Below are 975,175 nucleotides of genomic sequence, written 5' to 3'. Positions count from 1 at the left end.
TTGCCAGTAATTGAAAAAAAGGACGAGCGTGCACGAAAAAAAATTCGACCGTCAATCGCTCCATTTTCCGGTCTCGCTGCCTCTTTCGTTCGTGCGCCAGGGCCGAAACAGAGGATTTTTATTAGGCGCTTTCCGGGCACCATTAATTTCATTATTTTTGCCTTTTTGTGAACATAAATTATTTGTATAACGCGAAAGATATCATAATTGTGTTATAAGTTAATTATACAGTTATTAAAATTAAATAAATGTAAGAAAACTTATATATTTCATCATTAAAAAATTCAATTTCACCAACGAGGTTTTTGATTCTTAATAATAAATTGTTTAATGATTATAAATATTTTTTAATTTTTTTTCAAATTGAATTTTTTAAGAATGAAATATATAAGTTTTATTACATTTATTTAATTTTAATAACTGTATAATTAACTTATAACACAATTATGATATCTTTCGCGTTATACAAATAATTTATGTTCACAAAAAGGCAAAAATAATGAAATTAATGGTGCCCGGAAAGCGCCTAATAAAAATCCTGTTTCGTCCCTGGCGCACGAACGAAAGAGGCAGCGAGACGGGAAAATGGAGCGATTGACGGTCGAATTTTTTTTCGTGCACGCTCGTCCTTTTTTTCAATTACTGGCAAACCCGTCAACATTTTTTATTGTTCTTGGAATCAATGGAAAGCTTAGATTTCAAGGAATAATTATGTTAAAGGACAATTTTTTTCGTCGATTTTCCTGGACCATGCAAGAGGTTAAAGTCAAGGTAGGTAATAAGCAAAAAATTACAATTATTTTTTCAACTTTGTAACATGATATATTTAAACCTATTTAAGCAATCTCATTCAAATAGGTATCATTTTTTTCAAAATTTAATAAGCTTTCCAAAGCTATAAGGGAATGTTACTTGTTGTCATTGTATGGTTGTTGTGGTAGCAAATTAAATTAAATTTCTGTAATGAATAAACCTAGTTAAAGTTCAGGGCGCGCGTAGCACGTAAAGATTATTTCTAGTATTACATAATTTTAATAAACTATCTAATATCAATATATTTCTATAAATAATTACCGCACTGAGTCTAAGAATTTTTGTATTCATTTTTAAATTACTTCTTCGTTAATTTTGTACCGGTTACAAAAGTTTATTTATTGAAAGCATCAGAGATATTACTTAACGCTACTATTACAGATCTTCTTATCGTAGGTTCTATTTTCTTTATCAAGTTTGTCCATTACATCTATTCTCAAGAAAGATCCCATTAGTGAACGGGCGGTCGATGTTGCTCTTTTGAACCCATCATTTTCCTCACTTGATGTTGAAGAGTTTTTTTGTGTAATTTTTACTGGCTTTGATTCGGTCCATATATTTACAGCAAATCTTAATTCCACAATTAAAGCTTTCCAAGGCGTAACCTAGTAAAAAAATATCAGTAAAATATTGAAATTTTTTATGTAGGACGTTATATAATATAATTATATTATATATAATATATTATATAATATGTCATAACCATTGTATCTTCGATAAATATTAATGAATATACTCGGAATTTAGTATTTAAACGCCTTTTGGTCCATAGAAGGCAACAACATAATGAAAAATAATCGTCGATAATCACCCTCCCGTATCTTTGCCGTCAAAAAGTCTGTGGGGAAGTTTCTAGTTGAACAAACTTCCAGTGAGACATTTATTCATTACTATTTAAGGAAGTTTTCTGTAAATTTTCATAACGATTCCTCAATTATTTATTGAAATATGTTAAGTTTTAAAAATTGGTGGGCGCAACGAACGTTCGCATTTCCGAGTCTCAAGTGACACTTGGTCACTGGCTTGACAAAATATGCTTCTTTTTATAGGAAATTAATTTTACACACATTCTCTTATAGTAAAACACGTATGTTTTATATTTTGCAATAAATTTACATTATTTGACGCTTGGAAGGATATTTTATAACAATTAAATTCGTATTTATAATTTTTAGAATTTTAACCATACATCTTAAATTATATGTCAGATGTTTTAAAATATTTATTGACCTTTTTTATTTTATTCAAAAAAGTTTAGATGTGAAATATTTTTAATTTTTAACATAAACAATACAACAGTAATAAACTGTTTAAAATTTTTTAAACAAAACATTGATAAAATAATAATTAACTAATTATAATTATTTATTAATATATATATATATATATAATTTTTTTTAAGATTTACTATAAAAAGAAGCATTTTTCGTCAAGCCAGTGACCAAGTATCACTTGAGACTCGGAAACGCGAACGTTCGGTGCGCCCGCCAATTTTAAAAACTTAACATATTTCAATAAATAATTGAGGAATCGTTATGAAAATTTACAGAAAACTTCCTCAAATAGTAATGAATAAATGTCTCACTGGAAGTTGTTTAACTAGAAACTAGAAACTTTAATTTTTTTTAATTTTTCATTATGTTGTTGCCTTCTATGGACCGAAAGGCGTTTAAATATTAAATTCGAAGTAAATTTATTAATATTTATCCCCTTATTGTTTCCAGCAATTCAATTGTATAACTTTAAAGATAAACGACATGAATGGGTAAAGCTTTTTCAAAAGCATAGATCTGTGCCGACTGAATAACGGAAAAATAGGGTAAATCATTAAACAAATGTATAATATTAAGAATTTACAAGGATGTTACAATTTTTAGTAAAAAGTTCTATTAGTTAACATTATGCACCATTAGAAGTTGTGCTTCTTAAACAGAACTTTTTTTTAAAGTAGATTTTGAGACAATTTTTCAAAACTTGTTATAGAAAATAAAAGTAATTTATAAATTTTATAAATTAAAAATCAGTACTTGATATAGCAGTAGATCGGCTAGGTCCGGTCCTAGGGTGCAACATTTAAGGGGTGGCAAGTTTTTATAGACAAAGATATTTTTTAAAGTTACAGCATAAAATTTATTGGATGATGTCTTTCGGGTTATGGAACAATACTTAAGAGTGTCATATACTTGTCGGCTGATTATTTTTTATTTTCTTTATTTTTGTTTTTTTAATTTGACCTTTGATTTTTGTTATCATATTTATTTTTTTATACTATACATGTTCGAAAAACACGTTTTATTGATAGTGTAAAGTGGATCGGAACTCGAAGTTTGCTGGTTAGGTAGTCAGAGGGAATAAAGACGACAGATAAGGTAATAAAGTGCTTGCGCATTCCGGCAAGAAATTGTTCTGGAAAAAGAAGTTTTTCTTGCTTGAGAATAGTTAAAACTTTTCAAAGATCATCATTATATCATGAAAAGTTAAACTATTTAGCTCTTGTCTTCATCGATTCGGAGCAAGTAAAAAGAACTGATAACAGTAATATTATGAATGATTTTGCAGATGAAAAATCACATAAAAAATTAATTTCGAGTTAATACAAATAATTAATAGAGGCTGAAGTCCGCAACGTTTTCAAAAACGAAAAATTAAAAAATAACAAAAGAAAAAATGTCTCATTAGGGATAGCTTCAGTACGATTCCAATAGCATGTAAATAAATTTTCAACCCCCTAGGGGTTTCGGAAATTAATCTTTCAGGGGTAAAAATGACCAAAAACGAAAAAAATTTATAAAAATGAGCAAAAAACCCCAAAAAGTAAAATTTTTTTAACGCAGTTTTATTTCTTTTGATTGCAGAAGATATACTGCATATTGCTTAACCCATCAGAGGCATCGGAAAGGTCGGTTTCAGGGGTAAAAGTGATCAAAAACGAAAAAATTAAAAAAAAATCCTGAAATTTCTTTGTTAAAATCCCAAAAAGTAAAATTTTTTTAATGCAGTTTTGCTTCTTTTGATTGCAGAAGATATACTGCATCAGCTAAAACCGATAAAACGCTTCGGAAAAGTCGGTTTGCAGTGTAAAAGTGATCAAACACGAAAAAATTAAGAAAAATCCTGAAAATTCTTTGTTAAAACCCCAAAAAGTAAAATTTTTTCGACGCAGTTTTTCTTCTTTTGATTGCAGAAAATATACTGCATAAGCTAAAACCCCTAAAACGCTTCGGAAAAGTCGGTGTCCAGGGTAAAAGTGATCAAAATCGGAAAAATTAAAAAAAAACTCCTGAAATTTCTTTGTTAAAACCCCAAACAGTAAAATTCTTCCAACGCTGTTTTGGATCTTTTGATTGCAGAAGATATACTGCTTATTGCTTAACCCATCAGAGGCATCGGAAAGGACGGTTTCAGGGGTAAAAGTGATCAAAAACGAAAAAATTAAAAAAAAATCATAAAAATTCTTTGTTAAGACTATAAAAGGTAAAATTTTTTCAACTCTGTTTTGTTTCTTTCGATTGCAGAAGGTATACTGCACACGTTCCAACCCAACAGAGGCTTCGGAAAAGTTGGTTTCAGGAGTAAAAGTGATCAAAAACGAAAAAATTAAAAAAAAATCCTGAAAATTCTTTGTTAAAACCCCAGAAAGTAAAATTTTTTGGATGCAGTTTTGCTCCTTTGTCTTTTACAAGTAATACTGCATAAGCTAAAACCCCTATAACGCTTCAGAAAAGTCGGTTTCCGGGGTAAAAGTGACCATAAACAAAAATTTTTTTTTTAAATCCTAAATATCCTTTGTTACAACCCCAAAAAGTAAAATTTTTCAAAGCATTTTTGCTTCTTTTGGTTGCAGGAGATATTCTGCACATGGCTTAACCCATTAGAGGCTTCGGAAAAGTCAGTTTCCGGGGTAAAAAGGACCATAAACGAAAATTTTTTTTTTAAATCCTAAATATTCTTTGTTACAACCCCAAAAAGTAAAATTTTTCAAAGCATTTTTGCTTCTTTTGATTGCAGGAGATATTCTTCACATGGCTTAACCCATTAGAGGCTTCGGAAAAGTCGGTTTCCGGGGTAAAAGTGACCATAATCGAAATTTTTTTTTAAAAAGTCATGAAAATTCTATGTTAAACCCCCAAAAAGTAAAATTTTTTAACGCAGTTTTGATTCGTTTGATTGCAGAAGGTATACTGCACATGACTTAACCCCTCAGAGGCTTCGGAATAGTCGGTTTCCGGTGTAAAAGACGATTTCCAATGCAAATGTGACAAAAAACAAAAAAATTGAAAGTAAATTTTATAAAAAATCCAAAATTTGGTATATAGTAAAATTCCAAAAACTTAAATAATTTTGACCTAATGTTCTTTTTTGGATGTAAAAGTGAGCATGGATCAAAAAAGTATGATTACCATGAGGATGTAGATATGGCGAGGGCTAATGAATTTTCATTTCTATTTTATAGCTTTTGGTAAATTTGCACATATTTTATAATTAATTTAATAAGTGTCAGTACACTGAAAAAAATGCATTTCATTCAAATACTGAATTACTTGTCTATTATTAAATAAATATTTACTTGAACGAAATAAGTTTTATTTGAATTAAATAAATTGTATTTGAAACAAATACCACTTAATTGACTCAAATAATAATCATTTGACACAAATAAATATTTATTTGATAATAGTCAAGTAATCGAGTATTTGAATCAAATAAAATTTTTTTTAAGTGTACTTTGTTACATTAGTTTTTTTTTATATTTATGAAAATGTATTTATTTTTTTTAAATTTTCAATTTCATTTTAAAATATTTAATTTTTGTATGGACTACTCAATATTTCTTTTTATTCCCATGTGAAAAAAGCCACGATCTTGACTTCGAGGCCCCCGGCGAGGGCCAACGTAGGGGCCCCGCATGGATCGCCCACATGATCGAATAGCAAAATTTTCTAAGTCCAAAAGTCAAATATTTTTTTATCACCAAAAAATTAATGTTTACAATGATTCAGAACAATAAAAAACGCGTTTTTAATAAAAATATACTTACACTTTTTTTGAAAATTCACCTGGGATGATTCATGATAATAATCATAAAGCATATAATTAATAATATTTTATAAATTGCATTTGATTAGAAAATATAATTTAATATCTTAACTGTAACTAAATGATGTTAAGCACTTTTCTAAGTTAGGCATTTTGCAAGTTTAAATGCCATCAAGAAGTTAGCATTCGTTTTCACGTAGCGTGCGCTTTGTCAGTCGTCTGAGTCAGACGTGTTTTGGGTTGCTCGGACTCGAATAACTTTCGGAAGTCTTACTAGTGAATTCTTTTTCGTATAAAGAAATCTTTCGTTTTAATGATTCATTTTCTTCCTTTCGGTGTGGTTTTGAGTGTGGATTAAAGTGTATCTATGCTATAGTTCTACATTTAGTGGTCATATCGAGAGATGAGAAGGACAGTGCGAAGTTGCAACAAATTTTAGAGGCAGTTAAAGCATTAACTACTTCGAATGACAAGATACAAAAGGATGTGGAGACGATAAAATCCTCTCAGGCACTCCATCTGGAAAGATTTGACGCTGTTGAAAAAAGGGTTGAAGACATCAATCAAAAGTTGATTATTAAAGAAAATGTCGATCGAGCAAGCAACATTCTAATATTTGGAATGACAGAGAAGGTAAACCCGGAGCACACACTTGTTTTAGAGGTCACACAGTTATTTGAGAAGGTCGATACTCGTGTACCTGAAATGTGTATATCAACAGCTTATCGCTTAGGCAAGTATACACAAGGCAAGATAAGACCAGTTTTGGTAAAGTTTTTGGCGCCAAGATGGAAGAGTCAGGTTTTTGGAAAAATTTCGGAATTCAAGAAATTAAACCTTAATATTTCGAATGACTTATTACCTGATGAAAGAGAAAAACGTAAAACACTGGTCATGGCAAAAAAATTCTTTTGCAAAAAGGACACGAAGTCAGAATTAAAGGAATTAGAATTTTCAAGGACAATAATTTGCTTAGTGAACTCGAGCTGCAAAATATACTGAGAGAAGCTGAAAACATCGTGGAATCTGGAGGTGGAAACTCGAAGGATACCCCAACCCAACAGCAAGCTCCTGTAACTCTTAAAAAAGAAAACAATGGAAACCTTTCAAAATCCAACTCTAGTGGATCTACGGAGAATTATTTGACGACGAAAAGCACAGTCAAAAAACCGGAAGTGAGTCTCAGGAAGGGGTCAGTGTCTTCTCTGGAGAAAATTCAGCAGTCGAGGGGAGGTGATCAACGTCTTACAAGAAGCAAGAGGACATAGCCATTATGGATTCAATGGAAAAAGCGTGAGTCTAATATTTGGAACCAGAGGGGATTCAAAAATTACAAGGACATCGAGGAGCATGTGCAGCAATTGGATATCTTATGTTTTGTAGAAACTTGGGTAACGTCTCCGGGTGTGTCTTCATTAGCATGTACTTATCTTGCATGAATCATTAAAAAGTTCAACAGAATTGCTTTCAGTCAGAATTATTTCTAAAACATTTGATCTTATAATAATTGTAGTGTATTTTTCTCCTTTGTCCCCTCTTTGCTCTTCTCTAGAAATATTAAACGTAGCTGTGCAGGTGGCTGTTGCTCGGTACCCCCACTGCCCGATAATATTAGGTGGGGATTTTAACGCGCGAATTGGAGAATTAGGCTCTCTGACAAATGATATAATCCCAGAAGGAATAGTGTTGGACTGTAATAGAAGTTCCTCTGACGTGATGCTAAATGGAGGGGGAAGAGAGTTGCTTGAAAATTTAGAAGAAACCGGTTTTGTGGTGTTGAATGGTAGGAGCCCGAGTGACAGCCCCGGCCAGTTTACATATCATGGTAAAAGCTCATCGAGTGTGTTAGATTTAGATGCATGTGATTGGCTTTACTTGGATATTATAAATGATTTCAAAATTCTCAATATTGTCACCGGTTCGAATCATATGCCGATTATACTGGAGACACGACTTTGGCAAGAGACAGGCTTAGATGATAAAACAAGAGTACCGGAATCATTGTGTTGGGTTGATGAAAAAGAACAAGAATATGTTTCACGTTTAGAAGTCTTACTCAATAGTTGTCAAAACGAGGGTAATGCGGATTCTCTTAATAATAGTATAATTAATTCTATCAATGAAGTAGCCCAGACTCTTGGAATGCGGAGGAGTGTCTCCAGTAGTTCGGGATTATCGGTGCATAGAAAACCCTGACATGATAGGGACTGCACTTTGGCAAAGCGTAGGGTGAGGAGACTTTTAAGAAAGTGTGAAAAACAGAGATTTACGAATCACGAATAAGTAATTAAATATAAAACAGAAAAAAAAGATTATGAAAATTTACTGAACGACAAACAAATTGCATATAAGTCAATTATAGATGAAATTAAAAAAACTCGGGATAGCGGACAGTTTTGGAAATTTATAAACAAATATAGGAAAAAAAGCCAACCATTTAATAGAATCTCACTATTAGAGTGGTTTAAGTTTTATAATGCTCTCTCACCACCTCGCGCTTTGCTAAAATTGAATATGCAAGATGCACGTCATCCAGTACTAGATATAGAAATCGATTTAGAGGAGATTTTGCAAAGCTTAGGCAATTGTAAAATTGGTAAATCACCGGGCCCTGATGGTGTCTCTAACGAATTCTACAAGTCTTTACTGCAGAACGGAATTATTTACTTAAAAAATCTTTTCAATAAAGTCTTAGCTGAGGAAAAAGTCCCTAACTCTTGGACTTACTCTTATACAATCATGTTACACAAAAAAGGGGACCTAAATGAACCGTTGAATTACAGACCGATCTCATTGTTAAATTCTATAACAAAAATCTTTATCCAAATTTTTTATAAGAGATTAACTACTTGGGTTAAATCTGCGAACCTCCTACCAGAATTTCAATCTGATTTTAGGAGTGGCAGAAGTTGTTTAGATAATTGCTTTATAGTTAACTCTTTAGCACAAATTCGTCGCAGTGGTCCGAGTAAAGGGGTATATGTTTTATTTGTAGATTTCGTTAGAGCTTTCCCATCTGTATGCCATGAATTACTATGGTTTAAACTATTTAGTCTTGGGGTCAGTACAAAATTTATTAGAGTATGTAAAAGTATCTATGATAGGGTTAAGTTATCTGTAAGAACATCTGAGGGAATATCAGAGAGAGTGGGTATAACCGAGGGCGTATTGCAAGGTGAAACCTTGAACCAAATTTTTTACGTGATGTTTTTGAGTGACTTCGAAGAATTTTTCTACAGTAGAGGTGTTCGAGGCACTGCAGTTGATCATCAGAATGAAATCCTAGTTATTGCGTACGCCGATGATCTTGCGATTTTTTCTGACTCTAAAACTGATTTACAAAACAAAATAAAAATTTTGGAGGAATACTGCATGATTAATAAAATGAAAATTAATAGAGAAAAATCGAAGATACTTGTATTTCATGGAGGGAAATCAAAGAAAAATCTTTCTTTCCTCTGTGAGGGAATTCCCTTAGAGATAGTTAATACCTTCAATTATTTAGGCATGAAATTTTCTAATTCAGCGGTATCCCTTCAAGCTTACAATCAAGCAAAATCGTCGGAAAATATGGCAACTGCACTTGTACATAGAACGATTGTAGCTTCTAAATTAGACAATTGGAACACAAAGGAAACACTTTTCCAGTCTCTTGCATTGAGCGTTCTTTTGTATAGTGTTGAGGTTTGGGGCTTAAAATATTTAATTGAATTAGATAAAATACAGATCTCATATTATAAAAGAGTCTTAGACTTGTCTAAACATTGCCCTAAGTATGCAGTTAGAAGAGAAACACGTGTAGCACCAATCTCGATAAAAGTGTTAGAAAGAGTGTTCAAATGGCTGGAAAAAATAGTCAAGATGAGCGATAGCAGATTTCCAAGAATATGTCTTAAACGGTTAATTGTCCTGTCGAATAATCCTAAGAGCACTTGTAAATTAAATTGGTTTCTGCAACTTAAGAAAATCATAAATGCCTGCGATATAGAATGTTCCCCTAATACTATCAACGACTTAGAAGCAGTGATTAGAACAAAAGATTTAGTCATCACTAAATACGCTCAAAATATACTCAGAGACATTGACTCGAGAATTTTGCAAACAAGTAGTTTGGAAGTTTACCCACATATTGGTCACTCCATTGAAGATATATTTTATTTGTCGAGAAACATTCCCTTTTATATGTTAAAGTTAATGGCGCAATATTGCTTGATTACCACGTTTTTTCCTAGATTAGTATTTCAGGGCAAAATGATTAAATTAAACCCCTCCGAAAATTGTTCTATTTGTAACAGACACGAAAAAGAAACGTTATTCCATATTATGCTTAAATGTCCAATGTATAATGAAGCTAGAATAATATTAGTTAATCCTAACTCTGATTAGACGAAAGCAACACAGATTGTAAAAATTCAAAAAGCTGAGTCAGAAGTAGATATTAAAAAACTTTTTGGTTTTTTTGTTAAAGTAGCAGAAATTAGAGATCTACTTTCGATGTAAAATTTGGTGTGTAAGAATGAATGATAATGCTGTAATTATAATACATTTATAGATTTATAATATTGTAAATGACATGGCGTCTCTCATTTGTACAGGCTTTGCCTATATCAAATTAATAATAAATAAATAAATCACGTAGCGTGCGTAGTGTAGTTGGTAAAGCTTTAGGATCATAGTCCGTAGGTTCTATTCCCCCCATGCGTTAGATTTATTTATTTCTCAGGTTTGCGTTTAATCATTAATTCTATGTTTGAATTAGTTGAAAAATGAAAATATCCGATCATAACATATTTTTTAATTAAATTATTTATTATTACTTTTAATCTATATCCGACAGTTAATTAATTACAACGTTAATTAATAAATTTAATTTGAGTAAGAATTTAATTTAAAAATAGAAGAATTAGTAAATAAATATATTATTTATTAAAAATTTAAGCTTATTTATTATTAATTAACTATTATTATTATTAATATTGTTGATTAATAAACATTAAGGCAAACTTGAGAGCAAACGTGAGGGCGCGCATAGGGGCCCTTTCTTTCTTTAACACCTCAGCTTTAATTAAAAATAAACGGTTTGATATCCCTTTTGGTTTTTTGTAGTTGATTAGTTTAGTTATTCTGGAGGCGTGCAATTTTTTTTACATCTCGGACGTATTTGTTTTATATTTTCATGTTTCTTATTAACTTGAAGAAATGTTCAATTAAATTAAACTGTATGGGAACTTCTTACTACATATTTTGTGAATAATTGATAAAAACTTGCAGCAAAATTACTATTATTATTATTATTGAAATTTTATTATAATTGGTGCGTTTGGTTTAATTTAAAAATGATATTGTAAATAAATTAAAAACTAATTATATTTCAATTATATTGTTTTAATCGATTTGAAAACCACGTTAGATTATAAAAATGTTTATGATCAACTATTTCTATAAACTTAATTTTTTAAAGGAAAAATTAAAGAAATAAATCTCCTATATAATTTTTTTAATAATAAATAAAAATTTCCTAAAAATTATTTTTCTAATAATAAAAAAATAATATTTTTTCTAAGTTTTTTATTACACTTTAGACGTTTTATGTATTTTTTAAATTGCCATGATATGTTCCATGTCGTTTGTTTTAAATTGTTTTATCATATTCGATAAAAAAAACTTGTAGGGGAGGATGAGGCAAGGATAGTTAGTGGCACTATTGCCTATACGGCTTCTTCAGAAAGGGCACTATTCTTCATATTATACTTGTTTTAACACCAAAAGACGTCAAGAAAAATTTGATCTTGATGTGATATCATTTGTGGAAGCTACGTGTTTATTTGTGAAAATCCTGTTTTTTCTAAAATGTCTCAGTTCTGTTTAAAACACTGTTTCAGATATTAACTGTTTTAAATATTTATTTATGTCCAAAAAATTGTTTTGGTAGTGCTTTGAAGTGTTTTGAGGTGCTTTTATCCAATGAAATTAAAAAAACCCCAAATTTAATGTCTTTTTTTGATTATTTTTCGTAAAAAGAATTTTGATAACTATCCTTGCCCCAATAGTGGGACAAGGATAGTTAAATTTTTTTTTTACTTTTCCGCTAATATCTCGAAGGCATTGCAATCCACAGCAAAATAATGTATTACAAAATTGTAGCTAAATAAACAGGCTTTCGAACGATACTATTCTTTTTCCGATGCATGTTGAATTTTATCTACTAGATCCAAAAATGTCTTACCTAACTATCCTTACCCCATCCTCCCCTAACCTTCTTTTTTTTATTTCAATTTATTTAACTTTGTAATGTCTAAAAATTTATATTTTTTTCATTTTTCTAGAAATCTCGTTTTACTAATTTTTTTAACATTCATTTCTATTTTTTGGGAATTCTAAATTTTATTTGTTTACTTTTATAAATTTTTACAAAAAATTGTATTTATTTGTATAAAGTAAAACCCCGTTTATCCGAGCTTGCTTTATCCAAGGTCTCGATTATCCGAGGTGGTGTTCCAGTAGGAAATTCTTCGTTATCCGAATCTAGTCAGCGTCATCCGAGTTATTTTTAATTTTAGTTTTTTATAAATATAAGTTTATTTTTAATAAATTCAAATTTTTAAAATTATTATGGAATATTCACAATATTACTTTCCCGTTTGTAATAAATAATAATTATTTAAACAATAATAATGTTAAAGTGTATTGAATATTAAACAATTCGGATTATCCAAGTCCGATCCACATTAGCTCGGATAACCGGAGTTCTACTGTATATTTATTTTATTTCAAAAATCGATTAAATATCATTTGCTAAAGTTTTTACTTGGCGTTGACAGGGTGGCCACCTAACTAGGAGAACTAGAAAAAATTTTAATCAAGAAAAAAACGGAAAATAGCCAGGACTGAAATTTTCAACTGGATATTTTTTTTCAATTTTTTCATTAATCCGTTTACGAGATATTGAATCTTCAAAATTTGAGAATATTAATTCTTTTCTATTTTTGAATGCTTATAACTTTCTTAAAATGCACCAATTTTAATTTTGTTTTCAAAATGTGATATTTTCGGAATTTTTTTTTCATTTTCGATATTTTGAATTCAAATACATTTTTTATATTTTCAGCGCTTTTTGGAAATTTTACATTTGTTTTCAATTACGTAGACAGGGTGACCTCCTAACCTGCAGTGGGATTACTATTAGCGCTAGTCGCTATGTAGCGCTTTTTGTTATTTAGAATTGAAAACTTACATATTTTTAGTGAAATTTGTTCCAAATCATGACCAAAATAAAATACCGTTGACAGTTTCTTTAAAACTTAAACTACAAGATGGTAATTTAGAAGACAATATAAACATAATCCCTCTAGATAAGGACATTGACATAGAATTGATGTCAATTTCCTAAAATATTTTATCTACGTAGCAAACAAATACAACATGAAGGTGGAATCAATTCTCTAACTTCATGTTTGCCAACTGTTAGTTTCAAATAAAATAATTAACTATATAGTGACGAAATAAATTATACTTTAATTTAATTTAAAAATAATTTATAAAGGAAATAAATTTTTTTAATTTAATTTAATAAATAAAAATTAAGAAAATTAATCTTATTGCAAGAATTAAAAATAATAATTGCATGAGGTTTTAAATTAGGATATTATTACAAGCCTAAATTTAAAAATTGATAAATTTTTTAATTAAATTGATTTAAATTTTCATTTCTTGAAAAACTCTTTAACTTACACAAAATGCCCTATACATTTTTTTAGTGAAACCTTGCGTAAGAACAAAAATTCTATTTCCGAGGTTATATCTTCAAAATTTTTTTAATTAATTTTTTTTTCCCATTTTAGACAATGTCTAATAGAAACTTTAAATCCTATGAAAAAGATAATAAATATAAATGCAATAAATATTTAATTATTAATATAAAAAAGAAAAGTAAATAGTTTATTATTATTGGATAAAGTTGAATTATTTTCTTGATTTTTTGTAAGAATAGAAATTTGTAAAATAAATGTTTTCTTTATTTCTTTATTATTATTATGTTTTATTTGTTTATAATTATTAATTATAAAAAAATGTAAGGTTAAAATTTAGAAATAAAAGTGTTAATATAATAATATTAATAATTATCGTTGCCTCAAATTGCTTTTTTTATAACTTTTGAGATTTGAAGTGTTACACTTGAAAAATTTGTCAGGCTTTTAGATATTTCTTTTAATTGCTTCATTTCTTCATCGTAGAAAATCCTTATGAATTTGACACATTCTTGATTCTAAAAAAATTGTTAAATTATAAAATAAAGCAAATATGAAAAAAAGAAATACACAGAAAAACAATTGTACAAACCTAAATCCATCAAAATGATAGAATTTTTTTTAGTCACCCGATAGCAAGAAAATTTTTTAAAGTGAATGTAGCTTTGAATCGCTACGTAGCGAAATCTTCGTAGCGCTATCGCTATTTGTAATCCCACTCCTGGAGAACTAGATAAAATTTTAATCAGGAGAAAACCAGGAAATAGCCCGACTGAGATTTTTCCACCGGAGATTTTTTTCAAATTTTTTCATCAATCCGTTTACGAGATTCTCCGATTTTGAAAAATTCATATTTCGTTAATACTCTTTAAACTTTTATCTCATAAATTTTTTAAATAGTTGCAAAAATTTTTACTTGGCCAGAGTGTCCAGCAAGAAGTACAAAAAAAATTCCCTGACTTTTTTCTAACCTTTTTCCAACTTTTTTAAAATAAATATTTAATATTAAAAAAATGAAAAGTATCAAATATTAAAGTATTTTTAAGATAATAAAAAAATGTTATTTATTAGAATTATAAACTTTTTCTTGAACCGAAAAATTTTAAAAATTAATAAAAATGTTTAGTTTTGGCAAATTTTTAAAAAATATCCTGACTTTTAATTAAATTCCCTGACATTCCCTGACTTCCCTGACCGCTGGACACCCTGTTGGCGGAATTTTTCCACAGCTTCTCTAAAAAAAGGGTCTTACGGTGAGCAAAATATTTTTTAACTGGATTACCTGAAATAGTTAACAGCAAAATAGTTATTTAATATAAGAAGCCATTGGTAAATTTCAGAAGTCACGAAAATCGATATTTTTAAAAAATTAGAATTTTTGTTTATGCTTTAAAATTACGAAGCTGAAATACGCAACATAATCCGATTCATTCTAATAAATTAACAATTTTTTTTGAAATAAAAAAATTAGGGAAAAAATTTTTTTGTAGGAAATGTACTAAAATTTTGAATTGGAAATAAAAATAAAAGATGAAATTTTATGTAAATTAATATTTATTTTAGTTTAATGTCTTATAAATTAGTAATTTCCTTCGTATTGTCCATTTGGAGCGAACTCCTCATTTCCATTATAACCATTTCCATTATACCCATTTTTATTACACCCATTTCCATTATTCCCATTTTCATTATACCCATTTCCATTATTCTGCTGGTTTCTAAAATATTCTCCATTTTCATCGAATATATTTCTTCCATTTCGTCCGTACCATCCATTTCTATTATATCCACGATATCCCGCATTTCCATTTCCACGGTTTTTCCTATATCTTTCATTTTCTTGATGTGAATTTCTTCGATAAAATGAGTTTCCTCTCCTCATTCTTTGATCTCTTCAACCTGGTTCTCCTCCATATTGATAATTGTTATTATTATTTTGCGCATACTGATGGAATCTGTCAGTTTGTTCATTTATTCTGTTCAGTACAGATCCAACCAGATTTTCCACGTGCTAAAACGATTAAAAATAAATTATTTTTTGAACAAAAATATTTTATAATTTTTTATATGTTAAAAATATGTTTTTTAAAGTAATTTTTTGATTAACAGACATTGCAATAATTTAATAAATATTTATTATTATGTTAAAAATAGGTTTTTTAAAGTAATTTTTTGATTAACAAACATTGCAATAATTTAATAAGTATTTATTTAAAATAACTGATGTTATTAGATATTAAATTCGTTTAAATTTTTTAATAAAAATAATTCCATAAAAATATTATCAAGACAATTTATTTCGAATATTTCAAAATCGAAATCAGATAAATTTTTAAAAATGTAATTCAGTAGAACGAATTTCAAAATAAAAAATTTTGGTTACATTTAAAAAATTTTTTTTGAAGTCTGATTAAAGCAATTTTTTGAAATAAAAATTTTGGCTTACATTTTAGTTTTGATGGTTAACAAAATTTCGCATAATAATTAAATTTACAGATTTTTAAATTAATTTTTTTAAATACGTAATATTTTAATAATTAAAAAATAATTGAATTTTTAAAGATTTACAATCCAGATTATTAAAATTAATTAAACTTGAAGTCAATTTTAAATAAAATTTTTGGTGAAGAAGAATTTATTAGAAATTACAAACAAACATTAAATTTTAAAAGTTTTGAAATGAAAAATACTTTGATATAATTGAATTTTCGAGAAAAATATTATAAAAATCATTATAAATAATTGAATTTTGAAATAGTTAGATTTTATAAAATTTTTGCTTGAAAAATAGTTTAAGGTAATTGAATTTCTAAAGAATTTCATTAAAATTATTAAAAATAATTAATTAAACTAAAACTTTTAGATAAAAATTTATTAAATAATTCAAAAAAACTGATTTTAAGAACTCAATTTTATCGAATCGAAAAAAGTCGTAATTTTTAAAAAAAATGTTAGAAAAAGTCATAGGTCTGCATTGTACATAAATTTTTTTAATATAATAATAACTTTTGAGTTGAGGGAAAATGTGAAAAAAATATTTTGTAGAATGAAAAAAGATTTAAATTTATAGGGAAAATACTTTTTAAAAAATAAAAAAATTCCGAAAAAACAAATTTTATAATCTTAATATGTAATAATTATTGCAAGTTTATAAAACAAAATATATAAATAAAAAAATCAAAAGAACTATGAAAATATAATAAAATTTAACTTACAGAAAATATAAGTGGCAGCACGTTTTGTCGCTGCGTGTTTATAGCTGCTGGTTCGACTGGTTGATTTTGTATTTCTTGTTCAGGAACAGCCAAATTTAAGGGTATATTCCCCTGTTCATAATTAATTTGTCCAGCAAAAGGTGGAGCGTCTGGATTTAGATCATGATTCATTTTTCTGTGAAAAAAAGACAAGTTTAAATTGACATGTATAAATATTGTATTATTGTATTATATTAAATAATAGAAATTAGTAGAATTTTAAAAATTAATTACATACTTACATAAATTTTATTACAGTAATGAACAAAATTTGGCACGTTCTTCCTGCCGGTTCGAAAAGTATAGTATAAGACAATGATTTCTTTCTGCTGTAAATGGGGATGGCTCATCTCTGATTCGCTATACAAAAAGTGACACGTGACGCGAGAAATATTTTTTAAATTTCTCACCATGTGGACGCTACATTTTTCGCGCTGAAATTGTCGGTAATGTAGAAATCAAATATCCTGCGCTTCATTATATGTGCAGAACCCAAAGCATATACATTTCTATACGAATCGTTTGACGAAACACGTGGTGAAATACTTTGAATATATACGTTCAGATAAATTACAGAAATTATAATCCGAGTGATTATCATAAAAGTGATAATTACGTGATAATTAAGAGAAAATGGAAAATTCAAAGTTCTTAGAATTTTCTGCTAAAATTATAATAAATAATTATGAAAGCATTGATGAATGCTGAATTGAAATGAATTTCAATGCTTCATTTTTTAAAGAGGTAAGTGATTTTATTTCCTCTAATATTTCATAAATTTATTGTTATTTTTATGTTTCAAATTCATTTACACATTCCACTTAACCAAATACTTTTAAATATTCCATTTTTAATGATGTTGATGTACACAATATTTATGATAAACCACAGTTATAGAAATAATTTTTAGTACTTCAGCTTCGTGGAAAAATTCAATAAGTTAATTTTCTATATAATTAGATTATTATTAAAGTTTAAATTTTAAAGCGACTTTCATCTCAAGTTTTAATTTTTTTCAAATCTATCCAAATTTCTCAATTATTTTTATAACTTTATTGTAACAAATTTATATTTAAATAATATTTAAGAAAGTTCGTGATTAAATATAAAACATAAATAATATTAATCATAAAATAAAAAAAATTTACAAATTAAATGAGAGAAATAATATATGATATAAAGTTTATTAATATGATTCAAGTCAATTGTAACAAAAAAAAATATATTCTCGCACTCTGTCCGCGTTAAATACACACATACACATTCACACATACACCAATTAATAGTCAAAATTAAAGACAGATAAACGGAAATAATAATTTAAACATGAGAATCATTAAATAAATCAGAAACATAAATAGAGGAATTAAATAATCTTACAATACATAAAACAAATAGACATAGATAATTATAAAATAATACTCATCGCCTTTGAGCGGGAAAAGTCGTTCGAGGCGTGGGTCCGGAGAACGGTGTTGGCCTTGTCAATTATGGCTGAGATGAGGTCTCTTTGTTTCCTCCTTAATTCTCAATCTGGCTTCTTTCTTAGAACCTTATTTCATTCTCTCGTGAGGATATGGTTAATCGATCGCCCGTCTAGTTCTCCCTTATGGATCCCGATAGCGCCTGACTAGTTTCCGCCCATATATTAAATACGTAAAAGCAAAGCGCCACACTATTCACAATTACAAAAAAAAGAATAAAATAACTAAATGATTCAAAAAATAATTAAAAAAAAAAGAAAATACACAAAAAAAACATATTTAAACTATATAATTTTACCTCGAGGTCTTCGGCGTCGGACTTCTCGTATGGCGCGGAAATTTCCCTTTGAATTTATTAGGCAAAATGAGAATGAGAACTAGAGGGGCGATCATTTAAAATCACGACGAAATTCCCCCCAAATCTGACCAATTCTCCGAACTCACCACCTAATTCCCCGAAGCAAGACGTTATTCTCCGAAGAATTACATATGCACGGAAACCAAACAGGTTGCCTAAAAACAGGCTACCCAAAACAACATAAAACCATGATTTTTCCTACAGTATGGTAATTTTCAAACTTCTCAATAGTTTTTAAAGTATTTATTAAACATAATATTTTTGTAATCTTCTGCAGTGGGATTACTATTAGCGCTAGTCGCTATGTAGCGCTTTTTGTTATTTAGAATTGAAAACTTACATATTTTTAGTGAAATTTGTTCCAAATCATGACCAAAATAAAATACCGTTGACAGTTTCTTTAAAACTTAAACTACAAGATGGTAATTTAGAAGACAATATAAACATAACCCCTCTAGATAAGGACATTGACATAGAATTGATGTCAATTTCCTAAAATATTTTATCTACGTAGCAAACAAATACAACATGAAGGTGGAATCAATTCTCTAACTTCATGTTTGCCAACTGTTAGTTTCAAATAAAATAATTAACTATATAGTGACGAAATAAATTATACTTTAATTTAATTTAAAAATAATTTATAAAGGAAATAAATTTTTTTAATTTAATTTAATAAATAAAAATTAAGAAAATTAATCTTATTGCAAGAATTAAAAATAATAATTGCATGAGGTTTTAAATTAGGATATTATTACAAGCCTAAATTTAAAAATTGATAAATTTTTTAATTAAATTGATTTAAATTTTCATTTCTTGAAAAACTCTTTAACTTACACAAAATGCCCTATACATTTTTTTAGTGAAACCTTGCGTAAGAACAAAAATTCTATTTCCGAGGTTATATCTTCAAAATTTTTTTAATTAATTTTTTTTTCCCATTTTAGACAATGTCTAATAGAAACTTTAAATCCTATGAAAAAGATAATAAATATAAATGCAATAAATATTTAATTATTAATATAAAAAAGAAAAGTAAATAGTTTATTATTATTGGATAAAGTTGAATTATTTTCTTGATTTTTTGTAAGAATAGAAATTTGTAAAATAAATGTTTTCTTTATTTCTTTATTATTATTATGTTTTATTTGTTTATAATTATTAATTATAAAAAAATGTAAGGTTAAAATTTAGAAATAAAAGTGTTAATATAATAATATTAATAATTATCGTTGCCTCAAATTGCTTTTTTTATAAGTTTTGAGATTTGAAGTGTTACACTTGAAAAATTTGTCAGGCTTTTAGATATTTCTTTTAATTGCTTCATTTCTTCATCGTAGAAAATCCTTATGAATTTGACACATTCTAGATTCTAAAAAAATTGTTTAATTATAAAATACAGCAAATATGAAAAAAAGAAATACACAGAAAAACAATTGTACCAACCTAAATCCATCAAAATGATAGAATTTTTTTTAGTCACCCGATAGCAAGAAAATTTTTTAAAGTGAATGTAGCTTTGAATCGCTACGTAGCGAAATCTTCGTAGCGCTATCGCTATTTGTAATCCCACTCCTGTTTACTTTTCCTAATTTCCCTAAAAATTATTTTTGTAATAATTCCAAAATTAATATTTTTTCTAAATTTTTTTATAACACTTTTAACGTCCTTTTGCTTTTTTTAAATTGCCATAATATTTTCATTTTCGTTTGTTTCAATTGTTCTATCATAGTCCATTAAAAATTTGAAAACTTTTTCTTCTTTATTTCAATTTATTTAACTTTGTAATGTCTAAAAATTTATATGTTTTTTATTTTTCTAGAAAACTCGTTTTACTAATTTTTTAAATATTTTTTTCTTTTCTTTGGGATTTCTAAATTTTATTTGTTTACTTTTATAAATTATCTCAAAATAATCATTTTTACAAAAAATTGAATTTAATTATTTATATATAAATGACCTAAACAGTTATAAGTGACCTTACGCTCGAAAAAAATGGTTTTTTCTAACATAAAGTACCTGTTAACTGTCCAGGTCACATTTTTATTTCATTCCAGAAATTGTTTGAAAAGTTGCGAAAGTTTTTACTTGGCGGAAGTTTTTGCGTTGACAGGGTGGCCACCTAACCAGGAGAACTAGAAAAAATGTTAATCGGGAGAATACCAGGAAATAGCCGAGACTGAGATTTTTCCATTGGAAATTTTTTTCAAATTTTCTCATTAATCCGTTTATTAAATTTTCAAAATTTAAGAATATTAATTATTTTCTATTTTTGAATGCTTATAACCTTCTGAAAAATGCATCAATTTTTATTTTATTTTGAAAATGTAATATTTTCGGAATTTTCTTTTTAGTTTTCGAAATTTTGAATTCAAATACATTTTTTATATCTTCAACGCTTCTTGGAAATTTTACGTTTGTTTTCTATTGTTCAATCATATTACATCATAATTTGTAACCTACTTTTTTTATTTCAATTTATTTAACTTTTTAATGTCTAAAAATGTATTTTTTTTCATTTTTCTAGAAATCTCGTTTTATTAACTTTTTTAATATTTATTTCTATTTTTTGGGATTTCTAAATTTTATTTGTTTAGTTAAGTCGATGAAGCTCACAACGTTTATAATCAACGATCGCAACAAAATAATTTTTTTTTGATTCAAAAAATAATAACTAATTTTTCGCCAACAAATTTTTTTTGAAAAAATTATTGATCAAGAAATATTGAAAAAATTTTGTAAATCAAAAACAATAATAATTTGCATTGAAAAATATTTTTTTCTTATCAATCTTTGATCATAAACGTTGTGAACTTAACCGACGTGTTTAATTTTACAAATTAATTAGTTCAAAACACCTACTCATTTCTAAATAAATTTTTCGAACTTGATTTTTTGATGTATCTTTATGTTTTTCGAGCTCAGGAATCTAAAAATCACATTTTTAAAAAATGTAGTTCCGTGTGTGTGTATATATATACACTACATATTCTTAAATATCTCGAATACTATAAGAGATAAAGGCATACATTTTTTTTTAAATTGTAGGTCTTATTGGTGGACAAATAATGAGAGTAGTTTGCGCAATATTAATAAAGATTAACTATTATTTTTTTGCATTTAAAAATTTTTGAAAAATAGTTTTTTGCCCATAACTTTAAAAAAATATATTGAGACCAATAGATATTTGTTTTTAGTTTTGTAGAGTTTTTCAAGACGCATCTTTTTGACCTGTTAGCGAATATCCTACTGTTATTTAATCCAGAGTTATTGACATTTAGAAATGGAAAATTTTTGAAAAACCTGCCTTTTTTGCCTTATTTATTAAAAAATATTTATGTATCTTTAAAATCATAATGAACAACTTGGAGAATATTTAAAAACGAATCAATTAACCTATTATAAAACCTTTTATTGTGAAATTTTAAGAAGTTATTGCTGTTAAAAATCTGTCTCTGCAAATACCCAAAAATACAATTTAACACCTCCTTAAAATTATAATAATGCCAAATAAATTACCATAATTTGATCACAAAAAATCTCTATTAAAATTGGGAGAAAACCGAGAAATTTTCAAAATTTGAGAATATTAATGTTTTTTTATTTTTGAATGCTCATAACTTTCTTAAAAATGCATCATTTTTAAGTTTTTTTTAAAATGTGATATTTTCGGAATTCTTTTAAAATTTTCGAAATTTTGAATTGAAATGCATTATTTATATCTTAGGCACTTTTTGAAACTTTTGCATATTTTTACCCGTTAAAAAACAAAAATTTTAGGACTTTTTTAATGTTTTCACCATAAAAATTAAATTTTTGGGTATTGTCACTATGATGTTCATAATTAGTGCAAGAAAATACATAAAAGTATGTAGTAAAAATAACCGTGGTTATTTAAAAAAATGCAAAAATTCAGATAATATTGAAAAATTTGTTTTCCCATGACAAATTTAATAATGTAATTAAAACAAACAGGAACAACTTTGTAAAAAAATGTTATAAAATTGTTCCTCTTCGTATCACTTACATTATGTGATATACAAAACTCATTTTTTTTATACATTTGCTTTTATACCAAATAAGTTCACTTCGTATACGAAAGCCTCGATTTCAGTACGAGTGTAATTCGCACTTGTCTGATTTTATTTTATGAATAATCTTTTCGAAAAAAAAAATATTTGAAACTCAATTTTATTTCAACTGGCAATACTTTTATTGTATTTTAATCGTAAAAATACATTTAATACTGAATTTTATCTATCTAGGGGGCATTCTTTCTGAAAGCGGCCACCCCCCTGCGCATTTTATTTTTGATGATAAAATGTTCTATTAGGGGTCAAAATTCTCGTAGAAAACTCAACTTTTTGATGCCGTCTGGCGATTTTTATTTCCATTTAGGGGTTGTGCAGTACAACCGAAAAACCACTCAAACTAATCTAAGAACATAAACAATTTTGCAAATAGCATCGAGAAACTGAATATTTTCTATCGAATTCTGCTCAATTTTGAAATGAAATAGTTTATGACATTCCATTTAAGTCATTTTCAGACCTCACCCCTATATTAATCAAAACCAACCCTTAAAAATCATCCCCTAATCATAATTTCAAGAAATTAACAATTACTCTTAAAAAAATAGGCTAAACAAATTTAAATATGGTTTACAAACTCTAGAATTTCCTTCAGAATATATTTCAATCAAATTCACCCCTAGGAGGATCCTAACCAATCAATAAAAATCATCCCCTAAACGTAACTTGGACAAATTCGTTATTATTCTCGGCCGCATAAACAAAAAATTTTTTAGTGAGCCTACAGGCCATGCAATTTTACCAGAATATAATTTGAACACATATTACAATCAAAATCAACCCTTGAAAATCATCCCCTAATCATAATTTCAAGAAATTAACAATTATTCTTAAACAAATAGACTGAAAAAATTTTAATATGGTTTATAAGCTCTAGAATTTTCTTCAGAATATATTTCAATCAAATTCACCCCTAGGAGGATCCTAACCAAATAATAAAAATCATCCCCTAAACGTAACTTGGGCAAATTTGGAATTATTCTCGGGCACATAAGCATAAAAAATTTTTATTTAGTCTCCAGGCTGTGCAATTTTATCATAATATATTTTGATCAAATAAGAGCTTATTTTCACCAAAAGCAAACCTTAAAAGTGTTCCCAAACTAACCTATTAAAATCATTGCCTAATTGTCATATCGACAAATTGACAATTGCGCAAATTTTCTCAAAAAAATCAAAGTTAGTCGTAGGTCTTTTAATTTTTATGAAACTTGGTGTATATATAATATTGTATAGAAAAAGAATAATGAAAAAAATTTCAAACTGTTTAAAGATTTTGGATTTTACCGGGCATTAAATTTTAATGTACTTTTCTTCAGAAACGAACATCTTTGAATATCTTTGTCTCAAAAAAATTCAAAAACATTCTTGATTTTACTTTTTTTATCAAGAAACACCCTTTTGGTTCTTTCTAATAAATAATATTTGGAGTCCTTACCTCTTCTTGAACTTTTCAGAAATGTGTATATTAATAGTTATAAAGAAACAATTTTTTGGACAGTGATTTTTTTCTATTATTTCTAATATTACCTTAATTTTCAACATTATGTTGCAATACATGGTATTAATAAATTTCTATAAACGTATACATTTTTATTTTATTTAAAAAATTTTAATTATGAATTTATTTAAGAAAAGTTAATTAATTCATGTATTGGTATCGTTTTATAAAATAATTATTAATGAGTACAATAAAATAGCTACATATGGTGATTGTTCGTTTTTAAATTTTGGCCGGTAAAACTAGCGACATCTATTGATGTTCGTTAGAAGTTTGTTGTAAGTGAAGTGATCTAAAAGTTCACAAATCATCACTAGGTGGCTGCCTTTCTCACAAGAGAGATTAATATTTTCCTGCATATAAGTAAAGAGTGTAGGAAGTTTTAGGTAGTTTTAGGAAGCCTGGTGAAAAAGGCCATGTAGGCAAATCTCTGAGAACAATTTCTGGCCGAATTTCTGAGCATTTTCCTCATTTGCCTCCAACTTCCATGATTTGCACTAGTTGCTATAAAAAATTTTAGACAGAGATTGTGAACGACAACCAGCATGAAGATGAAGCCCACAATTCTATTTCTTCATTATTCTTTGGTGACAGTTCAGCAGAAATGGATGTTGATACTTCAAACACTTCTGACAATGTTAAAGAGAATGCGATATCAAGCAGAAAACAGGAGTTAGAAGAAATGCTAAGTGGTATCAAAGAAAAATTCAATAGTCTCGATTGAAATGATCCTCTTCGTTTGCGAATTTTGACTGCTCTTCCATCATCATGGAGTACCAGAAAGATATCGAGAGAGTTTAAAACTAATCGACATTTGGCAGCAAAATCAAAAGAATTGAAAGCAATGCGCGGTGTACTAGGTGAGACAACAAAAAAATGTGGAATATAAGATTAGTTTTAGTGCATTTGCTAAATTAAAGCCGAAAAATTGTATTCTTGCTGGTGCTGCCGGTACACATTCTGTATGTGTCTGTGTGATTCACCAGAATGTGAAACTGATGCTAGATGCAATTGACGTTGAAGTACTAACAAAAGACACAGAAATGCCAATCAAAAATTATAAAAATTGTTTAAATAAGATTATTTGTCAACAGCCTACACCCGATTGCTGGCTTGATAATTGTGACAAATGTCCAGGCACAGACGAATTTTCTGAAAAGTTAAGTTCAATTCTACAAGCATTGCAAATTTTAGAAGTACAATGTTCCATATGGGCTGGAACTGATCGATCAACACTTTTAACTCAAACATTGAAAACCGAAGATTTTATGGATATGCTATGCACTAAATTAAAAAAACTTAAAAGTCATTCATTTATTGCAAAAGAGCAGTCGAATTTTATTGCAGAAAGGAAAATGAATCTTTGCAAAGATGAAGTAATTGTGATGTTTGACTTTTCTGAAAATTATTCCTATGTTTGCCAAGACGCTTCCCAAGCATTCTATTTTAATAATATTCAGTGCACGGTGTTCAATGTTATATATTATTGGAAGGAAAACGACCAATGCACAAAAGTAATGAGTTATTGTCACCAAGTTTGAAACATGATACTGCACCCGTTCACACTGTACAAACCTTATTAATTCCGGAAATTAAGAAGGTAGTGAAGAATGTAAAGAAAATTATTTACATGACAGACGGTGCTAAACAACATTTCAAAAATAGATACCAGGTTGCTAATCTAATCAAGCATAAAGAAGACTTTGGCATAGAAGCTGAATGGCACTACAGTGCAACTGCTCATGGGAAAAATGCTTATGATGGCATCGGTGCAACTTTTAAAAGGGAAGATTATAGAGCAAGTCTGCTTGCAAAACCTGGAAGTGAAATGTTGACATCAGAAGCTCTTTTTAAGGCCACATCTTTTACAAAATACAATCGGCCCTTTTCAGGGCCACATGAAAAAAGGAAAATAAATTTTAAAAAAGAGATCAGACAACAAAGCAAATTAGGGATGATTGTTATGGATTGATTTTGATTGTAATATGTGTTAATTTGATCAAATTATATTCTGGTAAAATTGCATGGCATGTAGGCTCAATAAAAAATTTTTTGTTTATGCGCCCGAGAATAATTACGATATTGTCCAAGTTACGTATAGGGGATGATTTTCATTGATTGGTTAGGATCCTCCTAGGGGTGAATTTGATTGAAACATATTATGAAGGATATTCTAGACTTCAGCTTCTATTCTAAAGCTTTCTTGAATTTTTTTTCAGTCTATTTGTTTAAGAATAATTTCCAATCCTGAAAATTATGATTAGGGGATGATTTTTAAGGTTTGCTTTTGGTGAAAATGGGCTCTTATTTGATCAAAATATATTATGATAAAATTGCACAGCCTGGAGACTAAATAAAAATTTTTTATGCTTATGTGCCCGAGAATAATTACAAAATTGCCCAAGTTACGTTTAGGGGATGATTTTTATTATTTGGTTAGGATCCTCCTAGGGGTGAATTTGATTGAAATATATTCTGAAGGAAATTCTAGACCTTATAAACCATATTAAAATTTTTTCAGTCTATTTGTTTAAGAATAATTGTTAATTTCTTGAAATTATGATTAGGGGATGATTTTCAAGGGTTGATTTTGATTGTAATATGTGTTCAAATTATATTCTGGTAAAATTGCATGGCCTGTAGGCTCACTAAAAAATTTTTTGTTTATGCGGCCGAGAATAATAACGAATTTGTCCAAGTTACGTTTAGGGGATGATTTTTATTGATTGGTTAGGATCCTCCTAAGGGTGAATTTGATTGAAATATATTCTGAAGGAAATTCTAGAGTTTGTAAACCATATTTAAATTTGTTTAGCCTATTTTTTTAAGAGTAATTGTTAATTTCTTGAAATTATGATTAGGGGATGATTTTTAAGGGTTGGTTTTGATTAATATAGGGGTGAGGTCTGAAAATGACTTAAATGGAATGTCATAAACTATTTCATTTCAAAATTGAGCAGAATTCGATAGAAAATATTCAGTTTCTCGATGCTATTTGCAAAATTGTTTATGTTCTTAGATTAGTTTGAGTGGTTTTTCGGTTGTACTGCACAACCCCTAAATGGAAATAAAAATCGCCAGACGGCATCAAAAAGTTGAGTTTTCTACGAGAATTTTGACCCCTAATAGAACATTTTATCTTCAAAAATAAAATGCGCAGGGGGGTGGCCGCTTTCAGAAAGAATGCCCCCTAGGTAAAAACTTTTAAAACTTAAGGAAAAAGGCCACTTCTTTCAAAAACTTTAACTTTTGGAAAAAAACTCAATTGAAGGAACTTCTTATCATATTTTTTAAATCTTTCCTATAATCTACACGTGAATATGTATAAATTTGAGTCACTTTAGATACGAAGCAGAACTACGCAACGTTTATGATAAACGATTTTAAAAGAAATAATTTTTTAAAATGAAAAATTCTATAATTTTTTGCCTCAAAAATATTTATTACAGTTTTAATTAATCAACAAATTATAAAAAAATATTTTTGAGGCAAAAAATTATAGAATTTTTTATTTTAGAAAATTATTTCTTTAAAAATCGTTTATCATAAACGTTGCGTACTTCAGCTTCGTCTTTAGATCATCAACTCTAATCGTACATAGTCATTTTTAGGCATTTTTCGTAAAAATTCATGGTTTTTCCTTGTCCGTAATTAAAATGCATAAAAATGTTTCATTTATTTTTGATTTTTGTTAAAGAATTTAAAGGGTCATGTAAATTTTTGAGGCCTTGAATTGAAGGTTTTTTTTAAGATTTTTTTTTCAAAAGTTTCAATATATAATAAGTTAAATCTTTAAACATGTTTTTATGTATATCTAGAACGACAACAAAATTAAGTTATAATCGTTAATATTCTTGATATTTTCCTTCTGTAGAGAGTGTATTTAAAATTGTATAAAAATTTGACTGAAACCAACCGACCTTTTTTCAAAAATTCTTGTTGCATTCTCTTTTGTGGATTTTTTAGCGGATAACCTGGGTAATATACGAATATTATTTTTTATGTTTTTTGTGAATGATTGAATGTGAGAATATTAGGTTTTCATTTTTTTATTTTCAAAAGCCTGACATTTTTTTAAGTTTTTATAATTTTGAGTTATCCGAAATTTATCCGCTAAAGAAAATTCCACTAAAGAGAATGCAATGAGAATTTCTTAAATCGGAATCAGCAGTAAAATTTCCATAAAATTTTAAAGTTTTGATAAAGCTCCCTCTGTAGAAGGAAAATATTAATTTTTTTTAAGGTCGAGACTTATTAAAAATGTCAATTTTTAGCAAAGTAAACTTTCGAATTTGTTAAACTTTTTTCATAAAATTTTTTGTTAACTTTTTTTTGTCACCTTGAATGTCTACAAAAAAATTTCATATACCTAGAACAATTCACCTCTTAAATAAATAGAAAATGTAATAAAATTTTATACATAGTTTCAAATTTGTTAAACATTTCTTATAAAAAATTTTTGTTAGTTTTTGCTAAAAAATTGACCTTTTTAGTAAATCTCGACTTTAATAAAATATCAATCATTCTTTATGTAATCTTTACTGCATATAGGTATTATGGTACAAAATTTGTGTTTTGTTTACAAAATAAGGAAAAATTTTTTTATTATTTATAATTAATTATAATTTTCCGTCTTAAAACAAATTTGTTTTCTAATTGTTTATCATAAACGTTATGGATTTCAGTATCGTTCAATGACAGTAATTTTTTAAGCAAATTTTAAGCTTTTATTTAATGATTAATTAATTGAATATTTTAATTATATTTTTTAATATCCATATATTCTCTGTGTACATTTAAGTTTTTTCATTTTTTCAAAAAAGTTTAACGTATTGTACTAGCTTTTAGATGTTTTCCTAATCATTAGGTAAGATTTTTGCAGGAATTAAATAAAAAATAATCTAGATATTTATGTAATACTTGTGAATTTCATATTATTCACTTAATTCAAAACGAATTTACATATTACGCAAAAAAATAACCAGAAATTACACAGCTCTTGAATTATTTTCTGACAATATAATGTCTGCTTACTCGAAAAAGCTTACCAAACATGATATATACTTCCAAATCTCCTATGTTAACCAAATGTAGTTTAATTTCTCAAAACACTTGACAAATTTAGATTTTGACAGATGAATGTTTCTGGAAAAGTTACTTTTGGAAATTTTCCGGAATTAAAAAACTATAATTTAAAGAAAAGTCAGTAAAAGAAATTTTCAAACAAAAATGACTTTTTCCTTGAAAACCCATAATGCAATATTATTCAATTTTAAAAAGAAGACTGAAATATTCACAATTCTACATAATTTAATTTTAAATTAATTGCACTTTCACTGCTAATACTTATGAAAATTAAACTTTTTAAAATTCTTTCCTTTCATAAAGTATAACTTTTTTAAGCCCATGAGGACAAAGAGCTTTTTAACTTATTTATAAAAACTTTAGTTCAATCTATTAATTATTTTGCAAAAAAAACATGCAAAAAATGCACATGTAAAACCATAACAATCACATGTCTTTAAGTTGTATTTACTTAAATTTAGACATAAGTTGTAGGATGTTTTGTACAAAATTGCGAATCTTAATTTCACATGTTGTTGTACAAAGTACGGAAAATATATAAATAAATTTTTATGTGAATAAAATGTTAATTTTTTCTTTTTTCTTAAAGCTGTTTTATCTACTGAAGGTCAATGGAAATTAAAAAATGGAAAGGAAAATATTTTCAATTTGGAAAAATAATGAAATTTTTATGGCGACAGTAGAGAGTATTATTGAAATGAAACAAAAAGACGTAAGTTTTCAGTACATATGGGACGAACTCTATAACGAAACAAAGATAAGCATGAAAAAGGTCAGTGATGAATAATTTAAAGAATGCGTGCGTGATATTACTATTGCTGATTTTGTTGATGAAGCTTTAAAATTAAAATATTCCAATGAATATAATGATAATTCTAAACCTACTGCTTTAAAAAGTAAAAAAATTAAAAATGTAGATACTGTCCATCTAAATAAGGCAAAAGTAATGTCAAGTACAAATAATATTGATAATTCTAAAAATGTGTTAATATCTAGGGACCAAAAGTTAATTTCTAATTCTATTTGTGATTTCAATTGTGAGAAAGAATGTTGTATAAATGTAACATTATCTACAAAGCAGTCTGTTCATGATTTTAATTCCGTTATGCTTAATAAAGATAAAATTGAAAAAGAAAAGATGCGAAAAATAAAAATAATAGGAGATGGTAATTGCTTATTTCGTAGTATGAAACTATTAGAAAAGAAATTATAGATTTTGTTGTTGATAATTGGAGTGAGTATGAAGAGACGTGCAATAATATCCATGCACAATTTGCGAAGGAAACGAATATTCGTAGTTTTCATTCAGGTTTAGATTACATTAATTATATGGGTAAATTAACTACATATGGAACTGACTTTGAAATCTTCTTCTTAATGACTTGAGGCACAGCCAACTGTCAGAACAATAAATAATCAGAAAAGAAGCAGAGATAAAGTGCAGACACAGCGAACCGTCACAAAGGCTCAAGCGGAACGTTCAAGTTGATGATAGGCAGATAGATTCCTACGTGTCACGTTAAGGAGGGAACACAATTGTGTTCCAGTTATTTCTTCATGATGGAAGGTATTGCTCGAAGGATTGGGGGACAAGGGTACATATTGGGACCGCGCTCGATTCTAATAAAGAAGGATTTCTTCCTTTTTTTTTTTTTTTTTTTTTGACAACCCGATAAAAATCAACTGTATAGGCCGGACAATACAACCCAGAGCAAATTGAATATTCCGCGAGGAGCCACAAAGTTGTTGAGAAAAATATATCATTATAGTCCAAACAAAATTGATTAGAACTGATCACAGTCCGAGACTGCAAGAGAGCACAAGAAGCTCCACAAGGAGGACTGACTTTGAAATAGTAATCTTTTCAATTTTGTACGATGTTAAAGTAGTACTTTTTTCGGAAGAAGCTAACATGTATAAAGTTTTAGGAATTGTCGATTATGATCAATCGGATGAAAGCATTATGATTTTATTTTCTGGTAATAATAAAAATTTTTGAAAACAAAGATCAAATAAGTTCAAGAAAAAAAATAGATGAAACATGTACCCCTATTAATATAAATGATAAGGAACAAACTGTATACAATTTTACTGAAGAAGATGAAAAAATAATCAGTTTGGAAGATTTTAAAATTGAAGAGGCACATAAAAAAAGTATAGGACAAGTTAACAAATACGATGATGACGATGACGATTTATATAATAATAATAATAATAATAATAATAATAATAATAATAACAATAATAATAATGATGATAATGATGATGACATAGGTAGTAACAATAATGATGCTGAAGACATAGAAGAAGTATTAAGTATTTCTAGTGCTAATGAATTAAGTGAAGAAGAAAACCCATCTGGTAGGAATGAAGATTTAAAACAAAACAAAATGAAGGATAAAGAAATGCGAAGCTGGTTATCAGAAGATACTTGGAGTGAAAATGAAATTATTGACAGTGATGGAAGTTATGATAATTGCATGCAGGAGTTGGTGCGTTCCGCGGAAAGATTAAAAATTTGCCTGTAAGAAGAAAGGGAAAGAGAGAAGCTTAAATTAATAAAAAAAAATAACGAAAAAGATCAAAAAAAAAATTCAGAGAAAATAAAAAGAAAGTATGAATTATATAATAATAGCAGTCAGTTACATCAAAAAAATGTAGAAGTCAGTAACAGAAGATGGAATTTTGACAATAATCTAAACTCAACATTAACTGCGATTGAAAAAGATACATCAAAAGAAGAGTTGAATAATAGTGATGAGGAGAATGAAAATGTTTCAAAAGAAATGGATCCTTCAACAAACTATGAAATGGGAGTGAAAGAAAAATTAGATGAAGCAGAAGAAGCAGAAGAATATGAAATAAGTAAAAATAATGGAATGGACAGTGAAACAAGTAATTCTGAAGAATCTGAAGAAGAATTTAAAAATAAAAATAAAAGATTAAAATATAATATTGACATTTGTAAATTGGAAATCCCCGCTCAAATGATAAAAGATTACAATACAAATGAAATATCTTTAAACCTTCTTAAAACAAAAAGTAAATTATTGTTCCTAGAAGATCATCGATGTCCATGTATACTGAACATCTATTTCAATAGACATAATGATAAGGTCGCCAATACTATAGTTTTTTATGGCAGATATCGAGCAACGCACGTTGAACATTATTGATTCGAGGCATATAATTTAACAGATTCGATAGTAACAGTTTCTATAACAAGTCATAAGGAAATGCCAGATAGGCACAATAAAGAAGATATACGAAAATATGAACAAATTTGTGGTAAGCATAGAGAGAGATTGAGAAAAATTTTAGAAAACACAACACCAAGAAGTTATCAGTTAAACAATTATGACAATATTGATGAGGAACTTTGGCATGATGAAAACCCTCAAACAGCAACAAGTTTATCCACATTACAAAAAATAAGTTCGGAAAAAAATTTAGAAAATCGACAAAAATTAGATAGTGCTGACATTTCAGACATTACTCAATTATGGGTGATTGAAGCTTCATCATCAGATCCATATTTGAGATTTCTTGAGTGGCCTTTTAAAACTGTTATGTTTACGGTAGAACAGCAGGAAGTGATAAAGTACGACAAAGGTTCAAAAATTGCACATATAGATGCTACAGGAAAAATTGCGCCATTACCAAAAGGATTAAAAGGTAATAAAGTTATGTATTACGCCATCGTTTATAAATCAGTAGTATCAGTTATACCTGCCGCGGAAATGTTAACAATAAATACGGACAGGAATACAATAGGAATATTTTTAAAGCAGTATAAACATTTTATGATTACCCATAAATATTCTTGGCCATTTTTTAACGCTATTGTTGTAGATTGGTCGTGGGCTGAAATGCATGCATTTACAGTAGACTGGAACGATATGAACATCGTAACATATTTAAACGTATCATACGAACATATAGAAAACGGGAAGCATTTTCCAGAAAACATAACAATTTTGTTATCATGCAAAGCACAAATACTTCGTAGAGTTTCAAAAAGAATCAAGAAGTATTATTCTCATCTTTTAGGTATCAAGAATTTTTTAATGGATGCATGTTTTTGGGTTGATACTCTTAGGTAGAAATATTATGGATGTTGATTTAATTTATGATGATATGTTACGACTTACTTTAACTAAGGATGCTATTCGTGCAGAACAATCATTCTTAGAACTAACAGCAATTGCTACGACTCAGAAAAATGAAGATTTAAATGAAATTAGTGATGAACTTTATATTATTGAAGAAGTAAGGAATCAACTGGAAGCTGATGAACAATATGAGCTCTTACATAAAGGAAATAAATCTATATATGTACAATCAAAGTTTTATAAAAAATATTACACAAAATTTATTACTTTAGAAAAGAGATTTGTGGAAGAAGAGGTTATAATTAACGAAATTACAAACAAATATTATGCACCAGAATTTGTGGTAGTCTTATGTTAGATTTAGTCGATCCTAATATTTCGCGTGTCAGTAACGCTTATGTAGAATCTCATCATAAAAATATTAAATACGGTATACTTAAAGAGCAATCTCATATGAGCATTGGACAAACCGTTAGAAGATTAACAGATAATGTAGGACGTTTAGTTTTCGAGGCAAATTTAGGATTTAAAGATAATGTCGATACTAATATTAAAGGTAAGAAAAAATGTAAATACCCTACCACAGATTCGATTAATTTTGTAAAAGATGTTTGGAAACGAGGTCAGAAAGAAGGAAGGTCAACTATAACATACTTGCAAGGATCAACCATTCGCCGTACGGTAGAAAAAGTTCTAGAAGAGAAAAAAAGTAGTAAAGCTAATAATAAAAAAAAATACATTTCCAAAACAGATGTTGCGAAGAGAAAATTAAAAAATGAAGAAAATAATGTAAGACGAAAAAAATAAAACGTTTTCACAATGACAATGGAATAGACGAATTAAAAATTAATGGTTCAAAAGAAAAAATAAACAATTTTACCGACGATGAAACTCATCTGATAATCATGCCACCTAGTGTAAATAATACTGAATATCAAGGAAAAGAAATAATTTTGTCTAATAATGATATACAAGAAAAAAAATTAACATTCCCACAATTAATAATATAGAAAAATGTGAAGCAACAAATCCTGTACAAAACAATTCAGATCATTCATTCGATAACAATTTTTTGAATGGTTATCGCAAAAATGTAGATTATTATTCCACATCTAAATCTAATTATATAAAAATAGGGATATGTATGGTACCAAATGACGTTTTTTCAACATGTTGTGAAATACATATAACATGTAATCAATTTCAAAGTTTAGCAGTAGAAAACAATTTAGTAAACGGACAAGTAATAGATGCTTATGCTTTATCTAGATTAAATCAGTGGAACAAAAATATTACTTATGTACCTATAGATGACACAAAAACGGCTATTGGAGATTATACAGAATCACGAAGAAAAGTAAATCTTTCATTATATAGAAGTGCAAAACCATTAAAGAATATTATTTTTATGCCTTACGTTTTTCAGTTTCATTGGCAGTTACTTATTGTAAATATTAAGGAAAAGAAATTAACTTTAGTAGACCCATTTTTAGATAGTACAGATTACGAGAGAGTAAAAATAGAATACAAAACCTTTATTTTAAACTGCAAAGCTAATTCGCCATTTGCGAAGTTGAAATATATTCAATGGTTTATTGAAGATTTTCAAGGGCAAAGACCCTACCAAGATATTTCTGACTGTTATTATTGCGCTATTTTTATGTTGTATATAATGGATGCAATAGGTTGTGACGTTAAAATGAAAGAACAAATTGATCTTAAAACATGTACAAAAATATTTTCTTTGAGTATACTATCAAGTTTAGAACCAAATTTATTAAATTGTATGTATTGTTTGAAAGATTGCAAAAAATCTTATTATACGTGTAGCTTGTGTTTTCAACCTACGCATGTGTATTGCATTAGACGTGGTTATGAACTACTTGATGAAGATGAGCAGAAAAAAAAATCAAAACCAATAGTTAACGACAAAGATACATGCAAGTTATGCAGTCTAGAAAATTAAGAAATATAAATTTTAAAAATTTAATGAAATTATATTGCAAACTAAAAATATAAAAAATGCAGTAAAATTTATAGACAAACTTATATAAAAAGGTTAATTTATTTGCATTTGAAAAAGTTATCAATTTAAATAAAAACATAAAGAATTTTTATTTTTCAAACGGAATCGTTTTATTCTTCTTAAATACAAAAATATTATTTATTCCACATATTTAAAATTTTATATAAATAAATAATAAATCAATATTACTGAATTTAATAATGAATATGCAAAAACATAGTAAAAAAATATTATATTTCAAAAATATGAATAAAATAAGTATTTTAAAATTATAAAGCACATTTATTATAAATTAAAAAAAAGGAATAATAATTTTATTAATTAATGTTCGACAAAATGTACTTTTCTGAATTATCGTAAAAAAGCATTTAAAAAAGCATTGCAGAGTAACTTTGTTGTAAAGTGGGTGGATGAGGGTGGTAACAAGTTTTTCAAAAATGTCAATATTTATATTAGAAACATATAATGAAATTGAAATAATATATTTTACCAAAGTGTAGTTGAAAAATTAAAAAAATATTAATGCTACTTATCGTAAATAACATTAAAAAGAGCATTACAGAGTAATTTTGTTGTAAAGTGGGTGAATGAGGGTGGTATCAGATGTTTTAAAAAATGCCTACACTATTTATAAAAGAAGTATGTCATGAAAAAGAAAAAAAAACAATTTACCAAAGTGTGCTTTAAGAAATCAAAAAATATATGAATGAAAAAATGAAAAAAATATTAATTATACATAATTATGGTTATATAAATAAATGATTAAGAGATATTAATGAATATAATAATGAAAATGAAAATGCAAAAATATATTAAAAAAATATTATTTTCTAAATATATGAACATAATAAGTATTATCAAAGTATTTTAAAATTATAAGGTACAATTATTATAAATGAAAAAATCGGACAAGTGCGAGTTACACTCGCATTAAAACCGAGGGTTCCGCACCCTTAAACCTAAAATTTGAGGGGTTTAAAGTTTGAAGGCCTAGATAGAAAACATAGACATATTCATAGACATAAACATAGAACATAATCTACGCATAAATTTGAAAATAATGTGAGCGCATAGATTTGAAAATAAATTAATAAAACTAAAAAATAATAAAAATATCAAAAAATAAAAAATGTCAAAAGATAATAAAAATAGTAAATGGTAAAAAATAGAAAATGGCAAATTATAAAGAATGGCAAAACACTACAAAAAAATATAGCAAGCACAAATTGGAGTTGAAAAAAAATCAAGAATTTGCCCCAAAAAAAGGAAGAAAATTTTATCTTTCTAGGTCAAAAATTGTAAACCTTAAGGAAAAAGTCCACTTTTTAAAAAAATTGTATGTTTTGAAAAAACTCAATTAAAAAATTTTTTTGGTGAAAAATCATGATTTTTATCGAAAATTATCAGTTTTTCCTTGAAAACGCTATAATAATCAACTTCAATCGTTCTCGCTATATTTTTTTTGTAATCTACACGCAAAATTACGTAAAAGTGTATACACTGCGACCTGAGTTTAGCGGCAGGTTTGGTGGGTCGTTCGCTAAACTCAGTAATGAGATTTCCCGAAATCGGAGTCAGCAATCAAGGCCGTACGAACTACTTGAAATACGAAATCCTTAAACTCTTTTATTGAAAATTCTTCATCTTATAATACATAATATTTTTATTGCATAATTATTATAATTATATTTTAATTTTTAGATTTTATTATAATTATAAACAGTAATAAGTAATACTTCAAATTACTTTTAATAAAAATTCAAATAATTGTACTGACATCAGACAAGAAAGGGGAAAAACTCACCATTTGCCTTATAAATTTTAAATTTATTTGAAATTAAATAATATAAATTTCATCAAATATAACATTGAGAGCAAATATTAAAATTAAGATTTTCATAAAGTAAATTTATAAATTTGCTGGGAGTGAAAACAAAAATAAAATTTGTATACATGTATATAAATAAGCTTTTATAATTTAACAAATTTTTTATTTAAAATTAAAGATTAAAGAACCTTGTACCTCCCAGACAAACGTCTCCGCTTGGTACTCATTTTCAACTAGAAGGAACCGCGTTGCCTTACTTCTACGCACCTGCTCGAGTCGGAGCATCTTACGCTTACCGCTTAATTACCATCTTATTGTTGCCGTTTCCGAGATTTCGCTAAACTCGGGTCGCAGTGTATATTTGAAACTCTTTAGATAAAATTTTCTTCGGTTTTTGAGGAAAATTCATGATTTTAAACGAAAATTATCAGTTTTTCCTTGAAAACGCTATGATAATCAACCCAAATCGTTCTCGCTATATTTTTTCTATAATCTACACGTAAAAATACGTAAAAAAGTATAAATTTGGAACTCTTAGGATAAAATTTTCTTCTTTTTTTATTCGAAAAATCCATGATTTTTTCTAAAAATATGAGTTGTCCTTAAAAACAATATGTTTTTTTCATTTTGGCCTAAATGGCTTTTAGTTTATTGCAAGAATTGACATAAAAATGTGACGCGTTTCGACACAGAATTCTGTGTCCTCATCAGATGCATTTCTGCAAAGATAAATTTTTTTAGAATTTTTTTCAAACGAAGATTAAAGTTCTTTTTTTCTTTCGAAGAATACATACCGACATTGTCACGTCTGTTTAATTTTGTTTATTTTATTTAGATATAATAATTTTAATCATCTGTAAAAATGTAAAACTGTAAGAACCAGCTATTACTTAAAATATTTTATCTAATTATCAAAAATTTACCTTTAATTAATTTTGAAAGTTGAATTGAAACACATGTCAAACATGTGTTTCAAAAAAGTTTTATTTTTAATTTTAATATATATTGGCTTTAACCTAAAAATTTTAAAAACAATATGATCATCAACTCCAATCGTGCTCGCTATATTTTTCCTGTAATCTACACGCAAAAATACGTAAGTATACCAAATATGAACTGTCTTGGTCAAATAGTGTGTGCGCTAGGTGGATTAAACGCTTTTTTTTCAAAATTTTTGATTTTTCCTTGACAACGCTATGTAAATTGATCCGAATCATGTTCGCTATCTTTTTCCTGTAATTTTCACGTAAAAATACATAAGTGAACCAAATTTGAGCTCTCTATGTAAAAAGATGTGGCAACCAGAGGGGGGGTACATAGTCATTTTCAGGGATTTTTCGTAAAAATTCATGGTTTTTCCTTGACAACGCTATGATAATCAATTCCTATGAGATTCGCTATATTTTTACTGTAATCTACACGCCAAAATACATATGCAAAAAATATTAAATCTACATATTTATGGTTGTATATAAATAAATTATTAAGAGATATTAAGGGGGGAACACCAGTTGTAACTCAACAAATAATGCTTTTTACAAGAATATTTTCCAAAAGAACAATGAATCTTTTTAAAGAATACTATTTATTAGTTAAAAGTACATGTAAAAAGCTGTAATTTAAAAGAAAAAAAAATTTTTTTAACAAAAACTTTTGGAGATATGAGCCATTGAAGTGGCGCCTTAAGAAAAAAGGCGAATTGCGGTGACCAGCATTCTGCAAGTATACTTCGTCTGAAATACAAAAATTAAATTAATTTACATTTATTATAAGATTATCTAGTTCGTGATCGAAGGATTTAAAAAAAAAAAATTTGAAAAAATGGCGACCTGTCAAAGTCAAAAGTATGATTTTCGTTAAAAAAATACGGTCGATTTTCAGCTACATAAAAAAAGTTTTGCATAAAAAAAAATCCTTCGATCACGAACTAGACTTATATGTGTAAATGAAGAACACTAAATTTTAAATAAATCGGTTTAATGGTATTCGAGTAATCGTGGTCACCGACTTGGAAAATGTCTTTTGAGAAAAACGCATTCAAAGTTTCAACTTACTTTTTTTTGTTCAGAAGAAATTTTGTTTCCAAGTTACAAAGAGTCATCGATTCCTGGACCATATAATAACTCTTCCGCAGTGGTTGCCGATTCTAAAATGCCAATTTGCTACCATCTGTCGTTAGGGTCAGGTATGGCTGGCCACCTTGTATGAAGCCACGGGACGCACCGCTGCAGTGTTCTGTATATCTCATTTATTTTTCACCGGATCAACTTTGAAATTTACAGACACATTTCTAAATATGTATATGTACTTTAAGAAAATTCACAAAAAAATCGATTTTTCGAAAGTTACAACTGGTGTTCCCCCTTAACATTATTTTCTTATAAGGAATTTTATTATGTATGAACATAATAAATATTATCAAAGTATTTTAAAATTATGAGGCACATTTATTAAAAATTAAAAAATGGAATAATAATATTATTAATTTATGTTTAGCAAAAAAATGCTTTTCTGATTTATCGTTAAAAATCATTAAAAAAGAGCATTGCAGTAATTTTGTTAAAAAGTGGGTGGATGAGGATGGTAACAGGTTTTTTAAAAAATGCCAATATTTACATTAGAAACATGTAATGATAATGAAAAATTACATTTTAACAAAGTGTGCTTGTATATAAATAATTTTTAAATGAATATTGATTAATATAATAACACAAAAAAAAGGAGAAAAAAATGCAAAAATATTATTTATCTTACAACTATTTATAATTGTATATAAAGAAATGGTAATAATGAAAATGAAAAGAATGCTACAATATACTGAAAATAATTTATTTTCTAAAAATATAAATGAAACGTGTATTATATATAAATATTTTCAGTTTGTAATAAAATGAAAAAAATGAATATTAGTTGTAATACTTTATGCTAGGCTGTAATAATAACACTTTTAATTATTTATTTTTGATTATTGCGTGGAATATGTTGTGAGTATGTAGTAGATAATTTTTTTTTAATTATAAGTATGTATTTTCAAAATAAAGTAATACGTTTTAAGAAAGTTTTTGTAAAAATGAAGGAGAATTATAAAATTAATATATTATGATGATGAAGTAATCTAATGATATGTGCAAAAAATATTTAAATATTTCATTCATTTATAATGGTACATAAAGACAAGTGAAACAATATAGAGCACAAAAAGATATTAAAAATGAAAAAAAAATTTCAATCTGAAGGAACGAATTTTTATAACATGAAAAAAATTTGTATGAAGCATGAACGATAAATGTTGTAAGTGAGTATATGAAGGTAGATGTTTCTCTCAAACTAATGTTTTTATTATTAATATCAGAAATGTGTATTGAAAACGAAAGGATAAATTTTGAAAAAATTTGCTTACATAAAATGGCATAAAATTATGAAATTAACAATTATTTTAAAGAAAAATGATTCAAGTAATGCTATACACAATATTTATTAGACATTTTAAAATACCAGAAGAATTGGAATGCACTCGAATCAAAACGACAAATTCGAGGTTTTAAAATGCGAATAGTCAAACAACTATTAGGTTCAATTAAATGTAAAATTTAATCATGCAGTTTTTATATAAATATAATAAAACAATTACATGAAACAGTCATGATATAGTTATGACACATACAAATTTGTAATAATTAAATACAATTGTTATAATATGAACTGAAAAAGACTGCTGTGGATTGTAGGGCTGTAATAATATAAAGAACAATTTCATTTTAATCAAGTGTAATAACTAACACTATAAGAATTATAAGGTATTAAGATGTAATTTACATAAAGCAGAATATATTGCATTAAATTGTATAGGTGACGCTACACGGCGAGACCAGCTGGTGCGTCTCCAATGGGACCTGAAGTGCATTCGTTAACGTAGACGAATTACATCACAAATGCTACATTAGTGGAACGAACGCATCAAAGAAATTTTACTATTTGGGGTTTTAACAAAGAATTTCCAGGATTTTTTTAATTTTTTAGTTTTTGATCACTTTTACCCCGGAAAACGACATTTCCGAAGCGTTTTAGGGATTTTAGATTATGCATTATATCTTCTTTACTTTTTGGGGTTTTAACAAAGAATTCTCAGGATTTTTTTTAATTTTTTCGTTTTTGATCACTTTTACCCCGAAAACAGACATCTCCGAAGCGTTTTAGGAGTTTTAGCTTATGCAGTATTACTTGTAAAAGACAAAGAAGCAAAACTACGTCGAAACAATTTTACTTTTTGTGGTTTTAACACAGAATTTTCAGTTTTTTTTTAATTTTTTCGTTTTTGATCACTTTTACCTTGAAAACCGACTTTTCCGAAGCGTTTTAGGAGTTTTAGCTTATGCAGTATTACTTGTAAATGACAACGAAGCACAACTGCGTAGAAAAAATTTTACTTTTTGTGGTTTTAACACAGAATTGTCAGGATTTTTTTTAATTTTTTTGTTTTTCATCACTTTTACCCTGGATACCGACTTTTCCGAAGCGTTTTAGGGGTTTTCGCTTATGCAGTATATCTTCTGCAATCAAAAGAAGCAGAACTGCGTCGAAAAAATTTTACTTTTTGGGGTTTTAACAAAGAATTCTCAGGATTTTTTTTTAATTTTTTCGTTTTTGATCACTTTTACCCCAGAAACCGATATTCCGAAGCGTTTTAGGGGTTTTAGCTTATGCAGTATATCTTCTTCAATCAAAAAAAGCAAAGCTGCATCGAAAAAAATTTACTTTTTGGGGTTTTAACAAAGAATTTTCAGGATTTCTTTAATTTCTTCGTTTTTTGATCACTTTTACTCTGGATACCGACTTTTCCGAAGCGTTTTAGGCGTTTTAGATTATGCAGTATATCTTCTGCAATAAAAAGAAGCAAAACTGCGTCGAAAAAACTTTAGTTTTTGGGGTTTTACCAAAGAATTTTCAGGATTTTTTTTTAATTTTTTCGTTTTTGATCACTTTTACCCTGGAAACCGACTTTTTTGAAGCGTTTTAGGGGTTTTAGCTTATGCAGTATTTTTTGTAAAAGACAAAGGAGCAAACTTCTTCGAAAAAATTTTACTTTTCGTGGTTTTTTGCTGATTGTTAGAAATTTTTTTCGTTTTTGGTCATTTTTACTCCAGAAAAATTAATTTCCGAAACCCCTAGGAGGTTGAAAATTTATTTACTTGCTATTGGGATCGTACTGAAGCTCTCCCTAATGAGAGATTTTTACTTTTTTTATTTTTTCGTTTTTTTAAACGTTGCGGACTTCAGCCTCAGGCATTTTATATGAAAACGATTGGTAGTGTCTCAGATATTTTTCATATTTATTTTTTATAGTGTTTAGGGATATAAATAAGTGTACCAAATTTTAATTAAAAATATTTATTATTTTTCTAGTTGGGTCAATCCATTATATTTCGACTGAAGTCGTCGCTGACTAATTTTTAAAAATTATAATACTTTACAGGAATGATTTTGAAGTTATCAAGATCACGAAATGAAAAGAATTTTATTAAAATTTTAATTATTTATTGCAAAATATGAATTTAAAGTTTATGAGGTGCTGAAAACTGTCAATTTTTTAGCCATTAGAAAATATGTAAAAATACGTAGAATTTACCATAAAAATAAAAAAAAATTGTTGTAATTTACTAAGAATGAATAAATTTATCATTATCAATTGATGTAATTATTTAAATATGTGAAATAATATATAAAATATGATTTTCAAGTTCGCCTGTCAAATAACCTAAATTTGCAAATTTCATCTATTAAATGTGAGAAAGAGAAGTCATTAAATTGAAAAAAACCTTACCAAATATAAAGTACCTGTGACTAACTTTTAGTTTTTCTTAGCACTTTTTTCCTTTTTTCTTCATAAATGTGAAATAAAAAGCAATAAAAATTGGCACTTTGCTTATTTTCACTATTTTCAAATGTAAATAACTTTCTTGGAGAAAACTGAAAAATTACAAAACTTGGGCAATATCTAATTGATCACTAAATACACACACTGGAAAAAAATTCGCTTTGGTCCCGAAGATACTTTTTGAGATAATTATGTTTAAATTTTTCACAATTTTTATCAGGTTAATGCATGTGATTTTTATAAAATTGAAGTTAGTTCAAAATGTTTAACCAATAAAACCTAACTTCGTCCTTAAAAAACTACATGTATTAACCTGATAAAAATTGTGAAAAATTTAAACATAATTATCTCAAAAAGTATCTTCGGGACCAAAGCGAATTTTTTTCCAGTGTGTGTATTTAGTGATCAATTAGATATTGCCCAAGTTTTGTAATTTTTCAGTTTTCTCCAAGAAAGTTATTTACATTTGAAAATAGTGAAAATAAGCAAAGTGCCAATTTTTATTGCTTTTTATTTCACATTTATGAAGAAAAAAGGAAAAAAGTGCTAAGAAAAACTAAAAGTTAGTCACAGGTACTTTATATTTGGTAAGGTTTTTTTCAATTTAATGACTTCTCTTTCTCACATTTAATAGATGAAATTTGCAAATTTAGGTTATTTGACAGGCGAACTTGAAAATCATATTTTATATATTATTTCACATATTTAAATAATTACATCAATTGATAATGATAAATTTATTCATTCTTAGTAAATTACAACAATTTTTTTTTATTTTTATGGTAAATTCTGTTTTTTTTTGCATATTTTCTAATGGCTAAAAAATTGACAGTTTTCATCACCTCATATACTTTAAATTCATATTTTGCAATAAATAATTAAAATTTTAATAAAATTCCTTTCATTTCGTGATCTTGATAACTTCAAAATCATTCCTGCAAAGTATTATAATTTTTAAAAATTAGTCAGCGACGACTTCATTCGAAATATATTGGATTGACCCAGTTATTAGGGTCAGTCGGGGTAAATCCGAACGGGGGGTAAATCCGAACGCTAATTATTTCAGCTTAATTAAAATTTTTAAAAATAAGTTCGATATGAGAATTTTTACCTCAGATCCTCTTGAAGAGATTCTAAGTATTATCCCATTTTTTGTTTGTTAATTAGCAACAGCATAAACAAAGATAACAAGTATTGCAAAAAAGATTGAAAATCAAAGATGACACTCTTTCAGTATTTTGTCTCGTATTTGAAAAAAAAGAAGCTAAAAATTCATTTTATTATTTATAATTGTTTGTTATGAATACTAGAACAGAAACTATATTTAATTTTTGCCTTCTGTAAAATTTTATTAATAATATCAGACCGTTCGTATTTACCCAAGAAAATTGGAAAACTGGGGTAAATCCGAACGGTATTTTTAATAATTTTTTTTTACATCAAAGCCGCACAAAATTGTTTTTATTTGATTACACTATTATTTTAACATTATAAAAGTACATAGAAAAAAGTTTTTCTTTCTATACGTATCCTCGTTAGTAATTAATAAGCAGAAACTTAATCTCTGTTCTCTCGAAGGAGTGTTTCAATTTTTTTGCCAAATGGTTTGTTGAAAAAAGTTTTTCAGGATCTTAATAAAATTTGGTATTCTACGGTTTTTGGGGTCGCTAATTACCAATTTGAAGTCAGTTTTTCAAAATTCAAAATGGCGGACGAGAATTAAAAAATTCATTGGATTCGCTCGAAAATTGTTACTCGGGGGGTTTCAGGGTTAGCAAATTTGATCATTTTTAAAAATAAGTTTTAGGAAAGTCCGCCATTTTGAATTTAAAAAATTTGACTTTTATTTTTGTATTTACATTCAATCACTCCAAAATACTTTCTGTACCAAGTTTTGCAAAAATCCGTTATGATTTGATAAAGTTATTGAAGGTTTTAATTGTGTAATGCATTTTAATTTTTAACCTGTTTGATTTTTGTATTTATATATGATGCATTATTACATAATAGGTTTATTATCGTATTTTTTTTGAGTTTTTATATAAGTTTAACAATTGCAATACTTTAAATTTATTTTCCCTAAGATTTTTCTGAAATACAGTGGCGTTCGTATTTACCCCGGTATTTTAGGAAAGTTGCAAAGTATCGAGGTAAATACGAACGCTAAGTTTCCTGCGATTGTAATTTATCAAAAATCTTTTCTACCCCATAAAATTGTTCTATGGAAGTAAAGTAACAACTTCATGCACCAGAATACCGGAAGTATTTTTTTTTTAAAGAAAAAACTTATGTTATTGTTGAAACTTACTAAAAGCGTTCGGATTTACCCCAGTTGACCCTAACATTAACAAATTTATGTTATTTTTTTCATTTGTCTATAACTTATTAACTATTAATACTACAAAAAAGTGGAAACGACATTTTTTGTAGGAAAAATAATAAATTTTTAGAAAATAATTTTTATTTTAAAGAATTATTGATTATTACATTATTTATTTAAAAAATAAAAATTGTTTATAACATTTTAACGTGTTATCGGTCAAATTTTGACACAAAAAAAATCACACTTATTGTTTTTAATAATACAAAATTGCTGTCAAATTTTGCCGATTGCAATATTTTTCATTTCCGAGAAAAATATTTTTGAATTTGACAATGCATCAATCTGTCGGGCGGATCAGCCTGCGCTGCGGGGGCCTGCTCCTTCCTACAAAGATTTACCTTAATGATGTTTTAAGGAGCCTTTCTCATCTTCTATTTAACTATTTTCATTCCTGCTTTTACGTACTGTCAGTTTGAATCTAGTTCTCTAGTGAGCGAGTTCAAATTTTCTTCTTGGTTTCAAGAAATAATCATGGGTGTTCCGAAAAAATGCTGCTGCAATCCTTTAAATTTAGAAAAACATAAACAAGTCTTAAAAAATGTTGCATTCTCAACTCCTAGTTTACGTTCCACATATCCAACTGTTAAGGACGGCAATTACGTGTGTTCATCGTGCAGAGTCCGAATAATGTTAGTTCCAAATACTTCTCTTCTCTACAATCTAGTGTAGTAAGTAACAGTGCAATAACTATTAATAATGATGCTATTGATAGCCTTTCTTCTGAATGTAAAGATTCAACTGAAAGTGATGAGGAATTTTTAGATTTTAATGACAAAAAACAACTTCTTGCAAATTTGAATCAACTTGTCAAAAAATGTAAGAAAGTTTATGAACAAATAAATTTTTTTAAATTAGTTCCGCTTACATGGTCAGCAAGAAAAATACAAAATAAATTTAACGTATCTTTTCAAGTAGCAAGAAAGGCTAAAAGTATTCAAAAGAATTTTGGAGAAGGTTCTTATCCGAAAAAAAGAGTTTCTAATAATTTCAGTAACAGTGATATAAATATACACTACCGTCCGAAATTGTGCGAACTCTGCTTTTTCAACAACTATAAAACTGTTCAAATCTTCAAAAATATTAAAACTAAAATTTTTTCCTCTTTATTTTATTAAAGTTAATAAAATTCTGAAAGAAATGACACCTTGACAAAGAGAATATGTTAATTTTTAATTAGATATCTAAGAAAAACCCAATTTTCAATGTTTTTACTATTTTTTTTATTTCTCTGGCAAAAATTAATATAAAATAATTGTAAAAAATGAATTAACTGAGATATCGAAGAAAAATAAACGAACAAAAAATTAAAGTTTACATAATTGTCAAATTTCGGATTTTTTTTATTAACAATTGTTAGTTAATAAATTTCTTTTTTATAATGTAAGGCCTAAATAACGGTATCAATGAAAAAAACGATATAAAAGGTCATTAGAAGTTTCAAGTGCAAGAAAAGAAGAGTCATATTTGCAACATGATATGAGGTCGAATTACGACTCAGGTAAAATAACTTTAGGATAAAAGAATTAATATAAAAGTAGTATTATTTTTGAGAATTTTTTAATTTCAATATTTTAATGCGAACTATATAAAATAAGGAATTTAAAGTATATTTAAAAGTTCCTTTTTATTTTTGTTATGATGTGAAGAATCGGATGAGAAGTTATTTATTTATTCGAATATTAGTAACGTTGAGAATAGTTTACTACTATTGAGAAATTTTTTTTCATGAGTCATGATTTTATACACAACAAATAAATGAATTATGGCATTATTTCATAATGTGAGAAATAATAAATCTGGAAAAAGAGAAGAAGACTAAATTTAAGTTACGCGAAAGTAGATCTTTCAACTAAGGTGACGAGGTAAGTAGAAAGTAAACATAAATAAATATGCACAATCAGTAAAAAGGACTTGCATAACTTAGATAAATATAAAATTAATTTTATTGTCGAAAGGTGTAAAACACATTTTTTTAAAAAAACAGTAGTATTTTTTTAAAAAACAACTTTAATAACAAAACTGTAAATCGAAAGGCAACGAGTCTAGCAGACCTCTATAGCCATAGGACCGATCTTGGTTCCCAACCAAGAACGTACGTGCCAGAGGAGAACCCTAATGAAAATTCTAAAAATGATATAATTTCGGTGTTACAAAGAAAAACAAATTTGTAAGCCATGGAGGAAATACAAAAGGAGTTACCCATTTTTGAGGGAAAAAAATTGCCAGCACGGGATTTTATTCATAATATTGTCAGTGCTGAGTCTTTGGTTCCGCCTACTAGTGAGTGCAAGTCAATGTTTGTAAATTTAGTTCTGAGCAGCTTAAGAGGTTATCCGCGAGAATGCACTTTAAGTAAGCAGATTAGAAATTTTGATGATTTGATCGATCTTTTGAAGGATAGATTTGAGTACCCGGATCAAATAACCCGACCGACGCTCGGACGCACGCTCTAATGGTAGTCGGGTAGCAGTGAGCCGCCTACAGGCTGTCACTGCTACTTAACTGGTAATAGAGCGTTCGTCCGAGCGTCGGTCGAGTTATTTGATCCGGGTACTCATTTGTTCCAAGATATTCGTTTAATGATTATTTTAAAAAAATGTACTATTTAGAAATTTACAGAAACGAAACGTTAGATGAATTTTATGACAGGTTGCTATTTTATATTAGTGAAGTGCGATCAGCCTTATAATACGAATTTAATGACGAAATAGCAAGAGCAACCATGTTGCCTGTACAGGATATGGTGTTGAGGACATTTGGTAGGGCACTACCAGAACAATTAAAAAACGCTGTTCATGCACGTAATTTTACCGATTTAGAAAAAGCATTTACACTTGTAAAACGTGTAGAACAACGCAGAAGGTATGATAGAAGATTTCAATATTCTGCCCATTACGATGATGATTATAGAACAAGAAGCCCGAGTCCTTATAGGTGTAATACAGATAGATATAGCATGAACCAAGAAAGAGAATGTTAGGAGAAAACACATACTAATTACATTTCGGCAAATGCCAGACATTACGAATTTGATCAAAGAAGGGTAGTCAACCAAGACACTTTCCAGAAGCCATACGGAGCACATAATTAAGATTTCATTAGATGGGAAAATAAAGAAAATTACGAAGATGAAGAATTTTCAAATAACAAATCAATGACGGATAATGAAACATCTTATTTATCTAGAGATGTAGATGACAATAGAAGTAATTTTTAGCATGTAATACAATTGAACTTAATGAAATTGTAGAGAATAAGTAGAGTTATAAGTAAATTATCTTTTGGACGATAAAGCTCTATTTTTTGAAGATAATGAAGCTAAAATAAATATCATAAAAGCTACAGTATTGCGACCTGATGCGCCAATAAATACAAAAGACGTAACGTGTATTAAAGGAGTTTGTTGGGAGGATTTATATACGATAGGCACAATAGAATTAGAAATTCTTGGAATCAAAACTCTTTTCCACGTAGTAGATTCCACATTTCCTATTTTAGCTGAAGAACTTTTAGGAAGACCATTTTTATTAAAAGAAAAATCAACTAGCTGGTTTCTCTACCAGAAACAAAAATCACAATTTAAATCAGTAGAACCTGATACTTTTATGGACCCTGAATACAGAAGAATTGAAAGGTGCTTAGAAAAACAAGTAGAGACAGAAGAAGTACCTCCTATAAATAGTGAACCCAGAATAAAAAACCTAACGTCATCGTGAAACCAAAGAAAACAACAGAGAAAATCAAACCTATTTAACCAGAATTGGGGGTTAAGGTAGAAAAGAGGTTAAAAGATATAAGAAAATCTCGAGAGACAACTATTTCTACAATAAATCAAATGATGCATAGTAAACTAGAAACCGAAATGTTACAAATACATACTATGAACATGTCAAAAAAAGAAAACAAAGAAAAAGAATCTATATTAATCGATGAAAATGTAGATTCTATTGCAAATAAATGCAATCATTCGGTCACTGAAAAAGATTCACACCTTGAGGAGTATCAAATTCTTAAAAATAAAGAAAAAGACGAAGGAGTAAAACAAAAAGAGTCTAAGATAATAGATAAAAACAAGGATTTTATTAAAAATAATTCACTGAAGAAGATGCATATTTTCAGGACAATAAAAATTTTCCAAATAATGAAGAAACGGAAGAAACAGAAAACGAATTGAAGGTAAACGAGAAAAGAACACATAAAAATGCAAAAAAAAAATAAAAAAAAAAAAAAATAATAAATTAATAGAAGATCGCCTGCGAATAGGACTGAACAAAAGTGACTAGTTAGTATCTGCGCATAAAGGATTAAATATATCCAAGTCAAGTACATAACGCAAGGAGTAAAACAGAAAATAAGGAAGAAAATGTTATATGTAATTGTAGAATTACTTTTAACTACAATGATAAAGGGTTAACACATTTTTCCTGATAATCTCATTATAGAAATCAAGTTTTTTTAAAACCATAATTAGTCAGGCTTAAAAAAACCAGCAAGGATACTACATTTTAAAATTCGGGATTCACAAATAACAAATTCTATTTATAAAAAGTTGTTGCATCTAAAAAATTTTTTTTAATGGTAATAAAAAATTTTAACTTCAATCTAATTTAAAACTACAAGATTACAGGTATATAGTTTTAAATCAGTTTTAACATTATTTTTGTGTTTAAATAATTATACATCGAACATATATAAATTTACGAATTATATACGTTGATCTAAAATTTGAGTTAAAATGTAATTGATAAAAACTTATTTCACAATATTTTCGTATAAATTACAGTATTTAATTAAATATTTAATTTAATTTACAGTAGGGGAGAGTAGTCAGGGTTGGACAGTGGTCAGGGTTGAGCCATCGCGTTTATTTTGTTTTATCACACTAGATCCATCTGTCTTTGTATGTAAGTATTTGTTAGCAATGTCAGCGAACTTTTCACATACGTTGTAGTGAAGTGTGCGCAAAATAAAGACGTATTATGCAAGTCAGTGCTGTACGCTCAACAAAAAACTTTTTTCTTGTTTCAAAAGAAGACAATTAAGTGCAGAAAAAATATGTCAAAGACAAAGTAACTTAACTAAAATTGTTCATTAAGATGTTATATGAAAATGTGGAACGTAATATGGTGTTTGGATCACGCGTTTATTTTTGTGTGTGATGTGTCGCTAAACGACGCGTGAGTCAGGGTTGAGCCACCAAAAAATTTTGCAATTATAAAGGGTTCTTGCAATGGAAATTCATTTGTCGACTTAAAGAGGTGTCAAGAATTTCATTTCCATTGGAAAGAAAGGAAATACAAATTTTTGATAATTTTTGTTTCACTTTTCAGACCAGCTTAGCGATACAAGCTAAAATCTGAAAATTACATAATAAGAGCTTTTTATTTCAATTTCGGGTTTTTTTTAACACATTTCTAAGTGTATTTGAATGCCATTCTATCATTTGAAGGTCATTATTAATCATTTATTTGCATATTTCATTGATTTTCTACAGTTGCTCAACCCTGACTACCTGGTTCAACCCTGACTACTTTTTTTTTAATTGCTGTAACTCCGAAACTTTTGGTCAAATATTTTTACAATGTTCAGCAAAAATATAACATTTTAGTAAATCTTTCGAACCATATGCAAGAAATCTCATAATTCGGCTCACGGGAGAATTTATAGAGAAAAGTCAAAACTATGTCCAACCCTGACTACACTCCCCTATTTACTTACAGTATCTTTAACAGTTAATTATATATATTATAAAAAAATCGAAATTTTTTTTAAATCGTTCAAAAATTTAGTCAAAAGTTTACAAGCATACGATTTTCTTTTTACTAATAAAATGCAAGTATACAAATAAATATTAACTTGAATGTTTGTCATTCAAATTTTTTTTTTAAATATTAGGGTTTAAAGGATTATACTATATTCGAATATTATTAGTCTCGGGTAATACAATTAATAAACTCAAATATTAATTAAACAAAATAATTAAAGTACTAATAATATTAATAACAATAAACAATAATAGTAAATATAAGAAAATAACCTAAATTAAGAGATTAAACAACATAATAACTATAACTATAACTTGTAAAGAAACATACATATATACATTCAGGGATATATTGTAGGGATCACATTAAATAAACATAAAATTTACAAAAATACAAAAATCTAATGGGTTACTTAAAATAATTTAGCTGTACATTTAATTTTCAGGGTTATAATATACATGGTTTAATCACACAACTATTAATAATTTTAATTTTAGATTCTTTTCATCATAACAATGGGTATAGTTTATAAAAAAATTAAAACATCATATTGATCTAAATCTAACTACTTCAACTGAATATTTAGGACTAACAAATATATGTGTAAAAAAATAACTAACCTAGTTTTATTTACGCTAATTGAAATTGTTCATATGGATAACTATATATACTGGAAAAAATTCACTTTAAATTATAATCGAAAAAGGGAAATTACGTAAAATTCAAATAATTTTTTTGTGATCAGCAACAGAAACTGTATGCTTTTCTCAAAGATCATTTACACTTTCAAAAAAATGTATTTATGCTGCAATTTTGCTTTTAAATAAGGTAATTTGTATTATTTGGGTCCTAATTCCAAAAAAAAAAAATTATTTATTTATTTTCAAAAATCTAAATCAATTTTTTTTGAAGTGGTATAGTCTGCAAGCATTCAAATATTAAAAATTTTCATGTCAATATATTGTTCAAAATTTTATTTAAAAAAATTTTTTTTATCTAACCATTAAAAAATTTTGTTTAATATTAAAATTAAAAACTGGTGTTAAATTAATTGCTACACATTCTATAATTTTTATTTAAAAAAAATAAGTATTTAAAAAAAAATTCCTTTTGTTCAGCATTGCAATGAATTTAACATACAGTCGCCTCTATCAATAGTGCCGCTTCCCCTCATTTTCTTTCGAGAGTCACCCCCACTTCTCGCGACTATCAAGACGCTCTAGCTCGGTCTCAGAATCCGATTCCCTCACGGAGGAATAGTAAGGAGACCGATCTCTGCGTTTGAAAATGTCAGAAAAACATGTACGATAAGTGCCAGGTTCAGTGCATTGTACTCAACTGGCCAAAGTAGTTGAGCATGCGCATTGGACCTCAATTTTGACAGATGAAAAGTGTAATTATGCGATTTACATATATGTCACAAAAAAATCTTAGTGTTCAGTATTTATTTACCATTGCGATATTGTGTCTCCAAAATCATGTGTAAGTATATAATAATGTATGCTATTGGAATATTTAAAGTGTCAATAAATTGAAGTAATTATTAAAAGAATAATGGAGCCATAGTAATTACAAACATATTATTTATTATGTATGTCATGAAAAAGATTTTTCTTACCAAGAAATTATTAGTTTTCAATTTAATTGTCAAATATTAACACAATAACATAACAATAATAACACATAACCCCTTCATCACAACACGCATGGAAGATTTGAGAAAGATACGTCAGCCAGATCTCACTCGCACACTTTTTGCGAGAGAAAGAGACAGCACATGGCTAATGCGCATGCTCAGCTACTTTGGTGGTGGAGTAGAATGCAGTGAAACTGGCATTTATCGTGCATGTTTTTCTGACATTTTCAGAAGCGCTACTATAGCAAGATCGGTCTCCTTATTATTCCTGCGTGGATTCCCTCTCTATGAATAGTGCCGTAAACCAAATTTAGTGAAAACTTGTATTTTTTAGTGTTTACAAGGTTCAAAATTGTTTGTGCATTAAAAAACCCAATATTTTTTTGAATGTAAACAAACATTTTTGTGAGTGGAGCTCCTATTTCAAAATTAGATCTGTTTTTCAAATGCCAAAACTTCTTTTTTGATTTTATAAAACTCACTTTTTAATATTGTAAAGCTCATTTTTCAAGTTTAGAACACTTTTATATATTTCAGAATTCTTAGATTGTAGAATTTTTTTAAACAAACGACTCAAATTTGAAAACTGAAACTATTTAAAATATTTTTAAACTTAAACTGAGAACTCCATGTTTAAAGTTCATTTCTATTATGTATTGGAATTGATTTCTAGATTATGCAAGCTTCTTAATCAATATAGATCTTTTTTTTAGAATTTCAGAACTCATTTCTCATATTTAATCGTCACTTGTCACTGTGGGGTGGAATGAATTATATACCGGTTTGAAACTACTTTATGGAGTTTTTTGTTAAATAAATTTTAGAACACAATTTTAAATTGTCAAAATTGGTTTTTAATACTGGGACTAAATTCTACGTACACAAACCAAAAATATATTATTGGTATCACAAGTGTTTAAACTTATATATCTAAAGTACAATCTACATTTGACATATTTTTATTTTTCAACGAAATTTTCGAATTTATAATTAATAACAATAATATATTGATACTTTTGTTAACTCAGTATTGGTACATACTGTTAACAAAATGATTGTTTAAACGTAATTTCAAAACACTTATATACACATAAACTAAAAATATAATATCACAAATTTATAAAATACCATATTTAATCACAAACTAAAATTTACATTTTTATATTTCAATAACCAACTTTTCAAATTTGTAATTTATAAGAATAATATATTGATATTTTTTCTCTAATTCATTTTTGGCTTATACTGTTAACAAAACGATTGCTTATACGAAATTTCAAAAAACACACATAAATTAAAAATATATAAATATCACAAGTTTATGAAATTGCACTTATGCCTAATTACGAACTAAAATTGATATTTTCATATGTTAACGAAATTTTCAATTTATAATTTATAGCAATTTCTTTAGCTCATCTTTGACATATGCCAAATTTAAATTAGTGAAAAAGACTTTTTAAATCTGTTATTACTTAACAATAATAATGTCAGTCTCATTACACAGCCCCACAAAAAAAAGTGTCGAGCGCGGCAGACCAGACTAGTCATTTCCTATGTATTTTGACGCGCTGAACACGAATCCGAAGTCCGTTTTTCTCCATAACGTCAGGATTTTTTTCTAACCTCCAAAAACCTGTCGGATATTGAGAGGTAGGCTATTTTTTTTTAAAATTGATGGATTTACTTCAAACTTGGTATCTAGGGGTTTTTTGGGTCGCTGATGACGAATTTGAAGTTAGAATTTCAAAATTCAAAATGGCGGCTCCAATATGGCGGACGAATTTTGTAAAAATTGATGGATTTACTTCAAACTTGGTATCTAGGGGTTTTTTGGGTCGCTGATTACGAATCGAAAGTTAGATTTTCAAAACTAGAAATGGAAATTCTTATATGAGAGATTCTTTTTCAATCGCCCCAGCCCAAAACGTCAATGTTCTGGGATTGGCTTCATACTTTGGTAAATTGTTGTCCTATATGATAGTAATAAATCCCTAAAATATAAACTCATTAAAAAAATATTTGTAGAAAGTAGAGGGGGTTGAAGTTTTGACGTTAAGGGTAACATTGTCATTTTCAAATCCGTATAACTATGACAAAAGTTAATGGATTTTAATTTATCTATAATGAATTTTAATGCATTTTTCACGTACTTTTCAAAAATGTATATGAAATTTAAAAAAAAATTTTTGACCCCTTTTTTTCCAAAATCAACCCTTATTTTTCGATTTTCACCCCTTCGGGTATTTTTTTTTTTTTTTCATTGGAAAGCTGAGGTTTTTTCCGATGAGCTATGTAAATATAAAAGTGGGACAACAATAATTTTGTGAGAAACAGAATATTAAAGCAGGCGGTGCCGATAACGGGTATACCTGGAGATCATCTTCGAGGATTTAGGTAGGCACCGCCTAATTTAATATTATGTTTCTCACAAAATTATTGTTGTCCCACTTTCATATTTACATAGCTCATTGGAAAAAACCTCAGCTTTCCAATGAAAAGAAAAAAAAAGAAAAAAAAATTCCCGAAGGGGTGAAAATCGAAAAATAAGGGTTGATTTTGAAAAAAAGGGGTGAAATTTTTTTTTTTAATTTTGTAAACATTTTTTAAAGTACGTAAAAAATGCAATAAAATTCATTATAGATAAATTAAAATCCATTAACTTTTGTTATAGTTATACGGATTTGAAAATGACAATGTTATCCTTAACGGCACCCTTATCGGCACCGCCTACTTTAATATTCTGTTTCTCACAAAATTATTGTTGTCCCACTTTTATAACATAGCTCATCGGAAAAAACCTCAGCTTTCCAATGAAAATAAAAAAAAATAAAAAAATACCCGAAATGACAATGTTACCCTTTACGTCAAAACTTCAACCCCCTCTACTTTCTACAAATATTTTTTTAATGAGTTTATATTTTAGGGATATATTACTATCATATAGGACAACAATTTACCAAAGTATGAAGCCAATCCCAGAACATTGACTTTTTGGGCTCGGGCGATTGAAAAAGAATCTCTCATATACATAAGTAAGGTATTCACGTCTTTTTATGGTAGCGCACTCTTTTGTCCTCAAAGGATCTGTGTAATGGTTTTCTTTTCAAATTGGTGCGTCCAGGTACAATATCCCTTTTCAGCATCCAACAGTAGTCGGCCATCATAGTTACATCCCATCTTCCTTGATAACGACGCTCAAATTCTTTCAGATCTTGATGGCATCGTTCTCCTTGTTCTTCACTGTAATCTCCCAAATTTTCAGGGAATTGATGCCGATGCGAGTCTAAGTAATGCAACTTTATGCTCATTAAGCATCATAACTTACCAAAGTTTTTAATCATATCACTAACTATTTGCTCCCAATTTTTACTCTTGTGATTACCCAGAAAATTTCCGACAACTGCTTTGAAACTAAGCCATGCGGCTTTCTCCTTTTTATTCATCTTGGTGATAAATTGCTCATCTTTTAACAATTTGCGAATACGTGGTCCGTCGAAAACCCCTTCTTTTAGTTTCGCATCAGAGATTTCTGGAAACTTTTGTTCCAGGTATTTGAAACAGTTTCCTTTTTTATCTAAGGCTTTGACAAACTGTTTAATTGCTCCTAGTTTCGTGTGTAAGGGCGGAATTATCACCTTTGAAGGGTCGATATCGTCCGCCATATTGGAGCCGCCATTTTAAATTTTGAAAATCTAACTTTAGATTCGTAATCAGCGACCCAAAAAACCCCTAGATACCAAGTTTGAAGTAAATCCATCAATTTTTACAAAATTCGTCCGCCATATTGGAGCCGCCATTTTGAATTTTGAAAATCTAACTTCAAATTCGTCATCAGCGACACAAAAAACCCCTAGATACCAATTTTGAAGTAAATCTATCAATTTTTAAAAAAATAGCCTACCTCTCAAAATCCGACAGGTTTTTGGAGGTTAGAAAAAAATCCTGACGTGATGGAGCAAAACGGACTTCGGATTCGTGTTCAGCGCGTCAAAATACATAGGAAATGACTAGTCTGGTCTGCCGCGCACAACACTTTTTTTGTGGGGCTGTGATTATTATATCTTTGGTTAGATTTATTTTTCCTAAGAAAATTGTAGAGAAGCACACTTCTTGTCCACAAACTTGTGAATTCTAAGTCATTTAAAATGTACATAGAGCTCGTAAAAAAATTAAAATCCATGTTATTTTCATTGCTACTGTCTTGGAAAGTTGAAGCTTCATTTTCGTAGTTTTTCAATGGATAACAATCTTCAGAACCACGAACTTGGTTTACAATTTCTTTATCTGTCCAGATGTCTTCATTCACTGTAATAAGTAAATAACAATCATTAATTAATTTAATTTTTTCTAACATTGTTGTTCTTGATAAAAAATGTTATATTTAAAACAAATAAAATATTAATCACCTTTTAATTTCTCTGACATCCAAATTGACAAAGTTTCTTGGGTTACTTTTTCATAACCATTTATTCGATTAACTAAATCTATTAATTCATTCCTTTCCTCGTGTTCAGAAAGACCTGGCACACATTCTGCACCGACTAAAAGGGACTCCATGCCCACAAATTCCGGAAAATTTTCATTTTCTGTTTGAACTTGAGCATCTTTCATCTCTATTGGCTACAATTTTTTCCAACAATTTCTAATCGTATATGGGATAATGTTTTCCCATCTTTCAGCGCTCCAAAAAATTGCTTTATTGACATTCACAGTTTTTAGGAAATCGATCAATGAAACGCCTTCATCTTGGGCTTTCAAAACTGAATTTACCAATTGGATTTGATAATTTAATTTGAAAGATTGAAGGATCCCTTGGTCAAGAGGCTGTATTAGCGACGTTACATTTGGTGGCAAAAATGACACTTCAATATCATCAATTTTCAAATATTTTTTGCGCTTTGCAATTGTCTACAAGTAAAATCGTTTTTGCAGGAAGATTTTGAGACAGCAAAAAATTTTTTACTTTTGGTTTAATGAACCGTCAACATTGCAGCAGCCAGCGATAGTAATTCGTTCTTTTTGTTTTTTTGTCCCTGAAGCATTCTTAAATTTCTTTGACACAAGAGTGCGACTGGGTAATTGCTTGAGATATAGCCCAGTTTCATCCATATTGAAAACTTGCTTTTCATTTAGCTGCTTCGTAACAATGATTTTTTTAAACATTTCCAAATAATTTTCAGCACTTGGGAAATCCGCCGACAGTTTTTCTCCTGCAGTAAATGAAAAATTTAATTAAAAAAAATTACATATTAAAGTTTTCACGAGAAAATAAGTACATATTTTTTAAATAACTTAAATTTTTGTCGAATGTATTTATTATATGAAAATAATTAAGTATAAATGCAAATATTTATTGATCAAAAAATGGTTTTAATAAAACTCCATTTTTTCAATAACTATTATGCTTAAAAATTAAAACCTTTGTTAACATTTAGTGACATATTGAAAAATGTGACAAAAACATTTATATAATATTTATAATAGATTATATAATTTGCATTATTGTTTTAATATTATTGTGATAGTTTAAATTTATAAAATTTATGTTACTTCTATTTTATATAAATATGTATAAAAAACAAAAAATTATTATTATTCATTACCTGTAATTTTCAAACATCTTATGTTTTTTCTTACTTTCCAACCAGAAAGCCAACCTTGACTAGCGACGAATTTTGGGAGCTTTTGTAAATTTTTGTTTACAATTAGCGCTTGGTTTTTTAACATAGGGCCAGACACAGGTATACCACTCTGCTGAGTTTTCAAAAGCCAATCGAATAAACAATCATCCATTTCATGATTGTAGGTCTTTTTTTGTATTTGTTTAACTTTAAATTCTTTGCAGCCTCTTCAATTATTTCTTTTTCTGATACCCACATTCTCAGAGCACGTTCGCTTATATTGTATTTTTCGCGGATTTCTTCTTTACATTTAAGTTTTAATTCGTTTAAAATTTGACTTTTTTCTTTATAAGAAAATCGCTTTCTTCGTTTTCTATCTTCACTATTGACTTCATTTTCTTTATTGTTATTATCATCAAAAACATCCGTAAACTTCGATTTTCGGCTTTTGCGCTGAGCATCTACCTCCATTTTACCAATCTAATAAAAACACACATTACTGATAAAATAATAAATAAAATAAAGGAACAATAATAAAATATAATTTTATAATAAATATAATAAATATATATTATGAGTCAGGTAATATGAATATGATAACCTCTAAGTGACAGTTGAATACATTTACGTATTTTGAGATAAGGTAATACAATATGACTATTTTTCAATCTATTCAATTGCAAATTGATAACAATAACTGTAAAACATATACTTACCAATTTATGAAAATAATTTTCTTCAGTTGTGTATAATATATTACAAATTTGCACTACATACAAACGTTGCACTAATGTTTACCGAAGTGGTATGAGACCGCCATATTAGATTTAGAAGCGGCACTATTTGTAGAGAGCGAAACGAAGCGAAACCAATAGCGCGTGAGGTGAAATGTACGACATTTTTAAGAAAAAGCTTATCAGATGTTCAGTCTACGGCACTATTCATAGAGTCGACTGTATTTCAAAACAATTTTTAAAATCGACATTTAAATTTTGCTAAAACTAAGAAAAATTAAAATTTATTTAAAGATTTTTTTTGAAAATTTAATTTAAATTATCCTAAACAATTCTAAAAATTTTGTTTCAAAATCATATTATTTTTTTATTCATTTTTTTAAAATATCAATCCTTCAAAAATAAATTTATTTATAACAAACTTTTAGAATAATTAATACAGCATTCCTTTCTTTATTTAAAGATAGTCTATATATAGAAATTTTTGGTCAATTTTTTTTCTTTATACAAAAACATTAAAAACGTATTTTTTTATTTTTGAAAAATCGGCTAAATTTTTTAGTTGTGAATTTTTGGCTTTGCGAAAGTCATCCTTTATTTAATGGCCTACGCGGAGAGAAATATGTTACGAATATCTCACAAGACTTACGCGTGCGCTTTTCTCATGAGCTTCATTTGCTAATATCGCAAAGACTTGTGCTAATTTTGCACAGCTTGTGCGAGTTTTGCTCGGTATCCATGAAAAATCAGCATGGATTTCTTGCAATTTACGCAAGGTTGTGTCTGTGCTATTTTCGAACGGACTGCTCATGCGTTATTAGTAACAGATTTTTCTATTGAATTTGGTAAAATCTTGCCAAAAAATAAAAGTTACGTTTTTCTTCAACTTTTAAGAAATTTTAGAAATTTTTTTTAAAATTTTTAATGAAAAAAAAATAATTTTTTTAAAATTGGGCCGGATTAAATTTTGTTTTTTTATGATTTATTCATACCTGAAAATATACAGAAGATTTTGGAAAAAGAGCCGAAATGGGCCTGATGAGTTAAATAAGTTAAAATGAATTTTTAAAAATTGCTTGCAAGCTCCACGCGTGCTACGCTACGCAGTGCACAAATTCACATAGATCCTACAAATTTCAACCGATTTTGACGTTCTTGGTCTTATTTTGAATATGATATAATTCTGCATAACGCCTTTAATTTTGTTTTTTGAAAAAAAAATTTTTTTTAATTGTTTCAACAATTTTTATAAATAATTTTAGTTCCTTATTACGAAATTAATGACACATTGAGAAATGTGCAATATTATTAGTCAAGGTAAACGACTAATACTTACTTTAATTAATTTTTACACATAGCATTGTTTAAACAACCCTTAATTAACAAATACATAGTACTGCTGCTTTTACATGTTTCAGATTTCAATATTGCTAATGTTTACATTAAATAAAAATATGAAAGAAATGATTAAAAAATAAATAAAAGAGATTAGGTGAAAATAACAAAAAAATACTTTGTTTATATAAAATTGTTATTAAAAATTTTTTAATTATTTAATTAATTATTGATTTTGTTAAATATTTTAAAAATACATTGTCTTTAAAAAAACTTTAAGCAAAACGCAAATCTGAAACATGTAAAAGCAGCTGTACTATGTATTTGATAAATAAGGGTTGTTTAAACAATGCTATGTGTAAAAATTTATTAAAGTAACTATTAGTTGTTTACCTCGACTAATTATATATAACGTCAAAATCGGTTAAAATTTGTAGGCTCTATGTTAATTTGTCCACTGTGCACTGCGTAGCGTAGCACGCGTGGAGCTTGCAAGCAATTTTTAAAAATTCATTTAAACTTATTTATCTCATCAGGCCCATTCCGGCTCTATTTGCAAAATCTTCTGTATATTTTCAGGTATGAATAAATCATAAGAAAACAAAAATTAAATTGGCCTAAATTAAAAAAAAATTAATTTGTTTATAAAAATTTTTTTTTAATTTCTTAAAAGTTGAAGAAAAAACCAAACTTTTATTCTTTCGCAAGATTTTTACCAAATGCAATATTTTCAAAGATATAAGTCATTAAAAAAGGTCTACTTTCGCAAAGCTAAAATTTCAAAAATTCATAACTAAAAGATTTGACCGATTTTTCCAAAAAAAATGTATTTCATGTTTTTCTACAAAGAATAAGAAAAAAATATATTTACCCGAATTTTAAACCTCGACTATAAATCTCACGTGGAATCGCCCATATACTTATATATAGCCATAAATAAGAACATTTTTTTTCCTTTAGTTTTTTTTATTTATAATTCAGAACAAAACCCTGTAAGCCGAATTATGAGATTTCTTGCATATGGTTCGAAAGATTTACTAAAATGTTATATTTTTGCTGAACATTGTAAAAATATTTGACCAAAAGTTTCGGAGTTACAGCAATTAAAAAAAAAGTAGTCAGGGTTGAACCAGGTAGTCAGGGTTGAGCAACTGTAGAAAATCAATGAAATATGCAAATAAATTATTAATAATGACCTTCAAATGATAGAATGGCATTCAAATACACTTAGAAATGTGTTTAAAAAAACCACGAAGTTGAAATAAAAAGCTCTTATTATGTAATTTTCAGATTTTAGCTTGTATCGCTAAGCTGGTCTGAAAAGTGAAACAAAAATTATCAAAAATTTGTATTTCCTTTCTTTCCAATGGAAATGAAGTTCTTGACACCTCTTTAAGTCGACAAATGAATTTCCATTGCAAGAACCCTTTATAATTGCAAAATTTTTTGGTGGCTCAACCTTGACCCACGCGTCGTTTAGCGACACATCACACACAAAAATAAACGCGTGATCCAAACACCATATTACGTTCCACATTTTCATATAACATCTTAATGAACATATTTTTTCTGCACTTAATTGTCTTCTTTTGAAACAAGAAAAAAGTTTTTTGTTGAGCGTACAGCACTGACTTGCATAATACGTCTTTATTGTTCGCACACTTCACTACAACGTATGTGAAAAGTTCGCTGACAACAACAATGTTTTTTCTCATAGACGAGGACAAATTTTACCTTTTCCTAAAAATCTTCTTGAAACAGAAAAAAGGAAACGACTATTTACTATCATAAAGGGAAACTCAGTTTTCGTTGAACATTTATTCCAGCTACTCTACAAACCACAACAATTTTACGATCTTGGACAATTTGTAAACATTAAAAATGTATAACCACTAAAGGACTCTTTGTAAAAAAAAATTATAAATAGATGACATTACACCGACACAGGCTGCCAAGGGAAGTCAGCCAGAACAAAGGGGGGTACTTGTCACGGACAAAATTCTGTATATTTTTAATTTTTTTTTGTTAAATATTATTTATTAAAAATAATATTTGTTATTTAATATTATAAACATTTGTATTGATTATACACAAACATCATATACAGGGTGTTCCAAAAGTATGGAAACTTGCAAATATCTCGAAAAGTACGAATTTTTGTAAAAAATGTTCCAGACAAAAGTTGTTCTAAACAACAAGATGTACATCTTTGAAACAAAAAAATTGGGCCCGGAGCCCAATGTTGAGCCCTACAATAAAAAAGTGGTTTTTTTAAATGAGACCACTAATTTTCAGTATCAAATTCGTAATCCCCATGAAATTCTGTGTTCAGACATGTGGTATAGGTGCCCAAAATATTGGGTCCACAATTTATCAACAGATAAATAAATTTTAAAAAATCGCATCTTTGAGGGATTTTGAGATCACAGGAATAGAAATTGGAAGCTAATTTTCAAATTTGTCATAGAGCCCAATGTAAGATTCCGCGGCCCAATGTGAGGCCCACATTAAAAAAAATTAGTTGTCTTAAATAAAACCTATTAATTTTCAGTATCCAATTTGTAATCCCCATGAATTTCTGGGTTTAGACTTGTAGTAAAAATGACAAAAATATTGGGCCCAATGTCTCGGATTAGTCCCAACATTTTTGGTTCAATAAATAAATTTAAAAAATCGCACCTTTAGGGGTTTTTGGGGTCACAGGATTGGAAATTCGAAGCTAATTTTCAAATTGTACACAAAGCCCAATGTAAGATTCCGCGGCCCAATGTGAGGCCCACATTAAAAAAAATTAGTTGTTTAAATAAAACCCACAAATTTTCAGTATCCATTTCATTCTGGGTTTAGACTTGTAGTACAAATGCCAAAAAATATTGGGCCCAATGTCTGGGATTGGGCTCGACATTTTTTGACATATAAATAAATTTATAAAATCGCATCTTTTGGAGTTTTTGGGGACACAGGATTAAAAATTCAAAGCAACTTTTCAAATTGGGCACAGAGCCCAATGTAAGATTCTGCAGCCCAATGTGAACCCTACAGTAAAAAATTAGATTCCTTCCATTTCGTAATCGTTATGAAATTCTGGGCTTAGACTTGTGGTACAAATTCCAAAAATATTGGCCCCTCATATTGGGCTGCAGAATCTGACATTGGGCTCTATGCTCAATTTCTAATCCTATGATCTCAAAATCCCTCCAAGATGCGATTTTTTAAAATTTATTTATCTGTTGATAAAATGTGGAACAATATCTTGGATTGGGCCGAATATTTTGGGCACTAATACCACATGTCTGAACGCAGAATTTCATGGGGCTTACGAATTTGATACTGAAAATTAGTGGTCTCATTTAAGAAAACCACTTTTATCATTGTTGGGCCCAACATTGGGCTCCGGGCCTAATTTTTTTGTTTCAAAGATGTACATCTTTTTGTTTGGAACAACTTTTGTCTTTAACATTTTTTACAAAAAATCGTACTTTTCGAGATATTTGCAAGTTTCCATACTTTTGGAACACCCTGTACAACACACACACATATATATATAAAAAAATTTTCTAATTTTAAATATTCAATTATTGTTTCAAATTAATTTAATAATTATTTACAATTTTATTTTACATTTATTTTAATTCTGAAATCAATAGTTATTTCGTAAATGAATTAAGGTTATTGAACTTCATATTGCGAAATAACACGTACTAAAGTACAATCAACTTTGCTAATTGTGAAACTTACAATGTATAGAAGTTGCCACATTATTTTGGATAATTAGGAAATATATAAAAATCACAAAGTTCATTTAAGTGGTTGAACCGATCACGCCACTAATAAAATGAAAGTTCGCTAAAACTTGCATGCAAACAACGAGGTGTTAATTGCAAAATCAACCCTCCCACTACTTAAAATTATTATATACAAACAGGGTGTGATCGTTGCCACCGAATTATTATTCGAGGAGTCTCAAATTATCATTACCGCAAGGCGGATGCGTTTCCGGAAAAAAGGCGGAGGAATATAAAGTTTTACTCCCACTAAGAGTGGTTAAGATTATTATTTGTTCCCCGCAGTAAGGGTTAAAATCATTAAGTTTGTTCGTTGAAAAAAGAAATTTAATTATCCAGTATAAAGTGTCATAAATGATAAAAGTGTAGATTCCAGATAAAATTTGAAAGTGTTTTATTGATATCACAAATGTTGATATTTCAAATTAACTGTTGGGAAATTTCAGGTTTGGTGAACCCAATACTCTGAATTTTAAAGCGGATTTTGGAATATTGAAATAATTTTTTTAAAGAAAAAGTAATTAATACAAATTTATTGAAAAGGAAAATATAAAGAATAAAGGAAGGCAAAACAACTTCCGCATACTTTGAAATCGTTTGACAAGTACGAGTGTTAAACTCTTAAAAGTTCGAAAAGTAATTTGATACTTTTCTGTATCGTTTTAATTATTATTATTCTGGTGAGTTTCTTTGAATATCTATACATTATTTGAAAAATACAGAATCTTATCTCTCTTTTTAATATTTTTTCTTGAATACCGTCTATCCGGGTTTATTGAATTGATAATATACTAGGCGACACTCCACTACCCTATTCTAACTTTATTAGCGAAAAGCAATTTACGCTTTACCTATAAGCGGAATTGTTAATAGTAAAAATTAGTATTCCTTCTAAACATTATTATTTTCTCTTTAAATTAAATTTTTTTTGTTAATTAACTTCCGTCTTTAACACTAAAATTTTTGCGTTTTTTGGAAGTTATGGAGGAGGAAAGAAAAATCAAAAAACGCTTTTTTCTTGAAAACTACTGTATGGATTTAATGAGATTTGGATATGTTACAGAGATAAGTAAAACAATTATAAAAAAAATTGTCAACCTTTTTTCAAAAAAAACTCAAAAATTTTGAATATTAAAATTTTCTAATTTTTTTTGGGTTTCATTCCCGACATGATTTCAAAGTGCGTCACGTTGAAAAACTCAAAAAACCGTGCTTGGTACATGTTTATATAGTGTATGACAGACAAATTTTCAAAAATTAATTAAATTCTCTTGGAACTTGTTAGACTGGAGTTCTTGGAGTTCTTGAATACAAATTTGGAGTAGATTTTTAAAAATCTATAAATTTTTTCAAAAAAACCCAAAAATTTTAGATTTTTAAATTTTCAAAAATCTTTTTGGGGGTACACTAAATTTTTTTAAACCATTTTTCTCATTTTTCATTTAATAAAAAAATTATGCCTGACATGTGTAAACTTAAAAAACCCTTCCTGGTACATGAAAAATAAAAAAAATAGTAAAAACATTGAAAATTGGGTTTTTTCTTAGATAAAATAAAAAGAAAGAAATTTTATTTTAATATTTTTGAAAATTTAAACCGTTTTATAGGCATCGAAATTTGGTGTACCAATTGAATGGAACCCCTAAAAAAATTTTTGAAAATTTCAAAATCCAAAAATTTTTGAGTTTTTGTGAAAAAAAAAATTTTGACAATTTTTTTTATAATCGTTTTACTTGTCTCTGTAACATATCCAAAGCTCATTGAAATCAATTCAGTAATTTTTTTTCTCCTTCATAATTCCCAAAAAACGCGAAATTTTGAGTTGAAAGTTTCAGAAAGTTATATTTATGTGGGTGGGAACATACAGTAATAATATAAATAAAATACGAGCGGGGGCAATTTTTCCATACTTAACGGCTATAACCTTTTTCAAAAAAATTCAACCCCCTCCATCTTCTACAGTTTTTTAAAAAACTTAACAATACTTCATGGTTAAAGTACTCACCCCTAGGGCTAAACTATGTGCTAGTAACAGCCCAATCCAATCAAATTTTTTTTCACTTAGTACGCAATACAAATTGTACCCCATATATATGATTTAATAAAATAATTGTTTAAAGCATGCAAAAGTGAATGTTTTGAAATTGTACCATAATATGACATATCATGGCGCTACCCTTTTGATCGTAGGGCAGACTAAAACGCCCGCCAGACTCATGCATTGTCACATTTTAAAATATTTGTCTCGGAAATGAAAAATATTATATTCGACAAAATTTGACAGCAATTTTTTATTATTATAAACATTAAGTGTGATTTTTTTCAAGTCAAAATTTGACCGATAACATGTTTAAATGTTAAAAACAATTTTTATTTTCTAAATAAATAATGTAAAAATTAATAATTTTTTACAATAAAAATTATTTTCTAAAAATTTAATATATTACCTATAAAAAATGTATTTTACACTTTTCTGTAATATTAATAGTTAAAAAGTTATAGACCAATTAAAAAATGTAACATAAATTTGTTAATGGTAATAACTAGAAAAATAATAAATATGTTTATTTAAAATTTGGTACCAGCAACTTCGAGTTTAATGTTGCTAATCAGCTGCTAACATTACCGAAGGTATTGGACAGCATGTGTTAGGCGTGTAAACGGCAGAAGAACATCAGCAAAGATGTTCAAGACGATATGACGGCTCTGGAGAAAGCTTTTTTGATAATTCGCAGTACCTTGCGATTTATTAAAGAACCTTTTAAAGTCTCCGAGCAGCCCAAAGGAAATGTCAAAACATCCTTACTGACAATGAAGGCTATAAACGTTCATCAGCCTCTCAAAAGGAAGCTAAAAAACGCGACAGAGAGGGCGGAAGTCCTGACGCAAGGCAGCAGCCGATGACTCCTAAAGAGAAAAGAGTCAAGAGCAAGGATGCTCCTGACAATACCCTTATTTCACAGGTGCAGGGAAATGATGTCTTGTTTTCTGAAGAGACTGGAGTTGTGAGTGATAAAAAAGCATCAAGAAGTACGGTGAAAGCTTCCAGCTTGCCGTTAATAAAAAGAAGAAATCTCTGAAAAAGTAAGCTAAAAAGCGAGCTGAGACTCTGAAGCGCCCTTCAAGGCCCAGGAATACAGAGGCAGTTAGGATTTCAGCAAAATATAAAGACTCTTAAGCTAAAATCCTACAACTCATGAAAACCTCTGTTAAACCAGAGCAAACTGGTACCGAGGTTTTAAAAATAAGGAGGACCCTGAATAAAGAAGTCCTCGTAGTGGTTAAAAAAGAAGGGGGGACCTCCAAGTTCGCCCAAGCACTTACCTCGGCTTTGTCTGACAAAGCCGAGGGCAAAAATAGGTAGGTGTAAGTTTCTCTTTTTTAAAAAAATCTATTATTTAATTTTTTAGCTCCTAAGTTTGAATATGTCCGATTAAGGGTAGTTTTTTTATTTAAAAAAAGTTTAGAGGGTGCTGGATCAGTTCTGGCTTTGTTTTTGAGTTAGTAGAGCCAAAATTCTGTTTAATAAAAAAATCTGTTATTTTTTTCTCCCCCTAAGATTGAATTTGTCAGTTAAGGGTGGTTTTTTTTAGATTTAATAAAAATTAGAAGGTGATGTACAATTCTGGCTTCATATTTGTTTTCAGCGGGCCAAAATACTATAGAAATGGTACGTCTAGTTCAAGAAGCAGACAATTTTTTTTGTGTGCCTGTGTTATTATTTCGTTTAATCACCACCTTTATTAATTATTTGCAGTTATTTTATATGTATTTTAATTATTATGTATTGTTCTTTAGAGGAATATCTAGCCTTAGGAACTTTCCTTCTTTTTGATAAATAAGATTCCATTTTCCTCCCACTGTGGGTAGTGGGGGTACCTATAAGCTTATTGGCCAAAGATGAAAGTTAATTTTAACAATAAGAAGCATTCAAAAGATATGGATTTGTGTAGACAGAATTAATTTTAGAAAATTTAATATTTTAAATTAGTTACACACCTTTTCTTCTACAGCAACCTTTCTTACGTTCCATATGAATTCACAGAGCGCTATAAGAAATGATACTCCACAACCACACATTAAAACAAGGAAGACTCCTCCAACATTTGACATTTTTAAGGCATCTGCATCGGCTCCTCCACTACTGCCACGATTAGTAGTACAACTAGGATCTGACTCTACTTTTTTCCACCAGTGTTCTTTCAATTGTCCAAGTTCGCCGCTTTCTTGTAATTTCAAAACGGCACCACTAATTGCTGTTCTGTATGGGGAATCTGAAAACATGTTATATAATTAATTTTCAAGAAACAGGGCACTTACGATTCTTTGCTTCAAATTTTTAGTAAAAATTCCTGAAGTGTAACAGCAAATTCTCAATTTTATTGTATTCATTTACTAAGTTATGAAATGAAGACGTTATTATAAGTTATTAAACGGTTCAAACGATTTTTTTAAAATTAAAATTCTTTGAATTATAAATAATTAAAGTTCTTTAAAGTGTTTAATATATTATAAAATAGAAATGAATAAATATAATTATTATAATAATAATAATAATAATAATAATAAAAAATCGGACAAGTGCGAGTTACACTCGCATTAAAACCGAGGGTTCCGTACCCCTAATCCTAAAATTTCAGGGGTTTAAAGTGTGAAGGCCGATAGAAAAATTCCAATTTTGCTTAATTTTTCCTGTAATGTGAGCATGGAAATACATATCATAAGTTTTTAAAAAATTTTTTATCATTTAACATTTTCAATTTTATGATTTTTCTTAGATTTCACCAAATAATAAAAATATCAACAAATAAAAAATGTCAAAAGATAAAAAAAATAGCAAATGGTAAAAAAAAGAAAATGGCAAATTATAAAGAATGGCAAAACACTACAAAAAAATATAGCAAGCACAATTGGAGTTCTCGCTATATTTTTTTTGTCATCTACACGCAAAAATACGTAAAAGTGTATAAATTTGAAACTCTTTAGATAAAATATTCTTCGTTTTTTGGGGAAAAATCATGATTTTTATCGAAAATTATCAGTTTTTCCTTGAAAACATTATGATAATTAACTCCAATCGTTTTCGCTATATTTTTTTTGTAATCTACACGTAAAAATACGTAAAAAAATATAAATTTGGATCCCTTAGGATAAAATTTTCTTCTTTTTTTATTCGAAAAATCCATGATTTTTTCTAAAAATATGAGTTTTCCTTAAAAACAATATGAACATCAACTCCAATTGTGCTCGCTATATTTTTCCTGTAATCTACACGCAAAAATACGTAAGTATTCCAAATATGAACTGCCTTCGTCAAATATTGTGTGCGCTAGGAGGATTAATCGCTTTTTTCAAAATTTTGATTTTTCCTTGACAACGCTATGTAAATTAATCCGAATCATGTTCGCTATATTTTTCCTGTAATTATCACGTAAAAATACATAAGTGTACCAAATTTGAGCTCTCTATGTAAAAAGATGGGGCATCCAGGGGGGGGGGTTCATAGTAATTTTTAGGGATTTTTCGTAAAAATTAATGGTTTTTCCTTGACAACGCTATGATAATTAATTCCTATGAGATTCGCTATATTTTTCCTGTAATCTACACGCCAAAATACATATGTATACCAAATTTCAGCCCTGTAGATAAATTCGTGTGGCCGCTAGGGGGGGGGGGTACATGCTTTGCTTCACTAGTCTCATTAATAGGGTTCCCTCTTCGGGTACGGAACCCTAAAAATAATAAAAATAAAATTAAAAAATTATTGTTTACATTTACCCATTGTTCATGCAAAACTAATTGTTGAATTGTAAAATAAACAATGTTCTTAACATCTTAGGAAGTTCGTTCAAAATGTTTGAATCCTGTACAAGATCTTGTACAAGAAAATGTACATGTTTAACAGGTGAACTTGTGCCTGGTGTGGAGAGAACATGTAAACGATCTTGTACAATTTCGGCACCAGAATTTGGAACAAGTTCTTGTGTCAGAACTTGTACAAGATATAGTAAAGATATTCAATATTTGTATACAAGAAAATATACATGTTCTTGTACATATTTTTCTGCAGGTTAATGTAGAAGTACTTACACATGAAACCGTTCATGTTCTTGTATAAGTTCATTAAAAATTTTTTTTTAATATGAGATTTTAATAATTTTAGAATCATAAAAGTCTTTACTTATGTATGCTAAAATTAATGCGCAGCTGTAAAGTCCTAAGAAAACTACTGCGCAGCCTTTAAAGTTTTTAATGTTTACTAAACGAAGACATAAATAAACCTGTACAAGAACATCTACATTTTCTTGTATACAATATTAAATATATGTACTTGTACGAAATCTCGTACAAGAACTTGTTCCAAATTCTGGTGCCAAAATTGTACAAGATCTTGTATAAGTTCAACTGCTGAACATGTACATTTTCTTGTACAAGATCTTAAACAGGGATTTTCATTAGGGTAAAAGTGATATAGTCAATAAGAAAGTGGATTGGTGTTAAAATAGTTTTATTCCTTATATTTACATATAACACTAATATAAATAGAAATGATAGAAAAATATCCAAAATCACCGAAGTTTGACGAAGTACAGCGAGTCAGTCCGATCGGGTTAAACTGATTACTAACGAGTAGTTATGTTAAAAAAACGCTCCAGCTAGATTTTATGGATATATCGATAATTTGTAATGATTACAATTAATACAAAACCCTGTAAACGAAAGTATATGCTATATGAGTAGGGACTAAAGCGGGTTAAATTTTTTTTCTCATACATTAAATTGTTCACTAAAAGAATGTCTAACATATACACAAGCGTGTTCACATCTTGGGTGTTTTCGGCATTCACTCATTGTCAGAGTTAACTCTAGAGTTAGCAGTGGTGCTCAAATCTAAATTTTGATTTTCAATTCGTCTGTTGGTTGAGAACGTTGTTGATTGGCAATTTGGCATAGACGATTCATTTTGTTTGGCGCAGGGTTTGCAATTGTAACAACATGTGAAGCGGGCCTTTTATTCTAGTAATGTAATGTTAAAATAAAATTTTTTGTTTCTAGATTTCATAAAAGTCCCCAAAAAATTATTACTAGATGACCCAGAGTTAACTCTGTTTTCTTGCGAGAGTAAAGAAGGTAAAGGGTCAGTCCTAACCTTTAATGGCCGACAAAATTTGTGAACGGATTGTTTGTTTTGAAAAGTGTAAATTGAAACATAATAATTTATTTTTATTAAAGATTATTTTAACTTTTTATTTATAAAAAACAACTTTAATTAAAATAAATAATCTAGTTTCTAAAACAATTCAGATTAATTAAAGTTAGGGAAATAATGAAAAATTTGAAAATTATAAACTTTAAAAAAATAACACGTTTATGGGTAGCAAAAATATGTTCCATTATTAAATGAAAAACAAAAAATACGTATAAATTAAAAAAAAGTAAGCAAACAAGGACAACTAACTTCAAACTCAGGGTGATGAAAATAGAAAATCAATTATTTTATTTAGGTAAATAAATTTTCAAAGATAATATCATTGAGCACTACTGTTAACTCTAGAGTTAACTCTGAGTAAATGCCGAAAACACCCCTTGTGACACGAGAGAAATTCCATTCTTTTTTTTACCGTTATGTTGAATATAAATTGATAAAGCTAAACTTGTTTTGAGGGTTAAACCTTTATACAAGATCATCGTAATAACCTAATTGATTTCTTTACCCAAGAAGAGCAACGCGTATTGCATAGAAAATGAAAAACTGAATACTTAATGCCGAAATGCATACCTCGGGATGTGGCAATGAAAAGTGGACAATGAATGACGTAAGGATTATAATTAAATATTTTTGAAAATCTGTGTACAATTGTCACAATATATAAACATATCGTTTTCCTCTATTCAATTATTTTAATTACGTCTAGATTAATATTATTTTGAAATGCAATGAATATTCGCCCTTTTTCTACATATTTATATATTTTTAAAACTACAGTTTTAACCTTTTTGTTTCCTCAATCAGTTAAGAATTTCTCATTGCTTTTAATTGTATTCTCTTTTTATTTTTATTATTTCGTTATTATTCTTTGCAACTCTGTACAATAAAGTTATTAGTCAAATTACACTGTACAAACAAGTATGTTATTGCAAAGCTCTTCAAGTGCATAAACGATGTCCCAGTTCTGAACACACTTCAAATGCATTACCTCCATGCACTTGAAGTGTGTTCAGAACTGGGACATCGTTTATGCACTTGAAGTTCTTTGCAGTTACACACTTGTTTTTACAGTGATGTAAAGAAAGAGAGGAACTTTAAAACCTCCAAGTTGTAAAATGGAAGAAAAACCTAAACCCGCAGAATCTTCAACTGGTAAGATTTTTTTTATTTTTTGATTTAAAAGAAATAATAATTATTTAAATTTAGTAATAATTTTATTAGTTTTTTAAATCAATTTTTGATAAAATATTTTTAAACTTCCCTGCTAAAAATAAAATCAGAAATCAGTCTCAAAACGTCAGAAATCCTGACGTTTTGAGACTATTTTGATGTTCTGTGATGCTGCTGACTAATTCTGACTTAAATAGTTTTTATGGGCCTGACGTTTTCTAAAAAGTGACGATTTCTCACTACGTTTTATTTTTTTGTAAAAAGGGTTCCAAGAGAGGTACCAAGGCCACTCAAACCCACCATATAACTCTATTATATTATATATTCCCTTCTTCCAATAGAAGGGTCCTTTCGAGGGTCCATCAGGTTTTATGACTTTTTAATGCAAAATAAAAAATTATTTAAATTTAAATAAATATTTTTTTAAATGTTATATTTGTAATTTATAGATTTTAACGATTCCAATGATATAAAACATTATGTAAAAACTCTAAAATTACATAATGATTATACAATAAATACTCCATTAATTAAAATTAATTCTCAAAAATTTAAAAATATTTGCAAAAAATTTTATATCGTTGTAATTGTATTAACATGTACATTACGAATATAATATTTAAAAATCATTTTTTTCAAATGCAACAATTTTTAATTTTGCAATGAAAAGCCATAAAACCATAAAAGATCCTTCTGGCCTATACTTTTCTTTTTGTCCTTTTCTAACGTACATATAATATATATGGAATCACGTTTGTAAGACAAGGACAGAAAAGGGAAGGCGTCAATGACTACGACTATACTTTTAAAGTCCCTACTTCAAATTTGTATTTATTATTTTACAGTAAGCTAGTTTCCTTACATTTAGTTATAAGAAAGCAACATATGTTGAAAACCTATTCTTACCATTGTGTTAACTCTATATATATATATTTGAAAAAAATTAGAAATCGCTGGCTATTTCACATAAAAGTTTATTTTTTTACAACTAGATGAGCAAAAACATTCTGGTCTCTTGTAAAATAGAATATATGAATTGATCGCTCAATCAATCTCTGAGCAAATTTGATCCAGTTTTCACTAAATATAAATTTGATTTGAACCAAATATTACATCTAATTATAGTGCAGTATGCTAAAAAGAGAAATTAAAATTAGTAATTATTTAGTTGATTTGTGGAAGAATTATGTTAAATTGAATTTTAATAATATAGTAATTAATATATGCATATTAATTAATTCTTATCATTATAATTAATTATAATAGTAATGAATGTGCTAAAACGTGAGCGAAAAACCTGATAAAATTCGCTCAGAGTTTACTTGAGACAATCCGACAGTATCTTATTATTCTAGACTATTTTATTTGTATATTACACATATTCTTTTAAGTTCGAATTCAAATAATATTTACATACGAATTTTTTGTTTAATTAAATATTTGCTGAAGCAAATTTTATTAATTGAATACATTAATATATGATAATTGGACTACAAATGTTTTTTGATCAATATAACAATATACCTATTTTAACTTTACTTGTTAATTTTTAAAAATTATAAAATTTTTTTAAAATAATAATTATCAACTAAATATGTTGATAAAATTGAAAAAAGTAATAAGATCTTCTATTTTCATAAAACCGTATTCTATTTTTAAGATCTCAGTTAGGTTAGTTTAGCTCAGGGGTTAGGTATTCGGTTTGCGTTCGTTAGGTTGTGAGTTCGATTCCCTGCGTTTGCGAGATTTTCTTCGATAGGAGTAAATAAATATAGGGTCAAACCATTATATTTCAACTAAAGTGGTCGCTGACAAATTTTTAAAAATTATAATACTTTGCAGGAATGATTTTGAAGTTATCAAGATCACGAAATGAAAAGAATTTTATTAAAAATTTAAATATTTATTGTAAAATATGAATTTAAAGTATATGAGGTGCTAAAAACTGTCAATTTTTTAGCCATTAGAAAATATGCAAAAAAACATAAAATTTACTATAAAAATAAAAAAAAATTATTGGAATTTACTAAGAATGAATAAATTTATCATTATCAATTGATATAATTATTTAAAGATGTGAAGTAATATATAAAATATGATTTCCAAGTGCACCTGTCAAATAACCTAATTTTGCGATTTTTATTCATTAATTATAAAAAATAGAAAACATTAAATTAAATAAAAACTTACCAAATATGAAGTTCTTGCCATAAACTTTTAGAATTTCTTTGCACTTTTCTTCTTTTCTATTCATAAGTATGAAAAATTTAAAAAATAAAATAGCTACTTTGTCTATTTTCACTATTTTTGAAAGTCAATAACTTTCTTGGAGAAAAATGAAAAAATATGGGGTTTCGAAAATTATTTAAATACACACTACATATACATTCACTGAAAATTTCGCATTGGTCCCGAAGCTATTTTCGAAGATAAAGTAAATTAAAAATTTCGTATTTTTTAGGCTATATGGACATGGATTTTAAATCAATGTGAAGGTGGTTCACTGGTGACGACAAACTTCACATTGATTTAATACCTTTAAAACCCATGTCAATATAGCCTAAAAAATACGAAATTTTTAATCTACTTTATCTTCGAAAATAGCTTCGGGACCAATGCGAAATTTTCAGTGAATGTATATGTAGTGTGTATTTAAATAATTTTCGAAACCCCATATTTTTTCATTTTTCTCCAAGAAAGTTATTGACTTTCAAAAATAGTGAAAATAGACAAAGTAGCTATTTTATTTTTTAAATTTTTCATACTTATGAATAGAAAAGAAGAAAAGTGCAAAGAAATTCTAAAAGTTTATGGCAAGAACTTCATATTTGGTAAGTTTTTATTTAATTTAATGTTTTCTATTTTTTATAATTAATGAATAAAAATCGCAAAATTAGGTTATTTGACAGGTGCACTTGGAAATCATATTTTATATATTACTTCACATCTTTAAATAATTATATCAATTGATAATGATAAATTTATTCATTCTTAGTAAATTCCAATAATTTTTTTTTATTTTTATGGTAAATTCTATGTTTTTTTGCATATTTTCTAATGGCTAAAAAATTGCCAGTTTTTAGCACCTCATATACTTTAAATTCATATTTTACAATAAATATTTAAATTTTTAATAAAATTCTTTTCATTTCGTGATCTTGATAACTTCAAAATCATTCCTGCAAAGTATTATAATTTTTAAAAATTAGTCAGCGACCACTTTAGTTGAAATATAATGGTTTGACCCTATAATAAATTGTAAAAATAATAATTAAGTATGTGTAACGTAAAGATAAAAAAATGATGTGCGATAATTTATTTTTTTAATGATAAAATATTGATTTTTTTTAATTTTTAAATATTTGTAGTCAGAATTCATGAGAAGTAAGTCAGGAATCTTCAAAACTATTTTATAGAAAGAAATGTCATTTAACATCACAAATAGTCACAGGGTTTAATGATTTATGGTATGGCAAAAAAAAGGGTCTCCGACCCTCATAAAAAATCTGACTACTATTGACGATTCTTTGACTAAACCTCACTTATTGTGGTGTTCTGTGACTGCAATCGTAACAAAAACAGTCTCAAAATGTCAGAGATCCTGACTAATTTTTTGACGTTTTGTGATTTTATTTTTAGCAGGGTTAGTAATTATTAAATTGTAATATAAAAATAAATAATATTTAATATTTGTGTAACTAATAAAGCTGTTATTTTCTTAATTTTACAGATAAATTCGCTATAGATTAATTTATTATTTTAAAGCATTTGAAAAGGTAATAAATAGAGAAAATTAATGTGTTTATTGTGTACTATTTGTGTGTATTGGACAACGTTTATCAACAGCAAGTTACAGGTTACACCGGTGAACGCTAGATGGCAGCACAGTAAACAATTAATAAGACTTTGACAAGAAAAATATTTAACCCTCTGAACGTCGATAATGCATTTGGACACAAATAAAAAAAATGTTAAAGGCTTATTGAATATTCATAAAAAAAATGTTACTAGGGGGGTTTTCGGGGTCTCTAATTACAAATTTAATATCAGATTTCCAAAATACGAAATAAAATATAACGAATAGAAAAAAAATTAAAACATAATGAAATTCTCTCAAAGCTCGTTATTTGGGGGTTTTTGGGGTCCCTGATTAATTATTTAATTAATTAATTAAAAATTAAAAAATTAAACATTAATCGAATTCTCTGAAAGTTCATTACTCAGGGATTTTTTGGGTCGCTGATTACGAATCTGATATTAGATTTTCAAAATTCAAAATGGCCGATCAAGAAAATTAAACACTAATCGAATTCTCTAAAAGCTCGTTACTCAGGGGTTTTTTGGGTCGCTGATTACGAATCTGATATTAGATTCTCAAAATTCAAAATGGCGGAGTTAGAAAACTGTATTAATTTTTTTATATTTAACAAATTAAATAAAAGCTTAAAGGTTGTTTTGAGTATTTAAGCTTTTTTGTTTATTTTCATATCGTTATGATGACTAAACATTTAAAATACATGTTATTAATAAGCAGTGAACGAAAGGGTTTTAAATAAACAACAAAACTTTAATTTAAACTACACTACCGTCGGAAATTGTCGGTATGGCTAATGTGCGAGGAGTAGAAATTTGGTGCTGACTTTAAAGCAAGATGTTTTAAGTTAGAAAAAAGATAGAGACTTATAACTTAGATGGTTGGATAGCTGATAAAATTCCCAATTAACGATGGTGCGACTTGTAGTTGGGTAAAAACAGAAATAGAATTAGAGTTAGAGAGCGAAAAAGTGTGTAAAAAAGAGTTAAGAGAGAGAGAGAGAGCGACAATATAAGTATATATGCTTTTATATACATATTTATATTTATGTGGTACTAAATCCTTAAAAGAGATGTTTTTTAAAGTAACTACGAGGTTTTTTTTTAATTTTTCGCAGCACTTGAAACCAGTGATGGGTACGTATAATACATGACGTATAATACGTGGTTTTCTACGTGTATAATACTACGTATATTACGTGCCAAGTTTTCTACACGATGTATATTACATTTGATCACGTGATTTAAGAGCGGCAATTTTAAATTCTTCATTAAATTACATCATTCATTACTTTACACTATTGAAAGAGAAAGTTGTTAATATAAACAAAATTTAGGTAATTATTAATTTTAACAATTATAAAACAAAATTTTTAATTATTGAAATGTTTTTATATCGGTTTTATTTCTAAGTTGGTTTCACAGATAAGAGTGAACACCGGACCACGTGCATAATAACATAACCTATATTCTAAGTATTATATTGTCAGTCTAGTCGTTTGGTATCTCCCAAAATAAACAATTTTTAAACAAAAACTTTATAAACAATAACAAACAATAATAATACGCTTATAGCCAGTGTTTTTCATAATGTTTTGACAAATTAAACATTTAGTAACATTTTTATCAGTGCCTAGCTCTTTCATCCGCTCAAATTCCATTTTTTCCCAGGGCAAACCCTCTTTAAAAGATTTTCTTTTACTTTTTCTGACCATTTCTATTTTATTTTAAGACTTTAATTTAAATAGAATGATAAGAAAAATTCGTTATGGCAAAAATCAGAGGATCATATAGATGTCAAAATGTCAGTGGTTTTCTACATGGTTTTATACATTTTATACGTATATTACGTCGAAAACGTATTATACGTACAAAACTTCGTGTGACGCGTCACAACCCATCACTGCTTGAAACCCAAAAACTCGATTTTCGCTGAAAAAATCGATTTATTTTTTACTGTATAATTAATAATTATTCAAAAAAAGTTAATTGTGCTCTGATCGGCTTGAAATTTTTACAGAATATTCTTCAAATATTATACATTTATTTAAAAAAATAAAAAAAATTAAATACTATACCCCCCCTTTAAGGGGAGGGACACTTTTGATCCTAAAAAATTTGATTTTTTTTGCTTAAACGATAGTTTATGTTGTGTAGAATAGAAATTATATCATGAGAAGTGATTTCGAAGTTATTTTATGTGAACAAAATCGAAATCTGTAGAAGTTGTCCAAGAGCGGTGCGAGAGCTTATCAAAACTTTAAAAACGTTTTTCTCGGAATGCCATTTTTCCAAACGGTTGGCAGTTTAGCTCAAACAGTTTTGATCAGATTGACTTCGGCCAAAGTTTTTTTTGATCGTCATTTACTAATGCTTCAGAGTACGTAGCTGATTTTATTGAATTGTTTATTTTTTTTGGCAATAGATTTTTTAAAAAAATTTCGCCCTAAAAATCAATTTTTTTTTAACACCTACCAAATCCACAAAATCAATATTTTAAAAATATCCTACGTACTCTAAAGCTTAATCTATCACAGATTAAGCAAAAAATTTAAATTTTTGTTTGATATTAAACGGTCAAACCGGAATCTTACCCACCGATTTGCCCTGCAGAGAAAGGGGATCAACTTTGGCGCCCTCTATAGGCTACAAATTGAAACTTTTTAAAAGTATAAATATATTTTTGTGAACTTAAAAAATTAACAAATAAAGTCTTCAAAACCAAATTTTGTTTACCTTATTCCTGTGTCTTAAAAAAATTCATGAAAAACTTAGAAACAAATAAATTATTGGTTATGTTTACAATAGTTTTACTTGAACTAAAAGTTTATTTTTGTTTTTGTAAAACTGAAATCAGTTTTTATTGAATATTTTGGATGCAATGAAGACCTAAATATCATTAGTTTGCATTACGAGTTGAACGTCTTTGTGTATTTTCACTTTAAAATTTCTAAACGTAACCTATAATTTTTTGCTTCTATGGTCCTTTTCTTCAGATCGCGTCACATATATATATATATGCTTATCTCTGCGTGCATGCTATGACTCGACGCGAGCGAGCGATGTATATAGATACTAGACGTAGACTGCGCGCGCAAGCGCGCGCCTTTTAAGTTAATATTTCGTACTTGACCAGAAATAAGTAAAGAATATTCATATTGCAAATGTCAAAATGTGTTATGATTGAAAATTAGTCAAAAGTTCAATCTTTTGTCGATAATAATTTATTTGACCGGAATTTATGAAGTCAACACTCTTAAAAGTCGACATTTTATTAGAATGCTTTTATATGAAATTGATTTGTCATTTTCGAGAAAGGACATAGAACCATCTAGTAACTTAATGAAACTGTCTAGAAACTTAATGAAAACTTTTAGAATCTTCATAGAACGTTCTAGTAAATTTATAAAAACTTATAGAAATTCCGTAGAATTTTCTAGAAATTTCTTGAAACTTTTGAAAAACTTTGTGGAACATTATATTCACAATACCTTGTACTATCTTCATGGAATTATCTAGATACTTTATGGAACCTTCTAGAAACCTTTATAAAACTTTTTAGGGTTTTCATGGAAGTTTCTAGAAACTTAATGGAACTTTCTAAGAACTTCATGGAACTTTCTAGGAACTTAATGAAATAATCTAGAATCTTTATGGAACTTTCTATTCATGAAACCATATAGAGTCTTTATGAAACTTTCTTAAAACTTAACTGAACTTTCTAGAAACTTTCTAGAATTTTCAAGAAACTTAATGAAACTTTTTAGAGTTTTCATAAAACTTTCTAGAAACTTAATGAAACTTCGTAGAAACTTCATGAAGCCTTCTAGAATTTTTGTGGAATTTTCTAGAAACGTCGTAGAATTTAAAAAAGAAACTTAATGAAACTTTTTAATGTCTTCATGGAACTTCATAGAAACTTAATGAAACTTTTTAATGTCTTCATGGAACTTCATAGAAACTTAATGAAACTTTTCATTCATGAAACCTTTTAGAGTCTTTATGAAACTTTCTAGAACGTTTTATGAAGCCTTTTAGAAATTTCATAAAACCTTTCACAATGTGCATGGATCTTTATAGTAACTTCATGAAAACTTCTAAAATATTCACGGAACATTCTAGAAACTTCATGGAACCTTCTAAAAACCTCTTGGAACTCCCATTCCTGAAACCTTCTGAAGTCTAATTTTAATAAACATTTTAATTTTTTTACTCTTTTTTAGAAACTTCCTAAAAACTTCATGGAACTTTTCAGAAACTTCATAAAACCTTCTAGGAACGTAATGGTACTTTCTTGAAACTTCATAGAACCTTATACCTAGAAAGTTCGTAGAACTTTTGAAGAAACTGAATGAATAACCTTTTAGAATCTTTATGGAACTTTCTATGTATAAACTTCGTAGAACTTTTTGGAAACATAATGGAAAAATCTAGGAAATCTTCATCAAAATTTTTAAAACTTCATGAAAATATCTAGAAAATTCAGGAAAGCATCTAAAAAATTCAAGAAATCTTCTGAAATCTTCATAGATCCTTTTAGAAACTTGATGAAACTTTCTAGAAACCTAAAGAAATATTTAGAAATTATATTTCACCTTTTAGAAACTTTATAGAATTTTCTAAATATTTCATGGAATCTCCTAAGATCTTTGTTTATGAAGTAGAATATTTGCTAAAAAAATATTTACCTAAATATACACATTTTGAAAACCAACAAATCTAAACAACTTTTCTTTATGAACCAAAAAGTAATAAATAAAAAATTAAAATCACAAACAATTTTTTTTAATTAGAATGCGTTTTTATGGCGTAGAAAAGTAGAACTATAAAAATTTTAATAAAAGAATAAATGTTCGATAAAATATTTTAATTTATTGCAAATATTCATTATGGCAGATTAAATCAAATTGAAACATGACAGTTTTAAATAGTTTGTCGAATTGATTAAAGGTCCAAGAAGAAGTAATTCGTAAAAACATTCAAAGTTGTCTAAAATATTTTAAATCATTGAAAACATTCTTTAAACCATATTTAATGAAAAAATTATTCCAATTTTGAATGCTTTTACGAATTACCTTTAATCAATTCGAAAATATATTCAAAACTGTCATGATTCATTTTGATTCAATCTGGCATAAATAATACCTACTCGCAATAATTTTAATTATTTTGGCAAACATTTATTCTTTTATTGCAACTTTCAACAGTTATACTTCTATCTTTTATTTATCACTTTTTAGGCCCCCATAATAATAGCATTCCAATTAAAAAAAATTTGTTTACTTTAATTTGTTTAACTGGGGCGCATGAATAAGTTCTAAAATTAATTTGTTAGAATTCCCATTTGTTAGAATTACATTAGATAGAATTTTCTTTTAATCGAATTTTTACTTGACCGAATTATTATTTTACAGAATTTCTGTTCATCCGATTTTCTATATGACAGAATTTTTATATAACCGAACATTCAATTGACAGAACTTCTATTTGATCGAATTTTCATTTCTCAGAATTTTCATATGCTCGATTTTTTGATAAATAGAATAGCCATTTAGACGACTTCTAATTAGACAGAATTTTAATATAAAGAATTTACTTTTATCCGAAGTTTAATTTTTTAGAATTATTATTTCACAGAATTTCTATTTCATCGTTTCTTCACAGTATAGAATTATTACTTAACCAAATATTCATTTAACAGAATTTCCATTTGATCGAATTTTTATGTGTCAGAATTTTCATCTTTTCGAATGTTCATTAAACAGAATATTCATTTAAATGAATTTTTATTAGGTAGAATTTTAATAGGAAGAATTTACTTTTAGCGGAAGTTTCATTTCTTAGAATTATAATTTAGCAGAATTTTAATTTAATCGATTTTTAGCATTGCAGAACTTTTATTTAGTCGAAATTTTATTTAAAGAATTTCTATTTGATCGAATTTGCATTTGTCCGAATTTTTATTAACTCGAATTTCTATTAAACAGAATATTTATTTAGACGAATGTTTGTAAGACAGAATTTCCATTTCACAGAATTTTTATTTGTTCGAATTCTTATTTGAACGTATTGTCATTTGAAAAAATTCTTAAAACGTCGAATTTGCAAATGTCCGAATAAGCATCCGGCAGAAACGATTCAACCATTTGCAAATTCGGTCAAATGCAAATTCGACGTTTTAAGAATTCTTTCAAATGACAATTCGTTCAAATAAGAATTCGAACAAATGAAAATTCGGTGAAATTGAAATTATGTCTTACAAAAATTCGTCTAAATAAGTATAGGTGTTCTGTTTAATGGAAATTCGAGTTAATAAAAATTCGGACAAATGCAAATTCGATCAAATAGAAATTCTTTAAATAAAATTTCGACTAAATAAAAGTTCTGCAATGCTAAAAATCGATTAAATTAAAATTCTGCTAAATTATAATTCTAAGAAATGAAACTTCCGCTAAAAGTAAATTCTTCCTATTAAAATTCTACCTAATAAAAATTCGTTTAAATGAATATTCTGTTTAATGAACATTCAAAAAGATGAAAATTCTGACACATAAAAATTCGATGAAATGGAAGTTCTGTTAAATGAATATTTGGTTAAGTAATAATTCTATACTGTGAAAAAACGATGAAATAGAAATTCTGTGAAATAATAATTCTAAAAAATTAAACTTTGGATAAAAGTAAATTCTTTATATTAAAATTCTGTCTAATAACAATTCGTCTAAATGGCTATTCTATTTAACAAAAAATCGAGCATATGAAAATTTGATCAAATATAAGTTCTGTCAGTTGAATGTTCGGTTATATAAGAATTCTGTAATATAGAAAATCGGATGAATATAAATTCTGTGAAATAATAATTCGGTCAAATAAAAATTCGGTTAAAAGAAAATTCTATCTAATCTATTTAAAATCTATCTAAATAATTTATTCTAACAAATGGAAATTCAAAAAAATTTATTTTAGAACTTATTCATGTGCCCCGTTTAACTGACATTCTATTTATAGTGAACCTTTTATTCGGTTAATATTATCTAATTAGTTGACATTCTATAACCAATCAGGCAAGGTTGCAGAAGATTTGACTTATGTGAATTCTCTTGAAATATTAAAAGTGAACCTTCATTTTCTATAATTAAAATTAATCATTACAATCGGTACATTTAATTTTAAAATAATTATTACAAACAAAATATTTATCCTTCCTTCTAAATAAAAAAAATTATGAGAGAAAAAATATTATTCAACACGTTCTTCATGACAGAAAATTTAATAAACATAATGTTCATTTTTGTACATAAAAAATTAATCAAACTTCAAAATTTTCATTAATTATTTATACTACAAAGTAACATTTTTTTATTCTGAGAAACAATCCTTGAAGATTCTTTGGAAAAATAAGTTTTAAGAAAATTCGACCGTATATATTGCTTTCATTCATTTACTGACTGAAAACGTTGCTTGACAAAGATAACTGACGCACACACCACTTTTATTTCTGTGTGTCGGTAAATCTGTACGCGGACAGATCGTGTCCGTTTTACGCTCTTGCGAGACGAAGATGACAAATAAGAATTCGACCAATGGAATAGACGCCACGGCGACAATCAACCAATGGGATAGGCGTTACTATAGATCGAGAGTTTATCGTTTAGAGATTTCTTATATGGGATAGTGCATGCAGGCATGGATATATAGTGTAAAGTGGCATTTTGCCACACACAATAAGCTATTGCTATTTTTTTTAAATTACCCCATCAAAATGGGAATCTTCCTTTTTCCTAAAATAAATAAAATAATAAATTAGACAAAATACGTAATTATTTATTTATTTATTTGTATACTCGCGTTCAAAATATTATTTCATGTTATCACGAGGAATTGTCGAAAATATCCAAATCCATGGTCGCTCATCTGTTACGAAGTCAGCAGGGGAAGTACTTCCTAGTGTACATATTTGGATGAGATTCCTGAATATTCGAGAGCACCAGGAAGCAGAAAAATATTGATTGTTTTGATCCTGTCACAATAATGGCGGCTGTTATTTTGAATAGAGGTCACCACTACGTTCTCTGTTAGAGTTGCGATTAACCTTACAATATTAAAAAGAATATTTTTCTCTTTAAGATATAGTCCTAAATTATATAAATAGAATATATATTATTAAAAGCTATAGAATTTTTTTTATAATACACTGAAAAAAAAGTTCATTGAATCAAGTAAATGCATTTACTTGAGATACTTTACTTGAATCAAGCCAATATCATCTTAATGGAAGAAATTTATTTTCTTGTGCCAAGTAGTTATTAGCATTGGGCAATGTACTTGACATAAGAAAATGTGAGTTCCATACAAGCAAATAATTTTATTCTTTCAAAAAAAATATTTTACTTGCAAGAAGTCCCAAAAAGTATTGAGACAAGAATATTATGTTCTTATGTTAAGTAAAGTACGTGGAGTCGTTTAGTTTCTTGAATCAAATCACTTTTTTGTTCACTTTAAAAACAGTTTTTACTTAATCCAACACTCATAGTCTTGAGACAAGAAAATCAGAATATTAATATAACTAAATATTTGTTTAAATTATATAAAAAGTTATATTGCTTGAAATAAACACGAATTAAACTAAATATTCTATCTACTTAGTGCATTTCTATATAATCGTGTTTCAAAAACATGGAATTTCTTAAAAGAATATTAAATTCTCTTAATTGAAATAATTAATTTTCTCAGTAGAATTAAGTCATACAATTGAATCAAATCAATTTTTTGTTTCCTTTAAAACATTTTTTACTTAATCCAACACTTATAGTTTTGAGCCAAGAAAATAAGAAGATTAATATAATTAAATATTTGTTTAAACCTGATAAAAAATTATATTGTTTGAAATAAACGTTAATTAAATTGAATTTTCATTGTTCTTAGTGCATTTCTATATTATCATGTTTCAAAAACATTGAATTTCTTGAATAAATATTATATTCCCTTAATTGAAATAATTTATTTTCTCGGTCGAATTAAGTGATGCAATCAAGCAATTTTCCTGAAGCAATAATATAAACTTGTATACATATTATAAGTTTGATTCCCCATTTTATTTATTCGAGTTGTTCAGTAAGTACACGTACATATATAAAGAAAATATTGTTATTAGAATAGGAAAAATATTTTTTTGTGTATCTGAAAAGTAACGCTATTTGATTAAGAATACTCATTATTGAAAAATACGATTATCTACACACATAAAAATGATTTGATTGAATCAAAGAAATCATTTTATAAAATCACTTCAAAAATAAAATTTATTTAATAGAAAAATTTAATTGATTTTAAGAAAAAATGATTTTGGAACGTTTTGAACTAAAGAAATTTTTTTAACTGACATATTTAATCTAAAGAAAAATTTCTTTGAATCAAAGAAATATTTTTTCCAAACTTAAGTACGCTGATTTACTACGAGCGTTCACTGCGCGCGCATCAGCTACGTAAAGTCACAAACAGCTGCGTGTGCCTCATGTTGCAGCATGTTCACGGCGTAATAATTTATAATCGTTTTCAGTTTTATGCAGATAAATTTCATTTCAAGTGTTTTTGTAGTGAGTGACAAAGAATTAAATTAAATTAAACATTAATCAATCCAAGTGTTTAATATACTTTAAGCATTAATTCAATTTCTAGAAATACCGTAAAATGGGGTAAAGTCGGCGTTTGGGGGTAAAGTCGGCCGGCGCTTTAAATCATTTTAAACTTTAACTATTACTTTTTTCCAGAAGAAATCCGAGTTTTATTAAAAATGTAGTTAGAATTAATGTAAATTAATAAATGAAATACAATATTTAAGTGTTTAAAGGGCCGGCCGACTTTACCCGCAAACGCCGACTTTACCCCATTTTACGGTAATATTATATTATCTTAAATGAAAGAATTTATTTTTTCAGTTGAAATAGTGATATAATCTTGAAGGAAATTATTTTTTTGTTTCCTTGAAAATATTTTTTATTTAATTAATTAACTTGATTAACGCATAGTTCTTGAATTAAGAATTTAGCAGAAGTAAATATGTTATTATCGCAACCCAATATTTTATTTTCCCGAAGTACCAAAAAGTATTCAATCAAGAATATTAGGTTATTAAGCAAAATAATAAAATATTGTCTGAAGAATTTTCATTTCTTGAATCAAATAGTTTTATGCATTTGCTTTGAATTAATTTTTTACTTAATACAAATCCCGTATTCTTGATCCAAGAAAATATTTCTCTCCAAATTGATGTGAAACTTAAATAGGAGTTTTTGAAAACCATCAATTGAGTCAGGATGGCATAGTGGTCTACGTTACTGCCTTTGGAGCGCGCAACTCGGGTTCAGTTCCTCGGACCGAGAAAAATTTTCATTCAAGGTATACTTGTTTTAGTTGTGTTAAGTATTAATTAAATATAAATGTGTATGTAAAATAAACATTATTTAAATAAATAATAAAAAATATGAATGTTAATAATAAATAAAAATGTTTGACTTAAGAATTAGACATGGTGGGATAAGGAAGGAGTGTAGGAGGGGGGGGGGGTAAATTCAAGTAAATATTTACTTGTATTGGAAAAATATTTTTTTGGTTCAACTCCATAAGTTTTCTCAAGTCAAGAAAATATTTTCTTGAGTTAATATATATATGATCTTGACTTAATATATTTTACATTTCTTAGAAGTCAATAAACTTCTTAGACGAATTCCATATTTTCTTGGACCAAGAACATATGGTCTCCTCACTATAAAAATAGTATTTTGATTTAAATCTTGTCTTACTTGATCCAATATTGCAAAGATTTGAATGAATCAAATGAAACAATTGATTTGACTACATATATTCTCAGAACAAGAAAATATTTTCTTCCTTTAATGTATTTTACATTTGTTACAAGTTGATTAATATATTGCTCGAATTCCATATTTTCTTGGATCAAGAATATATGCTCTCGTCCCAAATATACTATCTCAAGACAATCGTTTACTTGAACCAATGCCGTAATTGACTTGTCCCTATTCAATTCCACGGTTTACTTGAAGCAAGTAAAAGTTTCTTGATTCAATACTATTTTTTTTCAGTGTACATATCACAACGTAATACACAGACTATTTTTAACAAAACAACAATATCTATGTAAATTGTAATAACTCACAAATTTGTATGTCATTTTAAAAGAGTATTTTTTCTGATTTAGCAGCTTGTATTCTTAAGAACGTTCTATTCTTAAGAACCTTCTTGTAGAATTCTTGGCAATCTTCAGAATAATTAACTTTTATTTGCACTTCTGCTTTTATGTGATCTACTGTTAAACGATTGCGAGTGTTTGTTCAAGAAGCAGAACACTTTGAAAAAATTCGTTTAGCATCAGCGTTTGAACCAAATATAGAGAAGACAAATTGGACAATTATAAACAAATTTTTAAATCCAGGACTCAATTTAAAAATAGATGTTCATTTTTCTATAGGAGATTTAATTTCAGATGAAGCCAGTAATCTTATTGATTCTTCAAAAAACATACCTGCCAAACTTTTTTTTTATTGCATTTATAGACAGAAAAAATTCAAATAGTAGGCGGTGTCATGGAAAACTGATAAAATTTACCCCCTCTATCTCCCCCAAAATTTCAAAAAAGTCAAAAATTTTTTTTGGGGATATTTTACTATCAGGTAGGACAACAATTTCCTGAAGTTTCACTTTTTTCGAGAAATCAATTTTTTAACTCAGGACGTTACACTTAAAATGCCTTATTGGTGACATCTAGTTTTTGATCTACAATTTTTGGCAATGTGACCAAAAGGCAGACACATGCGAGGGTCCGGTATGTACGGTTTGTAGGTTAGTTTGTTATCAACGATCTTTTTGCGGTTGAATTGCAAAGCGTTCACAATTTTGTAGTCTTTTCTGCTGTGATCCATGATTTCCATGTTCTCAAGTATCTCTTCACTGGATATAACTTTGTTAATACTTTTAAAAAACACGACATTTTTAGAATTTTTGTTGTTTTTTAAATTTTTCACGGCTTATCCTATCAGCATATCTCTAAATTTTATAATTATCGCGTCAAAAATGTTCCAGCTATAAAAAAGACTATAAAAAAAAAATAATATTGAAAATGTCGGCCAGTGTCAATATTTTTAAACAATTCATAACTAAGTGGACGAAATCAGTGATTACATTCGCTTGAAACTTATTACTCGGAGATTTTTGGAGTCGCTGATTACGAATTCGGTGTTAGTTTTTTGAAATTCAAAATGGGGGAACCAATATGACAACAGACATTTTGAAAGTCGAACGCTATTCGATTGAAAATAGTTACTCGGGAGTTTTTTGGGTTGCTCATTAATAATGAGGATTATTTTTTTAAAATTTAAAATAGCGGATCCAACATGGACCCCGAGTAACTAGTTTCAGATAAATTAGGAGTTTTTTTTAATTCCACTGTAGAGATAAAATTCTACGAAGTCTAATCTAATCAGATAACAATTTCTGAAAATGTTAACCCAATCCAATAAACTTCATTTTTTTAAAGAATTTTTCCTCTATAGTGGAACTAAAAATTTAAATCACTCCTAACTTGTTTAAAACTAGTCACTCGAGAGTTTTCACGGTCGTTAATTTTGAATATGAGGTTAGATTTTCAAAATTCAAGTTAGAAGTTTTTTCGAATTTTAAAGGGTTATATACAGTCACGATTTTCAAAAAATCGATTTTTTTTGCTGTATTTTCTTAAAGTATATATATTTGTCTGCTGTGAAAATATTTTTATTAACATTCGAGAAATATTTTCGAAGTTACAGACAAAACTAGAAAGGCGCGCCGTATACATATAATATATATTATATATTATATATATAATATATTAAATATATATTATATCTTTCTATATTATAAAACCATTTCGCCGCCGCCGCCGCTGTTTCAGAAATTTTGACCCGGGAGGGGGGAGTCCCCCTCCTAAATTTTGAGGTTATGTTCGTTTCTAGACTCTGAATATAGCCGCAAGTCCCCTCCCCTCCCCCGCTTGAAATGACATAAATTTTGAGGTTATGTTCGTTTCAAGGCTCTGAATATAGCCGCAAGTCCCCCCTCCCTCCTCTCATTTCCCCTCCTCCGCCAAAAATGACCTAAATTTTGAGGTTATGTTTGCTTTAAGACTCTGAATAAAGCAGTAAGTCCTTCCCCCTTCCCTCATCTGTCACCGTATTTCCCGCCAAGAATGACATAAATTTTGAGGTTATGAAAATTTCAAGACTTTCAATATAGCCGCAAGTGGAGGTGGAGTTCCCGCCAAAAATGACTTGAATTTAAAGGTTATGTTCGTTTCAAGACTTTTTAATAATTTATTGGTTTTTAGGCAATTTCATTGAAATTATTTTTAAAAATAATTTCTTAATGTCGATTTTAATTTATTTAATTATTTATTTATTATTAATTTAATAAATTTATTAATTAAAATTTAATAATTTTAATAATATTTATTCAGATTTCAATGAATTTGTAATAATAATTCTTTGAAATAGGTGGTTCATTTGGAAAATAAGATCAACGGAAAATTTAAAAAGAAATGATTAAAACAGGGGATTGGCGCTCGAAGCGCGCAGGGGGGGCGGAGCCCCCCTAGTATTATATATATATATATAATTTTCGTATACCTGAGTATGCAATTGGAATGGAAGATACATTATATGGTCCTGGAATAGACGATTCAATGTAAGTATGAAAAAAAAATTTTAACTCAATGTAAACTGTTTGTGAAACTTAAAATCGCTTTTTCTCAAAACTATGTTTTTCAAATCGGTGAACACGATTTCTCGAAAACCACTAAACCGATTTAGCTCTAATTTTCACACAAGCTAAATAACTACTTTTTTGCTGTCCTTAATCGATGATCTTTTAAATAAAATTAAAATTATAATTTTAATCAACGCTTGAAGTCGATTTTTTTTCCATGAAAATGAATCTTTTTTTTCTAGAAGCTGCCATTTTGTCAAAAAGTGATATTTTTTTAATTCCTTTGATTAAGGACTACATTTTTTAATACAATAACAGAATCTTTTTGACTTTTTGATTTCAGATGATTCTGTTAATTGCTATTATGTTCACCGCGGACCACTTTTTTTTCGAGGACCTTTGGGAGATTGGATATAGAGGCCAAAAAGAATAATATTTTTACACATTAAATATATTTTTTTAAACTTAAAAACATAAAAAACAATATAGAAAAACTTCCGGTTTAATAAATAAATATTCCTTTGAAAAAAAATACCGAAAAACTGTATTTTTTTGACCGTCTGAATGTATATAACCCTTTAACAATAAGTTCTTTAGCCATTAAAATTCTTAAATTTTGTTTAATTGTGATTAAATCCTGTAAGTTTTCTCTCTAAATTATTTTTCTTCTATATGTAAAATTGTTACTTTTCTGAAGTGAACAAGTAAATCAAGTCTAGTAAAATAATTTTTAAAGTAAATGGAATTCTTAGTCAATTTTCTATAGGAGCTGACAGAAAGAAATGTTAAATAACGATCATATTCACGCCACTTCTAAAGGTACAAACATTTTGTAACATATTTAACTTGAACATTGATACACATACAAATATTTGAAATTAACGACCCTATAAACCCCTAAGTAACTAGTTTTAGTTTGGAGATTTAAAATTTTAATTCCAACATATTTTAAATAATGGGCTCAAAGTAAAATGTTTGTACATTCCGGCGTTAATGGATTATCATGACATTTCTTAAATTTTATACAAGTTAAATTATTTTTTTAAAATATTCATCTACAATTTATTATCTTATTCGAAGGCCTTTTTTATCCGGGTACCCACATTTATCAAAAACCACAAAAGTATGCGTAGTCATAGAAATTTAATTTTATGTTTTAGCAATTTTGAAATGAGAAGGCGTTATACGCTTAAACACCAAATCACCGATTAAAATTCACCTTCAATTTAAATTCAGGAATGATAAAAAATTATTACCGGTTCCTGCTATATCGATTAATCTATATAAAATTCATATTTTACAGAAATCTATAGATTAAATTTTTTTTTTTTGATTTTGTGAAAAAATTGTTTTTTGTATTTTTTGAAATAACTTTTTCTTATATAGAAATTTTAATTAATTCTTGTCAAAATTGTATTCCAGGCATGAAAACAAATCCTACCTAATAGTAAAATATCCCCAAAAATTTTTTTGACTTTTTTGAAATTTTGAGGGAGATTTTTTCTGTCTATAAATGCAATAAAAAAAATTTTGGCAGGTATGTGTTTTCAAGGTTTTTTCATGCTCTTTAGAATGGTGAATTTTGTTTTTTAAAATTTTTGAATTTTGACCTTGATTTTCTATAATTAAATATAAATTTGCTATTTTCACTAACATCGATGCGTTTTTTTAAAATAAATAATTGCAAACGAAAGCTGAGGTTTTTTCCGATCTGATTTAAATGTCCTGCAGTGGGATTACTATTAGCGCTAGTCGCTATGTAGCGCTTTTTGTTATTTAGAATTGAAAACTTACATATTTTTGGTGAAATTTGTTCCAAATCATGACCAAAATAAAATACCGTTGACAGTTTCTTTAAAACTTAAACTACAAGATGGTAATTTAGAAGACAATATAAACATAACCCCTCTAGATAAGGACATTGACATAGAATTCATGTCAATTTCCTAAAATATTTTATCTACGTAGCAAACAAATACAACATGAAGGTGGAATCAATTCTCTAACTTCATGTTTGCCAACTGTTAGTTTCAAATAAAATAATTAACTATATAGTGACGAAATAAATTATACTTTAATTTAATTTAAAAATAATTTATAAAGGAAATAAATTTTTTTAATTTAATTTAATAAATAAAAATTAAGAAAATTAATCTTATTGCAAGAATTAAAAATAATAATTGCATGAGGTTTTAAATTAGGATATTATTACAAGCCTAAATTTAAAAATTGATAAATTTTTTAATTAAATTGATTTAAATTTTCATTTCTTGAAAAACTCTTTAACTTACACAAAATGCCCTATACATTTTTTTAGTGAAACCTTGCGTAAGAACAAAAATTCTATTTCCGAGGTTATATCTTCAAAATTTTTTTAATTAATTTTTTTTTCCCATTTTAGACAATGTCTAATAGAAACTTTAAATCCTATGAAAAAGATAATAAATATAAATGCAATAAATATTTAATTATTAATATAAAAAAGAAAAGTAAATAGTTTATTATTATTGGATAAAGTTGAATTATTTTCTTGATTTTTTGTAAGAATAGAAATTTGTAAAATAAATGTTTTCTTTATTTCTTTATTATTATTATGTTTTATTTGTTTATAATTATTAATTATAAAAAAATGTAAGGTTAAAATTTAGAAATAAAAGTGTGAAAATAATAATATTAATAATTATCGTTGCCTCAAATTGCTTTTTTTATAACTTTTGAGATTTGAAGTGTTACACTTGAAAAATTTGTCAGGCTTTTAGATATTTCTTTTAATTGCTTCATTTCTTCATCGTAGAAAATCCTTATGAATTTGACACATTCTTGATTCTAAAAAAATTGTTAAATTATAAAATAAAGCAAATATGAAAAAAAGAAATACACAGAAAAACAATTGTACCAATCTAAATCCATCAAAATGATAGAATTTTTTTTAGTCACCCGATAGCAAGAAAATTTTTTAAAGTGAATGTAGCTTTGAATCGCTACGTAGCGAAATCTTCATAGCGCTATCGCTATTTGTAATCCCACTCCTGATTAAATAAATGTTTAGTGTGAAACTTTCCTGAACATTTAAATGAAATTTTCGCCTAATTATAATTATAACACAGGCACACAAAAAAAAAGTTGTCTGTTTCTTGAACTAGACATATATTTCCTATAGTATTTTGGCCCGCTGAAACCGAATCTAAGCTCAGAATTGCTCCATCACCCTCAGTTTTTTTTAAATCGACCAAAACCACCCTTAAACAAGCAAATTCACACTTCGGAGATAAAAATTAAATCAACTTATTTATTTAAAAAACTGAATTTTACATCTACGAAACTTTGCTCCACTAATTCAAAAACAAAGCCAGCATTGATCCAGCACCCCCTGAATTTTTTTAAATCGAAAAAACTACCCCTAATCTGAAGAATCAAATTCAGGAGGTAAAACAATAAAATAACTGATTAAAAAATTTTATAACCAGGTATTTTTACTCCAGCAAAGCAGAAACAAAGCCAGAAATGCTCCCTCACCCTCTAAATTTTTTTTACATCGAAAAATCCACCCTTAAATAGAAAAATTCAAATTTAATAGGTAAAAAATATTAAATTACTGGTTTTTTTAAAAACAGAACCTTACATGTATGTAGTTTTGCTCTTCTAACTCAAAAAAATAAAGCCAGCATTGTTCCATCACCCTCTGAATTTTTTTAATCGAAAAAACTACCCTTAATCTGAAGAATCAAACTTAGGAGGTAATACAATATAATTATATTGTATTACCTCCTAAGTTTGATTCTTTGGTTGTTTTTTCGATTTAAAAAAATTTTAGAGAATGAGGGAGCTATTCTGGCTTTGTTTCTGCCTTGCTGGAGTAAAAATACCTGGTTATAAAATTTTTTAATCAGTTATTTTATTCTTTTACCGCCTGAATTTGATTCTTTAGATTAGGGGTAGTTTTTTCGATTTAAAAAAATTCAGAGGGTGATGGATCAATGCTGCCTTTATTTTTTTGAGTAAGGAGAGCAAAACTACATACATGTAAGATTCTGTTTTTAAAAAAAGCCGGTAATTTAATATTTTTTTACTTCTTAAATTTGAATTTTTCTATTTAGGGGTGGTTTTTCGATGTAAAAAAAATTTAGAGGGTGAGGGAGCATTTCTGGCTTTGTTTCTGCTTTGCTGGAGTAAAAATACCTGGTTATACAATTTTTTAATTAGTTATTTTATTGTTTTACCTCCTGAATTTGATTCTTCAGATTAGGGGTAGTTTTTTCGATTACAAAAATTCAGGGGTTGCTGGATCAATGCTGACTTTGTTTTTGAGTTAATGGAGCAAAGTTTCGTAGATGTAAAATTCGGTTTTTTTAAAAAATAAGTTGATTTATTTTTTATCTCCGAAGTGTGAATTTGTCCGTTTAAGGGTGGTTTTTATCGATTTAAAAAAAACTGAGGGTGATGGAGCAATTCTGAGCTCAGATTCGGTTTCAGCGGGCCAAAATACTAGAGGAAATATATGTCTACCCAGACAGCACCGTTTTTCGCAGGGAGTTCGCGGGGAGTTCCCCGTGTTAAGTTCGGAAACTAAGTTGGGGAGCTTCAGGGGAAATTCAGGCGAGCTCTATATGTCCTCGGTTTTATAACTCGCGGTGCGAAGTTCAGGATAGTTATCCGATTAAGTTTGCCGAAAAATTGTGGATAAAAGTTTAGGAAATATTAAATTTTGAGTTTTACAGAAATTTGCTTTGTGAATTTCTTTAAAACTATCTCCGGAAAGTACTCTAAATAAGATATATAGGCAAATTCCCTGTAAAATTAAAATACAAGTTTTCAGTGAATTTTATAAGGTAAGTTTATTATAAATGTTTTATAATATTTATTAAATAAAAGTAAAATTAAAAAAATTTATTTTTCCCTTATTGCGCTTTCTTTTATTTTTCCCCAACATTAACGGCGCAATTTTCGGAAATAAATTTGGAGGATCTGGGGATTGAACCCGGACGCGCAACACAACAGCCAAGAAACCTAACCACTAACCTAACCAACAACCTGAAGGTGGGTAACTTTCGGGTCTTTATAAGCTACAAGCCTTGTCGTCATCAGTTGACACGAATGGCGGGAAAATTTAAAAATGTTTTCAACGAAATATTTTTAAATTCTATTATTAAATTAGTGTTAGTGGTTAGGGTTCTTGGCTGTTGTGTTGCGCGTCCGGGTTCAATCCCCAGCTCCTCCAAATTCATTTCCGAAAATTGCGCCGTTAATGTTGGGGAAAAACAAAAGAAAGCGCAATAAGGGAAAAATAAATTTTTTTAATTTTACTTTTATTTAATAAATATTATAAAACATTTATAATAAACTTACCTTATAAAATTTACTGAAAACTTGTATTTTAATTTTACAGGAAATTTGCCTATATATCTTATTTAGAGTACTTTCTGGAGATAGTTTTAAAGAAATTCACAAAGCAAATTTCTGTAAAACTCAAAATTTAATATTTCCTAAACTTTTATCCACAATTTTTCGGCAAACTTAATCGGATAACTATCCTGAACTTCGCACCGCGAGTTATAAAACCGAGGACATATAGAGCTCGCCTGAACTTCCCCTGAAGCTCCCCAACTTAGTTTCCGAACTTAACACGGGGAACTCCCCGCGAACTCCCTGCGAAAAACGGTGCTGTCTGGGTAGTTTAAGAAACGGACAACTTTTTTTTTGTGTGCCTGTGTAATTATGAGAAAATTTCGTTTAAATGTTCAGGAAAGTTTTGCGCTAAACATTTATTCAAGTGGGACATTTAAATCTTTAGACAATTTTCACTAAATATTGCAATTAAATATTTTAAACATTTCAAATAAATCTTTATGGCGTATTTAGGAAAGTTTCGGTGCTGTTGGGGAATGATTGACATTATTTTGCGAAAGTTTTTTTAAATTAATGTCCCATAGTGTATCTGGGGGTTTTTTAGTTGCCGATTACGAATCTGATGTCAGTTTTCAAACATTCAAATTTGGGGATCCAATATGTCCGAAAGGAATTTAAAAAAATTTTTAATTTTTATTAATCTTATTATATTATAATGGTATTTTAGGTCGCAAAATATGACTAAACGCAGATCGTTGGAAATAATTTGATACCTCTATTATTTTTCATTTCCTCAAAAGCTGATTTACCCTCTGCCTGTCCAGTTGACCGTTACCGACAATTCGGTCGCCTAGTGAGGAATATGGGAAATATATTTTATAGCGCTGGAGTGGGATAACCCAGAGCAGGCAGAGGATTAGGAGTGGAAACTGCCCTTTACAATTTTTGGGGATGTTATATCGTATATTATCGTTTGTATAGAAATTACAAATATTTTTTTAACATTCATTTGTATTCATATTTATATGTAAGGTACATAATCTCACTATCATTTTCTAAACCAGAAAAAGTGAAAGCAAAATGCATACCAAGGAAACTTGAATTATTATTTTATTACTGACTTCTTATGTAACAGACTATGAATCACATGATTTATTATTAACCAGTCTTCTGCACGTATAAAATTTTAGAAAGAGTACTCAGAAACTCCACACAATGGATTGTTATTTAACAAGTTTAATAACTTATGAACCTACGTATCATGAAGTTCAAGAGTTTACACCGCCGCAATCTACTAATAGTAATTATTTTGGTTTATTTTCAGGTTAGTACAACATTTTAGCTTAAATAAGAAAAAATAGAAATTTTTTTTTAAAAATACTCTCTCACTTATAGTTTTTAATTAATTCACAATTAAATACTTAAAAATGTCATTATTTTATAATTTAAAGGAAATATTTAAATATAAATAACTAGATGCTTTACTTTGATACCGAACTCTTTTAAAAATACCCCAGTTGAAAATCGTGCCCTTTCTTAAAGGGGTTACTACCACATCTTTTTTCAGAAAAATCGATTTTCTAAAAACTGCATATTCTTGTAGTTATATGTAGAAATGCTATAAAAACTATTATTTTGCTTAGAAACTTCGGTAACATATCAAAAAACGGGGTACAATGTAAAAGTCACGCGCCCACGAAGCGTAATTTTCGCTAGTACAATGTATACTTTTATAAATATATACCTGAGGTAAAATTCCTGTAGCAAACTAAGTGAAAAAAAGTTGATCGGATCGGGCTGTGACTTGCACTTAGTTTAGCCCTAGGGGTGAGTAATTTAACCACGAAGTATTGTTAGGTTTATTCTAAAACTGTCGAAGAGGGAGGGGGTTGAATTTTTTTGAAAAATTTAAACAGTGAATTTTTGAAGACTTGTAACTTTTAAACAGAAATAAGAACAAAAATTTGTTCTGTATGTTTTTGAAAGGTTTTTTCCTGCTCTTTCGAATTGTGTAAAAAAATTTCAAAAAATTCAAATTTTGACTCTTTTTTGAAAATTAAGCATTTTTTCGAATTTTTTTTTTAAGTTCGGTCCTTTTTATTTTATTATTTTTTTTTTTAAAGCTAAAAATGTGTATTTTCACCACAAAAAATATTGAGATGTCCTTTTTTGTTATATATTTATTACTTTTATTAAGTAACGTCAGAATTACGATACCTTTATTCGTTTCTAAAATATATAAATTTTTATTGACATTATTTAATTAATTAACTAATATCTCGAAAATAACAAAAAAGGACATCTCAATATTTTTTGAGGTAAAAATGCACATTTTTAACTTTCAAAAACAATAAAAATATATTTAAAAAAAAGACGGAACTGAAAAAAAAGTCAAAAAAATTTTTCGTTTTCTGAAAAAAGGGTCAAATTTTGAATTTTTTTTCACTAATCGCAAGAGCACAAAAAAAATTTATAAAACATATATGTCAATTTTTTTTTGTTTACTTACATAATATTTACAATTTTTAGTTAATTAATTATCTATTAAAGTTAATAAAAAATGCTAAAAAGCTGACGTAAGTCCGCATCCAACGAGCCCTATGTGGACTATATTGGTTTAGAGGATTTTTTATAAACAATTGACATGTTAGCCAATTGTTTATTAACAATCCACTAACCCAAAGAACTTCATATAGGGCTCGTTGAATGCGGAATTTTGTCAACTTTCATTTAGTAACGTCAGAATTACGATACCTTTATTCGTTTATAAAATATATAATTTTTAATTAACATTAATCCCTTATGAAAATTCCTTATAAGAAAATAATGTTAAGGGGGAACACCAGTTGTAACTTTCGAAAAATCGATTTTTTTTGTGCATTTTCTTAAAGTATACATATTTAGAAATGTGGCTGTAAATTTCAAAGTTGATCCGGTGAAAAATAAATGAGATATACAGAACACTGCAGCGGCGCGTCCCGTGGCTTCATACAAGGTGGCCAGCCATACCTGACCCTAACGACAGATGGCCTTTTCCTATGATTTAGAAACGGCAACCACTGCGGAAGAGTTATTATATGGTCCAGGAATCGATGACTCTTTGTAACTTGGAAACAAAATTTCTTCTGAACAAAAAAAAGTAAGTTGAAACTTTGAATGCGTTTTTCTCAAAATGACATTTTCCAAGTCGGTGACCACGATTACTCGAATACCATTAAACCGATTTATTTAAAATTTAGTGTGCTTCATTTACACATATAAGTCTAGTTCGTGATCGAAGGATTTTTTTTATGCAAAACTTTTTTTTATATAGCTGAAAATCGACCGTATTTTTTTAACGAAAATCATACTTTTGACTTTGACAGGTCGCCATTTTGTCAAATTTTTTTTTTTTAAATCCTTCGATCACGAACTAGATAATCTTATAATAAATGTAAATCAATTTCATTTTTGTATTTCAGACGAAGTATACTTGCAGAATGCTGGTCACCGCAATTCGCCTTTTTTCTTAAGGCGCCACTTCAATGGCTCATATCTCCAAAAGTTTTTGTTAAAAAAATTTTTTTTTCTTTTAAATTACAGCTTTTTACATGTACATTTAACTAATAAATAGTATTCTTTAAAAAGATTCATTGTTCTTTTGGAAAATATTCTTGTAAAAAGCATTATTTTTTGAGTTACAACTGGTGTTCCCCCCTTAAAGCTGAAATGTTTTCAGTATAATGTTTTTTGTATAATATTTTTGCGATTATAGGTAATTTTTTATAAGAAATTTATTATAAAATTTTTTTTCTCAAATAATTATAAAAATTTAATTACAGAAATTATTTAATTTTGTATTTTACTGATAACTATACAAAATTAATTAATTTCTGTAATTAAATTTTTATAATTTTAATTTTATAATATTTTAATTTTTGCACGTGAAAAATTTTATTTTATATAATTACATTTTCATAATTATAAAATTGTAATGATTTCATCAGAGAGTCTCTAATAATTATATTTTTATAATTATTAAAGAAAAAAAATTTTATAATAAATTTCTTATAATAAATTACCTATAATCGCGAAAATATTATACAAAAAACATTATACTGAAAATATTTCAGCTTTAACATTATTTTCTTATAAGGAATTTTCATAAGGGATTAATTAATATCTCAAAAATAACAAAAAAGGATATCTCAATATTTTTTGTGGTGAAAATACTCATTTTTAGCTTTAAAAAAAATAAATAAATAAAATAAAAAGGACCGAACTTAAAAAAAAATTCGAAAAATGTTTAATTTTCAAAAAAGGGTCAAAATTTGAATTTTTTGAAATTTTTTTACAACATTCGTAAGAGCAGGAAAAATCCTTTCAAAAACATACCTACAGAACAAATTTTTGTTCTTATTTCTGTTTAAAAGTTACAAGTCTTCAAAAATTCACTGTTTAAATTTTTCAAAAAAATTCAACCCTCTCTCTCTCCGACAGTTTTTGAAAAAACCTAACAATACTTCGTGGTTAAATTACTTACCCCTAGGGCTAAATTATGTGCAAGTTACAGCTCGATTTGATCAACTTTTTTTTTACTTAGTTCGCTACAGGAATTTTACCCCATATATATATACACGGAAAGAAATCTTGTTATAATATTTAATAAATCTGAATAGAAATTTTGATATTTTTGTTTTTCAATTGCGAAACATTCTGGTTTGATAGTAAAAGTTGGTATAGTTTTACGAATTCCTTTAACTGGAAACATTTTACGAAAACTGATATTATTATTTCTTAATTCAAATCTACAATTTTCGAATATTGAAAAAACTATAGGAAAAAACAGTATAGGAAGTAAACAGTCTAGCAGTTTGTTATTTACTAAATTTATACGAAAAATCAGAACCAACATTTCGTAATTTGCTAAAACTATACGAAAAAGTAGGAGTGGTGTTATAAAATAAAGCACGTTTCAATATTTGCTAAAACTATACGAAAAAGCAGGAGCCGGGAAAAAAAGAAGAACGTCGGAACCACTAATGGCTCTTTTCTAAGATTTTCTCTCCTTTTCTATTCGAGGGTAGTGGGAGTCTTTCTTAATACATACACATAACTGGTACGCTTTGATTGGCTTAAAATCATTCCTAACACATCCTAACTACAATACGCATGCATAAACGCAGAATAACGCAACACATATAGATACATAATTCACGCTGAAATGAGAAATTCTGAACTTTTTATATACTAAATAGACAGATTTTTCTGCACTCTGGAGAAACTTAATATTACATTGTTAAATATTTAAAAATAAAAATAATTATTTATTAAGAAATAATAAAATATTTTATTACCTTTCAAAGAACAATTTTTATCATAAAATCATTTAATTTAATTATAGAAGCAAACTTATAACAAATATTCTATAATTATATTTAGATAAAGAAATATAGAATAATTTAAAACAATTATTTATCAAAACTTTTTCAGAAATAAAAATTATATAAAAATTATGAGCAAACAAATGAAATATTTTATTATTAAATATTAATTAAAATTACTTTTAATTCATACTGCAGTATTAAAAATTATTTTAAAATCAGGATGTCCAGCAAGGCTTAAAAAAAAAAATTCCCTGACTTTTCTCTGACATTTTTTTTTCGTGACTACTCGTTAGTGATCGGTCAAACCCGATCGGACTCACTCGCTTAACTTCGTCAAACTTCGGTGATTTTTGATATTTTTCTATCATTTTTTGTAAGAAAAAGTTTCTATTAGTATTATATGTAAATATGAGGATTTAACACCAATCCACTTTCTTATCAACTATATCAAAATGTAAAATGATTATACCTCTTAACGGAATTCTGAATACAGAAAATGAAATATTTTATTCCAATACTTATTACAGGGCGTATTAGAATTTAACATTTGGAGTTTTCATAATATAATTATGAATTTCGCAAAAACTATTCTAATTTTTGTTTCTAAATATATTAAACTTTATTATTTTTATTTTAGGCATTCTTAAAAAATAGTAATGAAATCTATAAACACCTCAAAATCTGCAAAATCTTCCGCAATTGTAACTTAATATACTAAATATAAGTGTCAAAATATTAAATATTCTAACAAGATTTCTTTCCGTGTACCTATATAAATATTTATCAAAGTACACATATATGTATATAAATATGTATATAAAAGCATATATACATGTATATAATGTAACCTGACGCGTAAGGGGGTATTTTCTTGAAAAAGGACATGTTTTTGTAAATTCGCTTTTTCTCAAAACGACGTTTTTTGACTTTTTTTACAACAATTTAAGTTGAAAAAACAAGGTCAATAATAAAAAGTCCGACATTTTGTTTTTTTTTCATCGAAATTGTTGATTATATTTCCGACGATAGCGACGAGCTTACTTTTTAAGAAAATATCAAAAAATTTTATTTTTCGATAACCTGAATTGGAGATATTGTATCCGACAATCACAAGTAGGGGTATTTTCAGGCGGCCATGACAGCAAGATAATCCTTAATAAATAAGAAATAAATTTTTTTTAATAGTTTAAAACCCCTTCTTTTAGGTATAAAAAGTTTGAAGTAAATAAAATATATTTTGTAATAAATAAAAAATGTTTAAGAAAAGTCACTGAGATGTGGTACTAACCCCATAAGCTGAAGAAAAAGTTGTTTTAAAGTATTGCGATAACCATTAGAGATGTGTTAGATATTAGATATTGAAATTAATCTTATAGATTAAAGTTTAATTTATATTCAAATATATTATTTTAAATAGATACATATAGTTCCCAGAAAATGTAAATTATAATACGTATTCTTAAGCAACTTGTAAAAAGCGAATAAAATTGGTTTCTTATAACTTCAAGTAGGTATTTAAAGAGCATTAGACTAGCAAACTGTCAGATATATTACGAGAAGTTATTCACTAAATATTTAGCAAGTATTAAGAAAAGCTTCCTGTTAAGAAGCCAGCAAACATATATATTTAAGGTCTTAGGTCTAATATACAAAAAGTTATCATGAAGCATTTAAAACCTTAATAACAATCGCCTGAAGGCCGTATTACCGCACCAGGGAATTTCTGCTTTTCGACTGAGTGTGCATAATAATATTTTTAAATTAAGGGGAGAAATAGGTGTAGGACGGAATTTTTGCAGTGTTTTTAATGAATTTTTTTAACACATAAAGAATTTATATAATTTATTGCTATTATGAGGTTACTTTATACACATATTTAAGAGTATATATTCTGATAATTTCCAAACACTTTCCCCAAAAATTAATAATAATATCTGCTGCCGCACCGTTCCCGGTCATTTTTCCGAAATAAATTTTCTGAAAGAAAAATTTTTGAATCTAAATTTACGAAATAATTTTTCCGAAAATTAATAATTACAAAAATCCAAGTTATTTTATTATAAAACAATAGTATAAGCTAAAGTCTGCAGGTACTTCAAAACTTTGTTTTCCCTCTCGTACTTTTCATATTAGAGATACTTATATTATATTATTATAATATTAAGATACTTACACTACCGTTGGAAATTGTCGGTACGGCTGACGTGCGAGGTGTGGAAATTCGGTGCGGACAATCTTTAAGTTCTTAGCTTTAATTTGCTTTTTTGAAACTCAAAAAATGTTTTGTAGACCCTGAAATATGTTAAAAAATGTTCAAGCATGTTTTTCTACAAGCCAGCAGCGAGGTGGCAAAAAGTGATGATCGACGGCCGAGTTGTAGAAAAACATGCTCGGACCTTTTTTAACATATTTCAGGAACCACAAAACATTTTTTAAGTTTCAAAAATGCAAATTAAAGCTGAGATCTTGAAGATTATGTTGTCAAATTGTCAAATTTTTCCATACATTATTCTAGATTATGCCGCAAGTCAAAAACATTAGTACGAAAATTGCATAATTTTTACTTGAAATCTTTTCGGTGTTGTAAATAAAAAAAAAGAAAAAAATATTCTTGATATACATTCAGAAGCAGAATTTTATCAGATTTCCAACCATCTAAGTTAGAAATCTCTAACTTTTTTCTAACTTAAAATATCTTGCTTTAAAGTCCGCACCGAATTTCGACTCCTCGCACATCAGCCGTACCGACAATTTCCGACGGTAGTGTATATCTTTCACATTCCCAATATGCTTTTTGATTTGTAGGAATTGGAATTTTAGTCTTTACTCATCTATTGTCATATCAATTTATATAATTATCTGTCTACTTTTATTTACACTCTTGCATTCAATTACAATTTTTTATAGAATTTTGCCAACATTTAATAATGATTACAGAACAGCAAGAACAACTTCGAGAGCTGGAGGAATTTAATGCAATTTTAAATGAAAAATCGAATATTAAAACTACAACGAACATTAAAGAAAGTACTTTAGATGATGCAACCTTGTCTCAAATTCTTGATTGCATCGATCAATATTGCCCAACAAATAATAATCCAGAGTCGATAACCAGTAATAGAGTATCAAGTTTGACAGCGGGTGGGACAGATGAAACAATTGGAAATTTACAGATTTATAGTACTGAATTTTTGAAGAATAATAACAATTTTCTTTATGGTGATTTTAATAATAATTTAAATAATGTAATTAAAATTCAAATTGATCAACCAAACTTAAGTTTCGTTAATATGATCAATGATTATGTTCCTGCTGATAGGACAAATTGTATCGATAATCTTTTACTAAGGTCTACACAATCAATATTTAAGAATTTTGTAATTATTGGAAATCAAGTTCAATTTCTGAAAAGTGATTTTGTCTTCTGCTATTATCGCAGTAAAAGTAAAGAACACAACCTGCATGATGCCTTCTATGACGTCAATAAAAGCAAGAATGGTGACCCAAATAAACGATGCTTGAGTAAGGGCAATGTCCAGTGTAAAGAATTTCAAAAATCTTTTTACAAAAATTTTAATATATTTTTTAAACAATTACCTCGTACATTCCGCATCACAGATCAACAATTACATTTGTTTGATTGTAATGGTAATGGATTAGCAGTTTATGCAATACCAATAGATACAGATCAAGTGACAAATTTAGAACATAAACTACCAGTCACAAGTGAGTCTATTGTACAATTATTACAGAATCAGTATTTAATAGAAACAAAAATCAATTCTTGTGACGTTGTGAGTAGTGGACCATTTTGCGATTTAGAAGATGGCAATCTACCAAAGGAAATGCTTATTTTTATTATCACCATGACGACAAGTCAAATTTTTCTCTCCCTACCTAATAATGAAAACATACTCGATGAACATGAATTAAAAATTCAATTAGATAGACAACAGTGCATAATTATTGAAACGGGAACGGAATACCAAGTACGTTTATCTGGTCAGGATTTTAACAGTTGTACTTACTTTATAGCGTTTTCACGCCATCTGATTAATCAGGAATATATATTTATACATAAGGAAATCCATCTATTATACAATTTACATCCCCATGTTGTACCAATTTTGTTGATGCAACAATATCAGAGTAATTATATTTTACCATTACTTTGTCCACTTCAATTTAAATTTAACCAATTGTTGTATTTAATTAATATTTTTCATTTAGTTTATCACAATAAAATTACTGAAACGTTTTGTAAGCTAACAACAGCACTACAAATAGCGCCTCTATTTCGCGATTATGCTGCTAGTCAAAAAATAGTTATGTTACATAACATCAATTCGAATTTTGGTAAAAACGCAAGGAAAACTTTGAGTTCAGTAGTATTTTATAAATAAAACTTTATTTAGTCAAACAAAATTTATTTGTTTATTGGCTAATGATGTTTTCGAAATAAACAAGGGATCATATTGTCAGGAAATACTTCACCGTAAAGGAAACATTTCGAGTTTCAATTATAATTTAAATTAAAGATTGTTAACTACTTACTTAATGGCATCGCAATTCCATATCCTTTGCTGTCAAGTAATCCACCAACTTGTGTCAAACCACAATATTTTTGAACAGTGTACTCAATAGTAGTGGACTCCATAAGAAATGCATATCCACGTTTCCCCGTTCGTACTCTTTCTACGCCGTCATGATTAGTAGATGTGAAGACAGATGGTTTTGCATCACTCATTGCAGTCCACATACGTTGATACGTTGAATGATTTGAATGCTAAAATTTATAAAAAATAATAAGAAATCAAATATTTGTCTTCCTTATTTAAAAATTATTTTTGATAATTTTTAATAAATCTTAAAAACATTAATTATTACAAGCATTCACATGATGATTAAACTTCTAATCGATCAAAAAAATTCTATCTACTTCTAAGTATTTATTTATTGAGACCCAACGGTCTATTTACACACAAAAATAAAGCATACAAATAAAAAAGATACAATAATAAAAATTAAAATAGTCTGTCTACATCGAAACGGACTTTTTTATAATTGCAGTCCTGGAGGCAGAAAGAACTTTCTTCCAAAACGACTCATGTCAATCTCTAGACCGATGGTCTGGATAATCGGGTATCGTCGAATTGGGGCCAATTCGACAAAAAGTGATGAAGATCATAACTGTCAGCATTACAAAAAAACTGTTATCTAGAGACCTCAGATTAAAGAACATTTTGTCTATTTTAATATAATTATCGTGCATACTAGAGAGACGTGCTTGAGCAAAAATTTTTCTTATATTAAGCTCCATTGTGCAGAACAAGTAACCCTAAGTTTCAGGTCTAAATTCAATAAAAGGTCATATTTCGAGACTCCTTAAATTCTTTCTGGAACTCAAGTCACGAGTCATCAAGAATTTCGCGTAATCCTTCAAAATAAGGTCTGTATTAGCCACAATCAGTTCCGGGTCATTAAGTCTGAGGCGATCGAGTAACCTCGGATTGACTGAGGGAGAAAAAGCAACCGTTTAAAAAATTCAAGCTAAGTTTTTTCGAGTAGATCTAGATGTTGATGTCCTTAAATTTGGACCACGTATAAAAATATACTAATTACACTGTGCTAGAAAAAAGTACTTTTTTAGAAGGTCAAATTTTTTAAACAATCGACATTTTGTTTTTTTGGCCCATTATCAAAATATAACATTTTTCTTAATTAAAAAGAATAAAATTGACTTGGAACTCGTTGGAGGTTTTTGGGGTCGCTGATAAAGAAGTGGCAAATCCAATATGGCGCTCATGGAGCGTACTCTTCTCTAGTACAATGTATGCTTTTATAAATATGTACCTATATAAATATATATCAAAGTACATATATATACGGAGAGAAATCTGCTGCGATTTGCGCATGAGCAAGTCCTTAGGAATATAGCATGGACACTATCAAACAAAAAACTATAACAGTCCATCTGAATATCAGGCGAGACTCATGCAATTATAGCTTGCTCACTTAGGATTTTTGCTCGAAAGCGTCTGTTGCTATATTCCTAAGGACATGCTAATGAGTAAATCGCACCAGATTTCTCTCCGTGTATGTATATATAAATATGTATATAGAAGCATATATTGTTCCCAGCGAGAAACGAAATTTTTTCCCGACGTCTATGTGACGTCTAAGACGTTGAGAACAGGTCTAGGTCTAAATTTGAACTAGATTAATTAGAAATAGATTGGATATCCTGACGATATGCAAACCGCCTGATATCCTCAAGACGTCCCAAGGATATCCTGAAATATATGGTGCTGTGAGGGACTAAGACAATCATTAATTCATGGGTATTTTAAGGTTTTTGAATTTACTGAATCCAAACCTACAGACAAAATCAAAAAAATTTAAAATGGCGGCTTTATAATACAGACAATACTGATAGTGTCATATTGTCTCTGCACTGAGGATTTACCGACGTATGTGCGATATAGCGCCTATATTCTTTCCTTCAACACAATACGCCAAAAGAATAATCTATTTGCCTTATAATTAAGACCTTATGTAGATCTTGGTCTAGACGTTAAATAGACGTCGATAAGACCTTTTATTTCTTGCTAGGTTACATCCCGGTAACAAAAAAAATTCTTTAAAGAATGGATCTTGAACAAATTTAATTATCTCTCTTAAATAAAGGTCATTGTATATACTATTAACGATGTTAATAGTGAATGATAGATGTAATATAATCTCGCATCAATTTATTTCAACGTATTCGAGAAAAAAAATTCCTAAAATTTACTCATTTTTTGACTTTCTAAAGTCGGCGCCTCCCTTACAATTAGATCTCTTTTCGGCCTTAAAATAAGTCTTTCTTTTACAGTCTATTCATATTATGTAATTATTACTTTCATTGAAACGTCCACTACACTTAAAGTTAATTGAACTGCTTATTTTAATACAAAATCTTCAATATATTAAACATAGGTACCAGGGTGCCTCGTCCGCCTATAGAAGGTGTTAAAAACCGTAATGCAAATTCTAAAAAGCCAGGGATTAATGTCTGTCTTATATCTTGACTATATGTTGATTATAGGCAGGACTAAAGAACAATGTCAATTAAATACCTCACGAACTATAAAATTATTAGAATCTTTGGGTTTTATTTTAAACAGAGAAAAAAAAATTCTTAGGTTATATTTATAACACTAAAGAATTTATAGTTCAATTACCTCACGAAAAACAGGAAAAAATCTTAAATCTTGTAAATTATTTTCAATATGAAAACAATTGTAAAATCAGGGATTTTGCACAATTTATGGGATATTTAGTTTCTTCCTGTTCTAGAGTAAAGTACGGTTGGGTGTGTATTAAATCTCTAGAGAAAGAAAAATATCTAGCATTAATGAAAAATAATAAAGATTATGATCAAAAGATGCAAATATCCAACGAAATATAGGCAGATCTAAATCGCGTATTTTAACGAAGAAAAATCCTATCAGAAATTTAAATTATAAATTTAAAATCTGTTTAAACGACTCTTTAACGGGATGGGGTGCTTGTTGCGACGATCAAAAAACACATGGATGGTGGGATCTAAAAGATAAAAAAAATCAATAAATTTACTAGAATTAAAAGGAATATTGAAAACACTAAGATGTTTTGTTTACCAACATTCATGTCAAATTCTTTTAAGAGTCGACAATAAGACAGCCATGTCATACATAAATCGTATGGAAAGGGTAAAATATCCAAAATTAAATTATGTAGCAAAACAAATATGGAAATTTTTGTGAAAAAAGAGATTTGTTGATATTTGTTACAATTTATACATGGGATCCTCAAGATGTTTTGGAATTTCTGCAGAGTCTTCATTCAAGTCAAGAATTATCATTGCAAAATTTAACACTAAAACTTATAATGTCGATAGCCCTAGTTACTTCTCAAAGAATACAGACTTTAAGTAAAATAATGGTAAAAAATATAATTACTTCTCCAGACAATATTCAAATTTTAATTCCAGGCAGATTAAAGACATCAAAATTAATAAAAGACAGCCTTGTCTGATTTTTTCCTTACTTTCGAGAAGATCCAAAGATTTGTGTAGCTTTGACATTAAAAGAATATATCAATAAAACTAAAGACTTGCGAAATTCCGTGGAGGACCTTGTCATCTAATATAAACGACCTCATAAAGCAGCCTCAACACAGACCATAGCATAGTTGATAAAAATCACCTTGGATAAAAGTGGCATAGATACGTCTGTATTTAAAGGGCAAGATCTTTATTGCAAAATTCAAGTAAAGCTTAAAAATATTAAAATTATTATTTCATCTTGTAATCTGGTATAAATAAACAAAATTCTTTGTTTTGCAAAATAAAAAATATATTCAAAAATACAAACCGCAATAATGTCTTTAAACACCTACAATTTGATCTAGAAGAACGAGACGACTAATATAATTACAATTGAACATCACTTATGGTAAGTTCGTTTAATCGATTACTTTTTAAGTAGATTAAAAATAAATTAACTACATCTACAAAATTTTGAACTAATTTTAGCCAACTTGATATCATTTATTTTCTTACACGATACAAAAAAAATTGCAATATCAGTAACTAATGTTGCGTATATAAGAATAAGAAATGATAGAAAATTCGGATAATCAAATGTTTACATCTGCGGTGTTCTAGGAAAAATACTATCTTATTATTTTTGTTGACAGTACGGATTTAAAATTACAATATTGATTATCCAACTTTTATTCTCAAAAATTATAATAATGTTTTATTGTTGTTATTATTATTTTTTACATTTAATAAGTATAAAAAAATTGTACTAGTAATTTCAACTGATCTGCACATCGTAATGAAGCAAATTTTCATTATAATGCATAAAAAAACAATAAATTCATAAAAAATTATGCTGGAGGATCGGTTACGATTTTATATCTTTGAAAATTTGTTTATTTAGGGTACAGAGATTCAAAACATTTAAGAATTTTTTTCGGCATCGGGGACCAACTTTTTCATTGTTAAAGACAGGTGTGCGGTAGGCGACTCCAGGCATATTGCAGGTCGAAGAGGAACACCAATTGCTAGCTAGCTCTTTTATGATAAATTCGTTTTAAAGTCTTTTGAAACACTGGAAATCTACGACGTACGCCAAGGTATCAATAGCAGATGAATGACTCTTCACTAGATTCAAATTCAAGTTTCACATCCACAGTAGCTTGTTTAAGACATCCCTTTTGCTTGGAGTAATCTGTGACAGCTAATGGTGCATAATCATTAAATTCATTCCTGGACAGTAAAGGATCAGCATCTTTACCATAGTATCATGACTGAAAATTACAATACATCTTATAGAGAATTGAAAATTGATTTTGATAACTCGTAGACCAAGCTGCTTTAGGAAACGTATGTTGTGAGGTGTTAAAGTATAGATACATATATAGAATTATGATTTAAGATACATAGATTTGGAATAAACATATCGACGCCTCCCGTTCATATAATGCTTATTGAAACTGCAATGCAATATAAGTCTTATTCAAATTTTCGTGCAATATTAGTCTGATATATAAGATACACAGAATTAAGATATTCAGATATAAGACAGACAGATTTGAGATACACAGATTTAAGATATACAGGTATAAGATACACAGATTTCAGATACAAAAATATCATCCTATTATATAAAATCTGACCGCTCCCCCTTCGGGGTAGCGGACACAATCTCGTCCGCGTTTCGCGCGGGGGGGCTTGCAGGTTTGAACACGCCTTGGGGCGCGCAAAGAGCACTTCGTCGCGCTACGCGCTCCAAATGTTATGCTGACTCTACATTTAATATTATATTATAATATTTTAATATAAAAATTATATATAATAATTATATTATTATTATATAGGATTAATTTTCTTAAAGTTCTTCTACTTTAAGGACAACATTCTCATCATTGCACTCGCGTTTCACGCTCGAATGTATGATGCGGAATTAGAAGTGTTTTTGAGTATTTGGATTTTTCAAATATATGAAATATTTGATCGAACGAATACATTTAAGGGCTTAGTATCACATCTCCATTATTTTTTTCAAACAGTTTTTTTAATTAAACAATTTATTTTATTTACTTCAAACTTGTTATACATAAAAGTAAGGGTTATATACTATTCCCAGTTGGAAAATCTTGTACAAGATCATGTACATCTTCTTGTTCAAGTTCAAGTACATTAGCGTGATCTTGTACAAGAGCAGAAGACGAACCTGTAAAAAGAATTGGAACAAAGTACATGAACATGTACAGGTACATGAAAGTGTACTTGTTTGCGACTTTGTGTGTGCAAAATTGCAAATCGATTCGTTTTGATTTTCAAAAGTTATTGTGTCAACAACATTTTGTGTCTATATACATACATACGTACATACATACACTTTCGCCGGACCATGATTTTTCGACTCAGGGCACCTCAAAACGTAAAGATTTCATGGAAATAGAAAAAGTCAATTTTCGACCAATTATAATACCTTCTTATGTCATGAGAATGTAAAAAAACATAAATGGCACATATAAGTTTTGTCAAAAATAAAACATGTCACACTTCAAAATATCATTTTTGATGTATATTACACATGTCACACTTCAAGAATATAACATTTAATTTATGTCACACATGCCAAAATTCAAGAATATGACATGTGACATATGTCATACATGTTACCATATTCAAGGATATGACATTTGACGTATGTATGATACACATGTCAAACTTTAATATCATATTTAACTTATGTCACACTTCAAGAATATGACATTTGACATATGATACACATGTCAAACTTTTATAATATCATATTTGACGTATGTCACACTTCAAGAATATGACATTTGACGTATGTTACAAATGTCAGACTTCAAGAATAAATAAAAATAAATAAATTAAAGTCAAAGTCAAACTTTTGAGATGATTGACTTGATCAACGCAAAGATGTATTTAATCATGGTCAACTATATGTTGCATTTTTACGAATTCGGTCTGGAGAATCTCTCAAATTTTTCTTGAATGCCAACGAATATAAAATATTGTTAAAAATTATGTATATATACAAAATTATACATTTAAAATTAATAAATAAATTTTATAATTTGTTCAAAATCTTATGTTATTAAATGACAAAAAATTAATACGCGCGCACAAGCGCGCTGCCGGTCTTGTATATATAAAAGTATACAATGTACTGGCAGTGAGTACGCCCCGTGGGCGCGTAACTTTTACATTGCATCCTGTTTTTCGATATGTTAGCGAAGTTTCTAAGCAAAATAATAGTTTCCATAGCATTTCTACATATATCTAGTACAAGAATATGCAGTTTTTAGAAAAATCGATTTTTTGAACAAAGATGTGGTAGTAACCCCTTAAAATAAAATACTCTTTTCTGTTCAACATGGTATCCTTCTTCAAATTTCAAACTGCTGATACAGTCACTTTTCAAAACAAATCTTTTTTTTCAATTTCCTGCTTTAAAAAATTTATTTGGGTGATTCTCTCAAAAGAGACTGATTACGCTAACACGGTAATCTGTTCAAAATATAATAAAATTGATTGAAATTATAAAAAATTCTGTTAGCTATAAGTCAAGATTTAACAAATTTCCAACGGACAACTAAAGAAAAATTCAAAATGGCTAAATAACTGAAATATTCAATAAAATCGGATGTTAGGGAGGGGAGTTACAAAGGGAAGGTTTAACACTACTTTTCATTCAATAATTCAGTTATTTGACCTTTTTTTGAAATTTTCATTAGTGATCTGATTGAAAATTGTTAAATCTTATTATTATTATATTATAAAATATTTCATTAAATATAAATCAGCCAACGAATGTAATAAAAATCGTCCTTTATATAGGTGAATTAGCGTTGCTTAATGAAAATGATAATTTCGATAATGATTATCATTCAACTTATTTTCCTATGCTCTCTTAATTTTTGGATAATTAAATCAAGTTTTCTAATGTCTAAAAATCTCCTTGTCTCTCAAATTAAAAATTAACATTCAAATCAATATTCAGCTCACAAACTATTATTTAACCCGTAAAACAATATTCAATGCGCTTTCTATTTAGTTAATTTTCAAAAAGCCAGCTTCCACTAATATCAAACAATTAATATTTTTTTCCTTCATCAAAATATATTCAATACCTACCAATTTTATCCAATATCATATTTTATCCTCAAAATCCAAATATCTTTAACGCTAATGTTATCCAATACCAAAATTTTTTCCAAAAGCCAGCTTCCACTATTATCAAACAATCAATAGTTTTTTCCCAATATCAAAATATATTCAATACCAATCTTATCCAATATCATATTTTATCCTTAAAATCCAAATATCTTTATTAACAATGTTATCTACTACCAAAACAAATTCAAAACAATATTCAGCTCACAAATTATTATTTAACCCAGAAAACAATTTCAACCAGTAAACAATATTCAGCCCGCTTCCTTTCTATTTAATTAATTTTTCAAAATCCGGCATCCACTATTATCAAACAATCAATATTTTTTTCCAATATCAAAATAAATATTCAATACCAATGTTATTCACCATCATATTTTATCCTCAAAACGCTATTATCCTAGGATATTAATGCCAATGATATCCAATACAAAAAAAACTAAAAAGAAGGAAGTATTTTTTTACATATGTATAACCTGGGACTACTACAAGTTTTCTTTAGTAGCCGTTCCACTCCAGTGATAAGAAGTATTATACCACTACTCTACCGACCCGGCCCTATGTTTTGACCTCGCGTGAAACCCATTGCGGTAGGCCTGAGTGGCGTTATCCGCATCCCCACTATCTTTTTTGGCGACAAAGAAAAGAAGCGAAGGAGGGTCAGATAGGAAAGTAACATATCTTATTGGTTAATAATAATAATTATTATATATTTTTTTTATTACAAAATTTATTTTATTTACTTCAAACTTTTTATACCTAAAAAGGGGGTTTTAAACTATTAAAAAAACATTTTATTCCTTATTTATTATAAATTATCTTGCTGTCATGGCCACCTGAAAATACCCCTACTACTGATTAGCAGACACGATATCTCCAATTCAGGTCATCGAAAAATTAAATTTTTTATATTTTTTTGAAAAGTAAGCTCGTCGCTATCGTCGGGTCTACAAATCAACTATTTTCGATAAAAAAAAATGGCGAACTTTTTTTATTTTTGACCTTGTTTTTTCATCTTAAATTGTTTTAAAAAATGGTTAAATATTAATAAAAAATTATGACTCTAGTTCCGACGATAGCGGTATATGTGCAGAATAAGCCATAAAAATTTGAGCCCCCTTACACGACAGGATACATTCTATACATGTATATATATTTTTATATACATATTTATATACATATAGGTGTAATTTGATATATATTTCTATTTATATAGGTATATATTTATAAAAGTCGGAGCATTAGAATATCTTTTTATTAATAATTGCTTATTTTCGCGGACAATAAAACTGTGATTTTTTAATATTTCTGGTACTGCTGGTGCGTCGTTGAATCTTTTTTTGAGAAACCCCATTTTACAAGTTTTTTATGAGATAAAATTGCTTCGGACGGTTTGCATAGAAGACCGATTGCTTGTCTCGAGACCCGATAATAATATGTTAAGTAATCGGTTAATTGAGTTGTAATTTTTATTTTATTTCGAAACGCTGATATTGTCACAAATGTAGTTGTATCCTTTTAGTTTTATCCAAAAAAGTGCATTTTTGTGAAAATGGGTGATAATAATGAACTGTTGAAACTGTTACGTGAAGTGCAAGGTGAAGTGCAGTCTTCTAATAAAAAATTGGATAAAATGGACAAGGATATAATCGATCTCAAAGTGACTAACGAAAAGTTATCGAACGAAATCAAAGATTATAAAGTGAAATACCAGCAAATTCAAAAAACTAATAAAATTCTGGAACAAAAAGTTGACATTTGTGAACAGAAACTGAATTTTATACTATACAATGAAAGAGCCAAGAATCTCCTATTGTTCAAAAAACCGGATAATGAAGACATAAACAAAGACATATAGTCTTCTGTGACTAATATATTCACGAAAGCGAATGTTAATATTCCAGAGAGCTGTATCGTCAATGTAATTAGACTCGGTAAACATGTAGGTTCAAGGTCTATCTTGGTTTCATTTACAAACTACAAATGGAAATCAATGATCTTCGCAATGGCGAAGAGAGAGATGAAAATTGGCCTCGGAAATGATCTGACCAAAGAAGAGAGGGAAAAAAGAAAATCTGATTATGAGATTTTAAAAAAATACAAAGATGATTTACACCATCAAGGGAAGGAATGCATTATAAAGGGAATGAAATTAACTGTCGATGACACCACGATGGATGTGGATGAGATTAAGGATATTCTTAAAAACCAAGATCCTGAAGAAGAGAATCCTGAGAGTGACACCGAAAATGACGATTCTTCATTATCTAGAGCTTGCAGTACTAGTCGCAAACGAGGAAGGCCTCCCGGCTCCAAGAATCTCATTCAAAAGAGGCAGAGGAGAGGGCAGAAATCAACAGAAAAATCCTCGACGATCACACCTTTTCTCCGGACGGATGTTTCTCAGGTGAATCCAGATAACAAAAACAAATAGCTAGATTCAAGTCAAATATATCCTCAGATCTTTTTTTGGATCATCAAGGGATGGAATAACATCGAATATGTAATATTTAAATTAAAAGATATCGATATCCTGTGTGTTGCCGAAACCTGGCTTACATCCCCCCCATGCAGTCATCATTTTTCTGGACGTGAAGTCATTTTCAGCCCTGCTACGAGGAGTTTCATCAGAGGCAGAGCAAGTGGAGGTCTTCTTATTATCTTAAAAAAAAGTGAATATCTTTGTAATGTTTTGCACGTATCTGGGGACATGATTTTTGTAAGAATGTCAAACAGTAAATTAAATTTTATATTAGGTGTCATTTATAATACCCCTAACTCTGATATTAAGTTATTCTGTGATAAAATAAGTGACACCTTTGATGGGATTAACGCTAAATTTTATAGTTTACCAGTAATTATAGGGGGATATTTTAATTCTAGAATAGGAGAACTCAATCAATTAGATGATGATATTTTACCAAATAATGTAAATATTTTAAGTAGTCGACTAAGTTTAGATAAAGTTGCCAATAAAAGAGGGGAAATGTTAGTTGATTGTATGGAAAATAATGATTGTATTGTTTTGAATGGCAGCACGAAGGCAGACACTCCTGGCAACTGTACATTTATTAGTAAAATCGGTAAATCATTGATTGACTTAGTTTGGACTTCCTTGCAGGGTTTATTAATTATAGAAAATTTAGAAATTTGTGATATTGTAACGAAGTCCGACCATTTTCCAGTAATAGTAACCATTAACAAACTAATAAAAAGTAAAAATAAAATAATAAGAAAAATTAAATAGAAAGATAATTTTGAAAACGAATATAAGGAGAGTATGCTCTCATCGCCCTGTATTTCTACCAATATGTCAATTAATGATTTATCCGAGAAAAAAATTAAAACTATATCTATAAATGCAAATAAAATTTGCATGTCAACAGTTGTGAGTAATATGTCTGGAAGGTCAAAGCCGTGGTTTGATGATGTTTGCGTAAATTCGAAAAAAACTCTAAAGGATTTCTTAAAAAAATGCAAAGAACAAAATTTTGAATCAAGGATATTGACGGAATACTGTATGAAAAAAAAGAACATAAACATTTATTGATGGATAAAAGGAACGCTTATAAGCTCCAAACTCTTAATCAATTAGCCCAAACTAGAGACTCTGCGACTTTTTGGTAAACAATTAATAAATATAGATATAAACCAATTTTGGAAGAGAATATTGAATTAAAAAAATGGCATAGCCACGAACTTTACTCGCATGATATTCCTAAACCTATAAAAGTTGAGGATTTTTCTAATGGAATTATTAACCCACTCTTGGATAACCCTATAACAATTGTAGAAATTATTTCATCATTCAAAAAATGTAAAAATAATAAAGCCGCGTGTCCCGATGGGATTACTTCTGAGTTTATAAAAAATTTACCATTTATTTGGATTGAGTATGCGTTCTTTTTAATAAAATTAAGGAACTAGAGATTGTACCTGATTCTTGGTCGGATATTCACTTAAAAATGTTGTTCAAAAAAGGAGACAGGCAGGATCCGGGCAGTTACCGCCCGATAGCATTGATAAATAGTTTAACAAAAATTTTCACACAAATAATAAATCAAAGATTAATCACTTGGACAGATCAAGAACAATTAATACCAGAATTTCAAACCGGTTTTCGAAAAAATAGAAACTGTCTTGACAATATTTTTACCCTAAATTCCATTATACAATTAAAAATCAATGCTAAGCGGGGGAAACTGTTTGTCCTGTTTGTCGACTTTCGAGGGGCTTTTCCGTCAATTAATCATTAGCTTCTTTGGAAAAAATTATACTGTTTGGGCATGAGTGATAAGGTAATAAAGATTCTTATGGATTTATATAAAAAAGCAAACGACTCTGTCAGGAACAGTGATGGTGTTTCTAAATCAACTAAAGTTACAAGGGGGGTGTTACAGGGAGAAGTTTGTAGCCCTATCCTTTTTTCACTTTTTATCGCTGACTTGGAAGAGTTTTTAAAAAACGAGAGTATTCATGGAGTGTCTGTGAGTCACCTCATAGAAATTCTTATTGTTGCTTATGCCGATGATATAGCCGTTATGTCTGAATCTCCGGCAGGGATGAATAAAATACTGAAAGCATTACGTAAATATTGTGAAATTAATGAACTTGAAATAAATGTTAGTAAAACTAAAATCATCATTTTCCGAAAAAGTGGAGGGCAGAAAAAGTCGGGATACGAATATTTTATGTATGGACAGGAGAAAATTGAAACAGTCAAGAAGTATACATATTTGGGAGTCCCATTCTCAGAATCCTCTATTTTTTCCGATGCTTCTCAGGATTTCATAAGTAAAGCTAATTTAGCCGTTGTTTCATCAATATCAATAATAAATAGAATAAATGAAAATCAGTGGGCAACAAACGAGAGAATATGTAACAGTCTCATTATTAGCGTCTTATCTTATGGTATTCAAATCTGGGGTTTGAGATATCTCGATGAAATCGAAAAAGTGCAGTCTAATTTTTATAAAAAATTACTAAGAGTCCCTTTGAATACACCAGCTTATGTTATTCGTTTAGATACGGGAACGAATAAAGTTGAAGTTAGAGTATTTAAATTGATATTGAACATGTTAGAAAGAATTTTGAGTATGAGTGATAATAGATATCCTAAAATATGTTTTAATAGATTACGGGATACTGGATTCCTTCCTGATTTGAACGTGAGATATAATTGGGGCAAACAAATTTGTAGATTTTTTGAGTCGATAGGTGAATCAGATAGCTGGAGAACAATTTCACTTGAATATTTAAATAAAAATAAAACACGGCTAATTAAAGCATATGAATTTTATGTACATGAGGAAGACCGAAAAAGATTGAATAATTCGCAATCCCTGCAGATTCTTCCTAATCTCACGATGATGGATAGAACACAAAATTATTTATTAATTAGAAATAATTTAGAATATACTAGACTGTTTGCTAAAATTCGTTTAGAAAATTTTTACAATAATAGTCTTATATTTAAAAATAATTTATTAAAATTAAAATCAACAGACACTTGCTGGGATTGCGATGTGCAATCTACGGAAAGCTTTTACCACGTATTTGTCGAGTGTTCTATGTACAATGATATACGTTAACAATTTATATCTTCCAACAACGATATAGAAATTGTTAGAAATACATGGATAGACTTTTTTAATGATCCAAATTACGACCGAATAAAGAGAATTTATTTATATGTTAAATTGGTAATTGAAACAAGAAATTTCAGATTGTAATTTTACGCTGTATTAACCGTAACTTCTTTGTATGAACAATTGGTTCTTGAACAAATAAACATATATATATATATATTTATAAAAGCATACATTGTACTTGCGAAGAGTACTCTCCATGAGCGTGTGACTTTTACATTGTACCCCATTGTTCGATATATTACCGAAGTTTCCAACCAAAGTCATAGTTTCCATAACATTTCTACATATATCTACTACAAGGATATGCAGTTTTTGGAAAATCGATTTTCTTGAAAAAAGATATGGTATTAACCCCTTAATGATATTTGCTGACGAGAGAGAAAGAATAAAAAATGGAAAGTAACGCCTATCTTATTGGTTTAAAAAATGTCGTCCTGTTTTTTCATTGGTTTATTATCTTTCCTAACTTTAAACATGCATTTTATTCTTTTAATAAAGTTAAATTATTTGTTTTTCTTGTTCTTGATTTAATATAATCAATTAATTTATTTATTATATTTTTAATTAAATAAAAAAAATATAAGTATTAATTTCTTAATGCAATATATTTAATCATAAAAAGACTGAATTGTATAAGGGGACAGGCACGATTTTCATTGTCCCTTCTCGCAGCCGAAAATTCTTTGCATTCGCAAAATGCATTAAACGTTTAAGCGTATTTTCTGTAAAGAAACTTAGGATTTTCAATTGTAAATGATTATTTTGTGTAAATATTTTTTTGGCTGTGTAGTCCGTATTATAAAGAAAATTTGTTTCTTTTTTCTAATTTTTTGTTGACAATTTTTTTAAAAATATTATTTATATTACAAAGTGAATTTACTTATTTATTTATCTTTTTTGATAATTAATTTCTTGTGTTTGAAGAAATTTTTTTTCTGGATTAAAATTGTTTTTTTAAAGCAAGTAACAGATTTTTTGTAATTTGTATGAAATTATCTACATATGTCTATGATTTCATGAATTATATGAGATTTAAGAATTAAAAAATCATGGCGAACAGAGAAAGATATGTCACTTTAAGTAAAGAAGATTTTTTAATTATAGAGAATGAGAAAGGACGGTTAACTGATAACCACATATATGAATTTGAAAAATTGTTGAAAAGAGTTTCTAATTCGACATTTAATATGCAAAGTACTTTGTTTTTATATGTGCTTGATAATATTATGGCGATTCATATAGGTGAAAAGCATATTAAAATAAGGGAAGAGTGCCGGTTATAGGCACCTTCCGGTTGTGGGCACCCCTACGTAATTTTTGACAGCAAATAGATATTACTGATCTGAATATGGTCAAACTTGTATATTGACAGCACACTCTTTTTGTATTAATACCGAAGCGACACATTTATTTTCTTAGAAACAGTAAGCAAAATGAAAATATCTTTTAAAAATCGGACAAGTGCGAGTTACACTCGCATTAAAACCGAGGGTTCCGTACCACTAATCCTAAAATTTGAGGGGTTTAAAGTGTGAAGGCCGATGGAAAAATTCCAATTTTGCTTAATTTTTCCTCTAATGTGAGCATGGAAATACATATCCTAAGTTTTTAAAAATTTTTTAATTTTTTTATCATTTAACATTTTCAATATTATGATTTTTTTTAGATTTTACCAAATAATAAAAATATCAACAAATAAAAAATGTCAAAAGATAAAAAAAATAGCAAATGGTGAAAAAAGAAAATGTCAAATTATAAAGAATGGCAAAACACTACAAAAAAATATAGCAAGCACAATTGGAGTTCTCGCTATATTTTTTTTGTAATCTACACCAGGGGGGGTGTACATAGTCATTTTAAGGGATTTTTCGTAAAAATTCATGGTTTTTCCTTGACAACGCTATGATAATTAATTCCTATGAGATTCGCTATATTTTTCCTGTAATCTACACGCCAAAATACATATGTATACCAAATTTCAGCCCTCTAGATAAATTCGTGTGGCCGCTAGGGGGAGGGTACATGCCTTGCTTCACTAGTCTCATTAATAGGGTTCCCCCTTCGGGTACGGAACCCTAAAAATGAAGTAAAAAGAGATTTTCTACTTTTTTTCCAAGTGTGTTAAATAGGTGTAAATTATTTAAAAAAAGGTGAACGCAATTTTTTTTGTTCACTGTTTACCTTATATTTTGTGATTTAATTTTGAATTTGACTAAAAAATCAAAACTACATAAATTGTTGGTCTTTTAAAAAAGGTGCATGTTACGGTTGTGGAGACCCTTGTCTTTTTCAATTAATGCGTATATTTAATTAATCTTTTAACACTAAAGAAAAATTGATAGTAGGTATAAACTAATGAAACTTGTATTTAGCAGAAAAAAACTCTTTTTTTTCACATTGATGATATCTGGAATGGTAATTGCAAAAGTTATTTCATTAAAATCTACACAATATTTATTTATTTACTCTTGCTTACAACACACGTATATGTGATTACAAGGAAGTTACGCCAAAAACAATCATTTACACAAAGTCATAACTTTTCGATCATACGAGCAGACAAAATTTTAATAAAAACATTTACAAATTTTTTAATTAAAATTGGCTTCGTTGTTGACAAAATATTTAACCATTTATCCGTATCAGACAAATTATTACATTCACCGTCAAGAATAGGAACAAATAAGTGCGTACAGGCTGGACACAAAATTAAAATATGGCACATAGATTCCTCCTCCAAGTAACAAGAGGCGCAAGTTGCATCCAGGTGGAAGACAAATTTCTTTCGGTCAAAAATAATTCTTGTCACATGACGATTGAGAAGTCTCATTTGTGCATAGATCTTCTTATAAAAAATAGGCAAACGCAACTTTAAGTAAAATTGAGTACCTTCTCGCAAAGCAAGAGATGGAAAAAGTTCAAGGCTTTTCGATGATTTCAGACTTTCAAAATCACGTTTTTTCAAATAACCGAAAAAATTTTCGAGAATGAAATCACCGTTTACACAGGTGGAAGTAGGGCCTATTCTTTGCCAAAGTTCCGAAAAACCGCAGGGTTCAAAAAATTTGTTTTTTATCTGAGTCATCCAATTAAACTTATTTTTTGGGTTCTTTTTTGACAATTTTATCAATCTCATTAGACACTTTCTTGGGTCCCGAGAGTTTTCCATTGAAAGAATTTTATTTAACCAAGAAAGAGTGTTTTTGAAAACCAAACCAGCAAGATGCGAAGCACCTGTCTCTATTCTTACCGCGTAATTTAGTGTACAATTGGGGAGATTCAAAAGCTTCTTAAAAAAGGAGAGTTGAACGCCCTCTATTAATTCCAAAAAATTCAAACCCTAAATTTGACACCCATAAACTAGAATACTAAGAGCCAGGCTTCTAAACAGTTCCGTACAAGTTTCCCAGGACTCCGTTTTAACCGAACAAATTGTTCTTAATACTGAACCTACTGCGGTATTTGCGGCACTTATAGCTTTTCCTGCCGCCGGTTTGAAAGAACAAGAATTGTGAAAAATAATTCCGAGATAAGTATACTCCTTGACCACCTCGATGCTACTCTCGCCAAATTTAAATTGTTTAAATCTTTTTGCCCTTGAATTACCGGTTTTTGAAAAAATAACTATTTTAGTTTTTTCTGTGTTATCTGACAATTCATTTAACTCACAGTAATCATACAGTACCTTTAACTTTTTTTAAGTTCCAGAGGAGAGTCAGCAAGTAAAACATAATTGTCGGCAAAACCACGCATGAGAACCTCAGTTGATTGATAAAAAATTTTTCAAAGTCTGATATATATAACAAAAATTAAAATGGACTAAGAATTTCGCCCTGAAGGACGCCTCGCGTGACTTTCACCATTTGAGTTGAACCCTCCTGTGTTTTAATAGACGTATATGCTTTAGCGTAAAAATCTTTCATAGCATTAATTAATTTGGAGCTCAATCCCAAAGAATAAAATTTATTCCATAGAAGTTGGTGATTGATGGATGGAAAGTCCCCTTTAAAATCAATAAAAGCCGCGTATACCACAACTCCTCGATTACTCAAATGAATTTGTAAAATGGCTGTAAGAACAAACAAATTATCCAGGCAACCCCTACCCATTCTAAAACCTGCCTAAGACTCCGGAATGAGATTTAAAGATTCTGTCCAAGAAACTAGACGGTCATTCATGATTTGAGTAAAAATTTTTGCTATGTTATTCTCTAAAGAAATCTCTCTGAAATTTTCTGGATTAAAAGAATCCCCTTTCTGGAGAAGCATAAAGGTAGTTAAATTTCCCCAGTCATTTGGAACCTTTTCTGTAATTAGAATTTTGATAAAAAGGTGATTCATATATAAGATCCAGTTCTGAGGCAGGTTCTTGAAAAAGCTATAATCGATTCCATCCAAACCAGGGGCCTTTCCATACTTACATTTAGTCAGGCATTTAATTATCTCTTCATAGGATATTGGGTCGTCAAGGATAGGAATTGAGCGTTTTAAAATAACTGTCTCGAAAACCGAGTTAGGCTGGGGAAAACGATTTTGCAAAAAACGTTGCCATGTGTCAATATCTACATTACATTGATGCGAAGATTGCGCCCTGGAGCACTTTATAATTTTCCAGAATTCAGATGGATTTCTACAATGGCTCACTGCTTCGATTCGAGATAAATCATACTTCTTTTTTTTACTTTTAAAAATTTTCGTTAAGTTATGTTTTTCTTTGTAATAAATGTTCTTGGAGGAGTTAGAAAAGTTATTAAATTTACAAATTTTTAACGCATCCAAAACTCTTTTTCTCGCCAATTTGCAATCTGCGTCGAACCACGGTTTCCGCTTGATACCTCTCTTAGAAAAAGAATTTTTCGACATATTCAATTCCTTCGCAACGTCCCTAATCGTATTAATAATATTAGAGTTCATATCAATGATTTCCAGGTTCACACTGGCCACCTCCTCTTTCCAAGACATCGTAGAAAGATATAAAGGAGCAATGTTCGCATCAAAATATAATCTATTAGAATTTAAATTAGCAATTTTTTTGAGGTTCATTATATCTGAGAGAGATATAATGTCACCGGAAAATGGTCCGATGAGGTAGCCAAATGGGTAACCTCCAAATCACGAATGAGAGGAAGAGCACCCACAGAACACCACACCAAATCTATCACCCTTGAACCTGTTGGACCCGAAAATGTAAAATTAGCAGGCGAATCACTATAGCAACGACCATTTAAAAGAATTAAATCACAAGATTCAAAGTTCTTGATAATTTGTTTACCTTTAGGATTTGATATTTTGTCTAAAGAAACTCTTTGTGGAAAAACAGAATCTATAAATTGAAAAGGTTCAGAGTTCAACTGGTTCAAATTTGCTACTCTTCCGTTAAAATCACCCCCTAAAATAATAGGAAGGTCAGCAAAATTAGTAAAAATATCGTTTATAATAAAATTAAAATTGTCTAAAAATTCGTCTATACCATCATCCGGTGCAAAATAACATAAACCCAAAATAAAAGTATTTCCATCTGAAAGTAATTTAACCTTAACAAAAATTTGATTACAAAATTTAAATATTACCGACATTGAATAAACTTTAGGGTTGAAAATGATGAGAAGTCCTCCCCTTGCTCTGCCTTGTTTGTGAATTCTTGTAGCTGGAGCCTGAATGAAGTCAAGGAAATTCTTGTTTACGTAAGGGATCCTATCAAGCTCATTCCAGATCTCGCAAATGCACAAAATGTCCTGCAGGTTGAAAAAGTGATGAATGTCCGGTAAGTTTCCAATACCATGAATGTTCCAAAATAACATTCTGGTACCCTTTGAATAATCCGGAATAAAATGGCGTTGAGTTGAGTTCACAAAATCGCATGGTCGTTGCTATTTCTCCTCTTCTTCATCCCACTTTAATTTTTTGTGGGCAAGGTCACTTCAAGCAGATGGAGCTTCACGAATCAACTTGGGGGTGTTAATTAAAAATTTCGTGAGTGACTCATCCCCCTTGGGAGAGTCTTTGCAAGGGCGACCTCTTTTGACACTGCTCTTCTGGGTCCGAAGATCTGTCTTCTGAAGAATGGGGGACGACTTCCCCTTCTGGATAACTTCAATTTGTCTTATTTGAGGCTGCGACATTTGATCCTCTTGCCCATTAATTGACAAATCTTCTAAAATTTTTATTTTGTTGTTTAAAATTGTCGCTCTTACACCTGTTTCTTGCAGTTCTCGTAACTTCAATATTAGTTCCATTTTCTCTTTCTTTTGGTGAACGGTCATTTGTAATGTATAAGTTATTGTCCTTGAAAACCTTAACCTTGGAAAAGACTTTTTTCACCCATCTTACTGCAATAAATTTTATAAGAACTGGGCGATTACCTTTAGTCTTGCCGAGTCGAAAAGCATTTTCAATGGCTACCTCCGGAATATCAACTCCCAAGCTTATAAACAATTGAGAAATTGACTGAAAAAGATTAGAATTAATCTTGACAGAATCTTCCAATTTAAAGAGGATGATGTTTTTGGAACGATGAGCGTCTGTTATTCGAGACATTTCATTCTCTATAGCTGCTAATCTTCCTTCATTATTTGTCTGTTTCTTATTAATACTTACCAGCATATCAATAGTAGTCTGTACTTTCTTTATCAGATCCGAGTGCGACGTCGATAGCTCGTTAAGTGATGTAAACAAATGATTCCATCTATCCTCGTCCTTTGGGTTCGACATGTCAGTAGACGATGACCACAGCACTCACAAATTCAGTAAAACGAAATAAAATCCTCAATAATTAACAAGTTTTTCATCAAAGTAAAACACCAAAGCCACTAAATGTAGCAATCATGTGTGATAAAAAATATTTGCCACAGCCGCACATTGGAAAACAACCACATAAACAGCTGCCCAAGGCAGATAGTGAAAATCAAATGTTACTCCAAAACAGGAACTTAAATGCACAGTCACAAAAAGCAAGAACCAGCGAACAAATGAATCACACTGTGTATTACTACTGGTCTTAGTATAAGTTGTTTAAAACCGGATAAAAAATATTTAAATAGATTAATTTCTTTTACATCGCCATTTTGATAAAAAGGTGATTCATATATAAGATCCAGTTCTGAGGCAGGTTCTTGAAAAAGCTATAATCGATTCCATCCAAACCAGGGGCCTTTCCATACTTACATTTAGTCAGGCATTTAATTATCTCTTCATAGGATATTGGGTCGTCAAGGATAGGAATTGAGCGTTTTAAAATAACTGTCTCGAAAACCGAGTTAGGCTGGGGAAAACGATTTTGCATAAAACGTTGCCATGTGTCAATATCTACATTACATTGATGCGAAGATTGCGCCCTGGAGCACTTTATAATTTTCCAGAATTCAGATGGATTTCTACAATGGCTCACTGCTTCGATTCGAGATAAATCATACTTCTTTTTTTTACTTTTAAAAATTTTCGTTAAGTTATGTTTTTCTTTGTAATAAATGTTCTTGGAGGAGTTAGAAAAGTTATTAAATTTACAAATTTTTAACGCATCCAAAACTCTTTTTCTCGCCAATTTGCAATCTGCGTCGAACCACGGTTTCCGCTTGATACCTCTCTTAGAAAAAGAATTTTTCGACATATTCAATTCCTTCGCAACGTCCCTAATCGTATTAATAATATTAGAGTTCATATCAATGATTTCCAGGTTCACACTGGCCACCTCCTCTTTCCAAGACATCGTAGAAAGATATAAAGGAGCAATGTTCGCATCAAAATATAATCTATTAGAATTTAAATTAGCAATTTTTTTGAGGTTCAAGAGAGAGATATAATGTCACCGGAAAATGGTCCGATGAGGTAGCCAAATGGGTAACCTCCAAATCACGAATGAGAGGAAGAGCACCCACAGAACACCACACCAAATCTATCACCCTTGAACCTGTTGGACCCGAAAATGTAAAATTAGCAGGCGAATCACTATAGCAACGACCATTTAAAAGAATTAAATCACAAGATTCAAAGTTCTTGATAATTTGTTTACCTTTAGGATTTGATATTTTGTCTAAAGAAACTCTTTGTGGAAAAACAGAATCTATAAATTGAAAAGGTTCAGAGTTCAACTGGTTCAAATTTGCTACTCTTCCGTTAAAATCACCCCCTAAAATAATAGGAAGGTCAGCAAAATTAGTAAAAATATCGTTTATAATAAAATTAAAATTGTCTAAAAATTCGTCTATACCATCATCCGGTGCAAAATAACATAAACCCAAAATAAAAGTATTTCCATCTGAAAGTAATTTAACCTTAACAAAAATTTGATTACAAAATTTAAATATTACCGACATTGAATAAACTTTAGGGTTGAAAATGATGAGAAGTCCTCCCCTTGCTCTGCCTTGTTTGTGAATTCTTGTAGCTGGAGCCTGAATGAAGTCAAGGAAATTCTTGTTTACGTAAGGGATCCTATCAAGCTCATTCCAGATCTCGCAAATGCACAAAATGTCCTGCAGGTTGAAAAAGTGATGAATGTCCGGTAAGTTTCCAATACCATGAATGTTCCAAAATAAGATTCTGGTACCCTTTGAATAATCCGGAATAAAATGGCGTTGAGTTGAGTTCACAAAATCGCATGGTCGTTGCTATTTCTCCTCTTCTTCATCCCACTTTAATTTTTTGTGGGCAAGGTCACTTCAAGCAGATGGAGCTTCACGAATCAACTTGGGGGTGTTAATTAAAAATTTCGTGAGTGACTCATCCCCCTTGGGAGAGTCTTTGCAAGGGCGACCTCTTTTGACACTGCTCTTCTGGGTCCGAAGATCTGTCTTCTGAAGAATGGGGGACGACTTCCCCTTCTGGATAACTTCAATTTGTCTTATTTGAGGCTGCGACATTTGATCCTCTTGCCCATTAATTGACAAATCTTCTAAAATTTTTATTTTGTTGTTTAAAATTGTCGCTCTTACACCTGTTTCTTGCAGTTCTCGTAACTTCAATATTAGTTCCATTTTCTCTTTCTTTTGGTGAACGGTCATTTGTAATGTATAAGTTATTGTCCTTGAAAACCTTAACCTTGGAAAAGACTTTTTTCACCCATCTTACTGCAATAAATTTTATAAGAACTGGGCGATTACCTTTAGTCTTGCCGAGTCGAAAAGCATTTTCAATGGCTACCTCCGGAATATCAACTCCCAAGCTTATAAACAATTGAGAAATTGACTGAAAAAGATTAGAATTAATCTTGACAGAATCTTCCAATTTAAAGAGGATGATGTTTTTGGAACGATGAGCGTCTGTTATTCGAGACATTTCATTCTCTATAGCTGCTAATCTTCCTTCATTATTTGTCTGTTTCTTATTAATACTTACCAGCATATCAATAGTAGTCTGTACTTTCTTTATCAGATCCGAGTGCGACGTCGATAGCTCGTTAAGTGATGTAAACAAATGATTCCATCTATCCTCGTCCTTTGGGTTCGACATGTCAGTAGACGATGACCACAGCACTCACAAATTCAGTAAAACGAAATAAAATCCTCAATAATTAACAAGTTTTTCATCAAAGTAAAACACCAAAGCCACTAAATGTAGCAATCATGTGTGATAAAAAATATTTGCCACAGCCGCACATTGGAAAACAACCACATAAACAGCTGCCCAAGGCAGATAGTGAAAATCAAATGTTACTCCAAAACAGGAACTTAAATGCACAGTCACAAAAAGCAAGAACCAGCGAACAAATGAATCACACTGTGTATTACTACTGGTCTTAGTATAAGTTGTTTAAAACCGGATAAAAAATATTTAAATAGATTAATTTCTTTTACATCGCCAGTAATTTTTGCAGCTCTTGTTCAACAACCAAAAGGCAGTGTTGACTGTGAATTATATTTAATAGCATTTACGTTATCTTTTTATTTTAGTGCTATGATTGCAAAAATAGGTACTTTCTTTTTTCTGCACCCGGTGGTGCAGAAATTATTACAACTCTTGAAACTAAAGAGTTGATATTTTTAGAAGTTTATGGACTGGTAGAGCAGCTAATCTTCTAAGAGGAAGACGAATCTTTCATTCAATTTTTAAATTTCCGATATCAATAAAAAAAATTTTAACATGCAATATAAGTGGAATATCAAAACACGTTGAGCATTTGAGAAGTGCCAAAATTATTTGCAATAAAATGACAATGGCTTCTACAGAATCTAATTTCCGATGGAAATTAAATTAACAATTATATTCATATAAATATGTACATAGATATTATTTCTTATAGGTTATATTAATCCATTGGATTTAATCACAATCATACTCGAAAATTGTATTTAATTTGTAAGAACTTGACGGTATGTAGTTTTTTTTATCACATTTGAATTAATTTGTTTTTAAAAAACAAATAATTTAGCATTTATTTATAAAATAAGAGATTAATAAATTCTGATGAGGAAACAGGTACCGGTTTCGAAACGTTAAATATTTTTTTATATATCTTTCCTGTGTCGTAAAAAACTGCCAAAATTTTAAAGAAAATATAATTTATTATTAATTGGGACAAGACATCAATGAAGATATTAATATATCCAAATAATGTATTAGTATACTCAGCATGTATTCGTTCTTTAACTAACTCTGGAGTACTAGATATGAATAAATATATTGTGTCAAAATAAGAAGTTCCAGAAGTAATATATTATAATTTTAAAAATGCCCTATTAAAAATCTCTGTACAAGAAAATGTACCTGTTTAGCACCTGAACTTGTAACAGTTCTGATAAGAAAATGTACAATTTTAGCACCTGAATTTGAAACAAGTTTTTGTATTACAACTTCTTATACAAGACAACATAACAAACAAATAACACACTGAGATTCTTAATGCGTACGTGCATGGTTTTTGAGGGGGGTATGGTTAATTCGTTGTAAAAAAGGCACTTTTTTAATAACTTTTTTCGGTGATATAAAGTGTGTTACTTTATTAACTTAATTTCCACATATTAATACAATATTTGAAGTATATTTTCTTAAATTCTCATTGAAAAATATTGCAAATTGAACGAGTGGCAGTACATCTCTTCAGGCGTCTCGTAAGAAAATGGATTTGCGGTGTTCAACGTAACTGAAAACAGAATCATCTAAATAAAGGTGTTTTTCGAGGTAAGTACGAAAGGGTTATTTTTTTCATTTTTCGCAGCACTTGAAACCCAAAAACTCAATTTTTGCTGAATAAATTGACACTTGAATACTCAAATACTCATAACTTTGTCAATTTTGCTCCGATCGGCTTGAAATTTTTACACATTATTTTTGAAATATTATACATTCATTTAAAAAAATAAAAAAAATTTAATTTTTTTTTGCATTTTTTTTATTTTATTATATATTTAGTTATTATATATATATTATATTATGTATATTTTTTTATACCATGCACTCCCCTTAACCTCTTCACTGTTATTCACCTCTATAGAGGCATAAAAATGTCGTGCCACCAGTGTGTATGACCGCTATAGTAGCATCTAAAAAAATAAGTATATACAATACAATAAACTTGTCAATGGGTATTCTTAGGTTTTCGGGGTCGCTGATTACGATTCCGATGTCAGATTTCCAAAATTCAAAATTTCGGATGACAAAATTGAAAATTGATCGGATTTACTTGAAACTCGTTACTCGGATGTTTTTTGTGTCGCTGATTACAAATCCGAAGTCAGATTTCCAAAATTTAAAATGGCGGATCCAATATGGTGGATGACAAAATTGGAAATTAATCGGATTTACTTAAAACTCGTTACTTGCTATATTGGATCCGCCAATTTGAATTATGGAAATCTGACATCGGATTCGTAATCAGCTACCCAAAAAACTCCCGTGTAACAAGTTTCAAGTAAATCCGATGAGTTTTTAATTTTTGCCCGCCATGTTGGATCTGATAGTTTAATTTTGAAAATTTTGAAAAACTGACTTCAAATTCGTAATCAGCAACCCCAAAAACACACAATATGGTAATATCAATTTAAAAAAAAAATTTCACACTTGCGGAGCACGGAAGCTTTATTTCCGCTACACTGCGAAGGGGTTAATAATCCTTAGTTTAATGTGCATCATGATGCTCGATAGACACTAAATAACACTTAGTAAACTTAGACTTCGGTTAATATTTTATCAAATTTGTAATTTAGATTCGTGTAAATAGTTTTTCAGTTTTCATTTGATCGTTTACGATACATACACCAAATAAAACATAAAATGATATCGTTATAAAAAATATAAAAAAATCCAAATGAAAATTAAACGCGACAAATCATGTATTAAAAAAAATTAATGTTCTTTCTAGTAATGAAAAAAATGTAATGTATAAATTTCATTCTAAATGTTATGCTGTAAATAAAAAATGCTTAAAAAAATATTGCGAGATTAGAGAAAAAAGAAGTCTGGTTGCTTTAAAAGGACAAATTACTTTGTTTTAGTTCTTTTACACGACCATCGCCAGATAGGTTTATTTGGAATGCAGGTACCGATGTATATTTTAATAATAATTAAAATAATTTTTTTTTTAAAGTTTCTTATTTATTTATTTTTATTAAAGGTATTCAAGAATAAAAAAGTTTAAAAATTTATTAACTTTTGTTAAAAATGTTACAAACCAAAAATTTATTTATTTAAATTTTATTATTTAAATCGAGCTTTTGAGATGGCCCTAAATTTTAGTTTGGGGGAGGCACCAAGCTGCCAAGGTCTGAAGGACCTTGTTTGAATTTTGCGGGATCGTGATCTTACTTTTAAAAGTTACGCTCTGCTTCGTTGTTTTCTTTGAATGATTGGTTGAAAATCAATTAGTTATGGTGTTAAAGCAAAAAGGAGTTCAGTTGAAAGGTAAGTAAATTTTAGTAATTTTATTTATATTTGTTCTTTATTCAGGAAAGAAAATATTGTGGTTAACAAGTGAATTTAAAAGTTTAATACAAAATAGAGTGGTTAATGTTGAACGATACAGAATTTACTTACGTCTACCGACGTCAGCTAGAGATATTCTTGTTGTCGTCGGGCAAGAACGCTTTTAATTACACTTAACTTGGTTGTCTTTACAACCTATTGTTCGAATTTTACAAGTTAAATTATTTGGTTTACCCGAATAAAAGTTTTTAACACTGCGTTGTGGGGCCACTGTAACGAAACGGCGCAGGCGCTACACGCACGGACTGGCCGGTTATTTATTAAACAAAATTCGATTTAGTAAAATTTATTTACTAAACCGAATTTCTCCCGCTACAGCTCTCACGTGGACTTCGTCGGTTAGAAGACTTCTATTTTATTTTTCGTCCGCCTTTCGTGTTATACTTTTAATCTAAGTTCTACACGGGGGTCCGACGCGCAGACGGGCTAAGTCGCGGCGTTCTTGAGGTCTCGCAACACTTACCAGGCTAGAGCCAGGAGATGTTGCTCGGAAGAGTCAAGAAGTTGTACTGCGTTTAATTAGATTTTGCGACTAGCCTCTAGTCCTTGCCTTCAGTGTCAAGGTGGGGAAAACGAAAAATTTAGATGGAAGTAGGGGAAAATTCCTGGGCCCGGTGGGAGTTGCAATTTTGCTGATCTTTTTGATTCCCATGCAGGCTCCGTGAGAACGGAAATGGTCTGTTAATATGAGACATTTCTGAAAATTATTTTAAAATAATTAAATTAAATTATAATTTACTTAACAAAATTATAATTTAATAACATAAATTACAATATTATTTAACAAAATTATAATCCAATTTCCTTATAAATGGTGCAATAATTTATTGCAACTAATACAACCCATATAGAGGATAGCAAGTAGGTTGCGTATCCAATTGTGACTATATCCATATCTATGACCCATGGTTTTCCGTTAATTTGTTGGAAACAAAGTTGCAACAAATGTGTATTAAATAAAAGAGTCTTCTGCAATTGGGCATATAATGTTCCAAGGCAACATGCGTTCGCATATAATACCGGATCAGCTGTTGGAAACGCACGTGCTTTTGTTTTGGTGCTGTGTTTACAACTTGCGGGCCCGGAGGGGTGAAGGAAAGGTTTTACGCACAGATAAGGCAGCGAGTAGAGGCAAGCGTTGCGCGTGTGTGTTAGTGCCCGTAGCACGACGAGTCCCATGGTGGTGTGAGTCTTGTAACCGAGAACCCACGAGCGCACTGTAGTTTATGCACGGCTGTTTCGTGTCCGTGTGTGTTGCGCTGGTCGTCCCCCCCACATATACACCACAAGCGGTGAGTTGTATATGTTCGAATGTATATTTTCTTTTGCATTTACTATTACATATATATTTTTTTAATATAATTCCTTGTGTATTCGTTACATCATTTTCTTATAAAACGTAGTCTTGTTCGCGCAATGTTGCATCTCGACATTTTCTTCGCAACATTGCTGCAGCAAATACGCGTGGTGCTTGAACGAGGTAGATGACTAATATTGCAACTATGCTGATTTTCGCCATAATGCTTCACAACATTGTTACAATGTTTCCAATAATAAAAGACATATGTAACGATGATAAAATAGATATGCAACCTTGCGACAGTGATATTTTTCGCTATCTGGCTTCGTAACATTGTCGCAAGGTTACCCTCTAGAGACATTTTTAAAAACTTAATTTATAATATTTTATATTTGAAAGAAGGGTGCCGAGTAAAGAGTATTAGCGAACTGCCGACGGTTCCTTATCAGGGTGTCAGGTATCCGTAAACAAGGTCTTCCTTCTCATAGCGAGTCTTGTCGACGAAAAGAGATTAAAATATAATAAGCAGTGTTGCCGAATACTAATTGACTTTTAAATGGTTGCAGTGAAGCAACTAAATATGTAACAAAAAAATATTTATTTAATTTAAAATTTGACCCTTTTTTTGAAAATAAAAATTTTTTTGACTTTTCTTTAAGTTCGGTCTTTTTTGCTTCCTCGTGGAGGAAGCTTTGTAGTCCTTTCGTTTATAAAACTTTTCAAAGTGGCGAAAACAAATTTTTTTTCCTTATAGAAACATGTTATATGAGATCCTGATCAATTGTCCGGATGTATGTGTGTGTGTGGATCCCTTTTTTGTTTAGAAGATAACTTTAACAGGTTTTAATGGATTTAGATAAAATTTGGTAGGCTCATTTATCATATTAATATCTCAAATCTGACCAAAGGATTTTGAAAAATACCCCAAAAAAAAAATTTTATCGTCTTTTTTCCAAAAATTTTTTTTTAATCGAAAAAATTTTTAAATAGAAAAATTTAAGGTTATATATAATAAAATCGAATTTCTTACGTCAAGACGAATCGATCGATATATATATATAAAGTATACATTTGAGGTAAATTTAAAGATTTAATGAAAGTTAAAAAATCAAAAATTCACATTTTGGCAATAAAATTTTGCTTTTGTTCACGAGGAAGAAAATTTTTTTGCTTTTCGTAAAGAGGAAGCAAAATGTTCATGTAATGAACATCTGAATTTACAACTTGTTTAATTAATTTTTTTTTTTTTTTGAAAGTAAAAAATGTGTATTTTTACCTCAAAAAATATTGAGATGTCCTTTTTTGTTATTTTCGAGATATTAATTAATTAATTAATATTAATAAAAAATTATATATTTCATAAACAAATAAAGTTATCGTAATTCTGACCTTACTAAATCAAAGTTGACATAATTTCGCATCTATCGAGCCCTATATGTGACGCTCCACGAGAAAAAGGACCTAACGTGACAAAACAGAATTATACAGGAAAGGCGTTTAAAGTCGAACGTTCTGATTGGCTGCGACGCGCCAGCGAAAATTAGCCCCACTACCTTACTCTACATCGTCCCTACGTCTCACGGATACCACAAGTATACTAGTAGTAGTGGTGGTGGGGATGGTTTGGGTATTCCGTGCTGGAACATGATTGACATGGTCATGTTTAAAGCTTTATTACAAAAAAATTAAATAGAAAAATATTATTTTTGACATTTCTATATGAAAGAGCTACTCAAATACTATCGATTCGCATATAAAACTGGAAATTAATTTTTTGTCGCGTTAGGTACCTTTTCTCGTGGAGCGTCACATATGAACAGGGTTGCGTACGTAATATACTTGACGTAAATTACATGGTTTTTTACATGTATATTACGTATGTAATTTACGTGCTTAGTTTTTTACGTAATTTACTTTTTCAAAATGGCCGCTTAAACTCCGTTATTCTGAAAATAAAATTGAGTGGCACAATTGCAAATTGCGAAAAATAAAGACGCACTGTAAATAAAAAGAATGTATTTAAACATTTAATATAATAATTAAAATAAATATGATTAATAACAATAGTTTTGTTAATCAAAAGAATTTCATATATTTTAAATATAGTAAAATAATATATGAAATAAGTATACTTTATTTAAATTATAGGTTATGTAATTTTTGCATGGATTTAATCATATTCAAGTTGTTGATTGTCAGCAACTAAATTTTTTTTGATGAAACACATATAATCTAAAAATGATTGTTAATAATAAAGTTTACATACCTATGGCCTAAAAGACGATCATAACCAGTGTTTTGCACTATTTTGTCGCATAATAAACATTTCGCATTGGTTACTCCTTTTTCATCAGTTTTCAAGCGTGAAAATTTTAAACTTTGCCAAGGAATTGCTTGGCGTTTTCGATTTTGTGGATTCATATCTATATACTTATTTTTTAAAAGTTTTAAAATAATTAATTTGTTGCTTTTCTGTGATACTAATATTTGTTTACATATTTTTTATTGATCGCCAGACCGCCGCCATATTTTTTTACATTTATTACAGGTTTTTTACGTATATTACATTTTTTACGTAATATACGTCAAAAACCTCGAGTGACGCGTCACTGTGCAACCCTGCATATGAAGTACTTTGGATTAGTGGATTGATAACACAGGTTTACAAATTTCAAATTTTTTTTGTCACTCGAACAAAACATTTTTTTTTTCGATTAATATGTGTTTTTGAGTAAGAAAATCATATTTTTAATTTTGCTGCCTCGTGGAGGAAGCTTTGTAGTCCTTTCGTTTATAAAACTTTTCAAAGTGGCGGAAACAAATTTTTTTCTTTATAGAAACATGTTATATGAGATCCTGATCAATTGTCCGGATGTATGTATGTGTGTGTGGATCCCTTTTTTGTTTAGAAGATAACTTTAACAGGTTTTAATGGATTTAGATAAAATTTGGTAGGCTCATTTATCATATTAATATCTCAAATCTGACCAAAGGATTTTGAAAAATACCCCAAAAAAAAAATTTATCGTCTTTTTTCCAAAAATTTTTTTTTAATCGAAAAAATTTTTAAATAGAAAAATTTAAGGTTATATATAATAAAATCATATTCCTTACGTCAAGACGAATCGATCGATATATATAAAGTATACATTTGAGGTAAATTTAAAGAATTAATGAAAGTTAAAAAATCAAAAATTCACATTTTGGCTATAAAATTTTGTGATTTTTTAAATTGAAGTTTATATATGAAATAATTGTATTCCTTACGTCAAGACGAATCGATCGATATATATATATATAAAGTATACATTTGAGAAAAATCAAAGAATTAATGAAAATTAAAAAATCAAAATCACATTTTGGCAATAAAATTTTGCTTTCTCCACGAGGAAGCAAATTTTTTTGCTGATCGTAAAGAGGAAGCAAAATGTTCATGTAATGAACATCTGAATTTACAACTTGTTTTTTCTCTCGTGCAATTTTTTTGTAACATCAAATTATGCATTTTCGAGGTGTGACGTCACATAAATTCAATGTTAGAGAAAGCAGTTAATCCAAATGTAAAAAATAAATCACCATTTGAAAGATAATTAAATTACCTCTCAAACCATTAGTCAACCAATAAAATCCATTCAAAATTGTCAGAGTTACAGTCGATCAAAATTCAAATTTCAAGGAAATTTTAATGATTTTTAGACATTCGTCTAACTTTCGCTAATTTTTTTAAAGTCAAACAATCAAAAAAAGGCAATCTTTAAATTTTTATTAATAATATATTTAATTACTATCCGCCATTTTGAATTTTGAAAAACTGACCACGAATTCGTAATTAGCGAACCCGAAAACCCCCGAGTACTCATTTTGGAGTACTTAGCTCTAATTATTAAAATTTTGTCCGCCATATTGGATCCACCATTATGAATTTTGAAAAACTGAACTCGGATTCGTAAGCAGCGACCCCGAAATCCTCCGAGTACTCAATTTGGTGAGCTTCGCTTAACTTAAATTTATTCAAAACTGATATAGTTCGAAATCACTTGAAAATATACTTAAAGTAAAAAAGTACTTTGTTCAATAAATCCAGTGTAGAATTGTCACTTTTTATCCGATCGAGGTCTATAAAGGCTTAAAAGTTTCGTATTTAAATATATTATTAATAAAAATTGATTTGATTGTTTGACTTTAAAAAAATTAGCGAAAGTTAGACGAATGTCTAAAAATCATTAAAATTTGCTTAAAATTTGAACTTTGATCGACTGTAACTCTGACAATTTTTAATGGATTTTATTGGTTGACCAATGGTTTGAGAGGTAATTTAATTATCTTTCAAATGGTGATTTATTTTTTACATTTGGATTAACTGCTTTCTCTACCATTGACTTTATGTGACGTCACACCTCGAAAATGCATAATTTGATGTTACAAAAAAATTGCACGATAAAAAAAAATTTTAAATATGATTTTCTTACTCAAAAACACATATTAATTGAAAAAAAAATGTTTTGTTCGAGTGACAATTTCACTGTAAACCTGTGTAATAAATAATTGGCTAACATGGCAATTGTTTATAAAAAATCCTCTATTCCAAAATAGTACATATAGGGCTCGTTGGATGCGGAAATACGCCAGCTTTCAATTGATACCTTCAGGATTGCAATAACTTTACGTATTTGTGAAATATTTCATTTTTTATTAACATTAATTAATTAATTAATGTCTCGAAAATATCAAAAAAAGACATCTTAATATTTTTTGTGGTGAAAATACACATTTTTAGCTTTCAAAAAAAAAATAAATAAAAAAAAATAAAAAGGACCCAACTTAAAAAAAAGTAAAAAAAAAGTTTGATTTTCCAAAAAAGGGTCAAAATTTGAATTTTTTGAAGAAATTTTTTCATTGTTCGAAAGAGCAGGAAAAAACGTTTCGAAAACATATAAGAAATAGTATATTTCGATACAAGGGGCCAAACGAGCGTTTTGGTCGTTACACGAGTAATGGGCATACGCTCGTGAGGCAACGAGTATCGAACCATATTTTTCTTTATAAGTGCAGGCATAACCTCGTTTGACAGCTACTTGCAGCTATTCAAAATGGCCGACTCCCTCATTGTGCGCGCGGACGATGAGCAAAATGTTTTGGCCACCGCTTAACGGTGAGCAAAATACTTTGCTCATCGTCCGCGCGTACAGTGAGGGATTCGACTATTTTGGATAGCTGAAAGTGGTTGCCAAACGAGGTTTTTGCATGCACGTATAAAGAAAAAATTTTTTTTGCTTCTTTCTGTTTAAAAGTTACTAGTCTTCAAAAATTCACTGTTTAAATTTTTCAAAAAAATTCAACCCCCTCAACCTGGATTCGAAAACCAGGTGGGACTCTACCTGTGATATGATCAATTTGGGATTACGTATGCAGAAAGCTTTGATTTTGCTTTGTGAAAATAACGCTGCTTTAAATAAATTAATTATCTCCGACAATGAGTGGTTGCTTTTGCAGGAAATATATAAATATTTGCGTCACTTTAAAGTTTTATCAAAAACTTTGGGAGGAGAAAAGTATCTTACACTCAATTTAGTCGTTGTAAGATTTAATATGCTACTGGACAATATTGAAGATTCAATTACTGAGTTACAAGAAAGAGTCCGAAATTCAGTAGAAGAAAATACGCTGTCGGCTTTGCAAATCGGATTGGAAAAATTGCGAAAGCATTACGACAAAAGCAACTGGATCTACTGTGTGGTGCTGATTTTAGACCCGCGACATAAATTAGAAACATTTAATGCATCAAAGTGGGGAAGAGAAATGAAAAAACCATCTTTTGAAATATTTAAGAATATTTTCAAAACTTACTACTACAAAGCACCCGAAGAAACGGTATTATTAAATTAATTTTATTAAATAAAAGTAACATTTCAGTTACATAAAAATAATATTGAAACTAAAAAAAACTTTATCTATTTTTTAATCAAAATTTCATACTTTTTATAAATATTAAAAATTCACTTTTTTGTAGAAAAACTCCTCTTATTTGCAGTTGATTCTACACATGAAATAGCATAACTTTATTTTTATTTTCAATAAAATAAAATCTTTCTCTAAGTCAGTTAAGGATTATTTTAACTTTAATATTCTAAAAATTATAAATATGAATTCTAATTGTTCCACTGCAAAATTATATAGGTAGATCCTATTTGTGCTGCCTCTACTAATCAGCTGGAATCTGAGAATGAAGATGAGGAACTTATAGATATTTTTTCCTTATATAAGGGGAACGAAAAATCCCCTGAGACGTCAAAGAAAAATGATCGTCAAAAAGAAATAAATTTGTACAATGCAGAAGAGAGAGCATATGGATCAGTCGATGTATTGCAATGGTGGAAAGTAAATCAAGGAAGATACCCAAATTTGGCACGCATGGCTCAAGATTTTCTAGCCATTTCAGCAACTTCCGTTCCATCAGAGCGTATTTTTTCTCGCAGTTCTTTGACCGTCAGAAAACATCGGAACCGATTAACAGACAAAGCAATCAGATGCTTAATGGGACTGAATTCGTGGGTCACCTGTTCTCTCACGCAAAAAATTAAAGCCACACTAGCCGACTGAATGTTTTTTATAAGTTTAATTAGTGTTCATTTAAATTATCTTTATTATATAATTATCATTTCATTGTAATTTACCTGTTTTACTTTGAATTTATCAATTAAATTATAATAATTTTTCTATAATACAAAGAATGCGTTTTTCTTTAATTAAAAAAACAATGAAATATAAGGCTTGAAAATCTATAAATGTTACCGTATTTGAATAAAAATCTTAATGTATTCATTGTTAAGTAAATCAAATCTAACACTGTAAAATGACTTTTGGGAAATTTAAAATTAAATTTTTTTCCAAAAGAGAATTTCGTCAAAACTAACAATATTTTCTTCGTAAATGAAGGATTTGATAAATTTTGTAATAATATAATTTATACTTCGGATAATATGGGCTAAATTTAAACTGAAAAAATGTTATTTAAACATTACTTTCATTCTCCTATACATATAGTTATCCTGGACGTAACTTTTTAGGTTACATTTATTCTATCTTGACATTAATTTTATTATTAAAAGAATCTGCGATCAGTCTCGTCAATTTCAAGCTACTTGAAATAAAAATTGAAGCAAGACGAGGCCTCGTTATAAACTAGCAACCATCTCGTATGAAAGTGGTCATTTCTCGATTGTTTTGATCGAAGTGCATCACTAATTACTATTGTTGTTTTCTACATGGTACTTTCTTTAATGTTTATTACAATTTTTAAGCAGGGTTGCCAGATTGCTAAGATGTTTTTCCCCCAGATCAAGACTGATTTCCCACTAAAAAAAATCTGAAGTATCGTGAATGACTATGAATGACTATGAATGACTATGAATGACTATGAATGACTATGAATGACTATGAATGACTATGAATGACTATGAATGACTATGAATGACTATGAATGACTATGAATGACTATGAATGACTATGAATGACTATGAATGACTATGAATGACTATGAATGACTATGAATGACTATGAATGACTATGAATGACTATGAATGACTATGAATGACTATGAATGACTATGAATGACTATGAATGACTATGAATGACTATGAATGACTATGAATGACTATGAATGACTATGAATGACTATGAATGACTATGAATGACTATGAATGACTATGAATGACTATGAATGACTATGAATGACTATGAATGACTATGAATGACTATGAATGACTATGAATGACTATGAATGACTATGAATGACTATGAATGACTATGAATGACTATGAATTACTGTGAATTACTATGAATTAACTTGAAGTATTTGAATTACTTTAAATTATCTTGAAATATTCTTAATTACATGAAATGTCATATATTTCCGAATGTTCAAATATTTTAAAAAGGTATTTTTTCTTATTTATTAAAAATTTTAAACTTTTGCTTTTATTGTTTCAATGTTAATTGCTTCTGGTGATTCTGATTTATTTTAGAACTATTAAAATTCAAATATCATGTTGGTAATCTTGTATATAATGTCAACTATGTTGACATTATAATCTTAGTATCAAGCTTCTTTCTTGTATATTTATTATCAATATTTATTAAGTTAGAAGCTCTGTTAAAGGTATTAGTTATTAAAAAAATAAATAAGTGTATATGGATTTATGGAAACGAATATAGAGGTAAGTTTAATGATGCATGGGTTCTTCATTTTCCATCATTATGCATTTTAATATATTTTTAGGTTAGGTCGAAGGTAAGGTATACAATGCGCGACAACTTCTTGAAATAATTCTACTTAGAATCTTTTTTCAAACTACACTGAGAAAATTATAGTGAGACTGCTGGTTCACAAGAGAGTCTAAGCACTCTTTGAAATGTATAGTTTGAGACAGAAGTGCTACTTTGTGCTACTTTTGCACATGTATGTATGTTTCAAGTCTATTATGTACTTTAATTGTATTTAAAATTATGAAAAGCATTACTTTACAATAGGTCTATTTCACAAGCCGTAGGATGTTGTGCACATTGGTGGACAAAAGTGCTGCAGACAGTACCACGAAATTTTAAAAATAAATTTATATTCATTTATATAGATATCGATTCACACATGTATTTTATTAAAATTAGTCTTTTTTTAAACATACATTTAATTTTTTTTATTAAACGATAACCTAAATTTGTTCGCTATTAAACAGATTTAATATTTTTGCAGTGGGTTGAAAATTCGTACATGTGGTGTCTAGTAAAGCATATTTCACACGTAGAATCGTATCGGCAGTAGCTATTGACATTCTATTTCTTAATTAGTCCTTATTAATGTTGACTAAAGTAAAAGCTTTTTCTACAGTTTCATATGAAAAACAAAACTTAAAAGGGCGAGGGCTTGGTTTGAATTATGCAGAAACTTTGGTATACCTCCGTCATCTAAAGTTTCACTAACATGAGCCCAATACTTATCAGAAGAACACCTTTCGATTTCCAGACGATGAAGAAAATTCCACTCTCTTATTGTTTCGTCAATGTCAATGCAAACAGTCTTAAAGAATGAAGCAATATTAGTGATATCTTCTTTGCGAGCGCTAAATTCGATCTCAAGAGTAAATGTAGAAACCTGTTTAAGAATTTCCATATTATCCGACACTCTTATTTGAAGTTCTTCGACCAACTTAACTAAAAAATCTCTGCATCTCTGCTTATAACAAGCAAATTTTCTGGATTGCATTTGCTGCTCAATTTGTTGAAATAATAACCGTAATAAATAGAATCGAATAGTATTAAGTGATCTTTAACATTAAATGTACATAAATTTTGCTTAGGTACTCTTTCTAAACGTTCGGGAACTACTATTCTCTGTAAATTCGTATAAAGAAGATCGTTTAAGTCTCGCAGAAGTTTTAAAGGCTCAATTGAATCTGATTGGAAAAGTTTATTTAAACTAATAACTCCCTTTAACGAGTCACGCAAAAACAGGAGATATAATTTATTGTTGACACAGCGAGTTATACTTTCCCGTCATTAAAATAGCTCTATTAATGCCGATTCCAACAATATTTTCTAATTTAAGGCAATCAATTTTAAGTTGTTTGGTAAGATAATTTGTCATACATTCTGCAGTTCCCTGTTTCAATTCAATCAGACGATAAAACGTTTTATGTATTTTCCTGTACCGTAGTACTTTTATCAATTATTAATGAGTAGTGAGAATATCCTACGTCAGCAATTAATTCATCCAAAAAGCATGGTGACAAAATGTTTAAAATCAAACCAGTGCAATTTGTGCGATGCAATTTAATATTCACAAGTGTTTGTGAACTCGGATCCTAATTGTTTATTAATTCACCTAAGTGATCAACAGTTTGAATACTGTAGTGTTCAGCAATAAAAGCCCAAATTTTAAGCTCTGCAATTTTGCATTTATCAGGGATTGATTTATTTACATAAATCGTCATTTTTAGAACATTGCTGATAATTATAATATGGTCAACATTTCGAATATCTTTTTTTGTCGACATACGTTCCTCAAGTCCTTTCCTGTGAGATGCCATGTCAGTATGACAGTAACTGCACAGCGCTCTTGAGTCATTATCCCTAGCAGATGGGTCCAACGCGTTTTGAACGGAATAGTGTTAAAACACCGTTAGAAACACAACGGTCACTAAAAATGTTATTTAAACAATAAAATATGATAAAGAATTTATTGGTATTTGTAGAAAAAGTGTTCATAAGTAATTTATGACCTTATTTGTACCAATTTAATACGAAATAAGTGAAATAAAAGATAAAATATGGAGTACTGTTATATTAGGGCATTCTGTCAAATTTTTATATAATTCAATGAAAAGTGTTTTAGATATGATTTATTAATAATAAAAAAACATTGAAAAAGTATTAATTTATTATTTTCAAGCATTTGAAAGGGGAATAAATAGTGAAAATTAATGTGTTTATTGTGTACTATTTGTGTGTATTGGACAACGTTTATCGACAGCAAGTTACAGGTTACACCGGTGAACGCTAGATGGCAGCACAGTAAACAATTAATAAGACTTTGACAAGAAAAGTATTTAACCCACTGAACGTTGATGATGCATCTAGACACAAATAAAAAAAATGCTAAAGACTTATTGAATATTCATAAAAAATGTTACAAGGGGGGTTTTCGGGGTCGATAATTACAAATTTGATATCAGATTTCCAATATTCAAAAGACGAAATAAAATATAACAAATAGAAAAAAATTAAAACTTAAGCAAATTCTCCATCAGCTTGTTACTCGGGGGTTTTTGGGTTCGCTGATTACGAATATAATAACAGATTTTGAAAATTCATAATGGCGAAACAAAAAAATTAAACTTAAGGGGGGAACACCAGTTGTAACTCAACAAATAATGCTTTTTACAAGAATATTTTCCAAAAGAACAATGAATCTTTTTAAAGAATACTATTTATTAGTTAAAAGTACATGTAAAAAGCTGTAATTTAAAAGAAAAAAAAATTTTTTTTAACAAAAACTTTTGGAGATATGAGCAATTGAAGTGGCGCCTTAAGAAAAAAGGCGAATTGCGGTGACCAGCATTCTGCAAGTATACTTCGTCTGAAATACAAAAATGAAATTGATTTACATTTATTATAAGATTATCTAGTCCGTGATCGAAGGATTTAAAAAAAAAAAATTTGACAAAATGGCGACCTGTCAAAGTCAAAAGTATGATTTTCGTTAAAAAATACGGTCGATTTTCAGCTATATAAAAAAAAGTTTTGCATAAAAAAAAATCCTTCGATAACGAACTAGACTTATATGTGTACATGAAGCACACTAAATTTTAAATAAATCGGTTTAATGGTATTCGAGTAATCGTGGTCACCGACTTGGAAAATGTCATTTTGAGAAAAACGCATTCAAAGTTTCAACTTACTTTTTTTTGTTCAGAAGAAATTTTGTTTCCAAGTTACAAAGAGTCATCGATTCCTGGACCATATAATAACTCTTCCGCAGTGGTTGCCGATTCTAAAATGCCAATTTGCTGCCATCTGTCGTTAGGGTCAGGTATGGCTGGCCACCTTGTATGAAGCCACAGGACGCGCCGCTGCAGTGTTCTGTATATCTCATTTATTTTTCACCGGATCAACTTTGAAATTTACAGACACATTTCTAAATATGTATACTTTAAGAAAATTCACAAAAAAAAATCGATTTTTCGAAAGTTACAACTGGTGTTCCCCCCTTAAAACAATTTCTCTCGAAGTACGTTACTCGGGGGTTTTTTGGGTCGCTGATTAGTAATCTAAGGTCCGTTTTTAAAAAATCAAAATAGCGGATCCAATATATCCAATAAAGGCTAGATCTAATGCCGAATCCAGCTTGCGAAAGCAAGATGTGGTAATCCAACCAACAAAGGTAAGATGGAATAATCCAACCAACGAAGGCAAGATGTAATCTGCAATCCGATCAACAAAGATAAGATACAATGATTTAAACGACGAAGGTAATATGTAGTAATCCAACCAACAAAGGCAAGATGTAATCGACAACCCGATCAACAAAGATAAGGGATAATAATCCAACCAACAAAGGGAAGATGTAATCGACAACCCAATCAACAACTAATTGTAAGTGCTTTTGTTTTCTCATTATGTTCTTTTGTTTTTAGGGTTTTCTAATGTCGGCTGAAATCTTTCAATAATTTCAGACTTTTAGAACTTCAATTAATTTTACTTAATCACATTTGCAAACATGCAATGCAAATAAGATGTAGAATGGAATAGAAATAAATTAAGTGATTATCTACTGATCGTCTTCTGTTTTTAGAGTTTTCGAATGTTGGCTGAAATCATATAATAATTTCAGACTTTTCAAACTAAAATTAGTTTTCTTATATCACATTCTCAAGCTAACATTTAAATAATATGTTTTGAAATGATATTTTAAAGCTATGAATGTTTCTAGATTGCTTTTTGTTTTCTATGGTGAATCAAAAAGAATACTAATAAAAAATGTTTAGTGCTTTTCAATGTCAATTCAGCTTCATATTTGTTTTCACCGACTTCAAAAAACCCCTAATTAACGATTTTGAAGCCAATTAAATAGATTTAAAAGATAGACGTCCGCCATTTTAAATTTTTATAAACGGATCTTAGATTCCTAATCAGCGACCCCAAAAACCTCCAAGTAACGAGTTTTAATTGAATTCAGTCGATTTTCTATTTTCATGTCCGACATATTGGATACACCATTTTGAATGTTTAAAAACGAATCTTAGATTCGTAATCAGTGACCCCAAAAAAACCCCCGAGTAACCATTTTCAAGAAATTGGATTGATTTTTAGAGTTTCGTGACCCAGAGCCGAAAGTCTTATAGTTATGCTTTAGCGTCCGTCCGTCCGTCGTACACTCGAATGGTTTCCATGGCAACCGTTTTCATAGCAACCATAGAGATATAAGAATAGAGTGCGCAAGAGGCTCGAAAAAACGACAGATTATATGCGTTGGACAGAAAGAGACAGATGCGATTTGTAGGCCCCTTTCCCATCGTTGTTTCACTGATGTTTCAGAGTTAGTAAGACAAGAAGGAAGGTAGTGCCCACTAGTTGCATCTGTCTTCTTCTATTGGTTTATCGCAGCATAACATGGAAATTGTACAGGCTTGCGCACTCTATTCTTATATCTCTATGATAGCAACCGTTTACATAGCAACCATTACCATGGCAACCGTTTCCATAGCAACCATAGCAATTCACAAATAATGTAATTACAAATTATTTATTATATACAAATAACTTTTGATCTGAATTTAAAAAGCCACGAAACCCTAGATGTAGGCGCTTTGCACCTGCTTCTTTTCCTAATTTTTAGAATTGTTGTCCTCCATATTGGATTAGCCATTTTAAATTTTTGAAAACAATCCTTATATTCGTAATCAGCGATCCCAAAAACCCCCGAGTAACGAGTTTCGGGCAATTTTAAAGACATTTAGACTTTAGGCCAGTTTTGAACGTTCTCTGGCCCACTGTGCAGTGTACGTGGTAAGACAATATCAAAACAAACGTCACATTTGTTATTATATCTCCGTCTTTATCTTTTAGTTGGATACAGTTATTCTAAGAATGAATTTTATATTTTTATTAGTAATTTAGGCTAAAAATTAAAATTATCTTTTTATCATATGTTTTTATATTGCAAATTCGTAAATATTAAAAAAATATTTCAGTAAATTGAAATAATTACAACTATGATTTTTTAAATTAATTTATATATGGGGCATCCTTTGTCAAATTTTACCCCCTATCTGTCCATTTTTGGTTTCAACGAAAAAATTTCATCAAGGGCTTAAATTAAAGCTTAAAGTCTATTTTTTTATTCCATGGCCTTTTTAAAATATCGAAGATGGTGGACTTCTACGTCCATCCACCGCAGCCGTGGAGCAAAAAAATATTTTATTTGTTGCTAAATAAATGTTAAATTAATTACAAAAAAACATTAGTATAGCAAAAAATATTCTTTTTGATGCGTGTGCTATATAACCTTAAATGATATTTGAAAAAATTTAAAAATATCAAAATAGCGGATCCAAAATGGCGGCCATTTTTCAAAATTCATTAAATTCACCTCAAACTTGTTACTCGGGGGTTTTCGAGGTTGCTGATTACGAATGTAATATCCGTTTTTAAAAATTCAAAATGGCGAATCCAATATGGCGAACAAAAAAATGAAAAATTCATTGGATTCGCTTCAAAATCGTAAGTCGGGGGTTTTCAAGGTCGCTGATGACGAATCTGAAGTCAGTTTTTAAAAATTTTAAATGGCTGATCCAATATTGCAGGAATTAAAATTTTTTTTTTTTAATAAATTTGTTATATGTTAACAATTTTAGTATTTTTTAAAAACTTTCTTTTTCATCGTCTTTGGTTTTCCACCAAATACTATTAATTATTATTTATACTATTATATGAGGCATTACATAAGAGAATACGGGGACATGTCTCGGATTTTTCTCAAAATTCGTTAAATTGTAGTGATTGTGGTGCTAAATAAGTATACAAATTTTGAATTTGAAATTTTTAATATTTTTCGAGATATTTACAATAACAAATTTGAGCAATATTTTTTTAATTTACTAATAACTTTTTTCCTACTAAAAAAGAGAAAAATGTTGTAAACGTTTTTTACGCAGAAGACCTTAAACTTTCAGAAAAAAATTATTTTTAAAAAAAAATATTAATTTTTAAACAATTTGTTTAAAAAATAAAATTTGTTTATAATTTTTAAACATGTTCTCCCTCATTTAGAAGCGCGAAAAAAATCATGAATATTGTTTAAGTGATAATAAATCGATGGTTAAATTTTTGAGATGGCATTATTTTTTGTTTTCGAGATATTAATTAATTATTTAGCAACAAATAAAATATTTTTTTGATCCACGGCTGCTGTGGATGGACGTAGAAGTCCGCCATCTTCGATTTTTTAAAAAGGCCATGGAATAAAAAAAATAGGCTTTAAGCTTTAATTTAAGCCCTTGATGAAATTTTTTTGTTGAAACCAAAAATGGACAGATAGGGGGTAAAATTTGACAAAGAATGTCCCATATATGTATATGCAATTTGAAAAATAAAATGTCTTTTAAGATATATAAATTATGAAATATAATTATAAAATATGTTTTCAAGAAACAAAGAATTAAACGGAGCTAAGATTCTTTTAGTTGATGATAAACTCTATTGTGAAAACACATCAAAATCCGAATCCAAAACGAAGTGGCAGATGAGTAAATATTACAGAGCTGCAAGGAAAAATAGGGCTCTTAATCGCGATCAGGAGAATCAAAGTCGTATTACGAATTACTTTCCGATTTTAAATGACGGAAAAACATTAATTAGAAAAAATAACGACCTTGAAGAAACGCTTTCAAATGTGCCGATGGAATAAATGTTTGGCGCAAAAGTTGACGGAACATTTAAATTAAAGTTTCCTGAAATTTTCATCGCGAAAGTTGATTGAACATTTCAATTAAAGTTTCCTTAAATTTTCGTCGTGAAAGTTGACTGAACATTTCAATTAAAGCTTCGTGAAATGTTCGTCGTGAAAATTGACCGAACATTTCAATTAAAGTTTAGTAAAATCTTCGTTGCGAAAGTTGATTGAACATTTCAATTAAAGTTTCGTGGAATTTTTGTCGCGAAATTTGACTGAACATTTATATTAAATAATCGTCAAATTTTTGACGCATAAGTTAATTAAACATTTATGTAAATATTTCCTAAATGTTGAGCGGAAATTCAATTGAATAAAAAAATTATAATTAATAGAAGTGGGAACAAGTAAATACAACAGTAAGTAAATGAACGTAAACACATTTATTTAATAAATGAAATACTTATAATCAAGTACGGCAATTCAGCTTTTTTAGCCTGCTAAATTCAGAACTCTGAAACAAAAGAATTATTATTATTAATATTATTATATATTTTTGCTATATTTAAATTCATATATTGCGGTTTCATCGACTTCTTACCTACTTCTTTGGAAGGTAAATCAAGGTACCCTATTTAAGTCATCATCGAGCACTTTGTGGAGTCCATGTTAATCTAAAAATAAAATAAATTAAAAAGTTCATATTGTTCCAGAAAAAGACAAAAAAAATTTAAATAGTATTCCGAAGATAAAAAATAAATATTTTATTGTATAGCTCCATGATTTGAAGAAATGAATTTTTAAAAATTTACAATTTATATGTTATATAAACGATTTCTTCAACTTTTTTAGAATTTTGGAAAAATACGTAATTTGACTATTTTTTTATACAAACTTCGGAGTTTCTTGGTACTACACATACTTATGTATTTTTATGTACTGATTACGAAAATAATAGTCGCAATACGTAAAAACTTGATTTTTATGGTAAAAACCATAAAGAATACCATAAATATATGATTTTTTGTGTTTATCTTATAAAATATCCACAATTTTAAAAAAAGTTTTAGACGAAAGTTGTAAATTTTATCAAGTTACATTCTGTTATCTTTATGATATTTTTGACAAAATTCATTTGTTTTCACAGAAAATGCAAAAAAATTTAAACTACCATTTTAAAAAGCAATTTTTATAATATTATTACATTGAAAAAAAATTCATAAGACACAAAAAATGTATTTCTATGAGATCTACAACTTTAGTCTAAACATTTTTATCGATTTTGTAAATATTTTCTGAGAGATAAGCACAAAAAACTATGAATTTAGGATATTTTTTATGGCCTTTAACATAAAAATTAAGTTTTCGTGTATTGTGACTATGATTTTTGTAATCAGTACATAAAATTACATAAGTATGCGTAGTACTAAAAAACTTCAAAGTTTGCATGAGAAAATAGTCAAATTTCATATTTTTCAAGAATTCCAAAAAAATTGGATTTGTTTACCTATCCCATCAAATTTGTGTAAAAGAAAGTAGTTTTTTACACATTATTTTTAAAAGCAATTTTAAAAACAAGATTTTTATCTATAATTGATTTAAAAAATTAGTGAATTTTACGTAAATTTCGTTTCAAATTTCCAAAAATTCCATCTACAAATTAAAATTTTGTATATTAAAGAATATTAACATTGATCCAATTTTGTGGAAATTATAAACAATTAAAAAAATGTTTTTTCTTTAATATCGTAAATTTTAAAAAATTCATATTTCGTAATTGGGCGTATGAATTTGTTTTTAGAATCATTAACCTCTTTTCCGTAGAATAGAATTTAAGTCAATTTAAAAATTGTTAGATATTTCTCTATCGATGGGACCTCAAAAAAGTGGGATTTTCGTCACCTTCTTTTTTCTAGGGTACGTTTTTCCCATAACTTGAAAAACACATGTTTTTATTTAAAATTTAAGTTATAAAAAAAGGGGAAAAAGAAATTTTCCAGTTTTTGAGGTTCCATCGATAGAGAAATATCTAACAAAGAAAATGTTTTTTATTTTATTCCTCTATCTGTTGTAAAAATCTCGGAATCGATCCCCTCATGAAAAATGAACATTTTTTGAAAATGTTGTACATCGCCGCCATCTTGGACTTCAAGTGACAAAAAATTTTTTTTTTTCATATTGTTCAATAAGTTATTAATAACATGTCATGGTTTTTTTAGATATACATGCTAAAAAGCCTTCTTTTTCCTAGTTTTGAACTGGAATGCCCCCTTAAGGAATTTTTGTCTTTAATCAGGGAAAAGTCAGGGAGTTTCTAAAACAATCTGTATTAGATACTTTGTTGATTAGAAAATTAAATCACAAAAAATTGCCTACAATGAATAACCTTGTAGAAACCTGTTTTCTGAAACGATTCTTTTTTCCGCTTCTGCCTAGAAAACTATATTTAATTTCGACCTCTGGAGGAAACAATTTGTTTAACGTATTTTTGACTGTCATGCACAGTTGCCGGAATTTTACCAATCGATTTTATGAATTTTACCTGCAAATAAATATTATTCAAATCACATTCTAAACCTTTTATAGTTTAGTAGATATTTGATGTTCTTTGTTTACATTTTAGCATAATTTTTTTAAAATTTCTTGTTCTGAGATATGGGAATAAAATTTTTTGGAGATCAAAAAAATTAATCGAAGAAGTAATTAATTAACTGAATAAATAATCTTTGTATTCATTCCTTCATTCATTCACATTTTTCTAGTACTTGAATTTTCTCATTATTATTAGATTATATATACATATATATCTTTACTTTGATAATTAGGGTTCTCGAAGGTTTCTACCTGAAATTTGTTTTCGCAAAACAGCTTTCGGTTGAGGGTTCGTAAGATGGTCGATGACATTTTAAATACTGTCCTGAAAGGTGAAGTTGTGTCCCCCACTTTATCAGCCCAGTTCGAACAATCACCATGTGGTTATATGTACTGGAGAATAAAAAGCAAGAAGAAAATTGTTGGTGCCAGCACCTTTGGGTTAAATCGATTTACAACACATCATGTAGGTTTATTGAATTGAACTAAAATTATAAAACTTTTAAATATTAACATTTATTATTATTATTGGAGCAATATATGCTCGTAATCGTGAACATAGAGCAACCGTCTACCGTTGCAACAACATTGTAGCAGTGTCGCTAAAAAAAAGCTTCTAATAGTCTCAGGTAACTTAACTTGATTATTATATAGTTTATAATATTTTTCTGCAATTTGTCGATCAATAACTTACTGCATGTGTTGAATCTTCTTATATTATATTTGTGTTTTTCATTTTTGTATTGGGCCCAAAAAATAAATTCCTCTTTTTGTATAGTATTAATAATTATATATGTATTTTGAGGGTAAAACATTGATTATTGAATAATTTTTTTATGCATAAAATATGGATATTGCATAATATTGGTATAGAAGATATTTGTTTCTTTTGGTTGTCTTAAATGTTTTATATAAAAAATACTTCAATCCATTTAGTTTTTTTGGTATTGGATAACATTGGCATTAAAGATATTACGATTTTGAGAATAAAGAAAGATATTGGATTACATTGGGATTGAATATATTTTGATAATGCAACAAAAATATTCATTGTTTGATAATAGTGGAAGCTGGTTTTTGGAAACTTTTTTTGGTATTGGATAATTTTAGCATTAAAGATATTTGGATTTTAAGGATAAAAAATTATATTGGATAACATTAGTATCGAATATATTTTGATATTAGAAAAAAATATTGATTATTTGAACATAGTGGAAGTTAGTTTTTGGAAAAATTTTTTGGTATTGGATAAGATTGGTATTAAAGATATTTGAATTTTGAGGATAATAAAATATGATATTGGATAACATTGGTATTGAATATATTTCGATATGGAAAACAAAAATTGACTGTTTGATAATAGTGGATGCTGACTTTTGGAAAAGTATTTAAATAGAAAGAAAGAGGGTTGAATATTGTTTTAAGGGTTGAAGTTGTTTCACGGGTTAAATAATAGTTTGTGAGTTGAATATTGATATGAATATTAATAAAAAGTGCAGAGGAAAATAAGTTAAATAATAATCATTATCAAAAATGATGTAATGTGGAAAAAGATTAAACAACGCTAATTCACGTTCATAAAAGACTATCATTGTTGCATTAGTTAGCTGAATTATAGTTAATGAAATATTTTATAGGTGAAACACAAGTAAGTAAATTTTTACTTTTTTTCAAGAATTATTAAAAAATGATTCAAATTCTTTTTTCATTATGCAAAGTACTTTGTATTTACAAATGCTTGATTTAATTGTTCCAATTGGAGAAAGAGATAAACATATTCAAATAGTTTTTAGCGGTAATAACAATTCTGGTCATTGGATTTGTGTTTATTACGATGGAGTAAGACTTTATATTTTTGATAGCCTTAATGCAGGGTGTTTGAATATTCATCAAATAGAATATTTAATTAGATTGTTCCCTTTTAAACCAACAGAATTTTTTGTAGGTGTTGATCAACAACCGATTGGTACAGTTAAGTGTGAAGTATATGAAATAGCATTTGCAACATCTGTATTGGTTAACAGTGTAAATTAAAAGATTAATTTATGAATCTGATAATAATATAATTAGCAAGCATTTGATATCATTTTTTTAAAACAATTAATTAAATAATTTTCCGGCAGTTAGAATGTCTAATATTAGGATTTCGATTTGTAGAGAATCATTGGAATTGTCTTTTCATAAATCGAGCTAAAGAACTTCAAAATGATAAACTAAACCTTTCATATTTATTAAAGACTTTTCCCAGTAAAAGTTCCAACAGAGTTCTGTCTACTGAAACTGAGAATGAAAAGAAAATACCCACAGAAAAAATTTGTCATGAAAGATAAAGAAATTATCTACAGAATTTGAAGAGGGATTTACATGTTGATGTAAATTCAGTATGCACAACAGAAAATAATAAGAAAATAATATCTAGTCTTATTGTTAAGGAAAATTTTGATCCCATGACATATCCTACAATGTTTCCTTATGGTGATCCTGGATGGACTGTTAACCTTAAGCATACTCAAGGTACTTGTAATTTTATTCATTTACAATTTTATATGTAAATAGGAAATCACCCTGCATGGATCCTGAGATGGGTCAATTAAATGTATTGCCGACAATTCGATGATCGTAGTATATAATCTTTATTTGAGTACAAAATTTAAAGGTCATATTGACTGTGCAATAATAGGTATTATATTATTATAACACCATAATGTTGAAATAGTAATACAGTAACGATTAGAAAAATAATATTATTATTTTTGTGAGATCAAAATTACAATAACTGTCTGTCAAATAAAAATAAATTTTTAATTTTTTATAAAAACTGATAGATACCACGCGCGTTTACGCGCGTTTCTTTTAGCTAGTTAACTGAATAAATAAATAATTGAATCTTAATTCAGGAGTATTTTTTGGGTCTGTAATTAAGATTTTGACTTTAAAATAATGACAATTCGAATTACAAATAATCGCATTTTATTAAAATTTCATTTTAAATAGTATCCTTTTCGAATTTTTAGTTTTGGGCTTTGTAAATGTGTTTTTATCACAATTCGGCACAACTTTTATTTTTCTAAAAATTCAGTTGTCGGAGCCAACTTCCTACAGATATTAACTTTGAAAATTTTCTAGTACTCATACTCTTTAAACATGAATTAGTTGAAAATCTTAGCTAACATTATTTATTTGATTTTATTTATACTTTACCTATTTTAATTTATTATTGTTACCTAAGTAGCGAATTGACTGGAAAAAGATATGAAAATTACCGGGATTTTACAACTGACCTGAAAAACTTAATTATTTTGAGAGTTCGATTATAATATAGTTTTCATTTAAATCGTTTGCAAAACTGTAAGGAAAAGAAATCATAGTTTAACAGTTAACATAAATTTTAATAAAAATCTAATAGATAAATACCGAAATTAATTCGGAGAAAACCGGGAATTTTAACTTATAAAAATTCACTAATATTTTCGATATTTTGTCAGTCCAAAAATTAATAACTAATAATTTTTTATTACCAACGAATTTAGATTTGAAGTGCAAAATGTTAAAAGAAATTATGGAAAAAGTGGAGCAAAAATTGAGTCTGAATAATCCCAACAAAAAAATTTTGCGCAGTACAACTTGGTGGGAAATCTTCATAATTACGAACGCTATGTTTTTGTTTTGTATTTAACAGGACGTGAAAATATTAAAAAATACTTACAACTTTTTTAGAAAATGCTTTATTTTTTAACTTTTCATTGAGAAGTTGGGCTTCTTCTAACGTTGTGGCAGGGAATTCACTCAATCCCACGTCTTCATCATCATCTTCTTGAGGTTGTCATAATCCATTTAAATGGGAGCAAATATACTCTACCATTGCTTCAATTGTGTTCAATTTTGTGCAGAGCCTTATGTCTTTTTACGTGCCTAGACAATTCAAAAAATTATTTTAAAAAATATCTTAAATTTCGAAGAGCGCTCGTCATTTTTTTAAATTTTACAGAAAACAGAAGAAACTGATTTTTTAAAAACAGTTTAAATAAGAAATTACTGTTATATTGCATAAAAAAAGTTAAAATGGTTGTCTTATATGAAAGTAAACTGGAAAAAATTGATATTTTTCTGAGTTGAGTCTTTTTCGATATTAACGATTCATTTGAATAAAAAGTACATTTCTTACAATTCCATTCCTCAAAATCTTCTGGCTTATCAAAGAATTTTGACCTGCTTTTTCTTCCATTGTTCTTAGGACAATTCTTTTCCTTTTCGATTCGTTCTTCTGCACTCTGTTAAAGAACAAACAAAAACATCTTCTATGCAAAAAGTTACGCAAAGAAACATTCGAAATAATTTTGTAAAATGAAAGTTAGCCAAGTAAATTATAGGACTAAGGTAAATGTTAATTTTTTTGAATTGGAATTAATAAATTTTTAAATAATATTTTTTACATTGTAGTTTTATAACATAGTTTAATATAGTCAAAAAAATGAAGCATGGTTGAATAATTATCTAAATAATTTAAATCAAATTTCTGAATAGTAAAATATGTATTAGTTAAAAATTTAGCTTGAATGATTTTGTAAGTATTGGTGTTTTAAACATATAAGCGACACCTTCTTAGGCCCTTTATCAATTTATTTTTTGAGTGTATTATTAAAATAACCTTAAATATATATACAGATTTAAACCCAATTATTTATATAATAATTATTTGTGAGTTCCACGAATCGTTCAAGAATTGTAGGCTTTAGGTCGGACTAAATATTTAAAAAAACGATTTTTTAGCATAAACAATTGAAATTTTTCGTTAGTGTATTAAAATGTCTTTAATTTTGTTTCTAGATTTTAATCCAATTGATATTTTTTGTGACTGTCATAAGAAACGGCTAAAATGTAGACTGTAGGTGTAACAAAAAATTAAAAATTTTTATTGTTTCTAATTTTCAAGTCTACTTTTCATAATTTCTCGAAAACTTGATACATTTTGAACAGAAGTTTTTTTTTATATTTATTACCCGTCAAAATAAATTTGATCGAAATCGGTAAAGAATATTTTGACATGTAATTTTAGCCTAAAAATGCCGATTTGTTTAGAAAATAGATTCGTGAATCTAGATCACGAATCTTGATCAAAAACTTAAAAATTTTCATAAAAATTAAAAGAGATTAATGATATTTGAAAAAAAATTAATTACTTTAGGACAAAGAAATAAGAAATATTATTACAATTGCTAATCATGGCTACAAAACTAAATACAATATTTTACCACTCCACATTTAAAAAAATTCGATTTCAAAATGATTGAATTTGGTAATATTTTATAGAATTGAATAAAAAAATTGGACTATTTTGAAAGAAAGTTAAAAAAGAATGTCTACTTTGACATGTGTCTTTTTTGATTTATGGCTTTTATAATATTAATATAATATTAATATGATTGAATAACATTAATAAATACTTGAATATTACGGTTAGAAAAACTTACTCCTATTTGAGGAACCGTTGGTCCCGAATTATTGGAAACTACTGTATCCCTTATTTCCGGTTCTTCAAGCTCTTCGGCGCCATTTTCTTTTTCGTTTTGATTTTGATTACTTCTAACTTTTTCAGGTTGACCACTATCGACTTGGGCTTCATTGTTCAAAATGTGTCTAAAGTATTTTATTATTATTATTTTATTATCTAAAATATTTTTTACTGCATGTTCATAATTCTCTGTGAAAAAAGAAAGTTTTAAAATTTTTCGAAGTGATACTTAAAAATTATAAGAATCTTAAAAATCATCAAAAATCCCAAAATCTTCAACATTCAAGGTAAAATTTTTTTTATTACTAGATTATAAAATTAAAAGTCAGCATATCATTGGAAAGTAAATTGAAAGTACTTTATTTTAGGTAGCAATGAATTTAAAATTATTTACAAACAAACCATGGACCGTCACACATGAAATAATTTTTTTTTCTAATTATTTTTTCTTTTGTTACATTTAAGTGGAAAGACCATTTAAATTTCCAGCTTCAAAAATCATAATTACAAATTTACGTTGCTAGCAAATACCAATTTTCTTCTGTCATTATTTAAGAAATGAAATAAATGAAATTAAAAAAATCTAAGTTTTTAGTTTAACCCTTTAATGGCCGAGTTTTTTGACATTTTTTTAGAGACATGATGTACATTAGATTTAATTATTTCAGTATTCAATATGAATAAAAAATTTTTTTAACACGTTTCACCCCTTAAAACCACCTTACCTTCAATACTACACCGAAATATTGGAAATGATAATCAACAACCCTCTGACAACCACCCTTAAAGTCAAAAACCACCCCATATTGATAAAAATTTTTGTAAATGATTAAAAAAAGTTTGTGAATTCTTAGTGCATGTAAATTATAAAAAAGTATTTCTTAGCTACAAAGTAAAATTTAACTTTAAAATTAGAAATTACTTTAACTTAAATTTTTTTTATTACAATTCATTTTACGAGTCTTATTTCTGATATTTTCAATTTTTTATCAAACATTTTACTTACGTGAATTTTTAATGTGTCGAAGGACAGACCAATGATTTCCCTCTGTATTGCACCATTCTTTAGTGGGCGTAAAATCTCCCTTCTAAGTTAAATGTTTTACTAAGTCCTTATTGGGATAATAACTTGATACGATTTATCCCTTATTATCAAAAATAGCCCAACACCTCCTAATAATTGCTGTGCCGGAATCAAATCTAACTATCGCAAAAGTGGGCGCTAATGGGGAGTCATCTATACCCATTGTGCCCTCTGTTAAAATATTGATAACATTTGCTCAAAATAACTCACAGCTAGAAATGTGGGGTGTTAGCGATTCTACTGAATTAAACTTTACACAAAAGAATTCTGCACAGTTAACTATATACTAGAATACTATCACATTACATTTAAAGAAGAGTTATTAATTCTACACGAATAAACCCTAGACAAAAAAATTACACATTGAAATTAGAATAAATTTTTTTATAAATTAGTTTTTAGTTCTATATTGTTAAATATTACACCATAAAACTTTCCACACAGTAATTCCAAACACAAAAAAAATATTATTCTGATTGTCATAATTAAAGTATTAATTCTACGCCGTTAAATTAAAAACACAAAAAAACACAGTATATTATCAATCTTTTATTATGACATATCCGTCTAATACATGAAACAATATAAAAACAGTTAGTCGAAATCTCTACAATTAGGCGCAAATAAATGTTACAATGTTTACTACGAAGTATACCGCTTAACCATTTCTTCGAACATTTTTACAATTATTGTACATGTGGATAAATAATCGATGACAAAACTGATTTTCAGAAAATAACGGAATCTTCATGTACATTATACTCCGGGAAATATTTCAATCTGATATCATTCAGGTGGGGGCAATCAACAAGAATATGATTCAAGTCTGTCATACTCGCGTAGCAGAGAGTGCACAAATCTTTCTTGAAAACTCTGTATCTAACCTTGTTTAAAATTATATGTTCGGAGTAATAGTTTGTGAGCCTAATCTGGGCAAAACCACGCTTATAAATCAAATTTAATCTACCTACTAAATATGGCTGCACCCCCTGGACAATATCGAGATGAGGCCAGACTTGTAAACTACTAGAGCGAACCCTATCCTCAAGATACCTTATACGTACCAATGCTGTGTAGCTCGACAAAAGTTTTCCAGAATGAGCGATTAAATCACCCAGTGGGGCTTCTATCCAGATATTCAACATATTTCCTTCATTATAGAAATGCCCTATAGATTCAAACCAATTACCACATCCACCGACCACCCCGGATCGCGCCAGGTCTATCTTTCTTTTTCCTTACATTATTAATTAGTGACCAAAATGTATTTGTGTTATGCGCTTTTGAGACACTGTCAACTAAAACTCTTTCAAAATTCTGCTTTTTACTTCGCAGTAGGTTATCGTAACGCTTCTTATTGATCAGGTAAACTGAACGCAAATTCTCACAATTTCCTACAGCAAGTAATCGTTTATAAGACTCAGTTACCCCCACCCTAGCCAGACGACACTCTCCATCGAACCAGGGCTTATCAAATGTCCTTACTCCAATCCCTCATCCCACTACTCGAACCATATCGAGATCCTTCGCCACTCCCACTATCCTTTCTATCAAGTTGCCATTCAGAGCGTCGATATTCTCGTCTCTAAACGCAACTTCGTTCTTTCATCTTATACTATTTTCAAATTCCAAACTTTTATTTTCGTTAAAAACAAATTTACGCTTCCCTAAACAAGCTCTATTATTTACATTACTAAAATTATCTATTTCGTTAGATTTACAATAAACTGCAACTGGTGCATGATCCGATCTGGAAACAACCGGAAGAACTTTAAAATTTGTCACAAACTTAAAACTATCAACAGACACACAGACAAGATCTATCATACTAGCAATGACCGATGGACAAAAAGTGAAATGTGCCGGAGAATCCCCCTCTGACCTTCCATTTAACACACACAGTCCATTATTACTTAAAAAAGTGATTAATCTTTTTCCTCTAAAATTTAAAGTAGAATCATTAGTTGTTCGCGCCGCCAAGAAATTATTACAATTCAAAAACAAGTTTAATTTTCTTTCAAACCTAAAAATTAATTCGAGAAAGTAAAAGTTTAAGTCGTGGCACTTAGTTGACAGATTCTTGGTAAGCGATCGGATCTGACCTAACCAATAATAATACAACGACTTTCTTGCAAAATATCATTTATTTTCAACAAAAAGACTTTAGATTTCATGTCCCCACATGAAATTAAATCAAAAATGTCATACATAAGCTATAATTATGGTGACGACTATAGATGTTTTCTACTTTTCTGAAATTATGCTTTTATGTCGTTGCATAAAGACCGTTAACGAAAATTAGCAAATTTTTATCACAAAAGTCCTTCTGAATTTATAACAAACTGTGAAAAAATCGAAAAATTTTCCATTTTTTAGAAGAAAAATAAAATATACCGGTCTTTTCTTAAGTGACTAACTTCAGTATCTTTACCCTATCTGTGTAGAATTATCTGTTGGATTTAAGGCGTACAGTTAATAAATTCATTTAAGATGACAAAAATTTTATTTTGTGGAGAATTTTCGTGTGTAGAATTTAAACTATCAAAATTAAAAACTTTAATTAATTAATTAAACTGTGTAAAATTTTTTTGTATCAAATATTTTCTGTAGAGTTTAATCTTCAAAAATTGATATTAAGTGAAATTTAAAGAATTTAATTGTCTAGAATTTAATTGCGTAGAATTTAAAAAAATTAAATAAAAACAAAATATGTGTGTTTAAATGTAATGTAAGAGTTTTATCGTGTAGAGTTAATTAACTCTTATGTATAAAATTTAATTGCGTAAAATGTCTACTACTCCCTTTTAAATAATAGGGGGTTTTATTATTTAAAGGATAAAAACATTTATGAAACGTTTTTTTATTTTTTAACTTTGTAAAAATTTAAAATTCTATGATTTTAAAAAAGTTCTTGATTCTAAATTTAAAAAAGGATTTCAAAATATTTATTTTGAAGGGCAGTATATTTACACTGTTACGAACCGAAGAAAATATTAATTATAAAAATTATTATCCTTTGTGTCATGGAGGCACCAAGCTGCCGAAATTAAAAGAAAATTCTGTTTATTTTATAGGATCGTGTATCCTATTTTAAAAGAAACTGCCAAGCTACGTTATTGAGAATAAAGTAAAGGGATAAAACACAATAAAACGATTAAGACCCTTTAATACATTTATTTTATAAAAATCTCGATTTCAAAACATAAAAATAAAGCAAGAAGATAAAAAGAAGGAACGATACATGTTTTAAAAACTTACGCTACTGCTTAAATTACCATCGCAAGCTAACGAGGGCGAAGCGTCGAGCTGATATCCGACGGGCGGAAAAATGCACACACTTATCAAAGCGCGAAAATGTCAAATAGTAGCGCACAAGAATGCACTCACGTGTCCACCGAATTCAAACAGCGCAGGCACCACACGTATTTACTTTAACTTTTCGTCCGTCTAATTTTAATCACTATCTATGTAGTGGATTGTGAAAATTGAAAAATCCGACTCACGGACGGGCTTAGTCCCGGCGTCTCAAAATCGTTTTTATGCCTCTGAAAAATTTCATTTTTCAATGTTGTATTTAATTACGGATGCCCGTAGGAGTTTTAAAAAATGTTAGAATATATGCACATATTTTTATTGGTGATGACATTTTATTTTAGACATTTGTAATAACAATAATATGTGCAAACATGACATTTCAAGAATAAGGCCCGAATCCGTTTCCATCGCATTATGCTGACATGTGAATTTTATTATAAAAGTATTGTATTAAAATTTACAAGAAATAAATTTTACCACTATAAAAGAAAATTCAATATTTAATTTTATTAGGTACCACCGTGACATACACTACATAATTTAAAACTATTTACGAAGTTAAAGTCAACTACGTTTATCATCAACTATTAAAAAGAAAATTATTTTTTTTCAAGAAAAAAAAATTTAATAAGAAATTTTTTTAAATTTTTAGATTAAAAATTTTCAAAACCTTTTTTTCTTACATATTTTTCATATTAAATTTGTTCGTTTAATAGTTTATTTAAAGTAACGTTATGAAAATTATTCTTAGATTTTCAATAAATTTTTTTAATTAAATAGTTGTAAACTAATAAATTTAATTATATAAAAATTATCAAATTTCAATTTCCAGAAAATTTTCAAAACAAATAAGAAAGTAAGTTTTAAAATTGAAAAATATTTTTAAAAAATTCTCTTATTTTATCGTTTGAAAAATAAACCGATCAGCCTGTAGAGACATTTATTTTAACTTGTTGACGACTCAAAAAAGAGTATTTTATGAATTTAATAACAAACAATTGGAAATCTAGTTTTTCAAAAAAAATAATAGTGTCCTTGTTAGAAAAATGATAAAAACAACATCTCATCAATTATAAGTATTATGACTATAAGTGTAATTCACCATTGAAACTTAATATTTATTTTTGTATGTAAAAGTTTTTTCATATTGAGAGAAATATTATTATTCAACAATAATTACTAAAGAGAATTTTATTATTACCGAAAATTAATTTATTTTCTTTATATTGAAAATTAAGTGCTTTTAAGGAAAATAAATTTTTTCAGATTCTGAATGTGACTCAGTAAACGCAAGAATGAACTCGATCCATGTTTCCATGTGCGGGGATTTGAGGTTATAAATTTTAGCTTCGTCGCCATGGCCAAATGGATTTAAACAATAAATTAACACGCAGATATATTATAATTTATTGTTTAAAAATTAATAATAATGAGGCTCTTACCTTGAGTAAAGACGTTTTCGATGTTTTTACAGAAATCTCAACTTGTTGCACAGCGCGCACAATATAAACAGCGTTTTCACATAATGATACAAAACGACACCGGTGAATCTGTTCAAAGGTACATGACGCCTGTTTCTCGCGCAATATTTTATTGTCGATCAGGAGACATTCGCAATGATTTCAGTTAGAGCTGAGAAATTTATTGGTCCTAATTGAACAGGAATAAATATTCTACCAATAAACGAACGTACATGACGGCAACGTATAAATATAACGTGAGTTACATAGCTCTGCGTAGTTTTATTGTAAACTGTTTTACAGTGTGTATGTGTGCATACATTTATTTATTTATTTTTCATATACGAGAGAAATTTATTCATTAGTAACTTTGAGAAATAATTTAATTTACGCATATTAATTGATTACTGGGTAAATAAGATCAAAATATGAGATGACAAATTTTATATTTTTCTGTAAAATTTCAAAAATAAATAAATTAAATATATTTTTAAACTATTGTAAATATTGTATGGATAAATTTTAATGTCTTTTTTATGAACAATTTCATCATTTACATAAAATTTTGAAAAATTTGATGCAAAAAATAACCAAAAAATTAATTGACAATTTTTTTTGTAAATTATAGATAAAAATCTTATTTTTAAAATTGTACATATCCTTCGATTTTTTAGAAAACTTTATTGAAAATCTACTTTCTTTCGTACAAAAATTTTAAGGCTATTCCCGCCATGAGTAAATGATATCTTCGATTTTTTCAAATTTTTTAAAATTATGGAATTTGACTATTTTTTCATACAAACTTTGGATTTTCTTGGTACTAAACATACTTATGCATTCATTATGAAAATTATAGTCACCATACGCGAAAATTCGATTTTTATGCTAAGAGCCATACAAAATACTATATAGTCATGGTTTCTTGTTTATCTCAAGAAATATATAAAATTTATAGGAACTTTTTAAACAAAAGTTGTATGTCTCATTGCAATACATTTTTTATGATCTCAGATATTTTTGGATATTCCATATTTTTTATTTCTGATTTTTGATTGGTCAATTTTTTCTTGATGAATAAAAAAATTACTTTTTCAAATAAAAATGATTTATTTCAACAAATTATTTTTTTGGAAACACATATTTCTGAAATCGAATAAAACTAAAAAATAGCTTATATTATATTTTGAGCTCTTTTACACCATAATCAATTTATATGATTCAGCTGGAATACTATTTTTGTAAATATATTATTCTGCCTTATTGGGCTCACGCTTTTCACAAGAGTTCGTTACAACTGCTAACGAAAAGCCGTAATATTCAAGTTTTTAATTCTCCCAAAATATTCAATAAGAAGTGATTTTCAGACTTTTGATTAAACATTGCTTATAGTTTATAGCTACGTTTACGTTTTTCTTTTATCACATTCTTATACTGGATTAGTAATTATGAATAGTTGTAGATTATTAGGAAATAATTCTGACATTACTCTATACCTTATTTATAAAATATATCTTCTCGAATTTTGTCCCTCGATTTTGTTATTTGTCTGGCAGTTGAAAAAATGTTAAAATTATTAAAAATCAACATTCTGATGATTCAATTTCAATTTGTGACCTAGATTGTGTTGTGATCAGACAAATTCTCATTTGTCTGGCATCCATTTCTTTTAAAAAAATATTATTTTTAGGTCCTTTTATAGGCTTACGTATTGCAAATAGTCAAAATTGTGAAGGAAGATAGATATATAAAATATTAATTTTTTAAGACTTTAATTTCTAAAATGGTTAAAAATTAAAATTTTATTTTTTATCATTCTGTATGTTTTCAGGACCCAAATGATGCAAGAAAGAAATACAACCTCGTTTAATAATTTAAATTTAATTGGTTCAAAATTGAAGATGGTGCCTCCTATTAATGTGAATTTTCTATACACGATAATATATAATAAATTGAACGTTTTAATTTAATTTAATGTACGAGTCATCAACCCTACTCAAATCAAGAAGCACAGTACATTGCAACTTTGTGGTTATTCGAGAAGGCAATTCAACTGTAAAATTAAAAATGAAGCATAGAAAAATTGCCAATGTCTTGAAAATATTTTTAAAAAAATAGCACATAACCAAGTGTCACCGATGCTTCTCATATCACTGAATCTGATGATGACCATAATGACAATGAGCAGTCTTGTATTAAACAATCACATCTGATAAATTCCGTGGACGACAATGAAGTTACCATTGACGAAAATTTTTGCAAGGAACAGATCTACAATTAATTTCTAGTGCAACGGATGCTTCCAGTACTTATGAATCCGATGTCGATGATCAATCTCCTTTCAGTAAATCAAATATGACAAATTATGTGGACAAGGAATTTTTTTATTCTGATAAAAGCGATAAAAGCACTGACGAATCTTTTACAGATTTAAGTGATGTTGAAAATGAACAGAATTTATCAGATGAATCTGATAAAAGTGATTTTGACTCTGAATCAAATGAAGAGGAAAATTCGGAAAGTGAAGAGAAAAATACCAAAAGAACAGTTTTTACGAATTTGCTACGTGATTTTACAAAATACAAAATCACCGTAACGGCACTAACAGCATTACTGTTAATTTTAAGAAATCATACCAAACTTTCATATTTACACTTGATGCAAGAACAATATTAAAAATTGAGAAAAGAACAGCAATATCTTGGGGGTGAATATTATGTTCTGAAATTGATTCAAAAGAAGTGTATCCAGTGGGGGCCTATTTCGGTAGAGAAAAACCAGATGATGCAAAGGATTTTGTAAAGCAATTTGTGGATGAAGCTACTAAATTCATAAATAATGGACTGAAATAGGAAAACGTTAGTGTATCAATTACATTTTTGAGTTATCATACTCCGGCAAAAGCTTTCATTTTATATTTAAAAGGCCACACAGGATATGACAGTTGCTCAAAGTGTTATATAGCTGGAGAGTATGTTAAAATAAAGCCAAAGAAAAAAATACTAAAAAGAGGGGTCAAATTTGTTTCCCAGGAACTGGTCCATTCAAATTAAGAACTGACAACGATGAATTGGAATCAGATGTTCGTCCACTGATAGCAGACCTTCCTGGATTTGGTTTTATATCTTCTGTCCCCTTAGATTATGTGCATCTAATTCTTTTAGGTGTCGTAAAGAGATTAATAACACTTTGGCTAAAAGGACCCCTTTCAGTTAGGTTACCGATGCATAAAATAAACAAAATTTCAAAAAAGTTATTAGCATTACGACACAGCTGTCTTGTAGAATTCGCAAGACGTCCAAGAGGCGTTTTAACTACGTTCACTGAAAGGCTACTGAGTTTAGGACATTTCTCTTATATACACACTGAGAGAAAAAAAGCACAGAATCCGTACTGTGACGAATGCCCGCCGTGTAAAATGGGTGTCAGTATCCGTTCTTTAGTTTTGTTCAGTTGGTGTCGTTCATAGTTCAGATACTAAGCTCTAGCAGCGCGTGTGAAGCGGCAGCGGCAGCGGTGTGAACTAAGTCATACGGAATCTCTCTCATAGCGACCGTCAAATACTCAAGCCAAGCACGACATCCATTTCACATTTTAGTACGGCATCTACCACACAGTGACGCTGCTGCTGCGCTCACCTTGGTGTACAGATGCTAAACTTCTCCATTTCAGATTCCGTGCTTTTCTTCTCTCAGTGCAGGTTATTTCAAAAAAGTTAAAATAATATTTTTTTGAATAAAACAAATGCATTTTTTAATTGACTCGAGTTCTATTGAAAAATGTATTAACCAGAAAAAATTTTTTTACTGTACTATCCCTATTGAAAAAAAACACGTATAATTATACGTATAATAATACGTATAATTATACGTATAATTGTACGTATAATAATACGTATAATTATACGTATAATTGTACGTATTGTAACGTATTGTACGTATAATTGTTAGGTGCGATACAATACTTATACGACAAAGTTATTAATCAAGACAAGACAGCGGAAACACCAAGGCGAAGGAACAAGTTCTCATCAGATCACGGAAGTTAAGCAACGTTGGACGCGGTTAGTACTTGGATGGGTGACTGCTTGAATTGACATTCGACGATATTTTTTTTCGTGAAATTTAATTTGCATTTTAAAATTTCTAAAAATTTTCAGCGCAATTTTGCTACTAATTAATCTATTCTATTCTATTATTCTATTTTTAATAGAATTATAATTATACGTATAATAATACGTATAATTATACGTATTATTATACGTATTATTATAAGTATAATTAATTATACGTATTATTATACGTATAATTATACGTATAATTCTTGTTTCAAATTCGTATGTCTTATTATACGTATAATTGTACGTATAATAATACGTATAATTATACGTATAATAATACGTATAATTATACGTACAATTATATGTATAATTATACGTATTATTATACGTACAATTATACGTATAATTATACGTATTATTATACGTATAATTATACGTGTTTTTTTTCAATAGGGATGATAAAACATAATTTAAACCGTTATTAATATTTCTTATAATATTACTAATATTTTTGATAAATTATAATTTCTGTTATCTCTTTCCATCATATTAACTGAATTTAATATAGAATATTAATTTTCAGTTTAACTTGTACTCTCCAATGACACGAACACTGCTTCTTCCAATTTATATTTAAACTGACTGTTTTAGTAGAGATACCATCATTTATTGAAAGACAATATTCTCTTATTGTATTTTTGAAAAAAGGAGAACGAGTTCCATAGAATGAAATTTCTAAAAGCAAGCTACAAATAAAACTTATCAACTGGAGTCAACTGTAACTGGTGTAACGCCTATAGATACCGCAGAATAAGTATTACTTATTTACTTCTTTTCATTTTATCATTTTTTTTTAAATATTTGTAGTCTTTTTCAACAGGATTTACATAAGTACAGCTATTTTTAAAATGCATCTAATTTTCACTAATTAATATCCAGTAACTATCTGTTTTGAAATTTTTTAAAAGTTGAAATTATAAAATTGTACATAAAGTGTGTTAAATAGAAGAACCGAATATAAGTTTTTACAATTTTCAGTCAGATTTTCAATTTAAAAAAATGGTTAAATAACTAAAATATTGAATGAAATGTGTTTATAAAACCCTTAAATTACACAGGCCTGCAAAATTCGACTTTTTTTTTATTTTTGATATTGAAGTCGTTTCCTATGTAATTTTGTGCGCTGAAAACAATCCCGTGTCCCAAAATGGCTCAGCACGTCAGGATTTTGAGAAAAGTGGGGGTAAAGAGCCCAAAAACCGTGTTTTTGGGTGTTTTCAAGAATTTTTTTCTCCTTAACCTGACGTGCTAGAAACTTCTACTAGGTCTTAAATTAAAGCTTAAAGTGTGCACTTTAAGACCCATATGCGCAAGTAAAAAAAAACTTAAGGGATTTTGAGAAAAGTGGGGGGAAAGAGCCCCAAAAAAAATTTTTTACATACTTTATATCGCAGTGGTTTTTTATGTATTTTTGTGCGCTGAACACGATCCCGGGTTCCAAAATGGCCTAGAACGACAGGATTTTGAGAAAAGTGGGGGTAAAAAAATAAAAAAACGCGTTTTTAGGGTTTTTTTAATATTCCTCTCCTTAACCTAACGTGATAGAGACTTCATCCCCCCACTTTTCTCAAAATCCCTTAAGTTTTTTTTGACTTGCGCATATGGGTCTTAAAGTGCACGCTTTAAGCTTTAATTTAAGACCTAGTAGAAGTTTCTAGCACGTCAGGTTAAGGAGAAAAAAATTCTCGAAAACACTCAAAAACACGTTGTTCAGACTCTTTACCCCCACTTTTCTCAAAATCCCTTAAGTTTTTTTTACTTGCGCATATAAGTCTCAAAGTGCACACTTTAAGCTTTAATTTAAGACCTAGTAGAAGTTTATAGCACGTCAGGTTAAGGAGAAAAAAATTCTTGAAAACACCCAAAAACACGGTTTTTGGGCTCTTTACCCCACTTTTCTCAAAATTCTGACGTGCTGGGCCATTTTGGGGCACGGGATCGTATTCAGCGCACAAAATTACATAGGGAACGACTTCAATATCAAAAATAAAAAAACCATGCAGGCCTGTGTTACATATATATAAAAAAGGACTAATTTACTACAATTTTATTTGAAAATATAGAAATATTTTTTGGCATTTGTTCTTGATTACTTTGGAGAAGTCTCATCAGTTTAATGTTTTAAAGTCAAAATTATCGTGACAAAAGCAAACATTATAATTTTGAAAATTTCGACTTAAATAATTTAATTAATAATTTAAAATTCATTAATATGCTTAAAAAAATTTCAAATTTAAAGTTTTTAGAAAATCATATTTTGGAAATCAAAACTTGGTTAAAAACACTTTTTTAGAAATCATATTTGTTAAGAGGTTATATACCTTTTCATGTGTCAAAAAATCGATTTTTTTACTGCATATATCAAAAGTACATACTATCTAGAATTGATATTTTTTTGGTCAAAAAACCAAATTTTAAATCCCTAAAATCATGATTTTTGAGAAAAAATCATCGCCATTTCTAGAAAAATTGTTTTTTTCAAAATCCTTCGTTCAGGCACCAGGTAATATATTATACTAACGAAATTTCCATTATTTTTACTTTTAGTTATATTCTAGCTGACTTATTGCAGTCACCGCAAGCAGCTATCAAAAAAGGTGTTTTAGTGCAAGGTCTGCAGTTTCCTCAATTATTAATATTTTTTAATAAAAATTTATATACATGTATATTACATATTTCGATGTACTTGCAAGTACATCGAAATATGTACTATTCGATAAAATAAACTTCGTTTTAAAAGAATTGTAAAAAACGGATAAAATTTTTTTTAATTCGTCTCTTTCGGCTCCCATGAAGGTATATAACTCCTTATTAAAACATTTTTTAGAAAACTGATTTATTAGAAAAAGCTTTTTTTTAAAAAACTTCATAAATATTCTTATACGTTACTTTTTTTATTATATGAGGCATTTCATATGAGAATACAGGGTCATGTCTCAGATTTTTCTCAAAATTCGGTAAATTGTAGTTATAGTGATGCTAAATAAGTGTACAAATTTTGAATTTGAAATTTTTAATATTTTTCGAGATATTTACAATAACAAATTTGAGCAATATTTTTTTGCTTTACTTATAACTTTTTTCCTATTAAAAATAGAGAAAAATGTTGTAAATTTTTTTACGCGGAAGATCTTAAACTTTTAGAAAAAAATATTTTTTAAAAAAAAATATTAATTTTTAAACAATTTATTAAAAAAAAATTGTTTATAACTTTAAAACAAGTTCTCCCTCATTTAGAAGCGCGAAAAAAATCATGAATATTGTTTAAATCATAATAAATCGATTGTTAAATTTTTGAGATGGCATTATTTTTTGTTTTCGAGATATTAATTAATTAACTAACAAAAGTTAAAAAAAAATGATATATTTTACGAACAAATAAAATTAGAGTAATTTGAAAAACACCATTAGAATTCTTATCAAAATCCGCATCCAACGAGCCCTATATGAACTATTTTGGATAAACGGGTGTTAAATTAATAATTAATAATAAAAATCGGACAAGTGCGAGTTACACTCGCATTAAAACCGAGGGTTCCGTACCCTTAAACCTAAAATTTGAGGGGTTTAAAGTTTGAAGGCCTAGATAGAAAACATAGACATATTCATAGACATAAACATAGAACATAATCTACGCATAAATTTGAAAATAATGTGAGCGCATAGATTTGAAAATAAATTAATAAAACTAAAAAATAATAAAAATATCAAAAAATAAAAAATGTCAAAAGATAATAAAAATAGTAAATGGTAAAAAATAGAAAATGGCAAATTATAAAGAATGGCAAAACACTACAAAAAAATATAGCAAGCACAAATTGGAGTTGAAAAAAAATCAAGAATTTGCCCCAAAAAAAGGAAGAAAATTTTATCTTTCCAGGTCAAAAATTGTAAAACTTAAGGAAAAAGTCCACTTTTTAAAAAAATTGTATGTTTTGAAAAAACTCAATTAAAAAATTTTTTTGGTGAAAAATCATGATTTTTATCGAAAATTATCAGTTTTTCCTTGAAAACGCTATAATAATCAACTTCAATCGTTCTCGCTATATTTTTTTGTAATCTACACGCAAAATTACGTAAAAGTGTATACACTGGGACCTGAGTTTAGCGGCAGGTTTGGTGGGTCGTTCGCTAAACTCAGTAATGAGATTTCCCGAAATCGGCGTCAGCAATCAGGGCCGTACGAACTACTTGAAATACGAAATCCTTAAACTCTTTTTTTGAAAATTCTTCATCTTATAATACATAATATTTTTATTGCAATAATTATTATAATTATATTTTAATTTTTAGATTTTATTATAATTATAAACAGTAATAAGTAATACTTAAAATTACTTTTAATAAAAATTCAAATAATTGTACTCACATCAGACAAGAAAGGGGAAAAACTCACCATTTGCCTTATAAATTTTAAATTTATTTGAAATTAAATAATATAAATTTCATCAAATATAACATTGAGAGCAAATATTAAAATTAAGATTTTCATAAAGTAAATTTATAAATTTGCTGGGAGTGAAAACAAAAATAAAAGTATACATGTATATAAATAAGCCTTTATAATTTAACAAATATTTTATTTAAAATTAAAGATTAAAGAACCTTGTACCTCCCAGACAAACGTCTCCGCTTGGTACTCATTTTCAACTAGAAGGAACCGCGTTGCCTTACTTCTACGCTCCTGCTCGAGTCGGAGCATCTTACGCTTACCGCTTAATTACCATCCTATTGTTGCCGTTTCCGAGATTTCGCTAAACTCGGGTCGCAGTGTATATTTGAAACTCTTTAGATAAAATTTTCTTCGGTTTTTGAGGAAAATTCATGATTTTAAACGAAAATTATCAGTTTTTGCTTGAAAACGCTATGATAATCAACCCGAATCGTTCTCGCTATATTTTTTCTATAATCTACACGTAAAAATACGTAAAAAAGTATAAATTTGGATCTCTTAGGATAAAATTTTCTTCTTTTTTTATTCGAAAAATCCATGATTTTTTCTAAAAATATGAGTTTTCCTTAAAAACAATATGATCATCAACTCCAATCGTGCTCGCTATATTTTTCCTGTAATCTACACGCAAAAATACGTAAGTATACCAAATATGAACTGTCTTGGTCAAATAGTGTGTGCGCTAGGTGGATTAAACGCTTTTTTTCAAAATTTTTGATTTTTCCTTGACAACGCTATGTAAATTGATCCGAATCATGTTCGCTATATTTTTCCTGTAATTTTCACGTAAAAATACATAAGTGTACCAAATTTGAGCTCTCTATGTAAAAAGATGTGGCAACCAGAGGGGGGGTACATAGTCATTTTCAGGGATTTTTCGTAAAAATTCATGGTTTTTCCTTGACAGCGCTATGATAACACTGCCCAGCAAATTTCAAATTTTTTCTGCGAATAACACGGGACATAGTGTTTCCGAATGGATTTTTTGTGCTGAACACAAATCCGGGGTCGAAAACTTCCTATCACGTCACATTTTCGAGAAAATAGGGGTTGAAATCCCACAAAACAGAGTTTTTGGAGATTTTTGAAAAATTATACAGCGAAAACCTGAATGGTACAAACTTTGCTGATATCAGAAATTAAAGTTTAATTCACGCCCTTTCAAACGAGCCCTATTCGAAATTGATCGCACTCACCCTTAGAGCAGGGGGTGTGTTTTTGTCTAGGGGTGCACGAAAAAAATGTACACATAACATAAAAATTCAAAATGGGTAACAATTCAATAAATCATGATAGGTAAGGGGTTTTCGAGGTCGTTGATTACGAATCTGAAGTCAGATTTCAAAAATTCAAAATGGCGGATCCAATATGGCGGATGTCAAAATAAAAATTTAAAACAATTCACTTGAAAATGGTCACTCGGGGGTTTTTGGGGTCGCTGATAACAAATCTGAAGTCAGATTTCAAAAATTCAAAATGATTTATTGAATTGTTATCCATTTTGAATTTTTATGTTATGTTTACATTTTTTTTGTGAACCCCTAGAAAAAAACACACCCCCTGCTCTAAGGGTGAGTGCGATCAATTTCGAATAGGGCTCGTTTGAAAGGGCGTGAACCAACATTTAATTTCTGATATCAGCAAAGTTTGTACCACGTCAGGTTTTCGCTGTATAATTTTTCAAAAATGGCCAAAAACCCTGTTTTGTGGGGTTTCAACCCCTATTTCCTCGAAAACGTGATGTGATGGGAAGTTTTCGACCCCGGATTCGTGTTCAGCACAAAAAATCCGTTCGGAAACAATATTTTCCATGTTATTCGCAAAATCGATGCAGGGCAATGTAATCAATTCCTATGAGATTCGCTATATTTTTTCTGTAATCTACACGCCAAAATACATATGTATACCAAATTTCAGCCCTCTAGATAAATTCGTGTGGCCGCTAGGGGGGGGGGGTACATGCCTTGCTTCACTAGTCTCATTAATAGGGTTCCCCCTTCGGGTACGGAACCCTAAAAATTATTTAAATAATTAATAATATTTAAGGAAATGAAGATAAACCGTCAATTCTTTTTTATTTGGAAGATCATCTAATTCTGTATTAAATAAAACCAGTGTAAATAACATTTTTAACAAATCTAAATTATTAACAGATGGTTTTCAGTCATTCTCTAAATAACATTTTATAATTAATTTTTTATTCTTGGTAATACTTAATATTCTTTTTTTGACACAGAATTAGATGGTCTTCCAAATAAAAAAAGAATTGCCAATTTATCTTCACTTCTTCAAATGTTATTAATTATTTAAATAATTTTTATTATTAATTTAACACTCGTTTATTAGAAATAGTTCATATAGGGCTCGTTGGATGCGGATTTTGATAAGCATTCTAATGGTGTTTTTAACATTACTCTGATTTTATTTGTCCGTAAAATATTTCATTTTTTATTAACTTTTGTTAGTTAATTAATTAATATCTCGAAAACAAAAAATAATGCCATCTCAAAAATTTAACCATCGACTTATTGTCACTTAAACAATATTCATGATTTTTTTCGCGCTCCTAAATGAGGGAGAACATGTTTAAAAGTTATAAACAATTTTTTTTTTAATAAATTGTTTAAAAATTAATATTTTTTTTAAAAAAATATTTTTTTCTAAAAGTTTAAGATCTTCCGCGTAAAAAAATTTACAACATTTTTCTCTATTTTTAATAGGAAAAAAGTTATAAGTAAAGCAAAAAAATATTGCTCAAATTTGTTATTGTAAATATCTCGAAAAATATTAAAAATTTCAAATTCAAAATTTGTACACTTATTTAGCATCACTATAACTACAATTTACCGAATTTTGCGAAAAATCTGAGACATGACCCTGTATTCTCATATGAAATGCCTAATATGTTCATATAATTGCATATAATAAATATAATTTTACATTAAATACATTTTAATTGAAGTTTAATACTTTTGTGTTTATTATAGGAAGAAATGCCTGCATCTATTAAGAATCAATGCAATAATCTGACAAGTCTCGACACCATCTACCTTACAAAAAATTATAATTATGACAAAATCTTGAACCGCTATTGATTTTATGATGAAGAAAAAATGTACAGTCTGAAATTTAGTAAAAAAAAGAATGCAAATTAAATAAAAATGATGATGCCAACACAACGTACGTGAATCCTGTTTTACAATTGAGATCTTAAATCCAGCAATAATAATGTTTTACGCTGAATGTGTCAATATGTATAATGGTAAATTAAATTTGGGATACTTTTTAAAAATTTCTTTGTAAAGCGCATTTGTGCTGGGAATTTAGAAAAGAGGATAAAAATTTCTAACAGCGATATAAGAGAAGGTAAAATTATTATTTCATGTAATATTAATAATTGCTATGCAATATAATTTATTCTCCAGTTGTCATAGAAAATCTCCATCTCTATTTATATTTTTCTTTACCTTTTTCTGAAATATCTTAAATTATATTAAATTAAAATTTCAGTTAAAAAAAAAATTATTACTATTATTATTGGTGTTCAGTGAACCGGGAAAACCGGGAATTTTTTTCAAATCCAAGAATTTTCTATTCATAGGGTATTTTTTATAATATGTATGAAGAATTATAATCTTTTTCATATATATAATATAAAAAATGCCCTATGAATACAAAATTCTCGTATTTGAAAAAATGCCACGCCAAACCAATAAACCATCAAAATTGACATTTTTTAATTGAAAAGCTCTAGAAAGAGATCTATGATTTTTTCAAATTTTTAAAGACATTTTATATTGTTTGAAAAAACTACTGTACTGGATTATAAGTATTTGATTTATTTATTTGTTAGTTTTTTAAGATTAAGAGAGGTAATTAAGATTTGTAAAAATCTCTTAATTATGTTAAATAAATGTGTTTACGTTCATTTAATTACTGTTTAATTTACTTGTTCCACTTTCATTTAATATAATTTTTTTTATTCAATGGAATTTCCGCTCAACATTTAGCAAATATTTACATAAATGTTTAATTAACCTTTGCGCCAAATGTTTAACGATTATTTAATTAAAATGTTCAGTCAACTTTCGCGACGAAAATTTCATGAAACTTTAATTGAAATGTTCAATCAACTTTCGAGAAGAATATTTTAAGAAACTTAAATTAATAATTAATTTTTTATTTATTATTATTATTATTAATTAATTAGTAGTATTAGTATAGTATTAATAATTAATACTTTTTATCAAAGCATGAGCATTAAGCTCAATACAATCATACGTATAAGTAGTTTTAAAGTTTTTTGTTGTATTATGTTTATTTACAACTAACCGCTATTTCCAAATTTGCAGAAAAAAACACTTCTCCAAATCAAATGCACTCTTTCTATCGGAGAGATATATTCGTCTAAATATGAATTTAAAATATCTTTTAGTATTTAGAAAAAACAATCGTTCCTTCAGTTGAGGGTATAGTTTGCAGTACATTGATCACCCTTTTTTTGAAAATTTTCTCAATAGTTCGAAAATTCATTTCGTCAGCTCGGTTGATGTCAGAATTAATCAATCCTCGATCTTCTTTCGGTTTTTAATCGATTATTATAATTAAGTATGTAGAAGATATTACATAATAATCCAACAAAAATGAGCCATCATGTTTTCGTCCCATCTTTCTTGGTAACGAGTTTCCAAAACCTTTATATCCTGGTGGAACCGTTTACCCTGCTCCTCGCTAAAATCGCCCAGATTGTCGGGAAATTTTTCAAGATGGGTGTGCAAAAAATGTAATTTTAAATTCATAAGACATCCAAGTTTATGAAAGTCTTTAATCATTTTGTCCACGATTTCCTTGTACTCAGGACTTTTATTTTTTCCCAAAAAGTTCTGAGCCACTGCTTTAAAACTATTCCCGGCATTTTTTTCCAAAGCAGTCATTGTACTAACAAGTGTAGTATCCTTGAAAAAAGTTCTGATTTGAGGTCCATCGAATACTCCTTCCTTCAATTTAGCCTCAGATAGTATAGAAAATTTGTTGGCTAGGTATTCGAAACATTAGCCAGTTTTATTAATAGCTTTTACAAACTGTTTTATTAATCCTAGTTTTATGTGGAGAGGAGGAATGAGAATTTTTGATGGATTTACTAGATGCTCATAACGAATGTTGAATGTACCAGGTTTAAACGAGGATATTCTTGTCCATTCTTTTTTTATAATGATTTACCCTATCCCACATGCACAAGTAGCAAGGATATTTCGTGAATCTAGACTGTTGTCCAAGCAAAATTGTTATCATTTTTAAATCTCTACAAATCTACCACTGATGAAGATCGTAATTGATTTTCTGAAAAAAGTGCTTATATTCTTATATTTTTCTTGCATGACTGTAGAGTGGGCTAAAGGAATTGGAGCAAATACATTAGAATTATGCAGTAAAACAGCTTTTATACTTCGTTTCGATGAATCTATAAAAAGCCGCCAATCTTTGGCATCATAACAATTCGCTTTTAATTCGTTGATAAGACCTTCAACTTCAGTGAAAACTACTAAAGATAAATCTAGATCTTTCATAAAGTATTTGCGGTATTGTGATTCTTTATTTCGGTATAAAGATACTTTTGTATTCGGCTCTAGAAGATTTTTCCTTTTTAAAAATGAAGCTTAGTACTCGGAACCGTATTTAGGTAAACCTAAATTTTGTATAAGATCATTTATTTCCAGCTGAGAATCAAGGATAAAGTAGATGATTTTTCAGTGCTTGGCGTCCATTTAACATCACTTCTAATTTCAGACTTATTAGGAGATTCTTCATCAATTTCCATTGATTTAATCTTTAGGTAGGCAATGAATTTTTTTATTCTCTTGGTCAAAAAAAAATAGAAGCAGTTACTGATTCAACACTGATGTATACGATTTTGTTTTTATTTTTATAGTTAAAACCTTTAACTTGATTACAACAAAAGAAGTAATCTTTTTTACATCGAGAACGTCTCCAAATAGTTGGAACAGAGTACTTGATATGCTCTGTATCTTTATCCTTTTTCCAACGATTCAGCATCTTTCTCCAACTATTGCAGATAATATTGGGAACCCAGTTAATTTTTTTAGGGTTATCCATTTTCAAATTAAAAATGTCTTTATAAGTTTTACGAATATCATTATTGATCCCCCCTTCAAGAGGGCGTTGAACCATTTTGTCTGGCATGCTTTGGTTCAAATAATCGTTTTACGTCAAATGAGGTACAAAGTCGATGGTCATAGATGCAAGGCCAAGCAAAAGCTGGAGAGATCATCTTAAAAGGTTTTTCTTCTGATGGTGAAACCCGACTTTTGAATTCTATGAAATGTAAATCTTTCCCGCAATCACCAAGTGCACCTGCAAAGTGAAGTGGTTGGTCCATTCAATCATTACAACATTTGCCAATTTTCGTTCAGGATATGCATCACATCGGCACAAAACTCCGCAATGTATTTTTAAAACCTTCAACATAAGGGTGATCTATGTACTGCAAACTATACCCTCAACTAAAGGAACGATTGTTTTTTCTAAACACTAAAAGATATTTTAAATTCCTATTTAGACGAATATATCTCTCCGATAGAAAGAGTGCATTTGATTTGGAGAAGCGGTTTTTTCTGCGAATTTGGAAATAGCGGTTAGTTGAAAATATACATAGTACAACAGAAAACTTTATAACTACTTATACGTATGATTATATTGAGCTTAATGATCATGCTTTGATAAAAAGTATTAATTATTTTCGAGATGAAAATTTGCCACAACTTTTTCTTCTTTGGCTATTTGGTAGTAAGCCGTGTGAAAACTTTTTCCGCGCTGCAAAATCAATGACTTCTACTCTATTTACGGTTATAAATTTTAATATGTTAGAGTTCACACAGCGCATTAATAGTATTCAATTTCAAACGCAAATACGAAAAGTGACGGAAAAAGAATTTAACTTTCTCGTGCCGAAAAAAGAGTTCAACCCGGTCTTCAAATCTCAAATATTCTTTGATTCTTACCCATTGAAAGTGAAATTTTGAATATTGTATCACGATCGCTACAAGAAACTATTAAAAAAGCTTCCGAACTTAGCATAAATGTTAAGAATAATTCAACTATTCCATCTTCCATCTTCTTTAAAACTACCTAAACAAATTACAAATAGTACCTCATCTATTTCGATGGAAGATGAAGACATTGAGACTGACAATGAATCTGTAATAAATAATGAGTCTGTGATAGGTATTGTAACATTTGCAATTTCCAATCTTGATAAGGGAGATAAAAGTGTTTATCAGGAAGACGAAATTCTAGAAGATTTATCAGTTATATTAGAGAGTGAAAACGAGTTTGACAAAAAAAGTGAGAGTGAAACCAAATTATCACTAAAAAGACCTTTCGTGAACTATACTAATTCCAAAGGAAAATCAGTAATTATTTTGAAATCAACATTATGTTAGTTACTTTTTAGCGGATATAACAAATTAAGTAGTGAAAAATTCGACTGACAGCGATTCTTCTAATGAAAATTTAATTGTTATAAATGAAAATATCGCGTAAAACTCAAAAGGTATTTTATGCATTTGTTCACCTTGGTTTTTTATTGAAGGGAATACTTTAAATCCAAATAAAATGAATATTATTTACTCCACTATTTATATAAGATATTATGTTTGTTCGTTATCTGTAAGTCCGTTTTTTAATACAGCTGAAGCACACTACAGTGAAAATGTCATTGAAAGTATTAACAAGCTTGTATTTTCTACTTAATTAATTGTTTGTTTATACCGAATTAGCCTGCAGCAGTATCCGGGTACAGTTCCGCAAGAGGTCCACCTCCGATTTGAATGAAACTTGATATAATAACATATTTTGGTGCGCTGATTATGAAAATAATAGTGAAAATTGGCGCAAATTTGGTTATCATGGTGAAAACCATAAAAAACACCATAAAATCAAGGTTTTTTGCGATTAACTCATAAAAAACCACAAAATTTCGAAAAATGTTTGAAACAAAAGTTGAAGGTCTCAAAAGAACACACATTTTATATCCTATACATTTTTTACCAAATGTGATTATTTTTCGAGAAAAATAAAAAAAACCATAAAAATTAATACATAATATAGCAATCAGTCATCCTATCTGTGAACTGCTGCTAATGATCTCACCGACTTTGTCCGCAAAATAATTTCGGCCATATCCGACCCATTTTGCCAAGGTGGTTTTAAAATTTATACGAATAGTATCTTACGCTGTCAGTTTCCCCGTACATCGAGTTACGTGAACTGCTTCTGTAGATCCCACACGACTTTGTTTACAGAATACTTTCGGCCATATTCGACCCCCCCCCCTCCCCCCCCGCCAAGGTTTTTTTAAAATGCATATAAAGAATACTTAACGCGAAATAAATCTTGTTGTCGCTAAAAGTATTTCATATGTCACAAAAAAAATTGAAGCCATACTACAAGCACAAGTGGTCCATTGGTTAACACTCTCGATTGATGTGCGATAAGTTCGAAGTTCGATTCTCATCACAATATCAACATTTATTCATTAAATATAAAGTCATGTAATATTATCTAAATATTATTTTAATATTACAATGTAATGTTACCCCAATATTACTTGTAATATTACCTTAGTATTACTTGTAATATTATATCAATATTACATGCAATATTACCTTAATATTTCCTGTAATATTATCATAAGGCGGACAATTTGATGTTACTGTAACATTACTGTAATATTATGAATCTTTCATGTAATATTACTGTGATATTAAGGTAATATTACATGCTGCTTGGGTCGCTGAATCCGAATTTCATGTCAGATTTTAAAAATACAAAATGGCGGATCCAATATGGCGAACAAAATTTTTAAAAATCATTAGATTTGCTTGAAACTCGTTGTTCGGAGGTTTTCGGTGTCAATGATTATGAATCTGACATCAGATTAAGTACAGGAACGTGTGCAGGAACATAAGTTACCTAAGGTTTCTTTACAGGTCCCGTTGTTTGAAAGATTAAAACAAATTTTTAAAATAAAATTCTTGTACATGAACCTCCACAGGATCCCATCCATGAACCTTTGTTACTGAATGTTAACAATTTTACTTGTTTATTTTACTTGTTTTTGCGCAATAAGTTTCTATGGCTCTAACATCTGCGCGAAGAATTTTTTTTAATTAAGTGTATTAATATATATTCATCACAAAATTAAAATTTTCTTTATAGTATTTTAAAAAATCTACCTTGAATACTACGTGGAATCCTCTTATGGTTCCTACAAATGTTACTTAGCATGAAAAGAAAGTGAAATATTTTTCTTTACAGGATCATACGAGTGTTCCTGTGTAGGAACTTTAGCATGAAATTATTTTTATACATTTTCTTGTACAAGGATCTGCAAAGAAACCTTAGTAACTAATGTACTTGCACAGGTTCCTGTACAGGATTTTGTACTGGATTCCTGTTTCAATATCCTGCAACGGATCTTAGTGGGATCCTGCGTAGGATTCTTAACAACGTTGCTCTTGGATTAGGTTTAAACAAAAAGTGTCCCCCATCCAATTTTGCTTTGAATTCTCATTCTAGTATCAGAACTGAGTAATTTGAGCGGAAAATGAAAATCTTCTATGGAAGGAATAAAAAAACTCAATTTTTCGTAATATTTTGTAGGTTAATTGTTCTAGCTTAAACGTTCACCTTAAGCAACATTTATATTATAATTAATCTTTTAACTTTAGTGAATTCTGACGGCTATTAGGATTGGCAATACGTCATCTGGTGTTTACCTACTTCGGACGACCGACCGTTTTTCGTCTTTCTTTAATTAAAACGACAGAAAGAGACATAAAAAGCAAAATGTCTGACGAAGTAGGTAAAAGTAACTATACCGCCAATCCCAATATCTTCTTGTTCACTAAAGATAAAAGATTAATTAAACGACCATTTTGTAGGGAGTTTTATAAACTTTCAAATGAATATTATAATCTTTGCAATTAAAATAATACCAGGTGTGTAAATATGAAACCGGAATTTGCACATAAATGGCAGTAGCTATAAATTTAATTACCAACAAATCGCGTTATTGGCTCCATTTTATTGTTTTAACATGTGACAAAGATTTACGAACTCTAACAATACAAGTTTTACATAACAGTATAGTTTTTAATTGTGTTTTAATTGTGTTTAGCTGTGGACAGCTTTAATTTTTTGTTACCACTTAAATAAAACTGCTGCAGAATCACTTTGCATGCTTGTGGAAGCTTACGGTGAACATGCCCTTGGTAAATTACAGTGTTTTAAGTGGGATCCTGTACAGGAATTTTTAGCTGGGAACATTTTATACATATTGAAAAACGGGGTACAATGTAAAAGTCACGCGCCTCGGAGCGTACTCTTCGCGCGCACAATGTATGCTTTTATATATATATATATATACTAGAGGGGCTACGCCCACCTGCGCGCCAACCCCCTTGTTTTAATCATTTTTTTTTAATTTTCCATTGATCTTATTTTTCCAAATGAACCACGTATTTCAAAGAATTATTATTACAAATTCATTGAAATCTGAATAAATATTATTAAAATTAAAATTATTAAATTTTAATTAAGAAATTAATTAAATTAATAATAAATAAATAATTAAATAAATTAAAATCGACATTGTGCGATTCCAAGTGAGATTTTGACTTTTTCGGAGTAGGTTAACCGATAGCAATGAAACTTTGGAATTTTGTTATATATAGTAAGACTAATCTTTAACGTAAATTTCAGCCTAAAATATTTGTTAGTTTACGAGATTTGCAATAATAACAAAAAATTTAAAACTGCTATATCTTCCGTTCTAATAAACGGATTAAGGTCTACTTTTTTTTAAAATGTTAAGGAAAATGAGAGGAATAAATCTCTTTGAGAACATTTTTTTATAATTTTACAACTAAAAAAATTATTAAATAATAATTGAATAACTTTCGCGCGACTATCTAAAATTCAATCACTTAAACGCTAAAATGATCTTACCTGTGTTTTCTTTAATGTTCCAAAGGATTTTTATTGTAAATGTAAGTTTAACTTAAGAAATTTTATTAATTTATTAGTATAAACAATTGAGATTTCTGCTAGTTGACGTGCAGACGACATTGCGCACGCAGCATTCTCACATAGCCAATTTAGTCCACGAATCACGTCAGTTGGTTACAGGAGAATGCTGCGTCCGCAATGTCGGCAATGCAATATTCAGTCTTGGTTTTTTAGGTCGCTGATTACAAATCTGATGCTACTTTTCGAAAATTCAAAATGGCGGATCCAATATGGCGGACAAATTTTTAAAAAACTTATGAATTTTCTTAAAACCAACAAAGGTAGGACTAGAAAATAGTTTATACAGTACAGCTAATATTATTGTTTGACTAACCAATGAAGATAAGACTAGATAACAGAGCGGACAGTTAAGCCAAAACTAGTTTTGGTCCAACCACTAAAGATAAGACTAGATAATAGACCGGACAGTTAAGCCAAGACTAGTTTTGGTCCAACCACTAAAGATAGGACTAGATTAAAGACCGGACAGTTAAGCCAAGACTAGTTTTGGTCCAACCACTACAGATAAGACTAGATTAAAGACCGGACAGTTAAGCCAAGACGAGTTTTGGTCCAACCAGCAGTTTACTAAACCTTATAGTTTAGTATAGTGCCAGTCGCAGCATTAGAATATCTTTTTATTAATAATTGCTTATTTTTGAGGACAATAAAACTGTGATTTTTTAATATTTCTGGTACTGCTGGTGCGTCGTTGAATCTTTTTTTGAGAAACCTGTCTACACTCTCATGCATTTTACGACTGTAATAAAATACTTTAATACTTGTAAAATAGTTCTCTCCCCATTTTACAAGTTTTTTATGAGATAAAATTGTTTCGGACGGTTTGCATAGAAGACTATTTCGTGCAGCTTCTCTTTTGAATGTCGCTCCAATGCCATCTGAAGCTCCTTTTCTGTGCGCAGTTGCATGGACATGCCATTCAGCACTAATTCCAAAATCTTCTTCATGATGGACCAAGTTATTCATTCGATATTTGTTTTTAAAATGTTGCTTGGCTCCATCGCTGTAATAAATAACTTTTTTTATATTTATACTTTTCTTTAAATAAGGAATTAACATTTTCTGAATTGTGTAAACAGCTGCAGCATCATGTCGAGTACTTTCTGATAAAAATACAAGACTCTTGTGTTTAATTTCGTTACCTTCCTTGTAATAAACTACAACGGGAAAGACTGTACATTGCGTGTTGTTAAAATGGAACGCTTGAGAGGCATCTTGAACAATATATTTGTAGTTTTCAGTAAAGTCTAAAATAATTAAAACTTTACCATCATCTAAATTGTTCTTTCTATCAGAAAAGAACTGCGACTGTTGCTTTGCCAAAAATGAGTGTGGTTTTAGAAGTTAAAGCTTATTACTAAATTCTTCTATATATTCTGCTGTAGCGACAATGCGTGTTTGCAAAGTTGATCTGTCTGTGCTAGTCCATACACTAAATTGTACATGTTTAATATTCTGTTCATCCAATAATTGCTGTAAGGATTTTCGCAAGTTATTTGCTTTAAACAATCCTTATAGTTTTTTATTGGACTTTCAGAATGTTGAGTTAGTTTTTCAATATCAATTGCATCTACTAGTAACATAACATTTTGATGAATGATACATACACAGAGAGAATGTGTTTTACTGCCTCCAGCAAGAAAACATTCTTTTGGACGAAGTAGGGCAAATTTGCTAAAACTTACAGGAACATTTTTATTGATTTCTTTGTATACACAAAAAAGATCCTTTAAATCCAAAAGCAAAAGACGTTTTTGTTTTAAAGAACTTCCGTTTTCATCTTTTACGGAGACTACGTCTTTTTTACCAGCCATTACCGTACTGTTTTCGTCACTAGTATAAAACTTTACTACATTTTCAACAGTTGATGCTGGTAATGCTCTACCAGCCTTCGCTGTAGTTTCTGCCAAAATGCCATTAGAAATTCTGAAGTCTATAGCCTTCTTAGCAAATTTCCAACTGCAGCCAAATTATTCTGAAATTTTGTTAGCAATCCATTTTTTTGGAAGTATAGAAAGAATGCGTAATCTCAATGGATCATTAATTGGCAAACTTGCAAATTTTTCTTTTAAATCGGATATCATTTCTTCCAATTCAACTTCTCTTTGGGAACGAACAATCACTGGATTTTCAGTATCATTCTCCACATCAGTGCTCAAATCCATTGTATTTAATTCATGCACTGACGCTTCAGAGTCTTTTACATGGATTGCAGGTTCATGACTTTTACGTCTGCACTCCCAACAAACCTTACCTGAATCAGGAAGCTCTGGAAATTTTTGCTTCATACCTACCGGTATTTTCCGCAAATCTTTACCTTTGTGGTTAGAAACACCAAAGGCTTCAAAAGGATTGCAACATCGGTCTCTATGAACGATGTTCTTATTTGACATTTCGATGTTTATTAATATTCAAAGAAAAAAAGAACTAAAAAAACAAAATAAAAAAAAATAAAGTAAAATAATTAAATTAAAATAAATAATAATGTTATTATATTAAAATATTAAGTGTAGAAAAGGTGGGAAAAGATAGGAAGAATTTCAGAAACTGCAAAAGTTTACAGAAATTCTTTATGGAAATGTAAGTAGGATATAAAAGGGTAGAAACAGTAAGGATGATATTAATAAAAATGTATAAGTTTACTATAATAAAAATGTTTTCAATTAATAGGAAAGGTTAATTTTGGATAGTTGTCCATGACAAAGTTCGTCTGCTCTAGTTTGCTGTTAGACAAAGAATACACGAGATGAAGATGGATGAAAGCGTATGCCGCTTAGTGGGGTAGTGGGGGTTTGCTGCTTGGTAGAACGAAGCAACGCGCTGATTGGCTTACCTGAATCCATCACTAGACGCAACTGCGCTTGCGCCGTTATTATCTTCATTGGTAAAAATTAGCGGGCTTATATGAAACGCTATAATATAATAATATATTTAAAGTATAATAAAAAAATTATAAGTGTCAAATTTATTGTTCTTATATTTAGTTAAAATGTTTTTTAATCAACATTAATTTTTATAAATTATTTTGAAATTAATTTTTAGTAGGGATATTTATTGTTGACAGTTACAATGGACTTTTCATAAAACTCAACATTTAAATTAAAATATATTAATTAATAAATTATAAAAGAATTTTAATTAATTTTATAAATACTAGTAGTAAAAATAATAGTAAATAAACCTATACTTGCACTTATTAAATCCTATACAATTATTTACACTTAATAATAATAATCTTAAAATAATTGCTAAAACTAAATAATGATTGACAAAACGTTACAAGTAAACATAAAAACAATAAGTGTGTTAATAATTTTAAAAGTCTTAATAATGCAAGTAAATAGGTTATTTATTAAAAGTGCAAGAATTATTTATAAACTTAAATTAAATACATTTCCTGGATAATTAATTAATTGACCTACTTTAATTTAAAAGTTAATTTTTAAAAAATGACCATTTTAACTATTAACGAAAGTTATTTAAGAAATTTAATGTTGATTATAAAACACTTCAGCTAAACATAAAACTATAAATTTAGCACTTATTATATTTTTTGGTGTATTCTAAATATTTTATTACATTTGCAATTGCGTCTGTTAACGGTCATTGATACCTTTGTATGATAGCGATCGAAATATGGAAACGACTGTTTTGTTATGTGTCACACAAAATATATTCATTAAAAATTGTTTCAAATTTTTATGGTTTTCTTAGTAGGTCTAAAAATAGTCTTAACTAAACAAGCCCCAAATGATGAGTTTTAAGAAAATTCATAAGTTTTTTTAAAAATTTGTTCGCCATATTGGATCCGCCATATTGAATTTTTGAAAAGTAGCATCAGATTCGTAATCAGCGACCCAAAAACCCCCAAATGATGTGTTTTAACAAAATTCATAAGTTTTTTTAAAAATTTGTCCGCCATATTGGATTCGCCATTTTGAATATTTGAAAAGTAGCATCAGATTCGTAATCAGTAATCCAAAAAACCACCAATTGATGAGTTTTAGGAAAATTCATAAGTTTTTTTAAAAATTTGTCCGCCATATTGGATCCGCCATTTTGAATTTTTAAGAAGTAGCATCAGATTCGTAATCAGCGTTCCAAAAAAACCCCCGAGTAATAAATTTCAAGTGAATTTAAGCAGTTTTGAAAAATCATCCGCCATATTAGAGTCGCCATCTTGGATTTTTAAATATTCCATTTTGCATTTTAAAGTAGACATAAATAGCTAAAATTTAAGACGTCATAGAACAATTTCTGTCAAAATGAATTTCATTGGCATATGAAATTAGAATGAATTTAATGAATGCTGAACACATTTTCAGCCATATTAAATCGGCCATCTTGAATTTCCTTTTTGGCCACTTTGCATTAAAAAGTAGACTTAAAGAGCTAAATTTTGGTCCCTATTAGAACTCTCTAGGTCAAAACAAATTTTGGGGGGATAGGGGTCTCCCGTTCAGAAAGAATGCCGCATATATATATATATATATATATATGGGGGGTAAAATTCGTGTAGCGTAAAAAGTGAAAAAAAGTTAATCGGATCGGGCTGTAACTTGCACCTAGTTTAGCCCTAGGGGTGAGTACTTTAACTTTATATTTTAAATATTGAATTTTTAAAAACTTAATGGATTCGCTTAAAACTTGTTACTCGGGGGTTTTTGGGGTCGGTGATTACAAATCTGAAGTCAGATTTTAAAAATTCAAAATGGCAGATCCAATATGGCCGACATATTTTTTAAAAATTCAATGGATTCGCTTAAAACTTGTTACTCGTGGGTTTTTAGGGTCTCTGATTGCGAATCTGAAGTCAGATTTTGAAAATATTAAATAGCGAATCGAATATAACAACAAACTTATTCCAAAATTGATCTGATTTATATAAAATTTTGTTGTTTTATAGCTTCCACAAAAGAGTTGAAATTCATCTCTTTTTTACAGTGTTTGAGAACCTTTACCCCAACAGTAAAACCTTAATATTTACTACAGATTTAAAAAAGCCATATTAAAAACTCCTGAGTTAGAAGTATCAAATTAATTAATTAATTTAATATTTTCAAAATTTGGCTTCAGATTCGTAAACAGCGACCCCAAAAACCCCCGAGTAACAAGTTTTAAGCGAATTCATTGAATTTTTTAAAAATATGTACGCTATATTGGATACGCTATATTGGATACGCTATATTGGATACGCTATGTTGAATTTTCAAAATCTAACTTCAGATTCGTAATCAGGGACCCCAAAAACCCCCGAGTAACATGTTTTAAGCGAATCCATTACGTTTTTAAAAATCTGTCTACCATATTCGATCCGCCATTATGAATTTTTGAATTCGCCACTTTTTATTTGAAAGAGTATGAGCTCACGGTTATTTTCAGCTATAATAAGTCAATTTTCGTTTAGTAAATTTTTGGACAGAGCTCTGGGCCGATTAACGTGAAACGTCCCATATATGTATGACTACTAATCGGGATATACTTTTTTCGTCTCTTTGGATCTTCAAGAGAACTTCGGTGTTGTAGGTCGTTTGGGGTTTCAGACCTAATACCCTTTATATTACGTACGCGTTAGACTATGAAGTATACATAATTTCAATGTAATATTCATTTTGATTATCAGAAATTTTGGAACTTTTTAGTACATTTTTCTTGATATATAAACAGAAACTCGATTTTATCTTTTTGGTCTTCAATTACTCATGACACATAATAGAATAGAAATGAACAAAAAAAATTAAAGTGCCTCGACCTTTGGGTTGATATTGGTTCGGACCCACTGTGTAAGGAATAAAATTTTTTGTAATAGATAAAAACCCCTTCTTTTAGGTATAAAAATTTGGAAGTAAATAAAATAAATTTAGTAATAAAAAAAATGTTTAAAGAAAGTCACTGAGATATGGTACTAACTCCTTAATAATTTAATACCTTACTTGAAAAAAACTTGATGTTGAACCACCGTTAAGAGATCCATATTTTATCTTGGTTTGTTTTGCAAGATCATCTGCACTATTTATAGAAACATCCATTTTATCAGCAGTCAAAAATGCTGCCAAATTAGCCGTGTAAGAGGAGACCATTATCAATACGAAGAACCACCACATACCAGCAACCATTCGGATAGACGGGGCCCTGTTATTATTAATTATGGTTATAATTTTATGTCACTATTTAATTTATTTAATATTAGCCCAAAATATAAAATAGGTACTGGACAGGATTTTTACATCATAAAAGATTTTAGGGTTGAAACATAATTTGTTAAAACTTAGTATTAAAAGTTCATTATGATAGTTCTTTATGATGATTATTTTACTTACTGAGGTAAGATATCTGAACCTTGTTGCATAAGTGAGCCCATAGTAAGCCACATTGAATTCATTAAATTAAAATTATTTTCTAATTCATCTGCTTCTGAATTACATGGATGTGGATTGCCCCATTCACCAGGTGCCATTCTAAAATAATATACATATAAATAAATATTAACCCTTTGCGTTATGCTGGGTCTCTCATTATTCTTTTTTAAAATGTAAGAAATTATTGTATTAGAAGTTAACTCATAGTAAAGTGTAGATTTTCGTAAATTAAACTCAAATAATCTATATAAGTCTTCTATTACCTAAAGGGTAACAATAAAAAGTTTGTACAAGTTTCTAGTTACATCAAAGCTTCCTTTAAAACGTCTTTTCATGAAGAAAAAAGGTGAATTAAATTGATCCTTTTCACGAGAATGTCAAATATATCCTGAAGTGAATAAAAGATGTTGACTTCAAGATGTAAAGTAATTCTTTCACATTTGCCATTGCAATAATACATAAAATAACATGATAATACAAAAAAACACTATTGTTTCATTTATAATCAATCGTATTGTACTTGCACCGTACAAGTGAATTTTCTTGCAAAACATGTTTTTATCGAATATACTAATTATATTTTCTGTTTATGTTGTTTGAGAACATAAAATTCTACAATACTTATAACCAAATTTAATAATTTTTTGAAAAAAATGTAAAATTGTGATACTTAAAATATCGGAGTTTACAAAGAAAGAGATTCTTCAAAGCTTGAAGAATTACACTGATAGAAATAACTGGTCAATACTGAAAGAATTATTAGTATGTTTACCATACAAAATGTTTGGAATAGATACAGCCATACTTGATGGCTATTTTAACTAAAAAGGTGTCAAACTTGATGCCTGTCCATCATTGTGAATTAACCTTATACACTTTGACATATTTTTGTGAGAAGATCCACCTACCTGTTTCTATCAATGTAGGTAATATAAAGTTAGTAGGTGAGTATGTTGTTCACAAAATGAATATTAATCTTTCTGATTTAGGTTCTCGAAGAAATGATCAGGAAAGTTTCACACTGAACATTTATTTAATCGAGACATTTAAATCTTTATACACTTTTCACTATACTTTGCAATTAAATATTCCAAATATTGCAAGTAAATATTTACAGAATTTTCAGGAAAGTTTTAATGCTGTGGGGGTTTATTCGTTGCTTTCGTAACTGGTAGTACGGCCATGGCAAGTAGAATTTGTTTAACATTTAAAAAAGCATATACATTGCAGATATCAAGAGCTGCGAGAAAACTATTATTATTTTTATCCGCAATTCTTCTTCGTCACAGTTGAACTTCACTGATCCATATTTCCGGAAAATCATCATGTAAAATATTATTTTATTTTTCAATCAAATCCTTGCAGGCATCCTCATCTGAAGTTGCAGTTTTAAACGGAAAAAGACTTTTGAGGAAACGATCTTCGAGATGAGTAATGAACAGATCGAGGTATGGTATGTAAATGGAAATCCGATAATAATCTTCAGCACTTGCAGTTATCACATTGCAACGTTTTACCTTTTTTTGCATTTACGTATCGAATGCAAATTGAAATTTGTTAAATTTTTAGAAATATCCGCTAACTCATCTGCTAAAATCATATAGGTATAAGAATAGAGCACGCTGGTCCATTCAATTCAAATAGGAGGTCGCGTCAGCTTACAATTAGTAGAAAGAGACGGGAGTGTTCTTCTTCCGTCTAATATCGCCTGCGTAGTTCAAACTGATGATCAAAAGTAAAATTGGTTATGTAGTTAAGAAGTAATTATTTACATTTTTTGTTTTTCTATTTATATTATTATTTAGAAATGTTTTTCAAACCAAAATGGTTCGAAAATGTTTAAATTGTCACCAAAAGGTGTCTAACGCTAATAGAATAACTTTACATCAGTAATTATTAATGGCATTAATGAAATTTTGCAATGCGTATATATATTTTTCTATAACACCTTGCGTCAAAAACTTGACTAAAGTGACGTTTTTGACGCACTAGAGCGAGAAAAGAGGGGAAATGGAACTTTCTCGCATAGTTTACCCCACCTTCCGTGCTCTTAAATCACGATTACCAACCTAACATAAATGTTTGTTACTATGACACTAGCAAATGAAATACGTCTGCGCATGCCTCATTCTCCGTGTGTTGACGCGTCGCAGAAACAAGGTAACCTCAATATTTCTCGACATTATACAAAAAACGCAAATCGTAAACATGCGCGATGAAATGATAAGAGATAACAATGAGTAATAACAATAAGGAGGATTTTTCTCTCATTGATGATTTAGTAAATTCTGCCAAATACAAATTAATTCCGGAAACTTCAAGAAAAAAATATATAAATTCTTATAAGCATTTTTTAACCTGGATAAAAAAAATAACATCGATGAAAGAAGAAACATTCTTGGCTTATTTCGAAGATCAATCAAATAATAAATCACCTACGACTTTGTGATCGATATATTCAATCCAGAAAAAAACTGTTCGACATTATCATAATATTGATATAGGAAGTTATACAAATTTAAGTTACCTTCTCAAAGTCTTGTCAAAAGGTTACAAAAGCAAAAAGGCGAAAGTTTTATCGCCAAATGAAATTAAAAAATTTTTAAAAGAATATCCAGATCAACAATACTTAGCAATAAAGGTAAAAAATACAATTATTTACAATTAAATAAAACCATTTACAAATAAATAAAACTATATACAATTAAATAAAATTATTTACAGTTAAATAAAATTATTTATAGTTAAATAAAATGATTTACAATTAAATAAAATTCTTCACAATTAATAAAATTATTTACATTTAAATAAAACTATTTACAGTTAAAAAAACTATTTACAATTTCTTCACAGGCAGTAGTTATTATTGGAGTTCAAGGCAGCGAAAAGCTAACATTTTGTAATTAGCTGCAAAAAGTAACATTTTGTGATTATCTGCATTTGAAATATTTGATTTTGTTTTAGATTTTCCATCCAATTTAAGATCACTCGATTCTTCATTACAAGAGTAATTTAATGTTTGACGAACACAACTTTCGACTTCAAAAGGATTCCTACCGCCCAAATTACTAATTGATTTACACCCTTTATCACGATCGTTTTTGCTCGCAGCGTAATGTACTGCCTCTTTATTGCCCGAGTGATGAATATCACATGTGGGCCTAATATAGGCACCCCTGGCACTATGTTTATGGCATGACAAGAGTTTATTTTCTTGTTTTGAGCCAAAGGTGTAATTTTGTCAGACCTAATAATAAAGTCTGATATGCGGTGTTAAGTGTGTCATTTGAATGCCTTTCTTTGCCATTATTACATGTTAAATTCTGTTCCTCATCATCGAGAAAGTCATTAAAGCGATTATCGCAGTAAATGTTGAGAAAAACAGCTTCTATTTGTATGTCATTTTCTATTTCATCTAAGGATTTTATTGGATACACAGGTGTCTGCTGCACCTTGTGTGATGGTTTAGGATCATATTCGCTTAGGCGATGTCGCCATCGAATTAATCTTAAATTTGGGCTTTTCATGTAAAATAACCACACAAGTGGTTGATGATCTGTTTCGAGTTTAAAACTTCTCCGAAACAGGTAGGGTCTAAAAGTTTCTACTGAAAATAATATTGCGAGCAATTCTTTATAAATAGTAAAGTAATTAAGTTCGGCTTCAATGAGTGTCCTCGAAGCGTAGGCTATGGGGAGAATTTTCCCGTCGAAATGTTGATTGAAAACACCTCCGATTCCATACTGAGGTGTGTCAGTAGATACAATAAAGACTTTACTAAAGTCAGGATATTGAAACAAAGGTTTTGTAGATAGAATATCTTTAAGCTTGTTAATTGCTTTGTCCTGAGCTTCAGTCGGTTTGGCGATTGCGGAGAAGCCGGGGATGAACCTACGATAGTAGCCAGCAAGACCTAAAATATTTTTTATATTTTTCGGAGAACGAGGTCGAGGAAATTTTTTCACGTCTTCCACCTTTTTAGAATCTGGTTGAACGCTGTTTTGTGATATAAAATGACCAAGATAAGTAACCTCTTTTCTCCAAGAGACATTTTTGTGGTTGTAATGTAAGTTTAGCCTTGTCAAGGCGTTCTAAAAAATTTATAAGGTTATATGTGTGTTCTTCTAGGGATTGTGCATAGATGACGATGTTATCCATATACACGAAGAGCTACACTTTCTGCAGTCCTGACAAAACTCGGGCAATTAATCTTTGGAATGTGGATGGGGCATTGTTAAGTCTAAAGGGGATCCTTTTAAAATGATAATGCCCAAAAGGAGTTAAAAGCAGTTTTTGCTTTAGAATCAGGATCCATTTCGATTTGATGGAAACCCATTGCATAGTCAAGAATTGAATAATATTTTGCCCCCCCCCAATTGATCAAGAATTGTGGAAATGTGGGGTAGTGGATAAGAATCCTTTATTGTTTAATCATTTAAACGGCGGTAGTCAATGACCATACGCCATCTTCTTTTTCCATCGGGACCGGGTTTCTTTGGTACTATCCAAACGGGAGAATTAGAAGGGAAATCTTAGTCCGCAATAACTTTTTTATCTAATAAATCTTTCATTTATCTGAAAATTTCTTTGCTTAATGTTTCAGTTGGTCGGTACTGTTTTTGAAAAATAGTTATGTCATCAGTTGTTTGTATTTTATAGGTCACGAAATCAGAGGCTTTGAGAACGTCTCTTTCAATGTAGAATCTATGTGAAAAGCGAGTGATAGGTTTACTTTTACTCGATTACTGACTGTGTTCGTTATATTGCATAATAGACGCACTTCATTGTTATTAATTGAGAGGTTTTTGGTATCTCCCTTCATATTCAGTCTAGAATATATTTGAAAAATATGTAAGTTTGTTCAATGAATTATAATAGTATAATTTAAGTGTCAATCAATCACCGGCATCATCGATAATCGAAGAAGAAAATGAAAATGAGACAAATATAATGGAAAGAAAATATCCTACGCCATCTCAAGATAAGTCAAAACAAAAATTCAAGTTAGGGAATTGCTATTTAAAGCTTATGCAGTGGCTAGTCGCAGCATTGTTAATAATTCTGGAATGAAAAAAATATGAAAAAACTACAAAACCAATTAGAATCTGAAAAACAAACGTTAAAACAAAAAGAAATAAATGCTGACAAGTATCAAAAAAAATTTCGTGATTTAAAGAAGGCAAAATTACAAGAAATTTGTATACTTAATCCTGAAATAAGAGAAAAATTAAAGTTCTAAGAATCTGTTGGACAACCTTCAATAGATGAGGATCAACCCGAACTTATTAAAACTATATTAGACTTAGCTATTCTTGGGAGTGCTGTAGACATTTAAAAACAGCACCTGTAAAACTTGTACGAGCACAAACAAACAATCACCATAGTCACGAAGATGGACATTTGGCAACAGCGTCAATTCGATATTTGGAAAGCGTAGCTTTTTTTGGGTCCTCATCAAGTGTTTTTTATCTCGCAAGATGATAAAGCTCGCATACCTTTGGGCATCACTGCTGCCAACAAACAAGCGCCAATTTTGTACACATGTAATATCGTGTAAGCCTGCCTGGTCACGATTGGGTAGTGGCCGAACGTCATAAGCTCATACTTTTAGTATATGCTGGAATTAGAATCACTCCTGGTGGTGAAGGTAATCCAGATTCTTATTCAGGACCAACGTTTCTATCAATTCGTAGTGGAAAGCATAGCAGTTCCACAGCAAATACACATTCGGAAGACTTTGAAACTTTTTTGGAATTAAAAAATTTTCAAAAAATAGCAAAAACAAGTGAAGGGACCTGAAATACATGAAAAAGCGCCTATAACAGGACTGAGCGATGTATGGATCCTCTTAGCAAAATATTGGCGGGTCTATTTATACAGTATGAACATTTTGGTTCTCATTTAGACTGTAAAGGAAAAACCATTGATGAAGAGTTAGAAAAAGAGAACTTTAAATATGCTGGAGAAACTCTGGCATGTTTGTGGAGCAATATTCTAATTGATGGATTTCCAGTGCACGCCATGTAGGGCGTTGTCCGCAGTGGCGAGACATTAGGATATTTCAGACAGCTGAACTGAATGTGCTGGCACTTCTGGTCTGAAAGTCAAGTTTTATTGTGCTTTAACTTTTCAATATGATACATACGTTTTTGATGTACGAAATATCGCTATACTACTAATAACAGTTTGAAGATATTTTAAAAGTTTTATTTCCCATCGGTATAAGTGATAATATATCAAAATTTCCGGAATTTTCTGAAGGGTTAAATGTTTTGAGTCTTTAGTATTTAAGTTTCCTTCAAAATTTACAGAGCACTATGAATAATTGTTCGATGGATAGGCTTGTACATCGTCATTACCGAAAAATGCTGTTTCCGCATTGGCGAGACACTTGTTGTCGGCAGTGACTTTTTTGTAGTTTAAATTAAAAAAGATGAACAGGAAGAAAAGCTTATTTGTTTTTAATAACTGTGACATGGATTAGCGGCTCACAATCAGAAAAACATTTGCCTGTATTTTTATGATTGAATGAAACAATATGATGATTTAAAGGAATCAATTATTATACTCTTTCTCTTTGATTCCTTTTTTTTGTTACGTTTGAACGATGAAGACTCTGATTTTAAGATAATGTCTCGCCACTACGGACGATTTTTTATGTCGGTAGTCGCTAGATATTATCGTAAATCGGCAATAACTTTTTTTTCCAATATCCTTGCTGTAACTGTATAAGTTAAATTTGCAGTATAGAGTCACACCTGTCCATGGATATACATATATACAGACTTGATGTTCTTGAAAATGTGAGTGTTATAATAAAAAACAAAACGTGTCTAGCCACTACCGGCTCTTCCTTACAATTGTTCGAAAGAGCCTAATCTTCCTCCTTTTCCAGATACAGATTGGTATTCAGTTCACGTGAGAGAAAGTCCATATTTACTACAAAAAGTTAAATGTAATGACCGTAAATGTTGTTCTCCACAACGAAGTGCAATTCGAGAAATCTTACCCAATTGTTTCTTGCCTTCTCTAATTACAGTAAAACAAACTGCCAATGATTTAATCATTGATAATGATAAAGGGTGGTTTTTGACCCTATTGAAAATCCCCACATAGGATCCTATGTAAAACCCCATTCCCCATATGGGAAACCATATGGTTTTCCATATAAATCCCCATGGGAAATTGTCATAGGAAAATATCAAAACGAGGTTCCTCATTTCCCATGTCATTTCCTATGTCAAATATCATGTTAAATACCATGTTAAATACTAATTGAGATCCTTTATAATTTTTTTGAAAAATTTTCCCATGTCAAACCTTATGTTATTTCCCAAGTAAAAACCTTTAAAATTTTTTTGAAAAATTTTCCCATGTCATTTCCCATATCATTTCCCATGTGAAATCCTTTATCATTTTTTTGACAAATTTTTCAATGTCAAATCCTCTTTCACCCTATCGAAAATCCCCACATGGGAAAGCATATGGGACACATATAAATATATTTACATATAAAAGCATTTCCACAGAGGAAATAGAATACGATAAAGGATTTCACATGGCAAATGATATGGGGTTCGACGTGGGAATTGATATGGGAAAATTTTTCGAAAAAATAATAAAAGATTTCACGAAGATGGCGAATGAACTTTTGTTCATTTTGAGAAATCAAGAATCCGAAGATGCCGAGTGGTTATCAGAAGAAGATGTAGAAAAAGATGTTTTTTTGAATCGTATTCTCATGCTCAAAACACACAAAAAAACGTCTTTCCATTAATAAAAATTTGAAAAATGAGTTGAAAACCCTTGGGATAATGGGTCTAAACTAACTTTAACCCAAAAGTTCTGTCACCTCGCAGTTTTTATTGATATCGATTCAGTGATATCTAACAATGATTTTAAGACGTAAACGAAAATAATCGGTGAAGGGAAACTCAAATTATCTTAATTTTTAAAAAAAATTTTTAGGTTATTCAACATATTTCGCAAAAGTCTAGTTTTTCAATAATGTCTTCCCTATAAAATACGTATTTTGTCCTCTAAAAATACATTTTTGTGTAGACAATACATTTCAACACACAAAAATAATAAAGTGGTTAGTAATCCTATGAGGAGTAGATCGGTTTTTATCGTGATAAATAATTAATGACTATGATTTGTTTGAACTTCTTTGAACTCCTGGGTTAGAGTCGCTAGTTTTAAAAAGATTGTGGAAAAATCGTATGAAAACGATTACGGTTCTTGTAATTCGTTGAGTAGTTAGTCGATGTTCTCACCGTCAAATTCAGGTACAAGGTCAATTGAATGTTTTAAAGAAAATGCTCTGTTTGATTTTAATGAAGAGGTTTTGCTAATTTCGATTATTGAAGGATTAAACATTCTTTTTGATGAATTTTAAAAAGTTCGCGGTTCGCTGGCTTTTATATGCCGTGAGACTATTTCTATTATCGCGATTACGTCATTTTCCGATACTCGGGACGTTACATCTTGCAACTAATTATTTTCAGTATGATTGACAGGGCCCGTTTCTCTAAAGTTATCCATCCTGTAATTATTTAATTTCTAATGAAGGATACAAGTATTAATTATTAATCAATATATAAAACAATCGTGATCCGTATATTTGAAGAGAGAAAGAAAAAGGAAAACTATTAAACATTTACAATCAAACTCCGGAAGAATAATAAAATTTGTTTAATTCAAGGATGGAAAAAATTTACGAAGATTATATGTTTTTAGATTAAAGCACAGAAAAAAATCGATGCACTAAAATGCGAACTTGCCCACAATTTTATCCTCTTAGAAAAATAACTACCGCACAGCACTACACTAATTTGCAGACCTAGTAGGGAGAACAGCAATCAGGAACATGAAGGTGATCTGCCAGCGATTGAATAATCAGGATTAAAAAACCATCAGTTGAATTCATCATGACAGGGATTTATCACTTAAGAACACAAGAGTATTTTTTACGATTTATTTACTTAAAATAATTAAATTATCACTTATTTTTATAATTGATAATTTCATCGTAAATATAGTTTAAGAATCTTATTTTAATACACTTAAAAGCTGTTTGTATTCCTTATTAATAAAGATAAAAAATGTTTAATGTTCACACTTTCATCACTTTTTTTTAAAAGTCCAAGAAATTTGTAATTCTCGCACTAAGGAACGGACGAGCCCCCAATTTTGTTACGAGCTGAAATGCATATTTAACGCGCAAGCGTTAGTTTCGTTCTTTGATTCGCGGATTCAACCTTAGTTTAATTCTTAAGAAGAAAGCGGGAAGTTTAAATAAAAACAATTGAATTTACCGTTTAAAACGGTGGAAAACCCTATAGAGAAGAAAAGATCAATTAATGATTAATCGAAATTAACTAATTACACAAGCCTGCAAAAAAAACAAAATTTCCGTTATTAAAAATCGGAAAGTCATTTCCCGCAGATTTTGGCGTTACTAAACAAGAAAAAAAGAGGTACCGGGAGGAAACTATCTTTCTCCTTCTACTGAGTTTATTCACTTTCTGTCCACTTGCGCACTCTATTCTTATACCTCTATGCCTAAAATTGTGATTGCTTCGAAATTGTTAATCATATCGATTAGTTTTTTTTATTTAATTGTGACAAATATCTATAATTTCATTAATGTTTATATAATATATATGATCTTGGGACGGTAAAATTTGAATAAAATTCAAAAGTAAAGACTGACCTGTTGCGGAATTGTAATTATCTTACTGATGTTTAGATAACCAAATTACAAATTACACTGTGTGACAGTGAAAATTACTTTGAATCGGACCTACCCAAATTCAATGATTTTTTTTTTCATTTTAAAGCTGAAGAAAAGAGCTTTTTAAGTCTAAGAAGTGTTTTTTATTATAATTAAAAATAAGGTCGGAAAAATTGGAAAAATTTTCAAAAATTGTAAATTTTTAAGTAATTTTTCAACTTAAACATTCGGGCTAACAAATTGTTCCTCTATCTAAAGCCACGCGATAACTGTCTCTTTTGTAACTTTAACGGTTGTGACTTGCACCATTTTTTGACGGACTGTACACGTTTTGAGGACATACGCATATCGTTTTTCCCTGAAATTTTATCTTGTGATTGCCGCGAGTCATTCTGGAAGGGTATTCTTTCTACCTCTAAGACTTCAATTATAAAGAGGTTTGTTTCAATGTTCACGAAGATGGTCGAGATTTATAATACTAGAATGGATTGAGTGATTCTGTGTTTTATTAAATGTTTTTTTTTATGTTTAAGTATGAACTGTAATATTTTTTTTTCTTGTTCTCTTTCTTTTTTTTGTATATTTCCATTTTGAATGGACCGTTGGGTCTTAATAAACGAATAATGTTCTATTGATTCAGTATTGATTTAATGATTCAATATTGATCTATTGACTCAAAATTGATTAAATATTTATTCAACATTGATTTAATGTTGATTTATTGATTCAATATAGATTAATTGTTGATCTATTGACTTAATATTGATTAATTGTTGATCTATTGATTCAATATTGCTTTAATGTTGATCTATTCATTCAAAATTGAAAAAAAAAATAATTCTGCGTCGAATGAGATTTTTTTTAACAGGATTGGTTAAAAATTAGCTGAGTTATTGCAGTTTTTGTTTACATAGTCACATTATTAGATTTAATGTAGGATTAAATTCTCTTCTTTTTTTGCTTTTAATTCTTGCAGGTGTATTTTTCATTCATTTTCGTCAACTTTTTTTTATATTTTAGCCATGCAGTGAATTAATTTTTTTATTTAAATATTAACTGTTATCAATAAAACTCATCCTGAAAAATTCTTAAAATTCTAATTTTAATCATCAAAGATTAATTTATTCACAGTTTTGTGAAAATATCATTTTCGTGAAAATTGTGATTATATTTTTTAAAATGACAAAGAGTCGTTTTATTTAGAGTTTTTAAAAGTTGTTTATTGACTTTATAATATTAAAACAAATGCATGTATCGTTTGTGTCAAATTGTGCTTCGTTTGGTGCGATAAACGTAATTCTTTTTGCCACATATGTGGATTGTTTGTGGACACTCGCCATCGGTATAAATTCACAAATAATAATGTTGCTGTTGAAGAATATAATAAATCTTTTAACCTTTCGTATACCGAGAGCTTCTGGTATGAGCCAGAGTACATCTGCTTACTTTGTTTAACAAAACTTAAAATAGGAAAATCCAAAAATGACGAAAAATTAGCTGTATTACCCTTTTCTGCTCCGATGATCTGGCATTATCAATGTTATCATAAATCGGATGATTGTTATTTTTGCCAAACAATTATTGTGGGACATCATTATAAAACGCGTAAATTGATAAAATACGCAGATGTTTTGACTGTTACAAAACCAGTACTCCTTGAAAAAGAAAAAGCGGAAGAATTGCCACATGATCTTAATCAAAAATTAAATGATCTAAATATTTCTAAGGACCCAGATTATTTTCCATCCTCTTCGTGTGCAAAGGAACCACATTATATTTCAAATTTGAATTTTAAAGATCTACTACGCGATTTAGGATTATCCCGAAGACAATCTGAAGTTTTGGGTTCTAGATTAAAACAATGGAATTTAGTTCAAAGTGATTTCAAAGTTACTTCCTGCAGAAATGATGACAGAACTTTGTTCAAAGTAACTTTTAAAACTGATACTGACTGTAGCACTCTAGTTTATTGTTCGAACATACCAGGACTGTTTTCAATTTTAAATCATAATTACGTACCTGAGGATTGGCGACTTTACATTGATGGATCGTGTAAAAGTAAGAATTTTTCCCATAAATAAGGTGCAAATAAATTGTTCTTTTATTTTATATATATTCCTTTTTTATAGGTTTGAAGGCTGTACTATTGCACAATGAAAATAAATTTTCATCGGTTCCTTTAGCATATGCAACTGATTTGAATGAAACATATGCTACTATGGACAAAATACTTCTTTGCATCAATTATCATACCCATAAATCGCAAATAGTCAGTGATTTAAAAGTGTTAACACTTTTGTTTGGAATGCAGGGAGGTTATACAAAATATCCTTGCTATCTCTGTGAATGGGATAGTCGAGCACCAAATAAGTATGAACGAAGCGAGTGGCCACCACGTACTCTGTTCTACCTTGGAAAAAAAATGTTTTAAACATTCCTCTAGTGCGACAAGAAAATATTCTGTTTCCACCCTTGCATTTAAAACTTGGTTATATGAAGCAGTTTGTCAAAGCTTTAAGACCAGATAGCGAAGCATTTCAGTATCTTCAAAAAGCATTTCCTAAACTAAGTTATGCTAAAGTCAAAGCAGGTACTGCACATTTTGCTTTAAAAAATCTTTGTTTCAAGCCTTAATTTTGCCAAGTCAAATGACATTAATAATGATTTCGAATAAATTTATTGTTTTCGTTAATATAATACTAACTTAGTAAAGATAACAATATGCTTAATAAATTTTCTGATGATTTATAGGTGTGTTTGTTGGACCCCAAATTCGAAAAATTATGCGCGACAAAGAGTTTGCAGATAAATTAAATGATGTACAAAGAAGAGCGTGGAATAGTTTTAATTCACTGTGTGGCAATTTCCTTGGTAACCATAAGAGTGACGATTATGTTAACGTTGTCCAAGAATTTTTGTCTGCATATGCGGAAATAGGTTGTAATATGTCAATTAAAATACACTTTTTACATTTACATTTAAATTTCTTTCCTGAGAATCTTGGTCAGCTCAGTGATGAACAAGGGGAAAGATTTCATCAAGAAATGGATAGAATAGAAAAACGTTTTCAAGGAAAAAATACAATTAACATGTTATCAGATTATTGCTGGTCTCTAAAAAGAGATACTCCTGATATAATGTATAAAAAAAGCCGAACAATTAAGCATTTTTAGTTAAGGATTGTTACCATTTTTGATTAACTTTTTATTTTATCTTTGAAATCATGTTAAAACATAATTCTTTTTAGAAAATTGAATATATTGAATTGTTAAAAGTAATTCAAAGAATTTTAATTTTGACAAAATTTTTTATTTGACGATCATACTGTTACCCGTGGTAAGCATTTCCAGGCACATTACAAAAAAATTTTGGTCTTTGCTTTTTATTTGTAAGATTGATTTTAAAATTTTTTATAAAAAACTTGAATTAAGCAATTCAAATTTATGTATAAATGTAAACTTTAATAATTTATAGGAAATGATTTTTGTATATTTTTTTTAACAAAAACTTTTACTGAACTGCAAAAGTAAAGTTCACATAGCTAAAAAGTCGTTGAAAATAAATAAAAAATACATCTGCAAGAATTAAAAGCAAGAAAGAAGAGAATTTAATCCTACATTAAATCTAATAATGTGACTATGTAAACAAAAACTGCAATAACTCAGCTAATTTTTAACCAATCCTGTTCAAAAAAAATCTCATTCGACGCAGAATTAAATACTCTTTAAAAGCATAAACAGAAAAAACTATTCTAAATAAAACTGTGACCGAAAATTATTGTTTAAGTTGAAAAATTACTTAAAAATTTACAATTTTTCCGACCTTATTTTTAATTATAATAAAAAACACTTCTAAGACTTAAAAAGCTCTTTTCTTCAGCTTTAAAATGAAAAAAAAATCATTGAATTTGGACAAAAAATGACAAAGTTACAAGCTATTTTATACAAAAACTACAAAAAAACGGTTTTTTTGCTCTAAAATTAAATTTTGGGGGTGTTTGGGTGATTTAATATATACCATTCTTTTCAGTTTTTCAAGACGAACAAGTTAGGATAGGTCCGATTCAAAGTAATTTTATGTTTTTATTTTTTGTAACACTGTGTTATCTTAATTAAGTGTAACACATTCCAATTAGCACTGTTAAAAATAACTTCTGCTTTTTCTTCTCTTCTTTTTTTGCCGGTTAGACCAGTAACGGTGGCTTTGACAATGGCTATATTAAACGTTTATACACATTTTAAGAATAATTTTTATTAAATTAAATATCTGTGATCTTTATATGATTGATGTTTTTCTCATATTTTGATAATATTAGAAGAAAAATTATCAAAAATGTGAATTGAAGTAGATTCTACCATAAAGCAGCAGAAATAATAAAAAATGACAAAAAAGGTGTCTGATATCGAACATTATCAACGAGTAATAAAAGGATCGAGAATTGGCATGCTATATACGAAGACAACAACATAATTAAGAAGAAATAGAAGAAGTTATTTTTGACAGTGCTAGTTGGAATATGTTACAGTTAATGAAGATAATTTTTAATTTAGTCATCTAAATATCAGTTAAAGAGAAGTCCTATCAATTTTTAATTTTTTCGTCCCCTATAAGGGGCATACGATATATGGGTACGATTTTTTTTATTCGAAAACTGAGATTTTTTTTACAAAAGTATATAGTTAAAAAAATGGGACAAGAATCTTTAAATATTGAAAAATAATAAAGAATGTTCAAAAATGGTAAAAAAAAGCAAAAATTGTTAATTATCAATATTTAAACATTCTTATCGCATTTTTTTATTTAATTGTATGGACCATGGCGGATTGCTTCTAGCGTATTTTGAGCGATTTCCCTCAACTACGCTTAGAGTGAAAATTGATCAACAAATCGTTTAAAAAAATAATATAAAAGTGAAAAATAAAGGTAAATTAGTGTATCTATAGAATATTTGTGGAAAAATTCTGATAAATAAAAACATTAAATAACAAGTTAATATATAGCTGCGCTTTTTAGAAAGTAAGTGGCAGCACTCTTTTTCCTGTCTTTAAATTTTTACGAATTTCTTTATCAGAAGCAAATCTCTTATTTGTTGAATGGAAGTATTGGTAAAAAATGTATTATTTTATCACAAAGATTAATATTTTAATTAAAAATATTGGTTTAAATAAAATATTAATTTTTTCAACAATATTTTTAATAAAAAAATTAATGTTTTAATCAATATTTTTTATTAAATAATTAATTTTTTTACAAATATTTTTAAAAAAATAATTAATTTTTTAACAATATTTTTTCAATAACATATTTGATAAAAAAATTAATTTTTTTAACAATATTTTTAATTAAAAAATTAATTTTTTCATCAATAGAGTAGAGTGGGGCGAGATCACCACTTTTTCAGTTTACAAACTGTATCTCCGGTCCCCGAGCTGATGAAGACAAAAACCAAAAATGGTTTGAAAGGGGCCGTACATAAATTACGTTACCACTTTTGGGGGGGAGGGGGTCAGGTTCATAACTACGGTTTGTAACGCGAGGGGGGGGTGGGGGTTCCGAGAACGTAACGTTACAAGTGAAATGGACTTGACTGTCAAAAAAATTATTTTATACATAAGTATTTATGTTTTAGATGTTTAAAATGTTTACACATTTGTTTCATAGAGGGCTCTACAGAGTAATACCCACATGTTTTTATAACTATGTTTTCCTTTCCCAGTTTTATTTCCGTGGTTGATATATTGTTTGTTTTGAAGAACCGGTGATATAAGTTTCCAACGTGTTTGAAATAAATTTAACCTAAAATATTTACTGGATTACTTAAAATATTTACTTGTTTTTTTCAAATGATCGAAAAATGTCCGGATTATATGAACAGTTGTACGCTGCGTTTCAAAAGCGTTACAATTCGGAATCCTCAAAGAAAGTGATCCAATTTAACTGCAATGAAACTTGGAAATATTTAAAGTCAAAACATAAGGATGCTTCAGATTTAAAAAAATATACCGAACAAAAAATAAAGAGTCTACACTTGGAAACAACTCGTAGAAGTGAAAAATTGAATTTTAAGAAAATTTCCACGTTAATTGATTGACTAATTTATTTTGTATCTATTTATTTCTTTTCGTCTGATTTCTGTAATTCTCTCATTTTAAAAAGGCTGGTAAAACTGTTTCGAGTGACACTACTGTAACTGCATCTGCAAATGAGGTCGTAGAAAAAGGGGTGCGAAGTGACAACGTTTCTGAAAATGATATTAATGAAGAAAGAGATGGTATAATAATTTTAGTGCATGCTTATAATTATGGTAATTTATGAATTTTCAAATCAATGAATATGCTTAATGAATATGATCAAAGAAGTTGTGGCCTTTAACTTTGCTTTTACTAGGCAACTAAGGGTTTAATTGATAATAATTTATAATATATTGAGGCATTAATTAACTTTGGGAAAACAGCGTGTCGATTTTTTAAATGCTGGTTACATGTTTTTCATCTAGAAGTACTATCATGTTTATTGTTATTTTTTTCTCAAAAAGTGATGGATATAAATAAAGTTATTCAATATAATTTTACATACTACTTATTTTTTACAATTTAGGCAATAATGAAATTCAGAAAGTCAGTAAAACAGTTACTGCTTCATCTTCTTCATATCCAAAGCCACGACAAGATGCGCTGGAGACATTAATCAAAGTTACGGAGAGTGAATTAAATTGTCTCGTAGCGAAAAGAGATGCTGGACTCACTACTGATAATGTCGATAAAGATATAATTGTAATGAGAAAAACCCTTGACAAATCCAAAAAACAATTACATGCATCAAAATTACGAGCAGAAAGGCAAAAAGGATATAGAAAAAAACAAAGAGAAAAGACTTACAATTTACAACGAGGTCTTACAGGGGATGATACTTCTTTAAAAGTTTGGGATAAAGTGGGACGTCCACGTCTTGAAGTTGACCAAGATGGTTTGCTCCAAGCAATTTGCGATATAGTAATGCACTCTGGATCAGCTGACAACAAACGCAGATCTGAAGCTATTTGGTCCTGCAAAACGTTGAACTGCTTACATAAAGAATTAGAAGCAATTGGATATTATTTATCTAGAACAGCATTATACCTGAGAATTATTCCGCGAAATTCGCTGTCTATAGAGGGAAAGCGGCACGTGAGTACTGTTCCAGTTAAGTTATGCAGAGCTCAATCTGATCACCATCGAGATCATCCTGATCAATTTTTTTGTAAGGCCACCATTAATGCACTTGAGGAAATTGCTTCAATTCTTGGACCAAAGCAGGTACGTCAAATAATATTCAAAAAATTTAATAATTATTAACAGGAATGTTTTTAATAAACTATGCACAAACCTAATAACTTTTATATTTATAATTTAGGTTTTTTTTCTTTCACAAGACGATAAAGCTAAAGTTCCTCTTGGAATAACTGCTGCCAAAGCTCAAGCTCCAATCCTCATGCACGTAGAGTATAAAGTGCACCTTCCTGATCATGACTGGGTGGTAGCCAATCGTCATAAAATGACACCATCAGTGTATGCCGGTATCTCAATAAACGAAAATTGCATGGAAAAAAAGAAGCGGTTACACACTCGGGACCAACATACATTGCCATACGCAGCGGAAAACACAGCAGCTCGACAGCTGCTACTCATGCGAATGATCTTGAAAAATTAATGGGATTAGAAGATTTTCAACCATTGGCCAAGGGTGACGATGAAAAAATTAAACCCATCTTCATGATGTCAGTCGATGGAGGGCCGGATGAGAATCCCCGATATCAAAAAGTGATTCAGCATGGTATCGATAATTTTAAAAAATTTGAACTGGATGCTATCTTCATTTTTACAAATGCTCCTGGGAGATCTGCTTTTAACAGTGCAGAAAGGCGAATGGCCCCTCTAAGCAGGGCTCTCTCAGGTGTAATTCTTCCACACGATCACTACGGAACTCATCTCGACTCTGCAGGTAAAACTATCGACGATGATTTGGAACTTCAAAATTTCCAGTATGCAGGAGAAGCTCTAGCTGAAATTTGGTCCGAGTTAAATATAGACGGATACAATGTTGTTGCAGAGTTTATATCATTCGACGAAGAAGTTCCTGACACACCAAATTGTGATGATCAAATATGGTATATGAATCATGTTCGCGAAAGCCAATATCTTCTGCAGGTAAAATTAAAAAGATAATAATTTTGAATTTAAAAACAGTTCAAATTTCTTAAAGAAAAATGTAAATAATTTAATTTTAACTTGATTTTAATTTAGATTTAATTTATTATAATTCAAATAATAATTTTTATATTTCTTTAGATAGCCAAATGTGATAATCGAAATTGTTGCTCTGCATTTAGAAGCAACTTGAAGCAAGTTCTACCTGAAAGATTTCTGCCTGGACCTTTCCCTTTATCATAAAAACCATTTGGTATTCCGTCTTGTGATGAAAATATCTCCGAATTTCCGTCATTTTTATTGAGACAGGCTTTGACTCTACGTCCTGAGTATTCGAAAGTAAAGGGAAACCCATACGATTTATACTGTCCTTCGCAACGAAAGGAGTTGAAAAAAAGAGTATGTCAAGTCTGTGGAATTTATTTTGCTTCAGTTGCATCAATAACCGCTCACATGTATGTTTTATTTTTAACTAATATTTTTCAATATTTACATATTTAAGTACATATTTTTAATTTATAAAAGTAAAATATAATTATTTTATATATTTGTACTTGACCTAAATTGGCCTTAAATTTTAGGAAAAATGTCCATGCCATTGACGATATAGGTGCATCAAGAATCCTACCTATACAAGTGTTAAGTCAGAGACCTGGAGAACTGTTATGCGTAACTTCCGATGACACTGTTGAATGGGTTGACGTGGAGTTAGTCGAAAGTTCAAACCCTTCAGAATTCCATGAAAAATTAGCTTCGGAAGATTCGATGCCGGTGATTAATAATATCGCTTCATGGATTACAGAGAGTATTCCATTTGTTGAAGATACATCTTCAAACAAATAACTAATTTCCTTTAATACGTGTTGGCATTGAAATATTTTTTTTATATATTTTATAAAAAAAACTTTAAAAAGTTTACGTTTCTTTTAAATAATATAAATATATTATTACAAATATATTATAAATATATAATTAAATAAATAATATAAACCATCTATAGAAACTTAAATATTTACTTACCACAATATTAGAGGATATAAAAATGCTAAATTTAACAATTTATTTTTAACAAAGTTAAAAGAAAACATTTTCACTTAAGTTTTAATTCAATAGCTCCTTACGTAGAAAAAATAGTTTTCTAAACAAATAAAATTTAAATTCTATTTTATTTCAGATTTTAGTTGTAACGTTACATTATTAGGGGGAGGGGGGTGACAAAAGTCACGGTTCGTAACGAAGGGGGGGTGAGGGGGTTCAAAAAGGTCGAAAAATTGGTAACGTAATTTATGCACGGCCCCATGTTTTCGAAAGTTTATTCCTGCTCTTTCGAATGGTGCAAACATTTTTTGAAAATCAAATATATTGTTGACTTTTTTTTAAGTTCGGTCTTTTTTACTTTTTTTTTTATAGTTAAAAATGTGTATTTTCACTACAAAAAATATTGAGATGTCCTTTCTTGTTATTTTTAAAATATTAATTAATTAATAAATTAATGTTAATAAAAAATGATATATTTCATAAACAAATAAAGTTATCGTAATTCTGATGTTACTAAATGAAAGTTGACATAATTCCGCATCCAACGAGCCCTATATGAACTATTTTGGATTAAAGGATTTTTTATAAACAATTGTAATGTTAGCAAATTGTTTATAAACAATCCACTGATCCAAAGTACTTTATATAGGGCTCGTTGGATGCGGAATTATGTCAACTTTCATTTAATAACATCAGAATTACGATAACTTTATTTGTTTATGAAATATATCATTTTTTATTAACATTAATTAATTAATTAATTAATTAATATCTCAAAAATAACAAAAAAGGGCATCTCAATATTTTTTGTAGTGAAAATGCAAATTTTTAACTTTCAAAAAAAAATAAGAAAAAAAGACTGAACTTAAAAAAAAGTCAACAATATTTTTGATTTCCAAAAAAGGGTCAAATTTTAAATTTTTTTAGAAAATTTTTGCACTATTCGAAAGTGCAGGAAAAAATCTTTCGAAAACATATAGGTTACAGCCCGATCCGATCAACTGTTTTTCACTTAGTACGGTACACGAATTTTACTCCATATTATATATTTCCTAGTGGGCAAAAAACCATGTTCGTTTTAAAAACGTTTGGAGGACATTTTTAGAACGTTTTATGTCCGCCAAATAATGTTTTGGAACATTTTAAGAACATGGATGTTCAAATAATGTTCCAGAACATTATTTGGCAGACATCAAACGTTCTTAAAACGTTTTTAAAACGAACATGGTTTTTTGCCCACTGGATTATTATTATAATAATATTACACGTGTGTAAAACGATCGCTGATAAGAAAGCGAAGCGCTTTAACTTTCTAACGAAATCGAATACCGAAAAATCTTTATAATCACATATTCTACATAAGTTATAAATGCAAGTTATAAAAAAAAATTTTTTTTAATATTTTGAAACCATCACACTGGACAACCCACTTAAACAAAGCATTTCGAAATTTTCTGCACAAGTAAAAAATCAAGATATTAATATAAAAGATTCAGCACTTCAAAAGCAAAAGCCTGCAATAGAATTAAAATAAATGTTCTTTGAAGATGTAATTCTACCAGGTACGTTACATAGCTACCCCTTGCCCACGAATTCTTATATTTATACTTTAAATGCTTGTAATGAAATCAACAATAATTTATCTATTTCATTAAAAAATTCCCATGCCGTTGCACCTATCAGATATACATAACATTAATTAAAATAAAATTATAATTCTAATACTAATTTTAACTTTATTTTTTGTAGAAACAAAACGAAAAGTCAAATTGAAGGTGCAATAACTAATTTTCCACCAGAAAAACTTATGCGTCTCGATAATAATAATAGTAATTTGAATTGATCTGACGAGAATAATTTTGATTCAGTGTTTAAAGAGTTATTGCCACCTGCTAACTTCAACTCAGAACTTCAACTTGAAGGTTGGTTAAAAATAATGATTTAAAAAAATAATTTTAATATTTTTTGTTGAACAGAAAATGTACCTTTGTTATTATATAACTAATTGAAATCATATAAAAATAATTTAATACGAAATTTTTTTAAATCCATTTTTTATAGAATTAAGTGAACAAAGCGTAAATGCCATGTCAGATTTTCAACCATCAAAAATATTGGGTTCTGATAAAATTGAGTCTAACTTAAACGAATCTAATGATAACGTCTTTGGTGCGGGCTCTAATGCTTTAAATACACTTGAGCCGTTCGCTCGAAAAACCACCTAAGTCGATGTTGCGTCGCATGTATAATTGAATGTGTGAGTAAAATTTGAAAAATGTAAATTTGAACCCTTTGCGCCTAAATTCGCCCAGAAAAGAATTTTTGTATAGAAACGAAATATATTAGACAGTCTCACATTGAACGATTAATACATATATATCTGTTCATGTCATTTTTTTGATTATAATAATGTTATATTATATTATGAGATATAAATGTGATCATTTCATTTATTATTATCAACTTGCTCAATATTTATTTCACCACGTGGCAAGAAAGCAATTTAGAGGCTTGCCCGTCGACAGTCGACTTAGGTGGTTTTATTAAATTTTGTTATCACAGCATTTTACAAGACATATAGAATACATGTGTTAAGTTTCCAAACTTTTAATTCAATATTTATCATTTTATAAGGGGTTCAAACTGCCCAGGTCCCAAAATGAAAGCTTATACGCAAGTGCGCGTTCACGTCCGGCGCGGTCGCGCTAGGCTACGGCAGTATCTATCGTTACGCTCTTAGACTGCTTATATTTTTTTATTTTGTCGTCGACTTTTTGTTTAAATTAAAAATTTGTGTTAAAAATGGATAGTTCGACTACCACGACTACATCAGATTGTAATGACAACGTAGGATTGAAAAAAGTAATTAATAATGAAAAAGAAAATAAGCGTAAACGTAGACGTGCTACAGGAAAAGGTTATGTTGCTAAAAGTGGAAAAGACGTTTCTAAAAATTAATTTTAGCATATAAATAAATGTTGTAACAATAATTGTTATACAAATTTTTAAACCAAACGTCGTTGTTAAATGCATAAGGCAGCTAGCTTTACCAAAAGTAAAAGAGATTGGCATTTCAAATGCTAAAAAAATGATGTTTTGTCACTTATGAATTTCCTTACACCTGAAAGTCGAAAATTTTATGAGAATCTTTTTAAAAATTGTAAGACTAAAGAAACCTGTAATTCGTAAGATTACGACAGCGAGTAATTTTTCCATATTTTTACCTAAGACTTGTGCAATGTAATGTTAATATTTGATTAAATATTACTATAGAATATGTAATATGACTCTTCAGAACGGTCTAATATAAATAAGAGTCTTAATATTTTAAAAATAAAAGTGTTCTTTAATAAAAAAAACTTATCTTAGTTGCATTTTAGTAATTCGCCGGAAAAACCACCTAAGTCATTTATTATAAATTAATGTTTTAAAAATAGCTTAACATAATTTATTAAACCTTTCTTTTTTTAAATTATTCTTTGATAATGCCTTTTTAGTGGAAAAAGTAAGCGACATAATTAATGTGAAAATTATATTAGGGGCAAAATTCATCAACTGTTTTCCGAGCAAAGGGCTCACTTGATGATGAAGAACACAGTAAGTTCAATACATATTGATTTATGGAACAAGGGATCATGATTTGCGGTAAAGAATCGACGCCAAGTAAAAAAAAAATTTCCGCGAATATATTTTATCAAAATATTGGCATTTTTTGATCAAAATTGGATATTTATTCTGTTCTTTATTTTATCTCGATATACATTTCAGAAAATTTTAATACACTAAAAATTTTTAAAATTTTAAATTTTTTATGAAATAAATATTTTTTGCTTGATTTTAAGGCAGACGTGGAGCTCATAATTCTTTATTAATTTCCATAAAACTTACCAATAATATCAATTATGTTAAAATATATAATCAATGACATCTGAATATGCTCAAAACTTTTGAAATTTTCCATTTTTTGCGGTAAAAAATTGATTTTTTTGATAATTAGACACACCTAATGCTCATAATTCTTGACCGATTCGCACGAAACTTACCTGTAATATTAATTAGGTTAAAATCTCGACATGTAATTGTGCATATTTCAAAATACTCAAAAAAATTTGAAATTTTTAATTTTTTATGGTAATTTTTTGTGCGACTTTTGCTAGTAAATTTTTAATCTCTTTGATAATATTATGTTTGTTTAAAAAGTCTTTCCCAACAAAAACATCTTCGATGCAAAAAGTTACGCCAAGCAAAAATTATCTTAATTATCGAAACAATTCGTGAAATGAATGTTAGCCAAGTAAATTTAAGGATTATGTTAAGTTTCAATTAATTTTTTAAATATAAATAATTAAATTGGAAAATGGGAAATTATACAAAGTATAATTTTAAAATATGCGTGCTATTTTAAAAAAAAGAATAGTTTTGGTCTAAATATGAATGAGTTAATAATTATGAAAATAATGAATTAAAATCAATTTTTTGATTAAGAAAAATGTTACATCTGGTCATTTTTCAATCTTATTTTTTCTCTATATTTAATTTTTTTTCTCTCCCACTTTTCTTATCTTCTTAAAGAAAAACAACATCTGTTTATTTAAAAAATCATGTTCTTTCTTGTACTCATCGACTCATAATGTATCTGTTTTTTCTCTTGTTTCCTTTTTAAGCAGATAATGAAACGTGAAACCTTAGTGGTCAACATATACAGAATGCACTTTTTCCAAAAATCTAAGAAACTGAAACATCCGTAAGCAATAAAATTATAAAATACAACCATAAAAATCTTTTCGGAACTCTACAAGTGCATCCTCCAGATGTCGACCGCTGGGGTCCTTTTCCTTTCATTTTCGGTTTTCTCACGACAGGTCTTGTAGTCCCTATCGCTAAAGAAACCTTCTGGTTGCAATAAAATTCGTTTTGGTTCCCAATTTATGCATGTACAAGTGCACCAGAAATGCACATGTTCGATATATATATATAGTATGAATGAATGCATAAAATATTTTAGACATAATATATATTTTTAATAACAATTAACTGCAATAATTAATTGCATTTAGTAGGTAAATGATGTTAACCAGTGTTTGGCCTAATGGCTTAATTATATTTTGTTCTTAAAATCATATGACATCATTTACCTACTAAATTAAATTATATGGCTTTTCAAAATTACTAAATTAATAATTAATTTCATTATTATTATTATTAATAAATAATTTAAATATTATATTTCAATCATTTATTTTAAATTTCAATAAAAAACTATTAATTGTCGAAATTTATAGTTAATTATTGTTTAAAATTATTAATATAAATAAAATTAATAATAAAAATTATAAAAATTATAAAATAAATAAATATACAATTAAAATTTAATACAATTTAACAATAATTAAAATATATTGATATTTTACAATAAATAATTATAAATAATTAAAATTTTAACTAATTACAACTATAATTTGAATGTTAGGTTAGATTATTATACAAGTTTGTTAAAATTAAAAATAATTATAAAAAATTATAAATAAATTAAATCTAAGAAATGAATTATTCTTAAAAATCGTCGTAGAACCAAAATTCAAAAAAGGTTATGTAAATTAAATCAAATAATAATTTTTAATAACAAATTATAATAAAAATTATTACTGTTTATAACAAAAATTTAATCTAATTGTAAAAAGATGCAAAATATAAAAGATCTCCCCTTCTTTGAGATTTTATCCCTACTTTTTTGGAAATCTGTGTCCTTAAAGGAACACCCACAAGTTCCGACCCCCTTAAGGGTTGGGTCAGTGGGGCCCAATAGAAAGAAAATGTAAATTAGTTTTCTCCATTTTTTCTTACGAATTTTTACCATTTTCTTTGAGAAAAACCAATAATAAGTTTTCTCAACTCCCTTTCTTCTCCGCCTACAAGAAATTTCCCTTTATACAAAAAATCTCTCCCTTCTTCAAAATCTACCCCAAAACTCAAAATTTGTAGTGGGGACACACCTTAAAAAACGTATGTTTCCCTAAAACCTTCAGTTATTCCAAGATTTACATTTTCTACATTCAAACTCATAAAGAGTCATTCAAACAGTCATTCCAACATTAAAATTTCTACATTCAAACAGTCATTCCAACATTAAATTTTCTACATTCAAACTCATAAAGAGTCATTCAAAGAGTTATTCCAACATTAAAATTTTCTACATTCAAACTCATAAAGAGTCATTCAAAAGTTATTTTCAACATTCAAATTCGTATACACCAACTCAAATTAAAATTCTAAAAGTTATTCAAATTTTATATTTTCAAATTCTCAAAAGTTCAGTGAGTTTTCTAAGATTATTACCGAATCATAAAAAATCAAGGAAGGACGATTAATCCAATATATTTTGCATCTTCAGGGAAAATTATCTTTGATAAATAAAAAGTAAGTTTTAAAATTATATTTCCTATCTTTACCTTATTTCTTTTTGAAAAACTTCTTTCACTTTCTAAAATCTTTCACAATTTCCCAATTCCAAAGAATACTGCCGTATTAAAGCTGGCTTTTATTCTTTAAAATTGTAGTATTTTTACCTATGTGATTCCAAATTATTTCAACCTTTGATTCCTAAATTTGTTAAGGTCACTTTATATAGTTGTGACTAACAAATTTTACTCCTTATTTTATATATTCCCTTTATTTTTCAATTTTCTATAAGAAAATTCAATAGAGATAAAATAACCAAAATCAATTCCCAAGCTATTGGATGAGAATCCAGGCTTAAAATTGTAATTAAATTTTTATAACTATAATTTTAATTTGAAATATAAATATTAAATTTTTATTATTTGTTATAAAAATTTATAAAATATTATTTATGTTACATTACGTAACAAAAATTTCCATCGTATATGTAAAAAAAATACTTATATTAAAAAAATTAATTAAAACTTAACATAATCCTAAAATTTACTTGGCTAACATTAATTTCACGAATTGTTTCGATGGTCAAAATAATTTTTGCTTGGCGTTACTTTTTGCATCGCAGATGTTTCTGTTGGGATTATTAACATTAATTAATTAATATCTCGAAAATAACAATAAAGGACATCTCAATATTTTTTGTGTTGAAAAGTTACAAATCTTCAAAAATCCACTGTTTAAATTTTTCAAACAAATTCAACCCCCTCCCTCTCCGACAGTTTTTGAAAAAACCTAACAATATTTCGTGGTTAAATTACACACCCCTAGGGCTAAACTATGTGCAAGTTACAGCTACAGGAATTTTACCCCACATAAATATTGATCCCTATGGGCTAATTCACTGAAAAAGGTAAAAAAGTAAAATTATCTTGGAATATCATTTTATCTAAAAAGTGCCCAATAGGCTAGGGCAAAAAAAGGAGGATTTTGTTTTCGGAACGTTCTTGGGACATTGTTAAAAAGACGTTCTAAAGATATCCTTAGAAAATACCAAAAATAAATCCAAAAATACATCTTATAGATGTCAAAAAGTATTAAATAAAGACATCCTAAACAAGGAAAATCCTACAATGGGAAAATTTCAGATGCGAGACGTTATATATATGACATTTATTTCATTATTAAATTTGATTTTTTTTAATGAAAAAATTATATTTAAAAGGATTAAATATATAAGAAAACATCCACAAAATCTCGCATCAATTTATTTCAATGTGTTTGAGAAAAAAAATTCCTGCAATTTACTCATTTTTTGACCTTCTAAAGTATGCGCCCTAGTAGTATAGCTATGGGGACATGTTCTGATCTCGGCTAAGTTACCTACAGTCGGTAACTGCTCAGTCGGTAAGGTAGATTTTTGCTTTATCAGCCGCCAGTAAGGTATGAATCTGTTTTATCGACCGAGTTAGTTTACCAACCACCCAATAGATGGCGCCACAAGTAATTAGACGGATTGGACTATATCAATTTTTAAATTTTGTCGGGAAAATTATTTATTGGTAATTGATTGCCCTGTTTTACCGACCGAGTTAGTTGAGCGGTCACCCAACAGATGGTGCCACTTGTAATTAGCCCGATTGGACTATATCAATTTTTAAATTTCGGCGAGAAAATTATTTATTGGTAATTGCTTGCACTGTTTTACTGACCGAGTTAGTTTACCGGTCACCCAACAGATGCCGCCACTGTCGATTAGCCCAATTGGTCTATACGAATTTTTAAATTATTTATTGGTAATTGCTTGCCCTGTTTTACCGACCAAGTTAAGTTTTCAACTACCCAATAGATGGCGCCACTATCGATTAGCCCAAATGTGCTATATAAATTTTTAAATTTTGGCGGCAAATTATTGATTTCAAATACATTTATTTATTAAGTAGAAAATTTCCACAATGATTATAAAAATCTTTTAATGTACAATCGTTGTCAACTTCATAATTATTTTCTATATTATTTCATAGTACATTCGATGGTTGTATCAACCAATTTCGTAGGTTACATACATTTTTAACAGCGCAATTGCTAAAACTACGTGTGTGGTTTGTACATGTACATGAATTATTTACATCTAAACTTTTTAATGATGGACATTTGAACTCATCTAAATTAAATACGTTTAAAGTATATTTTTCTAGCCATCTCTGTTTTTCTAAACCTTTTACGTAAACAATTGGTGTACCAATTAATACTTCTTTTACTATAGGTTGTAATTCTTCATAAGGTATGTCGCTGGCAGCCCAATCGATACCATAATAATTATTTGTCAGCCATCTATTCTCACATTTGTATCTTGCAGGTAATGGACTCCAGGCGTATGGCGGCTCGGAGACGTAGACTAATGGATGAGCATCTTCTTGAAAAGGTAAAATAGCCAGCTCCTTGATGAAAAACTCGTTGCAGGGTCTTTTCGGGCATTTGATATCTACAACGTACGACATGATATCTGTAATAGAGAAATGACCCAAGCTGCATAGAGGTGCTCCTTTTTAGTCACTCCTCTCCACCACTCACACCTTTTCTTCTCTTCTGATTGGCTATTACAACCACCAATCACGGTACTTTCTTAACAACGCCGCTGATTGGTGTATATCGATCATGAATTATTAAACAGTATGCAGCTGTATTAGCGGGAAAATTATCACTAGTTTCAAATTCGAGGCGTACATCTACAGATGATTGTTTTAAAAATTCGTTTTGTTTTGAACAATCTATGAGAGCTAGTGGTGTATAATCTTTAAAGTTATTTTTGTTCAACATAGGTTCAGGTTCCTTTGCATAGTATGATGATTGAAAATTACAATACATATCATAAAGAATAGAAAATTGACCTTGATTAAAATTTAAATTCAAACTGCCATATGGGTAGTATTGTGAATTTAAGTAAAGTTTTTTATTGATTAAATTACAATTATCAAAAATGTTGGCATACCTCGTATGATTTTCTTTTCGGTTTGTTTGAAAACCAAGAATAACATATCGAGGTTTTTCAACTTGAGTTGAAGTTTTTACAGTCCATATATGTTTTCCTGTAGCAGGAATCATAAGATATTCATACAAGTTTCATGCTCTAAAACTCATCGTTATAGGTGAATCTTTTTCAGTGTATTTTAGTAATTCAATTTTTTGGCGATCACTAACAAATAAATAAGGAATCAGCCATTCAATTTTATTAATTACAATTTTGAATTGTTCACGCTCTAATCCGTCAATGTTAACTATATCATTAAGGTCTGTACGATATCTTGTTAAAATAAATTCATGTTTTGCATTTACAACATGTCACGTCCCGGGCTAAGGTAGAGATTATTTATTATTTATAATAATAAAAGGGAGATAAGTTGCTGATTAATCAGGTTGGTAAAACCTAATATTTATTTTTAATGTAGAATCGCGTCACTTCCTCAAAACTAAGGGTTTTGTGTTAAATAATTAAAGAGAGATATTCCTTTTTATGACTGTCAATTTATTATAAACATTTGTTAATTATAAAAGTACTTACAATTGATACGTTGATACAGTAATGTAACAAACTGCAACCAGGATTACAGTAGTGAGTCTCTGGATGCGTCACAATTTAAAATTTACGACAATTAAAAATTGTTTTAATTCACACTAAAATGATGTTTTTATAAATATAATGAAAATATGAACTTTTAAATACTAAGAATTTAAGAAGTTCACGAAGTTCACGATTTACATCAACGAATAATGAATAATTACGAAATCGAAGGGCCGAATTAAAGACACCGTTCGGGCAGAAACATGTCTGAACAATTGACATTTTGCAATAGAAAAACTGGAGTTTATATATTACATGATCTTTGTTCATTGAAGTAGAATTGTCACGTATAATTTGCAGACAGCGCAATTATCACGTACAATTTTCATTTAGCGCAAAAGTCACGTACATTATTTATTAATAGAATTATAATAATATCTTAATTAATTTATTAAAAATTTAGTTTATTGATTATTAATTATAAAACTCTCTTTTATATTTGTTCGAATTTTATCGATAGTTATTGATTGATATTTGATTATTTATTTATATGATATTCTATTAATAATTAATATACATATATGTTTTTAATATAATTATAATATAATGAATATTATTATAGTAATATTATGATGATTGTTTAAACAATTATGAAATTCATTAAAGATATATGGCTGCAGTTAGTTCGTAATTTTGGCATCTTATATGCATACATCATTACGTGATAATACACCGACCAACGATTAGTTATTCATATAGTCACAGTCGGTTTCTTACCGAGATTAATGTGGATAATTAACCGACAGTAATCTTTTCGTCTGTTAAATCTTGATCGATAATAAAATCTTTGATTTACTGTAAGAGATTATATATTGATTAGAATATTTAAGAAATACTTAATTTTTTAATGACATATGGTTATATTCGCATGTATTAATAATTATGATATATATACAGTTATTACATATATTTATTCTAATTCATATATACCATATTTATGATAATTAAAACTATTGTAATTTTGGTTGCCTAGTTGTAGGCGAATTTAATAATTAATTGAAAAGAATTTGTTATATCGGGATGTAACACATCAATCTTTCGATAGTCCTCAGCAAATCCAAGAATCAAATTTAGTGGTATATTTACATTAAAATATCCATCAGTATTAGGGGCCATTCATTAATTACGTAAGGACGATTTTGGCTAATTTTGACCCCCCCCTACCCCCATGTAAGGATACATAAGATTTTTCAGACCCCCCTCCCCCTTCTTACGTAAGTTTTTAACAATATTAATGTAATTAAAAAATTAATTATATCAATACAAATGAAAAATACTTGGCAAAATCTTACGTAAGATTAGCTTCTACCCCCCACCCCCCCACGTAAGACCATGTAGAGATTTTATAAACCCCCCCTCCCCCTAAGGACCCTTACGTAATTAATGAATGGCCCCTTAGTTCCTCTACTAGCATCATCTCAACGCCATTTAATTCATAACGAATCTCATTAAACATGTAACAAATACTATTGCTAATTAGTTTTGTATTTGTTACAACAGTATTATTAGTTTTAACTAATCTTCGATGTACATGTAATGTACTTTTAGAGGGAAGAATGTATAAATCTTGATGTTGAACTGCAATTCGAATCTTATCACTATTATTTAATGCTGATGAAAGATACGGTTGATGAGCATGAATTTCATAGTGTGGTAGAGAATTATCGTATTTTACTGGACTTACAATATTTAAAGTCTCTTTCATTTTTATTACAACAACAGAAAAAGCAAAATATGTGAATTATTAGTTTTTCTTTCTTTTATTTTTCTGATGAACTCGTAGACCGAGCTGCTTCAGGAAACGTAAATTCTGAGGTGTTAGACTCTTGTGAACTGAATGAAGACTGAATGATTTCTGATATGGTAACTCGTTTATATAGTTTCCAACAGTTTTTCTATGAAATATAATACCCATTACACTGACTTAACGTGTAATCGAATTTTTATAGTTTCACCTCGAAAATTTATTAAATCTCCGTTTTGATCAACAATTCTCAGTTGAATGTTATGTATTGTCTTCACGGCAACCGGAAGGTAAATAACGTGTAATGGTACTTCCAATATCTTATATCCAGCAGGAACAACTGGAATAAATTCATGAATTGTGTGTACCTTTTTATTGTTAATGTAAGCACCAGGGGTGCGTTCACGTAACTCTCACCCTCACTCTCACCCTCACTCTCACTCTCACTCTCACTCTCACTCAAAAATTTTTCTCTCTCACCCTCACTCTCCCTCTCACCCTCACTCTCACCCTCACTCTCACTCAAAAATTTTTCTTTCTCACCCTCACTCTCACTTTCACTCTCACTCAAAAATTTTTCTCTCTCACTCTCACTCTCACCCTCACTCTCACTCTCACTCAAAAATTTTTCTCTCTCACCCTCACTCTCACTCAAAAATTTTTCACTCTCACTCTCACTCAAAAATTTTTCTCTCTCACCCTCACTCTCACTCTCACTCAAAAATTTTCCTCTCTCATTCTCACTCTCACTTAAAAATTTTTCTCTCACTCTCACTCAAAAATTTTTCTCTCTCACTCTCACTCTCACTCTCACTCTCACTCTCACTCTCACTCTCACTCTCACTCTCACTCTCACTCTCACTCTCACTCAAAAATTTTTCTCTCTCACCCTCACTCTCACTCTCACTCTTACTCAAAAATTTTCCTCTCTCATTCTCACTCTCACTTAAAAATTTTTCTCTCACTCTCACTCAAAAATTTTTAACTCTCAATCTCACTCTCACTCTCGCTCAAAAATTTTTCTCTCTCACTCTCACTCAAAAATTTATCACTATCACTCTTACTCTCATTCAAAAATTCTTCACTATCATTCTCACTCTTACTAAAAAAGTTTTCTCTTTCACTCTCACTCATAAATTTTTCACTATCACTCTCACTCTCATTCAAAAAATTTTCTCTCTCGCACTCACTCTCACTCAAAAATTTTTCTCTCTCACTCTCACTCTCATTAAAAAATTTTACTCTCTCACTCTCACCCTCACTCTCACTCAATATTTTTTCTCTCACTCTCACTCAAAAATTTTTCTCTCTCACTCTCACTTTCACTCAAAAATTTTTCACTCTCACTCTGACTCAGAAATTTTTCTCTCTCAATTTCACTCTCACTTAAAAATTTTTCTCTCTCACTCTCACATTAAAATTTTTCTCTCTTACTTTCACTCAAAAATTGTTCCCTTTCACTTACAATTTTCAGCTAAACTAAAAAATTCCCTTTCATTTCAATTCAGAAAAATTTCACTCGGACTCCCACTCATAATTTCATTTTCACTTTCGAACAAAAATTTTCACCTTTACTCCAACATTTACTATAATTTTTTCTCGCACTTTCAAATTGAAATTTTTTTGTTTTCACACTCACTTTATCACTTACGCTTTCAATTTTATTTAAAAAAAAATTTTTCTTACTTAATCTTACACTCTTACTTTCCCTTTTACTAAAGTTTTAACACTCTCTGATACTCTCTTTCAATTTTACTATTTAATATGAATATACATACCTTTCTTTGTCTTCGTATAATGTAACAGTATATACTCATATAAACAATAGAATTTAACGCCATTAAAAAATAACAATTTTTAATTCAAATAAAATTGAATTGATTCGCAGTTATGTGACGAATTATTAATTTTAATATTAATCGTAATTAATAATAATATTAATTTTAATAATACAATAAAAAATTAAATAAAAAAATACTTAAATAATATTAAATAAATTTATAATAAACTTGTGATTACTGAAGTGAGAGTGAAAGAGAAAACTTTTTTAGTAAGAGTGAGAATGATAGTGAAGAATTTTTGAATGAGAGTAAGAATGATAGTGATAAATTTTTGAGTGAGAGTGAGAGAGAAAAATTTTTGAGCGAGAGTGAGAGTAAGATTGAGAGTTAAAAATTTTTGAGTGAGAGTGAGAGTGAGAGAAAAATTTTTAAGTGAGAGTGAGAATGAGAGAGGAAAATTTTTGAGTGAGAGTGAGAAAGAAAAATTTTTGAGTGAGAATGAGAGTGAGGGTGAGAGTGAGAGAGAAAAATTTTTGAGTGAGAGTGAGAGTGAGAGAGAAAAATTTTTGAGTGAGAGTGGGAGTGAGGGTGAGGGTGAGAGAGAAAAATTTTTGATTGAGAGTGAGAGTGAGGGTGAGACTGAGAGAGAAAAATTTTTGAGTGAGAGTGAGGGTGAGAGTGAGAGAGAAAAATTTTTGAGTGAGAGTGAGAGTGAGGGTGAGAGTGAGAGAAAAAAATTTTTGAGTGAGAGTGAGAGAGAAAAATTTTTGAGTGAGAGTGAGAGTGAGAGTGAAAAATTTTTGAGTGAGAGTGAGAGTGAGAGAGAAAAATTTTTGAGTGAGAGTGAGAGTGAGGGTGAGAATGAGGGTGAGAGTGAGTGTGAGAGTTACGTGAACGCACCCCAGTAGTAATATTACATTGAATTCTAATAGCATTTATTTCCCAGGTTTACAGTAAAATTGTCACTCGAACAAAACATTTTTTTTTCGATTAATATTTGTTTGTTGAGTAAGAAAATCATATTTTAAATTTTTTTCCCTCGTGCAATTTTTTTGTAACAGTAAATTATGCAGTTTCAAAATTGTCAGAGGTACAGTCGATCAAAGTTCAAATTTCAATCAAATTTTAATGATTTTTAGACATTCGTCTAACTTTTGCTAATTTTTTCAAAGTCAAACAATCAAGAAAAGGAAAGTTTTAAATTTTTTATTAATAGTATATTTAATTACGAAACTTTTAAGCTTTTATAGACCTCGAGCGGATAAAAAATACCAATTCTGTACTAGATTTATTGAACAAAGTACTTTTTCACTTTTAGTATGTTTCAAGTGATTTTGATCTATATCAGTTTTGAATAAAACTAAGTTAAGCGAAGCTCACCAAAATCAGTACTCGGGGGTTTTCGGGGTCGCTGATTACGAATTCGAGGTCAGTTTTACAAAATTCAAAATGTCGGATCCCGAATATTATAATTTTATTTACGTTATCGCGTAGTGACAATATCTAGTCCAATTATATGAAATATAGTACTATTGGGAATAAAATCAAACCAGACTATACTAGATGTTGTCACTACGCGATAACGTAAATAAAATTATAATATTCGGGATCCGCCATTATAAATTTTGAAAAACTGACGTCAGATTTGTAATCAGCGACCACGAAAACCCCCGAGTACTCATTTTGGTGTACTTAGCTCTAATTACTAAAATTTTGTCCGACATATTGGATCCGCCATTTTGAATTTTGAAAAACTGACCTCGAATTCGTAATCAGCGACCCCGAAAACCCCCGAGTACTGATTTTGGTAAGCTTCGCTTAACTTAGTTTTATTCAAAACTGATATAGATCAAAATCACTTGAAACATACTAAAAGTGAAAAAGTACTTTGTTCAATAAATCTAGTACAGAATTGGTATTTTTTATCCGCTCGAGGTCTATAAAAGCTTAAAAGTTTCGTAATTAAATATACTATTAATAAAAAATTTAAAACTTTCCTTTTCTTGATTGTTTGACTTTGAAAAAATTAGCAAAAGTTAGACGAATGTCTAAAAATCATTAAAATTTGATTGAAATTTGAACTTTGATCGACTGTAACTCTGACAATTTTGAAACTGCATAATTTACTGTTACAAAAAAATTGCACGAGGGAAAAAAATTTAAAATATGATTTTCTTACTCAACAAACAAATATTAATCGAAAAAAAAATGTTTTGTTCGAGTGACCAAAAAAAATTTGAAATTAGTAAACCTGTGTTTTGAGAATGGCTACTGGTAAGTCAGATGTATGAGTTTTATTAGCTATTAACGCTCGTGGTGTAAATCTCAACAATTCACCAATAGAATCTTTAGGTTTAAAATTTACTTTGTGAGTACTTTTTATTTTAATACGTAAGGTATTATTGTTTGGTTTTATAGTTATACTATTAACTCCATCTGTAATAGAATTTTAAATATATTTTTTAAATATCTTCAATTTCTTAACAACCAGGGGGTATAGTAATTACTTGATTATCAATATAAAATTTATTTTTACCCTCATCAATATTAGGAATTGAATTGAAAGTTAACAATTCAACTAATTGTAAGCCAAGTACATAATTTCTATTAGGTTCTATTAGAGGAAAAAATTCAGCCTCCAGAATAGATGAATTCCCAGAGAGTTAAAGTAAACGATTTATCCATGATAATGACTTTTATAAACTGATTAGGTGTATAGAAATACCATCATTTATATAGTATATATTTTTGAGTAATTTTAAGCTGTCCACATAAAAACTTAAGACATAAATGACCACAATGAAAAGTATCATAATCGTGATCATTTTTATGATTGTATTGTATTAGAGTATTATAACCTAAATAACTAGCAAGTTCAAATGGTGGTTGAAGATTACCAAAACTGTCAAAGTATTCAGCTTTATTATTAACTTTTTTATATGCAACCCAATGGGTTCCAGAACCATCTTTATCATCTAAATTAATAATAGCTTATTCATTTTTACGCTGTCTTAGTATCGGCAATTCAGTTCTCATAAAAACTCCTCTAAAGTTAGAAATTTTTAAGTCTTTAACATACTTGAGCAACTTAAAGTCAGTTAATGCTCGTTTAAGAAGTATCAAAATTTGTTTTTTAAACATTTTTTTATTTCTTGTCCTCTTTGATAAGGTTTTAAATGAAGGCCTGATCCTTTTGAAAAGGATTTTAAATGAAGACCTAATCCCTGTCGATAGGGTTTCAAATGGAGACCTTTACCAAGTGCAATATCTTCCATTGCTTTATTATAGCGATGAGCTTCTTTAAATTTATCTTTTGCTACATTTGCATTATTTACAGCTTTTGCTACACCTCCAGTAAGTGCTCCAAGGGCGCTTAATCCAGCAAAAATTGGAATTAATGGTACACGGAAAAAACAAACTAACTATTTTAGCACCAAACTGCTTTATCCTTTATTAGTATGCAATTTCGTTTACCTATTAAAGTATGAAATAATGCTTTTTTAGTTTAAAGTAAGTCCATACTAAATAAGTATAATGGTTATACTCTTTTAGTAATAGTGACGTACTTTAAAAGCATAAAGTTGATGCCCGCGAAGTACGACATATAGTCTACCTAAAATAGCAAGAGCTTCTTCCTTTTTGGTGTATAAATTCTTGCAACCTGCGTTTTGGCCTATATCGATATATCAATGGTTGGAAGGAGAAGGAGGCGTGGCCAAAACGCAGGTTGCAAGAATTTATACACCAAAAAGGAAGAAGCTCTTGCTATTTTAGGTAGACTATATGTCGTACTTCGCGGGCATCAACTTTATGCTTTTAAAGTACGTCACTATTACTAAAAGAGTATAACCATTATACTTATTTAGTATGGACTTACTTTAAACTAAAAAAGCATTATTTCATACTTTAATAGGTAAACGAAATTGCATACTAATAAAGGATAAAGCAGTTTGGTGCTAAAATAGTTAGTTTGTTTTTTCCGTGTAGTAAACCACCAATTTTCGAAAGCACAGGCAAGATGCGCGGTGCTAAAATTTTCTTTCTTCCTCTTGCATTTCTAACAGCTTTCCGATCAGTATCAATAGCACTTTTAATTGTTGATTGAGCATCATTATCAGGAATTATGGATGTTCTAGCTGCATCTACAATTTTTCTGTAAGCATTTAGTTTTTTAGAAGATATCTTTTTTTTCTTCCTTCCATCCAAGCCTAATTTTGATTTTCTCTTTGTCCTAATTCCCATACTTAATTTTGATTTAACTTTCATAGTACCAGATATAGCTAAAGCATCAGCTTTTTCACCTAAACTGGAATCGTTTGCTGTAACACGTTCCCACGCCTTCTCAGCTAAAACTCTATCAGCAGCGTTTCTTGCTTTAACGTTTTCTCGATTTTTTGAATATGAGATATCGTCCTCCTTACAAGCGGCGTCCAGAAGATAGCCTGATCACCTTTTTGGAGACGTTTTGCTAACTTTGTGCCTGGTCCACAGTATTGGTAACTAGGCAGATGTAATTCAAATGGTAACTTATTTATAAGACTATTGACTAAACCTTTCCCTTGAGAACGATGATGAATAATCATACTTTACTGTATGAAAGTTTAAAATAAAATGACAGAAAGGTTATATAAGCGCTGTATTTATACCTTTTACAACAGTCTACATCAGGATGCGATTCAAGGAACAACCTAATAAGCTGCCAGTCGTAAATCTGGACTCAATTAATGAACAACAAGAGAAGAAAGTTAAGCGCCATGGTAGTTTATAATCAGGTAGTATTCGAGCAAAGTTCTGTGGCCCATCAAATTGATAAAAAAACAAATGTATTACTGCCTCTAATTCTAGAACCTAATGGTCTAAGATTTGACAACATTTACTTATACACAAAATCGATACAACAACCACAATATAAGTTCTTGGAACAAGTTGTGATTAACGTTAATGGAGTTTGTTATTATTTCAGGTATAAATAAATGTACAACCCATTAACATTAACAAATATAATATATTATCAATATAGTGACTGATTACATTCTCGACAATTTGAAGCGACTCTGTCGACTGACTGTTTATGACGATGAGAGAATCGTAAGCAGTAAGTGTGATCAGTAACGTGCCTATCAAATTATATAAGGGTTTTCCTAATTCCTAAACTAATTTTAGCGTATTTATCAACACCCCTCCTCGCTAAAAGAGTGTCCTTGTTTCAAAGCTTATTCCTTTAAACCTACTAATTTTACAAACCTTGTAAAAGGTGTAACTGGTAAACCTTTTGTTAAAAAATCTGCTTGATTACGCTGTAACAAATATCAGGTCTTGTCCCTAGCATTAGATACATTAAACAACCTACTAACTCTTGGAAAGGTTTTTCGGTAGTTTTGCCATTTTCGATAACTAAATCGAATTTCAGTTTCGGATCAATCGGAATATCAGAACTTTTACAATTTTCCATACCAAATTTATTTAACAATTTTTCTGTATATTTGGATTGATTTATTTCGAGTATCCCTGATTTTTTGTCGTAAAAAATATCTAAACCCAGAAAATGTTTAAGTTTGCCTTAATCTAAAATTTTAAATCTTGACATTAATTTGTTTTTGTTTTTGTTTAAGCTGTCAATATTTGGATCAAATAAAATTATGTCATTAACGTAAATGACTAAGAAAACTTGTTCTTCATACAATATACACAAGCAAAAATCATTTTCAGAACGCTTAAAATTCAATTTCTCTAAATAATCATTAATTTCCTTGTTCCAACATTTAGAGCTTTGTTTTAATCCATAGAGAGAATTGAGAAGTTTTAGAATATTATTCCCTTTACAATTTATTCCTTTAGGAGGATAAATATAAACACTCTCCTCTAATACACCGTTAAGAAATGCTGATTTCACATCTAATTGTTGGAAAAAGAAATTAAATTGATTTCCCAAAACTAGAATTAATCGCAAAGTGGACATTTTTAAAACTGGTGAATAAATTTCACTATAAATCGAATCGTCTTTCTGTGCAAAACCTCTCGCTACTATTCTCGCTTTATATTTATCGCATTCTTTTTCTTCGTAATCTTTGTATGCAAGTACCCATTTTGTATCTAAAATTTGCACACCTTCTGGTTTCTTTACTTCTTTCCATGTTTTGTTATCATTTATCGACTTTATTTCTCTATCTACAGCATCTAACCATAAACTCTTATCTTTTCTATCTTTTAATTCATCAAAATTTAACGGTACATTATCAATGAATTGCATGGCATTAAAAGCCGTATACATTTCGTAATCATTGTATCTCTCGGGGGCTTTCGAAATTCTTTTACTTTTTCTTATCGCTATCGCTTCATCGCCGTTTGATTTTTCATTTTATCTTTCTAAATTATCATTCCCTTTCTCAAGTTCAAAAAATTGATCATTTTCGTCTACAATTTCTTTTTATTTAATTATTTCGATATTCTCTTCACCGCAATTTACATAAATTTTATTCTTTTTCTTGAACCAAAAATTATTTTCATCAAACTTTACATCACGCGAAATTATTACTTTTTCTTTTTCAATGTTCCATAACCGATAACCAGTTGAATCGACAAGCATGGCTCTGCATCTCTCGACAATACAATACAATTCATGCGTTCAGCTTTTCCATTTTGCTGAGGAGTAAATCTTACTGTATAATCTAAAACAATTCCTTTTTCTCGACAAAGTTTGATTAAATTGTTTGAACAATATTCTCTACCATTGTCACATCTTAGTTTAGAAATTTTACTGTGTAACTTTGCTTCGACTAAACTGATGTATTCTTTAAACTTTTCAAATACTTCACTTTTTTAGTAAGGAAGAAAATTCAACAATCAATCCAAGTCAAGTAGTCAGTAAAATAAAAGAAATTATTTTTGACGTTTCGACAGCACTGCTGTCCTCATCAGAAACTAAAAATTTATTAATAAAATATAAAAATATAAGTCAACACAATGTAAAAACAATATAAAATTAAAAAAATGTACAGTATTTAAAATTTACCGAAAAAAAATATAAACTATAAAATTGTCATCCTGAAGTTAAGACGTCAAAAGACAAACTAAACACAAATCGACAAATTTACATTAATATATAAAGTACAGTGAAAGTTCAATGAACTTATAGCAAAATATAAACAAATAAATGCGGGTGCGATTGTACGAACAGAGAATGACCAATGAAATAATAATGATGTGAAAATTAGCTATTAATTAAAATTAAATGATATTATAAAATTTATTTGAAAAAAAATTTTTATAATATTGGCTCAGATATTTTGTATCATCTTTTTTGTTTAAAGGATTATCTTGTAAACCTATATGTATCATTTCAGAGATCAGTCTCCTTCGCCAAATCGGTTCATTATCAAGAACAGAGACACCATTCCAATCAAATTCATGTTTTAAGTCTCGCCTATGTGTCGCAATAACATTAGTTTTTGAGGCCATGTGTTCATCAATTCGAACCCCAAGGTTCACAAAATTCTACTTTAGAAATTTTAATACTCTTATCGATACCGTCAACCATTTGTGTTTTAATCAATTTTTCGAGACCTGAATAACCTACATGGCCATACCTTTTATGCCATTTTGTAAACTCGTTATCGGTTATTCTTTCAACATTTAAAGATTTTGAATTTGAGACAGTGAATGATATTTCGTATAAATTGTTTTTTTCCCTAGTCCTACTAGATTATTTAATTTATCGAAAAATTTCACAGAACCATTTTCAAAAATTACTTTCAAATTTTGCATTTCCAATTTTTTAATCGATAATAAATTTTTTCTTAAATTCTGAACGTACAAAACATTTTTAATTTTTTATTCAATCATTTTGTTATTTACTTTACTATAAGCATTAATGTTAACTACACCTGTAGCCGTTAAAAATTGTTTATCTTTAGCTATTTGAATAGGTTTATCTAACATTATTAAATCTGTGAAAAATTCTTTTTTATTTATCATATGATCAGTCACGGTGAGCTTCGTTTAGGTTCAACCTAAACTGCATGACCCTTCTCAGGTTTTTTTTATATCAATTCGGTGATGCCTCACGATCATTTTAAGACGAAAATTAAAATAATCGTTGGAGGGAAACTCAAATTATATTGATTTTTAAATTTTTCTTCTAGGTTATTGAAGATATTTTCATTAAAATACCGTTTGGTAAAATACTTATTGCTTCAAAAGCTACAATTTAACATAAAAATAGATTATATATAATAATTAAACCATTTTGATACATAGAATTAAGAAAATGTTTAAAAATAGTCGAAAAAATTGAAATTTTTCTAATTTTTTAAACTTTACTCCTTTATTTAACGTTATTTCAATAAAGTCATGTAGAAGTGAATTAAAGTACATAAAATTTCCTGTAAATCAAAAAAAAAACTCTTCTATCTATTATTGTTACAAAAATATGGTCATTTGAATTTTAAATTTAATGGATAAATAGTTAAAATTTACCATTAGGTCTAGATTATTTGGTAAAATTGTTTTCGCAGAACCTCATCTCAATTCCAGAATATAATACGTATAAGAAGGTTTAATCTTGAACAGTTTCAAATTGAAAAAACTTATTTATCTCACTTACATCGAAAGTTACATTGGTTTAAAGAATGTCTATTTCTATAAGAGAGATTTGAGTAGTTTTTAAAAATCCGTTTATTTTGAAAAATGCAACATAATCATATTTAAAATATTTACTTTTTTAAAAAGTAAATGGTAAGGTACAAATATTTGGTAACAACCACGATATTTTTAAAATGCGTGAAGGCCGTTGTATTCACAAAGAGCGCGATTTAATTATGGAATTGAGATGAGGTTCTGCGAAAACAATTTTACCAAATAATCTAGACCTAATGGTAAATTTTAACTATTTATCCATTAAATTTAAAATTCAAATGACCATATTTTTGTAACAATAATAGATAGAAGAGTTTTTTTTTTATTTACAGGAAATTTTATGTACTTTAATTCACTTCTACATGACTTTATTGAAATAACGTTAAATAAAGGAGTAAAGTTTAAAAAATTAGAAAAATTTCAGTTTTTTCGACTATTTTTAAACAGTTTCTTAATTCTATGTATCAAAATGGTTTAATTATTATATATAATCTATTTTTATGTTAAATTGTAGCTTTTAAAGCAATAAGTATTTTACCAAACGGTATTTTAATGAAAATATCTTCAATAATCTAGAAAAAAAATTTAAAAATCAATATAATTTGAGTTTCCCTCCAACGATTATTTTAATTTTCGTCTTAAAATGATCGTGAGGCATCACCGAATTGATATAAAAAAAAACCTGAGAAGGGTCATGCAGTTTAGGTTGAACCAAAACGAAGCTCACCGTGCAGTACATTCCGAATCGATAAAAAAATCCAAATTGCTCGTTTCAGAATTATTCGTTTCGTTTTTATTTTCTTTGATGACTTGACTAAGAAAAACAACGCTTCTATCTGTGTTATTACACTCGTTATAATCGAAATTATTTTCCTCGCTGTTACTTTGACCAAAATTTGAATCCGATCTATTATTATAATAATTGTTTTTACCTCGACCTTGTTGATATCTGTAGTATCAACCCTGTAGTTGCCTCTTCCTCTGCCTCGTTGAAAATTTCTTTTCTGTTGATTGTCACCCGGGAATTGTCCTTGAGATTGGTCCCGTCCTTGTCCATGGTCCCTTTGTGCTGGTGTTTACATTTTTATACTGCTACTTGTGATGAACCATTTGACCGCATCTATAGCAATCTTGCCGATTTGCTTGAAACGTCGCTTGATTATTTGATGTACCTTGATTTTCAGTCAACTTTTTCTTTTCAAAGTCTCCTCGTAGTTTTATTTTTACCTCTTCAAGTGTGATTTTCGATAAATTTTCAATTACAGTGACAACTGTTTGATAAGATTTTGGTAACCCGAGTAAAAGATTGCAGGTAAGATCCTCCTCGTCCATCTCAGTTCCACTGGATTTTAATTGCCTTACAATTTAATTTCCTCAAAACTATGTTTTTCAAATTGGTGAACACGATTTCTCGAAAACCACTGAACCGATTTAGCTCTAATTTTCACACAAGCTAAATAACTACTTTTTGCTGTCCTTAATCGATGATCTTTTAAATAAAATTATAATTTTAATCAACACTTGAAGTCGATTTTTTTCCATGAAAATGAATCTTTTTTTTCTAGAAGCTGCCATTTTTTTGTCAAAAAGTGATATTTTTTTAATTCCTTCGATTAAGGACTACATTTTTTAATACAATAACAGAATCTTTTTGACTTTTTGATTTCAGATGATTCTGTTAATTGCTATTATGTTCACCGCAGACCACTTTTTTTTCGAGGACCTTTGGGAGATTGGATATAGAGGCCAAAAAGAATATTATTTTTACACATTAAATGTATTTTTTTTAAACTTAAAAACATGTAAAACAATATAGAAAAACTTCCGGTTTAATAAATAAATATTCCTTTGAAAAAAAATACCGAAAAACTGCATTTTTTTGACCGCCTGACTGTATATAACCCCTTAAATTAATATGAAATTAATTTATAAAATAGGTAATAATAATAGTATTAGTTGGTATGAATTTTTACCAACGCAGGAGCACTTGTTCCGGTTATGTTTCGTAATTTATGAAGGTGCGTTCTTAGAAAAAAAAAAATTTCTGTAAAAGAAAATTTTTTGTCGTGTGCTTGGGCAGACCGACCTTGAAAATTTTTTTTTTCACCTTTTCGCAATTGAATTGCGGATCAGCGCATGGAAAAGAAAATCCTTGTGCGCCTTCTCCCAGCAGTTTTATGAGGCTGTATTCTGTCGTTACCGACTGAGTTCTAGTCTCGTTGAGTAGACATTTTAGTTAGATTTTCTGTAATTTGGGCCTAAGGTCGGATTTTTCTAGAACAGGACACGTCTCTCGGATCGAGCTCGCAGTTCTTTTTGTTTCCATGTTTCTTTGTGTAACGTTCCTAGCAGGAGACGCTCTGCACTAAAACTTCTGGAAGTTCTGAGTTCGGTCGGGATCTTGCTGATCCCGACTCCAACACCTTTTGCCTCTCGCACGTGATGTGTCTCTCGGATCACATCTACTGCAAAATTTAAAATAAGTCTTTGTATTTTCAAGTACTAGTATCTAGTAATATGTTCACGGAGTATTTTGAAAATATTCAAATTATTTATAATATTTATTGTTACTTGAAGATTTTTGAAACCTTTTGTTAAAATAATTATAACTAATTTGATTTTTTCATAAATTAAACAAAATTTTATGGACATACACTACCGTCCGAAATTGTGCGAACTCTGCCTTTTCAACAACTATAAAACTGTTCAAATCTTCAAAAATATTAAAACTAAAATTTTGTCCTCTTTATTTTATTAAAGTTAATAAAATTCTGAAAGAAATGACACCTTGACAAAGAGAATATGTTAATTTTTCAATTAGATATCTAAGAAAAACCCAATTTTCAATGTTTTTACTATTTTTTTTATTTCTTTGTCAAAAATTAATATTTTTAAACGTTCTTAGGCTCATTGAAATCGTATTTTGTTATGCAATTCAAATTATATAAAACAATTCATGTACACATTCTTCCCTGGCGTATGCAAACCGTGAAAGTTGGCTCATAAAATGTCAAAAAATTTAAATTTAATTCTACAATAAAATATAATGTTTCAAAATCAAGTAAATATATCATTCTAAACTTCTCTGATTTATGTAAGTAAATTTAAGATTTATACATTTTACTGATCATTTTTTGTCATATAAATATTAATCACAATTTTTTGACATTTTATGAGCCAACTTTCACGGTTTGCATACGCTAGGGAAGAATGTGTACATGAATTGTTTTATATAATTTGAATTGCATATCAAAATACGATTTCAATGAGCCTAAGAACGTTTAAAAATATTAATTTTTGCCAGAGAAATAAAAAAAATAGTAAAAACATTGAAAATTGGGTTTTTCTTAGATATCTAATTGAAAAATTAACATATTCTCTTTGTCAAGGTGTAATTTCTTTCAGAATTTTATTAACTTTAATAAAATAAAGAGGAAAAAATTTTAGTTTTAATATTTTTGAAGATTTGAACAGTTTTATAGTTGTTGAAAAAGCAGAGTTCGCACAATTTCGGACGGTAGTGTATCAGTGAGTAAATGTACTTTGAAGTAATGAAATGAAAATTTTAAAAAATTAGTTTTTTTAAATTTTTAATAATTTTTTATAAACAATTGAAATTTTAAGTGCTTTCTACACGCGATTTGTTCAAATTTTTTTTTGCTACTTGTTCTTTAAAATGTAGTTAAACAAGAAATGAAAAGACATTTTTGGGCAAATGAAACGGTTTTCTATAATTTGACTTTATATATTGCGCGCAAGCACTGCCGCGAGAGAGCCACGGACGTTTAACGGCGCCCACCCTGTAGTATTTAATTTTTCTTTGGTATCAGTTAGGTTTTTTATAATATAATATAATATTTTATAATAATATATTTTAACCTTCGCCGGATGGGATACCCACCCAGTGTGGGTCAGACCGAATTAAAATTGTCATATCTTCTAAAGTTTTGCCTAAAATGAATCGCCATTTTAAGTCACTAAACAAAATCTAAAGGACTTTCAAAAAATGTAAGAACAAATTTTTTTAAAAAAGTTCTTCTTAATTATTTATAACTTTTATCAATGTATGTACGGAGATTTTAAAATTTATTTTTTTCATTCTATTTTACAAAAAGACTTGAAATCATCCAGACTTTTCACTGTAAGTGTTTTATGTTGTCAAATAATGGACATAAAAATATTATATGGCATTTTTTATTTGTTTAAACAATTTATTGTTATTATTTATTAATTTTTTTTCTTCTGCACCTAGAAAGATGCATTTTTTTCTAATTTTGTAATTTATCTAGCTGAATATAATAAAACATAGATTTGGTGTAAAATTATTAATTCAACTATTGTTTAAACAATTTATTGTTGTTATTTACTAAGTTTCTCTCTATTGCACCTAAAAAAATGCAGTGAAATACAAAAAAAGTTAATAAATAACAACAATAAATTGTTTAAACCTTTATGCTATTATATTATGCTTGTTAAGTTGCCAAATTAGGAAAAAACTGCATCTTTCCAGGTGCTCTACAAAAAAGTTAATAAATAGCAATAATAATTTGTTTAAACAATTTATAATAATAGTTATTGCAAATCTAATTATATATTTTATTTTATTTATAACCTTTAAATTAATATCTTCGAAGAAAAGGTAAGAAATTTATATAATTTTGCTACTGTCTATGAACATTTGAGAAAGTTATAAATTATTAATAATAAATTATTTAAACAAATTAAAAATCAACAAAACGTTAATAAAATATTTAATTTGGTAACATATAACAATTTCAGAAAAAAACTGGATGAATCCAATTTTTTATTTCAATATATAAAGAAGAAAACATTTAACCCACCCTGGGTGGATTCCCGTTAACGGCGTATATAAAAAATCTCCACTCCGGCGAAGATTAATATATATTATAATATTTTATAATATAATATAATATTTTCTATACTATTAGAAACATTTACTTTAAATCGATAAATGCGACAACCATCGAATGCAAAAAATTGTTATACGATAACAAATCGATAATCAATACTTTGTTCAAAGCAAAAAACATTAATACTCCATTGTAAAATATAAACAAAAGTATTAAATAAATCAATCGATACATATATTTTGTTACCACATTTAAAATTGGGTTAAATTCATTTCTCAAAAGTACTGACATGCAGAGTGGGCGCCGTTAAACGTCCGTGGCTCTCTCGCGGCAGTGCTTGCGCGCAATATATAAAGTCAAATTATAGAAAACCGTTTCATTTTCCCAAAAATGGCTTTTCATTTCTTGTTTAACTACATTTTAAAGAACAAGTAGCAAAAAAAAATTTGAAAAAATCGCGTGTAAAAAGCACTTAAAATTTCAATTGTTTATAAAAAATTATTAAAAATTTTAAAAAAAACTATATTTTTAAAATTTTCATTTCATTACTTCAAAGTACATTTACTCACTGATATGTCCATAAAATTTTGTTAAATAATGAAAAAATCAAATTAGTTACAATTATTTTAACAAAAGGTTTCAAAAATCTTCAAGTAACAATAAATATTATAAATAATTTGAATATTTTCAAAATACTCAATGAACATATTACTATGTTACAATACAAAGAAAAATACAATACAATACAAAGACTTATTTTAAATTTTGCAACTTTATAAAAATAGGGGGGCCACTTCAGGAATTTTTATTCTATTACTAATTTACGGAAAAGTAGGTTTAAAAAATATTACGTAACAAAAAATGGGGGTGTGGCGACTGAGGGATAGCCCCCTCACTTTTCGCCCCTGACAAGCGGTTTCTATTAAGGTGAGGTTAGATCAGTTTAGCCGCGAAGTCAGTCAGCGTTTGCTACTTGTACTTTAAGGACGCACTTGCGTCAGCCGACCGGTCAAGGCTTTATAATCTATTGTTACAATTATACTTATTGTTAATTAGTTCTGGATATAATAAATACTTTAGTTCGTTATAATTACTTGTGTCGTATATCTTTATTTGGGCGATCACGCAAAGGACAGTAGCGTCCACCTACATAACCTCAACTACTCCAATCTTGCTTGAGGGAAATAATTGCATCTACTGCACAAATAGCTACAGGGGGATCGTTATCTACTGTTCCGATAGTGTTACGAGGGGAAAGGGATAGTCCAAAAATTTCAAAAAATAGCGTTACGTAGTATATGGATGATCCCAAAGCTGTATGCCAATTGCCAGAAGTGAAAATTGTTGCAAAGTTGTTTAAATATGAGAATAAATATGGTAATATTAGTATTAATTGCACAGGATTACAAATTCGGGTCAACTTTTGGACTTAAAAAGATAAGAACGTTTCTTAACGTATTTTTTATGCTAAATTCAAATGCATTTTTAGATTTTCCTTATCACGTGAAATTTCAAAATGTCGGAAAAAATCTGACTTTATATTTGTAATCAGCGACCCCAAAAACCTACGAGTAACGAGTTTCTGGCAACTGGTATACAGCTTTTTAAAGACACTACAAACCAGAAAACGAAGTTGCCAGAAATGCTCTTTATAAGTGCATTTTTATCTATTTTCTTGCGACTTTATTGACTGTCAAGGTCAAATTGACGACTTAGAATTCTGACAATAATTTTACGTGAATTCTAATGTTAATATCTACTACCATACTAAGTTTCAGACTTGCACCTCATCATTTTTTTCATAAAAATTTGTATCTTTTACCTCCCACCCCCATTTTTGTGACCAAAGCGCCTTCTGGTGGCAAGATTATGTTCAATTGTCAGATACTCGTCCGGCCCGTAATTATGTGACTACGTTACTATCTTTTTTCTCTTTTTATTATATTTCCCTTATCAAAAACTCCATTCTTAATATAATTGTTATTTTTAATGTTTATTTGATTCATAATTTTTTAAATAATAATTGATAATAATTTTTAGTATAAATCTTTATCTATTGAAATACCACTTCATAACGTTTTATATTCATCAATATCATCTTACCTAGCTTGGAAAAATAACATGAGTGAAACAGCTAAGTATGCAGTTGCCATATACATCCAGACATCAGTTGATAATGGTGATAAGAATGAAAAAAGATTAGGTTCCTTGTCTTCTGGATGACTAAATAGTATGCTTATTCCTAAACAATAAAGAATTTGTTAATATTTTTATCAATATTAGTTAATTGTGGTTCTCTGAAAAGAAAGTGTTTTAGTCATGACAAATACGATGATTCAGAGAATATTAAGGAATGTAAAATTAAGAAAATCTATGATAAGTATTTTAAGAAGTTTTGTGTGTGAATGTTTTGGCATGCAGACTATTTTGAGCAGGATGTAGTCAATAATAATACACAAATACGGTTTTAAAACAGTAATTTATTCGGAGGACAAAGACGATCGAGACGTTCATGGTTGCAGCAAAATCAAGAAGGGGAGAAGAAGTGCGTGTGCACACGGTAGTGACGTACGAGTAACTACTGCTAGAGTCAAGTGAGATATATTAGGCGCGAATATATAATATTTCAACACTTTCTCCCGAGATTGACTCGTTTACAATATATATATATATTTAAAATTATTTATTTTAAAAATTTCAGACTTAACCCTCTTTAACTTTTACTCCAATTTTTCTAGCTTTTTGTATTTGATTAGATTTCAAGGAAAGAAGAAACAAATATATCTTAAAAAATTTATTTTTATTTTTTTATAAGAAAACAGAAAAATGGGGTATATTGCTTAGAGGCAACATTGAGTGAATCCGTCTTGAAAAACTAAGATAGGTGAAAGCTTTTAAAACAATTCTTGGTTTGTATAAAACATAAAGTAACTTCGTGGGTAAAGCCATAACATTTTGGAAATTTACATTGGATTTTTTTATCAGACCTCACATTTGGAGATTTTCCTAAAATGGTGGCCAAAATTAAAATTTCTCCAAGGACTTAAACATTTTTTTCATAGAATATTGGTTATATATGTCAAAATTCATGAAGTGATCCAACTTCAAAATTGAAGGTTTTCATATCGGGCTGAAATTTGCACCAACTTTAGTACTATGGGTGAGTACTTAACCCATAAATTATTATTAAGTTTTATGCAAAACTGTAGAGGAAGAAGGGGGTTCAAGTTTCTCGTCAAATGTGAACAGACGATTTTTTAAAAAATCGTAACTTCTATATAAATAAATAAAAAAATTTTGACCTATATGTTTTCAGGAGGTTTTTTTCTGCTCTTTCAAATGGTAAGAAATTGTTTTTTTAAATTTAAAATTTACCCCTTTTTTGAAAATCAAAAATACTTTACCAGAGATATATACTTTCAATACCAAGAAAAACTAGAATGATTTTTTTGTTTTCGAGATATTAATTAATTGATGTTTATAACAAATCAAATATTTTACAAACAAATAAAGTTATTATACTTCTGAAGTGAGCAATTGAAAGTTAACGTAATTCCGCATCCAACGAGCCCTATATAAAGTATTTTAGGTAAGTAGATTGTTAATAAACAATAAGTAAACATTGCAATGGTTTATTAACAATCTACTTATTCAAAATGGTTCATATAGGGCTCGTTGGTTCGGAATTATCTTAAATTACAATTGACAAGTTCAGAATTACGATAACTTTATTTGTTTGTAAAATATTTCATTACATTCTCATCACATGAAGAGGTATTATAATTGGGCGAAAATTGACTTTTTCTATTTCCATAAAATCTTCACGTTTTGAGGTGCCCTGAATCGAAAAATCATGGTCCGGCGAAAGTATGTCTGTATGTATGTATGTCTGTCTGTCCGTAGACACAAAATGTTGTTGACACAATAACTTTTGTAAATCGAAGCGAATCGACTTGCAACTTTGCACACACAAAGTTAGTGTCAAAATACAGGCCAAGTTCGTTAGCCAGCCATTTTCATCAAAAAATGCAAAAACTGCAGGATTTTCAAAATTTTGAAATTTTAATTAGAAAAAATTTTTTTTTACTACATAGCTTTATAGTTCAGGAGAAAGCAAACAACTTTTTATGTACAATTTTTTGATTAAAATTAAATTGTAAAGGTTACAGTGGTTTAAATGTCAAAAAATATAAAAAAAACCTTTTTCATAAAAAATTAAATTTTATTAAAAGGGTGGAAAAATCAGTCCATAAAATTGACACATTCTCATTACAATAGATTCAGAAAATACGATACAAGTGAAGAAAATAGCAATTTGGCAAAAAACCACTGTATATACATATTATTTATATTTTTTACACAGAAATCAGACTTTCTGACTCAATTATCTCGTAAATGTATTCGTTCGCTCAAATGTTTCAATTAATTGAAAAATTCAAATACTCAAAAACTTTCGAACACAAAGCGCGAGTGCCATAATGAGAATGTTATCCATAAAGTCCAAGAACTTTAAGCAAATTAATCCTATATAATAATATAATTGTTATATTAATATATTATAATCCTTCTTTTTATATTAAGTTCTAAAACGACCGACAGCGACCGACACTAAAACAAAATTTTTCATTTTCTTTTATAAATTATTTACAGTTTTCCTTCAAAATTTAAAATCACATACCTTACACACAAGTCTATTCAAAAAATATGCCAAATTTTTTTTTGCAATTTTTTTATTTTTTTCTGCTAATAGCACATAAAATACGTCACTATTTTAAATCTGAGCCGAAAAATTTTATTTTTCAGAAAGTTATGGCGATTTTCATTTTCCCTCATATCGTTCTTATTACATATAATAATTTCAAGTAGCTGTCTGTCCCGCATGTTCTATATATATTTTGTCTGTCCGCATGTATTACTATACATATAAAATTCTTTCTCACCACATTTGAAGAGTGGGATATGTATCCCTTCCTTATGGTGTCAACTAGAGAGAGAGAGAGAGAGAGAAAGGAAGAAAGAGAGAGGGAGAAGCGGAAACCATTTTGTCAGCCCACATTTGAAGAGTGGGATATTTAGCCCTCCTTTATGGTGTGAACAAAAGAGACAAAAGAAGAGAGAGAGAGAGAGAGAGAGAGAGAGAGAGAGAGAAGTGTAAACCAATAAAATTTTTAAATTCTCCCTTCTGTCTACTTCAATATACAAACAAAAAGGAAAATGATTTTCTTATTGGTTTACATAGATAGCGCATGTCCAATTCATTTTCAATATTTTTACTTGATAATTCGTTAGAAATAATTTTTTTCAGTTTAATAATTATTAATAAAAAAAAGTGTGCATTTATTTAATGTTCGGTAGTGTTCAACTGATTGTAAGAAGAAAAAACTTATTTTCATCTGTAAAAGTAAGTAATCTTCTTTTTATTAAACTAATTAAGGAAAAGAAGCATAATAAAACAAAAAACTTTGGAATATAATAAATATATTGCTTAAGAAATTTTTTTCTTTAGAATCCAATGAATCCATCTATTTTTATAATTTAAATATTAAAAAAATGTCCTCCTCATGGTAATATTGATCACTGTCATAGCAACGGTTGCTTTAGAAATGAACTATTACCATAGCAACTATTGCCATAGTAACTTTTGCTATGATAACTATTGTCATAGTAAGTAACTTTTGCCATAGTAAGTAACTGTTGCCATGGAAGCGGTTACCATGTACGACGGCCGGACGAACGCCAAAACGAAACTATAAGGCTTTCGGCCCTGGGCTACGAAACCATAAAAATTATTAAAACTTGCGGTGTACTGTAAAATCCCAAAACTTTGACCTCTTCCTCCTCGGAAAATACGGATCTATAATCTAAATGAAAAAATATTTTTACCGAAAATTAACATTTATGAGAACTACAACTGCATCGAGTATAAGCATGTTTGAAGAAAAAATTTTTTGAACCATGATCACTTAACGTGTGATCCCCCATTAACATTTGGATATTCAACATATCTTAGGAATGTCCTGGGGATCACCGGAAAGTTTAACAGCCCTAAAATGTCTGAGGTATATCCGTAGATATCTTGAGGACATCCTAGAGATATACAAATTTCCGGATGCTGGTAGGACGTCCATAGGATATTATTAAAAGTCCGTTGCTGTTAGGGGGTAATAAAAAATTCTTACATTAAATGTCTTTCAAACCACATAAGAATATAACCAAAATATTTTATGTAAAAAGGCGAAATTTTTATTAGACAGTCAGTTAAAAAAGAAAGAACGTTAATTGAAAGATTCAACGAGTAAAACTAATAAAAAGAGTAATAAGAAGTTTAAAACATTAGGAATAGCTATTATTGCTTTTAATGAATTTAATGAAAATATAATTTTACAAAATTATTTATGTTTGATGAATGTTAAATGTAAGCATTGTAATTCGTTAAACTTCTTGTGTGAACAGCCGTCAGATAAAGAATTTAGTAGTTGTCATAAGGGTAAAGTAAAGTTTTTTTCGTATACACGGTCAGATCTATCATACTACATATTCACTTCATCCAAATCAAGGTGATAGACGTAGATCTAGGTCTGTGTTGTTACTCTGTTAGGTAACATCTAAAACGATATTCTACTATCGTTATAGAAAAATATAGAGCATTATTCTGCAAAATTCGTTTTATATAATTAATTCAGAATACGAAAGTTGAAAATGTTTTCGAAATTTTGTTCTCTTTTTATTGTATACCTAACAATTTTAAGTAATGTTTACATACTTTTTAAAATTCAGTGTTGTTTAACAATTTTTTTTTAAATTATAAATTTATTCTAAATTTTTTCAAATAAAAACAACAAAAATTCTTTACAGTTTTTGTAGAAATTACAAATATGTGATATGAAATGAATTTAACCTTTGAAAATATAAATGTTTCAATGCAATTATTTACTATATTACTATTTATTTATTAATTTCTATATTCACACAATTTTACTTTAACAATTATTGTAAAGCATGTTATGTTATTAAGACAGCTATTTATTGTTAGACAGCTATTTATTACACAGGCACACAAAAAAAAAAAAGTTGTCTGTTTCTTGAACTACACATATATTTCCTATAGTATTTTGGCCCGCTGAAACCGAATCTGAGCTCAGAATTGCTCCATCACCCTCAGTTTTTTTTTAAATCGACCAAAACCACCCTTAAACGGACAAATTCACACTTCGGAGATAAAAAATAAATCAACTTATTTTAAAAAAAAACCAAATTTTACATCTACGAAACTTTGCTCCACTAACTCAAAAACAAAGCCAGCATTGATCCAGCACCCCCTGAATTTTTTTAATCGAAAAAACTACCCCTAATCTGAAGAATCAAATTCAGGAGATAAAACAACAAAATAACTGATTGACAAATTTTATAAGCAGATATTTTTACTCCAGCAATGCAGAAACAAAGCCAGAAATGCTCCCTCACCCTCTAAATTTTTTTTAAATCGAAAAAACCACCCTTAAATAGAAAAAATCAAATTTAATAAGTAAAAAAATATTAAATTACCGGCTTTTTTAAAAACAGAACCTTACATGTTTGTAGTTTTGCTCTACTAACTCAAAAAAATAAAGCCAGCATTGATCCATCACCCTCTGAATTTATTTAAATAAAAAAACTACCCCTAATCTGAAGAATCAAATTCAGGAGATAAAACAACAAAATAACTGATTGACAAATTTTATAAGCAGATATTTTTACTCCAGCAATGCAGAAACAAAGCCAGAAATGCTCCCTCACCCTCTAAATTTTTTTTAAATCGAAAAAACCACCCTTAAATAGAAAAATTCAAATTTAAGAAGTAAAAAAATATTAAATTACTGGCTTTTTTTAAAAACAGAACCTTACATGTATGTAGTTTTGCTTTACTAACTTAAAAAAATAAAGCCAGCATTGATCCATCACCCTCTGAATTTTTTTAAATAAAAAAAACTACCCTTAATATGAAGAATCAAACTTAGGAGGTAAAACAAAAAAATAACTAATTAAAAAAGTTTATAACCAGGTATTTTTACTCCAGCAATGCGGAAACATACCTGGCTGTAAAATTTTTCAATCAGTTATTATATTGTATTACCTCCTGAATTTGATTCTTCAGATTAGGGGTAGTTTTTTCAATTAAACAAATTCAGAGGTTGATGAATCAATTCTGGCTTTGTTTTTGAGTTAGTGGAGCGGAAATACATAGATGTAGTAAGGTTCTGTTTTAAAAAAGTCAGTTATTTAATTTTTAATCTCCTAAATTTGAATTTTTCTATTTAAGGGTGGTTTTTTCGATTTAAAAAAATTTTAGAGGGTGAGGGAGCATTTCTGGCTTTTCTGCATTGCTGGAGTAAAAATATCGGGTTATAAAATTTTTTAATCAGTTATTGTATTGTTTTACCTCCTAAGTTTGATTCTTCATATTAAGGGTAGTTTTTTTTATTTAAAAAAATTCAGAGGGTGATGGATCAATGCTGGCTTTATTTTTTTGAGTTAGTAGAGCAAAACTACAAACATGTAAGGTTCTGTTTTTAAAAAAAGCCGGTAATTTAATATTTTTTTACTTCTTAAATTTGATTTTTTCTATTTAAGGGTGGTTTTTTCGATTTAAAAAAAATTTAGAGGGTGAGGGAGCATTTCTGGCTTTGTTTCTGCCTTGCTGGAGTAAAAATACCTGGTTATAAAATTTTTTAATCAGTTATTTTATTGTTTTACCTCCTGAATTTTATTCTTCAGATTAGGGGTAGTTTTTTCGATTAAAAAAATTCAGGGGGTGCTGGATCAATGCTGGATTTGTTTTTAAGTTAGTGGAGCAAAGTTTCGTAGATGTAAAATTTGGTTTTTTTTAAAAATAAGTTGATTTATTTTTTATCTCCGAAGTGTGAATTTGTCCGTTTAAGGGTGGTTTTGGTCGATTTAAAAAAAAACTGAGGGTGATGGAGCAATTCTGAGCTCAGATTCGGTTTCAGCGGGCCAAAATACTATAGGAAATATATGTGTAGTTCAAGAAACAGATAACTTTTTTTTTTTTGTGTGCCTGTGTTATATTAAGTTCTAAAACGACCGATACCGACCGACACCAGAAAAGAATTTTTCGTTTTCTTTTATAAATTATTATTTAAAGTTTTTCTTCAAAATTTTAAATCACATGCCTTACATACATGTCTATTCGAAAAAAAAGTCAAATTTTTTTTTTGCGCGATTTTTTTCAAAAAATGTGTAGGAAATTTTATATAGTCTGTATTTTAAATATACGCGGTAAATGGAAACGATACCCTAAATCTAATGAATGATAGGAATGATTGACGATAGAATGACGAATGTGTGACAAAACGAATCAGTTGCTAAATTACCTCTGCGATGACCACTTTTTCTTTGAACTTGTAAAATATATATTAATTAATAAAGCTGCAGTTTTTTATATGTAAAGTATTCTTCTCTTTTTAATCAAAAGTTATAAGTTGAATTTTTTTTATTTTTCTACAATTCTGGGGGCTCGTCCGGGATATATCAAGGAAAGTGTGAGTAGTGTTAATGAGAATTTAATGAGAAGCAAGTCAAACCAAGACGACGCCATTAGCACGTGGCAAACAAATAATTCAAAAGATTGCTGGATATAGTTTGGTTGATCATTCTGCAAAACTACAAAGGCAAGAAATAAGAAGTGGATTATTTATGCTGAAGAAGACTTAGTGTGAAATAGCTAGTTTTTCATACAAAGAAGACGACGACGTTAGAAATTAATTTTACACAAGTAAAGCTGAATTCAACTAAGACGACAAATATTAAAAAAAACTTCAATCCTGGATGAAGACGAAGATAAAAACTCCTGACCAAAAAGAAGGCATAAAGAACGATAATATAGCTCAGGGTGACGTGATTTCCTGAAACTAAGAACAGCGTATCGAAGGTATAGAACGAGTGTACAGAGACAACGTGGAAGTAACAACGAGAACATAGACTGCGACGGTCATTGGACTCCTTCATCGACATTAAGAGTAGCAAATTCTATATTGATAAGTATAACTTTGTATATATTTTCCAGTTTTTATTTGTCTATTTATAGCTGATTAAAGTTGAATTGTAAGAGGTTCATAATGGCGAAGTTAGTTGAAATCGAGAATGTTAAAAATCAGTTGCGAAGTGATCCGCGAAAAGCTATCTGTGCTTTGTGTTAGTTGATTTTTGAGGAGAAGGGAGATAGAAAGAATCGTAGTAAATTGCGCGAGTTTTCGGGTTTCACATTCGCAGATGAATCGAAAGAGTTTAATGCAAAATTGAGTTACACGAGTGGATTATCGATTGGAGATTTGACGTCAATATGCAATATCTTGGGGTTGAATTATTCAGCAAATAAAGAACAATTGAGACAAGACGTTATACATTCATTAATGCGTATTAATACTTTAGCAGACCGCGATGACGAGAGTGAGATAGACGATGACGAAAACGATGATTAGGACACAAGCACAGAAAATTCCCATGTTGGTTGATAACGAAGAGGTACGACTGACCACCGTAAAATCACGACGCGATAGTAATGGTGGGGTCGGGAAGGAAACTGTAAGAAGGGGGAACATGCGAATCGCACAGGGGTGTCAACCTGTCAAATTCTCATTAGGATTTCGAGACGTCGAAGAGACTATTAGAGAATTTAATGGTAGCGATAGTTTTCCGTAGAGAGATGGATAGCAGACTTTGAGGACGCCGCGTTACTGTTTGAGTGGACAGATTTACAACAAGTAGTATTTGGTAAAAAACGTTAAAGGGTTTAGCTCGATTATTTATTCAAGGTGAAACGGGTTTTATAACTTGGGAAAAATTACAGTCAGCTTTGCTCCATGAATTTTCAACTAAGATGTCAAGTGCACAGATTCATACAATGCTTTCCAATAATAAGATCAAAGAATCGGAATCTATTCAAGAATATTTTTTAAAAATGCGCGAAATTTCATCTGGACACAAGCAGCACGGTATATTCCCTGAATATCCGTTGAATACCACAGTGGAATATTCTCATGATCTTCTAGGAAAATCAAAATGTCCGCATCATGGGAATATTCCATAGTGACATTCAGGGTATATTCCAGTGACATTGAGGGAATATTCCTCGGTTACATTGAATTTTTTTTTTAAATGTGTTTTCATCTTCCTGATTATTCAAATAACAATTTATAACATATTTCTATTATTTCAACACTTAAAAAAAATTCAATATAACCGTGGAATATTCCCTCAATATCACTGGAATATTCCTTTAATATTACCCTCAATGTCACTGGAATATACCCTGAATGTCCCATGATGCGGACATATTGATTTTCCTGGAAGATCATGGGAATATTCCACGGTGGTATTCAAGGGATATACCGTGCTGCTTGGGGAGGTAATATTGAATTAGAAGCTCTGTTTAATTATGTTATTGAAGGGTTAGGCGATACTCCGAGTAATAAAGCAGTATAATATGGCGCTAAAAAACTTAATGATTTTAAAGAAAAGTTAAAGACTTATGAACGGATCCGAAAGATAAGCATTAAGCCGAATCTCCAGTCGGGTAAACGGCGCGATACATTAAATGAGAAAAAAATAGAAACATCGAAAAATAAAGTTACACGTTGTTTTAATTGTGCAGTGACAGGTCATCTATCAAAAAATTGTCAAGATAAAGAACGTAGAACAAAATGTTTTCGATGTAATAAATTCGGACATATCGCGTCAAATTATAAATCTACACCTAGTAATGAAAATAGAGTAACTTTTTTTGAATATGGAAAAGAGATCAATTGTTTTAAAAATATAATAGTTGAGAATGTAAACCTAAGAGCTCTAATAGATACGGGTAGTGCTCTTAATTTATTGCGAGAAGACGTTATTAAAGAAATGGCAAGTATTGTTTTAAGTACATCTAAACATAAAGCCTTTGGTTTCGGAGGAGCAAATGTAGAAACTAAAGGTTCTTGTCAGTCTGAAACATTGACGATACAGCATATAATTTGGATTTGCATGTGGTACCAGTGGGATCGACGCCAATGAAGTGTATTATAGGTCGAGATATTTTATCCTTGGCAGAAGTCAGAGTCAATAATGGTGGTATTATTATTAAAAGATATGAGCAGAGTGGTTTCTTAGGGTCAATTATCTTGACATATAAGAATGAAGTTGATGTTGATCCTACTGATGACACGTCAGTGTGTGAGGAAGCTAGAAATCTTTTATTAAATTATACGCCAGAAAAAACAAAGAGTACTAATATTAAGCTAATTATAAATGTAAAAGATAATAAACCTGTTTTTAGCTGACCGAGACGATTACCAATTGAGGAATGTGAGACCGTGGAAGAGCAAGTGAAAGAATGGATGGAAAACAGAAATATTGTACCTTGTTCTGCTGAGTATGCGAGTCCGGTAGTTTTGACGAGAAAAAAAATGGAACTCTTCGAGTCTGTGTTGACTATCGACCAGTAAATAAAATTATTGTAAAAGATAAGTACCCCATTCCTTTAATTGAAGATCAAATTGAAGCCTTGAATGACAGAAAAATTTTTAGTACTTTAGATTTAAAGAATGGATTTTTTCATGTAGATGTCGATAAGGATAGTCAAAAGTATACATCATTTGTAACTGAAAGTGGACAGTATGCTTTTCTCAAGGCTTCATTTAGTCTTTATACATCACCAAATGTATTTGAGTATAAATTCCTGAAGTGTATCACCCAAATGAAATGTGTATTAGCTTGGAAATATGGAAAATTAAATCATTATGATGAGTTGAAAAACTGACTCAAAGGATTTATCAAAAAAATTAAATTTTTCAAAGTTATAAACAATTGAAGTTTTTTGTAGTCTTAAGTTAAAAAATGAATATTTTAGAACCAATGAACGAATCTTTATGAAAATTAGTATACTTACGCAGAAAATGATACAGTTTTAGTTGAAAATTTTTGATTTTAGGGTTCCGTACCCGAAGGGGGAACCCTATTAATGAGACTAGTGAAGCAAGGCATGTACCCCCCCCCCTAGCGGCCACACGAATTTATCTAGAGGGCTGAAATTTGGTATACATATGTATTTTGGCGTGTAGATTACAGGAAAAATATAGCGAATCTCATAGGAATTGATTATCATAGCGTTGTCAAGGAAAAACCATGAATTTTTACGAAAAATCCCTGAAAATAACTATGTACCCCCCCTCTGGTTGCCACATCTTTTTACATAGAGAGCTCAAATTTGGTACACTTATGTATTTTTACGTGAAAATTACAGGAAAAATATAGCGAACATGATTCGGATCAATTTACATAGCGTTGTCAAGGAAAAATCAAAAATTTTGAGAAAAAGCGTTTAATCCACCTAGCGCACACACTATTTGACCAAGACAGTTCATATTTAGTATACTTACGTATTTTTGTGTGTAGATTACAGGAAAAATATAGCGAGCACGATTGGAGTTGATGATCATATTGTTTTTAAGGAAAACTCATATTTTTAGAAAAAATCATGGATTTTTCGAATAAAAAAAGAAGAAAATTTTATCCTAAGATATCCAAATTTATACTTTTTTACGTATTTTTACGTGTAGATTATAGAAAAAATATAGCGAGAACGATTCGGGTTGATTATCATAGCGTTTTCAAGGAAAAACTGATAATTTTCGTTTAAAATCATGAATTTTCCTCAAAAACCGAAGAAAATTTTATCTAAAGAGTTTCACATATACACTGCGACCCGAGTTTAGCGAAATCTGGGAAACGGCAACAATAGGATGGTAATTAAGCGGTAAGCGTAAGATGCTCCGACTCGAGCAGGAGCGTAGAAGTAAGGCAACGCGGTTCCTTCTAGTTGAAAATGAGTACCAAGCGGAGACGTTTGTCTGGGAGGTACAAGGTTCTTTAATCTTTAATTTTAAATAAAAAATTTGTTAAATTATAAAAGCTTATTTATATTCATGTATACAAATTTTATTTTTGTTTTCACTCCCAGCAAATTTATAAATTTACTTTATGAAAATCTTAATTTTAATATTTGCTCTCAATGTTATATTTGATGAAATTTATATTATTTAATTTCAAATAAATTTAAAATATATAAGGCAAATGGTGAGTTTTTCCCCTTTCTTGTCTGATGTCAGTACAATTATTTGAATTTTTATTAAAAGTAATTTGAAGTATTACTTATTACTGTTTATAATTATAATAAAATCTAAAAATTAAAATATAATTAAAATAATTATTGCAATAAAAATATTATGTATTATAAGATGAAGAATTTTCAAAAAAAGAGTTTAAGGATTTCGTATTTTAAGTAGTTCGTACGGCCCTGATTGCTGACTCCGATTTCGGGAAATCTCATTACTGAGTTTAGCGAACGACCCACCAAACCTGCCGCTAAACTCAGGTCGCAGTGTATACACTTTTACGTAATTTTGCGTGTAGATTACAAAAAAAATATAGCGAGAACGATTGAAGTTGATTATTACAGCGTTTTCAAGGAAAAACTGATAATTTTCGATAAAAATCATGATTTTTCACCAAAAAAATTTTTTAATTGAGTTTTTTCAAAACATACAATTTTTTTAAAAAGTGAACTTTTTCCTTAAGTTTTACAATTTTTGACCTAAAAAAATAAAATTTTCTTCCTTTTTTTGGGGCAAATTCTTGATTTTTTTTCAACTCCAATTGTGCTTGCTATATTTTTTTGTAGTGTTTTGCCATTCTTTATAATTTGCCATTTTCTATTTTTTACCATTTACTATTTTTATTATCTTTTGACATTTTTTATTTTTTGATATTTTTATTATTTTTTAGTTTTATTAATTTATTTTCAAATCTATGCGCTCACATTATTTTTAAATTTATGCGTAGATTATGTTCTATGTTTATGTCTATGAATATGTCTATGTTTTCTATCTAGGCCTTCAAACTTTAAACCCCTCAAATTTTAGGTTTAAGGGATACGGAACCCTCGGTTTTAATGCGAGTGTAACTCGCACTTGTCCGATGTTTTTAATAATTGTTATAGCAAAATTAATTGTTTATTTAAAAACTAAACCATGTTCTCGTTGTCGTAGAAAGTTGATCCAAAGTTTATTGGAAAGGGAATTTCATAAGGATTCAAAACCGTTTTAAAAAAAGTTATCGCGTTTTTTGTGCGACGCTGCGTGTCTCTAGCGCTAGCACGCAGAATGTGTTTTGCTCAAAAAGTATGGAAACTTCTAAATATCTCGAAAAGTATGAATTTTTATAAAAAATGTTCAAGACAAACGTTGTTCTTAACAAAAAGATCTACATTTGTAAACCCAAAACATTGGTTGTTTTTGTTAAATAAAATCCTTTAATTTTCAGAATCAAATTCGTAATCCCTATGAAATTATGTGTTTTAACGTGTGAAGTATATGACCAAAATATTGGACTAAGGAATCTTACATTGGGTTCTAGGCCTAATTCGAAAATTAGCTTCGAATTTCTAATATTCTACCCCAAAAACTCCATAAGCCGCGATTTTTTTAAATTCACTTATTTGAAAAAGAATGTTAGGCCTAATGTCTAGGATTCTATCTAACAAAATTGGGATATGTGAAACTTCGGTAAAATAAGGGGATTCAATATTCATATTACACATATAGTGTAAAGAATGAATGTATTATAAAAATAAACTTTATTATAAATAACATTTTAAATTAATAGTTTTTTTAAATAAAATTAATTAACCAGTTGTTAATTAAATAATTTGATAAATAATAAATAGGAATTTTAATATTTTTATATAATAATAAATAAATTTCAAAAATTATAATTAAATAACGTTTAATTCACTAATTTTAATGAAAGTTATAATAAAAAGAAGTAACTAATAAAAATTAATAATAATTACGAAAATTATAAATAAATTAACCTAAAAATTTATAACTTCGCTAATAATTATCCTATTTTGATAAATCAAAAACTACATTGTAAAATGAGTGAAATAATAATTTTTACAACAAATTATAATAAAAATTCATCATTGTTTATAACAAAAATTAGTTATATTGTAAAAAGATGTAAAATTGTAAATATTTCTTCTTCCTCAAGTATAAACTCCACTTATTGCAAAAACCCCTCTTCTTTCAAGATAATTCCTTCCTACCATTTTTTTGAGTTTTCGCCCGTAAGGGCCAACCCATAGTTTTAACCTACCTGAGTAGACTGGGTCAGTAAGGCCCAATAGAAATAAACTCTTAATGAGTTTTCACCATTTTTTTCTGAATTTCTCCATTTTTCTTTTAAAAAGATCCAATATCAAATTTTCTCAACCCCCTTTTTTCACGCCTATGGCAAATTTTCCTTCTTCCAAGATTTTTTCTCCGCCTTCAAGAAATTACCCCTTTTTCTCTATTTTTCCCCAACATTAATCTTGAGCAATTGGATGAGAATCCAGGCTCAAAATTGATTAATTAAATTTTAAATAATGGTGATAATAATGGAAATTTTTTTAATAATTTCTATTTATTAATTATTTATTATTGGATATTAAAAATTTATTTGTTTTGCATTACGTAACACTTCTTATTATATTAAGTTCTAAAACGACCGATACCGACAAAACAAACACAACCAAAATTTTTCGCTCTCTTTTATAAATTATTTACAGTTTTCCTAATAGCACATAAAATACGTCACTATATTGATGATGTTCTCATTGCATCCGCGTAAATGAAGCGAAACATGAGAAGCATCTCGATATAGTGTTTGAGCGATTGAAGCAATTTGGCCTTCGTATAAATGTTGACAAGTGTCAGTTCGGCAGACACGAGTTGAAATTTCTTGGTCATCTTATAAACCCACGGTGTATTTTACCAACTTCCGAAAGAGTAACTTCAATAATATTTTATCCTTGCTCTCAGACTGTTCATGATTTGCGTCGTTTGATTTCCGCCATGCTGCTCAAATTTTAAAACATCTCCATCGCAATCTTTCGAACTCAAAAAAGAACGACAAAACAATAACACTGCCCTGCATGGGTTTTGCAAATAAGATGGCTCCAGGTGTTTCCGAAGGCATTTTGCGCGCTGAACACGAATCTGGATTCAAAAACTTTCCATCACGTCAGGTTTTTGAGAAAAAGGGGTCGAAAACCCTAAAAATAGCGTTTTTGGCCATTTTTGAAAAATTGTAGAGCGAAACACTGATGTGCAAGAACCATCGCTATTGTCAGAAATTGACAATTGATCTTTGCTCTTTAAAATGAGCCCATATATTGTATCCGGCATTTTGAATTTTTTAAATCTGAATGAAGATCTGTAATCAGCGACCCCAAAAACCCCTGAGTAAACATTTTCAAGTAAATCTGATTAATTTTTAAGGACCTCCGTAATGTGTTTCTTTTTCTCTTGCACCCCTTGACATAAATCCACCCCCTGCTTTAAGGGTGCATGCAATCAATTTGGCTTTAGGCTTATTTTAAAGAGTAAAGATCAATTGTTAATTTCTGACAATAGCGATGGTTCTAGCACGTCAGTGTTTATCTCTACAATTTTTCAAAAATGTCCAAAAACGCTATTTTTATGGGTTTCGACCCCCTTTTTCTCGAAAACCTGACGTGATAGAAAGTTTTTGAACCTAGATTCGTGTTCAGCGCGCAAAATGCCTTTGGAAACATCTGGAGCCATCTTATTTGCACAAAAAAAGTCCAAATTTGCAGGGCTGTGTAATTGATTGGACCCCCGAGGATGTCACGGCTTTTGAACACATTAAGAGTGAACTGGCAAATGCTACTCTTCTTGTCCAAGCTGCTAATAGATCAGCTTGTCACTGATACTTGCGATTTAGGGATCGGTGCCACTCTTGAACAGAGGAACTCGGATTCTACCATTTGAGAGCCCTTGGCCTTTTTCTCGCAAAAACTCTCTCCTTCCCAACAATCTTACAGCATTTACGATTGCAAACATGCAGCTATTTATGAGGCAATTCGTCATTGCTGACATTTTGTTCAAGGTAGCGAATATCGTATACTTACCGATCATAAATCATTGGTGTACGCGTCATTGTGTCAGTGCGGACGCGTTGTTACGTATTGAATCTGCTGTTTTACATTCCGAGATTAATATAAAGGAGTTCTCTCCGCGCAATCTGATGATGATGATTTAAAGAAGGCAATTCAATCCACTGATAGGTAAATTCGCTTAAAGAAGTTATTTTGGGGACCAGAAAATGTTGCTGGCTATTGTGACAAGCTCATGAGGCTTTTCCACTCTCTATCTCATCCTCGCGGCCGCGTGATAGATCGTACTTTGAGAAATCGTTATGTCTGGCTTTCTATACATAAAGATATAGCGAACTATTGCAAGATTGCTTTTTTAAATGGCCGGAAGCTATTCCACTCACGAATATTGAGGCATCATTGATTTGCAAGGCATTTGCAGACGTTTGGAAAGCTCGTTATGGTTCGCATGAGACAGTCACCACTGACGAGGGAAGCAAATTCGAATCCCGGATGTTTGCCTCACTTTTTCCCGACGATTTATTCGCGTTGGAAAGACGAGAAGATCGCTCGAACATCCTTATTCGGGACCACACATGGTCGTCGACCGTATTTCGGATCGTATTTTTGCAGTCGATATAACCGCAAAAATTAAACAAAAAACAATTGATCTGACTCTAATAAAAATAAATTTTAAAGATCTCTAGATATAATCAAACCAATCTTCTAACTTTTTTTGGAATGGCTTTTTCAGAGAATGACTCATATGAATATGTGCATATACAATATCTTAAATTACTTAAACTTCTATAGTTATTTAAATATACTTACCAAGTGTCATAAAAGGCATGGTAAAATCCACAGCTTTTTTTCGATCGAAAGTAATTGTCAAGTCACAGATAGCAAAATCAGCTTTCTAAAACAAATTGAAAAGTATAATTTTTATTTACCGTTTTAAATAATAGTTGGCAAAATCATAGCGGTTCATGTAAATGAAATATTTGCAATTTTGTCATTTTTTATGCGTAATTTTTCATTTATCGCATATGCTTACCCAAGTAGCAAAGAATATTGCTTGAATGTCATGGTGATATCAAGCGCGAATATTCCTTTGACATTCAGGCGATATCAAAATGTCCACTTCACAGGGATATTTCTATGACATCAGCTATTTAACTTTAACTTAGCCTATTTAAATAGATATTCGAAACTTAAAAATCTAAAAATTTTATAAATTATCCTACTAATATCACAGGAATATTCCCTCAATATCATAGGGATATCCCCTTAATATCACACTAATGTCATAGGAATATTCTCTAAGTATCATACGAATGCGACAGGAATATCACTGTGAACTATCCCCGTAAAGCATTTTGATATTGCCTGAATGCCACAGGAATATTCCCGCTTGATATCACCGTGGCAGTCAAGCAATATTCCGTGCTTCTTCGGTGTATTTTAATTTTTTTGAAATTTACTTAAAAAAACTAAATTTAAAAATTATATTCGCATATAATATTTTCAATTAGTAACATGTTAATAAGGGTGTTATTTAAAATTAGTTTTTTAAAACAAATTCCGATCGAATTAAAATGCACTCTTTTAACCCCTTTACTGTCAGCGACACATAAGCTGTGTTGCGAGAAATTAGGGGCCTAAACTATCAACGACACATACATACACTACAGGTATCAATGATGTTTGGTTAATTAATAATTAAATAATTATTTTATATTTGTAACTGTTGAAATACTGTATATTTGCGCCTAATATCTCACTTGACTCTAACAGTAGTTGCTCCTACGTCACTACCATGTGCGCAGGCACTCCTTCTTCCCTTCTTGATTTTTCTTCGACCGTGACCGTCTTGAACGTCTTCGTGCTCTTAATAAACGACTATTTTTAGCCGTTATTGTGTATTATTATTGACTACATCCTGCTCTAAATAATCTGCATGCCAACAGGTTATGGGCCCAGGCAACGATTCAACTGCGCTGGATGTAGTTTTCAGAAGAATTAACAAAAAATTCGGTTTGTCGCGTTTGTCCCAATCCTCTACTTCATACCTGCATACTCTGCACAATCTCTCTTCCCTTTCCATCCAGTACCTGCATTCCCTCATTCCCTCTTCCATTCGAAATCTCACCATCCTTTGCCATTTTGTCTCTCTCATACTTTGGTACCCCTACTCCTTTTACCATCTTGTACCATCGGTTGTATCGTGACTCCTATATTTTTGCCCATCTTTCCCTTCTGTCCTTCTCCTTCCAACCCGTACCACCCTTTATCGTAATTGTTTCCCTCCTTAATGGCCCATTCCCTTGCCTTTTCCCACTTCGATTTATCTCGGTCTCCTCTGGTCTCTCTCTCCTCAACATATCTCCTACACCGCAGAGTCCTATTCTCCATACTTGACCCATTATCCTTCCAGCTCTTTCTACCCTACTACTCACATGCAAATCATGTGCTCCATTACATCCAAACCAAAAACCTAAATAGTAAAATTTATTCACTTCTTCTACCTCTCTACCATTCAGCCTCAATACATCCGCCAACCCACTCTTTTTATTCCTGAATCTCACCATTTTCGTTTTCTCTACATTTACCCACAAATCTTTTACTCTCACATAACACTCAAATTCATTCATCTACAATCTCATCCCACTTTCACTCACTGCCAACAACACATTATCCGCATACGCTAAAGAAAACATTCGTCTTGTACCCAACACTATTCCTCCTTTTCCTCTCTTCTTCAATCTCTCTTCTAAATCTGCCATCAATAAACTAAATAATAATGGACTCAGCGGGCATCCTTGTAGCAATCTTCTTCCCATCCAGAAAACCTCCCCTACTTCTCCAATCCTCACCCTTGCTTTAACATCTGTATATAATTCTTTCACCCTTTCTATTAGTCCCCCCTCTATGCCCCTCTCCTTTAATGTTTTTCACAATACCTCCCTATTAACCGATGTGAACGCCTCTTTAAAATCAACAAATAACCCTAATAACTTCCCTTTTTCCCCTTTCAAATTTCTATTTACCAGATAATTTAAGGTGCAAATATGGTCCCTCGTTCCCATCCCTTTTCTAAAACCCGCCTGATTATGAGGAATCCCCCCCGCCCTCTCTATGTTTGCTTCTAGCCTATTTCTTAAAATTTCCCCGTAAATTTTATAGCCCACCGGCATCAAAGTTATTTCCCTATAATCTTCCACTTTCTTCCCTTTCCCTTTTTTTTACCAACGGCACTATTAATCCCAACTTCCATTTTTCTGGCTACCCCTCAGCCTTCCACACCTTGTTGACAATATTCCAAATTTCCCTCTTTACCACCTCCCCCGTACCTTACACTCTCCGCTTTAATTCCGTCATTACCAGCTGCCTTGTTCCTTTTTAATCTCCCTATTGCTTCTTCCACCTCCTCCATACTTATCTCTGCTACCCCATCCTCTTTTATCACCTTCCTTCTCTCTCCCACAACTCTACTGTTTACCCCCCACTTAACCCCTCAAAATATCTCGTCTATTCTCTCATACTAATACTTCTGTTCAACATTTCTCTTCTTTTCCTTTCCTTATTTATAACGTCCCACTCTCTTCTCTCTCTGACCGCTTTTTCCACCTCTTCCATGAATTTTCTTCTGTCCTCCTCTTTCGTCTGCTCTATCAGTTTCCTATGTTCCCTCTGTATCCTCATATACTCTTTCCTATCAATTTTTCCTTTGCTCCAGTCTTTGATATACACCTTCATCCTATTCCTGCTTGTCGCGCAATCCTCATTCCACTACCCTTTTCTTTTTTCTTCCCTCTCCCCTTCTTATCCTATTTCCTTCTTCAACTTTTCGATATTCTTTCTTACCGTATCTATCCTCTCGTTGACATTTTGCTCCTCCTTTCCTTCTATCCATTCCTTCTGTAGGCAATTCTCAAACTCCTTCAGTTTTACTATGCTCCATTTTCCCATTAGCATTTTCTCTTCCTTCTTCTCTTTCTTCCTTCTTTCATTCCTTTTATACCATTCTCTCCCTATCTCCACCGTCACCGGAAAGTGATCTGATCCAATCTCGTTTCCTACCTTCATCCTAATTATTTTTTCTTTAACCTTCTCCTCTGCCAACACATTATCAATAACAGCATCCCCCTCCCCATAAACGTAAATTCTCCCTCTTCATCTCCCTTCATATTGCCGTTACAAATCGTCCATCCACATTCCTGAACCAACTCCACCAATCTTTTACCCTCGCTATCCACCTCCTTGTGTCTGGACCTCCTCTCATATTTGTTCTTTTCTTCATTCCACACTCCTCCTTCTAATTCCCCAGTCCATGCATTTAAATCCCCCCCTATTAAAACCATCCTATTCTTGCTACAACCCATAATCTTCTCCAAGTTTTTCCATTCCCCGTCTTCCCCTCTTCTTCTGTAAATTCCTACCATGTCCAGCTGTCTCACCCTACTTTTATGGACCTTATCATACACCCTCCTTCTCCTTCATACCCCGCCCCTTTACCCTCTTTAATCCCGATCCTCACCCTTGAAATCATTCCTCCCGCACTTCTCCCTTTTGAAAACCCTCTCGTTGCCCCTCGTATACTCCATCTATGATCCTTTGGCAGTCTTCTTCTCAATATTTCCGACTTCTTTTTATTTGCCCATGTCTCCAATAAAAAAAACCGCATCCCACCCCCTTAATACCTTCCAAAATCCTTTATCCTTATGCTTCCATCCTCCAATGTTCCAAAAACCCACTTTTATCCTTTCGTTGATCCTTTCTCATCTTTTCTCTCTGCTGTTCCTCCAAACCCCAATTTTTCCTTACTTTCCGCACCTGCCTTTATATCCTCCACCGTCAACCTAACTCCCTCAACTCATATACACTCCCTACCTACATTCACCACCTTACCCTTTCTTCTTTCCTCTCATGCTTTATCTCTCAAAAACTACTCGTTTTTCCTCTCTATCCTAGTCTTGTCCTCATCAATCCTCTCCTGTCTTCCTTTTCAACGTCAACTTGTTCAACATTACTTCTTTTCTCTCCTCTGCGCTCCTCAACTGCACCAACCACACCTTTGGTATATCTTTGCCTTCCTCTTCTATTCCCTTGATACTTTAATATTTACCCTTGTCCCGATATTCTGCAATAATTTTTCTATTTCTGCTTTTCTTTCCTCTCTTTTTACTTTTAACCCCCTTATCACATTCTCACATTTTCTCTTCTCCCTCTCCAATTGCTTCACCTGCCTGGATAGTTCTCTAACCTTTGCTTCCAACCCTTTTCCATTTGTCCCCTCTCTCTTCTGCTTTATGCCTTCCTCTACACCTCCCGACTCCAGATACTCTAGCCTCTTCTCTATCTTTATCATATCCTCTTTTTTCTCTTTTTCTCTCACACACTGTTTCATTTCCAGTTCCGCCAATCGTCCCATCATCTCCTCTTTCTCTCTTTTCCATTCATTTTTCCAATCTTCCCACATATCCCTTATACCCCCTATCTCCTCTTTAATTTCCTTCATCTTCTAATTCCTTACATTATCCCTCTCCCTGTTTTCCTCTCTGCTTTTCTTCGCTTCTTTACTCAAACGCTCTAACTTCTCATCCCTTATTTTTTCCCCTACTCTATTTTCGTTCCTACTATCATTCAATTCTTTGCTTAATCTCTCCATTCTTTTGTTTGTCTCTTCCCCCACTTCCATCAGCGTCTTCACAAGCTCCCCTAATTTTCCCATTACGCCTTCCATTTTATTGCCGTCTTTCTTCACCTCATTACCTGTTTCCTCATTTATCTATCTCCATACTTTCCTTCCTCTCCTTTTTCTTTGACCTTACTTTTTGCTGCAATATTGCTGCCCAACTTTTATCAACCTAATAATAATATATTATTTTATATTAATTTGATTTTCAAATATCTGTTTAGATATTTTTAATTTATGGAACGAAAGTTATAATAAATATAATTATTTTATGACTATTTAAGGATTTTATAACTAGATAATTAAGCATAATAAAATGTTTGAAAATATAAAAAGGTAGAAAGGTAAAAAGGTACATAAAGAGTATAAAAAATAAAATAAAGTGCACAAATAATTTTTGAGGTCAAATAATATACATGTATATAAAACGATGTTTTAGTTAGTAAATATTACGACTGTTTGACTGTGTTAAAAATTCTTTTATATAGAAAAAAAATTAACAAGTATACATTTTAATGATTGTTTGATTTACATTCTATTAATTTTATTATAACTACTAGAACTAATTTTTATGCTCCAAGCGCGTCCATTTATTCATTTTGGACTACTATTATGAATGAAATAGTCTATACAATCTATTACAACTTATCTATACACCTTCCCTAAACGGTAGAAATATTTACTTTAATTGGAAACTTGCAATGCCGAAAATCCTTAAATAACAACTTTCGAGAAATTCCAAACTAATTGAATTTTTTTCGTCGTGGTATTAGATCCGCTATTTTGAATTATTAAAATCTAACATTATATTCATAACGAGCGTTCTCAAAAACTCCTGAGTAATGTAGTGAGATTAAAAACGCTCTGATGAATTTTTTAAATTTCATCCGACATTTTTAATTTGCAAAAACAGACATGATATTCGTAATCAGCGACCCCGAAAACCCCTTTGGAAACTGTTTTAAACGAATCCGATGAATTTATAAATTTTTTTGGCCGCCATATTAAATCCGCCATTTTGGATTTTAAAAAACGGATATCATATTCATAATCAGTATCCCAAAAACTTTAAAAATGCTATGTGATGAGGAATTATTATTACGATAATTAATTTGCACCTTAAAGGGTTAAATAAATTTTTCAATTCTAACATAAAAATTTTATTTAATTTTTTATTTCTTTACTTAGTTAATTATATGTTAACTCTCAATCTTACTCTCACTCTCGCTCAAAAATTTTTCTCTCTCACTCTCACTCAAAAATTTTTCACTATCATTCTTACTCTCATTCAAAAATTCTTCACTATCATTCTCACTCTTAATCAAAAATTTTTCTCTTTCACTCTCTCTCATAAATTTTTCAATATCATTCTCACTCTCATTCAAAAAATTTTCTCTCTCGCACTCACTCTCACTCAAAAATTTTTCACTATCATTCTCTTTCACTCAAAAATTTTTTTCTCTCACTCTTACTCAAAAATTTTTCACTATCATTCTCACTCGCATTCAAAAATTTTTCACTCTAACTTTCACATTCACTCAACAAATTTTCTCTCTCACTTTCACGTTCTTTATAAAAAATTTTACTCTCACTCAAAAATTTTTAACTCTCAATCTTACTCTCACTTTCGCTCAAAAATTTTTCTCTCTCGCTCTCACACTCACTCTCACTCAAAAATTTTTCACTATCATTCTTACTCTCATTCAAAAATTCTTCACTTTCACTGCCCACTTCCACTCAAAAATTTTTCACTTTCACTCTTACTCAAAAATTTTTCAATGTCACTTTCACTCTCACTCTTACTCTTTTTCAAAAATTTTTCACTCTCACTCTCACTCACTCAAAAATTTTTCACTAAAACTTTCACTTTCACTCAAAAATTATTATTATTATTATTCCATCTTACTTAATTCGCTTAAAACTTATTACTCGTGAGTTTTTTGGGTTGCTGATCACAAATTCGAGGACGGTTTTTCAAAACACAAAATGGCAGGTCTAATATCACTTCATATTCGTTTTCAGCGGGCCAAAATACTATAGGAAAGGTATGTCTAATTCAAGAAACAGCAAACTATTTAGGGTTTCGTGGCCTAGGGCCGAAAGCCTCATACTTACACTTTGGCGTCCGTCCGTTGTACACCATGGCAACCGTTTTCATAGCAACCGTTTCCATGACAACCATTACCATAGCAACCATTGCCATAGCAACCGTTTCCATAGCAACCATTACCAAAGCAACCGTTTCCATAGCAACAATTACCATATAAACCATAGCAATTCACAAATAAAGTAATTATCAATTATTTATTATATACAAATACTTTTTTATCTGAAATTAAAAAGCCACGAAACCCTAGATGTAGGCGCTTTGCGCCTGCATCTTTCCTGATTTTTTAGTGTGGCTGTGTAATAATAAATTTTCCCTTTATCTATTTGTAGAGTTAAAAATAGACTAAGGGCCAGTTTCATCAATTCCGGTTAAAAGTTAATCAGCGATTAAATCCCTAACCGACCAATCATGAGCGTTTAAATTGGCTTTAATCGCCGTTGGTGAAACCGGACCTTAAACTATTATTAGTTTAGTTAAATGTAAATGCTGAATTATTTGTAAACATTTTTTTACCAATAATCAATTTTGGAGAACTAATTGTACTGTTTTGGGGGTTGAATGAATAAATGTATTCTTTGTTTTGTGCTAATTCAGTTCTGTTTTATTTAGTCACCTTTTAATGTCTTTCTCTCATCTCTCTTTTTAATACTTTTTTTTATGAAACACCGTCTATCAGAGTTTATTGAATCAATAATATACTGAGAGGTAGTCCACAACCTTTTACTAAACATTGTTTAGGCGAAGAGCTTACCTATAAGCGGAATTATTAATAGTAAAATTTGAGTACTTTTCTAAATATTACTATTTTATCTTTAAATTATTAACTATTGTTAATTAACTTCCGTCTTTAACAACCTTTTTTGATTTTTTATTCCATTTTTTGTTGAGAAAAGCGTGGAGGAATTTTTTTTGGAAAATTCTAATACTTTTTACGTTGAGAAATTTATGAAGGAAACTTTCTTTAGTGAAATAAACATAATCGCATTTTTTTAATTAATAAAATATATTAATTACTTTATTAATTAATTTTATTAATTAAAAGTAATTTTCTTAACCCTGAGGAATGCAGAGAGGTATTACTGAAGTAAATATAAGAATAATATAGATGCGTAACAAAACAAGTATGCACCATTGAGTCGATTGCGCGGGAGCATCGCCTACTTTAATATTATGTTTCTTAAAAAATTATTGTTGTCCCACTTTTATATTTACGTAGCTTATTGGAAAAAATTTCAGCTTTCCAATAAAAAAATTTTTTTTTAAGTACCCGAAGGAATGAAAATTGAAAAATAAGGGTTGATTTTAAAAAAGGGGTGAAAAAATTATTTTCTCAAGTTTCTTGTAGATTATTGAAAAGAACGTGAAAAATGCTTTAAAATTCATTATAGTGCCAGAATTTCTGCAACGGATCACCTAACAAAAAAATACTTTATTTTTTCTTTGAAAATGATTTCTTTTACTTTTTACTTTTACTTTTTTTTACTTTTTTTTACTTTTCAAGTAGTCTTAATTAAAAAAAAATTTTCTCTATTTCCAGTTGACCGAATTAAAAATAAAAAATGGGGTTTTCTCGTCATGAAATGCAGTTTTTAAAAACAATTTTTGTTTTTAAAAATATTTTTTTAAATAATTATTTACATTATTTGTTTATAAATTGTTAATAACAAATTATGTTCTGCGTGTCTTAGAGAAAAAAAAGAATTTGTCTCTTATTTCTCACATATCCCTGAGTCGAAAACGGTTGAGAAAAATAATGTACGTCAATTACGAAAAAAGATAAAAAATAATAACTGTGGCTTTGCAAAACTATGAAGTTGAACTCTAGTCGCGCAACCGTGGCTCTATTGCTTCTGTGCAGAAGACCTTAAATTTAAGATACAAATTATTTTTAAAAAAATATTAATTTTTAAACAATTTGTTTAAAAAATAAAGTTTATAACTTTTAAACATGTTTTCCTTCTTTTTGAAGCGCGAAAGAATCATGAATATTATTCAAGTCGTGATAAATCGATGGTTAAAATTTTGAGAAGGCATTATTTTTTGTTTTCGAGATATTAATTAATTAGGGTGAGTCCGGGGGAGTTGGCCATAGTTTTTTTAAAGGCCTGTAAAAACAAGAAGAAAGTGATTTATTTATTAACTTTCATTGCTAATTAAACATTGAACATTTAACTTACAAATAATAATAGAAATGATAAATTTTTTAAATTTAAACAATCTTAAAATTAATATTTTTTAAAAAAACACGTTTGGTCATCTCTCCCGGAATGTACGGGGGAGATGGCCATAGGCGTACGGGAGAGATGGCCAATACTTTAAAATCATTCTTTGGCTTTTCGCTTTATCAGAATTCTTAATTTAAAGTGATTAATGTCTTCTTTTCTTCTTCTGACCACATTTCGAACATTTATCATTAAATTCAGTGCAATTTTTATGAAGCTACAGCACAGGGAAAACAAAGTGTTTTTTTAACACCAGAATTGATGTTAAAATAACACGCAACAAATTTTACCCTAAATCTGGGTTAAATCTTATGGGTTTTAGCATTGGAGAAAATTACCCGCAAAAAAATTACACCAGCTTTTTTCTGTGAGGTGACAATCATTGCACTAAATGCAGTCTTCGATAAGCGCTCTCTGTTTGTCTGTCTCACCAACACAACAAGCCTACAAGGTATTTTTTTGAGATATCAGAGTGGTTTTCAATTTATTTTTGTGTCCTGAACACGATCCCGGGTTACAAAATTGCTTATCACGTCAGGATTTTGAGTAAAGTGAAGGTGAAGTCTCGAAAACCCGTGTTTTTGAGGGTTTTCAGTATTTTTTCTCTCCTTAACCTGACGTGATAGAGACTTCTATATATAGGCTTAAATTAAAGCTTATATCTAACACTTTAAGACTCTTACACTTTACTCATATGCGCAAGGAAAAAAAATTAGGTTCAAGTCACATAAAAAGATTTTTGGGGTATTTACCCCCATTTTTTTCAAAATTTCAAATTTTTTTAATCCTGCATAAATGAGTCTTAAAATGTACGATCTAAGCTTTAATTTAAGCATATATGGAAATGTCTAGCACGTCTGGTTAAGGAATAAAAAAATAATGAAAACCCTCAAAAACACTGTTTTTGGTGACTTTACCTCCGCTTTATTCAAAATTCTGATGTGATACGCAATTTTGGAACTCGGAATCGGGTTCAGCATACAAAAATACATGGGAAACCACTCCGCTATATATATAAAAAAGTCTTATTTTGTAGACCTGTGTTATGATTGTTTATAAACGTTTTTAAGATTTGATTACATCATAGTGATTATTTTATTTGATCATATTTAAATTCGAAAATCTTTGTTGGAGTGTTTTGTTGTAATCAGGGAATGACACGAAAACGAAACAAAACGCCAAATCAATTTTGTGTATTGTCGTGGTCAATCACAAACACATTTAATAATTTATGTTTTCATGTCCTGATCGGACACTTTTAAATTAATGAAATGTTTTCGTGTCCCGACCAGACACTTTTAAAAAAATTATGTTTTCGTGTCCGGACAAGCCACTTTTAAAATTTTTAAATGTTTTTGTGTCCGGACATGACACTTTTAAAATAATTAAATGTTTTCGTGTCTGGACACGATACTTTTAAAATAATTAAATGTTTTCGTGTCCACACCCGACACTTTTAAAATAATCAATAGTTTTCGTGTTCAAACACGATACTAAAACTTTTTAAATGTTTTCGTGTCCGGATAGGACCCAGTTTCTCATTATAAAATATTCTCATGAACAAAACTTGTTACACCATATTAGATCCGCCGTTTTGATTTTTTTCATTTTTGAAATTAGATTTGGATTCAGTGATCCCAAAAACTAGCAACTCTCCATTCTCCTCCCTTCCCCCATCACAAAGATTAAATATTTAATTTAATTAATAATAAATTATTCATATTAAATTAAATTAATTAATTAAATGTTTTAGAGACTAGAAACATTAAAAAAGAATGTGTAAATGTGTTGTGTTAAGAATAGAAACGGAAACGACACGAATGATAATTTGCTACAGAATTAATGTTTTTTTAGCGAACACACGAATCTCAAGGGTGCCAATAATAACTTAAACAGTATGGCCATCTCTCCTCGAAAAAACATGTCCATCTCTACTAATGTCAGGAGACAAATTGACACAACTAAAATATAAATATATAAATAAAATTTTTGAATAAATATAAAGTTATGACAAAGCTTGGGTCATGTACTTTACAAAAACAATTAAATTCAAAATTATTCTATAAAATAACATAACCCCAGTGAGAAACGTAAACTCATCACTTTTTTCCGAACTAGTCAAAATAACAAATCAGATTTTTACATACTTTTTCAATATTTTTCGTGAAGTTTTATCTTTTACTTGTGTTTTACCACAAAACAAAGCGAACTAATCTTTAATAAGCGATACCTAGCAGCAAATTCTATAAAATATTTGAATTCGCCATCTCTCCCGCATGGACATCTCCCCCGGACTTACCCTATCTAATAAAAGTTAATAAAAATGAAATATTTTACGAACAAATAAAATTAAAAAAATTTTAAAAATATCATTACACTGCTTATTGAAATCCGCATCCAACAAGTTCTATATGAACTTTTTCGGATAAACAGGTGTTAAATTAATAATTAACTAGCGATGTATTCCTCGCTCGCTAACGCTCGCTCGGTTGAAATTGTACTTATTGTAGTTAATGTATATTATTTATAATTTATGTTTTAAATTTAAATTTTATTAATATTGTATAAAATTGATCATAATTGCGATCATTCTCATTGAAGGATGAAATGACAATAGTTAAATATTAAATGTTTTATGGTTATAATTATAACAACAATTTTAATAACACAGGCACACAAAAAATAAAAAGCTGTTTGACCAAAACACTACACTAGTCTATTTCCATGTATGTTTTCATGCTGAACCCGAATCAGAAGTCAGAATTATCAGATTGGCTTTTATTTTTGAGATAATCTCAAAAAACTGCTCAGAAAGAAAAATAAAATGAAAAAGTTAAAAAAATTTTGAATGTCACTGCGATAGTGTAATTCTATGTATTTTTTGTCGCTGAATCCGAATCCAAAGTCACAATTGTTAGATTCGCTCAAATTTTTGAGATAATTGCAAAAAAACGCAAGTAACAAAAAACTCAAAATACTCAAAATCAGTTTTCTGGAAATATCTTCAAAATTTGAACCAATCTGTCAATTCTGACTTCGAATTCGGATTCAGCGTGAAAAAATACATGAAAATGCACAATCGTGGTGTTTCGGCAAAAAAAATTATCTGTGCCCCTAATTCAGAATTTTTATCAGTTTTTGTCGATTTTAGCTCAAAGAAATTTTTTTGCCGAAACACTACGATAGTGCATTTTCATGTATTTTTTCACGCTGAATATGAATTCACACTATCGCAGTGACATTCAAAAATTTTTTTATTTTTGTTTCTGAGCAGTTTTTTGGGTTTATCTCAAAAATAAAAGCCAATCTGATAATTCTGACTTCAGATTCGGATTCAGCATGAAAAAATACATGAAAATAGACTAGTGTAGTGTCTCGGCCAAACCACATTTTACTTTTTGTGTGCCTGTGTAATTCAAAAGTTTTTTAAATTAATTTTTTCTATTAATTTTTTTAAAACTTATTTCAGTTATTAATTTATTTTCTAAAATTTTATAATATACTTTTTATAATTAAATTCATTTTAAACTTTATCATTTCTGTTAACTGAAATTCTAATATTAGATTGCAATTATACTTTGTTTCTATATCACCATGCAGCGCCTTATTGCTTAGCCCAATTTAATAATCATAACCTTAGCAAAGATTATTATTTTGCATTATATTATATTATATATTTTTTGTTTAGGGACTTTTGGGAAATCTGTTTACAGATACCCTGGCTTCTGCATGCCAAGGTTATATGGGGTTGGTAAAAAAAGGAACACAATACAAAATAAGCTGGCGAAATACTACCAGCCCCGACCCACTAAAACCCGTCAACCCTTCTTGGGAGCCCTTTATCCACCCTCGGAACTGTCGGGAAGACTTTGGTCTTTGAGGGTGGCGCTCCTACTCTGTCGCAAAGCGACTTCGTCCAGTCCTGCGGACATCCTGCGTTATAAATTTAAAATAATAAAATTTTCAATGTCAAAGCGGAATTAACAGCACACTAGAAAAGAAAAACAATTATAAGCCAATAAATAAAAATAAAACAATAAAATAAACGAAGTCAAAATTAAAATTGTAAAAAGACAAATGAACAGATAAAATATAATATAACACTGTAAAAAGACTGAAATAAATAATAAAATGAACATATAAATAGAATAAATAAAATGTCCTGTTAATTACTCCTTTCTGAGGCCATCGTGATCCTTTCTCATCATAATAGAGATGATAAAGGTCTCGATGAGCCGCCAGTTTTCCAGCGACTGGATCATCAGCGCTACCATGTTCTCCTGTGTAACTGTAGCGTTTACACCGGTGAACATGGCCTGCTTCTCCAAGTCCCATCTACTGCAGGCAAAGAGGGTGTGCTCTGCGTTGTCCACAGGGAACTGGCAGTAAGCACACTCCTCACTATCTTTTTTCTTAAAGCGCTGCAGGTACGAGTTAAAATACCTTTGACCTGTCAGCGCTTATGTCAAATAGAAGGATACCTCTTCATGGTTCCTACTTAACCAAGTGGCGAGTGTCGGTATAAGGCGATAAGTCCATCGACCTTTTACCTCCCCGTCCCATTTTTCCTGACATTTTTCGACGAGCCTGTGCCTCGCTTCGATGCGGTCCTTGCTGGGTCGATCTTCCTCTTCCGAGAAATTCGCCTCTTTGAGAAGGAGAATAATTTTCTCTCTCTCAAGCGCCAAAAGATCTGCTGGCGGGACACTTGCAAGGACCTGCATAGCGCTCGTAGATACTGCCCAATAAGCAGAGACGATACGCGAACTAATGCATCTCTGCGCGGACAGCATCTTACTGCGGATGGTTGAACATCTATTCGTTCTCAGGAAGGGGGCTTACGCTGGTGCTGCGTAAAGCAACTCAGCGTGAGCGACACTCGCCACCAGTCTCCTTTTCTTTTCATGGGGACCTCCAACATTTGGCATCACCTGTGCTAAATTAGCCGCACACGCTATCGCCTTTTTTAACGCCGTAGCCATGTGGTGATAGAACTTTAACCTTCCATCACGTTCCACACCTAGGTACTTAATCTGTCTCCTCCACTTGACCTCGAATTCGTCTATCACGATTCGTGGGGATTTATAACCACGTCTGTCTATGACCAGCAATGCTTCGATCTTTTCCAGGGCCATTTGAAAACCTCTGATTTCCATCCAGCATTTTGTTAGCCGCAGACATTCGTTCACCAATGTCCTCAGAGCTTCCGCCGAGTTGGCAGGTAGGGCGGTATACCTTTCTGTATCATCGACTCGATGAGATCTTCCTATCTCGCGGAATTAAACGTGTTCCGTATGTCATTTGCTACCAACGCGCAGAAACTCTTCTTCTTATCTGGACCCAATTTGTTCTTCCCTTCTCTGGCGAGGTCCACAACATTTAGAGGTTTGTCGCCCTTTCTTGAGCAAAGGTATCGGGTATAAGTCTTTCTTGCTCTGAAACATGCCTTTCGCAAGGAAGCCAACGTTCCTGACCACCAGTGCAAGGAACTCTTCTTGGGGAATATGCCATTGCGACGCGGCATTGACGCATCGCAGGCGGTGACAATTATATTTCTCACCGCCCTCACTTCCCCATCAAGACTGTTCGGCCTCCTTACCTAGTCCAACTCTTGAATTCAGCGGGCTTCTAGAAGGGACTGGCCGAACTTCTCCTTGTCGAGTGTCTTATTGTTCTACGAGGGGCTTTTTCGACTAGGAACTTCCTGTCTGCTACCTCCTCGTGTGTCTCCAACTGAGACTGAGAACTCGATGTAAAATAACCTAATGAAATAATATGTAATGATGATCTAATTACTGAAATTTATATAAAATCCATAGACTCAAATGAATGTGATATACAAGAAAAAGTAAAATTATCACCAAGAAATAATGATGTATTTGAATTAAATAATGATGTTAAATGAATGACAGGTGAATTTAGAGTATATTTAAGTATAGATTCATCTGAAGAAGATGAAAAGTGTGACAATAAGTAACTTAATGCAAATTAAAGTATTAAATACTTTTACTCCAAATGGACTTCCTCCTCACAAATTAATAATAAAGATTGGAGAAATTATGATGCTTTTAAGGTCTAATACTTTTTAAGGTCTTTGTAATGGAACAAGACTAATAGTTATTAAAATGAGTAGTTTTTATATTCATGCACAAGTACTAAAGGGAAATTATAAAAATGAGATTGTAATTTTGCCACGAATTATATTGTCACAGTCTAACGAAGAAATGCCATTTCAAATGTCAAAAAAGCAATTTCCAATAAGGCTTGGATTTGCTTCAACAATAAACAAATCTCAAAGCCAATCTTTCCAATATTCTAGAATTACAGACCTTTTTTCTATCATTTTAATAAAAGTAAAATTGTGATTTGTAATTTGTTGTTTATTTGAGTAAAATTTTCCTCACTTAAAAACAAATAAAAAAAGATAGTCAATGAAAAAGGAATTAATTTAAGAAACATTGTTTACCAAGAAGTATTACAATAATATTTAACACATGTTTTTAAAAAATTCGACTATGAGGAAAACTAATAACTCTACTTTATAAATAAATTATGTCATTGCATTAGTAAAGGCTGCGCAGAATAGTAACGGATGCGCTATAAGAAAAAGATGTATAATTAATATTATACTGATCATATTATCGTCTATAAAAGGAGCAAAAATAACATTTAAAAAAAGAAAATATATAAAATATGCTCCAGCAATAACAAAAATTGTAGACTAGCTGCGCTAAATAGTGTGCATGGTTTCTGAATTGAGTGGAATCGGGTATATCTGTAGCTCATTTGGTAGAACATCTTACCAACAATAAGAAGGTTCTGGGATCATACCCGAGCAACGAGAAACGACCCACTTTTTTCGGAAACCATGTACGAAAATATTTGTACGAGTTTCGTACATAAAAACTTGACTGTTGGTCTATTAAATTTCTACCTTATCAGATATGATTAGGTTAATGAAATACTTAATAGGAGACACCTATTTACCATCTTAACTACAATATTAAAATTCAAAACAAAATTACCATCCTCACTAAACAATTTATTTAAATGACACTTAAAATTAGGTGCGATATTATAGGTTCGCAACCAAAAATTTGAGAATCAAGAATAAATAATTAGAAAAAATTGGACAAGTGCGAGTTACACTCGCACTGAAATCGAGGGTTCCGTACTCGAAGCGAACTTATTTGGTATAAAAACAAATGTTTAAAAAATATGTGTTGTATGTTAAATAATATATGTGATACAAAAAGAAACAATTTAAAAAAAAAATTTGAAAAAATTGTTCCTCCTTTGGTATAAAAACAAAAAAAAATTTTAAATATGTGTTGTATTTCAAATAATATAAATGATACGAAGAGGAACAATTTTCTTAAATTTTACAAAATTGTTCCTTTTTGTATCACTTATATTATTTGAAATACAACACATATTTAAAATTTTTTTTTGTTTTTATACCAAAGGAGAAACAATTTTCTCAAATTTTTTTTTTAAATTGTTTCTTTTTGTATCACATGTATTATTTAACATACAACACATATTTTTTAAACATTTGTTTTTATACCAAATAAGTTTGCTTCGAGTACGGAACCCTCGATTTCAGTGCGAGTGTAACTTGCACTTGTCCAATTTTTTTCGTTTTTTGCGGAAAAATACAATTTTTATTAAATTTATCATTTTTCTTCAAAAATTTGATAAAAATTGATCATCAACTCCAATCGCGCTTACATTTTTTCCCTGTATTTTTCACGCAAAAATACAGTTTTGCAGCAAATATGAACAGTTTTGGTTGAATATTATGTGCGCTAGGGAGAATAAATCAATTTTTTCGAAATTTTTGATTTTTCCTTGACAACGCTATGTAAATTGATCTGAATCAAGTTCGATATATTTTTCCTGTAATTTTCACGTTAAAATACGTAAGTGTGCCAAATTTGAGCTCTTTATGTTAAAAGATGTGGTTGCTAGAGGGGGGGTACATAGTCATTTTTCGTAAAAATTCATGGTTTTTCCTTGACAACGCTATGATAATCAATTCCTATCAGGTTCCCTATATTTTTCCTGTAATCTACACGCAAAAATACATATGTGTATCGGTCAACTGGAACTCGAGAAATTTTTTTATTTAAGACTACTTAAAAATTAAATTGTTAATATAAATAACACAAAAAATTCCTTGGAAAAATCCTATGGCGAATCTCATATGAAAACCCGTGTAAACATATGATTTCACATGGATTTATATAAAGGAAACAACCCTCAGAGCATGAGATATCCCGTGGATGTCCAATTTTCATTCCGTGCTATCCCTGAGACATCCCAGGGATATCCCACGGGACGGAAATTTGAATATCCCAGGGATATCCCATGTAGGATATCTCTGGGATGTCCCCCGCGGGATTTATTTATCGCGCATGTACAGGGAACAAACATATGATTGCGTTCTAAGATCGCGGACTAAGGCCTAGAGTGTTGACGTGTAGGATAACGCGTCCTTTATTTTATTTTCTTTTAAATGTTTTTGGAGTTAAATCAAGTAATTTCTTGTGTTTTCGTTAAATTCAAAATAAGTTTAGTGTATATTCAACAAAATTTTTTAAAAGTTTAAATGTTTTTCATAGTATCAAGTGTAAAGTAAAGTGACGCAATAGTGTTCATGTATATATTTTTAGTCATGATTTTGAAATAGCAAGTTTTTTCCGTGAAAAATTAATAAATAAAATCAACGTTTGTTTTGTGTATTGATATAGTTTTCAAACAGTTATTTTATATATGCTGAACACCAAGTTTTTTATTAGCAATAAGAAAGTTTCAGGTTATGTTGTGAGATGTTTTGTTCTTTCATAAAAATCGTACTGTTATTAATTTATAAATTAAAAAATCATATTAAAATAATTTCTAGAACAAATATATTTTTGAAAATAGTTGTTCTTTTAATACATAAAAAATCATTGTCGCTTCTTTCTTACTGTAAGTAGTATTCCATTCTGAAGCATATCCCGCATATCCGCGAGGAAATCCCGCGGGATGGAAATTTGGATATCCCAGGGATATTCCTGAGATATCCTAGGGATGTCCCTGGGATATCCCATCATCCAACAGGATATCCGTTTGTTGAGAGGGAATATAGGATTTCATATAGGAATTTTCAGTAGAATACTACATGCAGACGGCAGTTTTCAAAAATGAAATATTATTTTTTATCTATATAAGAAAAATAAGATTTCACCCATGATACAATATGGGATTTGACATGAGAATATTTTAATTAAGGTTATTATTATGAATTTTTGTATGTTTTTATACAGGAAATTTGATAGGAAATTTATAAGGAATTGACATGGGGAATTGACATAAGATAATGTGAGATAAAATTTAGAGAAAATCACATAGGAATTTACATGATTTTTCAATTTTTCCTTTGTCATTTCCTACATTAAATCCTGTTTTACTTTCCTATACGAATTTATATAGGATCCTATAAAAATTCTTATAAAATTTAAGGATTTTATATAGTTTTTTTTCTGGGAAATTTTATCGGATCCTATATAGGATGCTATATGGGATTACTTTCATATAGGACAACAATTTACCAAAGTATCAAGCCAACCCCAGAACTGTCAATTTTTTGGTTTGGGTGATTGAAGAAGAATGCCTCATATTTAAATATTTTGTAATGTAAAAAAATTAATCCAAAATAAAAAGTAGTAGAAACTTTACGAAACAAAAACATACGCAAAAAACGACTAACTTCAAAAGTATGTTCAGACAGAAAGAATATGAAGATCAAGGCATTTTTTTAAAATTGTTCGCAAGTTTAAAAATACCTAATTTATTGTCTTAAAGATTTTTGGCTGAACTAGGATCACAAGTTGAGAAGTTGATTCTCAGTAAAGCACAGAAACCAAGTCTTCTTTACTTTATTGCATTTATTTATAACTAAAAATAATTTATTGTAATGTATAATGGAAGTGGTACTTACTCGGTCTAAAATACGCTTTACAAGACCATTCCAAGATTTCTTAACTGGATCATATGATCCATAGTTATTATCCTTTACTAGTTCAAAAGTGTGTTTGAATTTTAACAATTGACCAATCTTATGCATCAAATCAACACAATACCCCTCATATCTTTTGCTTCCTATAATAACCTGATTTTCTCCAGAAGTAGCATCCTTTACCTCCATCATGTAAGGTTCACCCTGTAACAAAACAATATAATTTTTTTTCTCTTTATAATACAGTGGCACCTCGATAACTTGGAACTCGTTAAGACGAATTCCTTAGTAAGTCGAAAAAAATAGCATTCCTCTCCCCATTTATACTCAATATATTGAAAGACTTTATATTTCAAAAATTAATATAGTTTGTTTCAAAATGAGGAAAACTTTTTTTTGTGATACTTAGTCGCATAAACGCACCAGTTTCTGACTAGAAAAAACTAAAAATTAGTATGGACCATACTAATTTTTGGGATTATTTGGTTAGAAACTAGTACGTTCATCCGACTAAATAGTACAAAAACAGTTTTTCTCATTTTTAAACAAATTATATTAATTTTTGAAACAAAAAGTCTTTCAGTGTATCTCGAATTATTTACAATTTTTAACTAGAAGAAAATATTTTTTCTTGAGGTACTAATAGTGCGGTTAATAACACAGGCCTACAAATTTTAGACCCAGAAACAGGAATGATCATTCCCGATGTAATTTATCACACTAAATCCAAAAATGACAAGAAAATTGCTCTATCACGTCAGCATTTTGAGATATTCTAACCTAAAAGTGTAAAAAATGCCGTGTTTGGCAATATTTGACACTTTATAAAATCGACAAAAATTTTTTTTAATCATTGGTCCAAATTTCAAAAGAAAGTATTATATTTCCTCTTTCAAAATTTTCTTGGCTTGATCTGATCCAATTTTTTTTCTCAGAGGTACAGCCATTTGCGTTTTACATTGCATGAACTAAAATCCCTTTAAAAAAGAAAAATAAATTGCGAACTACTCATGGCACTGAAAATTGTTACTCAGGAAGTTTTAAAATCGCTAATTACGAATGTGATATCAGATTCAAAAATCTGACATTCAATTCGTAATCAGCGACCCTAAAAACCCCCAAGTAATGAATGACAAGCGAATTCGGTAATTTTTTTAAAAAGTGTCCGCCATATGGGTTCCGACATTTTGAAATTCAAAAATCTGACGTCAGATTCGTAATTAGCGACCTCAAAAATCCCCGAGAAATAAATTTCAGTGACATGAGTACTTTGCAATTTATTTTTCTTTTTGAAAGGGATTTTAGTTCATGTAATGTAAAACTTAAATGGTTGTATCTCAGAGAAAAAAAATTGGATCAGATCCAACCTAGAAAATTTTGAAAGGAGAAATATAATATTTTCTTTTGAAATTTGGACCAATGATTAAAAAAATTTTTTTCGATTTTATAGAAGGTCAAATATTACCAAAAACTTCATTTTTCACGCTTTTAGGTTAGAATATCTCAAAATGCTGACGTGATAGAGTAATTTCCTTGTCATTTTTAGGGTTCCGTACTCGGTTCGGAACCCTATTAATATCGGTTTTTTTGAAATCGTGTACCCCCCCCCTAGCGGCCACATAAATTTATCTGGAGGGCTGAAAATTAGTACACATATGTATTTTCGCGTGTAGATTACAGGAAAATTATAGCGAACTTGATTGGAATTGATTAACATAGCGTTGTCAAGGAAAAACCATGAATTTTTACGAAAAATGCCTAAAAATGACTATGTACCCCCCCCCTAGCGGCCACATCTTTTGACATAAAGAGCTCAAATTTGACACACTTACGTATTTTTACGTGAAAATTACAGGAAAATTATAGCGAACTTGATTCGGATCAATTTACATAGCGTTGTCAAGGAAAAATCAAAAATTTCGAAAAAAATAATTTATTCTCCCTAGCGCACACAATATTCAACCCAGACAGATCATATTTAGTATACAAATGTATTTTTACGGGAAAAATACAGGGGAAAAAAAGCGGTCACGATTAGAGTTGATGATTAACTTTTTATCAAGTTTTTCAAGAAAAAATGACAATTTTAGGAAAAAAATGTATTTTTCCACCAAAAACGAACAAAATTTTATTTAAAGGAAATTAAATTTATATATTTTAACGTATTTTTTGTGTAGATTACAAAAAAAATATAGCGAGCATGATTGGAGTTGATTATCATAGCGTTGTCAAGGAAAAACCATGAATTTTTACGAAAAATGCCTAAAAATGACTATGTACCCCCCCCCTAGCGGCCACATCTTTTGACATAAAGAGCTCAAATTTGACACACTTACGTATTTTTACGTGAAAATTACAGGAAAATTATAGCGAACTTGATTCGGATTAATTTACATAGCGTTGTCAAGGAAAAATCAAAAATTTCGAAAAAAATGATTTATTCTCCCTAGCGCACACAATATTCAATTCAGACTGTTCATACTTGCTGTAAAACTCAATTTTTGCGTGAAAAATACAGGGAAAAAATGTAAGCGCGATTGGAGTTGATGATCAATTTTTTTCCAATTTTTGAAGAAAAATGATAAATTTCAGAAAAAAATGTATTTTTCCGCAAAAAACGAAAAAAGTTTTTCTACAGTGATTCAAATTTATATATTTTGACGTATTTTTACGTGTAGATTACAAAAAAATATAGCGAGGATGATTGGAGTTGATTTTTCTGGAATTAATATAGTATATTTCGTAACGAGTGTGAATATTTGCAGATTTTTGAAAAAGTGTTTTTTTTTTGGGACGAGCTGTAGGCTCGTCAACAATTTTGTAAAATTCAAGAAAATTTTTCCTCTTCGTATCACTTATATTAGTTGTCATACAACACATATTTTTTAAACATTTGTTTTTATACCAAATAAGTTCGCTTCGAGTACGGAACCCTCGATTTCAGTGCGAGTGTAACTCGCACTTGTCCGATTTTTTTTTGATTTAGCGTGACAAATTACATCGAAAATAACTATTCCGGTTTCTGGGTCTGACAAAATCCAAAATTCTGTAGGCCTGTGTAAACGGTTAACCGATTACAGTGAAATAACCGACTATTCGGTTATAACCAAAATAACCGCTTTTGTTGAAATATTTTGCTATTCGGAAACAAAGATATAACTGGTCACGCTGACAAGTAGATAAAAATCGAAGTCTCTTTTAATTGCGTAAGAAATAATAATAAATAGGGGAGAGTGGGGAGCTGTGCCTCGTGGGGAGTCGTGCTACATCATAACTTTTTTATTATGAAAATTAATATGACAAATTTCAACTATTGGCATATTTTTTTCTCGTTAAGAACAAACTTTTTAACTGGTACCCGTAATCTTTAGAAGCTGTCTGTCTTTACAGATAGTGAGTTAAGGGGGGAAACTCGTATAAATGCACGTTTTTTCGGGAAATTTTTTAAAAGACTGGTAAAGTTTATTGAATTAAAGTAAAGCATACCTTAAAGTACACAATATAAGCTTTATAAAAAAAATTTTTTATTAAAATCTTCGATTTGTTCAAAAACAATTGTTAAAAAAATTTTAAAAAAAACAAGAGATCTCGTCATGCAATAGCCAGTAAGATAAAGAAGATTTGTGGTAAGTTTGATTAAAATCAGTTAAACAAGTTGTAAATTCAGATGTTCATTACATGAACATTTTGCTTCCTCTTTACGATCAGCAAAAAAATTTTCTTCCTCGTGGAGAAAGCAAAATTTTATTGCCAAAATGTGAATTTTTGATTTTTTAACTTTCATTAATTCTTTAAATTTACCTCAAATGTATACTTTATATATATCGATCGATTCGTCTTGACGTAAGAAATACGATTTTATTATATATAACCTTACATTTTTCTATTTAAAAATTTTTTCGATTAAAAAAAATTTTTGGAAAAAAGACGATAAAATTTTTTTTCGGGGTATTTTTCAAAATCCTTTGGTCAGATTTGAGATATTAATATGATAAATGAGCCTACCGAATTTTATCTAAATCCATTAAAACCTGTTAAAGTTATCTTCTAAACAAAAAAGGGATCCACACACACACACATACATACATCCGGACAATTGATCAGGATCTCATATAACATGTTTCTATAAAGAAAAAAATTTGTTTCCGCCACTTTGAGAAGTTTTAAAAACGAAAGGACTACAAAGCTTCCTCCACGAGGAAGCAAAATTGGCTGAGTTACATTGCACGGCGCACGAAAAAACACGTTTCGATTAAAACGCGTATATAGTTTTCGATACATAAAAGTAATGTTTTAACTATTGCCTTGAAGACGTTATGTATTCGAAAATAACTATTGCACAAAAACCAAGATTTATTATCACTTGCTTATGGTGCTTGCTAATGACAATTAATAAAAATATATTGACAAGAAACCGAAAGAATAGAGGGATCTTGTGCTCATAACATTTGGTTGCATCTGAAGTGTTAAACTTATGTTTACTATCGACATTCATACATCTAATTATAGATTAGAAATATAGGATCATATTCTACAGATAGTAAACTAATTTTTAAAGCAAAAAAAAATTCTAAAAAAAATATTATTTACACGAGTTTCCCCCCTTAAAATTTTGTTCTAAAACTTTTTATGGCTCTTTATATTTATGTTTAGGTCATTTCCACTAATTTATTCAAAGTGATTACAATGTATGATGCATAAAAATTAGCTGTCATCAATAACTTTTCGACGTTCAAAAAAAAAATTCGCATAAACATTCGATGTATTAATTATTCTACAACTATTTCGAAAATGTAGAAAATGGGGAGTTGTGCTTCTGCGTTGATGGGGAATTATGCCTTACATCATATTTAACAGTGTTTAATTTTAATACGCACTCTTTATTTTTATTTCGCAGTATTTATGAATAATTAGAATGTTTTATGCAATTTAAATATTGTTCTTTAGTGAAATTAGACTTTTTACATCTGTATTCACTGTAAATGAAATTAATTACCCAGTTTAATTCAATTATTTTTAAAATAATTTAATTTTATCTATATTTTCTAAAATTAATCTTTTATTATCTTATCTATTACTTTATTTTATGTTAGTTATCTTACTTTTTTATATTTTATAATTTAAATAAAGAATATTCTAAAAAATATATCTTTTTCTTCAATTTTCAATGGTGGAGCACAACTCCCCACTGTTTTTGAAAAGTCTTAAATTCAGTATTTTCGAAAAGCAAGCAAAATTTCTATTTTCGTTTTGAATTTTAATTAATCAATTATGCCAAAAGTTGTGTTTGTACTTGTACTAAAAGTTCTATATAATAGAATAGTCAAAAAAAATTCATGTTCGTATAACAAAACCTGGAGCACAGCTTCCACTCTCCCCTACATAAAATATTCTTTAAAGAACTAAACTTAAAATGTATATTTAAAAAAAATATTTTTTAAAATAAAAAGTGGAGAACGAAATAAAAATATACCTTAATGTGTGTATAAAGGTATTATGTAAATGATATAAAAAGTGAACTAAAAATTTTGTTTAACTAAAATATTATTTTATTTTTATTTTGGAACACTTTTCTTGTTATACTGTTATTTAATGTTCCTAAATTTAAAAAATTAGCGAAATTTTCAAGATTTTGATTTGAGGTTGGAAAAAGGTTGACCAAGAATTAAACTTTTAAGTTTCTGGTCTGCTGGCCAGATTATTTTCAAAAATATATAGCAAAAACGATTAAGTTTCTGTAACTTAACCTTCAGGGTAGTGACTAAGTTAGGGTAACCCAGGCGAAACTTGAAACATGCGCCACTTCTAAAAACACCGTGTATATTTTCCACTATAACGTTAGTAATTTAATGAATATCATTTACAATTTTATAAATATTTTTATAATTTTTTTTGAAGTGCATCTAACTTTTCAGGATCAGCATTAACACCTTGTGATGTTAAAATAAATCCTAAAAATGGAACTTCTTTCCTAAGGAACAAAGTCTTTTCCAAACTCACTGAGTCGTCTACATGTTCTTCTTAAATTCCTAAAATATTGATCAATGTCAGTAGATGCAACTAAAGTATCATCTACATAAATTGTGACTACATCAGAAAAAGATTTATTAAAGACAATTCATTACTCGAATAAACACTGATCCAACAATTTTCAAACCGTAAGGTAAACGACAAAAAAATTAACTTTGACCTTCGACCACAAACACGGTATATTGCATGGATTCCTTCGATAATTTTAGCTGATAATATCCCTTTGATAAATCCATGATCGTAAAAATAGTTTTACCATGATGTTTTACAATAAAGCTGATATAGGAGGTGACATTTGTAAAATCGGATCCCGCCAACGCTACCTTCACAGTAGATGGAAGTTGCATGACCAAGGGGTCGATTATGTAATTCCATTATCACTTTTTCTCATTTCTACTCCCACTTCCACTTTGAGTTTCATTTACTGTTTTGAACTAATTAAACGAGAAATATAAGGATAAGAAAATAATCTGTCGATTTATTAGACGCGCAAGTAACACTACCATCAATTATTGACAACCTAAAGATTTCTACTGAGAAAACTTGTAGTGCTAACACACCCAACTCAAAGGTGACAGCCTACCCGAACAACACTGTCGTCAATATAAAATAAAAGATGATTTAACTAAAATGAAATGTGATAAAAAACAAACAATATAAAAATACACAGGCCTGCATTAATTCGGGAAAATGAATTATGCTAAAAAATTCCCTTACCATCCCCAAAAACAATACTTAAATAAAAAAATTTTTTATAGAACTTAATATCTCCAGAAAAAAATTTAAAGTATTATATTAATTATTCTCGTTTAAATTTTAAATTAAACTATAATAACAATCGAAAACATCTCACTATACGAAAACAACTTTTTACCCACCCCCAAAAACAACCGTTACATTCAAAACTCTTCCATTAAATTTATTGGCAACTAACAAAATTGTAACCTTATTGTCAAATACTTAGCAATCATAAAACAATCTGTAACAACTCGCGCTCCTCAAAAATGACTTTTTATCTACCCCAAAAACAACCCTTAAATTCAAAATTCTTCCATTAAATTTATTGGCATCTGAATAACATTAAATCAATGTCAAGCACTGATCAACCGAAAAGTTTTTGTAAAATATGCTTGTTTATGTCGTTACTCAGTGTTCGAGATTAATTAATACAACATTTAAAATTTTTTCTGGAGATATTATGTTCTATAAAATTTTTTTTATTTAAGTGTTGTTTTTGGGGGTTGTGAGTAGGAAAAATTTCTTTAGCATCAGGTTAGCGTACAATCTATTTTCCATTCTGATAATCACTTATTTCATCTACTAGAAGTCAAAAATTTACTGTTTTGAAGTTGTTGCACCCCTGGACAAAAACTCGCCACCTGCTTTAAGGGTTGAAGGGAATGAGTCGGCTAAGGTCTCATTTGAAAGATCACGATTCAAGCTTTAGTTTCTGATAATAAAGAAGTTTTTATCACGTCAGGATTTTGCCCTACGATTTTTCAAAAAGTGCCAAAAAAGCTATTTTTAGGGGGTTTCAACTCAAGTTTTCTCAAAAATTTGACGTGATGAAGCATTTTGAACACTAGATTCATGTTCAGCGCAAAAATTCTCTTTGGAAATATCTAGTCACATTCATTTTCCTGAAAAAAAGTTTAAATTTGCTGCCTTGCGATATTGATCTTTAAATACTGTTAAAAAATAGTATATTAACCACTTGAGCGTCATGGCGTTCCAACTGGCGTCGTGCGTGGCAGTGACAGAAGCGTCAAAATGCATAAATGGCGTTCCTACTTGAATTCAATTTGTTAAGTCTGTAGACATAATTAACTAACTATAACTTACTTTTTATATTTTTTGAGATTAAGCAAGACGTATGTGACACGAAAAAATTATTTTTCTAAACATTCAAACAGTTTTTTCGAAATTTAAAGTCGACAATTTTTGGTACTTTTTTGCGAATGGCGTTCTAACATTTACTCAATAAAATTATATTTCTGCTTCCAAAAACTGTGCAAAACACCCAAATCTTGTTACTCGGGGATTTTCGGGATCGCTGAATATGAATTTGATGCCAAATTGACAATTTGACAGTTGACAGCTGTCAATTCAACTGTCAACTTCTATAAAAAACAATTATTTTTTATGAAAATAACTGTATAAGGGTTTTTATTATAATATTATAATATTAATTATTTTATTATTATTATGTTATATTTTGTTTGTGTTGTGTGTTATGTACGTTGTTCTAAGCAGTTATTTTAAAATCAAAGTTGTAAAGGTTCAGAAGGTAAAACAGAAATTAACTTCAATTTAATATATATATTTTACTACATTAATTGCGTTAATTTATGTACACAAATTTAGGATCTAAATTTTATGTTTAATGATGATTGTGATTGTTTTTTTTTTGAATTTTTCATTTGGTAATATGTATATTTTAAAAATAATTAAAGTGAGAGAGCAAAAATAATCCTGTTTTTATTTTGCTTCACTGTGCGTCTTCTGTCGATTGGACCTTGCGGCAATGTTTCCAATAAAATATTAACGAATGTGGACGACGTTCAGCGGTAGTTTTAAACATCATAGCGTAAGTGAAAATAATGTATCGTTTCTATTCTTAATTTCCTTTTGTACTTCTTTTAAATTTTATTTCAATAAACAATAACTTGTAATAGAATTCTTAGTCTTTTCTTATTTTCTACTCCCACCTTTTCATAACGAATAGTTTCAATTTTTCTTTCGCTATATAGTGGCTTGGCGGAACGTTCTAAAAGGATAAACGATCCCACATAAAAATAAACAGAATTACGAGTTTCTTTACTCACACACTTTCAGTTAACTCTAAATTCTGACAGCTTTGTGCCTCCCCTAACCTTAAAATTGATAATTTTATATTAATTAATTTTCCGGTTTGTAACATTTTGTGTAAAACTTTTAGAAATTAAACCTTTATTTTATTTTGGGTGAGGGCAAGACAAGTAATGAGGTAAAAAATCTAGAGCATTAATAAATTAAAAAATTTTAAATATTCAACTAACTGACAATCTGAAAAAAAGTGCGGTAGGAAATTGCAAAAAAGAGTAAATAAGAGTGGAAATCAGAAAAAGTGGAAATGGAAGTGGGAATATAAATTAGAAAAAGTGTAAGTGGGAATAAAAACTAGAAAAAGAGGAAATGGAAGTGGGAGTGGAAATTAGAATAAGTGAAAATGGAATTACATAATCGACACCCAGAATGAGAATCTCGATTTAATAATTCTTTAATTTTCGAAGTTCATTTTCTAATATTTCAACTCGCATAGTTAGAAAAAAACGTTAGTTAGAAAATGCACTTTGTCCTATCCTTTCGTATTGTCTACATCATATATATATATATATATGGGTGATTTGCTCGTAATTGTAATATTTGGCTGCGTCACACAAAACACATTTAATATAAAAAAATTTAGACTTTGTTATATATAAATTTTAAAGGTATATATAATACCAATTCACACTTTTTTTCAAAGACATATTAATATGTCAATTTTATATATTTTTGATCACTTTTTGGTATTACCATAAAGTTTAAATTCTTTTCTACCCACTGCACATATGTTACGCTCCACGAGAAAAGAGACCTATCGCGACAAAACAGAATTATACAGGAAAGGCGTTTAAAGTTGAACGTTCTGATTGGTTGAGACGCACCAGCGAAAATCAGTCCCACTACCTTACTACTACATCGTTCCTACGTCTCACGGATACACCAAGTATACTAGTAGCAGTGGTGGTGGGGATGGTTTCCGTAGTCCGTGCTGGAACGCGATTGACATGGTCATGTTTAAAGCTTTATTAAAAAAAAAGTAATTAGAAAAATATTATTTTTGACATTTCTATATGAAAGAGCAACTCAAATACTATCGATTCGCATATATAACTGGAAATTAATTTTTTGTCGCGATAGGTCCCTTTTCTCGTGGAGCGTCACATATTCTATTAAGATTATATTGTGATTAAAAAAAAAAAAATTTTTGAAGTTTTTGAAACTTGATACATTTTTCTTGTTTTAAACGTTTGTGTTTAATATATAATAATATATTATTTCAATAATAATATTGTTTCATACTTTGTAAATATATATTTTTGCATTAAATAACGTTAACAAATGTTGCAAAACACTCATAATTTAATATTTTACATTTTTATAATACGATGTCAAGTTTCATATGAAAAATTGCTATTATTTTTTTCACGTTTACAGTACTGCTGATCATACGTCATAATTTGGTCATAACCTAAAAACAATTTGGAGCAAAATTTAAATAGTCGTACTCTTATCAAGTGTTACTTTTTAAATGTTGTCCAACAATAATTGTAATAATTATTAATTATGAATTTTTTATTGTTTTTTAGCATAAAAATTCACATTTTTAGTCGCTGTGTAAGTATAAATGCGCATGCGTATAGCTGACACAACTTATAATCAGTGTTGCCAAAGTACACGTTTTATAAACCTAAATTTTTGCCTGTCCCAGTGTTGAATGTTCCACTGTTTAAATTAAGCAATCGCAACAAATTATTTAAATAAAAATTGTTTATGAAATTTTAAAATATTTTAAATTATTGGATATTATACTTAAAAACTGTAACGTGGCAATTATAACCAACTATTAGCTTCCTCGACCATGATGGAGAAATGTGAAGCACCCTTAATAAAATAACAATAAATAATATTACACACAACAGAATTTATTAATATATAAAAAGGACTCTATACATTATTATTATTGAGTGAGAAGCACTCAAGAATCCAAGAGTTTATTTAATCTTTACTTTTAATTAATAGTCAGTAATATAATTGACTTACCACCATTTTTTATTGGATAAAGTCATATTATGACTAGGCAAATTATTATAATTTTATATATAATATTTACTTGCGTCAACCACGGCGTTCAAAACGTGAAGGCCGAGCAATTGCAAATTGCTCGGTCTTCTTCCTGACTCAATGCTGGCATGCGCAATTGCAAACCCCCGCCGATAAGTGTAAGATCAAGAATCTATCAAATATCAGACCGGGTTGCGATCTTGCAAGCGCAGTTTACAATAGAGCGCAGTTAATTTTGGAACAATTATAAGATGAACCTATTGGAGCAGTGCAAGAAAATAAAATAATCAAATGGATAAAATCACATTATATGATTTTATAATTAATCCAACAGTATGGATTCGGCTGCATTTCGACCCTCAAACTGCCTCTAAAAACTCTACTCGCTCCTACTGAGAGTTTATTGATTAGTCTTTTCTGTGCCAATCTGGTTGCATCAGTCAGGCTGAAAATAAATTAATCTCGACAGTGAAAGTTCAATGATACGAATATAAGAGTTTCTCTTGGATCCTTGAGGTGTTTATTTTTAATGAATTGTTAATCTGAATTTACTATAGTTTACAATATTTTGTTTTATTCCCCTTTTTTTCTGATTACAATATTTTTAATTAACCTTTAGAGGGCCGGCATTTTTTAATTGAAAATCACCATGTTATAAACTGAAAATTTGACTACTTATGAAGTCAATATAAGGTAGAAAAAACCTGACACCGGAACTGGCCACTTTAGTGGCCACCCCGGCCGCCAAGGGTAATTCTGAAAGTAGACAGTAATACAAGTGATTATTTTCGATTTAGAGTGATTCCAAATCCTTTAGAATTTTTAAAATATGTGGGGAATGCGTAGAGATTATTCTCAGATACTTTTTGCGTGTATATATTGTGCTGATGGTGGCAACCATGTTTTTTACAATAACCCAATTATGATACAACTGAATCTTTTCGATTTAGAATAATGCCAAGTTCTTCAGAATATTTTTTTAGGATCAGAATGAAGTGGAAATAGTTTTAGAAACGTTTCAATCGATTGAATGTTGTTTATGGTAACAACCATACATTGTACAATAGCTCAATTATGAAACAAGTGATTCTTTTCGATTTAGAGTGACTCTAGGTGATTAGAATTTTATATATGCCTAGATAGCATTGGAAATATTCTTAGATACGTCTGAAGGGAATCAAAGTTGTATATGGTACTTCTGTTTGATAGTATTAGGCTTTTGGTCCCTCTTATATTTATGTGGAACCGTTTTGTTTCTGAAATGTGTTTTATTATTTTTATCTTACAAAAGTTGTTGTATCTTGAATCGTGTAAGTTTGATAATCGCAAGCTTTAGGAAATCTAATGACAGAAGTTTTGAAATTATTGGCATATACTTGATGGCGGACGAATTTCTGAAATGTTGATCATATTTTTCAGAATCTCATAACTTTCCTTTGGCATTACCCGGGACTAACGACGTGGACGTAGAAAGTTATGTAGCCCCATATTTTTTTTATTTTTTTTTGTTTTTTTTTGTATTTTTTAATGATTTTTAAATAAAAATAAATTAATAAATGATTAAATAAAAAAGAGGAATTAAAAAATGCATGCTTTCGAAGAAGAGTTAGTTACTCGAGTACCTCTTTTGTATGATACTCTTCGAAGCACGGAGTAACGCATAATGCAGTTTTACAAGTTGAACAGTTATATTTAGTTCTTCGTCTAATTTTTCTAATAGAGCACAAATAGCAGCGTCGATTAGTATCACCTAAAGCAGGAAAATGACGTCCTATCAGTCGAGAGTGTCCAGAAAGTCGAGGTATGGTGACGTTGCGATTTGTTTCCAGAATTGATCTAACAATTTGCAATCGAAATTCTGGAAATGACATGTAGGGATTATTCATTTTATACAAAGCATGAGCAGCAGTGAGTGACAAATCCATCAAATGAAAGGCTACCTTGCGGTACCATTTCATTGTCTTTCGGATAGATTCTGTCAATGCCAACTGCCTGTCAATGTTGTCAATGCCACCCATATTCTTATTGTAATCAACAACGCAACTTGGTTTTACAATATCTTCGTTGGTACGATAGTTTTTTTCCCAGTCGCACAGAAATGAAGTTCGTGAACTGTGGTAATCATGTAGACTTCTTTTTTGTCCATCCATTTGATGAAAAGCCAGCTAAGAGTATGGGCAGCCTCTACTTCACCCCGATTTAGTTTTTTTTGCAATTTGGGTAAACCTTTTCGATTTGCCTTGACCGTTCCGCAGAGTCCCGTATCGCGATTGTGCAAGAATTCTGCCAACATAGGGGATGAATACCAGTTGTCTACATACACAACATGGCCTTTATGAAAATACGGTTTCAAGAAATGAGCAACAATGTCACCAGTAATTCCCAAGCCAAACTTATTATAATCAGTATTTGCGCCTGTATATATGATGAAATTCAGTATGAAACCTGTTTGACAATCTACTAATTCAAAAATTTTTATTCCGAAACGATTCCTTTTCAATGGCAGATATTGCTTGAATCTCAGTCTACCTTTCCACAACAGGAGACTCTCATCAATACACAAATTTTTTCCCGGAATGATTGTATTTGCAAACTTACCTTGAAGATAATCCACAAGTGGTTTCACTTTTTTTAGAGGATGGTCTGAGACATCTTCATTATTTTGAAAATGTAAATATTTCAAAATTTGTAAATATCGATTTCTGGTCATCACTTCTCTGAATATTGGAGTTGATATCAAAGTATCAATACTCCAATAATCTTTAAGGTTTCCTTTTCGAACGTGTCCCATTAAAATTGTGAGGGCAAAAAATTTTCGTAATTCCTCCACTGTCAGAGGTGTCCAATCTTTCATTTTGGTACGATGGCATTCATCCCCTATGTTGGCAGAATTCTTGCACAATCGCGATACGGGACTCTGCGGAACGGTCAAGGCAAATCGAAAAGGTTTACCCAAATTGCAAAAAAAACTAAATCGGGGTGAAGTAGAGGCTGCCCATACTCTTAGCTGGCTTTTCATCAAATGGATGGACAAAAAAGAAGTCTACATGATTACCACAGTTCACGAACTTCATTTCTGTGCGACTGGGAAAAAAACTATCGTACCAACGAAGATATTGTAAAACCAAGTTGCGTTGTTGATTACAATAAGAATATGGGTGGCATTGACAACATTGACAGGCAGTTGGCATTGACAGAATCTATCCGAAAGACAATGAAATGGTACCGCAAGGTAGCCTTTCATTTGATGGATTTGTCACTCACTGCTGCTCATGCTTTGTATAAAATGAATAATCCCTACATGTCATTTCCAGAATTTCGATTGCAAATTGTTAGATCAATTCTGGAAACAAATCGCAACGTCACCATACCTCGACTTTCTGGACACTCTCGACTGATAGGACGTCATTTTCCTGCTTTAGGTGATACTAATCGACGCTGCTATTTGTGCTCTATTAGAAAAATTAGACGAAGAACTAAATATAACTGTTCAACTTGTAAAACTGCATTATGCGTTACTCCGTGCTTCGAAGAGTATCATACAAAAGAGGTACTCGAGTAACTAACTCTTCTTCGAAAGCATGCATTTTTTAATTCCTCTTTTTTATTTAATCATTTATTAATTTATTTTTATTTAAAAATCATTAAAAAATACAAAAAAAAACAAAAAAAAATAAAAAAAAATATGGGGCTACATAACTTTCTACGTCCACGTCGTTAGTCCCGGGTAATGCCAAAGGAAAGTTATGAGATTCTGAAAAATATGATCAACATTTCAGAAATTCGTCCGCCATCAAGTATATGCCAATAATTTCAAAACTTCTGTCATTAGATTTCCTAAAGCTTGCGATTATCAAACTTACACGATTCAAGATACAACAACTTTTGTAAGATAAAAATAATAAAACACATTTCAGAAACAAAACGGTTCCACATAAATATAAGAGGGACCAAAAGCCTAATACTATCAAACAGAAGTACCATATACAACTTTGATTCCCTTCAGACGTATCTAAGAATATTTCCAATGCTATCTAGGCATATATAAAATTCTAATCACCTAGAGTCACTCTAAATCGAAAAGAATCACTTGTTTCATAATTGAGCTATTGTACAATGTATGGTTGTTACCATAAACAACATTCAATCGATTGAAACGTTTCTAAAACTATTTCCACTTCATTCTGATCCTAAAAAAATATTCTGAAGAACTTGGCATTATTCTAAATCGAAAAGATTCAGTTGTATCATAATTGGGTTATTGTAAAAAACATGGTTGCCACCATCAGCACAATATATACACGCAAAAAGTATCTGAGAATAATCTCTACGCATTCCCCACATATTTTAAAAATTCTAAAGGATTTGGAATCACTCTAAATCGAAAATAATCACTTGTATTACTGTCTACTTTCAGAATTACCCTTGGCGGCCGGGGTGGCCACTAAAGTGGCCAGTTCCGGTGTCAGGTTTTTTCTACCTTATATTGACTTCATAAGTAGTCAAATTTTCAGTTTATAACATGGTGATTTTCAATTAAAAAATGCCGGCCCTCTAAAGGTTAATTAAAAATATTGTAATCAGAAAAAAAGGGGAATAAAACAAAATATTGTAAACTATAGTAAATTCAGATTAACAATTCATTAAAAATAAACACCTCAAGGATCCAAGAGAAACTCTTATATTCGTATCATTGAACTTTCACTGTCGAGATTAATTTATTTTCAGCCTGACTGATGCAACCAGATTGGCACAGAAAAGACTAATCAATAAACTCTCAGTAGGAGCGAGTAGAGTTTTTAGAGGCAGTTTGAGGGTCGAAATGCAGCCGAATCCATACTGTTGGATTAATTATAAAATCATATAATGTGATTTTATCCATTTGATTATTTTATTTTCTTGCACTGCTCCAATAGGCTCATCTTATAATTGTTCCAAAATTAACTGCGCTCTATTGTAAACTGCGCTTGCAAGATCGCAACCCGGTCTGATATTTGATAGATTCTTGATCTTACACTTATCGGCGGGGGTTTGCAATTGCGCATGCCAGCATTGAGTCAGGAAGAAGACCGAGCAATTTGCAATTGCTCGGCCTTCACGTTTTGAACGCCGTGGTTGACGCAAGTAAATATTATATATAAAATTATAATAATTTGCCTAGTCATAATATGACTTTATCCAATAAAAAATGGTGGTAAGTCAATTATATTACTGACTATTAATTAAAAGTAAAGATTAAATAAACTCTTGGATTCTTGAGTGATTCTCATTCAATAATAATAATGTATAGAGTCCTTTTTATATATTAATAAATTCTGTTGTGTGTAATATTATTTATTGTTATTTTATTAAAGTCAACTCTCGAACTCATTCCCACGGGGTTAATATTATTCAATATTATTTAACGTTATTTAATAAAATCGCTCACTCAATAAATATGGCTTTAAGGTTATATCTTTTTTTATGCCGATGCCAGGCGCTTAAAAATAATTAAATTATAAAGTAGATCGCCTTTATAATCTGTCATTTATTGAGTTATTTCCCGGACTCAATCGAAGTAATATTCAAAAATATATTCCGAATCAAATTGACAGGCTATGAAACATAAGTAAATGAAGTAACAATTACACTTTTTTTAAAACTGTCATATCTATATAAAAATCAGCATTGTATTTCAAGAAAAAATTTACTCTGGTTCGTCAAAAACAGTTTTTTTTCAATTTTCTTTGGAAATAATGAATCAATGGGGCTAAAATTTTTGGAGATAGTGTGTTGTCATAAACATGGTTTACATTTAAATTTTGGTCAAGTTTCTTTAAGTAGTTTTTCAGAATATTAAAGTGTCCTACTGTTTAAACTGTCCAACTGTTTGTCACTCTACCCTATATAAATAAACAATTTGTGCATATAATACATTTTTTTTTTAAATTATTTTGTGCAGCGAGGCAACACGGCACGTTGAATTCCGCGCTGGGGAGAGTTGTGCCGACGCCAGGGTCGGTTGTGCCGCTCAGATTTTTTAGTTGTTTCAGTTGAAGCAAATGATTTTACGCGTAAGAAATAAAATAATTATTCCCAATATATGATTTACTATCGTTTATTAATCATTTGTTATAATCTTTTAAAGGTTTTTAGGAACAATCTTAAGATTTCTAGATTTTAGTAAGTACAAATAAACATTTTCTGACTTATATTCTATAAATGCATATTTAGTCAGTCACTTAAAATATAGTTTTCGTAATAAATATTTTTATTATAAACATTCAAAAGATTTTTTCCAACCATCGTAACATTTATAGATTTTTGTAAATAAATAAACATTTCTGACTTAAATCCTACAATTAGATAATTAGTCAGTCTTTTAAAATATTTTCTGTAATAAATATTTGTATAGTTAATTAATTGTAAAAACTCTACTTTCTGATTAATAAATAATTTTTAAGACATGAACACTTATTCTGAATGCGATTTATTGAAATTACAATTGACACACATTATAACTGACTCTTTTTTTACCCTTCACACATTTTAAATATGCTCAGTTTTTGCAAACTATGCATTGAATCAACTTTTCTCTTGATTTCGGGTTGGAATAACTATTCGAACAAACGAGGCAATAGTAGTTTATGGTTATGTAGTGATTGATAGCGGCACAACCAGCCCCAAGCGAATGGCATAATTAACCTCGTTGCGTCGACGCTTACTTTTTATCAAATATTAAAAAACTAGATAAATTTAATGTTAAGATCAATACACCATTGATTCCCTCGTTAAATTTGGATCATTAAAAAAAATACGTATCGATATTGTTAAAAATACAAAAAATAGACCAAAAAGTGTAAACATGAAAACTTGCAGGTAAGTGGCGCCAAAGCACCAAATTACTAAACACTCTTTGTTTTAATTAATATGATTTTTCTTGAAGATTACATTAGAAACAAATTGTCTACCCACGGAAACGAATTATTTTGCAGAATTGTTTAAATTAGGTTAGTTTAAATTTTATGTGTCAGCTCCATAGTATCACATAAAATGTCAGCTCCGTGGGGCCGGTGGTATCCTGGTATCCTGAGTAATTTAAGACCAAAAAGAAAAAAATCGTTAGTCGCATTTTTAAGAAAATCGAGTTTTTGAATATATATATATATTAAGAAAAATTTACTTAAAAGTTCAAAAATCTTTGACCTTACGTCCAAAGAAATTAAATTTTTATTTTACTTTTCAACAAAAAAATCGAAAATTTTCTTTAAACGATATTACTATCAAATTTTTGAGTTTTAATGATAAAAAGTCATTTTTCTCATTTGACGTACTAATCGATTTTTTTCAAAAAAACTACTTCTTTTTACGAAACTTTTGAGCCTAGCTCGATAATGGGCAAACGATTTTTACGATATTTTCGGAATTTTTCAAAAATTTTTGAATGTTTTAAAAATATTTTTGGTTTTTTTATAATACGTACTTTTATTTATTTTGATGCGCTGATTACGAAAATCATAGTGACAATACCTAAAAATTTGATTTTTATGGTGAAAACCATAAAAAAATCCCAAAATTTATGGTTTTTTTCGTCTATTGGGTAAAATATGCAAAATTAAAAAAATGGATAGGATAAAAAAATGTATTTTAATAAGATTAATAAGATAACTTTTGTATCAAAAAAGGACATCTCAATATTTTTTGTGGTGAATATACCCATTTTTAGCTTTCAAAAATAATTAAATAAAAAAAATAAAAAGGACCAAAAAAAAATTCGAAAAAAGTTTAATTTTCAAAAAAAGGGTCAAAATTTATATTTTTTGAAAATTTTTTTGCACCATTCGAAAGAGCAGGAAAAACCCTTTCGAAAACAAACAGGACAAATTTTTTTTTCTTTCTGTTTAAATGTTACAAGTCTTCCCTCGCCGATAGTTTTTGAAAAAACCGAACAATAATTTGTGGTTAAATTATTTACCCCTAGGGCTAGACTATGTGCAAGTTACAGCTCGATCCGATCAACTTTTTTTTCACTTAGTACGCTACATATATTTATTTAGTACGCTATATATATATATATATATTTATACATGTAAACGGGCTTACAAAAATAATATGCCCTTTAATAATAATAAAAATATTACATAATAAAAAAAAGAGGTCATGGATGTAATACAATCTAAAGAACAGTTTTAAGAGGTGCATTTTACGTAATCCGTTAGTGTTTTTAGAAATTTGTTACTTGCTCCATCAAAGAAGTCAATCTCGCTCGCTTTATTCGCTTCCCTAAATACGCGCGTTAGAGGTGAATTTCGACCAATATTTGTACGATGATGGGGCACTCTAAACGCAGAACAATTGCGAAGCATTACGTAAGGGGCTGACAGCGAGACCTGGGCCAACAAAGAGGGACAGTCTACTTTTCCATTAATAATGTTATACAAGAATTTAAGGTCATTCATTTTATGCCTCTGACAAATCCGTGGAATGCCTATAACTGAGCGAAGCTCAGTATAGTCCTGACTGAACCTGTCAAAAGGAATGCCTACTTGACGCGCAGCGAATCTTAGAAATCTATTCTGTATTCTTTCAATTCTTGTTTTATGAATCTCATACATGGGAGACCAGATCAGCGAGTCTGTTTCAACGTTTGGTCGCACATGCGAAAGATATAATACTTTTAAAACTCTAAGATCGTGAAAAATTGAACCAAAACGTGTGATTTGTCCCAGGATTCTCAAAGACTTGCTAACTATAAAAGAAATATGATCTCGGAATGAAAGAGCACAATCTAGAATCACTCCAAGGTCACGCTGTTTTTCCACTTTAACCAAAGGTACGCCTTTTATATTATAAAAAAATTTTACAATTTTTGTCTTTCTATGAAAGGATATAGTAGTACATTTGGTAACATTCAAGGGTAAATTATTCAGAGTAGACCATTCATGCAGACTATCTAGATCTTCTTGAAGGTCAAGCGCACAAGATAGGGAACTAATTGTTCGATACATTTTAAGGTCGTCAGCATAACAAAGAAAAAAACAATTCTTAATATGAGGTTTAATGTCATTGATAAAAATCAAGAACAACAACGGTCCAAGATGAGAACCTTGAGGTACTCCTGATGTTGGGAAAAACTCGTAAGAATAATCGTTATCAATTCTGACAACTAGACTTCTACCATATATATATGAAGAGAGCCACTGAAGAGCGACCCCAGAGACGCCATAGGCTAATAGTTTGCGTAAAAGTATACCCTGATCCACCTTATCAAATGCTTTAGAAAAATCAGTATATATTGCGTCTACTTGCAATCCCCTATCCAATGCACTAGCCAAGAATTCGGTATAAATGCACATATTTGTAGTCGTTGACCGCCCCCTCCGAAAGCCATGCTGCTCCTCCATCAGAACATTTCTAAATACCGGATACATTTTATCGTGAATAATACTTTCAAATAGTTTAGGAATTGAACTGAGAATTGTGACCGGTCTGTAGTTCTTCACTTCAGACCTGTTATCACACTTATAAATAGGAGAAATTACTCCCAATTTCCAGCACTGTGGAAAGTAACCAATTTTCAAGGAGGCATTAAATATATAAAAAAGAGGCTCATATTGTGACGAAGTGGTCGTCAAGCATCCCCCGTTCAAAATGACGCGCTCGACTGTCGGGCCCAGGAGGTGGCGCCGCCGATAGGAAGAAGGTGTGACTAGCCGCCGGGACGCCGAAATCACATGTTCGCGTCGAGACAGAGTGTTGAGAGACAGTACGAGTACGAGTATTGTTGAGATTTTGAGAGTTAATTTTGTAAAATAAGATTTGTGGTCGAGAGTTCGACAGTTTAATTTTGTTATAAGGAGTTGGATTGTTGTTAAGCAATTGGTCGAGTATCCAAGAGTAGCTTACTTTGTAAAATTGTTGGAGAATAAAGAAAAAGTGACGAGAATATCGACCGATCTATTTAATTTGTACTGACGAATATCTTTGAATTGATCGATTTGTGGCGAGAGCTGTGGGTAAGTGGAAATTTGTTGTTTCTGTCGTGTCTCAGAAGGTCTTTTCCCTTTTTTTTAATGGTCTTGGCGGAATCTCCTTTGAGATTATTTTTGGGGAATTATGATGAAGTTTGTGTATTAAAATTTAATAAAGTTTAACATTTATGATTGGTTTGTCAATTCCAATAAAGATTGACTGGCGTCTAACGATTCACGTTTGGGTTTCTTTTTATAACACATAAAAAGGGGAGGTTAATTAATAAAATTTTGATTATTCCAATATTAACGTTATAATATATAGGCGATTCCACGTGAGATTTATAGTCGAGGTTTAAAATTCGGGTATATATATATATATATACATATATATTTCTTATTCTTAAAAAAAATAAGAGATACGAATTTTTTTTAATGTCAAATTTCTTAATTACGAATTTTCAAAATTTTGATTAGTTAAAAGTAGACCTATTTTCAATTAATAATAGCTCAAAAACTATTGTGTTTATAAAAATTTTGTTATTACATAAAAATTTTGTTTTTTCATCGACTTTTAAAAAATATTAACAAAAGAAATTTAAGAATTTTTTTATAAAAAATATTAGTTTTTTATAAACAAATTAACTTTTTTTACATTTGGGCCCGATTTTTTTGTGTACCTACCTGCAAGTGTTAAGAAGACTTTAGAAAAGGTTGCAGAGTGGGCCTGATATGTTTAATAAGTTTAAATAAATTTTTAAACTCGGATTGAAAGCTTAACCCATAACGACGGTAAGGGGCCATTCAAGTATTACGTAAACATAATTTTAAGGGTTTAGGACCCCCCCTCCCCCAAATAAGCAAATTGTAATGGAAAAAATAAGAATTTTGTATGGTACGTAAGCAATTGAGCAACCCCCCCCCCTAAGATGCTTCCCCACTGAAAATTCCCACATAGGCTCCCATATGGTAAACAACATGGGTCCTTATATAGGAAGCCATATGGTTTCCTATACAAAATCGTATACGTAATTGGAGCAGGAATTTGAATAGGAAATTAAGTCCCACCGGACGACAAAATTTCAAGTCCGCATGTGCACGAAATGCCCGCGCATAAGTATGTAGTTGAAATGACTAGAGGACTTTTAATAACTGGGAATATAATTACATATAAAATTGTCTTTGCAAATTTTTGTTTAGTGAAAATTTTGTATTCTATGTAAAAGTCTTTATTAAAGTTTTTATAAATAAACAATCTATGTAAATTAATGCTTATATATTAAGAACATTGTATTGTTTGAAATTTAAATCCAAAATTCGCAAAAATTTTGAAATTATTGTTATTTATCTCTGTAATAAAATAATTAACTTATAATGATTGCGCATATATGTACAATAAAATATTTAACAAAAACAGAACAAACGTAAATGACATACATTTGAATTCAGATAAATTGCACATTTAGGTGCATTTGGTTTTAAAGTTTAAACCATTAACATCTTTGATTAACATTTATAACATTTATATATATTTATGTTATTTAAAAATGGTATTTTATAATGTCGACAACTTTTTGAAGAGAAGCGAACACTGGATGGTCGATTTTGTCATTTTCTTGAAAAAACGAAGTTAATTTCTGTGCAGCAGAAATGGCCTCTTCTCGACTAATTGTATAGGAGGCATATTTTCTGTATATTCGATATCTTCAAAGACTTCTGAAATAGGATTGGAAACCAGTTTAATTATTTGATCGTCAGACGGCATATCGCAGAATTTATTGTCATAATTTAAAATCCAGTCTTCCGTAACGTCCGAAGAAATGTTTTCGTAAGTTGTTAATTTGTTTAATAGAGGAGTGATATTGTTACTAGGTGATTTTTGCGGCGAACCAAAACTTAATTTTTCTTCAAAATAAACTGTTGAATTAATCAGCAAAGGTTTCCAACATTTAAAAATGGTTTCACTCGTCACTTCGTTCCAAGCATCGCTGATCCAATCAATAACATGTTTTATATTGATTTTTAAAAAAATTTTTAAAATGTCTATTCCATTTTCCTGGTTTTTTAATGCAGTCGTTAGCAATTCGAACCTGTATGGTTGAAAATTTTTATTAATTAACAAATTAAAAACAAAAAATATTGAAACCTCAAAAATTTTACAATCGATTTATTATGACTTCAATAACATTCATGATTTTTTTACGATTGAAAAAGAAGGACATGTTTAAAAATTAATAACAAATTTTATTTTATTTTTTAAAAGAAAAAAAACTATTAAAATTTTTCAATGCAAATATGTGCAAAAATAGTAACAATTTTTAATTCAAATTTAGTACTTATTTCGCACCATAAAAACAACATATTTTACAATTTGCATAAAAATTCGAACCTGTATTTCCTTTTTATGGTCGCTATAAACCCCTGATCCATAGGTTGAATTAAGCTTGTAGTGTTGGCAGGAAAGAATACAACTTCAATTCCACCTTCCTTCAAAATTTGAGGGTGGCAAGGTGCATTATCTACACACAATAATGCTCTGTGTGATAGACCTTGTTTATCCAAGAAGGCTTTGACAGTAGGCACAAATTCTTTTTTGAACCACCTTACAAATATTTCAGAGTCCATCCAAGCTTTCTTTTGATTAGTATAATAAACTGGAAGACTTTCTTTAGAAATATTTTTTATTGCACGAGGATTCATAGATTTTCCGATCATGACTAATGGCAATCGACAGGATCCAGTTACATTGCTGCATACGCCAATTGTATATCTGTCCTTCGAACCTTTAAAGCCAGGTGCTTGTCGTTCCTTTATTTTCGCCAACGTCCTTGAAGGTACCATCTTGAAGAAAAGACCAAATTAATCAAAATTAAAAATTTGATGAAGTGTGAGATTTTTTTCTTCAATAATCCTGGGAAATTCTTTTTTGAAATTTTCAGCTCCTGCAGTATCTGCCGACATTTTTTCCCCTGTTATCAGGATCTGACGGATTCCGTGACGAGTTTTCCAATTTCTGAGCCAGCCATCACTAGCCGCAAATTTTTCATGCATCCCCATTTCCTCGTATAACCGCATTGCTTTTGCTTAAAAAAATAAACTCGAATTATTAACATATGGAAAGCAATTAGAAGCATAATAAGAATTTCTGTATAGTACCTTTACTAGTACCTTAACAACGAAGTATTCACACAGTTCATTAATATTGAAATAAAAGTTGACATTTGTTAAAAAATATTTGTCACAGTGAATAATAATAATAATAAAAGTGACTGTAATGGTTCAATTGAAGAAAAATTCAATAAACTTTTTTTTACATTAAAAAATAATTTCACAATGTGAATTATTTTTAATAATTTAGTTTTTATAAGTGAAGCATTGAGATAAATCAATCATTAAATTTTATTGAAATACTTGACGACATAAAGGCATAGCATCAACAAGCAAACAAATTTATGAATTTATCTGTCATATATATTTATATAAATATTTTCCTTAATACAAGGTATGTAATTGTGAAAGTCTTTCACGTCAAAATTTAATTGAAATTCATACAAAAATTTGTGTAGTGTTTTAGAATAATCTACGAATATAAATGAAAATAAAGAGCAAAATTTTCACTTAAAATTTTTTAAATTAATTAAAAATATTACTAAATTATAAATAAATATATTAAAAATATTATTTACGTACCTTTCACAATCGGACCACTTAGAGGTAATCCTCGCAATATTATTTCGTGAAACCATACATATAATGCAGATTCCAGTTTTTCAAAATTCAATTGGCGGTAGCGTTTTGTTTGCAAATTTCCACCATCATTTTTTAATTTTTCAATACGATGCCGATTTTTCACTCACGCTTTAATTGTTTTTTCCGTAATAATAAATTTAGCTGACAATTCCTTCATAGATTCACCAGCTTCTAATTTATTTAAAATATCCAATTTCTTGGAAGCTGATAAATTTATACACTTTCTTTTCTTTTTATTTTCGCTCATTTTGATATCAAACTCACAAAAACAATACAACAATTAGAAAATTGACAGTACATTTGAAAACCATTTGAAACCAAGTATCAGTGGGCAGGCGCCGGAGTGGGGACGCCTTATTAGTGTGAGTGAACGTACGTGTGATGTGGAAATGAGGGGAAGGGAAACTTATCGGACTTGTACTGTATCTTTCAATAGTAGAGGTTCCTGATAGACTACAGAAAAGAATAAAATTTATTGCGCAGCCGAAAAAGTTGAAGAAAACTACTGCGCATGATATTAAGATATAATGTGCATTCATATGATAATTCCTACTTAATTTCCTATTCAAATTCCCGTTCCAATTACGTATACGAGTTTGTAAAGGAAACCATATGGCTTCCTATATAGGCGCCTATGTGGGGATTTTCAGTACGGTTACGTAACACTTGAATGACCCCTAAGTACAAAATTTTCAAAACTGGTTGGATTCGATTAAAAATCGTTTCTTGGGGTTTTTTGGGGTCGCTGATTACGAATATAAGCTTGATTTTAAAAAATTTTAAAATGGCTGATCCAACATGACGATCAAGAAATTTAAAAAATAGTTGGATTCGCTTGAAAATTGTTACTCAAGGGTTTTTTTAATGTCACATCAGATTTTCCATCAGTGAAACTACAATTCTTGACGTAAGTTCTTCCATGTAAATTTAGTAAGTTCATTGTAACATAAAAGATGTTACGTCAAGAATTATAGTATTACTGATGGAAAATTTGATGTAACGATTTTCAAGCGAATCCAACTATTTTTTAAAATTCTTGACCGACATATTGGATCCGCCTTTTTAAATTTTTGAAAATCAAGCTTATATTCGTAATTAGCGACCCCAAAAACCCCCGATTAATGATAAGCGATTTTAAACAAAAAATTTAATTTCTTAAAAAGGGCTCGAAGAATTATTTTAAGTTTTGCTTGGAATATCTTCTTTTTTGTCCTAGAATATAATCCTGAAAGAAAATCTTGGTTGTTTTAATCTTTCATAGTAATTTATATAAGCTTACTGTGTATTTGGTGGTTGTTATAGATAAAAAACAAAATTTTTGATATACTTTTTATCCACAAAATCGATTACGTAAAGGTCGATATCTCTTATGTTTGTTGTCAATTATTTGCAGCAAACTTGTGTCAAATATTGAAATGTCCTCCCTTTGGAAGTTTGCAACGAAAACTTTCTGCAAACATGCTAAGCAAAATTGTCGAAAAATTTAAAGAACAATTTGTGGCAAAATTGCGCGGAAAATCTTTAGAAATTTTAAAATGCAATTTTTAGTAAAATAATATTTAATAGTTTTATGGAAAATTATTTTCTCAATTCCTTTTGAATTTAAATAATTAAATTACAGAATAGAAAATAAGAAATAGTTACAAGTTACTAACATCGTGGCTAATAAATTATACTCCATTTTAAAAGTGTCCCATAACAAATGTTTCCAAATGTATAACGTCACTGAGAATAAATTTAAAAAATTTTCTTTTAAAAAATTGTTTCGCTATTTCTTCTTTTCTATTCTGTGGTTTAATTATTTAAATTCAAAAGAATTTGACAAAATAATTTTCCATAAAACTATTGAATATTTATTTTACTAAAAATTGCATTTTAAAATTTCTAAAATTTCTCCGCTCAATTTTGCTACAAATTGTTCTTGAAACTTTTCGACCAGTTTGCTTAGCATGTTTGCAGACAGTTTATGTTGCAAACTTGCAAAGGGGGGACATTTCAATATTTGCCACAAGTTTGTTGCAAACTTACCTTACAAACTTACAAACCTTGCACTGCAAACTCGCTGCAGATTACATTTACTTGATTTTTTATATATTTTCGGTGTATTTTGTGGAAATTTACTTGTAACTTTAAAAAATACGTGAAAAAGTGTTTAAAAATAATTATGGAAAACCCTGAGAGTGAACGAAAGACTTCAAAAAAAGAGAGCGGTATAATTGTTGTGTTCCTCAGTGTTTTGATGTCAAAAATTTTCAAAACCATCTATACCAAGTCCCGAAAGACGTAGAAAGACGTCATCAAAGGACTATTGCCATAAAAAAGACAAAAATTTAAATGATAGAATGCAAGTTTGCATCAAGCATTTGAAACCTGAAGATTATATCCCGACAAGTAAGTTTGATTTTCTGTAGAGGTTATGTGCTATACTCTTCTATGACAAGTTCGATTTATTTATTTTTTAAAATCTGTATTTTACAAAGGGAACAGGTAAAAAACCTAATTTAAAGCGAACAGCTGTTCCTTCCCTTAATTTACCTGTCAGAAGCCACAATCAAGTTTTATCTTCTCCTCTAAAAATTAGAAACGAAACACGTACTAAAAGAGTACAGAAGCGAAGCCTTTGGTAAATATGTATTATTTATTTATTCTAATTTAATTTTTCATTTACAAAATTATTTATCACGTTTCACTAATGACTATTTTTTTGACAGGAACAATAATTTATCCAGTCAAGCGGACAAGAACGAAATGCCATCATCAGTTTATTAAAAATTAAGTTTCTTTTCATTTTAGACATATAATTTTTACATTTTTTCATATTTTTATACAATTTTATATAATTTAATGAATTTTACGTTATAATTTTACATGATTTTCACTTATTATTTTTTCACGTATTGCATATGATTTTTACTCGACTTTTACATTATTTTTATTTAATATTTGTACACAAATTGAATGTGATTTTTACTCGACTCTTACAAAAAAATTTATTATGATCGTCACTGAAAATTTTTACACAACTTATACATGATCACATTTTTCTACGAATTGTTTGAGATTTAATGCATATTTTTTACTTGATTTTGACAAAATCGCTCCTGGTAGTCGGAAGTTTTCGTTGTGCACTAGAGTGGTTTGACTTGTCATTTTTGTGTAGCTTTTGGTGGACGAGCATCTGACAAAGTTATCACGAATCACTCAGGTGTTTACGAGTTATGCGACCCAAGTGATGGAGTCATGGTAGACAAAGGTTATGATATTGATGAAGAATGTAGAGACAACTTGCTGGTTTTAATTCGTCCACCATTTCTTCGACAAAAAAAGAAGTTCAGTAAAGCAGAGTTAGTCCAGTGTTCTTAAATTGCCAGGGCCAGAGTTCATGTGGAAAGGGTCATCCAAAAAATGCGAGAATATAATATTTTAAAATTCAAAATTTCAAAAAATATTCTCCCACACATTGATGATATCGTCACAATAGTATGTGGTTTGGTGAATTTAAGCAAGCCAGTTTTAGCGAATAATAAATTCTAATAACTTTTCGAAAACTATTTTAAACAAAAAATTGAAAAATTTTTAAAGATTATACAAATTGATAAGTTGTTTGAGTAGTAATTATTTTTGACTGCAAATCTTAGTTTCATAACATATGTTTAACAAAAAACTCCAAAACAGAGTTTTGATAAAGCCCTAAAAAATGTTTTTCATAATACTTAAAATTTGAAATGTACAGAAATATACATTTTAATTAGTTTTTCATAAGTCTTTAACTGCGTGGACTTACTTAAAAGTATTTAAAAAATTTGTATGTTGCAAAATTTAAAAAATAATTGAGATTTGTGTCTAAAAATTTATATTTTGTTATACTAGTTATAGTTTTTCATAAATGTTTGACTGGAAACTTAAGTAAAAGTATTAAAAAACAATTATATTGATTACTTTAAAAAGTAAATAATAAAAGTTAAGTCTAAAAATATATTGTTACATTTTTTTGAAAAAAGTGCGTATAATTTTACTCGTTTATTTGTTAATTAATAAATACATTTTTTTTCATAAAACAATATTTTATTTAAAACAATTATCTTATTGAACAAATTTTGTTCACTTTCTTTACTTCTATGTTACGATCTCATATATAAGAAATAAAAGGAAGTACATGTTTAAAATATGTCGTCGATAATGTTTCAATCATTGATAAGGCAAATTTTTCGTTGAACATTACATTGTCAATATGCATATCGTCCATTCCGTAACAATACAAAGAGAAATCACAAGTCGGGAGATTGTACAACAGCATTCCAAGTTGCACTTGTCCATAATAGGGGTGATGTTCTTTAAGTTTTCCTTTTTTTGTCCATGCATGTAACTTTAGTTTTAATATTTTCAGCAATATTGTTATTTCCGGCTTTTGGTGTTTTACATTCCCATAAAGCTGTGCAACTGTTTTGGGAAAATACAATGCCATCAGCGCTGTATCCAAGCCAAGGCGCTAAAGGATGAATAAAAATCCCAGAAGTTACCAACGTAGTGGTTTCTCTCCGTTCATTTCAATTTCGAGCATCGCCTTAGTACATTAGACTGCGTTTCCCGTAAAACTAGAGTAAAATGTAGTGTTCAATTTCTTTTTCCAATACGCTTTTGCATTACTCGAATAAGTATAAAAACTATAGCATATGCTGCCGGTTATTCTGCTAAATCTGAGTCGTTCCTAAAGTTCATTTTCTTGGCCTACAGTATCAAAACACAGTTGCTCCGTATCTTCAACTTTAATTCTTATATTTTGATCATAAAAAGATTTTTCTGCTACAGAACATTTTCTATATAATTCTTCCGTCAGTTTTACAGCTTTTTTCATAATAAAATGAGGATTTGAAAGGGAACCTTTAATGAGTGCGCTCAAAACTCGACTATTATTTTCCGAAATATCCTAGAGGTTTTAGTTGACATTCTCCCACACCACTCAAAAATATTGCAGCCTCACTGTTTGGTTGATCTGTTATATAGAACATGTGTATTATGGATTTTTTTCAATCCTCCTCAAGCTTGTTCAAGGTCTGTGTAAGTTAAAGTTTCTAATTTATCTTGGTCATATCTGGAAAGAGATGGAAAAATAAGAAAATTAATTGTCATAATTTATTTATTGACACCTTCATTTATTTACTGTTTTATTGACATACTTGTTTCTTTATTTAATTATTTCTAGTATTAAAAAATGTACTGACTGTATTGAAGTTGATGAAGAATCTGACAAAAATAATTAAAGTTAGTCCGACAGTGCACATAAGCTTTAAAAAAATAGAATCGTTTCTTGTAGGTATACTAAAAATTGTAATTTTAGTTTAAATGCAATTTAAGATTAATAATAATTAATTTCTTACTCCATCTTTCAGCAAAAAACTTTTAAGATTTTAATTATTTTTTTCTTTAAAAATATATAAATACATTGTCAAACTAACCTCTATTTTGAATGCTTGTCTTATTTTTCTTTAAATAAATTTGTTGCAAAAAAAGTATAAAATTTGTAAATGTTGAATAAATAACAATTAGTTATATTAATATTTTATCTTTATCATTTTATCTTGAAACTGTTAATAAAAAATAATTTAACTATTATAAACTTACTTCTCAAGATTAATTAACACAGCCATAGCGTGCTTGCAGCAATATTCTTTCGAAGCCCCTGCTGGACACGAACACGAAATTGACATAATTTTTTTATCAGTTGAAACAGTTTTTTGTTTATCAATGACCACTTCAATTTTAACTGGATTCTCACTGATCGTATTCGTCTGAGACATAACGATTCGATTTTAATAACAGAGTCAGTATTTTCTCTGAAACCTACGAACACTAAATTGTTTACTGCTTAAGATTTTTAAATAAAACTACTAAAGTGTTCATTCAGATGAAAAGAATACATAAAATAACAAGTTGTAAAATCAGATGTTCATTACATGAACATTTTGTATTCTCTTTACCTTCAACAAAAAAATTTGCTTCCTCGTAGAGATAGCATTAAAATTGTAATTGTCGATTCCATCATAGCAACTAGCGCCCAAACATTAAACTACTATGTACGTGACCAAGTTTTGACACATGGTTTTATAGAGCCGGTGAAATCGAGTTTGTGTTAATTATTATTAATTATTTAAATGAAATTTTATTAAAATGTCGCGAGTATTAGAACTGAAGTATGTATTCGATGCTTTAAAAGGATTTGTTCGCCCTCTTTTTTAAAATTGTTTTTGACTCTTTCAGACATGTATTATATTATAACTAGCAACTTTGTCGTCCGCAAGCGGCCGACTACGTTGCTAGTGTGCATTGACCATATTTTTTATTCATTTTTTTTTCAAAAAAATTTAATATTAGAAATGTAAAAAAAATTTCTTTATATTGGATCTACCACCCAAGTAGCAAGGAATATTGCTCGAATGTCAAGCTGATATCAAGCGGCAATATTTTTGTGACATTCAGGCGATATCATAATGTCCTCTTCACGGGGACATTCCTCGGTGATGTATCTATATGATCTATGTGACGGCCTTTCACACAAAAAATGTAACGCATTACAAAACTTACATTCTACATTTATTAAACCTAAATAATTCTGTGGAACTTTACTTTCATTGAAATCTTTAAAAGACATTATTGCAACTCCTGCAGTTTTTTTATTCCAATTATCGTTTTTACATGCCAAATTCTTTTCATGACGCACTTTTTTTCATCTTCCGTTTCCGTAGAAAATTTTTTCTTCTTACATGACAAATTATTTTCTTGACGCACTTTCTTTTCATCTTGAGTTTCCATTGATATTTTGCTTTTCCTACATGCCAAATTTTTATCCTTGCGTATTTTCTTTTCATCTTCAGTTTTTATAGATAATTTCTTTTCTTTTGCATGTCAAATTTTTTTTTGCGCTCTTTCTTTTTTATATCTGTTTTATTACGATTACGTTTTCTCAATCTCTCATTCTCCTGTCTTATTATTTTCTGCTCATATGTAATTCGCGCCTAGCCTTCCTTTTTCTTCCCTTCTCTTTAATTGCTCGAATTATCTTTTTATCATTTTCTTTACTCAGAAAATTCTTCATTTTTAAATATTCATGTGGTGAAATTTTGTTCACATTATTATCAGTTGTACGAATTATTTTCTTTTCACTAGTGTCATTTAGAGAATGTTTAATTTTTAAATATTGTGTTAATAGAACTCTGTTAATATTATTACTGTGCAAAGTATTAAAAACAGAACAAGAGTTTAAAATATAATTTTTATGTTCCTAAGTTCAATTTATGAAAAGACGGTTCTAATTATTCTCTATTATCGAATTCCTATTGTGAGACGTTCTTACTGCCAGAAAATGATTTAAGCGATTATTTTCAAACATTGACTTAAAATGGTTTCTCATTTTGTTATTATCAGTTTCACAATTTACACGGTTTGGCATTACGTTAAATAATACAGATGTTGCAAATGCTATTGCATATACTCCACACTAAACACTACCAAAAAGTTGTTGATTAACAGCTTCAAAAACTACTGTTGGTTTAAAAGGGAACAATCTAATTAAACATTTAATTTGATGCACATTTAAACACCCCTCATTAAGGCTATCAAAAATATAAAGCCTTACTCTATCGTAATAAACATAAATTCAGTGAGCATAATTGTTATTACCGCTAAAAAGTATTTGAATATGTTTATCACCTTCTCTAATTGGGACAATAAAATCAAGCATTTGTACATACAAAGTACTTTGCACATTGAAAAATGAATTGGAATCTTTTCTTAATAATTCTTCAAATTTGTACATATGCATGTAATTTAACAATTTATTTCTATTTTCAATAATTTTTAAATCTTTATCACTTAAAATAACATACTCTTTTATGTTGGCCATAGTATACTTCGTTTCATTTTATTTTTGATTGATGAAAATCTAAATATCTTTAACCCTTTTGCTCACTCTCTCTAATATAACCAATTTTGTCTTAAATTCAATACAACCAATTTTGCCTTTTATCCAATAAAACTACCAAATATCCAAAAGAATGAGAGAACTATGAGTAACTATGAATCAGTAACTACTGATCAGCCAATAAGTGCAAAAAGGACACTCTTATATGAGTAATCAGTAGTTCATTACAAATAACATATATACGTATTTATACCTGTATTAAAACCCCGGAACAAATACCACAAAAAAACCAACCATTGGACAATAGAACCTTTGTTAATGGGGATTAACTCTGAGGACCCAGGTAATAATTTCTTTTTTCACATTTATTATATAGAAAAATAAAGATGTACCAACCCTTGGCCAATAGAACCTTTGTTAATGAAGATTAACTCTGAGTACATAATGAAATGTACAGTAGGTTTACATTGACATCAGCACGTCCGACGTCTCGAAATTTTTTCCGTGTATTATCACAAGGAAATATAAAGATAAAAGTAAAAAACTGAAGAGGTAATGTATATCTTTCTTTCTCACATCAAGGAATATAACATATAATTTTCATTTAATATTGCATTTCTCTATCTAGAGGATTCACAATAACATAAGAATATCTTCGCCTAAAAATCTTACTCTTCTTTCTTTCTGTTTTCAAAATAAAAAAAATATGTATATACCAGTATTAGACTCTCAGAACAATTACCACAAACAATACCAATCCTTGGACAATAGAGCCTTTGTTAATGAAGATTAATTCTGAGGGGCCAGGTAATAATTTTTAAATTTTTTTATTAAAATTTTCTGGGGCTCTAATACAGGTAGGGGAGAGTGATAAACAGTGGGACAGTTTAAACAGTAGGTCACTTTAATTTTCTGAAAAACTACTAAAGAAACTCGACCAAAATTTAAATGTAAACCATGTTTATGACAACAAACTATCTATACGCATGCGCATTTATACTTACACAGCGACTAAAAATGTGATTTTTATGCTAAAAAACATTAAAAAATTCAAACTTTATAATTAATACAATTATTGTTCGGCAACATTTGAAAAATAACACTTCATAAGAGAACGACTATTCAATTTTTCCTCCAAATTGTTTTTATGTTATGACGAAATTATGACGTATGATCAGCAGTACTGTAAACGTAAAAAAAAATAATAACAATTTTTTATATGAAACTTGACATCGTATTATAAAAATGTAAAATATTATTAAAATATAAGTGTTTTGCAACATTTGTTAACGTTATTTAATGCAAAACATATATATTTATAAAGTATAAAGCAGAATATTATTATTGAAACAAATATTCATTATTTAATAATAGGTGTCCCACTGTTTAACACAAACCTTGAAAACAAGAAAAATGTGTCAAGTTCCAAAAACTTGAAATTTTTCTATTTAATAACAATATAATTTAAATAGAATATATGCATTATGTGGAAAAGAGTTCAAACTTTATGGTAATTCCAAAAAGTGGACAAAAATATATAAAATTGAAAAAAAGTGATCTTATGCCATTTTGAATTGTCTAGATAGAGAAACGCAATGTTAAACGAAGGAAGTACTTATGTTATATTCCTTGGTGTAAGAAAGAAAGGTATGCATTACCTATTCAGTTTTAGACTTTCTTTATAGTTTTTTTACGTGATAAAGGGACAAAGAAATTATTACCTGGGTCCTCAGAGTTATTAATTAATCCTCTTTAATAGATTGCAGGTCAAGCGAACCCTCATTTGCAAAATAAAGATATATCTTTCTCTCTCCATAACTTGTTCTTTTCTCTGTCACCGAAAACCGAGCAGGGGTCCGGACGGAATGAATGAATGAATGAATGAATACCAAGATTATTATAGTTAATAATCGAATCTTTAAAATTAACTGTTAAATCGGTAGATTTTGCGGCCGCCGCCATATATTACTGATTCATCAGTAATTGATATTTTACTAATTGAATTAGTAAATTTCTACTAATTATAAGTCGCTCTATTATCGCTATGACAATTAGTATATTTCTACTGATAATCAGTAAAATATGTCTGATTCAGATTTAGAGAATAAGGTAAAACGTTTATCAAGAAATTTTTATTTTAATTTAAAGTTAATGAATATTAAAGATTGTTCATTTATATGATTGTTGCTATATGCAAAAATAAAAAAATTAATATTTATGTTTTGACTGATTTTGCTTTACTGATACCCGTTGATACTGCAATGAAAATGCATTTAGATAATTAAGTTAGGAAAACTACGTTCTACCAGGAAATGGAGGGGTTTACAGCGAAAGTCTAAATTAGTCTACATGGGGGGAGGGGGGGTCAAAAACTGACAAAAGTAGGGCTACGTGGTTTACGAACGACCCCTTAATCTAGAATAATGAATGGAAAAATCTTAACCTTTTAGAACGTAATCTTTAAGATCTTTTTTCCATACATTATTCTTGATCATGCCAGAAGTCAAAAACATTAGTACGAAAGTAGGAAAATTGTATATTTTTTCTTAAGTCCTTTTCGGTATTATAATCGCAAGAAGAATTAAACAAAAATTTGATATACATTAAGACGCAGAATTTTATCAGCTTTCCAATCACCTAAATTTTAAGTCCTTAACTTTTTTCTAACTTAAGGGGTTTCCTAAATTTTTTTGCCCTAAAATAGAAGGTTTTTAAAAGATCGTGTACTCATAAGTTTTAAAATATAATTGATCAAAAGTTTTTACATGTTACTATATACGTCAAGAACTATTTAAAAAAAAATTGCGATCTTAAAAAATATTATTATGCTCCTTCTACAGAGGTCGCTATGTACACTGGTCAAAATCAAAGTCCTTTACGGTAACCACTGTAGCTCATCGCAGAATCATCTAAAATAAAAAAATCAAACGTGATTTTAAAGTTTAAGACCTAATACAGGTCCTAAACCTCGAGATATTAAAAAAAATCAAAAATTAAAAAAATGGCAAGCTTTGGAACCCAAAAAACTGAAAAAACACCATTTTTTGACAATCAATCACTCACAAAAACCTGATTATTGAATATTTTAAATATATTAGAGGTTTAGGGCCTGCAAAAACTTCCACTGAATCGAATGCAACTTGAATTTTTGAAATCGGTCAAACGGTTTTTGAGTTCTACTGGTTACCATTTTTAAATATAGTGTTTTGAGAAAAAAGCGTTTAAAGTTTTGATATCAAAAGGTTATAATTAGTCAAGCAGAAGTAACTAAATCAGCTTGAAAATTCTTACTGAGGGGTTTTTGGGGTCGCTGATTACGAATATGATGTCAGATTTTAAAAATTCAAAATGGCGGATCCAATATGGCGGACATGAAAGTTAAAAATCAATTGCATTTACTCGAAACTTGGTACTCGGGGGTTTTTGGGGTCACTGATTACGAATATGATGTCAGAATTTAAAAATTCAAAATGGCGGATCCAATATGGCGGACGAAAAATTTTAAAACTAATCGGATTTGCTCGAAAATGATGAAATGATATGAATATGATGAATTGTCCGTACTGGGTCCATGACCATGTCGGGTTTATTATCAGCAAACCAAAAAACCTTTTTTATATTTGAATTTTCGAATTCTGTCATCATATTCAATCCAAGCATTTTTTAAATTTGTCCGTCATCTTGGATCCGCCATTTTGAATTTTTAAAATATGACTTCAGATTTGTAATCATCGACCTCAAAAACCCCCAAGTAGTAAATTTCAAGCAAATCCAAGCATTTTTTAAAAACTCGTCCGCCATATTGGATCCGCCATTTTGAAATTTGAAAAATGGACACCGGATTCGTAATCAGCGACCCCATAAACCCCCGAGTAGGACATTTCGAGCCAATCTAAACACTTTTTAAAAAACTTGTCAGCCATATTGGATCCGCCATTTTGAATCTTTAAAATCTGACATTAAATTCGTAATCAGAGACCCCAATAACACCCCGAGTAACGAATTTCAAGCAAATCCATTCGCTCGGTTTATCGTGGACACGAAAGGGTTAATTATACGATCTGTAGACGCATATATATATATATATATATATATATATATATGTATTTTGTTAAATAACTTAAGATTTTGAGCGAATTACGATCTAATGATTTAACCACACATTCTTAACATACTTTCCTATCAAAAAATGAAGAAAAAAAAATTCGATTTTTTTGACCAAAAAAATTTAGGAAACCCCTTAAAATATGTTGCTTTAGAGTCAGCACCAAGTTTCCACTCTACGCATGTCAAGGGAACTGACAATTTCTTACGGTACTGTACATAAAGACCGAATTTAAAGCCAAATCTTATGGGCTTCCTCTTAATAAATTTTTTAAGCGATGTTCGTGCATAAGATTTTACGATCGATTCGTCTATTGTTTTGGTTGAAAAAAAATTTTCAAAAACAGCGATTTTTTTTATGTTATCCTCCATATTAGTTCAACGGAGAGGTCAAACACTATTTTAAGCTCAGAAACTGAAAGAGCGACCTGCAATATTCCTTAAAACACGTTTTCACTAAAATATTTTGTCTTTGAATGTTACAAATCTTACGTTCAATTCGAGGTAAAAATTTTGGACTTTTGTCCGTTAATAGGTTAATTGTATATTTTGGATAACTATATACAAAATTTAAAAATAGTCAGGGTTACCAGGTGTTCAGGCGCTGCCGTCGCCATGCTGGTAACTAGAAGTTTTAATAATTGCACTAACATTGTTTCTTTGTTTTGATTTCACAGCATTCATGATTGAAAATACTCTTTCGACCACGGCATTACTCGACGGCAATGTTAGTGTTTTTAAGACAAAAACAGCTAATTCTCGGAAAACGAAACTGCCACCAGCATCTTGAAAGTTGTAAACTTGAGGCCAAAATTTACTGATTTTTTCAGGGATTTTTCCTCCACAAACACTTTTCCAATCAACAAGCGCTAACTTATTCCATTGAATCTCAAACATATCTAATTTCTCATTATCCAGAAATTCTTTGGCGAATGACAAATCCGTAATACTTGGTTGCATTTGATTTACACACATTTGGCAAGAAACATTTTAAACCCTGAAGTTGATTTAAGTATCTGGGAATTATTTTCGAAAGTTCGATGCATAAACGTTTTAAATATTTTAATGCGCGATCTTCAACATCATTTTGTTGTTGTTGTTGTAAAACTCTGTATATTAATAATGCATTACTATATTCTATGCCAAAATCAACTTCTGAAATTTTTAAATACGCCAAATCATTTTCAAAAGCTTCGAGTCCTGCATTTATGCCAAGATCGAGGAACGATTTCTTTAATGCTTTTCTTGCAAAAAGCATAATCAGACAGCTTAAATCGTTATAAAGTCGGCCGAGATCCACATCGTTTTGTTGAAATGAAAGATTCACACGTTGTACTTCACTTAAAATTGGCTTAAAATTGCAATTGTTGTTAAACATTTCTTTGATTAATCTTGATGTGTAACATTTTTCGCCTTCATCAACCACCAAATTGAAATGAGTTTTTTATTCAGTCCAGTTCTCCAAAATAACTTTAACCGCATTAAACATTGCTAACCATCTAGTGTCAGATAACTGGACGAATTGATGAAATTGTCGATTTTGGTCCCTGTCAGCTTCTGATTCACATGCGTTGAAAGTGTCCCACAGTTTCTTATACGCTCCTCTTCTTTTAGCAGAATTTTTAAACGAATTGTAAATTTCTTTTAACAAAAATTCTGCACTCGATGGAAACTCTTTGGCCGCTTCAGAAGCACAATTATCCACTAAATGGCATACACATTTAATTAATTGTATGTTAGGACTATACTCTTTTAATAGAGTGTACAAAGAATGGTTTTTGCCGCAATGATTGCTTCCCCCATCGGTTCCAATCCCAGATATATTTGCTAGTTTCAGTCCAATTGTTTTAAAAAATTCTCTAACCCGGTTCCTTTTCCGACCTGTTTGACAATTTCACACAAATCAACGATGCTTCGAATGACACGCTATGTACGTCGAAAATATTAGATCTGAACACTTTTCTTTTTCGCTAAAAACAATTTTGATATCTTGCGTTATTTTTCTTTTGCTATCAAATCTCGTTTTATTAGAGACATGCTCTTTTGTTTGCGAGTGCCTTTAAAGATCTGTACAATGAGCTCGCAAAGATTTCCTACATATTTTGCAATATGTTTCTTGAAAAGAGTTTTCTTCAGCTTCTTACAGCCATCCTGAAATATTAAAATTTTTTGTAAATTCTTACAATTATCCTCTTCGCTATTTTAAAATTGCACAATCGCTATATGCTTTAAATTAAAAGTCATAATTTAAATAAACTATTTTATATTTGTTTATTTTTCAATTAGTTTGTTTATTTTTAGGTTATGTTGATTTATGACAATAATTCGATAATTTATTCAATTTAACAGTATCACGAAATATTTGAAAACAATAATATTTTCTATATACATACCTTGAGCCCATGGCTGTTTTTACCAATCGGGTTTGTAGTATCGCACTTTCTCGGGATATTTACTTGATTTTGACATTTTAAAATCGTTCACGAGGACAAAATATGCATTAACAAAATGTCTTTGTCATTACTTGCGATCACTTAGTTTCAGTAACTGTACAGTTATAAACGTTATAAAGCAGACGAAATCGACAGGCAGCGTTCACACTCTTTACGCGCGGATAAATATATGCGAAGTAAAATAAGTTGTTATAATTGGTTTTGCTATACTCAAACCTTCCAGTTCTTTGGACATTTCAGCTTATCAATTTAGGGTTATGAAAATCACTAGGGCGTAAATAAACAATAAAGAATAAATGCAATGAAAATTTCAAATAGTAGTATTTATTATCTGTGTCATCGCCAAAAATCGCAAATCCAATTTGCAAATCGCCATACCCTATTGAAAAAACACATATAATTATACGTATAATAATATGTATTATTATACGTATAATTATACTTGTTTTTTTCAATAGGGTAATTGGATCCAATCGCCAAATATAGAAAAGTGGTCACCAAAAAGAGTTTAAAATCGATAGAATGGATAAATCGCCAAGTCTGGCAACCCTGAAAATAGTTATTTTAAATTGAACAAACTTACTATTTTTGTGGTGACTATGAATGTTTTTGAAGCAAAAATTGTATCCGTGTAACTTTTGACGGAATCAGCAGGTTTTATTAATTGCAATCCTTCACCGACACTCCATTTATGAGTAGTGACATATTCATGATGTTGAAATGAAATTACGGATAAATATAATATTCTTTTACCTTCCTTATCAAATTGTAATTCTCCTGTGAGTCCATTGGTCATTGACAACTGAAAGAAAAAATATTAGTCATATTTTGAATATTTTTATTTCCTGAAGAGTGAGAAGTATCAAAGTGATTGTAACCGAAATTTTGTGAGAGTCAAGTAATCTTGAAAGTAATTCAATGGTATACGTATTAATAAGCTCAATTCAATTCTTTTCAATACGATTTCTAAATTTTATGCAGAAAAAAATTTATAATGATCTGCAGATTTCAACATTTGATTTTCAGTGCTTTAAAAGTGTTTAAAAAAAATTAAAAAAAACGACATACACTACCGTCCGAAATTGTGCGAACTCTGCTTTTTCAACAACTATAAAACTGTTCAAATCTTCAAAAATATTAAAACTAAAATTTTTTCCTCTTTACTTTATTAAAGTTAATAAAATTCTGAAAGAAATGACACCTTGACAAAGAGAATATGTTAATTTTTCAATTAGATATCTAAGAAAAACCCAATTTTCAATGTTTCTACTATTTTTTTTATTTCTCTGGCAAAAATTAATATTTTTAAACGTTCTTAGGCTCATTGAAATCGTATTTTGTTATGCAATTCAAATTATATAAAACAATTCATGTACACATTCTTCCCTAGCGTATGCAAACCGTGAAAGTTGGCTCATAAAATGTCAAAAAATTGTGATTAATATTTATATGACAAAAAATGATCAGTAAAATGTATAAATCTTAAATTTACTTACATAAATCAGAGAAGTTTAGAATGATATATTTACTTGATTTTTAAACATTATATTTTATTGTAGAATTAAATTTAAATTTTTTGACATTTTATGAGCCAACTTTCACGGTTTGCATACGCTAGGGAAGAATGTGTACATGAATTGTTTTATATAATTTGAATTGCATAACAAAATACGATTTCAATGAGCCTAAGAACGTTTAAAAATATTAATTTTTGACAGAGAAATAAAAAAAATAGTAAAAACATTGAAAATTGGGTTTTTCTTAGATATCTAATTGAAAAATTAACATATTCTCTTTGTCAAGGTGTCATTTCTTTCAGAATTTTATTAACTTTAATAAAATAAAGAGGAAAAAATTTTAGTTTTAATATTTTTGAAGATTTGAACAGTTTTATAGTTGTTGAAATAGCAGAGTTCCCACAATTTCGGACGGTAGTGTACTACAATAGAATACATTGGAATTCACTTTTATGTAAAAGTGTGCCCCCTTCACTCCATTTCTGGGCCCTCGAATTTCGCATTTAAACATAGTCCAAAGTGCTTTATATTGAAGGATAATAATTCTATAAACGTTTAGAGTTGAGCATAACCATTGTTTTGAATATACAATGTTAAAAAAGGTTTAAAAAAGAGTTAAAAAGTGGTTACAATATAACAATTAAAATACTCTCATATACGCTTGAGGTGTTTGGGATCGCTGATTATGTACCTGGCATCAGTATTCAAAAATTTAAAACGGCGGATTCAAAATGGCAGACATGATTTCTAAAAATCGCCAAAATCTGCTGGAAACTTGTTACTCGGAGGTTTTCTGGGTGGCTAGTAGTAGGGCTGTGCCAGTTCTATAAAACAGGTAATGTAGGTATCTACCTTACCGACATATGGTAACTCTACTTTACCCTTGGTGGATGTTACCAACCGTTGTCGCGAGATGGCGCTGTTGCTCGCGGGAATTTTTGAAATTTTTAACCCGTTTGATCACCTTCCTTACCACCCACTTTCCACCCTCTTGGTCAGACACCACACCCTTATTTGCATATGTCTTTTTAAAATTTAACCCTTTTGGTCACCTACCCAACCTCCTAATTTGCATATGTCTTCCCTATGTATAAACATATACTGTCCCAAAAAATCAAAAATCATAATTAGAACCTCGAGGAACAAAGGGTTCACGAGATACCGCGCAGGACTGTTGGAGTGTTGGTGGTTGGGAGTGAGTGGTTGTGGGTGGTGCACAGTGGATGACTCAAAAGTAAAAGCTGAGCGGCAGATGAACACGTACGGTCACCGGGCCCGTTGGTAGTCCATGCGTCAAGTGGGGATGGAGTTCAGTGGTGGGATGTTGTGAACCCACATTCCTCCCAATTGGTCACCCTCAACCACCCACTCATGACTTTAAAAGCTTCCCCCCCCCCACTTTCCACCCACTAATTTGCATGCCGATATTATTTTCCGTGGTATGTAACTATTTTACCATATACTTATCTTGTTTTTCAAAAGAGGGTGCCACTTTTTAAGACTTTTTTTCATGGTAAGTCCCTATTTTTCAATGGTAACTCTACTTTACCATAGATTGGTGTCACCGACTGTTGTCGCAAGATTGCGCTGTTGCTCCCGGGAATTTTAAAATTTTTAACCCGTTTGCATATGCATTTTTTGAAAATTCTATCCACTTTCCTCCCACTTGGTCACCCGCTGCCACCCACTCATTTGCTTATTTCTTTTTCAGCTACCCTCCCAGTTTCCACCCTCTTGACAACCAGAGTGGGGTTTAGAGTATATGTTGAGCTGCATGCGCACTCCCCCTCTCTCTCTTTTCATCAACTTGCGTGCGCATTATTATAATAGAGTAGGGATACAGAGTATATGGTGAGTTGCGTGCGCAGTTTATTTTTTTTAAGTTGGAGTGAAAAGAAGTGGGAGAAAAAGAAGAGTGGGGTTGATGGGATATAATGCAGAACACAAGCCCAGAGATAGTATCACTGTTACAGATATACTGAAGCAACCACATCAACAGCAGCCACAGCATTAGCATCACTACTCCATCTTCTATAAGGTATATATTCTACTTTAACTCCTTTTTTTAACCCACTCCCCTCCCGGGTTAATTTTGATTTTTATATTAAAATTTTTCCTTTACTTATGTTTACAGATTTAAAAATAAATCATGGATTTACAAAACTCAACGCTATTGGTCACATATAAAGTTTCCTGCCAACAAAAACGCTTGCTGATTTGACTCCAAATGCTTTATATACTGTAACTAAAATAAAGAGGGTACAGACAAAATGCGGAGGTAGGATTGTAGCAGAACTAGATACTACATTCAACACTTTTCTCCTAGCGAGGTTCGCGGAGCTGCTCGAAGCTGAACCTGCATCTTTCACAATGATTGAAGAAGCCGCGCAATCTCAAGAATTACAATTGAAATATATCGGCGGAAAGTTTAATGTAATCAAATTTGAATATAAGTAATATTTAAAAAAATTATTAGACTATAAAATAAAAAAATAATTGTAATATAAAATTGTAAATATTCAAAATGTGAGAAAAAATAAATGTATAAATTTATATAAAAAATTGTTTCTTTTCTTATTTTACCTTCATTATTAGTCTTAATACTAAGGGTATAGGTTCAAGTAATAAATAGGCGTTTTTTTATTTTTTAAATCTAATAAATTAATTTATTCAGATAAAGTATTTAAAATTTATTATATATACGATTCAGAATATTTGTAAAAAGATTTTAAAGTAGTATAAGTACAATCCACTTCATTGACACCATCTGAAAAATTTCTCAATTCATTCGATACATTTAGAAACCAATTTCGAAGAATCATAACAATGTTTACAGCACAATGGTTAGTTTGTGTATTATGATCCCTGTTGAAAAAGATGACGCAAAAAACAACGTGAAAAATTATGTCAAAAATTACGTGCAAAAAGTCTTCAAAATTGACGTCAAAAGCGACATGAAAAAGTACTTCAAAAAGGACATAGTTTTTTGGGATAAAAAATGATGTCATTTTTTACTTCATTTTATACGTCGTTTTTTATGTATTTCCTTACGTCGTTTTTTAGTTCATTTCAAAGGATAGATTTTTTAAGGTGTTATACTGTAAAATATAAATAAATTGCAACAAATTTGCAATAATGTACATAATTTTATATAAAAGTTAAACGTTTAAATGGTCAAATAAAAATAACAAAATTTAGTTCCTAATTGAAAGTTTAAGAATATGCAATCCTGATTAGAAGATAATTATAAAATTGAAATAATTGTTTTTGTTTATTTAATAAAATTCCTAACTGCAGAAGCTACTAACATAAGATTGCTGATCATTATATGTTTTTTATATTATATGTTTTTTTATTTTCTTATATTTTAAAATTTGCATAGATACCTCTATAATACTATATATATATATATATATATTGCGTCTCTCTCGCACTCACGCTTGCCTATGATCAGTTTGAAATCATTCATACGGTATATACACTACCGTCCGAAATTGTGCGAACTCTGCTTTTTCAACAAGTATAAAACTCTTCAAATCTTCAAAAATATTAAAACTAAAATTTTTTCTTCTTTATTTTATTAAAGTTAATAAAATTCTGAAAGAAATGACACCTTGACAAAGAGAATATGTTAATTTTTCAATTAGATATCTAAGAAAAACCCAATTTTTAATGTTTTTACTATTTTTTTATTTCTCTGGCAAAAATTAATATTTTTAAACGTTCTTAGGCTCATTGAAATCGTATTTTGTTATGCAATTCAAATTATATAAAACAATTCATGTACACATTCTTCCCTAGCGTATGCAAACCATGAAAGTTGGCTCATAAAATGTCAAAAAATTGTGATTAATATTTATATGACAAAAAATGATCAGTAAAATGTATAAATCTTAAATTTACTTACATAAATCAGAGAAGTTTAGAATGATATATTTACTTGATTTTTAAACATTATATTTTATTGTAGAATTAAATTTAAATTTTTTGACATTTTATGAGCCAACTTTCACGGTTTGCATACGCTAGGGAAGAATGTGTACATGAATTGTTTTATATAATTTGAATTGCACAACAAAATACGATTTTAATGAGCCTAAGAACGTTTAAAAATATTAATTTTTGCCAGAGAAATAAAAAAAATAGTAAAAACATTGAAAATTTGGTTTTTCTTAGATATCTAATTGAAAAATTAACATATTTTCTTTGTCAAGGTGTCATTTCTTTCAGAATTTTATTAACTTTAATAAAATAAAGAAGAAAAAATTTTAGTTTTAATATTTTTGAAGATTTGAACAGTTTTATAGTTGTTGAAAAAGCAGAGTTCGCACAATTTCGGACGGTAGTGTATATATACACGGAGATTCTTTTATTGATGGAGAGAACTGGGACTCGTATATTTTATTTTGAATGGGGAAAACTGGAATTTGTTGTAGAGTTCAGCATCGTATTTGGATAATTTTTGGGACTATTTGTAGAAAAACAAACAAAAACTCGCTGCATTGTTGATGAATGTTGACAAGATGAAAATTATATGCACTGGTTCGTATAGTTAATATTCACTTAATTCATTATTGTTTTGCTTTTTCTTATTATTTTATTTTTGTAGGATTTCTTTTTGAAAAATTGGCTTCGGTTTCCTGTTTGATGATGGTTTGTATAGTTTTATAATATTGTTTTTGATTTTAATTAAAAGTTTCGTGAGAGTAATTATAAATTTTCTTTTAGCTACTGAAGATAATTTTTCAATGGTATGACTCTTTTGTTGAACGGGAATGAAATCTGGGTCGTTTGCTGGATCTGATGCAGGACACATTTAATTTTGGAAGGAGCAGCAGGATTCAGCATCGACTATTATTCAGACAGAGACGTCAAAAGCAACTCTGTCCTGGAGCATCACATGAGGCGCAGGTGGAGGAGGCGGTGGAAAATTGTTGTTTCTTCTACGTCTGCTAGATATCTTTCGATAGCATAGGTAGATATTGCGAGACAGGATCAGCATCAATAGCAATAGTATAACCTTGAATCCAATGGCGATGTAGTTTTTCACATCTAAAATGCCTCCTATTAGTGGAATTTCCATCCTTTCTTTGCCGTGGTGAAATATTCCAGATAGTTTTTATTGAATGGGATTTTAGACCTCCTATTTTTACAGAAGAAATAAATGTTAGAATTGAATTTAAATGAAAACAGTGTTTGTATTTGAATTTCTCCAATACATACTGACATTAGGACTGATACTATTCACACTCGTTTGGTCGTACATGCGTATCTGACATTCCGAGTTCCTTTTCGTAATAGGTAATAGTTCGAAAATGCCCTCCAACGACTAACGCTTTCCTGAAGTGAGTTTCGAACAAGCTTTCTATAGTAGATTGTCGCCAGTCATTTTCATTGTAACGTTCTATGAAATTATGGTCTATATATTCGAAATCATCTTTTAAATACCAAGGATAGGGTATGTTTATAATTTGATATTTTGACTCTTCTGCTTCTTTAAACAATGGTGGTAAATCAAAACATGAACACAAACAACTTGTAAATCTCCTATTTATAGGTATTTCATGAAAATCAGTTATTCCTATTTTGTTTAGTTTATTTTTCCTAGCTTTGTGGATAGGTGTCTTGAATGGGAGAGACAATGGGAAAGAGACGTGTAAGCATTGACCATCTGGTAGAAATTGTAAAGGCCTAAAACAGCAATTCATGTTGTTTATTAGATAATATATCCAGGAAGAAAAACCCATATCTAGACCTATTTGAAGAGTGAGTGTATTACTGCTTAGAATAACATACACTACATAATTATACAAAAGGCTTTTTGGATCTATGATTTTAATAGATCTTAGTATAGCATACAGATTGGGATATAGACAAATAAAACCAGATTTTAATCGAAATATTGTCCTTTGTCCAGAAAATACTTTTACTGTCAATGATTCGAGAATTTCATTGTCGGATTCATCATAAATGATCATTGTTTGACCAGCAACTCTAACATCATGAATATTTTGAGCAGTTTTTAGACAATCTAGCAATATGGCATTATATGCTAAATTAGCTAGTGTTCTTGGGATTTTCCATGATTTTTCGAAATCCTTTAATAATCTTTTGATAATTAATGGTGGATTTTTCCGACTAATTTCCGAAATAGGGACATCTTCTACATTGGGGCGCAAGACTTCTAAAAATGCACTCATTTTGAGTTATATATATATATATATTTTTTTTTTAAATATAATTAAACGGGATGTTGATGATAATATTCTACAGTTAGGCTTGAAACTAATCCTAATTTTATAGCAGTTTTAGTTCCAATTATTGCAGAATTAAATTGAAAAGATGATTCCGTATTAGGGTCTATAACTAGAAAGAAAATTTCATCACCGTTAACTTCTAATTCTACACTTCCAACTACTAAAAGAAATTCGTTTCCTATTTTCTCTATAGAATGACTAATATTTTCATATTCCACGTTTAGAAGATTTACAGAAATAAAATTGTGTTTTGTTTTTAGAGATAGTAATACGTCTATTCCGTCTGCAATTAAATCTGGGGACATCAGCGTTATATATTCTTCTCCATTTAACACTATTTCATCCTCAAAATTGGCAGGTGGCATTTTTAACGCTTAAGTACATATTGTTTTTTTTTTTTAGTACTCCTTACACAGTTTGCTTCAATCTCTTCACAACCTGATAAAAGAGAAAAGATTTTTAATTAACAATACGTCATCATTAATTTATCTTTATGTTTTGAAAATCTTTCGTTATTTTCATCTTCTAGGATTACATTATTATTTTGAGTAAATCCTACTACGGTATAAGGACCTTCGGCTCTCTTATCGAATTTATTCGCTCGGATTTCTTTATACGCGAACACCTTGTCGCCAATTTTCGCTTTTAGAGGGCGGGCAGTCCTATCATGATATTCTTTAGACTTTAGTTTCGCTTGGACAAGATTTTTGGCAGCTATTCCCTGAATTTCGCTCATTCTAGTTATAAGTTCTTTTAAATAAGATCCATAAGTCTCAAGCTCTGGTCCTTGGGGAAATGAACTTGGAATTCTAGCTAGTTTTCCGAAAACCAACTCGTAAGGAGTGAAATTAGTTGCCTCGTGAACTGATGTATTATAATTAAACATCGCAAAAGGTAAAAGACGATCCCAATCGTCAAAATCCTCAGCATAATGTTTAATAAAATCTCTCAGCTCAATATGGCTTCTTTCTAATGCTCCATTGGTTTGAGGTCTGTAGCCAGAAGTGGTAATTTGTTTAACTCCAAAAATTCTTTCCAATTTTCTCATGAGTGAACTTATAAAACTTCCTCCTCGATCAGTAAGAACACATCTAGGCGCTCCAAACTGAGAGAATAAATGAGTAGCTACTGCATGAGCAATTGTGGTTGTTTTTATATCGGAAATAGGGACTGCTATGCAATATTTACTGAAATTATCTGGCATAGTGAGAATATACCGATTCCCATTTGGGGTAGTAGGTAATTTTCCTACGGTATCTAGGGATACTTTGTCAAAAGGGCCTGCAGGAGTATCGGTTATTATCATTGGTTCACGAGTACGAGCTCTAACTAATTTATTTTGAAGGCAACTCTGACATCCTCGTATAAATTCTGTTATTTCATCTCGCATTCGAGGCCAAAGGTAGCGTTCCCTAATTCGTCTATATGTCTTTGTTATCCCCTTGTGACCTGCTAGTAGACTTTCGTGATATTCCGAAATAATTTTTGGCCTCAATTCTGGGGGTGGAACTTCAATTTTTCCGTGGCACAATATCATAGTGATATCGCCACCGCGGAATATTTTTGTTAATAATTCTGTCATTTTACCTTGGGGAAGGGAACCTAACAAATCACCTGTATTTGCCATACGACATGTAGATCGAGTATCTCGGCTCAAAGCTAATTTAAGATTTTTCAAACCTACAATTACATTTCGCCAGTCAATTTCGTCATAATGTCTTTGTTTAACAATTATTGAATAGGTACAATATCGTCCACTAGGGGTAATAAGTATCTGACCTATTTTTGGTCGTTTTTCCTGCAGTTCTTGAAGATCGATTCTCTCGGTTGCCACTAAAAGTTTTGAAATAGCATCAACTGGTTCACAATCTTCTGACATGAAATGAGCATAATTGTCTCTTTCATATGTTAATGGTTCTGACCATTTTTGAATTACGTTATTGTTAGTCAACACGTCTTTCGTCATTTTAAAGTCATTGTCATCAGAAGTATCAGGAAAAGATGGGGAATCATAATACGGAATACCTACACCTTTGGAAGATTTTTCTATGGGTGTACACTTTGTTCCCGACACATTATCATTAGTTTTTTCCTGTAGTCGGCGTGGCACAACACTAGATTTTTTCCCATTTTTGAATCATTTGTTTTCATGTAGACAAATAGAGTAGATTGAGCATCAGGAATGACGGAAAATCCAGGTGTTTGAAATATTGATCCTTGCCATTGGGAATAATCCTTAGCGGGGGAATGCATGACATCTGGATCGTCCCTGAAACGTACTGTACTCTGTCTTCCTTCAATTTGTTTAGCGGGTAATGTAGGCGAAGGTCGCGGCGAATTTTCTATTTCAACATTTGAAACTTGGCGCTTGTTGTAATTGTCTAGAAATTTTCTTATCCTTTCCGTGAATGCATCATCTTCGACATCACTATTTTGGCATGGATCCAGGGCTTCTAGAGTATCAAGGAGTTCTTCGTCATTTTCACCTTCCGATACATGCGTTAATTCTGGACGAGTAAATTCTTTATCCATTCCTTCGTGGTCCCATGCTTGTTACTAAAACGTAACCACAGAATTGATTTAAATGAAGACAGAACAGATGTGAGGGAAATTTGTTACAGAACACAAAATATAATATAACAGGATTTCCCTCACATCTGTTCTGTCTTCATTTAAATCAATTCTGTGGTTACGTTTTAGTAACATTGTGGCGACCGTGATAAGACTCTATTTGAAGAATTTTGTGTGTTGGCGAATTTTGTTAAAGGCGTGTTCAAGATGGATGCCATGAAGAGAACTCGAACGATCCATAGAGCAGCGTTTACGAAGACTCTCAGTGAGTTGAATAGTATTCTGGAGGATGAGGATCCCGATAAGGATCAGATGGCGATTATTTTCGAATTACTGCAAGAAAAAATGAGCGAATTGGATAAGGCCTCGACAGCGGTTTTTAATGTGATTCTTTCACAGGACGCGAGTGTGGATATCAGCGCCATTTTTGAAACCGAAAGAGCGTCTACTGATGAGTATCGGAAACGATTTCTGTCTGCGAAAAGAAAAGTGTCTCATTTTTTAGAACCGTGTCAAAGTACAAGATCTTTTAATTCAAGTCCGGTAATAGTGCCTGTGAATAATAAAAAAGTTTTTCAATTGCCGAAAATTGAAATAGTGAAATTTTCTGGAAACGTTCGTGACTGGTTAATGTTCTGGAATCAGTTTCGGAAAATTCATGAGGACCAGGACATCGACGCGGAAGATAAGTTCCAGCATTTGATTCAATCGACTGAACCAAAGTCTCGAGCCTCTGAGTTGGTCAATAGCTTTCCGCCTACGAGGGAAAATTATGAAAAAGTTATTTCTAGTTTAAAAAATCGGTTTGGTAGAGACGAATTACAAGTAGAAGTTTATGTACGTGAATTATTGAGTCTCGTTTTAAATAACGTAGTACGAGGAAAAGAAAAGGTTTCTCTTGTTAATTTGTATGATAAACTAGAAACTCATATGAGAGCGCTGGAGACTTTGGGAGTCACGTCTGATAAATGTGCGGCCATGCTGTATCCGTTAGTGGAATCGTCACTTCCTGAGGACATTTTGAGAGTATGGCAGCGTTCACAAGCGTCAAGTAGTGCGAAAGATTCGAAGGCACGTTTGACAAAATTAATGGAATTTTTATGCGCAGAAGTTGAAAATGAGGAACGAATCAGTATGGCGGTAGCTGGATTTTCATTGGGAATTTCCGAGAGAAATAAACGTCATAAAATAAGAGAAGATTCGCGTGAAGTGGCAACTGCTGTTGAACTGTTGACAACTGGAAAGGAAAGATCTGTTGAATGTATTTTTTGTGAAAATAGTGAGCACGATAGTCAAGACTGTTTTAAAGCTAAAAAGATGTCATTAAAAGAACGCCGTGATATTGTAAAAAAGAGTGGTGACTGTTTTAATTGTCTGAAGTCAGGTCACAGTTACAAACGGTGTAGATCCAAAGTAAAATGTGGTTGGTGTGGAAAAAGGCATGTATTATTGATGTGTCCTGGACAGTTTAAAGGTGGTAGTAGTGAAACAAGTGCGCAAGGAAAAAGTGAAATAAATCAAGAACATAACTTAGCAAGTTTATCAAATATTCCTGAAGTTTATTTACAAACACTGTGTGTAACTATGGTCAATGGTAATCGGGAATGTATAGTACGAGTGTTAATTGACAGTGGTTCCCAACGTTCTTATGTGACTCGTGAAATTGCAGAGAGATTAAATTATACACCGAGTCATACTCGCGAGTTGACACACTCACTTTTTGGTGGCGCTAAATCTCAACCACAGTCGCATCATGTGTTTTTAGTGCATTTAAAAAATTTAAAGGGAACTTATGCGTGCAATTTTGAAGCAATGGATCAAAATATTATTTGTGATGACGTCTCGCGTATTAAATCAGCTGAATGGGTGCAAGAACTGCACAATAAGGGCGTGCACTTATCTGACATTGGGGAAAACAAAAAGTCTATAGATCTTCTGATTGGTGCTGACGTTGCAGGGAAATTGATGACGGGGAGGAAAATTGATTTGGAGAACGGATTGACAGCTGTAGAAACGCATCTAGGATGGACAGTCATGGGAAGAAATTCTACAGTACGATCAAGGTGCGATATGGTTCTGTTTGTTAATAGTTCAACTGTTGAGGAGTCTACTGTATCTGATCTTTGGCGGTTGGATATTTTAGGAATTGATGATCCGACAAGGAGAAAAACAAAACAAGAGAGAGAAGCAGATGTTGAACAAAGATTCCAAGAGACAACTGTTCTTAATGAGAAAAAGAGATACGAAGTTCTTTTGCCATGGAGTCAGGATCACCCCCCTATTTCATCGAATAAAATTCTTGCAATGAAGAGATTAGAAAATACGCAAAAAAGTTTAAAAAAGCGTGAACTGTTTGAAGAATACGGGGTTTTTTGTGAATGGGAACGGGACGATATAATTGAAAAAGTGCCTGAGAATGAACTTAATAATCCGTCACATTATCTACCTCATCGTCCAGTAGTAAAGTTGAGTAGCAGTACAACTAAAATACGGCCTGTCTTCGATGCGTCAGCTAGAGAGAAAAATTTTCCGTCACTCAATCAATGCCTGGAGAAGGGACCCAACCTAATCGAGTTGATACCATCAGTGTTGCTGGGATTTCGCAGAGGAGAAGTGGGAGTCATCGCTGACATAAAAGCAGCATTTTTACAAATTAGTGTTGCTCCTCGAGAACGTGATTATTTGCGGTTTTTATGGATCTCTAACAGTGAGGTGACAGTTTATGGTCATAAAAGAGTGGTTTTCGGGTTGACATGTAGTCCTTTTTTATTGGGAGCTACTATTGATTTACATTTAAAGAAAATTTTGAATGGAGATATAAAGTCGAGTGCAAGCAAAGAAATAATTAAAAAAATGTGCGAGTGTTTTTATTCTGACAATTGTGTGACCAGTGTTGACTCTGTTGAGGAATTGCAGTTATTTAAAAAGGAAGCAACGAGTGTTTTAAAATCAGCAAATTTCGACCTTCGAGGGTGGGAGTTCACAGGAGATATAAATAAAAGTGTAACGTCTGTGTTGGGTTTGTTGTGGGATAAAGTCACGGATCAACTTTCTGTCAATCTTTCGTGGCTACCTGATGTGCAAATTAGTGGCTTGACAAAGCGTGTTATATTGTCTGTGGCTCAGCGTGTTTTCGATCCAATTGGATTTACTTGTCCTGTTATGTTACATCCCAAACTCATGTTACAAAACCTGTGGAAAGAAAACATTCGTTGGGACGAAGAGTTGACGGGAGAAGTGAAGTCTGATTTTCTTAAGTGGTTAAAAAACTTATCTGATTTAAATTCTGTGAAAATACCAAGAAGGTTCGGTAACGTTATCGAGAAAAGTGCAATCAGTTTTCACTCATTTTCTGACGCGAGTGTTCTTGCTTATGCAGCAGCACTATTTATTCGAGTTGAAGTGGGGGACAATGTGGAAGTTCAGCTGATTGGTGCGAAATCACGTATTGCGCCAACGAAAGATACGACCATCCCCAGATTAGAATTGCTTGCAGCGACGATATCAGCAAGATTAACTAATTCTTTAATAAAAGAGTTTAACCTTGAGAATCCTGAGATAATATACTGGTCTGATTCAACCACTGTTTTGACGTGGATTAATAGAGAAGCTCAATGGAGTACATTTGTTTGGAATCGAGTGCAGGAAATACGTAAATTGACTGAAGGATCTGAGTGGAAACATGTTCCTGGAACGGAGAACCCGGCCGATTTGCCATCGAGGGGTTGTTCTGTATCGCAGTTACTTGCTTCGAGATGGTGGGAGGGGCCAAGCTGGTTAAAGTTATCTCGAAGCAATTGGCCCAACGTAGAACATCAAGTCGACGAAAATGAAATAAATGGTGAGAAAAAGAAGTCAGCGGTAAGTTTAACAACAATTGTAAATGAAAAATCGGTCAATAAATCTGTAAACAATTTTGTTCTTTTCAATCGATATTCTGAATATAGTAAAATTGTCCGAATAGTTGCTTGGTGTAGAAGGTTCATATTAAATGTAAAAATAAAAAAGTTGGAAAAAGAAAAAAGAAAGTTAACGAATTTTATAACTTATGATGAAATTTTAAATTCTGAAAAATTGTTATTAAAATTAGCTCAAAAAGAAATGTTTTTAAATGAAAAAGATGATAAATTAAAATATCTTGATGTTTTTAAAGATGAGAGTGGATTGTTGAGAGTAAAAACTAAAATTTTTAATCGCGAAGATGATAGAAACTTTCGTTGTCCTGTTGTATTGGATTCTTCACATTGTTTTGTTTTACGATTGATAGAGGAAACACACCGAAATCTCAAACACGCGCATATTCAAATTTTGATAAATAGTTTACGGGAAAATTATTGGATTTTGTCTGTACGAAGAAAAGTTCGTTCTGTAGTATCAAAATGTGTAATTTGTAAGCGTTATAATGTTAAACGTATGGAATCTGAAAAGTCGCCTTTACCTATAGAAAGAGTAAGGGACGCTGCCGTGTTTGAGGTAGTGGGGATAGACTTAGCTGGTCCTCTGTATTTGAAGGGAAATAAGAAAGCGTATGTGTGTCTGTTTACTTGCGCAGTTTACAGAGCAATACATTTGGAATTGTTATCTTCGTTATCCACGCCTACTTTCATTAAAGGTTTTTGTAGATTTATTGCGAGAAGGGGTAGACCAAGTGACGTATTTACTGACAATGGGACGAATTTTGTAGGCACGGAAAATAATCTTGAAAAATTGAATTGGGACAATATTGTAAATAATAGTTCTGTACAGAGAATTAAATGGCATTTTAACCCTCCTTCTGCACCATGGTGGGGAGGATGGTGGGAGCGTCTCATAAGAATTGTGAAACAGTTACTGCGTAAAGTTTTGTCAAGAGCTTCTGTTGATTACGAGGATATGCTTACCATTTTATGTGATTGCGAAACGATTGTAAATTCGCGACCTTTGACGTATATGACTAACGATGTTTCTGATTTGGCACCGTTGACGCCGAATATGTTTTTGAAAGAATTGCCGGAGATAGGTGTGCCTGATTTTGATATTTTGCAGGTGACTGACATTCGAGAGCGTTCTCGGTATTTGCAGACGCTCAAATCAAATTTGCGACAACGGTTTCGTGTTGAATATTTGGGTCAGTTGAGGGAAAATTTAAAATTTAAGGAGTCACGTGAATTAAAGTTAGGTGATTTAGTATTAATTGGAAGTGATGATCAAAAACGATTAGAGTGGCCATTGGGTAGAATAATTTCAATGTCAAAAGGAAAAGATGGTCATGTTAGAGTTTATAAAATAAAGACTGCGAATGGGGAATTGACTCGACCCATACAACGATTGTATCCGCTTGAAATAGATCATCCGATTGTTAATGACGAGAAAAATGTAAGAGAAATAATTTCTGGAAAAATAAATAAAGCTCGTTCAAGAAATGAGAATTTTAAGATTGATGACTTACGAAAAAATGAATGCATGACTGGAACGGCTGAAATCGCGAAACCATATGTAACTCGGAGTGGTAGAACTGTCAAAGCTAGAGTTTTGTAAATGTAATTGAGCTTAGCTCAAGGTGGGAGAATGTTGAGTAAGCTTGTATGACTTGAGAAAATTAGGAGAGAATTCGTGTATTCGCGATGATTAACGAAAAGGGCCGATTGAATGCTTAGAAGCTTAGAGTGTCGTGCGAGAGGTACGGGCAGTAATGAATATAACATAGGATAAATAAGACGACTGATATTTGTATTCAGGAAAGAATTATTGTGGAGTGACAATCAATGCAATAAATATGAATAGCTGAAATCCTGTTATATTATATTTTGTGTTCTGTAACAAATTTCCCTCACATCTGTTCTGTCTTCATTTAAATCAATTCTGTGGTTACGTTTTAGTAACAATGCTAATGTTAGGTTAGTTTGATCGAATCCTCTATTTTGCATTGACTTGTCAAATTGCTGAAATGATTTTTCTAACCCACTTTTTACTTTCCACACTTTGACGTCTGATTCTTCTTCTGTGCTTCCAATCGGTTGGGGAGCAATATTAATAATCACATTTTCAAGATCACAAATTCCTTCCTCTTTTTCTTCTTCGATTTCAAAATCGTCCATGATTTGTTCTTTATTGACACCTTCTTTTGCTAATTGATCGGCCATTTCATTACCAGTTAGGCCTTGATGGCTCGGTATATGTTCCCAGACAACGTTTAAGGGTTCTAAAGCCTTTATTAATTTTTCAAAGGCAATGCGATTTTTAACAGGTTTATTTTCCTTAGTCTTCCATTGATTTAGTTTCCATTTTGGGATCCAATCCGTAACACTTTGAATTAAGAATTTTGAGTCGGTGTTAATCCTCAGATTTCGGATTCCTGCTTCTTGAGCTTTTAAGGCGGCTACAGTTGCTGCTTCTATTTCAGCTGCATTGTTTGTTTGTCGACCCTTGGATCGCTGAGAAACATTTAAGGGGTGATCATGACCAAACCAAATACCTATTCCAGCTCTTGGTTCTCCACTTCCGTTGAAACTACAGGCGCCATCTACATAAACGTCTGTATAAGTGTTTTTCGCTGGGGAGAACAGAGGAATAGTGGTTTGAATTTGATCCTCGGAACCTACTATTTTTGGACTCGCCTGTTTCTGTTTTGGGGTTATTTCTACACTAGGGAAACCGCTATGACTTTTTCTGAAAACTGGGGGATCAGAATCTTCATTTAATTCCTCATCTGTTGTTGTTTCGCTAGAAGATGATGGTTTTTCACTAGAAACAGGGGTTTCTGGATTTGGAATTTCCCTTCCTCTAGTTAGCCTTTTTGCAATACAACTCTCGTTCGGATCGACGAGATTTTTAGTACCTCGAGGTAAGGTAAATGTTTGATCCTTTCGTTCATCTCTCTTGGTACTACCTTTAGGTCGACCCGGCGGATTTTTACCTGTGGAGAGGGGTTGCTTAGGAATCGTTGATTTTATGAGAGTTTTAGGGAGAGGTCTTCGCATTCTTACAACTTGTGATGGATCACTTAAGGTTCTTTTATAATTAGGATTCAAAATATTTGTTTTTGGCTTTTCCTTATACCTTGCAGAAGTAGAGGGCTTTTCACTATTTGAAGAATCCTTTTTCGCGCACTTTTCCTTATTATCCTTCTTGCTAGATTCGCTTCGCGTTATGGGTAAGGCTCGATATTGCACGGATTGTTTCTTATCTATTAACACGTTCATTGGAATCTGATCAGGATTAGGAGTTTCACTTTTCGCACTAAGGTTCGAGGATGTAGATTTATCTGTATCTGCGTCCGTCGTCACGTCGCTTTGATTGTCTTTTTCTTTTATGGGACTGTTTGATAATGCTTCTTCAATTCTGTTAATTTTACCTGGCTTGTACTCGAATTTATACACGTAATCTTGAAGACGTAGCCTCCACCTGTGTAATCTCGCACCTGGATTTTCAATATAACTCATCCAGTGTATCGGTTCGAAACCGCAAGCTAGAATAAATTCTCGACCATATAGATAAGGTCGAAAATTTTCTACGGCATATAGGATCGCAAGGCATTCTTTTTCCGCTTTCGGATATTTTTGTTCATTTTTATTTATGACCTTTGAAAAATAAGCCACGGGTAAATCGATTCCGTCGCATTCTTGAGTTAAAATAGCACCTATTGCACGCTCAGATGCGTCGGTAGTTAATTTAAAAGTTTTCGTAAAATCAGGATATTGTAGAATAGGTTCTTTACAAAGATGGTTCCTGAGTTGACGAAAAGCTTTTTCCTGATCATCAGTCCATTTCCAAACAGTTTCTTTCTTTAAGAGGTCTGTTAATGGATTTGATATTTTTGCATAATCTTGTATAAATCGCCTATAATAACCGGTTAATCCAAGGAATCCTCGAAGTTCCTTGATAGTGGTAGGATGGGGAAAATTCCTTATCGCATTTATTTTATTAGGATTAGGTTTTACCCCTTCTGGACCGATTATATGACCGAGATATGCTACTTCCGTTTTTAGAAATTCGCATTTGTCAGGTTGTAATTTTAAGTTTGCTTCACGGAGGCGATTAAAAAGCCGTCTAGCTCTTCTATCATGTTCTTCTAAAGTGTCGGAATGAATAATGATATCATCTAAATATACGAGAGCTTCCGTATCAAGCATACTGTTTAAAACGTTATTTAATAATCGTTGGAATGTAGGAGGGGCATTCTTTATTCCCATGGGCATACGCTTATATTCGTAATGAGCGTTGCCGGTAGAAAAAGCTGTTTTAATCCTATCGTCAGGGTGTGTTTCTACTTGATGGAAACCCATGGCTAGATCAAAAACTGTAAAATACCGCGCAGTGCCCAATTTTTCGAGCAGGCTATTTATATGGGGTAACGGGAAAGAGTCACCTATAACTTGCTCGTTTAGTTTCCTATAGTCTACAACAACTCTCCATTTCTTTTGACCCGAAGCATCGAGTTTTTTGGGAACGATAAGAACTGGGGAATTGTATGGTGAAGTCGAAGGACCAATGATTCCACAGCTCAATTGTTTTAGGAGCTGCAGATCCATTTGTTCTCGAGCTTCATGAGGACACCTGTATTGTTTTCTAGTGATGACTTTGTCATCTCTTGTTGGAATTCTATGCTGAATTAAATGGGTACATGACAAAGGTTCCCCATTCAAGTAGAAAATGTCAGCATAGTCTTCTGCCCAACCGTAAACAACTTTTCTTTCTTCAGGGCTCAGATGTGAAACGTAAAGGGCATTTTTAACCTTTATAACTCTATCAGAATAACCATTAACATTTTGATCCTGAAGTTCCTCTAGTTCCGAATCTGTTAATTCTTCTCCAGGAAACTTGCAGAAATCAAAAGGTATTAATTCTTGTGGAGTTAGTTCAAGATCAATATCCTCTTCAGTGGTATTGATAGCCACTGCATGACATACACCATTGGTATTGGTAACCACTGCTTCACCAAGGTAAAGTCCTTCGGGTGTAGGTACTAGAGGTAAATAACCTTCTTTTAGGCCCTTGTTAGAAACGTCGATCGCGATTGGTTGTCTAGTCCTCGCTTTAATTCTGAGAATTCGAGCAAATGGTTTAATTTCAGGTTTCAAATTTTGTTTCGATTCTTGTGATTCTAAATCTACGAAGGGTATAGGAGTTATAGGATCCGAGATTGTAACTAACGCATTATGTCGAAACGATATTTGAGCTTGCTCTTGACGAAGAAAAGGTCTTCCTAAAATACCTGATGTGGATATCGGAAAATTATTTTTAACCACGTGGAATTCGACTGGATTTTTCTGAATTGTAAGTTCGATAGTTCCCAGAGTCTTAACGGAATGATTTGTTATTCCTGTAATTTCAGCGCTGTTTTTGACTGCAATTATTAGTTCCGGGTCCAGAGCATTCAGTTTAATCAAATTAGTATCTGATCCAGGATCAACTAAAAATTTGATTTTTGGATGTCTAAACTCGGGAGCAGTCAATTCGACTACTGGGGAGTCTTCGCTCCTAATTCCGACTCTAAGGATTTTACTGAATTCTCCGCGAAGTGTACCGTTTTCGAACGCTGGAGGATCGGACTCGCCACCGCGTCTGAGCGGCGAGTCTGTTGGGAGTTTAAATTAGTTTGAGGTCCTGGTGATAATGACCTTGGGGGTGTGTTGCCACCTCTATATGGTGACATCACCTGCGGTGTTTGAACAGGTGCTTGAAATTGCATCTGCTGCGGGTATTTCGCAGCCTGTGGATATTGATATGGAACAGACTGAGATTTTTGAGGCCACATTGATTTGTAAAACTGGGCTAATTGTTCGGGCGTGAGTTGAATCAGATTTGATTTGTTTGTTTCAGCATTTACTTTTTCTGACCGAGAATCCTGAATTAGTTCGCGGGTTCTTTTTTCGTTTCCAATCTCTAACTGTCGCGAATATGGACTTGGCGAACGTGGTCGATCTATATTTCCTGTACGAGAAATGTGATAGGATGATGACCTAGATCTTTCTGAATACCGTTGTCTTTCTTCTGCGCGTAACGCGTGTTCAAAAGCTTCGGATAGGTTTCTCGGGTTTCGTGTGTCAACGAAAATTGACATTTCCTCAGGAAGACCCCTTATGAAGGCTTCAAGGGCACAGTCAATTATTGGCTTGATCATAATTTCACTAACAGATATATCATTATCTTCATCATCATCGTTAACGCGTCGATAACGTGCACCATACTTTTCTCCAAGGGCATGTTTCGCACCGCTAATTAACCCTTGTAATCTATCATTATAGTCACTGACTGTTTCCGTTTGTTTCATTCGCAAATTAATGATACTTTCAAAGTACCATTGGTATTTTTTTGTAGAGGCAAAACGTTTTTTTAAGTGAGTAATAAGGTCGTCGAGTCTATCAAAGGTTTTATCTCTAACACTTTCTCGAGCAGGTCCTTTTAATTTACCAAGAACTGCTTTTATAAAAGCCGATTCACTGTTTTCGCTTATGAATACAGCGCCGTTAAGCACATCTTGTAAAAATTCATTTAACGAGGGATTTTTACCGTCAAAATGTGGAATATGATAAGTGCTTTGTTGTAATGTCATACACTCTAAAACGGACGCCATAGCTGCACTAGTATTAGGGTTAATAGTGGGAGCTGTAATATTCGCGGTAAGAGTCGTACCGCTATGATGGGCAGGAGGGTCTTCGTCAGCCATTTTGATTATGGTATTGTCTCTATTAAATATTATTTTATGGTATAAAGATTTTCTTAATTGATTCGCCAGGTTGTCGCAAAAATTAATTAGGTCTCAATGCACTAAATCCTGATGACCCTAAAATTCCGTTCTCATAAGGTCCTTGTAAAGGACTTTGAGATGATACTACGTAAAATGTCAGAGCCACATTCGAAAAGAACAAGTTTACTTCGCCTAAAATAAGATGATAAGCGTTACCAATCGGATAATAGTATGGGGGAAACCTTCTTTGATAACCGATTAAGGCATCTTCTGAAATAAAATTGTAATATATGTCGGATGAGATTTTTAATTTAACATTTCCTGATCTTAAACCGGAAGACAAAATTAGTACTTCTTCGGGTGGTACTAAAGAAATGGCTTCAGCCATCACGCATTCATTATTTAAACATGTAATGTGCTTATTATTTTTTTTTTATTCGTAAATTATTATCATATGCAAAAAAAAATTGGCAGTATCGTCTGTATTTCGCCACCGCGGATAATTTTTGTTTCGCTTTTATTGTTATCTTTTGTTACAATTTAAGATCCGATAATAATTGCTCTATTTCTTTTATATTATCCTTCAAACGCATGTCTCTATCAGTTTCATCACGAATTCTGTCAGTAAGGTTATCTACTATCTCATAGGCTATTTCCAACTGAGTTCTTAAGTAGAACGCATACTGTGCTATCCTAAGGTAATCGTCAAGAAAAGATTGAATCCTATTGTCTATTATTGTCAATTGTTCTTCAGAATTATTGAATGTTAAATTTTTCCAGAAAGGATTCATTCTATCATCTAAATGCCCTTTTTAATACTTAGAGATTTAAATTCGTCAATTAGATCTCTTATCACATTCTCTTGTTCTGTTAAATTTTCTCTTATTTCAATAGCCGAATCTACCAATGCTGTGTTCGAATCACTAAGAGCATGTAACCATGAAGATAAAAATTTAATTCGTCTTTCAATTTTTTCTAAATGACAATAGACGGATTTGCAATAAATAGCTAACTGTTGATTGTGATGTTCTAAGTTCTCTAATCGCTCGTTTATCACTGACCATTGATCGCTAGATAGTCCGGAAGCTACCCTAGTTAGTCTAGGAAACATTTGCCCTTTTTGTATATTATTTTTAGGGCAATAATCCTAAAACTTGACCTGTTATATTTCCTATAACACCGGTAACTATAGGATGGTTGAAGGGTGTATCTTTTGATATTACCAGAAAAGTCACAGTTGTTCCGAAAGCAACTACATTCATTTGACCGAATATTCTATAGTGAGTATTATTAACTATGTGATCTTCTGGTTGTGTAAAATGAAGAAATTCTACTTGCAAATCTTCTTCCGAAATATAATTGTATGGTGTTCCTGGAAAAATCGATAATCTAACTCTATTTCCGGTTAAATGTGGCGATTGAAATATAATTCCGGTAGGACGACCAAATAAAACTCGTATATCATCAAGTAAAGGCGCCATTAAGAATTCATTAATTTATTATGTCGATATCATTATTTCCAAATTCAATTTGTCTGATTTCCTCTTGCTGAGATAAAATTCTTTGTTCTTTGTTTTCATTGTTGTTATTAACGAGTACCGGCTCTGGTATATTTCTAACAGTTGGTTTAACTTTTACTACTGGTCTATTTACAATTTGTGAGTTTACTAAATTTTGGTAAAGAGATGGTTTTGTAACGAGCTTTAGTTTTCTGGATCCGCGTTTACCTCTTTTCGAATTCCTTGAAGAGGATGGTTGTTGATTTTTACCGTTTTTTGGCATTGAGGAAAAGTGGAAAACTTTATACGATTAAAGTTTTACAAAATAAATTCTAAAATAAGTAATATCTTACTTTAAGAAATTTATTTTTGTTTTTATTTCTTTTAACATAGCAAGATGCTCAAAGCTGCAGCATAATCACTTGCGCTTTAAGCAGCAAAGTAATTATTTTTGCGCGTTTAAGCGATAATTATTTTAAAACAATTTACATTATTTTAATATAATTTTAGCACTCTTGCACATTAAAAGGGCACCAGGAAAGAAGAACAAAACCAATCTCTCAAAGGTATAAACCTCGAGCGGCAAGGTCGCAGGTAAATCAACTAAGATTTCCGCGTCTTCTTTTTGAGGTTTTTTAGGATTTGGAATATTGGAGAAAGAAAACTAATTCTTGAAAATTAAGACTCCATCTTCAATATCTACTTTTTGCAGAAATTTTAAATAAAGAACCAATTTTACAGAAATGTTTGTTTTCTTTTTAATATGTGGTTTTTATTTTTAAACGTCAAAATATTCAATGCTGCAGAATACTTACTCGAGCTAAAGCATCAAAGTAAATATTTTTGCGCTTATGAACGATGAATATTTTAGAGCAATTATATTGCTCTAATATAATTTGACACTTTTGACAACTTTAAAAATTTCAGGAAAGAAGTACACAATCAAGCTCTCAAAGGAATAAACCTCGAGCGGCAAGATTACAGGTAAAAATCAATTAAGATTCTGTGACTTCTTTATAGGATTTGGAAAGAGAAGAAATTCAACAAATTTTCTTATTTATAATCTGCTCAGCTTTTTCAAGAACAAAATCAAATAATTTCGAAAATTCTTCAAAACTTTTTATTTCACGGATTTGAAGGTCATCGCGTTCAATTTTTGTTATACCGAATTCTTCTGAGAGAGTTTTCTCGTCGCGAAAATTTTTTTGTTTTTTACCACCACGTCTACCTTTTGAAGAATTCATTTTAATACATTTTTTTTTTTTGAAAGCTACTGATTTTCCGGAATAGGTAAACTAAGTTCACTCATAAACGATTTGCCTACAATACCGATAGCTTTTGAATTTAGTCCTGTGTCAACAATACAGAATTTAATTTCTTTCCATAGTATTGGAATTTTTACCGATCCTAATATACTTAATATTTCATTTTCCGTAAAATTTGTATAATTAATCTGAACGAATGATGCTAAATTTTTCCTTTATATTAAATTGAAATTAACAGTAGGATCGTAAACAAAATCTCCAGAATTTTCCCTTAAACAATCTGAATTTATTGTTACTATGGTCGTATGGTTTAGATGACTAAAAGTTAGATTTGACCATTCTTCTATCATAAAGATTTATTTATTTTTATCAAAGTTCATTTTTTAAGAAATATTAGAGTAGAAATAGTTGAAACAAGCGTGCAAACAATAAGCACTGCTAGTTTCTAAAATAGTAAAGAGGTCAGGCGTGCAAACAATAAGCACTGCCCTGAAATATTAGAGTAGAAATAGTTGAAACAAGCGTGCAAACAATAAGCACTGCTAGTTTCTAAAATAGTAAAGAGGTCAGGCGTGCAAACAATAAGCACTGCCCTGAAATATTAGAGTAGAAATAGTTGAAACAAGCGTGCAAACAATAAGCACTGCTAGTTTCTAAAATAGTATAGAAGTCAGGCGTGCAAACAATAAGCACTGCCCTGAAATATTAGAGTAGAGATAGTTGAAACAAGCGTGCAAACAATAAGCACTGCTAGTTTCTAAAATAGTATAGAAGTCAGGCGTGCAAACAATAAGCACTGCCTTGAAATATTAGAGTAGAGATAGTTGAAACAAGCGTGCAAACAATAAGCACTGCTAGTTTCTAAAATAGTATAGAAGTCAGGCGTGCAAACAATAAGCACTGCCTTGAAAATAGTTTAAATAAGGTAGAAAGAGTAGGCAGGGTTTTTAAAGAGAAAGCATTTATCTTTAATTAGAAATTTAAAAAAAAATAAAAAAAATTTTTTTTTTTTTTAAATTTAATCCAAATTATTGAAAATAAAAATTCCACTGATTTTATTTTTAATTGAATCCCACCGCTGCCACCATCAACTTGTTACGAACGAGAAAAATTAATTATTTAATTTTTATAATTTTAAACAATTACTTAAAATTTTCTATTCGCCGGAGGAACCAAGTTGCCATTAAAAGTCAAAATGAACATTTAACTTAATAATGTTTATTTTTATGTGGGTTCGATTAATTATATCGCCGATAGAAGACGAAACTGCCAATTTAATCTTTAGATCGTAAATAATGTTTCTTAGCTTTGAGATGAAAATCCACACTATTTTTGACAGCATAAATAAAAAGGTCTATTTGATTGAATAGAACAATTGGAATTTTAGTTTACAAAAATTTATTAAAAATCAAAGTAAAAATTGCAAAAATTACACATTATATGCTTTCTTTTGTAAAGAATAATGTTTTTGGAACGATACAGTTTTTTTATTACTTACGGCTAGATTTCTCTTACACACTACCGTCGAGAGAGCTTGTTGAGAAGGGAGAATTCTCGCGATCTCGTCACACAATCAACGGGCAAAACGAAAGAAAGGTGTTATGCGTATTTCCGCGTCTCGAAACGCGGTACCGGTACCCTATCAGACACAAGCGGCGCAGGTACAATCCGTACGGACTGGCCGGTTTTAAGAACAAAAAATTATTTAATAAATTATAAATAATTTATTAAATAATTTCTCACTGTACTGATCAACCGATTGGGACTCAGCCGGTTCAAGGTTCGATTTAATTTTACGTCCGCCCAAAGAAAATAGAATTTAAATTGGAGCCAGCTCGCAGACGGCCTTATTCTTAAAATTAAAAATTGGCTCAACGAAAATCTATCGTGATTCAGCAATTTTAATTTTAGAAATTTAAGCACTGCTGTTAATTTACCTGGCTCAACGAAAATCTATCGTGATTCAGCAGGTATATTATTGAGCTTTCTCCACAGTTTAAACTCTAAGTTCACTTTTTAAAGAAATAATGCAAAAATCAGTAACACGTACTAAGTGATTGACTGAAGACGAATAGGCAATGAGGCCCTATGAGCTTCTGCTTATAAGGAGCATCGCGAGATGTACTTAGTGGGATTAGTGAATCAGGGGTAGAAGGATTCTGGGGGTTTCAGGGGTATCGATAAGAAAACTTAGATCATCGTCCATCGATATTCTCAGAACCCATGATTCTTGTTATTCTTTTCTTTGTTGACACTATTGGAACTGCACATCTCCATATGTGTAAGTGTATATGTGTGTTTTTAATAAAGTATAACTCGCAACCTTTGTTGAATTCCAGAGCGGTCATAGTTCTGCACAGATTATCGTTTTCATATTAAAAATGAAACTATTTTCCTTTTTATATATGCATATACATTCTACGCATACACACGTACATTTACCTTAGTACACATGCATATATGCACGACATACATGTCTCAAAAATTTTCTTCTCTTTTTTTTTTTTTTTTTATATGCATTTTGTTTTTTTTTTTTTTACAAAATTGACCCTCTTAAAATAAAATCTTAATTGTTGCGAGTTTATATGTGCTTGGAAAATGTGACATGTTCCAATTTAAGCTATCAACAATTATTGTATCTTTATTTCCCTTTTTTTTAATTTGAAGGTATTATAAGGAAAAGAATAGGGGAAGGAAGGCAGTGTTTGCATCGCGCGATACTCCTCAAGCGCCTCACACATATGCGTTACGCAGGCTATGGGGAGTCCGTGTCTGTGTGTACCGCATCCACGCTGCGAGACTCATTGCACCTGAACGCGTGAGAAAGAGAGAGAAAGATAGATAGAATTGACGTATGCGAATCTCCTCCCTTCTTAAAATGATACATTTTTCTTAAATATGAAAATTGCAATATAATAATTATTAATATTAATTATTATAATATGCGTAAAAATATCCCACACAATGTATGCACATATCTATCCGTGGTACCTCGGCATGCTATGCACACACGCACATACGATAAAAATAATGCACACGCATACGTGCATATACAATGCATATTCCTTGAAATGATATTTGATAAGGATGATATTCTAATAATTAAGATAGTATATTAGTAACATAACCAATTGTTTATAATGATAATAATAATTAATAATTTTATAATTAATATTAATTTTAATACATGTTAATAATAATAATAATAATGATACGATTTATCATTATTATATAAAAAAAATTATAAAATAACAATAATTTGCATATTATTAATTAATTAATTAATGCAAATTATTAATGAAAATAAGTAAAATACAATTGTTTTATTTATAACAATAATATTTTAGTATCTCTATATAAGGTAAGTACACCATATTATATTTTCCATGCATATTTTATAATATTCAAGCTTGAATATTGGTGTTAGATAATTAATATAATTTATAATATAGCATAATATAACATAGTATAAATAATAATATAGAATATTATAACATAAGATAGAATAAAATAATACATTATAATATAACAGTTTAACAAAGTTATATTACAATATCATAGCCATAGATACACTTTTAGAAGCAACGAGAATATAAGTCTGTATGTGTGGAGTATCACTCAACGCGCGCGATTATCGGGGATTCAAATTACATGCCTATATACATTGTGGCATCGACTTGGGGATTTTATTCTTAAATAATTTTCAATTATTCTTGAAAATTATTTATTATCATTTTATTTACTTTTAATTTATAGTTTCGTTACGATAGTTCGTAACAGCGTTGACGATTTTATTTGCCACATGACTCTTGTAGTTGACGGAATTAAAGGATATTCAAACATTTCCCACGATCGAAAACTCATAGAAATTAGTGGATCTTTCTCGATAAATTTCAATAATTTTATTTTATTATTATCAGATGGTAAAACATATGGCACTAACCATTCCACTTTAGTAATTTGTATTTTGAACTGCTCATCTGCACCTTCACCCATTTGAATAATAGAATTTAAATCACTACGTGATCTTATTAAAATCAGTTCATGTTAAGCGTTCATAACAATTTTTTATAATATTCATCAAAGCTAAAAATCATACCAAGTGGTATGATTGGAAAATGAAAAAGCTTTGTTTCATTAACACCGCCTCAACTTAATCGCGCTAAAAATACTGGATTTTTGAATCTGGAATTATAGTTAAGTTAAGAAGATGTAAAGCAGTGGAGGGGGTAAAATGAAAGTAGTGGGGGGGTTGAACTCACATTCTTGGGATAGAAATTTATTTCTATTCCAGGATGGAGTTCATCGTAGACGTTTAAGGCTTCAAGAAACCCTGCAACGATTTCATTTTCAAAGAGTTGGCTATACTTTCTCTTGAAGCTGATGCTCAACCTCGAGTTTACCTCTTTGAACCTCCAAGTGCTTGGAATTCACTACCTGAACGTTATAAAAGTGAAAATCTCTGACTAACAAACAATTATCGTGGAATCCACTGGATGTCTGAAGATGTATCTTACGATGAACTGCGTACTATTATACAAGAAACATTACGAGGTGCAAAAATTATCTACACGAAAGGTGTTGAAAAAAAGCAGTGGTTAGAAAAATATTTGTTAAATGTACAAAATTTAGAAGATATATACTGTCCAGAGATTAAAAATATTAAAACTGAATCATTGTTAACTACATGTACGTATCATATTACACAAACTAACCATTGTGCTGTAAACATTGTTATGATTCTTCGAAATTGGTTTCTAAATGTATCGAATGAATTGAGAAATTTTTCAGATGGTGTCAATGAAGTGGATTGTACTTATACTACTTTAAAATCTTTTTACAAAAATTCTGAATCGTATGTATAATAAATTTTAAATACTTTATCTGAATAAATTAATTTATTAGTTTTTAAAAAATAAAAAACGCCTATTTATTACTTGAACCTATACCCTTAGTATTAAGACTAATAATGAAGGTAAAATAAGAAAAGAAACAATTTTTTATGTAAATTTATACATTTATTTTTTCTCACATTTTAAATATTTACAATTTTATATTACAATTATTTTTTGATTTTATAGTCTAATAATTTTTTTAAATATTACTTATATTCAAATTTGATTACATTAAACTTTCCGCCGATATATTTCAATTGTAATTCTTGAGATTGCGCGGCTTCTTCAATCATTGTGAAAGATGCAGGTTCAGCTTCGAACAGCTCCGCGAACCTCGCTAGGAGGAAAGTGTTGAATGTAGTATCTAGTTCTGCTACAATCCTACCTCCGCATTTTGTCTGCACCCTCTTTATTTTAGTTACAGTATATATAGCATTTGGAGTCAAATCAGCAAGCGTTTTTGTTGGCAGCGGGTGACCAAGTGGGAGGAAAGTGGGTAGAATTTTCAAAAAATGCATATGCAAACGGGTTAAAATTTATAAAATTCCCGCGAGCAACAGCGCAATCTTGCGATAAAAAGTGCCACCCTCTTTTGAAAAACAAGATTAGTATATGGTAAAATAGATACATACCAGGGAAAATAATATCGGCATGCAAATTAGTGGGTGGAAAGTGGGAGGGAAGCTTAAGAAGACATGAGTGGGTGACCAATTGGGAGGAATGTGGGTGGGATTCTCGATTTTAATTCTACTGCTGCGAGTGCTGAAGGTCTGCTCCTGCTGCTGATACTGGAAGCTGATAAAGAATGACTTTCCTTGCTACGGGAATCGCCTGAGGTACATGTAGTCCCCACCATTCACAACATCCCACCACTGAACTCCATCCCCACTTGACGCATGGACTACCAACGGGGCCGGTGACCGTACGTGTTCATCTGCCGCGCACCTTTTACTTTTGAGTCATCCACTATGCACAACCCACAGTCCCGCGCGGTATCTCGCGAACCCTTTATTCCTCGAGGTTCTAATTATGATTTCTGATTTTTTGGAACCGTATGTTTATACATAGGGAAGACAAATGCAAATTAGGGGGGTGGGTAGGCGACCAAAAGGGTTAAATTTTAAAAAGACATATGCAAATAAGGGTGTGGTGTCTGACCAAGAGGGTGGAAAGTAGGTGGTAAGGAAGGTGATCAAACGGGTTAAAAATTTCAAAAATTCCAGCGCGCCTACAGCGCCATCTCGCGACAACGGTCGGTAACATCCACCAAGGGTAAAGTAGAGTTACCTACAACGAAGGTTTGAAACCTATAAGTTTAAGAAGAAAGAAGAAGAAAAACATAAAAAGATTATATATAAAAATTAAAAAAAATATTATTTAAGAATATAAATATAATTTTCATACAATTTGTCTTTCTTTCTTATAAGAATTTTATTCCTTATCAAAAAACACATTAAACTAAAAGGTATTAAAAAACGTTGCAGATTAAAATAATACCAAAATCTTCTATTATATTAAGTTAACAAATTTTCAAAATCGACACCGACCCCGTGACCTCGACACCGTCCTTGGAAAATCTTCTATCTCTTATTTTCAAATAAATCAAAATACTTTGCCATATGCTTTTAGAAAATCTTACATACTTTTTTTGGTAACATGTTTTTTAAATTTTAACCCGAAAAAGGGATATTTTGCATTTTCATTTCAAATAAAGGGTTATTTTGCAATTTTATGCAATTTTTTACGAATTTTTAGATATACACCTTTAAAATTACTCTATTTATAAAAAGTTACATATGAACAATTTTTTTCAATTTTTTATGTTTTTTTTTAATTATTTATTGTTGTTTCTTATATTTTCAGTTAGGAACATATAATAATGTGCCTAATTTGAAGTGTCATTGAAATCAATTGTTTTTAACTTAATAATTTTAACATTTCTTATTTTAAAACGAAACATCTTCTATTATATTAAGTTAACGAATTTCCAAAAACGACACCGACCCCCTGACCTCGACACAGTCCATGGAAAATCTTTTTTCACTTATTTTCAAATAAACAAAAATACTTTGCCATATGCTTTTAGAAAATCTTACATACTTTTTTCTTGTAACATGTTTTTTTAATTGTAACCCGAAAAAGGGTTATTTTGCATTTTCATTTCAAATAAAGGGTTAATTTCCAATTTTATGCAATTTTTTACGAATATTTGGATATATACCTTTAAAAATACTCTATTTTTAAAAACTTGCATATAAACAATTTTTTTCAACTTTTTATGGTTTTTTAAATTATTTATAGTTGTTTTTTAAATTTTGAGTTAGGAACCTATAATATTGTGCATAATTTTAAGAGTCATAGAAATCAATTGTTTTTAACTTAATAATTTTAACATTTCTTATTTTAAAACGAAACATCTTCTATATTATATTAAGTTAACAAATTTCCAAAAACGACACCGACCACGTGACCTCGACACCGTTCTTGGAAAAACTTTTTTCAATTATTTTCAAATAAATCAAAATTTTTTGCCATATGCTTTTAGAAAATCTTACATACTTTTTTTTGTAACATGTTTTTTAAATTTTAACCCGAAAAAGGGTTATTTTGCATTTTCATTTCAAATAAAGGGTTATTTTCCAATTTTATGCAATTTTTTACGAATTTTTGGATATATACCTTTAAAATTACTCTATTTTTAAAAAGTTGCATATAAACAATTTTTTTCAATTTTTAATGGTTTTTTTAAATTATTTATTGTTATTTTTTAAATTTTTAGTTAGGAACCTATAATATTGTGCATAATTTTAAGAGTCATTGAAATCAATTGTTTTTAACTTAATAATTTAACATATCTTATTTTAAAACGAAACATCTTCTATTATATTAAGTTAACAAATTTCTAAAAACGACACCGACCCCGTGACCTCGACACCGTCCTTGGAAAATCTTTTTTCACTTATTTTCAAATAAATTAAAATACTTTGCTATATGCTTTTAAAAAATCTTACATACTTTTTTCTTGTAACATGTTTTTTTAATTGTAACCCGAAAAAGGGTTATTTTGCATTTTCATTTCAAATAAAGGGTTATTTTCCAATTTTATGCAATTTTTTACGAATTTTTGGATATACACCTTTAAAATTACTCTATTTATAAAAAGTTACATATGAACAATTTTTTTCAATTTTTTATGTTTTTTTTTTAATTCTTTATTGTTGTTTCTTATATTTTCAGTTGGGTGAAAATTTCCCAACTGGGCCACCTACAACTGACTTTTCAAATTTAAAATATTTTTTTTCATAATCTATTGCAGGAAGCCGAATTAAAAACATACCTGAAATGCGTTTTTAAAAAAATTAATTTTTTAATTATTTATTAACAATTGAATATTTTGTTACCTTTCAACTAAATTTGCAATTACTCCGTTGCTTGTTAATGAAATTTAATAACATTTGGTGAGTATATAGAAATTTATGTCTCTTTGAAATGCAATAGAAATTTCAATTAACCTTTATTGATTATGCAAAAAAAATTGTTTATTTAATAAACAAATGAATATTTAAACTATTTCTCATATGTTTAGGAAAAAATTTCAAAAACGACATAAATCTACACTTTCTCAACTTTAATGAAGAAAACAAAAATTTTAGTACCTTTAAAAAATGAGTGAATTACGCGAATTTGAAGAGCGACATGCAAGCGCTGGAACAGCCACCACTGCCGCGCGCTACTACGCGTCGAAGCCTATTCTCTGTTATCGAACGATACTAATTTATACTAACATAATTTATACTAATACTAAATTGGCTAAATAAAAATTTGGTTTAGAGAAAATTTAATTAAATAAGAATTTGGTTAAATAAAAATTACGCTTAAATAAAAATTCGGTTAAATAAAAATCCTGCTATTGAAAAACGTGGTTCTACGTTAAAATAATTTTCTAAAATTCAAACTTAGTACACATTAAGCGTCCAAATTAAAATCTTTTCAATGAAATAACAAATTCATAAAACTAAATTTGTTCTGATATTTATAAGAAATAAAAATTAATTTTTTAAAATTATAAATTAATTATTAATTATTAAAATTAATTAATTTATGAATTCGTTATATCATCGAAAAGATTTTAATTTGGACGCTCAATGTGTACTAAGTTTGAAGTTTAGAAAATTAATTTAACGTAGAACCAAATTTTTTTATAGCAGAATTTTTATTTAACCGAATTTTTATATAACCAATTTTTTAATAGAATTTTTATTAAAACCTAATTTTTATATAACCGAATTTTTTTAATAGATTTTTCATTAAAACCTAATTTTTATTTAACCAAATTCTTTTTTAATTAAATTTCCGCTAAACCAAATTTTTATTTAGCCAAATTAGTATTAGTACACTACCGTCCGAAATTGTGCGAACTCTGCTTTTTCAACAACTATAAAACTGTTCAAATCTTCAAAAATATTAAAACTAAAATTTTTTCCTCTTTATTTTATTAAAGTTAATAAAATTCTGAAAGAAATTACACCTTGACAAAGAGAATATGTTAATTTTTCAATTAGATATCTAAGAAAAACCCAATTTTCAATGTTTTTACTATTTTTTTTATTTCTCTGGCAAAAATTAATATTTTTAAACGTTCTTAGGCTCATTGAAATCGTATTTTGTTATGCAATTCAAATTATATAAAACAATTCATGTACACATTCTTCCCTAGCGTATGCAAACCGTGAAAGTTGGCTCATAAAATGTCAAAAAATTGTGATTAATATTTATATGACAAAAAATGATCAGTAAAATGTATAAATCTTAAATTTACTTACATAAATCAGAGAAGTTTAGAATGATATATTTACTTGATTTTTAAACATTATATTTTATTGTAGAATTAAATTTTTTGACATTTTATGAGCCAACTTTCACGGTTTGCATACGCTAGGGAAGAATGTGTACATGAATTGTTTTATATAATTTGAATTGCATAACAAAATACGATTTCAATGAGCCTAAGAACGTTTAAAAATATTAATTTTTGACAAAGAAATAAAAAAAATAGTAAAAACATTGAAAATTGGGTTTTTCTTAGATATCTAATTGAAAAATTAACATATTCTCTTTGTCAAGGTGTCATTTCTTTCAGAATTTTATTAACTTTAATAAAATAAAGAGGACAAAATTTTAGTTTTAATATTTTTGAAGATTTGAACAGTTTTATAGTTGTTGAAAAAGCAGAGTTCGCACAATTTCGGACGGTAGTGTATAAAATAGTATCACTAGAGAAAATTTTACATTGGAATGTAAAATTTTCTCTAGTGATACTAATTCTTTTACTTGAAAATAATTCAATGAATATTCGTGTTTTGAAAAAATTCTCAGCAACCAGTTCTAATAAAAAGTTATATGATTGTTAAATAATAAAATAAAGGAAAAATTTGATATTCAAGAATTCTAGTCATAATTAGATAACAGAGAATAGGTTTCGACGCGTAGTAGCGCGCTACGCGTGGCAGTGGTGGCTGTTCCAGCGCTTGCATGTCGCTCTTCAAATTCGCGTAATTCACTCATTTTTTAAAGGTACTAAAATTTTTGTTTTCTTCATTAAAGTTGAGAAAGTGTAGATTTATGTCGTTTTTGAAATTTTTTCCTAAAAATATGAGAAATAGTTTAAATATTCATTTGTTTATTAAATAAACAATTTTTTTTGCATAATCAATAAAGGTTAATTGAAATTTCTATTGCATTTCAAAGAGACATAAATTTCTATATACTCACCAAATGTTATTAAATTTCATTAACAAGCAACGGAGTAATTGCAAATTTAGTTGAAAGGTAACAAAATATTCAATTATTAATAAATAATTAAAAAATTAATTTTTTTAAAAACGCATTTCAGGTATGTTTTTAATTCGGCTTCCTGCCATAGATTATGAAAAAATATATTTTAAATTTGAAAAGTCAGTTGTAGGTGGCCCAGTTGAGAAATTTTCACCCAGTTAGGAACATATAATATTGTGCCTAATTTGAAGTGTCATTGAAATCAATTGTTTTTAACTTAATAATTTTAACATTTCTTATTTTAAAACGAAACATCTTCTATTATATTAAGTTAACAAATTTTCAAAAACGACACTGACCCCGTGACCTCGACACCGTCCTTGGAAAATCTATTTTCACTTATTTTCAAATAAATTAAAATACTTTGCCATATGCTTTTAGAAAATATAAAATACTTTTTTTTGTAACATGTTTTTCAAATTTTAACCTGAAAAAGGGATATTTTGCATTTTCATTTGAAATAAAGGGTTATTTTGCAATTTTATGCAATTTTTTACGAATTTTTGGATATACACCTTTAAAATTACTCTATTTTTAAAAAGTTGCATATAAACAATTTTTTTCAATTTTTTATGGTTTTTTTAAATTATTTATTGTTATTTTTTAAATTTTTAGTTAGGAACCTATAATACTGTGCCTAATTTTAAGGGTCATTGAAATCAATTGTTTTTAACTTAATAATTTTAACATTTCTTATTTTAAAACGAAACATCTTCTATTATATTAAGTTAACAAATTTCCAAAAACGGCACCGACCCTGTGACCTCAACACCGTCCTTGGAAAATCTATTTTCACTTATTTTCAAATAAATTAAAATACTTTGCCATATGCTTTTAGAAAATCTTACATACTTTTTTTTGTAACATGTTTTTTTAATTTTAACCCGAAAAAGGGTTATTTTGCAATTTTATGCAATTTTTTACGAATTTTTGGATATATACCTTTAAAATTACTCTATTTTTAAAAAGTTACATATAAACAATTTCTTTTAATTTTTTATGGTTTTTTAAAATTATTTATTGTTGTTTTTTAAATTTTTATTGCGGAACCTATAATATTGTGCCTAATTTGAAGTGTCATTGAAATCAATTGTTTTTAACTTAATAATTTTAACATTTCTTATTTTAAAACGAAACATCTTCTATATTATATTAAGTTAACAAATTTCCAAAAACGACACCGACCACGTGACCTCGACACCGTTCTTGGAAAAACTTTTTTCAATTATTTTCAAATAAATCAAAATTTTTTGCCATATGCTTTTAGAAAATCTTACATACTTTTTTTTGTAACATGTTTTTTAAATTTTAACCCGAAAAAGGGTTATTTTGCATTTTCATTTCAAATAAAGGGTTATTTTCCAATTTTATGCAATTTTTTACGAATTTTTGGATATATACCTTTAAAATTACTCTATTTTTAAAAAGTTGCATATAAACAATTTTTTTCAATTTTTAATGGTTTTTTTAAATTATTTATTGTTATTTTTTAAATTTTTAGTTAGGAACCTATAATATTGTGCATAATTTTAAGAGTCATTGAAATCAATTGTTTTTAACTTAATAATTTAACATATCTTATTTTAAAACGAAACATCTTCTATTATATTAAGTTAACAAATTTCTAAAAACGACACCGACCCCGTGACCTCGACACCGTCCTTGGAAAATCTTTTTTCACTTATTTTCAAATAAATTAAAATACTTTGCTATATGCTTTTAAAAAATCTTACATACTTTTTTCTTGTAACATGTTTTTTTAATTGTAACCCGAAAAAGGGTTATTTTGCATTTTCATTTCAAATAAAGGGTTATTTTCCAATTTTATGCAATTTTTTACGAATTTTTGGATATACACCTTTAAAATTACTCTATTTATAAAAAGTTACATATGAACAATTTTTTTCAATTTTTTATGTTTTTTTTTAATTCTTTATTGTTGTTTCTTATATTTTCAGTTAGGAACATATAATATTGTGCCTAATTTGAAGTGTCATTGAAATCAATTGTTTTTAACTTAATAATTTTAACATTTCTTATTTTAAAACGAAACATCTTCTATTATATTAAGTTAACAAATTTTCAAAAACGACACTGACCCCGTGACCTCGACACCGTCCTTGGAAAATCTATTTTCACTTATTTTCAAATAAATTAAAATACTTTGCCATATGCTTTTAGAAAATATAAAATACTTTTTTTTGTAACATGTTTTTCAAATTTTAACCTGAAAAAGGGATATTTTGCATTTTCATTTGAAATAAAGGGTTATTTTGCAATTTTATGCAATTTTTTACGAATTTTTGGATATACACCTTTAAAATTACTCTATTTTTAAAAAGTTGCATATAAACAATTTTTTTCAATTTTTTATGGTTTTTTTAAATTATTTATTGTTATTTTTTAAATTTTTAGTTAGGAACCTATAATACTGTGCCTAATTTTAAGGGTCATTGAAATCAATTGTTTTTAACTTAATAATTTTAACATTTCTTATTTTAAAACGAAACATCTTCTATTATATTAAGTTAACAAATTTCCAAAAACGGCACCGACCCTGTGACCTCAACACCGTCCTTGGAAAATCTATTTTCACTTATTTTCAAATAAATTAAAATACTTTGCCATATGCTTTTAGAAAATCTTACATACTTTTTTTTGTAACATGTTTTTTTAATTTTAACCCGAAAAAGGGTTATTTTGCAATTTTATGCAATTTTTTACGAATTTTTGGATATATACCTTTAAAATTACTCTATTTTTAAAAAGTTACATATAAACAATTTCTTTTAATTTTTTATGGTTTTTTAAAATTATTTATTGTTGTTTTTTAAATTTTTATTGCGGAACCTATAATATTGTGCCTAATTTGAAGTGTCATTGAAATCAATTGTTTTTAACTTAATAATTTTAACATTTCTTATTTTAAAACGAAACATCTTCTGTTATATTAAGTTAACAAATTTCCAAAAAGGACACCGACCCCTTGATCTTATTTGTATCTTATCTTATTTCACTCTATTTTAGGATTAAAATAATACCCTACAATATTCTGTGAAAAAAACGTTTTTAATGGATTTCTCCAAAACGGGAACAGGTAGGACTTTATTTAAAATGGATTTTTAACCTATAAATATGTACAAAACACGCTACACAAACCGTTTTTATTCGAATTTTTGTGAAACCTATCTTCGCTTCTAGAACACCGTGTGCGGGTACCCAAGAAGCACGTAATATAACCTCAATATCAAGGTAATATTACATGTAAGCTTCGTAATATAACGTTGTAATATTACAGTAATCTTACAGTGATCTTAAAATGTCCGCCTCAAGGTAATATTACCGGTAATGTTACTGTAATATTACGCGCTAATATTAAGGTAATATTACAGTAATATTATACCGTAATATTAATGTAATATTACAAGAGAATATTACAGTAATATTATGGGAACATTTCTTTACGAAAAAAATCTACCCATCCAGGGAATCGAACCCCGAACTGAAAGCACACGAGTCCAGAGTTTTACCAACAAGCCAAATTGACTTATAATATATTTACGTTTTTTATGCTTTATGAATAACTCAAATCAGTCTGTAATATTACTGTAAGATTACTGTAATATTACAGCATTATATTACGAATCTCACGTGTAATATTACCTTGATATTGAGGATATATTACGTGCTTCTTGTGTACATGTTAATAATAATAATAATAATGATACGATTTATCATTATTATATAAAAAAAATTATAAAATAACAATAATTTGCATATTATTAATTAATTAATTAATGCAAATTATTAATGAAAATAAGTAAAATACAATTGTTTTATTTATAACAATAATATTTTAGTATCTCTATATAAGGTAAGTACACCATATTATATTTTCCATGCATATTTTATAATATTCAAGCTTGAATATTGGTGTTAGATAATTAATATAATTTATAATATAGCATAATATAACATAGTATAAATAATAATATAGAATATTATAACATAAGATAGAATAAAATAATACATTATAATATAACAGTTTAACAAAGTTATATTACAATATCATAGCCATAGATACACTTTTAGAAGCAACGAGAATATAAGTCTGTATGTGTGGAGTATCACTCAACGCGCGCGATTATCGGGGATTCAAATTACATGCCTATATACATTGTGGCATCGACTTGGGGATTTTATTCTTAAATAATTTTCAATTATTCTTGAAAATTATTTATTATCATTTTATTTACTTTTAATTTATAGTTTCGTTACGATAGTTCGTAACAGCGTTGACGATTTTATTTGCCACATGACTCTTGTAGTTGACGGAATTAAAGGATATTCAAACATTTCCCACGATCGAAAACTCATAGAAATTAGTGGATCTTTCTCGATAAATTTCAATAATTTTATTTTATTATTATCAGATGGTAAAACATATGGCACTAACCATTCCACTTTAGTAATTTGTATTTTGAACTGCTCATCTGCACCTTCACCCATTTGAATAATAGAATTTAAATCACTACGTGATCTTATTAAAATCAGTTCATGTTAAGCGTTCATAACAATTTTTTATAATATTCATCAAAGCTAAAAATCATACCAAGTGGTATGATTGGAAAATGAAAAAGCTTTGTTTCATTAACACCGCCTCAACTTAATCGCGCTAAAAATACTGGATTTTTGAATCTGGAATTATAGTTAAGTTAAGAAGATGTAAAGCAGTGGAGGGGGTAAAATGAAAGTAGTGGGGGGGTTGAACTCACATTCTTGGGATAGAAATTTATTTCTATTCCAGGATGGAGTTCATCGTAGACGTTTAAGGCTTCAAGAAACCCTGCAACGATTTCATTTTCAAAGAGTTGGCTATACTTTCTCTTGAAGCTGATGCTCAACCTCGAGTTTACCTCTTTGAACCTCCAAGTGCTTGGAATTCACTACCTGAACGTTATAAAAGTGAAAATCTCTGACTAACAAACAATTATCGTGGAATCCACTGGATGTCTGAAGATGTATCTTACGATGAACTGCGTACTATTATACAAGAAACATTACGAGGTGCAAAAATTATCTACACGAAAGGTGTTGAAAAAAAGCAGTGGTTAGAAAAATATTTGTTAAATGTACAAAATTTAGAAGATATATACTGTCCAGAGATTAAAAATATTAAAACTGAATCATTGTTAACTACATGTACGTATCATATTACACAAACTAACCATTGTGCTGTAAACATTGTTATGATTCTTCGAAATTGGTTTCTAAATGTATCGAATGAATTGAGAAATTTTTCAGATGGTGTCAATGAAGTGGATTGTACTTATACTACTTTAAAATCTTTTTACAAAAATTCTGAATCGTATGTATAATAAATTTTAAATACTTTATCTGAATAAATTAATTTATTAGTTTTTAAAAAATAAAAAACGCCTATTTATTACTTGAACCTATACCCTTAGTATTAAGACTAATAATGAAGGTAAAATAAGAAAAGAAACAATTTTTTATGTAAATTTATACATTTATTTTTTCTCACATTTTAAATATTTACAATTTTATATTACAATTATTTTTTGATTTTATAGTCTAATAATTTTTTTAAATATTACTTATATTCAAATTTGATTACATTAAACTTTCCGCCGATATATTTCAATTGTAATTCTTGAGATTGCGCGGCTTCTTCAATCATTGTGAAAGATGCAGGTTCAGCTTCGAACAGCTCCGCGAACCTCGCTAGGAGGAAAGTGTTGAATGTAGTATCTAGTTCTGCTACAATCCTACCTCCGCATTTTGTCTGCACCCTCTTTATTTTAGTTACAGTATATATAGCATTTGGAGTCAAATCAGCAAGCGTTTTTGTTGGCAGCGGGTGACCAAGTGGGAGGAAAGTGGGTAGAATTTTCAAAAAATGCATATGCAAACGGGTTAAAATTTATAAAATTCCCGCGAGCAACAGCGCAATCTTGCGATAAAAAGTGCCACCCTCTTTTGAAAAACAAGATTAGTATATGGTAAAATAGATACATACCAGGGAAAATAATATCGGCATGCAAATTAGTGGGTGGAAAGTGGGAGGGAAGCTTAAGAAGACATGAGTGGGTGACCAATTGGGAGGAATGTGGGTGGGATTCTCGATTTTAATTCTACTGCTGCGAGTGCTGAAGGTCTGCTCCTGCTGCTGATACTGGAAGCTGATAAAGAATGACTTTCCTTGCTACGGGAATCGCCTGAGGTACATGTAGTCCCCACCATTCACAACATCCCACCACTGAACTCCATCCCCACTTGACGCATGGACTACCAACGGGGCCGGTGACCGTACGTGTTCATCTGCCGCGCACCTTTTACTTTTGAGTCATCCACTATGCACAACCCACAGTCCCGCGCGGTATCTCGCGAACCCTTTATTCCTCGAGGTTCTAATTATGATTTCTGATTTTTTGGAACCGTATGTTTATACATAGGGAAGACAAATGCAAATTAGGGGGGTGGGTAGGCGACCAAAAGGGTTAAATTTTAAAAAGACATATGCAAATAAGGGTGTGGTGTCTGACCAAGAGGGTGGAAAGTGGGTGGTAAGGAAGGTGATCAAACGGGTTAAAAATTTCAAAAATTCCAGCGCGCCTACAGCGCCATCTCGCGACAACGGTCGGTAACATCCACCAAGGGTAAAGTAGAGTTACCTACAACGAAGGTTTGAAACCTATAAGTTTAAGAAGAAAGAAGAAGAAAAACATAAAAAGATTATATATAAAAATTAAAAAAAATATTATTTAAGAATATAAATATAATTTTCATACAATTTGTCTTTCTTTCTTATAAGAATTTTATTCCTTATCAAAAAACACATTAAACTAAAAGGTATTAAAAAACGTTGCAGATTAAAATAATACCAAAATCTTCTATTATATTAAGTTAACAAATTTTCAAAATCGACACCGACCCCGTGACCTCGACACCGTCCTTGGAAAATCTTCTATCTCTTATTTTCAAATAAATCAAAATACTTTGCCATATGCTTTTAGAAAATCTTACATACTTTTTTTGGTAACATGTTTTTTAAATTTTAACCCGAAAAAGGGATATTTTGCATTTTCATTTCAAATAAAGGGTTATTTTGCAATTTTATGCAATTTTTTACGAATTTTTAGATATACACCTTTAAAATTACTCTATTTATAAAAAGTTACATATGAACAATTTTTTTCAATTTTTTATGTTTTTTTTTAATTATTTATTGTTGTTTCTTATATTTTCAGTTAGGAACATATAATAATGTGCCTAATTTGAAGTGTCATTGAAATCAATTGTTTTTAACTTAATAATTTTAACATTTCTTATTTTAAAACGAAACATCTTCTATTATATTAAGTTAACGAATTTCCAAAAACGACACCGACCCCCTGACCTCGACACAGTCCATGGAAAATCTTTTTTCACTTATTTTCAAATAAATAAAAATACTTTGGCATATGCTTTTAGAAAATCTTACATACTTTTTTCTTGTAACATGTTTTTTTAATTGTAACCCGAAAAAGGGTTATTTTGCATTTTCATTTCAAATAAAGGGTTAATTTCCAATTTTATGCAATTTTTTACGAATATTTGGATATATACCTTTAAAAATACTCTATTTTTAAAAACTTGCATATAAACAATTTTTTTCAACTTTTTATGGTTTTTTAAATTATTTATAGTTGTTTTTTAAATTTTTAGTTAGGAACCTATAATATTGTGCATAATTTTAAGAGTCATAGAAATCAATTGTTTTTAACTTAATAATTTTAACATTTCTTATTTTAAAACGAAACATCTTCTATATTATATTAAGTTAACAAATTTCCAAAAACGACACCGACCACGTGACCTCGACACCGTTCTTGGAAAAACTTTTTTCAATTATTTTCAAATAAATCAAAATTTTTTGCCATATGCTTTTAGAAAATCTTACATACTTTTTTTTGTAACATGTTTTTTAAATTTTAACCCGAAAAAGGGTTATTTTGCATTTTCATTTCAAATAAAGGGTTATTTTCCAATTTTATGCAATTTTTTACGAATTTTTGGATATATACCTTTAAAATTACTCTATTTTTAAAAAGTTGCATATAAACAATTTTTTTCAATTTTTAATGGTTTTTTTAAATTATTTATTGTTATTTTTTAAATTTTTAGTTAGGAACCTATAATATTGTGCATAATTTTAAGAGTCATTGAAATCAATTGTTTTTAACTTAATAATTTAACATATCTTATTTTAAAACGAAACATCTTCTATTATATTAAGTTAACAAATTTCTAAAAACGACACCGACCCCGTGACCTCGACACCGTCCTTGGAAAATCTTTTTTCACTTATTTTCAAATAAATTAAAATACTTTGCTATATGCTTTTAAAAAATCTTACATACTTTTTTCTTGTAACATGTTTTTTTAATTGTAACCCGAAAAAGGGTTATTTTGCATTTTCATTTCAAATAAAGGGTTATTTTCCAATTTTATGCAATTTTTTACGAATTTTTGGATATACACCTTTAAAATTACTCTATTTATAAAAAGTTACATATGAACAATTTTTTTCAATTTTTTATGTTTTTTTTTTAATTCTTTATTGTTGTTTCTTATATTTTCAGTTAGGAACATATAATATTGTGCCTAATTTGAAGTGTCATTGAAATCAATTGTTTTTAACTTAATAATTTTAACATTTCTTATTTTAAAACGAAACATCTTCTATTATATTAAGTTAACAAATTTTCAAAAACGACACTGACCCCGTGACCTCGACACCGTCCTTGGAAAATCTATTTTCACTTATTTTCAAATAAATTAAAATACTTTGCCATATGCTTTTAGAAAATATAAAATACTTTTTTTTGTAACATGTTTTTCAAATTTTAACCTGAAAAAGGGATATTTTGCATTTTCATTTGAAATAAAGGGTTATTTTGCAATTTTATGCAATTTTTTACGAATTTTTGGATATACACCTTTAAAATTACTCTATTTTTAAAAAGTTGCATATAAACAATTTTTTTCAATTTTTTATGGTTTTTTAAATTATTTATTGTTATTTTTTAAATTTTTAGTTAGGAACCTATAATACTGTGCCTAATTTTAAGGGTCATTGAAATCAATTGTTTTTAACTTAATAATTTTAACATTTCTTATTTTAAAACGAAACATCTTCTATTATATTAAGTTAACAAATTTCCAAAAACGGCACCGACCCTGTGACCTCAACACCGTCCTTGGAAAATCTATTTTCACTTATTTTCAAATAAATTAAAATACTTTGCCATATGCTTTTAGAAAATCTTACATACTTTTTTTTGTAACATGTTTTTTTAATTTTAACCCGAAAAAGGGTTATTTTGCAATTTTATGCAATTTTTTACGAATTTTTGGATATATACCTTTAAAATTACTCTATTTTTAAAAAGTTACATATAAACAATTTCTTTTAATTTTTTATGGTTTTTTAAAATTATTTATTGTTGTTTTTTAAATTTTTATTGCGGAACCTATAATATTGTGCCTAATTTGAAGTGTCATTGAAATCAATTGTTTTTAACTTAATAATTTTAACATTTCTTATGTTAAAACGAAACATCTTCTATATTATATTAAGTTAACAAATTTCCAAAAACGACACCGACCACGTGACCTCGACACCGTTCTTGGAAAAACTTTTTTCAATTATTTTCAAATAAATCAAAATTTTTTGCCATATGCTTTTAGAAAATCTTACATACTTTTTTTTGTAACATGTTTTTTAAATTTTAACCCGAAAAAGGGTTATTTTGCATTTTCATTTCAAATAAAGGGTTATTTTCCAATTTTATGCAATTTTTTACGAATTTTTGGATATATACCTTTAAAATTACTCTATTTTTAAAAAGTTGCATATAAACAATTTTTTTCAATTTTTAATGGTTTTTTTAAATTATTTATTGTTATTTTTTAAATTTTTAGTTAGGAACCTATAATATTGTGCATAATTTTAAGAGTCATTGAAATCAATTGTTTTTAACTTAATAATTTAACATATCTTATTTTAAAACGAAACATCTTCTATTATATTAAGTTAACAAATTTCTAAAAACGACACCGACCCCGTGACCTCGACACCGTCCTTGGAAAATCTTTTTTCACTTATTTTCAAATAAATTAAAATACTTTGCTATATGCTTTTAAAAAATCTTACATACTTTTTTCTTGTAACATGTTTTTTTAATTGTAACCCGAAAAAGGGTTATTTTGCATTTTCATTTCAAATAAAGGGTTATTTTCCAATTTTATGCAATTTTTTACGAATTTTTGGATATACACCTTTAAAATTACTCTATTTATAAAAAGTTACATATGAACAATTTTTTTCAATTTTTTATGTTTTTTTTTAATTCTTTATTGTTGTTTCTTATATTTTCAGTTAGGAACATATAATATTGTGCCTAATTTGAAGTGTCATTGAAATCAATTGTTTTTAACTTAATAATTTTAACATTTCTTATTTTAAAACGAAACATCTTCTATTATATTAAGTTAACAAATTTTCAAAAACGACACTGACCCCGTGACCTCGACACCGTCCTTGGAAAATCTATTTTCACTTATTTTCAAATAAATTAAAATACTTTGCCATATGCTTTTAGAAAATATAAAATACTTTTTTTTGTAACATGTTTTTCAAATTTTAACCTGAAAAAGGGATATTTTGCATTTTCATTTGAAATAAAGGGTTATTTTGCAATTTTATGCAATTTTTTACGAATTTTTGGATATACACCTTTAAAATTACTCTATTTTTAAAAAGTTGCATATAAACAATTTTTTTCAATTTTTTATGGTTTTTTTAAATTATTTATTGTTATTTTTTAAATTTTTAGTTAGGAACCTATAATACTGTGCCTAATTTTAAGGGTCATTGAAATCAATTGTTTTTAACTTAATAATTTTAACATTTCTTATTTTAAAACGAAACATCTTCTATTATATTAAGTTAACAAATTTCCAAAAACGGCACCGACCCTGTGACCTCAACACCGTCCTTGGAAAATCTATTTTCACTTATTTTCAAATAAATTAAAATACTTTGCCATATGCTTTTAGAAAATCTTACATACTTTTTTTTGTAACATGTTTTTTTAATTTTAACCCGAAAAAGGGTTATTTTGCAATTTTATGCAATTTTTTACGAATTTTTGGATATATACCTTTAAAATTACTCTTTTTTTAAAAAGTTACATATAAACAATTTCTTTTAATTTTTTATGGTTTTTTAAAATTATTTATTGTTGTTTTTTAAATTTTTATTGCGGAACCTATAATATTGTGCCTAATTTGAAGTGTCATTGAAATCAATTGTTTTTAACTTAATAATTTTAACATTTCTTATTTTAAAACGAAACATCTTCTGTTATATTAAGTTAACAAATTTCCAAAAAGGACACCGACCCCTTGATCTTATTTGTATCTTATCTTATTTCACTCTATTTTAGGATTAAAATAATACCCTACAATATTCTGTGAAAAAAACGTTTTTAATGGATTTCTCCAAAACGGGAACAGGTAGGACTTTATTTAAAATGGATTTTTAACCTATAAATATGTACAAAACACGCTACACAAACCGTTTTTATTCGAATTTTTGTGAAACCTATCTTCGCTTCTAGAACACCGTGTGCGGGTACCCAAGAAGCACGTAATATAACCTCAATATCAAGGTAATATTACATGTAAGCTTCGTAATATAACGTTGTAATATTACAGTAATCTTACAGTGATCTTAAAATGTCCGCCTCAAGGTAATATTACCGGTAATGTTACTGTAATATTACGCGCTAATATTAAGGTAATATTACAGTAATATTATACCGTAATATTAATGTAATATTACAAGAGAATATTACAGTAATATTATGGGAACATTTCTTTACGAAAAAAATCTACCCATCCAGGGAATCGAACCCCGAACTGAAAGCACACGAGTCCAGAGTTTTACCAACAAGCCAAATTGACTTATAATATATTTACGTTTTTTATGCTTTATGAATAACTCAAATCAGTCTGTAATATTACTGTAAGATTACTGTAATATTACAGCATTATATTACGAATCTCACGTGTAATATTACCTTGATATTGAGGATATATTACGTGCTTCTTGTGTAAGATTTCTAATTATCGTCCCGAAAACCTTTCGTTTGAAAAAATAAGAATTGAAAAAAATGGTGCTCATAGGCTTCGAAAAGTTTATTTAAGTATTTTTTACTACAAAAACCTATAAGGGCAAAATAGTATTCTCAAAAGTTTAGGAGATACAAATTTTTATACGTAAGACTTACATAAAATAATGGTATTTTAGGTCAAATTAATAGCAACTTTAAAATCCTTATTGCACGCTTCTCCATATTGGATCGGTCATTTTAAATTTTGTGAATTTTGAAAATCCAACTACATATTCGTAATCAGCGATCCCAGAAATCGCCAGAATCATAGTCACCACAAAAACCCCCAAGTTACAAGTTTTATCCTGATCTGAGTTATTTTTAGAAATATTGTCGGCCATTTTGGATCCGCTATTTTGAAATTTTGAAAACTGATTCTAGATTCGTATTTAGCAACCCCATAAACCCTCGAGTAACAAGTTTCAAGCTAATCTGGTCGATTTTTAGACATTTCTTCTACCATTTTTGGATCCGCTCTTTAGCCCTAAAAAGAATACAAACGAATTTAACAGAAATAGAATTCAAAAAGTTAATTAAGATATCATTTTCTATGGAAGGTAGAAATTTTCAATTCTTTTTAATTTTTCGCTTCTTACTGGAAAAACCGTGCGCCGACGGAAGGTTCAGACCTTTTTCTTTCAATTTACTACTACTGAAACCATTACAAAATAAAATTCGATTTTTTGGTCAATTCAGTGGGAGTATTCTCTTTTAAACCTGTTTTTCATGAATTTTTTTAAGTCACAGGAATAAAGTAAACAAAATTTAAAATTTGCTGATATAATTGCTGATATAATTTCTATTCTACATATCATAAAGTATCGTTTAAGAAAACGAATAAAAATTGATTTTTTTTCCGGGTCAAAGGTGTTACTCCCCCTTAACCACTTATTTAGTCGCTATTACAAAAAAATTTGAAACGATTATTTTCTACTTACGAAAAGGTGATGAATATTTAAAATAATTTTTACCTCACGTAACAATGTTGCAATATCCGTACCAGCATGATATTTTTCATTCTTGTCACAGGAGAGTGGTTTTGGTTGAATATTTACATCTTTGGTGCTTAATACGTACAAAGCTTCTTTAAAGTGTTGAACGGCGTCGTATATGATAGTTTCTTCAATCTGAAAAATTTTCGTTTAACTTTAACATAGTGTTTTTAAATACATTTTTTTGTAAATTTAAAACTTTTTATATTCTGAGAAAAAATCGTATATTGATTTGGCAAATTACATCTAAAAACATGTTTTACATTGGAAACTGGATCGATGCGAAATAACTTTTTCTTTATTTTTTTAATTGATGGTGATGCGAGTTACGCTGTGTCATTTCATCGAGATATTTCGAAATCAAGTATGACGTCAGATAGCTGGAGGGAAAACAAACAGACGACACAATGTTATTCTTATAGGGAAGAAAATTTGTTTCCACTTTCCTCAATTTTACTCATATTTTAAACATGGAAAACGCTTGTTGACATATACAGGGTGTCTAGCGGTTCTTGAAAAAAGAATTCAAGGATTTTTCAAGGTTTTCAAGGCCCAAAATAATGTTTTTCAAGGTGCACTTTTAACATAAGAACTTTGAAAATATTTTACTATTTATGACTCTCTAAATTTTAATTAGTAAAGTGTCATGTAACAATTCAAATTAGTCAAAATTGTACTAATTTTTAATTATTCTGTAATGAAACTTTGGTACAAAAAATAAAAACTACTAATTCAAATAGTATAATTTTTTAAAAAGTTATTGAAAACTCTTACTAATTTAAATTAATGGACGACTTCACTAATTCAGATCAAGAATGGATGTCTGTTTATATAAACTTTTCCTAGTTAATGTAACATGAAAAAAATAAGCACAAACATTTTTATGATTTTTTTTACGTGGACCATTTATTTATAAATACCGTTGTTTGCAATTTATTTATAAAATGTAAGACAAATCATGAACATCGTTTTAAAAACATCTTATTATACGATTTATGTACTTAAAGTTAAATTAAATTTAAAACAATAGATAAATTATTTTTTTAAGAAACTTTTAACAATAATACCTTTTTATATATTCAGTCTTTGTTCTGCATACTTTTTCTCTTTTAAACGATCTTCGAACAATTAACTATAATAATTTCCGTATTCATTCATTCATTCCGTCTGTCCACACTTGAAGTTAGTCGTATTTTGTTCATTTGTTTTTCTAAAATTTTGACATTTCTTGATTTCGTAATATTTTATGGTTAATGAGACGGATATTTTTATTCATCGTCATTAATTAAGTCATATACTAAGTGACAGTTTAAAGTAAAAAAAAAATATTGTTCATTGTGTGCAGCACCAGTATATTCCCTACTTGGTATTTATAGAAAAAAAAGTTTCAATTATAATATAATTTTTATTATTATTTATAAATTTATTATATTATATATACATTTTTTTAAATATAATGATTATTACAGATAATTAGAACATTTTAACTTATAATTATTATTTCTTTCATTATTTTTTCATTATTCATTATTATTTATTATATATTATTATTCATAAATTTATTATTATTAATTTGTTTTTATTATTAATTATTAAATTTTTATATTTTTTTATCTATAAACAATATAAAAATAGTTTGCTTTTTAAAAAAATTTTCAATTTAATTTTAATTTTTAATTTAAGTTTAAAGTTTAAAACATTACAAATTTTTTTTAGGTTTTATTTTTTCAAAATTTTTAAATATTTTTTAATTGCTTAATACTTTTTAAAATATAATTAATAATTTTCTGTTAATTTAAATTTCTTTTTGATTACATAATTTTTTAATATTTATTAATTATCAGTTAATTAAATTTTTTGAAAAAAAAACATAAATTTAAAATTTTCATTTGCAACGAAATATTTATAGAAAATACAAAAAAATATTTAGCATAACTAATTTTTTGTAATTTGAAAGATTATAAAAAATTCATCGAACATTGAGTTTATCAAAAATATTTATTTCTATAATTTTAATATTTATATTTTAAAATTTTTACTTAAATTTATTTATTTATATAACATCAAACTCATTTTTTTCTGTGTATAAATAAATGATAACGTGAAAATTAGAAATATACCTATTATTAATTTAATACTCCACTGATGCAGAATTATTATTATTATTATTATTATTATTATTATTATTATTATTATTATTAATATTATTATTATTTTAAAATAACCATGGCAATTAAAGTTGGACGCGCGCTTGCGCGCGTGTAATTTTGCTAGTAAATAATAATTCTGTTATAATTATAATACAATATTGTATACACGACATATTGCTAACAAAATTTTTAAGTTTTCTGCAAATATTTTTAATTTATGCATAAAAATATAAAGCAAATAATAAACACCATTTTAAAAAAAAGCTTATGCGATTAACATTATTAAAATTAAATTTAATTTAAGGCAACAGATAAATGATTTTATTTAAGAACGTTTTAATGACTGTATTTCTTCGTCTAACCTAGTGCTTTCCTTTATTGCTTCTCTCATGATGTTACATCCCGGTAACAAATTTTCTATTTAATTTCTCTTTTCATTTATGCAAAACAATTATCATAAATATATAATTTAATTAATAAAACACTTAATACCTAATTAAATACAACTATATAGTATAATTAATAATTATAAAGTATAAAACCTTATTATTGATTATAGATCCGACTAAAATTCAATTTAAATCTAGCGACATGTAGGTATTAGAGCAGCGGTCGGTAAATTATCTAAGCATATGATAATTGTCCGATTGTCGCGCTTCTAAACTTTATTACTCAGACAAATGATAAGTACCCAACGAGTAGTTGTCTTAAGTTTACCGTCGATAAGATAGTTACATAAATTCAAATGTTATAAATCAACCTTTGTTCAAGAGTTGAAAATGTATTAGTTATTACTGATATCTGATACTTTGTACGTGCTTTCTATCTTTTAGCTCAAAAACGTGACTTCTACTTTTTGGCTCTTGCACGTGTTTTACCCCCATTAAATTCTATGCAGTTAGCTAATATATAAACCCCTGAATTGTGAAGAACAAATGTCATTAACTTCGACGCGTTCTTGTAATACGTTCATTGTTAAGTTCGGCCCTTCAATCGTGTATATTGCAGTTAGAGTCAGTGTAATTATCATAGGAAATTCGTTTCTTTACTTAAAGTACGGAATAAAATTGTATAATTGGATCTAATTTCGATACTACATAATTGTCGTATAATTTCTTTATATTAATTGTTTCTCTTTCCAATTTGGTGCAAGTTGATTCCGTTATAAAGAAACGAGTTTCTTTTGTATCAAGGTACTGTAACGTGAATGCAACATTTAGAAAAAAATTAATAATTGTAATAATGTGTAAAAGTCGTGTATATGAGTGAATATTAACGAACTGAAATCTTATAATTGCAATCTGTGTGGCAGCCGTGTTCAGCCGGTTGCAGCTTATTAATTGTCAGTTGAATCTAAGATAATAACTGTAAGTATATCTAATTGTTATTCTATGAAATATTTAAACAATAAATCGTTTTAAAAAGGGAATGTGCATATAATTTATTTAACGAGAACCCTTAGTTCTTTCAAAGTGACGCGATCCTACATTAAAAATAAATGCAGATCTTACCAATCTGTTAATCAGCTAAACTTGCTTCTCAATTATTTATTTAACAATAAATAAAGTCTACCATTGCTCGGGACGTGACAGCTGATTTGGTAGCAGCGGTGGGATTGCCACTTTTGTTAAATAATTCCAGTAATAAAAATTAACAATTGTTCTTTCTTTAATCGGCAATACGGTCCGAATTGTACTCGATTATCGTGCAAATTGTTTATTGTTGACACTTAGAATTTTTATTTTCCCCTCGCAGTTCGGAGTTCTCGAAAATTTAATTCTTTCCTTAAAAGGTGCAAGTTGACGATTTTCAATACTTAGAACAAGAGTAATTAAATATCACTGCTCTGCAATCATTTCATTTTCCTAAAAATTCATAAGCCTTTTAAACTGAAAATTTTACATCAAACTAATGTGTTTTCTTTTCATTTGTGCATAGTATATATATATCTGTATTTTGTGGACACAATATTTTAAATTTCAACCCTTAATATTGTTTCTAAATGAATAATAATTGTTGTCTAAATATTCTGAAAATAAATTTAATTAATTGTGCAAAGCTTTGTAAGAAAAGCAAAGTAAATGAGGAATCTATAGAATTAATAGGAACCCCATTGAATGTTTTTAACGTACAATTAAAAATAGAAGAAGATATCTCCATTTTCTTTAAACCAGCGAAAAAGTCTAAAAACTCAAATAGATTAAATGATAAAAGCAAAATTCATTCTGAAAATAAAATAGCAAAATCATAGGTTATTAAACCGCGGAAATTTTCTTATCGATTTAACTTTAACGACAAATTTAATCAAAGAATCTCAAATCTCACCCTTTACAATCATTGATAGAAACATAATATCAATATATTTCCAAAAATCGATACGTATGAGAGGAGAGGTTAAAATTCAATTTTCAGAATTTTTATTAGATTTTGGAGTTATTGATTATCAAAGTAACACCGAAATTACTGGTATTTTGGGGGCACCATTTTAAATCAACTGTTTAAAACAGAGTATTTTCTGAATTGGGCAATCGATCACGAAAGGACCATTTAGAGACAAGACGAAACAATTCGACAGAGAATTACGAGACGCATTACTCAATTTTTTCGCAACCATCGCTTTTACAGTCTCCCTCGTTAAATTGTTAAACTCATGAACTATCAAACTAACAATATTATTTTTAATACTGAAATTTATCCAAAAATTCATATTTCGTCAAGTAATATAAAAAACTCGAGAGGTCTATTCATCATAAATAAGGCCATAGATATTAATTTAATTAAAGAAACTCACATAAATTCAGAAACGATTATCGATCGCTCTGAAACTTACATTTTAACCCCAGAATATATTTTCACCACAGGAACAGTACATATATTAATTGCTAAAAAATTAGTAAAATTTAGCACAATCGCCTGTGACACTCAACCTGATTTAGCCGGTGTTTTAGGTCAAGATTTCCTAAATCTTAACCCTAGAGAATTTCATTTGTAACATAATTCACATAAAAATTAATAAGTTATATCTATAAACGTAATTATAAACCTTTGGATTAAAATTTAACTTGTCATTGTCACAACTCAATAATCCTTATTACATACAGCTAAAATATTATTAATGTCTTACTTTGCAAATCACGAAAAGTATAGGTTAAAATATCCAATTGTTTCGTTAAAATCCAAGGATTTTAATAATTTTGAAAGTAATTTTATTCTTTATCCTTCTTTAGAAATTAATATAATAAAAGAATCAGCTATAGTACCTTATTTACCAATTGAACCTACGTATTATTCCTTAAAAAAAGGGTCCCTTTTAACCAAAGGACAAGTAAAATTAAATTGCAGTAAAAGCAACATTGAATTTCATCTTGTGTCCTACTCAAGCAAATTTGGTATTGCTGGTATTTTAGGAGCTCCATATTTAAATAGCTTATTTAAAACAAAATTTTTCACTCGCACATTTATTGAAGCTGAATCTTCTAAACCTTCAATTTCAATTCAAAGGTCAAAATTTCCAAAAAACCAGAAATTGAGATCAAAAATTATCCAAATTATATTCAAAACTTTAATTCCATTAACTATTGCATACGTTGCAATTAATCAAGTACATAAAGCATTATTATAAATGTTCTTGTAATTAAAATTTTAATCATATTAACTTATATTAACACATATATAACCTATTGAAAAGTAATAAATAAATTCAATAATCGTTCGCATTAAATTATTTAATCTTAATAATTAATTATTAATGTATTGTTGTATAATAGTAACTGTAATAATTATTGTAATATTCTATTCTATATTCTATTGGTCAATCATATATTACCGTTATAAGAATCAATTCGATCATATATCTAAAATTATATTTGATTAAAAATAATAATTCAAAATAAAGTAATAGTCCGCGTAATTAAATTCAAAGTTAACCGCCCTAAAGAGAAGCCTGATCGACAACATTGACTTAAACCACTTTTTAAGCCGGGATACAGTAGTTCAAAGCGCGTCGCGTCAGACATACCACTTTGGGAGAAGAAACGAACCTAAGGTTCTAAAGGTCCTACCACACAGAAATTCTATGAGTTCATACTTCTATTTTTTCGAAAGATATAAAGAATTATACCCTCAAATTTTAATAAAATCTCGATTCTTTAAAGAATTTGAAGGATTATTTATTATTGACCCGTCTTTGCCTATAAATATAATAAAAGAGTAAGAATTAAATTCATTTTTCGGAATAAATCGTTCCATAACATATTCCCTTAGGGACAGAACTCTAATAACAGAAGGTCAAACTCAAATTTGCATAAATAAAAGTGTTCTCGAATTTCAAGTTGTAAATTATCAAGGTTTCACAAGTGTAATAGGTATCCTAGGACTTCCTTTTAATATAGATATCATAAACGAATATTAAAATTCTATGAAAATTATCAAAATGACAGACGAACCAACATTTAACCGTACCTTAAATGACGCCATGGTGACGTCAATGGCGGAATGTTTCGCGATACAACAAGGTACTATGCACATTCCCTTTTACGATGGTAAAAGCACTCCTGTAAGGGACTTCATTCAAGACATAATTAGCGGGGCAACAAGTATCCCTGTTAATTGCGAAGATCAATATGTAAAAGCTGTAATGGCAAAATTAAAAGGTGCTGCACGTGATAGTACTCAAGGTAGAAATTTTGAAACCATTGACGCTTTAATAAAACATTTAAAGCAAAGATTCGCCCCCAGACAAACCTATTCATGGTACCTACACGAAATTTCTACGATTCGTATGGGTCGTAATGAAAAAGTAAGCGAGTTCTATGACAGGCTAACACTTTTATTAGCCGGAGCAAAGAATGCTCTGGAAGAAAACTATGCCGCCGACAAAATAGATAACATGACAGAACCCTTAAATGATTGTGCATTAGATGCCTTTATTAAAGGACTTCCTGACGAAATTTCTAGTGTAATAGAGGCTAGAGATTTAAAAAGACTCGATGATGCTTTTAAAGCTGCTCTTCAATACGAAGCTAGACACCAACAACAATTGTATAATTACAGTAATAACTATCACTATTCACGTTCAAATGATTATCGTTTGAGAAACATGAATTATGAATCAAGGGACAGAAGTCCCAGCCCAAAGGTACATTTTGATCCTCCCTAGGAATCTCCTAAACCTCGCTCACAATCTCCTATTCCCCAAGGAATATTAAAACTTCCTTATAACCCTCAATCTTCATCTTCAAATTATTACCCTTCAGTCCCTCAATATCCCCCTCATTTTAACCCCTATCCTTATATGCAATTTAACCCTTATTCATTTTATCCACCTCCTCCAAGAGCTGACGGATATAATCAAAATCAATATGGCGGTGTTAGAACACCTCCTCGTTCACAATCTCCTACTCCATTTGTAGAAAAGAATTTAAACTTCAAAGTAGCTCGACGATTAGACGCAACGACGAGCACAGAAGAACCAGAGCGTCAATCCAATGTAATGATGCTTCGCAAACAAGAACTATATTGCAAACCAGAACACACAAAGTATCCCCAGTAATTACTCTAAAATCTCCTAACTTCATCGATTTATCTGCCTCACTACTAATAGATACCGGAGCAGATATAAGTCTCATTAAATTATGCGTCTTACAGCCTGAATTAATTGTCCAACAAGACAAATCCATTCAAATCACAAGCATAACCCCAACAAAAATATCGACACTAGGTTCAACTTAAATATTACTAGATAAAAAGTTAGTAACTTTTCAAGTAGTACCCTCAGATTTTCCTATACAATCTGACGGGATTTTAGGAAGAGACTACCTCAGACAAGAGAAGGCAGCCATTTCATTTTGGCACAATACCATCGTGACAGTATCTAACCCTGTAAAACCTATATTATTCATAGATAATGAATCTAGACAAGCTAGAGACATTTTAGTTAGCACTAAGGAAAATAAAAACAAAGATTTAGTAATACAAGCTAGATCGCGCCAAGTAATCCCCATAGAAGTTTCAAATACAGACATCAAAGAAGGTTATTTACCCCTAATTAGAACTCAAGATGGATTGATAATAGGTGAAGGTGTTGTTACTAACAAAAACGGAATTTGCCATATTTTAGCAATAAATACCACTACAGATAACATAGAAGTGGAAATTCCGCCTCAAGAATTAATTCCCTTTGAATATTATCAATTACCAGGAGAAGAATCAGAAGACGAGTCCTCGGATGATGAAAATACGAATATCCCGAAAGCTTTTACCTCGCAGGTGAACATTTAACTCCTACAAATCGCGTGAGACATAAAATAATAACAGTGGACGAAATCCCTATACATACTAGACCATATAGATTTTCACCTGCCCAAAAAGAAGAAATTGACAAAGTTATCGATAGAATGACTTCAGAAGGAGCTATTGCCCCCTCCTCATCACCTTATAACTCCCCATTACTTAGAATACCAAAAAAGATGGACGGAACCGGAAAAAAGAAGTGGAGAATAGTAATTGACTTCCGAGCCCTGAACGAAAAGACAGTTGGTGATTCCTACCCCCTTCCCAATATATTATCGATCATCGATAATCACGGCCGTGCGGCATACTTCTCGGTGTTTGATTTAGCTAGTGGATTTCACCATATAGAACTAGAACCTTCGGACAGACAAAAAACAGCGTTCTCGACCGTACACGGACATTATGAGTACATAAGAATGCCCATGGGCTTAAAAAACTCCCCAGCTACTTTCCAAAGATTAATGGATCAAGTACTAATAGGTCTACAAGGAGTTGAACTATTTGTCTATTTAGACGATATTGTAATATATGCAGAAAATTTGGAAGAACACGGTAAAAAGGTAAGAAGATTATTACAAAGACTAAAAGAAGCAGATTTAAAACTACAACCAGAGAAGTGTGAATTTCTCTTTAAAGAAGTGGCCTATTTAGGTCATATTATCAGTAGTGATGGTGTAAAACCGAACCCAAAAAAAATAGAAGCCGTAGAACATTTTCCAGTTCCCAAAACTGCCAGAAATGTAAAACAATTTCTCGGATTAGCAGGATACTATAGAAGATTCATTAAGGACTTTTCAGCCAAGGCCAAACCTTTAACAAATTTGTTAAAAAAAGATATCAAATTTGTTTGGGGCAAAGAGGAAGACAAAAGTTTCAAAGAATTAAGAACAGCTTTATGCACAAGTCCTATTTTACAATACCCCGAATTCGACAAACCGTTTACTATAACCACTGATGCATCAGATTTTGCAATAGGCGCTGTCCTTAGTCAAGAAAAAGAAGGAATCGATTTACCTATAGCTTATCTCTCTCGAGTTTTAAATTCTGCAAAACAAAACTACTCCACCACAGAAAAAGAATGTTTAGCCGTTCTATATGCAGTACATCATTTTCGACCGTACATTTATGGTGAGAAATTCACTCTAGTTAGCGATCACGAACCATTAAAATGGATCGATTCAATAAAAGATCCTGGACAAAGGTTAGTAAGATGGAGACTAAAACTAAGAGACTATGAATATGAATTTAAATACAAGCCAGGAAAATTAAATCACAACGCAGATGCCCTGTCTAGAAATCCAATCGAAAATCCTATACAAAAAAGCGGAACTAGAATTTTAATGCAAGCTAGACAAACAACAAAAAGCAAATTACTTGCAGGTATATCCACACGTTCAAAAACAACAGGTACACGTACTACCGACACTGCAGGCCCTAGCACTTCTACACACACAAAAAAGACAATAATTCCCCCAAAAACAATAATTCCCAAACCCTCAATATCAAACAAACCCTCTACGTCAAAAAACGAAGATTCTTCATCTAGCTCAGATTCAGAAGTAGAAAAATCAAAACCTCCAATACGCAAAAAGAGTACAAGCGTACTACCCAGTCTAAAAATACCCACACCACCCCTATACGACCCACATGCACCAAGAAACGCACCACCTGAAATACCTTTCGAAAATAACAAACTGATTTCAGAACCAATAATGAGAGAAGAGGAAATAGTTATATCAGTAAGTCCACCATTAAGTGGAAGTGAAGATAGTTCTGCCGAAGAAGACAATTTACAGGATAAACAAACAGAAGAAAATCCAGAAAAATTAGAAAATACACTAGAAACACCTCATAATAAGACAAGCGAAGAAATTGCTAACGAATTAGAAAAATCAATCTCTCAATTTAACCAATCTTTAGCCCAACATAAAGACTGGTTACAGGAAAAAGAATTACCCCTACGAGATTGGCCAAACACTTCATTAGGAGCTGACGATCCTCAACTTCATGAAGCCGCCAATGATCACATACTAGGAACCAATAAAGAATTTTCCGAGAAAATAAACGAAATTCTACAAAATATTCAAAGAAATGTAAATGAAATAATAAGTAGTCCCACAAAAACAAAAACCCCAGAAAAGGAAATTATAATTAATAAACCGCAATCAAGTTCAAATAAGAGCAAGACTGTAACTTTTGATAACATATCAATAAGAGCAGTAACACCAATCAATTTCGATAGGCCTTTAGCAATATCTACGCCACACCCTACTATTCCAGAAGAACTAACAGATGAATCAACCACAGAATTAGAGGAAGAGGAAGAAATCATCGAAAAAGCCTTTAAAGAAAATAATTATGCTAAAGAAAAACTAAAACTTCCACCAATTTTCATACCTCCAAAACTCCCAGAAATTTCATACTTACAAAAAGAAATTTCTAACATTATAGGATGTAGAGAAAACCTAACATACTACAGAAATAATTATGTACATTTTCTATCAGCTGACTCTGAATTTGTAACCCCTATTGGTCGATTACTCATCGACATAGGCGCAATCGACCCTAAAGAAATAAAAATTAAAAACCCTAAAAAAGGACAAATGTTAATAACCCCTCGTGGACGATATAATATATATTTATTAATTATAAAAAGCAATCATTTCTACCCCCTAATAAAAGAAGATGTTGAAATAGCTTTTAAAAATTTAAAAATCACTTTACAACAAAACAAAGTGAAAGAAATAAGAATATCAAGAAAAGGCGATTTCACTGACAAATTAATGAAAAGAGAATTTCTAAAAATACTAAATTCAACCTTCCAAAATAGCAACATCAAAATCACAATCTGTTACGGACAAGTTGAAGTTCCAAGGGAAGACATTCGAGAAAATATAATTACAGAATACCATAACAGCAAAATAGGAGGTCATAAAGGAATATTAAAAACTTATCGTAGAATAAGAGAAAAATTCTGTTGGCCAGGAATTAAAGAACAAGTAACTGAATTTGTTAGAAAATGCCCAACTTGTCAAGAGTTAAAATTAGTAAGAGCAAAAACAAGAGAACCCATGTTAATAACAGACACGCCCCTCGATGTTTTTGACAAAGTTTCACTAGATACAGTAGGAAAATTACCTACAACTCCTGATGGCAATTGCCATATACTAACTATGCAAGACCACCTATCAAAGTATTGCATAGCAATACCAATTCCCGATATTTCTACCACCACGATAGCTCATGCTGTTGCTACAGAATTATTTTCCAAATACGGAGCCCCAAAAACCATTTTAACTGATAAAGGCACCAGTTTTATAAGTAAATTAATGAGAAAATTATCTAAAATTTTCGGAGTACAACAAGTAACAACATCAGGATATAGACCACAAACAAATGGTAGTTTAGAAAGAAGCCACATAGTATTAGTAGATTTCCTCAAACAATATTCGGAAAACTACGATGATTGGGACAAATTATTACCCTTCGCAATGTTCGCGTACAATACCTCAATACACGAATCAACTAATTTTACACCTTTCGAACTTGTATTCGGAAAAACCGCTCGAACCCCAAGTTCTTTTCCTTCAGAGGAAAAACTAGAAACTTATGGTTCATATCTAACAGAATTAATCTATCGATTAACCGAAATTAAAAATCTAGCAGCTAAAAATCTCATTAAGTCAAAATATAAATCAAAACAAAATTACGACAAACATTCCAAACCTTTCCTTGGAAAAATAGGTGATAAAGCTTACGTTCTAAAAGAAGTCAAAATAGGGAAATTTGACGCTTACTATCATGGACCTTACGAAATCGTGGATATCCTAGATAAACATACTGCAATTTTAATTACAAATTAAGGTCAAAGGTTTCAAAAACATATTGATAAACTAAAACTTGCATACGAATAAAATACTAACATGATTTTATGTATTATAGATGGCCCTTGTGGTTCTTCAAACACCACCTCTACAAGCGGAGGTCATTGATGACGACAAATTCCCTAAAGGAAATATTAAAGAAATAGAATTCCCTAAAAGAAAATTAGAGGAGCTCACCATCGAATACGATTTTACTAAACCAAATTACAATGTCGTCAAAGTTACCGGTCCCCCTAACAACCGTCGATACGACATAAAATGCATTGTCAAAGACTTAAACAATGGCAATAAATTCACAACTGTTGGTCAAAATCAACGAAAAATTAAAGACGCTGAACATTTAGCGGCGCGACAAATTCTTAAAATCCTAAACAAAATATACTATTTCTCAGAAGAAGTGCAAGAAATAAAGACAAAACAAATCACATATGTGTTTTGTCTAAACAGTCCCTCAATCTTAAAAATTAAGCTATACAAATGGACCAACAGTTGCGAATCATGCTATAGGCGCAATCATTTAAAAGAAAATTGTTTCAGACCACTATAAAAAAAAAAAAAAGTAAAACGAAAGAAAAGAAGGAAGGGGATATGGTGGTCGCCTTCTTCTTTCCTCTTTCTTTTAATAAAATTAACTAGAAAACAATCAACAAGTTAATTAACCAAAATCAAAACACAACGTAAACAGTAAAGTTAACCGTACAACGTATACAAGGACAGAGATACAATACGCAACACTCTCTCTCTCTCTACCGCGCGACTCACGCGAAGCAACCATGCCAGAGCGCCACAAGTTTAATGATACACAACAACCTGAAAGTAACAGCAAAAACAATTACACCTAAAAAATTAATACCCCCCCCCAAAAAAAAAAAAAAAAAAAAATTTTTAAATCTTAAATATTTATTAATACAATGTTTACAGATGGAAATTCCATTTATTGGTCACCTATCTGAAGCCGCCAACTATATATCCATAGCATTTAAAATCTTACTGCTATTAATAGCAATAATAGTACTAAAAAATATATATATATGCTATAAAGTCATCACTCATAGACGACAACGTAACACCAACACTAACGTCATGTAACATTGTCTATTGCATTGAGGACAATGCAAGTTCTAAGGAGGGAAGACTTAACCAATTTTAAACAAAACTCAGCATCACCCTACTCCAAAATTTCCATAATTATCAATAATTACATAAAAAAATTACCTATCGATCCTAATACTACATAAGCGCCACTCTTCAAATGGACAAAACAACAACTTCACCAGCTCACAACATCGACCGCGGACATCGATCAATGTATCCGTCAACTGCAAGTATGCTATGTAATTCAAACTTAACCGCGCATCAACATGGCTGCACTGGACGCGCGCACAACGACCAGAGTGTGCATGCCTCTAGAGCAACCTTGTTATAGGAAATTGTACAGCTGTCACTTCAAATCAAAATACAGATGATTTCGCAACAGATTTCAATGTTTAATGACTTATAAATTAATAATTAGTATTAAATAAGCTTTCAAGAATATAACATTGGACAAAATAACCAGAAAAATCACGGTAATATCTCTTTATGAGAATTAAAAAAAAAAAAAAAACATTAAATTGTATTATGCTTTCCGGTAACATTCTTGTTATCGGCGATATTCACAATTAATAGTAAAAATAATAAAAATAATTAATAATTACAAAATAAAATTCTTATTTAGGTCATTGAATATTGAAATTCCAAGCAATTTCAATCAAAACAGCAATGAAAGGCATCTAGCTAAAATTATGATGCATTTACATAAGTTTTTATCAAGCAAAAGCAATTTTTATCAAAAATCAATAATATTTTAAACTTTAACTTATATATTAACAAAAAATCTTTTATTAAATCACAAAGAATTGAATAATTATTAAACAATTGAACGAAATAAAATAGACAGGAATAAGGATGAAAGAAAGTCAATATATTTTATTATTAAAAAAAATTACAAAAATATTTCAAAATTTTATCAAATTTTATGAAGTGCGTATGCCAAATCATTCGTCTTCACTAAAATCTAAGATGCGTCGACCACAGAATCGGGAACAAGAAGACTGTATACTGAAACAAAAAAAAAATATTAATGAAAAATACATCAAATAAATTAATCAAGAATTTCAAGAGAACAATAATAAAAGAAAACTTACATGTCCGAGACAGGACTCGGTATTTCGGCGCTGGACCATTTCAAATTTCTTATTACTTCGGCCATATTTTCCACCGTTTTTAAACATTTTAATTCCGTGCTCGCTAACTGCTGACGATACAATTTTTTTAGCGAAGGTTTAGAGATGTATCCGGAATTGAATTTTGGCCTTCCTTTTGTCCCTTTTTTTTATCTATTTCATCCATTTCGAAATGAAGATTTTGCATCACGTACAACTCGTGCGAAATGGATGCTGTTAAATCCTTGATGTTTACCATAAATTCGGCAAAACGACGAGGCTGAGCGAAACAGACAATGTTTTCTTCTGAAAACATAAAAATACACCTGTTTAACAAAATTCTAAAAAAAAAAAAAATAATAATAATAAATAATAAATAAATAAATAAATAATTAAATATAAAATTACACTCATATGCCACATGAAAACCTTCAAGAAGAAATTGTTGCTTATTTGACAAAATCTTATCCCGCCAAATAATCGATGAAACTTGAAGCAAAAATCCTGCCCTTTTGCAATCTAAGGGTTTGACTATTTTAAAATCCTCAAAAGAAACTTCCCATTTAAATCTATTTCGACAAATACTTGTCAAAATATTCACGGCACTTTCTCGCTTTGCTTTCCAAAAAGCTAAATAAAAAAATCCTAAGCGTTCTCCCACTTGACGTAAGCTAAAACTAAGTAATTCTACTTTTGTACAAGAAGTTTCAAGATTTAAAATTTCCGAATTATCACTTATTGTCGAATTTTCAAAAACTGAGAGATCAAAATTCTCAAGGGCTTGAGAAGCCGATTCTTCCTCCAAACTATCCACCAATTCAAGAATTTCTTCTAAATCACTCATTCTATCACAATAGATAAATCATTACTACTTACCATTTCTAGAAGACTCTCCTATTATATCCGAAGAAACTTCTTGCAAAGAATCAACATAAATTACAGTATCGTTGGAATCCTCCATCGCGGATCTCTATAAAGAAACTGACGATGCTCCACACCCCCAGAAGCTCATCACCTAAGCACATGATGTCAAAAATGATGACAATAAACAAGTTTGCACACGAACCACACAAGGATTCAAGAGCAAAGATTCTATGCATCTCAAGGAATTTACTTACCTCAGAAAAACGGATAAACGTAACAAGGCACGTTTCAACGCGAAGACAAAACATACGCATGCACTCATTAAATCAGAAGCAAAAATCAACAAAATTTAGAAACTCATCCTTTTTCTTTCTATGACTACAACTTCTCGTTAAAAATTTAAATTTTATTTTATCGGGACGATAAAAAATCTAAGGAGGGAGGACTGTTACATCCAGGTAACAAATTTTCTATTTAATTGCTCTTTTCATTTATGCAAAATAATTATCATAAATATATAATTTAATTAATAAAACACTTAATACCTAATTAAATACAACTATATAGTATAATTAATAATTATAAAGTATAAAACCTTATTATTGATTATAGATCCGACTAAAATTCAATTTAAATCTAGCGACATGTAGGTATTAGAGCAGCGGTCGGTAAATTATCTAAGCATATGATAATTGTCCGATTGTCGCGCTTCTAAACTTTATTACTCAGACAAATGATAAGTACCCAACGAGTAGTTGTCTTAAGTTTACCGTCGATAAGATAGTTACATAAATTCAAATGTTATAAATCAACCTTTGTTCATGAGTTGAAAATGTATTAGTTATTACTGAAATCTGATACTTTGTATGTGCTTTCTATCTTTTAGCTCAAATACGTGCTTTCTATCTTTTAGCTCAAAAACGTGACTTCTACTTTTTGGCTCTTGCACGTGTTTTACCCCCATTAAATTCTATGCAATTAGCTAATATATAAACCCCTGAATTGTGAAGAACAAATGTCATTAACTTCGACGCGTTCTTGTAATACGTTCATTGTTAAGTTCGGTCCTTCAATCGTGTATATTGCAGTTAGAGTCAGTGTAATTATCATAGGAAATTCGTTTCTTTACTGAAAGTACGGAATAAAATTGTATAATTGAATCTAATTTCGATACTACATAATTGTCGTATAATTTCTTTATATTAATTGCTTCTCTTTCCAATTCGGTGCAAGTTGATTCCGTTATAAAGAAACGAGTTTCTTTTGTATCAAGGTACTGTAACGTGAATGCAACATTTAGAAAAAAATTAATAATTGTAATAATGTGTAAAAGTCGTGTATATGAGTGAATATTAACGAACTGAAATCTTATAATTGCAATCTGTGTGGCAGCCGTGTTCAGCCGGTTGCAGCTTATTAATTGTCAGTTGAATCTAAGATAATAACTGTAAGTATATCTAATTGTTATTCTATGAAATATTTAAACAATAAATCGTTTTAAAAAGGGAATGTGCATATAATTTATTTAACGAGAACCCTTAGTTCTTTCAAAGTGACGCGATCCTACATTAAAAATAAATGCAGATCTTACCAATCTGTTAATCAGCTAAACTTGCTTCTCAATTATTTATTTAACAATAAATAAAGTCTACCATTGCTCGGGACGTGACACATGACTTCTTTTCTCTTATTTTCTAACTCTTTTAAAGCGTTCGCTTTCACACGTTCATCTTTTTTCAATCTTTGTTCTTCTTCTGTTTCTTTTTTCTGTTTTAAACTATCTTCTTCGTACAACGAGTGAGAATTACGTGCAGCATTAATAAGCGACTTAGTGATTACAAAATTTTCAATTTTTCCGTCATAATCTTTTATTGCATCGTAAGTTAATCTTTGCGCCACCAAAGACTTTATTCTTTTTGATTTTCAACTAAAATGTTTTTATTAACCGAAAAAACTCTTTCGAGTGCAGCATTTCCATGGAAAAAAATAAGAACACTTTTAATAAAATTAAATAGATCAACGTATTTTTCTAATCCATTGAGTACAATTGAATCAGTCCAGAAAGTATCTAAACGTTGATCTTCCCAGTCGAAAATCCTACGCTATGTTAAGCTGAACAAAAAGTTGTTTTGAAGTATTGAGATAACCATTAGAGAATTGTGAGACAGTAGATAACTAGCTATAGAAAACTTTCAGGAAGCCTGTTATGGCCGATTTTTCGCTTCCACGGAAAGCTTGAAAATAACAAATTTTGTACGTTTTAAACAAAGCATTCAAGTAGCTTTGAGAGAGTTATCAAAGAGTTGCAGGATTTTGCATATATAAAAAGAAAGCGTTCAGGTGGCGAAAATTAAATGAAGCGTCATGGATGTTTCAGGAAACAGCGGAAAATGACAATGATCAAAAATTAAATTTAACCTTTCTTTCCATCTTTATTTATCTCGTAAAAATATTATGTATTAGATTATTATATTTAAATATTGAAGAATTAAAGAAAAATTATTTACGTCAGACTCGGTATTTTAACTTTTAGTACATTGTTGTTAACCAAAATTTGTAAATAAAAATACGCTGTTAAATTCATTTTCATAAATTATGAAATTCTAAAAGAATAAAGAATATATTATTTATAAAAAATATTCATAAATATCAAGTATAAAAATAATAATCTTTTTTTTAAATATTAAATATTTTGTCTTTTTTTAAGAAATTGTATTCATTATTCAATATAAAAGGTTTTCACCGTGTTCGTATTCCTAACCCCAAATTTTGCTCAAGTTATATATAATTTTTTTCGTATATAATTTAAGTGATTAAAAATAAACGTTTTCTTTGAAAAGTAATTTTTATATAATATATAAAGAATAATTATTAATTGTATAAAACGGATTTACAAATTACTATAGAATTTTTATAATTTTTCGATTTAGTTTAATTTAATGAAATTATTCTAGTTTTCAGGAAGTGTAAAAAAGGTAATTAAATTACATATTAATTTGCAACTTGTGAAAAGCAAATAGAATTGCTTTCTTACACATTAAACCAGGCATTAGGAAAGCATTCACCAAGCAAACTGGTAGACCTTTTGCTAGAAGCTGTCCACAGATATTCAACAAGCTGTAGAAAAAGCTTCCGGTTAAGAAGTCAGAAAGCAAATATCACAGAATTTTAGGTCTAATGTATAAATAGTTGCCATGAAGCTTTTGAAACCTTCATAACAGTTACCTGAAGGCCATGTGAACCCTTCAGGGAAACTTACGATTTTCGACTGGGTTTTCTTCGAAAATCTTTAAACAATAGGTTGGTGCTATTTGATAAACACATTTCTTTGAACTGTAACTCTACATTGTCAGCTGTAATTCCTGAAATTAATTCATTAGAAACGAATATTTCTAGTGCTTTTGACAAACGCTTTTGTGCTATACTTTTATCTACTGCTACTTCTGGATCCAAGAAGGACACAGCTTTTACAAGAGGATATTTTAAAGGAGATTTCTCATTTCTGCAAGAGTTTTGTAATGAAGGTTATTAAACATTCACGGCAGTCTTTTTTAAATCTCATAGAATCCAAAGAAGAAACATGTTTAGTTTGACTTAAAACACGTTTTGTCGAATGGTCAAGTTTGATGTTTTTTAATTCTATCAAATTATTTAAATTCTTCAAATCTAATTTTACGATATCTACTTTTTGAAAACGTCTTCTTTTACAAATTTTGACAAAATATGTTTACATATTAATAGTAAATCATTAAACGGAAATGAAATCAAAGGCTTATCTGATTGAAAATCTGTAAGAAAAGTTTGTAAACTGCTTGCTAAACTTTCAAAAAACGCTATTTTCGCTAATAACAATTTGTCCCTTAACGCATCTTGAATAATCTTGAAACTTTTACAATCTGGAACTCGCTTTTCTTTGTTCACAAAGTCTACATATTTCTGTCAGTTTGGCAAAATCAAACGCGTACGTTCTGCAACAGAAACATTCTCAAGCCAGCGAATAGAACAGAATTTTCCGGGATATAATGTAGAATCTGATGCAGCAAAATAGTCCGCTCGAGGCGCAGGTACATTTTTAAACAAATTATAACAAGCCATAAAGAATTCTTTAAGATTCCAACCAGTATTTTTCATTCCAGTTTTAAAGGCTCCATTGACACCATGTAAACCGCAAGAACCTACATCTAATAATTGACGTCCTTCTGTTTCTTAATTTTCTTTTAATTCATTTTGTAATTTTTTTAAAAAACTAATATTCACATTAGGGCCATCCATTGATATTTGAATCAATTTTTTCTGTAACTCTACAGGAACATTATTTTGAAACGCAATTAATAAATCGTTCGCTGTAGTGTGGCCTAAAGAGCAGGATGTAAAATATCGGGTTGAAACCTCATTTGTTTTTTCATTCCAAAAACGAACCACGAGGTCCCTTTGGTTGCTTTTAGCTAATTTTATTTAGTAGACAATTATATAAGAAATTTTGGATTTTTTTAATTGTATTTTTTTGCCTATATCGCTAGCCGGAAGTGCAGCTTTTAGAACATCAATGCAAGATTCAATGTCGCGAAGTGAATTATGCCGTAAAACTCCATTAAGGCACCACAATATTTCAGCTTTTGTTACCTCATCTTTCAAAGGATAACCTTGAATGTTTTTCGGTTTCGGCTTTACCAACGTATTGTCGTTGCTACAAATCACAGGCGCAGTTGAGGATGAGTTTTTGATTTCGTCAGATGCAGAATCATTTTTTTCTTTGCTTGTAGATGTAGTGTTCTGAAGAGTGGATGGATTTAAAACACTTTTCTCTTTGTTACAAGATGGTGTATCGTGAAGATTAGACGAATTTGAAGCACTTTTCTCTTTGCTTGAAGATGGTGTGTCTTGAAGAGTAGACGAATTAAAACGAATTGGAAATGTATTTTCGGCATGAATTAATTGTTTGTGCTTTTTCCCTTTGGCATGGCTTTCTAGTGCACTTCTGCCCATTACACGTAAGTATATCACAGTCTTGCATAACGAACAAAAAGCAGAATATTTATCTGTTAATACTGGTTTCACCTAAGTGTACTCTTGTTCAAAGATTGCACGATACGAGGATTTTTTTTCTTTGGTCATTTTTAAAGCTCTAGAAAAAAATAAATTATTTGTATATTTCAAGTAATATTATTAACATGCATCAGAAATATAAATTTGTGATTAATTTTGAATTTTATTAATTAAAGTAATTTTAGGTTTATCAACGCACTTGATTTTTGAGTCTACTAAATTATTAAAAGGTTTTTGGAAACGATGCGAGTGTAATCCACAATTCAATTATAAAAATTAATTTAAGAAAAGACATTTTGTATAAATGAATAATAAATAATTGTGCTAGAATGGACTTTTAAAAAAAAAATTTGAAAAGGACATCCTTATCTATTGATATAATTGATAATAGTTACGTAGTGCATTTTTACAAAAGTTTGTTTTACCTTTTATAAGCACGCCTATATAGTAAATAAACAAGAAAACTAAAAGGAGATAAAAATAAAAAAAATGAAAGTTGTGCTGATTTCGCTCAACAGTTGTACCTAATTATGACGCAAAAAGGCTTTTTGAAAAATAATTTTCAAAACAAATTTTGGGACTTATTAAAAAGACAAATTATTAAAACAGGAAAATTACAAGTGGTTTCTGTTAATAAAATTTGATACATCAAGATTTTAAAAAATTATCACAATCTAAAGAATTTACTTTTATTTTAAATTGATTTTAGTATATTTTATTTAAGTTTACTACATTTTTCACTAATGATATATAATATATAAAAAGCGGAAAAAGTTTGTAAGTTTTTTCTAAACAGATAATTTTTACACTGCCCTAAATAAAGAAATTTTGTCATTTAAAACTTAATTAATTTAATAAAATTAAAAAAACAAATTCAATAATCGATCTATATATTGTACGTAATTTTTACTTACAATATTTAACGGTTTCCAAAGCTCTCATAAGTAAAAAGTATCCATCACGGGTTAAAATACTTTTAAACTTCGTTCTTTCTTCTTAGGAATTCATCGATCTAAAATCATTACAAAATTGTATATTTTTTTCACAAACTTTAAGGTTCAGTTGCTTCTAAAAAGCAGCAAATTTATATTCACTATTTTGTTAATTGTCTCTTACAAGAAGCATAAGTGTAATAAGTAGCAAAACATTTATGAATTAAATAGTTTATTTACTTACTTTTACTTTAATTAGAAGACAATAGGAGGCGACAACTTCAAATCTGAACATTATATTAACAATTTACACCAACGACATGTTACACATGACACTAACACCTGCATATCAACAACCGATTCCTATAAAAAATCGATTCTTTGAAATCGATTCTAGAAATCGATTCTACGATTCAGAGAATAAATAAAATTAAAATGTGTGTTGAAAATTACCATTGTTTCTTTTGTTATTTTCGAAATATAAATTATTTAATTAATTAATGTTAATAAAAATTGAAATATTTCACAAATAAATAAAGTTATTGCAATTCTGAAGCAACAAATTGAAAGCTGACGTAATTCCGCATCCAACGAGCAGTATATTATGAACTATTTTGGATTAGAGCATTTTTTTTATAAACAATTGACTAACATTGCAATTGTTTATAAAAAATCCTCTAATCCAAAATAGTTCATATAGGGCTCGTTGGCTGCGAAATTACGTCAGCTTTCAATAATTGGTAGCTTCAGAATTGTATTAACTTTATTTATTTGTGAAATATTTCAATTTTTATAAACACTAGTGCAAGTTGCAGTCCGATCCGATCAATTTTTTTCACTTAGTACGCTACAGGAATTTTACAACATGAGTAAAATTGCTAAAACTGGAAACATGTCTTTTTCTTATAAGAATGACATTGTGTCGTCTGTTCTCCCTCCAGCTATCGGACGTCAAACCTAGAATCGACTATGACATCACAAGTGACAGAACCTAGTAAAGCAGAAAGACAAGTGTGACGCATGCGCGCGAACGATAAAGGAGCGGACTTTTGTGCACGAGCCTGATGCGACGTACGGCCATAATTATTTTTATTTCCGAGCGTCAAGGATAACCTGGATCCAATACACCCTCGATAAGTGGACTCGATCCCCCACTTTGCTCAAAATCCTGATGTGATACGCAATTTTCGAAACCATGATCGTGTTCAGGACACAAAAATACATGGGAAACAACTTTGATATCAAAAAAATCTTTTAGACCTGTGTTATTAAGGGGAGATTACAGTGATTTTGAGGTTTTTTATAGTAAGAAAAATATTTATTAGTTACAATTTTCTTATGATAAAATATACATTTTAAAGAGTCGAAAACAATTTTTGTTTTTTTTTTATTTAAACAATCTAATAAAAAATTGCTGTCGAAAGTGGTACATTTTAAAAGTTTGTCACACTTTTTCTCTGAAACAGTTAATCTAAAATAAAAAAACCAAAATTTTTCTCAATCTGTACTATTTTGGCTATCGTGTAAACTGGAATGAAAAATATTCATTAAAAAACGATTGGCAGACTTATTTTCATTTTTCGACAACAATTTTGCATCTTAAATTGTTCTTAACTTTTAAAAATATTAATAAACTTTAAAAATCCTACTTTACACGAAAACTACACATGCAAGGAACATACTGTCTAAATTTGAAGTTAATTAGTTAAATAGTTTTAAAATGAGAGTGTGACAAAGTTGAAAATATGCAGTTTTGAGAAAAACGCGTTGAAAGATTTTTAAGTAGAAATTAGGAAAAAAGTGATTCTTACTCAATCGGCGATACCAGCTACATACATAGATCCTTCTTTGGCTCCTAAAAGATCATTTTTAAGTAATCTATTGCCAGTCAAGTAGCAGTGAGTGTCTCTGAGCCGTTTACTGCTACCCGACCTGAATAAACGCGTGCGTTTGCGTGCTCAGTGAGTTGATACAAACAAGTAGGATGAAGAAAAACCCTTGTTATACAGTTGAAAAATACATGATAAAAGATAATAAAAATATTATACCCAGCTACAAACTATTGAACAAACCAAAACCGAATTTTTAATCACCGAGGCTTAAAAAGTCATCTAGTAACAAATTTTAAGTAAATAAAAATAATTTTTTTTTGCATCCGGTATTTTGGATTTTTAAAAACTTTTGTCGAATTCATAATCAGCGACCCCAAAAACCCCTGAATAACTAGATTCAACTGAATTCGATAAAGTTAGATATATTTTATATAGGAATACTATATTTTTCGCTGATTAAGATCTTTGAAAGTTACGAAATTGAAGAATTCGATAAATTTTAAAAAAATTGGTCAGCCATTTTGTATCCGCCATTTTGGATTTTCAAAAATTGACATCGAATTTATAATCAGCGACCCCGAAAACCTCCGTGTAACGAGTTTTAAGAAAGTTTATTTAGTTTTTTTGGTTTTACTCATTTTTGAATTTTTTTAGTTTTTAACACTTTTTTTTAAACTTAAACCTTAAATATCAAAAAATCTGTTTATTTTTTTTAATTTTACAATTTATATTTTTTTGTTCAGGAGGTAAAAAACTACAAAGTTCAAGAAATTTCACCGGACCCCAAATTCCCATGTATATGGTGCGGGGTTCTTTGTCAGCCACAAAATAATGGATTTTCGGAAATTTCTGTGATGTCATCTTCCTGAGTTGATCGGTAAATCTTAATAAAAAAACAAAACAAAGGCAGAATCTACTACAAAATATTAAACAATTTTCTCTTCGTAATATAACATTAGTTGTGGAGTGTTATTTCGTCGTATATCACGTTCTCCAGGCAACTGTTATTATTTTTGAATAAATTCGGAAATTGACAAGTTGTGGGCAATAATTCTAGAAAAGATAGTGTTTGTGACATTGTAAAAATTACGTCACAAAGTTTATAAAATATTCGAGAAATATTAAAGTATTAAATACACGTGTAGCTCCACGTGTAACAAATTATTAAATTTCAAAAAAGTTTCAAAGTATCCATTACACCTGTAATTACTTGTGTAGAAAGTTTAGGAAATATTCAAGAAATATTAAAATATCAAATACACGTGTACATCCACGTGGAGAATATGGCAAAATATCTGTGAAAAAAATTAAGTCTTGACTACACGTGTATATATACCTATGGGGTAAAATTCCTGTAACTTGCCCTACGGGTGAGTAATTTAACCACGAAGTATTGTTAGGTTTTTTCAAACACTGTCGAAGAGGGAGAAGGTTGAACTTTTTTGAAAAATTAAAACAGTGCATATTTGAAGACTTGTAACTTTTAAACAGAAAGAAGAAGAAAAATTTGTCTTATACGTTTTTGAAAGGTTTTTTCCTGCTCTTTCAAATGGTGCAATAAAAATTTTCAAAAAATTCAAATTTTGACCCTTTTTTGAAAATTAAACATTTAAAAAAATTTTGTTGAGTTCGGTCCTTTTTATTTTTTTTATTTATTTTTTTTGAAAACAAAAAATGTGTATTTTCACAACAAAAAATATTGAGATGTCCTTTTTTGTTATTTTCGAGATATTAATTAATTAATGTTAATAAAAAATGAAATATTTCACAAATAAATAAAGTTATTGCAATCCTGAAGGAACCAATTGAAAGCTGACGTTATTCCGCATCCAACGAGCCCTATATGCACTTTTTTGGATTAGATGATTTTCTATAAATAATTGTCATTTTTAGTTTACTAACGTGAGAATTACGATAACTTTATTTGTTTGTAAAATATATCATTTTTTATTAACCTTAATAGCACAGGCACACAAAAAGTAAACTGTGGTTTGGCCGAGACACTACACTAGTCTATTTCCATGTATTTTTTCACGCTGAATCCGAATCCGAAGTCAGAATTATCAGATTGGCTTTTATTTTTGAGATAAACTCAAAAAACTGCTCAGAAAGAAAAATAAAATTAAAAAATTTTTGAATGTAACTGCGATAGTTTAATTCTATGTATTTTTTGTCGCTGAATCCGAATCCAAAGTCAGAATTGTTAGATTCGCTCAAATTTTTGAGACAATTGCAAAAAAACACAAGTAACAAAAAACTCAAAATACTCAAAATCAGTTTTTTGGAATTATCTTCAAAACTTGAGCCAATCTGGCAATTCTGACTTCGAATTCGAATTCAGCGTGAAAAAATACATGAAAATGCACTATCGTAGTGTTTCGGCAAAAAAAAATTTCTTTGAGCTAAAATCGCCAAAAACTGATAAAAATTCTGAATTAGGGGCACAGATAATTTTTTTTTCCGAAACACTACGATAGTGCATTTTCATGTATTTTTTCACGCTGAATTCGAATTCGAAGTCAGAATTGACAGATTGGCTCAAATTTTGAAGATAATTCCAAAAAACTGATTTTGAGTTTTTTGTTACTTGCGTTCTTTTGCAATTGTCTCAAAAATTTGAGCGAATCTAACAATTCTGACTCTGGATTCGGATTCAGCGACAAAAAATACATGGAATTACACTATCGCAGTGACATTCAAAAATTTTTAAATTTTTTTATTTTATTTTTCTTTCTGAGCAGTTTTTTGAGTTTATCTCAAAAATAAAAGCCAATCTGATAATTCTGACTTCGGATTCGGATTCTGCGTGAAAAAATACATGGCAATAGACTAGTGTAGTGGCTCGGCCAAACAGCTTTTTATTTTTTGTGTGCCTGTGTAGTTAATTAATTAACTAAAAATTGTAAATAGTATGTAAGTAAGCAAAAAAAATGTTGACATATATGTTTTCTAAATTTTTTTTGTGCGTTTGCGATTGGTGAGAAAAAAATTTCAAAAAATACAAAATTTGACCCTTTTTTCTGAAAATCAAGAATTTTTTTTAACTTTTTTTTAAGTTCGGTCTTTTTTTAAATTTATTTTTTTGAAGGTAAAAATGTGCATTTTTACCTCAAAAAATATTGAGATGTCCTTTTTTGTTGTTTTCGAGCTATTAGTTAATTAATTAATTAATGTTAATAAAAATTTATATATTTTATGAACGAATAAAGGTATCGTAATTCTGACGTTACTTAATAAAAGTTGATATAATTTCGCATCCAACGAGTCCTATATGAAGTACTTTGGGTTAGTGGATTGTTAAAAAACAATTGGCTAACATGGCGATTGTTTATAGAAAATCCTCTAATCCAAAATAGTCCATATAGGGCTCGTTGGATGCGGAATAACGTCAGCTTTCAATTGGTACCTTCAGGATTGCCCGATCCGATCAATTTTTTTTCACTTAGTTCGCTACAGGAATTTTACACCCTATATACTCGTAGAGGAATGGGCGAAATATTTAAAAAAAATAAAGTCCTGAATATACGTATCTTTACACGTGGACGTACACGTGTAAATTTTCAATAGGGCCGGGACATTTCTAATCCCTGGAAACTCTGCAGGTTATCAACCGAGTTGAGTTAACTCACACACCGAATGCGAAAGATGTGTGCACAACGTGCTAACGCACACTAACCTCAAACGATGTAAGCTGTAACCACTACCACTACGAATCCATGTCCAACGCCTGGTGTAATCCCGAAGGCCTCCTGGGCTCCAGGTTCGTCCCTGGTACAATTTTACTCAGATATGAGTAACACTTTCCAGGGGTGCTATTCTGTAACTTCACTTTTACTTCGCTTTCGCTTCATTTTCATTTACACTTTCATTTCACCTCACTTTTACTACAAAAAGTGGAAAGGAAACTAGAGTAAAAGCGAAATGAAAGTGTAGGATAAGCGAAGTGTAAGTGAAGTGAAATGAAAGTGAAATGAAATTGTAGTATAAGCGAAGTGTAAGTGAAATGAAACTAAAGTGAAAGCGAAATGAAAGTGTAGTGTAAGCGAAGTGTAAGTGAAGTGAAACCAGAATGAAAGCGAAATGAATGTGAAGTGAAACTAGTGTGGAAGTGAAATGAAATTGAAGTGAAAGCGAAATGAAATTAAAGTGAAACTAGAGTGAAATGAAATAGAAGTGAATGTGAAGTGAAAGTAAAGTAAATGTGAAGTGGAAGTGAAGTGAAGTTACAGAATAGCACCCCAGTATCCGGGGAACCGGAGGCCATACTGGCGGTCGGTTACCGTTTAAATACGACGACATGCACCACATACATGTCTTGACCAACCGGAAGGTAGTGACTTCCGAAGAATTCGGAACTACTTCAGGTCAAGAACAGCAGCACCTGTGCCGATGCCACCGTCCTTTGCCATTGACAGTCAGGACATTACAGCTGTACCCACTCGGAATTTTTGGGATGCATATTGACGCATGCTACACAGGTTTGTTATTATTGGCAGATAGTAAAACTTGCTCGAGTTTTACCAATGGATTCTGACAACGAAATAGTACGGGATGAATGGAGATTTCTCCAAGAACAAAAAGATAGGCTCAGTAATGTTAAGGTTAAGGTTAAGGAATTGAAAAAAATGAGTATTCAAATTAAAGGAAAACAGAAAACAAACTTTTTGAAGAAGCAAGTAGAAAACTAAAGACTAAAATAGAGAAAAAAGACTTAGCAGAAGTGGAAGTTGCCAAAGCTTTGTTGGATGGAGTCAAGCATGCAAGAAGAGAAGCTGATAACCAAAGAATGGAAGCAGATATGGTTTAGATTTTTTTTATTAATTCTAAATTAATAAAAATATCCTAATTCAAATTTTTGTCATTGTTTATAACTATATCATTCCATTTTTATATTAAAAATCAACATTTTAAATGAAAAAACAATAAATCTTGATCTGTATATTGGTCCCTAATTTTTTGGTCCGTAAAGTACATAATTTTCAGTGCCAAAGGTAGTTTGAGGCCTGCTTTTAGTATACTGGATCAAAAAAGTAGACAGTAATGTTATTATTTTTTAAAATTTTATCAGATTATAAAAAATTAAACATTTTTTAAAAATTATTTATACTTACAGTGGTGATTTCTGCAGAAAGTTTTTCATGTTGGAGCATTTGAAATCCAGTTATGTTTACGTATGTTCCATTCAACTCATCAAAAATTGGTAGCAACTTCATATCCTAAGGAATCAATAATAAAAATACATTAAATAAGAAAATATAGCGTAACTTTGTTAGCGATTATCCAACTTTTTACGGTTGCTGCAAATTCTTAGGAAAATGAAGTTTCAGACACACAGATACTTCGATCGAACATTTTATTTTCGTTCTTGAATCTGCAGCCTTCCTAATACATATTGCGTTATATTTCATTTTTTAACCATCTTTAAATTACTCCATGTGTCTAAACCAACATGTTAAAATATTTTTTAACTGTAATATAATTAACATGTTAGAAAAATTGGTCATTAAATCAATATTTTTGAATGATTGTATCTATGTGTAATAAAGCAGCCCAAGTAATACGAAATATTGGTTGAATGGCACGGTGATATCAAGTGGGAGTATTCTTGTGACATTCAGGCGATATCATAATGTCCGCTTTACGGGGATATTCCACATCTGATTTTCCTGTGATATTCGTATGATACTGAGAGAATATTCCTGTGAAATTTGTGTGATATTCAGGGGATATCTCTGTGACATTATGTAGAATATTCCTGTGATATTGAGGTAATATTCCTTTGATATTGAGGGAATATTCCAGTGATATTGATGAGATAATTAATAAAATTGTTAAAAAACGTTTACAATTTTTTATTCATTTTTTCTATATATTTAATTTTTTACTCCTTTGACGAAATGTTGGTGTTATTTCTTTTAATTTGGTAGATATATTGTTTAAAATTTTAAAAAAAGAATTTTTTTGTTTTTTCCGTTTGTATTGAATTTGTTTTGATTGTAATAAAGTGACCTGATGATAATGGCGAACCGTGCCTCCGAAACCTTGTCAGTACATGTGTTTTACTCACCTGTCTTCAAAAAATCGATTTTAAATAATATATATATGGGGGAAAATTCCTGAAGTGAACCGATATAAAAAAAAAGTTTTTGGATCGGGCTAAAATTTTTCCTAAATTTAGTACTATGGGTGAGTACTTCACCCACCAAATATTATTAAGTTTTATCAAAAACTGTAGAGGGGGGAGGGGGTTGTAGTTTTCAGTCAAGCGTCAACATTGAGTTTTTCTAATAATGGTAGCTATTATATACAGAAATGAAAAAAATTTTGACATGTATGCTTTCGAAAGGTTTTTTCCTGCTCTTTCGAATGGTTTTAAAAATTTTTTAAAAAAATTCAAAATTTGACCCGTTTTTTTGAAAATTAAAAATATTTTTGACTGTATCTCAAAATCGACATTTTTTTGAATTTTTTTTTGAAATAAAGCTTAAAATATGTACTTTTAGTAAAAAAATTTTGGAAATGTCCTTTTTTTGTTTTACAGATATAAATAAATTTATTAACAAAAATTATTAAAAAATGAAATATTTCACAAAGGAATAAGTTTAAGGTAACTCTGAGATTAATATTTCAAAGCTTATGAAATTCCGCATCTAATGAGCTATGTGTGAAGTATTTTGAATTAACAGATTGTTAATAAATAATTATCAATGACTGCTAGTAAATTAATTAATTAATTAAAATCTATTAATCCAAAATGCTTCATATAGGGCTCATTGGATGCGGAATTTAACCATCTTTAAGCTGATTATTTCAAATTCACTCTAACTTTATTTGCTTTTGAAATATTTCACTTTTTATAAATTTTTATTAATTTATTAGTTTATATCTCCGAAACAAGAAACAGCCTGCAAACAGTAAGTATAAGAAAAAGAAATAAATAAAAAAATTATACTCAACGCAAACCTTCGAACAATATAATTAAATTATACTCAACGTAAAAAAATTACTTTGAGAAAATTAAAAATTGTGCTTGTTAACGCAAATATAACACGAGAAAAGATAAAAAATAAGTACAAACCTGAACTTAGTGTATTCTCTAAAAATTGAAAAAAAGATTGATCTTGAGCTCATATAATGAATTGTAACATGAATGTCTGCTACCAAAAGAAGAACCAAGACATCTTGTGTCAAGTATTTGAACTACTTACGGTAGGCGCCAAAATTCAAATTACTGTAAATAAGTGTTATATTTTAAAACCAATAAAATTCAGTCAAAAAAGTTTTTTCAATTTTTCGTTAATAAAATGCATTATAGAGAACAGTTGAGAAAATAATGTATTATGAAAATGTCCTTGTTTCTTGTTTCGGAGATATAAACTAATAAATTAATAAAAATTTATAAAAAGTGAAATATTTCAAAAGCAAATAAAGTTAGAGTGAATTTGAAATTATCAGCTTAAAGATGGTTAAATTCCGCATCCAATGAGCCCTATATGAAGCATTTTGGATTAATAGATTTTAATTAATTAATTAATTTACTAGCAGTCATTGATAATTATTTATTAACAATCTGTTAATTCAAAATACTTCACACATAGCTCATTAGATGCGGAATTTCATAAGCTTTGAAATATTAATCTCAGAGTTACCTTAAACTTATTCCTTTGTGAAATATTTCATTTTTTAATAATTTTTGTTAATAAATTTATTTATATCTGGAAAACAAAAAAAAGGACATTTCCAAAATTTTTTTACTAAAAGTACATATTTTAAGCTTTATTTCAAAAAAAAAAAAATTCAAAAAAATGCCGATTTTGAGATACAGTCAAAAATATTTTTAATTTTCAAAAAAACGGGTCAAATTTTGAATTTTTTCAAAAATTTTTAAAACCATTCGAAAGAGCAGGAAAAAACCTTTCGAAAACATACATGTCAAAATTTTTTTCATTTCTGTATATAATAGCTACCATTATTAGAAAAACTCAATGTTGACGCTTGACTGAAAACTACAACCCCCTCCCCCCTCTACAGTTTTTGATAAAACTTAATAATATTTGGTGGGTGAAGTACTCACCCATAGTACTAAATTTAGGAAAAATTTTAGCCCGATCCAAAAACTTTTTTTTTATATCGGTTCACTTCAGGAATTTTCCCCCATATATATAGTACTTTATTTACTCTCCCTAACAGTGGTTTGAAATCAAAAAGTAAGGTTCAAAACAGTCTAGAGCCTACAAATCGCAACCGATTTTTGAATTTTTTTTTAAAAATAATCTTTAATAAAATTGTAAGAGATCCCTCGAGCCCGATTTTTGATTTTCAATTTGCATAAATAATTATATTAATATAAACAAATAAAAAAACGTACTTTTTTACATATTACTCTTATTTTCAAAAAATATGTAAAGTTTTTATGGTTAGGTATTTAAATTTACTCCACTGGATCTTTGAATTCTGGAATGATGATATAGACCCATTAGTAAATTGTTATAAACAAATCATATAAACAAATTGTTAATTTAGGCAATGATTTCAATTAACTTAAATAAAACTGATTACTCGGGGGTTTTCGGCGTAGCTGATCACGAATTCGATGTCAGTTTTTCAAAATTCAAAATGTCGGACAAAATTTTAAAAATCGCTTAAATTTGCTTGAATCTGGTTACTCGGGAGTTTTTGTGGTCTCTGATCACGAATTCGATGTCAGTTTTTACAAATTTTTACAAATTTTTACAAATTCATTGGATTCGCTTAAAAAAGTTTTCTTAGAAGACATTTAAAATTTTTAAAAAGACTGACGTATAATTTATATACAGTAACAAAGAGACCTAAATAACAATTTTCAATCGAATTTAATTTTTACAAAATTGTCTACCTTATTGGATATGCTATTCGATTTTGATTTTTTGAAAAACTAACATCGAATTCGTGATCAGCGAAGCCAAAAACCCCTGGGTCACTATAAAATCGATCAAAGTAATTATCTAAAATTAAAATTTGTTTATATAATTTGTTTATAGCAATTTTTCCCGCTAGGGGGCTGCTAGTTACAGTGCTGTTTATCTATCGCTCTTAGTTTTTTTTTGCTTTTTTAGTGTTTTTTCGTGGAATTTTTTGTCGGCTTGACTGTATTACAGGTGTTTTTGATAGGTTATAGTGTTTTGTTAATTTTACTTGAATTCTTTATCATACTTAAGTGCTGAATTCTTATTATTCATAAAACTAACCTATAAACACGTGGGTGATAAATACTTTTTATTCTTGTGATAACAATTTTTTTATAAATAACTCATAATGCCTCCGAAATTATCAGTTAAATCTGATTGTGTGTGGTGCAATAAACCGGTAGTGGATCCTGTTTTTTGCCCCGGTTGCAATTCGTCTTATCACCCTGGCTGTAAATCGCGTTGTCCAACTCTTGCGAATGGCTCTCTTTCTAAGTGCTGCAAACCACGTTCTCCGTCTCCTTCCTCTGCCCCCATCACTGTTAAAGACATTGAAATTATCGTCAAGAAAACATTTGAAATGCTTCAACCTAATTTGACTGGTATGGAAGACTCTTATCACACTCAAGTTGGATGAAATTAATTTGAAGCTGGATAATACATTGACTCGTGTCGATAACATGGACATTAGGATAGATGATATAGTTTCTCGTGTTTCTACTCTCGAAGGTACTGTCAAATTAAATGTCAAATCTAGTTCAACTACCGGTGTTGTAAATATATGCATGGCTGAATTTGAATCTCGTGAAAGGAAGAAAAAAAATCTTATTCTTTTTAACATTCCTGAGCATGCTGAATCTGTCACTTCGGGGTCCACGGTTGAAATTCTAAATGAGTCAGTTTTTAATGTTCTCGCACCTATTGTGCCATCATGTAATTCTGACATTCTAAAAGTTCAAAGACTTGGTTCTCTTACGCAGGCGTCTCAGAAACCCCGCCCGGTGAGGATTGTATGTGTGACGGAGGAGAGGGCACGAGTGCTGTATCAAACATTTGTAGCTGCCAAAAAGGGTACGGATCATCCTCACTTGGCGAAAATTTGGATGGCACTGGACCGAACAAAGATCCAATTAGACGAAATAAGAGAAGTGAAAAGGGCAATAGCTACTCGTCGTTCGAATGGAGAATCAAATGTGAAACTAGTGTTTCGTCAGGGAAGACCTGTTATAATAGACACAACTGTTCCAGAGGAATTCTCTCCCACTCCTCATACGAGTGCTATAACTATCAATTAACTTCTCCTATCCCTCCCCATCGTTCAGTTCAGTGTGATCGCCTTGCTAGTGTCTCGCATTCTGCTTTAAGCAATGAACATCATTTAACACTCTACTATCAGAACGTCAGGGGCGTAAGAACTAAAATTGATTCTTTGCGAATATCTATCTCATTATCAAATTATGATCTCATTGTACTAAGTGAAACATGGTTAACGGATTCTATAAATTCGTCTGAGTTGGGTTTTACTGATTATAATGTATATAGATTTGACAGGAATACTGCTACGAGTAATGTTCAACGTGGTGGTGGAGTGTTGATCGCTGTCAAAAAAGATATTAATTGCATATTAATCAATACAAATTTAGACACTGTTGAACATCTTTGTATAAAATTAAACTTTTACTCTACTACATTTATCATAGGATGCTTCTATATACCACCGACCTCAAATTTAGATATATATTCAAACGTTTTTCAATTATTTGAAGATATTTCTATTTCATTTCTGCGTGCTATTTTTTATTTTTTGGGAGATTTTAATTTACCTTTTATAAATTGGAATTTTGATAGTATTTCGGGCTTATTGTGTTCACCTCGATTTAGTGTACCTCAGGGCTTGCATCTGGGTCCTTTACTTTTTTTGTTACATATTAATGATGTTAAAGATTTTATTAAATTCTCTCTTATTCTTCTCTTTGCTGACAATTTAAAACTTTATAAAATAATACGTTCTGAGGATGATTCCCATCTTCTTCAGCGTGATTTAAATAGACTCACTGAATGGTGTAGAATCAATCACTTGGATCTTAATGTTAATAAATGTTGTATCATTTCTTTTAGTAAATCTAATACCATTCAAAGATATTCATACTTTGTTGGCAATGGGGAGCTTAATAGAGTAAACCAGGTGCGGGATCTTGGGATAACACTTGATGACTCGTTATCTTTTAGTTATCACATTTCCAATATCGTTAACTGTGCTCTCAAGTCACTAGGATTTGTTATTAGAAATGCTTTAGCATTCCATAACCCACGAACTCTGAAATCGCTTTACTTTTCATTTGTTAGATCACAAATTGAACACTGTTCTGTGTCATGGAGACCATATTATGCTCATTATCTTGTTAGAATCGAACGAGTTCAAAATCGTTTCCTTCGGTTCTTTGCTAGACAAACTAATGTTCGTTTTGATAGATTTTCACATGAATATGACAGTTTACGTTCATTGGCGAACATACCCAGACTTACATCTAGATTTGACTATTTTGATTTACTTTTCTTTTTTAAAATTTTAAAGGGATACATTGATTGTCCCCCCTTACTATCACTAAGTAAATTTTCTATTCCAAAACGTCACTCCAGACATTATGTACTGTTTCAAATACCATACCATCGTACAAATTACGGAATTAATTCTGTCATTAACAGATTATCTATAAAGGCTAATACGGTTGCTAATGACATTGACTTTTTTAATATTAAGTTAGAAGCATTTAATACAGCACTGCGTAATCTATTATTTAGTAATTAGTTTCTTTATTTTATAAATAGCAGCGTTATACATATGTATTATACAATTTGTATTTAAAGGGCACTTTACTTTTGAAGTCCCGTAAATAAATAAATAAATAAATAAATTTATAATTTTTTCCTAATATTGATTTTTTCATATCTTTAATACAAATCTCGAAAGTTATAAAGTTATAAATTTTTAAAATTTATAATTATTTTAACTTTAATTTTATATTATTTATAATTAATATTCATGATTATTATTAACTAGCAAAATTACACGCGCGCAAGCGCGCATCCAACTTCCAATGCAATTGTTGTTTTAAAATAATAATATTAATAATAATAATTCTGCATCAGTGGAGTAATAAATTAATAATAGGTATATTTCTAATTTTGACGTTATCATTTATTTATACACAGAAAAAATGAGTTTGATGTTATATAAATAGTGATTTTTTTAGTTAAGCCAGCTCATAATTAGTTAATACAGCAACAATAATTTAGCTAAGCTAATTTTTAAATTTAATAAACTTATAAAACTATTAGTTCGATTGTTGACGGTAACAACAATGAAAACCCAAGAAAAAACCTATCGAAAAAGTGATATTACGAAAAACATAAATTAAAACCAATGGTTACAATTGGCGGTGTAAATGTTGATAAATCAATTCTAGTATCGCCAACTTAACCGCCGCCACTTGAAATGCCGAGAAAAATTAATTATGTTGTGTCAATTATTTATTTATTTATTTATTCAGAAAAAAGTTCCTAGGGCTAGTAAGCCCTCTAAGAAACTATTACATATAATTAAATTTCAATCACACTAATTAGATTTAATTTTATAGTATATATGTGTGAGTATATATCAAAATAGAATATGGCTAATATAAAAGTAAATAATTACGTTACAAATGTAAATGACAGAAATAATAACGCTGTGCTATAATTCATGTGAAAAAACCTATTAATCTAACATAAAGATAATACTAATAAAAACAAGAAAAAAGTGAAAAATTTTATATCCGTATAAAAAATATTAAAGATAACAACAATAATAAAAATATAATAATCAACAAATATTAATTTACCAATAGGTAACATTAAATATCTCATTATCGCATTGAAAAAGTAATTCAAAAAATACTCTTTTAAAAATAAATCTATTAGATGCATTCCTAATCTCATCAGGAAGCTTATTCCACAGTCTCGCACCTCTAATAATAAATGACCTTTGCATTTTGCAAGTTCTATGTTTCGGAACATTTAAAATGAATTTCCTTTCTCGAAGCCTGCTGTGAATTGTTTCATTGCGATTTATGAACTCAAAAAAGTTATAAAGATATGACGGATTCCCATTATTAAATATTGAACTGTAACTTTTAGCGCATTTGAGACTTCGCAAAATAATGTGATTAAATTTTCATTGGGCTTGAAAGGTAATCCAAGGATCTCTAGTGAAGTTTGTAACTGTAGTTGTTCTTGAGTGTTCAAATCACGTTCAAGTAGTGACACCCTCATCTCCAGTTCTTGAGATTTTTTCTTTTCTGCTTGTAGTTCCTTGCTTTGATTACTGGCATCGATTTCGAGGTGTACAATTTTAGAAGAGTTCTCTTGAATGTCAGATTTCATACCTTGAATAGTATCATTGAGTTGTCCCAAAGATGCAAGGTGTTTTTCCTGGAACCGTGTGAACATCATTTCAAACCGGTCAAAAGCAGATTGCTGCCCCTCTTGCACTGCAACCCGTATTGCTTCGCAGACTGTTGGTGAGAGATCAATCGCACTTGGTTTTAATGAATCTTTACCATCGTTACTAGTTGAAGTTTCACTGCGTAGATCAGAGATGTCATTGTTTTTAGATTTTTTACAATTCTTGCAAATAAACCCACTAAAGCCTTTTTTAATTTTATCAGATTCACTATCACCAGATTTTGTGACCGTACATTTGTAATGAGCCAGTCTGCCAAATTTTACTCAAGCTATTGTGTCTTTATCACCTCTACCCACTACTAGTGTGCACACCGGACAAAGACCCATGTCAAAATTTAGAAGGATATCAAAAATGTCAAAAATCCAGTACAAGGGGTCACCAACTTTGCAAAACACAATAGTCCAGTGAAACACAATATTTAAACAAGTTAAAGTTAACACAACAACAATATGCAATGTTAAAAATATCAGTACATATCAATATTTAACGCGAGACAATCGAAAACACGTGTATACTGTATGATCGATAAAACAGTTTGATTAAAATATTCTTCGTCACTTATGTATACTGTATACGAAAAGGCAGAGATTGTTGGGATAAAAGATATTACTGACGAATGGATTTTCTTATTGACAGAATGTATATAACGAGTAAGATCATTTTTTTGTGAATTGATAGTAAAAAAATAAGATTTTTAAGTAAAAATTTTAAAATGTAAATATTAAAATTTTAGAAATAAATATTTTTGATAAAGTCAATGTTCGATGATTTTTTATAATCTTTGAAATTACAAAAAATTAGTTTTGCTAAATATTTTTTTGTATTTTCTATAAATATTTCGTTGCAAATGAAAATTTTAAATTTAGGTTTTTTTTCAAATTATTTTAATTAATTGATAATTAATAAATATTAAAAACTTATGGTAATCAAAAAGAAAATTAAATTAACTGAAAATTATTAATTATATTTTAAAAAGTATTAAGCAATTAAAAAATATTTAAAAATTTTGAAAAAATAAAACCTAAAAAAACTTTAATGTTTTAAACTTTAAACTTAAATTGAAAATTAAAATCAAATTGAAAATTTTTTAAAAAAGCAAACTATTTTTATATTGTTTACAGATAAAAAATATAACAATTTAATAATTAATAATAAAAACAAATTAATAATAATAAATTTATGAATAACAATATATAATAATATAATAATTATAAGTTAAAATGTTCTAATTATCTGTAATAATCATTATATAAAAAAATGTATATATAATATAATAAATTTATGAATAATAATAAAAATTATATTATAATTGAAACTTTTTTTTCTATAAATACCAAGTAGGAAATATACTGGTGCTGCACACAATGAACAATATTTTTTTTTTGCTTTAAACTGTCACTTAATATGTGACTTAATTAATGACGATGAATAAAAATATCCATCGCGTTAACCATAAAATATTACGAAATCAAGAATTGTCAAAATTTTAGAAAAACAAAAAGGAACAAAATACGACTAACTTCAAGTGTGGACATATGGAATGAATGAATGAATACGGAAATTATTATAGTTAATTAATAATAATAATTAACGTTTACAATTAATTAATAACAAATAACAAAAAAGTTATTTTTTTAAACGTTAATTAATAATAATCATGAATATTATTTATAAATAATATAAAATTGAAGTTAAATTTGAAAAAATTAAATAATTATAAATTTGAAAAAATTTATAACTTTCGAGATTTGTATTAAAGATATGAAAAAATCAATATTAGGAAAAGATTATAAATTGTTATAAACAAATTATATAAACATATTTTAATTATAGATAATTACTTTGATCGATTTTATAGTGACCCAGGGGTTTTTGGCATCGCTGATCACGAATTCGATGTTAGTTTTTCAAAAAATCAAAATCGAATAGCATATCCAATAAGGTAGACAATTTTGTAAAAATTAAATTCGATTGAAAATTGTTATTTAGGTCTTTTTGTTACTGTATATAAATTATACGTCAGTCTTTTTAAAAAAAATTTGAATTTTGAAAAACTGACATCGAATTCTTGATCAGAGACCACAAAAACCCCCGAGTAACCAGATTCAAGCAAATTTAAGCGATTTTTAAAATTTTGTCCGACATTTTGAATTTTGAAAAACTGACATCGAATTCGTGATCAGCGACGCCGAAAACCCCCGAGTAATCAGTTTATTTAAGTTAATTGAAATCATTGCCTAAATTAACAATTTGTTTATTATATGTATAAAATGTTTTCAAACAAAGTTCCTAACTCCATTTTCCTTAATCTTAAACATAAAAACATGTTCACAATTAAAATAGAATTTTATTTCAAGGAGAAAAATGAGTTTTATTTTAAGATACACACTAATTTCCATTCAAATTAAAACTATCTTGATTTTTAAGACTGATTAAACTTACGAGTCATCTTTATAGAAGATTTTATTTTTACTGTGATGATATCCTTATTGATATCAATCGTTTTATACTCAGAAAAGCTACTCCAAGAAAGAAATCATCTCTGTGGTGAAAGAAGGACGAAAATCATAATTGGAAAAAATATCGAAATTAACAATTTCATATAAATTTCAAAATTTTTATTAGTACCTGACAAGATGTAAATTATAATTATAATAATAATGAAACTTCATGGATTTGATATAATTTTTCTAAATAGGAGTAGATATCACCCTATCGGTGACTTTATAGATAATTCATTTTTAAATAATACTTGTTTAAGACCAAACACATGTACATATTTATAAAAGCAACAAATTTTCCATTTTTTTGATATTTTAGGGCAATTTTACTTATCTCCTTAATTTTCGAAAATTTACAATACTTTACAACCCTTTAAAAAACACCCCCTTACATTTGCCTAAACTTACATTCATTAAAATTCCATCCGGGATCGTTCAAATATATTTTTTTCTTCAAGGGGACTTTAAACAGACTATATAAACCAATTTTCGCGTGAAAAATTGTTCAATATCAACCCTTAATGTTAATTTTAGTGGTGAGCATTTTTCACACATATTTATTTATACTAAAACAACAAATTACAAAAGGATATGTACATTTTTTTACGTATAATTTGTTGTGCTCGTCGGAAAACCATTTTTTGGGAACGAGTTACGCACTCGTTGCGCGTTTTCCCAGAACGATTACATAGAAATGTTAAGTGGTACAATGTTCTACCACCCAGATTTCTTTTCTTGGATAGCTGAAAATATAAATTTTATATGGGCGAATGTTAAATAATGATCGCTCAAAAAGTATTATAAGAAAATTGATGATTTTCAAAAATGTAATTACACTTATGAATAGCTTATTATCTCGCATATCACAAGTGGCACACTTGTCTAATACACATTTTTTAATCTTTAAGAATCCATAAATGAATGTCAGAAAACCCCAAGCATTAAAAACGATTGCTCAAAAAGTTATCGTTAAATGAAAATTAGATTTAATGCAAGTTACATCAGGATTTTCTCTATTTCTTCGATTTCAGTGAAGAAATATTATGTTGTTTAAATATCTAATTTTGCCTAATAAGACCATTTTTTATTTTTCACACTCGTGAGTAGTATTGACAAATGTAAATTAAATGTGAATTGACAATTTGGAGGTTTTTTGCGGCACCGATATCGCAGTACGCAATTCGTAACCAGCTCGTGACAATTCGTCACTTGAGGGTTTTTGGGTGTCGCGGATTACGGATATGACGTCAGATTTTTAAAATTAAAAATGGCAGATCCAATATGTCGGATTAAATCGATTTTTAAAAAGTTGTCTGCGATTTTGAATTTTGAAAATCTGATTTTATAAATATTAAATATTTATTTATTTGCCATTTTAAGATAAGAATCCGACTGAATAGTTATAATTTTTCATAACATAGCAAAACTATTATTTTTGACCAAAAGAAGTCCACGTAGACATTTAGGGGGTAGGGGGGTTCTCCAAAAGTCCACGGTTGTCCACGAGGGGGGGAGGGAAGGTCAAAAAGTGATTAAAAATTGTCCACGTGGTACATGGACGACCCAATATTGCAATATTTTTTTACCATAATTTCTTCGCCTGAGTTCCGCATAATTTTTAGAACTATAAGTTGTTTCAGAACAAAATGACCTTGGATATTATTTTGTACAAAGTTTCTTCTCAGGATCCACGCAAGGTGAAATCCTATTTTGTTTTCCGCAAGACTCATGAACTTGAAATTTTTTTAAAATGATAAAAAGTTCTGTATTCCCGGAGCCCACACAGCACCGATAATTCCCCAAAGATTCATTTAATGTTTTAAGATTAACTTGGAAGTGTTGCATCGCCGGGTTCAGAATAGATTATTTACATCTTAAAATGTCCGCTTGTGAACAAATGTATATTAAGTCTAGTTTCATTTTGAACCTTTATCGAAAATGTAATTTACATATTCAGTCAACTTTCCCGTTAAAAATTTGTTTACATGCGAAAATTTTAATATTTAAGTAATCTGATCTGAACGCGGCGATGCAACACTCCCAAGTTTACCTTAAAACATTCAATGAATTTTCGGGGAATTATCGGTGCTGTGTGGGAAGATACATATAAAATTTTACGGGTGTAAAATTACAAGTACTTTAAGTATGCTTAAGCTTAACAGTCCATCCAGGATCACCATAAGGTAACATTAAAGAATATGTAATAGGATCAACATTTTCACTAGGACTAGAAATTGGAAAACTCTTTCAATTCTTTGGGTGTATTTCTATATCACGTTTCATTAGAGGTTCATGTCAAGGAAAACCGAGTTTTAAATTTCACTCTATACTTATTATCTCTATAAGTAACACGTCTGCGCAAATTAATAAGAAGGGATTAGCCGAAATTGCCCCACTCTTTGTAAACAGTCAGTTGACTGTAGGTCGTTGTCACAGAATATACTTTTGATTTCCTTATATACTTCTTGTGTCTCAAGTTATTTCTTTTCCAGTCCCATATATCTTAACAGGTTATGGGCCCAGGACTAAAAGTATAAAAAGTAAAAATCTTCTCTTGTGAATTTTCTTGTGTGAAAATTGTGGTGCTGCAAATAAGTTGCAAAAATGGAATCGACGAACTCCAGAATAGAAAAGTTGCGTGACCAGGAGAACTGGCCTCTATGGCGGTTTGTGGTGCGTACCTTGTTGGAGGAGGATCAGGATTTGCTTGACGTCTGTGAAGGATCTTTGGTTGCTCCTGTAGCTGGAGAAGAAGGATTTGCAAATAAAAAGAAGAAGTACGATAAAGCAGATAAAGCTGCTAGGAAATTGATAGTGACAAGTGTGGAGAAGAAGCCGTTAGAACTCCTACTCAGTTGTACAAGTGCTATAGAAATGTGGACAAAATTAAATGCTGTTTTTGATATGAAGTCGGAAGAGAATCTGTCGCTCGTTCAGAAACAATTTTACGATTTTTCCTGGGACTGTGGTGAAAGTGTAGTGCATAATCTTTCCAAGATGGAACAATTGTCAGCAAAGCTAAAAGCACTAGGTAGTGAATTGCCAAGTTCGATGATTTATCAAGAGTGCTTACAAGTTTACCGACAAAATTTAATTATTTCCACACCGCGTTGGAGTCAATGGAAGATAGCAAGAAAACTTTCGAAACTCTGACGACGAGATTAATGTCCGAAAAGTTAAGACTAAATAGCCAGGAAAAGACGGAAGAAGCGGCAAGTGCCTTGTTTACCAACAAGATGGGTAACCAGAAATTCAAGCCTAACTCGTGGAAAAACACAAGTCATCAAAACAAAAATAAGAGACTCCGTTGTTACACGTGTGGAAATTTTGATCACAAGCGAAAAGACTGTGAAGGTTGTTTTAATTGTGGATCGAAAAATCATTCAAAACGCGACTGTCCGAAAAATAGTGAAAAACCAACATCGAGTCAAGGGGGAAATCCAAGGTGTTCCAATTCAGCTGAAAAGATGCTTTTTGTGGGTACCAGTTCATCTACTGATCGAGATTGCTGGTTGATAGATTCGGGGGCGTCAGACCATATGACACACCGGAAGGAGTGGTTCTGCGAGTACACGGAGTTCAAGGTACCAGTCTACATCAAGATTGGTAACGGTGAGCAAATCGAAGCGCTGGGAAAAGGTAACATAGAAATTGAAACTCTTGTTGATAAAAATTGGATTCCGGGTGTAATTAATAATGCATTGTTCGTTCCGAGCTTGAACCAGAATTTATTTTCAGTTAAAACTGTCGCGAAAAAGAATGTTAATTTTACGATTACTGATCAAGGTGAAAAATGTTTGTTTACCTTTAATGATAAAGTCGTTGCTACAGGGTCGGATGTAGGTAGCTTGTGTCATACCTCCAAAAATGTGTTTGATAATGGACAAATTAGATAATCTACAATTGTGGCACGAGCGGCTCTGCCAACAAAACAAGCGTCACGTTAAACATTTTCTATCAAAATTATGAATTGATGTTAATTTAAATACCGATTTTTGTGACGGTTGTGCTTACGGCAAACATCACAAGTCTTGTTTTAATGAAAGAGTCGATCGAGCTAAAGAACCGCGAGAAATTATACACTCCCATGTATGTGGACCCATGCAAGTGGAGTCATTGGGTCGTAAGAAATATGCAGTTGTTTTCAAAGATGAGTTTTCGGGACATCGTAAAGTTTATTTTGTAAGGGAAAAATCTGAAGTTGCAGAAATAATAAATGATTTTTGTATTGAGGTAAAAAATCAGTTTGGTCAAAATATTAAGGAACTGCATACCGATGAGGGGAAAGAATACGTAAATAAAGAGGTCGAATCATTTTTAAAAGCTAATGGAATAAAGCACACAATTAGTATTGCGTACAGTCCTCAACAAAACGGTGTAGCCGAACGCGAAAATAGAATTGTTGTCGAAGCTGCGCGATCAATGATATATTCGAAATCCAATTTACCGTTGTCGTTGTGGGCCGAAGCCATGTACACAGTTGCGTATGTAATTAATATTACAGGTCCCACAAAAGTTGTAAAGAAAACTCCGTATGAGTTGTGGAGTAACAAAACCGCAAATGTTGATCAATTAAAAATTTTTGGGACTGAGTGCTTTATTTACTTTCCGGGGGAAAAAAGAAAAAAATTCGATAAAAAGGCGATAAAAGGTATCATGGTGGGGTACGTTGAAAATTGTAAAGGGTACCGTATTTAAAGATACGAGTAAACAAGATATTGTTTTGAGTAGAGACGTAATATTTAAAGCGGAAAAAATAGCTCCGATTGAAACAAATGTCGAATCGAAAAACAATACTACGGAAGAAAAAGATGATTCATCGATTAAAAAGGAAATTGTTAAAAAGGAAAATACTGAATTGTTAATTAAAAGCGATGATGATTCTTTTGAATGCGCAATGGAAGACGAAAGTGTCGATGCGGAACAAAATACACAGTCTTCGAACGAAACAAATACGAGACAGTTGAGAGACAGAAAAAGTCTCAGACGAACAGATTTTTTTGGTTGTCCTATTTCTTTTCATGCAGAAGCTTTACCCTTGAATTATAATGATGTGATTAAATCAGAAGATAGAGAAAAATAGAAAGAGGCCATGCATGATGAGATAAAGTCGTTAAACAAAAATAATATTTGGGTTTTAGTAGATAAACCGGAAAACCAAAAAATTCTAAATAGTCGCTGTATTTTTAAAATTAAAATTAATCCGGATGGTACCAAGCGTTATAAAGCGAGATTAGTTATAAAAGGATGCTTGCAAGTTGAGGGTATAGATTATACCGAAACGTTCAGTCCAGTTGTTCGGTTCGATACAGTAAGAACAATGATTAGTATCGCGGTAAAAGATGATTTATCATTGGGTCAATTCGATATAAAGACAGCCTTTTTGCATGCAACATTAAAAGAGAATATATATATGAAACAACCCGATGGAGTCAACGATGGCTCGAAATAAATTTGTAAATTTGTAAAAAGTCTGTACGGCCTAAAACAGGCACCGAGGTGCTGGACCGAACATTTCGCAAATTTTGTTAAAAATTTTGGTTTCAAAGAAAGTGAAGCTGATCCATGTTTGTACGTTTATTTCAAAGACGGCCAAAAATTGCTTTTAGCCATCTATGTCGATAATGGTTTACTAGCAGCTTCACACGAAAGTTTATTAGATTTATTTTTTGAAAGTCTAAACAAAGAATTCGAGTCGACAACTACCAAAGAAGTAAGAAGTTTCCTTGGTCTTGAAATTTATCGTTTGAAAAATAATTCGATTTTTTTAACCAAGAAAAATATGTTGAGAAAATATTGCAAAGATTTGGCATGGAAAATGCAAATCCAGTTTCTACGCCGATAGAAACCGGATGGATTCAGACAAGTTCGGATGAGAAAAATAACGAAGTTCCTTATCGCGAAGCAGTTGGAAATCTTACTTTTTTGCAGGTTGTTAGTCGCCCAGGAGTGGGATTACAAATAGCGATAGCGCTACGAAGATTTCGCTACGTAGCGATTCAAAGCTACATTCACTTTAAAAAATTTTCTTGCTATCGGGTGACTAAAAAAAATTCTATCATTTTGATGGATTTAGGTTGGTACAATTGTTTTTCTGTGTATTTCTTTTTTTCATATTTGCTTTATTTTATAATTTAACAATTTTTTTAGAATCAAGAATGTGTCAAATTCATAAGGATTTTCTACGATGAAGAAATGAAGCAATTAAAAGAAATATCTAAAAGCCTGACAAATTTCTCAAGTGTAACACTTCAAATCTCAAAAGTTATAAAAAAAGCAATTTGAGGCAACGATAATTATTAATATTATTATATTAACACTTTTATTTCTAAATTTTAACCTTACATTTTTTTATAATTAATAATTATAAACAAATAAAACATAATAATAATAAAGAAATAAAGAAAACATTTATTTTACAAATTTCTATTCTTACAAAAAATCAAGAAAATAATTCAACTTTATCCAATAATAATAAACTATTTACTTTTCTTTTTTATATTAATAATTAAATATTTATTGCATTTATATTTATTATCTTTTTCATAGGATTTAACGTTTCTATTAGACATTGTCTAAAATGGGAAAAAAAATTAATTAAAAAAATTTTGAAGATATAACCTCGGAAATAGAATTTTTGTTCTTACGCAAGGTTTCACTAAAAAAATGTATAGGGCATTTTGTGTAAGTTAAAGAGTTTTTCAAGAAATGAAAATTTAAATCAATTTAATTAAAAAATTTATCAATTTTTAAATTTAGGCTTGTAAAGAATATCCTAATTTAAAACCTCATGCAATTATTATTTTTAATTCTTGTGTCGACAGTATGAAGTATGAGTGTGTATTGTAAAGAGTGGGGACTATTGCACAGTCCTTTAAAACTAATGCATAAGCAGGTGTGGTCAGATTAATTAGTCGCTACTCAAAGTGATAGCACGGTTAGTAAATTGTCTTCCAAAAAGACTCAGTGAAGCTTTGGAAGGATTGATTATCTCCAAGTTTTTGTACTTTGCTTGTTAAATAAATAAAGTAGAGTTTGTTCTCAGTTGAGTAACCAACTCACAAAAATAATATTATTAGTTGTTTCTTACGGCGACAACATAATTGGTGGCAGCGGTGAAATATTTAAAATTATTTGGAAGTTCATCTAAGTTTTAAATATCCAGAACCAAGAACTAGTTCCAGATAAACAAAGTGATAATTCAAAGTGAACGAGAGAATCAACAAAAGAGATATCCAGAGAGTTATCCAGATCTACAAAGACGTATCCAGAGAGTTATCCAGTTCTACGAAGTGTTATCCAGAGTATTAACCAAGCAGCGATCCAGATATCCATATCTACGAAGTGTTATCTAGAGTGTTAGCCAAGCAGCGATACAGATATCCAGGTCTACAGAGAGGTATCCAGAGAGTTATCCAAGTATACGAAACAGAATTCGAGATTTTCCAGTACTACGATCCAGACCAACATTCAAAAGCAACATTGAAGTAAGGTATATAAAACAAAACTACGAATCTTTAGAACAAGAGTATAAGTCCACTTTACGTACGTTGAACGGCGACCTTCATAGGGTGTGGCTAAGTTTGTTTTACAGCGTTGGTATACTCCGTGATTTTATCAGTATTTCCATCGTCAATAAACAAAAAAAAACAAATTTCATATTCTTGTGTACTCCTTGTAGCAGGATTGCAAGAAATGAAATTTTAAATTAGAAAACGCGAACGGTTATAAAATAAAATTGTACGAAACGATATAGGAAATTTATTAAATCAAACTGGATTTAAATTCATTTAGAGAAAGTAGGGAAAACGAAACTATAGACACAGACAGTTCATCCCCTTCAATATCACTGACTGACAGACTTAAATTAGACAATATTCTAAAAATCATGCCAGAAACATCAACAAGTTCAAATGACCTTTTTCAAACAATTCTTGCAAAATTGGAAAGATTTGAAACAAGATTGTTAGCTATGGAACAACCAGTTAGAAGAGAGTTAGGTTTACCCTTAAATGAGAATGAATTAAACAGCGATCATGAAGAATTAGAAGAAGTTACAGAATATGATTTTGGAAAAAGTATAAAATTAATACCAGAATTTAACGGGAGCGGTTTAGAAAACTTCATTCATTTAATAAGATTGTCCAAAAAGAAAACAAAAAGAAATGAAAGACTAACATTACTTCATGCAATAATTGCACAAAAATTAGTAGGAAAAGCGGCAAACACAATTAGAGCCGATGCAGTTAAAACATTTGCTGATTTTTATGAAAGATTACGAATTTTATTTGGAGAAAAGGATAGTTTAGAATCACTTCAAAGGGCTCGCGATTCATGTATAATGGGCAAAAATGAAGGTTTAGAGTCATTCACCTCAAGATTTATGCAGTGTCAGGACAAAATCAGGCAGTCTATAGATAGTATGAATATAACACCTGAAGAAACTTTCGTAAGACAGGAAATAGAAACAAGTGCAAGCGTCAGCACATTCTTAAGAAATATACGTGAAGAATTTGAAATTAGAATCCGTCCTCAGAAACCGAAAACTCTGAATGAATGTTTTAATATTGCCTCAGAAATTAACGTGAATATAAAAGATAAAAGAAGAATAGAAAATTTTACAAGAAACCCAAGAAATGAGAACCCAGTTCCAAAACCAAGATTTAGTAAACAGACAAATATAGAAAAATGCAACCATTGCAAAAATGTAGGACATACAGAAGATGTCTGTAGAGGAAAATTGAGAGGTTTACCACCACGTCAAGAGAAAACTCAAAATTTTCAGTCACGATCGATCAACAGCAAACCACCAGACCGAGTGCAGCTAAGCGAAGAATTTTCTTTATCGGAGAACCCGCTAAGAACAACCTTCCACCGATCCCGAGAGAACGAAGAAGACACAACACACCTATTGTGGCTTTAAAATTTGATAAATAAAATCGGGAAAATTTGTAGTTGATACAGGATCGAATATATCAATCATAAAAAACAGTATGTTAGAAGGAAAAAACTTTAAAAAATACGCACCTCATAATGTTTTAACAATAGGAAACAATCCCGTAACATTTGAATATTCTATTTGTTTAAAACTTTATGGTAAAGAATCAGTTTTTCAAGTTACGAAAGATGAAAATGCATTTAGAGAAAATGGTTTAATTGGAATGAATTTACTTTACGATCAAAATTTTAAAATTAACTTAGAAAAAGGTATTTTAAACTTAGGACCTAAAATACTTCATCCACAACCTAGTGCAGATAAGAAAGATAAAATCTGTTTTATTAACTTTGAAGGAGGATATTCAGCAGTCACAAAATATGATTATCAAGGAAATCCAATTTTACCACCTAATACAGCAAAAATTGAAAGTATGTATGATGCTTATGAAGACTTATGGATAGATTCTATAAAAAAACTGACTGACGAAAAAATGTACCAATTCAGCAATAATGAAAGAATTAAAGAATTATTATCTAAAACACGACTAGACCATATCAAAGAAGGAAAAGAAGACTTACTAAGAATCATAACAGAATTTCACGACATTTTCCCATTAGGAAATGATCCTTTACCTTTAACTAAATTAACTGAGCATACAATTAGAACAACAGACGATCAACCTGTAAATACAAAACAATATAGATATCCACCTATGTTACAAGAAGAAGTTTACCAACAAATTAAAGAAATGTTAAAGAAAAATATACTTCGAGAAAGTATGTCTCCTTTCAATTCACCGTTATGGATAGTCCCAAAAAAGAAAGACGCTTCAGGCAAATTAAAATGGCGAATTGTTATAGATTATCGAAAACTAAATGAAAAAACCATTTTAGACAAATATCCTTTACCGTGTATTGATGAGATAATTCAGCAGTTAGGAAATTCTAAATTCTTTTCTTGTTTTGATCTTGCTTCCGGATTTCATCAAATAGGAATGAATCCCAAGGACAAAGAAAAAACAGCTTTTAGCACAAACGAAGGTCATTATGAATATAATAGAATGCCTTTTGGTTTAAAAAATGCCCCTCCAACATTTCAAAGAATGATAAATAATGGATTAAAAGGACTAATAGGTAATGGATGTTTTGCATATATTGACGATATTATTGTTTACGGAAGAACGTTGGAAGAACATAATAAAAATTTGAAGAATTTATTTATAAGACTACGACAAGTTGGACTCAAATTACAGCCAGATAAATGCGAATATCTGCGTCCAGAACTGGAATATTTAGGGCATGTTATTACAAAAGAAGGTATAAAGCCAAACCCAGATAGAATTGACAAAGTAAAAAATTATCCAAGACCAAAAACTCAAAAACAGATTAAGCAATTCTTAGGACTTATTGGTTATTACAGGAAGTTCATAAAAAACTTCTCTAAAATAGCAAATCCACTAACTAAATTACTACGAAAGGAAACTACATTTGAGTGGACACAGAAAGAAGAAAACGCGTTTTCCGAATTAAGAGATAAATTAATAACAGCACCGATACTACAATTTCCAAATTGGAATCAAGTTTTTGTTCTAACAACTGATGCATCAAATGAAGGATTAGGAGCAATTTTATCACAAGGACACATCGGAGAAGATAAACCAATAGCATTTGCTTCAAGAACTTTAAATAAGGCAGAAATAAATTACACGACTACTGAAAAAGAATTATTAGCAATAGTATGGGCAGTTAAACATTTTAGACACCATCTTTTTGGACGAAGATTTAAAATTGTAACAGATCACAAACCCTTAGTTTGGTTATTTAATGTAAAAGATCCGACAAGCAGATTAATGAGATGGAGACTAAAATTAGAAGAATACGATTATGAAATTATTTACAAAAAAGGAATTGCCAACACAAACGCTGACGCCTTATCGCGCATTCCAAGGGTTCAGATGACAACAGACGGTACATATGATACGTTACAACAGCAAAACGCGCGTACTACAGGTGTAAACGAGGAAAATGAGAACATGGAAGTAGATACGCAAACAGAAGACGACAACTCAATCATTGATGACGAAGATAAATACGAAAATATGGAAATAGATTCACAGACAGAAGAAAGTGATCAATCAATAATTAAAGACGAATTCAAGGTAATAAAAACTATAAAATTGATTACAGGTACTAAAGAAAAAAGGCAAGGGTATGCAAATTATTCTCTTTTGGAACCGATAAGTAACTTGAGAGATATACTTAAACCTATAAGAGACACAAATTATATTTGGAAAATATTAGTTTATGGAAGAAAAACAATACCTAAAGAAAGAGCTATATACAAAGTAGTAAGAGATTTTAACGAGGAAGCAGAAGTACAATGGATCAGAGATATACCTCAAATAGATAATGATGACGCGAATAAAATACGATTAAAAAGAAACAAAATAGAACAAACAGGACAGTTAATTATAAAACGAGAATTTGGACCGACAAGGATAAAAGAAATTTGGATCACTAACGAAGAAACAGAAGAAAATGACAAAATAAAAATTAGTCCTCAGGTGACAGATGATCAATTATCAGAATTTTTAGAAAAAGAAACTAAAGATGAAAGATTAAGAATTATTTACGAGGATATAGATGAAAGGAAAATATCGAGGATTCTTTTTAAAATATGGAAAGGAGGTGACAAGGAAATATATTTAATAAAGAAACACATTGAAACGAATAGAAGAAAAATTATAGCAGAAGCACATGAAGGAATATTAGGAGGACACTATTCTAAAGATATTACAGTACAAAAGATAAGAAATATGACAAACTGGCCCAACATTACAAAAGATGTTGAAGACTTCATCAAAACATGTGATTTATGTCAACGATTTAAACAAAATGAAAGAAAACAAGAATATTATGAAGAATCAGACATACCAGAAGGACCAAATGATAAAATATCAATAGATATAGTGGGACCATTAAATGAAACTACCAGCGGAAATAAATATATTTTGGTGATTCAAGATTTTTTAACTAGATATGTGCATTTAGAATCATTGAAGGACAAATCAGCAACTTTAGTCATAGATGCTATGTAGAAAGGATATTTAAAAACGAACGGTAAACCTTTAGAAATACTAACAGACAATGGGAAAGAATTTATTAATAACGAATTTTCAGATCTAATGACCGAATTAAAAATAAAACATGTAAAGACTTCAGTTTATCACCCACAAAGTAATGGAAAGAATGAAAGATCACACAAGAAGATTAATGAATATTTAAGTATTTATGCGCAAAAAGATGAATGGGATAAAGAGTTACCTAAAGCAATGTTAACATACAATATGACAATAAATAGGATTACAGGATTTTCTCCATTTGAACTACAAAATGGCAGAAAAGCAAGAGAAGCATTTGAAACATTAAACAAAATAACAAATCTCGTAAAGAAAAACGAATTAAAACAATTAGAACACGAAAACAAATTACATGTTGCAAGAAGAAAAATCAGTGAATCTCAAAGAAAACAAATACTGACTGATAAAAAGACAATTTCAGTTAGGGAGCAAATATTGATAAGAAATCATATGAGAAAAAAGGGAGACCCTTTGTGGTTAGGACCATTTATAGTTTTACATAAAATTGGAAATACATATACAATAGAAAATAATCGAAAGGTTCATAGGGAAGATATTAAGAAATATTTTGTTTTAGATAGTGAAGAAGACGATTTGGATGACGACAATAATGGCGATCTTGATGAAGATTTTGATAATGAGCCTCGGGCTGGTTGTAGCAGAAACTGATTATAATATAACGGAATTAAAAGGCAATATATAAAGAAGAAATAGGAAAAGTGTATTTATATTCAGAGGAATGGAAATTTATGATTATGATAAACATTACAAGAACCGAAGATAGAATAGTTGTTATTCAAAAAGTGTTAACGCAGGTTAGTCATCTTTGCATGACTAAATGTCAAGAAAATTACGAAATTAAAACTATCTCTTCTAGATTTAGTCGTTTAAGAAAAAAGGAATCACTATTATATAACATAATGGGTAAACAAAGAGTTAAAAGAGGACTTTTAAATGTAATAGGAGACGCATCAAAAATATTATTTGGCACATTAAGCGATTCAGATTTAAATATAATTAATAAAGAATTCGATCAATTATATAACGATAATAAGGTCTTAAATGAAGCAATTAAAAACAATACTAAAGTAATAAAAATGATCTTAGATTCATCATCTCAAGATTATAAGTTCTTAGAAAATAAACTTGTAGCAGACTACGATATACTAAACCAAATGAAAGCAGAAATAAATAATAACAAAAAGAGTTTGTTTATTCAACAAAAATTATTAATAGCTGAAACGTTAATAGAAGAAATGAACGACGACATAGATTTAGCAATAAGTTCAATTAATTTAGGGAAGCATGGAATTATAAACCCCCAAATTTTAACGCCTAGAATGTTGCATGAAACAATTGATGGATTTGAAAAGGAATTTAGGACTAAATATCACATCGAAAGCGATGAAAGAAACTATCAACATATTATAGACATTAGTGAAATTACTACAATTATAAAAAATCATCACTTAGTATACATAATTAAAATTCCGATTTTAGATGAAAAAGAAATGACAATAGTAAGAAGTTTACCAATTCCAGAACGAATAATTAATGGTCAAGCTATGGTGTTTTTACCAAACCACGAATATATTTTGCAAACGAAAACTGAATACGTACCGATTGACAAGACAGATTTAGAAAAATGTAGTAATATAGAAGACTATAAAATTTGTAAGAGAAATCAACCGAATTATTTAATATATCAAACAGAAAATTGTGACGCGGATTTAATAAAAATGTCTAACAAAAATTGTCTAAAATCTCCATTACTACTCAGCGATGAAACATTTATGAAAACAGAAACAGGTTATATATGTATATTTGTAAAAGAAACAGTTATAGATATAGTATGCGAAAATAATAATTATAATGGTAAAAAATTGGGTACTTATCTAATAACAGGGAATAGATGTAAGCTATATACGAATGAAATAAAGCTAGATCTTAATAAACCGATGAAAAATATAAGTAGATACTTTGAGGATAAAATCACAATAGAATTAGATTTTGAGAAAGACGATTTAAAATTAATTAATGATAAATTACCAAAATTACCAAGATTTCTTAATTTAGATAGAATAAAAGAAGCGAAAATTAGTATGGAAGATACCGAAGCGATGCTAGATAAATTAAAGACACATGAAAGATTTAAGAGTTGGACAGAAAAGTCTTTGACGTATTTAGAGTACATAGGATATGCAAGTATGGTAATTATAATCTTCTATATAATGTTTAAAACGGGAATTATACAGTGTATTTTAAATTTAATAAGATATTGTATTGGGAACTGTTATACAAATCGTAGTTTTAACAATACAGGTCCAACGCAGTTTGTAGCTACTGAGAAAAATCTACCAGGATTAAATTTTGAATTACATTCGAAACCTCCTAGAAGGAAACCTGCATCGAATTTTTAAATAAATGTTAATTTGAAAATCATCGATAGTTTAAAGGGGGGAGGTGTCGACAGTATGAAGTATGAGTGTGTATTGTAAAGAGTGGGGACTATTGCACAGTCCTTTAAAACTAATGCATAAGCAGGTGTGGTCAGATTAATTAGTCGCTACTCAAAGTGATAGCACGGTTAGTAAATTGTCTTCCAAAAAGACTCAGTGAAGCTTTGGAAGGATTGATTATCTCCAAGTTTTTGTACTTTGCTTGTTAAATAAATAAAGTAGAGTTTGTTCTCAGTTGAGTAACCAACTCACAAAAATAATATTATTAGTTGTTTCTTACGGCGACAACACTTGCAATAAGATTAATTTTCTTAATTTTTATTTATTAAATTAAATTAAAAAAATTTATTTCCTTTATAAATTATTTTTAAATTAAATTAAAGTATAATTTATTTCGTCACTATAGTTAATTATTTTATTTAAAACTAACAGTTGGCAAACATGAAGTTAGAGAATTGATTCCACCTTCATGTTGTATTTGTTTGCTACGTAGATAAAATATTTTAGGAAATTGACATGAATTCTATGTCAATGTCTTTATCTAGAGGGGTTATGTTTATATTGTCTTCTAAATTACCATATTGTAGTTTAAGTTTTAAAGAAACTGTCAACGGTATTTTATTTTGGTCATGAATTGGAACAAATTTCACTAAAAATATGTAAGTTTTCAATTCTAAATAACAAAAAGCGCTACATAGCGACTAGCGCTAATAGTAATCCCACTGCAGATATTAGTTTCGCAGTAAATATCGCATCGAGAAAGTTAGACAATCCGACGAATGAAACTTGGTCTTTGGTCAAAAGAATTTTACGTTATGTAAAGGGAACTTCTGATAAGGGGTTATTGTATAGCAAATCAGGCGTATTCGAAACCTATTGCGACGCGGATTTTGCGGGTGACACAGAAACGAGAAAATCAACAACCGGCGTTGTGTGTATTTATTCGAACGCGGCGATCACGTGGCAGAGTAAACGACAAAATTGCGTGGCTCTGACCACAACCGAGGCGGAGTACATAAGTGCAGCCGCAGCCGCGAAAGAAATGATTTGGATCAAAAGATTGTTAAATGGGTGTGAAAATTATTGCGATGAATATAATTTGTATGTAGATAATGTCAGTGCGATTAGATTAATTAAAAATCCTGAACTACATCAAAGAAGCAAACACATTGATGTTCGATATCATTTTGTAAGAAATTTGTATCGTGACGGTTTAATTAATGTGTCTTATGTTCGAACGGATGATCAAATTGCCGACATTTTTAAGAAGGCTTTACCGAAGCCGCAGTTTGTTAAATTAAGGTCAAATCTAGGACTCGTTAGTAAAAAAGAAATTAAAAATTTAATCGTATAGAGTTCTAGGGAGGATGTCAAGGAAAAACGAGTTTTGAATTTCACTCTATACTTATTATCTCTATAAGTAACACGTCTGCGCAAATTAATAAGAAGGGATTAGCCGAAATGTCCCCACTCTTTGTAAACAGTTAGTTTACTGTAGGTCGTTATCACAGAATATACTTTTGATTTCCTTATATACTTCTTGTGTCTCAAGTTATTTCTTTTCCAGTCCCATATATCTTAACAGTTCACCATCTTCGCTAATAAATACAAGTACTACTTCAATGATTCAATGATTCAATGAACTGTCACGTTTATTCCACATTTGAATATTCTTAATAGGCTCATTTTTAGATTTTGCTAGTGTTTCATCATCTAATTCTACTCCTCTCATAATTTTTAAAGCTTTAGCATAAGGACTAATTTCCCTTAATAATTTATCAATTTTTTTATTAATGATGATAACCATTTCTTATTAGATTTATTCTTTAATCTTTAAGTTTGAAATAAAACGGATAAGGATTTAAAACTTTTAAATGTAATTTTCCCTTGTGACAGCAACTATTAAATAATCTATCTGACGCTTTTTACACAAAAATGTAACGCAATATAAAACTTACATGCATTATACATCATCGAACCTAAATAATTATGTGGAACTTTACTTTCATTGAAAGCTTCAACGGATTGAATTGCAATTACAACACTGTCTAACATTTTTTAATTTTTTTTATCGTTTTTACATGCCAAATTCTGTACTTGACGCACTTTCTATTCATCTTCCTTTTCTATACATAATTTCTTCCTCTTACTTGACAAACTTTTTTCTTTGTGTATTTTCTTTTCATCCCCAGAATGGATTTACATGTTGACGTAAATACAGAATGCAAAACCAAAAATAATAAGAGTGAAAGGGATAGTGACATATCCCTGTCCTATTCACTCTCATTGTTTTCTGTTGTGCATTCTGATAGAACTCTGTTGTCATTATTACTGGAAATAACCTTACAAAAATATTAAGGGTTTAGTCCACCATTTTGAAGTTATTTAAGTCGATTTATGAAAAGACAATGCGCCAGAATTTCTGAAACGAATCACTTAAAAAATTTTTATTTTTTCTTCGAAAATGATTTTTTTACTCCTTATAGGGTCAAAAAAAGTATCCTGACATTTTCAGACAAAAAAAATTTTTTTGTTATTGTTATTAACAATTTAATATTTAAGTAATCTTAAATAAAAAAAAAATTTCTCGAGTTCCATCTGACCGATTTAAACATAAAAAATGGATTTTCTTCGTCATGAAATGCAGTTTTTGAAAATAATTTTTTTTTAATTTCTATTTTTAATAATTATTTACATTATTTGTTTATAAATTGTTGATAAAAACTTATGTTCTGCGTGTCTTAGAGAAAAAAAGAAATTGTCTCTTATTTCTCACATATCCCTGAGTCGAAAACCGTTGAGAAAAATAATGTACGTCAATTACGAAAATAGATATTAAATAATAACTGTAACTGTGCAAAACTATGCATGACGTTGAACTCTTGTCGCGCAACCGTGGCTTTATTGCTTCTGTGTTACATATGAAATGACGGGGTCATGTCTCGGATTTTTGTCAAAATTCGGTAAATGGTAGTTGTAGTAGTGCTAAAGTGTACAAAAATAAGTGTACAAAATTTTTAATTTTTTAATATTTTTTGGAGATTCTTAAAATAACAAATTTGAATAATATTTTTTTGCTTTACTTATAACTTTTTCCCTACTAAAAATAGAAAAAAATGTTAAGAATGTTTTTTACGCAGAAGACCTTAAACTTTTTGATAAAAATTATTTTTTAAAAATATTAATTTTTAAACAATTTGTTTAAAAAATAAAATTTGTTTATAACTTTTAAACATGTTTTCCTTCTTTTTGAAACGCGAAAGAATCATGAATATTATTTAAGTCGTAATAAATTGATGGTTAAAATTTTGAGAAGACATTATTTTTTGTTATCGAGATATTAATTAATTAACTAATTTTGCTTGAAACTTGTTACTCGGGGGTTTTTGATAATTAGAGTTGATAATTAGAGATATTATTTTCTTTTCTGCTGTCATTAGTCTTAGATAATTGCATTATTTTGGTGTAGTATTTTCTACACCAAAATTATATACTGTTTTTTTTATTAAAACTTTGAAATTTTAATTTTCAATTAAAAACTGTTTAGTTTATTTGTATGTTTCTACCAAACAGTTTTTTTCAAAACTGTAAGAAAAGTCTCTTTTCTTAAAGATTTTTTTTTAAATCTTTAAGAAAAAAATTACAACTTATTACTTATTACAATTGTTTAGTTCATTTGTATCTTTCTACCAAACAGTTTTTTTCAAAACTGTAAGAAAAGTCTCTTTTCTTAAAGATTTTCTTTTAAATCTTTAAGAAAGAAATTACAACTTATTGAGATACTAAATAGTATCGATAAATTCAATCAGTTTTTTTGAAAACTATATAAAACGTCATTCTTCTTAAGTGTTTTTCTTCAAAATATTAAAAAAAACCATTCTTGATAGAAATTAATTAAACAGATTTTTTTATAGTTAGCTAATAGTTAACCAAAAAATACACTTTCTCGAAAAATTTTTTAATTACTTTCTGAAGTCAATAAAATCAAAATGTCGGAAAAAGCAAGGAATGATAGATGTAACAATCCTTTTAAAGAAAATGGTGTACCAAATCATATTGGTTCTAATTTAAGAAAAATTTCTAAATCTCTCTTGGAACTAAAACCTCAATTATCACCAAATTCTGGTGAACTTTCTGGAAGAACTTCTACAAGATTTGAAGGATTTATTTACAAGTTTAAAAGGGAATGATCCTATGAAAGTGAGAATCCTTACGATTGACCTCAAGTCCTGGACTAGCAAAAAGATCAGTAAAGAGTTCAATACATCAATTTATTTACCCCAAAAATCTAAGGAATTAAGAGAGAGTGGCGGAGTTTTAGCTGAAGTGAATAAAGCAGTAGGTAAAAGTTTACCGAAGACAACATTGGTAAAAGTGGATGGGTTTTTTAATGATGACAGTATTAGTAGAATAATACCTGGAGTAAAAGATTCTGTATCAGTAAGAACTTGTAAGAATCGTTTAAAAGTGCAAAAGCGTCTTCTATTTTTGAATCTTAAAGAGCTACATGCATTCTTTAAAGAATCTTATCCGGATGTACCTATTAGCCTCAGCGCTTTTGCAAAACTTCGTCCAAAGAATTGAATCTTACCTGGACCAAGTGGAACTCATTCAGCGTGTGTTTGCATCATCCACCAAAATTGTAAACTTATATTAGATGCAATAAATGTTGCAGAGCTGACGAAAAACTCAATTTTTCCAATATGTAGCTACAAAGATTGTGTAAATTTGATAGTCTGCAGGTCTTCTTCATCTGATTGTTATTTAAACGAATGTAAACACTGTCTAGGTACCTCTCAGATTTCATAATTATTAACAACGGCTTTTAGATCTCAAGCCATTGAACAAGTGGAATAAACAACATGGACGGGAACAGACAGATCGACAATGCAAACGATTACCACAATTGTGGATGACTTTATTAACGATCTATGTAATAAACTACAAATATTGAAACCTCATTCACTTATTGACAAACAACAATCTCAATTCATTTTTCAAAAGAAGATTGACTTGCGCAAAGATGAAGTAATTGTAATGATGGACTTTTCCGAAAACTATAAATACACTGCTCAAGATGTTTCCCAAGCATTCCACTTTAACAATGACCAATGTACCGTCTTTCCGGTCATCTATTATTTTAAAGACAAGTCAGAAATAAATAATAAAAGTTGCGTTTTCCTCTCAGATAGTGTTAACCACGACACTGCTAGTGTATTGACAATACAGAAATTACTACTTCCAAAAATAAAAAAAAGAGTCAAAGGTATAAAAAAATTGATCTACGAAACAGACGGTGTAAAACAGCATTTTAAAAACAGGTACCAAATAGCAAATCTTGCTAACCATAAAGAGGATTTTGGTTTGGATGCATAATGTCATTATAACGCACATGGTAAAAGCGGGTATGATAGTATTGGCGCCACTTTAAGGAGAGAAGCATACACTGCAAGTCTAAAGGGTACGTTTATTGACCAAAATAAATTATTAATTAAACGGTATTCAAATGCAACTCGAGGTACGATTTTTCGGTCTTTCTCTAAATAACATTTTAGAATTAATTTTCGATTCTTAATAATACTTAATATTCTTTTTTAGATACAGAATTAGATGATCTTCCAAACAAAAAAAAATTAACTGTTTATCGTCACTCTTTCAAATGTTATTAATTATTAATTTAAAATCCGTTTATATGAAATAGTTCATATAGGGCTCGTTGGATGCGGATTTTCATAAGAATTAAAATGGTGTTTTTAAAATTATTCTAATTTTATTTGTTTGTAAAATATTTCATTTTTTATGGAGTCTCGTACGAGCTTTCATCAAGTACGGTCGTTTTCGCGAGGAGTCTGTCTCGCTGTTTATTGTATTTTTCTTATTCTGTTATTCAGTACAAAATCTTCCTGATTACATAATTTACGAGTGTGTTATTAAGTTTCTTAGGCGGATCTGAACTATTTTTACATACTTTTTAAGTGTTTTTATTTATTTATCCTTCTCTTGTCTTATAACAGTCGGTCTCAATTGGTTTTTGCAAATTACTGGTTTTGTCTTATAACTTTGCTGTGTTTTAATCTATCAGAGTGTTGCACCTTTGATTGCATACAATTTGTTTTGTGTTTATAGTGCCACTCTGTTTTATAAAACGGATAAAATCGTTTAAATTGTGTATTCTAAATGTGTTTGAACCTCTGCGAATATTCAATTTGTCCGTTAGTTTCATAGTCTGTTCGGTTTATTGTTTGTATCGAACTGTCTTTTGTTTGGAAGAAATGTCTCTGTCTGATGAAAAGAGATGGTCAGATTTGATGACCTCCCTTCAATCAAGATCTCACAACTTCTCACAAAGTTCTTCGTGAGGAAATTAAAGAATTTAATAATCGTGTTGATTCCCTTTTCTCTACAAACGCGGAATTTTAAATTAAGTTATCTCAATTGGATAATTCTCTGTTTCTTGGAAAAGCATAACCGACAAAAGAATATAATTATTTATAAACTGGAAGATTCTGAAAAAGTCAATTGTAACTTGTTACAAATATTTCAAGAAATTTTCAAACAAGTTGAATTGTCAATCCCCGATATTGCTATCGACGATGTTTTTCGTATGGGTAAAGAAGTTGGAAATCGTCCAGTTATAATCAAATTTATAGCGGCCAGATGGGTAAAGCTGATTTTTGGTAAAGTCAAAGAGCTTAAAAATTTGAATATCTTTATCACTAATGACGGTTCTAAGGAGGAAAGAGAAAAACGACGTGAAATTTTGAACCTTATTCATCAATTGAAAGAGGTTGGATTCAACGCTGTGCTAAAAGGAAATAATATGTTGATCGATGGCAACATTGTTTCTCTTAATAATAACCGACTTGGATTTGGAGCCCGGGAAATAGCTAGATGTTCCTCTCATCCCTTCTACTACTGCTGATTCCCATATGAAATTAGTCCCCAATCCTCGATCGAGAATTATTTTCTGGAATGTGCACGGCCTAGCGAACATCTCAGATATAGACGAGGTATGTTCAGAGTGGGATATTTTGTGTATTTGCGAAACCTGGTTGGTTAAAGATAAATGGAAATACTGCCGTTTCCCCCATTTTGACGCTATTACCTCTCCAGGAGTGAGAACCAGCGACTATGGAAGGGCAAAAGGAGGTCTTTTAATCGCTTTCAACCCAGCAATTTAAAAGGTCTCCGAGTTGATTAAGAACCCTTTTTATATATTTGTTAATGTTACAGTTAATCAATTTTCTTTTATTCTTGGCGTAGCTATATTCCAGACGATATCGATTTTATTAATTTTTTGGACAATTTAATTTTAATTGTAAACTCATTTATGGAAGACTTCCCAGACCTTCCCGTTATTATGGGTGGTGATTTTAACTGTAGAGTTGCATCCCTCAACCAACTTGACCCGATGACTTTATATGATCAAGATTTTTTCAGTAAGGAGAGAACTTCCAGAGATTTAATTTCTAATGCCAGAGGTAAACGATTTGTAAGCTCAATGGAATCCTGTAATCTTATTTTGTTAAACGTGCGTTCTAGGAGTGATTCTCCGGCTGACTTCACATTTGTTGGAAAGCAGGGTTTTAGTGTGATTGATTTGGTGTGGTGTACCCTGCATGGGCTTTTTGTGTGCGACGATTTGCAGGTCCTAGATATGCCTACTCTATCTGACCACCTTCCTATTCTACTTAATCTAAATATTTCTTCTAAGAATAATAAACATAATATAAATAAAAATTCTAGTAAATTCGTTTTTGATATAAATTCTTCTGAAAAATTTTCGTCTAATATGGTATGGAGAGGGGAAGTGGCGGATCTGAAAATTGATATTGACTCTATGAATGCTACGCTTATTTCTTGTATCTCAGATGTCGCATCCGATTTAAATATGTTGAAGAATTCCTCTCGGTCTGGTGGTATCAGGCAGAAACCGTGATTCGATTCTGAATGTAAAGTTGCTAAAAAAAGTGTCTCTTATGCCCTTAAAAATGCAAAAAAAAACAGTTTTTCCAATTCTTTCAAAATTATTCTTACTAATGAGAAACGTGCTCTAAGAAAACTCTTAAATTCAAAAAAAGATACCTACTGTAAAAAATTAATAGATAATTTAGCAATTTGTAATCAATCCAAACAATTTTGGAGTATTATAAATAAATCTAGACCGAGAAGCCCTCAGACTTCGGTTATTGGACTACCAACATGGTTGAATTGAAACCCTTCGATTACGGTTCACCCTTATACAAATTCAAGATTTTAAGCTACACAAACTCGGATTAAGTACCAAATTAATTAATATTATCAAAGACTTCTACGAATCCGCTTTTGCGTGTATTAAAAAATTGGAAGGCCATACGGATTATGTTAAGATCTCTAGAGGCATTTTACAGAGTGAAGTACTAAGTCCGTACTTGTTTCTGCTATATGTTCACGACCTTGAGCGATACCTATTCCAAGATAATTGCAGAGGTATATCTATTGATTGTAAAAATGAAATTGCGACTATTGGGTATGCAGATGATTATGTTTTTCTTTGTGATTCTCCGTTGGAAGTATCTAATAAATTGAATTCTTTGAGTAACTATTGTAAGGCTAATAGTTTAAGGGTAAACTCAGGAAAAACAAAAATTGTTATTTTTACAAGATCGTCAAACGCTAAAGCCAAAAAATTTAGAGCGTTCAAGTACGACACACAAATCATTGAAGTAGTAGACCATTATATATATTTAGGGATTCCTTTCTCAGGTTCGGGTACTTTTCTCCTGGCTGCATCTAGGGCTGTTGAAAACAAAAAATAGGGTATTCGCCAGATAACAAGTTTAAAAATCGGACAATTGCGAGTTACACTCGCATTAAAACCGAGGGTTCCGTACCCCTAATCCTAAAATTTCAGGGGTTTAAAGTGTGAAGGCCGATAGAAAAATTCCAATTTTGCTTAATTTTTCCTGTAATGTGAGCATGGAAATACATATCATAAGTTTTTAAATATTTTTTTATCATTTAACATTTTCAATTTTATGATTTTTTTTAGATTTCACCAAATAATAAAAATATCAACAAATAAAAAATAGCAAATGGTAAAAAAAAGAAAATGGCAAAAATGGCAAATTATAAAGAATGGCAAAACACTACAAAAAAATATAGCAAGCACAATTGGAGTTCTCGCTATATTTTTTTTGTAATATACACGCAAAAATACGTAAAAGTGTATAAATTTGAAACTCTTTAGATAAAATATTCTTCGTTTTTTGGGGAAAAATCATGATTTTTATCGAAAATTATCAGTTTTTCCTTGAAAACACTATGATAATTAACTCCAATCGTTCTCGATATATTTTTTTTGTAATCTACACGTAAAAATACATGAAAAAGTATAAATTTGGATCCCTTAGGATAAAATTTTCTTCTTTTTTTATTCGAAAAATCCATGATTTTTTCTAAAAATATGAGTTTTCCTTAAAAACAATATGAATATCAACTCCAATTGTGCTCGCTATATTTTTCCTGTAATCTACACGCAAAAATACGTAAGTATACCAAATATGAACTGCCTTCGTCAAATATTGTGTGCGCTAGGAGGATTATTCGCTTTTTTTCAAAATTTTTGATTTTTCCTTGACAACGCTATGTAAATTAATCCGAATCATGTTCGCTATATTTTTCCTGTAATTTTCACGTAAAAATACATAAGTGTACCAAATTTGAGCTCTCTATGTAAAAAGATGTGGCAACCAGGGGGGGGGGTACATAGTCATTTTTAGGGATTTTTCGTAAAAATTCATGGTTTTTCCTTGACAACGCTATGATAATTAATTCCTATGAGATTCGCTATATTTTACCTGTAATCTACACGCCAAAATACATATGTATACCAAATTTCAGCTCTCTAGATAAATTCGTGTGGCCGCTAGGGGGGAGGTACATGACTTGCTTCACTAGTCTCATTAATAGGGTTCCCCCTTCGGGTACGGAACCCTAAAAATTAAAAACAAATTTAAATAAATGAATTAAAAAAATTTAATTATTTAAAATTAATTTTTTTCTCTTAAACTTCAATATTTTCTGAGCAAAAAACGTTTAAGAAACTTTTTGCTAGAGCTGAAAGTAAAAAAGTTATGAATAACTGAAAAAAAAGTTGCACTAATTTTTTAATGCAAATATCTCGAAAAATAATAAATATTCTTTTTCAAAATTTTTTTACTCAGTAAGACCCATAACCTCTACCCAAAAACGTAGTATACAAGGAATCGGAGGATAGACCCCTCAATCTCACGTGGAATTGCTCATTTAAAATTTTTAGTTAATTAATTAATTATTAAAGTTAATAAAAAATGATATATTTTATAAACAAATAAAGTTATCGTAATTCTGATGTTACTGAATGAAAGTTGACATAATTCCATATCCAACGAGACCTATATGAAGTACTTTGGATTAGTGGGTTCCCAAGAAGCAAGTAATATAACCTCAATATCAAGGTAATATTACATGTAAAATTCGTAATATAACGTTGTAATATTAAAGTAATCTTACAGTGATCTTAAAATGTCCGCCTCAAGGTAATATTACCGGTAATGTTAATGTTAATGTTACGCGCTAATATTAAGGTAATATTACAGTAATATTGCAGTAATATTATACCGTAATATACCCCGAACTCAAAGCACAGGAGGCCAGAGTTTTACCAACAAGCCAAATTGACTTATAATATATTTACGTTTTTTATGCTTTATGAATAACTCAAATCAGTCTGTAATATTACTGTAATATTACCGTTAATATTACAGTAATATTCCCGGTAATATTACCTTGAGGCGGACATTTTAAGATCACTGTAAGATTACTGTAATATTACAGCGTTATATTACGAATCTCACGTGTAATATTACCTTGATATTGAGGATATATTACGTGCTTCTTGGGTTGTTAATAAATAATTGGTTAACATTGTTTATAAAAAATCTTCTAATCCAAAATAGTTCCTATAAGGCTCGTTGGATGCGGATTTACGTCAGCTTTCAATTGATAGCTTCAGAATTGTAATAACTTTATTTATTTGTAAAATATTTCATTTTTTATTAACATTAATTAATTAATTAATATCTCGAAAATAACAAAAAAGGACATCTCAATATTTTTTGTAGTAAAAATACACATTTTTATCTTTCAAAAAAAAAAAATAAAAAAAAGACCGAAATTAAAAAAAAAACTCAAAAATATTTTTGATTTTTAAAAAAGGGTCAAATTTGGAATTTCTGCAAACAAATTTTGCACCATTCGAAAGTGCAGGAAAATACCTTTCAACAACATATGGGTCAAATTTTTTTCATCTTTCTGTTTAAAAGTAACAAGTCTTCAAAAATTCAATGTTTAAATTTTACAAAAAAATTCAACCCCCTCTCTCTCCTACAGATTTTGAAATAACTTAACAATACTTCGTGGTTAAAGTACTTCCCTCACAGCATGGGATATCCCGTAGATGTCCAATTTTCATCCCGCGATATCTCTGAGACATACCAGGGATATCCCATGAGATATCCCACGGGACGGAAATTTGGATGTCCCAGGGATATCCCGTGGACATCCCCGGGATGTCATAGTATCAAGTGTACAATTAAAGTGACGCAATAGTGTTCATGTATATATTTTTAGTCATGATTTTTAAATAGCAAGTTCTTTCCGTGAAAAATTAATAAATAAAATCAACCTTTGTTTTGTGTATTGATATAGTTTTCAAACAGTTATTTTATATATGCTGACCACCAAGTTTTTTATAAGCAATAAGAAAGTTTCAGGTTAGGTTGTGAGATGTTTTGTTCTTTCATAAAAATGGTACTGTTATTAATTTATAAACTAAAAAATCATATTAAAATATTTTCTGCAACAAATATATTTTTGGAAATAGCTGTTCTTTTAATACATAAAAATTCATTGTCGCTTTTTTCTTACTGTAGTTAGTATTCCATTCTAAAGAATATCCCACATATCCCATGGGGAATCCCACGGGATGGAAATTTGGATATTCCAGGGATATCCCTGAAATATCCCAGATATACTAGGGATGTCCCTGCGATATCCCATCATCAAACAGGATATCCAAGGGATATCCTTTTGTTGAGAGGGTTACCCCTAGGGCTAAACTATGTGCAAGTTACAGCCCTATCCGATCAACTTTTTTTTCACTTACAAGGAACACTAGGTAGGTATCCCCCTTCGATTTCGTTCATCTTGATATATGTTGTAGTACTCGAAAAATTAATCAACACTTTTTTTTCTCGGCAATGGAGAACATTTAAGAAGTGAAAACCACCCCTAATGTTTTTATGGAAATATAGAAATTTCACAATATAAAGAAAAATTTAATAAAAAATAATTTTTTTTTGCTCAATAATAATTTAGCACGAAAAATGGAATTAAACAGTAACATTTTCACCACCAACCCTTATGATTTAAGGGGTAAACACCCCCAAAAATGAACTTTTCGTTAAAAATTATATAATTCCTTGCTTTATATTTTATTTTTCTGTGCAAAATAATTAGATATAAGAGTTGTAAAATATTAACAAATGTAAAAAAAATTTGTGCAGGGGGTAGATAGACAACACTTAAAAACATATTATTTCAAATAAAAGACCCCAAGTAGAAATGTCCGTAGCTCGCCGTAATTAAACAACGGCATGGCACTGATCCAATACTGGCCGTCGGTATTGACTTTCAGTAGGTACTATCAGTGTACTGACTTATACACCTATTCAGTATTATATCGGAGGTAAAAAAGTATTAAAACCAGTACTAGCAGTACACTGAAATTCACAACGAATCAGTACTATGTCGGTGGTAAAAAAACATTAAATGAAAAAGTCTTTAAATTATTCCAATAGGTAGAAAACGATGATTTTTTTATTAAAAAATATATGTATTAATTTCTTTCCAATACATTTTCTCAAAATTTTTGATGTAATTGTAATGGATTATTATAAATAATTTTATATACAATTCAATTTACAGAAAAATTACATAGTGTTATGTCAATAATAATGAACATGTCAAATTTGGTATTTCAGATTGCACAGCCACACAACAAAAAAAAGTACCCGGGCCGGGAAATGAGACCATCATTTCTTGATGTATTTTGATGCGCTGAACACGAATCTGAAGTCCGTTTAGCTCCATCACGTCAGGATTTTGACATAACCTCAAAAAACATAGCTGATTTTATATGACAGGAGAAATTTTTTAAATAATGGCAGATTTTCTTGAATCTTGTTACTCGGGGGTTTTTGGGGTCGCTGATTACGAATTTAACGTCAGATTTAATAAATTCAAAATGGCGGATCCAATATGGCGGACGAATTTTTAAAAAGTAGTTGGATTTTTACGAAAATTGGTATCTAGGGGTTTTGGGAGTCGCTGATTACAAATTTATCGTCAGATTATTCAAATTCAAAATGGCGGATCCAATATGGCGGACAAATTTTTAAAAAGTAGTTGGATTTTTACAAAAATTGGTATCATGGGGTTTTTTGGAGTCGCTGATTACGAATTTAACGTCAGATTATTCGAATGTAAAATGGCAGATATAGTACGGTGGTCAAATATCTTTATGTTTCTACATGTGTCTGCATCCAGGGTACCTCCACGCGGTGACGGTGGACAACGGAGTTTGTCCGCTATCCGGCTAAGTCCCTGGATAATGGCTTTGATGCCGTCATGGCAGACACACGTAAGAAACGTATTACGATGCAGGGACTCGGAACCCCAGTATCGGCCAAGTTACATAAATATTCAACTATTTTTTAAAAACTCGTCCGCCATATTGGATCCGCCATTTTGAATTTGAATAATCTGACGATAAATTTGTAATCAGCGACCCCAAAAACCCCCGAGTAACAAGATTCAAACAAATCTGCCATTATTTAAAAAATTTCTCCTGTCATTTAAAATCAGCTATGTTTTTTGAGGTTATGTCAAAATCCTGACGTGATGGAGCTAAACGGACTTCAGATTCGTGTTCAGCGCATCAAAATACATCAAGAAATGGTGGTCTCATTCCCCGGCCCGGGTACTTTTTTTTTGTGTGGCTGTGTTGTTATGTTCGTTTAAGTATGATATCGTGTTATTTGAAATAATTTATGTGTGAAAATAAATAATAAAATGCATTCGATTAATTAAATAAGCCGATATATTTAATTGAATAAATTTAGCAAATGATTCAAATGTTTTCGGGATCAACATTTTTATTCGTATTCAAATAGCTGATACGAGGAAAATTTGAGCGCGGTTTGTTTCGTGAGTTTAAAAATTCGTAAATCCAATGCATTTTGTTTAGAAAAAAATACACAAAAATTTAATACAATTATTCTTTCGAAATTTCGAAATTGAAGAAAAATAATTTCGTAACCTTTTGATAAATAAAACGATTAATACATCTCAAGATATAGAAAGGAAAGTGGATAACGAAATACGGAATTGTAAACACGAGGTAATTTGGAAAAATGCTTTGAGTAATTATCTTTTAAAATTTTTGTTTACAAATTTTCGAATTTAATAATATTAAATAATTAAATTTCGTGTTTATGACAGTTGATTCTCATCTGACATCAAATGATTGTGTATATTTATATCTCGAATAGTTTTGACAAATTACTTCAATAAGCATTAATTATTATTTACAAAAAAAAGAAACCAAAATTTATAAAAATTTACAATTTTTACTTTTAAATATTTTTTGTTTGCTGGTCCTGCCCCATGATCTGTCACTTAATTGTTGTATATTGTCTACAATTTTATAAATTGATATTTATCGTCCGTATTCTGCAATTTATTTTTGAAAACTTTGTTTTAGGTGATTGTGATTTTTGATAATTCATCATTTTTGAATTAATACATGCTTTCCCATTATGAACTTCGTGAAAGTATGAAAAATATATTTTTAATAAAAATCGAAAAGTGCACAGCGTTGAGCAACACAAAGAAATCAATTTGATTTTCTCACATTATTATCTGCCTATTTCTCTTTTCGAATTAATGGAAATAAATTAATTAGAAGAGTTCGGTTTTCGGTCTCTCGATTCGGTTGGACATTGAATATTTTTATCAGTTTCTTTTTATATAAAAAAATATAAGCAATTTATTTAGAATTTGATTGGACATATTTAATTTAATTGCTTCCTCATGGAGGAAGTATTGTTTTCGCGAAATTTTTCGAACTCATTTTTTTGACATATCTTTATGTTTTTTGACCTCAGGAATCCAAAAATGACATTTTTAGAAAATGTCATTCCGTATGTGTGTGTGTGTGTGTGTATATACATTACATTTTCATAAATATCTCAAATTCTATAAGAGCTTTAGGGCTGAATTTTTTTTTAAATTGTAGATCTCACTTGGGGACATAAAATGAGAAAACTTTGGGACAGATTAATACATATTAACTATATTTTTTTTGACTTTTAAAATTTTTGAAAAATCGTTTTTTGCCCATAACTTGAAACACATGTTTTGAAAGTTGGGATGTTTTTACTTAATTTTGTAGAGTTTTTTAAGACGCATTTTTTGAGCTATTGACGAACAATCTGCTATCATTTTATCCAAAGTTATTGACATTTTAAAAATCATAAAAAATCGTTTTTTGCTTATAACTTTAAAAAAATGTTATGACACCTACAGTTTTCTTAGTCTCATTTTGTAGAGATTTTCAAGACGCATCTTTTGACCTATTAACGAACATTTTACGATTACTTTATCCAAAGTTATTGACATTTTAAAAATAAATAATATTGATAAAAACCTGTTTGCATTTTTTGTTCAAAAATCTTTATGTATCTGTAAAATCATTATAATTAGATTAGAAAGCTTTTTATTTTATTTTAATTTTTAGTTTAATTTTTTACTTATTATTATATAAATAAATATAAATAAAAAATCGTAAACTGATCACAAAATATCTCCATGAGGAAGCAAAGTGTTCATGGAATGAACACAAAAATACATACTTCAACTTGGCAGCGGTTTTTTCAATTTGATTATAAAAATTTTTTCAAAATGGTAATAACGCGAGGCCAAGCCCAAGCAGACATCCCAAATGGCTCCACTCTACAGAGAACGCCACCACGTCCAAATCCTGGTAATGAAAACCCTCAACAAACCAGAAATTCTCCTTTAAATAATCCAGGTAATAATCCAATTAATGAACCTTTCCCAAATAATCCGGGACCCTCAAATGCTTCTCCTGTTATTCCTTATCATGATAATTATCAAATCGCTGCAGATCGCCAAATGGCTCTCAGAATCACAAATTTGGACGAACGTGAAATAGAGTTGAATAGGCGTGTTGAACAAATAACTCGTCGCGAACGCGAATTCGATGCTCGAGTTGATCAAAATCATCAAGCCCCTCCAAATCAACAACAAAACGTCCAAAATCAACAAATAAATCCTGAGGATTTACAACAAAACGCGCGTACTGGTGCAATTGTTAATAATGAGAATAACGTTAGGCAAGTTAATTTTGGGAATCATTATCATATTCGACTTCCCCCTTTTAGTTCTGCAGACACTGAAATGTGGTTCGCTCAAGCCGAAGCTGTCTTTGAAAGACATAAAATATAAACCGAATTAGGGAAAGCACAAATCATCATAGCTCAAGTCGATTTTGAATCACTTCTCTGTGTACGGCATATTGTTATGGCGAATCCAAAACCAGAAAATGCATATACTCAGATAAAAAATGAATTAATTTCACAATTTCCAGAGAATCTCGGGTTTTACAAATGATTAGGGGAGATGTAATTGTTAGTGGGAAGCCTTCACAAATGCTGAGTAGACTTAGGAGCTTAAATACTGGAGAATGTACTGATGAGGTATTAAAAGAAATTTTTATTGCGAAACTTCCTCACCAACATCAGTTAGCTCTTGCTTCATGAAATCAATTGCCACTAAATGAATTAGCCGAAATAGCCGACAGCATGGCGGATATCGATAGAGTAGCTACGATTCATAGTGCGGCCGTCGAAAAAGAGGTTACTCCCGCCCAATACCTGACAAAGTCGAAAGTTTGGCAGCTGAAATAGCGTAATTAAAGGCGGAATTTGAAAAATCCTCAAATCGAAAATCCCGTGACTTTAGGCGTAACGAACAAGGAAGTAGTAATATTAATAATGGTAACTCTAATAATAATGTTCATAATCGTGGCAGAAGTCGTGGCCGTCCATATAATCGAGGATATAACAATTATAGGGGGCGTTTTCGTGGTGGAGGTTATCGTGGTAATGGTTTCAGAAGAGATTTTAACCCTCGTTGCAATGATTTTAATAGAAGTTTTTCTCGAGATAGATTCAGGCATTCGAGTCCCCACGACTCCAATTCTCAAAGCCGATGTCGGAATCTCGCTGTTCAAGTTCTAACAGTAATCATTGCGACTAGGAGGATTCGGGAAAATAGCAAGCCGTTATTGCATGGGGACGAGCTTTGTCGGCATGGGTTCTCACCGTCTCCATATACGCGATCGGAATTCTAGACAGATTTTTCTTATTGATACAGGATCAGATTTATCCATTATACCCGCGAAATATTTACATAACCTCAAAAAGACCGAATTGATTTTACACGCTGGTAATAACACACAAATCTCGACTTACGGAGAAGAGCGAATGAATCTTAATTTAGGTCTAAGGAAGGATTTTTTTGGGTATTTTGTGTCGCTGACGTTCCTCGCCCTATATTGGGAGCTGACTTTCTCTTAAATTTCGAATTAATCGTTGATCTTAAAAATCATAGATTAATTGACTCTAAAACTAATTTAACAACTAGGGGAGAATTGAGAATTCCACCTCTCTCAGGCGTCAGTATTATTCTAATCAATGAGCCTTATACTAAAATACTGTCCGATTTTTCTGAAGTAACTAGCCTTAATCAGGAAATGTTTGCTCCGGCATGTGGCGTTTATCATAACATAAATACCTTCGGCCCCCTGCAGCGCAAAGGGCCAGACGGTTACCCCCTGATAAATTACTAATCGCTAAAAAACAATTACAAGAGATGGTTCGTCGTGGTATATGTAGACCTTCGAGTAGTAGTTGGGCTACGCCCATTTTTTTGAAAAAGAAAAAAGACGGAAATTGGCGTATATGCGGAGATTTTCGTAGATTGAATGCGCAAACGATTCCCGATCAATACCCAATTCCTCATTTACATGATATGTCTTCTATTCTCCATTGAAAAAAGATTTTTTCTAAACTCGATCTTCATCTAGCCTATCATCAGATTCCCATTGCCCTGGAAGATATTCCCAAAACGGCCGTAATAACACCTTTTGGTTTATTTGAATATACTGCTACCACTTTTTGGTTGAGAAATGCCGGATATACCTTCCAAAGATACATTAATAAAGCTCTTGACGGTTTAGACTACGTTTTCACCTATATCGATGATATATTGATCGCATTCTCGAACCCTATTGAACATGAAGAACATTTACGGGAAATATTTGGTCGTCTCAAAGAATATAAATTACGTTTGAGTAGTAAAAAATGCCAGTTCGGTCAAAAAGGAGTAGAATTTTTAGGTTACGAAATTAACAAAAATGGTATCAAACCCACTAAAGAAAAGGTAAAAGAAATTAACAATTTCCCTAAACCAAAAACGGTCTCTGACCTACGTCGCTTTTTGGGAATGGTGAACTTTTACCGTCGTTCGTTACTTAAAGCCGCACATACTCAAGCACCTCTGTTAGAATTTCTCCACAATTCGAAGAAAAATGATCAAAGAATTATAAAATGGGATGAAGTGACAGAGAATGCTTTCGAGTCAATAAAAAAACAACTTTCCAACGCTACATTAATAGCACATCCTTCTGTTAATGCTGAAATCCGTTTAGTAACCGATGCATCGGACACTGGCATTGGTGCAGTTATTGAACAACGTCCCGTGTCCTTTTGGAACTCGCTTCCAACTGGAGCGCGACAGGGCCTGGTCCCTAGCGCGGGGTTGCTGGTCCCCCATCGGGCGCGTCCCTAGGTGGTGGATAAGGGCACGCCTCCTAGATATAGGTGGTACCAGTGAAATCAAATAGCCGGCGCGAACCAAACATCAGCAAAAGCAAGAAAATAAGACAACATGATGAGCGATTGTAAAAATTCCGAAGTGTACCTGCGGAGTAATGCTACGGCTAAATCTCTCACCAGTTCCGATCGTCAAGCGTCTAACGTTGGGGCGGTGGCTGGTGGCCCTGGGATGCAGGGGGGCAACAACGCATTGATAGTTTCACAGATCATCGTGGAAGGGGAGAGGAGCAGAAGAGGCAGTACGTCGAGTCTTCGTAGTATCAGCAGCAGCATAAGTGCTACTAGTCTGGTGACATCGGAAATCGACGCTGAAGCCATCAACGAAGAGCGCAAAAGCTGCGCGAAGTTAAGATCCGAGGAAGCTGAAATGCTTAAAAAGATCGAAGACCTAGTAACGAAGATGGCTGAGTCTTGCGAGGTTCAAAAAACGTGAACCGAACGATAAAGGATGGCTTAGTAAGCCTTCAAACCATTATCGAGGAAGCTAAGGCGAAACATCAGGAAGCGGATCGTACGGATGAAATTCTGCAGTGCAGCAGAAGAAAATCGGGAAAGGAGGAACGCAAGAAGGAAGCGTATCCATGAGAAGCGGATACATCGCAGTGTCATGGAGGCTCAGAAACGGAAGCGCGGCTCGGGCAACCTAGAAGAGCCCGAAACCAATTTAAAGAAGAACAAGCAAGAGGAGGCACCTCTAGCACATAAGAACGCAATGTCAACGGAAGCACCGAAAACAACGCGTTCTACGAAGGCGAAGAAGACGACGAAAGGATCAACGATGCTGATCAAGGTCGCTTCAGACAAGACGTACTCAGATGTTCTGAAGAAACTCCGCAAGGACGTCAATCCGGACATCTGTCATACGAGGGTGGTAGCAGCTAGAGCTACAAAAAGGGGAGACCTCCTGATTAAAATCGGAGGCGACTCTAATAGGGAGTTCTTCACCGCGGAGGTCATCAAAGCGGTAGGAAACATGGGTAGGGTGCAGACGGTGGATCGAAGGGTTACACTCGATGAAGTACTCGGGAAGCCAGGAAGCAGGAACGTGACGGTCCTTGGACCCAATAAGCGAGGGATGAAGCTCGCAGTGGTAGTCACTGACCAAAACGAGGCGGACAGCCTGGAGGAAATAGCACGAGTTAAAATTGGGTTCATGTCGTGCCCAATTAAAAGAAGAGTTATGGTCGTCAGGTGCCATCGATGCCTGGGTTACGGCCATATAGGAAGGAACTGCACGGAAGAGGACAGATCGGCTGCGTGCTTCAAGTGCGGAGAAGCTGGTCACAAGTTCACAGAATGTAAGGAGAGCCCAAGCTGCTTCTTATGCAAGGCGAAGGTAGGTGACAAGGTGAATACCACCCACGTCCCAGGCAGCGGCGCATGCGGAGTCTTTAGAACGGCCCTCGAGGAAGCAAAGAAGACTCTCACACGAACCAAGAGCAAATAGGCCAGGAAGATCGGGAAAGCAAGGGTCGCTCGCGCGACGAAAGGGAACCTCATCCATGAAGACAGAAGCTTAACAGCAGTTCCGTGGATCGATCTTCAACAACATCTGTAAGGGTTCAAAAATACAAAGGGTTTTTAGTATGGTATAGCTGACATAAGTCCTTCGCATTCAATGCAAGGCCATCAGTCGAGTCCTACATGATTCAATTTATGCTTCACATGAATTGTTTCTCCATAAAGGATTTTAAGCTGTCATAACCTTTCTAGTCAAATGATTAGTCATTCGGCTGTAAAGGTAATGGCAGTCACCCTTGCAGTAAGCAAAAAAAAAAAAAACTTATTGAACAACGTGATAAAAATTCATGGAAAAACTCTCGCGTTCTTTTCTCGTAAATTAACTCCAACTCAGAAAAACTATAGTACTTATGATAGGGAACTTCTTGCCATTCATGAAGCGATAAAATATTTCGATCATTATCTAGGAAACGGAAATTTCAAAATTCTAACCGATCATAAACCGCTTGTCTACATGTTCATTCAAAAGAAAGATAAAATTAAAAAAAGACAACAACGTTCAATATCGTTTATTTCACAATATACAACTTGGATTGAGCATATTTCCGGTGAAAACAATTTAGTAGCTGATGCTCTTTCTCGAATAGAATCAATTATTACTCGGACATCTTTCAATATTCAAGATTTAGCGGAAGCTCAAGTCCAAGATCGCGAATTAACGGAATTTTTAAAATCAAAGATAACCGGGTTAAAATTAAGAAAAATCGGTTTCGGTCCCGACGATGTTGGCATTTTTTGCGATACGTACGTTGATATCTTTCGTCCTTATATTCCAACATCCTTGCGAAAACAAATCTTCGATACATTTCACAATCCATCACATCCTGGAATTAAGTCAACTCAAAAATTAATATTAAAAAATTCGTTTGGCCTTTTATGAATAAAGATATCGCCAATTGGGCCAGAACTTGTTTAGATTGCCAATCATCGAAGGTTACGCGTCATAATCATCTAAAACCTGCTCATTTTGTTGAACCACAAGCTCGTTTTCGCCACGTACATATTGACTTAGTTGGTCCGTTGCCTCAGAGAGACGGTTTTTCATATTTCTTGACAATGATCACTCGAACTCTATCGACAGTTTTGCTCGGATTGAGGACAAACGTCATGAAGTGTGGCTCTTCATCTGCCGAGTACCTTTATGGTAGGGGAATAGTGTCAGGGTTGGACACTTGTCAAGGTTGGACACTTGGCTTTTTTTAAATAAGAACACTAGCGCCACCTGTGTGCGTACGTGACGAATCTTCTAGTAGTGTAACCTAACTTTTTGTGGCATTACATTTTTGGAGAATCAAAAGTAGCGTCTCCTGTGACTTCGGTGCAATCGAAGAGACAAAAAAAGTTTTGTTTGACTTGTGAATAAACCTAAAAAATGTGTAAAAAAAGCAAGAATTCGGCAAGATAAGCTTTTTGAATGTATTGTGGGGTACATAATTTAAGAAGAAAAAAAGTGAAAAATCGAATCGCGACACATGTCTGGTTATGGTTAGCACAATTCGAAAATGATGCTTCTAGTTAGGGTTGGACACCCATATTAATTATGAATTTGACACAATTTATAAATAAATAATTATAAATTTTATTTTATTGATATTTCAGTGCAAAATTGTGCCAAAGATATTAGAAAAATAATACTTAAATTGTATAAATTTCGTTCATCATTTCATTGAGTTATTTGGAACAATAAAGCGTTATTTTTTGTAATTTGAGTTCATTCCTTTTTTAAACCCATGAAGCTTTACAATTTGTAAACAATAAGTAAAGATAAATATGAAAGAATAAGAATAAAAAACCTTACAAATGTTATTTTACGTTTTTACCAATAATGCGTTTCGATTTTCAAAAAGTGTCCAACCCTAACTGAAAAGTCCAACCCTGACTAGATTTTTTTTTTTTTTTAAATGTTTATAACTTTTTTAATTTTGGACCAATCAATTTACGGCCCACAGCAAAAGTGTTCCTCTTTTGTAGATCTTTCCACCCATATACCACAATTGACTGAATTTATCTAAACAAAATATTTATAAACAAAAAATCAAAACTGTGTCCAACCCTGACACTATTCCCCTACCACACTTCAAATTCCGGGTGACTTTGTTCTTCCTACTAGTGAACCCGAAATTAAAGACAATTTCTTAACCGAATATAAGCAACATATCACAAAAGTCAGACCAGTTCCAGTGGTACACAATGATAATCGAAAAGTATTCGTTCATCGAGAATTGAGCGATTGTACGCATGTTTTCGTTAGAGTCGGAGGTAGTAAAAGATCTCTTCAGAGACCTTACAATGGTCCATTTAAAATAATTTCTCGCATTGAGGACAGAGTTTACGAAATCGACGTAAATGGTACGCGAAAAAGAATATCAATCGAAAATCTTAAACCGGCTCATTTTTTGATAGATCAGGATTCTAAAAAAACTGAAATCAAAATTCCGAAAAATCTAAATAAAAATTCGCTTGAAAAGAAAATTCCTGGTAAATTAGTTAGCGACACGAAAAATTCCGAAACTAAAGTGGAGGGCGCTTCACCAATAGTTAATCAAAAAAATTCAATTTCCGCAAGTAAAATACCAGAGAAATCCGTAACGTTACAAACTGAAACAAGTTTGAATGGGAACATTATCGGTAAAAAACAAAAAATTGTTCCATCGATACTTCGTAAAAAAATGACAAACGAAAATGTCATCGTCGCGAAAAATTTTAATAGAACTCCGGTTGAACAAGCTGTGGTCGACAATTCAACCTTTCCCGGAATTCCTACTAAAAAAGAAAAATTTATTCTATCAATCCTACGTAGAGGTTCTAAAAAAGTTACATTTTGCATAAATAATATTACGAAAAATAATTATACATAAATTAAAATCATAAAAATTGTATTTCCTCCCGAATCGCGAGACTGATCACCTTGCATTCTTTTGACGATCTCATAATAATAGCGAGAAGAGAGGAAGAAGTAAAAAATAATGTAAACAATGGTATAATTAAATTAAAATTTAAGACGCGTGACAATAGAAAAGAGAATAAATAAAAATACATTGCCGTAGCTAAATCTCTTGATGCCAATGCTGTGTATTTTAATGAAAAAATTAATAAATTATGAATGAGTGTAACGAATGATACATACGTATATAACGACGAATTGTATAAAACAAAGAATTTATTTCGATATATGAGGCAAAATTCCTGAAATGTCCGAACAAAAAATTAAAAGTTCTCGAATTTAATCCATACTTTTCTAAAATGTTGTTATTGTTGGTGAAAGTCTAAAAATCAATTATTATTGAATTTAATAAAATAATTTTTGAATTACAACGTTTTTAATTTTTGACTTTTGAAAAAAAAAATTTTTTCAATGTACAATATTTATAAGTAGAATGCATAAAAGATAACATATATGTAATGATTTTTAAAGCTTTTTTGACGGGCTACACGCTGTTAATAAATTTTTTTTTTTTTAAATAACATTTGACCTTGAAATTCAAGGTCAAAATGTTAATTTACGTTTATCTCAAAATCGGATTTTTTAAAATTATTTTTAACAATTTCAATGGAAAGCTTGACTAATTTCCTACTAAACATGTAATTTTCAGAGTGGGATCTTTTAAAGTTTTTGAGATATTAATTAATTAATTAATTAATGTTTATAACAAATCAAATATTTTACAAACGAATAAAGTTACCGTAATTCTGAAGTTAGCAATTGAAACTTAACGTAATTCCGCATCCAACGAGCCTTGTATGAAATATTTTGGATAAGTAGATTGTTAATAAACAATTAGTTAACATTGCAATTGTTTATTAACAATCTACTTATCCAAAATACTTCATATAGGGCTCGTTGGATGCGGAATTAGCTTAACTTTCAATTGGTTAGTTTAGATTTACGGTAACTTTATTTGTTTGTAAGATATTTCATTTTTTATTGTTATTTAACTAAAATTGAACAAAAATACTTCATATAGGGCTTTTGGATGCTTGTTGTTAGTAAAAAATAAAATATTTTACAAACAAATAAAGTTATGGTAATTCTGAACTTACCAATTGAAAGTTAAGGTAATTCCGCATCCAACGAGCCCTATATGAAGTATTTTACGAATATGTTTACGAATATGATGTCAGATTTTCAAAATTCAAAATGGCGGATCCAATATGGCGGACAATAAAATATAAAATCCATCGAATTCGCTGGAAAATTGTTATTTGGGGGTTTTTGGGGTTGCTGATTACGAATATGAAGACAGATTTTAAAAATTCAAAAGTGCGGACCCAATATGGCGGACTGAAAATTTAAAATTCGTCGAATTCGCTAGAAAATCGTTACTCGGGGGTTTTTGGGGTTGCTGATTATGAATATGAAGTCAGATTTTAAAAATTCAAAAGTGCGGACCCAATATGGCGGACTCAAAATTTACAATTCGTCGAATTCGCTAGAAAATTGTTACTCGGGGGTTTTTGGAGTTGCTGATTACGAATAGGATGTCAGAGTTTAGAAATTCAAAATGGCGGAACCAATATTGCGAACGAAAAAATTTAAAATCCTTCGAATTTGCTAGAAAATCATTACTCGGGGGTTTTTGTGGTCACTTATTACAAATATGAAGTCAGATTTTGAAAATTCAAAATGGTAGTGAAAGGTTTCAAGATTCGCTTATACACACGCTCTATGAATATAAATTCGAGTTTAGAAAATTCGATATGTTGATGCAAATATTAAACCTCCAAATATATGAAGAGTGTTGACACAAAGAAATGAATTATGCCAATATACGTGGTTCGTTGCCTACTGATTCCCTTGCCAGAACAACGACGACACATTTTCTTTAATTACCCGTGTTTTTTGTGAAAAATATAAATTTGCTTAAACAGTAATAAGTTTGAACAAGCTCTGAGTAAATACGAAAAGGAATGTATCAAAAGGTGTTGTCGCTACATACCAATACTGTCTGTTTCACTGGTGTTACAACCACCACTACTTGCTTTTCTGTTGTTTTCAAATACTGAGATTACTACTACTACGGCTTGCTGCACTGTTGTGTTTTGAATTATTAGGGTTACTGCTAATTACGATTTCTTCATATTGTTTTCAGCTACCGAAGTTACTACCACCTTCAGTGGTTGCTTCATTGTTGTTTTTTAACTACTGCTGTTAGTAAACATTTAGTGTTTGTGGTTAACCCAATTCTTTCGTTTTAGGCATTGCTATTAAAAATGGATAGTGATGCAGAGTTGGTAGACATACCAAGTGATTGTGAATCAAATGACGATCTTTGCGAAGGTATCAGTGACACAGATGAAGGTTCTAATGTGTATCATTCTAAAAGAAGTTTGATTGTTTTGGATTATTTTGAAGGTAATTTGAGTACCGCGGAGGATGATTATGAGAATGTACCTTATAGTCAACGTTTAGAGAATATGGATCAAATTTGGGAATCATACGGTAGAAGAATATCTGATGTTAATTTTACGAAATCTGAAGGTGCGAATGTTACTGCAGACATTTTATCACCTCATGATATATTCTTCCTGAAATTTTGATTATACATATTGTTGATCAAACAAATTTATACTGTTTACAGACTAAGCCTGTAACTGAGACTGAGATAAGAACATTCTTAGGAATTAATATAATGATGGGAATCAAACGCTTACCTTCTTATAAAGATTTTTGGTCAAATAATATTCAATTGAAGGATCCATATATTAGCAGTTTGATGTCTTTAAATCGGTTCAGTTTCTTGTTGGGAAATTTTCATTTAAATGATAATTTAAAGGAGCCAAAAAAAGGGGAACAATCTTATGATAAACTGTATAAATTACGTGTAGTCATAGATGAATTAAATGAAAAGTTCAAAACATTATGGAAACCTTACAAAAATCAATCTATTAATGAGACTATGGTTAAATTCAAAGGCAGAAGTTCCATAAAGCAATATATGCCTGCTAAGCCTGTAAAACGTGGGTATAAAGTATGGGTTCGTGCTGAGCAGAAAGGGTTTGTTTGCGAGTTCCAAATTTATATTGGAAAATCTGATCGCAATGATTCATTAGGACTAGGCGAACGAGTCGTTATTGATTTAACAAGAGAGTTAGTCGGTGGAAATTACCACGTCTATTTCGATAATTTTTTTTACGAGTGTCAACCTTATGCAATCCTTGAAAAAAGATAATATTTTCGCGTGTGGAAGTATTCGAAAAAATCGCAAAAATTTTCCAAAAAATCAAATAAGTGACAAAACGATGAAAAGAGGAGACAGCGAATATCGCACATCGTATACAGGGATTAGCTGGGTCAAGTGGAAAGATAATTGTACCGTCCAATTTTTGTCTAATTCCCATGATCCAGAAATTTTAAGTGCAGTAAATAGGAGACAAAAAAATGACACATTGGAACTTGTAAATTGTCCATTGATGGTTTATGATTACAACAAGAATATGGGGTTTGTGGACAAGGCTGATCAGATGAGGTCAACGTATTCCATAAATCGTAAATCACATGCTTCTACGGATTGAGGGACATAGACGATGTGCTCATTGTAGCACAAAAAAAACACCAAAATTTAGTAACTGGATTTGCAAAACTTGTAATGTGCCTCTTTGTTTGTCTACTAAGTCCAATTGTTTTATACCTTACCACAAATAGGTATTTCTTTATATATGAAACACCAATAAATTAAAATATTTATAAATTTTACAAAACATAAATAACAAGATTTAAAAAAATTTTTTAAATTAGGAAAAAGTATAAACAAGTTGTTAATTCAGATGTTCATTACATGAACATTTTGCTTCCTCTTTACGATCAGCAAAAAAATTTGCTTCCTCGTGGAGAAAGCAAAATTTTATTGCCAAAATGTGATTTTGATTTTTTAACTTTCATTAATTCTTTAAATTTACCTCAAATGTATACTTTATATATATCGATCGATTCGTCTTGATGTAAAGAATACAATTATTTCATATATAAACTTCAATTTAAAAAATTACAAAATTTTATAGCCAAAATGTGAATTTTTGATTTTTTAACTTTCATTAATTCTTTAAATTTACCTCAAATGTATACTTTATATATATCAATCGATTCGTCTTGACGTAAGGAATACGATTTTATGATATATAACCTTAATTTTTTCTATTTAAAAATTTTTTCGATTAAAAAAAAATTTTTGGAAAAAAGACGATAAAATTTTTTTTTTGGGGTATTTTTCAAAATCCTTTGGTCAGATTTGAGATGTTAATATGATAAATGAGCCTACAAAATTTTTTCTAAATCCATTAAAACCTGTTAAAATTATCTTCTAAACAAAAAAGGGATCCACACACACACATACATACATCCGGACAATTGATCAGGATCTCATATAACATGTTTCTATAAAGAAAAAAATTTGTTTCCGACACTTTGAAAAGTTTTATAAACGAAAGGACTACAAAGCTTCCTCCACGAGGAAGCAAAAAATGTTAAAAAGTATAAAAAATTAAAAAAAGTATAAAAAATTAAAAAAAGCATAAAAAATTAAAAAAAAATTTTAAAAAAATAAAAAAAAGATGGAACTAAATGCTTGCCACATCCTCGTTGTTAGTTTCGGGTAACACAGAGAGCAAGCAATCTAATATCCAACCGAGTAACAATTTTCAAGGGAATTTGATTGATTTTAAATTTTGCGTCCGCCATATTAAATCACCCATTATGAATTTTAAAAAACTAACATCAGATTCGTAATCAGCGACCCCGAAAACCCCCGAGTAAAGATTATCTGTCGAATTCGATGGATTTGAAATTTTGCGTCCGCCATATTGGATCGACTATTTTGAATTTTCAAAATCTGACTTCATATTCGTAATCAGCAACCCCAAAAACCCCTGAGTAACAATTTTCTAGCGAATTCGATGGATTTTTATATTTTATTGTCCGCCATATTGGATCCGCCATTTTGAATTTTTGAAATCTGACTTCATATTCGTAATCAGCGACTCTGAAAATAATAAATTCAAGAGTAGCTAGGACCTCTTTATAACTGAACAATTCCCACCAACGATTTTTTTTAACATAATCAACATTTTTCAACTTCATTTGTTAACAATTATTTATTTATGGAAGGTAGAAGTTTAATATCTACTTTTAATATTAAGGGGTCCTCTGCTTGGAATGAGGATGTGAAAATTTATGTTACAAAGTATTGGAATTTAATGTTTATCTTAAATACACGTAAGAGTTGAAGGTGTTACTTATAAGTAACACTGTGACGCAAAGGGATAAGACTGATTAGGATAAAAGTATTAATTATATCGTTAAAATCGACGTTGTTTATCAATTCTATGTGCGAAATTTCTCCTCAATTAAATAATTGTAATTTTTATATAAAATTTAAACTCGCACATTACACTAAAATAAAATTTGAAATGTTATATAGTTGACACTCGGGGGGGAGTGTGTGGGTGCGCCTTGAGGTCACCCCACTTTCCCCCTTGATCAGCTGTATGTCGATGTGCATGTATGAGCATGAGAGACGATTATTATTAGCTTTTCGGCTGTCGACTTGGCAACACGTGGTGAGGTGCGTGGGGTCAGAGGAAAGAGGCGAGTAGTGCGTTCTTCCTAATTCGAATACAAGGATCTGTCCCTTTTTCATTAACCTGGTCTACGCCCTTCCGATAGTCACGATTTATCAATGGACTAACCAATAAAATAACCATAATGCCAATCGCGAACGAAAAGTTTGGTTTACGATTTTAAGGGGGAAAACCACATTACGACGCTGTTTTTTAGCCGTTTTTCGGGATTTTTTCAAAAGGGATAAAATTTTTTAAATGAAATGCAAGAATGACATTATGTTGCACATATATTTATCTGTGTCTCACAATTTTTTAAGCATTTTTATTAAAAAATTCCAAGTTAGCAACCATTAAACCTGGAGCTGTGCCGTCTGAGTTTATTATTGCTGTGCAAGGTGGAGTCCACAAATTTGATCTAATAGCAAAAAATAAACGTTATTCACATTTTATACAAATTTTATTATTAATTGAACTAACTTTTAAATGAAAATATTGAAAATTGACAATACTTTTAAGTTAATGTTTGATTTTTGGCATATTTTTTTGCGTCTTTAAGATTAAAAAAGAAGGTTTTAAAATTTTTTTTCTTTCTAACGTTTAGTTCACTTAATAATAAATTTAATCACGAACAATTTGCAATTTTCTTTTTTGATATCGGTTTTGATATCGATAACATTTTGAGCATACATTAGTCCTTTCTCTTCTTCAAAAGCCAAATCATAAATTTACAAAGGGACTTCCTCAGCGACGCCTTTACCAACCTGCTTCGCTACTCGGAGCAAGCTTCATTCATTGCCTGCAGCACAGAGAGGACACCGAATTTCGCTGTAAAACTTTTTCAACATACTTTTGAATACATTAGCTGTGGTTCCCCCCCTTAAGACTTTGAATTTTTTAATTATAAATATTTTGGTTACGATGGTAAATAGGTTTCTCCTACTAAGTATTTCATTACCCTATTGAAAAAAAACACGTATAATTGTACGTATAATAATACGTATTATTATACGTATAATTATACGTATTATTATACGTATAATTATACGTATAATTATACGCATAATTATACGTATTATTATACGTACAATTATACGTATAATAATACGTATAATTATACGTATTATTATACGTATAATTAATTATACGTATTATTATACGTATAATTATACGTATAATTCTTGTTTCAAATTCGTATGTCTTATTATACGTATAATTGTACATATAATAATACGTATAATTATACGTATGATAATACGTATAATTATGCGTATAATTATACGTATAATTATACGTATAATAATACGTATAATTATACGTATTATTATACGTACAATTATACGTGTTTTTTTTCAATAGGGTAACTAATCATATCTGATAAGGTAGAAATTTTATTGACCAACAGTCAAATTTGTATGTACGAAACTTGTACAAATATTTTCGTGCATGGTTTCTGAAAAATGTGGATCACCTCTCGCTGCTGGGGTATGATCCCAGAACCTTCTTATTGCCGGTAAGATGCTTACCAATTGAGCTACAGAGAGACTCGATTCCACTCAATTCCACTTAATAGGAGAAACCTATTTACCATCGTAACTACAATATTTAATTCAAAACAAAATTACCATCCTCACTAGATATTTTCTAAGTTGTTAATATTGACGTTGAAAAGTCGTGTGCATGGTTTCTGAATTGAGTGGAATCGGGTCTCTCTGTAGCTCAATTGGTAGAGCATCTTACCGGCAATAAAAAGGTTCTGGGATCATACCCCAGCAGCGAGAGGCGATCCACTTTTTTCAGAAACCATGCAAGAAAATATTTGTACGAGTTTCGTACATACAAATTTGACTGTTGGTCAATAAAATTTCTACCTTATCAGATATATGATTAGGTTAATGAAATACTTAGTAGGAGAAACCTATTTACCATCGTAACTACAATATTAAATTCAAAACAAAATTATCATCCTCACTATAAATATTTTGTTTATTAATTTTTCTTTAATTAAATTAAATTTATTAAAAGCCGTCGAGAAACATGTGCATTAAAAATTGTAAATTTGGAAAACAGGGATAATATGAGAAACATAAACAAAAGTTTTTATTCGCGATTGGTATGAATGTTTGATGACGTCACTGCGCTTGCGAACCAACGCGTCAGTCACGCAACACAAACATTTAGGCAGCTATTGAAGAAAGAAACTTTATCAAAAATACGCTAAAAAACTCAATTCGAAAACGGCCCCTTTGTTTCTCCGTAACTGCTTCCGAATTGGGATTTTTAGCGCATTTTTAAAAAAGGCGGTTATAACTTTTTTATTGGTGCTCCGAAAAATATAAAGTTTTGCACATAGATATTTAATAATATTCTTTACTTTACATTAAAATCTCACGAAGGTGTTTTGCTTTGTTTTGGAGATATAAATTTTCAAAATTTTTTATTAAATAAGGTTCCACTAATTTTTTCAAAGTCATCAAAAGGTTTAATGCATAAAATTAGCTGTCATTAAAACTTTCGACGTATAAATAAATAAAAATCTCATAAACCTTCGATGTATTAATTATTATATGACTATTTTAAAACTGTAAAAAATGGAGAGTTGTGACTAACATCATATTTAACAGTTTTTATTCTAATACGCACTCTATATTTTCATTTTGCATTATTTATAAATAATTATAATGTTTTATGCAATTTAAATATTGTTCTTTATCCACCCAGGTGAAACGATTCTACGAAAACTACTCGACGGAAATTCCGTACGGAAATTCCACACGGAATTCCGTAAAAATTATATACGGAATTCCGCAAAAATTTCCGCAAAATTTTTGAAAAAAGTTCTTTTGTAATTTTGCGAATTTTTTATAAGAATTACACACATAATCTCTATACAGAATTGCACAAAATTTTTGTTGGAATTGCACAAAATTTTTGTTAGAATTTCACAACTGTACACTGAAAAAAATTTAGCTGAAATCCTCAACTACCTTTAGTTAACTGACTTGAAAGTAGTAAAAGTAACTACTTTTTTGGTAATTTTAACTATGTGCGTGTAGTCAATTTAACTATTTTTTATGGAGTTAAGAATTAGTAGTTAATTGTACTTAACAAAAGTAGTTAAATCTACTTCAAAAATTAGAACAATTACAAAATCTCCTTGACCCAACTAAATTCTTAGTTCTTTTAACTACTTCTTGGTACTCAATACAACTTTTTAAATTTCGTTGAGGACGTATTGAATAACGCAAGGTTGTTAACAAGTAGTAAAATCTAATAGCCTTTTTACAGTGTATAAAATAAAATTTACGTTATGATCTGATGTATAGGAATCAAAGTGTCAACCGAACACTTTTAACGAGAAAAATGACCTCTAAATGGATGCTCAAAGGTTTAGAATCAAATATAGTTATAGTAGCAGCAGTTATTTTAAAATCACAAAAAAATCAGCAAAAAATAAAGTTGTGGAATTTTATTGAAAATTTTGTGCAATTCTGTATGGAATTCGTCCAAAAAAATTCGCAAAATTACGAAAGGAATACTTTCAAAATTTTGCGGAATTCCGTATGGAATTTCCGCGGAGTGATTTCCGTCGAATAGTTTCACCTGGGCAGTAAAAGAAAGAATTGGGAGTAAGCGAAAAGAATTGGTGGTAACTTAAGCTAAATTCAGTTTGGTAAACAAACCGAATTAGAACGTTACGGTGAATTATTTTTTTCTTACAATTCGAAACATTTATTCTATTCATTTATAAAGCAAACTCGAATAAACAAATGCCAATTCAAATGTTCAAGAGAAAAGAAATCACGGTAAGAAACAAAATATTCAAAAAATATCAAAGTATAAATTACACGTGTACCAAAAACCATAAAATTTCAAAAAAGTTTCAAAGTACAAATTACACGTGAAATCACATGTGTGAAATCTACACGTGTAATAATAATAATTTTTTTCTAGGGAATGTTCAACACCGCGTCCCACGACTTTCCACTCACGTGTTCTCTTCACAATGATCTGACGACGAATCTAGCTTGCGATCACTCTCTTGTTTACAGGTGCTCTCTACGGTCGCGTTCACACTCGTCCACATTCGGGGGATAGCTTAAGGCTAGTCCCCACATTTATAAGAAAACATGAAATTTTGAATGACAATTTAATCATAATTACCTTACTGTGATTGACAAGTATCAGGATGGTAATTGTCGTAAAAACACTTAAAACAGAATGTTTTTAAACATCTAGCGCATCGAACAAAGGCTGAAGATTTACAAGCACAAGGAGGTTTTGAAAGTTCCACAGAAAAACATACCTGATTCACGTTATTACATACTTCGCGATCGTCTATTAGCTTTGACGCATACCAGGCGTACTTTATCATTTTTTCAAAAATCGGAGATGACAGTTGATGTTGTATAATTAATTGTATTTTAATACAATCTTCACAGCTTGTAATTTCTCTATTATTTTCTATTAAAAATGCATAGTTTTGAAATTTTTTAATGTAATTTTTTACCTGTCGATAGAAGTCAACATCGCAGGGTTGAACTAGTGGAGTACACTTTGGAGGAATAACTTTTATCGAGCAGGTGGGCAGACCATCATCATCTTTGCAAACCTCGTCATATAATGAGGTAGATTTAAATGAGGTCATTTAAATATCTGTTTGTCCTCCCCAGGAATCAATAAGAAGTTGAAATTTCTCCTCTTTAACGTAAGGACGCAAGTTTTTCTCCAAAAACTTTTTGTACAAAACTCGTGACAATTTTCCCGAGTTTGATGAAGTAACGACGAAATGACATTTTTCAAAAAGGTGGACAGTCTAGCACGAACAGTTTTGATCAGATTGACTTCGGCCAAAGTTTTTTTGATCGTCATTTACTAATGCTTTAGAGTACGTAGCGGATTTATTTTGGCAATAGATTTTTTGAAAAAATGTCCTAAAAATCGACTTTTTCCTTTAAAAAGCTGCCAAATCCACAAAAATCAATATTTTTAAAATATCCTACTCACCACTGATTTGCCGTGTAGAGAAACGAGAACAACTTTAGCGGCCTCTATAGGCAACAAATTGAAACTTTTTTAAAGTATAAATATCTTTTCGTAAACTAAAAAAGTTAACAAATAAAGTTCTCGAAACCAAATTTTGTTTATTTTATTCCAGTGTCTTAAAAAAATTCATGAAAAATAGGTTCAAAATAAACCTCAAAGGTGTCACTCCCCTCAAAAGCATCACAAATTTCTTTTTTTGGTTCAAATTCTGTTTTAAAGTATATGTTTTACGTGAAATAAAAATGTAATATTATTTAATTAAATGTCCTGGAAATAAGAAATCTGTCCCGGAATGTCCTGGAATTTCAAATTATGTTTTCAGTAGACACCCTGTCTTTTAAATATTAACGTTGTTGTTAATAGTAATATTACGTGCTATTTGAGATGAGATATTTATTAAAAAAGTGAAAATGACAGAGTTATCTATCATTGCTTCATGTGTTATGGAGGAAGAAGAGATCAGTGAAAATTCAATATATAATAATGTTTCAAAGCAACAATTAAAAGATGCGGTCACATATTTTTTAAATTTGCTGCTTATAAATAATCTTATCGTAGAAGAAACCTCTGAAGTTATCACTGAGGATGCTTTGAAAGTAGGCGATGAACTTTATCGTAGAACGATAGATATGCTAGTTAAAAGAAAATTCATTACATCTGATAAGCTCACTTTACATGATGAATTAAATGATGATGAAAAGTCTAATTATAATTCAAGATCACATTTCAATTACCACTCACAATCAGATGAAAACGAGTCAGATGAGCCAAAGAGATAAATTATTTATAGATTACAAAAGTAAGGTTTTATTTATTTTGACGTCAACGTCAAATTTAATTCGATAAATTCATTTTTTTATTTGATTTTGACGTCAAATTCAAATTTATTTTGACGTAAAAATCAAATCAAAAAATAAATTTCTCTAATTAAATTTGACTTAGACGTCAAAATAAATTTAAATTTGACGTCAAAATTAAATCAAATTACATAATCGACACCCTAGATCGTATAATTGGCCTTCTACATTAATATTGTGTTTAACTTCAGCCTTTTGAGCGGCTGTGATCGTAAAAGAACGCAATTGTTACCGCGGTAAAAGAGAAAATAGCCGATAGCGCTAACAAGCATTCGAAGAACTCTTGGACACCTGCAGATTTCGATTTTTTTCACACAAAATAACTTCGAAATCGCTTTTAATGATATAATTTCTATCCTACACATCACACAGTGGGGCAGAATGCATAAAAAGTTGGCAAAAAATGAAAAATTGAAAAATTCAATTCCAACTTTTAATTACATTATTTCAATAAACAATAAGTCAATGTTTGATGAAATATAATTTTTAGCTCTTTTTAACTGCTGATTTTCATAGAAATATGTTTTAATGTCGACCTATTTTCAACGGTTATGTTCGCGCTTTTTTGTTTTTTTATCAAGGTAAGGTTTGTAACCTGATTAAAACGTACAATGTGACAGATATTGAATTATTTATTATGGAATCTTGAAATTCAGGTATTTAATTATATTAATGAAAAGATAAAATCGTATTTTATAATATTTTAATTATTAAAATTCTTAAAAGAAACGAGCTTCTGAAATTCAAAAATTGAAAAAATTTTTTGTAAACATTAATCCTTTTAGTTATGTTCCAAGCTAGTCCAACCCTGGCGGATTCGATTTACCTAAAATCGACCCAGCTGGGTCGAATCTAAGTCGAATCTAAGTCGAATTTAGGTAATTATCAAAAAAAAGCTTTAAATTGATGAAAATTTATAAAAATTAGTATTGTGAGGTTAAATGAACATTCATAGAGTTAATTTTTGTAAGAATTTTAATTATTAACGTGATAAATAATAAATAATTACTTGATATGTGCAAGTGGTAACTGTAGATTTTAACTCGTTGTCAGTTTTCATAATATTTTCAGAAATTAGTGTAAAATGTGTGAAAAAATAATTTATATTTAATAGAAATTGCAAATTTTATTAAATTATTTTATTATTTAACAATCACATTTCATAATAATTGCAATTTAATTAAAAAATAACAGTTTTCTTAAAAGTGACAAGAACTCTATTATACCGACCACACACGAAACAGCGGAACGCGCGCCAAGATTTGAAAAGAGTTACAAATTTTAAACATTCATTAAATAGAAAATATGCAATTTTTTTCTTTATTTATAAAAAAAACTTTAGAATTTTGTTAAAATAATAAAAATTAAGCTGATATATTTTTCTTAAATTTTTACTTATAACTTTTTAAAAAATTCTTAAATAAAAGATCAAAAAATTTAGTTAAATTTGTATTTTGCCATCATAATTTTTTAACAAAAATATAATTTTTTAGACATAAAAATAAGAAAAATTTACATTAAAACTTATTTAACAATTACATTTTTTTAACAAAATTCTTTTTTTTTTAAAAAAAAAGTTGCAGATTTTTTATTTCATATTCACAATTCTTTAATGAAATTGTTTTTTAATACAAGTTATAAAAAAATTAATCATTTATTTATACTAATGCTAATAATCACTAATTTTAAGTAATAGGATAGCTGAAAATTTGTGCTCCCTGCATGCTGCTGCCATCTAACGGCGTCTGCAACTAATATAGGGCGATAGTTAAAAGTAAAGAAATAGTGATTATTAGTATTAATATAAGTAAATTGGTATAAATAAATGATTAATTCGGCATTTCTGAGAAAATTTTTATAAAATGATTATCTTTTATGGTTAATCAAATATATTTAATTAATGAAATTAAGATAATAATGAAATAGTTGTAATTAACAATTTGAATTTTCCCGCCAGAAGATCATGTGCATTCATATTCGCGCACTTTTACCGTGTGTGGTCGGTATAATAGAGTTCTTGTCACTTTTAAGAAAACTGTTATTTTTTAATTAAATTGCAATTATTATGAAATGTGATTGTTAAATAATAAAATAATTTAATAAAATTTGCAATTTCTATTAAATATAAATTATTTTTTCACACATTTTACACTAATTTCTGAAAATATTATGAAAACTGACAACGAGTTAAAATCTACAGTTACCACTTGCACATATCAAGTAATTATTTATTATTTATCACGTTAATAATTAAAATTCTTACAAAAATTAACTCTATGAATGTTCATTTAACCTCACAATACTAATTTTTATAAATTTTCATCAATTTAAAGCTTTTTTTTGATAATTACCTAAATTCGACTTAGATTCGACTTAGATTCGACCCAGCTGGGTCGATTTTAGGTAAATCGAATCCGCCAGGGAAGCGTTAATTCTTGAATTTTTTATTATGTTTTGATTCCAGGTTTCTGAATCTGCTTGAAATTTTTGCGATTTTTCGAGAAAAAGTGATTTTATTGGACACATTGCAAAATACAGAAATATGTATTTTCAATAATGAGTGTACTTTGTTTTAAGAAAATTTGTTAACCTTTAAAAATTAATCTTAATAAGATTTTGATTTTAAAATGTTCCATATTATTAATTTTATATTTAAAAGTTTATAATTGAAATTTATAAAATGGGATAAATAAATATTCTTACAATTTTCGAATTTCTTTGTCGCATAAGTATTTTTAATTTAAGTAAATGTTTTACATATTTAATTTATAAAATTTGGTCAGGTAAATTAGTCTTCAAAAAATATTCGCCATAATGAATCTACCATTTTGTATTTTAGAGAACTTACTTCACATTCGTAACCAGTGACCTCAAAATCTGATTTCAGGCAATTTCGTTGATTTTTTCAAAAAATGTCTGCCATTTTGTATCTGCTTTTTGTAGTTTTAAAAAATTGACTTCATATTCGTAATCAGCAACCCCAAAAACCCCTAGATACCAAATTTTATAGAAATCAAACTAATTTTTTAAAAAATTGTCCGCCATATTGGATCCGCCGTTTTGAATTTTTAAAAACTGACTTCATATTCGTAATCAGCGATCCTAAAAACACACGAATATCTAGTTTCAAACGATTTCGTTGAAATTTAAAAAATATATGCGCCATTTTGAATTTTTAAAAACTGACTTCATATTCGTAATCAGTGACCCAAAAAACTTTAAAATCTTTAATGTCAATAATTTTCAATGAAAAATACATTTAATGACAACTTTTTTAACATTCTGCCCCACTGTGCATGATAAAGTATCGTTTAAGAAACAAAAAAAATCGATTTTTTTTCGGGCTAAATGTGTTACTGTCCCTTTAAGAAATAATAAAATAAATTTAACTAACAATAAGTATATTCGATTACTGCGTTATTTGAACCAAATGATTAAAAACTTAAAAATTAAAATTCCAGGACTAGTAGACACCCTGAAAAAATACCTGTGTCAAAATTGGAACCTCTAAATTGAATCTGAATGCGTAGAGAAGTAGGGGAGACCGAGGAGGAAAGTAACAAAAATCAGTTTTTTTATGCTAGCATTAAAAATATTTGTCGGATAAATTTGTCCAATATATTAAATGAAAGCTTGGACATTCACCTTTTAAATAAAATTTGAATTAAACATTTATAATAAATTGACAGTTCACAGTATAACTTTTACGCAAGCTCTTCATCTGTTACTTTCCTCCGGACCCCCGAGGAGGAAAGTAACAAGCTCCTAGGAGGAAAGTAACAGTATAAAATTATGTAAAATTCTTTAGACTAATGACTATTTTTAATTAGAAATATTTTTATTAAGAACACATAAAAGTTTAAGTACACTTTATACTTATTTGGCACATATTTAGCACATATTTCGAACATTTTATGAATTTAGCTCATTTTTTTTCTTAAAGATATTTTATGCTTACCTAGATCACAGGTTTTTCTTAAATAAATCTCTGTTATTCGTAAAATTAAATACGATTTGCTTCAATCATTAGTTAAAACATGGACAATATCGACAACAGGAGAAAAGTAGCGTGTTACTTTCCTCCTCGGTCGCTTTTTTCTTGTATGTCAACAAAAAAGTTAAAACTACACAAATGTTAAATTGTTTGTTTAAGCACAACTTAAAGACAGATAATAAGGCTACAAAATAACGAAAGGCACATTTTGAAAAACAATAAAATCCCGTGCCCTCCCCTTTTAAGTGCTGTAGCAATAAAGGGCAAATTTTATTCTCATTTTTTAAATCTGTGCATTGTATTTAAATTAATAAATTATTGATACATATGAAAATGAGATTTTGAAAGATTCAGTTGTTCAAGATTCTACACGAAAAAAATAAGTTAGCAAAACTTTCGTTAACTAGTATTTCACTTTTGGACGGGAACGAAAGCTTTTCGAAAAGTATAAACACAGTTTATTTCTTATAATAAACTTAATTAAATTAGCCTTGTTTTCTTAAACAAAGCTAATATTACTGCCCTACAATGGAAGAAGACACATAAACGCCATTGTCGTTTAGGTCATAATGACTATAGTATAAACATGAGAAAATCAACCTAAGCGACAATGGCGCTTATGTGTTTTTTTCCGTTGTAGGGCAGAATAAAAATGTGAACTGTGTAGACAAACCGATGATCAATAATGTAATTAAGGCCAGGTCCAAGTCGTGTCAACTGTTCCATTGAAACTTCAAAGGAATAGCTGACTCGACATGGACCTGGCCTTAAGGAAGGATCCTTCTTTACACAGTCAAAAAAATCAAAAAAAGTTTTGTAGAATAAACCTTTAGGTAATACATCTAAGAATATGTACCTAAAGTTTTAGAGGCCAAAATAAAGTATTTTTTAAGGGGTTTCCTAAATTTTTTTGGTCAAAAAAATCGAATTTATTTTTCTTCATTTTTTGATAGGAAAGTATGTTAAGAATGTGTGGTTAAATCATTAGATCGTAATTCGCTCAAAATCTTAAGTTATTTAACAAAATACATATATATATATGCGTCTACAGATCGTATAATTAACCCTTTCGTGTCCACGATAAACCGAGCGAATGGATTTGCTTGAAATTCGTTACTCGGGGTGTTATTGGGGTCTCTGATTACGAATTTAATGTCAGATTTTAAAAATTCAAAATGGCGGATCCAATATGGCTGACAAGTTTTTTAAAAAGTGTTTAGATTGGCTCGAAATGTCCTACTCGGGGGTTTATGGGGTCGCTGATTACGAATCCGGTGTCCATTTTTCAAATTTCAAAATGGCGGATCCAATATGGCGGACGAGTTTTTAAAAAATGCTTGGATTTGCTTGAAATTTACTACTTGGGGGTTTTTGAGGTCGATGATTACAAATCTGAAGTCATATTTTAAAAATTCAAAATGGCGGATCCAAGATGTCGGACAAATTTAAAAAATGCTTGGATTGAATATGATGACAGAATTCGAAAATTCAATGTTACGCAAGTACGTAACATATATTTTTTTTTTTTTAAATTTTTAGTCCTAAAATGAAATTCAAAATTAATTAATTCCATTCATTTTATTTTTATAATATTTATAATTATAAAGGCACCAAAAACTGCTGTAAAATGAGTACGTCAGCAGCTGATTATCGCGCGAAAATGAACTCGGGCCTCGACAGTAAATTATTTTTTTTCTGCTTGAAAATATAATTCCAGCAACCTAAAATTATTTTATTATGATTTCAATGATTTTCAGGAAATGCTCAACATATATTTTAATTATAATTTATATCATTTTCTCCTCTCTCAATTGTATGTATGTATTATTATTATTATTATTTTTGTTGCTATTTGTGTGTAGATAAATATATTCTGCTAGTATTATTATTGTTATAAATAAGTACCTAATTAAAAAAAAAAAAAAAAAAAAAAAAAAATTAAAGTATTCGAAATTAAAATAATGTCTTCGCATCGACGGGTGGGGGCCACCGCTGAACGCGGTCAGTGGAAGCTCCCCGCGCATCCCTCGGCATTGCGCGAGTGAGAAAGAAGATATGCTATACATAGGAATCTTTCTCTCTCTGATACATTATTGATGCGTTCTCTCTCAACCGCATAGTGTTCTCGCTTGTATTCACTATAGAGCGTGCGTCTCTTTTCACCTAACAGCCGTTCTAAGAGAAAAGGAGATACATTGTACCAGCGAATCTTTTTCTCTTAGACTAACGTTCTCAAGATAAAAATATGGAAGCTAATGATTACAAATAACGACAATAAGTGTTTTACTCATGTACTATTATTGCTTGCGGGTCTTAAATGAGTATAGATAGGCGTAGAAACCACATTAGAAATTGGACTTCTCACGAATTATGGGAAATGATATTTAGAACAAATCTACGCGATGAGCTTTTTCCATGAACGTAATTCTTCAGTTTCCGATCCTTTCTTACTTCACCCCTTTTTATTACGTATTCTGGGCCTAACAATCTTACATGCCCACGACAACACAACATCAAAGTTGTAATTGTCGCAAATGAAAAAGGGATAAAAATACCCAAAATCAAAACATTTTCCAACAAGGAAAATTCATAATATAAATCCAAAAAAAAAAAAAATATATATATAATAAAAGAAAAAAAAAACAAGTCTTTCAATAATAATTTATGCTTGATTTTTATTAAGTGACTATTATTATATTTGGCTATAACTGTTAACAGAAAACGAAAACTCAGCATTATTGGCATAGTAACAGGCCCAGAGCTCACGCCTTGTTCACGTGTTAAAAACCCTTAGTCCACAAAATTTTCCCACCTGAAGTCTCTAAACGTTCATATAAAAGTGCATCGCGGAAATCAATTAATTGCTGTACAACTCTCATTCGCGAGTCAGCTCTGAAATTCTTCAGAGGCGTAAAAACGATTTTGAGACGCCGGGACTAAGCCCGTCCGTGAGTCGGATTTCCAATTTTTACAATCCACTACATAGATAGTGATTAAAATTGGACGGACGTAAAGTTAAAATGAATACTTCACGCCGACGAAGTCCAACGGAAGTCGTCTTTAATAAAAATCCAATAATTTGAATAAAATCAAATTATTGAATTTTTGTCTTTTTGACCGGCCAGTCCGCACGTGTGGTGCCTGCGCTGTTTAAATTCGGTGGACCCGTAAGTGCATTCTTGTGCGCTACCAAATGACATTTTCGCGCTTTGATAAGTGTGTGTATTTTTTTCGCCCGTCGGAAAGCAGCTCGAAGCCTCGCCCTCGTTAGCTTGCGATGGTATAATAAGCAGTAGAGTAAGTTTTTAAACATGTATCGTTCCATCTTCTTATCTTATTGTATTATTTCAACATTTTAAAGTCGAGATTTCTTTTATAAAATAAATGTATAAAAGGGTCTTAATTGTTTCATTGTGTCTTATCCCTTAAATTCAATTTTCGAATAACGTAACTTGGCAGTTTCTTTTAAAATAGGATACACGATCCCATAAAAATAAACGGAATTTTTAATTTCGGCAGCTTGGTGCCTCCAGGACATAAAGAATAATAATTTTTATAATTAATATTTTTCGGTTCGTAACAAGCTGATGGTGGCAGCGGTGGGATTTTTCCTTACGTTGCTGCCAGCTACGTTATCGGAACAATTAATTTTCATCAATTGTCACTTTATAGTTTTTCAAAAAATTTAATTTTGACAAAAAAATTTCACGTCTACTTTTAATTTAAAATTCTTATACTTATACCTTACTAACATTTCAAAACTAAAAATCAATCATTCTAATTTATTGAGTGATTGATTTTCTTTTCCTTGTATTGAAAGAAAAGTACATAATGACTTTGTCTTAAAAATAAATTCTGGATTATGGCTCTCCAACTTATGTTGTTGATGATGACGCAATCCTAATTTATGATTTTGGCTCTCCGACCTTGGTCGTTGATGATGACATTATCTGAGACATTGGTTCCGAAAATTCTTTCAATTAAAAGAAAAGAATAGTTAAAAACTTTAATCAACTAATTTCAAACTTCTTTTTGAGAATTGTGTAAGGGAGGATTTTTCCGAGGAAAAACCTTTCAATTTCTAATGCATTCAAAAAGTACATGACGACCTGTTTGAATTGCGAAAAATTGTGATTTTGGCTCTCCGACCTTGGTCGTTGATGATGACTCATTCACAATTTTGATTTTGGCTCTCCGACTATGTCGTTGATGATGACTAATCGAAATTCATAACAGTAACTCTGGAAATTTGTATCTTTTGAAATAAAGACAAAATTCTCATCGAGAAAACCAAAAGAAGTAATATTTTCTTTAACTGTCTAATATTTTCCTCCATTCTTTATACTTTATTTTGAAAATTCAGAAGAGAAAATTTTTGAAAGGAAAATTTTCAATTTCTTAATGCATTCAAAAAGTACATGACGACCTGTTTGAATTGCGAAAAATTGTGATTTTGGCTCTCCGACCTTGGTCGTTGATGATGACTCATTCACAATTTTGATTTTGGCTCTCCGACTATGTCGTTGATGATGACTAATCGAAATTCATAACAGTAACTCTGGAAATTTGTATCTTTTGAAAAAAAAAAAAAAAAATTCTCATCGAGAAAAACAGAAAGAAGTGATATTTTCTTTAACTGCCTAATATTTTCCTCCATTCTTTATACTTTACTTTGAGAATTCAGAAGAGAAAAATTTTCAAAAGGAAAATTTTCAATTTCCTAATGTATTCAAAGATTTAAGTGACAACCTGTTTGAATTGCGAAAAATTGTGAATTTGGCTCTCTGACCTTGGTCATTGATGATGACTCATTCCCAATTTTTGATTCTGGCTCTCCGACTATGTCGTTGATGATGACTAATCAAAATTCATAACAGCGAATCCTAAAAATTTGTTTCATTTTGAAATAAGAAAAATTCTCATTGCAAAAGAAAGAAACCTATTTTTTTTTCTTCTATACTTAACATGTCTTTAATAGAAATTTTTCTTTTATTTACTTTCGTGTTACTTATCGTCACCTTTTCGCTCTCTCTAATTACGGAATTATTAGGAATCTTATTTCAACTTTTCTGTTTAAGGGCCACTTTACTCTGTTAAAGAAGTAATTGAAAACTATTGATTTTTTTTATTTTTTTTGTTATGAATTATTCAAATTAGGCCAAATAAAATTAGGCCCCGTGGCCTAATACGACTAAACAAGACCTTAGAGTTTGAAGAATAGAATCGGTCAGTTTCTCGTTTAAAAGACTGAACGGAAAAATAATTTTATCATAAACAAATATTTTTTTTCATGATTAAGTTACCATGACTATTCGAGTACAATATATTTAACCTAATTTGTTTGAATCAAGAAAAAAAAAAGTTTTGTTGATTCAAATAAATATTTGGTTGATTGTAATAAATACTTGGATTTCATTTGATTATCAGCAAACGAAAATTTTTGTAATTCATAATGACAGTTATTATACATTAAGAACATTTAATATTATAGATCACATTGAATAGAAATTAATTCAACCAAAATATTTATTCAAACCAAACAAATAAGTTTAACAAAACAATTTTTTTTTTTGAATCAAACATATTTCTTTTCTTGTGAAGAACAAACTTTTTTTTCAAATGAAATAACCCATTTGGTTGATTCAAATAAAAGTATTCAACCAAGTTTTTGTTGTATCAAACAAATTTTTTTTTTGAGTGTGACAGTATATTCGGAACATCTCTGGAATAGTTAGAAATCCTTGTCAATAACGATACCAAACTTAATTATATTTGTGAGACACAACTTAAGACAGACTGCGCGATTCTTGGTTCCCGTCCGGAGACTGCATAAACGACGAATATGCAGAAATCTTAGGCATTGTTTTTCTACCAGTAAATGGAATCGAGATCTGTTTTTGTGTAGTGGACTCTTTCTTCTCACAAGATTGTCACATTACAACGGGAATAATTGGCAGACAAAGCGCCATTGAATTGGGATTACTATCATCCCAAAATTTATAAATACTGTTTAAAATTTTCTTTAAAAAAAAAAAAAAATTTTTCACTTAAGGTTTTCCCTTTAAAAGAATTGTAGCAAAACGAAGTTTTCTAATCATTAAATTAATTATAAAACTAGTTACTCTACATCGCTGTTGCCGGTACGACACCGCGAGATCGGAAATTCCTATGCTGCATTTGAATACTTTTCCGAAAAGAAAAGCGAGATAGGAAGAAAATCAAATTCTCTTTCGCATCTCGTAATATTCAAAAGCGCTGGTTTCAGTACGATCTCCCCGTGAGGAAAGCTTCTTGCTGAGTTGTTACACTGCGAAAATTCTCTAATACGGAAAAACTTAAAAGAAAATCTGAATCCTGAGAATTTCCTTAATATCCATGCAGAAAAACCGTTACAAAACGAAGTTTTAGAATCATTAAATTGATTATAAAACCAGTTACTCTCCATCGCTGTTGCCAGTACGACACCGCGAGATCGGAAATTCCTATGCTGCATTTGAATAATTTTCCGAAAAGAAAAGCGAGATAGGAAGAAAATCAAATTCTCTTTCGCATCTCGTAATATTCAAAAGCGCTGGTTTCAGTACGATCTCCCCGTGAGGAAAGCTTCTTGCTGAGTTGATATAAATGTAACGAATTCCTGACGTGGAATTAATGAAAATCAGCGAAAAGAAAGGAAAATTTTCGATAATGAATACTTTAAAATGTCCAGTATAAACGGATTTTTGCTCAATAAAAACCCTAGAGGAAAAAGAGCAGGAAAAAGGTGGGGAAAAATTGCAGGAAAAAAGAGTGCACCCACAATTACAGAAAAACAACCAGCGACAAGAGTTCCGAGTTCGGAAATTTATTATAACCTTACCGAACCGACATTAAAAATCAAACCCATTAATAAAGTGAAACCTTTGTCCCCAGTTGTCCTCCCCATAGCAGGTCCAAGTAACCCCCAGGTTCCCCCTCCACAAGCTCGAGTAATTGACCTTGAAAGAGAGGAGGAATTGGCTCGTCGCAGAATAGAACTCTTACAACAACACTTAGACGATAGTTCAAACGACTCTGACGAGACTACGGCATATGACAGTGACGTAATGATTTTGGATTGAAAATAATTAATAATTTTTCTAAAATGGTTTCACCTATTCTGACTGACAAAACACTCAAAGATTTAACACCTACGCCGACGTTGCCTTGTAACATTCCCTCAGTACTGGTTTTTTTTAAGAAAGCGAATAACCGATTCTACATCGACTATTTCCTTGAAGCAAGTTTGCAGGAATATTCCGCGGTGGCGTAAGAGAAAAGAAAATAAGAGAGATAGTTTGTTCCCCTCTCGAAAAGAAGAGACTGCCAAGTTTGCGTATAAAAAAAAGGGCACATAAGTATATGTGTATGTGTTCGTGGGCATATATATGTATGTATATATATATATATATATATATATATAATATATGCATGTATATTTAAACACGCATATCATCACCCCTTGTAACAATTCAATTTTTTTTAATTCCTTTTGTCAATTAAGACCCTTTTGGCAAAAATGCCGGACCATCCCGAAGACAACCCCGGCGCAAGGGGCGGGAATAATCACTCTTTATTAGAGACAGAACATGCCAACATAACACTTCGACAAATTAACCAGGACACTACGGCCGCCATGGCTTCTGTCCTCGAATGTATGACCCTACAACAGAGTACATACCACATCCCTTTCTTTGATGGAAAGAATCCACCCTTAAGAGAATTTCTACAAGATGTAGCAAATGGTGTCGTATTCACCACCGATGCCACAGAACCGGGTTTCCTTAAAGCAGTCCTTAGTAAGTTAAAGGGCGCAGCTAGGGAAAGTGTTAGAGATAAACATTTTAATAGAGTGGACGAGCTTGTCGCTCATTTGCATAAACGATTTGCATCTACAAAAAAATACCAATGGTATTTCGAAAATATAATGACAATAAGGATGAAACAAACCGAAACTGTTCGGGACTATAACGATAGGTTGCGCGGACTTCTAAGTGGTGCAAAACATGCCCTCGAAGCAAAGTACAATAGACGATTTCGCGAAGCCGATGTCCCCAACGCGCGTACTCGTGTGCTTCCTGAAAGTGAACTCCTGATACAACCGATTATAGATTGTGCCCTCGAATCTTTCATTCGCGGACTACCAGAAGAAATGTCAATTTTTGTTGACACTAGAAACCCCGTGGACTTAGAAGAGGCCTGCGAACATGCCCTTCGCGCAGAAGACCTCCAAAAATATTCACATGACAGACAATAGAAAACCCAGTTTCGGTTCAATGAATAAATATTTTGAATTAAAATGAAAATGTAATACTTTTGCGGACTATTTTCTCATAATTAAAATTGCATTTTTCTAATTTTTATGTGCATCCTTATATTATCATATCATCATCATCGTAAATAATTTAAAAAAAAAAAAAAAAAAAAAAAAAAAAAGGGTGGAAGATCGAAGAAAATATCTTTCAAACAGGAATTTTCCTCATTGTCAGTGGAAAAACTCGAGGAAAATTTCGAATTTTAAAAGAAAGCTTTATCGCTTATCTTTCCGAATTTTTTTTTACACTAGTTGCGCAGCTTTTAGTACAGAGCCCTAGTTATGGAACGTTACAATTGGCGCAATGTTTTAGGTGTAGAATCTGAAAAGTTTGTATCCAAAATTATTCCCCATTCGCCTTCATAATTTTGTACATCGGAAAATTTGCATGCAAGTTAGCAGGAATATTCCATGGTGGCGAAAATCATTTCTAAAATGAATTTTGTTTTTCTAAGGTAAAGAAAATAATTTTCTTTCTAAAATTTTTTCCTATTTTCTTTGTTTTCTAAATTCTGAAAGTTAAAGATCTTTTTAATAATTTTTATTCTGAAATAATTTTTCAAATTTTCCAATCTTTTCCAAAATTAAGAAAATCTAATACTCCGTTTTCTTTGTTTTCCCTTAAATTCAAAAGCGGATATAATATATAATATAATTTAATTTAATTCAATATGCTTTTATTTAAAGAGAAATGCAAGAATTTCTCACCTGGCTTTTATACATTAAAATAGAACATAAATTATATGTGCAAAATTGTCTCAGAGTGTCTTCTGTTATTTCCTTGCATATTAGGTTACGATCAGTGGCCTTGACTCATTAAATGCGAGTTTATGAAATCACGGTCAATGTCTTCGAAATTAGAGTCTTTCCGCATTCCTCAAGAGACGTCTTGTTGACAATGCTTTTGTGTATCTGAACTACCTTGTATTAATGATTAAACTCTTTATTTTCAAAATTAAAATTTATTTTTACCAATAAATTCTAACATTGTTACATTTAGTTTAGTAACTTTAACTAGGCTGATTTGGTTGTTTTAATCGAAAGGTTCGGTCAAAAATTATCCCATTATTTTATTCCATAAAATAACTTAGAATTAGAAATTAGAAAACTAATGAGTATTTGTAATTAGTTAATTTTAATAAACCTATTTATTAATGTATCTAATCTAATTTATCAATTAATAATCAATAAACAATTGTTTAATTTGTTTATTAGTAAATTAATTTCCTTTACTTAATTAAATTAATTTTACTTTATTTTTTTATGTTATTACTTTATTATTACTATTGTTTTAATTAATTAAATTAAATTAATAATTTTAATTAATTTATAATCTATTACTATTAATGTATATAATTACATATTAATTAGATTCTAATAATAATAGTATTAATTTATATATTTATTTATATTATTATTATATTATTAGAATTATAATTATAATTTACTATAATTCACTAATATTAGTAACGAATTATTTATAGGTTATTTGTAAAAAATTTATATTAACTAATCTCTACATTTTATTGTAATAATATTTGTTACTATAATATGCTATAGTAAAACATAATTTAAGATTTGAACTAAGATTTTTACTAAGTCTAAAAAAAAAAAAAAAAAAAAAAATCCCAATCGAACTTATTTGATTACAGCAACCAAACCATTTTATTTTTGCGTAATAATTCAAAAAAAAAATAATTTTTAAATTTGAGCAAGAAAAACAGAGGAACTCTGAATAAAGATAATATTTTCATTCGAAATATTTTTCTCCTTGCTGCGCCCCTGCGTAAAGCATCGCACAGGGCGGCAGAATAAATGGAAAAATTATTTAAGATGTTTTATGCAGTTTGAATTTTAAATAATTCATTAAAAATAATGACATTTCTTTCGTTTCCTTTTTTTAAATTTTTATATAGAAATTTAAAATCTGTTAATACAAAATTTCTAAATTTTTCCCGTATAATTTTCCTCTTCAATTCAATACTTTTCATACGTAAAAAGTAGTATATATTTTACTCATTTTAAATGCATTGTGATTTATCATGCAGTTGGGACAATCGAGGATCAGTCACCCTGACGGTCATTTTGATAACTGGGCGACGTTTACGGGAAGGCAGGTAAAGGTTACGTGGTGTTGCATCATAATCATCCCCGCACAAAGTACCGTAAATACAAGTGTGCCTACAGGAGGAAGAGTGACTCTAGGAAAAGACTGTCCTCTTTTTGTTTCCTTTTGTATGGTGGAAAGCAAAGTATAAAATGACTATTTTTCATAAAAACAAAACTGTTGTTTCAAAATTATTTTTGTTTCTCCGATGAATACCATGAATCATCCCTGTGAACTTGCAAACATGAAAGGGTTCTTTTGCTAACTAATTGTTTTCAGAATCTTTTATTTTCGTTTAATTTAATTTTATTGTTAAGAAGGATGGAATTTTTTTTTATATTGAGATTGTCCCACTTATTAAGAATTCTCAATCTTCCTATCCACTAAATTAAAACCTATATTTTAATTTCTTCTCCTTCGACTACCAACCTAACATAAATAAATGAATCAATAAATAAAGATATTTTCTTCAAAAAAAAAAAAAAAAAAAAATAGAAATATCAAAATTCTTTAATACTCGTTTATTCAAACATTTTTTTTGTGTGAAATTTATTTTGTTAAGTAAGATTATAACTAAAAAAAAAAAATTTTTATCTTCAAAATTTTATCGTATTCAATTGAATAAAATGGATCTTTTCGATTATTAAATTGTTTTATTTATTTATGTATTACTGTTTGAAAACAAAATTTTTATTTCAATATTCCCGAACATGAGCAGGAATATTCCATGGTGGCGATACAAGGTTTGTAACGCTACCACCATGAAAATGAGATAATGGTTAAGCACCTAGCCATTGTCTACAACCAAATTGAAATTAACATACCTTTGTTTTTAGATCACTGAGAGATGACCCCCAATTTCCTATGCTTTACCTTAGAACCAGGAGCTAATTCTCATGATGTCGGACTGAGGGTGCCACACTTAGGGTTAAGCCTGGCAGAATGTTTTCTGTCTTCAGAAAAGGGCTCGCTTGGCTCCAGGAAGTTGTTGGGTCAACATCATAATCTAAAATGCCACCAACTGCATTTTAGATCCTATACGATCCTATACGGTAATCGAGGTTAAACTGTCATCAAACCTAACCTCGACCAAAATCAAGGTCAGTCAACCGCAAATCGGCCTTGATTAGGCGAGCCTACAATCCTGCCACATCATAACGGCAAGAGTTACTTTGGACTCATGTTACAACGATGTCACCACTAGTAGAACTCCATCCAAAATTTCAACGTCAACCAACATCTGGATCTTCTGAAGACAACTGTCATCTCACCGATAAAATAAGGTTGAAGGGAGGAGTTAACTATCGTAGCCATGGCGTTCTTACCCAGCCAATTTGGTTAGCCGAGGGTCATTCTTATGGTCCATTTTTCTGAAGCCTGTAGTGGAATGTCATTCATACCACGATACGAGTTATCGAGTAACCAGAAATTTGTGCAACCGGTCCTAGTTATCAACAATTTTGGAATACCCTGCAATTGGACTTTAAGAGATATCAAAGTCATTAAACTGCTACATCTTGTCTTCCGTCAGAAAGCCATCATCAAATTTCAGAAATCGACAAGGACGATTGTGATATCCGAAATCGTTAACGTACCGCTCCATAGAAGATCCACGTCGGAAATTTGATGTCAACTTCCATCTACTAATAACTGCGATCGACACCGATGAGTTGTAACCTCATTACTCTCTCTTAACATTCGTTTGTCACCGCTGTCAAAAATTAATCCCATTTGAAAACCTCAGAAAATTAAATCAACATAATAGAGTATTGTTTGTACTAGCTCATAGGACTTGACAATGCTCCTCAAGCAGATCAACTTTAGTCATTCATGATCTCATTTATTTTACAAATAAAATGAGATTATAATCAGAATGTTACTTCCGATTTATATTATCGACTACTTACTAACACCGCCTATTTAATCTCAATTATTCTAGAGTGCGTTTTCCTTCTTTTATAGCCCCTCAATTTCGATTATTTTCTTAAACGTTATAATGTATGCGTATATGTGTATCGAATCGAATTGCATATGTGCAGGTGCACTCGCATGGTTAACATTCTGGTCACGGATGGTTCTTGACACAGGATGATTTGATCATTTTCTCTAAAATTTTGTTTAAAAAAAAAAAAAAAAAAATTTTTTTTTAAATTTTCCAAAACTTTAAAATAATAATAATAACTTTTAAATATACTTAGACAAATCTTTCAAAACAAGAATACTTAATAGTTCCAACTGGTTGTATAATGGTAAATATTTACAAAATATATTATTATTATAGAATCAATAGTAAATATAAAGATAATTATATGTCAAATATAACGATAATTATTTTATTTAATTTAACCCGATCATTATGAAGAATCAATGTATACATATGTAAACTGCGAAACATAATTTCTAAAATTCAAATTAAATGTTTGACATATAATATTCTTTTCTGCATTCTTGAAAAACATGAAATTTTCAGTCATACCCCAAGTTCATTTCCATTGCGACAAGTTTTCGGGGACGAAAACAGGAATTTCCACGGTGGTTTGTTACGCAAGTACGTAACATATATTTTTTTTTTTTTAAATTTTTAGTCCTAAAATGAAATTCAAAATTAATTAATTCCATTCATTTTATTTTTATAATATTTATAATTATAAAGGCACCAAAAACTGCTGTAAAATGAGTACGTCAGCAGCTGATTATCGCGCGAAAATGAACTCGGGCCTCGACAGTAAATTATTTTTTTTCTGCTTGAAAATATAATTCCAGCAACCTAAAATTATTTTATTATGATTTCAATGATTTTCAGGAAATGCTCAACATATATTTTAATTATAATTTATATCATTTTCTCCTCTCTCAATTGTATGTATGTATTATTATTATTATTATTTTTGTTGCTATTTGTGTGTAGATAAATATATTCTGCTAGTATTATTATTGTTATAAATAAGTACCTAATTAAAAAAAAAAAAAAAAAAAAAAAAAAATTAAAGTATTCGAAATTAAAATAATGTCTTCGCATCGACGGGTGGGGGCCACCGCTGAACGCGGTCAGTGGAAGCTCCCCGCGCATCCCTCGGCATTGCGCGAGTGAGAAAGAAGATATGCTATACATAGGAATCTTTCTCTCTCTGATACATTATTGATGCGTTCTCTCTCAACCGCATAGTGTTCTCGCTTGTATTCACTATAGAGCGTGCGTCTCTTTTCACCTAACAGCCGTTCTAAGAGAAAAGGAGATACATTGTACCAGCGAATCTTTTTCTCTTAGACTAACGTTCTCAAGATAAAAATATGGAAGCTAATGATTACAAATAACGACAATAAGTGTTTTACTCATGTACTATTATTGCTTGCGGGTCTTAAATGAGTATAGATAGGCGTAGAAACCACATTAGAAATTGGACTTCTCACGAATTATGGGAAATGATATTTAGAACAAATCTACGCGATGAGCTTTTTCCATGAACGTAATTCTTCAGTTTCCGATCCTTTCTTACTTCACCCCTTTTTATTACGTATTCTGGGCCTAACAATCTTACATGCCCACGACAACACAACATCAAAGTTGTAATTGTCGCAAATGAAAAAGGGATAAAAATACCCAAAATCAAAACATTTTCCAACAAGGAAAATTCATAATATAAATCCAAAAAAAAAAAAAATATATATATAATAAAAGAAAAAAAAAACAAGTCTTTCAATAATAATTTATGCTTGATTTTTATTAAGTGACTATTATTATATTTGGCTATAACTGTTAACAGAAAACGAAAACTCAGCATTATTGGCATAGTAACAGGCCCAGAGCTCACGCCTTGTTCACGTGTTAAAAACCCTTAGTCCACAAAATTTTCCCACCTGAAGTCTCTAAACGTTCATATAAAAGTGCATCGCGGAAATCAATTAATTGCTGTACAACTCTCATTCGCGAGTCAGCTCTGAAATTCTTCAGAGGCGTAAAAACGATTTTGAGACGCCGGGACTAAGCCCGTCCGTGAGTCGGATTTCCAATTTTTACAATCCACTACATAGATAGTGATTAAAATTGGACGGACGTAAAGTTAAAATGAATACTTCACGCCGACGAAGTCCAACGGAAGTCGTCTTTAATAAAAATCCAATAATTTGAATAAAATCAAATTATTGAATTTTTGTCTTTTTGACCGGCCAGTCCGCACGTGTGGTGCCTGCGCTGTTTAAATTCGGTGGACCCGTAAGTGCATTCTTGTGCGCTACCAAATGACATTTTCGCGCTTTGATAAGTGTGTGTATTTTTTTCGCCCGTCGGAAAGCAGCTCGAAGCCTCGCCCTCGTTAGCTTGCGATGGTATAATAAGCAGTAGAGTAAGTTTTTAAACATGTATCGTTCCATCTTCTTATCTTATTGTATTATTTCAACATTTTAAAGTCGAGATTTCTTTTATAAAATAAATGTATAAAAGGGTCTTAATTGTTTCATTGTGTCTTATCCCTTAAATTCAATTTTCGAATAACGTAACTTGGCAGTTTCTTTTAAAATAGGATACACGATCCCATAAAAATAAACGGAATTTTTAATTTCGGCAGCTTGGTGCCTCCAGGACATAAAGAATAATAATTTTTATAATTAATATTTTTCGGTTCGTAACATTCAAATATAAAAAAGGTTTTTTGGTTTGCTGATAATAAACCCGACATGGTCATGGACCCAGTACGGACAATTCATCATATTCATATCATTTCATCATTTTCGAGCAAATCCGATTAGTTTTAAAATTTTTCGTCCGCCATATTGGATCCGCCATTTTGAATTTTTAAATTCTGACATCATATTCGTAATCAGCGACCCCAAAAACCCCCGAGTACCAAGTTTCGAGTAAATGCAATTGATTTTTAACTTTCATGTCCGCCATATTGGATCCGCCATTTCGAATTTTTAAAAACTGACATCATATTCGTAATCAGCGACCCCAAAAACCCCTGAGTAAGAATTTTCAAGCTGATTTAGTTACTTCTGCTTGACTAATTATAACCTTTTGATATCAAAACTTTAAACGCTTTTTTCTCAAAACACTATATTTAAAAATGGTAACCAGTAGAACTCAAAAACCGTTTGACCGATTTCAAAAATTCAAGTTGCATTCGATTCAGTGGAAGTTTTTGCAGGCCCTAAACCTCTAATATATTTAAAATATTCAATAATCAGGTTTTTGTGAGTGATTGATTGTCAAAAAAATGGTGTTTTTTCAGTTTTTTGGGTTCCAAAGCTTGCCATTTTTTTAATTTTTGATTTTTTTTAATATCTCGAGGTTTAGGACCTGTATTAGGTCTTAAACTTTAAAATCACGTTTGATTTTTTTATTTTAGATGATTCTGCGATGAGCTACAGTGGTTACCGTAAAGGACTTTGATTTTGACCAGTGTACATAGCGACCTCTGTAGAAGGAGCATAATAATATTTTTTAAGATCGCAATTTTTTTTTAAATAGTTCTTGACGTATATAGTAACATGTAAAAACTTTTGATCAATTATATTTTAAAACTTATGAGTACACGATCTTTTATAAACCTTCTATTTTAGGGCAAAAAAATTTAGGAAACCCCTTAAATTGCGAGACTAACGCATCGAGGAGTCGGGTTGGTGTTAAAGCGCCTGTCTAAACTCGGAGGCGCCCCTCTTCCTCTATTTTATTGTCTATTCCGAATTTTTTACACTTCTTACACTTTTGAGAACCAGTTAAAGTCATTTTTTTAAAATTATTTTTTGTTTTTATCACTCAAAATTATAGAATTTCATCATTTTTTTGGAAGTTTCTTGGTTCGAATAGAAACTACATATCTAAACTTTAAAATTTTTTCTTTGATTTTATGTTTCAAACAAAAATTGCGGTCTCTATCGTGCCTGCCGTTTTTTAAGACCAGATGTGCACCGCCTTCTAAACTAGGAACTTCCCTTAAGGGGAGATTACGGTGATTTTTTTCCAAAAAATTGAATTATTGAGTAACTACATACAACAACTCGCCGAGAGTGTGAAGTCACGCGTTTATACTAGTCGGGTAGCAGTAAATGGCCCAAGGCACTCACTGCTACTAGAGTGGCATTGGATAACTTGAAAATGATCTTTTAGAAACCGAAGAAGGAACTATGTATGGAGCTGGTATCGCCGATTGTGTCCCAATGTTCCAAAAGCACGTATGAACTGACGACGCTAATAGGAAATGAAACATGGGCACTGTACTTCTATAGAAACATATGTGAATAGTTTTGAGTGACTTAAGTGGAAGATAAGTTCTAATATTACCCTAGTGAAAAAAACACGTATAATTAAAATATAATATTATAATAAATTATAATATTATAAAATAATGACAAGTATAATTTTACGTATAATTATACGTATTATTTAGTATAGAAAATTTTATCTTAAGGGATTCAAATTTATACATTTTTACGTATTTTTACGTGTAGATTACAAAAAAAATATAGCGAGAACGATTGGAGTTGAATATTATAGCGTTTTCAAGGAAAAACTGATAATTTTCGATAAAAATCATGAATTTTCTTCAAAAAACGAAGAAAATTTTATCTAAAGGGCTTCAAATTTATACACCCTGGCGGATTGGTTCAAGCTTACATTTTGAGTGATTTCGCTCAGAAATCGCTTAAATTCGCTTAGAGTGAAAATTTATTGATAAATTGCTAAAAAAAATGATATAAAAGTGAAAAATAAAGATAAATTAGTGTTTTTGTAGATGATTTATGGAAAAATTATTATAAATTAAACATTAAATAAAAAGTTATTAATGTTTAAAGAGATGTCGATAAAGTGTCAGTTTAAGTGCGTTTTCTTTTATTAATTTTGAAGAGAAATATGTGAAATGTGATAAAAATGATAACTTTTGTCAATAAATTATTACTTATAATATTAATTGTAGTAATTTTTGCCCTTATTTAGTGTTAAAAAAGCTTATAATTGTTTAATTTTTCATAGTGTATTTTACAATGTGTGATTTTACCGGTTATGTAGCTGTGTTGTGAAATGGGGATCGATATTATCTGCAACATGATTGCCGCGCGAAAGTTCCGATAGATGTCGGGCCACAATTTAGTCCTATAGCTTTATTGATATCAGCATTTCATTAGATTATACGTGAATAAATGATAAATGAATTTTGTAAATGATTACCGCATTATAATTAATAAATAATTTTTAAAAAATTAAAAAACAACTTTTCCGTTTTTTTAATTAATAAAAAAAATGTTTTTACCTATTGAAAATTAATGAACTTGCAGAAAAATTTTTTTTAGTAAATAAACATTTTTTAAAATTACAAAATTAATTTATTAATTTTCAATAGAAGAAGGAGCCATTAATCAGTAAGTATTTATTAATTAATAGTAATAATTAACTTATTTAAGTTATTTAAATAATAATTTTGATATTAATAGTTAATTATTAATTAATTAATAAATTATTAATAAATACTTACTGATTAATGGCTCCTCCTTCTATTGAAAATTAATAAATTAATTTTGTAAATTTAACAAATTGATTATTTACTAAAAAAAATTTTTCTGCAAGTTCATTAATTTTGAATAGGTAAAAATATTTTTTTTATTAATTAAAAAAACGGAAAAGTTGTTTTTTAATTTTTTAAAAATTATTTATTGATTATAATGCGTTAATCATTTATAAAATTAATTTATCATTTATTCTCGTATATAATCTAATGAAATGCTGATATCAATAAAGCTATAGGACTAAATTGTGGCCCGACATCTATCGCAACTTTCGCGCGGCAATCGTGTTGCAGGTAATATCGATCCTCATTTCACAACACAGCTACATAACCGGTAAAATCACACATTGTAAAATACACTATGAAAAATTAAACAATTATAAGCTTTTTTAACACTAAATAAGGGCGAAAATTACTACAATTAATATTATAAGTAATAATTTATTGACAAAAGTTATCATTTTAATCACATTTCACATATTTCTCTTCAAAATTAATAAAAGAAAACACACTTAAACTGACACTTTATCGACATCTCTTTAAACATTAATAACTTTTTATTTAATGTTTAATTTATAATAATTTTATATGTTACTATGTGTTTATCTATGTGTTTTTATGCTCACATTACAGGAAAAATTTAGCAAAATTGGAATTTTTTTACCTGCCTTCACACTTGAAACCCCTTAAATTTTAGGTTTAAGGGTACGGAACCCTCTGTTTTAATGCGAGTGTAACTCGCACTTGTCCGATTTTTAAATAATCAATTGAAAAAATTTTGTTTTTGAAAAAAAAGACAACTCTTATATTACATGATTAAAGGAGTCTACCAAGTTTGGCTCATCTAACTTTCTAACACTCGAACAAATTGAAAGTACGTATAAATAAACAATACACCGTTATAAAGGTTTTTGTCGTCACTAATCACGAATATGTTGTCAAATTAACTGTCAACTTTGATAAAAAGTAATTTGATTTTATAAAAATGAAAGTAAATGTATTTTTAGGGTCGCTGACCACAAATTTGATGTCAAATTTACAATTTACAAATGCCGACAACAAAATAAATGCATCAGGAAGGCAAAGTGAAATATGACATAGTCCGTAAAAATTCTATGATTGAACATGTTGAGCAATCTCCAGCAAAGCATACGAGATGATCTGTCTACAACTATAAATGATTTATATATGAGAAATTATCTTATTATTAGGTTACTTAAAAGTATATCCACATATGTGTCTTTAGAAGCACGATGCCCATGTTTCATTTCCTATACTAGCGACGCAACGAAACATCCCAGGCCGCCAGAGTTTGAAGGATGGCCCAAAGTTGGCCTAACTTTGGCATCTGGAGTTACAGTTGCCAAAGCCTGCCCAACTTTGTCAGTTACATGTGGCCATAGTTGGCTGGACTTTGCAAGCCAATTATGGCAAGGGGATTTCGCCAACCTTAGCGAAACTAAGGCCAACTTTAGTCTAAAGTTGGCAAAACTTTGGGAAACGTAGTCTAAACGATTTAAAATTTTTGGTTGGCCAAACTCTGGGTGATGGTTGGCCCGCCGGTTGGCAAAACATCGGGGCACATAGTTTAAACGACTCAAAATTTTTGGTTGGCCAATCTCTGGGTGATGGCTGGCCCGCCGGTTGGCAAAACATCGGGGCACATAGTTTAAACGACTTAAAACTTTTGGTTGGCCAAACTCTGGGTGATGGTTGGCCCGACAGTTGGTAAAACTTCGGCGAACGTATTTTAAACGACTTAAAATTTTTGGTTGGACAAACTCTGGGTGAAAGTTGGCCTGACGGTTGCCAAAACTTCGGGGAATGTTGTTTAATCGACTAAAAATTTTTGGTTTGACAAACTCTGGGTGAAAGTTGGCCCGACGAAGATGTTTTTAAGTTATGTTTCTGAGTTTTAATCAAATTAAAAATGTTGACTTATATGTGAATTAATGTATTTAACATTGAAAATAATTTATAAATTACATATAATTACCATTACCACACTTTTTCAAGATAACATTATCTCGTGCTTAAATGAAGGTTTTTTTCAAATCACAACTAATTCTACATGGCAAAACCCTACTGGAAAATCTTGCATAAGTCCCAACAAGGAATCCTACAAGGATTTCATGTAAATTCATATAGGATTCTTTTTAGGAACCTATGTAGGTTCTCCAAAGAGTAAATCCTACAAGAGTTTTCCTTTTGTATTTATTATATCTTCCTACGTAGGAAACTATGAATTCCTATAGGATTCCTAAATAGGCAGATATAATTAATCCTATAGGAAAACTTCTATAGGAGGCCTATAAGAAGACATAAGGAATCCTATAGGATTTTTCCTTGTGGGAACCTAAATATGTTTCTATAAAGAATCATATAAGGATTTACATGAAATCCTTTTAGGATTCCTTGTAGAGACCTATGTAAAATTTTCCAGTAGGGAAAGTGGTGAAAATTTCACCATAAAATGGCATTTTTTCAAAACTCTGCCAAAAATTTAAATTTTTTGTCTTTTTTCTTCTTTCAAGTACAAGCTACAGGCATCTACTAACAGAAGATGTTGGTTTTTTAATTTCTGATGAATCTGTCATGACTTGTGCTGACAACGCCAAAATGAATTTCTGTCAAAAAGAAATGCAATGAAAATAGATCCAAAATCGGGTTGTGGGGGGTTTTTCTAGATCCCTTGTAGGATCAGAATATGCAAAACTTGTAATCCTAGCTGCTCCCTTTTTCGAGAAATTGACATTTTTGTGTTTTAAATGTGAATTAACGGTTTGCAATTCATTCATTTGATTTTATCAAGTAAATCTTAATTTCAAGAATTTAATATTAGCTCTATTTCACTCTTCGATCAATTTTTTATCTTCTTCTTGATACTTTATAAGTAGCAGGTTTGTCATTGATGCGTCTCCCTACTATACTTCAAAACAAAGACACTAATTACATTGAAATAACAATTTTTCCTAGAATCTATACGTGGTCACCAAACTCAATTTGTTTACCACATGGGGCATAAACTTTTTTCCGGGTCTCATCATGAGAACATTTAAAGTCAGGTCTCGCAAACTGTCTAGTCTCATAAACTGATCAAATTCTATCCTTTTCTAAATCCACAAAGGGTCTATATCCCTTCTCCATTAATGAAGACAAGTCCCACCAGAGCCGGCTCATAAAATAAGAAAGGCCCCAGGCCACTTATATTATATTATATATTCTTTTTTGCTTAGGGATTTTTGGGAAATCTGTATACAGATACCTTGGTTTCAGCATGCCAAGGTTATGTGGGGTTGTTAAAAAAGTGAACAATAAACAAAATAAGCTGGCGAACTACTACCAGTCCCGACCCACTAAAACCCGTCAACCCTTCTTGAGAGCCCTTAATCCACCCTCGGAACTGTCAGAAAGACTTTTGCCTTCGAGGGTGGCGCTCCTACTCTATCGCGAAATGACTTAGTCCATTCCTGCGGATATCCTGCGTTATCAATTTTAAAATAATAAACCTTTTTTAATGTAAAAGCAGAATTAACAGCACACCAGAAAAGAAAAACAATTAAAAGTCAATATATAAAATAAAATAAATAAAGTCAAAAATAAAATTGTAAAAAGACAAATGAACACATAAAATATAATATGAAACTGCAAAAAGACAATAAAAAACAAAATAAATAAAAAAATAAACAAATAGAACAAATAAATAAAAAAAATAGTACGTGGAGACAGTTCATTACGCCTTTCTACGGCCATCGAGATCCTTTCTCATCATAAAAGAGATAATAAAGGTCTCCATGAGCCACCAGTTTTCAAGGGACTGGATCATCAGCGCTACCATGTTCTCTGGTGAAACTGTAGCGTTTACACCGGTGAACATGGCCTACCTCTCTAAGTCCCATCTGCTGCAGGCAAAGAGGGTGTGCTCTGCGTTGTCCACAGGAAACTGGCAGTAAGCACGCTCCTCATTATCCTTTTTCTTAAAACGCTGCAGGTACGAGTTAAAACACCCGTGACCTGTCAGAGCTTAATTCAAATAGTAGGAGATCTCTCTATTGTTCCTACTTAACTAGGTGGCGAGTGTCGGTATAAGGCGATAAGTCCATCGACCTTTTATAAAAATAATTTATTAAATTAATACTAATAAACAATAATTTTATGATAATTATTCAGTTGTAACATGATCTTTTATAAAAATTATAAATAAAATATGAAAGAAAAAAAATTCTTTACTGGAGGTTCATATTTAGTATACTACACTGAATTTCCCACCACCATACCACTAGGACGTGGTTTAGCTGGAAAGACACTTACCGAGACGCCAGGTCCCGAGCTCGGACACTTTGTGAGACCTGACTGTATTTCGAAAGCTCATATTGAGCAAAAGTCTACTTGATTGACCAAGTATAGTTTCTAGGAAAATGGTTATTTCAATGTAAGTAGTAACTTTGTTTGAAGTATAGTAGTGAGACGCACTAATTCCCAGTTAACAAAAAACATATTCGTTCCAAAACCGTTTTTAAAACGTTTTGAGAACGTTTCATGTCAGCCAAAAAATGTTCCAGAACATTATTTAAACATCCATTTTCTTAAAATGTTTTAGAACATTAATTGGCGGACAGGAAACCTTTTAAAAACGTTTTAAGAACGATTTTGAACGAACATGGTTTTTTCCCATTGTGTTACAAGTCATTTCTGAGTTCAGTTGGTTATACAATCAAAACAATTGCCCCAGTAAGAAGTCTGGAATTGAAAAATGTTATTCCATTTGATTAGGAAAATTTGCTCTTTTTAATTCTACGCATAGAATACAAATTTATAAATTTAAGTCATGCACACGGAGAAAAGTACATGATCTAAGACCTCCCGCTATAGACGTAGCACTGCGCTACTCTGTTTATGCGCTAGAGTCGTCTCGTAGTCGGGAGCTGAGACGCCCTAATTGCGTTGTCAAACATTGCTCCCGTATAGCTCGCAAACTACTAACCACGAAAAATACTTCTCAAGGCTGGCACGGGAAGTCTTAGCTCCCGATCTTCTCTCCGTGCAGAAATCGAGATATTCTACTTTATCTACACTTCTTCAGTAGTAACATTCAACGATAACATATTATAATATTAACAATACATACATATAACCTAACATAAATAGAAACATTATACTTTCTACTGAACACAGAGAAATTGTTTGGGATTAAATTTTTTCAGTTTCTATTCCCGTTTGATGATTAAAAAGTCTTCTAGTTCAAACATAATTTAACAAAACTTTTTGAAATTAAAACTTTATGAAATGTATTCCATTAATTGAATACAATTGTATTTTGGAATAAAAAAGAATTACTTTTTCCAATATTCTATCCCATTTTACAGGGATTAAAAAAAGAGGGAATATTTCAGATTAAATAAATGGAATGGCAAAATTTTAAAGAGAAAATATATATGATAATTTAAATGTCATTCTATTCTTGTACATGTTCTCATCAGAACAGGTACAAGATCTTGTACAGGAATTTTCATTAGGGTTCCAGCCTTCTTACCGGGGTTATACGTTTTAGAAACCTTACCAAATAACAAATTAGATATTTATAATAATCCTTAAGCATTCCAAATTTCTTCCCTTCAATCAAAACTTTCTCTAAATTTGTTGGATTTAGATCTAGTAAAAGATTCCAGTCAGTAGAATTCGAAATTTCTTTCAATAGAGGCAAATAATCATGATCTTCGCTTATATGACGAATTGTAATAGGAGAATCTAGCGGCCCATGTAGTTGAAGAACATCTTGTATTCGAATTAAAGCATCATCTGTGTCATAAATTACTGTAAATGATTTCCAACTCAACGACTTTAGTACATCAGCAATTGCCTGTAAATATAATATTATTCTTAAGCTGTTTATATTTTAAAAATAAGTATTGTTTATTTAATTCAAGTAAAATCTTCATTTTATAATAATAGGAGTTTCATTCGTGGTCAGGACATCTAATGAGCTGATTTTCTATATAATCGTATACGTATTTGGAATAGGAATTTGGAAAGGAAAAAAAATAGAAATTATCATGTAAATAGGATTCATAATAATAACTTTATAAAAACCTATATACAGGAAAAATATAGCAAATACGACTAGAGCCGATAATCATATGGTGTTGAGAAATAACCGAAAATTTTCAAAAAAACTAAGTTTTATTAATCTTTACTACACGGAAAAACAGGAGCTGAGATTGTAGTAAAAATAGTTAATAGTAATAATTAGAGGAGATGTATACACTTAGTAAGAAGTGAGAAATTCAAAAGAATTGAAAAATTTTAACTTTCCATTAAAAAGGATAAATTATCAATTTTTTGAATTGTGTTTGTATCCAATTCCTACACTGTAAAAAAAATTCTCTGTAATTTTACATACAGAGTATGCGAGGAAAAAAACCTACAATGTGTGAGACATTTTTACAGGATCCACGTTGGGCCAGGAGACCCTTATAATTGGCCAAAAATCATATTTCCCAAAAAACAAAGAATCTTTAAATTTTCAGGGGCGTATTTATAGTTTTTGGGGTCGCTGATTATGAATCTGAAGTCAGATTTTAAAAATTCAAAATGGCGAATCCAATATGGCGGACGACAAAAAAAAATTAATAGGATTCGCGTGAAAATTGTTACTCGGGGGTTTTTGGGATCGCTGATTACGAATATGACATCAAATTTTCAAAATTCAAAATGGCGGATTCAATATGGCGGACGAATTTTTAAAAATTCAATAAATTCACTTGAAATTTGTTACTCGGGGGTCTTCGCTGTCGCTGATTACGAATCTGATATCAGATTTTAAAAATTCAAAATGGTTGATCCATTATGGCGTGTGAATTTTTGGAAATTCAATTAATTCGCTTGAAATTTGTTACTCGGGGGTTTTCGGTGTCATAGATTTCAAACCTGACGGCAGATTTTCAAAGTTGAAGATGGCGAATCCAATATCGCATATTACATTGTAAAAATCAAACGAATTTATTTGAAACTTGTTACTCGGGAGTTTTCGGGCTCGCTGAGTACTAAATCTGTAGAGACCAAGTAGCATTTTTTGAAAATCTGTCTTCAAATTAGGAATTAGTGACCCCAAAAACATTTACATATGCAACGTCATAAGAAGCCATTCAAAAATAGCTTTGGTGTCGCAAAGAGTTACTACTGTACATAACCAAACCGTGCATACAACCGTAAAAACTAATTTTTTTAAAAACTGAATTAATTTTCGCAGCAGATCGCACCTGGAGCCTATTACGCATGAACTACTGAAAACTTTTAGGCATCACAACAGTTCATATCGCGTGAAGTTTTGAGGAGCTCTCAATCGGCGTATTGACATGTAGTATTAAAAAACATAATTTGTCTCAATTTGTTCGCAGTATTTCTAATATACAATTTATTTTTACACTTATATACTATTTTTACAAATTATATGCTTCAAACTAATGAGAAAATGCATTATAACCAATGCGAAGTAATAATTTTTCGTAAAAATTGTCATTTCAGAGCAATAATCATACGGACATTGTTTAAGCCTTATTTTAAAATGAACTTACTCCACAAGCTTCAATATTTCAATAAAAGTTAAAAAACTTCTACATTAACTACTTTAACTTCTCTATTTGATATCACAATAATCCTTTTTAAAAATCTGATAATGACTTTTGGCCAAATTTTTTGGTCTCCTGGCCCACTGTGGGATCTAGTAACTGTACATTGAGGTCGATTCATATGTACATATGTGGATTCACTAGCGCCTGTAAAATTACTAAAAGTTGTAAATTTAATAAATTTAACTAATAATTGTGATTCGAAGTACCCGATGTAACAAAACGACATACGAAACGAAATTAATTAATTATAACAGATTATTAAAATAGTTGTATAGTTAACGAAATCAGGCAAAAAAATGCAAAAGTAAACAAATTTTTAAATTTAAAGAAAATTTAATTGTCGATGTATTTTTCTATTAATATGTGATTTTACAATAAAAAAATTGCTTTTTTACTTTTTATTTAGTAATTTTACAAAATTCATGATATTCACATTTTCAAAATGTAAATTAACTAAAAAATGTAACTTTACATTCGTCCATAAAATTACATATAGTGTATGCGAGGAAAAAAACCATGACACAGTAGGGCAAATTTATATTGGGACTGGAATTTTACAATCGCCATTTAAAATCGCTCTATACTGTACTGTAAGTTTACGAATCTTGTATTTCTACCCTCAAAATCATTAATATTGTCAAACTGAGTGCAGTAAAATCACATAATTCTGTAACGAAAGTTACAGAATCTTGTAATTCTACTATTATATATATGTAATAATTTACCAGTTCATTCATTCATTCCGTCCGCACCCGTGCTGTGTTTTCGGTGACAGAGAGAAGAACAAGTTATGGAGAGAGAAAGATATATCTTTATTTTGCAAATGAGGGTTTGCTTGACCTGCAATCTGTTAAAGAGGATTAAATAATAACTCTGAGGACCCAGGTAATAATTTCGTACTCCATTTATCACGTGGAAAAGTTATAAAGAAAATCTAAAACTGAATAGGGTAACGCATATCTTTATTTCTTACACCAAGGAATATAACATAAGCCCTTCTTCGTTTAATATTTCGTTTCTTTATCTAGGCTATTCAAAATGGCATAAGAATATCTTCGTCTAAAATCTTAATCTTCTTCCTTTTTGTTTTGAAAATAAAAATAAATATATATCTGTATATATGTATATACCTGTATTAGAGCTCCAGAAAATTTTATTAAAAAAAATTTTAATTATTACCTGGGTCCTCAGGGTTAATCTCATTAACAAACTCACAAAGGGTCTATTCTTTACATTTTTTCGCTATAATTTTCACGCAAAAATACATTTATACAGCAAATATGAACAGTCTGGGTTGAAAGTTTTGTGCGCTGGGGAGATTAAACCATTTTTTCGAAATTTTTTATTTTTCCTTGACAACGCTATGTAAATTGATCCGAATCAAGTTCGCTATACTTTTCATTAATTTTTACGTAAAAAAATGTAAGTGTACCAAATTTAAACTCTTTATGTCAAAAGATGTGGCCGCTAGGGGGGTACATAGTCATTTTTAGGCATTTTTCGTAAAAATTCATGGTTTTTTCTACGGTATATCTTTCAATTAAAAGAAAAATAGGTAAGGTAGCATAATTGACATATTTATTCTTTCAGATTCTTACACTTTCATTTGCAACAAGAACAATAAAAATGTTTAGATTAGTGTTGCATGTCAATCCAATAATTGCTCGATATCGACTGCATATGCTTGAATATTGATACATTTTATCAAGCCAAGAAGCGTGATTTTCTTTTGTTTATGATTGACTTTGATCGTTCGAATGTTATTTCGAAATCTCGATCAAACGTATATATTTTTTATTATAATAATAAAATACCTGTTTTTCATGGATTTTTTAAAATAAAAAAGGAAGTTAATTGTGAAAAGTAAAATGGCAGAAGATACGAACAAAACCGAAAGCAGGAAAAGAATACATGATCAGATAGATTTAGATGATGAGTAAGCAAAAGGAGCTTCTCAAAAGTATTTTATAAAAATGTTTCAATTTGAATGTCAAATTTTACATACTTTTTTCCTAATTTAATATTTTTATTAGTTTACAAATTTTAGTTTTATCAAATATTTAACTAATTTTATTGACAATTATAAAATTATTAAAATTATTAAAATGAAAAATCTTTGACCATCAGAAAACACAAGAACAGATTGGAAAATGATTCTGTAAAATATCTTATGTGCTTGAATTCGTGGATGAGTTGTTCTCTAATGTATTATGTTAAATATTACTTCGTTGAATAAAGAAAAAATAATAAATTATTTAATTTATATGATTTTGTATTTATTTTAATGAGAAAAGAATATTTTAAAAATTATATATAATTTTTAAAAAATTACAATATTTAAATTATACTAATAGTGATTGTTTTTAAGAGAAATTTTAGACATTAGAAATTTCAATTGCTTAAAAAATTTAAATAGGTTAGATAATAATAATAGTAATCACTCGAAATATTTTTAATTTCTTCAATAAAAACTATATATTTAATTACGATACATAGAAAAAATATTATTTACAATAACATAGGTTATTAACCGTTCTGTATAATGTTAAATATATTTTATATAGAAATACTACAGTTCTGTATAATTTTTAAATAAATAATGAGCGTATACTATGTGCTTGACGCATCAAAAATGCACTTTAAATATGAAATGTAGGCACAAAATATTTATTATATACATAATATTTATGTATACTGTTTATTTTTGATGGGGTTACATTCTTCTGATGTCAATTTATTATTATAATTGAATAAACAATTTCATAAACTATATTTTATTAAAGAATTTTATAAAAAATTTATAGTTTATATATAATAAATTCATTGAAATCTTCACTGCATTTCTGTATATATACATAGGTTAAGTTAAAACGGAATCAAGCAAATCTCGATCGATTTACTTAACGGGAAGCTTGTCTCTATGACACGAACCAATCAATATATTGAATAAAATTAAACAATCACCTTTCTTGAGATCGTTAATTTCTCGATTGTTTTGGTTGACATGCAACACTAGTTTAGATAGAATTGTACATAATAAAACTCACCCAAACTAGTCGAAACTTAATTTACCGCCTTAACAATAAAGCGGGCAGCAAATTATAAAAGTCTTTCGTTCAATACAAGAACACTTGCGTTGATTTTTGTTGAATCCACACTGCGATTACTCACGTAATTCTACGCGAGTGTAGAATTCTTGGTTTATTTATTTCTTATTTTTACCGATTTTAAATTTAAGACTATTATACGATCATCAATGATGATTCTAACGCAAAAATAGTCCCGTTGTAACTTAAAATTTTATTGTAGAAATTAAGAAAGTTTACATGACAGCCGGTAAAACAAATCCGATTATACTCGATACTTCTGCGGAATTATTCGCCGGGAGATTCAATCCGATTGTAAAAATTTTCACAACAATTTTCACAATTCTACGTATGAGAATCTCTCAAACGATAATTACCGCTCGCGATAATATCGTAAGACTGTGAATTTTGGGAGTGTCTCTGTAAGTTTTATGCACCACAATTATGCCAAGTTAGGAGGGGATTAAACGGAAATTTTATTATTTCTAAATAATATATATGTTTGCTAGGTGTATGACCTGTGCGACTCGGCGATGATACTTTAGCTGTCATTGCAATTTTGTTATACTCGCTCTAGAAAGAGTGAGGAGTACATTTTATACATTATAATTGTTGTTAATTGCAGAGCTTGCAATTATTTATAACAATCACTGTTAAGCAACAATTATTGTTAATTTAACACGAAGGTTTGCGTGGCTAACCTCTGAATTCAGAGGTTAATAATCTTTACTTTTGTCGAGGTAACTTGAAATTTCTTGCACAATATATTGAGGGTGCATTAATTCAAGTGTAATTTTCGAAATAATATTTTAGGAAGAAATAAAAGGAAATGGTGTAATTGCAGGTCATAAACCTATTTCGACACATGGTTGTCGAAATTAATTATAATTTTAATAATTAACAAAAAAAATTGATATATATATATATGTGTATACACATACACATAATTTATTTTAGTCTATTTGCAATAATCGTGTATGGCACCTTTTTATGGGGTTTATTTATATAAATTAATAACGAACTATTGGTTCATTACACCCACCCTGGCTGATTTGATTTACCTAAGTTCGACCCAGCTAGGGCGAATCTAAATCGAATTTGAGAAATTATCAAAAAAAGCTTTTGATTATTGATGAAAATTTTTAAAAATAAGTATTGGGAGGGTACATGAACATTTACTGAGTTAATTTTTGCAAGAATTTCAATTATTTAAGTGATAAATAATAAATAATTACTTGATATGTGCAAGTGGTACGTATCTGTAGATTTTAAATTCAATTTTCACCATATTTTCAAGAAATTAGTGTAAACTGGGTGAAAAAATAATTTATATTTCATAGAAATTGCAAGATTTATTAAATTATTTTATTATTTAAGGAGTGCAGTTCATAATAATTGCAATTTAATTAAGGGGTTATATGCAGTCACAATTTTAAAAAAATCGATTTTTTTCATTTTCTTAATGTATATACCTATATTTGCCTGCTGTTAAAAAAAATTTTATTAAGATTCGAGAAATATTTTCGAAGTTACAGACAAAACTAGAAAGACGCACCGTGGGGTGTAGAGCAGGTACGGCGTCTGTAACAAGTACTTATAGAAATCTGATTCTTTTTGTCCCGTCTTCTATATTCTACAGTACAATTTTCGTATACCTGAGTATATATTCTAGACGAATATATACTTGAATTGATGATTAAATGTAAGTTTGAATAAAAAAATTTCAACTCAATATAAACTGTTTGTGAAACTTTAAACTCGTTTTTCTCAAAACTATGTTTTTCAAGTCGGTGAACACGATTTCTCGAAAACCACTGAACCGATTTAGCTCTAATTTTCACACACGCTCAATAACTACTTTTTTGCTGTCCTTAATCGAAGATCTTTTAAATAAAATTAAAACTATAATTTTAATGAACATTTAAAGTCCATTTTTTTCATAAAAATGACTTTTTTTAGAAGCTGCCATTTTGTCAAAAAGTGATATTTTTTTAATTCCTTCGATTAAGGACTTCATTTTTTCATACACTAACAGAATCTATTTAACTTTTTGATTATAGATGATTCTGTCAATTGTCATCATGTTCACCGTTATTCCAAAAGGAATAATATTTTTACGAATTAAATATATTTTTTCAAACTTTAAAAGATGTAAATAAAAGAATATAGGAAAACTTCCGCTTCAATAAATAAATATTCCTTACAAAAAAAAATCCCGAAAAACTGCATTTTTTCGATCGCCTGACTGTATACAACCCCTTAAAAAACATTTTTCTTAAAAGTGACAAGAACTCCACAATACAGACCACACACGATAAAACTGCGCGAATATGAATGCGCATGATCTTCTGGCGGGGAAATTCAAATTGTTAACTACAACTATCTCATAATTTCCTTAATTTCATTGATTTAATTTATTTAATTCACCAAAAAAAATCAATTTATAAAAATTTTCTCAGAAATGCCGAAAAAGGTGCACACACCCTGGCGGATTCGATTTACCTAAAATCGACCCAGCTGGGTCGAATCTAAGTCGAATTTAGGTAATTATCAAAAAAAAGCTTTAAATTGATGAAAATTTATAAAAATTAGTATTGTGAGGTTAAATGAACATTCATAGAGTTAATTTTTGTAAGAATTTTAATTATTAACGTGATAAATAATAAATAATTACTTGATATGTGCAAGTGGTAACTGTAGATTTTAACTCGTTGTCAGTTTTCATAATATTTTCAGAAATTAGTGTAAAATGTGTGAAAAAATAATTTATATTTAATAGAAATTGCAAATTTTATTAAATTATTTTATTATTTAACAATCACATTTCATAATAATTGCAATTTAATTAAAAAATAACAGTTTTCTTAAAAGTGACAAGAACTCTATTATACCGACCACACACGAAACAGCGGAACGCGCGCCAAGATTTGAAAAGAGTTACAAATTTTAAACATTCATTAAATAGAAAATATGCAATTTTTTTCTTTATTTATAAAAAAAACTTTAGAATTTTGTTAAAATAATAAAAATTAAGCTGATATATTTTTCTTAAATTTTTACTTATAACTTTTTAAAAAATTCTTAAATAAAAGATCAAAAAATTTAGTTAAATTTGTATTTTGCCATCATAATTTTTTAACAAAAATATAATTTTTTAGACATAAAAATAAGAAAAATTTACATTAAAACTTATTTAACAATTACATTTTTTTAACAAAATTCTTTTTTTTTTTAAAAAAAAGTTGCAGATTTTTTATTTCATATTCACAATTCTTTAATGAAATTGTTTTTTAATACAAGTTATAAAAAAATTAATCATTTATTTATACTAATGCTAATAATCACTAATTTTAAGTAATAGGATAGCTGGAAATTTGTGCTCCCTGCATGCTGCTGCCATCTAACGGCGTCTGCAACTAATATAGGGCGATAGTTAAAAGTAAAGAAATAGTGATTATTAGTATTAATATAAGTAAATTGGTATAAATAAATGATTAATTCGGCATTTCTGAGAAAATTTTTATAAAATGATTATCTTTTATGGTTAATCAAATATATTTAATTAATGAAATTAAGATAATAATGAAATAGTTGTAATTAACAATTTGAATTTTCCCGCCAGAAGATCATGTGCATTCATATTCGCGCACTTTTACCGTGTGTGGTCGGTATAGTAAAGTTCTTGTCACTTTTAAGAAAACTGTTATTTTTTAATTAAATTGCAATTATTATGAAATGTGATTGTTAAATAATAAAATAATTTAATAAAATTTGCAATTTCTATTAAATATAAATTATTTTTTCACACATTTTACATTAATTTCTGAAAATATTATGAAAACTGACAACGAGTTAAAATCTACAGTTACCACTTGCACATATCAAGTAATTATTTATTATTTATCACGTTAATAATTAAAATTCTTACAAAAATTAACTCTATGAATGTTCATTTAACCTCACAATACTAATTTTTATAAATTTTCATCAATTTAAAGCTTTTTTTTGATAATTACCTAAATTCGACTTAGATTCGACTTAGATTCGACCCAGCTGGGTCGATTTTAGGTAAATCGAATCCGCCAGGGCAGATATATGGCACGACAATCAAATAATGTCAATTTAAAAAATTAAATATTTTCTCAATTTTAAATTTTTCACACCACGAGCAGACATTTTTCTTTCTGTAGAGGGGAGAAGTTTAAACGTTAATTTTTATTGGCAAAAAATCTCCATTTTTTATTGAAGGGATGGAACTAAATATTGTAAAAACTAAAAAAAATTAAAATTTTCTTCATTTTTAGGGTGCCGTACCCGAAGGGGGAACCCTATTAATGAGACTAGTGAAACAAGGCATGTACCCCCCTCCTAGCGACCACACGAATTTATATAGAGGGCGGAAATTTGGTACACATATGTATTTTGGCGTGTAGATTACAGGAAAAATATAACGAATCTCATAGGAATTGATTATTATAGCGTTGTCAAGGAAAAACCATGCATTTTTACCAAAAATCCCTAAAAATGACTATGTACCCCCCCCCTGGTGGCCACATTTTTTCACATAGAGATCTCACATTTATTACATTTATGTATTTTTACGTGAAAATTACAGGAAAAATATAGCGAACATGATTCGGACCGATTTACATAGCGTTGTCTAGGAAAAATCAAAAATTTTGAAAAAAAGCGTTTAATCCTCTTAGCGCACACACTATTTGACCAAGACAGTTCATATTTGGTATACATACGTATTTTTGTGTATAGATTACAGAAAAAATATAGCGAGAACGATTGGAGTTGCTGATCATATTGTTTTTAAGGAAAACTCATATTTTTAGAAAAAATCATGGATTTTTCGAATAAAAAAAGAAGGAAATTTTATCTTAAGATTTTCAAATTTATATATTTTTACGTATTTTTATGTGTAGATTACAAATAAAAAAGCGAGAACGATTGGAGTTGATTATCATAGCGTTTTCAAGGAAAAACTGAAAATTTTCGTTATATGTGACTGTGTCTATCTATGTGTTTTTATGCTCACATTACAGGAAAAATTAAGCAAAACTGGAATTTTTCCACCTGCCTTCACACTTTAACCCCCTTAAATTTCAGGTTTAAGGGTACGGAACCCTCGGTTTTAATGCGAGTGTAACTCGCACTTGTCCGATTTTTTGATTTTTGACGACACGAATACTGCCGTGCGAAATAAAAACTTAGTTAAGTCATATTTTGTTCGAACGGAGAAAATGCCGAAATATTGTTGGTATTTAAAAACCTAATGTAATATAAATAATTCTTTAATCTAACTTCACTTCCTAGGTAATTTGATAGAGTTCTTTTTAATTTTGGAGTCAAAAGTTAATTATTTAAACAAATTATATTAAATAATTGACTTACGTTTTATTTTTTAAAAGCAAAACTTGGTTAACTCGAGTTACGTAGTGCTTTTCGAAAAGGTAGGCGAGCGCGAGCCTTCGTTCAGAAGTAAGAACTTAGTTAACTCAAGCTAAATGCATGGGATTCTGAATTCACCCGACGAAAATCCGAACTTTAACGAAGTTGACTTACGCTTGCTCCCATCGAAATGCAGTGTCCGGCTCATGCCACTTTTCGAAAGAGGAAACCCTCAAGTCGAGTTAACTAAGTTTTTATTTCGTATCTTATGCTCGATCTCAACGCTTCCTACGATTTTTGGACTACTCAACTCGAGTTAACTGAGTTTTTATCAAGTATTCTTTCATTTTCTGGGTTTTTGTAGATTTTTAATAACTATTTTTTGCAATAAATAATTAAAATAAAAAATTTTTAATAACGTAATCAGACGCAGTTTTTTCTTGCGAATCCATTGATACCAAAAACTCATTTTTGTCAAAAATATGACTTAACTAAGTTTTTACATCGTACAGCAGAATAGAAATCTTTCTTTCTATAGAGGGAAGGAGTTTAAATTTTAATTTTTATTGATAAAACTTCTCCATTTTTTATTAAGAGGATGGGATTAAATATTGTTTAATTAAAAATTTTATTTTTTCTTCATTTTAAATTTTTGAATCCAAGAGTAGAAATCTTTCTTTCTGCAGAGAGGAGTAGTTTAAATCCTAATTTTTATTGCCAAAAAATCTCAATTATTTTTTAAGGGGATGGAACTGAGCATTGTAAAATAAAAAAATTAAATTTTTCTCTATTTTTGTTTCCTGAAGTCACGAATAGAAATCACTCTCCCCCTCACTCTCTCGCTGTATAAGGGAGAAGTGTAAATCTTAATTATTATTAAAAGAAATCTCTATTTTTTATTAATAGGATGGAACTAAATATTGTTTAATTAAAAATTTTTTTTTTTTTCTATTTTGAATCTTTGAATCCACGAGTAGAAATCATTCTTTCTGCAGAAAGGAAGAGTTAAAATCTTATTTTTTATTGGCAAAAAATCTCCATTTTTTATTGAGAGGATGGGATTAAGTATTGTAAATTTAAAAAATTTAATAAAAATTTTTTGCCAATAAAAAATTCGGATTTAAATTCCTCCTCTCTACAGAAAGAAAGTTTTCTATTCGTGGATTCAAAAATTTAAAATGAAGAGAAAATAAAATTTTTAATTAAACAATATTTATTCCCATCCTCTTAATAAAAAATGAAGTTTTGCCAATAGAAATTAAAATTTAAACTCCTCCCCTCTACAGAATGAAAGATTTCTATTCGTGTCGTCAAAAATCAAAAATGAAGAAAAAAGTACATTTTTTATTTTGACACTATTTAGTCCCTTTTCCTATGTAAAAAGTATAGTTTTTTTGCATTAAAACTTAAGATTTAAACTCTTCCCCTTTACAGATAGAAAAATGTCTGCTCGTGGTCTAAAATTTTAAAATTAAGAAAATATTTAATTTTTTAAATTAACATTATTTGTCGTGCCATATGTCTGTGTACACTTTTTTTTGCATTTCTGAGGAAATTTTTATAAATTGATTTTTTTATGGTGAATTAAATAATTTTAATTAATGAAATTAAGAAAATAATGAGATAGTTGTAATTAACAATTTGAATTTTCCCGCCAGAAGACCATGTGCATTCATATTCGTGCAATTTTACCGTGTGTGGTCGGTATAATAGAGTTCTTGTCACTTTTAAGAAAAATGTTGTTTTTTAATTAAATTGCAATTATTATGAACTGTACTCCTTAAATAATAAAATAATTTAATAAAATTTGCAATTTCTATGAAATATAAATTATTTTTTCACACAGTTTACACTAATTTCTAGAAAATATTGTGAAAACTGATAAGTTAAAATCTACAGATACGTACCACGTGCACATATCAAATAATTATTTATTATTTATCACTTGAATAATTGAAATTCTTGCAAAATTAACTCTATAAATGTTCATTTACACTTCCAATACTTATTTTTAAAAATTTTTCATCAATTAAAAGCTTTTATTGATAATTTCTGAAATTCGACTTAGATTCGCCCCAGCAGGGTCGAACTTAGGCAAATGAAATCCGCCAGGGCAAAACACTTTTTATTTTAAAAAATATAAAAATACGAAAAAAAAATTTTTTTAAACAAATTATATAAACAAAAGGATAATCAGGTCTATTCCTAAACTTATTACAAAATTTTCTTATTAATTTTTATGAAATTTCCTGTGGAATTCACAGAAACTCTCGAGAATTCCTCAGTGAGAACTTCCATAGGAAACCTACTCCCGATAAATTTTTGGGAGTTTTCCGGAAATATTTTTACATGTGTCCTTTAATTAATTCAAATGTTGTTTCTTTTGTTGCAATTGATTTGAATTTATAAAGTTTAAAATATATTTTTCAAAAAAATTATTTGCAGACTCGAATTCCAATTTATGAAGGATCTATGTTGACTAAAAAAGAAAGCAAAGTTTTAATATTAGCGCTAGCACTTCGTCATGAGTTTTCCGATTCTGCTTTAGACAGTACACTTCAAGTCATTAATTGCCACCTACCTTCTGATATCCACGGATCGAAACACAATTTTTTAAAATCATTCCCCAATCCAAAGGCAATTACATACTACTATTGCGAGAAATGTGAATTAATTTTGAATTTCGAGGACTCAGAAGAAGCAACTTGCACGGATTTTTCATAACGTGTAGTACACTACACGTTATGAAAAATCCGTCCTGCACAAGAAAGGAAATTATTTTTTGTACGTACCACTTAAAGAACAATTAAAGCAATTCGTAAAAAGCAAATACTATAAATTCTTGCGGAAAACCAGTGATGACGAATCAGATGTCATAAATGGTAAATTCTATCGTTTATTAAGAGAAAAAAAATTATTGGAGATAACGACCGCACAATTCAGTGGAATACTGATGGAATTAAAACTTTTGTTTCATCAAAACCATCTATCTTGGCGATTTTGGTTAAAATAAATGAATTACAGTTCAGAATGAGGAAAGTTAATATGTTTTGTTGTGGGATTTGGTTTTCCTCTGAAAAACCACCAATGAATTTATTTCTATCCCCTTGGAGTGAAGAGATGACCGAAATACATAAAACGGGTTTTGATACAAAAACATTTTTAGATGAAAAACCGATTACAATAAAAGTGCATACACTCCTTGCTCCTGTTGATTCACCTGCGCGATGTGCGATTCAATATTTAAAACAATACAATGGAGAATTTGGATGTGGTTACTGCTTGCACTTGGAGAAGAAATACCGTTTCGAAGTGGACATGCGAGAGTATACTGTGGAGATAAACATAAAGGAAGAACTTTAAAACAGCACATAACGGACGTAAAAACAGTTGTCAAAGACAGTAAAATTGAAGATGTCAATGGTGTGAAGGGACCTTCTATTGTAATGCAAATACCTATCTTTCATATAATTTGGTCATTGCCCCAGAGTATTTGCATGTTGTAGCCGAAGGTGTTGCAGAATTAGTGAAAAACTTGTTGTTTGATTCCAAACATCATGAAGCTGACTGGTACTTAGGTAAAATAATAGACGAAATCGACGATATACTTCTAAGCATAAAACCTCCAACTGAATTGACCCATTGTCGTCAATCAATCAAAAAACGTTACCGATGGAAAGCTTCAGAATGGAAAAACTTCATTTTGTATTTCTCCCTCGTGTGTCTTCGAAACTTAAAACGACGAAAAAAAGAAATACTATCAGCGCTGGTTTTTATTTGTTTATAGTATCTACACTTTCTCAAAAACAAAAATAAGCGAAAAGGAATTTTCAAAAGCAAGTGAAGCTATCCGATTATTTGTTCTACAGTTTGAAGGCTTATATGGAAAGGCGTACATGAAATACAATGTACATTTATTATTACATATCCCGCAAAGCGTCAAAAATTTTTGTGCTCTGTAGGCTTGGTACACTTTTCCCTACGAGCATTATACCCTGTGGGAAAAAAACCATGTTCGTTCTAAAAACTTTTTAAGGACGTTCTTAGAACGTTTCATGTCCGCCAAATAATGTTCTGGAACATTTTAAGAACATGGATGTTCAAATAATGTTCCAGAACATTATTTGGTGGACATGAAACGTTCTAAAAACGTTCTTAAAACGTTTTTAGAACGAACATGGTTTTTTGCCCACAGGGTAACGGCGTAATAAAAAAATTATTTAAAGGAACCCAATACCTTCCTGAACAAATAATAATCAAGTCGTACACAAGATTGAAGTACATGAAGTTATCTTCTTCAATATTTTGTAAGGCTGACTCTAGCCTACGGGCCAAGAATTTATTTCAAACTTTAATGAAAGAGATTAAAGTAAAGAGATGCATAGAATATGGAGAAGATTTAAAAGTTTTTGGATGCGCACGAGAGGTACAATTAACAGACCTGAAGAAATTGGTAATAACTCATTTTATTAAAGAGGAGATTGAAAGTTATGCTCTATGTTTTGATCGCTTCATTATAAAACACATCTTACTTCACACCGAAGAATATCAAAGATTAAGGAAACGAAAGAACAGTATAGTTAAAACACAAAAGGGATTTTCATGTCAATCACCAATTTTTTGAGCATTAAAACTGTAAAAGGTGAGACTATGCAAGTAATAATAGGAAAGAAATTGCAGAAGCAAAAAGAAACACTTTGCAGTTACGAAAACTTCGTATTTACTTTCACTCTATAAAACATCTTTCTTCAAAATTTCATAAATATTTTTTTAACAGTTAAAAATATTGCACCCATGTGAAATATTTTTGGGAAAATTTCGTGGATTTCTCGAAAGTTGATTTCCGGAAGTAAATTTCCTATAGGATTCTCTCTGAAATTCCTAGGAGCTTCTGAGAATTTCGTAGGAAATTTTCTAGGAATATTTTCACGTGAGCAGTGCAGTGTTGATTCAAACTTTTCATTTATAAATTTTATAAAATATTATTGAAATAATTGTTTGTTTAAATAAATTTATATTTAATATTTCAGTCGCTGGATACGATTCGTTGATCTACTAAAATATTTTGTGCTTTTGAATTTGCAAAACGGAAGACAAATTCCATGAAGAAAAAGACCAAATTAAATTAATAAACAGAATAATAGAAACGAGAGAACTGAGCGTAAAAATACATTATTATTAAAAATCTAAAAAGAAAATAATAATTTATAAATTTTTTAAAAAATGCATCAAATTTTACAGGCCTGTGATATTATCGGAGTAAAATTAATCAGAATGTATACTCTGGAAAATTTCTATTACTTTTGGGACTCATTGCAAATTTTATTTTTTTTTAGAATTACTGCATGAGATGTTTTATTGATATTAAGATATGTTTGAAATTCCATTGGAATGTTAAAATAGAACAAAAATGCTATGTGAATATTATATTCACTTTTTTCTATATAACTATAAGATATATACAGTCAGTAACTATGGGACAAATAAACTAAAAATTGTTTATAAGCTTTGAGGATATTAGAAATTTTCAAGATAAAATTACGACGCAGATACGGATTCTGACAAAAATTAATAATTGTTTAAACTTTTTTATTCTTCAATACTTTCAATACAAATGAATATATAAGAAACTTTTAAGAATGATGTCCTTATTTATTTTCTTTAAACCATTTCACAATTATTAGGTGTCACAACATGAATGTCAAATTACTTTTTGACAGAGATACCACATTCGGAAAATCAGACGTAAATATTTTATTTTTTGAAAAAAATTAATACTGTAATGATCTGACTTTTATTGCCAAAGGATTTGCTCGCCGGAAGGAGTCTGGAGTGGGATTACAAATAGCGACAGCGCTACGAAGATTTCGCTGCGTAGCGATTCAAAGCTACATTCACTTTAAAAAATTTTCTTGCTATCGGGTGACTAAAAAAAATGGTATCATTTTGATAGATTTAGGTTGGTACAATTGTTTTTCTGTGTATTTTTTCTCTCAAATTTGCTTTATTTTATAATTTAACAATTTTTTTTAGAATGAAGAATGTATAAAATTCATAAGGATTTCCCACGATGAAGAAATGAAGCAGTTTAAAGAAGTATCTAAAAGCCTGACAAATTTTTCAAGTGTAACATTTCAAATCTCAAAAGTTATAAAAAAGGCAATTTGAGGCAATGATAATTATTAATATTATTATATTAACACTTTTATTTCTAAATTGTAACCTTAAATTTTTTTATAATTAATAATTATAAACTAAATAAAACATAATAATAATAAAGAAATAAAGAAAACATTTATTTTCAATTTCTATCCTTACAAAAAATCAAGAAAATAATTCAACTTTATCCAATAATAATAAACTATTTACTTTTCTTTTTTATATTAATAATTAAATATTTATTGCATTTACATTTATTATCTCTTTTTCATGGGATTAAAAGTTTCTATTAGACATTGTCTAAATTGGGGAAAAAAATTTAGATTAAAAAATTTTGAAGATATAACCTCGGAAATAGAATTTTTGTTCTCACGCAAGGTTTCACTAAAAAAATGTATAGGGCATTTTTTGTGAGTTAAAGAGTTTTTCAAAATATGAAAATTTAAATTAATTTAATTAAAAAATTAAAAAATAATTAATTTAATTTAAAAAATTTGTCAATTTTTAAATTCAGGCTGGTAAAGAATATCCTAATTTTAAATCTCATGCAATTATTTTTAATTCTTGCAATAAGATTAATTTTCTTAATTTTTATTTTTAAAATTAAATTAAAAAAATTTATTTCCCTTTATAAATTATTTTAACATTCAACTAGATAATTTACTTTTAAAGTTGTTATTTATTAAATTAATAGGTTATTTGCAATATTAAAGTATAATTTATTTCGTCACTAGTTAATTATGGTATTTGAAACTAACAGATGGCAAACATGAAGTTAGAGAATTGATTCTTCCTTCATATTGTATTTGTTTGCTACGTAGATAAAATATTTTAGGAAATTGACATGAATTCTATGTCAATGTCCTTATTTAGAGGGGTTATGTTTATATTTTCTTCTAAATTTCCATCTTGAAGTTTAAGCTTTGAACCCGGTAAGAAGCGAAGAATCGAAAAGAATTCAGAATCTGAATTCCTTTGAATGGGTGATTTTACGTTTTTATTTAATTCCTCGATGAAGCAAAAAAAAGTAGAAAAATCTATTCTTCTTAATTGACTTGGCCAAAATTTATACTCTAAATTATACATGTAACCTGACGCAGTCAATTGCAAGGCATAAAGATACCTCATTTAATCTACAAATTTTCTATTCCTCTAAATACGCTCCTGATGTCATGACACAGTCAATTAAAAGGAATAGACATATCCACTTCACTCTCCAAATTTCTTATTCCTTTCAATGCGCTTCAGAAATTTTGATACTGTCGATTGAAAGGAATAGATATTTAAAATTTACTCTCCAAACATTTAATTTTTCTCTATTCGCTACCAAAAATTTGAAAATATTAAACTTTGCGCATTAAGAAGAATAAGAAGTCTGAATTCTTTTCTATTGACTTAATATGTACTGGGAATAGAAAAAAATAGAAAAAATGATTATTCATCTCTCAATCTTGGATTTTCCGACGAGTTGACTCTGAGACTCGAACCCTCGACCATCATATCTCTCAACCGCACTGGGAGCGCCTTAACGCGCTCGACCAGGGGAGGTTATAAAATTTTTTGAGAAAATGTCACTTATAATGAACACATTAAACAGATACATATATTATTTTGTTAAGTCATCAAACAGCTTTTCAGATGTTCATTATTACAAAGAGTATATTATCGTATATATATTTTTATGAACATTAATGATATTAATTAATAATTTTGTCAATTTAAATAGTTTTAAATGATTAATTGTGTTAATAAATAAAAATTATAACATTTTTTCATCTTTACAACACAAAAATGGTATTTGAATTTTAATACCTAATTTTAATGTGAAGTTTATTGACTTCGACATTTTAATTTAGAATGACATGGACATGAACTTAAATTTCAATCAAGTGAATTCTGCATACATTCCAATTTTTTCGAAAATAAATTAAGTAACAATGTTGATATAGCAAATTTTTTTAACAAACGAATGTAATTTATACAATGCTAATACTTAATCAGCACTCAATTTTTTACCAGAATTTTCTTAAGCTTATGGAAATATTTCCATATAATATAAATAAATAGTTCAGGTCTCATATATTGACTAATATTATTAAAATTCTATTTTACAGAATATTCAAGTATAAAAATAATTTCCCGGTAAGAGGCGAATAATTGAAAAGAACTCAGAGTTCCAATTCTTTTGAATGGGAGCATTTACGTTTTTATTCAATTCCTCGATGAAGCAAAAAAAAGTAGAAAAATCTATTCTTCTTAATTGACTTGGCCAAAATTTATACTCTAAATTATATACATATTATTCTTAACAACCTGAGGCTGTCAATTGTAAAACATAGAAATGCCTCATTTATTCTCCACATTTTCTATTCTTCTGAATGCGGTCCAAAATGCGACATTTAAAATTTACTCTCCAAACATTAAATTTTTTTCTATTCGCTTCCAAAAGTTTGAAAATAAGAAACATCGCGCATTAAGAAAAATAAGAAGCCTGAATTCTTTTCTATTGAGTTATCTCTACTGTGAATAGAAAAGAATTTATTTTTTATATATTTTGATGTTGAATGAGGAATTGAGTAAAAACGTAAATTCACCCATTCAGAAGAATTGAAAATGATCAACTAGTTAAATTAGTTAGTAATTAATTATTACTTATATTCTTTTAAAATCTTAAAATTTATATTCATTTTCTTTCGCTTCTTATAATATTTAAAAAAAAATTGAAATGATTAGGAATTATTAATATACTCGCCAGTTTTTTCATTCCTTTCAATACACTTTTAGAAATCTGATGCAGTCGATTGCAAGAAATAGAAATATTTAATTCATATTACAAAATTCCCATTCCTCTGAATACGGTCCTAAAAACTTGACTCAGGCGATTGCGAGGCATAGAAATACTGAATTTATACCCTAAATTTCCTATTCCTCTGAATATGCTCTTAAAAACCTGACGCAGTCAATTGCAAGGCATAAAGATACCTCATTTAATCTAAAATTTTCTATTCCTCTAAATACGCTCCTGATTCCTCTAAATTCCTCCTTGACACAATCAATTAAAAGGAATAGACATATCCACTTCACTCTCAAAATTTCTTATTCCTTTCAATGCGCTTCAGAAATTTTGATACTGTCGATTGAAAGGAATAGATATTTAAATTTTACTCTCCAAAAATTTAATTTTTCTCTATTCGCTACCAAAAATTTGAAAATATGAAACTTTGCGCATTAAGAAGAATAAGAAGTCTGAATTCTTTTCTATTGACTTACCTCTACTGGGAATAGAAAAGAATTCATTTTTCTGATATTTTGATGTTCAGTGAGGAATTGGGTAAAAACGTAAAATCGCCTATTCAGAAAAATTAAAAATTCTTAACTTCTGCTCTATGTCTGCAAACTTTCAATTTTTCTCTATTCCTCGCTTCTTACCGGGAAGAAACTGTCAACGGTATTTTATTTTGGTCATGATTTGGAACAAATTTCACTAAAAATATGTAAGTTTTCAATTCTAAATAACCAAAAGCGCTACATAGCGACTAGCGCTAATAGTAATCCCACTGCTGGGTACATATTTTGACTAGTTACTTTAAATCTCGGTAGATGGCGTGAAGCGCCATCTATGTTTCTATTAATTTCGGAACAATTTCTTACTATGATGTAGAGAAGAGGCGTAGTCATTGACGAGTCTTTATTTAAACCTTCGAAAGAGAATATATTGTTTAAATAAAAAAATAATAAAATATACAAAAATGAATTATTACATAAAATAATATAAGAACGAAAGAATCTATACAATGCAAATAAAATACTAATCTCTAGAAAACGTAACGAAGAAAGAACTAGCTATTCTAGAGGAGCATTCGCTGAGCTCCAATCGCGCTCGTCATTAATCCAGAATAAAGCGGATTTAAACATATTTACCACGTTCGCGAAGATGTTGATTAGGACGACGCATATTACTTTCGCGTGGGGTACTTTCTAGAATTTACCCCCTAGACGACGGTACGGACGGATACTAGGGTCGTGCACGCTAGATCAATTATTATTCGTAATCGGGAAGCAGGTAGATATTAGATTCGGTTTCAATATTCATGCCTGACGCGAAGCTAGTGCAAAGTAATATTCACTAGGTGTCTCCTCCACCCGAGAAGCGCCTCGAGATAGGGAATCGACCTAGTGCATCATCTTTGTCAAGAGAGGAGCGACTCTACTCGACAAGGACGGTCCTGGTGGAAGGGAGTGAGTAACCTGGTTCACCAGTCTTCCACGGAAGCGCCCATAGAAAGTCCGGCTCACCAAAAGGAAGGAAGGCGAAGGGTGTTACTTTTCCGCAGGAGCGCCTACAGGAACAAGTACAGCTCCTTCTAGGAAGTAAGGAAGGCTCCGGTATTCAGACAGACGCACCTCTACTGAGCACCAGTTAGCCAGGAGTGAGTCGCTTCCAATCGTCAAAGAAGCACCTCTAGACGAGTCGGAAGAAGACTGAGGAAAAGGTGCGAGACGAAAGGTATATCACTAGCAGCTAGGTGACAGCGAGTGTTGTTGTTGTTTAAATGTTTTAGTTTAAAAATTTTCCCAAAAAACAAAACCCGTCTCAACCTGCATACATCTCCCCTATAGTTGTCAGTTTTAAAATTTCCGTGAGTGCAACTCACAGTTGGCTGGTTTTGCTTCCTCATGAGAAAGCTTTGCATTCGTGACACTTTTCAGTTTTTGAAAAAAAGGTTATATGGACTCATTCTCATCTAGAATTAATATTAATATATTTGAAGTTCTGAGCAAATGTCCAGATGCATGTGTGTGTCTATGTTACAAAATATTGTGTACAAATTATCTCAGACACATTTTGACGGATTGTCCAGAAATTTTGTATGCTTATTGGAGTCATTACTACCTAAAATGTGATACAAGTATTTCCAAATATATTCACATTTTTTTTAATTTTTTCAAAATTTGAAAATACTTTTTTTTCAAAAAATTTTTTTCATTGTAAATTTAATTTTGTTTGGTAGAAAAAAACTTACTTCTTGCATTAACCTTTATAAAGTTCATATTTTACTGAAATCTATAGATTAAATCTTTTTTTTTTTGATTTTTTGAAAAAATCGTTTCTTGTATTTTTTGAAATATGTTTTCTTATATAGAAATTTTAATTAATTCTTGTCAAAATTGTACTCCTGGCATGAAAACGAATCGATTGATGTATTGGGATCTGACATTCGTACACATGCCATCTGGTGTTGAAAAATGTAACTAGTTTTGGATAACTGTTTGTGTCACTTGCAATTGTAGTTCCGCTGTCATTGTTAATTATTTTATCATTATGAATGAAGCTACATTTTTACAGCGTGAGAAATCTTCCTGCAGAATTAAGTGTTCTGTGAGAGGCTGTGGCACTACTGTAGCGAAAAATTTAAGCGTAATTTTCCATAAATTTCCGAAACCAAAACCAAAATTACACGATTTACACCACACTTTATAATGTGCCCGGCTTGCAAAACGCGTTCACCTTCAATAAATTTTCGTTGAGCAGGATTTGTACTTGCCCATGCGCAAATACTGTCCATAGAAATAAACATTTTCTGCATCCCATGTTATTCCCATGTAAATTCACTAAAAGTGTTACCCAATTTACGCCATATTGCTTTAGGCCCCGCCCCCATGTTGTAATCTTTCTTTTAGTCTTGAATATAAGTGTATCATGATGAGGAAGCTACATGGTTATGAAATGAACACCTTGTTTTCTGTATTAAAATCATGAATGTTTAAGTTTTTTTAATGTTAACTCACCTTAGAAATGTACTTGTTATCTGGATAAAAATTGAGAACGGTCCTCTGTTCTTTCAATTTTTCTCGTAGATGATAGGCATATTCAATGACAGGAATTTCTAATTTAGAGCAAATACTTAATACCACTTCTCGTGTCTGAAATTGTGTTGGAGCGAATATTCCAGTTATACCTTCTGTCACCAAATTACAAACTATTAAAAGAGTAAAAATATTATACTATGAGTAGGAACAAAATTGGATTCTTATATTAGAAGAAATAATTAAAAATAGAAAAATGCGGGACCATAACCAATAACCAGACAGTTAGACTACTAACCATCAACATTTCACATATTTTTCTGACGAATTGATTTTTCTTAAAAAATCGTTCTCATTTCTATATAGTTACTATTACACAGAAAAAAAATTATTTGATTCAAATACTTCAAATTATTTGAAAAATATTTATTTGGTTCAAATATTTTTTATTTGGATCCCAAAAATATGTATTTGATTCAAATAACTTGAATTATTTGAATCACACTTATTTGAACCTAATAAATCGTATTTGGTTCAAGTAAATAATTAATTAAATTTAATAAATGAATTTAATTAATACTAATAATGAGCTACTTGAAACTATTTATTTCTTTATTTCACTCAAATATTTCGTTTTATTGAAACAAATAAAAAGTATTTGATACAATAACTTTATTTAATGGATTCAAGTCAACCAAATTATTTAATATTAATACACTATTTAATGAAGAGAAATTAAAAAATATTTCAATCAATTAAATAGTTATTTGAAAGGAAAATAATGAGTTACTTGCAACTATTAATTTATTTATTTTTATCAAATATGTCGTTTTTTTATACAAATAAAAAGTATTTGATTCAATAAATTTAGGTTTGAGGCAATATATTGTAAAAAATAATTAAAATATTGGTAAAATTGCTATTAGGAAGTAATAATTAATGTTTTCTGAGTCGATTTATGCAATATTATTGGATAATTGAGCTCTTATTATTAAATAATTAACTTTTTTAAATAGTAGTGTATTTATCTGACATGGTATACTCTATTTTGTAATTGAAAAAAGGATAATGACAGAAAATTAACTTTTTTCCTATTGAATTAATATTAACACCTATTAATTATTTTTGTTATTTATACAATAAACTAGTTTATTAATAATATGTATTTTAAATGTTTAGTCATCATAACGAATTAAAAATAAACAAAAAAGCATAAATACTCAAAACAACAACAACTTTTATTGAATTTGCAAAATATAAAAAAATTAATACAGTTTTCTAACTCCGCCATTTTGAATTTTCAGAATCTAATATCAGATTCGTAAACAGGGACCCAAAAAACCCGTGAGTAACGAACTTTCAGAGAATTCGATTAATGTTTAATTTTTTTAATCCGACATTTTTAATTTTTAAAATCTAATATCAGATTCGTAATCAGTGACCGAAAAAACACCCCGAGTAACGATCTTTTAGAGAATTCGATTAATATTTAATTTTTTTGATCCGCCATTTTGAATTTTGAGAATCTAATATCAGATTCGTATTAAGCGACCCCAAAAACCCTCAAATAACGAGCTTTGAGAAAATTCGATTATTATATAATTGGTTTGATCCGCCGTATTGGATCCACCATTTTGATTTTTGAAAATCTGTCATTATATTCGTAATCAGCGACCCAAAAAACCCCCGAGTAACAAGCTGATGGAGAATTTCAGTATGTTTTAATTTTTTTTTTTGCCTTATTGGATTCGTCATTTTGAGTTTTCAAAATCTGTTATTATATTCGTAATCAGCGAACCCAAAAACCCCCGAGTAACAAGCTGATGGAGAATTTCAGTATGTTTTAATTTTTTTCTATTCGTTATATTTTATTTCGTATTTTGAATTTTGGAAATCTGATATCAAATTTGTAATTAGCGACCCCGAAAATCCCCCTAGTAACATTTTTTATAAATAATTAATAAGTCTGTTAAAGATGAATTTTGAAAATTAGTTTTTATTCAATATCAATCAAAGATTGTTATTTTCTAAAACTCTAAAAGACCTTGGTACTTTAACATACGTTGCCCTTCGGACAAATTATATTGTATAGGTAGTGGACCCCTTCCTTACCTCACTATTATTCAGTGAGTTGGTTGAGAATCCATATTAATCAGAACAATTGGTTAGGAATAATTTAAATAAAAGATCAAACAAATATTTAATTAATTGTATATAAATATATATTGTGTAACAACCCAAATAATACAATATTACAGTATTCTGTATTCTAATACAATTTTACGTGTGAATGAATGTATGTGTAAGAATGTTGTGTGTGTAATGTGCTAAGAGTCTCTGGACTCTTACGTATATTTACCTCTGGAATTCCTCAGAATGATATCCTTCAAAATAATCGACGAATCTCAATTTAAGTATTAAATTAATTCTTCAATTTATTATAGCTATATTATATTGTCTTTTTCTCAAACAATTATTACAACAATCTCAAACTCAGTATAAGCTATAAACTTTATTTCTCATTTACTATTTAAGTTTCAATCTCAATTTCAAAACTAAGTGATTCTCAAAAACTCATTTGTATATCCTTTAAATCAAATTCAAAATTAAATTCTCTTTTTTCAAAACTACAATTATTCACTCTTTAAAATACTCAAAATTTAATACTCTTTAAATAATCTCACTTTCAAAAAGTCTTTTAACTCGGAGACTCAAACTCCAACTCAAAACTCTCAAACTCCAAGCTCCACACTAAGCTCTCTCTCAATCTCCCAAACAATTACTACCGCGACACTCCTTGTGTCTACTGGTTTTATTGAGCTGATTTTTGGTGGGAAAAAGTATGTTTTATTTAGTAATTTTATTGTTGTCAATGTTCTTTATTGCAACCTTGCAATATTGGGGTAGTATTCCAGTTCATTTTGTACTGACATACTTTGGATGCAGCAATCTTTATTGCGCCATCCTTTGTTTCTTGAATTAATTTAGTTCACTTAGTTTCTCAATTTTATCATGAATTTTAAATAGGTCTTCTTTACAATTTAGGTTATTAATTGAAAGTTAATATTTAATATATATCATCGACGTTCAATGGGTTAAATATTTTTCTTGTCAAAGTCTTATAGCACATTCGGTTATGTGCTCTAAACTGCTCCAAGAGTGCTCCAACTCAGAACCATGTGTTCGGGTTGGCAACTCTGCCCCGGAGCCAATCGTGTAGCGTATTCGACTTCACAACACCGCTCCGAAAGCAGGCAGAACACGTGTTCATGTAACACGCTCCGCTACGTCACAGAGCATTTTGCGTATGCGAGATACAAATCCTCCTCCACGACAGGGCAAAAAACGTATTCGGTTTGTAACATAAATCCACCCCGGAGTCAATGTAGAGCAAGAAATCTTGCTCCATCTTTTTCGACGGAGCGACAGCAATAATTTTTAAAATATCTTACCGCGCATGTCATATTTTGAATTTTAGAATGGGAATTGAAGCAGAAACTTTGACTTTAGCTTTTGAACTTTTAGAAAGTTCTAGTGATGATAGTGATAATGAATTTTTTGAAGTTATGAATGAATTTCTTATAGAAAAAAGAGATTGTCCTAAAATTAAAGGTTATGTCAGAATAGTGTTAGAAGAATATGATAATATAGAGGTTAGTATTTATATGTCACTCAGGTATATATATATATATTATATGTATAAGTTATGCTATTTTTGGGTTCTCATTTATTATAATAAAGGACCCCGCACGTTTTGCATGGAAAATGGCTTTCAGCGAATTTTTCTGAAACTTTGTAGTTTTGTAGTTTAAGGCCTCCTGAACAAAAAATGTTAATGGCAAAACTTAAAATAATGGACAGTTTTTTTGCTACAATGGCTCAAAGTTAAAAAACAATAGCATTATGGGCATAGACTTTTGTGAATTTAAAACTTTTAAAACTTAATTAAATCTGCTTAAAACTCGTTACTCGGGAGTTTTCGGGGTCGCTGATTACGAAACCGAGGTTTGTTTTTTAAAATTCAAAATGGCGGATCCAATATGGCGGACGACTTTCCTAGAATTTGATTGAATTCGCATGAAACTCATCACTCGGGGGTTTTCGGGGTCGCTGATTACGAATCCGAGGTTTGTTTTTTAAAATTCAAAATGGTAACCGGTGACACTGAAATGTAGGGAAAGTAAAACTGTGAATCTTCCACAGATCATAGTGACAGCAAAAGAGGCAGTACGTCAAGCCTTCTCAATGTAAACAGCGAAAAAAGCGCTTAAAGCCTGATTCCGTCTGATTTGGACAACAAGATCATTAACGAAAATAGCATTCAATGCGTTATATTTCGGAAAAAGGAAGCTAAGTTTCTTCTGAAAATCAGGAAGGAAGTTGCCAAGATGGTAAAATCTTGTGACATTCAAAACAACATTAATCGCACGATCAAGTACAGACTAAAGGTTCTTCAGGACCTGATAGATTAAGCCCAGGTGAACCAAAAAACAACGGAAAAGGGACATACTGAACCTTACGTTTTTGTTTCGATAGTATGTAGTCGGAAGGACTGGGATGCAAAGAAAGAGCGTACTCTTGAGAAGTACTGCAATACCATCACGATTTTAACGTTACTGTAACTATTACAATTTGGCAAAGTACCTAAGTATGGAGTCATTGGCTTTTAAATCAGGCGAATTCAAGCGATTTTCCAAAAAGTCGTCGACCTTTTTTGATCAGTCATTTTGAGCTTTGAAGAACAGCCCTCACGTTCATAATAAGCGACCCCGAAAACCCCCGAATAACCATTTTCAAGAGAATTCAATGATTATTTTTTAAAATCATCGACCTTTTTTGATCCGTCATTTTGAGTTTTGAAAACCAGCCCTCAGATTCGTAATCAGCGACCCCGAAAACCCCCGAGTGATGAGTTTTAAGCAGATTTAATTAAGTTTTAAAAGTTTTAAATTCACAAAAGTCTATGCCCATAATGCTATTGTTTTTTAACTTTGAGCCATTGTAGCAAAAAAACTGTCCATTATTTTAAGTTTTGCCATTAACATTTTTTGTTCAGGAGGCCTTAAACTACAAAACTACAAAGTTTCAGAAAAATTGGCTGAAAGCCATTTTCCATGCAAAACGTGCGGGGTCCTTTCAGTTTGAAAGAAATTTTTGAGTATCAAGAGAGAAGTTTCTTAAACTTCAGGAAATGTATGAGAACTCTAATTTTATTACTTCAAATAATCATGGTTTACCATGTACCTCAACCGAGTCACAAATTTTGCAGTTTTTATGGTGAGTTTTATGTACAAGTATATAATAAATATTTTCTCTGTATAGATATAGAAACGTAAGGATAGTTTTTTTGTAGTTGTTTATAAAAAATTAATCATTTTTCTTAATATATGCAGGTTTGCGGGAAACAAATGTGTAATTCGAGATGTTGCTGCAAGGTTTGATGTTGCAGAGTCAACTTGCCATGCTAAAATAAATAATGTTATGAATTTTTTAATTGACATTGCACCTCAAATAATTAAATTTCCAAGAAGTGAAGAAGAAAAAACAGCAGTTGCCGAAAAGTTTGAAGAAGTAAGTATATCAATATTATTAATTAATTATTTATTTTAAAAAACTATTTGCGTATTAAAATATGACAATTAATGGAACTAAAAATGTACGTTTAATTTATAAAGTAATTTTATTTTTTAAGATTGCAGGTTTTCCTGGAATTATTGGTGCCATAGATAACAGTTACATCCCAATAAGAACCCCAGCAGACAAAGTAAAAAGTACTTACGTCAACCGACATGATCAAACGGCGTTAAGTTTACAAGGAATTTGTGACGCAGAAAAAAAATTTATAGATGTTTTCACTGGAATATCTGGCAAAGTTCACGACTCCACTCTATTTAAAATGTACTTTATTTACGATGAAATTGTTGCAATTTGTGGTGAAAAGTGGCATTTAATAGGCGATGCTGCATATGGGATAAGGAAATGGTTGTTAGTGCCTTATCGTGATTACGGGAATATGTCACAGGAACAAAAACATTTTAATAAAAAATTGTCGCAGAGTAGGGTAAAAATTGAAAATGTTTTTCGGTTATTAAAAGTACGATTCCGACAATTACAAAAACTAGATTTTTTAACTGTTTTGTTTTTGTTTTGCAGCTTCTTTCATTTCAATAATTTCTTGAAATTTTTCCATTTTGGCTTCGTGAATTTTCCACTGCAATTGGTCTTCTACCTGTTTTCTTTTTCTGCTCTTTAAAATGTCTAAAAAAACAATTACAAATATATTAGTAAAAGCTGCAAATGTAAAATTTATATATATATATATATATATATATATATATATACTTACTCAGACATGATTTCTCTGTTATTTCCATACGCCCTACGCCAATTTTTATTTCAGGACCGTAACTATCATCAATAGCAGCAACTTTTGCCAATTCCTCCTGGTATTCAATTTTTCGACGCCTCCCGTTCATATAATGCTTATTGAAACTGCAATGCAATATAAGTCTTATTCAAATTTTCGTGCCATATAAGTCTTATTGAAAGTTCAGTGCTATATCATTCTTATTCAAGTTTCCGTGCAATACAATAATTGTATTGAATAAGAATTATATAGCACTGAACTTTCAATAAGACTTATATGTCACGAAAATTTGAATAACAATTATATTGCATTGCAGTTTCAATAAGCATTATATGAACGGGAGGCGGCGTTTTGTTCTGGTATTGCCAGAAGTTTTGTTGCTTTTGTTTGCAAAATTTCTTCTCTTCAAAATTGTTTTCATTCTGGAACAACATTGAATTCCTGTAAATTTCGATGAATATTTTTCGTTTAGTTCATATGCCACTTGTTTAAAAAGATGAACTTTAGTTTTGAATTTTTTCATCGGACCAACTTCTGGCAAATATTCTGCGTATTTGTCAAGAAGAAAAGCTGTATTTACTTGGCTCTATTCATTTAAACATTGAAAGCTGCTATTACTTTCCGTGATATTGTTCTGCTGTAAATATAATTTTTAAAATAAAACACTTAAAAAACAAAAATTTTTTTGATAAAATATCAATTATAAAAATGTAATTTTGATACTCATAGTACTAACCTTAACATTTTCACATTTATTTAATATTTCTGGTGAAAGATTGTCTTGCGGTAATTGCGTCAAAATCCCACAAGATTCCAAAATGCGTTTAGATAAATTCATAACGCAATGTTGTCCTATAAAAGCAATAAGTTTACTCTATGTTCCAATTAAATTGAATCTTTTTTGTAAATATTTATTAATTCTAATTCATTTATTATAATATTTATAAATAAAAAATTATTATTTACATTTCAGCTAAAAATTGTAAAAAATAAATAACATTTATTATACTGTTTTCGGCTATTTATTTATTTTCTAAAAACTTTCAAATATATAATGTATATAATAATTTTTATTTACAAATGTTTAAATAATTAATAATAATAAATATTTACAGAAGGATTCACGTTATATATTTTTTTTATATATTTTTTTTATTATTTCTTTCCATGTACATCTCTTTGGATTAAATTCACGTTATATATACACTCACATAATATTAATAATAATAATATAAGAATAATAACAATAATAATATTAAGAATAGTAATTATTATTATTGTTATTATTATCATCAGTATTCTTTTATCATTATTATTAATGTTATAATAATAATAACAATAATAATACTTATAATAGTATTAATAATAATTATTATTATTATTGTTGTTATTAATAATCATATAAATATTCATATATCATTCATTCATATAAATAAGAATTAATTTTTTTATTTTAATATAATTACATACCGTCTATTATTACGTTACACATAATTTCATTATCAGTTTCTACTCTTTCCTTATTTTTTTCGTCAAGGAAAAAACTTTTAAAAATTATTTTTTCACTTTTTGACATGATGGAAAATTATTTTTAAGAGCACTTTTCTGTCACTGTACACTTAAACGTTGCTTAAGCAAAACTAACAAGTAGGGTGTCCTTTATGTTCATTTCATGAACATTTTGCTTCCTCATTATATGATGCAAAAAATTTGCTTCCTCATGGAGGAAGCATTAACACTGAAATTAATATACATAAAAAAATTGTGTTTGTTTAAATTCAAGTTTAAACATAAAATTATTGTATTCCTTGCATTATAATAAATCGCTTGGTATGTATGATATATATTTAAATTATTATTATTATTTAAATTGAAAGAGTTAATGAAAGTTTAAAAAAAGGAATACAATTATTTTATATTTGAACATGAATTTAAATAAACACAAAATTTCTTTGTTAAAATGTAAATTTTTTATTTTTTAACTTTCATTAATAGTTTTAATTTAACGCAAATGTATACTTTATACATACCAGTCTATTCGTTTCAATGCAAGGACTACAATTATTTTATGTTTAAACTTGAATTTAAATAAAAACACAATTTTTTAGCTAAGACGTAAATTTTTTATTTCTTAAATTTCATTAATTTTTTTAATTTTATTCAAATGTATACTTTCTATATACTAATTGATTTGTTTCAATGCAAGGAATAAAATTATTTCATATCTAAACTTGAATTTAATTAAACGCATCATTTTTTAGCTAAAATGAGAATTTTTGATTTTTTAACTTTCATTAATTCTTTAAATTTCAATCAAATCTATACTTTATATATATCAATCGATTCATCTTGACATAAAGAAGACGATTATATTATATATTACCTTAAATTTTTCGATTTAAAAATTTTTTCAATTAAAAAAAAAATTTTGGAAAAAAGACGATAAATTTTTTTTTTTGGGTATTTTTAAAAATCCTCTCGTCATTTTTGAGAGATTAATGTGTTAAATAAGCCTACCAAATTTTACCCAAATCCATTAAAACCTGTTAAAGATATCGTGTTCACAAAAACTACCCACACACACATACACACACACATACATACATCCGGACAATTGATCAGGATCTCATATAACATGTTTCTATATAGAGGAAAATTTATTTTCACCATTTTTAAAAATTTTATAAACGAAAGGACTACATAGCTTCCTCCACGAGGAAGCAAAATGATTAAAAGGGTGTTGAAAAAAGGAAAATTTTTGAAAATGAAGTGGGGATAGAAAAAAGAGAGGAAATTTGTGAAAATAGTATGTATGCGGAAATTCCCAACATCTTTTTGACTACATTTCACTTTTTGCAAAAAAGGGATAGAACAGGCCTCCCAATAAAACCTTTTCCTGTTTACCGATTTAAAAGACTCAAAGCTCCATAAAACACTAAATTTTTTTCTCAAATCAGACTTATTTCTACTCTCTACAACCTTTGGTTACATATGTTCTGAAAATTTATTTTTCACTTTTATTACTCAAGCTGTTCAATTTTACTATTATCAGAAAAAGAGAAAAAAAAATTTTTTTAAATGTATATACACTGAGAGGACAATCTATTTAATTTTAAACGAATCCTTTCATCGTAAACGAATTTTCCTTTTAATATTTATATTTAAGAGGATTTTCTTTTATGATAAAAGGAAAGTTCTTTAAATTATATCTTTTTAATACTATAAGAAATTATTTTACTGTCAAAAAGGAAACATTTTGGAATAAGCTAAAAGTAAATAGGTTATTAATTTTTTAGTAATTACTAATATTAGTAACTAATTAATTCATTATTATTGTGTATTAATTTTAAATAAATTAAATTAAATCAATAAAATTAATAAAAAAATTTAATTATTATTATTAAATAGTCAATAATTTTTTTAATAAAACTCGAATTTCTCGAAAAATCAAACTTATTACGTCTTTCATAATAATAATAATTATTATTTTTCATTGACAATTTTTTATTTGCTCTTTTTTATTTAGTTCCTAATAATTTTTTCAAAAAATAAAATTTTTAAAAAAATTTTACTTCGCTCTAAATTGAAAAATCTGCTTTGGAGTACTCCAGTCGCTCGCAAGCAGAGTGCTCTGAAAAAGAATTTATTTTATGACGTCATTTGCCTTTCTGCTATGGAGCAGATCACTGCTAATGACGTCACACATTGCTTCGTTCTGAAGCAAAGCACTCTGTGGCAAAGTTGCCAATTGCTCTTGCTCTGAGTAAGGGCGCTCTCAGAGCAACATAACCGAATGTGCTATTATTAATTGTTTACTGTGCTGCCATCTAGCGTTCACCTGTGAAACCTGTAACTTGCTGTCGATGAACTTTGTCCAATACACACAAATAGTACACAACAAACACATTATAATTTTCACTATTTATTACCCTTTCAAATGCTTTAAAATAATAAATTAATACCTTTTCACTGTTTTTTTATTATTAAAAAATCATATCTAAAACACTTTTCATTGAATTGTATAAAAATTTGACATAATACTCTAATATAACAACGCTCCATATGTTTTCTTTTATTTCACTTATTTCGTATTAAATTAATACGAACTAGCGATGTATTCCTCGCTCGGTTATAGTTTTACTTATTGTTGTTTACTTATTGTAGTTTATGTATATTATATATATAATTTATGTTTTAAATTAATATATTATTAATATTGTATAAAATTTATCTTAATTTTGATCAGTATCATTGAAGGATAAAATGACAATTGTTAAATATTAAATGTTTTAATTTATTATAATTATAACAACAATATTAATTATATTATGTATAATAATATATTTTTTTTATCTTATATTATATCATATTATATTATATTGCTGTAAACTGACCCACAAACACATAGAGATTTTGCAAATTTGTTAGAAAAATGTTCATAATAAATCGAAAAACCTTTTAAAATATAAGTTTTTATTTTTATTATCCAGAGTAAACCTTTATAAAGAGATTTTAAAGGTATAAGGTAAATGCACTAGTAATCGTCATCTTAAGCCGAATTGACAACTTTAATTGTGTATTAAACAATGTTAAACGGTATTTCTAAACTAATAATTAATATTTAAGAATAAATTAAAGTCTAAAGAAGCATAATTAACTCTTGTTTTTTAAAAATAGTATTATTGTTAATAATTACACTGGGTAACAAAAAAATGGTTGTGTTGTGTTTATTTCAAAATTCCTGTGTTTATTGAATATTTCGGTGTCACTGAACAAGATAATACACAGAAAATTTTTTTTAATTTGTCCAGATCCCTGAAAATGGGGGTTAAAGTGTCAAAAAATGGCTTTTTTGGCACTTTTTGAAGTACTATAAAAGGAAAACGTGAGGACATAAAAAGCTCCAACGAGTCTCAAAAGAAAGTTTACACCATCAACTTTAATACCCAAGACTGAAATTTCATGCGATAATTGCGGGGAACCTTTATTATTAACTATGATCACTAACGTATCATTGAATTTATAGTTAAAATGTTTCGGAATGTTTGCTTGATAAAAATCGATTCAATTCTTCATAATCGAATTTTCTTGATACTATCCACTTAGAGGTTTTTTGGGTTGATGATTACAAATTTCAGGTTAGTTTTTAAAAATTCAAAATGGCGGATCCAATAAGGCAGACGAATTTTTTAAAAACCGTACAAATTCTCTTGAGTCTTGTTACTCCGGTATTTTTGGTGTCACTGATTACGTATTTGAAGTCTCCGCAATTATCGCATGATATTTCAGTCTTGGGTCTTATAAAGTTGAAGGTTTAAGCTTTATTTTGAGCCCTATGCCCTCACGGTTTCATTTTACAGCACTCCAAAAAGTGCCAAAAAACCCATTTTTGACACTTTAACCCCGGTTTTCAGGGATCTGGACAAATTAAAAAAATTTTCCTTGTATTTTCTTGTTCATTGACACCTAAATATTTAATAAACACAGGAATTTTGAAATAAACACAACACAACCATTTTTTTGTAACCCAGTGTTATTTATAAATAAAGTTCGTAACATGCAAATGTGTTAGTTATCGGCAAGGATGAAAACTAATTGCCTTAGTGATCGTCAAGTAAAAACATTAGTAATCGGCAGTAATATTAAAATATGAAAACAAACTTTTTAAATTGATTTTCTTATATATTATAGTATAATTATAGCAATTTACTGTTAGAAAAATCTGTATTAAATTTAATATATTGTATATGAAGCAAATATGCAATACTAGAAATGAAATTTAATATACATTTACATTCAATTTAAGGTTATGTGACTGTTAGGTATGTAATGTTAATTTTCAGTAACTTTTCTCATAAAATACTGAATGAATTGAGTTGAAATTTTATGGAGAAGTTCCAAATATGATAAAAGGAATGGTTGTCAAGTGCGAAAATGTTGATATATTGTTAAATAATAATTATTATAAAATACTTGAATAAAATAATTCTATACAATTAGAAAATGTAGGGTTAGGAGTGTCTGCGATTTTCGAACAATTTTTATGCCTTTTATTATATTTATTTAACAATATATCAATATTTTCGTACTTCATAACCATTTTTTATCGTATTTTAATTTCCTCCACAAAATTTCATCTTAGTCCATTCAGTATTTTACGAGATAAGTTACGGACAAATTAAAATTACAGACATAACAGTCACATGACCTTAGTATACTATACTTTTCTATAATAAATAAATAAATATAAAATTTAAAAAAAAATAAATAATTTTAAAAAAGAAAAAAATTACAAAAATAAAAAATATTAAATTTTAAAAAAAATTTTAATATAATAAAACATATTTAACAATAACAAAAATATTTTCCTTAATTTACTTTTTAATTAAATTTAATAATACTTCTTTTTAAATTAATTAACTAAGAAATACTACACAAAACCTACATGTTTTAGTTTTCGACAGCCTCCTGCTTTAGTTATCGTCATAAAAGAAAATATAAAATAACTTTCATTTCATCCAATTTTCGGTTGACGATAACTAAAATCTATTAATATTATAATATACAAAATTTATTTTTACATTGAAAACAATGGTTTTTAACATCTCTCAATAAAAAAGTCAGTTGTTCATGTACTTAAAAATTTTTAGTTACCGTCATCTCTGACGATTACTGACACACGATGAATTTAGAGTTTTAGTTATCGTTTTCCTTAGTAATAAAATAATAATTTAAATATTAACTTATTTTTTTTAATCCATCAATAGTAGTTTCATTACTTTATGATAAAAACATAAGCTTAACTTTTAATTCACTTTACACTACTAATCACAAGTTATTTTGTATATGTCATTCGCCTAAGCAGAACTTTAAGAAATGCCGAAGATCTAGTCAGTACGTGGCCTTGTCACGAAAAAATATACTTTTTTAATTAAAAATTTACTATTTACACGACGAATTTGTATCCTTTCGATGCCGAAAGGTTTTATTTTATCAAAACACACAATTAATAACACAGGAAAGTTACACTGATCTTATATTTTATAATATAACTAGCTGAAAGAAACGCGCGTAAAATGCATGCTTTAAATAAACTTTTGAATATTTCATTATTTTATAGACACTTTTATTTCTGAAGTTTTTAGAAAGTTTTAAATGTATCAAAATTTGTAAAGCTGATAACTTATAAAAGACGTATTTTCTGAAGGACGTTTTACAAATAATTTTTGAAACTGTACGCTTTTGAATTTTTGGTCCGCCATATTGGATTCGCCATATTGGATCCGCCATTTTGAATTTTGAAAAACTAACATTGGATTTGTAATCAGCGACCCCAAAAACCCCTAGATAGAAAATTTCAGAAGATTTGCTTAACTTTTTGAATTAAATGAATATTTTTCAGCACAAAATATTTTTAAAAAATTAAAAAATGAATGTTAAACCTTTTTTGACATTTTTTGATCAACTTCAACAACTGACAGTTTTTTGGAAAACATTACCACAATATTTGCAATATAATATTTTGAATTTATGTAAAATTATCTTTAAAATTTTATTTAAAAATTAACCAAATCTTCTCGTTGACGGCTTACTTTTTCCGTCACTTTAGTAACTTTTTAAATCTCAAAGAGAAAATATTGTATTGAAAATATTTTAGAAAATAAACGTTTTTTTTGCAGTGATAAGAAAAAATTGTTCGCATAATTCACGCCGGTATTATTTTTAAAAATGTTTACTTTATATTTTTCATTTGTATATCTTACCAAATAAAAATTAATTTGTTCTTTAAACAAAAAATTAAAATTAAATTAGAAAACCTGAAAAAAAATTTAGAAGGCCTGGAAAACCAGGAAATGTCAGAGAAATTTTTTTCAAGATAGTTGTAGACACCCTGTTTAACTTCTTACTTTTTTTATTAGAATAAAGACAAAATTCTCCATGGAAATCAGAAAGGAACAAAATTAAATGTTTGTGACATCTTTGATATAATTTTTGAATATTTTGACTTTAATTTTTGTTCTTTTAAAGAGAATTTTTAAAGCATAAAAGTACATAGAATTAAAAAATTTTTTTAACTATGAAACGTTGAGAACATAATGATTAGTTTTAATACTAATTGAAAATAATTTTTTTGGTTATAAAATTTTAATTTAAAAAACCTTTAATTTTTTTTTCACTGAGAAAAACCGATGATAAAGTCTAAAATTTTATGAACATCTTTTAGTGGCTCCGCTATTATTAAAATTAAAAATAATTGAATTTCAGCTTATTACAATTTGGAAGAATTTAATTTTTAATTGATTGGAATATTTCACCAAAAAAATTCCCGATCATGTATTACTTTTCCCGGTCATAAAAAAAGTTTATAAAACAAATTATTCTATAAATTTATTGAATATTAATACTATATCAGGGCTGATAAAAAAATTTGATTTTTTTCCCTCATCTTGATTTTCAGTTCAGTTATAAAGAAACGGATAATTTTAATGTAAAAATTCGAATAAAAATTTTTAGAGTGCTCAGCTGCTTTAAAAAAATTTATGGACTTTACGAAGGTTTTCAGGGTTCAAGATAAATTTTTTAAAGAATTAATATTTCGATTCAAATTGAAATTGATGACATACGCACAGAAAGAAATTCTTGTCTGTTAAATATTTATTTGTGAATAATTTCAAGTGTGGCTCTTCGTAAAGTTCAATTATTTTCAAAATTTTTATTTAAAATTCTTCAAAAACTCGATTACTTTCAACAATTTTAATAAAACTCTTTAAGATATTCAATGCATTTCAAAACAATTCTACAAAATTTGAATCATTTAAAAATTGTTCAATTTATTGTTTTTGAAAATTTAATTATCTTAAAATAATTGAATTAAAATTTTTAAAAATCCTAATTTTTTTAAATACCTATTTCAATAAAATTCTCCAAAACTTCAATTATTTTTAGATGCAATGTGAATTTTTTTATAACACTCATATCTTAAAAATTGTACGAACACAAATTAATATTCCCCTAAATATGAATAAAATTGATTAAAGTGCCTCTAAGATATTGGCTTTTGAAAAAATCAGTACTTCAAACTTTGATGCCCGGTAAAATCCAAAATTTTGAAAATTTATAGACATTTTTTTTCCTTGTTCTTTTCTTATACAATACTACTATTACACCCGATTTCATCAAAATTAAAAAACCCACGACCAACTTTGATATTTTTGAGAAAATTTGACCCATATCTAATACCCACTATCAATATATCTTAAATACGAATATTATCTATTATTGCAAATCCAAATATCTTCAATACTAAAATTATCTAATATTCGAAATACACAAATCTTTGGTACCAATACAAAAAAAATTCAAATTATATTTCCAACATCGAAAATCAAAAATACAATATTTAGTATCCAAAATCCAAAATTCAATATCCAAAAAACTAAATTCAATATCTAAATTCTAATATCCAAAATCAAATATCAAGAATTCAGTATCCAACATCCAAAATTCAATATCCAAAATTCTAAATTGAAAATCCAAAATGCAATATTCAAAATTGAATATCTAAAATTAAAAATGTAATATCCAAATTACAGTATACAAATTTTAATATGAAAAATCCAAAATTGAATATTGAAAATGCAAGATCCAAAATCCAATATCCAATACCCAATACTATTATATCTTTAATACTAATATTATCTAATATTCAAAATCCAAATATGTTAAATAATAAAGTTCTCTAATTTCCAAAATACACAAATCTTTATTACCAATGCAAAATATATTTCCAACATCCAAAATGCAATATGCAAAATCCAAACTTCAATATCCGAAATCAAAAATTCAATATCCAAAATCAAATATCCAAAATTTAGTATCCAAAATCGAAATTTTAATATCCAAAGTTCAAAATTCATTATTTATTAAATTGAGCATAAACCCAAAAAATGTCAGTAACGATTAATAATTAAAATTTCTCCACCTTTTAGACCTTGCCATTCGAAAGGACACTAAGAAATGTGTAGAAATGTTTATTATTACTAAAGAATATAGCAAGAATCAATTGCTATTTATTTCTGAATGTCTGTCTTATATTCTTATAATAGATTACACATTTCGTGTGCATATTTTAAGAACTGCATTTACATGACCCAAACATTTAAGCAGAAATTTTAAAATCAAGTAACCACAATCATTTTTAAATAATTATTAAATGTGAAATAAATAAAAGCTACATAACATCAAAGTATTTCGTGATAAACAATATTCTTTAGAAATAACTTTTCAGAAAATTCTACACTTTTGTACACAGCAGAAGGAAGAGCATAGATTTTTAAATGTTCCTTAGATTTAACTCGAGAACAACCAACATAAATTTGACCATGACCAAATGCTGAAATTGGTAAATATATTCCTACTTTATCAAAAGATTGTCCTTGAGATTTATTAATTGTCATGGCATAAGCAAGTCTAACTGGAAATTGTCTTCTTATCATTCTAAATGGATATGTGTCTTGTGAAGGAGATAAATCAATGCGTGGAATAAAAACTATTTCTCCCTTAGATTTTCCAGTAATTATTTCTGCAGAAATTACGTTTCTCAATAATGATTTTACAACTAATTGAGTCCCATTACATAATCGCTGAACCAAATTCATATTTCTTAAAAGCATAATTATACATCCTACCTTTAAAGATAATTTATGAGGAGGCAAACCGTCTGGTGTTAGACTATTTAAAAATTCTATTGGAACAATATTATTTACATCTTTTCGATCGTCGTCGACATGTGAATCAATACTATAATAAATTATTTCTTGTCCTTCTAATTTTAACAAAATACGTTCATTCAAATCTAATACCTCAGAATTAGTTAATGAAAGAATGCAAGCTGAATGAACAGATTCATCATGTTTATTTATTGACGATCCATAAATTTTATCAATTAAATTTCCATCAGAAATTAAATCCTGTGGTATTTCTAAAACACTGTTTTCTCTTTCAAACATAGATTGAGGTTTACCATCACCAACATTTAGTAACCAATTTGAAAACTCTACATCATTATTCTGTAATCTAACGTTAATATGTAAGGACCTACTTTCAAAAAGATCCCACAATCTACTATTTTTCACACATACTTCAACAATGTGTGTGCGACTACCATGTGGAACAATTGGCAATGTTTGTCGAAAATCTCCTGAAAGCAAAATAACTTTACCTCCAAATGGTTCATTACATTGTGTAATATCTCGCAGCATAGACTCCATTGCTTGTAGAGCAAATTTAGGTGCCATTGTTATTTCATCCCAAATAATGATTTTGGCACTTCTTAACAGTTCAGCGTGCTTTGACATTCCACTGATATTGCATGTTGAATCTTCAATGATTGGTATAGGAAATTTAAACATTAAATGTGAAGTTCGTCCACCTCTTAAAAGATTAGCTGCTATACCAGTCCATGCAACTGCTAAAACTACCAATTCTTCACTTTCAAGTGCAGTAATAATTGTGTTTTCTAAATAGCTTTTACCACAGCCACCAGGTGCAGAAAGGAAAAAGTACCTATTTTTGCAATTATCATTATGTATTTCAGGTTCTTCTTTTAGCAATTTTAATGCTAATGCATTAGCTTCTTTATCGACAAAAATATAATCTTCAAGAATTTGTTAAACAATATTAGGCAAACCAAATTGATTTAAAGCAAATCCATGAAAATTAAGCACTTCATTAATTAATATTAATGCTTGTTGAAGTGCTACTTCTACGGGTACATTATTATCAAAAATCATGTGTTCCTTGTACTTATTCCATAAATCAAATGCATTCAGAGGCAATCCAAACACACATATATATGCAAATAGACGACAAAGTTCTTTAGGAAATTTCATGCTTACAGCTTAAGTCAAACAATTATCCCATTCACTATCATCTACCATCAAATTTCTTGCACGCGCTGCTTCTGTAAAAGTATTATATGTAATACCTTCATATGTTCTTACATCATCAAACGATTTAGCACCACGTACATGAAGCAGTAAGATTCTCAAAAAATATCTTTCAATATCTTTCGGACTTACGAAATACATGCGGCAAATTAAAGGTTTAGTAATTCGTTCCCTTATTTTCCAAGTTTTAGATGATTCAACAAAAACATACTTATGTGGTATTTCTGTGTACAAATACTTCCGTGCCTCAGGATTTTCTACATTTAACTTGAACCATGCTGTTAATGTAGTATTTTTAAATTTATTAACTGCTTCTTCTTCTAATCCTTCTTTAAAACATACTGATTGTTGATTAGGCAGATGTACAGCTAATCTATAAGTTGCATGTGATTGTTTATGCATATTGAATTCGTATAATCTATGCATTGCTTCTGGTGGACATACATAACGTGTATTTAAATAATGTTCAATTTCATCATATTCCATTTCCTGATTATCATCCTTATAACCTATTATTGCAGTGTCATGACCTTTATGCATATATTTGAATAAATATTTAATACCATCCGTACTACCACATGGTATAACACAAATATGACCTTTAAATGTTTTACTTAAATAAAGATTATATGGTACAATCATCGAATTGTCAGCAGTACATTTAATTGACCCATCTTGTTTATAAAAAATAATTTTTTTTCCATCATTTCTTCGCCTGAGTTCCGGATAATTCTTCGAACCATAAGTTGTTTCAGAACAAAAAGGCTTCGGATATTGTTTTGTACAAACTTTCTTTTCAGGATCCATACAAGGAGAACTCATGTTTTCTTTACCACATGGCCCATGAACTTGAAATTGCTTTACAATATTAAAAAGTTCCGGATTCTTCGTTTCGTCTGGTATTTCCGCACATATCATTTTATCTAAGGTTTCTGCATCTCGAATTGGTGTACGTAAAAATATAATTATATGCACATGTGGCAATCCACGTTTTTGAAATTCTATAACATATACAAATGCAATAATTGGGCCAAAAATTTCTTTGTCTTTTATTTCTTTCATTAACTCTTTCACTTTTTGTTGAAAAATTCTAGCTACAAGATCTGGGCGATCAGACGCAGTTTCAACATCCAACAAATTTTCTGCAATTTCACGCCACTTTGGATTACATGTCATTGTTATAAATAAATGTGGTTTTCCAAATTCTTGAACTAATCGCATAGTATCCATAAAACATTGTTGATAACAACGTGGTCCTCCAATAAACGGTGATGGCAAAATAATCATTTTTCCAGGTCGAACATTTTCGTCTTTTGCTTTATTGTGAATATAATCCATTAATCCACAATACAATTCTGCTCGAAGCTTTTTTTGTTGTAAACGAATATATTTTAAACGTTCACCTTTTACTTTCGACCAGACATCAACTATGTATTGCTGAGTTAATTTTCCTAATTTTGAACATGGATTGAAAGATCGTCTATATGAAAGGCGATACATATAAAATTGTAAAGGTGTTACATTACGAGTACCTTCAGTATGCTTAAGGTTAACAGTCCATCCAGGATCACCATAAGGAAACATTAAAGGATATGTCATAGGATCAACATTTTCACTAAGACTAGAAATTGGAACACTCTTTGAATATTTTGGGTATATACATATATCACGTTCCATAGGAGGTTCACCATCTTCGCTAACAAATACAACTGCTACTTCACTACAAGACGGAACATTAAATTTACTTTGATTTAATGATCTGTCGCGTTTAATCCAGATTTCAATATTTCTTATAGGTTTATTTTTAGATTTTGCTAGAGATTCTTCTACTAATTCTACCTCTCTCATCATTTGAAATGCTTTAGCATAAGGATTAATTTCTCTTAATAATTTATCTATTTCTTCCATTAATGATGATAAACATTTCTCATTAGATTTATTCTTTAATCGTTCAAGCACTGCATCATTGGTATCAAGAATGTACAACTGTCCATACTTTCGGTTTTCATTATCATCAGGATGAAGAGCATATGTATTATGATACACTTGTCCGTGTACACGAAAAACATAAGGACCATATCCTTTAGGAATTTCTAACTTAACTCCCATGATGGCGAAAGCAAACGAATTATTATAACAACGAATATTTTCTTTATAATTTTTTCCTTCAACACTTGAATCTAGTAAAAAACTTTTTAAATAAAGCGGATAAGGATTTAAATCTTTTAACTTCACTTTACCCATATGACAGCAACTTTGAAATAATTTATCTAACGGCCTTTCACACAAAAAATGTAACGCACTACAAAACTTACATTTTACATTCATCATACCTAAATAATTCTCCAGAACTTCACTTTCATCAAAATCTTCAAAAGACATAATTGCAACTCCTACAGTTTCTATTTTTTTCCTATTTTTATTACTTTTTTTACAAGCCAAATTATTTTCTTTGCGTTTCTTCTTTTCATCTTCACTTTCCATAAATAATTTTGCCTTTTTACATGCCAAATTATTTTCTTTGCATATTTTCTTTTCATTCTCAGATTCTGTAGATAGTTTCTTTTTTTTGCATATCAAATTTCCTTTTAGACGCTCTATCTTTTGTATTTCTGTTTCTGTTTCATTGCGCATACGTTTTCTCAGTCTATCTTTCTCTAGTATAATTTTTTTCTTTTCATCCGTCATTTCGCGCCTTGCTTTCTGTTTTCTTTCCTTATCTTTTATTCTTATAAATCTCTTTTTATCGTTTTCTTCATTTAGGGATTGGTTTATTTCTGAATATTCCAGTGTTAAAGCTTCTTTAACATTTTTATTAGTTGCACAAAGTCTTTTTTTTCACTTACATCATTCGAAGAATGCTTTATTTCGAAATCATTAAGTGATATAACTCTGTTGACACTATTACCGGAAATAGTTGTTAAAACATGAAAAGGATTTTGTTTACCATTTTTCAGTTCGTCAGATCGATTTATGAAAAGACAATTCCAATTATTTTCTACTATCGAATTCCTTATTTTAGACGCTCTTACTGCCGGGAAATGATTTAACGTATTATTTTCAAACATTGACTTCAAATGCTTTCTCAATATCATTATCAATTTCATAATTTACGCTGCTTGGCATTACATTAAAAAATACAGAGGTTGCAAATGCTATTGCATATAATCCACACTCAACACTTCCAAACGGTTGTTGGTCAACAGCTACAAAAACTACTGTTGGTTTAAAAGGAAACAATCTAATTAAATAATCAAATTGATGCACATTTAAACAACCTGCATTTAGGCTATCAAAAATATAAAGCCTTACTCCATCGTAATAGACACAAATCCAATGACCCGAATTGTTACTACCCCTAAAAAGTATTTGAATATGTTTATCACCTTCTCTAATTGGAACAATTAATTGAAGCACTTGTAAATACAAAGTACTTTGCATATTAAAAAAATAATTTGAATCTTTTTTCAATAAATCTTCAAACTTATACATATGCATGTCATTTAACAATTCTTTTCTATTTTCTATTATTTTGAAATCTTCATTACTTAAAACAACATATTCTTTTATGTTGGCCATGGTAGAATTCAACGAATTTTATTTTATCCAAATTTTCTATCCAAAATCCAATATCCAAAAATCAATATTTAAATTCCAATATCCAAAATCCAATATCCAAAATCCAATATCCAAAATTCAATATCCAATATCCAAAATCCAATATCCAAAATACATATCCAAAATTTAATGGGGCGGTACAAATTGCCCACAAATAAACTGTATACGAGAAAACTGCACACACTAAACTGCACACAGTAGAAGTATATACAAGCTGTTAAAAAAAAATTTTTTTTTATTAAAAATTATAAACTGTATACAGTTAAAGTGCACACAATAAAACTGTATACGGCAGAACTGTATACAAGATATTTTTAAAATAAATTAATAAAATTTAAATTAAAAACTGTATACATTTAAACTGTATACCGATAAACTGCATACATCAAAACTGCACACGAATAACACTTATGACATTTTTATTTTTAAAAAGTTTGGAAATAATAGCATACAGTTGAACTGTATACGGTAAAACTGCACACAGATTAATTTTTAAGATTAATTCTTAAAATTCTTAAAAATTAATCTGTGTGCAGTTTTACCGTATACAGTTCAACTGTATGCTATTATTTCCAAACTTTTTAAAAATAAAAATGTCATAAGTGTTATTCGTGTGCAGTTTTGATGTATGTAGTTTATCGGTATACAGTTTAAATGTATGCAGTTTTTAATTTAAATTTTATTAATTTATTTTAAAAATATCTTGTATACAGTTCTGCCGTATACAGTTTTACTGTGTACACTTTAACTGTATACAGTTTATAATTTTTATTTAAAAAAAATTTTTTTTTAACAGCTTGTATACACTTCTACTGTGTGCAGTTTAGTGTGTGCAGTTTTCTCGTATACAGTTTATTTGTGGGCAATTTGTACCGCCCCAATTTAATGTCCAAAATCCATATCCAAAATCCATATCCAAAATCCATATCCAAAATCCATATCCAAAATCCAATATCCAAAATCCAATATCCAAAAACCAATATCCAATCACCAAAGTCCAATATGCAATATCCAAAATCAAATATACAATTTTCAAAAAAAAATTGAATGAAATATTTATTATTTAAAAAAAAAATTAAATTAAATATTTCTTATTTTTAAAATAAAAAATATTTCTGATTTAAAAAAAATGAAATGAAATATTTTTTATTTTCAAAAAAAAAATTTTTCTTATTTTTTCAAAAAAAAAATTAAATTAAATATTTTTAATTTTTAACAGTTTCGAAAATCAAAAATGCAAATATATTGTACAAAAAATTTCAATTTTCAAGTACGTTACTCATCAACAACTTTTAGAGAAATGATCTACCTGACAGAAATTTTTCAGTTTCAATTACATCTCTCTTTTTCCCTCTCTCTTTCTCCCTCTTTAAACGAAAAAGATTACAGTTCAAACGATTACTCATTGGCCAAGCAAAGATACATCTTTCTCACTCCATTACTTGTTTTTCTCTCTGTCACTGAAAACCCAGCAGGGGTTCGGACGGAATGAATGAATTCAAAGACAATTATATTACAAAAATCTCTCTTTTTTCCCTCTCTCTTTCTCCCTCTTTAAACGAAACAGATTACAGTTCAAACGAATACTCATTGGCCAAGCAAAGATACATCTTTCTCACTCCATTACTTGTTTTTTTTCTCTGTCACTGAAAACCTCCTATTTTTCCTCTCTCTTTCTCCCTCTTTTAACGAAACAGATTACAGTTCAAACGAATACTCATTGGCCAAGCAAAGATACATCTTTCTCACTCCATTACTTGTTTTTCTCTCTGTCACTGAAAACCCAGCAGGAGTTTGGACGGAATGAATGAATGAATTCAAAGATTATTATAGTTAATGTACTAGCTGCCGATAACTAATGCACTGACGATTACTGGCGCATTTACCTTATATCCAAAAATTCGTAAAAAATTGCATAAAATTGAAAAATAACCCTTTTTTAGGAAGAAAAAGCAAAATAACCCTTTTTCGGGTTAAAATTGAAAAAACATCCCAGATAACAAACGTGTCTGGCACGTTACAGGCACAACGAGCGGCGGACCGTGTCCCTGCTGTAACTCACCTTTTGTGCCACCTACTTTATGACAAGACCGACTGTGCCAGCATTGTGCTCGCAATATTCCTGACATATTATCCGGATCTTTTGTCCAGGATATATCTACCAATAGGCTTGTTTAAATTTATGTTTTTGAATCTTCATTACAAATAAAAAAAGTATTACTTTCACTAATAAAATTAAATAATTTATAAATAATTTATAAATAATTGAATAATAAATTGAAAATTGGATGGAATAATTTTAAAAATAACTATGAAAACTTTTAATAAACCTAATAATTTTTAACTTCGAAATATTTATTTTGTCTTACTTTAACAAAGAAATAAATTAATGAATTAATAAAATAAAGATAGATTTAATTATTAATGTTACATTGAGAATTTATATCGATGGCTCCTAAATGAAAACACGTTATTCGCGAGAGCAAACAAAAAACACCCTTATTTACGAAAAAAAATAGAAAACTCATCTGAAAATTTTGTAACCTAATTTTCTTAACTTTTGCTATGTTTTTATTTTAAGCCAATATCAAATGTCCAAATAAGGTAATTTAAGGATAAAGTGTTTTCTATCTGCACTCGCGAAAAACGTGTTTTCATTTAGGGGCCATCGATATAATTTACAAGAATAATTTTAGAATTTCTTTTGTAACTTGTTTGCTACTTAAGTTTGATGAATTCGTAAATATAATTAATCATTAGTGAAAAATTTATTATTTTAATGAATATAATATATATTGCATTTAACAATCATGCGATTATACGAATATTCTTAATAACACAAAAAATAATCATAGAATATCTTGAAAATTATTACAATCTATATAATAATATTCAAAATGTTTGATCTATTTATAATAAAAATAATTAATTCTAAGAAGAATATTTGAATAAATGAAATTTTGAAAAACAATAATTTTAAATAAAAGTATTTTATAGTTCATTTTTAGGACAGAATTCTTGTAAATAAAAGCAAGTGCGTTGATAGATCAGTTGGTTAGGCATTAGGTTTAGTTTGCGTTAGGTCGCGGTTTCGATTCCCCTTGCGTGCCCTTGCGTTGATTATCTGATAAAAAAAGTTACCAGAGCACATTTTCAAAATGTTAATCAGCACGTGTAATTTTTTTACTGAAATTGTTTAAATAATTCTACAAATACCAATAAATACTTTATCATATTTTATTGTTTAAATAACATTTTTAGTGACCGATGTGTTCCTAACGGTATTTCAACGCTATTCCGGTCAAAACCCGTTGGACATTCCTCATGGATATTCCACGTGCGCCCCTATCGGGGGCCCTGAAGTCTCAGGGCATTATCGTGGCTTTTCCACACGGGTACTAAATAAATAATAATACAATTTTTTTATGACTACAAAATAATTTTGTTTAAATAAAAAATTTTATAGTTTCTAATAAAAAAAATATTTTTTAAAAAATTCAACTTATAAAAATATATTATTAAAAAAAATTTATTATTATTATAGGGTATTAGGGACGGAATTTCCGTCACTTTATAATTTTTTTTATATAATTATAAATCAATAATTTTTATCCGAATATTTATTATATTATAAAACAGAATACACATTATTATTCTCATTGTGAATATTTTAATCATTATTTCGAAATCATTTAATAATTATGCCAAAAGTCTTTTCATATAATTTATTTATAATGAATCGTTAAATTGAAATAAGTTACAAAATAATGACATGATCTAAATTATTATTATATCATTTAAATCTGGGTCTTCCATATATGACAGTTACTTAATTTTTAGGACTTTTTTATGGTTTTCACCATAAAAATCAAATTTGCGGGTATTGTATTTATTTTCAAATTAATTGACGTCGTTCCCTAAAATTTAGAAAAAAATTAAATATGGGCTCATGGGGCAAGGATAGAGAGCTATCGGGAATCGATAAAATTGTGCTAATGCGGCTACAAATTATAAAAAAATGTTTAATTGTTCTTTTTAGGTTGATATACATAATGGTGAGTAATTATATACGGAAAACAAAGCTTATTGACCGAGAAATTGGTGATCATCTGAAGAAAATTGGTTAAACCTTAGATTTTAGTTCAGACGAATTTTAATACATTAATTAATATTTAGAAAATGTTTAAAACATGTTGTTATTACTTGATATATCAATATTGAATAGTTTAAATCCAATAAAATAAAGAAAACGAAAATTTACTGATTTTCTATGACATTTTAAGCATCCGGATTCTTTTAATTATATTTGCCCCAGTACCAGGATAGTTAAATTTTTTTTTACTTTTTCATTACTATCTCGTAGGGATTGCAGTCTACAGCAAAATAATGTATAGCAAAATTATAGACAAATAACCAGGCTTTCCAAAAATACTACTCGTTTGAAGTTACAAATTTTTTGTTTTACTTTGACATAATTTTGTTTAAATAAAAAAATTATGAGATAAAAAAATATTTTTTAAAAATTAAAGTAATAAAAATATTTTACATAATTTTTTATAATTTTGATATGAAAATTTAAAAATTATGTAAAATATTTTTATTAGTTGATTAGTTTTTTTATTAGTTTAATTTTTTAAGAAATATTTTCTTATTAGAAACTATAAAATTTTTTATTTAAACAAAATTATTTTTGTAGTCCCAAAAAAATTATTTTATAAAATATGTAGGGAATCCTTGAATTTTTTTAAACCGCAAAATGACAGAAAAAAAATCCACAAACTATTTTTGAGCGCCATCTACAAATCAACGCGAGTATTACGTCTGTCATATGCATATATTAAGGTTACAACAAAAATTTTTTATATATTATATATTTAATTATTTAGTACCAGTAGTAGGGCTGTGCCAGTTCTAAAACACAGGTAATGCAGGTATCTACATTACCGACATATGGTAACTCTACTTTACCCTTGGCGGATGTTACCGACCGTTGTCGCGAGATGGCGCTGTTGCTCGCGGGAATTTTTGAATTTTAACCCTTTTGGCTAGGTTGGTGTTACCGACCGTTGTCGCGAGATGGCGCTGTTGTTCGCGGGAATTTTTGAAATTTTTAACCCGTTTGGTCACCTCCCTTACCACCCACTTTCCACCCTCTTGGTCACTCACCACCCCCCTTATTTGCATATGATTTTTTAAAATTTAACCCTTTTGGTCGCCTACCCACCCCCATAATTTGCAGATATGTCTTCTCTATGTATAAACATATACGGTCCCAAAAATTTAAAAATCATAATTAGAACCTCGAGAAACAAAGGGTTCGCGAGATACCGCGCGGGACTGTGGGTGATTGAGAGTGGGTGGCTGTGGGTGGCGCACAGTGGATGACTCAAAAGTGAAAGGTGCGCGGCAGATTTGCGCGTACGGTCACCGGGGCCTGTTGGTAGTCCATGCGTCAAGTAGGGATGGAGTTCAGTGGTGGGATGTTGTGTTGGATGTTGGCACTAGTCGTATATCTACAGAAATCCTCTTCAGAGGTCTCATTCCAGTACAAAACTTTGTTGAAGAAGCAGTACCAAGAGCATCAGCGTGAGTTAATCTTAGTCTTATATTCTTATACATAAATTATATCAAATTAATCATAATCCTTTTTTCTGTTTTAGATTCAAGAATATCAAGTCAATCTTCCTACAAGAGACAAACATTCATTTGCATTGCCAAATTTTATAACAGCATTGTAAGTTTACTCAAATTATATATCTTTGCATACATTTCTCTTAATATTCATCAATTTGATTATAATTCTATTTCTGTTTCAGATATACTAAAAGTAGCAGAGTGAAGCTTCACAACATCATCTTCGGGACACATCTTTAAAAAGCGTTTGTCATCGAGCACTACCCCCACACCTCACCCCTTCACCACCACTACTTCCTTTCCAACTTGTTCCAAATTCTTTTGATAGGTTTTTCAGATTTTTTTTAGGTTATTTTCAGCATTTTTTAGCCTTCTTTTTAGCATTCTTTTCAGTATTATTTTCAGCGTTCTTTTCAGATTTTTTCAGCTTTTTCCTCATTTAATCCTTTTCAGAATTTAAAAAAAAATGGCTAACCGTAGAAATATCGAAACATCTAAACCATACACCTCTATTGATAGTTTCAAAGAGATTTGTGAAGCCTCAGACAATTTCATTGATGCTGCCAATATAGAGTTATGCTCTAGAAAATCCGGTGACGATCGACTCATTAGTGCGTTTCAGTGGCATCACAAGTCTAGACAAAATTATGCAATTTTAATTAAATTTTTTAGAAAATATAGCTTCTCAGTTCCTCAAAAACATAGGATCTTAACATTATTACATCATTTAAATTACTTGAAATGCCACTTTGATTCGCTAATGAAGCACGGTGCAGGAGTTAATCAAACAAATGAAAAAATTAAATGGGCTCTAACTGATTCGGCTTTTAATAATAGATTACAAACCGGTACAGTCATTAACTTAAATCACTTATTGTTAGATGTTAATGAATTTTTAGATGATACCTTTGTTCCTTTTGAAAATCACATTAAAACTTGCTTAGACACGTTCGGTCCGTTGAAAGTATATACAGTATTCAATGCAAAATATAAAAAACTTTTACCTGACGGCACTACAGAATTCGATATAAAATATTTCATTAATAAGTCAGAGTCAATTTTCCCTTCAACTGTGTTACGCGATTGGTATAATGATTATGTAAAGCAGAAAACCCTTAAAGAAATTGAAGATTTTCAAGATAAAGAAACAAATTGGCAACTCTATTCAATCCATAGATTAGATGTCAATATTAACAAATACAATCCTTTGCGTGTTGGTTCTTTTATTGATCTACCGCCATCTATTAAAGCTAAACGTGCCTGTGTCAATGTCAGAAATGAAGAGGATAATGAATGCTTCAAGTGGGCAATATTATCGGCATTGTATGAAGCTTCGTCAAATCCATCTCGTTTGCAAAACTATGAAAATATTCAGCATCATTTAAATTTTACAAATATTAAATTCTCAATGACGTTGCAAGATTCGAAGTGCTTAACAATATTTCAGTAAATGTTTATTGTCTTATTAAACGAAAGGGAAAATTCACCGACTCGCCAATACACCTAACCTCGCAGAAACGTTCGAAACATGTTAATCTCCTACGTGTTGATGATCACTACATTGATGAGGATGATGATAAAGAAGATTCTTCAATTTCCAACAAATATCACTATGTTTGGATAAAATCTTTATCGCGTCTAATAAATAACCAAGTCTCAACAAATGGGCATGCGTTATTTATTTGCGATCGTTGTCTTCACTATTTCAGAAGCAACGATAAACTTACCGAGCACGTTGAGGATTGCCAGAAAATGAATAACACCAAAATCATCTTACCGAAACCCGGATCTAATAGCATTCAATTCAAGAACTTTAGTATTAAAGAAAAAGTACCATTCATCATATATGCAGATTGCGAGAGTCTAACTAGTTCCAGGGGAGAATTCTTCATCTATGGGATGTCGCACAGAAGTAGTTCAACAACATCAACTTCTTAGCATCGGAATCTATTTAAAGAGTTATGATGACTCTTTAAATGAATACAGGGCATCACCCAAGAATGAAGAAGATCCGGCGAGATTGTTTGCAAAAGAGTTGAAAAAGTTGGCGGAAGAAATTGAACCTACATTTATGGTAAATATTGCAATGGATACTCTAAATGCAGATCAAAAAACAGCATTTAAAGTAGCTAATATTTGCCACATTTGTATGAAAACTATCAAGCATGGAGAAGTAAAAGTTAGAGATCATTGCCATCTGACTGGGGTGTATCGAGGTGCAGCCCTTGAAGATTGTAATGTCAATTATCAAGATTCTAGAATAGTTCCTGTAGTCTTCCATAATTTAAGTAATCATGATGCACATTTTATTATTAAAGCAATCGCGAATGAGTTTGAAGGTAAAGTTGACGTTCTTCCCATTAATAAGGAAAAATATATTAGTTTTACAAAACATGTTGAAGCAAGTCTGATTAAATCTAGATTCATTGATTCATTTAGATTTATGGCATCATCTTTAGACAAATTAGCATCATATTTAAACGAATATAAAATTGTTAAATCAAACTTTTCAACCTATAGCGATAATAAAGTTAATTTGTTAACCCGAAAAGGAGTTTTTCCTTACGAGTATCTCGACTCTAAGAAAAACTCGAAGAAACTCAGTTACCCCATGAAGAATGTTTTTATAGTACATTGAATGATTCAAATATATCAGATCAAGAATATTTACATGCTCAGCAAGTATGGGCAGAATTTAAATGTAAAAGTCTTAGTGATTATGTTTATTTATATATGAAAACTGACATCTTACTGCTTGCTGATGTATTTGAAAATTTCCGTGAACAATGCTTAAAAGCATACGGGTTAGATTCTGCACACTATTACACGACACCGGGTTTTACTTGGGATGCTATGTTAAAATATACATATGTAAAACTAGAACTGCTCACTGACATTGATATGATAATGTTTATTGAACGTGGTATAAGAGGCGGCATAAGTCAATGTACAAATCGTTATGCCAAAGCAAATAATCAATATATGAAAGAGCACAATGTCAATGAGGAGACTTCTTACATTGTATATTTAGACGCTAATAATCTGTATGGTTGGGCCATGGTACAGTCTCTCCCTTATGGTGATTTCAAGTGGGTTTTAAAATTTGACAATAGCTTTAATTTTAACGTTGCAGATGATGCAACTATAGGTTATATTTTGGAAGTTGATTTAGATTATCCTACACACTGTAAAAAATAAATTTGTCTTATTTTACGGATTGAACTTGTAATTTTGCCAAAATCTGTAACTGAACTTATTTCAAAGCAGTAAATATACAATAACTGATTTAAACTTTATACTTTTAAAGTAGCACATTCGTTATTTTCTGTAAATTTACTACTTTCAAAGTAGTACCAAATATTACCTACTTTCAATGTGACATAATTACTACCGTATTTGTAATTTTACAGTTTTTTGTAAAAATGCGAACATAACCTAGTCAATTTGCCACATTTAATTAAGTAAAATCACTGCTTTAAAAGAAGGTAATATTCGTTACTATTCTGAAAGTAGTAAATTTACAGGAAATTTTTTTTACAGTGCAGAACTACATAATATGCATAATGATTTCCCATTTTGTCCTGAACACTTGAAACCACCAGGGTCAAATCAAGAAAAGCTTCTAACTACTCTCCAACCTAAACGAAAATACATTCTCCATTATTGTGCACTTAAAAAAGCATTAGCCAATGGGCTTAAATTGGTTTACATCCACCGCATTTTACAATTTAAACAGTCAACTTTGCTTAAAGATTATGTCGATTTCAATACTACTCAACGAACAAAGGCTAGTAATGAATTCGAGAAAAACTTGTTTAAATTAATGAACAATGCGGTGTATGGGAAGACAATGGAGAATGTACGTAATCACGTAAACGTAAAACTCGTGACAAAGTGGAAGGGTAGGTATGGGGCAGAAGCATTAATTGCTAAACCTAACTTCCACACGAGAGCTATCTTTAGCGAAAATTTGATAGCTTTGGAACTTAGGAAGACTGAGGTGTACATGAATAAGCCGATTTATGTAGGTCTTAGCGTTTTAGATATTTCGAAAACTTTAATGTACAATTTTCACTATGATTATATGAGGAAAAAGTATGGAAACAACTGTAAACTACTTTATACTGACACTGACAGCCTTATTTATAATATCAAATGTGAGGATGTCTATTCTGATATGAAAGCAGACATTTTCAAATTTGATACTTCTAAGTATCCCATGAATAATGTATATGGCATTCCGCAAGCCAACAAAAAAGTGATAGGTCTTATGAAAGACGAATGCAATGGGAGGATTGTCACTGAATTTGTTGGTTTGCGTAGTAAAATGTATAGTTTACGTGTAGATAATCAAGATTTCTTAAAAAAGGCAAAAGGTGTAAAGTCTAATGTAGTTAAGAAACATATAACTTTTAATGATTACATTTATTGTTTAAAAAATATTAAAATCCAATCTCGAACTCAATATTCCATTAGCTCCAAACTCCACAAGGTCCTTACTTTAAAACAGAAAAAAATAGCCCTAAGTCCCTACGATGACAAAAGATTTTTATTGAAACACAACACTGACACTCTTGCATGGGGTCATTATATTATAGAAAGAGATAAAGTCATAGAAATCGATGTAGAAATGATGGAATTATAAGATAGAATTTAAGTATTTATTGTAATAGAATATAAGTATTATATTGTAAATAGAAAAGAAAAATGTGATTTTATCTATATTTATGAATATATATTTATTGATGTTATTTATTATGTATATTGATCAATATTTTATAAATGTTGTTATACACATGGGTTTTTAAATAAATGAAAAATTTTTTCTACATACTCTGAAACTTTGTCTATCCTTTTTTAATAGAACCTTAATATAGTTTAACAATTAGGAAATAAAGAAATTCACTAAATAGTTTACATTTTATACAAATTTTATTTAAAAATAACTTCAATATAAATACAATACATTATTACATTTTAGGTTAACATCACTTCAAAGTCAGTTTAACTTTTCTTTAACTTTTTCAAAAGTTAACTTTAACTTTCTTAAAATTTACATGCTTTTTACATATAACTTTTCAAAAAGTTAACTTTAACATTTCAAAAAGTTAACTTTAACTTTTCAAAAAGTTAACTTTAACTTTTAGAAAATTTTAAATTTCTGATTTATTTATCCAACTATTGTGAGAATTATCGAATCCAAGCCATTTTACATAGATTTTATTATGACGATTTTTGAGAACTTTCTCTACAAGATAAACATCTGAATATTTGACATTGGAAATTTCTTCTTCATAGAAACCACCTTCGATGGGTTGATCTTGATAATCCTTCAGCTTGTATGTTACCGGCTTTGTTGATTTTACTTGAGTGATGGTGAATATTTCAGTTGTCCAGTTGGGTGTGTATCCTTTTTCGAAAACATTCTTATACTTGCTAACTCGCACTTTATCACCAATTTTGAATTTTGCATTCTTAGATAAAATTTTCCTTTGTTTGGATATGCGTTTCAACAGTCTCTTTTCATCTTCTCTGCTCACATCCTTAGGTTTCATTCCGATAGTGCGATGTTTATTATTATTGTACTTTTTAACAAGAGATGGTAAAATGTCTTCCCATTTGTAATTTCCTCGTAAGTTGAACTGTGGCCACATCATATTTTTTAATGTGCGGTTAAATCTTTCAATAATTGAAGCTTTTAAATTACTATAAGTTGAATACAGTTTAATTTTATATGATTTCATTAAACTCTCAAATATAGAATTATAAAATTCTTTCCATTTATCAGTATGCAATTTTTTTGGTACACGTCCATTCACAAGTATAGATTCCATACCTTCAGAAACATCTTTTCCACTCTTACTTTTTACAGGAATAGCCCATGCATACTTAGAAAATATATCTATAACTGTAAGCAAATATTTGAAACATTTATTAACTTTAGAATAAGGTATCATTTCAACTAAATCTGCTTGCCAAGTTTCATCAATTCCACGCATTTCTACTTTTCGACGTGGATAATTTCTCCGAGCTTGCCTATGTAACTCTGTCACAACTGTTAACTTTTGATCACTCATGTTGAAGGATTTTTAACAAAAAAAGTGATCTTAATAGAACAATATTCAATATAATAATGATCTTAATTTTACAAGTTCACTCTTAATATATAATTTGAGCTTCCCGTAATTCTTCAATTATTGACATAATTTCATTGTTATGACTTGAATTGCCAGCCTGTTGTGATGCGACAAGTAAGCGTAGACGATCAACAATCTCATTTGGATCATCCCAATAGACATAGTCTGGATATGATTCTTTCCTCACCGTCATAAATTGTGGTAATTGAGTTTTTCTCTTCAAATAAGAATCTCCAGATTTCAGCAAAAGTTTTACAATAACATTAGTACATTTGAAAGTCTTATTACTACGAATAGGTTTATTTGGGCTATAGTTCTTTCTATATGCATTCGTACTACGCAGGATTTCTTTATAGTTTACGAAATCATTAGCATTTGTTAACTTCTGATCAGGTTTTTGACGGAATATGAGTTCTAATAATCCATCCGTTTTAGAATATTTTTTCTTCCCAACTAGATTAATGTAAGAACCTTCAAAATCAATTTGCGTATCACCAATGATATATGTACCGTCGGGAAGTTTACGTACTCCATAAACCGTATCTATATATTGTTTTCTATTTTTGTCCAACATTTGTAGAAATTTCTTTGTTAATTTATCAGAATCTTCTTCCACAGTATTAACCACATTACTTTCATCTTTAATATCGTACATGCCTTGCTCATGAAAGTCATCATTAAGTATATTATTATTTTGCTCATTAGTAATAACATTATGACGTATAGCATCACTTGCTGCAGCTATTTGATGTAGTGTCTCTCGCTCCTTTCGAAACATGTTTATTTATGAAAGTCTCAAACTGAACTAACGCAATTCTCTTGAAATGCTTAATATTTATAACTGGATAAAGCAATCAAATCCCTTCCTATATCTTCCATCATTTATATTTCTATCTTTATCAATAACTACAAATCCATATCTGTCAGAGTTCCAACATACTGAACATAAATCTCGAAACTGTGTAAACGTCATATCTGTATTAACATGATCATTGTAAACATGCTTGAGATTCCTTTCATCTTGTCTGAATAGCACAAGCAAATTAATATTATCTCTAACAAGATGTTTTAGAATATGAGCATATGTTTGACAAAGATAAAAACTATCGACGTTAACATGTCGCCCTATACAAAAAAACGCTTTAACATTGTCTTGCTTCTGACAAGCGATATCATCAAAAATGAAAATTGAATTAGTTTTTCCCTACTGAAAATCCCTGTACAAGATCTTGTATAATTTCCTGTACAGGATCAGCAACTGAACTTGTACAAGTTCTGACCAGTTCCTGTACAGAAAAATGCATACGAATTTGGATCAAGTTCTTGTGTGAGATCTTGTACAAGATCTGCCCAAGAAGCACGTAATATAACCTCAATATCAAGGTAATATTACATGTAAGATTCGTAATATAACGTTGTAATATTACAGTAATCTTACGGTGATCTTAAAATGTCCGCCTCAAGGTAATATTACCGGTAATGTTACTGTAATATTACGCGCTAATATTAAGCTAATATTACAGTAATATTGCAGTAATATTATACCGTAATATTAAGGTAATATTACAAGAGAATATTACAGTAATATTATGGGAACATTTCTTTACGAAAAAAATCTACCCATCCAGAGAATCGAACCCCGAACTCAAAGCACACGAGTCCAGAGTTTTACCAAGAAGCCAAATTGACTTATAATATATTTACGTTTTTTATGCTTTATGAATAACTCAAATCAGTCTCTAATATTACTGTAATATTACCTTGAGGCGGACATTTTAAAATCACTGTAAGATTACTGTAATATTACAGCGTTATATTACGAATCTCACGTGTAATATTACCTTGATATTGAGGATATATTACGTGCTTCTTGGGTGGTGTGAGATCTTGTACAAGATCTGGTGCAAGATCTTGTACAAGAAAGATACTTGTACAAGAAAATGTGCATGATCTTGTACAATTTCATGTATAAGTACTTGTACATGAACACGTCCATGTTCTTGCAACATCTTAATTCATGTTTTTCTTTACTAAAAATTAAAATCTTCAAAAGCTGCGCAATAGTTTACTTTAACCTTTACAGCTGCGCAATAGTTTTTAGCATGCATGAGTTACGAATCTTAGTGGTTAAAAATTATCAAGATCTCAAATTTTATTTAAAAAAAAATTTTACAACTATACATGTGCAAGAACATGAACGTGTTCATGTACAAGTACTTATACATGAAATTGTACAAGATCATGCACATTTTCTTGTACAAGTATCTTTCTTGTAGGGTTGCATTTTTAGGTGTAACAACTTGTTCATGTTCACTGAATAAGAAAAACTCGATGCCATCTACTTTACTAAGTACTTGTTCCAAAAATTTATATTTCGGCTGCTGTAATGATTTTGAATATAAATATATATTTTCAAATCCTAAACCATTCGGATGTATAATCAAAGAAAGAAGTGCATTCGTTTTTCCACAATTTGAAGGTCCACAAAAAGCTGCTCGAATACTATTTGAAAATAAACTTCCATGTCGTTTAACCCCATTATCTTTAGTTTCAATGAGGTTATCCACATTTGCAACCGGGAGTTGTACAGCTTGTACCTTGAACTGCATCTTGGAATTGACTAACGAAAAAAACTATAAATACCTTACTTATATAGTCGCCCTCAATCAGTTGGTTATAGACCATTGTCGAGTGAGGAATGATTACTCACGATAAAGTGAAGAAAAATTCTTGCAGTGGTCAAGGATTTCTCAATACTTTAATTAACAAATTACCATTCGAGTGTCACATTCCTGGTTATCAATATTGTGGACCTGGAACAAAGTTGGCAAAACGTCTTGCACGAGGGGATCCTGGTATAAATCCTTTGGATACGGCTTGTAAAGAGCATGATATAGCCTATTCAAAAGATAAAGACGTGGCTGCAAGAAATACTGCAGACAAAATACTAGCTGCACCCAAAAAAAGTAATCTTAAATTTAGAGGAAAATTCCTCTTCTAAAATCCTCTGAATATTTCCTCTTAAAATACGAATATTCCATTTCACTGTAGAATATTTTTATTCTTTGTTGTAATGGAACAATGACAAAAGGAGTACTTTTGCATTTTCCTCTTCAATTGCGATTTTCCTTTTTAAATTTAGTATATTTGAAAAAAGGAAAAGTAAATTTTTTTCCTGTTTGACATTTGCGCTTTTGTTTTTCGAAACTGTCAATTTTCGTATTTTGTCATAATAGTGTTCTGTTATAAATCGAAAGATCAAAATGGAAAAGAGACTCGAAGATTTACTATAAATGATTTAAATCTGGGTGGATATATTGAATGGAGGTATAAATACAGAAAATATAACCTCTCGATGAATCTTCATTTCTTACTAATTTTCTTAAATATTTGCGTCGAACTTCTTTGATATTTGCAACTGGCTATAGCATTTTTTATTATTATTGTAATTAAATCTAATGTATTGATGCTCAGCAAAAAGCAAGACATTTTTTTCAGAAATGTTTAATTAAAAACCAATATTTCATTCTTTATTCCAGGAATCTATTATAATTTACCTTTTTTGAATGTAAATAATTAAATCTTATTAAATATTTATTATATTATTCAAATTTAAAAAAATTATTGGTTCTCTTGACATTAATAACACTAGGATTTTTTTTTGTTTAGGTTTTGATATCAACATTTAATTCAATGTGTCAAAACTGTACTTTATTATCAATACATATAACCATTATTGTCTAATAATTTATTCAAAACCTGTGTATTACGGTTATTTTCAACTTGTCAAAATATTAGAATATTATTCTTCCTTTAAGAGGATTTTTTCGAGAGGAAAATCCTTCTAAATTAAGATTATTACTTTTGATACCAAAATTAAGAGGAAAATATGCATTACATTTAGAGGAATCCTCTAGAATGAATATTACTTTTTTTAAGGTGTGAAAAGGCGTGGGAACGAGTAATTTCCAAGGACGCTAAAATTAGTGAAAAAGCAGCTGCATTAGCTGTAACTAATATTATGAAAGCTAAATCTAAATTTGGGATGGGTTTTAAAATTAATAATAATATTAAGAAAAACTTGTCAAGAAGAAGAAATCGAAGAAGAAGAAGAAGAATACAATTTCCAAGAAAAATAAACGCATGACATTAGGGAAGATTATTCATGCTGATAATAATAATATGAAAAATAATCATAACGCAACGGACACTATTAAAACAGCAATGATTGGTGAACAAAATGCAGTTAAAAATCTTGGTAGTAATTGTAAAATTTCATCACCTCGAATTCTTCCTGTATCCTCAAAAGTTGGCGGTATTTTACCGCTAATACCAATTTTTGCCGGGCTTAGTGCATTAGGAGCACTTAGTGGTGGAGTCAGTGGTATTGTAAAAGCTGTAAATGATGCTAATGCTGCTAAAAAACAACTTTCAGAAGCTCATCGACATAATGAAACAATGGAGGGCATTACTATAGGAAAGGCTATATATTTGAAACCCTATCGTAAAGGACTTGGTCTTTATATTAAACCACATCAAGGAAATGGATTGAAATATACAAAAAGTGTTCAAAAAAACTTATATTGAAGCTACATCACCGCGCACTAACCGACATGATTTACTTAAATATACGAAACTTATAAAGATACCTCAATTTCGACGAGTTTTTATGAGAAATGAATTACCTATTACAGGACCTTATAAATGTGAATCATCCATAATTTTTCTTAATAATAAAGAAGGTCCTGGAACACATTGGGTAGCATATAAAAATATAAACAATGAAACGGAATATTTTGATAGTTTTGGAAATCTTTCACCACCATTGGATCTCATTATTTATCTAGGTGTTAGTAGCTGTATAAAATATAATCATGAGAGATATCAAAATTTTGATACATTTATATGTGGTCATTTATGTCTTAAATTCATATGTAAGCAACTTAACGTTAAGAACAGTTTTAATCTATATTGTTACGTCTCAGAAATAGAGAAATAACTAACGAAATAATATTTTATTTTATTTATGGCCGCTCGGTGATTCAGTAAATTCCTGTTTCATTTACAGAGCAGAAGGCTCTGAGCTAAGGGTACAGGAAAGAAAGAGAATAGAGATTTTTAATGTTAATGTTATACTTTATTTATGACAAACACTTAGGGTAAAATTGTTTTTAAGAGAGAGAGAATCTCGAAGCAACCAATCCAAGGAAAAAAAGAGTTCAGCATTCCACTGAAACAAGGAATTCAAATGGTTACTACAGATTTATGAGAAGGTAGGAAAAGTGGGGGTGTAAATATAAAACACTTACCTTTAAAATTAGAAGTAAGATATATGAATAGGACCACTGTGGTGTCTTCTGATTTGGCAGGTAAAAGGGCTGGTACCAGTAGATTTATACGTCTCAGGAAGGTTGACGGGCCCAGGTAATGACCACAGGTCCGGAGTTCGGAATTGCCGTGACGAAGACCCACAATGAGATTCCTCCACAAAAAGGAAAGATGGTTATTTTCCAATTATATGGAAAATCACAGGTCCTTAGGTAAATGAGTACTCCTTTTGTGTAGAATTTTACGGCACTTGACTAGAATTTACTCGTTATAGAAATCGTCCAAATGACTAGATTCCGTAATAAGCACTATGAACTGGCACTGATATCCAAAAATGACGAGTAGAAATAACGTAGATGAGGTGAAGTTTCGAACTGAACTCTCCGTAAAAAAGTAGCCCTTTTATATCAAGTTTTTCATAAGGGAGACTATATGATTCCATTGGCTTGCATTGCTAAGACTATCTCTTTCTTTTTTATTATCCACAACGAGGGTTTTTGTGATTAAATTACAGAATTTAGAAAGAGCACACCACTGCGATGAAATCGCAGGTGTAAGCGAGAAACACTACAGGGGTGGTATATCTGATTATATTATAGAATTTAGAAAGAGAAAGTCTACGTGGTGAATCGTAGCTGTTAGAAAGGGACACTCATTTATGCCCTTTTAAGGTAATACTGAGTTTCTCGCTTCTAATTGTATATTTTTAGAAATACAATATGTGAACGTAGAACGATACAAAACGCAAGGGTCTTTATACATAAAAGAAAAGATGTTTGGCCACGCGACAAAGGGGCGGGAGTTTACAATTAAGTGAAAGGTATTTTAGATGCGTAACAAAAACACGGGTGTTAGTCGCAGAGACATTCAGCTTAGTATTGATTAAAAAAAAAGAATTCTTATAATTTTGAATATAAAAGTTACGGTGACGTGACACCTCCCCCCTTTAAAATTCGGAAATTAAAAATGAAATTGAATAATTTACGAATTCATTTTTAAGAAGACTTAAATAATTTAAGGGAAATGTCACTTACAATTTTGATCATGCGTAAAATTTTAGAGGAACATAATTAAAATATCACATACATATAATGTGGTTTCACACCTTATTCACACCAAGTTAAGATACAAGTTTATATATATTGAAAAATACATACGAATATTATTGTTAATGATTTCAAAGATTTTCACACATATCCCGTACTATCATTTTTGAGTTAATAGTCATACATGATTTAAAAATGATTTAATCATATAGATTGGGATCTTATGTATAGAAGCATATACAAATTTGAAATACTTTCGTAAAAGCTCACAGAATTAGTAGAAGTAGTATATAAAAAGGAATTCTAATTATATTTATAAAGACACTCATACCATGTATTATAGAAGATTTTAAGGATGTATTATTATTATTTGCTCTTTACACATTGGTTAATTTTAGAATAAGATATAAGTTTTCAATACATAGTGCATACGGATAGATTACATTCTGATGATGACAGAGTTCAATTATTTTTTTTTCATACATAATTTATACTTTTGAAATGTTATATAATTCTGTTAAAGATTTTCATCCACATATATTTACGAAAAGGAGGAAGGCAGAGAAAAAAAAATTTCTAACATTTTCCTTTCTGAACGCAGGTATAATTTTGAAACAGATTTATATAAGCTTATACATCCCTCCCTCCTTTAAGAGAAAAACGAGAAGCATTCGAAGTTTTGACATGAATAGAATTTACAACATTGATTTAAAGAATTTTGGCTTTAATATTAATTAATTGGATAATTTTCGTTTTTTTTTTTATTGTAACAATTTCTTGCTATATGATATTTTTCGAAACATTGCTCACAAGATAAGCTGCATTTGCTTAATTAAAATTTTCTTTTTTTACTCTAAGTGTCGATATATTATAATCATATTGTTTACACACTCATTGTGACATTAGTTGCAATCCTTCCTTTTATCTTTATCAATAGAATTTTTTTTTTCAATTTTTGATTTCAATATAATCATTCCATGTTCCAAATGACATTATTGCTATTTTTTAATTCCTAGACTCCGGTAATCAATATATTGGTTTAGAAAACTAAATTCGATTGATAAATTCTTTATAACACGAATTGGAAAATTTATTTATTTTTACCATGCCCGTCCATATTACCTAAAGGAGTATAAGATTCTATCAGGTAACGTTGTTCTCATTTTCAAGACTACATGTTTCTCTTCTTTTTCTTTTTTTCTTTTTTTAAAATAAATAATTTTTGAAATCGATGACATTTTCAATTAGGCTTATAGTTTACGAGATATTGACGATTTTATCTGGCATTTTTTATATAAATTTTCGAATATTTTGAATTTGGAAAAAAAAAAAAAAAAAAAAATTTCAATCTCGATTTACAAGTTTCAATTTCGTGTCCGATTGTGGTAATCAAATTTCGGTATTGATACGAACTACAAGAAAATGAAGTTTAAGAATTTAAAAAATTGATTTATTTTTTTTTTTTTTTTTTTTTTTTTTTTTTAATTTTTGAATATTTGAATTTAGGAAAAAAAACAAAATATTAATATGAAACTTTCTTATACGAAATATTTAAAAGAAAAAAAAAAGTAAATTTTATAATGTAAAAATAGATCCTGGAAGAAAAATAGCAAATATTAATATAATGAATGTCCATAATATATTTTAATCACCTGAAACAGAAATAAATATCTCTATATTATTATCAATTATTTAATGTCTCTTTTTTATTATATCTAAAAATTAAAATGTATGCTTAAGAAAATACTCCAGTTGTTCAATATAATATTCGAGTCATCTGTATTTATTACAGATAATTATATATTTTTTTTTTATAATATTTATTTATTTTGTTACTGACAATGCCTTTTCTTTATTCGTATTTTAATGCTTAAGAATATGCAAACTGGATTATTTACTTTAATAAAAAAGTTAATTGTATTAATGGAGAATTATAATTATAAGAGCAAACAATAATGTTGCAAAAGGAAATTGTTTTGTTTATGTGTATTTAGTGAATATATTGAAGGATGTGTATTAAGATTTGAATTAATTCACTATTCTTGTTATATTTTATTTGAATGTCTAAATTAATTTTGGTTAGCATGATGAATATGAGATAAGCGAAGTCTGTTAATGTGTACAATTTTTGGTGATTTATTTATTTTAATTTTTATGTTTCCTTTACTCAATATTTCTAACACTTCATGTGGTCCTGTATATTGATTACCTAATTTTTTCGGTTTGGGACCTTGTAATAAAAATACGCTATCTCCGATTTTAAAATTTTGAGGGTTAGCTTTGCGATCATAGTAAGTTTTTGATTTTTCTTTAGATTCAATTAAATTTTTTTGCGCGAGAGATTGAATATCATGTAATTTTGTAACTAATTTTACTAAATAGTCATCATAGGTCTCGAGTTTTTCTTCTTCCAAAAGTGGTAAACTTGAAGGTAATCTTGGTAATCTACCGAAAACTAACTCATAGGGTGTACATTTAGTACCTTCATGGACACTCGTATTGTAAGAAAACATAGCTAATTCTAACAAATCATGCCATTGAGTATTTTTATTGATGAATTGTTTAAGATATTCTGCTAATACATGATGCGATCTTTCTAATGAACCATTTGATTGAGGATGAAAAGAAGTAGTTTTAAATTGTCGAATGCGAAATCGTTTTGCTAATCGCTTCATAAGATTGCTCAAAAAATTTGTACCTTGATCTGTTAAAACGCCTTTTGGAGAGCCAAAAGTACAAATGAATTTCTTTACAAAAGCATCTGCAATTGTACTAGCCTGCTGATTTGGTAAAGGTACTGCTACAGAATATTTTGTTAAGCAGTCTTGTATAGTTAAAATGCATTCATTTCCAGATTCTGTTGCTGGCAAAGGTCCTACTATATCCATAGAAATTTTTTCGAACGCGGTTCCTGGTGTATCAGTAATAACCATTGGGTTTTTAGTTTTTACTCGAACTAACTTTTTCAACTGACATTGTAAACATGCTTGAATATATTTCTGAATATCTAATTTCATATTTTCCCAAAAATATTTTTGCCGAATTCTATTATAGGTTTTCGTAACTCCCTTGTGACCGCCTATAGCAGAGGAATGTGCTTCTTCAATCAAAATTTGTCTTTGTTCATTTGTTGCATATTGAACATAACCTTTACAAATTATAACTTTAGTACAAGAATCTTGAAAAGTTTCTTTAAGAATTAATTCGATATCTTGCCAATTTACGTGATTAATGACTGTTGTTTTTGCAATACTAACTGATTTTAATTTTAATTTTTCTGTTAAATTTTTAAATGATTCAATTGTTAATTTGATATTATTTGTTATTTGAGTAAGACTTTCACTTGATTCTGTAGTAATTGGTAAAGCAATGTGTAAAAAATTTCCTTTTTTAATTTCTTTAGCTTCATTAATTAACAAATTTTTGAATTGAGGAAGTTCATTTTGTTTATTTAGACTTCGAGAACCATTATCTAAAGGGACACCTGTTGTAGATAAAAAGTACGCATAATTATCTTTCCGCATTCTTAACTGGTCTTTACATTCCACTACATTAGTACATAAGGGTCCATCAATTGATTTTTCTAATTCACCCACGTTTTGTTCGTTTAGAAAAGGGTCGAGGGGGAACTCAGGAGGGGGCTCAGCAGGAGGGCGTTGACATTCATGCTCATTATTGATTTTTCTTTGAGTTTGTTTTGAATTTGAAATTTCATTAGGAAAATATATTTCCTCTAAATCGTCGGAATCACTATCGTATTCTTCTTCTATATATTCTTTACTTTTCGATTTCGCACTATCTTCAATAATTTCTTCATGAGGAAAATCTTCAACACTATCATCACTTGAACTTACATATTCTTCCGCACTAAAAGGTTGATACAATTGATTTTGTTTAATATATTCTGGATCTGAATTTTCTTCCGAATCTTCACTTTCGCACTCGTTATCTTCACTAATTTTACGCGTTTTTTGTTTAGAAATTGATCCTTTAGGCCTACCTCTTTTTCTTTTGATGAAATTTTCATCCTCATCAGTCACTAAATCTTCATTATAATTTATTTGTTGCAAATTTTCGCGATTTCTAAGATTTCGAACGGATTTTTGAATAATTTCTTGATTTCGCGGACTTTGAATAGATTTTGTATTTTTCACATTTTTCGAATTTCGCACATTGATTTCACTTCGCCTTGATTTAATTTCGTCAATTTTATTACTAGAATTAGGTTTCTTTGATTTAGAATTTTTTATTTCTTCACTTGAATTTTGCACTTTTTCACTTGATTTTTGACACGAACGTTGCACTTTTTCTTTTAAATTCTTGGAACTAGTAGCTTCTTCTCTTAATTTCTTTGATTTTCTTCTAGTCATCACTGCAATACATTTATCACTTTCAAGATTTATCGGATAGTCTTCATTATTAATTTTTTCACAAAGATTTTTAACTTTTTTATTTTTCGTACTCTCATATATCAGACTTATTATTTTTTTAACAAGATTTAATTCATTATTTGTAGATACGCTTTCAACATTTATTTTGTCAGTAAATTCTTCATTACAATAAACACCATCATCTTCGATTTGTTCTGAATTTTTATTTTCTTCATTGTCCTCTTCTTCTTCATCATATTCTTCTTTTTCTTCTTCTTCGTATTCTGGAATGCAGCGATCAAACTTTTTCACATAAGTTACTGGATTTCGGGATAATGCATCCGCATTAACATTCATTTTTCCTGCCTTGTATAATATCTCGAAATCGTATTCTGCTAATTTTAATTTCCATCTTGTTACGCGAGAACAAGGATCGCTTGATTTTTGAAACCATAATAATGGTTTATGATCTGTAACAATTTTAAATCTCCTACCATAGAGAAAATGTCTAAAATGTAAAACACAATATACAATTGCGAGGGCCTCTTTATTATAAGTGTCATATTTTACTTCATGTTCGTTTAAAGATCTTGACGCATAAGCAATGGGCTTATCTTTACCAATTTCGCCTTGTGATAATATGCCGCCAATAGCATACCCAGATGCATCAGTTGTAAGTATAAAAGGTTTTTCAAAATCTGGTCTTTGTAGGAGTGGTTCTTCGCAAAGTTCATTTTTTAAAATTTCGAAAGCTACTTGTTGTTTATCTGTCCATTGAAAAGTTACGTCCTTTTTCAAAAGTTGTGTTAAAGGTCCAGATTTTTTAGAAAAATTATTAATGAATCTTCGATAATAACCGGCAAGACCTAAGAATTGTTTTATATTTTTTACGTTTTTGGGAACTGGAAAATTTTTAACAGCAATTATCTTTTTCGGATCAGGTCGGACTCCATTTTTATCAATTATATGTCCAAGATAAACTACTTCGGGTCTGAGAAATTCGCATTTATCTGGTTGTAATTTTAAATTCGCGTTACATAAACGAGACATAAAATTATCAAATTTTTGTTGATGTTCTTCAAGAGAATTTGCAAAAATTACTACGTCATCGAGATATACAAATAGATCTGTACCTATAAGACCGGATAGACAACAATTCATTAATCTTTGAAAACAACTTGGCGCGTTCTTTAAACCGAAAGGCATACGGTCAAATTCATAGTGACCATATGGGGTTGAGAAGGCTGTTTTGTGAGAATCTTTTGGACTCATTTTAATTTGATGAAAACCGGAAGCTAAGTCAAACACAGAGAAGTATTGCGCATTTCCAAGGGTCTCGAGCACTTCGTTTATATTCGGTAGCGGAAAAAAGTCGGTTATTGTTTTTTCATTTAATTTGCGAAAGTCTAATACCATTCGCCATTTTTTATTTCCATGACTGTCATTTTTTTTAGGCACGATCCATACTGGTGTATTATATGGGGATTGAGAAGGTTTGATTATTTTATTTTTTAAGAGTTCACTTGTTTGTCTTAAAAGTTCTTCTTTATGCACTGGGGGAAATCTGTATTGTCGCGTGAATACTGGTTCGTCATCTTTAGTAGGGATGTTATGTTGGAGAACATTGGTAGCTGTTAAATATTCACCTGGTAAATGAAATCTTTCACAATATTCCGCGATTAATGCTTCTACATGTTTTAATTCATCTGGTTTTAAATGATCTAAACGAAGTGAATCTAATATTTTTTCAATTCTTTCTTTACCCGTAATATTATAAAATCCAAATTGCTTATTGCACAAGGTTTCTGAATATACAAAATTGTCAAATAATTTTTCCGCGGTGTTATTTTCAATATTTATTTTATTATTTTTAATTTGATTTGTGTCAGATGAGTTATTAAAAACTTCGTCATATTCTTGTAAAATTACTTTCGGAATTTGTATTTTTACTGAATTTGATAGAGTATTTGCTGCTTTAACGTATGCTTTACCATTATTATTTGTGACTATAGCGTTTCCTATGTAAACTCCAGGTTCAGTATTTAAAAGTGGAACATATCCTTCTTTTAAATTAGAATTTTCAACAAATAAAAATATGTCAGATATTGATCGAGGTGGGAGAGTAATAAAATTTCTTGATGCGAAATAGAACATTTTTCCTTTGACTTCTAAACATTTTTCAGCATAATTAATTTTGACATTATTATCTGTAAAATATTCTGATCCTAAAACTCCATCTTCTTCTATGGGAACTTCATTAGGTATTATGTTAAAAGTTGTTGGATAACCAAAGATATTTAATTTTGTTTGACCTAGTGTGTGTACAGGGTGTTCATTAATACCTGTAAGTTGTATTTTTTTAAATTTATTTAAAGTCATTGTGGAATCAAGCATTTTTTCTTTTAAAAGATTTAATCCTGCTCCTGTATCAATCATTAAATGAAGTGGTTTAGAAATTGTATTAACATAAATAGATGGTATCATATTTCCTTTAGTACAATTGATTTGAATGGTTTCTAAATGTTCAGATATTTGCTTTTTAGGCACGCTTTTTCTGTTAGCACCTGTCCCATCGTACCCGACATGGGAAGGTATTATTCGTTTCCCTGGTTCGTTAATGTGGATGATCGATACTGTTGACCTTGATTATAATTATTATATTCTCTTTTTCTGCAATTTTTAATAACATGCCCACAATTTTTGCAATATTTACAAGTAACATTAAAAAATCTATTTTGTTGATTAGTACGAAAATCATTTTTATTTGGAAATTGTGAGTTTGTTCTATTATGTAAATTTTGGGGAAAACCCGAAAATCGTAATTGTAAAGGGGAATGCTTTTGTTCACTAAACGAGGGGGACATCCCTCTTCTTAGATAATAGACAGGTGGTCTCTGCTTCATGCGGAATACGGAGCGCTGGTACCTATGCTGTGTTGAGTATTGATTTTTTTCTGACCTACGACAAGTGCGTGAAGTATGTCCTTCTACATTACAATTTTGACATACTACTATATCTGTACTAGCAAATGTAATTTTTGCATTATTTGGCCTACAAGAATTTTCTTTTCTAAGCTCTACAACCGCATTTAATTTTCGTTCTGCCTCTAATGCTTTGTTTGTTGTTTCTTTTAAAGTTATGCAATCTGGAATTCGAATCTCTAATTCTGGACGTAGCCCTCGACGAAAACAGGATATTATATCTACTTCTAAATTTTTTAACATCGTTTCGGATAATTTACCGTCTTTACTCGATAATCTGTATGAGTCAAAAATCTGATCCGATAATTCTTTTACTCGATTCGCATACGATATGACACTTTCATTTTCCTTCATAAAAATATTTCCTAACTCTCCTTGCAATTGATAGATACTTTTATTTGGTAAATATATCTTCTTTAAATGAGCTTCTAACTCCAAAATTGTTTTAAAAATATTTCCCGATATTGATTTTCTAACTTCTCCTATTAACTTTCCACGAATTAATTTTACTAAATTTTCCTCCACTTGGGGTGAATCTGGCAACATTAATTTTGCTTCATGGCAACCTTCTATAAATGAAACTACTGGAATATTTTTTCCATCGAACACAGGCACTAATTCTAACGCGTCGCGAAGAGATACTTGTTGATTATTTGGGAGAGACATTTTTACTGATTTCTCTAATATTGAAATAAAAGATTCTTTGTTTGGTGTAGATGAATGTTTTGATTTTAGTTCAAGAAGATTATTTTCAAAAGCATTAAATGTTTGTTCACTCTCTATTTCTGTGCTAATTTTTAAAGTACTATCGTTTTCGGAAATTTTTGAATCGAATGATTGAGTTTTAATAGGGGGAGAATGAACAACTTTTGGACGAGTTTCTAAATTTCCGGCTTTAGTATGACTTCTAAGACAACGATCAGGTGTTGGGTTAAAAATGGGATCATTTTTCTCAGACATAAAGTTTAATTAGAATTTTGCATATTTGAATAAATCACAAATATTTTCACTGCTTTCCACTTTTGGATCGACTTTCACTTATAGAATTATCACTTGTGTTTTATGTAAGTAGGAATTAAAGGAATTTTGGAATTGTTGGTTCAAGAATTTTTTCTTCTCTCTCATAAAGTATTTAAGAAAAATGTGAATTTAATTTCTCTTTCATGATTACAGCAGACGATGCACCAAAAATTATATTTTGAGTGCATAAATTTTTAAATTTATATTCTCTTTCCTGTTCACAGCGGCCGATGCACCAAAAATTATATTTCCTCTGTTACGTCTCAGAAATAGAGAAATAACTAACGAAATAATATTTTATTTTATTTATGGCCGCTCGGTGATTCAGTAAATTCCTGTTTCATTTACAGAGCAGAAGGCTCTGAGCTAAGGGTACAGGAAAGAAAGAGAATAGAGATTTTTAATGTTAATGTTATACTTTATTTATGACAAACACTTAGGGTAAAATTGTTTTTAAGAGAGAGAGAATCTCGAAGCAACCAATCCAAGGAAAAAAAGAGTTCAGCATTCCACTGAAACAAGGAATTCAAATGGTTACTACAGATTTATGAGAAGGTAGGAAAAGTGGGGGTGTAAATATAAAACACTTACCTTTAAAATTAGAAGTAAGATATATGAATAGGACCACTGTGGTGTCTTCTGATTTGGCAGGTAAAAGGGCTGGTACCAGTAGATTTATACGTCTCAGGAAGGTTGACGGGCCCAGGTAATGACCACAGGTCCGGAGTTCGGAATTGCCGTGACGAAGACCCACAATGAGATTCCTCCACAAAAAGGAAAGATGGTTATTTTCCAATTATATGGAAAATCACAGGTCCTTAGGTAAATGAGTACTCCTTTTGTGTAGAATTTTACGGCACTTGACTAGAATTTACTCGTTATAGAAATCGTCCAAATGACTAGATTCCGTAATAAGCACTATGAACTGGCACTGATATCCAAAAATGACGAGTAGAAATAACGTAGATGAGGTGAAGTTTCGAACTGAACTCTCCGTAAAAAAGTAGCCCTTTTATATCAAGTTTTTCATAAGGGAGACTATATGATTCCATTGGCTTGCATTGCTAAGACTATCTCTTTCTTTTTTATTATCCACAACGAGGGTTTTTGTGATTAAATTACAGAATTTAGAAAGAGCACACCACTGCGATGAAATCGCAGGTGTAAGCGAGAAACACTACAGGGGTGGTATATCTGATTATATTATAGAATTTAGAAAGAGAAAGTCTACGTGGTGAATCGTAGCTGTTAGAAAGGGACACTCATTTATGCCCTTTTAAGGTAATACTGAGTTTCTCGCTTCTAATTGTATATTTTTAGAAATACAATATGTGAACGTAGAACGATACAAAACGCAAGGGTCTTTATACATAAAAGAAAAGATGTTTGGCCACGCGACAAAGGGGCGGGAGTTTACAATTAAGTGAAAGGTATTTTAGATGCGTAACAAAAACACGGGTGTTAGTCGCAGAGACATTCAGCTTAGTATTGATTAAAAAAAAAAGAATTCTTATAATTTTGAATATAAAAGTTACGGTGACGTGACAATATAATAATAGGGTAACGGCACCAGTGAAAGAACATTTAAGGAAATGCATACTTTTATCATTTATTATTTTTGAATGCAGTTATTGAAAATTTTTTTACTAATTTTTTTTCGATAGCTAATTAAGTGTAGAATGCGAAGATCACATTTAATTTTCATAAATATAAGATGTTAATTAAAATTTTAATTAATAAGTAAAACATACCTATTTCACCAGTGAAAGAACAAATTGTCTAATGAAAGAATTTTCTGCATCCAGTGAAAGAACGATGTGAAATATATATTTAAAATATATTTAAAAAATATATTAAAACAAAGATAAAGTAATAAAATGTTTGTAATATACTAAAATAAAGGTAAATTAATGATAATTATGAATATTTTTTAACTAAGTTTGCAGAATCTTATTTTTAATTGAAAATGCATTTATAACCTACAATCAATCATCTACTTGCAATTTATTTTGACAATATTATTGTAACCTAACAGTGTTAACCTATTTGATTTTGTCATTTTTTTGTTTGACTTCAGACTATTCGTTGAAGGTGTTCCTTCATTGGATTGCATTGGAACCAGTGAAAAAACATTTCTGTTCTTTCACTAGTAAATAAAAAAAAACCCCAATGACGGAATTTGCTTTTCTTATGGCAAATTAATATTTTATTAGCTTTTAAATGAAAAGAAGTATTTCTAATACACAAAATAAATTTAGTTTAAAGAAGACCGACGATTTAAGGCAGTTTAAATTAGTTAAATGTGATAAAAGAAATAACGTGTCAGAGAAGAGTTCTTATTGTTGAAGATAAATTTGCAACACAACATTTTTAAAAAATTTTTTTTATAAAATTTACGTGTTAACTCTCTAGGTATCTTAGATACTAAAGACGTAAATTAAATAAGGAACATAAAAATATATAATTTATAATACCAAATTGATAATTAGAATGCAAAACATGAAATTTGTTCTTTCACTGGTGTCAGTTCCTTCACTGGTGCCGTTACCCTATATAAATAATTATAACCATCTCTTGTTAAAAAGTACAATAATAATAAACATCGCACTATCGGAATGAAACCTAAGGATGTCAGCAGAGAAGATGAAAAGAGACTGTTGAAACGCATATCCAAACAAAGAAAAATTTTATCTAAGAGCGCAAAATTCAAAGTTGGTGATAAAGTGCGAGTTAGCAAGTATAACTTTTGAAAAAGTTAAAGTTAACTATTGAAAAAGTTAAAGTTAACTATTAAAAAAGTTAAAGAAAAGTTAAACTGACTTTGAAGTAATGTTAACCTCAAACGTAATAATGTATTGTATTTATATTGAAGTTATTTTTAAATAAAATTTGTATAAAAATGTAAACTATTTAATGAATTTCTTTATTTCCTAACTGTTAAACTATATTAAGCTTCTATTAAATAAAAGTAGTTAAAGTTTCAGTGTATAGAAAAATTTTTTCATTTATTTAAAAACCAATGTGTATAGCAACATCAATAAAATATTGATCAATAAAATAAATAACATCAGTAAATGTTCATAAATACACATAACATTAGATTTCTCTTTTCTATTTACAATATAATACTTATATTCCTAAAACTGAATCATTGATAACTACATGTACGCATCATATTACATAAACTAACCATTGTGGTGCAAACATTGTTATGATTCTTTGAAATTGGTTTCTGAATGTATCGAATGAATTGAGAAATTTTTCAGATAGTGTCGATGAAGTGGATTGTACTTATGCTACTTTAAAATCTTTTTATGAAAATTCTGAATCTTATGTATAATAAATTTTAAATACTTTATCTGAATAAATTAATTTATTAGTTTTTAAAAAATAAAAATACGTATTAAGACTAATAATGACGGTAAAATAAGAAAAGAAACAATTTTTTATGTAAATTTATACATTTATTTTTCTCACATTTTGGATATTTACAATTTTATATTACAATTATTTGTGCAGGTTTAGCTTCGAACAGCTTCGCAAACCTTGTTGGGAGGAAATTGTTGAATATAGTATCTAGTTCTGCTACCATCCTACATCCGAATTTTGATTGCATCCTCTTTATTTTAGTTACAGTATATAAAGCATTTGGAGTCAACTCAGCAAGCGGTTTTGTTGGCAGAAAACTTTCCATGTGACCAATAGCGTTGAGTTTCTGTAAATCCATGATTACTTTTTATATCTGTAAGCAGAAGTAAATGAAAAATTTTAATATAAAAATCAAAATTAAGCTGGGAGGGGAGTGGGTTAACCCCTTCGCAGTCCAGTTAAAAATCGCTGGTGGGCCTAAAACGGTCCGAAAAAAAGTTTCCAAAAAAATGTGACTTCATCATATTTAAGGTTTTTGTGGTCGCTGAATTCCAATTTGAGGTCAGTTTTTCAAAATTCAAAATGGCGGATCCAATATGGCGGACAAATTTTTAAAAAATCAATCCAATTTGTCTGAATTAATTGAGATTTGCTAGCTTCCATCTCTTCATTGAAACAACTGTTTTGGATTTTTGGAGTCGAGCATCAGATTTTTATTTATTGCTAAAATTTTGGTAGCCATTTTGCATTTTTCTTACTGAATTTTGAAAAACTAACATCAAATTCAAATTCAGCGACTCCAAAAATCTCTAAAAAACGATTTTCGGTGGAAACACATCAATATTCAAATTGTCTGCCATATTTGTCCGCCATATTGGATCCGCCATTTTGAAGTTTGAAAAACTGACCTCAAATTCGAATTCAGCGACCCCAAAAACCTCCGAGTAACAAATTTCAGGCCAATCGGATTGATTTTTTAAAAATTTGTCCGCCATATTGGATCCGCCATTTTGAATTTCAAAAAACCGACCTCAAATTCGATTTCAGCGACCCCAAAAACCCCCGAGTAACAAATTTCAGACAAATCGGATTGATTTTTTAAAAATTTGTCCGCCATATTGGATCCGCCATTTTGAATTTCAAAAAACCGACCTCAAATTCGAATTCAGCGACACCAAAAACCCCCGAGTAACAAATTTCAGGCGAATCAAATTAAATTTAGTATTATTTTTTTTGCGGTGGCCATATATGGCCACTTGCACAAAGGTGGCACGACTTTTTCTGGCCACATATGGGCCCTGGACTGCCAAGGGGTTAAAAAAAGGAGTTAAAGTAGAATATATACCTTATAGAAGATGGGTAGTGATGCTAATGCTGTGGCTGTTGTTGCTTCAGTTTATCTGTAACAGTTATGCTATCTCTGGGCTTGTGTTCTGCATTATATCCCATCAACCCCACTCTTCTTTTCTCCCACTTCTTTTCACTCCCACTTAAAAAAATAAACTGCGCCGGCAACTCACCATATACTCTGTATTCCAACTCTATTATAATAATGCTGATGAAAAGAGAGAGAGGGGGAGTGCGCATGCAGCTCACCATATATTCTAAACCCCACTCTGGTTGTCAAGAGGATGGAAAGTGGGAGGGTAGCTAAAAAGAAATAAGCAAATAAGTGGGTGGTAGCTGGTGACCAAGAGGGAGAAAAGTGGTTAGAATTTTCAAAAAATGCATATGCAAAAGGTTTTAAAAATTTTAAAATTCTCGCGAGAAATAGCGCCATCTTGCGACAACAGTCGGTAACACCGATCTATGGTAGAGTTACCATTGAAAAATAGGGACTTACCATGAAAAAAAGAAGTTTTAAAAAGTGGCGCCCTCTTTTGAAAAACAACATTAGTATAAGGTAAAATAGTTACATACCATGGAAAATAAAATCGTCATGCAAATTAGTGGGTGGAAAGTGGGAGGGAAGCTTAAAAAGACATGAGTGGGTGGTGACCAAGGGGGAGGAATGTCGGTGTCATTCTCTAATTTAATTCTACTGCTGCGAGTGCTGACGGTCTGCTGCTGCTGATACTGCAAGCTGAAACAGAATGACTTTCTTTGCCACGCAGGAATCGCCTGAGGTACATGTTGTCCCCACCATTCACAACATTCCACAAGTGAACTCCATCCCCACTTGACGCATGGACTACCAACGGGCACGGTGACCGTACGCGCTCATCTACCGCGCACCTTTCACTTTTGAGTCATCCACTGTGCACCACTCACAGCCACCCACTCCCAACCATTCACAGTCCCGCGCGGTATCTCGCGAACCCTTTGCTCCTCGAGGTTCTAATTATGATTTTTGATTTTTTGGGACCGTATATGTTTATACATAGGGAAGACATATGAAAATTAGGGGGGGGGGGGGTAAATAGGCGACCAAAAGGGTTAAATTTTAAAAAATCATATGCAAATAAGAGAGGTGGTGGGTGTCCAAGAGGGTGGAAAGTAGGTGGTAATATTTAAAAAAGACATATGCAAATAAGGGGGGTGTTGGGGTGACCAAGTGGGTGGTAAGGGAGGTGACCAAACGGGTTAAAAATTTCTAAAATTCCCGCGAGCAACAGCGCCATCTCGCGAAAACGGTCGGTAACATCCACCCAGCCAAACGGGTTATATTTCAAAAATTCCCGCGAGCAATAGCGCCATCTCGCGACAACGGTCGGTAACATCCGCCAAAGGTAAAGTAGAGTTACCATATGACGGTAAGATAGATACCTACGTTACCTGTGTTTTAGAACTGGCACAGCCCTACTACTAGTACCGAGCTCATTTTTGTTGTGCTCTGGTTCTTACACATTTAACACAAGTTACAGCTTTTGTCATATATAAATAGTTTGCTACTAAAGAAATAAAAGAATGCTAATAGACAATTTAGTATTGTTAAAGTAAACATTTTAAATTATCTGGTAATTTTTATTTTTAACAGTTTGTCACTATACAAGTTCAGTTGGTATACATGTTTGTAACTAGACTCTAGACTCACTGTCATGGCGTCAGTCGTTCTCATGTTTGTAAATTGTTAACATCACGTTTATCCTTTTTTACTGTAAAACTCTCGTTTCTCACTTTTCTATGTATTTGGTTTAATAAAAACTATCATATTGATAATTCCTCGTTTTTGATTTACGCACAGTTATTTTCAATATGGTAGCAGAACGTGGTTTGAACACGGATAGAAGTTTCTTTTGTTGCAAAGAACAGTAAAGATTGAAAGGGACGCGGAAATACGGTCGCGTTTTTCTTTTGGCATTCGGTTACTGGAAGTTTTTTGTTTTGCAACGGCATAAAGATGGAAATTAGTGGAATCGAGAAGTTACGTGGTGCTGAGAACTGGAATATTTGGAAATTCGTAGTAAGAAACTTATTGCGTGGAACTGAAGGCGCGTATGAAGTATGCAATGGCGAAATTGACAAACCAACGCCATTAGCGGAGGATGCGTCAGCTGATGATCAAGCAGCTTATCAATTAAGTTTGAAAAGTTGGGACAAAAGTGATCGTGCCGCGAGTCAAATAATTGTCAAGACTTTAGAATCGAAAGTGATGGCTCTTTTAGTGGCGTGTAACTCTTCCAGAGAAATGTGGCTTAAATTGCATTCAGTATTTGAGCAGCAAACGAAACAGGCTGCACATACTGTTCAAGCAGAGTTTTTCGGTTTTAATAAGAATCCGGTCGACGATATAGTAACACATATTTCGAAATTTGAGGGATTAATTTTACGCATGCAACAATTGAATGTGAAACCGGATGAATCGTCTCTTATGGTAAAATTATTGGACTCGCTTCCTGATGATTATGAGAGCCTTCGACAAGCCTGGTGGGCAAGGCCGGAAGATCAACAAACAGTTTCTAAATTGATAGAGGTGCTAACATCTGACGAGAAACGTCGACAGTGTCGAGCTGAAAAAAAGGACGAATTAGTGGCACTAATGGCATGTAAAGCGAAAATTCAAAAACAAAGTGAACAAAACAAAAATAAGAGTAATCAAATAAAAAAGCCTGGCAGTTTTTCTGGTGGAAATAAGAACAAAAATTACAGGTGCTATAATTGCGGAGAAACAGGTCATATTCCTCGTGACTGTAAGAAAAAGAAGAATGTAGCTGTTCCCAAAGATGAGGCCTTTGTTTGTGAGACTCTTAGTGTTGAAAACAGTGATGACGTATGGGTTGTTGACACTGGTGCGACAGATCATGTGACTCATCACAGTGAATGGTTTTCGAGTTTTTGTGCTTTTACAACACCGTTAAAAATTTACATTGGTGATAAATCCACTATGGATGCTCTTGGAAAGGGTACAATTAAGTTTGAAGCCTTTGTTGATGGAAAGTGGGTTTCATGTTACATGGAAAACGTTTTGTATGTGCCAACGGCACGAAGAAATCTTTTTTCTGTCACGCCCGCGTTAGACAAGGGAATGTCGTTTCATTCATTTCAAAGTGGATGTGAATTTGTCAAAAATGATATTGTGAAGGCACGTGGAGTTCGAGACGGACAGCTGTTTAAAATGTTGATTCGAATAAAACAACCGGAAATATCGTGTGTAAGTGAAGTGAATCTTTCATCGAAGATATCACTACAAATTTGGCACGAAAAGTTGGGACATCAAGGAAAACGTCACGTGAAAACTGTGTTGAATGATCGCGGAATAAGTTTTCTGGAAGACCATGATTTTTGTGGGGCTTGCGTCGAAGGTAAGCAGTGTCGCAGTAGTTATTATGAACGTCAACAACGTGCTTCGGAACCGGGCCAAATTATACATGCAGACTTATGTGGCCAAATGGAGTGTGCATCATTGAAAGGTTCGAAATATTTTTTGTGTTTTACGTGTGATTTCTCGAAGTATCGATTTGTTTACTTTCTCAAAGAGAAATCAGAAACGAAAGATAAGATTGCCGAAATGCTTCAACTGGTCGAGAATCAGCGTGGAACACCGATAAAGTATTTTCAGTGTGATGGTGGTACTGAATTTGACAATTCTGAAGTGCGGAAATTGCTTAAATCGAGTGGAGTGATAATGTGTGTTACAAATCCCTACACTCCACAACAAAACGGTTGTGTTGAGCGTACCAACAGAACTGTGGTGGATCTTGCTCGAACGATGCTCTTATCGAAAAGTTTGCCGAAATTCTTGTGGGCCGAAGCAGTCAACACTGCTGTTTTTACTTTGAATAGATCGGGACCATGCAGTGTCGATGAAAAAACGCCATATGAGTTGTTTACGAACAAGAACATTAGCTTCGAAATTTTTCATGTCTTTGGTACCGAGTATTATGTTCATGTGCCAACGGAAAAACGTAAAAAATGGGATTTGAAGGGAAAATGTGGTGTTTTTGTTGGATATTCGAACAATATGGATGGTTTCCGAGTTTGGCATAAGTCAGAGAATCGTGTCGTTCGAAGTAAAGATGTCAAATTTAAACCTGAAATTGCAGAAAAACTGTTGGCTCTATTTCCCAGTCATGAGTACAGTGACATGCCGGTTGAAAAGCAGTCATCATTTACTCCAGTTGCGCTCCCATTGAACGATTCACCTGAATTACCGAAGAATCAATCTGAGGAAACTCCTGTTTCATCTGTGCAAGGACAAAAACTGCGAGACAGGGAAAAGTTGAAGGCTCCAAGACGTTTGATTGAAGTGATGCTTACCGAAGTAATTGAGCCACGAAATTACACTGAAGCAATACAGTCGGAACAGAAGATGCATTGGAAGAAGGCGATGGAGGAAGAAATGGACTCGCTTGAAGAGAATTCGACTTGGGATTTAGTAGATTTACCATTGGGTCGAAAGGTTATTTCAAATCGTTGGATTTACAAAATAAAGCGGAACGTCAATGGCGAAATATCTCGTTACAAAGCACGTCTGGTTGCTCGTGATTTTAGTCAATCTGAAGGTATTGACTATAATGAGACATACAGTCCAGTCGCAAGGTTCGATAAAATACGTTCAATGTTAAGTATTGCGGCAAACGAAAAATTGGAAATGGCTCAATTTGATGTTCAGACGGCATTTCTCAACGGAACAATCGAGGATGAAATATATATGCAGCAGCCTGAAGGTTACGAAGATGGAAGTCAACGTGTGTGCAAGCTTCAAAGGGGTTTATACGGCTTAAAGCAAGCATCCAGGTGTTGGAACATGCGTTTCAAGGAAGTTTTATTTTCCTTCGGGTTACAGGAAAGTGCTGCGGATCCGTGTTTGTTTTATCGATTTTCAGGGAGTGATAAATTATTGGTGGTACTTTATGTTGATGACGGGTTAATTCTGTCAACAAAGAGGATCTACATCGATGAGCTTATCGAAAAACTGAAATCGGAATTCAAGATAACAACTGAACCTGTGGGATGTTTTTTAAATGTGTTGATTAATCATCTTCCTGATGGTTCAATTTCTATCAGTCAAAAACGGTATACCGAGGATATTATTCGACGATTTAACATGGTCGACGCGAATCCTGTGTCTACCCCTATTGATAAGTGTCAATTGACGGATGAAGTTGCGGATACTGAGACAACGGATGCCCCGTACCGAGAGGCAGTTGGTTGCCTCATGTACCTGGCAATAGCTACGCGTCCTGATATCACATTTGCTGCAAATTATGTTTCACAGTTTCTCGAGAATCCAAGTGAACAACATTGGTCGATGGTCAAAAGGATTTTTAAATATCTTCAAGGCACCGTTGGAATGGGAATTTGATACAACGCCACTGGCTTGCCTGGAGATCTGGAATCCTACAGTGATGCTGACTACGCGAGTGATAAAACTTCACGTCGTTCGGTTAGTAGTGTAGTATTCAAGTACAGTGGAGGAGCAATCCTGTGGACGAGTAAAAAGCAGCAAAGTGTCTCTTTGTCAACCACTGAAGCTGAGTACGTGGCAGCCAGTGAAGCAGCGAAAGATGCAGTATGGTTGACTCGTCTATTCAGTGAAATCTCACCATTAAAGGATGTGCCCTCGCTTCGTGTGGACAACGCAAGTGCGATTAAGTTGGCTAAAAATCCCAGCTTTCATAAAAGGTCAAAGCACATCGATGTGCGTGCTCATTTTGTTCGCGAAAAGGTTCAGAATGGAGAATTAAAAATTGAGCACATTGCAAGCAACGAGCAGGTTGCTGATATTTTAACAAAATCCATTCCGAAAGTGCAATTCGAAAAATTGCGCGAAAAATTGGGTGTTGTGTCTCTTTAAATTATGAACGATATATTAATGAACTTTAAGATTATACATTTACAGGTTTGTGTAACAAATACTGGTTTGATAAAAAAAATTTTAATGTTTAAGGTAGGGATGGAAAGGGGAAACGAAAAGTCGACTTTCGACTTTACAATCGACTTTAAGTCTTTCGACTTTTTAAAGTCGACCGAAGTCGACTTTGTAAAAAAAAGTCGACTTTTTATCGACTTTTTTTGAAATCATATTTATTTTAAGAATATTCATTTATAACTTATTAATAATTATCTCTGAATCATTTTTTTAAGAAAAATCTAATTTGATGAACTTAAATTTAATTATATTACAATAAGTAAAACTTAACTATGAAAGGAAAAATCCAGAATAAACATTTTTAATGTAATTGATTATATTTCTACATTAATGGTAAAAACATTCTATTTTAAAATATTAAAATTATTCTTTATCATCTAATTATAATTATGATTCAATCGAAATTATTGTTATTAAATATTATTTAAATATTCTTATTAAAACACATTTCCTTTTTACATTCTGTACACTGCACTTTACTGCCGTCATCAACTTTTGAAAAGTAAATCCAAACAGCACTAGGACCCATGTGCTTAATATTTAATTAAACATAATGTCGTGCAACACAATGTACGAAAAATAATATATAACGTCCCGAAAACCGTTAGTCCACAGTTTCGTCATGCGTGTTTATCACGTGTCAGTTGTTTTTCATGTTGACAGAAAGTCGAGAAGTCGACCGACGGTATACATGTTTGTAACTAGACTCTAGACTCACTGTCATGGCGTCAGTCGTTCTCATGTTTGTAAATTGTTAACATCACGTTTATCCTTTTTTACTGTAAAACTCTCGTTTCTCACTTTTCTATGTATTTGGTTTAATAAAAACTATCATATTGATAATTCCTCGTTTTTGATTTACGCACAGTTATTTTCAATAAGTATTATTAGTTATATCGAAAATAATATCTGACTGCCTCAACCTGCATACATCTCCCCTAGTATTTATAACCAAACTAAAACAAAAAAAAATTGAAAAAAATCTTGTAATCGGAGTCATATCAAATTTTTGAAAAACACGACTTTTGGAAAAACGCGATTAAACATAAATAATTGAATAAAACATGATGGGAGAAACTTGATCACTTGTGACCACTTAGAAAAAGCATGGGATATTAAAATAAATTACTGAAAAGAATGGTAACGCTACCACCGATTTCAGGTAGCTCGTGGAAGAATGAAACTGATTGTCTACGAGGGAAGAGAAACAGTCAAAAAGTATTATCCACGTGGTATATGGACGACCCCTGTATTATTTTTAATTAAAAAATTAAATTTTGGGTCTGAAAGGCCAAATGGTGTACAAAAATGAAAAAAATTTATTTCACAAAGTATGTAAATTATTGTATTTTGACACTTGAGCACCTTAAAGTACACTATAAAAAATAATTTATAAAATTTTAATTAAGAAATATTGAAAATTATACCTACAGAAACTATTTCTTTGAGGCCCCTCATAAAAAGTACTTTGTTATGATATTTTATGACTACTTCATCTGAAATTAAAAAAAGAACTATTTTCTGTTATTAGATACCTAAGTATATCTCGTGATTAAACGCAGAATTGTTTTGTTCATTTTTTTTATTTTTTACAGGGGTGGTTTAGATTCTGCACATTAGGATTATATACACTACCGTCAGAAATTCTGCGAACTCTGCTTTTTCGATGACAATAAAGTGATTTAAATCTTCAAAAATATTAAAACTAAAATTTTTTCTTTTTATTTTATAAAAGCTAATAAAAGTCTGAAAGAAATTACACCTTGACAAAGAGAATAAGTTAATTTTTCAATTAGATATCTAAGAAAAACACAATTTTCAATGTTTTTACTATTTTTTTTATTTATCTGGCAAAAATTAATATTTTTAAACATTCTTGGGCTTACTGGAATCGTATTTTGTTATACAATTCAAATTATTTAAAACAATTTATGTTTACATTCTTCCCTAGCGTATGCAAACCGTTAAATTTGTCTTAAAAATTTTTTAAAATTTTACAGCCACACAAGAAAACGTTATGGCCTGAAGGTCTGCCAATGTTTACTATACATTTTTGGGGACGCTAATTCCGAATCCAAAGTCCATTTAACCTCATCACATCAGAATTTTGACATAACCTCAAACACCAATATGGCGAAAACTTTTTGGAAAAATTCATTGGGGTTGAGTAAAATTTCTTACTCGGGGGTTTTTGGAGTCGCTCATTACGAATCTGATATTATTTTTTCAAAATTCAAAATGGCGGATCCAATATGGCGGACACTTTTTGGAAAAATTCATCAGATTCGCTAGAAACTCGTTACTTAGGGGTTTTTGGGGTCACTGATTACACAAAAAAAAAATTTTCTAGACCGGTGCTTACTCTATGTGTATTATACGTTTTTGGGGTCGCTTAAACTGAATCCGTGGTCTATTTTACCACATCACTTCATGATTTTGACATAACCTCAAAAAATGGCTTCTTAATGGTATAATTCCTACATGCTTTTAAGATCGCTGAATCCAAATTCGATATTCATTTTACCCCATAGCTTCAGGTTTTTGACATAGCCTCAAAAAGGCTTTGAAGGCACACAAGAAATAAAATTTTATTTAGAATGTAGAATATATATTTACATCAAATTTTCTAATACTAATACTTAAAAGTCGATAGATCATATGTATTTTAGTCATTCTCTTTTTTCGAACTATAACGGATTCGTTCATGTTCAAATGATCTGTGTAATGGATTTCGTTTGCGCTTTAGATCGTTGTTTTCTGTGTCTCTTTTTAACATCTAACAAAAATCAGTCATCATGTTTTAGTCCCATCTTCTTTGGTAACGAGTTTCCATAACCTTTATGTTCTGGTGGAACCGTTCACCCTGCTCCTCGCTAAAACCGCCCAAATTGTCGGGAAATTTTTCAAGATGGGAGTGCAAAAAATGTAATTTTAAATTCATAAGTCATCCAAGTTTTTGAAAGTTTCTAATAATTTTGTCGATGATTTCCTTGTACTCATTGTCAGGACTTTTATTATTTCCCAAAAAGTTCTGAGCCACTGCTTTAAAACTATTCCAGGCATTTTTTTTCAAAGTAGTCATTGTACTAACAATGGTAGTATCCTTCAACACAGTTCTGATTTAAGGTCCATCGAATACTCTTTCCTTCAATTTAGCCTCAGTTAGTTTAGGAAAATTTTTGACTTGGTATTCGAAACATTTGCCAGTTTTATTAATAACTTTTACAAACTGTTTTATTAGTCCTAGTTACATGCCCTGGCGGATTTGATTTACCTAATGTCCTCCAGCTGGGCGGATATTGGGTCAACATTAGGAATAACGTAAAAAAATTGATAAATAAGTTAAAATTGTTCAAAAAACATTTTGTAATTGAGAGATGGACTTCTTAAGAGTTCACTTCTGCATTGTTTATGTTAAATTAATTAAGAATTATTTAATTATTAAGGAAAAAAGTGAAATTTGTCAAACCTGTCACTTTAGATATGCACGATACCTATAGCAAATCTGCCGTGTTATGACAGAACACAGTAACTGCAATTTGAAAGAACTCGAGAAAAACGCGAAAAACTGTTTGAATCTTTATTGTCTCTTTTCGCAAAGCCTAATTGAAATTTTAAATAGCCACTTGTCACTTTTGATTCGGATAAAGATAATCTTTCCGTTGATGTAAAAATAAATGTTATATTTGTTTAAACAATTAATAAATTAATAAAATTGTAGTTACTATCAAGCGAATTCGAGGGTCGTCGCACGAGATACACAGGAACTGCCAGTTACTGTGTCTCTCGTGCGACGACCGCTTGTATAAGACCCTTAGTCGCACGGGACAACCTAGTAACTGCAAGGAAACATAAGAATTTTAATCTTTCTTAACAGTTTTAACATTGTAAAAATGCATTAAATCACTAATTTTATTATTTAATAAGGTGTAATAGTAGTAATTATATTTTTCAGAAATATATTATATGGTTAAATTTATTCTAATTATACACTATTAGTCATAAATTATAAGAAATTTGAATAAGGTATTCTATAATAAATTTAAGGATAATAATTATTGCTGACATAAATATATTAATTATAAAAATTTTAAATTTTTATAAATATTACATTGCAAATTTGTTTGCTCATGACAAAACATTTGGTTGGGATAAAAAAAATTTGGTTTATGTTTGTGCAACCAAACCATTTGATTGAGGCAGCGAAATATTTTATTGAATACCAGAAATGAAGGCATGTATTATATTATATATTACAAACTATACACTCAGAAAAAAGTTATGTTTGAACCAAATTTACCCTTTTTTTGTATTAACCCATATTTTTGGTTATTTCAAACAAAATTTATTTAATACAAATAAATATTTATTTAATCGAAATAAACATTTGGTTCATTTTAATAAATTTTTAGACCAGAGAAAAAAATTTGGTTGAGCTAAATAAACATTTGGTTTATACAACCAAATGTATGGTTAACTGTATATCAATGCACTTATTTTGTTGATTCAACCAAACTTTGGTTGTTTCAAACAAATTTTTTTCTGAGTGCATTGCAAATTGTCCAAAATTTATAAAATTCTGCATTATTATTTCCTCCAAATCACGAACCTCATTTTTTGAGCCCTCATCCCACGGACCAACCTAGTAACTACACTGCCTCAATAGCACTCTGCAGTTACTGTGTGCTTCGTGCGACGAGAGCTCGAAAAATGAGGTTCGTGTTATCGGAAATGTAGTTACTGTGCAATTCCTAGGTCCTTCGTATCACGAGCCTCAAAATACGTCACAACCCCCTCAAACGTCACACAGTAACTGCCAGTTACCGAATTTCTCGAATTTCGACTCGATAATCTTTGTAGTTACTCTGAAAATGACGTAATTATGCAAAAATTATTATTAATTACGTTAATAATTTTTAAAGATGCTTTGCATTAACAGATGCAGCTTTTTTCCACGATTACAACGATATAAAAAACTCATTTTTCGATGTTCCTGCAGTTACTGTGTTTTTCCATAACACGGCAGAAATTACTTTTCAATTCCGAACGGTGGAACGCGCGCTAAGATTTGAAAAGAGTTACAAATCTTAAACATTCATCAAATAGAAAATATGCAATTTTTTTCTTTATTTATAAAAAAACTTTAGAATTTTGTTATAATAATAAAAATTAAGCTAATATATTTTTCAAAAATTTTTTACTTATAACTTTTTAAACAATTCACAAATAAAAGAGCATAAAATTTAGTTAAATTTGTATTTTGCCATCATAATTTTCAACAAAATATAATTTTTTATACATAAAAATAAGAATAATTTAGATTAAAATTGATTTAACAATTACAATTTTTTAACAAAATTCTTCTTTAAAAAAAAAATTGCTAAATTTTTATTTTATATTCACAATTCTTTAATGAAAGATTTTTTTTAATACATGTTATAAAAAAGTAATCGTTTATTTATACTAATGCTAATAATCACTAATTTTATGTAATATGACAGCTGCAACTTTATGCTCTCTGCATGCTGCTGCCATCTAACGGCGACTGCAACTAATATAGGGCGATAGTTAAAGGTAAAGAAATAGTGAATTGGTATTAATATAAATAAATTGGTATAAATAAATGATTAATTTTTTATAACATGTATTAAAAAAAATTTCCATTAAATAATTGTGAATATAAAATAAAAATTTTGCAACTTTTTTTTAAAAAAAGAATTTTATTTTAAAAATTGTAATTGTTAAATCAATTTTAATCTAAATTATTCTTAATTTATGTATAAAAAATTAAATTTTGTTGAAAATTATGATGGCAAAATACAAATTTAACTAAATTTTATGCTCTTTTATTTATGAATTGTTTAAAAAGTTAAAGTCTATTAAAAAGTCTATTTAGTCTATCTAGTCTTAAAAGTCTATTTGATGAATGTTTAAGATTTGTAACTCTTTTCAAATCTTCACGCGCGTTCCGCCGTTCATAAATGAAAGGTAATATGCTATAGGTATCGTACATATCTAAAGTGACAGATTTGACAAATTTCACTTTTTTCCATTAATAATTAAATAATTCTCAATTAATTTAACATAAACAATGCAGAAGTGAACTCTTAAGAAGTCCATCTCTACAAAATGTTTTTTGAACAATTTTAGCTTATTTATCAATTTTTTTTACGTTATTCCTAATGTTGACCCAATATCCACCCAGCTAGGTGGACATTGGATAAATCAAATCCGCCAGGGTGTGGAGAGGAGGAATGAGAATTTTTGATGGATTTACTAGATGCTCATAACGAATGTTGAATGTACCAGGTTTAAACGAGGATATTCTTGGCCATTCTTTTTTTAATAATGATTTACCCTATCCCTACTATTCCACATGCACAAGTAGCAAGGATATTTTGGGAATCCAGACTGTTGTCAAAGCAAAATTGTTATCATTTTCAAATCTCCAGAAATCTGCCACTGATATAGATCGTAATTGATTTTCAGCAAAAGGACGCTCATATCATATTCTCGTATTTTTCTTGCATGACTGTAGAGTGCGCTAAAGGAATTGGAGCAAATACATTAGTCTTATGCAGTAAAACAGCTTTTATACTTCGTTACGATGAATCTATAAAAAGCCGCTAATCTTTGGCATCATAACAATTCGCTTTTAATTCGATGATAAGACCTTCAACATCAGTGCAAAATACTAAAGATGAATCTGGATCTTTCATAAAGTATATTTGCGGTATTTTCGTACTAGCAACCGTCTTTCGGTAAACCTAAATTTCGTATAAGATCATTTAATTCCAGCTGCGATATAAAGGATAAAGTAGATGATTTTTCGGTGCTTGGCGTCCATTCATCATCACTCCTAATTTCAGACTCATTAGGAGATTCTTTATCATTTTCCATTGATTCATCTTTAGGTAAGCAATCAATTTTTTTATTCTCTTGGACAAGAAAAATGGGAGCAGTTACTAACACAACACTGATGTATACGATTTTGTTTTTATTTTTATAGTTGAAACCTTTAACTTGATTACAACAAAAGTAATCTTTTTTACAGCGAGGACGTCTCTAAATAGTTGGAACAGAGTACTTCATATGCTCTGTATCTTTATCCCTTTTCCAACGATTTAGCATCTTTCTGTAACTATTGCAGATAATATTGGAAACCCAGTTAATGTTTTTAGGGTTATCCATTTCCAAATTATTATTATTATTATTATTATTATTATTATTAATTATTATTATTTCCATTATTATCATTGACATTTTTCCGCAAAGAACTAACTTCGAATTTCGAGCAAATGTAATGATCTGAGTCACAGTTATGTAATTGTGAGACGAGTTTTTTTTCTTGTGGCATTAAACTCCACATTAGCCAAGTCACCAACCAATGTAGAGCCGTTGGATGACTACGACTGCGAGCCCGCTTTCTCACACGGACCAGCCGCCGATACTGGGGATCCGAAACCCTGCATCGTAAAACGTTTCCTACATGTGTCTGACATGACAGCATCAAAGCCGTGATCCAGAGACTTAACCGGTTCACGGATGTTCTACGTTGCCCGCCGTCACCACTTAGAGGTGCCCTGGATACAGACCAGGGCTGGATTTATATCTAAGCAAAATAAGCAGCTGTTTAGGGCCCCGACTTGCCGGGTACCCCTAAATTTTTTTAAAGGCTAAACTTTTTTTTAAAATAAATGTTTTTTTAATAAAAATTATTCAATGTTTATTAACAAATTATTATTTTAACGAAATTAAAATACATATGATGTATTCCACGCCAAAGTGAAAGACCATAGTCTGCAATTGCATCCCCGATTTTTTTTCTTTTAGTCCTAATTAAGACTAGCTTCCATGAATTTTTCAAATTTTTTTAGCAAGCCGTTTTCGAGTTATGGAATTTTAAAAATTGGAGAATTATCATGACTTTTAATTTTTAAATGCTCATAACTTCCTTAAAAATGCATCAATTTTAAAAGTTTTTTTCAAAATGTGTGTTTTTAAACGTACTTTTCAAAAAAAAATCGAAATTTTTTTTTAACTTATTGATTACTATCAAATTTTTGAGTTTCAATGATAAAAAGTCATTTTTCTCATTTGACATACTGATCGATTTTTTTCAAATTATTTGGCCCGATAATGGGCAAACAATTTTTACAAAATTTTCGGAATTTTTCAAAAAATTTTCAATTTTTTAAAAATATTTTTGTTTTTTATACTACGTACTTTTATGTATTTTGATGCACTGATTACGAAAATCATAGTGACAATACCTGAAATTTTGCTTTTTATGGTGAAACCCATAAAAAAGTTCAAAAATTTATGGTTTTTTTCGTTTATTGGGTAAAATATGCCCAGCTGGAGGACATTGGGTAAATCAAATCCGCCAGGGCATGTATGTAACTAGGACTAATAAAACAGTTTGTAAAAGTTATTAATAAAACTGGCAAATGTTTCGAATACCTAGTAAAAAATTTTCCTAAACTAACTGAGGCTAAATTGAAGGAAAGAGTATTCGATGGACCTTAAATCAGAACTGTGTTGAAGGATACTACCATTGTTAGTACAATGACTACTTTGAAAAAAAATGCCTGGAATAGTTTTAAAGCAGTGGCTCAGAACTTTTTGGGAAATAATAAAAGTCCTGACAATGAGTACAAGGAAATCATCGACAAAATCATTAGAAACTTTCAAAAACTTGGATGACTTATGAATTTAAAATTACATTTTTTGCACTCCCATCTTGAAAAATTTCCCGACAATTTGGGCGGTTTTAGCGAGGAGCAGGGTGAACGGTTCCACCAGAACATAAAGGTTATGGAAACTCGTTACCAAAGAAGATGGGACTAAAACATGATGACTGATTTTTGTTAGATGTTAAAAAGAGACACAGAAAACAACGATCTAAAGCGCAAACGAAATCCATTACACAGATCATTTGAACATGAACGAATCCGTTATAGTTCGAAAAAAGAGAATGACTAAAATACATATGATCTATCGACTTTTAAGTATTAGTATTAGAAAATTTGATGTAAATATATATTCTACATTCTAAATAAAATTTTATTTCTTGTGTGCCTTCAAAGCCTTTTTGAGGCTATGTCAAAAACCTGAAGCTATGGGGTAAAATGAATATCGAATTTGGATTCAGCGATCTTAAAAGCATGTAGGAATTATACCATTAAGAAGCCATTTTTTGAGGTTATGTCAAAATCATGAAGTGATGTGGTAAAATAGACCACGGATTCAGTTTAAGCGACCCCAAAAACGTATAATACACATAGAGTAAGCACCGGTCTAGAAAATTTTTTTTTGTGTAATCAGTGACCCCAAAAACCCCTAAGTAACGAGTTTCTAGCGAATCTGATGAATTTTTCCAAAAAGTGTCCGCCATATTGGATCCGCCATATTGGATCCGCCATATTGGATCCGCCATTTTGAATTTTGAAAAAATAATATCAGATTCGTAATGAGCGACTCCAAAAACCCCCGAGTAAGAAATTTTACTCAACCCCAATGAATTTTTCCAAAAAGTTTTCGCCATATAAGCCCAAGAATGTTTAAAAATATTAATTTTTGCCAGATAAATAAAAAAAATAGTAAAAACATTGAAAATTGTGTTCTTCTTAGATATCTAATTGAAAAATTAACATATTCTCTTTGTCAAGGTGTAATTTCTTTCAGACTTTTATTAGCTTTTATAAAATAAAAAGAAAAAATTTTAGTTTTAATATTTTTGAAGATTTAAATCACTTTATTGTCATCGAAAAAGCAGAGGTCGCAGAATTTCTGACGGTAGTGTATATAATCCTAATGTACAGAATCTAAACCACCCCTGTAAATAATAAAAAAAAATGAACAAAACAATTTTTCGTTTAATCACGAGATATACTTAGGTATGTAATAACAGAAAATAGTTCTTTTTTTAATTTCTGATGAAGTAGTCATAAAATATCATAACAAAGTACTTTTTATGAGGGGCCTCAAAGAAATAGTTTCTATAGGTATAATTTTCAATATTTCTTAATTAAAATTTTATAAATTATTTGTTATAGTGTACTTTAAGGTGGTCAAGTGTCTAAATAAAATAATTTACATATTTTGTGAAATAAAATTTTTTCATTTTTGTACAACTTTTCTCCTTTCAGACCCAAAATTTAATTTTTGAATTAAAAATAAGGCTTTAACGGTGTTATGATGTAAACAGATTTTCTCTACAATTTTTCTTGAACTAATTTATGTAATACCTTCAGTTGATGTTTTAAAACTGTCGGAAGTTGTGTTTATCCATATAATACGAGCTTCTAATTCAAATGTTGTTAATCGATCCTTTTTCAAATTTTCTATTGCAGTCATAAATGCGTTATAATAATTCAGTTCTCCTGAATGAAAAATACCACCTACAAAAAAATACATATCAAAATATTATTCTAATTGATTACATCTTATCTTTTTGCAAAACTTACTCCCTGGAGGATTTTATTTACTTAAGTTCGACCCAGTTGGGGCGAATCTAAGTCGCGAATCTAATCACAGAAAATTAAAAGGCATTAAAATAAGCTGCAACGCTTCTTATTTTAATCCAATTTTGCTTATTTTAATACATTTTGGTATTAAAATAAGGAAAATTGGATTAAAATAAGAAGCGTTGCAGCTTATTTTAATGCCTTTTAATTTTCCGTGATTGTAAGCTTGTCGAATTCGAGTAATTACCAAAAAAAAACATTTTAATTGATGAAAGGCCGTAGCCGGATAAGCAGGGTCCTGCGGCCCCCGCTCAAATTTCGTCGATATTTACAGGATCAATTAGTCTCAGTATGAAACTTTTTATCGCCAAGTTTCAACTTCTAAAAATAATTTTGAAAAAAGGTATGGCATTTTTAAAAAAAAATTAAAAATTGGATTTTCTCTTAAGCGTTTATAGTTTTTTAATCGGGTAAAAAATATGTTATAGGGGAAGCAAAAATGCATCTAACAAAAATTTGGCGACCATTTTTGTGTAGTGGAAGGGGTAAAAAAAAATTTTTTTTTACTTTTTATATTTTTTAAAAATATTAATTGACTTGGCACAATCACCATATTTTTTTCCTTCATTCTTTAACATCCAAGAAGCAACATATTTTTTTGGCAGCTCGATCTGAGGGGTACTTGTCCGTTAAAATTTAAAAAAACTTATTTTTGGCCCCTAAAATGTATGGTATCTCTTGAAAATGAGAGGCCAACATCACCGGGCAAAGAAAATGTTAAAAAGGAAGCAAAAATGCATCTAACAAAAATTTGGCGACCATTTTTGTGCAGTGGAAGAGGTAAAAAAAATATTTTTTTAATGTTTATATTTTTTAAAAATATTAATTGACTTGGCACAATCACCATATTTTTTTCCTACATTTTTTAACATCCAAGAAGCAACATATTTTTTTGGCACCACGATCTGAAGGGTACTTGCCAGTTAAAATTTAAAAAAACTTATTTTTGGCCTTTAAAATGCATGGTATCTCGTGAAAATGGGGGGCCAACATAACCGAGCAAAAAATATGTTAGAAGGAAAGTGTGACGAAACTATATATATATATATATATATATTGAGCACTGTTAGTATATCTGCTATATATAAGAAACAATAAGTCTTGACTTATACGTCCAATGAATGCACAAAGGGTGTAAAGAGTCAGTAATGACGTAGACATATGTTTTACACCTAGATTAGATATGCTAGATTTATGTATAATGAATGCTCAAGGAGTGTGACTAAAATAAACAAAATGAAGAGAATCACATAATTTATTTGATATATTATACCTTGCATAATTTCATATACATAGTAATATAAATCCTCCACTGCTAAAACTGTTATAATTGAATCTAATAGATTGGCGGAATACTGTGCATATGATTGTGCACTAAGAGTGTTGCAGAACTAGTAATAGTAACGAAAGGTACACGAATAATAAATGTTATTGCATTTATGATAAGTTAGATATACTAAACTTATGTTAATATAGTTTTATATAATTATAATATTAATGAAAAAAGTGCCGTGCACTAAAAATACACTTGACTTTTAATAATTGCCTGTTATTTTACTTAATGTTTCACAGTAAAAAGTAAATCTTATATTAAGGTTAATCTTAAATTAAATGATTCTTGGAAATCAACATAGTCTTAATTTAAAGTGAGCCTTGTATGAATTTAAGGTACTCATAAATCTGAATTTACAGAGTGTTTGAAATTCAACTCCCTTTGAGCCTTAATTTATAAAAGCTAAGTCTTAAATTCAGCTTGGGGCTGCTGCTTTGACCAAAAAATTGTCTTTAATATAGCACATAAAAAGTTCTGAAAATCAGCTTACATACTCCCTTTTTAAAATCAACAATGCCTGTCTTAAAAATGTTGCGTCTTAAAATAAGACTTAATTCCGCCCTTAAAATAAGATTCTCTTTTTACTGTGTTCAGTTTCACTCCTAAAGCTGCCAAAAGAAGGCACACATTTGCATGTAAAAAAGAAGGGAAGAAAAAATAGGGCGATTGTGCCAAGTCAATTAAAAATTTTAAAAGAAAGTAAGAAGTAAAATATATTCTTCCACCTTCCACTGCAGAAAATTGAACACCAAATTTTTTTTAAATGCATTTTTGCTGTCCTTTTAACATATTTTTTGCTCGGTTATGTTGGCCCCCTATTTTCATGAGATACCATGCATTTTAAAGGCCAAAAATAAGTTTTTTTAAATTTTAACTGGCAAGTACCCTTCAGATCGTGGTGCCAAAAAAATATGTTGCTTCTTGGATGTTAAAAAATGTAGGAAAAAAATATGGTGATTGTGCCAAGTCAATTAATATTTTTAAAAAATATAAACATTAAAAAAATATTTTTTTTACCTCTTCCACTGCACAAAAATGGTCGCCAAATTTTTGTTAGATGCATTTTTGCTTCCTTTTTAACATTTTCTTTGCCCGGTGATGTTGGCCTCCCATTTTTAAGAGATACCATACATTTTAGGGGCCACAAATAAGTTTTTTTAAATTTTAACGGGCAAGTACCCCTCAGATCGAGCTGCCAAAAAAATATGTTGCTTCTTGGATGTTAAAGAATGAAGGAAAAAAATATGGTGATTGTGCCAAGTCAATTAATATTTTTAAAAAATATAAAAAGTAAAAAAAAATTTTTTTTACCCCTTCCACTACACAAAAATGGTCGCCTAATTTTTGTTAGATGCATTTTTGCTTCCCCTATATCATATTTTTTACCCGATTAAAAAACTATAAACGCTTAAGAGAAAATCCAATTTTTAATTTTTTTTTAAAAATGCCATAACTTTTTTCAAAATTATTTTTAGAAGTTGAAACTTGGCGAAAAAGAGTTTCATACTGAGACTAATTGATCCTGTAAATATCGACGAAATTTGAGCGGGGGCCGCAGGACCCTGCTTATCCGGCTACGGCCTTTTTTAAAAATAAGTATTGGGAGGGTAAATGAACATTTATAGAGTTAATTGTTGCAACAATTTCAATTATTAAAGTGATAAATAATAAATAATCACTTGATTTGTGCAAGTGGTACGTATCTGTAGATTTTAACTAGTCAGTTTTCACCATATTTTCAAGAAATTAGTGTAAACTGTGTGAGAAAATAATTTATATTTCATAGAAATTGAAAATTTTATTAAATTTTTTATTATTTAACGAGCACAGATCATAATAATTCCAATTTAATTAAAAAATAACATTTTTCTTAAAAGTGACAAGAACTTTACTATACCGACCACACACGGTAAAAGTGCGCGAATATGAATGCACATGATCTTCTGGCATGAAAATTTAAATTGTTAATTACAACTATCTCATTATTTTCTTAATTTCATTAATTACATTTATTTAATTCACCATAAAAAAAATTAATTTATAAAAATTTTCTCAGAAATGCCGAAAAAGGTGCACACAAATATAAGCACGACAATCATATAATGTCAATTTAAAAAATTAAATATTTTCTCAATTTGAACTTTTTTACACCACGAGCAGACATTTTTCTTTCTATAAAGTAAAGGAGTTTAAACCTTAATTTTTATTGGCAAAACATCTCCATTTTTGATTAAGAAGATGAAACTTAATATTGTTTAATTAAAAATTTTATTTTCTGTCCATTTTGAATTTTTAAATACACGAGTAGAAATCTTTCCTTCTGCAGAGAGAAGGAGTTTAAATCTTAATTTTTACTGGCAGAAAATCTCCATTTTTTATTGAGAGGATAGGACTAAATATTGTAAATTTGAAAAATTTAATGGAGATTTTTTGCCAATAAAAATTAGGATTTAAACTCCTCTTCTCTGCAGAAAGAAAGATTTCTACTCGTGGATTCAAAAATTCAAAATGAAGAGAAAATAAAATTTTTAATTAAACAACATTTAGTTCCATCCCCTCAATAAAAAATGGAGAATTTTTGCCAATAAAAATTAAGATTTAAACTCCTTCTCTCTACAAAAAAAATGATTTCTATTCGTGTCGTCAAAAATCAAAAATGGAGAAAAAATTAAATTTTTTGTTTTGACACTATTTAGTCCCTTTTACTAAGTAAAAAGTGCAGTCTTTTTGCATTAAAAATTTAAATTTAAACTCCTTCCTTTTACAGAAAGAAAAATTTCTGCTCGTGATGTAAAAAATTTAAAATTAAGAAAATATTTAATTTTTTAAATTGACATTATTTGATTATCGCGCCATATATCGGTGTACACCTTTTTTGGCATTTCTGAGGAAATTTTTACAAATTGATTTTTTTTATGGTGAATTAAATAAATTTAATTAATGAAATTAAGAAAATAATGAGATAGTTGTAATTAACAATTTAAATCTTCATGCCAGAAGATCATGCGCATTCATATTCGCGCACTTTTACCGTGTGAGTTCTTGTCACTTTTAAGAAAAATGTTGTTTTATAATTAAATTGCAATTATTATGAACTGTACTACTTAAATAATGAAATAATTTAATAAAATTGGCAATTTCTATGAAATATAAATTATTTTTTGCAACACTAACCTCTAAAGTTAAATTTTACACACCGAAATGTGTGTGTAAAGAAGCTCTTTTTCAAACGGTGTGTAAAGTGATTCACTTTACGCACTGAAATTTACTTTACGACTTACAATTAGATTCGCCCCAGCTGGGTCGAACTTAGGTAAATCAAATCCGCCATGGCTATAACGAAATTAATAATTTATTCTTATATCCATAAAAGAAGTTTTTAAGAATAAATATATTTTGAATTGATTTAGTTAAGAAAATAAAAATAATAAAAAACCTACCAACTTTTAAGATTGATGAATAGCATTGACAAATATTGAAAAGAACTAAGATTGTCAATAAAAATATTATATTCATTTTTATTAAAATTTCTTGGATTACAGTTCACTTGTAGAAAAAATATGACAACAACTACTTATTAACGAGTTATTATCATGTTATATTTTATTTAATTTACTTATATAACTGCAGGAATTTAATTATCAAGTATTCTCAGTTGAAATAAGCGTAGAGAATGCATGTAATTCTGAAATAGAGGTAAGATTTTGTTAGCATTTAATAAAACATTTTTTGGTTATATATATATATATATAAGCATGTAAAATTGGCGAGTGTAATATGGTGAAAATATAATTTTTGACAAGTGCGAATTACAATCGAACTGAAATTGAGGGTTTCGTACATGAAGCGAGCTTATTAGGTATAAAAGAAAATGTTTAAAAATGTAAGTTTTGTATGTCAAATAACATAAGTGATACAGAAAGGAACAATTTTATAAAAAAAAAATTAGAAAATTGTTCCTATTCGTATCATTTACATTATTTGATATACAAAACATATTTTTTAAATATTTGGTTTTATATCAAATAAGTTCGCTTCTTGCACTGTAAAAAGAAAGGTATTAATTTAGTACTGACTTCAGGTACTAAATTGTCATTAGTTCTATTTTGATACCTAAAATCGGTACTGTTTTAGTACTTTTCGGTACTGTTTTAGAACTTTCTTTTTACAGTGTGTACGGAACCCTCCAACGGTGGGCACCTGAAAACATTTAACCCAAAAGTCAAAACACATTAAATTTTCATTTGAATTTTGAAACTGTTATGTTGGTAGATTAAAAATATCGCTGAACCAAAATCTTCCATCGAAAGCTTTTCGAGAAAAACGACTTTTAAAACTTTTTTCTTGAAAAATTTTTTAAGTGTCGGTTTATTTTACAAATTTTATCCTATCATATGCAAATTAAGTAGAAAAACATACACACACAAATATGAGAGATTCTTTTTCAATCGCCCCAGCCCAAAAAGTCAATGTTCTGGGAATGGCTTCATACTTTGGTAAATTGTTGTCCTATATGATAGTAATAAATCCCTAAAATATAAACTCATTAAAAAAATATTTGTAGAAAGTAGAGGGGGTTGAAGTTTTGTCATTTTCAAATCCGTATAACTATAACAAAATTTAATGGATTTTAATTTATCTATAATGAATTTTAATGCATTTTTTACGTACTTTTCAAAAATGTTTACAAAATTAAAAAAAAAAAATTTTCAACCCTTTTTTTAAAAAAAAAACCCTTATTTTTCGATTTTCACCCCTTCGGGTATTTTTTTTTTTTTTTTATTTTCATTGGAAAGCTGAGGTTTTTTCCGATGAGCTATGTAAATATGAAAGTGGGACAACAATAATTTTGTGAGAAACATAATATTAAATTAGGCGGTGACTACCTAAATACTCGAAGATGATCTCCAGGTATACCCGTTTTCGGCACCGCCTGCTTTAATATTCTGTTTCTCACAAAATTATTGTTGTCCCACTTTCATATTTACATAGCTCATCGGAAAAAACCTCAGCTTTCCAATGAAAATAAAAAAAAAAAAAAATACCCGAAGGGGTGAAAATCGAAAAATAAGGGTTGATTTTGGAAAAAAGGGGTCAAAATTTTTTTTTAATTTCATATACATTTTTGAAAAGTACGTGAAAAATGCATTAAAATTCATTATAGATAAATTAAAATCCATTAACTTTTGTCATAGTTATACGGATTTGAAAATGACAATGTTACCCTTAACATCAAAACTTCAACCCCCTCTACTTTCTACAAATATTTTTTTAATGAGTTTATATTTTAGGGATTTATTACTATCATATAGGACAACAATTTACCAAAGTATGAAGCCAATCCCAGAACATTGACTTTTTGGGTTGGGGCGATTGAAAAAGAATCTCTCATATATATATGGAGTAAAATTCCTGTAGCCAACGAAGTGAAAAATAAATTTGATCAGATCGGGCTGTAACTTGCACATAGTTTAGCCCTAGGGGTTAGGAATTTAACCACGAAGTATTATTGAGTTTTTTCAAAAACTGTCGGAGAGGGAGGGGGTTGAATTTTTTTGAAAAATTTAAACAGTCAATTTTTGAAGACTTGTAACTTTTAAACAGAAAGAAGAAAAAAAATTTGTCCTGTATGTTTTCGAAAAGTTTTTTCCTGCTCTTTCAAGTGGTGCAAACAAAATTTTCAAAAAATTTAAATTTTAACCATTTTTTGAAAATGAAACATTTTTTTGAATTTTTTTTTAAAGTTCGGTCATTTTTTTCATTTTTGAAAGCTAAAAATGTGTATTTTCAATACAAAAAATATTGAGATGTCTTTGTTTGTTATTTTTGAGATATTAATTAATTAATTCATTAATTAATGTTAATAAAAAATGAAATATTTCACAAATAAATAAAGTTATTGCAATCCTGTAGGTACCAATTGAAAGCTGACGTAATTCCGCAACCAATGAGCCCTATATGGATTATTTTGGATTAAAAGATTTTTTTATAAACAATTGTCATGTTAGCCAATTGTTTATTAACAATCCACTAATCCAAAATAGTCCATGTAGGGCTCGTTGGATGCGGAATTACGTCAGCTTTCAATTGGTACCTTCAGGATTGCAATAACTTTATTTATTTGTGAAATATTTCATTTTTTATTAACATTAATTAATGAATTAATTAATTAATATCTCGAAAATAACAAAAAAGGACATCTCAATATTTTTTGTGGTGAAAATACACGATTTTAGCGTTTAAAAATAAGAAAAATGACCGAACTTTAAAAAAAAATTTTTTAAAAGTTTGATTTCCAAAAAAAGGGTCAAAATTTGAATTTTTTGGAAATTTTGTTTGCACCACTTGAAAGAGCAGGAAAAAACCTTTCGAAAACATAAAGGACAAGTTTTTTTTCTTCTTTCTGTTTAAAAGTTACATGTCTTTACAAATTCACTGTTTAAATTTTTCAAAAAAATTCAACCCTCTCCCTCTTCGACAGTTTTTGAAAAAACCTAACAATACTTCGTGGTTAAATTACTCACCCTTAGGGCTGAACCATGTGCAAGTTACAGCCCGATCCGATCAACTTTTTTTCAGTTAGTTCGCTACAGGAAAATTAATTAATAAGTATAAGTTAAACAAACAACATAAATTGTTTAATCATCATTATTCGCGGTAGCAAATCGCCGCTAATTAAAAACCGCGAATATATATTCTTAAAATATCGACATTGTTGGCAAAAATTGGATATCTCGAGCAGTTTTCTATATATTTTGTTCAAATCTTTTTTGACGGGTAAAAAAGAAAGTTTAGGTCAAAATTTTTACAAAATATTCGATACTTCAGAAAATTATACTCAGAAAACTGAAATTTTTTTGATTTTTTGAGATTTAGCCAGGCCTAGAGCTAATGTTAGACCGTTTAGTCTGATACGCAGTAATAGTGTTTGTTGGGTATAAATCTCGATCTATGTTCAAGGGAATTTTTATTTATTAAATATTTTTCAAAATTAATAATTTTTTTAAACAAAAAAAATGCATTTTTCAGTTTCAGCCAGCCCTACTAAAAATCCCTGTACAAGATCTTGTACAATTTCCTGTACAGGATCAGCAACTGAACTTGTACAAGTTCTAACCAGTTCCTGTACAGGAAAATGAATACGAATTTGGAACAAGTTCATGTGTGAGAAAGATACTTGTACAAGAAAATGTACATGATCTTGTACAATTTCATGTATAAGTACTTGTACATGAACACTTCCATGTTCTTGCAACATGTTAATTCCTGTTTTTCTTAACTAAAAATTAAAAACTTCAAAGGCTGCGTAATAGTTTACTTCAATCTTTACAGCTGCGCAATAGTTTTTAGCATGCATGAGTTACGAATCTTAGTGGTTAAAAATTATCAAAATCTCAAATTTTGTTAAAAAAAAATTTTACAACTATACATGTACAAGAACATGAACGTGTTCATGTACAAGTACTTATACATGAAATTGTACAAAATCATGTACATTTTCTTGTACAAGTATCTTTCTTGTACAAGATCTTGCACCAGATCTTGTTCAAGATCTCACACATGAACTTGTTCCAAATTCGTATGCATTTTCCTGTACAGGAACTGGTCAGAACTTGTACAAGTTCAGTTGCTGATCCTGTACAGGAAATTGTACAAGATCTTATATAGGGATTTTCTGTAGGGAGGCCTAGAGAAAATACCAGGAGAAGTGCGCCGGTTTTAGTCATCCTTTTGTTTATGGCTCATAACTTTTGACTGGGCGATTCACGATTCGCCGCCAACTCATCCCCGTGTACCTCCCGGCTGAAAAAACTTGTACAAGAAAATGTACAAGTTCTTGTACATGTTCATTAATGAACTTGTACATGTTCGAGTAATGTTCTTGAACAAGTTCAGCATCCGGAATTGAGACATGTTCTTGTACCAGAACTTGTACAAGATCTTGGATAAGAAAATATACTTGTACAAGAAAATGTACATGTTCTTGTACATATTTTTTGTTCAGGTTTCATGTACAAGTACTTTTGCATGAACACGTTTATGTTCTTGTACAAGAACATTTGATTAAAAATGTTTTTGAAAAAAATTTGAAATTTTAATAAGTTCTAATTATTAAAAATCTTCACTTATGCATGCTAAAAATTATTGCGCAGCTGTAAAGGCTTAAAAAAACTACTGCGCAGCCTTTAAAGTTTTTAATTTTTAATTTAAAAGACATAAGTGAATATGTACAAGAACATGTTCCACATCTGGTACAAGAAAATGTATATGAAACCTGCACAAAAAAATATGTACAAGAATATGTACATTTTCTTGTACAAGTATATTTTCTTGTCCAGGATCTTGTACAAGTTCTGGTCCAAGAACATGTCTCAATTCCGGATGCTGAACTTGTTCAAGAACATTACTCGAACATGTACAAGAAAATGTACAAGTTCATTAATGAACATGTACAAGAACTTGTACATTTTCTTGTACAAGTTTTTTCAGCCGGGCTGTTCAGCGGCAAATTTTCGTCCCCGTATGTTCCCCCACTACCGGCCGTACTGTACCCCTCCGTTCAGTCTGACATTGTGTTTTCCACTTCCCCTTTTCCTGCACAATGAATTATTTATTTAATTTTTAATTTAATTTTCTTAGATTTTGAATTGAAATTTTTGATAATAATTTAATTTTAGTTAATTGTTGATTGAAAATTTTGATAATAATTAATTTTGACTCGAAATTTTGGAAAATAATTGAATTTTAGTTGATTTTGAATTGAAATTTTGGGTAACAATTGAATTTTAATTGAAATTTTGGGTATAATAAATAATTCAATTTTATTGTGATATTTTTTTAAAATTATAAACAATTGTTAAATTTCATAAAAATTTTATTTGAAAAATAATTTTGAAATAATTGAATTTGTGATGAATTTCATTAAAATTATTAAAAATAATTAATTTAATGGAGAATTATTTTAGTTCAAAATTTGTTAAATAATTGAATTTAAGAAGATCTGAAGAAGATCTACATTTTATACTAAAAAAATGTATTTTATTAAAATTTTTTTTTTTAATTTAAAAAAAAGTCGAAAAAGTTGCCGTCTGACTGAACGGAGGGGTACAGAACGGCCGGTAGTGGGGGAACATACGGGAACGAAAATTTGCTGCTGAGCAGGTACACGGGGATGAGTTGGCGGCGAAAAGTGGTCTGCCCCCCCCCCCCCACAGCAGCCAATCTTTACTAAAAATTTCGTAAAGATTTCCTTGAAATCTTGGGGATATTTAATTGCAAAGTTTAATGAAAACACAGCCCCACAAAAAAAAAAGTGTCATGTACTTTTGACCGGAATACCCTAACCCTATGTATTTTGACGCGCTGAACACGAATCCGAAGTCCGTTTTGCTCCATCACGTCAGGACTTTTTTCTAACCTCAAAAAACATGTCGGATTTTGAGAAGTAGGCGATTTTTTAAAAAATTGATGTATTAACTTCAAACTTGGTATCTGGGGGTTTTTTGTGTCGCTGATTACGAATCTGAAGTTAGATTTTCAAAATCTAAAATGGCGGATCCAATATGGCGGACGAATTTTGAAAAAATTTTAAGATTTACTTCAAACTTGGTATCTAGGGGTTTTTTGGGTCGCTGATTACGAATCTGATGTCAGTTTTCAAAAATTGATAATGGCGTATCTAATGTGGCCGATAGAAGTCCATGTTGGATATGCCATTTTGAATTTTTGAAATCTGACATCAGATTCGTAATCAGTGACCCAAAAAACCCCCAGATACACTATTGCACATTAATTTTTGAAAAATTTCGTAAAATAATGTCCCCCTACCAAAAAAAAATTCAAGGGGTATTTCCCCTCCATAAATCAGCTTTTGGGGAAAAACAAAACATACGTGTCAAATTGTTTTCAAAAAACTACAAAACTGCCAAGTTTCAGAAAAATCGGCGTATGGCACTTCCCTAGTGTTACTTGTCAGCAACTTAGAAAACCTGTAGATACCAAATTTCATAATAATCTGACAATTTTTTAAAAATAATTCCTTAATATTGAATCAGACATATCGAATTTCGGAAATCTGACATCAGATTCGTAATCAGCGACCCAAAAAACCCCTAGATACCAAGTTTGAAGTAAATCTTAAAATTTTTTCAAAATTCGTCCGCCATATTGGATTTTGAAAATCTAACTTCAGATTCGTAATCAGCGACACAAAAAACCCTCAGATACCAAGTTTGAAGTTAATACATCAATTGAGGGCCTCCATGCAATAAGGGGACGAACGTGATTTTCGTTGTCTCCTTGCGCAGCCGGCCGCGCGCCGTCCGTGGGGACTTCTACTGGCGCGCTCGTCCCCTTATTGCATGGAGGCCCTCAATTTTTAAAAAAATCGCCTACTTCTCAAAATCCGACATGTTTTTTGAGGTTAGAAAAAAATCCTGACGTGAAGGGGCAAAACGGACTTCGGATTCGTGTTCAGCGCGTCAAAATACATAGGGTTAGGATATTCCGGTCAAAAGTACATGAAACTTTTTTTTTTTTGTGGGGCTGTGAAATTGCATAAAGATTTAAATGTCTAACCAAAATAAATATTTGGCGTAAAAGTTGACTAAAAATTTAAATGAAATTTTCAGGAAATGTTCGTCGTGAAAATTGAGTAAAAATTTAAATGAAATATTCATTAAAAATTTATAGCGAAAGTTGAGTGAAAATGTAATTAAAATATTCAGTCAATTTTTGTGACGAACATTTCCTGAAAATTTAAATTAAATTTTCAGGAAATGTTGGACGGAAATATCTGTAAAAAATACAAAAATAATATTTAAGAAGTGTTAATAATAATAATAATAGATAGATCTTTATTATTATTATCAATAAAAAAAATTACTATCTGGGAATAAAAATAAAATAAATAATATACAAACATTGTTGCTCTGCATTGATGCTTTGTTTCAATATTGAATCAAGCACTGCATGCTTGTTGAGCAAGAACTTTTGAAAATAAATTGTGGGGTGCTGGGGATTGTACCTACGTTCGCCGCGCGCTAGCTAAAGACCCTAACCACAACACTACAGATATCTGACTGAGAAAAAAAAAATCTTCCACAGGCTCTACAACTTGCTGATAGAAAAGTAATCTTACTTATCGACCTAAAATCTAATTTTTTTAATACCTACTTTAAATAAAAAAATTTTAAATACATACAAAAAAATTATATTACTTAGAAATAGGATAAGTAAATTAAACAATTAATATAAACACATTTATTACAAAATTTAAGTAAGCACAAATAGTGAGACAAGCTTACTATTATATTTTTTTTAAAAAATTAGATTTTAAAAAATATTTTAATTCAATTTTTTTCAAAATAATTGAATTTTCAAAAATAATTAATTTTTAATTAATTTTAGTAAAATTTAAAAAAACGAATTTTTAAAGAATTATTGTAATTCAACATTTTGAAAATAATTAAATTTTACAAATTGTCACAAATAAATATATTACAAGCATTTTTTTCTGTCTATTTAGTCAATTTTATTTCGAATCGAAATATTAATTTTTAAAAAATTTTATTTCAACTTTAAAAACCATTTTGTAAAGGCCACAATCTTTTACAAAAAATAAAATATTTAAAAATTAATTTTTTATTAATTAACACATTTTTAATTATAATAAATAATTTTTGAATAATAATTTTGATTTAAATGTTTAAAAAATAGAATTTTTGTGTTCACTTTCATATTTCTTACATATTTTAATATATTGAAATTATTTTCTTAATTATTTTTAAAACGTTTTTTCTTGTCTTTAACAATACTAATATCATTGTTTACTAATAAATAAAAAATTTTAAAATTAATTTTCGCAAATTTGTGAATTTTTAATTAATAGATAATATTTAAAAAAATAATTAATTGTATAATAACCTTTTCACATGACCTTCAGTCATGATTTTACAGTATTATTTCGATTCACTTTTAATTTTTATATTCACCTGCAATGTGAATATTCAGAATATTCAAATGTCTCCGTGAAAACCTTTTTAAATGAGCCCGCCCTTTTAGGTCGATAAGTAAGATTAGTTTTCTATCAGCAAGTTGTAGAGCCTGTGGAAGATTTTTTTTTTCTCAGTCAGATATCTGTAGTGTAGTGGTTAGGGTCTTTAGCTAGCGCGCGGCGAACGTAGGTTCAATCCCCAGCACCCCACAATTTATTTTCAAAAGTTCTTGCTCAACAAGCATGCAGTGCTTGATTCAATATTGAAACAAAGCATCAATGCAGAGCAACAATGTTTGTATATTATTTATTTTATTTTTATTCCCAGATAGTAATTTTTTTTATTGATAATAATAATAAAGATCTATCTATCTATCTATTATTATTATTATTATTAACACTTCTTAAATATTATTTTTGTATTTTTGGGTGTACTTCCGAAGTAGGGGTACCTCCGATCTTAATGAAACTTGGTATACTAACGTATTTTGGTGCACTGATTACGAAAATGATATTGAAAATTGGCGCAAATTTGATTATCATGGTAAAAACCATAAAGAACACCATAAAATCATGGTTTTTTACAATTATCTCGTAAAAAACAAAAAATTTTTCTCAAAAATAATGACTTTTGGTAAAAAATGCATACAACATAAAATGTGTGTTTTTTTGAGATCTACAACTTTTGTCTAAAACTTTTTTCGAAATTTTTTGTTTTTTACGAGATACCCAGGTGCGAATTAGGGTCGGCAGCCAGAGTTGGTAGGTCGGGCCATGGACGGCACATCTACGGCTGCCAAGACGTCGGCAGCCAAAGTTGTCCCGACTTTGGTTACTACTTTCACCCAAAGTTGCGCCGACTGTGGCTACCAAGGTTTAAAATCCAGAATTTCCAATGGTCGGGCCGACTCTGGCCAAAGTCGGGCCGATGGTCGGTTAAACTGCGGCAGCCGGAGTTCAAAAATTAGAATTTCCAATAGTCAGGCCGACTCTGGCCAAAGTCGGGCCGATGGTCGGTTAAACTGCGGCAGCCGAAGTTCAAAATTCAGAATTTCCAATGGTTGGGCCGACTCTGGCCATAGTCGGGCCTATGGTCAGTTAAACTGCGGCAGCCGGAGTTCAAAAATTAGAATTTCCAATGGTCGGGCCGACTCTGGCCAAAGTCGGGCCGCAGTTGGGCCGACCATCATATTCGTAAAGTAAATTTCTTTACATTCATGGCCAAAATAAAAAATTTTTGTCACATTTTATTTAACTAAAATGGATTAACTAAAAAATTACAAGGATTATCTGATTTATTTTTCATCATGAATTACAAACTGGATTTTTCTGAAGTTGGAGCTTATGAAATCATTTTTGTCCTTAGACTTTCATGTAAGCGTGGCGTAATGGATAGCGTGTTAGACTTCGGTGCGTTAGGTTGCGGGTTCGATCCTTGCGAGCGATAAATATTTTTAAAATGTATGTATGTATGTATAAGATTGTCTTAAGTGTTAATGTGTATGCAATAAATAAATGATGAATTTCAGACTATACCCAATATATGTTAATTATACAGGGTGTTCCAAAAGTATGGAAACTTGCAAATATCTCGAAAAGTACGAATTTTCGTGAAAAATGTTCAATACAAAAGTTGTTCCAAACAAAAAGATCTACATTGTTGAAACCAAAAAATTGGACCCCGGGCCCAATGTTGGGCCCTACAATGAAAAAAGTAGTTTTCTTAAATGAGACCACTAATTTTGAATATCAAATTCGTAATCCCCATGAAATTCTGCGTTCAGACATGTGGTATAAGTGCCCAAAATATTGGGCCCAATCCAAGATATCGGGCCCAACATTTTTCGACAAACAAAAAAAAATTTTTTAAATCGTATCTTTGGGGGTTTTTGGGGTCACAGGATTACAAAATTCAAAGCTACTTTTCAAATTGGGCACAGAGCCCAATGTAGGATTCAGCGGCCAAATGATGGACCCTACAATGAAAAAAGTAGTTTTCTTAAATGAGACCACTAATTTTTAGTATCCATTTCATGACGATTACGAAATGGATACTAGAAATTAGTGGGTTTTATTTTAGACAACTAATTTTTTTACTGTGGGCCTTACATTGGGCCGCGGAATCCTACATTGGGCTCTGTGCCCAATTTGAAAAGTAGCTTTGAATTTTGTAATCCTGTGACCCCAAAAACCCCCAAAGATACGATTTTAAAAATTTTTTTTTGTTTGTCGAAAAATGTTGGGCCCGATATCTTGGATTGGGCCCAATATTTTGGGCACTTATATCACATGTCTGAACGCAGAATTTCATGGGGATTACGAATTTGATATTCAAAATTAGTGGTCTCATTTAAGAAAACTACTTTTTTCATTGTAGGGCCCAACATTGGGCCCGGGGCCCAATTTTTTGGTTTCAACAATGTAGATCTTTTTGTTTGGAACAACTTTTGTATTGAACATTTTTCACGAAAATTCGTACTTTTCGAGATATTTGCAAGTTTCCATACTTTTGGAACACCCTGTATAATTAATAATTTTTACATTTTTTCCAAAGGTCGGCCTAACTTTGGCAGCCATAGTTGGCCCGACTCTTTTAGCCATTGGTCGGTCCAACCATTTCTACCAAAGGTGGGCCAACAATGGTTACCAATGTGAAGCCGACCTTCATTGTTTGCCGACATGGTCGGCAAAACTTTGGCGTCCATGGATGGTCCGTCTTTGGTACCAATGGTCGGTCCAATTTTGTCAGCCATTGGTCGGCGGATGTTATCAATTCGCTAGTTCGGCCGACCATCGGCTGCCAAAGTCGGACCGAACATTCACATGGTTGGCCCGACCATGGCCCGACCGACAATTCGCACCTGGGTAATCGTAAAAAACCATGATTTTATGGTGTTTTTTATGGTTTTTACCATGATAATCAAATTTGCGCCAATTTTCACTATCATTTTCGTAATCAGCGCACCAAAATACGTTAGTATACCAAGTTTTATTAAAATCGGAGGTACCCCTACTTCGGAAGTATATCCGTATTTTTTACAGATATTTCCGTCCAACATTTCCTGAAAAATTAATTTAAATTTTCAGGAAATGTTCGTCACAAAAATTGACTAAATATTTATATTACATTTTCACTCAACTTTCGCTATAAATTTTTAATGAATATTTAATTTAAATGTTCAGTCAATTTTCGCGACGAACATTTCCTGAAAATTTCATTTAAATTTTTAGTCAACTTTTACTAGTGTTGCATGTCAACCAAAACAATCGAGAAATTAACGATCTCAAGAAAGGTGATTGTTTAATTTTATTCAATATATTGATTGGTTCGTGTCATAGAGACAAGCTTCCCGTTAAGTAAATCGATCGAGATTTGCTTGATTCCGTTTTAACTTAACCTATGTATATATGTTACGGTAAAAGCCCGAAGTTGGTAAATATGCACATTTACTGATTAATGTGCACAATTACCAATGCAGTTGGTAAAAGTGAGAAATGTCTGTTTTAAATTAAAAATTTCGTACATTTACCAAGTAAATTGGTAATTGTGCACAATCACCAACAGAAATTGGAAAATGTACGAAATGTCTAAATTGAATCAAAGATTTCTCACTCGTACCAACTACCTTGGTAAATGTAGATAGTTTGTTTTGTTTATATTTCAATTAAATAGTAATCAAATGCCTATAAAGGAAACAGAATAATTAGAATAGAATGTTTATTCTGCTAACCTCAGTATTTCGTTTAGTTCGCTTTCGACAGTGAAATTGCGAGTATATTTTAAATTTTGCCTGTAAAAATGAGTGAAGAAATTGTAATTTCCGAAGTGAAAAAAAATTTTATGAAATTGCAACAAAGATTATAGAAGGGAAAAAAAATAATTCTGTTTATTTGTCGGAAGTAGAGTATAATAAGGTGTTGAAAGAAGTGTGTGATGCGAAATTAAAAATAAAAAAGAAAACGAGTGCTGATTTTCGACGTTTGCGTCGATATGACGTGATAACAATATAAATAAATAAATAAAACTTTTCCAATTTATTTTTTTGTAAATGTCAATAATAACGATTAAAGTTATAATATAAATAATAGCAGACAAAATTTTAAACCTTCAATATGTCCGGCACTTCTATTTACCCCTTTTTGTGGTAACTATCTACATTTACCAAGGTAGTTGGTACGAGTGAGAAATCTTTGATTCAATTTAGACATTTCGTACATTTTCCAATTTCTGTTGGTGATTGTGCACAATTACCAATTTACTTGGTAAATGTACGAAATTTTTAATTTAAAACAGACAATTCCCACTTTTACCAACTTCGGGCTTTTACCGTAACATATATACAGAAATGCAGTGAAGATTTCAATGAATTTATTATATATAAACTATAAATTTTTTATAAAATTCTTTAATAAAATATAGTTTATGAAATTGTTTATTCAATTAAAATAATAAATTGACATCAGAAGAATGTAACCCCATCAAAAATAAACAGTATACATAAATATTATGTATATAATAAATATTTTGTGCCTACATTTCATATTTAAAGTGCATTTTTGATGCGTCAAGCACATAGTATACGCTCATTATTTATTTAAAAATTATACAGAACTGTAGTATTTCTATATAAAATATATTTAACATTATACAGAACGGTTAATAACCTATGTTATTGTAAATGATATTTTTTCTATCTATCGTAATTAAATATATAGTTTTTATTGAAGAAATTAAAAATATTTCGAGTGATTACTATTATTATTATCTAACCTATTTAAATTTTTTAAGCAATTGAAATTTCTAATGTCTAAAATTTCTCTTAAAAACAATCACTATTAGTATAATTTAAATATTGTAATTTTTTAAAAATTATATATAATTTTTAAAATATTCTTTTCTCATTAAAATAAATACAAAATCATATAAATTAAATAATTTATTATTTTTTCTTTATTCAACGAAGTAATATTTAACATAATACATTAGAGAACAACTCATCCACGAATTCAAGCACATAAGATATTTTACAGAATCATTTTCCAATCTGTTCTTGTGTTTTCTGATGGTCAAAGATTTTTCATTTTAATAATTTTAATAATTTTATAATTGTCAATAAAATTAGTTAAATATTTGATAAAACTAAAATTTGTAAACTAATAAAAATATTAAATTAGGAAAAAAGTATGTAAAATTTGACATTCAAATTGAAACATTTTTATAAAATACTTTTGAGAAGCTCCTTTTGCTTACTCATCATCTAAATCTATCTGATCATGTATTCTTTTCCTGCTTTCAGTTTTGTTCGTATCTTCTGAAATTTTACTTTTCACAATTAACTTCCTTTCTTATTTTAAAAAATCGATGAAAAACAGGTATTTTATTATTATAATAAAAAATATATACGTTTGATCGAGATTTCGAAATAACATTCGAACGATCAAAGTCAATCATAAACAAAAGAAAATCACGCTTCTTGGCTTGATAAAATGTATCAATATTCAAGCATATGCAGTCGATATCGAGCAATTATTGGATTGACATGCAACACTAGTGGGTCATTTAAATCTTTATGCAATTTTCATTAAACTTTGCAATTAAATATTCCCAAGATTTCAATGAAATCTTTACGAAATTTTTAGTAAAGATTGGCTGCTGTGGGGGTAGGAATATATAAATATGGAATATATTTTTGTTTATTAATATATGCCTAAATATTATTATACGTATTATTATACTATATTTATACTTGTCAATATTTTATAATATTTAGGTATATATTAATAAACAAAAATATATTCCATATTTATATATTCCTAAATATTAAAAATTATAGACACGTATAATGAGTATATTAATATGTATAATAATACGTATATACGTATATTTATACGTATTATTATACGTATATTTATACGTATTATTATACGTATAATTATACGTGTTTTTTTTACTAGGGTGATGTCGAATTTAATAATAATAATATAAATTTTCAGAAATTTTAAATGGTGGCTAAAAATTGTTTATTCAGATTTATTTAAAACTCACCACTAGGATGTTTTAGAGGGCGCTGATGTCGAATATAATAATATTATTCAAAAATTTAAAATGGCGGCCCAAAAGTAGTTGTTTTAGATTATTCTAAAAATCATTATTCAGAGGTATAGAGGGTGCAGTGATAAAATTTAATCATTTTCAAAATGGCGGCCAAAAATTGTTTTTTAAGGGTTCTTTAAAACTCACAACTCGGGGATTTTAGAGGGCGTTGATGTCAAATTTAATAATAATTATTATTATAATTATTATTATAATAATTATTATCCAAATTTATTTCCGAAAATTGCGCCGTTAATGTTGGGGAAAAATAAAAGAAAGCGCAATAAGGGAAAAATAAATTTGTTTAATTTTACTTTTATTTAATAAATATTATAAAACATTTATAATAAACTTACCTTATAAAATTCACTGAAAACTTGCATTTTAATTTTACAGGAAATTTGTCTATATATCTTTAGAGTACTTTCCGGAGATAGTTTTAAAGAAATTCACAAAGCAAATTTCTGTAAAACTCAAAATTTAATATTTCCTAAACTTTTATCCACAATTTTTCGGCAAACTTAATCGGATAACTATCATGAACTTCGCACCGCGAGTTATAAAACCGAGGACATATAGAGCTCGCCTGAACTTCCCCTGAAGCTCCCCAACTTAGTTTCCGAACTTAACACGGGGAACTCCCCGCGAACTCCCTGCGAAAAACGGTGCTGTCTGGGAATACTTCGAGGTTAAATTACTCACCCCTAGGGCTAAACTATATATGTGCAAGTTACAGCCCGATCCGATCAACTTTTTTTTCACTTAGTTTACTACAGGAATTTTACCCCATATGTATATGTATATATACAGTAAGTGTACCATACACAAATAATGAATGTCAATGAAAGTAAATTTAAAAAAAAGTCAGATGGGATCATAAGCAGCAGTCCACAGAAAACGATGAACGCGGTCTTCGGCCGCGTAGAGTACTTTTCTTGCGTATTTTAAAGATACCTTGGGGAGGGGAGGGCGGACATGGCCGAATGTATTCTACGGACAAAGTCGGTGGGATACACAGTAGCAGTTTACACAATCTCATGACGCGGCCTTCGGCCGCGTAAAGTTTTTTTCTTTACGTGTTTTGCAGACACCTTGAATTGAGGGGGTGGATATGGCAGAAAGTATTCTGCGGATGAAGTCGGTGGGATCCACAGTAGCAGTTTATGCAATTTGATGACGCAGTTATTTACTTACAAGTCTTAATTTTTCCGCTAGTTATGATGTGAACTGTTTTTCCGGCATTTTTCATGATGTTTTATGGTTTTTTATCATTTTCTTGAAAAATTACGACTTTTGGTAAAAAATGCATAAAACATAAAATGTGTGTTTTTTGAAACCTACAACTTTTATTTAAAACATTTTTTGAAATTTTGCATTTTTACCTCACCGCCCTTTATACCTCTGAATGATGATTTTTAGAAAAATCTGACAAAACTATTTTTGGGCCGCCATTTTTAAGTTTTAAAAATTATTATTATTAAATTTGACGTCAGCGCTCTCTAAAACCTAAGAATGATAAATTTTAAAGAAATCTGACAATCATTTTTTTCTTTCGATTATATGTTTTGAGAAAATCTTATTGTTAGAACATTTATTTTTGTTACTTTTATTTTAATTAATTTCTGTCAAAAATATTAATTTTTAATCATATTTTATTATTTAAAGGTTAAAAATAACAAAAAACCTAGAGCGTCCGCGATCAGACGCGAATTGGACGCATTGGCGTCCGATCTGCGTTCAACAATTCCGCCAGGGTATTGTGTTATTTGGAATATAAATAGAAATTTAAATCAATTACACTTAAAAAGAATTAAAAAATATCACTAAAACATTCAATTAATAATTTATTTACAGCATTCTGTGCATGCTAAATAAGTATTATTTAAAATGGACAAATATTAAAATTGAAGATTAACATGAGAATGCACGGAAAAAAATTTCTTGTAGCGAAAACACTACAAATTTCAGAAAAGGCACACGCAAAGAAAGTTTGTAGCAATATTTGATATTATGGTGTTACTTTTTAGTATATTTGGTTACAATTGCGGAACATTTTGGCATGATAACGATTTTCGATACTATTTTTAAGAATGATTGAGATTAAAATAAGAATATTTAATATAGTTGGAAAAAAAATTTGATATAATATTTACGAAATCTGAAATCTTTTTATTGAAACACAAAAATGTCAAATTTTAATAAGCTCTTTATCAATTTTTCTAACCAAATATTTCAAATTTCGTAATTAGAATTGTATAAAATGATATAATTATTTCAGATTTTGATATGTTTGATATGAAAATTGAAAAAGAAATATCAAAGTTAACGAGATTCGACGAAATTTGCCGAAGTTGAACGTTCGGAATTGCCCGATCCTCACCGAGTGGTAACGAAGACTGACGAAGCTCTTTAGACAAGCCCCTTTTTACTATTATCTTGATACAGACCTGAATTTCTTTTATATAATTAATTTCGAAGATTTTACAATAAATCAGTAAAAAAAATTGTTCTTTAAAAAATAATAAAATATTTAATTATTTCCCAATAAATAATGATTTTTATTTATATTTTTAAACATGTTTTGATATAATTTCACCTTTCTCATAAGCGGTGAAAAATATGTCTGGTTAGTATATAAGAATGGTCACATGAGCGTAAATTTGTATATGAAGCGTTATTCTGCGAATGTTATACGTATTATCGTTAGTATAGGTTAGGAATAAAAATAAGCCAATCGATGTAAAACAATGCGGTGTATGTGTGTGTGTGCATTTAAAAGTTCATATCCTCGTCTATCCTCGAGATTAGATGAGAAAGAAATAAAACTTTGGCGTAGAATCTATTGGTGTTTCTGTCGTCATCTGTCACGACTGAACCACTTCGAATTTTTAGTATAGTTTTAACAAATTTCGAAATAATCTTTCCAAATTTTCATATAAATTTAGTAAATAACGAAGTGCGCGTCGGTTTAACTTACTTCTGGTTTTTCGTATAAATTTATCAATTTACGAAATAATAATTTCAATTTCTGGAATATATTTACTAAAAAGACTATTGGTAAAAATATACCGATTTTCGTTATGAAACCCAAATGTTCCGCGTTTGAATAAGAGAATACTAAAATTTCCTATCAGATTTATCAAATATTGCTACTAAATTTCTTTCCGTGCAATTCTATAAATTTTTATGTAGACTATAAGAAAATTGTGTTTCAAACACATTAATTGGGAACAGCACAATCCAATTTGCGTTAGTACAGAGACATAGCGCATGCGCAACGAATTGTATTATGACACACTCTATGAAATTTATTTGTTTCACAAAACTCAGCGTTTTGTGAATACTCCAACCGGGTTTTATAGATGGCGCTAAAGATCCTGTTAATAACACTAGAAATTTTTTTCCGTGTGGTCACCTTCATAATTATGAATAAATAAATATTTGCTAATTATCTAATTTTATTGACTGAAGTTTGTAAACTAAGAATTACAAAAAATGATAACAGTATAATAAGAAAAACAAAAAACATAGACAAACAAAAGAATATATTATAATTAACATTTAATTAATTTCATACAATAAAAGCAATTGCTTTTGTTATAAAGAAATAAAATTTTTTAATATAATTATATATTTTAAATTGCACCATTAACATTAAGAAAGTAGTATTAGAGAATGCATCACAATATCTTAATAACAGATATAAACTTTATTATCCTAGTACATAGGTATATTTTAAAAATATGAAATAAAAATTTAACAACAAACTTACCTTATGTTTATAAAATAAATAAATACTTAATAAACCGAAGTTGTCTCTGCACTGCTCAGGAAATATTCAGAATATTTTTGGTTTTATGTGAGATAAAATAAAAAGTCCACACTTTTGTTTTCACTCAAACATAGAATGAATAAACTTTTTTTAATAATTGTAATGCATATTATTTAATATAATGTAAGCAAACACAAGTAGGAAAATTTTCAAAGATTGTTTTTATCAGTTTGTATTTTTGGTTTCCTGTACATAGTTTGAAAGTTGAAGTAGAGAACGTGTCTGTATCGTGTCTTAAGCTTCACTGATCTAATTTTGGAATAGAACGGAAATCACAAACTCTATGCTATTTAGTAATATCACATGCAGTAAAATTGAAAACTAAATGTATGGTTGTTTTCTAAAGACAAATTATAACATTTAACATTTTAAAAAAGTAAAATAAGTTGTCTTTTTCTGAAAAGTTGACGAAGTTTTTAAAAAAAATGGAAAACACATTTTGTCAAATTTTAAGTAAATTTATAATAATGATAATCATTAACTCATTTAATTGTACTTGAGTCTTATATTTTTTTTGCATTTTTTCTTGAAATATTTAAATAAAATGTGACAGTACGCTATGTGGTTATTTAATTTATGATATTTATATAATATATAATATAATACTATAATATATATTATATAGTGTTTGAATATTGTTGATATGTTGAATAACATTTTTATTTTTCATGCAATTTGGAAATAATATTGAATTTGTTTTCTTAATTTATTGTTTGAAAATAATACAAGGTAGAAGAATGTATCCATAAGTAGACCACCTTTCCGATTTTCATGAAATAAAAAGCGAAATATTAAACTATTGATGTTAACTAATAAATAACACCATGAAAGCATTTTTAGTGTGATACCCAAGTAAATCGACGCATTTTTGTGTTTAATACACCCAAGAAGCACGTAATATATCCTCAATATCAAGGTAATATTACACGTGAGATTCGTAATATAACGCTGTAATATTACAGTAATCTTACAGTGATCTTAAAATGTCCGCCTCAAGGTAATATTACCGGGAATATTACTGTAATATTAACGGTAATATTACAGTAATATTAACGGTAATATTACAGTAATATTACAGTAATATTACAGACTGATTTGAGTTATTCATAAAGCATAAAAAACGTAAATATATTATAAGTCAATTTGGCTTGTTGGTAAAACTCTGGACTCGTGTGCTTTGAGTTCGGGGTTCGATTCCCTGGATGGGTAGATTTTTTTCGTAAAGAAATGTTCCCATAATATTACTGTAATATTCTCTTGTAATATTACCTTAATATTACTGCAATATTACTGTAATATTACCTTAATATTAGCGCGTAATATTACAGTAACATTACCGGTAATATTACCTTGAGGCGGACATTTTAAGATCACTGTAAGATTACTGTAATATTACAACGTTATATTACGAATCTTACATGTAATATTACCTTGATATTGAGGTTATATTACGTGCTTCTTGGGCAACCACACGAAAAAAATGGTGTTAAAAAATGTCTTGAAAAGGTTTTTCATTTGCAATTTAAATGCACTTATATTTTTGTTTGTTTGAATGTTCAAAGTGTTTATAGTAAATAAATATTCTATAAGTTTTAAAATCCTTCAATGTTTATTTGATTTTTAATCATTTCCCTGGCGATTTTTAGTTACCAAAAGGGTCAGACCATTAAATTTCGAATAAAGTCTTTGCGGCCGAATTTTAGAAAAAATTTATTTTTTCAGAAATGATTCTATAGGGGAGACTGGGGCAAACCGGCCATGTTAACAGTTGTAAGGCTCTAGTAACTGAAGAAACTAATGAAAAACGTTTTATAATAGCTTGTTGGAAAGGTCATCTAATTGCGCAACTTTTTCCTAGAGAAATTTCATTTCAGGAATCATTTCAGGAGTCATTTCAGGAAAAACGCGTTTAAAGTTTTGACATGAAAACTTATAAAACAAGAAGGGGGTCCTTTATGTTTATTTCATAAACATTATGCTTCCTCATTATGTGAAGCAAAAAATTCGCTTCCTCGTGAAGGAAGCAATGAATTTGTCCAATTCAATTGATTGATTTAAAAAATTTCGAGTTAAAAATGTTTTAAATTAATTAAATTTTTTGAAAAATAAAGAAAATTTTAATTAATTTTGAGTGTAACATAAACTTTATATATACGAATCGATTCGTTTTAATGCAAGGAATACAATTATTTTATTCATCAACTTGAATTTTAAAAAAACACAAAATTTTTTAGCTAAAATATGAATTTTCGATTTTTCAATTTTTATTAATTCTCAAATTTTCAATCAAATCTATACTTTATATATACCAACCAATTCGTTTCAATGCAGGAAATAAAATTATTTCATATATAAACATGAATTTAAATAAACACATCATTTTTTAGCTAAAATGAGAATTTTTGATTTTTTAACTTTCATTAATTCTTTAAATTTCAATCAAATCTATATTTTATATATATCAATCGATTCATCTTGACATAAAGAAGACGATTATATTATATATTACCTTAAATTTTTCGATTTAAAAATTTTTTCAATTAAAAAAAAATTTTTGGAAAAAAGACGATAAAATTTTTTTTTTGGGTATTTTTAAGAATCCTCTCGTCATTTTTGAGAGATTAATGTGTTAAATAAGCCTTCCAAATTTTTTCCCAAATCCATTAAAACCTGTTAAAGATATCGTGTTCACAAAAACTATCCACACACACATACACACACACACACACACACATACATACATACATACATCCGGACAATTGATCAGGATCTCATATAACATGTTTCTATATAGAGGAAAATTTGTTTTCACCATTTTTAAAAATTTTATAAACGAAAGGACTACATAGCTTCCTCCACGAGGAAGCAAAATGCATCAATTTTAAAAGATTTTTTTCAAAATGTGTGTTTTTAAACGTACTTTTCAAAAAAAAATCGAAACTTTTTTCTAAACGATATTACTATCAAATTTTTGAGTTTTAATTAATTTATTTATTTATTTAATACAAACGGGCAATAACAACTTTGTCCAATCGTACAAAGTACTAATTAACATAAAAGGAAATAACAATAATCAATTGGCCGCATTAATATTATTGTCGTCGATAAATACTAGATTGCCTAATTCTTTAGAAAATACATTGAACGAAACTCCAAAAAAATTTAAATCATTGTTATATTGATTTGCCTCACGAATAAGTCTATGAATTACCGAGATACTCATATAATTAGTTCTGGCAAATGGCAATTTAAATAAAGGAACATTTCTTAAAATGTTAAAATGTTAAACTTAAAATAAAAAGTCATTTTTCTCATTTGACGTACTGATCGATTTTTTTCAAAAAAACTACTTTTTTTACGAAACTTTTAAGCCTAGCCCGATAATAAGCAAACTATTTTTACAATATTTTCGGAATTTTTCAAAAAATTTTGAGTTTTGAATTTTTAAAAATATTTTTGGTTTTCTTTATAATTAATAATGTACTTTTATGTCTTTTGATGCGCTGATTACGAAAATCATAGTGACAATACATTTTTTATATCTGATGCATTTTTTTTAATGTTGCATATTTTACACAATAAACGAAAAAAACCATAAATTTTCGAACTTTCTTATGGTTTTCACCATAAAAATCAAAGTTTTGAGTACTGTCGTCACTATGATTTTCGTAATTAGCGCATCAAAATACATAAAAGTACGTAGTATAAAAAAACAAAAATATTTTTAAAAAATTCAAAACTCAAAATTTTTTTGAAAAATTCCGAAAATATTGTAAAAATAGTTTGCCTATTATCGGGCTAGGCTCAAAAGTTTCGTAAAAAAGTAGTTTTCTTGAAAAAAACTAGAAAAAATCGATCAGTACGTCAAATTAGAAAAATGACTTTTCAGATTTAATTAACATTATAATTAATTTTAGTTTAAATAAACAATAAATATTAAGTTGAAAGTTTGCGATCTAATAATTTTTTCGAACTTTGCACATTAATATCTTCGTTAAAGAAAAATTAAATAAATTGGCACTTTCACAACTTTTAAATTACACCGAAATTTACACGTACCGAAAGTTCCGTTTTGGTCCCGAGTCTAGTTTAAGAGATATAAATGTTTAAAATTTTCACTTTTTTCAGGTTAAAACTGTGTATTTTCTTCTAACTTCAAGTTGTGTTTTTCTCGTGAACCACGTTTCGATCACAGTATTCAAATTTAAAACTTTTTTAAATGTTTATTTTTGGTTAATAATTTCCAAAATATATTAAATAATAATTTATTAATATATATAATTAATTAATTATACGTTGAATCATTTTTTTATCTATTATTTTTGTATCTTCCAGGGGTATTTTATGATATAAATAAACTGTTATTATTATATTATATTTTTGTATATGATGTCAATTGCACTGGAAAATATATGTATATGCTCATTTCAGAGTTTCATTTTAACCTAATGAAATAAAAGATTGTAATTATTATAAAAATCGTATTCAAAATGAAGTGTTCGATAGGAATAGTTTTGAATGAAATTTCCGAAAATATAACAGGTGGTACAATTGATAAAAGATAAGTTTAACGAAGTCGAAGAATTAATTTTAAAATTAAGAACTGATGACAAAATCACAACAATTTGTCAAAAACACTAATTAAAATATTTGATTAATTATTTAATTCATTTGGAAAGAAATTTTGTGATCCTTTTAATTCTCACGAGAATTCTCACTTTCGTGTAGTATCGAAAATTTACAGGATATAACTTTATCTTTAGCTATCGACGTGAAATGGATGAAATTTATACCTGGTATAGAATATTAATTGATAATTTAATCAAGCAATTAAATAATTATATTAGTAAATTAAAAATTAACTATGTACAGGTAAACGGTTATGTGCAAGATGCAGAAATAAGATTTATCTGAAAATGAAAAAAAAAATCGGACAAGTGTGAGTTACACTCGCACTGAAATCGAGGGTTCCGTACTCGAAGCAAACTTATTTGGTATAAAAACAAATGTTTAACAAATTTGTGTTGTATGTTAAATAATATATGTGATACAAAAAGGAACAATTTTTAATTCATTAATTTTTAATTTAATCATAAAATTTAAGAAAATTGTTCCTCTTTGTATCACTTATATTATTTGAAATACAACACATATTTAAATTTTTTTTTTGTTTTTATACCAAAGGAGGAACAATTTTCTTAAATTTTTTTTTAAAAATTGTTTCTTTTTGTATCACATATATTATTTAACATACAACACATATTTTTTAAACATTTGTTTTTATACCAAATAAGTTCGCTACGAGTACGGAACCCTCGATTTCAGTGCGAGTGTAACTCGCACTTGACCAATTTTTTTCGTTTTTTGCGGAAAAATACAATTTTTATTAAATTTATCATTTTTCTTCAAAAATTTGATAAAAATTGATCATCATCTCCAATCGCGCTTACATTTTTTCCCTGTATTTTTCACGCAAAAATACAGTTTTGCAGCAAATATGAATAGTTTAGGTTGAATATTATGTGCGCTAGGGAGAAAAAATAAATTTTTTCGAAATTTTTTATTTTTCCTTGACAACGCTATGATAATCAACTCTAATCATGCTCGCTATATTTTTTTTGTAATCTACACGTAAAAATACGTTAAAATATATAAATTTAAATCCCTTTAAATAAAATTTTGTTCGTTTTTGGTGGAAAAATACATTTTTTTCCTAAAATTGTCATTTTTTCTTGAAAAACTTGATAAAAAGTTAATCATCAACTCTAATCGTGATTGCTTTTTTTTACCTGTATTTTTCCCGTAAAAATACATTTGTATACTAAATATGAACTGTCTGGATTGAATATTGTGTGCGCTTGGGAGAAAAAATAAATTTTTTCGAAATTTTTGATTTTTCCTTGACAACGCTATGTAAATTGATCTGAATCAAGTTCGATATATTTTTCCTGTAGTTTTCACGTTAAAATACGTAAGTGTGCCAAATTTGAGCTCTTTATGTCAAAAGATGTGGCTGCTAGAGGGGGGGTACATAGTCATTTTTAGGCATTTTTCGTAAAAATTCATGGTTTTTCCTTGAGAACGCTATGATAATCAATTCCTATCAGGTTCGCTATATTTTTCCTGTAATCTACACGCGAAAATATATATGTGTACCAAATTTCAGCTTTCCAGATAAATTCGTGTGGCCGCTAGGGGGGGGGGGTACACGATTTCAAAAAAAACCGATATTAATAGGGTTCCGAACCGAGTACGGAACCCTAAAAATAGATAGTAATGATGATTCAAATGACCATAATCCAACATATAAACCTCATAAAGAAATGGATATGACTGAAACACTATCTTCATTAGGATTAAAACCTGTTAAAATCAGAAAATTGAATTATGATCAAAGAGAACAAGTGATTCAAAATGCTATTGCTCAATCGTCAATATCAACTCTGAATGATTTAAATGACTCATTTGGTTCTCAAGCAGTAAATCCAACTTCAGAAAATTCCTTATGGGCTAAAAAGTACAAATCATTAATCGAAGAGCTGAAAAGTTAAATCAAAATTTGCGAAAATAGGTCAGAAAGAATCAAGATTTTAAGTTTAGTTCCAAAATTCTACACAATAGAGCAGATTTGCAAAGAATTTTGCGCTACTAGATATAAAGTAAATCAAACCAGAAAGTTATTAAAAATGTATGGTTTATTTCGTTTATTGGGTAAAATATGCAAAATTAAAAAAAAACTTTCACACAAAAGTTATAGATCTTTTCATGGTTTTCACCATAAAAATAAAATTTTCGGGTATTGTCACTATGATTTTTGTAATCAGCGCATCAAAATACATAAAAGTACATAGTATAAAGAAAACCAAAAAATATTTTTAAAAAATTCAAAACTCAAAAATTTTTGAAAAATTCCGAAAATATTGTAAAAATAGTTTGCTCATTATCGGGCTAGGCTTAAAAGTTTCGTAAAAAAAAGTAGTTTTTTTAAACAAATTTTAAAAAAAATCGATTTTTCGATTTTTTTTGAAAAGTACGTTTAAAAACACACATTTTGAAAAAAAACTTTTAAAATTGATGTATTTTAAGAAAGTTATGATCTTTCAAAAATTAAAAGTCCTGAAAATTCTCCAATATTCAAAATTTTATAACTCGAAAACGGCTTGCTAAAAAAATTCATGGAAGCTAGTCTCAATTAGTATATACTAATAGAAAAAAAAATCTCAAAAAAATCGGAGATGCAATTGTAGATGGACTTTCACTTTGGCGTGGAATACCTACATCATATCGATGGGTTCTACGAATTGTGAACTATCGTTATGTAACCGATACAGAAGGTACTATCTATTCGATGCATGTTCACAATAATCTAACTTTTTGTTTCGGGTAAGATGTATATTAACTATCAAAATGAAATTTTTTAGTAGAGTAATTTGAAATTTCAAATTCATTAATTAAATCGAGGAATCTAAAAAAATAAATGAATTTTTAAAAAATAAAAAGTTATAGTTTCTATATAGTTGTTTGGTTATGTTACAATTCCAATTTTCATAATGATATTTCCGATATTTCAGAAACATGAAACATTAAATAAATAATAAATTGAAATAAATAAATATAATAAATAAATTCAAGAAATAATTATTACAAAAAACTGAAATATGAATTAAATTGGGAAAATTGTAAATAATTTAAAACCGCGTTTTAATGTCAAATTTAAAATTATTCGTGTCATTTTTGCAATATTTACAAATGTAAAAAATTGACAATATTGATAATATCCAAAAATCTCACTGTGATCGTTTTGCGCAAGCGTGCTATTCATTTCTTTAGATAGATCACTTTTCATGGGAACAAATCTCTCGAATTAGAAATAATCAAATTGAATTTTATGTTTTTTGAAAAATTAATTTTATATTAAATTAAGCATAGTAAAATTTGAAAGAATTTAAATTTCTAAAACATTTGACAGTAATTACTAAATTATGCAAAAAAATGCAGTTAAACCCTTTTTTATCGGGAACAAAAAGTTAGATCATTGTGAACTTGAATCGAATAGAACTTTCATTAATTCTTTAAATTTACCTCAAATGTATACTTTATATATATATATCAATCGATTCGTCTTGACGTAAGGAATACAATTATTTCATATATAAACTTCAATTTAAAAAATCACAAAATTTTATAGCCAAAATTGTGAATTTTTGATTTTTTAACTTTCATTAATTCTTTAAATTTACCTCAAATATATACTTTATATATATCGATCGATTCGTCTTGACGTAAGGAATACGATTGTATTATATATAACCTTAAATTTTTCTATTTAAAAATTTTTTCGATTAAAAAAAAAATTTTTGGAAAAAAGACGATAAAATTTTTTTTTTGGGTATTTTTCAAAATCCTTTGGTCAGATTTGAGATATTAATATGATAAATGAGCCTACCAAATTTTATCTAAATCCATTAAAACCTGTTAAAGTTATCTTCTAAACAAAAAAGGGATCCACACACACACACACATACATACATCCGGACAATTGATCAGGATCTCATATAACATGTTTCTCTAAAGAAAAAAATTTGTTTCCACCACTTTAAAAAGTTTTATAAACGAAAGGACTACAAAGCTTCCTCCACGAGGAAGCAAAATATAGAAAATTTTTTTTTACAAATTTAATGGCTTTCTTAATATAATACTGCCCTACAACGGAAAAAGATACATAAGCCACAAATAGGTCGAACGGAGATATTTGAGAAAAACCATTTGCATCAAAAACTTCATTTAGAATTCATTTTTTATGAATAAAAATATCCCTAATAGGGTAAATCGGATGTGCTCTTTCTATTTTTGCAAAAAAAAATTAATTATTTAAACAATCCCTTTTAAAAAATGCACTTGCGTAGTTTTTTTAGTGCAAATACAACGTAAAAAGAACACAAAGTCGCTTGTGGTGTTTTTCGTTGTAAAGTCATCGAGCGGATCAAAGATGTCCAGCGAAGAATATACATAAGGGACAAGAGAGTATGGGATTAGAGTATGGCACTTGTGTATAGTCTCCACTGGACATCTTTGCTCCGCTCGATTATTTTACAAGCTAAGAAAATACACAAGCGCGCTTGCGAATATCGTTCTGTAAACGAAGCCGAGCTCGGCCGCTTTTACATACATAAGCTACCTCGCGTATATTCTTCCATTGTATTTTGTGACGTATTTCATGCCTCCTACAGAATTTAGGCAACGCAAAGTACCTCATGTGTCTTTTTCCGTTGTATTTTCTCATTTTTCGCGAATTGCAATATTTTCAATCTTAATTTTTTATTATAAATAATTAAAATTTTGAATTTTAATTACGATAGTCAGATGCAGCTTTTTATTACGAAACCATTGATACCAAAAACTCATTTTTGACCAAAATGTCACTTATGTATCTTTTTCCGTTGTAGGGCAGAATACAGTTATGTGGTAGGTAGGAGTGGCCTTGGTACCTCTCTAGGAACCCTTTTTACAAAAGATAAAACGTAGTAAGAAATATAGTCACTTTTCAGAAAACGTCAGGCCCATAAAAGCATTTAAGTCAGAATTAGTAAGCAGCATCACAAAACATCAAAATAGTCTTAAAACGTCAAAATCCTGACGTTTTGAGACTGATTTCTGATTTTATTTTTAGCAGGGCATTAATAAAAATACACTAAAACATAAATAAATAATATATTTGAATTTATTATAAAATATAATTTTATTAAAGATGTGTCACTAAAATTAATTGTAATAATATTATACCAGCGAAAGCTATTCGTTAAATACTTAAATTAAGTTTTTTACTGTAAAAATGTTTATGAACATCAAAAGCGTGTTTATAGTAGAAAGGAATTTCGATTTTAATCATATTTTATAAATTAAAAAACATACACTACTCTTACTATTTTCAAACAGAATTATTAGGACAAACTTATATACTTTATGCTTTATTGAAATGTTAAAAATGTGTTCACAAAACTTTACAACTCTAAAGTTTCAAAATTGTATATGGGCGATTCCACGTGATATTTACCTATGACCGTTTAAATTCGTCTAAATATATATTTTTCTTGTTCTTTGTAGAAAAAGAAGGTTTACGTATTTTTTTATTTTTTTATAAGTGCTCAAATTTTCGAGTTATGAATTTTTAAAAATCTTATTTTTTGAACTTTTTTTGAAATATGTACACCTAATTTTAATGAAATGTAGCTCTAAAAGTATTGAATTTAGGAATTATGATCAACATACAAAAAAGTTGAAGTTTTTCATCGACTTTCAAAATATGTTAACGAAAAAAAAAATTTGAATGTGGTTATAAAAAACACCGATTTTTTATAAACAAATTAAATTTTTTTAAATTTAGGCGCGATTATTTTTATTTTTTTTTATTTTTACACACATGAAAATAAGAAGAAAATTTTGTTATAAGTTTTAGAGTGGGCATGATAATCCTTCTGCTTATATAATTTGTTTAAAAAAAAAATTTACTTTTTTTTCGTTTTTTTTTTATTTTTGAAAATGAAAAGTATTTTTGACTCTAGGATCTACTAGTAAACTCATAGAAAAGCAAATTAAAATACATTTAATTTTGAAAAATAAAAAAAAACGAAAAAAAAGTAGAATTTTTTTAACAAATTATATAAACAAAAGGATCATCATGTCCACTCCAAAACTTATTACAAAATTTTCTTCTTATTTTCATGTGTGTAAAAATAAAAAAAAAATCGCACCTAATTTTAAAAAAATTTAATTTGTTTATAAAAAATCGGTGTTTTTTATAACCACATTCAAATTTTTTTTTTCGTTAACATATTTCCCGGACGCTGGACACCCTGTCTTACCACCTAGAAACAAAATTTGCTTCGAAATTTTAGTTACCTAAAATTTTTATTTAAACTCACTCAGGAGCACCGTGATGTGTACAAGGTTTTTTTTAGATATCACATTGGTTTCCAATGTATTTTTGTGTGATAAACACGATCAGGTATTTTGGGGTATTTACCCCCTCTTTTTTCAATATCCTGACGTGACTGACCTTGGAAACCCCCGAGAGACAAGTTTCAACGAAACCTATCAATTTTTTCAAACTTCAAACAAGGATATCTCATACAAAAATAAATATTTTTAAAAGTTCTAAATTCTTAATTGTTTAGAAAGATATGAGCTTTCAAATGTATATCATGAAAACTTTAAAAAAATTTGGTATCGTTATAAAAAATTAAAATGTACCCAAAAAGGGCATTTTCTCTATTTTTATGGTCAAATTTCTTGAAAAACTATGGTGATGAAGCAATTCTAAGTTCGGATTCGTTTTTTTACCCATGTAACCCTTTAAGTGGTGAACACTTGCAGGTTGCACTTTGAAATTTACAAAATTCATAGAACCGGAAAACATTTGTAAGCAATAAAATGTAAAAAATATAACCATAAAATCGACACAAAAGTCTATGAGTGCATCCTCCAGATGTTGACAGGTGGGGTTCTTTAATCTCTTTTCTTTTTCTCACGACAGGTCCAAGAGTCCCTGTCACCCGGATTTCCTTCTCTTAGTAATAAAATTGTTTAGTTTCATAAAAGGAAAATATCAAATTACTAACTGTTTTATTTTTTTTCTTTAAATATAATATCACACAATGAAATAATAAATTGTAATTATTAATGTTTTATACATATAAAGTTTTTAATAATTATTACTGAATTGTGTTCAAATAATTTTGACTATTTCTCTTTTATTTGTACCCAGTAAAGAAACCTAATTCAGATGAATTGAAATAAATTAACTTTTTTGGCAAGGTCCTATACGTATTTGTCGCTAAGCAAGATTCAATGAAGCTCTTTGTATATTCAATTCAATTCGTACCAATGAGTTCTCATCGGTTGAGAATTAAAACAAAATGACCAGCTCTTCTATTGAATTTGTCCTGGCGAATTGAAAACAATTAAAGCTCAAAAGTTTGTTCACTGAATTAGTACAAATGTAGAGTTTGAAAGTTGAATACAGCTTTGTCGAATTCAGAAAAATGGAAACATAGCTCCAATTCGAATTTGTCGCTAAGCGAGATTCACTGAAGAAAGTGAATCTTGGATCCATCTTTTAGAAATAGCTTGAAATTCAGACTCCCCACTTTTTCAAGACACTCTTATCTTTAGATACGCCCATGCAAAGAAGTGCTTGGCCTGAAGGACCCAATGACATCTTTCTCTAGATAAGTTTTCCCATTTTGTCATACAGTAAAATCCAATCATTGATTTGCACGGTGTGCCTGAAATGGATTTAAATGAAAATTGCTTGTACTTTAAAATTTCTTATGGATTTTGAATATTTGAGGTTCCCAGATTATTTTTAAACAAAAAAGAAAATAATAGACAGAGCCCTTTTCGAGAAAAATAAATTTTATTTTTTCATTGATAACACAGACCCACAAAAATAAAATTATCATATGCGTATGACCCGAGTACCCTACCCCCATGTATTTTGGTGCACTGAACACGAATCTGAGGTCATATTTGCTCCATCATATCAAGATTTTTTTCTAACCTCACAAAATATGTCAAATTTCATGTAACATACAAATTTTTTAAAAATTGGTTGGATTTACTTAAAATTCGTTTCTCAGGGGTTTTTGGGGTGTCTGATTTCGAATATAAAGACAAATTTTAAAAATTCGAAATTGTGGATCCAATATGGCTGACGATTTTTTAAATTTTGACTTCATATTCAAAACCAGCAACCCTAAAAACTTCTGAGAAACGAGTTTTAAGTTATTTATTTAATTTTAATTCATCGCAGTTCAATCCTATACCGTTAAATTCTACACAAATTAATTAGAAAATGTTATTATTTATGTTTTAATTAAATTTTAACTCTACGCCGTTAAATTAAACACCAGAAAATTTTACGCAAATAAACACATTTTGTTTCAATAAATTTTTTTAAAATTCGACGCAATTAAATTTTTAACATTTGAATTTATTTTAATATTAATTTTTGGAAGATTAAACTCTACACAAAAAATCTTCATTTATAATTCTACACGAAAAGAATAATAATATATTATTCTTATTTTTTAATTAAATTATTAATTCTACGCCGTTAAATTGAACTCCAGATAATTCTACACAAATATATACGATGAATTCGAATTAATTTTTTTAAATAAAAAAAATTTCTACACGGTAAAACTCAACGCAGTTAGTTGCGAATGTTGCGATAGTCAAAACTTTTGACTAGAAGTGCGTTGAGTTTCACTGTGTAGAATTTATTTTTTTTTTATTTAAAAAAATTAATTTGAATTCATCGTATATATTTGTGTAGAATTATCTGGAGTTCAATTTAATGGCGTAAAACTAATAATTTAATTAAAAAATAGGAATATTTTCGTGTAGAATTATAAATGAAGGTTTTTTGTGTTGAGTTTAATCGGGTTCTAAAAATTAATATTAAAATAAATTCAAATGTGAAGAATTCAATTGTGTACAATTTAATTCCGTAGAATTTTAAAAAATTTATTGTAACAAAATGTGTTTATTTGCGTAGTTTTCTGGTGTTCAATTTATCGGCGTAGAGTTAAAATTTAATTAAAACAGAAATAATTATAGTTTCTAATGCGTAGAATTAATTTGTGTAGAATTTAACGGCGTAGGATTTAACTGCAATGAATTAAATAAATGATATTAAATTAAATTTATCTAATTATAAAGTGTTGAGTTTATTTATGTAGAATTAATAGCACTTGCCTAAATGTATTATAAAGTTTTCCTGTGTAGAGTTTACTTTGTAGAATTCATTTGTGTAGAGTTTAATTGCGTAGAATCGTTACCACCCCTATTTTTTGAGGTTAGAATAAAATCCTGAAATGATGAAGCAAATATGTGACGCTCCACAACAAAAGGGACCTTAGCTCAAAAAAATCGATTTCGAGTTTTCGATGCCAATCGATAGATTTTGAGTTGCTCTGTCATTTGCAAAAAACAGAAATAGTAGATGTCAAATGCTTTTGACAGTATAATGGTTTAAAGACGGGCATGTCTCCCCACTGCCTCGAGTTTTTACATTCTGTCTTCGCTTTAAACGCGCCTCCTGTAAAATACACGCTCGAGAGCTAAGGTCCCTTTTGTCGCGGAGCGTCACATATGACCTCAGATTCGTGTACAGTGCACCAAAATATATGAGGGTAGGGTACTAGGGTCATACGCATATACCTTTATTCTTGTGAGGCTGTGTTACTAATAAAAAAATATTTAAAAATTTTTTTCTCGAAAAGGACTCCGTCGATTATTTTCTTTTTTGTTTAAAAATACTCTGAGAACCTCAAGTGTTCAAAATCTATAAATGTTATATAACCTCATTGTAACATAATTCTAGAAAATTGTTACAAGGGAGTTACCGATCTGTTCTATATTATGCTAACTTCACAGTTCTGTAACAATGTAATGTAACATTTCTGTAACACAATCATCACAAATGATCTGTAACTGACGTTCCAACGTAGTTCTAGAACTGTGTCTGAAAAATGTTATGTAGCTGTTCTAAAATTTTGTTGCAGATTAGTTCTGGATGACATTTGTACCTACAAATCGGAACAATTCTGCAACAGTGTTACATAATATTTCTATAACACTACAGCCACAAATTTTCTGTAACTAATGTTTCATCGCATATCTAGAAACATATCGAAACAATGATATGTAACTGTTCTAAAATTTTGATGAAAAAAAATATACAATATATTTGGAATATATTTGTACCTGAGATTAAAAATTTTGAAGTGTTCATTAGTACCTTAACTATTTTCTATGAAATTAATAAATAAATAGTTTATTTTACTTAAATATGTAGTTAAATTTAAAAAAATCTAAAATTTTTATATATCACATAGTTATATTGTTTTTTCTTTATATAAGCAATACAGTTTTTAAATCCTCCTCAGTCGCAAGTTATCAAATCAATTTTTTATTTATATTCCCATGTTAGGGTAGCGGAATGGTTAGAGTATCAGCCTGTGGAGCGAACTTTTTATAGAACAGTTGAAATTTGACACTGTTTATTTTACAGTTTCCTTTTTCTATTACATCAAGTTTTAATATTTTTATTAAGAATAAAAAATATTTTGCATGTATTTTTAGGTAATAATCTTGCAATAATGGTTATAACCCATTTTATAGTTGTTACAAAACAGTTCTAGAACTGTTACAAAAACATTTGTAACCATGTTCTAGTTCTGTTACAGAATCTTACATATCAGCTGAGTATGACATTTTGCGTAACCAGTGACTCACAGATTCTTAACCAGTTACAAAACATGTTCTCAAAAGTTTGTAACAGTTCTATGATATATGGTCTTAAAAATTTAAGAAGGGATAGCAATATAAAAACTAAAGACTTTTATTTAAAAATCAGTAGATTTTAAGTATTCAAGTTCTCTCAGTTCTCTCAACTATTTTAAAAATTCAAGTACTTTCAGTTCTCTGAATTGCTTTCAAAATTCAAGTTTTCTTATTTATTTTAAGATTCTCTCGGTCATTCTAAATTTTATTTGCAAGTGTTTATTGAATGTATATTGAAGTTCCAGTTCAAATTTATCAAGGTTCCTAGTTAAACGATTTTTCCATGAATCATCAATTATAAATCAATTGTAAAAATAAGTAATTTTATTGTTTAATTTTCCTTTTTATTTTTTACTTGTCATACTACTAATTCCGAAAGACGTAATGCGAATTATTGCGCATTCCAGTCCTTTCACTCCCTAAAAATTGCTTATTATTTTTTTTCACCTTCCAAAGAGATTTTAGTGTATTATGATATTTTCAGTTCTTTTAAATTCAAACATTTGTGGACAAAAGAGTCTAGACTCGAAAATTTAATTAAAATTAACTATTAATGTTGCGTTGTCGAACGTAACATATGTTTACAAAGCTGATAAATGACACAAAAATAACAGTTTATTAAAAATCGACCATGTATTTCATGAATATTGATAGCAATATTATAAGAAATTCAAATAACTACAGTATTTTAATTAATGTTATTAAATTTATATAAAATCTACTCTTTATTAAAAAAAATGTCTCAACACGGAGAGAAATAGATGGTAAGAATTTATGATCTTAAGATGGTAAAAAGTAGATGTTATCCGGTACTATCATTATGCTACTCGGTACTATCAAAGATGTTACAAAAAGTATGGTTATGTTACCCACTACAATCAAGACGTTACTCCGTACAATCTGGATTGTTACTGATAGAATCTAGATTGCTGTCCGTATATGTAAGATCAAATATGGTACCTGGTACTATTTAGATAGTACCCCGTACCATCTATTTCTCTCCGTGAAGAATTAGAATTATCGCATTTATTAAAAATAAGTTTATTCATTTTTCCATCTCTTTAGATTTTTTGTATAATATTTTACACATAGTTTCAACAATTTGTGAAACGTTAATTATTAAAATACAAACAAAGTTCTGTTAAACTGTTTTGTTCGTTTTCCTTTCATAAATGTTCAGAGAAATGAGTCTATTGTCGAACATAAAAGACAGGGAATTTGCACTATAACTGCTTTGATTCTGTTTGCAAATTGAAAGAAAGTATCAGAGACCTCCTTGCGTTGGTTGATGTGTGCTCCATGGAACATCAGCTATAGCTGACACTATACTAGCTATAGTTAGCATACTAGCTTGATTTTGTGCAGAACGAGGTGCTCTCATCACTTCATCTGCAGGTGGACAATGAGGACGTGGTCCCGGTTCTGGAGTATAGGTGAATGTTAATCCAGTGGCATAAATAATACCATCGTTACGCACTAGAGAAACAGGAACTTGAGTTGGTTGACGAACCCACAGCCACTCACCTCTAAACAGCGATATATCCGGAACGACACACAACATACTCTCTTGACATCTATACATAGTTTCAGCTTCAACATCACCGAACCAAACGCGAAGATTTGGTGTAAAATTATCACCAGTTAATTCAAGCATTGCAACATCACCACCACCGTTTAGATGCAAACTGTGAACAAGTGGGACTGGAGTTACTGGCGAACGCACTGGGCCCATTCCTTCAAAAAATTGATATTCAGCTTTATCAGTACTAATTATTGTCCAGCATGCACCATCATTTATCATCTCTTTGCTCGCATCTTTTGGACAGGGAGTTGCTTGAAACTGAATTATCCTCTCCTGAGAAAGACACAAATACATATGATCCGTGTCCTTCATGTAGAATGCACATTTATGTAATTGCGAGACAGGATCATCGGCTTCTAAACTTGCCATTTGCTTATCAACTTTACGAATAACTAATCGAGGTAGTGCCATTCCAGTTACGGAACAAACCAATTTTACCGTACTACCATAGTGAACGTAACCGTCACGAACTTGAAATTCTTCTGATTCACTTTCATTGTCGTCTAAAAGATGAATTGTAAACGCACCCCATTGCGTTGAACTAGCATGAAAATTTCCATTTTCAACATGTAAATATCTTGTACTAACCGTCTGTGAACGTAAACGATTAAAAAGAGCCACTTTAGTCCCACTGGCAATACAAAGATCAGCATTTTTTAAAGACTGTTTCTTTTTTGAAGGTTTCGATATAACCTTTATTCGCTTACTATGAAAAACTCCAATATCATGTCCACTACCGTAAAACATTTTAACAGAAAGCATGAAATGTTTTCTCTTATCTGAATCGGATATATACAATGTTTTAGCGGCGCAGTATTGTTTACCATTATTGAGATCGAGCTGTTGCATATCCTGATCGGAATTTCCAATTCCTATGAAAGCGCACAATTGCGAAGATTGTTCGGATTCACCATCTCTGAGCATTTGTTCTTGTCTCATTCGCCAACCTTCGCCAAATAAATAAATACAAGGCGGGGGACAGAAGAAGCGTTTTTCATTACCATACGATTTTTGAGCAACTTTAGCATGTAAAATTACAATAACCATATCACTCCTGTCGCGCAAGTAACGTTCCATAGCTTCGCGTGTTAACCTTTGATCTTGATGTTCTGGACTGTAGACGCCAGCCCTGTAGCGAGGATATATAGACATTACGGCTGTTGGTGAAGGCGGAGACTGTATGCCGTGTGCCATAGTTGGTAAACCAAAATGATGTGGCATATTTAACTTGATACTCCTTACTTATTTTGATACTGCAAATTTATCCTCAAGGTAGATGCATCATGTCATTGTATACCTGAAAAGAAAAAAATATTCTAAAAAACCGTTGCCAAAATATAGTACTAAAGGTTTTTAGTATTTCTTTTTGCTTCATCATAGATGCCATGATAGATTGAGAAAACCGAGATCTAATCGAACTCGATCAAGATTCGGTTTGATTTGATTTAAGGAAATATATTACAAAATAATCAAATTCCCAGATAGCATAACTGTTTGCAGCAAGTTGACAATGACAAGTTACAAGTTGGCACGGTAAATTTTTTGCAAAATTATGGCAAATAGTTTTTAAACTTTGCATTGCAAGTTTGCAGCAAATTTTTATAACAAATTTTACAGAAAAATTAAAAAAAAATTTAATTATGTTAATATTTTGCTACTTTATTTCCTACTTGGAAGATAGGAGACTCAAATCTATTGCGCAGCTCAAAGTGCAATAGGAAAATTTATTAATTTGATTAATTTAATTTGTAAATTAATTTAAATAATTCAATTTGTAAATTAATTTAATTAATTCAATTTGTAAATTAATTTAATTAATTTAATTTGTAAATTAATTTGCTGCAAGATTTCTTCAAGTTTGCTATAATTCGCTATTTACCATAATTTTGCAGCAAATTTATCGTGTAACTTGCAACCTGGCATTATAAACTTGCTGCAAACAGTTATGCTATGTGGGTTATAGTAAAAATTTCTATTGGAAACTGTAAATTAATGATTTTTAAGTTGATTCGAACAATATTATGGAATAATTAAGCTCTTAATATTAATTCTTTAACACATGAGCAAAATTGAGAATAGGTATAATTATATGAAATACCATGCTACGGATTTTTGAGGTTGACAAAAAACACAGTCCTGCGAGGGTACGTATCTAAAATAGTTATAGGTGATTTTTCTAACATTTTTTGTCTTGAAAACGAATCTGACCTTCAAAATGCACCAACACGTCGGGATTTTTGGTAAATGAAGCATAAAGGGTCAAAAAATGTCTATTTTAGCCATTTTTGATAATTTTTTTTGGAAAGAAAAATTGTTTTCTTCAATTTTCGATATATATTGCAAATACTGCAGAAAATTTTATAGTAAATTCTTGGAAAATAACAATTTAAAAATCTATGAATTTTCCTATGCAATATTCCTGAAAATTTACTAAGATAATTTTTTGGAACTTAACCAAGGAAGTTAACAGGAAGTTAATAAGGGAAACTACCGGACCTAAGACATTTTCAGATTCAGGGAAATAAACAGGAAGTTTCCACAAAGTTACCAGTGGAAACTTCCGAAGTTACCTTGAATATTTTCCTGGAAACTTCCTGGAAATAAAGGTGCTATGTGGGCTGGAGGTTTGAAGTGAACATTTAAAGGGATAAAGAGTTTATATTTGAGAGACTATTGGAAAATAATCTCAATAATGAAATACACCATTCACACCTCCAGTTTTCTCAGTGTAATGAATGAATTTTAAAATACCCAGAGTTTTTTCTGCAGAACTTCCTAAACTTTTAAACTATGTACCGCAAAAATTAAAAAAAATATTTCATAGAAATGTTTCTTATTTCATCACCTTTTTATCCTCCACAGGGAATTTTAGGACAGCAATATTTGTATGAGTCATAAATTAAAATCCAGATACCTAGTGGTATTTTTTGGTGCTCAAATTCTATACACGACAGCATTTGCTCAGATTGAGAGCGTTCCGCTGAGCTGCTCTTTAATTTATAAGTCATACAAATATTGCTGTCCCAAAATTCTATTTGGGGAATAAAAAGCTGATGAAATAAGGAACATTTTAAGGTAGTTTTGAAAAAAATCGAAGGGGGCATAAGGGGTTAAAAAAAAATTCAATTTTTTCTATGAAATATTTTTTTTAATTTTTGCGGTACATAGTTTAAAAGTTTAGAAAATTCTGCAGAAAAAACTATGTGGGTGTTCATTCATTTTAAAGTTATAGCGGTTTGAAAATTATTAATTATTAATTATTATTAACTATGTGTGTATTCATTCATTTTAAAGTTATAGCGGTTTGAAAATTATTTTTCAAAAACGTGTGACCCCTGCCAGTATGGCAACCCCGTATTACACGGAACTGAAATCATGTTTTTTATTTTAGTTTTTACATATACTGAAACATATATATTTTCAAAAAAAAAATTTTTAAGTGGCTTTTTTTAGAGAATGCCTCAAATAATAATACATTTGCAGGGCTGTAAATTTTTTGAATTTTGAATAATTTCTTTTTCTCAATCACAGTTTTTGAAAAAAATTCTAGTTTTTTTATAAGTCAAAAAAGAGAATTTGTTTAATTTTTATTTCTAAATTATAATTTTTAAACGAAATTATAATTATTTTTTCTTAATGGAAGGAAAAAATTAGCTTAATTTCTACACTGAAAAAAATTTAGCTGATATCTTCAACTACAGCAGGTTTCTATCGATACAACCTTCCGAGTTCAAACAAGTTGATAAACTCGAGGATATGTCTGTCCAGGTGAATGGGGATCTTCTTTCCATAATGATATTATATAGTTTGCCTGTTTCTTTTGAAAATGTGTAATTGGAATATATATATATATATATATATATATGGGACGTTTCACATCAACCGGCCCAAAGCTATGTCCAAAATTTTATGCAATAAAAATAAACATGTAATACATGAAAATACTCGTAAACTCATCCCCTTTCAATTGCAAAGTTGCAGAATTGAAAATTCAAAATAACGTCCTTACTATGTCAAGTGGAAGCGGCTAACTTCAGAAATAAGTAAATATATTTATTAATTTCTTTTAGAAAATTATGCAAAAATTTTAGGTCACCACATATTTTAATGTTTTCGAGGTCGCTGATTACGAATCTGAAGTCAGTTTTTCAAAATTCAAAATGGCAAATCCAATATAAGGGGCCGTCCATAAATTACGTCACGCCGCCGAGGGGGGGGGGTGGAATTACTAATGTGTGATGATTTGTGACGTTAGGGGGGAGGGGTGTAAAGAAAATGTGACGTTACGCTTGAAAGAAGAATAAAAAAATTTTTGTCAGTTCTATTAACAGTACAAAAATAATCTAATCAAAAACATAATATATTTGAACCAATCAACTTCTGCAAAGTACAGCATACACAATTGTGTGCGAACCCTTAATATGTGTAATCCTATTTTACCGACAACGTAAATATACTTATCTGTTGGCAGTCAGTTACATGCTCGCCTTTATTCTTTGAATAACAACCTAAACAAATTGCAAATTGCCGCATATAAGAATTATTTTGACAGATACTTGAGTTAAAGGAATTAATCTACAGCATTTTTTCTTAATTATTATTACTCTTATTATGTGTTCGTAAAAAGAAAGGTATTGTATTGTGAATTAAATTAAAATATTAATAATAAAGTTGAAGAAATTCTTATTTTATAGGTTAGGTTGCAATGTTTTTGTATATGATGAAGTTCGTATTGTAAAATGTATAAAATGTAAATATATTTATTGCTACGACGTTCTATTTCATATTTAGAACTTTTTTCATGTAGGAACAATATTAGCGTTCAATATTACTTTCTATTTAGAAAATAAAGTCCTCTTCTATTTTCCTGAATCGGTCGAGAGCTTAAGTGCAAAACGAATCCTTAAAAAGAAACGTCTTCACTTTTTTCTTTTTTAGCAGTATATTGAGCAAAAATTAGTATTTTTTAAAGTTGAATAAGTATTATGAAACCAACAATTAATTATGTAATTCATTTAAATTTCTAAGTTATATGCGATATATAAAAAGCTAACCTAAAAGTAATTTTTTCAATTAATCAATCTACATTTCAATTTGTATAGTTTTTTTCAATTCTTTATTACTGTTATATATTCAATTCTCAAAAACGGATATAATTTAATGGAAATATTTTAGCAATTAATGAGTATATATATATTAAGTAATATTATAATTAATTTTTTAGGTATTATGGAGAAAAAAAACGATTTTCAAAATTTATTTTCAAAATATAAAGAAGCATTTCCAAACACTAATTTGGGAGAATTACAAAAACAATGTATTGCATTTTGGAATTCAATTAAATTCAGTGAAGATTTTAAAAATAAATTGAATGCTAAGCTTCAGGAATTGGTTGGCATAATACGAAAAAGAAAAGCCAAACTTGACATGTTTTGGGCAAATGTAAATAAGATTAATTTTATTGAGTAATTCATTTAACTCATAAAATCTATCAAGTTATTTATTTAATAATTTAGCAACAATTTTATAAATTATTTTATTTAATGATATTAATGTATTCTTTTTTATGTAGAGTTTCGACGCAAAAAAAGATCAAATCGAAAAAAATAAAATTTCAAATTCGCCATCTACGACTTGTTCTTCAACGTCTTCATCTGCTGCACCTTCTTTGGTCAATAATGAACAATCGGATAATGATGAAAATATTCTTCAAGAAGTAGCACCAAATAAGAATAAAGATCAAGAAAAGAAACGAGAAACTCCTGCTCAAGACCGACTGAAAAATCAAATCCAAATATTAAATTCGGAAATTGTAGCGCTCACTGTCAGAGATAACGTGAATCTTTTAAGTTCGGACGAAAATGCGAAATTACGAAAGAAAAAATCGGAATTAATAGAGGCTGAAAAAAAGTTATCTTCAACAGTGAGAAGTCAGGATCGAGCTTCGAAGTACCGAGGAAATCGAAAACGAGCACTACAAGAAATAGCGGATGAAAATTTAATAATAAAGAAGCAGCTTCGTATCAGAGACAAAGTAGGACGCCCTTCAATCGAAGATGATCAGCCAGAACTTTTGAAGACAATTATTAACATTGCTATCCATGGTAGTGCAGCTCATGAAAGGCGACAAACTGACGTAATTAGAAGTATCAAAACTCTAGATGAATTAACTGAAACTTTAAAAAATGATTTCGGTTTTACTCTCAGCAGATCTGCAGTATATTTACGTCTACTTCCTCATAGATCTAACACTTTGGAAGGGAAAAAACACATTTCAACAGTTCCTGATAAACTCATCAGAGCACAAAATGACAAGCACAAAAATCATATTGACGCAGCTTTTTGTTCGGCAACGATTCACAATTTAGAAAACCTGGCTTCAATTCTTGGTCCGAAACAGGTTTTTTTTATAAGCCAAGACGACAAAGCAAAAATGCCCATTGATTTAACAGCTGCCAAAAAACAAGCCCCTTTGCTGATGCACTTAGAATATAGAATATCATTACCTGATCATGACTGGACTATCGCTCCTGCCCATAAACTTATTCCGTCCGTTTATGCAGGAATTAAAATCGAAACAAATAAATTCGGAAAGCTTGATGCAGTAACTTATTCTGGACCCACTTACATTGCAATCCGTTCTGCAAAACACTCTTCACCTACAGCATACTCTTATGCCATAGATATTGACAAACTTATGCAGTTAACAGAATTGGATGATTTCGTGAAAACAAAAAATGACGCATGTGAAGAAATCATAAAACCTATTGGAATTTTTACTGTCGATGGCGGACCCGACGAGAATCCGCGTTATACTAAGGTTATTTCGGCTTCCATTCATCATTTTCTTAAATACAATCTTGATGCTCTTTATGTTGTATGCAATGCTCCTGGCCGAAGTGCCTTTAATAGAGCTGAAAGGCGTATGGCTCCTTTAAGTAAAGAGCTGGCAGGAGTTATATTACCGCACGATTATTTCGGGACTCATTTAGACGACAAAGGTAGAACTATCGACAAAGAAAAAGAGAACTTTGCATTTGCTGCTAAGACTCTCGGCGAAATATGGTCAAATCTCGTGATCGATCAGTTTCCAGTAGTTAGCGAGTTCATCGAATCAGATTTATCAGAAATTGATACTTCATCACTGCTGACAAAATCTGTTGAATGGCAAAATCGTCATGTTCGAAATAGTCAGTATTGTCTACAAATCATAAAGTGTTCTGACGAAAACTGCTGTTCCAAGTTTCGAAGTTCTTTGCTTCAAGTTTTGCCAAATCGTTTTTTGCCTCCTCCGGTGCCTTTAGTTCAAACTAATCATAGCTTTTGTTTCGATCCAGAAAATGGAAAATATCCTGATCTTCTATTATCTCAACGGCTTCAGGAAACTGTCTATCCAAAAATGTTTGAAGAATTTCAACAATGTCCCTATGACGTAGCGTGTCCTTCTGTTAAAGAAAAAATTTCTCGAAAAGTTTGTGAGAATTGTGGCTTATATTATGCGACTTTGAAAAACTTAGATAAACATTTTACTCAATGTGGAATAAAATTACCCGCGATAAAAATACGCCCTCAACGAATTGCAGCTAAACGTCAAAGAGAACTTCTGGCAATAATATATAATATTGAAAATAATGCGAAAGCAGAGTGGTTCGACGAAGAATATATCGATCAGGAGAATATGGAAATACCGACGGAAATCAGTGCAAATGCACCCATTATAACAATCAAGGATCATCTGCAATCTGTTTGGGAAGAAAGTAAATAGACTTTTAAAAAAAATGATTATATTAAAAGATTAAAGTAGAAAAACTTTATAGATTAAAATAATATTACTTTAAATGTTTATTGTTTGTTGATTGTAAACTTTTTTTGTCAAAAATAAATGTTTATTACGTTTTAAGCAAAATAATATTTTTTCTTGATTAGATATAGAAAATTTACGAGGGGGGTTGTTTTCCAATGTGACGTCACACTAGGGGGGTCAAAAGGTATGTGACGATTTGTGATCTGAAGAGGGGAGGGTGGAAATAATGTTGAAATTAGCGTGACGTAATTTATGGACGGCCCCTAATTACTTTGTGGCCTTTAAAAAGGCCGATAGTTATAATTATGAACTGTAAGAATATGGTAGCCTTGAAAAAGGCTGATTGTTGTAATTTTAATAACTATAATTTTTTGGTGGCCTTAAAAAAGGCTGTTTGAATTAAATTTACAAAATACATCCAGCCCAATGTAATTATATTTTAATATTGCATAACTGCAATAGGATGAGGTGCATCTGAATATTTGAATATTTTTAATTGTTTCTCTGATGTTACAATAAAAGAATGAGCAGATTGAATATTTTTAACACTAGGTGCTCTAGAAAATCTACTAGCAAGTTTTCGTTTCACTCTCTCGTGTTGTTGCTTGTTGTAAAAGAAAATCTGCGAAGTCTTGATATTTTGCTTAGCCCATAGGTAAAGAGTCTCTGCATTTAAAAAGGCTTTGTCTGGTGAGGATTGCAAGCTAGCACGAGTGGCTTCTCTCTTTAAAATAGCTCCTATGCCATCACATGATCCTTTACAGTTGACACACTGAGGGTTTAATAAAAACATTTGAACATCGTGAAAAAAATGACAATCGCTAAAACATATCTTACGAAGTCTGAATAAGTTTCAAGCAAATTCAATAAATTTTTAAAAAATTCGTCCGCCATTTTGAATTTTGAAAAACTGACTTCAGATTCGTAATTAGCGACCTCGAAAACCCCCGAGTAACAAGTTTCAAGCAAATTCAATTAATTTTTAAAAAATATTCCGCCATATTGGATCCGCTATTTTGAATTTTGAAAAACTGACTTCAGATTCGTAATCAGCGACCCCAAAAACATTAAAATATGTGGTGACCTTAAATTTTTGCATAATTTTTAAAAAAAAATTAATAAACATAATTACTTATTTCTGAAGTTAGCCGCTTCCACTTGACATAGTAAGGACGCCATTTTGAATTTTCAATTCTGCCACTTTGCAATTGAAAGGGGATAAATTTACGAGTTTTTTCATCTATTACATGTTTATTTTTATTGCATAGAATTTTGGACATAGCTTTGGGCCGGTTGACGTGAAACGTCCCATATATATATATATATAGGGCGTTGTCCGCAGTGGCGAGACATTAGGATATTTCAGACAGCTGAACTAACTGTGCTGGCACTTCTGGTCAGAAAGTCATGTTTTATTGTGCTTTAACTTTTCAATATGATACATACATTTTTGATGTACGAAATATCGCTATACTGTTAATAACAGTTTCAAGATATTTTAAAAGTTTTATTTCCCATCGGTATAAGTGATAATATATAAAAATTTCCGGAATTTTCTGAAGGGTTAAATGTTTTGAGTCTTTAGTATTTAAGTTTCCTTTAAAATTTCCAGAGCACTATGAATTATTGTTCGATGCATAGGATTGTACATCGTCATTACCGAAAAATGCTGTTTCCGCATTGGCGAGACACTTGTTGTCGGCAGTGGCTTTTTTATATCTAATAATACTGTACATGTCCTAATGAATTTGATATAATTTTTGTACGTTTTGTCGACAATATTTTTCATAACTATAGTTTAAATTGAAAAAGATGAACAGGAAGAAAAGCTTATTTGTTTTTAGTAACTGTGACATGGATTAGCGGCTCATAATCAGAAAAATATTTACCTGTATTTTTATGATTGAATGAAACAATATTATGATTTAAAGGCATCGATTATTATACTCTTTCTCTTTGATTCCTTTGTTTTTGTTACGTTTGAACGATGAAGACTCTGATTTTAAGATAGTGTTTCGCCACTACGGACGATTTTTTATGTCGGTAGTCGCGAGACATTATCGTAAATCGGCAATAACTTTTTTTTCCGATATCTGTTCTGTAACTGTATAAGTTAAATTTACAGTATAGAGTCACACCTGTCCATGGATATATATACAGACTTGATGTTCTTGAAAATTTGAGTGCTATAACAAAAAAACAAAACGTGTCTCGCCACTACCGACTCTCCCTTATATATGAGAGATTCTTTTTCAATCGCCCCAGCCCAAAAAGTCAATGTTCTGGGATTGGCTTCATACTTTGGTAAATTGTTGTCCTATATGATATAGTAATAAATCCCTAAAATATAAACTCATTAAAAAAATATTTGTAGAAAGTAGAGGGGGTTGAAGTTTTGATGTTAAGGGTAACATTGTCATTTTCAAATCCGTATAACTATGACAAAAGTTAATGGATTTTAATTTATCTATAATGAATTTTAATGCATTTTTCACGTACTTTTCAAAAATGTATATGAAATTAAAAAAAAATTTTGACCCCTTTTTTCCAAAATCAACCCTTATTTTTCGATTTTCACCCCTTCGGGTATTTTTTTTTTTTTTTTTATTTTCATTGGAAAGCTGAGGTTTTTTCCGATGAGCTATGTAAATATGAAAGTGGGACAACAATAATTTTGTGAGAAACAGAATATTAAAGCAGGCGGTGCCGATAACGGCACCGCTTACCTGGAGCGCTTACCTTACCTGGAGATCATCTTCGAGGATTTAGGTAGGCACCGCCTTTTGGTGAACATTTTTTTTTAAATTTTGTAAACATTTTTGAAAAGTACGTAAAAAATGCATTAAAATTCATTATAGATAAATTAAAATCCATTAACTTTTGTTATAGTTATACGGATTTGAAAATGACAATGTTACCCTTAACGTCACCCTTATCGGCACCGCCTGCTTTAATATTCTGTTTCTCACAAAATTATTGTTGTCCCACTTTCATATTTACATAGCTCATCGGAAAAAACCTCAGCTTTCCAATGAAAATAAAAAAAAAAAAAAATACCCGAAGGGGTGAAAATCGAAAAATAAGGGTTGATTTTGGAAAAAAGGGGTCAAAATTTTTTTTTAATTTCATATACATTTTTGAAAAGTACGTGAAAAATGCATTAAAATTCATTATAGATAAATTAAAATCCATTAACTTTTGTCATAGTTATACGGATTTGAAAATGACAATGTTACCCTTAACATCAAAACTTCAACCCCCTCTACTTTCTACAAATATTTTTTTAATGAGTTTATATTTTAGGGATTTATTACTATCATATAGGACAACAATTTACCAAAGTATGAAGCCAATCCCAGAACATTGACTTTTTGGGCTGGGGCGATTGAAAAAGAATCTCTTATATCATATATATTTTATATAATTTATTAATATAAATTATTTTTTATTATATATTTATTATTTTATTATTATTATATTCTTTATTTATTTAATATTTTTTAAACTTTATTTATTACTTAAGATAATAAACATAAAAATTAAATTTATAAATATAATAAAAAAATTTTTTTTTAATTAATTATTTCATTTTCTTCCTTCATTTTTGCCTTAACTTATGTTTATTTATTATTAATATTAACGCAGAAATTTTTTGAAATAAATTCGGAGGGACTGGGGATTGAACCCGGGTTCGCCGCGCATAAAGAAACAACCTAACCAACTAGGTTAGTCCCAGATAACAAACGTGTCTGGCACGTTACAGGCACATCGAGCGGCGGACCGTGTCCCTGCTGTAAAGCACCTTTTGTGCCACCTACTTTATGACAAGACCGACTGTGCCAGCATCGTGCTCGTAATATTCCTGACATATTATCCGGATCTTTTGTCCAGGATATATCTGCCAATAGGCTTGTTTAAATTTCTGTTTTTGAATCTTCATTATAAATAAAAAAAGTATTACTTTCACTAATAAAATTAAATAATTTATAAATAAATTAATTTTTATTGATATTTTATTTTTTTGGAGTGATAAGCAAAACAAGTTTGCAATAATTTTTTTTATGGTTCAAAATAATATATAAAAATATAAATAAAAGAATAAATCTAGGGATAAGAGAAAATAACAAGATTTATTAAAAAATAATTCACAAATTTTTAAAAATGTAGAATACTTTTTAAAATATCTAAAAAATCATGAATAAAAAATTTAAAAAGTAAAGTAAATTATCAAAAAGATGAGGAAAATATAAGCCAACAAATTTTTAATAAATTAAGCAGTTTAATAAGTATAAAAATCCTAATAACTTAAGTTTTGTAAAACACACTATAGAAATGTTAAGAAAAGAAAATTCTTAAAATATAAGAAAGTTAAGGAGATTATTCATAAAATGAAGGAGTTTAAAAAATGTAAGAACAAAGCTTTAAAGAACGAAAAAAGCTTAAAATATTTAAAAATTCCCAAAACAAAAACTAAACAGCTTTAAATTTTAAAAAAATTATGAAATGTTAAAAATTGTATAAAATAAAATGTTGTAAGAAAATAAAAGAATATATAAACGAATATAAAAAGAATCTGAAAATTAAAAAAAATTGAAATGATTTACAGAAATATTTTTAAAAAATTAAAGAAAATGTTATAACAGAACGAAAAACTATTGAAATATAGGAACGATTAATTGGGAAATTTGTAAAAATACAGGAAAAAATGCAAAAAAAAACTGACTAGAATCTATTAAAAAAAAATATATAAGGAAAAAGTTATTCAGTTTAGAGAAGGGACAACATTTCTAAGAAATGAAAAAATTATGAAAAACTATAAAATTTATTAAATGAGCAAAGAATGATAAAAAATTATAAAGGAACTTAACAACAAAATGAGAAAATAACGTATAAACACACACAGCACATGATATTTTCTAAATATTTCTGAAATATTTCATTGACATTTTAAAATATTCCAATGTAAAGTCCTTGAAATATTGCTGAAATTAGGGAAATGTCCGCCTATAAGTAATATTACCGTGTAATTTTGCTGAAATATTTCATTAAAATATTATAGAAAAATTCCAACTTAAATGATGCTAAGGATCCTAAGGTGTTGAACATGTTAGAAAATAACGATTGATTTCGTATTTTAAAAAAGTTTCTAACTTTCTTTGAAATATTTTCTGAATATTGCAGAGTCTTCATTTGTAATATTGCAGGAGTCTTAATGTGTAATATTTCAGCAAAATTTCACGGCAATATTTCTTATAGGCGGACATTTTCCTGTTTTCATCAACATTTCATGAACCTTGCATTGAAATATTTCAAATCTTTCAATGAAATATTCATGAAATGTTTATGAAATATAATGTGATGTGTGGGAAAAAAAGAAAATCCTTAAAAAAATTAAACGATTAACTGAAAAGTTTTTTAAAAATTGTACTAAATATTAAACAAATAAAAATTCATGAAACGAATTGAATTAATTGAATAATAAATTGAAAATTGGATGGAATAAATTTAAAAAAACTATGAAAACTTTTAATAAAGGTAATAAGTTTGACTTCGAAATATTTATTTTGTCTTACTTTAACAAAGAAATAAATTAATGAATTAATAAAATAAAGATAGATTTAATTATTAATGTTACATTGAGAATTTATATCGATGGCTCCTAAATGAAAACACGTTATTCGCGAGAGCAAACAAAAAACACCCTTATTTACGAAAAAAAATAGAAAACTCATCTGAAAATTTTGTATCCTAATTTTCTTAACTTTTGCTATGTTTTTATTTTAAGCCAATATCAAATGTCTAAATAAAGTAATTTAAGGATACAACGTTAGTTTGACACAATATAAACGTTTAAATTAATTTAAATTATAATGTATCATTCATACTTTAAAAATAACCATTAATTAAAATTGTAACATAGCCTTCAAACAACTGTCATTTTGAATAAGATGTTTTCTATTTGTTTTATTTAATAGTGTGTTTTCTATCTGCACTCGCGAAAAACGTGTTTTCATTTAGGGGCCATCGATATAATTTACAAGAATAATTTTAGAATTTCTTTTGTAACTTGTTTGCTACTTAAGTTTGATGAATTCGTAAATATAATTAATCATTAGTGAAAAATTTATTATTTTAATGAATATAATATATATTGCATTTAACAATCATGCGATTATACGAATATTCTTAATGACACAAAAAATAATCATAGAATATCTTGAAAATTATTACAATCTATATAATAATATTCAAAATGTTTGATCTATTTATAATAAAAATAATTAATTCTAAGAAGAATATTTGAATAAATGAAATTTTGAAAAACAATAATTTTAAATAAAAGTATTTTATAGTTCATTTTTAGGACAGAATTCTTGTAAATAAAAGCAAGTGCGTTGATAGATCAGTTGGTTAGGCATTAGGTTTAGTTTGCGTTCGGTCGCGGTTTCGATTCCCCTTGTGTGCGTGAGATAATTCAACTTTAAGATAAGTATTGTAAATAATGATACTGAATTAAATATATGCATATCCGTGATTAAATTCCGAAAACAGCTCATTTTTTACTAACGAAATATTTTTGAACACTCTTTTTTTAGCTATTTAATCAATGAGATGGTTGATTATCTGATAAAAAAAATTACCAGAACACATTTTCAAAATGTTAATCAGCACGTGTAATTTTTTTACTGAAATTGTTTAAATAATCATTAAACGTATCTACATAGACGTAGTTTCAATTTTTATTTTAGTAAAAAACATTTTCTGTACTTTAATGGATCGGACCGCGGGCGGGCGATATCGCCAGCAATGGCGCGTACATTGCGCTGCTTATGTGCCGGCACGTTAGTCCGATCAATCGGACTGAGGTCCGGCACACGGCCTGCTATTATGCAGGCATTTTGTTATCTGGGAATTCTCTTGAATTCGACAAAGCTGTATTCAACTTTCAAACTCTCTATTCGTCTCAATTCAATGGACAAACTTTTGAGATTTAATCTTTTCAATTCGTCGGGGCTTCACTGAATCTTGCTTAGCGATAAATATGAATTGAATCTTGCCAAACAAGTTAATTCATTTTAATTCATCTAAATTAGTTTTTTTCTCAGAAGGGAAAAAAACAATAATAATTAATAATAACACAGCCCCACAAAAAAAAAAAAGTGTCGTGCGCGGCAGACCAAACTAGTCATTTCCCATGTATTTTGACGCGCTGAACACGAATCCGAAGTCCGTTTTCTCCATCACGTCAGGATTTTTTTCTAACCTCCAAAAACCTGTCGGATTTTGAGAGGTAGGCTATTTTTTTAAAAATTGATGGATTTACTTCAAAATTGGTATCTAGGGGTTTTTTGGGTCGCTGATGAAGAATTTGAAGTTAGATTTTCAAAATTCAAAATGGCGGCTCCAATATGGCGGACGAATTTTGTAAAAATTGATGGATTTACTTCAATATTGGTATCTAGGGGTTTTTTGGGTCGCTGATTACGAATCTAAAGTTAGATTTTCAACATTTAAAATGGCGGCTCCAATATGGCGGACGATATCGACCCTTCAAAGGTGATAATTCCGCCCTTACACACGAAACTAGGAGCAATTGAACAGTTTGTCAAAGCCTTAGATAAAAAAGGAAACTGTTTCAAATACCTGGAACAAAAGTTTCCAGAAATCTCTGATGCGAAACTAAAAGAAGGGGTTTTCGACGGACCACGTATTCGCAAATTGTTAAAAGATGAGCAATTTATCACCCAGATGAATAAAAAGGAGAAAGCCGCATGGCTTAGTTTCAAAGCAGTTGTCGAAAATTTTCTGGGTAATCACAAGAGTGAAAATTGGGAGCAAATAGTTAGTGATATGATTAAAAACTTTGGTAAGTTAGGATGCTTAATGAGCATAAAGTTGCATTACTTAGACTCGCATCGGGATCAATTCCCTGAAAATTTGAGAGATTACAGTGAAGAACAAGGAGAACGATTCCATCAAGATCTGAAAGATTTTGAGCGTCGTTATCAAGGAAGATGGGATGTAAATATGATGGCCAACTACTGTTGGATGCTGAAAAGGGATATTGTACCTGGAGGCACCAATTTGAAAAGAAAACCATTACACAGATCCTTTGAGGACAAAAGAGTGCGCTACCATAAAAAGACGTAAATACCTTACTTATGTATATAAGAATTTCCATTTCTAGTTTTGAAAATCTAACTTCAGATTCGTAATCAGCGACCCAAAAAACCCCTAGATACGAAGTTTGAAGTAAATCCATCAATTTTTACAAAATTCGTCCGCCATATTGGAGCCGCCATTTTAAATTTTGAAAATCTAACTTCAGATTCGTAATCAGCGACCCAAAAAACCCCTAGATACCAATTTTGAAGTAAATCCATCAATTTTTTAAAAAAAATAGCCTACCTCTCAAAATCCGACAGGTTTTTGGAGGTTAGAAAAAAATCCTGACGTGATGGAGCAAAACGGACTTCGGATTCGTGTTCAGCGCGTCAAAATACATGGGAAATGACTAGTCTGGTCTGCCGCGCACGACACTTTTTTTTGTGGGGCTGTGTAATGTTACAATAATAGTTTGGTTATTAATTATTTAATAATGATTTAATTTTTAATTTAAAGTTAAATATTTATTTCAAGTATGGTGAATTGCAAAATTAGGAAAAACTACTTCTTCCGTGGTAAAATCCTTAATACGTTTGTAAATAAGAATAATATTTATTTATACAAATGATAAAGTTATTATCATAACTTAAATTGTTTTGTGACAAAAAATACATATTTTGATTAAGTTAAAGATTAAGTAAAAAAATGTACTGTTTCTGATTTTTTTGCAATACCTATATTAAGTAGAAAATATTTACTTCACCCGAACAACTGGCAGTGGTCTCGTACGTACATGAATGTTTATAGTAACTTCAATTTTCAATTAGATTGATGCAAAAAGTTACAAGATTCCCAGTAAAAAAAAGCATTGAATAGAGTCCTTTTTTTAATTAATTTCAGAAGACCATACTCTTACGTATTTGTCCTGTACCCCCACTACCGAAGTTGAACCTCCTGTTTCTAGACTTGTATTTCTCTTAGTAGTTTAATAGTGACAAATATCTCAAACCAGATTAATTTTCATGTAAAGCATTTCGAATTTCGAAAATTTATTTATATGTCACGTTTACGGCAAATTATAATTGCCAATAAAACGTTATTTAAATACAAAATTTTACATTAAATTCACATGCAACACACTTTACCATCATTGAGTGCACTGCTGTATACGTACATGAACATTGCTTATAATAAAACAATTAAAATTACATCATTTTCTGTTGAAGAAGCGGCGGGTATCATAATATCGGTTACAATAGAAACCTTAAAATACATAAAAATCTTTATTGAAGAAATTTCTTATAAAATGGTAGTGCTCTGAATAAGAAATTGCGTTTTTTTAGTAATCCTGAATGAGCCCTAAATTTTTTAACCACTTAGAAGTTAATAGGAGCAGTAACATAGAAGTTATGCGTGTTTCCGGCCAGCTTCAATGTGAAGCAGGCCGGAACCACGACTTTTTTTATAAAACTGAAACTTTTCAACTAATAATATAGAGTATTCTTAAAGGGCTTAATGAGCCCTAAATGTTTCTGCCACTTAGAAGTTAATTGGAGCAGTAATATAGAAGCTATGCGTGTTTCCAGCCAGCTTCAATATGAAGTTAGCCGGGTGTCATTTTCCTTAAATAAATCAAAAGCCCAAAATTCAAGACACACAGCCGTAATTAGCCCTTAATTCTCATGTAGTAAATATTTTCATATTACGGTATGTTCCGGCCAGCTTCACGGACGTCAAAATACCTATGATGTTAAATGAGTTGCTGCAAAGGATTTTATCTCGAGAAGGTGATTCATCGAAAATTAGAATCAAGTGTCACATGATGTTAAAGGATTTACGATCAGGTGCAAGTGTTTGTAAACTTCGAAAGGCTTTATATGGCCTTAAACAAGCTGGCCGCCAATGGTACTCAAAATTAAGTGAAAAATTATTGAATCTGGAATTAAAACCTACGCAGAATGAACCTTGCTTATTTTATATTATTTCCGATGGTGAAATTCTTTTGGTGTTGATTTACGTGGACGACATAATAGTGGTATCTACGAGATTGGCCAACATCATGAATTGGAAGTAATTCAGGAAGCAAATAAAATCAAATTAAAAAAAAATGGTTATATACAAGGTTACGACTTTTACTTCCTCTAAATGATCAAGTTTTGTCATCTTCCCGGCAACATCGGCAATGCCGAAACACTGCCGCGCACCTGTCCGAAGACCTCACTAAATCATACAATCGGTAGTAGCGACGGGCGGTGTGTACAAAGAGCAGGGACGTAATCAACGCGAGCTTATGACTCGCGCTTACTGGGAATTCCTCGTTCATTTGGAATAATTGAAAGCCCCAATCCCTAGCAAGAAGGAGGTTCAGCGGGTTACCCGGGCCTTTCAGCCAGGGAAGACACGCTGATTCCTTCAGTGTAGCGCGCGTGCCGCCCAGAACATCTAAGGGCATCACAGACCTGTTATTACTCAATCTCGTGCGGCTAGAAGCCGCACTGTCCCTCTAAGAAGATTTATTTGTACGTTGGTAGTAAAAACCCACCGACCGAAGCCGGGAGCCTTCAAGATACCTTAAGGAACGCCTATTTAGCAGGCTAGAGTCTCGTTCGTTATCAGAATTAACCAGACAAATCGCTCCATCAACTAAGAACGGACATGCACCACCTACCGAATCAAGAAAGAGCTCTCAATCAGTCTATCCTTCCGGTGTCCGGGCCTGGTGAGGTTTCCCGTGTTGAGTCAAATTAAGCCGCAGGCTCCACTCCTGGTGGTGCCCTTACGTCAATTCCTTTAAGTTTCAGCTTTGAAACCATACTTCCCCGGAACCCCGGAAGCCCGCCGAGTCATCGGAGGATCTCCGGCGGATCGCTAGCTGCCATCGTTTATGGTTAGAACTAGGGCGGTTGCTGATCGCCTTCAAACCTCTAACTTTCGTTCTTGATTAATGAAAACATTTTTGGTAAATGCTTTCGCTTCTGTCCGTCTTGCGATGATCCAAGAATTTTACATCTAACATCGCAATACGAATGCCCCTATCTGTCCCTATTAATCATTACCTCGGATTTCTTAAAACCAACAGAATAGAACCGAGGTCCTATTCCATTATTCCATGCACAGAATATTCAGGCAAATGATAGCCTGCTTTAAGCACTCTAATTACGTTTTTGATGTCAGGAGCGGCTGTTACGTGGAAATCTCAAAAACAAAAAGCGGTTGCCCTATCCTCGACAGAGGCAGAGTATGTAAATTTGGCCGAACCTGCCAGAGACTTCGTATTTACGAAGTTTGCTACGAGAGCTGCACTTTAGTAAGTGTGATCGAATTTTGATTTATACCGAAATGGTAGCGGATATTTTGACAAAACCATTGCCAAGAGTGAGTCATGAAAGATGTTTAGTTAAACTTGGTCTCACTGAGAAATAAATAAACAGATTAATTGGAATGCAGTTTGAGAGGGCGTGGTGGAGATGTGTGTGGCAAACTCGCATTATTATACTTTAAATTCACGCGCTCATTTGACTGAGTGATTTTATTCAAGAGAAAGGGTTCATTATAGTTTTATATTTTGACACCGCAATGTTAATTCCTAATCCGCTTCTCAGTTGTAACATGAGCCTCGATCGGTTACCGTGTTTTTGATCTTCAACTTTATCCATATTCAGAAATGTAATTTATACATGTTTTATTCTTTATTCTATTAATAAATTGTTTTATGGCTCTATACCAATCAAATGTGATTGTTTATTTGATTAACTCGTTCTTAGATTTTTTAAGTATGGATTTTTATTTACATACTTCTTTATTTATTAGAATTGTAATATATTATTCTATGTAATTATTACATTTTTATTCTTCGATATCTTTCTATAATTAATTCTTTCAAAAATGAATTTGTATTGAATTTACAATTAATATTTTGAAATTTTTATTCCACTTATTTGTCGATGATTAAATTTTTTATAATATTTAATAATTAGCAGTTCATTTTACTAAAAAATGTAGTTAAATCAACTAAAAAAACTGAAACAACTACAAAATCTTATTGTACCAAAATACATATTAAAGGGAATTTGTATCTAAAATTAAATTAATAATTAATTAATTAATAAATTGAATAATAAATTAATAATAGTTTCCAGCTAGCTTGCAGCAAACTTGCAGAAGGCTTGCAAAAGACTTTCAGAAAGCTTACAGCAAACTTGCAGTAGACTTGCAGAAGACTTTCAGGAAACTTGCAAAACTTGTAATGCAAATCGGCTGCAAGTTGGCAGCAGACTTGCATGCTATCTGGGTATATTCTTAGTTCTTTGAACTACTTTTTCATAGTCATATAATTTTTTTAATTCAGTTGAGGACCTGTATTTTTCAAAGACATTTTTTTAACAAAATTTTAAGTTTTTTTTTTAAATAAAAGTGGAAAAATTATCTTAATCCCCTCGTTAGCAGAAGAAATTCGAGAAAAAGTACCGAAAATTTACAAAAAAATTTGTTTTCTGAAAATTGGTATCCAGGGGTTTTTGGGGTCGCTGATTACTAATTCGATGTTAGTTTTACAAAATTCAAAATGGCGGATCCAATATGGTGGACGATGTTTTTAGAAATTCAGGGCCGGATTTATATGGAAGCAAAAGAACCCATGTAAAAAAATTTCGGGGCGCTGGCAGAACGCTGGACAGACCGTCTAACTTCTCTATAGAGCCAGGCCAGACGGTCTTGTCGAGCCTCTGATCAGAAGTGGAACGAAAGTTTCATGCTGCGGTCTAAAGTTAGACAAGCTGGCCTGATCTTGATTCATGCGTTCAATAATTCTTAATAATAATAATAATTAACAAGGCTACTACCTTACACAAGCGTTGTCAGGTCATGGTTGTTTCGGACAGTATTTTTATCGATTTCAAATAGAAACAGAAGCGAGATGTGTGTATTGCAACGGTTCGGGCGTCGACGAAGCAATACACACTGACGACGCAGAGCACACGCTCTTTTTCTGCGGGCACTGGCGTGAACTTAGGCAAGCCATGTTCTCGGCTGTTGGCACTGAAGTCAAAGTCGAGAGCATGGTTTCGATTATGTTGCAGAGCGCGGACTCTTGGAGGAGCGTCGAGTCCTTTATTACAACTGTAATGAGGACGAAGGAGGACGACAGGAGGAGGTTAACATGGAGAAATCCTGCTGCTCGGCTGGGTGCACGCGAGGGACAGGGGAGACCTTAACTGGCTCTCCTTCTTCTGGCGCTGGCCCTCAGTTAAGGATTTGGGACCGAGAGCAACGGTAAGGAGACTTCCACTGGCGATGTATAAAGCTTAATAGCAGTTCCGCCAGTGGAGTTAAAGTCTCAAAAAGGGTGTGGTTTTTAGTGGGTCGACCAGAACAAGAGCGGTCATCCCCACATAACCTGAGAGTACGGGCTCCAGGTATCTGACTTGAAAGTAGGCCACCAGGGTTATGCAGATTTTCCATTTCCCTCGTAAAAATAATAATAATAATACTATTAATATTACGTATTATTATATTTATAGATAAGATTAAAACAACATTAGTATTCATTAATAATATGATTTTATTTTATTAATAATATGGAGATAAGGAAATAAGTTGTATAGGATTCTTATAAGTCAATACAACTTATCTCCTTATTTAATTACACAGCCCCACCAAAAAAAAAGTGTCATGTACTTTTGACCGGAATATCCTAACCCTATGTATTTTGACGCGCTGAACACGAATCCGAAGTCCGTTTTGCTCCATCACGTCAGGATTTTTTTCTAACCTCCAAAAACCTGTCGGATTTTGAGAGGTAGGCTATTTTTTTAAAAATTGATGTATTAACTTCAAACTTGGTATCTGAGGGTTTTTTGTGTAGCTGATTACGAATCTGAAGTTAGATTTTCAAAATCCAAAATGACGGATCCAATATGGCGGACGAATTTTGAAAAAATTTTAAGATTTACTTGACACTTTTTTTTGTGGGGCTGTGTTATTATTAGTAATTCAAAAAAAATTATTTTTATTATTTAATTAATTTAATTCTAAGTTTTTTACTATTTTTGTTTTATAACTTAAGATTAATTAACAACACCTGTGGAAATAACACCTAATCAAATTTGAAAAATATCTCTCGCACTGGGCACCGAACCCACGACCTGACGCTCACAAACCTACTACGCTCACCACGGGGCCACGCTGGCTAGTTGCCGTCAATCTGTTAATACTGGTGATGTTTATGGCGCTCCTTTATGTTAAATTCAAAATGTTTTTATCGTTAAATTACTTACATATTTTTAATATAATTATAAAATTATTTTTATTTATATAAATGCCATATCCATTACTTTTATTGTTAATAAATGTAATATACATGAGGCAAAATTCCTGAAATGTCCGAACAAAAAATTAAAAGTTCTCGAATTTAATCCATACTTTTCTAAAATGTTGTTATTGTTGGTGAAAGTCTAAAAATCAATTATTATTGAATTTAATAAAATAGTTTTTAAATTACAACGTTTTTAATTTTTGACTTTTGAAAAAAAAAATTTTTTTCAATGTACAATATTTATAAGTAGAATGCATAAAAGTTAACATATATATAATGATTTTTAAAGCTTTTTTGACGAGCTACACGCTGTTAATAAAATTTTTTTTTTTTAAATAACATTTGACCTTGAAATTCAAGGTCAAAATGTTAATTTACATTTATCTCAAAATCGGATTTTTTAAAATTATTTTTAACTATCTCAATGGAAAGCTTGACTAATTTCCTACAAAACATGTAATTTTCAGAGTGGGATCTTTTAAAGTTTTTGAGATATTAATTAATTAATTAATTAATGTTCATAACAAATGAAATATTTTACAAACGAATAAAGTTACCGTAATTCTGAAGTTAGTAATTGAAAGTTAACGTAATTCCGCATCCAACGAGCCCTATATGAAGTATTTTGGATAAGTAGATTGTTAATAAACAATTAGTTAACATTGCAATTGTTTATTAACAATCTACTTATCCAAAATACTTCATATAGGGCTCGTTGGATGCGGAATTAGCTTAACTTTCAACTGGTAAGATTAGATTTACGATAACTTTATTTGTTTGTAAGATATTTCATTTTTTATTGTTATTTAACTAAAATTGAACAAAAATACTTCATATAGGGCTTTTGGATGCTTCTTGTTAGTAAAAAATAAAATATTTTACAAACAAATAAAGTTATGGTAATTCTGAACTTACCAATTGAAAGTTAAGCTAATTCCGCATCCAACGAGCCCTATATGAAGTATTTTGGATAAGTAGATTGTTAATAAACAATTGCAATGTTAACTAATTGTTTATTAACAATCTACTTATCCAAAATACTTCATATAGGGCTCGTTGGATGCGGAATTACGTTAACTTTCAATTACTAACTTCAGAATTACGGTAACTTTATTCGTTTGTAAAATATTTCATTTGTTATGAACATTAATTAATTAATTAATATCTCAAAAACTTTAAAAGATCCCACTCTGAAAATTACATGTTTTGTAGGAAATTAGTCAAGCTTTCCATTGAGATAGTTAAAAATAATTTTAAAAAATCCGATTTTGAGATAAATGTAAATTAACATTTTGACCTTGAATTTCAAGGTCAAATGTTATTTAAAAAAAAAAAATTTTATTAACAGCGTGTAGCTCGTCAAAAAAGCTTTAAAAATCATTATATATATGTTAACTTTTATGCATTCTACTTATAAATATTGTACATTGAAAAAAATTTTTTTTTTCAAAAGTCAAAAATTAAAAACGTTGTAATTTAAAAACTATTTTATTAAATTCAATAATAATTGATTTTTAGACTTTTACCAACAATAACAACATTTTAGAAAAGTATGGATTAAATTCGAGAACTTTTAATTTTTTGTTCGGACATTTCAGGAATTTTGCCTCACATATATTATTTTCAATTTATATATTTCTGATATTTTAAATAAATGTATTCTTTGCATTATTATAGATATTTACAAATTTTTTTATTAATGTAACAAAAAAATTTTTAACGAGTTTATAAACCTATGACTGGTAAGACTATTTCTAGACGCTAGACTTCCAAAAAATGTTTCTACACGGGTTAAGCAGCTGCTTAGAGCGTATGTATTAAAATACATATGATCAGTGTTGCCAGATACACCGCATTTCCGCATTTTACACCGCAATTTAAGGTCTTTATCCGCAATCCGCATTGACAAATGCGGATCACGAAAAATTCCGCATTTTGGCGAAAGACTATCAAAACATAAAATTAATATGTAATTTTTATTAGCTCTCAGTTTTTATTTTATACTTGTACGTAATTTTACCTAAATTGGACTTCTTTTGTGGAAAACCAATCAAATTAATGGATTTTATGCTGGGCGTGTGATTGCACCCTAACACTTTGATGTCGTTTCTCATCAGCTGTTTCTCGAAATAAATCAAGAGCACATGTGTCAGTTGTGTTGTACAAACTTATTTTCTACTACATGCGTTTTAAAATATAATTGAAGTTAGACAATTTGAAAGTAAGTTTAAAAACACTTTTGAATTTCCTTTAAATATCCTTAATAAAATATTTTTTTAATGCTCCTGTATTATATTAATAAGAAAATGAAATAGATAAATTTTAAAACGAACATAACCTCTTTTTGTCTCTTAATTTGTTTAATATAGATTTGAGATTATAAGCATGAGATCGTCCCAAGATGAAGATCAGGAAAGCGAGCCTGAAGAATACGAACATCAAACTCCTTCAAAAAGGTCAAAGATTCATTCTAAAAGGAAACACACACCTGCAATTTACAATGTCAAATTGCAAACTGAATTTGCTTTCCTCAAGCCACACTCTTCAGATCCGTACAAGGCGCAGTGCAAGTTGTGCCCTGCAAGTGCCAATGGAAGGATTGCTTCGTTTCGTTGTGAAAGGTTATTTTTAGTTTTTTATCATAAACATCATACTGTTAAATGTGTTGTTTAAAATATTATTCTTTTTTTTATAGAAGTGACATCGAGAGACATGTTAAATCAGAACGTCACATTGCCAGCTGCAAAGAGGTAAAATCAGGAAACGTTCGGACAATGCAAATCTTCCTGGCAAACAACGCGGAGAATAAGGAAGCGATAAAGTTTGAAAACCAAGTGAAATACGCAGAATTAAAATTGTGTGGTTTCTTTGCTGCTCACAATGAGGCATTTATGAAAATGGACCATCTTCTGGATGTTTTAAAGCAGATATTTCCTGACTCAAAAATCGTTCAAGGAATTTCCTGCAAAAGAACGAAAACGAAAGGAGTAATAATGAATGTACTGGGCGTCGACGAAAAAGAAAATTTGGTTTCTGTTTTGAAAAAAAACAAGTTTTCTATTTTAGTTGACGAGTCCACAGACATCTCATCTGTAAAAACATTTTGCATCTTGGTGAGGTTTTATGCTGAAAATTGCGGTAAAATTTTATCTCGGTTTTGGGATTTGCAACAAGTTTTCACAGAGAGTGATCCAGATGGGGCAGAGGAAGGTGCAACTGCAAGAAGATTATTCACCATCATGAAAAAGACATTTGACAAACATCAGATACCATCTGCAAATGTTGTAGGCTTTGGATCTGATGGTTGCAACACGATGATGGGTGGCAATAATAGCGTCGCTTCGAGAATGACAGAATTGTGTCCAGGATTGCGGGTGTGCAAGTGCCTTTGCCACTCTTTGCATCTTTGCGCAAGTGAAGCTTGCAAGTGTCTTCCACGCTCTACAGAAGATCTCGCTCGAAACATTTATAACTTTTTTAAAACCAGTGCCAAGAGACGAGCCCAATTTTCCGAATTTCAATCTTTTGTGGAGGTTGATGTTTTACGAATGCTTCATCCTAGCCAAACCAGGTGGCTTTCATTGACCAGTGTGATCAATAGAATTTTAAATCAATGGGAAGCTCTTCGTCTTTTTTTTGATGCCAAGTGGTTTGAAGAACGTTTAGAATCTGTCGAAAGAATTCATGTTCTTTTAAATGATGCTGCGACCAAAGCGTTTTATTTGTTTTTACAGTGGGTTTTACCCAAAGTGACAAGCATGAATGAACTCTTTCAGTCAGAAAAGTCGGTTGTCACAGTTGTTCATGATAAAATGAATGAGAGTTATTATGATTTGTTGGCATGTTTTATGAAGAGGAATTATATCCACACGACACCAGCCAATGAAATTAATCCAACTGATGAATCGAAATGGTTGCCTTTAAACCAGCTTTATTTGGGAATTGCTGTCAGTAATCAGCTTCTTCTACCCGAATTGATTCAAAGACCAGAGGTGGTCCATGACATTAAATTCAGATGTCGCCTCTTTTTGATCACTTTGTGCGATCAGTTAAAGAAAAGGTATTTATTACGTTTACTAATCTAAAAATTATTTATAAAATATATAATTCTAAAAATCATTTTTAAAAAATAATATTTTTTATTATTTAATTAACTGTTGCAGATTTGACTTTGATGATCCCGTGTTGATGCGTTTAAAATTATTTGCACCAGCAACTGCTTTGTCGCAGAGGGAAAGAGAGTCCACACCTTCTCTTCAACCATTAATGGTGCTGATGCCACGAATAATTGGCCCAAACGATGCAGGTAAACAGGGCTCATTCATTTTTTGTAATACGAATAATATACTAGTAAATATTTACTGATATTAAATTATCTAAGTAAAAAATATTAAACAATAATTTTCATTTCAGAAAAAATGCAAGAAATAGATGATCAGTGGAGGACACTGCCATTTCAAAGAGAGAATTTTCAAGACTTGAGAGATCTAAAAAATCCCGAAGATTTCTGGCACCAGGTTTGTTGTATTTCCAGCAAATTTATTGATCTTTCTAAAAGATAAATTAAAATAAAATTTCTAAAATTATTCATTTCTATTTATTTATCAATTTAAATTTAAAAATTACATAAATAATTATATATTTGTTGCATTTTTATTCTTATATCTTTCAGGTTAACATTTTCAAGGATGAAATAGGAGACAGGCCGTTCTCTACTCTCGCTTGGTTTGCATTAGAAGTTTTATCGATTCCAATCGCTAACGCCGATTGTGAAAGAGTGTTCTCAAAAATCAACGATGTCAAGACAAAGAAAAGAAACAAATTAATTACTTCAACTGTATGTGGTTTGCTACATGCTGACACAATTGTTCGTGATAGTGGAAATTGTTGTATTGCTTTCCAACCACGCCAAAGTATGTATGACAGAATGATCTCTTCAAATATTTATAGATCCGTTGCAGAAAACGAAGAAGAGTTAAACGATATTGATAATATATTTGCTGAAGCATAAAAGTAAAAGGCTTGTGAAGCAACTTAAAGCAATGTTTTTGTTTAAGTGTTTAAATTAACCAAAAGAAAGAATTTTACGAATTTATAAGAATGTTTGTAAAATAAAGTATTTTTAATCTGAATAAGTAGAGTTAAATAATATAGTATGTTAATTATAAAATAATTAATGTGATACTATTAATAAGTTTGAAATCTGAAGCATTCTATATACATATGTGACAAATCTATGTTTTGTTGTAAAAAAAATTCTACGAAAATATATTTTTTATTCAGTGAGACATTATTAACAATCTGATTAATTTATTTAACACCTTTATTATGAAACTAAAATGTTAGGATTCATTTATTGTTTTCATTTGATTTATAATACACATATAAAACGTGAATAATAAACAATGGTTCTATTTTAACAAAAAAGTTTTTTCATACGCTTTTAAATAAATATTTATGTTTAAAAAATTAAGAAAAAAACTTTACAAATAAATTAAGTCTTTTTAATTATTAGTTTTTTACCTATATGTAACTAAAATAATGTTTAAAAACAATTTTTTAAAAAATCCGCTTTTTGAAATTGAAACCCGCATTTTCGCGCCTGCGCTTCCGCAATCTTCGAAATCGAGTCTGGCAACACTGCATATGATGTACACGCCAAAGTGTAAGTCATAGTCTGCAATTGCATTTCCGATTTTATTTTCTTTTAGTACTAATAGAGGCTAGCTTCCATGAATTTTTTCACATTTTTTTAGCAATCCGTTTTCGAGTTATGGAATTTTGAATATTAGAAAATTTTCATGACTTTTGATTTTTGAATGCTCATAACTTCCTTAAAAATGCATCAATTTTAAAAGTTTTTTTTTAAATTTGTTTTTTTAAACGTATTTTTCAAAAAAAATCGAAAATTTTTTTTAAACGATATTACTATGAAATTTTTGAGTTTTAATAATAAAAAGTCATTTTTCTTATTTGACGTACTGTTCGATTTTTTTCACATTATTTTGCCCGATAATGGGCAAACAATTTTTACAATATTTTCGGAATTTTTCAAAAAATTTTGAGTTTTGAATTTTTTAAAAATATTTTTGGTTTTTTTATGCTACGAACTTTTATGTATTTTGATCCGCTGATCACGAAAATCATAGTGGAGTACATCATATATATTAATATTTATTTGAGTTGTCTAATTTTTTATCTCAAATTTCAAAAGGGCTGAGTGCTTAAGGCCTCTTTTTCGGTAACTCCTGTCTAGTGCTTAGGGCCCCCGTACGTCTAAATCCGGCCCTGAACGCATCCCACGTAAAATCTTCCAAAGGATCTTATGAGGATTTTACAAAAAATTTAAAGGATTACACGTGGGAAAATTTATAGGAATTTTCAATAGGGTTTGTTTACAAATCACAAAGTCAGTTGATTGCGAATTCGATGTTAGTTTTTCAAAATTCAAAATGGCGGACGAATTTTGATAAAAATATAGGATTTTCATGCAAGTGGATATTTTTGTGGTCGCTGATTACGAATCTGAAGTTAGAATTCCAAAATTCAAAATGTCGGATCCGATATGGCTAACGAATTTTTAAAAAAATGTAAAACCTTTGGCAAAATTTGAATGAACAAAATTGGAATCGAAAACCCAAAAGTAATAATATTTAGGCAATTGCAATCTATTACTAAAAACAGGCGGCCAGAGTGAATATACTATTTTGAAAAATTGACATTGAATACATTTTCAGCGAAACTAAAATCCCCCATTTTTTAGGAAACCTAAAAACCCCTAGAAATCAATTTTTTAAAAATGCACTATTTTTTAAAAAAATCATTCGCCATACTGTATTTGCTATTATGTATTTTGAAAAACTTAACATCGAATTCGTACACGGAGAGAAAAATCAAGACTTTATAGTATAAAACACTACAGTGCTACTTTTGTATGAACTTTTCTTACTAATGGAGCAAAGACTTTAGAATTTTTAGTGTAATATTTGTCCGTACTAAAGATACATATTATAGGGTAGTACCGACAGAAGTGGGCCACACTTTGGATTTTAGGCTATAGAATGTTAAAAAAAATAATAATTTGGAAAATTTTTTGCGTCTATTTGTAGAGAAAGGAATTACCTAACGTTTTGCAGGCATAAAATTAAAAATTTTAACATATTGTTTTACATCATTATGTAAAAAAGAGAAATTCGCGATTTCAAGATTTTGTAGATAGAAGTGGGCCACCCAAGTTTTTCATCTAAAATAAGTAAAAGTATCAAGAATTATTATTGTTATGTTAAATGATTAATTTTTCCAATAAATGGCCGTTGAAAACTTGATCGGCTTATACCGGCAGTAACACAAGCAGCGCGTTCCGAAATTTTCTTGATGTTTAGTTGTTTTACAGCACCAAGCAATTTATAGAAGTTGATGGACTCATAGCCAGTCCGTTTATCTTTTTTTGGTGGCATAATCACTAAAACATTGAAATTAATTTTTAAACAACTACTTCCTTAGTTTATACAAAAACCCTAATTGTCGAAACAGTACGTTAATGCAGTGGCCCACTTCTGTCCACAAGCATAATTTTACGCGAAATAACGTGGCGAGAATACCACGCGACAATATGCTAAAATCTTTTTACATTTTTTAAGGTTAGGTCTATTAATATAAAAAGGCTACTTATCCGATTAAATTCAATGAATAACTTATGCAAGTAACGATATCTTTCTTAAGGAAAAAAAGAAAAAAGTATGTATTTTTTAGCACTAATTATTGGAGAACACAAATGTGCATTTGCACACTTGAATGTCTACTAAAAACTCAGCTCCTGTCAATAATTATAAGAAAAAATTCGGTTGACAGATATGTCAATTATGAAAACAAAAATAGCTAGTGGCCTACTTCTATCGACGCTACTCTATATGCTTCTAAAGTAAGAAAAATGTTTTAATAACAACATCGTCGCGCAAAAATTGCACGTAATATGTCCTACTACGATTGCAAAAGTTCTATGCTTTTTCGGTATTAACCTTTTGCAATTGACGATTAGGCCACGCCTACCTTCTCGCCAGTAGACCTTTTCATGCTGATCATTCTGTCCTCTTCCAACTCATGCGTCATTATATGCGCTAGATAAGGACAGAACGAGCAGCAGGGCCGGATTTAGACGTACGGGGGCCCTAAGCACTAAACAGGAGTTACCGAAAAAGAGGCCTTAAGCACTCAGCCCTTTTGAAATTTGAGATAAAAAATTAGACAACTCAAATAAACTTTAATATATATGATGTACTCCACTATGATTTTGGTTCACACAATCAATCGAACAAAAAATAAGGCGTATTTTCATTTTCGTTTGATTAAAAAATATCAAAAATTGTCTTATTTATTGCAAGCTTAAGTCAAAAAAATCATTAAATTTTTAGTTTAAAAAAAACAGTTTTTTAAGAATATTTCAAAAACTATTATATCTGGGAATTTTTGTCAAAGAGAAAAAATTGCGAAATAAAATTCTATATCGGAATATGATCACAAAAATTTAAATTAAAAAAAAAAATTTTTACTCAGGGGCCAACTAATTCGAGTGTCAGAAAATTATAACCGGTTCTTTAATCAGGACCCTAAATTACCAATTAACTTCGGGATTGCGGCTAATTAAAGATAACTAAATTCTGTTGGATTTATAAGTGTAATATGGTACAATTCTTTTACAATAAAGCTTTTTTACAAGAGGTCAAACAGGAAAAAATAGTGCAAAAAAAGAACTTCTTTTACAAAAGTGTACCCCATTCTGTCATTTGTTTCATTTTTTGACCATTTTATAGGTACAACCTATTCTTTATAGTGTCTACTTTATAATAATTTTTGGTTTTTTGTTCTACATTCAAAATTGTAGAATGCAGAGTGCCTATCGTTTCATGTATTTAAAAAAAATATGGTTCTTTACATTCGACGGGTCTATGGGCCAAAAGGCGTTTAAATATGAAATTCCAAATAAATTTATTAATCTTTATCGAAGATACAACGATTTATGTTTAAAAATTGAATGAATTTTGAGAATTTAAATTTTTCTGTTTTTGTTATTATTTTCTAAAATATTCGTTTTACAAAAAAATCTCAAAGGAAAAAAAGATGCGTCTCTTTATTTCCTATGACGTAGTAGTAGCTTTCAAACGTCAAAATTTCGATTTTCAATTTTTTCATAATTTTGACCGTTTGACTGGCTTTAGAGTCAGGGAGTCTAACAAGGATTGAGAAAAAAATTCCCTGACTCCTCCCTGACATTTTTTGATTTTTCCCTGACTTTTTAATAACCTTATTTCTGCTTTCTTTGGAAAAAAATATTGTTACTGACATATTTGACAATAAATTAATTTTTAATGGTAGTAACAAATGGTAATAAAAACCATTCAAGTTTTTTTAGATTAAAAACTTTTTAAATTCACAAAAAATTTTAATTTTTGTAGAAATTTACAGAAATTTCCCTGACTTTGAATGAAAATTTTGAAATTTCCTGACTTTTCCCTGACCGTTAGACACCCTGAGAGTCCAGCCAAGCGTACGTCCCCGTATTGTTTCTAGCCATTCAATTTCATTCTAATTACACTAGTTTAAAAAGGTTTTGACCTGCGACATTTCACTGTCATTTTTCATGTAAAATTTGCTTCTGAATCTGAAGATGAAATATTAACTCTTGATGTAGTTGACATCTCCTGTTTAAAAAATCCTTATTTTACTTTTCTTAAAGCAAATTAAAAGTAATTAAATTTCTTATAAAAAAGTATTGATAACATTTTTATTTATAAATGATTGTAGGACACTTTTCCCAAAACAAGTTTCCCAAAGATTTTTTTCCCAACAAAAACTTTTTCCAATAACATATTCTTTCCCCAAAAATTTTTTTAACGTTATTATTTATGTTCAAAAATATGAAATTCGAATTTTATTTCTCAACAAATTCTCATTTGGAAAAACAAATGCGAAAAAGCGTGTCATTTGCGTGTCAGTTTCGCAGTAGAAATTTTGGTTACCTTTGGTTTTTCGATTTAATTTCTAAATTTCTAGTAAATAGTGGCCCTCGTTGAATTAATTAAATCGAGGAAAAGACATTTTCTGCATAATAGGTTTCAAATAGTTGTCGGTATGAGGAACATCTTGTAGGTTTTCAGCAAAATTATACAGAATACATTGAAGACAATGATGTTGTCTCTTACTTACGTACAGTTGGATACCACACATAAAGTTCGTTGGGAAACTTGTTTTGGGAAAAGTGTCCCCCTACCTTATGAATTTCTCATTATTTTTAACAAAATTTAAGAGAAAATGATTGAGTTTGTCGGTAAATTACGTCATAAAAAACGTTCTTACTTTCAATATTTTATCTGGATGTCATAATATAATCTCTCATGAAGAAAATAAGCCGTTGCAGATCTAAATTAAACTGCAAATGTAAAAGGTATAAGCACTTAAGTAAATTTACAGGAAATTACTTTTTATCCAATTTTATTATTTATTATCTATATATCATATAGTTTGATGTTTTTAAAAAATTTAAACATCAAAAGTGGCTCAAACTTAATTTGCAAAGTTTTCTGTGGTCTTTGTCTGTTTCTCAAATAAGAAAACAATAGAAATCACCCATCATTGCCTCGTCTCAAAATCCTTGGTAGTGACGTTCTATGTCCTTCATTTGTTAGTGAAAACGTTTTCTGCGTTCATCGCTTTCAGCATCTACATTTTCTGTGAAGAAATCCAGGTGGGAGGGTAAAAATTAGATTTTCAGACATATTTACATCTATTCCAATAAAATGGGAGATATAAAGTTAGGAAGTTAAGAATGTATTTGAGACTGATTAAAGTTATCACAAATAATTAATTCAACAAGGAATTTAAGTTAAAAATTGGAAAAATTATTAAATCTTAAAATAGTTGCAGTTACAACTGTTAAAAACAATTGAACTTCAGAAGATTTTTAATCAAAATTTTAATAAATTTAAATTATTGAATACTTTTTTAATAGACTTAGAAAAGAATTGAATTTTAGAAAAATATTTATTGAGAAAGTGTTTTAAATAATAAAATTTTCAGAAAATTTTGATGAAAGTATGTTTTGTTCAAAAAAGTCGAAAAAGTCACATTTTTTAAAAATAAGTCGAAATAGTCGCATTCATTGAAAAAAGTCGTGCAATCCAAAGCTTGTAATTTTTTGGTATTTTTATGAAATATCCCATTATTTAAGTTTCAACATAAAATAGGGGAAATGAGTGAAAAAAAGAGACATTTTTAAAATAGAGGAAAAATAGGGGAAACACTGTGAACCCTGTAAGAGATTAAATTATGACATTTGGACAAAAAAAATTGCAAGTAAAAACGTTTTTATGACGTAATTTACCGAAAAAGTCAATTATTTTCTAAAATTTTGATAAAAATAATCAGAAATTTCAGAAAAATTCATAAGTAGCTCCTAAACCATTAGTCTGATTAAAAAATGTTATCAATACCTTTTTATAAGAAATTTAATTACTTTTAATTTGTTTTGAAGAATATTAAAATCAATTACACAAAAAATGGCATTAGTAAGAATGACTAAAAATGTGTAGTTAAAAAAAAGAAGTTAAAAGTACCATATTTAGAACCATTTTAACTAAACTTAGACAGTTGTTGGTACTAAGTTTTAGTAGTCAATTTCACTTAGTTAAAATTGCTAATATTTGTAGTTGAAATAACTGTCATGTGATTTTAAATAGCTTTACAACACTTTAATAGTTAAGGTATCACATCGGTAAAACCGTTTTCTATAGATTTTCTTGAAAATTTTACCATATGTTCTTATTATCATTCTTGACAAATTTGCAAAATATGAAGAATTTTCGCCGTACGAAACCAGAGATATTAGCAATCAAAGTTGCTTATTTTGCATGGGAGACGGGACTAATGTATGGGGGAGAAGTACATTTTCATAAATATCCTCAGAAGTTTTCTATAAATTTTTTTCAAAAACTAATGTTGAATTCACGAATAAATTTGGAACTAAAATATACAAAGAAATTTATAATTTACCGTGCCGTTTATTTGTAATTATAAATTAAAAATTCTATTTCATGACGTCATTTGCAATATATAGCACACCCGCCACTTTGATGTGGCAACATCGCAGGATGGTAACATTAGTTAGAGAGAGACAGTAGTCCACAGTAGTCAAAGCGAGACTTATAGCGACGTTGTCAAACCTCCTACTCCTTCCAATCGCTGCTAGTGTGGGGTATACGTGTACGAGTGTATTTGTAGAAGTAGGTACAGTATGAGCTGAGAGTATAGGGAGTTGAGGGCGAAAGTATAGAGCGGGAAGTAGTAATGCGAGCTACAAACTTTTGACTCCGATTAGTGCCGATGTGATACCTTAAAACTACTTTTAAAAATTGTTATTTTTAGGATTTGTGTAGTTGAAAGAAGCATTTCTTATTAGTTAAAGAAAAAAATTAGACTTACTGTTTTCATGTAGTTAAAATAAGTGTTAAAAATAGTTATTTTTATGATTTATGTAGTTGAAAAAAACAATTTTTCATAGTTGCAGAAAAACAACTAAACTTAATGTTTTTATGTAGTTAAAATAAGTGTTGAAAATAGTATCAAAATCAAAATGTTTCCAAGTTATTAAGAAAATACTTTAAAATTGATAACTGAAGAGCAAAAAAATCCAAAATGTTTCTTAGTTATTAAGAAAATACTTTGAAGTTAAAAACAGAAGAGCAAAAAAATCCAAAATGTTTCTAAATTCTTAAGAAAATATTTTAAAATTAAAAAACGAAGAGCAAAAAAATGTCTCATGTACCATTTTTGATTTTTCGAATATGGCGCCGCTGAGTGATCTTACCTTTTTTTTACTAAATTTTATAGTTGATTTAACCGTTTTTACATAGTTGTTTCAACTACTTTTTGTTAATAGGCGCCTCCTGGAACTATGAAAATTAGTTACTGCAACCTAATGAAACAGTTAATGAGACTGACAAAAAATCACTGAATTAACTTCTTTATTTGGTTAAATTTACCATAAAAGTAGTAATTTTTACTATACTTTACAGTTTATCTGACAATTTTTACATAGTTGTTTCAACTACTGTTTGTTCATAGGCGCCTCCTGGAACTAGGAGAAATAGTTAAAATTTAGTCAAATTTACCATGAATTTTTTTGAGTGTACCTATATCAGGAAATAATAACAAATTAGTTTACCCACTTTTTTCATAACTAATATTCGGATTCAGGAGAAAATTTTAAATAAAAAATGACAGTGAAATATCGCAGGTCAGAAAATTTTTCAATTTTGTAAACTAGTGTTATTGAAAATCATTAATTTAGAAAAGAATTTTAGTTTAAAATTTGTTAAAGAATTGAAATAAAGATCTGAAAAAATCTGACTTGTATACTAAAAAATACGTATTTTGTAAAAAAATCGAATCTTATTAAAATAAGTCAGAAAAGTTGTATCATCAGAGGCTTGTGAGAATGTGATTGTTTAGGTTATTTATCGTGAATTCTCGTTAGAATGCAACTCTATCCAAAAGAACTACGTTTTACAAAATAATTCTGTTATTCGTGAAAATGAGATGTTCTGTTTACATTTACCTCATATCTTATCTAATGAATTTTGTTATTAATAGATTTTACAGAATTTTTATTGAAAATACACAAACTAACCTATAATCAGGAGTTAATTTATAAAAAAAAATTGTAAATTAAAAATAATTTTATGTCAGACGTTCGAAGGAAATTTTTATTTATTTTTTTTATTCAATATTATGTTATTTACTTTCAAGCCATACATACTTTTTCTACAGTTCATAAGCAACAATAATATTGCTTTCCTGTTCATATCGGTCGACTGTTTTCATCATCAATTAAACCACTTATATTAATTCCTTCGTTTGAATTCATTTCATGAAGTAATCGTTTTTAGTGATGAGAGTATCAACCAATTTTTATACTGCTGTCAAAAGCAAACGACTTTAAAAATCTTAGTTAATTAATATATTAAATATTTAATAATATTAGATATTGCACCTCTATTGCGCACTTATTTTCTTTTCCACTTTTTTTCTTTCATTTTAATATTTTTAGGCAAATATAATTCACTTTAACCGGCATTCACATTTCACAAATTAAATAAACAAAAAACAAATTTATAAATATAGATAGATTGAGCAGTTAGGGTATGGACTACGGAAGCTTCTATCCACTAAGAACTCACTCGCTTTAAGGCCTAAGCACAACTGAGTCAGGCACGCGATTCGGATACGGGATATGTAAGTTCCCGCAACCGTCTTTAATTGTACGTTGGTATAATGGAGCGGTCACACCTCGCCTGCAGGAGCAGTTGCCAATGGCAACCGTCAGGGTAAGAGTAAGAGAGATGGAAAATCTTCTATCTCTCTTACTCTTACACGGTTGCCATGGGCAACTGCTCCTGCAGCCGAGGTGTGACCGCTCCATTATACTACTCCATGTAAAAGACTTAAAGGAGATCGGAATTAATTTCCGCTTTATGTAAAATAGTGTTGTGCTTATTAATTTTTTTTTGTATAATACAATTTAAACATTTTCAATATTTGTGTTTTATGACAAATAAGATTTATATATAATTTAAATATTAGCGCTCATTTTTGAAGAAATAAACTGCAGCTCCATCTGTACATTTCTAATCTTGAAATATGTTTCTCCCTTCTATTGTTCTATTTACATTTTTCATTCTCAATGAAATTTCTCAATAAGAAATTTATTTCGATAGTTTTTCGAGTTCGATTTTTTTCTATTCGACCTTTTATCGCAATGTTTTTTTTTAGAAAGGACTTAAACATGGAAAACGCTTGTTGATATATAATGAAATTAAAATGTGTGTTGATAATTAATTTTGTTATATATTTGATTCAATTGCATTGATAGATTCTCTGAATTCGTGATAAAATATAAATTTTAAGGTTATGGGTGTTTGTTTACTAACTTGAAATCTTTTACTGCTACGGTAATTCCCACTTAAAATATATATTTTATATCTTTTTTAATAACATGCATACTGGATATTGTTTAATAATGTTGTTAAAATGTAAAATGTGATTAGTAAACAAACACCCCTAACCTCAAAATTTAAATTATATCACGAATTCAGAGAATCTATCAATGCAATTGAATCAAATATATAACAAAATTAATTATAAACACACATTTTAATTTTATTATATATCAACAAGCGTTTTCCATGTTTAATATACGAATAAAATTGATGAAAGTGGAAACAAATTTTCTTCCCCATAAAGGCCTGAGCAGAATAGAATCATAACCGAATCGTAACCGCAAACGTAACCGGAATAATGAGTTAGAGAAGGATAAACAATATGTCTACCCTTCTCTATCTCATTCTTCCGGTTGCGTTTGCGATTACGATTCCGGTTACGTTTCTATTCTGCTCAAGCCTTAAGAATAACATTGTGTCGTCTGTTTGTTGTCCTTCCAGGCCTCTGACGTCATATCTTGAACTCGAAATATCTCGATGAACTGAGCCTAATTGAAACATCGATGTTCTACGGAAGCTTCTACGCGCCATCACAAAACCAAGTTTATGCTCGATTCATTTTAGCCTAGAAAACTAAAGAACCGTGTGTGATTTCGCTGTTTCCATGTTTGACGTGAAAAACCGCGAGGTGGTTCGGGTGTTCGGTCGTTCGCACGTTCGCAGATTCGACAATTTGTTCAAAGTCGTGTAACATTGTCTTTTTAGTTATATTTATTGATAAAAGTAAATACAATTTTTTTACGTAATTTTTTGTATTCTTTAACATTTGCATACTTGAAATTAATTTCTTCTTAAAATTTGTAAGAAATAATTATCTGTTTCTGTTTACCTCTAAATTTTAGCAAAGTTGAAAAATTTAGAGGTAAATAGAAACAGATGATTATTGCGATTTAATGATACCCAAATTTTTTACTACTCTATAAAACTATTCCACGGAAGTGAAATAATAACACAATACACAAAAAACCCGAAAGTATTGCGATTTAAAAGAAAAAACTTATGTTATTGGTGAAATATAGCAAATATGTTTCTATTTACCCCAGCTGACGCTAACTAATTTCTTTATTTTATAATTTCCATTAAAGAAATAAAGAAAATAAATAAAGAAATTAAGAAAGAAATTTCAAAGAAAATTCTAGAAGATTTTTATAAATTTAAATCAAATAATTTAAATTTTTTCAATTGAAAACTTTCATTATTATATTGTCAAAAAATAAAATTTATAATCTTTCAAATTTTAATTGTTTTAAAAAATTGTCTTCAAATCATTCATTTTTAATAATTTTAATAAAGATTTAAAATTGAATAATTTTAAAACATTTTCTTGAGAATTCTCTAAAACTCAATTATTCTAAAAAATAGAATTGTAAAAAACTCTCGTCGCAGCAATTAACACTTACAATTACTTCAATTTCAAAACTATTGAAATTTGAGTTTTTAATATTAACTATGAGTACATTTTGGAAAATTAAATTATCTTCATAATACTTTTATCTATAAAATTTACCATCAAATGCGTTTCCAACTATTATAAAGAAGTTTTTCGACAATTCAATTATTTTTTTCACTATTATAAGAAACGAAATATATCATGTACTATATATAATAAAAATTTTTAATAAATTGGCTGAAATTCATAAAAAAGACTTTAGCAATTCAGACAGACATTCAGTCAGACATTCATTTTTGTAAAAAAATTTGTACATAAATTTATGTGTCAGTGATTGTTGTAAATCAAAAATTTGTTAGTTACATTCAATATTATATTAAGTATTAAAAAACAACATGTTTCAAAATAATTTGGACTGATCCCTCTTCATAAAACTTTGTTTATTTGGAAGCGTTGTTTATCATGCTTATCAAATTCTAAAGCTGTCAAAAAGCAATTTCTTGGCGGGATGACTTTACATAGAAATAAAAAAACCCCGCACGAAATTACACAGGATTATTAACATCCTATTAAATAATTGCTTCTCTCTAAGCATTATACATATATTATTGTAAATAATATAAGATAACCATGTGAAAAGGAAGGACAATTATTATGTAAAATCTCACGTGCATACATACTACATAACCTTATATTAAAATAAATCGATTATTTATTTATATTTATTATTACATAAATAACAAAGAAAAACACCAATCCACCTCAAAATAACGATATTTTCTACTCAAAATAAAAGCAAAAACTTTATTTAATTGCAGACATAATAAAATCTTACATAAAATTTAAGAATCGATATATCAACGTATTTACTTTTATCTATAAATATAACTAAAAAGACAATGTTACACGATTTTGGACAAATTGTCGAATCAGCGAACGTGCGAACGACCGAACACCCGACCTCGCGGTTTTTCACGTCAAGGCGGTTCCAGAATAGGTGCAAAAGTCAAGTACAAGTGCAAGTCCAACTGCAAATCCCATGAGTGCAAGAGAGATAGATAGACTGCCTATCTCTTTCGCACTCATGGGATTTGCACTTGGACTTGCACTTGTACTTGTACTTGGCTTTTGCATCTATTCTGGAACCGCCTTCAAAGACATGGAAACCAGTGTTGTCAGATGCCTATGGCGCTTTCCCCCTAGATGGCTAGATATTTTCCACTAAAAATAAATTTTTTCCACAAAAAATTTTTTTCCCGAATTTTCACTACACTCTAAATATGAATCAGTGAAAATTTCACTGAATTCAAATCAGTGCACAGTGGCCGATTTCCCGAAAAACCTGGCCAAAAATCGAAAAATGATACGGTTTCAATCAAAATTGGTATACCCATGTTTTTTGGGCTTCTGAATTCAAATTTTACATTGGTTGTGTCAAATTCAAAATGGCGGATCCAAAATGGCCGTTTAGATTTTAAAAAACTTTGCTAAAAATTAAAAAATGGTACGATTTTAACCAAACTTAGTATACTTACGTTTACTGGGTTTCTGAAATCAAATTTTACATTTGTTTTATCAAATTCAATATGGCGGATCCAAAATATTTGCTGGTATTATAAAATTGCGTATATGTGTTAGAGTTTATTTTTTTTAAATTACAGAATTTTAGTTTAAAGCGAATGCGAATGAAGAAAAAGTCAGTCTTTCACGTTCAGTTGCACCGCCGGCCGGTGCAACGCGCTGTCGGTAAACCGCGCTGGGTGAAATAAAAAGTGATACCAAAACTGCAGGGGCAGCTTGGGGCAGCTGATTTCAATTAAAATGAATCAAAAATATATTCTAGTTTATGATAATACCAGGTAGGGCGCGGATATCGGTGGATTTCACAACTATTTTCATGATTTACGTTGATAAAACAATACAAAAATCGTAGCCATGAATAGCGATGTTTAATGTCATTTTTTAAAAACTGTACGTTTTAAATGTGATGATAAATACATTCAACCTATTTCATACACCTTTGTTAATAATTCCCAAAAAAAGATATTCAAAAATCTGCTGTATATTAGTATATTTTCACTATTTTAACTGTGACGAAAATTTATAGTTATGAAACGTTCTGAGTAAATCTCTGGCAAAGATCACTTTTACTTGTTCACATAATAAATTGGTGATAAAAAAAGTGTAATTTTTTTCGCAAAATTATGCAGTGAACCCTCCTTTATAATATTCAATAATAAAAAGTATGAATTTCTAAAAAAAATTTTTTGACTTTTGGCCAGGTTTTTCGGGAAATCGGCCACTGTGCAGTGGCTCAGTTTTCTTTAATTCACCAATGCAATTTCACTGGGAATCAGTAAAAACCATTGATTCTCAGTGAAATTCCATTGGTGAATTAAAGAAAACTGAGCCACTGATTTGAATTCAGTGAAATTTTCACTGATTCATATTAAGAGTGTAGAAAAATAAAAATAAATAAATAGAAAACGTAAAAATTCTTAACTGAACGCAAAATTTAAAATTTTCGACACTAATTATGCAAAAGTTATTTAAACTTAGGGGTCAATCCATTATATTTCGACTGAAGTCGTCGCTGACTAATTTTTAAAAATTATAATACTTTACAGGAATGATTTTGAAGTTATCAAGATCACGAAATGAAAAGAATTTTATTAAAATTTTAATTATTTATTGCAAAATATGAATTTAAAGTTTATGAGGTGCTGAAAACTGTCAATTTTTTAGCCATTAGAAAATATGTAAAAATACGTAGAATTTTACGTAATTTTTCATTTTTCTCCAAGAAAGTTATTTACATTTGAAAATAGTGAAAATAAGCAAAGTGCCAATTTTTATTGCTTTTTATTTCACATTTATGAAGAAAAAAGGAAAAAAGTGCTAAGAAAAACTAAAAGTTAGTCACAGGTACTTTATATTTGGTAAGGTTTTTTTCAATTTAATGACTTCTCTTTCTCACATTTAATAGATGAAATTTGCAAATTTAGGTTATTAGACAGGCGAACTTGAAAATCATATTTTATATATTATTTCACATATTTAAATAATTACATCAATTGATAATGATAAATTTATTCATTCTTAGTAAATTACAACAATTTTTTTTTATTTTTATGGTAAATTCTGTTTTTTTTTTGCATATTTTCTAATGGCTAAAAAATTGACAGTTTTCAGCACCTCATATACTTTAAATTCATATTTTGCAATAAATAATTAAAATTTTAATAAAATTCCTTTCATTTCGTGATCTTGATAACTTCAAAATCATTCCTGCAAAGTATTATAATTTTTAAAAATTAGTCAGCGACGACTTCATTCGAAATATATTGGATTGACCCTTAGAGAATAGTTTAATAAAATTTAATATAGTTCAAGGTAATAAATATATAACAATAATGATAGACATTTTTTTGAAATTTCATTTATTTAAATATTAATTCCAGTTACAATTTATTTATAAAATTTATGAACTTAAGAACATGGAATCGACATTGCATTAATAATTGGGATCAGAAATCACGCGAAACTGACCCAGCCCTGAGCCTTCTTGTGACAACCATCTTGGTTTTTTATCTCTTTCTTTTGTATATGTTAGAGAAACACGGAATGAAAACATGGCCACCACAACAAGGCTCTCACCAGATGGCGTATCGCAGTATTAAGGCCAACGCAGAATAGGAATGTAACCGGAATCGTAATCGCAAACGCAACCGGAAGAATGAGTTAGAGAAGGATAGACATATTGTTTGTCCTTCTCTAACTCATTCTTCCGGTTGCGTTTGCGATTACGATTCCGGTTACGTTTCTATTCTGCTCAGGCCTTTTCAGATCCCAATATAAACTTCACGAATAAACTGTACTAAACTACGGAAGCCTGTACGGCTCACGAGCGTCTCGGACGCAAGTGGCAGTGTTTCGTACCACAAGTGACACGAAGTCCGTCCAACTTGTGGCAAGTTCGTTAGTTCGTGCCACTTGTGGAAAGTGGATTTTTTGAAGGGTCATTCACAAATATGACAATTCCGTTGGATCCTTTTGCCGTCTATTTCGTCAGTGCTTTTCATTTCAAGTATAATTTCATCCGGGCAAGTCCGTTTAATGTTTTTGAATAAAAATAAATTTGTTATTTTTTAATTGAAAATACATGTAAAAGATTACATTTCAGTGTTAACAAATGATATTGACATCTTTATTAATCTTAAATATTCATAAAAATATACTTTTGATTTTAAAAAATAAAATCCTCTTCATGTATTTTAAATTAAAAAATGACAACATAACCAAAAAATCTTATTTTTATTCTAAACTAAGAAAAATTAAAAAAAAACTAAGAAAAAACTTCCGCTTAATTCTTAGTGGAATCCTTAGTTTATTAATATGTATATTTACGTTTGGAAGGAGTATTTATGTGTGAACTATAAAAAGTTTGTTCGATGACATTTACTAATATGCTAATATTACTAATATCTTATAAAATTCATTTCTTCTTCTTCACATGAAATTGAAATGAAAAGCACTGACGAAATAGATAGCAACAGTATCCAACGGAATTGTCATATTTGTGAATGACCCTTCAAAAAATCCACTTTCCACAAGTGGCATGGAGTCTGTCCAACAAGTGGCACGAACTAACGAACTTGCCACAAGTTGGACGGACTTCGTGCCACTTGTGGTACGAAACACCGCCACTTGCGTCTGAGACGCTCATGAGCCGTACAGGCTTCCGTACTAAACAGCAGTGCATGGCTTGGCATGTAGAAGAGCATCATTTCTTATAGAACTGTGTGACTAATTTTGATTGACCCAGTCTGAACATTTGTTCAATCGCCATCAGTGTAACCAATCTAATTCACTTAAATAGTTTAAACTTAGTGACCACACTTTTAATACTTCAGATACAATTTACGTAGAAAAAATTACATTTAGGTAAAAACACTAAAAAAAACCAGTAAAGAAAAAAAAGATACTAAATTTCCTACTAAAATATTTCTCCTACTAAAAATGTTACTGAAGGACCAAAATCTTACTAAATTTAGTGGGAAAACCACTAACTTGGCAACACTGATGGAAACAGCGAAATCACACACGGTTCTTTTGGGAACGGTGGTCTAGTAACAATCTAGTAACTTTGACCCATTCTCTCCCTCCATTTTGTTTTTTCTACTCTTTCTAACCTATTAATTGAAGAGAGACAAAGAAAGAAAATGGAGGGAGAGAATGGGTCCCCACCAGATGGCGTATTGCAGTTTAGCCGATCCCATTAGTTTTCGAGGCTAAAATGAATCGAGCATAAACTTGGTTTCGCCTCGTTAAGGCCTTTCTCCAATAGGAACCTAAACTTTTGCGTTGCGTGACTGACGCGTTGATTTTAGCATTGGTTGCCAATAGCAACCGACGCAATGCATACGCAACGCAAGAGTTTAGGATCCTATTGGAGAAAGGCCTTTACGTGGTGGCGCGTAAAAGTTTCCGTAATATGTACCTCGTAACTCGAGTGAGTGCTTAGTGGTGGCGCATAAAAGCTTCCGTACTATATACAACCGTGGTGAAAGAGCAGAACCGGGGTGGTTTCGGTCTCATTATATTACTCCATGGTCAACAGTTGTCAACAGATATGTCAAAGCTGAAGGTTTCAACATTTTGTTTTGTGTAAATAAAAAAGGCAAGGTGATTTATATTATCAGAATTGGTCGTATAAGTTTTCAATTTCTCATTTTCAATTACCAATAACGAAAGTCACTGAAAGGTGTATCAATTCAGTAAAGAGAATAGAAGACTATTATTATTACACAAATGTTTTATGTTTTAAATATTTTCTTTTCTCCTAAAATACGCTTTGACAGTTAATTTTTTATATAGATGCTGAATCAGGTTTCTATAACTGATTAAAAATTTAAATAAAGGTTTAGAAAAATAATTACAGAAATGTTTTTTTGGGATTACAGAATGTGATCCATTTTCTAATTTTCTCTTATTTTTTAATTTAATTGCACCATGTTTTTACTTATTAAAAATTGCGTAAATGATTTCAAATTTAATACATCGAATCGTTTTTAAAAATCCTTTCAAAATTTTATGAGATCTAAGTTATAATTAATTATTATTTTAATCAACCATAAATTCAGACTCAAAACTTTTCTTTATCTTTTCAATCTATACTAATATAAATTTATTTAAATATAAATTCATTAAAAATTCAGTAAATCACAATTTTTATTATTACAGGCCTCGGATTATACTACAATTTTCTACTTATTATAATAAGATGCGCCTTTTTCGACTTTTTATATATTTTTTACAAAATTTTTAAGAAGTGACTATTTCCCCCGTCAGAGAAAATACATTGACTGACAAGATAAGAATTATAGTTTATTTCTTGTTAGAGAAAAACCATGGTTAAAAAATACTGGCAAAATAAAAAAAACTAATTATTTTGCCTGCCAGAGAAATAATACACTGTCTGAACGAAACAGGGTAGCGATTATGTATTTTGATTTAACTTTGACGTCAAAGTCATTTTCATTTTGACTTAGTAGTCAAATGTCATTTTTCGTAGTTTTACGTAAAATGATTGTTTTGATTTGTCAAATTGTAATATCCACAATTTATTTAGGAATTAAATTATAAAAAAGTAAAGTAAGTAATTTTAAACAGTTAAAAAAGCGGTATAATTAAGGAATTTTTAAAAGATTAATAATTAGATAAAAAATTATTTCTTCTGTCAACGGTAAGTATTTTTTAATGTTGAAACCAGGGATATGTTATAATTGTTTTGAATAATGCCTTAATTTCATTTTTATAAATGTAGTCAGAATAAAATAAACTAAAATATCAAAAACTAAAGAAGAAATTATGTCGTTTAAAAGATAATTCAACACATATAAAATTACTTACATTTGACCGATGAAATATTTTTTTCCTAAAATAATGTTAACTTAAATTAGTTTCCTACTGTTTTGAGCAAATTGACATTTTGTACATAATTTATTGATGTAATTTAAAATAGAAAATGCTGAACATAAATTATTATTAAAAATACTCAATTTTTTGGCATAATGTAATTGCAATTAATTCCTAAACATAAATTCAGTAACGAGACTGTTATTTATATTTGTGTAAATAAAAATTAACGATTAATTTTATTTAAACTGTAATTAATTATATATAAATAGTAATATTTAAATAATTCTTTCAATTTTTCCTCTTAACATATGTAAATGAATAAATAAATAAAATAATATTAATGTTTTAATTATATTTCATAAATTAAAGTTTTTTTAACGTCTTACTTTTACTTAGCTTGTTAAAGTTAGGAAAGTTTTTTTAAAAATCCTTGTAATGCTGTCTTGATCTTTTTAAAATTACTTACTTCACTTTCTCATCATTTAATTCCTAAATAAAGTTTTTATTCTTAAATTTTTAATAAAGGGAAAAAAGTAATTATACTTCAAAATTGTGGTTATTACAATTTGACAAATCAAAACAATCATTTTACGTAAAACTATGTAAAATGACATTTGACTACGAAGTCAAAATGAAAATGACTTTGACGTCAAAGGTAAATCAAAATACATAATCGCTACCCAGGCGAATTAATATAATTAAATAATTTCGCTTGTCAAATTAAAAATGTGTCATAAAAAAGCAGGCTTCACAGTGTTTCCCCTATTTTTCCTCTATTTTAAAAAATTCCCCTTTTTTTCACTTATTTCCCCTATTTTATGTTGAAACTCGAATAATGGGATGTTTCATAAAAATCCAAATTTGAACCAAAAAATTACAAGCCTCCAGGGTTGCGTATGTAATATACCTCAGGTAAATAACATAGAGTTTTTTCGTATATTACATATGTAAATTACCTTAAATTTTTCAAACACAATGCATTTTTTTATGGTGGGGGTTATTATACGTATTTTACAAATGTAAAAAACCCATGTAATGTACGTAAAAAACTCTGAGTTACGCGTAACTGTGCAACCCTGCAAGCCTCAGATTGCACGACTTTTTCAACTTTTTTTAATGAATGCAACTATTTCGACTTATTTTTATAAAATGTGATTTTTTTGAACAAAAGATATTTTCATCAAAATTTTTGGAAATTTGTATTATTTAAAACACATTCTCAGTACCTACCTACAAATTTTTCTAAAATTAAGTTATAGTCTGAATCTTATAAAATGATAATATAATGTAAAAAAATAAATTTCTTTAAATATAGAATTATTTTATTATGGGGTGAAAATTTCCCAACTGGGCCACCTACAACTGACTTTTCAAATTTAAAATATTTTTTTTCATAATCTATTGCAGGAAGCCGAATTAAAAACATACCTGAAATGCGTTTTTAAAAAAATTAATTTTTTAATTATTTATTAACAATTGAATATTTTGTTACCTTTCAACTAAATTTGCAATTACTCCGTTGCTTGTTAATGAAATTTAATAACATTTGGTGAGTATATAGAAATTTATGTCTCTTTGAAATGCAATAGAAATTTCAATTAACCTTTATTGATTATGCAAAAAAAATTGTTTATTTAATAAACAAATGAATATTTAAACTATTTCTCATATGTTTAGGAAAAAATTTCAAAAACGACATAAATCTACACTTTCTCAACTTTAATGAAGAAAACAAAAATTTTAGTACCTTTAAAAAATGAGTGAATTACGCGAATTTGAAGAGCGACATGCAAGCGCTGGAACAGCCACCACTGCCGCGCGCTACTACGCGTCGAAGCCTATTCTCTGTTATCGAACGATACTAATTTATACTAACATAATTTATACTAATACTAAATTGGCTAAATAAAAATTTGGTTTAGAGAAAATTTAATTAAATAAGAATTTGGTTAAATAAAAATTACGCTTAAATAAAAATTCGGTTAAATAAAAATCCTGCTATTGAAAAACGTGGTTCTACGTTAAAATAATTTTCTAAAATTCAAACTTAGTACACATTAAGCGTCCAAATTAAAATCTTTTCAATGAAATAACAAATTCATAAAACTAAATTTGTTCTGATATTTATAAGAAATAAAAATTAATTTTTTAAAATTATAAATTAATTATTAATTATTAAAATTAATTAATTTATGAATTCGTTATATCATCGAAAAGATTTTAATTTGGACGCTCAATGTGTACTAAGTTTGAAGTTTAGAAAATTAATTTAACGTAGAACCAAATTTTTTTATAGCAGAATTTTTATTTAACCGAATTTTTATATAACCAATTTTTTAATAGAATTTTTATTAAAACCTAATTTTTATATAACCGAATTTTTTTAATAGATTTTTCATTAAAACCTAATTTTTATTTAACCAAATTCTTTTTTAATTAAATTTCCGCTAAACCAAATTTTTATTTAGCCAAATTAGTATTAGTACACTACCGTCCGAAATTGTGCGAACTCTGCTTTTTCAACAACTATAAAACTGTTCAAATCTTCAAAAATATTAAAACTAAAATTTTTTCCTCTTTATTTTATTAAAGTTAATAAAATTCTGAAAGAAATTACACCTTGACAAAGAGAATATGTTAATTTTTCAATTAGATATCTAAGAAAAACCCAATTTTCAATGTTTTTACTATTTTTTTTATTTCTCTGGCAAAAATTAATATTTTTAAACGTTCTTAGGCTCATTGAAATCGTATTTTGTTATGCAATTCAAATTATATAAAACAATTCATGTACACATTCTTCCCTAGCGTATGCAAACCGTGAAAGTTGGCTCATAAAATGTCAAAAAATTGTGATTAATATTTATATGACAAAAAATGATCAGTAAAATGTATAAATCTTAAATTTACTTACATAAATCAGAGAAGTTTAGAATGATATATTTACTTGATTTTTAAACATTATATTTTATTGTAGAATTAAATTTTTTGACATTTTATGAGCCAACTTTCACGGTTTGCATACGCTAGGGAAGAATGTGTACATGAATTGTTTTATATAATTTGAATTGCATAACAAAATACGATTTCAATGAGCCTAAGAACGTTTAAAAATATTAATTTTTGACAAAGAAATAAAAAAAATAGTAAAAACATTGAAAATTGGGTTTTTCTTAGATATCTAATTGAAAAATTAACATATTCTCTTTGTCAAGGTGTCATTTCTTTCAGAATTTTATTAACTTTAATAAAATAAAGAGGACAAAATTTTAGTTTTAATATTTTTGAAGATTTGAACAGTTTTATAGTTGTTGAAAAAGCAGAGTTCGCACAATTTCGGACGGTAGTGTATAAAATAGTATCACTAGAGAAAATTTTACATTGGAATGTAAAATTTTCTCTAGTGATACTAATTCTTTTACTTGAAAATAATTCAATGAATATTCGTGTTTTGAAAAAATTCTCAGCAACCAGTTCTAATAAAAAGTTATATGATTGTTAAATAATAAAATAAAGGAAAAATTTGATATTCAAGAATTCTAGTCATAATTAGATAACAGAGAATAGGTTTCGACGCGTAGTAGCGCGCTACGCGTGGCAGTGGTGGCTGTTCCAGCGCTTGCATGTCGCTCTTCAAATTCGCGTAATTCACTCATTTTTTAAAGGTACTAAAATTTTTGTTTTCTTCATTAAAGTTGAGAAAGTGTAGATTTATGTCGTTTTTGAAATTTTTTCCTAAAAATATGAGAAATAGTTTAAATATTCATTTGTTTATTAAATAAACAATTTTTTTTGCATAATCAATAAAGGTTAATTGAAATTTCTATTGCATTTCAAAGAGACATAAATTTCTATATACTCACCAAATGTTATTAAATTTCATTAACAAGCAACGGAGTAATTGCAAATTTAGTTGAAAGGTAACAAAATATTCAATTATTAATAAATAATTAAAAAATTAATTTTTTTAAAAACGCATTTCAGGTATGTTTTTAATTCGGCTTCCTGCCATAGATTATGAAAAAATATATTTTAAATTTGAAAAGTCAGTTGTAGGTGGCCCAGTTGAGAAATTTTCACCCCTATATAGATTTGAGCAAACTGTATATTAATTCTTTGTTGAAAATCAAATAATTTATGTTTCGGTCAAGTTTCAATATCCAATATTATTGAAATTCTATCTTATATATTATTCAAATATTAAAAAAATTGATGTTGGCATAAAAATTGACAAAATTACATTGCAAGGCATTATGAATGAAAAAAAATTTAAATAGGAATCTTACAACAAAAAGGATCAAACATTTAATGACATTTGTGACTGAAGTATTACAGAACATTTGTAGATTTGACATAATGTTATAATTCTAGATCTAAAAGTTATTAATAATTTCTAGAATAAGACAAGCATTCTGTTCTAGAAATGTCATGTAATAGTCTTTCAGCACAGTTCTAGAGCAGAAGCGGGACAAAATTCCTAGAACATTTGTGACATCTATGTTTTAGTACTCTTCTAGAACATTTGTTACAGAGTAATTTAAGAACAAATTTCCGGATTTATACTATAACAAAAAGAGAATATTGTTCTAGAAAGGTGACATAATATTGTTATATCATAATTCTAGAACAAAAAAAAGTACAAAATTTCTAGAATATTTGTGATTTAAATGTTTTATAACACTTATGGAACTTATATCTAAGAACATTTCTGGAACGAAAAAATAAAACAGTTATGTTACATATTAGGAACATTGTTCTAGAACACTGTTACTATTTGGTTCTATAACTGCTACATGTTATTGATGGCACAATTGTTCTAGAACAATGTTCTTTAATTTTAATAGAACAATTATAGAACGAGTTTGCTGGGATGGTTCTTTTGTTTTGTTATATTCTTCTATTGGTATAGATTCAAAAATGAATGAAGAATCTGGATGTGAATTGCAACAACTAGTGCAGGAAGAGGAGGGTGAGGAACGATCAAGTCAAGGTGGAGAAGTAACACCTCCATCAACTCCTGCAAGGTCATCAAACCGACGAAATAAAAATGACGCACAAAATTCTTCAATTTCTGTAAGATTTAATTTTCTTATACATTTTATACAAGAGAAGTAAATTAACAAAATTTGATAAATTCATTTAAAATTTTTTTTTTTGAAAACATGATTTCTATACCTAATATAAGTTCTCCATATAAATTATTTTTTGAAAAATTTCAAAAATGGATAATCAGGTTTAGTTAAATTGTAAAGTGATCGATTATTTTTTAGTGTATATAAACCGTTCACCGTAAAAACGGCTTAAGTCGATTTTAGACATTAACTGAAAACTTAAATTTAAGATTCATTTATGAGGGATTCTTCTTCAATCGCCCCAGACCAAAAAGTGAAAGTTCTGGGATTGTCTTGATACTTTGGTAAATTGTTGTCCTATATGAAAATAATAAATCCCTAAAATATTAACTCATTAAAAAAAAATTTTAAGAAAGCAGAGGGGGTTAAAGTTTTGACGTTTTCGATAACATTGTAATTTTCAAATCCGTATAACTATGACAAAAGTCAAAGGATTTTAATTTATGTATAATGATTTTTAAAGCATTTTTCATGTACTTTTCAATAATTTATACGAAAAGTTAAAAAAAAACATTTTTCACCCCTTTTTTTCAAAATCAACCCTTATTTTTCGATTTTCACCCCTTCGGGTATTAAAAATTTTTATTTTTTAACTTTTATAAGAAAGCTGAGGTTTTTAACAACAAGCTACGTAAATATAAAAGTGAAACAACAATAATTTCAATAAGGAACATAATATTAAAGTGTGCGATGCTCCCGCGCAATCGACTTAAAAAAATATTTTTCTATAATTTGTTTAATAATAAACACTACAAAAAATATTTTTTAGGAAAAAAATTATAAAATTTCCATTATGGAAAGTTATTTCTTTAAAAATCGTTTATCATAAACGTTGCTTACTTCAGCAACGTCCTATATTTTCAATTAAATATAGGTATTTAATTTCTTTTCTGATTTTTCATTACATTTTTTATTGCCTTTTTTTGTTGATAAAAGCGTGGAGGAATTTTTTTTATTTTTTGCAACATTCTGAAGCTTTTTATGATGAGTAATTTGTAAAGGAAATTTTTAATTTTGTTTAGTTTAATAAACAATAGAAATTTTTTTTAATTGTTTTAAGTAGTATAGCAAGGGGGGTTTTGGGACAGGTTCTGATCTCGGCTAAGTACCTGCAGTCGGTAACTGCTCGGTCGGTAATGCAGATTTCTACTCTATCAGCAGTCGGTAAGGAAAAAATCTGCCAAAAATTTCAACTCAACCGATAAGGTAGGAAACTGTTTTACCGACCGAACATTGAAGTTAGTTTACCGACCACCCAATAGAAAGCGCTCACTTCAGTCTGTGGTTTTAAACTTTTTTACCGAATTAGTTCACCAGCCACCCAGTAGATGGCGCTCACTTCAGTTTGTGTTTTTAACATTTTTTACTGAATTAGTTTTCCGACCACCCAATAGATGGTGCTCACTTCAGTCTGTTTTTTTATAAATTATTTTTTAATTAAAACTGTTTTACCTACCGATTTAGTTTACCCGATACCCAATAGGTGGCGCTCACCTTTATTATCAACTTTGTGTTTTTAGATATTATTTTTTCTTAAAATAATTATTTTGAATTTATTTCCGCGCAACGGTGCTGCGCTCTTTATCTCATGGTAAAATTCTCGCTCGGTCGATAGATGGTAAGTGGTCGAGCGTGTGAGCTAGTTGTGTACCGTGCCGCGCAAGTAGCACTCCCACACGGCGGCGGCGCGCGCCGCTACTTGCCTGCGGTAGTGGTGGGGTACTGCCTTCAAAAGTCGGACTGCTCTCGTGGATCCACATAATTTAAGTAAAACTGAAATTTTCCAGCGTCATAAATTGCTTAGTACAGGTTATTATGTAAAATGTAGTTACGATAACTCATTGCCCGTGTATGTACCGTGTCCGAGGCAGGAAAATAATACTGCCTAGTGGTTTGCTGACGAGTTAAGGCAATTTTCCGAGAAAATTGATAATGTATTTAAGAATCCTATTTAGAGATGCATTTTGAGCGAGAAACTCTCGTTTTTTGTAGTGATCATACTCGATTAACGAGAATATTTTCATGAAAAAAATGTATATTGTCATTTGTTTATTCTCGTCTCAGCGAAGCTGTATTCAAATTTTTTATTCTCGGTTAAATATCTTATAATTTGGAATGTCAAACTGACAGTTTGTAATCGAGCAATTAATAGGAATAAAATGTCGAGAAAAAGAAAGCAAAGTGAAGCCATTGAAGATTTAACTCTAAATGAAGGCTCAGAAATTCTCAATGCACCTCAAAATGAAGGCGAAATTTTAACTTCGTAAATATATTTTATTTTATGAAAACTAATTTGATTTATATTAATAATTTGATAGAATTTTTATGATTATTTATTAATAAAAAACCTGAATTTTTTAATAAAAATCCTCAAATAATTTTTTTAATTTAAATATTTATTTAAATTTAATTTTTCAAACATTTATTAAACTGAATAAAAAAATAGAAATTTTATTTCTTCTTTACATTTTATTATAATAAATTATATTGTAGATTATTTACATTTATTTTTATATGATTTTAATTATTATTCTTTTAAAAAACGAAAAATTTTCAGACCTAGTACTGCACAAGAGAAAATTAAAGAAAAACAAATAACCTGTAAACGAAGAAAACTCAATGCTCCACCTTTGACTAAGTATTTTGAAATATTTTTCGAGAACAATGTGAAACAAGCTCGATGTAAAGTATGTGAATTAAATGAGACATCGATAAATAAAGTTTTAAAAATGACTGATGGTAATACTTCAGGACTTCAACGACATCTACAAAGATATCATGAGAATGAATTTAAAGACATTTATTTTGCTCCAAAATCAAAAGTAAAAATTTCTTTGTTACATAAATATATTATATTGTTAATTTTTTGAGAAAGACAGAAAAAATTTTATATAAAATTATTCTGCTTTTTAGAATATTGTTAAGATTATTATATTTACAATTTTTTATTTATTTTTCCACTTATTGTTCTGGATTTATACAAACTTGTCGAACCTTATTTTACATAAATTAACTGATAATGACAGAACCTAGATAATAAATGTAAATATTTTTTTATTTTATATTTTACTCAAGTGTTATTTCTTATTTATTAATTATAAATTATTTTAATTTATAAAAATTTTTATTGTTGAGTTTTTGTTATAATTTTTTCTGGTTTATTGTATTTAATGTATCGTCCAAATAAACCTTTGAAATATAAAAAATTGTATCATATATTCTAAATAAAAACCATGAATTTTTTCAGAAATTTGAACAAGATACATTTCTTGAAAAACTCGTCAATTTTGTTGTCATAAAATATTTACCACTCAGTTTTTTTGACGATGAGGTTTCCCAAGACTTATTCCAATATGTAAATCCATTGGCTCATGTTCCACAGCGAAACCATTTAAAAAGTTTGATTGAAAATCAATTTTACGAGAAACAGGAAATTGTTATGAAAATTTTACAACTAAATGCGTCCAAGGTGTCATTTACATTAGATGGTTGGACATCTATAGCTAACAGAAGCTACTTTGGGATTACTGCTCATTTTGTTGAAGAAAATTGGGTGCTTCAATCTCTCGTGATAGATTTTTGTCCTTCACATGGTCAACACAAGGGTAAAGATATAGCTGCTTGCTTTTTTAAAATGCTGCAAGAAAATAAAATTTTCGAGAAAGTGATGGGCATAACGATGGACAACGCTGCCGCCAACACGACATGTATGATTGAATTGCAAAAACTGATAAAAGATTTCGACTCTGAAAGTCATCACTTCCGGTGCCTAGCGCATGTTTTTAATCTTGCAGTCCAGGATATGTTGAAAGTTTTGAAAATTGACGATAAAGAATCACAGGATGGAGAAAGTGATCAGAGTGAAGAAGAGAGTGATTCGACTGAAAACGAAGAAATGGAAGAAAATGAAGAAGAATCAGAATCGACGACTTGCACCTACCCTGTAAAAAATTTGAGGAGTTTATTCAAAATTCTAAAAAAATCAGAGCAATGGCAAAACAAATTAAAAACCTGCTGCGAAACTTGCAATATTCAGATGCTTTCTCCTAACATCGACGTAAAAACTAGATGGAATTCTACACATGATATGATTGTGTTAGCAATTAGAATGCAGCCAGCAATAGATTTATTATGTGAGCATAATCAGAAATTGAACAAGTTCAAAATTACGGAATATCAATGGAATATTTTTAAAGAACTTACGAAATATTTGCGTCATTTTAAAGTCTTGACAGACTTACTCAGTGGTGAAAAATATCCTACATTAAACTTGGTAGTAATTGGTGTGAATTTGCTATTAGATAAATTGGAAACTTCTATTGAAAAACTTTATAATTTGGAAGAATTAAATCCAATAGAAGAGATGATTTTGGAAGCACTTCAAGCAGCCTATGCAAAGATCATGAAGCATTACAAGAAAACGAACTGGACTTACTGTACTGTGCTGATTTTAGATCCTAGATTCAAAGTCGAAACTTTTGACAAAACGACTTGGGGTAAAGAAATGAAGGCCATGTCAATTAAAAAATTTAAAGCAGCCTTGAGTACAGATTATTCTCAAACCATGCAGAACCAAGAAAAACAAGTAATTAAAAAAAATTAAAAACCACTGATTTTTTAATTTACAATGATAATGATTGTTTAATTTGCCGTTATTCAATTAATTTAAATTGATTATTTGTTTTTCTATTTTAGTTTAATTATTTTTTATTACTGAAAAATTAACTTAATGAATTAAATAATAATTTTGCATTCTTGTCAGCATTATTTTATAATTAATTTTGAAATATTTTTAAACTGAGTTTCCAATAATATAATTTCAAAACGTAAATTAATTTTAACTTTAATTATGTTAATTTAAAATTTTCTACTAAATATAATTATTTAAATAATTATATAGATAATCGATCAGCCAAACTACAGTAGCTGTGTTCAAAATGTATTGGGCAGCGATGAAAATGATGATCTAAATTTAAATTCATTGTTTGAAGAAGATCCTATTAATGTTTCTATTAGCGACTGGCAACGAGAATTTAATATTTATTGCTCCGAAAAAAGGTCCGACAGTAATACTGACATTTTGGAGTGGTGGAAGAACCACCAAAAGACGTATCCGATTCTGTCTAAAATGGCAAGGGATTATTTATCAATCCAAGCAACATCAGTGTCATCTGAACGTTTATTCTCCAGAAGTTCCTTGACTGTCACAAAACACCGAAATCGATTAAATGATTCATCCATTAGATATTTAATGTCCCTTAATTCTTGGGCAACCTGTTCTCTAGCATCTTCAATTCAACAAAAAATGCATACATAAAAATTCAAATAAGATTAATATTTAATAAGATTGTTATTGCTTAAAATGTTCTGAATAAATCATACTTTTTTCTAAATTTAGTTACTAATTAATAATTTATTAATTTACAAATATATTTCTTAAATTAATTTTTATAACGAGAAATAAACGAGAAAAAATGAGATTCTTGTTATATTATAATCTCGTCTTTCGAGACGAGAATGAGACGAGATTTTGTTATTAAACACGAGAATCATTCTCGTTTTGATATATTTCTCGCTCGTCTCGCTCGGAATGCAACTCTAATCCTATTTCTATGGACACCTTAACTCCTCAGCAAATCGCTGATTTTAAGAAAGCGAGTGTATGCCATATTTGCCGTAAGAATATACCAGCTAATGTTAAAATGGTTCGCGATCATTGTCATCTTACTGGCAAATATAGAGGTGCTGCGCATGAATCATGCAACTTGAATTATCATGAGTGCCAAATTGTACCCATTGTATTTCACAATTTAAGTGGGTACGATGCACACTTTATAATTCATGCTGTATCGACGAGCTTTGAAGGTCGACTAAAAATACAACGTGCATATCATGAAAGTATGTTGCACTCTGTGGAAGATCTTATTATATTTTATTAAACAGTTACATTATAGAGAGTATTAAACTCACTTTGTGATAATTGTTTCAAATTGATTTCTGCTTGTTTCAATTTTGAGATTAATATTTAAATTCGGCATTGTCAATGTTTATTATTAGAATAAATTTTGATTTAAGTTATAAATTTGCTTTCTCTTCCCAAGTATTGTGAGAGTTATCAAAGCCAAGCCATTTGACGAGAACTTTATTTCCACATGTCTTAAGAATTTTTTCAACCAGATAAATATCTGAATATTTTACTTTAAGAAGTTCCTCTGCATAGAATCCTCCACTAATGGGTTGATCTTGATAGTCTTTGAGTTTATAAGTTATAGGTTTAGTTGACAAGACTTGATCTATTGTGAATATTTCTGTTGTCCAATTGGGAGTGTAACCTTTCTCAAACACGCTTTTATACTTGCTGACTCGAACTTTGTCACCAATTTTAAACTTTGCTTTTTTTAAAGGTATTTTTCTTAGCTTCAAAAATCGTTCTTTCGAAATCTCAACATCTTCTGCAGTAACATCTTTCGGCTTCATTCCAATAGTCCGATGTTTAGTGTTATTATAATTGGAAATGAAATTAGGTAATATATCATACCATTTATAATTTCCACGTAGACTAAATTGCATCCACATTTTGCGTTTTAGAGTTCGATGAAATCGTTCAACAATAGATGTTTTTAAATTACTGAATGTTGAGTTGAAATTAATTTTATACTTTTTCATTAAAGCTTCAAACTGAGAATTATAGAATTCTTTACCTTTATCAGAATGTAGATTTTTTGGAATACGTCCTTCTATAAATATAAATTTCATAGCGTTAGTGACATCTTTTCCATATTTACTTTTTACAGGAACAGCCCAAGCGTATTTGGAAAATATATCTATAACTTTTAGTAAATACTTAAAACCTTTATTTACTTTAGAATAAGGTAACATTTCTAATAAATCTGCTTGCCAAGTCTCATCAATATCACGCATGTCGACTCGGCGGCGATAATTCCTCCTTGCCTGACTATGAAGTTCAGTCACTACTGTTTTCTTTTTGTCGTTCATTTTCTAGAGTACTCAAACGACCATCCAATTGACTGATAATTTCAGCGTTTCGATATGATAAATCAGTATTTATTTCTCATTCCAAGACTTTTAATTTTTCGTTTATAGAGTCTTCGAGAATTTATAATAATATATAGTAATTGTCAATTTCTTTTCGTAGTGAAGACGTTACTTGATATATTAGTCTTAACTCGTTTTCGACTAAACGTTGTGCAAGTTGTAAATTAACTACGTCAGTTTTTTCTTTTGCATCAGCAACATTGGAAATTTTCCTACCCTCTAAGTCGAAGTGACCTTCTGAGTTAATTTTAAAACTAATTCCAGGTGGACCTGGAGGTCCTCTTGCGACCCTTACAATTCCTCTTTCATTAAGAGGATGTCCGAACACGTCAATGCTCATCTTATGACTGAGAGAAAGTTGATGGAACACCTCCTTATATACTTTTCTTGAGCCTGACTAAATGAAACAATAATTTTCAATATATAATTTGCGCTTCACGTAATTCTTCTATTACACAGGCACACAAAAAATAAAAAGTTGTTTGGCCGAGACACTACACTAGTCTATTTTCATGTATTTTTTTACGCTCAATCCGAATCCGAAGTCAGAATTATCAGATTGGCTCTTATTTTTGAGATAAACTCAAAAAACTGCTCAGAAAGAAAAATAAAATCAAACAGTTAAAAAAATTTTGAATGTCACTGCGATAGTGTAATTCCATGTATTTTTTGTCGCTGAATCCGAATCCAAAGTCAGAATTGTTAGATTCGCTCAAATTTTTGAGATAATTGCAAAAAAACACAAGTAACAAAAAACTCAAAATACTCAAAATCAGTTTTTTGGAATTATCTTCAAAATTTGAGCCAATCTGTCAATTCTGACTTCGAATTCGGATTCAGCGTAAAAAAATACATGAAATTGCACTATCGTAATGTTTCGGCAAAAAAAAATTTCTTTGAGCTAAAATCGCCAAAAACTGATAAAAATTCTGAATTAGGGGCACAGATAATAAATAAATAAATATTATCAAATAAAAAAAATATCAGAATAATTAAATAATTTGAAATAAACTGTCAAAACAGAGACTGCTTTAGAGCGAGTCACGCCTAAATTAGTTCAACTGTGGCGCTAGTGTAGCTGTTTGAATCGCCAATCATCTAATTCATCTTTACTTGTAATTACCTCCTTCTTCTTTTCTATCTTATGATTTTCATGTTTAACATCCCTACCGAAAGAGTGGTACTGGAATGGTACTGAATTGGACTTGGCATGAGTTCCACTTCAGTACCACTACCTGTTTATCCTCAGGTATAATTTTTTTTTTAGTTTAAAGGGATGTCGGGTTAACTTTCAACAATGGTTTAAAGTACTGCTCAGGTTTTTAACCTGTATTTAAAAATCACATTCATAAATATTTCGTAGTATATATATATATATATATTTTTTTTTTTTTTAATTAAATAAACTTAATTACCTTAACTTTTTTAACTTAACTGATTTATAATTTTTAAATTCTTTATATATATCGTTATAATATATAACAAAATTATTATATATTTATTTTATTTTTCCGACTGAAAAATAAATACAATTATTTATTAATTAAGCTTCTGCCTTTGGGCCCAGAAGAGGACTTGGTTTAATACAAAATTAACTATAAAAAAACTTGTTCACGTGACACCCATATCAAAACTTAACATTATTTTACATTTTTGTGTTGCCAAATTTTCCTACAAATCTCCATTTTACAATCATAATAAATACAATTTAAATAATAGTCGAAAATTAGTCATTAAATGTAATGTTAATTTTTTTTGTTTTTTAATACAAAATAGATTATTCTAATATAAGCAACCACGGCAAATAGATAGTAGTTATTAATCTTTAATAATAACATTAATAATATTAATAGCAACAATGTTATCACAATTTGTAAAGCATTACTATTTGGCTTTAATTTAACTATAATTGTACTAAATATATTGCTTCTTTAATTTTTAAATTATTATGTTGATCATTTTTCTATTTTTTCGAGTTACCTACATAGCACTACAGAAATCATTTATACTAAAATGGGACTGGCTAACGCGAACACTAGCGGATTTTTGACAAACTTCTTACCTAAAATTTTTTTTATGGTAACCGGTAGAGCGAGATGAATAAAAAAAGCCGGCATGACCTGACCACTCCCTTCCTTTACAAAACCTTTAAGCTGGGTCTCGTTGTTGAGAAACGATTTTATCGAACTTCTTTTAAATTTCGAATTTTTTGTAATGTCTTGGATTTTTTAATATTTATTTAAATATTTTAATATTTTTCGAGATATTTACAATAACAAATTTGAGCAATATTTTTTTGCTTTACTTAAAACTTTTTTCCTATTAAAAATAGAGAAAAATGTTGTAAATGTTTTTTACACGGAAGATCTTACACTTTTAGAAAAAAATTATTTTTTAAAAAAAATATTAATTTTTAAACAATTTGTTTAAAAAATAAAATTTGTTTATAACTTTTAACCATGTTCTCCCTCATTTAGAAGCGCGAAAAAAATCATGAATATTGTTTAAGTCATAATCAATTGATGGTTAAATTTTAGAGATGGCATTATTTTTTGTTTTCGAGATATTAATTAATTAATTAACAAAAGTTAATAAAAAATGAAATATTTTACGAACAAATAAAATTAGAGTAATTTTAAAAACACCATTTGAATTCTTATCAAAATCCACATCCAACGAGCCCTATATGAACTATTTCTAATAAACGGGTGTTAAATTAATAATAATTAATAAAATTTATTTAAATAATTAATAACATTTGAAGAAATAAAGATAAATCGTCAATTCTTTTTTTATTTGGAAGATCATCTAATTCTGTGTCAAAAAAAGAATATTAAGTATTACCAAGAATCAAAAATTAATTATAAAATGTTATTTAGAAAAAGACTGAAAAATACCATGCCGAGTAGGTAGTTAGCCCCCTCCAACTTGTGTCGTAGGGTGCTAAAACCTCAATTTTCAAAAATCATCTGTTAATAATTTAGATTTGTTAAAAATGTTATTTATACTGGTTTTATTTAACACAGAATTAGATGATCTTCCAAATAAAAAAAGAATTGACGGTTTATCTTCATTTCCTTAAATGTTATTAATTATTTAAATAATTTTTATTATTAATTATTAATTTAACACCCGTTTATTAGAAATAGTTCATATGAATACCCGGATCAAATAAGTCGACCGACGCTCGGACGAACGCTCTATTACCAATCAAGTAGCAGTGACATCCTGTGGGCGGCTCACTGCTACCCGACTACCATTAGAGCGTGCGTCCGAGCGTCGGTCGAGTTATTTGATCCGGGTATTCATATAGGGCTCGTTGGATGCGGATTTTGATAAGAATTCAAATGGTGTTTTTAAAATTACTCTAATTTTATTTGTTCGTAAAATATTTCATTTTTTATTAACTTTTGTTAGTTAATTAATTAATATCTCGAAAACAAAAAATAATGCCATCTCTAAAATTTAACCATCAATTGATTATGACTTAAACAATATTCATGATTTTTTTCGCGCTCTAAATGAGGGAGAACATGGTTAAAAGTTATAAACAAATTTTATTTTTTAAACAAATTGTTTAAAAATTAATATTTTTTTTAAAAAATAATTTTTTTCTAAAAGTGTAAGATCTTCCGTGTAAAAAACATTTACAACATTTTTCTCTATTTTTAATAGGAAAAAAGTTATAAGTAAAGCAAAAAAATATTGCTCAAATTTGTTATTGGATTCTAGACATCCAAAAAAATTCTATAAATAGTTAAAAATTAAATAGTTAATTTCTATGAAAAATTTTTAAATATGTATTTGAAATCCTCAGGACAATTTTTTTTATTTTTTTCAAACCGCTTATTTACTTTTACCTACTACAATTTACATTTTTTTATATATTCCCTTTTTCCAATAGAAGGGTCCTTTCGAGGGTCCATCAGGTTTTATGACTTTTTAATGCAAAATAAAAAATTATTTAAATTTAAATAAATATTTTTTTAAATGTTATATTTGTAATTTATAGATTTTAACGATTCCAATGATGTAAAACATTATGTAAAAACTCTAAAATTACATAATGATTATACAATAAATACTCCATTAATTAAAATTAATTTTCAATAATTTAAAAATACTTGCAAAAAATTTTATATCGTTGTAATTGTATTAACATGTACATTACAAATATAATATTTAAAAATTATTTTTTTCAAATGCAACAATTTTTAATTTTGCAATGAAAAGCCATAAAAGCATAAAAGATCCTTCTGGCCTATACTTTTCTTTTTGTCCTTTTCTAACGTACATATAATATACATGGAGTCACGTTTGTAAGACAAAGACAGAAAATGGAAGGCGTCAATGACTACGACTATACTTTTAAAGTCCCTACTTCAAATTTGTATTTATTATTTTACAGTAAGCTAGTTTCCTTACATTTAGTTATAAGAAAGCAACATACAGTTGAAAACCTATTCTTACCACTGTGTTAACTCTATATATATATATATATATATATATTTGAAAAAAATTAGAAATCGCTGGCTATTTCTACATAAAAGTTTATTTTTTTACAACTAGATGAGCAAAAACATTCTGGTCTCTTGTAAAATAGAATATATGAATTGATCGCTTAATCAATCTCTGAGCGAATTTGATCCAGTTTTCACTCAATATAAATTTGATTTGAACCAAATATTGCATCTAATTATAGTGCAATATGCTAAAAAGAGAAATTAAAATTAGTAATTATTTAGTTGATTTGTAGAAGAATTATGTTAAATTGAATTTTAATAATATAGTAATTAATATATGCATATTAATTAATTCTTATCATTATAATTAATTATAATAGTAATAAATGTGCTAAAACGTGAGCGAAAAACCTGATAAAATTCGCTCAGAGTTTACTAGAGACAATTCGACAGTATCTTATTATTCTAGACTATTTTATTTCTATATTACACATATTCTTTTAAATTCGAATTCAAATAATATTTACCCAAGAAGCACGTAATATATCCTCAATATCAAGGTAATATTACACGTGAGATTCGTAATATAACGCTGTAATATTACAGTAATCTTAAAATGTCCGCCTCAAGGTAATATTACCGGGAATATTACTGTAATATTAACGGTAATATTACAGTAATATTACTGTAATATTAACGGTAATATTACAGTAATATTACAGACTGATTTGAGTTATTCATAAAGCATAAAAAACGTAAATATATTATAAGTCAATTTGGCTTGTTGGTAAAACTCTGGACTCGTGTGCTTTGAGTTCGGGGTTCGATTCCCTGGATGGGTAGATTTTTTTCGTAAAGAAATATTCCCATAATATTACTGTAATATTATCTTGTAATATTACCTTAATATTACGGTATAATATTACTGCAATATTACTGTAATATTACCTTAATATTAGCGAGTAATATTACAGTAACATTACCGGTAATATTACTTTTTATAATAGTAGTTTTTATTCTTACATAAGTGTATAAAAAAATATTATTTAATATAACGAAAAATTTTATTGAATTTCGCCGTGATTTAATAAAGTACATACATAATTAAATCCAGGTTTTACGCAAACATGTACACATAATTCGATTAGGTTAGTAGGGTCTACAAGCAAAAGCTGGTTATCTTCAGGAGCAATTATTTTTCTCATATGAGTGAGCAAAGTATCTCCAAGTATTACAGCTTCAGTATTCAGTTTTTTAACAAATATTTTACAATTACCATTTATTACAACAAAGCGCATTATTTTGACAAGTGTTCCGTCGTTTAACTTTGCAAATCTATTATCTCTTCTTGTTGCTTTGAAATGATCATCTGATGAGTGAGTGCGACCATTTACAATTATTTTTTTGTAAACCATAAACCGATTGCCTTCTATAGTGTTTCTTCGCAGTAAATTAATCTCTTCTTCTCGAAGTGTTTTAAATTTTCCATATCCTAAAACTATACATCCATCTCCTAATTCTAAACAATAGGATCGTGATTTACTAGTTGACATTTTTTTTATAAATAAATCTACATCATCTCTTAATTTTAAATATTTCTTTACAACGCACAGTGATTCTTTTTTCCCTACTTTTTCTGCTATTTGAATACAAACACCGTTGCTTGAGTGTGTGTATTTCTTTAGCACTCTTAAGTGCGACTCAAAAGGATTTGTGCAAAATGACCACGCTGGCCCGCACATAAATACAGCCTTCGCAAAGTGTAATAAACAATGGAGATTAAAAGTCATTTTTTCCGGTCCATATAAAGTTTCAAATTCATCCACAAATCGTTTTAATAATAAATGACTTTGACGCAAATCATTACTAGTGATTTTTCGCTGCAAAAGAAGCTGATACCCTTCTACTAAGAGCGCAAGATGATTTAAGTGTTTTGTAGATAAAATTCCTTTAAAGCATGGAATAGAATAGTATAATAAAAAAGCTCCAAATTCTGAAGCTTTCCAAAATTTGCGCTGATTTATGCCACGAGGTAGTCGATGAATCTCAATTGGAGGTTTAATTGACATTAAACGAGCATTTATTTCTTTTAATGCTCTTGGGTATCCAATATAGTTTCCAGGTGAGCTCTTCTTTTTGTCAAAAAAAATGTCAAATAATGTTGAACCTACTACACCCTCTTCTACGCAATGTAGTTTATCTGGAGGTAAGCCCCAAAGCATATCAAAATATTCAACATTTGCTAACATCGATAATCCCTTAAATCCTTTACAAGTTACTTTATTACTTTCACTTATTATTTCTTTATTTAGGATGTATGCTTCTTTCATACAATTTATTACTTCCGTAGATGTTCTGTCTCTATAGTTATCACCATCTATTTCTTCATCAACTAAATTTTCGTGATTTATTGTACTAGGATATTTTATTGTTTTATTAAATACCTTGCCCGGATTATAGCAATACAAGCAACCATAACGACCATTATACTGTGTACTTTCTGTAATTTTTGGTCTGGCTACAGAATCAACACAACAAAAGAGAGGTATAATGTAACTTACAATTTCGTAACCATTACTATTTTTCCACGAAACTCCATTTGTACTAATTTTTTCAAATTCATTAGACAGAATATTTAACATTCCATCAACTTTTGGAATTTTTGTTCCGAACCATAATCCACCTAAAACTAACCTCCTGTTACGTAATTTCAGGGGTAGTTCGTTTAAAATTATTTGGATAGGCCAACATGATCCTTTAGATGATTTGAAAAATGAAGCACCATCTAAATTAAAACTAATAGTAAAATTCGATGGCCCAAATAAGATATTTCCTGGCTGCTTTAATTGAGAATAGATCGCACCATCATATAAATCTTCTATAACAACTTCTTCCTCTTGAAACATTCCATTCTTACGTCTTTTATCTTCATTGTCAAACAAAGCTTGTTCAATTTCTGGATCCTCCAAAAAATATTTAAACTGCTTTTGCAAATCAAACATTGCTATATAGCAACCGCTATTTAAATTTTTCTCGTTTTCAGTCTGACAATTACCACAAACTATAATATCTTTACATTTTTCGGATCTATTTATTTTCCCAATTTGGGCACCACATTCTTTACAACACAAGTAGTAAGATATTAAATTTAGAATACGAGAAAATACACTATTAAATGTGTAAATGGATTGCGGAAGATTACAGTCACCAACTATTATTTGTAAAAGTTCTAAAAGATCTTGCACACAAAGTTTACTTAAACCATGACGACTTGAAAAGCTTTCTATCATAAATACAGTTTCTCCAACTGTTAAATTACTTCCTTCGAATAACGGAGTATTTAAATAATCTAAGTCAAATAAATGTTCTTCTATCCTATCATCATTGCCGTTCTCACCTTCTACCTCATATTCACTATCGTTCATTTCAGAGCCATCATTATCTTCATTATCATCATCTTCCTCATTATTTTCATGAATATCTTCTTCTCTTTGATATTCACCTTCCACTTCATCCTCTTGCGCGAATTCTTCTGCAGATAAGGGTTGAATTTCTAAGTCATTGTTAACATTGTAGTCCATGTTATCGCCACTGAAAAATCCATATTCAAAATTAAAAACATGTACATAAACAACTATAATAAAATATTTTGATACAAGTTTATGGAATAGTTAGCATAAGATTTGACAATTTATTTGACAATGGTGAAAAAATCCATAGTAAATAATATATGTTCATTTTTTGTTATATAATGAACATACAAATTTGTTAAAATTAGGAAATTATTTTGATATGGTATTGCAATTTTAAACCTTTCAGCTTCAATACGGGACTGTATTTCTATTACATCACTGATAATCTCCTCGTTTCTTATATCCTGTGTTATATTAATCATCCTGTCTTCATTATTGTTAGATATGGCATCTTCTGCATCAATTTGTCTTAATTGATTTCTGATGTTCATAAGTGTATTACGGTGAATGTGTTTGCTATTTGAATCACGCCTGAAGAATTTATTATAACGATTTCGGTTTGTATTATTCTGATCCATTGCTCTCTTTACCTAAAAAGAGTTTATTATTGCTTATAACATATTTATTTACTTACAAATTTTAAAAAATTGAATTTTCCCAAATACGTGTGCACACTTTTTAATTAATCTTTTTTAATAATTTCTTGTTTCAATAAGTAGCACGTAATATTAGAATAATATTAAAATGTCCGCCTCCTGGTAATATTATAGTAATATTACAGTAATATTACACGTTTATTTGAAATACATAAACATTTCAAAGTTTTTTATAATAAAACACAAAAAGATAAGAATTAATCAGTCAAATATTTTTAACTGATTTTTAAAATTTCTTGTAATCTTACCGGATAATATTATCATGAGGCGGAATTTTAATAATACAATAATATTACCAGGTAATATTATTGTAATATTACCAGGTAATATTACGTGCTATGTGGGATAATACAACGATTTATGTTTTAAAATTGAATTAAATTTAAAATTTGTTATTTTTTGCTATTATTATCTAAAATGTTTGCTAAGCAATTTTCTTTGATAGATATATTATATTCTTTAATATCATGAATAATTTGTAGGGATTTCTAGAAAAACTGAAATAATTTTTTGATTTAATACTTATTTATTCCCGTTATTTTCAACGTTTGCCGAAGAATATTTTTTTTAATTTCTATTAGCAAACCTTCTGATTGGTGCCAAAATATTACATCACTAGTACAACATTAATATTTTAAAAAATAGGAAGTGTAATACAATCTTTATTTTGTTTAAATATGAAAAAATATTTTATTATTTTCTCAAAAATTACATGGTAAAAAATTCTGAAAAAATAATGAATTTTTAAATTGACCCAAAAAATAAACTGTCAAAATTTTAAAAGTCTAGTCTTATTTCCTAATATTGCAGGTAACAACCCTTAAAAATTATTCTGTAAGTGTAAGTTAGAGGTGCGGAAAGGAAAAACGACAGAAAGTTTTCAAAACCGGCGTAAGTGATTAGTATGGGGGCGAGTATGGCGGGAATTGAGCCGAGTGTGAATATTCGGCTGCTTTCGACATAGGTCGACTTTTCCCTTGGCATTAGCTCCACCACCCTTCCCTTCAGACAACGTCGAATCTTACAAACTGTTTAGAATGTTTATATTTTGTATTTTTCGACAAATTCGTTCTCTCTTCACTCAGGCCCAAATTAAACTCGGTGACAATGAAAATTCTCATGTTTATGTTAATATTAATCGGGGTTGCCACGGTCATGGAAAAACTGCAATTTTTTTCAGTGATTGAAAATCTTAAAATGTCAGAGGCATTTATGGTTAATTTATCTTTTAAGCTTAATTTCATATATTGAGATTTTTTCAAAAGTTAGTAATTTTTTTATAAATAAAAAATTTTAATGTCAAAACCATTATAACCAATTAGTAGAACATTTAAAAACGTATCGATTTATTTATTTATTTAGGAAATTTTACTATAAGTTATTACAAAGTTTTTAACATTTCGAAAAGAAAAACATTTCTTTATGAATAATTCTTTTAGTTTACAATTTTTATATGATTCTTGATATATTCTAAGAAAAGTTATACTTACTCAAATCTTATGACAAAATTATTATTTTTTCAAAAATGTTTAATTCTAAAAAACAGGAACGGAAATGAATATCTATTTTTTTTTGTTTAGTAACTAATTTTTTAATTTTTAAAATTTGTTAGTAAAAATTGCCTTTTCTTAAAGGAAAAAACTATAGTGTAGGTATTTTAGGTCCGGAGTGTAGGATGAAACATAATAAGGGTTGTATTACACCTCCACATTTTAAAAATATTAATGTTTTACTATTGATAGTAGGGGAGACCGGGGCTGTTTGGCGCAGGGGTTGCTTGACGCACTTGAGTTTATTTGAAAGTGTTAAGTAAAATTAATTTTTCTCATCATTCAAGTTAAAGTATTTGATGAACTGTAAGTTTGTACAAAATTTCATTAATATTCATTCATAATTGTAAAGTATAGATTAAAATAACTGATTTTGGCACTCCAAAGTAATTTTTTAACCTCTTCTTTTTTTGTGATACCTCTTTAAAAAATGAAATTTAGAAGAGCTCAAATATCAAGTTTTGAGCTCTATACATTTGTTATTAAGAAACAAAAAAAATTTTTTAAATTATATTAACAGTTTTTATAAAATGTTAATAAATATTGCAAAAGTACATTCGGGGTTAGGTGGCGCGGTTATATAAAAATTTCGTTAAATATTAATAAAATGATTAAATCAAGTTGATTATATGAAATTTACACATTAATAAGCACCAATAACAATACTTTTCAAAAAATTTAACCGAATAATGGGTTTTTAAATATTCACAGCATAATTATAAAAAAAAATATATTCTTTGATAATTTTACGATTTCATAGAAAATGCTTTCAATTTAAATAAAATTTTCTAATTTTTAAAATAATTTTATTGTAAAATTACAGTACAAGACTTATTTTGTTAAGTCTTATATTGTTTAAACTTTAAATCATATAATTTAATAAATTTCACTCCTGCACCACGCAACCCCGGGACGGGGTTGCTTGGCGCGCTTTGCACATCTTCAAATAGAGTAGTATAAAAAGAAAAGTATTAAATATATTGAAATTTTCTTCTTTTTAAATTGAAGCTGAGATGTTACAGCAAGTTTTCTATACAATAACTTTTTAAAAAAAGCAAAAATGAGTGAGTTACACGACAAAGAGTGAAAAGTGCACCAAGTAACCCCGGTCTCCCCTACATACTGTCATCAATATAAAGGGTTTTTAATAACAATTTTAAAAAAATTCGTTCGCGAATATTTTGGGTTAATAAAAATCACATTATTACTAGATAATGATTAAAAACTATAAACGATATATGAGTGAATAAAGTATTTTGTAATAAAAAATAATTTTGTAAATTAGTTACATTTTAACTCCTAACAGGATTCTATGAAACTCGCATTCTTTTGGAGTAGAAGCCAAATGAGTTAATTTTATGCCTTAGTTATTGAAAAAAATTATTTTTGATGTGTCCTTTTTTTCACTAACCCAGCAAAAATAGATAAATTAAATAAGAATTACTTTTTTAAACAAATTCTTAACCTAACTGTTAAGTAATAAATTGTCATTTTAATTTTAAATAAAAACAGATGATATAAAAAACTTTACAAAATAACACTCATAATGAAGTAATGTTATAAATCATATATGCTAAAAATGATAATGAACTGATATTTTAATTTACTTACTTAAAAAGATGCTCGATATTTCATTAGCTCAACAAATTCTTGTTTTATATGCCACTTGAATTGACGCTAAAATTATTATATTAATATTATTTAATAACTCACTTTCGAAAATCACTTCTGTTTCAACTGCACTACACACGCAACTGAAAGTGTGATCGTCAACTAACATCTTACAAATTTCACTGCAATGAATACCCTATTCATTTCAATCTGTTCCATTAAAAACCTATTATAAAGACATTAATATGGAAGACAATGTTTTAATATTAGAGAATCATTACCATCATTCTAATTGTTAGAGTAATTTAATTTGCCATTTGTTAAATGTCAAATGGTACTTTCTTCACTGTCTGTCTGAAAAAGTGATTGGTCTTTTTCGACGTTAAGCTATAAATTGGTTTTTAATGCTAATTTATTATTTATGGGTGATTCTCTCAAAAAGAACAAATTATTTGTGCACAATTTTTGGACGAGGTTTTTGTTAAAAAATAATAACATTAATTTCAATTAATAAACATTCTCCCAACCATACGATAAAATTCAACAAATTTTTATGGGATCACTAAAGAAAATTTCAAAAAAATGGCAAACAACTGAATTATTGAATGAAAACTAGTGTTAAAAGTCCATTCCGTAACATCAGTTTTTATTCAATATTTCAGTTATTTTACCTTTTTTTAAAATTTTCTTTAGTGGTCCGATTGAAAATTGTTAAATCATAACGTATGGCTGACAGAATTTTAAGTAATTTCAATTAATTTTCATATTTTTTAACAAAATATCTTAAAAGCGTAATTTGTCCTTTTTGAGAGAATCACCCTTATACAATAATTGTGATTAATTAATAAGCCATTTTTAATAAATGAATATGAGACACATGAATAATGCCTAAAATTAATTTGTTAGAATTTTTATTTGATTGAATCCAGATAGATATTTCTTTTAGCCGAATTAGTTTCAGCTGTTCCATTGAAACTTCAAAGGAACAGCTTACTCGACTTGGACCTGGCCTTAAACCACTTTTGTGTTACATGAGTTTTATGGAACCGAAAATTTACTTCACAGAATTTTTATTTGCTTAAATTTTCATTTATCATATTAATAGTAATGCAAATGAATTTTTGTTATGTAGAATTTCATTGTATACAATTTTCTTTTAGAATGTTCGGGAAGCATGAAAAAGTTCTAAAAATTAATTGTTAAAATTTTCATTGGGCCTAATTTTATTTTTCAAAATTTTCATTAAACGTATTTTCTATATTTCTTAATGTTTATATAACCGAAAGTTCACTTCAGATAATTTTTCTGTGTTCTAATTTTCATTTGTCAGAAATTTTATCTGCTCGAGTTTTCATTTAACATAATAAACATTTAAATGAATTTTTTTAGGTAGAATTTCATTACAAAGAATTTTCTTTCAGAGGAATTTTCATTTGTTCGAATTATTATTTGATAGAATTACCATATAACCGATTTTTTACTTAATCGCTAAATCATTTAAGAAAATTTTTTAGTAGTAACATTTTCATTTGTACAAAATTGCAAACGAGCAAACAAACAATCGACAGAAATACTTCGGCGCGATTTTTAAAATCAACCAATTAAAAATTACCCATAAAATTGTGATTGATTATTTTTAAAAATCGCGCCAAAATGATTGTGTTAACTGTTTATTCTGCCATTTGAATTTTTGAAGGAATGAAAATTCTATCAATTAGAAATTTTGTTAAATGATTTTTCGGTTAACTATAAATTCTGCAATGTGGAAAATTGTTTATATAGAAATTCTTTTAAATAATAATTCAAACAAATGAAAATTCTATGCAATGAAATTTTACCTAATAAAAATTCATGATTCTGGTTTAATGGAAAATCTGTCAAAAAATAATTCGAACAAATAAAAATTCTGTTAAAAGAAAATGTTATTTTATGAAATTCTATGAAATAGAAATTCTATAACAAATTAATTTTTGTCAATATTCATGAGTCTCATGAATATTAAGTCAGTGGTTAATTAGTTGAAATATATAACAAATCTAGAAAGCAACTTACTGCTGAAAAAAATTATTTTAGAAAATTAAAATTTAATAAAAAAAAGCTTTTTAAAAATTCCGTTAGTTTTTGGGGTCGCACTAACCCCTGGTTGACTGGAAGCAGGTAAGTCTCTTTCAAAGCGGATGGAATGAGTTTCTAAGTTGACGGACTGCTCTCGCTGAAGAAAGACCTACCTTTTGCGCATCGTGGTGCAAATAAAGTTAATAAAAAGCAATTTTTTGATATCCAATTATGAATAATTCAAAGCAACTTGTGATCCGATTAACGAAGATACCAGTGTTACAGTGGCTTGCATTAGTAGAAATAGTGAAAGTTAATGATGAGAAAGAGAGTAAGGTAAAAGAAAAGGAGCAACTGATTGTTCCGTGTAACAAAATTAAACACTTTAAAGTAAAAACTTATTTAAACGATTTTCAAAAATTAAAGTTTAAATATTTTAAATTAAAATGTGATGAAAATGAAAAAATTGATGGAGAGAAGGTGATAGAGCAGCGCTTTTGCTACATATTAAAAATTTCTGGTAAGTGTCAAACACAATAATGAGTAATATTGTCTTTTATTTGCAGAGAAAAAACGAAACGTATGAATAATGCCTAAAATTAGTATGTTAGAATTTTTATTTGATAAAACTTCATTAGATGGAATTTTCTTTAAGTCAAAATTATATTTGTTCAAATTGTTTGTTGACAGAATTTCCATATAACAGATTTTTCATATGACAAAATTTGTATATATTCGAATATTTACTTCATAAAATTTCTATTTGATCAAATTTTTATTTAAAATAATTGCTATTTAAATGAATTTATATTAGGTAGAATTTCATTGCATAACATTTTCTTTCAGACGAATCTTCATTTGTTCGAATTATCATTTGACAGAATTTATATATTACTGAATTTTCACTTGTAACTAATAAAAATTTATCTGAAAGAAAATTATATCTAATGAATTTCTATAAAATAAAAATTCTAACAAATTTATTTTAGACATTAATCATGCGTTTCGAAAAAACAAGATGTTTTGATTAGAATTAATATCATTAAAGTTTTCGTCAGGTTTAAGAAAGGACGTATAAAAAAGATCTAAAATTAAATCATTAATTAATTTATTATGAATATTCAATAAAAAATAAACTAACCCGCATTTACTGTTTTGGTTATACAATTCTACTGTAATAAAAAATTTTGCAATACATACCTCTTGCAAAAAACATGTTTTTGAAAATTATTTCTCTCTCGATTTCTGTGCATAATATAATATATTATTCTTAAAAATCATGGACAAAGTATTTTTCAAATATTATTTTTAGAAAAAAGCGTCTTTTTATTCTCGTGGAACCCTTAAAAATATTTTATAATTTTATTGCTGGGAAAACCCATAGCACCTATTGATTTCCGCCATTCTAGTCTCTTTGTCCTTTTACTATGGCAAGGATTGTCCAGATGTGAAAAAGGTATATTGGTACGGCCACCAGAACGAGATGTAGACTAAGATTAGTAAAGTAGTCAGTGATTGTTTGTGTACGTGTTTACACTTTTTCTATGTTCTGTAAACGTCACTAAACTCAGGTCTAGATCTTTCGGCGGGCAGTCGAAGTGATGATCGACCCTTACGGGAGTAGACAATGACAAATAACAACTTAATGCTTGCTTAAGTTTAAGGGTTTTATGATTATAAATAATATCAAAGACAATATATTCTATTCTTAAAAATACTTTCTTTCAGTAATAAAATGAAAATTTATTAAATAATAATTCTGTAATATAAATTTGGTTAATAGGAATTTCTATTAAAAAATAATTGGAAGAATAAAAAATTTGTTAAAAATAAAATCCAGTCATTGAAATTCTGTGATATGAAAATTTAAAAAAATAAGATGTTCATTTCATGACCATATAGCTTCCTCAACATGATACACTAATTTTCAAGATTAAAAGAAAGATTACAACTAAAATAACGATGAATTATATAAATACTGCTAATTAAAAACTTTAAATACATCAATCGATTCGTTTTCATGCCAGGAATACAATTTGAACAAAAATTAATTAAAATTTCTATTTAAGAAAAAGTTATTTCAAAAATTACAATAAACGATTTTTTAAAAATAAAAAACATGATTTAATCTATAGATTTCACTAAAATATGAACTATATATAGGTTAATCGATTCGTTTTAATGCAAGAAATAAGTTTTTTTTAATAAACAAAATTAAATTTACAGTGGAAAATTTTTTTTAAAAAATTGAAAAATATTTTGTAACAAATACAGTTAAAATTTTTTGGGAATTTCAAAACAATCTAATTTTTTAAGATTTAGAAAATTTAAATAATAAGTAAATTTTACGAAATTTATAAAAAATATGAAAAAGTTCTACAATCTGAAGTCTATATTATGCATTAGTAACTGTTTTGTTTAATTTTTAATAAAAAAATTAATGATTTTTATGTAAGGCTTACTAATTTAAAAGATGCTTTGCACCATGAAAAATATCACAGAAAATTATAAGGTATTTAAATAATCGTTGCAGCTTTAATGTCTTTTAATTTTCTGTGATTTTATTGGCGTTTATTTGAGACAAATAAAATTTAAAAAAACAAATAAAAATATATTTGTGTCAGAGCCTAATATGTTCTTATTTGTTTTAAATAAAAATAAATTTTCGTTACAAAAAAAATTTATTCATTTATTTAGATCTATTTCTATCGCTAAATTTACTAGTTTTATAATGTACTCTTTCAAATATAAATTAGTGAGAAGTAGTGAACTAATTATTATATAATTCATTATAATTAATAAACACTTAACCTTTTAATATGAACAGAAAATGCTGACGAACTACAGCGGTTTATGGGTAAACGACTTAAACCACCAAGCGTCAGATTTTTGACGTACATTACGAATTGCGAATCTCCTGCTGAAGAAGCCAGTGAGAACGAGACCAAAGAAATGCCTTCTAAAATAGATTCTTTGGTATGTATATATTTGATGTTAATGATATATCACAGTAGAACTCATTGAAGATTTCTGTAAGAAAACCTTGAACTTTACTTTGTGTAAATCTTAATTAGTTAAAAATAACTAATTGTTAGAAAAATCGTGACCAATGTTTTATTATAAAATTACTTATTTTTGATTAATGCTGCAAGTTTCAAAAAAACTTGCAATTGCGTTTTAATTTTTTAAAAAATTTGGTTCATTTAATGTTATTTTTTTAGGCGAAGGCGAAAAAAAATAACATGGAGGAGAAAAAAAGGAAAGATAAGTTACAAGAAAAACTTTTCAAAAAACTTGAAAATAAGGATAATGACATGGTAAATGTTTCGGTTCATGAATGGACTCAAAAATCTTCAAGAATATGCGTCCTAGAACAAGATAATAAAACCTTAAGAAGTCAATTAAAGGAAAAAGATGAAAAAATTAAAAAGCTGGAGGAAAACTTGCGCAGGTGTCAGGAAATTGTCGAAAACCAATTAAGTAAATAAGTCATATCAATATATATTCGTTGTACATACTTTTATAATTGTATAATAATAATGCTCAATTATTTTGAATTTTTAGGTGAAGTACTTGAGAACACAAAACAGTCTTCGCTTAAAGGAACTTCTAATAAAATGGAGATAAATGAAATTCCGAAGGGAAAAGTAATTATAAATTAATTTTAATAAAGCATATAAAATATTTAAACAATGAAATTTACAATTAAAATTTTTCAGCGTTGGTTTACTTACCCAGTTGGCACGAAATCTTGCAGCAAATTATAAAATACCCTGACTACGACAATCTTGCAAAAAGATTCTTTGTCTTTTGTAGTTAGTTTGCAGCAAGTTTACGTCCAAACTAAGTAATACCTATATTCATTTGAAGACTTTAAATTCAGTCCGTTAAACGATAATTTTAATAAAATATAGAGCACTAAAATTAGAAAACAACTTTTTTGTTACTTGGGTTGTTAAAAATCAAAATCCAATAATGCTTTTAACATATTAATCAATTAAAAATGCTTGTATTTGCAGGTGAACCTCGGGTACGGTGTACTTGTTGACGAATTAGCACTACAATTTCTAAAAACCAGGAGTAAAATTTATACACCTTCCATTATAGCGCGGCAGTTAGTTCTCTTGATATTCGACAACGAAGAAATTATAAATAGCAGCATAAGTGGCAAACAATGCAATTTAAACAAACATAAAAATTATTCCAATCGTCAACAGCTGAATCAATTAAAATATATGGCTTTACGAGGTAAGTTTAACTTGCAAAATTTTTTAAATAATTATATAGAATTTTTGTATTCCTAACAATAAATTAAAAATATTTTTTTAGATGAGTTCGAACGGATTTTAAAAGACGTGAAGAACATGAAAGAAGCAGACGTAGAAAAAGAACTCAGAAAATTAAATTTTAATGTGGCGAAAAAAATTAATTATGAAAGGGACCAACTTCTGAAGAATGGAGAGTTTAAAGAAACATCGACAAGTAACTTAATTTCAAATTTGGAAAATGTCCATCCTTCCACTCAAGATTCATTTATTGAGTTACCATTGTCACCTTCTGTCAGTAATGACGATTGTGGAAAGGAAATTTTTTCGAATTCTAAAATTATGTTACTTCCAGAAGCGAAAAACAGAGTGTCTGTCATAAGAAGAATAAGTGACTTTGATAAATTACCTAGCAATGACAACGAAGAATTACTTGAAGTAAGAAATGAATCTTATGCTATAAAACCAAATGGTAAACCACAGCCTGTAAACATTAAAGTGTTTCTACCAAAGAGAAAAATTTTTGACTACATGGAGGATAACACACAATTGCCATATAAAAAATATAAATTGTCAGAAATGATGCCATTGATTAATAATAATATTTTCAGTTACTAATTTTTTTAATTTGGTAGTTAAATTAAAGCAATTTGTTAAAATTACAATTAAACAACTGTTATTTTGTTTAAAATTTTAATTTCATAAAATTTTTCGTTTTTTATAACTCTCTGTAGAAGAAGCCCCCTGTAAATTTGAAATTGATCGGTAAAGTAGTTTCTGAAAAATCTTGGACACCGAAAAGAAAGTATAAAATTTTTTTTAAAGGGAGAAAGAATACTTTATAACACATTTTTATTATAGAAATATTAGAAATCTTTTAATTTACAAAAATATTTGTAAATTATATTAAATAATTAAAATCAAAATCCTTAATTTTACTTCAACGATACTGTATCACAATGTTAATCATGAGTGTGTCCAGCAAGAAGTAAAAAAAATTCCCTGACATTTTCCTAACCTTCTTCCAACTTTGCTCTAATAAATATTTAATATTAAAAAAATGGAAAGTATTAAATATTAAAGTATTTTTAAGATAATAAAAACATTTTATTTATTAGCATTATAAACTTTTTCTTTAACCGAAAAATTTAAAAAGTTCATAAAAATGTTCATTTTTAACAAATTTTTAAAAAGTTCTCTAACTTTTAATTAAATTCCCTGATATTCCATGACTTTTCCCTGACTAAAAAGTTTCCCTGACCGCTGGACACCCCGATTATTGTAATTATACTTTAAAAATATATTGATCGCATTTATTAAAATAATAGCTGTTTATATTAGTTGTAAAAACTAATTCATTTTAGGAACAAATTGGTTTTTGAAATCTTCGTAATCAGCATTAATTTATTCAATAACATTAATTTATTATTATGCATATAGTATTGATATAAATTTTGTTTTTTATTGCAAAATAGTAATATATAATATGTTGAAATCAATTATATCAATGATTATTATAAAATAATTATTATAAATTTCTTAAAAAATTGGTTATTGTAAAATATTGTGTATGTGTATTGATTTAGAATAAGAATATTTCTTAATTTAAAAATTATTTAGTATTGTAAGAAAAATGTAATTGTAAAAACTTCGAAAAAGAGTTTATCTTTTTGTACTAAATTAATTTATAATTATGTATAATAGTTCAAAAATTATTTTTTGTATACCTATATGTTATATACACTGTGTTATAGTTAATTATGTTAATCGTTTTAAGATTAATTTAAAATGTATAATGAAATGTTTGAACAATAAAAATAAAAAATATGATTATATACATACAGTTTTATTTATTTCGATATCTAAATTTCATTCAATACCTTTTTCAATATTTAAATAAAGTAAATGTTTTTAGGGTGGTTAGTACATTTTTAAAATTTCAGGGATTCAATGTTTTCAGAATGGTTCTTATTTATAATACCGTTAGCTTTTGGTTTTTAAAAATTAAAAGGCAACCCTCCTGAACCGCAATAAAGTGACCCTTTTGCAGGTAAATTTCCCAGTACCATTCCAGTACAAAAATGCACCAAATCGGTACTGAGTTGGTACTGAGCCCTCAGTTCCGATTCCCCAGTACCAATTCAGTACCACTCTTTCGGTAGGGATCAGAGAGGTTAACAATTTTCTCTAAGGGTTGAACTATAGGTTTAAAAGTTTTACTCAACACATTTTCAACAGCTTCTTTTCCAATTTTTAACATGCGATGTTTCCGTCTAATGGCCTCACTAGCTTTGGCAATTTAACGGAGATACTCTTTCTCCTTACGAAACATGTTGTTAGTTCAAAGACGTACACTAGACTAATACTCACGGAACCAATCACCTTCTATTTATTGTGTTATGAAGCAGTCAAAACCTTTCCTATATCTCCCCTCATTTAGATTGCTGTCTTTATTAATGACTACGAAGCCATATTTATCAGAGTTCCAACATGTTGAACAAAGCTCACGAAACTTGGTAAATGTCATGTCTGTATAAATCAAAATGGCGGATTCAACATGGCGGATAAAATTGAAAAAATTGACCCAATTCGTTTCAAACTCGCTTTTTGAGGGTTTTTGGTTATTTTTTTAAATTCGTCCACCATATTGGATCCATCTTTGAATTTTTAGAAATTTCAAATATCTGACTCGAGATTCATAATTAGTAACCCCAAAAACCCTTGAGAAGCAAGATTAAAACGAATTGGGTCAATTTTTTAAATTTTTTATGCCATGTTGAATCCACCATTTTGAATTATGAAAATTTTAAAAATCTGCCTTCAGATTCGTAATCAGCGACCCGAAAACCTCCGAGTAACAAATTTCAGGCGAATCTAACAATTTCAAAAATTTGTCCGCCATATTGGATCCGACATTTTGAATTTTTGAAAACTAACACCGGATTCGTAATCAGCGACCCCAAAAACCCCGAGTAACGAGTTTCAAGCGAATTGCATTAGATTTTCCAAAAGTCGTCCGCCATATTGGATCCGCCATTTTGAATTTTTGAAAACTAACACCGGATTCGTAATCAGCGACCCCAAAAACCCCCGAGTAACGAGTTTCAAGCGAATTGCATTAGATTTTCCAAAAGTCGTCCGCCATATTGGATCCGCCATTTTGAATTTTTGAAAACTAACACCGGATTCGTAATCAGCGACCCCAAAAACCCCCGAGTAACAAATTTCAGGCGAATCTGAACGATTTTAAAAATTGGTCATTTTTAATATTTATTTATATATTTTTTTAAACAATAGAAATTTTTAGACATCATCTGGTCTAGAAATTTTGAAAGCACTATTCCTCCTGAAGAAAATGCCTCAAAGCAGACTTAGAAATATTAATTTTGTTCAGAGTTATTGAGGTTTTTGTAGGTGGGACATATATGTCCCATGGGAACGAAAAGGTTAAACATTTTTTATAAAAAAAAAAATTAATTTAAAAATACAACAACAGCTTTAAACATATATATTATATATTTAATAAATAAATATTTAAGAAAACTATTATGATCATACTGATTGATGTGAACGCCATCTATTGGGTTGTTGGTAAACTAGGTCAATATAAAAGTTTTAAATTATTTTGAAAAAATATATAATAAAAACAAAGTCAAGGACACAGAAAATGTGTGGAAGGCAAACGAACTTCAATGTTTGGTCGGTAAAAGAGATTAAGTATCATTGCACATGCGTAGTATACCCTATCTACCTCATTAAGATATTTTCATTATATCACGTCACAAAAACAAGTCTCGACATGTTTAATTAGGTCGCAACATGTTTTTTTCAAAATTTTAAAAATATAATTCGTAAAATATTTTAAATACGCAATCATCCATTGATGACTCTTACTTCGCATGCGCGATATGCTGATTAACTCTAGTGATCTCTGGAGGGGCTCCCCATCCCTCATGCAATGCCAACTATTGCACCATTCCATTTTTGGATCACTCATGTGGCTCATCTACAACAGATTATGTGGATTAACGAGAGCAGTCCGACTTTTAAAGGCAGTGCCCTACCACTAACGCAGGCAAGGAGCGACGCGCGCCGCTGCCGGGTGGGGGAACTACTCGTGCGGCTCCACTAGCGCGGCACCGTACACAACTAGCTCGTACGCTCGGTCTACCAGTTACCAACGATCGAACAAGCGAGAATTTTACCATGAGGTAAAGAGCGCAGCACCGTTGCGCGGAAATAAAATTAAAAAAATTATTTTAAGAAAAAATAATATCTAAAAATACAAAGTCGAAAAGAAAGGTGAGCGCCACCTATCGGGTAAACTAAGTCGGTCGGTAAAACAGTTTTAATTGAAAAATAATTTCTAAAAAAAGTTGATAATAAAAGTGAGCGCTATCTTGGGTGGCTGGTAAACTAATCCGGTAAAAAAGTTTATAACCTCAGACTGAAGTGAGCGCCATCTATTGGGTGGCTGGTAAACTGATTCGGTAAAAACGTTTAAAACCACAGACTGAAGTGAGCGCCATCTATTGGGTAGTCGGTAAACTAATTTCCATGTTCAGTAAAACAGGTTGAGAATAATTTTATTTTTAATTAAAAGGTTAATTAAAGTCGGTAACACTCTGAAGTGAGCGCCATCTATTGGGTGATCGGTAAACTAACTTCAATTTTCGGTCGGTAAAACAGTTCCCTACCTTATCGGTCGAGTTGAAATTTTTGTCAGATTCCTACCTTACCGACTGCTGATAAAGTAGAAATAATATAGGTAGAAATAATATAGGTGTGTACGACGACATCTACGCACCGTTGCATCGATTGCGCCGGAACATCGCCTATTTTAATATTAAATATGTCTATTAAAAAATTATTGTTTTCCCACTTTTATATTTACGTAGCTTATTGGAATAAACCTCAGCTTTCCAATGAAAATAAAAAAAAGTTTAATTCCCGAAGGGGTGAAATTCGAAAAATAGGCATTGATTTAAAAAAAGAGGTGAAAAGTTTTTTTCTTTAATTTCGTGTACATTATTGAAAAGTACGTGAAAAATGCTTTAAAATGCATTATACATAAATTAAAATCCGTTGACTTTAGTCATAGTTATAGGAATTTGAAAATTACAATGTTACCGAAAACATCAAAACTTCAACCCCTTCTACTTTCTACAAATTTTTATTTAATGAATTAATATTTTAGGGATTTATTACTTTCATATACATGACAACAATTTACCAAAGTATCAAGCTGTTAAAAATAAAACGCCACCCTGTATATTACTTTTATGTTAAATTTTCCATTTTTTTAATGTCCTTTTGTGCATTGTCTGTAAAATTTTGGACGCCCCTTAAATTGTTTACCTGCTTAGAATAATAAGTCTTAACCTTATCTCATTCTTTCTACCTGCATAAGATGCCTTGAGCTCCTTCGCCCTTTTTCTCCCTTTTTTCGAATAGTTTTTTTCTAACCAGCAGTTATAATATTTCCATCAACATGAGAAGACCAGTTTTATAGTAGGTACCAGGATTTCCTTTTAGTCCAGTCCAGTTAGCATTTTTAGATGTTTTAACTCAGGACCTCAATTTTTTTACTTAAATCCTTCATTTTAGGGTAAAAAACTACCTAAATTTGGTACTTCGAAATCCTACCGGAACCAAAAATTTTTTTAAGGAATAGGTGCAAAAAGTCAGTTTTTTCAAATTTGCCATCTTTCATGACATTTTAGCATTAAAATATTTAATATGAAAAAGAAAGTATAAAATTCTGAGTAATTTGATAAAAAAATGAAGCTATCAAAATTTATGACAATTTACAAAAAAGAACAATGCAATAGCTCTAATAGTTTCCAAGATACAGTCTCTCAAAGTTGACCCATTTGAGGTTTCACATAGAATCTCATTTTATTACTATTGTATGTAAAATATCAAAAGGGTCAACTTTGAGAGACTATATCTCGGAAACTATTGTTAAAATCTCGAAAAAAGTGGGTTCTTTGCGGAAGCTATATCTCGGTCAATTTTTGAGCTACATGGTTCATTTTTTAAAACAAATTACTCAGAATTTTATACACTTTCTTTTTTATGCTAAAATGTCATAGAATGCGGCAATTTGAAAAAAAATTATTTTTTGCACCTGTTTCTTAAAATTTTAGGTTCCCGTAGGAGTTCGAAGTACCAAATTTAGGTACTTTATTTTTACCACAAAATGAAAGGTTTAAGCAAAAAATTGAGGTCCTGAGTTAAAACTTGTTTTTCGACTAATTTGACTGGACTATTTCTCTGATCTGGATTTCAAAAAGGTTTTCAGTGCCATCTTCCTTGACGATTTAATTTATATCAGCTTCATTTGGTGAGACTACTCCAACTTTTTATCATTATATATATATATATATATATATATATATATATATATATATATATGTGACCTGGACAGTTAAAAGGGACCTTTTGTTCGAAAAAATTAATTTTTTATTGATTGGTGATTCTGATAGAAAAAATTTTTCTTTATCAGAAACACCAATCAATAAAGAATCGATTTTTTCGGACAAAAGGTCCCTTTTAACTGTCCAGGTAACATATATATATATACACTACCGTCCGAAATTGTGCGAACTCTGCTTTTTCAACAACTATAAAACTGTTCAAATCTTCAAAAATATTAAAACTAAAATTTTGTCCTCTTTATTTTATTAAAGTTAATAAAATTCTGAAAGAAATGACACCTTGACAAAGAGAATATGTTAATTTTTGCAATTAGATATCTAAGAAAAACCCAATTTTCAATGTTTCTACTATTTTTTTTATTTCTCTGGCAAAAATTAATATTTTTAAACGTTCTTAGGCTCATTGAAATCGTATTTTGTTATGCAATTCAAATTATATAAAACAATTCATGTACACATTCTTCCCTAGCGTATGCAAACCGTGAAAGTTGGCTCATAAAATGTCAAAAAATTGTGATTAATATTTATATGACAAAAAATTATCAGTAAAATGTATAAATCTTAAATTTACTTACATAAATCAGAGAAGTTTAGAATGATATATTTACTTCATTTTTAAACATTATATTTTATTGTAGAATTAAATTTAAATTTTTTGACATTTTATGAGCCAACTTTCACGGTTTGCATACGCTAGGGAAGAATGTGTACATGAATTGTTTTATATAATTTGAATTGCATAACAAAATACGATTTCAATGAGCCTAAGAACGTTTAAAAATATTAATTTTTGACAAAGAAATAAAAAAAATAGTAAAAACATTGAAAATTGGGTTTTTCTTAGATATCTAATTGAAAAATTAACATATTCTCTTTGTCAAGGTGTCATTTCTTTCAGAATTTTATTAACTTTAATAAAATAAAGAGGACAAAATTTTAGTTTTAATATTTTTGAAGATTTGAACAGTTTTATAGTTGTTGAAAAAGCAGAGTTCGCACAATTTCGGACGGTAGTGTATATATATATATATAAATAAATATATACCTAATATACTTTTTCCTTTTGTTTGTGTTTTAAAACGTTCATTTGAATTTGATTGATCACCTCGAGCCCGTTTTTTCTTTGTTGATCTCCTTTGACGAGTTGTGTAAGATAGGAATAGAGCGAGTCACCCATCGCCGTTTTGATACTTACTTTTCTGCCTTAAATGATGATTGGCAAGAATTCACCAGTAATCATAAACTGATCATTGCTGAATCAGCAACAAATGTTAGAAGTGAGGCAAAAGAATTTATATTTCAATGATAAATAATTTAGAAACACAAGAAGTAGGGGAGAGTAGGGAGTTGAGCCTCGAGGGGAGTCGTGCTCCACCTTAATTTTTTTATTATGGCAATTAATATGACAAATTTCAACTATTGGCATATTCTTTGCTCGTTAAGAACTAACTTTTTAAATGGTACCCGTCATCTTTGGAAGCATTTTTCGTGTTTTTACAGATAGTGAGTTAAAATTTTTTTCAACAAATTTTTTTTGTTTCTTTATGTTTAGGTCATTTTCACTAATTTTTTCAAAGTGATCACAATGTTTAATGCATAAAAATTAGCTGTCATTAATAACTTTCGACGTACAAAAAATTCACATAAACATTCGATGTATTAATTATTCTATGACTATTTTGAAAATGTAGAAAATGGGGAGTTGTGCTCAAGCGTTAGTGGAGAGTTGTGCCTTACATCATATTTAATAGTTTTTAATTTTAATACGCACACTCTATTTTTATTTCGCATTATTTATGAATAATTAGAATGTTTTATGCAATTTAAATATTGTTCTTTAGTGAAATGAGACTTTTTACATCTGTATTCACTGTAAATGAAATTAATTACCTATTTTCATTCAATTATTTTTAAAGTAATTTAGTTTAATCTAAATTATCTAAGTTATCTAAAATTAATCTTTTATTATCTTATCTGTTACTTTATTTCATGTAAGTTATCTTACTTTTTTACATTTCATAATTTAAGTAAAGAATATTCTAAAAAATATGTGTTTTTCTTTAATTTTCAACGGTGGAGCACAACTCCCTACTGCTTTTGAAAAGTCATAAAACCAGTATTTTCGAAAAACAAGCAAAATTTCTATTTCCGTTTTAAATTTTAATTAATAAATTATGCCAAAAAATGTGTTTGTACGTGTACTAAAAGTTCTATATGATAGAATAGTCAAAAAATAATTTATGTAATAATTTTGATCGAAAAAGATAAGCTGGAGCACAACTCTCCACTTTCCCCTACCTTTTCAGAAATTTATGAAAAAATGACTACACTTTTTGATTCTATTAAAACATCCACTTTGCCTGATCCAAATTTAAGTATTGATTCGCCTCAATTATCCTCGCTTACCACGTTTATATTTGCCTAAATTCGATAGCAGCCACCCAGAATTGGTTAATCTTTAATAACTTGGTTTTCTTCTATGGTTGTTAACAATCGTTCTTCATCTGCGATTGAGAAACTTCATTACCTTCGAACCAGCCTTCAGACCAGGCCTGTAAGATCTGTTACTTAAACACACTGCCTTTACCGGTAGTAATTTTAAAAAGCCCTGTACTGATGTCGTTTCATACTATAATAATAATAGAATTCCAATCGACTCTACTCTACATTCGCTATTTTCACTGAAACGTATACAGAAAGAGTCGGCCACAGCACTAGAAGAACTGTACACTACATTTCAACAAAACATTCGTTCTCTGAAAGTGTTGAATCAACCAGTTCAACACTGGGATTCAATTTTAGTATATCTTGTTACTTATTGCCTAGATCCTTAGTCCATCAGAGCTTGGGAATCGGAACTCAGTTCTTTCACTGACTATCCCAAAAATACTCCGTCCTCATATTCTTACGTCTATGATAAAGCCATTTAAAATCACATGACAGTTATTTCGACTACAAATATATTATTAGTCCAAATAAATTCTATTAAATACAATATTTAATATTCCTTTGTAGCAGCAAACGCTATGGGAAAATAATATGCAAACATCACCAGTAATTAGTAAAGCAAGCTCAGGACAAGCAACAACTAGTCAAGGTTCAATGGCTTCAGGTAGAGCTGTTAATTCTTCAACACACACGATTAATCAATCTCGACTAATTTATCTAAATGAGAAAGAAAAACCAAAAGTAACTCGAACTGAGATTCCAAGAATAGGTAAACAACATAAAGGTAATTTGCTGCTATTAATTATAGATAATAGTCATCCCTGTTGAAAATTCCTATGTGAGAACACATATGGGATCCCATCCAGGATCTCTTGTGAGTTCTTATGTGGGTTCCCATACAGGTTCACACATAAGATCCTGTATGAAAAGGTTCCTGGGATGAACTTGCGTGAGATCAAGCGCACGATCTTATGTCTCTGTAAAAGCAATAACACAGGATCCCATGAGGTTTCCTGTGTAGGTTCCTATATGAACAACACGATAAATAGGAACATACATGGGATCTTATCCGAGATCTTGTATGAGTTCTTACATAGGTTCTCACATATAAGAAGATTAATAGCAGCTTAATAAGATTTTATATAAAATAAGATTTTATATAAAATCTAATTAAGCTTCTATTAATCTTCTTATATGTGAGAAACTATGTTTAAAATAATTTCACTGCACATATTAAATGCTTTTTTGTGATTTTTTAAATTGCTTCAAATTTAAGGATTGGTATTGGACATGATTATAGCACAGGTCTACAAGATTTTTTTTTTAGACATTGGAGTGATTTCTAATGTATTTTTGTATCCTGAACACGATCCTGGGTTCCAAAATTGCGTATCAAGACAGGATTTTGAGTAAAGTGGGGGTAGCCTCCAAAAACTGTGTTGTTTTCAAGGGTTTTTAGTATTTTTTTTCTCCTTAACCTGACGTGATAGAAACTTTTATATAGGTGTTAAAGATGAATTTTGAATATTAGAAAATTATTTAATATCAATCAAAGATTGATATTTTCTAAAACTCTAAAAGACTTTGGTACTTTAACACACGTTGCCCTTCGGACAAATTATATTGTAAAAGGTAGTGGATCCCTTCCTTACCTCACTATTATTCAGTGAGTTGGTTGAGAATCCATATTAATCAGAACAATTGGTTAGGAATAATTTAAATAAAAGATCAAACAAATATTTAATTAATTGTATATAAATATATATTGTGTAATAGCTCAAATAATACAATATTAGAGTATTCTGTATTCTAATACAATTTACGTGTGAATGTATGTATGTGTAATAATGTTGTGTGTGTATTGTGTTAAGAGTCTCTGAACTCTTACGTATATTTACCTTTGGAATTCCTCGTGTCTCAATTCAAACGTTATTTCAATTCTCCAATTTATTACAGTTATTTAATATTCTCTTTATCTCAATCAATTATGGTAAACAAAACTCAATAGAAAACATAAACTCAATTACTATTTATTTTCAATCTTAATTTCAAAACTAAGTGATCTCAAAAGAAACTCATTTATATACTCTTTAAATCAAACTCAAAAAATCAGATTCTCTTTATTCAACTACTTCAATTATCAATTCTTTGTAAAACTCAATACTCTTAAATCAAATTACAATTCAATACTAAATACTCTTCTGTCAAAAATCTCAACTCAAAAATAAATACTTTAAATAATCCCAACTCAAAAATCAAAACTCAGATAAAACTCGATAAAACTCCAAATGGAAACAACCTCAAAACTAGAGGTGTATTTCAAAGAGTCTCTCACTTAGAGACTCAAACTCCAACTTAAAACTCTCAAAAAAACTCCAAGCTCTACACTGAGCTCACTCTCAATCTCCCACAACTCACAACTGACTAAACAACCCTGGTCTAAGGGGTTGTTACACCTGTCTCACTCGGAGACCACACTTGGAAGACGTCGATCTTCGTGTGTCAACTGATTTTATTAAGTTGACTTTTGGTGGGGAAAAGAATATTTTATTTAACAAATTTATTGTTGTCAATGTTTTTTTTATTGCAACCTTGCAATATTGGGGTAGTGTTGCAGTTCAGTTTGAATGGACATACCTTGGATGCAGCAATGTTTATTGCGCCATCCTTTGTTTCTTGAATGAAATTAGTTCACTTAGTTTCTCAATTTTATCATGAATTTTAAATAGGTCTTCTTTAAAATTTAGGTTATTAATTGAAAGTTAATATTTAATATATAGTTATTTGGACATCTCTAAGAGATTCTAAAGGCATTTCTTATAATGTTTATAAAGTGTTATTTGTTTGTGTTGCATAATGTGTCCTCTTTTTCAAGTATTGTATTAATGAATTATTAATAAGAAGTTACGAAATTCATACGTAACAATAGGCTTAAATTAACTCTTTAATAGCCAGTAGAACACCCCTTCAAAAACAGCAAAAAAACCGCTGCTAACAAGGAACACTACCCAGGTGTACATTACCTATTTCCCTCATCTTGTGATATGTTATAGTTCTTTGAAAAATATTCGACACGTATATTTTTATAAGTGCCCTATCGCAAATTTAAGGTGTGAAAACTGCCTCTAAAGTTCACCCCCAAGAATCGTTTTTTGTGATTTTTAACAAAGCAATAAGGATTGCTTTCTTTTTTCAATTGCATATTGTAGGGCTCTCAAGAACACTCCCAGACATAAGTCAGACACGATAGGGGGTGGCGTTATTAGGGTGATATCGGGGTAAAACTTGTTTTTTTAAACATCTGTAAAGAAGATTCAAAAATAAAGTTGACGTATTTTTGGAAATTCCATGAAAAATATATTTAAGGGTGTAAGCACTCCTTCATTATATAAATATGTATAATTTGTAACATTGAGCAATGTCTAAAACATATTACCCCACATGGAAAGAAAAAATCTAAAGAATATTTTAAACTTGTATTGAAAAGTTGAACGAAAGTGGATAATTGCAATATTTATTTGATTTCCTAACGTTTGTTTTAAGATTTTCAATCAATTTTATTATGTGTATGATAAAATGTTTGAGACGTATTAAGAAAATTGTAGCTAATAATTATTATTATACAATGAAAAAAATACTTTCAAAAGTACTAAAATTAATATTATACTCTACGAAACTATTATTATACAGAACCTAAACTTTTTTAATACTTATATGAGAAGGATGATTCTAGATAAATTTCCAATACAAGTTTAAGAAAATTATCATACTGTTTAAAAGACTTTGTAGAATTGCGCATGCATCAGTTTTATTCTGAATGAAAAATATCATTGACTATTATACAAGCTCTTCCAGCGTGCTTTGTGTAGTTAGTTGGTTAGGGTTGCGATCTATCAGTTTTAGGGTGTGCGTTGAATTCCCAGCGTTCGAAGATTTTTTGTTAGGTAGGCGATTATTAAGTATAAATAACCGTTAGCGATTATAATGTATGTAAGTGGTGAAGGAAAAACAAATTGTGGGTGCAATATCAAGATATATGGTGCTTCAATGAATTAAAATTCTGTGGTTGAAAGGCATAACAGCATAACTGACATTTTTATCAAATTTGAGATAACACTAGATTCTAGTACATTTAGTAATGCTTTCCAAAGATTCATAGTTGAAAAATAATTTATGTAACCATTTAAGTAGAAAATGATGAAAAACCTAATCGCATAACTGCACTTTTGGCAATAGGCGATAGGCATAAGCGCATAACTGCATTCAGAATAAAAAAACAATTGACGTAATCTACAAAATTAAAATAATATTTTAAAATAAAAATATTATTTATTTATTTATTATTTATTTTTATCTTATAATAAGGAATTTCAGAAAAAATAAAATTTTTTATTAGTTTGACTAATTTTTCGATTTTCTCTTTTCATTAATTCTTTTGAATCACAGGTATCTTCATTCTTCTCGATATCTTCACAAAAAATATTAAATCCATTTTGACAATTTATTATGACATGAAAAATAGAGTGAAGTTGGTTACATATTCAAACTTGAACAGCATAAACACATAACTGCAAAAAAACTTTCAATTTGACTAAGAATATATTAAATTTCATATGAATTCGTGCGTTTTATAAAATGTGATAAACGTATTTTAAAAATACAATTAAATAATGAGACTAAATGCCGAATACCAAACACATCCGTTGATTTTCTGATTTGACAGAGCTAAATAAATATTAAAACTCATTTTTCTCAAAATCGTGACAAATGCAGTTGTGCTGTTATGCCTTTCAACCACAGAATTGCAAAATATTTTTTTTAATAAATTTAATGTATGAAAAAAATTACTATACTGTCTTAAAAATGTTTTGAGCAATATGAAGATTCAACAATTTACTATCAAGTTAAACATTTATATACAGTATTAAAATTCTTTTTTTACTGATTCGACAAAATTACTATACTTCAAAAATATTTCAATGAATATGAAGATTTAATATTTCATACATAGATTTCGTATTTTAATACAGTATTATAATTTATTTAATATTAATCAAAACTTTAATCATATTAATCTTTATTTTCTTTAGACTTTCTTATAAGTTATTTCTCTGTTAATTTAAGATACAATATAAGATTTTTCTTTAGAATGCCACTTTCATCCAACATTTTAATACTCAGTATTAAAATATTTTTCAGACTTTTTCTTTCCGTGTATATACAGGGGTAACCCCTCTTCATACATAAAACACTAGCTAAACACATTTCGTTTCGCTCTTGTAGGAAAAATCTATAGAAATTGTCAGAAATATGCAGAATACAAAAATCTCCAAGCAATATCACCCCTTCATGGGGGGTGAACTACCCCTTTTCACATAGGGCAAATTTTTTTATTATTTTTTTTATTAAATAATATATCATAATTTAATTATAATATATAATATAATAAAATGAGTAGTTTTTTCTTTTGTCTAGAGTTATATCGAACTTCGCACCAAACATTGCTATCACCTCAAAAATCGAACTCAACAAGGTGCATAAAGTCAGGTGGTTTAATTAATGTGTAACAGCTCTTAAACCAAGAATATTTAAATAAATTTATACCCAGGGGATGACAATTGGTTATGAACTAAAGATTGTAATTTAATAATATGATTGCGTAAATGTAAATTCAAATCCTCGTTGATAAGTATTACGCTATCGGAGAAACGCCTACATATACACGTCCAAATGTTAAATCTTACCCGTTGTCTTTCCGGAATTCTTTTAACTATAATATCTTTTTTAAAAGGTGTTGCTTCTTGTCTCTATAGAAACTCAACAATATAGGAATAGCTATGTTTATGTTTACAAATAGAGGATAGACTGGATAAAAGAATATAGCGAGAGAAAAACATCAAAAACTTTAGAATAATGAATATTTAATTTGAAACATTAATAAAATATGATGCATACAAAAAATAAAAATTATATTTTTAAAAAATTGTTTAAAAATGATTATTCTAAAACATAAAAAATTTTTTTAAAGCTGAAAGTCTTTACAATAACTAAATAACATTTACGCAAACATATTATTAAATTACAATCTCTAGTTCATAACCAATTCTCATCTCCTAGGTATAAATTTATTTAAATATTCTTAGTTTAAGAGCTGTTATACATTAATTAAACTACCTGACTTTATACACCTTATTGAGTTCGATTTCAGAGGTGATAGCAATGTTTGGTGCGAAGTTAGATATAACTGTAGACAAAAGAAAAAACTACTCATTTTATTATATATTATAATTAAATTATCATGTGTTATTTAATAAAAAAAGTGGAGAAGGGTATGAAGAGGGGTAGTTACCCCTGTATATAGGGGTAATATGTTTTACACATTGCTCAATGTTGCAAATTTTAACTTATTTTTGCTTCTTTTGCACTCCAATGGAAAAAAGTGAGCAAACTCTTGCGTGTTCAAAAAGTCTTCCAAATAAAGACGTGACATGGGGTAGTTTACCCCGTCAAAGGGGATGATTGCATAGACATTTGCATAATTTCACAAATTTCAGGTTATTTCTGTTGTTATACAATAAAAAATCGGACAAGTGCGAGTTACACTCGCACTGAAATCGAGGGTTCCGTACTCGAAGCGAACTTTTTTGGTATAAAAACAAATGTTTAAAAAATATGTGTTATGTATTAAATAATATATGTGATACAAAAATGAACAATTTTTAAAAAAAAATTTAAGAAAATTGTTCCTCCTTTGGTATAAAAAAAAAAAAAAAAATTTAAATTTGTTTTGTATTTCAAATAATATAAGTGATACGAAGAGGAACAATTTTCTTAAATTTTACAAAATTGTTCCTTTTTGTATCACTTATATTATTGGAAATACAAAACAAATTTAAAATTTTTTTTTTGTTTTTATACCAAAGGAGGAACAATTTTCTTAAATTTTTTTTTTTAAATTGTTCATTTTTGTATCACATATATTATTTAATACACAACACATATTTTTTAAACATTTGTTTTTATACCAAATAAGTTCGCTTCGAGTACGGAACCCTCGATTTCAGTGCGAGTGTAACTCGCACTTGTCCGATTTTTTTCGATTTTTGCTGAAAAATACATTTTTTTATTAAATTTATCATTTTTCTTCAAAAATTTGATAAAAATTGATCATCAACTCCAATCGTGCTTACATTTTTTCCCTGTATTTTTCACGCAAAAATACAGTTTTACAGCAAATGTGAACAATTTGGGTTGAATACACAGAAAAAACTTGGACTCATTTTTGTTGTAACTCATTTTCTTTTGGGTATCGAAATGAGTATGGGACAAACTTCATGTTATTCAAAATGATATTGGCTGGAATTTCAGATTTCTAAGTTGGCATCATAAGCAGAGTAATTTTGTATTTCAATTATTGTTTCTAATATTTCAACAACACCAGAAAGATTATTTTGACCAGTACGAATATTTAGAAGTTTTTAAATAAAAATTATTTATTATTATTTACGTAGATAATAATTAATTTCATAAGTTTTTAAATTTACCGCTATTATTTAAGTTGGCAGTACCGTTCCTGTTGTCAAAACACATGTTTTCATTTTTCTAACCTAAAAACATATTTCCTTTATTATTTTATTACGCGATTACAAGCAATTTTTAATCAAATATATTAAGTCTAGCGTGTTATTTACTTCTTTGTAATTATTATATTTCATGTTTTTGTGCAAAATTATTCGTTATTTCACAATATTTTTCCATTTTTCTTTTTCTCAAAATGAAACTTGCCTGTTTCATTTTGATACTTTTACCTTAGAACTCGAAATGAGACAACCAGTTTCATTTTTGTTGCGAATCAAATTGAGTATAGAATCTATACTCAATTTGAATTCAGGTTTTTTCTATGTATTGTGTGCGCTACACAGTGGCCGATTTCCCGAAAAACCTGGCCAAAAATCGAAAAATGATACGGTTTCAATCAAAATTGGTATACCCATGTTTTTTGGGCTTCTGAATTCAAATTTTACATTGGTTGTGTCAAATTCAAAATGGCGGATCCAAAATGGCCGTTTAGATTTTAAAAAACTTTGCTAAAAATTAAAAAATGGTACGATTTTAACCAAACTTAGTATACTTACGTTTACTGGGTTTCTGAAATCAAATTTTACATTTGTTTTATCAAATTCAATATGGCGGATCCAAAATATTTGCTGGTATTATAAAATTGCGTATATGTGTTAGAGTTTATTTTTTTTAAATTACAGAATTTTAGTTTAAAGCGAATGCGAATGAAGAAAAAGTCAGTCTTTCACGTTCAGTTGCACCGCCGGCCGGTGAACGCGCTGTCGGTAAACCGCGCTGGGTGAAATAAAAAGTGATACCAAAACTGCAGGGGCAGCTTGGGGCAGCTGATTTCAATTAAAATGAATCAAAAATATATTCTAGTTTATGATAATACCAGGTAGGGCGCGGATATCGGTGGATTTCACAACTATTTTCATGATTTACGTTGATAAAACAATACAAAAATCGTAGCCATGAATAGCGATGTTTAATGTCATTTTTTAAAAACTGTACGTTTTAAATGTGATGATAAATACATTCAACCTATTTCATACACCTTTGTTAATAATTCCCAAAAAAAGATATTCAAAAATCTGCTGTATATTAGTATATTTTCACTATTTTAACTGTGACGAAAATTTATAGTTATGAAACGTTCTGAGTAAATCTCTGGCAAAGATCACTTTTACTTGTTCACATAATAAATTGGTGATAAAAAAAGTGTAATTTTTTTCGCAAAATTATGCAGTGAACCCTCCTTTATAATATTCAATAATAAAAAGTATAAATTTCTAAAAAAAATTTTTTGACTTTTGGCCAGGTTTTTCGGGAAATCGGCCACTGTGCGCTAGGGAGAATAAATCATTTTTTTCGAAATTTTTGATTTTTCCTTGACAACGCTATGTAAATTGATCGGAATCAAGTTCGCTATATTTTTCCTTTAATTTTCACGTAAAAATACGTAAGTGTACCAAATTTGAGCTCTTTATGTCAAAAGATGTGGCTGCTAGGGGGGGGGTACATAGTCATTTTTAGGTATTTTTCGTAAAAATTCATGGTTTTTCCTTGACAACGCTATGATAATCAACTCCAATCATGCTCGCTATATTTTTTTTGTAATCTACACGTAAAAATACGTTAAAATATGTAAATTTAATTTCCTTTAAATAAAATTTTGTTCGTTTTTGATGGAAAAATACATTTTTTTCCTAAAATTGTCATTTTTTCTTGAAAAACTTGATAAAAAGTTAATCATCAACTCTAATCGTGACCGCTTTTTTTCCCCTGTATTTTTCCCGTAAAAATACATTTGTATACTAAATATGAACTGTCTGGGTAGAATATTGTGTGCGCTAGGGAGAATAAATCATTTTTTTCGAAATTTTTTATTTTTCCTTGACAACGCTATGTAAATTGATCAGAATCAAGTTCGCTGTATTTTTCCTGTAATTTTCACGTAAAAATACGTAAGTGTACCAAATTTGAGCTCTTTATGTCAAAAAATGTGGCCGCTAGGGGGGGGGTACATAGTCATTTTTAGGCATTTTTCGTAAAAATTCATAGTTTTTCCTTGACAACGCTATGTTAATCAATTCCAATCAAGTTCGCTATATTTTTCCTGTAATCTACACGCGAAAATACATATGTGTACTAGTTTTCAGCCCTCCAGATAAATTTGTGTGGCCGCTAGGGGGGGGGGGGGGGGTACACGATTTCAAAAAAACCGATATTAATAGGGTTCCGAACCGAGTACAGAACCCTAAAAAAGAAATAAATTACGTCATTTAATGCATTTTAAAAATTATACATATTTTTAAATATATTTAAATATATTTAAATATATTATTCATGGAATTTCTAAAAACACGTCAACTTTATTTTTGATTCTCCTTTACAGAATATAAGTTTTTGCTTATATTTAATCACATTGTACATTTTTAAACTGCAAAGATGTTTAAAAAAACAAGTTTTACCCCCATATCACCCCTATCAGGTCTGACTTATGCACTGAAAAAAAACATTATTTAGATCAAATAAAAAGTATTTGATCCAAATACATCATTTACTTGTCTATTATCCAATAAATATGTATTTGAACCAAATACACATTTACTAAACCTAAGTATTTTATTTTATCGTATCAAATAAATAGCTATTTGAATTAAATACAAAGTATTCAAATTAACTAAATGGAATATTCAAAGCTAATAAATAATTATTTGAATCAATTATGAAAATTATTTCATTCAATGCTGCATGTTTTTTGATTCAAATAAATATTTATTTGCATTAATAAAATATTTTTCTTGAAACAACCAAAACTTTTCTTGAATCAAATATTCGATTATTTGTCATAAGTAATTGTTTAAGGATTATTAACTATTATTTTTTTGCATTTAAAACTTTTGGAAAAATCGTTTTTTGACCATAACTTTAAAAAAATATCAGGACACCTATGAATATTTTTCTTTCATTTTGCAGAGTTTTTTAAGACGCATCTTTTGAGCTATTAGTGAACATTCTACTTTTATTCTATCCAAAGTTATTGAATTCGTAAAAATTAAAAAAAAACGTTTTTTAACCATAACTTAAAAAAATGTATTACCACCAATAGATATTTATATCCAGTTTTGTAGAGTTTTTCCAGAAAAATCTTTTGACCTATTAGTGAATATCTTACTGTTATTTTATCTATAGTTATTACCATTATGAAATTGAAAAATTTTGAAAAACTTTCATTTTTTGCATTATTTATTAAAAAATCTTTAAATATATTGAAGCGACTTAGTCAGTTGGAAGTATAGAGAGAGCAGCGATAAATAGAGAGAGATGTAGCGAGACGAGGGATTATAGTAGTAGTGGTGACAATTGCCCGCCAATTTCTCGATTTCGGAATCTTTCGTCAAAATTCGAGTCGCTACGAAAGATTCATTAATTCATTTTCTCTGACACACGTTGTCGTCACTTGAAAATTGTATTTCATAAAGACTTGTCGCTACAGAATAGGCGCGTCGCCAACGACCTTATTGGTATGATACCATTTGTGGTAGTGGTGCACATAAGTAAAATTGGGAATTTACAGTTCATCTTTTTTATGTAGTTTCAAATTTTGTTATAGTGTGGCGATTTTAGAAAGGGTATATTTAAATGTAAAGGAGTTTTCCTCTGTGGCCTCGTGGTCTACTCCAATGGCGAACGAAAAAATGTTTCCAGGCCGCTTAAATTAAGTCCGACGAACCTTGGAGGATTGTGAAATTATCCACGAGCGAAATTCTCAGTATCGATTGGTATTACTCCTACAAAAAAATACCAAGGATGCGATAAGTCGTATTTTATATAATAACTCTTTTTCACACTATCCTAATTTGTTATCTCTCTCTATATTTCAATATGTCAGACCTCGTTTTAAATTATTAATTATCATGCATGATGAGCTCATCAGACAAATATTTATAATAATTGTGCTAAAAGGGGAATGATTAATTTGTGTGATTTTTGACTGAATGATTATAATGTTTAACGAATAATTTATTAAAATATATTAATGTTATAACTTTTAATTGATCAATTTCTTTTCTTTTTATGTGTTTGTACTGTTCTATTGAATTTAATTAAGGTGTGACAATTACAATAATAAACAAAAATAACCGTTACAATATCTTTAAAAATATTATTAACAACTTGGAGAATATTTAAAAACGACTCAATTGACCTATTATTGAACCTTTTGTTGTGAAATATTACAAAGTTATTAATGTTAAAAATCTATCTCTGCAAACGTCCAAAAAATACAACTTAACACCTTTTTAAAATTATTATAATATTAAAAAAATCTCTATGAGGAAGCAAAGTGTTCGTGAAATGAACACAAAAAGTTCATACTTCAATTTGGCAGCTGTTTTTTCAAAACGTATAGAAACGTTTATATGGGTCTTAAACCCGTATATAGGTCTTAAATTACACGATTTAAGCTTATATAGAAGTGTCTAGCACGTCGGGTTAAGGAGAAAAAAAATGAAAACCCTCAAAAACATGGTTTTTAGGGGCTTTATTTCTACTTTACTCAAAATCCTGACATTATATGCAATTTTGGAACACGGAAACGTGTTCAGCACACAAAATTACATTGAAAACCATTCCGACATCTAAAAAAAGTCTTATTTTGTACATCTGTGTCATTTTACAAACTACCTCCCCTGGGTGGCGATATGACCGGGAAACCGGGAATTTATAATCATAAAAATTATCGCAATCCTGGTTCCTGTTATGTTAATCACACGCATGCGCTAACATTCAATATACATCACGAAGTAGTATAAGGAGACCTCATTGGGTTTAAAAGCCAGCCTTCATTCGTGCGGTCTAAGAAACGAGAGACTGGTGATTTTATACGCTGGCCAGACGGTCTGACCTGGCGCTGGACAATTGACTTATATTTTATTAGTTGATTTAACTTATAAAGAACAATTCGTTATATTTCTGAACTTGAAAAAAATTGTGCATACACCGAAAAAACGGTATTCTAGTTTTAAGATTATTATTTTCTTAAAAAAATATTCTTAAAAATATTCTTAAAATATTCTAGTTTTAAGAATGTTATATTCTTACATAAATATTCTTAAAAATATTCTTAAAATATTCTAGTTTTAAGAATGTTATATTCTTACATAAATATTCTTAAAAATATTCTTAAAATATTCTAGTTTTAAGAATGTTATATTCTTACATAAATATTCTTAAGCAGATTCTAACTTTAAGAATATTTTCTATGTACTAAATCTTCTTCTTCTTAAAACAAGAATATGCGCTAGAATTGACGTGCTGCTAGCTTGTTCGCGTCGCCATTGACTAACGAGTCGTCATGCAATTATTTTATTAATATAATTATAGTTTTTTTGATTAAATGTTGATTACCAAAAGTGGTCAACATTACCTCTATTTGCCGCGAAAACTGTCAAGCGTGTGTGCAGTCGTCGCCACGATCCAACAACGTGTATATAGCTATATAGCTGTTATCGATTGCTTTTTCAGTGTAGCATCGATAAAGACGAGTGTTCTAACGTTGTTGTTGTTTTTTGCTTTTTTTTGTTTTCCTTGTTTTTTTTGTTCTATTTTTCAATGTTTTATATTATTATTTATATTTGTGTGTTGTGTGTAGGTAATAATATGTGGACGTCCAAATGAAAAGGTACCACTTTGGCACTATTGGACTTATCTACATGGTCAAATTCCTTGTTAAATTTGGGAAATTTTGAGGGGTCTTACGTCCATTTTGGTGCAAAATTCGCTGAGTTACAGAATTTTAAAGTTCAGAGTGCCAAAAACACCATTTCGAGCAAAACGAAATCAAAGATTGAAATTCAAATATCTCTGATTCTTCTGGGAAGTTATTCAGATGAGAGTTGTTTTAATTCAAGAACACCTTAAAGATGAAAAATCAATAGGTTTAGAATTTCCCTCCCATCCATTTTCAAAATAATGCATAACCGATAAAGTGGTACCTTTTCTAAAAATACGATTTTTAATTAATAAATCGATTTTTTTAAGTTAATAATTGTATGTCACTTTATTGAGTCATTTAAAGAAAGAAAAAGAAAAAGTAGACAAAAAAAATTTTTTTAATTGACTTATTTATGAAAAAATTTAAAAAATATCGAAATTATCATTTTCATAAAAACGAAATTGAAGACTATAATGCGAATATCTTTGGTTTTTCTGGGAAGTTATTCAGATGAGAGTTGTTTTAGTTCAAGAACACCTTAAAGATGAAAAATCAATAGGTTTAAAATTTCCCCCCCTCCATTTTTAAAATAACCTCGAAAATAACGTATAACCGACAAAGTGGTACCTTTTCTAAAAATGCGATTTTTAATTAATAAACCGAATTTTTTACGAAGTGAATAGTTGTGTGTTACTTTATTGAGTTATTTGAAGAAGAAAAAAGAGAAAGTAGACCAAAAAAAAATTTTTAATTGACTTTATTATGAATAATCTTAAGAAATATCGAAATTTTCATTTAAAAAAAACGAAATTAAAGACTATAATGCGAATGTCTTTGGTTTTTCTGGGAAGTTATTCAGATGAGAGTTATTTTAAGCTAAGTACACCTCTAAGATGAAAAATCAATAAATTTGAAATCCCCCCTTCTTCCCCCTTTATTTCGTAAACAATGAAGATTCAAAAAAACAATTGTTTTCTTAAAAATGCGATTTTCTATAAATTAACCATTTCTTTTTGTACGAAAAGGAATTAGAGACTTGACTCAATTAAATTTTTTTTTATCTTTATTAAAAACCATTATTTTTACTATTATAAACATAAAACAATTATTGCGATAGTTTTTATATACAAAGTTGAAATAATTACAAAAATAAATGGCTTTGATGTGACATTGATTTAGATATTTTTAACTCTATTTCATTTAAAAATTTATTTATAGAATTTATTTTTTATTTTATCATGAATTGTGTCGGGTTTTTTTCTTTTTTTTTAATGACAAATTTAAACGTCTTTTGATTTCTTACAGTAACCAATATAAATGCCAAAGTTTAAACAATAATATTCAACATATTGAATGTTCTTTTACGTTTTTGAAAGTTTTCGCACTGGGCAAAGAGGAATATTATTTCTAATTGAATTTCTGTGTCCTATTTCATTACAATAACCACAACGTGGATTTTTTCGAGATGGCATAAGAAGAGTTCCCGGCTGAAAAAACTTGTACAAGAAAATGTACAAGTTCTTGTACATGTTCATTAATGAACTTGTACATTTTCTTGTACATGTTCATGTAATGTTCTTGAACAAGTTCAGCATCCGGAATTGAGACATGTTCTTGTACCAGAACTTGTACAAGATCATGGATACGAAAATATACTTGTACAAGAAAATTGTACATGTTCTTGTACATATTTTTTTGTGCAGGTTTCATGTAAATTTTCTTGTACCAGATGTGGAACATGTTCTTGTACATGTTCATTTATGTCTTTTAAATTAAAAATTAAAAACTTTAAAGGCTGCGCAGTAGTTTTCTTAAGCCTTTACAGCTGCGCAATAATTTTTAGCATGCATAAGTAAAGAGTCTTAATAATTATAACTTATTAAAATTTCAAATTTTTTTCAAAAACATTTTTAAACAAATGTTCTTGTACAAGAACATAAACGTGTTCATGTAAAAGTACTTGTACATGAAACCTGCACAAAAAATATGTACAAGAACATGTACATTTTCTTGTACAAGTATATTTTTTTATCCATGATCTTGTACAAGTTCTGGTTGAAGAACATGTCTCAATTCCGGATGCTGAACTTGTTCAAGAACATTACTTGAACATGTACAAGAAAATGTACAAGTTCATTAATGAACATGTACAAGAACTTGTACATTTTCTTGTACAAGTTTTTTCAGCCGGGTTTCACGAGAATTTACACCAGCTGAACTATTTTCAGTAGATTGTTGAGTTTTTGCACGGTCCGACTCTTCAATTTGATCTGAATCTGCACGTTGTGAATCTCGAAGTTCATTTGATATTTGTACTGCTGGCAGGATTGGACATAAAACATCTTTGGAATCATCTTGTACAAACGGTCGGATTTTTTCATACAAATATTTTTGTCTCTCAACTGAAATTCCTTGAGGATTCACAACTGTCGGGAACCCTTTTTGTAGCTCTTCAATATATTCGTGTTTGAAAATTTTTACCCGTTCGTATTGAGGATTCTGTGATCCTAATTTAAATTTTATCTCACCAAGATTTTCTTTGTCAGTAACAAAGTGATTATACGAGAGCAGTTGTTTTACGGGAGCTGGAAAGAATTGTTTGAAAAAGCCACTCCAATCGTAAGAGGAAATTTTTACTTCACCTGATTCCGTTCCAACCGAGACTGCCATTATTGTGTCGCTCATTTGACAAGCCGAGGCAGCAACTGACAGAATATCTTCCAAATTATTTGAATCAGAAGATCGAAAACGTTTCTTGAAAAGTCCGAAGTACAAATCAGGCGAAAATTTCGTGTGTCCAACTGGCAGGAATGAAAGTTGAAACGAATCATAAAGTCCATTTGCTATTCGCCATGCAGCATATTGAAGCAAATAGTTATTTTTATTTTGACCGCAACAATTATCGGCATGGCATATAATATCAGTTTCACCAATTCCAAAATTTTCAAAAAAGTGATGAAGCAATGAAATCACCACATTGCTTCCTTTTCCCGTGTTGCATGATTCGGGTATTACATACAACACGAATTGTTTTAAAGGTTCAGCTGCTACACCAAAAAGAGCAACTTTATAACCAGCTAAAAAGTACAATGCTCCAACTTGCTGTGAACTATAAGGCAAACTGGGCAAAGTCGAAAGAATAATGCATTTGACCGGAATAGGAACGTGGTTCATGTTGACCAAGACGGATACCAAAACAGGAATTGTTGATTTCATCAAGACTCTGCGATATTGTTGTGTTGTAATAAGCTCGTTCGGTCGTTACGTTATCCAAGTGTTGAAGGGATTCATTTATTTTTTCTCTCTTCTCTTCTTCGGTCAATCCCTGCATTTTTTCTAACGATATAGTTTGTTTTTGGCAAACGTTGCATAAATCTGTCTTGGGTTTTTGGATCACGATATTGGCACAAAACGTATTCCATAAATCGTACCAGGTTGATTTGCCCACAATTTCAATATCTGTTTCCTCGGCAGCTTTTTTGTATAAATCGAAGATGTACGATTTACTCATGCTACAGGGTAAAATATTGAGATCTGTATTCAATCGATAAGCGGGCAATCGACCTGGTAAAATCAGTGCGTTTTGAGCACAAAATTTTTTTATAAATGTCACCGCTTTAATACGACACTCGACAGAGAAGCATTTAGAACTTAAGCTTGTGTTTTGGTGACTCCGTTGTTCCACACCATTCTTGAGAAAATGAGACTTAACGTTCCGTAGTCTTCTTATTCCACAACCAAATACGAACATGAAGAACTTTCGACAGACATCAACGCCACGGAAAGAATATTGTGTATAATTGGCTTTACGGATTTTCGGAGCATGCTCTTTTTGCTTTGTTTCTTCGTTGACTCTACACAAAGCATTTAAAGCACCTTGCAATAAAATGTGTTGATGGTTTACATGTTGATCGCAATATACATCGCAATCTTTGCAGCCAAGCCTACTGCTCATTATGTCCTCGATTTTAAAATTCTTTATACAATTATAGCCGCAGCCACATCCCTTCTCTAAAAACTCTTTTTCATGTTCTTCTTTTTCTTCAGAAATTATTAAACTTTCTATTTCATAGTCCTGGAAGATATTCCGTTCTGGAATGTCAACATTGTCTTCTGACTCGTCTCCATTATTCTTTGAAACAGAACAAAAAGAAAATTAATTTTAAATGTGATTCTGAATTTTTTAACGTTTAAGTGAACGGATTTTTTATTTTTTGATATTTTAGAAAATTATATAATAATAAAAAATAAATTAAATATTTATTAAATAAACAATTAATCTTTTAATACTCAAAGCAATAATTTTTAATTAAATTAAAAATGAAAAATTAACAAAAGAATTTTTTTATTTTAACATTCAAAATTCGAGAAATATTTTGAAATATTTCTAAATAAATAAATAAAAATCTTTAGTATGAAAGAACGAAATGAAATAAACCAAATTTTTATTTTGTTGGAATTAAGCTATTATATTGAATAAGGTAATTTCAAAATGATTTTCAAATATTCGCAACCTATTTATATTTTTTATATGTAATTTAGCCTAAAAATTTAAAAACTTTTTATATTTACAATTCAATTTTTAATTTTAAAAAATATTAAAACACTTTTTATAGTTGAACAAATTACTCAAAAGTATCTTTGGGTTTTTTCAAGTTTTTTTTTCTAAGTAAATAAATACATTTACTTTTAAAATAGTAATGGTAATAATTTCAAGAGAAAATTTTTTATAGATTATGCTTACATTTTCTTCCTGGTAAACATCAGATGTTTCAGAAGAATTACTGGAATAGTCATCATTAAATTCACGGTGATTACGAATAAAATAATCTTGAATTACGAATTCACTTCCTTCTGGCGTACTTTCGCCAAACTCAGATAGTGTCTGGGACGTTTGTTGTGACAGCCTGTCTAAATTATCCACCTCCATAATTATATTACACCTAAAACATTCAAATCATTCATAGCTATACGTTAAATTATTTGCTACATTTAAATAAGAATATTATTTTGATAAAATATATTGTTGGGTATCACCAGCATTACTTAACCTCAAACATAAAACATTTTTCATTATAATTTACAAGTTTTATAGAACTATACCACATATAATATTTTTTTAAGAGTAAAAATATTTTTATATTTTTAAATAAAACACAAAATGAAACAAGGTTGAAAGTACTTACTTGTAAATAATACCAATATTTAGTTTTCACATTGCAACTGTCTTTAAACAGTACCAACCGACAAATTAGTTTCAAAGTACTCAAACTATCCGCTAGAGGTAAAACTGCATCATAGAGAGAGGAAAACGAGACCAAATTAGTATGTGAGAGAAAGAAAGAGAGAGAAAGATAATCAGCTGTTTAATTCCTCGATAAATGTATCTACAACTTCCTAATTTCAATGTGACTTACCGGAGTCTTATCGATAAGTAATTTACCGCGACTTATTTTATGCACTAAATTTTTTTATATTTAGAAAAAGTATATTTTCTATCTGTTTAAAGTAAATTAACTAGATATGTGCATGTTAAAATACACTGGGTTACAAAGAAATGGTCAAGTCGTGTTTATTTAAAATTTTCTGTGTTTATTGAAAGTTTAGGTGTCACTGAACAAGAATATACCCAAAAAAAAATTTTTCATTCGGTCAGTTCCGTAAAAAACGAGATTAAAGTGTCAAAAAATCGCTTTTTTAGCACTTTTTAAAGCGTTGTAAAACGAAAACGCAAAAAGATAAAAACCTTCACGAGGGCTTGAATGAAAGCTTAAACCTTCAACTTTGAGTCCCAAAACTGAAAAGTGCATGATAATTGCGCAGAAAATTTATTTAACATGAAATAACTATCTCAAATAGTCAAAATAGTTGGGATAGAGAGCACTTGTTAAAAATCGATTTTCATTACCGAATTAGTGACATCCGACATCCAAGTTTATGAAAATGCTTCAGCAGGTTTTCAACAAGATCCGCATAATTTTTACTTTTTTTATTTCCGAGAAAATTCTCCACTACCAGTCTAAAAGCTTGACAAGCATTTTTCTCTTTTGCTGTCATTACTTCTTCCAGCTTCGTCGACTTTAACATTTGTCGAACTTGAGGTCCTGTAAATACACCTGCTTTTATTTTAGCATCTGATAGCTTGGGAAACATTGCTCTTATCGCAAGGAATGCTTTTGATGTGCTACTTAGAGCCTTGACGTATTGCTTGATTAGACCCAATTTTATATGTAAAGGTGGCAATAAAATTTTCAGAACTTCTATAAGTGGATCATGAATGACATTGTAGCGTCCAGGAGTCAGGTGTGGTCTTGCTGGCCAGTCTCGTTTGATGAAATGTTGTGAATCAGCCCTACTATCCCAAAGACACAGGAAGCAAGAATCTTTGTGTAACCCCCTTGTAATCCAAGTAAAAATCCCAACATTTTAAAATCACCGCACACATCCCACTGGTATTTTTCGTAATTTATTTTCTTCAGCAAAAGTTTGACGTTCTGATAGTATTCTTTTAAGTGGACTGAGTGTGCCACAGGAATTGAAGGATACTTATTTCCATTATGCAGTAACACTGCTTTGATACTTTGTGAAGAACTATCGAATATCCAGTTCTTTTTGATTTGGAAAATGTGGTTGCTTACTTGACTCATCTTTATCATCCATGTTATCATCAAAAAAGCAATCGTCATCATCATTTCCTAATAATACTGAATAGCATGCTTCAGTGACACTGTAGAAAAAAGTTTAATAATTTTAGTTATTTCAGGAATCACTTTTTAGTTATTTGCAATCTCTTAGATTAAATTCAGAAGCTATATAGCTGTTTTCACGTGGAAAAATAAAATATGCTTGGTCCGGGATAAAAGTAGGGATTTTTAAATAGATATATATTTGCGTCTGCGCAGAACTTGTAAACTAAGATCAACCAATCATAAATCTCCTTTTTATTTTTTTATTCCTCCTCGTGAAAACAGCTTTTCGTCCTAGAATGCAAAAAAAACCTTTCCCTCAGAATTGTGTAAATTAGGAACCGAATTAAATTATTATGTATTTTACATTTTAATGTAAGTTACGAAGTTACCTATTTTTACATTGCTCATCTTTTTCTACGAGCATTTCAGTTTGAGGACGATTAGGAACAGGAAGTATATCGCTATGTGGTATAGGAGAGGTTACTGAAGAAATATTTGGATAAACTACATCACTGTGACGATCATTTTTTTTGCATAAAAATTTGAAATGTCGACTAAACAGAAGTAGCAATCATCCTCATGATTGGTCGGCTCTCTCCACATTGTGGGAATTGCAAAAGGCATTGCTCTTCTAGAACCTCGCAGCCATCCTTCTAAAGTTGATCGACAACTACCACAACAAACATGAGGAGCCCAAGGTTTATCTTGAGAACTTATGGAAAATCCAAAATAAGCTTTATATGCTTCTAAAAACTTGGTTCCAACAACTATTTGATGCTTCTTCTGCTGCTTTTTAATCAAATGACCACAAACATAACAAAATAAATCTGGAGATAGTTTGCAGGGCATTTCTACTGACTTATATTATCATAAAAAGTATCTTTTCACTCGCAATATATCAATTATAATAACAATTTCTTAGGCTTCAAATGACTTTTTACGAAGACTAAATAACGTTAACAGTATGTTAAAAGACAGTCATTTGTCAGCGCAAACTTCAAAGAATTAATTGTAGATGTGTAAAATTTTATAAGTGTTATGAAATTAATGAAACATAACGCAGTAAATAAAACAAGTTGTAAATTCAGATATTCATTACATGAATATTTTACTTCCTCTTTACGATGTAAGATCAATTTATTGATTAATTCTTAATGCAATGAATAAGATTTTATTATACAGTAACATAATTTTGAATAAATAAACAAATTTTAGTAAAAAAGTGAATTTTTCAGTTTTAATTGTGATTAATATTATTAAATTTCAATAAAATGTATACTTTATATACACCAATCGATTCGTCTTGATGTAAAGAATAAGATTTTTTAGTCGATTTTATACAATGATTAAGATTTAACTGTGCAGTTACAAAATTTTGAATAAAGAATTGAATTTTTAATAAAAATGCAAATTTTTCGGATTTAATTGTAATTAATTCTCTCACTTATAATATAATTTATAATTTGTATAGACCAATCGATTCGTCTTAGTGCAAAAAATAAGATTTTATCATATATTCGCTTTAATATATATAAAAAAATTTTTTTTTGAATAAAATGAATTTTTTGATAAAAGTAAAAAAAAAATTTTTTTCAACTTTTTCATAAATCCTCTCGACAATTTTGAGATATTAATATGATATACATACCCAGCAATTTTTAGGCAAATTCGTTAATACCTCTTCGAGTTATCGTGTTCACAAAAAAGTGATCCACACACACACACATACATCCGGACAATTCATCAGGTACTCATATTTGACATTTATAAATAGAAATAAATTTGTTTGAAGCATTTTTAAAAATTTCAAAAATTAAAGGACTACAAAGCTTCCTCCACGAGGAAGCAAAAACACTAAATTTATTAATAACAAAATTTTTGAAACGCTAAATGCGACTACAATTGTATCAAAAATAAATTAAAAGGGATGATAAGAAAGATTCTTAACTAAAAACATATTAGGGTCAGCCGGGGTAAATCCGAACGGGGGGTAAATCCGAACGCTAATTATTTCAGCTTAATTAAAATTTATAAAAATAAGTTTGATATGAGAATTTTTACCTCAGATCCTCTTCAAGAGATTCTAAGTATTATCCCATTTTTCGTTTGTTAATTAGCAACAGCATAAACAAAAATAACGAGTATTGCAAAAAAGATTGAAAATCAAAGATGACACTCTTTCAGTATTTTGTCTCGTATTTGAAGAAAAAGAAGCTAAAAATTTATTTTATTATTTATAATTGTTTGTTATGAATACTAGAACAGAAACTATTTTTGATTTTTGCCTTCTGTAAAATTTTATTAATAATATCAGACCGTTCGTATTTACCTAGGAAAATTGGAAAACCGGGGTAAATCCGAACGGTATTTTCAATAATTTTTTTTTACATCAGAGCCACACAAAATTGTTTTTATTTCATTACACTATTATTTTAACATTATAAAAGTACATAGAAAAAAGTTTTTCTTTCTATACGTATCCTCGTTAGTAATTAATAAGCAGAAACTTAATCTCTGTTCTCTCGAAGGAGTGTTTCAATTTTTTTGCCAAATGGTTTGTTGAAAAAAGTTTTTCAGGATCTTAATAAAATTTGGTATTCTACGGTTTTTGGGGTCGCTAATTACCAATTTGAAGTCAGTTTTTCAAAATTCAAAATGGCGGACGAGAATTAAAAAATTCATTGGATTCTCTCGAAAATTGTTACTCGGGGTTTTCAGGGTCGCTGATTACGAATTTGGAGTTAGCAAATTTGATCATTTTTAAAAATAAGTTTTAGGAAAGTCCGCCATTTTGAATTTAAAAAATTTAACTTTTATTTTTAGGGTTCCGTACTCGGTTCGGAACCCTATTAATACCGGTTTTTTTGAAATCGTGTACCCCCCCCTAGCGGCCACACAAATTTATCTGGAGGGCTGAAAATTGGTACACATATGTATTTTTGCGTGTAGATTACAGGAAAAATATAGCGAACTTGATTGGAATTGATTAACATAGCGTTGTCAAGGAAAAACCATGAATTTTTACGAAAAATGCCTAAAAATGACTATGTACCCCCCCCCCCTAGCGGCCACATCTTTTGACATAAAGAGCTCAAATTTGGTACACTTACGTATTTTTACGTGAAAATTACAGGAAAAATATAGCGAACTTGATTCTGATCAATTTATATAGCGTTGTCAAGGAAAAATCAAAAATTTCGAAAAAAATGATTTATTCTCCCTAGCGCACACAATATTCTACCCAGACAGTTCATATTTAGTATACAAATGTATTTTTACGGGAAAAATACAGGGGAAAAAAAGCGGTCACGATTAGAGTTGATGATTAACTTTTCATCAAGTTTTTCAAGAAAAAATGACAATTTTAGGAAAAAAATGTATTTTTCCACCAAAAACGAACAAAATTTTATTTAAAGGAAATTAAATTTACATATTTTAACGTAATTTTACGTGTAGATTACAAAAAAAATATAGCGTGCATGATTGGAGTTGATTATCATAGCGTTGTCAAGGAAAAACCATGAATTTTTACGAAAAATACCTAAAAATGACTATGTACCCCCCCCTAGCAGCCACATCTTTTGACATAAAGAGCTCAAATTTGGTACACTTACTTATTTTTACGTGAAAATTACAGGAAAAATATAGCGAACTTGATTCCGATCAATTTACATAGCGTTGTCAAGGAAAAATAAAAAATTTCGAAAAAAATGATTTATTCTCCCTAGCGCACACAATATTCAACCCAAATTGTTCACATTTGCTGTAAAACTGTATTTTTGCGTGAAAAATACAGGGAAAAAATGTAAGCGCGATTGGAGTTGATGATCAATTTTTATCAAATTTTTGAAAAAAAATGATAAATTTAATAAAAAAATGTATTTTTCCGCAAAAAACGAAAAAAATCGGACAAGTGCGAGATCCACTCGCACTGAAATCGAGGGTTCCGTACTCGAAGCGAACTTATTTGGTATAAAAACAAATGTTTAAAAAATATGTGTTGTGTATTAAATAATATATGTGATACAAAAATGAACAATTTTTAAAAAAAAATTTAAGAAAATTGTTCCTCTTTTGGTATAAAAACAAAAAAAAATTTTTAATTTGTTTTGTATTTCAAATAATATAAGTGATACGAAGAGGAACAATTTTGTAAAATTTAAGAAAATTGTTCCTCTTCGTATCACTTATATTATTTGAAATACAAAACAAATTTAAATTTTTTTTTTTGTTTTTATACCAAAGGAGGAACAATTTTCTTAATTTTTTTTTTTTAAATTGTTCATTTTTGTATCACATATATTATTTAATACACAACACATATTTTTTAAACATTTGTTTTTATACCAAATAAGTTCGCTTCGAGTACGGAACCCTCGATTTCAGTGCGAGTGTAACTCGCACTTGTCCGATTTTTTATTGTATTTACATTCAATCACTCCAAAATTCTTTCTGTACCAAGTTTTGCAAAAATCCGTTATGATTTGATAAAGTTATTGAAGGTTTTAATTGTGTAATGCATTTTAATTTTTAACCTGTTTGATTTTTGTATTTATATATGATGCATTATTACATAGTAGGTTTATTATCGTATTTTTTTGAGTTTTTATATAAGTTTAACAATTGCAATACTTTAAATTTATTTTCCCTAAGATTTTTCTGAAATACAGTGGCGTTCGTATTTACCCCGGTATTTTAGGAAAGTTGCAAAGTATCGAGGTAAATACGAACGCTAAGTTTCCTGCGATTGTAATTTATCAAAAAGTTTTGCTACCCCAAAAAATTGTTCTATGGAAGTAAAGTAACAACTTCATGCACCAGATTATCGGAAGTATTTTTTTTTAAAGAAAAAACTTATGTTATTGTTGAAACTTACTAAAAGCGTTCGGATTTACCCCGATTGACCCTAACAAATTATTTTATTATTAAGTTTTGACTCACATATGACAAAAAAAGTTAAGTTATTTTCACAACATTATTATTTACAAAAATAATGCTCTTTTTTATATTTTCAGGACCCCCAAAAAACATTTAAAAACCAAGTTTTATGAAAATTAAATAAAAATTTGTATCCGACATTTTTTATTCTTTAAAATAAACTTCAAATTCGTAATCAGCGTCACCAAAAAACCCCGAGGAAAAAACTGCGAAAGAATTCACTCCATTTTTGAAATTTTTGAACGCCATTTTTAATCCGCCATTTTGAATTTTTTAAATCCAACTTTCGAAACGTCAATAGAAACGTTAAAAACTTCCAAGTAACAAGTTCCAAATAAATTCGGTTATGAAAATCGATTTTTAACAAGTGCTCTCTATCCCAGCTATTTTGACTATTTGAGATATTCATTTCACGTTATATAAATTTTCTGCGCAATTATCATTCACTTTTCAGTTTTGGGACTCAAAGTTGAAGGTTTAAGCTTTCATTCAAGCCCTCGTGAAGATTTTTATTTTGTTGTGTTTTCATTTTACAACGCTTCAAAAAGTGCTAAAAAGGCGATTTTTTGACACTTTAATCTCGTTTTCTACGGAACTGACCGAATGGAAAAATTTTTTTTGGGTATATTCTTGATCAGTGACACATAAACTTTCAATAAACACAAAAAATTTTAAATAAACACGACTTGACCATTTTTTTGTAACCCAGTGATATATTTCCAGCCAAAGTGTTGCAATAATATGCCGGAAACAACAGAAATTCACAAATTTCGCATTAGACCGACAATGTGGTACCTTTTCTTTTTTTTCAAACGATGAAATAAAATACTTAAAGTAGCAATAAATTTACGAAAACTACATAATTCGACAGGTAAGACCCTGTAGATTAATAAAAAAAAATAAAAAAAATTCGATTTTTTCCTTCGAAATTAGTAAATCGCGATTATCTCGGAATCTAGAACCGACAAAGTGGTACCTTTTCATTTGGACGTCCACATATAAACACCATGAAAAGAGTGAGAGGTCTTACTATGGATTTGATAATTAAGTTTATAGTATTCTTAAAACTGCTAAAAGTATATTTCTTGATACAAGAAGAAAATATACTTATTTTAAGATTATATTCTAAAAAAGTGATTCTAAGAAAATATTCTTAATATAAGAAGATTCTATTCTTAATTTAAGAATATATTCGTGGCGCCTATTTAAGTCTCGCATATTCATAAAATAAGTTGAAAATTCTTAAAATTAGAATATCGTTTTTTCGGTGTACAATAAAAATTAATATTATCCACAATTCTTATTAACTTAGGACACTTGCATTTCTAACATTAAATTTTAAGAATTAAATTAAAATTTACAACCCACGGGGATCGAACCCACGGCCCTATACCTAACCTAAGACGTAATCTAACGCTTTAACGACCGCGGCTAAATCGCCTTGGAAAATTTTGTTCAAATTGTCTTATATGAACTACAATTGTAAAAATCGTTATTTATAATAATAATTTTACTTAATTTGACTATTTAATAATAGTTATACTATTTTCACTATAAGTTGGAAGGATTATTTTATTATTATTATTTTTAATAATTTTGCAATTGAATGTGTTCAATATAAAGTTTTCTTTTTTAAAATAGTAAATAAAATGTAAGCTTAAATTAAATAAAAAAAATTGAAAAATCCGATTTATCTCAAGTATGTTGTCATGTCACCAAATAAAAAATTTTAGTTCTAAAATTTTCTAAAATTTCAACTCTTCTGGCCAGCATCAGAGCTGGATCTGGCTAGACCTTCCAGATCATCCTCGCTAGACACAGTCTAGAAATCGACGCCCCCCGTCGATATAATATTTATTCAAACGCCAGTACAATAAAATATTAACTCAGAAAATTGTGCTATGTGATATCTTTTGAAACTGTCATGCAACATAATTCTTATTAAATTTTTTGTGCAACATAATGTCAATTCAAGGTGAGTTCAATAAAATTTTAATTTAACTTTTAGTCTAATATAATATTGATTCAAATAATTGTGCAATACAGTTTTAATTTATTTAAAAAAATATTTTCTTTTTATAACTTAATGAATAAAAATTGCACAAAACTAATGGTACATTTACGTTAAAAATTAATATTTATTATAATATTATGAATTTTCTTCAAATTGGTTTGAAATTTCGGGAAAATATTTCAAAAAAGTTGTAATATAATAAAAAAAGAAAAAAATCGATTTTTTGAAAATGATGACTGGATATGTTCTCTTAAGTTACTATTGTATGTTACATTTTTTTTTACTCTTAATGAATTAAAGAATTGAAGGGTACTTCATTTTAACACTTCTACGCATTCAAATTAAATATGATAGAATTTTTCACAACTTGTTTTTTGTTTTCTACAAAGCACGAAATTTTCAAAAGACATCATATGGAACAACATTCTGAGTTAACATTATATTGCACTGGCGTTTGAATAAATATTTTATCGACGGGGAGCGTCGAAATACCAAATTTAAAAATTTTAATTATCTATTACTTCTGGCTAGCACCAAACCTGGGTTAGGCTAGACCTTCCAGACTAGCATCGCTAGACACTGCCTAGAAAATACAAACTAAAATTTTTTAGTTATCTAGACTTTCCAGATCAGCGACGCTATTCAGGGTTTGACTAGTGGCTGAGTAGCACCAGAACTGGGCCAAGCCAGACCTTTCAGACTAGCGATGCTAGACGCTTTCTAGCTTGCGCCAGGCTTGACTCTAGACGTTCCAGAAGATTTTTCTGCACGGGAACTATTACCTCTGTTGATTCTGTAAATAGGTATTTAAATCATGATATAAAATTATTGCAAAAATTAAAATCGAAATTATTAACTAAACTTCACGCTTTGAAATATAAGTCAGGTGCCAGAAATTTCACGATTGAATTTATCAAAGCCATAACAAAACGGGTAAAAAAGCGAGTGAACGACAAATTCAACGTGTCTGTTAATAATTATTGCCATAAAAAAATCAGAAAAATCACAAAAAAAATATCTTTTTCAAAAAAATTTTTCTTTAAACAATAGTAGTAATACCTTAGTATTCTTATTTCCCTTTACTTAGCAAATTAAAACAATGATTATATTCACAATATTTCTATGAAGGTTCATTGACCCAGTATTCTGTATATAATACGAAAATTGTCACCGTTATACTCAGTTTGACTAATCACATACAATAACCATGTGACGATTTTTATTTAAACGTTTACAATCGTTTATTCGTTTTTTGTATATTTAATTTTTTACTCCTTTGACGAAATGTTGGTGCAATTTCTTTTAATTATTAGATTTTAAATTATATTAATAATATATAATATTATATAGTGTATGAAGATATCGATCACTCCGAGTCAGGTAAAATTACCTGACTCCGAGTGATCGATATCTTCATACACTATATAAAATATCACCGAGAGATAAATTCATACTACTAATATATAATATTGTTTTAAAAAACATTTTTTTAACGGCTTTGCCCCCAATGAGAAACATTTTTTATTTTGAAAATTTTAATTATTTAGATAAAAAATTGAACTTAAATTTTATGCAGATCGTGTATATAAATGTTTCAAATGATTCAAGTTATTTGAAACAAATAAATCTTATTCAAATAATTTGAATTACTTGAATCAAATAATTTTTTTCAGTATAACTTGGGAATGGGTTCAATTATATTTCTGTACAATTTAAGCTTTATATTATTATTTATGTTTAGAGACTTATGATTTCCTTGAGTTTTTGTTAAGTAGTACTTGTTTTCGCATTGGTGTTGTCTTGTAAAGCCAAGGTTCCTTGCAAGCACCATTGCTTTTTGTCAGAGGTACCCGATGTAAGACGCATGGAGCAAGCCCTGCTGCAGCTTCTGGAGGATTTTCACAGTGGAAATTTACGGGCGTTTGGTAAGCATCACAATTTTTTATTTCGCCTGTGACTTTTCGACTTTCTAGCATTGCCAAAAACAAAATTCCCATTTTTACGGTCTCAAAACGTAATTATAATTGAGCTGCCGGATCAAAGAAGGGCACATAACCCATTTGAATTACATTAGTTATGTGCCCTTCTTTGATCCGGCAGCTCAATCGCAAGCTTCGTAGTGTAGTAGAAGACTTAAAAAAAGTATGAAAAGTATCTTCAAAACTAAAAAAGAAAGTAGAATGTTAAAAAAAAGTAAACTTAGATTTTAAAGTAAAAAATTCAAGTAAAATATTATCTTCTATGAAAACAATTGAAACGTCAAAGAAAAAGAAAAAATATGAAATCAAAGAACTTTTATTCAACTATAAATGTCTTATAGAATATTGAAACGTTCCAATTAAACTACACATTTATTATCATAAATAAACTAACTATTATCATAAATTAGTTACATTGTGCTCTATGAACACGATCTGTCAAGAATCTTAACATTTTTAAAAAATAACATTTCCTCTTTATGAAGTTTCTTAAATTTCTTAAATTTTAAATTTAATGTTTCTTATTAATCGATTCGAAAAAAACATCTTCATTACAGGAAAATGTTATTTGTCATTCGTCAATTGTTAATATCTATTTTTTTATAAAAAAAGCCATTGGACCTGAAGAGGACAGTATATGCTGTCGAAACATATTGTCCTTAAACAATCTTTAAAAAAATTTTAAACACCTGGTTTCCGTAAAAAAAGCCTCGTAAAAATTTAATCAACAACATAATAATTAAAAACAGATTGTAAAATACATGAACAATTTTAGGTTATGTTATTTTTGTCGGCGTAGCAATAGACGCATGTGTGAAAATCCTGGAAAAATTTCCTTTGGGACTACAAAAATAATTTTGATTAGAAAAAATTTTAGTTTTAAATAAAAAATATGCGCCATTTATTTAACTTGGCGCGTATTCCTTTATAGCATCCAGCTAATTAATTATTTACTATAAATAAATTCATTTTTCACTTTGTATACTTTCTTAGTAAAAGTAATTATTCTATACGTCAATTTATTTAAGTTTCAGTTTTCAGTTCTTTCCTCTTTTGTGATTTTAATAATTAATAATTATTAGTTATAAATAAAATAATTATTACCAATTAATATAACTTTGATAATAAAGTATTTTGTATGTAGGAAACATCCCCTACTCCATCAATTCAAAATTTTATACGCGATGTTTCTCTAAACATTGTATTATTACTACCGTGGATTTTAGGTCACTACCGTGGCAGCACTATTTTACTATTTCTAGAATATCTTTGTGAATTTTGAGTTACGTGTAGAATCATTCTTACTCCTTATTCTACTAAGAAATAGAAGTGAAATAATGTTAATATCCATTGATTATTCCAAAATTATAAAAAAAAATTAGAGCCTGAAAAATCACAGTTTGCGGAAAATCACCCATATATACAGTATAGATTTAATTTAAATAATTAATGAAAGTTAAACATCAAAAATTCACATTTTAGCTAATAAATTTTTTGTTTATTTAAATTCAAGTTTATATATGAAATAACTTTATTCCTTACATTGAAATAAATCGATTGGTATATATAAAGTATAAATTTGATTTAAATTTTAAGAATTAATAAAAATTGAAAAATCAAAAATTCATATTTTAGCTAAAAATTTTGTTTATATATTTAAATTCAAGTTAATACATAAAATAATTGTATTCAAAACGAATCGATTCGTATATATATAAAGTATATGTCACACCCAAAATTAATTAAAATTTTCAATAAATTTAATTAATTTAAATCAGTTTTTAACTCGAAATGTTTTAAATCAATCAATGGAATTGGAGAAATTCATTGCTTCCTCCATGAGGAAACAAATTTTTTGCTTCACACAATGAGGAAGCAAAATGTTTATGAAATAAACATAAAGAACCCTCTCCATGTTTTTCAAATAAAGCTTATTTTTAATATTTTCAATAAAATTCCTTGTAATTGGAGCGTTTGTAGTACTAACCCCTTAATACGCAGTTTTGTCGAATTCAGAAAAATGGAAACATAGCTCCAATTCGAATTTGTTGCTAAGCGGGACTCACAGAAGCCCATGGTGTATTCATTTCAATTCAACTGAATTAGTTTTATTTCAACTAAAATTTACTTTCACTTGCTTATGGTGTTTGCTAATGACAATTAATAAAATATATTGACAAAAATCCGAAAGAATAGAGAGATCTCGTGCTCATCGTTAACTGCATTTGGTAGCATCTGAGGTGCTAAACTTATGTATACTATAAATATTCATACATCTAATTATAGATTAGTAATGTAGGATCATATTCTACAGATAGTAAACTAATTTTTAAAGCAAAAAGAAAATTGTAAAAAAATTTTTGTTTACACTAGTTTCCCCCCGTAAGTCGAGGTACGAAACCCTTGGTTTTATTGCAAGTGTAACTCGCACTTGTCCAATTTTTATTATTTTATATTTTTTATCCTACTCATTTTTAACTTTTACATATTTTTATTGCCTATATTTATGTTTTTTTGTATCTTTTATATATTTTTTTATTGATATTTTATATTTATATCACATATATTAATATTATTTTTTATATTTACAAATATACATGAAATAATATTGATTTTCTAATAGATTTAAAAAAATATTTCTGGTTTAAAAACCTTCAGGAAAAAGGTCTTTGGGAATATGGCCATTCGTGAAATATTTCTTTCGTGGAATGGCCTTTCGGGACTTTGATCGGATACCGTTTTTAGTATCCAATGCAGATCTTCTTAAGATCTTTTTTATTTAAATTATTTAACTTTTTAACTAAAATTCATCCTGAAATTAATTATTTTCAATAATTTTAATGAAATTCTTCACATATTCAATTATCTTGAACTATTTTTCAATTAAAAATTTGATTTAAATATTTATTATATTTATAAAAATATTTATTTATTGAAGACGTCTTTTTTTGACCGCGGACATCCTGAGACTTTGATGATAATGTCTCGAAGACATCATAAAGACATACAAAGGACTTCTTTAAGACGTTCTATTTCTGTCCAGAAGACATCTAAAAGACATCCGAAAAGGGCGTCTAAAAGACGTTCAGAAAAGACGTCCTGCAGACATCTTTAGGACTTAGAAATTTTTTTTCTTCAGAATATTTTTTAAGTTAAAACACATTAATTATTTATTATCTTACTTAAATTTTGATTTTTGTTATATTTGTACACGTTTATACAGAAATCAGGAATGAAAAACTCTACCCGGACCTTGGATCGAACCCGCGATACGTTGGGTTCAAACTCTACGCCTAAAGCATCTGAGCCATCTTTTTTTTTACTTTATTTTATTTCACAACAATATACATTTAATATTTAAATCAATAAATTAAACAAGAGCGTTGTACACTTCAGTTAGTTGCATGTGAGCCATCGTAAATGGGGACATAATCCCTATTTTTCATAATTACGTAAGATTCTTCCTTTAAAAGGTAATATTTGCTGGTATAACCTCAGTAGATAAGACCTTTGACATAGAATTCATGTCAATTTCCTAAAAGATTTTTTATAACACTTTGCGTCAAAAACTCGACTAAATCGCTGTCTTTTACGCACAGTGTGCTTAAAAGGAGGGGAAATCGTACTTTTACACACACTTTCCCCTTTCATCACAGCAATATTGTCAAGTTTTTGATGCAAAATGTTATAAAAAATTATGTATGGGACATGGGCGCAAATAGGGGAATCTCGACTCGCGTAATTGTCGCACTCGCTTCGCTCGTGCGTCAAACTCACGCGAGTCTCGATTCCCCTACTCTTGCGCCCTTGCCACATAAATAACTATTATCTACGTAGCAAACCAATACGACACGAAGGTGCAAACAATTCTCTAACTTCATGTTTGCCAAATATTATTTTACAATAAAATAATTTACAAAAAATTATTTTATTAAACATTATGATTATTCGAATAAATTTAACCTGAATCCATAATTTAAAACAAATCGATTTTTTTTAAACGATATTACTAGCAAATTTTTGAGTTTTAATGATAAAAAGTCATTTTTCTCATTTGACGTACTGATCAATTTTTTTCAAATTTTTTTCAAAAAAACTACTTTTTACGAAACTTTTAAGTCTAGCCCAATAATGAGCAAACATTTTTTATAATATTTTTGGTTTTTTGCTTCCTCTCCTCACGAGGAAGCTTTGTATTCGTGACAATTTTCGATTTTTTAAAAATGGGTTATATGGGCTAATTGTTGTCTAGAATGCATATTTTGAAGTTTCAAATAAATGTCCAGGTGTATGTGTGTGTGTTTGTCACAAAATCTAGTATATAAATTATCCCTAATACACTTCAATGAATTGTTCTGAAATTTTGTAGACTTATATTACAGTCATCAATATCTAAAATCAGACACAAGGATTTCGAAAATTATCCACAAAATTTTTTTTGTCATTTTTCAAAAATTCGAAAATACGTTTTTAACCAAAAATTTTTTTACATTGTAAATATAATTTTTTTTTGTCCAAAAAACTAATTTCTCGCATTAAAACGAATTGATTAACCTATATAAAGTCTATATTTTACTTAGAATCTATGAATCATATCATTTTTTACACGGAAAAAAAAGTTCTGTAGGAATTCCCGAAATCGTTCCGAAAACGAGGATTTGTGCAAAAAACCATAATTATCACAGACCTTTTATTCGGAAAAAGGACGAAACTTTTGAAGTAGATATTCGTGAATTATATGTAAAAATGTAAAAATTTTACTTAAAAAATATTAGCGTCTCAGAGGAAATACAAATTTATTTTTTTGAAATAAATTTTAATAGTTTCAAATAAAATACACTGAAAAAAAATTTGTTTAATTTGGTATTTCAAACTTTTTTATATATTTTTTTAAATAACTTATACACTTTTGGATAGAAAATATTGTTGTTCCTAAAGTTCTAAATAAGTTCAAATGAAAAAAACTATCTAATTATCACTGGAAAAATAGTCAATTTTTACAGATTGAATTTGTTAGAAGAAATTTTAGTTATTTTGAATAATGCTGAAGTGCACAACGTTTATGGTCAACGATTTTTAAAGAAATTTATTTTTTTTAAAGAAAAGGTCTTTGAATTTTCGTTTCAAACATATAAAGAATATAAAGAAATTATAAAAAACATTTTTTTAGCTAAAATATTTAAAATTTTCCGTTTTCAAAAATAATTTTTTTCTAATGGTCGATCATAAACGTTGCTCTCTTAATCTGAATCAGTGAAAAGTGGGTCACTGATTTAAAAATTAGTGAAAAGTTTACTGGGACAAGTGAGAAATGAATATATTCACTTTAAAATAAAATTCACAGTGAAATTTTACTGATTCAATTAATCTTCACTAAAAATCAGTGAAAAGTGAGTCACTGAATTGCAATTTTGACGCAAGCTAAAAGTAAATTTAATTAATATTTAGTTATTTTTAACAAAAAAATTAGTAGAAATATTACTATTTGAGTGAATGACTTTTTTGATATCAATTTAGTTACTTTTAATTAATTCAAATTTACAGTAAAGGGCATAAATTTTGAAAAAATTATTTTGGAATCATTCTTTTTTTTAATAAATTGAAAATTAATTGTTATTAATTTTTATTACAATTAGATATTTAAGGTTAAATAACTGAAGCATATATTATAGTAGTCATAAAAGAAAATAATGCTTTCAAATTAATTTTTGTACCAATAAACATTAATGAACATGAAGAAAATTAATTCCACGCATTAGTTGTTGATATATAAAAAATATTGATTTTATAAAAAATTCAATATGCAATCGTGAAAAATTTGCTATATGGGTGATTCTCCGCGTAGCGCACAACTTGCTTTTTTTCATGTTGTGAAAGAAAAATCACAAATAATGTTCACATAATATTTCGATTTCAATGGAAAAAGGTAATTTCTGTGATTACAAACAAAAACCAATAGTTACTTTTCTATTTAACATTATAATTTTCCAGGAAAAGTGGTTTTTAATATTTTTAGCAATGTGCACTAATAAATACAATTACTGTTGGAATTTTAGTATTGTGGAATTATATATATTAGTGGAATTGAATAAAAAAACGTTTGATCAAAAAAATAATTATTTTCTCTTTTTTTTGCTATTTATGCTTTACTGGACTTTCGTGTGTTATTCTGCTTTCTATTATTAAACATTGAATTATTTAAATAAAAGTCAAATGTTCTACTTCAGTAACAGCAAAAGTTACATTCATTAAGTTGATCCATGAAGAAAGTAATCAATTTTCTAATTGATTTATCCTTTTTTTTACACATTTCAAGATTCAAATTTATACAGGGCATCACAAAATCGTCTCCACCGGCATCCACCGACCCACAGTGGCCGATTTCCCGAAAAACCTGGCCAAAAATCGAAAAATGATACGGTTTCAATCAAAATTGGTATACCCATGTTTTTTGGGCTTCTGAATTCAAATTTTACATTGGTTGTGTCAAATTCAAAATGGCGGATCCAAAATGGCCGTTTAGATTTTAAAAAACTTTGCTAAAAATTAAAAAATGGTACGATTTTAACCAAACTTAGTATACTTACGTTTACTGGGTTTCTGAAATCAAATTTTACATTTGTTTTATCAAATTCAATATGGCGGATCCAAAATATTTGCTGGTATTATAAAATTGCGTATATGTGTTAGAGTTTATTTTTTTTAAATTACAGAATTTTAGTTTAAAGCGAATGCGAATGAAGAAAAAGTCAGTCTTTCACGTTCAGTTGCACCGCCGGCCGGTGCAACGCGCTGTCGGTAAACCGCGCTGGGTGAAATAAAAAGTGATACCAAAACTGCAGGGGCAGCTTGGGGCAGCTGATTTCAATTAAAATGAATCAAAAATATATTCTAGTTTATGATAATACCAGGTAGGGCGCGGATATCGGTGGATTTCACAACTATTTTCATGATTTACGTTGATAAAACAATACAAAAATCGTAGCCATGAATAGCGATGTTTAATGTCATTTTTTAAAAACTGTACGTTTTAAATGTGATGATAAATACATTCAACCTATTTCATACACCTTTGTTAATAATTCCCAAAAAAAGATATTCAAAAATCTGCTGTATATTAGTATATTTTCACTATTTTAACTGTGACGAAAATTTATAGTTATGAAACGTTCTGAGTAAATCTCTGGCAAAGATCACTTTTACTTGTTCACATAATAAATTGGTGATAAAAAAAGTGTAATTTTTTTCGCAAAATTATGCAGTGAACCCTCCTTTATAATATTCAATAATAAAAAGTATAAATTTCTAAAAAAAATTTTTTGACTTTTGGCCAGGTTTTTCGGGAAATCGGCCACTGTGCGACCCTTCAATATTTCAAAAAAAAAAGAAAATAATTAAATAATAAAGGTTAAATAAAGTGTAGTTATATTATTGTAGTCTATATAAATGTGAAACATATGAAACCGATTAAAAATAAATGATAATTTTCTCAAAAACAAAAAAAAATTATAAATTATTATAAAAAAAATGTCTCCACCGGCATCAGAATTTCCACCGTCACTAGTGTAAGTTTAATACTACAATGAAACAAATGAAATTAAAAATATTTATTATAAACTATCACAGCTCCGGTAAGTTTACTATAATTATCAAATAAATTTCTTTAAATTACCGCATAAATTTCCATAAATTACCAAAAACAAATTTTTAATTGTCGTTCGCGCTATTTAATTTTTGTAAATTACCGCGAAAATTTCCGTAAATTACCAAAATTAAAATTTTTAATTGTGATTTATGCTTTACATATTTTTATGAATTTTAGACAAAATATCTATAAATTTCCATAAATTGCCTCGAAAATTTCCGTAAATTACCGAAATCAAAGTTTTTAATGTCGTTCGCGCTATATATATTTTTGTGAATTACCCCAAAAATTCCCATTAACATTTTGAATCAAATTTCAACTATTTTATAGAATTCAAAAAGCAAAGAATTTTTTTTTAATTTGTTTAAAAAAACTAAAAAATTGAAAAAAATTAAAAAATTTTCCGGCCCACCATGGATCTTTATTTTTTGACACTTTATCTTCAAAAATATGTTTTGATATTTATCATTTCAATAAAAAAATATTTTTAAAGTTTCAGACACCAAATCGTGCGCTACGTGGAGCGCATAATAACATAACCCATATACATAATGCTAAGGCCGTTTCCGAATTGGGATTTTTGTCGCACTTTTGATAAAGTGTATACTTGGGAAGTATGCAGTGTCCTTGTTTTTTCTTGCGAAAAAAGGAATGCATTTTTCGCAAGAAAAAACAAGGACACTGCATACTTCCCAAGTATACACTTTATCAAAAGTGCGCTAAAAATCCTAATTCGGAAACGGCCTAACTCTGCTTCCACATGTTTACATACACACAAACACACACTATTAAAACGTGCGCGCGGAGTTTGTGCGCCTATCTCTCTTACGGCAGAGTTCGGGAATTCTTCCGGAATTGTAAACGTAGGTATTCGGAATAAGGTGATTATAAATATTCCGGCACAAGAAACGTAATTTCTACGGGAGAATTCCTAAAATATTACACAGCCCCACAAAAAAAAAGTGTCGTGCGCGGCAGACCAGACAAGTCATTTCCCATGTATTTTGACGCGCTGAACACGAATCCGAAGTCCGTTTTGCTCCATCACGTCAGGATTTTTTTCTAACCTCCAAAAACCTGTCGGATTTTGAGAGGTAGGCTATTTTTTTTTAAAATTGATGGATTTACTTCAAAATTGGTATCTAGGGGTTTTTTGGGTCGCTGATGACGAATTTGAAGTTAGATTTTCAAAATTCAAAATGGCGGCTCCAATATGGCGGACGAATTTTGTAAAAATTGATGGATTTACTTCAAACTTGGTATCTAGGGGTTTTTTGGGTCGCTGATTACGAATCTAAAGTTAGATTTTCAAAATTTAAAATGGCGGCTCCAATATGGCGGACGATATCGACCCTTCAAAGGTGATAATTCCGCCCTTACACACGAAACTAGGAGCAATTAAACAGTTTGTCAAAGCCTTAGATAAAAAAGGAAACTGTTTCAAATACCTGGAACAAAAGTTTCCAGAAATCTCTGATGCGAAACTAAAAGAAGGGGTTTTCGACGGACCACGTATTCGCAAATTGTTAAAAGATGAGCAATTTATCACCAAGATGAATAAAAAGGAGAAAGCCGCATAACTTAGTTTTAAAGCAGTTGTCGAAAATTTTCTGGGTAATCACAAGAGTGAAAATTGGGAGCAAATAGTTAGTGATATGATTAAAAACTTTGGTAAGTTAGGATGCTTAATGAGCATAAAGTTGCATTACTTAGACTCGCATCGGGATTATTTCCCTGAAAATTTGGGAGATTACAGTGAAGAACAAGGAGAACGATTCCATCGAGATCTGAAAGAATTTGAGCGTCGTTATCAAGGAAGATGGGATGTAAATATGATGGCCGACTACTGTTGGATGCTGAAAAGGGATATTGTACCTGGAGGCACCAATTTGAAAAGAAAACCATTACACAAATCCTTTGAGGACAAATGAGTGCGCTACCATAAAAAGACGTGAATACCTTACTTATGTATATAAGAATTTTCATTTCTAGTTTTTAAAATCTAACTTCAGATTCGTAATCAGCGACCCAAAAAACCCCTAGGTACCAAGTTTGAAGTAAATCCATCAATTTTTACAAAATTCGTCCGCCATATTGGAGCCGCCATTTTAAATTTTGAAAATCTAACTTCAGATTCGTAATCAGCGACCCAAAAAACCCCTAGATACCAAGTTTGAAGTAAATCCATCAACTTTTACAAAATTCGTCCGCCATATTGGAGCCGCCATTTTGAATTTTGAAAATCTAACTTCAAATTCGTCATCAGCGACCCAAAAAACCCCTAGATACCAATTTTGAAGTAAATCCATCAATTTTTTAAAAAAATAGCCTACCTCTCAAAATCCGACAGGTTTTTGGAGGTTAGAAAAAAATCCTGACGTGATGGAGCAAAACGGACTTCGGATTCGTGTTCAGCGCGTCAAAATACATGGGAAATGACTAGTCTGGTCTGCCGCGCACGACACTTTTTTTTTTGTGGGGCTGTGTTATGAAATAGTTCTAGACTTTTTCAGGAATTTATTTTTATTGATAAGTTTAAAGACTTACGGATACAGTTCCGGAATTCTTTCAAAACAGTTAGATAGATTTTACGTAATATTCATGAAAAGTTATGGTTTATTGTACAAATCCTCGATTTCGGTACAAATTCGGAAATTCTTACGGGATTTTTTTTCCGTGTAATTTTTGAAAAAAAAAAATTTTTCGTATTTTTTAAAATAAATTTTTTCTTCATGAAAATTTTTAATAAGTTTTGTCAGAGTTGTATTCCTGCCATCAAAACAAATCGATTGATGTACATAAAATTTACATTTTACCAATATTTACAAAATTGATCAGTATTTTTATTTTTAACAAAAATTGAATTTTTTTAAAACTAATAATATATAAGTGTTTATCATGATAAGAAAACTAAATGGTCATGAAATAAATAAATTTTTAATTTGTTTAAAAGATTGTACGCTATATTTGATTCACCATTTTGAATTTTGAAGAACTATCTTCGAATTCGTAATCAGCGACCCCGAAAACCCCTGAGTTTCAAGGTTCAAGCAATTTCAGCCCTTTTTAAGACGCAAATGGGTTGTATTGTCCATGGCAAAGGTTTTGAAAACTTTGTCAAAAGCGTTGTCTTTAATTAAAAAAGTTCTATGACGTTGGAATTAACGAAAATTTTTACGTTAAAACAATTTATTGTATAATTTGAAAAATACAATTTTATTTCTATGAACATCCTTATTTCTATGATAATAGCGCTACTTCTGTTCTATTTTAAATTTCCTTTTTATTTATTTCATCTAAATCGTAAAAAAATAATATAATTTCTTGTTGCTTTTTTCATATGTAGATTTATTTTTCTACATTATTTATTATTACATAATTAAATAATAAAAATTTATTTATTATTTCTCCATTACTATTGAAAATTTAATGTTATATATGGCACTCCGAAGAAGGGTACCTAAGAAGCAACCGTATTATAGGTTATGTTTACGAAATAATAGTTTGTTGTGATAAATAATCCTTGCAAAATTTCAAGTTGAGCATCAAACCTATTTAATAATTATCGGGAGGTCAAAGTTGACGTGTGCATATAAAGAAATATAGCAATATTACATTTATATTTTGAACAGTTTAAAATTTGTTAAAAAACAATTTGTATTTTGGATGAAAACAGGGAAAAATAACGTTTTTTGTTCCGAACTTACTTCTGTTGACAGTATTTAAAAATTCAAATTTGTAAAGTTTTGTCATGTATAGTTATTATACAGATTTGAAAATTACATAGTCACTTCAAAAGTCAGAACAAATTTATTGAACTTAACTGATATTTTTTTAGGTAAAGACTGCAGTATGGAACAAATGACTGAAATACGAGAGCAACAAGAACGTTTAGCGAAACTTCACTTTGAATTAGGACAAAGACAAGATTTCGGTGGCGATAAGTCTGGATTTAGACAATCGAGTTCCAATATGCGCCATCTTTTACATCGACTTCAGCAATTAAGTGTTTGTATTGAAAAGTTGCACAACAAATCCTCTTAAAACTGACATTTTTTTCATATTAACTTCTTTAAAAATTGAGACTCAATGCGTACAAATTAAAGTTAAAAATATGTTATTTGTATTTAAATTATGGAAAAATGAAAATTTCTCTATTAGATATATGTAATTTTTCATTTAGTCAGTAAGAAATTAATAAATTTTTATCAAGTTTTATGAAGTTGACTTGAGCATATTGTTAAGAATAGGATATGTTGTTTTGAGAGATGCAGTTAGCCTTGTTTTTTGTAATTTAATAAAATTCCAATTACATTACATTAATAAAATTAAGGGTAATTTTATTTTAGTTCAGATAAAGATAAGTTTAGACTAGTCTAGGGTTGACTTTAAGTGGTTAAACCACTCTATAACGCCAAAAAGGAGCCTAATTTTAATAATTTTTTTCAAAAAAAATTTAATAAAAAAATTATTTAATGCCTTTAAATACTTAAACAAAATTTCACAGATTTCATTTGTGTAGTAAATCTATTACTTTTGTATTCAGCGTTTGAATTAATCATAAAATTCCCTTTGACAAATCTACAAAATTTACTTGATAATTGACAAGCATTTGTTACCTTACAATTAGTAACTAAGGTAAAAATTTTCTTTTCTGAAAAGAAAAACTGCTGTGCTGTGCACATTCTGCTTTTATTTTTTTCAGTACAATTTAGATTCGAAGAAAAGTTAATTTTTTTATTTCAATTAAATTTAATTAGTTAAGGGGGAAACTGGTGTAAATGCACGTTTTTTCAGGATTTTTTTTTAAAAACTGGTAAAGTTTATTTAATTAAAGTAAATCATACCCTAAAGTACACAATATGAGCTATAAAAAAAATTTTTTTTATTAATAAATATTACAAAATGGCGGCGTTACAGGCGTTTGAAGTTGCATCTTTGATTATGATTTGGTTGAAAATTTGGGACCATTTTGAAAAAAATTACTTTTTTATAAACAATGTTCAAAAACAATTGTTAAAAATTTTTTTTTAAGAAAAGGAGCTCGTCATGCAATAGCCAGTAAAATAAAGAAGATTGGTGGTAAGTTTAATTAAAATCGGTTAAAAATTGGTTGAGCTACATTGCACGTTGTACTAAAACCAAGATTTACTATCACTTGCTAATGGTGTTTGCTAATGACAATTAATAAAATTATATTGACAAGAAACCGAAAGAATAGAGGAATCTCGTGCTCATAGTTAACTGCATTTGGTAGCATCTGAAGTGCTAAACTTATGTTTAATATAGACATTGACACATCTAATTCTAGATTTGTAATGTAGGATCATATTCTACAGATAGTAAACTAATTTTTAAAGCATTATTTATTAGTTAATTAATATCTCAAAAACTTTAAAAGATCCCATTCTGAAAATTACATGTTTTGTAGGAAATTAGTCAAGCTTTCCATTGAGATAATTAATAAAAATAAAAAAAATCCGATTTTGAAATATACGTAAATTAACATTTTGACCTTTAAATTCAAGGTTAAATTTTATTTAAAAAAAAATTTTATCACCATCGTGTAGCCCGTCAAAACAGCTTTAAAAATCATTATATATGTTAACTTTTATGCATTCTACTTATAAATATTGTACAAAGAAAATTTTTTTTTTAAAAAGTCAAAAGTTAAAAACGTTGTAATTCAAAAACTATTTTATCGAATTCAATCATAATTGATTTTTGGACTTTCACCAACAATGACAATATTTTAGAAAAGTATGGATTAAATTAATTAAAATAAGTGAATTCTAATGAGCGTCCAGGGGAGAATTAAATATGCAATAAAATAAAAAGTATTTTTTTCTTTCATAAAAAAAATTAATTTTTTAAAACAAAAAAAAATATTTTTACAAAATTTTTTTCTAGCTAAAGTACCACTTACATAGTTTTCCTTGCGTGTCGTATGCGTTTGTTTGATTTATCCAAGCGAAGATTCTATTTTCTTCCTTGGATAGGAATGCGGTATCTAGTGACACCGATTGCAATACGAGACCACGGTCCACCAGGAAGTTTGGCGACGGTGGAGGGCAAGTGGCAAAGGATTTTACAAAGTGATAGAGGATTCTCTCTACTATTTTCCACTTTTTTAGGAAGTACAGTGTTATTATTTAAATCGACTATAGAAACACTTTTTTGCGGTTCACAGAGTTTTTCTATTATTTTTACTGGTTTGGTAAGTATAATAGAGTCAGTTATCACTGGTTTTTTACTAATTGTTTTCTTTTATTTTTTAGTTGGCGGCTGTTTTTCCAACTTCGGGGTTTTCATTTGTTTTGCAATTTTCTCTTTTGCAATTTCGGGCATTGCAGATAATTTCAAAACAGGCACTTTAACGGCGGACGAAACACTGCTTTTCTTAATTGTTTTTACCGGTTCTTTAATCGGGGTTTTTACGCGAGTAAGTCTTACAACGGGCATCTCTGACTTGCTGATTTTCTTTTTTAAATTCTTACATTTTTCCTCTTTAATGCGTTCTTCTTCCTTGATGCATATATTAATTAAAGTTGACTCGAAATCTTCTTTTATAATAGGCAGCGGTGTGGCGATGCGTTTGGCGGGAAGTTGGCTTGATGGAGGTTTTGGGGCAGGGCCAAACACCTTGGTTTTGTCGTAGTTTCTGCCCGTAATTGGTTGCAGAGGGGCCATTGCACTACATTAGGGGAGACCGGGGTTACTTGGCGCACTTTTTACTCTTTGTTGTGTAACTCACTCATTTTTGCTTTTTTTAAAAAGTTAATGTATAGAAAACTTGTTGTAACATATCAGCTTTAATTAAAAAAAAAGAAAGTAGAAATACATTTAATACTTTTATTTTTATACCACTTTATTTGAAGTTATGCAAGGTTGCGTGGCGCAGGAGTGAAATTAATTAAATTATATGATTTAAAGTTTAAATATCATAATATAAGACTTAAAAAAATAAGTCTTCTACTGTAATTTTACAATAAAATTATTTTAAATTTAAAAATTAGAAAATTTCATTTAAATTAAATGAAATCGTAAAATTACCAAAAAATATATTTTTTTTATAATAACGCTGTGAATATTTAAAAACCATTATTGGGTTAAATTTTTTGAATAGGATTGTTATTGGTGATTATAAATGTGTAAAGGACCCCGCACGTTTTGCATGGAAAATGGCTTTCAGCCAATTTTTCTGAAACTTTGTAGTTTTGTAGTTTAAGGCCTTTATGTTAATGGCAAAACTTAAAATAATGGACTGTTTTTTTGCTACAATGGCTCAAAGTTAAAAAACAATAGCATTATCGGCATAGACTTTTGTGAATTTAAAACTTTTAAAACTTAATTAAATCTGCTTAAAACTCGTTACTCGGGGGTTTTTGGGGTCGCTGATTACGAAACCGAGTTTTGTTTTTTAAAATTCAAAATGGCGGATCCACTATAGCCGACGATTTTAAAAAATAATCATTGAATTCTCTTGAAAATGGTTATTTGGGGTTTTCGGGGTCGCTGATTACTATGACGTTCGTTTTAAAAAATTCAAAAAGACGGATCCAAAATCGCTTGAATTCTTGTGACTTTTTTTGCTTTGTGGTTTTTTCTCTATTAATAAAGCAAATTGTTCGTACACATCAGAAAACGCATGGGAATCGCAGAATGAACGTCTATATGCAGCAGTTTCTTTCCTTCGTTTCCTGTCTTTATCTCGCTGCCGGCGACAGAAGACCAGTGTATGGGTGTAGGGGTTGGCTTGTGCGGCCAGGAAAGGGGCAAAAGGAAAAGAGGAGAGTTCATGTGATGTGACTTCTGAGTCGCTGGTGTTCCTGATTCATCGTATGTCCTCTGGCTTGTACAGATCATATAGTGATGAGTTTCATGCGAATTCAATCAGATTTTAGGAAAGTCGTCCGCCATATTGGATCCGCCATTTTGAATTTTAAAAAACAAACCTCGGATTCGTAATCAGCGACCCCGAAAACCCCAAAATAAACATTTTCAAGAGAATTCAATGATTATTTTTTTAAATCGTCGGCTATAGTGGATCCGCCATTTTGAATTTTAAAAAACAAAACTCGGTTTCGTAATCAGCGACCCCAAAAACCCCCGAGTAACGAGTTTTAAGCAGATTTAATTAAGTTTTAAATTCACAAAAGTCTATGCCCATAATGCTATTGTTTTTTAACTTTGAGCCATTGTAGCAAAAAAACTGTCCATTATTTTAAGTTTTGCCATTAAAATTTTTTGTTCAGGAGGCCTTAAACTACAAAACTACAAAGTTTCAGAAAAATTGGCTGAAAGCCATTTTCCATGCAAAACGTGCGGGGTCCTTTCATATAATCAACTTCATTTTATTAACTAGCGATATATTCCTCGCTCGCTAACGTTCGCTCGGTTGAAGTTTTACTTTTTTTTCTTTACGTATTGTAATTTATTCATATGTATATTTATTTTTTGTTTTAAATTATTATTTAATTATAAATTATAATAATTCAATTTTTTTAATTTTCAAATTACTTTTTTAAAAAAAATTAATTTAATGTACTAAAACAAATTTTATATGTCTGTTGACTTAAATTCTGATTTTATTCTACAATATTGATTGTAAATTGTTTCTCTTTTTTCAATTGCTACTAAATGCTATGTAAGGAAAACTGGTGAGGGCCTTACCACTTTTCCTAACGAATACCCTACTTTTTAATATTATATAGTATTCAAATTTGTAAATCTAAAAATATATTTTTAATTCCATATAATTAATTAGTACTATTAATTGATTATTTAATTAAATATATAATCGAACTGATCTTCGTAGTTAACAAACCTAAAACGAATGTTAAATCGTTTTAGCGATCTCCGTAATCAATGATTTAAAAATCTAAAAGGGTTATATCTTCGGAAATGAGCATTGATTGAGTGCATTTGTGTAAGATTGGGAGTGACATGAGATGCTTTATTCTTTGTTTTTTAGAAAAATTGTCAAGAATTTATAATATAAAATTCAAATTTTATAAATATTTTTAAAAAAATTTTATGGTGTTGCTGTTAATGAAAAATTATAATACAATGTAATGAATATAAACATGAAACATCAATTCAAAAAACAAGATTTATTGATTCATTATATCGAAAAAAATAAACATATATCAAATTTTAAATTATTATTGTTAAATAATAATTAAATTTTTAAATTATAAGAAGTCTTATTTGTGACAAAGTCATTTGCGACGCCATAATTACAGTCATGTATGAAATTATTAACATTTTTTTCATTTTCCATTTCCATTTTTTATTATTATATAATAAAGGAACTCAAGCAGCACGGTGTATCCCCTCAACATCCCTTGAATATCACCGTGGAATATTCCAATGATTATCTAAGAAAACCAAAATATATATATATATCCAAGTAATATTGAGGGAATATTCCAGTGATATGGATGAAATATTCCACGGTTATATTAAATTAAATTTTTTTAATCTTCCTGATTATTTAAATAACAATTTATAACACAATTCCATGATTTCAACACTTTAAAAAAGTGGTTCATTTAATGACAATATTTAGCTTCCTCATCTTGATTAACAGAACTTATACTATTAGTTTTAAAAAATTAAAAATTTTCATCTTTTGTGAAAAATAATGCCAGCAATTCAATTCTGACAAAAATCAACTAAAATTTTTATATAGGAAAAAGTTATTTAAAAAATTCAATTAAAAAGTAAAGAGAAATGTAAAAAATATCGAATTAAAAAGAAAAAAATTGACAAAGATGGTCAGTTAAAAAATAAAATTAAATGTAAGGAATATCGTAAAAGTATTAAAAAAAATTGAAAACGATGTGATGTTAAAAATTAAAGATGAGAAAAATGATAAACAATTGCAATCAAAAAATATGGATAAATGTAAAAGATATCGAAAAATGAAAAAAAAATTAAGAATGAAGAAATAAAATTACAAAATATTGAAAAATGTGAAGAATATCGAGAAAATTGTAGAAAAAGAAAATTAGAAGCCAATAATAATATTAATTCAAAATGTTTGAAGTTAGCAAATAATATAGTAATTTGTAAGAATAAAGTTAAGACAACAAACAACAAAAAAACTTAATGACTTAATGACCAAAGATGAAGATAGAATTACAGAAAGTTTTTAGGAAATTTGGATGTTATTTGTTAATTTTGTACAGCTATGCATTTTCTTTCAGAAATGCCAGAGGATAAAAAGTTTAGTACATGTTGTCATAAAGGCAAAGTTTTGTTAACTGAAGATCCATTACCCCAGGTAGAATTAAAAGAAATGGTTTGTGGTCAAACTGCAATTAGTAAACATTATAAAAAATGTATAAGAAGCTACAACAATACAATAGCGTTCGCAACCTTTGTGCAACATATGCTTCTCGACAAAATAAAGGTCCTCAAGTCTTTAAAATTTGTTGTCAAATTTACCATAACACATATTCATTACATCCCAAAGAAAATGAATGCAGAAAGTATGATAAACTGTATATAATTGACAATGAATTAGCTACACAAAGTCGTAAAGATATTAATAATAACTGCAGACATGATATTTTATGTAATTTAGATAAGTTGATCAGAAAAATTAACCCTTATTCTAAAGCGTACAAAATGATGTACGAAGTAGAAAAAGAAGAACAAGAATTTGCTACTAATAATAATAATCTACCTCGAGAAATTAAAATGATTATGAAAAGAGATATTAATTTAGATAAAAACCGATATAACTCTCCTGTTACAAATGAAGTTGCTGTTGTATTTGTTGATGAAAATGATGAACCTTCAATAAAACGCGATTTTTGTGTATATTCTAAATTTGATAAACCAATTAGCATCTTTGTAATAAGTAGACATGTAGATCCAATGACATATCCTTTAATATATCCTGCAAGAGGTAGTGGTTGGATGCCGAAATTATTATCAAAAGATCAAAGAAACAATATAACAGCTTTACAGTTTTACTCATTTAAAATTAGTGTTAGAGATGAGTTTAGTCCATTTCTTAATTTAGGTAAATTAAGCCAACAATTTATTGTTGATGCTTTTGTAAAAATTAAAGGTGCAAAATTATATTTCATAAAGAAACAACAACATATCTTGAGAACTGAATTATACTCTGGATTAATGGATTATTTACATAAGAGAAAAGAAGAGAAGAAAAATGTTCAAATTGGTAAAATGTTTATATTGACATCTAGTTTTGCTGGAAGCCCTAGAGCATTACAACAAACTTTTAGTGATGCAATTTGTTTAGTTCAAAAATATGGTAAACCTAATTTGTTTATAACTATGACATGTAATCCTAAATGGAAAGAAATTACTGATAATATTAAAAAAATGAAGATGTAATAAATAGGCCAGATATAGTTGCAACAGTATTTAAACAGAAAGTAAAAGAATTATTTCATGAAATTACTGTGAAAGAAATATTTGGTACTTGTATTGCTTACACATATGTAATAGAATTTCAGAATAGAGGATTACCGCATATTCACTTATTACTATATTTACATATAGATGACAAAATAAGAACAACAGACGATGTCGACAACTTTATTTCAGCAGAAATACCTGATGAAATAACTAATCCACGTTTATTTAATTTAGTAAAGCAATTTATGATTCATGGACCATGTGGAAAACAGAACTTAACATCTCCTTGTTTGAACATAAATACAAACAAGTGCACTAAAAATAATATTCTCAAAAAGCAGAATTGCTGATAATAGTTTTGGTGTACCGTACAATCCGTATTTACTTTTAAGAATGAATGCAATCATTAATGTTGAACCAATATGTTCATCGTTACATTCAATTAAGTACCCAGTAAAAAAAAATAATTAGGAGTAAGCGAAAAGAATTGGTGGTAACTTAAGCTGAATGCGGTTTGGCGAAAAAACCGAATTGGAACGTTACGGTGAATTATTTTTTTCTTACCGCGAATTCTTTTCTCTTAAACATTTGAATTGACGTTTGTTTATTCGAGTTTGCATTATAAATGAATAAGAATAAATGTTTCGAAGTCTAAAAAAGCCGATTTGGAATAAGAAATATATAATTTAAAAAAAAAGAAATAAAAGTGAAATGTGATAGATTTACCGACAATTTTACCATGTGAGTACTACTCATATGGTAAATTTATCATATGAACACTACTCACTTGATAAAATCGTCGGTCACTGTACGCGCGGACGATGAACAAAGTATTTTGCTCACCGTTAAGCGGTGGCCAAAACATTTTGCTCATCGTCCGCGCGCAGAATGAGGGAGTCGGCCATTTTGAATAGCTGCAAGTAGCTGTCAAACGAGGTTATGCCTGCACTTATAAAGAAAAATATGGTTCGATACTCGTTGCCTCACGAGCGTATGCCCATTACTCGTGTAATGAGCAAAACGCTCGTTTGGCCCCTTGTATCGAAATATACTATTCTCAAATTGTGTGTTTTTAAACTTACTTTTCAAAAATATTGAATTTTTTTTAAACGATATTACTATTAAATTTTTCAGTTTTAATGATAAAAAGTCATTTTTAGGGTTCCGTACCCGAAGGGGGAACCCTATTAATGAGACTAGTGAAGCAAGGCATGTACCCCCCCCCCTAGCGGCCACACGAATTTATCTAGATGGCTGCAATTTGGTATACATATGTATTTTGGCGTGTAGATTACAGGAAAAATATAGCGAATCTCATAGGAATTAATTATCATAGCGTTGTCAAGGAAAAACCATGAATTTTTACGAAAAATCCCTAAAAATGACTATGTACCCCCCCCCCCTGGTTGCCACATCTTTTTACATAGAGAGCTCAAATTTGGTACACTTACGTATTTTTACGTGAAAATTACAGGAAAAATATAGCGAACATGATTCGGATTAATTTACATAGCGTTGTCAAGGAAAAATCAAAAATTAAAAAAAAAAGCGATTAATCCTCCTAGCGCACACAATATTTGACGAAGGCAGTTCATATATTTGGTATACTTACGTATTTTTGCGTGTACATTACAGGAAAAATATAGCGAGCACAATTGGAGTTGATGTTCATATTGTTTTTAAGGAAAACGAGACGCATGCCTAATCCCGCATCTTGATATTGTCTACGCATAACACCGTCTAATTTAAAAATGTAAACGCAGAAATAGTTCAAATTTATTTTTGTCTAATGTTATTTAGGGATAACTTTTATTGTTTCAAAGAACAATTTTGTAGAAAATATTTTCATAGAATAATATTTTCATCGATTTATAATTGACTATAATCATAAAATTTTCAAATTTATTTCTATCGAAAATTTAAATAATGTAACATTTTTATAAGCTACGGTGTATATTTTCTAAGATTTATTGAACCAAATAAGAATATTTGCTAATTTAAAATTGTCCAATTTATAATTATATATAATTTTTTGTATCTACTTGTTATTTAGTCAATGTTAAAATTCTCTAGATGTAAGTTTATCAAAATTATAAAAATAAAATTTAATTTTGTCTACTTTTTTTTTAATCTAATCGTTACTTTGTAAAATATTTTAATTTATAAACGTAAATTAACAAACATTTCTTGATATCTAACCTCAATTTGCACAACAGTATTATCGTATATCATAATAATCTCGAAAATATTCTAGTGTCAGCTTTTTTTTGTCACAAAATAAAAGAAGTCACTCTCTGGACATGAGTTTCTCATCCCTGTGAATTTATTTCTGTCGGTAAAAGTAGATGTAGAGGGCTCTACTGATTATTTCTGAAAGGAATTGAAAGCGCGACAATGCCTTGGTAATTTTCACCGTGAGAGGGTCTGTACTGTTTGTTACTTTTTTCTTAATAAATAGTTTTTGATTTATAACAGATATAAAAAAATATGTTTTCTGCAGTGATTTTATTATACAAGGTCGAGGGTAAATGCACGTGAGTTTTTATTTTTGTTATTTACTGTCAGGGCAAAAATAAAATATCCGTATTCACAATTTTATAGGTTAGTTTGGTCTTGTATTGCTTAATATTTTCCAAGATTTTCTTTCGCATAAAAATGACAATAATAAGCCTTTGGAGATTAATACTTTCGTTTTTATACTAATGTCCAAATTACATTTTTTTATTTAAGATGCTTTGTCTTGTGTTACGAATAGTTTGAAAATGTTGATGACATATCGAAAGTGTCATGCTTTTTTGGTTAACAGTTCGTTGATTAAATATATATATAAGTAATAAAATACAATTATTTGCAATTGTAAAGATTTATTCATTCATAAATAAAGCAGTTTATTGTTGAAAAACAAATTTATAATTTATAAAGATATATTTTTTATTTTTATTCATTCACATCTATAAATAAAAAATAAAATTTCCTCATTCAAATAATTTTATTATTTTACAGTCAAATATGATATTGCAATATTGTTTAAAAAATCGGTAACTCTATAAAATTGTATGCTTAAATTATCTGAAATTTTCAGATTCGTTTTAGCGAAACATCATGTGTAATATTCTTTTGACAATGGATAAAGTTACCAGCAAAACTAGTAGCCTAAAGGCTCTTTTACTGAGAGAGCTTGGCATGAACGTTGAAGTGATCTACAGTGGGGCATAAATATTAAAACTGTAAGAAATCTTCCACCAAAGACGAAAAACGTGTAAAATTAAACGTAATAAAAATCTAGTAAATTTTCTATTATGAAACATTTTTCTTTTCATTTGACAGATTTTACCGCGAGGTGTAAGTGGCCAAGTTCTACAATCTAGCAGACTGTATACTTCAACAAGCTCTAGTTAGTCCGGGTCCAAATCATTTACCTCAAACATTCGCTCAATTCTCAGGTGATTGCAAATATTTATGAGTCTGCTGATTTTCCTGGAAACGATTCATATTGGGATAACGTGCCGTGGAAAACCGGAGTAGGATCTTCTTGCCCCAGCAATATTGTCGGTCGTGCATTGGTTGTTGCAGTGTTACTTGCAAGCATTGTCGAAAGCGCCACAAAATAATCCACTCATCCCGCAATCATCTAAATTGATCGACAAACCTGCCAGTATTCTCAAAGAAATGCCCAATTCCAATTTCATCTGCGCCATGATGTATTTAGCCAAACACGACGACAAAGGTAATTCAATCAAATCCAACAAAATTCTCGAAAATTTATTAATATTTATTAATTATCAATTATTAATTGTTGGTTGTGTATAGAATTATTTATATTATCTGAAAGATCTTTATGGGGAGGTCGTTAAGAAATGTCAGGAAATCGAGGTGCAATCACTGCTGGCCGTTCAGGGCTCATTGAATTCAAGCACAGAAACGGCAACTTTTGTCAGTCAATTGCAAATGGTGCAACGTCTGAAAAATTACACGAACGCGCGACTTTATTGCGAGCTTATTCGCGCTAGTTTAATGAGTTTACACAGGGTCACCGGATCATTCAGCGAGTCACACTGGTGAGCTTTCATTTTCTTGAAGGTTCCAATTATATTGAAAGAACTACACACCGCTAGTTTGAACGGTTCTTCAATTTCCTTTATGCAACATTTTAATAAATTTAAAATTCAATTTTTCCAAATTGTAAGAAATTTCAATGTATTTTTCAAAATAACAATTATTTGCAGGTGATGAAAAATTCGAGTACTCGATTCAAAAGCAAAAAGTGAGTCACTAATTCAAATTAGTAAACATTTTTTTTAATTCAGATTTAGAGAGCACCAGTAATTAAAACTTTTGTTCGTTAAATTCAACATCAACGCGAGAATCAAGGACGCATTGTTGAGTATGCTTCATAAAATTCTCGCCGGAAAGAGTTTCGATTTAATAATGGCGGTTGCGTCCGTCGATGGCAAATTGAAGGCATTTGTGACGAAAATGATCAAATTCAACGAGGCGAGCAAACAAATGAACGAGCCTGCAATCAATGAGAAAGCCGCGTCATCGCGCAGTTTAATTTTCAATGTCACATTCTTGATACTCTACTCGATTGTGTCGACATACGGTTGTGACGTTCTCGAGGAAGGTGGCGACTCATTTTTCGAGCAATGGGTACGCGAGTGTTTGCCGGAACGTGGAAAACTAAAGTCACCGCATAAAATGCTGCAGAATAGGGTTACAGCACATTTACTCCGGGGAGATTGATTTTATGACGACTACGATGAATTGGGACGCGACCTTTCAAGCGGCAATGGGCGCCGTCAAGGAATTACTTTTCGGATGGGAATGCGGCGGATGTAAAACGATTTATCGATCGTTTACGAAATGGCTTCTGCTTTGGTGGACTCATTGATATATACGGACCAGAAAGACAAACTCATCCCTACAATTTGGACATGTGTTGTTGCCCTGTTCCCTGAAATTCGGCTCGCACTCCTCGCAGATGATTTTGTGTCCACATGGCACGAATGCCATTGTTGGAGTTTCGACCTGACAAATGCAGCACGTTGCTCCAGTCCTTTCTATGAACAGAAGAAAAGAAATTTACGGGTACGTATAATGTTACATTCAAAAAATTTCATCTTTATTAATATTTTTTTTTAAAATGATCTGAATTATTTTTACTCACCATTTCTATCATCTTGAATCACTTCGTGATTCTCTTGGTTTCGAGGTTCTGCTCCAATGTCATTTTCATTTTCCAGTTCGTTCTCCAAATGAACTTCTTGCGCCAAATCGAGTGCATTTCTTAAATGAAATTCATTCTCGAAATGAACTGCATTTTCTTCATCCTCGACACGGTTGTTTCTCATGCGAAACAAAACGACATTTTTCAATTCCTCGCCAAATAAATAAAATGCGTTGGTTAGGAATTCCTTTTTTGTTATTTTCTCCTCGTCCAGCAAAACCCATTTTTCTTTTATATTTGATACCAATGCCTTACTTAAATATCTCGGCGACTGCGAGAGTTGATATTTTTTTAGGCTGATATTTAATTTATCAAGATAAATTCGGTTTTGGAGAGCAGCGATTCCCTCTGTAATTAATAATAATAATTAATTTATTAATTGAATAATGGTAATTAATGTAATATTTAATAATTTAATAATAACTTACTTGCGAACTGCCAAACGTCAGAGGCGTTGACATTTGCCTTCAGCCTGTTGTCGAATAGTTCGAAGACATTTGTTAGTGAGAGAGGTTTTTTGTACATCGAATCAATATCCATATTTATCCCTCTAATCACTTCTTCGATCCCAATTAATAATATTCTGACGCTCTATAAAATAATAATTAATAATTGATACTTACTTATTTTTTAATAATAATAATAATAATAATAATAGTAATTATACCTCCGCATTTTCTCCCCAATCTTCATGTCGCCAATCGTTTAACATTAAAGGGATATCGACTGCCGGGAGCAGTGGCAAAACCAGCATATTTTGTAGTAATAATTTCATATTACTCTCCTGCTCGTCGTTATTTCCAATAACTTGGTCCAAATTCATTTCCAAATTGTTTCTCAGATACAATGCGAACACTTTCTGTATATGTAAGTAAGAAAATTAAAAAATTACTCAAAATAGCGTGAAATTTGTGTTGGAGGATTTTTTTAGGCAGGGAAAATCAGGGAATTGGAGCAAAAGTCAGGAAAATTTTTTAAAATGTCCAAAAATAAAACATTTTTAATGAATTTAAAATTTTCTTCCCGAGTATCAAATATTTTTTCTAAGGGAAAAGTCAGGGAATATATATTTTCATTTTCGTAGGACATCCTCATTAATGAATATTTTATTTTCTTACTTGCGAAAACGAATTTAAACTCTCGTTGACTTCCGCTTCGGGAAAAGTCAAACCGATGGCATTTTTTAACTCTCGGTTGATTGGTAGTGTTACATTTGCGATTTTAAATTCGTTGACGAGAGTACTGATTTTTTCTAATACTGCAACATACACTGCCTCTGATGTTTGCGTGAGGAGTACATGGGCCATTGGTAGAACCTACGAATTTGAAATAATAAATTGTTTTTAAAGTAAATATTTCTACAACAAAACCATTAAAATATTGAAAACTTACAAAAGATTCTTTCCACAGAATCATGAATGACAATAAAGCTGAGCATCCGACATTCTGTAGAAATCTTATGTTTCGTTTATGAATAAAAAACGAATTACTCTCGACACAAACGGATCGGCAGAAAGCTTCGTCTAAAATTAGAATTGATTGACTTTCCGGGTCAAATTCATATTTTAATTGTCCACTTTTGTGCTGGCGCATGTGAGTTCCTTCCGCAGAATTTATTATCCGCATGAAATCTTCGATGGACCTTATAACTGTATCGGGAGCATTCTCCCTTCTCGCCTTTTCCATCGTACTCTTCACTTGGCGAAAGGGCATTCGCTGTGCTGCATTCTGGTGACTGAAATAAATTCATTAAAAATTGTTAATAGCCTTTGATTTTTTCGAAAAATTTATAAAAAATATTATGTTTTTTTACACAAATTTTGAATAAGAATATATATACATATTTATAAATTAATTATATTAAATATATAATGTATAATATAATACATACATATTATATATATATATAATATTATATTTATATTTATTTCATATATAAATAAATATATTTTTTTAATTATTGTCCAACATTTGTGCAAAGAAAATAATATTTTTAGAAATTTTTCGAAAAAATGGAAAGCTATTTTATATATATTATTATATATGATAACAATTTTTTTATTGTTTCATATATATATATAATTAAAACTTACAACTGTGCTACCCGTTCGTATAGCGTTTCTAAATTATCTAACTGCGTTTTTGCAGTTCTCTTTAACTCATCCACAAAAGAGTTATTTTCTTCGCGTGTGAAGCTCGTCACTGGATTATGACAGTGATCCCTTTTCAAACTAAATACAGCAGTTGTAATGTCAAACTTTCCAGTTCCTGGACAGCGAATATTTCTATCTGCGCATCTCAGATGTCTGCAAATATTATTGTACATAGTAATAGCAAATAACTTTCACTTCGCGATTTATTTTTAAATTAAAATATTTTTTATTAAATTTCAATTAATTTTACATACAGCAACGAATTTGTAATATGAATGACAAAAGTAAATTGGTGTGAAATTTGTCAGTTAATTTTAAGTCCTAGAATTAACATTTTTTAATGGAAATATTTAGAAATTAATATAACGGAGCAAGACACCTTCGTAAAATTTTAATAGAAAAGAACTTATATTATTAAAAACAACAACATAATAATTGTTGTGTTTTGCAGAGCTGTTACGAACACAAATAATATAAAAATGGGTTGAAGTTCGCAAAATAAATATTATCGAATCCGAAATTCAGCGAACATGGAGAAACGTTGGCGATGAAGGGCCTCACCCTGAATATCCTCGGCCGCAAGGAGGAAGCATACGATCATGTTCGACGTGGACTCAGAAACGATTTGCAATCGCACGTGTGTTGGTACGTTTACGGATTGCTTCAACGATCGGATAAAAAATACGACGAGGCCATCAAGCATTATCGGAACACGCTCAAATGGGACAAAGGCAAAATTCAAATTCTTCGAGATTTGTCCCTTCTTCAAATTCAGATGCGCGATCTCGATGGCAACAAGGTTTATTTTTCATTTCACATATTTCAATTCGAGAATTTCGTTTCTTTTTGTTCTTTTAAAAAAATTTTACTTGACATAAAATTATAATTGCATTCCTCTCTTTCTTCGTTTTGTAATTTACATAAATTTTGTAAATACAAGACGGGAAATAAAAACATCGAAATGGTCAATTAAACGAATTTCGTATTAATTTTCAGGACACCAGGTATCAATTATTTATGCTCAGGCCAACCCAGCGAGCTTCTTGGATCGGCTTTGCAATTTCTTATCATCTTCTACGCGACTACGAAATGGCTGTGAAGTTTCTCAACATGTTTCGAAACTCTCCTATGGTAATTAATTTTAATTATGCTTTGGATTTCAATTTTCATTGGATCTTTGTAATACAGGACTCGAACTTTATGTTTTAATTTCTTTTAACGTGACATTTCAAATTTTATACAGCGTAAAATGAGACTTTTTCCTTTTCTCAGAAATGCGATTTTCAATTAAATAACTATTATTTTTTCACAAAATCAATTACTGCATGCGAAGGATTTTAAGCGATGTTATTTCTAAACAAAATAGTTTGCGATCATAAAGTTATGACAATTGTATTGGGTATTTTGTGACTTTTCCTATTTGTTTAGTTAAATTTACTGAATTGTGTGTTATAACTTTATGATCGCAAACAAATAATATATAGTTACACTTTACAAGGCCAATAGAAGAGTAACTATTCTTGTACGATTGTCATAAAAAATGTGAGAAACCGTAATGGGCGCGACTTCTTCTGATTTGCGTAAAAACACTTGTCTGCTTACTCATTGATTCGAAATTGAATCCGGAGTGACGAGAAGCGCGATAAAACTTATTTTACAAATCTAGGGTGGCCACAAGACCTTGAAACCTTGAAAACTTGGAATTTGACGTGAATTTTGTCAAACCTTGAAAAAGCCTTGAATTGGCCTTGAATTTTTTCTTGAACCTTGAATTTTACTAATTTTATTGCTAAATAAATAAACATGTGGGTAAAATTCACAATCTAGAGTCTGATTTGCTCAACAAACGTTTTTTTTTGCTTGTCAAATTTACATATTTCTATATAAAATGATAATTTCAGGGTATTTAGCAACCGGGAATTTGTTGGGATTTTAGTTCCACCGGGAAAAAAACCCGAGTAATTGCAGGCAATTTACAAAAATATTCGTGAATTCCTAAAAAAACAATTTCCGAATTTTTTAAAGCAAAAATTATGAGTTTTTAAAAATATTTTAATAGAATATATCTATGAATGATTTTAAAAAATATGGGAAAAATTGGATTTAAAATTTGAGAAATCCGGGAATTTTAAAAACATGTTTCGCAAGACACCCTGTAATTTTTAGACTTTGAAAATTTCTTAATATCCTGGAAAAAAACTAGAATTGGCCTTGAATTTTATCAACAAAATTTAGTGGCCACCCTGAAATCACACTTCAGTTGCCAACGTTGTGCCCTAATTTTATATCGGTTTTAAAACTCGTGGATACGGGTCATTCACAAAATCAAACGCCAAGGTAAAATACGAATTCGGTAACGTGGAACTTTACTAGACTTCAGACCGAATTCATTTCAAATCAGGCAGGCTTGACATGGTCTTTTAGGTCTTTCAAAGAGGAACAACTTTTGTGCAAGAAATTTTTTACATCTAGTGTATTTTTGGAGAAAAATGATGTTTTTCTTTGAAAGAATAGAAAATTTTTTTTATCCTGTACCAGAATCGGGCACAAGTTAAATTCTTATGGAAAGTATTCTTCCCTGTGAACACAATTCCCAAAAAAAATTGAGCAAAAAAAAGGTGGGGTTTTTCTCGAAGCTTGTACATTTTTTCTGGATGCTTCAAAAACTTTGGGATTTCGCACATATTTTAATATTGATATAATTTACCTGCTATGAAAATTTGGTAAGGGTTTTTTGCTCCGTATCGGAAATAATAAATTTGAAAATTGTTTACTTAAAAAGGTTAATTCCAGGACTTGAAGTTAACAAAAAATATCACATTGCTCTCATTTTTTTTGAAAATAGAAAAATATGTAAATAACGTTTACAAAAAAAGTGCAACATTTAAGATTACGAAATCACGTCGTGAACCTCCTGCTTCGAATAATTAATATTATTAAAGTAAATAACATTTTCACCATAATATTGTGGTCAATGAACTCATAAGATCATCAAGTTTCACATAAATTAAAATCAGATTTTTTAAAAATATGGTCGCAACGACTTTCAGTTGAAAGTTAGCGGACTGAACATAAAGTTAAAAATGGCTATAAAGACTTTTATCAATCAATCAAATTAATTGTAATAATTACATTACAGTTTCCTGAGCCCTGACTTTTCTATAATCGTATCCTCCAAATTGATACAATCTCGGTTCACGTCTTTGCTGCATTTTTCACACACTTTATATCGAAAAAAAAATATATTTCTTGAAATTTTTATATCATTACACGAGCGCGATAAACTATAAATTGCGAAAAAAAAATATCAAGTTCAGAGGAGCATGAGAGGGGATTAAATTTGAAAATTTGAAATTTTTATATCATTACGCGAACGCGAGAGAAACTATAAACTGCGGAACAAAATATCAAGTTTAGAGGAGCACGGGAGGCGATTAAATTTGAAAATTTGAATTTTTTATATATCCTTGCGCGAACGCGAGAAACTATAACTGAGGAAAACAAAAAAAATCAAGTTCAGAGGAGCATAAGAGGGGGATTAAATTTAAGGGGAATAAGAAATCGTTGTTCATTTTTTTCCAATCACATTGTTCGCTCGAAAATTTTCAACTCTCAATTTTTTTTTCAATTACGTCACTTGTTTTCAAAATTTACGCTAATTTTTTTTCAAAGTATATAGCTGTTCGCCTTATTTAGTTACTTTGCAAAAATAATTTATATATATTCAGTTCCTGAAATTAAATTATTAGTTTTTGATTTATTTGGAAATTCCGTTTTATAGAAAACTTATCTGCATTATGCTTTGAATTTTTTCTTCATTTTTTAAAATGACAATTTCGAATGTCGTTGAAGTCTACAACGTTCATGAACAAAAAAAAATTTTTTTTTTATTGATTTTAATTGGTTTTATTCTTTGTATTTTCATTACGTACTTTAACATTTTTGAATCTAATTTATTGTTTAGAAATGATTTTTGTAAAATAATAATTTAGTTATAAAAAAAATTTCTTTCGTTGATAATCGTTGTGGACTTCAATGGACTCAATTTCCATGGTAAGAAAGAAAATGAAAAAAAAAATATATATATATATATATATATATATATATATATATATTAATACTTTATTACATAGAAAATTTTTACTGCTTATGAAGAATATTTTTAAATTATAATTTAAAAAAAACAATGTTTAGTTTATCACTTTATTTTCGTTCAGTTTTTTGTATATTCAGTATTTTCAAACTTAAATTGATTAAATTATTTCACATAAATTAAAATCAGATTTTTTAAAAATATGGTCGCAACGACTTTCAGTCGAAAGTTAGCGGACTGAACATAAAGTTGAAAATGGCTATAAAGACTTTTATCAATCAATCAAATTAATTGTAATAATTACATTACAGTTTCCTGAGCCCTGACTTTTCTATAATCGTATCCTCCAAATTGATACAATCTCGGTTCACGTCTTTGCTGCATTTTTCACACACTTTATATCGAAAAAAAAATATATTTCTTGAAATTTTTATATCATTACACGAGCGCGATAAACTATAAATTGCGAAAAAAAATATCAAGTTCAGAGGAGCATGAGAGGGGATTAAATTTGAAAATTTGAAATTTTTATATCATTACGCGAACGCGAGAGAAACTATAAACTGCGGAACAAAATATCAAGTTTAGAGGAGCACGGGAGGCGATTAAATTTGAAAATTTGAATTTTTTATATATCCTTGCGCGAACGCGAGAAACTATAAACTGAGGAAAACAAAAAAAATCAAGTTCAGAGGAGCATAAGAGGGGGATTAAATTTAAGGGGAATAAGAAATCGTTGTTCATTTTTTTTCCAATCACATTGTTCGCTCGAAAATTTTCAACTCTCAATTTTTTTTTCAATTACGTCACTTGTTTTCAAAATTTACGCTAATTTTTTTTCAAAGTATATAGCTGTTCGCCTTATTTAGTTACTTTGCAAAAATAATTTATATATATTCAGTTCCTGAAATTAAATTATTAGTTTTTGATTTATTTGGAAATTCCGTTTTATAGAAAACTTATCTGCATTATGCTTTGAATTTTTTCTTCATTTTTTAAAATGACAATTTCGAATGTCGTTGAAGTCTACAACGTTCATGAACAAAAAAAAATTTTTTTTTTATTGATTTTAATTGGTTTTATTCTTTGTATTTTCATTACGTACTTTAACATTTTTGAATCTAATTTATTGTTTAGAAATGATTTTTGTAAAATAATAATTTAGTTATAAAAAAAATTTCTTTCGTTGATAATCGTTGTGGACTTCAATGGACTCAATTTCCATGGTAAGAAAGAAAATGAAAAAAATATATATATATATATATATATATATATATATATTAATACTTTATTACATAGAAAATTTTTACTGCTTATGAAGAATATTTTTAAATTATAATTTAAAAAAAACAATGTTTAGTTTATCACTTTATTTTCGTTCAGTTTTTTGTATATTCAGTATTTTCAAACTTAAATTGATTAAATTATTTCACATAAATTAAAATCAGATTTTTTAAAAATATGGTCGCAACGACTTTCAGTCGAAAGTTAGCGGACTGAACATAAAGTTGAAAATGGCTATAAAGACTTTTATCAATCAATCAAATTAATTGTAATAATTACATTACAGTTTCCTGAGCCCTGACTTTTCTATAATCGTATCCTCCAAATTGATACAATCTCGGTTCACGTCTTTGCTGCATTTTTCACACACTTTATATCGAAAAAAAAATATATTTCTTGAAATTTTTATATCATTACGCGAACGCGAGAGAAACTATAAACTGCGGAACAAAATATCAAGTTTAGAGGAGCACGGGAGGCGATTAAATTTGAAAATTTGAATTTTTTATATATCCTTGCGCGAACGCGAGAAACTATAAACTGAGGAAAACAAAAAAAATCAAGTTCAGAGGAGCATAAGAGGGGGATTAAATTTAAGGGGAATAAGAAATCGTTGTTCATTTTTTTTCCAATCACATTGTTCGCTCGAATATTTTCAACTCTCAATTTTTTTTTCAATTACGTCACTTGTTTTCAAAATTTACGCTAATTTTTTTTCAAAGTATATAGCTGTTCGCCTTATTTAGTTACTTTGCAAAAATAATTTATATATATTCAGTTCCTGAAATTAAATTATTAGTTTTTGATTTATTTGGAAATTCCGTTTTATAGAAAACTTATCTGCATTATGCTTTGAATTTTTTCTTCATTTTTTAAAATGACAATTTCGAATGTCGTTGAAGTCTACAACGTTCATGAACAAAAAAAAATTTTTTTTTTATTGATTTTAATTGGTTTTATTCTTTGTATTTTCATTACGTACTTTAACATTTTTGAATCTAATTTATTGTTTAGAAATGATTTTTGTAAAATAATAATTTAGTTATAAAAAAAATTTCTTTCGTTGATAATCGTTGTGGACTTCAATGGACTCAATTTCCATGGTAAGAAAGAAAATGAAAAAAAAAAAATATATATATATATATATATTAATACTTTATTACATAGAAAATTTTTACTGCTTATGAAGAATATTTTTAAATTATAATTTAAAAAAAACAATGTTTAGTTTATCACTTTATTTTCGTTCAGTTTTTTGTATATTCAGTATTTTCAAACTTAAATTGATTAAATTTGCATAAATTCTGTTTTAGTAAAATGTAAATTTATTGTGGTTTTATAAAATTAAATTTTTTGAATTTGACATTTTGGTAAAATAAGCACATATAATTATTTATTAAATTGTAGAATGTAATCAATAATTTATCCTTTTGTATTTTTAACGTGTTTGAACGACGATAGTTTTTCAGTAGTTTAAAATATAATTCGTCCATTAAAATGGGGACCAACTTTTTTCGGTTTTTATGTAATTTAAGACACTGCAAAATTTTTTATTTATGAGGAGGAAAATTTTTGATAACATAATATTTAATAATATATATACTTTCTGTATGAGAGTGCAGTCTGTTGCTCCACACCACAATATTTCGTTGCCCGCCGAAGGAAGGGCCAAGTTCTATGTAATTATAAATATAAAATTCAAAAAATACATGAAAAAATAATTTTATTGATCAAGTACTGTCAATTTTTTTATCATAGTAATTTTTTTCAAATTTTATTGATTATAGAGATATTCTTTTTTGTTTCAAAAATGTTTGAAGTTATTTTTTTCAAAATTAAACAACAGGTACAAATTTAATTATAATCCTTTTACTTCCTCGTTAATACTATGATCATCTTAATTTTATAATAGTAGCTTCATTGACTTCATCAGTATTTTTCGTGACGAGCGTATATTTCGTATTTGACAGTCTTTTGTTTTGTTCCCTACTTTTTACGCTTGTTAAAAAATTCGGATGACTGTGTAGATTCTTCTTTAATTTCCAAAGTAATATTTTTAAATCGTATAAGTAAAATAATTCAAGAAAATTATGCAGTAAATAGTTTATTAGAATACTCAAGTTTTATCTGATATCTGATAAAATGGCTGAGAATTTCGAGAAATTCCGTACATTTAAGGACCATATATTTTACAATTATCGGTATCATCTGAACAAAACCAGAGCGGATGGCACGATGTAAGTGTCATAATAATAAATAAAATATAATAAATAGTAAATAAAATCATCAACAATTTAATATATTTAATATATTAATTCTTTTATTTTTCTCAGTAAATTAATTAATTTTAGAAAATAATTGAAGTTAAAAATTAAAACTTTGTGTTTGTATTTGTATTTATATTTGTTTATAATTATTTTGTAAACTATTGCAATTTGAAAAATTTCATTTCGATTTAGTTTTTAAGAAATGTGATACTTTAAAAAAAGAATTTTATACGTTTTTAGATACAAATTATTTCATAGTAATTACTTTAAAAAAATAAAGTTTCCTATAAAAAATTATTTTTCAAATCGATAGTAGTAATAAAAAATAGACAATTTCGAATTCATTTATCAGCATTACTCAGCACCAACCTATGAATTTAAAAAGTTCAAAATGTTTTGATTTTTCCGGAGCGAAGTTTTTAATGTATAAAATCATGGGAAATATCTCCTGATTTTAAGTAAAAATTTTTTATACTAATGCTAAAATAAAATATTTCTATAATATTATTGATTATAAAAAACTACCGATAAGTGATTGAAAAACAAAAATAAATCTTACTTTAATAAATATTAACTAAGTGTAAGAAATATTGAATATATATGTATGTGTGTGATGAGATGACTCATCATTCATAGGCTTTTCTGATAAACTCAGTCTTCGACGAGCTACCGAATCATATGGTCGAAATAAAGAACCTTTAATTATATTTGATCTTGTTTTATTTCCTTACAATATCAGAAGTGGGATTATCTTATCACAGTGCCTACCCTTTCGGAAGCCATTCGGACAATTTATTATAAAATTTATTCTGTTTTTTTTGCTCGTCGTTGAACTCAATTTTTGACTAGGGAACGCGTCGTTTGTAATTCGATGTTTAAATAAAATTCGCGTTTTCCCGATTTGTAAAAGTTTTAAGTTAAACAAAAACCGTGATTTTATTCCGCTTAAGTTTTGGGACTAGTGAAACACGGGATTTATGTGTCTTAAGTTTTAAACGATAAACTATTTTTTGCGTTAGTTCTCGCCACGTGGGTCTAACACCTTCAGTGAATTTTCTGTGCATAAGAGTCTGTAAGACTCGGAATCCCTTCTGAAAAATTGTGTAAAAATTGCTTCCCAAATTGGTGTGTAGACAAGTGGCAATTGACTTCAGGATTGTGGAAAGTGTAAAATTGGAAAAAATTTAGTGAAAATAATTCATAATGGCGATCAGTGAATTGATCAATTAGTTCTCATAGTGAACACTTAGTGTCACCTTAATCGTTTCCCTTCGTTTAAAATTCGTCCTCTCTACGTCGTGTTCGGGTCAGTTCGTCGTCTCCTAAAATTGTGGGCAGGACTTTACTCCCACTCTTCACTATGGATCCCACTACGTTCACGGTGGCTACCCTCAAGATTGTGGCCAGATCTTGTGGATTGGCAACCGCTGGAAACAAGGCGGAACTGATAAGGCGTTTGCAGGAGCACGATCCTTCCGATGAGTGGATGCAACAAGCTGAGATATCACAGAATGATAACACGGTGCAGCATGCTCCGAACGGTGACACGGGACGAGACAACCCAGGGGAAGAACAAATAATAAATAATGAAATTGATCAGCGAGACAGAGAAATAGATCTGTTAAGAAGAGAGCGCGATTTAATCCAGCGTGAACTCGAATTGACAAGGCGCGAATTAGAATTGATACGTAATCCTACTCCTGTTCAGGTACCTTCTCATTCAAACATCAGTTTCCTCAAGGACCTTTTGAGCGAATTTACTGGTGAAGGTGCTGAATTTCAAAGATGGAGAGATCAATTTAATTTACTGAAAAATACATACAACCTAAATGATGATCTTGGACGTTTGCTACTTGGTTCCAAACTTAAGGGAAAGGCGCTTAAGTGGTTCCATTCTAAACCCGAATATGTGGGGAAAAATGTGAACGAACTCTTGTCTGAATTGGAGGCTATGTTCAATCATCGTCAAGATCGTATGACCTTGCGCAGAAAGTTTGAAGGACGTGCGTGGAAAAATCATGAATCGTTTAGTGATTATTTTCACGAGAAATTGATCTTCGCTAACGCGGTTCCTGTTGCAGAAGAAGAATTGATGGATTATTTAATAGATGGCATTCCTGAAACATCCCTACGTAACCAAGCCAGGATCCAGCAATTTAAAAACAAATCGGATCTTCTATCTGCATTCGAAAAAGTGTCATTAAAGGATAATGATAAGACTAATGGTGAAAATAAAAATTCTGTTTCCAAGGAAATTGTCAGTGAAATAACATCTAGGGAAAAAAATTCAACAAGACCTACACAACCCCCTCTCCGCTGTTTCAACTGTAGTAGGAATGGTCATATTGCTGCGAGTTGTACTTTGCCAAAGAGACCTGTGGGCGCCTGCTTCAAATGCTTTGAACTTGGACACCAGTCCAAAGATTGCACCAAGGAAAGAATTCGGCAACAAAAGAAAAACCAGGTTTGCAATGTGATCCTTAATACTGAAAATATTGGTGAAGTGTTATACGCGGATGTTGAACAAGAGCAGCTTACAACAGTTGATAACATTAATTCTGAGAATATGTTGAACGAGCAATGTTTTCGACTTCTTACATTTGAGTTTGATGATGGAGTGGGGAGTCACATGGTGTCCATAGACACACTCTTCGATACAGGGAGCCCCGTTAGTTTTGTAAAGCAGAGCCAACTTCCAGTGGGGAGCATTCGACATTGCGCAGCTGATTTTCAACAAAACTACAGTGGGATTAATAACAGCGTATTACAGAAGATAGGTTATGCGTCAGCAAGGGTAAGATTCAACAATGTTTTGTATGAAATCGAAATGATCGTTGTACCAGATAATACTATGAAAATGTCTGCAGTATTAGGTCGCGATGTTTTAAATAAATTTAATTTAGGTTTTATGGCTTTGCCAAAAATTGAAGCTGAAGTCATAAAAGAAATTTTTGCAGTCGATATTGAAAATGATAATATTTTGGATTCGTTAATAATAAATTCGGAAATTGATCTTAAGTTACAGTCAGAAATTAGAAATTTGTTTTTTAATGAATACTTGAATAAAGAAAAACCAGAATTTGCTAATATTAAAATTGAAATGGTCTTGAGGTTGACGGACGATAAAGTAATAAATTTCGGTCCAAGAAGACTTTCTTTTGAAGAAAAAAGAAGACTGCAAAGAATCTTAGATGACTTGCTGGCACGGAAAATTATCCGAGAAAGCAATTCTATATACGCATCGCCAATTGTTTTGACTAAAAAAAAAATGGAGAACTTAGATTATGTATTGATTTTCGATTTTTAAATAAAATTACAGAACGATTGAATTACCCTTTTCCCCTTATTGAAGATTTAGTTGATTGTCTACGTGGTAAAAAATGGTTCACGTTACTCGATTTGAAGGATGGCTTTCATCATATCAGTATGTCAGAAGAGTCAATAAAATATACGGCTTTTATTACACCCCTTGGTCATTTTGAATTTCTCAAAATGCCCTTTGGTCTCAAAACAGCACCAGCCGTTTTTCAAAAATTCATTAATAAAATATTTGAAGATCTTATCAGATCGGGTGACGTAATCATTTATCTCGACGATATATTGATTGCGAGTGAGACGATTGAGCGTCATTTGAAAATTTTAAAGCAGGTTTTGTCTTTAATGGTAGAGAATAAACTTGACTTGAGAACGGACAAATGCAGATTTTTACAAACAGAATTGGAATATCTTGGATATAAAGTCTCGGTTGAAGGCATAAAGCCAAATGAACGCGGTGTAAGTGCTGTCGTCGATTTTCCGGTACCGTGTAACGTTCGCGAGGTACAGAGTTTTCTGGGTATGTGCTCGTATTTTCGTAGATTTGTGGCCGGTTTTTCGATGGTTGCAAAACCTTTGTTTGATTTATTAAAAAAAGATGCAAAATTCGAGTTTGGTGAAGATCAGTTTCAAGCATTCGAGACCTTGAAATTAAAATTAATAAAATCGCCGGTGTTAAGCATTTATAGTCCTAATGATGAGACCGAATTACATTGCGACGCGAGTAAGCTGGGTTTCGGCGCAGTCCTATTACAAAGAAAAAAAGACGGTTTATTTCATCCAATCGCATATTTTTCGAAACGTACTACTGAGGCCGAATCTAAGTACCACAGCTTTGAACTCGAGACACTTGCAATTGTATACGCGTTAAGGCGTTTTCGAATTTATTTACAGGGTATAAAATTCAAGATTGTTACCGACTGTAATGCGTTAAAATTAACACTCGACAAAAAAGAGATTAACCCTCGAATTTGTAGATGGTCCGTGGAATTAGAAGATTATGACAAAACTCTCGAACATCGGAGCGGTGATAAGATGCGCCACGTGGACGCTCTCAGTCGAGCCGTAAACGTCATGGTAGTCGAGGATAATACCCTAGAATCGAATTTAATTATTAGTCAAAATTTGGACAAAGCTATTGTGGATTTGCGCGAAAATTTACAAGTAAAAGAGGACAAATTATATGAAATGCGCAACGGGATAGTTTATAGGAAACGGAACGGGGGAATATTATTTTACGTCCCAACAAAAATGGAAAATAATGTAATTTTGAAATACCATGACGAAATGGGCCATTTTGGCCCTGAAAAAACTGCAGAAGCGATATTGCGAAATTATTGGTTCCCTCAATTAAAGTCTAAAGTAAAAGCACACATCGCGAATTGTCTTAAATGTATTGCATTTTCACCGACGACAGGAAAGAAGGAAGGTTATTTAAATACTATACCCAAAGGAGACGTGCCTTTCTTGACCTGTCATATTGACCACTTTGGTCCAATCGACAAAAATATTGCAATAAAAAAGTATGTTTTGCTAGTGATCGATGGTTTCACCAAATTCTCAAAGCTTTATGCGGTGAAAACAACTAACACTAAAGAAACCATTGATTGTCTTTTTGATTATTTCAGAAATTATAGTCGTCCGAAAATAATAATATCCGATCGTGGTTCGTGTTTTACTTCCGACGAGTTTAAAACTTTCACTGACGAAAATAATTTAAATCACGTTTTAATTGCAACCGCGTCCCCTAAGGCAAATGGGCAAGTAGAGCGGGTCAATCGAGCTTTGGGCCCAGCTTTAGGAAAAATTTCCGATCCCACTTCCGGTAAGTTGTGGTACAGAATGTTATCTGACGTTGAATTCTCGCTAAATAATCTTGTGCATAGTACAACCGGTATAACACCGAGTAAATTGCTTTTCGGTGTTAACCAAAGAGGAAAAGCGTTGGATTTTGTCGCGGAGTATTTGGAGGAAACGGGGCGCGTTGAAGAAGATAGGAATCTTGAAATTATAAGAAAAAAAGCGAGCGAAAATATCATTAAGTCCCAAGATTATAATAAAAAAAATTTTGACTCAAAGCGAAAAAATCCGCATAAATATGAAATAGGCGATCTCGCAGTTATAAGAAACTTTGACAGTACGGTAGGCGTTTCACGCAAACTCATGCCTCAATATAAAGGACCGTATAAAGTAACAAGAAAATTAAGAAATGACAGATACGTGTTGACGGACCCGGAAAATTTTCAGATGACGCAAAAGCCGTACATGGGAACGTGGGAGGCTTGCAATATGAAGCCTTGGCACACGGATTTTGTTTCGTTGCTATGCGAACATTATTGTGAACATTTTCCTTCGGTAGACCAATTCGAGACGAATTATTAAGTAGGATGACCGAGTGGTAATTGTAAACTCAGGTCATATAATTAGAATTGTATACATTTTGTCGCGGAGAATTACATTTCAACCCCTTGCATCCTCAAGCAAGAATTAATCCCTACTTGACATTGTAGAATGCTAAGAGATTGAATGTGAATGATTTGACGAGAGAGGTGTGTTTTTCTAAAGATAGTCACGAGGCGGTCGAATGAACGAATATGCGTGGTAATTTCTGTGAGAAATTGTGTGTATACGTTTATCTGAAAATAAGGATTATTCGAACCGAAACAACAACGTATTAATTGTAATTTAAAAAAAAAAAAAATAGAAAAATTAAGTCAAAGAGAAATTTTAAATAAAACTATTTAACAAGTCGATTGGTATATGTATGTTTAAATTTTGTATGAGTGCGTATGTGTATGTTTATTTAATTGTAGATTTTATTATGTGAATTAACGTGGAAGAAATAAATAAAACGAAAATAAATTCATGCACGTGTATAATGGACGGATGATCGACGCTGTTGATGTTGATACGAATGCTTAAGGTACGACTGATATCGCGGCTTGATTGTGTGTTTGTGCGTGTAGGGATTTTATTGTGCAATAATTCTCGAGTATTTATAAAGTTTCAATTTTGAAGTCATTGTAAGGTTCTGTTTTAATAATTCAAAGATATTTGTAATTCGAGACGAAATACAGTCAGGACGGCCGAATTGTAAGAAATATTGAATATATATGTATGTGTGTGATGAGATGACTCATCATTCATAGGCTTTTCTGATAAACTCAGTCTTCGACGAGCTACCGAATCATATGGTCGAAATAAAGAACCTTTAATTATATTTGATCTTGTTTTATTTCCTTACATAAGTTATATATATTTTTTAAGAGCAATTTTTTTAATATTACATTTTTTTAACTTATAATGTGACATTTTCAGTCTCATTGACTAGTTAAAAAATACACTCATGGGTAATATTCTTTCTAAAACAAATATTGAAATAAATTATTCAAAAATGATTATTTTCAAATAAGTATTATTTTTCTTAAAAATGGATTTATATTATTGAAAAATAATCAATTAACCCTTCTATATATTCTCCATTCAATGTAATTTTTCATTAATGTACAAAAAATTGATCTGTAAAAAACTATTTTAAATCATGGAAAACCTGGAAAAGTCTTGGAATTTTATTTTCAAAAAGTGCTAGACACCCTGATTCTTTTTGTCAATTTGTAAAAATTTATAATCTGACAACTTAAGTAAAAAAAACAAAGAAAGTATCTTCTGAATTGCCATGTGTTCCAAATCTTTTTTGAAACAGCAGGTTTTACATGGCTAATCTGCTAAAATTGCATTTTATCGCACCCAACAATGTTTTGACCATTGCATTGAAAAATTTTCAGACAATACGAATGTATTTTATTAAAAAGTGGTCAGTGCAAAGCCCGTGGAGTTGAGAAAGATGGAGTTTTCACAGTAAAACCAGACCACACACATCACGCCGATATCATTGATAACAAGAAACGGAAAATGAAGCAAGAATTGTGCGTCAAGTCAATCAATGAAGGAAATAAATTTAAGGAGATTTATAACCAAACACGCCGTAATCATCCTGAAGCCGCTGTCCATCTTCCATTTGCAAAATGTGAAAATCTAATGTTCAAATGGAGGCGCACAACTTGGCCTCGGAGACCGAATTCATTGAGGGAATACGCACAACTTTTGAATTCACAAGAATATGACTCATGGCGACAATATAATGGAGGAGAATTCACAGTGTCTCACATCACTGACATCGCAGGGTCCAACTCGGTAATTTTTATTGATCCGTTATTTGCGAAGAAAATAAATGAAGGAAACAGTTTGAATATTGACGGGACATTCAAAATTGTGCCGCAAATAGACGACGGTAACATGTTCGTGACATTTATGATGTCACGTTTTAATCACGTAAGCAAAATGTTTTTCAATATTATTTTTGAATTGGGTCAAACCATTGAAAATCATCTGAGAGTGGTTGCTGACATATTTTAAAAAAATCTAGTTTTAAAATAATCTAAAGCTAGATGAATTTCTGAGTTTATTGGTCACAATATTATCGTGTAAATTTTTTTTCGTTTGAAATTATAATTAATTCAAAGTAGGAGGTTCTCGACGTGACTTCGTAACCTTGAGTGTTGCACTTTTTTTGGAAACGCCATTATTCAAAAACTATTAAATATTACATGTTATTATTTACCGGAAACATAAATCAATTTATTCAACATTAAAAAATGATGGAATTATTATGTAATTACTTTATTTTAAGATACTAATTCGAATTTGAAAATTTGATGAGTAAAAAAAATTTCACAATTTTTCGAAGCTTGTACATTTTTTCTGGATGCTTCAAAAAATTTGGGGTTTCGCACATATTTTAATATTGATATAATTTACCTGCTATGAAAATTTGGTGAGGGTTTTTTGCTCCGTATCGGAAGTAATAAATTTTAAAATTGTTTACTTAAAAAGGTTAATTCTAGGACTTGAAGTTAAGACTCCTACTTTGAATTGATTATAATTTCAATCGAAATAAAATTTACACGATAATATTATGACCAATAAACTGAGAAATTCATCTAGTTTCAGATTATATTAAAACTAGATTTTTTAAAATATGTCAGCAACCACTCTCAGATGAATTTCAGTGGTTTGACCCAATTATGATATGAATTATATCAGAGACAAAAGTTAAATTCTTATATTTGTGAAACATACAGGGTTTCCCATTGGCTTATGCTCTTATGGAAAATAAGACTGAAACAGCATACAGATCAGTATTCCATGAAATACAAAGAATCGTTCCGGAATTCAGTGCCACAACCATTATGACGGATTACGAACCAGCTTTGCAGAATAGTGCGCGAGCATTCTTCCCAAACGGTGAACACCACGCGTGTTACTATCACTACACGCAGGTAAATTTCGTGTGGAATAATTATAAATTTAATAACAATAACAGGCTTCTGAGTGTGTTACTGTTTTACTTTTTTGACACTTTTTTTGAACAATGCTACTTTTTTACTACTAATTTCGACAAAATTCTATTAAATGCTACCTTTTTCTAAAAAGTGTCAAAGAAATTGCCAAAATTCAAGAATTTTAATTTCAGGAGTGTAAAACAAAAATTAAATCTTTCATTTACCACCTTAAAATTTATTAAATATAATAATATATCAATAATAATTTTATTTAATAAAAATAAATATGGGGGATTTCACGTCAGATGTTAAACACATGTTAAATTCGGGCAAACAATTTTTTTTCATTCCTTGGAGAAAGAAAAGGTATACGTATTTTTTTAAATTTTTTTTTGGAGGACAAATTTCCGAGTAACGAATTTTAAAAAATTTTTATTTTTTACAAATAGACCTATTTTCAATGACCTTTAACTCGAAAATGATTGATTTAAGAAAAATATCGCCAAAGGGAAAAAGTTTGGTTTTTCTTCGACTTTCAAATTAAGTTAACAAAAAAAAAAATTTTTTTTCAATTTTTATTTAAACAATAATAATTTTTTATAAACAATTCTACTTTTTCAATTGTTTAAAATTTCATTTCTTAGCTGATAACAATAAGAACAGTTTGCATTTAATTCTAGAACGGGCCTGATAAAATTTCTTGTTTATATAATTTGTTTATTAAAAAATAAATTTTTTTTGCCTTTTTTAAGGTTCTGTTCACGAAGTGAACCATGAAGGAACCCTTATGAAATCGTTTATGGTTTTTTGGTCCCCTCCCCCTGCCAAAATTTAGCCATTTCAACTAAATAAACTCAAAATTGGTACCCATACGTATTTTTACGTTTAGGTTTCACGAAAAATATAGCGAACCCGATTAGAATTGATCTAAATACATTTTTTTTTCGAAAAACGTGTTTTTTTCTCTCAACTTTTACAATTTTAAAGCTAAAGAGTTGCAATTTGGTACACATACGTATTTTTACTAGTAAATTTCACGAAAAATATGGCGGACCTGATTGAAATTGATCTAAATGTACACTTTTTTGAAAAACTTATTTTTCTCGAATAACGCTTTTTTCCTCGTTAATTTTTACAATTTTAAAGCTAAGGAATTGCAATTTGGTATACTGACGTATTTTCACGAGTAGATTTCACGAAAAATATAGCAGGCTAGGTTGGAATTCATAAAAAATTGAAATTGATACCTACATATTATCACGTGGATATTAGGAAATTAGGAATTGTTTAAAAACTCTTTTTTGGTAAACAATTTTTTAATTGTGATTTTTGCGCTAAATGACAAGAAAAAATTGTCGAATTTAAATGATTGTAAACGGAACCCTAGGTTAGCGAGTGTAACTCGCACTTGATCAATTTTTTCATTCTTTCAATCAAAAAGTATTTTATTTTTATTTTCTACGAGGAAAATGAATAACTCTAGAGATAAAAAAGTTTCTGTTCTAAAAATTGAAAAAATGCCAAAAAAAATGTTTTTTATGTGAACAAATTATTTAAATATTAAGATATTATAAATATTTAAAAATTTAAATATTTAACTCCAAAACTGTTTGCAAACTATATTTATATCATTCTCAGATATGAAATAAAGCAAAAAGAATTGAAAAAATGTTAAAATAAAAAAAAATGAATTTGTTTATAAAAAAACTATGATTTTTTAAATAAAAATTCAAAAAAATATTTTTTGTTAACTTTATTCAAAAGTTGAAATTTAAAGTCTACAACAAAATTTTTAATTTTTTATTGACATTTAAACATTTTAGATAGATGACAATTATCATTTAAATTTTTTACCTAAAAAGTTAATTTTACTCCACTTTAAATATGCTACTTTTTTCCTTATTTTTTCAATTTTGAGGATACTTTTTTCCTCAAAATGCTACTTTTTCATTCATTTTTGCTCACCTACTAGAGTTCGAAGTCTGCAATAATACAAATTCATTTTTATGACCAGTCCATCTATCGCAATGCTGTGCAACTTGATCTCAAAGTGTATCTGACGAACGATCGCGAGGGAAATCAATTTCTGCGCCAAATTTTAGCCCTCGGATTACTCCCGCACCATGTCGTTCAGCAAACATACCGAGCCATAAAGCGATCAAAAAGCCAACGGTGCTTAAGGATAATGCGTGCTTTTTTAATGTACTTTGAGAGGCACTGGTTAAGGAATATAACGCCAAGAGTTTTTAGCGTTTTTGGATTGGCAAAAAGAACGAACAATACAATCGAATCCTACCACAAGGTTTTGAAAAGTCACTTTGGAATCCATTCAGCCATTTGGGCATTCACGAAAAGTTTACTCTCATTCCAGGAGGGTTTCATTCTCGACTTAAAGACTTTGGAAAGGGGAAACCAATTGACCAGAACTCCTAAAGCCATTACCATCATGAGAGATCAATTCATTACATATGGTTGGACGGAGCTTCAAGCCGGACGCAAAACACCATTGGAGTTTCTCAATGAATACGTTGCGTTCAATCGACAGCCTTTGGAGCGATATTTGGATATTTTCGGAATGTAATCCGACAAGGGAATACTACTCGGATTTTCCACAACTACTACTACTTTTCCATAAAATCTTTTTTAATTTTTAATTACTTCATTAAAATTTTAATCCCATCTAATGAAAAAAATAAATGCTCTTCAGAAATAAAGTAAAATTTTTTCAATTTAATGTTCCAAAATGTTGTGCTGAAGTGCCGTTTCTTCTGATTCATATTTATAGAATCATTTCTCGTCACTGGATACAATTTTCTTTATATTTTTTTTGTGTTAAATAAAATACTCGCTTGGTACAGCAAATCTGCGAAAATCACATTAACATCAATGAAGATGGCGAAGAATGGCGAAGAAAATCAATAAGAACGAGAAAAAAACAATTCTGAAAAATATAACGGAGGCAATGTCAATGTCAGTTGAGAATGGGAGATATTTGGAGTTACCTCAGGTCCAAGTGCCTGATTGGTGTTTCCGATTGTTGTCTCGAGTTTAACGTTTGGTGAGTGCATTATTTATAGTTTTTTTTCAAAAGAAGTACTCCACTTCACACTTTTTCTGCTTGCATCTTTTGGTGTTGGTTCTCTAGATTCTGAAGAGAAATGTAACACGCATGTTGATCATTAAAATCAGTCGAAAAAGTTTCCTGATTTTTCCCTGAAATTTTCTTGACTTTCCCTGACCTCTTTTTTCTAAATTTTCAAACTAAAAATTGGAGAATTTTTATTAGTCAGAAATTTCCATGACTAATTAAAAATCCTCTGTCTTCTCCCAGACTTCCAGGTTTTCCCTGACTAGTGGCGACCATGGCTTTGTAAGTTTTTTACCCCTTATGAAAGCAAAAAAGAAGTTAAAAAATACCAATTCACAAATTTTTAACCCTTCGAAGCGCAAATTTTTCATGAAAAATAAAAATGTTTTATTACAAATTTTAGATTCCAAAGAAACAAACTGTCGCGCAGACATCGGCAGAGCTCGCCCGGGTAGTCGAGGTGATGATGTTGTAGAACGTCCCATATCAACAGCGCCAGAAGGTTTACAGTGCCTGCAAAAGTTTCAAGGAATCGTCGTCATTGTGCGTGCAATGTTGACTTTACCTCGCACAAAAATCGCCCGATCGTAGCTCGATTGTACGTCATTTCGGGCTGCAATTGCTCGAGCACTGTATCAAATACAGATGGACGCAAATCTTCCAATCGGAAAAGCTCTTCATCAAGGAGAATTCAATGAAACTCTTGCAGGAAGGCACGGAACCATTGCTCCAAGAGGAGGCCCACATCAAGGACGCACTGTCCCGGGTGATTGTCGAGTTGATAAAACGCGAGTGGCCTCAACAGTGGCCGACACTTCTCGCTGAGCTCAGCGAGGTTTGCACTCTGGACGAGAGTCAAACGGAACTTGTTTTGCTCGACTTCCTGCGACTCATCGAGGACGTTGCGCTTCTTCAAACTCTCAAATCGAATCAGGGGCGGAAGGATATTTATCAAGCGTTGACTACCAATATGGCGCAGATTTTCGCCTTCATCCTGAGATTGATGGAGCAGTATTTTTCCGAGTTCCAGAAGCAGGCGAATCTCGGGAGGAACACGGAAGCTGCTGCACACAGCGGAGTCGTTCGGGTGCGTTTCTTTGTAGTTAATGCGTTATTCATTTTATAATTAAACTTTTAATTTTCTATCTGATTTCAAAATATCTACGTTGAAATTTTTTATTTCAATGCTTTTAATTCCAGATAAAAATTACAACATTTTTAGTAAATTATTTTTCTTTGCTAGAAAACGAATATTTCAATCTCTATATTGTCAATTTTTGGCATAGATTGTTGTAAATTTGAAATGTAATATTTTTTAATTCTGAAAGAATGGAATTGTTCGTGATTTCACATTTTTTCCAGGGGGTTTTGAAAACCCTGACCGGATTCGTCGAGTTGGTTTCGATAAATCACATAATGGCGGATGAAGGTCGACTTTTGCAGATTCTTTGCCTCCTTCTGGGAAATTATAGGTGTTCAGATGCTCGGCGGCAGAATGTTTATTGCATGTGGTGGACAGGAAAGGAAAGGCAAATGGTCGCAAGCAATTGATAGTTTTGTTCAACGAAGAGACTCCTAGATGCATTCATGTTACGGCAACTGCGGCTCCTCCACCTCCTGGACCCAATAATCTCTATGAAACCCATTACCTTTTCTTGAAAAAACTGACTCAGGTAATTATTGACGAGAAAAAATTTTTTAATTTAATTTTCATTACCCGGCAATGAAATACTTAAAAAACACAATGAATTTCAAAATAAAACCTTGAATTATTAAAATTTTCTGAAATGACATCTTTTGAAATATTAGTTGTGTCAGTTAAAAAACTTTATTTGGATTTCACATTTTTAGATGTTAATCGGAATGACAACGCAACTGTATCTGCTGTGGGGCAAAGACGACAGTTCCGAAATTCGTCCGACACATTTTAACATTTTCCTCGACACTGTTCTCCATTTCACGATGCATTCCAATTTGACGTTGACGCATTTAACAACTTGCCGCGAGAGACCAACTTTTGATTAGCTGAAATCTATTCTGCTAATTTGATCCATGTGACTGCACCCTAAGAGAAAACGCATTCAAAAACAAAAGCAAACAGCTATAGCAAACGGATAGCGGAGTGATAAGAAAAAGGTAATATAAATTTAAATTTATCCTATTAAAATTTCACAATAATCTGAAACTGTTACCTATAAAATTAAAATCATTTTTTATTAAAAATTTTGTGATTTGTGATCCTTTTGCAATGCAATACAATAATATAACTTACAATTTTTTGCATAGGCGTCCCTTTTAATCGGAACAATTTTTCGAGATCAATCATGGAACGTGATCAAAGGAGAAATGGTAAATAATTTAAAGAATTATATGCACTGAGAAAAAACCGTTGTAAATTTATAACGTCCAACGTGACTTTATCAATGGACAACGTCTGACATTGTAAATTTACAAACGGTCAGTTTTTGTACAAAATCTTGCAATATACTGCAAGATTTTGTACAAAAACTGACTACAACTACAACGTCAGACGTCGCTTTTTTCCTAACCTTAGTTTTCCTACTATGTCCAACGCCATAAATTCAATAACAAATTCATTTGTAAATTTACAATCAGCTTGTAATCCTATACTCAGGGTGTCTAGCGACCTGGAATTCCTTGAACACCTGAACAAGTCCTTGCATTTTTTTGTACCATTTTTAGGTTAAGAAGTTCAAAATGTTTTAATTTTTACGGAGAGAAGTTTTTAACATAAAAAATTATGGAACAAAATCTCCTCTGCTTTTAAATAACAATTTTTTATATTAATGCAATACAAAATAATATAACTATAAATTACAATAAAATATTTCTATAATATTTTTGATTATTAAAAACTACCTATATAACTGATTGAAAATTATAAAAATAAATATTTTTTTTAATATTATATTTTTTTAACTGATGTGATATTTTTAATCTCATTGACTAGTCGAAAAATACATTTTATAGGTAATCAATTTTTTAACGAAATAATGAAATACATTATTCAAAAATTATTAATTATTATCATTTTCAAGTAGGTATTTTTTTAAATGGGTTGAAATGATTGCAAAATAATCAATTAACTCTTCTGTGCTTTTGTACATTTAATGTATTTTTTCATTACTATGTAAAAAGGTAATCAGAAGTTACCCGCGCGCAAATTTTGCTAATAATATATAAAGTAGAATACTAATAAAATAAGTTTACAAACTTTTTTAAATTTTATATCATTAGATTTTTGTAAAAAAAATATGTCAGGTAATTTTAATTTTAGGTTATTTATTATTTAATTTTTTACAGATTACAACAGAATTTGCTGTATATGCCAAGAAGCCCCAGCCACACATTCCTTTGTGCCATGTGGACACATAATAATATATTTAAGTTGCAAACCGGCATACGAATTCGCCAATCACCTTGACTTCTGCCCGTTCTGCAGGCAGCCATTCACATTCATTATGAAATTATTTTAATTTATTGTAATCCTACATTATCATGTTTTATATTATATATATTTTTAAATATTTAAAATATTATTAATAAAAAGGATACTAATTTTTATATAACAATTCAATTCTTAGTTATTAATAATTTAATTTTCAATTTTTAAAAACCTTTTTCCCAAAATATTGAAACATATTCCTCATGCTCCATATATTTAATTCTACCAAAAAAAAAAAAAAAGAAAAATCTATTTCATTTACCGACAAGATACAAAAATCTTCTATTTATATAATTGTACATTCTATCCGTTGCAAGTTCGGATAAATAAAATTCTATCATAAAATATTTCTGCATTTAAAAATTCGACTAAATTAAAATTTCATTGGACAGAATTTCTAACTAAAAACAATTTGGCTGAAAAAATCGAACAAACGACATTTCTGTTAGATGAAAATTCGTAATAGTTCTAGTTCTATTAAATTAAATTGTAACCAATCAAAGTTCGTAGTCAAACAATAAAGTAAGTCGAAAATAATTCGAGTAACCTAAAACTGTAGAAGATTTCATTATCCCAATAAAAAGTTCAGCAGACTCAAATTCCGGTGGGGTTTGTGAAACGCGTCATATTTGCTGATTCGTTGCAAAACTGCCGCGTACGAAACCAGCTGAAAAATCAAATTGATCTATTTTAATTTTTTTAGAAAAATTCATGACATAAATATTTGCAAAAAAAAGGAATAATAAAATAAAATTTTGCAATCACCTGAGAATTGAGCGAATGTTTGAGGTAAATGATTTGGACCCGGACTAACTAGAGCTTGTTGAAGTATACAGTCTGCTAGATTGTAGAACTTGGCCACTTACACCTCGCGGTAAAATCTGTCAAATGAAAAGAAAAATGTTTCGCAATAGAAAATTTACTAGATTTTTATTACGTTTAATTTTACACGTTTTTCGTCTTTGGTGGAAGATTTCTTACAGTTTTAATATTTATGCCCCACTGTAGATCACTCCAACGTTCATGCCAAGCTCTCTCAGTAAAAGAGCCTTTAGGCTACTAGTTTTGCTGGTAACTTTATCCATTGTCAAAAGAATATTACACATGATGTTTCGCTAAAACGAATCTGAAAATTTCAGATAATTTAAGCATACAATTTTATAGAGTTACCGATTTTTTAAACAATATTGCAATATCATATTTGACTGTAAAATAATAAAATTATTTGAATGAGGAAATTTTATTTTTTATTTATAGATGTGAATGAATAAAAATAAAAAATATATCTTAATAAATTATAAATTTGTTTTTCAACAATAAACTGCTTTATTTATGAATGAATAAATCTTTACAATTGCAAATAATTGTATTTTATTACTTATATATATATTTAATCAACGAACTGTTAACCAAAAAAGCATGACACTTTCGATATGTCATCAACATTTTCAAACTATTCGTAACACAAGACAAAGCATCTTAAATAAAAAAATGTAATTTGGACATTAGTATAAAAACGAAAGTATTAATCTCCAAAGGCTTATTATTGTCATTTTTATGCGAAAGAAAATCTTGGAAAATATTAAGCAATACAAGACCAAACTAACCTATAAAATTGTGAATACGGATATTTTATTTTTGCCCTGACAGTAAATAACAAAAATAAAAACTCACGTGCATTTACCCTCGACCTTGTATAATAAAATCACTGCAGAAAACATATTTTTTTATATCTGTTATAAATCAAAAACTATTTATTAAGAAAAAAGTAACAAACAGTACAGACCCTCTCACGGTGAAAATTACCAAGGCATTGTCGCGCTTTCAATTCCTTTCAGAAATAATCAGTAGAGCCCTCTACATCTACTTTTACCGACAGAAATAAATTCACAGGGATGAGAAACTCATGTCCAGAGAGTGACTTCTTTTATTTTGTGACAAAAAAAAGCTGACACTAGAATATTTTCGAGATTATTATGATATACGATAATACTGTTGTGCAAATTGAGGTTAGATATCAAGAAATGTTTGTTAATTTACGTTTATAAATTAAAATATTTTACAAAGTAACGATTAGATTAAAAAAAAAGTAGACAAAATTAAATTTTATTTTTATAATTTTGATAAACTTACATCTAGAGAATTTTAACATTGACTAAATAACAAGTAGATACAAAAAATTATATTTAATTATAAATTGGACAATTTTAAATTAGCAAATATTCTTATTTGGTTCAATAAATCTTAGAAAATATATACCGTAGCTTATAAAAATGTTACATTATTTAAATTTTCGATAGAAATAAATTTGAAAATTTTATGATTATAGTCAATTATAAATCGATGAAAATATTATTCTATGAAAATATTTTCTACAAAATTGTTCTTTGAAACAATAAAAGTTATCCCTAAATAACATTAGACAAAAATAAATTTGAACTATTTCTGCGTTTACATTTTTAAATTAGACGGTGTTATGCGTAGACAATATCAAGATGCGGGATTAGGCATGATATTTTTAGAAAAAATCATGGATTTTTCGAATAAAAAAAGAAGAAAATTTTATCCGAAGGGATCCAAATTTATACTTTTTTACGTATTTTTACTTGTAGATTACAAAAAAAATACAGCGAGAACGATTGGAGTTAATTATCATAGTGTTTTCAAGGAAAAACTGATAATTTTCGATAAAAATCATGATTTTTCCCCAAAAAACGAAGAATATTTTATCTAAAGAGTTTCAAATTTATACACTTTTACGTATTTTTGCGTGTAGATTACAAAAAAAATATAGCGAGAACTCCAATTGTGCTTGCTATATTTTTTTGTAGTGTTTTGCCATTCTTTATAATTTGCCATTTTCTTTTTTTTACCATTTGCTATTTTTTTTTATCTTTTGACATTTTTTATTTGTTGATATTTTTATTAATTGGTGAAATCTAAAAAAATCATAAAATTTAAAATGCTAAATGATAAAAAAATTAAAAATTTTTTAAAAACTTATGATATGTATTTCCATGCTCACATTACAAGAAAAATTAAGCAAAATTGGAATTTTTCCATCGGCCTTCACACTTTAAACCCCTCAAATTTTAGGATTAGGGGTACGGAACCCTCGGTTTTTATGCGAGTGTAACTCGCACTTGTCCGATTTTCTTATTTGACATACTGATCGAATTTTTTCAAAAGATTTTAAATTACTAATTATTTTATAAAAATTAACCTAAAAATTGCATATAATAAAAATTATTTTTATGTCGTAGGAATATGAGTATCAATTCAGTAGATTTTGCTAACAACGAAGCAGTGAGGAGAATAATTATTATGCTTTGGAAAATGATGTGGAAAGTATTAATAATTCTTTAATACAAAATGATAAAAATAAAAATGACAATTGCTTACTTTATGATCATGGAGGGGCAAGGATATGTATATATTAGATCGTTAATGAATTGTTATTGGCAGGATATTGGAATTTGTGTCAATGGTTACACGCTTCTTCAATGGGTTGACAAAAAGGAGAAAAATGTGAAACATGTAAAAGCCGAAATAGAAGGAGGGTTTTTATATAATAAAGGATTTAACAAAAAGGAATAATTATCCAATGATTACCATGATAGTTGTTGAAATAAGTGATTCCAGAAGTTTATCAAAAAATAGTTTATTAAATTACATTCAAATAATTGAATATTCTTTAAGTATTCAAGATGATGATGTTTCAGTATGTGACTTCCTTTCAATTGCATTTGTATTTTTTAATCATTCAGAATTGTTTTCCAAAGAATGAAACGATATTCTAGAGAAATTTAAAGAAGAGTCAGCTTTTTTCAAAATGATGAAATTGAAAACATATGGGGAATTATGCAAAATAAATTTAGAACCGGGGAAGCGCGAAACCTTCAATCCTTTGTCGATAAAGTTCACGAGGTTTGGGGTGAACTACTTTTGGAACCACACATCGCAGGTAATTGCATAAACTCAATGCCAACGAGATTGACAGAAGTAATAGAAAAAAATGGTTATTGGATAAAATATTAAAGTGTTGAAGGTTCAAATCCCAGTAAAAAAATTATTTTCATCTGAATCGTTTGAATATTTCACTTTATTAACAAATTTCTATATTTCCTTTTCAATTAATAAATTTGAATTCAAACCATTTAGGAGAAAATAATTCAAAGTAAGAAAAAAAGAATTCGTCGGAATGTTTCAATTCGGTTTGTACACGAAACCGAATTGAACTTAAATCACTGCCAATTAATTTCGCTTACTTTTCAGTTACATTGACAAGATAATTACATATTTAAGGGGGAAATCGCAGTTGTAGCGCCAAAAAATACACCTTTTTATGAATTTTTTTGTCATACACTATTAAATTTTTTTAAAATATGGATTTATTATTTAAAAGTACATATATATTTAACATGAATTTAAAAAAAAATTAAAAATATTTAATATTTTTCACTTTTTTTTAAATTCATGTTAAATATATGTACTTTTAAATAATAAATTGATATTTTGAAAAAATTTAATAGTGTACGACAAAAAAATTCATAAAAAGGTATATTTTTTGGCGCTACAACTGCGTATTGTCAACAAATCGAAAATTATTTTTCTTGTATCGCCACGTGAAAATTGATACAAATTATTAGCATCCAAAAATGAATGTCTAAATGTAAAATCTTTATTTTCCAAAGCATTTAATAGACAAAATTTTAAAAGATGAATTGATTCCTCTTCAACTTTTGCTTCAAATTTTTTGCCCAATATCAATTCTTTAACGAGTGTGAGACTACCGTTGTTGAAAATAACAAAATAATCGATAATCTATTTAATTCGAAAATAAAAAAAGAAAAAAGTGTATAAATAAAAAAAAAATTGTGCTTGTTTTGTAAAATCTTCATATTCACTAATTATGAATTCAAGTGGTTTAAAGAAAAGAAAAATATTTCTCGAATTCATTGAAATATTTTGTGTTCCATTTTTTTCATTAAATCTCAAACAAAGAATATTTTCGTACACAAAAAATGTCATGTAAATTCGAGATAAACGAAAAATGGTTTCAGATAGTTGAATTTTGAAAGAATACATAAAAATCATTGAAAATAATTGAATTTCAGGAGAGTTATAATTGAAATTAATAATTTTCAAAAAATTTTAGAAATAATTAAATTTCTGAAGCTTTTAAATTGAAATTTTTGAAAATAATTGACATACGAAAATTGAATTCCAAAAGTTTTTAATTGAAAAATGCTTTCAGATAATTGAATTTTTGAAGAATATTAATAAAAATCAATTAAAAAAAGTAAAAATAATTGACATTTTTGCAAATTATTAAATTTCATGTGATTTTGAATTAAAAATTTTTGGTAATTTTATTTACTAATTTTTTTTTGTAAATTATAAACAATTATTAAATTTCATAAAAATTTTAATTGAAAAATACTTTAAGATAATTGAATTTGTGAAGAATTTCATTAAAATTATTAAAAATAATGAATTTAGTGAAGAATTGTAGTTTAAAATTGACTTAATAATTGAAATAAAGAAGATCTGAAAAAGATCTGCATTGTATACTAAAAAAATATATATTTTGTTTAAAATTTAAAAAAAAGGTAAAAAAAGGCGCATTTTATTAAAATAAGTCGAAAAAAGTCGGTAAAAGTCGAAAAAGCCGTATAATCCGAGGTCTGAACGTCTAATTTCTGTATGGGCCATCACGGTTGTTGAAATAATAAAGTCAAAAAGCTCGATCAAAAATGTTTTATTGAAATACATACATATGATTGAATACCTTTAGAGTATTCTGTCAGATAATCTTTCTCCATGTGACTTAATTTTGATATCATTTGTAGCATTCAATCATTGCGAATTGTTGTCCAACCAATCAAAAGTGATTTTAGAAAAAATAAAAGAAGAGTCAGTCTTTTTTATGATAATGAAATTTAGATTAGAGATTTTTGGAAACAATACAAAAGCATTTAAGTCACACTGATATGAAAAATTTTAATTTTTTTTTCTAAAACATTTTTTAAAAGCACATTTTTTTCCAAAAGTTTTTAAATGTCTATTAGGGGAATGTATCCATAAGTGGACCACCTTTTTATTTACTTAAATATTTTTTTTAGACAAAGAAATTTAAAAACTATAATACACCGTTGAGTTGGATATGTATTATTCCTACAGTTATAAATTATATATATATATATATATATATTGAGATTTTTTTCCAACTTCAAAGAAAAATTTTTACATCAATTTTCTGAACTGATGTTTTTTTGAGAAAAAAAATTTATATCCATGAGTGAACCACTTGCTGAAATCGCTTAATAATAATTAAAAATTAAATAAACATTGAAGGATTTCAATGCTTATAGAATATTTATTTCTTATGAATACTTAGAATATTCAAACAAACAAAATTATTAGTGCATTTTAATTAATTTCAGTGTTACAAATGTTGCAAATGAAATACCTTATTTTCTATTAGATTTACTTGGCTATGTTACCAATGAATCATTTTCAATTCCCTTTTTATCGGCAGATTTCTTTTTTAATGCTTTTAATGACATTTTGAAAATTTGTAAACGCAAAATGTCAAATTTACCACAGCACAGTGACCGATTTCCCGAAAAACCTGGCCAAAAGTCAAAAAATTTTTTTTAGAAATTTATACTTTTTATTATTGAATATTATAAAGGAGGGTTCACTGCATAATTTTGCGAAAAAAATTACACTTTTTTTATCACCAATTTATTATGTGAACAAGTAAAAGTGATCTTTGCCAGAGATTTACTCAGAACGTTTCATAACTATAAATTTTCGTCACAGTTAAAATAGTGAAAATATACTAATATACAGCAGATTTTTGAATATCTTTTTTTGGGAATTATTAACAAAGGTGTATGAAATAGGTTGAATGTATTTATCATCACATTTAAAACGTACAGTTTTTAAAAAATGACATTAAACATCGCTATTCATGGCTACGATTTTTGTATTGTTTTATCAACGTAAATCATGAAAATAGTTGTGAAATCCACCGATATCCGCGCCCTACCTGGTATTATCATAAACTAGAATATATTTTTGATTCATTTTAATTGAAATCAGCTGCCCCAAGCTGCCCCTGCAGTTTTGGTATCACTTTTTATTTCACCCAGCGCGGTTTACCGACAGCGCGTTGCACCGGCCGGCGGTGCAACTGAACGTGAAAGACTGACTTTTTCTTCATTCGCATTCGCTTTAAACTAAAATTCTGTAATTTAAAAAAAATAAACTCTAACACATATACGCAATTTTATAATACCAGCAAATATTTTGGATCCGCCATATTGAATTTGATAAAACAAATGTAAAATTTGATTTCAGAAACCCAGTAAACGTAAGTATACTAAGTTTGGTTAAAATCGTACCATTTTTTAATTTTTAGCAAAGTTTTTTAAAATCTAAACGGCCATTTTGGATCCGCCATTTTGAATTTGACACAACCAATGTAAAATTTGAATTCAGAAGCCCAAAAAACATGGGTATACCAATTTTGATTGAAACCGTATCATTTTTCGATTTTCAGCAAAGTTTTTTAAAATCTAAACGGCCATTTTGGATCCGCCATTTTGAATTTGACACAACCAATGTAAAATTTGAATTCAGAAGCCCAAAAAACATGGGTATACCAATTTTGATTGAAACCGTATCATTTTTCGATTTTCAGCAAAGTTTTTTAAAATCTAAACGGCCATTTTGGATCCGCCATTTTGAATTTGACACAACCAATGTAAAATTTGAATTCAGAAGCCCAAAAAACATGGGTATACCAATTTTGATTGAAATCGTATCATTTTTCGATTTTTTGCCAGGTTTTTCGGGAAATCGGCCACTGTGCACAGTGGTGTGAATGTAGTATCATTTTTGGATACAGAACAATTTAATATTTCACATTTGGTTTTATAAAAATTTGAAAGGAGGTCCACTCGTGGATACATTCCCTTTATTAATATTTCAAATTAAAATAATGTGTTTATATATATAGGTTACCAGATTCAATATAAATTAATTATAAATTATAAAGAATATAATAAATGTTGAAATGATAACTAACCATTTTAATTGCCTTTTTTTAAATTGCCCCCCTTGCTTCACAAAGATAATTTAAATATTAATTAATTATAATTAATATTAAAATTATAATAATTATCATTTCTTTCAAATTCCTTGTGGAATATTAAAAAATGGTCTAATTATAAAAAAAAAATTCGTTCGAAATCTGTTTATAATTCAATAAAGTAGTCGAAAATCAAAAAAGAAAAATTTATGGCAAACAATGCGGTACCATATTTTCAACCTTCGCCTGACAAGATACCCACCCAGGGTTGGTCAGACCACATTGACATTGTCATATCTTCTAAAGTTATGCCTAAATTGAATAGCGATTTTAAATTAATAAACAAATCTTAAGAACTTTCAAAAAATGTGAAAACAAATTTAAAAAAAATTTCTTCTTGATTATTTATAAGTTTTATTAATGTATGCACGCAGATGACCGGGATGATTCAAATATTTTTTTAATTCTATTTTTAATAAAGACTTGAATTTATTCAAACATTTTTAGGTACACTACAAAAAAAAATAATAAATAAAAAATATTATTTATTTACCCGGTAAGAAGCGAAGAATCGAAAAGAATTCAGAATCTGAATTCCTTTGAATGGGTGATTTTACGTTTTTATTTAATTCCTCGATGAAGCAAAAAAAAGTAGAAAAATCTATTCTTCTTAATTGACTTGGCCAAAATTTATACTCTAAATTATACATGTAACCTGACGCAGTCAATTGCAAGGCATAAAGATACCTCATTTAATCTACAAATTTTCTATTCCTCTAAATACGCTCCTGATGTCATGACACAGTCAATTAAAAGGAATAGACATATCCACTTCACTCTCCAAATTTCTTATTCCTTTCAATGCGCTTCAGAAATTTTGATACTGTCGATTGAAAGGAATAGATATTTAAAATTTACTCTCCAAACATTTAATTTTTCTCTATTCGCTACCAAAAATTTGAAAATATTAAACTTTGCGCATTAAGAAGAATAAGAAGTCTGAATTCTTTTCTATTGACTTAATATGTACTGGGAATAGAAAAAAATAGAAAAAATGATTATTCATCTCTCAATCTTGGATTTTCCGACGAGTTGACTCTGAGACTCGAACCCTCGACCATCATATCTCTCAACCGCACTGGGAGCGCCTTAACGCGCTCGACCAGGGGAGGTTATAAAATTTTTTGAGAAAATGTCACTTATAATGAACACATTAAACAGATACATATATTATTTTGTTAAGTCATCAAACAGCTTTTCAGATGTTCATTATTACAAAGAGTATATTATCGTATATATATTTTTATGAACATTAATGATATTAATTAATAATTTTGTCAATTTAAATAGTTTTAAATGATTAATTGTGTTAATAAATAAAAATTATAACATTTTTTCATCTTTACAACACAAAAATGGTATTTGAATTTTAATACCTAATTTTAATGTGAAGTTTATTGACTTCGACATTTTAATTTAGAATGACATGGACATGAACTTAAATTTCAATCAAGTGAATTCTGCATACATTCCAATTTTTTCGAAAATAAATTAAGTAACAATGTTGATATAGCAAATTTTTTTAACAAACGAATGTAATTTATACAATGCTAATACTTAATCAGCACTCAATTTTTTACCAGAATTTTCTTAAGCTTATGGAAATATTTCCATATAATATAAATAAATAGTTCAGGTCTCATATATTGACTAATATTATTAAAATTCTATTTTACAGAATATTCAAGTATAAAAATAATTTCCCGGTAAGAGGCGAATAATTGAAAAGAACTCAGAGTTCCAATTCTTTTGAATGGGAGCATTTACGTTTTTATTCAATTCCTCGATGAAGCAAAAAAAAGTAGAAAAATCTATTCTTCTTAATTGACTTGGCCAAAATTTATACTCTAAATTATATACATATTATTCTTAACAACCTGAGGCTGTCAATTGTAAAACATAGAAATGCCTCATTTATTCTCCACATTTTCTATTCTTCTGAATGCGGTCCAAAATGCGACATTTAAAATTTACTCTCCAAACATTAAATTTTTTTCTATTCGCTTCCAAAAGTTTGAAAATAAGAAACATCGCGCATTAAGAAAAATAAGAAGCCTGAATTCTTTTCTATTGAGTTATCTCTACTGTGAATACACTGAAAGAAAATTCATACTACTAAGTATTAAACTCATATTAGAGTTTAATATAAATGTTACAATTTAGGGAAAAAGTGCACCTATGTTGATTACTATTACAGTTTTTATGAAAATATATAATGAATTTAAGAGTAACTATTATTTTAAGAAATAAGAATTAGTATATTTATTTTAAAAATTAGTATTTTCTTTATGAATTCACAGAATACGAAATATTATAATAAATAATTTCACAAAATAGTAAGAAAAATAACATATATCCGTATACTTATTTCACATTTTGTAAAACTTTATATTAAAAGTCACGGATTTTCCCGAGAGACTACGAATTTAACCGAAGTTCTGTCTGTTTGCGGCTTCGTGTCCTACTCGAACTTCTACGACTTGATCCGATTTTCGAAAGTGTTGTTAACCAGCAGAACGTACCTATCAACTGTCAACACACGTGTTTCAAATGTTTATAGTGTTTTAAATTCTTTTTAATTTAAATTTATTTTCAATTTATAAAAAATGTTTTATTAAAGTTATTTAATAATAATAAATTTATTATTAATTATTAAATTTATTATTATTTTTATTAATTTTTATTTTTTGATGTCATCTTTACAATTATTTGATTTTTATTTGCAATAAAAATTTTTATAACAATCATAATTTTTAATCTGAAAAAAAAGAAAAATCTATATAAACAATTAATAATAAAAATGAACCCAGCGTAACCTCTATAAAATTACACCATTGGCACTAGTAAACTATTTTTTATTATTAAGTTATTATAAGTAAACTTCTTTCTCGCAAGTGGTAAAAATATTCAGTAGTTAGTATATAAGAAAACGATATATGCCGACCCCCAGCGAAATTTATCGTTATGCGTGTAGAATTGTAAGTGTAGGTTTCGTTGCGATCGTGTAATGTCTATGTATAAGCGAAATGAACGTGCGTGTTCATTAGTATGTGTATTAACCTGTATCGTAAGTGTGAATGTGTTGTTCCTAGTCTCACTCCTCTTCCTCCCGAGAATTAACGGAAACGTCCGACAGTTTCCGCTTTTTTTCCCTTTTCTTCCGACATTCTGAATTTTTCGTATAAAGTTTTACAAATATTAGAACGCTACATTCCATATAATGCAACAACTCTATGAGTTTTTAAAAGTTCATAATAGAAATTTAATATAATATTTTCAAATATTGGTAATCTTTTTACGTTCTTTCTACAATAATTATTAATATTTGAAAAAAGATTTTAAGTTGGAACTTTAATATAAAGTATATTGAATTTTAATAAAAAGTACACTTTTCCCTAAATTCTAAAAGAATATATTAAAATGTAATACGCATTTTGTTATTTTTTCCTATGAAATTTCTTTCAGTGTAGAAAAGAATTTATTTTTTATATATTTTGATGTTGAATGAGGAATTGAGTAAAAACGTAAATTCACCCATTCAGAAGAATTGAAAATGATCAACTAGTTAAATTAGTTAGTAATTAATTATTACTTATATTCTTTTAAAATCTTAAAATTTATATTCATTTTCTTTCGCTTCTTATAATATTTAAAAAAAAATTGAAATGATTAGGAATTATTAATATACTCGCCAGTTTTTTCATTCCTTTCAATACACTTTTAGAAATCTGACGCAGTCGATTGCAAGAAATAGAAATATTTAATTCATATTACAAAATTCCCATTCCTCTGAATACGGTCCTAAAAACTTGACTCAGGCGATTGCGAGGCATAGAAATACTGAATTTATACCCTAAATTTCCTATTCCTCTGAATATGCTCTTAAAAACCTGACGCAGTCAATTGCAAGGCATAAAGATACCTCATTTAATCTAAAATTTTCTATTCCTCTAAATACGCTCCTGATTCCTCTAAATTCCTCCTTGACACAATCAATTAAAAGGAATAGACATATCCACTTCACTCTCAAAATTTCTTATTCCTTTCAATGCGCTTCAGAAATTTTGATACTGTCGATTGAAAGGAATAGATATTTAAATTTTACTCTCCAAAAATTTAATTTTTCTCTATTCGCTACCAAAAATTTGAAAATATGAAACTTTGCGCATTAAGAAGAATAAGAAGTCTGAATTCTTTTCTATTGACTTACCTCTACTGGGAATAGAAAAGAATTCATTTTTCTGATATTTTGATGTTCAGTGAGGAATTGGGTAAAAACGTAAAATCGCCTATTCAGAAAAATTAAAAATTCTTAACTTCTGCTCTATGTCTGCAAACTTTCAATTTTTCTCTATTCCTCGCTTCTTACCGGGTAAACAAGCGTTTAAATATTAAATTCATATTAAACATTTATGCTATTATATTATGCTTGTTAAGTTGCAAAATTAGAAAAAAATTGTAACTTTCTTGGAACATTATGAAATAAGTATTGGGATGTCCGTTACTGTGAAGCACTCTCTGTTGGAAAAATTTTTAACCCTTGAAAGTAGGATGTTTGTCAATTTTTGTCCAGTTTAAACCAATCAGAGTAACTTTCAGACATAGTGGTGAAAAATGGTACTACTGAACGTAGGATAAAATGCTAAGCCACGCCCCCAGCGGACATCCCAATATAGATATATTGATATTGGATTATTATTATTGTTATTATTATTCAGGATGACTGCTACTTTCGTTCAACAAAATTCCTGGTTATTTCCTAATTTTTCTTGGTTTATTTTTTCTTGTCAAATTATTATTTTTTTTTTGTAAACATGAATGAATTTGCAAATATCTACGAAAATAGACTATATTTTATGAAAATAATTGTTTTTTAAGTTTATATATTTCTTCTATTGTATAATATTTTTTTTTTATTGTAGTCAATTCCGAATTTTTTTTTATCATACAATACAAAGTAACCCAGATAACAAACGTGTCTGGCACGTTACAGGCACAACGAGCGGCGGACCGTGTCCCTGCTGTAACGCACCTTTTATGCCACCTACTTTATGACAAGACCGACTGTGCCAGCATCGTGCTCGTAATATTCCTGACATATTATCCGGATCTTTTGTCCAGGATATATCTGCCAATAGGCTTGTTTAAATTTCTGTTTTTGAATCTTCATTATAAATAAAAAAAGTATTACTTTCACTAATAAAATTAAATAATTTATAAATAAATTAATTTTTATTGATATTTTATTTTTTTGTAGTGATAAGCAAAACAAGTTTGCAATAATTTTTTTTATGGTTCAAAATATATAAAAATATAAATAAAAGAATAAATCTAGGGATAAGAGAAAATAACAAGATTTATTAAAAAATAATTCACAAATTTTTAAAAATGTAGAAAACTTTTTAAAATATCTAAAAAATCATGAATAAAAAATTTAAAAAGTAAAGTAAATTATCAAAAAGATGAGAAAAATATAAGCCAACAAATTTTTAATAAATTAAGCAGTGTAATAAGTATAAAAATCCTAATAACTTAAGTTTTGTAAAACACACTATAGAAATGTTAAGAAAAGAAAATTCTTAAAATATAAGAAAGTTAAGGAGATTATTCATAAAATGAAGGAGTTTAAAAAATGTAAGAACAAAGCTTTAAAGAACGAAAAAAGCTTAAAATATTTAAAAATGCCCAAAACAAAAACTAAACAGCTTTAAATTTTAAAAAAATTATGAAATGTTAAAAATTGTATAAAATAAAATGTTGTAAGAAAATAGAAGAATTTATAAACGAATATAAAAAGAATCTGAAAATTAAAAAAAATTGAAATGATTTACAGAAATATTTAACGTTACTAATACGTTTAACGTTAATAATAACGTTACCTCAACACCTGCTGCTTCGAACATTCCATCCGATCATTTCTGTAAAATCCCTTTCGAGTTTACGAATGAGCAAGTATGTAAAGCAGTGAAATCTCTCAAAAGTACAAATGTATCAGGATTGGATGGCATTCCTAGTTATTTTGTTAAGGATTGCGCTACAGTTCTTTGTGAGCCCTTTTGCATTATTTTTAATATTGCTTTGTCAACTGGTGTTTTCCCCAAATTATGGAAAACAGCTAAAATTATACCTGTGTATAAAGCTGGCGATAAATCCTTAATTGAAAATTATCGACCTATTGCACTGTTGCAGAATTTTGCTAAGGTCTTTGAGAAGTCTATCATAGAAACTATACAAAAAGCGTTATCTACTGTAATTGTTGACATACAACATGGCTGTGTTAAAAATCGTTCAACTACTATAAATTTAATTCAATTTACTCAATTCGTTAATACTGCCTTACAACAAGGACTTCAAGTAGATGTTATTTATTATTTAGATTTCTCAAAGGCCTTTGATAGAATAAGACATGATTTTTTGTTTTCGAAACTTACTCAATTAGATCTACCTGAAAAATTGTATGCATTACTTACTAATTATTTGTCACAAAGATCGCACCAAGTGTCTGTTGGCAAATGTTTATCAGACCCATATAATCCAACAACTGGTGTACCTCAGGGATCCTCAATTGGTTCCCCTGCTTTTAACATATATATTAATGATGTAGCAGATGAAATTTCTTCAAGGGCTCTGATTTTTGCTGATGATTTAAAAATTTTTCGTATCATTGAGTCCCTTGATGATGTCCATTTGCTGCAATCTGATGTCGATAAAATTGTATTTTGGTCGGAAGCTAATTTTTTACCGCTTAATATTTCTAAATGTCATGTTCTATCTTTTTCCCGATCTAAATCCCCAATACAATCAGACTATGTCATTAACCATATGATAATTAACAGAGTATACTCAACCTGTGACCTTGGTGTGATCTTTGACAATAGGCTGTCTTTTAATGAGCAGATTTCTAATGTGGTTAAGTCAGCGTCTATAGCGTTAACGTATTTATTTAGATCATCTAAAAATTTCCGAAATGAAACTACGTTCATAGCCTTATATAATTCTCTAATATTATCGAAGTTTAGATATGCTTCCTCTGTGTGGAATCCTTATTTTGAAAAGTATAAATTGGAACTGGAACGAGTCCAAAAGCGTTTTTTAAAATTTTTGGTGTTTAAGGAGGATGGTTCGTACCCCTTACCTGGCTCAAACTACATTAGTTTATGTAACAGATTTCATTTTAAAACTCTAGCTGCTAACAGAATTTTTGATGCTATTATTTTTTTATTAAAGATATTGAACTCGCAAATTCATGCGCCTGAACTACTACTGCAAATACCTTTTAGAATACCGAGATTACAGTCTAGAAATGACGAACCGTTCTACCTCTCAGCACCTACCAACACAAGTGGTGAAGTTGCCCCAATATATTTTGCATGTAAGCATGTAAATATATTGGTGTCGAAAATTCAACCTGATTTGGACTTGTTTTTTTCATCGAAATCTAAGTTTATTGAGACGCTTAATGCATATGTAACCGATTCTTAATATGTTATTTTTTGTGTTAATTTCTAATTTTTTGTGTGGAAATTATATGTACCACACCTAAATCTAAACAACTTACATTATCATTTCGTCACCCATTTATGGTCCAATTAGGACTGCGGGTGTATATGTAAATAAATAAATAAATAAATAAATATTTTTAAAAAATTAAAGAAAATGTTATAACAGAACGAAAAACTATTGAAATATAGAAACGATTGGGAAATTTGTAAAAATACAGGAAAAAATGCAAAGAAAACTGACTAGAATCTATTAAAAAAGAATAATATAAGGAAAAAGTTATTCAGTTTATAGAAGGGACAACATTTCTAAGAAATGAAAAAATTATGAATTTATTAAATGAGCAAAGAATGATAAAAAATTATAAAGGAACTTAACAACAAAATGAAAAAATAACGTATAAACACACACAGCACATGATATTTTCTAAATATTTCTGAAATATTTCATTGAAATTTTGAAATATTCCAATGTAAAGTCCTTGAAATATTGCTGAAATTAGGGAAATGTCCGCCTATAAGTATAATATTGCCGTGTAATTTTGCTGAAATATTTCATTAAAATATTATAGAAAAATTCCAACTTAAATGATGCTAAGGATCCTAAGGTGTTGAACATGTTAGAAAATAACGATTGATTTCATATTTTAAAAAAGTTTCTAACTTTCTTTGAAATATTTTCTGAATATTGCAGAGTCTTAATTTGTAATATTGCAAGAGTCTTAATGTGTAATATTTCAGCAAAATTTCACGGCAATATTTCTTATAGGCGGACATTTTCCTGTTTTCATCAACATTTCATGAACCTTGCATTGAAATATTTCAAATCTTTCAATGAAATATTCATGAAATGTTTATGAAATATAATGTGATGTGTGGGAAAAAAAGAAAATCCTTAAAAAATTAAACGATTAACTGAAAAGTTTTTTAAAAATTGTACTAAATATTAAACAAATAAAAATTCATGAAACGAATTGAATTAATTGAATAATAAATTGAAAATTGGATGGAATAAATTTTAAAAAAACTATGAAAACTTTTAATAAAGCTAATAAGTTTGACTTCGAAATATTTATTTTGTCTTACTTTAACAAAGAAATAAATTAATGAATTAATAAAATAAAGATAGGTTTAATTATTAATGTTACATTGAGAATTTATATCGATGGCTCCTAAATGAAAACACGTTATTTGCGAGAGCAAACAAAAAACACCCTTATTTACGAAAAAAAATAGAAAACTCATCTGAAAATTTTGTAATCTAATTTTCTTAACTTTTGCTATGTTTTTATTTTAAGTCGCAATATCAAATGTCTAAATAAAGTGATAGCTAAAAATTTTTATTATACATAAAATTTTTAAAACAATTTATCGATTTTAAAAAATTTTCTTATATTTTATTTTTATTAATTTTAATTTTTTATTAATTTTATTCTTATACATTATTCACAAAAATTAGAACAAATAATAGATATTTTCTTTAAAATTAAATTTTTTATATACATATTGATAAAAATGCTGTATCAGTATCATTTTCATTCAAAAATAAAAAATATGAACCAATTTTAATTAAAAACATGTAATAAATTATTGTAATTAATATAAGTTATTAGTAAATAAAATATACATTATTATTTAAATATGTTTATTAATAAATACAATATTCTTTAACTAATTAGTTGTGTCCAAAATACAAAAATTTTATTTATTAAAAAATTAATTTAAAATCATTTAATTTAATTAAAATTCATATTTTCATTATAAACATTTATTTCCAAATATTTCATTAATAATAATGGTAATAATGATTAATTAAATTTATTAATTCAAATACGAAAAACTTGTAAATTTAATTTTTTAAACGATTTTCACATTAATAATATTAAATATTAATAATATTAAATATAATATTAATAATATTGATTATTTAAATATTTAAAATAATATACATACCTTGATTAATGATAAAAAGCTTTTTAAAATTATTTATATTCTTTTGAATTTAATTTCACTATTTGAAGTTGCCGCTCGTCCTAGTAACTTTTTGTCGGTAACGGTGCATTCTCTTTTAGGCTTCAGTCCCATGGCAGCGTTTTGTCACTAGATCCTAAGTGTAAACATTGCAAACATATATCTGCATCTCTTTTACACTCATGGTCTAGTGACAAAACGCTGCCATGGGACTGCAGCCTTATGCTCAAGCCAGTGGTAACAAGTGGCCGTGCCTGTCGTAATTAACTTTTTAACAAAATTCCGTATTTCCTGCACTAATCAGCATTTTTACACTTTAAAACAGTCCCTTTTCTCGTTTATAATGCCAAATCGGGTCAATATACATTAATTCAAACAATTTAAGTAAAAAGAATTGGCCGTAAAAAAAAGAATTGGTCGTAACCATTCAATACTGTATTGTCGCGAAACTGCATAGGCCTTAAGTCACCACCAATTCTTTTCGCTTACGGCCAATTCTTTTTTTTTTACTGTGTATTTATTAACATATCATAACCTTATTTTTTTAAAATAAGCTTGCTAAATAGACACAGTGAATAAATTATTTAATATATAGAAATATACCGAAATTCAAGTTATGTTATTCAAAACAATAACACATCCCTGGCGGATTGGGTAAACCGAGTTGTAACCGAATTGGGTTACGATTCGGTTCCTTTTAAAATATTGTCGTTAATCGACTAAATATGTTGTAAATAACTATTAGGAATGGTTAATAGACATTTAGAGTGCTTATTTATGCAATAATAAGAATAAATTAAAATATAATTACTTCATAATAAGTGTTTTAAGTGTACAGTGCATACAGTTGTTGAGTTACCATATATGTATATTACCATCAGCGGCAGCTGTGATACGCGCGTTAAACACTAGTTGGCGTTGAAGATTACTTTGTTGCTTGGCGTGTAGCATATATACACGATCCAACTCTCACTTCCCCATGGTCGTATAAAGGCCTTTCTCCAATAGGATCCTAAACTCTTGCGTTGCGTATGCATTGCTATGTTTACACTCAGGGTCTAGTGACAAAACGCAACGCAAAACGCTGCCATGGGACTGCAGCCTTACTGATGAGTCCAGTAGTGGGGACCAGGACGAAACGACTAGTGGCTTCCAAGCTACGCTTATGGGTAACAACACAGTTGTTCCCATATTTGTGAATGAATTTCTAAAATTAAACCCTTGAGTGTCAAATGTGTAAGTGAATATAAGTTTTTAAAAAATAGATCTATTTATTAAAACAACTTTTTTCATTTGTACAAATAAAAAAAAATTTTATTAGGAACAAAAATTTTTTTAATGAAAAAAACTTTTTTTTCTGTCAAAATTAATCTTTATCCTTTCATTGAAAAAAGAAATTTTTTTATTCAGAAAAAATTTTTTTTTTCAAAATTAATATTTCTTATTTTATTGAGGAAAAAAGTTTCGTTTGTGTCACAATTACTTTTTTTCATTTCATTGAAAAAATAAAATTTTTTTATTTAGAAAATAATTTGTTTGTGTAAAAATTAATCTTTTCATTTTATTGTGAAAAAAAAATTATTATTAAGAAACAAATTTTTTTTAGAGAAAAACAGATTTCTTTGTGTCACAATTAATTTTTCTCATGTCATTGAGGAAAAAAAAATTTTTATTGAGAAATTTTTTTTATATTTAATGAAAAAAGTTGTTTTAATTAATCGATCAATTTTTTTAAAACTTATATTCACTTACACATTTGACACTCTAAAGTTTAATTTTAGAAATTCATTCACAAAGTAATTTTCAACGCCATCTACTGTTTAAAGCGCGTATCACAGCTTTCGCTGATGGTAATATGCATATATGGTAACTCAACAACTGTATGCATTGTACACTTAAAACACTTATTATTGAGTAATTATATCTTAATTTATTGTTATTATTGTATAAATAAGACCTCTAAATGTCTATTAACCATTCCTAATAGTTATTTACAACATATTTCATCGATTAACGACAATTTTTCACAAGTAACCGAAACGTAATTGAATCGTAACCCAATTCGGTTACATCTCGGTTTACCTAATCCGCCAGGGCAGCTAACAGATATTTCTTGACATGCATGCGTTGGTGGTATCTATCTGTTTTTTTCGCCACCTATGGGGATGTATGAGTACTTGTCTTAGCTTACGACTAATTTTGGTACCATTTTAGTGAAGTAAATGCATGAGAGATTAGTCTCCTGTAGTCTATTCTCCATGTATACACTTATTGGGTGTTTTCGGGAGTTGCTGACAGTATACTGACAGTAAAAAATTACCCAATCAGAATAAATATGCTGATGGATTATCCAATCACAACATACTGACAGTATACTCACAGCAACTCCCGAAAACACCGATTATCAGAAGTGCGCTAAAAATCCCAATTCGGAAACGGACAAAGTAAATTGAAAATTTGTAAGGGACGGTCACACTATCTCATGCATTGTGCACTTCAACGAAACCTAGTGAATGTTTAGTAACTTTCTCGGAATTTTCCAAAAATTTCGGTTGTAACTAGAGAGTAACTAAACATTTACTATATTTCGTTCAAGGGTGACCGGCCAAATGTTTCTGCATGCATGCCAATGAACTCTATATATCTGGAATGCTGTATGCCTATAGGCATTGAAAGTCACGAGCCGAGAGAGAGGTCTGATTCCTTTATTCCCCTCTTTGTAGGTACAGGTCCATTAGAAAATATTTAACAATATGCATACGTGAATATGACATAAAGGCCTGAGCAGAATAGAAACGTAACTGGAATCGTAATCGCAAACGCAACCGGAAGAATGAGTTAGAAAAGGATAGATATATTGTTTGTCCTTCTCTAATTCATTATTCCGGTTACGTTTGCGGTTTCGATTCCGGTTACGTTTCTATTCTGCTTTGGCATTAACACAGTTAACAGTAAACTTTTGGAACGTATTGTGCTACTACGGAAACCTGTACGGCTCACGAGCGTCTCGGACGCAAGTGGCAGTGTTTCGTACCACAAGTGGCACGAATCCGTCCAACTTGTGGCAAGATCGTTAGTTCGTGCCACTTGTGGAAAGTGGATTTTTTGAAGGGTCATTCACAAATATGACAATTCCGTTGGATCCTATTGCCGTCTATTTCGTCAGTGCTTTTCATTTCAAGTATAATTTCATCCGGACAAGTCCGTTTAATGTTTTTGAATTGGGATCTGAAATCATAGGGAATTATGGGGAAACTGACCCCGTTGCGTCAGCCATCTTGATTTTTTATCTCTTTCTTCTGCATATATTTTAAAAAGGATAAAACGAAAAATGGCTGACACAACGGGGTTGTCACCAGATGGCGTATCGCAGTATTTCAGATCCCAATAAAAATGAATTTGTTATTTTTTAATTGAAAATACATGTAAAAGATTACATTTCAGTGTAAACAAATGATATTGACATCTTTATTAATCTTAAATATTCATAAAAATATATTTTTGATTTTAAAAAATAAAATCCTCTTCATGTATTTTAAATTAAAAAATGACAACATAACCAAAAAATCTTATTTTTATTCTAAACTAAGAAAAATTGAAAAAACTAAGAAAAAACTTCCGCCTAATTCTTTGTGGAATCCTTAGTTTATTAATATGTATATTTACGTTTGGAAGGAGTATTTATGTGTGAACTATAAAAAGTTTGTTCGATTACATTTACTAATATGCTAATAGAAATATTGTATGTCCTTCTCAAACTCATTCTTCCGATTCCGTTTCTATTCTGCTCAGGCCTTCACACTGCACCGAAATCTAGTGAATGTTTAGTAACGTTAGGGGTATTTGTTTACTAACTTGAAATCTTTTACTGGTGCGGTAATTCCCACTTAAAATATATATTTTATATCTTTTTTAGTAACATGCATACTGGATATTGTTTAATAATGTTGTTAAAATGTAAAATGTGATTAGTAAACAAACACCCATAAAATATGAATAAAATTGATGAAAGTGGAAACAAATTTTCTTCTCCATAAGAATAACATTGTGTCATCTGTTTGTTGTCTCTCTAGGCCTTTGACGTCATATCTTGAACTCGAAATATCTCGATGAACTGACACAGCCTAAAGGTACGGTCACACGACTTTTGGAAAAACCATTCATGTCTTTCTCTCTCCTAAGACAGAGGCATAAGATTGTCTCACTCTGCATTTTTTTACATTTCCCAAAGACGGAAAATGCAGAGTGAGACAAACTTATGCGTCTGTAATAGGAGAGAGAAAGACAAGAATGGTTTTTCCAAAAGTCGTGTGACCGTACCCTAATAGCAAGAATCTGGAAAACGCCTATATGAAACGAGAATAAGTTGGTTTCGCCACGTCACGAGGTGGCACGTTTAAGCTTCCGCACATTAAGGAGCTTCTACAATAGCTCCGTTTGGCAACTCCAAGTCCAAGTCCAAGTCGGTTGGAGTTGGTTGCGCACGCATGGTGTTGCCAACTGTCGCCGAGTTGAAAATGAAAAAAAAAATTGTGCGTGATCTCGTGCTCACGAAATAGTTGAGATTATGTACTTTTGAAGCTGTAAACACGCTGTAAAGTTTAATAAATTATTTGTTGTTGTTGCTGTTGATGTTGCCGCCGTCTCATCGTTTTTTAAAGAGAAGAAAAATATAAATTAAATTAAATTTTTCTTTTATAAACAACAAAATTTTTTTCCCCGAATAATACACACATGCAATGAATTTTATATTTGTAATATATAAATATAAAGAAATATACAATAAATGAGATGAACTGTCAATACAAAATTTTTTTTGTTTTTTATTGACATTATAATAAAAGTTTTTCATCATTTTGATTTCACAATATATTAAAAAGGTATTTTCATGAACATAACCTTACAATATTTTTTGCTTATTTTAATATTAGAGAATGCAGATAATTTTCAAAGTTTAATATTTTATGAATGAATTTTTTCGTCTAAAATTCATTGAATATAATTACTATATGTGATAATTCTTTAAAAAGTTAATTTCTTCATGCGTTGCCATAATATTTTTGTAATCCAATTTCCTGAATTCTCCATTTTTCCATGTAAATAATAACTTTTTTCCTGACAAACAGATTTCTTATTAGAAGAAAAAAAACATTTAAGACTCTACAAAAATTTTAAACACTATAATCTAAATACTCTAATCTGAATTTAATTCTGAAAATAACATTAAAATAATCTGTTAATGAGAATAATGTAATCTTAAGTTAAGTTATTTTTAAAAATCGTATTTAATTAAAAATATAATAAATATGTCAACGCACGTTTTCGATTATTTATTTAAATATTTTTAAATTTAATACCATTTTATGATTACGCCCTTCTCATGTAATGAAATGTAAAAATATTGTAAGGTTATGTTCATGAAAATACCTTTTTAATATATTGTGAAATCAAAATGATGAAAAACTTTTATTATAATGTCAATAAAAAACATAAAAAAAAATTTGTATTGACAGTTCATCTTATTAATTGTATATTTTTTTATTACTTTATTTATATATATTACTATATATATCACGAACAATTTTTTTTTATTTTCAACTCGGCGACAGTTGGCAACACCATGCGTGCGCAACCAACATGAGTATGAGTGAGAAGAAACTTGCCTGTTTCTACACAGGGTGCAGTGAGTCAAAAGTTGACATACTAAATAAGCTTAATGTCGTCGAGTTTCTTGCGCGGAAACCTACTGCGCATCCGACTTCCCCTTTCCCCTACAGCCCCGCTCCCATAATCAAAAAACGTATACATAACGCATTTGCTCTTGCCTTGAAAAAAGCAAGGCTAGAAGAGAGCAAGGTTCTTGTGCGCAGTAGACTAATTTGAGGTATCGGAGGCAGAAACTCCACGCCTTTTTTTTGTCACAATCTGACTCACCCTCACCACCGTAGTATGACCTCCTGTTTCTAGTCTTCTTGCCTTAAAGCTATTAAGGCCTTTCTCTAATAGGTTCCTAAGGGTGCAGTCCCATATATGTAGAATAATAAAATAGTGAAATAGATTTAACCAATTAGATGATTGGATTTTTTGAACACCTTCTCTGATTGGTCAATTCTATTACACTATTTTGCCAGCATGGGACTGTACCCTAAATGTTTGTGTTGCGTGACTGACGCATTGGTTCGCAAGCGCAGACATCCTCAAAGCTTTGATACCAATCGCGAACAAAAAGTTTGGTTTATGATTTAAATGGTACGGCCACAGCTCATCTGCCTGTCTGCGGGCAGACGAGGCAAGGCTCACATGAGTGTGAGCGAGAAGAAAAACTTGCATTTTCTCGCTTACACACTCTCGCCCCGTCAGCCCGCAGGCAGGAAGGCAGCCGAGCTGTGACCGCTTCATAAGACACTAGATTTTTAAATTATAAATATTGTAATGATAGTTAGAAATCGGCCGGTAAATATTTGTACTAAATATTATCGCGCGTCGATAAACAAGTTACCGACCGCGGAGCTCAAAGACATAGTACCCGATTTCACCGCGCGGGTCGCATCGCCAAAGCTCACTCGCGTGCGCCCAGCCCACCGATCGGCTATATAAGCTGCGCTCTCGGTGAGGACCGCCACTCTCGTTCTACACGGAGTCCGGGTGGGTCTTACCCACCCGACTAGGAGTTTTACTCCGAGAATCTTTGTGGAGAGTTTTACTCTCGTTCGACGGGTTTTACCTGTCGAACATTATATCGGTTTTAATGTATATAGTGTATAGTAACGAACCGTGAAATAATGTGTCGCGATTTAAAGAATGTATAGTCAAAGATTTGTAATGTAACGTAACAAAATGTATAGTAAAGTAACGAAATGTATTGTAACGTAAATTTGAATTCACGAAGTTAAAGTAGATTTTTTGTTTTATTACCGTTTTAATCTTCGTTCTTAGATATACTTAGAATGTTACTCTTTGTATAATTGTAACACGAGTTTTACTCGTGGTTCACCGGTTATCGCGAATTTTTAGGCAGTAAAGTAACTGATTTATGGCTCATCATAGCGAGTTGAAGCCGATTTTGTTAATGCGCGGCTCAAATATACGACGTTCCCGATTGATGCCGATTTTCAATTTCCGCGGCTCAACATTTAATTTGATAGACGCCGAAAAATCGTTACTCGAAACCGACTTTCGCGATTTACTTGTAATCTCCGTATAACTTTGACATTGTAAATACCGTTGTAAATAAATAATTTGTTATCAGTTTGCAATTAACCCGTTATTATTGTTTATTATTTTTTTGGAATCAAAACGAACCCTGGCTCGGGGAGCTAAAACATTGATTCTTTAAATTACAAACGTTACAATATTAAATAATTAAAATTATTAAATGCCGCCGAGATACATTTGAATTAAACATTGTAAAGTTGGAAAACAGGTATAAGAGGAACGTAAACCAAACTTTTTGTTCCCGATTGGTATCAATGCTTTGATGACGTCACTGCACTTGCGAACCAACGCGTCAGTCACGCAACGCAAACATTTAAGAACATATTGGAGAAAGGCCTTTAGGGAGAGTTATCGACGTCGACGTATCATTCTGTCTTTGTCTCTCCCATTGTCTGTCCTTAAGGCCGACGCGTCGCTATCAATGCGTCGACGTTCAGAAACCACCTATTCTGGACTCTCTCTGAAGGCCTTTCTCCAATAGGATCTTAAACTCTTGCGTTGCGTATGCATTGCGTCGGTTGCTATTGGCAACCAATGCTAAAATCAACGCGTCAGTCACGCAACGCAAAAGTTTAGGTTCCTATTGGAGAAAGGCCTTTATCTGCTTGCGTCCATCTTGAGTTTCCCCCACCCAACTTGAATAACCTAAAGGCCTGAGCAGAACAGAAACGTAACCGTAATCGCAATCGTAAACGGAAGAATGAGTTAGAGAAGGATAGTCATATATTGTTGTTCTCTTACTAATTCTTCCGTTTGCGATTACGATTCCGGTTACATTTTTATGGTGCTTAGGCCTTAATAGGGGAAGTGCACTGACTATAGAGTCTCTATAGAGTCTATCTGGAATGCTGTCTGCCATTGATGGAGGTTCTACAATAGGTGCAAAAGCCAAGTACAAGTGCAAGTCCATATGCAAATCCCATGAGTGCAAGAGAGATAGATAGACTACCTATCCCCTTCGCACTCATGAGATTGCCACTTGGACTTGGCTTTTGCACCTATTCTGGAACCACCTTGAAAGTCGCGAGTCGAGAGAGAGGTCTGATTCCTGTATTCCTCTCTTTGTCGGTACAGGTCCATTAGAAAATATTTAATGCATACGTGAATATGACATAAAGGCCTGAGCAGAATAGAAACGTAACTGGAATCGTAATCGCAAACGCAACCGGAAGAATGAGTTAGAAAAGGATAGATATATTGTTTGTCCTTCTCTAATTCATTATTCCGGTTACGTTTGCGGTTACGATTCTATTCTGCTTTGGCCTTAACACAGTTAACAGTAAACTTTTAGAACGTATTGTACTACGCCTGCGCAGTTTAGCAAGAGAAGGAGAGGGATACAGGAATCAGGCCTCTCTCTCGGTTAGCGACCATCAATGGCAGACAGCATTCCAGATATATGTAGTTCAGTGGGGAAGTGTCCCTCCTACGATACGGCACATTTTGGACGTTTCACTATGTAACTTTCACAAAAGTTTTGTATAATATGACAAAATATAAAAATGCTGTTTTTAAGGACTATTTTTATTTATCAATTTAATTGATTTTGTGTGCAATTGTAATATGAGTCAGTTTTCACTCCGTGAAAATTAATTATTTATAATAGTTCAATTTCAGAAGATTATTTTATGGTTGAACAAATCGGTCCACACATAATGACTTAATGAAAGAAGTGTTATTAGCATCAGTTCCTACACTAAATACAACAATGTACTAATTATATTTACAAAAATTTCACCTTTTAGTGTATAAACATCATAGAAGTTTTTTACATTGTTAGGAAAGGACATTGAAACTCCATATTTGTGAAAAAAATCCGTTTTGGATTACACGGAACAAATATCACGAAGATTCCACTGGTTAATAATAAAGGTAAATATATGTATTTTGTTTTAAAATTATTTAGTTTTAATCTTGTCATTAAAATAAATTAAGCAAGTTTCTTTTTGTTCGTTTTTAATTGTAATAAGTTTTTTTTTTGTATTTGTATATTTTTTACTAATCATATCGCGCCTGAAAACTATTCAATAATTTAAAAACAAAACTGATATTTGGCCGCAGCACACCAGGAAAAGTATAGTTCAGCTTAATCCTGGAGTGCCACTGTGGGTATTTAAAAAAAGTTAAAAAGTTTTATTGATTTTTCATGTCTTGTGTTAATGTTAAAAAGTAGTCGACAGCATAACCTCAAGTTTCATAAAGGATAATAATAAATTAAAGCTTATTTCAAACAAAAAATTCCTTAAATCTGTTTTACACGAATTTTTATTTAGCACAATTCTTATATGAATTTTAACATTTATTCTTATTTATTCTTAACAGAATTTTTTTATAGAAAATTCACTAAATTTTAATTTAATTATTTTTTTATGTCACAGAATTGACATTTAAATTCCACGGATTACACGACATTTTCGATTTATTTTATAATAAAACGAGACTTTTTCGACATTTTTTTTACAAAATACGTTTTTTTAAGTATACAATGCATATCTTCTTCAGCTCTTCTTTATTTCAATTATTTAACTAATTTAAACTAAAATTCTTCTCTAAATAAATTATTTTCAATAATTTTAATCGTAAACTATTTTTCAATTAAATATTGTATAAAATTAAAAAATTTCAATTTAAAACTTCAAAAATTTTTCTCCTATTTAATGCTGAAACTCGAATAATGGGATATTTCTTAAAAATCCAAAATTGAACCAAAAAATTACAACCTCGGATTGCACAACTTTTTCGACTTTTATCGACTTTTTTCAATAAATGCGACTATTTCGACTTATTTTTATAAAATGTGACTAGGTCGACTCTAAATTAAACTAATTTAATTTCAGTGTATTTCTTTTCAACGATGAGGTGAATCTTGATACACTGCTGTCAAAGAAATTGACATGCTCTTATAAAGAGTTACCTTCTCTACTAAGTCTATTTATTAAAGAATGATAAAAAGTATCTAGAATTATTTGCAAAATTAATTATTTTTAATAATGTGGTTAAAATTCTTCGAAAATCATACATAATTTAGAACATGTTAGAATTACCTAAAAATTCTCTAAAATTCAATTATGGTTTGAAGTTTGTAAAAAAAATTTATCATTTAAATTTGAATCATTTATTATGAAATTTTCAATTTAAAATCTACTGAAAACCATATCTTTAATTAAAATTTTCTGAAATTTTTATTATTTAAAACACTTTCTCAATACAAATTTTTATTAAATTCAGTTATTGCCTGAATCTTATAAAAAAGTATTCAGAAATTTAATTTTACGTAAATTTTGATTAAAAATCTCCTGAAATTTAATTGCTTTTAACAATTGTAACTGAAACTATTTTAAAATTTAATATTTTTTTAAATTTTTAACTTAAATTCTTTGTTGAATTAATTATTTTTCATAAATTTAATCAGTCTTAAAATATTCCATTAATTAACACATTTCTCAATTAAAATTTAATATATATATATATATATATATATATATATATATATATATTATGTCAAATAATTTTTATGTCAATGTACAATTATGTTAATTTAAATTTAAGAGTGTTCAAAAGTCTCTGAAATTCTTTGGCATTTATTGACCGCTCTATAAATACGGCACTGAACGTAAAAATGATAAACATTGATTTTAAAACACTTTTTTCTTAAATTATGAGCACTTTTTATAAAATCGGCCAACGTACCAAGATTTCTTGTCTTATAAATTTCCTAAATTCGAAAGATTTTTCAAATCATTGCAGAAACGCGATCGTAAAATTGGAAATAGGAAAGTAATAATTTTAGCTTTATTACGTCCTGCTGTCGTTAGATGGCAGAAGCATGCAGGGAGCACAAAGTCGCAGCTGTCATTATTATTATTTGCCTTTTTCCAATTTTGCGATCGCGTTTTTGCATGGATTCCAAAAATCTTTTGGATTTAGGAAATTTATAAGATAAGAAATCTTGGTACGTTGGCCGATTTTAAAAAAATGGGTCTATAATTTGAGAAAAAAGTGTTTTAAAATCAATGTTTATCATTTTTACGTTCAGTGCTGTATTTATAGGGCGATAATTAAATGCCAAAGAATTTTAGAGACCTTTGAACACTCTTAAGTGAAATGATATTTATGTTAATTGAAATTTGGGGTTTATTCATGCGAGTCAATTAGGAAAATTGGAATTTTTTTTTGAACAGAAAATTAATTTTAAAATTTAATTTAAATAAATTTGAAATTTCAGTTTCTTTGAAAAATATAAATAAAATCAAGTTTTTTATATTTTCAAATTTTCAACACAATCTTTAAGATCTTAGTTTTAATTTGCTTTTTTGAAACTTAAAAAAATATTTACCTGTTTTGCAATCTAGCAAATAGTATATACACTGATACTATTCAATGAAAAATCAATGAAATTGTGAATATATACAAAATACGTAATACGTAATAGACTTTTGTCTTGAACATAGCAAACATAAACTATAATGTGTTGATTATATTTCATGTTTCATTAAAAATAAATAATAATGCACACTGTTGATAAATTCCTAATAATTTAAATATAAATTTATTCAAATAAGATCAAAAAAAAAAAAAAATTAAATAAAAACATAAACAAAGTGTACTGTTTGGAGAAAGAAGCATCCGACATTTTGATATCTCAATAAAAAGTGGGGGAACATTAGCAGTAGCGTAACATTCACTCAAAAGAGAGTGAGGCCAAAAACACTGTTGTGTATCGTGAACTAAACGGAACTCAACGCTGTTTAGTTACAATAACTGCTAGTAAAGTTGTCATGACAATATTTTAGGCTACTAAACAAGTTTTGTAGCCACAACCGTAACTCTTCTCTCTGTGTAATAATCAACTAATAATGATAATTTTTATTAGCAATGTTTATGTATATTATGTGATTATTACTTTCATTGAAACGTCCACTACACTTAAAGTTAATTGAACATCTTATTTTTATATAAAATCTTTAATAAATTAAACATAGGTACCCGGGTGCCTCGTCCGCCCATAGAAGGTGTTTTTTTCCTCAGTACCTATTGAAAATCCCTGTACAAGATCTTGTACAGGGTTTTTCAATAGGGTAATCAGCTTTCCAACCATCTAAGTTACAAGTCTCTAACTTTATTCTAACTTAAAATATCTTACTTTAAAGTCTTAGATCATTCCAACTTTACGCACGTCAAGCGTACCGACAATTTTAGAGATGGGAGGGGGTTAGACATAGTATCACTCTCCATTGTAACTTAATGTGTAAACTATAGAGTAACTCCAGGTCAGCCGTGTCAACAAATTTTCATTGATTTTCTAAAATCTTAAAACTTTTATTAAACTCTGTAGTTTATAATAAAACAAAAAAACTCTTTTAACCGTTTTTTGAAATTTTAAATTTTTGTTAGTTTATTTTTGCATAAACAAAATTTTACAAAATTTTAAAGAAAAATTAATAACTCAACAATCGTTTGCAATAAATTAATGAAACTTATACGGATTATATAAAAAATTGCCCTCTTTTCAATGAATAAAATTGCAAAATTGTAAACCTAAAAATTCGATATTTTTAATAACAATTTTATAAACAATTTACATTATGTATGTGTTCTAACCCTCTGATTGTGATAAAACTTAAATAAAGTGTACATGGCAGTCTTCTCTTTAAGTTCCAAAATGAAAAAATTTGTATTTTCCACTAGAAGTGTATTAAACGAATTTTTTATTGTGACGCGCGCCAACCGCCGCGCCATATCACTCTGAGAAGGGTTGCTACAACCTACGCTGCACTTAGGCTTTAAGGAATGTAAAGAAAATGAAGCTAATAATATATATTTAAAATTTACGAATCCGGTGTCCGTTTTTCAAAATTCAAAATGGCGGATGACTTTAAATTCGCAATCAGCGACCCCGAAAACCCCCGAGTAACTATTTTCAAGGAAATATGTTTAATTTTTGAAAATTCGTCCGACATATTGGATCAGCCATTTTAAATTTTCCAAATCTGACGTCTAATTTGTTAATCAGCGACCCCAAAAACCTAAGAATACCCAGTAATACTTAAATTAAATGAATTACTTTTTTGTACTGTACACTCAAATTCGCCCTGTAGAAAAATGTGTCACAACGCGACTTTTTGTGGGCTATTTATGTATCCTAGAGTGTCAAAAGATTAAATATTCTTTGCAATTATATTTGCAAAATATTACAATTATAATTTAGAATTAAATTATTGAATATCATGCTATTAAATGTTGTTTTTTATGGAATTTAAGCAGCTGGGTCCCTCGAACGTCAAAAAATGAACTCAGGCACGTGAGGGTTAACATAGGTGTATTCAACTAAGAAACGGTAGTAGAATTTTTATTAATAGACAAAAAATGTAAACCACTTCTTTTCGTGCATCAAGCTCAAGCACGTTTGGATGTTAGGCAGGTCAGTCGCTAAAGTTGATATGGCGCGCGTCACAATAAAAAATTCGTTTAATACACTTCTAGTGGAAAATACAAATTTTTTCTTTTTGGAACTTAAAGAGGTGACTGTCATGTACACTTCATTTAAGTTTCATCACAATCAGAGGGGTTGAACACATAAATAATGTAAATTGTTAATAAAACCCAGATAATAAATAATTAATAATAAATAAAACAATAATAAAAAATTAATAAAACAATAATAAAAAATATAATAAAATATAATAAAACCTAATAATAAATAAAATAAAAAAACCAAAAATATAAAATTCAAAAATTAATTTAATTAGTTAAAAATTATGGTATATTGAAAAAATAACGGCAATTAATACTAGAAATTAAAATGATAAATAAAGTAAGTATATAATAAGATATATAAATATTATTATTAAATTAACAAATGTTTAATACATTTAAAAACTTTTATTCATCTTTTCAATAAGTATTTTCATATTTTAAATAAATTTAATAAAATATAACAATAATAACATTGATTAATTAACAAATAAAATAGAAAACACAAAATTTCTATTTAAAAGCATTTTGAAAAAGCCCGCCGTTTTTCAACTGTGTTTCAACTCATAAAAACAGTCGAGGGTTAAGAGCAAGATTTTTTTATTCTCTGATAGTTGGTCGAGTAGGTTCTCGGTTAGGATCTTTGGTTAGTGTCTGTCGAACCCGGGTTCAATTCCCAGTCCCCTCAAATTTGTTTCGAAAATTTTCTCGTTAAGTTTCCAAATGAAAATAAACAGGACATAATTAATAATAATAAACGTCACAAGGATTTTCAAATTTAGAAAACAAATAAATTTTTTTTAAATTTAAAATGTATTTTTTAAAAATTGCAGCAACCTTTTCAGAAGCTTGTTGAAATTCTCCTGCAACCTTACGTAGCAAGCTTACAGCAATCTTTCACGGCAAGCTTGCCGCAATCATTCTTAGTATGCTTGCAGCAGTCTTGTAGCAATCTTTCATGGCAAGATTGCAGCAACTTACTTGCTTACAGCAAGCTTTCACGGCAAGCTTGCCCTGGGTGGGACATTTCGCTAGCTCAGACAAGCTTGCACGGTAAGTTTGCCGCAAGCTTTCTGCAAAGTTTCCGTGCTATCTGAGAATTGTTATTAAAAATATCGAATTTTTAGGTTTACAATTTTGCAATTATATTCATTGAAAAGAGGGCAATTTTTTATATAATCCGTATAAGTTTCATTAATTTATTGCAAACGATTGTTGAGTTATTAATTTTTCTTTAAAATGTTGTAAAATTTTGTTTATGCAAAAAGAACTAACAAAAATTTATATATATCAACTTAGCAGTATAACTTTAAAGAATTGAGTAATTCACAATTGTATAATTTGCCGTTTATTAATCGCTAATTAGTTGTGAAAGAAATAATTTTGTCGTTCAAATTTTTTTTTCTTCAGGGGTGCCTTGCTAACTTGACGTCAAGTTAGCAGGGCACCCCCCAAAAACCGTTAAATCAATACATCAACATAATTCATTGCCATAGGAATTTGCCGTTTTCTAACTCTAACACCACTGATTAATCGATTTAAAAAATAAAATAAAAATTCAAAGAGAAAAAGTTTTTTTTATCTTTCCGTAAAGGCTTAATCTTCTGTAAAAAGACATTCCTCATAGATGTAACAATTTTCAGATAAGAAAACAGAACAGATATATCCAATAAAAATTATATATATATTTTATATCATAAAAATATTTTTCTGATTTTACCGTTTGACGTATTTAAATTAGTTGTACTCTGAAAATTGCCACATCAATTTTAGAATTTTAAAAATCATCAAAAAAAATCAGAATCGTAAAAAACAGCAGGGTATTCGTGACGCATCACTTCAAATTAACTTTAGAAGTAAATAATTTTGTTCTGATGTTACCGTTTGACGAATTTGAATTAGTTGTGCCCTGAAAATTGACACATCAATTTTAGAATTTTAAAAAATCATCAAAAAAAAAATCCGAGTCGTAAAATACAGCAGGGCATTCATAATATATCTACACAAAGTAACTTTAGGAGTAAATAATTTGTTTTTGATTTTACCGTTTGACGAATTTGAGTTAGTTGTACCCGGAAAATTGCCACATTAATTTTAGAATTTTAAAAAACCAAAAAAATGAGAATCGTAAATTTCAGCAGGGCATTTGTTATAAACCTATCACTTAAAAGTTAATTATTAACCTTCACTTAAAGTTACTTTAGGAATAAATAATTTTTTTCTAAATTTTGAGTTTGACAATCTTGTATTAATTGTGCCAAAGTCTGATATACCCGAAATGACCGAGAAAAGTCACGGAGAAATAATTATTTGTCAGGGAAATTTGATAAATTGTACAAATTTTCAGTAAATATCAATGATGTTTTTCTGTATTCGTGTAATGTTGTTTAACTTTTCTATCTAATGATATTATTTACTCCTAAAGTTAATTTGAAGTGATGTATCACGAATGCCCTGCTGTATTTTACGATTCTGATTTTTTTTGGTAATTTTTAAAATTCTAAAATAGATGTGGCAATTTTCAGAATACAACTAATTTAAATACGTCAAACGGTAAAATCAGGTAAATATTATTTGCTCCTAAAGTTAATTTGAAGTGATGTGTCACGAATGCCCTGCTGTATTTCACGATTCTGATTTTTTTTGATGATTTTTAAAATTCTAAAATTGATGTGTCAATTTTCAGGGCACAACTAATTCTAATTCGTCAAACGGTAAAATAAGAAACAAATTATTTACTTCTAAAGTTACTTTAAAGTGATGTATCACAAATGCCCTGCTGTTTATTACGATTCTGAATTTTTTTTTTTAATGCTTTTTAAAATTCTGAAATTGATGTGGCAATTTTCCGGGCACATCTAATTCAAATTAGACAAACAGTACATTAAGAATAATATTAGTTACTCTTAAACTTACTTTTAAGTGATATATTACGAATGCCCTGCTGCACACAGAGAAAATATTTGTTTGATTCAAAGAAATCAGTTTATGACTTGTTTTCTTTCATTCAAAATTAAATTTGCTTTAAATTAAAGAAATTTGTGCATTATATGGAAGAAATGCTATCATTGATATAGGGTAAAAGAAACATTTATTTTAATTAAATAACAAATTTCTTTGGAATGAAGATAATTTTTTTTTGTCTCAAAGATAATTTGTTTGAAACAAATAAATTTTCTTTGAATCAGAGAAGAATTTGTGAAAGAAATTGATTTCTATGAATCAAAGAAATCTTTTTTCTCGGTGTGATTTTTACGATTCTGATAGTTTATTTGATGTTTTTTAAAATTCTAAAATTGAGGGTATGGATGCTATAAGGGGACGCGCATGGTTTACGTTGTCCCCTTGCGCAGCCGCTGACTCGCTAGACGCGGGGACTTTAAATTTCACTTCTATCCCCTTATAGCATCCATACCCTCAATTGATGTGGCAATTTTTAGGGCACAACTAATTCAAATTCGTCAAACGGTAAATTCAGGAAAATATTTATGATATAAAATATATATATGTGCGATTCCAGGTGAGATTTTGACTTTTTCGGAGTAGGTTAACCGATTGCAATGAAACTTTGGAATTTTGTTATATATAGTAAGACTAATCTTTAACGTAAATTTCAGCTTAAAATATTTGTTAGTTTACGAGATTTGCAATAATAACAAAAAATTGTAAACTGCTATATCTTCCCTTCTAATAATCGGATTGAGGTCTACTTTTTTTTAAAATGTCAAGGAAAATGAGAGAAATAAATCTCTTTCAGAACAATTTTTTATAATTTTACAACTAAAAAATTATCAAATAATAATTGAATAAATTTCACGCGACAATCTAAAATTCAATTACTTAAACGCTAAAATGATCTTACCAGTGTTTTCTTTAATGTTCCAAAGGAATCCAATTGTAAATGCAAGTTTAACTTATTTAATTTTAATAATTTACGAATATAAACAATTGCGATTTCTGCTAGTTGACGTGCAGACGACATTGCGCACGCAGCATTCTCCTGTAACCAGCTGACGTGATCGTGGACTAAAGTGGCTACGTGAGAATGCTGCGTGCGCAATGTCGTCTGCACGTCAACTAGCAGAAATCGCAATTGTTTATATTCGTAAATTATTAAAATTAAATAAGTTAAACTTGCATTTACAATTGGATTCCTTTGGAACATTAAAGAAAACACTGGTAAGATCATTTTAGCGTTTAAGTAATTGAATTTTAGATTGTCGCGTGAAATTTATTCAATTATTATTTAATAATTTTTTTAGTTGTAAAATTATAAAAAATTGTTCTGAAAGAGATTTATTCCTCTCATTTTCCTTGACATTTTAAAAAAAAGTAGACCTCAATCCGATTATTAGAACGGAAGATATAGCAGTTTAAAATTTTTTGTTATTATTGCAAATCTCGTAAACTAACAAATATTTTAAGCTGAAATTCTAAAGTTTCATTGCAATCGGTTAACCTACTCCGAAAAAGTCAAAATCTCACCTGGAATCGCACATATATAATTTTTATTTGATATATCTGTTCTGTTTTCTTATCTGAAAACTGTTACATCTATGAGGAATGTCTTTTTACAGTAGATTAAGCCTTTACGGAAAGAAAAAAAACTTTTTCTCTTTGAATTTTTATTTTTTTTAGAAAATCGATTAATCGGTGGTTTTACGGTTAGAAAACGGCAAATTCCTATTGCAATGAATTATGTTGATGTATTGATTTAACGGTTTTTGGGGGGTGCCCTGCTAACTTGACGTCAAGTTAGCAGGGCACCCTTGTAGAAAAAAAATATTTGAATGACAAAATTATTTCTTTCACAACTAATTATCGATTATTAAACAGCAAATTATACAATTGTGAATTACTCAATTCTGTAAAGTTGTACTGCTAACTTGATATACATCAAAAATTAAAAATTTTAAAAAACGGTTAAAAGTGTTTTTTTGTTTTATTATTATTATATCTTACGGCGAGGGGGAATTTACTCAGGTAGTCAAGTGTACACTCTTCCTGTAATACTTGTGTAATATCGTGTAATACCGTGTAATAATGCGTTATTACGGTTCTGTAATAACGCAAAAAAATCTGTAATATCTCTGTAATAATGTGTAATACTCTGTAATAACGTGTAATACTTAGTAATAAGGGTAATATGAGGTGTATTACTGGTAGTCAAGTGTACACGTTTTTAACTAGTAAATTCCCCCTCGTCTTACGGTAAGCAAGATACTTCTTAACTTTATCATATGAAATAAAAAACAGCAAAATATTTATTTAATATAAGATCAAATCTTGTTTTTTTAAAGGAATGAAAAAAACTATATTAACAAAGTTGGAGCATCTAAAAAAAATTTTAATTTTTTTTTTTAAAGTTGCAGTTACGAAAATCGATATTTTTAGATATATACGGGCTGTGCTCTTTCGTACAAATGTGCTTAATTATATTACAAAAAAAATGACTCTGCGAAACAATGATTTTCCATAACGTATGGTATTTAATTTTTTTTGCATTTTTTTAATTTTTTTAAATGAATGTATAATATTTCAAGAATATTGTGTAAAAATTTCAAGCCGATCGAAGCAAAATTGACGAAGTTATGAGCATTCAATTGTCGGTTGCTCCGCGGGCTGTGTTTTCGTATATTTTTAATTTAGTTTGTCCTAACCTTTTGCGGACATTTCTGAATGTTTTCTGATGTCGTTGATGTTAATGTATAAGTTTTGGGGTCGCTGATTACGAATCTGAAGTCAGATTTCGAAAATTGTCAAAATTTAAAATTGGGTTTTTCTCGAAATGACATTTTTGAAGTCCGTGTACACGATATCTCAAAATCTACTGAACCAATTGTTCGGAAATTTGTCACAATTCTTCTTGACTAAATTCCCCAGGCAACTACGAGAGCTTTTTTTAATAATTATTAATTATACAGTAAAAAATAGATCGATTTTTTCAGCGAAAACAAGTTTTTGGGTTTCAAGTTCTGTTTTGTTGCGAGTTACGTTGAACACCGCAAATCCATTTTTTTACGAGGCGCCTGAAGAGATTTACTGCCACTCGTTCAATTTGAAATATTTTTCAATGAGAATTTAGGAAAATATACTTCAAATATTGTATTAATTTGTGGAAATTATGTTAATAAAGTAACACACTTTATATCACCAAAAAAAATTATTAAAAAAGTGCCTTTTTACACCGCATTAACCATACCCCCCCCTTTAATTAGTACCAAAGACTTCAGTACGTGGATTGCTTATAAATGTAATTAGTGAAATACCATAGAAATCGATATTATTGTGGTGCTCATAGGCTTCTCTTGTTATTCTACTCATAACAGAGTTATTTCCATAATTTGTTCTTTGTAATGACTGTCTGAACAAAGTCGGATTTTTGATTGGTCTAGTAGGAACAGCAAAATTAAGCAAAGACAAGAGTGGAGGGCAGTTTATAATGCCATTAATAATTTTAAACAAAAAAAGTAAATCTGTAAATAAAAATCTGTTTCTTAATAAAGGAATACCTAAAATCCGTCTCAATTCAGTATAGTCATGACTAAATCTATCGAATGGTATCCCCGTCTGTCTAGCAACAAAACGCATAAATTTATTTTGAACCCGTTCTAGGGCTATCAATAAGTATTCTTGATAAAGTGACCAAATCAACGAAGCATTTAGAACATGTTTTCCAAAATCCAATTCTGAGTCTAGTGTAACTCCCAGGTCACGTATCATGGAAACTCTCGAAAGAATGTCATTACCAATTGCATAATCATACTTTTTTTTATTAATTGTAGTTTACTGAATGAAATTATACTGCATTTTTTAATATTAAGAAAAAGTTTATTATTTGTTGACCATTTATTTAGTTTATTAAGATCTGATTAAAGATCAAGAGCATCTTGATCGCTCTCTAAATCTGAATCAGTAAAAATGTTTACTAATTTAAATTAGTGACTCAATAATTCAGAAGAAAAAAGAAAATCACTAATTCAAATTAGTAAACATTTTTACTAATTCAGATTTAGAGAGCGCATGTTATTAATTTGAGTAATTTAAGATCATCAGCAAACAAAAAAAATAAGCTGTGCTTAAATAGAATGTTAGTATCATTTATAAAAATCAAGAAAAATAGAGGCCCAAGATTCGACCCCTGGGGTACACCAGAAGTTGCTAGGAAAACAATTGAAAATCCATGCTTAACACGCACTGACGAATATCTGTCAATAAGATAACTTTTAACCCAAGTAATTAAATCACGAGAAAATCCTAAAGCTTCAAGCTTCGCCACCAGAATTGCATGGTCAACCCTATCAAAGGCTTTTGCAAAGTCAGTGTAAATTGCATTGACTTGTATTCCCTTTTCAAGATTTGATTATACAAAATTAGTAAACAATACTAAGTTAGTCAAGACTGATCTACGTCTCATGAATTCATCCTGATCATCAGGATAACAAAGCTACATGATTTTAAGATAGCGGGAGGAATGTAGTCATGTCCAGCGCCTTTATTAATATTTACATTTTTGAATTTTAATAATATTGTTTCTTTAGTGATTTCATGAGTACTTTGAGAAAAAATTCTTAAAAGATGGCTATTTTTTGCCTTCTGGTATCATACTACCAAGTTTTATTTAAATTCGTTAGCTTACTCTGAATTGTGATTAAAAAAACTTCTGAATTGACTACAATAAAAGAATAATATGATAATATAATAGGGTCAAACCAGTGAAAATCATCTGAGAGTGGAAAAATTTGAAAATTTTTCAATTAAAAGGGTTAGTTCTATTACTTAAAATTAACAAAAAATATCACCTTTCCAATCTTTTTTTATGAGAATAGAAAGAGATGTTAAACTTTAAAGTCCTAGAATTAATCTTCTAAGTAAAAATTTTTCAATTTTATTATTTCCGAAACGGAGCAAAATACCCTCACCAAATTTTCATAGCAGGTAAACTATATCAATATTAAAATAGGTGCGAAGCCCCAAATTTTTTGAAGCATCCAGAAAAAAAGTTTAAGCTTTGAAAAATTTTGAAATTTTTTACTAAACAAATTTTCAAATTCAAATTAATATCTTAAAATAAAATAATTATATATAGGGTCAGTTGGGGTTAATGAGAACAGCTTGTCAATTATTAACCAAATTGACAAAAATCAAAAATTCAAGTGAATTTCTGTTATAGGAGTCATAAGGAATAAGAAAAAAATTTAGTATGATTTTTAAGTCTGTTTTCTTTGAAATGCGAAACAAAATACTGAAACTGTTTGACTTTGATTTTCAAGTTTTTATGCATTGAGCGATAACTTGAATTATCTTGCTACCAATTGTCAAGATAAAAGCTTGGCAATACTCAAAACCTCTTGCAGGTGATCTGAGGTTAAAATATTGACTTTGAACTTAATTTTAAAACTGTAAATTAAGCTCTAAAACCTCTGGTTCCCATTTACCCCAACTGATCCTATTACATCCGTAATTTTCTGATATAGAATAAATTGATTTGTTTCCGGTAAATAGTAATATGTAATATTTAGTAGTTTTTGAATTATTATTCAAAAACTACTAAATATTTAGTAGTTTTTGAATTATTATTCAAAAACTACTAAATATTACATATTACGTTAATATTACGTTATTAATATTATTATTACGTTTCCAAAAAAAGTGCAACATTTAAGGTCATGAAATCACGTCGTGAACCTTTTATTTTGAGTTAATAATAATTTCAAAGGAAATAAAATTTACACGATAATATTAGCACCAATAAATCCAAAAATTCATCTAGTTTCACAAAATATTAAAACTAGATTTTTTAAAAATAAGTCAGCAACAGTTCTCTGATGATTTTTAGTCGTATGACCCAACAGAATAAAAAAAACAACTTAAAAACCAATTATTTTTATAAAATACAGTAAATTTTCGTAAATATTTGTAGATTTATTCATACTTACAAGGAAAAATTTAAATTTTAAAAGAAAAAATAAACCGGGAAAAATTAGGAAATGACCGGGAATTTTGTTAAACAAAATTAGTAGGCACCCTGAAATTGCTTCATTACGATGTGCAGATCAGTAAATATAATAATAATATATGAGTGACTATACACCGCAATGAGAAGAGAATCATTGTCATGCGAAGGTGAGAAACTTTTCTCATCGATGAGTGAGTGAAATCAAGGTTGCCAACCTAGAAGACGTGTTGGTAAGGTAGGTATTGAATTTTTTTCTTAAGAAACTATTCAATACCTACCTTACCAACACGTCTTCTAGGTTGGCAACCTTGATTTCACTCACTCATCGATGAGAAAAGTTTCTTACTTTCGCATGACAATGTTTCTCTTCTCACTGCGGTGTATAGTCACTCTATTACTATAATTTTTGGAGATAAAAGTGGGATGATCAATACACTGGAAACTCCCAAGAGCGATCTTCCCGAGAGCGGACGAACTATCAGCGCGGGGTGGTAAAGAGTGAGGAGGAAAGAGATGGGCGGGATCAGAAACAGAAAACAGGAGCGTCTGCTTTGAGTGTACCGTTACTATGCAAGCAGTTTTATTGGCTTATTAATTACTAAATTTTTGAAAAAAAATATTAATTATAAAATGACAACTTACAATACTTTACTATAAAAACAAAATGTATTAATATTTGGGACGTTCCACGTCAAACGGAACAGAGCTCTAGCCAAAAATTGGCTTGATAAAAAAAATCGTTTAAGGGCTGAAAAAACTTGTACACTCTTGTACTTTCGAAAGCAGATGGGCGATTTCAGAAATTCAATATGGCGGCGCCTGTAGATGTGATATAAGTCATCAATGTCACGATTCGACAAATACAAACATGAATAAAATTTCCAAAATTAATTAAATTGAATCAAAAAATAGGAAAAGAACTAGGCGCAATTGCGCCTACATCTAGGGTTTCGTGGCGCTTTGAATTTTAATTAAAAAAAAAAAATAAATCAAAAATAAATAATTTAAAAATAAATAATAAAATTTATTTTATAAATTTTATGTACTATTAAATTTTATAAAATATTAAAATAAAAATCAAAAATTGGCAAAAATCAAAATTGATAAAAAAGGTAAATGAAAGAAAAAAGAAAGAGTGGCTGCGGAGTGGAGGTCTTTCTTCTATCATTTATCTTTTTTGATTCACAAACAAAAACATTAGGCAAAATGTCCATTCGATAATGTCCACTATTAAGACATGTCAACTCTTGGAGATGTCAACTATAGGGACATGTCAACTACTGGGACATGCCCCTATAGAGACATGTCAACTATTGGGACATGTCAATTACTGAGACAGGTCAACTACTGGGACATGTCAACTATTGGGGTTTGTACTACGGACAGACGGACGCTTTTGGAGATGTCAACTATAGAGACATGTCAACTATAGGGACATGTCAACTACTGGGACATGCCCCTATAGAGACATGTCAACTATTGGGACATGTCAATTACTGAGACAGGTCAACTACTGGGACATGTCAACTATTGGGGTTTGTACTACGGACAGACGGACGCTTTTGGAGATGTCAACTATAGAGACATGTCAAATATAGGGACATGTCAACTACTGGGACATGTCCCATTAGTTAACATGTCACTGAGACAGGTCAACTATTGGGGTTTGTACTACGGACAGACGGACGCTCTTGGAGATGTCAACTATAGAGACATGTCAACTATAGGGACATGTCCCAATAGTTAAAATGTCCCTATAATTGACATGTCAACTATTGGGACATGTCAATTACTGAGACAGGTCAACTACTGGGACATGTCAACTATTGGGGTTTGTACTACGGACAGACGGACGCCAAAGTGAAACTATAAGGCTTTCGGCCATGGGCCACGAAACCCTAAAAATACACTTTTAAGCATTTTTGGGGTCGCTGAATACGAATCTGAAGTCAGATTTTAAAAATTCAAAATGGCGGATCCAAAATGGTGGTCGATTTTTAAAAATTTAATATTTTTCCTCAAAACTTACTACTTGGGGGTTTTCGGGGTCGTAGAATACGAATCTGAAGTCAGATTTTAAAAATTCAAAATGGCGGTTCCAAAATGGTGGTCGATTTTTGTTAAAACTAAATTTTTTTTTCTCAAAACTGGTTACTCGGGGGTTTTTGGGGTCGCTGAATATGAATCTGCAGTAAGATTTTAAAAATTCAAAATGGCGGATCCAAAATGGTGGTCGATTTTTGTTAAAACTCAATTTTTTTTCTCAAAACTGGTTACTCGGGGGTTTTTGGGGTCGCTGAATGCGATTATTTTGTAAATAAAATAATAATAATAAAAAACTAAGCGCATATGAAAAATAAAAAAATAATATGTAAAATTAATGAGTAGTAAAGTCTTTGTAAGGACTTTTGATATTTAAATCTTTCTTTTACATAGGTAAAATCATAAAGCTCTAAAAAATATACACTGTTAATTACAATGCTATCGTTCATAAAAGGTTTCAAAGACACTTGGCTAAAAAATATACAAGTGCTCCTTTGTTTTAAAAATAAGCGACCTTTAAAACACCCGAATAACATATTTAATCAAAAAAATCTAATTTTATAATTAATTCATCCACACCGAAAACCCTAAATAACAAGTTTCGAAGAAAAAATTGAATTTTAACGAAAATGGACAGCCATTTTGGATCCGCCATTTTGAATTTTTAAAATCTTACTGCAGATTCATATTCAGCGACCCCAAAAACCCCCGAGTAACCAGTTTTGAGAAAAAATATTTAGTTTTAACAAAAATCGACCACCATTTTGGATCCGCCATTTTGAATTTTTAAAATCTGACTTCAGATTCGTATTCTACGACCCCGAAAACCCCCAAGTAGTAAGTTTTGAGGAAAAATATTAAAATTTTAAAAATCGACCACCATTTTGGATCCGCCATTTTGAATTTTTAAAATCTGACTTCAGATTCATATGCAGCGACCCCAAAAATGCTTAAAAGTGTATTTTTTGATTCAATTTAATTAATTTTGGAAATTTTATTCATGTTTGTATTTGTCGAATCGTGACATTGATGACTTATATCACATCTACAGGCGCCGCCATATTGAATTTCTGAAATCGCCCATCTGCTTTCGAAAGTACAAGAGTGTACAAGTTTTTTCAGCCCTTAAACGATTTTTTTTATCAAGCCAATTTTTGGCTAGAGCTCTGTTCCGTTTGACGTGGAACGTCCCATTTATAATAATATGTAGAATGTATTTTGCTAAAACCACTGGTAGTTCATTGTACGGCCATGAGTGTTTATAGTATTCCACGTCAAGGACATTTTTCAGTGTATTGTAATTTTAAGTTCGTACTGTCAACAAAAATAATAAGAGAGTGTTTTCCCCAGAACACCGCAGTTATAAACATTACACTGAGAAAAAAGAAATGACTGAGTAGCGTCCGGACATGAATGGTTCATGGTTTATGTAAAAAAGGGTACACATCAAAAAGGTTCTTTTTTCAGCTAAAGTTTGGTTAAGAAAACCGTTAATAGAATTATTATAATTATTTTTTATTTACTAATTTGTTGAATTTTAAGTAATAGATGATAAACACAAATTATTGCATAAATTTATAAAATAAATAAAAATAACCCTAGTAGAAAGTCCTAGCTATAATAAAAGAACTGGCCAGTCGTGCTTGAATTTGTCTAGTTACTTTACTAGCCAGCTCGCTAAAAACTTGATAATTATTTATCAATAGAACTTTTGAAAAACTAATCAAATTAATTCTTTTAAATATTTCTACATTCATTTAATAATAAGATTTAATGTAGTAAACACGTTTATTTTATGTAATTAAAAAAAAATTCCAATTATCAACAAAAATTATATGAAAATATAATGCACTAAATATATTTAGTTAATTTAAAAAAAAATTACATTAGTAAAACGATTGAAGCAACACATCCACATCTTGACTGAACTATTAACAACACTGAAACAATTATAATTATCATATTAATATGAATGTCATAACATGAACCTTAAAACACTTCTCGCAGTTTCAACGAAAAAATCTTGGGGGCACAGGGAAGCGAACACGGGTCCTCTGGGCAGGAACAAAAGAAACACACGCTTTACGCAACTCTTTTTTTTTTTTTTATTTATTTTTATAGCCAATCATAAACAATATATATATCAGAAAACGGACAACAAATCATAAAACCGTCTTTACAGTTTGTTTCAGCTTACGCATTTTTATACAAACTATATGACCTTTATAAAAGGTACTCGTAGTTTACTCTTTTTCATTTTGCTTTATCACTCATAAGAATATATTTTTACATTTCGGATGTATAGCTGTAGTTATATTTTTTTTTACTCACAAAAGAACTTGGTGGAATTTCCAAGTACAAAATTGAGTTCGTACGTTGTTAAAAAAAAAGAAAATCATTACAATGATATTACGCTTCTAATTAATTACATTATTTATATATTTACATTTTTGTGCTAATCAATTTAGGGCTGCAAGGCGAATGTCCTCCCAGTGGTCACGTGCGAATTCTTTCTCCATCCACCAGTACTTTTTGCTATTGTTTATATAGTTACTTTTCTTATCTTTTTTAGGGATTCTTAATGAATATCTCATTTGGATATTCGAGTTGAGACCATTTATTCCCGGATCATATTCAATTTTTTTGTTATAAGCATGCCTTTTTATATGATAAATTAGTGGGATTTTATTTTTGTCCTGGATCAAGCCCAAACTATCTAGATATGGGATCGCTTCGGGTGGTATTTTTCCCTCTTTTCTAATTTTCTCAAAATAAGTATTGTTAGGGTAGTACTACGCGAAAATTAGGCTATTTGAAAAGACCCTCGACGCCGTGGCTATGTGGTCCCTTGTCAATTTTAAAATAAACAGGTCAATTCTATTGACATCGGCTTTATCATAGAGTAATACCGTTGGGAAGTATCTGGTGAAACCTGATTCTTTTGTTTTATATAAGCCTGTACACGCTCTGAGACACTTCCTCTCGAAAGCTCTCAGCTTTTCCATCACGGATGGTCTTATGTTATACCATATTTGACAACAACATGTTATAATTGGTCTAATTAATGCTAAATAACATATTACTTTCACTTTTTTGCTGAGATATTTCGAGTGAAAGAGTCTCCCTAATGCGAAAAAGACATTTTTTGCTTTTGTCAATTGTATATCTATGTGATTGTTGAATCTAATCTTTTCATCCAAATGGACCCCCAGGTATTTCACTGTCTTTCTATTTGGCAACGGTTCACCCCCCTCTTCCGGCGTTATTGAGAAATCTCTCCATATCTTTGTAAATTTAGCTTTATCTTTATTTGTATTTGGTCTAAACAAAATTGTCTCGCATTTATCTAAGTTGACTTTGAGTTTCCACGTTCCATAGAAATTTACAATTTTACGAAATATATCTTGCAGGATTTCTTTCGTCCTATTCAAATCCCTATGTGTCACATACAGTATCACGTCATCTGCGAATGCAATGCCTCTTACCAAAGAAGAGCCATTTATTCCATACACAGACAACAGCGATGCCATGTATATATTATACAACAGGGGTGAGTTAACCGCACCCTGTTGTAATCCCTCTGTCAACTTAAATTTGCGGTCCGAAATGTTGTTTCCTTGACAAATTACAAATTCTTTTCCTTCTATCATCATCCACATGCTTCTAAGTATGTGAATCGGGAATTCAGCTTTCAACAATTTAAAAAATAACCCCTCTCTCCACACCGTGTCGAAGGCCTTTTCAATGTCTATTAGTACCGTCCCTAGGAACTTATTCTCATTTAGTGCTTTGCTAATATCTGACGTTATTTTTCCAATTGCATGCATTGTTGAGTGTTGGTATCTGAAGCCAAACTGAGCTTCCGATATCATCTGCTTTTTTTCGCATAAATAGGTCAGTTGACCGTTTAGTATTATTTCAAATATCTTGCTTATATTAGGTAGCAAAGAAATGGGTCTATAGCTACTCGGTAGGTGAGAGTTTTTATCTTTTTTTAACAATGCAATTACTTTTGCTGTTCTCCACCTATCTGGGAAGTGGTTATTATTTAAAATGTTATTAAACAAAATACAATAAAGTTCTAATATTTTTTTTGGTAAGTGTTTCAAAGCAATGTTTGGAATCTTATCCACACCGGATGATTTTTTATTCTTTAAATTTTTTAGTATTATTTTAAGTTTTGGGAGATTACAAAAAAAATTTTTATCCACATCCCAAACAGGCGACACAGTTGAGTTTTCCTTGGTAGAATTTGTTAATTTATTATTATTTGTTTTATCTTTATCTAAATCTTTTTAAAATTTTTCTGTTTTCTTTTTATTATTTCATTTAGTCTCGGTTGACCCATGTTTACATTTTTTTTACCAATAGAAGCAAAATATTCTCCCATTATAGCCATTTTATTTTGTTCGTTACTAACTACGAAATTATTATTTTGATCCACCGGAAGCTCGTTTATATCAATACCCGCGTTTCGTATCATGTCTCTACTACTGTTATTAAGTAATAACGTATCAATCTCGCACCCTTGTTTTTTCCTAAACATTTTATTTATTTCAGGAAATAATTCATTATTTTTTTACTCTTTATTCTATTGGCCCAGAATTCGCTATAAGATTTTTTATTTTCACTGTCAATTTTTGTTTTAATTTCATGAAGTAAATATTTATACATTTCTTTTTCATCTCTGTACATTCTTTTATTTTTTTGACATTTAAATAGTGATGACAATATAAAACTTTTCCTTTTGTGTAATTTTATTACTTTCCGTGACAAGTATCTCTCCTCTGAATCAAATTGTTTATATTTTGGTGTTGATATTTCTATTGCTTTTCTAATATTTATATCTAATGACTCTAAGTGTTTATCTATTTCTTCATTTTCTAAATTTTTATCTTTTGGAATAATTAATGATACTTCATTTAAATTTTTTGAAAATTTTTTCCAATCTGTTTTATTAACGCTTTACGCAACTCGGCCGTTCTGATTTTTTTCTATATTTCTTTATTGTTCAACAATTATAAAATACAAATATTATAACGACAAAATATATGAGATCGTTAGACACAATTTACGCAGTTGAAAAAATAGTCAAAACGGCAGGTAATCTTACACTCGCAGACATATTTGTAGTAATACATTCATCATCAATTATCACTCCGCAGAGAACCAGACAGTTCACACCATGACTTTGTTAACGAAGGCGAGAAAAAAAAGGTCCGATACACCTATACAGGTTATCCTGAATGGCGATACGCATTCCTTACAAAAAATCTGCCTAATCAACTATGTAATGTAATTGGGAAGAATGAACAAAAAACAATATACAAAAAAATAAAAACAAACAAAACCTATCTATCACAGATAAACAAAATCAGGCATTCGCAAGCCAAGGGTATTTATTCCCGTTTAGTCTAGATTTATCCATTCTATCACACTACGGTAACGCATTTGATCAACTTAAATAAGAGCCCATCTAGCCAAACCGAGTCGAACGCTTTCGACATATCAATAAGACATGCCGCCACGACCTGTCCCTCCAAATGAGCTCTGTTAATGTCAGACGTTAGCTTTGAAATAGCATGCAATGTCGAATTTTTACTCTTGAAACCAAACTGTTCCGGTGGCACAATATCCAGTTTTTTACAAGCCCGAGTTATTGTTTTATTAATAATGATATCAAAAACCTTACTCCAATTTGACAAAAGACTTATAGGCCTAAAGTTTCCCGGATCTGATAATGTCTTATCTTTTTCCCCAAGGGTTTAATTTTTGCTTTTTTCCATTTAGGAGGAAAGAAACAACTATTGAGCATGTTATTGAATAAGATTAAATAACAATTCAACATACTGAGCGGTAACTTTTTCCTGTTGAAATTTGGGTCGGAGGGCCAAATTCTCATTTGAGAATTCCACCAACGGTCGTTCTTCCGATTGCGCCGGCTTAAACTCGTTCTCAAAGTTACTTAATGATTTCGCAATGATTCTGTTCAAACCCGTATTTTGGTCTACAAAATGTGCCTCATTAACCCGCGCAAAGTGTGCACCCATCAAATCAAGTTTTTTTATAGGGTCGGTGACAATGAACGAATCATTATCAGAGCCCAACTCTCCCGGGTCAATTCGTGCCTTATTCAATAATTCAATATTAGCCCTAGGTACCCTTAAGTTTGGAATTTCGATGGGCTTTTTAGGTCTAAAAATTGCATTTAACCTCTCGAAAATACGCTCATTATTATTGCAATCAATCTTTTCCATTCTTTTTGACCAATATTTGTTAACTGACGAATTAAATAGCCCTTTTAATTTAAGTCTTGCTTTTTCGAGTAAATATTTACTTAATGCTAATTCTTGCCCGAACCGTTCATTATAAAATTCAATTTCTGCATTTGATAAATTACGTTTCGCTGGTATATCTATATTTAAGTTTGAATTTTTTGTGTAGTATTTTTGCCAATCTGTTTTATTTAAATTTAACGGATAGTCATTGGATTCAAGTCCTTCCGGTATTGTTTCATTATTTGGCAGAACGACTCTCAATAGTAAGTCATCATGATCGCTGTCATATGGAATAGTTGGAATACGATTGCAATTTAAATTTTACAGGTTCACTCGAACATCATGTAAACATATGTCCAAATAAGAGTTAGTGCTCAGAAAAGTCGCCTGCGTTGGTCCGGTTACACGTGAAAAAGAATAACGTTGGATTAATACCGTTTTCCGATTGGTTCAACGGCAAGGAGCGCTGTAGGCAGTGTCTGTTGGATCAACTTACTTGTAACAATAGATTGACAGTAGGTTCAACAGTAAAAGTCTGTTGAATCAATGCCGAAATCGTGACAAGGCCCACTGACGTTGAACCAATCGGAAAACGGTATTAATCCAACGTTTCTCTTTTTCCCGTGTAGTATTGTTTTGTATTGGAAATCGAAACGATTCATCCAGTTAGACAAATATTTTCCGCGATCATTAAGTTGCGAGTCACCCCATTTGGGGTGATCACCAACGAGTATGTAAAAATTATCATTATACGATCCAATTCTAAGTCTTGAAAAATATTTGACAAGTCATTCGCAAAATCATTTCTGGCATTACCTGCTGCGTACGCGCAAATAATGAAAAAGTTTCTGCCTTCCGATAATTTTATCTTTATAACCGTAGTTTTGATAATTTTTATTTTCGATTGGGAGGGAATATTAACTCTTCGGCCGTTTTGATCAGTGATATTAGAATAAATGCTTGACGTGTTTCACTGTACCTAATAATATTACGAATTTGTGAATATTTTTATTATTTTCTAGGCAAATAAACATTTTAGATGTTTATTTAATTTTAAATGATTTATTTATAATTTAATTTAAACATTAGAAAATTATAAAAAAACTAATTACATACTAATTTTTTTTATTTATTATCCTCAAAAATTTTATAAATAAAATAATTTTAATAAATTAATAATTATTGATATAATATAATATAATATTATTAATATTATTATCATATACTCAAAGAGAAAAATAATAATCTACCATGTAAAATTTATCTGAAAATAATAATAATCGTTTAATAATTTTTTTTTAAAACTAAAAACACTTTTTTATTCAAGGTAATATTATTTTTAAAAAGCGCGCTTTTTTGCCTTGGGCCAATCAGGTGATTTCAACTAAATGTAGGTTATGTTCGTTTCTAATTCATGACAGCTGCAAACATTTACAACAAATAATGCTTTGCAAATGTATATTTATTGTTATTAAGTAAGTTATGCAAAAAATATATATGTGGAACAATGATTTACGGTGATTTTCATAAAATGAATATTGATTTAGATGCTTTGAAAAGCTAAGTTCATTTTTTCTTACATTCAATTTTTTCGACCACCGAGATACATTTTCATGTGTTTTGTATGCACTGTCTTTATAAGAAAGGAATATTAATATTATTAATCTATTAAATAATTAATTTTTATAAACAAGTTGTAATTTTTTTACACCAAGCAAGCGAAATGTCAATACACAAAATTCTAGCACAACTGTCCAGTTACTAGATTTATTGTAGCGCCACCGCCATGACAAGGATATAGGAATATAATTTCGAAGAGCACTGGATAGTGCCATTAAAAAAACTGGATAGCTTTGAGTCGTGGAAATATCAAGTTTAACTTGAATTATATCCAAGAGTGTTGGTCAGCCACTCTATTGTAATTTGCAAGTTTAGCTAGAATCATCCGATACGAGAAAAACTGTCCAGTAACTTGACGAATTCTAGTGGTGCCATGACAAATTTCTTCTAGGGAATATTATGAATAATAAAATTATTAAATGAAATATGTATCTAAACATTCAAATTAAAAAAACCTTCATATTCGATGTGTTTTTTCAGTTTAAACTCAAAATTAAAGTGTATTTTTTTTATTTGTCCTGTAAATTATAATTTTCAGTCGAAGAGGAAATTGCCTATCAAAAGACAATAAGTAAAAACAATATAACTTTAAAGTTAATGTCTAAGACATTAACTCTAGAGAGGCTTGGGTCATGTCTAGACATCAAAGAGTAATTTCTAAATGAAAAGAAACTTTTGGACAGGAACCATTCATGTCCGGACGCTACTCAGTTATTTCTTTTTTTCTCAGTGCACAGTGGCCGATTTCCCGAAAAACCTGGCCAAAAATCGAAAAATGATACGGTTTCAATCAAAATTGGTATACCCATGTTTTTTGGGCTTCTGAATTCAAATTTTACATTGGTTGTGTCAAATTCAAAATGGCGGATCCAAAATGGCCGTTTAGATTTTAAAAAACTTTGCTAAAAATTAAAAAATGGTACGATTTTAACCAAACTTAGTATACTTACGTTTACTGGGTTTCTGAAATCAAATTTTACATTTGTTTTATCAAATTCAATATGGCGGATCCAAAATATTTGCTGGTATTATAAAATTGCGTATATGTGTTAGAGTTTATTTTTTTTAAATTACAGAATTTTAGTTTAAAGCGAATGCGAATGAAGAAAAAGTCAGTCTTTCACGTTCAGTTGCACCGCCGGCCGGTGCAACGCGCTGTCGGTAAACCGCGCTGGGTGAAATAAAAAGTGATACCAAAACTGCAGGGGCAGCTTGGGGCAGCTGATTTCAATTAAAATGAATCAAAAATATATTCTAGTTTATGATAATACCAGGTAGGGCGCGGATATCGGTGGATTTCACAACTATTTTCATGATTTACGTTGATAAAACAATACAAAAATCGTAGCCATGAATAGCGATGTTTAATGTCATTTTTTAAAAACTGTACGTTTTAAATGTGATGATAAATACATTCAACCTATTTCATACACCTTTGTTAATAATTCCCAAAAAAAGATATTCAAAAATCTGCTGTATATTAGTATATTTTCACTATTTTAACTGTGACGAAAATTTATAGTTATGAAACGTTCTGAGTAAATCTCTGGCAAAGATCACTTTTACTTGTTCACATAATAAATTGGTGATAAAAAAAGTGTAATTTTTTTCGCAAAATTATGCAGTGAACCCTCCTTTATAATATTCAATAATAAAAAGTATAAATTTCTAAAAAAAATTTTTTGACTTTTGGCCAGGTTTTTCGGGAAATCGGCCACTGTGCAGTGTAGATTATCCGAATTTTCTTGTTTTTGTTATTCTCATTAATATATGCAACATTAGTTACTGATACCCAAAAGAAAATTAGGGGATACTTCAGGGATTCTTATTTAATATTTAAATAATTTTCTTTTTTTTAGGTGTATTGACTGACAAAAATGGTATGAGGGAAAACTCTGGCAACACAACCGAGGTGGTATGTATGCAAATTAGTATTTAACGAAATTTCCCAGTCAGAAATTATAAGTTCTTGGATAGGCTTGATATTTTTGTAAATTGTTTTCCTAGACGGAGAAAACTCGAGTGTTAAATTTTCAATGTTGAAAATTTATTTAGTTAATCTGATTTTCTTAATAATATAATTTATACTCTATTATATTTTTTTGCTTTGGGGTCATTCAAGCATTACGTAAGCATCTAAGGGGGAGGGAGAGGTTCCTCAGTTGCTTATGCACCATATAAAAATTCTATTTTTTCCATTATAATATGCTTATTTGGGGGAGGGGGGTCCAAAACCCTTGAAAATATGCTTACCTAATATACTTGAATGGCCCCTTTGTAAGTGGTACACTTTTTCCCCCTCTAGCAGCCACACGAATTTATTTGGAGGGCTGAAATTTGGTACACATTCGTATTTTCGCGTGTAGATTACAGGAAAAGTATAACGAACATGATTCGGATCAATTTACATAGCGTTGTCGAGGAAAAATAAAAATTTTTTGATTTTAGTATACAAATGTACTTTGACATGAAAATTACAGGAAACATATAGCGAGCACGATTCGAGTTGATGATCATAGTATTTTCAAGGGAAACTGATATTTTTAGAAAAAATCATGGATTTTTCCAATAAAAAAAGAAGAAAATTTTATTTAAAGGGATTCAAATTTATACATTACACGGAGAGAAATAATTGGTTAGGCTATGCTAAGTATTGGATAGGGTAGCAATTTTTGTTGGGCTCTATAGCCTGATCAAATTAGTTTGCTGCTGCAACTATTTCTGTTGCATACTCTCAAGTTGGATACTGCAACAAATTTCGATAGCTAGTATATACATTCCGTTGAATGCCTCATCCATCTCTCTTGCGCACAGTTACCTTTAATTTTGTTAGTACAACTATTTTGATTGGTGGGATATCTATCCCTTTTTTAATAATATTTAGAAAAAAATAGATTTAATTAAATAAAAATATCTTTCATACACGATACGATAATAAATGTTTTTTTACTATAAAAACAAACATTTACTTGACCGGATATGAAATTTTTTTATTTGATTCCATTTATATAGTCACTTATATGGCAAATAATAATTCATTTATAGACATCAGTGAAATTATAATAAATGAAAATTTATTTTCATTTCTCTTTTATACAGTATTCAAACACATAAAATGTGCAAGTAATTATTTATAAAAACTTATGTTATACGAGAACATTAACAATCTTAAATTAGATAAAATAAAAATGAATTTCAGATCTTTTACGCAGCGTATCTGTAGGCAATAAAACATTTTTCGTTTGACATTGTATGATAAATAACAGGGCGTGGCGAGAGTAAATTTTCTATTCGAATACATTTTGCTTTTCTCGTTGTTGTGACCTCATAAGCGTGTAAATTTTTTTCATACCCTACAGTATACCATTCATGATATACGAAACAAACTTTACCATTTTCATTGCAAAAAATTCTGTCTATTTCACCAAAAACTGGTAAATTACAAAAATCGTCGAAGTCGATTGCAAGATTCATGCCAATTTTATAGCGCGTACCTTTAAAATCTACCCATGGGACGTCGAGACAAGCTGACATGAAATCAGGAGGCAATTGAAGCTCTGTTGTTTCACAAGAATCTTGTACTTTTGATACATCTTCAATAATAGAAGCTGGACCAAACTCAATACGCGGTGAAGAAAAACCTTCGTTACCTTCGCCTGTAAAAAAATCAAGATTTCTTAATTATGTATACAAAATACTTAATATTGAAAAAGTTTTACAAATAAATTTTCACTTTGAACTTTAAAAATAAATTATAAAAATAACTAAAATAACTACAATTGAAAAATAACTAAAACTTACTGCTGTTTCTGTCGGAAAAACTGCAAGTATTTCTTCCCTCAGCTCCAGGAATCTTGCGTATTTTTACGTGTATATTATAGGAAAAATTTAACAAACATGATAGGAAGTTGTTTTAATTGAGTTTTTTTCGAAAAATATAATTTTTTTAAAAAGTGGACTTTTTCCTTAAATCGAGATACGGAACCCTAGGTTTCAATGCGAGTGTAACTCGCACTTATACGATTATTTTCATCCACTAGAAGTCAAATACTTAGTGTTTTGAAGTTGTTACACCCCTGGACAAAAATTCAACCCCTGCTTTAAGGCAAAAAATTCCATTCAGAAGCACATAGTCGCATTCATTTTCCCGTATTGATGCAGGCCTGTGTTATCATTGCAAGAAATTTTTTCCATTCTTTTTGTCCAATATTTATTTATTGACAAATTAAGTAAACCTTTTAATTAAAGTCTTGCTTCTTCAAGTAATTTTTTACTTACACTGTTAAAAATGTTTGTAGTTTTAATATACATAAAGTACTTAAATTTAAGAAACTGGTATATTAGAGTGTAATTCATATACAAAGTATATTAAATTTTGTCATTGAAAAAAATTCAAATAAAAAAATTGCATTTTACTCAATTTATACATGTTCTTGTGTACAAAATAAGGTTTTTATTAATAAAGCAAAGTAATTTCTTTCATGTAAATACAAGTTTAAATCAATTTACATTGTAAAAATGCATATAATTTGACATTTATAGTACTTAACCTAAATGTCACATATAAGTATTAAAATTCTTGTATTTAGAATGTTTTTTTTGAAAAATTTTCCCCTTATAAAACATTATTTGGACATAAACAACACAATAGTTAAAGAATTACGCACTGTTGTTTCAATTTCAAATAAATTTTCAATATCAAGGAAATAATGACCGTTTGGTGAAATAGGCATCTACAGCCGCCATGTTGTCACTTTAAATTTAATATACATGTATCTTAGATTTCAATACCTGTAGTGCATATTCGCTTCATACGCATGTATATTAAATCTAATACAGATTTTTCTAACAGTGTAGTTCTAATTCTTGCTTGAACTGTCGACTATTTTTTTGAACCGATGTACGCATGAGAGAAGGTAGCTTTTAATTTTTTGACACTTAATTATATAGTCATTGGTCATTGAAACGTTAAAAAAAAAATTTATAACCTCAAAAATTTACTTGGAAGTCAGAAGTTTCAATAAAAATTCTCTATTATCTATTACTGCACAAGATTGCCAGTCGTATTTCTTAAAAAAAACATTTTTGTCCTACCTGCACGGAAAGTGTGTTATTTCGTGCACTTGAGGCGGTCGCAAAGTAAGTGATTCCCGCCCAGAGATGGGGTGAGCGGGCGCAAAGTACATTCGCGCCCGCTGACGTCATAGATGCGGGCGCAAAGTACATTCGCGCCCGCTGACGTCATAGAAGCGGGCGCAAAATACATTCGCGCCCGCACCATTAAAAAATGTATTGTTTTCATTTTTTGTGACATAATAAACATACGTAATATACGTAAACAACTACATGTAATTTACCTTAAGTATATTATCTCCCCAACCCTGATGGAACATTAAAACAAGCGGACTTGCATGCACTCAATAATACACTTTCCATGCAGACAGGACAAAAAATGTTGTTCGCAGCACGGGCGCAAAAGGTGATAGTGTCTCAGGCGAGATTATGAAGAAACCTCGGCGACCCTACGCACCCTCGGCTTCGCCTCGGGCGCTTCGGGTCCCCTTGGTTTCTCTAATCTCGCCTTCGCCACAATCACCTATTTTGCGCCCTTGATACGAAAATAACTATTTTCTTAGTAGATTTTGAGTCAACTTATTCGAACCTATTATAGAAATTAATCAAAAATATTCGGTTTCGAAAAAATAAGATTATAATTGCCATACTTTTTCTCTCCTCTTTTAAAACAAATTGAAAATAATTTTTTTGATAACTAAAGGTGCTTTGAGGTTCCTAATTACGAATCTGATGTTAGTTTTTTAAAGTTCAAAATGGCGAATTCAATATGGCGGATGACATATAAAAATTGATCGAATTGGCTTGAAACTCGTTACTCGGGGTTTTTTGGAATCGCTGATTACGAATTTGCAGTCAGATTTTTGAAATTTAAAATGGCGGATCCAATATTTTCAGATAAAATACATAATGGATGCAAATTATAAAAACTGGAAGTGGGAATGGAAATTTTTAAAAATGGAAGTGTGAATGAGAATTAGAAAAAATGGAAGTGGAAGTCGTAATGAAAATAAAAAAGTAAAAATGGGAATGAAAATCAGAAAAAGTGAAAGTTTAAATGAGAATTAGAAAAAGTGGAAGTGGTAATGAAAATAAAAAAAATGTGAATGAGAATTAGATAAAGTAAAAGTGGAACTGGTAATAAAAATAAAAAAGTGGAAATGGGAATGAAAATTAGAAAAAGTGGTCAATATTATCGTAGAAATTGAACAAAAGTGACCTTGACACGAAACAAACATTTTGATAATTCCTGGTTTTCCACCTTTATTATGGGGGGAAACTCGTAAAAATAATTATTTTACAATTTTTTTTTCTTGCTTTAAAAACTAGGGGAGACCGAGGAGGAAAGTAACAAAAATCAGTTTTTTTGCTAGCATTAAAAATATTTGTCGGATAAATTTGTCCAATATATTAAATGAAAGCTTGGACATTCACCTTTTAAATAAAATTTGAATTAAACATTTATAATAAATTGACAGTTTACAGTATAACTTTTACGCAAGCTCTTCATCTGTTACTTTCCTCCTGACCCCCGAGGAGGAAAGTAACAAGCTCCTAGGAGGAAAGTAACAGTATAAAATTATGTAAAATTCTTTAGACTAATGACTATTATTAATTAGAAATATTTTTATTAGGAACACATAAAAGTTTAAGTACACTTTATACTTATTTGGCACATATTTGGGACATATTTAGCACATATTTCGAACATTTTATGAATTTAGCTCATTTTTTTTCTTAAAGATATTTTATGCTTACCTAGATCACAGGTTTTTCTTAAATAAATCTCTGTTATTCGTAAAATTAAATACGATTTGCTTCAATCATTAGTTAAAACATGGACAATATCGACAACAGGAGAAAAGTAGCGTGTTACTTTCCTCCTCGGTCGCTTTTTTCTTGTATGTCAACAAAAAAGTTAAAACTACACAAATGTTAAATTGTTTGTTTAAGCACAACTTATAGACAGATAATTAGGCTACAAAATAACGAAAGGCACATTTTGAAAAACAATAAAATTAAAGTAATACGAGACTTTGAAAATTTGAACGAAAACTTACTTTTGACGTTTTTTCTGCACGTCACACCGGAATCAGACCTAACCTTTCCTGTCAGGCTCGGACACACTATGGAGGAGGAAGGGGGAACAGTGCCGACTAAAAATATGTTTGAACCATGTCTATCCGATAATTTGTTTAAAAGTTATAAGCTTTGTTACTTTCCTCCTCTGTTACTTTCCTCCTCGGTCTCCCCTACTTTACTATCTGTAGAATATTATCCTACATTATTAATCTATAATTCGAAGTATAAATGTCTATGGTAGACATAAGTATAGCACTTCAAATGCTACAAATGCAGTGAACGATGCGCACGAGATCGCTCTATTCTTTCATTTTCTTGTCAATATAATTTTATTAATTGTCAGAAGCAAGCACTATTAACAAGTGATAGTAAATCTTAGTTTTAATGCAATAGTTATTTTCGAACGCATAAAACACTACTTTTTTGTATCGAAAACTTTAAACGCATTCTTCTCAAAATGTGTTTTTTATCGCGCCGTGCAATGCAGCTCAGACCATATTTAACCGATTTTCATGAAACTTACCAAAAATCTTCTTCAACTTACTGGCTATTGAATGACGAGCTTCTTTAAAAAAATGGAAACAATTTTTTTTGTGGATTGTATTGTTGCCGTAAGAAACAACTACCTAATGGGAAATTAAAACCACCATTGGTTTTAGCTTGGAATGATCACGCTACTGCCAATGATTCGCAGCCAAGCTTTGAGCTGCCAAGAAAACAAATTTTATATTCAAAGGCCTGATTTTTTATTGGCTGCCAAATCTAGTGACACCTCAACTGCGAGACAGTGTCATGTTCGCCCTCCCTATGGCGTTGAGCGAACTAAAGTCCAGAGCAGAGCCAACCGCGCAGCGCGGGAAAATTTGAAAAATTTGAATTAATTAGATATTTTATTTTTTTACTTTCAAACAAATAATTATAATCAAATAATAATTAATTTAATACATATTTCATTTACGAAATAATTATTAGGTAATAACAATGTTATATTTAAAAATTAGTTAATTAATTTTCTTCAATTTTGATAAAAAAAATCTGGCAGCCCCCTGCGGGGGCGGCCACATTCTCATCACGCGCTTCGCGCGTAGGGGCTCGCTTCGCTCGCTAGTTTGAGCGCGCCCCGGGGCGCGCGAAGGATAATCGTCCCGCTTCGCGGTCCGATATTATTACGCGCTTCGCGCGTTTTGTTTGTTTATTACAATTCAAAACCTATTAGCATTAATTACTTTTTAACTACACTCTGTAATACAAAAATTTTCCTATTAAATTTAAAAATTGTATTAATTGTACTACCAGAAAGTAGTTGAATGACCCAAGAATCTATTTGGTAGAATGAGATTTTGTAGTTGTTTCAGACTTTGTAGGTGATTTAATTAATTTTGAAGTAAAATGTCAAGAAGAAAGAAATTATTTTTATTAATTTTATTAAAAAGAATAAAATTAATTACACACAGAGTTAAAATAAGTAAAAAAGTAGTTATTTTAAAAGTGGATGTTCATATAATCGACTTGTTTTGAAAAATTTATTAGAAACAACTCATAGTCTTTATTAAAATGCGTTAAATTAAATTATAGAAATAGGTAAGGTTTAAAGGTATTAGAATAAATTTTTTATCGGGCACTGAAGAATGACGGCACTGTAGCTGTTCAAACTTAGTTCCTTAATATTGCGCCGTGGATTGGCCAGGTCTTTGTAATTAACGAAAATCGACAAAACAAATTATTTACTAAAATAAGATATTCCGCTCTGAGCTAATTTCAATTGAGTAAAAGAAAAAATTAATTGAAGTGCGATTCCAGGTGAGATTTTGACTTTTTCGAAGTAGGTTAACCGATTGCAATGAAACTTTGTTATATATAGTAAGACTAATCTTTAACGTAAATTTCAGCTTAAAATATTTGTTAGTTTACGAGATTTGCAATAATAACAAAAAATGCGAGTTTAACTTATTTAATTTTAATAATTTACGAGTATAAACAATTGCGATTTCTGCTAGTTGACGTGCAGACGACATTGCGCACGCAGCATTCTCCTATAACTAGCTGACGTGATTCGTGGACTAAATTGGCTACGTGAGAATGCTGCGTGCGCAATGTCGTTAATGTTCCTTTGGAACATTAAAGAAAACACAGGTAAGATCATTTTAGCGTTTGAGTGATTGAATTTTAGATTGTCGCGTGAAATTTATTCAATTATTATTTAATAATTTTTTTAGTTGTAAAATTATAAAAAATTGTTCTGAAAGAGATTTATTCCTCTCATTTTCCTTGACATTTTAAAAAAAGTAGACCTCAATCCGATTATTAGAACGGAAGATATAGCACTTTAAAATTTTTTGTTATTATTGCAAATCTCGTAAACTAACAAATATTTTAAGCTGCAATTTACGTTCAAGATTAGTCTTACTATATATAACAAAATTCCAAAGTTTCATTGCAATCGGTTAACCTACTTCCGAAAAAGTCAAAATCTCACCTGGAATCGCACTGAAAATTTAAAAACACTAAAAAAAAGAACATTAAAGTAAATGCATTTTTTAAAGCAACAAATTTATTATATGAGGTTTCGCTCTCATGTTTTTATTCATAAAAATTTTTTTGTACAATTTATATAAGTGAAATTTTTGGTTTTTATAAATTAAATTTCATTTTCTTAAAGTACTTTGACTTTAAGGATAACATTCTCATCACGGCACTCGCGTTTCACGCTCGAAAATTAGAAACATACAATAGGAAAAGGAGGCATGCATTAACCCATTAACGAAATTTTTACAGGTAATTTGAGGCTCTATCAAATAGTGTACTAAAAGAACCGAAAATTTTTAAATAAACAATTTACAAGCATTAAAAAAAAGATTTTTTTAGAATTTTTGTTCAATTTTTATAATTTTTCAAATCTTATCCCTTCAGAATACCTTTAAATGCTAAAAATATGGTGTCAAAAATGTACCAATACGCCATTTTGAATTTTTAAAAACTGACTTCAGAATCGTAATGAGCGACCTAAAAACCAAGGAGTAGAAAGATTTATTTAAATTTGTTAAAAAGATTGTTGAAAAATGAATTTTCTCTTAAAAAATAGCAATGTTTATACTTAGTTAATTCATAATTCTTTATAATTTCGCCTGCTACACTTATTATTTTTGTTTCACTTCACAATGCTTTCGTTATAGTGGAAAAAATGTTTTAGGAATACTGCTTCAAAAACTTTAAATCTAGAGATGAAAGTTGCTAAAAGAAAAGGTGGCAAAATAGGTTAAAACTGAGACGCAAAAAATTAATGAGTAAAATAACACATCGAAAATAATTTAAAATTTTTGTTACCTTAATCGTTATAGAATATAACTTTTTTAACTTTTTTGTTTAAATCTGTATAGAAAAGTGTTAAAGAAAAAAAAGTTTACAAATCTACAAATAAATAAATTTTAACTAATTCAAAAGTAAATAATCGAAAAAATACGAAATTGTGGTATAAACAGCGCAATATAAAGTATTTCAAAATAGAGGATTTTTTGAAAACAATTGAAATGTTTGCAAATAGAAAACAATAGTTGGACTTATAACAAAAAAAAATCGGAAATTTATGAGTAAGTCACTGTTATTTGTGTTAATTTAAGGTGGTTTAAACAAAAATAATACATAGATGAACATAGTTTTTCAAAATAAAGTAATTTTTAAAACCTATTTTTTCGGCATCAGAAAGGCTTGAAAAGTGGAGATTTACATGAATTAGATGTTGGTCAAAATCGGGCAAATGTAATACTTTCTCATTATGATGAGAATGTAAAAATAAATTTTTAATTAAAAATTTAAAAAAAAATAGAAAATGGCGGACTCAATATGGCTACCCAATATGACGGAAAAATTTGAAATTGATATGCTTCGTTCAAAATTCGGTGCTAGTGAATTTGTAGGGTCGGTAAATCAAAATTTGAGGATCGATTTAACAAATTCAAAATTTGGATTCATAGACACCAAAAATCTCCGTGTACCGAATTTTAAACTAATCGAATCAATGTTAAATTATTCCGTTATGATAAGCCAGCCATTTTGAAATTTTCAAATCTAACCTCAAATTCGAATTCAGGGACCTCGAAAACAACAGTGTACTTATTGATACTTAAATAGAAAAAGATTTACTATTTTCTTCAAATGTGTACAAATACGTCCAAAATCACAAAAACGGAACGCGAACGTCTTTTTATTGGGATATATATGAGCCATGGACTGTCAAGGGGTTAGATAAAAAAAAGGGCTAAAAATAAAAGAAGTTCACTAAATTCAAAAGTTAGCCATCAAAAACTTACGATATTCTAGTAAAAACAGTGCAACATGAACTAATCAGAAACATTATGAAAAAAATTGCAATTTTTGGAAATGGATAGCAATGGTTCACTTATAAGAAAAAAAAAAAAAAAAAAAAAAAAAATTCGGTATTTTATGTGTAAGTTACTTTAATTTATGTTAATTGAAGGTGGTTTAAAGAGAAATAATACATATTTGAACACATTTATCAAAATAAAGTGATTTTGCTCTGCATTTTACCCATTTTTCATCCGTTTTTGTCATTTTTTGTCTTTTTTTAAAAAAGTGGTATAACTTTTTTGTTTTAATCGCTATTAAAAATTGTCAAAGGAAAAAAGTGTTTATTTTTAGTCGTAATTTTCGAAAAAAAATTGAAAAAATTTTTTTTTTGAAAAATGTGAATTTTTGAAATTTTTAAAAACTCAAAATTTGAATAATTTTGTTGATTTTTGACGAAATCATCTGGCCAACGAACTCAGGCGAGATTTTGGTACACTTAAAGTGTATACCAAATTTGAAGTCGATTCATTAAAATTTGTTCGAGTTATCGTCGGACAAAATTTGTCTACAGACATACATACATACATACATACATACATACATACATACATACAGACAAACATTTTTTTAAGACCCATTTTTTCGGCATCAGAAAGTCTCAAAACGTCGAGATTCACTGGAATTAGAAAGGGCTCAAAATCGCCCAAATGTAATACCTTCTCATTATGATGAGAATGTAAAATTATTTGTGGACAAAATAATATTAGGATACGAAAATTATTTGTAGCCCAAAAAAATATCACGATGAGAAAATAATTCTTTTGTCAAATTTTCTCTGTAAAATATTAATTAACTAAATAACGTAATAAGGAGTAATAATAATAATATTTTTTTTTAAATTATCGTAGTAAAAAAAGTTAATTAATTAATTATTTCGGTATTTAGTTAAATAATTTTTTTAAAGAGAAAATTTAACAAAAAAATTATTTTCTCATAGTGATATTTTTTTAGACTAAAAATAATTTTCGTATCCTAATATTTTTTTAACCAAAAATAACACAGGCACACAAAAAATAAAAAGCTGTTTGGCCGAGACACTACACTAGTCTATTTCCATGTATTTTTTCACGCTGAATCCGAATCCGAAGTCAGAATTATCAGATTGGCTTTTATTTTTGAGATAAACTCAAAAAACTGCTCAGAAAGAAAAATAAAATAAAAAAATTAAAAAATTTTTGAATGTCACTGCGATAGTGTAATTCCATGTATTTTTTGTCGCTGAATCCGAATCAAAAGTCATAATTGTTAGATTCGCTCAAATTTTTGAGACAATTTCAAAAGAACGCAAGTAAAAAAAACTCAAAATACTCAAAATCAGTTTTTTGGAATTATCTTCAAAATTTGAGACTATCTGTCAATCCTGACTTCGAATTCGAATTCAGCGTGAAAAAATACATGAAAATGCACTATCGTAGTGTTTCGGAAAAAAAATTATCTGTGCCCCTAATTCAGAATTTTTATCAGTTTTTGGCGATTTTAGCTCAAAGAAATTTTTTTTTGCCGAAACACTACGATAGTGCATTTTCATGTATTTTTTCACGCTGAATTCGAATTCGAAGTCAGAATTGCCAGATTGGCTCAAGTTTTGAAGATAATTCCAAAAAACTGATTTTGAGTATTTTGAGTTTTTTGTTACTTGCGTTTTTTTGCAATTGTCTCAAAAATTTAAGCGAATCTAACAATTCTGACTTTGGATTCGGATTCAGCGACAAAAAATACATGGAATTACACTATCGCAGTTACATTCAAAAATTTTTTAATTTTATTTTTCTTTCTGAGCAGTTTTTTGAGTTTATCTCAAAAATAAAAGCCAATCTGATAATTCTGACTTCGGATTCGGATTCAGCGTGAAAAAATACATGGAAATAGACTAGTGTAGTGTCTCGGCCAAACCACATTTTACTTTTTGTGTGCCTGTGTAATTTTTTGTCAAATTTTCGTTGAAAAAATTAATTAACTGATTATTAAATATAACATTATTATTACCTAATAATTATTTAGTATATTAAATATGTATTAAATTAAATATTATTTGAATCTAATTATATGTTTGAAAGTAAAAAAGAAAATATCTAATTACACTACCGTCCGAAATTGTGCGAACTCTGCTTTTTCAACAACTATAAAACTGTTCAAATCTTCAAAAATATTAAAACTAAAATTTTTTCCTCTTTACTTTATTAAAGTTAATAAAATTCTGAAAGAAACGACACCTTGACAAAGAGAATATGTTAATTTTTCAATTAGATATCTAAGAAAAACCCAATTTTCAATGTTTCTACTATTTTTTTTATTTCTCTGGCAAAAATTAATATTTTTAAACGTTCTTAGGCTCATTGAAATCGTATTTTGTTATGCAATTCAAATTATATAAAACAATTCATGTACACATTCTTCCCTAGCGTATGCAAACCGTGAAAGTTGGCTCATAAAATGTCAAAAAATTGTGATTAATATTTATATGACAAAAAATGATCAGTAAAATGTATAAATCTTAAATTTACTTACATAAATCAGAGAAGTTTAGAATGATATATTTACTTGATTTTTAAACATTATATTTTATTGTAGAATTAAATTTAAATTTTTTGACATTTTATGAGCCAACTTTCACGGTTTGCATACGCTAGGGAAGAATGTGTTCATGAATTGTTTTATATAATTTGAATTGCATAACAAAATACGATTTCAATGAGCCTAAGAACGTTTAAAAATATTAATTTTTGCCAGAGAAATAAAAAAAATAGTAAAAACATTGAAAATTGGGTTTTTCTTAGATATCTAATTGAAAAATTAACATATTCTCTTTGTCAAGGTGTCATTTCTTTCAGAATTTTATTAACTTTAATAAAATAAAGAGGACAAAATTTTAGTTTTAATATTTTTGAAGATTTGAACAGTTTTATAGTTGTTGAAAAAGCAGAGTTCGCACAATTTCGGACGGTAGTGTAATTCAAATTTTTCAAATGGGAGGGCGGACATCACGCTTTCGTGCAAGTGAGGTGTCAGTAGATTTGTATATTAGATGTGAACTAATATTTTTTTCGTTGAAATATTTTTCTGCCCCATTTCTCTCCTTTTTTAGGATGTGAGTCAAACTTTTTTTGAAAGAAATGGTTTCACTATATACTGTAATGACTATTTTTTTATTTTAATAGAATTATTAAAAATAAAATAATAATAATTATTAAAAAAATAATAAAAATAAAATATTTTTTTTAAATAATTAATTTTTTTAATTATTGAAATTTTCAATATTGGCTTATTATTCTGCCGTCCTGATGACGAAAGTCGGTATTCGCATTCAGAGTGATTTTGAAATATTTAAAGAAACGCGTTTTTAAAGAGCAGCACTAATATTTGAAACATAATAAAATAATTACAATCGATATTAACTAATTTGGGTATGCTCTATTCAATAGTGCTAAAATTTTTTAGAAATTTTTATTTTTTATAATAAAAAAGTCGATTACTGCCAAAAATTGATTTGGAAATCATGGAAATACTGCTCAAGAGTCGGTATGTGCTATTACTGCCGGCGTGACGTCACTGTTTTAGAGTCGGTCCTTGCAGCCTGTTACGTACCCAGGTGGAAAAGTTCCGGGTAGTTATTACCGGTAATTTTTCCGGGAATTACATCAAATTTTGGTTGCGATTCCCGGAAAAATTACCGGTATTCGCTACCGGTAGTGACTTTACAGGTAGCGGTACCGGTAGTTACTACCGGGAACTTTTCCACCTGGGATATTTTACCTTGTGACTATATCCAAAAACTATTAGGCTTTTCTATTTTCCATTATTTTTGTTTATTATTATTTAATAATACAGAATTGTAAAAAATAATAATTGTTACAAATAAATTAATTAAAATTAATATTTTTATTTATATATTTAATTATTTTAGATTAATGATAATTATTTACTTAATTAAATTATATTACTTAAATTATTATATATAACTATTATGTAGAAATGCAAGTACCGACTTTTTGCAAGGAAAGTTGGTCTTTCTCCGACTGAAATCCTTGAGGCAAGAGTCGTTATTCGCGATACTGCCCATCGGCATTAGGATGTCGAATCAAATCAGACCACATTTCCTGGCAGTATTTGCCAATGCGGACTGTGCTTCAAGGAAAGTACGTAAATACGTCATCATTTTGAAGCAGTAAGAGCAAATACCGACTATTTTGTCTGCCAGTACCGACTCTGTGAGAACGATTTCGCGAAAGTAGGGTAATTAATGGTTAATTATCTCCAAAATTAATTAATATTGTTAACTAAGATTACTACAGCTAGATTCCTTTTTTCATAACGAATCCAGTGATATAAAAAACTCATTTTTGATAAAAACATCGATTACTGACTTTCGTCATCAGGACGGCAGTATTGGTTGCCAATGATTGTTGACAATCCTTGGCCGATTTTTGGCAGCCAATAAAAAATCAGGCCTTTGAAAATCAAATTTGTTTTCTTGGCAGCCATATATTGGCCTAAAGCTTGGCTGTCAGTCATTGGCAGTAGCGTGATCATTCCAAGCTATAACCAATGGTGGTTGCCATTAGTTTTGTCAAGAAAAAACGATTGGGCTCCAAGAATGGCCCATTATTGAACCAATCGTAAGTATTGGCAACTTCCCATTGGGTAATAATATTATTTTTGGTCAATTGGTTACTCAACTAAAGGCCAACTATACTTATTTATTTAACAAGTAAAGTACAAAAAATTGAAGATAATCAATCCTTCCAAAGCTTCACTCAGTTTTTGGAAGACAATATACTAATCGTGCTATTACTTTGAGTAGCGACTAATTAATCTGACCACACCTGCTTATGCTTTGGTTTTAATGGACTGTGCAATAGTCCCCACTCTTTACGATACACACACACATACTTCATACTGTCGACCATTGTTTATAAAAAAAATTGTTTTTTTTCAAATTGGTCCTAACTTTTCAAACAAATTTTTTTTAATTTTCTCTCCGTCATGTAAAGCGTATTTGTGTATTTGAAGGATAAAAATTTTATTTTGCTTCCTCATGAGGAAGCTTTGCATTCGTGCCAATTTAAATTTTTTAAAAGAAGGTTATATGGACTCATTCTCATCTAGAATTAATATATTTGAAGTTCTGAGCAAATGTCCAGATGTATGTATGTGTGTATGTATATGAGGCAAAATTCCTGAAATGTCCGAACAAAAACTTAAAAGTTCTCGAATTTAATCCATATTTTTCTAAAATGTTATCATTGTTGGTGAAAACCAATTATTATTGAATTCGATAAAATAGTTTTTGAATTACAACGTTTTTAATTTTTGACATTTAAAAAAAAAAATTTTCTATGTACAATATTTATAAGAAGAATGCATAAAAGTTAACATATATATGTTACAGGAAAATCCCGAAGACCAGGCAAAACCCGAATTTCACTTTTGGACGGGAACGAAAGGTGTTCACAAAGAATAGACACAGTTTATTAAGAAAACAAAACTAATTATAAAAATGTGAACTGTGTATACGAGCCGATGCTCAATGTTCTCTGATGTTTCGGAATCAGTTTATCAAATTTTCATAAACTCTCAGCTAGAACTTAAGTACGTGCACCAAAGATTTCGTAACACTTATATGCATAAAAATTCGACGACAGTCAACTAAACGCTTGTAAACTCACAAAAAATTTAGAAAAATTATAAAAAATTTTACATTCAGGGGTATTTTTTTGGTATTTTTTACTTAATTTGTACATCACTTGAAACACAATTATTAATATCTTATATACGCACTATACACAATTTTATCGACATTAAAATTTGGAATTCGCTTCCGCGGGATTCGAACCTACCTAACCAAGATATATAACGCATTTTGTCTTAGCAACTAACCGCCGCGGCTATCGAGAGCCACGCGAACGAAGAAGTTAATTTCACTGATCAACACTGACCAAGCTACGAACTGCGCATGTTCGGAATTTTAGAAAAAGTCTACGATTCTTTCGTTGACTGCTGTCTTAACTACGCTCTTTTATGTTTCAAACTTTCGAACCTCAATTATTACAATTTTGTAAAACTTTCTATAGAAATTCGACAATCTTTAAACAATATTATTAAAAACTGTTTAATATAGATTAAGAAACTGATCTTTCTATACAGTTTGTAAATAATTTCTTGACTCTGTTTCACTTTTTCGGTAAAGTTTATGCTTCATTACTAAAAAGTGTATGAAACGTTTAAAAATTTGTGCCCCGTCCAAAAGTGAAATACTACACGGAAAGAAAAGGTATCGTCCCAACCATAAAAATATTGTTGGTCATAATATTGTTGAGGCATCCATACATATAGCTGAAGCAGCTTTCAGTATGGATACATTGACAAAAAAGAATGGTTGTGGCAACCATATAATATTTGTACCTATGATATGGATATATCAACCATAGCTTTAGTTGAGGTAACAATATTGGTTTGGATTTTAACAATTTTGTTATCCTATCCATTTTTGAATTGCTAAGGCCCCTATAGACGCCTGCGCACCTTGTCTGCGCGGTGATGCAATATATTACGTCTATATTACTCGCATTAATTCCAAGCGTCGCGAAACGTGTATATGTCCGCAGTCCTAAACATTTTCTATAATCATTTAAGAATTATATTGATCCCGGTTAATGTGTTTTTTAAGTTAAAAAATGGAAGCTGAGTGCATTGATTTCCTTAAAAAAAATAGGCTTCGAAGTTGACTGCGTCCTTTTAAACAATTTACATTCAACTTTCCCAGCCATAATTTGTAAATGGGGAAATTCTTCAATGTTTGCGACACTTAGACATGCACTATAATTATAATACTATAATAAAAGGTGCGATACGATTGTTTATTTTGTTAACGAATTTGTATTTGGCGATTATTTCAAAAAAATAAATACGTTTTTATGGGACTCAATGTTTTAAATTAATCAAAAATAACCTTATTGATAATATTAAACAAATAAAATAAACATAAATTGTAATCATATAAAATGGTTGCTTCAACAATATTAATATGGTACACTAAATAATGGTCGAAGTATCAATTAAAAATGGTTGTCACATCCATATTAGCATTTGTATGTTTTCCAAATATATGGTTCCCACAGCCATATATTCTAGTTGTGCTAACAATTTAAAGCTAGCTATTTAATATGGCTGGAGCAACCGGAGGTATGGTTGGGACGTATTTTTCAATATAATATGGTTGAGACAACCAAAGGTATGGCTGTAGCAACCATTGATTTTTTTCCGTGTAGTTTACGAAAGTTTTGCTGACTTATTTTTTCCGTGTATAGGCATTATCCGAATTTTCTGGCGTTTCATAGGAACTTTCGAATTTCCTAGGCAATTCGCAAATTTCCTAGGCATTTCGCGAATTGGCAAATTGGGAAAAATGAAAAAAAATTCAAATGTTCAATGCAATTGTGTATTTTGTCAGAAATTCTGGTTGACGACGAAATATCGTCCTGTCTCCGGCTATTTCCAAAATGTTGTATCTTTTAATTCGTCGGTACTGACGACTAGTTTTCGGTCCATCTGTTTTCATGTCTTGCAAGTCTTTTAAAATGTCGTCATACTCGTCTTGCGTTAATGTTTTATAATTTTTTTTTATTGCTCACCGCACTATAAAAATCTGCCTGCCACTTAATACAATTCTCACTTGCCATTTTTAAAAGTATACGTTCAACGGAAAGTCGAAAGAGACACTGAACACGAGTGCTCAATAATACAAACGGTAAGATAATTGTCATTTATTGTTTGTTTACTTTATTCAATTAAACGTTACTGACACAAAAATAATAATAAAAGGAAATACATTCAAATTTTCTGACCAAATATTTCTACAATATTTTATACATTTCGTTTAGATATTAGATATTTTTTAATATTTTATAAACAAATTAAAATAAGGTTTCATTATTTTAGAACAATTTATTATCAAGTTAATTTTCCGAAAAAGTTAAAAAGTTTCAAATTTTCACTAAACATTATCATCAGTTCAAAAACAAGCTTATGGGGATTATTAGGTCAACATATTGCTGAACACCATTAAATTTTAAATAAACAGTTTCTTATTATGAAATTTTCAAATTGCCGAAATAGGCTTTGTCAATTCGAGAATGTACTAATCATTTCAAGAAATGCCTAGGTAATTCCAGAAACGCCTATCATTTACAGGCATTATCCGATTTTCCTGGCAATTTATAGGAATTTTTGAATTTCCTAGGCAATTCGGGTTTTGCCTGTAACATATATATAATGACTAATTTCCTACAAAACATGTAATTTTCGGAATGTGATCTTTTAAAGTTTTTGAGATATCAATTAATTAATTAATTAATTAATGTTTATAACAAATGAAATATTTTACAAACAAATAAAGTTACCGTAGTTCTGAAGTTAGCAATTGAAAGTTACCGTAATTCCGTAAACAACGAGCCCTATATGAAGTATTTTAGATAAGATTGTTAATAAACAATTAGTTAACATTGCAATTGTTTATTAACAATCTACTTATCCAAAATACTACATATAGAGCTCGTTGGATGCGGATATATCTTAATTTTCAATTGGTAAGTTCAGAATTACCATAACTTCATTTGTTTGTAAAATATTTTATTTTTTAATAACAACAAGCATCCAAAAGCCCTATATGAAGTATTTCGGTTCAATTTTAGTTAAATAACAATAAAAAATGAAATATCTTACAAACAAATAAAGTTAACATAAATCTAAACTTTTCAATTGAAATTTAAGGTAATTCCGCACCCAACGATCCCTATATGAAGTATTTTGGATAAGTAGATTGTTAATAAACAAATGCAATGTTAACTAATTGTTTATTAACAATCTACTTATCCAAAATACTCCTATAGGGCTCATGTTTTGTTCGGACATTTCAGGAATTTTGCCTCATATGTGTGTGTGTCACAAAATATTGTGTACAAATTATCTCATAAGTAAACCTACCCAAGTGTGACGCACCGAATTGGATGAAACTTGTCACACTTATAGGACACGGAAAAATAAGAGATACGTATTTTTTATATCGACAATGACGAAGGTTTATGGGATGAAACCCTCCCCGCAGGTCCAAAAAACACCTAAAAATTCAAAATGTCGGATCCAATATGGCGGATTGAATTTTTAAAAACTTGTTAAATTTTTATAGAAAAGGTATCTGGGGGGACGTTTCACCTCCTAAACCTACATACATTGTACTTTTTTCCACTGAATTCGAATTCGAAGTCAGAATTGAGAGATAAGCTTAAATTTAGGAGATAATGCCAAAAAACTGATTTTGAGTTTTTTTGAATTTTTGTTTATTGAGTTTTTTGAAATTATCTCAAAACATTTCAGCAAATCTAACAATTCTAACTTTGGATTCGGAATCAGTGGCTAAAAATACATGGAATTACACTATCGCAGTGTCATACAAAAATTTTTTCACTTTTTGATTTTTTTTCTTTTTTAAGCAGTTTTTTAAGTTTATCTCAAAAATAAGAACCAAATTTAAATTCTGACCCCGGATTCGGATTCAGTGACCCAAAATACGTAAGAATGACTAGTCTATTTTGCCGGACAAAATTTTTTTTGTGGGGGTTTGTTAATTAAGTGAAAAAATGAAAATAATAGATAAAATATGTTTTCAAAGTTGGTCTGTGAAAGTAAATAAGTTTAAACAGCACACAAAAATGACACAAAAATTAGATCTATAAGGTGCTAAATATCTTGCGGTTACTTTAACCTAGCGCATTAACATTTATGTAAAACTGTGAAAAATAGCCGGTTATCTATATATATTTCGGTGGTGGGGATAAATCACTCTATTTTCTTAATTTTTAGTTTTTTATTTATATAGTTTATTTTTATTTAGATATTTATTTTTATCTAGCTTTTTATTTTCTTCTAATTTCTAGAAAATTTTAAAATTTTTAATTAATATTTATTTAGGCATATTTGAAATTTAAAGAACTGATTTAATACCAATTTTTCAGTTTTTCATAAATTTAAATGGGTTAAAGTAACCGCAAGATATTCAGCACTTTATAGATCCAATTTTTGTGTGCTATTTAAAATTACTTAAAACCATATACAGGTTTTGAACACATTAGTCAGCAAAAAAGTAACAAAAAGTTGTCTAAATAGTGAAAAAGTAGCTTTTAGTTGCTTGAGGTTGAAAAAAGTAGCAAAAAAAAAAATAGCAAATAGTAGCTTTTAGTTGAAGAGTGCGAAGCCTGTCACCTATATAAAAGAAAAGTTACGAATTCTAGTTTTTTTAATTAAAAATTTTTTAATCGCTTGTATCTAGAAATGAGGTTCTATAAACACATTCACATAAATAAAAATCATTAAAATAATTAAAAACTTATTTCTGACCCTTAAAAAACAATTTGTTAGAAAAATTTCAAAACCACCCCTCGAAAGGGGTGAAACTTCTCTAAATGAACAGCTACGATTTTTATCGGAATCCTCGTCAATCCTCACAGCCACGTTTCCGTGATACGTTCTATTGGATTGCATAATTATTTTTCTTTTTGCACTCCTTCCGCCTATGTCCTATTTCACCACAGTTGTAGTATCGAAATACAAACTTTTTTGGTCTGCCTTTATTATCATTTCCAGACGGACCACTTGTATTTGGATGTGCTGAAAAAAGTAGTCGTTTGTTCTGATGACGTATGTTTTCTCGTTTCTATGTTATGAAGTTCCGCCTATTCGTCCAACAGTTTATTTTTGTTTTAACAAAGGCCGCTGTCAATACGTCCCCAGAAAGTGTATCCGCTATTTGTTGTACGATCTGCGAACGACATTTCCTATCTGCCTTCAAATGCGTCTTGATTTGAGTTTGTTTTAATGCCCTCTTCAGTATTTATAGTTATAAATAAGACAGTTAATTTCTATTAAATTATTGATTCTAAGTGTTAATTTGTTTCTCTTGCACCTATTAGCTATCAGGAAAGAATACAATAATTATCGCGAAAGAAAATGAAGGGTCGCTCTACGATAGTGTTGCATGTCAATCCAATAATTGCTCGATATCGACTGCATATGCTTGAATATTGATACATTTTATCAAGCCAAGAAGCGTGATTTTCTTTTGTTTATGATTGACTTTGATCGTTCGAATGTTATTTCGAAATCTCGATCAAACGTATATATTTTTTATTATAATAATAAAATACCTGTTTTTCATCGATTTTTTAAAATAAAAAAGGAAGTTAATTGTGAAAAGTAAAATGTCAGAAGATACGAACAAAACTGAAAGCAGGAAAAGAATACATGATCAGATAGATTTAGATGATGAGTAAGCAAAAGGAGCTTCTCAAAAGTATTTTATAAAAATGTTTCAATTTGAATGTCAAATTTTACATACTTTTTTCCTAATTTAATATTTTTATTAGTTTACAAATTTTAGTTTTATCAAATATTTAACTAATTTTATTGACAATTATAAAATTATTAAAATTATTAAAATGAAAAATCTTTGACCATCAGAAAACACAAGAACAGATTGGAAAATGATTCTGTAAAATATCTTATGTGCTTGAATTCGTGGATGAGTTGTTCTCTAATGTATTATGTTAAATATTACTTCGTTGAATAAAGAAAAAATAATAAATTATTTAATTTATATGATTTTGTATTTATTTTAATGAGAAAAGAATATTTTAAAAATTATATATAATTTTTAAAAAATTACAATATTTAAATTATACTAATAGTGATTGTTTTTAAGAGAAATTTTAGACATTAGAAATTTCAATTGCTTAAAAAATTTAAATAGGTTAGATAATAATAATAGTAATCACTCGAAATATTTTTAATTTCTTCAATAAAAACTATATATTTAATTACGATAGATAGAAAAAATATCATTTACAATAACATAGGTTATTAACCGTTCTGTATAATGTTAAATATTTATTTATATAGAAATACTACAGTTCTGTATAATTTTTAAATAAATAATGAGCGTATACTATGTGCTTGACGCATCAAAAATGCACTTTAAATATGAAATGTAGGCACAAAATATTTATTATATACATAATATTTATGTATACTGTTTATTTTTGATGGGGTTACATTCTTCTGATGTCAATTTATTATTTTAATTGAATAAACAATTTCATAAACTATATTTTATTAAAGAATTTTATAAAAAATTTATAGTTTATATATAATAAATTCATTGAAATCTTCACTGCATTTCTGTATATATACATAGGTTAAGTTAAAACGGAATCAAGCAAATCTCGATCGATTTACTTAACGGGAAGCTTGTCTCTATGACACGAACCAATCAATATATTGAATAAAATTAAACAATCACCTTTCTTGAGATCGTTAATTTCTCGATTGTTTTGGTTGACATGCAACACTACTCTACGATGTTAGAAATTGCACCGGAACTTTGACAAGCTTTATGGAAAAAGCTCTTGTTTATATACTAGTCGATTGTGCTAATTAGTGAGAGGAATGTCACATTATTGAGGAGGGGGGTGATCTATAAATTGGATCGCTTTCCTTATATGGTAATGATCTACATCGCATATGACAATGAATCTTCTTCTTTCTGAATTCTCTCTCTTATATGCTTACAACGGGCTTTTGAATATCATATTACACTTGGATCTTCACATTCTTCACGCGCATAAACAAACAAGCTTGAACTTGTTTTACATTTTGCTTACATGTACCTTATTTTAGCTCTCCAATCTTTGAACTTTTATGGTGAAAACGAATGTTATATCTCTTTCGAGATCGATTTCGTTTCCACGCTCTATTCTATCAATATATACATAAATAAATACATTAAAATAAGACATATGTAATGACAATTTTAAAGGAAAATTAGGGAAAATTGTTACGGGGATGTACACGGAAAGAAAGTTTATAGCAATATTTGATATTATAGTGTTACTTTTTAGTATATTTGGTTACAATTGCGGAACATTTTGGCATGATAACGATTTTCGATACTATTTTTAAGAATGATTGAGATTAAAATAAGAATATTTAATATAGTTGGAAAGAAAATTTGATATAATATTTACGAAATCTGAAATCTTTTTATTGAAACACAAAAATGTCAAATTTTAATAAGCTCTTTATCAATTTTTCTAACCAAATATTTCAAATTTCGTAATTAGAATTGTATAAAATGATATAATTATTTGAGATTTTGATATATTTGATATGAAAATTGAAAAAGAAATATCAAAGTTAACGAGATTCGACGAAATTTGCCGAAGTTGAACGTTCGGAATTGCCCGATCCTCACCGAGTGGTAACGAAGACTGACGAAGCTCTTTAGACAAGCCCCTTTTTACCATTATCTTGATACAGACCTGAATTTCTTTTATATAATTAATTTCGAAGATTTTACAATAAATCAGTAAAAAAATTGTTCTTCAAAAAATAATAAAATATTTAATTATTTCCCAATAAATAATGATTTTTATTTATATTTTTAAACATGTTTTGATATAATTTCACCTTTCTCATAAGCGGTGAAAAATATGTCTGGTTAGTATATAAGAATGGTCACATCAGTTTTTCACATGAGCGTAAATTTGTATATGAAGCGTTATTCTGCGAATGTTATACGTATTATCGTTAGTATAGGTTAGGAATAAAAATAAGCCAATCGATGTAAACCATGCGGTGTATGTGTGTGTGTGCATTTAAAAGTTCATATCCTCGTCTATCCTCAAGATGAGAAAGAGATAAAACTTTGGCGTAGAATTTATTGGTGTTTCTGTCGTCATCTGTCACGACTGAACCACTTCGAATTTTTAGTATAGTTTTAACAAATTTCGAAATAATCTTTCCAAATTTTCATATAAATTTAGTAAATAACAAAGTGCGCGTCGGTTTAACTTACTTCTGGTTTTTCGTATAAATTTATCAATTTACGAAATAATAATTTCAGTTTCTGGAATATATTTACTACAAAGACTATTGGTAAAAATATACTGATTTTCGTTATCAAACCCAAATGTTCCGCGTTTGAAAAAGAAAATACTAAAATTTCCTATCAGATTTATCAAATATTGCTACTAAATTTCTTTCCGTATAACAGGAAATAACGGAATTTTATACTTTACACTGTCAGCCATTTTTGACCACGCGAATCTATTCAACGTAAGCTACCCGAATCAAAAAAACAATTTTAAACTCGTATTTAAGTGAATATCTAATCAATGGGCCCGTAACTTGATAAAATAACTGGATGGGTCAGAAAACAACTCAAGGTTTCGCGTATAAGGGCGCGGCGATTCATCAAGGACCGAGTCAAGGACTGACCTTCACACACCTTATCTCCTTTACGCTCATTTAATACATAGTTTCCATATCTCAGCAATCACGCTATCCCATAATTTTGTTTACCTATTTGAATAATTAAATTAAATAGTTTATTTTTATTAACAATAGTTACCAGTTGGCGGGGAGGAGGCTGTGCTACTGCTCAGCGAACTTGAAAGCATGGCATCTAGACAGCAGCGAGAAATTGTCCAGCAGAGGCGAATATTAGAACAACGAGAGGCTCAGCTAGCTGTACTCCGAGGAGCACAGGTATATTAACTTTATTTCATTCATATTTGTTTGTTTGGTAAAAGAACAAAAAATTGGTCAATGTGAAGAATCATTCATTCAATTAAAAAAAGCCGTACATTTACCAAGAAAATTGGTAAATATAAGTATATTGGTTTATATAGATAGTAATCTTCCTATAGAGAAAACAGAATTAGAAACGCAGAGTGTTTGTATTGTTGTCATCAGGATTTTGTCTAGATTACACTGAAAAAAATTTATTTGATTCAAATAACACTGGGTTACATAAAAATGGTCAAGTCTTGTTTTTTTAAAATTTTCTGTGTTTATTGAAAGTTTAGGTGTCATTGAACAAGAATATACCCAAAAAAAATTTTTTCATTCTGTCAGTTCCGTAAAAAACGAGATTAAAGTGTCAAAAAATCGCTTTTTTAGCACTTTTTGAAGCGTTGTAAAACGAAAACGCAACAAGATAAAAACCTTCACGAGGGCTTGAATGAAAGCTTAAACCTTCAACTTTGAGTCCCAAAACTGAAAAGTGAATGATAATTGTGCAGAAAATTTATATAACATGAAATGAATATCTCAAATAGTCAAAATAGCTGGGATAGAGAGCACTTGTTAAAAATCGATTTTCATAACCGAATTTATTTGGAACTTGTTACTTGGAAGTTTTTAACGTTTCTATTGACGTTTCGAAAGTTGGATTTAAGAAATTCAAAATGGCGGATTAAAAATGGCGTTCAAAAATTTCAATAATTGAGTGAATTTTATCGCAGTTTTTCCCTCGGGGTTTTTTGAAATATTTGAACGCCATTTTGAATTTTTTAAATCCAACTTTCGAAACATCAATAGAAACGTTGAAAACATCCAAGTAACAAGTTCCAAATAAATTCGGTAATGAAAATCGATTTTTAACAAGTGCTCTCTATCCCAACTATTTTGACTATTTGAAATAGTTATTTCATGTTAAATAAATTTTCTGCGCAATTATCATGCACTTTTCAGTTTTGGGACTCAAAGTTGAAGGTTTAAGCTTTCATTCAAGTCCTCGTGAAGATTTTTATCTTGTTGCGTTTTCGTTTTACAACGCTTCAAAAAGTGCTAAAAAAGCGATTTTTTGACACTTTAATCTCGTTTTTTACGGAACTGACCGAATGAAAAATTTTTTTTTGGGTATATTCTTGTTCAGTGACACCTAAACTTTCAATAAACACAGAAAATTTTAAATAAACAAGACTTGACCATTTTTATGTAACCCAGTGTAATCGGTTACTTGACTATTATCAAATAAATATTTAGGGACAGTTTCACCAATTCTGGTTAAAAATTAATCGGCGATTAAATCCTTAACTGTCCAATTATGAGCGGTTAAATTGCCTTTAATCGCTGATTAACTTTTAACCAGAGTTGGTGAAACTGAACTTTATTTGTGTCCAATAATTATTATTTGAGTCAATTAAATTGTATGTGTTTCAAGTACATAAATTATTGGTTCAAATATAGTTTATTTAATTTAAATAAAAAATATTTAGTTATAGTAAATATTTATTTGATAATAGTGTCAAGCAGCCGATAATTTGAATCAAATAAATTTTTTTCAGTGGGCTTTCGACAGTTAAACTGTGATCATATTAAATAATTGGTTGCTTCAGAATTCCGATAACTTTATTTATTTGTAAAATATTTGGTTTTTTCTTAACATTAATTAATTAATTAATTAATTAATTAATTAATATCTCGAAAAACAAAAAAAGAACATTTCCATATTTTTTGTGTAGAAAGTATACATTTTAAACTCTATACAAATATTGAAAAAAATGACTGATTTTGAAAAGAAGTCAAACAAATTTTTGATTTTTAAAAAAAGGTCGTTGTAACGTTTGATTTTAATATATTTTTGAAAATGTTAATAAATTTAAAATTTAAAAATATATATTTTTTAAGAACGACAAATATAAAATCAATTGCTAAAAAAAAGAAATTGTCGCTACGCGAATATTAAAAGAAAAATTATAGGAAAGGCCGAAGTCAGTTCCTGAGTGACAAAATAAAACTGTGTAAAATAGATAAAACTTATTAAAATAAATATAATAATTGTTAAAATCAGGGATTGTCACGGAACAATCGTATCGTACCTGGTTTGGTCCTAGGTACTATACGATTATCAACTTCACAATCGTATCGTGTCCGGATACGATACTAATAGCAACATGAGAATCGTATTGTATTAGGGCACGATACGAAAAATTACTTGAGAATCGTATCGTATCCCGGCACGATACGATAAACTACTTGAGAATCGTATCATATCCCGGCACGATACGAAAAATTACTTGAGAATCGTATCGTATCCGGGCACGTTACGAATAAAAACTTTAGAATCGTACCTTGTTTATAAACAATTTTATTATTTTAAGCCAAAAGTTCTGAATGTTCAAATGAACAAAATATTTTTTTCAATTTATAAATTATTAAAACTTATGATGGAAATGTAAAATAAAATATATGAAATATTAAATTTTAAAAACATACTTAGAAAATATTATAATGTAATATATTATTTCATGAAACGACACGATTTTAATGTTACAAATTGTATCGTGCCAGGGCACGACACTTTTCACCTATTTACTAATCGTATCGTGCCTGGGCACGACACTTTTTACCTATTAACTAATCGTATCGTGTCCAGGCACGATACGTTTCTTTTATTACTAATCGTATCGTGCCTGGGCATGACACTTTTCACCTATGAACTAATCGTATCGTGTCTGGGCACGACACTGTTCACCTATTTACTAATTGTATCCTGTTGGGGCACGATACGTTCCATCTATTACTAATAGTACAGTATCTTGGACCAGAGCCTATACGATATTCATATAGCGTATAGTTTCGTGCAGGTGACAGTCCCTGGTTAAAATATAATTATTGTTAACTGAAGTGTTGTGTCAAAGTGTTTATTTAGCCGCCCTTACAAAATTCAAAACATTAATAGAAGTAAGGGTTGAACATGGTCCTTCGAGTCATGATATTGAAAAGAACATTATAAAGACTAGAAAGATTACAGTCAGGAACTCAACTCATAGACTATTCGCAAACTCACGAATTAAACGAAAGGCTTCCTAGGAAGAAAATTGTGACAAGTCTCTAAAATAGAGAAACGAAATAGATGTAAATAAATCATCGAAAAATATACTAGGCTGGAGACGTGGCTGTTCAATGAAAATAATCGCTAGTTCAAAGCATTGACAGGAAAATCAAATATTCAGAGAAACTATACGTGAAGCAGATACCAGAACTCATCAACCAAGGTCGTCTAGAAAAACACTACGCCATTATCAATGAAAGTTCTATACACTGTAACGTTGTTTACTACTTTTTATTTACTAAAAATTATTGTGTCGAATTTCTTAATAAAATTTTAATCTATAATTTTCGCCACGTTATAGGTGATTATTTAAAGATGTTATTCTTATACTTACCTGGAATTTCCTTATTTTTCTTCGAAATTTCCGGAATCTTAAATCTTACCGGAAACTTTCTAGATGTCGAAAATTCTATTTTATTTCATTCGATGGTGAAATATTTTGACGGTCACGCTCTTCCGTTCTTCAAAATCTAATCTCAAGAAAACTCGTTATTTATTCTAAAATATTTAAATTCATTTTTAAATAAAAATTTTACGGGCGCCAGGTGAAAAGAAGTTTCACCCGAGCTTTCAACTTATTATTTTCATCTTGAAATAGAATAAAATATGCCTCGGCTAATTCAAACAATGAGTAAATACTGAATTTACTGACTGAGAGAGAACTGTCATTTTTCACAAAACCTTAATTTATTCAAACATTTAGAATCAAAAGGAAATTTACATAAATCTTTCAGAATAAACAAAAAAAAAATAATAATTAATTTTTATTGAAACGAAAAATGAATTCTTTCTTTTATTTTTTTAAATTTACTAATCAATTAAATTTTAATACTTTTAGAATGAAATACCTGACAAGAGAGAGAGGAAACTGTAATTGATTCTTCTACTAAAAGAAAAACTGATTCTTCTACTAAATGAAAAACTGAATCTTCTACTAAAAGAAAGAATTCAAAGACATCAGAAGTCGAAAACAGGATGGGCGTAAAAGTAAAAGAATAAAAAGGATCAAAAAAGAAAAATCATAAAACTACATGAAAATACATTTATAACTGTAAATAATTAATAAAATTCGATTTCAAGAATTAATTTTTTGATAAGAAATAATTTTTACTCTCTTTTACTTATAATTCTTTCAGCATTTAAAAAAATGAATCACGGAATAATTTATTGTTTTCTCAGTGTATTTTAAACAAATTAATGTATAATTTACTTTGGTGCGATTAATTAAAAAATTTAGATATTCATAACGTTGAATCGTCAGGTTCAGGAGATTTGCCCATAAGTGTAAGAATTCAATAGATAGAAGACGCGTGGAAAAATTTTGATAACACGCAATTAGAACAAAATAAACCGCATTTTTTTTTTCGTTGCTAAAATTGGATCTTCCGACATTTTCGGGAAACTATGAGGAATTTCTGGGGTTTATGGATGCGTTCGGGGCAATTAGACATGACGATGAGACTATACCACGGGTCCAAAAATTAAGATACTTGCGGGCATATTTAAAAGGAGAAGCTGCGCGAATTACAGATAATTTGGAAACGGCTAGAGATGCAAGACGAGCGAGACGAGCGAGAAATGTCTATAAACGAGAATAATTCTCGGCTTCTGATAACGATTCTCGTTCTCGTTCTCGACCTAAAAGACGAGATTGTAATATGTCGAGAATCTCGTATTTTCTCGTTCAATTCTCGTTTTTAAAAACTTTATTCTAGTTCTTTAAAAGAGAAAAATTCAAAAACCATAATGAGAAAAATATGCTATTAACTCAATAGCCTTTTCGTCAAAAATACAAAAACTATTGATTCAAATGCATTATACTATTGAAATGGTGAAATATAATATAACTTCTATAGCTTATGCTTTTGAATTAATTATTTTTATAGTTTTAGTGGAAGTGCTTTTGATTCAATATCATATTTTTCACTGCAGTAATTAATAAGATTTAGGGTTGAATAGTAAATCCTCAGTAAGAATATTATGAATTTAACAATTAGAAAAAATATTTTTAAATTATGGAACAGTTATTCAATAAAAATCTTAAACAAGAAATTATTAAATTACAACTGATCATTCTATATTTTTTTCTTGAATTGAAGCAGCAAGGGAACAAGTAGCCCACGAATTCAAGGACATTAAAAATCTGATAGAGTCATCATGTAATCGATTGCGCCGTTTTGTAACAGTTAAAGCACTTCGTGAAAATAAACGTTCACAAGACACAGAAGTTGCTTGTATCGATAAATAATCTTTTGCCATCTTGGAGAGAATCGGATAAGTCTTTGGGTGGTTTTTCCACCATTCCAAAATGTCTGTTGTACTGTTAGCTCGTTTCTCCGAAGAATAAATACTAAACTCTCGTTGCCAGTCATTTGTTAGATTTTTATCAGCAGTGTTTTCTTCAAAAAATGCATTTGGATCAATAATATCATCATTTTTATCACTATCCATTGTATTTTCTAACTGATTACTGGATTTGTTAGATTTATCAGTACTCTACAAAGAAATACGTTTAATTAAGAAATTTGTTTTCATTTCACTAATTGAAAAATTTATTTTTTATAATAGATTATTTAAATAAAATAATTTTAAAAAGTGACTCGGTTTTCTTGAATGTTTTAAAATAAAAAAAGCGAAGTATTATAAAGTCATAACTTTTTTCTAATTTAGAATTTTTTTAATTCAAAGAAATGTTTTTAAACAAAAAACAATGTTTTATGTTTAACAATGTTTTTATGTTTAACTCTAAAATTTTTTTAAAACAAACAATTTTTTCTTTGATAATTCACAAAATTCTGTTATTTAAAGAAACTAGGCTGCATGTAAACAAATTTATTCTAATGGTTACTTTAATAAAGGTTTTGGTGAGGAGCTAATAAAAAAGCGAACTTTATAATTAACAAATCAGTAAGCGAAATACTGTGCTTTTTTATGTAAAACATTGAAATTGCACTTTAAATTGTAATGCTGTAATTTTAATAAAATGTAATATTATTACTTGATTTTCTTGATCCTGTGTTGAATTGGAATACACTGTACTTAAAACTGTTTTGAATTTCTTAATCGCTGTATTTTTCATTTCTCTACCCCAAGCCGTTTTCTCAAAAGTTTCAATTTTGAACCTTGGATCCAGGATAAGAACTGTACAGTACGTCCAGTTTGTCTTTGAATAATGCTTCAATATCTTTTCTTGGGCTGCTTCAAGAGCTTCGAGAATCATTTCTTCCACAGGATTTAGTTTTTCAGCATGACGAAGATTGTTGATCGAATTATCTAATTTATCGAGTAGTAAATTGATACCAATTACTACTAAATTCAGAGTCGGAGTTTTTTCAGCACTAAATAAATTTGTCAGAACTTTAAAGTGACGTAAATACTTTGTAACTTCTTTAAAAATTGTCCATTCCTGCTCAGTGATTTTTAATTTTTTTAATTTCTCATTGTGTTCACATAATAAATCTAATGCTGACTCCATTCGAACTGCAATTACGATCATATCGTGGGTGGAATTCCACTTTGTCTTCACATCGATGTTAGGTGCCAGCATTTTAACATTACATGATTCACAGCAGAGCTTCAGTTTATTATGTAATTGTTCTGACTTATTTATAATTTTAAATAAACTTCTTAATTTATTTACAGGAGAGCTACAATTTTTTGCATTTGAATCGTTTTCTTCTAATTCCTCTCTTTCTCCTAAGTTTTCAGAATCATCGATATTCATTCCATCGTCACTTTCTTCATTTTCCAAATTTCGTTCCTCAATTTTCAAAATTTTTAACAAGTCCTGAACACCAAGGTTGAGAATATGCGCTATGCATCGAAAATGTTGATTTGTAGAGTCGAAATATTCAACTATCTTTTTTAATTCGCTCATAAAAGTTGTGTTCGATGCAGCATTATCCACAGTTATTCCCATGATTTTATTATCAATTATATTTTCTTTAACTACTTTGAAAAAACAAGAAGCGATGTCCTTTCCCTTGTGTTTACCATGTGACGAACAAAAATCTAAAACCAGAGAATGAAGCTCCCAATTGTCATCAATAAAATGAGCGGTAATTCCATAGTAGCTTCGATTAGCAGTAAACGTCCGGCCATCAATTGTAAATGAAATTTTGGAAGCATTCAGTTCTAAAATTTTCATTATTCGTTTTTGTTTTTTGTGAAATTGATTCTCAATCAGCGATTTTAAACAATTTCGCTTTGGGATTTCAGCTAAAGGATCCCTAAAAAACATTAAATAAAGTCTTCAGCAACACTGTTTTTCGTAAATTATGGTCACAAATATATTATTTTCATACAAATTCCATTTTTTTAAACTAACGCACTTTCAAGTTTAATTAAATTTAAAATAAAATTAAAAATAATATTCTATCACTGTGCAAGACTTTTTTCGATGTTAATTTAATATCTATTTTTCAATAAATGATTCGAAGAAAAATTCTTTTAGAATATAAAAATGCATTTTTTAATATATAAGAAACAGACAATTTTATGTTTTTTGATCAGCAGAATAGTTTATACTAAACTATTTTATAAACATTTTTAAATAACAAAGATTTAAAAAATTAAAAAACAAAAATGCGTTATTCATTAAAAAGATTGAAACTTTATAAAATGTGTAGTAATAACTCTATTTAAATTTAAAAACTTTAACTTTTCATTATTTAAATATATTAACTCTAAGGTTATTAGAAAAATATTACTTTTATATTTTAGCAAAATATTGGTCAAAATTTGTATAGTGGGTATTAAAAAAACAATGAAATTTGTACTTTTGATTTTGGAGTCGCAAAGTAGATATCTTTGAATTTCTTTTCGTGATATCGATTAAGATGTCGCTTGACTCCTGATGTATTAGCATCAGTCATTTTTAAAATTTTGATTATTGGTGGCTTATTTGATTCGCAGAGTTTACATCGAGCTTGCTTCATCCCATTTTCGACAAAAATGTGAAAGAATTCGGTTAACTGTGGAGCATTAGTTTTCCTTCGTTTAGCTAACATTTTCTTTCCATCATTATTCTCAACACAACTAGTTCTACAAAATATAAGCGACGATTTATACGTATATATATTAAAAGTATTATAACAACGTGGAATTATAATAAAATTTAATTTTTCATATAGGTTAATTGAATGAAATTCTTTTTAAATATATATATATATATATATTATATTGGAATTATTAAATTATAAATATTCTGTGTGCATTAGGGTTTAGTACAAAAATTATCAAATATCAAGAATTTTTCATAAAATTTATTTTTATAACATTTAAATTATATATGTTTATATTTACTCGGAGAGAATTTCTTCTTCTTGAGATTGACTATTTTCAGTTTCCTGAACTGTACTCTCATCTAAATTGTTAATAGATTCTGTGCTTTTTCTTTTTCTCATCATTTTGCTGTAATAATATTTTATAGCTTAAAATTGGCAATCTATATTGACACTTCAACGAGAATAATTCATTTGAATGAAGTTGAGAAAAGACGAGTATGAACAAATGACTGGAGATGTTCTCGTCCTGAATATATTCTCGTTTATTAGGTAAACCAAAGAAAAACAACGAGAATTTCTCGCTCGTCGTGCATCTCTAGAAACGGCTGACAATAATTATGAAGTCGCATGGAATCATTTAAAAGAAAGATATAATAACGAAAAAATAATAATTAAGAATCATATGCAAGCAATTTTTGAATTGACCGCCGTATCCAAAGAATCTTCTGTCGAATTGCGAAATTTGCTTGACAAATGACAATGTATTACATCATTTTCGAGCATTGACGGTTATAGGTGAGCCTATGGATAAGTGGAATACCCCACTTATATATTTAAGTGGTGTCGAAATTAGACAGAGAAACAAAGAAAAATGGGAATAATCGATGGTAGGCTCTGAATTGCCGACGTTTGAAAAATTGAGTAGCTTCTTACGTGAAAAATGTCAAATTTTGGAAACAATAAATTATAATGTAGATGATAATTCAAAAGATAATGTAGGAAATTAAAAATTTACAAATAATCAAAATTTCGGGAACAAGAATGTCAGCGTAAAATCATTTCTGAATACTCAACAGGGTATCACGTGTCCGATTTGTCAGAAGAATCATGCATTATATGCAATCGTATTCGGAATTCGAAAAAATGAGTGTTCCTCAGCGTTGGGAATGTATTAAGCAAATGGGTTTATGTTTTAATTGCTTTCGAAAAAACCTTTTAATAAGAGATTGCATGGCTAGACATTGTACTCACTGCAATCGGCGGCACCACAGTTTGTGGTGCGCAAATACGCAAGGCGAAAAATCATCCAGTACAAGTACTTCGAAAGAAAACGAATTGAGTGCTACATCTTTGCATATCAATGACGTTAATTTTTTATACATTCTGCTGATAGATCGTTTCAGAAGATTCTGTGGAAAGAGACAAAAGAAGAGCCATTGAAGACATATAATTTGAACACCGTTACTTACGGAACAGCCTCAGAACTATTCATGGCAACGAGATGTTTTAAACAATTGGGATTCGGAGAAAACTACGAGAACGCTTGCAGTATGTTGGAATCCCAATGATGACACGTTGCGGTACGAGGTTCCAGACTCAGAAGAGGACAAAGTTGTTTCAAAAAGAGTGATGCTTTCAAAAATAGCTCAATTTTTTGATCCCGTAGGTCTAGTAGATCCTGTGATCATCTTAGCAAAAATGTTGTTGCAAGTATTGTGTCGTTTGAGCCTTAATTGGGATGATCAGGTCCCAAAAGAATTGGAATCAAATTGGCAAGAGTACCAATCTCGGCTCAAACTATTGGAAAATTGGAAAATCGAAAGGATGATCAAGGCTCCACAAGTAAAGGATATCCAACTGCACTGGTTCTGATTGTGAGACGCAAATATGAGAGTATACAGAGCTTGCATATATCTTCGGATTCGAATTAAGGGGGGATTTCGCTCAACGTTGATTTGTGCTAAGTCGCGAGTAGCCCCAACGAGAACTGTACAGGGAGAAAATTTGTTCCGGACGTTTTACTGAAATTTAACTGAAAATTGGAATATAGTTGTAGAAATGGAATTTTTCAAAATATTTTTTTTATTTTTTGTAGTGATGACAGTTAAAACTTAATATGATATTTTAATTTATTACAAGCTAGTACTGTAAATATATGAAAAATTTGAATCATTAAACATTAGTTTATATTACGATAATGTATACGTAGATTATGTTGACTATTAGTCTACAAGAAATTATAAATCAATATTTTATTCAGTGAATTTCTCAAAAAGTTGGTTTTTGAAACAATCGTTTATTAAGATTTAAAAGTAACAAGAAAAACTTGTGCTATTTATCACTTTTTGATGACTCTTTCATTTAAAAAATGTAGTCTTTCTCTTATACGGTCTACTAATTTCACAAACAAATCAAATTTTAAGCTAAATGTACCTAATTGTATGGAATTTTAGTTTGACGAATGAAACTGTAGCCAACTCTCCTGAGTGAATTTTTGAAGACTTGTAACTTTTAAACAGAAAGATGAAAAAAATTTGACCTATTTGTTTTCAAAAAGTTTTTTCCTGCTCTTTCGAATGATGTAAAAATTTTTTCAAGAAAATTTAAAATTTGACTTTTTTTCAAGTTTGGTCTTTTTTTATTTATTTTTTTTAAGTTAAAAATGTGTATTTTCACCACAAAAATTATTGAGATATCTTTTTTTTGTTATTTTTGAGATATGAATTAATTAATTAATCTTAATAAAAAATGAAATATTTCACAAATAAATAAAGTTATTGCAATTTTGAAGCTACCAATTGAAAGTTGTCGTAATTCCGCATCCAACGAGCCCCTATATAAACTATTTTAGATTAGAGGATTTTTATAAACAATTGCACTGTTAGCCAATTGTTTATTAACAATCCACTAATTTAAAGTACTTCATATAGGGCTTGTTGGATGCGGAATTATGTCAACTTTCATTTAGTAACGTCAGAATTACGGTGACAATAACTAACTTATTTAGTGTTAATAAAAAATGATATATTTTATAAACAAATAAAGTTATCGTAATTCAGACGTTACTAAATGAAATTTGACATAATTCCGCATCCAACAATTGGAAGCGACTCACTCCCGGGTACCTGGTGCTCAGTAGAGCTGCGTCTCTCTGAACACCAGAGCCTTCCTCACTTCCTAGAAGGAGCTGTATTCGTGTCTGTAGGCGCTCCTGCGGAACAGTAACACCCTTCGCCCTCCTTCCACCTGATGAACTGGACTTCTTATGGGCGCTTCCGTAGAAGACTGGTGAACCAGGTTACACACAAACATGGACACTTACACAACAAGACCGTCCTCGTCGGGTAGACGCGCTCCTCTCTCGACCAAGACGATGCTCCACGACGATCCCCATCTCGAGGCGCTCCTTGGATGGAGGAGACTCTTGTTTTTTTTTACTTTCGCACTTGCTTCGTGTCGGGCAGAAATATGGAAATCGAATCCCATATCTAGCTTCTCCCCGATTACGTAATTAATCGACCTCGCGTGCACGACCCTAGTTATCGTCCGTACCGAACACAAAGGGGTAACTTCTCGAGCGTACCCCGCGCAAATTTAAATCAGTCATCCTGACTGACATGGTCGCGAACGTGTTTATTGTTAAATATCGTTTTTTTTATTTGCAGCAGCACTCCGAGCGAGATCAAAACCAAAACAGCAAGTGAACAGACTAGAATAGCTAGTTCCTTTTATCGTTATGTTTTCTAGAGTTTAGTATTTTATTTGCATTATATAGATTCTTTTGTTCATATATTATTTTATGTAATAATTCATTTTTGTATATTTTATTATTCTTTTATTTAAACAATATATTCTTTCGAAGGTTTAAATAAAGACTCGTCAATGACTACACCTCTCCTCTACATCATAGTAAGAAATAGTTCCGAAAGTAATCGAAACATAGTTAGCGCTTCACGCCATCTACCGAGATTTAAAGTAATTAGTCAAAATAGGTACCCGGACTCCATCCGGCGAGCAAATCCTTTGACAAATAAAATCAGATCATTACAATATGTTCCCACCTACATGAATATAACTTTCGGAAATTTTCAACTGAAAATTTCGCGTTTTGTGGGAGTTATAGAGGGTACAGAAAAATTAAATATTGTATCTGCCATTTTAAATTTTGTAAAATTGTTGCCAAATTCCTGACTTGCAACCCCAAAAGTCCCCAAGTAACAAATTTTAAGCAAATCTGATTAAATCCGATCTGACATTTTGAATTTTGTAAAACTGATATAAAATTTGATGAACTTCTTTTTAGTGAAATTTGCGATAGTTGTCTTATAGAACATTTGTTTTAGAACAGTTCTAGAACAATAAAATAGATCAGTTATGTAATAAATGAGGAACTTTGTTCTGTAGAACACTATTACCCTTTGGTGCTATAACTACTACATGTCCTTGATTGAAACAAAGTCCTAGAACAATGTTCAATAAATTTCATAGAACAATAAATTATAGAACGTGTTTGCTGATTTGTTACGATCTTAGCGTTCTAGATAAAGTAACTCGAACTATTTTTAAAATACTCGATAAACTTTAGGAGAAATTTAATAATGAAATATTTTGTCGATCAGAAACAAGGCGCATAAATTACACTTATGAAATTATTTTTGTTGCAAATTATTTAAACAAACCACTTTGTTTCTATAATTTTAGGAGCCATCCCAACAAGATAGACTTGCACGACTTCGACATCGGTTAGATCAACAACAAACAAAATTGAATCGTTTGAGATTAATAAGATCACAAACTGATCAATCTCGAGTCAACAATGCCACCTTAAGTAAGTTAAATAGATATATATATTTACTAATTTTTTATTTCGTTTATTATGCTTCATTATTAAATTGAATCGTTAATAATTCTTTTAACCTTTATGGGACTGAGGAAAAAACACCTTCTATGGGCGGAAGAGGCACCCGGGTACCTATATGTTTAATTTATAGAAGATTTTGTATCAAAATGAGCAGTTTAATCAACTTTAAGTGTAGTGGACGTTTCAATGAAAGTTTTATTTTTATTTATTTAATTAATAAATTAATTCAATAATAATTTTATAATACGAATATATAATTATTCTTATTTTGTTTAATAATGAAAGCAATGTTTATGTACAAAAAAGCAAATTACTCAGAGCTTACCTTTTTTAATTAATCAATTAAAATAGTTCTTAGAATTCTTTTAAACACAATATATAATAATATCTCAGTATAAACTAACATTTACAAACAAATGAAACATTATATTAGTAAAGGCTAGATCCAGGACCTTAAAAAAACGAATTATTAGTTGATTATTAAAAAACTGTTCATTACGTATTAAGTATTTTGTATATATTCACAATTTCCTTGATCTTTCATTGAATAGTATCCGTGTATATACTATACTAGTATATACTAATCAAATATAAAAATGCAGGAATAGTTATTTGTGTAATATAACAAGAGCGCATTGTAGGGGAAGCGAGACTTGTGTAAAGTTTGCCGCACGAGCGAAGCGAGTGCGACAATCACACAAGTCGAGATTCCCCTATATGCGCTCGAGTTACACACACTATTTTATATAACACCTTAGTCAAAACCGAGATGCCAAGGTGATCATAGAACCATTGACAAACGTACAAAACAAGTTGGCTGCTTGGGGGGGGGGGAGTGTGGGAGGGCGAAGCCCGGCGGTGACAAGGGGCGGAGCCCCGGTGGGGGGTTCGGGTGGCGAAGCCCCCTACTAAAAAAACCAACTTAAAAGAATAAATAAACAAACTTCCACTTGCGTCACTTTGATTCGTGTTAGTAATTTTGAAATTGTTTAGAAAATTCCGTCATAAAGCACCACAGAGCTGAAGGCATCAAAACAAAATGTAAATTGAAGAAATTAACAAATGAAATTATAATTTTTATAATTTAAAAAAAAATTGGAAGATCAAATTAAAAATTGATAAATTTTAAGTAAATTATTTGAAAATTGATAAATTTTTAATAAATTAATTAAAATTTAAAATTAGTAAGATTAAAAAATCGGAAAATCAGATTAAACATTTTTTAGTCTATTTGATTTATTTTATTGATAAGAACACATTTAGGAACTTTGGTATTAAAAAATACCAACGTAGTTTAAAGCATACAAAGAAAACAATGTTAGACGTTGTTTTTCAACTATAATAATTTAAATTCTTGACACAACATCTTTAAACATTTCAATTATTAAAACAAGTTATCGTTTTTAATACTTGTTTTTTAACAAACTTAAATTATTCGTCTTTATTTGTAATAAAAATTTTAATAGAAAGTTATTCTTAATAACATTAATTTTTCAAAAGATGAAGTAGAAACTTATTTTTTTACTTCATTGTATATGTTGATTGTGACGTTCTGTCAGTTTGATATGTGCAAAAGATCCGTGCCGGGGAATTCCATTGTGGCAGAATTGTTGGAACTTGATACACCGACATTAATCCCTTCAATGTTTGGTGACTGATTTTCATTGTGGGTGGTATTAATTGACGGCTTCAAAATGGATGTCGAAATCATAGTACTTATTTTTTTCTTGTTTTCCACTGAGTCCTCTATGTACTCTTCCGCCACCTGATTTGACTTCCATCCTGCATGGCGTTTTAGCATGAGGAGATCGCCTTCTGCATCAGCAAGAATCGTTGTTAATGTTCGTCGGAATGTATGGCCAGTATACAGTTCGGGTTGAGGTAATTTTAAAAACGTAGCGATTATGAAAGGCATGGAACCCAATTTATTTATCCCTATAACTTGCCTGGTGCACTTTCCTTTCTGCCAATTGAGGAATAAATTTTCAACCTTCACGCCTTCCGGTCGATGTGAAATATACTCCTTCACCACGTTATACATTTGTCCTCCAACAACGAAATTTCGGACAATGCTTGTTTTGGTTTTTGGAATCGTTATTTCGTAGAAAGATCCACAATCCTTAACATCATTTATGGACATTTTATGCAGCTCGTTTTTTCTGGAAGCTCCCTGCACTCCGAATATCAGAGCAACCTTAAAATAATAATATAATTGTAAATATACATATAATAAAATTGCATTTAAAAATTTAATAAATAAATATTACATATTTTTAAATGAAGAGATACTCAAAATAATTGAATTTTTATAAAACTTTATTAAAATATTTAAAATAATTAATTTAGCGAATAATTTAAGATAACATTTTTAATAATAATTGGAATTTCCTTAGGATTTTTGAAGAATTATATTTAAAATTTTGAAAATAATAGAATTGTAGGAAATATTAAATTTTTGTAATTTTGAATTATGGAAAATATTTTTACACATTTTAAATAGGATTTAAAATTTACAAAAAATAAGTAAAATAGATGATACCTGTTATTTTTTTATAGTTTGTAAATATAATTGTGTAAAAATAATAAATGAATTAATAATAAAAACATAATAAATTAATTAAAATACAAAATATATCTATATGTATATATACATACCTTTGTTGCCAGATGTTTATCATTTGTGGCTTGGGTTAGAAATTTGTTCACCTCGTCTGTCGTGAAAACTTTCGCTTTCTTGGGCTGAAAAGCTTCTGCTTTAATTTTCAACAAATCGATTAAATTGGCGAATTCACTTATATCAACATTGTCGTATTGACGAATGGTTTTTTTTAGCATTGAATAAACAGACCATAACGTCGACGGTGCTTTCTCGTTAGATATGTCTTCAAAATATGCCATCATGATGTCTTCAGATATCGATACATTGTTCACACTCAGCCATGTTTTGAAATTTTGATAACAGGTTAGGTATATCGATTTCGATTTTTCTGGTATTAACTTGCCTCGCGCCAAGTTAATTAAATCACCAATTGAACCTTCTTCGCCTCCTGCGCACGAATTCATTGCACATTAATGAAACTATCTAACAATTTAACAATCAAACATCTGCACGTCAATTTCACGACAACAAAATGTTTGCGAGAACACGAGGTTATGAATGGTTATGAACGGTAAGTGTCAACACGATACATGCTCGTGACGAAACTCAGCGCGACGGCTAGTTATATTTTCAGTGACTACATAGAAAGTTGGGTTGGTAGCACTGATGATGAAACTTGGATGGAGGGGTCTGCTGTTATAAAAAGTAAGATTTCTCCGCTTTTTAACCTCTAGATATTGAAAAACTACTTTTTTAGTCGAGGTTTTGACTAAGGTGTTATATAAATGTATTTTTTATTATTTAAAATACATTTTAACACAACTTAATTCTATCCAATCTTCATTTTTATGGTAATTTTTAAGTTAAAAACTGAAGATTTCTTATGAATATTATTATTAAACTATAGTAACTAAATTAAATATTTTACAAAAAAAATGTGCATTACTATAAAAATTAATAAAAAATTTTTAATGTAATTTTTTAAATTTTTTAATAGAAATTTCGAGATTTATCTGCATGAAATGTATAGATATGTATATGAGAGATTCTTTTTCAATCGCCCCAGCCCAAAAAGTCAATGTTCTGGGATTGGCTTCATACTTTGGTAAATTGTTGTCCTATATGATAGTAATAAATCCCTAAAATATAAACTAATTAAAAAAATATTTGTAGAAAGTAGAGGGGGTTGAAGTTTTGACGTTAAGGGTAACATTGTCATTTTCAAATCCGTTTAACTATGACAAAAGTTAATGGATTTTAATTTATCTATAATGAATTTTATTGCATTTTTCACGTACTTTTCAAAAATGTATACGAAATTTAAAAAAAAAATTTTTAACCCCTTTTTTTTCAAAATCAACCCTTATTTTTCGATTTTCACCCCTTCGGGTATTTTTTTTTTTTTTTTTTTTATTTTCATTGGAAAGCTGAGGTTTTTTCCGATGAGCTATGTAAATATGAAAATGGGACAACAATAATTTTGTGAGAAACAGAATATTAAAGTAGGCGGTGCCGATAAGGGGTGTACCTGGAGATCATCTTTGAGGATTTAGATAGGCACCGCCTAATTTAATATTATGTTTCTCACAAAATTATTGTTGTCCCATTTTCATATTTACATAGCTCATGGGAAAAAACCTCAGCTTTCCAATGAAAATAAAAAAAAAACAAAAAAAAATTCCCGAAGGGGTGAAAATCGAAAAATAAGGGTTGATTTTGAAAAAAAAGGGGTTAAAAATTTTTTTTTTTAAATTTCGTATACATTTTTGAAAAGTACGTGAAAAATGCAATAAAATTCATTATAGATAAATTAAAATCCATTAACTTTTGTCATAGTTAAACGGATTTGAAAATGACAATGTTACCCTTAACGTCAAAACTTCAACCCCCTCTACTTTCTACAAATATTTTTTTAATTAGTTTATATTTTAGGGATTTATTACTATCATATAGGACAACAATTTACCAAAGTATGAAGCCAATCCCAGAACATTGACTTTTTGGGCTGGGGCGATTGAAAAAGAATCTCTCATATGTATATGTATTGTCCGCCTTTTAAGGGTGAAGAAACTTTGTTATAAAAAAAGGTAGGTACATTATAAATAATATTAAAACACTTTGTATGGATAAATTTGAGAAGTCAAAAAACCTTAGGTCGATACGATTTTAAAAATTATGAAAAAAGTCAATTTGAAAATGCAAACGGTACCTGGGTACCTCGTCAGTCCCATAAAGGTTAAAAAAATTCTAAAACTCTCAAAAATTATTTTTTCAAATTTTTTGAAATGAAATATAGTTTTTCGAATTTTTTTGAAATAAAAATACGCCTTTTCTAGTATACCTTTTATATCCATTATTTAACAAATTTTAAACTATAACTCTTCTCTAAATTAATTATTTGCAATAATTTTGTTGAACTTCTTAACAAATCCCATTATCTTAACTTATTTTTCAATAAAAAATCTTTATAAAATTTAATAATTGTTTAAAATATAAAAAAATCAGCAAATAAAATTACCAAAAATTTCAATTTAAAATCTTCTAAACTTTATTTCTAAATTTTTCCATCTAAAACTTTCTAAAAATTTAATAATTTCAACAATAACTCTTCGGAAATTCAATTATTTTAAAATATTTTAATGTTTCTTCAAAAATTGAATTACTTAAAAATTCTGAAATATTCGAAATATATTTTCTTGATAATATTCTTATAAAATTATTCTTATTAAGGAAATATTGTAATTATCAGACATTCAAATTATGCAACACGCATTATTAGAGACACCTATAGTTCAAGTACACAAGTTATTCACACTAACACACACAGTTTTAGTTTTCTGTCTACACACGCTACTGAATGTACGCGCGTCGACAACGGTCTATTTAATATCCAACTTTATTTGTATTTAATTAATAAATCGGTTAATAAACGTTGTTATAACCAACAGGAAATAATAAATTCAATTTAAGGGGTTTCCTAAATTTTTTTGGTCAAAAAAATCGAATTTTTTTTCTTCATTTTTTGATAGGAAAGTATGTTAAGAATGTGTGGTTAAATCATTAGATCGTAATTCGCTCATAATCTTAAGTTATTTAACAAAATACATATATATATATATATATATATATATGCGTCTACAGATCGTATAATTAACCCTTTCGTGTCCACGATAAACCGAGCGAATGGATTTGCTTGAAATTCGTTACTCGGGGGGTTATTGGGGTCTCTGATTACGAATTTAATGTCAGATTTTAAAAATTCAAAATGGCGGATCCAATATGGCTGACAAGTTTTTTAAAAAGTGTTTAGATTGGCTCGAAATGTCCTACTCGGGGGTTTATGGGGTCGCTGATTACGAATCCGATGTCCATTTTTCAAATTTCAAAATGACGGATCCAATATTCTGACATCATATTCGTAATCAGCGACCCCAAAAACCCCCGAGTACCAAGTTTCGAGTAAATGCAATTGATTTTTAACTTTCATGTCCGCCATATTGGATCCGCCATTTTGAATTTTTAAAATCTGACATCATATTCGTAAACAGCGACCCCAAAAACCCCTGAGTAAGAATTTTCAAGCTGATTTAGTTACTTCTGCTTGACTAATTATAACCTTTTGATATCAAAACTTTAAACGCTTTTTTCTCAAAACACTATATTTAAAAATGGTAACCAGTAGAACTCAAAAACCGTTTGACCGATTTCAAAAATTCAAGTTGCATTCGATTCAGTGAAAGTTTTTGCAGGTCCTAAACCTCTAATATATTTAAAATATTCAATAATCATGTTTCTGTGAGTGATTGATTGTCAAAAAATGGTATTTTTTCAGTTTTTTGGGTTCCAAAGCTTGCCATTTTTTTATTTTTTGATTTTTTTTAATATCTCGAGGTTTAGGACCTGTATTAGGTCTTAAACTTTAAAATCACGTTTGATTTTTTTATTTTAGATGATTCTGCGATGAGCTACAGTGGTTACCGTAAAGGGCTTTGATTTTGACCAGTGTACATAGCGACCTCTGTAGAAGGAGCATAATAATATTTTTTAAGATCGCAATTTTTTTTAAATAGTTCTTGACGTATATAGTAACATGTAAAAACTTTTGATCAATTATATTTTAAAACTTATGAGGATCTTTTAAAAACCTTCTATTTTAGGGCAAAAAAATTTAGGAAACCCCTTAATTTCTAATATTACACCGTCCGACACGATTTTTCACACACGAAAAAATCAATGATTTTCAGAAACTAGGACCAAAAAAAAGATACCCGTGTCTGGCCGTTTTGCTAGATCAGGTCATTTTTTGCTTTTAGGGGTAAAAACAACCTTTAAATGAAAGGTGATAGGAAATCTTGTACAAATAAATAATTTTTTATGAAACCTAGTATCTCGGGGTTTTCCAAGTCGCTGATTACGAATCAGATGTCAGATTTTCAAAATTCAAAATGTCGGATTCAATATGGCGGTCGAAATTTATAAAAGTTCATCGAATTCACTTGAAACTTGTTACTTGAAGGTTTTTGGGGTCGCTGATAACGAATATGATGTCAGATTTTGAAAATTCAAAAAGCCGGATCCAATATGGCGATAGAAATTTATAAATATTAATTATTTTTTATAAAACTTGGTGTCTAGGGGTTTTTGAGGTCGCTGATAATAACATAATAATAATAATAACATAATAAGGAGTGGTCCGATATTACTCAGGTATTTCCCCTATAATGACAAATATAATATAATATTATGTTAATATTTGTCGATAGTAATAATAATAATAATAACGTTCAGAAGCCTAAAGGCATATGAACTATGAATAATAATAATAATAATGTTTGTTAACTTATAATGTTGACTTATAATAACATAATAACATTTATTAATTTCGACCACCATATTGGATCCGCCATTTTGAATTTTGAAAACCCGACATCAAATTCGTAATCAGCAACCCCAAAAACCTTCAAGTAACAAGTTTCAAGTGAATTCGATGAACTTTTATAAAGACCGCCATATTGAATCTGCCATTTTGAATTTTGAAAATCTGACATCATATTCGTCCCCAAAAACCCCTAAGTAACAACTTTCAAATGAATTGGTGAATTTTTATAAATTTCGACTGCCATATTGGATCCGCCATTTTGGATTTTGAAAATCTGACATCAGATTCGTAATCAGCGACCCGGAAAACCCCGAGATAACACACTGAGAGAAGTCCGGGAACTAAGATCTCCCGCTAGACGTCGCTCTGAGCTACTCTGGTTGTCGCGCTAGAGTTGTTTCGTAATCGGGTGCTGAGACGCCCCGACTGTGCTGTTGAACATTACTCCTGCATTTGCGGGAAAAGATGTGTTCCGAATTGCGGATATCAATTACGTCCTGAAATAATACTAAAAATAAATAAAATGCGGATTCTTTTTCGAGTAGGGATTAGGAATAACTTATTAGGGATGCTTATCCCCGCAACATAACCTCAAAATTAAAAATAGTTTTTATTTAAATTAAAAATATATTAAAAATTAATTTTGCTCAATTTTAGAGGATCAAGTTGTACAATTTTCAGAAAAAAATTATTTTTAGTTAAAATTTGTTATTAAATAATAATAGTTAATTCACTTTTTGTGGATTTTCTTAAAAATTACCTACAAATTGTAATTTTTAACCAATTTTTATAAAAAATAGCTCATTTTACACTGAAAGTTTCTCTCCAATTCTGTTCGTTAAATTTTGGTAACAAAATTTTGTTCAAAATTTATAAATAAACGATTCTTTATTTTTTTAATAACTTTTGAACAAAATATTTTCAATTAAATTCAACGAACAAAGTTGGAGAGATTCTTTCAGAGAGTAAAATAAGCTTTTGTTTATTAAAGTTGGATAAAAATTACGATTCGTAGGTAAACTTTTAAGAAAAAACACATAAAGTTAATTAATTATTATTTAGTAACAACTTTAACTTAAAATAATTTTTTCTGAAAATTGTACAACTAAACCTTTCAAAATTGGGTAAAATCAAATTTAAATATATTTTTAGTTCTTTTAGAAATTATTTTTTAATTTGAGGTTATGTTAAGGGGATAAGTACCCTTAACCAATAAAAATTAATAGAAATAGAATAGAAATAAAATTAAAATAAATAGAATTTTATAGAATAATAATCTTTGTATTCATTCCTTCATTCATTCACATTTTCTTAGTACTTGAATTTTCTCATTATTATTAGATTATATATACATATACATCTTTACTTTGATAATTAGGGTTCTCGAAGGTTTCTACCTGAAATTTGATTTGTCAAAACAGCTTTCGGTTAAAGGTTCGTAGGATGGTCGATGACCTTTTAAATACTGTCCTGAAAGGTGAAGTTGAGTCCCCCACTTTACCAGCCCGGTTTGAACAATCACCATGTGGTTATATGTACTGGAGAATAAAAAACAAGAAGAAAATTTTTGGTGCCAGCACCATTGGGTTAAATCGATTTACAACACATCATGTAGGTTTATTGAATGGAACTAAAATTATAAAACTTTTGAATATTAACATTTATTACACAGTCCTGCGAGGGTGAGTTTCTAGAATGGCTGTACTTGTTTCTTGTAGTTTTTTATGCGCTGAAAACGAATCTGACCTTAAAAATGCTTCATCATGTCAGGATTTTTAGTAAATGAAGCCTAAAAGGTAAATAAATGGCCATTTTAGCCATTTTTGATAATTTTTTTTGGGATAGAAATTTTTTTTCAATTTTCGACGAAAAAGTCGCATAGTACAACTCTTTAGCTTTAAAACCGATTTTTCAAAATTATTGTACGATTTTTTAAAAAAAAGTTATGACATTTTAAAATTAACAGTTTCAGTTACGCCAATAGACGTTATACCCAACGAATCTTTAGACAGTTCTTGGGAAAAATATTTTCTAAAAAATCTTGTTTCTATCTTATTGGCTTGAAATTTGTTACTCGGGGGTTTTTGGGATCGCTGATAACGAATCCGAAGTCGGATTTTAAAAATTAATAATGTCGGATCAAATATGGCGGACAAATTTTACAAAAAATGATCTGAAATCGGATTTTAAAAATTCAAAATGGCGGATCCAATATGTCCTGCCTTAACTGGTTCAAAAACCTTAGAGAAACGAATTTTTATTGAAATTCTTTCAAAAATGTAGGCCATTTTGGATCGCACATTTTGAATAATTAAAACTGACAATAGATTTTGTATAAGTGACCACAAAAACGCTTGAGTTACAATTTTCAAGGTATTCCGACAATTTCTAATAAAATACGTCCGCCATATTGGATCCGCCATTTTGAATTTTGAAAATTTGACTTCATATTCGCAAGCAGCGACCCCCAAAACCCCCGAGTAACAAATTTCAAGCGAATACAATGAATTTTTAATTTTTTCTGACATATTGGATCCGCCATTTTGAATTTTTAAAATCTGATTTCACATTCGTAATCAGCGACCCCGAAATCCCCCGAGTAACGAGTTTCAAGCAAATTGGATCATTTTTTGTAAAATTCGTCCGCCTTATTGGATCCGCCATTTTCAATTTTTAAAATCCGACTTTAGATTCGTAATCAGCGACACGGAAACCCCCGAGTAACGAGTTTCTAGGAAATTGATCATTTTTTGTAAAATTTGTCCGACATATTTGATCCGATATTTTGAATTTTTAAAATCCGACTTCAGATTCGTAATCAGCCATACAATGGAAAAAGTGGTTTTCTCAAATAAGACCACTAATTTTCCGTATCAAATTCGTAATCCTTATGAAATTCTGCGTTCAGACATATTGTATAAGTGCCCAAAATATTGGTCCCAATGTCTGAGATTGGGTCCAACATTTTTTGACAAACACATAAATAAATTTTTTAAAATCTTATCTTTGGGGTTTTTGGGGTCACAGAATTAGAAATTCGAAGCTAATTTTGTAATTGGGCACAGAGCCCAATGTGAGATTCCACGGCCCAATGTGAGGCCCACAGTAAAGAAATTAGTTTTCTTAAATAAAACCCACTAATTTTCAGTATTCATTTCGTAATCGTTATGAAATTCTGGGTTAAGACTTATAGTACAAATGCCAAAAATATTGGGCCAAATATCTGGGATTGGGCCCAATATTTTTGGAATTTCATAACGATTACGAAATGGATGGAAACTAATTTTTTTACAGTAGGTTTCACATTGGGCCCCCAAAGATAAGATTTTTTAAAATTTATTTATTTGTTTGTCAAAAAATGTTGGGCCTAATCTCAGACATTGGGACCAATATTTTGGGCACTTATACAACATGTCTGAACGCAGAATTTCATAGGGATTACGAACTTGATACTGAAAATTAATGGTCTTATTTAAGAAAACCACTTTTTCCATTGTATGGCCCAACATTGGCCCAATTTTTTGGTCTCAAATATGTAGATCTTTTTGTTTGGAACAACTTTTGTCTTAAACTTTTTTTACGAAAATTCGTACTTTTCGAGATATCTGAATGTTTCCATACTATATAAAGGACGTGAAAACTAAGATGCGCGCGTCCCGTCGCGCTGCACGTGATATTTAATTTTTTTCTCGCAAAGTTCTTGCTGTCCCATTATGAAAATTAGAGAAGTTATTCTTAACATCATAGGCATTAAGCAGAAAAATTTTTTTAAATCGAAGAGGTAGTATTTTTAAAAAATGAATTCAAAATGTTTTTTTTACTTTTTTCCGGGCAAAAAAATTTTTTTTTTCATGAACTATTTTTTTCTTAAAATAGCATCTTTTTGTGAGCAATTTAAGAAAAATTGATCTCATTTGGATAACAGGAAAAAAAGTTACATGGTTTTTTTAAAAAAATGACATAAATTTTTAATTAGAAATATCTCAAAAAATTTTAAAAAATTGTTTGTGGGCTTTCATTCTGTACAAATAAAGGAACATATTCACAACGTTTCAATAAAATTGCTCCAATCATCAAAAATTCTTGTGATCACATCCCATGGAATTGCTCTATAACGTCTATTGGCGTAACTGAAACTGTAAATTTCAAAATGTCATAATTTTTTTTAAAAAATCGTACAATAATTTTGAAAAATAGGTTTTAAAGCTAAAGAGTTGTACTATGCGACTTTTTCGTCGAAAATTGAAAAAAAATTTCTATAAAAAAAAAAATTATCAAAAATGGCTAAAATGGCCATTTTTTTTTACCTTTTAGGCTTCATTTACTAAAAATCCTGACGTGATGGGGCATTTTGAAGGTCAGATTCGTTTTTAGCACATAAAAAACTACAAGAAACAAGTACACCCATTCTAGAAACTGAAAAAAGTTAAATTTTGCAGGCCTGTGTTATTATTGGATCAATATATGCTCGTAATCGTGAACTTCTGAGGAAAACGAATATATAAAAATAAATTAAACAATGTTTATATTTAAAAATTTTATAATTTTTTTGAAAAACTCATTAAGCGTCATAAAATATTATTGTCATCAAGCCCGAGAACGCTACACAGACCCACCGCTGTAATTGACTTACTCGAGGTCTGAGCCCGGGACAGGCCGATAGAGTGAAGGTATACCACTTCCCTTTACAGGACCCAATCCGTGATCGCTCGATTCGTCCAAACAGCCTTGGGTTGAGGGAAAATTTTTTTATTATTGTATATGTGATATAGATGATAACCGTTTAATTCTCGTGAGTGGAAGTGGTGTATTTATACTGAACTTACTAAAACCTATCCCCGAGGATGCCACTCAGGCCTACCGTAATATCTGCCTCACGCGAGAACTTAACATAGGTCCGGGTTAGAAGAATGGGGGTATAACACTTCTCTTCAATGGAGTGAAACGGCTACTGCTGATGTATGATAAATATATGGCAACCGTCTACCGTTGCAACAACATTGTAGTAGTGTCGCTAAAAAAAAGCTTCTAATAGTCTCAGGTAACTTAACTTGATTATTATATAGTTTATATTATTTTTCTGCAATTTGTCGATCAATAACTTACTGCATGTGTTGAATTTTCTTATATTATATTTGTCTTTTTCATTTTTGTATTGGGCCCAAAAAATAAATTCCTATTTTTGTATAGTATTAATAAATATATATGTATTTTGAGGATAAAACATTGATTATTAAATAATTTTTTTATGCATAAAATATGGATATTCAGGGTTTCCAGCGGTTCTTGAAAAAAGAATTCAAGGACTTTTCAAGGTTTTCAAGGCCCAAAATAATTTTTTTCAAGGTGCACTTTTAACATAATAACTTTGAAAATATTTTACTATTTATGACTCTCTAAATTTTAATTAGTAAAGTGTCATGTAACAATTCAAATTAGTCAAAATTGTACTAATTTTTAATTATTCTGTAATGAAACTTTGGTACAAAAAATAAAAACTACCAACGACATATTACACATGACACTAATACCTGCATATCAACAACCGATTCCTATAAAAAATCGATTCTTTAAAATCGATTCTGGAAATCGATTCTATGATTCAGAAAATCGAGAAGAATGTTTTTTTTCAAAAAGTTTATTATGTTTCGCGCTTTTTTCTAGTCATGGTTAGACCAAATGTATTTGAGACTAGAAAATTAAGCTATTATTTTAGAAAATATAAAAAATTCAAGGTTTTGCTATAAAATTCAAGTACTTTTCAAGGTATTCAAGGTGCAAAAAAAATTCAAGTACTTTTCAAGGTTTTCAAGGAATTCAAGGTCGCTGGACACCCTGATATTGAATAATATTGGTATAGAAGATATTTGTTTCTTTTGGTTGTCTTAAATGTTTCATATAAAAAATACTTCAATCCATTTAGTTTTTTTGGTATTTGATAACATTGGCATTAAAGATATTACGATTTTGAGGATAAAGAAAGATATTGGATAACATTAGAATTGAATATATTTTGATAATGCAACAAAAATATTGATTGTTTGATAATAGTGGAAGCTGGCTTTTGGAAAAATTTTTTGGTATTGGATAATTTTGGCATTAAAGATATTTTGATTTTAAGGATAAAAAATGATATTGCAGAACATTAGTATTGAATATATTTTGATATTGGAAAAAAATATTGATTTTTTGACCACAGTGAAAGTTGGTTTTTGGAAAAATTTGTTGGTATTGGATAAGATTGGCATTAAAGATATTTGGATTTTGATGATAATAAAATATGATATTGGATAACATTGGTATTGAATATATTTCGATATTGAAAAAAAAATTTTGACTGTTTGATAATAGAGGATGCTGGCTTTTGGAAAAGTATTTAAATAGATAAAAAGAGGTTTGAATATTGTTAATTAAGGGTTGAAGTTGTTTTATGGGTTAAATAATAGTTTGTGAGTTGAATATTGATTTGAATATTAATAAAAAGTGCAGAGGAAAATAAGTTAAATAATAATCATTATCGAAAATAATATAATATGGAAAAAAATTAAACAACGCTAATTCACGTTCATGTAAGACTATCATTGTTGCATTAGTTAGCTGAATTATAGTTAATGAAATTTTTTATAGGTGAAACACATGTAAGTAAATTTTTTAAAGCAATAAACTAAAATAAACGATATGTTTCTGGATATATTCTGGTCATTGGATTTGTGTTTATTACGATGAAGTAAGACTTTATATTTTTGATAACCTTAATGCAGGGTGTTCGAATATTCTTCAAATAGAATATTTAATTAGATTGTTCCCTTTTAAACCAACAGAATTTTTTGTAGATGTTGATCAACAACCGGTTGGTACAGTTAAGTGTGAAGTATAATGCAATAGCATTTGCAACATCTGTATTGGTTAACAGTGTAAATTAAAAGATTAATTTATGGAACTGATAATAATGTAATGAGCAAGCATTTGATATCATTTTTTGAAAACAATTAATTAAATCATTTTCCGGCAGTTAGAATGTCTAATATTAGGATTTCGATTTGTAGAGAATGATTGGAATTGTCTTTTCATAAATCGAGCTAAAGAACTTCAAAATGGTGAGCTAAACCTTTCATATTTTGTAAAGACTTTTCCCAGTAAAAATGACAACAGAGTTCTGTCTACTGAAACTAAGAATGAAAAGAAAATACCCAAAGAAAAAAATTTGTCCTGTAAGATGAAGAAATTATCTACAAAAATTGAAGAGGGATTTACATGTTGATATAAATTCAGTATGCACAACAGAAAATAATAAGAAAATAATTTCTAATCTTATTGTTAGGGAAAATTTTAATCCCATGACATATCCTACATTGTTTCCTTTTGGTGATCCTGGATGGACTGTTAACCTTAAGCATACATACCTTAAGCGTACTTGTGAAATAATATTATTATTTTTGTGAGATCAAAAGGCCAATAAGTGTCCGTCAAATAAAAATAAATTTTTAATTTTTCATAAAAAATTGTAGATATCGCGCGCGTTTACGCGCGTTTCAAATAGCTAGTTAATTAAATAAAATTTAAACTTTGCTAAAATTAGTTTTTTTATTATGATAAACTGGTGGCAAAAACTGGAAGTAGTCCCGCGCTTCGGGACGTTTCACGTTTCATACCGGGGCGTGAGACTTTCCGACTCGAAAGTTTACATAGGAACAACGAAAAGTCCCACTCAAGACTGGCACAGGCCGTCTTAGTTCCCGGACTTCTCTCAGTGCAGGTTTCATAAAAAAATTATTTATTTGTACAAGATTTCCTATTACCTTTGATTTAAGGGTTGTTTTTACCCCTAAAAGCAAAAAATGACCTGATCTAGCAAAACGGCCAGACACGGGTATCTTTTTTTTGGTCCTAGTTTCTGAAAATCCTACCTTGGCAGTCCCTGTTTATATATTCTAGACTGGTCCTAACTTGGACTTAGCTAGAACATCTAGTAAAGTGTTAGAAAACTTTTTATAAAAAAAAGTGATTAAATTCAGGAGTTGTAAAATATTCTCAGATAATACTTATTTAATTATTTGATAATTATTTATATGGTTTTAATTATTTATTAATTTGCAATAAATATTTAAAGACATTTTTTCATAGTTATATTTGTTAATTTATGTAATTGTTATATATATTGCCAAATAATATATTTCAAAAATATTTTGTTGAATTTTTATTTGTTTAAACAATTTATTGTTCATAATTTATAACTTTTTTAAATACACATAGACAGTAGCACAATTTTATAAATTTGTTACCTTCTCTTAGTAGTTAGTAATTTAAAGGTTATCAATAAAATAAAATAAAGAATTAAATTGGCAACAACTATTATGTTAAATTGTTTAAACAAATAATTGTTTCTATTTTTTAACATCTTTCATTATTTTCCTAGAAAAATGCAGTGTTTTTTCCTATTTTTGCAATTTATTAAACAAAATATAAAGTTATAATTAATAGTTATTAATTAACTTTTTTTGTAGTACACCTACAAAGATGCATTTTTTTCTTAATTTTGTAATATTTCAGGTAGAATAATATAAATCTGATAAATTGTAAAATTAGAAAAAAGCTGCATCTTTCTAGGTGCATTACAAAAAAGTTAATAAATAACAACAATAAATATCTGGCTTTATATTCGATTTGACAAATTGTAAAATTAGGAAAAAACATTCTAGAAAGTTAGTATTAATTGTAGTTAAAATTAATTATTTATTATTAAAACTGGTCCTAACTAGGCATCCAAGTTAGGACTAGGCTAAAATCGCATTACAAACCATTCAATAAGACCAAGCTAGAATGCCCAACTTGGACCTAGTTAATAATACGGCAAAATTGATAGTACCAAGCTAAGACCAGTTTTCATTTTCTACACGGGTTTTTATATTGTGCATGTCAATTATTATTTTTTATTTAAATAAATAATAAAATTTAAATAAAAATAATAATAAAATATATAATTATAGATAGGAACTTTATGCTTTTTTGACAGCTCGAATTATGCTGAAATTCGGCTTTTTTATCGCATTAGCTGTATTTATGCTTCTAAATTTTAAAGAAATTTACAGTAAAGTGAAATTGCAATACTTAATTTTTCTATAAAACGTAAATAAATGCTGAAATCACAACACAAAACTTTTTTATAGTGTCAGAAAAAAGTGTATTAAATAATAGAAGGAATAAGCAAACAACAAAATAAAATGACTAAAATTGTTCATTACAATGTATTTAAAAAATTTGAAACGTTATTTAGCGTTATTATCATTATTATTATGCTTATACAAAGTGATAATGGTCACGACGCCTTGTGTCATGGATGGGCCACCCACTGACTTTACTATATTGTGATACGTTCTGAAATCGAAATTTCATTTTTGTATATAAAAGAAAACCAAAAATGCAATCTCCATTTAAAAAATTTAGATATTAATAAAATTTAATAATTTTGACTTTCTCAGATCTATTTTGCGAAAAGCGAAAAATAAACAAATTTCGGTCCAGAAGACTTATTTTATTTTAATTTTAGATTTTCTTTCTTATTTTTAACTTGATTTCAGTATTTTTTTTGTCATTTACGGATCATTTTTCTTTCCTTAAAGGCGTGACATGCTTTCCCTCATGGAATATCCTCATGGATTCTATATGGATTTTCACATCTGCCCTCAAGTTTGACTTAATGTTTTTTAATCAACAATAAAAATAATAGTTAATTAATAATAAATAAGCTTAAATTATGAATAAATAACATATTTATTTACTAATTCTTCCATTTATAAATTTAATTCATACTCAAATTAAATTTATTAATTAACGTTCTAATTAATTAACTGTAATATACATACAATAAATAAATAAATTAAAAAATATATAATTTCTGCATACTTTTAATGGATATTTTCATCTTTCAACTAATTCATACATAGAATTAATGATTAAACGCAAACCCGAGAAATAAATAAATCTAACGTATGAGGGGAATCGAACCTACGGACTATGAGCCTAACGCTTTACCAACTACGCCACGCACACGGATAAAATTTATTCTGTAACGATTACAGAACTGCACCGTACTGCTCGGACGAAGTGACCACTTTTGTGATGGTTACAAAGCAGTTCTAATATTTTTAAAAATAGACCTGCTGAAATTACAGAACGTATCTGTAAATTGTCATAAGCGCTCCTGTAATCGAGATCCGATTTTTCGTTTTGCAACCAGTATTGTTTAGACTTGAAACGATTAGATTACAGAACTGGCTTGTAGTAGGCTTGTAGCGCTGTGAGCAGTGACGTGTCGTGACGTCACGAGCTGATCGCGTCTATCGTCACAACAAATTTATAGACTGTTATTCATTTTTATATCCCTGTTAAAATATCCTAAATTATTAAGTAAATTTTAATATATATTTAATATTTTTATTTAATGAAAAATATAATTTTAATTAATTAATTTATAAACATATATAGTATTCTTATATATAAATAATATATTTAAATATATTATAATATTATTTATTAGAAAATATAAATATCAAAAACAATTGCTTTAATTAAAATTTGTAATAAAATGAATTAGTTTATTTTAAAAATATATGTAAAAAACTACTTTCTTGCTATATGAAAATTGACCTTGGTCATCATAAGAAAGATAATAACAGTGAAAGGATAATTTTTGTTAAATATATAAAGTTTTGATTATTTATAAAGTTTCTCACAAGCGCAAAAGAATTTCTGAAGTTAGTATATAAGAGCAGTTCGAAATATACTTTGTATCGCGGTTGTAATAGTGCGTGCGTATTAATACTGTGTTAGTTTAGTATTGAAAATATATATGTGTGTGCAGTGTGAGTGAAAACAATACTCGAACGAAGGTGACTACGAAACCGGTCATACGTGAGTAAGTTCGTAGAGAATATATATTTTTTTTTTTTGCTTCCGAACGAATTAATGTTTGGAGCTGCAAAAGTTACAGAACTGTCTGTGAATGGCAGGCTCGCTCCGCGCAGTCGCAAGCGTCGCCAGAGTCATGATAGGTCTTCCTTATTTTACAAGACTGATCTGTAATGAATAAGGCTACGCTCATATGTTTTTCCACTTCTAAACCTGTATTTATTAATATATACTTTTATTTAATTTTTAATGTTTATGGCATTTCGTCCGAGCAGTACTGTACCAGTTCTGTAATCGTTACAGAATAAATTTTCTCCGTGCACGCTACGTGAAAACGAATGTTAACTTCTTGATGCTATTTAAACTTACAAAATACCTAGATGAATTTTCAAAAAAAAGTAAAAATATATTTTTATTAAAAACGTGTTTTTCGTTGTTCTGAATCATTGTAAACATTAATTTTTTTGTGATAAAAAATTTTTTTTTTGATTTAGAAAAATGTTTGACTAAGGCAACCGTGAGGGCAAAGAGCGAGGGCCCTCATGGTGTAGTTCCACAACTTCAAATGCTTTAAAATGTTATTTAATGCTTCTGAACTAAACTTTTTTGATTAAAAAAAAATTTTTTTTTGACTTAGAAAATTTTTTGAGAAAAGGCAACAGTGAGGGCAAAGAGCGAGGGCCCTCATGGTGTGCCCTCGTGGATTCGTTCTCATGGATCTTCCACGTGCGCCCCTGTCGGGGGCCCTGAAGTCTCAGGGCATGATCGTGGCTTTTTCCACACGGGACGAAGTTTATTTTATCGAAAAGTATTTATTTCGATTTACTTGTATGTAAATTTTTATTGAAAAATATTAATAATTGTGGAAACTGTAGACCTTGCACTAAAACACCTTTTTTATAGTTGCATGCGGTGACTGCGATAAGTCAGACAGAGTTTAACTAAAATTAAAAAACAATAGAAATTTCGTTAGCACATTATATTACCTCTTGCGTGAACAAAGGATTTAAAAAAAAATTTCTAGAAAGGGCGATGATTTTTCCTCAAAAATCGTAATTTTAAGGTACATCGGTAAAACTGTTTTCTATAAATTTTCTTGAAAAATTTCCTATATGTTCTTATTATCATTCTTGACAAATTTGCAAAATATGAAGAATTTTCGCCGTACGGAACCAGAGATATTAGCAATCAAAGTTGCTTATTTTGCATGGGAGACGGGACTAATGTATGGGGGAGAAGTACATTTTCATAAATATCATCAGAAGTTTTCTATAAATTTTTTTAAAAAACTAATGTTGAATTCACGAATAAATTTGGAACTAAAATATACAAAGAAATTTATAATTTACCGTGCCGTTTATTTGTAATTATAAATTAAAAATTCTATTTCATGACGTTATTTTCAATATATAGCACACCCGCCACTTTGATGTGGCAACATCGCAGGATGGTAACATTAGTTAGAGAGAGACAGTAGTCCACAGTAGTCAAAGCGAGACTTATAGCGACGTTGTCAAACCTCCTACTCCTTCTAATCGCTGCTAGTGTGGGGTATACGTGTACTAGTGCATTTGTAGAAGTAGGTACAGTATGGGCTGAGAGTATAGGGAGTTGAGGGCGAAAGTATAATGCGGGAAGTAGTAATGCGAGCTACAAACTTTTGACTCCGATTAGTGCCGATGTGATACCTTAAGGGTTTCAAATTTCGTTTTTGACACAAAAAAATATTAATTTTGGATAAAATTAAAATTCTTTGTTTACGCACTAGCTATTGTATGTATAAAGAACCCCTTAAAATTTCAGCCCGATCGGTTTAGCGGTTTTAAAAAAATCACAGTCATCGTAACCGTAGTTCTCAAAAATCACGATTCCGAGATAATAGCCTTTAAAGTTTTAAGCGTATATGAGGCATTTCATATAAGAACACCGGGTCATATCTCGGATTTTTCTCAAAATTCGGTAAATTGTAGTAATAGAGGTGCTAAATAGGTGTACAAATTTTGAATTTGAAATTTTTAATATTTTTCGAGATATTTACAATAACAAATTTGAGCAATATTTCTTTGCTTTACTTGTAACTTTTTCCCTACTAAAAATATAGAAAAATGTTTAGAATGTTTTTTACGCAAAAAACCTTAAACTTTTAGAAAAAAATTATTTGTTTTAAAAAAAATATTAATTTTTAAACAATTTTTGTGAAAATAAAATTTGTTTATAACTTTTAAACATGTTCCCCACCATTTTGAAGCGGGGAAAAAAATTATGAATATTGATTAAGTCATAATCAATCGATGGTTAAATTTTTGAGATGGCATTATTTTTGTTTTCGAGATATTAATTAATTAACTAACAAAAGTTAATAAAAAATGAAATATTTTACGAACAAATAAAATTAGAATAATTTTAAAAATATCATTCCAATGCATTCCTCCACTGGTGACTAGTGTACAATGGCTCAATTCCACCGAAGGCGTTGGACAAAAAATATTAAAAATTTCAAATTCAAAATTTGTACACTTATTTAGCACCACTATCACTACAATTTACCGAATTTTGAGAAAAATCCGTGACATAACCCCGTATTCTCATATGAAATGCCTCATATATGTATATAGTTTACAATAACTTCGTGCGTTACAAAAACTAAATAATTTTTTTCTCGGAAACTATAAGACATACCATCTTTTTCAAGGTCTTAAATTTTTCAGGACATTGTAGAGAATGTTCATGAATTTTTTGAAAAAAATCGAAAATATACTTTTCGAATTCTTTAAACAATTGAAATTGTTTTTTTTAATAAAAACTAAAATTTTTTTCAAAATTTTTTTCATGAAACCTTGACAAAAAGAATAATTATGTTAATTTTTCAATTAGGTATCAAAGAAAAACTCAATTTTCAATGTTTTTACTATTTTTTTATGTCTCTGGAAAAAGTAATATTCTTCAACATTCTCGGGTCATTGCAATGGTATTTTATTATACAATTCAAATTATTTAAAATAATTAATGTTGACATTCTTCCTTAGCGTATGCAAACCGTGAAAGTTGGATAAAAAAGTCAAAAAATTGATGAGAAAAAATGGTCTGTAAAATGTGTAATTCTTAAATTTACTTACATAAATCAGAGGAGTTTAAGATGATTTATTTACTTGATTTTTAAACATCATATTTTGTTGTAGAAGTGAATTTTAATGGTTTTCCCACTAAATTCGGTGGGTTTTTGAGTCCTTAGTGGGAATTTTAGGGGGACAAAGTTTTTAGTTGGAAAACTTAGTGGATTTTTATTTTGTTAGGGTTTTTTAGGGACATTTGACAATATTCTTATGCACCGTCAGACAGCGCTACAAGCACCGAAAATTAAGATGCCCAACTCTGCACCTTTTGTTGATCTCAGTATCTTTTCGTTAAGAGGCCATGTAAACAAAACAAACAAGTTGTTATGTTGTAATCGTTTGTTCGTGTATTTAGCTGTTTTTTATTAGTGTTCGATAGTGTATTGATATTTGAATTTATTTATTTTATATTACAATGCCTCCTGAAAAAACAAATAAAAAACCTTTAATGAATGTTCACTAAGGTTTAGAAAACTGTTTATTAAATTTTCCTACACTGTAAAAAATCCGATGTCACGAAGATTGTACGCTGATTGTGGTCGTTTACGTTGACGACATAATGGTTGCAGCAGATTCAATCCAATCGTTCAACAAGCTAAAGAAATTTTTGGAACGAAAATTTGACATCAAAGATTTAGGCAAACTGCACTATTGTCTAGGAATTGAGTTTCAACAGGACACGACATCGAAATGCGTCTTCATGCATCAAGGAAAATATATTGATGATGAAAAGGCATCTGGATGGAAACATCAAGCTGGCAAAGAACTAGTCGGTTACATCGATGCCGATTGGGGTTCTAACATTGATAATCGCCGTTCATATACCGGCTTCACTTTCCTAATGGCTGGCAGTTCCATCACGTGGGAATCAAGAAAACAAAGATCAGTCGCCCAATCCAGCACCGAGGCTGAATATAGGGCCTTGTCGGAAGCCGCCAAGGAGACAGTTTACCTTCGAAGATTTCTACAGGAACTAGAATTGCTGAAACCGAAAAGTAAAGCGACTCTCATCTACTGTGACAATCAAGGAGCCCAAAAATTGATGCGGAATCCAGTTCACCATGATCGCAGCAAACACGTGAGCATCCGATACCATTATGTACGTGAAGTGTCCGAGAAAGGAGAATTGGACGTCGATTATATCCCAACAAGCGAAATGGTTGCAGACATGCTAACCAAAAGCCTTTTCGGACCATCTCATGTGTTGATACCGGAGTGTTGTACCGGAATGGGGATTAGGGAAAAGCAGTGTTAAATCAAAATGAATACGTGTTGAGAGGGAGTGTTGTAATTATCAGACATTCAAATTATGCAACACGCATTATTAGAGACACCTATAGTTCAAGTACACAAGTTATTCACACTAACACACACAGTTTTAGTTTTTCTGTCTACACACGCTACTGAATGTACGCGCGTCGACAACGGTCTATTTAATATTCAAGTTTATTTGTATTTAATTAATAAATCGGTTAATAAACGTTGTTATAACCAACATAAAGTTACAATCGATCAACATGTGAATTTCCAATGAATGTGTAATCGATTAAAATGTTTAAATTTATCGGCAGTATTGAAAATTTAATATTTTTATTTTAGCTTATTACACAAAATGTGTAAAAATTCCTGGACGACTTGAAACTTTCGACGTTTTCCAAAAGTTCTCGAATTTCATGGTAATGGTAATTTTACTCTCTTTCCCCTTCGACCTTCGTGAAAACAATTTCTTTTTTTGAATTAAGTAACAAATACTGTTAACTTTATTATACATACAAAAAAATGCCAGTGTAATTTTACTATGTCGGACGCAGTAAAAATACTAGCAACAAGTTGCAAATTTACAAACCGGAAAGTTAACAGGCTGTACATAACCTAAAAGTTGTTTTTTATATTTTGTAAATTTTTCACTTATTATACAAAAAGTAATTGAAATTCAGTTGATTTTAAATCTAAAATATCTTTCATTAAATACATAAGTTTTGGGATAGATAAAAATGCGTTATTCACTTACTTTTAGTTTCATAATATGTGCCGCACTTTATGCGCATGCGCAATGTTTTGATGAATTTTTTTTACACATTTCCAATAAAATTCAATGCAATTATTAGTTATTTATACATGTCAGTATAGCTCTATGTTGAAATTTTTTATAAGACGAGAATTTTTTAATCAGACAGGAAAATTCACACGTTGATCGATTGTAACTTTATGTACAGCGTGGGTCGTATGAATTTTCAATAAAAATTTCTTAGAATGTGTAGTGTATAGCAGAAACATATGGGCTGTAGCAGAACTTTGGAAGAAATGCGCAACGCATCTCTGCGCAGCTCGTCTGCCATAAAGTCAACTAACGTTTTACAGACTTTTCACTAATGATTCGTAAACGTTTACTAAAGTTGCGCACACTCGTATAGTATTTGATAAATTCTTTACCTTTAAAGAATTCAGTTAAAAATATTTGAAAGTTTAAATGACATTTAATAAATATTAAGTACCTTTCAAACATCTATTCCTAATAGTTTAACAATAAATCAAAAATAACTGCTGAATTCCAAAAATTCTATGACTTTTTTTTAATATTTCAACGATGTTTTTAAGTTATTGAAGAAAGTTAACTAAAATTCTACGGAAAAATTGTCCCGTCTCAAAGTGACAGACTAGTCTCTTAATGATTGACGAACTTATTTTTTCCGTGTACAGAAAAGAATGGGAAAAGGAGAATCAATTTAAAGGTTATTTTCTTACACTCTTATAAAGTCTAAATATTTTATTTACACTAATTTTTTGTAAAAAATTTGTGTGATTCTGTTTTATTTTATTTTTTTTTATATATTTAATAAATTTGACTATTCTTGATTACTTTCTTTTATTTATCGCACGTTCTTGTCGTTTAGATTGGTTAAAACCATGTCAAGGTTTTAAGACACTCGAGAGCGCTGTGAAGTTACTGTCATGTTGACATGGCAGCTCACAGGAAAGAACTTGAGGAACATGTGTCAACAGAAAAAAAAATTTTAAACATTTTGTCACCTTACTTTTGGATTAATTAATTGCTGACGTAGGAGGTTCTCACTTCTCATTGATAATTGATGAAAGTACTACATTGGATACGAAAAAATCGTGTGTTATTCGTTATTTATAACTCGGTGTCATCTAAATTAAAGGATTTAATCTCTCATCTTATCCCAGTCAAGCGTCTTTATCATTCTCTTCCTAAGTCAGCAGAAAAAGCTTGTGATGTTCTGCTGAAAATATCGATTAATTAATCTGAGTTACATAAAATTATTGCAGACTCTGATCCAAAAAAAAACCGCCAAATTGTCTGGAACTCGGTGTTCGCACGATGAAGTGCAATTGAAACGATTTTGGATCAATGGGGTGTATTAGAACTACATTTTAATAGGTCTAAATTCAATGACCGTGCAAATGCTGGTCTCAAAGCCGAACTGTTGTATCAGATGTATCTCTGCGTCGAGAATAAAGTATATGTCCTGATTTTGTGTGACTCGTTAAAGGGAGTTATTTAGTTTAAATAAACTCTTCCAATCAGATTCAGTTGAATCTTTAAAACTTCTGCGAGACTTGAACGATCTTCTTTATATGAATTTACAGAGATTAGTAGTTCCCCAACGTTTGGAAAGAGTACCTAAGCAAAATGTATGCACCTTTAATTTTAAAGATCTCATAATACCAGTCGATTCTATTTATTACGGTTATTATTTCAACGAATTGAGCAGTAAATTCTATCCATAAAATTTGCTTGTTATTAAGCAGCGATTTCAGCATATTTCAAAACTAGCCCTTGCCCTTTTTCAAATGCAATTGTAGAAAGAGCTTTTTCTGTAGTTAACATTATAATGACAAATTAAGAAATAGAATGTCAATACAGTCGAATCTCCCATAAGTTAATTCTGGTGGGGGATTAACTTATGAGAGAATTGCCGCGTAAGGAGAAATAGTTGCGCAGTGACCTATTGCGCATGGCGGTCAATTTCAAAATATATGTTTGAAGTCTTGTAAAGTAAATGAGTTATTAGAAATGTTTGAATATTTAATTTAATATAAGTTTAGTTGACTGTGAAAAACATTGTCGGTACATACTTGTATTATTCTTTTAACTACTTTTATTAATTTTATAAATCATGGACGGAATTTTATTCATGACAAAAAAAAATAATTTTTGAGTTAATTGGAAATATTATTAAGGAATTAATATTCGTAAATGATGCAGCTACATCATGAAACAATTATTTAATAATTAAATTAAATTAAAAAAAAACAAAATTCAATTAAATTAAAAGAAAATTCTTTTAAACATGAATCGAATGTTTTTATTCTAGGTAGTGGTACAAGATGTTAATAACACGTTTTAGAAGAACATTGTTAAACATCGTAGACATACATGTTAACTTAAGAACTAAAAATAACATAAATTGAAATCAATTTTTATTGTAATTATAATTCAAATAAACTGTATTTTTAAATTCAAATAACGAAAATATATATTTTAACTTCCTATTTAAAAATAAAATAGAATATTGAGATTTTTTGAATTAGTATTTTTTTTAAATTAAAAATCTTTTTTGACAGTTTGTCAAATTCAACATATTTGTGTACATTAAAAGTAGTCAGTCTCGTGGAGTCTTAAAAGTACATAAAACTTTAATTTTTAACAAGTTATCTTATTGTTTTTAATTTTATAAAAACCTTGATTTTTTATTTTGAGGTTCTAGAATAAGATCACAGTTATTGTTGAGATCAGGACTATCACAATGCTCCTTCTGTAATTCTTTTAAAGAAATATCCTCCCATTTATGAAAAAAATTTTAAATTAGTATTAAGGTATTAGTCGCGTAAAATCATTTTCGTCAGATATTTTTTAAATTTTGCATGAGTGTTTCTGACATAATTATCTACAAAATAAGACCAATCCCATCGATTTTGACCGTTCCTAAGCTTTAAAATATCATTTCAAAGTTGATACTTTTTACATGGACGGAGCACCTAATGCATGTAAGGAATTTGCTTTATAATTATTTAAATGAAAACCAGTCGTCAGATTTTAAAATAAAACTACCACATAATACATTCTCATGAAACGAATGCCTACAAAAAAACTGAAATTTTTTGACCGTACCAAACTATAAATATGTTAGGAGAAAGTTAACAAAATTTTAAATTATATGAAGTTCCACTGCTGGAAAGCAGTAAACTTGGCAACGCTGTAGCGCGCGAATGCATACAAAATTCAAAATCATGCAAAGTACACAGTTAGAAAGTAGGAATATCTCATAGAGTAGAATAAAAAAATAATATATTTAAAATTTCACAACATAGATTAGTATTAAGTAATTCTCAATTTTTTAAATTAAATCATATATTTTAAGAAAAATAAGAATGAGAAACGTTAAATTGGTTGGTTATATTTCAACAGTTAAGAAATAAAAACATTTTTTGATGAAATATTTATTTTTTACTTTATAAACCAATTTATAATACATTATTGATGTAAATATTAATTATAAATAATTAAAAATTAGTTTTCAAAGAAGCATACTTGAATTTTTTTTAATAATATTCACATCTTTAATTATTAATTATTCTTAGTAAGTCTCATACTTTTAAAAAGTTTAAGCATTTATATACATAATTATTAATCATAAATAATTCAAAAATAGCTTTTAAAGAAGCATATTTGAATTTTTTTTAATAATATTCAGATTGCGACGTTGCCGCGATCAAAACTTTAGTTCTACACGTGCGAGAACGCGGCGCTCTGAGTGGAAGTTACCTGTACCCTTCAAAAAGTTTGACTCAGAACTATAGCTCTTGCTAAGCACAGACTGAGTCAGACTCAAGACAAACTTTTGGTTAGAGCCGGCGCGCGACTAATACCTTAAACTAAGTCACAGATGTTCATAGAACACGTTTGTAGACGAGGTTATGTTTATTTATGTGTCAGACATCTTGGCACCACTATGCGCATGTGTAATGACTAAAGTTTTTTTAGGTAGAGGGGGTACGTGATAGGGGAAAATTAACTTATGGGAAGTTAACTTATGGGAGATTCGACTGTAGTTGAATCTAAAAAAACACATTTTTCGAGGTGTGACGTCACTTATATTCTCTAGTAGGAAAATCAACTAGTTCAAATATAATAAATAATATACCGTTGGAAACGTAATTAAATTATCTTTCGAACTGTCGGTCGTAAAATAAAATCCAATAAAAATTGACAGACTTATAGTTGATCAAAATTCATGTTTCATGCAAATTTTGATGATTTTTAGATACTTGTCTAACTTCTGTTAATTTTTCTAATCCAAACAATAAAAAAATTTCATGTTTAAAATTTTTTATCGATAGTTTATTTAATTACGAAAATTTTGAGCCCAATTAGAGCACAATCGGATAAATAATAAAAATTCTACACTAGATTTAGTAAACTAAACATGAAAATTTAAATATTTTTTATTATTATGTGACAACGGTCCACAAATTTATTCTACTTTGTAAAAAAATTTTATGTGCAATAAATCAATACCAATTTCGTAATTGTAGAAATAAAAAAGAAAATACATTTGCAGTGAGATTTGCAGCAAAAATGCAAACTGCAAAATAATGAGCCCAAGAACACTATATACAATAACTCCCCTTTATTCTGCCCCAAAAGAATCTTTGTAATGACATGAATTTTGTGTAGTTACAGTTTGACATATTTTAACCAACAATAGCTCAATTTGTTTGTAAAGGAATACACTTTCACAACGTTAAGTTAGTTTTTACGTTAAACTATGATTTCCAATACTTAGGTACTTTGATTTTAAAATCGGAAAAATATTCGAATTAAGGTTTAACATCAAAATTACATCAATGCATTTTATTAACACCATTTATATCATTGTAGCTAGATGGCACCACCTGGTTTAAAAAATTTTGCGAACTCACCGTTCTTCCCCGCTTTCTATTGTGTCCCATGTTTCCCTACCAATGGGAGGAGAGTGTGTGGGGGTCATAAAAGACATCACTTGGGGGGATAGGGGGTCGAAAATCGTTTGAAAACCTATCATGTGATTTATGGACGACCTTATATTATCTTATTGGTATTATTTAAAAACTAGAGTTAACTATAGTTTTTGAGTTTCTCATATGTTTAAAGCTTTATTTAAATATTTTACAGCTTCTGATTTGGACTGCATAAGAGCTCTTTTCAATGAAAAGGAAAAAGAATTATCACTAGCTGTAGCTAAAGTCGAGGAGTTAACTCGTCAACTGGAAGAACTTCGTGGACGCCATAGTCTTAATGGCAACAATATTGGTGTACATTTACCTACCTCCGCCAGTACTGAATTGGAGAAATTACGGAGGGAGTTATTGGTAATTATTAATTATAATTAGTTAAATAATTATTTAACTCTATTATTTTTGGTGCTATTAATCATTATTATTAATATGGGATGGTAAGGGACACAAAAATAGTTCGATAATTTTCACCAAAAAAATTGTTGTAAAGTTTGTTAAATTCTGAGTAAATTAAGCCATATTTCAAATCATTTATAGTTAATTATTTTCTGAGTTGTAAAGTGAGAAGAAAACAAAAAAATAAAACTTACTCATTTTAATCTCTTGATTTCCACTGTTCGAAAAATCTAGGAAAATTTAGTTAAATTAATTTTAAAAACGTAGAGATCTGTGTTGAAGCATTAGCTTTACAGATTTTTTAATGCTGAATACGAATCCGAAATCAAAATTACTCCATCACCCTAAGTTTTCGAGAAATTTGAGCTTGAAAATTGAAAAAATGCCCTTTTTAAAGTACTTTTTGATTTTTTATAACGATACAAAACTTTGTTTTTAAGTTTTTGTGATATACATTTGCAAGCTCATATCTTCCTGACCAATTTGAAATTTAGAACTTTTAAAAACATTTATTTTTATACGAGATATCCTTGTTTAAAGTTTGCGTTTAAAAAAAATTGATAGGTTTCGTTAAAACTTGTCTCTCGGGGATTTCCGGGGTCAGTAACACAGGTGTACAATGTTTTTTTTTAGATACCACAGTGGTTGCCAATGTATTTTTGTGTGTTGAACACGATCACGTCTTCCAAAATTTGTTTATCACGTCAAAATATTGAAAAAAGTGTGGATAAATACCCCAAAAAACTTGATCGTGTTTAGCACACAAAAATGCATTGGAAACCACTGTGGTATCTAAAAAAACATTGTACACCTGTGTTACTGATCCTGCAAACTTCAAACAAGGATGTCTCGTACAAAAATAAATGTTTTTAAAAGTTCTAAATTGCAAATTGTTCAGGAAGATATAAGCTTTCAAATGCATATCACAAAAACTTCAAAACAAAGTTTTGTACCGTTATAAAAAATCAAAAAGTACTCTAAAAAGGGCATTTTTTCAATCTTCAAGGTCAAATTTCTCGAAAACTTAGGGTGATGGAGCAATTCTGATTTCGGATTCGTGTTCAGCGTCAAAAAACCTGTAAGAATCACTATATGCGATCCCAGAAATAAAAATGCTTTTGCACTGTGTTATTATTGGAAATGTGAAGACCGGCAACAAATCTGAAATATAATAAGATTCACCTTATTTTACATTTGTCTACAATGGTGAAATATTTTAATTCTATTTAATACCTGAATTTCTCTCTTTTACTAGCTTTGCGAAATTTAACAGAATGTTAAATGAAATTAATTCCATTAAAATCTAAAATGTGTTTCCCATTCAATGTAGCAAAAAATATAGTAAATGTTTCCAAATTCAAAATTCATTGTGAATTATCAAAATTACAAAAAAAAATTTTTTGACTATTTTCAAAATTAAATTTTTTGAAAATATTAAAATGTTTAAAAATTCATACGATTGATTGTTCAGAATCATGAAAAAAGCCTACAAAAAAATTACCAATAAAAAATAAAAATTATAGAAGAAGTTGAATTTTTAAGGAATAATTGATCAAATTGAAACCAAACGGAGAGAAATATATGGTAAGATCTTATTATCTTAAGATGGTTAAAAGTAGATGTTAGCCGGTACCATCAAAGATGTTACAAAAAATATGGTTATGTTACCCACTATAATCAAGATGTTACTCCGTACAATCTGGATAGTAACTGATAGAATCTAGATAGCTGTCCGTATATGTTAGTTCAAATATGGTACCTGGTACTATCTAGATAGTACCCCGTACCATCTATTTTTCTCCGTGTGGTTTGGTTTAGGGGTAAAAATTTTTTTTTACAAATTTTTTTAGAACCTGAAATCATATTTCACTATGAAAAATGAAAAAAAGTTATTTCTAACAAATTTTGCATTTTATTTTATTTTTCTAAATCCATACGATTGATTGTTAAGAATCTTAAAAAAAATGTATAAAAAAATCAGCAATGAAAAATAATAAAAATTGTGACAGAAGTTTAAATTTTTAGTTTTTGAAAATTTCGAGTTTTATTTTAAAAATTATTAATAAATTAATTGTTTATCATTTTAAAAGGTTAAAATTTCAGCGGTCCCTCCCCTTAATGCAAGGAATAAAATTATGTCATATATACACTTGAATTTTAAAAAACCCAAAATTTTGAAGCTAAAATGTGAATTTTTGATTTTTTAACTTTCATTAATTCTTCAAATTTGAATCAAAATTTATACTTTATATATACTAATCGATTCGTCTTGACGTAAGGAATACGATCTTATTATATATCACCTTAAATTTTGCTATTTAAAAATTTTTCGATTAAAAAAAATTTTTGGAAAAAAGACGATAAAAATTTTTTTGGGGATATTTTTTAAAATCCTTTCGTCCATTTTGAGATATTAATGTGATAAATAAGCCTATTAAATTTTACCCAAATCCATTAAAACCTGTTAAAGTTATCGTGTTCACAAAAAAGGGGTCCACACATACATACACACACACACACATACATATATCCGGACAATTGATCAGGATCTTATATAACATGTTTCTATATAGAGAAAAATTTGTTTTCGCCATTTTGAAAATTTTTATAAACAAAAGGAGGAAGCAAAATTATTAATATTTTGAAAATTACGATAATGAAGTATACGACTTTATCAGGAAAGTGACATCTATTAGATGTCAATGAACTCCTTGGTTTAGAGGTACTTTGTTGTTTGATATCACTTTGCTGATAAAGTCGTAGACTTCATTATCGTAATTTTCAAAAATCTTAATCAGCGAAAAAATATAGTATATCTATATAAATATATCTAACATTATTAATATTTTATAAAACTTGTTATCTAAAGGTTTTCGGGGTCGTTGATTATTAATCTAATGTCAAAATTTCGAAATTGAAAATGGCGGATATAAAAATTTAAAAAAATAACTTTTTAAATTTTTGACCGCCATGTTAGATCCGCCATTTTGAATTTTTAAAATCTGACATCAGATTAATAATCAGCGACCCCGAAAAACCCCAGATACCAAGCTTTATAAAATATTAATAATTTTGATTCCTCTCCTCACGAGGAAGCTTTGTATTCGTGACGATTTTTGATTTTTTAAAAATGGGTTATATGGGCTTATTTTTATCTAGAATGCATATATTTGAAGTTTTAAACAAATTTCCGGATGTATGTGTGTGTGTGTATGTCACAAAATCTTGTGTACAAATTATCTCTAATACACTTCGATAAATTGTCGTGAAATTTTATAGGCTTATTACAGTCATCAATAGCTAAGATCAGACACAAGGATTTCCAAAAATATCCACATAATTTTTTTATGTCCAGGAATTTGGCAACGCCATTTTGTTTCTTCAAAAAAATAAAAGTTGTGTTGAATTGTGCTAGGTTTGTGCTCAACTGTGCCGAAAAAAATTTTTCGAAAAAAAAATTTTTTTTTCACGAAAACGCCATTTTGTAATTTTGTAATCAGCTACCCCAAAAACCCCCGAGTAACAACTTTCAAACAAATCCGATAAATTTTTTTTTCGACGTCCGCCATTTTTGATCCGCCATTTTGAATTTTTTAAAGCGATTTTTCATAGTCATCAAAAGGTGGTCGATATATCGACCACTGGTACTGAAAGGGTTAATCTTGAATATAAGTGTATCATGATGAGGAAGCTAAATGGTCATGAATTGAACACATTGTTTAAATGATATCTTGTCACTTTTCATTTAGGGGTTGTTTTCACCCCTAAAAACCACAAACGACTTAATCTAGCAAAACGGCCAGACAGGAGTATTTTTTTGGTCTTAGTTTCCAAAAATGTTGTATTTTTTTATGGTAGGTTTCAGGCTTTACATTAAATTTAAATTTTTTGTAGAAAATTTGGAACTTTCAAATTTAATTTTGAATATTTAACCTGTTTTTTAGTATCGTAACAAGATGAATGAACAACAGAATCAAGTAGTGTCTCAGCAGAGATTGGCTTTAGCTCAGAAACAAGCAGAAATGGCATCAATTGATGCAAGAATCGCTCAGCTACAAGGTCGACTTCAACGAAAAAGAGCTTTAAATCAACGATTGAGCCAACAACTTGGATCAATAAATTTATCAACTTCAAATCAAACGTATCTTGATTCGAAAGTTGATTTTTCTAATGGCGGAAAATCTCGACCTATTGGTAATATTGCTGCGATTGAGCCTTATTCTCATATTCCGAATGACGATTTCACTTTAAACAAAAACGATCCAAAGTATCAAACACTGCCATACAACACCAAATTCACTGTTAATTTTAAAAATTCAGAGGATGATTGTAATATTAACAAAATTCAACACAGCGCAAGTGCTTCGCAAATTGGACAAAGATCAACATTTTATCAATCAGGTCATCAGATTGTTCATAGTCAATCCCAGTCTCATATTCAAGGTAAGCATATATAGAATTTAATTTAATCATTTTCTTTATTAAATTACAGATCTAAAATTAAAAATATCTGTCAATTTCAATAAATTGGTGAATTTCGTAGAATGAAGGGCTCCAATCCCTTGAATTTTTTTACTTGTCTTTTTAACGACTGTAAAACTCTAACCATATTATATACCGTATTCAGTGGTATATTCCTTGAAACTTTATATTATTAGCTGATTTTTAGCAAGAATTTTTTTATGTTACTAATAAAATTAAAATTTAAGCTAGTTTAAAAAAAAGATGAAATTACGATTTTTGAAAAAGTGTCCTCAAGGTGGACACCATCTAAATATTTACTGAAAAGTTGAGAAACTGAAACACAATTTACAGAACGTGAATTTAAAAATGATTGATTTTGGCTTGTAATAAAAAAAATGTTACTTCAAAATGAAATATTAAATTATTACTTTCAAATGTAGTGGAGTGTCCCTGGTTATACAGCAGGTTTCGTTTTTTATCCATAAATTTTAATCGGATCATCCAATTTTGATTGTTGAGGTTCCATTTTAAAGCTAGTGTAAATACCTAACTTTTGCTTACGAAACTATATTTTTTTTATTTTAAAACACTTGAATTATAAAAGAATTTCAAAAGGTAGTATTTTCGGACCAAATAAAATTTGACCCCGGATGTACAGCACTTCCAAAAATTACTTAAAAATGTAAAAAAATACAAATATAAAAGTAAATTTCTATATTATTTAATTATTATAAAAGCCTTTAACATTTACAGATTTTATAAATATTTATATATATTAAGTATATTTTATAAGTGTTTAACATTATTATAGATCTTTAAAGGCACATAAAATTGGACATGAAATTCTCTATATTGACGTTATTTAATAATTTGATTAATCCAAGTCTGAATCGCAGTGAATGCATTTATAGAAGCTAACACGCATTTAAAATTACTTAAATATAAAAATAAATTCGATATTCCATCATAAAACTACAAAAAAAAATATTTTTTGGGGTGCTGCATAAGCGGAGAAAAAAGTGCTGCATAACCGGGTCTGGGACAATTTTGCAAATGACCTCATAATTTTTTCGATTCAATTATTTTACAAAAATTCCTTTTGCATCATAAAGTTGAGTTTCTACATGCTGTAAATATTTTTCAAGCTCGTTAGTTTTGCTTGATAAATAAGTAAAAAAATCAGTTCGTTACAAAACGGAAAAAATCATTGCAACGTTTTTTTCACATAGTACTCACAAAAGGTTAAATAATATTTGGCGGATCGGTGTTTGCTCAAAAACATCCTTATAACGTTGCCAAAAGTTAATAAGTTTCATATCAATAGATAAAGAAATATGAACAAAATGACAAGTGCTGCACAACCGGGGCTGCTGCATAACAGGCGCTCCCCTACTGGAAAATAAGAATTCAATGTAAATTAACTAACAAATCAACACCTTCAGGCCAACCTCACCGATTTCGCCGTAATTTTTATCCCAGAAAAAAAACTAATTAAAATGTATTGACTTTTGGTTGAATTCTTCTGAATCCTGCTTACTGATTTGTCACGACGAATTGAAATGAATTCCCAATGGGAAAAATACCATTGGCGTATTAATGGCCCAATAATGGGAGCCAGGGATGCCAATATAATTTCAATACTGGCACCCAATAATGGACCATTATTGGTACAGTCATGGGCCGTTCACGCCAATTGAATTAAAATAAAAAAATGGTCATCACAGTATTAGTGAAATATTTCAACGAGAAAAAAATTTTAGTTCACTTATATACAAATGTAGTGGCACCTTAACTGCGAGAAAGAGTGATGTTCGCCCTCCCTTTGCGGCGTTTAGCGAACTAAAGTGATCAAACTCACGAATTCAAACGAATTGACTAACGCTTTTATTGAATTCGTGCAGACGAATTAGAAAGAATTAAAGCTTAGAAAACTACTTCACTGAAATCGAACGAATTGAGGGTCAATCCTTTTTCGTTTACTGGGATTAGTATAAAAAAATCAAATATTTGGGTGAAATAAATAAAATAATTATTTTAAATAATTTATTATTTGTGTTAAATAAATTAATTTATTCGATTCATTTAATTATTTACTTGAACCAAATACGATTTATTTTATTTACATAAGTGTGATTCAAGTAATTCAAGTTATTATTTTGGATCTAAATAAATAGTATATTACGATACTAGGGCAGAAAGTTGGATTTCCTGGCATCTTAAAATAAGAGATTTTTTTGGTTTGTAACCTTTGGCATTTGTTTTAATAATACGGCTAAACTGCAGAATAGGTACGTAAAGAAAGAAGTAGTCTTTACTACGTGACAGATAGTGCTGCCAACTATATAAAAATTAACGCGCGAAATTTAAATTCTCTCAAATATTTACTTTTTAATAAGTTCACTCCTTTTCTATTATAATAACTTTTATGCTCATACTTGGCTTTGTCTGCAGAATATTTTTGGCCATATCCGACCTCCCCCCACTCCAAGGTTTCTTTAAAATATGCAAACTGGCGGAACCTGACGCGTCCGAAAGCGGTGTACACAGTGTCACGTAAACCGCTGTTGCGGCTTCCACCCTACTTTGTCCACAGAATACTTTCTGCAATTTAGACCCCCCACTCCAAGGTTTTCTTAAAATACACAGAAAAAAATAGTTCGTGAAACTTTCGTAAACTAGTTCTTCACTTTTGGACGGGCCCAAAGTTTGAAATCTTTCATTAACTTTTTTCAAAATTCCAGAAACTTTTTTTTGTGCGCGTGCGCAGACATTGATTGTTATGAAGAGAGTGGTGAACGTTCGTGAAATCTTGGACAAACTTTTTCTTGGAAAAGATTTCCAAACTTTGGGGCCGTCCAAAAGTTAAAAACTAGTTTACGAAAGTTTCACGAACTATTTTTTTCCGTGTATGCAAACGAAAAGTTTTTCTGCAGACAAAGCAGGGTGGAAGCCGCAATAGCGTGATACGGAATAGTGTACGTAGCCTTTGGCCGCGTAAGGGTCCTCTCGTTTGCATATCTTACGAAAACATTAGGGTCGGATATGGCTAAAAGTATTCTGTGGACAAAGTCGGGTGGGGGCCGCTGCTTAAATATTGAATTGGAATTTTTATTTAATATTATTTATGTATATGAGGGATTTTTCTTCAATCGCCCAAGTCTAAAAAGTGAAAGTTCCGGAATTGGCTTGATACTTTGGTTTTTAATAACATTGTAATTTTCAAATCCGTATAACTATGACAAAAGTCAATGGATTTTAATTTATGTATAATGAATTTTAAAGCCTTTTTACGTACTTTTCAATAATGTACACGAAATTTAAGAAAAAAAATTTTTTTACCTCTTGTTTCAAAATCAACCCTTATTTTTCAAAATTTAGTTTGTATAAGGATCTTTGGGATCGCTGAAAACGAATCTGAAATCAAATTTTCAAAATTCAAAATGGCGGACATAAATTATAATTTTTTTCGGATTTTTATAAAACTGGGTATATAAATTTTTTTAGGGTAGCTGATATCGAATCTGATGTCAAATTTTCAAAAACACTATTTTTGACTATTTTCGACCCCCCCCCCTCCCCATGTCATACTTTTTGCATACATTAGCGCCATTTTTACTGCTGCTTGTTACAAATAACTTGACCCCCCTCCCCCTTAAGGTGTGACGTAATTTATGGACAATCCCATAGGACGTAAAATGAAAGGGGGCGGTTTAGATTCTGCACATTCGGATTGTATACAGGGGAACTGTATGCGACTAATCCTACACAGTGGGACTGTATACAATCTATTTTACTGAAATAATTCTTCGAAACTCTATGCAGTTGAACTGTATACAGTTGAATCCTATGCACTTGAATTATTTTTTTCACATTTAATTCTATACTGTAGAACTCTATACAAAATTAACTTGATGAAATTTGTAATATTAAACTCTAAACTGTAAAGGTTAGATACAGTAAAGCTCAATACAGTGAAATTATATTTTATTTATTAAATTGTATACATTTTAACTCTACACAATAAAAAAAAATAATTCACCGTAACGTTCCAATTCGGTTTTTTCGCCAAAACGAATTTAGCTTAAGTTACCACCAATTCTTTTCGCTTACTCTCAATTTTTTTACTAGGAATATAAAAAAACTAAATGGAAGGAAGTATTTTTTTATATGTGTGTATCTTAGGACTATCACAAGTTTTCTTAGAAGCCGTTCCACTGCTGTGAGGAGAAGTGCTATACCGCGGCTACTCTACCGGCCTGGGCCTATTTTAGGATTTCGCGTAAGGCAAACATTGCGGTAGGGGGTCGTCCATAAATTACGTAAGACTTTCTTCTGGTCATTTGAACCCCCTCCCCCCCTATGTAAGATTTTTTACATGCATTAGCGCCATTTTTCCTATTGGTCGTAAGAAATACTTGACCCCCCCTCCCCCCTAAAAGTCTTACGTAATTTATGGACGGCCCCTAGGTCTGAGTGGCGTTATCGGGCATAGCCATTGGTAAGGCTGCTCGTACAAGAAAAGATGGAACAGTGTGCAGGATATGATTCAAATGAATTAGAAAAATCGCTATTTTCTTTTCTATCCCATTTGAAACTTATCCTGCACACTGCTCCGTCTTTTCTTGTGTTTTAAACGACACTTACCTTGATTTGATCCTGAGTTAAGTGTCGAAGCTTTTCTCAACGATAATGTCGTTGATGCAACATCTTTCGCTGTGATAAAGTTGGAATCAGCAGTAGTGAATTCGTTTCGAACAAAATGTTCTAATGTACCACTTCTGGTACCTAAACGATGAAGGCCATCGGAAATAACTTCTTCGACTACTACTAGCACGCTGCGAGCTGCAACTTTTGCTGCTGCTCCTCCTGTATTTATAATTTTTTTTTTCTACTGCACACATTGCACATAAGTTTGTCCTCGTCGTTATGTATATCAACACTGAAATTATTGTGGACTTCAAGTCCACAAATGTGACAATTATTAGTTACTGACAAAACTTCCTCGCAAATATTAGCATTGTCACCTGCTGCATTTTCGTCTCTCCCATCTTTAATTTTCTCAGTATTCAAAAGTTGCTCCAGTTCCTCTTCAGTCTCAATTGAACAATAAACCTCTTCCAACAATGGAATCCAATTTTCTGCGGACAGTTAAACATTGCTTCATATGGGCTAGTTTTAATTCTCGAATGAAGAACGCGATTTTTTTTACTCTGAACGAAGCATAATCCTTCTGACCAATGACTATTGTCGCTGTCAGCCATCCACGTTATTAGCATATCCCTTACGTCTTGATTACTCCTTTCTACTGATCACTGACTTTGCGAATGGCGAGGTTTCTCGTGAACCATGTTTAATCCTGGCCATATTTGTGCAAGATTTTCAATTATTTGGTTCCGAAATTCGCGTCCATTGTCAGATTGGAGAATGTATGGAGCACCAAATATACAAAATATATCAACTAAATGATATGCAACTTCCTCAGCAGTTTTGGTTTTCAAAGCTCGGAGCATGGTAGATTTTGTCAAATGGTCCTGGTAGTTCATAATAAAGCGAAATTCACCATCCTTTTCACTCTGCATGTCTATCAGATCCACTTGACATCTACTATTCATTTGGCTAGATAATATAGGACGAACAACTAATAATAATTCGTAAATATTATTATACATTAAATAAGTATATAAAATCTATTTACCTCTCGTTATTTTGTGCTGTGTATTTGCATGAGCCTTGTCCAAAATATAAAAATAATCCTTAACTTTACAAAAGTAACGAATTTCGCGATTCCCGCCTTCCTGAGGTTTTGTATTTTCTATCAACTTTTCTGTAGCGCCAATACTAAGTATGTCAAAACGCTTTAATTGACAATAGTGCTTAGTTGTCAACGGTTTTTTATTTATTTGTAACTCTTTAGCTTCTTTAACTTCAGATAAAATTGAGTTGTATTTTTCTGCGGTGTACTCATTGTCAGGTTTTACATCTTATAAATGCTCTTGCACTTTTTACACACTTTTTCCATTTTAATAAATTGATAAATACAGAGGCTACTACAACGTTTGAGCAAATACTAATTTACCTTGTTGACAATTCCTTATTTTATACACAAAGACAATATAGAAACGATAAAGACAGAAAAGAGCGAGAAAATATGCTAATTCTAAACAAATTTTCTTAATACAAGGGTTTTTGTTATAATTTAAAATAAAATTCATCTTTTCATTGGAGAAAATTGTAACAGAACGGTCTTTGTCATAATCAAAAATGTCTAACCTACTTTTGATAAATGTCGAGTTAAATTTCTGATTGCAAAAACTAGTTTTGTTAATTTAAAACGCCCAATGGCCGTTGTCAAACGTTCACAACTAGTTTTGGCAAAAAGTTTTGTTTGATAGTCCTGCTCAATCTATTATGTTATGAAAATTTTAAATGCGTTTTTCTCGACAACACCAATTTCAAATTGATGCACGGCTTTTCTCAAAATATACTGAATCGATTTTAAAAAACCAAAAACCATTCGATTCCTTAGTTAAAAAACTAGAGAATAAACATTTGAAACTTTATATTTCTACCCCCTGTTTTTTATACGGGGGTAAATTGCCCTAAAAACACGGCGTTTTTCGAATTTTTGAGAAAAATATTTATAAAAAATAAAAAAACCTTCTAAAAAATCATTTTTAGGTTTATTGTTTAGAATAAACTTATAGTTTCCGAGAAAAAAATTAATTAGTTTTTATAGCACGTGAAGTCATTGTAAACTATATACTTATATGAGTCATTTGATATGAGAATATGGGGTCATGTTTCAGATTTTTTTCAAAATTCGGTAAATTGTAGTGATAGTGGTGCTAAATAAGGGTACAAATTTTGAATTTGAAATTTTTAATATTTTTCGAGATATTTACAATAACAAATTAGAGCAATCTTTTTTTGCTTTACTTATAACTTTTAACCTACTAAAAATAGAGAGAAATGTTGAAAATGTTTTTTACCCTAAAGACCTTCAATTTTAAGAAAAAAATTATTTTTTTTACATTCTCATCATAATGAGAAGGTATTACATTTGGGCGATTTTGAGCATTCTCTAATTTTAGTAAATCTCGACGTTTTGAGACTTTCTGATGCCGAAAAAATGGGTCCTAAAAAAATGTCTGTCTGTCTGTATGTCTGTAGACAAAATTTAGTCCGACGATAACTCGAACAAATTTTAATGAATCAACTTCAAATTTGGTATACACCTTAAGTGTACCAAAATCTCGCCTGAGTTCGTTGGCCAGATGATTTCGTTGAAAAACAACAAAATAATTCAAATTTTTAGTTTTTAAAAAGTTCTAAAATTCGCATTTTTCAAAAAAAAAATTTTTTCAATTTTTTTTCGAAAATTACGACTAAAAATAAACACTTTTTTCCTTTGACAATTTTTAATAGCGATTAAAACAAAAAAGTTATACCACTTTTTTAAAAAAAGACAAAAAATGACAAAAACGGATGAAAAATGGGTAAAATGCAGGGCAAAATTACTTTATTTTGAGAAAATATGAGCAACTATGTATTATTTCTCTTTAAACCACCTTAAATTAACATAAATTAAAGTAACTTACTCATAAAATACCGAATTTTTTTTTTTTTGTTTTTTTTTTTTTTAAGTCCAACCATTGTTATCCATTTCCTAACATTGCAATTGTTTTTTAAAAAATCCTCTATTCCAAAATAGTTTATATTGCGTTGTTTATACCAGAATTTCTTATGTTTTCGGTTACTAACTCGCTGAATCGGAATTTGTGTTCAAATTAAATATTTCAAAATGGCGAACCCAATATGGCAGAATAATTTCAAATTGATTTGTTTCGTTTAAAATTTTGTACTTGGGAGTTTTTGGAGTCGCTGAATCCAAATTTAAAGTAAAATTTAAAAAATTCAAAATTGCATACCAATATGGAGGAAATTTTAAAATTGATTCGATTCGTTTAAAATTCGGTATTGGTGTTTTTTTGGCGTCTATGAGTCCAAATTTTGAATCTGTTAAATCTATCCCCAAAATTGATTCAACGACCCCAAAAACCCCGTAGCACCGAATTTTAAATGAATGGAATCAATTTGAAATTTTTCCGTCATATTGGGTAGCCATATTAGGTCCGCTATTTTAGATTTTTTTAAATCTGACCTTTTTGAATTCAATGACCCCAAAAAATTTTAATACAATTATATGATATTTCTGTGAAAACTTTTTTTGGACCGTTTTGAGCCCACAAACGATTTTTATGCTAGATTGCTGCCATTTATAAAATTCCAATTCTAATTTTATATTAAAAAATCTTAATTTTACTTTAGAACTAATATGACATACTTAAAGAAAATTTAAAAACACATTAATTGACCTATTTGCAAGGCAATTTTCGTTGAAATACATATATCATAAATTTCTAATTAAAATTCTATGTACAATCTTTTATCTAACATAACTAGTCATTAAAGAAATGATTATTAAATGCACCGTCTAGTGAATCAGGAATTTTAAGAATGCGGATTCATTATTTTAACTTTTTGAATTGGAATGTAAGATTTTAAATAAAAATTCATTTCAATGAATAATTTGCTATTAATAAAAAATGTAATGCATCTGTTCAGACAATTTTGAATTATATCGAAAAATTTTAAGTTATATTGTCATATTTCACACAAAATTTAATAATTTTTAATAAACGAACTTTGTAAATAAATTTTACGCTGAAGTGTTAGATTTGCTGCCTTTAAAATTGAAAAGAAACATACCACTGTATCTCAACTTACAGGTAATCAGGAAGAATAGCTTGAAAAATGTAAATATGATTTGAATCAAACTCAATTAGAGATTTATTTTTAATAATGCGAATTCAATACAGCTTCCGACTGATTCAAAAATATTAAATAGCTTTTAATTTCCTTGGTAGCTTAATTTATTTTAATGCAGAAATTTCTTTAAATGGAAAATATATATATTCTTTTAATAATTTTTCTTGTACAGAAATTTGCAAATGAAATTTAGTAACTAATGTTCCTGCAAAAGTTCCTGTACAGGATCCCTGTTCCAATATCCTGCAAGTGATCCTAGTGTGATCCTGTGTAGAATTCTTAACAGGATTCCTCAGGGAACCTATAAGAATCCTATATAGTAACCTCTAGAAATCCTTTAAGGATTATATACAGGAATTTTTAACTAATTGTAAGTATGTTTCAAAATTCAAGACTAAGGTTTTATTACAAGCGTTTAGGAAGTAAACTTCAACTTTGCAGTGGTTTTTTTACATTCTCATCATAATGAGAAGGAATTACATTTGGGCGATTTTGAGCATTCTCTAATTCCAGTGAATCTCGACGTTTTTTTTTTATAACTCCAACTGTTGTTTTCCATTTCCAAACATTGCAATTGTTTTCAAAAATTCCTCTATTTTAAAATAGTTTAAATTGCGTTGTTTATACCACAATTTCGTATTTTTTCGATTATTTACTTTTGAATTGGTTTAAATTCATTTATTTGTAGATTTTTTAAATTCTCATCATAAGTTAGAAAGTATTCATTTTGGTCGATTTTGACTTTTTTCAAATTTTAGTGAATCTGTACGTTTTGAGACCTCTTGATGCCAAAAAAGTATGTTTTGAAATCCTGTCCGTCTGTTTGTTGTCTGTAGTCTGTCTGTGGACTCATTTTGTCCCCACGATAACTTGAACATATCTTAACGAATCGCTTTGATATTTGGTACACGCTTTCAACATGTAAAAATGAAGCCTGAGTTCGTTGGACAGACTAATCCGCCCAAAAATTCAAAAATTATTCAAATTTTAAATTTTTAAAAAATTCAATTCTTCTTGAAAAATTTTTTTTTTAATTTTCTCTTAAAATACTCCCAAAAGTAAACTTTTTTTTCTTTAACCCTTTTCGATACAGATTAAAACAAAAAAGTTAAAAAAGTTATGTTCTATTACGTTTAAGGTAACAAAATTTTTTAATTTTTTTCGATGTGTTATTTTACTCATTAATTTTTTGCGGCACAGTTTTAACCTATTTTGCCACCTTTTCTTTTAGCAACTTTCCTCTCTATAGATTTAAAGTTTTTGAAGCAGTATTCATAAAACATTTTTTCCACTATAACGAAAGCATTGTGAAGTGAAACAAAAATAATAAGTGTAGCAGGCAAAATTATAAAGAATTATAAATTAACTAAGTATAAACATTGCTATTTTTTAAGAGAAAATTCATTTTTCAACAATCTTTTAACAAATTTAAATAAATCTTTCTACTCCTTGGTTTTTTAGTTCGCTCATTACGATTCTGAAGTCAGTTTTTAAATATTCAAAATGGCGTATTGAAACATTTTTGACCCGATATTTTTAGCATTTAAAGGTATTCTGAAGGGTTAAGATTTGAAAAAATTAAAAAAACTGAACAAAAATTCTAAACAAATCTTTTTTTTAATGCTTGTAAATTGTTTATTTAAAATTTTTCGGTTCTTTTAGTACACTATTTGATATAGCCTCAAATTACCTGTAAAAATTTTATTAATGGGTTAATGCATGCCTACTTTTCCTATTGTATGTTTCTAATTTTCGAGCGTGAAATGCGAGTGTCGTGATGAGAATGTTATCCTTAAAGTCAAAGTACTTTAAGAAAATGAAATTTAATTTATAAAAACCAAAAATTTCACTTATATAAATTGTACAAAAAAATTTTTATGAATAAAAACATGAGGGCAAAACCTCATATAATAAATTTGCTGATTTAAAAATGCATTTACTTTAAAGTTCTTTTTTTTAATGTTTTTAAATTTTCAATTAATTTTTTCTTTTACTCAATTGAAATTAGTTCAAAGCGGAATATCTTATTTTAGTAAATAATTTGATTTGTCGATTTTCGTTAATTACAAAGACCTGGCCAATCAACGGCGCAAAATTAAGGAACTAAGTTTGAACAGCTGCAGTGCCGCTATTCTCTTTTTTTTGCTCAATAAAAAATGTATTCTAATACCTTTAAAACTTATCTATTTGTATAATTTAATTTAACGCATTTTAATAAAGACTATGAGTTGTTTCTAATAAATTTTTCAAAACAAGTCGATTATATGAAGCTCCCCTTTTAAAATAACTACTTTTGTACTTATTTTAACTCTGTGTGTAATTAATTTTACTCTTTTTAATAAAACTAATAAAAATAATTTCTTTCTTCTTGACATTTTACTTCAAAATTAATTAAATCAACTACAAAGTCTGAAACAACTACAAAATCTCATTCTACCAAATGGATTCTTGGGTCTTTCAACTACTTTCTGGTAGTATAATTAATACAATTTTTGAATGTAATTGAAAAATTTTTGAATTACACAGTGTAGTTAAAAAGTAATTAATTCTACTAGGTTTTGAATTGTAATAAACAAACAAAGCGCGTAGCGCGATGCTTAAACAATGCGCGCGAAGCGTGTATCAATATCGGACCGCGAAGCGGGACGAACATCCTTCGCGCGCCCCGGGGCGCGCTCAAACTAGCGAGCGAAGCGAGCCCCTACGCGCGAAGCGCGTGATGAGAATGTGGCCGCCCCCGCAGGGGGCTGCCGGATTTTTAATATTGATTTTTCAAACAATTTGTTTAAAAAATAAAATTTGTTTATAACTTTTGAACATGTTCTCCCTCATTTTGAAGCGCGAAAAAAATCATGAATATTGTTTAAGTCATAATAAATCGATGGTTAAATTTTTGAGATAGCATTATATTTTGCTTTTGAGATTTTAATTAATTAACTAACAAAATTAATAAAAAATGAAATATTTTACTAACGAATAAAATTAGAATAATTTTAAAAATACTATTTCAATGCTTATCGAAATTCGCATCCAACGAGCCCTATATGAACTATTTTGGATAAACGGGTGTGAAATTAATAATCGAAGTAAACAAGCATCACGTCTTCAGTAATAAAGTTTATGTTTTTCTGAATTTTCCAAGACGCGAATTTTTATACGTCTTAGTATAAATTTCTGCGGACTTCGTTAGTAATAAATTTAATGATATATATTTTTTGCTGCATCAGCAATTTCTTGTGGATTGTCTTCAGACATTTCTTGCACCACTTTATTTTGGTTGGTCGCCATTTTCTTTACTATTGTATTAACAGCTGACATGGTACAGGTGTACCAACGTGAAATAAGACTTACTGCGCATGTTTTGTGCCGCGGTTATTAAATTACAATATTTTAACCATTAAGATACCGAGTTTAACAATTTACATCACTCGCATGTTGGCAATGTGATGAGAACGTGCTCCATAGTACGGCGACTTATGAAACTAAACTGGTACAATAAAGTAAAACCTATCTGGTTTTCAACCAATCAAATTAGAGTATTGCATTTTCTTATCGGCCTAGGCCGGTAAACAGTGCATTATATGTTTGAGAAGTGTCCAATAATATGTGCTTATGGTAACAGTGTATTAAAAAAATTTTTTGGGGCATTTTGGCATTCTAGCCCATTGTGCAACGGTACGTACTTATCGTGTTACGCACCTATATTTTTCCTATCTTCTTCAATAATAGCTCTCTGCATAATATAGGGTTAAGAAAATTATTTTTCATTAATAAAATTAATTAATGAAATAATTAATATATTTTATTAATTAAAAAAAATTCCATTGTGTTTATTTTACTATAAAAAATAAATTAAATGTGATTATTTAACAAAAAAAAATTTTAAATTACCTTCACGAATTTTTCATCGTAAAATGTTTCAGAATGTTGCAAAAAATAAAAAAAAATCCTCCACGCTTTTATCAACAAAAAAAGGCAATAAAATAAAAAATCATAAAAGGAATTAAACACCCTTATATTAAATTGAAAATAATTTTTCTAAATTAATATTAAGTTAATATTTCAAGTAAATTGTATTCATTACTTCATTTAAATTAATAATTTCATACCTCTTACAAACATGTTAACTTTTTATTAATCTTTGATTTACCATTTTTCAAAATTTAAATTTCTTTCAGTACCGTAAAACGGGGTTATTTCGCTCAGTGCGGGTAAAGTTGCTCACCCATTTTTTTGCTTTAAATTTGATTTAAACTAAAATTTAGTATTTCTATTAACAAATTTAACATTTTTACCTGGTAATAAAGGTATTAAACTTTATTTTAAAGCTGAAATAGAGCATAAAAGTGGGTGAGCGAATTTACCCGCAATGAGCGAAATAACCCCGTTTTACGGTAACAATAATGCAGACATTGTTTTGTGGACAGTCTCAATCCTGTAGTATGCAGAGAGCTATTACTGAAGTAAATAGGAAAAATATAGGTGCGTAACACGAAAAGTACGTACCGTTGCGTCGATTGCGCAATCAGTTGATTTTGACTTTTGGCCACTTTTTTGTACGACACTGAAGTACACAACGTTTATGATTAACGATTACAAATCAATCTTTATTTAACCCGGAATTAAAAAATTGTTTACTTAAAAAAATATTTTTCTACAATTTGTTTATTAATAAACCCACTGTGAAATGGTGAGAATTAGAAAGAAAAACGGAGAAAAACTCATTTATATTTTTTTTTCTATTGGGCCTCACTGACCCAGCCCTTCGGGTAGGTTGAAACTTATGGGTTGTCGTTTAAGGACATAGATTATTTGACAATTTGCATTATTTTACAATTTAGCTAATTTTGTTATAAACAATGCGTTTAAACTGAAAAATTTTCTAATAGTGAATTCATTTTGGTTTATTTAATAATAGTGATTATTATTATTTATTTATTTGAGATTTTGAAATTGATAATACATAAAATAAAATTTATTCTCTCATTAATTTACGAATATGATTTCTGCGTTTAATCTGAAATCGAAATAAAAAAATATTTTTTTTTTATTTTAGGTAAATTGCTGCCATTAGGCACCAATCAACAGAATTTTCCCTACAGTGCAAATAACACAAACAATAAAAATAACAATAACATTTCTAATAATAATAATGATAATTTCATTATTGAAAATCAAGCTTCTCAAGGTCTTCGAATACATGGAATACAACAAACTCAACAACATGTGAATTTACAGCAAAAATACCACAATTGTATGAATTTATCAAATTCCAGTGCCCTTTTAAATACTCAAATAAATTGCACTAAACAAAATCTTCGAAATATTCAATTGCATCAAAAACCAATATCAAGTGTAGCACCAAGTTTTCCCGTAAAATCACCTATTTATAAAACATCATCAACAAAAATTCATCCTGTTATGCCACAAACTTTAAATGTATTAAGTAAAGGCAATACTGGATACAACACATTAAATAATCAAAATTTGTCTAACCAAACAAATGAAAATGTTCAAAATATAACACAGGAATTAAATTGTGTAATAAAATCTAATCCACTCAGTGTTTTAGCAGCAACAATATCAGGTTTTGAACAATCAAATGAAAAACCATTGTCCAAACTCGAAGTCCAAGTACGTTTTGAGCAAAATGGAGTAAAATATGAAAATAATCAACCGCAAAATAAATACGATCAACAAATTAATTCACCTGTTCATCAAACAAAGGCGTTTGTGAATAATGGAAAACATGAATTAACTGGTGGTAAGGAAGATATATTATACAATAAACATGAACAATCTATTAAATCTGAAACATTAAAGCCAGATTTAAATGCTATATTTGATTTGAAATTTGATCAAAATCTTCTTAAAAATGATTCGATAAGTAAACACGATGCCTCTGTAGAGTTGCAAGTAAAATTAGATCCAATAAAATATGATAAAACACAAAATACATGTGATAATTCTGCTTTTTATGATCACAATGTCAATGCAGATGTCAACACTAAATTCGAATTACCTGGAAAATTATCAGAAATTGTTTCTGAACAAGAGAAATTTAAACCTGAAGTTGAAAGAAAAATATTTCTTTATAATGAAATGAAGAACGAAAATAAAACTAAGCCAATATTACCGCCGAAGCCAACTAAATCTAATCCACCTCTTAGATTAATTAGTCACGAGAAGCTTGAATTTGTTACTGACGTTGATGAGTATGCAGTAAACAATGACAGGTATTTATTATAAATTTTATTTATTTTCATATATCTACATATGATACCTCTGCCGAAAATAAAAAGATAAATGTTTATTGTTTGCATCTTTCAAAACTTATTTTTTTCTATCTACGAATTTCTTTAAATTTATAGGATTTTCGAATTCATCATTTTTAATAGCAAATATGGGCAAGCTTAACCTATAAGAACATAACATGAAAGATGTTACGTGAAAAATATTGGTTTGACTGATAGAAAATCTGATGTCACATTCAAAAAAAAAATTAACTTGGATATCATATTAGTTATCATATTGGATCGACAATTTTGAATTTTTAAAAACCAAGGTCATATTTGTAATCAGCGACCCCAAAAACCCCCGAGTCACTCACTTCATCCGCCAATTTGAATTTTTGAAAACTAATGTTATATTCGTAATCAGCGACCCCAAAAACCCCTGAATAACGGTTTTCAAGCGAATCCAACTATTTTTTTAATTTCTTGTCCGCCATATTGGATCCGCCATTTTGAATTTTTTAAAATCAAGCTGATATTCTTAATCCCAGAGACCCCCGAGTAACAATATTCAAGCGAATCCGATCAGTTTTAAAAATTTTTTACTTCCAGTCCTTATAAGTTAAGCTTGCAATTCGAGTTTAAAAATTTTATTAAACTTATTAAACTTATCAGGCCCACTCTGAAACCTTTTGCAAAGTCTTCTTAACACTTCCAGGTAGGTAAACGAAAAAAAAAATTTTTTTAAATCGGGCCTAAATGTAAAAAAAAGTTAATTTGTTTATAAAAAAATAATATTTTTTATCAAAAAATTCTCAATTTTTTTTTAGTTAAAATTTTTTAGAAGTCGAAGAAAAAGCAAATTTTTTCTAAATACAATTGTTTTTGAGCTATTTTTAATTGAAAATAGGTCTACTTTTGACTGAACAATATTTTGAAAATTCGTAACTCAAAAATTTGATCATAAAAAATACTTATCTCATTTTTTTTATAAAGAATAAGAAAAAAATCAGACAAGTGCGAGTTACACTCGCATTAAAACCGAAGGTTCCGTAGCCTTAAACCTAAAATTTAAGGGGGTTAAAGTGTAAAGGCAGGTGGAAAAATTCCAATTTTGCTTAATTTTTCCTGTAATGTGAGCATAAAAACACATAGATAGACACATATAACGAAAATTATCAGTTTTTCCTTGAAAACGCTATGATTATCAACTCCAATCATGCTCACTATATTTTTCTTGTAATCTACACGTAAAAATACGTAAAAATTTATAAATTTGAAGCCCTTTAGATAAAATTTTCTTCGTTTTTTGAAGAAAATTCATGATTTTTATCGAAAATTATCAGTTTTTCCTTGAAAACGCTATGATAATCAACTCCAATCGTTCTCGCTATATTTTTTTGTAATCTACACGTAAAAATACGTAAAAATGTATAAATTTGAATCCCTCAAGATAAAATTTGCTTCTTTTTTTATTCGAAAAATCCATGATTTTTTCTAAAAATATGAGTTTTCCTTAAAAACAATATGATCATCAAGTCCAATCGTGCTCGCTAAATTTTTTCTGTAATCTATACGCAAAAATACGTATGTATACCAAATCTGAACTGTCTTTGTCAAATAGTGTGTGCGCTAGGAGGATAAAACGCTTTGTTTCAAAATTTTTGATTTTTCCTTGACAACGCTATGAAAATCAATCCGAATCATATTCGCTATATTTTTCCTGTAATTTTCACGTAAAAATACATAAGTGTACCAAATTTGAGCTCTATGTGAAAAAATGTTGTCACCAGGGGGAGGGGTACATAGTCATTTTTAGGGATTTTTTGTAAAAATTCATGGTTTTTCCTTGACAACGCTATGATAATCAATTCATATCAGGTTCGCTATATTTTTCCTGTAATCTGCACGCGAAAATACATATGTGTACCAAATTTCAGCCCTCTAGATAAATTCGTGTGGCCGCTAGGGGGGGGGGTACATGTCTTGCTTCACTAGCCTCATTAATAGGGTTCCCCCTTCGGGTACGGAACCCTAAAAATATATTTACCCGAATTTTAAACCTCGACTATAAATCTCACGTGGAATCTCCAATATACAATTACAAAATACTACACGGAAAGAAAAAGTTCAGGAAAAAGTCCTGAAATAATTTAGTAACTCTGGATACGAGGGAAAAATTCAGAGATATTCATTTGAAAGTTTGGGAAAATCTCTAAATAATTCAGTACTTTTTTTCAGTACTTTCTGAAAATAAATTTAGTAGTTTCTTCTGAAAAGTTTAAAAGATCTTAAAAAAGTTCGAATAAATATTTCTATTTACATTGTTAACTTTTCATTTTGAGCTTTGTGAAAGACTTCAGAATTTGAACCTGAAAAATTACGGAACTTGGAATTGACTCTGATACGCAGTTAGCCATTGCACATTGCAACCATTGCCACTGTGTATGAGTGTGTATGCACTCGGCATACAGTTTCTTATAGATTTCTACTAAACAGAAGTTATGTACCTGTTTTAACTAAGAGGATATACACCGGATTTATGTACCTAGAGACGAGAGATAGAATCCGCCTGCAGTCAAATTTTCTCTAAAATTAATTTTCCGCTTCAGATTCTGGATAAAGTTTCTAATAAGGTCCCCCTTGGATTTTTATGAAACTCAGTATACTTACGTATTTTTGTGCGCTGATTACGAAAATGATAGTGAAAACTGGCGCAAATTTGATTATCATGGTAAAAACCATAAAAAACACCATAAAATCATGGTTTTTTGCGATTATCTCGTAAAAAACAAAAAATTTCGAAAAAAGTTTTAGACAAAAGTTGTAGATCTCTAAAAAACACACATTTTATGTTTTATTCATTTTTTACCAAAAGTCATTATTTTTTGAGAAAAATGGTCCCAAAGTCATGGTTAGACATATAATTTGACTCGTATATAGTATCATATTCACCATTACTCAGGATCCAACGAATTCCGCAAAATACTTTCGGCCTTATCCACCCCCTCTCGCCATTTTTTTTAAAAAGAAAAGCGAGCAGTACCTTGGCGTGAGGGGGTGGAGATGGCCGAAAGTATTTTGCGGAAATTGTGGGGTGGAGTCTACAGCAGCGGTAAACGCAAAATACTAAACACGGCCTTCGGCCGCGTAAGGTACGGCTCGCTTATCTTTTTAAAGAAACCTTGGCGAGAGGGGGTGGATATGGCCGAAAGTATTTTGCGGAATTCGTTGGATCCTGAGTAATGGTAAATATGGTACTGCTCGCTTTTCTTTTTAAAAAAACCTTGACTAGAGGGGGTGGATAAGGCCGAAAGTATTTGGCGGAATTCGTTGGATCCTGAGTAATGGTGAATATGATACTATATACGAGTCAAATTATATGTCTAACCATGACTTTGGGACCATTTTTCTCAAAAAATAATGACTTTTGGTAAAAAATGCATAAAACATAAAATGTGTGTTTTTTTAGAGATCTACAACTTTTGTCTAAAACTTTTTTCGAAATTTTTTGTTTTTTACCACACCTGTCTTAAATGAAGAAAAAGTTGGTCCCCGATGCCGAAAAAAAACTCTTATATATTTTGAATCTCTGGACACTAAATAAACAAAATTTCAAAGATTCAAAATCGTAACCGATCCTCCTGCATGACTTTTTATGTATTTATTGTTTTTTATGCATTTTAATGAAAAATTGCTTCATTACGATGTGCAGATCAGTTGAAATTACTAGTGCAATTTTTTTATACTTATTAAATGTAAAAATAATAATAATAATAATACATAACTATAATTTTTGGGAATAAAAGTTGGACGATCAATATTGTAATTATAAATTCGCACTGTCAACAAAAATAATAAGAGAGTATTTTCCCTAGAACACCGCAGATGCAAACATTAGATTATCCAAATTTTCTATCACTTCTTATTCTTATTAATATACGCAACATTAGTTACTGCTATTGGAATTTGTATTTGTATCGTGTAACAAAATAAATGATAACAAGTTGGCTAAAAGTAGTTCAAAGTTTTGTAGATATAGTTGATTTATTTTTATTCACGCGTTTTGTCATGATTAAAATAGAAAGTTTGTACCTTATGTGGTAAAAAAATTGTTTGCAAAGACGGTAATTTAAAAACTTTTTTCTTCACAGAAAGTCATAAAAAGATCTTCCAAACTTTTATGAATAAAAGTTTTTCTTTAAGTAATTTAAAATTTCCAACGATAGAATTGCCGTTGATAAGTTCAGATAATATTTTTTGACAATTTACACACATGCTCGATACAAAATTTTAAATTATTTAAAGAAAAATTTCTATTCTCATAAGTTTTGATCAGCTTTTCTTGGTTTTCTGTGATAAAAAAAGTTTCTAAATTACCGTCTTTGCAAACAATTTTTCTACCACACAAGGCACAAATTTTTTTATATTACAATCATGACAACAGGCGTGATTTAACTTGTAGTAATAAGTCATTTTTAAATAGATTAAAAATAAATCAACTACATCTACAAAACTTTGAACTACTTTTAGCCAACTTGTTATCATTTATTTTGTTACACGATACAAATACAAATTCCAATAGCAGTAACTAATGTTGCGTATATTAATAAGAATAAGAAGTGATAGAAAATTTGGATAATCTAATGTTTGCATCTGCGGTGTTCTAGGGAAAATACTCTCTTATTATTTTTGTTGACAGTGCGAATTTATAATTACAATATTGATCGTCCAACTTTTATTCCCAAAAATTATAGTTATGTATTATTATTATTATTATTTTTACATTTAATAAGTATAAAAAAATTGCACTAGTAATTTCAACTGATCTGCACATCGTAATGAAGCAATTTTTCATTAAAATGCATAAAAAACAATAAATACATAAAAAGTCATGCAGGAGGATCGGTTACGATTTTGAATCTTTGAAATTTTGTTTATTTAGTGTCCAGAGATTCAAAATATATAAGAGTTTTTTTTCGGCATCGGGGATCAACTTTTTCTTCATTTAAGAAAGGTGTGTTACGAGATAATCGCAAAAAACCATGATTTTATGGTGTTTCAGCGCACAAAAATACGTAAGTATACTGAGTTTCATAATAATCCAAGGGGGACCTTATTCGGAACTGCACCCAATAAAAATTGTTTCATGTGTGTGTTATATTAGTAATATATGAGTTTGTATTTGATCGCTATACATAAATTGTGAAGTGTGACGTAATAGTTATGTCTACGTGTGTGTTTACAAAAAAATGTGAGTGATGAAAGGAGAAAGAAAACAAAATTTTTTTCGTCTTTCTTAGCTAAGAATTTTCAGAAATAGTTCCGTAATTTTTCATATGCGGCTTTATGAGAAATACATGTAATAACTCGTCAATAAGTAAGGAAGTTTCTTTAAAATTTCTGAAATGGACTAAGCAAATTTTTATTTGATTTCTTCTTAAATTATTAATGATCATTTACGAGAAAATGAGAAAATATTTTAGACTATATCCAAAATATTTTATTACTTATTCAAACAGATAAGTTTGAAAATATCCCGAAATTGTAGCGATATCCAGATTTACTCAACTAATTGTAAGTTCCGTAATTTTTCTGAATTTGTTCTTTCTGTGTATTTCTTAATTTCCAAGTCTTTTGTTTTACTAAATTTTATATATGATGTATTCCACATTAAATTTGAAGTCCATCTGCAATTTCATCTCCGATTTTTTTAAACTTTTTTTTCTTTTAGTACTAATTGAGACTAGCTTTCATGATTTTTAAAAATTTTTTAGCAAGCCGTTTTCGAGATATGAATTTTTCAAAATTTTAGAATTTTAATGACTTTTAATTTTTGAAAACTCATAATTTCTGTAAAAATTCATAAATTTTAAATGTTTTTTTTTCAAAATGTGTGTTTTTATACGTAGGGGAGATGTATGCAGGTTGAGACGGGTTTTGTTTTTTGGGAAAATTTTTAAACAGAAAACATTTAACAAACAGGTTTATGTGCCGTTCAAAAAGTATTGTCCAGGGCTACAACATTCCCTAAGAAAGTAGTTATTTCTTTCAAAAATGAAAAAATTATGTCTGATTTTCCGAATATGATATTTCTGTCCAAAAAAAATTTGACATGCAGGTTGAGACACACCTAGTAATTGTGAAATGATTAAAAGAAAATAAATAACTACGTCATTTTTTAAAAGATTCATATTTATTTATTTGTATTGAAGATATTGAAGAAAAAAAAGTTTAAAAATTTATTAATTTTTGGCAGAATTGGCATCTGAGTCACAATTTTGTCTTAAAAATTTCTAATATCCTCGGAGCTTATAAAAATTTTGTTTGTTTATTTGTCTATCACTTACTGTCAATTTATTCAAATGTTTAGTAGAACCTATTGTCGTTTTTTTCTTACAATGTTTTATTTATTTACATATATACGAGCAGTGCCCTTTCGTACAAATGTACATAATTATATAACATACAAGAACTTAATAGCGCGCCATGTTCTGTCCGTGGTCCGATTGATCGGACGACGTGTTGGCTAGAATTCAGCTCAATGTGCGTGCCATTGCTGTTAAAATAGCCCGCCCGTTTGTGTGGCACACGCGTTCTGGCAATATGTGTGTCACTGATGCCGATATTATAGGAATATATTAAATTGATTGAAATAAGTGGAGTAATAAATTATTTTCTAGGTAATAAAATGAGAGTTCGTTACATTTTGTTTTTATTTAACGCCAATAATATGAATAAATTTAAAAAAATGAGTATTCAAGACTCATTCTTGGATTTTCCGACGGGTCGACTCTGAGACTCGAACCCTCGACCATCATATCTCTCAACCGCGCTGGGAGCGGCTTAACACGCTCGACCAGGGGAGGCTATGGAAATTTTTGAGAAAATGTCTCTTATAATGAACACATTAAACAGATACTTACATATATTATTTTGTAAAGTTATCAAACAAATTTTCAGATGTTTATTATTACAAAGAGTATATTATCGTATATATATTTTTATGAACATTGATAATATCAATTAATAATTTTGTCAATTTAAATAGATTTAAATGATTCTTTGCGTTAATGAATAAAAATTACAATTTTTCCATCTTAACAACACAAAAATGGTATATGAATTTTAATACCTAATTTTAATTTGAAGTTTATTAACGTTGACATTTTAATTTAGAATAACATGGACATGAACTTAAATTTCCAAAATGTGGATGAAATAAAAAATTGATACAAATTTTTGTATCAATTTGATACTTTAATGAAAACTGTGATAATGTGATCTAAAATAAATTAGTACAAAATTCAAATTTAAAATTTTTTTTTAAAACAAAGAAAATCAGTTATATTAACATTAATATCAAGTTTTTAAAAGTTCCAAAAAAAGTTATCAACCCAAGTAGTACGTAATATTACAGTAATATTACAGTAATATTACTGTAATATTATCCGGTAATATTACAAAAAATTTCAAAAAACATTTGATAGTATATTACGATACTAGGCCACAAAGTTGAATTTCCAGCTTTCTGGTCGTGTGTCATATACAATTTTTCAGTATGTAAATGTACTCTTTCTGCCAAAGGATCTAACCACCTGTGCACATTTGTGCTATTAACCTCCAAAAATGTATTGTTTATTATAGTTATACAATTAACAAAAGGAAAGAAGTTATTTAGTTTAAAAATTAAAAAAAGAGAAAAAACACTCTTTCAACTGCATTATATTTGTACATAAATTTTAAAAATAATTTATTTATGAGGTTATTCACAGCCCATGTCATAACAAAGGCCTTGAAATAAGCGTTGCTATGTGGTTACTAAGCGTGTTGGCCACGAAAATCTCGTAGCCAATCAGAGCGTGCGTTGGCTCGAGCAGGCCACAAAAGTCGCTGTTCCCGGAAGAAAATTAGGAGGGGAAGATCGTACTTTCGGTTAGGGGATATAGAAAAATTATTTGACTGATTAATTCTTATCTTTTTGTGTTTTATCATAAAAAACATTGAAATTTTTATGTATTTCACATGAACATGTAATATTATGGTAATATTTCAGTAGTATTGCTGTAACATTACAGTAATATTAACCGGTAATATTACCATCAGGCGGACATTTTAATATTCCAATAATATTACGTGTTACTTGGAAAGCTACAAAAATTTACGAAATTTCGGAATTTGATTATTTTTAAACACTATGATATTTTAGTAGTATGTTCATTAATTTGGTATGCTATTAATTAATGTTGAAAATCAAGTAATTTATGTTTTGATGAAATTTTAATATTCAATATTAAATTATTTGTAAATAATATTTTAAATAAGTGTGAATTTAAAAGTTGGACTGAACAAACTGTAAGTTTTCTTTCTATTTGCGAATTCTAAAAATTTTACTTTTTTCCCTTCACTTTTAGTAAACTTTTTAAGAAATTATGACTTTCTTGTTTTTACCATGAGAAAGAACATCTTGAACCTCAGTGCTCGCTACAGCCCTGGTGTTTTCACTGTGATCGAGATATATCAAGCGGGAGGTTTGACGTTGAGGATGTGTAATTAGAGATGCATTTCGAGCGAGAAACTCTCGTTTTTTGTAGTGATCATACTCGATTAACGAGAATATTTTCATGAAAAAAATGTATATTGTCATTTGTTTATTCTCGTCTCAGCGAAGCTGTATTCAAATTTTTTATTCTCGGTTAAATATCTTATAATTTGGAATGTCAAACTGACAGTTTGTAATCGAGCAATTAATAGGAATAAAATGTCGAGAAAAAGAAAGCAAAGTGAAGCCATTGAAGATTTAACTCTAAATGAAGGCTCAGAAATTCTCAATGCACCTCAAAATGAAGGCGAAATTTTAACTTCGTAAATATATTTTATTTTATGAAAACTAATTTGATTTATATTAATAATTTGATAGAATTTTTATGATTATTTATTAATAAAAAACCTGAATTTTTTAATAAAAATCCTCAAATAATTTTTTTAATTTAAATATTTATTTAAATTTAATTTTTCAAACATTTATTAAACTGAATAAAAAAATAGAAATTTTATTTCTTCTTTACATTTTATTATAATAAATTATATTGTAGATTATTTACATTTATTTTTATATGATTTTAATTATTATTCTTTTAAAAAACGAAAAATTTTCAGACCTAGTACTGCACAAGAGAAAATTAAAGAAAAACAAATAACCTGTAAACGAAGAAAACTCAATGCTCCACCTTTGACTAAGTATTTTGAAATATTTTTCGAGAACAATGTGAAACAAGCTCGATGTAAAGTATGTGAATTAAATGAGACATCGATAAATAAAGTTTTAAAAATGACTGATGGTAATACTTCAGGACTTCAACGACATCTACAAAGATATCATGAGAATGAATTTAAAGACATTTATTTTGCTCCAAAATCAAAAGTAAAAATTTCTTTGTTACATAAATATATTATATTGTTAATTTTTTGAGAAAGACAGAAAAAATTTTATATAAAATTATTCCGCTTTTTAGAATATTGTTAAGATTATTATATTTACAATTTTTTATTTATTTTTCCACTTATTGTTCTGGATTTATACAAACTTGTCGAACCTTATTTTACATAAATTAACTGATAATGACAGAACCTAGATAATAAATGTAAATATTTTTTTATTTTATATTTTACTCAAGTGTTATTTCTTATTTATTAATTATAAATTATTTTAATTTATAAAAATTTTTATTGTTGAGTTTTTGTTATAATTTTTTCTGGTTTATTGTATTTAATGTATCGTCCAAATAAACCTTTGAAATATAAAAAATTGTATCATATATTCTAAATAAAAACCATGAATTTTTTCAGAAATTTGAACAAGATACATTTCTTGAAAAACTCGTCAATTTTGTTGTCATAAAATATTTACCACTCAGTTTTTTTGACGATGAGGTTTCCCAAGACTTATTCCAATATGTAAATCCATTGGCTCATGTTCCACAGCGAAACCATTTAAAAAGTTTGATTGAAAATCAATTTTACGAGAAACAGGAAATTGTTATGAAAATTTTACAACTAAATGCGTCCAAGGTGTCATTTACATTAGATGGTTGGACATCTATAGCTAACAGAAGCTACTTTGGGATTACTGCTCATTTTGTTGAAGAAAATTGGGTGCTTCAATCTCTCGTGATAGATTTTTGTCCTTCACATGGTCAACACAAGGGTAAAGATATAGCTGCTTGCTTTTTTAAAATGCTGCAAGAAAATAAAATTTTCGAGAAAGTGATGGGCATAACGATGGACAACGCTGCCGCCAACACGACATGTATGATTGAATTGCAAAAACTGATAAAAGATTTCGACTCTGAAAGTCATCACTTCCGGTGCCTAGCGCATGTTTTTAATCTTGCAGTCCAGGATATGTTGAAAGTTTTGAAAATTGACGATAAAGAATCACAGGATGGAGAAAGTGATCAGAGTGAAGAAGAGAGTGATTCGACTGAAAACGAAGAAATGGAAGAAAATGAAGAAGAATCAGAATCGACGACTTGCACCTACCCTGTAAAAAATTTGAGGAGTTTATTCAAAATTCTAAAAAAATCAGAGCAATGGCAAAACAAATTAAAAACCTGCTGCGAAACTTGCAATATTCAGATGCTTTCTCCTAACATCGACGTAAAAACTAGATGGAATTCTACACATGATATGATTGTGTTAGCAATTAGAATGCAGCCAGCAATAGATTTATTATGTGAGCATAATCAGAAATTGAACAAGTTCAAAATTACGGAATATCAATGGAATATTTTTAAAGAACTTACGAAATATTTGCGTCATTTTAAAGTCTTGACAGACTTACTCAGTGGTGAAAAATATCCTACATTAAACTTGGTAGTAATTGGTGTGAATTTGCTATTAGATAAATTGGAAACTTCTATTGAAAAACTTTATAATTTGGAAGAATTAAATCCAATAGAAGAGATGATTTTGGAAGCACTTCAAGCAGCCTATGCAAAGATCATGAAGCATTACAAGAAAACGAACTGGACTTACTGTACTGTGCTGATTTTAGATCCTAGATTCAAAGTCGAAACTTTTGACAAAACGACTTGGGGTAAAGAAATGAAGGCCATGTCAATTAAAAAATTTAAAGCAGCCTTGAGTACAGATTATTCTCAAACCATGCAGAACCAAGAAAAACAAGTAATTAAAAAAAATTGAAAACCACTGATTTTTTAATTTACAATGATAATGATTGTTTAATTTGCCGTTATTCAATTAATTTAAATTGATTATTTGTTTTTCTATTTTAGTTTAATTATTTTTTATTACTGAAAAATTAACTTAATGAATTAAATAATAATTTTGCATTCTTGTCAGCATTATTTTATAATTAATTTTGAAATATTTTTAAACTGAGTTTCCAATAATATAATTTCAAAACGTAAATTAATTTTAACTTTAATTATGTTAATTTAAAATTTTCTACTAAATATAATTATTTAAATAATTATATAGATAATCGATCAGCCAAACTACAGTAGCTGTGTTCAAAATGTATTGGGCAGCGATGAAAATGATGATCTAAATTTAAATTCATTGTTTGAAGAAGATCCTATTAATGTTTCTATTAGCGACTGGCAACGAGAATTTAATATTTATTGCTCCGAAAAAAGGTCCGACAGTAATACTGACATTTTGGAGTGGTGGAAGAACCACCAAAAGACGTATCCGATTCTGTCTAAAATGGCAAGGGATTATTTATCAATCCAAGCAACATCAGTGTCATCTGAACGTTTATTCTCCAGAAGTTCCTTGACTGTCACAAAACACCGAAATCGATTAAATGATTCATCCATTGGATATTTAATGTCCCTTAATTCTTGGGCAACCTGTTCTCTAGCATCTTCAATTCAACAAAAAATGCATACATAAAAATTCAAATAAGATTAATATTTAATAAGATTGTTATTGCTTAAAATGTTCTGAATAAATCATACTTTTTTCTAAATTTAGTTACTAATTAATAATTTATTAATTTACAAATATATTTCTTAAATTAATTTTTATAACGAGAAATAAACGAGAAAAAATGAGATTCTTGTTATATTATAATCTCGTCTTTCGAGACGAGAATGAGACGAGATTTTGTTATTAAACACGAGAATCATTCTCGTTTTGATATATTTCTCGCTCGTCTCGCTCGGAATGCAACTCTAGATGTGTTTGTACATTTGTGATGATTATCCAAATACATTCACAACTCGACTGTGAATAAACCGACTGTGCTCGGGAGAGGTTTTCTGTAGTTTTCCTCTCCACTGGCCAAAAGTCCAGTCAAATGCGAGTGCTTTTAATAAAAGTCGGTCTACAGTTAAAATTTTAAAGAGTTTGTGAGTTTAAGAGTTCAATAGAGTTGTGAGGAAATTGTAAAGACCCTCTTTAACCTTGTTCACAGAATTAATACGAATAGATCGTTCGAAATTTCAATATGCTTCAGTCGAAATAAAGTGAATTCCAAAACAGGTCCAATTCGTATTTTCTGCAAAGCGGGATTAACTGAGGCCATTCGCGTATCTTATAAAAAAAAATAATAATAGAAAGAATAGTGATGAAAAGATTCATGAATATCATAATTGTATAAATTTATTTATCCCCTATTTTTATTTTTATATTATGTTTTAATAAAAATCTCTAAAAACTGATCACATAAATTTAAATAAACATTAAATTTGTGAATTATTTCAAACCTATTATCTATTTTTTATTTGATTTGGAAAATTAAAATCAATAAAATCTAGATGATTGTCAGACCAGAGTGGGAATTCGGTCTAGATAATGTGGAAGTGTAAACTCTGGCACATTGCAAGCCCGCTTGAGCTTCGAAAAGTTTGCTGTTAAAATCACTGCGTTCCAGCAGACACGCGGTCTGGCGCATACAAAGTGCCGGGCGTGCGGGACACTTTTGTTATCTGGGTAGTATTTATGGAATTTATTAAAACTTTTTGTTTTACAAGGGGAAGGCACAGGATGTTTTTCTGATTTTGGTATACTAACGTATTTTTGTGCGCTGATTCCGTAAATGGTAGTGAAAATTGGCGCAAATATCGTTATCATGGTGAAGACCATAAAAAATATCCAAAAATCATGGTTTTTTGTGATTATCTCTGAAAATACGCAAAATTTTGAAAAAAATTTTAAACAAAAGTTGAATATCTTATCAAAATAAAGATTTTATGTTGTATACTTTTTTTTTAAAAAATGCACTGTTTTTGAGATAAATGGAAAAAATGACAAACACCATGAAATTGACTAATACGTACATTATTGCAACATTGAAATCGGATACCACTGCAGTTGGTAGCATCCCTTTGCTCATGGTGTCGAAGCACATTGTTCAGGGTGTTTGAAATTACAAATGTAAGTGTCTTCATCCGCCACTTGTATTCGCCAATGTCGATCTGCTGTTGGTAGCATCATCCACCACTTGTATTCTGCAATGTCGATCTGCTGTTGGTAGCCTCGTCCGCCACTTGTATTCTGCAATATCCATTTGCTGTTGGTAGCATTTCAATGCTCGTGGTACTGCGATACGTATTAGTGTAGTAGACAAAGTGTCAAAGTACATAGTCCACGTTGTTGAAAACCTCTTCATCAGTCACTTGTATCCTGCAATATCTCACTGCTGTTGGTAGCCTCTCATTGCTCAAAGTACTGCGATACGCATAAGGTCTGTCTATACACTCTGTCTATACATTGTCTATACACTCTGTGATTCATTATTTCATTAAAATGGAAGAAACTTTTAACATCTTTAGGTTGTGTTTTTGTGTTTAGGTTGTGTCGAGAAGAAACTATTCAATGGCTTCGAGATATCGGACTCTTAATAAAAGTCTGTTAGTTTGTGGCAATTTTATTTGCAGGAAAAAAAGCAAATATGAGCATAAAAAAAGTGTTGCTAGCAGTACGTGGTTCGACAAGAATATCCATGATTTTAGAGCAACCTGCATAATGATAACGTATATATTTACCGTAAATTTTAATTTTGAGCAAACTATACGTGAATGCAGCATTGTTCATAAACAGGAACTATCTCGAGTAACGGTTGCTGACAGATTTTCGTACAACCGGGAGGTTTGTATGCTTGCCCTTGACCGGGAGTTAGCAGAAGGTATAGATAGGTATAGGTGAAGTTGTAGAGATCGACGAGTGCAAGATTGGCCGCCGAAAATAGAAAGAGGTCGCGTGATTGAAGATTCGTGGATCTCAGGAATGATTCACTGGTGCCATGCACAAAAATATCGGTTAAAAATCTGTCCTGACAACAAACGTGATCAGGATACACTAATTTAATTATTTCAGAAAAACGATTGCTGTTCGGACAGAAATGCATACCGATTGTTGGAAAGGTTATTTAAACCTAGAATAGAATGGTTGTGCGCGTACTTGACGCGGCGGAATCAAAGGCCGCGTAAACCCCGTTGCTGTAACAATATCCTTGGAGATTTTTCGCCAAAAAGAGAATACAAATATTCTCGGTCGCACCCCTTACTTTAACGCAGACCATTGTCGGATCTGTTCAGTCAAATGTATTTAATGCCATGACTAAGTCATGTCCGCAATTTAATTAAAATTTCACGAAGTTGAAGTACAAAACGTTTAAGATAAACGATTTTTAAGGGCTTAACAAATACATTTGTTCAGAAAGCACAACACGAAGGCAGTGAACGTCACCTGCCTGCCTGTAGAATAATTACAAAAGGTTTGTAAAAATTTTACAAACATTTTGTACTGTTTATACTATTGAACTATTATTGAATTTTATTATTTATTATTATTTAAAACAGCTGCTTCTGCAGAAGATATTTCTGTAAAATTTTTTTTAAGATTATTACCTTAATTATTTATAACAATAAAACATATTTAATCTACTGTAAGTTTAATTTGAGCTCGCATGTAAATTTCAACAAAATATATTTTATATTATAACTATATTTTATCTTTACGTTATAGATTCACAAGATTCTTTAATTTTCTGCATTGTCGTATCAGTGTTTTGTAAATTTTATTTCCTCATCCTCTTGCTTTTTGATTATTGCCCCGCGTTTGGGCGTGAAGTTTTATTCGGTATAAGTACATTAAGGCTTATTTTCGTTGATTTACACAATTTCCGTTGCTTTCGTCAAACCAATCATGACAATGTGTATTTGTAAATTTAACTCCTTCCTCAGTAAAATCTTTTACAATTTGAAGAGAACACCTAAGAGATTTATAGTTTTTGGTGAATGCCAGAAGATGAATTGCAATTATTTTGTCAAAAGTAATATTAGCTCAAGTCAGTTTTTTACTGCATCCTTAGTTCGATCTTTATTCACATATTCACGAAGCTGTAGGTAGAATTTACTTTTGTCTGAAGGTTCGTCTTCTTCTCTGATCATTGCCTATCTACAAAAATTGCAAGCCTTAAATTTTCTAACAACATATCGGGCAATTACTTCTGCAAAATAAATGATTGCATTACTTTCATAAACACCCATGTTATTATTTAGGATTTCGTGTACACGTTTAATCTATTCTCTGCTCGAGTTTTTTTCATCCATGTCTGATTCAGCATCTTCATTTTTAGTTTTAGGAGATTCCATTTCGTCTTCGCAGTTTTCCAAAAAATTGACTAAATCGTCAATTTCATCTAGATCCTCAAATTCGTCCGCATGTTCTTCATTTGTCTCGAAATAGTTTTTGTTCGTTTCCAAATCTGCTCGAGAAATTGCCAATTACTTTGATACAATAGTGACTGGAGAAATTAATGTAGGTTCTGGTTCGTATTGCACATTTGCTCTGTCACTGGTTTGTATCATTCCACAATCAAGGATGTCTTTCATACTCAATCTAAACGATCTAGCAGACGGTTTCAGATTGAATCCTCCCCGTTATCGAATTTTCGAAAAAGTGTGTTCCACGGAATCTTGATTACCTAGGCCGCAAGCAAAATTTTAAATCCGGGAACTCCATTGTCGTTCTTCGATACACTTTAACAAGACCTTTTGAACTGTCATTGTTAAACCGTGGAAGTAAGGTGGCCGATGCTGTTTTGGTGCAAAAGTTTTAAGTTTTTATTAAATGTTTATATTATTATATTATTTTTGTATGTTTATTTCAATGTTAATGCAAATTTTTTTGCTGATCGTAAAGAGGAAGCAAAATGTTCATGTAATGAACATCTGAATTTACAACTTGTTTATTTCAGTTTTAGTTAATATTCTTTACAAGTTTAATTAATTTAGTGAATTTCTACTAAAGAGCACAGCATTTTTTGTTTACGAGATTTTAAATAAAATCACATTTTCATTAATTTTTTATTAAAATAAGTTATTCCGCTTCTTATTTTTATAAAATTTGACAGACAATTTGGAAAAAACGACGCTACGGTGAGATTGTTTTTAGAATATTTACAGTTTTCAAAAATATAATTTTGATCGATCTCGGAAATTAAGCGACCTTACCGTAAGTTTTGCCGTCGGTGGCGCCAGTTCCTAGCCACTTACCGATAAGATACTTCAAATTTATTACGTAATTGTAAAGAGTGTGGTGTGTGGTGCCCGTTTACAACTTTTCAATTACTCGCTCGTGAGATCGCTCAGCGTGTATTTATAAAGACAAAAATTGTACTTCGTGACTACAGAATGAAGAAGAAAGAAAGTCGCCCCACCATACCTATTTTCACTACCAGCTCAACGTTTCGGATTGACAAAGTGTCACCTTTCAAGTCAACCCCCCTCCTAGTCAGCAACCATCATCTCCCCCCAATGTACGACTCAGCTGTTTAGAACACATCTCCTCCCTATCTCAATCGCCGACGAGCGAATATGTTTCCCATAAAAAAGTATTGAGCAATTGAATCACACTTTAATAAAATAATGAGCCCCTCTGAGGGCTAAGTAGGGGAGACCGAGGAGGAAAGTAACAAAAATCAGTTTTTTTGCTAGCATTAAAAATATTTGTCGGATAAATTTGTCCAATATATTAAATGAAAGCTTGGACATTCACCTTTTAAATAAAATTTGAATTAAACATTTATAATAAATTGACAGTTTACAGTATAACTTTTACGCAAGCTCTTCATCTGTTACTTTCCTCCTGACCCCCGAGGAGGAAAGTAACAAGCTCCTAGGAGGAAAGTAACAGTATAAAATTATGTAAAATTCTTTAGACTAATGACTATTATTAATTAGAAATATTTTTATTAGGAACACATAAAAGTTTAAGTACACTTTATACTTATTTGGCACATATTTGGGACATATTTAGCACATATTTCGAACATTTTATGAATTTAGCTCATTTTTTTTCTTAAAGATATTTTATGCTTACCTAGATCACAGGTTTTTCTTAAATAAATCTCTGTTATTCGTAAAATTAAATACGATTTGCTTCAATCATTAGTTAAAACATGGACAATATCGACAACAGGAGAAAAGTAGCGTGTTACTTTCCTCCTCGGTCGCTTTTTTCTTGTATGTCAACAAAAAAGTTAAAACTACACAAATGTTAAATTGTTTGTTTAAGCACAACTTATAGACAGATAATTAGGCTACAAAATAACGAAAGGCACATTTTGAAAAACAATAAAATTAAAGTAATACGAGACTTTGAAAATTTGAACGAAAACTTACTTTTGACGTTTTTTCTGCACGTCACACCGGAATCAGACCTAACCTTTCCTGTCAGGCTCGGACACACTATGGAGGAGGAAGGGGGAACAGTGCCGACTAAAAATATGTTTGAACCATGTCTATCCGATAATTTGTTTAAAAGTTATAAGCTTTGTTACTTTCCTCCTCGGTCTCCCCTAACCCTTCTATCTGAAAATTGACCAGAACTCCCCACTCCCTTTTTTTCATCCTTTAAAAAGGAGAAGAGGAAATTCTCCATATCAGATGGCGCCCAACGTTGGTTTCAAACTTTCTTCAAGATCAATCTGATTTTGACGGATTTGCTAATACCCCCCTTTCCTTTCAATGATGTCCAGGCGAACAGAGGAACCGATACTAGGTCCTTCCGGTACTCAACCTCGAGGGAACCGACTGCCTGAGTGTGAGAAAAATTTACTCCGAAAAATCAGCCCCCAGTTGTGAGCCATCACTTCTACCAAATCCTAGCAGCCGCCCACAAGGACAATCACTCTTTGTAAATTGGGATGAATTGAGAACCTTTTTACAGGCTATCGCTATTGCTCCTGCTGTAGTAAAGCCAAAATTCCACGGTAAGGAACATGAAGACCCTCGGGATTTCCTGCGTAGGATGGAGGAATATTTTTTAAATATGTCCACCCAAGATCTTCAGAAGGTAGACTTAGCTGCCGAAGAACTTCGTGGCACTACAGAAAAATGGTGGGAGATATACCGTCGAATTCCATTCGATTGGGCTCGTTTCAGTGAAGTGTTCCTGCATAAATATGATGGACCAGTTGTCACAGGTCGCTTATTATTCCAGTTGTTCTCACAATGTCAAGGAGATAAGGTGCCAGTGAGGGTTTTTCTACAAAAAAATTCCTACTCTTTCAGCGGTTGCAACCTAACACCCCGGAAGAAGTTAATGTGTCTACCCTTCTAGAGCTTCTGCGCCCGCTAGTTCTTCAAGGAATCAGGGCTTCTCAACCTCAAGACGTTGGAACACTGATGGCTCGCGCAGTGGAAGCAGAATTCGATGAAGCCAATGTTGACCGTGCTACCAAGCGTGCAGACAAACCTTGCGCAACACCTTCGAATCCTACCAATGCTACAGCCTCTCAATCGGCCTAGGGCAAAAAGAATCAACTTCACCAGTGCCGGTTCTGCGAGGATCGTCGCTCTGTTCGTTATTGCCCCAAACGTCTTTTGTCTAAATAGCAGACTGCGTCCGATCAACAGGAAAACTGGCGACAGGAAGGAACGCGAGTCCCTGCTGCCCCCCAATAGTTCATCTTTCAAGTATATCTTCCTTGAAAACATTTGTTCCTATTTTTAGGGTTCCGTACTCGGTTCGGAACCCTATTAATATCGGTTTTTTTGAAATCGTGTACCCCCCCCTAGCGGCCACATAAATTTATCTGGAGGGCTGAAAATTAGTACACATATGTATTTTCGCGTGTAGATTACAGGAAAATTATAGCGAACTTGATTGGAATTGATTAACATAGCGTTGTCAAGGAAAAACCATGAATTTTTACGAAAAATGCCTAAAAATGACTATGTACCCCCCCCCTAGCGGCCACATCTTTTGACATAAAGAGCTCAAATTTGACACACTTACGTATTTTTACGTGAAAATTACAGGAAAATTATAGCGAACTTGATTCGGATCAATTTACATAGCGTTGTCAAGGAAAAAACAAAAATTTCGAAAAAAATAATTTATTCTCCCTAGCGCACACAATATTCAACCCAGATAGATCATATTTAGTATACAAATGTATTTTTACGGGAAAAATACAGGGGAAAAAAAGCGGTCGCGATTAGAGTTGATGATTAACTTTTTATCAAGTTTTTCAAGAAAAAATGACAATTTTAGGAAAAAAATGTATTTTTCCACCAAAAACGAACAAAATTTTATTTAAAGGAAATTAAATTTATATATTTTAACGTATTTTTACGTGTAGATTACAAAAAAAATATAGCGAGCATGATTGGAGTTGATTATCATAGCGTTGTCAAGGAAAAACCATGAATTTTTACGAAAAATACCTAAAAATGAGTATGTACCCCCCCCTAGCGGCCACATCTTTTGACATAAAGAGCTCAAATTTGACACACTTACGTATTTTTACGTGAAAATTACAGGAAAATTATAGCGAACTTGATTCGGATTAATTTACATAGCGTTGTCAAGGAAAAATCAAAAATTTCGAAAAAAATGATTTATTCTCCCTAGCGCACACAATATTCAATCCAGACTGTTCATACTTGCTGTAAAACTCAATTTTTGCGTGAAAAATACAGGGAAAAAATGTAAGCGCGATTGGAGTTGATGATCAATTTTTATCAAATTTTTGAAGAAAAATGATAAATTTCAGAAAAAAATGTATTTTTCCGCAAAAAACGAAAAAAGTTTTTCTACAGTGATTCAAATTTATATATTTTGACGTATTTTTACGTGTAGATTACAAAAAAAATATAGCGAGGATGATTGGAGTTGATTTTTCTGGAATTAATAAACAAATTTTATTTTTTAGATAACTTTCGATTTTTCCTTGACAAGCAGCTACTAGCCTTATATCAATATCTTAAGTTTTATCTCTTTTTGACTTAGAAAGATAAAATTTAATATTCAATATATTTTTAAAATGTAAATACAATAAAAATATTGCGAGTTGAAATAAAATTATGTTTCTTATATTTTTTTAGTAAAATATTTTTTAAAAAATAAAATCGGACAAGTGCGAGTTACACTCGCACTGAAATCGAGGGTTCCGTACTCGAAGCGAACTTATTTGGTATAAAAACAAATGTTTAAAAAATATGTGTTGTATGACAACTAATATAAGTGATACGAAGAGGAACAATTTTCTTGAATTTTACAAAATTGTTCCTTTTTGTATCACTTATATTAGTTGTCATACAACACATATTTTTTAAACATTTGTTTTTATACCAAATAAGTTCGCTTCGAGTACGGAACCCTCGATTTCAGTGCGAGTGTAACTCGCACTTGTCCGATTTTTTTATTTTCAATTTAATAACACTCTAATTGAAGTTATGTTCGATTCGGCCTCTACCGATAATTTTTTACAACCAGCTTAACTTTCTTCTCTACTGTTGAATAAATTAGTTTCCTTCATCGAGAGAGTAGAAGTAGCAAAAAAAGGGTAACCCTAAATATTCTTAGAAAAATTAGATTAAAATTCCAATTCAATGATCAAACCATGGAAGCAAGGTTCCTAGTCTCGAACCAAATTTCCAACCCCATGATTTTAGGAGACTCTTGGATAGAAGAGCACGAAATAGTCTATCACCGATCCCGCCAGTGTATCCATGTTGGAAAACGAAACCAAGATACTATTTATTTCAAAATTCCCACTCCTTTTCATTCGGTAGAGGATCCTGATCCTGGCCTAATTAAATCGTTATCTGACATTCCGACAGATTACCGAAAACTAATTTTAAATGCTTTAATAAGATTCCGTGAAACAATTAACCCTGTGGGTCCATTGATATGGTCCACAAAATCAAGTTAACATCTCATAAGCCATTCAGAATTCGCCCTTACCGCTGCCGTCAAGAAAAAAGGGATTCCATGATGGAACAAAAGGAGGAAATGCTGAAACAAAATCAACGAGCGTTCAAATTCAGACTACATAGCTCATCGGTCGTTATTCCATCGAATCAAGCGGAGAAACTGCGATTATGTACTGACTACAAAAAATTAAATTCGGTTACCAAGGATGCAACCCCAAAACTCCCTAGGATCCAGGATATTCTCAAGGATGTGGGTGGAGCGACACACAGTGGTCCAAAATAGCAAAAAATGATAAAAGTTAAATCTTCACGACAGTTTTCAATGAAAATAAGTCTATAATATATCAATCGACTTAGAATTACACCAGGAATTCACAAAAGTGCGATCTTAGAAAAAGATACATTATACTCCAAACTACGTTCGAAAAATACATTAAAAATGCAGTTTTTCTAATTTTATGTATATGAAAATATTCTAAAATATCCGGGAAGGATTACTGAGGATATTTAATAATTTTAGGCGACAAATATGCTATTAAAATTTTGTCTGTGGTATTGACTATAATTTCTTCAAATTAAAATTAATTTCTGTATTTTTAATATAAGATAGGTACTTTTTACTCGAGTGGAAAAATTTAACAAATGACAAAATTTCATTATTTTGATGAAAAGTTTTATTATTAAAATATATAATTTCCTAAAAAATTTAGTCTATTTGTATTAAGTATACCGTTTAGGATAATGTTTTAATGATAATAATAATAATAACATTATTCCTATTATTACTAATAATAATAAAAATAATAGTAATAGCATTAACAAAAATAATAATGACCATGGGGTAATTTTTCGTCTATTTTAATAAAAAGTGTAAATACTTTTGTTATTTCATTAAAAAAATGTATATTATAATATTTAAGGTTATGTTTATACTTTTTTTAGTACAATATTTATCAACTGAAACCATTAAGTACCTTTAGTAATCCTTCCCGAACATTTTCGAATATTTTCATATACATAAAATTAGAAAAACTGCATTTATAATGTATTTTTCGAACATAGTTCAGAGTATAAAGTATCTTTTTTTAAGATCACACTTTTGTGAGTTCCTGGTGTATTTCTAAGTCGATTGATATATTATAGACCTATTTTCATTGAAAACTCGCGTGAAGATTTAACTTTTATTTTTTGCTATTTTGGACCACTGTGCGACAGTCTTCTCCGCAATCGACTTGAAGAAGGGATATTGGCAAGCACCATTAGACGAAGCTTCCAAAAAGTATACGGCTTTCACCTTATCAGATCAAGGTACCTATCAATATCGAGTGATGCCATTCGGATTGAAAAACGCCCCTCACACTTTCCAAACCTTAATGACCCAAATTGTCCTCACCGGTTATCTTCATATCTTTTGTATGGTATATCTAGATGACATCATTATCTATTCCGATTCTTGGGAATATCATAAAAATCATTTTGGACTAGTATTGGAACGACTCTGCCCATAACGTCCAATGTTCAACGATTCCTGGGTATAATTACGTTAGAAAGTGGAAGTGGCCTCTTCAAACAGATCAAGCGTTCCAGGAAATCAAATCCCTATTTACAAAACCCTTAAATTTGGATAGACCAGACCCAGAATTACCTTTGATTCTTCAAGTTCAAGCCAGTGAATGTATGCATCTTCTCGTGGTCACTGATTTATTTTCTTGTTGGGTGGAGGCGTTCCCTATAGGTTCAACAAAAACTATCCTTTCTGTTCTGGAAAAAGAAAAAAAAAAGAACCATGTCTATCTTTACTGTCAGCAACCATCGTCTCCCCTCCAAAATACGACCCAGCTGTCTAGAACATATCTCCGGCTTATCTCGATCGCCGACCATGCCAAGGTACAGTTTGCAAACGCCTACGATGCAGTGCACAACACAATTTCCTTGATTCTCCGAACGATTCTCCACTTGTTATAGTCCGGAGTACGTGTATGATGACTTTTCCACCTTATTGTGTTTCCCCATAAAAAAAGTATTGAGCAATTGAATCACTCTCTAATAAAACAATAACCCTTCTATCTGCAAATTGACCAGAACTACAGACCCCCTTTTTTCTTTTTTTTATCCTTTAAAAAAGGGGAAGAAGAAATTCTTTATGTCAATATATTAAATAAATACACAGCCCCACAAAAAAAAAAGTGTCGTGCGCGGCAGACCAGACTAGTCATTTCCCATGTATTTTGACGCGCTGAACACGAATCCGAAGTCCGTTTTGCTCCATCACGTCAGGATTTTTTTCTAACCTCCAAAAACCTGTCGGATTTTGAGAGGTAGGCTATTTTTTTAAAAAAGTGATGGATTTACTTCAAACTTGGTATCTAGGGGTTTTTTGGGTCGCTGATTACGAATCTAAAGTTAGATTTTCAAAATTTAAAATGGCGGCTCCAATATGGCGGACGATATCGACCCTTCAAAGGTGATAATTCCGCCCTTACACACGAAACTAGGAGCAATTAAACAGTTTGTCAAAGCCTTAGATAAAAAAGGAAACTGTTTCAAATACCTGGAACAAAAGTTTCCAGAAATCTCTGATGCGAAACTAAAAGAAGGGGTTTTCGACGGACCACGTATTCCCAAATTGTTAAAAGATGAGCAATTTATCACCAAGATGAATAAAAAGGAGAAAGCCGCATAACTTAGTTTTAAAGCAGTTGTCGAAAATTTTCTGGGTAATCACAAGAGTGAAAATTGGGAGCAAATAGTTAGTGATATGATTAAAAACTTTGGTAAGTTAGGATGCTTAATGAGCATAAAGTTGCATTATTTAGACTCGCATCGGGATTAATTCCCTGAAAATTTGGGAGATTACAGTGAAGAACAAGGAGAACGATTCCATCGAGATCTGACAGAATTTGAGCGTCGTTATCAAGGAAGATGGGAAGTAAATATGATGGCCGACTACTGTTGGATGCTGAAAAGGGATATTGTACCTGGAGGCACCAATTTAAAAAGAAAACCATTACACAAATCCTTTGAGGACAAAAGAGTGCGCTACCATAAAAAGACGTGAATACCTTACTTATGTATATAAGAATTTTCATTTCTAGTTTTGAAAATCTAACTTCAGATTCGTAATCAGCGACCCAAAAAACCCCTAGGTAGCAAGGTTGAAGTAAATCCATCAACTTTTACAAAATTCGTCCGCCATATTGGAGCCGCCATTTTAAATTTTGAAAATCTAACTTTAGATTCGTAATCAGCGACCCAAAAAACCCCTAGATACCAAGTTTGAAGTAAATCCATCACTTTTTACAAAATTCGTCCGCCATATTGGAGCCGCCATTTTGAATTTTGAAAATCTAACTTCAAATTCGTCATCAGCGACCCGAAAAACCCCTAGATACCAATTTTGAAGTAAATCCATCAATTTTTTAAAAAAATAGCCTACCTCTCAAAATCCGACAGGTTTTTGGAGGTTAGAAAAAAATCCTGACGTGATGGAGCAAAACGGACTTCGGATTCGTGTTCAGCGCGTCAAAATACATGGGAAATGACTAGTCTGGTCTGCCGCGCACGACACTTTTTTTTTTGTGGGGCTGTGATATTAAATAAAATTTAATTTCACGTTTTAAACATGTTCTCCCTGTTTCTCAACAGGGTTAACAGGAAGTTAACGGTGATAAGTTTGGAAGTTAACACTGTTAACTTTCCAGAAGTTTTAAATGTTCTTAGAGTTTAAGTTAACACTGTTAACTTGTTGAAAGTTAGAAAAGTAAATTTTTTCTTTGTAATTTTACACAAAAATTTTATGATAAACTTAAAAATTTATTTACATGCGCAGATGTTTTTTATGGCAGCTAGGGCTGCGCAATATTTTTTAATTGCATTTCCCTATAGGCAAGCTATGAATTTACTAAAATACATAGGGGAATAGTGTCAGGGTTGGACACAGTTTTGGTTTTTTGTTTATAAATATTTTGTTTAGATAAATTCAGTCAATTGTGGTATATGGGTGGAAAGATCTACAAAAGAGGAACACTTTTGCTGTGGACCGTAAATTGATTGGTCCAAAATTAAAAAAGTTATAAACATTTAAAAAAAAAAAAATCTAGTCAGGGTTGGACTTTTCAGTCAGGGTTGGACACTTTTTGAAAATCGAAACGCATTATTGGTAAAAACGTAAAATAACATTTGTAATGTTTTTTATTCTTATTTTTTCATGTTTATCTTTACTTATTGTTTACAAATTGTAAAGCTTCATGGGTTTAAAAAAGGAATGAACTCAAATTATAAAAAATAACGCTTTATTGTTCCAAATAACTCAATGAAATGATGAACAAAATTTATACAATTTAAGTATTATTTTTCTAATATCTTTGGCACAATTTTGCACTGAAATATCAATAAAATAAAATTTATTTATAAATTGTGTCAAATTCATAATTAATATGGGTGTCCAACCCTAACTGTATAAAGTGTCTAACCCTAACTAGAAGCATCATTTTCGAATTGTGCTAACCATAACTAGACATGTGTCGCGATTCGATTTTTCACTTTTTTTCTTCTTAAATTATGTACCCCACAATACATTCAATAAGCTTATCTTGCCGAATTCTTGCTTTTTTTACACATTTTTTAGATTTATTCACAAGTCAAACAAAACTTTTTTTGTCTCTTCGATTGCACCGAAGTCACAAGAGACGCTACTTTTGATTCTCCAAAAATGTAATGCCACAAAAAGTTAGCTAATACTACTTGAAGATTCGTCACGTACGCACACAGGTGGCGCTAGTGATCTTATTTAAAAAAAGCCAAGTGTCCAACCCTGACAAGTGTCCAACCCTGACACTATTCCCCTACATCTTGAAAAAAAATATTTTTTTTTTAATTTTGAATTTATCAGAAAAAACTTCTTGCAAAATTTATGCAAACTTACTAAAAAAAACTTTCCGAAAATTTAGCTTTATAAATTCCACCAAATTAACAATGTTAACTTAAACTCTGAAAACATTTTAAACTTCTGGGTAGTTAACGGGAAGTTACCAGTGTTAACTTCCGAACTTATGGTCATTAACTTCCTGTAAAATTCTGTGCTATCTGGGAATGTATATAACTGTGCGTTACAAGGGTTAGGGGGGGGGGGTTCGAAAATTCCCAAAAAACGTTACGTATATTGTAAACAGCTCCCAAGCTGAAAATTTCAGGAAGTCTTCATTTCATTATCATCTTCATTCATGATTTTTTTCAGGGTTGAGCAACAGGGAGACATGTTTAAAACGTAATATTAAATTTTATTTTTTGAATATATTAATTAAAATTTAATAATTTTTTTCATTTTCAACATTTTTAGAGTAAAAGACATTTATAACTTTTTTTGTATGATCAAAAGAACAAAACTTATAAGAAAAAGAAAAAATGTTACAATAATTTTTTAATGTAAATATTTCTAAAAATATTTTAAAAATTTACTTATTTGTTTAACACCAAAATGTCTCTCAAAACTCAAAAGTTAAAAAAAATCTGAGACCTCACATGTCGTTCTCATATGAAACGCCCTATATATATGGGGTAAAATTCCTGTAGCGTACTAAGTGAAAAAAAAGTTGATTGGATCAGGCTGTAACTTGCACATAGTTTAGCCCTAGGGGTGAGTACCTACTTTAACCACGAAGTATTGTTAGGTTTTCAACAGATTAATATTTTTTAAAAATTCAGTTACTAACATACTTATGGACATATAGGCAGACAGAGTATTTCGTGAAACATATTTTTTGGCATCATGAAGTCTCGAAACGTGGAGATTCATAGGAATTAGAGAATGTTCAAAATCGCCCAAATATAATACCTTCTCATTATGATCAGAATGTAAAAAGCAAATATTAAATTCAAAAAAATTAAAAATTATGATTAAGTAAGTGATATTTGTGTTAATGCAAAGTAATTTAAACAGAAATAATAGATAATTGCACAGTTTTTTCCAAAATAAAGTAACTTTGCCCTGCATTTTACCTATTTTTCAACCGTTTTTGTCATTTTTAAAGAAAAATATGTAACTTTTTTGTCCTAACTCCAATCGAAAAATGTTAAAGGGAAATAGAGTTTAACCCTTTCAGTTCCATAATTAAGACTTTTGATAAATAGCTACAAGAGGTACTGCACCTGTGGTCGCTGATTACGAATCTGAAGTCAGTTATTCAAAATTCAAAATGGCGGACCACTTTATCAAAAATTAATACAATTAGTTTGAAAATGGTTACTCGGGTGTTTTTTGTGTCGCTGATTACGAATCTAAGGTCCGTTTTTAAAAATTCAAAATGGCGGACGACAATTTAAAAAATAAATCCAATTTACTTTGAAAAATACAAAATAGCGGATCTAATATGGCGGACGACTTTTTTAAAAAATAATTCAATTGCCTTAAAAGTTGTCACTAGGGGGTTTTTGGGGTCGCAGATTACATATCTGAAGTTAATTTTTTGAAATACAAAATGACGGATCCAATATGGCGGACGATAAAATTAAAAATTGAACAAATTTGCTTAAAATTTGTCACTCGAAGATTTTTGGGGTCGCTGATTTCGAACTTGAAGTTAGTGACAACTTTCATGCAAATTTGTTTAATTTTTAAAATTTTTGTCCGCCATATTGGATCCGCCATTTTGAATTTTGAAAACTGACTTCAGATTTGTAATCTGCGACCTTAAAACTCCCGAGTGACAAATTTTAAGCAAATATGTTCAATTTTTAATTTTATCGTCCGCCTTATTGGATCCGTCATTTTGTATTTCAAAAAACTAACTTCAGATATGTAAATCTGCGACCCCAAAAACCCCGAGTGACTACTTTTAAGACAATTGAATTATTTTTTAAAAAAGTAGTCCGCCATTTTGAATTTTTTAAAACTGATTGTAGATTCGTAATCGGCGACCCCAAAAACCCCTGCGTAACGATTTTTAAGTAAAGTGGATTGATTTTTAAAATTGTCCGCCATATTTGATTCGCCATTTTGATTTTGCAAATATGATTTGAGATTCATAATCAGCATACCAGAAAATATAAAAAATACCCCTTATTTCAATTATATGTTAGTAACTTAAATTTATTACAATAAAGGTTAACTTGAAAACATGTGTTGCCGTATATAAATAAGATTAATAACAAAAAAGTATAAATAATATAGATTAATTTGTTACAAAACTACTAAATACTAATTGTAGAAACATGAAAATGAAAAATATGCAATTGTTTTAAATTTTACTTTAAATTATTTTTAATAAATTGATGGCTTAAAGGTGGTCTATATATCGACCATTGAGACTGAAAGGGTTAATGTTACTCACACTTTTTGAAAAAAAATAGAAAAAAATTTTTTTTTGAAAAATAAAATTTTTCAAAATTTCAAAATTTTAAAAAAATGTGTAACTTTTTTGTTTTTACTCCAATCAATAAATATTAAAGGGAAAAAGTGTTTAATTTTACTCACATTTTTCGAAATGAATTTGAAAATTTTTTTTTTGTAAATTCAAAACTTAAGGTATCACATCGGTAAAACCGTTTTCTATAGATTTTCTTGAAAATTTTACCATATGTTCTTATTATCATTCTTGACAAATTTGCAAAATATGAAGAATTTTCGCCGTACGAAACCACAGATATTAGCAATCAAAGTTGCTTATTTTGCATGGGAGACGGGACTAATGTATGGGGGAGAAGTACATTTTCATAAATATCATCAGAAGTTTTCTATAAATTTTTTTCAAAAACTAATGTTGAATTCACGAATAAATTTGGAACTAAAATATACAAAGAAATTTATAATTTACCGTGCCGTTTATTTGTAATTATAAATTAAAAATTCTATTTCATGACGTCATTTGCAATATATAGCACACCCGCCACTTTGATGTGGCAACATCGCAGGATGGTAACATTAGTTAGAGAGAGACAGTAGTCCACAGTAGTCAAAGCGAGACTTATAGCGACGTTGTCAAACCTCCTACTCCTTCCAATCGCTGCTAGTGTGGGGTATACGTGTACGAGTGTATTTGTAGAAGTAGGTACAGTATGGGCTGAGAGTATAGGGAGTTGAGGGCGAAAGTATACTGCGGGAAGTAGTAATGCGAGCTACAAACTTTTGACTCCGATTAGTGCCGATGTGATACCTTAAGGGGGGAAACTCATGTAAATGCACGTTTTTCAGGAATTAAAAAAAACTGGTAAAGTTTATTGAATTAAAGTAAAGCATACCTTAAACTACACAATATAAGCTTTATGACAAAAATTTTTTTATTAAAAAATGTTACAAAATGGCGGCGTTACAGGCGTTTGAAATTGCATTACTATAGTATTTCATACATCTAATTATAGATTAGTAATGTAGGATCATATTTAACAGATAGTAAACTAATTTTTAAAGCAAAAAAAAATTATTAATAAATTTTTTTACACGTGTTTTCCCGCTTAAAATGTATACTAAATTTGAAGTCGATTAATTAAAATTTGCTCAAGTTATCGTCGAGCAAACTTTTTTGTCTACAGACATACAGACAGACATTTAAACTAATTTTTTTGACATCAGAAAGTCTTGAAACGTGGAGATTCACAAGAATTAGAGATTGGTCAAAATCGGGCAAATGTTATACTTTCTCATTATGATGAGAAGGTAACAAGCATAATATAATAAATTTGTTACATGAAATGTGAAATCAAATTTAAATTATCTTGCCAAGTACGCGTGTATAGTTTGAGGAAGATTTTTTTCCCATTGCAGTTTATTGTTTAGGTTAATTATTTTAATTTGTTTTCAAAATTGTCATCGCAATGCACAGTGGCCGATTTCCCGAAAAACCTGGCCAAAAGTCAAAAAAATTTTTTTTAGAAATTTATACTTTTTATTGTTGAATATTATAAAGGAGGGTTCACTGCATAATTTTGCGAAAAAAAATTACACTTTTTTTATCACCAATTTATTGTGTGAACAAGTAAAAGTGATCTTTGCCAGAGATTTACTCAGAACGTTTCATAACTATAAATTTTCGTCACAGTTAAAATAGTGAAAATATACTAATATACAGCAGATTTTTGAATATCTTTTTTTGGGAATTATTAACAAAGGTGTATGAAATATGTTGAATGTATTTATCATCACATTTAAAACGTACAGTTTTTAAAAAATGACATTAAACATCGCTATTCATGGCGACGATTTTTGTATTGTTTTATCAACGTAAATCATGCAAATAGTTGTGAAATCCACCGATATCCGCGCTCTACCTGGTATTATCATAAACTAGAATATATTTTTAATTCATTTTAATTGAAATCAGTTGCCCCAAGCTGCCCCTGCAGTTTTGGTATCACTTTTTATTTCACTAAGCGCGGTTTACCGACAGCGCGTTGCACCGGCAGGCGGCGGTGCAACTGAACGTGAAAGACTGACTTTTTCTTCATTCGCATTCGCTTTAAACTAAAATTTAAGCACTGTCTGTAATTTAAAAAAAATAAGCTCTAACACATTTACGCAATTTTATAATACCAGCAAATATTTTGGATCCGCCATATTGAATTTGATAAAACAAATGTAAAATTTGATTTCAGAAACCCAGTAAACGTAAGTATACTAAGTTTGGTTAAAATCGTACCATTTTTTAATTTTTAGCAAAGTTTTTTAAAATCTAAACGGCCATTTTGGATCCGCCATTTTGAATTTGACACAACCAATGTAAAATTTGAATTCAGAAGCCCAAAAAACATGGGTATACCAATTTTGGTTGAAATCATATCATTTTTCGATTTTTGGCCAGGTTTTTCGAGAAATCGGCCACTGTGCAATGTTAGGTTCCAGAAAAGTAAGTTAGTTGAATATGAAGTTAGAAGTTAAAAAAGTTTAATTGTTTTTTTATTTTTATATACCTATATTAAAACAAAATTTTAATGCATTTCCTTAATAAAACAGCTTTTTATTTGTCACATTGCGTTAAATGTAGATATTTCAAGATATAATTTATTGGATTATAATTTAAAATTTATTTTTAACTTCGATTCAAAGGCATAAAAAATTATTGTAACACTGCAGAAGTATTACTGCAATATTATGCAATGTTCCGTAAATATTGCCAAGAAATATTGCTATTTGGGTAAGATCTTAAAGATTGTGTTAAAAATTTGGGGGAGGTACGAATTCAACACGAATAAACTCTACACAAGAAAATACTGCACCGCTAACTGTACATGAGTCAATTGTCAGCAAAATTAAATAAAAATATATTCTTCACAATTAAATACTACATCGAAAAACCCTACACAATAAACTATTTAGTAGAAAATTATCTTCATAAACTCTACACAAATAAACTCAACACATTAAGATTTAGAATTAGAAAAATGAAAAAAAAATTTATAATTCTACACAAATAAATACTACATCAGTAAATTTTACACAGCTATAAAAAATAAAAAATTAAATTCGACACAATTAAATTTTACACATGAAAATAATATTTTCTTTATTTCCGATTATTTATAAAATTCTACACAATTAAACTCAACATTTATAAATTCTACACATCAAATAAAAATATTTTAATCCTACATAAATAAACTGTACACATTCAAAATTCAACATATTAAATGAAAATAATAAAATTCAAAACGAGAAAACTTTACACAAGAAAATACTCCACCGCTAACTGTACACGAGTAAATTCTCAATAAAATAAAATAAAAATATATTCTACACAATTAAATACTACATCGAAAAACCCTACACAATAAACTATTTACTAGAAAATTATCTCCATAAACTCTACCCAAATAAACTCAACACATTAAGATTTAGAATTAGAAAAATGAAAAAAATTTTTTTTATAATTTTACACAAATAAATATTACATTAGTAAATTCTACACAGCTATAAAAAATAATAAATTAAATTCGACACAATTAAATTCAACACATGAAAATAATCTTTCCTTTTGTGTCGAATTTAATTTATTATTTTTTATAGCTGTGTAGAATTTACTAATGTAATATTTATTTGTGTAGAATTATAAAATTTTTTTTTTTCATTTTTCTAATTCTAAATCTTAATGTGTAGAGTTTATGAAGATAATTTTCTAGTAAATAGTTTATTGCATAGGGTTTTTCGATGTAGTATTTAATTGTGAAGAATATATTTTTATTTAATTTTGTTGACAATTGACTCGTGTACAGTTAGCGGTGCAGTATTTTCTTGTGTAGAGTTTATTTGTGTTGAATTCGTACCGCCCCAAAAATTTGAAAACTTAAAAAATATTTTGTAGTTCCTGAAATATGTTAAAAAATGTTCGAACATGTTTTTCTACAACCCAACAGCGAGGCGGCGAAAAGTGATAATCGTCGGCTAAGTTGTAGAAAAACATGCTCGGACTTTTTTAAACATAATTCGTGAACCACAAAACATTTTTTAAGTTTGAAAAATGCAAATTAAAGCTACGACCTTAAAGATCATGCCAGAAGTCAAAAATATTACACGGAGAGAAAAAACGAGCCTTTACAACATGGGCCTATGTATGCTCTCTTCGTACTCGCCTCTATCATCCATCTTCTGTACCACCTCTTGCTGTAGTAGCTCGGCTCCTTACAATTTTGATACGAGCACGTGCGGAACAAATGAATAGCTACTCTCTGAAAAGAGATCTCTTTCAAATTTCATACAGATTATTTAAAAAAAATGAAATTGGTTATAAATTGTAGGCTGTAGGGGGTTTTGAGACAACTAATGTCATTTGTAGGGTTGCGCACGAGACGACATTAGACGAGACTTTAGTGAGTCTCGTCTCGGTCTCGAAAAAATGCAAAACTGGTCTCGTCTGGATATCGTCTCTGTGTCTCTATTATAATTATGGTCTCGTCTAGTCTAAACCTTAAAAGCAGTGATAAAATAAAACATTGTATGTACAGAATATAAATGTTTATTTATTGGTCTTTTCTTTTTTATCTGATCTTTTTAGTGCTAAATAGAATTCAGATTGATAGTTTCGCATTTAAAAAGACTTTCATTGTTTTTTTCTGTTTTTTGTGCATCGTCCATTTTGTTACTTTTTCAGAAATAATATTACAATAATTATTTTTATAAATTTCCTCAAAAAATTTAATTGAAACTTCTTTCAAATTTCCTGCCCCACTTCGTAGAAGCGAAAGTTTCTACTTTGTGCCGAGGATCTATAACTAAAGCAGCACAGTAAACCCAATTTGTTTTTTGGTAGTGTTTGACAATTTTCTCTCAAGCTGCTTTGAAAGCTTTTATTAAAATTTCGTCAACTTTTGTTCTTTCCATTTTTTCATTTAAAGTACATAAACATGGTATCTTTATTTAAAAATTAAGTTTTTTGAATTTTTAAATAATATAATTGTTTAAATGTTTAGGTCTCTAAAAAATAATATAATAATAAGTTTTATTTTGCTCGACGTTTCGATAGTAGCCACCATCATTTTCAAGAGATTATAATGTCTAGAAATATAATTTGACGAGATTCGCTTTTATCGTGGTATAGTCTCAGTCTACATCTGGTCTGCATCTAACATTTTTTTATAGTGTCGTCTCGATATTGTCCCGAAAAACGAGACAAGACCGAGACTGGTCTCGATCTAGTGTGCAGCCACTCATTTGGCCACTTTGTGCGCCGGTGTATCACCTCGAAATCTAAACAAAACCTGACTAAGAAATAAATAGACGCAAAATATTTTAAGTTTTAATGAAAATAAATTTTTGAATAATATATTTTAATAATCCAAAAGAAAACATAAATGCTTCTCATTAAGTATTAAATGATAAAATTAAAAAAATTTTGAATGTTTTTTTAGAGAGGAAAAGAAAGAAGAAATCCCTCCTATGCCAACATCGGAACCTCCGGAATCTCCGACAGACGGTCAATGTGGGAATAAACAAGCAATTACATCTCGCCCTTTAACATTGAGAAAGGTACCATTTTTAGAAACTCCAAAACTAAGATATTCTAAATCGAATATCCATGTGTCAATAAATCGTCGAATCGAAATGCCTCCTGCATTTCTTTTTCCTGAAACCGAAATTCCAGCAGATCTTATACAAACTGATGTAAATCAATATCAACCACAAGAAACTGTTGAGTCAGCTGATAGTAATATTAAAAAAATATTACCAAATATTCTAACAAATAAGGAATTAAATCAAAAAGAGAAAGTTGAACCAGTTGATATTGTGGATGCAATAAATGTTATTAATATTGAAGAAAAATCGAAGGTAAAAAATGAAAAAGATAGAATGTGTGAAATGGAATTGGAATGTAAATCGACTGAAGTTACTAAAAGGAAAAAAGGCAATTTAAAAATAACAATTGGAAAAGCCAATCTTTCAAGGCGTGTTTCATTTGATCCATTGGCACTTTTATTAGATGCTAGTCTTGAAGGTGAATTAGAATTAGTAAAAAAGACTGCAAAAGAAGTGTCTAATCCAAGTTCTGCCAATGATGAAGGTATAACAGCTCTACACAATGCCATTTGTGCTGGACATCTTGAAATAGTCAAGTTTCTTGTTGAATTTGGTTGTGACGTTAATGCACAAGACAGTGATGGATGGTGAGTACATTTTTTAAATTATTTGTAGTACCGTCAACCGGGGCCATTATGGCACAAAAATCATAATTTTTTGTTTTTCCAAAATTCTAATCTTCATAAAAAATTTTTTTAAACTATTTAGTCGTGTTGTAGACTTTTTTAAATAATTGAATTTTGAAAGAGTTACAGTTGAAGTTTTTAGAAATAATTGAATTTCAAAAGATTTTGAAAAATTTCAGTCAATAATTAAATTTTGCAGAATTGAAAATAATTTATCAAATAATTTTAGATAGGGGAATATATCTATGAGTGGACCAACTTTTTATTTACTCAATAATTTTTTTCAGTGAAGGAATTTTAAAAACTATAATACACCCTTGGATAGGTATTGTCCTGAGCTATAAGTTATATAAATTGAGATTTTTTTCCAGCTTTAAGGACAAATTTTTAGATCAATTTTCTGAAGTAATGTCTTTTTGCCAAAAAAATTTTTTATCCATGATTGGACGACCTGCTGAAATCACTTAAAAATGATTAAAAATCAAATAAACATAGAAGGATTTTAATGCTTATTGAATATTTATTTATTATAAACACTTAGAACATTTAAACAAACAGAAATATTAGTGCATTTCAATTGCAAATGAAAAATCTTTTTACGACATTTTTTAACATTATTTTTTTCGTGCGACTGTATTAAACACAAAAATGCGTCGATTTACTTTTGTGGCACACTAAAAATATTTTTACGGTGTTATTTATTAGCTAAAATCAATAGTTTAATATTTCGCCTTTGGTTTCATAAATATCGGAAAGGTGGTCAATTCATATTGGCGGTCCACACATGGATATATTCCCCTAACCTTTTTTAAATATAATTGAATTTTCCAAGGTGGCCACTAACCGGAAAAGCCGGGAATTAGCTTGGAATTTTATTGACCGAGAAAAAGCCTTGAAAAAGCCGGAAATTTTGATAAAAATAGGGAATTCCAGATATATTTGCATTAAAAATCCCAGATTCTATTAAAATTTGTTCATAATAAATTAAAGAATGGTCAGTTCATTAACTTTCGTCTAAAGACTGTTGCAGGCATATTGTTTAAAAAATATAATTTTTAAATATGTAGAACTCAAACATTTTCCGAGTTTATTAACCATAATACTAGAGTACAGTGGAGCGTGGTGGCGAGTTTGACATTCAGAAGTCTGTAGCAATCACAAAAATCAATCAATTTTAATGAATAGCCTCTCATCTGAAACCTTAATCCTTAAGCTTCAACTTTGCTGTGTATCATTTTATTTTACGTATCTCGTATGCGGATTAGATTGCACCGTCCGACACGATTTTTGACTCACAAAAAAATCCAACATTTTCGGAAACTAGGACCAAAAAAAAATACCCGTGTCTGGTCGTTTTGATAGATCAAGTCGTTTGTGATTTTTAGGGGTGAAAACAACCCCTAAATGAAAAATTGACAAGATATCTTTTAAAAATTATTAATATCTTATAAAACTTGGTATCTGGGGGTTTTCGGGGTCGCTGATTATTAATCTGATGTTAAATTTTTAAAATTTAAAATGCCGGATCTAATATGACGATCAAATTTTTAAAAAGTTATTAATTTATTTTATATCCGCCATTTTGAATTTTGAAAATTTAACATCAGATTCGACGTCAGCGACCCCAAAAACCCTTAGATACCAAATTTTATAAAAAATTAATAACTCCTTAAAATTTTGACCGCCATTTTGAATTTTGAAAATCTGATATCAGATTAAGGTATCACATCGGCACTAATCGGAGTCAAAAGTTTGTAGCTCGCATTACTACTTCCCGCACTATACTTTTGCCCTCAACTCCCTATACTCTCAGCCCATACTGTACCTACTTCTACAAATACACTCGTACACGTATACCCCACACTATAGCAGCGATTGGAAGGAGTAGGAGGTTTGACAACGTCGCTATAAGTCTCGCTTTGACTACTGTGGACTACTGTCTCTCTCTAACTAATGTTACCATCCTGCGATGTTGCCACATCAAAGTGGCGGGTGTGCTATATATTGCAAATGACGTCATGAAATAGAATTTTTAATTTATAATTACAAATAAACGGCACGGTAAATTATAAATTTCTTTGTATATTTTAGTTCCAAATTTATTCGTGAATTCAACATTAGTTTTTGAAAAAAATTTATAGAAAACTTCTGATGATATTTATGAAAATGTACTTCTCCCCCATACATTAGTCCCGTCTCCCATGCAAAATAAGCAACTTTGATTGCTAATATCTGTGGTTTCGTACGGCGAAAATTCTTCATATTTTGCAAATTTGTCAAGAATGATAATAAGAACATATGGTAAAATTTTCAAGAAAATCTATAGAAAACGGTTTTACCGATGTGATACCTTAATAATCAGCGACCCCGAAAACCCCCAGATTTTAAAAATAATTGAATTAAACTATGAAATTTATTTCATTTGCAGTGAATACAGATGTAAAAAGTCCCATCTCACTAAAAAACAATATTTACATTACATAATACATTCGAATTATTTATAAATAATGCGAAATAAAAATAGAGTGTGTTAGTTCTTAACGAGAAAGAAATATGCCAATAGAAGAAATTTGTCATATTAATTGCCATAATAAAAAAAATTAACGTGGAACACGACTCCCCATCAGGCACAACTCCTTACTTTCCTCTAAAGCTTTCAAAAAATTTTGAAATTTCTGTATGAAAGTAAAAATTTTTTTCATTCTATTATTATTTAACAATAATATGCTTGCATTTTATTCTTTTTAAGTACAAAATTGAGAAATTTATCTTTTTGCTAACAAAAATTTTTTGTACATGAGTTTATTATTTATTTATTTAGTATGTAACACAATTCTCACGGTCCAGATGTAACATTGGTGAGAATCATTTGGTCGTAAATATACAGATGATAAGCATATACTACAAGTTAATTTTAAAGAAGCTAATATTAAAAAGAAAAACAAAATAGATATTACAAAGGCTGTCGCAAACTCTCAATGCACATTTTAACAGTTCTTATAAAAGTTGTTATGTTTATGAAAAAAAGGTCAAGATCTGGCACCAGTTTTGTGAAAAAACTATCACCGAAATGATACGCCTCTCCGCTAATATAAAAATCTAAATTCAATAACCTAAGTTCAAAATTTAGGGTTACAAAATAGCATGAACGTCTTAGTTTTGATTAATAATAACATCCAAGGAACATCAAACAGTCCTCAAACAAAATGTTAGTGAACTGATACACTTATTTTATAAAAATTAAAACAACGTAAATTTCTTTAGTTTAGAATTTTTTCTGGAAATTATATATTGTATATAAGTATAAGCAGATATAGATTAATTAAAATATCTAAAATTACCAATGAAAGCAATAAATTAATACATACCTAATATATTTTGTAGTAAAAACTAAAATTATTGAAACACTGACTGGGAAAAAGATTTTTTACGCCTGGAAAACCGAGAATTTTTTGAAAAATTTGGGTAGACACCCTGAATTTTCAAAGATTTAAAATTCAGATTTTTAAAAATCATTGCACTTCAAGTGATTTTGAATTAAAATTTTTGATAATTTTATTTGCTGATTTTAAAAATTTTTAAACAATTATGGAATATCATTAAATTTTAAATTGCAAAGTAGTTTACGATAAATGAATTTGTGAAGAACTTCATTTAAAGAGATGAAACAATTATTGAAAATAATTAATTTGTAGAACATTTTTAGTTAAAAATTTGTTAAATAATATTAAAATAAAGAAGATCTGGATTTTATACCAAAAGAGACGTATTTTGTTTAAAAATTATGTAAAAAATCGTGTAATCCGATGCCTGCATGCAATTACTGAATTTTTTGTATGTTTTTTTTTTTTTTTTTTTTTTTTTTTTTTTTTGCAAAAAAACATAGCCCACAGTCAAAGACCATCAAAGGGCGCTACAATTGTACTTACAACTATTATAACAATTGTAAAACTAATTCAAAACTTAAAAAATGTATTTATAATAACTATTAAGTGGAAAAAAGGTATATTTAGATAGAATATCAAACTAAAAATGAAACATAAATAGATGAATCTGGTTATCGTGTATTTAAATTAAACCAATTCTTAGTTGAAGAAGAACAAAGAAAACAAAATAAAAACAAGACAAAAAAAATAAAAAAATCGTAGAAAAGAAAGAAAATAGAAGTTGTCGCAAACTATTCGTTTGAGAATCTATCTCATATCTATAATATATTTTAATACTGCTCGTTTGAAAGAGGAGAGCGGCATGTTAAACAAATGAATTTCTATATCGTTTCGTAGACATATAATGTTAACAATGTTACACATATTACGAATCGGAGCATGGAAGCCAATGGCAGATGTAGGCATGGATATAAAAAATGGTTGGTAATAACGCGAGTGAAATCGCGGTATTCTAAAGTTAATATAATTTAAAAGGTTTGCACAATTAACAGAGCTATTAATAATTTTAAATATAAAAATAGCTTGGTTCATTTGACGTCTTTCAGCTAAAGTTAAAAAATTAAATTGCCTGCACAAATCAATATAGTCTGAACCAGGCTGAGGGTATATATTACACGGAAAGACTTTGTGCATCACTTTCTGTCAAACTTGCCAAGAGATTTTAGTAAACTCGCGACCAAACTCGGAAAAAATGGAAAACTATCATTTTATATAAATGTTTTCAACAAAAAATGTTTTCTTTTTTATCAAAATTTAGTAGTCACGCTAAGAAATATTCGTTAACGCTGTAAGAAAAATTAAGATTAAGAAAAAATGAATGTCAAAAGTATATTCTTTATATTTGTAAGAACGACATTTTCATTGCGTCGTGTTTACAATTTAGTAGTCTCACGATGAAAACAGCACGCATACAAATAAGCGAAGCTTGTCCGTGTAGCGTCAGCAGTTGAATAGTTCCGGCATAGATAGAAAAATGTCTACACAACGAACACTTTTAATAATCCTGTTTGCATAAAAAATTAATTCTGACATTTCCTAAAATTAACCTTATTAATAATATTAAATAATTTATTGTTTTAAAATTTTTTTATTGCACTTGAAATAAGTTTAAACATAATAAAAATTTTCTCGTAAGTGGAAATGAAATGGTGAGATTAGTATATAAGAAAAATAAACTGCCCTCTTGATATCGTTGATATGAATTGTATTTGCGTTGCGTCGGTTAAAGCGAGCGTTTACCCTATCTGTATTTTAGACGATTTTAGGTTAAGATGTGATCTCTCGTTCATAGGTAAATTGGATTTCTACATTACTTATCAATTGTCGATATATATACGTATATATGGAGTTTCAGATGGCAACTTTAGTAGTCACGCTATTAAAAGCTATGTATATGTTTTTTTAGTGAAACTTCAGATTTTATTTTTTGATCGACTGACTATTAAATTTTAAAATTCTCAACAATCAATTATTGTACATCAGTAACTTTTTTCTGATTTTAATAGTCAGACTACGAATTATCAATATCTTTCCTCTTTTTCCGAGTTTGGTAAAAAGTTTATTAAAATCTCGTGGCGAGTTTAACACAAAGTGATGCACAAAGTCTTTCCGTGTAGTCTTACGAAACATTAAGTACTTTAAAAACTTTTTTTGAATTTTTTCCAGAGAGTTTATGTATTTGTCAAAGAACGGGTTCCAAATTACTTGGGCATAATTAAATCTGGATAGAACAAATGAGTTATATAGTAGAGTAAAAGTATTTAAATTGTCAAAATTCTTGAAATTTCTAATTAAACAGCCTAAAGTTTTTGAAGCCTGTGATTCGACCGATTGAATGTGCAGGTTGAAAGTTAACTTTGAATTGAAATGAACTCCTAAATCAATTATGTTGTCCCTTCTACACAGCGACTCATTTTGCAAAGAATAATCATAACTAATGACAGAGTCCTTTCTCGAAAAGCTAACTACAAAACATTTCTTAGAATTAACTTTAAGTTTATTTTTGGTACACCACTCGTCAAATAGGGTCAAGCTAGATTGTAAACAGACTGCATCGGCAAGACATTTGATCCGATTAAAAATTTTTAAATCATCAACAAATAACAATTTTTTAGAAGGCAGAAGTCCAGCAATATCATTAATGAAAATATTAAAAAGGAGTGATCCTAAGACTGATCCTTGAGGGACGCCAGAGGATGGTATGAAAGGAGGGGAAGAGAAACCATTATAATGTACAGTGTTCTGCCTATTAACTAAATAGGAATATAGAATAAAAATTAGATTTTGGGGAATGTTGAGGCATGCGAGTTTTGAAAAAAGTATTTTGTGGTCAATGCTATCAAAAGCTTTTGAAAAATCTGTGTAAATAACGTCAAGTTGGTCACCCTCAGATATGGCTTCATTAATAGATTGCGTGATACTCACGAGATTAGTAGTTGTGGATCTATTTTTCATACAACCGTGTTGTTCCTCTACGATAAAAGATAATAATGGAAAAGAAATGTGTTTAATTATGGATTTTTCGAAAATTTTGGCAAAGTTAGAAATAATGGAAATCGGTCTATAATTTTTTATGGCACATTTATCACCGGATTTAAACACGGGGACAATTTTTGTAATTTTCCAATCTGCTGGAAAATAACCGCAAGATAGTATTTTGTTAAAAATAAAACAAAGCGGGATATTTAATATATTGGAACAAGATTTAAAGAAAAAACTAGGGATGTCATCTACGCCCGCTCTATTTTTGTCATTTAAAGATTTCATAGCCATACTTACGTCTTCAGGTGTCAAAAAAAAAAATCATTATGGAAAAGGAAGTGATTTGGAGTGTTATAATCATCGTTGTGTAGATCGGATGGCAGGTAGACACTCGAAAAATATGTAGCGAAGGCATTAACAATATCTTGAGGTGTATCATAAGTATTGTTTTCTAGTTTCATTATTTCAGGAATACGAGGGGATTTTTTATTACGATTAATGAATTTCCAAAAATCTTTCGGGTTTGTTGATATGCTAGATTGAATCTCACTATAAAACATATTTTTCGAGTCTCTAATGCGTCTTTTGATACTAGCTGTAAGGTGATGGACCTGATCTGTTATTCTTGACGACTTAATTGATCGATTTTTTGAGAACATGGAATTTTTTATATTAATATCCTCGATTATATCCTTGGTGTACCAAATAGGATACTTCAATATAGGGGCTTTATTGTCAGAAAAATATGGGATATGTTTTTTAAATATATTTAATATAGTGAGTTTAATGTAAGAGCAGACTTCATCTATAAGATCAATATTATTTAAAGGTGTCCAGTCGTGCGAAATAATTTCATTATAAATCATTGGGAAATTACCTGCTTTGAAATTGAAACGCGGTTTAGTTGAAATCAGATGAGAGGGATTGTTAGTCAAATTCGAAGAGGCGAATTGCGAAAGAGAAATAGGAAAATAAAGTGCTGGGTGATGGTTATCTTCAAGGACAAGAAGGGAAAGAGGTCGAAGGCAGTCAGATATGAAGTTGGAAAAAACTAAATCTAGCATGACACCATTGTGATTTTTGATTTTGTTCAACTGTTGAAAATCAAAATAATCTGAGAACATTAGAAGAGATTGGACTCTGCGATCAGGTACAATCTGTCGCGAAATTATATCATATTGCACAAAATTTGGTGCGTTAAAATCTCCAAAAAAAATAATATTCTGCAAAAGGATGTGAGCATGGGAGTTAATGCAATCGAAAATAGAGTTATAATCATGAGCCGCTATGCTAGGAGGGATATATAGGCAAATGACGTCCAACGAAATATCACATAGAAATATTCTAACACATACGTGATTAATAATCGAAGTCAAAAAATCAGGGAAAATAATTGGAATTTCAATTACTCGTATATTATTTTTAATCGCAATTAGAATGCCGCCTCCTCTTCTATCCAATCTATCATGCCTATAAACATTAAATATGTCTTGTTGAAAAAAATCATAAATTTCAAAATTAGTTGATAGCCAAGTTTCAGTTAGAATAAATAAATCATAAAAATTATAATCAGTGAAAGCTTCTAACTGACATGATTTCGTATTTAAACCTCTAACGTTCTGATATAAGATATGTAAATTAGTAACTTTATTTTTGCTATTTAAATTAACTAATCTGATACTATCACGGGAATTCCCTTGATGAATTTTATCTTGATTCCAGTTTCGCCGTTGTTGATCCTGTCGTTGTAAATTTTATTTTAAAAATAATTGTTAGTATAGTAATTATTTTTCAAGTTATTTACAGAACTTCGCAATTTCCAACAAAATTTTTCCGTCTTCATAAATTTTTTTTCTGATTTCTAAAACCGAATTTACTAATAACTTTACATGTATTTTGTTACCAAAATGTCATACTTTAATTGCTGCTAGGTGTCAAATTTTAACATTAAATGAATAATTTACAAATTAAAAACTAGTTTGTACCCTAGTAGCCCCTGGAGTACCAGAATAGCCCAGGTTGTCGGTACAATGTTAAGGTGATTTATTTTTTACTACCAGGATTTGGTTATTGTTCAATAACAACTGTAGCTTTAGAACTTTAAAAATAAAAATATATTCATCAGAATACATGCTTGGTTCAAGTAGATTTAGGTTTTGCAAAAATGGTGACAAAATCGGATAGCGGCATTTTATTCCTCTTTCTTTAAAGCTTTAAAAGTCGTAAAGACCAAAATCGTAGATGATTCTTTTTTCAAGTTATTGTTAAATTTGCAATTTTTACTTAATGTCTACCTGACAAGAAATTGTAAATATAAGGTATTTCAATTTAAAACAAAAATTTTACTCACATCTGCTTTTGTTGCTAATATCATATAAACAATTTGACGTTTCAGTACCATTCGATATATTATTATGTAACCTTCACGGTGATAAGAGCTTCAGTATATTTTACAAAACACGTTTACATAGAAAAAAGTTGGACTCTTATCGGTTGTATCTCAAAATGAGTTCATCTTAAATGACATAAAACGTGGCTCCATTTGCCTGTCTCATTTTTGATGCGTATTAAATTGAGTATAAATTTTGAACTCAATTTGAGATTAAGTTTTTTCTGTGTAGTACAGATTCTACTAAACAGCGTAGTCAGAGGGACTACTATTGTTTTGTCACAAAAAAAAATTTACCTACAGAATAAAAATGTAGAAATCTGATTAGTTGTCCACAATTAAGCAGATTGTGTACAACCAATAAGATTTCTGCATTTCGTTTCTGTCGATAATCGTGTAAATTCTCCCTTACATTATACTAAACAAATAGTTCATTAAACTGACTGTTTAATCAGTCCAAAATAAACGATACTATTTAGTAGATTTAACTGGCATGGTAGTAAGATTAAATACGCCCTTCTCTCCGTGCTGTATTTATTGTGTATTCAAGGATGATTTAGAATTTGGCTAATATTAGGATTTATAATATCTTATTTTCTTGCGAATATTGTACAATCAATTTGACGTTTGACAGAAACAAAATGCAGAAATCTGATTGGTTGTACACAATCTGCTTAATTGTGGACAACTAATCAGATTACATTTTTATTCTGTAGGTAAATTTTTTTGCCCTGGCGGATTCGATTTGCGTAATGTCTACTTAACTAAGCGGACTTTAGGTAGACATTAGGTAGACATGTAAAAAAACGTATAAAAAAGCTATTAATCGACTTATTATGATAAAAAAAAGTTGATAAAAGGGTAAATGAATGTTTATAGAGTAAATTCGTACAAAATTTGTAATTAATAAAGCAATAAATAATTAATAATGAATGGAAATGTGCGCGAGGTACCTGATCAGTTCAGCTGTACAATTATTTTCGTGCTATTTTCATGAAAAGAATATAAATTAACGGCAAAAACAACTGATATTTATAAAAAAGTGTAAAATTGATTTAATTTGAGTGTTTGCAATACGAATTATTAAATAATAATTAAGTTTTTATCAAATGTGAATAGTGTTGTGAAAACCTGTGAAAACTAATGAGTTACTACATTACCGATCGCATATGATAATAAAAAGTTCTCGATGAGTGTAACAAAAAAGCTCCAATTTAACCAAGTACATAATTTCCGAGATTGCCAGAGATGGCGCCACCAGTTTTTACAATACAGTGCGAGCTTGTTTTCTTCCAAGCTTTTGCTTTGAAAGAAAATAAAAAGTGAATTTTAAAATGCAGAATAAAGTTATACAAATAATTATTGATTTCATAATTGTTTCTCGTCCAAAATTACGGACATGATTGCAGCTTTTTTGTTACACTCATCGAGAACTTTTTATTATCATATGCGATCGGTAATGTAGTAACTCATTAGTTTTCACAGGTTTTCACAACACTATTCACATTTGATAAAAACTTAATTATTATTTAATAATTCGTATTGCAAACACTCAAATTAAATCAATTTTACACTTTTTTATAAATATCAATTGTTTTTGCCGTTAATTTATATTTTTTTCATGAAAATAGCACGAAAATAATTGTACAGCTGAACTGATCAGGTACCTCGCGCACATTTCCATTCATTATTAATTATTTATTGCTTTATTAATTACAAATTTTGTACGAATTTACTCTATAAACATTCATTTACCCTTTTATCAACTTTTTTTTATCATAATAAGTCGATTAATAGCTTTTTTATACGTTTTTTTACATGTCTACCTAATGTCTACCTAAAGTCCGCTTAGTTAAGTAGACATTACGCAAATCGAATCCGCCAGGGTGTGTGTGGAATTTGTAATAAACGTGACTTGTAAAATATACTGAAGCTCTTATCGCCGTGAAGGTTACACAGTAATACATTGAATGGTAGTGAAACGTCAAATTGTTTATATGAAATTAGCAACAAAAGCATATGTGAGTTACATTTTTATTTTAAATTGAAATAACTTATATTTACAATTTCTTGTCAGGTAGGTATTATATAAAAATTACAAATTTAACACTAACTACGATTTTGGTCTTTAAGATTTTTATAGCTATGAAGAAAGAGGAATAAAATGCCGCTATCCAATTTTGTTACCATTTTTGCAAAACCTAAATCTACTTGAAGCCAAACGTGAATAATGGGTACTGTTTGTAGAGTAATAAAATCTATGATTTTGTTCATTTTTTAGGACTCCATTACACTGTGCGGCTAGTTGCAATAATTTAGCGATGGTAAAATTTTTGGTCGAACATGGAGCTTGCATATTTGCTACTACATTATCAGATCATGAAACGGCTGCCGAAAAATGTGAGGAAGATGAAGAAGGTTTTGATGGCTGCTCTGAATACTTATACAGTAAGTAATTATTATAATTTTGTTCTATAAGATTTAAATACAATTATAGTAAATAGTTATTTTCGTTGATTTTTAACACATGAGACCTTAAAATTGTTTCAGTAGGTCTTGTCACAAAACAGACTAAATATCTTGAAGTAGGGGGGAATGGGGAGTTGTGTACCTGGTTGTCTTTTTCGATCAAAACTATTATATAAATTTTTTTGACTATTCTATTATATAGAACTTTTAGTTCACATACAAACCCAACTTTTGGCATGATCAATTAATTAAAATTCAAAACGTATATAGAAATTTTACTTGCATTCCGAAAATACTGATTTTACGACTTTTTAAAAACCGTGGGGAGCTTTGCTCCACCGTTCAAAATTGAAGACAAAACATATTTTTTAGAATATCCTCTATTTAAATTATGAAATGCGAAAAAGTAAGATAATTTACATAAAATAAAGTAGTTGAAAATAAATCAGGTAATTAATTTCATTTTCAGTGAATACAGATGTAAAAAGTCTCATCTCATTAAAGAACAATATTTAAATTCCATAAAACATTCGAATTATTCATAAATAATGCGAAATAAAAATAGAGTTCGTATTAGAATTAAATACTATTAAATATGATGTAAGGAACAACTCATTACTAACGCTGAAGCATAACTTCCAATTTTGACGTGACAATGTCTTACTCCGAAATCTAGGGAGTTAGTCAAAAAATTTGATGTTCATATCGCCAGCAATGTCTCGAAAACTATGTAATATTTTCAAGATTTTTGTGTTATTTGATTCCTTCGATCTAATCTCGATGCCAAACGTATTTTAGTAAAAATATTTTTTCATTTAGACATTACTCTTTGCTGTCTGGACAGTTGTGTCCATCTTTGAAGCGCATTTGTAAAAAGACTAATGAAGCTGTTTGCTGCGCGGTTTATTGCATTGAAAAGAGCATATCTTTTCTATAAAAATCAACAAAAAAGTGAAAATTGTTTTTTTCGGACATAAGGCACCTTTCAACTGTCCAGGTCACATATGTTTTTTGTTATTAACCGTCAAATTATAAATAATTTATTAATCAAAAAAGGCTTAGATACGGTTTTAAAGATATAAATATTTTTTTTTTCATAACGCAATCATAAAAATAGCGTTATTTGTACTTCTGTAGAGAAACGTAAAATTGTCCTTTATTGTACGAAGTTACGAAAATACACTAAATGACAGCAGGGTTGCCAGACATGGCGATTTTAAACTCTTTTTGGCGACCACTTTCTTATATTTGGCGATTGACTCCAACTATGGCGATTTTCAAATTGGATTTGCGATTTTTGACGATGACATAGATAATAAATACTACTATTTAAAATTTTCATTGCATTTATACTTTTTTGTTTATTTACGCCCTAGTGATTTTCATAACCCTAAATTGATTAGCTGAAATGTCCAAAGAACTGGAAGGTTTAAGTATAGCAAAACCAATCATAACATCTTATTTTACTTCGCATGTATTTATCTGGGCGTAAAGAGTGTGGACGCAGTCTGTCGTTTTCGTCTGCTTTATAACGTTTCTAACTGTACAACAACTGAAACTGAGTGATCGCACGTAATGGCAAAGACATTTTGGTAATGCATATTTTGTCCTCGTGAACGATTTTAAAATGTCAAAATCAAGTAAATATCTTGAGAAAGTGCGAAAGTACACGCAAAATATCAAAATTGTTTTTAGCAAAAAAGAAAAGTGTACAGGTCTAAAATTTTCGACGTACATAGCGTGTCATTCAGCGATTCGAAGCATCGATGATTTGTGTGAAATTGTCAAACGGGTCAGAAAAGGAACCACGTTGGACAATTTTTAAATACATAGGACCAAGTGTACTAATATCATACTGCATGTGAGATCGTCTTCCATGCTCGAGGACTTAGTCGAAAATGTCGGAGACACGAGTTATTCTTTGATTGTCGACGAATCTACCGATGTCTCAACTTTTTAATATTTGTGCTTATGTATCAAATATTTCAGCGGGAAACGCAATCGCATTGTCACCGATTACTTGGGTATTATACAAGTCGAATCTGCTGCTGCAAATTATTTATATCGTGGAGTAAAGGAATTTCTTGAAACAATTGGTTTGAAACTAACAAATATATCTGGGATCGAAACCGATGGCGGCAGTAATCTATGCGGCAAAAACATTCTTTGTACACTCTATTAAAAGAGTTATAATGGTAGACTTTCGCGCGTTATGGGAAACCCGCTTGCACCGTCCACATTAATCGAACGCTAAATACTTATCTTAAATTACTCTGAAAAATACCAAAGGGAGATTCCAACCAAGTCGAACCATCGGTGCATTGATGATCCCAGAACAAGATGAACCATAAAAGAACTCAGCAATGTCGAAATGCCGACACTAAGACGACGTTGACTGACGCTGATAAATCCAAATTATTATAACGACAAATAACACACATTTAGTTAACAACGAATAAAGATTTATTTCACACATACAACTATTTATTGAATAATTAAGCGTATAACGCGATTATAAATTATGAGTCCCGCAAAAGGGCCTTCCTTTCAATACGATCCAAAATCGACTGGCTATTGACGCCGACTTCCCCTAGATCTCCTAATCTGTTAAGAGGGGCGCGCTATCCCTTTTCCTCGTCACCCCTATCGCTCCATCCTTCTCCCTGGACGATTTGGCGGCAGCTCCCCGGAAAACCTAGATAACGACGCTGACAATCGGGCCTTTAGGCGGCACAAACATGCGCACATCCTCACGCAGAAAAACTGCCAGAACACATGTTCGTGGCACGTTGACACGAAAAACTAAACAGCTGATAGATCAAGAGGGGCGAAAACGCTGATAGATACCAACCAATATAAGTAACGATTTACATCGTTACAAACCCCTTTCCTAGGCCGATAATAGCCTGCTATTATCGCCGATAAAACCCAAAACGAAAACGAAACGCTGAATTCCGAAAATATTACTTTACAGAGAAATTCATCTAATATTGTAAAGAAAAATTCATTGTCGCTCCTCCGAAAATTGGGCTCGCGGTACTTGGGCCAATTCCTCTGGCCAACTGGCTTATTGCTTCTCTGGGAACCGAAGGTGCTCCAGCAGAGACTCACTCTCTCTGGACGCTGACATTGATTATGGCAACCCAAGACGAGGAGGAATGAAACGCTTTAAGTCGAATAAGAGCGCATTAACGGTGCGACGAATATTATTGGACTTTAAGTCGTAAACCGACACTAATGAAGGTTCAATAAATGTTACTTCTAAAACGCGCAACGCATCCAAACGCTTTATATGATCTACCGTATTAGAACAATAAAGCGCGTTAATTTTTTTAATCAACTGATGTAACATCATCGCTGACATGCTCCGAGGCCAATGTTTCATCGGCGTCGAGTCCAAAACCCTGATATGATACTCAGTATGAGTTGTCATCCCGTGTTCAACCGTTTGGGATAAAACTAATTCGTCTACTAACCTCTGGACTTCTTGACGCTGATCAGACGTCGAATCACAAATACCCGCACACTTTGCGTAAATTGTGCCGTCCAGACGCTCATTTCTATTCTCCGCGAATTCATGCCATTCGCGGCCACTAATTCTCCACAAACCTTTACCTAATTGGACCTCAATTGGACCGCCCATTCGCCCGAAAACACCCGCCCGAATGCAATTGCCCGAATCTATTCGCCCGAATACCTCCGCCCGAATCTAATCGCCCGAAAATATGTACCCGAAAAAATAAATATACAAAAAAATATAACAAAATACGGTAGATTGTGACGTAAATAAACAAAAGAATGTAGAGTAGTTTGTTTATCACAATGTCAAAATTTACAGTTTGTAAATGTTGTTTTTCGAAATTAATTAAATTCTAAATTCCTAGTTATTTGTACTTAATTTCAATGGATTTAAACGTCGAATTGCCCAGAATTGTTAGAAATAAATTATTATTGGAAGGTTCTTTATTCGTAAGATCGCTACCCCATTGAAGTATGGAATAATACGAAGCAACCCTTCAGGGTCAACATCGGACGAATAACGTAAGCGAAGGTTGGCACAATCGATTCCGAATAGTTGTCAACAAAGATCACCTGGACCTCTATTCGTCTTTGAAACAAATCCAGAAGGAGCAGCAAGACACTGAGACCTGCTTAGACGAACTCAGTCTAGGGCGTTCAGTGAAATGGATTGCACTTCAACAACGCTTCACGTCAATTGCGGAAAAATATGAAACAGACAAGGAAATTAATGAAAGACTAAAATATTTAGAAAACTTTGCACACAACATTCAATTATCCTAATTTTTTGGCTCAGACTTGTAATTTCTATTCACCACTAATTGAATAATAAATTTCCATTAGAATTCCATTAGAATTCCATTAAATTTTTTTTCGGGCATTCGGGCGTAATAGTCTTCGGGCAAAAAATTTTCGGGGTAACTGTATTCGGGCGATGGTCCATTCGGGCGCGTGTTTTCGGGCGATTGTACGGGAATCTTTCTCTTCATATGTATCATGTTGTTGCAACCTGTAGTTTCTAATTTCTGATCTGCGTTCTTTGGAAGTTTCAGAGCTACGACGATTCGCTGATTCAATTCGCGCTTTGTCTTGTCGCTGCACAAATTCCACTGCTTCCTTGCCAATAGTGATCCCCATGATTTCCATGATTTGTAGCAAGGGACGGAAGCCATCATTGAAAGTGCATGCAGCACAATGTGTTGCAATTTCAACGATTTTTTCCCCGCAAATATATCCTTAGGTGCTAAGTTCCAAACACATGCATTGAAGCTTTCATTGTTATTTTGAGTGTTTGCTCCTAAGCATCTTTGCAGTAAATCGTCCGTTGTGAGATCTTGATAAACACTTTTTAAAAGAGGTTGAACTTCTTCTGACAATGCTGGAGGATGTTTAAATTTTTTTAATTTTTTCGTTGCTTCTGCTACACGATATTTACACCAACATTCAGCAACTTTTGGACATTTTTAATGTTGAGGACTATCGTCGGTCGAGATTTTGTGATAGTTGGTTGCCCATATAGTATTTCTCATATGATCAATAGAATTAGGATTTCGACGTACAGCTAATTCATAATACGTAGATAATTCTTTCATAACTTTATTCGTAAATGCAACAGTTTTTACTTTAGGTTTTACTTCAGTTTTTTTCAAATTCTTTTTCGTTACGATCGATTTTCTTTTGGTCGAAACTACAGTTGTTTTTTTTAGATGTTTTCTTACTTTCCGATTTAGAAGACTCTCGTTCGGCAGGTTCTAAAGGCTTTTTTGACTTTCGCAATTGTGTGATCTGCTTTTTTACCTCTGTTGATTTTTTGTATACAAGCTTTTTAACATGTAAAACACATTCCCTTTTTTTCACACTTACAACATCACCGTACGGTTCAACATCTTTTAGCAACTTAAAAGTTTTTGTATCGCCATCACCAATATAATATTCATAATAAACATCAAATAATTCCTTTGACCTTTTAAACATTTCAATTATACCATTTACTTCCATCATTCTTGCACTGCCCTGATGATTCGCATTACAGTTTGGTTCATGATTTTCTTACCAAATCTCATAATCAAGTTCTTGTTCTCTACCAGCCCACTTTTCACAAGCTCGATTTAACAATAACATCAATTACTTTTCCCGAGAATTTTCCAGTTAAAAATGCGATGCCCATGAGAGAAGAAAATCTGAATTTAGAAACGTTAGCAGCTACCTCAAAAACCCCGAGAAATCAATTTTCATGAAAATCTTATAATTTTGGTTAAAATTTGTCCGCCATATTGGATCGGCCATTTTGAATTTTGAAAATCTTAATTTCGATTCTTTATCACCAACCTCAAAAACCATCGAATAACAAATTTCAAAAGATTTCGAATAAATCTTGAGGTATTTGCCATGTTTCTGTCACTTGATCTCATGGTGCTCCTAGGTGCTTCTATTGTATCGTTTATTAGCGACTTCCGGGACGCTTTGACCTATATATCAGTATTTACCTTATTTCTACATGTATATAGTATACAAAATTGATGTTTTTAAAAATAGGATTAAAAGTTAGAAAAATAATTGAATTTTGTAAGACTTGCAGTTAAGCTTTGTATAAATAATTGAATTTTTGGACGTTTTTAATTGAAATTGTTGTAAATTCTAATTGCTGAAAATTCTTAACAAAATTTAAAATAGTAATTGAATTTTAGAGAATTCTTAATGAAAAAATGTTTTAAACAATATAATTTTTAAAGAATTTGATTAAAATTATTGAAAGTAGGGGAGAGTCGGTAGTGGCGAGACACGTTTTGTTTTTTTATTATAGCACTCACATTTTCAAGAACATCAAGTCTGTATATATATCCATGGACATGTGTACTCTATACTGCAAATTGAACTTATACAGTTACAGAACAGATATTGGAACAAAAAGTTATTGCCGATTTACGATAATGTCTCGCGACTACCGACATAAAAAATCCTCCTTAGTGGCGAGACACTCTTAAAATCAGAGTCTTCATCGTTCAAACGTAACAAAAACAAAGGAATCAAAGATTGATGCCTTTAAATCATAATATTGTTTTATTCAATCATAAAAATACAGGCAAATATTTTTCTGATTATGAGCCGCTAATCCATGTCACAGTTATTAAAAACAAATAAGCTTTTCTTCCTGTTCATCTTTTTCAATTTAAACTATAGTTATGAAAAATATTGTCGACAAAACGTACAAAAATTATATCAAATTCATTAGGACATGTACAGTATTATTAGATATAAAAAAACCACTGCCGACAACAAGTGTCTCACCAATCCGGAAACAGCATTTTTCGGTAATGACGATGTACAATCCTATGCATCGAACAATCATTCATAGTGCTCTGGAAATTTTGAAGGAAACTTAAATACTAAATACTCAAAACTCAAACTTCAGAAAATTCCGGAAATTTTTATATATTATCACTTATACCGATGGGAAATAAAACTTTTAAAATATCTTCAAACTGTTATTAGCAGTATAGCGATATTTCGTTCATCAAAAACGTATGTATCATATTGAAAAGTTAAAGCACAATAAAACTTGACTTTCAGACCAGAAGTGCCAGCACAGTCAGTTCAGCTGTCTGAAATATCCTAATGTCTCGCCACACCGGCTGTCTCGCCAATGCGGACAACGCCTTAATTAATTTTGTAAAGTATTTTAATTAATATTTTTTTAAATAATTTAATTTTGGAAGATTTATCATTTTATACTGAAAAAGTAGCATTTTGTTAAAGAATATTTTTAAATATGTCTAAAAAGTCACATTTTATTAAAACAAGTAGAAAAAAGTCAATAAAAGACTAAGAAGTCCTACCTGTAATTATTATTATAATCAGCTGCATAGTTATAATATATAATATGCAAATTAGCGACGTTTCGCTGATTCGAATTTAGAGAGTACATAATTAATTAATTTTGTAATTCTGTACACGATTTGGAATCGTATTAAAATAATTTTTTGTGTACGGAAGTACACCCCCTCTTATAGCTTACACTATTTGACATTTTTTTCGAAAAAAGAAATTTTTACCTATTATTATAAAAATAATAGTAGGTAAGTAATTAAACATGAAGAAATTTTTTGTGAGTGTAACTTGCAGTAGCTCGAGTTTTAAATAAAAAGTGATAAACGATTTTTTTTGTGACTTGGTATTTTTTAAAAGTCGAAGGAAAACTGTAACTGTTCTTCTCTTGCTAAAAATTACAAAATTTAATACTTTGAGATTTATGCCTGAGGAAAAACCAAATTATTAAAATTCGCTCACTTTGTAGAAATAAAATAAAAATTAGATGGCCTTTCCAACAAGCTGTTATAAAAGGTTTTTCATTAGTTTCTTTAGTTACTAGAACCTTACAACTGTTAACATAGGCGGTTTGCCCCAGTCTCCCCTACATAATATAATAATTTTAACATAATATAATTAAAAAAGAAATTAATTAACGTTATTTTTCACCTAAAATTTGAGTAAATGTTTTTGTATTGTATAAAATGAACTTACCTATTTAGAAAAAATGTACTAATTTTTAACTCTAACAAATAAAACTGAAAAACAAGTAATAATTAAAAATAAATAAAATCAAAGAGAAATACGTAAAAATCAAAGTGCGAAAAACGTCGTAATGACTGGTCAGTCAACGTACAAGTAATATGACAACGTCAGAATCATGGAATAATGTGTAGAAGTTTCCAATTTTTGACCTTTTGTCTGTTGTTATCAAATCTTGTGAAAAAGAAAAGAAAATGGAGAAGTGAATATTATTCAACTTTATTAGTGTAAATATTTTAATAAGTGACTTCTGTTATAAACATTAGGGTAAGATATGTAATATAATAAAATATAATATAGTATAACGTAATTAAATATTTTTTGTAACTTTGCTATAATTTCTAAAATCAATACTTTTTAAAATTATATGGCTATTATTTATTATTAAAACCTAAAAAATTTAAACAATAATAAAAAAAACGTAAACCTTATTTTTTATAAAGAACGTTAAAAATATATATATTGACCAAAGTTAAAGTGTCATAGGTAACTTTCACTAGGAATCGCCCATATATTTTAAAATATTTAATTACATTATACTATATTATATTTTATTATATTATATATCTTACCCTGATGTTTATAACAGAAGTCACTTATTAAATTATTTACACTAATAAAGTTGAATAATACATATTCACTTCTCCATTTTCTTTTCTTTTTCACGGGATTTGCTAACAACAGACTGAAGGTCAAAAATTAGAAACTTCTAAGCATTATTCCATGCTTCCGACGTTGTCATATTACTTCCCAGATATCACGTAAGCTTGCAGCAACCTTGCGGCAAGCTTGCCGCGCAATGTTGCCAACCTTGCATGGCAAGTTTGCAGCAAGATTCAAATGTCCCACCTAACCCAAGCTTATATGGTAACCTTGCCGAAAGATTGCAATGTAAGGTTACTGCAAGATTGTACAGTAAGATTATCACAAGATTGCATGGTAAGCTTACCGAAAGATTGCAGTGTAAGGTTGTTGCAAGATTGCACAGTAAGATTATCGCAAGCTTGCTCAGTAAGCTTGCATGGTAAGCTTGTCGCAAGGTTGGTGCATGGTTGCCAAATAATCTTGCCCAATCAGCAGAGAAGTTTGCATTGAAAATGAGGACTATGCGCACTTGAAATCATAAGCACTTACGGCTGCACAGTAAATTTTTTTGACCTCCCAGGAACTGGTGCTCAATGTATGTACAAAAATAAATTTCCTCCCCCACAAAATTTTTTTGTTATATTACGTAAGTTTGCGCCAAGCTTGCCATAAGGTTGCCGAGAAAACTTGCAAGGCAAGCTTGCTGCAAGCTTACGTGCTACCTGGGGTACCTTGACTGACCAGTCATTACGACGTTTTTCAAGCTTTAATTTATACGTATTTCTCATTGATTATATTTATTTTTAATTATTACTTGTTTTTTCAGTTTTATTTGTTAGAATTAAAAATTAGTACATTTTTCTAAATAGGTAAGTTTATTTTATACAATACAAAAATATTTTCTCAAATTTTAGGTGAAAAATAACGTTGATTAATTTAATTTTTAATTATCTTATGTTAAAATTATTATATTATGTATTATATTATATTCTTTGAAATTATTAAATATTTGAAAATATTTAAATCATTTTCGTTTATATAATTTGTTTAAAAAAATTTCGAATTTTTTTGTTTTTTTTTTTGAAACAAAATGCATTTTTTAATATGCTTTTCTATGAGTTAAGTAAAAAATCCTATTTGACTAAAAACTCCAAAATCTTTTACAAATTTTTTTTATTACTTTCATGTTTATAAAAGTAAAAAAAGGTAAAAAAAATCATGCTCAAATTAAAAAGAAATTAATTTGTTTATAAGAAATAAAAATCTTTATTTTTTATAAACAAATTCAAACAATTTTTTTTGTTTACATATTTCAAAAGTCTATGAAAAGCTGACATTTTTTTTAATCTTGGACATAATTCCTAAATTCAATACATTTAGAGTTGGATGTCATTGAAATTAGGTCTATTAAAAAAAATTTTCCTCTAATGAACGAAAAAAATATATTTACAGAATTAAAAATGTCATAGACAAATTTAACGTAGAAAGATCCATATACTTGCTAAAAAATGTCGTGCTATATGGGGCGTTATAAAATTTAAAAATTCTAAAGCAATTACTATTACATCTGTAGGAATTTTTAAAAGTGACTTCTGTAATAATTACTATTAGTGATTTTTACTATCAAAAATGGTAATATTTACTTCATGCGAAGTACATTTTACAATTAATAGTAACTTATAATAGAAAAGTATAATTATTAGTATTCCATAGGAATTTTCACTAGACCCTCAGCACCATTTTTCTTTGTGTGGAAACTTTTTACTCGGGCATTTTCAGAACTTTGAACTGTTGTAGAATATTTATTCAAATTTTTAATCGGCAACTCCAAAAACCTCAGAGTAACAAGTTTCAAGTAAATTTAAACAATTTTAGAAAATGAATCCATATTGGATTTGCCATTTTGAAATCTGACGTCTTAAGGTAAATTTAACAAGGATTTCAAATTCAATTTGAGAAACTACGTTAAAAAACGACCTAGTCCTTTCGGGTCTAAATATTGAGCCTTAGTTCCTATTTAATTTGAATTCAATTTCCATATTTTTCTATAGAAAAAAAGTTTTGTGAATAGAAACGATTTAAAATTTATTTTGATATTTTAGTTAAGAATTATAAGAGATTTTTCTGATTTACAAAAACATAATTAAGTACTACATAATATGTTATCTAGGTTTTGTTCTTATGTTGTAGACAAATTAGGAAATAATGCTTTATTTTTGTTCCTCAGGTGTTCAAGAAAAGTTAGGTATCATTAACAGCGGACAAGTGTATGCAGTATTTGATTATGTGGCACAACATAATGATGAACTTTCATTAAAAAATAGCGATTCTCTGGTTATAATCAGAAAAGGTGATGATAATGAAAGGGAATGGTGGTGGAGTAAATTGGGTCATAAAGAGGGATATGTACCACGAAATTTACTTGGCGTAAGTTAAAATTTTTAACAAAAAATGATTTCAAATTTGCAAATAAAACGAGTTACCATAAAGTAAAAAGATATATTTCTTGTACATATTAGTTGACTTTTTTAAAAAAAAATTTAAATAGAATATTTGTCTAAAATATTTTATAAAATTATACTATTATTATGTAGATAAATGAAATAAATATAAAAGACTGTTTTATTTAAAAAAATTTTAAATGATGAATTTTAATTTTCAGCTTTACCCAAGAGTAAAAGCAGCTAAGGTGGACTGAAGTAAATACAGATCTATAAATCAGCACTTTTATCTTTTATGTACTAGAAACAGTATTGAGATTGTAATTTTATTTTATTGTATAGTTTGTAAGTTATTCAAACATATATAATTTAATATTTTTTTGGGCGCCATCATATTGTAGATAACAGTTATCATATATGTTTGATATGAATATGTAGAATTTTTTAATAATTTAAAAAATTGTTTTGAATAAAGCTTTAAATATAGTTTTCAATATATACGTCTTATAGAAAAAAATACATTTCAGGTTAATTAGAATAGCAGATTTTGCCCAATTAGCACGTAATGTTACAGTAATATTAAAATCTCCGCCTCATGGTAATATTATTACCATAATAATCTCCGTATTCTTTAATTCCGTCCGCATGCCCACTTTCTTTTTGGTGACAAAAAAAGGAGCGAAGGAGGGACAGATAGGAAAGCAACTTATATCTTATTGGTTAATAATAATAATAATAATAATAATAATAATAATAATAATAATAATAATAATAATAATAATAATAATAATAATAATTAATAATAATGACGGAAGGGCGTCCTGTTTTTTATTGGCTCTTTATCTCTCCTAACTTCGAATATGCATTATATTCTCTTATCAACGTTCAATTGTTTGTTATTTGTTTTTTTATGTAATAAAAAAAATTTATTTCTGCATTTGTTTTTAATATTTTAATTTAAAAAATATAAATATTAAATTATATTTTAACCCTTTGAGTCACGCAATTAAGGATGAGGCCGAAATTTTTCAAAACCTGATGTCTAAAACGTTTCCGGGGTCGCTGATTATGAATTTTGAGGTCAGATTTAAAACATTTTTAAATTCAAAATGGCGGATCCAATATGGCGGACATAATTTGTAAAATCTTACTAAATTTGCTTGAAACTTGTTACTCGCGGGTTTTTGGGGTCGCTGATTATGGATCTGAAATCAGTTTTCAAAAAATCCAAATGGCGGATCCAATATGGTCGACGAAATTTTTAAAAATTGATCAAATTTGATTGAAACTGGTTACTCGGGGGGTTTTAGGGGTCACTGATTACGAATCTGTTGTTAGAATTAAAAATTTTTTTAAATTCAAAATGGCGGATCCAATATGACGGAAGAAACAATTTTAAATCATTTGAATTTGCTTGAAACTTGTTACTCGGGGGTTTTTGGGGTCCTTGATACCAAATTTGTAATCAGCGAGTTCGAGTAACGAATTTCAAGTGAATTCCTTGAATTTTTAAAAATTCATCCGCCATATTGGGTCCGCCATTTTGAATTTTGAAAAACTGACACCGGATTCGTAATCAGCGACCCAAAAAACCTCCGAGTAACTATTTTCAGATGAATACGTTAAGTTTTTTCAAAAATTGTCGACCATATTGGATCCGCCATTTTGAATTTTGAAAAACGGACACCGGATTCTTCATCAGCGACCCCGAAAACCCCCGAGTAACTAGTTTCAAGCAATGTTTGTCAATTTTTTTATTTTCGGTTATATGGGGGTAGTTTTGGTTAATTTTTTTACGTAAAGGGTCAATTTTTGAAATTTATTTTCTTTTTTACAATTTTTTTAACATTGTGTAATAATAAAAGGTAAGCAAAAAGATTGCGTCTAAAATTTATACAGGTTTTTCGAATTTTATTTTTTTGTCCTTCTTTAAAGGGGTGTATTTCAAAAAGAGGAGGGTTTTTGAAAGTGGCATCACACCTGTCTTAAATGAAGAAAAAGTTGGTCCCCGATGCCGAAAAAAAACTCTTATATATTTTGAATCTCTGGACACTAAATAAACAAAATTTCAAAGATACAAAATCGTAACCCATCCTCCTGTATGACTTTTTATGTATTTATTGTTTTTTTATGCATTTTAATGAAAAATTGCTTCATTACGATGTGCAGATCAGTTGAAATTACTAGTGCAATTTTTTTATACTTATTAAATGTAAAAATAATAATAATAATAATACATAACTATAATTTTTGGGAATAAAAGTTGGACGATCAATATTGTAATTTAAAATCCGCACTGTCAACAAAAATAATAAGAGAGTATTTTCCCTAGAACACCGCAGATGCAAACATTAGATTATCCAAATTTTCTATCCCTTCTTATTCTTATTAATATACGCACCATTAGTTACTGCTATTGGAATTTGTATTTGTATCGTGTAAGAAAATAAATGATAACAAGTTGGCTAAAATTAGTTCAAAGTTTTGTAGATATAGTTGATTTATTTTTATTCACGCGTTTTGTCATGATTAAAATAGAAAGTTTGTACCTTATGTGGTAAAAAAATTGTTTGCAAAGACGGTAATTTAAAAACTTTTTTCTTCACAGAAAGTCATAAAAAGATCTTCCAAACTTTTATGAATAAAAGTTTTTCTTTAAGTAATTTAAAATTTCCAACGATAGAATTGCCGTTGATAAGTTCCGATAATATTGTTTGACAATTTACACACATGCTCGATACAAAATTTTAAATTATTTAAAGAAAAATTTCTATTCTCATAAGTTTTGATCAGCTTTTCTTGGTTTTCTGTGATAAAAAAAGTTTCTAAATTACCGTCTTTGCAAACAATTTTTCTACCACACAAGGCACAAATTTTTTTATATTACAATCATGACAACAGGCGTGATTTAACTTGTAGTAATAAGTCATTTTTAAATAGATTAAAAATAAATCAACTACATCTACAAAACTTTGAACTACTTTTAGCCAACTTGTTATCATTTATTTTGTTACACGATACAAATACAAATTCCAATAGCAGTAACTAATGTTGCGTATATTAATAAGAATAAGAAGTGATAGAAAATTTGGATAATCTAATGTTTGCATCTGCGGTGTTCTAGGGAAAATACTCTCTTATTATTTTTGTTGACAGTGCGAATTTATAATTACAATATTGATCGTCCAACTTTTATTCCCAAAAATTATAGTTATGTATTATTATTATTATTATTTTTACATTTAATAAGTATAAAAAAATTGCACTAGTAATTTCAACTGATCTGCACATCGTAATGAAGCAATTTTTCATTAAAATGCATAAAAAACAATAAATACATAAAAAGTCATGCAGGAGGATCGGTTACGATTTTGAATCTTTGAAATTTTGTTTATTTAGTGTCCAGAGATTCAAAATATATAAGAGTTTTTTTTCGGCATCGGGGACCAACTTTTTCTTCATTTAAGAAAGGTGTGGCATGCACATATATTTGTTGCCCTCCATCTCCTCTTCAAAATGAGACTTCAGCGAAGTCGATCTGTTCAGTTTTAAGGAAGTTATGTATTTTTGAATAAGCGTGACATATGTGTCCCACTGTGACTGAAAGGGTTAATTTAATTATATTTGCTGACGAGAGAGAAAGAATAAAAGATGGAAAGTAACGCTTATATCATTGGTTAAAAAAAAGCGTCCTGTTTTTTCATTGGCTTATTATCTTTCTTAACTTTAATAATGCATTTTATTCTTTTAATAAAGTTAAATTTTTTGTTTTTGATTTTATATAATTGATTAATTTATTTATTATATTCTTAATTCAATAAAAAAAATATTAGTATTAATTTCTCAATGCAATATATTTAATCATAAAGGTACTGAATTATATAAGGGGACAGGCACGATTTTCATTGTCCCTTCTCGCAGCCGAAAATTCTTTGCATTCGCATAAACGGATTAAACGTTTAAGCGGATTTTCTGTAAAGAAACTTAGGATTTTAAACAGTAAGTGATTATTTTGTGTGAATATTTTTTTTGAATAGTTGTTTGTGTTATAAAGTAAATTTTATTTATTATTCCTAATTTTTTGTTGACAATTTATTATTTGAAATGTTGTTTATATTACAAAGTGAATTTACTTATTTATTTATATTTTTTGATAATTAATTTCTTGTGTTTGAAGAACATTTTTATCTGGATTAAAATTGTTTTTTAAAAAATCAGAAAACAGATTTTTTGTACTGTATATAAAATTATCTTCATTTATCTATGATTTTATGAGTTATATGAGATTTAAAAATTAGGAAATCATGTCGAACAGAGAAAGGTATGTCACTTTAAGTAAAAAAAATTAAAATTATAGAGGATGAGAAAGGATGGTTAACCCCTTAAGTGCCACGTGAAAAACAGTAAATGTGCCCTGAATGCCAAAAAAAAAATTATCCAATTCGCCTGAAAATCGTCACTCGGGGGTTTTCGGAGTCACTGATTCCGAATTCGATGTCCGTTTTTCAAAATTCAAAATGGCCGATCCAATATGGCGGACGATTTTCTAAAAATTGATTAGATTTACCTAAAAATCGGCAGTATGGGGTTTTCGGGGTCGCTGATTACGAATTCGATGTCCGTTTTTGAAAATTCAAAATGGCGGATCCAATATGGCGGACGATTTTTTAAAATCGACCAGATTTACTAGAAAATCGTCACTCGGGGGTTTTCGGGGTCGTTGGTTACGAATCCTAAGTCAGATTTTTAAAATTCAAGATGTCCGATCCAATATGACAGACGATATTTTAAAAAACTAATTTATATTGACTGAAATTTATTACTCGGGGTTTTATTTGCGAGACTGTAATTAGTAATAAAATACTTTGTTGTAAAAACATTGTTTTTCTTTTAATTACTACAGTCAACTAATGGATTTGAATAATATAAATTAGACAAAACAAGTAATATCAGTAATACTCAGTAATATCATAATTTTGTGTTATTTTGTTACCAAAAAAATTATTTATCAGCTATTTTAATTGATTTTTAAAAAAATTGTCAGCCATATTAGATCCATCATTTTCAATTTAAAAAATTTTGAAATAATGACTTCGGATTCGTAATCAGCGACACCGAAAACCCCTGAGTAACAAGTTTCAAGAGATTTCAGCCGTTTAGAACGCAAATGAATTGCACTATTCATGGCAAAGATTTTGAAAAATTTGACAAAAACGTTATTTTTAATAATTTTTTACTTTTTTGTAATTTATTTAATATAAAAACGGAAACTGGCATCGTTTTCTGTATATCTTAGACTTTCTAAAAACCATTAAAAAAATTTTTTTTATTCATTTTTGACTTTTTTATTTCAATTTTTACCATGGCAAAGATTGTCAGTTTCGTGGCACTCAGAGCAAAGTTCGAAATGGCAAAGATCTTTGCCATTGGCACTCAAGGGGTTAACTGATGACCACATGTATGAATTTAAAAAATTGTTGAAAAAAGTTACAAATTCGACATTTAATATGCAAAGTACTTTGTTTTTATATGTTCTTGATAATATTATGGTGATTCAAATAGTTGAAAAGCATATTCAAATACTTTTTAGTGGTAATCGTAATTGTGGTCATTGGATTTGTGCTTATTTCAATGGAGAAAGACGTTATATTTTTTTGATAGTGTAAATGATACAACCAGTTTATCCTGTCAATTTTTTCTACGAGGGTTGAGGGTCCCAAAATAGGCAGAGCCATTTTTATTTCAGTCAATAAAATTATCTAAATTTTTTATTTCAAATTGAGATTGGCGGTCTAGTAACTTTTACCTACTTCGTCAGACATTTTGGTTTTTATTTCTCTTTCTATCGTATTAATTAAAGAAAGACGAAAAAGGAAAGTGGTTGTCAGAAGTAGGTAAACTCCAGATGTCGTATTGAAGTTTAGTCAATCCCAATAGGTTCATATCGTAATGTCCTCATTTATTTATCATATAATAAATGTTCGTGAAGAGAAGATCGACAGCTACAAACCTAATTATTTATACTGATTATTTATTTAACAGTCTTGAAAATAAATTACAAGTAGATTCCATTTACACAGACTTTGCTAAAGCTTTTAATATAGTTGACCACAATATACTTTTAGCTAAACTAAAAACAATGGGTTTTTCTGAAATTTTAATTACCTTTCTTAAAAGGTATCTCACGAATAGATATAACTCTGTTCGTATTAAAAACGTATATTCTAGAGCATTTCCGGCGACATTTGGTGTACCTCAGTGCTCGCATCTGGGTCCTTTACTTTTTTTGTTATATGTTAATGATGTTAAAAATTTTATTAAATTCTCTCTTATTCTTCTCTTTGCTAACGATTTAAAACTTTATAAAACAATACGTTCTGAAGATGATTATACGTTCTTCAGCGTGATTTAAATGGACTCACTGAATGGTGTATAATCAATCACTTGGATCTTAATGTCAATAAATGTTGTATTATTTCTTTTAGTAAATCTAAAACCATTCAGAGATATTTTTACTTTGTTGGCAATGAGGAGCTTAATAGAGTAAACCAGGTGAGGGATCTTGGGATCACACTTGATGACTCGTTATCTTTTAGTTATCGTTAACTGTGCTCTCAGGTCACTCGGATTTGTTATTAGAAATGCTTTAGCATTCCATAACCCACGAACTCTGAAATCGCTTTACTTTTCATTTGTTAGATCACAAATCGAACATTGTTCTGTATCATGGAGACCATATTATGCTCATTATCTTGTTAGAATCGAACGAGTTCAAAATCGTTTCCTTCGGTTCTTTGCTAGACAAACTAATTTTCGTTTTGACAGATTTTCACATGAATATGACAGCTTACGTTCATTGGCAAACATACCCAGACTTACATCTAGATTTGACTATTTTGATTTACTTTTCTTTCTTAAAATTTTAACGGGATACATTGATTGCCCCCCCTACTATCACTCATTAAATTTTCTATTCTAAAACGTCATTCCAGACATTATGTACTGTTTCAAATACCATAAAATCGTACAAATTACGGAATTAATTCTGTCATTAACAGATTATCTATAAAGGCGAATACGGTTGCTAATGAGATTGATTTTTTAATATTAAGTTAGACGACTTTAATACAGCACTGCGTACTCTATTATTTAATAATAATTAGTTTCTTTCTTTCCTAAATAGCAGCGTTATACATATATATTATACAATTTGTATTTAAAAGGTACTTTATTTTTGAAGTCCCGTAAATAAATAAATAATAATATTATAAAATGATTTGGTCAATACTGTAATTATAAATAATTTTTATTGGCGTCCAAAAACTTCAATTTGTTATTTAATTTGTTTAATGTCAAAATCTTGAAGTATCTTGTAGGCTGTTGTGTGGTGATGTGCAACATTTTTCTCATTGGTCTGAAAACATCTTTAAAAATCAATTTTTTTAATATGTTATGATTCCATTGTTTATAGGAAATGAAATATTATAACTCTGAATTATTAGATATTCAGAATTTTGATTTGTCTTCAATTTTTTTCGAATTTTCAAAATCGTCCGTTTTGTCATTTTTTAAATTATTAGGGGTGATGTGCAGCACAGGTAAAATTGAAGTTAAAAATGCATAATTATCAACTTGATTCGATTTAAATCTTAAATTTAGGCTTCTAAAGTTACAATTAACCACTTGAACGTCATGGCGTTCCAACTGGCGTCGTGCGTGGCAGTGACAGAAGCGTCAAAAATGCATAAATGGCGTTCCTACTTGAATTCAATTTGTAAAGTCTGTAGACATAATTAACTAACTATAACTTACTTTTTATATTTTTTGAGATTAAGCAAGACGTATGTGACACGAAAAAATTATTTTTTTAAACATTCAAACAGTTTTTTCGAAATTTAAAGTCGACAATTTTTGGTACTTTTTTGCGAATGGCGTTCTAACATTTACTCAATAAAATTATATTTCTGCTTCCAAAAACTGTGCAAAACACCCAAATCTTGTTACTCGGGGATTTTCGGGATCGCTGAACATGAATTTGATGCCAAATTGACAATTTGACAGTTGACAGCTGTCAATTCAACTGTCAACTTCTATAAAAGACAATTATTTTTTATGAAAATAACTGTATAAGGGTTTTTGGGGTCACTGATTACAAATATGAGATCAAATTGATAATTTGACAGTTGACAGCTGTCAATTCAACTGTCAACTTCTATAAAAGACAATTATTTTTTATGAAAATAACTGTATAAGGGTTTTTGGGGTCACTGATTTGGAGAGAAAAAAAAATTAAATATAGAGAAAAAATAAGATTGAAAAATGACCAGATGTAACACAATTTTTTAGGATCACGTCCATTTACAAGTATAGATTCCATAGCTTTAGAAACATCTTTTCCACTCTTACTTTTTACAGCATACTTAGAAAAATATCTATAACTGTAAGCATATATTTTAAACCTTTATTAACTTTAGAATAAGGTATCATTTCAACTAAATCTGCTTGCCAAGTTTCATCAATTCCACGCATTTCTACTTTTCGACGTGGATAATTTCTCCTAGCTTGCCTATGTAACTCTGTCACAACTGTTAACTTTTGATCATTCATGTTGAAGGATTTTTAACAAAAAATTGATCTTAATAGAACAATATTCAATATAATAATAATCTTAATTTTACAAGTTCAATCTTAATATATAATTTGAGCTTCCCGTAATTCTTCAATTATTGACATAATTTCATTGTTATGACTTGAATTGCCAGCCTGTTGTGATGCGACAAGTAAGCGTAGAATCTCGTTTGGATCATCTAAATAGACATAGTCTGGATATGATTCTTACTTCACAGTCATAAATTGTGGTCATTGAGTTTTTTCTTCAAATAAGAATCTCCAGATTTCAGCAAAAGTTCTACAATAACAGTAGTATATTTGAAAGTCTTATTACTACGAATAGGTTGATTTGGGCTATAGTTCTTTTTATATGCATTCGTACTACGCAGGATTTCTTTATAGTTTACGAAATCATTAACATTTGATCAGGTTTTTTACGGAATATGAGTTCCAATAATCCTTCCGTTTTAGAATATTTTTTCTTCCCAACTAGGTTAATGTAAGAACCTTCAAAATCAATTTGCGTATCACCAATCCTATATGTACCGTTGGGA

The 975,175-nt window shown here is 29.7% G+C and overlaps 10 protein-coding genes and 2 long non-coding RNA genes across 30 annotated transcripts; 6 read left to right on the top strand and 6 right to left on the bottom strand.

The window, feature by feature from the left end:
• Window positions 1-594: 594 nt before the first annotated feature.
• LOC127277003 (glutamate receptor ionotropic, kainate 2-like) lies at window positions 595-591,397 on the bottom strand. Of its 3 annotated transcripts, XM_051297788.1 has the most exons (16): window positions 591,111-591,397; window positions 572,690-572,934; window positions 567,638-567,790; window positions 498,240-498,430; window positions 475,737-476,036; window positions 387,829-387,933; window positions 359,494-359,649; window positions 312,356-312,574; window positions 272,681-272,902; window positions 253,500-253,584; window positions 236,798-236,936; window positions 188,651-188,788; window positions 188,264-188,462; window positions 105,689-105,920; window positions 68,474-68,748; window positions 595-1,418 (listed from the first exon to the last, which is right to left on the bottom strand). In XM_051297788.1, the coding sequence occupies exons 2-16, from the start codon at window positions 572,763-572,765 to the stop codon at window positions 1,173-1,175; spliced, it is 2,736 nt and encodes a 911-aa protein (XP_051153745.1). In that variant the 5' UTR covers window positions 572,766-572,934; window positions 591,111-591,397; the 3' UTR covers window positions 595-1,172. The 3 variants fall into 3 exon arrangements, with proteins under 3 accessions (XP_051153745.1, XP_051153747.1, XP_051153746.1); XM_051297790.1 differs by lacking the exon at window positions 475,737-476,036; XM_051297789.1 differs by lacking the exon at window positions 572,690-572,934.
• Window positions 155,057-156,917, bottom strand: LOC127277006 (uncharacterized). Its single transcript, XR_007842304.1, has 3 exons — window positions 156,752-156,917; window positions 155,446-155,551; window positions 155,057-155,192 (listed from the first exon to the last, which is right to left on the bottom strand). It is a non-coding gene; the product is annotated as an uncharacterized LOC127277006 (long non-coding RNA).
• A 16,146-nt stretch (window positions 591,398-607,543) lies between the features above and the next one.
• Window positions 607,544-644,587, bottom strand: LOC127277005 (suppressor of hairless protein-like). Of its 3 annotated transcripts, none has more exons than XM_051297792.1 (3): window positions 644,368-644,587; window positions 644,134-644,293; window positions 607,544-609,397 (listed from the first exon to the last, which is right to left on the bottom strand). In XM_051297792.1, exon 3 carries the CDS (start codon window positions 609,319-609,321, stop codon window positions 607,783-607,785), a length of 1,539 nt encoding a protein of 512 aa, XP_051153749.1. In that variant the 5' UTR covers window positions 609,322-609,397; window positions 644,134-644,293; window positions 644,368-644,587; the 3' UTR covers window positions 607,544-607,782. The 3 variants fall into 3 exon arrangements, with proteins under 3 accessions (XP_051153749.1, XP_051153750.1, XP_051153748.1); XM_051297793.1 differs by having other exon boundaries at window positions 644,134-644,290; XM_051297791.1 differs by having other exon boundaries at window positions 644,134-644,587.
• Window positions 632,684-635,334, top strand: LOC127276969 (uncharacterized). Its single transcript, XM_051297728.1, has 4 exons — window positions 632,684-634,383; window positions 634,487-634,629; window positions 634,737-634,840; window positions 634,996-635,334. Exons 1-4 carry the CDS (start codon window positions 632,984-632,986, stop codon window positions 635,332-635,334), a joined length of 1,986 nt encoding a protein of 661 aa, XP_051153685.1. The 5' UTR covers window positions 632,684-632,983.
• Window positions 644,588-652,285: 7,698 nt separating the features above from the next.
• LOC127277002 (coiled-coil domain-containing protein 28B) lies at window positions 652,286-733,598 on the top strand. Of its 9 annotated transcripts, none has more exons than XM_051297783.1 (5): window positions 652,286-652,443; window positions 658,594-658,757; window positions 693,404-693,617; window positions 721,532-721,681; window positions 733,219-733,598. In XM_051297783.1, exons 2-5 carry the CDS (start codon window positions 658,602-658,604, stop codon window positions 733,422-733,424), a joined length of 726 nt encoding a protein of 241 aa, XP_051153740.1. In that variant the 5' UTR covers window positions 652,286-652,443; window positions 658,594-658,601; the 3' UTR covers window positions 733,425-733,598. The 9 variants fall into 9 exon arrangements, with proteins under 9 accessions (XP_051153740.1, XP_051153744.1, XP_051153742.1 ...); XM_051297787.1 differs by having other exon boundaries at window positions 693,401-693,602; window positions 721,601-721,681; XM_051297785.1 differs by having other exon boundaries at window positions 693,401-693,602; window positions 721,565-721,681.
• On the top strand, window positions 682,442-685,312 carry LOC127276999 (putative leucine-rich repeat-containing protein DDB_G0290503). Its single transcript, XM_051297776.1, has 5 exons — window positions 682,442-682,656; window positions 682,902-683,160; window positions 683,245-683,327; window positions 683,700-683,928; window positions 684,010-685,312. Exons 1-5 carry the CDS (start codon window positions 682,534-682,536, stop codon window positions 684,561-684,563), a joined length of 1,248 nt encoding a protein of 415 aa, XP_051153733.1. The 5' UTR covers window positions 682,442-682,533; the 3' UTR covers window positions 684,564-685,312.
• On the bottom strand, window positions 709,125-711,803 carry LOC127277001 (uncharacterized). Its single transcript, XM_051297777.1, has 2 exons — window positions 710,860-711,803; window positions 709,125-710,247 (listed from the first exon to the last, which is right to left on the bottom strand). The coding sequence occupies exons 1-2, from the start codon at window positions 711,043-711,045 to the stop codon at window positions 709,225-709,227; spliced, it is 1,209 nt and encodes a 402-aa protein (XP_051153734.1). The 5' UTR covers window positions 711,046-711,803; the 3' UTR covers window positions 709,125-709,224.
• Window positions 733,599-738,596: 4,998 nt separating the features above from the next.
• Window positions 738,597-745,135, top strand: LOC127276997 (mediator of RNA polymerase II transcription subunit 24-like). Of its 6 annotated transcripts, XR_007842299.1 has the most exons (6): window positions 738,597-742,852; window positions 743,032-743,311; window positions 743,860-744,004; window positions 744,105-744,504; window positions 744,588-744,835; window positions 745,004-745,135. XR_007842299.1 is itself a non-coding variant. In XM_051297775.1 (5 exons), exons 3-5 carry the CDS (start codon window positions 744,447-744,449, stop codon window positions 745,005-745,007), a joined length of 288 nt encoding a protein of 95 aa, XP_051153732.1. In that variant the 5' UTR covers window positions 743,042-743,311; window positions 743,860-744,004; window positions 744,105-744,446; the 3' UTR covers window positions 745,008-745,135. The 6 variants fall into 6 exon arrangements, 1 of the variants encoding a protein (XP_051153732.1); XR_007842300.1 differs by having other exon boundaries at window positions 738,597-743,311; window positions 744,610-744,835; XR_007842298.1 differs by having other exon boundaries at window positions 738,597-743,311.
• Window positions 745,136-745,346: 211 nt separating this feature from the next.
• On the bottom strand, window positions 745,347-751,820 carry LOC127276995 (uncharacterized). The gene is made up of 8 exons (XM_051297772.1): window positions 749,646-751,820; window positions 748,098-748,310; window positions 747,397-747,739; window positions 747,123-747,320; window positions 746,672-746,863; window positions 746,433-746,595; window positions 745,945-746,352; window positions 745,347-745,837 (listed from the first exon to the last, which is right to left on the bottom strand). The coding sequence occupies exons 3-8, from the start codon at window positions 747,715-747,717 to the stop codon at window positions 745,662-745,664; spliced, it is 1,458 nt and encodes a 485-aa protein (XP_051153729.1). The 5' UTR covers window positions 747,718-747,739; window positions 748,098-748,310; window positions 749,646-751,820; the 3' UTR covers window positions 745,347-745,661.
• On the top strand, window positions 745,718-771,139 carry LOC127276996 (uncharacterized). Of its 2 annotated transcripts, XM_051297774.1 has the most exons (10): window positions 745,718-745,865; window positions 748,609-748,956; window positions 749,154-749,288; window positions 764,258-764,455; window positions 766,473-767,516; window positions 767,950-768,633; window positions 768,909-769,219; window positions 769,398-769,682; window positions 769,833-769,895; window positions 770,871-771,139. In XM_051297774.1, exons 2-5 carry the CDS (start codon window positions 748,705-748,707, stop codon window positions 767,037-767,039), a joined length of 1,152 nt encoding a protein of 383 aa, XP_051153731.1. In that variant the 5' UTR covers window positions 745,718-745,865; window positions 748,609-748,704; the 3' UTR covers window positions 767,040-767,516; window positions 767,950-768,633; window positions 768,909-769,219; window positions 769,398-769,682; window positions 769,833-769,895; window positions 770,871-771,139. The 2 variants fall into 2 exon arrangements, with proteins under 2 accessions (XP_051153731.1, XP_051153730.1); XM_051297773.1 differs by lacking the exons at window positions 745,718-745,865; window positions 748,609-748,956 and adding an exon at window positions 762,902-763,448 and having other exon boundaries at window positions 749,152-749,288.
• On the bottom strand, window positions 770,833-773,160 carry LOC127276998 (uncharacterized). The gene is made up of 5 exons (XR_007842303.1): window positions 773,146-773,160; window positions 772,687-772,966; window positions 771,994-772,138; window positions 771,778-771,893; window positions 770,833-771,697 (listed from the first exon to the last, which is right to left on the bottom strand). It is a non-coding gene; the product is annotated as an uncharacterized LOC127276998 (long non-coding RNA).
• Window positions 773,161-797,248: 24,088 nt separating this feature from the next.
• LOC127276993 (apoptosis-stimulating of p53 protein 2) lies at window positions 797,249-966,507 on the top strand. Its single transcript, XM_051297768.1, has 11 exons — window positions 797,249-797,730; window positions 823,092-823,147; window positions 847,207-847,347; window positions 860,188-860,314; window positions 889,027-889,223; window positions 893,210-893,708; window positions 907,615-908,794; window positions 942,820-943,572; window positions 954,710-954,876; window positions 965,798-965,997; window positions 966,233-966,507. Exons 2-11 carry the CDS (start codon window positions 823,115-823,117, stop codon window positions 966,266-966,268), a joined length of 3,333 nt encoding a protein of 1,110 aa, XP_051153725.1. The 5' UTR covers window positions 797,249-797,730; window positions 823,092-823,114; the 3' UTR covers window positions 966,269-966,507.
• The last annotated feature ends 8,668 nt before the right edge of the window (window positions 966,508-975,175 follow it).

Source organism: Leptopilina boulardi, unplaced genomic scaffold, assembly GCF_019393585.1.
Source record: "Leptopilina boulardi isolate dan_hultmark-lab unplaced genomic scaffold, ZJU_Lbou_2.1 LbouV2_162, whole genome shotgun sequence".
NCBI classification, from domain to species: Eukaryota; Metazoa; Arthropoda; class Insecta; order Hymenoptera; family Figitidae; genus Leptopilina; species Leptopilina boulardi.
This window is presented reverse-complemented; position numbering and strand designations above follow the sequence as displayed.

Bases quoted from the DNA above. Each gene is read 5' to 3' on its own strand.
- LOC127277003 (XM_051297788.1), bottom strand. From the start codon at position 572,765: ATGAATATAATATTTTTATTGACAATCTTAGTTCTTTTCAATATTTGT. The intron at 476,037-498,239 runs GTGAGTTAACAT...TTATATTTACAG, and splicing joins ATAACAAGTACATTTCTAAG to GCAATTGCTGATGTACTAAA. The intron at 188,463-188,650 runs GTAAGTAAAATA...TAATAATAACAG, and splicing joins GGTTCAGATATCTTACCTCA to GGCCCCGTCTATCCGAATGG.
- LOC127277005 (XM_051297791.1), bottom strand. From the start codon at position 609,321: ATGCCACATCATTTTGGTTTACCAACTATGGCACACGGCATACAGTCT.
- LOC127276969 (XM_051297728.1), top strand. From the start codon at position 632,984: ATGTGTTGTTTAAAATATTATTCTTTTTTTTATAGAAGTGACATCGAG. The intron at 634,630-634,736 runs GTAAACAGGGCT...TTTTCATTTCAG, and splicing joins AATTGGCCCAAACGATGCAG to AAAAAATGCAAGAAATAGAT. The intron at 634,841-634,995 runs GTTTGTTGTATT...TATATCTTTCAG, and splicing joins CCGAAGATTTCTGGCACCAG to GTTAACATTTTCAAGGATGA.
- LOC127277002 (XM_051297778.1), top strand. From the start codon at position 658,602: ATGAATGAAGAATCTGGATGTGAATTGCAACAACTAGTGCAGGAAGAG. The intron at 658,758-693,400 runs GTAAGATTTAAT...ATTCCTTTGTAG, and splicing joins CACAAAATTCTTCAATTTCT to CAGCAAACGCTATGGGAAAA. The intron at 721,682-733,218 runs GTAAGCATCACA...ATATTTTTTTAG, and splicing joins TGGAAATTTACGGGCGTTTG to GTAAAGACTGCAGTATGGAA.
- LOC127276999 (XM_051297776.1), top strand. From the start codon at position 682,534: ATGGGTAAACGACTTAAACCACCAAGCGTCAGATTTTTGACGTACATT. The intron at 682,657-682,901 runs GTATGTATATAT...TTATTTTTTTAG, and splicing joins CTTCTAAAATAGATTCTTTG to GCGAAGGCGAAAAAAAATAA. The intron at 683,328-683,699 runs GTAATTATAAAT...TTGTATTTGCAG, and splicing joins ATGAAATTCCGAAGGGAAAA to GTGAACCTCGGGTACGGTGT.
- LOC127277001 (XM_051297777.1), bottom strand. From the start codon at position 711,045: ATGGAGGTGGATAATTTAGACAGGCTGTCACAACAAACGTCCCAGACA. The intron at 710,248-710,859 runs GTAAGCATAATC...TCTGTTTCAAAG, and splicing joins ATGTTTACCAGGAAGAAAAT to AATAATGGAGACGAGTCAGA.
- LOC127276997 (XM_051297775.1), top strand. From the start codon at position 744,447: ATGCCCAATTCCAATTTCATCTGCGCCATGATGTATTTAGCCAAACAC. The intron at 744,505-744,609 runs GTAATTCAATCA...ATTATCTGAAAG, and splicing joins AGCCAAACACGACGACAAAG to ATCTTTATGGGGAGGTCGTT.
- LOC127276995 (XM_051297772.1), bottom strand. From the start codon at position 747,717: ATGCCCTTTCGCCAAGTGAAGAGTACGATGGAAAAGGCGAGAAGGGAG. The intron at 746,353-746,432 runs GTAAGTTATTAT...TATTAATTACAG, and splicing joins TGACGTTTGGCAGTTCGCAA to AGGGAATCGCTGCTCTCCAA. The intron at 745,838-745,944 runs GTGAGTAAAAAT...TTCTGTTCATAG, and splicing joins GATTCAAGATGATAGAAATG to AAAGGACTGGAGCAACGTGC.
- LOC127276996 (XM_051297773.1), top strand. From the start codon at position 763,029: ATGAAGCAAGAATTGTGCGTCAAGTCAATCAATGAAGGAAATAAATTT. The intron at 763,449-764,257 runs GTAAGCAAAATG...TGAAACATACAG, and splicing joins TGATGTCACGTTTTAATCAC to GGTTTCCCATTGGCTTATGC. The intron at 764,456-766,472 runs GTAAATTTCGTG...TTTTATGACCAG, and splicing joins GTTACTATCACTACACGCAG to TCCATCTATCGCAATGCTGT.
- LOC127276993 (XM_051297768.1), top strand. From the start codon at position 823,115: ATGAGGGAAAACTCTGGCAACACAACCGAGGTG. The intron at 860,315-889,026 runs GTAAGTTAAATA...AATATTTTACAG, and splicing joins AGTCAACAATGCCACCTTAA to CTTCTGATTTGGACTGCATA. The intron at 965,998-966,232 runs GTAAGTTAAAAT...TTTAATTTTCAG, and splicing joins TACCACGAAATTTACTTGGC to CTTTACCCAAGAGTAAAAGC.